The sequence below is a fragment of the Dasypus novemcinctus genome, chromosome 1 (genome assembly GCF_030445035.2).
Source record: "Dasypus novemcinctus isolate mDasNov1 chromosome 1, mDasNov1.1.hap2, whole genome shotgun sequence".
Lineage (NCBI taxonomy): Eukaryota > Metazoa > Chordata > Mammalia > Cingulata > Dasypodidae > Dasypus > Dasypus novemcinctus.
In genome coordinates, this window is record NC_080673.1 from 122,286,340 (window position 1) to 123,439,772 (window position 1,153,433).

A 1,153,433-nucleotide genomic window follows, 5' to 3' on the forward strand; every position below is an offset into this window, starting at 1 on the left:
AGGCGGCTTAGATTCCACATGGATGATGGATACAATTCTGCTTGCAGTTGTAGGCACTCTCAGTTCCCTGGTTTGGTGACGGACCATCTTTACCTCCCTGTTAGCTGACCTGCATAAGTCCAACGAACCAGAAAGTAGGAGTTGCAACTCAACTGAGGCTCAGGGCCCAGCTGGCACATGGCCAGTCCAAGATTCAAGTCTCCTGAGTATACACCAATGCTAGCACCAACCAAAGTTTCAGTAAAATGACAGAAGAGGCATATGTAGAAAGGTCACATCTGAGTCCAAATCCATCACACTCTGGGACCCAAATTCCATAGTAGGGCCCATTGACATGGTACTGAGCTCCAGAGTTATTTGCCATGACCATATGCCTGCGGGCCTCCGTAGCTCTCAGGAGAACCAGTACCTGGAGTTGTATCTACTTTGGTTGTTTCTGGGGTCCTCCTGAGAAGCGCATAAGCGTAACCCCTCTGATGACCTCCTGACTCTTTTTTGAAGACTCTTAGCTGTATAAACTCATTTGTCTTTGCCATTTCCCCCTTTTATTTAAGGTCAAAAAGCAGTTTTTAACACATGATCCTACATGTGGGCTGAGATATTCTGCTGGTCTGATTGACCCTTTTATTCAAGGTCTTTTTCTATTTACATCACCAGCTGGTGCTTGGTAGTAATCCCTCGGCACCAGGGAGGCTCACCCTGGAAGTTATGTCCCATGCTGGGGGGAATGTAATGCATTTACATGCTGAGTTTGGCTTAGAGAGTGGCCACATTTGAGCAACATGTAGGCTCTCAGGAGGTAACTCTTAGGCACCCTGTAGCTCTAGGCCTAGTTCATATTTCAGGCACACAGACTCAAAAGCATGGTCATCAGTATCAAGGACTCATTGTTGGAAAATCCTTCTTTGTTGGTCTTTGCCATTGTACTTGGGGGACTGTTGCTGTTCCACTGGGGAATGTGATAGAGCTCCCTGGCTAGGAACTCAGCACTCCCTCAGTTGTCATTTGTAACTGTTATCCAAACATTTTTATGTCCCCTATATACATGCCTTGAAGAATTCCCTCCCAACCATGTTTCCCCCCCACCCACATCAATAACACCCCACATCAGTGTTCCTCCCCTGCCATAGTTGAACCTCTTTGTGGTCCAAAACTTCTTCAGCAATGAAGGCTAATATATTGCCAAATTCAATTAATAGGAAAATGAAATATAGTGATGGGCTTAAAGATTGGAAAAAAGATTACATACTAATTTATAAATACTAAAGATAAAATAAAAATAATACAAATAAAAATGAATGATATTATAAAGATTTGTTTTTAACGTTTTGCCTTTCATCACTGTAATAGGTGTTGTACTGTATGTACAGTGTCAAGGCACTTTCTTCATTTCATCCTCAGGGTCTACATCCATTCCTTAAAAAAATTTTTTTTTCTAATTTTTAATTTTGTCTTCAAAAAAGTTTTAAATCACAGTAATTCACATATGCAATATAGGGGACTCCCATATATCCAATATCAAACCCTTTTCCCCTTCCCCAGGAATAATCTTTTTACATGTCCATGTTACATTTGCTGTAGCTGATGTACAGATTTTGAAACATAGCTTTCAAATATGGTTCCATTTTGGTTTACATTATGGTTTATATTTTAGACTGTACAATTTTCTAAATTTTCAGTTTCCTGATGTTTTCCATTATGGTTTACATTTTAGCTTATAGACTTGTATACATTTTTGGTATACATTAACATATCCTATATCCATTGTTACATGATCTTGTGGAGCACTTCCATTGCCCCCCAGTTGCCCTGCTTCAATCTATTCTTTGCCTCTCTTTCCCTCCCCTCGGAGCCCACAGTGATAATCAATCTTCATTACTTAAGGGACAAGATTTACAGATACTTGCAACAATGTTGAGGGTTTGACACAATAAACTGCCCTAACCAATTGGGAGCCACCGATTCTCTTGAGGGACAGAATTCTCTCCATTTGAGAGCATCAGGTCTCTCCAGGATGTTGGTGCACCTTCACATTCATTGTATGGTCTCTACCCAGTGATTTAACACACTATGACAAACTGAGCACTCACATACTCTCTTGCATCCTGCCCCTGTGCCAGATACCCCCCATTAAGCACCTTAAACATGTAATCCTTCTGTATTATATTTTCTAAAGAGTTTTCTCAACCTTATAGTTTCAACCATATACCTGAGATTCTCCCATATCAACTGTTACCCCTGGCCATCCCCCCAATTCCTTGGGCCATCTGACCCATCCTTCCAACCCTAGTCCCCCTCAAGCCTGCAAAGCCCCACCCAAAGGTATCCCTATGCTCCCATTTTATCCCTTCCCTGTAAGCTGGAGGTAAATATTATCATATCCAGCTTATCATAGACTTCACCCATGTAGGTGTCAGCTCACAACCTTCCTCTCCCCCTCCAAAGTTCCTTTAAGCCTATCTTCTAGTCTCTAGTTCTCTGAGACAGCTTGATTTGCTTGTTTCATATCAGAGAGTTCATGTAGTATTTGTCCTTCAATGCCTGGCTTGCTTCACTCGACATAAGGTCCTCAAGATTCATCCATGTTATCAGGTGTGTTTGTACTGTATTCCTTCTTATAGCTGAGTAGTATTCCATTGTATGTATATACCACATTTTATTTATCCACTCATCTGTTGATGGGCATTTGGATTGATTCCAATTTTTGGCAATGGTAAATAAGGGAGTTTCTATTCTTAGTTTGCTGAGATTTTAAAAAATAAACTTTATTTTTAAAGCAATTTTAGGTTTACAGGAACATTGCACAGAAAGTAGAGAGAATTGTCATATATTAACCTTATCACACATAGTTTCCACTATATTTAACATCTTTCTTAGTGTGGTATATTTGTTAAAATTGATGAACCAATAATGAAACATTATTAGTAACTAACCACTATAGTTTATATTAGGCTTCACTCTTTGTACTGTATAGTTTTATGGGTTTTGAAAAATGCATGACGTCATGCATTCATAATTATACTATCGTATAGAATAATTTCACTGCCTTAAAAATGCCCAGTGACCCACCTATTCATCCCTCCTCACCCCATTTCATGAGCCCAAGGCAGCCACTGATCTTTTTACTGCCTCCATGTTTCACCTTTTCCAGAATATCATTTAGTTGGAATCATATAGTATTTAGCCTTTTCAGACTGGTTTCTTTCACTTAGCATTACATACTTAAAGTTCCCCCATGTTATACACACATATACACACATTATTAGAAAAGTTGTGAACTTACAAAACAGTCATGCACAATATGTAGAATTCCCATGTAACGCTCCTCCACTGCACTTTACACTGTTGTGGAGCATTTGTTACAGATTATGAGAGAGCATCGTCAGATTATTACCACTAATTATGGTCTATAGTGTACACTGGTGTTTTTTCCATACCCCCCCCATTTTAACACAGGACCTTCTTTGGCATTGGTGGCAAGAATATTACAATATTGCTGTTAACTATAGTCCATACATTATATTAATTGTATTTTTCCCATGCATCTCCATATTCTTACCACCTTGTGATAGTGATGTACTTTTGTTCTAGTTCACAGAAGAACATCCTTGTATTTTTACTATTAACCACAGTCCTCATGCACCCCTGGATTCACTATGTTATTCAGCCCCCAGATTATTCTTTAGCTTTCTTTCAATTGCCAATATCCCTGGACTACCCCCTTTCAGCCACAATCCCTTTTATAAACTAGCTGTGTTAGTTATAATCACTATAATGTGTTACCATCAAGTCTATCCATTTCCACACTATTAAAGTCAAGCTAAATAATAATTCTACATATATTAAGTATCAGTACCCCTTCTCAGTCCTTATCTCCAGGTCTTTTTGTGGCTTTATAGCTCATTTCTTTTTATCACTGAATAATATTCAATTGTATGGGTATACCTTAATTTGTTTATCCATTCACTTCTTGAAGAGCACATTGGTTGCTTATAATTTTTGGCAACCTAAAATAAAACTTCCATTGACATTTACATGCAGGTTTTTGTGCGTATGTAGGTTTTCAACTCCTTTGTGTAAATATATAGGATTGTAATTGCAGGATCATATGTTAAGCACAGTTTAGCTTTGTAAGAAATTGTCAAACTCTCTTCCAAATTTCCTGTACCATTTTGTGTTCCTACCAGCATTGCTCCATATCCTGACCAGCATTTAGTGCTGTTGGTATTTTGGATTTTAGCCATTTTAGTAAGTGTGTGAGTTTTTTTTGAAAACATGAATGAATGTTGATTTTTGTCAAATGTTTTTTCTGCATTTATTGAGATGATTGTATTGTATCTCTCCCTTTTCTGTTAATATGATCAATTGCATTGATGGGTTTTTAATCATTACATCAACTTTTCATCTTTTTGAAAAAATCTCATTTGCTCATAGTGTTTTACTTAAAGAAACTTTTTTTACATATGACTGAATTTAATTCTGCCTGAGATACCAATTATTTCATAAAATTTGGTACAAACCAAATAGGATTTCATGTGGCATTAATTCTGTTCAAAGAGATAGTGGGATGAAAGGTATAAGGCAGAGCAGATATTTCTCTAAAACTGAGTGTTAGATTGTAGTCATCAGGGACAATAGGTAATGTTCTTTATTGCTATAATATTAACTGACACAAAACCATAGTTTTTTGTTTTGTGGAAAAGTCTATAGAAACATGGGAAAATTCATGGTGAATGTAATTTCATAAGAATCTTCCTTCTTTTTTTTTTTTTTTGTTGTTGAAGTTGTCAGTTTATATTCCTGTTAGTGAGCTATATAAAGCTTTCCAAATGGACGTCAATTATTCTACCTGTCTTGAAAGCTGACAAATGCAATAGCCTAGAAGTTTTACGTGGTCTCTGCAATCCAATATCAAGACATTTCTTCCTAACAGAATTCAAATAATGTAAGCTATTATAAAGGTCATGGGGGAATGAAAATGTGCAAAGTCCTTAGGAGGAAATCAGTTTTGAGTGATGATCCAAGGGTTTTTGTTGTTCTGTTTTTCATTATTTTTACATTTTTATTAAAGACAAACTTACATACAGAAAAGTACATAAGTTATAAGCATGCATCCTGATACAAGGTGAACATACTGGTGTATGATTACTGATGCAGTCAACATCCAGGCCAAGACACAGGCCATCACCTCCACCCCAGAAGGCCCCTTGCACCCCCTCCTAGTTAATCACTATGCTCTCCCACATTCTCTAAAGTAAGCACTATTCTAACTTCTAACAATATGAATTGTTTTGTAGGGCCTTATTGTTTTTGAAGTGTGGTCTTGCATCACTGCCATGAGAATCATGTGACATTCTTGTCAAAATACAGAATCCTGGACCCACCTCAGACCTTCCAAGTCAAAACCTTTAGCCATAAGAGGTTTGTAATAATTTGTAATAATTTTCCATGCATCCTTTTACACTAAAATTTGAGAGTAACTGTTAAAACAATAATTGCCACTACTTAGAGAGAATTGTGTGTTGTACCCATACTGACCTAAAGTGTTTTACATTTATTTAACTCATTTAATCCTCACAACCCACTGAGCTAGATCTTATTGTTATTTCCATTTTTCATAATAATAAACTGGCACTCAGTGAGGTTAAGTGACCTGCTCAAGGAAATTCTGCTAGTGAGAGCCTGACTCAGTCTCCAGAGCTGGTATATAGCCAGAGCTGGTACACAGAACCACTACATTGCTCTGTTTCTGGCAGGGAAATTAGGTGAAAAATGCAGATGCATTAGAATAACACTGTCCCAGTTCTAACCTTTTGGTTTCTTAATCTGAAAGTTTTTCATGTTGACAACTTCTTTTTCTTTTTACGCTCTTTTCTTTTGGTGTTCTTTATTTTTTACACATTTTTCATGGTTCTCATTTAAAGAAAAGGCCATTTGAGAAAATGAATTGTTGTTAAAGTTTTAGTGACAAAGTACTACCTCTGTAAGTGGTTTCCTGAAAAAAAAAAAGAATCTATTTTGTGCAAAAAAGTGAAGTTTGGAGGAATTCAGATAAAAGTAGATGGGTCTTTTCAGGTAGAAATGGGGTATGATTTGGGGTTTGAAGCCATAATAGGATTCATGGGCTGTATCTTGTTGGTGAACACTTGTACTATACATCTCCCTATATGTTTGTTGAGAATGTCTATTTAGTAAGAATTGCATTTTCATTAGCACTGAAATTTTAAAAGCAATAAAAAAGTTTGAAACTCTTAGCCTTCATCTTTTTTTTTTAGATTTATTTATCTGTTTACCTTTATTGATCACCTCCTCCCCCAAGATGGTTCTCCATCTGACTGCTCATTATTTGCTGGTCTTCTCCAGGAGGCACCAGGAACTGAACCCAGGACCTCCCACTTGGAAGGCAAGTAGCCCCTGCAGGCTGCCATGTCTGCTAGCTTGTGATTTCTGCTTGTTGTAGCAGGGGTGGTGTTTAGCTTGTTGCTGCAGGGGCGACATCTGCTCATCTTCTTTTAGGAGGTACTGGGACCCATTCGGGGACCTCCCATGTGGTAGGTGGGCACCCAACTGGTTGAGCCACACCTGCTTCCCAGCTTTCATATATTTTATAATTGGTTTGCCAAGCTATGGACCATAACGCCAAATCCGACCCTCAAACTAAGAATGGTTTTTGCATTTTTAAACATAAAACGTAAAGAAGGCTATTTGTTTTTTCATGAGAGCAGTTTGACGACATTGCCTCTAGGTCTGAGAAGCCTAAAATGTTTACTATCTGGCCCTTTTGAGAAAAAATTTGCTGTACCCTGGTTTAGAAGATAATTCTGACATTGCAGTTTCCACCAGAGCAAAGCAGTCGCACTCATGTTTGTTTATAAAATAAAACTTTGTTTAATTAAGATGTGTTTGTAAGGTGTGTATAGTTGTGTTTGTGTGGTGTGTGTGTGTAAGCCAAAGATCTGAGTGCTTCTGCTTTGTTGTGTTCGAGTGGAACCCAATGTGACCACTCCCAGGCTTAGATGATGTCCTTCTTATCAATCAACCACAACTGGCCTTACATTGGGTTAGTGTCCTCCTATGCTGCACATCTGGATTTTCCTTCCTAAAAAAGCAGTAAGCATTTCATAACCATTTCAATAAAATTCAGTCTAAATTTTGACTGTAATCTCTCAGACAAACTTTGAGCTGGTGGGAGAAATAAAATGTTACATTAAAAATATGAGGTGCCTATATACCCCACACCCCAACCCCTCACTCCTTCCACATCAACAATCTTTTTCATCATTGTGACACATTCATTGCATTTGGTGAACATTTTGGAGCACTGTTACACTGCCTGGATTATAGTTTACATTGTAGTTTACACTTATCCCCAGTCCATTCAGTGGGGTATGGCAGGATATATAATGTCCTGCATCTATCCCTGCAATATCATTCAGGACAACTCCAAGTCCTGAAAATGCCCCCACATCACAGTTCTTCCTTCTCCCTGTCTTCAGCAACTCCCATGGCCACTGTCTCCACATCAATGATACAATTACTTGCATTGCTAGAGTCACACTAGTTCTATAGGAGAATACCAGTAAGTTCACTCTTATTCATATTTTATTCCTCCATCCTGTGGACCCTGGGATGGTGATATCCACTCCACCTCTAAATTGAGAGGGGGCTTAGATCCCACAGGGCTGATGGATGTGATTCTCCTGCTTGCAGTTGTAGACACTCTTGGTTCCCTGGTGTGGTGGTTGACCGACCACCTTCACCTCCCTGTTAGCTGACCTGGGTAAGTCCAATGAACTGGAGAGTAGGTATTACAACTTTGCTGAGACTCGAGGCCCAGCTGGCACATGGCCAGTCCAGAGATTCAAGTCTCCTGAGTATACACTAACCCTAGTGCCAACCCTAAGTTCAGTAAAGTGACAGGAGAGGCATGTGTAGAAAGGTCACATCTGAGTCCAACTCTATCACACTCAGGAGCACAAATTCAAAGTAGGGCTCTCTGTGAGGTATTACTGTCTTCCTTTTACAGATGAAAAAATCTAAGAGACAGAATCTGTAATCTGACTCTGATTTCCCAATGTGAAAAGCAGAGATGAGGGACCCAAACAGATGCAGGCAGAAATAAAGAGAAAAATTCCATATTGAATACTAAGCCAAGAGAGCACTATTATCCAAATGTTGAATTCACCTATAACTAGAAAACCTCTCTATCTTTTTATCTGGAATGTGCAAATAAATTTTAAAAATATCTTTTATGCACAACACAAATTTCAGGAGCAGATGCTTGTTGCTCTTTTTTCATTTCTTTCATAGGTCATGGCGACAGACCAGCTCTATATGCAGGTGGAATAGGAAACTGCCCAAGTACTTGAGTTCCATACAGCTTTGACATGGGATTTAAGGATTTGGGGCAAAGAGCTTTCTTCTGTCTCCCAATCTGTTTTGCCGACTCACTGATGCTTGAAATGCATTTTTACAAGGGGCAAATAATTTCAATCACTGATTCCAGATTCACTTCTTTGCAGTCACTTCCCAATGCTCTAATCTTACTCAATATATGTAATACTGGCACTTATCATACTGTACAGAAAGAGACCATGAGTTTTATTTCTACATTCCCAGAATCCAGCATAGTGTCAGGCTTAAAAGAAGATGCTTATGAAATATTTGTTGAATAGACAAAAGCTTAAATTTATACTTAGGTGTAAACAACCAATACCTGTACATTTCCTCATAGCTAGTTTTGTCAGGGGCAGATCTAGATGCCTAATTGGTGAAGAGGGAGAGGGGGCGGGGAAGAACAAGAGAGAGAAGACTGGGAATACCAAAACAAGCTTCATAATTTTCCTTATAGAAAAACATACTTGGCTAGCTGACAATGAAATGAGATGCAGGGGTGAGGAACCTAACAGGTGTAGGCAGGAATACAGAGGAAAGCTCCATGCTGAATAACAAGCTAAGAGGGCATTATTACCCAAATGTTGAATTAATTTATAAACAGGAAATCTCTCAATTTTTTTCTGCCTGAGGGACATGGGGCAAAAACATCTATACTTGTTCTTGTGCAAAGTTAACAACAACTGGTACAATTACTTGTGAATGTTTCCTCTAGTGACCAAAGTGCATAGCATGATGCTAAGTAACTACAATTCTATAAAAAATGGTGTAGCCCTCTTTTGTACATTGAGTCTTAGCATAGTTCTTCACATTTTCCCTTCTGTGATTCAGCTATAGGGCTCAAAGTGGCTATTCACATCATTGACTAAATTTGAAGTTTCTAGGGGTCGTAATGTGGGCTGGTGCTATACTGTACTAAGCAGACTGGAATTAATGGTCTGTCCAAAGCAGGGTGGACATTCTTGGCCAGAAATGGCCAAGACTTAATCTCTCCAAGAGTAATGATCAACCAATGACTGATGGAAGTTTGGGAATAAATAATCCAGTCCCCTTGCCCCACTGGTGGGATAACCTGAAGGTACGTACTTTATACTAGAGCCCAGAGTTTTCCCCCATGGGATTAAGCTCCAGTTACCTCCAAGGCTGTGGCTTGATACCACATCTTTATGGGCTGCCTTCCTTTCCTTCTCTTACTTCCCATTCACCTGCTTGGAGGTAGAGCTTCCTGCACCTCCCAAATAAACTTGAACTCAGAATGAGTCTTTTCTTTTCTGGGGAACCCATGTGGAGGTTTGAGATTATTTTATGACTCCCCAAAAGAGAAATATTTTGTTTGTAAACTAAGCTATTCCTCTGGGTGTGACACCCTTTGATTGCATTGGATTCAATTCATTGAGGGGTCTTTGATTAGATTACTCGATGAGATTGCTTTAGTGCTTTTCAATGGACTGCTTTAATGAGGAGTGACTCAGGTTGAGTACCATCCCCTTGCTGGATCTGATATAAATGGACTCTTGTGGACAGACACAGGGTAAAAAAGGAAGCCACCATGTTTGATCTTGCTGTGTAAGAGAGAGGATCACTTAAGCACAAAGCCCCAAGAGGCTGGGCCCACAGAATGTCTCAGGAAGAGACGGTGAGCCTGGAGGGGAAGGCTGAAACCTCAGCAGAGATGGTAGCCATCTTCCTTGACCATGACAACATGCCAGTATCAATAGTAGTTGATTTTGGTGAGAAAGCATCTCTGATAGTGCCTTGGTTTGGACTTTTCATGGCCTTGGAACTGTAAGCTTTTACCCCAAATAAATACCTTTATAAAAGCCAACACATTTCTGGTACTTTGCATTGCCATCCCTTTGGTAAACTAAAACACCAAGCGGAGACAATGGGTTTTGATCATTCTAAAGTGGACAGTGGTGGACAGTTTGTGGTCATCATTTAAAAACTGCTGTGTTTTTATTTGGTGTTGGAAGGGGTCAGGAATGAGGTTTCCCTCACTCACCATAAACTACAGATTCATTGGCATTGAGGGGATAAGAATCATTCCTTTCTACTTGCAATTGCATCATTCAGGAAAATCTCTGCTTCAACAGATTCTTTGTGACCAGCCTATTCATCATCCTTGCACAGCTGATGTTGATGGTATTGCTCAGGAGCATCTCTTCAGAAAAGCCCAGATGAAAGAAGCCATTTCACTTCTATTTCAATCAAGTGCTAACATCCCTTGCCCTTGTCCTTGTGCACTTCATTTTCCTTGCTGAGGCAGTGTTCCACACATACCAGCAGGTGGTAGAATAAGTAGAGAATTTAGGTGAGATGTAAAGGTTGATACCGCTGTGCTTGGAACAGTATGTCAGCCTGAGCTGCACAGCTTAGGCAACAGCCTATACATGGGATGTAACAAGGCAGCAGTGCTGGAGTATTGTGAACATGTCAGGACGATTAATTTACTGTAACAATATCACCACTGGCAGCACACACAATGTGCTATATTTCAATCAGTTATTTTCCATTGTCATGCATTATGTGGAATCAAGCTATAATTATTATTATTATTTTTTTGTTCTGACTGATGCTTCTAATGGTGGTAGTGAGAAAGGCAAGAGTAGATAATGATTTTGGATTGCCTTATTTGAGTTAACTGTTGCTGCCGGGAGGCAAGAGGCTGTGGTGTATATGTATGCATGTGTGTGTTGTGGCAGTGGGGGTTGGGAGAAGGGGTTAGGGGATAGAAGCAGGATTATTTAAAGCATTCATCCCTTGCAGTAAAAGTTTTTATTAGGCCATTCAGGAAATTATGCAACATAAATATTCATCTGTGCTACCTTTCTAGGGTTAGCATGCTTAAGCAAGGATGGGAATTGAAACTTTTTCTTGCAGCCTCTACTAGGCTGTCAACATGGAAAATGATCCTTAGCATCTTATACTTTTCTTCATTGTTTTCAGTTCTGCCATGGACCCCCAAACACCCTGTAGATGTTGATCATTGCCTGGAACTCTTAGATATTAATACATCTCATTGATAGAGTGCTACTTCCCACCTGGTGGTCTTGGAGCTATGTACCCGAGAAGAACAGGTTCTTAAACTTAACCCATTCCTGTGGGTGTGAACTCCTGTAACTAGGACCTTTCAGTGAGGTTACCTCAGTTAAGGTGAGGCTCAGTTCAATCAGGATGGGTCTTAATCCTACAACTGAAGGCATTATAAGGAAGGTCACACACAGAGAGAAAGCCAGAGGGAGCAGCCAGAAGATAAAAGTCAATGGAACCCAGAATGGAAAGGAGCATCCAGGAGAGGCCGCACCATGTGCACTGCCATGTGACAGAAAAGCGAAGGACAGAGGATTGCTGGTAGCTGGTCCCAGAATATTACAGTCTACTGGAAGAAAATATTGCCTTTATGACATCTTGATATGGACTTCTCCTAGCTTCAAAACATGAGCCAATGAATTCTCATAGTTTAAGCCCTCCCATTGTATGGTAGTTGTTTTGGCAGCTAGAAAACTAAATCAACTCCCTAGGAACTAACTTTGATATGGACAAGCGATCCTTCACATTTATGCCATCTTCTGTTATTCAGTACTATTTCTCTAACTCTTCATACAGGGCTGTATGAATGTATCTGACTTTCTTTACTGAAATGAGTGGGTAATTAAAGGGTAGGAGTTGGAAACTTGTCTGTTTGATAAACATGATTTTTAGTGTGTTTAACAGGGAAGCATGCAAGAAATCAAATTCTTCACTGGAAAGTCCCCTTATGGGTAATACCCCTGTCCTCAGAATTTCTTTCATATAGTTCCTTTTTCTAACCTCCTTCTCCATGGAATCTCTAAGCACTCTTTGGGAAATCTCACACTATCCTTACTAATTTATCTCATTGTAAGAACCATTTCTCTTTCCTCTTGGAATGTATTTTACCAAATATGAGTGGTTGGTCCTAAGTAATGGAAGTTATCCCACATGGGAGAAAAAATAGTAGTTCAGAACAAAACAGAACTGTCTGGATAGAGATAAGGACTTTGGTATTTGTGGTAGATTGAATTATATACCCCAGAAAAGACATGTGTTCCTATAACTGTGAATCCATTGTAAATAGTGTCTTTGAAATTGTGAAAGTGAGTCAGGGGCTCACTTTAGGGTTTCCTGAGATTCTATTTAGGTATAACCCAACTGAATCAGTGCAGTCCGTAATTCATATATTATTGGAGCCCTTATAGAGAGAAAGCCACAGGATCAAGCAACAAGAAGCTGGAAGTCGATGAAAATTAGAGGAGCAGACACAAGAAGAGAGTGATAGCCATGTGATGAGGAGTCAGAGATGCAAGCCAAGAAACCTCAAGGATTGCAGCAAGCCAGTGCCAGAATGCTATAGACTTTGGCAAGAAAGTGCCTTTGGCAAGGCATCTCACTGGTGCCTTGATACAGACGTCTAGCCTTTCAAACCATTAGCCAATACTGTCCTATTGTGAAGCCAACCCATGTTATGGTGTTGGTCATAGCAGCCTGTTCAACTAAGACAGTACTCCAAATCTCATGGGGCAGTTCAGAGTAAACAAGGGTTTTCCATTTCTTGACCTCTTCAAGATCTTACAATGAGTGTGTGTGAAGTTGCTCCTGCTTATTTTCCCAAATTAAAACCCTCCCCCCCCCCCACTCACCTCTACCTTTTAGGGACAAACATGAATTCTCAGATTCAGTATAGTCTAAACCCGTTAGAAGAAAGGAAAAAACACACCCCTAACTACTTCATGATTTGCAAGGTGCAGTGTTATCTGTAAATTAGAGTCAGTCCACCACATTATAATGCCATGAAAGGTGGACTTCTTTCCTTCATTCTCTATTTCCAAATTGCTTCCATTTCGGATCTTCTAGGACCAAGTAGCTGGTCTATGTTGCATCATTTGTCTCTTCATGTCTGTCCCTTCAGTAACCCTAAGATAAGCATTGAGATTATTACCTTAAGGACACAAAATTTTATTCCAGTTTTCGTCTAACAAAAGGGAGGTGAGTGACTGATTTCTCCAGTTTACTCAGTTGACTGGAACTGTGGAAGTCAGTTCAGAAGGGGCAGGAAAGAAGAGCCCTATTAAAGGAGCAGACACAGGAAGGGCTGGTTTGCTTGGAGGTAGTGTTAGCAGCTTTTCTTATGGAGAGATTTGAGGAAAGGCAACAAAACTCTCTTGTCCAAAGATAACTTTCTCGCCAATGTACAATGATACTAACTCCTTTTGCTCCTTGACTTGAAAATTTCACCATTAGTGAGAATTTATTAGATTACAAAAAAGAGAGGAGTTATCTCCAGACATCTTGTTATTTGGAAAGCAAAGTTGAGCCTTGGTTGGACTGTCTTCTCTTTTCATTCTCTCCCAGAACGTTAGCTATGTGTGAGAGATTATATCTTTTAATGTCTACCTTAATATCGTCAGACTTTAACTTTTTGACAGTTTTTTTTTTAGGTTTGAAATAGTATCTTACTCTGGTTTTATTTTTTATTTCCTAGATTACTAGTGAGGCTAAGCATCTTCTCATATGTGTAATGGTCATTTGTTTTTTTTTCTTCTACAAATTGCCTGTTAAATTTTCTTCTACAAATTGATTTGTAGAAATTCTTTATATATTCATGATATAAGTAGATGTTGAAATTTCTTCTCCTAGTCTGTGGCTTGTCTTTTCACTTTGTTTTTTTTTAAATTGTTTGCCATATGGAGTTTAAATTTTTTAGACTTTTTATTTTGAAATAATTTCAAACTTACAGGACAGTTGCAAAAAATAATACAAACTCCATACAGAGAACTCCAACATATCCCCATACTTCTAGATACTCAGATCCACTCATTTTAATATTTTGCTACCTTTGCCATATCTATCTATCTATCTATCTATCTATCTATCTATCTATCTATCTATCTTTCATCATCTGTCTATATCTATTATCTAGCTATCTAATCTATCATCATCTATCTGTATCTATTGCTATATCTATATCTATCATCTATCATTTTATGAACATCTGAGAGCAGGTTGTTCATATCATATACTCCTTGAACAAATAATAATTCCATGTACATTTCCTACAAACAAGTATATTCACTTATATAATCACCTTAAGTACAGTTATCAAGTTCAAGAAATTAAACATTGATATAAAGCTTCCATTCTATACTCCAATTTTTTCTTGTCCCAATAATATCCTTTAAAACCTCTTCTCCTCCATTCTTAGATCCCTTTTTGGTGGCCTGAAACTATATGTAACCCAGAAAAACATTTTAAAATCTAATCCATTCCTGCAGGTATAAACTTATTGTAAGTAGGCCCTTTTAATTAGTTTACTTCAATAACAGCATGAACCAGGGAGGTCTTAATCCTCTTAATGAAGTCCTTTATGAGAGAGAGAGAGAGAGAGAGAGAGAGAGAAAGAGAGAGAGAGACCACAGAAGCCAGAAGCTGAAAGCAATGAAATCTGAGAGAAGGGAGAGACCAGCAGATGCCACCATGTGTCTTGCCAGGTGACAGAGGAGTCCAGGATCATTAGAAGCCAGTCTTTGGGGAGAAAGCACTATCTGATGATGCCTTGATTTGGACATTTTTTCAGCCTCAAAACTGTAAGCTTGTAAACTTATAAATTCCCACTGATAAAAACCAACCCATTTTATAGTATCTGCTTTGAGCAGCTTTAGCAAACAAAACACCCATACAGTATTATTTTGTGGTGGTTTTGAGCTGTACGTACCCAAGAAAAACATGTTCCTAAATCGAATCCATTCTTGTGGGTGTAAACCCACTGTAAGTAGGATCTTTTGATGAGACTGCTTCAGTTAGGTATGACACACTGTTACTGAATTTTATCTAGGTTCTTGACTATGCTGCAGAAATAATTTTCAAGGGCATGTTGGGTGAGTTAGGCCAGTAATTTATTAAGGCAGAGAGGGAAGAGAAATGGGAGAAAATAACAGATCAGGGGTCCCAATAGAGAGGAAGGGGTTGAAAAAGAATAAAGCAGACTGATTTACAGGTTATGGTTCCCCATTATAGGTCATAAATCCCCAGGTTTACTTGCATAGAGATCCAAGCTGGGGAGAAGGCAGCCAGAATGGTCCAGAGGCAAGAGAGCAAACTCGGCCTGGCACCACTTTTTGAACTGTTAATTATCCCACTCCTTTGCTAGTGGCAGGGGAGGTTCCAGCTGTTCACTATTTCGATTGCTTATTTCTCCCATCAATCTCCCAGGAGGGCCCAATGATAAAGTCCTTGGGGAATATCCTGGCTTCTGGAGGAAGTCTTCTTCTGAGTGGCAGAATCTTGGGGAGGGTTTTCCAGCAGCCATCTTGGGGTTATTGATGTCCATGTGGACTTCTTGCCAGGTTCTAGATCCATCTATTGATTCCCTATCTTATTAGTCAGCTTCACCACCTCATTCATGATGTCTTAATCTTGTTAGTGGAGTCCTTTACAAATGGAATAAATACAGAATGAGAGAAAGAAAGCCACAGAAGCAAGAAAGTGAAAACAAGAAAGCCTCAAAGAGAAGGAGAGACCAGCAGATGCTGCCTTGTGCCTTGCCATATTGCAGAGTAGCCAAGGATTGCGGCAGCTGGTCTTTGGAAAGAAAGCATTGTCTTGGTGATGCCTGGATTTGGACAGTTTCATGGCCTCAGAAATGTAAGCCTGTAAGTTAATAAATTCCCATTGTTTAAGCCAAGCCATTTTATTGTATCTGCTTGGTACAGCCTAGGAAACTAAAACAAATATATTGCATTTAATTATCATTTTCTAATTAATATCTCTTTCTTTCTTTTTTTTTTTAACTATGGAAACATAAATACGGCATCAGTCTTCTCACCCCAACCCCTTCCAATTATACCATTCAGTGGGTTTAATCACAGTCACAATGTTTCAGTACCCTCACCATCATCCACTATCAATTTCCTTTTACCCCAAATGGAAATCCTACACTAATTTTGCATTAACTTCCCATTGTTCCTGCCCACCCCTAGTAAGCAGTATTCTATTTTCTGCCCCTATGAGTTTGCATATTCTCTGACATTTTCTTTGTTGTTATCATGGGGCTTAAATTTAACATCCTAGTCAACAATATCATTTACTTTGATACCAACTTAACACTTAAATAGTATACATAAACTATGTTCCTATACCCCTCTGTTCCCCTTCCTTTTGGTAGTTCTTGCCACAAAAAAACATATTTATACATTATTAAACCAACACCATTGATTTAGCAATACATTTTATGCATTTGCCTTTTAGAAGTAGGGAGTAAAAAATGGGGTTACAAATCAAAAATACAATAGTACTGGTATTTATATTTACTCATTTTATTATTTTTATCAGAGATCTTTATTTCTTAATGTGACTTCAGTAAATTATTTAGTCCCTTTTCCTTTAGCATTTCTTTCAGGGTCATTCTAGTGTGATATCTCTTAGCTTTTATTTATGTGGGAATATCTCAATTCTTTCCTAAATTATTGAAAGACAGTTTTGCTGGGTACAGAATTCTTGGTTGGTGATTTTTTGCTTTTAGCACTTTACATATGTCTTCTCACTGGTTCAAATTTTCCTGTGGGAAATAAGCACTTAGCCATTTTGAGGCTTCCTTGTATTTGACACGTTGCTTCTTTCTTGCAGTTTCAGAATTCTATTTTTATATTTGACACATGACAGTTTTATTCAAATGATGTGCTGTGGGTATATTTGGGTTTATCGTGTTTGGAGTTCATAGACCATCCTGAATGTATATATTCATATCTTTCATTAATTTTAGGAAGTTTTCAGCCACTATTCCTTTGAATATTCTCCCTGTCCCTTTCTCTCTTTCTTCTCCTTTTGGGACTCCTACAACATGTATTATTGGTATGCTTGATATGCCCTATGGTTTCTTGAAGCTCTGTTCACTTTTCTTCATTCTTTCTTCTTTCTGCTCCTCAGTCTGCCTTGTTTATTGAAATTATATTGATAATCTCAAATACCAAAAAGCAATGTAAAGAATGTTAACAAATTGAGTAAAACGTCAAAACATTGTAAACATGTTGACATAAATAGAGTATTAACAAATTGAGAAAAAACCTGTTTTTCAAATAAATGGTAATCAGATATTTGTGTGAAGAAATGATGTGGATTGTCTTGAGTCCAGCCAGATGGGCACTTCTTACAAAACTCAGTGTAGACACAACTTCAGTGAGGGTCAGGTTGAGGTAGATTGATTGTTGGTCATTATGATTTCCTGGTTCAGTTCCTGTGCTTTGCTGCAAAGAAACTCATTGCTTCTGTCACTGCAGCACTGTGACCAGCACCTTCCACCATTGGCTTTTGATCCTCCACTAAATACTGTATTAGGCCCAGCTCCTGAGCCTTCTTGTTCAACAGTCTAGCAGCTCTCAGGCCAATGAACTTTAGAGTTTCTGGTATCTTTCACTTTTAAATGTATTTTGTGCCTGAACTGGTTTTTCGTGCATTGGTCAATTTGGCAGCTTGTGATTAAGCAAGCAAATAAATTTCATTGAGCATACAAACTCATGTTGGATCTACTATCAAATGCTAAATTTACTTTTGATTTTGATCTGCTTTTGGTTTGTTACAACAGCTGTACTCACATGAAAGACTGGATGATTTCAATAGCTTTTCTTCAAGTTCACTAATTCTTATTTCTAACTGCTCCAATCTGCTGTTCAGCTCCTCTAGGAAATTTTAAATTTCTGTGACTATGGTCTTCAGCTCTGTTTGGTTCCTTGGTCTCTCTATTGATATTCTCTTTGGGTCACCTATCATTTTTCCAGTTTCCTTTGGTTCTTTATCCATTTTTTCCTTTAGTTCTTTGAGCATGTTTTGGACCATTTTTTAAAAGCTTTGTCTGGAATATCCAGATCTAGTCTTCCTCATTGATGGTTTCTAATGCTTTAAACTTCTCCTTTGCGTGGACCTTCATTTGCTGTTTTTTTAAAATGTTTTGTAATCTTGTGTTGAAACCTGGACATTTTGATATTTTAATGTGTTATTGCTGGAATGTAGACTCTGAGGCATTTGTTCCTTAAGCTTCTATCCAGCTAGTGTTATGACAGAGCTCTCCTTGAAGGCCAGGAACTAACAACAACAACAAAAATAAATAAGAAGGGAAAACAGCAAACACCTTTCTCAGTCTTTGAAGATTGACCTGTGCAAGTGCTCTCCTTCAGGGCTTATCAATTCAATGAATTTGGAGAATAGCTCCAGGACAAAGCACAGGGACCTCCCAGACCTTTTCTGCATATGCCTCTTATCTTGGGCATGTGTATGTGTTCCTAGGAATTCCCCCTGTGACATAGACAAAAACGTCCCCTCTTCCCTAAGAAACTGGTTTCTCACAGTCCTGGCACTGTATTCTATGTCCTATAGCCAGCAATTCCTTGTCCTTGGCTTTCTTCTCACAGTGTTCTGTAGGAGAGCTCCCTGAACTGCCTTCTATATTCAGGGCAAGTTCTGGCAATTCCGTCAGGCCACTGTCAGACATATCAAGTCAGACATACATGCTTCCAGTATGTGCAAGAGGGTTACTCTCTTCCATCTGGAACCAGGACCAGGAACCCGCACTGGGAGTGTGGACCAGCTCTGTAATGAGCCAGTGAGTGGTAGGGGAGAGGCTAGCCAGGGCAGCGTGAGATCCTACTGATTTCAAGTGGCCTTTTTCTTGATTGAGTGCTCACCCTGTTACTACAATTCTCGTGTTGTTTTCTGAAGCTTTTAGAACGATTTTTCTGCCAGGTCTTGTTGGTTGTTCAAAGCTTTAGTGTGTGTGCGTGTGTGTGTTGTGGGGTGATTAAGTCCTGAAGCATTTCACTCCACCACTTTGATTGTGGTGGGGACTAAAATTTTATTATAATTGAATTTATGAATCTTTTTCTTTAAGGTTGGACTTTTTGTGTTTTATTTAAGAAATCAAATCTATCCTCAGATGATAATGATATTCTACTATATTTTCTTCAAAAATTTTAGATATGTTTTTCACATTGAAGTCTTTTAATCCATGTGGATTTTAGTTTTGTATACAATATGAAGTAGGGATCTATATGATTTATAAGTTATAAATATTTTTTCTACTAAGTGTTTATTATCCTAGTATTAAATAATTTAATTGTAAGGCCACCTCTGTTATATGTTTATGTATGTCTATGTCTATATGATTAATTATATGAAGGTCTGATTTGGGACCTTATTCTGTTCCATTGTTCTGTTTGTTTCTGCTATAATACTCACTGTTTTAATAATTACAGCTTAATAATAGTAAACTTTGGTATCTGATAAAGGTAAAATTTCCCCCCTTTCTCTGCCTTTTTCTTCAAAATTGTCTTAGCTATCTTTGGCTCTTTACTGTATTATATTTTTGTGTATTTTAACATAATTAAGAACATATTGCATGTACAATTTCATAAGCTGCTACTTTTCACTTAACTTGATAATGTAAGCATTTTCAAATGTTATTAAACCTCTTGACAAATTTTATTTAAAACAGGTCATGCTATGTCCCTGTAAATGGCATCATGTTTTACTTACCCATTCTCTTATTACTGGATATTTAGTTTTTTCCTTTTCTTTCTTATTACAAATAATAGTACCATATTAAACCACCCTTGTGCATTAATTTTTTTCCATATTTAGGGTACTTACATTAAAATAAATGTTCAAAATCAGAATATCCTTAATAATTTGATTTTTAAAAGTACTGTACATTCCCAACACTGTACATTTAACCTGATCTTCATCAGCATTGATCACTCTTATTTTAAAAATTACATATAAACTAATTTTATTGAATAAATTTTGCCTCTACTTGGCCCTGAAAAGAGAAAATTTTCTAAAGTCACTGAGCAAGAGATACTGAGGGTATAATGGGCTAACAAAAATTATTTGCATAGGGGAAGGCATTTTGAAGGATGGTGGAGAAAAGGGGCTGAAAGAAATTAATTCCAAAATGGCTCCTCTGATTTAGTGTTAGGAAAATGGCTATTTCTTTTGGCTTCACTACTCTACCCCCATTTCTTCATCAGGTCCCCTGATTCTATATGCAGGTTTTAGAATATAGTGGCTTTTTGATAGATTATTTAAATCCCAGCGAGGTGGAACAGCATTCAGATTGTTTATAATGACTATCATCAGTGGCAAATTAGTTTAGCCTGTCTCAGTTTATTCTGTTTGACAGCTTCATATTTATTTCACACCATAGAAGCTGGAAAAGAAAACACATGTAAAGGAGAACTTGTTTTATTGTCATTTAATTATATGAATAATAAACACGATCGATCAAGAATGTGTTTAGGACTGTTTCATGGCCACAAAAGGAAGCTGAGTCTGATAGATGAAACCACTGACAGTTTTTGAGTAGGTTTGCTTTTCTAGTTTTGCTTCTCACGTGCTGGTTTCTTTTTTATTCTGTCAAATTTATATTTTTCTAGAAAGGGCAATTTTAGAAATAGACAAGTCATGATCATTGTTAACCTTCCATAGTTGCTTGACTTTGGAAAGTATTGTCTGGGATACCCTATCTTCTAGCCAGGAGTTTGACAATGATTTACTTTTACCTATTTAATTATTAATTATTGCAATTGAAAGGCAAAGAATAATTTTAATGTACCTATACATTTGCCTCATCTGCATGAATACTTCTCTTTCTATGAGATATCTCACATCTGTTTAGTTCCAGGACTTGTATCCTGGCACCGCTACATGCCAACTGTGTTATCTTGATGAAGTTTCTTAATCTCTCTGTACCTTATCTCTCTGTACCTTAGTTTCCTCATCTGTCAAATGAAGTTGTAAAAATTAAATGAGTTAACATTTAATTGTTTAGCGCATAGTAAGTGCACAGTAAATGTTAGCTATTATACTGTTATGATTATTAGCTTCTCTTTGGAACCCTGATCAAAGTTGAAAGGGAGTGAATGCATTGGGTCTCAGGGAGACTTCTGGGTCCTCAGCCTGTATCGAAACATTTGCACGGTCGTATCACAAGTTGGGCTCCTGGTGAAGCAGCCTCTGAGATGCAGATGGTCATGCAGGAAGCTAATTAGGGGCTGTTCTTGGGATCACATCCTGTGGAAGGGAACAATACAGAGATTGGGTAGACGGGCAGTTGGGGCTGTGAGGTAGTCTCCATGAAGTCCTCATCCAACCCCATGGGAGTTCTGAAGCTGGGATGGCCCTTCAGATTTGATCTGAGTAGAGGTAAGAGGTCTGAGGCCTTTTTGTCTCTGAATCCACCACTCATGGGATGTGAGCTGCCCCAGGGAGGAGGTATATCCTGGGAGAAGGAGGCTGTCTATAGCTGAGGCAATCCTCAAATATGGCTGACAATGAGGACAGACTGTAGGCAGCACTCCCAGCGGTTGGGGGAATAAATTCTTTGATCCTTAAGGGCTATCTGGATGGTGCGATACAGTTTTCATTACAGAAAAAGTTTCATTATTATCCATGAGATTACTGATTCCCACCCTGCTTCCCATTTCTATCACCTTTGCTCAGCTGGTATTTAAGAACGCTCTAATGACCTATTGCAATACCTTCAGTAACTTTTGACACTAACCTCAATGCATTTCTGACTCTAATTACCAGGAATTAGGTCAGACTCCACAGGTCAAGGGCAATCCACCAGCTGCATGCTTGGTGGGTCCCAAGGCCATTCTCAGTTCTTACTAACTGGCTAAAAATTCAGGGGTTCCTACTATCCCCTCAGGTTTTTAATTCTTTGCTAGAATGACTCACAGAATTCAGAAAAGCACTATGCTTATGAGTAGTTTTATTCTAGGGAAAAGGATACAAATAAGAAGGTCTGGGGGGGTCTCAAACCAAAGCTTCTGCATTCTCTCCATGTGGAGTTAGAACATGTCATCCTCCCTGCACATAGATGTATTTAATCAATCATGGATGTCTGTCCAAGCTTCAGGTGCCCCATGTTTATATGGGGTTTCATTACATAGGCATGATTCATTGAATCAATGCCCACGTTGTTGAACTCAATCTTCAGCCCTCTTCCCCTTCCCCTTTCCAGAGTCAGGCTGATAGGGCTTGGCTCAGAGCCCCAAACTCCTACCTAACTTATTTGGTCTTTGTAGCATGGCCATGCCCCCGCTGTGTGTTACCTCATTAGCATTAACTATCAGGTGTGATCTGAGGCCCACCATGAATAATGAAAGACACTCCAATCACAGGGAAATTCCAAAGATTTAGAGGTTGCCTCTTAGGAACCAGCAGCAAGAAAGACTAGTCAAATTCTTTATTACACTGCACCTATCTTCCTGTAATTTCTCTCCACTAGTTCATTCTTCACCAGGTGCCCTCCCTGATGACCTTTAACCTTCTTGTCACTGTCATCCATCACCATTTTCTGACATCCTGGGCAGATATTCACATTGATTTAGGACCTTGAGCCCTGACACAATCTTCCTTTCTGGCCTTCTTCGGCTCTTATTCTAGACAACTTCTCCACATAGATGACCCAGTTAACAACACTTTGGCCTCCCAGTTCCTTAATCATCCAAAGTTTAGTCAACTCCTTTCCATGGCCACCACCTACCCCATCTCTTGGATAGCTGCACCTTTCTCCCCAGATCCATGTTTGCCCCACACCAATCGCTTTGCAGTCATGATAATGTTCTCAAAACATTCTGATGATGGCTCTCCTGCCCTGCATAAAAGCCTTAAACAACTTGTTATGGCTTATAGAATAAAGACCCAAACCCTTTGCACGGCTTATGTGACTCTTTGTGTTTTGACCCTGCCCACCCCTCTGGTCTCATCCTGACAGACTGCACTCGGCATTCTGGCTGAACTGGCTTCCTCAGTTCTTTGAAAACTCCAGGGTCTCCTTGCTGTCTTTTCATGTACATTGTTTCCTGTCTCTGGTGTGCACCCCTTCCCTTGCCATGGCCTAGCTAACACCTACTCCACACTTGAGAGTTTAATAACCTCCTTCCTCCAGGAAGCCTTCTCTGACTCTCAAAAGTGGAGGGGGCTTCTATTATAGTCTTGGAAAATGACATGTTCTTTCCTTCACAGATCTTACACAATTTGTGATTATATATTTGTGTGATTAGTTGACTAATAGCTGTTTTCTCCTCTGGCAGTTCTGGGACAGTTTTCCTCAGATCAATTTCTTGCCCTCCCCTGCTTTGATTTTTGGGATCTAATCACTGCAGACTATGGTTCCCAGATGCCTGGGTCTTTTGGCTTCAGGCTGGGTTTGCCCAGTGGCAGACATGGACAGGAAATTTGAGATTGGGGAAGAGAAGCAAGAATGATTCGTCCCCTGCTTTTCTGCCTTAGGCTGTATCTCCAGCAGCAGTTCTGTCTTCCCGGTGGGTCGGGCTCCCTGAACAGGCCATAGTTCCAGCTTCTGCTGGGTGACCCCTGTCCTTGGGCTCTGATAGTGTAGTCTCTTTCCTTTGAGTCTTCAGCCTAGAGGCAATAATGGCTTACCTGCTTTTATTTTGTGGGTTCCCTTGCTGTCCCTGTTTAGCTTCTATCTCCTCTGTAACTAATTTTCCTGCATTAAATTCCCTTTGTAGAAAAACATATCAGGTGGTTACTGTTTTTATTTTGTATTAGACCTTGATTAATACACACCCCTCACAATTTCTCCCTCCCCCATTAGCCAGAAAGCTCCATGAAAAGTAGAGACTGTTTGTTTTTGCTCATCAGGATATTCCTTGGATAAGGACTGGAATGAGTCTCGATAGTGATGTGGGCTATGGGTGGAGGGCTCTTTGTCTCTTCAGAGATAACTAAGTTGTTTGACTTGTGGGTGTGGAAAGGTGGGGGGCTGCAGTCCTGCCCTTGGGGACTGGCAGCGGCTCCAGTCCCAGGAAATGTTTAACAATGCGGGGGCTATAAACTTTAAGTATTTAGGGGAAATGCAAAAACCAAATGTGCTAAAGGCTTATCTAGAATGTCTGGAGTCCATGCTAAAAGCTTACCTAAGATGTGGAAGATATATGCTAATTGAAGCCTATTGAGAACTGAAACAAAGGGACCATTTGGCCTTTCCTCTCTGTATAAAAGACGTTTGAAAATCTTGTTCAGGGCTCGGGATTCAAACTGAAAGCTCCCGAGTCCGGCCGGCCGTCAATAAACCATTTTTCCTTCTCAAAATCGTTGCTGAGTCCTGGCCTCTCTATACTCAAATAATTGAACTTCTCTTAAATTCCACAACAATAGCACCACAGCCATTGCCAGGTTTGTCCTCACTGGCAGTCCCCATCAGCATCCAGACTGTTCTATGAAATCTTAAGCACTAACAATACATCCTGAAGGCAATTTCAATCTTTCCAACTCTCTCACTCCTTTGCTTTCACCACAGCAAATTCAGAAGCAGAATTTATAGGTCTGTTTCTTCTATCAGACACTAACTGGAAGCAATAGAACGTGTTGTTTTCTATTCCTTTCCTTCTTCCTTGCTTCCTTCTTCCCTGCTTTCTTCCTTTCTCCCTCCTTTCCTATTTTCTTCCTTCCCTTTCTCTCCTTCCTCCTTCCCTCCCTCCTCCTTTCCTTTTGCTTCTCTTTCCCTTTCCTTCCCTCTTTCTTTTTCTTTTTCTTTTTTAAACTTTATTTTTAAAGAAGTTTTAGATTTACATTTATAGAAAAATTATACAGACAGTATATAACCATGGTCCCCCACACCCACACATAGTTACCTCTGTTTTTGACATTTTAGATTAACATGATACACTTGTTACAGTTAATGAACCAATATGGAAATATTGCTACCAACCAAAGTCTATTCTATAGTTTACATTAAGCTGTTTGCTGCAGCTGTAGGTGCTAGAGGTTTAAATTTCCTCTGGTGTCCTTGTTTTGGTCTCCCCCATTCTTTATGGGTTTTCCTAGAGACTTCTTTTTAAATAAGGTCTGAACCTTTCAACTCTTTCAGGTGTAGTCCCTTGTTATTATACTGAAGCCTTATTGATGTTGGGGTGAGGTGTGGGAGGAAGTGAAGCATTCTGTAATGCTGTGATTTGATCTCAGTCTAGAAGTGCAATAGCTGAGTCGTATAGTCATTCTATCTTTAACTCTCTGAGGAATCACCAAACTGTTTTTCACAGAGGCTGCACCATTTTACATTCCCACCAACCATGTGTTGAGGGTTCCTGTTCTCTGCATCCTCGTCAACACTTAAGAGTTTCTGTATGTTTTTATTTTAAATAATGATACTGTTTTTTGGGATGGGCATAGTCTATCATCATCCTTTTGTTAGCTGTCCTCGGTGAGTCCAAGGAACTGGAGAGTAGGTGTTGAAACTCTGCTGAGATTCAGGGCTCAACTGGCATATGAACAGACAGAAGATTTAAGTCCCTGGAACATATATTTAATGAGTATTCTGCTAATTATAGGTTCAAATAAAAGGGGAAGAGGAGTCATGTGTAGGGAAATTGTAAATGAGTCTAGCTCTGTTACATTGGAGAGCAAATATTACAAAGCAAGGTCCACTAACAGGGTCCCAAATTCCTGAGATTGTCTGCCCTGCCTATTGTGTCTAGATGTCTCTAGAACCTTTGGGAGTCCTGCTGTTTGAGGCACTATTTACGGTGGCGGTGACATCCTGCTGAGACGTGCTTAAGTATAACCTCTGGAATGACCTCCCAACTCACTTTGAAATCTCTTAGCCAAAAAAACTCATCTCATTTGTATTTAATATTTCCCCCTCTTGGTCAATGTCTTTTTCCAAATGCATCACTAGTTGGTGTTTAATTGGGTTGTTTTTTTGTTGTAGGATTTCTTTATTTTTGGTATTTAATCCTTTTCAGATATATGGTTTTAGAATATTTTTTCCCCTTCTGTAAATTGTCTTTTCACTTCTTGATCATGCCCTTTGATGCACAAACGTTTTTAATTTTGATGAAGTTCAATTCATCTATTTTTTATTTTTTTATTTGTGTATTTGGTATAAAATCTACAAACCAATTGCCTCTTACAAGGTTATGAGGATATTTCCCTATATTTTCTTCTAAAATTTATTATAGTTTTGTTCTTGTATTTCGATCCTTGATCCAGTTTGAGATAACTTTTGTATATGGTGTGAAGCAGGGGTCCAATTTGTTCTTTTGCATGTGGATATCCAGTTTTCCGAGGACCATTTTTCAAAGTGACTATTCTTTCTCCTTTGGATGAACTTGACACCTTTGTTGAAATTCAACTGGCCATAGATATGTGGGTTTGTTTCTGGATTCTCAATTCAATTTCATTGGTTCAATTTATGTGTCTATCCTTATGCCCAGTACCATACTATTTTACTTGCTATTCTTTTGTAGTAAGTTTTGAAATTGGGAAGTTTGAGTCCTCCAATTTTGCTCTTCTTTTACAAGATTGTTTTGGCTATTCAGGATCTCTTACATTCTATGTGAATTTCAGAATCAGCTTTTCCATCTCTGCACACACACACAAAAGCCTACTGGAATTTTAATAGGGATTACATTGAATTTGTAGATCTCGTCAGGTAATATTGACTTCTTTTTTTTTTTTTTTTTTTTTTAATTTTTTTATTTTTTATTGACTTTGTAATAATATTACATTAAAAATATATATGTGAGGTCCCATTCAACCCCACCCCCCCACCCCCCCTCTCCCCCCCCCCCCCAACAACACTCGTTCCCATCATCATGACACATCCATTGGATTTGGTAAGTACATCTTTGGGCACCTCTGCATCTCATATACATTGGTTCACATCATGGCCCATACTCTCCTCTATTCCATCATGTAGGCCCTGTGAGGATTTACAATGTCCGGTGATTACCTCTGAAGCACCATCCAGGGCAGCTCCATGTCCCGAAGACGCCTCCACCTCTCAAATACTAAGGCTTTTAATCCATGAACATGAGGTGTCTTTCCACTTATTTAAGTCCTCTCTAATTTTTTCCATAATCATAAATTGCCTTTGGACTTCCATTGGATTTTTATGAAAAGTGACATTTTCTTTTTAAAAGGGAATATTTCCCTTTTAGGAAGCTGATTTTTCTCTTTGTCTCTGTCTTTCAGCAGACCTGCTATGGTTTTCCCAAATGTGTTTTATTTTGCATTTATCTTACTTTGGGTTCATAGTGAATCTAGTATCTTTCACCAGTTTGGTTAACATTCTCAGGCATTATCTTCTTATTCTGTCTATTGTCTTCCATTTAGATTCTAATGACACTTTCTCTGTGTGTTCTATATTTCTAACCCTCTTTTGTTTGTTCTGTCAATCCCCTTGCTTCTTTTTCATTCATTCTAGCTAATTTTTTGCCATGTTCAAATTCATTAATTCTCTCTTTGTTTCTAGTGTACTGTTAAAGTTGTACATTAAATCCTTAATTATTTCTCAATTTTTAAATTCACCTTTTGTCTCCTTTTAAATGCCCAATTCTCCCCCAAATTCAAAATCTTGTCTTTTATTTCTTTGAATATATTCATCATAGTTATATTTAAACTTTGTGCCTGGTAAACTCCATTTCTGTATCTCTGGTGGTCCTGTATCTATTTGCTGTTATTTCCTTTTGCCTTCAGTCACATTATTTTGTCATTTCATATTTCTTGGTAATTTTGATTGTGTATCAAAGATGATTAGAAACTCAAGATAATTTGCAGCTCTGGATGATGTTGTCTTCTTCTTAGGGAAAATTTGTGTTTGCACTTACATGGTCTAGGTGCATTAGCAATCCCAGATCTTATTAATATAATCAGCACTTGATACGAAGCTGATCTGTTTCCAGTTTATCCTTTCTCAGATGGGTAGCCTTCAACATCCCAACTTACTGCCTAGAGAATTTAGTAGCTACTACCCACTTACTAGTGTGCCTTGAATTCTACTTTTTGTCCTCCTCTCCCCATTAGGTTGTTAAAAGCTCTGATCAGCTTGTCAGTCTCTCACCTGCTTCTGTTGAAATATTGGCTCTAAGTTTCAGGCTTACTTCTTGGGTTTCTTTATTCTTTTGGATTATGGCTATGTAAATTTTCACTAATTTATTAGTGCTCTGATGCTTTCAAACATATTTTAAAAATATTTGTAATCATAGGAGTATGGTGTTGGATTAGGCAGGCAGGGCTCAACTCTCACAAAAACAACAGAGAAAGCACCAAAAGCTGTCTAAGCGACCTGCTTTGGGAGTCAGCAGACTAGGATAGTGCTTCACAAATTACAGGAGGGTAAGGGACAGAGAGATGGAGAAGCAGAAACCACAAAGGTGAGTTATCAACCCCCCATGGCAGCCAGGAAGGTCTCCCTCCACTCCTGAACCCCTCTTTGATATATATTTTTTAAAAAGATTTATTTACTTATTTATTTCTCTCCCCTTCCCCCCTACCCTGGTTGTCTGTTCTCTGTGTCTATTTTGCTGTGTCTTCTTTGTCCGCTTCTGTTGTTGTCAGTGGCATGGGAATCTGTGTTTCTTTTTATTGTGTCATCTTGTGTTAGTTCTCTGTGTGTGGGGCATCATTCCTGGGCAGGCTGCACTTTCTTTCGCGCTGGGAGGCTCTCCTTATGGGGTCCACTCCTTGCGCATGGGGCTCCCCTATGCAGGGGACACCCCTGCGTGGCACTGCACTCCTTGCGCGCATCAGCTCTGCACATGGGCCAACTCCACACAGGTCAAGGAGGCCCGGGATTTGAACCACGGACCTCCCATGTGGTAGATGGACGCCCTAACCACTGGGTCAAGTTCGCTGTCCCCTCTTTGATATTAAGTGGAGTAAAACTCCTGGTTCACTACAGTTGACTGAGAAAGAAACAGATATCTTACTCCCTGTTAGTAGTTACAAGGAAAAGGGAAGGGTTAGAGGGTTTTTCTTCAGTGAATTTGGCCAGCAGAGCCTGTTTTGAATCTTGGATCTGTTCAGACCAAAACACAAGGAAACAGAGATAGTGAAACATCTCCATGGAAAGGTGCACTGATGAGCACTACCTGCTGGCCAGTCTGGAAATTGCAGGGATAAAAGCTACTTTTGGTGCTCTCTGTACTCTAACTCCTTGGAGAAAATCTGTACCCATTAGTGAGTCCCTGGAATGATTTTGATAACTTAAGATAGGCAGTTTTAAAGACTTAGAATAGAAATCAAGAAACAAATACCATTCACAATAGTAAATAAAAAAATCAAATACTTAGGAATAAATTTAACTAAAGAGGTAAAGAACTTATACACCGAGAACTATACAAGATTGTTCAAGGAAATCAAAGAAGACCTAAATAAATGGAAGACTATTCCTTGTTCATGGATAGGAAGACTGAACATTATTAAGATGTCTATCCTACCAAAACTGATCTACACATTCAATGCAATCCCAATAACGCAGCCTTCTTTAAGGAACTAGAAAAACTAACTATGAAATTTATTTGGAAAGGAAAGAGACCCCGAATAGCCAAAGACATACTGAAAAAGAAAAACGAAATTGGAGGAATCACACTACCTGACTTCAAAACATACTATAAAGCTACGGTGGTGAAAACAGCATGGTATTGGCATAAGGAGAGACACATAGACCAATGGAATCGAATTGAAAGCTCTGATATAGAACCTCACATATACAACCACATAATATTCGATAAAGCCACCAAACCCTCTCAACTGGGAGAGAGTGGCCTATTCAACAAATGGTGTCTGGAGAACTGGATAGCCATATGTAGAAGAATGAAAGAGGATTACCATCTCACACCTTATACAAAGATCAACTCAAGATGGATCAAAGACCTAAATATAAGAGCCAAGACCATAAAAACCTTAGAAAGCAGTGTAGGGAAACATCTACAGGACCTTGTAATAGGAAATGGATTTATGAATATCTCACCAAAAGCATGAGCAGCAAAAGAACTAATAGATAAATGGGACTTCCTCAAAATTAAAGCCTTCTGCACCTCAAAGGAGTTTGTCAAGAAAGTAAAAAGGGAGCCCACACAGTGGGAGAAAATATTTGGCAATCATATATCTGATAAGAAACTTATAACTTGCATATATAAAGAACTCCTATATCTTGAAAATAAAAAGATAAACAACCCATTTAAAAAATGGGAAAAAGACTTAAACAGACACTTCTCCGAAGAAGAAATACAAATGGCAAGAAAGCACATGAAAAAATGTTCCAAATCTCTAGCTATCAGGGAAATGCAAATCAAAACTACAATGAGATACCATCTTACACCCATAAGATTGGCAGCTATGAAAAAAACAGAAGAATACAAGTGCTGGAGAGGATGTGAAGGAAGGGGAACACTCATCCACTGCTGGTGGGAATGCAGAAGGATCCAACCATTCTGGAGGACAGTATGGCGGTTTCTCAAAAAACTAGCCATAGATTTGCCATATGACCCAGCAATACCACTGCTGGGTATATACCCAGCAGAACTGAAAACAAGGACACAAACCGATATATGTACACCAATGTTCATAGCAGCATTGTTCACTATTGCCAAAAGTTGGAATCAACCCAAATGCCCATCAACAGATGAGTGGATCAATAAAATGTGGTATATACACACAATGGAATACTACTCGGCTGTAAGAACAAACACACTACAAACACATGTGATAACATGGATGAATCTTGAGAACCTTATGTTGAGTGAAGCAACCCAGACATTGAAGGACAAATACTACATGACCTCAATGATATGAAATAAACAAGCTGCCCTAGATAGCAAGAGACTGAACGATAGGCTTACAGGAAATCGGAGGGTGGAGGAAGGATATGAGCCGATGTCTGCAGGGGTGGAATTTAAGACGAGATGGTGGTAAGTATGAACACAAAGAAGAGATAAAAGGGGGGCAAGTGGGTGCCTTTGGTTGGGGCTTTGCGGGTTTGAGGGTGGCTGGGGAGGGACGGATGGGTAACGTTGCCCAAAAGTGGGGGGAGGGAGGGGTAGCATACGAACACAGGAGAGGGTCAGGTGTTGGTGGAGAGTAAAATGCCGAGAAAATCATATAAAAATATAATAAAGAGGGTTACCTGTTTAGAATGCTCGGAGGGGAGGGTCTGATGCAGGATGGGCTCCTGGGGAATGTCTAAATGCTCATTCTGCCAGAGTGGGTGACACCATGGGGTAGAAACCCAAGTAGTGAGAGTGGGGGTGGACCCACATCCTGGGGAGGACTAATGCCATCCAATAGAGGGAACTGTATCCCTCGAGAGAAAGGGTGGCTCCCAGGGCATTGGGGCAGTTGAGCAAGTTAGGCCCTGAACACTATTCCATCTATCTCTGGAAGTGGCTCCTCAGGAAACGGAGGTTGGCTGTCACTGTGGGCACCAAGGTGGAAGGGAAAATGGACGTTAAATGTGTGGAACCAAAGTAAATGGGGGGTAAGAGAGGAGTTTCTTGAGAGTACACAAGGATGGATATAAAACATGCAATATTACACCATAACATATAGGAGATGACAGACTGATAATGTAAACCAGAATGTAAAACATAGGATAACTAAAAATGTAAAGAACTGTGTATCGTAAAGTATGCACCATAATGTAAGCACAGATGTCACCTTGTTAGAAAGCTAATGTCTCAGACTCTGTACATCACTTTAAGTAAATATGATATGAATAGGGCATAAGAGTATCACTGTGGAAAGGAAAAGGTTTTCTGGTGGATGTGTGGGAGTGCTGTATATTATATATATACATTGCTGTGGTCTAGGACTCCTGTAAAGAAAAGCTGAATAATTAGGGGGGGGGGAAAAAAAAAAAGAAAAAGATAGGATATGGAATTTTTTCAAGTCAACATTCTTTATCTAAGCTCTTTATCTAACTTTATCCAAGTTCTTTATCTATCCTTTAAACCCATCGCTATATGCCATTCCCTAGTAAGGGACCATGACATTATATTGGGCTTCAAATTTCGGGGAGTTCTGGATCACAGAGTGTTTCAACAATGGCAATGGAGGGATACTGGTATGGGATACCAATGACAGGTGATATATGGCTGACAGGGAACTGTACAGAACATATGTCCAGGGTGCATGGTAATGTTTGGATATACTCATAGTGGCAACAATTAAAAACCACAGCAGGGGGGGTACTGGCTTCCTGGCCAGTGGTGCTCTGTCGTGGTCCCTAGGGGAGCAGCGACAGTCTCCCAGGTACAGTGGCGGGGACCGGGAGGGAGTGAGGGTTCAACAGTGAGCCCCTGATGCTAATGACTATGCTTGTGAGCTGATAAACCTAAAATAAGAACAAGGCCTAGAGCAACATTGTGCCTGGGAATTTCCTCCTGTCAGCCTTCATGTTACTCAAATGTGGCCAGTCTCGAAGCCAAACTCAGCATGTAAATGCAATGCCTTCCCCCCAGCGTGGGACATGACACCCGGGGATGAGCCTCCCTGGCAACAAGGGACCACTATCAACTACCAACTGATGATGCAACTGGAAAATGACCTTATATGGAAGGTTCAATGCGGATCAGCAGAATATCCATGTCTACATAAAATACCATGACTTTAAAATGCTGTTTGACCTAAAGTAAGGGGGAAATGGAAAGGAGAAATGAGTTTATATGGCTACGAGTTTCTGAAAAAGAGTCTGGAGGCTGGCAGAAGGATTGCCCTCATGCACAACTGAGCAGAGTCAGAGAGACAGATAAAGCAGATACAACCCCCAGATATTGGTTCCTTTGAGGGCTAAAGAGACCCATGGGAGTTATGGTCATGGCCGATGGGGTTAACTACCAGGGCAGATGGAAATGGTGTTTATGTGTGATGAATCTGGACTCAAATGGGATCTCCCTTCATAAGACTTTCATGCTAATGTGCTGGAGGTGCAGTTAATGTTGGGGTTTAAGATATATTTAGGGGATTTGAATCTCTGGACTGACAATGTGATAGCCAGGTCCTGAGCCTCAACAGACTCCAGCACCTACAATCTGATCTATTGGACTTACCACACTCAGCTAAGATGGAGTTGAAGAAGGACAACCACCACACCATGGAGCCTAGAGTGATTACAACTGAAAATGGGAGGATTGCATCCAGCATCCATGTGGAATCTGAGCCTCCTCTTGACATAGAGGTGCAATGGACACAACCAATCCAATGTCCACATAGAAGAGGTGGCATTGGATTGGGAAAAGTGGACACGGTGGGTGATGGGTATGGGGAAAGGCAGGAAGAGATGAGAGGTGGAGGCGTCTTTGGGACATGGAGCTGCCCTGGATGGTGCTTCAGAGGTAATCACCGGACATTGTAAATCCTCACAGGGCCCACTGGATGGAATGGAGGAGAGTATGGGCCATGATATGAACCATTGTCTATGAGGTGCAGAGGTGCCCAAAGATGTACTTACCAAATCCAATGGATGTGTCATGATGATGGGAACGAGTGTTGTTGGGGGGGGAGGGGGGGGTGGGGGGGTGGGGTTGAATGGGACCTCACATATATATTTTTAATGTAATATTATTACAAAGTCAATAAAAAAAAATTATAATAACAACTAAAAAAAAAAGAAATGAACAAATGCAACAAATAAAAAATTTATAAACATGGTAAAAAAAAATAAATAAAGACTTAGAATAAGTTGAACCAAATATAAAAGAAGAGCTTTAAAAAAGAAAAGCAATAGGCAAGAGAGAGAAATTGGCCATTGGAGTAAATTCACCAACATATTCAGATGCCTAGACATCAGCAAAAACTTATAAGCCATACTAGGAAACAGGAAGAGATGGCCCAGCCAAATGAACAAACCAAACATCTTGAACAGATACAGAACTTAAGACAACTAATGATACCATATAACTCTCCTAAATAAATTTTCAAAATTGAAAGTAAATACGACTAAAGAGATAAAGGACATTAAGAGGACACTGGGAGAGCATAAAGAACAATATGAAAGCCTGCAAAAAAAAGTAACTGACTTTATGGGAATGAAAGAAACAGTGGATGAGATTAAATATACATTAGAGGCACGTAAGAGCAAATTTGAATTGCTCAAAGACAGAATTAGTGATTTTGAAGACAGACCATCTGAACTGAAAAAGACAGGAGAATAGAAAGAGAAGAGAAAGGAAAAAAATGGGGCAGAGTCTCAGGGAATTGAATGACAATGCAAAATGCACAAACATACCCATTATCAGTGTCCCAGAAGGAGAAAAAAATAGAAAAGGGGCAGAAAGAATATTTGAGGAAATAATGACCCCAAATTTTCCAACCCTTATGAAAGACATAAATATCAATATCCAAAAAGGATAATGAACCCCAAACAGAATAAATCCGAAGAGACCTACCCCAAGACACCTACTATTCAGAATGACAAATATCAGAGATAGAGGATTCTGAAAGCAGCAAGAGAAAAGCAAAGCATCGCATACAAGGGAATGTCAAAAAGGGAATGTCAAAAAGTGCCAATCTCTCATCAGAAACATGATACCGGGAGATGAGCCTCCCTGGCACCAAGGGATTGTTACCAAGTACCAACTAGCAATGCATCTGTAAAGAGACCTTGACCACAAGGGGGAAATGGTAAATATAAATGAGTTTTTAAGGCTAAGACATTTCAAAGTGAGTCAGGAGGTCATTCCAGAGGTTGTGCTTATGCACATCACAGCAATATCTAATTGATTGCCACAGTAAGCAGTGCCTCAAATAGTGGGGCTCCTGAGTGCTCTGGAGACAACCAGAAACTATAAGCAGGGCAGACAGCTCAGAAATTTGGCACCCTGTTGGTGGGCCTTATGTTGGAATTTATGCTCCCCAGTGTAATAGATTTAGACTCATTTATAAGTTCCCTACACATGCCCCTTTTATTTGAACCTACAATTGGCACTATATTTAATAAATGTAAGTCCCAGTTATTTAAATGTTTGATCTATCCATTTTCCAGTTGAACCCTGAATTTCAGCAAAGTTGTAACACCTACTCTCCAGATCATTGGACTCACCAAGACAACTAATAAGGAGTTGAAGATAGACAATGGCCATTCCAAGGAACAGAGTGTCTGCAACTGTAAGCAAGATAGTTCCATACATCTGCTCCATGGGATCTAAGCTCCCTCTCATTTAGAAGAAGAGTGGGCATCACCATCCCCAAATCCTTAAGACTGGGAAATGAACAATGGACTAAAATTGACTTATTATTATTCTACTACAGATTTATTATTATTCTATGAATTGAAGAACTCTTATTAATATAAAGGCAGTGGACACCAGAGGTTCTGAAGGATGGGAGAGGGAAAAATAGGTGTATGTAATATGGGGGCATTTTTTGGACATTGGAATTGTCCTGCATGACATTGTAATGATGGACACAGGCCACTGTATATGTTGTCATAACCTACAAAATTGTGTGGGACAGAGTATAAACTATAATGTAAACTATAGTCCATGGCTAGTAGCAATGCTTCAGTATGTGTTCATCAATTTTAACAAATGAAGGATGTTTTAACTAATGAAGGATGTTGTTGATGAGAGAAGTTGTGGGAGGGGGAGATCATGGGGCATGTGGCAATCCCTTATATTTTTTATGTAACATTTATGTAATATAAAGCGTCTTTAAAAAAATATTAAAGAAAACCACAAAGATGAAAAGGCCAGGATCACAAGGCTTCACAGGTAAATTAAGATGGTTTAATACCGATCTTACTCAATCTTTTCCAAAAAATTGGATATGAAGGAACACTACCTAACTCATTCTGTGAAGCTAATGTCACCCTAATATCAAAACCAGAAAGATATACTACAAAGAAAAAAAAAAGAAAGAAAATTATAGATCAATATCTTTAAGGAATGTAGAAGTAAAAATCCTCCAAAAAAATCCTTGGAAACAGGATCCAAAAGCATATTAAAAAAATTATACACCATGAGCAGAGGGTTATCCCAGGTATGCATGGTGGTTCAACACAAGAAAATCAATTATTGTAATAAACCACATTGATAAATTGAAGAAGAAAACTCTCACGTTCCTCTTGATTGACACAGAAAAGGCATTTGAGAAAATACAACACCTTTCTTGATTAATAACACTCCAGAAGTTAGGAATAGAAGGAAGCTTTCTCAATATGAAAAAGTGCATATATGAAAAATCTATAGCCAGCATTGTACTCAATGGTGAAAGAGTGAAAACTTTCCCACTGAGATCAGAAACAAGACAAGGACGTCCACTGTCACCATTGTTATTCAATATTATACTAGAAGTTCTAGCTAGAGCAGTTAGGCTAGATAAAGAAATGAAAGGCACCTAAAAAGGAAAGGAAGATTAAAACTATCACTATTCACTGACCGTATGATTCTATATCTAGAATCTCCTGAAAAATCCACAACAAAGCTATTAGAAGTAATAGATGAGTTCAGCAAAGTGGTGGGTTGCAAGATTATTATGTAAACAATTGATTTAAAGGACCTGTATTCAGAAAACTACAAAACATTGCTAAAAGCAACTAAAGAAAACTTAAATAAATGGAAGTATATGCCATGTTTACAGACTTGATGACTAAATATTGTTAAGATGTCAATTCTACCCAAACTGATTTAGAGATTCAACACAGTCCCAGTAAAATCCCAAGAGGCTTTTTTTGCAGAAATAAAAAAGCCAATAATCGAGTTTATTTGGAAGAATAAGGTTATCCAAATAGCCATACATATCTTAAAAAAGAATGAAGTCAAAGGACTCTCACTTCCTGACTTTAAAACATATCACTTAATTACAGTGGTTAAAAAAAAACCAAAAAACCACAGCATGATACTGGCATAAAGACAGATAGATTGACCAATGGAACTGACTTGAGAACCCAGAAATAGACCCTCACATCTACAGTCAAGTGATTTTTGATAATGTGGTCTCATCCTCCTGGTTGTGCCAGAACAGTATGTTCAACAAATGGTGCTGGGAGAACTGGATAGCCGTATCCAAAAGAAAGAAAGAGGATGCCTATCTCATACCTTATACAAAAATTAAGTCAAAATGTTTCAAGGGCCTAAATTTAAAAGCAACAACCATAAAACTCCTAGAAGAAAATATAGGAAAACATCTTCAAGGTTTTGGTAGGCTGTAGTTTCTTAATCCTTACATCCAAAGCAAGACAAACAAAAGAAAAAAATAGATAAATGAGACTTTCTCAAAATTAAACTTTTTGTACTTCAAAAGACTTTGTCAAAAAGATGAAGAGGCAGCCAACTCAATGGGAGAAAATAATTGGCATTCACATATCTGATAATTCTTTAATATCCATGATATATAAAGAGGTATACAACTTGACAATAAAGACCAACTATCTGATTAAAAAATGGCAAAAGACTTGAAAAGACAATTGTTGAAGATGAAATACAAATGGTAAAGAAACACGTGAAAAAATGTTCAACCTCACTAGGGACTAGGGAAATGCAAATCAAAAGTGTAATGAGATATCATTTCATATCTATTAGATTGGCTGCTATTAAAAAGTCAGAAATCTGTAAATGTTGGAGAGGATGTGGAGAGATAGGACCACTTATTCACAGTTGGTAGGAATTTAGAATGGTATAGCCAATGTAGAGGATTGTTTGGAAATTCCTAAGAAAGTTGAATATAGCCTTGCCATGTGACCTGGCAATACCACTGCAAGGTATATACCTAGAACTGAGATCAGTGGCATGAATAGATATCTGCACACTGATGTTCATAGTGGCATTATTCATGATAGCCAAATTTGGAAACAAACCAGGTGCCCATCAAACAGTGAATGGATATACAAATTGTGGTGTATACACATGATGGAATATTGTGCAGCTGTAAGAAGAAATGAGGTCATGAAGCATATGACAACAAGGATGTACCTGGAGGGCATTATGTTGAAGCAAGCCAGACACAAAAAGACAAATACTGTAGGATTGTGCTTTTATGAACTAAATGTATTATGTAAACTCATGGAATTAATATTTAGAATATAGTGTTTAGAATGAATGAAGAGTAATGGAAAGCTGATTGTTAAGTTGTGCAGAATTGCTTAAAAGGTTGTTTGTAAATCTTTGGAAATGAATGGAAATGGTGACAGCACATCATGCTGTTTGTGACTAGCAGAGCTATTATAGGGGATGATAGTGGTTGAAAGGGAAAAGCCAAGGTCATTTATATTACTGCATGGAAAGCTAAAAAATGTAACATGAAGCTGTATAACATAATGAAACCTCATAAAAATGGGTGATATTGCATATATAAAACTGTTTTTAACAAAATATAAATACAAACTAACTGGAGAAAAGGAAACAGAATACCTGCAATATACGGCAGTGCTTGAGAAGTGATGAGTTTTATTTGGTTGGTTGGTTGTTTTTTGTTTATCATATGACTGAAAATAATGAAAATGCTCTGGGAATGATTGGGGTGATGAATGCATAACTATGTTATTATTCAAATACCATTATTGTACACTTACGATGGATTTATGCTTTATTAATACGTATCAATAAAATTGATCTGTTAAAAAAAATTTGTTTACTTTTCCAAGTAGTTCTCAGCAACAGGTTTGGTCTAGATCATTACTCTGCATTACTGCCTCCAATATTCAAAGGGATGTATGGTACTTATAGATTTCTGGGAGAAACACAAGTGTATGCTTTAAATTAAGGTAAGAAAATTCATTTATGTTTCCTTGAGATTAAATAAAAAGATATGCATATTTATAAAATAATGAATTTTCATGATTAAATTTTATATCACTATCTTAGTTTTCCAGGGCTGCTGTAACAAACACCACTACTGGTTGTCTCAACAGGAATTTATTATCTCACAATTTGGGAGGCTAGAAATCCAAAATCAAATTGTCAGCAGGATCACGCTTTCTCTGATGTCTATAGCATTCTGGTGGTAGCTTACTGGCAACACGTAACTCAATCTCTATCTCCTTTTTTTCTCCTTCTGAGTCCAAATTTCCTCTGCTTATTAGGAGTCCATGCATTTTGAATTAAGGCTTGCCCTGATTCAGTTTGGCCTTACCTTTAGTAATAACACGTTTGAAGATCTTATTTACAAATGATTTCCCCTCCACAGTACCAAGGTTTAGGACTTGAACATGTCTTTGTGAGGAACATAATTCAATCCATAACAATCACCTTTTTATGTTTCCAATGACCTTCCAAACTTGTCTAAATCATAGGAAAAATAACCCAAATTTCCTTCCCTAAGTCTCTGTTTTAGTTTCCTAGGTTTTTAGAAGCAGATACCATGAAATGATTTGGCTTTAAGAATGGGAATTTGTTAGCTTACAGTTTTGAGGCTGAGAAAATATCCAAATCAAGGTATCATCAAGGCAATTCTTTCTTACCAACAGCTGGCTGCCAGTGATCCTTGGCTCCTTGGCTCCTCTGCCACATGGCAAAGGACATGGTGGCATCTGCTGGTTTCTTCCTTCTCTTCCAGGTTTCATTGCTTTCAACTTCTTGCTTCTGTGACTCTCTCTGTCTCTTTCCCTTTCTCTCTCTTTCTCTCTCTCTTTTTCTTTCTGTTCATTCTGTTTATAAAGGACTCCCATAAGTGTACTAAGTCCCATCCTGAATGTGATGGTTCACGCTTTACCTGAAGTAGCCTCATCAAAAGATTCCTACTTGCAAAGGGCTTATAACCATATTTAAGAATGTGTTTTTCTGGGGAACATACTGCTTCAAACCACCATAGTACCTTCAACACAACTGACATAGGAGGTCAAATTAAATACGGTTTATGAAAAGAGTAAATTAGCTGGAATCAGGAATCAGTACTTTGTAAGTATAAATTTTTTTAAGTTTCTTGTAATTTTTTTGTCCCATTTAGAAAATAACTTCTTGCCAGAGAAAAAGTGAAATGGAATTCACCTTTATCCACATTTGAGCCATAATATTAAAGAAGAAAGAACATTGCCCTGAAAGGCAGAATTGGACTAAGACACTCATTCATCAAAAAAGAATGAAACTCAAGGAGAAATAAACAGGCTTTCTACATATCTACCACCATTCTCTCAGATATTTTCCTTCCAGAACTTGTTTCTGCTCCATCCTTATAAAGATTTTGCCATTTACATATACTTTCTCTCATTTAGTACATAGAGCTCACTGTGTATTATATCGTCACTAATAGTGTTCCACTTAGTTGCATTTTCATTGCTAAGCATTGTAGCATAATGTACCACAAAGCCAAAGGAAATTGAGATAATTTTAAGGCTTCCTGCTTCATTGAAACCACAATTCTTATGGTTTGACTTTTATTTTTGGACTTGGGTAAATAGAATAAATAGAAAAAAACCAATTCTCTAGTATATGAGCAAGTTTGCAGTCAATGTTTTTTCACAAACAAAACTAGATTGACAAATGAGTAGGTCAATGGTAGGGTAGTAAAATGAAATTTTAGATGGGATTCCAGTGGAAGATCTTTAATGCCACAACTTATCACAATATAGGCATATCAACCTTAATATTTGAACAACTGTGGCTAGAAAGAAAAACAAGATGATTTGTTATTCAATGGGGGAGGAAATGTGCTCACAGTATTTTTTCTTTTCAGTTAGTAATATTTGTGGTCTATTTTCAATGAAGTGTTTCTTGTATTTAGTGATGTGTATATTACACTTTACTTCTCATTACACTGGTTACTGATGACTTTTCATATGTGGGTTATTATCATTTTGTAGCTTATATATACACATTATATAGAATATTTCTTTAGTGTTGATGATAAAAATAAAGCAACGCTGTGAGAAAACACCAGTATTGTAAGGTATTCATCTGGAATTATTCAGCCTTTCATGGGCAAATGAGAAAGATTAGAGGATTAGAGCAAATCCTGCTTTCCTTTTCCTCTGTGCTTATCTATATTCATTATAGTTGAAAGATAGACAAATGAAGCTAGTGGTAGCTCAGATTTTAATGCTTTATTGCAACTTAAAAACATTAAAAAAGAGAGAAAATGAAAAAATCTTATCAAAGGCTGGAAATGATCATCATATTGGTAGTTGAATTTTCCAGCTCAATGACAATGAAAGAATGAATATAGGTGTAGTATAGCTATGACTTCATTATTGGTATCATTCTAAGGAATTGAGCGTGGAGCTTTTAAAGACCTCTGATGGAATATAAAACTCATAGCTGGGCACAACACTGGAGGAAATGAAATGGGTAGGTGATTTTCATTTCTATGTAAATTGTATAGGGCCAGCCCACAGCGTAGGCTACAACTTATACCAAAATCCAAGACTCCTCTGGCTGTTTTTCTGGCGATTGCTATGCTTTCTGGACCCTAGAAATGTGGATCCAGAAAAGGGCAAGTCTAGAGAACACAAAACTACCACAGGAAATGCAGAGGTTGTCATTAGTTTTCTCCGAGTATCCATTCTTCTCCCTTTTCCCAGGAGTATCTACCTTTTAATCCAAGACTCTAACTTTTGCTGATCCCATCTCCAATTCCAGGGATCCCTGATTGATTTAAGGGTAATTCTATCCCAACTGCTACAGTGATTGATTCTGGAATTAACATGTGTCCCAATAGGCCAATGACACCAGAAGCTTTCTGGGGACCTTGGGTAGAGAAGTTCCTTTAACTCTAAGAGAAGTTCATGACAAGAGATGCCATTTCTTCCTCTGAACAGGTATATAATGTTGGTATTGAAACTACTGCTGCCAACTTGCTTATCAGCAACACATGCAGACACATGGAAAATATCGGGCAGAGAGAATCAAAGAGAAATGGGCCAGGACCTTGATCTGAGCCACACCTGATCACTGCTTCCAGAACCATAAGCTAATAAATTCCTTTAACTGTTCAAGACAGCTTGTGTGAACTGTTTCTTGCAGTCAAAATGATCCCTGCTGAGAGAGGAAGGTTCACTTCAATCTCAAGTGGTTTCCAATCTAGAGGACCACATGCAGTGCGGCCGTGGCTCCCTGCCGCTCGGGTGGGAGGCAAAGCCTTCCTCGCACCGCCCTCGTGAGCAGCGGGTTGTGGACGCACCACACCTGCCGTGCGCCGGAGACTGCTGGCCGGGGCTGCTAGTCAGCGAAGGGGGATCAGGCTACAAACCCACGCAAGCCACTGGCCAGGAGAAGCAGACAGCTTTATTGGCAGAAGCGGGGGAGCCAGGGCGCACGGGCTTGTGCGCGGTCTGCTAGCGAGTCCGGGGATGGGGCAGTGGATGGTAGTTATATAGGGTGAACGTGGAAACATTATCTGATTGGTTGGGACAGCAATATGTCTATATATGGTAACTATAGATTTACTAGACAAAATGGCAGAAGGAGATGAAACGGCTGCTCGGCACATGCGCACTGTCCAGGGAGGGGGTGGTGAGCAGGGATTATATAGGGCTAACGCGGAAGCATTACTTGATTGGTTGGGACTGCGACATGTCCATATAAGGTGGCCTTTATGATTACTTGGTTAGGTTGGGAAGGGGAGGCAAGAAGGCAGCTTGGTGCATGCGTACTATTCTCGGCCAGTGACTCAGAGCTCTCGAGGGCTATCCCTGAGTTTACTCAAGGGCCTGTAGGGTCTAGAGTTTACTCATAGTCCCGTCCCTTCCAAGGTGAGTCTCATGGCTTGAATTTCAGCTGGGCCAGCTTTCCCTTCAATGCAGAATCTCTTTCAGGGATCCCCTGGCCTATTTGAGCCAACAGAAGAATTACAGTATCCAACAGATGCTCTCTTCTGGTCCAGACCTATTTTTAAATTTCATCTTTTGTGGATATCCTCTTTGAGGTTCAATGATTTATAAGCTTAGAACAATCCATCAAAGGCTACTCCTATGGGAATGGATCCTCTGGAGGCAATCTGATCCACACCCACACTCCTGGGTCTAGAATTGCCTGCCACAGTCACCTTCAGCCTGGTTATTCTATCTGGTAGCCCAAAGTCCCTAATATAGTCTCTAAGGAGAAGATCTGTGTTTGGGGGGTATAGTCTAACTCATAGACTCACTCTTGGCTTCTCGGGTTTCTTGGGCCAACTTTCGTTTTTACAAAATTTTTAGTCCAGCCACATAATCTTCCCTGGAATGACTGTTGAGTCCTTATAAGCTAAAATGAGAAGCAATTGTGATAGAGTTAACTTAGCAATGGAAAGACTTCTCAGGAATGATGATAATGTTGTCATCCTAAATGATCTTTAACTTAGCACAGTAAGATAGCTAAATTATACTGTAAAGGTTAAATATCTATTGTGGGGGTCCACTATATGCTACAGATATACTCTTTCAGTGAGAGATTTGTAATGTGCATGCTGTAGAATATTGTAAACCTACAATCAGATAGGTATAGCTTGTACTGTTTCTAAATAGAATTATCAAGTGAGTGTGGTTTTCATATTTGGTGGGTGTTGAGTCCTTGCAAATCATAGCACTTCAGATATAACATCTTAAAGTTATGATATATTTAATACTATCCTATGGACTAGGCAGATTTTGCAGGAGAAAATTTTACTTTATTATATATATAACTTCAATGATGCTTTGCCCTCACATTAAGGCCTCCGTTCCATTGTTCCATCCAAAGAAATACCAGTTTGACATCCAAAAATAATTGCAAAGCAATTTAAACTTTTACTGTAATCTCTTGGACAGTGCCAAATGGAGATGATTTTCATACTATACTATGAAACTTTTAAAAGTCTTTTTCTCCCCCAAATCTCACTAATCATGGTATGGTAGCTGACTCTAATCTCTCTTATTCTCCCCAAACTCTCCAGAACTTTAAAAATAGTGTGGGATCTAAGCCCCTTCTTGATATAGAGGTGGAGTGGACATCGCCAGTTCAGGGTCCACAGGATGGAGGAATAAAATATGGGTTAGAGTGAACCCTCTGGTATTCTACTATAGAACTATTGTGACTAGTAATGGAAGAAACTGTAGCATTGATCTGGAGAAAGTGGCCACAGTAGTTGCTGAGGGCAGGGAGAGGGAAGAAGAGATGAGATGTGGGGGCATTTTCGGGACTTGGAGTTGTCCTAAATGATATTGCAGGGACAGAGGCTGGACATTATATATCCTGTATAACCCATTGAATGTACTGGGGGAGTATAAACTACAATGTAAACTATAATCCATGCGGTGCAGCATGCTGCAAAATGTGTTCACCAAATGTAACGAATGTGCCACAATGATGAAAGAAGTTGTTGATGTGGGAGGAGTGGGGGGTGAGGGTGTGTGGTATGGGGTATGTGGGAACCTCTTATATTTTTTAATGTAACATTTTTTATGATCATTAAACATTATAAAAAGACAATTTAATAAAAACAAAACAAAACAAAACAAAAATAGTGTTTCCTTGTCTTTTTTCTTCTTTTTCCTGCTCTCCTACATTCTGAGTATATTTTCTTCTCTTCTATAGTAAATTTTGACCCTTTCCTATGTAAACATATCAAGCAAAATCTAGTATATATATTTTTTATTTCTCCTTGTCACTCATTATCCCAACCTACATGGCAACACCCAGGAATTGAGGATAAAATTTTCCTTAGTAGCTCTTTCAGTTTGACCAACATTTACCTCTCCAACATCATTTCCCACAACAGCTCCATATGTATGGCGCACTTCTACCATCAAAGGATTTTAAGCAGATCATACTTTCCTAAAAAGATTGCTCTGATTGCTTTTGAAGAATGGGTTTGGGATTTGTTGGAGTGAAGAGAGACAGGGAAATGATTAAGAAACTATAGGATTGTTTAGGAAAGAGATGTTGGTAGTTTGGATTAAGGTGGTGGCAAAGGAGATAGAAAGAAGTAGAAAGATTTGAAAAATATTTTGAAATATCTGTCTGGAAAACGAGAAGAAATGGGGTTGTTCAAAGTAAGGACTACAGAAGGAACATTTAGTTTATAGGATAAAATATTGAAATTAGTTTTAGACATACTTTTTTTTTAGGTCCTATAGGATATCTAGTTCAAATGTTCATTTGGCATTAGATTTAGATAAGTCTGGGGTCAGATCTAGAGATCTAGAGTTAGGAGTTGTTAACTCATAGCTATTAACGTATAAAAATGCTAACTTTGCATTTTGATGAGCTTGTCCCAGGAAAGCACACACTCTGGGTATTAGAGGGCTGAAGGTAGAGCCCTGGAGAGCACTGACAGCTAAGGTGACTTGGAGGAAAACCAAGGAAAAGGGGAACAGAATCTGATAACTCTTGGTTAAAACCAAGAGAAGTAGAGTCCTAATGACTTATTTATTGATTAAACCACTGAAAATACGGTGTTCAGTTCTGAGCACCAGTCATTAACAAAGGAATTAATAACCAGTGTTTCAGGAGAAAAGGCATCAGGTGATGAAGAAACTGGAAACCATGTAAAAGCAGACTGGCGTATATTTTTATCCATAGAAGATATTATGGTGATTATTGTGCTGGGTAAGAGATTTAACTTTTTTTTTTTTTTTACATCTTTATAAACTGATTTATATTTACATTTTATATAAATGAAAGCATACAATGTGAATGCTTTGTGTCTGGTTTCTTTCACTTAGCATAATGTGGGTTTTTTTTGGTCTGGTATTAAAATATTGTAACATTAAAATACACTTTTTTCAGTTTCAAAGAAAAAGACATATATTAACTATTAGCCATATTTTACATGAGGTATTACTATGCTATACAGTTCCATGCTACACACTTCAGTTTTCCTTTTAGTAATATACATGATAATGAGGGTGTTTTTAGTTTTTAATTTTTTAATTTTTAAAGAAGCTTCAGATGACATAAATGTTACATAGAACATGTTACATCATACACCTCACCCCTTTCCTTCCCCCACTTTTCCCCTTTAACAACATGTTCATTAGTGTGGAACATCCATTGCAACTGATGAACACATATTGAAGTATTTCCACTACCCATGGCCTATAGTTCATATTATGGGTTTACACTTTGCACTGCACAATTTTATAGTTTCTGATGAAATGTATAATGGCTTGTACCCATCGTTGCAATGTCATGCAGAACAATTCCAATGTCTCCCCAATTCCCCATTTATACCTATTCTTCCCTCTCCCTCTCCTCAGAATCTCTGGCGACCACTGCCTTTATATCAATGATAGAAGTTCTTCCATTACTAGAAAAATATTAAGTCTACTTTAGTCCATAGTTACATTCCCCCCTTTATGTTTGTTTATTCCTCAGTCTTGAGGATTTGGGGATGCTGATGCCCAGTCTGCTTCCTATCGAGAGGGGGCATAGATCCCATGCGGTTGATGACTGGAACTGTCTTGCTTGCAGTTGTAGATACTTCCTGTTTTTTGGGGACAGGCATTCATTCATCAACATCCTTTTGTTAGTTGTCCTGGGCAAGTCTGATGAACTGGAGAGTAGGTGTTGGCTGCAACTCTGCTGAGATTCAGGGCTCAACCAGCATATGAAGAACCAGAAGATTCAATATCTGGGACATATAAATAATGGGTATAGTGCTAATTATAGGTTCAAATAAAAGGGGCAGAAGAACCATGTGTAGGAAAACTATAAGTACAACTCTTATTCACTGGGGGATATGTTATTATATATTCCAAGGTAAAGCCCATTGACAGGGTGTTGAATTCCTGGGACTGTCTGCCCCGTCTATAGTGTCCAGATGTCTCCAGAGTCCTCTGCTTGAGGCACTTCTACTGCGATCAGTGAGATCCTCCTGAGATGCGCATAAGCGCAATCTCTGGAATGACCTGATTCACTTTGCAATCTCTTAGCCATAAACTCATTTTTTTAAAAATAGAGATTTAACTATTGAGGTGGTTACTAATTTTAGAAGCTTGTGATTCTGTGAAATTGTTGTTTTCCATCCTCTCCATCTATACACATGAGATGTCTATTTTACAGGTCACTGCATGTGTAGAGCTGCTGTTTGTGTCACACAGTAAGCTTAGGGGGAATATAGGGAATGACGTTTTATTTTTAGGAGGCTCTAAGTGAAAGTGACATGAATTCCCACCACGTTCATATCTGCACTCAAGAAATTTTGTTGAGAATTCCTCTGAGAGAGAATGTCTCAGTATTGAGTCAGTTTTGTGGCCTTGAACTGAGACAGTTGACAAGACATCTTATAATAAGAATAAGAAGGCAAGATGTCCTAAGGGTTTCATATATATTTATATCAGAATGCTGTGTCGGAAAATCAATATTTTACTTCTGGCAGTGAAAATACAAACTTGACCAAATTACTAGGGCTGAACATTTTATTTTCAAAGATCAGGGAGGGAAAAAACCTACGAAGCTGAACAAGAGCTTCACTATGTTTCTGTACATAATGTGATTTAGCAGGTGCGGCTATGTTTTGGGATTGAAATAAATAATTCCTCATTCAAACCTTTTGTCAAAATAGCTTCATAAAGACTTTCCCAATCACCCTATCTAAAATTTCAACTCTCCCCAATACTTTATTTCCTCTTTCTCTGCTTTATGTTTTTCCTTAACACTTGTCTTTCTCAGAAGCAGATTCTGAGACAAGGATTTGAATGCAAATGACTACTTTGAGAAGTGATCCCAGAAAGCCCAGTAGTGGTGTGGGAGGGTGAGACAGGAAGGGAAGGAAGCCAATTTAGAGTGTGTCAATGAGGTGGGCAACTGGGAGCCCAGTGCCACTGGGAACCCCTGGGAGAGTGCAGATTTATGCCTCCAACTTGCTACCTGAGGCTTAAGGAAGCTAGGGTGTTCCATTCACTAACAACTATTCATCAATAGTTTGGGGCTGCTGTAGGGGTGTGTGCATTAACTCCCAGCTCTCGTCTCCACAATTAGTCAAGTGTGCTCCAGCTGATAGAAAAATTTGAAAATGGCACTGATAACATTTGCAACAGAACTTATTACTATTTAATGCCCTGTATATTTTATTTGTTTACCCTTATTGTATGTCCCACTATAATGTAAGCTTCACAAAGGCAGGGATTTTTCTCTGTTTTGTTCACTGAATCGCACTAGAAACATGGGCTTTGGATGATTTGTTTAATATTTAACAAATATTAATTAGTATTAACAGTACTCTGAACAAGGTACTGTTCTCACATTCTATGATTCTATGATCTCCAGGGGTCTGGGTAGATCTTCACTGACTTTATAGCTAATCCTTAGATTATATTGAGTCAAGACAAAGAATTACAAGAGTCAGATGATAATTAGACAAACACATTTTCTGTAATGCATGTTTTTGCTAATTAAATAAATAGCCTTGGAGCAGAAAAAAAATTAATAGGGGGCAGAAGAGAAAATGCAAATAAAAGGTCAGAATACTTACTCTAACTCTAGCTTCTACAGAGAGTCTCCTTGCTAACTGAGGGAGTCTGGACACGTCCATAAACTCTCTCTGCCCAGACATTGGATTCAGGCCTCAGGAAAGAGTTAGACTAAAGGAGATGATTATACTTTGGACCTCACGATTCAGTTAAAGAAGACTTAAATCACACTGGTTTTTTGGTGGCCAAGTTGCACAGATGACTCATGGTGCATGCAATCAACAAGTTTTCCAGAGCAATTTCTTACATGTAGAACTGTTAAATTACATCCCACCTGCCCTGAACTTGTGCCAATGAATTTTTTTCTACCTAAGTTTAGAATCTTTATCTTAAACTATTTTGCCCATCTTTGCAGCCCACCATTGACTTTCTCTGAATCCCAGTTTATTCCTTTCAGCTTCTTGTTATTTCTTAATTTAACAAGCCATGTTTAGCTCTCACTTATTTTCTCTGTCCAGTGCTCATACCCATCCTACCCCATGCTCAATCCCCTGCCCTTTCCAACACATGATAAATATGATAAAGTATTATTCTTGAAAGCTCTGAGTCTATGTTTTTATTTTGATCAATAGGCAAATATAAATGGATTTTGATTATATAATATTTGTATTTAGCCATAACTCCTTTCCATTCTATTAGTGTTGATAATTGAGATATGACTAGACCAGGGATCTTTTCAAGCTTTTCTTCCACAATTTTTATCTTCGAATTTTTCCTCAGCAAGCAAATCTGTGGGAACCAAAGGAATAGATACACAGCCCCTGGCTCTAGTCATTCTTGTTAACACTTCTTAGTGTGGTTTTGAATTGCACACTTTTCTTTATCTAACACAGAACCAACCATTTTTAAAGCATTCATGGGACTTATAGGCCTCATAGAGTGTATCCTCAAAGTGGAAGCGGAAATTTATTTCTAAACGCAAATACAGACTTTTTTTTTTACTTAGTACATCCTGGAAGTCTTTCACTCTCAGTTGCTATAGTTGCTTTATTCTTTTTAACAGTAGCATACTATTCCATTATATGAAAGTTCCCCAATTTCTGGAACCTGTCTTCCATTGGTGGCTATTTAGATGGCTTTCTATCTTTTGCTATTACCAACAATGTAGTAATTAATAACCTTGTATCTATATGATTTTTTGATTGTGAGAGTGTGCATGGAGGATAAATAGCTAGAAGTACAGGTCAGATGGTATGAGCAACTTCTCCATCTCTGCCAATCTGAAAGGTGAAAATAGTGCCTCACTGCAGTCTTTTTTAAATTAATAAATGATTATTATTTTTTATTAGAGAAGTTGCAGGTTTACAGAAAACTCATATGTAAAATACAAGCCTCTCACATACTACTTTATTATTAACACCTTGCATTGGTGTGGTACATCTGTTAAAACTGATGAAATCACATTTTTATAATTGTACTAACATTTTAATAATATAACTATAGGGAGGAAAATTTAGAACCTTTCTTTTTTGTTTTAATTCGGGCACATCTGGCTTGGAATTAAAACCTTAAGAAGAGGTAACTGTGGGGCTTCTGGTAAATTAGGTCATTATCATCAAATAACATTTCTGAATATTATTTATCATGTGTTATTAAGCTGAGCATTGCAAAAAGCAAGGCAGTCATATCCAAATGCCTCTGGGAGAATTAACATGTTTGAATGGCTCTGTACCCCCTATTCATCAAGACTTATTAAGAGTGCCTGTGAATAGAGGAACTACAATTTCTGGGACCTTTCTGTCCCAAAGAGGGTATTTAGGCCACAGAAAATCAGCCAGCTCATTAGGTCATATTGTGGTCATATTGTGGCCCCACCAAAGCCGCCAAAGTCACATAGGTCTTGCCTTGGCTTTTCCATCCCCACAAGGAACTGCAGTGGCACAAACAGTGGTACAAACACTCATGGACAAACCATACGGTTGCATAAACACTAAAAAATTAAATTAGACAAATAGAGAACAATGCTTTACATTATGTTAAAAAATTAAGGACAAGAAAAATGTACATTTAAAAAAAATCTACATGCTCCCTTTGTATTCCATAAAGGTTTTCTCTCAAGTAAAACAATGAGCTTGCTGGCATGACAAATTAGCGGACACCTTCTCTGGCATGAGATATTCCTGTGCTGCAAATCACTGATTTTATTAGATGGCATTTCTAGCTGCAGTTTCATGCTACCTCATGAAAAATCTATAGCAATTCAATCTAATTTTAATGATTTTGGAAAATAGTAGGCGATATTTGCAAACAGCCCACTTGCTCATATTCTTACTTTCTAGTCATATCTGTTCAAATGAATGTGATTCATGGACTTTCGTTGCCTTTTTAAAACAATGTTTGAGCCAAACTCAATTTATCTTTACCTGCAGGATTCACATATCATCTCTCCCTTCAGCATATTTATCTAATCCTACTTATGTTTACAGCTTATTGACTTATTCATTTGGTTTCTAAGCTCCTTGGAAGAAGAGCAAAACTAATTGAGTTCAACATTTAAATCCATTATGACTCTTGTGGTGCTGGCTTTGAGTTATATACCCCAGAAAAACATTTCTTAATCTTAATCCATTCCTATGGGTGTGAACTCTTGTAAATAGGACCTTTTGATGGTTTATTTCAATTTAGGGGTGGCCAATTGAATCAGGATGGGTCTTAATCCTATTTCTTGGAGGTTGTAGAGAAGGTCACAGAGAGAAGCCATGGGAAGCAGCCAGAAGCCGGAAGTTGATGGAACCTGGAAGAGAAGGAGAAGATGTTGCTATGTGTATTGTCCTGTGATGGGAAAGTCAAGGAGCCCCAAAGATTGCTGGCCAGCAAGACGATACCAACCCCAAGAGGAAGCAAGCCTTTTAGCCTCTTAAACTGTGAGCCAATAAATTCCTGTTGTTAATCCAACCCATTGTATGGTATCTGTTTTATTTTATTATTTTTAAAAGATTTATTTATTTATTCCTTTCCCCTTCCCCCCTTCCCCAGTTGTCTGTTCTCTGTGTCTATTTGCTGCGTTTTCTTCTTTGTCTGCTTCTGTTGTCAGAGGCACGGGAATCTGTGTTTCTTTTTGTTGCATTATCTTGTTGTGTAGCTCTCTGTGTGTGCAGCGCCACTCCTGGGCAGGCTGCACTTTCTTTCGCGCTGGGCAGCTCTCCTTACAGGGTGCACTCCTTGCACGTGGGGCTCCCCTATGTGGGGGACACCCCTGAGTGGCATGGCACTCCTTACACGCATCAGCACTGCGCATGGGCCAGCTCCACACGGGTCAAGGAGGCCCGGGGTTTAAACCATGGACCTCCCATTTGGTAGACGGACGCACCTAACCACTGGGCCAAGTCCTCTGCCCCCTGATATCTGTTTTAGCAGCCAAGAAACTGACACTTGTTAATGGAAAAATATATATAATGGTTACATTTTTATTTTGGAAAATAACTGGAAATAATTATATCCAACATTTCCTCAAACATAACTAGAAAACAAAAGAAGTTTCTAAAATAAACAAAAAATTTATGAAAGTCAACCTAGGAATAGACCATAACCCTTTTCTTTGTGCCTACTAATTTCATTTGTTTACTTAATATATAAATCTCTATCCATGTGGCAACTTCATTGTGTGAAAGTCATACTAATTTCCTCTCAATGCAAACTCTCTGGTAATATGCAGCGGTTGGTGTGTACTATCAAATAGGTCACTATCTTTTTTTCTTTGAATATAGTAAGAATAATTTATCGTCCATAGGCTCAATATTGGAAAAGAGCAGGACATTACTGTATTTTTGTGAGTTCTGATTTTAGGTCTTTGTTGTCAAACCATACATATCAATCAGATCATATATAAATATCCCAGGATAAGAGAAAATGTTACTTTCAAGTTACACAGTTATTTAAAATTACTTTGCCAGATATACATTGTTATGTTATTGGAAGATGTTTGTTGCATAATTTTCTTGATATAATTATCATTTTTCCACAGTGTATTAGTCAGGTTTCTCTAGGGAAACAGAATCAACAGGAAATATCTGTCAATAGTAAGAGATTTTATAAGAGTGTCTGACGTGACCGTGGGAATGCACAAGTCCAGGTTCTGTAGGCAGGCTGCAAACCAGGCGCTCCAAAGAAAGTCCAAGTGAAGGTCCTTGATGAGTTTCCAGAAGACGATGGCTGTCCAAAATGAGCTGGGAAATTCTCTCTGAATGCTGAAATCACTTCCCCTTTTAAGGCATTCAACTGATTGGATAAAGTGTCACTCATTGCTGATGGCAATCTCCCTGATTGATGTAAGTGTAATCAGCTACTATGCAGTAAAGTTACAGGTGACTAAAGCCCATAAATGTCCTTGTATTACAATTAGCCCAGTGCTTGTTTGACCAAGTTTGGCTAAGTTGACACATTAGCCTGACCATCACACATGGTAAAATATTATTCTGCTAGTGAAATACTAGTTGACCTGTGCTTATGTTTGTACTATTGTCTTTTTGATACATATGCTTTTAGGGTGATGTTTATTAATTAGTATATAGTTTCAGAATATTAATACTGTTGGAACCATCATTTATTGTCTGATACTATTATTGAGAGGCCTAATATTTACCAGATATGCAATATTTTGAAAATACATTGTAACAAGAATTTCCTAAGTGAAAATCAGAGCACTGGAATAACTGTAGAAGTGTTTGACTCAGCTTTCCTAAGTGTAACTTAGAACAGATTGGTCTGTTGCCACAGATTAAAACAAATGCATCATTTATTTGTTGATCTTACTGTATGGGTGTGTTTGCCTATACAGGACTCTTTGACCAACTTGCCCTTCTCTGAGGCTTGGAGGTCATATTCTGCTATTTGGTATTTTACATAACTGCTACTTCTGGAAACATAGGTGACCATTTCTAGAGGTCCTGGGGTTTTGCTGTGGTATTTCTTAGGTCGGATTCTGCATATTTCTTTAGTTCTACATTCCTGATCTTTTGTAGCCAAATCTACTTGCTCCATCCTAATGTTCCTAAGGTGAGTAAAAGATTTATTAATATACCAAAAGATAGAGAGCATGACACAATCAGATCTTTTATTTAGAAAGCTACTGATGTGTACTACATCACATAAAAATCTATTTTCAGTAACAAAGGTACCACACTAATGTAAAATGTCAACAAGAAGGGAGCATATGGGAATGTTGTGCTTTTTACAAGACTTCTCTGTAAACCTACAACTTCTCTAATTTAAAAAAATCTGCTCTCAAAAACCCAAAGAAGCAATGACTATATTACTTCATCAATTTTGGCTGATTTTCTTGTGATAGATGCAAACATCAATGAACCATTCCTAAATTCTCCAACTGAATTACAAAGAATGTTTTAAAAATGAATTTTGTTTGTAAGCATGAAGAGATCATCTTAACAGGATTATGCTGTGGAATAGTTGACTTTTTTCCTTCTCTAGACGATATAGGTACTGGTACTGATGTCTTCAACATGTAGCTTCAGTCCCTCTAATTCTTTTTTTTTTTTTAAGATTTATTTATTTATTTATCTCCCCTTCCCCCAACCCTTTCAGTTGTCTGCTCTGTGTCTATTCCCAGTGTTCTTCTGTGACCGCTTCTATCCTTATCAGCGGCACTGGGAATCCATGTTTCTTTTTGTTGCATCATCTTGTTGTGTCAGCTCTCCGTGTGTGTGTGGCACCATTCTTGGGCAGGCGGCACTTTCTTTTGTGCTGGGCGGCTCTCCTTACAGGGTATACTCCTTGCACATAGGGCTTCCCTATGCGGGGGGTACCCCTGCATGGCAGGGCACTCCTTGCGCACATCAGCAGTGCACATGCGCTAGCTCCACACGGGTCAAGGAGGCCCGGGGTTTGAACTGTGGACCTCCTATGTGGTAGACGGATGCCCTATCCACTGGGCCAAGTCCGCTTCCCTAGTCCCTCTAATTCTTTTTTTTTTTAAAGATTTATTTTTATTTATTTAATTCCCCTCCCCTCCCCCGGTTGTCTGTTTTCTGTTTGTCTTTTTGCTGCGTCTTGTTCTTTGTCCGCTTCTGTTGTCATCAGCGGCACGGGAAGTATGGGCGGTGCCATTCCTCGGCAGGCTGCTCCCTCCTTCACGCTGGGCGGCTCTCCCCACGGGTGCACTCCTTGCGCGTGGGGCTCCCCTACGCGGGGGACACCCCTGTGTGGCACGGCACTCCTTGCGCGCATCAGCACTGCGCATGGGCCAGCTCCACACGGGTCAAGGAGGCCCGGGGCTTGAACCGCGGGCCTCCCATGTGGTAGACGGACGCCCTAACCACTGGGCCAAAGTCCGTTTCTCCCCTCTAATTCTTAAGTCAATCCTTAACTGATCCCAAACAAGGTAAGTTTTATAATGGTAGACTTAGACTCATTAACTGGTGGATATAGAATTAGTGATGTAGCTTTAGGCTCAGGATCCAATGTGCTTGATGTGATAGTTAATTTCACATGTCAACCTGGCTGGGTTATGGTATCCAATTGTTTGGTCAAGCAAGCACTGGCCTGATTTTTACTGTGAGGCAATTTTGTAGATGGATGTGCATTTACAGACAGTTTGATTGCTAGATGCACCTACAATCAATAAATGAGATTGCCTTCAGCAATGTGGGGGAATCTTCTCATCTAGAAATCTACAATTGGATCTTAAAAGCCAGAACTGAGGATATCAGAATTCAGAAAGAAGAATCTCTTCCTTAACTTAGTCAGCCAGCTTCCCCTGGGAAATACTGACCTGGCCAGACTTCAGATTCAGCTTTGTTGGAATTTCCATCTCATGGTCTGCCCTCTGAATTCACATGTACCAGCTCTTATGGTTGTGTAAGCCAATTCCTCAGGATAAATCATATATATAAATAATGTCTTGTTGCTTCTGTTTCTCTGGAGAATCTTGACTAATACACTTGACCAACACTTAGGTTGTCAAGCAGAGTTGAACTTTGGGGAGAATGCTTGCTTTAATACAGATACAGATCCTTACTAAGATAATTATTTCCTTTCCATGATTGATTCATCCTTATACTAGCATATTTTCCTCTTCTTGATCGCCTTCAAAATGCTATCACTTGGCCTTCTAACTTCATTTCTAAGAGTCCTAAGTTGTCTGGACATAAAAATAAGATAAAGGGAATCCAGTGGTCCAGAAAGTAGTAAATTTACTAATATCTCTAGAGCAGGTGGGAAAGTTTTCCTGGTTTTCCTAACTCATATCCACCCACTCTCTCTGAAGTCTTGTATTCTTCCTTGTACTAGGGTGGTTGCTAAGCAATGGAAAGCCTAACTGAGGAGATGTTATGCATCCTCCACTCACCCTCTTCTCTTAAGTTTTTGTCAGCTTCTGAAGTTTTCTACAGTATTAAAGTAATGGATTTTCCTGTCTATGATGTATTAGTTCTCCTATGTATAATGATATTGGTGGTTAGTGCTGGAGTAGAGGGAAGACACTTAACATTGTTCCAAGGTGTGATGGTGTTTCAGTTTCCTGGCTGCTAAAATAAATACCATGCAATGGATTGGCTTAAACAATAGGAATTTATTGGCTCACAGTTTTGAGGCTAGGAGAAGCCTAAACTTGAGTTTTCAGCAAGGTGATGCTTTCTCCCAGAAGACTGTGGCGTTCTGGGGCAGGCTGTTGGTGATCCTTGGTCCTTGGCTTTTATGTCCCATGGCAATGCACATAGTGGCCTCTCCTGGCTTCTCTCTCTGTCTGACTTTCATTCTACCTGTAAAGGACTCCAGTAAGCCAGATTAAAGCCAACCTGATTCAGTGAGTCCACACCTCAACTGAAGTAACATCTTGGACAGATCTTATTTACAATGGATCCACATCCACAGGAAAGCAGATGAAGACCATGAACATTTCAAAATGGGGTACACAAGTCAGTTCACCACAGTCAACCCTCTGGGTCACAAAAAGACACATTCTTCCCATATTAAAATTATACTCATTTTATCACAACACCCAAAGCCTTAAGTCATTTCAGTAACAATGCTAAGAACAAGGTCTTAGCAAAATAAGCTATGAGTGTGGTCTATCTGGGGGCACAATTCCCCTCTCTGTGGACCTGTGAAACCTAGAAAACAAGTTATCAACTTCCAATATACAATGATGAGACAGGAATTGGGTAGACATTCCATTCCAGAAGTGAGAAATTGTAAGGAAAAAGGGGCATGAGTCCCAAACAATTGTTTAACACAGCAGAACAAGCTCCTTTAGATTTCAAGGATTAGGAATCATCTGCTGATCCCTGTTTTGTCCTCCAAACCTGATGGAATGACAGTCGCACTCTTTCCAAGTGCTCATGTAGTGGCCATGTTGTTTCAGAACGTTGGGGTAAAGGCCCAGCCTTTCTAAGCATTCAGATGGTAGGCTGTCTCTTTTGATTTTGGACTTTTAGCCTTCAAAACTACCCGTGAGGGAAGCGGATTTGGCTCAACTGATCGAGTGTCTGCCTACCACATGGGATGTCCAGGGTTCAAACCCAGGGCCTCCTGACCCATGTGATGAGCTGGCCCACGTACAGTGCTAATGCATGCAAGGAGTGCTGTGCCATGCAGGTTTGTCCCCGCGTAGGGGAGCTCCAGGTGCAAGGAATGTGCACTGTAAGGAGAGCCACCCTGAGTGAAAAAAGCACAGCCTGCCCAGGAGTGGCACTGCTGATGCAGCAAGATGAGGCAACAGAAAGAGACACAGATTCCCAGTGCTGCTGACAAGAACCCAAGTGGGTACAGAAGACACAGTGAACGGACATAAAGACGGGGGTGGGGGTGGGGTGGGGGGGAAATAAATTAAAAATAAATCTTAAAAAAAAACTGCGCGACAATAAATGCATATCGTTTATGTCAACTCATTGTGTAGTACTTGTCAGAGCAGATCTGGAAAACTAAGATGTATGTCAAATTTCCATGAATTTTAAAGATAAAAAATGATTTCAAGATACTTTGCGCTTATGGTGGGCCAAGATTCACCAACTCTGGATAATGAATTAGTCAGGTTTCTCCTGAGAAACAGAATTATCAAGGCATATATCTATTTATGTACTTGTGTAAATATTAAGATATTTATTATAGGAATTAGCTCATAACTATGGGTATTGGCAGATCTGAATCTTGTAGGGCAGGCTGCAAGATGGAAACTCAATGGTGACCGTTTCCCAGGAGAACCCACAAGTTGAGAACTTTGATGAAGGTGCTGATGAATTCCCCAGGAGAAGCTGGCTGGCTGAAGTGAGATAGAAACTTCTTTCAGGCTGCAGAAATAATCAGTTCTCTCTCAAAGACTTTCAATTGATTGGATGAGACTTCTCTTATTGTTGAATGCAACCTCCTTTGTTGATTGTAGATGTAATTAGTCAAAGATGCAATCAACTGACTAATGATTTAAATTTATGGAATATCTTCACAGTAACAATCAGGTTGGTTCTTGCTTGACCAAACAACTGGACATCATAACCTATCTAAGAAGACACATGAAATTACCCATCACAATTATGTTAAATTCTTAAAGTAACTTGGGGTGAACTGACATTTTTATTATGGTATGTATTTCTATTTGTTCAGGTGTACTTCTAGGTCTTTCACAATGTTTTGTAGACTATGGACATTTTGAAAATGCAAAGGCTAAGGCAGCCCTCCTCTCATTCCCCAGACATTTTCTAGGGCATATATTTGGAGACTTATTCTCTATTTAATGTAGCCAAGATCAGTTAAACCTGATTCCATCTTTCTGAAAAATTGGGAGGTAAAGAGAACTGTGGGCATAGTAGAAAGAGTATAGGCTTTGAAGTTGGACTGCCTTTTTTGGTTTTTCAACTCTGTGACCAGGTGCAATTTGTCATTGGTAAAATAAAGAGTTTTAACTGTTATAACAGAAAGGGTTGAATGAGAGAATATATGTTAAGTACCTAGCGCAGTACGTAGCGCAGTACTCTTACTTACTGGCATGAGTAAGATCTCAATAATTGGTAGCTAGTAGTTGTCTTGGGCACTGAATTTCCCAAGCAACTATCCTGATAGTTAAACAGTTCCCAGGATGGAACCAAAAATCATATCACAGGTTTTATGCATGTGTTTGTAATATACACATTTATATAAATATCCATTTTCCATTCATTGTAATTTCATTGGTGCCTAGCAATACTATACTATTTTGAGCTTTTCTTTTTTTCCCATGAGTTGGCATTTTTTTAGACTTTATATTTTGTCTCACTTTTATAAAATGCTGGAATAACCTGCAAATCATGGCAGAAGCTCTACTTGTCTGAACAGTGATGAATCATCTTTCCCTAGAAGCCATCAATCAACAGTAGCTAACAAGAATATGGAGTGGAGTAGGAGCAGGAAGCAGTGTGAAGGTCACTTTATTTGGTTCACAGTCTACTTGCTGTGAACCCTTTTGATTGATGTAGTGGAAATTTCTGCTGATTGCATCATTATTTCAGGACAGCATTGACTTGCATTCCCCATCTTTCCCAGACTTTAGCAGATTTCTGATTTTAGTTGAGAATAAGCATTTTAAACTTTTAACATTTTACTGGTAGCAACATTTATTGAGCACTCACTATCTATTGAGAACTAGGCAACAGAGTTAAAAGAAAGTAGAAGGCCCAGTGATGGCCCGTCCCAGAACCTGCGGCTGTGCTCTGGGGACATGGGCCTGGTTGACTCATTGATTTATAGATTTGAGAAAAGTGAGGTGGTAAGAGTCCAGCTCTCATGATGAGTGCAATGCTGGCAGTGCTGGGTCATCTGAAATGAGGGTCTTTACAGGGAAACTGAGGTAGGAAAGAGGAATGAAGTTAGCATCCTTATTGGAGAACAGAGGCTGAAGTTTGGTTCTCGGCAAACAGACCAAATACAGACAGTCATGTAGTAATAAAGCCTTGGTTGAAAACGTGGAAGCTGAGAAGATGGTGGGTCAGGAGTTAAGCCAAGGTCAGAAGCAAATAGCCAGTGTATCTCTTGGGACATGGGCTGTGCTGACAGAGTTTGAGATACCGTGTTACCTTTTTAAGGGGGTAGCTCAGGGCATCCCTGACACTCAAGCCAGGGAGCAGTGATTCTAAGTCTTACAGGGACCCTGTCCTCAGGGTAGAAGTGGCTCTAGGCCTGGCACTGACAGGCTGTGCAGGTTCCAGGTAAACCTGCTGTACACAAGGGTGACAGAATCATGTTAATAATAACACCTTAACTTACTTAATACTTTGAATGCTTCAAGTGCTTTTCTTCTTTATATTGTACATGTATAGAGTGCTCCCCTTTCTGTATGAAGATAATACCAGTGGCTTCCCATCAGCACTTGTCCTTTTGAGGTGTTTTCTCAGAAGTTCTTATGGGCTTGGGTTGACTAAATCACACTTTCGGGTCTCATTATGACCAACAAGAGTTAGGGATATCAGAGTGAAACCATGATTATGTGAGATATGCACACCCATACTCAATTGTTTATTCAACTAAAAATTTTTATTGCATACCCACAGGTAGCAGGAACAGCTTTCATGCTTTAGTTGTATGTATACTTCTATATAAAAGTTATGTCTATATGTTTATTATACTACAAAACCCGCTTATCCAGAGGTCCTGTTGATGGCAGCTTGAACCATTCAGAACATACATTGGAAGAGGGAAATTGAGAGAGGCTTAAGCTGCAAATGGTTCAAGAATTTATTCCATAGGAGAGACAGAATTACCCGCGGGCAATTGCTCAGAACAGCTGTGTGCACGAGGCAGTAGATTACAGCAGCAGGACTCGCTGACCTCTGTGAGAAATGACAGTTGACAGCAGAGAGAAGAGACAGAAGAACTATTGAGAGCAGAATAATTTCTTTTGAATTCTCCCCATTTCTTTAGCACAAAGATCTGAGGCCATTTAGTTGAGGAACAAAAAACCCCACAAGGGCTATAGTAACCTTTGAGGACAATACTGCATTAAACAGCACAATCATTTATGTTTCTAATACTACGAGCTCATATTTGCATAGCTTATTCGGGGACAAAATTCTTTATTTTACATTGTCTTATTACAGCAACACAAAATTCTGATTGTAGCATGCATCAGAATCACCTGAGAGATTTGTTAAAACACAGATTGCTAGCTCTTACCCCTAGAGATTCTGATTCATAAGGCCTGGGTTGGGGTTCAAGAATGTGCATTGCTAATTCCAAGGTCCCAGGTGCGGGTGGTGCTGCCGGTCAGGGACCATGGTTTGAGAGCCACTGCCTTTTGAGTATATTAGGTGGCTAGCATTACTATTGTCTCATTTTACAAGGGAGGAAATGAAATGTGTCACAGAAGTTAAATCACTTACCTAAGGTCATACAAGCAGTAGACGGCACATTTCAAGTTAAAATGTAGATTTTCTGACAATGAACCACATGGCATAAACTATTATGTACTGTTGTCTGTTTCTCTTCAAGATTTGAGAAAGGGTTTAGGCAGACACAAAATGGTTGAGGATGAAGTTTTACAGATTGTTCTCTTCATCAGAAAAATAGTAGAGCTGGAAAAAGAGATTAGAATTAATTAGGTTAATTAGGTGGTAGCCCTAGAACCAGATTCAGAAAAATCATGAGATTGTCATGTAAGGGGAGAGGCTGCCAAGAGTTCAGCTTTTGTAAGTGAAGGCGAGTGCGAACCAGTGACCAGCCTCATTCTTCATCCTACTGCTGTGGAAATGTTGGCAGGTTTGGAAATATGGCCTGGATTCTGGGAGCAGCTGGCTAATGTGGACAGAGGAAATTTTGTCCTCCAAAAGTTGAGGTTGATGGTTGGGGTTGGTCTGGGGGTTCCCTAGGGACTAATGCGGATGATAGCTTTTGTTTCAACCCCAAATAGCAAGGGCTATGTTGGTCCTTTCTCTCTCTCTCTCTCTTTCTAACTTGACTGGCAGACTGAGAAGTATGAGAACTAGACTTCCAGTTTGAGCACACTACAATACTTAGAATGTTCAGTTCTCAGTAAAAAAAATTTTTTTAAAAGATTTATTTATTTATTTAATTTCCCCCCTCCCCCGGTTGTCTGTTCTCTGTGTCTATTGTCTGCGTCTTGTTTCTTTGTCTGCTTCTGTTGTCGTCAGCGGCATGGGAAGTGTGGGCGGCGCCATTCCTGGGCAGGCTGCACTTTCTTTCGCGCTGGGCGGCTCTCCTTACGGGGCGCACTCCTTGCGCGTGGGGCTCCCCTACACGGGGGACACCCCTGTGTGGGGCGGCACTCCTTGTGCGCATCAGCACTGCGCATGGCCAGCTCCACACGGGTCAAGGAGGCCCGGGGTTTGAACCGCGGACCTCCCACGTGGTAGACGGACGCCCTAACCACTGGGCCAAGTCCGTTTCCCTCAATAAAAATAAAAAAATAAAAAATTACAAAACATACGGCTCAGTCACAGAAAAAAAAATAATTAGAAACTATTCTGGAAGAAGCACAGTCTCTGATATTACTAATCAAAGATTTTAGACCAATTCTTTTAAACAGGGTCAATAAACTAAAGGAAAATATGTGCAAAGAACTAAAGGAAATCAGGAAAACAATATATGAACAAAATGAGAATTTATATAATGAAACTGAAATCATAAAGAGGAACCAAATGAAAATTATGGAACTGAAAAATGAAAAGGTGAAAGAACTGAAATGTAAAATTGAATAGGGGGGTTCAAAAGCACACTGGAGCAGGCAGAAGAAATTATCAGCAAACTTGAAGATAAGACAATTGAAATAGTTGATTCTGAGGAACGTCTAAGTGTCCATCAACAAATGAATGGATAAACAAAATATGCGTCATAAACACAATGGAATAACAGAAAGAAAAAAAACGAATAACACCTGTGGAACGTGTGGAACACCATCAAGCTTACTATTAATAATGTGTACAGAAGGTAATGAAATAGAGAAAGAGGCAGAAAAATATTTGAAGAAATAATGGCTCAAAACTTTCCAAATTTTTGAAAGATAGGAATGTTCAAATACAAGATGGTCAACAAGTTCCAAAGTAGGATAAAGCCAAATATATGCAACAGAGAAAGAATAGTCTTTCAACAAATGGTACTGGTAAAGACAGATATTCACATATAAAAAGAATGCTATTGGACCTGACCTCACACTATATACAAAAAAATAACTCAGAAGGAGTCAAGCACCTAAATATAAGAAATAAAATCATAAAACTCTTAGGAGATAACATAGGGGCAAATTTTCATGTCTTGGGATTTAGTAATGGATTCTTAGACTGTATACCAAAAGCATAATTAGCAAAAAACAACTGACAAATTCAATTTCATCAAAATTAAGACTTGTGCATCAGAGGACATTATCAAGAAAGTGAAAAGACAACCTACAGAATGGGGTAAAATAGTAAGAAGCCATAAATCAGAAAAGGGCTTAATATCTTAAAATATGAACTTTTACAATGCAACAACAACAACAACAAAACAACCCAATCAAAAAATTGGCAGAGGACTCAAACAGTTTTCCAAAGAGGATATCAAATGACTAATAAGCATATGAAAAGATTAGCCATTAGGGAAATGCAAATCAAAAGAATGAGATACCATTTCATACCCACAAGGATGGCTTTTTTTTTTTTTAAAGGAAAATAATACGTGGATGGAGAGAAATTAGAACTCTAGTGCATTGTCGGTTAGAATGTAAAATGGTGCAGTCACTGTAAAAGCAATATGGCAGTTTCCCAAAAAATTAAGTGTAGTATTACTCTTTGTCCTAACAATTTCACTCCTAAGAATCTCACACCAAAAGAAAGTAGAAGCAGGGCCTCAAACAGATGCTTGTACATCAATGTTTATAACAGCATTGTTCCAACAATAATCAAAAGGTGGAAGCAGTCTAAGTGTCCATCAACAAATGAATGGATAAACAAAATATGCTTCATAAACACAATGGAATAACATTTGGCCATAAGAAGGAATGGAGTCTTAAGACATGCTTCAACATGATGACCTTGAATACATTATGCTGAGTGAAATAAGCAAGGCACATAATATTATATGTCATGCATAAGAGATATCTAGAAATAATAAATTTGTGGAGACAGAAAGTAGATGGAGATTAGCAGGGAATGGAGGGAGGGGGAAAGGGAATTTTTTGCTTATTGGGTACAGAGTGCTTGTAAATAAAAATTAATGTTCAAAAAATCAGAAAAACAAACAAAAATACCATCCTGTGCCTGTCCCAGGCTTTTCCTCAGTAATCCTTCATCTATGAGGGATCATGTACAAAGGGTAATGTGTGGTGCCTTTTGTAATAAAGGAAGGGCTCATTACCCCCCTTCAATTAGTATTGCCACCATTAGTGAAAATAATTGTGGTACATGGTACAAATTACTGACTAATTAATAAAGGTTGATTAGCTAAGCTCTCTCACATACAAGGTAGAACAGAGAACTGCCACTTTTCATGTGGACCATTATTGAAACGGGGACATCCGCAGTCTAAAATAAAATACAGGCACAGTGACCCTCATCTTTATGAACAGGTAAGTGACAGCCTCCATAGCTAGCCAACTCACCTTACAAATGTGACTTTCAAATGACTTGAGTTGTTAAAGATGTTTGCTTTGCTAGCCTTGGAATTAGTGGAAAAGGGAGGAAACTGACTTCATGACAGATGAATGAGGGAGCTTGTCTTAGGTAGAAAAATTAACCTTGTTCATGTGAGATATACAACTTACTATAGGAAAAAAAAAAGGATTGAATGTGTTTTAGATTTTCATCAAAATACTTGGAATTCAAATGGCCATTTTTGTTAATTAGAAAATTAGGAGTGGAAAGTGTTGTGATTTAACAGACCAGAGAAAGCTGATGTTTTAGAACCATTTTTCTGCATAGATCATTCAGTTAACATGGAATGGCTGCATTTGATTTTGACTTGATGTTGCTCTTTTCTGGATGAAGTATGCCAGAGTCTTTTTCACATGAACAAGGATTCGGCTTTCCAGGCTTGGAATATCTAAGAAAAATTTATTCTGTTCATGTTAATGTGTCCATTTTTCTTCTTTGAGTACTTCTTATGAGCCCCTGTTTCCCAAATCTTTTCTGAACCAATTAGAGAGTTATGAGGAGGTCTTATTAAAGAAAAAACAAAAAACTCTCAAGGTATACTTTAAAAATTCCAGAATCACCTTCTGTCCTTTTGTTTCCAGACTGTGGTAACTTCCTCTTGTGCAGAGAAATGATATTAGTCTCTGACACTACAGCCAGACTGTATTAGGCAGGATACAGTCAGGTAAACAAAACCACTATAGATATTTTAAACCGGATGAGATAGAATATAGGTAATGAGGTGCTTATGAAACCATAGGAAAGACTGGAGGAGTGACTGTCATGATAACTGCTACCAGTCTTCGGGTCCCTGCCATAAGGAATTGGACAGCTGCTGCTACCTAGAATGAGGAACCTGCAGGAAATGGATGCTGATCTCATGGCTACTTCACAGCTCTTGGTGGCTGAAATAACGGGACAAAGACGTTACTGCAAAAACACAAATGGGAAGCCCACATAGCCATCTGTCGATGTTGCCCAAGGAAGAAGAAAGACTGCCTGCTTTCTTCAATTCTACTTTCCAAATCCTGCGTGACTACAATCTCATTGTTGAAACTTAAGACACTTCCAGTTTAACTAAACAGGATTCACTTGGAAAGGAAATTTGTGTCACTGTACAGATGTGGCTGTGGTCTCTTCTTCAAATTATTATTACCCAATTAATATGCCTTCATTTTACAAAAATGGAAAATATAATTTAGAAAGTAGAATTTATGAAAACAAATACTCCTCTACTTTCATTAAAGTTGCGTAGCATTCCACTGTATGGAGACACACACACACGTACACGTATACACACATCATTTGTTTAATCAGTCCCCTTTTATTGGAGTTTTATTTGGTTACAGTTTTTGTTTTTTGCTTTTATTGAGGATGGTGATATAAATACTCTGATACATGCATCCTGCAGGAATCAGTATCCTTGGATAAATTCCTAAAAGTGAGTTTTTAGTGCCTAACAATATGTGCTTGTAAAACATTTTTAAAGCACATATTTATAAACTGAATTCCAGAAAGATTGGGATAACTTTCTATCTTCCACTAGCTGTGAATAAGAGTTTCCAAGTCCCTGAACCTTCATTATTATTGGACCTTATCATATTATAAACAAGCTTTGTTAATCTGATTGTTAAAAATGGTAATCAATTTTCTTTGTCTGATTTTCTTTGTTAGACTGATTGGACAGTTGTTCATATATTATTGTCCATTTATGTTTATTCTCCTAATGAAATCAACACTTAGTCTGCTTTTCTATTGGGTTGTTACACTTTTAAAATAATTGAGTTGTAAATTGTAGTAAAATGTTAAAAGTGATAAATCTGGGTATCTGGGGAGAGGCTATGTTGGAGTTCTTTGTGTTATTTTTGTATTATGCTTGCAATTTTCCTATAGTTTGAAATGAAAGTTTAAAAAATTGATTTGTACCAACTCTTTTTGTGTTAATTATAAAAATCACTTATCTCTTGTATGTATGTGTTGGAAATATTTTTCTCAAATTGTTGTTTGACATTTTCATTTCATGTTTTTTTTCCCCTACAGAGTTTAAAATTTATATTTAAACAAATACCAGTCCTTTTTAAAATAGTGTGTGCCCTTGAGTTCATTCTTAAAAAGTCCTTCATCACTCCAATATTCTGTAAATATTTAACTATATTTTGCCATTCTTTGTGAGTTTCATTTTTAATATTTTCACTTTAATTCTATTAGGAATTTATTTTTTATTATGGAGAGATTAAACCAGGATTCATGTTCAAAATATTTAGCAATCAGTATGCCTTGGGTACTGGCCAGTCAGAACAACTGCTAGCCATAGAAACCAGGTTTGGTTAGACTGGTAATTCTGGCTGAATATCAGCCCTGGATGAAATTATTTTTTTCCCAAGTAGTTAGCTATTACCCTGATACATATTACATCCTTTCCCCATTGATTCAAATGGCTTCTTTCTCCTATATTAAATACTCTTCTATATTTTGATCTCTTTCTGGACTTTACTGTTGACTTCGATTGATATGATTGTTTTTTCCTCAGTAAATCCAACACTGTTTTGATTATTGCAGTTTCAGAAAACATTTGAATAACAGGTAGAGTAAATCATTAGCCAGCTTTACAAATCAATTTTGGCTGTTCTAATGTGCTTTTCTGCTAGATAAATTTTATAATAATTTCGCCAAATTAAAAAATATATTTAGGATTTTGAAAGTATTACATTAAAATATTTTTCCAGAAGTTTGACTTTCTGGGAGAGGGGTGAATTTTAAAATTTCAATTAATTATTCTACTGCTTTTCTATTTTCCTTTTATTTATTTATTTTACAGAATTAGAATTGGTGGTAGTTTGAGGCTTTTATGGACCCCAGAAAAATCATGTCCTTAGAGATAATCCTTGCCTGTGGATGTGAACCTATTGTAGGTGAGATCTTTTGATTAGGTTACTTCAGTAGGGCACTCTTACTTGAGTGCTTCATAAATGGGTGACTACAAAGAGACATTCAGAGAGAAAGTCATGGAAGAGAGAGAAAGCCAGAGTAAGCCAGAAGCTGAGCAACAAAACCCAGAAAAGAAGAGAGAGACCAGCAGATGCTGCATGTGCCTTGCCATGTGACAGAGAACTCCAGGATGACAGCAGCCCGCCTTTGGAGATTAAGCATCGCCTGATGATGTCTTGATTTGGAAATTCTTGTGGCCTCTGAACTGTAAGCTTGTAAGTTAATAAATCCCCATTTAAAAGCCAACTCATTTCTGGAATATTCTATTTTGGCAGCTTACCAAATGAAAACAGAATCCTACTCAACACACTGTTTTATTTACTTTAATGATGCATTGTTAATCTATTTTAATTAAGTTAAGGGCATATTCTGAACATTTTCCTATGTTCCCATGATTTTTTTTTTAAGATTTATTTTATTTATTTATCCCCCCTCATGGTTTTTTGCTCGCTGCCTGCTCTTTGCGTGCATTTTCTGTGCATTTTCTGTGTCTGCTCGTCTTCTTTTTAGGAGGCATCGGGAACCAAATCTGGGACTTCCCATGTGGGATAGAGGCCCTCAATCAGTTCAGCCCATTTCTGCTTCCAGTTTTATTGTATCTCTCATTGTCTTTCTTCTTGTGTCTCCTTGTTGGGTCATCTTGTTGCATAAGCTCGCTGAGCCTGCCTGTCGCACCATCTCGCTGTCTTGCTCATCTTCTCCAGTAGGCACTGGGAACTGAACTGGGACCTTCCATGTGGTAGGAGAGAGCTCAATTGCTTGAGCCTCATCTGCTTCCCTGTTATCATGATTTTTAATGTTGGTGTAGTGTTCCATGTCTGGAGATACCCAACCAGACACTTAAATTACAATCAGAATAAACACATTTAGGCATAACCTTGGCCAAAGGTATATGTAAAGTGATTAGATCTCTAATTGGGCTCCAGATCCCCTAAAATCTCATGACACTGATATCTTACTAGTAGTTTAGGGTGCAAAACAAAGCTGCTATGTTCTAGCTGTCTTGTGAGTGTTTCTGGGCAGAAAGACTATTTTTTTCTCTTGTGACTGGATTTGTGTTCCATCTCCCTCTGATCACTTGTGGTTTATCATTTGCCAAGACTTCCATGTCTATTGTTTTATCATTTATGCATGGTTGAGAACTTCTTTTTTATTTTTTTAATTAGAGAAATCATAGGTTTACAGAGAATCATGTAAAAAAATACAGCATTCCCATCTGCCTCTCCATTGTTGACTACGCATTAGTGTGGTACCTGTGCTACAATTGATGAAAGAATGTTAAAATAGCATTATTAAATATAGTCCATAGATTACATTAGGTGAAATTTTTCCCCATACACTACCCTATTATTAGTACTTTGTGTTAGTGTTGTACATTTGTTATAATTCTAAAAGAACATTCTTTCATTTGTACTATTAACTGCAGTCCATCATCCACAATAGGGTTCTCAGAGCTATACATCTCACGTTTTATCTTCTAACTTTCATTCTAGTAACATATATAACCTAAAACTTTCCCTTTTGACCACATTTGTATACATAATTCAGCACTGTTAATTACACTCACAATAATGTGCTACCTTCAACATCTGATTGTTAAAAATGGTATTCAGTTTTCATGAAATTGAAAATTTCCAAATCTTTACAACTAACTGGAATAGAAATTTTGTAAAAATTAAGGATCAGCTCCCCATTCTCTACCCTAATCTATTCCCCAATAACCCATATTCTAGATTCTAACTCTTTGAGTTTTCTTATTATAATTAGTTCATATTACTGAGAACATAAAATATTCGTCCTTTCATGGTCTGCTTTATTTCCTTCAATTTAATGTCCTCAAGATTCATCCATGTATATAGGAACATCTTATATTTTTGGATGTAACATTTTCTGTGATCTGTGTATCTTTAAAAATAAAAGATAATAAAAAAATGAAAAAAAAAGATTCATCCATGTTGTAGCATGCATCAAGACTTCATTCTTTTTTACAACTGAATAATATTTCATCATATGTATTTACCACATTTTGTTTATCCATTCATCAGATGTTGGACACTTGGATTGCTTCCATCTTTTGGCAATTTTGAATAATGCCACTATGAATATTGGTGTTCAAATATCTGTTTGAGTTCCTGCTTTCAGTTCTTCTCAGTATATACTTAGTAACAGGAATGCTGGGTCATATGGTAATTTTATACTTAGCTTCCTAAGTAACTGCCAAATTGTTTTTCACAGCAGCTGCACTGTTTTACATTCCCACCAGCAATGAATGAGTGTTCCTATCTATCCACATCCTTTCCAACTCTTGTAGTTTTCTGCTTGTTAAAAAATAGTAGTCTTTATAGTGTGTGTGAAGTGATACATCATTGTGGTTTTGATTTGCATTTCCCTGATAGCTAGTGATATTGATAATCTTTTCGTGAACTTTTTAACCATTTGTGTATTTTCTCTGGAGACATGTCTAAGTCTTTTGCCTATTTTTAAAATTGGGTTGTTTGTCTTTTCATTGTTGAGTTGTAGGATTTCTTTATATATTCTAGATATTAGCCCTTATCAGATGTGTGGTTTCCAAATATTCCAAATGAGTAGGTTGTCTTTTTATTTTCATGACAAATATTTTGACGCACAAAAGTTTTTAATCCTGTCTCACCAGATGAAACTGCAAAGAAATGCCCTGAGGTTAGTGGCTTGCAAGTCATTTCTAATTCTTTTCCTTACCTATCCCCAAACTCCTCTTCTCTTCCAGGCCTTACCATGTGACTCAGTAATTGTACTCCTAGGCATTTAATCAAACGAGTTGAGAATTTATGTCCATACAAAAACCTTCACATGAATGTTTACAGAAGCTTTATTCATAATTCCCTAAAACTGAGAACAACCAAGATGCCCCTCCATAGATGAATGGATAAAAGCCTTGTCCTCACGCTAGTAAAATCAAAATAAAAGCACATGCCATCAACTGTAATGAATGATTGGAGCACTTCTCTCAGTTTTCAAAGACATCTCCTGCCTCCGGATTTTAAGCACAGACCCACTGTGAAGGAGGCCAGTTCTGCTCTCGGGCAGTCCCTGGGATTTTGGGACCTGTTAAGGATGAGGTGGAACTACATCTGGACTCCCTCTGAGAACTCATCTGACTTTGGCTAGTCAGCAGATAAGAGGACACCTGGCTAATTGGGTTGACTTTCCACTTAGGACGCTTTTTCTAGAACCCAAATTCCCTTGCTGTTTAAGGTCTTTACTATTTCTTGAAGCTAAGCCAGATTTCCAGGGGCTAACTAGTCTCTGATGGTAAGCATGATTAGGTAACAGTTCCTGATGGTAAGCATGATTAGGTAACTTCAGTCTTGTTGTTCTGTAAAAAGAAGGAAAAATCTGAGCCAGCATTTGTAGAAATGAGCTTTAGATGGACTCTACACTATGTTTATGGAGTATTCTGGAGGAAATATGGATTTTCACTAATGTTTAGACCTGATGCAGAGAATATTTTGATGACCCTGTTTTGTGCTGGTGCATTATTTAAATATGTCAATTTGAGCCTCGTCACTGGTTTTCTTTGTATTTTAAGCACAACACTTTGGCGTAGTTTGTGAGTCAGGAAAAATTTGTTATTTCGGTTCATTTTATTTTAGAGTTCTAAAAAATTATGTAGTTCTCTTCAGCTTTTGTTTTATAGTTCATTCAGATTTGATTTAAGTCTATTGTCAAAACAAAATTGAAAATGATTACTCAAAAATCCAGTGAAACTGGAAATCATATAAAATTCCCCATTACACAGCTACATCAAAATTCTGTACACAGGCCAGAAACATAGTGAAAAAAAAAAGGCTTACTAATATATCAGCAATTCTTTAATTAAATCATAAATTTTTAATGTATCTTTAGTTTTGTATTAGTTCACGAGTTATTTTCTTTGTCCTTTTATTCATTTGAAAAATTATGTGATTTTGAACCTATATTGTTACAAATATGCTTTTTCTGGAAATCGACATACTAAAAATCATTAACAAAACCTAATTTTACTCAAAACCAAAGTAATTCAATAATGTATGAAATAAACCTATGTAATACATAAAACAAACTTTTTTTAAGGAAAATGAAATTGGAGATCCTATACTTTGATAAATTAAAACAGTGTCAATATTATTAATATTTTTATTTCCTTTCCCAAATATGAAAACCTTTTTAATATACCAGTTGACTTTATTTACTTAATTAATCCTAACTTCCTCTGCTGTTTAGGGAAAGAAAAACATGAATATATAAAATTAATGCTTTCTTTCCCACAAGAAAAGCTTATGGGTTAGATCCTATATGAAATAAATATGCAAAACAATGCTTATGCATTCAGCAATGATCAATTTTTAACCTTAGTAACGACAGCAATTTTTACAGTTTGGATATAAATGGCTAGAGTTCCATAGAATTGAGTTTTTAAAAAATTAACTCTGATTTCATCAAATTTTCCACTAATTTCCTTTTCCTGTTCCAGGAGCCAATCCAGGATACCACATTACATTTAGAGTGCATTTTATTTTATCAAGCAATTTCCAGTGCTCCTACATTTTATGATAATTGCCAAACAGCAGAAATCTTGACAAATCTGTTTGTGTGTTTGTGTGTGTGTATTTTCTTCCCTTGTCTATGGCAGAATAGCAAAAGTATGCTTATGAGTTTTGGAGTCAAATAGACTTGAGTTTTGGGGAGCTCTATCACCTTCCCCAACAGAACAGCAACAATACCCCAAGTGCAATGGCAAAGACCAATAAAGAAGGATGGTCCGACAATGAGCCCTTGATACTGATGACTATGCTTATGAGCCTGTGAGCCTGAAATATGAACTAGGCCTAGAGCTGCAGGGTGCCTAAGAGTTATCTCCTGAGAGCCTCCACGTTGCTCAAATGTGGCAACTCTCTAAGCCAAACTCAGCATGTAAATGCATTACCTTCCACCCAGTGTGGGATATGACTTCTGGGGATGAACCTCCCTGGTGCTGAAGGATTACTACCAAGCACCAGCTGATGATGTAACTAGAAAAAGATCTTGAATAAAAGGGTCAACTCAGACCAGCAGAATATCTCAGCCTATATGTAATATGAGGTGTTAAAAATTGCTTTTTGACTTTGAATAAAAGAGGGAAATGGAAAGGATAAATGAGTTTATATGGCTATGAGTCTCCAAAAAAGAGTCGGGTGGTCATCAGAGGTGTCATGCTTATGCACACCTCAGCAGAGTCCCAGAGACGGCCAAAGTAGATACAAGCCCAGGTACTGGTTCTCCTGAGGGCTACAGAGACCCACAGTTTCTATGGTCATGGCAGATGGCTCTGGAGTTCAGTACCATGTCAGTTGGCCCTACTTTGGAGTTTGTGTTCCCGAGTGTGATGGAGTTGGACTCAGATGTGACCTTTCTACACATGCCTCTTCTGTTACTTTTACCAGATCTGTGGTTGGCACTGGGGTTGGTGTGTACTCAGGAGACCTGAATCTCTGGATGTCGATGTGAAAGCCAGGCCCTGAGCATCAGCAGACTTGCAATTCCTACCCTCTGGTTTATTGGCCTTACCCCAGCTAGCTAACAGGGAGGTGAAGAAGGTCAACCACCACACCAGGGAGCCAAGAGTGCCTACAACTGCAAGCAGGAGAATTGCATCCATCATCCATCCATGTGGAATCTAAGCCCCCTCTCATCCCAGGGTCCACAGGATGGAGGAATAGAGTATGGATTAGAGTAGACTTACTGATATTCTACTATGGAACTATTGTGATTAGTAATGGAAGAAATTGTAACATTGATGCAGAGAAAGTGGCCATGGTAGCTGCTGAGGGTTGGGAAAGGAAAGAAGAGATATGATGTGGGGACATTTTCAGTACTTGGAGTTGTCCTGGGTGTTACTGCAGGGACAGATGCTGGACATTGTATGTTCTGCCATGGCCCACTGGGTGGACTGAGGGAGAGTGTAAACTACAATGTAAACCATTATTCATGCGTTGCTGCAGTGCTCCAAAATGTATTCACCAAATGCAATGAATGTCCCATGATGATGAAAGAGATTGTTGATGTGGGAGGAGTGGGGTGAGGGGGGTGAGGGGTATATGGGGACCTCATGTTTTTTGAAAGTAACATTTAAAAAAAAATACAGAGAGAAAAAAAAGAAGAAAAAGAAGAAAAAAAAACAGACCTGAGTTTTAATCCCAGTTTTGCTACATCATTTTGGGACATTGATTAAGTTACCTAAACTTTCTAAACTTCAGTTTCTTCATGTGTAAAATAGGAATAATGATGAAAACACTACATATCTCATTCAGTTGCAGTAAGGACTAAATGTGAATACACAATGAACTGTAGTAGTGTTTGTTGGTATTATTGTTACTAACCCTCAATAAAGTTGCCAAAGAAAAGAGAATTGTGCAGAAAGCAGATGATCAAGGATGATTAAAAAATGGGGGAGGAGGAATCACATGGAAAAGCCATACCTTAAAAACAACAACAACTACTACTACTACTCTGAAATAATCAGGGACTGTTCTTCAGTAAAATTTAAAAGGTTTTCTATTTCTTGCCAGCATATTTATATCAAAATGTGTAACATGGGGCCAGTTTTGTCAGTTGGCATGTTCCTAGCCATTTGTAAAGAAACTGTTCAGCAGCTGTTGCTCCAGGAAGCAGATGGATGAATGACATTTATGAATTGTATTTTTCAAATGGAGAAACTGAGGCACCAGGTGGCCAATTCCCTTCCCCCCTAAAACCTCCACACCCTTGCAATATCAAATTTGAAATTACAGTTCATGAATATTTTCTGTCTCCAGCTACCTGCTTCAGAAAGGATATGCCAGTGGGTGAGATGGTAAATGCAGGCAGGATTCTCCAACGGAGGCTAGCTGAAGAGTCATGCTTTTGTGTCTGATACAGATGGCCAACTGGTCGTGCTTATTAGGGTTTCCCTCCGCTGCAGCCACCCAAGTGACAGCTTTTTGCATCGTCTTGTCTAATTAAACCACCAACAGAGAATGCCAGTTATCGGCTTGCGTGACACCTCTGAATATTAAGTAGCTTTTGTAATTAATTATTTTTTGAAAGGCTAGGTCCTCCATAATTAAATAAATCTTTGAGAATTAATGATAGGTTAGCATGGTATATGGAATGAAAAACACCATAAGCAACAACTTGGCTCTGAGGGAAAAACTTTGCCTCAAATACATTGTCTCTCTTGATCAATCCTTCATGATCTGAATTTTCCCAGCACTAACATCACAATGTTTTTTCTCTTCTCTATATTCCTGTGCACCCAAGTGGAACCGATTGCTTCTGCACAGAGCATGATATGAACATGCAGATTTGCTTAAATAAGTTACTGCCCAACAAGGCCGTCTGTGGAGTCCACGAGACTATGCTGCAAGCAGCTGTCTGGCTCAGATTGTCCTCTGGTTTCTGATTGTGATGCTGTTCGGTAACTTTTGTGTCCTTCTGTTCTGGCAGCAACATTGACAACAGATAACAGATGCTGAGATATTCTTTGATCTTGAAATCAAAGATGTGGAAAAAGCCTTTAATCGGGTGGTCACGTTCTTCTCTGGAGAGGTTGTGGGGTTTTACAGAGCTGGCCCACTCCAGGACAACCCAGTCTGCCACCACTGTCCACACAACTCCAGCCCTTTGTGTCCCTAAGGGCTGGGCAGCAGGGAAGCAGTAGAGACCTACCCTTGTGGGAGACTCTGCCTCCAGGGCCTGGTGAGATGTGATTTGGCTTGTTTGGTGGAGGCTGTTTAATCTTGATCTGCAGGTTCTTTGCCGCCAAAATTGGATAGCCCAGGTGTTCAGCTGGCATCAGTGTGGGGGGAGGAGTGGTGGTTGGGTTAGGTGAGCAAAATGGAAAAGAAGTCATACCTCCACGCACGTTCAGAGAATCTTTCCTGCCTTTTCCTTTCACCTCACCCCTTCTCTTTCCTGTTACCTTCTTTTCCATTCCTGATCTTTTCCCTTGTCACTTCCTGATTTTGTACGGTTGTTTCTGTTGTTGGCATCAGAATTGTCTTGCTTAGATTTCAACTTCGAGAGCAGAAAGATCATACCTCAGCATTATAGAGTTTAAACCTGGATGGGATCTTGGGAGTTCTAGACCAGCCATGTAGAGTCTTGGATCTTAAAGATTCTGGAAAGATTCCAGGGCTCTTCCCAAGGTTTGACTTTCTGTTGGATAGACCTGGGTGCAATATTTGGCTTAGATACTTACGTATAGGGTAATGGCTTTAACGATAATTACCATCATAAAATTAATATGCACTGAGTGAAACATACTCTATATACTTTGTTTTTAGACATTTAGTTAATTTTTTGAATAAGTAATGCATTCAAAATCCAAAAATTATGAGTTATTTTTTAAAAATTCCTCCTCTCCTATCCACTGAGTTATGATCTCCCAAATAAATAAGTAGTAATTTATTAATTTCTTGTATATCCTCATAGAGATTGTTTATTTCTAATCAAGAAAATAGGATATATATATATATATATATATATATATATTTATATTTATATATACAATTCTCCCTTCTCCCCAATTTCATGGCACAAGTTGCACACTATACATTGTTCTACATTTCATGCATTGTCTTTATTTAATCTTCACATCAATCCTATGTGGAATGAGTAACTATTATCCCTATATTACTATTAGGATTCACCTCTTCTGAGTAACTTGCTCAGGGCAACCTTGTGAGGATGCCAGTAGATATCCTCATCAACTGACATTCCTTTTAAAACAAGCCATTAAGCATATTTCTTTTATTTTTCTAAAGATTTATTTTATTTATTTACCCCCACCCCTCCTTGTGGCTTGCTTGCTTTCTGCTCTCTGTGTCCATTCGCTGCATGTTCTTCTGTGTCTGCTTGTCTCCCTTTGTTGTGTCATCTTGCTGCGCCAGCTCTCCATGGGTGCGGGCCATCAGCTCTCTGTGGGCACGGGCTGTCAGCTCTCTGCGGGCGCGGGCCAGCCTGCCTTCACAAGGAGGCCCTGGGAAGTGAACCCAGGACCTCCCATATGGTAGATGGGAGCCCTATCAGGTGACCCACATCCACTTCCCTAAACATATTTCTTTTTTTAGAACATATTTTTATTACAGAAGTTGTGAACTTGTAAAATAATAATGCACATGTGTAGAATTCTCATACAACAACCCTTCAACAACACACCACACCGTTGTAGAACATTTTTTACAGAATATGAGATAATATCACCAGACTATTACCAATAATAATGGTCCATAGCATATGTTTGGCGTATTTTTCTGTACCCTCCCCCATTATTGACACTGTAAATCTTTGACATCAGTGCAAGAATATTACAGTATTGTTGTTAACTATAGCCCATAGGTTATATTAATTATATTTTTCCCATGCTTCTCTACATTCCCACCACCCTACAATAGTGATGTTCATCCATTCTAGTTGACAGAAAGACATTCCTGCAATTGTATTATTAACTACAATTCTTATTTACCTCTGGGTTTACTGTGTTATTCAGTCCTAGATAATTCTCTAGCTTTCTTTTCATTGACATTTACATCCCTAGACTAACCTTTTCAGCCAAAATCCCATTTATTAACAAGTTGCTACATACTACAATGTTTTACCATCAACTCTATACATTTCTACACATTTACAGGTTAATTAAAACTTCTACATACATTAAACATCAGTACTCCTTTATAGCCCTCCTATTAGCCTATACTCTAGGTTTTAACTCCATGTGTTCATTCTTTATATTTAGTTCATGTTAGTGAGATCATGCAATATTTGTCCTTTTGGGTCTGGCTTATTTCACTAAGCATAATGTTTTCAAGATTCATCCATGTAATCATTTGTGTCCCAATTTCATTTCAATATATATTCCATTGTGGTATGTATGTACCACATTTTGTTTATCCATTCATTGGTTGATGGATACTCTGGTTGTTTCCATCTTTTGGCAATTGTGAACAACACTGTTAGGAACATCGATGTGTAGATATCTGTTAGTGTCACAGTTTTCAGTTCTTTTGGATAGATTCCTAGTAGAGGAATTGCTGGATCACATGGCAGTTCTATATGTAGCTTTCTGAGGAGCTGCCAAACTGTTTTCTACAGAGGCTGCACCATTTTACAATTGCCCGAAGAGTGGAGTGTTCCTATTTCTCCACATCCTCTCCAGCACCTACTGTTTTCTGTTTTTTTCCCCCAATAATGTACATTCTATGAGGTATGAGGTAATATTGTATTGTCCTTTTGATTTGTATTTCCCTAATAGCTAGTGATATTGAATATTTTTTGCATGTGCTTTTTTGGCCATTTGTAGTTCCTCTTTGAGAAATGTTTTTCTAATTCTTTTGCCCATTTTTTAATTGGATTGCTTTCTCTTTTATTATTAAGTTGTATGATCTCTTTATATATGATGGAAATCAAACCCTTATTGGCTATGTGGTTTCCAAATATTTTCTCCTATTGCGTTAGCTGCCTTTACACCTTCTTGATGACGTCCTCTGAATCATAAAAGTGTTTAAGTTTGAGGAGATCCCATTTATCCTTTTTTTTTTTTTCATTGCTTATGCTTTTGGTCAAGGCTTAAGAATGCACCAAGTGTCACACATCTTGAAGATATTTTCCTAAATTTTCTTCTGGGAGCTTTATGGTTCTATCTTTTATACTTAGGTCTTTGATTCATTTTGATTTAATTTTTGTATAAAGTGGAGATAGAGGTCCTCTTTCTTTCTTTTGGCTATGGATATTGAGTTCTCCAGGGACCACTTGTTGAATAGACTGTTCTTACCCAGGTGGTTGTGTTTGACAGGCTTGTCAAAAATACTTGACCATACTTACCCAGATATCATGATTGTGAAGGTGATTTTCCCAGGGAAAAACTTATCTTTTACACTCTGGATATATTGATTCCTGTGATTTCCCCAAATGTGGGAAACTTCACTGCATAATTTGTGGTAGTGGGGGACTGCATTCATACTCTCCCCTGGAAAAAATCACTTAACTATAGATGTGAGGGTCTATTTCTGGACCACCATTTCAGTTCCATTGGTCTATATGCCTATCTTTATGCCACTACTATGCTGTTTTTACCACTGTAGCTTGGTAATATGATGTGAAGTCCAGAATTCAGAGTACTCCAACTTTGCTTTTCCTTTTTAAGGTGTTTCTTAAAACACCTTAGTCTTGCAAATAAATTTGATAATTGTGTTTTCCATTTCTTTAAAAAAAGGTGGTGGAATTTTTATTGGGATTGTATTGAATCTGTATATCGATTTGGGTAGAATTGACACCTTAATGATATTTATTCTTCCAATCCATGAGCATGGACTGTTCTTACATTATTTAGGTCTTTTTAAAAAATTTCTTTTAGCAACACATTGTAATTTTCTGAACACAAGTGCTTTACAATCTTCATTAAGTTTATTCCTGAATATTTGATTCTTTTAGTCACTATTGTAAATGGAATTTTTTCCCCTGAGTTCCCCTTCAGATTATGCATTTTTAGTGTATAGAAACACCATAGATTTTTGCATATTGATCTTGTGTCCTGACAGTCTACTGAAATATTTATTAACTCTAGCAGCTTTGTTGTAGATTTTTCAGGATTTTCTAAATATATGCTCGTATCATCTGTGGCTAGTGAAAGTTTTAGTTGCTCCTTTATCATTTGGATGCCTTTTATTTCCTTTTTTGCCTAATTGCTCTAGCTAGAACATTTAGCACTATATTGAACAAAAGTGGTGACGGGACATCCTTGTTTGCTCCTGATCTCACCTGGAAAGTTTTCCCCTTTTCACCATTGAGTACAATGTGAGCTGTGGACTTTTCATCTCTGGCCTTTAACATGCTGAGAAAGTTTCCTTCAGTTCCTATTTTTTTTTTTTTTTAAGATTTATTTATTTATTTAATTCCCCTCCCCTCCCCCGGTTGTCTGTTCTCTGTGTCTTTTTGCCGCATCTTATTTCTTTGTCCGCTTCTGTTGTCGTCAGCACCACGGGAAGTGTGGGCGGCGCCATTCCTCGGCAGGCTGCACTTTGTTTTGTGCTGGGCGGCTCTTGTTAAGGGCGCACTCCTTGCGCGTGGGGCTCCCCTACGTGGGGGACACCCCTGTGTGGCACAGCACTCCTTGTGCGCATCAGCACTGCACATGGGCCAGCTCCACACGGGTCAAGGAGGCCCGGGGTTTGAACCGCGGACCTCTCATGTGGTAGACGGATGCCCTAACCACTGGGCCAAAGTCCGTTTCCCGAGTTCCTATTTTTTGCAGTAAGTTTTTATCAAGAAAGGATGCTGTATTTTGTCAAATGCGTTTTCCTCATCAATCATAAGATCATATGATTTTTCTTCTCTGATTTAAAGTGGTGTATTATGCTGATTGATTTTCTAGTGTTGAACTACCATTGCAGGCCTGGGATAAAACCCTCTTGAGCATGGATTTGATTAGCAAGTATTTTGTTGAGGATTTTTGCATCTGTATTTATTAGGGAAATGAGTCTGTAATTTTTTTTTTTCCTAATATTTTTACCTGGTTTTGTTATTAGGGTGATGTTGGCTTCATAGAATGAGTTTGATAGCATTCCTTCTTGTTTAAGTATTTGGAAGAGCTTGTGTAAATTTAGTATTAAGTTCTCTTTAAATCCTTGGTAGAACTCATCTGTGAAACCATCTGGTCCTGGGCTTTTAATTTTGGGAAGTTGTTTGATGTCTGTTTTAGTCTCTTTACTTGTGACTGATATGTTGATGTCTTTTATTTCTTTGAGGGTCAGTGTAGGTTGTTCATACATTCCTAGGAATTTTTCCATTTCATCTACATTATCTAGTTTGTTAGCATACTCTTGTTTGTAGTATCCTCTTATGATCTCTTTTATTTCTGTGGGGTCAGTAGTAATGTCCCCATTTTCATTTTTGCTTAATTTATTTGCATTTTTTCTCTTTTTTTTTTAGTCAGCATAGCCAAGGGTTGTCAATTTTGTTAATTTTTTGAGAAGAATGAATATTTGTTAATTCTGTTCATTAAATTAAATTTTTAAAATTCTCTTGTTTTTTTGTTCTTATTTTCATTTATTTCTCCTCTGATCTTTGTTATTTCATTCCTTCTACTTGCTCTGGGGATAGTTTGCTGTTCTTTTTCTAGTTGTTCCAGTTGTATAGTTAGGTAATTGATTTTAGCTTTCTTCTTTTTTAATGTAACTATTGAGGGCTATAAATTTCCCTCTCAGCACTGCCTTTGCTGCATCCCTTAGGTTTTGACATGTTGTGTTCTTGTTTTCATTTGTCTCAAGATAGTTATTGATTTTTGCCACAATTTCTTCTTTGACCCACTGATTATTTAATAGTGTATTATTTAATCTTCATATACTTGTGAGTTTCCATTTTTCCACTTATTGTTGATTTCCAACTTTATTCCATTATGATCAGAGAAAGTGCTACGTATAATTTCTATCTTGTTGAATTAATTGAGATATGCTTTGTGACCCAACATATGGTCTATTCTGAAGAAAGATTCATGAGCATTTGAAAAGAATGTATATCCTGCTGTTTTGGGGTGCAATGTTCTGTATATGTATATTAGGTTTAGTCCATTTATCATATTATTTAAGAGCTCTCCATTTCTTTATTGATCCTCTGCCCAGATGTTCTGTCCAATGTTGAGAGTGGTGTACTGAAGTCTCCAACTATTATTGTAGAGATATCTATTAATTTTTCTCCCTTAAGTTTTGCCAGTGATTGCCTCATGTATCTTGGGGCATTCTGGTTAGGTGCAAATACATTTATGATTGTTATTTCTTCCTGATAAATTGCCCCTTTTATTAGTATATAGTGTCCTTCCTTGTCTCTAATAGTAGTTTTGCTTTTAAAGTCTGTTTCATCTGATATTGCTACTTCAGCTTTTTCTTTTTGCTTACTGCATGTGTGGAATATCTTTCACCAGCCTTTCACTTTGTCTGTTGATAATCCTTGGATCTAAGGTGAGTCTCTTGTAGACAGCAAAGAGATAGCTTATATTTTCTTATCCATTCTGCCCATCTGTGTCTTTTAATTGAGGAGTTTATAATCCATTAACATTCAATGTTATTACTGTAAATGTGGTTCTTATTTCACCCATTTTTACCTTTGGGTTTTATCTGTCATATTTTATTTTCACCCCCAGGAGAGATGAGCCATTCACCTGATAGTTTGTAGCTGAGAAGCTGACTAGCTAAGAAAACCTGGAAAAGAATGAGCCCTATGCCAGCCTGATATAGGAAGCCCTGAGAGACAAGCCTTATGCCAGCCTATAGCTGAGACGGGGAAGTTGGGTCCACAGATGCTTAAGAGAGAGAAGGAAGGAGAAACTAGGCAGAGATTGTCCACCATCTTGCTTCAACATATGGCAGCCAACTTTGGTGAGAAAGAAGCCTTGAGTTGGAGTCTTTAGGGTCTTATAAACATAATCTTTTACCACAAATAAATACCCTTTATAAAAGCCAATGATTTCTGGTACTTTGCTTCAGCACTCCTTTGGCTGACTATTACACTAATACTATCCTAGGGGGTGGAAGTGGATCCACAGGCACCCAACAGTCCAGTCTGTGCAGGCCAAAAGTGCCTGCTGTCAAGAGGGCCTGAGGAAACACCAGCCCCCTCCTATCCTATTGGACTATGGGGGTGGATCCACAGGTACTCATCTGCCTAGTCCATGCAGGCCAAAAGTGCCTACTGTTGCCTGAAAAGGCTGAGGAAACACAATTTCATCTTATTCTACTTTAGGGTAGGGATAGAGCTACAGGTGTGAGACTATTCAGTCTGTGTGGGCCAAAAGTACTTGCAGTTACCCACAAATACTGGGGAAACTCTGCTCACCTCTTGTCCTATTAGGTTGTGGGTGGAGCCACAGGCACCCAGCAGTTGAGTTCATGTTGGTCAAAAGTGCCTGCAGTTGCCCAGATACGCTGAGGGAACAATAGTTGCTTCCTATCCTATGGGGAGGAGGATGGGGTGAGGATGGAATTGAAGGCACTCAACAAACCAACTCATGCAGGCTGAAATCACCTGCAGTTTCCTGGAGAGGCAGAGGAAGCACAGCTCCTCTCCAATTCTATTGGGGTATGGGGATGGAGCCCCAGGTGTCTGACTATTCAGTCTGTGCCAGCCTTAAGTGCTTGCAGTTACCTGAATAGGCTGGTGCAGATCCTATCAACTTCCTCCCTGCAAGAGGTGTGATTGGAGCCTAGGGCAGGATTAAAGTTCAATCTGGGTGGAAAGAAGCCAGTCCCTACTGTCACAGTGATTTTCAATGATTCCTGCTTCCCCTCAAGCTGTGGGTGGAGTTAAAATGGCAGTTAACAGCCTCTTTCTGATTTGGACAGTCTCAAACTTTAGCTGTTCTTAGGATTATAATTTAGCCAGCCAAATTTACTAATAAGTAGTTGAAATTGGTGGCCAACCATCTCTTCTTCCCTCATTTTTTGGAAATAGAGCTTCCAACTCCCAGCCACAGAATAGCTCTCAAGGCAGCTTGAGATGCCAGTGGAGGATGGGCACCAGCCTCCACAGTGTGGAGTGTTCTACTCATGAATCTTCACTGCAGATGGGAAGTCTCCTCCTTTCATTCTTTCAAGGATGTTGCAGGATGCTCTCTGGTCTCCTGGGTCCCCTAAACAGGTGCTTTAGATAGATCTGGGTGATTAATAACTGCCCTTTAGGATGAGCTGACTCTTGGAGCTCCTTACTTAGCTGCCATCTTGCCCCGCTGGTTAAATATATTTCTTAATTGTTGTGTTGTGCCCACCTGCCATAGAAGTCAGACTTCTTCTCACCTCAGCTCCCCTTTTGAAGGCAGGTAAAGGCAGGTAAAGGCAGGAAAGACCTGCCCACAAAGGTCAAAAGAGTGATGGCTTAGTTCAGTATTCCAGGTTAGACCCCCCACCCTCCTGGGTCCCTTGGTGACCTTCACTCCACACTTTAGTGTGACCACATCAAATTGCTGACCTCTCCCTCAATAGAAAGTGTTTAATGATCCTTGCCATAAAGACAGGATGGGCTCCCAGAATACAGAGGGACATCTTCCATCTGTAGGTAACTCACGTTACACTTCCTTTCTGAAGAGTTGCTGACTTTCTTAAAGTGGGAGACTTTTAAAACCTATTAACACTTTCATTTAGTAAGTTAAGTCATTCTTAGTCACGCTTATCCCCTATCTTTACCTCATCCTTTGTTTTATGCATCCCAGGAAGTAGATGGGGATGTTTCTCCCTCTTGCTTTTATATTGTAGGGCATATCATGTCATAGGCTGACTCCCAAGGCTAGTGACTCAGCGTTGGCAATTTAGGTTTGAATTTTCTTCTCACCTACCAGCATTGAGAAGCACTAGAGGAGCTTTTTGGAAATGATTTGGTGGCTTTACCCAACTCAGGACTCAAGTGTGACCTCAGATCGGTATGCAGTGAGGTAATGGTCTGTGTTCTGAGCCCTTATCTCCTACTACTAATCCAAAGCTTAGGTACCACTAAGGAGGAGGTGGATAACCTTAGATTGTGGTGGGATCCAATCTCAACCCATTTACTATGTGTCCCTAAATATGGACGGTTTTTAAAACTGTGTCGTCTTCTAATTTACAAAAAAATACATGTCCATAGTAGGACCCTTGGAAAAGGCAGAAAAGCATACCACTATAAAAATTGTAGTGCATAAGATTGCACCATGTATACTGTTTTCTAGCCTGCTGGTTTGCTTAAAAGATTGTGTAACTTTCTTGCATCCACAAATATTCTCTCACTATGTAGCTTTTAGTCACAATATTATGGTATACTATGGATGTACTATACTATATTTGTATACTCCTTCATTGCTGTGAGTTTTGATGATACCATTTTTGGGGGCTGTTACGAAATTTCATGAGCATCTTGGTATACATATATATGGAAATCAGGCTATTTTAAATGCTATTTTTGTAAAGATGTATAGAAAGGTCTATTTTATTACAGGTGACCTTGGCTCCACAGGGAAGCAAATTGGCAATATAAAAACAAATGCTGATAAAAGGGAGTAGAAATGGAATACCTTCTCTTTGAGTTAAAATGAAGGGTATATGGACACTGACACAAATTCAGAAAACCCAGAACAAATTCAGCATCACTCTTGCTTTGCCACTGTCATTTGACATGCTGCAATGTTCAGGATGCTCATTTTTCTCTCTCCATGCTGCTTGAGGTCCTGACTAGTTGAAGCCTTGGAAGTATAACAAATCAGCCCAACAGCCATGTCCTCAAGATACAGATAGATGCTTTGGTTTGTTGTTTGTTTTGGTGAGATGTAGATGATCTTTGCAGTACATTTCCTGAAGTACTTTATATTTCCTTGGGGGCTTTTCTTCAGTTCTTATTTTACTAACAGTGAGCATTATATCATTGTTATTAATTAGTTTTCTCAACACCCTGTTCATTGTTATTCTGGGTATATACTTTCCACTGGTGATTTACTACAATCCTTGCTGTTTTGCTCGGACACATTCTTGGAGACTATGTCCTCAGGCAGATTTTTTAAATTGTATTTTTTAATGACAATAACACCACAATGGGAAACTTACATATTCTTACCAATTGACTTGGAATCAAAGAACTCATAGGTATGGTAAATGATATGTCATTAAAAAAAAGGAACATCTTTCTATAAAATTTTTAAATTTGCCTTAGAGCAATCAGAGGCATTCATAGTGGATCCATTAATTCAGGTCATATAAAGTGAGCATAAATGTATGTCACATATTTTTTTACCCATATGTACATAGAAAATATAAATAAAGAACATAAAAATACAATTTTGCTGTGTGGTAAATTTGGCTGACATCTCGATCTTTAGGTCTGAAAAAACTTAAGAAAGGTTTTTCTTGTTTTATTTGACAGAAGGAAAACAGAACCATAGCAATAAATGACTTGCTTAAGGTCCACCCTGCTTGCATTAGCTCAGTTAGTAATTTATGAGAACTTTGCTTCCTTTCTTAGAATATAAAAGTAGTAGATGCTGTGGTGAACTAATCAGAAGCAACCCACCCACCCCTGCCCTCAGGACTGAAGCACCTATTTCCCTAACTACAAGGAGAAGTGGCAGCAGACAGCTCCCAGCTGAGTCCCTTTCGGCGATACACCATTGACTGAAGAAAGCTTCTTTCCCTCAGGGTCATGTTCTAATCCCAAGGGTAGTTGGCATATGATGACTAGTCTGGTATATGCACAGGAATAAAGACCCGAAGGCTCACCTCCCCACAGGACAACTCTGAAGGGCTAGCGGGCTTCTGTTGTGCCTTCATTGTAGCTCACCTTCTCCCTCTATCCAATGCTACTTCTTTCTGTTTTCTTCAGTATTGAGCCTAAGAAGATTCCCTAATAAATTTCCTGCATGCAAATTCATTTCAGAGTCTCTTCTAAGGAAGCTGAACAGCAGCATTAGACAAAACTTTTGGGGAATAATTTGGATCATTAGGTCTTCTGAAAAATTTGTACTAAGAAGTTTGAATTTATGTCTAATTTTTAATAATCTATAAACGAGTATTTATAGAGTAAACAGAGGTACTTTAAATGATTCTATTAATTCATGTACACTTGTATTATATACATATATTGTTTTTTATTGGGACACTTTGGCAAAGATGTCTCATTTATTTATTAAACTATTTTTACATTCCTTCCTTTCTCATCCAACAATTTCTCAGTCATTATTAAAGGGTGAAGAAAACTGCCTGAGTTTTGTAGGTGGGAAGAAGAGAGGATAATTCATGGGAATAAGGAGATGGAAGACATTGATGAGCTAAACTTATATAAATTAAGACTGTGAATTAGAAGAAGAGTCAGGTCAAGAAAGCACAGCTTTGGGGATCTTTTGGAAAAAATCCTGGTGCTCTTCTTGGCCCCTTCCTCATGCACTTCCCAGGGCAGTTTGAAGCCAGCTGGCATTCCATTTTTGGGACCCTGACCTTGTTCCAGTGGGGAGACTGACTTGGGAAACTCCTCTCTGGTAAGTCCCTCTCCCAGAATTTGCCCTCCAAGCAAAAGCACCTTGAGATGACAAAGGTAGTGTAAGAAAGTTTGGAGGTGAATAGCCTGATGCAAAGGCTTACCTGCTTTTAGTCTGGCAGTGGAACACCTGGAAGAGGGACAATTTCTGTCTCTTGATAAGTAAATGGGGCATTCAAACTCCTGTAAATAGGGCAATTCTTAAATCACTGGCAAGCACAAATGAAGAAAAGACACAGGACACTGCACTTTGCATTCACCTTGGGTGGACCTTCCTAAGAGGAGGCTGACATTCAAGGAAATTAGCTAGTCAAAAAATCAGGGAACAGACATTTCAGGGAATAAATCTCAGAGTTAACATTTTAAAATATTAATATGTACAGTGTGTAATAAAAGATTACAAGACAAACAAAGAAATAGGAAGTGAGGGCCCAGCCAAAGGAAGAGAATGAAAATCCAGAAAATACCAGCTAAGAAGACCAGACTATGGCCATACCAAACAAAGACTTTTAAAAAAAGATCTACAATATGCTCAAGGAGATGAAGGAAAATACAGAGAAAAAGCTAAAGGATATCAGGAAAACAATGAATGAACAATATATGAATCTCAATAAAGAGAAAGAAATTTTTAAAAAGGAGCCAAACAACAATAGTGGAGTCGAAGAACACAATAATTAAAAAATTCCCAGAAGGTTTTCAAAGGCAGGTTGGAGAAGGCAAAAGAAAAAAATCACCAAACTCAAAGACAAGACAATTGAAATGAGTCAGACTGAGGAGCAGAAAAAAAGAAAAGAATTATAAAAAGCAGACCCCACTTCTTACTGCCTGCAGGTGCTAAAATGCAAATGCATAAAAAGCAATGAAAAATTTATGATTTTGGACATACAATGGACAAAGATACAATTTGAGTCAAATATTTTTTAAAAAGGCAAGGGATAGAGAGGTATAGGAACAGTATATGCATATACTATTGAAATCGAGTTGGAATCAAATCGAATATGATTGCTATATGTAGGATGTTAAATTTTAACCCCATGTTAAAGTGTGGGAGGGGAAGGTGGTCAGGCATATGGGAATCCCTATATTTTATAATTTTTTTTATCCCTCCTCTCCCCAGATGGATCTCTTATCTGTTTGCTCATTGTTTGCTCACCTTTTCCAGGAGGCACCAGGAACCAAACCCAGGAGCTCTCACATGGGAGACAAGTGCCCAACAGCCTGAGCCACATCTGCTCCCCATGGACTGTGGCTTCTGCTGGCTTGTGGCATCTGCTTGTTTAGGCATCTGTTCATTGCAGTGGGTATGGCATCTAGCTCCTTGCAGTGCATGTTGCATCTGCTCATCTTTTATATGAGGCACTGGGACCTGAACCCAGGACCTCTCATATGGTAGGCACCCAACTGGTTGAGTCACACCTGCTTCCCTTCCCTATATATATCTTTTATCAGAACCTAGCTAGAAGTGCACCCCTATATTTTAGATGTAACATTCATGTAATATAAAGCTTCTTTAAAAATAAAAAATAAAAATTATTATTAAAAAACTTAACCCCATGTTTACCGCAAGGAATATATACAAAAATATATCCAAATAGAAATCAGAAGGGACTCAATATGGTGTAATACAAAAAATCAAATAAATATGAAAGGAGGCATTAATGAAAGAATTGAAGGTCATAAAATATATAAGACAAAAGATAAATAGCAAAATGGCAGAAGAAAGTCCTACATTATCAATAGTGACTTTAAGTGTAAATGGATTAAACTCTCCAACCAAAAGGCAGAGATGGGCAGAATGGATAAGAAAACATGACCCAATTATATGCTGTTTACAAGAGACTCATCTTAAAGACATAAGTAGGTTGAAAGTGAAAGAATGGAAAAAATATACCACGCAAATAGCAATCAAAGGAGAGTTGGGGTAGCTATACTGATAACAGATACAACAGATTTAAAGTAAAAACAGTTATGAGGAACTGCCATTATATACTGATAAGGGAAACAATTCAACAAGAAGATGTAACTATAAATATATATGTACCCAACAGCAGAGTCCCAAAATATATTTAGCAAACACTGACAGATTAGAAGGGAGAACTTGATGGTTCTATACTAGTAGTAGGAGACTTTAATGCACCATTTTCAGTAATGGATAGAACATCTAGACAGAAGATCAATAAGAAAATAATGACTCGACAATACCATAAACCAATTAGACCTAACAGACATATATAAAACACTTTACATGTTCTTTCTGAGTGCATATTGATCATTCTCTAGGATAGACCATAACTTGGATCACAAAACAAGTCTCAATAAATTCGAAAGTATTGAAGTCATGCAATGAATCTTTTCTGCCTACAATGGAATGAAGCTTGAAACCAATAATAAAGGCATAAATTGAAAATTCACAAATATGTGGGAGTAAAACCACATAATTTTAAACAACCAATAGGTTGAAGAGGAAACTCATGGGAAATTAGGAAACATCTCTAGTGGAGTGAAAATGAAAATATAACATACCAAAACTATGGGATCCAGCAAAAGTAGTGATGAGAAGGAAATTTATAGTTCTAAATGTGCATATTAAAAAGAAGAAATATTCCAAATCAGAAACCTCAATACTGAAAGAACTAGAAAAAAAGAGCAAACTAAACTCAAAGTGAGCAGAAAGAAGAAAATAACAAAGATTAGATTGGTGATAAATGAAATAGAGAATAAAAAACAATAGTCAACAAAATAAAATTTTGATTCTTTGAAAAGATCAGTAACATTGATAAACCTTTTGCTAGACAGATGGAGAAGAAAAGAGAAAGGATACAAATGACTAAAATCAGAAATGAAAAGGGGGACATTATGACTGATTCCACTGAAATAAGAGGACTATGAGAAGATACTAGGAACAAGCATATGCCAACATATTAACTCAAATGAAATGGACAAATTCATAGAAACACACGAACTATCTACATGGACTCAAGAAGAAATTGAAGATCTTGACAAACCAATGACTAGTAAAGAGATTAATTGGTAATCATAAGCCTTCTAAAAAAAGAAAAGCCCGGGACCAGATGGCTTCACAGGGGAATTCTATCAAACATTTCAAGAAGACTTAACTCCAATTCTGCTTGGACTCTTCCAAAAAATTGAAGAGGAGAGAACACTTCCTAATTCCTTTTATGAGGCCAACATCACTGTTATACCAAAGTCAGATAAAGATACCATAAGGGAAGCAGATGTGGCTCAACTGATAGAGCATCTGCCTACCATATAGGAGGTCCAGAGTTCGAACACAGTGAGCTGGCCCATGTTCAGTGCTGCCATGCACAAGGAGTGCCATGCCACACAGTGGTGTCCCCTGTGTAAGGGAGCCCCATGTGCAAGGAGAGCCACCCTGCAGGAAAAAAATGCAGCCTGCCCAGGAGTGGTGCCTCACACACAGAGAACTGATGCAACAAAAAAGAGACACAGATTCCCAGAGCTGCCGAGAATGCATGCGGACACAGAAGAACACACAGTGAATGGACACAAGAGAGCAGACAATGGGGGTTTGGGGGGGGGGGGGGAAGAGAAATAAATATAATAAATCTTTAAAAAAAAAGATACCGTAAGAAAAGAAAATTGCAGACTAATACCTCTTATCAATATAGAGGCAAAAATCCTCAAAAAAACCCTAACAAACCAAATCCAGCAGCACATTAAAAGAATTGTACACAATATACTTCCTCAGAGCTGTGGAGGACAGTTGAAAGGCTGCATTTGCTGGGCAGATCAAGAAGAAAAAAGATATACAAATATCTGTATACCTATTACACAGAATTAGCATTTAATTATTTGTTATATTTCCTCTTCTAAAATATGAAATAAAATATTACTGAGTGCTTCAGATTTTCTCTCATCAACACTGGTAGAGCCACTCAATTGGCCTGCTGTCAGTGCCTCACTGAATCACTGGCCAGCCTTAGCAGCAGAGCCCTGAGAGCAAAAAAATACTGAATAGGTAAATATGGACAGGAATCAAGTCAAGTGCAGGTGTTACTGGGTAGCGTTGAATGAGCACAGTGACAAAATAAGTGTTGAAAGCAGAACATAGCTTCCCTGTATATGAACATTCACAATAATGGAATTAGGAAAGTACAAATTGAATTGCAGACAGTGAGACTTCGGTGAAGAAACTCCTTGGAAAAATAGCTCTGTTATTATACAGCCAGTAGCATTTTAAAAGTCTTCCAAATTTGTGGGTACAGAATGCTGTGGGTAGAAGAGTTGTAATTCATGATTAATTCATAAATAACTCCTCATATCTCCAAGCAAATTTTTCTTCCTCCTTCACTGTTGCAGTAAACCAAATGCTGAGTCAGGTAAGTCAGAGACTTGAGCATCTTCCTAGACTCCTCCTTTCCCCGCACGCCTCCTAAAGAATTGTTTAATACATTCCTTTCTCTTTACCATTACTTCTCCCGCCTTTATTTGAAAACTTATCAGTTCTTTTTTAAAGAAAACAAATTATTTTGATACATATTAATAGAGCATAAATCCATCCAAAGTGTACAATCAATGGTATTTGGTATAATCACATAATTGTGCATTTATACTTCAATCATTAAAAGCATTTTCATTATTCTGATAATAATAATAATAATAATAAACAAACAAAAAAACCTTATCACCTTTCCACCTCACTATGCTTTCCCTGCCAGACATAGTTGCTCTTCTGTTTCTCTTTCTAGTGTATTTGTGTTTATATTCAGTAAGAACTGTCATAGATAAGCAATATTACCCATATTCATGTTTCAGATGAGGTTTCACTGATATACAGTCCCATGTTACATTTTCCAGCTTTTCTTCTAGTAATTTACGTGTTCTTAGACTTTCCCTTTCAACCACTGTCATACCCATATAATAGTTCTTCCAGTCACAAATACCAGGATGTGCTCTCGCTATTTCCATTCATTTCCAAAAATTTACGAACAACATTTTAACTAGTTCTGCACAGATTAACCCTCAGCTTTCTATTCTTTACCCTCCTTCTATTTTTCGGTGACCTTTATTCTAAAGATTAATTCCATGATTTCACATAACATATTTAGTTCATAATAGCACAATCATACAGTAATTGTCCTTTTATATCTGGCTTGCATCACTCAACCTAATGTCCTCCAAGTTTGTCCATGTTGTCATATGCTTCATGGCTTCATTTCTTTTCACCTCTGCTTAATATTCCATTATGTGTATACAACACAGTTTGTTTATCCATTCATCAGTTGATGAATACTTGGGTTGTTTCTATCTTTTGGCAATTGTTAATAATACTGCTAAGAACATCGGTGTGCAGACGTCTGTTAGTGACACTGCTCTCAGTTCTCCTGGGTATATACCTGGTAATGGCATTGACGGGTCACATGTCAAGTTTATATTCAACTTCTTTGGAACTGCCAAACAGATCTCCACAGTGGTCGTACCATTCTACATTCCCATCGGCAGTGAATAAGTGTTCCTATCTCTCCACAACCTCTCCAACACTGCTAGTTTTCTGATGTTTTAGTAGTGGCTGTTCTAACAGGTGTGGAATGATTTCTCACTGTGGTTTTGATTTACATTTTCCTAGTTGCTAGAGATGTTGAACATTTTTTCATGTGTTTTTTTGCCATTTCTATTTCTTCTTTGGACAATTGTCTATTTAAGTCTTTTACACTCTTTTTAATTGGGTTGTTCAAATTTTTATTGTTGAGTTGTAGTATCTCTTTATATATCATGGCTATTACACCTTTATTGGATATGTGATTGCCAAATATTTTCTCCCATTGAGTCAGATGACTTTTAATCCTTTTGACAAAGTCTTTGGAGGTGAAAAAATGTTTAAGTTTGAGGAGGTCCCTTTTATCTACTTATTTCTTTAGTTGCTTGTGCTTTGAGTATAAGGTTTAAGAAATTGCTACCTACCACAAGATCTTCAAGATGTTTTCCTACATTTTCTTCCAAGAGTTTTATGGTTGTTGCTTTTATATTTAGGTCCTTGATCCATTTTGAGCTAATTTTTGTATAAGGTATGATATAGTGGTCCTCTTTCTTTCTTTTGGTGATGGATATCCAGTTCTCCCAGCACCATTTGTTGAATAGACTGTTCTGGCCCAGCTGGGAGGACTTGACGGCTTTGTCAAAAATCACTTGACCATGGCAGTGATGGTCTATTTCTGAGTTCTCAATTCAGTTCCATTGGTTAGTCTGTCAGTCTTTATGCCAGTGCCATGCTGTTATTATTATTATTATTATTTTTACCACTGTAGCTAAGTAATATGCTTTAAAATCAGGAAGCAAGAGTCCTCAAACTTTGTTCTTTCTGAAGACATTTTTGGGCATTTGGGGGCCCCTTACCTTTCCAAATAAATTTGATTCTTAGCTTTTCCATTTCTGCAAAAAAGGTTGTTGGAAATTTTATTGGGATTTAGTTGAAATGTAAATCATTTGGAGTAGTATTAACATCAATGATGCTTAGTTTTCCAGTCCATGAATACAGAAGACCTTCCGTTTATGTACGTCTTCTTCGGTTTCTTTTAGCAATGCTTTGTAGTTTTTTAAATACAGATCCTTATGTCCTTGGTAATGTTTATTCCTAAATATTTGATTGTTTTAGTTGCTATTATAATTGGAATTTGTTTCTGATTTCCTTCTCAGATTGCACATCAGTAATGTACAGAAACACTATTTATTTTTGCATGTTAATCTTGTATCCTGTCACTGTTGAACTCACCTATTAGTTCTAGTAGCTTTATTATAGATTTTTTCAGTATTTTCTAGATATGGGGTTATATCATCAGTGAATAGTGAAAGTTTTACTTGTTTCTTTCCTATTTGGGTGACTTTTGTTTCTTCTTAAAAAAATATGGATTCCCATATGCCCCTCCCCCTCCCCTTCCCACACTACCCCACATTAGTGACATCTTTCATTAGTGTGGTACATTTGTTAAAATTGATGAACACATATTGAAGCATTGTTACTAACTGTAGACTATAGTTCACATTATAGTTTACACTCTGCCCTGCACAATTCTATAGATTATGACCAAATGTATAATGGCTTGTATCTGTCATTGCAATGTCAGGCAGGACGATTCCAATGTCCCAAAAATGCCTCCATGTTACACCTCTTCTTCCCTCTCCTCCCCTCAGAACCTCAGGTGGCCACTGCTTTTATATCAATGATAAAAGTTCTTCCATTGCTAGAGTAGTAAGTCTATAATAGAATAATAATGTCTACTTTAGTCCATTGTTTATTCCCCAATCTTGAGATATGGGGATGGTGATGCCTATTCTGTTTCTAATTGAGAGAAACTTTAGATCCCATGTGGCAGATGGATGGAAATATCTTGCTTGCATTTGAAGCCTGTCCATCATCATCTCCTTGTTAGTTATCCTGGGTAAGTCCAATGAACTGGAGAGTAGGTGCTACAACTCTGCTGAGATTCAGGTTTTAACTGGCAAATGAACGGACCAAAGATTTATGTCTCTGGGACATATATTTAACAAATATAGTTCTAATTATAGATTCAAATAAAAGAGACCCAAGAGCCATGTGTACGAAACTATAATGACTCGAACTCTGTTACACTGGGGAGCATAAATTCCAGAGCAAGGGGCACTGACAGGGTGTCAAATTCCTGAGATTTTTCTGCCCTGCTTATACTGTCTAGATTGTCTCTACAGCCCTTTGAGGCACTGTTTACTGTGGCAGCCAAGGAGATCCTGCTGAGAAGTGCATAAGGATAACCTCTAGAATGACCTCCCCACTCACTTTGAAATCTCTTAGCCAAAAAAACTCATTTGTATTTAATATTTCCCCCTTTGGGCCAAGGTCTTTTTCCAGATTCATTGCTTTGGTCCTTGGTAATAATCCTTTGGTGCCAGGGAGCCTCATCCCTAGGAGTCATGTCCCATGCCGTGGGAAAGGTAATGCTTTTATATGCTGAGTTTGTCTTAGAGTGAGGCCACATTTCACCAACAAAGAGGCTTTCAGGAGGTAATTCTTGGGCAATATATAATACTAGACTAAGTTTCAATTTCATAAGAAAAGGTTCATAAGTACAATCAACAATATGAAGGGCCTGGTGTAATGGCCTGTCTTCCTTTATTGGCACTGCCCATGTACTTGGCGGACTCTTGTCGTTTTTTTAAAGGATGTAGCAGATCTCCCCAGGATGGGAATTCAGTATTTTTTGGTTATTGTGTGGGTATTGTGTGGGTCTCGCCTACAAAGACAATGCTGTCTGAACACTCGAACATATTCATATGTCTTAGAGTCATGCCCCAGTTGCACTCCTCCCCACACATCCTCCCATCACATACACCCTGTGCCAGTGATCCTCCTCTGCCACAGTGGCGGCTCTTCTGTGATTCAAAACCCTCTAAAAATGAAGCCAAAAAATAACAAAATAAATTTAATAATAGAATAAAATAATAGTTTAAAAAATAATAAATAAAATACAAAATAGAAAAACATAAAAATTTTTTTCTACATTGTGTCTTTCATCAGTATAAGATCTGTTATAGTGTGTGTACAGTGACAATTTCTTCCGTATGTTCCCCCAGTGTCTTATTTTTTTAAATTTTATCTTCAAAGAAGCTTTAGGTTACAGAAAAGTCACACAGAAAATATAGGAATTCTCATATACCCAATGCCCTCCTCTTTTCCCACTCTTACTCATTAATAACATTTTACATGTAGATGGTAGATTTGTTACAAATAATGTACAAATACTGAAGCATTGCTACTAACCATGGCTTATATTATGGTTTACATTTAGCACCATATACTTGTATAGGTTTTGACAGAGTTTAAAATGGCCTGTACCCATTCTTGCAAGATTATGGAAAACAATTCTAATGCCCTAAAATGTTCTATGTTCCACCTATACTATTCTTCCCTTCCCCTCCCTAAGAACCTGTGGTAAGCACTAAGTTTCAATTTTTGAAGAATAAGATTGATAGTTACTTACAAAAATATTGAGGGCTTGTCATATTGATGTGCTTATTAGGCACTGCCAATGTTCTTGAGAGATTCTTTCCCCTCTAATTGAGAACATAGCAGGACACCCCAGGATGGGAGTTTAATATTTTCTTGTTAATATCCACTGAGATAACACACTATGAGAAAAAGAACACTTACATATTCCATAGAGGCATGCCCCAGGTACACTCTATCCTGCATATCGCCCACACCAATACCCTGCACGAGTAACCCATCCCTGCCATATTTGCTGAAAGAACATTCTCACCATTTTAGTCTTAACCAGACCTACAAATTCCTAGAATTCACTTGCTCCTTCCTCCATCCCTCCCCTCAGTTCCGTGGATAGTTCAACCTAACCCTCCCACATTTTCTTCCCCTTCACAGACCAGCACAGCTGAACCCAATCATATCACTGCACCACTCTCACTGCCTAACCACACCCTTCCACTTATCACTGATTTTGCCCGTATGGGCATGGGCTCCCACCCTCTACCCCCTTTTCTGTCTCCCATTAACCTACCTTCCAGACTCTATCTCTGTGAGTCTTCACAATTTGCTTAAGTCGTATCAGTGAGGTACTGTAATATTTGTCCTTCAGTGACTGGCTTCCTTCACTCAACATAAGGTCTTCAAGATTCATCCATGTTATCCTGTGTTAAAACTGCATTCCTTCTTATAACTGAATAAAATTCCATTGTATGTGTATACCACAGTTTGCTTATCCATTCTTCTGTTGATGGACATTTAAATTGCTTCCACCTATTAGCAATAGTGAATACTAGTGAATAAGCAGATGTGGCTCAGCTGATAGAACATCTGCCTACCATATAGGAGGTCCAGGGTTCGAACCCAGGGCCTCCTAGTCCATATGGTAAGCTGGCCCATGTGCAGTGCTGCCATGCACAAGAAGCACCATGCCACGCAGGGGTGTCCCCTGTGTAGGAAAGCCCCACACACAAGGAGTGCACCCTGCAAGGAGAGCCCCCCACATGAAAAAAACACAGCCTGCCCAGGAGTGGCACTGCACACACACAGAGCTGGCGCAGCAAGATGACACAACAAAAAGAGACACAGATTCCTGGTGCTGCTGAGAATGCAAGCAAACACAGAAGAACACACAACGAATGGACACAGAGAGCAGACAATGGGGGGGAAGGGGAGAGAAATAAAATAAAATAAATCTTTAAAAAAAAAAGCGGATAATGCCGCTATGAACATTTGTGTGCGTATATCTGTTCATGTCTCTGCTTTCAATTCTTCTGGTTATATATCCAGAAGTGGGATTGCTGGATCATATGGCAGTTCTATAATTAGCTTCCTGATTAACCATCAAACTGTCCTCCACAATGGCTGCAATATTCTACATTACACCAACAGTGGATAAGTGTTCCCTTTCTTCCACATCCTCTCCAACACTTGTAGTCCTCTGTTTTTTTTTAAACGGCTGCCAGTGTAATAGGTATAAGATGATCTCATTGTAGTTTTGATTTGCATTTTCCTAATAGTTAGTGATATTGAACATCTTTTTGCGTGCTTTTTCACCGTTTGTGCTTCTTCTTTGGAGAAGTCTTTGTGTGGCTTTGGTATTAGGGTGATGTTGGCATCATATAATAAGTTAGGTAATGTTCCCCCCACTTCTATTTTTTGGAAGAGTTTAAGCAGGATTGGTGTTAGTTCTCTCTGAAATGATTGGTAGAATTCACCTATGAAGACTTCTGGTCCTGGACTCTTCTTAGTTAGGAGGTTTTTAAATTCCTCCATGTTAGGTCTTTGATTTTAGCTCTTTCTTCTTTTTTAATATAGGCATTTATGCCTATAAATTTTCCTCTCAGTGCTGCTTTTCTTGTATTCCATAAGTTTTGATACACTGTGTTCTTATTTTCATTTGTATCAAGGTGGTTACTGATTTCTTTTGCAAGCTCCTTTTTGGCCCATTGATTGTCTAAGAATGTGTTGTTTAACTTCCATATTTTGGTGCCTAATCTAGTTCTCTGCCCCTGATTGATTTCCAGCTTCGTTCCCTTGTGGTCAGAGAAATTGCTTTGTATAATTTTAATCTTGCTGAATTCATCGAGAGTTGTTCTGTGACCCAGCATGTGGTCTATCCTGGAAAATGATCCATGTGCACTGGAGCAGAATGTACATCCCACTACATTTAGGTGTAATGTTCTGTATCTATTAGGTCTAGATTGTCTAACATACTATTCAAGGTCTCTGTTTCCTTATTGACCCTTTGAAGAGATAATCTCTCTAATGGTGATAATGGTGAATTAAAGTATCCCACTATAATTGTAGAGGCATCTATTTTCACTTAGTTCTCCAATGTTTACCTCATATATTTTGAGGTGCCCTGGCTAGATGCATTAATCTTTATGATTGTTCTTTCCTCTTGATAGATTACCCCTTTTATTAATATATGGTGTCCTTCTTTGTCTCTTACAATAGTTTTGCATTTAAAGTCTATTTTGTTCAATATTAGTATTGATACTCTGCTCTTTTTTGGTTATTGTTTGCATTTAAATTCATTTTCCAACCTTTCACTTGCAATCTCCTTGCATCCCTGGGTCTAAGATGAGTTTCTCATAGACAGCATATAGATAGATCATATTTCCTTACTCATTCTCCCAATCTGTGTCTCTTAATTGGAGAGTTGAATCCATTAACATTAAACATCATTACTTCAAGGCATTACTTATATCTGCCATATTTTCTTTAGGTTTATATATATCATATGCTGTTTTTATTTCTTTTTATCTTTTTAGTTTTTCTTACCTAGAATCTTTCTTCCTACACTGTCCTCCAACCCTCCTTCTCCTATGTTTTCCTTTCAACCTGATAACACATATGCTTATGCGTTTCACGTTGCCATTCAATTCTGAGTCTGTGTTCCATTTTTTCTATTCTTTTCTCTTTGTTCTCCTGTCTTTTCCTCAATATTACTATCCTCAAAGTCATTAATTCCATCTTTGAGCAAATCAGATCTGCTGTTATTTGCCTCTAATATATTTTTAATCTCACTTATTGTGAGATTATTGTGTCTTTCATTCCTATAAGCTCTGTTATTTTTCTTTGCAGGCTTTTAAATTGTTCTTCATGCTCACCCAGTGTCTCCTTGATATCCTTTATCTCTTTAGTCATATTTCCCTTCAATTCTTTGAATTGATTTGGTAGATTTGTGTGATTATCATTGATTAGTTGTTTTAAATCCTGTATCTTGTCAGGATATTTGTTTTGCTCCTTTGGCTGGGCCATCTCTTTCTGTGTCCTAGTATGGTTTATAATTTTTCGCTGATGCCTAGGTACCTGAATATGTTGGTGAATTTACTCTGATGGTCAGTTTCTCTCTCTTATATATTTTTCACAGCTCTTCTTTGATTTTTGGTTCAACTTACTCTAAATCTTCAAAATTGCCCAGTTTAAGTTGTCAAAATCAGGCCAGGGACTCATTAATGGAGTGCGGATTTTCTCCCAGGGGTGAGGTAAAGAGAGACCTAAAAGTAGTTTTTCTCCTTGGAATTTCCTGGCTTTCCAGCAGAAAGCACTCATCAGCAAACCTTTCCATGAATGTATTTCTTTCAGTCTCTGCTTTCCTGTGTTTCTGGTTGGCCAGAGCTGAGATTCAAAGTGGGCTCTGCTGGTTAAATTCATTGACTCACCTTCCCTCTTCCTTTGTAGCAGTAGACAGAGACTGTTATCCTCTCAGTTGGCTGCAGTGAGCCAGGGGCTTTATCCAGGTTTAATGACTTGAGGGTGGTGGATGGGAGCCCTTCCCCACTGCTGCGGGGATTTAGTAATTCACATTTGTTATTTTGGGTTCTTTGTCTTTCTGTCCCTCACTTTCCTGTGAGTTGCACAGCACTGTACTAGTCTGCTGACCACTAAAACAGGTCCCTTGGATAGCTTTTGACCCATTCTCCATTGCTTTTGTGAGAGAGTTGAGCCCTGCCTGCCTACTCCAATGCCATCTTCTCTGAATGCCCCCCATCCATTCTTGGTTGGATTATTTCAGGAGTCTCCTAACTGATCTTGATACCTTTAATCTTACTCCCCTGAATTTACCCCACTCCACCCCAAATGCAAGATTTATACTGCAACCAGATAGGAGGTCATAAAGTGCAAATCCTTTATATCATTCTTTTCACAAAACTCATTTGCAGTTTCCACCACTTATAAAATAAAATTCCACATTCTGGCCTCTTCCTGGTCTTTAGTTTCATGTAGCAACTCTCCATGTTTCTTATGTTCCAGTAATGCTAAACTGATTGTATATTCCATTCCTCAAATAGTCACACTTCCATGCCTTAGATCATGCATCTTTCTCATCTGGAAATAAAATCCTTGCTCCTACTACTTTTTCAGTTGGCTAACTCCTATTCTTACATAAAGGCTCAAGGTTGGCAACTTGTCCTTGAGGAAATCTTCCATGAATTCTTCTAGCAGAGCCACTGTCTGTTTATATGTCTGCCCTCCTATTCTAGTGTAACCTCCCAAACCTATTAAACTCTGCATCCCAGCATCAAACATAGTGGCTGCGCTTAGTCAATGCTTATATATTTGTTATGTGCCAAGACAGTGTATCTGGGAAAGAAGTTGAACTACTATTCATACACTAGGTGGGAGCAATATGTTGACTCCAAGTTGATGGATGGAACAACAGTGAGAAAAGCTGGGATATCCTCAACACAGGTATTAATAGATACATTTGTGTCATTTGTAGTGGTCTCTCTGAGAAGGACTGGAAGCCTGAGCAACAGATATGCTTTGAGAGTCTTTGCTGAATCTCTGAGGGGCCTCTTGAGTCCATACAGTTTCAATCACTGAGGCTGGGAGAGATAGTGTGGACTTAGATCATTGGACAAGTAGAAAGGAAAAGTGGAGAGGTTGGATGGAACAAGATGGGCATGGAGATTGCAGAAGTACATAAGAACAGAAGCAAATTTTGCATGGGAAGGTTTAGTTAGAAGACATCTTTATCTTCTCCCTCCTTCTTTCCCTCTCTTGTCTTTCATGCATTTCCTTTCTCATTTCTCTTTGTTTTTTTTCCTTCTGTATCTTTCCTTTAGTTTTAGAAAACATATTATATGTTCTAAATTATATTATATGTTCTAAATGACCTTTTAATAATAGTGGGATAGAGAAAAAAACAGTGAAAATCTGTATCATTACAAAATGAATTTGTGATAAAAAGAGGGTTAAAATCAAAGAGATGCTGAGTAAAGTAGTTTATTCATTAAGTTTGGCATCACCAGTATTAAAATCAATTGTAAATCAAGCCCTTGATGACAAAAGGCATCTTGCCTCGTTACATAAATCTGGTAATCTTATTGCTGCTAAAACAAATTGCAAGTTCAAGATGCATGCTTATGGACCAAAGTAGGAAAATATATGTGATGAAATGGGACAATGCTTAATCTACCTCAGCCACTGTCAGTCATGCATAAGACATTGAGTTTATTTGGTTATTTGTAGATCAGAAATCACATAAAATATTTATGATTCTTGTGAATAGTTTGAGAAGCTCAGAATGAATACAGAACATCAGAGCATTTATATCACAGGAAAACCCACCAGTGCTAGAACAAAGACCATAGCAGAATATCCGTGGTGCTGAATTTATGGTATTTTTGAGGGAGGGAGCTGTCATCTGAGTTTAGTTTAAAATGTCTCCAAGGTCAGGACATCATTTGAGCCTCTTTACTCATTGTTTCTCAAAATGACCTGCATGAGAATAACGTGTGGTGTTTGTTTAGATACAACTTTCTGGATCCCACCTCAGCCCCACAAATCAGGATATCAGGAGGTAGGTCCTGGGACTCTGCCTTTTGTTTTAAAAACATTGGTGCCTTTTTCTGAGGCATGCTCATTTAATGCCTGTTGACTGTGCATTATAAAAGTGATGGCTAGTATCAGAGTAACATGGATTGATGTATGAAATGCCTTTAGATGTTAAGTGGTGTTGAATGGAAGTGGTGGTTTCCTGTCAGAAATTGTTGAACTGGAAGCAGAAATGATGGATGGAACTGTTCTTGTCATACAAACAGCAAGTTTGATGAAGCTGGCCCAATGGTGGGCGAGGGTGCCTGGGTGGCTGTAGGGAAATCCTTTCAAGTGGTAAGATGACAAAGCAGTGGCTCAAACAGTGCCCATGACTCCAGAGGGGCCACTGCCAGAGATTCCTCCCCACAATTTATTTGCCTGCCTGACTCATGCACTGGAGTTTTTTTCACTGTATAATCCTGACCTTGAACAAAACCGCACAGGGAAATGGGATGTTTTGCAGGCTGTGAACTGCATCCAGGCCACAGCCAAATTCATCTGCTGATCCATACAGCTCCTGGGCCTTCCACTAGCCAGCCCGTCTGCCACTGGGGCAAAGCAGGCCTGCAGTAAAGCTGCAGTGCCAGATGTACATGCAGCCAGACTATGTTAGTGCAAGGAATGGAAAGTCAGGTAATGATTCCTCTTCATTTGATGGTATCCCAGAAGTATTTAAACATATTTTCTCGTCTTGAAGCATTCTCTCTTCTGACCACCTAGACATCCATCACTACATCTATTATTATTTCTGTCGTTAGAAACATAATTCCTATTAAAGTATATCATTGAAAATGCACTCCCTGTTTTATTTCATAGAAGCATTACAGTATGTGACATACTCACATGACATCTTGGAAAAGGATATTAGATTTATTCCCAGGAATTTCTCAGGTTACTCTAGAATCAGTAGTATGTGAAGGTTCACTATTAATTCTAAAAGATGGTCCTTCTCCATTGTATCATTCAGAGGCCTCTTTAGGAGTTAGAGTGGCTCTGGCTATTTCTGTCTGGTTGTAAGGTGAAGCATTCATGGTATCCCTGAGAACTTGAATGGGCCAACATGCTGATCTTAGAAACAGCCCAGCAGCTCTGCTCCTGCATGTGTCTAGGTTAGAAATGCCTTGCAGACCTCACTATTTTGGGGCTTATTGTACACTTCTTATGGGCTTATGGCAAGGCTGGGAGGGAAGATAAAGTAAGGCAGAGAGTAAAGGTTCTATACCTCAGGTTAGTTGACATTTTGCTCACTAGTTCCTACCTTCTTGCTGATTATTTCTGACCTTCTGGACTCTGAACCTTGTCTGTCTAGAGCTCTGTGGTACCTAACAGTGCCTTCCAGTCTCACCTGACTTCTAAGACTGATTTTTGCATCCTTGTCCATTGCCCTTGCTTCTCTCTTACCAGCAGTATCTTCCAGGTTCTACTTTGAAAAACAGGCCTCTCAATTCTGACCCCTCCTGGCTTCCTGATTCTGTTTCCACCAAAACCAACAATTTACTTAGACCTTGACTTATCCTTTATGTGGTAGGTACTATGTTGATTTGCTCATTCCTATACTTCCTGTGGTTGGAAAATTACAGGTATGCAATAAATGCTGGTCAAATGTTGAATGAGGTTTTAAATTTGGCATTTAAAAAAGTAAGAATAAATTCTAGGATTGGGAGTTCCGAAGGAAATTCTGAGTCTTGTTTGAATAAAAGAACATGAAAACTTTCTCCTGTTCACAATAGTTCTTTCAGTTCCCTCTGCTTTTCTGACAGTTGGAAGTTTTATTTATGAACCCTGAAAAGAGAAGGAAAATGTTTTTGAACTAATCCCTTCCTGTGGGTGTGAGACTATTTTGATTGGACTATGTCAGGGTGAGGTGTGACTCAGGTTGAGTCTTTGCCCTCTTGCTGGGTCTGATATGAACAGAGATACAGAGAGAGAGACAGATACACAGAGGAAACGGGAGCTCCGCCATTTTTGATTCTGCCATGTGAGAGAGGACTAGAGGATTGTTTAAGCACAGAGCCTTCATGAGGCTTGGACCATGGAGATGCTGAAGAGGAGACAAGCCCTATTATGTGCCTTAGAGCTCACAGCTGAACTGGGAGGAAACAGAGCAGCTGAGACTGAGAGAAGAGGCCCAGTAAGAGACAAACCCTATGCCTAGTTGCCCGCAGCTGAGCTCCTGGAAACAGTAGACTGGAGGGGAAGGCAGGGACCTCAGTAGAGATCGGCGGCCATCTTGCTTCAACATGTGGCAACACACCAGGATCACCAGCAGCTGACTTTGGTGAGAAAGCATCTTTGATGGTGCCTTGATGTGGACCTTTCATGGCCTTGGAACTGCAAGCTTATACCCCCATTAAAATTCCCATTATAAAAACTAACTTGTCTCTGGTACTTTGCATCAGCAGCACATTGGCAAACTAAGAGATATTTGTTATATTCTTTTCAGTTCTTAGGAATAATAGGTAAAAATTGCTTTGTCACTCTAAATTACTCAAATTACCATGACCCTTGCCCTACCACCATAATACAACCCCTGCCCCCTTGTATATGAACTGTACACAAAAGAAGTGCCAAAACTTCTCCAAATCAGGGAGTTAAACTGAACAGTATTGGGGCCTAAAATCTAATATAAATCACAGTAATTAATATTCCTGACCCAGAAGCAAATCCTCTTCTTCTTTCCCTCACCTTAAACTCAAACATCTTATAAGGCAACTTTTTTTTCTCCTAAAAATTCTTGGTAAACCATATTGAACCAGAATCGATCCAATAGGTACATATTTCTTCCTCATCCCAGTTTTTGCTTATTGTAAAGCAAGAAGAGAAATTACTTAAGATCATACTGCCTTAACTAAATCAACTGTTTCCTAAAATTGTAATATCAGTGTATTATCTGAATTAAAGTCTGAACTGAGCTAGCCTATTACTAAATCATTCTTTTTTCCTCCTTATCTTCTTTGACTTCTTGGTGGTCATTGAATCTGCTGAAATGAACTTCTGGGGCTGATGTCACTATCAAGAATTTGCATGAGCCATTCTCTTAGAATTTTTTCCTAAATAGAAGGAACTAGAGAAAGTAAATAGACCCTTAAGACAAAGCTACACTCTGGAAAAGAACATGTTTTTTACAGATATTTTAAAAGAGCAGATTGTACCTCAAGAAATGTAGAATCGGTGTCTTAGTATGCCAGGCTGCAGGCTGCTGTGACAAATATTATACAATGGGTTGGCTTAAACAATAAGCATTTACTAGCTTATGGTTTCAGAGGCTAGAAGTCCAGGGTTCCTTGGCTTGGATCTCTGCCTCTGTCACATGGCGATGCCTTTGGTCTCCTCCTATATGGTCTTCTCATCTGTTTTCTGCTACCTCTGGCTTTTGCTTTCTTCTCTTTATAAGACCTCCAGTAATACGAATTAAGACCCAATCTGATTCAGCTGGTCACATCTTAACTAAAAATAATATCTTTAGAAGGTCCTGTTTACAAATGGTTTCGGACCCACAGAAACACTTATTAAGGATAAGAACACATCTTTTTTTGGGGGTATGTAATTCAGCCTTCTACAGACAGTGAACTCTTAAGACAGCCTCTGACGTGTAAGTTCCTTTGGGAGACAGATGGAAGGAGAAAAGATTCTAATATCAGGGAATTTTTTTTTTTTAAAGATTTATTTTTATTTATTTAATTCCCCTCCCCTCCCCCGGTTGTCTGTTTTCTGTGTCTTTTTGCTGCGTCTTGTTTCTTTGTCTGCTTCTGTTGTCGTCAGCGGCACGGGAAGTGTGGGCGGCGCCATTCCTGGGCAGGCTGCTCCCTCCTTCGAGCTGGGCGGCTGTCCTTATGGGTGCACTCCTTGCGCGTGGGGCTCCCCTACGCGGGGGACACCCCTGTGTGGCAGGGCACTCCTTGCGCGCATCAGCACTGCACATGGGCCAGCTCCACACGGGTCAAGGAGGCCCGGGGCTTGAACCGCGGACCTCCCATGTGGTAGACGGACGCCCTAACCACTGGACCAAAGTCCGTTTCCCAATATCAGGGAATTCTAATATCAGAACTAAGTGCAGCTCCAGGGAGCAACCATGGGGTAATGCTTTAGCCCTTATACAAAGCTGTAAATCTGTAAATATTTTCTCATCTGATCCTCTCAGCAATCTTGTGATATAATAGGATAAGCATGATCATTCATTAAACTCAGTTAATACAGAAGAAATGGTTGCTCAGAGTGCTGTAAAATCTTAATCAGCAAATAAGTGGCAGAGTTTAGTATCAAACCCAGATCTTTGACCACAAATCTTGCTCCTTTCCACTCTCCACCTCCTAGGAGTGACAACTGTCAGTCCTTATGGAGCAGGACAAATTTGCCATGGATTGACTGAGTATATATTGGAATTTTATTTGTCTGAAGTTCATTCAAATAAACTATTATCTTAATTGATATAAACATATATCAAAGCTACAATAAAGAGAAATTTGAAGTATGGTTAAAGAGTTTGTTTTTCACTCTTTGGAGGATGTAAACCTGGATTGTTAGGTTGAAATGGTGCTATTAATTATACTCTCCCCTGAGATGAAATAGAACTAAAGCCTCAGGGTCTTGCCAAAATATGTTTCTTCTTTTAAATTCTTGTGAAGTTAATCACCTGTGAAGTTAGAGAGAGCACAGTCCACACACCTGCCCTCACTTCTGACACCAATAGCAAGTTTAAGGGATGCCCCAAACTAGCCTCAGATCCAATAATTTGCTGGAAAGACTCACAGAGCTCACTGAAAGCTGTTATACTCATGGTTATGGTTTATTTCAGCTAAGGGATACCAATTTAAATTGGCCATGGGAAGAAGTGCATAGAGAAGACCCCAGAGAAGTACCAATACAGAACTTCCAGTTATCCTCTCCCTATGAAGTCAGGACAGCGTTCTTTTCTGAGAATCAATGTATAACAAAAAGTATGCAGTACCGCCAACCAGGAGAGCTCCCCTGAGCCTTGGGGTATGGTGTTGATTGGGGTGTATCAGATAGGTATGACTGACTGCCCATGTGGCTGATCTCAGTGTCCAGCCTCTCAGGAGGGTGAGCAGATACTGCATGACCCCAAAAATTCACCTTACATCACATTGTTGGTGTGGTTCAGAGCTTCCACCCTAAGTCACATTCTAACTAACCCCTTCCCCAGGCAAGCAAAGACACTAACAGACATGATATTCCAAGGGTTTAGAGTTTATCTGCCAAAAGTGAGGAGAAAGGCCTATCTTTTTCTGGATGATGTTTAATTCCTTACTACACAACTCCTCACTCATTTTTAGCCTTTTTTTTTATTCCCCCCCATTTGTGGCTTTTTTGTATGCTGTCTGCTCTCTGTGTCCATTCACTGTATATTCTTCTGTGTCTGTATTTATTTTTATTTATTTGTCCCCCCCCCCCCCCCCCCCTTGTAACTGTTTGCTCTTTGTGTCTGTATGCTACATGCTCTTTTGTGGGTTTGGTTTTTTTTTGCTTGTCTCCTTTTTGTTGCATCACCTTGCTGAGTTGGTACTCGGTAGCCCACCAGGCAGTACTCCGTGGCATTGCAGGCAGGCCTGCCTTCACAAGGAAGCCCTGGGACATGAACCCAGGGCCTCCCCTATGATAGACAGGAGATGAACTGATTGAGCCATAGCCACTTCCCTTCCTCACTCATTTTTAGTTTTGTTATTTTTCTGTTGGAGGAAGACATAAGCAGATTCACTCTATAGTTAATTGCATTATATGTAATTTGGAATTCCAGAAAGCTCTGAAAATCTTTTTTTTTTTTCTGTAGGTTTGGTGCAAACTTATTTGGTGGAAATAAACTAAAGTGAGTCTTTATCCTATTTAATTAAGACATTTATGTATTTTGCTGCATAACTATTAATATAAGGTGCTACCCAAATCCCAGTTGGTGTTTCATGTAATATCTTGTTGCATGCAAAATATGAAAAGTTGTGAATTTTGAAATGCTTTTAGCTGCCAGAGTTTCAGATAAGGGATTGCAAACTTGGTCTCAAGAAAAGAAGGAGATGAGAAGCGGATTTGGCTCAACGGATAGAGTGTCCACTTACCACATGGGAAGTACAGGGTTCAAACCAGGGCCTCCTGACCTGTGTGATGAGCTGGCCCATGCACAGTGCTGATGTGCACAAGGCATGCTATGCCATGCAGGGGTGTCCCCCACATAGGGGAGCCCCTCGTGCAAGGAGTGCGCCCCATAAGGAGAGCCACCCAGTGTGAGAAAAGTGCATCCTGTCCAAGACTGGCACCGCACACACGGAGAGCTGACGCAGCAAGATGGTGCAACAAAAAGAGACACAGATTCCCGGTGCCGCTGACAAGAATATAAGCAGGCACAGAAGAACACACAGTGAATAGACACAGAAAGCAGACAAGTGGGGCGGGGGGGGGGGGGGGGGGGGGAGCGACGGGGAGGGGAGGGCAGGGAAGGGGAGAGAAATAAATTTTTAAAAAAATCTTAAAAAAAAAAGAAAAGGAGAAGGATGTGTCAATAAAACACACTCCATGATCTTAATCTTAAGTTTATCTTGTGTCTCTAAATGTGTAATAGTCCATGAATTAATGGTCAATAATTCTTCAATCATTTCCCTACTGATGTGATTTCCTTTTTTTTTTTTCCTATTTCCAACACATTGTAATAAAAAAACATTGAGATAACATTAAATAAACCTGAAATGCAGACTGATATTCTTATTTTGGTTGAAAAGAATTCCACATTAATTTATCTGCATAGTTTGGCAGTTTTGGTCCTTATCATAACTCAAAGTCCAGTGACCAGCTAGGGATTCTTCTGTAGTCAGATCCTCTGAACACTCCATGTGTCTATCCATTACAGGGCAGAGTGGAGAGTCCTGTTTAAGTCAAAGCAGCTTACATTTAGAAACAGGAGGAAGTGAACTGTAAGGGATTATCTTCTCCTAGATATGTCACATGCAATCACATAGCATGGATTTATGAAGTGAAGTGAAATATTTGTTTTGATTGTTCACTGATTAAGACTGCACTCTAATGCACAATCTTGACATTCATCTAGGGCAACTTACTTTACTGTAAGAATCTGGGTCAGGGTTGTCCAGCTTCCTTTAATTCAGCAGTCTCATTTCATTAAGACATTATGCAAAGAAACCTCAGTTGGGTCTTTACATTTGGCTGCTTCGTCTTCTATGTTTAATATTGCAGGAGCATCAGCAGTCACCAATGTTATTGTTCATTGATTTGCAATGTCCTTTTCCTCGCTATTCAGTACAGAGTTTGGAAATACAGTCATTTGTGGATCTTAAGAAAAATGGACACACTGTGTGAAAAGTGAATATATTATTTAATACTAAAATAGTTAATGAAGATATTTGAGGTAGCATGTCAAAACCTGAAATGTTGGAGATGCTTAAAAATGGTGCTCTGCAAAAAATCTGAAAATGATTTAAATGGAAATGATAAAAGATCTCAAGAGGTGTGCTTTAAACAATTTAATCTAGAAGCACTACAAGGTAGATATTTATCGATGGATGGCTACAATGTGCTACCATATGAAAATTGGACTTTGAAACAGTTTTGGTTACTTTAAGATTAATTATCTAGTGGAATGCAGAGAAAAGAGTCATAACATAAATTAGGAGATCTTGTGTTTGTGCCTGGAATTCTATGTTTGTGTGGGATAGTGGTGGGTTGGATAAGCAGGTAGTCTCTTTTAAATTGGTTCTTTCAGTATAATAAAGGTTTTGGTAACCAATAGTCAATCTGTACAGTATATATTTGAAATCAAATGCATCCAAAATCATAAAAATTAATGATTGTATATGTAAGAATTTTTCCCTATTTCACCCTTCAGATCCTTCCTCCACTTCTCTTTGCATTTCTATTGATGTAGGGAAGGGCACAGAGCCATTTAGGGATGAATCTTCATCTTTGAGCACACAGAAAGTAAGCCTAATAGACTATTTTATTTTATTCAAGTAAGGGTGGGGAATGTCACAAATATTTTAACTAGTCCAAAGACTTTTAAAAAAATATTGTGGTTATAGACATATACATATATATATATAATTTGCCATTTGAGTCATTTTAAGTGTACAACCCAGTGGTATTAATTACTTTTATAATGTGCTATTATCACCACCATCATTTACCCACTTTTTTTCAACTTTCTGAACAGAAACTATGTGCTCATTAAGTATTAACTCCCCATTTTCTTTCCCCCCTCCCTACTCTACTCCATGGTAAACTCTAATCTACTTTCTGTCTACTTTATATGAGGTGTCTATCTATTCTAGATATCTCATATAAAGGGAATCATATAATTTTTGTCTTTTTGTGTCTGACATTCCATTTAGCCTCATGCCTTCAAAGTTCATTCATGTTGTAGCATGCATCAGGACTTCATTTCTTTTCACAGCTGAGTAATATTCCATTTTATGTATATACCACATTTTGTTTATTGTTCACCTGCTGATGGACACTGGGCTATTTCCACTTTTTGTCTATTGTGAATACTGCTGCTATGAACATTGGTTGTATACATTATCTGGTCAAGTCCTTGCTTTCACTTTTTTGAGGTTTATACCTAGCAGTGGCATTGTAAAGGGTCTAAGGGTAATGCTGTGAATAACTTTTTGAGGAACCACCATAGTGTTTTCCACAGTGGCTGCCCAATGTTTACATTCCCACCAGCAATGCCTGAGGGTTCCAGTTTCTCCACATTCTCAACAAGACTTATTTTATGCTTTCTTTTTTTAAATAATAGTCATGATGATAGGTGTAAGTAGTATATCATTCTCCACCCCTGTGATGGCTTCCTCATCTCTTAGCTCGCTGTGTCTGCTCTTCTGATTTAGGAGGCACTGGGAATAAACCTGGGACCTCCCATGTGGGAGGCTGACACACAATTACTTCGGCCACATTCACTCCCCTCTTGTTGTTTTGACTTGCATTTCCCTTATGGATGATGTTCAGCAACTTTTCATGTTCTTATCGGCCATTTGTATATTACTCTCCCCTTCCCGAGCCCCCCTCCCCCAGTTGTCTGCTCTCTGTGTCCATTTGCTGTGTGTTCTTCTGTGACTGCTTCTATCCTTATCAGCAGCACCAGGGATCTGTGTTTCTTTTTGTTGTGTCATCTTGTTGTGTCAGCTCTCCGTGTGTGTGGCGCCATTCTTAGGCAGGCTGCACTTTCTTTCATGCTGAGTGGCTCTCCTTACGGGGCGCACTTCTTGCTCGTGGGGCTCCCCTACGCGGGGGACACCCCTGCATGGCAGGGCACTCCTTGCGTGCATCAGCACTGCACATGGGCCAGCTCCACACGGGTCAAGGAGGCCCAGGGTTTAAACCACGGACCTCCCATGTGGTAGGCAGACACCCTATCCACTGGGCCAAGTCCACTTCCCTCTTTTTTTTTTTAATTAGAGAAATTGTGAGTTTACAAAACAATCATGCATAACATACAGGATTCTCATACATCACTCTACCATCAGCACCTTACGTTACTGTGACACATTTGTTACAAATGATGAAAGAATAGTGTTGTAATATTACTGCTAGCTATAGTCCATAGTTTATATTTGGTGTATTTTTCCCACAAACCATCCCATTATTACCACCATTTATTAGTATTGTCTATTTGTTATAGTTCCTGAGAGAACGTTCACATTTTTGTACTGCTAATCAAAATCTATCATCCACCGCAGGGTTCACTGTGCCAAATGGTCTCCTACCTACTTCAGTCCATCCAAAGTGAATACTCAGTGGTTCTCAGTTTCATCACAAATTGTGCTGTCATCCCCTCAGTCCATTTAAGAATATTTTCATTATTCCAAGGGGAAAATTCACGTACTTCTTTATACTCCTTCATTGTTGAACCTTAGCATTGATATAGTACCTTCTTTGCCATTCCTGCAAAAATATTACAATATTATTGTTAACTATAGTCTATATTAACCACAATCCTCATCCATCTACCACCGAAATCACTATGTTATACAGCCCCTAGATTATGCTCTAACTTTCTTTCAACTGACATTAACCTCCTAGACTACCCCATTCAGTGACAAGCACACTTATAAATCAGCACTGTGGGAAGCAGATGTGACTCAAGCAATTGGGCTCCCACCTACCACATGGGAGGTCCCAGGTACAGTTCCCGGTGCTCCTGGAGAAGGCGAGCTGATATGGTGGGCAGGCATGGTGAGCTGATGCAACAAGATGACACAACAAAGAAACATAAAGAGGAAAGACAATGAGAGACACAACAAACCACCTCAGGGAGCTGAGGTGGCTCCAGCGGTTGAGAGCCTCTCTCCCACATGGGAGGTCCCAGGTTTGGTTCCTGGTACCTCCTAAAAAGAAGATGAGCAGACACAGAGAGCACACAGCAAATGGACACAGAGGGCAGACAGCAACCACAAATAATAGGGGTGGCGGTGGGGAGGGGATAGAAAAATAAAATACATCTTAAAAAAAAGAAATAAATCAACAGTTTTAGTTATACTCACTATAATGCCCACCCATTATCTTTTATTTGTTAAAGATTTATTTTTTATTTATTTATCTTCCCTTCCCCCCCACCCAGTTGTCTGCTTTCTGTGTCCATTCGTTGTGTGATCTTCTGTGTCTGCTTGTATTCTTGTCAGTGGCACCGGGAATCTGTGTCTCCTTTTGTTGCATCATCTTGCTGCATCAGCTCTCCATGTGTGTGGTGCCACTCCTGGGCAGGCTGCACTTTTTTTGCACTGGGTGGCTCTCCTTATGGGATGCATTCCTTGCGTGTGGGGCTCCCCTATGCGGGGGACACCCCCACATGGCATGGCACTCCTTGCATGCATCAGCACTGTGCGTGGGCCAGCTCACCACCACACGGGTCAGGAGGCCTGGGGTTTTGGACTTCCCATGTGGTAGGCGAACGCCCTATCCAATGGGCCAAATCTGCTTGAATACCACTATTTTCCCCATCCATGGTGCTGATTGAGATGTCACTAATTTTACCAATGGAACTCTATTCTTGAAATCCTTTCTGCCAATAACAAAGGCTCAGATTAGAATCAAGATATGAATACCTGTTGTGGAAGCAGTAGTCCCTGGTGTATGGGTTTACCAAATACATATCAACCTTCCAGCCTACAAAGAAGTGAGTTCCTGATTAGAACAACTAATTGCTCCTAGATTAAGTTTATGCTAACTAACACATTTTCATATTTCATTGTTTATGCTGAAGTTTTAAAGTGAATTATGCATATTGAAACCATCATGGAACTATGCAAACCCTAAACTCAGCTGCTCTCATTTTCATTCCTATATTCATTCAGATTTTTGCCTTTTTGCCACACACTTATTCCCATTTCTAGCTCAGCTTCTGCTCTAAAAGTATAAAGAAGAGTAAGCTCTTGGTTACTTTTTTTATTGCTCTTTTAGGCTACTTTTATTTACTTTATTCATTGTACTAAAAGCAGTAAGTTTTGGCCTGAAAGAGTCAAAGCTCTGCTAAAACAGAACTTTTATTTTTATTTTTATTTTTACAAATCTCCCGTTCGTGTGGAAGGGCTTTGAGCTCCTGGAGTACTTGCTGTGTGATAAGAGTCCAGAGGCCTGTATGCTTATCTGGTTTCTCTTACCACCTTAATGTTCTGGGAGATCCTGGGAGTTCTTTAACTCTGTGATGGGCTTCCTTGCCCCAGCAATTACTTTAGGCTAAGCCTGCAGCTGCTGGTGAGGCAAAGCTATGGAATAAGACTTGCATTTGAAAGGGCCTGCAGACCTGGGGGGTCTTTTCCTTTATGATGGTCAATTAGAGCACTCTGGTCATCACCGTTTGATAATCCAGCCAGCTCTGCTTCTGTGACGGCTAATGGTTATGTCTGATGACAGTGCCAAGGCTCTGCTATAGGGGGCATCATTTAGACTCAGAAACTAAGGGGGGAATACGTGAGATACAGCTGCCTTCCTTTGGTTTTTATGCGGTCATTGATCAAGAAAGCATGATGAGTATGGCACATCTTTCCATTTTTACCTTTAAATTGGGTTTTGCTCTCTCAGCATGTTGTGTAATTTGTTCAGGGCAGCAAAGACTCTGCCTCTGAATATTGAGAGCTGTCTTAGGAAGAATAATGGGCTGGTGTTGGTGTCTGTATTTAATACCAATTTAAATATTATTTTATAATAGGCTTTTGTTTCAATGACCACTTATTCTTTAATGATAGAGTTATTCCTCATTACATGGAAATTCAATATAGTGAAGCCTACAAAGATTTTATAGCTATGGGTATTGATTCAATATACAGTGCCTGTTTGCTGAATTAAAGGAGCATGTAGATTTCTTTGCTGATGCCCTACTAAAAGGATTTCATTTTTTGTTCATTTGTTGCTATATTTTGTTTCTTATTTTTCTCTTTGTTCTCTCTTCTTTGGTTTCCATGATTTTTTTTTTTTCATTTTCAAAAAGTGTTTGGGCACTCGCTGAGCCTATTATCACTGGAAAATATGGGAAATGCAGACTGTTAAAAATTGGCTCCTTTTTCAGTCCAGTTTTTTTCCTGGAGTTTAATTCAACTCTCTTTGTGTTCCCTCTAAGCTATGGGGTCATGCAAAGAAAAAATCACATACACTTACAGTCATATTTTGATTATTCTTAATTTATCAGAAAATTAAAATGTAAATATTTTGTTTTTCCCTTGGTCTTAAGGTATGATTTTTATTTATGTTTTAACCCAGACTTCATATGTCCCAACCTCATACCTCACCCATTGGGAGCATATATCTTTCTTTGTTTTATCGCTGACCCTGGAGAAACGTCCTGACACCATGATTCTCACTTAAATTCATGTTTGATCAATGTGTTTACTTTTTCAGATCCATTCTTCACCTTTTCCCACCTTTTTCCTTGCCCTGGTGGTTGGATTACTTCAACAGGCTCTCTCTGCCCTCTGCTTTGGTTGGTTTGGTCAATGGGAAGGTTGGAAGGGCTTAGAGGGAGGAAGTAGTCTGGGGTTGGTGGTGTATCCCCGCCTCTCCTTGAGGTGTCGAATGGGTTGGCTGCATTTCTGAGCCAGTTTGTAGCTTCTGTAAAACGTGCCTCTCCACAGAGCCTCTTTTTTACCAAATTCGAGGAACCACTTTTTTAACTTGCCCCTTCAGGTTTGTGGGTATTAATAGGCACCAACGAACCTCTGCATTGAGGTTGCCCCACTCCTCTGACCACCCTATTGTACGCAGGCCCTTTATTAAACTCTCTTCAGATGCAATTGGAGATTGCCATCTGCTTAGGGTTGGGGCCCTGATTGATTTAATAATTCAATGAGTGCTTATGTCATGGGGAGCAGCAGGGCATAAAGGCTATCTTCCAGCTGGAGTCAGACTGATCTAGGTTTGAATACAGCCCCATCACTTGCTAGCTCAGAGTGTTTGTTGGTCATTTAACTGCTGAGTCTCAATTTTCTCAAATCTAAAATGAAAATGGTACTATTTTTTCACAGTTGTTACAAGAATATGTACGAGTTCTCAAAAATTATTATATTAGTTCAAAAATATGTGTTTTAGTTTTCCCTAGTTCTTCTATATTTGTGTTGCTGATGTTTAAAGTTATGTGGATACTTTCTCCAAATATCCCCCCAAATTCTTGCTTATCTAAAGGATACTTTATTTCCCACAGAAGGTCATGGCTGCTCTGGTAATTTCACCTGAAGTCTGTGGGATTTCCAGATGATTCTTCTTCAAATGGTGAGTGCTAGAAACAGGAGTCCCTGGTGAAATAAAAATCATTTGCTGGCATTTTAACCCTGAGCTTTAGCTGCTGACTGCTCAGATACAATATATCCCTGGGTAATCCAACTGTTTTGCAGGATAGCTGTTTTTTGTTTCTGTCTTTTTTTTTTTTTTAATCTCTAAAATATTATGAGACTCTGTCTAAGCCAAGAGAGCTGTTGCAAGGATTAGCTAATTGATTGTTTTAAATGATTTGAAACTGTCTGTGTGTTTATTAAAGAAAGGAAAGGTGAATTAAAAAGAAAATAAAGGAGAGAGGTGGTCTGGAAAGGAGGAGTAATTATCTAAATCAGTAAGCAGGCTATTTTCCTTTCTCTGGCTATTTCCTGGCTGGTTCCTTCTTGCTTTGAGTACCTTGCTCAGATGATATCTCTTCAGAGAGGCCTTCTCAGACCACCTACCTAAAATAGCATGTGTCAGCAATCCTTATCACCTTCCTGGTTCCATTTTTTTAATCTAACTGGGCACCACCTGATATTATTAATATGTTGAAAATTTATTTGTTTATGGAGTAGTGCCAGCACTGAGACTAGGTTAAGATGAAGAAGGTGCCCATCTTAGGCAAAAAATGTGAGGAAGTGCGAAAAAAACTACAAAACCCAGTACACGAGATAAATAATATCTTTTCTTTTTTTGTGGGATAAAATTTTTTCTCACTTTACTTTTTTAAAAATGTTACATTAAAAAAAAATAAGAGGCTCCCATATACCCTCCCCATCCCCTTCACCCCACTCCTCCCACATCAACAACCTCTTTCATCATCGTGGGACATTCACTGCATTTGGTGAATACATGATAAATAGTATCTTGATGCAATATTTTTTAAAATCAAAAGTTGGGCAACAATATCAATAATGAACAAAGTTTCAAAATTTTAAAAAGAGAGGATCAGTAATAGTCCTTGTTGAGCCATAGCAGAGAGTGAAATAAATGGAGAAACCAACAAGATTGCTCCTATCTTTTTTCTTTCTTTAGTTTTTTTAAAATTTTTTGAAATATATCACTCATACATAAACATACATAACCAATAAGTGTATAATAGTTGCGAACTTACAAACCAAACATATAACATCAAACAAACATATATAACATCTCATCCTACGACCAATAACTTGCATTGTTTTTAAACTTTATAAACTAATGATTAAAAAGCATTGTCAAATATTACTACTAAACAAAGTAGTTTTCCCCTAACCAATCCGATTGCTATTATCTTTATATCATTTATATACAAACATACATAAACAATTAAGTGTATAGTAAAATTTGTGAACTTAAAAAGAAACATGCATAACATCATACAGGGGCCCCATACATCAACCTTCCACCAACACTTTGCATTGTTATGAGGCGTTTGTTAGAAACAATGAAAGAACACTGTCAAAATCTTACTACTAGTCATAGTCCTTATCTTACATTTGGTGTATTTTTCCCCCAACCCACCCTATTATTATTTTTTAAATATATTTTTTATGACTGAAGTTGTAAACTTATAAAACAATCATGCACATGTGCAGAATTCCCAAACAACATCCCTCCATCAACACACCACAATGTGGTGTGTCATTTGCTACAGATAAAATAATATCATCTGATTACTGCAATGTCCATAGCGTACATTTGGCTCACATTTTCCATATGGCCTCAGTATCAACACAGTACATCTTTTGCATAGATGAAAGAATATTATTTTACTACTATTAACCACAGTCCATTGGTCACTCCAGCTATATTTTTCCCATGCTTCTCCACATTCCCAACACCCTGCAGTAGAGATATACATTTGCTCTAGCTCACAAAGGACACTCTTGCATCTATACCATCAACCACAATTCTCACCCACCTCTTGGTTTACTGTGCTATCCAGTTCCTAGATTATTCTCAAGCATTTTGTCAATTGGCATTTACATAACTAGACTACCATTTCCAGTCACATCCCCATTTATAAACTAGCTGTTACTCACTGTGTGTTACCATACACTCTATACATGTCCACAACTTTACAGTAAAGCTAATTAAAACTTTTACATACATTAAACATCAGTAGTCCACTCAGTCCTTCTCTTATCTCCTTTAAGAATCCACCACCTACCACCAGGTCTTGAAGATATTTTCCAATAATTTCTTCTAGAAGTTTTATGGTTCTTGCTTTTATATTTAGTTTTCCACTTTGAGTTATTTTTTGGATAAGGTGTGAGATAGGGGTCCTCTTTCCTTCTTTCAGCTATGAATGTCCAATTCTTTCAACACCATTTGTTGAATGGACTGTTCTGCCCGAGCTGTGTGAGTTTGACAGGCTAGTGAAAAATCACTTGGCCATACCTGTGAGGGTCCATTTCTGAACCATAAATTTGGTTCCATTCGTCTATTGTGTCTGTCTTTAGGCCAGTACCATGTTGTTACTACTCTAGGTAGGGATTATGACTTAAAGTCTGGAGATGAGGGTTCACTTTTCCTTTTTACAATGTTTCTGGCTATTCAGGACTCCTTACCCTTCCAAATGAATTTAATGATCATGTTTTCAATTTTTTCTTTAATGCTGGTGTTATTTTTATTGGGGTTGCATTAAATCTGTATATCAATTTGAATAGAATTGACATCTTAATGATATTTAGTCTTCCAATCCATGAGCATGGAATGTTCTTCCAGTTATTTAGGACTTTTTTGATCTGTTTTAACAATGAGTTGCAGGTTTCTGAATACTAGTGCTTTACATCATTGGTTAAGTTTATTCCTCACTATGAGTTTTATCTGTTATATTTTATTTTCACCACTCTTTTGACACTTTTAGTTATTTTTATTGATATAATCTTCATTCCTAGACTCTTTTCCAGGCCTCTCTCTCCTGTTTTTTCTTTTCAGGCTCTAGCACACCCTTTAGTATTTCCTGAAAATCTGGTCTCTTGCTTAGAAATTCTCTGTTTCTGTTTATCTGTGAATATTCTAGTTTCACCCTCATTTTTGAAATACAGTCTTGTTGGATATAAGATTCTTGGCTGGAAGTTTTTCTCTTGTAGTATCTTAAATATATTAGACCACTGTCTTTTTGCCTCCACTGTTTCTGGTGAGAAATCAGCACTAAATCTTATTTGGTATCCCTTATATATTATGCATTGCTTTTCTCTTGCAGCTCTCAGAATTCTCTCTCTGTCTTTGGCCTTTGACATTCTGATGAGTATGTGTCTTGGAGTTGGTCTATTTGGATTTTTTCAGAAGGGAGTACATTGTGCTTTTTGGACAGGGATATCTATGTCCTTCAATAAGATTGGGAAATTTTCTACCATTATTTCTTTAAATATTCCTTCTGCTCCCTTTCCCTTCTCTTCTCCTTCTGGGACACCCATGACACATATGTTTGCTCACCCTTTGCTGTCATTTAGTTCCCTGAGACCTTGTTCAGTTTTTCCCATTCTTTTCTTCATCTGTTCTTTTGTATGTTCACTTTCAGAGGCCATTTCTTCAAGATCACCAATCATTTCTTTTGCCTCCTCAAATCTGCTATTATATGATTCCAATGTTTTTTTAATTTCATTGATTGCACCTTTCACTCCCATAAGATCTGCTATTTTTCTATATATGCTTTCAAATTCTTCTTTGTGCTCATCCAATGTCTTCTTAATATCCTTAATCTCTTTAGCCATCTCCTTGAATATATTAGGGAAACTTGTTTGAACATCTATAATTAGTTGTCTCAACTCCTTTATGTCATCTGGAGGCTTATCTTCTTCCTTTAACTGGGCCATAGCTTCCTGTTTCTTGGTGTGGATTGTAATTTTTTGTTGGTGTCTTCGCATCTGGCTTCCTAGAGTATTTATTCTGGATGCAGGTTTTCTCTTTAGTTAAGGGTTTTCTATTGTTTCTCCCTTGCTGGTTGTGCAGCAGGAGCCAAGCATGTAGTTGGTGCTGTAAGCTGTGGAGGCTCAAGCAGCCCTCATTGCAACAGGGACCAATGAATCTTCTTCCAACTTTCTCATTTGTCAGGGGTAGGGACAGAGTCACAGCTACGTGGAATAATCCATGTGCAAGCCTAGACTGTAGTTGCCCAGAGAGACTGATGAAACTTCATATCCCTTTCTCCCCTGCCTGGGGCAGGTATGGGGTGGCAGGTATGGGGCTGCAGGTATGGGCAGCAATCTATGCAGTGCGGGTCCAAGATGACTGCAGTTGCTCTGGTAGGCTTCAGATTTTCAGTCTATAGCAGTTGAAGTTCCCTGCAGTTACCTATATAGGCTGGTGCAGGGCTTCTCAGCCTCCTTCCTGCCGAGGTGGGGCTGAAGCCTAGGCAGGCTGCAGGCTGATCTGCGTGAAAGAAACTGGTTCCTGCCCACACTGAGAGTTTCAGTCAACCCAGCTTCCCCTCAGGCTGGGGACAGAGTCAGAATGGTGGCTACTGGCCTCTTTCTGACTTGGGCTGGTTCACACCCCCCTGTTCCCAGGGTTATCTCTTAGTCAGCCAAGTCTCCCAATCAGTAGGTGAAATCAGCAGTCAACTGTCTCCTCCTCCCCTGTTTTTAGGAAACAGAGCTTCCAATTCCCATCACAGAACAGCTCCTGGGGTGGCTTGTGCTGCCAGAGTAGGATGATCACCCACCTCCGTGGCTTGGCCGGTAATTTCCCAGAGAGGCTGGTGCAGGTCCCTGCAGCTTCCTCCCTGCTGGAGGTGGCACTGGGGCCTAGGCTAGACCTGCAATATGATCTGGATGGGAAGAAGCTGGTCTCCACCAGAACTGGGATTTTCTGTCCACTGCACTTACCCTCATGCCAGGTGCGGAGTTAAGATGGCAGCTCCTGGCCTCTTTCTGACTTGGACAGGCTCAAGCTTTAGCTGTTCTCAGGATTATACTGTAGTCCACTGAGTTTCCTCATCAATAGCTGAAATTGGTGTCCAATTGTCTCTTCCTCCTCCATTTTGGGGAAGTGGAGCTTTCAATTCCAGTCACAGAATAGCTCCCAAGTTGGCTTGTGCCTCCAGTGGAGGATGGGCACCTGCCTCTGTGGTGTGGAGTGCTCTACTTAGGAGTCTTCTCTGCAGACAGGCAATTTCCTCCTTCCACTCCTTCAAGGATGTGGCAGGATGCTCTTCTGGCCTCCTGGAGCCCCCAGACAGGTGCATCAGCTAGCTCCAGAGAACTCTGGGTGTTTACTAACTGCCCTGTAGCAGGAGCTGACTCTAGGAGCTCCTTATTCCATCACTATCTTGCTGGTTGTCCACTCCTGTCTTTTTGATTTTTAAAAATATTACATTAAAATATTACATTAAAATTGTTTATCTTACTGCATTTCTTTGCACCCTTTACATTTTGTACCTGAGATGAGTGCCTCACTTGCCTCACCCTAGACCTGACCCTGGGGAGCACTGTGGGAGGAGCTAGGTGTAGGGTGGAAGGTGTCGAGAATTAGAAGCTGAGGTTTGACTGTCTTCCTTCAGAAGATGCATGGCTTTTCCACTTATTAATGGCTTAGAATTATTTAATTTAAATGAGAAAAGGAACTACATTAGTTAGGAATGTGTTTGACTACAAATTGGGGGGAGAGAGGAATAGAATAGATGGAAGTGGGGGTAACTGGTAGGGGGCAGTGGAAGTGTTTTGCATGATTGTGCAATGATGGATACAGGCCATATTGAATTTCACCAAAAATGTATAAAAGTGTATAGTGTAAAATGTAAATCATAATGTAAACCATAATGTAACCATGGTTAGTAGCTATGTTTCAATATTTGTACATCAGTTGTAGCAAATGTAACATCCACATGTAAAAAGATCATCACTATGAAAGGGGGAGTTGGGGGAGGATGTTGGGTATATGGGAGTCCCTTATATTCTACATGTGACTTTAATTTGACCTAAAACTTTTTTGAAGACATAATAAAAAAAAAGATGTAAGACACTGAGGAAGAAATGGAAGATTGCTTTGTCACTATACATACAGGACCACACCTATTACAGTGATAAAAGGAAAAACATCAAAAAATTTTTATAGTATTTTTCATTTTTTAATACCCCAATTCATTTTTTACTTTTTTTAGTTTTTATAAATTATTATGTATTTTATTTCTAATTTTTAAACCTATCTTTACTCTTTCATTTTCCTATTAATTGAATTTGGCAATATATTAGGCTTCATTTTGAAGAAGTTTTGGATCACAGAGGGGTGCAACTATGGCAGGGGAGGAGCATTGGTGTGGGATGTCACTGATGGGGGATGCATAGGTAAGAGAGAGATCACCAGGGCAAGTATACAGGTTATATAGATATGTTTGGATGTTCATTGGGTATTGACATAGTGGGTAGAGTTTCACATGACAACTGTGGGAATGCTGAGTTCCCATCCTGGGGAGCTCTGTTGCATCCCCCAGTGGAAGAACAACACTCCCCCAAGTACAAGGGCAAAGACCAGTGAAGAAGGATGGTTCAATGATGGGCCCTTGATATTGATGACTATGCTCATGAGCCTGTATGGCTTGAAATTTCAATTTGGCCTAGAGCTGCAGGGTGCCTAAGAGTTACCTCCTGTGAGCCTCCATGTTGCTCAAATGTGACCATTCTCTAAGCCAAACTTGCCATGTAAATGCATTACCTTCCCAACACTGTGGAACATGACTCCCCAAGATGAGCCTCCCTGGTGCAAAGGGATTACAACCAATCACCAGCTGGTGATGCAACTAGAAAAAGACCTTGAATAAAAGGGACAAATGGTAAAGACAAATTAGTTTATATGGCTAAGAGACATCAAAATGAGTTGGGGGGCCATCAGAGGGGTCATGCTTATGCACTTCTCTGCAGGATCTCAGAGATAGCCAAAGTAGATATAACCCCAGGTAGTGGTGCTCTTGAGGGCTATGGAGACACCCAGGTCCTACAGTCATGGAAGATGGCTCAGGAGTTCAGTGCCTTGCCAGTGGACCCTACATTGGAATTGTGCTCCTGAGTGTGATGGAATTGGACTCAAATGTGACTTCTCTACCCATGTGTCTTCTGTCAGTTTTACTGAAACCATGGCACTGAGGTTGGTGTATGCCCAGGAGACTTGAATCTCTGGACTGTCTATGTGCCAACTGGGCCATAAGCCTCAGCAGAGTTGCAACACCTACTCAAGAAAGTCTACCACTGCAAGCAGGAGAATCCCATCTATCAGCCATGGGGGCTCTAAGCCCATTCTCAATTTAGAGGTGGAGTGGACATTGCCATCCCAGAGTCCTCAGGATGGAAGAATAAAATATGGATTAGAGTGGACTTACTAGTATTCTACATAAGATTATTGTGACTCTAGCAATGGAAGAAATTATATCATTAACATGGAGATAGTGGTCACAGGAGTTGCTGAAGGCAGGGAGAGGGAAGAAGAGTGTGATATGGGGGCATTTTTGGGACTTGGAGTTGTCCTGAATGATATTTTAGGGACAGATGCAGGACATTCTATATCCTGCTATAACCCACTGAATGGGATGGATATGTAAACTATAATCCATCCTGTGTAGCAGTGCTCCAAAATGTATTCATCAAATGCAATGAATGTACCACAGTAATGAAAGAAGTTGTTAATGTGGGAGGAGGGATGGTATGGGGAGTGGGGTTTACGGGAACCTCTTATGTTTTTTGATGTAACATTTTGTGTGATCAATGTATCTTTAAAAAAAATAAAGTAAAATGGGGAAAAAAAAATAATTAGAGTACTATGGCTGTATTAGTCAGCCAAAGGGCTTTTTTAAAGGATGGTTATTTGGGGTAGAAGTTTGCAGTTACCAGGCCATGAAGAGTTTGTTACTTCCCTCACCAAAGTCTGTTGCCATGTGTTGGAGCAAGATGGCTGCCGATGTTCAGCATTCCTCTTCCTCTTAAGGTTCCATCGTCCCAGCTTCTTCCAATATCAGCTGTAGTCTTGGAGAAGTCTCGCCTCTCTCTGGGGCTCAATTCTCTCCAGGCTTACCTGCTGTCCTCTCTCCACAAGGTGAGTTGTCATGTCTCTTTCCTTATGTAGCTGCTTCTCCTGCATGTTTACTTCCTGGGCTCTGGGATCAAAACTCCAAACTCTATTCCCTGCCATGCCTTTTCTCTATGAGTCCCTGCCCACCAAGTAGGTGGACTGCAGCATTCTCTTGACATGGCCCAATCAAAGCCTTAATTATTATTTAATCAAGTAAAAGTGAAACCTCTGAATCCAATATAATCTAAAATGCTTGGAAGGGTAGATCAGTTTATAAGCATAATCCAATATCTATTTTTGGAATTCATAAACAATATAAAACTGTCACAGTGGCTTAAACAAACGCTTAATTTTTTCCCCACAGTACAGAAAATCTGGAGGTGACCATTGCTAGGGTTATTTTGGCAAGTCTGCAGTTGGATATGATGACTCTCTGGGGTTTTTTTTTTTGTTGTTGTTGTTGTTGATGTTGTCTTTTGTTTGTTTTTGGCTTTTCTTTCAAGAATTCAAGACAGCTATGGCAGCTTCAGCCATTATATTCTGAAGGAAGAAAGGGGAAGGATGAATGATCTGCATCAAGAAAGCTAGAACTTTTTCAGAAACATGCTTCCTTTCTAATACCATCTTAGTTCTCATCTCTCAATCCTGAGTCAAATGACCACCCAGTCACAAAAGGGAAGTGAGGAACAAGATTGTCGAGATTGGCCAGGACCAGCCTGTGGCTGGGCAGGGTGCCCTTTGCACAGATTGAGTTCTGTTGGCCAGGAAGGAAGAATGAAAATAGACATTGTGAAGTTAACTGACTGTGTCTGCCATGGCAGCCTTGACTGCTGACATCCTTCCCCGGGAACAAGGATTTTGTCATATTTACATATTTCCCCCTTCCAGGTCTAGTAAATATTTTCTTCTCTGTACTGTGTGGCATTGAGCCCACTAGTTTTGATGGGCTTAACACCCTGTGGTTAAAGTTTCAGCCCATGGTACCGCTGTGGATCCATCCCTCTAGACCTGAGGAATGGTTCATAAAGAAAGTGCTGAAAACGTGGCCCATTTTCTTTTAAAATAACTTAAAATTGGCTTAGCATTTAAGCCTTTACTCCTGCTGGGCCTTCTGTTCAGTGTCCTTACCTCATTACTGGAGACAGAACACTTTCCCAGGGCATAGAGCCAGGGAAATGGATCATTACATTTTTGTCTTTAACTGCACTCTGGATAAGCAACCCTTTTATTTGTTTAGAAAACTTTCTGTCTTGGAATGTGATGGAGATTTCTGCAGTTCTTATGGGATCTCATTTTAAAAAGTAAAAAAGACCATGTAAATTCCATGGTTCAGATATCATCTGGTCAAACCCATCATCAAGCAACCCCTTGGATATTTGAATATGGAAGCAATAGACTCACTAAAACTGGAAGGAGAAAAGAAATGGAGAAAACATCCTGAAGAAGTACCATGTAACTTTGGAAGTGTGGGTGAAAAGTGCATATGACCCTGCTGGTGGATGGGGAGGAAGGGTGGGAGCTGAGTACGGATAAGCACCACTGGTCAACAGATCAGTGTTGATCGCCACTTCCTTCTTTGCCTTTTCTTCCTCTCCTTCCCAGAGTCACAATGAATCCATGACCTCTATTCCTGGTTCTCATGACTGCAGTCTCTAGTAAATTTTCAGGGGAGGGTCTTGATTTTATAAGCCTTGTTTAAACTGTACCATGTCTCACTCCTGATTCCTAAAGTTAGAAGCCTCCTTCAGAGGTAACTTAGTCTGGAACTTCTTGTCTTTCCTTCTGAAAGGTCCCACAAAGATGAATCGTGTCTTCATATGAACAGAGACTTTGGCAGCTTTGATCCAAATTATATTCATTGCAACCAAATGTAAAAGCCTTGATAAATACATAATTACACACAGTACATTTCTAGACAATGCTCAAATAAAGAGGCCCAGATCTGTCTTTTGAATGCTTATGATCTAAGATGAAAACCAGTTAGATTGTAGAATACTTGATGGGAGGTGATTGTTCTAATTCTCATCTACAATGTGTAGTCTTTTTTATCATTATTATTCAAGAGTGAGAATTGGAATAACTATTTTCTCATTTATGCCATTACAACTTCACAATGTTTTGCTTCTTGCTCAGAAGCTTTTCTTGCTTGTGTTGACCCTTGTTCAGAAATCAACCAATCCAAAGAGATATCCTGCTTTTGATATTCCACCTAAGACCTTCTGAGTCTGTAAGCTATTAAAAAATGAACACTTGCTTCTCCTAATGAGGTACCATTTAAGAATCAGTGTGATATTCTCCCTTGCTACAGTAAGTCAATAAAATCTATCCTAATAGGTTTCTTTATTTGAGAAGGGGGCTTTAGGTGTATATGCATTAAAATAAATGCGTTTTGAGGGTCTGGAGGGAGAGGAACCTGTGGTTGAGGATGAAGATTGAGAACATCCATGGAAATTCATAACCTGTCTCAATCTGCTGGTCAAATAGTATGACTGGGTGCTTTCAAATGATCTAGACTTTCTCAGTTGAAACATCTACTTCTTCATGTTTTTCCCTGATGTTTCCAAGGAAGATTATTCCAGAATCTTTTCAGTATAATTTTACAATCCCTGGAATACATATTTGTTGGATGATTGAATGACTAATTGCCAAGATTCTCTAATGTTCCAGTGGATCCTTGGCAGTTCTGAGATCTATCTGCAGAATCCCTAAAAATCCCCAGAATTGTAAACACCTTCCTCTATAATATATAATTCCTGGCTGGAACAGTCATTTCAATAGTTTCAGGATTTCCCCATTTTCATATATAGCACATGGTGGACTCTAGATCCAAGTCCATTTCCAAATTTGAACTTCTACTCTTTAATGTATTCAGAATTCCAGTGGGCACTCAAACCTCATTCAAATACCTCTGAGGAATCCTCAGGGAATTTCAAATTATGCCCCAAGTACTAAAGTCTCTTTGGTTCATCTTGTGTGGCATTTACTCTAATGCTACAAGATGGTACCTTGTCCATCTGTGGCTGCTACACTCTGGCCCACTGTGTCAATGCTTCCTCTGGGGCTTGTCCTGATGCTCACTGAAGGCACTGCTGAAATTGATACCTCTGTTGCTGATGCCAGCTAATACCTGTGCCCAGGAGGCCCAGGATGCCAAGGTCTCAGGTTAAGAACCCCATTATCTGTACCAGGACCATTGATTCTCATGCTGCAGAGCTGCCGGCACCGGCACTGTGATGCCTTGTGATGCCATGAATCCTAGAGATTATAATTGTATTGTTTCTCCCTGGGCACCAGTCTCTGCTTCCTTCCTTAACCAAGCCAAAGTGCAAAATAATTCAAGGTAGAAGTCAGAGACAGTTGGAGTGTAATAATGTACAGGAGAAATACTAACAGAGGTCAATTTAGGCAATATAGAAGCTCTGGTAGCCTTTATAATGACTATGTCTATAATATACCAAACTTCAGTTTATTGCTTTTTCCAGTTTTAAGAGGGAATTGTTTCCTATTCTGGTCTAAGTTATGAAGCCAGCATGTAAAGAGAAAACTGAAAAGAGAAAAAGGTACACATGAAATTCCTTTAAATTGTCCATTGACTAAGCATACATGGCCATGTTTATAGGCCACAATGTAGATGGACAGAGCATCTTTCAATAAATCTCACACAGCTGGTTTTTCCAAAAGGGGGACAAGCCATTCTTGGTCTGACTGACCGCTAAAGGGAGTTGGCTTGTCTTTAGGGTGCATATTGTATCAGAAATATTAGTATGCCTCATTAAATATTATAATCCCATGAAATCTAGCCAGATGTTCACACTATGAGAGGCATAAAAATGGTAGAAACAAGTCTGGTGTATCATCTCCTTTAATGGAATAATAATAGTAACAATAATAATTAATACAAGGAGGAGAAGAAAACTAACATTTATTGAAGACTTATGCTGTGTCAGACACTCTTCTAAGCACTTTCCATGTATTAACCCACTTAGTCCTTACAACAAGCCCACAAAGTGTTTACTATTTTAAACTCATTTTATAGAAAGTACAACTGAGACACTGAGGTCAAGGTTAGGAAGTGGCAGAGCTGGGATCTGAACTCAGGCAGTCTGGCTCCAGCTCTCTCGTTCTTGACGGCTTTGCTCTACACTTTTAACCATGACTACACTCTTTAAGTGATCTTTTCTCTCTCTTCTCTCCAGGTAGGATAGAATTTAATAATTTAAATGTTTTTAAAGATGTGGCTTCATAGTATTTACTCGTTATAGTAAAAATTCAAACTCTACTAAAAGGCATAAAGTATAAAAAGATGGCTCCCCATATTCTCCCACCCCGTTAAATTCAATGTTAGTGTGTTGGTGTATTTTTTCCAGGATTTCTTTGATGCATGTACTTTCACATGTATTTTGATTTTGCTTTATTGTTTATAATACATGCTTTATTGTAATTTGCTTTTTTACTTCTCAATGTCATAGACATCTTTGTGTCCATACATAGAATTCTATTTCCTTCTTTTAAAAAGCTGCCTTAGTAAGCACATATTATTTCATTGCACGAATAAACCATCATTTGTTTGTTCATCAGTAGGGGTACTGAAGAAGAGTCAGATTTTTGCCAGGTTTGCTATTATAAACTCCGTGGCAAATAAACATGCTCATTTGTTCTTCTAGAATTTTTGTGGATTTATTTTTTGGCTTTACATCTTCAATGCACATGGAATTTATTTTGTGCAGGAGGTGAGGTGGGGATTAAAGTGATTTCTTGACTTTCCTCATTCAAATGATTACCCACCTGAAGAGATTCAGTCTCCAGGCACCCAAGTAAATACATTGCATCTGTTATAGAAATACACTGAAAACTGTAATAAGGGGAATCCTGATGGTAGAAAATAGTAGGTAGCATGTTGGGGAGAGGTAGCATGAACATCAGGCTCTACCAAAATGGACTAGAGCAGGGAGCTCTGCTTTCAGGTTGGAATGCTGCATTTTAATTAGCAATAGTACTCCCAAATGTTTAGCTGCCACAGTGGGGGATTAGAGAATCCTGCCTGCTCATCATCATTCAGAACCTGCACATCAGAGTGTCTAATTAGATTTTCTCTCTTTTGAAAGGTCAGCCAATAAAATTGTCATGTTGTGTCATTCAAGGTCTAGAAGTTACTCTGCTATAAGCTTGATGGATTTTTTTGTCGTTGTTAAGTTTAAAATTGCCTGCTTATGTCCAGTGTCTTTTAGGCGTGTTTGTTAGACTAATATTCTGACAGGCATCATGAAAAGGATCTCTGAAATCTTTCAGCCTTTTAGAACCATTCTATTTCCTTATACATTTTTTCACTATCAGTTTGGATGCTACACTTAAGAGTCTCTCTGTCTTAAGCCTTTTCCTTGGTGTTGATTTACAAGGAAGACAACATTCAATTCAGTCTTTATTTTTGGTCTTGAAGTCTGCAGTTGAATATTATTTCCAATTGATGTCTATGGAAAAACCCACAAGAAATCTGTGCTTTTCTATAAAACATTATCATCACAAAGAAAATAATGGAGCTAGATTTTCTCAGTTTTATTTCTTGGCTATAATCGAAATAAGCTGGAAAACTATCTTATCTTTTGAGCCACATGGATCTTAATTAGAATTTTCTCTGGGGTGACAAGTTCAGGAATGAAAAACTTGAATCACATATAAACTTTATATATGACAGTTGCTGCTGTCATGCCCCACTTAGCCCCTACTTGGGACATCTTGCTCTGGTTCCACCTACCTCATTTCGAGCTCTCTGGATGCTCAGAGCTGTTGTGCTTTTAGCTTAAGGGTCTGGGACTATGGGGAGAGTTATGCAAGACTGAAAATTATCATTACTGCTATTTCAGTGACATTAGGTTCAATGAAAATTTGTGGGGTTATCAAGAAAATCTTATCACCACTAATAATATTTTCCAAAGTGTGGTTGCATCAGAATCCCTTGGTTCTTGATCAAAATGCTGTTTGTTGAATTGGATCAAGACCTCCAGTGTGGTGGAGCACAGGGATCTATTTTTAACAAGCTTCCTATGCTGTTTTTGTGTACATTAAAACTTGAGAATATCTGATTTCTAACACTATTTTTATGGGAAAAACATATTCTCGATTGTAACCAAATTGACTTCAAAGTATACCTTTGGAATTTAGTATGAGGGTATGCTGGAGCTTGCCAGTGTGTGAAATCAGTGGTCTGGATGACAATCACATTTTGAAAGAACACAGGTAACAGTAGGTCAGGGTTGGGGATATTTTTGGGTTAATTAAATTCTAAGGTATGGAACTGGGGTCTTTACAAAAAGATAATTCCTGCCAGAATGAAAGCACAAATGGATATTTAGCTAGGAAGGTAAAGCCACAAGAACAGTTTAAACATCTGTACACAGATGTCTGCTGGAGTTACTCTGCTCCTTGCTATTTAGACAAGTGGATCAAACCCGTTCATATATCTCTTGGAATGTCCAGTACCCTCTCCAAGTTTTCTGCAATTCCTGGGTGACTTACATACCCATGACTTTGTTCGGGGGATTCTTTTTACCTCTGTGCATCTTGTGATGGCCCATTATCTTTGTCTCAGCATGGCAGGCTGCTACTTCTTAATCTTTCCAGCCACAATGAGTTGTTTCATTAATCTGAATCTTTACAGAGGATTGTGGGATCAAAGGAAAGAAGTCACACCTCGATAGGACCCAGCATGAATACAATTCAAAATCATATTAAACATCCATGTCTTTAATAGTGTTTTCGGCCACCCCACCACAGGGATATTTCTTACTGGTCAAACACCTCTGTTCCATATCCTGGACTTTCTCCATCTTGCTAGCTCCTCTGTCTCCATTTTTCCCTTGTTCTCAGAATCTCCAAATTCTTCTTATTCTTTTATTCAAAAACGTCAACTCCCTTCAGCCCCTAGTCCCATAATCATCCCTACTGTCCCCCAGGACAAATTTTACATCTCCAACACAGATTAAGGGGCTCAGCTGAGGGCCATCCAGTCTTTTCTTTAAAAGAATCCGTCCTCCTTAGAACATGGTTTTGGGATTAAGTAACATTTTTCTAAGGTCTATTATATATTTCTTCCACGGAGAAAAGAATGCTGTGCAGGCTCTCCCAAACACACCAAAGCTGAGTAAGAGCATTTTCTTTCCTACATAATCAAAGAATCTTTTTGTGGGGAGATACTGATGCAGAAAAAGTTAAGCAGGATTTTTTTATGAGGTTTTAAAAGGCAGGTGCACATCTGTGCCCTCTCATTAGCTAACCTTACCACTCTTTACCACACTTTTCCTACCATGTTAGCAGTATATCTATTTTTGTAGTCAAGTAAATGAAAGCAGAATCATTTCCAACTTGCCAGCAAAAAGAGTGCTATTACTGCCAGGTGAGTGGCATCTGCACGGCCACCAAGGACATTCTGCTTCAGAAATCATATTTGGAGAATAAAGAAGTAGCGTTAAATTGTTTTCAGGAGGGTTTGCTTTCTTGCTATCTTATCTTTTTTTTTTCTTTTCTGAGAGCTTTCTGTTTTGCTTGAAATGGAAAGTCTTTTCCCAGATGAGAAATCATTTTATATAGTGCTCTTATTTTCTCCATAAGTATTCTGAATTTTTTTCCTATTAATTTCTATTTTTATGCACAGTGATTCTCAATTGGTGAGAAAATTATGATCTCATAATCTCTTTTCCTCGCACTTGCTAAATGATTAGCCTCATTTGCTGTGTGAGTTCCACTTCATGGTTGTGGAAATGATGACTCTCCCTGACTCTGGTTAAGTATGTCAGCTTGATGGCTTTGACCTTTTCCACAAAAACAAGGGAGATGAAAAGATGTAATATGTGTGTAAATTGTCACTCAAGTGGGTTTCTTTGGCCAACAGCTCAAGTACATGTTTTGGTAAACTTCCAGAATTTTCCAAGTGAGATGCCCTGTATTTGAGGTTTTCTAAGGCATTTGAGAGTCTTGATTGTTTTAAGCAATGAGAAAAAAATAACCCTGATTGGCCATTAAATAAAGACAATAAATTTACAACCTGAGTCATAGTATGTGTGAATATGCACGATTTATACATTACAGATTCCCAAGAAGCACCCTGTTCTCAAGTGCTACAGTTAGATGTATTTGTCTGCACTATGATAGATGCAACTTCCACTGCACTTAATTGGGATAACTGACAAATTTAGATTCAGAGCCTTTCAATGATTTCAAGGGATGTACAAATATCTAACAGAATCCATGTTAATAGTATTCTGAATTCGGTCAGGGGTCTCACTGTAGTAATTTGCAGGTGCGACCAATATTAACTTATAAATTTCCCTTGATGGTCCTTTGTTGATTTCAGGCCTCCCCCTGTTCGGTAATAGTTGCTCAGCAAGCATATTTTACCTTCCTTCTCTGCAGGCCCTTTATTGCTTCGTGATCAACCTCTGTATGTGTGTATGTGTGTGTGTGCATGTTTTTTTAAAAAAATATGCATTTATTTTATTAGAGAAGTTGTGTGTTTACATGCAGAAAACACAGACTTCCCATACACATCCCCTAACACACATGGTTTTTCCTGTTAACACATTGCAGTAGTGTGGTACCTTTGTTATAATTGATAAAACAATAGTATTGTAATTATACTAATTATAGTCTATAGTTTCTATCAGGCCCACTCTGTGTGTTGCACCGTCTTTTTTTTTTTTTTAATTTATTGTACTAACATTTATACAACCTAAAATGTCCCCTTTTAATCACATTCAAATATATAATTCAATGGTATTATTAACATTCACAATGCTGAACTACCATTGCCACCATCCATTACCAAAACTTTCCCATCACCCCAAACAGAAAATCTGTACCAAACAAGCATTAATTTTCCATTCCCTACCCCACCCTGGCCCCTGGTAACATATAATCTAGTTTCTGACTCTATGAATTTGCTTAATCTAATAATTCATATCAGGGAGATCATATAATATTTATTCTTTGGTGCCTATTTTTTTTAACCCAACATGGTGTCTTCAAGATTCATCCGTGTTATTGCATATACCAGAATTTCATTCCTTTTTATAGCTGAATAATAGTCCATTGTATGTATATAGCACATTTTGTTTATCTCTTCATCTGTTGATGGATACCTGAGTTGCTTCCACCTTTTGGTCATTGTGAATAATTCTATTGTGAACATACATGTGCAAATATCAAGTCCCTGCTTTTTCAGTTCTTTGGGGTATATAGCAGTTTGATATGGTTATGAATTCCAAAAATAGATATTGGATTATATTTGTAATCTGGTCTGTATCTGGGCATGATTAAGTTATGATTAGGGCCTTGATTGGGCCATGTCATTAGGCCCCTTTAGCTGACTAATATAGGGCATATACTTAGAAATGGGATTGCTGGGTCATGAGATAATTCTAAACTTAACTTTCTGTGGAACCACCATATTGCTTTCCATATAGGCTGCAACGTTTTAAATTCCCACCAAGAATGAAGGAATGTATTTCCCCACATCCTCTCCAACTCTTGTTACTACCCCCCCCTTTAAAAATAGTAGTCATTCTAGTGGGTATCAAGTGATATTTCATTGTGGTTCTGATTTGCATTTCCATAATGGATAATAATGTTAAACATCTTTTCGTGTGTATATTGGCTATTTGTATATCTTCTTTAGAGAAATGTCTTTTTAAATATTTTACCCATTTTTAATTGGGTTGCTTATCTTTTTGTTGTTGAGTTGTAGGATTTCTTTATATATCCTAGATATTAGACCCTTATCATATATATGATAAGTGTTTGAAATCCAGCATAATAACCTTATGTAGTACTATAATGGAACTGATGGATTTACATATGAGTGAACTTTATTAATTTTTAAGTTCATCTTTATTTTTGTAACTGAAAATGAGATTCTCACTCCCTGACAGTACAACATGATCTTTTTATCATTTGCTCTTTTTTTCTACCACTAAAATTTTAATCCATATTGCATAGGGCTAGGTTTCTCACCAGTTAGTCTTTGACTCAATTCAAAGATTGAAACATCTAGGATTCTGCTACAAGCATTTAAGTTTATTTGGGGGCAGAACTTCTTGGCTTGTTCTATTAATAATATTTGTTTTCAGCTACCATATCTTGTTTAAATGAAGATCTTTAGTGTATTTCTTCCTATCTTAGTCATAGTTGAACCATTCTGATGGTAAAACAAATTAGCAATCATAGAGGAAGTACAGATATGTAACTATCTAACAGATTATCTTTTTGTAAGGTTGAGAAGAAAGAAAGATATTTCTAACATTGAATATCATTGATAAGCATTAAAATGGGCATAAAACTCATGTTCATGAGATAAGCATTAAGATGAGGATAAAACGTCTAATTGTTAAATCATAATATTAATTATTGTAAAGGTTATGATGTATCAACAACGGTTAATATTGAGAACTCATTGTATGCCAGGCAGTGTTCTAAGTGCTTTAAGTGTGTTCAAAAATCATCTAGTCTTCACAACAATCCTATGAATTAGGCACTTTTATTTCCCCCACTTTAAAGATGAGGAAGCTGAAGAACAGAGAAGCTAATTAACTTGCCTGAGGAAACTGCAGAACCGTGTTTGAACCTAGGTTGGGTTGCCATATTTAGCAAATAAAATTCAAGATGCCCATGCAATATTTGCCCTCTTTTTACAATGTTTGGACATAATTATACTAAAAATGTATTCATTGTTTATCTGAAGTTCAAATTTAACTGAGCATACTATATTTTAACTGACATCCCTAAGCCTGAGTGTTTGGCCTCAGAGCCTATGCTCTTAAGTGTTATGCTATTCTACCTTGGGTAAAACTCAGCCTTAACAGGTCACTATTGACTTTGTACATCTTAGATCAGTTCCCACCTATATTACCCAAAGTTCTATTGTTCAAGGAGACTATTTTCCCTAAAGGTTGGCCATACTGTCTATGTTCATTAAATTATGTAAGTTGTCAAGTACATGTTTTTTATTTACTATGTGCTCAGCCTTGTGTCAAAGAGTAATAAAACAAGGTTTCACTGCTAAAAGGAGCTCACAGTCTAGAAACAGAAGTGGATATGTAAAAAGCTAATTATATTGCCATGAAATAATAGCTTAGCTGGACTATGAGCCATTAATTCTCTGTGGTAGACTTAGGGAAAGTAACATAGACTAGAGAACATTTGAGTTAGGCATTGAAAGATGAGTAGGAGTTCATCAAGGAAGGAAAATTTGGGATAGAAAGAAAACAAAATTTGAACATTGAAGGAGAGGCCAGAGTGTCTAAGAAAGGGGGAGGGTGAAATCCAGGCTTCCTCCCTGCTGAGTCACCACAAGCTGGCTGCCTCCCTCTCTTGAAGGGCATGATTCCCATCAGGCATGGTCCCTCTTAGAGAGCTTTTCTCTGGGAGTTCTGATAACCTATACCCTATCCTTGCCTATCAGGTCGCAGGTGGTAATACCCCTCTCTCCCACCTTCCTAGCCCCGGATATGGTCCTATCTCTTCCTAATTTCCTTAAAACCTGCTCATGCCCTTCTCTAGAGCCTCCCAGGAGTAGTATAAGCATATCATCTGTTTCCTGTTGACACCCTGCATGATACTACTATGGACCCTCTTTTCAGAATGAGATTTAAGGCACGGCAAAAGATGCGAACATGGGAGACTACTAAAGAAGGAAACTAAACTTTCTAATAAAGGCAGTGCTTACTTACATCATTCATACTGCCTGCGAGAATTTTGAATTGTTTTTATTTTCAGGGGAAGTGAGTAGATTGTTCTGGATCACCAGAGGAGCACTCCTAGTTGCTATTTATTGTACTGGAGAAGAAAAGTTGTGTGTGAAAGTCCCTGGGGGCTCCTTGTGGGGTCTGAAGGGGATGTGGCCTACCTTGGTATTGGACAGGTTACCCGAATACTAAGCCCAGTCTCATCTCTTCCTTTGTCATCTTATATTAGTTTGTAAATTTTATTTTATTTGGTGGTGGTGAAGTAAAATTAGAAAAATGTTGAGAAAGAAATAGGGGGAGTTGAGGAATACATATTTCAGAGTATTATAGATCTCAGAAAGAGAAACAAACTGCATAGAAAAAAGCATAGCAGGAAAAGATCTGGATTCATGTTCTCAATAATATAAAGCTCTTGCCTGAAAATCAAACACCCATTCGTTTTGAAGCATGTTAGAATATGCAGGTCGATTACATAATGTAGTATCGAGTAGGAAATAAAGACATATGGAACATTTTTCAAACTATACCAACCTATATAAATGGAAATTATTTACAATAGTAATTCCACTTTTCAATATTCTACATTATTAGGATATTAGTCTCATCCCTCTTTTCAATGTTAAGGAAAAACATGAGGGTAAATTTTTGATCAAGATGGTTGAAATTTAATCTCATTTGCTGCAAGGACATTATGGTCTGCTGAGTTACTTTACAACTGTGTGCTTCCATGCTGTGGTACGACATAAAACGCAGTGGAAGATAGTTCAGCTCTGGGAAGGAAAGCCAAAATATATCCTAAACATTATGTTTTGATGATGATAATGATAATTATTGAATGTTCTATGTAAGAGGATCTGAATGACTGTGAAGAGAATAAACAAGAGTAGGACTGAACTAGGTAGAGAGGACCAAGAAAAATGGTTTTCACTGGTATCTTAAATGTACATAGATCTAAAGCAAATGGAGTCTACTCTTCAAAGGAGCTTCACAAAGACCCACTTCATGGCAGAAGCAGCCGAGTCTGTGAGTGTCTGGGTCCCAGAGTTAATATGCAGCAAACTGGGATTATCATCCCGGTCTCCTAATTTTCACTTTTATGGTACATTGTTTCAGTCTCCCTCTGAAATTCTACAACTCTGTTGGGAGATTTTGTAAGCATATTGAGGAAAAATGGAGCCAAATAACCCAGGGGTTTGCGCTCTTGAAATTTTGAGAATTGCTGCTCTTAAGAAAGAACTAACTTGGCAGAAAAAACATGACTAAGAAGCAATCACAAACAAAGACCTTGAAGTAGTCATCAATAACCTCCCCAAAATGAAAAGCCCAGGACCAGACAAATTCACAGGTGAATTCTACTCATCATTTAAATAAACTCTAATACCAGTTTTGCTCAAACACTTCCAAAAATTGAACAGGAGGGAATGCTACCAAACTCAGTCTATGACAACAACATCACTCTAGTTCTAAAGCCAAATAAAGACATTACAAAAAATAAAATTATAGACCAATTTCTCTCATGAATATAGATGCAAATATTCTTAGTAAAATACTTGCTAACTGAATCCAAAAGCACAATAAAAAAATTGTACACCATGATCAAGTGGGTTTTAATCCCAAGTATGCAAGGGTGGTTCAACACTAGAAAATTAATCAGTGTAATACACCACATTAATAAATTAGAGAAGAAAAATCACATGATCATCTCAATTGATGCAGAAGAGGCATGTGACAAAATACAACATTCTTTCTTGATAAAAAACACTCTGAAAGATAGGAATAGATGGGAACTTTCTCAATATGATAAAGTGCATATATGAAAAGCCCACAGCTAGCATTGTCCTTAATAGTGAGAGAGTGAAAGCTTTCCCACTGAGATCAGCAACAAGACAAGGATGCCCACTGTCTCTATTGTTATTCAATAGTGTGACAGAAGTTCTACCTAGAGCATTCAGGGTAGATAAAGAAATAAAAGGTACCCAAATAGAAAGGAAGAAGTAAAATTTTCACTATTCACTGATGATATGGTCCTTTACCTAGAAAATCCTTAAAAGTTCATTAAAAAGGTACTACAACTAATAGACGAATTCAGCAAATTGGTGGGATAAAAGATTAATACACAAAAATCAATAGCACTTCTATATACTACTGATGAACAATCTGAGGAGGAAGTCAGGAAAAATTCCTTTCACAAAAGGGACTAAGAAGAATCAAATATTCAGGAATAAACTTCACCCAAGACATAAACGGCCTGTGTTAAGAAAACTACAAACATTGCTAAAAGAGACCAAAGAAACCTAAATAAAAGGAAGGGCATTCCGTGTTCATGGATTGGAAGGTTAAATCTCGTTAAGATGAAAATTCTGCCTGAACTGATTTACAGATTCAGCACAATCCCAATCAAAATTCCAACAGCTTTTTTTGCACAATTGGAAAAGCCAATTATCAAATTTATCTGGAAGGGTAAGAGTCCCTGATTAGCAAAAAAATATCTTTAAAAAGAAGAGCAAAGTTGGAGGGCTCTTACTTCCCATCTTTAAAGCGTATTACTGGGAAGTGGATTTGGCCCAATGGATAGGGTGTCCGCCTACCACACGGGAGGTCCAAGGTTCAAACCCAGGGCCTCCTGACCCATGTGATGAGCTGGCCCATGCACAGTGCTGATGCACCCATGAAGTGCTGTGCCACACAGGGGTGTCCCCTGCGTAGGGGAACCCATGCGCAAGGAGTGTACCCTGTAAGGAGAGCCGCCCAGCGCAAAAAAAGTGCAGCCTGCCCAGGAATGGTGCCGCACACACGGAGAGCGGATGCAGCAAGATGACGCAACAAAACGAGACACAGATTCTAGGTGTCGCTGATACAAGTGGACACAGAAGAATACACAGAGAATGGACACAGAGAGCAGACAACTGGGGCTAGGGGGAATGGGAAATGGGAGAGATAAAAATAAATAAATCTTTAAAAAAATAAATAAAGCATATTACTTAGCTAAAGTGGTAAAAATGCATGGTACTGGCATAATGAAAGACAGATTGACCAATGGAATCTGAGAGTCACATCTATGGTCTAGTGATTTTTGACAAAGCTGTCAAACCCACCCAGCTGGGTCAGAATAGTCTATTCAATAAAAGATGCTGGGAGAACCAGATATCCATCTCCAAAAGAAAGAAAGAAAGGGGACCCATATCTCACATTTATACAAAAATTAACTCAAAATGGATCAAGGACGTAAATATAAAACCTAGAACCATAAAAGTCCTAGAAGAAAATGTAGGGAAACATCTTCAAGATCTCGTGGTAGGTGGTGGTTTCTTAAACCTTTTACTCAAAGCATGAGCAATGAAAGAAACAATAGATAAATGGAGGCTCCTGAAATTTAAACACTTTTGTGCTCCAAAGGACTTTGTTAAGAGGTTGAAAAGGCAGCCTACTCAATGGGAGAAAATTTTCAGAAACCACATATCCGATAAGGGTTTTATTTCTATGTTATATCATGAGATCCCTTAACTCAATGATAAAAAGTCAAGTAATCTAATTAAAAGATTGGCAAAAGACTTGAATAGACTTATGTTTTCAAAGAGGAAATAAAAATGGCCAAAAAGTGCATGAAAAGATGCTCAACATTATTAGCTATTAGGGAAATGCAGATGAAAACAGCAATGAGTATCATTTCACCCCTTACAGAAAGGCCATTATTAATAAAACAGAAAACTGCAAGTGCTGGAAAGGATGGCAGAGAAATAGAAGCACTCCTTCACTCTTGGTCAGAAGGTAGAACACTGCAGCCTCTGTGGAAGACAGTTTGGTGGTTGCTCAGGAAGCTGAATATGGAAAAATCCTGTTACTAGGAATATATTCAGTAGAACTGAAAGCAAAGGTGCAAACAGATATTTGCACACAGATGTTCATCATGGCATTATTCACAATAGCTAAAAGATGGAAACAATCAATGAATGGATAAACAAAATGTAGCATAGATATGATGGCTATTTAGCTGTAAGAAGAAATGAACTTGGAATACACATGACAACATGGATGAAACTAGAAGCTATTATGCTGAGTGAAATAAGCCAGAAAACAAAAGGACACATATGTATGGTCTCACTGATATGAGACTAGATACTATGAGTAAACTTATGGAGTTAAACTAGAGTATAAGTCAGTAGGAGACAGAACGTGGTGTGAGAAGAGGGAGCTGATGCTGAATGTGTATAGAATGTTTAATAATTTTGATTGTAAATATGTGGAAATGGATAGAATTTGATGGTAACACATTATAGTCAACACTGCTGATTTATAAACGTGATTGTTGCTAAAAAGGTATAGTTTAGGGAGATTAATGTTGATTGAAAGATAGCTAGAGGATAATCTGGGGTCTGTGTAATATAGTGATGGTGGTGGAAGATGACGATTGTGGTTGTTAATACAAATACAAGAATGTACCTTTATTACAAGTTGTTAAGAATATGGGAAAATACAACTAATGTGACTTACAGACTGTAGTTAATAATATTGTAATATTTTGTAGCAAAGGCAAAGAAGGTACTATATTAATGCTAAAGGTAAAAAAAGAGTATGGAATTTTGTTTTATGAGACGTGAATATGGTCAAACTTGTGTTTTTTTTTTTCATTTTCTTCTTTAACAAGGAAACCCTGATCATGTCAATGAACCAGTCTGTGCTTGTTTATTGGTCTTTCATAACACTGGAGAAAGAAGTGAGTTTGAATTTAGGATAAAATGAGATAAATGTGCATGGACAGGATTTTTAAAAGTAATACTTCCATAGTTTCTTAAGCTGCCTTTTGTTTTTTATATTTTGAAATTGAAATAGTTTAAAAACACACACACACACCATAAGATTGTATTAATCTGAGAGTTATGTAGTTGGAATCCAACCCAGTGTTATAATTAACAGGTGTTTGGATCCTGAGTGCAGTGGATAGATTCTGAATTCAGAGAATGAAGGCCAGTTTATTATCTATTATTTCTCTCTCTATCTTGTTTTCTGATAACTTTTGCTCTCAATTCAGCCTTATTTGTATTTGATAAAGCTGTTCTTGCTGCTTTTAAATGATTCAAATGAATAAACTTTATTTCGACCTCTATATGGAAACCCTTCATCAACAAACAGAACTCCAAGACCCAAATGAATAATAATGCTTGATTGTAACATTTATTGCAGTGAAACTTTCAATTATGTCAGCACTGCCATCCAGCTGAAGTAAATCAATAGCTTCCTAGTTGCATTTTTACTTGGGAACCATTGAGGCAGTGGCAGATATACTATTGCAAACTTGAAGTGTGGGAAATTAATAACCATAGCATAGTATCCTATTGACGCAGCACTAGTCATCCAGCTGGAGAAGGGAAGGATGCTTTGGTGCACTTTTTATGACTAATGCAAATTCGCAGATAGTTGTGGGAATAAAATTCTCTCCTTGATCTATGGCAGGAGATAGCTAGTCTGGAAGAGTTAATTTCAGACTGTAATTAGTTTATTCATTAAGGTTGGGGAATTAATGACACAGCTACATGAAGTACTATTGAAAGCTACCTGAACATATGGCAGAAGGATAATGCAAATTTAGTTCCTGGAAGAAAGAGGTAAAATCTTGCAGCTTTGTGGTCTTATTTTACATCCTTCAGTGATTCCCTGAAGGGAGGTGGTGAGCTGATTACACTCCAAATCTTCTAATATACATTGATTTTAGATGGTAGGACATTTATTTTCCTGGCATGTTATATTTAGTACATATTAATGTAATGTATATCACACATACTCATGCCCATCCCTAGAAATTTAGGTACTTATACCACAGACTGAGTATGGTTCTTTGGTTCCCATCAAGAAAGAATAACACCCATGTCTATTAAGAGTGTTTCTGTCTTTCCTTCTGTCAGTAGAGTTAATTATTAGCCTAACAAGGATTTACGGTTTAATTAGAAGTGCTAGCATCTCAAACTATTGGTCATATCTGACTGGTAAGGTGTGTGGGAATTAAAACACATGTAAAATTCAACCCTACTTGTGAAATGCAAGCCTTGTATAGAGAGATATTCTTAAATCTATTTATTTGTACTTAAAAGACTAAGCTGACTTCAGATTTAACCATATTTATCCAAAGTTTAATATCCATATAGCACCTGATTTATAAAAACCAAGGTCTAAAATTCAAATAGGTTATAGAAAGAATCAAATCTGCCTAGGTAGAAAAAGAAAACCCAGTAGGTTGAAAAAATTGGGGCAAACAAAAGTCAGTTGACACCTTTCTTCAAACAATTTGATGCCCCTCTTTACATTCTTTGTATGCCACCTATAAGCATCCTAATTGAAAATGTTACTGAAGTTAAGGCATCTAACTTGGAAGATGAACAGTTGTGGAACTGAGGCCGTTTCCTCATGCCTTTGTTCTTGGCAATTGATTCACTATGCAATTAGTGCCAAAAGCTGTTTGTTGATGGTATATTGTGCTCACCACACTGTGGTCTCTTCCCCTTGTGACTTTCAATTCAAATAGATGGATAACATCAAAGAAACTATATGAACACAAACATACCCCTTCTCTCTCCTTCCATAACTAAGATGTTAAATTAGAGAGAAACTCACAAGAATGTGCAATAAGATGATACTAGCAGTTGATCCTTAGAGGTCTGATTATGGGGAAGCTTTACTTTCCATTTGTGATTTTCTGCATTGTCTAAATTTTGTTAAAATAAGAGTGTGCTGGCTTTATAATAAGTGATGACCTTTCATTTTCAGGAATATAAGGTATATTTTGTTTAGAACATAATTTTTGTGGTTGTGATTCTGAGTGAGAAGGAGTTGTGGGAGGCAGTTGGTTGTAGATAAATGGACAGGAAAGGGACAGCCGTAGCTGCAGGTGGCTGGTTAGGGAGAAGTTAGGGATCCCAGTGAGTGTAGCAACTAAAACGAATATTGTCAGGATGAGCCCAGTAGCAAAGTCAGGCGAGCAATGGATTGAATTCAGTGAATTAAAAATCAGATGATGATAAAATCAAAGAGTAGCATAATCCAAGATCTGGTCTGCTGGTGGTCAGTGAAAACTGAAAAGAAATGAACCAGGAGACCTTCCAAGATGAGGCAGCTTTCTATCTCACCCACCATCTTTAGGTCAGTCAATCCCTAGGAGACAGAAAGACCTACTCAAAGGCACATAAGAAAAGGAAAGTGGAAACTCCTTGAATGGATTAGAAGCGCACACCTCCCAATTGCAAGTGTACTACCTGGTTTCAACCTCCTGAATATATTACCATAGAGAACAATAAGACACTTCTCTCATAGTCATTGGACATTCTGTACTTTTCCCTGTGGGGATGAGAAGAAGTGCAGCAGAGTTCTACTGCTCATGGGATCACACTGATTTGCTTGGGTTGCATGCATTGTGGACTGAGTCTAGATTGTTTTGTCATTTGCAATGGAGTACACTGAAAGTTCTCACTCCCCCATAAAATGTGTTCACTTATGGAGTATCTGTTGACTGGTTCCTGATTATTTAACTCACTGCAGAATAGAATAAAACTAAGCAAGGCCTTGTGGTGTTAAAGCTTTGTTAATTTTACAAGATGGTTTCAGCACATTTACTAGTGTCTGGTGAAGAATTGTGATAATTAAAATTAAGCTATGCTAATTAAAACAAACGAACAAAGTCTGTTTAATGCCCTTTTCCTCACAATTTTTTTATTTCTTTTTTGTTTACTCCTGATTCTGCAGAATTCTGCAATTCTCTAAGGGATTTTCTTGCCATTAGGGAAGTTATGAAGTCATGCTGCCTAGGAAATCTGAAGGAATTCTGTAACAGTAATATTTGAATAAATTTGGTTTCCTCTGGGTCTACTCTTTCAAATCCAATGATTTTAAACTAAGGACTATTCTAAAAGTCAACCTTTCATAAGAAATTCTGAAAAGTCTTTATTATTTTAATATGCTAGTGTTAAAACTGAGGCCCAAATGTTTTTCTCCCCCAAATATTCTTTGGAATTAAATTCTATGTTTGTGATATGAACACAACTAAATAAAAACTATATAGAAAATAGTAAGAAATAAACTATACCTAAATGTTAACAGGGGTTGCCTCTGGGTGTCTGGGTCATGAGTTTTTGTTTCCATTTTTTACATCTTTTCCCTTTTCCTAAACTTTCGAAAATAAGCATATGTTATACTTATAAAGCTATAATAACAGTAAGTACTAAACACTCATAAAGTGAAGTTTCCTCTAAAGATAGGATTTTTCTGTCAAAGGCAGGTCTCAGCCCTCCCTTCAAACAATCCGCTCACATTCAAGATGGAATCAACCTTGACTCATTTTGTTTTATGAACAGTGTTTCACTTATTTCTTTAGAACAGTAATTCTTTAAGTCTCTTCTGAGTTAGTTTGACCCAACAGGAAGCATGGCTTCATCCTTTTAATTCAGTCCAATTTTGAAGATATTACCCTGCCTTGTGATTTCATGTGATATCAACTAAAACACACATACCCAACTTTCGGAAAAGTTAAATCATAAGCCTGGGAGAGTTTTGAGGGAAATCAGATTTCCACCTGTCAATGTTGCCCCCTCTCCCCACCGCAAGAATGGGAGAAGATTAGTAAATGAATTCAGGGCCAGAGTTCAGGCATGGCTTCATGAATGGGCGATGAGGTGCTCATATGCCATATACCTAGTCAGGTATGGGCTTTGGACTCTGAGAGCTGGGTTCAGTTCCTAACTCTGCCACTTGTTAGCCTTGTGACCTTTGAAAAATTATTGACCCTCTCTGAACTTTCTCACCTTCTAATTTCTCACCTTCTAACTTCTTACCTTCTAATGTTCAAGGTTGTTGTGAGCAGGTAACATATATAAAATGTTTACCCTGGCACATGTAGCTATTATTGGGACAGGAGAAAGATGCCTATGGGTGAAAAGTCCCCATGTAAGTTAATATCCTTGACTACCTAATTTAAGAAAATCCTTTTCAAGAATAATTGTCAACTGTGACAGGAAGTTATGAATTACTGTTACAGAACACTATCGGGGTTTAGAATCTTGTTAATGACACTGAGTGGTTCTATAAGCAAGGAATCAGCCCACATATCAATTAATGTTACCCCTCATTAGTAATGTGTGCCTGCAGACATACTTTTTGTGCTCTTTCTTATCTTCCTAGAACACAATCCAAGAGAACACTTAAATAAGAATCCAGTTGTCCTGTCTTGCTACAGCAAAGGTGGAGTAAACACCACTAAAGTTAAATGTGTTACAATAACCTCAGCTGAATGAGTGATAAGAAGGCCAAGAAGTACTCCATCTAGGCGAAGGAAGGACCAATTTTGAATGACAAAATGGCACCTTCAAAACTTAGACCTGGGTTTAATTGGGGTGGTTGCGCTTTCAGGCATTCTACTCTCTTGAAGTCACAAGAGGAAAACTGTTTAAAATTGTTCCTTCTTTCGGTCCTTGTTTTTATTCTTTATACTCAAGGCACAATTGAGAATATTTTACATCCTCCTCCTTCTCCTTTTCATCAAGACTTACTTACTGACAATCTATTATGGCCAAGCACTAAGCCAAATTCTGAAAGATCCAAAGCTGTAAGATGGAATTGCTGCCCTCTGTATCTCTTTGGGTATTTTAAATACATATGTACAGGAAAAAAATTATAATAGCATAAGGGAGCTTTCTTTTTTCTCCTCTCCCCGCAACGCCCCCCCCACTTGTCTGCTCTCTGTGTCCATTCACTGTGTGTTCTTCTGTGTCCGATTGTGTTCTTTGTCAGCAGCACCAAGAATCTGTGTCTCTTTCTGTTGCGTCATCTTGCTGTGTCAGTTCTCTGTGTGTGCGGTGTCATTCATGGGCAGGCTGCACTTTTCTCATGCTGGGTGGCTCTCCTTACAGGGCACACTCCTTTGCACGTGGGGCTCTCCTATGCGGGGGACACCCCTGCATGGCACAGCACTCCTTGCGCGCATCAGCACTGCGCATGGGCCAGCTCATCACACGGATCAGGAGGCCCTGGGTTTGAACCTTGGACTTCCTATATGGTAGGCAGATGCCCTATCCATTGGGACAAATCTGCTTCCCCATAAGGGAGCTTTAGATGGCAAATGCCAGATGAGTTCTTTATAAAGTTCTGTGTGTTGACAGTTTAGTAAAAGTAGAATTGAGCCTTTGCCCCTCCAACTCTAATAGATAAAAATGCTTGATTTACCTTCAGTTTTCCCAGATCCCAGCTGGTACTGCTATTGCCTTGACTACCTTTTCTCCAGGCTATAAACTGCCTAGGTGTCACCTGGAATTTGAGAGCCACGCTCCATTAACAGTAATGAGTGACTTATGGTTAAATCTTCATGGATCAGGCTGAACATTTCCCTGTAGATGTTGGTTCACATTTCATTTCAGTGGGCATCATACCAGCCTGCACTAAAATTGCTTGCATCATTTAACCTGTAAGGTTGTCCAACAAACCTCTGATTTATGGTTTGGAAAGCATCAGCCTCATTCAGGCTATTATTGAAAATTTCCTGGTTTCTTGGTTACAGTTTTACATTCAGGTCGAATACAATCATAAATTTCCAGATTCTCATTGTTTCCTGTAGGACTTGGGCCAAAATACTGTATATGCAGAATAATATGACTTTAAAGTAATTGTTTTGACAGCAATGGAATCATATGAATTTGCTTCTGAAATCTGGAGGTTTGAGCTAAACAGCAGTGATAAACTGTATAAATTTATCCTTATAATAATTTATAAAATAACCTCAGATTCATAGGCACAGTACTTTCATAAAAAATGCAAGGAACAAAATCCTATTTTTATCTCCTGTGTAACTCCGAATAGTGTTTATATTAGTTGTATCTACCTTGATTGCATATTTAATGTCAGGAAATATTGCTGAGATATATAATTTAGGGTCAAAAAGAAGGTGTTTTGCTATATGATTTAGTCACAAGTCACGGCTTGGTGGATCACCCTCCCACCACTAATGTTTCTCCCCAGATTTTCCTCTAAACCAGGGGTTCTTAACTTTTTGTTCCAGTGACCCCTTTGCCAGTCAGGTGAAAACCACAAGTCCCTTACTAAGTCCACACTATACGTGTATTATTTAATAAATGTATCTCCCCTGCACTAACACATGCCCACAAGAATAATGGTGGGTTTTTTTTGCATTTCAATTCCAGCTCATGGACCCCTTGTTAAGAAACCCTGCGAAGCTCCAAGACTCTGAACCTTCGAACTGCCTGAGTAAAGTCCTTGTGCCTGTGTGTTTGTTCTTTGGTTCGGGGAACTGGTCCTCTGCAGCATTTTCCTAACAAATCGAGTTCCTGTTGCAGTCTGGCTGTTAGATTGGGAGCCATTAATAATTGGCAATTTGTAGCTGTCATATGAAGCTGGGGATTTTCCAGATGGCTTTTCCCTTCCTCTTGAGAAGGTCTAAGATTTGTACTTATTCCCTTTGTTGGGGTTTTAATCAAGCAGATGTTCGTCATGGGCTTGGCCCACAGTGACTCATTTTGGGTCTGGGGACTGGCTGCATTTTGTTCTCCCTACGACGGTCTCATGTGCTTGTTAGAGCTCTGATAAGGCTTCGGGAAGGTAGGTGTAGGGCAGGGATTCTTAGCCTTTTTTGTTCCACGGACCCCTTTGCCAGTCAGGTGAAAACCACAGACCCCTTATGAAGTCTACACTATATATATTAATATGTATATTAAATATACTGTGTATTATTTAATAAATACATCACACCCGCACCAACACATCCCACAAGAATAATGTTTTTTCGAATTCCAATTCAAGCTCACGGATCCCATGTTAAGAGCCCCTGGTGTAGAGTGTTTTAAGATAGTGGCAGTGGCAGGAGTAATGGGTATTAGGGAGTGAAAAATTGAAAATAAAACACAATAAAGAACTGCCTAAACTGAAAAATTTAAACAACTAAAAAAATGGTGAAGGGAGCAAAGAGTAAAAAGTTGAGAACATCGTGTCTTCTTTGGACCTATCTCAGTGCTACTCACAGGCCGGCTACTCAATACAAGTTTAGATTAGCTACTCAATTATATAACGAATAGTTTTTTTTCCACATCCAACTTTGTTCCCCTTTTTACCACTCCCCACTTCCCACCCAACCTTTAGGAAAAAAGGAAAAGAGGAAAACAGTGCAATTCTCTGTAAAGTTTTATAGTAAATGCTACTTGAGCAGCATTCTGCTTTGAGCAAGGGCAGTGGTGGTTAGAAAATCTTTCCTGTAGAACTAACAAATGTTGCAGCTTCAAGCTTCTTTTGGCCTCCTCGACCTTGTGCTTGACTGCCTGCTAACTAAAATCCTATTCTCCATGTTTTCATTTAGGTCTTACATACTTTTCCTGATCTGCCCCAACTAAACTAGATTCTCCCCTCCCTGCCCCAGGATATCCTCAGTCTCCTTACTCTGCTGCATTCTTCATAGCAGTCACCACTACCTGTGTAACTGCTTTTTGCCTGCCTTGCCCACAAGTAATGAGCTCCATGAGGGCAGGGATTGTGTCTCTTACTGTTACACCTTCAGGAGCTAGTACCTGGCAGGTATTTTAACACTTTTTAAAATTAAGTTAATGTATTCATTTTTTGCCTTAGGCTCTGATGTTGAACCAAACCTCTATAAAAACACAACCCCCCTGTGCGTGTTGTCATTATCATAGATCCTCTATTCTGAGATGTGCAGGGTTTTTTTTCACCTGTGATTATCACTGAAATCAAGGTACATATTTAAATATACAGTTAATGCAGTTGTAGTTCTTACTCCTCCGAGCTGTAACAAACTTGATGTAGCTCTTACAATTGTGTCTTAGAATCATGGACAGAGTAATGCCACCCCCGCCCCCACCCCCGCCCAAGACATCCACATCCTAATCTCCAGAATCTAGAAATATTTCCCTTATAGGACAAAAGAGACTTGCAGATGGGATTAAGTGAAGGATTTTAAAATAGGGAGATTATCCCGGATCATCTTTGGGCCCGATGTAGCTAAATTGGGAGAAAGGAGGGTCAGTCAGGGAGGGAGATGTGGCAACAGAAGCAGAGGCCTGTGTGTTGTGGGTCCATGAGCCAACGAACATGGGCAGCATCTAGGACATGGAACAGTCTAGGAAAGAGGTGCCCCCAGAGCCTCCAGAAGGCACACAGCCCTGCTGGCCCATTTTAGACTTCTGACCTCTCAAACTGTAAGATAATAAGTTTGTGTTGTTTTAAGTCACTATGTTTGTGGTGAAGAAGCAGTAGGAAGCAAATTTGGTGAAGAAGCAATAGGAAGCAAATTTGGTTTTTGTCACCTAAAATGGTGTGCTGCTGTAACAAAAATCTAGAATTATGGATGTGGTTTTGGAATTAGGTAAGGGGTAGAGGCTGGAAAGAGTTTGAGGAGCTTGATTAAAATAAAAGCCTAGATTGTTTTGAAGAGACCAGCGATAGACATTTGGATATTAGGAACTCTGCCAGTATGAGATCAGAAAGAAGTGAAGAGCACAGTAAAAAACAAACAAACAACCTATATTAGATAATTCCTATGTCATTGTAATAGATTGTTGGTAGAAGTGCTGCTGATGAGGGCTTCAAAGGAAATGAGGAACATATTATTGGAAACTAAAGGAAAGGGGATCCTTATTACATAGTGGCAGAAACCTTAGCTGAATTGTGTCCTACAGTTATGTAGAAAGCAGATCTTGTAAGGAATGAGCTTGAATATTATCTGAGAAAATTTCCACGTATGGAAAGAGGGTTGAAGGTGCATTCTGGTTTCTTCTTGCTTCTTATAGTAAAGTGCAAGAAAAAAAAGATAAATTGAAGGAAGAACTTTACACAAAAAGGAACCAGGACTTGATAATTAGAGAAATTCTATCCAGGTTGCAAAGGATGCTAAAATTAGAGACTCACTATCCAGAAAGCGTGCTTTGGGGAGAAAGTCAAAGTTGCAGTTGGACAGCCTTTTGCTAGTGCCTTGGAAAGATCGGAACACTGAGGTGTCAGTCCCATGGTGCTCTCTGCAGATTTAGGCATGTGATTCATGGATCCTATCAGCCATCTCTACAAAAGCCAAAAGTGGAGACTGAATTATAGAGGAAAGTTCTGTGGTGGAGCCCGTTGTCTAATGGACAGAATCCCTGTGGCATACACATGAGACCCATGATGTTTCCTGAGAATGTTATATCAGCAGAAACACTGCTAATACGGTCCCAGAGAGGGACAGAGAGAAGACAAAATTAAAGAAGGCTGCTAGGCCCCCACATTCTTTGGCAGATAACAGACTGATAAAATTCCTCAGCTGCACACACATGTTAACCTCTATGAGAAAGGGAGAATGACCGTAAGGCCAGAGCAGTGGGCTAGAGGGCAGAGCCACAGGTCCAGAGAGGAGAGTTTTGACCTAGATTATTCCCAGGCCTCGAAACCTAATGGAATTTGCCTGGTTAGAGTTATAGATTGCTTAGAACCAGTGATCCCCTGTTTCCTTTCATTTTCTGACTTTTTGAAAGGGAATGTCTATAACCATTACCCTAGGCCTGTCCCACCATTGTACTTTGGCAGCATATCACAGGTTTGGAGATGGACAGGAGCTGTGCCTTGGGATAAATCATACCCAGGGTCTCACCATTTCTGATTGAGGTGATTTAGGTGATGAGATTTGGACTTCTGAGCTGATGAGATTTAGATGAGATTTTGAATTTTTAATTGATGGTGTAATGGGTTGAGACTTTTGAAAATGTTGGGATGGCAGTGAATGTAGTTTGCCTATGGGAAGGATGTGAATCTTTGGGGGAGAGGGGACAGACAATAGGAGACAGAAAATGGCACCTCCCCTCCCAAGATGTCGATGCTCTAATCTATGGAAGATGCAAAGATGTTCTCTCACATGGCAAAAGGGACTTTGCCGATGAAATTAAGTTAAAAATCTTAAAATAGGTAGACTATTCTGTATTATCCAGGTGGGCCCAATGTAATTACAAGGGTCTTTATAAGAGGGAAGCAGGAGAGACACTCAGAGGAGGAGATGTGATGACAGAAGCAGAAGCTGGAGTGCTGTGGGGTCATAAGCTGAGGAATGTAGGCAGCCTGTAGAAGCTGGAAAAGGCAAGGAAATGGGTTCTCCCCTAGAGCTTCCAGAATGAATTGGTCATTGAATGGTTGGCTATTGGAGAATACAAAAAGTGAAGGACAACAGGGCAAGGTAAAAGTTTGTTGACTCTTCATTTTTCTTGGCCTTCAAAATCCTTCTAATTATCAATTTTTTGTTTTGATTTTGCTCTGAAGAGAATGTAAAAGCATGTTGAGCCTTATGACCTAGCTCCATGCTAGGTGTATTTGCTGTGGTACTCATTTCATGTCTGGCTATAATGGCAGAAACCAATCTGAATACAAAGAGATATTCTGTGTTTGTGTGTGTGTGTGTGCACGGGTGACTGTGTGCAAGAGAGAGACTCGGCATTCTCTTCTGCCCCACTGTCTGACCAAATGTGAGGGTCAGGGCAAATCATTCTGGCTCTCCATTCTCAGGGGCATGGCGAGGATTTCCCAGTCAGTGACAGAATCTGAGTGATTTGTAGGCATTTGTGTGCTCATTGTCTTGCCCTCTAGGCATGTGCAGTGTTGTTATCAGGAGGGCAAGAGGGTTCCAAATAGATTTAATATTCCTTGAATGAGCTTCAACCATCTGCCTGCCAGCTCTCAGTGTGAGCATAATATATGTTTCCAGATCTAACACAAAAAGCCTGTTTTTTTCCCCTTTCTTCTTCTTTTTTCCAAAACCTTTAAATTTGTATCATTCGTGTTTCCTTCATCCTTTGGGGTAAGTTATTAGGGCCATCCTTCCTACAATTTTATTTACTTTCCTTTTGTTTTCTGATGGCTCTGGCATATTAAATAAGCGGTTTCTCCTTTCCTTTTCTCCATGTATTCCCTAGGTTACTGTATCCTGAAAATAAATTAATGTCTATGGAAATTATACTAATACAAGGTATTAATATTTAGGGGATTATGGGAGCTCTGTATATTCTGTAAACCTACTTCTATAATAAAAAATTTATATTAAAAGAAAAAAATTCCTGTAAATTTGTGATGTACCCATGAGGAGTTTGCGATCAAACTGTAGGTTTTCACAATGGGTGCAGATTTGACTCTGGAAATCTGACAAGTCTTCCCAGGCTCAATCTGAGTACTGTTTTCATGAAGGATGAGACTTTAACTTCGAGGGAAACCTTGTGACTCTCAAGTATCTTTGAGCACACAACAGGCCAGCACAATTTGGCTTGCCAATGTAGTTATAACTCATTTTAGGACTAAAGCTAATTGGCTGGTGGGTCTTTGACCTGGAGCCCTTGCTTCATCAAGGTGATAGAGTTAAGAGGATCTTAAACTCTGGAAGAGATGAAAATAATTACCTAATCATAATTCTTAACTTAAAATCTCACTTAAGGTCCACATAGAAGAGGTGGCATTGGATTGGGAAAAGTGGACATAATGGACAAAGGGTATGGGGAAAGGCAGGAAGAGATGAGAGGTGGAGGCATCTTCGGGACATGGAGCTGCCCTGGATGGTGCTTCAGAGGTAATCACCGGACATTGTAAATCCTCACAGGGCCTACATGATGGAATAGAGGAGAGTATGGGCCATGATGTGAACCAATGTATATGAGGTGCAGAGGTGCCCAAAGATGTACTTACCAAATCCAATGGATGTGTCATGATGATGGGAACGAGTGTTGTTGGGGGGGGGGAGAGGGGGGGTGGGGGGGTGGGGTTGAATGGGACCTCACATATATATTTTTAATGTAATATTATTACAAAGTCAATAAAAAATAAAAAAATTAAAAAAAAAAAAATCTCACTTAAGTCAGAGATATTTGACAACAGAATTTGGAAAGCTTTTTAATTTAAATGATAATTGGGCGGGAACACCACTGGACTCTCATCAAACAAGGATAGGGCAGGGGAAGACCAATGGAAAGTAAACTGGGAAAACTCTTGTGAGGCTTGAGGGCATAGGAGTAAAAGTCCTTCAGTCCTGCTCACTTCTTTCCAGTCAGTGCAATTTGCATGGTTTTGCATTAGACAGTGCATAATTCAAACAGTTGAGTTTGTTTTTGGGGTTGGATAGGATAAATGCACCTGGATAGGATTTTTTAAAGTGATGTTTCCATGTTTTTTTTGACCGGCTTTTTATCTTTATTTCAATTTTTGAAGTTGAAATAAAGTTTATTTTTTTAAAAAGACTATTCCCTCCTCAAACTTATTTCCCAGTCTCTTCTCCTACAGGGTGAGGCTGTGAGAGTCCAGTATTTTCTGCTGCTGTAGTTGAATGATGATATGATGTAGGGTAAGAATGAGGTACTGCTCGGATGCCTGTGTAGGCTCCATCTCTTTCTATCTATGTGACTTTACAATCTTAATTGTAAAGTAAGAATGATGATAGTATTTTCTCATGGAGTAGGTGAGGCAACCAAATATAATCAAATATAATAATGGATAATTGTGTAGGTAAAGTGCTTAGCATAGTGTCTCCCACATAGTTCATGTGTTGGCTATTATTACTGGTATTATTACCATAGAAACGTAGGAAGGAGAAAATGGAAGTATGGATTCTAAGTCATGACTTTCACTGTTTGGCTCGGGAAGAGCCTCTGCCAATGGAGAATTGAGAGATTGGGCTGATAGAGAAAGGAGCAAAGAAAATAGAAATAGTATTAATATACACACCAACTACTTTGGTTTAAATATGTGGCTGCCATAGAACTCAGGGAGGCATGTGATTGGATGGGAGCTACTCTTCTTCTTTAGGCCTTGCCCTAAATTAATCTTGTCTCCACCCCCGCCCCTACCACCCCCACTAAAGTGTTTAGATTTAATCTCCATCTGAGTGATTTTTGAGCTGTATTGGTTAAGACTGATGGATCCTTGGGTGACTTTGTCCAGGACTCTTTAATCTCTCTGCATATTTACTACAGACCACGTCTTGGTCTCTGTGACTCATTAGAACTGAACCAACCATTAGGGGCATTGGGTGGTGTGGCCAGAGCCAAGAGCCTGTCCATTGGCTTGTCCCAGTTGTCTTTCATGGGGACATTCACAGTTGAAGTCCACACCTCAGTGGAAGGTGAGCCAGGCAAAGGAGTGGTGTGAAATGCAGACCAAAATGGTTCTGACTCAATCCCCTCCAGGGGATCTTTTGGTTCTTTAGCTTTCTATTTTCCCGTTTCCCACAGAGGACCCGAGCTGGCTCGTGTTGGCTCTCATCCCTACTGCAGCTTTCCTGTAGAGCGGCTGGCTCCCTCTCTCTGCTCCATCTCCCATGGCCTTTGTGTTTGTGGCCTCTGTGTCTTCCACTGTTCCCTGGGCAGTGGCAATGGTCCTGGCCCTGATGTTCCTTTATCAGTTTTTTTGCTACGATCCTACTTGCGGCTGCCTATTGTTGCTCTTGACACCAAGGCGGCTTCATCTCAAGGCTCCCACTGCTTTTCTCAAGTGAACCTTGGCTCTCTGCCCTCGAGCCATGGCTTTTAAGGGTATGGCATAACCCTGAGGTCACTTTGGATTTTGTTGTTTTGCCTTCACTGTCATCAATGTGACCTTGACACTCCCAATGTCACTGTGGCGAACAAGGTCCTTTTCCAAAAACAAGACTCATATTAAGCTCCAAACTGGGGGTAGGGCTTATTCTCTTAGTCTCTTGTCTCACCTAGGACACAGCAACTTTTCCATTTATCAATTCCATTTCTCCAGGCTGTGCCTCTCTCGTGAGACATAGTACAAGTTTCTTTCAGGGCTGGCTTAGAAAATGATCAGCATCAAATGCATGGCTTAACACCTTAAACAGCCCTTCATCCTTGCTGATCATCATCTAATTACCTTGACCCCAGTCTTGAAACTTTTGCAATTAAGAGCATAGCTCCATCCTAGACAGGGCATGCCTAGGAAGGTCAGCTGTGTCCCTTCGTTCATTAAAGAATCTATGGCCACCAGCATCAGGATATCCTGCAATGATTCTCCCAGAGTGGCTCATTAGAGCTTTTCAAATAAATAAATATGTACTGTGCCAGGGCTAAAACAACAGATTCCTGCACCATGGGAGTAAGCCTGGCTGGGGTCCTGGGAGGAGGGCCTCAAGGTCATGCTGCTTTGCTTCCTCTCCCTCTGGCTACCTCTCACTCCCTCCCTGTCGCCTTCCTTCTTTCCTTTCTTCTTTCTTAAAGCTAGCTCAGAGAAAAGTGTTATTTTTCAGGTGAAATCTCAGCCCTGGCATGATTTAGAGAATCAGGCTGAGTTTCACAACATGGACACTAAGACAATGACTCTGTGGAAAGAGTGTGACCTGACTACCAAGAGATTTGGAATCTCGCTCCAGCTCTACTAACATACTAGCTGTGAAAACTTGGGCAAAAATTTAACCTCTCTGTGCCTCTGATTCTGAAAAACTGGGATGTGGGATGTGGGATGTGTAGGTGGGGACGGTTGACTGATCTTTCTAGAAACATTCTTTTTGATGGAAACTGGCTTCTAGCTACTAGTGATAGAATAGGCCTAGTGTATATCTTAGGGCTTCCTACCTTCTTACCAGGTAGAATGAGGCCCCGGACAGAAAGCACATGCTTGCTTGTTGTACCAAGAAAGAAGTAAAGCATACATTACGTTTAAATCAATAGTATTACTTGAACACAGAAGATGAAACTATTTTCCCCCAAATTGTTTTGATTGCTGCCAGTAGCTGCTATTTGGTATGAAATCCATTCAGATCATCCAAAGCCAAAGGAACATACAGTGCATGAAAAGATTTCATAATTGGCACCATTGTAACTCTATATGGTGTGTGATCTTAGCTAGGAAGAGGGAGGGTTGTAGGATAACTTGTAATCTAATTTTCTTTGTTGTAAAATAGAATGTTACCATTGCGTTCCTGTGGAATAATAATTACACCATCTCAGACAAATAGAGAGCCTTTCTCAGGAGGTGCTTAAAGAGCTCAATAGACATTCATTCAGCCTTGTAAACACAGTAAAACCTGGCTTGCTTGCATTTCTCTCAACTGAAAATTCCTATTAACCACCGTCTCCCCTCATCCGTCCTACAGGGATAAATGATTTTTATGCTGATGAACCTGACGCCCGAGAGACACTGAAGTACTTTCTGAATCATCAAAGAATTATGAAACCTTTACTAGAGTTTAGTGTTAATTGCGATTTATGACCACCTAATTTTTTGAAAAGTGGTAATTTGTGTGTTGCACAGATGATAATTAGTCAGAACTGTTGATGAACCAGGCTGTTCAATTTTCTGACCATTCTGAAGTATAGAGTTTATAGTAACTGCAGCTCCTGCTCTCCCTCTGAGAACCACAAAGGAAGCGGGGTAAATGAAGTGCTATTCTTTATACCTTGGCAGGCACAAACTATTACTCATTCTGGGCAAATGATCATTTTCAGAGCTTTACTCTTCAACTTCTACTTTTGCTTCTAAATTAAATGAAGAGAGAAAAATAGGTAAGTTTTTTAACATGGATTTTATTTGCCTCCTATGTCTTTGTCACCCCTTGGGTAATAACTATTGTTGATAACTAGACTGTTAGCTCTTACAATAAAGGTGAGTGTCTTCAAAACCAAATCTTGGATGATATTTAGTGGCACTTCTTACACAAATTCCAGAGATTCCTTAAGGAGAGTATCAGTGCAGTAGATTTAGTTTTATCAATTGGTCCATTCTAAATGTTTTATTAAAGGGATAAGATCTTAAATCAGTTCTGATCACGTTTTTTAAACTATGGAATCTTAAAAAAGATAGAATTGTCTCATTGCAGAGAATCTAGAAAATTCAGGAATGTGTAAAGAAGAAATAAAATAATCTATAATTCCATCTCCCAGAGAGAACTATTATTGCCTTTTGGCATATTTCCTCCCATTTTAACCATATGTATATATATAAACGTACATACATACATACACACACACACAGTTTACTAAATTGGGATATAATGCATGTATTGATTGTTGTCCCCTACTACCATTGTATTTAGGACATTTTTAGATCATTTAATATTCTTTTAAAACATACTTATTACTGGTTATATTGGTGGAACATGACATACTGAACCATATGTTCTGTTGTTGGACTTTAGATGGTTTACAAATTTTGATTTTATAACACTGTAACAAGTATCTTTGTTCAATTGTTTGTTCATCCATTTCCTTTATTCAATCAGTTTTCATTAAGTACTATGTGCCAGGCCCTAGGCTAGGAGCTAAGGATACATCATTTGTTACAATCCTTCTAATAGCTAACAGTTATTATTATTACTTACTATGGGTACTCTTCTGAGTACTTTATTAGTATTAGCATAATACTTATGTGAATATATATTAGTATAATAATCACACCAATAAATTAATAGTATTAACGAATTATATCCTAACTGTGTTCCTTTGATATAGATATTATTTTCTTATTTTTTAATTAAAAAGATTTTTAGAGCAGTTCCAGGTTTACAGAAAAAATCACACAGAAAGTACAAAGTTCCTATAACAACTTCCTTCCCAGTTTTCCCTATTCTTGGTATTTTGTATTAGTGTGGTTCATTTGTTGCAATTGATCAACCAAAATTATTAACTATAGTCCATAGTTTACATTAGGGTTCACTCTTTGTGTTTTTCCATGCTTTTTCAAAAAAAATTATTCTGGTAAGATACATACAACCTAAAATTTCCCATTTTAACCTCTTTCAAGTACGCAGTGCAGTGGTGTTAACTACATTCATAAAGTTGTCCATTTTCAGATTAGGGAATGGAGGATTAGAGAATGAAGAGACTTGCTCAAGAACACTCAGCTGGTAATTAGCAGAACTGGAATTTCAAACCCAGGCAGCCTCTTAACCACCAAGTTACTGTGTCAGTAAAAATGACACTCACTGTTGACATGAAACAAAGTGTAATGCTCTTTGAGTGATTCTCTGGGTATTTTCTGAGGATAAATTCTAGAAATGGAAATAATGGGTCAAAGACTATGAACATCCTTTCCAGTGAATAATACTGTCAGTCAAGGACCTAAATGGAGAAAGATCAGGGATTATAAGATTTTATGTTTGTTTGCTTTTTTCCCCTTGTATTCTTTTTTCCTGGGTCTCTCTGTCCTTGCTTAACCCACAACCTTAGTAAATAGAGACTCATGCCCTAGAGAAAGTCTGAGCAAAGCACCTGGATCCAGCCAGGGCTGACAGGTGGCTGCTCTTCAGACATCATTCTTTCCTCTTGATGCTACAAGATTAAAGATGGGGGTGGAGGAAAAGAGCTCCTCAAAGGAATGAATCTAGATCACAAATTTATGCATAGCTTGTAATGATAAATATCATCACAAGAAAATGCCTCTGCTTAGTAAAAATCACTAGGTTCAGTTAAAGGAATTCTTATTTCAATTAGTATTTGGTACAGCAAAGGAATGTGGGCACCATTTAACTTAAGCAACAGCCTCTCTTGCATCTAACCCATCAGTTACTTACACATGGCAAGAGATTATCTGTAAATATTCCTTCTGCTCCTCACTATCAAGCTCCTTCTGAAGACCCATTCCCCAAAATGAACATTTTATGTTCTTTGCCCTATTTCCTACTGCCCAGCTTTCAGCAAAGTAGTTTCATGAAGTACTAAAAGCAAAGACTTGATTGTCAAGGGTCCCTAGTTTGATTCCAGGCTTTGCCACGAATCTGCTACATGGTCTTGGACAATCTTTCTGATTCTCAGTTCCTTACCTTTAAAAAAAGAAGGAGTTACAATACAGAGTCCTAGTAACAACCAAATGAAGTACCATGCACAGAAAAGAAATCCAACTTTTATCAAGTTCTTATTATAAGTATCACAAAGTAAAACACAATTCTAAGTGTTTAAATGCCTACATATATTTCTGCCTCAAAATATTTGTGTGATAGGTAGAATTCTAGATGGCTCTTCATCCTCTGGTGTTACTTCCAGGATTATATTATCTTACATGGCAAGAGGAATTTTGCAGATGTAAGTAAAACTACCAATATATTTACCTCAAGAGAGGAAGATTATCCTGGTGGGCCTAATATAATCACATAAGCCCTTTAAGAACGAAGATTTTTTTTCTGGTCGGTGGCAAATTTGCAAGTAAGAGATTTGAAGTGTGAAAAGGACTTGAGCATCTTTATTATTATTATGCCTACCTTACAGATAAGGAAACCAAAGCTCAGAGAAATGAAGTTACTTGCCCAAGTCTCTCAGTTTCTAAATATCAGAACTGGAATTAAAGTCGAGGTAGGCCGGCCCCAGAGCCCATGCTCTTAAACAGTGCACAGTGCCTGGGACACTTCACCTGTGTTTACGACATATTAGTTTCCCTTCTCTTTCCTTTTTGGTGTGGCTCAGGGGACATCTATCTGCTGTTGATGATCTGGTGATGTGGCAGGGAATTCTGAAACCACAGGATAAAGATAGCACACTTGGAGCATTAGTTTTACTCATGGGGGCAGGCATTTTTATATTATAACACACCTGACCATTTCATTGGCTAGAAAGCAAAAGATAAAACTGGAGATGTCAAAGAAATTTTATGCTTTCTATAGTCTCTCTACTGTGAAAGATACTTGACTGATAAAGTTTAAGAAGCACTGAGCTCTAAAACGAATTTAGTTCAATATCTCTTTCTCCACCCCGCCCCCACTTTTTATTCCCCTAAATTGACTTTGTGTCTGCTGCACCAGCTAGAATTATGGGATGAGAATCAGGACATCTGGACCCAGCTATTCATCATCATTCATCCAACCATCTCTTTTCTATTCATTCAGTCAAGCAAGCATTCGTAAAGTGCCTACTATATGCCCAGAGTGTCACTAATATAGTTTGACTTCATGAAGGAATTAAAGTTTCTTGAGTTCTGTTTCCTTGCACATAATACAGATGATTCGACAAAACTTTCTCTAGGGTCCCTGTCTGTCACCAAAGCTAGCGCTTCTACAGTTCTTGGGTGTGCTGACCTCTGGATTTCACACAATTGGCAATGTTTCTCAAGGTACAGCTCTGGGCACCACCTGCATCAAACTCTCCTGGGGCCTAAGAAAAAAGTACATCCTGAGGTCCACCCCAGAGCTACTGAATCAGAAACACTGGGGGTTGGAGATCAGGACATCTCATTTTAAGCAGATTCTCCAGGCCATTCTTAGGCACACAGCTATAGGGATGCAAAATAAATATGTAATATAGGACTTGTGTCCTAGCAGCTGCTTCCCTATTACAAACCAAGCCTTATCGTTTTGGAAAGAAATACAGGCCCACACCTGCCCGTGTTGGTCTCCTGGCCATCTCTGGGAGAGAGCTATGATTGTGAAGCATGTCTGGTCCAACCGTGAGCCTCACAAAGTCACCTCTCCCTTTTGGTGCTTACAGTTACCTGTCCCGTTTTTTAAAGCGTTATGGGAAGGAGTTCCTCCCAGGCTGCTGGAGCCTTTCTCCTTCCCCCAAAGGGAAGGGTGGCGCTGGCGCAGGCCTGTTGGGGAGCCGCTCTCTGCCTTCCGCACCTTGCAGCAGAAATCCCCCCGGTCAGTCTCCCGACCCCGGCAGCCGCCACTTGCACCTCCATTAGCAGCACAGCGGAGGGGAAAACTGGAGAAGTGGGTCATCTAGGCCGGCTCCATAAACAGACCCTCTCCGCTGCCACTCCCCCCTTTTCCTGGAGCTTAAGCCTCGTGCTCCAGCCGAGCGGTGTCGCCCGAGTTTCCAAGCCCCGCGCGGCGGCGCTTTGCCCGCGGTCTGCCCTTGCCGGTGCGCGGCCGCCGGTGCTGCGGCTCGGTTGGCCCTCCGGCCACCCCCTCGGCGGGGCCCTTCCCTTTACTATGGTAATAGTGACATTCAGCGCGGAAGGCTAGCGCAGGCAGCAGTGCGTCCCGCTCCCGCGGTGCGGGAGGGTCGGTCGGCCCGCGCAGCTGCGCGCACCTTGCGCCCGGGAGCCCGCTGGGGGGCGGGCAGCCGGCGCGCTCGGGGGGTCGGTCCCCCGCCGCCCGCCGCGGGGTTCGGTCCCCAGCCACCGCCCCGGCTGGCCCGCGAGGTCGGGCAAGCCCCCTCCCTTCTGGCTCTTACTCAGGGTGAGGAAGGAACCAGCGCTGCGGGAGAGACCCTGCCTCCCTGCTTGTATATGGCAAAGTTTCTCGCCGAGCTCCTGGGCTGCACGTTGCCGAGCAAGGGCGCCTCTCCCATGCTGGAGGTAGGTGGAGGGTGTGTCCTCGTAGGCAAGGTCTGTCTGCGGTGGCGGGCGACCCTGCCCTGGTGTCCGCGGGAGTCGACAAGTGTGCAGTCTGACTTGACTGCTTTCCTCCTGGATGCCTGGGGTGGGGCAGAGAGCATGGCGAGGAGACTGGAAGCCAGGGAGCCTGAATTCTTGCTTCCCTCGACCTCAGGGAACCTTTTTTTTTTTCCTTCCCTAGTTGACAGGTGGACACATTTTCTGTTAATGCGGAGGAGTTTTGCTAGTTACTCTTTCCCTAAGATGCTAGGAAGGTCTTTTAAAATGAGTCATATCCTTGCCATCTCTCTTTGCTGCCTACTTTGCTTTTTCCTTCTCTATATGCTTGTTAATCTGAAAAAATAATTAACAGTAAAGTCTTTGGGTGGGAAAGTTGCTATTCCCAACTACTTCCAAACCTCAACCTTCAGCACACCACAAACTCCATTTAAGTTCAGGAATTTCTTTCTGAGTGAGATACACTGAGGATGAAAAGGGTTAAAACAGGATTTGCCAAATCAGGGGAACAGAGAGCAATTCTGAAGGCAGGGACATCTAATTGCCCACACCTGCCTGAGGTGGCAATGCTGCTGCTGTAAGCATCTCTGCAAGGAGTCGTTTGAGGGATGCTTGGCTGGGTTGTCCTGTGGAGAGTGGCGGCATCAACTGTTTTAAGTGAAACCTACATTTGCCACTGAGTAGGGAGAGCTTTACATCCGGCTCAGCCCCCCTTCTCTCTATAGTCAGAACTTGAGTATCCTTTGTCTATATCCACTCCCTCCACTACAACAGACCGTGGGGCAAGTAGGCCTGGCTTTGCCCTGGACCAGAGGACTGGGGTGGTGACCAGGTTCACGAGTGCCGCAGGGTGTGCTTGCAGCACTGCGCGCTCCTCATGCTTGGGGGCTGGCGACTTTCTCTGCAGCCCTCAAGACTCGGAAGAAGCTGCCCCAGCCTTCCCTGTCTGCAGTTTCTTGATCAGCCAGAGAGAAGCTGAACTTGGTCTCTTCTCTCCTGCATTCAGGAGCTTGCCCTTCACGTGAGAGAGCAAGGCAGCTTTTCAGGTTTCAAAGCCAACCTTTTTGTTGGCTGCATGTGAATTTTTTTTTCACCTTTGGCAACTGTAGGTATTCTTTCCTTCTGAGGTCAAAAGGTCATATTCATTGGAATTTGGAGTTCAAATTGTCCAGCCTGTCATCTCTGGTGTGTGAGAAAATACTTATTTTTGCTTATTTTTTTATTAGAGTAGTTGTAGGCTTACAGAAAAATCAAGCAGAAAGTGTGAAGTTCCCACCATATACCCCCCTTTACATGCACAGTTTCCATATTAACACTGCATTAGTGTGTACCTTTGTTACAATTGATAAAACAATGTTATTATAATTTACAATTTACTATAGTCCATATTACACTAGGGTTCATGCTTTGTGTTGTACAGTTCCGGGTTTCTCTTTTTAAAAAAATTTTTATTCTTGTAGCATATAAAATTTACTGGTGTTAATTATATTCATAACTTTGTGCCAACATTACCACCATCCGTTACCAAAATTTTTCCATTACCCCATATAAAAAATCTATACAAATTAAGTATTTTTTAACAAATCGATTTTATTGATACATGGTAATAAAACATAAATCCATCTGAAGTATATAGTTAAGGGTAGTTGGTATAATCACACAGTTGTGCATTAATCACTTCAATCATTAGAGCATTTTCATTATTCCAATAATAATAATTAATAACAAAAAAAAGACAAAACAAACAGAAACTCTTCACCACAATCTCTCTATGCTTCCCCTGCTGTAAATAGCTGCTATTCTATTTCTGTCTCTCTAGTTTATTTGTCTTTATATTTTGTAAAAACAGTCTTTTATATGCAATATTATACATATTCGTGTTTCACATGAGATTTCACTATGTTATACAATCACGTATTACATTTTTTAGCTTTCTTTCTAGTACTGATTAAGTATTAACTACCCCTGACCCCACCATGGTAATATTATCCCAGTTTCTGGCTATGAATTTGCATATTCTAATTATTTCATATAAATGAGATCATAAAATATTTGTCCTTTTGAGTCTGGCTTATTTAACTCAACATGATGTCTCCAAGGTTCATCTATGCTGTTTCATGCATCAGAACTTCATTCCTTTTTACACTTGAATAATATTACATTGTATGTACATGCCACATTGTACTTATACATTCGCCTGTTGATGGACACCTGGGTTGCTTGCTCTTTTTGGCTACTGTGAATTATGGGCTATTAACATTGTTGTGCAAAGAGCTGTTCTAGTCTCTGCTTTCAATTCTTTTGGTTAGATACCTACAAATGGACTTTCTGGGTCATATGCTAATTCCATACTTAACTTTCTGAGGAACCACCAAATTGTTTTCCATAGCAGTTGCACCCTTTTATGTTCTAATCAACAGTGAATGAGTATTCCTATTTTGCCACATCCTCTACAACACTTGTTTTCCATTTTGTAATAGTAGTCATTCTAGTAGGTATGAACTGGTATCTCATTGTAGTTTTTAAAAATTAATTAATTAATTAATTAATTTCCCCCCCCCCCCCCCCCCAGTTATCTAATCTCTGTGTCCATTCTTTGTATTTTCTTCTTTGACCACTTCTATCCTTATCAGCGGCACCGGGAATCTGTGTTTCTTTTTGTTGCATCATCTTGTTGTGTCAGCTCTCTGTGTGTGTGGTGCCATTCTTGGGCAGGCTGCACTTTCTTTTGCGCTGGGTGGCTCTCCTTACGGGGTATACTCCTTGCGCATGGGGCTCCCCTACAGCACTCCTTGTGCATAACAGCACTGCACGTGGGCCAGCTCCATACGGGTCAAGGAGGCCCCGGGTTTGAACCACGGACCTCCCGTGTAGTAGGCGGAAAGCCCTATCCTTTGGGCCAAGTCCGCTTCCCTCATTGTAGTTTCGATTTGCATTTCACTAAAGGCTAATGATGTTAAGCATCTTTTCATGTGATTTCTAGCCATCTGTATATCTTCTTTTGAGAAATGTCTCCTCAAGTCTACAAAATGGTTTTTGAGTACAGGTGTTCCAAATAGTATGTAATAAGGAAGAGCTTGGTGTACTAGAAAAACACAAGAGGACTGGGTGAATATTTGGTAGACGAATTAGATTAAATGAAGAGCTCAGAAAAGTAAAGTTTTATATGCCTGTAATTAAAATTAACTGCATCTCTTGGAATGCAACATCATTGCCCATTTGCTTTTTGTGAAGTAAATGTTAAGTAGCATTTGGGGATCTTGCCAGAGACCTGAGATATTCCTTTAAACTTGCTTTTCTCTTTGTGTTTCTTTTCACCTGGGTTTGGGTTTTTGTTCTTAAATCACCGAAACCCATGCCAAGCAATATTGGTTGTATGTTCTACTCATGGAGTACATATTACTGCCTGTTTTATCCTCCAGTCAATAGATTCCTCCCATGATTTCTTAGAATGGTGGCCTCCAAATTATTCCAGAGAGGAGGGCTTCAAAAACTCACCAGAGACATACTTAGACAATCTTTTAAAAATGAGTGACTGATTTGTCTTTGAAGAACGCTGGAGAAAGAAAATATTCTTGGTCATTCCCCTGGTCCTTGGTAACTTCTGGCATCTTGCTTTTGTGTTATTTTCCACCAATCTCGAGGCAGGAGCTATAGCCTCTGCTCCCTTCTCCTTTCTACAAATAGTTGACTCAATATTGGCTGTATCAGCCTAACATACTCTATGTGGGCATTGCTTTTAATCAGTGTTCCTGGAGAAGGTAAGTGATCACAACTTTTCTACCTAGGGGAAAATCAGTACCCAAAGAGATAAATAACTGAGTCGGGAATGTGCTTTGAGGATGCTTGTTTCTCCTGCTTGGCAATAACCCCTTCAGCAAGCTCTTACTCATTGATGGAGCCACAGTTGTTGAGCTTTCTACTTCTGGGAAGGAGAGAAGTGTGTGAGAAAGTTATTCTTAAACCTTTCCAAACATTCATTTCCAAATTGAAAGTCCTGGGACACTTGAGAAAATTTTAGGTGGCTTTTTGTTTTCACCACATGTACTAATTCTGACTTCAGAGGCTACCTTTAGTTTCAGGGAGGTCAGGAGAAGAGATAAATGTTTTCACAATGAATGGCCTTTGTTTCATTTTGGTTAGAAGATGGTCAAGAATGTATTTTCTTTCCTACATAGATTAATTAGATTTGCACAGAGGAGATTGTGAGAGAGAACCTAATCCCAACAGAACTTCCTATGTGTTTACAGTATCTGATAAGGAGGCATGCATGATAGCTTATGGAGAACACAGAGGGAAAAAAAGTCACTGTGGTTGAAACAACTCCAGTTCCTGCCCTGCTCTGTCATCTTCAGAAGCAAAGGACAGATGGTGCTCATTTGAAACAGAGTGTCTTAATGACCATTTTGTGACCCTGTGCTTTTTACTTCTTGGTAAAGTGTTTTAAGTTTGCAAATCCAGTCTTTGAGAGTCAATTCACAAATTCCAAGAAAAAGCAAAGGATAGTAAGTTTCCTCCGAGAGCCATGTTCCTGCCCTGATCATTGAGCTAGATTTTGGAAATTATGTTTTTGACACATCAAGGCAGAACTGAACAACTATTCCAATGTCTAGAAAGGTATCAGACCTAGCAGGTCCTATTTATGTATGTTCTGTCTGCATAGATTAATGAGTGTCTGGCCTGGTATCCACAGTTTGCCAGGTTCTGACATTTTATGAACATGCTCCCCACCTCCAGCTCAAGTCTTGCTTTGTATCATGTCTTAGTGGTAGTCAGTGATGGGGTTTGAGTTCCAGGGCAGGAAATGGCAGAAAGATAATATAGTCAAAAGCTGGTTTTCCTCCTTTACTGCCCCTCTTCCTCTAGTCCACTAACCTGCATTTTTCCCTATCCTTCTTCATCATCTAACCTGGAGGAATACCTCAAAGGACCCTCGTCATTGGGTGGAACACATTTGGCTCTATAGAAAAGAGATTTCCAATTCCACACCCTTCTTCATGAATGTCATCTTTAGAATTGCCAAGCCTCACATATACTCTACATCTTTCTACATTGTGTTTGCTCCCTCCATGAATATTACTGCTTAACTGTGACTATAACTTTGTTTTAATTTAATATAATAATAATAACTATAATTTCTTGCCTTTCTCTGGCAGACATTGTTCTAAAGACGTACTGTACATGATCTCAGCTATTCTCCTAATAGCCTAATGACATAGGTGCTAATAACTATGTTTTACAGATGAGAGAATTAAAGTTTAGAGAGTTTAAGTAATTTGCCTGATGTAAATTAGCTGAAAGGCTGATTGAACTCTGAAGGGTTGTTACGGGAGAGATTCAAGATCACTTACATGACTCGGTATAGCTAGCTTCCATTTATCAAGCATTTCCTAGTCTTCTTTTATCCTCCAAAAACCTTATAAAATGAGTAGTGTTGCCATTTCTGCTTTAGAAATGAGGAAACCAAGGCTCAGAGTGACTGTAGGAACTATACAAGGTAGCACATCTTCTAAGGGTCTATCTTAGAGGTAGTCCTGAACACCCACTCCACAGTGCTTTGCCAGATATCTGCACTGACTTAACTCTTTTCCTGGTCTCTGATCTCTGTCTCAGTCTTTCTCCAGCTTATGAACTATTGCCAAAATAATCTTTCTAATAGCTGAACTCAACATGGTACTGGCTCAGTTTACTTGCCCCTATTTTTTTTGGAGGAGAGGAGGGCTCACCACTGCCTGCAGATTCAGCTCAGCATGCAAACCCCTTCTACAATGGGGTCACTGCGTGATTTTCTTGCCCAACTTCTTCCTTCTATATTCCTAGAATTCTAGCAACTTTAGTCTATTCCCATTTCTTGAACATATCCTCTCACCTCCAAACTGTTTCCCTTCCTGGAATATTCTTCCCCTAATATTCACCTATTGAAGTCCTTTCTTTAAGATTCAGCTCAAATTTCACCTCCAGATCCACACCCTTGGACAATATCCTTCTACCACAGGCCTACTGAGGATTATTTAGATATTTTCCTATGAGACCTTGGGCAGCTTTTTCTTTTAACTTCTCTGTGTTTTAGCTGTATACCTTCAATGGGGATGTTAATAGTCCTAATTCAAGGTGGTGAGAGTTAAATGAGTTAATGCCTATGAAGTGTTTAGAATAGTGTTCGATAAATGCCAATTGCTGATGCTGTTGTATATATCTTTACTTTTCACTGTCAGGAAATGTTTTTTTTCATTCCACAGAACTAGCATTGGATTTTGCATGTAGATTTGCACATCAAATAATGTCTGATGCTTTGTTAGCCTTTCAACCTTAAAGGTTCATGATTTTTATACTTTGAAATTATTTTTTGTTTATCTGAAATTGAAATTTAACTGGGCATCCTATATTCTTTTCTATGTGTGTTAAATCTGGCAGCTCTTCTGTTTTAGTTGAAGTCATGCACTCGTTGGTTTAAATAGTTTAAATAACAGGAATTTATTTGCTCACAGTTTTAGAGGCTAGAAGTCCAGCCTCAAGTTCTACCAGGTGACACTTTCTCCCAGAGTCTGTAGTATTCTGTTGATGGCTCTCCAGCAGTCAGTCCTCTATCTCAATCTGCCTCCCCTGGTTTCCATTAACTGACTGCATTCGAATTTTCTCTGCCTTTGAGGACCCCAGTCATATGGACTTAGGTCCGGTCTCATTTAGTTTGGTTACACTTTAATAACATCTTCAAAGTTCCTATTTACAGATGTGTTCACATCCACAGGTGTGACTTAAACATTTCTTTATGGGGGACATGATTCAATCCTCAACACCTACCTTACCTTCTCCCCTCGTGCCCCAGAACCCAGCTCCTGGAGTTCAATTCTTACCCGTAGAAATCTTGTCCCCTTCCTTCCCTCTGTGTCCTACTCCACCAAAGAGCCTGCTCCAGAACATTAGAGCCACCTACAGAGAATTGGATCTGGGTGGACTGCCTTCTCCACTCCCTAACTAGTAGGGAGCAAGCTTCCCACTGCAAATGTCAGGGCCACAACTGACAGTGTTGTATTACTGATACCTAATTTATTCATTCTTCATGTGTTCAGTCATTCATTCAGCAAATGTTTATTAAATGCTGGCTTTGTGCTAGGTGTCCCATGGAAGCCTTGCTAAGAGTGGCTTTTGACTATGACCTAGTGTAAAAAATCTATTTTACATTGCAATCCTGAATACATATAGCTATTTATACCTATAAAGCTGCAACTAAGTTTCAACAGTAATACTTTTCCTTATGACATGGATATATTCTGATCTTTGCAATTCTATTCTTTCCTTTCCTTTCCATTTCTCCCATTCCATTATAATAAACTGGTAAAATCCCATTAAAATTATTTCATGGGTTATGGCCCATGATTTAAAAAGTGCTGCTATGTAGGATGGTGAGATTCTATTTTTACAGAAAAGTCTGTATTAATGTTATTATCCCAGTCTATACTTACACATTATTGCACTATACGTTATGGGCAATTAGGACGTTATTGTGGACTCTCTCAATCACCATATATAACATTGTTTTCAGGGAGAAAATGTTTTCAGACTTCCAAGAAACTAATTTACCGAACAACCTTTGACAGATATCCTGTTTCTGAACTGAGGAGTGCTTGGGCAAAAGGTTTGGATAGTTCATGATGTTTCTAAATTTTGAACTATGTTCCAGGATGTCCGTTTCTTTTCTTAGCATCTGCCAATATTAAATGTTGATCACTAATTGGATTGGCTTGCAGGGCTACATGTTATGGCTCTTCTCAGTTTTATATTTTAATCGACCCTATTGCTTCTGTCTTTAAGGAAGTTGGACTTCCAAGCAGTTTTTTCCCTCTTTGATCTGCCAATTAAAGATCTTGGTTTTGTCCATTACAAAACTGAGCTGCTTTTTCTGTTTAAATGATTCATAAACACTCTCATCCACGTGGTTATTCTGATCAGTTTCAAGCATCTAGAGAATGAACCATGTGGCCAGTCTCCTTTGAAAGAGAATAACTTGGACAAGTAAGGCTATCATTCCCATGATTGGATGTTGGTGACAGATCATAAGGGAGAATTTACTTTGAGAATAATAGCTCTTATTGCTACAGCTGGGCTTTCTATGAGGGTCATTTGAATTTTAAGCTAATGGATCCTAGGTTTGTCTTGTAAATTCACTGTTCAGTTTGTTTGAGGCCAATTGGATTTCTCTTCCACATCTGAGCCATTGTATAAAAGGGGACAACTGTACTTACCTTTTGTGTTAGCTGCTTTTAAACTCTGCATGTGGTCCTAAATACGCACATTTCATTTATAGAAATATTTGCTCCCATTATGACTACATCTGTGTAATGGCTTCTTGCTGAGAAACTGTTACATGATTTTTTCTTTTTGTATTTTGATAAGGAAAAGCTGGTGTTTTCTATCTGTCAATGGTCAGTGCTGGCCCGTCATAGGGAGCAGGGATAAGAGCTTAACTCTTTGATTTATTTCCTTCTGCTTACTTCTTTTCAATTTATAATGATTTTCTTGTATATCATGCATTTCTTTACTTTGAAAATCTTTGATAAAATACAATAGGCCTAGTAGTGACATTTTCATTGGGAAGTTCTTCCTACTTAGAGTGGCCTAATGAGGTGGTCCATAAAAAAAGTGACAGCTGTCGCAATGAGTAAGGGCTGTGTTTTTCATTGCCGGACAGTCCAAAATGTATCCTGCATTTCTTTCTCCAAAAACCTATAATACATTAACAGTATCCTGTGTCCCCTTTGAGCCTCTATTTCAAAACCAAAATGGAGGACCCATTATCCTCCCTGCACCCACATGAAACCCAAATGCATGGTCAGCCAAAAAGCCATCTTTATTTTCTTTCTTTTCCTCTCTCCTCCATGAACAATGGTGGCAACTCCCATGGATTCTTTCTTGATTTACATCTTTCTTTCCACCCTTACTCATTCCCCTTCATTGTCCTGACAAACACTTATTGAGTACCTAGTAGGAGAAAAGGCAGTAAGGTCTGTTGAGAATTTCACAATAAGCCACTAATTGGTTTTCTTCCCTCAAAGTCTCTCTCTTCTCCACTTTTCCTGAATATGCTTCGACTATACCACAATGCCTTTACATTGACACTTTTGTACTAGGACTCTCCATGACTTTCTAATTCTAAAGGCTCAAATCTCTAGATTCTGCCTTGGTTATTTCTAAGGTATTCTGTTAGGTGTCTTACCCTTCCTAGCCAACTTCACTTCCTGCTATTGATTTTCCTCAGGGATTCTCACAGGTTAAATACAAATTCTTGCCCCTGTGCCTTTGTTTATGCTATCCATGAATCCTGTAATATGACTACTTATCTCCTTTCTTTCCATTCTTCCTAATAGAATCCTACCTAATCTTCAGGGCCTCAGTAAAAACCCAGCCCTTCATGAAACTTTCCCCAAATATAGCAAAAAGACTGAGTACAGTCTGGGGAATCAGATACCTGGGTTCCAATCTTGGACACTGTCCCCCTCCTCCACTTCTAAGCTACATGACCTTAATTAAATACTTCTTTGTGCCTCAGTTTCATTTTTTACAAAACAGGAATGATAATATTAGCTATTTCATTAAGGTATGAAGATTAAATAATTCAAATTACACAGGCAGCATAGTATCTGGCACATAGTAATTGAAAAACATTATATTTTATTTAATTATTAGTATTATTATGTACTTTGACTTTGCCCCATACACTGAGCTATTACTCTTTTTCTATCACCTTAGAGCATACCTTACAATCTTCTAAATCCTCCACAGTGCTGAGCATAATACAGAGGCTCAATCAATGCTTATTAATTTTGAATACATGCCAAATGCTGTTTTAGCAAAATCTGATGAGTGGGAAATAGTTTATTTTTGGATGTGTTCAATTGTATTTCATAGAAATATGAGAACCACTGTCCTTTAGTGACTTGCCCTGATCTATGGGATGTGTAATAATGCTAACTTAGGCTGCAGTTGTACAAATGATGGTAATGTGCTTTATAACATACAACTGTGGCAGAGGCAGCATTTGAAAAATGTGCCAATTATAAATGTGATTTAAATGAAATCCAACCATAAATTGCCATATAATTAAATACAGAAGATTTTTTATTTTTCAAATGATTTTCAAACATGTATCCTCAAAATAGGTCAAGTACAGCAAATCCATGCCATAAGTCTAGATTTTGTTTGTGAGGCATTTATTTTCCATGGTGTTGGTGGAGAATTCTGGCTTGAAGTTAGGTTAGATTACTCTAAAAGTCATTTGCTTCTAAGAGACACTTACCCAGTGGGCTTTCTTATCATATTTCCAGTGGGAAAAAGAGAGTAATCATACCCTAATACCCTGGAAATTCTGTTGGGTGGCTGCAAGCATGAGAATTTACCTTCCCGGAAAATATTTGAAGTTGGCTGAAAGAGAGGCACCTGGTGGTGAAAACTAAAGAGTGGTGGTGCTCTGAATTGGAAGGAGCCTGCACCAGGAGCCTTCTTCATATCTGGATTCCGGGCCAGGCTCATCTCCTTGTTGACTGTATGCTATTGTGGGGGGTGTCTCTTTACCTCTTTGAGTATCAATTCTCTTAACTTTAAAATGAAAGTATCAGTAGTTGATTGGCTAAACTCACAGAAATTATGGGCTCTAGTGTGGTTCTTTATAAAATGTCAAGTACCGTAGAAATGTGAATGGCTATTTCTGGTACTGAAATGAGTAGAACAGAAACGTAAGGTGCTTGCTTGGAATCTGCTTGTTAGGGAAATGATGAATAAAAACACTTCTATTTAAAAAGTAGAGCAGGAAGGGTGAAATAGTCAGAATCTATGATGAGAGGTCTCAGCTTCTGAATCCACAGCCTGGACCACCAAATAGGTCTTTCTTCTTTCTTAGAAGATGTCTTGGTATTCTAAGAAACTTTGTTGACAGCCTGAATTTCAGGTGGTTTTAAGATAATATGGTGTTTTCTTTACATATATTTCTTTTCCAGAAAAATGGTATTCAGTTTGGAATATGATTTTGAGGGGATATGGCCAAGAATTAAGCTGATCTTGATTTAGACCTCCTAGGAAGACTGCAGGCTTGAGTGGGTTCTTAAGAGCCATCCGCTAAATTCTTGCCTTGGGAAGGTGTTAAATTCTTTGAAAAAAAAAGACCAGTGCTTTCTTTTTAATTTCTCATGGTGCCTGGTGTAGTATATATTACCCAAAGCATCCTGCCTGGGTGAGTCCTGTGGAAGGTACAAAACTGCAAGGTCAGCCCCCATCTCAAGGCTCTCACATACAGATGGGGAAGGCTGACTGCCTGACTGCCCTATCTTGTTTTTAGATGTGGGTCCACACAATGGCCAGAACTACCCAAACATGTGACAGGTTTGCACATTTCTTTTGTTGTCCCTAAGAATCCTCACACTTAGTTTTGTGAACCTGGCTTAGTCACAAACATCTCAGCTTTAATTTCCTCTTTTTTAATGCAGATACTTTAATAAATCTTATCTCATAAGGTTGACACAAAGAATAAGTGAGGTCCTGTATGTAATCCACTTAGCTCAGTGCCTGTGACATAGGTTTAATAAATAGTTATTCCTAATAACAGCAAGAATGCTTTATCTACTAAGGTAGTCCTTCAACATGCCGTGGTTTTCATTTTAAAAATTCATTATTAACAATTATCTAGAATTGTGTTGGCTGTCTGCAATCAACACAATTGTACTGGAGCCATGATGGGGAGTGTGGATTGGAGCGTAGAGCAAAGGAATACTGAGCATTTGAAAAACCTGATGAGTAATTGGGCCAGAAATTCCATTTCATTCCTTGTGCTAAGTTCAGTGTCAACCTTGTTATTGGAACAGTAGTAAATTTTTCTTCTGAGAGTTCAAAACACTTCCATGCTTAGTCTTTTATTTCTATTTATTACCATTTTCTAGAAGGAATGACAACACACTCAACATTCTCTAGTTAAGTCTGGTCCAGTTTTGGGGGACCAAGGAATTAGGACTTTTTCCAGAGTCGGTAAGTGGGAGAAACAGAGGCAATGCCACCAGTTGGTCCTGAAAAACTTTCCATGCATATAATGTGTTTATATAATGGGGGCCCACCTAGCTGTGTCAGAGCTGAGATTGGGTTATGTCCATTGTCTGACAACCTCTGGTGTTTGTTTATATCCATTGATTTACATGTGGAATAAGGAATCTCCTGAACTACACTTGAGCCAAATTGAGTAAGGGGAGGAAGTGACAGAAGGCAAATTGTACCAGAAGACTGCTGGGCCAGACCCAGAAAGAGGGTCTAAGGATGTATTTTTCAGGGTTTTCCAGAGAAACAGAACCAACAGGATACACACACACACACACACACACACACACACACACACATTAATATATATGTAAATATTATGAGATTTATTATAGAAGTTGGCTCACTTGACTGTGGGCTTGGCAAGTCTGAATTCCATAAGGCAGGCTGCAAGTTGGGAACTCCAATGAAGCTAGTGATAAATTCCCCAAGACAAGCTGGTTGGCTTAAGTAGATATAGAAATTCTTTCTGACTGCTAAAATCATCAGTTCTCCTTTTACGGCCTTGAGCTGATTGGATGAAACTTCTCTCATTGTTGAAGGCAAACTTCTTTGATGATTGTAGATGTAATCAGCTATAGATGCAATCAGCTGGCAATTTAAATCCATGGAAATATCCTCACATTAACTATCAGGCCAATCCTTACCTGACCAAATAACTGGACATCATAACCTAGCAAGGTGACAATATGAACTTAACCGTCATAGAGGGTCTAGGAGTGTAGACTGCAGAGATGTATACTGAATATTGTTGGAACCTCTTCCCCCACCCACCACACCCATGCCATCCTTTCCCCACAAGCTTAGCTATCTTGTGCCAGGAAAAAAGAGCTTGACATATCATAACCTAAGCAGTCCTGCTACAAATTCTTTTCTGAGAGCAGAGCTGAGAGGAGGGAACCTTTTGCAGTGAAAGGGGAGCACTGGTGGCCTGGGCAGAGCAGGAATGGGTAGTTTGCCTCAGGGCAGTAGAGGCACATGTGCAACCTGGGGTTGGCACAGTTCAATTGGCTGCTTGGCTTGGTTGGAGAGCTCATATAACATAATTTCCCCCAGAGGGCACCCATCTCTTCCAAAGGGAGAAGAAGTCCTTAAAGGAAAGTCTGATGTCTTCAGGGTAGACATGGGGCAAAATGGCTAGCAAAATTTGGGTCTAAGTGATAAGGTGACTTCATTTATAACCACATTTGGGAACTTAAAATTGGTCGGTATAATACTGTCAACTTCCTTGTTTCCTATTCCATTCATGAATCAATGTTTCCCATAGGCTGTAGATAGGCTTTTTGTGAAATCCACAACTTTCTACCCGCCTCCTGCAGCCTTTCTTCTTTTTATTTTGGTCCAAAGAGGTTTATTCTTTTTGTGTGTGGGTATGTGTGTGTGTGGTTTTTGTTTTTTTTTATTTGAGTAGTTATTGGTTCACAGAAAACTCCTGCAGAAAGTACAGTGTTCCCATGTTCCCTTATACCGCCTTGCACTTATACAGTTTTCCGTATTATTAACTTTTTGCATTAGTATAATACCTTTGTTACAATTAATGAAACAATATTATTATAATTATGCTATTAGTCCACAGTTTACATTAGGGTTCACTTCAACAGCTTATTCATGAAGTTCATCTTATTTTATTTTATTTATTTATTTATTTTTAAAGATTTATTTATTTATTTATTTATTTATTTCTCTCCCCACCCCCACCCCGGTTGTCTGTTCTCTGTGTCTATTTGCTGTGTCTTCTTTGTCTGCTTCTGTTGTTGTCAGTAGCATGGGAATCTGTGTTTCTTTTTGCTGCATCATCTTCTTGTGTCATTTCTCCGTGTGGGCGGCACCATTCCTGGGCAGGCTGCACTTTCTTTCGCGCTGGGTGGCTTTCCTTATAGGGCACACTCCTTGTGCGTGAGGCTCCCCCAGCACGGCACTCCTTGCCCACATCAGCACTGCATGTGGGCCAGCTCCACACATGTCAAGGAGGCCTGGGTTTTGAACCATGGACCTCCCATGTGGTAGATGGACACCCTAACCACTGGGCCAAGTCCGCTTCCCACTGATGTTCATTTTAAATAAATTTTGTATGTGCTAAAAGGTATTGTGTGTGTGTCCATTAGGTGAAGGTGGGGTGATGTGGGAGAGGTTGGACACACACACACAAAGCCACAGAGAGACACACAGACTAACACAAAGACACACAGTGATTTGCTCCTGCAATGGTTGTGATGATTAAACCAGATTATGACCAGAGGTTAAAGAGAATCTAGAAATCTCACTAATTTTATTAATCAACGTTTCTCCAAAACCTTGACTGTGCTTATGAACATGGGACCAAGTGTTTGGCACACTCCTTAGGACTTAACAAACTGAAAAACTGAACTTCCTTTCCTTTTGAGTTTCTCTGTCGCCACTATTCTCTCCCCCAGCTTAGGGAGATCTTTCTAAGAATCTGTTCCATAGCAATGTGTGACTTTCATTTTTTCCATCTCACTCTGCAAATAGAAACTGATTTTGCTTTTTCCTCATGTACAAAGAAACAGTGCATCTGATTTCACAGGCAGGCCAGAAAGAAATGATTGGAAGGCATCCAGTCAAACCCTGAGGAACCCCCTAAGATTACCATCCACCTTATGGACTGTCCAGATTGTTTGTATGTGTGGCTCGAGAAGATGGGGGCAGGGAAGAGAGATTTGGGAAATAAAATTTTCTTGTGCCCAGATGCTGCGAGTGAGTCAGATGGCTGTGTGAGTACCCTCGATGCCTACTGTGATTTTTCCTAGTCCATTTGCTTGGTGCCAGGTTTGAATGTCCAAGCAGCTGGGAGGGCCCTCTGGGGTTGGTAGTTAATGCAGTGCCCTCTCTCGGCACGTGGTGAGGGCTTCCTTGTGTGTGAACTGCTTCCTAGAAAAACAGAGGGGCTTCTCTTGGCTAACTTTCTGTTGATTTGGAATTGCTTTGGATTAGAGTGATTAAGAAATATGCTCTCACTTAGCAGAGTTGGTGAACAATAAACAATAGCACTGATATTTAAGATTTACCCAACCACTTTACATTTGAAAGAGAAAACCTGTAAGGCAGGGTTTTTTAAACTTTTTTGTTCTGCAGACACCTTTGCCAGTCAGGTGAAAACCATACTATACTGTGTATTATTTAATAAATATATCATACCCACACCAACACGTCCCCACAAGAATAATGTTTTTGAATTTTCAATTCAAGCTCGCAGGCCCCCTGAAATCTTTGACCCCTGGTTAAGAACCACTGTTGTAAAGGTTATTTTTAAAAATTTTTTTCTTTTTTGTTTATTAATAAAATAATTAATAACAAAATAACTATTAAGATTTTTGAAAAACAAGTTTGAAAGTGTTCTGCCTCTGTGTTAATGTGGTTAGGTCATCAAAAAGACAAAGCAAAGCGTCAACATTAAGTCAATGTCCAGGATTATAATTATGAGAAGTAAACACATGGCTAATGGTAGTTTATAAGCAAAAACAACCAAAGTAAACCTTATTTCAAATTTGTTTCTATAAAAGCATTTTAAAGATCACTTTAAAACATCTTTTTAAATGGGCATACTGATCATCAATCAAGTACAAATATGATAGACTTGACCCATTAATCTTGTAAGGCAAATATTAAGTCCTTACTTTTTCATGCAATCCAACAAAAATAATATAGTGAAGTCATTAGAAAAATATGAACCTTTCTGAATCTAAATTGTGTATTTAATTAGATCATATGAAACACATGGATTTCAGATGTACATATTACTTGTATCTAACAGATTATTGTATTCGGTCTTTATTTTGGCTGAAATGCAAAATATGATTAATGTCTTCATAACAGAGTGGCTATAAAATACTATTACAATGATAGCAATGCTAGTCCTAGAACAAAGTATAAGCAGAACATATTTGTAAGTCACTGTCTATTCAATGCCCAGGTTATGCAGATCCTAACACTAAGCCCTTATATGCACTAAACCTTGTATATATTTGCTTTAAAGATTACTGAATGAAAATCTCATGTCTGTAGGGGTTATTTTATCTTTTTTTTTTTTTAACAGATGAAAAAACTAAGAAGGAAAAATTAAGGCATATTAGCTGTAAGAAGACAGTTTGATTCTAAATTTGTCAAACTAGTCATACATATAATAAAAAAAATTACCACCTTTCTCTATTTATTTATTCCTCCTTAATAGAATTAAGAAGATAGCACTATTAAAACATCATCAGTTGAAATCATTAATGTGAAATACTTAAAAAATCATTGAGTGGTATAAAAATGTAAGTTACTGTACCTCAAATACAGTTTAGAACAATGCAGGGTATACTTAAATGTCATAAAATAGTATTATTTAAATGAAAAATTCCATTATTAGTAAAGGAACCTCCCATTTCTGGCTTTGCAGATGAATATGATAATGAATGGGAGCAGATTTGATGATCTGATTCCAAAATCATTCCCAAGCTCTTTGTCCTACGAAGTTAACATAAATCCCACCTGTCATTTCCAACAACCCCATCTCTTTCTTTGATTCTCTTATATCACTGGGTGAGTAATACTCAAGCCATTAAGAGGAGAGAATAATTGATTTTTTAAACCATTCTTAAAGCACCGCATATTGGGCTGATTTTCCAGGATTTTATGTTATGGGTTCTCCAGTCCCGCTGGTACTGAAGTAGCATCAGTGGAAGAGAATAATCAACAAATTTCATTGCACAGATTTTAAAGTACTTTGACTGAATTCTCTTAACAACCTTTGGAAGAATTTCTATCCGAATTGAATAGATTTGGAAGTTGATGTTCAGAGAGGTAAAATGAATTTCCTAAGGTAATCACAGATAAAAACTGATAAACCAGGACTTCAGCTTTAGCTTTTGTGTTTCTCCCCACTCTTTTTAGGGCAACCTCAGTGTGAATCGTGATGCCCTCAACAGTGTAAGGAAACAACTGAAGCTCCTACATATGTAGTCACCTCCATGATAACATAACATCCCTGTATAACTCTCACATACAGGGATTTCCCACTCCTTGTATCTAAGGCTGCTCTTTGGTGATTATCTCCTATTTCTTATTTCCACTTCATGGTTGAACTTGGTTAACATTTTAGTTTAGTTCCTCCTGGATTAATTTTGGGGGAGTAGGTATTGAGTAGAATTGTGATGGAAGTAGAAAAGGCTCAAGAGATTGGTCCTTGCTACACATAAAAAATGAAATAGATTCCATAGCAATACCAGTGATGAAAGTTTGGTTTGATTCCCCCCTCACCCCGCCCCCCCACCCCGGGCAAATAAACCATTGTTTATTTTTCTTTCTGAAGTCTTTTGCCGATCACATTCTTTTTTTTTTTAAAGATTTATTTATTTATTTAATTCCCCCTCTCCCCTGGTTGTCTGTTCTCTGTGTCTATTTGCTGCGTCTTGTTTCTTTGTCCGCTTCTGTTGTTGTCAGCAGCACGGGAAGTGTGGGTGGCGCCATTCCTGGGCAGGCTGCACTTTCTTTCGCGCTGGGCAGCTCTCCTTACGGGTGCACTCCTTGCGCATGGGCGTGAGGCTCCCCTATGCGGGGGACACCCCTGCGTGGCGTGGCGCGGCAGTCCTTGCGCGCATCAGCACTGCGCATAGGCCAGCTCCACACGGGTCAAGGAGGCCCGGGGTTTGAACCGCAGACCTCCCATGTGGTAGACAGACGCCCTAACCACTGGGCCAAGTCCATTTCCCTGCCCATCACATTCTGTGCTGTGCTGATTATTCATTCAATAAATGGTTGCCAATTTTGTATTCTGCTTGTATTGCAAATGAAACAAGATACAATCTCTGCCCCAAATTTACTGAAGAGGATTAATTTCTAAGCACAAAAAAACAGAGGCTTATTCTGAGATATGACCTGATAGAAAACCACTGTACCTATTCTATGGAGAAAATTTCATGTGCTAACATTTTCCAACATTTTTCTAAGCACTGTGATAACTATTTTAAATTTTAAAAAATATGTATTTTTCCAAAAGGAGAGGTTAATATCAGAAGAAATCCTGTGTTTCTAGATTGATGCTATAAATGCACAGAATAAGTTATTTTCTGTCTCTTACCACCTCCCAAGACATAAACCATGATTAAAAATGGTAAAAAAAGGTAGAAATTATGCCTGAGGTACCATCCAGATGTAATAACTTTTGAAAACTATGACTGTTTACTTGGATTTCCTGATTTTGTTTTATAGGCCCTTTGACAAGTTACTTTCTTTGTATGCAAAGTGCTCTAAATGGAAATATTTCACTGGAATTTTGTGCAGATTAAATGAGATATGATATTATAGCATAGTGCCTGGCACATGGTACCTAGTTATCCTGAAAGCAGGATTTTTTGTTCTACATCGATGGATATGTTCCTTGTCATTCCTGGGCTAGTGCCTTAAATAAAATCCTCCTTTTGAAACCCCCCTCCCCTTGTCCACTTATATTCTGCTGTCCTCTGTAGCATTTGTTTTGTCCACAGTCCAGCCTGTTCTGCATGCACTGCCCGTCAAAGAGTTAATAACGCTGTGCTCCAACTTTTCTGGTTTGCTGGAGTTACTCAAGCAGAGAAATCATTATGGCTCTTTTTGTGCACTCATTGATGTCCAAAGCAACTAATTAGAGAGAGTGAGTATAGAAAATCAATCTTTACTAACATTGGTGTTTCTTCCAGTTTAAGCAATTTGGTTTGCTTACATTCTTTGTGAAAACCTGTCGTGATCTAAAATTGTCCCAGATGACTACATTGCAGGGTTCTAATTGTTCTTGGTGTCAGAATAAAGATTATTTGAACATTAAATACATAGTCAGAATTTGGAAGGGGTTCAGCATAGTATAGGAGTGATGGTACTATTAGAGCTTCAGTAAATGCCAGAGTGTTAAAAAAATATATGACACAGTCAAACTGGGCGATAGGGCAGAGAAGGCATCACATCTCAAGTTCTTCCTTTGCACATGAGGACTGTGAATCTCTGAGATGTTAGATGAATTGCCCAAGGTCAGACAACTAATATATGGTAGAGCCTGGTCTTGAACCACGTCTCATAACTCTAAGGCTAGTGTTTGTCTTAGTGCTCCAAACTGTGGAAAACAGTTAAATTTCGTATCTTTTAAGCAAAATACATAGATCTGAGTTTAATTGGTCACCTCGCACTTACCTATAAATGTACTTGAAGGCTGTGTTGTGGGTTTTGATTTGTTTTTAACAGGAAATTAAGTGCAAGTGAGAAATTCCAGTTTACAATAAACCACCTGTCACATCAGTTCAGCCAAACAGAATGATTTCTGAACATGTTAACACTGTTTCAGAATTGATTTATTTAGAAGAGAATCTTTTGCAGCATAATACTTTTGGCTTTAGAAAATAAGATTTATACTTGTGCTGAATAAGAAATTATAAAAATGCTCAGAAACACCCCCAATCCCTCTTGAAATGTCACTATTAAAAGAGTTTTTAGAGAAATAATCTCCTTACTGTTTCACTTCAGAAAAAAATTTGGTTTTCTACTGTGCGCATGACATGTGTGCCCTGAGGAGTCGAGTAGTTATTACATGAACGATATCAGTGATTCTGCCCTTGGATCACAGCAGTCTAATGTTAAGGAAACAGGCTAGAGATTTATTTCCAAATTGAAAAATAAGCAGGATAAAATTTGCTGTATAAGTCAAATGTTAGGAGGAGTTACAAGATAGCCCTTTCAATTAAGCTTAAGTCCCTGAGGCCAAAGGCAAGCTCTTATATTTCTTTCATAGGTTCTTCTACTAAATTTCATGCCAGGCAGAGACCATGGTAATTATGCAGTAAACATTTGACAAATATATCAGCGTAAACCGTAATAGCTGTTCTTGCAGTACTTCAGGAGTAAAAGAGTTTGCTCTAATCTGTTGGTTTTTAAAAAAATTCAGTTCATATTGTTAGCCTTATGCATTAAAAGTATTGTTTTGCTATACTTCATGAGTGTGGGAGATGATAATTTTTTCTATTTAGGCTTGCATATAGAAAAATTGGATTATCAATTCAATATTATCTTTTTAGTAAATTAAAAACTGAAACTGTTTAGATTTACTGATCAAAAACATGATGACTTAAATCAGTTTTACTATGAAACATCATCAGTTTTCTTGTGAATAAAACCTTAAAAATTAATAAATATAAGATTTTTATTGGCTTCAAATTTGCACTTTGATACTGATCCATAAGAACAATGACACACCAGATAGATGTTCTAGTTTTCCTTACACTTTTGTGATGCACAAAAATGATTGTGGTGGATTGAATTGTGTACTCCAGTTTGGATATGTTCTCAGTCTTGGTCTGCATTCTGGTGGGTGTGAACTTATTGTAAATAAGAAACTAGTGACAGTCAGATGGAGAGAGAAGCTACCAGGAACAGCCAGACCCTGGAAGTCAAAGGAACCATGAAGAAAAAGGAGAAGATGCCACCAGGCGCATTGCCATGGAATGGAAAAGCCAAGGAGCCCCAGCATTGCTGGCCAGGCAGAAGATACTGGCCCTGGGAGGAAGCAAGTCTTCTGGCCTCTGAAACTGTGAACTAGTAAATTCCTGTTATTTAGCCAACTCATTATGTGGTATTTGTTTTAGCAACTTGGAAACTAAAATAATGATCTTTGCTCAGATTCTGCTTTACTGAATAATGCTGCATGTTGCTATATCACATGCATTATTTTAGAACGTGGAACTATCAATTTTGCCTCTGTGTAATGCAAATATATTCCATTTCTTTAAAAATGTCATGAATAAGTCTTGTGTTTTTAATGGCAAGACCTTCGTGATTATCCTTTGATTGATGGAACTTTCTAAGAAACAGCGTTGTTGAAAAGATAATGGGCAAGTACATGCGTAGCCAAATGTAAAAATTATCATTTTTATTATGGCATTTCTTACAAACAAAGTGAAATAGAAAGTTCTATCATTGTTCCTTAGGGAGGTGCAAAATGCCCCTTTTTACTCATCCTTTTCCTCATTTGACCCCAACTTGGAAGAACACAAATCTGACAGGTTGCAGAGCACACATTGAGCCATATCCCTGTGTGGGTGGAGTCACTGTCCACATGTCTGTCTGTCTTTCTCTCTCACCTCTTTCTTCTAAAATGGGAAAACTTCCACTTGGGAAAACATACAGTCATTTCTTTCTCTCTTTGCCTCTATTTCTCTTCTATGTCACAGGAGTAGAAAGCTTCTCAGAATGGGGCCAACAAGCTTTTTTGCTATCTCAGGATTCACTCTTACTTTCACACAGCAGCAAATGGAAAGTTACTATTCCAGCAATAAGCTTAATGTTATACAGAGGGAAGAGGGACTATGATCTTCATTGTTGTATCCCTAGTAGATAGCAATATTTTCCAAATAGTGGACCTGAGAAATGAATAAGTGAAAAAATAAATGCATGAAACCATACATAAATTTGTCCACCATTTTTTCCACTATCACCAAGGAAACTTGAATGACATTCTACTTCATGATTATACATTATGGAGGACATAAGGTTTTTTTTTGATGGATGCCATTCACCTTTCTCCTTTGCCTTGAAACTTTTGTATTACTCTAATTTCATTTGTTTTAAAATAGTGAATGTGACAAGGGAGAATTATCAGCACCACTTAATGTGAATTTCCCTTCTTTGGGGAAGGCACTGGATCCTAACATATTTTAGGATGACACTGATCATAAATTCTAAGATATATTATGATAGAAACTTCACCATTGTTTAAATTTATTAAAAAATTACTATGTGCCTTTTTAGATGATGCAGTTAAAACTATGTGTTTCAAGTTACTAATATTCAGTTGAACACAGAAGCATACAGTTTAACACATTTTTACTTCACCTTTTTTTCTGGTATTTTTTGTGTGTTCATTTACATCTCCTGAGGTATTTTCTATATATATATAAAAAATGCTCAATCACTATTATTTGGAATATTTAGAAAATAAATACAGAGAATTTTTTTCTCAAGGCAAAGTGTTTCTGTTAAATTCATGATGTTCATCATTGTGAAAGGTGGTTACAGAATATTAAAATGGAAAATGGGAAAATAACTTGAAACATTAAAGTTATCCATGGACTTTTACTACAATGGCTTTTAAAAAACCATTGTTAAGTGGGAAAGTGTGGGAGGGGGAAAGATAGGGTATATGGGAATTCCCTATATTTTTGATGTGTAATCTAAAGCTTTTTTTCCCCTCAAAAAACCTTTGTCTTTTTTCCTTAACTTCACAGTGTCATTCTCCCACTCATCGTGACTGTCCTTGGTGCTGAAAGTAGACTGTCTTAGACTTAATCACAAAATGATGGTGACATGAGAACATTTCTAGACTAATCCTCCCATTTTTTATAAAGAATTATAGAAAACTGAACTCATGTTTCTACTTTGATACAGCTCATTCTTGCTAGCCAGGACAAGAAGCCATATGATTTTCCCACTATGCCAGATTAGCCAACCTGTCTTCAAACCTGCAAATAGAGTTAAATGCGCAAAACTCTAGGGCTCAATTTTAAAAAGCAGTAACTGTATTATGATTCTTCATAAACCACTTGGACACATGAAAATATATAGAGATTTTCCTTGTTGGGTACATTGATGAGATTTCATGAGCTTGTAACAACCATCCAGGTGGGCACTATAAATCCAATTTTTAAAAAATATACTTTTTTATTTTTTAAAAAAGATACTTAATTACAAAAATGTTACATAAAAAAATATAGAGGATTCCCATATGCTCTGCTCCCTACCTCTCCCACATTTTCTCAGAAAAACAACAGCTTTCATTAGTGTGGTGCATTTGTTACAATTTATGAACACATTTTGGAGCACTGCCACTAAGTGTGGATTATAGTTTACATTGTAGTTTACTCTCTCTCCCACTCAATTCTGTAGGTTATGGCAGGATATAAAGTGGCCTGTATCTGTTGTTGCAATGACAGTCAGGACGACTCCAAGTCCCCAAAATGCCCCCATATTACAACTCTTTTTCCCACTCCCTCCCTTCAGAACCTCCAGTGGCCCCTGCCTCCATGCCAATGATATAAATTCTTCCACTGCTAGAATCACAATTAAGTCTATAGTAAAATACCAGTAAGTCTACTCTAGTCCTTCACTCATTCCCCAGTCCTGAGAATTCTGGGATGGTGATGCCCACTCCACCTCTAATTGAGAGGGGGCTTAGATCCCACGGGGCAGATGGGTGGGACTCTCTTGCTTGCAGTTGCAGAGTCTCTCTGTTCCTTGGGATGGTTGTCATCCATCATCATCTCCTTATTGTACTGGGTGAGTCCCATGAACTGGAGAGTAGGTGTTACAACTCTGTTGAGATTCAGGGCCCAGCACACATAGGCAGCCCAAAGATTTAAGTCTCTTAGACATAGCATCTATCAACTCTACTACTAACTATAGGTTCAAATAGAATGGACAGATGAGCTATGTATAAGGGAAACCACAAATGAGTCCAACTCTGTCACACTGGGGAGCAAATACCCAAGTAGGGCCCACTGGCAGGGCACCAAACTCCTGAGCTGTCTGCCCTGCCTGTAGTGTCTGGATGTCTTCAGAGCCCTCAGGAGCTCCACTATTTGAGGCAATATTTATTTTGGCAGTCAATGAGATCCTGCTGAGATGTGCATAAGCATAACATCTGGAATGACCTCCCAACTCATTTTGAAGTCCCTTAAACATATAAACTAATTTGTCTTTACCTTTTACCCCTTTTGGTCAAGGTCTTCTTCCAGCTGTATTGCTAGTTGGTGCTTAGTAGTAATGGCTTGGTGCCAGGGAGGCTCATCCCTGGGAGTCATTTCCCACACTGGGGGAAAGTAATGCATTTATATGACGAGTTTGGCTTAGAGAGAGGCCATATTTGAACAACCAGGATGCTCTCAGGAAGTAACTCTTAGACAGCCTGTAATACTAAGGCAAAGCTTCAATTTCAAAAGTAAAGTTTCATAAGTACAGTCATCAATATCAAGGGCATGTTAATGGGTCATCCTCCTACTCTAGGCACTGCCCCCTGTACTTGGGGGATTCTTGCTCTTCCATTGGAGAATGTGGCAGAGCGTCTCAGGATGTGAACTCAATATTTTTTCAGTTATTGTGTGAATCTCCACCCACTGTGACAATGCCCCATGAACACTTGAAAACATTTATATGTCTTATAGGTATGCCCCAGATGAAACTCCTTCCATGCATTCCCATCACTGACACCCCACACCAGTGATCCTCCCCGTCATAGTTGTAACTAAATACAATTAATAAGAAAATGAAATAATAATGATAGTTCTAAAAATAGGGAAAATCAGTAAATTTTTTAAAATTTGGAATTATAAAAAATAATAAGAAAAATATTTTTTAAAAAATTTTGACATTATGTCTTTCATCTCTGTAAGATCTGTTGTCTTATGTGTACAGTGACATTTTCTTCCATTTATTCCCCCAGTGTTTTTTTTTTTTTCATTTTGTCTGCAAAGAAACTTTAGCTTACAGAAAAGTGATGTACAGAATATAGGATATTTCCATATACCCCAAATCCTCCCCCTTTCCCCTTTTACTATGTTAATAACATTTTATATATGGATGGTACATTCATTACAATTGATTTGCAAATATTGAAACATTGCTACTAACCATGGTCAATGATTTACATTATGATTTACATTTTGGACCATACACTTCTATAAATTTTGATGAAATTTAACGTGGCCTGTATACATCATTGCAAGATCATGTAGTACAATTCTATGGCCCCCAAAATACCCCATGTTCCATTCATTTCATTCGTTCTTCCCACTCCCCTCAGGACCTACGGCAACCACCAAGCTTCATTCCTTGAAAAACAAGATTCATAGTTGCTTGCAACAACATTGAGGGCTTGACATACTGGCCTGTCCTTCCCTATTAGCCACTGCCTATGCTCTTGAGAGCCTCTCACCCCTCTATTTGAGAACATAGCAGGATTCCTCAGAATGGGAGTGCAACACCTACCCACTCATTATGTGGGTCTCCACCCACTGATACAAAGAATTATGATAAGATGAATAGTCACACACTCCCTAGAGGCCTGCCCTGGTGCACCCTGTCCCGCATGTTCCTCACATCCAACACCCTAAACCAGTAATCCTCCCCTGCCATATTTGCCAAAGGAACATTCCCAATGTGGTAGTTTCACCTCATACCTGCAAATCCCCAGAGTTCAACTGCTCCCTCCCCCTAGTCCCATGGATAGGCCAACTCATCCTCCCCAACATACCCCCCTCAAAAACCAGCACCGCCCAACCCAAGAGCAACACTGCACCACTGTCATGCCCATCCACTGCACAACTACACATTTTCACCTTATCATAGGTTTTGCCTATATAAGCATTGGCTCACAACTTTCTCCCTTTCTTTTTCTCATAAACCTATCTTCCAGACTCTAACTCTGTGAGTCTGCTCAGTTCGCTTAATTCATATCAGTGAGGTCATGTAATATTTGTCCTTCAGTGCCTTGCTTGCTTCACTCAACATAACCTCTTCAGTATTCATCCATGTTATCCTGTGTGTTAATACTGCGTTCCTTCTTACACCTGATTAATATTGCATTGTATGTATATACCACAATTTGTTTATCCATTCATCTGTTGATGGACATCTAGGTTTTTTCCAACCTTTGGTGGTAGTGAATAATGCCACTATGAAAATTGGTGTGCATGTATCTGTTCGTGCCCCTGCTTTCAATTCTTCTGGGTGTATAACCAGCAGTGGGTTTCCTAGGTCATATGGCTGTCCTATAGTTGGCTTCCTGAAGAACCACCAGGCTGTCCTCCACAATGGCTGCACCATTCTACACCCCACCAGCAGTGGGTGAGGGTTCCCCTTCCTCCGCATCCTCTCCAACACTTGTATTTCTTTGTTTTTTTAATAGCCACCAGTCTAATGGGTGTAAAATGATATCTCATTGTAGTTTTGATTTGCATTTTCCTAATAGTGATGTTGAACACCTTTCATGTGCTTTTTAGCCACTTGTATTCCTTCTTTGGAGAAGTGTCTATTCAAATCACTTGCACCTTTTTAAATGGTTTTTTTGTCTTTTTATTTTTGAGGTGCTGGATTAGGCCCCTATCAGATACATGGTGTATTAGTCAGCCAATGGGGTGCTGATGCAAAATACCAGAAATTGGTTGGTTTTTATAAAGGGTATTTATCTGGGGTAGGAGCTTACAGATACCAGGCCATAAAGCATAAGTTACTTCCCTTACCAAAGTTTATTTCCACAGTTTGGAGCAAGATGGTTGCTGATGTCTATGAGGGTTCAGGCTTCCTGGATTCCTCTCTTCCCAGGACTCCAGCTTAAGGCGTCAGCATGAAACTCCATCATCAAAACTCCAACATCAAAAACCCTCAACTCTGTCCTTTGCAATGTCTTTTATCTGTGAGTCCCCACTGAGCAAGGGATGGGGACTTAATGCTCTAATGATGTGTCCCAATCAAAGCCTTAATCATAACTGAATCACACCCATGTACAGACCAGATTACAAACATAATCCAATATCTATTTTTGGAATTCATAACCATATCAAATTGCTACACATGGCTACCAAATATTTTCTCACATTCAATAGGCTGCTTTTTCACTTTCTTGACAAATTTCTTTGAGGTGCAAAAGTTTTTAATTTTGAGGACGTCCCATTTATCTGTTTTTTCTTTCATTGCTTGTGCTGTGGGTGTAAAGTTCATGAAGCAATTTCCTAGTAAAAGATCCTGTAGATGCTTCCCTACATTATCTTCCAAGAACTTTATGGTCTTGGCTCTTATATTTAGATCTTTGATCCATCTTGAGTTAATTTTTGAATAAGGTGTGAGATGGCGTTCCTCTCATTCTTTTGGATATGGATATCCAGTTCACCAAGCACCATTTGCTGAAGAGGCTGTTCTCTTCCAGCTGAGTGGGTTTGGTGGCCTTGTAGAATATGAGTTGACTGTATGTGTGAGGATCTTTATCATTACACTCCATTCGGTTCCATTGGTCAGTATGTCTCTCCTTGTGCCAATACTATGCAGTTTTGACCACTGTACATTTGTAGTATGTTTTGAAGTCAGGTAGTGTGATTCCTCTGATTGCATTTTTCTTTTTCAATATATCTTTGGCTATTTGGGGTCTCTTGCCCTTTGAACTAAATTTCATAGTTAGTTTTTCCAATTCAGTAAAAAATGTTGTGTCAATTTTTATTGGGTTGCATTAAATCTGTAAATCAGTTTGGGTAGGATAGACATCTTAATGATGTTTAGTCTTCCTGTTCATGAACAGGGAATAATCTTCCATTTACTTAGGTCTTCTTTGATTTCCTTTAACAGTGTTGTATGATTTTCTGTGTACAAATCATTTACATCTTTAGTTAAATTTATTCCTAGGTATTTGATTGTTTTAGTTGCTATTGTAAATGTGATTTTTTTCTTGATTTCCTCCTCAGATTATTCTTTTTTGGTGTACTGAATTGCTACTGATTTTGGCACATTGTTCTTATAACCTATAACATTTCTGAACTCATTTATAAGCTCTAGAAGCATGGTTGTAGATTTCTCAGGGCTTTCTATGTATAGGATCATGTCATCTGCAAATAATGAAATTTTGACTTCTTCCTTTCCAATTTGGATGCTTTTTATATCTTTTTCTAGTCTCAGTGCTTGCACAAGTACTTCTAACACAATGTTAAATAGGAGCAGTGATAGTGGGCATCCTTTTCTTTTTCCCAATCTTAGAGGGAAAGCTTTTAGGATTTCACCATTGAATATGATTGATGTTGGCATCATTTAATGAGTCAGGCAATGTTCCTCCTCTTCTATTTTTTGGAAGAGTTTAAGCAGGATTGGTGTTAGTTATTTCCAGAATGTTTGGTAGAATTCACCTGTGAGTTTGGAGGTGTTTGATGATACAGTCTATCTCATTACTTGTGATTGGTCTGTTGAGTTCATTAATTTCTTCTTTCATCAATGTGTCCATTTCCTGTAAATTATCCATCTTGTTGGCATACAATTTTTCAAAGTATTCTCTTATGATACTCTTTATTTCTATGGGTCAGTGGTGATATCCCCTTCCTTATTTCCTATTTTCTGTATTTGCATCTTGTTTTTTTCTTTGTTAGTCTGGCTAAAGTTTTGTCAATTTTATTAATCTTCTCAAAGAACCAGATTTTGGTTTTGTTAATTTTTTCTAGTACTTTCTTATTTTCGATTTCATTTAGCTCTGCTTTATTCTTTGTGATTTCCTTCTTTCTACCTACTTTGGGGTTGGTTTATTGTTTTTTCCTAACTCCACTAGGTGTGCAGCTAGGTCTTTGATTTTAGCTTTTTCTTCTTTTTTAATGTAGGCATTTATGACTACGAATTTCCCTCTCAGCACTGTTTTAACTGCATCACATAGGTTTTGATATGTTGTGTTGTCATTGTTGTTCATTTCAAGGAAATTACTGATTGCTTTTGCAAGCTCCTCCTTGGCCCACTGATTAGCTAAGAGTGTGTTGTTTAACTGCCATATCAGTGCCTAATCTGCTTTTCTGCCCCTTACTAATTTCCAGCTTCATTCCACTGTGGTCAGAGAAATTACTTTGTATAATTTCAATCTTTCTTAATGTATTGAGAATTGCCCTGTGGTCTAGTATGTGGTCTATCCTGGAGAATGATCTATATGTGTTCCAGTCTATGTCTCACTATATTTAGGCATAATGTTCTGTATGTGTCTGTGAGGTCCAGATCTTCTAATGTGTTATTCTAAGTCTCTGTTTCTTTATTGAGCATCTGTCAAAATGTTCTGTCTAATGGTGATAATGGTATATTAAAGTCCCCCATGATAGTTGTAGAGGCATCTGTTTTTCCACTTAGTTTTTCCAATATTTGCCTATTTATTTTGAATTTCCCTGAGTAGGTATATAAATGTTTATGATTATTTTTTTCTTCTTGATAGATTATCCCTTTTATTCATACATAGTGCCCTTCTTTGCTCTTACAGTAGTTTTGCATTTAAATTCTACTTTGTCTGATATTAGTATAACTACTACTGCCCTTTTCTGATTATTTTTAGCATGTAAAATTATTTTCCAACCATTCACTTTCAGCTTCTGTCCATTCCTGGGTCTAGGGTGAGTTTTCTTGTAGAAAGCAGATAGATAGGCCATATTTCCTTATCCATCCTACCAATCTGTGTCTCTTGATTGGGGAATTTAATCCATTAACATTCAATGTTATTACTGTCAAGGAATTACTTACATTAGCCATAATTTCTTTAGGTTTATGCATGCCGTATGTTGTCTTTATTTTTTCTTTTTAGTTGTTTTTAAACTCTCCTCCAACTCTCTCTCTCTCCTGTTTTTTCCTTTCAACCTGCAGAACTCCCTTTAGTATTTTTTTGAAGGGCAGTTTTCTTATTGACAAACTTTGTTAATTTCTGTTTACCTGTGATTTTGAACTCTCCCTCATTTTTGAATGCCAGCTTTGCTGGATAGAGAATTCTTGCCTGGAAGATTTTTTTTCTTTTAGCACCTTAACTATGTCATACCACTGCCTTCTTGCCTCCATGGTTAATCCTATCAAGCTTCTCTTGTATATGATGGATCTCTTTCTTCTTGCTGCTTTCAGTATTCTTTCTTTATCCTGAGCATTGGACAATTTGACAAGTATGTGTCTTGGGGTAGACCTGTTAGGATTTATATTGTTTGGAGTACACTGCACTTCTTGGACATGTATGTTTATGTCCCTAAATAGAGTTGGGAAATTTTCAACCATTATTTCCTCCAACACTCTTTCTGCCTCCTTTCTCTTCTCTTCTCTCTCTTGGATGCCTATAATGCATATGTTTGTTTGTTTTGTGTTGTCATTCAAATTTCTAAGTCCCTGCTGAATTTTTTTATATCTTTTTATTTATCTGTTCTACCATCGGTCTGATTTCAGCTGTACTGTCTTCCACATCACTGATTCTTTCTTTGCCTGTTCAAATCTGCTGTTACTTGTTGCTGGTATATTTTTGATTCTTGCATTGTGCCATTCATCATCATCAGGTCTGTTACTTTTTATGTATGTTTACAATTTCTTCAGTATGTTCCCCCAATGTCTTTTTAATATCCTTTCTCTCTTCCTTCACTTCATTATGTTGATTCATGGTATTTGTTTGGCCATCCTTGATTCATTGTTCCACTCTGCATCTCTTCCTGTTTTTTAGTTTGCTCATTAGACTGAGCCATGTCTTCCTGTTTCTTACTATTCCTGTAACTTTTTGTTGGTATCTGGGCATCTGTTTTTCTTGATGGCTTATTTGGTTGATTATCTTTTCTTTCTACTCTAGGGTTTTATTTTGTTCTTTCTTTGTGTGTGGTAAAGTTAATTTTTGATACTTGGTCCCTTGTCTGTGTTCCCTTGAAAAAAAATTAAGACCATAGAAAAAGAAAGAGAGAAGAAGGGAAAAAGAAGAATAGTAATAATAATACAAAAAAGATAGAAGAGGAACTGTGCAAGAACTAGAAAACTAAGTAATATGTATAAATTTCCTAAAAAATACAAAGGCATAATAATAAAGAAGGGTGGAAGAGAAAGAAATAAAACAAGAATCAAAATAGAGGAAAAAATAAAATGCATTAAAAGGCCACACAGATGAGTAGAGAACAGAAGGAAAGAAGAAAAAAAGGAGAGTGAGAGAAAGAAAAAAATGAAGAACAAATGAATAGTGATGGAATGGAAGAAAAGCAACAGAAGTCAGAAGACAGAAAAATGAAGGAAAGAAGGGAAATAAAGTAGGTTGAAAAATGAGTAAAAGAAAAAAAAAGAAAACAAAGAAAGGGAAAACAACAAACAAGAAACAAAACATCAACAAAGAAGCAACCCAGGAGAAACAGCCTTCCCTCTTAGGTCCTTAGGGACCTTCTCAGGTTGCTGGAGCTCAACAAGTAATCACCTTGCAGTTTGCCCTCCACAGGTGATGTATCCAGTTTTAATAAACAAAGTAAGGAAAAAAGATAGAAAAAAATCCAAAAAATGTAAAAGAAGACAGTTGAAACTCAGGCTATAAGTTCCCTATCATGAAGTACTAGCTGCGTGCCTTATCTCTCCCTGGATCCCTTCTCTTAGGAGATTCCAAGACTCGAACCAGCAGCCTTCTCCATGCAAGGCAGGAATTCTCCCCCTGTACTATGGCAGTGGTAGGCTAAATGGGCTTTTGAAGGCTTATTGGGCTCTTCCTGATCATGTTTCCCTTAGGTGAGTTGCACTTTTAATAGTTTCAGCAGCCAGCTAGTTAGGTGCTTTTCTCCGCCCTCTCCCTGACCAAGCTCCTGTCTCCCAGGGCAGCTGGGTATGACAGACTGCCTGAGCATATCCCCCCTCACCTCTCCCTGGGGCCACCTCAGTGCTGGTTGTTATTCTTCCTGAGATTCAAAGGGGGCTCAGGTGTCCAAACCCACAGAAAGGAAACTACTCTCCACCCTTTGCCAGATACCGCTTCCTCCCAGGGAATGTTCCTTCCCACTGAGCTGGCTGGAGAGCCAGGGAGTCCACAGAGGCTATTTTCCTTGAGGGTGGGGTTTAGCTGCCTGTGGTTTCCAGCTGCAGGGTGAAGCAACTCATGGTTTTCCCTTTGGCTCTTTATTTCTTTGTCCAGCTCCCTCCAGATTGATGCCCTGAAGCCTCCTGCTCTGTGGATTCCCAAAACAGCTCACTCGGGTAGGATTTTGTCCCTTCTCTGCTGTTTTTTTGCAAAAGAGTTGGGCAGTGCCTACCTACATCAACTCCATTTTCCTGGAACTCCCTTAAAGTCTCTTCTATAAATCCTATTTGAATTTTATTTTAATTCTCCAAATCATTTCTCACCTTTGAATTTTTTGAAAGCCTTTTTAAATTTCTGACTGGCTGTGAGGTACTTTTCAAATATGGACAATTACCTATCTTGGAACATTTATATAAATTCAGTGTCCACTTATGGTTAAAAAATTTAGGAAAAATAATAGGAGTTGGAAGAATAAAATTTGAGACTGCTAGGTAGTCACCCTTTTAGAGGATGCTTAGCAGAAATTTATCTCAAAGGATTTATTTCTCTTCAGGATTGCTTGAGATGCTAGTTTGTTTTTGCAAAGGGGGTTGCTAATTTTATTTCCTCCATTATTTGTATTCTGGTTTGAATGTGTTTTGGAAACATTTGAAATCTGTTTTGGCTCCTCATTTGAAAAATTAATAAGATTACTTGTATTTTATTTAGCATATGGGTAAAATTTTAGAAGTAAAGTCATGTGTCTGCCAAATTTATCTATAAGAAAAATAGTCTCAAAAAACTCTTAAATTAAGCTTAAGTTACATTCCTTGTTCATTCTATTTGCTTATAACTGTACTAGAAAAAAATTTTTATATTATCCTGACTTATCCTTCTTATGTTATAACCTAGCTTGTTTTTTTGTTTTTTTTAAGATTTATTTAACTTATTTATTGCTGTCCCTCTTCCTCGTTTATGCTTGCTGTCTGCTTTCTGTGTCCATTCACTGTGTGCTTTTTGTATCTGCTCATCTTCTCTTTAGGAGGCACCAAGAACTGAACCGGAGACCTCCCATGTAGAAGAGAGGCACTCAATTGTTTGAGCCACTTCCTCTCCTTGCTGTGTTGTCTTTCTCATTGTGTTTCCTCTTTGTGTCTCCTTGTTGAGTCATCTTGTTGCATCAGCTCACCACATCAGCCTGTGATGCCAGCATTCAGTCTTGCTCATCTTCTCCAGGGCGCACCAGGAACCGAACCTGGGATCTCCCATGTGATAGGCAGGAGCTCAATAGCTTGAGCCACATCTGCTTTCCTAGTTTGTTTTTAAAGCACTCATTGTTTTATAAAAAGATTTATTGAGGAATTGCTGACATACAATAGATTGAACATATTGAAAGTGTACAAGTTGATAAGTTTTGGCATTTGCATACACAATATGTTTTTCCTATTAGATGTTTTTTCTTCAGAAGTTTGATTTGGGTCTTTCATGTCTCTACATGAATTTTGAAAATATTAAATATGGTTACAATAGCTTTTTTAATCTCTTTGTGTGATAGTTCTAACTTTTATGTCAGTTATTTGTCATTTGTGTCAGGTAAGTTTTAATTGATTGATTTTTTTCTCATTAAGATTTATATTTTCTTGCTTCTTTGCGTGGCTAGTAGTATTTGATTGGATGCCAAACATTGTAAATGCCACCTTGTTGGGTGCTGGACATTTTTGTATTCCTGCAAATATTTTTGAGCTTTGTTTGGGATACAGATGCAGTTCAGTTATTTGGAAAGAATTTCTTCCTTCTGGGTTTTATATTAAAAATATTTTTAGGCTCCCCTAGAAGCATGTTTAGTTAGGTTTAATTATTCTCCACTTCTTAGGCAAGATCCTTCTGAATACTCTAGCTGATGGCCCATGAGTTATGAAATTTTTCTATCTGCATGGTGAGAAAAGGCACTATTCCCAGCCCTGGGTGAGTTCTGGACACTTATTTCTAATCACTTCAGATAGTTCTTTCCTCAGACACACAGGGAGCTTCCTCATGTTCACTTTGCACATCACATGCAAATTGAATGTTATGCTCAGTGTTTTAGAGAGATCCTTCACAGATCTCTGGAATTCTCTTTCTGTGAAGGCTTCTCCTCTTTGATGCTCCATTGTACAAATTCTAGTTCCTTGGTCTCGCCAGACTCTCAGCTCTATTTTCTCAACTCAGGGAGCTGACTGGATTCCACTTGGATTCCCTCTTCCTATGCTCCCTGTGCTGCAGCCTGGAATCTCTCAGGGCAGTAAGCTGGCATGATTACAGGGCTCATCTTGTCTCTTGTTTCTTGTCTCTTAAGGATTACTATTATTCATTTCCTGGTATTCAACATCTTGAAGACCATCATTTTATATACCTTGTTTGTTTTTTGGTTGTTTCTGGAACAAGGACAAATCTATTCCTTGTTTCTTTAAGTACTCTTATTAACATTGGAGAATAATTACATACTAAACTATATGCTATATACAATAAGTTTAGCATCTGGAATTAAATAAAAGAAGAGGTCATTTCCAGAGTGATAGGAGAAAGCCACATAGAAGAAGGTAATGAACTGATATTTGAAGGTTAAGTAAATTTGGGATATATGCTGTAGAAGTTAGCATATCCCTGAAGTCAGAAGCAGCATTCCTCCCTGCCAAAAGATGCTATGGACACATGAATGAACAAGACCTTTGTTGCTGACTATTTTATGGGGCCACATATTTATTTCAAGAAATTTTTTTTTTATCCATGTCTTTTAGATGAAAGCTATCAACACATACAGTGAAGTGTACATTTTATCCATTTGGGAATACATAGTTTGTTAATACTGCTTTTAATTTCATCATTGAGTTATTTTACTATGAGTTTTTATCTTAAATAATAAATGAATGAGGGAAGTGGACTTGGCTCAATGGATAGAGTGTCTGCCTACCACATGGGAGGTCCACGGTTCAAACCCAGGGCCTCTCTGACCTGTGTGGAGCTGACCCACGCGCAGTGCTGATACGCGCAAGGAGTGCCGTGCCACACAGGGGTGTCCCCCGCATAGGGGAGCCCCATGCGCAGAGAGTACGCCTGGTAAGGAGAGCCACCCAGCGAGAAAGAAAGTTCAGCCTGCCCAGGAATGGTGCTGCACACACGGAGAGCTGATGCAGCAAGATGATGCAACAAAAAGAGACACAGATTCCTTGTGCCACTGACAAGAATAGAAGCTGACACAGAAGAACACACAGTGAATGGACACAGAGAACAGGCAACTGGGGTGGGGATGGGGGCGGGGGGGGGAGGGGAAATAAATAAAAATAAATCTTTAAAAAATAATAATAAATGAATGTAAGATAAATTGCTGGTTAAAATGGTTTAACTATACTAGTTAAAAATGGATTTTGAAATCAAACAGCTTTGGAGTTGAATTTTGGCTCTGTAATCTGTTAGCTGTGCTACTTTGACCAATTATTTATCTTAGATTCAGTTTCCTCATCTTTAAAATAGGGATAATGATGGTTTTTATCAGGTTTAAATAGTATCATTCATAAACAGTACTTGGAAAAGGACCTGGCACAGACTGAATCTTCAGTAAATGTTGGTTGCTATTATATCTTATACTTTAAGATGAAATGACAGTTGCATTAAAATATTTTGTAGCATTAGGCTTTCTAATGCAAAACTAACCATTTGCTATTTTCATACAATCTTGTAGCTTATGACACTAGATCCAAATGTAATAGTCCTTTGTTTATTTCTTGAATTTTATTGTTTTAAGCATTAGTATTTGCCCATATGATAAACATCTTGATAAAAATGGAAAAAACATTGAATGTGGATGACTGGCATTCATCTTAATGGCTGTACTGCATTGACCAAAATTTTTTTTCTTCTTCACTGAATTAAGTTTATCTGTATATGTTTTTTTTTGTCCCTGTCTTCTTCATGATGGAGTCAATTCCCAGCAGTTCATCCTCAGTTCTTCCAAAGGTCCTGGTCGGGAGCTCAGGACCTTTGGCTAGTTAGTTTTGAGAGTTTGTTAGAACCAAACTGCTGCAGTCCCTCTTACACTTCAAATTGGAATGTGCAGCATCTCTTCTGAGTTTCAGACACTGTCCTCATATTGGCTCACTCTGCTCTCCAATGAGAACTCACAAGCAATTTGGGGATTTTCCTTTTCTCAGGTCTATCTGACACTCTTTGCATTTCTCTATATCTTCTTACTCAGCAGCTGATACCATGTGGGTTTGGTGGCTCCTGGTGGTTTATTCCCATATGCACCTATTTCATGTTCCTGGGAAATCCTGTCACCTAATGTCACCATTCAATGTAAATATTGTACATGAGGTTTTAGTTTTGGTATCACAGTCGCTCCATTTTTGCAGACGGACTTGAGGGGATTTAAAAACTATGCTGTGGCTGCCATCATATTCCCAGCATTCCACCAGCCCCGCTCTTTCTTCCTGATTGGTCTGTTTTTCACATTTCTCTCTCCATTTGAGATATAGCCAACAGTTTTCTGGAAGCTCTGACCCAAAGGTTAATGAAATGGAAAATAGATTGTGACAAAAGAAACTAGCCTTCTGGAGGTGGCTTGCTAGTGGGATTCTTTCAGTTCAGGCATTTCATTTTCCTGGATGTGTCTGTCTGTGGCTTAGGATACCTTACTTATTTCCTTGTGACTTATTTTGCAAATATGGTGACAGTGCAGGTATCATTTTTATGCATTCAGTTTTGCCATGAGTCCATTTTTGTCCTCTTTCCCCATAAACATAAGAAATATTTTTAAAAATTGATACAGCACCATAGGCTTAACAATCAGGTATAGATTTCTATTAACAGAATTGTAAAGAGATTTCACTCTTTGTAGTGAGCATTTTTTAAAAAGTCCTCTTGGTGAGCCAGGGTTGCTTTTTTCTCTTTCCCTGACCTCTTATTTTTCTTTGTCTTAAAAATCATTCAGGTTGGAAATGTAAAAGGTAAAAAGCATTTTAAGATTTTTGTTGGCTTCACACCTAGAGAGTATCAATTAGAATGATTCAATTTCTTTTGGAATGTTGTCATTATTTTGGAGGAAATTAATCAATGCAGAAATAAACATGTCATGTGGTCATTTGAAACCTTATGGATTTTTGTCCAATTTTGAAATTGATCAGATATAGTGCTGATAGTGGTCTGGGGGTGAGTGAGAAAGGGAGGAACCAGGATTAATTACCCCCAAATCTATCTACTCCAAGGGTATTTTCTGCAGAATCATTATTGTTAGATCTCACCATGAAAGCTGAGCATATTAGCAATTTTTACCAGATTCACAGGAGAGGAAAATAGGAATCTGACACATTCTTAAAAGACCAGTAAGATATAATTAATTCCCAACTTCCTCCTTGGGTTCTATGTTCAACTACAGGAACATCTGAACTTTTAACAGCACTAATCATTAATGACCTATACTTGCCCTTACAGTAACACTTTTCGCTTAATTTTCAGAGAGATTCTGAAAGCTCTCATTTTGCAAAGTGTAGACATTGCTACTGATCATGCAAATTGCCTGAGTACAAGTGGACTTGTACTTGGAGTTGGATGATTTGCATCAAGGAAAGTCTTGTCCTTACCTGACCTCACTTCTTGGTCTTTAGCACATTCTATCGGCTCTTCTGGAGTCCTGCTGTGTGTGGTACCCAGTTCATGGCTATTGAATTCCTAATTCTCCTCCCCTGCTGTGGTATTCTACCCGTCTGAAAGGCACCTCTCATCAAGGCTGTTAGTAGGAATTCATCCCTCTATTCTTAATCTGGCTCAAAACTCCATTCTTCAAAACTGCAATGAGATACCACTTTATACCCACAAGGATGGCTTTTATCTAAAAAAAATAGAAAATAACAAGTGTTGGCAAGTATGTGGAGAAATAGGAAGCCCTGAGCATTGCTGGTGGGAATGTAAAATGTTGCAAACGCTATGAAAAACAGATTGGCACTTATTCGGAAAGTAAAATATAGGACTACCAAATGACCTGGTAATTCCACTACCAGGTATATACCCAAAAGACTGGAAACCATGGAGTTGAATAGATATCTGTACACCAATGTTCATAGCAGCATTATTCACTATTTCCAGAAGATGGCAGTAACCCAAGTAACCATCGACAGGGCATAGCTAAATAAAATGTATACATCCATAGAAGGGAATATTATTCAGCCTTAAAAAGGAATGAAGGTTCTGATGCTTATTACAGCATGAATGAATCTTGAAGACATAATGTTGATTTTAGCTCAGTGAGACCCATGTTGGGCTTCTAACATACAGAAATGAAAGATAAATTCGTATTGTTTTCTGCCTCTAAATTTGTATTAATTTGTTACAGCAGCAACAGAAAACTGACAGAAGGGGTTAAAAAGAAATAGGGGAAATTTCAAATAACAATAAATCAGTACTTTAACTGGGGCCATTTACTCTGCACCCCTCAGGGATAGGCAAAAGGCTGTAATCAGAATGTTTGAAAATTTAATTCATTCCTTTGCAGCCCTAGCAGGTGATGCCATAACTTTTTTTTTGTAATATCCCCCCCTTGTGGCTTTTTTTTTGGTGTGTGCTCTCTGCTCTCTATGTCCATTCGCAGTGTGTTCTTCTGTTTCTGTATTTATTTATTTTATTTCCCCTCCCTCCTTGAGGCTTGCTAGGTGTCTGCTCTCTGTGTCCATGCGCTGCATGCTCTTCTGTGTTTTTGCTTGTCTCCCTTTTTTTTGTTGCATCACCTTGCTGAATTGGCTCTCCATGGGCAGAGCGGTACTCCATGGCATTTGTGGGCTGGATGGCTCTCCGCAGTGTGCGGGCGAGCCTGCCTTCACAAGGAGGCCCCGGGACACGAACCCAGGGCCTCCCATATGGTAGACAGGAGCCCAACTGATTGAGCCACAGCCACTTCCCCATCGTGACTTTTTGATGTTTTAATTATAAGGTCGGTATGGGAGCAGATTATATATAGGCAGTGAGAACTGGGAGCCTGTGATGCACTACTGGGCCTATTCTAAGTCAGGGACTGGCTGCCTGCAATGTAGCTAACCTTTGATGAATGGCAGGCCAACCTTCTGAGGGGCTACATCTTCATAGAGTCCTGTCCCTTTTTGTCTTTGGGAGTCTGTTAAGCTGCCACTGCCCAGGTTAGGAGTCTGGGCGTGGAGCAGGAGTGCCTGTGTCCAGTAAGGTGGGCCATGCTGCATGTGAGGGTCTGGGTGGCAGCACAGGGACCCGTCCATCTCCCGGGTCACTGACAGGTGTGTAGGGCGAGTGTGGTTTAGCCTTTAAGTCTACTACTTTCACTGTTGGGCTTAATGAGTGGCACATGAGAACTTGATATCTGTAATCCCAATTCACTTAAAAAAAATTGATTCACTAAAAAGTTTTGATGCAAGCAATGAAAACATGCCCATAGCGTTGGATCTGTATCCTTTTTCTCTGTTATCAATTTGGTTGTGGAAAGAATCTGGCTTCCTCTTCCTTTAATCTCCTCCTTCTCCTTTCCGTTCTCTATTTGAAAGGCCCTGGGGGCCTCCTGGCCTTATTTTAAATTTTCTTATCTTTTTTTATTTTCTCCTTTATTGTTTGTTTTACATATTTTCACCCAATTCTTCTATTCAAATTTTTATGTTTGCTATCATATTTTTAATTTCAAAGAACTAATTTTTAATTTCTGAATGCTTCTTTTATCTAGGTTCTTTTCCTTGTTTCTTTCAATTCATTATCTTCTTGTCATTCAGAGACTGTTAGTGTCAGTTGTTGTTAAGTTTTCTTGTTTCTGCCTTGTCTCCGAATTTATAAATTTGGAGGGCTTTTTACCTCCCTCTTTCATATTTAAGAATGGGGCACAAAAATTCGGACTGGAACATCTGCACAAGAAAACTTGTCATCTGATGGGCCTTCATGCAAGATGACAGGGCCAGGCCATTTTGTTGCCCCTTCCTCTCTCTACATTGCCCAGGAATACCTGTGACTCTTCTCTTTTGCAGGTGGTTCATAGAAATTTCTTAAACTCCTGCCTGTTCGTTAAGGTTTAATAAGACTAGCTGTGTGAGTTCTGGAAGCAGAATCAACTGAGGAACTCTATCCTCTTTCAGTATGTGCCTTTTCATGCAATCCCCTGATTTTTACTGTGCTATCCCTGGTGTTCGCCAGCCTACATTTCCTCCTATTCATTGTCTCCAGAGCTTAACTCTGGAGTCTCCTGTGGGATGGGGTTAGTATCAAGAGACCTAAGGGCTTTTATATAGACTTCCAGCCAATCTTCCTGTTTTCAGCCCTGCCCAATTTCCCATCCTTTGGGGAGGGGGGATACCTAGTAAGTCCAACAATTGAGCCTTTTCAAGATTATGAGGATCGAATCAGTTGCTTGTTTGATTTCTTTCACTGCAATTTTAGGATTAAACTTTTTAAGGTGTGCTAAGTATCACTTGTCTATTAACTTAACATGCTCCAGTATTTTGTATCTGTCTTCTGACTTTTTGGTCTTTCCAAAAACTGGAATATCAGAAAGTATGCAAAGCATCATGTTTAACCAGGAGGAAATGTATATATTTTAGCATGTTTTTCAAGATATTAACTAATTATCTTCTGTTTGCTTTTCAGTCAATGAGAAATCCAGTTTGCCTTAACATTCTGGCTGCTTCCAACCAATTCAGAATTAATAAATGATGATAAAACTATTGATTTATTATGTAAATAGGTATACTACATTTCCTGAATACTTTTTAAAGGATGTAAATTGCCACTATATTAAATAAATCCAGTTAAAAGAAAAGAATTCTCAGTAGAGAATAAATTATTTAAGTGGAAACTACCTCACCTACCATATTGCATTAAAGCTGAAGATCATCTCAGTAATTACCTAACAATAGGGGTCCATATTGATTTTAACTGCTAATTATGTCAGGGATGTGCCCCCAGGTTAGAATTTTAAATCTAATTCTGTGTAGTCTGAAAGTGCTTCCTGAACTCTAAATGAGTTGTAATTTAAACAGAAAAAAATTACAGACCATGCCAAAACAATAGGAACCGATTAGGAACTTTTTCATCCTCTTTCATCATGGCAGGTTCTGGCCTTGTATTTTAACTAAGCTGTCATAAATTGGGATATTCAAGGCCAAACCAAGTGGAATAAAACTCCCAACAACCTCAGTATTAATAAATGATGACGAAACTATTCAGCCATTAAGTCTCGCTGTTTCTCTTGTTTGTCAAGGGCATTTAAGTGAAAAATGAAAACCTGACTAGAACTTAAGGAGAGGAGGGACATAATGAATTCTTGTTTAGTGAAATCCCGGACTCATCTTTCTCTGGAATAATGGCCCAAATCTCTGCCTTTCTTTTAAAGGATATGGAAGTAAATGCTGACAAAAGCTTTTCCTAAAAGCTAAGAATAATTTTTGGATCAATATTGGTCATGTTCATTTTTAAATTTTAGTAGTAGCTGAGATTTTTGACAAATGTTTTAGGCCATTATTAACCAGTTCAGCTACCCAGAAGACTCTTTTTGGAGTGAGGTCCTAAAGTTTCTCATGAACAGCACAGTTTCTTTTGATGCTTGGACCTAACAGAGTTTAAAAACATTTTGTTAGTAAACAGATATGAGTTTTTGGTTGTCAAGGAAAGGAGGTAGAAGGTTAGCTTAATTGAATTCTTCTTCACCCCATTCGAAACTAATTTTATAATGTTCTAGAACATTCCCAGAACTTCAGAAATTCTTCTTATTGAAAGTATAGTTAACTAATTTGACAACTGGCAGTGAGGAGAATCAATCTCCCATTTATCAGGTGATATTTGCTTAAGGATTGCAAATAAATTTCAATATTAGCTGGATGCAGATTTTATTAGTATGCAAATTTCTTCTTTTTTCTGGGGAGCAGAGGAATAGAATGTAGCATTTCCTAAACTCTGTTGCATGAAAATATTGTTCATTAGCTGGTAAATCTTGGTTAAACAAAGTTACACTTTTTTCTTTGATGTAGGGCTTTTTAGAGCCTTTAGAGTAGAATGTTACATTTTAAATCTCTAGGAAGTGACATAATATCTTTGTTTCCCTACTTCATTGTGAATCCCTTTGGTCATCGAATACCAATTAATATCAACTGATAAAATGCATACTAAAATCCTAAATATTTAGGATAGCCCTCGCTTCTCTTCATGTTTATAAAACAATAGTATTATTTATTTACTCTTTTTGAATTATCCATTTTCTGCCATATCAAAGCAAAGAAACGTTAGAGTTGAGTATTATTTCAATCAGGCTAGACTAGGTCATGCTGTGGGAATACCAATCCCCAAATCTTAGTTGCTTACAATACAGGCCCTCCTGCAAAGGCTGCTGTGGGAGCCAGTGGGAAACACTCTCCAGGCCCTCTGTCCTTCATGTAGTAGCTTAGTGACTTGGCTGCTTTTTTCTTATCTAGCACAGCAGATGTTTGGTGAGCCCCACCATCTCTGCCACAACTATGTTGCAAAATTCAGGATTATGTAGTTTAGTATATTGATTGTCCTTTGGTTTTATTTTGATAAGTAGAATAGCAAACTGCATGTTACCTCCCTCCAACTTTTTTTTTTTTTTTTTTTTTTTTTTTTTTTTTTTTACAATTCTGCAAATTAGCCATAGAAAAAGACCAATGGGCTTTGCTAAGCTCATTCTTAGAGTATATATCATTACATGTTTAGGTATTTTGTTCATGTTTTAAATAATCTATGCTGTAAATTTTTCCTGTTCAATCTGTGTAGGGAGTTTGATTATCAATTTCTGTATTTTTTGGCATCTTATGTAAATATCAGTATTGTACATTTCAGTTTTTCATACTCTTTGTGTCCAAGAGGTTAACTTGTATCTAGACACTCAAACAAGATTTCTACATTTTTTCTAAACATCAAAAACACTGCCGTTTTACCATGTTACTTCCTAAAAGGCAATTGTTAGGTGAGGAATCTTCCCTGCATTTGTCACAACTCTGTTGAAGAGATATTTCTACTTATGTTATCAAGGGGATAGTGCAAAGGAGATGAATACTAAAATAATTTCATGAGAGGAGTTGAACAGAGTGTCCTGCAGTGCCTGGTTTAAACCAATGGCTATTTTTTCAGTTTTGTGAGTAGCAAATTCATTCACATTTATTCAGATATTAATAAAGCTTCCAGAATTATCTCCCACCTCTAAGACCCTATGTAATCTGAGTGTGAACACTTGATTGCAAGAACAACTACCTTACCCTTATTTCGACCAGTGTTGACATGTGCTGTGGTAGTGGATGGGATGAGCCTCTTCTGTTATTAAAATGTCTTTGTAAAGTGATATGGACTTAATATGGTTCACTAATGTGGTTCTTTATTATGCTATGAGGAAACCCAGGAAAGCTTAGTGGCTGCATCTGAACTTGGCACTTGCCTTTGCATTATCTTAATCTCTCTTTTTCTACTGAGCCTATGCTTTTAAATTTAATTTAAGATACTCATACAGAACAAGTACTGGGTAGCAGGTATACAAAAACTTTGTTTGTGGTATTTTCTCCTGGCTTTGTGCATGTGATTTGTGAAAATAATTTCCCCTACAGAAAAAGTTTAGGATCTGGTTTAGAGCCTTCAGCCTCTTGAGACTTTTAAATTAAAAAAAAAAAAAAAAAAAAAAAAAATTAGAAAGCGTGTGCTCATTTAAAAAATAATGGAAATGACAGGTAAAGGAAATAAAAGAAAACAAGTCAGACCTTAACTGCCCCCACTCCTCCACACAAAAAATAACTATAGTTATTTCTGTGTCTATTATGGTCTTTTATGACCTTTATCTATAGGCTTAAATAATTTCTCATAGTTGCAGTAACAGTGTACACACAATTCTATTTTCTTTTGCATTTATATTTTATAGACTCTTTTCCATAATCTTCGTATTTATTATTTTATTTTAGTGACTGTGTAACACTTTACTGAATTAACACACCATCATTTGAAATGAGTTATATTTAGAAGAAATGGATTCTTTCAGAAATATTTCCTCCTATATTCTTCATGTTGATCAGTGTTCTGGAATAAATAGGTCATTCTACTCTCTACCTGGGGAATGTGCCATGTGTTCACTCATTTCCTTATTGCCTTTGTTTCCCCTATTACTTATTTCCTGAAATACTATTTTTGTATAGGCACATGAATAAAATTAGAAAATTTATTTGGAGGGAAAAAATGAATGAGGGTAGTATTCTCTGAGGAGGGTACTTTTCAAATAGTGTTTAAAGCAAGGTTTTTCGTTTTATCTGACATTGGCTTCCAAATGAGAACAGAATGAACTGCAGCTGTATTTTGTTAACCATGAGCTGAGCCTATATATGTCTGAGTAACTTTATCAAACAACCTAGAAAATGATCATCAGTGCCTTGAACTGATTCATTAAAATGTGTGTACTTACTTAAGCATATCCTTGGATCCTCTGCATTCAGATGGCCTGATTTGTAATATATGCTATTCTTTTTGATAGTTTGCAGATCAGAGAGAATGCTTTTTTCCCCCTCTCCTGCTGCTGCTGTCTCTACCTGAGATTATGCAGATTCTGGTTTAGACCTTTTTATTCTTTTCTGTAAGTGCACAGCATGATGGGTTTCATTTCTGTGAGTAAATGATAATGGATTTTAGCTTTCAACAGTGACATTTGGAAACTACATGTCTTAAATAATGTGTGTTACACAATAAAAATAGTCACCCTGTTCTGAAGATGTAAAAATGTAAATTAAAAAAACACAAAAAACAAGTGCTTTAAACCCAGAAAGGCCAAGTCTTAAAATGAAGGGGGTTACTAATTATTTTAATGGAGCCAATTTTATGATTTTCAATCTTGATGTAAAGGACAATCTTATCTATAGTAGATACTTGGGATAATCAAGGGAAGGCCTTTAGAAAGGGTTTAATTTATTCTGCCAGATATTCAAGGCTCTGAAATATTTCAACAAATCAAAGCCATCATTTGAAAAATAACAAAAATTAGATCCCAGTATTGGGTACCTCAGGCTTATATCTTCCCACCCTTTAATCCAAGTACTGCTTTTATATTAAATAAAGTATACTTATAATTGATTAGCATTTATTTGTCACTGGGTGGGCAGTGCTTTTTGAAGCCCTAGATGCAAGGGGACTCAATTTCTTGTCTAAAAGAATTGAGTGGCTATCTTTTATTCATAAACATAATGGATGAAGGGTGTTAAGAGAGTTTTAATAAATTTGTCAAAACTGGGCTTTTTCACTGCTATCCATGGAGTACAGGAAAGTCTATTGTGGGGCACGGGCGTCAAGAGCAGGGGTGTTTCTCTAAAGAGTCATAATCATAAGAATTGAGATAACTGAACCCTCAAATCCCAGGTTTGGTTCTTGGAGTCAAAGAAACCCCTCCAAAACCTTATATACGTTTACCACTAGCAGAAAATGTGAATCTGCTTTCTGCCTTTACTAAAATGCATTTTATTGAGCTTTACTCTCCCATGCTATCTATTCTGTAAGAAAAAGAGGAGACTTTTCAGCTTCAAATGCCTGAGGAGGACAGTCTCTTATTTCATATTCTGGAATCATCTGGGTCCTTGCACTGGGAGTATTGACTTGTGGCAGTGACACCTCCGCCTCTGCGTAATATGTCTTTCAAGTGAGAAGCCTTTCCTGGTCAATACTGAATCAATTTGCTCTGGCAGCTTAATTGAATGCCTCCCTCAGACAAATGGGTCACTGGGGGAAAGGGTAAAACCTTGATATGCAGATCTGAATCAAACCCTGGGAGAAAGCTGTTTTAAAATATAAATATATATATATTCTGGTTGAAAAGTAGCCCACGTAGTGAAAGCAGAGCTTGATATTTGCTCAGAAAAATGAATATAAATCAGCCTGTTTACATCCTTCTTTTTATTAAACTGTCATTTTACTTTAACTTGATCACTGCATAATGAAAAAGAGAAAGAAAAATCAACCAAAAACTCTAGAATGACCCCTAGGATGATACATTTCTTGCCTTAAAATTGGGGATTTGTAGGTTTCTTTAAAATGGTATACTGTTTCTACTTAGCAAATTGCCTTGTTTAAATTATTTGACATTCTCAGTGTTCACAAACTATGGCTTTTTCCTAAGTGAACTTGTTTTTTTTTCTACGTTCTCTTGAGGGTTTGTGAGCAGAAAGGGGTAGGAAACTCTTGTGAGTGCTCGGCATTGTTTTAGTTGCTTTCTTAAGATGATTTCTTTGAGTCCTCCTTACTTCAGCCTTCGGAGATGTTAATAATCTCCAGTCTACAAAGGAGGAAACCGGCTCAGAGAGCTTGGGTAACTCGCTCAAGGTAACTTAGTTTCTCATTGGTAATGCCAAGTATGAACTGAACTGCTGTATATCCAAGGCCAATGCTTCTTTTCCCAAGGCTTGAATTTTGATATCTTTTTAAAACGGTATCTTGGGAGCATCTCCTTTTATTCATCTTTCTACCTAAAAGGCATGAAAATATATGCACACTCTGTGTATTAGTTTCATATGCTGCTATAACAAATGACCACAAACATAGTGGCCTGAAGCAAGACAAATTTATTATCTTTAAGTTCTGGAGATCAGAAGACCAAAATGGGTCTCAATGGGTTAATATTAAGATTTTGGTAGGGCTGTGTTTCTTTCTGAAAGCTATAGGTGTGAATCCATTTTCTTGCCTTTTCCATCTTTTAGAGGCTGCCCACATTCCTTGGCTCATGGACCACTTCGTCTGTCTTCAAGTCAACAATGACTGGTAGAATCTTTCTTACAACTGCTAGACTTGTGACATCTTTCTCTGACTCTGACTTGCTCTCTTCTACCTTCCTTCTCCACTTTTAAGAACACTTCTGATTACATTAGACCCACCCAGATAATCCAGGATAATATCCACGTCTCAAGGTCTGTTGATTAGCTACCTTAATTCCATCTGCAGTCTTAATTCCCTTTTGCCATGTAAACTAACATAGTCACAGTTTCCAGGGAGTAAGAGCGAGAGGTGAGAGTAAAGGCTGGAAAATAGGAAGGCTTTTGCATTCTCTCACTCCTTTTGCTGCATTAAAATTCTCCTAATGGGCATGTTGAAATCTTGATTTGTTTAAATAGTCTTAACTCAGAAAGGGCATAGCAACTTATTCAGAACTGCCTTGATCAGTTCACTGAGTTTGGCCTTAGTCATGTGCAAGCAATTGAAAACAGGACCCCAAATTAGCTAAAATAAGGTGTTTATCAGTTCATGTAACTGAGAAGTCACATAAGTAGGTCAGGCTTTAGGTGAGGCTAGATCCAGTCATTCCTTGATGCCATCAAATGGCCACTTTGTGTCTATATTTTTCTTCTCCATTTTCACTACATCTGTTTTAGCTTAAGGCTGGCTTCCAGGTGGTCAAAGAGAGTTCCTAGCAGTTTCCAGGGCCTAACTCCCAATAGCTATTACAGAAGGGTGAAGAACTGTCTTTCTTAGAAGCTTCCAGAAAACAGCTCTTTGCATCCCATTGGCTGAGACTGAGTCTCAGACTCTTAAATCATCTCTGAACCAATCATAGTGGCCAGGGGACAGCAATGTGCTGATGGCTTGACCCAATCAGAGTTCACCCTTGGTGGTCTGTCTATGTGTGTGTTCAGCTTGTCCTCAAAGTAGAGTTGCCAGAAAATACAGGATGCCCAAGCTACTCAAGCTGCATGAAGGAGGGGTTAATTTTGAGCAGTCAAAACCAGCAAATATGAAGAGCCCAGCACATCTCTGAGTGTAAAAGAAGAAATTATTTTCCTGGGGCATGAAATCTGGCTGAGTTGGGGAGTCTGAACTTCTTATACCTTTATAAACATCATTTTATTTATTATTATCTTGTTAAATTATGAGGTAATTCCTAAAGGTTTTGTTTTAGTTTGCTAAGCAGCCGAAGGCAATTTACCATGGAATGGGTTGGCTTTTAACAATAAAAATTTATTAGCTTACAGTTACAGTATTGAGGACATGGAAAAGGTTCAGAACAAGGCATCATGAAGACAATGCTTTCTTCCTGAAGACTGGCTGACAGTGATCCTGGACTCCTGTGTTACATGGCATGGCACGTGGCAGCATCTCCTGGTCTCTCTGTTCTCTTTCAGGTTTTGTTGCTTTCGGTTCTTGCTTCCGTGGCTTTCTCTTTATGTATTCATCCCATTTATAAAGGACTATGGTAACAGGATTAAGATCCATCCTGGGCCATGCCTTAACTGAAGTAACCTCATGAAAACCTACTTACAATAATTTATACCCACAGGAATGGATTAGCTTTAAGAACATGATTTTCTGGGGTATGTGCAGTTCCAAACTACCATACTCCATCCTCTAGACCCCAAAAAGAAATGTTGTTTCCATATGCAAATACATTCATTCCATCACAATGTTCCAAAAGCCTTAAGTCATTTCATTAAGAATACTAAGTACAAAGTCTCATCAGAATCTGTTATAGGTGTGGTCTGTCCTGGGGCACAATTCCCCTCAGGTGGTGGACCTCTGAAACCCAGAGAACAATTTATCCACTTCCAAACTACAATGGAGGCACATTCAGAGGATAAACATTTCCATCCCACTAGGGAGAAACTGAAAGGAAAACAGGGGCCACAGGTCTCAAACAATTCCAAAATCCCACAGGGCATACACCACTAGATTTAAAGGTCTAGAGTCATCTATAGAACAATGTTTTGTCCTTTGGCCTGATGGAGTGGCAGCCCACCCCTTTCAAGTGCTTGTGCAGCAGCCATGCTCTCCTAGAACCCTGGGGTGAAGACTCCAACATCTTCAAACATTGGGGTGATGATCAGGCTCTTGGCTGCACTCTCATCAAGTACTGGGGTGATGGCCAGATTTCTGAAACACCCCAGGTATCTGAGAAAATTGGGGTGATAACACACTTCCTGAACAATGGAGAAGGGCCACCTTCTCCAAGTACCAGGGCATACTCACCATTTTTTCACATACACAGGTGGGTCCAGTCTCCTGGCCAGAGAAGATGTCTTTGGTTCAAAACTCAGCTTCCATGGTTCTGCCTTAAAATGATATTTTTCTGTCCATCTTTTCCTTTTCTGTATCAGCTTATCCCTTTCCTCTAGCAATTTACTATAAGCTGCAAGGAGAACCCAGCAGCACTTCCACATTTACTTTGGGAATTTCCTCAGCTAAATATCCAAGTTCTTCACTTTCAAATTCTGCCTTCCACCCAACATGAAGAGTCAATTTCATGAAGTTCTCTGCCCCTCTAAAACAGGGTTTGCCTTTCTTTCAGTTTGCAATGACACATTCATCATTTCTGCTTAAGGCCTCACTGGAAGTACCTTTAGCAACTACATTTCTACCAACAGTCTCATCAGAGCCATCTAGGCCTTTTCTGTCAGGGACCTCACAATTCTTTCCACCTCTACTCATTCATTACTCAATTACAAAGCCTTTTTAAAAACATTTTTGGTATTTGCAATAGCAGCACCGCACATTTAGTATTGACCAAAGCTGTATTGGTCAGTGTTCTCTAGGGAAACAGAACAAGCAGGAGATATCTGTAAATATTGTGAGATTTTATAAAAATTGTTTCACATGACTGTGGAAGTCCAAATTCTGTAGGGCAAGGTCCAATGAAGGTTTCCAATGAATTCCCCAGGGGAAGCTAGCTGACTGGAGTAGAGACAGAAATTCTCTTTTCTGACGCTGAAATGATCACTTCTCCTTTTAAAGCCTTCAGCTGCTTGGATGAGACTTCTCTCATTGTTGAAGACTATCTCTTCAGTTGATTGTAGATGTAACCAGTCATAGATGCAATCAATTTATGGATGATTTAAGTCCATGAAATATCCTCAGAGTAACTTTTAGGCTGGTGCTTGCTTGGTCAAACAACTGGACACCATAACCTGGCCACGCTGACATATGAACCTAACCATCACAGATTTCAATGTAGAGGTTTGCTTTTAAAGTATTAAGTACTTCGTTTATTCATTCTCAAGAATTTATTGAACACTTACTCATGCCAGGTGCTTTTCTAAACACTGGAGATTCAGAAGTGAACAAAACATAGCCTCAAGCTTTAAGGATCTTACCCTTGAATAGAATACCTGATCTGCCAGTATCCTTGGTTAGTTTCAAGGGCAAATCTTTGTTGCATTCTCAGTCTGACTGATTGGGTCAAGTAAGCTAAGTCTTCATGAGCAGAGAGAAGCCACTCACTTATCTCAGAGGGAGCAATGCTGAGGAACAGAGGTGATACATTTAGGAAAGGACTCAAGTAGCCTGGATGAAAGATGCGTAATCAGTAAGAGGGATTAACACAAATTAAGCTTCTCATATTAAAATTGTAAACATAGAGTGGGTGGGAGATGGGACAGAACGACTGAGATGGGGTTGTAGAAAGAGGTTATTAGCAGAAATGCTTTCCATGGATGCCTGGTGTGAACTGAATTGAAAGTAGTTTGAAGCCGTTCGTTGCATCAGTTTGTGACCTCTGTTGGGAGACCCTAGAGAGGAACCTGGGATCGAATCTGTCAATTAAAATCTTATTTTCACGCCAAGAAGTAGGCCCCCTGGGCCATCCTGGGAGCTTCCACTCATGATGGACCTTTCGTTTTAACTGGTTTCTCTCTAAATAACTACCTCCCTAGGGTGGAAGGTACAGACCCTTAGGTGCACATGAAACTTACTTAAGCAATGAAGTGATTTCCTCCAGGTTCAGGGCAGGAAATCACAAAGGGCCAGGGTCTAGGCTGGCGGCAGAGTCTAGGGTTAAATTAAGTTTCTTAAACTGCAGCCATTCTTGTGGTTGCTATTCCCTCTCAATTTTGTAATGTTTGAGTGCTGGAAGAACTGAGGAAACCTGAGCATATTGAAACTTATTTAGTGTTATAATCAAATAAAATTTCAAAGCAAAATGAAATAACCTACATTAATGGTATTTTTAGTAGTTACTCTCATAGCAATTAGTCATAAATAGTATTTTCTGCCAGTTCTTCTATTTAATATTACTTTGACCATCCAGATCAGTTTTGACTTTTTCTCTTCTGCTTGTTAGTTTTCCACTATCCATAAATAGCATTAGGGTTTGTTGGGATCTCTGAAGGGGCCCATTAAATAGCACTGCTGTTCTGCCTGAAGTCTAAAAAAAAGTAAAAATTAAACAATAGAGTAAAATAGGTGGGGACTCAGAATACCCCCTTATTAATCATAACGACTTGGTTGAAGGATTTATCTAGTCAGAGGAAACTGTGTCTGTGCTGGACCAAGGCAGACTCTCTGTGGGTGGGGGAGGGAAAATCAGTGGGTAAGGATGACGGGGTGACTCTGGCTGTCCCTGGAGGAACACAAAAGGACCAAGAGGGAAAAGGGATGTCCAGTTTGTTCCTCCAAATTTATTAATCAGATAAGCTACTCCCAGACAGAGGTCACCCGCGTGTGTTATACAAATTGATCTCCCACCACACAGAGGACTTCATCAGGAGTAGGGAAGAAGTGTTCCCTCTGATTAGGTGAACAGTTTTTCTGGATATTTTATAGTATTCCTCTTTTTATATACTGACTCAACCACTGTCATCTAAAGACATGATCCTACATTTATAACAGCCATAGGACTTTCTTTATCCTCTCTCATCCCTTTTTTTTCTACCCTGCTCCTCCTCTCCATTCAATAAATCTGGGCCCAGGGCTCCAGCATCTTGAGGTCTTCTTCATTATTTATTTAATTAATTTAATTCTATCAAATCCCATGTTTAATCCTACTGTATAGGTTTATCGCTTTCCAAGTTCCAACCCCTTATATACATTTTTCTGTTTAATCTGCAACAAACCTATGGAGTAGTATTTATTCTCATTTATAGATGTAGAAGCTGTCTCTCAGAGGGGTTAGTTCACCCAGGGATAAAGAGATGGTGCACAGCGAAAACAGGGCTCAAACCCATGCCCTTTTTCTCCAGAGCCTCTCCTGGGGCTGTGGCTGAGAAGTTCTTGATTGAAGGTAGGTATGAGAAAGAGCACATTTGGACAGTGAGCTCTCTGAAAAGGGGAAGGGAACGGTGAGGGAAAAGCAACTTTCGTTTTTAGCATAGATATCGGTCCTTCTAACTTTGCTCTACCTGGATAGAAATTAGAAGCTGGGCTTTCTGCAGGATTCACTTTTCTAGGTTTCCTGCACACACCAGGTCATGATTGGGAAAAGCTTGTTTTGCCTTCAGGAGGAAGCCTTAGGGCAGAGAGGTGGTCAGCTCTGTCAGCAGTTCAGATGTGCAGCGTCTTGACTGACTATGAAGGTGGGTACCTGTTCTCAAACCCTGCCTGCCAAGGCCTCCCCTCCCCTAGGGCTCCTCTTTCCTTTCCCCTCTCTTTTCCTCAGTTCAGGAAGCTGGCAGGTCTGCCCTACATGGCACCCTGTGCTGCCATGGCTCGTTGGTCGGAATTTTCTGCTGTCAATGGAAGAGAAAGAAAAGAAAGTATGCATTCCATTTTTCTTTCTTGGGGAGGGGGCATCTGTGCTATGCCTGCTTGTTTCTGAGGAGCCAAGGTTGCACGATCGACTTGGTACTTGTTTTTGATTCAAGAGAAATTTGCAATTTTTATAATTTAGGGATAGTAGGCTGGTGCATTTGTAATAACTAGTTTTCTTCTTTCCCACTTACCTGGGTAGCTGATAAGAATGATAAACATCTCATCTGGAACTATGGGAAAAAACCCTAAGCCTTTGGTGTGTGAATGACTAAATATTTGGATGAGGCTTGTGGGATCTAGTGGTGATTTATTGTTTTGTTATATGGTGTGGGCCTGAGTTATATCATGGAATTCTTAATTGCAGAGTGGTGGCAAGGAGGGTTTGAGAACATTATTAACAATGTTTTTTAAAAATACTTGGAGAAGATTTCCCATAGCAGGGTGTCATATTGCCGGATCTTTGGTCCACTGGTAATTCTGATTGGTCTTTGAATATTTGCTCATTTTTCCTATTAATAATTATAATAATTATATGCCCCTATTACTAATTATAAAAATAAATAAAACAATTAAATAAAACAATACAAATCCACTTTTTATTGTTTCCATATTGCCCAAGTTGTCTACACAGTAAGAACTCCAGGAAACTTAACTTGATTTTAAATTCTAGCAATAAATGTGAAAAAGGAAAAGAAAACCATGTTTGATAGATTTTTCTCTGTGTGTGTGTCCATCCACTTTACAAACAAACTGGAAACTCTGACAAGATTCTATTCCATTGATTTATTTCTTGGTTGGGGTGTTGAGAGAGTCCATCAGTCATTTATTTAAAATTTATCTTTGAGATATCTATATTGTTCTTATAGTACTTAACAGTTTTGTCCTTGAACTTATTCTCAAGCAGGTACTCATTTACAAACTTCAATAGAAATATGTAACCCATATATCTTTGAGCTTGGTAGGATCATTATAAAGCACCTACATGTTGTATACTATATATGTATACTTATTTTGTAAGGCACCTTAGTACTGGGTCATAGATTGAAAAAGGTAAGGGGATTCCAGCCAAGAACATATAGATAGCTGAAGCTAGCCAGGTATAGAGAAATTTAATTTATGTTTAAGTTTCCTGATCATAAAAAGAATAATTTGATTCAATTTTGTTTGTGGAATCATAGAATATTGTGTGATAGGGGAAGTGTTAAAGAAATTCCTTTACCTTGCCAGAGGGTATGTTTCCCCCTCCATCACCTTTTCTGTTAATAAATAGCTTGCTCACGTGTCTTGAGACCTAAGTACAAGTTAGGCATTGTGCTAAATGCAGTGGTGGATTGGTAAAGGTCTAACAACTGGCTCTCAGAAACAAAAAAGTGTGATGTATAGCATTCTCTTGATGTAAATGTTCCTTCCATGGCCATTCAAGCCATAAATGTGACTTCACTGAAGATTAAGCTGGAAAGACTTGTTAACAATAAGCTCTACAGTTAGCACAATGCCTACAGCATAGTTGGCTCTCAAGATATGTGAGCTATATGGGGTGATGGGCGAAACATCTCACAAGTTAAAGGATTTACCTTCAACTTTCCTACTACTCACAGCTCTTTGGGAATCAACTTCAGAACAACTGAGTCTAAATAGTTTACATGTGTTAACTCCTACAACAACTCTATGATTTAGGTATTTTCTCATATTAAAGATGAGAATACAGGAGTACTGAGGGGTGAATTAACTTATCCACGTTACATAGCTAGTAAGTGGGACAGCCAGGATGTGACCATAGATAGTCTGGCTCCAGAGCCCAGGCTCTTAACCACAATGCCACATCACTTCCAGTCTTTACAGTGGCTTCATCTCTCGGCAGAAATTTGGTGGAAATATTATTTATGAATATGAGGTTCTTGGGGGCATATAAGATAGTGCCCACATGGGGCATTGTCTTTAAGAGTAAGTAAATACTAACTCAAACAGAAACAGAGTGCCCTAAATATAAAGGTTGAGAATGGGGAATGCCTTGTGGACAGAGGGTGGATGACAGGGATAAGGGCATAGGTGCTGGGATTAAGAGTCCAGGCTCTTGACTGTGAGTCATATGTCAAGATATACCCAACTGGAGCAGCTTCATGTACCACTTCTACCTGCCTTCTTAGAGGAGCACCTCTGCTTGTCTACTCATCTGCCAGGAAGCCCAAGAGAGCTGCTTGGACTAAACACATCACAAGTGGGGTATCTCTATCATTTGAGTCATGAACCCCAAGAAAAGACAATATACACCCTAAGTAACCCTTCTCAGGATCCTGATGTTGCAGTATTGTTCACCTGGCATAATTATGTATATAGGATCTTTTTATGAGGGGGCCTTTCCTCTGTCTTTAATTTTCAGTTCTTCAGTAGACTTGGGCAAAGTATTCTGTTACAAAGAAAATTGTTATTAACAGTAATTGTTTTTTAACATTCACATCAACACACCCACATTGGTATCTATATGTAATCCATATGTCCCCTGAGGTGTCCTGTCCTCTGAGATCACCATGAAATTGTCTTAAGCCTTTTCCACTGTGTGGCAGGACCTTTTCCAATTCTCTGAGGATTCTGGAGGGGAAGTTGTTCCTAGTCACTTTGACTTCTAGTTTTGTTTATAAATCATCTTGTAAGAAACAAAGATTAGTTCAGTTTTCACATAAAGGAAGAAAATATTAATGTAACCTGGCAGTCTACTGCCTCAGTCTCCCACTCCTGGGTTGAGCAGGAACAAAGGAAACCAGCTTAAGCCAGTCCATAGGCAGTAAAAAAAGATGCCCAAGAAAGAGCTAAGTCAATACCAATTCAGCACTGAATTCCATTCCTTATTTGGCAAAGGGGAGCAGGTAAAAACTAAAATGGTTGGAATGTGATGGGGGAAGCGGTTAATTACAAACTTTTGCGTGGGAAAACCTATCTTTTCGGATAGGTTGTAACCTCTGAAGTATCCAATCTATGGAGAAACAGAGGAAGGGCTTGCGTGCTAGGCTTAAGGGTATAAATTGTGTCATTCTTCTTTGTTTGGGGCGCCAGCCACGCTTTCTGTTTGTGTGCCCCTTCTTGCAAGATTGAGAATAAATTCTTTTCTTCCCTACAATCGGGTGAGCCTTATTTTCTTCCAGAAGAAGATTTCTTTCTTACAATCTCACTGTACCACATTCGCTAACCCTATTGCAGAGTTAACACAAATGAAAAACAAAATTTACCTTTTCCTTGATATCTCCTCACTGCCCATACCCACCAGCCAACCAAACAGAAACCAAAACTGGGCACCTAATGTCACTGCATGACCTTATAGGTAGTGAAAAGAGGTTTACATTTTGCAATAACATTAAGAACTTGAAATTTAAATTTAATTTTGATATTCCCATTCATAAAAAACCTTTTGTCCATTTCCTCCAAACTGAACTCCAATGTCTTCCATTTTCTTTTTTTAAAAAAAATATATATATATTTAAAGGATTTTATTTATTTATTTATATTTCTCTCCTCTTCCTCCCCCAGTTGTCTGTTCTCTGTGTCTATTTTGCTGCATGTTCTTCTTTGTCCGCTTTTGTTGTTGTCAGTGGCACGGGAATCTGTGTCTTTTTTTGTTGCGTCACGTTGTTATGTCAGCTCTTCGTGTGTGGCACCATTCCTGGGCAGGCAGCATTTTCTTTCCTGCTGGGTGACTCTCCTTATGGGGCACACTCCCTGCGTGCGGGGGGACACCCCTGCATGGCAGGGCACTCCTTGTGCGCATCAGCACTGTGCGTGGGCCAGCTCCACACGGGTCAAGGAGGCCTGGGGCTTGAACCGTGGACCTCCCGTGTGGTAGATGGATGCCCCAACCACCAGGCCAAATCCGCTTCCTTTCCATTTTCTTAGTTCTCTGTTTCTGAATCCTTCTTCACTGTCCCCAGCTACTCCAAAAACTCTCCTATTTCATTTTCTGGTTTTCTCTATCCATTATCCCCAAAGTCAGGTCCAGTCCTCCTTCTTCAATCCAAACACACATTAACGTGCTCTGACAAACATGGGTCTTCTCCCTTTTCCGTAAGTTTTAAAAGGGGAAGAGACAATGCAGACGATATGTCTTCACCAGTGTGAAATATACACCCATGCACCCCAGAGCAGGCAGAATGACTCATTCAGTTTTGTTTCTGCTAACAATTTGATTTGGTTTTTACTTTTCACAAAGGACAAAACATAATTCTAGAATTTTCTCAAATGCAGTTGATTGTAGAATAAGCAGTGATGATAGGGTAAGTGAAATCATTGCTAGTGTGGTGGTTCAACCACAGTCTGTTCTGTCCCTTAGGGACTCTGTTTCCTTTGCACCTTCTTGTCTTCATATTAGTTCTATCCTTTAAATCAATCCCATTGGCATAAAGGTTGGTTTCATGGAGCAAAGACTAGAATTGTATGGCAATATGCACTGTGTTCAGGTGTGTTTGGAGAATGGGTTCCTTTTGTGAATAGGCCTAAGCTACTTTGGGTATGCTTTGGAGTAGATCTCTGTAGGCACTACTACTTAGGGGTGTGTCATGTTTAGTCACCCCCAAACCTCCTAACACAGACACCCTCGGTACCTGCTTATGAAAGCAAATCTTAGACTAAATTCTTCCACTCAGGCAGAGTGGCACAGCAGTCACATAGCTTGTTCTGTCAACTGGATGAAACCCCAGTTCTGTCCTTTTTTGGTCTTGTGAAAGCATCTTGCAGGAAAGGTTCACCTGAGGCAAATGTGGCAATAGGCCAGTGTCAGTATTCCGTGAACTAACCTCTGACCCACTGGTCAGGCACTTTGCTCAGAGATTAGATTACAGATATAGGGCTCACTAGATTTTTATACTGATTCCATGTACACTTAAGGGTAATGTCCCTACAATTTTCAAGCCAATCCACCTATTATAAATACCTCCAATTTCACCAATACTAACCATTTCTAGCATCCGTTATGCTAATTAACAAGCCACTGGTTTAACCATTGAAAATCCACTTGAATATTTATTAGGCCAATTGTCAATGCCTCTGTTGTTGATCAGAGACAAGGATAGCTGAAGCCTTGTTGTAGCTGCCTGTGATTAAATGGTGGTTGACTACCCCTGGAGTATGAATTTCCAATTAGGGCAACTGTAGTTAGATTGTAGCTTAAACTCACAATTACAAAATAGCATGCTGTAACCAAATGGGAGTTTCAAGGTGAATATCTTTTGTCCCTGGATGTTTAAGTATTTTGAATGTTTTTCTAATTATAGGAAGTCTTTGCTCCTCCCCTCTTAAGAGTGTCTCCTAGACTACAGAGACATAAATGACAGCTTTCCTTTCTCTATGGTTAAAAATTATAAAAAAGAGTAAAGTGCACTATTGTGAATGGATGTGAATGGAAACTGTCAGGCTTGATACAGATAAATCTTGGAGTTATTGTGATGGGTTAAAACTTAGAATTTTCTAAGGGGATAAATATCCACTTTTCTGGCATGTAAACTTAAGTTTCCCTTAAAATCAACTAAAAAGAATGCTAGAAAATGCAGAAAATAATTTACTTGAAAATTCCATGTGTTTCCTCTGTTTTTGTTTTCTTTCAAATTCAGTGTGGTAAACATTGCTCATGACAGGCAGACAAAATAAAATGTAAAGCAACTTGAAACTCTGCCTACAATGAAGTCTGGATTTTTTTCCTGGTGATTTTGTGTGTCAATCAGACAAACTGACTGATGGCTTATTCCATTAAAGAGAGAAAAACAAATAGAGTTGACAACTGACCTTCCTAAGCAACCTGCAAAATAAAGTATGCCGTGAAAACTGGCTTCTTACTTAGCAAAAGACAATGGAAAAGTGAATTCACGAAAGGCAGCTTGGAAATTGGGACTGCAAACACATCTGATTTCTTACTTGTTTAGTTTAAGTGGCAAATTAATCTCTCTAATTTGAACCCCAAATGATCCAGTGATAAAAATCTTATGACAGGTTCCTTTTGAGGAGTTAGCTGTGAGTTAATAGTTTTATTAATATTTGTAACCTAAAGAACAGAGTTTCAATTTTGAAGCACAGCATTCAAAGACAGAGTTGAATGAATGGGTTCATATCAGTCATGATAGACTGCTTATGCTTGGAATACTTCTGAATTTTCTGGCTGCCAGATCTGTGAATATCTTCCCTAGCTGGTATTGTCCTCTTCTTGCTCTCTCCCTCACTGCTCCAATCTGTACCACATCTGAGCCATCTAGTTTTTATTGTGCCAAGCTGGGGCTAGGTGAAGGAGACTTAGATTTAGATCTGGATCTATTTGGGTTTTGGTTGTGGGGTCAGAAGGACAGATCCAGCTGCAGGTGCTGGTAAGTAGGTAAATGTAGCAAATTAAACATGCTACCGAATGAGGAGGGTAATTAAGAAATAATAGTCTGTGAAAACAGGAACAGGAAGGATACAGCCCTTTTACCACCAACCCTACCCTTCCAAGCCAAGGATAGCCATCACTAATTGATCATGACATTCTTTTCTGTAGGATCTGGACATGGCTTTGAATTTCTTTTCAAAAAGACCCTCTAGGCAGCCAGTATAGTTAAATGAGTTGATATTTTTTTGTCTAATCGGGTGATCCAGATAGGAGACAGATCTCAGTGTTTAAAAAAAAATCACAAAACAGGTGATATCTGGAAGAGCTGTCAAAGAGATAAGAAGCATTTGGAGCAGGCTCTCAGTCACTAACTAGTCTGGGGAGGGTGGCAAGCAAAACCAAGGCAGGAAGCCCGCAGTTGTTGTGGAACAAGGATGGGGGCGTGTTACTAAGATGGGAGGCAGGACAGAGAAACAGAACCAGGTTACCAAGTGGGGATGGGCTCAAGAATAAACATAGTCCTATTATCAGAACTGGGGAAAAGAGTCAAAGCTGGGAAAGCTGCAAGGAGAGCTTGGTACTGTTCCCTGGAGTACTGAGCCAGAAAGGGGAGGACAGGAAAGCAGTCTTCACAGGGTACCTGCTGTATGCCAAGAACTGATGGCACTCTATAGACTTTTTTTTTTTTTAATTTTTTTTATTTTTTATTGACTTTGTAATAGTATTACATTAAAAATATATATGTGAGGTCCCATTCAACCCCACCCCCCCACTCCCCCTCTCCCCCCCCCCAACAACACTCGTTCCCATCATCATGACACATCCATTGGATTTGGTAAGTACATCTTTGGGCACCTCTGCACCTCATATACATTGGTTCACATCATGGCCCATACTCTCCTCTATTCCATCAAGTGGGCCCTGTGAGGATTTACAATGTCCGGTGATTACCTCTGAAGCACCATCCAGGGCAGCTCCATGTCCCGAAGACGCCTCCACCTCTCATCTCTTCCTGCCTTTCCCCATATCCTTTGTCCATTATGTCCACTTTTCCCAATCCAATGCCACCTCTTCTATGTGGACATTGGATTGGTTGTGTCCATTGCACCTCTATGTCAAGAGGAGGCTCAGATTCCACCTGGATGCTGGATGCAATCCTCCCATTTTCAGTTGTAATCACTCTTTATCTTGTCTCAAAGGCAGCTTCTAAAATCCCTTCTAAGAGTGGGTTTATTCCTAGCCTGGATCCAGGTCAAGCTGCAGAAACCTAGCACAAGGACAGAGCTATCATTTGCCACATATTCTCTGTCCTAATACACATCTTTTAAAACCCCCAACTGGATTTTAAGCTCTTCAGGGAAGACACCAGGCCACTGCTTCTTTGTATTCTCCCCTGGGCTTACTTGTCCTAGGTACCTGGTAAATATTTGTTAACTGATTGTTGTATCTTGGTACATACAGTCTACTTTAGAAGAAACATATTTCTGGGGATGGTGTCTCAAAGCATATCTCTGTGAAACCAGATCTACATTGTCCTTGTTCTACAGTCTTGTGTAGTCATTGAAAAAGCAGGTAACAACAGCAAGACAAAGTCTGGGTCTAACCGTGATGTAAGTGATTGGACAGAATTCATCCATTGGGGTCCTCTCCATACTGGACCTCTATGTTTTCATAAGCATATACATTATAGTGTATGTTACCTGAGTGATAAAATATTAAAGTCCTTCCATATGCTATGAATAAAGATACCAAAAAAAAAAAAAAGTAATGCATAATTCCTACAATCAAATTACCAACCAATTTTTCACCAACCTTTTTCTGTATCTATAGAAGGGCCAAGTTGATAGAGAAGTAAGAGCTGGGACCAGCTCCACTCTTAGGGAGAACTGACTTTCTCTCTAGCATATATCTTCAGCGTTTCCAGGACATGTTCCCCCACATCTCCCAGTTCACCTTAATGTGCCTTCCATGTTGTCTGAAATTCCTATAGTATCCACCTGCACCTTTAAGTTTAACCCTTGAGAGTGTATGTTAAAATACAGTGTTTGGAGAATTTAAATTAAACAATATCAATCCTCCATTTTGCAAAATCAAGATGATGATACTCTTTCTGAAAGGGCTTTCATGTTAAGCTTGGCGTGTCCAAGTTAAAATGATTAATCTTACGAAGGGAAGCCCAATTGCCATTTATCAATACTGGCCACCTCCCTTCAGGTATTTATGGTGGGTACTAGGACAAGGACTTTGCAGTTAAGTGGCATTTTTACTTTGTACTTATGGTTCTGGGCAAAGTAGTTAACCACCTGAACCTCAGTTTCTTCATCTCTAGAGTGAGGATGATGATGTCTACACGTGCAGCTTTTATAAGGATTCAAGAGTATGTTCATAAATTGCATAGCATGTAGTAGATGCCCAAACACTTTTGGGTGCTATTACTGAGGTTTTGATTGGTCTTTAGAAAGTAGGAGATGGGCCCATTCTTATCTGTGATGTGTTTATTCTTTTCTGAGTTTTCCTCTATCCAAAAAATCAAAAAAGGCACTGAGATGTATTGCTTTTTTGGTATCTTTATTCATAGCATATGGAAATGTTTTATTATTTTATCACTCAGGTAACATACACTATAATGTATGTGCATATGAAAACATTGAAGTGAGGGCATATTGGATTTAGGGCACTTTATCCAAGGCTTCAGGGAATTCACAATAGCTGCACAAGGGCAAGATGAGACTTTGACCTACAAATGCTATTTAAAAAGCAACCCCATATCGAAGGCACATGAATTCTAAAATGAAAATATTGAAGTAGTTGCCCCACTGCACCCTCATCCTTACCACAGTCTTCCTCCAGCATTATAGTTTTGAGCATTTGTCCTAGCTTGCAACTGTCTTTTAAATCCTAACATATTCTTATTTAGGAGTTGTCTTTTGTATCTCTTATACTATCATGACAAATACAGAGTGAGATATACTAAGGCAATCTCTAACCTAATAGTATTTGGCACGTCCTTTTAACTTAAGGAAAAATATAAATTCATGATAAAAGTTGTATGTATGTGTGTGTGTGTCTCCAGTCACTATAGAACTGTTTAATATTCTGCAAAAATATTTTTACAGGCTCAGTTCCTGTTACTATAATCATGGCAATAATTTTTCACACCATGGCACCTATTGAATTAGCAACGAAGTTCTTTTCTTGAGCCATTATTCAAATGGATTCATTCTGCATTCAAATTAATCTTGCGATCATAGAAATTAACAATGAGAAAGGTACATTAAATCAACTAGTCCATTCCTGTGCTAAGGGAGAATTGATCTTTACAACATAATCTCTCGTGCTTTGTACAGTCTCTTTTAAATGTCTTTAAAATTGTTATTCTGATTCTGGATGGTTGTCTCATCAAATTCCAGGGAAAATTCTTTTTCACAGCCTACTGTAATATATATGGATTTTCTGATGCTATGTGATTTGCCAGTGCTTATGGCCTTCAGGAATGGGGCAATGAATTTTACACAGGAGTATGTGTGTTTGCATGTGGTGTGCTTATTGTGTGTCTTTATAATTAAGCTGCAACATTTTGATTAGATATATACTTGATAGATGGGTAGTGAATTAGTCAGTCAAAGGGGGGCTGATGCAAAATACCAGAAATCGGTTAGTTTCTATAAAGGGTATTTATTTGGGGTAGAAGCTTACAGTTACCAAGCCATAAAGTGTAAGGTACTTCCCTCACCAAAGTCTATTGCCATGTGTTGGAGCAAGATGGCTACTGACATCTGCCAACATTCAGGTTTCCTGGGTTCTTCTTTTCCTGGGGCCCATTTCTCTCTAGGCCCAGCTCCTGTGTTTTCTCCACAAGGCCAACTGTAAACTATCAGTCATCTATCAGACTATCAGTCTTCCTCCCCAGGGCTTGATTCTCTCCAGGCTCAGCTGCTCTGCTCCTCTGTGTGCTTATTTCCAGGGCTCCAGCTCAAAACTCCCAATTCTGTTCTATGCAATGTCTTTTCTCTGTAAATCCCCACCTACCAATGGGGATGGGGGGGAGGGGAACTCAACACTTTACTGACATGACCCAATCAAAGTCCTAATCCTAATTTAATCAGTTGAAGGTGATATCTCTGACAGACCAGTTTATAAACATAATCTAATAACTATTTTTGGAATTCATAAACAATACCAAATTGCTACAGATAGATAGATAGATAAAAGGATAGAAAGATAAATACAGGAAGATAGGTAGGTAGGTAGATGGATAAGAGAGAGAGAGAGAGAGAGATAGACAGAGAGAGAGTAGGTATCCATATCTACCATCTAGCTCAAGAAACAGAACATTATCATTACAGTAAAAACTTCCTTGATTGTTGTTTTATTTAATTTGCATTTTCTGTTTTCTTATTTATAAAATGAAATAAGCAGAGGGCCTGAATTAAAGACCTGGTGAGTGTCAGGGCACGACAAAAGTAATACAAATTGTATGATGTTATCACAACATATTAGCAGTTGAAACGGAACAAGTTTCATCGCAGAGAGGGAAGGAGCTGGTACTTTGAAACTGATGTGAAAAGCCTGAGGAATCCTTCTTCAGAATCTCATGGACTATAAGGATCATAAGGGCTTTAGATTCCCTCATCTTCTGCTCAGATGCTTGAACTCCTAGTTTACCATCCAGGACAAGTATTTGTTCAGCTTCTGCTTTAACACAGGCTGTGAGAAAAAAACTACCAGTACTAAAGGCTTCAGTAATAATGGTTTGAAGTGTCCAACTTCCATTGAAACCCAAACTCTACTTCCTCAAAATTTCTGCTCATGGTTCCTATACTTCAGGTCCATACAGAACTAACCTAATATTCACATTTGAACAAGCTCTCATTGCCCTGGCCTCGACCCCCAGTTTCTCAAGTTATTTCAGTCTCCTCCAGACACGATGGTTCCCTCTCCTCTACGAGTTTCTTAAGTGGTGGCTCCAGGCTCCTGTAGTACCTGGGACAAAGTAAGGGTTTAATATATGTTTGCTAAGTGGTTGGACATATTCCAGTCCAGCCCTGCAGCATATTTATCTAGGACCCTCAGTCTAGAAGAACAAATTTTTGTCACATATCATTCTTTCTCTTCCCAAGTCCTCTCCTCATTAGAAGAAAAGGTGAAAATACTCTTATTGTCCAACTCCTTCCATCTCTCAGAAAACGTTCCACCCTTTTTGAGAAGCTCAAAACAGTGCAAGAATTATTACAAGCCTACCTCTCCTCGACCCACTCTTCAGAAAAAAAAGGGGGAGGGGTATCAGCTTGCATTCAACATACAAACTCTCTCAGCTATCAGCTTAAATGTATGGAGCCTGCTCTAGATGCAAAGTGACGATCCCTCCTATAAGCTCTGGGATGACCTGGCATCCATTTCACAGTAATGATATGATGGCACTCAAGTTGTGCTGCTATGTGAAGTCCTTGTGCAAGTAGGAAGCGTCACCTCCTCTGGTGCGCCCGTGCAAAACTTGCTCTTTCCTGTAGGCATCCCCACTCCTTTCCACCAGACACTGAGAGGAGCTGCAGGAGCCAGCAGCTCAGATGACTGAGAGTAGAAAAGGATGATGTTAGGGAAAGAAACAAACCAAATGCCAGGAAATTACTTTAAGGGGAATAAGGCAAATGAATTTGGTTAAAGTTGTCTCTGCTTGCAAACCAAGGCCACCTTAATCAGACACCTACAATTTTGCATGGGAAAATATTAACAAAGCCCTTGAAGGGCGAGCAAGGCTTTTCATTTGAAGCCCGGCTGGCTGTGGTTTGGTCCGTGGACTCTAGACCACAGCCTTGCCTTTCCAGTTAAGCAGTGCTGTGGGGACAGAAGGCAGAGGAGCCTCCCCAGCAGGTTGCCCGCTGTGAGTCTCAAGCCCAGATATTTGTTTGGTGATGAAAAGCTGAGCTCACAAAGAAGTGGAGAGCTCTGCAAGAAAGCATTAACACATCCCTCCTAGGGAGGCCAAATGTTAGATCAATCACTTCTTCCAGCTACTGCAGTGACTGCGGGGGAATGAGATGTTAATTTATGCGCTTTGCCATCAGGAGCTTAGAAGTCCTATAATCTGTCAGATTCTCAAACTGACATAGCTGCTTCCCTCTAACCTCTGGACTCCCCTCAGGTGTAAACCCCTTGATGGCAGTGCAGTGCCCACCGGTGGCATCAGCACATCACGTCCCATTTCTTTACTCCCTTTTCCTCCCACACTCCCCACTCTTTCTTCTTTTCTTCTCTCTATGAAAGTGTGAGGTATCCTGGTGTTAGGACAAGAAGGAAAACTTTCACTGACATAGGACAATTGTGAATGACTGAAAATGCTTTTCCACAACCTGCAGGGAAAGGGTGATGTGTGTGAAAAGGATAAATATCGTGTGACCTCAATGACATGAAATAATTAGAATAAGCAAACTTATAGAATCAGAATTTAGAATACCAGAATCTAGGTTACCAGAGGGTGGGGTGGGGATAGGGAATTGTACAGACTTTTATTTGGGTCGATGGTAAAGTTTTGGTAATGGATGGTGGGGATGGTAGCACAAAATTGTGAATGTTAACAGCACTGAATTATATATTCAAGTGTTGTTAAAAGGAGAAATTTTAGGTTATATATATGTTACTAGAATAAAAATTAAAAAACAAACAAACATGGGACTGTACAACATAAACAGTGAACTCTATTATAAATGCTGGACTGTAGTTAATAGTACAATTATAAAAATGTTCTTCCATGAGTTCTAACAGATATGCCACTAATGTAAGGTGTTAATAATAATAGGGTACTGCGTGATTTTCTGTAAACTACAACTTTTCTAATTAAAAAAAGATGCGTATAAAAAAGAAATAATTCCATGTGGTTTTACAGAGACCATTTAGAACCATGGAAAAGTAGCACCAAGTTTTTTGGTATACGAAAGTTAACCTTGCAGTTTGTTTATGCTTATTTTTCCCTTCATAAAAGCGAGCAATCTATCTTTTTTGGGGGTGGGGATGGGGAGGAGGTGATGGAACCATCAGCAAGCAAACCAGAATTCACCCCCAGGCACTATGAATAATTGGAGGTTCTTAAATTAAAATTGGCATGGTTACAGATGACATAACATTTGTTGATGTAAAATGGGATGTCCCCAGAGGCATAGAGAGCTTTAATTGTTCCCTTCCAAGAGCCTTTATGAAATCAGGAATAAGCTGTATTTTGTAGTATCTTTGTGGCAGGTGCCCTGGATAGTAATAAAGATGCATTTAACGAAGTTCTCTTTCCAGACAGAGAGAGAAGATGCACAGAGCAGGGCTTTGTACTGCAATTGCAAGTGTAATATGCACAGTTAATTTCCATTTGCCTCCTATTTGTGTTCTGCCACAAAGGATATGCTGTAGGAGTTATCCATGAGCTTGGCCTTGCTGAAGTTCTCTATCCCTTTCTGATTTGGTTTCCTCATCTCTGCAAGGCTTCTTACTCAGACGTGCTGAGAAGAATGGTGACATGATTGGAGTTTTGCCGAGTAGGACCGTAGATGTTCTTGGTCCATTGTGTATGTTTCCAGGCAGGAAGGGTCAGACTGAGTGAGGGGACATTCTTTTGGTGGGTGGTCTGTACTCAGGCATCTGCCATCCCACAGGAGCTTGGGCAATTTTATGACTCTGGGTCATGGAAGAGAGGTCTGTGCCATCGTTTCTGAGGTTGGTTTCTTCTTGATGTCAACCTGCCATGGTTTATTGATTATTCACAGAGTCACAGATGGAAACACTCAATCTCCAGGGGTTATCTCTGCAATACATCTCCTGGCTTGGTGTCCAAATTTCTAAGTCTTTTACAGACCCTGTCTCAATAGAAATCATCTTATAGCCATAGTACACTTGTCTTCTCAGGAAGGCATTTACTCAGCACTCTGGTACAGCAGTGAAAATCTTCCTGGATTGTGAGTACAACTCACTTGCATGGCTCCACCCTGTGCCCAGGCTTCAGCTGGGACTGGCCCATGTCTGAGGTCTGGACATTGTTTTGCACTTTCTAGTCACAATCTCCTCTCTTTGCTTTGCTCTAAATCTCACCATGTTGACTTTTTAAAATCTCAATGAGATATCTGTGCTCTGGACTTTCCTCTTGTTCTTTCCACTCCTTATTGTCTCTGTTTCCTTCTCTATCTGGACTACATTTCATGGCTTATCCCTTTGTTCAACACTGTTCTAGACACAGGTAAAAAAATGCCTGTCCTCATGGAGCTCTTAGTTGCAAGAGAGAGAGTTAAACAATTACACACCATACACAAACACACATATATAATGTATATTAATGTATTTAATTGTTTTGGGGAAAAGCATTGCTTGTGATACTGTGCTTTCCTTTTCCCATGCCAAAGAACTCTATTAAGTTCTTACCACCTACCTCTAGGTAGCTGTAAAACTAGCCTTCCTTGTACTCCTTAGATTTCTGTCACTGACATGCACAGAAATTGGGTAAAGGGGGAAATTTTGCTGAAGGTGGTTAACTTCCTCAGTCATATCACAGAAGTAGACCTAGAGTAATAATCTGGAATTCTGGGGCATTCCTTCCTCTAAGTCCAGGTATTTGATTTGGGTTGATTCAAATAATTAATTATAGTAGTAAAATGTGCTCATTACTACTCACTTCCAAAGGTAAGGAATGTATATATGAACAAAAGAAGACAGTTCACATATATGGTACTTCACGGTTTAAATAAAATATTCTTACAAACAAATCTCATTTTAGCCTCACAATAGGCCTGGACACAGCAGATACCATCTTGTACTTGCCAATATCATGCTCATAAATCCTAGGCCAACTGTGTTTTCCTGAGCTAGCTACTAAATTCACAAAGCCTCAGTTTCTTCATCTATAAAATGGGGAGAATAATATTTATCTGTACAATTCTGGTGAGGTTTTAATGAAAAAAAAAAAGTATTAATAGCTGAAGTACCTAGATAGTACCTAATAAATCATAGGCATTCTAAATGACAGATATTATTATAATTATTATTATTTATAGTTGAAGAAATTGAGGCTTACAGAGGAGAGCAACTTGCTCAAAGCCAATAATGAAGGGCTGGAACCCAGATTCATATTCTGAAGGTTTTCCACTGCAATACCAAGTGTCTCTGAATCTCTCATATAGTTTTTAGAAACCTGCAACAGCCACATTAAATTCCAGACAAATGGCCTTTTAATGTTCACCAAATAATTGGTGCAGTTGAATTTGTGACTCAGTGCTCATTTTGGGGGGAGAGGGGAGGATAAAATCTGCAGTCAGAGACAAATGAGTTTTTAGGATCTGGCTGACTTCTTTAGGTCCTGAAGAGTCAACATGGAGTTAGGTGAAGATAACACCTCTGAAAGGCAGCACAGACTTAGGATCAATAGTTAGAGTAAAAAGGTGGTCTAGAGCATGGGAGTAGAGCTAAGCAATTCGTACGTAGCCTCTGGGAGGGAAAGAAACTGTATAAAAATGAAGAGAACTGCCTAGGACACCCAGATGAGGAACAGGGGAAAGAAAATCCTCCCTTAGAGGGGAAACAGATGTACATACACGGGTGATCTGAAAAATTACTTTACATGTCCAAGGCAAGATTCAGGCTCAGAAAAATTCGAGAAAAGTCAAACTCTTAACCATGGACCAAGCACTGAAGAATAGCCTTAATACACAGCCAGTCTACACTAAAACATTAGGAAAGAAGGAGAAAATGAATTCCAGAATTATCACATCAAAATAATTGAATGCCCAGACATCAATAAAAGATCACAAGTCATACAAAGAAACAGGACGAGATGGTTCATTCAAGGGGATAAATCAAAACAACAGAGGAATCACAGACGTTGGAAAAAATAATCAAAGATCCTCAATCAAATCTCCTTAATAAGGCCAACAGCCTAAAGGAAAATATGGGCATAGACCTATAAGCCATCAAAAAGATGACATGTGAAAAAGAAAACAAATTAAGAGTTTAGAAAGAAGCATAATAGAATTTATGGGGATGAAAATCAGATTTGAACAGGCACAAGAAAGAACCAGTGAACTAGAAGAAAGGACAATTGAGTCATACCATCTGTACATAAGATAGAGGAAAGAAAATTTAAAAGTAAACAGAGACTAAGGGAGTGTGGCACAACATGAAGCATACCAATATATGCATTATGGGATCCCAGAAGGGGAGAAGAAGAGAAAGGGGACAGAAAAAAATCTTTGAGGAAATAATTGCTCCACACTTAACCAAATAACATGAAAGTCATGAGTGTACACATATGAGAAGTACAATGAACTCCAGAGATGATAAATTAAAACAGACCTACTCCCAAGACATATGATAATCAAAATGTTGAATCCCAAAGGTAAAGAGAGAATTCTGAAGGCAGCAAGAGAGACGGAATTTGTGATATAAAAGGGATCCTTGAACTCAGATGGGATCTCCCTTCATAAGACCTTCATGCCAATGTGCTGGAGGTGCAGTTAATGTTGGGGTTTAAGATATATTTAGGGGATTTGAATCTCTGGACTGACAATGTGATAGCCAGATCCTGAGCCTCAACAGACTCCAGCACCTACAATCTGATTTATTGGACTTACCACACTCAGCTAAGATGGAGTTGAAGAAGGACAACCACCACACCATGGAGCCTAGAGTGATTACAACTGAAAATGGGAGGATTGCATCCAGCATCCAGGTGGAATCTGACCCTCCTCTTGACATAGAGGTGCAATGGACACAACCAATCCAATGTCCACATAGAAGAGGTGGCATTGGAATGGGAAAAGTGGACATAGTGGACGAAGGGTATGGGGAAAGGCAGGAAGAGATGAGAGGTGGAGGCGTCTTTGGGACATGGAGCTGCCCTGGATGGTACTTCAGAGGCAATCACCGGACATTGTAAATCCTCACAGGGCCCACTGGATGGAATGGAGGAGAGTATGGGCTATGATGTGAACCAATGTATATGAGGTGCAGAGGTGCCCAAAGATGTACTTACCAAATCCAATGGATGTGTCATGATGATGGGAACGAGCGTTGTTGGGGGGGGGGAGAGGGGGGGTGGGGGGATGGGGTTGAATGGGACCTCACATATATATTTTTAATGTAATATTATTACAAAGTCAATAAAAAAAAAATTAAAAAAAAAAAAAAAGGGATCCTTGATAAGACTAAGTACTGATTTCTTATCAGAATGCATGGAAGCAAGAAGGCAGTGATACAACATATATAAGTTACTGAAAGAGAAAACCTGCCAACCAAGAATTCTGCATTTGGGAAAACTGTCCTTCAAAAATGAAGGAGAAATTAAGACATTCATAGATAAACAAAAACTGAGAGAATCTGCCACCAAGAGACCTGTACTATAAGGGATGCTAAAGGACATTCTTTTTTTTTTTTTTTTAAAGATTTATTTATTTATTTATTTATTTATTTATTTATTTATTTATTTATTTCTCTCCCCTTCCCCCCACTCCCACCCTGGTTGTCTGTTCTTTGTGTCTATTTGCTGCATCTTCTTTGTCTGCTTCTGTTGTTGTCAGTGGCACAGGAATCTGTGTTTCTTTTTGTTGCGTCATCTTGTTGTGTCAGCTCTCCGTGTGTGTGGCACCATTCCTGGGCAGGCTGCACTCTCTTTCGCGCTGGGCAGGTTGCCTTCAGGCTCTTTTTTCTCTGTTCTCTCTTTGCTTTACAAAGATTTTCTTTTTCTTTTTCTTTTTTCTTTTTAAAGAAGCTTTAGAATACACAAATATTAAATTAAAAACTTAGGGGATTTCAGGAAGTTGATATGGCTCAAGCGATTGAGCTCCTGTCTATCACATGAGAGGTCCTGGGTTCAGTTCCTGGTGTCTCCTGGAGAAGATGAGCAACTCAGTGAGCTGGTGTGATGGGCAGGCACAACAAGCTGACACAACAAGATGATGCCACAGGGAGACACAAAGAGGAAAGACAAAGACAGACACAACAAAGCAGGGAGCTGAGGTGACTCAAGCAATTGAGTGCTTCTCTCCCACATTGGAGGTCCCAGTTCCAGTTCCCAGTGACTCCTAAAGAGAAGATGAGCAGACACAGAGACCAGATAGTGAGAGCAAAAAACAAGGAGGGTGGGATTAATAAATAAAATAAATATTTTTTTAAAAAGTGTAGGGGATTTCCATATACCCCACTTTCTTCCCTCTCACACTTTTCCCCATTAACAACATCTTCCATCAATGTGGTACATTTATTAGAATTGGTGAACATATATTGAAGCATTGCTGCTAACCATGGACTATAGTTTACATTTTATTTTACAGTTTGCCCTGCACAATTTTATAGGTTTTGAAAAAATGTATAATGGTGTGTATACATCATTGCAATGTCATGCAGAATAATAACAATGCCCCCCAAATTCTCCCATGTTACACCTCTTCTTCCCTGTCCTTCCCCTCAGAACCTTTGGTGGTTACTGCGTTTATGTCAGTGCTACAAGTTCTTCCATTGCTATAATAATAATGTCTACTTTAGTCCATAGTTTCATTCCCCCCGTTGTATTAGTTCATTCCTCAATCTTGAAGATTTTGGGATGGTGATGCCATTCTTTTTCTGATTAAGATGGGGCTTAGATTCCCTGGGGCAGATGGATAGAACTATCTTGCTTGCAGTTGTGGATACTCTGTTTTTTGGAATGGGCCTCGTCTGTCAAAATCCTTTTGATAGTTGTCCTGGGCTAGTGAAGTAAACTGGAGAGTAGGTGTTGCAACTCTGCTGAGATTCAGGCCTCAACCAGTATATGAACAGACCAAAGACTTAAGTCTCTGGAACATATATTTAACAGGTATGGTACTAACTGTCGTTTTAAATAAAAGGGGCAGAAGAACCATGTATAGGAAAATTATAAATGAGTCTATCTCTGCTAAATTGGGGAACATATATTCCAAGGTAAGGCCTACTGACAGGGTGCCAAATATCTGAGATTGTCTGCCCTGCCTATAGTGTCTAGATGTCTCTAGAGCCCTCAGGGGCCCTGCTATTTGAGGCACTGTATACTTGGGCAGTCGGTGAGATCCTGTTAAGACATGTGTAAGCATATCCTCTGGATTGACTTCCCAACTCACTTTTATGGCTAAGAAATCTCTTAGCCATAAAAGCTCACTTATATTTAATATTTCTCACTTTTTGTCAAGGTCTTTTGCCACATATATTGCTAGTTCACTTTTGGTCACAATCCCTTGGTGCCAGGGAGGCTCATCCCCATGTCCCATGCTGGGGGAAGGTAGTGCATTTATATGCTGAGTTTGGCTTAGAGAGAGGCCACATTTGAGTAACAAGGAGGTTTTCAGGAGGTAGCTCTTGGGCAATATATAATACTAGGCTAAGTCTCTATTTCACAAGAAAAGGTTCATAAGTACAATCATCTATAGCAAGGGCTTGACATAATGGTCTGTCCTTCTTTGCTAGGTACTGCCCATGTATTTGGGGGATTCTTGCCATTTTATTAAAGGATGTAGCTGGATTTCCCAGGATGAAAATTCAATGTTCTTCAGTTATGGCATGGGTCTCCACCACCTAGACAATGCCCAATGAACACTTGAATATATTCATATGCCTTATAGGCATGTCCCGGTGTACCCCTCCCCACACATCCCCCCATCACAGACACCCTGCACCAGTGATTCTCCCCTGCCACAGTTGTGACCCTTCTGTGATCTAAAATGTCCTCCAAACAAAGCCAAAAAATAAACTAATAATAATAATAATAATAAATACCACATAAGGATTTTTAAAACTTAAAAAAAAATTTTTGCTCTAACATTGAAAATTCTGCCTTGCATTTTCCTAAATCCACAAATTCAGTGTCCTATATCCTACATTTCATTTAAGAGTTGGAAGGTGGCTATATAATCTTCAGGGTTTATACTGAGTAACTTGAATATGGTCTTATCAAGAGGAAAATAAATTAAGATCTGATGGCTTTAGAATCTATGAGAAAGGCCCAGAGCACCATGAAGCCTGTGTGTGTGTGTGCTTTAGTTTATGGATGGACTTTTGCTAAGTTGTGCCAGTTTTGTTACATTGATTGTAGCAGAAGAATCAATGGGATTATTTTTCTTTAAGAAACTAACATTTATGTACATTTTGTAAAACTTAATTTTATTGGACTTTTGGCTTGGTTTTAAATTCTTCCTTGCCTTTCCCCCTCTCTCTAGGCTACAGTTTCCCATTGGCTTAGGCTCTCTGACAGACCACTTGAATGAGCACTGCACATCTCTGAACAGGTCGAGCCACAGTCAAGGCTGCATGCACCAGGCTGGTACTGTGTGCTGCACGATTATGCTGGCTGCAGAGATGCGGCAGCTTAAAGGAGGTGCCATGTATACTGGTTCCAGTATGGATTCTGAACCTTGTTGATTCCTTGTCACCCTTTCTGCTGTCCCTCCATTAACTCTTTTCAGCTAAGGTCTTTTGAAAATATCATCAGTTTTTTGCCCTTCTGATTCTGTTTATAAACAATGGGATCTCCTGATTTATGAACTAAGTCAGCAAGGATGTGACCACATTCTGTTTAGGAGCAGGATGCAAGGGGCAGGATGCAAGTGTGTGTGTATGTGTGTGAGCTTTTGTTGGGGATGGGGAAAGACATCAGAGACAGTGCTCAGGGATCCTTGAACAATAACTTCCTTTTGTACTGAAAAATTCTGCAGACTAAGATGGGAAACTGGACAAGAGATGTTAACAAGAGATCATGTCAGACCTGTGAATTCATATCCTGCAGGAGTTAGCCAGGGGAAATTAGGGGGAGGTAAGATTCTTAACAGAGGGAGCAGCATTTTCAGAGGCTGTTTCAGAAGGTTGAGCTGTGCCCACTCTCATTGTTCATATCACCTGGACCAAGCCCAAGCAACAGAAGGAAGCATGAAGGAAGCCTTTCTTTGAGAAGGCAGAAGATGAGGGGGAGGGACCTGCTTGAAGGAGATCCGCTGCTGGAGAGAAACACAGTCCCAGGTTCTTTGCACATGCCAGATATTCTTCTAGGCATCTCTGATTACCTAAGGCTTAACTGACAGGGAAAAAGAAACCAGATAAAGTCCTGCTTGCAAAGAAGGTAATTTCTCCTAAGATACTTCTAGGCATTTGCCCTCCCCTCTAATTCCCCAGGACAACACTGGCTGACATCCCTGTGATATAGAAGAGTGAATGGAGGAGACCAGCCAGGCAGGGAAGGAAGAAAGGAAGGAAGCCTGCCAGAAGTACACTTCCATATATCAGTGTGAGCTCAAGATAAATAATCCCAGCCTGCCTGTGCAGCTATCAAACCAAAGGGCATGTTGCAGGTAGCAAGATAAATCGCTATTGTCAAGGATGTCTTTGTTTGTTCAAGACAACCTCTTACTATATCTCCCTCTCCTGACAAAGCAGCCCCAGAAACAGGCTTCTAACATGCACTGCCCTCGGAAAACGATAGTGCTTTTAGGGAGAGAAAAATGAGCTTGGGCTCCTGGGTCCAGAAGCCAATATACAATGGGCTGTGGGGACTACTCACTAAATACAGGTTAGAAGCAAAATCTATTGGAAACAATAGCTACATGCTGTTTTCACAAAAAGTCATTTCTATCAATCTAGCCTAGCAAATCAGAATTGTCAGCACTCCTTTAACAGGAACGTATTGTGAATCTTATCCATATTGGCCTTTAATATACATTATTTTCCTAGGATCTCTAGCAAACATTGGATAGTAGAAAGACTCCATGTGGAAAAGTTTGTAAGGGAAATTGGTGATCAGTTTTGAAACAGAAACATAGAAATTGTTTTAATATTTTCTAGAAATGTCAGAAATAAACTCTTTGTTTTGGGTAATAATTAGAACTTGTCTGTTAAAACTTTCCAAATATGTCCATCCATCTTTTGTCTAGGTAATTTGGAGAAGGAACTCTCAGATTATTTCTGCACAAGACACTCTGTCTGCTAGTATTTCAGACATATTAAACTATTTGGAGACTCTCATGGTATCTGAAGCAACACAGAGTGAAAGCAGCAGTCCTGACTTAGTAAAGGACAGATTTGGGCACATAGGACCAAGGCTTGGCAGTGATCACACTACTACAATGCATAGTCTGGCTGAATACCGAACAAGCTGGACTAGAATTCCCCATTTATATACTCAGTATCTCTCTCTTATTCTATTTATTCATCCTTCTCACATGCAACAGCAAAGGTCAGTAAAGGTTAAAAAGAATCTTCTGCTCTTTAAATGTAACACAATGTAGGTCACTGTGTTATCACAAAGCAAAGTATCTATCCGTATTGGTAGGAGAAGCCTACTTGTCCTTGTCTAAAAACCACCTACAGAAGTCAAGGTGTAACTTTCCTACCTTAAAAGATCAAATCCCCAATCATCTCTTGCTTATTAGCAAGAGATAGCATGGTGATAAGGTTAAAAAAAAAGGGGCCCTGAATCCTGGCAACCTGGCTCTATGTGCTACTTAATCTATGTGGCTTTAGGTATGTTATTTAACTTCTCTTTACCTTGGTTATCCATCCATAAAATGGGAATAAGAAGTTTATTAGGAGGATGAATTTATAAAGCACACGGAATAGTATTCTGTACATAGTAGATATAACAAGTATTTGTCAAATAAAAAGTAAACCATGCTACCTCTCTCTTCACATTCAACTCTATTCTCGTGTTTTCAGTATCTCTTATTCTGTCATCTTTCTCTGTGCTTAGCTGTGTCCATCCTTGCTACCTTCTCTCTGCTCTTTTATGACGAGGACTCTGGAGAATTCTGTTCTGTTGGAATCAGAATCTCAGGCAAACATTTCTTTACTTCATGACAAATGCCTTCTCATCTTTTTACATATCATTTCCTCCAAGACACTTGCCTGTCCCTCTTGTATGCTCACATAACACAATGTTTTTCCTCCACTCATTCATTCATCCATCCAGTCAACAGAAAATTATTACATAAGGAATTGTGCTGGGTTAGGAGCTTACATTATGGAAAGAGACACATAGGAGGCCTCAGTGACTTTTTGATAAATAGCTGAATAGACGAATTACTCACTTTGTATCTGATTCTAAGCACTTTCTTCCCTCTGGAACTGCCCAGATTACCAATTAATTCTCTGATTTTGGCAGATGACAAGGAGACATGAGAGGATTAATCCCACTCCACTCTAGACCCAATTTACATGGAGCCTCCTTAAAACCACTATGCTTAATAGAATGTAAATGTCATGAGGACCTGAATTTTTAAAACCTTACTATTGAAGTATAATATAGGTACAGAGAACACACATATCCTAAGTATACAGCATGATGAATTTTTATGCACTGAATGCACTGTGTTAAGCAGAACCCAGATCATTGCCAGCACCTCAGAAGCCTCCTTGGGGTCCCGTTCCTGATATTATGCTTCCCCCAGGGGCAACTACTATGCTAATTTCTAACAGCATGGAGTAGTTTTGCCTGTTTTTCCATTTTGAGTAAATAAAATAATGCAGTATATACTCTTATTTTATCTGGCTTCTTTCTCTTAACACTATATTTGTAAGATTCACCCGTTTCATTCCATAGTTGGAATTGTTCATTTTCATTGCTCTAATTCATATATCCCCAATATGTGACTATACCATATAGTTTATCCATACTACTATTAATGAAAATTTGGGTACTTTTGGGTTTTTAGCTATTATTAATAATCATTGCTATGAATATTCTAGTACATGTCTTTTGGTGAACATATTGAAATATTTCTCCCACATATATACTTAGGAGTAGAATTGCAAGGTTGTAAGATAAGAGTGTATTTAGCTTCTGTAGAAATTGCCAGTTTTCCAAGGTGATGGTATTGATTTATTCTTCTACCAGCAATTTAAGGAAGTTTCAGGTGCTCCAAATCTTTGCAAGCACATACTATTTTCTGTCTTTTTTATCTTATTCATTCTGGGGGTAGTGGTTTTAATTATGCATTTTCCTAATGACTAAGGAAACTGAGCACCTTTTTACACATGTACTGAACATCTGGATATCCTCTTCTATGCAGTGCCTGTGCACATCTTTGTCCATTTTTCTAATGTTTGTCTTTAGATCTCTTGGGAAAATTATTTAATCATTCTCAGTTTCCTCATTTGTAAAATTAGGGTATTAATAGAACTAATTCATAGGGTTGTCATAGGGATTGAAAGACATATGCATATAAAATATGTTACCTAGGGAAACGGACTTTGGCCCAGTGGTTAGGGCGTCCGTCTACCACATGGGAGGCCCGTGGTTCAAGCCCCGGGCCTCCTTGACCCGCGTGGAGCTGGCCCATGCGCAGTGCTGATGCGCGCAAGGAGTGCCGTGCCACACAGGGGTGTCCCCGCGTAGGGGAGCCCCACGCGCAAGGAGTGCACCCATAAGGAGAGCCGCCCAGCGCGAAGGAGGGAGCAGCCTGCCGAGGAATGGCGCCGCCCACACTTCCCGTGCCGCTGACGACAACAGGAGAGGACAAAGAAACAAGACGCAGCAAAAAAGACACAGGAAACAGACAACCGGGGGAGGGGAGGGGAATTAAATAAATAAAAATAAATCTTTAAAAAAAAATATATGTTACCTAATGCCTAGTACCTGGCCCATACAGTAATTTGTAGAGATTATTATAGTTAATACCTAGTGGCTTACACTTCAAGGGTACTCTCCTGATGTTTGTTTAATAATGAAATTCCAAAATATCACCATAACAAAATGGTAAATTCTGGTAATATTAACCACCTCTGGTGGGAATAGGATAAGGGAGGCTTATTCTTTGTTTTCTTTTATACCTTATGAATTTTATACTCTGTAAATGAATAAATTTCCTATTGAAAATCACATAAAATTCAAAGTTCAGAATAGCTGATATAGAAATGGAAATAAGCCAGAGTTAAGTTAAATTGTGAACTGCATCATATGTGTTGCCAACTAAACTCAGGATGTTTATGGAGAATGGCACGTGTTGAGGAAGAATTTTAAAGAAGTGAACATAGTCAGAAAAGTATGATGCTAATGGATTCACCTAAGTTATGAGAAGAGAAGCAGAGGCAAATTATTCATACATGTCTAGTGTATGAGTCTTCCAAGAGTGTAATGAGATGGGATGTAAATTTAATGTTGGGAAACAAAAAGTATCAGAAGAAAGAAATAGAATGGAATGCTGTATTCATGTCTAGTCCTGTCCCTTACGGTCCCAAGAGGTTTGAAAGGAAATATTTTGGTCCAGATTTCTTGAAGGCAGATGCGCATATCTCTCTGTCTCTTGGAACTCTGATACTTTCAAAAAGATTTTTGCCTGTCAGTGAATTTTAAGGTACATTTATCCAAGATAAGTCACCTTTGAGAGATTACAGAAGAGGAAGCAACGGGACCCTGTGTATTAGTGTGTGTTTAAGTTATTATTATTCATGACAATACTGGTAATATCTTAATTTGCATAAGCTTTACAGCTTACCAAGTGCTATTAAATACGTGCTGTTATTTGTTCTTCATATGAACTTCTGAGAAGAATAGTGATTGTAATCTCCATTTAGCAAGTGGAAAAACTGAGACTCAGAGGGGATAGACAGAAGGAGGGAGCTGGGACTAGAACTCAGTTCAGTGCTGGCAAAAATCCCATGTCCAGTATATATGGTGACTTGTATGCCTGTGGTGGGTGTAAGGGCTGATATAAGAAGGAACACTGAAGAGATGTTAGAATGGAGAAAAATGAAGGTTAAATGGAGAGTTCGATGTCTGCTAGCAGCAGAAGGGATGATTATGGGACCATGGTGGGTGTGCCTACGGGCATCAAGTCTGAACTTCGATGATGGCCCAGGATGGGGCTGGGCACCGGCATTCAATTTAGTGACTTTTTAAAGGTTCCTACTTGCTGGTTGCATACTAGGTTGTATATGTGTTTATTCTTAAACTTTTCATTTTAAGCACTACATTACCTGGAATCTTCTTTACCCTTTTGGATTGTTTCAATTACAACTTCTTCCATTAAAAGATAGTCACATTTCCTACTACTTGATTCCCCAGGCCATTTGCCCAGACTCATTGAATGGTAGACCTGGAAAACACCATCCAGGTCACGTAGAACCATGCCCTCATATTTACAAATGAATGAGCTAAGACCCAGTGATGAAAGTGATTTGTCTAGCATCACGGAGCTAGTTAACATGGAGGATGACATGGGGAGATTAAGAAGGTAAAATTGACTTCAACTGGGAAAATTTTTCTATAGAAGCTGAGTTTTAGGAGAGATGAAATTTCTGATAGTTCTATGGAGAAGGAGATTCCTTTCTGGATCCCCCAAAATATTTTAGCTATCTAAATAACACTTTCCTGGAGTATTCCTATGTTTCGGAGCATAAATTTAGGTAAGAAAAGCTCCTCTGGGATAAATTGTTTTCTCCTGGGGTTCTAGGCTGATATATTTCTTCACAATATAACATATTAATTATGCAGACCACTTGCAACAGCATTTTCAAAGAATTGGGTTCTTAATAAATTATGTGAATCATTTTGCAGAGAAACAATTTTCCAGGGAATCAAATCAAGCTTTGTTAGAAGCTTTTCTTTAAGGAACAAAATAGTCCTGGAGACCTATCAGAGATTCAAAAGAGACCTTTACTTGCTTGAAGAAAGTCCTTCTCATGTACAAGGGAGCACACTTGTGTTTTCCTCCTCTGTGACTTAGTTTCCTAGGGTATGTCTTAATACTTTTTTTTTTAAAGATTTTATTTATTTCTCTCCCCCCTGCCCTGCCCCAGTTGTCTGTTCTCTGTGTCCCTTTGCTGAGTGTTCTTCTTTGTCTGCTTCTGTTGTTGTCAGTGGCATGGGAATCTGTGTTTCTTTTTGTTGCGTCATCTTGTTGTGTCAGCTCTCTGTGTGTGTGGCACCATTCCTGGGCAGGCTGAACTTTCTTTCGCGCTGGGCGGCTCTCCTTACAGGGCACACACCTTGTGCATGTGGCTCCCCTACATGGGGACACCCCTGCGTGGCAGGGCACTTCTTGTGTGCATCAGCACTGTGTGTGGCCCAGCTCCACAGGGGTCAAGGAGGCCGGGGGTTTGAACCGCGGACCTCCCATGTGGTAGAAGGATGCCCTAACCACTGGGCCAAGTCTGTTTCCCTTAATACTTTCTTGATCAGATCAAACAACATTCATTTTTGCTTGATGAATGGTGGGGAGAGGAAGACTCTGGGCTTTGAAAGGGACCGGCCTTTTTCTCCCTTTGTGGCAATGCTTTTTTGCTGAATGGGGCTCTTGTAATCACCTGCATTTCTGATGCTTTCCCCCTGCTCCACAGCTATGGGGTCCTCTCAGTTGAGAGGGAAAAAGTGGGGTTGGCAAAATTCTTGCTCAGAAAGAGCCATTTTGGTGGCTCTTGCTTGTGACATTTCTAGAAAAAAGCAAATTCAGAAATATAATTCCTTATTTCAACTCCCAGTCATGGCTGAACACTTGTAAAGAAACAGTTCTAATAATGTTCAGCAGTATCTTCCTGTTAAATCTAGACTATTCTGTGCAAATCATAAGAGTTTACCAACTTCTGAATTTGGGGATAACATAGAAGGGTGCTTTGAGGAATCATGTGTCTGCTATCAATGGACACCCAAGATGCAGAGGTCCTACATGTTTCCCCAGACCAGTGTCTAGACTCACCTGCAAGCTGCAAGCTGTGAGAGGCAAAGAGATAAACTGAGAACATAACCTACGAGGAAACATGGCAGGTCAGCTCAAGTGCATTTGTGTTTGAGAAGTTAACCTGTAACGGAAAGTCATGTGGCTGACTCTACTCAGGAAAGAAGAACTAGCCCTGGCCTAGGGTTCTGTTCTTTGCTCTGTTTCTGATGAATTGCACAGCCTTTTCTAGTTCACTGAACTGTTCTGAGCCCTAGTGTACTCAGGTATAAAGGGGGAAATTCTGTTAGAATTCTTCGTCTGCTATCAACAGAAACAAACTCTGGCTAAGTTTCGCCAAAGAGGATTTTTTGGAAGTTGCCCACTGCTCAGAGTATCTGAAGGAGGCCTTGAGACCTAGGCTGGGGCAAGGGCAGGAAGAGGAGCAGGTCTGGGGTCTGGGTATCAAGAATAGATGCCACTGTGATGAATGAACTCACTCTTAGTAGGGTTAGGTTCTTAGAGGCGTACTTCCTTCCCAAGTAAATAAAGCATTCTGGAGAGCAGAGGCTTCACAATCATTGGGGATACTCCTGGCTGAGTCCCTGGCTTTTGCAGAGCTTTAGATTTGTAATAGCAATGCTTAGCATAAAAGAAAAAAAATGATGGACATTTCTACTCTTAATATTCTGAAATAGTTTAGAAATAATATGTGCCTTTATTCAGTAGAATTTTGATTTAATTGAAGATAGTTCTCTTGCTAGCAACTTGAAGCATTTAATTTTATCATTTAATAATATAAATAAGGTGGAGAAGGATTTAGAGCTTGACATACTTGACATAATAAATTTAACTTTGCAAGCAGTTTACTAGAGTAGAAAGGTGTTTGTTATGCTTTCTCAGGTCTACCTGGATATGTGGCTATTGGATTGTAATGAGTATCCCCAGGAAGGGGCACAATGCATATTTGAGGTAGGGTTTTTATTTTCTATTTCATTGAAATAAATTCTCTTGATCAAAGGCCTTTGAACTTATACTCTCTTCTGTGCTGGCCATACATTTAGTAATAGTTACCGTAAGAATTAAAGTTTGGGAAATATTTATAAAGAAATATGCTGTCACTGAACACATCAGAGCCCCCTTCCTACTATTCTGAAAGTCCTCTGGGCCTCAACTTAGAGAAGAGCTGTTTTAAAGAACAGAAATTCATGGCATTTATTCAGTTTAGAGCATTTTAATCACTTATTTGAAGGTTTAACTATTTCAGGTATTTTTCTTCATCTAAAAACGATAGTGTATTTGTGTGCTGGTGCCAAAGGTATTTTTAATCAGCAAGTATTAAGTGAATATTGACTTTTTGTGCTTTTTTTTTTCATACTAGGAGATAGGTGAGGATTGCAAGAGACTCAATCTTGGCCTTATAATCAAGTTTAGGAGACCATGGTTTATCTATATATCTATGTACCTTGTACTTTTAAGCAACACTGTCCTTAGAATCATCAGTAATAAGGATGAATTATGCAAATGGTGTCCTACAGTTTTCCTATCAGTTTCCTCCAGGTGGTATATCCTATAGGCACAGACCATCATGCATGCCTGAATGATGGAGAGTCCATGCATTCTCCATGGGAAGAGTGAGTTAGAGTTGGCTAGCTGAACCCCCATATTCATGCTCCTCTTTAACAGTACAGCATTACCCCTGGGAGACGTCTACCAGCATGTGCTAAATTTCCTAACCCCTCTTGCATCTAGGCATGGCTATGTAACTATTTCTCACTAGTGGAAAGGGAATGTAAATGATGTATGTCACTTTCTGGCCATGACATTTAAGAAGCAAGGATGCCTCTTTCATGTTCTCTCTTTCATCTTCTACTGGCTGGATGTGGATGACTATAAGGTCCTGAGGGTAGTGGCAACAAAAGATGGAGCCATTATGATGAAGAAAGCCACTTATTAACCAAGAACACCTACCATGTATTGCTGGAGCAAGAAGTAATTTTTTATTATGCTTGAGCTTTTACGTATTGATAGGTCTATTTTTTTTTAATCACCTAGCATTACCCTGACTGTTATAGGAAATAGATTCCTTTGGTTAGACTTGTGACCTTGCTACTATTTATTTATTTTAACTTAGAGACTTTTCTGTTAATCTGAACTTGAAGGGGGAAAGAGAAGATCAATCTACATCTCCTGTGCTTTTAACAACCATAGGAGGACACAAATATATGGCTGAAAAAAGCAGTACTTCCAAGATATACAACTCATCTTCCTAAATTCTTCTCCCAAATGTCTAGCCCACTGAGAGGCAGTAGCCATAAAGGCTAAGTCTGTAGGCTAAGGAGCCAACATGCCTGGGTGTGGATCTCGTCTCTGTTGCTTACTCTTTCTGTGAACCTGGGCAAGTTATTTAACCTTTCTGTATCTCTGTGTCCTCATCTGCAAAATGGTAGTAATAATACCTGCCTCAGAGGGTTGTTATGACAATTAAATGAATTAATACATCCAAGTGCTTAGGATGTTTTCAGGCTCAAGGGAAGTACACAATATATGTTATTTCTAAAAATTATTCAGGCACCTTGTCATGGTTTAGCTTAGGACATCTAAGGACTTCTGTATTTATGTTTCTTCCTTTTCACATTAGCATCAGAAGAACCCAGGAAGCTTTTATGTGAAGGAAGATGCCATTACCAATTGTGCAGAGGCTAGTTTGACACTAAAATACAACAAACCATAAATAAACACTAGCCATTTTGTTTATTAGAAGATCTAAAAATATGATAATTGTAGTTTCTACTTTAGAGTGCTGGCTATGTGTCAGGCATTGTTTTAGCTTTACATATATTAACTCATTTAATCATCACAACAACTCTATGAGGTAGGTATTTTTCTCTATTTTATAGCAAGGAAAATTGAGACACAGAGAAATTAAATTACTCACCCAAGGTCATAGAGTTAGTAAGTAGTAGAGGTTTTTATTTCAATACAGGAGGTCTGGCTGTGGAGTCCATGCATGGAAATCTCCCATTTATCTTTACCACCTAGTGAAGAGTCACTTCTGTGAAGTCTCTCCCAATATGTCCCAGAGAGTTGTTCACCACTTTCTATGCCAGTTACCATTCCAGCTGGTGATGGTTTTATCTTGGCAGGAATCACACTGCACTGTAGTCATTTGTTTGCATTTCTGTGAGACTCTTATGAATGTAGACTAGATAAGGGCTTTGCAAATTTTGATGTGCCTATGCATCACCTGGAGATCTTGTTAAAATGCAGATTCTGATTCAGTAGATCTGGAGTGGGCCATGAGATTCTACATCTCTAACAAATTTCCAGGTGATACTGATACTAGAAAGAAATGAACAAGACTGTCTCATTCACCCTTGAATCCTTGCTCTCTGACACAGAATGGGTATTCAGCAATTTGCACTGTAATCCACTGTTTGGATGTATTTTGGATGAAGTTTCCATCCCCAGGCAAAAAATTCTGTAAAAGGAAAGTCAAGAAAGTGATGATTTTGTGTCATCTAGGTATATTTTTTTAAAAAAGATAATAAAAACATGAAAAAATAAAAGTAGTGATGAGAAGAAATGATACTGAAAACTCTAACTTCAATTTGAATATAGCCCAAATCTGACCTTGATAAGAGAGAGAAACGAGAAGGGAAAATCAGGAAAATGGTGGATAGTAAGCACTAAACATCTAGGAAATGGAAAGCAAGATTAATGAGACTGATTAGGACTGACTGAATCTATCAGTGGTTAAGCACAGAGAAAATGAAATTAGTTTTAGCACTTGTGGTTTTAATACCATGGATTTGAAATGATGCACTCTCTGTGTATCTTAATGTTATATAAAATTTAGTTCCATGCATTCATGCATTGAAAAGTCATTTTAATCATTTGTAAGTATGATAATGTATCCATGAGGTTTGAGCCTGATAACCTTCAGTTAGTTTCATGGGTCATTATTTTCTGCTATGGAGACAGTTTGGCTCATTGGTTGTATTTCCTTTTGGAACTTTGTTCCTGAAGTTTAGTTACACTATAAACAGTTCAGTGAATTCAGGGTTTAATTTCTTTATGGTGAATATTGACAACATGTTTTATCATTGCCTTTGCTGTTTTTCCTTAGTAAGTAGTATTTATTTACCAGATTTATAAATCTCTGACACTCAGGTTAAAATTAACTCCAAAGCATATAAGAGATAAAAATGTTAAAAGAACAAACAAAAAACAATCAGGGAAATGGATGTGGCTCAAGCAATTGGGCTCCCATCTGCCATATAGGAGGTCCAGGGTTTAATACCCAGGGCCTCCTGCTGAAGGCAAGCTGGCCCACACAGGAGTGCTGCCCCACACAGGAGTGCTGCCCCATGCAGGGGTGCTGCCCCATGCAGGGGTGCCACCTTACACAGGAGTGCCACCCCATGCAGGAGTACCGCCCCAGTGCAGGAGTGCCGGCCAACGCAGAGAGCTGACGCAGCAAGATGATGCAACAAAAAGAGACACAGAGGAAAGACAATAAGAGACTTAGCATACCAGGGAGCTGAGGTGGCGCAAGAGAATGATCGCCTCTCTTCTACTCTGGAACATCCCAGGACTGGTTCCCGGAGCCACCTAATGAGAATACAAGCAGAAACAGAAGAACACAAAGTGAGTGGACACAGAGAACAGATAATGGATGGAGAGGGGGGGAGAAATAAATAAATAAATAGATAAATAAATCTTTAAAAAAAAAACAAAGACAAAAGGAGTAAGACACAGACACACTCAATCTAAAATGCCTTTGATTTTAAGATGTATCATTAAGATATGTACAACTAACATTGAAAAAAATGCTGCATTACAATAATTACATCATAATAATTTCATATTATTAGATTTTAAGATACCTCTTGATTTCAGGCTAATATGTGAAAATGCATTTTAAAATTGCTGAAATGCATTGTGCATGTATGTATACATGGGTATATGTATAGATATAAAAATAAATAAATACATATATTTATTTTACATACCCACTCGTATACATAGGTAATATTAAAAACCATGGTGGTATGTGTTGAAGGTTAGATTCTGTCTGGAAGGCAGATATTCTATAAGGAACATGCAGACAAATGTTCTTCCTCTAGTTTTCTAAAGTGAGAATCTGAGCTGATTAGTGATATCTTCAGGCTGATTTTAAATGATTGGCATGATTGAAACAGAGACACACTGAACATTATTAGGGCTTAGGATATTTCAGACTTCAAAAGTAATACTTATTTTGACCTGTAAAATTGAGGATCTCTAGTTAAAATAAAGAAAATTATAATTTAAATAAAAGCTGTTTGATTATTCTTTGAAATATGAACTCTCTGATATGTCTTCATGCTATCTCTACTTTTTTTCAGACATTTTAGCACAGATCTGCCATTTTTAAAATCGTATTTGCTCTGGGATCTCACTCAAATTGACCCTGTTAATCGTACTAAATTGCCAAAGCATTTGCTTATGTGACCTTGGTTAAAATTGCAGGTCAAGTTCAGAATTGCTTTAAACTTACAGACGTCCCTAAATTCAATAATGATTTTTAATGTTTGTGGACTTTGTGACAAGTTTCAATGGACATTATGTGAGAAACAATTAAAATAGTATCAATACCCATTAATGTCTTACACCAAGGGATTGTAATTGTGAAAAAGCTGTGGACCCCAGGAGCATGATGGATGTCGTAGGAAATTGTCATGGAAAAGCTAATGATCGTTATTTTTCATGGATGAAATTTTCACACTGCCAATAAAACCTTTAGAATGGGTGGACACATTTCCCTCAGGAAACATGTTTAGTCATTGCTAAATCTGTTTTCTTTCTTCTCTCTCCCCAAAGCCCCTTTAAGAGATTGATTATTTAATGTTGAGCCTTGTTTTATATAATAATGCTTTTTGTTGGAATCTTGTACTTGATCTAAGCAGGCTAGCTTATTCACTGCCAAAGCAGGAGATAAAAGGTGACATTAAGGCGCTACCAAGATAGCAAGATTGTAAGAGTGCTTCTTCAATTAACAATAAAATATAATTTTTAAGAACAGAAGAACAATGAGTATTCTGCAAAATATTATTATTATTATTATTATGCAAAGTCACTGGTATTAAAAAAAAAAGCCACACTATTTGAAGGATGATAGAAGATGCTATATAGTTTAAGTTACAGTAATTGAGTGGTCTTGTGAGCCAAGCCCTACGCTAAAAGACTTTACACACATTATCTCATCTAAGTCTTAAAACAAATTAATAAAGCAGTTACTCTTATTAGACTCTCTAGATGCAGACACTGAAGCCCAGAGAAGTAAAGCAAATTGCCTGAGCCTGTCAGTTAAGGTGATGGTAGGAAACAGTGCGCATTCAAATTGAGTAAAATTTGAAGAGAATTTATTAAAGGGTTGATTTACAGGGATGGGAGCAGGGTTTAGGGAAACCAACACGGAGTTAGCAATATCCAGAGCCATTTCTACTCCCAAGATTGAATGGGCCAGGGAAGGGTAGAGTTCTTGGATCCCAGGGAGCAGAACTTTATGGAGTGGCCTGCCTGACTGCATCTGTATTGTTTGAGAGTAAAGCAGCCAGGCTCAGGGACTTCTCAGGGAGTAACCCCAGGGGATAAATACCCAACCTCTTTTTCCTTCTGTCTTCTGGTGCCTTCCACTGACTGAATTGACTGAATTAAGGACAAAAGAGTCCATTACGTATTCTCTATGGCTCCTGGGGCACAGAGCAGGAAGAAATGTGGATCTGGAGGGATATGGAAGAGAGCGGATGGCTACCATTCCAGGGCTTTAGAGCTAGTAATTGACAGAGCTTGGGACAGACGTGGGCAGTCTAATTCCTATGCCGGTGTTCTTAGCCCCTGCACGACCCTGCCCCGCGCCAGATGTCTTCAGTTCTCCTTCAAGGAAATCTAGGATTCACAAATATCCAAAAGCCCCAAATATCATTTATTACTTCTTCATAATGACTTTAATTTTCATTAAACCTCCATATTACATAGCTCTGGAAGGACATCTTATCTTTCTTTTGCAGGGTTGCATGAACTTTAGGTTTGTCTTTTGTTCTCAGTGACTATTTGTTTTCTTACTTCACCATTCCTGTGTGAGGTGTTCTTTTATTTTTGGAAATCCTTCTCTAATAATTATTTTAGATGAGAAGATTGTCTTTTGCTTTTAACTTTTAATTTTGATATAATTTCAAATATACAGGACACTTATAAAAATAATACAAAGCCCATACAGGGAATTTCAATGTTGCCACCCATCAGATACCCAAATCCATCGATTTTGATATTTTTGCTATCTTTGCCATATTATTCTTTCTTTCTTCCTCCCTTTTCCCTCCCTCCTTCCTTCCCTTCTTTCCTTCTTTCCATTCTCTCTCTCTCTCTTTCTGTCTATCTATCTCTGTATCGATCTGTCTGTCTGTCTAATCTACCCACGTACCTACCTGTCAGAAGGAGAGATACCCAAAGCACTATGGGGGGATTGAGCACTGAAGTGTCTTACTCCATCATTTTGATCTGAGAAGGACTCTAAGTTCTTATCTTAAAATGATCTTTAAGGCAGGTGGATGTGGGAGTATTTTGGCAATGTCAAGAAAGTATCTGTTTCTAAAAAGACAAGAAAATTGCCTTTTAGTATATGTGTCAAGAAGTCAAAATGCCTGGAAAAAAATGATCCTCTTTGTGAGGAGGCAGATAAGAGAATAAATGATGGTCTATTTTTATACTGAAATGTAGTCATTTCCATAGATATTTGATTCTTAAGAACTAATTATACAACAGTGTTTTCTAAAGTCTATTTGAATTATATATAGCAGTGATAAAATAGACTTATAACAAATACTTTGTGTTTTTCTTTCAAAAACCATTAATTTGATTAATTTAATAGATTCAGCTTTCCATTTTTATATTCATTTATATTTTGGAAAGACATTGGGTCTAATTAGTTACAATGATCTTGATTTTTATTTTAGAAAAAAATGTAATGAACAGTCTATAGATTAACATAGGGTATTATTTTGATGTTTTGACCAGAGCAAGGCATTCTTTTGGGGGAGGGAGCAGGTCACCCAGGGGCCTACATCTGGTCCCTGGTTGTGTGGTGCTCACACAGTTCTACTATGGCCCAGGTGTACAGCCAATTTGATATTTATCTTGTTTAAGAGTAGTAATAATTAGCATTTGTATACTAATTTAAAATTTACAAAATACTTTTATGCACATGACCTTACATTATTTATCTAATCTTCAACCCTGTGGGGAAGTTATTTTTATCTTCAAAATATAAACAAGGACTTCAAGTGGTTACAAAACTGAATATCCTTGTTTTTAGGAAAGTTACATGGAAGTATTAAATGTTCAAGGAGCATGATATATACAATCCGCTCTCAAGTGTCTAGAAAATAAATAGATATAAAGATTGATGATAGATAGATGATGATAGATAGCTATATACATAGATGCATAGATAGATACACAGATAAAAAGATAGAATGATACAGCATATGTGGTAAACTTAAATGTTGGTGGATCTGGGTATCTGGTTAGGCGATGTGTTGGAGTTCTTTGTATGGGTTTTATATTATATTTGTAACTGTCCTTTAAGTTGGAACTTATTTCAAAATAAATAATTTTATTTTGAAACTCTGTACTGAGTCTCACAGATAGTGGGTGGTAAAGACAGAATGCCAACAAGTTTTCTGACTACCAAGTTTAGATCTCTTTGTAATTGTTAAATACTGGCTCCGGAAATACCATCTACACAATCTGCTGATAAAAGGCTTACTGGGGTAAGGCAGAACAAGATTTAGATATTGTTCATAGTGTCTTGGACGGAGGAAAGGCAAGGTCAGATTTTACAGAATTTTGGAAGTTTGGTTTAAGGTGGGTCTTTCAATGTGAAGGAGAAGTGTGTGTGGCGGGGGAGGAGTGGGAAGTGTGGGGGGGGTTGCTTAGGTTTGGGTAAGAAAAGCTTTGGTGCTATTTATTAAGAAGAATTGAGTAACAGGCAGTGGAATTTGTAGTACTGAGGTGATTAGGTAGGTCTGAAGCAAAAAGAAAACAAGTTATCTACCTTACTTGCAAAATCTGTGAAAGTGAGATAGTCTTTAAATATACGCCATCTAAATAAATCACAACAACCTGTCCAAGTAATGAATACTTTCTCAGAAAAGGAAATAATTTTTCCCCTGTGAATTTATTTATTCTTCCAATTAATTTGGGGATATTGAAACATGTTAAGCATTATATATGTTGCAGAAATAATTGTCTGACACCTTCTTTTTCATTTTTATCATACTGGAGGTAAGTAGCATATATAGTGAAGCCTGTACCTAATGCTATAGCCACTTCTGCTTTTGTGTCCCCAGTACATTCTCCGTTCCCAAACCCCTTTTGCTTCCATGGCAACAGTGGCAGTCCAAGTATTTCTGAATCCTAGAGAACACCTGTATAGGCCTGTGTGCCCTGTGAAGCTATCCATATGGATTTTCATATACATGGTGGTAATTATTTGGATAGAATTGAAATTATTCCAATTATTTGGGGAAAGAAAAGAGAGATCAAATAATGGAAAGCAGAGAAAGGAATAAGATATTTTCACTATGCAGCACTGGATGATAAAGAGGAAACATCTTGGGACAGCATTCCTGTCCATACAATCTAGCCCATTTAAAGTGAAGCGTTGAGCCTCAAAGGGAGTACCTTGGCTTGCTTGATGAAAGTATCTGAAGCTGAGTTATGGCTATTGAACCTTATGTATTCAAGAGTTGGCTGAAGAAACACCATGGGGCACATGGAGATTATGCCTTAATTAACAATTAAGACAACTACCACTACCAGCACCACAATAGCAACTACCATTTCTGTTTATTCTATGCCAGGAATTGTGCTAAGTGATTTATGTCATTTTCTCATTTAACTCTTATAGCATGCCCATGAAGTAGCTACCATCAGTACTCCCATTTTACAGGTGAAGTAACAAAGTCTTAGAAAGCTTAAGTGATATAACCAAAGACATACATCCAGAAATGTGGAAGAACTGTTCAAGCACAGATCCCTCTGACTCAGCATTGTAAAAATTCTAATTTAAGCATCCAAGTGAATTATCTTAGAGTAGTCCCGATGAGATGTGAAAGTGAATGTCAACAATTTGACATGGTCAGCGGGTTTCCTAAACTGACATCATGTATATAGTGGTGTCATAGAAATACCAATTCGGCCACTGGGGAAAAGGGAGGTTTTAAATATGTAATTGGGAAATTTCTGGTTAGTGGGCTGAAATTCCCCTGAGAGTCCATTAAACAGCTGAGGTCTAGATGGGGATGGATGAAGATCATTTGTGGCCCTAAAGCCAAATCAAATTATTTTGAATTTAGGAAAAGTAGAATCATCTTTTAGGCCATTGAAAAAACCAAACCAGCTTGGTGGACATAAAACTTGTAGGGAGTGATGGATATTCACCAGTTCTTACAAGTTTTCATGAAGTTGGAAGGGGTGGTATCCTGGCAATGAAACTTAGAATTGGTGTTTTACTATAAAGAGGTAGGAGAGGATGTATCTCAGACCATTAGGAGTTTATTCTACTTTTGAAGTCTCTGAGCCTTTCTATGAGGTATATGGAGACTATTCTGACATAAGAGAACAACATCTTGGGAAGATCAAGATTTGAGAACGCACTTTTAGTAGAGACTTCCAGAGTCTGGACTGTGTATTGCTTTCCATTGTCTTGAGAGTTGGAATGGAGAATGGAGAACCAAAGTAGGGATAGCATAGAAATACTGGCCATATCATTTTATGTCATCTTGCATTTTAAGAAAACTTAGGTTTTATTATTTGGTATTTAAATTAATTTCTCCAACTAATTACATAGGAAAATTAGAAGATCAATATTTACATTTCAAGGATCCTGTGTTTTATAGCAAAGATTCACTGTAGAGTTTCTTTTTGCCATTATAAAATACACATTTATACAGCATTACTTCTAAGTGGCTGAGGAGAAAAGGAACAGAAAGAGTTATGAGTCACTATCAATCAGAAACAAAGATAAACTTCTATTAAGGCAAAATGAGAATAAATAGGAAAAGCAGCTTTGATTTACAAAAAATTTGACCTCACATAGTGTCTTACTAAGCTTATTTATACTGGTTTTGTGTAGTGCTGTTGCTGATCACCTCTCTTGGTCTTGGTGTTTTTTATGCAATTAATTGCACAAAATATTGTTGTCAGGAATGGGAAGTCAGCTTCTAGCTAATACTGTGAGCATCCCCTCCTTGGATATGAAGGATGCCCTTGAGATAACCAGATATTTACCCAATACTTTTATAATTTCAAGTCATCATTTAGTATTGGCAACTTAGGGCATAGCAAAATAATGGTGTTTTACCTGGATACATTTATGATACTTCTGCATATGTTTTTTTCTTGAGAAATTGAATGTTGTTTGGAACTTTTTGTTCCTTATATTTTAGTTATTTATTAATAATACAGAGAATGATAATTTATTTTTTGGCTATCAATGACCTTCTTTCTTTTTTCCCAATTATCCATATTTAGATTAATTTAACATGTCTTTGATAAAAGGATGAGAAATGGAATCAGTCCCCACATTTTTGACCCTCTTTGTATTAGGTGTCTCAAAGGAAAATATGAAAAACAAAAGAAAGGTAAATGCTAAAATATCCTCAATTATTAAAAACAACAACAACAACAACAAAAACAAGTGGGTGAAATAACTAAGCATTAAGGCTGGCAGCCATTGATTTATCACACATTGTGTTCTGAAGGTAATCTGAACCTGCCTGCTTGACTTCTTTCCTGAGCTGTCTCTGAGACATCTCAAACATAGCATATCCTAAACGGAACTCTTAATTTTCTTTTTCAAGTCTATCTTCCTGCTTCCATTTCCCCCATTTCCACAAATGTCACCCCCATGCACCTAATTGTTCATGTTAGAGTTCCATTCCAGTTGCACCTCACTTACAATATATATAAGAAAGTCCTATTGATTCTAAAATAGGCTATATTGATTTCATTCATTTTATCTATATACATTGCCGTTTTCTTAGTTCAAACCACCTTTAACACTCTTCTAGAGTACTGCATTAGTATACTAACTGGCATCCCTTCCTCTGCTTTTCTCTCCTTACAACCATTCTCCACAAAGGCGTAGGAATGACTTTCTTAAAATAAAAACCAGATCATTTTATTCCCCTGGTTATAATTCAACAACAGCTTTCCATTGTACATGGAGGAAAATCCAAAACCCTTATAATGGGCTATAAGGCCTTGCAAGATATGGCTCCTCCCTCTCTCCCAACCACTTCTCTCTGCTCCTCAGACAACACTGCAGTTCCTTGAGGACTTAAGTTGTTCTCTGCCTCAGGGCTCTGCTGCATCTTCTGCATCCCCAGGGTTCACATGACAACTGCTTTTTATCTTTAGGTCTTGGCTCAGATTTTCTCTCCTGGAGAAGCCTTGCCTCATACAAAATGTAAACTAAGTTTCTCATATTATTCTTTTTCTAGCAAATCTTTATTTTGTTTATTTGCTTAAATATTTCTGTCTTCCCAATTAGTATGTAAATTCCATGAGAAACGGGACAGTTATATCTTGAATAAGTTTCTTGCTCAATGCCTTGCATACAGTAGGTACTTAATAAATGCTTATTGAGTGAATGATCTGGAAATTCACTTTCCCACAGAAATATTAGAAATTAATTTTCTTTCCCAGGCACCCCATAAAAGCCTATCTATTTCAAGGTTGTAATTTATCCATTGCTCTAGGAATAGCAGCTTGAGTTATGGGTTCTGAGAGCAGGCGCTATGAAGTGGGACCCAGGAAAAGGAGAAGGAATCATTTTCTCTCATTTTCTTACATAGAGATTCAGCTATAGACAAATTATAAAACTGATGAAGTTTGTCTTCTGCATCTTCATACTTCTTTTCCTGAATCCTTCTTTATTTTATTTTGAGTGTTGAAAAAAGCAGAGATCCACGCAGCAAAGGCCAAGAAAAAGAGTAATGAGTAACCAGGGAGAGGAACCAGGACTCATGGAAATAGGAGCTGGGAAGCAGTTAAGGACAAAGTAAGCTCTTGCTTTGTCTCACTTGTGAACCACCCAGTTTCTCTTCCTGGCCTTTCTAGTGTTCTCCGTTGATGTGCTCTATTCTCTGCTGGCTGGTTTACTCTGCTTACTTATAACTTGGGTTTTCAAACAGTCACCCTGGCCAGCACTTCCTGGCCCTTTTCTACTACAGCTCTTAAGCTTTAGTTCCCATTACAGACTGTCTCAGACTGCTTTCCATTTCTGAATTCCTGCCAGAGGAATCTTATTGGCCTGTATCATCTTTTGGAGCCAGGACTTAAGATTCCCATTTGTTGGTGTAGCAGTTTGATATTATTGATGAATTCCAAAAATAGATATTTGATTATGTTTGTAATCTGGTCTGTATCTGGGTATGATTAAGTTATGATTAGGGCTTTGGTTGGGCCATGTCATTAGGGTGTTGAGTCCCCATCCCTTGGTTGGTGGGGATTCACAGATAAAAGGCAAGGCAAAGGATGGAGTTGAAGGATTTTTGATGTTGGAGTTTTGATGTTGGAATTTGATGCTGAAGCCTTAAGCTGGAGCCCCAGGATGTAAGCACACAGAGGAAAGAGAAGCAAGACCCTGGAAAAGAGGAACCCAGGAAACCTAAACCCTCACAGATGTTGGCAGCCATCTTGCTCCAACATGTGAAAATAGACTTTGGTGAGGGAAGTAACTTATGCTTTATGGTCTGGTATCTGTAAGCACCTACCTCAAATAAATACCCTTTATAAAAACCAACCAATTTCTGTTATTTTGCATCAGCAGCCCTTTGGCTGACTAATATAGAGTTGGCTTCCCATTGAGTCACTTCTATACCCTTGGACCAGTCATCTGTGCCCAAGGTGGGGCTGAGATCATGTGACAGGGCGTACAGTCATGGAAGCAGCCGGTGCTTTGGGTGGGTTACCTTCCGTTAGAAAAGAATATGCCTAGACAAGAAAGACAGCATCTCTAGTACTGTATCGCAGTCTTTCCAGGTTGCCAAATCCCTTACGCTGGCTTAACTATCTACTCCAACTTCCAACCCAAAACCTGCCCAGCATGATCCATAAATGCCCACCTTCATTAGCAAGTCAAAATGCTTTCCTGAAATGAAATTGACATTATCCCTGTATCTCAGGAGTTCAAGTCACTTGAGATACAAAATTGCATAGAACAGAGTGTCCACTTTTAAGAAGTTTGTGGCATAATTAAGGGCATGGACCAGTACAACACTTTTTTTTTCAGTGTGCTGAATGCTATTATAGATTGATGTAGTCAAAGTGTTTTTGCAGAGTCCCGTGGTGAAAATGAATATTTTGCTTGCATAGAAAGAGAAAGCTGAGTAAGTCTTCATGGAACACCTGGCCTTCCAACTCACTTTTGAAAGATGAATTAAGGTTTAGAATGGGGTAAAAAGGCATTGGCAAAGCCAGGGAGCTGTAAGCCATGGCCTATCAGACAGCTGCTGTGCCTGGTGCAGGAAATTTAAGCAGGGGTTCTGTTAAGATGTGGGCTGGAAAGGTAGGGTGGAGCCTAATTACTGGACAAGGCACAGCAATAGTGGACAGGGATTCATGGAATTCTGGAGAAAAGATGTGAGACATCATAGACATGGGAGGCATCAACTAGGCAATGATAAATCCCAGTGCAATCTTATTTCCACTTCATATTAGAAACATACAACCACTTTTTGTTCAATTTAATTTCATAAGTATTTATCAAGCATTAATACATGTTAAGAGCTCAGAGGAAAGCTGTATTTTTGTGGCACCCTAGTTAAACACATGGTATGGGTGATGTCTCCCAGGAAGATTATGCAGAAAAAAAAAAGAATTTGGGGCAGGGGAGGTGGCGTGGGAGACTAACATAAAAAATACCAAGAAATAGCATGATTGCCAAGGTAGTGTGAAAACCAAAGAGAAGTGGAGGTCAAGGGAAGAGATTCAGGGAGGAAAAGGAGTGGTTAGCAGTGTCAGGTGCTGCAGAGTGGTGACATATGATGAAGATTGCAATTTGACATTTAGGAGGGTTGTCGTTGAGTGGGATGCAGAGCAAGGAGGCACAGGTTCCTGGGTTTAGAGAGTAGCAGATAATCCTCTCTAATTTCATCTAGTGCTAACTCTACACAAAAAAAGGAGTCTCATTTAAGTCAATTTGAATACTTTGTTAGCAGTTCTTGGAAAAGGTTTGATGACAAGGAGATGGAAGCTCTTGGTTTAAATGTAGATTCTGGATTATTTATGGATTTAATTTGTCCCTGTGATCCATGTCCCCAGTTGACACAGGCTATCAAGAGTTAGCTGCATTCTTTTCTTCTTTAAAAAGTAGGAAGGATATTTAATCATAATTGAGTTGCTCTAATAGAAATTTTAATAAAACTGGCCTGAGCTAGGACTGGGATGTTACATAAGCAATTGGAGAGTATGAGCTCTCCTCTGGGGTTCATCTGGTGCACTGGCATAATTCTTAGGACTGAAATATGTATGTTATCCAAAGAGGTCATGGGGTATTTATAAATGAAGTTTAAGTTAAAGTCTAGGCAAACACATACAGAACATAAAACATAGTTTTCTGGGAATTTAAACCTCTCTATAACTTGGGTAAAACTAAACAAAAAAAAAGATAGGTTTGACAGCATACTCCTTTAATTTAAATCATTAAATGACCTTCAATCATGCTATTTCTTGATAACTTTTCTGTCACTATTATAACCTTAAATTCTTTTTTTCTGCATGGTCTTCCTGGGAGACCTGCATCTCTCATACCCCTAATCATGTTAGAATTTTTCTTTCAAAGAAAAACCTAATTTCGTTGATATTTCCATCTAAAAGTCTTCATTGATTCCCCATTGCCTATGGGATTAATATCAGACTCCTTTGAATAATAACCCAAACCACTTCCTACTTCTGTGGGCATATGACCTACCTTCTGCCCTCAAGTGCTACCTCTCAGCCGTACTTAACTGCATGTAGTCCCAGACACATGTTCTCTCTTACCTTTTTCCTCTCTATTCCTGGGATCCTTGCCTTCCTTCCTGGTGCTTAACAACTTCTGTTCTTTCTCCTAGTCTTAGTCTAAATACCACCGCCTCCCAGAAGCCTTTCTGCATCATCTCCCTTGTGCTCCCAGTTTATGCTGTGCATTTCTCTGTTGCAATACCTGCTCCAATGATTGGCTGTCATTTGTTCTTATAAGGAGCTCCTTGATTGCACAATGTCGTCTCATATTTATATACTAAGTTAACTTTTTTTCCATGCCTGGCACATATAGGTGCTTGGTAAATGATTATGGAATTGAACTGAAGAACAACAACAAAATCCAGGTAGTTGTGAGAACCTAATAGTAAATTTAGGTGTGATTATATATAATGGGCTATCATCAGGTTGAAACTGCCCTAATTTGTCCACTTCTCCCACCTGCTCTCCATCACTTTATGGGGAAATTGATCTACATGTTATTCCCCAAGGTCACCACATGCATTTATTCCTCCCATTGTGCCCTTGTTCATGCCATTGCCCTTGCCTGGCAATCCCATCCTCCTTGTACATTTAGAAGTTATTGTCTAACTCTGTGCTGGACATTGTGGTAGGCTCTTAAGCCTTAACTGTCTGAATAAAACCCCACCATTCAAGGCTTCTCTCAAGTCCTACTCAGACTTGCATCTTCTTCTTTCCAAAGTTCTCAGCCCCCCACTCTTTTTTTTTTTGTATCATTTAAGCACTTTCTATAGGTACAACACTTTTAGTATTTAATAAACACATACTATCTTTTAGGGTTATTTTTCCTTTTGGGCATATTACACACCTATCCAACTAAATCACAAGACTCTTGAGGATGAGTGTTGTATTTTCAGTTTCTATCTTTATGAAGAGCCTTCATAAATGTTGGCCAGTGATTGAGAGGACCCAAGGGAGATTTCTGAGATGAAACTCTGATTTTACACCTGGAATCGACTGGGTGTATTTGTGATGTTACTATTCACGAAAGCAGGTCAGTCTGGCAGCAGTCAGGGATTCTGAAACTGAAGGGTCACTTTGGGAAGCATAATTGTCCAAGTTCATTAAAAGTAAATATCTCCCAGATGGGAAGATTAGGTCATGTAAAGATGCCAGTTTTTCCCAAATTGCTGTGATTTATAGACTTAATACAATAGTATTTAAAATCTCATAGAGATAGGGGGTAGAGTTTATCTGGAAGGAAAGTTAGAATTTACAAAGGAAATTCTGAAAAAGTATTCTGAAAAAGACTATCCCTATTAGATATTAGAGTGCAAAAAGCTATAATAGTTTATACTCAACCACAAATTGAAAAATACATAATCTTTTATTTTATATATCATACCGTATTCCATATTGTAGTATTATATGTTCCATATTATACTATAATGCATGTGTAAAAAATGCCTTTAATTGGTCTCAGCCTTTAACTCTTCTCAGCCTTCATCCAAGCTGCTGGTGGAAAAAGCCTTAATGTGTAAAATTTAATACAATTCAATCATTTCTGATTCAAAATAGTCGTTTGGTGGTATAATGCTCAGTTCATGTGAAGTTCAAACCCCTAACTCTCTGAAGACTCCCCCTCCCCTTTCCATGGTGGCATCTGAGAACAGGGAGAGGCTTGTGTATTTTCCTGGCAGTGAGGTGAGGATGTCTTTGTCACTGTGCTGTCCTTTGGGTCCTTTCTGGATTCTATTGGATTCCCTTGTTACAGCAGATCATTGGATATCAGGTTGAGCTGGGTTAGGTTCCAGCTTTTCTGGGCATTGTGCTGGTACCCACTGCTGAAGTCTGTAGACTCTGCCATAGTATTCAGCCATGATGTGTACAGTCTCTGTGGCTCCTTTATCTTAACCAGGGACTCTTCGGTCCATTGGTTCTCTTAGCACATCCATCCCGCATCAGGGTCCATAAGGACTTCTGGATCCTCTGTTCATGCTAGCTGCTGTGATGGGCCCTTGCCTGGGTGCCTCTCTTAGCCATCAAGAGTCCTACTCCTGAGCAGCCCCATGCTTGTGCCCTCTGGAGTATAGGATCTTTCTAAGGCACTTGCAGTTTTCTGGGCTATTTCCTAAGAAGCAACGGGGAAGGAGTAAGCTTCCACTGCCTCTCACTTCCTGCCTCCTGGGTGATGGAGTGGTTCAGCCTAAGTCGTGAGCCAGGTCACTGCTGTTTGATCACCTGGCCGCCTGTTTCTCCTCTCTTCTCAACTCCTATATTTCTTCTTCCTGTCTTACAGGAGTGCCACAAATTTTATCCTTTCCTTAGGTGGTTTTTGCCCTTCCCCTTCTCAGGGGCAGCAATGGAAGAAAATGGATTACTCACAAGGAAAGGGCATTTGGAAGTATTTTAAAAAACTATGGTCCTTTCACATTAAAAAATTGGTTATATGATTCAAGAGCTATCATACAGCCGTGGCAAAAGGCAAGATTTGTTTCTATAAATATTGTTGGAATAACTAGTTAGCAATTGGAGGGGAATCAATTTAAACCACCTAGCAAAGTAAATAACAAATGGATTAAATAATTAAGTATAAAAAGTCAAACTATAATCCAGCATGAAGAAAATAAAGATTTATCAAATGCTAGAGGGGGTTATATTTGTAAACTTGGGGTTTTAAAGTGGCTTAATGATGACTTCACTGCACATAAAGTTCCACACTTCTTGTACTGACTGTGCCCAGCACTGTGTCCCTAACAGCATCTGGCTCATATGCTTGTTGAATGTGGCAGTGCATGGATACATGAACAAATGTGCAGACCCTTCATTCTGATAAGCTATGAGAGTCCTCTGAGAACATGCGAATCCTGGAGAGAAGATAAAAAGGCCTCGTGGGGCTACCAGGTGCCACTTTCAACACTTTAGGACTGTGCTATTTATTCTTTATGTTTTATTGGGAAAAAGGTACAGAAAAGCATGAGATCTCAGAACCAAAAGAAAAAGAAATAAAGGTCTTTCAAGGCTCTACGATGGTGTTGGGGGAATGGTGAGCTTCTAAATGTTCTTTAGGCAATCTAATCCTCTTTCTCTTTTTGTGGTAGCAAATAAAACGATTGCCTCTCTCCTGCTTCATGTCCCCTTCTCTAGCTAAAAAAGAAGCTAAGGAGAGTTGCAGCTAAAAAAGGAGCTCCATCTGGATTTTTCTTAGTTTCATTACTGCCCCCATCATGGGGATCTGTGAAACTTACCACACTCCAGGAATAGCTTGCTTGTTTGTCTGAGTGACTTCCTGTGGGCAGGGATATGTCTATCTAGTTCACCGTTGTATCTCCTGTACTTAGCGAGTGCCTGTTTCACAGGAAAATGTGAAAACATTTGTCAAGTGGATGAATATGTGCCTACTATGGGCCTGTAGAGGGTGAATTAGAAGAACTAATGAGAAGACATAACCCTCGCCTTGTAGTTTATCAAGCAAAAATGTTTGGTCTTTATTAGCGATATTCTTTGTGTCATTGTGTTCTCAGAGAATGCTCAATATTAGACTTCAGCACATTAATTAGCCCTAGAGACATTCAGATCCAGAATACATTATAGTCATTTGTCTTGGCCTTGTTCGTGCACTGAGTTCATCATTGTTTTATTCTGAGCACAGCTCCTTCTCTGCTGCACTGTAGAGTTATTAATAATTATAGGAGCTTCCCAACTTCAGTCAGTGGCATGCCTGAGAGGGATGTTCAAAAGAGATAGGAAGGATTCATCTCCCAAGTAATTTGTATGCCAGGAGAGTGGCACTCCTTAGAAAATCTGTTCTTTGTAGCTGGTGTGGTTTGTGATAGGGTGGGCATGGAGGGGAGAATCACAGCCGCTAGGGTAGACAGAGAGAGAGACACGCTGGTAGAACTAAAGCCCCCTTCCCCCACCCCCAGGATTAGACAGGTGCTAAGGGTAGGTCAGGTAGAGTTGACAGCCGGCAGTGGGGAGACAGAACAAGCAAGGCAGGCAGGCCCCTGCACCCAAGCAGGCATGGGGTGGTTCTGGAAGAGGGTCTGGTGGTAGAGAGCAGGCAGCAAGAGCACATGGTAGAGGATTCCATGTAGTGGTTAGGAAGGGTGGCTTGAAGAGAACCCATTTGAGTTCAAATACTGGCACAGACACTTACTAAATCCATGACTTTGAACAAGTCAGGTAATCTCTCTGAGCTTTGGTTTCCTTTCTAAAACAGGGGAAATAATAATAATAGTACCTAAATTATAGGATTGTTGTGAGGATTAAATGAGATGATACATGCAAAGCACATGGCTCTTACAAGAGCACAGTACATCCTAGTTTTTTTTTATTTAAAAGTTATTTTTATACCAATGTTCCAAGTTACTCAGTTAAGTGATTAACATTGTAGCATAACTACAATGACAAATATGCTTTAGTCAGCGATTACTGACTAAATTTTTGTTCATTCGCTATCTTGAGGGATTTGGAACGATGCTCACTCAGACTTCTTTAGGCTAAGAAGGGAAGTAGATATTAGGGGCAGAGTAATGGAATGTTTTGCTTGTTGCTGAAGATACTCATTGCTTTGGGAGTGGGGATGGCCCATCATTGCAGTTTTGTTGGTTGTCCAGGGCAAGCCCAAAGAACTGGAGGGTTTGGAAGGAGTTGGCCATATATCTGCTGGGTTTCAGGGTTCAACTGGCTTAGGAACAATCCAAAGGCTTTAAGTCTTTGAGAAATATACTTAACAGGTAAATTGAAAATTGTAGATTCAAATTAAAGAAGTAGAAGAACCATGATTAGGGGATTTACAAATGAGTAAATATGTTGTATCGGGGAAGTAGATTTTCAAATATTCCCAGGTAAAGTCCGGGAGGTATGTGTTGATTTAATGAGGCTGTGGGCCTTCCCTCTGGTGTCTGGATGTCCCTAAGGCACTTTTGTTTGAGGTTTTGTTTACTGTGGCAGTTTGTGAAGTCAGCCTGAGCCTGCATAAGTGTAACCTCTGGAGTGACCTCCCAACTCATCTTGAAATCCCATAGCTATAAAAACTATTTGATATTTCCCCTTTTTGTTCAAGGTCTTTCTCCAAATGTGTTGTTGATTAAGGTTTGGTAATAATCCCTCGGGGCCAGAGAGACCCACCCAGGGGAGTCCTGACCCACATGGGGGGGTTGTGGGGGAAGAGGTTGCGAGTTTATTTGCAGGGTTTGGCTTAGAGAGAAGCCACACTTGAGTAACAAACAGGTTTTTAGGAGGTACCTCTTAGCCATTAATGATAATTATTCCAGTAATAGAGTTTAATGCATACATTAAGATCGAGGGCTTGGTTTGTTAGCCTGTTTTCTTTTCTTAGGTGAGGTTTGTATATTCCAGAGCTTTTGGCCATCTTATTTGAGAAAGTAGCAGGACTTCCCTAGGAGAGAAGTTTAGTATTTTCTTAGCTACTGTGCAGGCATCTATCTATCCAGAAAACATGTCTATGACAACAAGGACCCATTTATACCCATAGAAGTATGAAACTACATAATGTTCAAGATATTTGAAAGGCCCTGTCTGTCGAGACACCTGTGTCCACCTTTAACTTACCAGGGTTATGTTAATTGAGAGGTAGAACATAAATTATATACTTGCCTTGCTTCCTGTGTAAAGTTCGCTGTTTGTTTTTCATGAAGATGAAGCTTTGTCCTGCACCTGACTGTATGTACTTTCCGAGAAGCCACAGAGTTAAAAAGTATAATTGACAAGAATATTTGTTTGTTTCTGTGGTTTGTAACATTTTTCTAAGAATAAAAATGCAACATTCTCCTACCCCCACCCCCATTTTTGACACAACATTGGTGTGGTACCTCTGTTATAATTGAAGCAAGAATGTTAAAATGTTACTGTTAACTATAGCCCTTGCTTTAGGTGCATTTTCACCCAAATACCACTCCATTATCAACGTCCTGTACTAGTGATGTACCTTTGTTACAGATTACGAAAGAACATCCTTATATTTATATATTTAACAACAATCCTTGGTTACCAGAAGGTCCACTGTGTTAAACAATTCCACATTTTATCTTCCAGCTTTCTAGTAACATATATGACCCAAAACTTTCCCTTTCAACCATGTTCACACACTTACTTCAATGCTGTTAACTATATGCACAATGTTCCATTGCCATAATTACGTTCCAAATCATTACAATCAACCCAGTTACACACGCTGCACATACTAAGCATCAGCTCCCATTCTCTACCCCATTCCGTCTCCTGCTAACTTGTCCTCCAGATTCTACCTCTATGGGTTTGCTCATTACAATTTTTTTCATGTCAGTGCTATTCAATATTTGTCCTTTTTGTCTGGCTTATTTCACTCACCATAAGGCCCTGGAGGTTCATCCTTGTTGTCACATGTGTCAGTACTTCATTCCTTCTTACAGCTGAATAATACTCCATTGAATATATATATCACATTTTGTTTAACCATTCTTCTGTTGCTGAGCACTTGGGTTGCTTCCACCTTTTGGCATTTGTGGATATTGCCGCTATGAACATTAGTGTGCTTGTGCTTGTTTCTGTTTGTGTCCCTGCTTTCATTTCATTTGAGTATAAAATTCAAAAGACTGCTGGATCATATTGCAGTTCTATACTTAGCTTCCTGAGGAGCCAAACCACCAAACTGTCTTGCGCAATGGCTGTATCATTCTATATTCCCACAAGCTGTAAATGAGTGTTCCTATTTCTCTACATCCTCTCCAACTTGTAGTTTTCTGTTTTTTTTTTTTTTAATAGTGCCCAGCCTTGTATGTATAAAATGATATCTCATTGTGTTTCTTATTTGCATTTCCCTAATAGCTAGTGATAATGGGAATCTTTTCATGTGCCATTTGTATTTTGTCTTTGGAAAAATGTCTGTTCAAGTCTCTTGCCCATTTTTTTAAAATTGGGTTGTTTTTTTTGTTAAGTTGTAGGATTGCTTTATATATGTTGGATGCTTGGCCCCTAACAGATATGTGGTTTCCAAATATTTTTTCCTGTTGAGTAGGCTGCCTTTTCACTTTCTTGACAAATTCCTTTGAAGCACACAAGTTTTTAATTTTGATATGGTCCTAATTACCTAATTTTTCTTTTGTTACTTGTGCTCTGAGTGTAAAGTTTATGAAACCATTACCTACCACATAATCCCAAAGATGCTTCCCTACATTTTCTTTTAGGAGTTTTATGGTCCTGGCTCCTATATTTAGGTCTTTGACCTATCTTGAGTTAATTTTTTTGTATAGTGTGTGAGATAGGGATTTTTCTTTCTTTCTTTTGGATATGGATATCCAGTTTTCTAGCACCATTTTTGAAGAGACTATTCTGTCCCATTTTAGTGGACTTGGCAGTCTTGTCAGATATCCATTGGCTGTAGATGTGCAGATCTATTTCTGAACTCTCAGTTTGATTTTATTGGTCAATATGTCTATTCTTGTGCCAATACCATGCTGTTTTGCCCACTTCAGGTTTGTCATATGCTTTAAAGTCAGGTGTGTGAGTCCTCCAACTTTGTTCTTCTTTGTCAAGATGTTTTTGGCTATTTACAGCCCCTAACTCTTCCATATAATTTTATAATTGGCTTTTCGATTTCTGCAAAAAAAAAAAAAAAAAAAAAAAAAGAAGGCTGTTGGCATTTTTATTAGGATTGCTTTGAATCTGTTAACTAGTTTAGGTAGAACTGACATCTTAATGATATTGAGTCTTCCAATCCATGAACGTAGAATGTCCTTCCATTTATTTTGATCTTCTTTGATTTTTTAGCAATATTGTGTAGTTTTTGGTGTATAAATCCTTTACATATTTAGTTAAATTTATTCCAACATACTTGATTCTTTTATTTGCAATTGTAAATGGGATTATTTTCTTGATTTCCTCTTCAGATTGCTCATTCCTGGAAACACTACTGGTTTTTGTGTGCTGATCTTGTTTCCCACCAATACCTTGACTCTATTATCTCTAGTAGCTTTGTTGTATATTTTTCAGGACTTTCTATATATAGAGTCATGTAATCTGCAAATAATGGAAGTTTTACTTCTTTCCCTTCCAATTTGGATGCCCTTTATTCTTTTTCTTGCCTAATTGCTCTTACAAGAACTTCTAAAACAATGATGAATAACAGTTGTGACAGCAAACATCCTTGTCTTTTTCTGGATCTTAGAAGGGAAGCTTTCATTATTTCACCACTGAGTATGAAGTTCCTGTGGATTTTTCCATATAGGATAAAAAGGGCATATAGCCCTTTATCATGTTGAGGAAATTTCTATCTATTCCTATCTTTTTTTTTCCTATCAAGAAAGGATGTTGGATTTTGTTGAATGCCTTTTCGGCTTCATGTAATTTTTCTCCTTTGATTTGTTAATGTGGTGTATTTCATTGTTGAACCACCCTTACATACCTGTGATAATATCCACTTGATCATATAGGTCACTCATTTAATGTGTTATTGGATTGGATTTACAGGTATTTTGTTGAGGAATTTCCATCTAAACTCATTAGAGAGACTGGTCCGTAATTTTCTTTTCTTGTAGCATCTTTATATGGCTTTGGTATTAGGGTGATGTTGCTCCATAGAATGATTTAGACAATACTCCATTTTTATTTTTTGGAAGAGTTTGAACAGGATTGGTATTATTTCTTTTTGGAATTATTGGTAGAATTCACCTGTGAAACCATCTGGTCTTGGCTTTTCTTTGTTAGGATTTCTGATGACTGATTCAATCTCTTTACGTAATTGGTTGGTCAAGGTCTTCTTTATCTTCTTTTGTTAGCATAGTTTGTTCACATGTTTCTAGGAAGTCATTCATTTAATCAAAATTGACTAACTTGTTGGCTTACAGTTGTTCACAATATCCTTTTATGATCCTTTTTATTTTTGCAGGGTCAGTGGTAATGCCCCCTGTCTCGTTTCTGATTTTATTTGCCTCTTCTCACTTTCTTTCTTTGTTAGTCTAGCTAAGGGCTAGTGAATTTTGTTACTCTTCTCAAAGAACCAGCTTTTGGTTTTATTGATTCTCTCCATTTTTAAAAATTCTCAATTTCATTTATTTCTGCTCTAATCTTTGTTATTTCTTTTATTCTGCTTGCTTAGGCATTAGTTTGCTGTTATTTTTCTAGTTCCTCAAGGTGTGGAACTAGGTCTTTGATTTTAGCTCTTTCTTTTTTTTTAACATAAACTTTTAGGGCTATAAATTTCCCTCTTAGCATTGCCTTCACTATATCCCATAAATTTTGATATGTTGTGTTCTCATTTTCATTTGCCTTGAGATATTTATTGATTTCTCTTGCACTTTCTTCTTCGACCCACTGCTTATTTAAGAGTGTGCTGTTTAATTTCCATATATTTGTGAATTTTTCAGTTCTCCACCCATTATTGATTTCCGGCTTCATTCCCTTATGGTTAGAGAAAGTGCTTTGTATAATCTCAGTCTTTCTAAATTCATTGAGGCTTGTTCTAATCTAACATGTGAATTAACCTGGAGAATGAGCCATGAGCACTTAAGAAGAATGTATATCCTGATGTTTTGGGGTGCAATGTTTTGTATACGCCCATTAGGTCTAGTCTATTTATCATATTATTCAAGATCTCTGTTTCTTTATTGAACCCCTGTCTAGATGTTCTATCATTTTGCTAAGCATAGTGTATTGAAGCTTCCACCATTATGGGAGAGGTGTCTATTTCTCACCTCATGACTTTTGGGGCAGCATGGTTGAGTGCTTCCTGGCACCAGGCTACTTCCCCTATACGCCCACTGCTTCCCTCATGCTAGCAAGCCTGCCTGTCTTGCTGCTTCTGGAGAAGTGCATGCTGCCTCTCCCATCTCCACCATCTTGGCTCTCCCAGATATTAGTTTTCACCATAATTTTCAGAGGAATATGTAACATTTCAAGTAGTGGTGACTAGCACTATTGCTAGCTGTGGTGCTTCCCCATATTTATTATTTCCCTTAATCCCATCTACATTTTTGTATAATATCCCATCATTAAACTCTCTTCAGTCATTCCTTTTGAGTGTTTCCTCTCTTTCCTTCTGGGATTTTGACCAGTACACGGATATAGCAATACAGCACAATTATCAGAAATAAGGGAATGGGTGCCAGGCAAGCAAAAGCAACAGATGTCTGACAGCAACTGAGGCTGACCAACACTGCTCCCAGATTAGAACACTCCAGGCAACTGATACTAGAGGCAGGATTAGACTCACAGCTCTCATAATCCTAGGTGTAGGAAGAGAAGAAAATAGGACGAAGGGAATCCAGAGTGGCCTGGTATCAGCTTAAATATGATAAAAGTGGAATAATGTCCAAATCATTTAAATCTACACTCCTCTAAAAGGAAAAACTTCTTAAAATTCTGATGGAGGGTTGGATGCTTTCCCTCTCCCCCAACAAGGAGGTGATGGCCTTAAATTATGAAAAAATTACACTTTGAAAAGACATAGGCCTTTTGAATTAAACTACCTCCATGATTTCTTCCAAAGAGGATCATGTTAAAAAGTAACCCACAGGACAGATGAATATCATACAATACTATACAGTCTTGACTGCCCAGTTTTCACCCTACAAATCATTAAGTGACAAACTCTCTTGTTAACCTTTCCTTTCCAGCAATTTCTTCTTGTGTTGTTCTGAAAAGCAAGCACAGTCAAGGACATGAAGTGGGGGGCTTTCTTTATGTCATGTCAGCTCAGAGGTGTCCCTTTGTTGCAGCATCTGAACATGGGAAGACACTTACCATTACAGCCTTCTAAGAGAGCAGGCTAGTATTGCCATGAGTTATTGTGTCACTAATTACCCCATTTGTAGAGTGATCCCATTAAATTACCCTACAGCTTCTAATTAAGGGAACTCAGACCAGAGCTCATATTTAAGAGCACTCCCTTGTCAGTTTCTTGCTGAGGTTTAAATAAAATTCTCTGTCATTGGTAGAGCAAACTAAAACATTTCCTAATTCACTAAAAATAGCAGGTGTTATATATTGGGGTCCAATGTGGGTAGGACTGCTGGTGGGGAAATGGATGGTACTTGAGGAGAGAGGCCACCTAAATTCCCTTTTGGTTTCCATTAAAGTTCTACATGGAATATACTTTATCAGATCTGCAGGCTTAGATGTCAGAGTGCTCATTTTCTTAAACAGTTCTAGAAGACATAATCACATTCACCCCTTGCTGTTATCAACTTTGGATTAACTTTACAGAGCATGTTGTCTTAATTAATACTTACGAGAGTTAAGGTCAAATTTCCAGGACAGCTTAGAATTAATTTGATTATAAAATGAAATTATGGATTTCTTTTATAAAGTTTTCTTCTGCTGATATGTCATTTGTGTGTGTATGTGTGTGTATGTGGAGGTGGGGGAAACTAGTCTTATTAGGTAGGTTCTTTTTATTGAAAATGTCTTGAAGTCTACAATAGAACACTATTCAAGCATGCCCTGAATTAGACACACCTGATTTGTGTATCTCTTACAGAATTACACAATAACCCTTCCCCTACCTGCCCAACTGCAAAGCTATTCTGCTGACTTCCCTTCTCATTCATGGTTCCCATAGAGTAAGCTTGGCCATTGTTAAAGTAAAATATTAGACAGCGTTTTAATTATGGGAGTTTATTTGAGCAGTTTATGATTAATGAATGGGGCGTCCGCCACCGAGAGGTGAAAAGGGGAAGCTTATAGGGATGAAAAGGCAGAAGCAAGTGAGGAAGTGTTCTGATTGGCTGACGTTTCATTTCCAAAGGGAGCTCTTACAAACTGGTGAGCAGATATACATTGGTAAGTATAGTATGTCCAATCTGATAAGCTGTCTCTCCTGGGCCAAAACTGGTTTAGAACCAGATGTTGCTTATCTGCAATTTGGTAGGGTGCTACGATTGTTCCATTTCCTTGGAAAGTTCTGCAATTGTTTTTGTCTTCTGGAAAATCCTTTTAGGGAAAAGGCCCCTTCCAGTGATGCTCAAGGCAGGATATCAGAGTCCTTGGCCATTGATGCCAGCTCAAGTCTGAGTTGGATAAATTTCTGATCTATTACTTCTTTACTACCTCTGTTCTTCCTTTTGAGGCAATTATTTATGCAATATAGTTTTTGCTTGTTTTCTGATTACCACTATTCTGGGCTCAGCTAATTTTTCCTTGGGCAATTTTTCTTATATAAATAGTATAGTGTTTAAAGGTCATGAGTTTTGGAATTAGACAGACTGGTTTTATCATTCAAGCATTGGTTGCTTTCCGTGCTTCACTCTGCCCATCTAAAAACCCTGAGATAAGAGCACAATCACACCTACTTTGTAGCCATGCTAAGAGGATCATGTAAAACAATGCATGTAAGTTGGATGGTGTAGTGTGAATACATAGGAAGTGCTAAAAATCGTGAGGTGTTCATGCCATTTGTTATTTTTAAGTTTATTTTTCTTCCTAGACCCATATTTCCTCTCTTTTAAAATTTTCACTCAATTGTTTAAGAAAACTGAGATTTATTTTTTTCCATTTGATGATCTCCCACCCCCACTCCCACTCCTTGCACATTTCTATGTTTTTCAAGCTGGGGCACAGGTGACAACAGGGCCAGGGAATGTGCCCTGCCACAGGAAGTTTGCTTAACAACCTTCTTTCTTCTGCTACTCTTTACCACTCAGCAGTCCAAAATGAACCTAATCATGGCTGCTAAATATCAGAATCATGCTTGTTATTCACATGAATTAAAAAAAAAAAAAAAAAAAAAGGAAAACCATTCGCTTGGGAGTGGAGGAGGAGAATTTCAGACATATTAGCATATTAGCAGTGAAAGTTCTAAAAAGGCCTCTTCAGAATTTCCAGAATTTCTATTCTAGTCTCCATCCTCTTCTAATCAAATATGTTTTTTGATTCACACTATTGTTCAAAATATAAGAAAACAGCAAAACAGTTTCTCAATTGATTTTTTATTATTTTCTACATTGTTAGTACTGTGATAGTATAATACTTTTACTGCAATTGCATAGCATTTCATTTATATTAGTGCTTAAATAGTCCTTTATGGTACAGCCTATAAATTATGTCTCTGGGGAAGATAATCTCTTTGTTCTTAAAAGCTAATACTTAAAGAAATTTTTAGAAGACCACCAATTTGTAAATGGGGGACCGACTGCATATCATGACATGCTTGTGATTTTTTAACAGGCCTATTCACCATTCTGATTAGATATGACATTTACCTGGAAAGACTCAAGAAGAACTCATTTAACGCCAAATGAAAATGGTATATCTCTAGAATTGGATTAGCTTTTATTCACCTTTATAAATGGAAGTCTTGTCTTTAAATCATGTTTGCTATCATGATGAAGACTTTAAGCTGTGTATAAAGATCGTGCCTAGGGATGTTTATGCCATTTAAATTGGTATAAAAGCCCAACTAAATTTCTAAAAATATAAATAAACAGAATGTGTGTGCTTTTGTTTTTAAATTGGAGGGGCTAAAGTACTGTCACAGATCTACTTTGGGACTAGCTTGAATAATTTACTGATACTTAGCCTGTGTCCCTTCTTTTGGCTCACCCACGTGATTCAATTAAATTAAGAATTTTATCACCAGGCGCTTAAAAGGGAAAAGGAAAAGAGCTTCATTTATTCAAATTCTTCAAAGAGAAATAGAAAGAGAACTAGTAGGATTTTCCTTGACTTTCCTACTTCTTATCCCAAGTAACTACCCTCTTGACAGGCCAGTGGTCCTCAAATTATAGTTTGTAGGCCACGATATTTGAATCCCATGGGCATGCTGATAAAACACACATTCATGGGGGCCACCCCAGACCCCCTCAGAATTTCTGGAGTTGGGGCTGGGGAAAGCACATGGTTATCAATCTCCCAAATGATCTTTATGTACTCTATAGTTTTAGAAGCGCCAGTCCAGCCATTCTTCCTCAGGATGTATGTGCTGGGCTATGAGTGTGATGTATGGCCCCTTGAAATTCAGGAACAGGTTCTGCTGAACCTACATTTTTTTGGATTCTCAGCTTCATGGTGGTGGATTTGTCAGAGTCTAGAGGGATCTCAAAGCACTGTATGAATAAGTGAAAGATGAACACTGTAGACTCCTTACAGAGTTTACTTCCCCATCCTACCTTCTGTCCATCACAAGGAAGCCTATTCCTGTTGGTCTCTCTCCTCTAAGGGGGCAGAGAGAAGATAGGGATGTCCTAAAGACAACTTGTTTTCAGTTGACTCAGTTCCTCATATTCATTTTTTTGAAGGAACATCTATTTACTATTGGCTTAACTGCTTTAAAAGACTAAGGGCAGGGAAGTGGATGTGGCTCAAGTGATAAGGCCTATCATATGGGAGGACCCGGGTTTGATCCCTGAAGCCTCCTGGTGAAAAAGAAGAAGAAAAAGCGTGCCTGCATGGCAAGCCAAGTGCCTGTGTGGTGAGAAAAATGCCCACGTGGTGAGCCGAGTGCCTGAGCAGGGAGCTGAGTCCCCACGTGGTGTGCCAAGTGTCCATGTGAGTGCCCACGCGGTGATCCAGTGCCTGTGTGGTGAACCAGCGCCTGCATGGTGAGCCAAGTGCCCAAGTGAGTGCCTGCATGGCAAGCCAAATGCCCACGTGGTGAGCCAGTGCCTGTGTGGCAAGCCAGTGCCTGTGCAAGTGAGTAATGCAGCAAAATGATGATGCAACAAAAGGGAGATGAAGGGTAGAGTCAAGGTGAAGTGCAGCAGAGACCAGGAATTGAGGTGGCGCAACTGATAGGGAACCTCTCTCTACATCAGAGGTCCCCAGGATTGAATCTGGGTGAATCCTACAGGAGAAAGATGAGAAGAGAAGACAAAAAGAGAAACAGGCACAGAAGATCACACAGCAAATGGACACAGAGCAAAAACAGCAGGGTGGGGAGGGGGGAGATAAAAAGACTAAGGGCAGTAATTCTTGAAGGAATCTGTGAAGTAAAACCTATTTAGATAGCAACAATAAGATGTTCTTTGCCTTTTCAATGGTAGCATTTGCACTGATTGTGCTTGCTGAGCAATGGAAGCCAAAAGTGTTGCGGTTTAGCATGAATTTAGGCAATAGCACCAAACCTTACTACTAGCATTGTAAATTACCACTGTGCATTTGCATTTTTGCGGGGGAAAAAAGCCAGTTTCACCTAAAAATATCCTTGATGAAGTAGGAAAAAGTATTAATTTTATTAAATTTCAAGCCTTGTGTACACATCTCTAATATTTTGTGTGATGAAATGGAAAGTATGTATAAAGCATTTCTGCTGCATACAGAAGTTTAGTGGTTGTTTTGAGGAAAAGCACTTAAGTGATTGAATTGCCAGCTGAACTAGCCTCTTTTTCATAAAATATCTTTTTCACATGAACAAACAAATGCTACATGAACTGTGGTTATCCAAACTCAAGCAGCTGGCATCCATGTTCTGAAAAATGAACAAAGTAAACCTGGTTGCTTCAAGCAAATACCTGACAATATTTGTTGCCCCTGATAAAATTTAAGCTTTCAATTCAAGGGAAAATTAGAATTTTTGAAAACTTGTATTTGACCCCATGAACTGCATACTTACCAACAGGTAAAGATTCTTCTGGTGAGATTGGTTATTGGCAAATGTGATTTTTTAATATTTTATAATGAAATGTGTAAACATTTGGGAGATTTGCATAACTCAGTGAGCCACTGTTTTCCAATTACCAAAGATGCTGCAATGACTCTTGAATGGGTAAAAGATTTGTTCAAGTGCAAAATAGACCAACAAATTTTTATGTAATGAAGTATAAAAAGTTTGCTGATATGATCGATATTAGATTCTAATTGCAACTATTCTTTAAGAAATTACCATTTGTGGAAATTTGGCATATTATCAGAGAAATATATCTGAAAGAATTATTACAAATACTTTTTCCTTCACCAAATACATATCTGAATGGGTGAGGCTGTGCTTTCCTTATTTATTTCAACCAAAATCTATCAAAACAGTTTAAATAAAGAAGCAGTATGAGAATCTAGTTGCCTTCTATTAAGTCTGACATTAAAGAGATTTGCAAAAATGTAAAGCAATGCCATCTTCTCACAGAAGGTTTTGTTTTGTACATAAAAATATGTGGTTTATGTTAACAAGTAATGGGCTTATTATTTTTAAATGAATTAATAAATATATATTTAATAATATATAATGATATATAATATATAATAATAAATATATATTTTTTAAATTTGTCAGTTCCAGTTTCTAATACAGTGACTATAAATAGATAAAACCCACATAAACAAAAGCTCTTTGGGGGCATCAATGATTTTTAAGAGTGTAAAGGGATCCTGAGACCAAGAAGTTTGAAGACTATTGACTTAGGGAGACAATTTCTAGCAATTTTGTAGTAATTGTTTTAGAGTTAACTTTGATTCATGGTATATCACATGGTACATGAAACCAATATAGTCACTATCTGAATGATAAAGCTTGACTTTTGCTTTTTTCCCCCATTGCGAAAAATCATAATAATATTTTATCACAAAAATATTCTTATATATAGTTCAGTGCCTACTTTACCTTTCCTAATAGGTTAGATAATTATAAACAAACCTGGAAAAAGATACATCAAACAAATGTTTTTGAGGACTTGTTTCAATCTTAATGAGAATTTATTTAAATTAGGAGACATTAAAATTTGCCCTACGGAAATGCACTTGAAAGTATTGCCATATACATGTCTTCTTTTCGTTTCTTCCACTATTTTCTTTTTCTAATCTACAGAGCATGCCTTCATTTTCTTCTTTCTTCCTTACCTCTTCTTTTGTTCATAGTCCCCCTTCTTTCCCCTTGACTTATTATAGCTGGAAGTATTTCCTTATGTGTTGCACCTTTCGGTTTTATCTATATCCTCTGAATCGGTAAATAAGAGCAAGGCATTGACAAAGTGCAGGTGCATCTTTGCCTTCTCAGCTTCCAGACCCATTCCGTATGTAAAATTCAACACTGGAGTGAGCCTATGCTGCATTTCTATTCTTAGATATGTAGAGGCTATAAAGGAAAGTTAGGTATGGGAAAGGATTTTTACCTTAAAACCTATAACCTCCAGAGCAGGGGTTCTTAACAAGGGGTCTGTGAACTTGAACTGAAACTAAAAAAAACAACAAAAAACCACATTATTCTTGTGGGGATGAGTTGGTGTGGGTGTGATATATTTATTAAATAATACACAGTATAGTGTGGACTCAGTAAGGAGTGTGTGGTTTTCACCTGACTGGCAAAGAGGTCCATGGAACAAAAATGGTCAGGAATCCCTGCTCTAGAGGAAATAGAATAAGTCCTACTATTATACTGTGCTCTTCATAGCTTTCTTTCTCATTTTCCCTCTAGTCCAAAAGTCAATCCAGGGTTGGCCTGAAATCAAGTACCAAGCAAAAGGTATGTTTTTTGTTTAGTTTTGTTTTTGTCCACTGCATTGTTCCTGTTCCTTTTAAAAATAATTATTTTGGTGGGTGCTTTTTTCCTTTTCTGAAGAGAATGACTCATCTTTGGAAGATGAGGATATACCCAGAAACAAGGTATTTCTTTTTATTTTCCTTTGCTTTGCTCCCATAATAGCAAAACTGAAATTAGAGAAAGATTCTTGAACTGAAATGGAATTTGAGAGATATTCTTGAAAACCAGTGAGTGGCAGGACCTGAGAATTTCCTCTTGGCTTACAAGCAAACTGAAAGCAAGGTTAGAAGAGACTCTACCGAATTCAGCTCTTTTATTTTCTAAATCCTTCACAGTGAGGGAATTTGCTCCTATCTCTTTTCATATTTTTACTAAACTTTGTTGTCTCGGTATCTTCTGCAGAGAATGACCTTCACCTATGACCTGCAGTGAATTGGTGAAAGCATTAACTCTGTAATTCAAAAAGAATTGGTTTCAATTCCTGGTTCTGTCACTTTACTAGCTATGTGACCTTGGACTTATTTGTACAAATAAGATAATCACATTCACTAGAGTAGTTTATTTTGAGGATAAAATGAGGTAATATATGTGAAGTCACTTATGTCCTAGTGCCTAGTATAGAATATTAAATTCTTCAGTATTTCCTTGATAGTTTAGAAATACGTAACACTAGAATATTTGAAATTCCAAAATTTTAATCCCCAGATATACATATTTATACATGTTTAAATTAAGTTCTTTTTTGGTGATGTGTGTATGTGCAAATGATAAGCCAATGATACAAATAGACATTAAGGTTTGGAAAAGTTCATATTAAAAAATTATTATTCTAATATAGATGCTTGCATACTTGGAGTACTTAGCTAACCTTTCATGATAATGGACATATTAACTTAAAATACATTTTTTTTAATGTCAATTCCCTGAGGAAAAAAAAATTACTACAAGAATGCAAAGCATCCAAGAGGTGCTTAAAAAACTAAAGAAGGTAATGCATGTGAAAGCACTGAGCTCAGTGCTTGAGTAGCTTTTTATTAAAGAAACATCTAGTTGATTGGGAAGATCATGGGTTCCAACCCAGCTTTAACACACACTAGATAATAATAGCTAATACTGATATAGCAAACCTTGTGCTCCAGGTATAGTTAAAAACACTTTACCAGGTTTAACTCATTTAAACTTGAAACCTCAACAGCCTGAGAGGCTGGTGTTCTTGTATTCCTCCTGGCTCATCAAGAGAACAAAACCATATCAATTATATGCACAGAGAGATTTTAATATGAAGAATGTTAACCAGTTGTAATATTGTTAAGAGTAGAAAGAGAGTAGAAAGAGAATTCTAAGGTATCATGGATCACTAGGAGATAGCAATTCCAGGAGGCAGCTACCAGCCTAGGGCTGGGGAACAAAGGGAGGAATTGGGATTATTTAAAGTTTTTAGATACTTAGAGGAAGCACCCTGCAGGGTGCATGTTTATGAAGGGTGAACTATGAGAGTGGTTCTGCAAGTACTGGGAAAACTGAAAATTGGATTCATTAGTAAGGAAGGGTGGTGCTGTGGAGGCGAGGCTCGTCGGAAGCTCATGGAAGGAGTAAGTCCCATTTACCTAGTCGAGCCCGGCAGCCTGCCTCTAGCACCCTGTACTGTCAGAGCTAACAAGAAGCCTGTTGACAAAGCAGAAATGTGGTTTGCAGGAACTTTAGCCCCAGGATCACAAAGCCAGGTATAGAAAGGTGAGTTTGGGGCTGGGAGACCATAATTTAATAACTGGTAGAATTATGAGCTCCATCTTGAGGATGAGGAAACCAAGACACAGATACACTAAGCTGTGTTGGCCCCAAGTCACACAGCTAGGAAGATTCAGGGAGGACACTGAAACCTAATCAGTCTGGCTCCAAAGCCCATGCTCTTTAGCCCTTGGACAAGTGAGTGACTGGACTAAAGCATTTCATTGAGCCTTTTAAAATATGCAAAATGGAGTTAATAATTCTAGTTGGGTTGTTGTAAGGATTAAATAAAAATGATGTACCTATCACACTTCCTGGCACATAGTAAGTGCAAAATAAATATTAGGTCTTGTTAAACATGACTTTTTTTTGTTTTGTTTTGAGTATGGGAACTTAGTCTCGCCTTGATGAAGGTATGTGAAGTTTTTAAAGTATTGTCTTTGGCTTGGTGTGCTCCCATCCCCAGTGGGTTGTTTGTTTAGCTGATTATCACCTCTCCAATTTAGTATTGTTAAATAAGTTTTGAAAAAAATTTGGTTAGATTTCAGAGAGTTTTATTAAATCAATTCATGATTTGGGGAGATTCCAATCGCCATAAGGGAGAGTGGAATTCCATTTATCAAAGAGAGCAGCAAGATTTTATAGACAGAACAAGGGAGTACATTGAGAGGAAATCTTCATTGGTTAAGGCAAGTGTTGCTTAGCAACAAGGAAGTTAGCAGGCCTAAGAATAGGGATCAGCTGATTGGGTGATTTAAATTCTGGATGAACCGGGCATTTACAGGGAATAGAAACTTCTTAGATTTCTTTGTTTGTTTTGCTGAGATAGGATTTAGCATGGGAAGTTTCTGGTTAGGCCTACTAGATTTAATTTAACAGCATATTTAAAGTTTCTAGTGAACAGCAGAGAAAAATTTAATGCTTGATCACAGGAGGTTTTATTGATGATGTCATTAAAATCAGAATTTATTGGGGAATGATGAGTGCACTCGTTGAGTTAGCCTTTCACTTCAGATTTTTAGCAGTCTGAGTGTTAGTGAAACACTCTGGGTTCTGGGTTTCTAAGTTTTTGGCTATGTCACATAAAGGGATTTAAGGACATGCCGTAGGGCAGGAAAGGGAGTAAAGGCCCCTCTTGATATAGATGTGGAGTGGACACAACCATTCCAAGGTCCACAGGATGAAGGAACAGAGTATGGATTAGAGTGGACTTATTGATATTCTATTCATGAACTATTGTGATTAGTAATTGAAGAAAATGTGGCATTGGTGTGGAGAAAGTGGCCATGGTGGCTGCTGGGAGTAGGGAATGGGAGGAAGAGATGAGATGTGGGGTGTTTTCAGGACTTGGAGTTGTCCTGGGTGGTGCTGCGGGGACAGTTACTGGACATGGTATGTCCTTCCATGGCCCGCTGGGTGGAATGTGGGAGAGTGTGGGCTATGGTGTGGGCCATTGACCATGAGGTGCAGCGGTGCTCAGAGATGTATTCACCAAATGCAATGAATGTCTCATGATGATGGAGATTGTTGTTATGGGGGAAGGAGTGGGGTGAGGGGGTGGGGGTTATATGAGGACCTCATATTTTTTTAACATAATATTAAAAAAATAAATAAAGACAACAACAACAAAAAAGAAATGAGAAAGGGAAGCGGACTTGGCCCTGTGGATAGGGCGTCAAACCTTGACCCGTGTGGAGCTGGCCCATGCGCAGTGCTGATGCGCGCAAGGAGTGCCCTGCCACACAGGGGTGTCCCCGCGTAGGGGAGCCCCACGCGCAAGGAGTGCGCCCCGTAAGGAGAGCCGCCCAGCGCCAAAGAAAGTGCAGCCTGCCCAGGAATGGCGCTGCACACATGGAGAGCTGACGCAGCAAGACGACGCAAGAGCTACAAAAAACGAAACACAGATTTCCATGCGGCTGACAACAGAAGTGGACAAAAAGAGGAACACACAGCAAATGGACACAGAACAGACAACTGGGGCGGGGGTGGGGAGAGAAATAAATAAAATAAATCTTTAAAAAAAAAAAAAAGGTACATTCCCGAGACACAGGTGCGGACAAACTGCAGGGTCAGACTCGTGCCTGGGGCCCTGGGTCGGTCATTTTAAGGCCCTCCCTCCTGCCCCTTGGCTGTATTAAGGCGGGATCTCAGCTATCTGCTCTCCGAGTGGCTGCCTTTCTGCCTTCACCTGTGAAGTTTCAGGGACACCAATAGCGAGGCCTTTCTGTTTGGAGTTATCCCGGGCTCCTTTTGAGCCTGGGAGTTTCAAATGTGGCCTCGTGACCAAGTTCTTGGTGGACTTTTCAGCTGTTATGGTTACAGCTTTGTCCTCAAACAGCTGCCTCCCCTCAGGTGGGTTCCAGGCAGGGTCTCACGGCTGTGTTCTGACCAGGGAGCAGGGGTGTCCCAGCAGTTTCGACTTTAGTCTGACCAGCTCCCTTCCCTCTCAGGTCCTGTACTAAGCTGCCTCAGGAGAAGTTGTTGAATGTTTTCATTCATTCTTTAACTCAATAACTATTTAGTGGCTACCCAATTGCACCAGACCCTGAGCTTGTGCTAAGCACCAGGAGTGATGCAAACACTAACAAGCTCCCAAGGACCTTGCCGTAAAGGCATTGACAAGGACCCTTCAACTCCATTGCTGGCAGTCTGGACGTGGAGTATGACACAATAACTCAGCTGCTCATTCTACCTTTCTCTTCTTCCTCAGCTGTGTGTTTGTGTGTGTGTGTTACAAATATGTGTGTGTCTTGTGATAGAGATGTAATCCTATCACATGAGTAAAATATCTGTTGGGCCCATTATGGAGATGCACTTTATCCAAAAGCGATTGGGATAGGGAGGTGTGAAGGGAGGGCACCTGCCTCTCTTGAAGGACAAAGTAGTTCACTAACTGGGGAAGAGGCAAGTCTCAGACCAGACACAGGGAGTCAGTGGGAGAACCTAGGAGGTGCTTGTGACACTGTACTGGCCTTTTTGCTCTAGTGTGGCTGAGTTTGGGAGACACGGTTTGGAGCAGTTTTGGCCTTGGAGCCCAGGAAGCAGCTGACTGTGGTTGGCTCAGAAATCTGTGCTGTATAAATCAGGCTGTTTTTATGATTTTCTGCCCTCTATGTGTAGCTCTCTTTTGTTAAAACGTGCCAGCTGTCTAAGGGACTAAGGGGAGGGCTCTGTGCATGTGCTTGGGCCACAGCAGTGAGGGGAAGACGGCCTTGGGGACCGACATGGTGATGGTTGCATCCAGAATCTGGATGAGAGAACCCCAGGGTCACAGGACCTTACTAGGTCTTATTAACCTCTTCAGAAATTGTGGTGGAAATTAAGGTGAGGGTATAATAGGATATTTTCTGCAGGACATGGAAATACCTAAAACCTGTCTTTGACCCCTTTGCTTAAGGGAATACAGGGAAAATAAATACACGAAGGACAGTAACTGATAAATGAAAACTCTGTTCCCAACATAGAACTTCAGTGAATTAGGCTGAAATAAATAGAAGACCCTTTTGTTTCCTTCCCACAAAACCCACTTCCTGCTTCCCAAAACTCCTTTCGAGATTAAGAATAGTATTAATTGTAGAAATAATATGCAATTAATGATCTGATTACTTTGCAATGCTCAGTGGCTGCACTGTTTTCATTCCATCTTAATCAGAAGAAAAACTGATGAACTGCCAAAGCCTACAGTTAACAGGGTGTTTAAATATTCCCTTCCCCCGCACAACCTTTTCTCTGGTATTCAGTGATCTTGAGTTTATGACATCTTTCCTCCTATCAAAGCCATCTTTTCAGATCTGATAAATACATTCATTTGAATTATACAGCTTAATGTAGTATCTCTCCTAAGGGTATTTGCATTTTAATAGGTGACAGAAGCTAATGAAATTGAGTTGCAGGGGTAGAATATCTGGAATTAGCAAGCAGAGGACAAATTTTTGGTTTGTGGAAAGATCTTATCTTTGTTTCTAAATAATTCCTTTACCTCTAAGACCAATTTGGAAGGAAACATTAAATGGTTAGATGACCCAGGGTCACAAATTCATATAGCTCATAGAGAGCCAACACTCCAATTTGACACACTGAGACTGGCACTCTTGCGTTCAGCCTATGATTTGTCTTCTCTTCCTCCCACTCCCATTCCTGTCCACCTGCTTGGGTATGATGTCCATCTTTCCCTCTGAACTGTTAAGTTCTCCCTTCCAAATGGAAGTGATGCTTTATCAAGATTTGTTTCTTTCCCCTCTCCTCTTCTCCCTTACACTGATTATCTGAGGGCTCTGTGCACAGGAGGTGCTTCATAAATGTGGACAAGTACATTTGAAAAACACCTCACTTTCCAGCTGAACAAACCACGCATTTGAAGGTATTGTTTTCCGATGCTAGCCGTAGGTCACTTGAGAAGCAGTTTTTAGTTTGTCCTGATCTTGAACATTTTCTGTGGTATTCTTTTCCTTTTAAATTCTATCTTTTTTCCCTTTTGCCCGTTGGCAATGTTCTTTTGCCCTTCTAATCCCTCCACTCCACTTTTCTTTATCATTTTCTTCCCAAAAGTGACTTGCAGTCAGCTGTATTTTCCTCAAGTATCTTCTCCAATTTGTAGGTTTTCCCAGGTATGTTTCCTGTTCTTGGTCAAGTATTTCCTATATTCAGCCTCTAGAGCCTCCAAGAATTATCTATGCTCCACTTGGTGGAATGTAAGGAAAGAGAGAAACATTATATAATAATAGCATAGAGAATTTTTTTTTTAATGTAGCAGATTTGGGCAAATTAAGAAGTAGAAACCAGAGGATGAGTTTATTGCACCCCAGAATCAATTCCTGTCATTTCGTGCAGTTCCTACTGGCATCAGATAGGTGGTTTGGGCCTTACATCCCTGTGAGGATCTGAACACTTCCCCTGGAAGGTCCTCACAGGAGATGGACAGAAGTTGGCAGATGCCCTAGAGCAGAGTCCATATTATCTTGTCCATGTTACTTTTCAGGGACTGTGAAAGATGCTCAATGATTTTCTGTAAGATGTGGCCAGGATTAAAAGTGAAAAAAACAAACAGGTGAATCTAAAAGAGATGAGATCATTTACACAGACTCATTAGCATTTTTATATTTTAGTTAGTAAAAGAAAATACTGGGTTTGTTTTTTTTGCTTGTTTGTTTTTTTAGCTAGAGGGAGGTTTTTTGAGGAAGTTTTACTGTCATCTCCTCTCTTAATTTTAGCCATAAAAAGACCCAAAAGGACAAACTGGGTGTTTGAGCAATGTAGGTCAAATTCTACTGCAGTGAACTCCAGGGGACTGGCTATTGAACTTGTGCTATATTGAAAAGTATTTGGAAAATGTGGTATATTGACTGGGATTTGGAAAATATGAGCTTTGGGAGAGTATCATGGCTATTTAAAGTGATGGGATTTGTTAAATGGAGATTAGACTCATTTCATTTTTCATCTTATCCCCTTTCTTTTCCCTTGTCTTATTACAGGGCAAAGTCCTACCAAGGCTTATACTCCCTCTATGTCTAATTCCCCTGTGGCTCAGGTCAAGGGTCTCCTTCATTCCTGTGTTTTCTCCCTTAGTTTTCCAATAGCCTGAGACATTCCAAAGCTAGGTGAATGCATGATCAGCCTTGCTTAGTTAGAGCCTCGCATCTCAAACTCTAAAGAGTCTGGTCCTAGTGAAGGGTGATGTAGGCCAATGATTGTAAGAACCCTTCTCATCAAAGAGCAGATGTAGTCTTCTAAATCCTGCAGGACCTGAGGCCCAAGCTGGATTGCTCAAAGCAGTTGCCTTGTTCTTCTGGAGCAAAGGAAAAAATAATAATGCCTCAGAGTACAGCTCTCCTCGTTAAATATTACACACGGTCACTGCACAATTCTCCTGTGGCTCTCTGAGTTTCAAGCAAGTCTCTTGAAGATGTTTCTCTAATGTGCTTTTCTAGCCTAGGTGATAAACCCAGTGGTTCAGAATGACAATCACTCTACAACTGTGGTATAGAGTGAACTTCAACCTAACAGGAAGTGAGAACTAAATGAAGGATTGGTGGGAAATGTCACAAAGGAGCCAAATGCAATGCAGCTTTTTTTCCCTCGTAACTGAAGGGAATACAAGGGCTGAAAGATTCATGGCGCTATAACTCATAGAAGTAGGTCTGGATACCTCTGCATTACGATGTTCTGAAAAAGTCTAAACTTTGATTCTGGGTCCACAGTTTTCTCTAAGTGGCCTTTTATTTTAGATTAACTAAAACAAAGATGATATTTTGATTAGCATACACTAAAATTCTTCCATGCCTCAGAAATGCTCTAGATAGAATTTCAGAAGGAAAGAATGAAAATGTATTTCTTTCTCTCCCTTTCCTTGTAACAAGGATGATTCTATGCTGAGACTTCAAATTCTCAGTCTAGTTATGTCTTGTGTTTTGCCTCCTGGAGTGATTTTTTTTTTTTTTTTTTAATGCTGAGATAATATTTTTAAAACTTGGGAGTTTTCACATAAATATCTAGATTTATGGCTTGTTCTGCAAAAATTGGAATATCTGGAACATGGATTTCCAAATGATAGCAATCAACTGTAGGTGAGGGACTCTTGCCCCCTATAAATAGGGAATGGTACCTCCAGTTTGTTGCAGCCCTCAGCTTTCCTCATTGTCTTCCTGGTCCCCTCCACCTCACACCTTTTACTTCTTTCATAGCTGCTATACCCATTTGAGTTGTGACCTCTATTCTGTGGAATATTATGCTACTTCTTTCCTTGAGGAGTTCTAAGCCATTATACAAGTTTTTCTCAAATCACTCTCAGGCTGGGCTGTCTTGCAAACACATCTTATTTAGCAAATTCATTAATTATGGTTAAAATTTTCCTGGTAACATTTTTAGGTTTCAACAAAGAATTCATTTAAACAAATAACTATTTTAGCCTAATTTTGGTTTAAACAAATTTTCCCCAATGTATTATGAGATTGAAGAATTCTCTTTCAGATAGCCTTGCATTTCGTATCAGGCCCTGGATTTACAAAATGGCAGTTCAGCATTTTTTTTTTTTTAAGCTAAGAATCATTTCTTTTTAAAACGGCACTAAACACAGCAGTCTAATATCTAAATGTTCTAGTTTCTTACATAATGACTTTACTCCAAGTCCTGACATTTTTCCAAAGGTAAATTTTTCAAACAAAAAACATTTTCAGACATCAATAACCTAAACCCAAAACAACCAACAAACTGCATCTGAGGATGAGATAAGATAGTCCATGAAAACAATACAGAGTAGCAAGGAAAACCTGGATATTCAAATGCAAATATTAGGAATCTGGGAGTCTGCTGCCTTAGCTGATGGTTTTGGAACCATGTCAGGACTGCCACAAACCAGAAAATGCAGGGCTGGTCTAGGCTGAGGTGAATAAGACCCTTGAAGGGAGTGAGGCAGGTGCAAAACTTAAGGGGGCTCCAGAAACTCAGTAATCATGATAATATTTTAATAAATCAAAACCAATACAAAAACAAATCCAAGGTGAAAAATGGCCTTGTTTGCCAATAGGCCAGCATTTAGGAATACTTACTCTAGGTCAGGTATGGTGCCAAGCACTCTTTATGCTTTTTCGCCCATTTAACATGCAGAACAATTCCGTGAGATAAGTTCTAGCATCACTCACCCTTGTCCCCATTTTACAGCTGAGAAAACAGAGCCTTAATGATGTTGAGTAACTGAATTACAGCTAATAACTGACAGAGCCTGGAATCAGGCAGCTTATTCTAGAACCTGCTCATGTCCACCCTAGTATTACTGGGGTGAGTCAGTCCACAGTTAGATCATCATGTTCTGTGGCTATGGATGTGACCCCACTGTCCTGGAGCTTACCTACTGGATCAGGGATAGGTTCATAACCTCAGAGATGTCATTGTCTGGCTGGAGAGCTGAATTAGTTTGGTGGGAAGGGAAGGCCTATTGGTTTTCCTACATTAGCTGCTCTCTGTCCAATCCAATGTTAGAAGAGAAAGAGGTGAGAAGCAGGGAATACACTAACACAGAGATAGAGAGGGAGTAACCTAAAGACAGCAAGACCAAGACAATGAATAAATATCTGTTGGTAGAGGCAAGATCACCTGAGGAAAAGACAGTTTCACCATGAGGTTGGAGCCCAGGATAGAGAGCAAGGGGAGCCTGCAGTTGAAGGGAGTCCACATAACTCAGCTCTAGGGCGATATGACATTCCAATCTCTGGGCTGTCTGAGGATCACTTGAGCCTGCTTTCTGGCTTCCTTACTGTGTGTTCTTCACCCGTCCTTTCCTACACAGCCATATCTCAATAGAGACGTCTCAGATGTGTTCACTGAAACCCAAGATAGCCCAATGTGCTCTCCTTCCCAGTCTCATGGCCCTCTCTTCCCAGTCTGAGTATTCCTGGCCTTTCAAGGCTTCCCCCTTTAATTTCTGGTCACCCCACCACCCTTAGCTGCCATTATGCTTTAAGGTAAGAGCTTTTGTCAATGGGATCATGTTTTCCCTTTGTGATGCTTCATCACATTAAGAGCCCAGTTGTCTCTGATCCCTAAGCTGACCTAAGCTGATCTCCAAGTGCTTCATTATTGGTCAGTTTCTCCACGCTTGCAGAGCTAGAAGCAGAGGGTAACAAGCTGAGAGGCTGGCTGAGAAGGGACACTATCCAAGAGGCAAGGCCCAGGGAGGTAAGAAAGAAGTTCAGTTAAACTAGCAGTACATTGCAAGCACATCTGCCCATTTTATTGGCACATTTCCTATGGAATTTTTATATTCGACTTCAGAACTATTGCTTCTGCTATAATCAGAATTAAAATACATATGCTAGACTTCCCAGCAGCACTCAGCTCAATAAAAATGACAATTAACTGAAGGGAACTAGTTTAATTCCATGGTTCTGAGCCCTATCAGTCCCAATAATCCCTTTTTTCCTTTCTTTTCTTTTTTGCGGTACCGGGGCTGGGCATTGAACCCGGGACCTCATATGTGGGAAGATGGCGCTCAACCACTGATCCACATCAGCTTCCCTGAGTTGTTTTTTTCATTTGTTTTGCTTATTGTGTGTTTTTGTTTTCATCAGGAGGTGCCAGGAACTGAACCTGGGACCTCCCATATGGGAGGTGGGCACTCAATCACTTGAGCTCAACTGCTGCCCTCAACAATCCCTTTTGACAATAATATTCAATCAATATTTTATAATTACCACTGTGGTACTTTGAGACTGTATGTAGCTCAGAAAGGATCATGTCCTTAGAGCTAATCCATTCCTGTGCCTGTGAACCTATTGTGGGCAGGAACATCTGTTTAAATTACTTCAGATAAGGGTCTTTGATTAGATTATGCCAGTAAGGTGTGACCTGGGTTGGGTCTTAATCCTCTTATGGAGTCTTTTATAAGTGGAATGAATACAGAAAGGCCACGGGAGCTTGGAGAGGAACCCATGGAAACTGAAAGAGAAAGCCACAGGAGGAGCAGCCAGCAGCTGAAAGCAATGGAGCCAGAAGAAAGGCAGGGACTGGCAGACTGGGACAGAGGAATCCAGGATTGCCCACGACTGGTCTTTAGGGAGAGAACATCGTCTGATGATGCCTTGACTTGCACACTCTCCTCAGCCTCAGAACTGTAAGCTTGCAAGCTGATAAACCCCCGCTGTAAAAGCCAACCCAATTCTCTTATTTTGCCTTGGCAGCCTTTAGCTAACTGAAACAACCCCTTTATTATCTTTATGGAAGGTATAACCTAGCTACATATAATTAAAAAAAAAAAAAAGCTTTAACTGTATGAGAAGAAAGAAAAGCAAAGTAAATTAATGAAATAATGAATAAATCTTTATATAAACTCTTGGGCAGGACTTTATCTTCGTAGAATCTTTCAGACTAGGGCTGTGACTAATGCGGTCTGACACATGTGTTATGTAAGCCCCGCAAACACCATCAGCAATGTTCTAGTCAGTGTCATGCTTTCCCAAAATGGTGACCGTGGTAAGCAGAAGAATGGCCTCCCCAAAGATGTCCATGCCTTTATTCCCTAGTATGTATGTTTCCTTCCATGGCAGAAGGGACTTTGCAAATGTGATTAAGTATTTTGAGATGGGTGGATTATCCTGGATTATCTGGGTGGACCCAATTAGAGGGAGGCAGGCGTGTCAGTGTCAGAGATGTGATAACAGAAGCATAGGTTGGAGTGATGTGGCCTTGAGCCCAGGAATGTGGGTGGCCTCTAAAAGCTGGAAAATGCAAGAATTCTCCCCTAGAGTCTTCAGAAGGAAAGCAGTTTCCTGACCCATTTTAGCCTTCTGACCTCCAGGGCTGTAAAATAATTTCTGTCGCTGTAGGCCCCTAAGTTGTTTGGTCATGTGTTACAGCAGCCATCAGAAACTAATACAGAGACCAACCAGTTAGAAAATGCCAAACCATAAAACTCTCTGCACAATTTATATGATAATTTCATTCCTGGAAAATTCAATGCATAATCTGAGCATGCAGAAATACTTTGTGTTTATACGTAAAATGGAGCTTGATTCTAGGTTCAAATCATTATGTACAGGTTTTTCACCCTGTTACCAAGTTCTCTATTTACTCTCTCCTATCTTCTTGCTTCTCTGTTTTCACCTACTCACAGTTTTTTGGTGCATATGTCACGCAGAACAGTTTAATTGCTGTCTTGTTTTGAAGTGTCTTTGCATACAAAAAATTAAATTTACACAGGATTACATTTTAAAAGGATTACACATTTTCAACTTTTCACTCATTATTAATGATGTACCATGTTTGTAGGCACATAAGGAGTTTCCAGACTAGGACCCAAACTGTTAAGGATACCTGCCTCTAGAGTGGGTGGATGGTTTGCTTTATATGTTTGTGTCATATGGACTTTTTGCAACTGTTGATTAATGGAGTCAAATTTATTTGGCTTTCATATGTAAAATTTGTCTTTGAATATGGCACCAAAAACACAGTTCCTAATGTTATTTCAAACCTTTGCTAGTCTAGTTGCTTGTTTTCATGTTTTTACATATAATTTGTCATACTTACTTACAAATTTCATTCATTCACATATTGATTGGTTCCACACTTACTTATTGAGTTTATGTTACAGGCACTGGGAATATGACAGTGAATTAGAAAGACGAGGGATTCTATGGGGGAAAGTACTTAATGATACATTGTTAGGTGAGTTTAGATATTTATTTTGAAATATGAACAATTGTATTTATTGAGCAGCTACAAGGTGCTTAGTGGTGAGAGACAGTGTTAGATAACAGGGAAAAACAAGACCTGATCTTGGCCATTTAGTTTACAATCTTTTTTTTTTAAAGATTTATTTATTTATTCATTTCTCTCCCCTTCTCCCCCCACCCTGGTTGTCTGTTCTCTGTGTCCGTTCGCTGCGTCTTCTTCTTTGTCCGCTTCTGTTGTTGTCAGCGGCACAGGAATCTGTGTTTCTTTTTGTTGCGTCATCTTGTTGGGTCAGCTCTCGGTGTGTGTGGCACCATTCCTGGGCAGGCTGCACTTTCTTTGGCGCTGGGCGGCTCTCCTTACAGGGCCCACTCCTTGCGCATGGGGCTCCCCTACATGGGTGACACCCCTGTGTGGCAGGGCACTCCTTGTGCGTATCAGCACTGCACATGGGCCAGTCCACACGGGTCAAGGAGGCCCTGGGGTTTGAACCGCGGACCTCCCATGTGGTAGACGGACGCCCTAACCACTGGGCCAAGTCCGCCGCCCTAGTTTACAATCTTGATGAGAGTTGAGAACACCACACATATAGAAATATTAAAGAGTATATATATAGACTTCTTTGGTGCTACATTGTGTGACACATTCAAGGTGCTGGGGGATACCTTTGGTGTTACATCTCATAAATAAAATTCTATCTTTGTCAGGTTCAAACATTTTTAAAGACAAGGTGGTGACATTGAAGCAAGAAATTAGGCAAAATCTTTTTTAAGGGACCTTTAGTTCCTACTCCTGTAAAAGCCTACATATAGAGTCTGTGAACTACAATTCTATTTGCTGATAGGAAACTCTGCCAAGAATCCAGACAAACAATTTATAGTATTTGGTCTCCTTAGCAGCGCTAGTTTGCCTTGGACCCCTGACTCCTGTGTCATCAGAGTATGGCAGGAAGGGCAAATGCCTTTTTCTTACTGCTTCTCTTCCCTGTCTTTCCCCTACTGTATGAAAAATTGAGATCTGTGATCTTGATTTAGACTCCAAGTCAAATTGAGAATGCTCATTGTCTAGCACAGGACTTAGCCTCCTTTGATCTTTCAACAAATATAATCAATCTTTCTTCTCTCTCTCTCTTTGTCTTTCTATTGAACTATAATCATTTATTTGACTGAAATAGGAATATGCTAACATAGTGGGATTATGGCTTTTTTTTGGACTTTTCTGTATTTTTTGCTTTGCACAAATCCTGATCATTCGCCGTACAGCTTCTGATTACACTTCAGTTTCTGATTATATTACCTTTGAAATAAAAAAGGCAAAAAGTAATAGTTTTTAAAACATCATTGGAATCATTATGATAATGAGTACTTGCTCTCTGGTTTGCATAATAGATTTTTTCCCACTAAACTTAATTTTTTGCTTTAAAGATTCATACTTGAATCATTTTTTCCTTTTATTTTAATGATAACTATCATTGCCAGCATTAATTATAGTCCCTAGTGTTCATATTATGCTTTTCACTAAAAAGGTAGAAACCTTTTTTAAATTCAGTAATCCCCTAAAATAAGTCTACCCTAGCAGGCAAGCAACAAAATTACATTTTATAGAATAGCTTGGCTATTAGGTGACATTAAGAAAACAAAAACTGGATACATTTTGTTTAAATACATATATTTCTGATAGGAGATACACCTTTTTACAATGCTGTCTAGACTGCTCCTTAAGCTGTTCCTAAGGTTGCTGGTGAAAAGGTTTTCTGAAATACATGTAAGTGCTCCTACAAATCTGACTAGGAGGCTCCCTGTGGTTCTGATTTATAATTTCATTAGCTGTGAAATCAAAGACTAGATTCTCCTTTGGTTTGTGCTCTGTTGTTAGTGTCCCAGGCAATGATCTTTATGTACTGCTTCTCCTATGGGGGCTTTGATTGTTTCAGAAGATCTCTGTTGCAACTGTAAATGGCAGTGTGCTAGTCTTGGGTCTGTTTGCCTTCAAGTGCTTTCGGGCACTTCCTCAGCTCTGCTCCCTATGCCCTGCTCCCTAGGCCAGGGGGTTGAACCTTGCAGGCTGACTTTTTTCCCAGGCTTCTCTTCATCAGTTGGCCTCTGGCAGAGTTCAGCCAAAAGGAAGAAACTGGGGGAGATTGGAGGGATGAAGAAGGAAGTAGCTAGGGCACCAGCTTCCAAGTGACCCCAGCTACTGCCTCCTGCCTTTATCCCTCTGGCCTGGAGGTAGTAGCACCTTTTTGCTGTTGCTAATCTCTGGGCTGCCTCATTTCCTTGTTTGGCTTCTCAATTTTTCCATTGCCTGTGTCACCAACTCCCTGTATTAAAGTCCCTATTTTCATTAAAGTGGTTTCTGATTTCCTAGATAGACTTTAACTGATAAGGTATCATTTCCCAGGAATTATCATAAATAAAATGAACCGTTGTCTTTGTGGGAATTTTAGGAAAGTTACAGTTTATACAATTTGCCTTATTTTAGACTTCAAGGGAGAGAATATATGGGAAAAACTGAGGATATAATAACTAACATTTGTAGGCAGGTATTTCTTAGTTGATGAATCATTTTATATACCTATAAAATGAGACATGTTAATTACATAGACCTGTGAGTTTCTTCATTATACCCATTGGATTTATAACATTTGGTAATTAGAGAATGATCTAATGTAGTATAATGTGACACAGCTATAATGTATTAATTGAAGTATTTAAAAGTTTATATCTAACAGTGTGATGGTTAATTTCATGTGCCAACTTAGCTAGTTTATGGTGTCCAGTTGTTTGGTTAAGAAAGCACTGCCTTGACTGTTACTGTAATGGTATTTCATGAATTTAAATCATTAGTCAGTTGATTGCATCTACAATCAACAAAGGAGAGTGCTTTTAGCAATGAGAGAAGTATCCTCATCCATCAATTGAAGGCTTTAAAGGGAGAACTGAGGATGTGAGCAGTCAGAAAGAATTTTCATCTCTACTTCAGGCAGCTAGCTTCTCCTAGGGAATTCATCATCACCTTCTTTGAGTTTCCAACTTGTGGCCTGCCCTATGGAAGCCTGACTTGCCAATCCCCATGGTTGCATGAGCCAATTGAGAGGTTGTAGCAGAGAGAAGTTGGGTGTATGTGGTATTGAAAATTATGAGAAGGAAGATTTATTTCGACCAGCCGGACTCGGTGGACTCTTGTCCTAATAAAAACCGAGCCCCACCTAGATTTTTGTATCCCTTTTATACAGAGGGTATAAGAGTGGGGAGTCAGAAGGTGCTTATATGCAAAATGACTTTTTGTTAGTTTCTTCAAGTGTTTTATCTGAGTGTTAGATAGGTTATTTCCTTCAGGGAAGCTTGAATTAATACATATCCCCTACATTCCAGGTAAGCTTTTAACATGAACCCCCCACGTTCCAGGTAAGCTTAACACATTTGGTTTGCGTCCTCCCTGAGTATCCAAAGCCTATAGAGTTTTCACTTCTCAATTGGCTTTCTAGGCATACTTGGATATAGAATAAGTTTGAATTTATGCACAGGCCATACTACTCATAGTAAATATCTTAATATTTACATATATATCCTGTCAGTTCTAGTTCTCTGGAGAGCCTAACTATTCTAAAAAGCATAATATCTTTGTCCTTATTTGAAGCAGACACACTCTTTAAATATACTGGGAAATAAGGTTATGTGATTTTTCTGGGCCAGAGGAATGTGTCTATTTTGGATCAGTTACCACTATTGATAAGTAAGGGACTAGTATCTAGTATCTTCTACATTTCTTTGGCCATGTGGCATTCTGCAGTGGGACAAACACTGGAGTAGGAGTCATAAAATATAGCTTTTATCTTAGGTTGCGTTCTCTAGAAGCAGAACCTTTGACAGGGATGTATAAGTGATTTATTGAGGGAAAGCTCTATAAGGAAGTGAGGGAATGGGGTCGGGCAGAGAAAGAAGATACGCAAATGTGTGTTTCAGCTGAAGTCTAGCCTCTGCTTGAATGCATGGGGAGCCTTCGTGTATGAAGAGCACCACTGAGAAATCCCAATTTGAGACAAGATGGCTGGGCTTTGGTGACCCTGTATCTGTCATTCACTGTGGGCCACCTCTAGAGTAGAAGTCCATAACTTCCCAAGCATTTATGTACCTGAAGGGCAGCTATCTGGACAAAGGTGCAGCTGTGAGTGCTTAGCCAGTACACTTGGAGCAGCTGGGGATGGATGAACTGACCCAATAAAGGGGATTTGTGTGGGGCCATACATATCTACCACAGATCTCAGTACCTATAGTAATCTGTTTCCACCACTCACATACCTTTTGATGTTGGACAAGGCACATAACTCCTCCAAGACTTGTTCCTTATCTGTTTAAATTTTTAAGAAGTGAGTTGGTAATAACTTACTTCCTCTATCACTCATAAATGTGCTTTGAAAGAAGTAAAATACTGTGGAAGTAAGTATTATTCTTTAAGTGGCTAGTTTGTATGGGAGAAGACAATGCAAGTTACCAATCTAATTTGAAAAATCCAGTTTAGACATGATCACTATCTTAGCTGGAATTACTCTGAAAGCATAGTCTGAGACAAGGAAGGACTTGGGTGAAGGTAGTTTAATTTGGACGTGATTCTAGGAGGTAGGAGTGAGGGAGTGGGGAGAGGGAGGCAGGGAAGGAGAAAAGCCAATGTACAGGGGCATGATTGAGGTCCCTGCTAGGATGGGGAGGGAATGGCAAGATGCTATCAGCAGGAAGCAAGTCAAGGCCTACATGGATCTGTCCTCACCAATGCCAGAAGTGTCTGCTATACAAAGCTGTGTGCTCTGCTCAGATCCACTTTATAAATTCCATACTGTCACTAATTCTTCAAGGGGTAGGCTGACTTCCACCTCTAAGAAATGATTTAATAGAGAAGAGTTAAGTAAACATGCTACAGTCTCCCCTGCTGCAGTTAATTCTGGGGCAATTGATACCCATCATCTCTCTTCTCTACCCTCAGCCAGCGCTTTGAGTTTGCTTGGTTAGTGGCAGTGGGTGGCCCAGATCTTCATCCCTGTGAGGTCTTGCACTTGGTTGACTGACTTCCTGCTATTGCCTGTTCCCTTTGACCACTGGATATAGAAGCACCAAAAGGTGTCCCAGCAAATCCCCTGAGATCTGGGCTTATTCCTTATTTTCCTGGTCGGTTACTCTTACCAACACAGAAGCTCCCTTCTCTGTGTGGTCCACTGACATGAATAGTCCAGAGTGATCAAGAGATAGTCACAGCTTCAAGCTCAGTGTCTTGGTGTAGAAGTGTTGCCCTTGAGAACTAGGACCTCTAATCTAGCAAGCTTAAAGTTAAGGAGAAGAAAAACACAAATTCAGCAATTACATTACTGGGAGTGATGATGAGGGGGGTCAACCAACTCTTCCACTCTTTGGTTCCCAGACCTTTGTTTTCCAGATTTTGGGTGCACAGTACCATGTAATGGCTACTGTTTCAATGCCTATAATGCCTATAATGCCTCTTAGAGAATAGCACCCCAAACTTGCAGGTTGTAGACTTGAGTTGGTACCGTATCTGAGCCATAAGTGGCCATTCTAATATTCTGGCAGGTTGGTGGCTTCTAGATGATACAATGCACAGTAGGACCAGTGGATCTTCTTTAGGAGATAGGCAGTCCGAGCCTGTGAACAACTGTCCACTGTAACCATGGCTGGTCTCAGAGGTGCACCCAAGAGAATGTCAGTTGGAGCATCAGATGTGTGCCACAATTACCATCATTGATGTGATATGAGATTCCTTCTTGCATGCAGTACTGGGCTAGTGGCTGTAAGAAGAAAGTGCACAAACACTGGCTACACCCTCTTTGATCTTCTGTCCTGTTCATGGAGTTATTTGGGAAACATAGCAGGTTAATTTAAAGTGCCAGGTTCTATGCTAGAAATATAAAATGAATAAGTTTCTGTCCTTTGGGGACTCATAACCTAGCATGGGAAAGAGATATATAGGGAGCACATAAGAGGGAATAATTAATGCCTGGAGAAGTCTGGAAAGGAGATGATATTTGGGCTGACCATTAAAAGATGGATATGAGTTTTTGAAATAGACATTGGTAGATAGGCATGCTGGGTGGAGAAAACACCATCAGCAAAGGCATAGAGACATTGAAGGGACATGGCATGACTAGGGAATGACAGTAGCTTCAGGGACTAAAGGCAAAGTGCATCGGATGAGGAGAAAGAATCAGGAAGGGGGTAGAATGTGAGATGAAGAAGGAAAGGTTGAACCAGGTCAAGTTGAAAGGCTCTGTGTTATACTCTAAGGAATTTGGATCAGACAGAAATTCCTAAGGTAGGCATATGTTTGTAGCACATGCAGCCAGCGCAGTGGAGATATTAGATCTGAGTATGAAAGGGAAGAGAAGGGAGTTTTGGGGTTAAATTCTCAGAGCCTGTGCCTTAGCACTACCTGAAAGCCAGAGGTGGAAGGAACCTTACCAGCTATCTAGTCTGGGGGTTTGCAAATGTGCTTCAAATGAAATCCTACAAAGATAGTCCCTATGGCCTAATAAAATCAGAACTGCTCTGATGGAAGCAATGAAAGTAGAGGGGTAAGGTGGGTATGAAGCGAAGGAGCCCGAGATTGATATGAATATACTTTTGCTCTTTTTGCAGGTGAAAGAGCAGACATGGGAGGTTGGGTATGTCTTATCTTGGGCTAGAAAATGAAGCAGTGAAAGATTCTGAAAGCGTTGCTGCTTACATTTAGATTCTTCAGATACCTAAATGTTATGGGCAGAATCTCAAATGGCATGTAAAATTCCATTTCATAAGATATTGGGTTATAATAAGAGTTCAGTCAATAAATGCTGGTTAGCATAATTCTTTTAATCACTAACCAAAACACTCAAACAAGTACATTTTGAAAGCAGGTGAAGGGAAGGGTGGGGGAGAGACAGGGTTGGGAAGGACTAGGTTCCTGCTTGGATTGGGGCCAGGAAAGGGAAATTGTGGGAGCACTATGTCTAGGTTGGATTGAACCTCTAACCTGCTTATGTTTTCTGTCCTATTTTCTGTCTCTTTCCCTTTTTGTTCTGCTTTCTGGGTGAATCCTTTGACCTAATCTTACCATCCTTTTACTGTTTCTTATATTTAAATTTTAGCAATATTTTTAATATCTAAAATAATGTTCTTGTTTTTTAATGATTATCTTTATAGCATCATTTTTTAATTTCATGAATGTAATTTTTAAAAAATTAATTTCAAACTACTGGGAAGTGGATTTGTCTCAACGGATAGAGAGTCCGCCTACCACATGGGAGGTCCAGGGTTCAAACCCCAGGCCTCCTGACCCATGTGGTGAGCTGGCCCACATGCAGTGCTGATGCACACAAGGAGTGCCCTGCCATGCAGGGGTGTCCCCCCGCTTAGGGGAGCCCCACGCGCAAGGAGTGCGACCTGTAAGGAGAGCCGCCCAGCACGAAAGAAAGTGCAGCCTGCTCAGGAATGGCATTGCACGCATGGAGAGCTGACACAGCAAGATGATACAACAAAAAGACACAGATTCCCAGTGCCGCTGACAAGAATACAAGCGGACACAGAACACACAGTGAATGGACACAGAGAACAGACAACTGGGGCAGGGAGAGCGGGGAAGGGGAGAGAAATAAATTTAAAAAAATAAAATCTGGAAAAAAAAATTTCAAACTACTACTTCTCTTCCTCTCTAATTAGAGATATTACTATGCTCCCTTGGAGGAGCCATGGAGTGTGTTGTATCCCTTAGACATGGTTGGGGTGAAAAGAGGTTCAGAACCCCTGATTTAACCTTTGTATTTGCCTTTTCTCTTAATGAATTCTGGGGAGAAAACTTTCAAGTGTCATGTTCTTCAGGGCATCCAGCAAATTGCTAACTCACAGCATTTATTTATTACAACCCTTAGAGTTTATAATTAATCCTAATTAATGATAGCATGATAAAAATGGCAAATATCACTGCTAAAAGTCTTAGGTTCATGTGGTAGATAGCTAGGGACAAATGTCAACATTTCCTTCTTGCCTTGGCAATGGCGATGTGGTAAAGAGGGAGGAGGTTTCATGTTTTTTTTTTTTTGTAATCCTCTGTCATAAAGACATTCCCAGTGCTCTGAATTACTTTTAAACAACTACAGTTATAAATGCATAATAATGATATGAAAAAGAAAGATGACTGCAAAGAGCTTTGCCTTTTGGTAATTTGTGGGTAGTAAGGATGGAGGAGGAAGAGGAATTAATACTTTATAACCAAATCTTTTAAATAAAATAAGTCCAAATACATCACTTAGTTCTATTAACAGAGAAGGGTTTTTTATTTCCCCAGTGTATTTTAGATATTGTTAAGTGGCAAAAAGAAAGGGCACAGGGTTACCTACTTTGTAATTTTTTCCAGTTATTTTTTTTACTTAAATTACATTTTTTATTTATCGCACTAATATACATACTTGGGTTTAAAAGTCAAATAGTGCTAAAAGATGTATATTAAAACAAATAGCAGTCCCCTCTTCCCTTACTCTCATTCAAAACCATTCTCCAGAGGCAATTAACTGCTTAGACTCTTTTTGTTGTTCTATGAGTTCCTATTTTGTCAGAATTTTTATTCTCTTATGTGCAATGTACTCACCTCCTGTACCCTTTCAATATAGTTATTTTCATAATTTTTGTTAAATCCATATTCATTATTTCATTGTTTTTATTATGTAAATATTACTGCTAGGCTAGGATTGCATTTGCTATATTTTATAACCTTTTGTTTTTCTTGGTATTAATAATTGCCTCATTTATTGTTTCTATTTGCTTCACTTTCTTCAAACCTCTAGCCCAAGTGTTTGATACCTTTCAACACCTTAATCAAAATGTCTTTCATAAAATTGATAAACCTATCAAGCTTTTTTTGTTGATTTGTTTGTTTTAAGACAACTTCTGTAGCCTTCAGGCACCCTGTTCTACCTTGGATTGGTTTTTCTCTAGGCCTCCTGCAGAACTACTGTCCTTTGCTTCTCTCTCTTTTGTCTAGGATTTTCCATATTTTTCTTTCTTAGTTTATTTCTTCATAAATTGAAAAAGCATGAGAGGTAAATTTTCTGAGACTTTCCCTGTGTGGAAAAAAATATTCTATCTTTACACTTGATTGATAGTTTGGCTAAATCTAGACTCCTTGGTTAAAAATAATCTTCTCTCAGAATTTTAAAGATATTTCTGTACGGGCTTTTAATTTCTAATGTTGCTGTTGAGAAGATGAGTCTTTTCTTATTCCTGTTCCTTTGCCCGTTCTCTGGTTTTCCTTTCTGGAATCCTTTAAGATCTTCTCTGTGTCTCTGATATACTCAAACTTTACAATGCTATGCCTCAATATGGGTTCCTTTTTCATTCATTTTTGCTGTGTCTTTTAAGCAAGAAATTCATGCCCTTTAGTTCTGGTAAATTTCCTTGAATTGTTTTTTTGAGAATTTCCTTATCAATGATTTCTCTGTTCTCTCTTTCTGGAACTGCTACTGGTTGGATTGAATGTCTAACTTTCTTATGTTTTCTGACCTATTTTCTATCTCTGTCTTTTGTTGTACTTTCTGAGTGAATTCCTTGACCTCATCTTCTTGCCCTTTCACTTTTTCTTATTTTTAAATTTTAGCAATATTTTTAATATTAAAAAAATTCTTAAACCAAGTAAATTTATTTTCCTCATATTGTATTATATTTATTTTATAGCATCATGTTTTTATTTCATGGATGTGATTTTTTAAAAATATATTTTTCAACTACCTACTTCTTTTCCTCCCCCACGTAGAGATGCTGATATGTCCCCATGGAAGAGGGAAGAGGACAAGTGAGCCTCTCAGCCTTGGTGTGTATCTTATCACTTAGGTGTCTTGGGAGCAAAACGTTGCAAACTCCTGAGAGTACTGATTATAGTGTCTTTGAAGTTTTCTTTTCCTTCCTGCATTGTATATATATTTCTTCCCAGCTCCTTTTATTTCCTCATTTTTCATTTGTTTGTCTCACTCTAATAGTGCAGAGTCTCCTCAAATGCCTAGTGATCATTGGCTGTCAATTCATGTGTAAGAGTGAATCTTTAGAAAGCTGATTGGAAATTCTAGGTCCATGGGTGGAACTTTCCAACTGGTGGGCTACCTTGCGGGACCCTCAGGATGACATCCAAATGTTAGAATGTATAGTATTCCATGTGTGGGTGGCATGGCTCATTTTTTCTAGATAAGTTACCTTCAACTTTCTGGGAGTTCTGTCGGTTCAATCTGCAGACTTTCCTGTTTTCATTTGCATTCCTCTCCCACCCCTACCCCCACCCACTTCTCCTGGCTTCTCCTCTACCTCCTGTTCTGAGTCTGGACCCTCATCTTCTTCAAAGACTGTTTCTCCTGCCTCCTAGGAGGTCTGGGAGGAATACCTGAAGTTCTTGTTCCTAGCCTGCCTGGCTTCTGTGGGCATTTCCAAAACACTTATCAGTATCTTCCTTCACAAGCATTTAGATGTGTTCTTCCTCTTTTCTGCAAAGTCATTTATTGCTTGTCCTTTACTTTCTACCATTTTAAGACTTAATTCAGAATTAAGGCTGTCTCCTAGACTGATCAAAGATAGAATTTCTATCTCTGATTCTTTGAGTATTAGGGTGATTTTTGACATAAGAAGAGTTGGCAATATCTACCATCTTGAAACTGAAAATCTATATAATCTTCACTTAATTTTAATTATAATAGAAAATAATTGGTTATGGCTAAAAAGTTGCTGTGTGGAAAGGCCTTTTTAATTAAATTTCTCTTCTGCTAAAAGCTGACACACTAATCTTATGAAAATATACCTTTTAACAAAATTTGTGAGGGCAGATGGGGAAACAATGGAAGTGATGTATTATGATTGAAAATCGCATTCATCATTATTTTCCAATCATTGAAAGAGTGAGGATTTCTTCCCCTCTTTTCATACAAGTTCATACTTTCAGATACTTTTAGACTAAATGAAAGGCAATTGTGAACTTTCCAAGTGGTCTGTAGTACTCTACATTTTTGCATGGAAGTCCCAAGTATGATCTTTACCTGTGGAAAAAGTGCCCAGTATTCTGGCAATACCATGAGATAGTGAGTGTAATAAAGGGAGGCAGCAGATATAGACAGAGTAGCCTGACACTACTGACTGCACATTCCAAGGAAACAGTGCCCCAGGGGTCTTGAGAGTACTGCTGGGAAGAGGGGTTAAGAAAGGAACTGTGTAAACATTTGCTTCTGCTTGAATGTGTACCTCCCAGCACTCCTCCATCAATTAGGAGAATGGTCTTGAAGAATGCTGCCTCAGCTTCTGAAGAGAAGACCCCGGGACATGCATTAATGAGAGGAGAGGGAGGCACAGCTGACAGAAAAATAAAGCTCTCAGAGGGAGCCCTGGGCCCCCAGTTAGGTATGAAGCTTGTTGACAGAGCAGCAGGGTAGCCTCTGCAGGGCTCCTCCCGACTCTAGGCTTCGTGCTGCATCTTGGAAGAGTTCACTCTCCCCTGACGACTCGCCTTATATGGGACAATTAATGAGCAGTGAGATGGTAGGAGACACCTCTCCATATTGTTCAGAGCTTGGGCTTGTGACTAGATAATTCTCCATGGCCCTTCTTGTTCCATTAGAGATAAGTGCCTTTTCAGCAGTTTGCAGAACTCTTTTGGTTGCAAAAGCACAGGGTACAGAGTTGAACATGTCACATCTTTTGTTTATTTAGTCAGTTGCTTTGGGGGAGAAGCACAGATTTAGAAGGGAGGGCTGCTTTGTTCTAAGATATAATAGATCTCTTCCATCATTATTAGAATGTTTATTAGGACTACTTTGGACAAGAGTGACTGGATTCTATTGGTAATTCAAATCAAAAGGAAATCCCATCAACACAATAGGGTTTTCAAAGGCCTTTCTTCTACTTAACCTGTTTTGATCCTGGGTGGAAGGTAATATTGTTCCCTTTTTAAAGATGAGGAAATTGAGGCTCTGAGATGTTTATGTGTTATGCCCACAGTCAACACGGGTTCAAATGAAAGTGGAACAAAGATTGATTTGCTCTTAATCCTGGGCTCTTTCTTGAGTACCATGTTTTGTCTGTTGCTGTTGCTGAAAGTTTGCTAAAGCCAGTAAGTCCATCTGGCTTTGAAAGGTCTCTTGTCATGAGACCCATTGAAGAGGAATTGGTCAGTGTTGATCTTGAGGTATTTCCTTTTCAATTATATATGTGCTCAGTGTACTTCTAGGTACATGGAGAAATAAGATAAATCAGGTCATTTTGTCTGTCTTCAAGGATTTTGTAATCACATTGAAAGACAACCTTAGTGTAAACTAAATACTTAGAGAACAATTAAGTTCTTAATTACAGCTAAATGTGAATGAAAAATTGGCTCCAAAAGGGGAAAGAGATCTGTATGTGGGCTGGAATACTTGGAGAATGGAGTGGGTGAGATGTCAGTGGATGGAGGGACGGGGGGGGGGGGGGGGGGGGGTGGAAAGACAGACGAGACATGGAAGGCAAGAAAAGGTTTTCCCTACCAGTGACCAGTGGTTACAAAGAATTAGAGTGGCAAAGAGGAAGTTCTGGCTCAGTTTTTGTGTTGGTGTATTTGTGGGGACTGAGGGGTGTGTGTGTGCACATTTCTTTCACCTCATCTGCTCTACTTTGCTTTTTTTCCTCCCACTAGAAGGCATAATTTAAAATGAGACAAAGGAACCAAAAAGCCACTTTTTCTTGCATCCATACTTAATTTTTTAAAAATTTAGTTATTTTTACCTACCATTTCAGAAGCAGAGGACAAGAGCACCCAATACTCTAAAAATTATTCCCAAGACAGTTATTAGCAATTGCTGAATGTATTGTCTGGGTCTAAATTCTAACTCCACCTCCATCCCCCACCCCACTCCAAATTGATTTCATAGATTTTTTTTTGTTTCAAACTGGTCTCTATGTTTATCAGAAAACCCGTGGGAACGATTCGTGCTAATGTAATAAATTTAGGAAAGATAAATAAGAAAGATTGCCATATAAATGTCAGTGTCCACACAGGGAAGAAATCCCCGTAAGTGAGATCAGTCAGAGTTAGTTCATTCCCTCTCAATGTTTCCTCACTGTGAAGAATTTCTCTTCTCCACTCTGTCATGAGTTACTTCTGCCCAATCTTGCTTTCCTCACTCCTTCACAGACATGGCTCCCAGGAGCATTCCTCAGGAAAGTTCCTGCAAGCAAGTCTCTATCTCAGAGTGTGTTTCCTGGGTGACAGGATCTGAGACAGTAGAGAAGGGAAACGAAGGGGAGAGAATCCAAGGAAGAGGGAACGTTTCCTTATGGACCGTCATATGCAGCAGCCCCTGATGGCATCTAGCTTGAAGGACCCCTCTCTGTTTACCTCCAGGAAAATTCAGTGTATTTAGACAATATGACTCCAACTTGAAGTAAAGGACCATTTTGGACACAGGTTCTCTGGCCTTCTGTGACAAGCATGCACTGGACCCAGGAAAAGAACTTGTAAAAATGAATAGCAGTGGATTTGTGATAGTGTGGTCTCCTAGGTGCGGTGGGAGGGATTCCCAGGAAGAAACACTGACCCTTTGGACTGCTTTTCACGTCCAGGCATCCTCAGCCTCATCTATTTGCTGCTTTTAAATGAACTCATTTCATAACAAGAGCTCCTGCTTGAAGGACACTGACTATTCTGAAATTTTGCTTTTATTCAAGCAGCTCGTTTTCTTTGTGGGCGGGTTTGCCATTATGAGCCTCATTTTCCTTGATAGCAGTGTTTTCTCTGGTCTCCCATGTGTGATTAATTCAGAGGAAGCGCTTATCTGTTGTGATCTAAATGTGTATTTGTTTTACTCCTAGCCAACAAGACAATTACAAATGTTGTCTTGCCTGCAACTATAGGCTTAGAAATGCAGTTGTCACAGTGAAAGCCACAAAGCATATGAGTTCCAGGCTCTGTGCTGACACTCGGCTTGCTGATTACATGCAGGAGCCAGAAAGCAGAAAAAAATTTTACTGGAGATGATGAATGATTTTGCGCCCTGCAGAATTGGCAATGGGCTTTGTTTTGGCCTTAATTTGACCCAGAGTTGTTCCTGAAAGTGTGCACAGTGGCACAACTGTCTAAGTTCCCTACAGCACTATGTGCCTGTGGGTGCTCTGTGAATATTAATTGTGTGGAAGTTCCTTGCCTTCCTCCTCCTGCCCCAGGGCTTTCTTTGACTCCAATAGCTGTGTAAGAACCCAGCATCTGGGACAGACTCTGAGAGTGACTGGCACTTAAGCAAGTAGTTCATCCTCTATTCACGAACTGACGGAGCGTCCCCATTGCTAACCTGGACAAAGGTTCACATCTCTGTAGTGACAACATATCTGCTTAGTCCTCAGCCATTCTTAATAAGTACTTATCTGCTTTCAGGCCTAGGCCAAATAGAGTTCTGAAGGCCAAGATGAAAATGAAAATAGACTGAACACTCTGCAGTCTTTGTTATTAAGGCTGAAAAAAATATATGGCTTAGGTGGTACCTTCCATAGTGACAACCCTGTGTGTCTGATGCTGTCTTGAGATGGCTCCTCAGGGAGCTGTTTCATGTCATTTTCTTGTAACTGTCACTCTAATGTGCTGACAGGAAGTTTTATTGTCATTTGCATATTCTGAAAGTTTACTGAGTTTCAAGAAATGTGTGCCTGAAAAATAACTTGTCTTGATATATTTAGGAGTTTGGAATTTTTTCCCTCGTTGGAATTGCCAAGCCTGGCAGCTAATCTAGTCACTTATTTAGTATAGCTTTACATGGACTTAGTCCAAGTACTCAGGATTCAAAGAGGTATGAGCCACGATCTCTGTTCATAGTAAAATGGGGGATTCACATAAGTAAACAACTACTCAGGGTCCAGAATGTTCAATAGAGTCATGCACCAAATGTTCTGAGAGGGGACAAGAGCCAGTAAACATAACTTAGTTACTTTCACAGCAGGAGTGGTACCGTAGAGAAGCAGGAATTGGGAAGGTGGGGGAAGATGATGGAGACTACTCCGAGCAATGTGTAAAGCATGAAAAGTCAAGGAAATGCCACAGAGTGCATGATGCTTATGGGTTTGAGAAGAATTCTGTGGCCAAGAAGGTGCACAGAGATTGTGAAGAAGCCTTATAGCAGGGGTTCTGAACCTTTTTTGTTCCATGGACTCCTTTTCCAGTCAGGTGAAAACCATGGACCCCTTACTAAGTCTACACTATACTGTGTATTATTTAATAAATGTACCCACACCAATACATCCCTCCAAGAATACTGGTTTTTTTTTTAGTTTCGGTTCAAGCTCTTTGACTCCTTGTTAAGAATGCCTGCTTTATAAGATAGTCTTGGATATTTGAAAGTCAGGCAGGTGGCGCTATGGAAGGCTTGTAGGTAGGAGAATCAGAGTGGGCAACAGTCAGAAACTGCACAGAGGGTAAGGTTAGAATTGAGAATTGAGATGAGGCTTAAACCATATCAGTCAAGGGCACTGGCAACTTTTGAGGGAACAGTTTCAGTAGAGTGGTGTTGTAATAGGTTACAGGTCCTAACACAAATGCCATACAATGGTTGGCTGAACAACAGGAAATTATTGGCTCTGGTTTCAGAGGTTAGAAATTTGGTTTCCTCCTGGGTTCTGTATCTTCCCAGTCTGTATCTTCTGGCTGGTGAGCAAACTTTGGGATTCCTTGGCTTTTATATCACATGACAATGCACATGATGGCATCTTCTTTCTCTGCCAGGTTCCCTTGACATTCAGCTCCTGCCTGCTTTCTGTGGCTTTTCTTTCTTTGTCCAATTTCTTTTGCTTATTAGGATCAGCTATATTAGATTAAGGCCTACCCTCATTTAATTTGGGCACACCTTAACAAGTAACGTCTTCAAAAATCCTATTTATGAATGGTTCTTACCCACGGGACCAGGGGTTAGGTCTTGAACATGCTTTTTGTGGGGATGTGATTCAACCCCCAACAGGTGCCAATGGAACCAGGTTGTAAGGAATTGAGAGTAAATTGCAAGTGAAGTCTATTAGCAAGGAAGAGTGGGGAATGGTACACTGAGGAGGAAGGCTGGCTAAGAGAAGATATACTTTTTAGGATGGCGAAGATTCACTTACTTTACGAAGTATTTGTTATTTGTGTATTCTTCTGGATGTCCTTTATATATTTCTCTGTCCTGAATTCTCCAGGTAAAAGTTAGCATTGTTTGGATTTGCTTCCTTGTTTTTGAAATACTAGAGAATAATTGGCTACTTAAATGTCTGCCTTCACTTAACAGACAATAAGCAGTTTGAAGGCAGGGATTGTGTTTTTATTAATTTTTGCATCCCTTACACCTGGCACTTAGTTGATACTCAATTGGGGTTTGTTGAAAGAGTAACTTATTGATGACATAAATGTTAGAAGTTGAAGGGAAGCCAACAGTAGAAGTGGAGAAACAAGAAAACAGAAATGTAAGCTATTGATGAGAAATACCAGATGGTAGAAAGGGATGGATCCTTTAGAAGAGGGAGCAGCAAACTTTTCTGTAAAGGGCCTGATTCTAAATATTTTAGGCTTTGCTGCCCTGAAGTCTTTCTTGCAATTACTCAACTCTGTTGTTATGATGTGAGAGCAGCCAGAGAAAATATGTAAATCAATGGATGCGACCATGTACCAATAAACTTGTTTACAAAAACAGACTGACCCACGCCCTAGATGATCTAGAGAGGGAAGGAGTGTAGTACTAGCTTGAAAAGTTGTAGGTCATCTCTTCCCCAGTGAAGGTGGCAGAAAGGGAGAGAAAGAGCTTGAAATAGTTCACACCAGAAAGGTTATGTCAAGAGATAAAAGAGTCAGATGTGGAGGAATAGTGTCTTAATGAGAATGAAAAACATTCTGAAAAAGTGCTCTGAAGAATCTTACTGGAAATACTTGGGAAAATTGTAGGGCAGCAGAGGAACCAGGTGGGGAGTAGATACCTTGGTCTCAGTTTGTATTGTTATGCTAATTTTCCTATTTTAATGAGAGTCCCCACTCTCCCCTTCCCCCAGCTTAGTGTGCACCTGAGCACTGCACCCCAGTCTTTCCCCAGGGTATCCGGACAACAGTCCCCATCCCCAGCTCATGTGAAGGCTGAGGGAGTTAGTGAATGGCCTCTTCTGCCGTGGGCAGGATGGTGAGTATTGGCATCAGTGTAGCAGCTTGCTTGATTGGTCATGTTTGGGCACTAGGGTTAGGAATCTGTCATTTCATGAACGCTTTTTGTCCTGGGTGGTCTGCCACCTCCTATTTTTTGACCCTCAGACATATAGGGCTTATCTTTCATCTCAGAACTATCTACCTTATCAAGGGCAGGCTCTAGGATTATTTATACCTTTTCTTGTTTGACCTGTAAATGCCTAATTCCAGGCAATGCTAAATGCCTATTTTTCTACTGATGTCTACTCTAATAGTCTCTTCAGAGATTTAAAGTTTCCCACCAAAAAAAGAATAATTATAATAAAAACCATACAAGTATGCTCCCTGGCAGGGATTCTGGTAGTTGCTATGGACTGCTCTGCTGGACCTCCTTTCCCAGCTCCACCTACTATGCTTTCCAGTATGCTAGAGGCTAGAAGGTTAAAGGCCACATTTCTGAAATTTCTTTCCAAATATGCTTTGGATTCCTTTCCTTAGAACCAGTTGTAAGAGACTTGATACAAAAAAGGGGCAGAGGCAAGGTGGAAGATATTAACTACCTGATTCATTTGCTTTCTGTGTAGAGTTCTCCCCATCTAGGTCAAGGAAGTGGGCCTCCATAGGTTAGCAGCTCCCTGATTGGATAGTTTTTGGCAGTGGTGACAGGAGCTTTTAGGTCACAGCAGAGAGTGTATGATAATGGGAGCTGTTTCCTAGAAGCTCAGCTTAATCTCTTCCTCCAATTAATCTATTGATTATTCAAAGCACCTAATACCTGGCAATATTTGTGTATATACATATATATTTGTTTTCTAAACTAGCTACAGTAGAGTCTGTTATCTGCAATTGATACAGCATCCCACCAGGCCATTGAGCTGAGCTGGGAAGTCAGGAAAAAGATGGTTGAGTTTTGTCAGGCTTGATGAGTGGGAGGGTAGATTCGGCAGGGAGCAGGAGCTAGGGCACAGATGCAAGCTAAGACGGTACTTTAGTCTAGACAGAAAAGCAAGTATAGCCTGAGGGAGACTAAGAGCTGGGCTCATGGCGAAGCCTCCATGCCTCTGGGAATCTCATGAAAGAAGGGAGTGCATTCATTGAATGTAAACAGGTGAGGATACCTTGGCATTCATGAGGGAAATATACTAATGCTTTTGCAAATCCCCAAATATGCTCTTTCAGTGGTAACATTAAATTTGATTCACAGAGTACAGTAAAGTCTGATTGAAAAATTAAGTGAACCTCCTTTAGACTCTTTGTAAAAAGTTTTGCTTATGTGATAATGAATAAAGAACAATACAAGTGCAGTGAAATGCAGACTCTAGGCATTTGCTAGATTCGCTCACCAGTGAAATGGCTTGTTCCCACATACTAAGTTCATCTTTAGCAAGCTGATGGATCCTTGTATGTCTTGGTCCTTTAAAGTTTGCTTGCAATAGTGAAATTACAAATATTAAATGAACAAATACTGATGGGCTTTGTTTTATATGCTAGTTATGAGTGTGTTTTTAGTTAAAGTACCATTTGAGGTAGTAAATATTCTGCCAAGTCTTTACTTTCTTCTTCAAGTACTTCATAAATTGATTAGCATCTTGGGGTTATTTAACAATCACCTGACAATTAACTTAATAACCATACAAATGCAACTAAGTTCTTTGTAGTCTATACATAAAAATAATCTTATCATTAATATCCCGTTTGTAAAGCCTTTAACCACTATTTTATGCCTGGACCTCAGGTTTCCCCCAGTTTTCCCTAATTTGTAACTAACTAAATGTTGATGGTGGCTGCAAATGTGTTTTGTTTGCACACTTTTAATAAAATGTTTGAATTAGTTGCTACAATAAAAGCTAAGAGATCTTACCAGAAAACCCAGATTTCCCAACAAAATGTGGGCACCCATCCTTTTGGGACTGAGTTGGAAGGGCATGGCAGACTGTCTTGAGGCGGCCCCAGGCTACACATTGCCCACTTCCCTCTTTTGCATTGCCTGCCTTACTCCTGTGGGCATTTAACTTTATGATCCATGTAATAGCTTATGATTGAGTAAATAAAAATTGTCACCTAGAAATAGAACATGAGGTCCTCTGGAAAATCATTATGTTAAGGAATATTAAGCCATTGCTTATTAAAATTTTACTTGTAAATCTCCCTTGTATAAAAAATATTATTTGGATTTCTGGTCTGGGCTATGCAGAATTTGAAGATTCACCAAGTAATTCCTATACTATATCATCTTCTTTAGTCAGCATCCATCGAGTACCTCTGTAGATTATTTATGCAGATTAGAAAAAATTTCTGCAACTAGGGTATTTTTTCCTGGTCCCCCTTGTGATCATTCTAGCTTGCTCATTTATTCCTTCATTTGGGCTTATCTATCTTTGCCATGTTCCTGGGGGAACTAGTTCTGCTCTATTTCCTTCCCTTTCCTCCAGTGCATTGTTTTGTGCTCTAATATCTCTATCATCTTTTCTCTCTTTTAGTTTGAAAAATGTACCACTTAATAATTAAGTGCATGCTTGGAAAAGGAACATAGACCTACAGTCACTATTTCAATAAAATATATACAGAGAACCAGTATAGCTACTTTAATATATGTCAAGGAATTAAAGTTGTTCATTTATTCATTGTCATTCATTCATAATATTCATTTAGCAATTAATGTGTGCCTGTCATATCTAGGATACAATGGTGAACAAAAGAGAACAACATACAGTCACATTAAGGTATGGAGATAGGCACTAAACAAATAGCTTATATCATATCAGGCAGAGATTATGCTATGAAGAAAAAGGATGCAAAGTAAGGTGATAGAGTCACTGGGTGCTATTCTAAATGGGCGAGGCAAGTAAGGCCTCTCTGAAGGGGTGGCATTTGAGCAAGACCTGTATGAAGTGGACTGTGGCAGATTTAATTTTTTTTTATGAGTTCCAGAAATTATTAGTTTATGTTCTTAAACTAATGTATTCCTGTGGATGTGGTATCCTTTGATTGCATTTGATTCACTTTAGATCAATTGATTATATTGCTTTTGATTGAACTATGCCAGTAAGACATGTCTCAGGTTGAGTCTCTGTCCCCTTACTGGAGTTGATATAAATGGAGACAGAAAGAGAGAAAGGAAAAGAGAGCTCTGTCATTTTTGACCCTGCAAAGTGAATGGAGGACTGGAGAATTGCTAGGAGCCAGCGCTTAAGCATGAAGTCCCCAGGAGGCAGGGCTCACAGAGTATTTCAAGGCTGAAGAGACAAACCATATGCATAGCTCACAGCTGAACTCAGGAAGAAAGCAGAACAACCAAGACTGAGTGAGAAGGCCTGGTAAGAGACCAGTCCTATGCCTGGCTGCCCGCAGCTGAGCTACAGGAGACAATAGATTCTAGAGGGGAAGGCAGAGACCTTGCACAGATTGGTGGTCACCTTGCTTCTCCACGTGGCAGGACCTTGAGAAAGCATCTCTGCTATGCCTTGATTTGGACATTTCACAACCTTAGAACTGTAAGCTTTTACTCCAAATAAATTCCCTTTATGAAAACCAACATGTGTTTTTGGTATTTTGTATCAGCAGTCCTTTGGCAAGTTAAAACAGGGATGATCCATATGGATGTTTGTTAGAACCTTTCCTGGCTGATAGAACAGCTTTTGCAAAGGACCTTGGTGCATTCCTAGAAGAATTGGAAAGGCAGCATGGTTGGAAGGGAATAACTGAGGGGGAGATGTGTTGGAAAGGGTCAGAGTCTGGTTCAGGGTAGGCTTTGTAGACCATGGAGTGGAATTTGGGTTTTATTTTGTGATGGGAGACCATGTATGGAATATTTATTTGCTTAAGATGGGAGGCCCTTGAGCATGTGTTTATGTGCTAAGAAGAGCCTGCCTTGGAGAGTGCCTGGTCAATGGTGGGTTTGTTCATGAAATCAACTTCAGGTTCCACATTATTGAGGTGTAAAGAATTAACTCCCCTTGAATACAACTATCACCAGTCCTTCTGTTCTTGCTTTGCCAACTTCCCCATGCTCCTTCCCCTTTCCCTAAACCCCCACCCCACTCTGGCCACTTTCTCCTGGTGCATTGTATTCCCTGTGGAGTATTCCAAAGTTTGAAAGCATTGAATGCAGACTAGGCAAAGTTTTGTGATTTGTCATGTACCTGCACTAATGTTCATTTGAGTCTTCTGGGAGAACGTTGATTCCAGGAACAATGGTTTACATACTGTTAAATATGTGATCTAACAAATATGAATATCTGAATGTTCACCCAAGGACACATCTGTGCTTATTGAAACTGATTGTAGAAGTCCTGGCTCCACAGCACTCTGTTCAAAATCCTCCGGGTGCGTATTTGGGTGAATATGCATTTAGTCAGGTGCATCCATTAGGAGGGATAATTTTGATAGACAGACTAATTTGTGATACACCATTGGTCAAATGACAAAAACACTCACTTTCCCAGATCCCAAAGTACCTCAGTAATATGTTACTATTTGGAATTATCATTCTCGTGTTAAAGACTTTATTACTTAATCTCTTGTTAGAAGGACATTCTTTTACCTGTTTGTCCCAGACCACCATTGAGTGACTAACTGGAGCCCACTAATAATAAGTGTTGCCCTTTGTCAAAAGTCCATTTTCTTCATAAATTAGAAAAATATTATTTTACTTGAAATGTTTTTTTTTTTTTTTTTTAAGATTTATTTATTTATTTAATTTCCCCCCCTCCCCTGGTTGTCTGTTCTTGGTGTCTATTTGCTGCGTCTTGTTTCTTTGTCTGCTTCTGTTGTCGTCAGCGGCACGGGAAGTGTGGGCGGCGCCATTCCTGGGCAGGCTGCTCTTTCTTTTCACGCTGGGCGGCTCTCCTCACGGGCGCACTCCTTGCGCGTGGGGCTCCCCCACGCAGGGGACACCCTTGCGTGGCACGGCACTCCTTGTGCACATCAGCACTGCGCATGGCCAGCTCCACACGGGTCAAGGAGGTCCGGGGTTTGAACCGCGGACCTCCCATATGGTAGACAGATGCCCTAACCACTGGGCCAAAGTCCGTTTCCCGAAATGTTTTTAACTCAAAGTAAGTTTGCAGCACAACTCAAAACATTACCCCATCTCTTAATTCTCTACCCTTTGCTCTCAATACTCTAGGCACAATGGCTTTCTTATTTCTAGTCTCAGTTTTTGAGCTTGCTCTTTGCTCTGCCTTGGACATTCTTTCCCAACAGCTCCACATGGCTCCATTCTCAGTTCCTTAGGATGTCTGTTCAAATGTCAGCTTATTATTGAGGCCTTCCTTGTACTAAGGGAAAGTGGGTTCTTGCCCTATATGCTTCATTAATGGCCAATTCTTGAGGTATCAGGAGAAAGAGTATATTTGCTTGTGCATAGCAAGGGTAGTGGCATAAGGGCCCCGAAACTGCCTCCTGAAACTGCAGTAATCCTGATAAATTATAATTATAGTTTTATAATATCCATTTTAGCAGTTTATGCTAATAAGTAATTGGGGTGGGACTGGCTCAGGTTCCTTCATTAATAAACATTAAGGGCATGAACAGGATAGGGGTAGGTACAAAACTGGGGTGAGTCACAAAGTTATTTCAATCACAAGACAGTCATCAGAGATCAAAGCATCTGTGGATGAGGCAGTTACAGAATAAGGGTCAGTTACAAGGTTTTTCTTACAGATTTGGAACAGAGGAGGGTGCAGTGGTTACCATTTCAATAGAATGTTCAAATACAAGGGTAAGATCCATCTGGAAAAATCATCACAATAGCAGACCTTAATTGGAAATGGCCATATGCAGAGGCAAGATTCGTCTGGAATATCATCACAATGGCAGGCATTTAGTTGGAAATGACCATATACAAAGAATGAGGTCAGTCTAGCCAGTAATTTCAGATACTAACCTTTTGCTATTTTATAATATACTAGAAGTAAAAGTCATCTATGTGATGGTTCAGTAATCATAATTATTTCTTAATTCCTAACCCTCCTTATATTACCTGACTGGCTTTTGTTAAATAAATACCCTGCTGTAGCAGTTTCATATGGTTATGAATTCCAAAAATAGATATTGGAGTATGTTTGTAATCTGGTCTGTACCTGGGCATGATTAAGTTATGATTAGGGCTTTGATTGGGCCATGTCATTAGAGCATCAAGTCCCTACCTCTTGATGGGTGGGGACTCACTGATAAAAGGCATGGCAAAGGACAGAGTTGAGGGTTTCTGATGTTGGAGTTTTGATGTTGGAGTTTGACGCTGAAGTCTTAAGCTGAAGCCCCAGGAAGTCAGCACACAGAGGAAAGAGAAGCAAGCCCTGGGAAGAGAGGACCTGAGCCAGGAGAAGAACACAGAAGAATAGAGACTGCTCCTTAGACATGGCAGAAATGCCAGGGAGAGAGACAGAGATGTTCACCTGATAGTCTACAGCTGACTTCGTGGAGAGACGCAAAGCCTAGAGATCCTCATACCTTACGGCTGACCTTATGGAGAAAACAGGAGCTGAGCCCATAGGAACCCAGGAAACCTGAACCCTTGCAGACGTTGGCAGCCATCTTGCTCCAACACGTGAAAATAGACTTTGGTGAGGGAAGTAACTTATGCTTTATGGCCTGGTATCTGTAGGCTTCTACTCCAAATAAATACCCTTTATAAAAACCAAACAAAGAGGGTGGAGCCAAGATGACATCAGAGTAAGGAACTCCTGAAGTCAGCTCATGACACAGGGCAGTTGGTGGACACCCACAGCTACCTAAAACACCCTTTGGAGGACCCAAGAGGACCAGAGGAGTATCCTGCAATATACTTGACAGTGTGGAAGGAGGAAAGTACCCATCTGTACAGAGGAATCATGAGTAGAGCACTCCACACCTTGGAGGTCAGTGCCAGTGGCGTGCAAGCTGCCTCGGGAGCTATTCCGTGGTTGGAGTTGCAAGTTCCATTTCCCCCAATAAAAATGGGAGGAAAACACGGTGTGGCACCAACTTCAGCTAATGATTAGTGGATTTGGAGGGCTGAAGTAGAATCCTAGGAACAACTAAACTTAGAGCCTGTCCAGGTCAGAAGGAAACTGATGGCCGCCATTCTGACTCCGCCCTGGGCACGAGGGGAAGCAGCGCTGACTGAAAATCATAGTGCTTGTAAAGACCAGCTTCTTTCCCCCCAGGTTGGATTGCAGGTCTAGCCTAAACCCAGTCCCACCTCTGACAGGGAGGAAGCTGGGGGGACCTGCACCACCTCTCTGGGAAGGTGCAAGCCACACCGCAGAGGCTGGTGCTCATTCTACTCTAGGGGCACAAGTCGCCTCAGGAGCTATTCTGTGGCTGGAGTTGGAAGCTCCATTTCCCATAAATGGTAGAGGAAGAGACAGCTATCCACTGACCTCAGCTACTGATTAGTGGACTCTGCCGGCTAAAGTATAATCCTAGAGCCAGCTAGGCTCTGAGCCTGTCTAAGTGGGAAAGAGTCCAGTAGCTGCTACCTTGACTCCACCCTCAGCATAAGGGGGAGCCTAGCTGACTGAAATTAGGGATGGCCTTCTTTTCACCAAGATCAGACTGCAGCCCTAGCCTAGGCTCCAGCCCCACCAGCAGCAGAGAGGTATCTGGCGGGACCTGCACCAGGCTCTCCAGGCAATTGCAAGTGCTCTCCGCTGGCAGAGGATGAATAGTCGGACACTATTCAGTGTGCAGTTGGGCTGCATTGCCACTCCCCAAGAGAATAGGAGAGGAGCTGGGTATCCTTGGTCTCTCTGGGCAATGGCAGGAGTGTTCAGCGCACACAGATTTGTTGAGTATCTCCACCTCTGTCTCTCTGTAGGATAGGAGGGGGCTGGTGTTGCCGCAACCTCTCAGGGCAAGAGTTTTGGGTTGCTCAAGTCTGACTGTTGGGCATCTGTGGCTCTACCACCACCCCCAATAGGGCAAGAGATGGACTGTGTTTGCCCAGCCTCTTTGGGTAATTGCAAGTGCTTTTGGCCCACAGAGCCTGGTCTGGTGGGTACTTGTGGATGCACCCTCACCCCCCCCAATAGGAAAGAAGGGGGTTGGTCTTTACACAGCCATTTTGGGCAGCAGCAGATCTTCAGCTTGCATGGACTGGACTATTGGATATCTATGAATCCACCCCTACCCCCAATAGGATAGCAGGGGTTTGGTGTCTCCACAACCTCTCTGGACAATGGTGGGTACTTTCAGCCAGCAGGGAATGAACTGTCGGGTGCCTGTGGATCCAACCTCATGCCTTAAGAGGATAGAAGGGGGCTGGTGTTTCCTCAACCTCTCCATGCAATGGCAGGTATTCTTGACCTAAAGGAACTGAACTGTTGAGCACCCATAGAACCACCCCTACCACCCAATAGGATAGGAGGGAGCTTGTGCTTCCTCAGTCTCTCTGGGCAATGGTGGGTACTTATAGGCTACAGGACTGAACTGTTGAGAATTTCTGGTTCTGTTCCCACCCCCTAATGGGCAGAAGGGACAGTATTCCCTCAACCTCTCATGGCAACTGCTGGCATATTTGGCCCACAGAGATTTGATTGGTGGGCACTCCAGAGGATCCATTCCCATTCCCAGTAGGGAGAGGGTCTGGTGATATATCAGTTTACCTGAGCAACTGTGGTCATTTTGGACCCACACAGTATAGATTGTGGACCAAAACTATAGCTCCATCCCTGCCTAAGGTAGGGGAGGAAGGGGTGTGAGTCTTCATCAGTGTCTCTGGGTGACTACAGACAGTCTTGTGCCCAACTGGGATTATTATACACAGCTACAGCTCTGTCTCTAACCCCTGACAGAGGAGAAAGGTGGGAGAAACTTCATCACTTCCTGGGGCAATTTGGGCAGCTTCAACCTCCATAGCTTACAGTGCCAACTACGTCCTTGGCTCCTACTACACAACCAGAAAGGGAGAAAAGGTAAGAAATCCCTAAACTAAAGGGAGAAAGTGCACCCAGAATAAATACATCTAGCAAGCCAGATGTGGGAACACCAACAAAAAATTACAATCCATACCAAGAAACAGGAAGAGATGGCCCAATTAAAGGAACATGATAAGCCTGCAAATGACATAAAGGAGTTGAGACAACTAATTACAGATGTTCAAACAAAATCTCCTTAATAAATTCAATGAAATGGCTAAAGAGATTAAGGATATTAAGAAGACATTGAATGAGCACAAAGAAGAATTTGAAATCATACGTAGAAAAATAGCAGACCTTATGGGCATGAAAAGTGCAATCAATGAAATTAAAAATACACTGGAGGCATAGAACAGCAGATTTGAGGAAGCAGAAGAAAGGATTGGTGAGCTCAAAGACATGGCCTCTGAAAGTGAACAAACAAAAGAATAGATGAAGAAAAGAATAGAAAAAACTGAACAGGGTCTCAGGGAACTAAATGGCAGCAAGAGACATGCAAACATATGTGTCATGGGTGTCCAAGAAGGAGAAGAGAAGGGAAAAGGGGCAGAAAGAATATCTGAAGAAATAATGGTGGAAAATTTCCCAACCCTATTGAAGGACATTTATCCATGTCCAAGAAGTACAACCTGCTCCCATCTGAATAAATCTAAATAGACCAACTCCAAGACATATACTAATGAGAATGTTAAATGCCAGAGACAAAGAGAGAATTCTGAGAGCAGCAAGAGAAAAGCAATGCATAACATATAAGGGATACCAAATAAGATTAAGTGCCGATTTCTCATCAGAAACCATGGAGGCAAGAAGGCAGTAGTATGATATATTTAAGATACTGCAGGAGAAAAACTGCCAGCCAAGGATTTTATACCCAGCAAGATTGTCTTTAAAATGAGGGTGAGATTAGAATATTTACAGATAAACAGAAACTAAGAGAATTTATAATAAAAAGACCAGCTTTGCAAGAAATACTAAAGTGAGTGTTACAGCCTGAGAAGAAAAGACAAGAGAGAGAGGCCTGGAAGAGAGTCTAGAAATGACAACTGTATCAGTAACAATAACTAAAAGTGTCAAACATAAAATGACAGACAAAACACAAAGATCAAAATGGATGAAATAAGAATGGCCTTTATAGTAATAACATTAAATGTTAAAGGATTAAACTCTGCAATCAAAAGACACAGATTGGCAGACTGGATAAGAAAATATAAGCCATCTATATGTTGTCTGCAAGAGACTCACTTTAGACTCAAGGATACCAATAAATTGAAAGTGAAAGATTGAAAAAAGATATTCCACACATGAAGTAACCAAAAAAAAAAAAAAAAAAAAAAAAAAGCCAAGGTAGCTATACTTACATCAGATGATACAGACTTTAAAAGCAAAACTGTTATTAGAGACAAGGAAGACCATTACATATTAATAAAAGGGATGATGCACCAGGAAGAAATAGCAATCATAAATATATATGCACCTAACCAGGATGCCCCAAGATACATGAGGCAAACAATGGTAAACCTGAAGGGAGAAATAGACATCTCTACAATAATAGTTGGAGACTTCAATACTCCTCTCTCAGCATTAGATAGAACATCTGGGAGAAGATCAATAAAGAAACAGAGAGCTTGAATAATACAATAAATGGACTAAGCCTAATAGACATATACAGAACAGTGCACCCCAAAACAGCAGGATAAATATTCTTTTCAAGTGCTTATGGATCTTTCTCCAGGACAGACCATATGTTGGGACACAAAGCAGATCTCAATAAATTCAACAAAATTGAAATTATACAAAGCACTTTCTCTGATCATAATGGAGTAAAGGTGGAAATCAACAAGTGGCAAATAAAGAGGAAATTCACATATATAGGGAGATTAAACAACACACTCTTAAATAATCAGTGGGTCAAAGTAGAAATTTCAAGAGAAATCAATGAATATCTCGAGACAAATGAGAATGAGAATACAACATATCAAAACCTTTGGGATACTGAGAAGGCAGTGTTGAGAGGAAAATTTACAGCCCTCAATGCTTACATTAAAAAAGAAGAAAGAGCTAAAATCAATGACCTAACTACACAGCTGGAGGAACTAGAAAAAGAACAGCAAGCTAATCCTAAATGAAGTAGAAGGAAAGAAATAACAAAGATCAGAGCAGAAATAAATGAAATTGAGAACAAAAAAAAAATAGAGAAAATTAACAAAACCAAAAGTTGATTCTTCGAGAAGATTAACAAAATTGACAAACCCTTAGCTAGACTGACTAAGAAAAAAAGAGAGAAGATGCAAATAAATGAAATAAAAAATGAAAAGGGGAACCTTAACTACTGGCCCCACAGAAATAAGGAAGATTATAAGACGATACTATGAACAACTTTATGCTAAAAAACTAGACAATGTGGGTGAAATGGAAAAATTCCTAGGAATGTACAAACAACCTACACTGACACTAGAAGAAATAAAAGACCTCAACAAATCAATCACAAGTAAAGAGATTGAAACAGTCATCAAAAGACTCCCCAAAATGACAAGCCCAGGACTAGATTGTTTCACAGGTGAGTTCTACCAAGCATTCAAAGAAGATTTAATACCAATCTTACTCAAGCTCTTCCAAAAAATGCAACAGGAAGGAATGGTACCAAACACATTCTATGAAGCCAATATCACCCTAATTCCAAAGCTAGATAAAGATATTACAAAAAGAGAAAATTACAGACCCATTTCTCTAATGAACACTGATGCAAAAATCCTCAGTAAAATACTTGCTAATCGAATCCAACAATACATTAAAAGAATTATCCATCATGATCAAGTGGGTTTTATGCCAGGCATGCAAGGCTGGTTCAACACAAAAAAATTAATCAGTATAATACACCACATTAATAAATCAAAGAAGAAAAATCACATGATCTTATCAATTGATGCAGAAAAGGCATTTGACAAAATACAGCATCCTTTCTTGATAAAACTACAAAAATTGGAATTGAAGGAAATGTTCTCAACATGATAAAGGCCATATATGAAAAACCCACAGCTAACATTGGACTCAATGGTGAAAAACCAAAAGCTTTCCCGTTGAGATCAGGGACAAGACAAGGATGCCCACTGTCACCACTGTTGTTCAATATAGTGCTAGAGGTTCTAGCTAGAGCAATCAGGCAAGAAAAAGAGATAAAAGGCATCCAAATTGGAAAGGCAGAATTAAAACTTTCATTATTCACAGATGATATGATTGTATATCTAGACAGTCCCAAAAAATCTACAACAAAGCTGCTAGAGCTAATAAATGATTTCAGTAGATTGTCAGGAAACAAGATCAATATGCAAAAATCAGTGGTGTTTCTATACACTAACAATGCACAATCTGAGAAGGAAGTCTGGAAAAAAATTCCATTTACAGTAGCAACTAAAAGAATCAAATATTTAGGAATAAACTTAACCTAGGATGCAAAGAACTTGTAATCAGAAAACTAGAATGCATTGCTTAAAGAAATAAAAAAAGTCCAAAATAATTGGAAGAACTTTCCATGCTCATGGATTGGAAGACTAAATATCATTAAGATGCCAATTCTACCAAAATTGATATACAGATTCAATGCAATCCCAATAAAAATTCCACCAGCATTGTTTAAACAAATGGAAAACACAATTATCAAATTTATCTGGAAGGGTAAGAGGACCCGAATTGCCAGAAACATATTAAAAAGGAAAAGTAAAGTTGGAGGGCTTTCACTTCCAAACTTTGAATCATATTACCTGGCTACAGTGGTAAAAACAGCATGGTATTGGCATAAAGATAGACACATAGACCAATGGAACTGAATTGATTGTTCAGAAACAGATCCTCACATATATGGCCAAGTGATTTTTGACAAGCTTGTCAAGCCCTCCCAGTTGGGGCAGAACAGTTTATTCAACAAATGGTGTTGGGAGAACTGGATATCCATAGCCAAAAGAAAGAAAGAAGACCCTACCTCACACCTTATACAAAAATTAACTCAAAATAATCAAAGACCTAAATATAAAAGGAAGTACCTTGAAGCTCCTAAAAGAAAATGTAGGGAAACATATTCAAGACCTGGTGGTAGGTGGTGGATTCTTAAACCTTACACCAAAAGCATGATCAACAAAAGAAAACATGGATAAATGGGATCTCCTCGAACTTAAACATTTCTGTGATTCAAAGGCCTTCATTGAGAAGGTAAAATGCAGCCCAGTCAATGGGAGAAAATATTTGGAAACCACTTATCCGATAAGGGTTTGATTTTCATTCTATATAAAGAGATCATACAACTCAACAATAAAAGGCAAGCAATCGAATTTTAAACTGGGCAAAAGATTTAAATAGAGATGTCTCCAAAGAGGAAATACAAATGGCCAAAAGCACATGAAAAAAATGTTCCATATCACTAGCTATTAGAGAAATGCAAATTAAAACAACAATGAGATATCTAACACCACATAGAATGGCCATTATTAAAAAAACAGACAACAATAAGTGCTGGAGAGGATATGGAGAAATAGGAACACTCCTTCACTGTTGGTGGGAGTGTAAAATAGTGCAGCCTCTGTGGAAGACAGTTTGGTGGTTTCTCAGGAAGCTAAATATAGAACTGCCATATGATCCAGCAATTCCTCTACTAGGAATATATCCAAAAGAACTAAAGACTATGACATGAACGGACATCTCCACACCAATGTTCATAGCTGCATTGTTCACAATTGCCAAAAGATGGAAACAATCCAAGTGTCCATCCACCAATGAATGGATAAACAAAATGTGGTATATACATATGATGGAATACTATGCTGCAATAAGAAGAAATGAAATTGGGACATGTGTGATAACATGAATGAGTCTTGAAGACATTATACTAAGCTAAGTAAGCCAGACACAAAAGGACAAATATTGCATAGTCTCATTAATATGAACTAAATAAAAATAATAAACACATTGAATTAAAACCTAGAATATAGGTTATAAGGAGATAAGAGGAGGGTTGAGAAGAACTATTGATGCTTAATGTACATCGAAGTTTTAATTAACTTGAGTGTAAAAGTGTGGAGATAGATAGAGTTGATAGTAACACATTATAGTGAGTAACAACTGGTTTATAAGCAGGATTGTGACTGAAAAAGTTAGTCTGGGGAAGTAAATGTCAATAGAAAGAAAGCTAAGGAATAATCTAGGGATTGAATAACACAGTGAACCCAGAGACGGATGAGAATTGTGGTTAAGGGTACAAATGCAAGAGAGTCCTTCTGTGAGCTAGAGCAGATGTACATCACTATTGCAGTATGATGAGAATATGGAGAAACATGGGTAAACTACAATTGGTATGACCTATAGGCTGTGGTTAACAGCAGTACTATAATATTCTGACATCAATGCTAAGCTGTACTGTGTTGATAATGGAGGTGTATGGAAAAAGTGTGCCAAATGTATGCTATGGACCATGATTGGTAGTAAGAGTCTGATGATATTATCTCATAATCTGTAACAAATGTTCCACCAGGGTGTGGAGTTGTATGGGAAATCTACATATCTGTATGATTGTTTTGCAAGTTCACAATATCTGTAACAAAAATACATAAAAAAAATAGTATGTGTTGGGGGAAAACTACACCAAATGTAAGATAAGGAATATAGTTGGTAGAAGTATTTTGATGATGCTCTTGTATAGTTTGCAGAAAATGTTTCACACCAATGCAAAGAGTTGGTGGAGGGGTGATGTATGAGACCCCTGTAGGATGTTATGTATATTTATTTTGTAAGTTTTCAGTCTTTACTATACACTTATTGTTTATGTGTGTTCATGTATGAATGATATACTTCATAAAAAAAAGGTAAAAAAAATAAAACAAAAAACCAATTTCTGGTATTTTGCCTCAGCATCCCTTTGGCTGACTAATACACCTGCCTATCTTGAACCAAGGCCCAATACTTATCTCTTTTATTCTGTGTTATTTTTTTCCATATCATTTACCATCCCTTGGTATACTGTTTATTTAGTTGGCTATTTGTTTATTGCCTCCCCCAGTAGCATGTAAGCTCCATGAGAGCAAGGACTTTGTTTGGATCACTGCAATGTCTTTAGTTCCTAGAGGAGTGCTGAACACAGACACATCATTCAATAAATATCTTTTGAATGAGCAGTGATGACTGATCGCTGGTGAAGTCAAGTTCAACATCTAGACCCTCTTTAGCAGCATATCCTCGCCAACCGAGCAACTTCTCTTAGAGATATAAAAAACCCAAGATAAGTAGTCCTTATAGCCAAGGATTTTGACTGCCCAATTTTCTTTGAATATTGGGTTGCTTTATCTTTGGTAATATGAAAGTCCTTGCTAAACTAATGACTTCACAAGATTTATGGCTAACAAACTATTTCTTGGAGTGGTTCTCTGTATGTATTGTTTCTCCTCAAAGTATGATTCATAGCTGCATGGCATTACCCTGGAGCTTGTTAGAAATGCAAGATCTCAGGCCCTACTCAGACCTACTAAATCATAATCTTAATTCTAACAAGATTCCCTAGGTCATTCCTATCTATGCATATTAAAATTTGAGAAACGGCTCTAAATCATCTTGGACTTTGTCTCTTAACTCAGTTTTAGAAACCATCAACATTAGTAAAGGGGCATTTTTAGTACTCCATAATCATTTTTCTTTTTATTTAAGTTGAAAATGGATATGGATTTTGAGTAGGTCATATAACTTCTTTGCCCTCAATTTTTTTCTCTTTAGGAGGAGGCAGTTGATCTAAATGTATCTGTGTGTATATATGTTTGGGAGTTTGGGGTGCCTTCCTGGAGATCTGTGGATAGTCTTAGCTTCATTTCCCCATTATTTTTTTAGTGCTCTGTAGAACTATGAATTTCTCAGATGAAGAAATTGACATCGTAAGGAAAATAGAACACAGCAGAAGTCTGGGTCTTCAGTTTGAAGACAGTAAAGGAAACCCCGTTTGGGTCCCTCTGGGTTCTTGATCTGAGCAGATGAATTGGAATCCACAGCAGGATCATCATGAGAGAAAGAAGGTTTATTAATATCAGCAGAAGGACAGGAGATGGTGGTGTCTCAAATATGCCTTTCCTGAACCAGGAGAGCAAGAGTTTTTTTGGATTAAACAGGGGAGGGTAGCATGGTTACCATCACCAGGGCAAGTTACCCAAGGGCAAGCCTAGTTTTGAAATAACCATAAACAAGGGTAAGATCAGTCTTGTGAATTTCAGTAATTTCAGAAATTAACTGTTGGCTATTCTTAATATACTGGAAAAGTAAGCAAAAGTGTGTATATAGTATTTCAGTAATCATAATCATTTGTTAATTCTTAATTCTGAGTTATAGTTTTAGGCTTCGTTTTCACTTCAAAACTAGCCAGGCACTTTTGTTTATCAACTAAGCAACTGAAACTATTTCATCATTAGGTTTTGGAGGACAGGACTGTGTCCATCTAGATCCTAGTGTTCGCAGAAACCAAGGTGGGGCTGATGCTGAGCAAAAAGGGTTCTTATCTCCCGATGCACCTTTAAAACCAATTCCTGAGAAACAGGGGTTTCAAAGAGAGAAAGAGTTTATTTGGTTATACAAACAAAGGAGCACAGTGACCTAATGGCTGCCTCCTGAATCTGCAGAAATTCTAATATTTTATAACAATGGGTTGCTAATGAATAATTGGGATGGAGCTGGACACAGTTTCCTTCATTAATAAACATTAAGGGGCTGAACAGGATGGGGGTGGGCACCAAACCAGGGTGAATCACAAAGTTACAATCATTATCAGAAATCAAGTTTCTGGGATAGGAAAGCACAGAGGTTTCTTATGTACAGATAGATGTACACAGGAAAGTCACAAGGTTTTCCATATGGACATTAAATAGGAGGGTACAGTGGTTACCATCACACATAACCATACATAAAGGTGAGCCTAATCTGTAAAACAGGGTAAATTCAATCTAGAATCACCATCTCAATAGTAAGGATACACAATGTTGAATCTAGGTCTAGAGTAACTATAAATAGAGTGAGACCTTTTTAGAATGACCATCACAAAAGCATGTTTAGGCTAAATCCAGCCAGTTTCAGCAATTTCATATATTAACCTTTTGCTGTTTTATAATATAAAAGCATCTATATAATGATTTTGTAATCATAATTATTTGTTAAACTCTTAACCCCCAGTTACAGGGCAAGATTCAAATTGCTGCATGTCAACAGCAGTCCAATAGTCTGGATCCCAGAAAGAATCTCAACTGATGTGTTACTTGTGATTGAAATAAAGAGGTTTTTGAGCTCTTACTCTGTGTCAGGAATTATGCTATGTGCTTTGCATAAAATATTTATGTAATCCTAACAACAACTATATGAGATGGAACTGGTGTTATTGTTATTCTCATGTAAAGTCATGGAAATAGAGACCTGGAAGGTTTAGTGGTTTGCCAAGGTCACACAGTTACTAAGTGGAGATCCTGGGATCCAACACAGGGTCCCTGGCTGCAGGGCCTGACCATTTCACTCTTTCTGAGAAAGAATCTTGCAAACATACAATACTATTAGAGGGAAATATGGATTAAATGTCTGTAGAAGCCAATTCATTGGGACTCAATTGAAAGGCAAAGGTAGGAAATACTAAATTTTGAGCTGAGTGATCAGGCTTTATTTCTTCCTTGAGGCTCATCGTTTTAACCTTTTGTTATGTGAAGCTGCCAATGTGATTTGACAATGCAAAAAGTGTTCTGAATGATTAACGAGTATATTTATTATTCACTGTAACTACTAAAAAGTAGAATAACTCAAGATTTTTAAATTTGTTCTCAAACTACCTTCAGGCAATCATTAGCATGCAAGAAGAGGCAGCACAAATGCAATTCCACAACTGCTTGATGAGGGGAGGGGGAGAGTAAGAAGGAGCCCACAATGTGTGTTTAACACACCTCGCATGTGCTAAGCCTGTGCTGGGTAGCTTACATACATTGTTTTATTTAATTTTTACATCATCCAAATGAGGTAGGATCGTTTTCTCCAATTTACGAAAGAGGAAAACAAGGTTTGGAGCTTTTAAGTACTTGCTCTGGGTCTTAAAGTTACTAAATGATTCAAACCAGGTTTTCCTAACTGTGAAGCTCAGCTTCTTCCTAATTTAGCACTTTTGAGAAAAACTGAGAGGTGCAAATGGTGATAAGTTAAAAATATTAGAAAAATGGATTTCAGGTTGACATATTTATTTACAAAATAGGTTATTTCCCCATCCTAGATAAAATGATGCTGTTCTCAGGGCCTCCCAGCTCAGATTAGGTGACAACAGTTATAGTCATAAATAAAAAAAATAGATAAGACATCGCTGAATGTCTAACTAAAACCAAGAGCACTGAAAAATTGGTTTATCTGTAGTCAGACACGTTATCCATTGCACCTCCAGTTCTGGTAAATTATCCATTTTGTTCACTTTATTTAAGGGAGGGGTTGGCTCTCCTAAGAGGTAGTTGAAGTTATAAATAAATACATATATCTTTAGCTACCTCCCTAGCACTGCACTCCACGGCTGGTGTGCATTGATCTATGCTGTAAACACACTCGGCAGGAAATCCACCCCAGATCTTCATTCTAGTGATTTGCTTCATTGAATGCACTTGCCCTAATGCTGGTGAATTCTCCAAATTAAAAACCCATGCTGATTTTACCTGTCCTTATTCTTAGCTCCTACCAAGACATAAGAGACTTTGATACAAATAGGTCAGCCCAGCCATCCCCTATCAGGGAATTTCTTGACATATTTCCAGGCAGGTTGAAAGTAAGGTCTGTGAAGAGGAGGAGAATCTCTTTTCACTTAAAAATGCATTGTGTTTTTCACTAGCCAAAAGGGAGGCAGCTGGGCCTCTCAGTCACTGTTGGAGGCAGGCTGGCTTTCTGCATTTCACAAAGTGGCTGTAATGAGGCAGTAGCCCCAGAAATTGCTAGGGAACCAGCAGATTGAATGTCTTTCTCCTATTCCCAGTTTAAGTGGTTCCCCCATTTAAAATTAAGGACTTCCTGGAAATCCCTAAAGCAACCCATTCTTATGCTGCATCTTTGTATGGTCTTTTTTTTACACAGAAATCTTAAAAACTAGTAATTTTTGAATTTGAGACTATCAGAGCTTACAGAGGGATCATTCTAATTTAAATAACCCTTTGCTGGGTCTGGTGCGGAATGAAAAGTGAAGCCATGGCATGTCTCCCGTGGCTTTCCCTGCGCTGGGCTTCTTAAAACCCTCCCAGTTATTCTCTAGTGACAGTATTTTTCAGCTTCCTGAAGCAGCCAGCAAAACTGATGTAAAAGGATTTGTCATTTTGATTCTAGTCGAAATGAAGCATTTTGTACAGTACATGAAAAAATATAGAAGTCTTTTCAGTGGATGAACAGCCTATTATCCATAGCAAAACTACGGTGTTTTATGTCTGTCTGAGAATTACTGATTACAGCGACAGTTCAGGCAGGAAACAACTAAGCTGCTGCTGAATTGTCGTGGCCTGGAAATGGATGGGAGCTTTATTTATTTTAAGCGCTTTCAATTGGTGCCATGGTCTCCATTTTCTAAGGTACAGATGAACTCTTTGGTTGGAAATCCTGAGGGTAAAAGACAGCTACATAAATGGAAGAGCCATTCTCTGACTGCCTGGTCAGTTTTAGGGTTGGAGGGGTATGATGGATAATTGATTCATTCCGCTAGTGACAAAGCCTGCCTGTTTAAAGCTGTTTACTTTCAATCCATCAGCATTTCCCAGCTGTGTCTCTGAGGACCAATTTGAGAGGAAGATCAGGACCTTTTATGAGTAATAATGTCTTGTTTTGGGCAAGAACACAAAACAGTCTTCGGTATTCAGACATCATGAGCACCAAGGCTCCAGCTTGCCTTTTCTGCTCGTTACAGCTTCTGCTTCTTGGTTATAAAAACCCTGTCTCCAGGAGGGGAAAACAGGTAATCTGCAGAAGAGTTGTTTGATGTTTCGAGGAATAAATAGTTCTCATAATCACATCAAACATTTTTTGTTCTTGTCCTCAGGGCTGGCTTCAGGGAATGTGACCTGGGCAGTCACCCAGGGTGGTTGCTCTGGAGTGCTCTGCCTTGGCTTATGGCTATGCTTTCACCGTCTTGATGTTCTTAATCATTTTGCAGTAGGTCCCACAAATTATGTAGCCAATCCTGTTGAGGCTTAACAAATGGATGAAGTAGGGACTCTGATCAAATGTTTCTGTCTCCTGTTTATTATCAATTGAAATTGCTTTTCTTTTTCATTTCTTGCTATACTGTTCTTCTGTTTCTTCCTGATGGAGAAGAACTATGTATGATGTATATTTAAGAGACAGTTTGAGATGAGGGCAAGCTCCATTTACTAGCTGTGTGACCCTGGGCAAGTAACATGACTTCTGTGAGCCTTAGTTTAATTACTTGTAAAATGGGAATGATAATAGCATTTAATCTGCAGAGTTGTTGTAGTGCCTGGCAATATGAAGCACTCAGGTATAATTTTAATCTTTTCTTGATTTTCTGCATCATTTTATTATGGAAATTTTCAAATGTACCAAAGAGTTGAAAGACTTTTACAGCACACACCAATATCCATGTTCCAGATACTCTCATTAGTATTTTACAATACTTGCTTTATCACAAATCTGACCATCTAGACATCTCTCTATCCATCTATCAATCCAAATAATTTTTTGATGCAATTAAAAGTAAATTACAGGGATGTGGATGTGGCTCAAGTGATAGGGCTTCCACCTGCCATATGGGAGGACCCAGGTTCGATCCCTGGGGCCTCCTTGTGAAAAAGAAGAAGAGAGAGTGTGCCTGCAAGGCGAACTAGTACCCATGTGGTGAGCCAAGTGCCCATGCAGTAAGCCGAGTGCCTGCACAAGTGCCTGTGTGGTGAGGTGAGTGCTGGTGTGAGTGCCCATATGGTAAGCCAGTACCTGCACGGCAAGCCAGTGCCCGTGCAGTGAGCCAGTGCCCATGTAAGTGAGTCATGCAGCAAGATGATGATGCAACAAAAAAGAGACAAAGGGAAAAGGGAAGGTGAAGCTTAGCAGAAACCAGGAACTGAGGTGGTGTAGCTGACAAGGAACCTCTCTCTACATCAGAGGTCAGCAGGATCGAATCCCAGGGAATCCCAGAGCAGAAAAAATGAGAAGACAGAGAAATAGATTCAGAAGATCACACAGCGAATGGCCAGACAGTAAAAACAGCAGGGAGGAGGGAAGGGAAAGGGGGAAATAAATAAATAAATCTTTTAAAAGAAAGTAAATTACAGGGAAGGGAATGTGGCTCAAGTGGTTGAGCACCTGCTTTCCACATAGGACATCCTGGGTTTGGTTCCTGGTGCCTCCTAAAGAAAATAGAAACAAACAACAAGCAAAAACAAACATAAAAACCAACTCAGGGGAGCTGATGTGGCTCAGTGTTGAGTGCTGGCTTCCCAGATACAAGGTCAGTTTCCTTCCCTGGCCCAGTACCTAAAAAAAAAAAAAAAAAGAAGAAGAAGAAAAAAACTTAAAAAACAAAAGCTGTTTGTAAATCTTTGGAAATGAATTGAAATGGTGAAAGCACATAATAGTATTTGTAACCAGCAAAGCTACTATATGGGTATGACAGGGGGTGAAAGGGTAAGTCCAAGGTCATGTATATTACTAGAAGGGAAGCTAAAACCTGCAACATGGGACTGTATAACATAGTGAAACCTTACGTAAAATATGATTTGGGGTGATATTGCATATATAATACTGTTTTTACAAATTATAAATACAAATAAACTAAAGTGATGAAAACAGAATAGTAACTATGTATGGCAGGGGAAAATGGAGAGATTGAGAGGTGATAAGTTTTTTTGTGTTTGTTTTGGTTTATTATTATTATTGGAAAAATGAAAATTCTCTAAAAATGATTGAAGTGATGAATACACAACTATGTGATTATACCAAATACCATTGATTATATACTTTGGATGGATTTATGCTTAATTAATATGCATCAGTAAAATTGATTTGTTAAGAAAAAGTAAATAACAAACATGGCTTCACATCCCCTAAATACTTCAGCATGCAGATCATTTAAACTAGAGTTTAGTATTTGTTTATATTTTTTCTTTTGAGGTCATACTTATATATAATGAAATGTTCAAATATTAAGTATATAGCCACTGAGATTTGACAGATACAGGTACTTGTTTAACCCAAATCTCTATTAAGTTACAGACATTATCATCACTACAGAAAATTCCCTCATGCTCCTTCCCAGTCAACATCCTCTCCCATCCCCACTTTCAGAGGCAAACCCTCTTCTGATTTTGTTGTTATTGTTTTGTAGCTTATATATTTTTTGGTGTGCTAACATATGTACAACATACAATTTCCCTAAAATGGAAAATGTGTATCCAAGTATATAATTCTGTGTATTATGTTCACAATATTGTGCTGTCATCACTGCCCATCACCAAAACTTTTCCATCACCCTGATTAGAAACTGCACCCCTTAAGGATCACTCCCCATTCCTCCCAATCTCAGGCCCTGGTAACCTGTAATATACTTTTCATCTCTATGGTTTTGCATATTCTAGGTGTTTCATATAAGTAGAATCAAACAATATTTGTCCTTTTGCATCTAGTTTATTTCACTCACCATGATGTCTTCAAAGTTCATCCAAGTAGCATGTATTAGAACATCATTCTTTTTTTATGGCTAAATGATTCTCCATTGTATGGATGTATTACATTTTGTTTATCTATTTTTCTGTTGATGGGCATGTAGGTTTCTTCCAGCATTTGGCTAGTGTGAATAATGCTGCTATGTACATTGGTGTACAAATATCTGTTCGAGTCCCTGATTTCAACTCTTTTGGATATACAGCTAGGAGTGGGATTGCTGGGTGTTTTAGTTTGCCAAAGGGCTGCTGATGCAAAGTACCAGAAATGTGTTGGCTTTTATAAAGGGTATTTATTTGGGGTAAAAGCGTACAGTTCCAAGGCTATAAAAATTCCAACTCAGAGCACCATTAAAAGATGCTTGCTCTCCCAAGTCAGCTGCCATGTGTTGAAGCAAGATGGCAGGTGATCTCTGTGGTCTCTGCTTCCTCTCTGGGCTATACTGGCTCCCGGACCTCAGCTGGGGACAGCCAGATGTAGGACTTGTCTCATATCTCTTACTGGGCCTCCTCTCTCAGGCTTGGTGTTCCACTTTCTTCCCAATTTCAGTTGCAAGCTATCTCTCTTTGCTGTCACTTGGCAGCATCAAATATGGTGGAGCTCTCTTTTCCAGTGTTTCTTCATTTTTTATTGGACCCATCAGGAGGGTAGAGACTCAACCTGAGTCACACTTCACTGAGGTAGTCCAATTAAAATAAGATCTCATACCCATAGGAGTGGACTAGCCCACAAACATAATCTTTCTCCTTTAGGGATTCATAAAATAATTTCAAATGGTGACACTGGGTCTTATGGTAATACTATGTTTACCTTTCTGGGGAACTGACAAATAAGAATTGCACCATTTTGTATTCTTTATATTGCCACTAATGATGTTCAAAGGTTCCCATTTCTGTATTCTTGTCAACACATGTTATTTTCCATATTTTTATAGTAGCCATTCTGGGTGTGCAGTAGTATCTCATTGTGGTTTTGACTTCCATTTCCCTAATGGCTGATGCTGAATAGCTTTTCATGTGTTTTATTGACATTTGTATATATTCTTTGGATAAATGTCTTTTCAACTTCTTTGCCCAGTTGGAGTTTTTGTCTTTTTGTTGTTAAATTGTAGGATTTCTTTATATATTCTGGATACTAAACTCTCATCAGATACATGACTTTCAAATATTTCTCCCATACCATAAGTTATCATTTCACTTTCAAGAAACTTTTGCTGCACAGAAGTTTTTAACTTTGATGAAGTCCAATGTATCTAGTTTTTGTTGGTTGTTTGCTTTTGGTATAAAGTTTAATAATCCATTGCCTATGATCCAGAAGATATTTCTGTTTTCTCCTAAGATTGCTACAGTTTTCACTCTTATATTTAGGTCGTTGATCAAGTTTGAATTAATTTTTGTATATGGTATGAGGTAGGGGCCTACTTTCATGCTTTTGTATGTAGAAATCCAGTTTTCCCAGCATTGTTTGTTGAGGAGACAATTCTTTCCCCATTGAGTGGTCTTGACACTCTAGTCAAAAAAGCATTTGGCCACAGGTTTGTGGGTTTATTTCTGAACTTAGTGCATTCAATCTATAAATCGCTTTAGGTAATACTGACATCTTACTGTATTAAGTCTTCCAATCCATGAACAGAAGATATCTTTCCATTTGTTTAGGTCTTTTTAAATTTCTTTCAGCAATGGTTTGTAGTTTTCCATGTACAAGTCTTTATATCATTGATTAAATTTAGTTCTAGATATTTTATTCTTTTAGTTGCTATTGTAAATGTAATTGTATTCTTGATTTCCTTTTCAGATTATTCATTGCTAGTATATAGAAACACCACTCATTTTTGTGTGTTGATCCTGCACCCTGCCACTTTGCCGAACTCATTTATTAGCTTATTAGTTTATTAGTAGTTTTCATTTATTAGCTTATTCATTTATTAGTAGTTTTCCTGTAGATTTCTTCAGGGTTTTATCTAATAGGGCCATGTTATCTGTGAATAGGGATAGTTTTACTTTAGCCTTAGTACAAATGGCTTTTATTTCTTTTTCTTTCTTTCTTTCTTTTCTTTTTTTTTTTCCTGCACCTATTTGCTCTGACTAGAACTTCCATTACAATATTGAAGAACAGTGGTGAAAGTGGGCATCCTTGTTTTGTTCCTGATCTTAGGGGGAAAGCATTCAGTCTTTTACCATGGAGTATGATGTTAGCTGTGGGTTTTCCTTGTATGCCTTTTATCATGTTAGGAAATTTCTCTCCTATCCCTAGGTTCTTGAGTGTTTTTATCAAGGAAGGGTGCTCTATTTTTTCAATTGCCTTTTCTTTATCAATTGAGTGATCATGTGTTTTTTTCTCCCTTCTTTCTATTAATGTGGTATAGTACATTGATTGCTTTTTAAAAATTGAACAGCTCTTGCATACCTGGACTAGAGCCCACTTTATCATGGTTTATAGTTCTTTTAATGAGCTGTTGGATTTGGTTTGCTGGTATTTTGTTGAGGATTTTTGTATTTATGTTCATAGGATACATAGGTCTGTAATTTTCTTTTCTTGTAGTATCTTTATCTGGCTTCTTACAGTCAGCATAATATTTTCAAGAGTCATCCATGTTGGTGCTTGTCAGGAGTTCATTTCTTTTATTGCTGAAAACTATTTCATTTTATGAGTATACCAGTTTGTTTATCCATTCTGCTGTTAATGGACAAATGAGCTATTTCCAGGTTTTGGCTATTGTGGATAAAATAGCTATAAACATTTCCGTACAAATAGTCTTTTTTTAGAATTTCTGGGACATAGAGTAGGTGTGTATTTAGTTTTATATGAAACTTCCATAAACTAAATGATTATGAATTAGTTCTCCAGATAGAAGAAATAGGAGAAGGTGAAAGAGGACTAAAAGAAGATACTCTGAATTTCCAACTTTTATGGTATAAATGTTCTCATATTTCAAGCTATTAATATGAAGTTATTGAGGGCTGAGATGGGAAGCGATGTGCACAATTGGCTCTTGTGAGCCAATGCAAGCTAGTTTCTGCTCACTACAATTGTATCACTTTATGATCCCACTAACAATTTATGAAAGTTTCAGTTGTTCCACATTATTGCCAACTTTTGGTGTTTTTAGTCTTTTTAGTTTTAGTCCTATCACTTTGTAGTAGTTAATTTGCCTTTCTCTAATGACTCATGATGTCAAGCACTTTTTCATGTGCTTGGGGAGTGAGTTGCTACAATGGTGCATTGAGGGAACAAAGGTTCAGGGCACAATGAAAACATTCAGCAGATGATTACTTACACAGAATAAAGAGTGTAGAAAAAGCAAAAAATCTCCTTGTCACTTACACAGCAAAAAAAGTTCAAAAGAGCAGGGGAAGAAGTCCCATCACAGCTGGTCTCCTGGGGTGGCCAAAAACTGCTCCAGATTGGGGTTCATAGATGACTGCTCTGCATGTCCTACTTCATGCTGGAAGAAAAGAGACAAATCTACACTGTTTGAGTGTGTTTTTAGTCTATCTCTGGGGGAAGAAGCCATGCCACTGAGAATTCAGTTCTGATAAGCATCGGAGGCTGCTTGTTCTCGGTTTCTGGGTTTAAGTTCTAGGTGGGCCTTTTCATTAGACTTAACATCTCTCCTAGGTTGTGGAATGGTACACAAAAGAAAAGGAGGTGGGGGTAGTAGAGAGCCAGAGGATGGCTGCTTAACATGTGTTTCTGACTTCCTCAGAGAAGGAGGGGGGAAAAGGTGAGGGCTGGGTGATGGCCACTCGACAGGTGTTGATGATTTCCCTAACAGTGCTTATTGGCCATTCATATAACTTCATTAGTGAAGGAACTGTTTAAATCTTTTTTCCATTTTTTTATTGACAAGGCACATCTAAGAAGCATTTGTCTGCCTTCAAGTCCTGAAGATGTTCTCCTACATTTCCTTCGAAAGCTTCATTTTTTTAAACTTTATGATTAGGTATGTTTTTAAAGAGGGATAATCATCATTAAAAAATTTTTTTTTTGTATTTGGTGTTAGGTAGGGGTCAAAGTTCACTTTTCCCAATTGGAAATCCAACTATTACAGTTCCATTTGTTGTGACTTTTCATTCCCATTAGATTGCCTTAGTCAAAAATTAAATGAGTGATTCTGTTTCTTAGCTCTCTATTCTGGTTCATTGATCTATTTGTTGATCCCGATCCCAGTATCACATTATCTTGATTACTGTAGCTTTATAGTTAGTCTTGAAGTCAAGTAGTGTAAGCCCTCTAACTTTGTTCTTCTTTTCAGCCTTGCTTTGGATAATCTAAGTCCTTTGCATTTTTGTTTTTTAAAATTATCTCATATTTTCTCTATTTTCTACCAATTTTGGTCTCAGAATATGCAGGTAATTTCTCTAAAATAACCTGTCCACTTTTTGGAGTTATAAGTTCCTTTTGAGCATTTTAGCATATTTTGGGATTTTATAAATATTAAGCACCCAATCAATAATTCTCCCAACACTATAGTAAAATTTTGTCATTATTACTTTATCTCATGCAAAGTGTAAATCGGAGTTAATTGATAAATCTCATATGGTTAGTTGGTGAGGTAGGAATCAGTTTTTCTGCCATTAGAGACAGTGATCCATTAAATCATGTTGCCTAAAGCAAACAGTGTCAGTTCTCAATACAATGGTACTAGATTTTCCAGTCGGTTCTGCCATAAGGAAAAAGCTTAGACTATTTCTGAAGAATAAATATGCACCAAGAATTACTGAGGTTTGTCAGTGATCTTTGTTGCCTTATTTAACTTGTATCTTAGATTGGAAGGAATTTGGTGGATTCTTCCAAACTCCATCTCCATTCCAAATTCCATTCCCATTTAACATTGGAATCTCTTTTGAAAAACATTAGAGCTTAAGAGAGCCAACTAATCATACCCCTCTCCCTTCTAAATTCTGACCCATTTGAGAAATATATTTAGAATTTAGATAAGAATCAAACATTGACTCTAATGCTGGCAAAGTTGGTTTGGAATCATGTGGTCTAAGAGGCTTCCTTCCTGTTTCTTATCTCCTAGATTGAGCTCTGCCCCAGATGCAGACTATAGAGTTGGACCTCTCCTGTTGCACATCCCATGAAGTGGAGGCAAAAATGGGGAGGACGATGGATATGATCCTTTTGCAGGCAGTTCTGAAAGTGAGAGAGTCTAGACAGCCTTGGCTTAACAAGAGTATCAATCTCTCCTTCTTCCATGGAGAAGTATCATAAGGAGAAGACAAAGCAGAACAGAAGGGTTTCCCTTTACACAAGAGACATAGGCCCAAGGTAGGAATGTTGGAGGAACAATCGCTCCTTGACCCTTTCAGTTTGGGGAACTTCTCCTTCACAGAAAGCCTACTTTATTTTTAAACATGGCATATTTCTTCCTTATTTTCAGTTGAGGCAACATCTTTAAAGTTCGACCTTTCGGTCTTAGTTCTATTCTCCCAACTCTCATGGGAAAAATCTACATAACTTAAACATTTTGTTATTATGCCTTTATTCCTTGGTCTAAATGTACGCCAGCATTCTGAAATATTCACCTTATGTTCTCACCTGTCTAACATCCATTCTCTGCTGGTAACAGTCCTCCGCTTTTTCTGGGGAACTCCTCTTTCCTGTCTGAGGTATGTGATTAGGTGGGATTGAACAATGAAACCCACCCCCCCACCCCCTTGCCCCTGTTCCAGGAGTGGGTGCTTGGTCCCATGACCTGCCTGTAGACTTGAAATCACTAAAGTCAAGAAAAGACAAGAAATAGGTGCATGCCTACAATATACATCCTCTGGAATATTGCAATATCAGAGCATAACTGGTATTCCAAATATTTTATTGAATGCTAAGTTTAATATCTAGTCAGTTTACAGGAAGAATTAGATACTAGTTAAATATTTCTTCAGTTCAATCACCTTGTTATCATTAGAGTAATTTCTAGAATGGTTGGAGAGATATTCCCTGGCAGTTTATATCTGGATCCTCTGCTCTTTAATTGCACATAGATTGCTATGAATATGCAGGTAAGGCCCTTTCTGCTGGGTATGATTACCTCAGTGAAGCAGAATTGTTTTACTCCATAAAATAAAGCAATCTATACTTCCCTTTGGATTCCTACAAATTACAATGAATTATGAAGTTTTTTTAATTTTGCCCTTCTTATTTTCCATAATTAAGAATGAAATTTATTTAGTGAACTGTATTGGCTACTTAACGTTTCTCCATTTCCCAAGGTAATTTTTACTTAGAACTAGTTCTTTATTGCTCTACCCTTAAAGGTTTATTTTTCTTTTGTTGTGATTTCTTGGCTTTGCTGCTGTCTGGGCTGACAAATGAACAGACATCAGGCACTAAAAGTATTTACAATTAAAGAAAAATGGTGATAAAGTTTACCTGTTCCAAGAAAGCTTTTCTTGGGGAAAAAAAGCTTAAATCAATACACATTGTGCATAAGTTGTTTTCTTTGCTTCTACAACTAGTTATTAAATATTTTCTGCTAATTTAAATAATAATTTAAAATGTTAATCTTTAGCTTTACTGCATTTCCTTAATTGTTTTCAATAGTGTCTGATTTAAGCAAAGAGAGAGAGAGAAATAATTACATCTATTTTAGCTCCCATCCCATTCATTTAATCAACAAATATTTATTGAATACTACCTTGTGCTAGCAGCTCAGAACATAAAGATGCAATGCTATGGACTCTCTCCAGGAGGGGTCACATTCTAGTAGAGAGAGAAGGAGTTAATTGTTAAGCAATGTGATTAGTTCAACTATTGAGGACAGTGGGAAGTAGAGGGGAGGCTTAATTACTTCCATCTTTGAAAAATGGGATGGGTAACCTTTAGGAAGGACCTGTGTTAAGGGATGAGTAGGTGTTATTCCTAAAATCAAGTGAGGAAAAGGCATTTCAGGTAGAAGGAGAAACTCATACAAAGCAAGCCATTGTCAAATACTTTCTTATTTGGGAGTTGTAAGCAGTTTGGATTTCTTAAAATATAAGGCATCAGGTGGAGCTCTGAAAGGCTAGGATAGTCATGAAAGAACCTGTGTTCTCTGCTAAGGCATTTGAATTTTATTCTTAGGGATAAATAATTTTAAAGCAGGGGAGTGGCATAATTAATTTTAGACTTTGTGAAGATGGCTATGGAAGCAATCCAAGTTACTTACTAACTTTAATGGAACATGTAGACAACAGCCAACTAATTATAATAATTTGGATCTAGGAACGCATAAATAATTGAAATCCTTAGATGAAAATTGTTTGGCATAATAACATTAATAATGGGCCAACTGGGTCCCATTCCATTGTCACTAAGTACTTTTGCCTTTGGAAAAGCCACTTGACTTCTCCTGGCCTTAATTTCCTTCTGTTTCTTCATCTGACCAATGAGACAGTCAAACAAGTTCTCTGAAGTCCCTACAGTGTCAATATTTTATGGATGTCACTCAGTGGATTCCAGTTTCTTCCTTGAATTCCAATTCCCATATCTTTTAAAAGAGCTTATGTGGTAAACAGGGTTATCTCATGTTCTGTTTTGTCAATGGAGTATAGTTTATGTTATATTCCCTAGAAATAGCATAGTTTAGTTTGATTTATAGAGACGTTGCTGGTCATCTTTGAGGGACCCCCTCTGATACTATTTGTGCTTGGTAATATTGACATTTTGTATTTGGGTTGCAACTGAAAATTTTAAAATCTAAAAGGATTTAATGTAGAAATCATATTTTATTTATCTTTCTATCTCTATTATTCTGTGGTGAATTTTTTTTCTAAAGAAGTAAGTGCCAGAAATCTTTTCTGGGCCCTTTTAACTGGTTTTCTTGATGCTTTTCATATTTCCAATGTGTCTACTTTTCTATTTTCTCTTAGTAAGAAGACTTATTTTTTATTTATCTCAAGGGCTATAGACTGAAAAGAAAAGTAGGGCAGTAAAATAAGTGTTCTGTGTTACTGGAACAGAGTGAAGAGCAGACTTTTAAAAACTATGTAACTTTTTTCATTGGAATTTATCATTCATACATGAACATCATAAACAATATGTGTATAAGTCATGAACTTACAAAACAAACATGCATATCATTAAAAAGAGCTCCCATATATCACCCCACCACTAACACCCTGCATTGCTGTGAAAGTTTTTACTAACTATGAAAGAGCATTGTCAAAACATCACTGCTAACTATAGCCAATATCTTAAATTTGTTGTATTTTCTCCCCAACCCACTCGGTTAATGACAACATGTATTAGTATTATATACTTGTTAAGTTCATGAAAGATTGTTCTCATATTTGTTCTGTTAACCACAGTCCATCTTCCACCACAGGATTCATTGTGTTATGCCATCTGGTGCAGGCTTTTTGATGTAATGGTCTTCATTGAAAGTCAACATGGTATCAAAACAGTTGTTCCTAAGTAAAAGAGTTAGCCAATGCAAATGACCTCAGAGAATCAAACGCTTGGAGATTTTTATCCTGTGCAGTGGAGTTTGTTATAATCTAGTTCATTGATATATGGATTGGGATATATCTATCATCTGACCTTTCTGATACCAATTTTGCTGTAACATATTTGACTTACGATGTAAGTGAAATTTTTGCTGTTCACCACCAAAGCAAAATAGAGATGATATACTGTATGAAGCCTAAGGCACTGAAAGTAGAAAGAGTCTTAGAACTTAAAGCCATTTTTAAATGACCAGAGTGATAAAAGGACTACAAAGTTTTCTATAGCATTTATGTTTTTATGTTTTTTGAAAATGTGGTTGTGGCAGTTTGATATTATTTATGAATTCTGAAAAGAGATAATGTTTGTAAACTTTGATTGATTTAAATTCCGAGTCTTTTTGTTTACTTGATTATGTTAAAATTAGGGCGTTGATTCCACCATGTCATTAGGGTGTGCCTCCTTGATGGACTTTATAAACAGATGATCAATCAAGAAGAAACACAAGAAGAGTAGATACACAGAGAAGAACACAGAGGAAGAGAGATGGCTCCATAGACAGAGCAAAGGCCTTGGGAAGAGAGAGCTGAACAATTCACCTGATAGTTTATATCTGACTTTGTGAAGAGAACAGAGCTGCTGAGCCTGGAAAGAAATGAACCCCGGGAAGAGAGACGAGCCCTATGCCAACTTACAGCTGAGATTGGAAGAAGCTGGACCTGTGGAGCCTTAAGGAAGGCTGAATCCTCACAGATGTTGCCTGCCATCTTACTTCAACACGTGGCAACAGAGTTCGGTAAGGAAGTAACCTTGAGTTGGACTCTTTAGGGCCTTGTAACGGTAAGCTTTTACCCCAAATAATACCCTTTATAAAAGCCAACAGGTTTCTTGTACTTTGCATCAACACCCCTTTTGCCTGACTAATACAGTGGTTAATTGAAGTTTTTTTGGTCTTGACTTTAATGTTCCCCAAAATTGTACTACTGGGAAATTTACATTCAATATCCCTCACTGTTCATTTCAGAAAGTGTTTACTTAAGGCTTAAAGAAAACTACATCCTCTCTCTTTCTCTTCATGCAGATTTTCATAGTTTACATATGATTTGCATAATTTAATGTCAAACTGAACAGACTCTTCTTCAATCTTTGCAACTTTCTTGCCAGTGTGTTTTAATTGGTATTTTTTCCCTCTAAATAACTCAAACTTTCTTGATTACAGTTACTTGCTATTTAGTTTCTGGGATAAATACCTATAGTTGTAGGAAGTCCAATCTTTACTTTGTCAAATAGCATTCTTTTTATCTGTGCATGTTTCAATGGAGTGACTGGTTTCTTCATTATCTCTGGCTTTTGGATAGATAGCTGCTACCTACAGACATAGGTGATTCGATTTATTCAGGTAGAAGAGTAATAAATGACTCCCATTTAGGGAAAACATGTACTGTATCTTAAAAGCATGAGTCACTAGAATATGGCAATTAAGATGATGGGCACTAGAATCACACTATCTGGAAGTGAACTCCAATTCTGCTTTTTATTGGTTATGTAAGCTTGGGCAATTACTTTATGTCTCTTTGCCTTAGTACATATAAGAATTTCTATATCACAGAGTTTTTGTGAGGACTAAATGACAAAGTATTAAAAATATTAGTTATTATTAATTTTCAGGTTCTTCACTCATTCCTTATCAACTTGGTACCAGTAAGGATAGGACAAGGGAAACTGAAGAGTCTAAATTTTTTAATGTTATGAAGGGTCTACACAGTTAAATGTAAGTATGTAAAGCTGAACTGCCTTCGAATTAATCTCCACTTTGTCATATAAAAACAAAGAAGAAATCACCTATCCAGTATTCCATTAAAAATCCCTAAAAAACGTTTAAATTTTTAAGTGCCTCAAAAATGCCTAAAGGGATGTGCATTATACATACACATATACACACAGAGCAGAGCATATAAAAATCTTTCCTTGTCTCTCTCTTGTTCAATATCATATTTTAAAACTAAATGAAATAGTAATGCCTTTATGAGCAATAGCATTTTAGATCCAATGAAATAGAATATCTACTTCCCTTGGCACAGCAATTTCTCCAAAAACTTCCTTCCTCAAGAACCTCCTACACAAAATAATCTGCATTGTTTTTTTTTTCTCTCGCAAAGTCTTCCTTGCCTTTTTGGAACTCCTCTTCTCTCCTATCCTGATGCCTAGCTAGCAGTTAGGACTTGTGTTTTCCAATTTGCCCTGTACCTTGAATCAATGCAACAGAAGACCCAGGCTTATAGCTACCCTAGGCACAAAGACCCATTTCTCTGGCAAGACAAAAGAGAGGAAAAGCTTATGATAACATTTGTTAGCCATTACCAAAATGGAAAGTATGTACTCACACCACCTCAATTTACTATTAATGGACAGTGTGACTCAATCTCGGAGTTCTGAGATTTCTTTTGGAATTGAAAGTGGCTTATGGTTTTTGGAATGTTTTTTACCCACATAATTGTAATAATAATCTATCTCTGCTTTATTGCTGAAGTATTTGGAATATGTAGGGATCAATGGGAACTCAAAGGAGGAGTGGTCCATTACCTGAGTGGGAAAGGGGTTAAAGAAGAGATAATACTTGAGAGAAAGAATAAGTGTTTAATAGGCATGTTGTGTGTGTGTGTGTGTGGGGGGGGGGGGGGTGGTATTGGGAGAGGGTGTACTGGGAAGAGATTGGGTAGAAATGAAGGAATAAAAGATTAGTTCAGGCAGAGATATGAGCAAAAACACAGAGTCAGAAGACATGCAAAGGGGTCTATTCCGTGGACAGCAAGAGGTTGGCTTGGGTGAAGCACAGGAGAACATATAGGATATAGAAAAATATGATAAATTTTACTTAGACATGCTGAGTTTGTATGTCTGTAAATTGTCCAGTTGAAGAGCTCTAAAATGATTATATATGGGTTGGAGTAGTAGTAGATGGAAATAATAGACTTCCGAGTTTTGGACAATGTGAAAGTACAGGACTTGTTTGGAGAAAAAGAATAATAAAGCTGAATGAATAGAAGATTATGGCCAAAGATTATTAAAGTATGATTTAGGATTTTAGAAGTAGAACAGTTCTGGGAAGCGGTCATAGCTCAACTGGTAGAGTGTCCGTCTACGATATGGAGGGTCCAGGGTTTGATACCCAGGGCCTCTTTGACCTGTGTGGAGCTGGCCCACGCGCAGTGCTGCTGTGTACAAGGAGTGCTGTGCCACGCAGGGGTGTCCCCCATGTAGGGGTGCCCCACGTGCAAGGAATGTGCCCCACAGGGAGAGCTGCCCTTCAGGAAAAAAAACACAGCCCACGCAGGAGTAGTGCTGAACACATAGAGAGCTGATGCAGCAAGATGATGCAACAAAAAAAGTGACAATTCTCCAGTGCTACATGACAAGAATGCTAGTGAACACAGAAGAACACACAGCAAATGGACACAGAGAGCAGACAATGGGGGGGAGGGGGAGAGAAATAAATAAAATAAATCTTAAAAAAAATAGAACAGTTCTGAGTTATGATAAAATCTAGGATGAGAAAATCCAAATAAGAAATGAAGCAGACTAGCTTTTCTAATCACATTTGCAAATGACTTTGACACTTGGAGAATGCTTTTCAAATACAGTAATGAAGGGGTGCCATGAGAATCCTGAAGAGTGGATTAGGAATCTAAAATGTCTTCTCCAACTGCCCTACCAAACTCTTCTGTGCAACTTAGTCCCTCTTACAAAGTAATGGCTCTTAGGCTTATACGAGCTTTGATTTTCTTTAGCCTTCTCTAAAATAGAGAGTTGGGCTAAGTAATTTGATGCCTCTAAGCTTCCTTACATGCAAAGTAAATAGAGCAAACTGAATTGTCAACAGGAATATAATGAAAATATTTGAAATTAGCTGTCAGTGGTGAATGTTGATGTATCACGAGGTAAGGTTGGAAATTTGACCAAGGTAGGTTTGGAAGTGGCTGTAATTACAGATGAAGTTGGTAGTCTTCTGAGGATTGTGTTTAGGCTCTTCTACTTGTAGGGAAGTTCAGTTGGGTTATAGGTGTCTTGGGTGCCTGATTGTCATCCTCTTGAGAATGTGAATGAACTTTATTCTATTGTTTGTTTGGAGACTGTATGTACTTATTCGGCTAAGGAAGAGGCAGAAACTCTATATACTAGGCAGAGGCAGTTTTATTAAATGTTTTGCTAAGGACTAGGCAAAAACTCTAAATGCTATGCAAAGGCAGCTTTATTCAAACAAATGAGTTTCAGGTAATAAATGATTATAACAATTGAGCAATCACAGAAAAGAAGAGTAATTAATTAAAGACATAGGAAACAATGAAATTATATACAACCACTCACGAAACCAGGGGAAAACACAACATCTGAACTCTCATGTGGCTGGGGACCCTCTTTGCTGATGATCAGAGTCCTGACTGGAAAAATGGTCCCAGGCAGAGCATCCCTTCCTGGGTGAGGCTCTGACAGGCAGCTTGGGGACCATCCCTTTTAAGGGGTTCTGAACCTCTGAACTCCAATGAGTCTTGCAACTTGTGAGGAATTACGTCATTGAAAGTAACCAAATCCATCCAGTGGGAGGTGGCTGGCCCTCCGCAGCAGAGATGTGGTGTCCTGAAAGGTCTTTGTTCTATTCTATTTATGGTACACTGAACAGTTTTAGTTTTACAGGGGATACAAATAGGACATGCATATATCATGTCTGGTATTTAGTTCTTAAACATTTGTTTTTTGGGTAATGGATGATGCGGTTGCCTGCATAGCAGCGTTACAACATCCCAAAGGACAAAGGACAAGTTAATCATTCACAATTCTAGGCTAAACAGCAGACATTATTGATTAGAAAGCTTATGAATTCACAATTCCTAGTAATAATATTCTTACAGTGCATCAGTACTGTTTTGTTCCCAGGCCTTTAATGGGGGCTGATTCTTGCCCTCTCCCCCATTTCACCCTGCACAATGATGCCCTATAGATGTTATATGGTAATCACCACTCTGAAGTCTTTGGGAACCATGACATAAGATATTAATCCCATTTATTGAAAGCAGTTCTTGCTGGCTATATATTTTTGTGTTAATTATGTCTAGATGATTTTGAGCATTATCAAGCTTTTTAAGTCCTTAATCAGTCATTTGCCACCAATATAGAGACTATAAATGGATATATGCACAAAAGACAAAGCTAGACAAATGCATTCTCCTTAGTGCTATATGGGGTTTAGGTCAAACCATGCTGCAATCTCCTGGTCTCCTGAGCTGGACTATGTGTGAATTGTATGATCACCTTTCCGCAAAGTAGGTCTGAGGCTCAGATGGAAACATGCACTGCTGCTTCCTCAGTGCCTTCCCTTGAGTTATACTCTGCAAAGAAAAAGGAGAACAGACCTGTGACTGGGCATCTCAGAAGGACCAAGGGGTTTCTGCAGGTCTTGGTCCTCCTGGAACCCTAATTTCTGTTTGTCTTTCTAAGGAGGCGATATGGAGGCATTAAAGGAAGAAGAGAAAAAGGAAGAAAATAATGACAGTCCCCTGCTGTGCTGTGGGGGAAGAGAAGAAAGGAAGACAGGAGAAAGAATCCAAAAAAGAAGCCAGGACTCCAAATGATCAAGTCTAAAGGAGATCCTATGGTCTCAGAAGGCAGCGTTTTAACCTTTGTCCAAGTCATACCAGAAACTTCACCCTGTGTGGCCTGATACTGTCCTTGCCCCCAACATCTCCAACATGAGCTCTCTTTAGGATTTCGATTAAGAGAATGGGAGAAAGCCTTGGAATCTGGCCAACAGAATCTTTTTATTCATTCAACTTATATTAATATTTGTTGAGTTCTCACTTTGCACAGGCATTCTTCTAGGCATAGTGTGCAAATGTATTCAGAGTGAGAAAGAGAGGGATTGAAGAAAGACTGACATTTTGGTGATTATCTCTGGGTTTAAACAGATTAAAACATATTCCCAATCACTTTGATGTATTCAGTCTACTTGTATAAACAAGTGTTATATAGCAGGAGGGTGGGTAGTTCCTTCAGATTTAGAGATTTTAGAGTTTTTCATTCCCTTCCTTGTACATATTTTAAAAATCATTTATTAATACACAGTATTGAATTACTCAGGATTGGGAAATTATCCAAGTCTATTTTAATTCTGAATTAAGAAATTGTTTGGGAGACGTACCAATTTATTGTTTTGGCAGGTTGAATTGGCTTGCTTGAAATGGTTCCATGGTTTTTACTCTTTTGAAAGCCAGGATAAAGAGTGCCAGGTTATTTGGCAAGACTAGTGTCCTACTGTGCAGTCAGACAGACATATGTTGAACTGTGGAATAGACTCAAGCCCTTTCCTGGACTGAAGGACCCATAGGCCCTCTGATGATGTAGTTTACTGTCAGTCATATAGAACTTTACATTGAAGACCTGTCAGTGGATAGCTAAGATGGTGAGTTTGTGGCTTTCTATTGGTTGGGAGCAAACATGAGCCGTTCTGATTTAATGTGGAGTTTCTGGACTACTGGTAAATTAGCTAGAGATTACCAACACATAGGGATGTCCCCATGCTGATATTTGGCCAGGGAAGCTTGGCACCATAGCATGGTTTCCTGGCCAACCCTCATAAGCAAACTGGCCCAGAGTCTGACATTTGGAATTGACAATAATCCAACGCTAAAGTGCATCTGGAGAACACATGAAGTCCTGTTATACCTGTTGTTGTTGTTGTTGTTTTCTTTTCATTATTACTTTCTCTATTCATAATTACAGTTGAATTAAATTTTCTTTCCTTAATGCATTTCTCTATTAATAATTACATTTGAATTCAGCCTATTTACTCTGCTGTATTACTTGCTAAGTGAAATTATTAGTTATTTCTAAAGAAAGAAATACTAGAGTGCTTCCTGTATTTTCTGCTAAGGTGAAGAATTAAAATCCTTTTTGGGCATTTTAGAAGGTTTTATACACTTTTGATGGTGGGGTTTGGAAACTCCTCCTAAGTACTTGGAGTGAAGGGTCTGATAGGAATAACTGGATATGAAGATGTTAAAATAATGACAACATTATCATCTTATAACAAGATTCTTATCTCTTGTGGTGAACCTCTCTGTAAAAATGGAGAACTGGAACAGCAGTAGGTTGATCCCTTCACTTAAGTGCTTAATTAAAAACCCTTGAGCCTTTCTTAGTGGAAAGTGGGGAGATTTCCAACAGGAAGCAGTCAACAGCTCTGGCATAGAACAGCTGGATTTGGACAGCTCCATCACCCAGACCAAACCTGGTTCAATCTTCTTGCTACTTACTTCATGTTTTGAATAGGTTAGTGTCCACCATGAGTGCATCTGTAGTTAATCATTCATTCACATTTGACTTTCTTTCTCTAGGTCTCCATTTCTGGAGACTCATTTCAGGTTTTTATAGTACTGCATGTGAAGGGTGACTCATATGTGTCTTGTTTAATTTTTTTTTTGTTCAGCTATAAATTCTGTTCTCTCTAGCAGAATTCAGCTGATTTTCCTCTAAATTTCAAATAAGTTTGGCTTTCATTTTTTTATTTTATTAACTAGTTATGTGTTTTATGACATGGGTGTTCTCTTGTAAATTATGTTCTCATTTGAATACTTGTCTGTACTGCTGTGTTGAAATGAGATTAGCTCTGAATTGATACAATCACCTATTTCCAGATATAATGCATTCCTGAAAATGTGTCCAAAAACTGGCTGCATCTAAAATGAACAATGGACTGGGATGTTATCAAAGTACCATGGAATGGGATGGAGACCTAGTGCCAAAGAGCTAAAATATATTATAAAAGCTTACTTACTCCTTGCCTTTGAGTCACTATATTCATAGATAAGGTTTATCTCCTTTTACACATGTCCTTTGCTTTTCTACTTCCCCATTGAACACAAAATTGATAGACATAAGTTCCATAATACGTGATAATTAAGATTTGCCATTTACAGAAGAGCTAAGAATTTGCTTCTTTGTCCCTCTTTGTGTTATGATTTTGATGAGATCTTCATTCTTATCATTAAGTTTAACATATAAGTAAACTTATTTTTGTCTCATTTTGGTTAAAAAATACTAGGGGTAAAAAGAAACAAAACATTCAAATAATTGTACAAAAACAATACCATGGCACAGGCAAAGATGGTTTTCCTGTTGAAACAGAACTGGGGGCCCAAGTGGACCCCAATGGTGCCAAACGGTGGCCTAAAATGCTCACTGGTTAGATTATATTCAAAAGTCCAGTTTAGGATAGTTAAGTTTGTTTAGGGGTGTCTTTATGGAAGTGTGAGTCATACCGATATCTAAAATTGGAAATGTGAGATCTTCATGTAAGTATGGCTGTGATTTTTTAAAAAATTGCCCAGGAATTAGAAAAAAAAAAACCCAAACCCATGATTCCTGGGAATAGGTTACTAATTATCAGGAAAGGATGAGGGTCTTTTCCCTCCAATTACCTTGTAAACAAAAAGTAGAACATGGTTTTACTACAGTGTGTGAATTGGACCAAAGTAAGTAGAGATCTAAAATAAAAAAGAGAGAATTGAATAAAATTGTGTATCAAAAGGAAATTAAATTGATTTCATGCATTTAAATATGGTGACTGTGATGTTATGTTCATGTGTCAATTTCTCCAGTTTATGGTATCCAGTTATTTGGTCAAGCAACCACTGGCCTGATAGTTATAATGAGGATAATTCATGGATTTAAATTATTAATAAGTTGACTGCCTCTGTGGCTGATTACATCTACAGTCAACTGAGGAGATTGCCTTCATCAATAAGAGAAGTCTCATCAATTAGTTGAAGGCCTTAAAAAGGAGAAGTGATGACTTTAGCAAGTGGAAAATGAAAATGTCATAGTATTAACATTTATATAATATTATATATATAATATTAACATATTTATATAATATGTATTATTATATAATATATTATAATATATATATATCCCGGTGGTTCTTGAGAAAAAGAATCTTACAGATGAGATTTCTGAGTTGGTTCTGGGGTTTTTGGAATAGTTTCTCGAACCTTATTGGATTCAAAGGCACTAATGACTCTATTTCCAACAATCAAGATGGCACTGAGAGTTCATAACATGAGTTGCCAATAAAAATACACAAAATATCACCACTGAATACAGCTACTCAAATGTCTATAAGAGGCAAGGGTCTGGGTGAGAGTGTTTTTAAAATCTTAATAGAGTGTAATGATGTTGCCTGGTTGTTCCTAAATATTCTGGGTATAGTTATATAAGAAAGTGATGAGCATAAGACCTTCAAATTCCCAACTTAAGTGCCTCATGAAGGACATGAAAGTTTCTATGTGTGACTTGAAAGAAAATATTAGTTTGTGTAGCTGTCTAGATTTAGATTTCTGAAAACCAGACGTAGAGTCTGATTATGCCAGTGGGTGAGTTTAAATGTAAATTGAATTCCCAACCTTGCAAGGTGTATGCTGTTAAAGTGAGGGTATTGATTGGAAAGGAATGGGATCCTTAAAATTGAAATGGGGACATATGGGTTGATAGAAAAACAAGTGGAAAAATAAAACCCTAGATTCTGCTGACTCTTTGTCAGATAAGCCTATAATGAACTGCACTGAGGAATCAGCCACCCAATCTTGAATCTGCTCTGAGGAATTAACCATCCAGCCTCCATATGAAGAGATTAACCCTGCTGTGCCTGAAACACCTATAACCATCTCTTCTGAAGAAATACCCTTCACAACTCTGTCTGAAGAAATTAATCCTCTTTTAACCAGATGATAAGGCAGTGGAAATGTCCTGAGGTATTTGGCTTGCAAGATACTTCTAATTGTTCTCATGATCCACCCCTACCAACCCTTACTTCCAGACCTATAACTAGAATAAAGGCCCCATAAGGTGAGGTACAAAGTGTGACCCGTAAGGAAGGACACTACACTCCAAAAGAACTGCCCTATTTTCCCATTTTATATAGACAGAAATCAGGGAAATATGTGTGGGAATGGATCTTAAGGGTGTGGGATAATGATGGAAGGAGCATAAAGTCAGATCAGGCTGAATTTATTGATATGAGGCAGAGGTTCTGGATTCAGTGTTGTAGCTCCAGGGGTTAGATAGGGCTCTAACAGTTTTTTTCTGGTGGTTGGCTGAAACATGGACAAAAAGGTGGCCTACATTGCCTGAAGTAAAAATGCTAGAATATAGATGAGGGTATCCAAACGTTTAGAGAGATTAGAATGTTAGATTGATTTATCTTGTAAGATCTGCTCACCAGCCCCAGGAATGTTCAGAGGATACACCTTTCACCAAACTGAGGAATAAATTTTTAAGACTAATTCCATCATCCCTAAAGAACTCTGTGGTTACTCTTTTCTCTAGGTCAGATATTACTGTAGGAACTGCTGTCATTGAACTTGGACACTTAAACACAATGGGGATGATCAGATTCCAGGCTGGTGGAAGCCAAGTAGCAACACAGATCACCAAAGCTGAGGTGGGCATGGCTACCATAATGGACAGCAGACTCAAAGCAGTAATCCAAATTGTCTAACACAGATCTATGACATTGACTAGTGGATCATGGGGTACCTAGAAGTGAAATAGCTGGGCAGTCTACTAAATTCTTACTTGATGTGTACAAGCAGAGGGGTTCTAGGTCAAGTGAACAAAAGTCTAGCATGAATTACAAAAACAGAGAGTCATGCCCCTTAATCAATTCCCAGATTTGAAACAATTTACAGACTCAGAGGGAAACGGACTTGGCCCAGTGGTTAGGGCGTCCGTCTACCACATGGGAGGTCCGCGGTTTAAATCCCGGGCCTCCTTGACCTGTGTGGAGCTGGCCCACACGCAGTGCTGATGTGTGCAAGGAGTGCCGTGCCACGCAGCGGTGTCCCCCGCGCAGGGGAGCCCCACGCGCAAGGAGTGTGCCCGTAAGAATCGCCCAGCGCTAAAGAAAGTGCAGCCTGCCCAGGAATGGCGCTGCCCACACTTCCCCTGCTGCTGACGACAACAGAAGCAGACAAAGAAACAAGATGCAGCAAATAGACACAGAAAACAGACAACCGGGGGAGGGGGGAATTAAGTAAATAAATAAATCTTAAAAAAAAAAAAATTTACAGACTCAGAGTCCTTGAATGAAGAGAGGGCCGGGTCCCCTTGGGAAAGGACCCTGCTATAGTGACAAAAGTTTTTGCTATTAATCTTCCTTTCAGCTTTCCCCAAAGAGACCCATGACCTTTCGCCAGGGTAACTTGCATTGGGGAAAAGGAAATGATCAGACATTTTGGGTGTTATTATACACTGGCTCCAAAGTGACATTAATTCCAGGAGAATTCCAAAATGTCACTATGGTCCAGCTGTCAGAGTAGGGACTTAATGGAGATCAAGTGATAGATGGAGTTATAGCTCAGGTCCATCTCACAGTGGGTCCAGTGGATTCCTGGACCCATTCTGTGGTTATTTTCCCAGTTCCAGAATGCATAATTGGAATAGCCATAGTCAACAATTGGCAGAATACCCACATTGGTTCCCTGATTCGTGGAGTGAGAGCTATTATGGTAGGAAAAGTGAAGTGGAAGCCACTAGAACTGCCCCTACCTAGCAAAATAGTAAATCAAAAGCAATACTGCCTTCCTGGAGGGATTGCAGAGATTGGTGCCACCATCGGGAAGTTAAAAGATGCAGGGGTGGTGATTCCCACCACATACCCATTTAGCACAAACAACAAAAGGAAAAATAGATAAATGGGAACTCCTCAAAAATTAAACACTTTTTCACTTCAAAGTACTTTGTCCAAAGGGTGATAAGGCAGTCAACTCAATGGGAGAAAATATTTGGCAATCACATATCCAATAAAGGCTTAATATCCATGATATATAAAGAGATCATACAACTCAACAATAAAAAGGCAAACTACCTGATTAAAAATTAGGGAAGACTTGAAAAGACAATTGTCCAAAGAAGAAATACCAATGGTGAAGAAACACATGAAAAAATGTTTAGCATCACTGGCTCTTAGGGAAATGCAAACCCAAACTACAATGAGGTATCACTTCACACCTATTAGACTGGCCACTATTAAAAAGTCAGAAAACTGTAAATGTTGGAGAGGTTCTGGAGAGATAGCTTATACACTGTTGGTGGGAATGTAGAATGGTACTGCCGCTCTAGAGGACTGTTTAGCAGTTCCTAAGGAAGTTGAATATAGATTTGCCATGTGATCTGGCAATACCACTACTAAGTATATACCCAGAAGAACTGAGAGCAATGACATGACTAGACATCTGCACACCAATGTTCATAGTGGCATTATTCATGATTGCCAAAAGTTGGAAACAAACCAGGTCTCCATCAGCCAATCAATGGATAAACAAATTGTGGTGTACACACATGGTGAAATATTATGCAGTAGTCAGAAGAAATGAGGTCTTGAAGCATATGATAATATGGACGAACCTGGAGGACATTATGTTGGTGAAGGAAGCCAGACACAAAAGGGCATATACTGTATGATTGCAGTATTATGAACTAATGCATTGTGTATACTCATGGAGTTAATAATTAGAATACAGGACACCAGAAAATAGGAGGGTAGAGAATGGAAAGCTGAGGGTTGACTGGACCAGCACAGGACTCTATTCCCCCATTGTCCTCCCACTTTTGGGGGGATGTCAAAGGCCTCTGTCCCCATCTTGCCTGCCTGCCTGCCCCACACGCATGCCCCCAATCCTGGTCTGGGTACTGTGGCATTCATGAGTACTTGACATGGGAGGCAGTGTAACCAAGCCTTTATAGAGAAAACCATACATTGGGGGGAAAAAAAGGGGATGCATATGTGGGTCAAACAATTGACCTCTTGCCTACCACATGGTAAGTCCCTGGTTAGATTCCTGGTGACTCCTAAAGAAGACAGCAACCTGGCATGACAGGCAGGCATGGCAAGCTGATGCAACAAGATAACACAACAAGAGACACAGGAAGAAAAAAACATAAGGAAGAAAAAAACATAATGAGAGACACAACAAAACAGGTAGCAGAGGTAGGTCCCAGTGCCTCCTAAAGATGAGCAAGACAGAGAGCTAATGCAATGGGCAGGCATGGCAAGCTGATGCAACATGGTGATACAACAAGAGGCACAAGGAGGAAAAACATGAGAGAGACAACAAAACAGGGAACGGAGTGGCTCAAGTGATTCGGTGCTTCCCTCCCACATCAGAGGTCCTGGGTTTGGTTTCCAGTACCTCCTAAAAAAACAAGGAAGACAGACACAGCAATGGCAAACAATGAGGGAGTGAGAGGAAATAAATAAATGAAATAAATCTTTTTTAAAAAATGGTGAAATGGTGAGAGCACATCATGGTGTTTGTGATTAGTAGAACTATTAAATGGGTATAACAGTGGTTGAAAGGGAAAGTCTAAGACATGTATATTACTAGAAGGAAAGCTAAAAAAGTAACATGAGACTTATAGTGAAACCTCAGGTAAAACACGAACGTGGGTGACAGAGCATAGAGAAGACTGTTTTTACAAAATGTAAATACAAATATACTAGAGAAAAGGAAACAAAATAGCAGGTATCTACATCAGGGGAAGTATGGAGCGATTACAAGTTGATGAGTTTTATTTGTTTCCTTGGTTGTTTTTGTTTATTATTATTATTAATCCTTGGATAATGAAAATGCTCTAAAAATGAAATGATGAGTGCATAACTATGTGATTATACTGAATACCACTGATAGTATACTTTGGATGGATTTATGCTTTATTAATGTGTATCAATAAAATTGTTAAAAAAAAAATAGTTCATAGGTAAGTATCCTCAGGATGAGATCAACATCTGAGGAGGGGAGGAAAAGGAAACAGAATTAGGCAGTTGCAATACAGGCCTCAGCTGATCATCTGGAGAGCCCGGAGATGGCTTTTTCAGAGTCAAGAGGACCAAGCCTTTATAATGCCATATTGACTATTTATTGCATAAGGTTGGTGCCTTGAGTTAAATGGTACTTTCCAGCTAAGGGCAATTATTAGAAAGTGGCTCACCTGAGAGCCTTCAGCTGCCAACACTCCCAGCAGCTGAGAGAGTGAGTGCCTCAATCCTGAAGAGGGACTCTGGGTGGCGCACCACAGCACCTAGTACTACACTAACACCAGTGGGATACTGCATGGTTTAATTTAAAAATCAGTGAAAGAGGGGGAGCGGATGTGGCTCAAGTGGTTGAGTGCCTGCTTCCCACATGGGAGGTCCGAGGTTCAGTCCCCATCACCTCCTGAGGAAAAAAAAAAAAATAAGCAAAACAAGTGGAAAAACAAAACAAAACAAAACAAACTGGGAAGTCAATGTGGCTCAGTGGTTGAGCTCTGGCTTCCCAATATGAGAACCTGGGTTCAATCCCTGGTCCCTGGTACCAAAAAAAAAAAAAAAAAAAGAGTTAATAGGAGAGTTGCAAAAAAGGAGACATATATGTACAAATGTTCTACTTCACCTTAGAATAGATACATGTATGCATATTTTCCAATCTTTTAATGTAGGAAAAAGGCTTTGGGTATGGGTCCTTTGGTTAATGTTTCACATCTTGTGCAAACCACACGAGTAGATCATTGTGTAAAATGTCCTGTTTCAGTTTCTTTAGAGATACTTGGGAAACATCTGAGTGCAGAATCCTTCTAATTTCTTTTTTGTATACTTTTGTAGTTGTCTTTTTTTACATATTATTTGGGATAATATTTTTTAATGACTTGCCTTTATTATATCTTTCCAAATTATACATTTTAGTTTTTGAATTTGATTTATTTTTTATCATATTGTAAATGCACATGTTGTTCAAGAGTCAAGCAGTTTGATAAGTCTTATATTTAAAAACATCAATACTCAGTCTCAGCTCTCGCCACCTTTGATGCCTGCTCTCCATAGGCGATCACTTCAACTCTCTTAGCTTTCTCGTGTGGATGCATCTCCATTTCTCTATGTTCATATTGTTATTTTTGTTTTAATATATAAGTTTTAGATAATATTTCTTGATTCTTATTACAGAAACTGGTTATTTAGTTTTCTTATATCTGACATCCCCACCTATCCCAACTTTCAACACAACTTTCCCTTTAATCTTTTAAATAAGGATATATTCTATTATTTTAGTTTGTATTATGTTATCAATTACAGCTGACTATGTTATGATTGCATTTACTTTCCTATGTAACTTCTAGTTTTTTTTGGAGTTAGTAATTACTAAGAACTCTCTGTATCTCAAATTCCTCATTGTAAAGTGGGGCTAACTCATACCCTATCTCATAGGGAAGTAAGAGCTGTATAAATGTTAATTATTAGTTTTTATTTACTTTGTTTTTTTAAATGTACCTATCCTTAGTTCATCTCAAACTTTCTAACAGAACTGTAAATATCCTCTCAATATTCTTGAAAATATATTAAGTGCTCAATTAATGAGAGCTGAAAATATGTACAGCCAATATGTAGGCTTCTCTTTAGGTGCAGCAAAGTAATTTAGTTGAAAGAGTCATGGACTCTGAATATGAAGGCCTGGTCCAGGTCTGGATATGCCCTGCCTAACATAATTGGGTTATGATTTCATATTCTGCATAGAAAAGAATTGGATTAGATAATCCCTAGGCTCTCTTCTAGCCCTATGATTCTTTTATGAAGTAGACGATATGCTACGTAGAAAATACCAAACCCCTAGCACCACCTCCAGAAGACCTCTTAATAACCTCTATCAGGCCGATTGTGGTGACGTCATTCACTCTGTGATAAAGGAAAATTTCGCTGAGTCACTCTAACCAAGCAACTATCCTGCCCCTTGGGACAACAGTTGTAATTGAGGGAGTCTCCGCTAAATGTCGCTGTAGGTTACATAACTAAGTGGTCAGGCGCGCTCTAGGTTAATGTCCTACACACCTAGAGAACTACCAAATTAGTCTCCTTTTAGATTTAGAATCACACACTTCAACTACTTAAACTCAAACATAATAAAGGCTTAACATGGAAGTAAAGAAAAACTAAGTGATGATTTTTAAAAGAAAGTGGTAAATTCTTGTCGCATGGTCTTTGCTTCTTCGCTATGCCTTTCATTCAGTGGTTGTTTTCTGCAGATCTAGCCATTGGTGTTAACTGGGTAAATAGGTATTTAAAGGAACTCCCAGGTGAGTAATTGCCTGACTCTTTGACACTTCCTGTGATTTTTCTTCACCCCTAGAAATAAAGAGATTGAGCCCTAGCAGGAAATATGGGTGTTTTGTTTCTTGGTTCTTGCTTTTGCTGTGTCTCCAAGCTTTTTTAGAATTCTAGACACTTATTGTATTGCATTGATTTTATGATGCATATATTTTCATATTTTATCATTTCTGAAATTGTGATGCTTCATATAATCAATGATGACACACAATTTTAATTGGCAGGCTTTTTTTTTTCTTTCATAGTGATTCATCTTATAATCAATGATGTCTTCTATTCAATAAAATATTGTACCTGATATTATAGTGTATCGAGCTTAATTTATCAGAATCCAGGACTATTTAAAAAGTTATTTACAGATTAACCTCTTCTAGTCTACATTTTTTAAGGAGTTCAGAGTGGGAGAGAGAGTAACATTTAATGAATGTCTACCAGGTATCTGAATTGTGTGCTCTGCATATGTGATCTTATTTAATTCTCACAACAGTATAAAGTGGGTATTATCATTCCAGCATTACACATAAGGAAAGTGAGGCCCAGAAAGTACAGTAACTTGGACAACATCATACTGATAGCAAAGATCACTGTTTAAAACCATCTATTTCTGACTATGAATTTTATACTCTTTGTACCATGTTACATTAATATTTCAGGGTACACAATTCCCTTTCACACCAGAAAGTTTTCCAACATGTAGAACTCAGTCTTCTTTGAACAATGTGCAATCTTTTTCTGACAGTTCTTAGAAAATGTTGAGACCTATGGTTAAACAGCATAGCAATGGTTTTTCTGAACTCCAGCTTCAGTCGTTGAGATGAGAGGATGGGGTGATACTCCATGCTTCTGAGATGGGAACTACTTCAGTGTTGGGCCTTGGGCTTTAGAGAAATAAACAATCTTTCACAACCAAGACAATATAGGGTGTATCATAACTCATTTAGGGCATTTAGATTAGTCTTCTGGTAGACTACTCGTTTAGTTTCCTAGACGGATGGAGCAAATATGAAATAGTTTGGTTTAAACAATGGGAATCTTTTAGCTTATGGTTTGAGCCTGGGAATGTCCAAATCAAGCTATCACCAAGGTGATGCTTTCTTTGCAATGATTGGCATTCTGGGGTGGCTGCTAGGGATGCTGGTTCTTCTGTCACACATCAAAAAGCACATGGAGGCATCCGCTGGGCTCTCCCTTCTCTTCTGGGTTTCATTGATTGGGCTTCTTGCTTCCATGGCTTTCTTTTTCTGAATTTCATTCTCTTATAAAGAAGAATGAAATTATCAGAGTTCAAAAATGTCTTAGAGATCCCAGCTGTATGCAAGATATGATTGATAGGAAGGATTTAGAATCAGTTCACATCCATTAAATTTCCAAGGGGCGAGGCTTAGCATGAAGGGCAAATTCCTTTCATACATCTTTGCTTTGACAGTCCCCTGTATGCAAATGGCACTCACTGGTGAAGTCAAGAAGGACAGATAGAGAAGAAGACAGTTTACTGATCATCACTTTGCACAGGCTCTGGGTATCTAAAGTTCAATTCCTAGCAACTCTCAGTAATTGCTGAAATATATTCAAGTTCTAGTTGCCACCTCATATCCTGAAGGGCATCTGTTTTCTACAGGTTTTTTCTTTCTTTCCATTTTCAGTCTTTCTTGTTTTAAATCCCCCTCATTTGTAATCTGAAAACAAAACATTAGCAATCTGTCAAAGGTTCTGTCCCATTCATTTATCTAGGGATCGAATCATCAAAATATTCCTTTTTTGTCAGCTACTTGGGGTTTTATGATGATTAATAATCTGTTGTCCCATTTTGCAATAACTCTTCAAATTGAGGGCATATGATTAAAACATGCACAGAAAATAGCCAAAAATTGAAGATCACTAAGAGATGAGTTGATTACAATTGTTCAGTTTCCTTGGCCTAAGGCAGGGGTTCTTAACAAGGGATCCATGAGCTTGCATAGAAATTCAGAAAAACTTTATTCTGGTGGGGATGTATTGATGTGAGTGTGATATATTTATTAAATAATACACAGTAAGTGTGGACTTAGTAAGGAGTCCATGGTTTTCACCTGACTGGCAACAGGGTCCATGGAACAAAAAATGTTAAGAATCCCTGGCTTAAAGACACTACTATTTGCTGATGCAATTTTGAAATAATGTCTTTAACTTTCTATCCTTTAAAATATGTAAGGCTGAAAATTATTGGATGAAACCTTTTGTATCTAATTAGAGTCAGACATCCATTTTCATTGTGTGATCACTCTGGGAAAGAAACCCACGTGCCATCTATAAGTCTTTTTATTTTATCTCATGTTCTTGAAACTTCTGATGTGAAACTAGTGAGAATTACATGTGTTTGTGCCCTGTGGTAAAGTACAAATAGAAGTCACCCAGGGTCTTTCCAACCTCTGAAATCAGGGGACATATTTTAATTCTTGTGTGATTTCTTCTCTGCATTTATTCCTTCTGTCATTCAACAAATATTTATTGAACATCATCTATGTGTCATGCACTGTGCCATATGCTGAGGATATGCTGTCAATAGGACAGAGTCCTTGTCCTCGAGGAACTAATATTCTGTGAATGATACAGATAAGCACACAGGGAAATGTAGTATGATAAACCCCGTAGAAGGTTAATTACAGCCTAAGAGGGAACATATAGAAGGGGATTCTAGTTCTAATTTGGAAGGTCAGAAAGGGTTTTTTTCAGGAAGTGATATCCTAGGCTTATTTCTGTGACAACACTGTCCTCTTGTTCTTCTACTCCTCTCACTATGTTTTTCTCAGTGTCCTTAGCTAGTCCTTTTTCTTCTATCATAATAAATATTAGTACTCCTTAGGGCTTTGTTCCAGTTCCTTATTTCTTAGCATTATACATTTTCCTAGGCAATCTCAATCACCATTTTGGCCTCAACTACTCTATACACAGGGGTATCTCTAATCAACCTGAGATGATTTAATTATTGACTCATTTATAAAACATTCATTGACTACCTACTATGCACCAGGCCAGGTCTGAGGTAACAGAGATGAATGAAGTTGCTTTCTTCAGCACTCACTGAGTTCTCAGTCTAGGGAGACCAGGGAACATATTAGCAAATTTATGAGAATGAAAGATTTAAGGAGAGTCAGGGTTACCACTAATTGCTACTGAGGGAATCAGGGAAGTCTTCCTAGAGGGAAGGAGGAATTGACCATGTGATTAGGGGAAGGGTTTAGAGTCAAAAGGAATAAAATAGTAAGTGCAAAGACTTGGAGGCACGGAAGGGTCTCCCTCGCTTGTCCAGAGAACTATGGAAAGTTTGGTGTAGCTAGCTTATAAAGTACTTAGTAGAGAGGGTTCAGAATTTAGCCTGATGAAATAAGGTTGGGGTCAGGTTGTCAACAGTTTTGTAAGTCATGCTTAGAAGCAAGGGCACTTTCTTATAGGCATTAGTGGAGAGATTTAAACTGGAAAATTGCAGAATCAATTTTATCTTAGGTAGATATTTTGGTGGCAATGTGGAGGATGGACTGGTGGCATGGAAATCTGATAGAAAACTAAAATAAGAGGTGACAAGGATTTGAACTAAGACACAAGGCCAATGAAAAAAGAAAGCTTTTATGATTTGAGGGATATTTCTGCAGTAGAATCAATATGTGGTGAGAGAGGAAGAGGGAAGAGACAAAAATGACACCGAGGTTTGTGGTTGGAAGAGTGAATAGTTGGTTTCACATTAACCAATGTTAATGTTTCCGTTAACTTGGAAACATTTGGAGTGGGAAATGATAATGCATTCTGTTTTGGGCAAGTCAGGTTATAAGTATGTACCTATGGGACATTCCAGTCAAGATATTTAAGCAATTGAAAATAATGAGATTGGAGCTTGGGAGGGGGATTGGGGCTGGGCAAACTCATTAAGAATCATCATATAGCTAAGAGATGAAGCCGTAATAGTGGATGGGTTGTATTCACATTCAACAGGTTTTTAAAAAATATCAACTATGGAAGTAAGTTAAACCATACACTATAGTTAATAGTAAAATTTTAAAATGTGCTATCATCAATTGAAACAAATGTTCCACACCAATGCAAGATGTTAATCATAGGGTGATATATGGAAACCTTGTATTTTATGCATGATTGTTCTGTAATTATTCTAATAAAGAAAAAAATCCATTATACTTAAAATTAAAAAAGAAAATAAACTATGTACCAATCATTGTGCCAAATAGGAATATGAGTATGGCAGGGTACTTGCTTTCAGAGAGTTAACTGGGGAGGGGGCCTAAATAAATACATACAATACAGCATGTAAAGGTTATTATAAAAGTGGTACAGATGTGGTGCAAAGGAAGTAGAGATCACATAAGCACATAAGACCAGGAAGAGGAGAAAACCAAGGATAGAACTTAGTAGTCCCCAAAGTATATGGGAAGCTTCACAGATTCACTTGTCATCTCTTGAAGGCATATGCCATATCTCATTCATGTCTGTACTCCCAGCAGCACCCAGCCTAATGCCTGGAACATAAGTGCTCAGTAATGTTTGCTGAATAAATGGGCCCAGAGCAGTTGGAAAAGAATGAAAAAATGAAGTATGGGATTTCCCCAAGCCCTGGGGAACACTTTAATCATCTCTTGTTAGCCTTTCACTTGGAGAGCTTGTGCAGGTAGAACTCAAAATAAACTCTCTGAAGAAATGAAGATGCAGCAATTTAGAACTAGGATAAGAGCTGCATATGTCAGTGCTCTAATTATGAAATGTGGTTATGGCAAGCCAGACCTTTTTATTTTTATTTCTGGTGTGCAGTAAAATTGTGTAGTCATCGATTTCCTGTCAAAGCATCACTTAGAGTGTCTGAGATAATGGCATATCACCATTTGTCTAATGACAGTGCTGGGCTTTTAAACAGGAGCCCATCACATTGGGCCTTGCAAACCCCATTCCTGTTGTGTGCCCGTTTAAATGATTTGTAATAGCCAGTAATTATGAAAATGCCTTGCTTCCTTGACCTTCTCCCTAGCCCCCTCCACACTTACCAAATTTGCACGTTAGTGTTTCATCAGCTTGGATGACAAATTAACATCTGTATTTTTCTTTTAAAGATGGATCTGTTTAGATATATGCTAGTATAAGAGGTTACTAAGAAAAAGAAAGAAAAAATTTATTGAGTGTTTTGATAAAAGAGATCCCCCCCATCCCTGCTTTCACTTTCATTTCCATCTTTCTTGAAAAGTTTGAAGAAGGGAATCTTATGATCAGGCACCCACAACTTGTCTTGAGACTAATGTATTTTTTTAACCTCCAGAATATAACTAATAAAAATAATTTATTTTTTAATTTGAAAAATAAATTTACTTTTTAAAATTACAATATGATTTTTTTTTCTTTTTACCAATAGTGTTCTTTTGCTGCAAAAAAGATTATGTTTTTCTGGAGGGTGAACCATAGAAACTCCTTGAATGTTGTTTCTCTCAATAATGAAGACTTAAAAGTATTATTCTCTCTCTCTCTCCCCCCCTCCACCCTGTGTGTGTATGTGTTGAAAATGATCATCCATATCACTTGTTTTCTTTCCAGGTTCTACATGGTATTCACATACAGGAGAAGTCATCTAGTTTAACTAGGAACATGAAATTTTAACAGTATTTAATAATCTGAAGATCATTTGAGGGAAGAGAAGACCAATCCCTCCTCCCTGCTCCTGGCCGCTTGCTGGTCTAGTGCCCAGGTTTCAAGTGGCACAGATAATATCCCTCAAAAAGGCATTTGTAAACCCTACAGAGAAGGTGTGGTTGGAGACAGAGCTGGAGAACATGAACATAGTTCTCTGAAATAATAGTAACTACAGTTTATTGAGCATACATGGCCTTAAATTCTTAAAAAATACTGCAAGGTGCATGGTCTTGTCCCATTTTACAGACAACGAATTTAGGCTCACAGAATTTAAATGATGAACCCCAGTTTACATAGCAAGGGGCTGAGCTGGGATCTGATCCCTTTGTGTGAGACCACTCTGCTCCCAACAGGGACACCTTTGGTGTACCCATGCTTTTATGTGAGTGTCTTTTACAAAAAGGGTGCCAAGTTGCTAACTTATGCTCAGTAACCACTGGCTTCCTTCTATATTCTCCTGAAGGCAAGTGGTGGTGGTGTGCCAGGGTGGAGAAGGGAATGGGGAGAGAGGCAAATGGAATGTGAGGCTCTGGATATTGGTAACAGCCAGGGGGTCTGGCAAGGAAATGGACTCTCTTCACCTAAAACATGGGTATGAGGAGTCAGGAACTGAGAATAAATTTAGTGACAATACCTCTCTGTATCAAGGAAATGCACAATCTTAGGGAAGGAGAATTGGAATAATTAGTTTGGAGAAAAATCCCTACTGTGTAAGGATTCATGGCCATGACAAGTTTCACTCATCTTGTGGAGGGATGTGCTCTCAGCTCCTATAGAAGGGTGAATGATGGCCCATGAAGGTATCAGGTCCCAACACCCTGGAACTTGAAATGCTACCTTATTTGCAAAAGGCTCTTTGCAGACATGATTAAGTTAAGGATCTTGAGATTGGGAGATTATCCTGGATTATCTGGGTGGGCCTGAAATAAAATCACAAGTATTCTTATAAGAGAGAGGCAGAGGGAAGCTTAAAATAAACAACCAGAGAAGGCAATGTGAAGGTAGAACATAGAGATATTTGAAGATGCTGGCCTTGAAGATTGGAGTGATGCTGCTACAAACCAAGGATGGCCAGCAGCCATTGGAAGCTGGAAAAGGCAAGGAGATTTCCCCCCAGAGTCTCTGAAGGGAGCATGGCTCTATTTTGTCCCATTGATACTAGATTTTGAACTTCTGGTCTCCAGAATTTTGAGAAAATATATTTCTTTTGTTTTAAGTCACCAATTTGTGGTAAACTGTCATAGCAAGTATAGGAAACTAGTACTGCTCCTCAAGGGCTTAAGTCAATTCGCAGGAGGGCTACAGCCCCATGCAGTGTTAGCAAACTGCTTTTTCCTCTGGTGAACTGTATTCTTTATTCCTTGGTGCTTTCTTTGGCTTTGCTGTCAGCTCAAATCCAGTGCCATATAGCCCAGTGGCAGTGTTTCAATTCCTTATGGCTGTGAGTGTGAAGATGTTTCTGCATGCAGGGCAGTATTTATGGCTTTGTCAGCTGTTAGCACTACACACATGGGCTCAAGATGATAAAGGAGTTTTAGTGGTTTATGAATGTTAAAATGTTAAAATGTTAAAATGTTAAAATGATAATACAGGGAACTGAGATACCTAGAAGAAATTCTTGGTTCTGTAGTAGTCAAATGGGACCAAAGAAGATAAAAATTTGCCCTTGGAGTTGCTGCTTCTCTTTGAACAAGGGTTCTTAACCTCTTCTGTTCCATAGACCCCTTTGCCAGTCAGGTGAAAACCACAGACCTTTTACTAAGTCCACACTATACTGTGTATTATTTAATAAGTACATGACACCCGCACCAACATGTCCCCACAGGAATGTTTTTTTCATTTTCAATTCAAACTCACAGACCCCTTCTTAAGAAGCTTTGTCTTAGAATGTCCTCTGGCTGCCTGCAACCTTTTGTGTGTGTGCGCCTTCTTGTCATCTTCAGTGACTCCATCTGAAGATGTGATTAAAGGGGTTTGTGTGTTTGTTTCTGTTCCTGCCCTGACTATGTGACTCAGTCAATTGATCATCACCCTGGCCTTAGTGTTAATATTTATTTCTGAAGAGTAAGACAGAGCTAAATATATTAAAGTATTAATATTGTTGCCATTTACAAAGCACTTCAAAGTATACGATTTTCATCTCTTCCTCAGAATAACCTTTATGGTAGGTGTGGAAAGAGTTTACTGTATTATGCTCTCTTGAAGTCTGAAGTCAGTGATTTAGTCAAAGTCTGAGGACCAATAATTGTTGGAATCAGGACGATTGTCAGGTTGATCTAATTCCTAGATCTATATTGCACGGGTCAGCAAACTACGGCCCACAGGCCACCTTTGGACCACTGCCTGTTTATGTATGGCCTGCTACCTAAGAATGGTTTCATACGTTATTAAATAGTTGAAAACAATCAAAAGAAGAATACTATTTCAAGAAACAGGAAAATGATGTGAAATTCAAATGTTAGTGCCCACAAAATAAAGTTTTATTGGCACACATCCATGCTCATTTGTTCATATATTGTCTGAGCGGCTCTTGGGTTACAATGACAGTGACCATATGGCCTGCAAAGCCTAAAACATTTGCTATCTGGCCCTTTACACAAAGTTCACTGACCCATATGATAGATGATCAATAAATATAGATCCTGGTATGTTCTCTCCCCTAGAGTGCTGGTGTCCCCACATTATCTTTGGCCTTCCTCATTCCTGACCCTCTTCCCTCTGTACCTCCCCCTTCCCTTCCTCCTTCATTCTTCCTCCTGCCTGCCTTCCTTCAATCACTTGTACATTCAGAAATCACTTATCAAGTCCCAGCTGTGTGCCCATCATTGTGAAAGAATAGGAGCCAAAGACGATTATGAGCGGGTCTCTGGCCTTAATGAGCCTACAGTACAGTGCAGAAGGAAAACCATGTGGGATAATTCTATAAAAGGGGTTTGTATAAGGTACAGGGAGATTTGGAGAGGTCTAAAGGATCTAAATTCCCAGATATTGAGGAACAATCTGTTTAAAGCATTGATTCGGTCCTGTTATTGAAAGTACCACAGCTGTTGACTCAAAAATTATACATGCTAATGTATACAGACTTTTAGCATAGTTGTCCCCACTTTTCTTTTAAAGTAAAAAAACATACAGAAAGTGTTCTGTCCCTCGTATTTGCCTTAATTCCTTCAATCCCTCTTCCTTTCAGCATTTCCTATGTCAGATTAGGCTACAGTGCTCTGGGAAAAACAATGGGAGGACCCCGAGTAGCTGCCTCCAGCCTTTTTGTTATATTAATGCTGATGGCTTTAGGGAGACTTGGTCTGCAGCTTTGTGGGGCAGAGCGGGTCACCATCCAGTGCCTTTTGTCTGAATATGTTGCATTTTGTTGTGTCCTCTTTGAGGCTCTTTGTTGCTTGGTTTTTTCCTCCTGGCACTAATTGGCTACCTTCAAATACTGCCATGAAGTGCATGAAATGTGTTCTGACAGCTTCTCCTCCCCTTTCCCCAGCGCCTTGCGTCGCTCTGGTCTCACAGGAGCCTCCTCGTCAGGGTCAGGGACGTGAGGGCGCAGCAAGGAGAATAGCTCCATCCTCTTCCTGGAGGTGCTGGTGGGTCTGTGTATGGGCTGCATCTCTGGTCTTATCATTCTCCATCTGTGCAGTTTGTAAACCGGAGTTTCTTCTGCACCCTGTAGAGTCTGAGCTTCCTGCTGGTTTCTATACCCAAAGGCTCTTCCTTAGTGTAAAATGTCAACCATCCATTCCCTGTAGGCAATGGGTTCTAAAGAGTAACACCTCTTCTCCCAACAGTATTTTCTTCCTAGGATTCACAGCTACGGCCGATTTCACTTTGCCTCTGTAACTATATATGTGTGTGTATGTGTATGTTTCTCAGTTTCTGTTCTACCTAACCCTTTTAAGAGAGTTTTTGGATCTCTTATAATTCACTATGAATGGAAAGACTCCTTAGGCTTTTAAACAATCTGAATAAGAAGAAATTACTATCAATGTATTAATAAACATTGACATTGATCTCATGAGACAAGAGCAACTTCACGTTGTTTTTAAAAATGGATTTAATATTGTACTCCGATGGTCTCAGAGTACAATGCTCACAGCATAGTCTACCCTAGAAATATTAATAGTTCTGAAAGTCCATGGTCTGAGTACTGGCTTGATTACTTACAGGTTAAGAAAACTTGAGCAAGTCACTTAAACTAATTGTTTCTTAGTGTCCTAAAATGAGTTTAATAACTATCTTATAGGGGATTGTTTCAAGTTCAAATGAACAGTGTGTGTTAGGGGCTTTATAAATTGCAAATTTCTATATAAATGTCAGAAGTATTATTAGTATTGTCACTAATTAAAACTGGAAATGCCAGGGAGACTGTTTCTTCTCTTGCAAGGTCATAAAAGGCATAGTGATAATCTGAGTCAACTTGCTTTGGGGGTGGCTTAGACCTGGGGTTCTAAAGTTATGGTCCCCAGCCAGGAACATCAGCATCACTTGTAATGTATTAGAAATGTAAATTCCCGGGCCCTGTTCCATGCCTCCTGAATCTGGAACTCTGGGAATGGGGTTCAGCAGTCTGGTTATTGTTGTTAACATATCAATTTTATTGATACATATTACTAAAGCATAAATCCATCCAAAGTGTACAATCAATGGTATTGGCATAACCACATAGCTGTGCATTCATCGCCCCAATCATTCCCAGAGCATTTTCAGTATTCCAATAATAATAATAATAATAATAATAATAATAATAATAATAAACCAAACAGGGAAGTGGATGTGGCTCAAGCGATTGGGCTCCCATCTACTGTATGGGAGGTCCAGGGTTCAAGTCCCAGGGCCTCCTGGTGAAGGCAAGCTGGCCCATGTGGTAAGCTGGCCTGAGTGGAGAGTTAGTGCAGCAAGATGATACATCAAAAAGAGACAAAGAGGAGAGAAAATAAGATGCAGCGGACCAGGGAGTTGAGGTGGCATAAGAGATTGAGCACCTCTCTGCCACTCTGGAAGGTCCCAGGACTGGTTCCCAGTGCTGCCTAAAGAGAAGACAAGCAGACACAGAAGAATGCACAGCTGGGGGTGGGGGGCGGGGGGTACATAAATATTTTTAGAGAAAAACAGACAAATAAAACTCATCACCTCTCAACTCTCTATGCTTCCCCTGCCATATATAGCAGGTATTGTTTCCTTCTCTCCAGTTAATTTGTATTTATATTTTGTAAAAACAGGCTAATACATGCAAGACCACCCATATTTGTATTTTACATGAGGTTCCATTATGTTATAGAGTCCCAAGTTACGTGTTTTAGCCTTCCTACTAGTAATATAAATGTCTTTAGGGTTGTCCTTTCAACCACTGACATAACCCTATAATAGTTCTGCTTGTCACAAACAGCATGATGTGCTCTCACCTATTCCATTCATTTCCAAAGATTTACAAACAATCTTTTAACCAATTCTGCACAGATTAAACCTCAGCTTTTTGTTTGCTACCTTCATTCTATTTTGTGGTGACCTGTATTCTAATTATTAACTCCATAATTTTACATAATATATTTAGTTCATAATAGTGCAATCATACAGTCAATGTCCTTTTGTGTCTGGCTTGCTTCACCCAAGATAATGTCCTCCAGGTTCATCCATGTCATATGCTTCAGGACTTCATTTCTTCTTACAGCTGCATAATATTCCATCATGTGTATACACCACAATTTGTTTGTCCATTCATCAGTTGATGGACACTTGGGTTGTTTCCAACTTTTAGCTATCGTGAATAATGCTGCTATAAACATTGGTGTGCAGATTCCGTTAGTGTCACTGCTTTCAGTTCTTCTGGGTATATACCTAGCAACAGTATTGCCAGGTCACATGGCAAGTCTTTATTCAACTTCCTTAGGAACTGACAGTCCTTTACAGTAGCTGTACCATTCTTCATTCCCACCCACAGTGAATAAGCGTTCCTGTCTCTCCAGACCCTTTCCAACATTTACAGTTTTCTGACTTTTTAATAGTGGCCAGTCTAATAGGTGTGAAGTGATATCTCATTGTAGTTTTGACTTGCATTTCCCTAATTGCTAGTGATATTGAACATTCTTTTCATGTGTTTTTTCACCGTTGGTATTTCTTCTTTGGACAATTGTCTTTTGCCCATTTTTTAGTCAGGTAGTTTCTCTTTTTATTGTTGAGTTGTACAATCTCTTTAAAACATCATGGATATTGAACCCTTACTGGATATGTGATTGCCAAACATTTTTTCCCATTGAGTCAACTGCCTTTTCACACTTTTGACAAAGTCCTTTGATGTTTAAAAGTGTTGAATTTTAAGGAGGTTCCATTTAACTAATTTTTTCTTTTGTGGCTCATGGTTTAGGTGTAAGGTTCAAGAAACTACCGCCTGCCACAAGATCTTGAAAATGTTTTCCTACATTTTCGTCTATGGGTTTTATGGTTGTCGCTTTTATATTTAGGCCCTTGATCCAGTTTGAGTTAGTTTTTGTGTAAGGTGTGAGATAGGGTTCCTCTTTCTTTCTTTTGGATATGGCTATCCAGTTCTCCCAGCACTATTTGTTGAATAGACTGTTCTGCCCCAGCTGGGAGACTTGACAGCCTTGTCAAAAATCACTTGACTGTAGCTCTGAGGGTCTATTTCTGAGTTCTTGATTCAGTTCCATCGGTCAATCTGTCTATCTTTATGCCAGTACCATACTGTTTTTACCACTGTAGCTAAGTGTATCTTTTAAAATCAGGTAGTGAGAGTCCTCCAAGTTTGTTCTTCCTTTTTAAGATATTTTCGGCTATTTGGCATCTCTTACTCTTCCAAATAAATTTGATTATTGACTTTTTGATTTCTGCAAAAAAAAAAAAAAAAGCTGTTGGGATTTTTATTGGGATTATGTTGAATCTGAAAATTAGTTTGGGTAGAATTGCCATCTTAACAATATTTAGTCTTCCAATCCAAGGACATAGAAGGCCCATCCACTTATTTAAGTCTTCTTTGCTTTCTTTTAGCAATGTTTTATAGTTTCCTGAATACAGGTCCTTTATGTCCTTGGTTAAGTTTATTCATAAATAATTGTTTTAGTTGCTATTAAAAATGGGATTTTTTTTCTGATATCCTCCTCAGATTGCACATCAGTGGTGTATAGAAATGCTATTGATTTTTGAATACTAACCTTGTATCCTGCCATTTTGCTGAATTCCTCTATTAATTCTAGTAGCTTTGTTGTGGATTTTTGAGATTTTGTAAATATAGGATCATATAATCAGCAAATATTGAAAGTTTTACTTGTTTGTTTCCCATATGGGTGGTTTTTATTTCTTTATCTAGCCTAATTGCTCTAGATAAAACTTCTAGCACAATACTGAATAATAATTGTGAGAGTGGGCATCCTTGTCTTGTTCCTTATCTCAGTGGGAAGGCTTGCAGTCTTTCACGTCTGAGTACAATGCTAGCTATATGTTTTTCATCTATGCACTTTATCATATTGAGAAAGCTTCCTTCTATTCCTGTCTTTTGGAGTGTTTTTATCAAGGGAGGGTGCTTTATTTTGACAAATGCCTTTTCTGCATCAATTGAGAGGATCATGTGATTTTTCTTCTTAAATTTATCAATGTGGTTTATTACGCTAATTGATTTTCTTCTGTTTAACCACCCTTGCAAACCTGGGATAAAACGCACTAGATTTTGGTATATAATTCTTTTAATGTGCTTTTGGATTTGGTTTGCAAGTATTTTGTTGGCAATTTTTGCATCATTAGAGATATTGGTCTGTAATTTTGCTTTTTCATAGTATCTTTATCTGGTTTTGGTATTAGCATGATATTGGCTTTGTAGTATGAATTTGGTAGAGCTCTTTCCTGTTCAATTTTTTGGAAGAGCTTGAGGAAGATTGGTATTAGATCATCATTGAATGATTGGTGGAATTCACCTGTGAAGCCATCTGGTCCCAGACTTTTCATCTTTGGGAGGTTTTGATGACTGTTGCAATCTCTTCACTTGTGATTGGTTTGTTGTGGTCTTCTCTTTCTTTTAGGGTCTTTGTATGTGGTTCATGTGTTTCTAGGAATTTGTCCATGTTGTCTACATTGTCTAGTTTTTTGGCATACAGTTGTTCATAGTATCCTTTTATTATTTCTACTATTTCTATCAGGTCAGTGGTAATGTCCTCCCTATCATTTCTGATTTTATTTATGTCTTCTTTTTTTCTTTGTCAGTTTAGCTAAGTGTTTGCTGATTTGTTGATCTTCCCAAAGAACCAACTTGGTTCTGTTGATTTTCTCTTGTTTTTTGTGTGTTTGTTTGTTTGTTTGTTTTGTTCTCAATTTCATTTATTTCTCCTACATTTCTTTCCTTGACTTGGTTTGGGATTAGTTTGCTCTTCTTTTTCTAGTTCCTCCAGGTATGCAATTAGATCTTCAATTTTAGCTCTTTATTCTTCTTTAATTTGGGAATTGAGGGCTATAAATTTCCTTCTCAGCACTGCCTTTCCAGTGTCCCATAGGTTTTGATATGTTGTGTTCTTATTTTCATTCATCTCAAGATATTTGTTGAATTCTCTTGCAATTGATTATTTAAAAGTGTGTTGTTTAATCTCCATATATTTGTGATTTTTCCCCATTTCCATCTATTATTGATTTTCATCTTCATTCTGTTATGATCAGAGAAAGTGTTTTGTATAATTTCATTCTTCCTAAATGTATTGAGACTTGTCTTGTGACTCAACACGTGGTCCATCTTGAAAAAGGATGCATGACCACTTGAAAAGAATGTATATCTTGCTGTTTTGGTGTGCAGTGCTCTATAGATGTCTGTTAGGTCTAGTTCATTAATCATATTATTCAAGCTCTCTGTTTTTTTATTTATCCTCTGTCCAGATGTTTTATCCAATACTGAGAGTGGTATATTGAAGTCTCCAGCTATTATTGTAGAGATAGCTATTTCTCCCTTCAGCTTTGCCAGTATGTGCCTCATGTATCTTGGGACACTGAGGTTAAGTGCATAAATATTTAGTAGTTATTTTTTCTTAGTGAATTGCCCCTTTTATTAATATATAATGACCTTCTTCATCCTTTATAACAGTTTTGCATTTAAAATCTATTTTGTCCAGTGTAGTATTGCAACTCCAGCTCTTTTTGGTTACTATTTACATGGAATATCTCTTTCCAACCTTTCACTTTTAACCTGGTTGTGGCTTGCTATCTCAGGTGAGTCTCTTGTAGAGAACATATAAATAGCTTATATTTTTTTATCCATCCCATCAGTCTAGGTCTTTTGACTGAGGCGTTTAAACCATTAATGTTCAGGATTATTACTTTAAAGACATTGCCTACTTCATCCTTTTTGTCCTTTGGCTTTCTTTTGTCACATTGTGCAATTGTCTGTGTTTTTACCCTTTAATTTACCCTTCCTAATAATCTCATTTCTATACTCTTTTCCAGGTCTCTTGCCCTTATGTTTTCTTTTGAGGCTGCAGCACCCCCTTTAGCATCTCTTTTAATTCCTGTGTTTTGGTAACACATTCAATCTGTTTGTACTGTTTGTGAAGACTTTGAAATCACCCTCGTTTTGAAGGACAGTTTTGCCAGATACAAAATTCATGACTGGCAGTTTTTCTCATTTAGTACCTTAAATACATCATATCACTTTCTTCTCTCCTCCATGGTTTCTGATGAGAGTTGTCACTTAATCTTATTGAGTTTCCCTCCTATGTGATGTTTTGTTTTTCTCTTGCTGCTTTCAGAATCCTCTCTTTATCTCCGTTATTTGTCATTCTGCATAGTAGGTATCTTGGGTTAAGTCTATTCAGATTTATTCTGTTTGGGGTGCATTGTTATCCTTGGATATTGGTATTTATTTCTTTCAAAAGGGTTGGGAAGTTTTCGGTCACTACTTCCTCAGACATTCTTTCTTCCCCTTTTCCATTCTCTTCTCCTTCTGGGATACCAGTAATGCATCTGTTTCTGAGTTTTGCATTGTCATTCAATTCCCTGAAACCCTGTTCCACTTTTTCCATTCTCTTCTCCTGTCTTTTCCAGTTTAGATGTTCTATCTTCAGAATCACTAATTCTGTCTTTGAATAATTCAAATCTGCTCTTATGAGCCTCTAATACATTTTTTATCTCCTCCAGCGTGTCTTTCATTCCCATCAGGTCTGTAACTTTTCTTTGCAGGCTTTCAAATTGTTCTTTGCTCACCTAATGTCTTCTTAATATCCTTTATCTCTTTAGTCATATTTTCTTTCAATTATTTGAGTTGATTCACACGTCAGTTGTGTGATTATCACTGATTAATTGTCTTAAATCCTGTATCTCTTTAGGATATTTGATTTGTTCCTTTGGTGGGCCATCCCTTCCTGTTTCCTACTATGACTTGTAATTTTTTGCTGATGTCTAAGCATCTGAATATGTTGGTTAATTTCATATGATGACCAATTTCTCTCTCTTGGCTAGTGTTTTTTTTCTTTTGTCACTTCTCTTCCTTGATATTTGGTTCAGTGTATTCTGTCTTTAAAATTGCCCATGTGAAGGTAACAAAGTTGTGCCAGGGACTCGCTAATGGGGTGCAGATTTTCTCCCAGGAGTTAGGATACAGAAAGACCAAAAGCTGTTTTTGTCTGTGCAATTTCCAGAATGGCCAGTGGATAGCACATGTTAGTGTGCTTTTCTGCAGAGGTGTTTCAAGCTCTGTTTTCCTGTGTTTTGGTCTGGCCAGAGCTCAGATCAAAGCAGGCTGTGCTGGCTGAATTCACTGAAGTGAAGCCCCCTGACTCCTCATTTTTTCCTTGTAACAGCTGACAGGGAGAAAGATGTCTATTCCCTTCTCAGTCAGCTACAATGAACCAGAGATTTTACCCCAGCTTAATATCTTGGGGGTGGGGATGGGAGCCCTTCATGGCCATCACTGGGGTTTGGTAACTCATGTTTGTTATTTTGTGTTCTTCATTTCTCTCTTCCTCACTCTCCTGGCAGTTGTGAAGCATTGTCCTTTTCTGCTGACTCCCAAAGCAGCTCCTTCGGACAGCTTTTGAGCTCTGTTTGCCTTATCTGACACCATCTTCCCACAGTTCCCCAGCAATATGTTTTAACAAACCCTTCAGGTGATTTTCATGTGCTAAAGTTTGAGACCCCCTGGCTTAGACACCATTATGTCCAGCTGAGTATATATATATGCTCTGTTTTTGTTGATGTCATTCTTCTGGCCTTCTTTTTCATATTTGAAGGGATTTTCAAAGAAGCAAATTATGCAGCTAAGATTGAGTTGTCACTATCAGTGGACTTCCTGTTCTGGAGCTGTGCCCATGCCTGCTAGCCAGATGTGCCATTCTTCAACATCGACATATATCCTAGGACTGCTGATCCTCAAAGCACCGTGTTTGCTAAATACAAACTTGTCTTAGATTATGGTGGGCTTAGGAAAAGTGTTTTCTATGGTGCCTCCTATTCAAGTAGAATAATATCACTTGAATAAGATAATAGTAAACTAGTCAGTGAAATTCAGGACTCGTGCACTGAGCTTTATTTCTGTCTGGCTACTAGTGAACATTAGATTTTTGTCTTCCCTCTAATAGTCATTAGTCTTCCTCATACAAACACCCAGCTCTTAACGGATCTAGGGCCTGCCCCTGGAGTGCCCTGCCAGATCTCAGAAAAAAACCAGGCACCCTACTGCACACTCTTGTACTTACCCATCATGCCCCTAGATTGCAGTATGCCATATATGTCATGATAGACAGGGAAATGGTAGTTACGTGGGTAAAGTGAAAATCAGAAAAACAGAACTATAAATTTAATTAAGTTTGAGGGAAAGTAGTAGGAAAAACAGTAGGAAGATCTTGGTGCTGTCATTTGGATCCACAAGGATAGGCACAGGATAGGTGTTCAGAAAATATTTACTGAATAAATGAATGAGGTATGAGTTTTGGATTTTAGAAGCTAGCTTAATTTATAAGCATCTATCCTATCCCAAATGAACAGACATTATGCCTTGATTGAGTGAACTATTAGATATGTTTAGTTTTAAATGCAGACATAAATAGATTTGATCTTTCCATGGTTCGAATTTCCTCCCCTCAGCTTTCCCTTAATTATCCACAAGTGTTCCAAACCTTCATTAGCTAAATAGGATGCAGATGATGGTCATTAGTCTGGGCTATAAATCCTGCTGACAGATTCAATGGCTTTTCACTTGGTTAATTGAAATTTTCAGTATTCATAGACTACAAGAAAACACTATAATTTTATCATTTATTTGTGGGTATAATTTTTTTCCTTTGGTTGATTGTGTTTTATATTTACAGTTTTTAAAAAAATAAATATGAATGCACACTTTGCCTGGAAAGGATACCACTGCTTGCAGGAGCCTGCTAGTGCATAAAGATGAAATGGAAATTCTTACTTAGTCTAGAAATCCTAGAATTGGCCAACTAAAATGTCTAAGAAATCATCCAAGTAATGTGCATCTTTGGGGATCATTGATTCATGTGTAAGAGACTCATATTACTTGTTAGTAATATGAGTCGGTTTAGTCCTGACATCTACCAGTGAGTAAGAAATCATCTAACATGTCCATGGGGTGCAAATTGCAGGTATCAAATGGAGATGCTTTATGCAGGCATCATTCCTTTAAATGGCTCTTAGCTTTCAATGTATTTGACCATTTATCAAAACTAGCTGTTTTTATCTGGTAGCATTTGGTTGAGAGTGAAACACATACACACACAGACACACACATATATAAAGGAACCACTAATGCTTGAAATAAAATTTTATAAATTGCCAGCCCAGAGATTCAGTTTCTGTATTCCTTAAAATCTACAATCCAATTCTTAAACAACACTCTCCTCTTCCCTTTAACCCAACTATGTTCCAATTTAATCAAGTAAGTGTCATATGTTTGCTGTTTTTCTAAATATAAATCTTAGTTATAGACATTACATGGCAGAAATTGACTCAGTAGAGGTACAGTGTATTTATTTCAATTTCTTCTTCACACTTAATTTAGTGAGAATAAAACAACATGGTAATAACTCTCAGAGGTAAACTTTTCCTTAAAAAGGAGAACACAACATATGGAGTCTCCTTACAGTATTTCAATCACTTTGCAAAACATTCCTACCAGTGAGAAACAAGAGAACAGCTCACCTTTAGGAGGCCTTTTTTTTGCAGGCTGTGCTGGATAAACCATCAATTACTGACTCTCCATCCTTGGGTCTGACTGAGGACTTATTAGTGTCCTAATAAGGGCACTTTTGGGTTGCTTTGCCTTTTTGCCCACTTGAAATATTTCTACAATTTCTTGTTCGTGTTATTTAAGGAAGGCATGTTTAAGCAGCTCTGTCTTCTAAATTATCCATTATTAATGTGTCTCAAAGGTAAATGTAAGGGTATTTTATACGTTATGCTTTTGTGGATCACCTGTAGAACCCTTTACACCTCAATAGATAATCAAGAGCTGACCACGTAATTTAGTTATTCAGAGAATGAAGGGAAGAAGTAGGCATGATACTCATCAATTTCCAAACAATGTGAATGACAAAATCCTTTTTCTCTCTTTTTGGCTAGGGCTCTCACTCTCATGAGCTAAAAGGAGATGAATGTGGGTTTCCTTTTTTCATAGTGAAGAATTCAAGACTTGAAGTCCAGTGATCCTTCTTAAGCTCATAAGGAGGTCTGTTAAATAGGGGCAAGAATTCAGCACCTAAATACCTAGATTTATTTATTTGCCAAAGACTTTATCATAAAAGACAAGAAAACTTCTTTTTTATATATATGTGTGTGCATGTGTGTGTGGGTGTGTATTTTTTTTTTTAGGTACTAGGGCCAGGTATTGAACCCAGGACCTCATATGTGGGAAACCAGCGCTCAACCACTAAGCCCTATTGGCACCCCTATCTAAGCCATATTAAGGGGTCATATTCATCTACAGTAAATCAGCTACAAACAGGATCTGCCATTGGCAAAATTGTGTCAACGAAAAGGACACTGGTAGATCCAGCAATGTACTGCACAGGCCTCCCTGTTGCTGGGAGTGCTGTGGGTAGACTCAGTTGTTAGCCCTCTCAGGAAATTGCTCTTGGGCAAATTTACCAGGATCATGCTCCCTTCCCAGTGCAGCCCTACCTTTTGCCCATGTTTGGGACTACTCTGTCCCAGCTTCAGAGCTCCCCATTTGATAGGCTGAGGCCTTTTTTGAGCTTTCACCACAGCCCAACTAATCCCTCTGCACAGTGCTGCTTCCTTCCCTTTCCTGATATGGAAGGGCATGGGGTGGGGGAGGTGATCCAAAATCTAATTGCCATCTCAGAGTTTGCTTTTCAGGCCACCTAACCTGCTATCTGTGTCTCTGGATCTTTCCTGATCACTATTAATGCCCAATCTCCTCAAGATCTAAGTCCTTACTTCTCTCTTATCAAAATGTGCTTTTGAAATTATTTAAAAAAACAAAATAATTTGGATAGATTTATGCTTTATTAATATGTATTGATAAAATTGATTTGTTTAAAAGCAATAAGAAAAGTACAGAAAATCTGCTTATAGGAAAGGATTTGATAAATGTATTCCCTGTAATGTGTAAAAGACCTATGAGCTGTAATACATGAAATCTCCAATTTCCCCCTCTGTCGTGAACCTTACACCCTAGCATGGCTTGTGGATTTATTATAATTCAAAACCTTGTGCTTAAAACAGAGCCCTAAAAGTGAAATTTCAGGCATCAGTACATAAGGGAACAGAAGTGAGGTCTCACCTTTCTACATCCAATTTGGAAAATTGCTAAAACTCCCTCTATAATACTGTTCACCCCATGCTGGTCACCTCACTAAAAGGTTTGGAAGTCGGTGCTCTAGAAAAGTCATGGTGCTTTATTGTGCTGCGCTCCTGTGACAAAGGTAGCATTCCACAAACTTTGGTGGAGGTGACTCACTGGGAACTTCCTCTTTAGTAGAAAATATTGATGCAATAATCAGGAAGGTCACGGTGTGAGCAAGTCACTATGTTTTTAGTCTCTTACTTTCAGTAATTAAAGTGAACGTGTTATTGGAAGGCTTAGAAAGTCCACCCAAAGTCATTCACAATAGCTGCAATTAGAAAACTGGAGCGTCAGTTAAAGTCTTTCGTAGGGAGCAGAATGAGACTGACCAAACGTGTAAATAAAATCCCCCTAGAGAATTGTTACACTAAGGACACATGCTATCACTGACCCATGCCTTACTGCTTTCACACCCATTCCAAGTATTTAGATTTCACTGTATATATGTCCTTTGGCTCAAGTGGTTCTTTCCTATAAATGTAACATTTAGAGCTACTTGTATTAATTTTTTTTTCTTTTTAGTGATGCTAATTTCACTGATCTCTCTCATTTCTCCTCCAAACATGTTTCCCAGGTCACTTGAGACTCTTCTTGAAGGTTGAATGGTATTGTTTAATTTTGAAGATCATTTCCCCTGAGGCTACAGCATTAATGTTTGAATCCTTAGATGTGTTCCTTAATTTACTCTCCCTAGGCTGGTAGTGCTGGTTCCTGTTGAGCTTAGTTAAAAATACAATTAGCCTCTCTTGAGGTGTCCCCACATGCAGTCTTCAGTAGCTGGAATTTGGGTCTTCCCCAGTTTCTGACTCCCATTCAGGACAGAGAATAAGGCTTGAATTCTTGGGCAGAGAAATTCCCCCCGCCAGACTTCTCTTTCCTGGAAAAATTTAGTTGCGCTAGCCAGGGAATTAGGGTCATTTCTTCAAATAGCTCCATTAGAGTTTAGATCAGTGGTTCTCAACTAGCGGTGATTTGCCTTCCAGGGATAATGTCTGGAGACATTCTGGTTTTCATGACTGGGTCAGGGGTGGTACCATTGGCTTCTAGTGGGTAGAGGCCAGTAAAGCTATGAAACATTCTAAAATGCACAGCAAAGAATGATCCAGTCCCAAATGTTCATATGCCCAAGCAGTTCTGTTTTTAATATTGCTTGATATGAAGGAGAAACCCTGGTTTAGATCAATGAAATGGTACAGCCAGACTAAGTGTATAATAGAAAATAGACATGTGCTAAATAGAGAGAAACTGGATTTCACTGCTGTTTAGGAGTACTTTCTCTTGTCCCCTTAGCTTCACTTTGCAATGCATGTGAGGTGGCTTTTTCAGCATCGTGCTTCCAAACACAGTGTTATAGTGTTTTGGGATAAGGACTACAGTTTTGCCTGATGTCTATTTTTGTTTGTTTGTTTTGTTTTTGGGTCCATGCAGTCCATATTTTTTGGAAAACTTCCTCATGCCAGGCACTGGGTTAGGTAATGGGGCTGCTGTAACGACCAGGTCTCGTTGGATCTTTACCTTCCTGGAGCAGAAATATGGCCATGAACATTAAGTCTCTCTCAAGACATGGGGCTCCTGTGTGCAAATGAGTAAAGATGACGAAAGGACATAAGGAAGGCATTCCATGGCAAGATTATAAGTAGGGCGGCTCACTGTAGCATATGGAGGGCACTCTTATACATTTTTCTCCCTAGGTTGTTTGTTACTGGCCTAACTGTTAAAAAGCCCAAGAATATCTTTCTTTACACCCTGAAGAATACAATAATGAGAAATGAAGATACACTTGGCAGTAGCAAAGGACAAGACAGGCTGGAATTTACAGGACTATACCCAGTCCTTTTCAATACCTGATGCCATTTTTCAGGGTTAAAATTACATCCATGGGACAGAGCAAGCAAGGAAGATTGAATTATATGCCCTCCTCCTCCTTCAGAAAAATGGCGGCTTTTCTATGGAAGCCCTTTTCTTTCTTTTCTTGACAATTTTGCTATGTGTTGCTATTCTCTATGTACTTTTTATCTCATTCTTTTTTTTTTCTTTTGCCTTTCCTCTTTTCTTCTACCACCAAAATTCTTCCCATCTTTTCCTTTACTTAAAACTCTCTTAATAGCATTTAGTCCTTCCATCACAAGAAAATAAAAAACAAATAAAAATTGCCAGCAAACAAATTAAAAATTTCAACATAATTTTTTTCATTAAAGACTCTTTTCTGTATGTGTATCCACATGTTTGTTTTCTGTCCTTTAGTACTGTAGGTTGCTTGAAGCAGAATGTGTGCTCTTTCTTTCTAGTGCTTGTTCTGCAACAAAACAAAACAAAACTCTATGTTAGGTGGTCAATATTTTTATGGTATTGTATGAGGAAAGAGTAGGAGAAAGTTTAGGTACATTAGATCTTCCAGCAATACCAATTTCCTTATTTTTCATACATTTCTTTTGACACTATCCAACCATTATAAAACTACCACTATAAATATATGTGTGTGTATATATATCTATCTATATACATACACATATATACATAAACATACAAACATTATATGTGCATATACTTCTTTGTGTATAATGCCTATATACAAAGGTTTATATACATATCTATATACATTAATAATGCATATTTAAGTATATGTTGCATATATATATACACACACACAAGTATGTTTATTGCAGCATGGTTTGTAATAGCAAACAAAACAAAACAAAAACAAGAACAACAACAAAAGAACCAAAACCTGAAAACTGTCTGAATTTCTACCAATAAAGGAAAGAATAAATAAATTATGCTCTTTCCATATTATAGGATGTTATGTAGCTGTTAAGAAGAATGAGTCAATTTAGATGAACTAACCTGGAAAGAAGTGGATAACATGCTCTTAAGTAGGATAGTATGATCTCAAGGAAGAAAAAAACTTCTATATATACATATGTATTTGAACAAGAATTTGTGAAAGGATGAACACAAATTTTTATTTGTAGAAGAAGGGATTGAAAAGGGATAGACTCAATAATATATATTACTTTTTGTAATTAAATGAAAATAAAGTAGAAAGGTTCACTGAAAAAAAATCTCAATAGTGTTTGTATGACTAACCACAGACACTCTTCATAGGATAGTCTATCAGGAACACATTTACATGTAAATCTCAATGTGGCCTTGAAAACTGTATTATTCGGCCAAAGGGGTGCTGATGCAAAATACCAGAAGTCTGTTGGCCTTCATAAAGGGTATTTGTCTGGGGTAGGAGCTTACAGATAACAGGCCATTGAGCATACGTTAACTTCCTTCACTAAGTCTTTCGCTACGTGTTGGAACAAGATGCCTGCCGATGTCTGCCAGGGTTCAGCCTTCCTGGGTTCCTCTTTCCCAGGTCTCTGGGTTCAGGTTCTCTGTTTTCTCCACAAGGTCAGCTGTAAACGATAAGGCTCTCTAGGCTTTGCATCTCTCCACAAGGTCAGCTGTAGACTATCAGGCGAACGGCTCTGTATCTCTCCCTGGAGTTTCTGCCATATCTATTCCTCTGTGTTCTTCTCCTGGCTCACGTCCTCTCTTCCCAGGGCTTGCTTTTCTTTTCTCTGTGTGCTTACTTCCCAGGGCTCCAGCTCAAGACTGCAGCATCAAACTCCAAATCAAAACTCCAACATCAAAATTCTAGCATCAAAGCTCCAACTCTGCTCTTTGCCATATCTTTTGTCTGTGAGTCCCCACCCACCAAGGGGCAGGGACTCAATGCCCTACTGATGTGGTCCAATCAAAACCCTAATCATAATATAATCATGCCCAGGTACAGACCCGTTTACAAACATAATCCAGTATCTATTTTTGGAATTCATAACTATATCAAACTGTGACAAATATCAAAGTTTCTTTTTAAGTGATTGATTATGTCGAGCAAATATATCCACAAATGTATAAGGAGTCACTCATGCAGAGACTAAATGTGTTAAAGAAAGTAAAGATGAGAGAAAAAGTCCTGAAACTGTTTTCAGACTCAGAAATCTCTTAAAGAGGGAGAAACTCTATCACTCAGGTTTATAACAGGCACCATTTGAAATATTTTTGTCATTTGACTCTCTGATATTTTGCACATACCTTTTCATGATAAAGAGAGAGGGTATAGTGTGCAGTTAAGAAGATGGGCTCTGGAATCAATTGTTTGGCTTTAGTTCATGACCTAACTCTAGCCCAGCTATGTGATCTTTGGCAATTATTTAACCTAACTCGCCTTCAGTTACCTTGTTTGAGAAATGGTGATAATTAAGAGTTCCTACCTCACTGGATTGCTCTTGACCCATAGTGAGTGTTCTCACTTGGAAAGAATGGCAGTGGGAACAGTAAAGGACACATTTTAAAGTCCAGAGAAATCAGTGGAGTCATGGGAGGCAGTGCCTACCTTAGGACTGGAAATGAACAGAACAGGGTCAACATTATTGTACTTTGATATCTTTAATGTGTTTCCTACCTTCCTATTTTGCAGACCAGCATTTTCAGCACATTGGCCAATGAGAAGTCCTTATCTGACTGCAAAAAGGTAAGTCAGCCTCCAAGATTTTAACATGCTGCCAAAGTAGTAGAAGGCTTAAGAATTGGTGACATTAAATTAAAAACCTAGGATATCAGAGAGAATATTCTGAGAGATTACCATGGCCTTCTTTCTTCAAAGGTGAAAATTTGAATGGTTCTTCTTAAGGATGTGGGGAATCCTGTTACCTTTTGACAGCATTTTGTTGTAGCAAAGCAGTGATTCCATATATTTCTATCTTGCTATAATCTGACATTTTATTCTGCAATATGAGCATCAAGGGAGTTCAGGGCATGTTGCGTAAACTTCATTGCAGGCTTTTATATCTTTATTTGCAAATTTAAATCTAATAAAACTAAACCTAATACGATATAAAAAATGATTTTCTATTTTGGAAGCTGATCATATAGCATACAAATCTGGTTTGGATTCACCACAGTCAAGTTTGAGACATTGTCATGCTTTGCAAAAGGATTAGCCTCCCTCTCATCTGAAGGAAGACGTCCCTGTAATAGATCATGTCTGAAGACTGCCTGCCTTAGCAGTGTGTCTAATTTCTTGCCTTAGCAGTCCAGAGGTCACTTTTATTCACCTCTTTAATCTCAAGTTTAACTAGATCTTTTCCTTCTTGGGGACAAATGAGTGATTTCACAGTTCAAAGAACTCAAATAAATTCTTTGACACTATCTATTGATATGGAAAACCAGGTGTGCAAAGCATTGACCTATGCATAATATCATAGTTACTTGGCATGATTTAGGTTTTTATACCATGACATGCTTTGTTATGCTGCTTCCACTTTTAATATTGCTTGATTTGAGGGAAGTGGCAGCAATATTTTCCTTTAACGGTGGTGTGAGGGCTGACTGCTCTGAATGTCATTCTTTTCATTATTTTGATAGTTTTTGATTGCCTATTAAGTCTCTATCCTGATTGAGCTGGGCATTTGTCTTGTTCTCTGTATGGAGTCATGTGTCTACTTATGTTATTCTTAGAATTTTACTTCTTAGAAAGGGATGGGACTTTAGGGGTTCTCTTTCTTATATTGTAGTATTTTTAATTTTTGTAATTGTATAACTTTATGATTTAAAATAGGATGGTCTTAGTTTTCCTGATCTGCTAGCACAACCACCACACATTGAGTTGTTTTGAGCTAAAACAGGGGAATTTATTGGCTCACAGTTTTGAGGGAAGGAGAGTCCAAAAATGAGGCTGCTTTCTACTGGGAATGATTTAGGGAACCTTAGCCTGTGTCCGTGCTTCACATCACATAGTGATATCTTTTCCTTTTCTTTTGGGTTCCACTGACTTCCTTGTTTTAGCTCCTCCTCATGGCTTTCTCTTTCTATGTCTGGGTTTCTCCTGCTTATAAAGGCTCCCAGTAATCTGGATTAAGGCCCACCCTGATTCTGAGCACTCTTTTTCTCTTAATTTGCTTTGGGCCAAATTGGGCCAGGAGACTGTGCAGAATAAAAAGTTAAAATAGTTGCTACAGGAAATGTGAAAAATACTGACTAGGGACAAGTAAATATGTGGCAGAATGCCATTGGTGTTATAGGTGATATTTGGAAACCACTGTTACAAGTGTGCTGTTCAGTACTTTTATTTAATTATCCCTTCAATAGGCTAAAAGAAGGAAAATTCCATTTTTCCCTTTTATGCCTCTTCCCTCATTAATGTTGAAAGTCATTTCATCCTTGGAGAAGAGCAGAATCAGGAAGTAGTAATGGGTTTGGCCCTACTTGAATGGGGGGAATCCAGGCTGATCACAAAGAACATCTGGCACTAGTCCTCATGAGGAAGCAAAAAGAGAGGCAGTACTGTGGTATAGGGAATCTGGTAGTTGAAAGTCTTGCTGACAGTCGTCCACTGGAGCCTTTCATTTCCTTAAAGACATCATTGACTTCCAGTGTCTGCCATGCTGACCTGGCTCTTCATGGCCTGGGCATGGAGACTTAAACTGCACAAAGGAAAACTGAAAAAATATTTGAGCTGTGCCCCAATTTCTTGGTGGGTGTGCAGATGCTCAGCAGGTTGGGATCTCCTCAAGCTGCAGCCTCACAAATTCTCACAGGTGGGCAGTGGGGTGTGTTGGGGAATGCAGAGGAGGGAAGAATGGGTGAGAATCCAGGGGCTGGAGAGAGGACATGGGGGAAACATGATTCTCTTTTATATCCATGTGAATGATTCATTGAGTATGAATGTAGGACATTATAATTATTCCTACTCTTTTTTCATTTTAATCAATCAAAATAATTTATTAACTCAGTTCTGTTACACAATTTATTTACTACCTACCTCTCCCAATCCTGTGTCATGTACAAATTAGAGTAGCATTCTCCCTGTGACTCACTTTTATTCATCCATTCATCATCCAGTCACTTTACAAGTGTTCACTGAGCACTGGCTAAGTGAATGCACCAAAATATAATGGTGAGCAAGTTAGACATGAATTTTATCCTCATAGAATTTATAGATAGTAATTTAACAAGTAATTAGCAAAATTATGATGGGATATTATATGTTTGGGGGTTATGAATCAAATACCAGGAGAACCTAACCTAACCTAGGAGTTAGGGGACAACTTTCTCAAAGAAGTGACCTTCATGCAGAGCCAAAGAATGAATGGAGTCTTGCTATGTGAAGACAAGGCAGAGACAGAAGAACCACAAGTGTGAACATCTGAAGATGAAAGGTGGAAACTAAATAAAGTTCAGAGTGTCTGGAAATTACAACCTGAAATGAAGAGTGGTAAGAAATGAAAAAAAAGGGAGCCAGAGTGTGATCATGGAATGCCTTATAAAACCATATTAAGAATTTAGATTTATTCTAAGGATAATGAGAACTTTTTAAGGAACTTTGAACTAGATAGGACAGGTGTGTGTGACAAGATATGATTTTTATTTTAAGATAACTTGGCTGCAGAATGACAGAAGGAGCAATATTTTAGACATGAAGTTTAGGTGTAATTCTACTATAAGAATTCAGGCAAGAGATGGTAGTGGCCAGGATCAGAACAATAGAAGTGGGGATCAACAGATATTTGGGCAATGAAATCATCAGGAAATGATACTTGTTTGGATATACAGGAGGGGAAATAGCTTAGGATGATTCCCAGATTTCTGGCATGGGCAACTGACAGAACAAGGGTACCATTTTCTGTGTAGGGACCATTTGTACAGGACCAGATATAGGGAGGAAATTGATGAGTTCAGATGGGTATATGAAAGTACCACCCAGTCGGTGGCTGAATACATAGATTTAGAATTCATTAAAGCATTCTGGGCTGGTAATATGGATATAGAAGTAATATGCATATAGAGAATAATTGAAAGAGTAGGAGTGAATGAGATTGTCTGGGAGTGGTATGTAGAGTGAAATGGAGGAGGGTTTACATAAAAGATCTAAGAGAAGACTATGGACTTTTGAAGGAATCTGAAGTGAGAAGACAGAACCTTTATGAGATTGTGTGAAACCAGAGAATGTGATGTTACAGAAGTCAAATCAATAAAAAATGGTCAATAAAAAAGTGACAGTCATAGCATTAAAATGTTTGCTGAGAAGTTAAGTAAAATAAAGACTGAAAGCTATCCATTGGTTTTATCAATACTATAGATTGTTGTTGGCTTTAGTGAGATGAAAGTAATGAGTGCAGAGGTCAGATTGTAGTAGTTTTAGGATGGTTTGAAAGAAGGAAATGGAGATGGTAAAATAGTCTTCTTTAGGGAAGTGGACTTGGCCCAGTGGTTAGGGTGTCCGTCTACCACATGGGAGGTCCGCAGTTCAAACGCCCGGCCTCCTTGACCCGTGTGGAGCTGGCCCATGCGCAGTGCTGATGCGCTCAAGGAGTGCTGTGCCATGCAGGGGTGTCCCCGTGTAGGGGGGCCCCACGCGCAAGGAGTGCGCCCATAAGGAGAGCCGTCCAGTGCGAAAGAAAGTTCAGCCTGCCCAAGAATGGCGGTGCACACGTGGATAGCTGATACAGCAAGATGACACAACAAAAAGAAACACAGATTCCCATGCCGCTGACAACAACAGAGCGGACAAAGAAGAACCCGCAGCAAATGGGCACAGAGAACAGACAACTGGGTGGTGAGGAGGGGAGAGATTAAAAAAAAAGTCTTCTTTAAAGGAATTTGCTGCAGAAGAAAGGAGAGAGGTGCATAATAGGAAGGGGGTGATGGGGTTGAGGGAGGATCATTTTGAAGATGGCGTAGATTTGAGCATGTTTAAATGCTGCTAGAGAGATGACAATAGAACAGGAATGGTGAGGATCCAAGGAGAGCACAGGGAGAATCCATTGAGAGAAGTCCTTGGGAAGGTTCAAGGCTTTGGTTATCAAAGTACAGGAGAATATAGATAGATGGATACCTCCTGCCCTGTGACTGGAGGGAAAGAAGAAAGAATAGAAGTCATGTGGTTAAGAGTTATGGTCAGGAAGGAGCCCAAACAGGGTCATGCCATTAGCTGACTCTGGTCAATTCATCTATTTTTTCTTTTTCTTTCTTTCATTTTTTAAAAAAATTGGGATGATTGTCAACCAGATTTGAATTTAGGTATAACTACATTAGTCATCTAGGAGGTAGATTATTTGGAAAAGAATGTTATAAATTGCTTACGTAATTGATATTTTTCAATTTCATAGGCAGGGGAATCAAGAGGGATTTTGGTAGATGTATGTTAATATAAAAAATGTATATACTGTTTCTACAGTGTTTATTTAGTCTACCAGATATTCCTCCACAATAATTTGCATAGATGGTACCATTTATGAGATTAGTGATCCTGGGGTGATCTTATCTGTTCGAATAGGGTCTATTTTAGAAAAATCACTCTCAAATCTGCGTCCCAAGTAATAAAATCTCTCTGAGTTTTATGTCTCTGTTTTTAACTGGCTAGAGGTATTTTTCACCTAGATGTACCACAGAACAGGCCTAAATGCAAACAAATTCTTTCATATATTTTCTTCTATTCTGAACTTTCTTTTCTGACATTCATCATCTCATTTAATGACTTCACCATTCCAAGCTAGACACCTTAGTGTCATCCTTGATCCCTTCCTTTCCTTCCATCCCCACATCCAACTAGTTATCATAGCCTATAACTTGCATCTTTGAAGTGTCCCTGGAATCTCTCCATCATTTCTTCCTTTGCCTTTTCATCCCTCCTTTGGAATGCTGCTCCCTACTCTTCCTGATACCAATTTTCTCCCTCTCCACTCCATTTTCCCAGATGCCACTGGACTTTCTGAAAAACAACCAACCAACCAAAAACAAATGAACAAACTCACTGTTCTTGTCAAAGCCTTCCTTGAAAACATCTAAGTGATTTCAATTTTACTGAAAATAATTTACAACTTCTCTCATAACTTGTGAGTCACCTCCATGATCCCCAGCCTCATCTCTTGGTACTCCACCTTATACTCTAGGCTGGAGGCCTTAAGGCAGGGGTTCTTAGCCTTTTTTGTTCCACAGATCCCTTTGCTAGTCAGGTGAAAACCATGGACCCCTTACTAAGTCCACACTATACTCTGCATTATTTAATAAATATATCACACCTGCACCAACACATCCCCGCAAGAATAATGCTTTTTTGAATTTCAGTACAAGCTCACTAACCCCTTGTTAAGAACCTCTGCCTTAAGGGGACTGTTCCAGAATGTGAAACTCTTTGACAGTCCTCTCTTCCTGGAATGCTCTCTTCTCCCTCTTGTCTGCCTGGAAAACTTTTACTCTTCCACGAAGAGAACTCATATTGTTCTTTCCTTTCCAAAGACTCTTTTGATCTCCATGGGATAGACTGGTAGTTTTAGCTCCTGGGGTCATACAATTTTGTACTTACTCCTAGTGTAACACCTAACAACCATGCCATTAATCTAAGTCTTGTCAAATGTTTATCATGTTCCCTGCCCAGTGAGAAGTGCTTTACATGCATTTCTCATTCAATTCGCATAACAATTTAGGCAGGTAACATTATTATTCCCATTTTACAGATAAAGAAATCCAGGTCCAAATGTTGGAGCGAAGACGCAAATCTAGACTGTCTGACTCCAGAACCCTGGCTTTTAGCTTTCAGTGTTTTGCTGTTTCTTTCTCCCACTATTTGTGGGATTATAAATGCTTATTTCTGTGTTTTTGTGCCTAGCTTCCTCCCTAAACTATCAGTCCTTGAAGGTGAAGAACAATGACTGATTCTATTAGCAGCACAGAACAATACCTTGCAGGTAGTAAAAATTACTGGTTTATTCAATGAATGGATTTGCTATATACATGATTATCATTTTATGTGAGATCATTCCAAGACCATTTTTTTTCTAAAAAGCAAGAAATGCTTTTTAGAGCCTTTTAAGAAGGAGTTGAGAGAAGAATATTATATTTGGGATTTATGAAGATGATTTTTGCACTGAAATATGGTGTTAATGAATAGATGGGGGGGATTGAAATGTTGAGTGTAGCCAAAGATACCAAATCCCTCCAGGGGTCCCTCCTTAGAAAGCCATAAGAACTGCTGCTTATATTTTCAGCCAAGACCAGTTCACTCCTTAAAGTGGAAAACCTGGAAACATCTAGGGGAGATACATGAATTCTATCATTAATTAATGATTATTTATGGTGTGCCTCCTCTTGCAAGCCAGTTGTTATTGTTAACATGTTATAGAGGAAAAGTTAATGTGCCAATACATGAAATGATTTACTCCAGATCATGTATTAAGCTCATGTCAGACTATTAGAGGATCGGCCTAATTCATATCTTCTAATCTTTTCCTTCTGTAACCCCTCCATCCTACACTACTACTCTAAGAGTTGGCATTTGGGGGATGTGCATCAGGGAATGGACTGATGAGCATCTTTAAACATGCTCTACAGCATGTCATGCCACCAGAATTGTGTTCATTGGTTTTTATGTCTTTGTATCTTGACACTTTTATAACAGCTACTCTCACTGAAAGATATTTGGACGTAGCTATTTTGACTCAGTTTTCATGCAGGGCCATTCTGACGTTGCACAGTTAAACTTGCAGCACTTTTATTTGAAGGTAATGTGCAAAACAGATATCCTCACGCCTACTCAAAGGCTTGCTCTGTCCCTGACTCTTACCCCCTCCCTGACCTCTACCACTGGGGCACAGATCAGAGGAAGGACTTTTGGATGGGTATGGGTGATGGATGGGCTGAGGGTCAGGGATAAGAAGGGTTAAGAGTCAGGAACGTCTGCTTTACAGATTATTTGGAAATGGAAAAACAGTGATTTTTCTGGTTTGGCATCAAAATGCTCTGCTTCACTTTGCTGTTGCTTCCATCTACATATGGTAACCTAGAATCCCTAACCAGAATCTCTGTCTATAGTAATAGAAATATGTTCCTCAGTTTGGAGTTTATTTTTTAAATTCAACTACCATTTTGATGATTTACTATAGGTTTGAAGATTAAGGGAAAGCCATGTGTCTCTTTCTTTCTGTTTGTCTCACCCTACTGTCTCTCTCCCTGAACTTCTGTGTCTTACCCATATAAATGACAAATTTTTAAAAAGTAGAATATTTGGAAAACATATTCCTATGATATAAAAACTATTGGCTTTGCCTCTAATTGAGAGGCAAATCCTCAAGATTGGGGAACGGACAATGGACTAAAGTAGATTTACTATTATTCTACTATAGATTTATTGTTATTCTAGCAATGGAAGAACTGTTATCATTGATTTGGAGGCAGTGGCCACCAGAGAGAGGGAAAAATAGGTGTAATATGGGAGAATTTTCGGGACATTAGAATTGTCCTGCATGACGCTGTAATGATGGATACAGGTCATAACTTACAAAACTGCACAGGACAGAGTGTAAACTATAATGTAAACTCTAATCCATGGTTAGTGGCAATGCTTCAATATGTAGTTGTACTATCATCAATTGTAACAAATGTACTACACTAACAAAAGATGTTAATGTGGGAAAGTGTGGGAGGGGGAGGAAGGGGGCATATGGGAATCCCTTATATTTTTTATGTAACATTTATGTAATCTAAAGTTTCTTTAAAATTAATATATATACATATATACATATATATATATATATATATATAGGCTTTGGTTTAGATGATGTGGGAACCTGAAGGAAATCCATCTACTGGGTGTGCTAATTTTGAGTTTTGTTATCATCTGTAGGATTATCTGTGGTTGTGGTGGCTGTGCCATCTCTTCCTCCAGACCCGTGGCTTTGCTGCAGGCCTTTGCACTATTACCAACTGTGTGTGAGTGTGCAGAGGATGTGGCCATGCCAGCTCTTGGTCCAGGGGATGCATTTTTACATTTTGTATATTATTTATTTCTTGAAGTTTTTAATATTTAATAGACATAGGTGCTGCTTCACTCACATAGACAAAGTAATTTTCTTTCAGGGGTGGTTCATTAAGAATGTAGACTATAATGGGCCATTTAGAGAGTCATGCTTTTCATCAATGTTGATGAATAAGTCTGTGGGTAAACGTAACCCAAGCCAGGAAATACAGCAGTTAGCATATTTACTTACAGTTGTTTCTTCTGCCTTTTGAAACTAGAATGTCTCTGGCTTCCTCTCTTAAGTGCCAAAACTTAACGTCTCCATGGGGTTCAGTGACCTCTACGAAGCTGGCTGGGCAGATTCCCATGACTCCCAGCCTCTTGGCAGAATTTCCAGGCTGTTCTGTCATGGGGACTTCTTCCCATGCTCTGAGAAAGGACACCAAGACTAAGTCAATCCCATCAGCCTTGAGAAAATTCCTCAGTTCCCTCTCCAGTGTGACAGGAGCTCATGTTTCTGGAGTAACCACAGTAAAATATATCATCTCAAGTAAATTTAAATTCTGTTTATTTTTAAATAGCTTTTTCAGAAGCAATAAAGGTTCAGTTTTGGCAGAGTGCAGTTTGCTGACTTGCTCTAGTGCTCTCTTCTCAAGAAATGATGATAGATATACATTTGTAAAAAGTTCTGTCCCTTTTTCACATGTGCCAGAACAGACCTCTCATTTATGGGAAGGTAAGTTGCATCACTGTAGTAGGGAGGGGAGGGCTTCATTCCTCCTCCCCTCCCTTACTCCGCTCCTTTCTCTTTTTCTCCTTCCTTCTCTCCCTCCCTCCCTCTTTCCATATCTCCTTTCCTTCCTCTCTCTTCTCTAGCTAAGAAAGAGCTCTTGGCACTTACTGGCAATGTCTGGGATAAGGGTAGTGGACTGTAGATTCTGTGGGCTGTCCTTTCAATTCTTATTGCCTGTTTGGGTTTTTGTTTTTGCATTTTTCCAAACCCACTCTCCTGAGGGACATATGGTGCAGGGGTCAAGGGCACAGGCTTTTAACTCTGCTCCTGGGACTGTAATTCCAGCTCCACCACCCATGAGCTCTACAACTTTGCACAAGTTACTTAACCTTTCCATGCCTGCCTTGCCTCATCTATGAAAAGAGACTAACATGGTATCAACTTAAAGAATTTTCATAAGAATTGAATATATGGATCCATATAAAACTCTTAGAACAGTGTCTCAGTAAACATTGTGTTATTATTCCATTCCTGTGATTGCGGGGAATAATTGTAGCCTTGGTAGCTTTGAGTCTGAGTTTATCTTTTTGTTCTAAAAGTTACCAGAGCAGGGAAGTGGATTGGCCCAGTGGTTAGGGTGTCCACCTACCACATGGGAGGTCCGCGGGTCAAACCCGGGGCCTCCTTGACCCGTGTGGAGCTGGCCCATGCGCAGTGCTGAGGCACGCAAGGAATGCCGTGCCACGTAGGGGTGCCCCCCATGTAGGGGAGCTCCATACGCAAGGAGTGCACCCCGTAAGTAGAGCCACCCAGCACGAAAGTAAGTGCAGCCTGCCCAGGAATGGCGCTGCCCACACAGAGAGCTGACCCAGGAAGGTGATGCAACAAAAAGAAACACAGATTCCCAGTGCCGCTGATAAGGATAGAAGCAGTCACAGAAGAACAGACAGCAAATGGACACAGAGAGCAGACAACTGGGGGGAAGGGGAGAGAAATAAATAAAAAATAAGTCTTTAAAAAAAGTGAAAAAATTAAAAAAAATAAAAGATACCAGAGCAAGTGCATCAATAGACTTGGGTTCACTGATCTTATTAGATATTGATATCATTGATATTGATACGATAGCAATAGGAGTCAACATTCATTTCTTAGTAAATGAAGCATAAAACATTCCTAAACAGTACAATGAATACACGTTTCTTTAGTACCTGAAACAATTTAGAGAACATAGTAGACATTTAATAATGCTTTTAATTCACAAGCTTGGCCTAATGTTTTCCTCCAAAAGCTTTCAGAAGAGGGCCTAAGTTGGAGAAGAAAGAAAGGGAGAGTCCCCTCTGTATGCCTTCTTATACCAGCACCTAGAACATCCGTAGGCAGGTAAAAGAACCACATGTACCTGCATGGAGATACAGACTAAAATATACAATAGCCTGCAAGGAATACATTAGAATCATTTTGTATTGAGGTATAATTTATGTAGAGTAAACTGCAGTGATCTGAAGTTTATGGTTTAATCTGATACCTTTTTAGAGTTTGGCAACCTCTGTAGTACGGCCTGGTGCCCTTTGGGAGTGTGGGCATTTTGGCGATTGTGTCTTAATGCTAGGCACAGCCCTGTCAACACACCCGTTATTCCCTCCCAGCAGCTGCTGTAATTGTCGCCGTCACGTCAGAATAAACAGCATGTTTAGATCCATGGATGGCATAATATAGTTATTGTCTCCAGCAGTCATATTGCTAAGAGGAAGGAAGGTAGTTAAGGGCAAATGTCATGAAATATGTTGCTTGGATCCCCTTTAAGCTGTAATTATCATAGCTGCATCTGCATGACTATGACTTTCAAGAATATAACCTTTGGAGTCTGTGGTTCATGTGTAACTGCCCATGTTATACACATTTTAGGATATATTTGAAAAGTAATAATTAAGAGTCTTCCCCATCTGAATAAAAACTATTTGAGCTCCAGATAAAACATGGATTAAATTTTTGTCAACAGCAGTTCCAATCTACCAAAATAGTTTGAAGCAATGAAGGGGTGTTTTCCTAGCTAATCTTGCAAATTATATGTGCAAAAGGGCATTTAATAAGCATACCATATGTATTTTTTCTAATTTATTTTTTGGTGGGCAAATGCCACAAACTATACTGTGTCCCAAATCATTAGCTTGGTTCCACCCATTTCTTTTTCATACACTAAAGATACTATGGTGAACTTTTGGCTATACATTTTGAGTTTTCCTTATGATGCTAGAGAGTTTTAGTCTTGGCTGCTATTTCATTGCGTCTTAGGTTACTATGCCAACCTTTTCTTTTCCTTTCTTACCTATTTTCCTTTTGGATTTTCCAGAATCTTTTATATGAAGACTGGGCTATAATTATTTAAACACACTCACGTACATTTAACTTGCATAATGTGTTCTAGAGGACAAGTTTTCATTGAGATTTGTATCTTTTGTTTTCTTAGTTGACAGCTAGATGTGAAAGGAAGCGGAAAAAAAGGAAAAGATGAATTGTTCTGAAGAATGAAGGCGAGTTCTTGTAAATTGGATCTCTGCTCTGGCTTGCAATTCTTTTTATGAAAGTGGAGTAGTCAGAATACTTAATTTACCTCAATTAAGAATTATCACTCTTGTTATGTTGCTCAAAATGGGACCAAGTTCCTCTATAATTGAACTAATTGCCGCCTCTGATTTAGTGGCTTAGCTCTGTGTTTTTCCTTTGTTTACATAAATGACCTGTATAGGACGAAGCGACTCCCTCTCTCTTCCCATGTTGATTTTCTTTATTATCTTAATTCTACACTTTCATGATTGCTGTAATCTGTTGAAGTAATTCTCAAGGCAGCCACTAAATAAGACATCTGCAGTAACAGTAATGTCAGAATTGCTCTTCTAGCAAGCTGGTGTGGTGGCTGCATCCCGGGCCCAGACTTAGCACAGCCCGGGCACCTAGACCTGGGAACTTTCCTGCTGGCTCAAGCCCTTCGAGCTTAAGCAAGACATTCTATTCTGTTGCACTCAGTTTCTCCCTTTCCCAAAGGAGGAGTTGAACTGTGGTCATGTCCAGCTGTAACACTCAATGATTGCATTACTTGCTATGACTGAAAAATGTGGTGATATCAGTAATTGATTTAACAATGCATTTTGAGCTGTAATATGCAAGGCAGAGTTTACTTTCATGAATAAAAAAAATCTCTCTCACCTTCAAACTTGTTCTAATGGCAGGAGAAACAGAAAATAAACTATACACAAAATTAGTTACATAGTATCTTAGAGTATCATGCGAAAAAAATAGAGTTGGGGGGTTGGAAGTGCTTGGGGGAGGAGTCAGTTGCACTATTAAATGTGATGGTAAAAGTATGACTTGACAAAGAAGAGGTGAGGACGTTCGTCACTCAGGTGTCTGGGGGGAGAGCATTGTCTGGCAGAGGGAACAGCCAGTGCAGAACCCTTGTGCATATAAAGACAAGTAAGGAGGTCAGTGGGCCAGGGGACAAAAATAACACAGGCTAACATTTATTGAGGGCTTGTTATGTGCCAGTGATTTTAACAAATCCTTTATAGGGTTAGTTCATTTCATCTGCACCATAGTCTTATTGAGGTAGGTTCTCTTAATATCTCCATTTCTATATGATGAAATGGCAGCACAGAAAGGTTAAGTGACCTTGCCCAAGGTCACCCACTATTAAGATGTAAACTGGGAAACAGATTTGGCTCAATGGATAGAGCATCTGCCTACCACATGGGAGGTCCAAGGTTCAAACCCAGGGCCTCCTGACCCGTGTGTGGAGCTGGCCCATGTGCAGTGCTGATGCACGCAAGGAGTGCCCTGCCATGCAGGGGTGTCCACGGCGTAGGGGAGCCCCACGCACAAGGAGTGCACCCCCTAAGGAGAAACGCCCAGCACAAAAAAAAAGTGCAGCCTGCCTAGGAGTGGGGCCACACACACAGAGAACTGATGCAGCAAGATGACACAACAAAAAGAGACACAGATTCCCGGTGCCACTGACAAGAATACAAGTGGACCCAGAAGAACACACAGCAAATGGACACAGAGAGCAGACAACTGGGTTGGGGGGAGGAAGGGGAGAGAAATAAAAAAATTAAAAAAAAAAAAGATGTAAACTGCTGCCTGGATTCCAGTCCTGGCCATCTGACTTCACAACTCAAGACTTTTAAAAAACACAGGTAAGTTTTCATCTGTGGTTAGCAGTATTCCACGTCAATGTGAGAGTTCGGCATTGATTTGTTGAATCAGACCATTAGAAAATATTAATTAATGTTAATTCTGAGTTAATTTATGAATATATAAATGGTCCAGGAATTCATTCAGGCAAGGGGCCTGGGCAGAAGATTTTTTAGGCTGTTCTCATTTCTTCTTTTCATTCTCTCAGATGAATTGAAGGAAGTGCCTGGTCTTCTGAAATTTTGGAAACCAAATGACTAGCTTAGTGGCCAAATCTGGTGAAAGGGGTGAAGGCTGAAACTCTTGCCTGTGATGACAGCATTTTATTGAATTAGATCGTGTGTTTTGCATGGAATTTTTAACCATCAGCTTTCCTCTGGGATAAAAAGACAGTGTAGGTACTACTCAAGTCATGCCCAGAAGGTGCTTTTTTATTTTATTCAGTTGTTATACATGAAAATGGAGCAGTAAGTACTGGCTTTTTTTCAGAACAGTTTGGTGTGTATCTATTCACATAGGAGACGCCTAAGCTGTGGGAAATTGAACTCTATGCAGTGTATGCAAATGACCTAAACCCATTCTATGCAATAAGCAAATGACATAAACCCACTCAAATTGGTTAAAGCAAAAAATACCAACATAATTGAAATCGGCCAGAAATAGCTGACTTCAGGCACGACTGAATCTAGGTTCTGGGAACGATGTCATTAGGGATCTCTCTTTCTTGTTTTCATCACTTCTCCAACTTTGGCTTTATTCTCCAAAAGGCTTTTTCCCATGAAGTAGCAGAATGCCTCCTGACTATCCAACCTTACATCTTAGCTTGGAAAAAGAACTCTTCTTCCTACAGTTCAAAGCAAAACCCCAGAATTGACCCTTATGGGCCTCGTTGGACATATAACCACCAATGATAAATCACAGTTTTGGGGAAGTTGGGATGAATTGCTTGACCAGACTTGGGCTATGTGCTTACCTCTGAGGCTGGGGCTCAGATAAGTGTCCCCAAACCTCCGGGAGCAGGGAGTGCTGGTTCTCCACAGAAAAATCAAGGGAGATGAGCAGATGCTAGGCAGGCAAGAGCAACAGATGCCCACCTTTTCCTTTACTACTTCTTACCTTTCCTATTCCTTCCCCCGCCCCCTTTTTTTTCATGTCCATGGGACTGTTAACCCATATCTTTTCTTATATTCTTACTTTTTCCACTTTGTACAAGAATTTATAAACATGAAAAAAATCACAAGGGATGTTGGAAATGAGAATGTGGAAAACAATTTATGAAGAAAAACTCTGCTGTATTTTATGGAATTTTATGTGTGTCATTTAATATGTTGTCTTTCAAAGCTCCCATAGAGAACAAGCCTTCATTATGGTAAATCATATAGTGTATCTATCATCTACCATACCTTGCATACCATGGGCCTTCAAGTGTTGGTAATAAATTAGGTAAATGGTAATTGCAAAGTGTTTGCGGTATAAGGGATTGCTCTAGTAATGTATAGAGAAAATGAACTCCATCAAATTCATTTAGTGGTATTTTTAAAATGTTATCTCAATTCAATGAAAAACATTGGTAAAAATTTACTCTGAATTGTATATGTGCTATTTCATGTTTTCTTTCCTTAATAATGTAAATAATAATAGTACCCTTATCAAAATATGGAGGAGTCAGGATCATCCTCTAAATTCAGGAAAGCATTGCTAATTTAGCTATTTTGTTATGAAAGCCTGGAGAGTTAGAGGAAGAATTTGTGACATTTCACATAGTTAGTTAAGCTGCCAGGGATCCTGTCAGTCTTCTCTTCCCCATCTAAGCTCTGAATCTATTACCAAATTATAATGAAACCAGTTTTTGATAGTTTAAGGTTTAGATTTCTACTCAGCTCAAGCAGAGATAAGTGTTGGATTAGGCAAATTTAGCTTGACGCCCGAAGCCTGCTTCTATTGATGGAGATTGTAGTTGCTTAAATACATTCATTTCAAGGATTAACAAAAAGATTTATCTTTTCAGCATTTCACTCACTGTGGATTGGATCACAGAAAGTACATTTTGTTGGGGAAAGAGCCTATATTTGTCTTTTTAAAAAAAAGTAGCTATAACTGAGCTCTGGCTGTTTTTGCAACCACAATTTCTAGCTCAAGCAGCTCAATGCTTTCACATACATTTCTTTTTCTCTTTTTTCTTTCCTCCTCTTCTTTTATCTCCTCTTTCCTCTACTTAGCTTTATCTGCCCCATCCTCCCTCCCACCCTCTCACTCTTCCTTCTTTTCATTTTTCTATCCCTTTCTTTCTCTTCCTTTCTTCTCTTCTTCCCCCTATTTTATTATCCCCTACATATCTTTTACTTTTCCTTTAAAAAAATTTTTTTTTTAAATTTTACCAGATCACAATAGACTGCATCTAAAATAACAAAGTACTATATAAGCTTACCTTGGCCTCAGACCTTAGCTAACACTGTAGTGCAGGGGTTCTTAACCAGGGATCTGTGAGCTTGAATTGAAATTTAGAAAGCATTCTTGTGGGGACGTGTTGGTGTGGGTGTGATATATTTATTAAATAATACACAGTATAGTGTGGACTTAGTAAGGGGTCTGTAGTTTTTACCCAACTGGCAAAGGGGTCTGTGTAACAAAAAAAGGCTAAGAACCCCTGCTGTAGAGTCAATATTGTCCCACTACAGATGCTGGTCTTGGTTTAGCACAATTCTAGAAGGTGGATCTGGGGCAAACTACATGAAACATTCTTATCAGGCACAGACTTGAGATCCAGCTGATCTGGAGGAAACATCTAGAGATGAGGAAAATTTTGAGGAAAACCTATGATTTTTCACTGAAACCAAGCCTGGGCTTTCTCTGATGGTCATGAACTGTGTAAATAAATCTCCCAAAGATCCATAGGAGCCACTGGACTTGGGTGATTCTCATCTGCCAGGTATCTATCTCCTGGGCTTGAGTGTGATCTGCATCTGTGTCCTACAACTGTGGGGGTGAAGTTGGAACTAAGTCAGCCAGGGAAGACGTGAAAAAATAGTGTGATTTTTTGGGTGAATTTTAAAAAAATATAAGTTGAATTGTATGAAATTGTAAAAATGGTAAATAGTAGCAATTTTATATGGTTTAACCTAATGCATTAGGTAGCAAGATATAAGTTATAAGTCATTTCCATCTCCCTGATAAGAGGGTGGTTTAGTTTCACCTAGACTCAATGAATTAATTATTTAATATATATTGAAGGTCTCCTATGCATTGTTTGCAGTATGAAAGACAAATGAATTCTTGTCATAAATGAGCTCAGAGTTTTATGGGGGAAGACAAAACTATACTTGAATAAACCACAATAGGCTAAGTTTGATAATAGAAGTATGAACACAGTGCTTTGATTGCAGAGAAAATATTGTGACTAACTCTCCCTGGAGAGCAATTAACTTGCTCTGTCACTCATCTTAAGACTCTCACCAGGGCAACATCTCTAGGATATTGCAAAGGTCCTATCTGTTGGTGGCCCTGAATTATTTGTTTTCTGAGGGGATGGCATTGATCTTCTCAAAGACTTGTGTGACCCATGGAAATGAGTGGGATAACTCTCCAATTTTGCTAGACTTTAAATATTATTACAGGAGATCATAATTCTGTCCTGCACTGTTTGGGGTTGAACCTAAATTTAATGATCTCCTTTAAAACCACAGACCATGCATGCTAGTGGAATTGCCTACATATGTTGAAAAATGAAAATGGTGCTGCTGATGTGGAATTGCAAGATAAGCAGAGAAGCCAGTAAAATGACTCAGTGGGAGTTTTCCCCAAGGGAAGGATAAAGAAAAGAGCCCACTGTTTTTTGGCAAAGAAAACTGGCACTTTACATGATTATTGCAACTCTGGGCACTTGGCTTTTCCCACTGGGGAGATCAAATGTGATAAAGGCAGAGTTGCTTTTCCAAAGCTGAACCTTCATGAGCTCAGGTCTCCAACTGAGATGTCAAAATGCCCAATATCTCTGGCAAGAAGATCCCTTTAATTAATTAGAACCTTGAGCTGGCAGCTTGCCACAAAAGCACCTGAACATGGTTGCCTGTGAAAAGAACTGCATAGGAACATTGCCAGCTGCCCGCTGCTCCCCTCAAAACCTGCCACAAGCACCCACCTGTCTCCATGGAAAAGACAGGTGCCTGTGTCCTCCTGATGAGGGATGCTGACTCTACTTGGCATTCTTTGAAGTGAGGTTCCAGGCAAAGTCCTTCCTCTCATACAGCCCTAGAGGTGAGACAAGGATGCAAAGCAAAGTACTGTTTCCTATTTCTGTTTGGAGAGCCAGAGAAGTCAGCACGTGGGAGAAGCAGAAGGTGTTTAATGAAAGGCCAGGCAGGAATCAGAGCTTGTTAGCTTGAAATAACTCTGGAAATTCCAAGGTTATGCAGGTAAGGAAGAGGTTGTTGGCATCATCAAGGTGATCTGGTGTCTTGAGGAGAATCCCCTCTAACTTCCTAAAGTGATTTGGGGCTCATTTGTCAAAAGCAGTGTTTTCAGTTCTCTATGAGAAAGCACCCTACAGGTATGCAAATATTTTGCAAGTCCTTGTGCTTCCCTGCAGAACCTTTTGCTCTGTTGCTATAGGGAATGCCGTTGATAGGAGTTGTTTTTGAAAGATTTGTTTTGATAAAATGAGCTGTGCTAAAGTTCCCTGAGAGGACAGAGCTATGCTGGCCTTCCCTTTCAGATGTGCTGGGGTAGAGGCTACATGATTATAATGAGGGCCACTAACTGTGTGAAGACAGATACTCATTTTACCCCCCCCCCCCATCTGTCTTCCTCCCTCTGGTGTCAGCCTGGGCCACGCTTGATGTTGGGAGGAGGTGTGCTTTTCATGATGGTTTCCTCAATGCTGTTCCCAGGAATAACTTTCTAAAATATTTGTAAAAGTCCTTTAAACTTATTAAAAAACACTATAATGTACTGTTATGTAACAAGTGGGGTTATTAGTTATGGATTTATGGTAAACATAGGCTATGTAATATGTATAATATTTAAAGAATTAGCTGATATTTCCAATTTATATGTTACCACTAGATGACTCTGGAGCCCAGCTGCCTAATGAAAATCCTGCTCGCAGCACTCAACTTTGTGATGCTGGGCCAAGTTACCAAACCTGTCTGCGCTTCTGTTTCTTCATTTTTAAAATGTAGATACTAATAGTACTACAGTACATGAAATATGGTCCAGTCATGACACCAAATTCCAAGTCCAGAATGCAGTAAAAGTCTCTACATCATTTCTGAAAATTGCTTCTCTGATCTGGAGAAGGATCTACCCACTCTTCCATGACAAATTATCTGCTCCACACACACCCGACACACAATGGTGTAACAGAAACAGGATAACCACTTTAATTACTCTCATCGTAAAGAGGAAATTTAGATGCTTACTGAAGCTGCTGATTGTGGCAATCCCGAGAGCCATTGGGCCGCCTCTGCAGGCCCCTAATGTGGGCTTGGTCTCACTTCTGTTCCCAGAGGGTAATCTCCCAGGCCTCTGGTTCTGCTCTCTGGGAGGTTTTTCCTTTTCTGTTATAGTTCTTGGCTACATCTGAAGGTAGCATTAGAGAACATGCCTTCCTCGTTTGAGGAGATACTCTCTTAGCCTACTATGTGTTTAGTCCTTTGTAATCCGTACAGCTCCCTCAGAAACTCTTTTCTGTTTGATCCTCAGCCAGTTCCATGTGCCAATAGGCACCCCCATCATCCTTTTATTTTGTAAATTTATATCTTTTTTAAGTTTTAATTATTGTATGACTGATTATAGAAAATGCACAGATTGTAAGCATGCCAGCCCAATGCATTTGTATATGCCCATGAAACCACCATCCATATTGAGATATGGAACTTTTGCAGCACTCTCTGACTCTGTCATGACTTTGCCCACCCACTCAAAAAGTAACCACTTTTCAGACCTCAATCATTGTAGATTAGTTTCATTTCTTTGGGAGGTAAGCTTATTTAAATTTATTTATCCAGTATTAATCATTTGTGTCTGGCTTCTTTTGTTCATCATTTTGTCTGCAAGGATTGGCTGTGCTATTGCATGTAGCTATAGTTCTTTTTCTTTCAGTGTTTTTCGGTATTCCTTTGCAAGAACCTACCACAATTTATTAATCCACTCTACTGTTGGTGCATTTTTGGGTTGTTCCCAGTTTCAGGCTAACATGAAAAATGCTATGATGATTATTCTTGTACATGTGGGACATTTTTGGTGCCACAAGCACTCTTTATTGATTTTATAGACAGGAGTAGAATTTCTGGATTATGGGGCATCCATATTTATGTTTACCTTTCAGAGGCTTCCTAATCTTTTCCAAAGTGCTTATATCACTACTTTTTCATGTCTGCAGGGATAAATTACTATAATCTAAAGTTCTAGGTTGCAAGCTCTCCATCACTTATAATAAGTTCTCTACCACTCCTAATGTTGTTAGCAGAACCTGGATGATGAACCCTTTTGTCCTCGAGTCCCTTTTGCATGAGTCACTTCCACTCCAGGCATGCTCCCCTCAATTGACGGAACAGGAAGGAGGAGTCTTCTCTGGGTTCCATGAGGCATGTTGGCTCCTTGGTCTTCTTAGAGTCTTGATTGAGCTGCATCATCTCCAGGGGAATCACCTAACTCTCGGACTGAAGTCTTCCCTCAGCTCTCAGAGAACCACCAGCTCTCCTCAGCTGCCCTAGATATTGCCAGTGAGAGCCTATGGGTCACTCTCCTAACTGAACAGTGATTCTAGCACTTTCATAAGAATGCAATTTTCAGGCAAGCTGCTCCTGAATTCAAAAGCTCCCTGGGGGAGGGAAGGATACTGCATTCTTTCTTCTTTGGAGGTTGTTTCCTGATGGGGAATAGAGGAGCCCAGAGGGGTGACTGGAGCATCAGTTCATCTTTTTTATGTTTTGAATACTTCCTTCCCTAATTAAATACTCTCGTGATTGTCAGAGAGCCCCATCCATTGCCCAGTTTATTCTCATTGAGCACTGGATTGACTGAATTTAGCTCCAGGGTCAAAGAGTTTGGGGAATCCTGGCTAGGATTCTGATCTTCTGGTTGGTACCAAGGGCATGGGAATCCTAGGGAATTGATGAAGGAAACAGGCAGACTGTGGTGGTCTACCCAGTAATGTCTGCTTGAGTTTGGTATACCTAGACTTCTTAAAAAATAGCTTTAGTTTGATGTGATATGATTGAGTTGGTCTGATTTAAAGTTAGAAGGGGTAGACAAATATGTCCAAGGAAATTCTAGGGAGTCACCTTTATTTCTCCTAAGTCAGCCTGATTGATAGGAGGATCAGAACCCAGAATTTTCATGCTATTAAGTAGGACTATATTTACTACTTTTGTTCGCTACCCTTTTATTTCATTTGAATCCTTCTGATTACATTTTAAATCACCCAACTATATGGTTCCTTGCTTTACTCTGTGTGCAACCGCATGTCCCAGTTCTTACTAGGAGTAAGTACAGACATCATGTTGAGTACTCTAGCTTGCCAGCTCCTAGCTCCTACCTGCTGACATAAGTAACTCAGTTACTCGCCACATGTCTCTTATCAAGTATTTCTGAATCTTCCCCAAAGTTTTCTACATCAGACTCTCAGGTTTCTTCATGGAAGCCAGCTAACTGGAGTCACCTGAGGGAAATTCATAGTCACTGCCTTGACTGGTGGCTTTCCAGGAAAACACTGCTTCCCCATCAGGCAGGTGGATGGGCGGATACCACTACTGCATTGCTCTGCTCTATAATCCCATAGAAGGCATCTAGGCTTCAGAGTTGAAATGGGACAACTTTTTCCACAGCTCTGCATAGTACTTGTCTGAACCCTAGGCCTCAAAGCAGCACTGCTTATACTGAGAGTTTTACAAAGTCTTTCATGAACACAATACTTTCAGCAATTGGTCTTACCACTTCCCTACTGGGGCTTAAGACCTGTCCATAAATCTAAAAGGAGAGATTTAGGGTACAGCACTGCCCTCTATTATGCTCATCTATCCCATCCATCTACATCTTCTCTTTCTCCTGAACACCCTTGCACAAAAATTCTGCTCTCTCTTTCATCCAAAACCAGCTCTCTGATATTTTGGTTTATAAACATAGTTTGCTTATGGCTGCTAGTCCACTTCCATAACCAAGCTGTCTTAGAATTCTAATCTAGACTACCTCAATTTACTGATAATCTGTTTCTCCAGTAGTCCAAATTCTGTGTTCAGGATGCTTCTAGTTCTAGAAAAGTGTGAGGGTAAATTAAGCAAAATATTACTCTTTTCAGATCCCAGACACCAATCAGTGGTGTGAGAAAATCTGTGTCTTTATTTCTACTTTATTTCTAATACTCTTTTTTTCAGTTATATTGTACATTACAACAATGTCAAGATTTAATGGGTTGAGAAAGCCAGAGTGTCTGGAGATTCTTATCTTGACCTCCATTCATAAAAAAGGAAGCTAGCTCACTTACTGAAAACCAGTTCCACATCTTTGGAATCAAGATTGCTACTTAATCTTAAAAGTTTCCTTTATCTGCAAACAAGTGATTTCTTGAGGGATCAGTGAATACCAGGTAAAGTTATGGAACTTGTGAGTTTGACTTGAACTTAATGTCTTTTTATTGCAAAGTAAAAAAAGATTTTACATGAAGAAATAGGCACAACTCTTGGAATAAAGGGAAACTGAAATTTGATTCTATGAAAATTAGCTACTTATAACTACATATGCTCTTGGAAATAATACTGATTCAGGGGAGATTATGTTTGAGTCAACCTGCTGTAGTAAGAAGACCTAGTTCTTACTCCTGTAGTAAGAAGACCTAATTCTTAAGTCTGATTTCATCACAGACTTGTGGGGTTGGGTGAAGTAACTTAATTTCAGCATTATTTCCTCATTTGGTAAATGGTTATAATAGTTTTTTTTTATTTTTTTAGTCATTTTTAAAAAATATTACATTCAAAAACTATGAGGTCCCATTCAACCCCACCACCCCCACCCCACCACTCCCCCCACAGCAACACTCTCTTCCATCATCATGACACATCCATTGCATTTGGTAAGTATATCTCTGGGCATCGCTGCACCTCATGGTCAATGGTCCACATCATAGCCCATACTCTCCCATGTTCCATCCACTGGGCCCTGGGAGGATCTTCAATGTCCGGTAATTGTCCCTGAAGCACCACCCAGGACAACTCCAAGTCCTGAAAACGCCTCCACATCTCATCTCTTCCTCCCATTCCCCGCACCCAGCAGCCACCATGGCCACTTTTCCCACACCAATGCCACATTTTCTCTGTGGACCTTGGATTGGTTGTGTCCATTGCACATCTATGTCAAGAGGAGGCTTAGATTCCACATGGACACTGGATGCAATCCTCCTGCTTTCAGTGGTAGGCACTCTAGGCTCCATGGTGTGGTGGTTGACATTCTTCAACTCCATGTTAGCTGAGTGGAGTAAGTCCAATAAATCAGAGTGTAGGAGTTGAAGTCTGTTGAGGCTCAGGGCCTGGCTATCATATTGTCAGTCCAGAGATTGAAATCCCCTAGATATATCTTAAACCCCAGCACCAACTACAATTCCAGTAAAGTAGCATGAAAGTCTTGTGAAAAGAGATCCCATCTGTGTCCAGCTCCATCACGCAGAAACACCAGCTCCAAAGAAGGGTCAACTGACATGGCCATAGAACCTGTGGGTCTCTTTAGCCCTCAAAAGAACCAATACCTGGGGTTGTATCTACTTTATCTGTCTCTGAGACTCTGCTCAGGTGTGCATAAGGGCAATCCTTCTGACAACCTCCAGACTCTTTTTTAGAGACTCATAGCCATATAAACTCATTTCTCCTTTCCATTTCCCCCTTACATTAGGTCAAACAGCATTTTAAACTCCTGTTATTATATGTAGACAGGGATATTCTGCTGGTCTGCTTTGAACCTTTAATTCAAGGTCATTTTCTAGTTGCATCATCAGCTGGTACTTGGTAATGATCCCTCGGTGCCAGGGAGGCTCATCCCCAGGTTTCATGTCCCACGCTGGGGGGAATGCATTGCATTTACATGCTGAGTTTGGCTTCGAGACTGGCCACATTTGAGTAACTTGAAGGCTGTCAGGAGGAAACTCTTAGGCACAGTGCTGCTCTAGGCCTTGTTCTTATTTCAGGCGTATAGGCTCACAAGCATAGTCATTAGTATCAGGGGCTCATTGTTGGACCCTCATTCTTTCCTGGTCCTTACCGTTGCACCTGGGGGACTGCCGCTGCTCCCCTAGGGACCATGACAGAGCACCCCCGGCCAGGAACCCAGTACCCCCCCAGCTGTTGTTTTTAATTGTTGCCACTATGAGTATATCCAAACATTACCATGCACCCTGGACACATGCCCTGTATAACTCCCTGTCAACCATATATCACCTGTCAATAACAACCTATACCAGTATTCCTCTGCTGCCATTGTTGAACCACTCTGTGATCCAAAACTTCCTGAAAAGTGAAGCCCAATATAATGTCAGGATCCCTTACTAGTAAAATGGAATATAGCGATGGGTTTAAAGGTTAGATATAGAATACATATTGATTTGGAAAAATCCTACATCCTATCTTTTTCTTTTCTTTTTTCCTAATTATTGAGCTTCTCTTCACAAGAGCCTTAGATCACAGTAATTCATATATACAATATACAGTACTCCCACACATCCACCATAAAACCTTTTCCCTTCCACAGTGATATTCTTATAACTTATTCATATCATATTTACTTAAACTGATGTACAGACTCTGAGACAATAGCTTTCAAACAAGGTGACATCTGTGCTTACATAGTGGTCCATACTTTAGGATATACAGTTTTCTAAATTTTTAGTTAGCCTATGTTTTACATATGGTTTACATTATTAGTCTGTTGTCCCCTGTATGTTTTTGGTGTAATATTACATGTTTTATATCCATCCTTGTGTACTCTAGTGAAACTCCTCTCTTACCCCCACATTTACCTTGGTTCCATCCATTCAACATCCATTTTCCCCTCCCCTTGGGGCCCACAGCAACAGCCAATCTCCATTTCCCGAGGAGCCACGTCCAGAGATACTTACAAGTTTTCAGGGCCTGACTTGCTCAACTGCCCTAATGCCCTGGGAGCCATCCTTTCTCTCGAGAGATACAGTTCCCTCCTTTTTGATGGCATTAGTCCTCCCCAGGATGTGGGTCCACCCCCACTCTCACTACTTGGGTCTCTATCCAATGGTACAACCCACCCTGGCAAAATGAGCATTCAGACATTCCCCAGGACTCTGTCCCGTGTCAGACCATCCCCTCTGAGCATCCTAAACAGGTAACCCTCTTAATTATATTTTGATACGGGTTTCTCAGCATTTTACTCTCAACCAACACCTGACACTCTCCTATGTTCGTATGTTGCCCCTCCCTCCCCCCAGTTTTTTGGGCACTATTACCCATCCGCCCATCCCCAGCCCCCCTCAAACCCGCAAAGCCCCACCCAAAGGCAACCCCTTGCCCCCATTTTATCTCTTCTTTGTGCTCATCCTTACTGCCAGCTCATCATAGATTCCACCCCTGCAGACGTCAGCTCACATCCTTCCTCCACCCCCCCAATTTCCTGTAAGCCTATCTTCCAGTCTCTAGCTCTCTGAGGCAGCTTGCTTATTTCATATCATTGAGGTCATGTAGTATAGTTTTTAGGCCCCATATATAAAGTGTTTGTGGGGATTAACTATGTACCTGCTTGTGATGGTTAGACTAATGGCCAAGTAATGGTGCCCAGTTCTTTGGTCAAGTAAGCACTGGGTTAATTGTAATGCAAAGGCATTTCATGGACTTTAATCATCAGTGAGTTGATTGCATCAATGGCTGATTACCTCTACAAACAACTGAGGAGATTGCCTTCAGCAATGAGTGACTTCTTGTTCAATTAGTGGAAGGCCATAAAAGGAGAAGTGATTTCAGCACTGAGAGAGAGATTTCCCATATCTACATCAGAGAGCCTGCATCTCCTGGGGAACTCATTGAGGGCCTTCAGCAGAGTCCTTGGCTTGCAGCCTGACCTATGGAATCTGGACTTGCACATCACCATTATCACATGAGACAATTTTATAAAATCTCCTACTATTTATTCACATCTCCTGTAAGTTCTGTTTCCCTAGAGAACCCTGAACTGCTGAAATGGCACTAAAAACAAGGTATAGAAAAGTGCTATGGAAGGAGTCATGGTTTAGGAGTTATATTGGCCATTTCAAATGGAGAGAACAATTTAGTCATACAAGTAGAAGCTTAGATGCCTGTGGGTGTATTCCCAGGGTTGCTAGTAGTTCAGTTTGTAACTGTCAGCCTCACTCCAGTTCTTTGAATTAAACGGACACACTTGCACTGTAAGCCACACCTGATAGATGACCAAATGACTGTCGTTTGAAACACTGGGCAGCCCCATCCCACTCACTTCCATGTTTGATCCAGACCTTTCTGCTCTACTGCTTGTTTGCTCTCGTCTTCCAGTTTCTGAATTCCTTACTCAGTATTTTCACTACATTCACTATTCACCTCTGAGGACTCCCTTGGATTGTCAACATTCCCTGACTCTTCTTTCCTACATTGCTCATCTGGCTCTGCTCTCTTCCAGATGTTCTCATACCTTATTGGGTCCTAACACCACAGGTGACCCACCCTTTCTGGTTCCTCAGCTGGTAGCACAATCTCCCTGCGAAGGTTGGGTTTTCCACCACCCACATGGATGAAGCAGTCCCTACCACCTCACATTGTCAGCACCTGGGAAATAAAGGTCTAGGTGAGAAGAACACATACTTGGGCACAGAGGGAGGCAGATGGATGGGCTGTTGGTCATATAGGCTGAGTAGGTAAATTAAGGAGGCAGAATGGTGAGTGTTCCTACTCTTAAGGTTATGGAAGTAAAACAGTGGTTATAAATTCTCACTAGAAACACCTGAGGAGAATTAACAAAACTATGGACTCATGAGCCCATTGCCATCCCTGGGATTCTGATTCATTATTCCAGTGTGAGGCCTGGACATTGATATATTTAAAAGCTCTCTGGAGGATTCTAACATGCAGCCAGAGTTGAGAGCCAGTGAGCTAAGAGCAGTGAGTGGATACCTATTTTCAAGTCCATTTTTTCTGATGAACTGGCTCTAGTTAAGTACCAGCCTGATCTCCCACATGTCATGGGCATTGCTCTCAGGTATCCACTGCTGGGGAACTGGAAAAAATTGCCACTCTTTCCTCGTTGATCTTCATTTTACACCTCCACTAACATCGCCTTAGTACTGTGACTATCTGGGATTATTTAAACTAGACTTGGATCTCTTAGATCTGCTCCTTAAAGTCCAGGCCATGAGAAGTAACCTCTTTTAAGATCAACCTCATCTGGATTTTAGAAACTCACAATTGAAATTCAGCTATCTAGACCTACTTCACTTGAAAATTCCTGAATGGGGGCTGTCATTCTTTGTGCAATGCCTCACTATCAGAATCACCATGGGAAAATCTGTCTAAATATACATACCCATCCTGATTAATCTTCTCAAGCAGAATATTAAACCAATAAGTAGTTCCAGATAGGATTTGTGCATATGTAGTATTACAGATTGAATTGTATCCCCCAAAACGCATGCTCAAGTCCTAACTCCAGTCCTATAAATGTGAACTTATTTGTAAAAAGGATCTTTGAAGATGTGAAACCAAACTGGGTTAGGATGGGCCCTAATCTAATATAACTGATGTTCTTATAAGGAGAGGAAATTTGGACAAAGAGAGAGAAGGAGGGAGGGAAGGGTAGAGAGGAAAAAGGGCCATTTGACAGAGGCAGAAATTGAGTCATGCATCCACAAGCCAAGGACCATCATGGATTGCCAGCCTCCCATCAGAAGACATAGAATGGATTTTCTCTCCAAGAGGAAATATCACCCTGTCATCACCTTGATTTTAGACTCCTAGCCTCCAGAAATGTGAGATAATAAATTTCTGTTCTTTAAGCCATCTAGTCTGCGGTTCTTTGTTATTGTAACCCTGGCGAACTATTAATAATACAAATGGGTAGAAAAACTTTCCCAGGTGATTCAAATAAGCATGACACTGCTTACAATCCTCTGCTACAGGTTACTAAACTGAAACTAACATGAACTTTACCTGCAAGTCACTGGTATGTATTTGAATTTCTGAACTGAGAAGTATCTCTGTTGATGAGGGAAGCTGTGAGGCTATTTACCCACCAAACGAATTCTTTCCTCCTTCTATAGTAATGAGGTTGTTCTGGGCACATGGTTACCTAGGTAGAAATTAAATTTCCCGGTCCCTTTTGCAGTTAGTTATGGTTCATAAGTCTTAGTTCTCACTAACAAAAAGTAGATAAAAGTGCTTGCTGTGTGAGGGCTGAGACTCGTGCATGAGTGAGCAGCCTTCTCCATGGTCTCTCCACACTCTTCCTGATGGCTGATCAGAGCAGCTTTGGAAGCCACATGTTGAAGATGGCAGAGCCTGGGTCCCTGAATGAGTGCATGAAGGAAAGCTGCCAGTCCACCAGTTAACATGAAAAATATGAACTTCTTTCCCTAAATAATGCACAAATTCTGCCTGATCTTGGCCTACTCCAACTGTCTCCACTGAAATTCATGTATCTAATAATACAGTGCCAACATTTTTGTCTGCAGAATAAAGCTAATCCCAGTGGAGGTAGTAGTAATTGAGCAAACTGGAATCTTGACAAAGTCTTCATTCAAGCCTTAAGCTTTATATTCACTTTATATCTTGTACCTTAATGGCCAGCCAACCTCATTTTTTCATCAGACTATCAAGGGGTGACAGAGGTCTCACATTCTGAAAGATATACCAGCTTAATGTCTTTGAATCCACTTAGAAGCTACCAGAGGAAATCTGGTGGAAGCAGCAAGCAGATGCTAAGAACTTGCTGAAGTTCAGGCCATTAGGAATGGCCTCCAAAAGGTATTAAATATATAAGTGGGAGGGTCTTGTCTAGTGAATTTGTCAACTAGTTATTTTTATATAACAGGAGACTCCTAAGCTCAAATTCTGTGATCCTACCAAATTACTAAACTGACAGCACTTTGAAATTAATTCAAGATACTGAACATGACTATAGAGTCTTCTGGTAGCACTGCTTATGACAGAGCCCATTTTTGCACACATGTGCTTGGACCATATACACAAAAAATCCCAAAAGGGGGAACAAAACTGCTTTTAATCTGCTAGGGCTGATAGGCTACCATTATGGTGATTTTTGTCATGCACCTGCCATCCTCCGTGGACCCAGTGAGGGCTGATAGTCTCACCAAAATGGCAGAATGCAAAGCACATGACAGTCACCCCCTACTCTGTTAATTAGATAAATTTCTGCTTCTATAATTAATGTAAAACCTGACCTCTGATTCCAGATATTACTTTATATCATGAATCTAGAAGGCACAGTTCAAAATCCTGCTGCCCCTTCTGATAGTCAACTTCCAGCCTGGTAGGAGAGATAGAGAGATAAAAAGGCATTTATAGAATGATATAATCACCAGTATTCTAGAAGGAGTGCTTTAGGAACAGCAAGGAAGAGCAATGAGGATGGTAGTCAACCAGAAATGAGTTTGTGCTGAAGGTGTAGAAATGGATAAAGGGCCAAAGAGAGCTCATGGCTTTTACAAGAGGAGGATGAATAAAGAAAATGGGGTATAAAAATATAGGGGGCAAAAAAGTGAGCATACATGGGAGAGTGACATTTCCTATACTAGTTTTCTTCTTACACGTTCATCAAAAGCATGTGTGATCCCACTAATGAAGATCCTTTTATGGCCTGTGGAAAAATAACACAAACTCTGAGAGCAGATGTGCATCTGCTAGGCTAGGAGGGAAAGAAAATACTGTATAGAATATTTCTTCATACTTGAGGGTTCCTGTGTTTCAACGTTAAGAACCCAGAAGATGACAATGGTGGTTGACTTTAAGGGTAACTGAAATACCATTTCTGAGTTGGACCAGAAGGATCCACTAGAAAGAAATGATTTTTTAAAGTGAATCTATATGTTCAAAAAGGCACCATGTCTTTTATCCTCCTTTTTCTCCTTCACCTTCCAAAATAGATTCCACTTTATTAACTTGGATTCTTGGATGCATCCAAAAATCAATTCAAATTATATGGAACAAAACATGATTATTTGTAAGAATGTAAAATAGCTCATAGAACCAAAGGCAGGGAAGTAGTCAGACCTCAGAAACGGGTGGGTCTAGACTTTAGAATTTTCACTCTGTCTCTTCTCCCCTCCTTTCTGCTCTTTAGTTTCACTCTCTCTGGGAGCCAGCTTTCTTTGCACCCCAATCCTTGTAGTAGAATATATGTTGCATTTGGAATATTTGCCCCAGAGATGCAGTCATGCAGAGAATTTTGTTCCAGTTCCAGATGTTTTTGACCTGGTTTGGATCAGGTGTCCATTCCATTCAATGAAGTATGGCGAGAGCGGGGAGTGCAGGAGCTGAGTCCCACAGTGAGGGGGCTGGAGGGTAGGTAGATCCCTCTGAAGAAGTGCACAGCAGGAAGTAGAGCACGGGATACAGCTTTGTTTCCACCTGTGAAGTTCTTGGCTCCTATCTTTACTCTTTCTTAACCTGACCCATGAAGTTGGCCTTATTTTCACAGCACTAAGAATTTTAATGCTTGAGATCCACAGTGAACTGTTCAGGAAATAACAGGCAATGCGATTCAATCCACTTTCCCACCTCCGTAAAATCATAATAGCACACCAAATTAAATAGTTCTCCTTTCCTCTCTTCTTCCATGTCTATCTACTTACCCTAAGAATAAAAAACAAAAACCCAGTAGATCATTACATATTCACTTGGACCCTCCCATGTACTTAGCATTGTGGAGATCAATATCAGGGACACAGAAGAAGCATACAAAATGGATCTAGAGAAAAAAGGTTTATTATCCTTGGAAGAAGAAAATTAAAGGTCGAGAATAGGGCTATATTATGTTCGGTTGATATTCTAATACAGCATATTGATATACTATTTTAATAGAATATGTATATATATAAGATCATGAAGCACTAGATGAATAAAATATTTGGGGCACTGTTCAGTTCTCCCCAGGGCCCAAGTGCACTGCTGAGTCAGTGTTTTCCTAGGCAGAGAGGTGAAAAGACTTCCCCACATGCCCCTCCCTCTTCCTCAGGGAAAGAAGAGAAAGACCAGTGAGAACAGAACAGAAAGCCCCAGAAACCCCTGGCTGGGAAGAATGTGAGCATGAACACTGAAATCTTTATTGAAAATCTAGTGGTTTTTGAAATCAAATTTATTAGACTTCTCTCCATTATGCCACACTGCCTCTCCATGGATCTATAAGTGATGATAATAGCTCTATTTTTCTGAGCTTTAGCCCTTGTAATAGTCCTGTAATGATCATCTATTTTACATGGTAATACCCTAATAAGAATACTACATATAAGATTAGGTGAATTGTATCTGACAAATTTAATTTTAATAAGCCAAAGTGAAAGCCCACATCCCGATGAGATTAAACGCTGACTTAAGTCTTCGAAGGGGGAAATTGCTTGAAGGCTAATTTTGCCTTTATCATTGCTCCCCACTCCCAAAGGGCCCTACAGGTGCTTCTAGACCCCACACCTTGAGTCCCTGAAGCCTGTGGGCTCCTGGGTGCAGGGTGGGTGAACGTCAAAATGAATTTTTTCCGGTTACTATTACTACTTCTCTCTTAATGGGCCCTATAAAGTTCAGTTAAGCAAATGAAATATAAGGGAAAAAATTTAGAGGTTTGTGGGGAAAGATGACCAATTGGTTTAAAAATAATTCAGTGTCTCCTTGCTTTGGGTCATTATCTCCTTCTTTTATAAAATAGTTCAACAGATCAGTATCTCAATTAGTTTGCAACAGGAAAAGACTGGGCAATTTGATTGTATCAGTGATTTCCAAGCTTGGTTTTATAAGAAAAATTTGTCTTAAGATCTGTCACAAAATTCTCAAAGCTAAATCTGAGTTTTGAAGGTGTATCTGTCATGTCATGCTCCCTCAGAAAAACTGCCACAAATCCAGAAAGGGAGACACTCTGTCTGTGGTCTGCCTGCCATAAATCCTAAGGGTGTGAAGGAAACAACTTCTGTTGTAAGGACTCAAAAGAACAGCCACAATTTTATCATTATGAAGCAAATACAAAATATACATTTAATGGTAATAGAAGATACACTGCTTTTCCTCTTGTCTATAATTATACCCAGCATAGTACATTGAATATTCTCTGTAGGGTTGAATTCCATTATTTAAAGAAAAACAAAATAAGGAGAAAATGAAAACAAAAATAAGACAGCTTCCTTTTTATAGAATCTGCTCACCATTTCCTTTGAAACACTGCCTCTTGAATATACAAGCTTATAAAGCACTTAAAATGTGCTTTATTTAAGTAAGCACTTAATGAACTGGGGCAAAAGATGTGATAAGAAGCTAAGAAGCAGATTATGTGGAGCCCAATTTAGCAAGTTGTAGACTGTGATCTCATGGAAGACCAGGTCATTTGTACCATATCTAGTTCAACCTTTGATCTATTGTATTGGACCATATGAAATTTTCAATATCTGAGTGTGCCTAACCTATAAAAAATACTCCTATGGTTCAATAACAGTATACCACATTTTTACTTGATAGTGGTCAGGAAAGAACAATTTCTAGATTCTTCTCATGCAAAGTTTCCTTGATTTGGAATCAGTTGTTCTAGGACTGGTAAGATAAGTATGAGATAGAGGTAATCAAATACTATATATACAAGCTTGGGCAGTATGATTGATTCTATTATGCATTCTTTATTAAACCTTGGGATTTCAACTCTTTTTCGAGTACTGTGCAATGCCCCTAAAATCATACATAAAATCTACTTTGTCCCTTTAATGTAGCAGCTCACCTAAAGCCAGTCCATGAAAGTGGCTTGGCTGTTTTCCAGCTGCTCATGTTGACACGATTGAAGTGTCATCTGGTGTCCAGTATGTCTCTTAAGTGGTATTGATAAACCTGCACAAGAATTATTTATGACATGCCTAGTAGCCCAAGATCCATGACTGCATCACTATACCTTACATTTTAATAGCACTTGACTATTCAAGTGCTACTCAAGGATTAGTTTAGAAAGATCATTCTCCTTTCATCTTCACGCAAACATTAAGGGAGTCCACTGTCTTTTCCCTACTTTTAATGGGGTAGATGCAGCCCAGACACCTTAACTGATTTCCTGAGGTTATATAACTTAATGGAAGGAGCCAGGGCTAGAAAGTACTCTGGGTACTGCTACTTTACCACCTATGATTGATTTTCGGTTTTTCTGCAATTTGCCCTTCTCCTTCCAATTCTGTTCTACCCATTTTGTGGATTCATTCATGGCAGGACCACAAGCTGCTTAAGTAATAGGATTCTGTGAAGACTTTCAAAGCTGAGTTTTCAAGGAAAATCTTGGCAGCTCCTGCCGCATTCTAGTGAATGGCCTTGGGTGTCTCTGGGCTTGTTCTTGTTCCAACACAGTGCTGGCTTTGCAAAGTGTCCATCAAGCACAAACAATTTGAGAGCAGAGCCATCTGCATTTAGCGGATCTGGAAGCATGGCATCAAAGCAGCTGGCTGGTGACCAGACAAACTCACTTGCCTAGATGAATCCAAAAAAAGAACAGCATCAGGATATACCCACAAAGCTGTTGGATAGCAAGCTGAATTCAGAAACTGAGGAGAATGTGGGCAGGAAAATTTGCAAGAGACTTCTTAAAGTCCTGTGTAAATGCTGAAGAGCGACTGGGAATAACTGGGATATACGTGGCCCATAGACCATCCTAGCTCTATGCTACAGGTCTTACTCTGCTTTGTGTCTGCTCTAGGACTGTGCATGGAGGCTGGACACACAGACTAGAAGAAAAAAATTGTGAATCTCAGGAGAATGCTATTTGTGGTCACAGAATTATGCTGAGTCTACACTTAAGGGAAGATTACCCACTTCTTATTTTCAGCATGTTTTAGCACCCTTGCTGGTATCTTTTATTCTTTGAAAGGAGGTGGGGGTGGGGAAGCAGTTTTCTTGGTAGTTGGCTATCTGAATCTGTCCTCGCTACTGCATAAACTCACAGAGATTGTGAATATATCTTCAAATTTAGTTCATAATTTCCCTAATTATAGATTTTCTTTCTTGTGAATTTATTTTTCAGGCTTTTGCCTAGACATTTATAGCTGCTTCATTCTTTCTGGCTCAGTGCCACAGGGATAATTCTGGCACAAAACCGACATTACCAGACAAGAATGCAAGATCAATCTCTTATCTTACTAATTACCACCATTCCTGCTGACAAAATCTTCAGGTCTTAACAAAAAAACAAACAATTTACCTGAAAATCAGAAGCAAGATATGTGTTAAGTTGTGTTTCTGGATGTGCTCCTTCAGAGGATTTGTTCAGCAGGGTTTTTCTGGTTGTACACAATTTGCACAGCCACTGTGGTACCAAGGCCACCTCTGAGCCAGAGTCTCACAGCTAGTAAACTGAGCGTCAGTTTCCCCATCTGTGAAGTTCAGATAATCATAACCACTTCACAGTGTTTGAACATCAGATGAGATTGTGAATGCATTTTGCTTTGCAAGCTGTAAAGTACACTATGAGCTTCAAGCTATGATCATGGTGAATATGATTTTGGAAGTTAGTGTCTCCACGGTCAGTTTTGAGTTGTCTTTTCCTTTGTTAGCTATATAAGATGAATGAACTTGTTTATACATATCACAAAAAGAATAACACACATGCATATACACACATTTTCTTTCATATTTCTTTCTAAGGCTTGTCAAAAGATTGGTAGATTGGTTTTTAAAAAATCATGACTGCATCGAGATTTTTCATGAACTAGACAATGGTTGGAAAGCTATGGCTCATGGTCCAAAATTTTGCCTACTGCTTGTTTTTGTAAATGAAGTTTTATTGGGATACAGCCATGTCCATTTGCTTATATAGAGTATAAGTCTACTTTCTTACTTGCAGAATTGAGTACTTGAAACAAAGACTGTATGGCTCACAGACCCTAAAATATTCACTATTTAGCCCTTTGCAGGAATTGTTTACTAACCCTGGAATTAGATAAAAGAATTTTGGCAAAAAGGGATTTTAACTTTTCAATGTGAACATATCCTTCACTATTCCCATTTTGATACACTGGTGGTGAGAATGTAAATTGGTAAAGCTTTCTGAAGGGCATTTTGGCAATATGTGTAAAGATTTGAAAAATTCATATCCATTTTTAGTCTTTGAATACAATATAATGCATGCTAACAGTGTTTATTTCTATTTCAGATGCTTAAAAAAAGCCACATGCAAAAAAGAAAATCTCTAACTTTTAAAATTCCCCGATGACATTTTAGAATCTTCATAAGGACCAGGTAGAAACACAAACATACCAATTTACATTTCTTTGTATGGGAAAATATACCTCTAGTTTAATGTTATTTTAGTGGTCTTTATTTAAGGAGCCATAGAACGGAGCCTTTGGTATATGGCTAGTCATCCTGAAATTTATTTATTTTGCAAATGTAGAGCCTTTATAAGTTTCCTTTAGGCTGAACAGATTATAGGTTTTAAGGTTACTCTACATTTGATTAAATGTTTCTGCTTCTCTTGAGGTTAATTAATACACACTTACATAGACCCAAAAGAGAATTCAGTATTTCTCTTTTTCTGGAACAATTCATTTTATATTGAAAGTCCTTGTGTTTAACCAACAATCTCGTTTCTTTGATAGACAGTAATTAGTATGACTGATTAAGTTATTCTAAAGATTCAGTAAAAAATGTTTCTGGTAGAAAACAATAGCTAAAATTGCAATTGACCAAATGAAGGGGAGGGGCACAAATGGTATACAAGTTTAGAACCCTTGCTATGGCTTAAAAATGGCTTTATAATAGAATCTCTGTTTACTTTTGTAGTAAGGTAGCTCCCTTCATTGGTATCTTATTCTCTTCCTCTAAGAATATAGCCACTAAGGACGTGATAACCCGTGGAATCTAGCTCTTGTATGAGAGAGAAAAACTAACTTGGAGGTGATTTTTAATTAATTTTTTTTCAGTGAGGGAACCTTCTGGAAGTGATTTCTCTCCTTCCAATTTCATAACTCAAAAGGAATGCTCAATGTTGAGCATCATAATGAATGCATGCACTGTGATATATGTTACTAGTGGATTGCAGCTACTTAACTTTTTGAAGTTTAATTTCAAGCCTGCACAACCATATTAGAAGATTTTGGGCTTCTACTCTGGTGAAAAATTCTAAGAAAGGTAGATCTGTCCTTTCCCACATATGTATACCAACACACTACAAGACAGGATTTGTTGGGTATGGAATGGGTATTGTTTCTATTTTTACTGTTTACATTTTCCTATAAGATAGGAAAGGTTTCCAGTTGATTATTAACCTTAAGACTATATACAATGGCATGAAAGAGTTAAGACATAGATGAAAGGGCTCATTGTACTTCACTCTCAGGGCAAAATTCAGTGGCAAATTCTTCTCAAATGAAAAAGAACAAACCATTAATATTTGAGGAAAAGAAATGATCATTCTTCGCATTTGCTAAATGTACCACCTTCACTTCGAAGATTATTATTAGCACATGGTGGCCTTTTTAAAAAAAAATTGCATTTGCTCAGTGAATTAAGTAGCAGAGCAGATTTTACTAGGGGTTAAAAAACCTCATTATAATATCTATAAATGTATATTTCTGATATATATGCATATATATATACACATACATACTGTAGAATTATTTGCTGTAGAAGAAAATCATTGGATCGACTTAAATGTGTATCAATGGGGTATGGGCTAAATAGATCTTGTTACTATGCTGCCTTTAAAAAAGAATGATATATACAGGTATGGAACATTCTTTAAGGTATAAAATTAAGTAAAATGAAAGTGCTGAACAGTATGAATGATCCCAGTATATAAATAAGAGGATACACACAGACACACACACATACATCAATTATAACTTTGTGTTCTGGAAGGATGCCTAAGACACTGCTCCAATTAAATCTGGAGAAAGGGACGGGGGTTTTGTGTGGAGGGAGAATTTTGCCTCTCATCATATGACTTTCAAAACTGCATGAGATTTTTACTATGTGTGTATATTAATTTTATCCTTTAAAAATGTTAATATTTATCCAGAGAGTAGAATTTATGCTTTGTTCTACATGCTTTTCAGCATTTGACAATATCTAATATATGATATTAACAATAATATTTGTCATTTATAGTGGTACTTGACATCATTTTTAGCTATATAGAATAGTAGGAGAATGTTAAAGGTTTTGTCTCTTTTATTCTACAACTAATAAAGAAAATAGGAGGAACCTAGTGTCACCCAGCCTTCCAGTCATTTCCATTACCCAAGCTGCCTGCCTACAGAGAGGAAAGTCTGCAGAAGATTCTCTCTACAATTGTTTGGAACATGCATTTCAACACCAAAGTTACCTGTTATATAATCTTACATCCTGACAATGCCTATTGTTGAACAGAACTAAGACCCAGTAGACCGATAATTGAAAACATCAAAGCTTAACAGTCCAAGGCTTACATTTTCCAAGGGCTTCAGAATCCATAATCAAGATAGACCAGATTTCTGAGCAGTGACTTCTCTCACAAAGAAGAAACCAGAAAAAGAATGAATAAAATCAATGTACTAGCCAGGTTCCAGTGGCATCTGATTTCTTAAGTTTACTTAGATAGCATATCTCTAATAAGTATATAAATACAGCTTTAATCAGTATGTAAACATTTATTTGAAATCATGTAGAGACAAATCTGGGTGAAATATCTCTAATATCTCTAACTGAGGGGGCTAGTGATTATAGATTAACTTAGCCCACTTTGGCTTGGTTTATCTCTGGAATCATTATGGTAAAAAGAGATAGTAACCCTAAATATGTCTACATTAAACAAAGGGGAAGGAAATCATTGGCTCCCCTAACTGGAAAGTCCAATGGTAGACTTCAAGCATGACTAAATATTTAAATCTAGAAGCCCAAATGTCTAAATCTAGAAATTTATTTTCTTATTTCTGTTCCACTTTGCATGTTGGTATAATTATCTCTTACTGCATACACGCTGTTTCCCATGTAATGAAAAAGATGGTTCCTGTACCCTAAACTCACAGGCTTACAATTCTCTGTCCAATAGGATAAGGACAGTTTCTCCCCCAATGTCCACTATTAAAATGGTCCTAAGGGGAACTCCTGTTGTCCTCTTGGGGGTCAGGTGGCAGTTCCATAGCCAGTCAGTGAGGCTAAGTTCCTGCAGTGCTATGATTGGGACTACGTGATTGAGGGGATAGCATGATTGGCAGCCCCAATAAATTTCTCCCAAAGAAACTAGAGTCAGTGTGATAGGATGGCATTTAGGAAATGGAAAAACTGTAGCTTTTATAGACCACTATGGGTGGCATCAACACCATCATTTCCCTATCATGCTTGCCCTGAATGTAATTCTACTCAATTCTATTTATATCCACAACTAGATTAGATATATTTGAGGTAAGGGAATAAGATAGATTTTGGACACTGTTTTCAAGTATCAATTATTAATAAAAGACATTCTTAAAGCTAATTGCCGCCCATGAAAATTTTCTCCAATATTTATAATAAAGTATTGAGAATCTACAAAGCCATGAATATTTCGTACATTTAAAAAAATGTATTTGTCTTCCTAACTCTCCAACTAATAAAGATTGTTGAGGAACCAAACCAAATAAAAAAGAGCCTTAATAAGTTACCTAGGTACACAGCAAATGGAAGTCAGAAGAAGTTAATCATAAATGTAGAGTCTATATCATACTATGAATAATTTTATTACTTAAGAGAGGTGGGGGAAGCCCCCAAACTTGAGTATAATAAATCCCAGTAGGAGATTTGACTTTTAATGACTAATAGTGATGTAATCAGGGGCCACCATTACTTTAGGCATGGCATTGGTTAAAGATAATGTGGAAGGCATCTGAAAATCTGCTACTTAGAGGAGAAATTTTAAGATTTTATAGACGTTCGGGTTTTTTTCCTGAATGTGATTTTATAACCAATCCCTGGCATTAATTCAGCTAATAAGCTGCCCCAAGCTTTAGTGAATATTTCTTATTTCCAGAATTGTTTCAAGGCTCATTCTAAATAAGAAGCCCTGATCCAGGACAAGTTTTTTCAAGTAACTCCTTAGGTTTGATATCCTCCAAATGGCCTCAAAATGTAGTTTAGACACTAGGTCTAAAGTGTAGCATCAAATCTATAGAATCATCATTTTTCTAAATGTACTATCAAAACTTGATGCCATCTTTCTTCTAAAAATTGTAAATTTGAGTCTTTTGACCCAATATTTTACATGAAGAAAAAGCAAGTGGGTTTTAAGTATGTTCCTAAGGGTTAAGTATGTTCCTAAGGGAGTCATGATGGTATAGTAGGAAAGGTTATATTGCTTTGGAGTCAAGAAATGCTTAGATTTAATTCTGGCTTTGCTGTGTGATTCTGGACATATTTTTTACCTTTCTGAGTCTCAGGGTTTTTTTTTTCTTAGTAAAAATCAGGTAATACTTGTTAGATAGTTTCTTAGTTTGCCTGGCTGTCATAACAAATACCATGCATACCGGGTTGGTTTAAACGATGGGAATTTATTAGCTCATGGTTTTGAGGCTAAACCAAGTCCAGAATCAAGATATCAGCAAGGCTTTCTTTCTTTCTTTTTTTTTTAGATTTATTTTATTTATTTCTCTCCCCTTCCCCCCGGTTGTCTGTTCTCTGTGTCTATTTGCTGTGTGTTCTTCTTTGTCCGCTTCTGTTGTTGTCAGCAGCATGGGAAGCTGTGTTTCTTTTTGTTGTGTCATCTTGGTGTGTCAGCTCTCCGTGTGGGCGGCGCCATTCTTGGGCAGGCTGAACTTTCTTTTGCCCTGGGTGGCTCTCCTTAAGGGGCACACTCCTTGCGCATGGGGTTCCCCTACGTGGGGGACACCCCTGGGTGGTATGGCACTCCTTGCGCACTACGCGTGGGCCAGCTCCAGATGGGTCAAGGAGGCCCAGGGTTTGAACTGCGGACCTCCCATGTGGTTGATGGATGCCCAGTCCGCTTCCCAAGGCTTGCTTTCTTGATGGTAGAGCTCTGGTGCTGGCTGCCAACAATCCTTGGGGTAGCGTGGCTTGTATTGCTGCCTCCTGTGACATGGTGAGATGCTTTCTTTTCTAGCTTCTGTGACTTCCCAGATCTCTATATAGGCTCCAGTAATCTGGATTGAAATACCCTCATTCAGTTGGCCCATACCTAAAAATAGCATTGCCAAGAGGTGCTATTTATAATTGGTTCATACCCACAGGGTCATGGGTTAAGATTAAGAGCATGTGATAGTTGGGGTACATAATTCAACCTGCCACAGAGCGTCTTGTTGCAAACTCATCCCACAACTAGGTATATAGTTAATGCTCAGAAATGTGCGGGTTTTTAAAAATTTATTGTTACTTTGACCACTATTATACTTTTTTTTAACATTATATGGGGGAAAAGAGTAAATATCTATACAGTATTGTTTGTACCCTTTATTGACATCTGATGCTGTTTACTTATTTATGAATCCAGGTATACAAACCTAACGTTATCTCCTATCACTGATGTTAGGAAATTTTTCTTGGTAACGTGGGTGACTATTTTTAGTGTTGCTAAAATCTCAGGTGTCATCATTTCTGAGGTTTCCATGTTTATTCTGAAAATGTAAAGACATTGTCCATTATGTTCCTGAGTGATCTCTACTCCTATCCGACATGGGAAATTTCTATTTGTTTGCTTCTAGGTAAAGCTTTTTTATCCTCCTTGGGAAACTAGTGAGTTTCCTCTTCTCAGACAAAAATAACTTATGTGACTTAGCACATCTTCCTCTTAGTTTTATCAGGAAGATTATGGCTGGTCTTTGCAATATAACCACCTGACTTGTATTATTTTGCACATGTACTTTTCTTCCCATTTTTCATAAAAATCTTATTTTAGTAATTTCTTTTATTTGTCTTCCTTTTGCCAACTTCCTCATCTTTTAGGAAAGAAGTGAGACAGATGTATATACTTGTAAGTATTAATGCAGAAATAGCTTATTTTATTACTATTTATTTAAAAGTTTTATACCCATGTTTAAAATTTGATGTTAGCAACAACCTTAACCCAACCAGTTCTCTCTTTTTCCTTGGTTCATTTCCTTCATAAGTTTGTTCAACACATATTTATTGTTGCCCAATATGTTAGCTTTTAGGTGTGAAGTTGCTATGAAAAAGAATAAAGCTATTATCAGGGAGTTTATGTCTGACTAGAGCATATGAACTCTTAAGAGGAAAAATAGGCCTAATGAGATCAAAGTTGCTTTCCATTTTAAAAAAATGAAATTTGAATACTATGCTGTTAATTCGGATGGAAAGTGATAGCTTGGGGAAAGGGATGGGCTTTTTTCTGATGTTATTGCTGAACCTAATGGATTCCACTAACTTGCCCACCCCCTCGGGTGAAATGGTTTCTTCATTTTTTTAAAATCTTGGTTCCTTTTCTACAATAGCAACAAATAAGATGCTCTCTCATATCTACAAGGGAAGAGAATGAATTTTGTTTTGTCACATTCCTGACTTATGCTCTTAAGGATGTAGAGAAAATATGGCTTAAGAGCCCCTGGTTGTTAAATCCCATTTTCTTGTCATTTTGTACTATACTTTTAGGATATTTCTCAGGAAAGCTTACAATCCTTGCTTAATGTTGTCATATTTTCCTCCTGTGGTTGTTTAATGCAACAAGAGACCTTTTATCCTATTTCATCAGGAAATGCCATGTATTATTAATCATGGTTATTTTATTCATAAGCCTACACTGCTTATGGACTGCACCAAGGCAATCTCTTCCTATGTGAAGGGATGCTTTCAGGACATGGGCCTCTGTAGGGATGTTTACTTTCACCTCAGAGAATGTTTTTTGACTTTTACTCCATCGTACATCTTATTTAGGAAAGCTGCACATCTGTGGTAAGGATAAAAGAACTCTTTTTAGATTGACTTCTGAACTACTGCTATGAATTTTATGCTGTGCTGGGGCCTGGACTGAACATAGCTGCTATATATTCTGTACCTTAAAACTATGGCAGTCTGGAAGTAAGAATATGAGATAGTTTGTAGGTATAAAGCATAAGTTACTTCCCTCACCAAAGTCTATTTCCATGTGTTAGAGCAAGAAGGCTGCCGACAACTGTGAGGGTTCAGGCTTCTCGGGTTCCTCCCTTCCAGGGTCTTGCTTCTCTCTGGATTTGGGGTTCCTCTCTTCCTGGGGCTGGCTTCTCTTTCCTCTGTGAGCTTACTTCCTAGGGCTCCAGCTTAAGGCTTTAGCATCAAACTGCAATGTCAAAACTCCAACATCAAAAACCCTCAACTCTGTTCTTTGCCATGTCTTTTATCTGTGAGTCCCCACCCCAGGGGGTGGCCCAATCAAAGCCCTAATGATAACTTAATCACACCCAGGTACAGACCAGACTACAAATATAATCCAACATCTATTTTTGGAATTCATAACCATATCAAACTGCTATACATACCAAACAATACAATACAATAATACCGACATTATAATTATCCAAATGGTTCTTTTTTTATTTAGATTTATTTATTTATTTATTTCTATCCCCTTCTTCCCCACACCAGTTGTCTGTTCTCTGTGTCTATTTGCTGTGTGTTCTTCTTTGTCTGCTGCTGTTGTTGTCAGCGGCATGGGAATCTGAGTTTATTTTTCTTGCGTCATCTTGTTGTGTCAGCTCTCCATGTGCACGGCGCCATTCTTGGGCAGACTGAACTTGCTTTCTCACTGGGCGGCTCTCCTTATGGGGCACACTCCTTGCACGTGGGGTTCCCCCATATGGGGGATACCCCTGGGTGGTAGGGCACTCCTTGCACGCATCAGCACTGTACGTGGGCCAGCTCCACACGGGTCAAGGAGGCCCAGGGTTTGAAGTGCAGACCTCCCATGTGGTAGATGGATGCCCTAACCATTGGACCAAGTCTGCTTCCCGATCCAAATGGTTATCTTTACTGCAGTTCTTTATTCCTTTATACTGCTTTTAACCATTGTCTAGTGATCTTTCATCTTAGTCTGAAGAATTCACTTTAGCATTGCTTATAGGGCAGGTTTAGTGGTGATGAACCCCCTCAGCTTTTGTTTATCTGCAGATGTCTCCCTCATTTTTTAAAGTCCCACTGGATATAAAATTCTTGGCTGGCAGTTGTTTTCCTTCAGCACCTAAAGTATTTTAACCCACTGCCTTCTTCCCTCCATGGTTTCTGATGAGAAATTGTCACTTAATCTAATTGAGATGCCCTTGTACATAACACATTGTTTTTCTCTTGAAGCTTTCCTAATTCTCTCCTTGTATTTTGCATTTGACAGTATTTTCAGTAACTGACAGGGTATATTTTTCTTCATGCTCATCTTGAATGATGTTTTCTGAGCTTCTTGAATGTGCATATATTCACATCTTTTGCTAAGTTTGGGATGTTCTCTGTCATTATTTATTTGACTATTTCTTCTGCCTCTTTCTTTCTTCTCTTTCTGGGACTCCCATAACACATGTATTGTAGTGTCTGATGGTGTCCCATAGCTGTCTTAGGCTATTTTCACTTTTAATATTTCTTTTTTATTTCTGCTCCTCAGCCTGACTCATTTGAAATATCTTGTCTTCAAGTTCACATATTCTTTTTTCAGCCAGCCCCATTCTGCTCTTGAAATCCTCCTTGACATTTTTTATTTCAGTTATTGTGGTCTTCAACTTCAGTAGTTCTTTCTCTTTGATCCCTTTTAAAAATTTCTGTCTCTTTACTTAGACCCTCATGTTGTTCATTCATTGTTTTCCTGATATGCTTTAGTCCTTCCTATGTACTTCATCTCCTTGAATATTTTAAAGAGCATTTTTTAAAAGCTTTGCTCGATATGTCCTCATTCTCATCTTCTTCATTGGTGTTTTCTGTATTTTTATCCTCTTCCTTTGGATGGACCATCATTTACTCTTTTCTTGTTGTCTTGTACTCTTTTTTTGCACACTGCATATTTTAATATTTTTAAAATGTGAACTCCGGGATTTATAATCTGGTGGTCTATTTCTTGGTTTTGTAACCAGCTGATGATAAGACAGAGATCTTCTTGTACATCAGCCCTCCCTTCAGGAGGAATGCATTGTGCAGGGTACTCCCTGTCTTTCTGGGTATCTGTCTTGTCCTGGACTTTTGCTTGTTTGTTGTTTTGGAGTTGCCCTGTTTATAAGAGTCTGGTTGTTTCCTCTGTTGCCCAGCTGTTGAACCTACTTCTCCTGGGTATTTGAAGCCAGCAGGTCTTTGTCTCTGTAGTTTCTTACATTCCTTTTATTGTATCATGCTGCTTTAGCTTGGAGGACAAATTCTGAGAGGAAGGTCACCCCAGAGAAGACTTTCCCAGTCAAAATGGGCCAGGAACCCATGAAGGGGAGGTACACTTGTTCCAAAGTGCCCTGTGGAAGGTGTCAGGAAGGGTGCTAAAAACTTCTTTGATAACTCCCCAAAGCTGAGCTCTCTTGGTCTGCCCAGCAAAATTCAGCTTTTTAGCTAATAGGCTCCTCCACAGCACTGAGGAAGTTCTTTGTATTTAAATCTCCACCTCCTACCTGCCTGTCTGAGGAGGGTGGAAATAAAGGCTGACACTGCCTTCTTCTGGGGTGGGATTGAAACAATGGCTGCCCTCAGGGTCAGGATCCCTGCAGGGATCCTAGTTTGCTAATCAAAAGCTGTGATCAGTGATTGGCCAGGCAAACCCTTGTTCTTGGAGAAGAGGATTTTTATATTTCTTTCTGTCAGCAGCAGCTAGCCAGGGAAAGGATTCCTCAGTTGCCTGATATGAGAGTGGGAGATGGGCAGTGGTAACTGCTGTGCAGAGAAAGCATGGGCTATTCTTTACCATAATTTATCAGCCTCTTCCCCCCCCCCCTCTTTCCAGGATGTTGTACAGTGTTCTTCTGGTCTGTGGAGGTTCAACATAATTTCATTGCTTAAGGATAAACATTGTACAAGCACCTTACATATATATATATGATATGTAATGTATAAAAGAAATACATATAATCAATGTAATATATAATAAAATTTTTAGTGGCAAAGGTTGACATTTGGAAATAAATATTTTTATAATTATCCAGGCTTAAAATACTGACATTATGTTTTTGTCATTGAACAAGGGATCACACAATTTCATTTTGCACTGAGTCCCACACATTATATAGCTGGTCATACATATGACTGCTCTCATCTCAGTTGGTGGCACCAAATAGTTATGTTCTTGGTTCTGATCAAGGAATAGAATTTTGAACATACAGTTTTTGTTCTTATGAAAAGCTCATAAAACTGCATTTATTGAGCATTGGTTGAAGGATTTTTGGTCTTTCCATTCCTTCAAATATGCCAAAATCAATTTTGGATTAAAGCAAATCAGTACTGATCTCAATTCCTGGACCTCCTCATGTGCTGAACTCATCCCACCCACACCCCGTTGCTTAATTAAATTGCTCTTTGGTGTTTAGCCCTCCTATTTGAAGGATGTCTAAAAACAATCTCTATGGCACTCATACTGTAATTACTGTAAAGATGTAGTTTGTACAATTTTGCTCTACCCTTATTATGCAGATCAATGAGAGATATTGCTCATTGTCCTCTATGCCAGGAATGGCTGTACTCCTCTTGACCAGTTTAGCTGGTTTATTTCTTGAATGTAAAATCATGTGATTCTATCTCCCTCTTTGTTTTGGTTTCTAGAAAGCTTAGAGACTGGTGATTAGTCAATGCACAAACCTCATAGTTTGCATTTTGTATAATACCTTGTCCTTGCTATCATCATATTATTCATACATTATTTTAGCCCTGCTTTCATTTTCTCATTCACTTAAAAAAAAGTAATCTTCTATTTTTGTTGTAGCATATGCAATTTTGTAAGCAGCCTTAAGTTCTCTCTGGAATATGGTGAGTAAAACCTATTTCTTGTATATACCAGGTTCCCACCCGAGAACAAGTAAGGGAAACATGTTTAATGGAGTAGCAAGATTTGATAAAGAATAATGATAGTTTTTTTTTTTATAATACAGAGACACAAAGGAGTCATTTTACAATAGTCTTAATGCAGAAAATGATGAGAGAAATGCTCAGTAATAATAAAATATGACTTGAAATGGATAGATTCTTACCCCAAAAATAATTGCATTTGAGTTTTACTTCATGTGATTTTTGAAAAATCCCTCCACCTCTTTGTGCCTCACTTTCCTCATCTCTGAGGAGTGGATATTGACATAATGTATGTCTCCAAATATTTAGGAAAGATATTTAATATTACCAGAGTTTAAAAAAAGAGTTGCCTTCAGTGTAGTTGTTTTGTAAGCACTAATAATTTACTATTGTTGATTTTTAATGTTACCTTTATTTGAGCCCTGTTGCTTTCTGTTTTTATGTAAATGGGGGAAGCTTGCTAACAAACCAAGTGTAAAACAAATTTAGGAAGAAATACATGAAATTCAATGGTCTAAACAATGTGAATCTTTTGTTTCCTCATTTTGAAACTTGCATGGTCATTTTTGATTGAAAAACTCATTCAATATTCATCCACAAATATTTTGAAGATCTGTGTGTACCAGATACCATTCTAGGCAATGGGGATATATCTGTAAAAAAAATCACATTGCCCTCATAGTGTTCATCTTCTAGTAACTTCCCCCAAATTATCATCTCCATGCATTTCTTGAGTTTAACGTATCTCTTCCAATACTATATTTTATTTTCTTATTTGCATGTTAAAATCACCTTTACCTGAGATATAATGTCTATCAACATTTTCTTTTTCTTTCTTTTTTTATTGATCAAATAGCTGAAAGTTTCAAATGATTTGCTAGTGAGCTGCATATTTTACTGATTATAGGGATTATAGGATATGCTTGATTTGGGCTAATTTACATAATTTTCTGATTAAGCTACATATTAGCCTTTTGACCTTTGCACTTCTTCAAAGATAAAGGATAATTAGCCTGCACAATTTGAAAGAAAGAATTCGTATCTACTAATTTTTTCCCTTTTGCCTCAATTAAACAGATACATATGAAAATATAAAGATTTTCTCCCAGGTTAAATATCAATAAGTTATTTCCATTCTCACAGGCATTGCACTGCTGAGTATTCTTTATATTTTTAAAAAAGAACTATGCCACGTCCTGTTCAAAGCAAGTAGAAAAAAGGAGTTTTTCAAGAACTTTGCCAATGGAGAACAATATTTCCTTATTCTAAATAGCTTCTTTGTTTTGCCACTTAGAAGGAAATCAAAAGGGTGATATTATGTGCCCAAACACATGCGTTTACAGTTAGCACTCAAGTGCATATGTAGCAAAATACCTGGTGTATTAGTTGGGCTTCTCTAGGGAAACAGGATCTACAGGAGATATCTGTAAATATTATGAGATTTTGTAGAACTGTCTCATGTGACGGGGGTGGGTGGGGGGATGGGGGACAAGTTAGGGACTCCTATGAAGGTCTTCTATAAATTCCCCAGAGGAAACTGTCTAAAGTAGAGATAGGAATTTTCTCCCTGAATGCTGAAATCACAAAGACCTTCAAATGATTGGATGGAGAAGTCACTCATTGCTGATGGCAATCTCCTCAGTTGATTTTTTGTTGTAATCAGCCATAGATATAATCAACTCACTGATGATTAAAGCCCAAGAAATACCCTTGTATTACAATTAGCCCAGTGCTTGTTTGACCAAACAACTGGGCACCATTACCTGATCAAGTTGACACATTAGCCTAACCATCACACCTGGTTAGGTGAGGATTTGAAATTTCTTTTATGGAAGAAATGCCAATTAACCATGCAAGTAATTTATCTTACTAGATAGAGAAAAGTCACCTCGAGAAACAGCTTTGTTCTAAGGGTATTATCCTGGAGGAAAGGAGTAACATGACCTTTCCTTGTATGACTTGACAAAGGCCAAGGAGAGTTTACATCTTGATCCTGTACTTTTTGAGGCCTGCTGTTATTAGATTCTCTGAAGAATTAGGATGCCACCCTCCTTTCTTACCCCAAATGAAACTCCTCCTGAGGGAAAAAGGAGTTTCAGCTGGCAATCCTGTTTCAATGTCAGGATTTATAGGTCAGGGTGGAGACTGACTGGAAGGTTCACCCCACCCAGCTACCCTGGCATTGCTTTAAGAACAACAATTGCTGTTTGTGTCACAGTTAATGAGCAAAGACCTTGGAAGGAACAGAATATATTTCCCTTGGAAAACCAGCTTGGCTTGTGCAGGATCTGGACCAGCACAGGCATTATCAAAAATGGGCAAAGGCTGTCTGAGTTTTCCACATCAATATTGTATGGAAGCCCTAAGAGCATCATTACTGAGAAATGAAAATTGCTATTTAACTGAGCAGAGTTTCCAACTTTTTTCATTGTGAGACATTTGGAATAGGAATTTTGCTCATCCAAATTTTTAGCACTCTTTGAAGGCTCTTGGACAACTCAGAGGGAGGGAGAAATCTCTGAAAGGGGGCATTTCCTGCTAATCTGCCATGCTAGAGTAGGTGGGGGTGCTAGAGATAAATATTTTTCATTTGAAAAATAAGTGGAATTAAGTGGCATGTTCTGATTACATGTGTATTATTAGTCTGGGTCAAGCAGTTCACAAATGGATTGGTTGCAACAGATCTTCCAAAGCAACAAAAAATAATTGTAGACACTAAAATAGGTAATGTTTCAGTTAAGCAGCATTTGCAGATCAGTTGGTGAAATAACTAGTTGGGTCTTGCCAGTAGTTAATGTCTGTGGTTTCATTTCAGTTTAAACAGTTTATGAATCTGTCTATGAATCTTTGAGTAGGTCTCATTATAATTGAGATCTAAGATGGTTCTGTAATTTCATAATTCCTTATGAGCCAAGGAAAAAGTAGTGAGCTTGGTCTTTTTTCAAAACTTTCCTCAAATCGCTTCAGTCTATGATGCTTATCTTTTCTTCTTTGCACATAGAAATAGTTTTCCTAAGATCTGAGAGTTTTATGTGATTCCCTTGACCAATGCAGTTACATTGTAGCACTTTAGTATGGAGCCCCAGAAAAGTTCCCCAAAGGCACATTACACAATATTGGTTCAGCAGAGTGTGAAGACTGATTTTTCCGAGATCTAAAATATATACTAGAGCACCTTTCTCTTTTTTCATTTCAAGAACTATATGTAGTATTTTAAAAACTCAACGTTTAATGACCATGAAAAGCTATGGTAGGAGTATTCTATCTGAGAGTACCCAGCACATATCACATGGTAAATGCCCAATAAATGTCCATTGAATAAATAAATGAATAACTGCTTACCAAGAAAAAAGGAGTATATTTGAAGGGATGAATAAGCAATAGTGATAAGTCACTGCCATATTTTCTAACTTATTAAGTGACTCCATAAAATCCCAAGGAATATCTATTTGAAAGAATCCTAATTAATGTTACTTAGGAAAGCATTTTCCCCCCTACTGCCTACCTGATAGGTGAACTTAAGTAGGATGAACCAAAAATCCTGTGTTTTTCTTCCAGAAGCTAATCACAGCAGTTGCTCAAAATAATAGGGCTTATAGCAGTTTAATAATGTTCATGAATTCCAAAAATAGATATTGGATTATGTTTGTAAACTGGTCTGTCCCTCTGGGCCTATTAGGTTATATTGGATTCAGAGGTTTCACTTTTACTTGATTAAATAATGATTAAGGCTTTGATTGGACCATGTCAGTAGGACATTGAGTCCCTGCCCCCTTGCTGGACAGGGGTTCCCAGAGATACTGCACTGCAGAGAAGGGAGGTTGAAGTGTTGATCCCAGAGTGCAGGAAGTAAACACACAGAAAAGCAGATAATGTGAGGAAGGAGAGAAAGCTCCATCAGACAAGGCAGAGACCCAGGGAAGAGAGATGAGCTGTTCACCTGAGAATTTATGCTGGCCTTGGGTAGAGAGCAGAGCAGCTGAGCCTAGAGAGAAATGAGCCCCAGGAAGAGAGGAACCCAGGAAGCCTGAACCCTTATCAACTTTGGCAGCCATCTTGCTCCAACACGTGGCAACAGACTTTGGTGAGGGAAGTAATCTATGAACTATGGCCTGGTAACTGTAAGCTTCTACCCCAAATAAATACCCTTTTATAAAAACCATCAGATTTCTGGTATTTTTAATCAATACCCCTTTAGGCTGACTAATACAGAATTATACATCCTTTAAGATTTTGCCAACCTTCAAGGCTCTCAGATAAGTAAGGGAAGAGGAGAAACCTGAAACTTATATTGCAGTTTCTGCAAATCCAATGTGCCAAATTACTTTAAACTCATACCGTATCAGTGGATCCTAAAAAAAAAACAAATCACACTGTACAAATCACCCTTATAATCACCTATATGAAAATAAGGGTGAAAAGGGCATTTCTTTACATTTCGGTTAGTCATGAGCACAGTAACTTTGGTTGAAGAGTAGTAATGTTGAGTCAGCAATAACAGAAATGCACATATATTTAATGTGCTCACAACAGATTTAGAAAAATACTTCGTTACACTTACTCTTTATACAACAGTGATGATTAAACTTTCTCCTTGAATTGGAAGCTTCACTATGAATAAAAGACACTCAGGTCAGGCAATGATTCCAAACCACAAGATGACAGACTTCCTGCCTTAGAATCAGGTAGGGAATTTGTCAAATTATAGAGTTGGGGGCCATACTCTCAGATATTTTGATTTCCTAGATCTTGGTGAGGCTCAATAATGTGTGTACATTAAAGGGTTTTTATTTTTTGTTTTTTTTCTGGTGATAGGTCAATTAGATGATCAGGGAAATCTTTCCTGGTACAGAACACCTAAAAATGCTGGATAAAATATTTTAAAAATATATTTATTTTATGCATAGTGAGTTGGAATTAAAGTAATGGAATTCTTTGGGCTGTAGTGTGATAAGAAAGCTTGACTCCAGAGAGTTAAGCAAAGTACCAAAGTGTGCTGATCCCAGGTGGTCTAAAGCCTGGATTTTAATAAACTACATGTACATGGAGGGAGGGAAGCCTCAAATCGCAGCAGGTTCAGAGGTCAGATAGGAGTTTGCACATAAACCTAGGACCCCAAAAGGTAATTTTCTGATTGGGTATGTCAGAAAATTTTCTGCCCCAGAGATGCCCCAGAGATGCCATGGAGATGTTTTAGCTTTTGCTCTTGTGGAACTAAGAAATAAAGACAATTGCTTTCTCTGATAATTCCTGAGTACAAACTCCTACTCCTGCAGGACGGGGACTTGAATTCACACTCTCTTGTAAGTGCCAAAACTCTGCAAGCTGTATATTTAACGTAAATGGCCCTGATTGATTCTGGTCTCCAGGTGCCAAGTGAAAGCAAAACGAACTCTCCTTGAAGGCATGCATTTTAAATGGGACCTCAAAATTTTCCACAGATGAAGGGCCAAGTAAAATTTACTTATAGGTGTTTTTATTGTTCTATTTCTTAAACGGGTTTGTTATTATTATATATGGCCTTTAGATACTCAAATATTTTTTAAAATCTTGGCATGTTAAAGCTAGTATATATAAAGTATATGTCAGGATATTAGTATATAGAAAATGAGTTAAAATAGATTTTTTCTACATTGTCTCATATGGTAATTGTAAAATTATATATTTCTACTTATTGTATATTAGTGTTTTCTTTAAATACAGTCTGAAGTCTTCCTGGTATTTTTTTCACTTAAGTAGATGTTATCTGTGAGAGTTGGGAGAATTCTGCAGCATTAATCCTGTCGTTATTAGTGTACTTTTTTTTTTTTTTTTTTACTTAAGGTTTACTTAAATCACCGAACAAGCGTGATTAACCCTTACTAAAACATACCTTTCTTTTCTTTCAGCTGTCAGGGACAGCTAGCTTCTTTGACCAGGTACTCTTGTTGGCAACTCAAATAAACTATCAAGGGAGAAAGTATGAAAATAAAACACTTCTTCCCCTGCACTGGAATATTGAACATGTAGAACTAAAATTTGAAATCATTTTCTTTGATGGTATGTCTGTAATCAAATTGCCACATAAGCTTTACAGTCTATCTGTAAGCATGTTTACATATGTTTTCTGACTTGAGCCTTAAACAGCCCCAAGTGTTAGGTAAAACAGAATTACAGGGGAGGCAAAAGATCTTAACACCATTAAATCCTTCTCCTTAATAAATGGAAAGGCCAGGATTTGAATATTTTGACTTCCAGTCCTACACCCTTTCTCTTACAACGTGCAACTTTTCATTAGCATCCCAGTTTTGAATTTGGGAAATATATCATTTAGGAAGAAATTTTGATAGAACCCTGTCAGAGTGGCCTACATAAAGAGTGGTTTATTCTCACATAAAGTCCAGAGCCGAGGTTGGCACTGCTGATGTTGCTTTAGATTATGGCTCAGAACTGTTCCAACTGATGCCTCTGTTCCCTCATGATCACAGGATGGTTGTGGCAGCTCAGATGTCATGCCTGTACTAAAGGCAGAAAGAAGTCCTATATTGGTAAGGTGGTGCCAACAGATGTCCATTTCCATCGTTTTGTCCAGATTCTGGGAAATTATTTTGTTTTGTCTCATTCATTTTCTAATCTTTAAAGGAGAGATAGGCAAGGTAGCAAAAGGTTGAGAATGAATTCAGTTTTGCATGAGCAAGCCTACAGTGTTTGCCACAGACAATTGGAGGCATTGCATAAAGCTGACGTTGAGAGCTTGATTAGTCAGGGCATAGCCATTTAGTTTTAAGCTTGAAAAACTTCTTTCTAAACACTTCTACTATGGGTTGTTCCACCAGTGAACCACAGGTTCCTAAGATTCTATTGATTATAAAGGAGATAAGTGGGCAAGTTAGTACAACCATTAGCACTATCCCACTATGGTACTATGGTCATGTGACTTTCTGATCAATCACTCATAGGGACTGTAGCTGGTCTTGTGCTTGAGCACTTACAGCTTTGCCTTTTGCTTTTACATACCATCAGAAAACTTAAGGGCAAAGAGAATTAACTGCAGTTCAGGTGCTAAGGGCTAAAATTGTTTTTTTAAATTCAGCTCTAAGGAGCCATTATTGCGCTCTTTAACACTTTAATCCAAACCTTTGGGATATGCTGTAAAATAGGTTGGCGCACTTTTTCTGTAAAGGGCCAGATTGTACGTATTTTGGGTTTTGTGGGCCATCTTGTTTTTCTGTCATAATTAGTCAATTCTGCTAATGTAAAGCAGAAATTACATCAGAAAATATGTAAATGAAAGAGTGTGGCTTTGTTACAATAAGCCTTTATTTATGTAGAGGGCTGGATTTCATTCCCAGGCTATAATTTGCCCACTCCTGCTCTGGAGAAGAGCTCTGGAATAACTATAATAATGCTGCTAATAACCAAATTAGTAAAGTATTTGTTCTGTACCAGATCTTATTCTAAGCCCTTTTCAAATATCATTCCATTAATTCTCATAATAATCAAATGAGGTGATACTATTATTAACTCATTTTACACATAAAATGGACCTGAGGTGGAGTTTGTCTTGCCCAAGATCCTTCGCTAGTATGGTTATAGCGGGCATTCAACCCAGATATTCTGACTTCAGTGTGTGCACTCTCCTAAGATAGTTTTTGTAGATGTCTTTTTTAGGTAAATTAAACAGTTAAAAAAGCAAAAGTATGTTTCTCTATAACCCATCTGTCCACCTAGTCATTCAACCAAGTTAGCAAATATTTATTTGATGCCTGCCCTGGAGAAGGCACTATTCTAGGAAAAAGTGACAGAGCAGCTAACAAAATTGTAAGATCCCTGACCTCATGGAGGTTGTAGTCTAGCAAGCAGAGCCAAGCAGATAAAGAAGAAAGGTAGTAAATGAAGATCATGTCATAAAATGAAAACTGTAAACCCGGATGAGGTGATAATGACTGGAATGGTCAGTGAAGGCATCTCTGAGGAGATATTATTTGATCCAAAACATAAAGACTGAAGAGAAACCAGTCACAGGAAGATTTGGGAGAAAGGAAGTTCCTGGCATAGAGAAAACCAAGTGCAATTCCCTGAGGTGAGGCTGAGCCTGATGGGCTGGCTGTACAGAAGAGAGCATAAAAGGCTTACAAACAAGTGTTGTGTGAGGTATTATGGGAGAGTTTGTCAGGGAACAGAACACATAGAGCATTTTAGGTAACTATGAAAAATTTAAATCTTATTCTAGGTTTTGTGAGAGGTCATTGGGAGATTTAAGTAGGAAAGTGAATTATCTGTTTTGCAATTTTGCATTTTCACTCTGGATGCTTTGAGGAGATTGCAGAAGTTCTAGAGAGGAAGCAGGAGGCCCTTTAGGAGGCTGTTGACAGTTGTCCATGTGAGAGAGGGTGGTAGTTTGGCCTCAGGGGTTAAAAAGAGAGGAGAAAAGTAGAAGTTTTAGAATTTTATTTTTGTAGGTAGGGAGCACAGAATTTGTAGACAGATTGGAATCAGGTGAGAGGAAATGGGTAATCAAATGTAATTTCTCTGGTTTGGGCTTGGGCAGATGGTAATAGATACAGATGTGAAAAAAACCAGGAGAGGAGCAGCTTTGGGAGGGAGAGGAGCAGCTTTGAGAGGGAGAGGGACAATCCAGGATTCTGGTTTGGGCAGGTTGGTTTTGTATGACTCATGGATATCTAGATGAGGATGTCAAATAGGCAGTTAGAAATATGAATCTGGATTACAAAGTGGATTTCGTGGCTGAGATAAAAATTTCAGAGTCTTCTGCATGTAAATGATTATATCAATTAGAGTATTTCCTGCTACATGTAACAGGAAACCCAAATCAAACCAGGTTAAATGATAGTGACATTTATTATTACACAAAAGAGGAAGAGCAAAAGTAGGGCAGGCTCCTGAGTTGGTTTATCCAACACTTTAATGATGTCTTCAAAGACCCAACTATTTCCTTCTTTTCATTATGCTGTATTGGTGTCTTTTATATCACCAGTTGGGTTTTACATGGTTGTAGGAAGACTGGCAGTAGAAATGAGGGCTATGGATTTCTCCATTCATATTTGAGGAGGGTGGAAAGAGAGATGGAGAGACAGAGAGAGATTGCCTGACTGCCTTTGGGTCTCTCTTAAGAATGAAGAAGTTCTTTCCCAGAAGCCCCAGCAAGCTTTTATTCACATCTTATTGTACCACATTGGCTCTGGCCTGCCCATCCCTGAGCTGGTCACTGTCAAGGGTCATGTCATTTTATAGGCTTAGACAAAGCACCTGGAGTGGAGTAAATTGGGGAAATCAACCTCAATGTCCATTATTTATTTCCAAGATAAAACATAAGGAAAAAATAGAGCTATAGAACAGAAGAGAGTCCAGACCTGTGCCCTGTGGAGTTATAATATTTGGAGATTGATCTGAGGAGTAGGAAGAGTTAACAAAGCAGACTAAAAAGCAATGGCCAGAGAGGGAATAAGAAAACTGGGAGTGTTGAGTCAAAGGTTGAAAGAAGAAAGTGTGGTGATCTGTGCAAAATGCTGCTGAGGAAAATAAAATGAGGCAGAAAAGTGATCACTGGATTGAATTAGAATCGGGTAAAGTCATTATATTATGGATCAATCATTCTATATTAGATTGGGGCTGGAAGAAGGTACTGACTCCAAAAGCATGAATCACAATATTGATAAATTTGTAGTGTTGCTGGAGGAAGGGTGGCAGTTTGAGAATATGAACTCCAAAAAAAAAAAGAAAGAGTATGTTTCAAACTGGTCTGTTTCTCTGGGTGTGATATCCTTAGATTGCATTAAATCCAAAGGTTTTAAGTTTACTTGATTAAATTAGTTTAAGGCCTTTGATTTGACCAGGTCAGTAAGGCATGACTCAGGCTAAGTACCTGCCCCCTTGGTAGGCTGATATAAAAGGACACTCACTCAAGAAGACACAAGCAGAAGAGAGAAAGAACTTGGTCAGTTTTGATCCTGGAGCCCCAGGGAGAGATGAGCCATTAACCTGATACCTTAAAGGTGAGCAGCTAAGCAGCTGAGAAAGCCTGGAAAGAAACGAACCCTATGCCAGACTGATACAGGAAGCCCTGAGATGAGCCTTATGCTAGCGTACAGCTGAGATCAGAAGATGGGTCCATGGAGGCAGAAGGAAGGAGAGACCAGGCAGTGATTGCCTGCCATCTTGCTTCAACACATGGCATCTGACTTTGGTGAGAAAGTATGTCTTAAGGTACCTTGAGTTGGACTCTTTAGGGCCTTTTAACTGTAAGCTTTTACCCCAAATAAATATCCTTTATAAAAGCCAACAGATTTCTGGTACTTTGCATCAGCATCTCTTTGGCTGACTAATACAAAGGGTAAGAAGTGACAAGAGTTTATGGTTCTTTTTTCCATTTACTCATTGTGAATTGATAGTCATAGGAGATAGTTTTTCATAATTGGTCTTGCTATCCAGATAAAAATGTCTTTTTTTCTGAGTTTTATAGATAAACCAAAGAGCATGTTACACATGCCAGTAACCACTTTTTTCACCATTTAGCATACTATAATCGGGAAAAAAAGAAAAACAATTACGAAAATGTTAAAATATGATCTCTTTGACCTTGGATTTCTACACTTTAAAATATGTTTTTAACTTTATAGTTTGAAATATGTGCAAACTTACAGGATAGTTACAAAAATAATGCAAACACCATATGGAAAACTCCAACATAACCTTTCCCCCCCAGAAACCCAGAGCTACCAATTTTGACATTTTGCCACTTTGGTTGTATAGTGCTAGCTATCAACCCATTTATCTATCTATTCATCTATCTATTCCCCTGCCCCTGGCAACCTGGACTCTACTTTGTCTCTATGAGTTTGCATATTCTCTGATATTTTCTTTGTAGTTACACTGGGGCTTAAGTTTAAAATCCTAAATCTATGGCAATCTCATTAGCTTTGATACCATCTTAACTTCAATAGTATATACAAACTATATTCCTATAATCTTCTGTCACCCCACCTTTATGTAGTCACAAATTATGTGTTTATACTGAATGAGACCAAAGCACTGATTTCTCATTACATTTTATGCATCTGCCTTTTAGATTCTGTAGAAAGTAAAAAGTGGATTTATAAACCAAAAATTCAATAGTACTGGAGTTTATATTTACCCATTTTTTTTAAAATTAAAGAATTTTTATGTTTACAGAACAATACTGAATAAAATATAATGGGATTTCCATACCTTATTACTAACAACTTGAAATGGTGTGATACATTTTTTACAGTTGATGAAACAATTTTTATAATTGTTCTATTAACTATGGTCCATGGTTTAACTTAGGGTTCATTGTGTTTTACAGTTCTACGGATTTTTAAAAAATTGTTCTAATACTATACATACAACCTAAAATTTGCCCTTTTAACCACATTCAAATATATAATTCGGTGCTGTTCATTACATTCAATATGTTGTGCTACCATCAACAGTAACCATTGCCAAAATTTTCCATCATCCCAAGTAGAAATTCTGTACATTTTAAGCACTAACTCTCTAAACCCTATCCACATCCTAACCCCTATTAACCTGTGCTCTGGATTCTGAATCTATCAGTGTGCTTATTATAATTATTTCATATCAGTGAGATCATGCAATATTTGTCCTTTTATGTCTGGCTTATTTCACTCAACATGATGTCTCAAGTTTCATTCATGTTGTTGCATGTATCAGGACTTCATTCTTTTTTATGGCTAAATAATATTCCATTTGGTATATAGACCACATTTTATTTGTCCATTCATTTGGTTGATGGACACTTGGGTTGCTTCCATCTTTTGGAAATGGTGAATAATGCTGCTGTGAACATCAGTGTGCAAATATCTGTTCAAATCCCTGCTTTCAATTCTTTGCATTATATACCTAGAAGTGGGAATGCTGGGTCATATTCTCATATTTTCCACAGCAGCTGCACCGTTTTACATTCCCACCAGCAATGAATGTTTATCTTTCTCCACATCCTCTCCAACACATGGAATTTTTGCTTTTTTAATAGCAGATGTTCTAGTGGGTGTCAAATGGTCTAATTGTGACTTTGATGGACATTTCTCTAATGACTGGTGGTGCTGAGTCTCTTTTCATATGCCTTTTGACCATTTATTTATCTTCTTTGGAGAAGTGTCTATTCAAATATGGTTTTTTTAATAGATTTGGCTGGTTTTTAAAAATTGGGAGTGGAACAGATGTAACTTAGTGGTTTAGCACCTACTTTGCATGTATAAGGTCCTGGGTTCAGTCCCTCATACCTACAAAAAAAATTGGGTTATTTGTCTCTTTGTTGTTGAATTGAAGGTTTTCTTTATATATTCTGGATATTAAACCCTTACTGGATATGTGTTTCCAAATATTTTCTCCCATTAGGTAGGGTGTCATTTTACTTTCCAAAAGTTTTAAATTTTGACACAGTCTCATTTATCTATTTTTTTTCTTTGGTTTCTTATTTTTGGGGGGTGTAAATTCTTAGAAAGAAACCATTACCTAAGTCAAAGTTTTTCTTCTAGGAGTTTTATATTTTAAACTCTTCTATTTAGGTTTTTGATCTATTTTGAGATGATTTTTGCATATGGTGTGATTTAGAGGTCAGCCTTCATTCTTTTGCAAATAGATAGTTTTTCCAGCACCATTTGTTGAAGGGAGTATTCTTTCACAATTGAATGGTCTTTGACTCTTTGTCAAAATCATTTGGCCATAAATGTGAGGGTTGATTTCTGAGCTCTCAATTCAATTCTGTTGGTTTTATATGTCTGTCTTTGTGCCAGTACTATGCTGTTTGGATTACTGTGGCTTTGTAGTACATTTTAAGTTCAGGAAGTGTGAGTCTTCCAACTTCGTTCTAGTTTTTTTCAAGGAGACTTTGGCTATTTGGGGCCCCTTACCTTTCCATATAAATCTGATGATTGACTTTTTCATTTTTGCAAAGAGGCAGTTCAAATTTTGATTGAGATTGTGTTTAATCTGAAAATCATTTTGGGTAAAATTGATCCTAACACTATTTAGTCTTCCAAGGCATGAATATGGAATGTCCTTCCATTTATTTAGGTCTTTTAAATGTTATTAGTAATGCTTTCTAGGTTTCTGTGTACATGTTCTTTACATCTTTGCTTAGATTTAGTTCTAGATATTTGATTCTTTTAGTTGCTATTGTAAATGGAATTATTTTTTCTTGATTTCTTCTTCCAATTGTTCCCTGCTAGTGTAAAGAAACATTACTGATTTTTGGGTGTTGATCTTGTACCTCACCACTTTGCTGAATTTAGAGATATTTATTTCTTTATGCAGCTTCAATCTATTGTCTGTTGTCCTTTCCTTTCAACCCAAATAACTTTCTTTAGCTTGTGTTGTAGGGCCTCTCTAGTTGTGATGAGATCCCTCAGTTTTGTTTTATCTGGGAATGTCTTAATTTCTCCCTCATTTTTGAAAGACAGTTTTACTTGATATAGAATGCCTGTTTGGCAATTTTTTGCTTTCAGCACTTTAAATATGTCATCCCGCTGACTTCTTGCCTCCATGGTTTCCAGAGAGAAATCATTACTTAATCTTATGGAGACTCTCTTTTATGTGACATATTGCTTCACGTTTCTGTTTTCAGAATTCATCTTTGGCTTTGAACAGTTTGATTAAAATATGCACAGTGTGGGTCTACTTGGGTTTGTCCTGTTCATTGAGCATCTTGGAGATCTATACTCATGTGTTTTGTTAAATTTGGGATGTTTACGGCCATTAGTTCTTTGAATATTCTCTCTGCCCCCTTCTGTCTGTCTTCTCCTTCTGCGACTCCCACAATACATGTATTGGTACACAGTTCTCAGGCTCTGTTCTCTTTTCTTCATTCTTTCTTCTTTCTACTCTTTAGACTGGATGATTCTAATCACCTTATATTCCAGTTCATGGGATTCTTTCTTCCGCCAGTTCAGTCTGCTGTCAAACCCCTTTAAAGAAGTTTTAATTTCTTTTATTGTGGTCCTCAGCTCATTTGGTTATTTTACAAAATTTCCATATTGCTACTGACTTTATCTTTGCGTTCATCTAAATTTTCCCTGATTTCCTTAGTTCTTTGTCCACATTTTCCTTTAACTCTTTCAGCATATTTAAGGTCATTTTTAAAAAGTCTTGTCTGGAATGTGCCTAGACTGGTGTTCCTCCTTGATGGTTTCTAATGCTTTAATTTTCTCCTTTTGTTGAAACCCGGACATTTTGATATTTTAATGTGCTTTTGCTGGAATCTAGACTCTGAGGCTTCTGTTCCTTAAGCTTGTATCTAGTTAAGATTATGGCAGAACTCTCCTTGAATCCCAGAAGCTAACAATAAAGAAAAAAGAAAACACTTTTCCCAACCCAGTCTTTGCTGATTGACCTGTGTGAGTGCTCTCCTTCAGAGCTTATCCACTCAATGAGTCTAGAGAATAGCTTGAGGCCAAAGGATGGGGGCCTCCCTGTTCCTTTCTGCTAGTATCTTCTCTTTGGCATGTGTATTCAGCCCTATGAATTTTCCCCTTTACATGGATATGAATGCCCCTTCTTCCCTAGGAAACTGTTTCCTCATTGTTTTGGGAATTGTGCTGAATGTCCTACATCCAGCAATCTCTTACTTCAGGCAGCCACAGTTTTGTACTTCCCCCCAGTGTTCTGTAGGAGAATTCTATGAGCTTCCTACTACATGCAGGGCAAGTTCTGAGATGGCAGGCCTACCCTGGTTTAGTCCTTTAGGCTGCCACTAGACAGATTGGGCCAGACATGCATGCTTGAGTATGTTAGTTTGCTCCCCCAGAGCCAGGATCTGGGACCTTCCCTGGATCCACCTGAGCTGGTAAGGGTATTGGAAAGAAGCCAGCCAGTGCACCAAGAGATCCTACCATTTTAAATATGACTTTTTCTTGATTTAGTGCCTGCTCTGTTACTGAAATCCTTTAAATGTTTTCTGGAATTTGGAGAAAGATGTTTCTTCCATTTCTTACTGGGTTTTCAAAGCTTCTTTAGGGAATGAAGCATCTCAATCCAGCAAATACTTATTTTTTTTTCCTCAGAGATTTATTTATTTATTTATCCCCCCATTGTCTGCTCTCTGTGTCATTCATTCTGCATTCTTTCTGTGTCTGCTTGTCTTCTCTTTAGGTAACACTGGGAACTGGTCTTGGGACCTTCTGGAATGGGATAGAGGTGCTCAATCTCTTGTGCCATCTCACCTCCCTGGTCTGCTGTGTCTCTTATTGTCTCTTCTCTGTGTCTCTTCTTGTTGGATCATCTTGCTGTGCAGCTCTCCACTTGGGCCAGCTTACCATGCAGGCCAGCACTCCTATGCAGACCAGCACTCCTGCATAGGCCAGCACTCTGTTTAGGCCAGCTCAAACCCTGGACCTCCCATATGGTAGATGGGAGCCCAATTGCTTGAGCCACATCTGCTTCCCAGCATATACTTCTTGATCCACATTCGTATTTATATGTACATGACTGAATAGAGCACAGCAGGGCAGAGATCATGATTCAAAATCTACCTTAACTACACATGAGATTATATGGATGGCAATGGCAATTCCATGATCCATTGTGCTGTGAAATAAAATCATGGATGAAAAGATAATGGATGAATTGAATGTTTGAATGCTGGCTCCCTGAAATTTCTTAATGAAGCACAGGGTGAGACAGTCAAATGTCATGTAGATGAGTTGGGATGTGGGGGGAAGTATATGTGGAAAATTGATAAAATAGTGAATTTTGTGGGACCTCTGTACTTTCTTATATCTATTTGTTTAAAATTTTGTTTCTTTTGAAATTATGGACTTCAAGGACGAGACTATATTTTATTTATGTATGTATTCTCAGGGCTTAAATAGAGTACAATGTCTGTAAAAATGCTGAGTAAAGGTAAAGAAAAGAAGGAAGGGAGAAAAGGTAGGCAGAATGATATATATTGGCAGGGGATCAAAGTTACCTAAGAGAAACTAATAGTTTTGCATCTTCCTGTGAAGCTATTAGACCTGTTCAGAGGATGACCAAGTTCAAAAAGTAATTTTCTAAGAGGCCCTGTCAGTCTTCTTAGCTAGTGGTTCTCAACCAGGGACCATTTTACCTCTGGTTTTCCTTTCCCCCAGGGTACATTTGGCAATGTCTGGATACGTTTTGGGTTGTCACAACTGGGGGAAGGTGTTATTGGCATCTAGTGGGTAGAAGCCAAGGGTGGTGTGAACCATCCTACAATGCACAGGGCAGCTGCACAAGAAAGTATGATCCAGTCCAAAACAGTGTTCACAGTGCTAAGGGTTAGAATCTGTCTTAGGCAAATGTTTGTCCAGTTTTCTTCTTAATAACTTTGTGCATTTACTTCCCCTTTAATTGCCTATTGACCTATAGAGCCTATACTTTTCCCGTAATGATACCTGCAGAAGAGCAGAAGCAAGCCTAGATCCCAGGTCATGTGGAGCTAGTCCTCATATTCCATATGGTGAATGAACACACATTCACCTTGGCTGTAAACAAGAGAACTACACCTGCTTATGTCTGTTTCTTTGGATAGAGACGTCATTGTTTTTTTTACACAAGGACCTAACTTAGTACACCCAGAGTACACAACAAATGTTTTCTTTTTATGGTGGTATGAAATTGTATTTTATTATTCAGTGTTTTCACTTGTCAACATGTGTAGTGATTGCCAGTAAGGAAAGCTGACATTGTGCATTTGTGCTCTTCTGATGTTGAAAGAGGGCATTTTTTTCCCCTGTCTGCTAAGAAAGCCTTTAACAAGGGTAAAAAGATTCAAAGTCGAATAATATATTGACATTTATGGAATCACTCTATGTCTAAGAATAATGTAGCATTAAGTACTATCACATAAACATGGATTTGGGTGTTTCACAATGGAAGAAGTAATTTTACACAACAAATTTAACCACTGACCTAGTGAATGGCAGAATGTATAATGAAATGTGCCCTGTTTTGCATCTCTCCATCCTCTAAACTGTACTCAAATGGCCCAACACTAAAGCCTATAACAATACTGCTATGTTCACTAGACTTTCCCACTTGGGAATGAACAGCGACTGGTGTCTGAAGAACTGAGGGATGCTGAATAACAGCTCCACACAGCTGTAAATAGTAGGGAGCTCCCGAGGATAAGGCAGGGAGTGTTTGCATTGTTCCAAATCTGGCAGGCTTCTGTGCAATCACATCTGCGTGCATAGTTACGATGTCTCTCATTACAATTTTAAATGACAAGCTTATTTTTTAATGCACATAAATTGCCTTCAATAGACTTGGTGATTGAACACAGTAAATATTTTTCTGTGACACTAAAAATAGAACTCTAGAAAGCTTTTCTCTTTCCTCTTCTGCAATGGCTTGCTTCCTACGGTGCATGAGCTCTTGATCATAATCACTTACACATACCCTTCTGACTGTATCTTTTGCCCTTTCCTTTACTAGAGAGAGCTCTGTCAGGGTCTGGTCAAATCCCATTGGCCTTATTAAGTCTAGCTGGTCAGGACAATCTGCTACCCTTGTGTATGTATGTGTGTATGTTGCGGGGAAGGGAATGCCTTTGGGAAAAACTGCTGGATTAGGAACAGAAAGGATTCTCCTCTAGCAGGCCACTTTGTCCCATGGCTGGACTTCTGCTCCTCTCTTCCTTATGGAGCAAATAGCTTGCTCTTTCTGCACATTTTTCCAGGACCTGCCATCTCCTGAGGAGCAGCTCATGCAAATTATCTGTTGCAAAGCTTGTCCTTCTCTGTTTTATATTTCCTGCAAGCCCTTGCCTTTAGCTTGCTGCAATGTCAGTGTTGGTATAGGCTAAGTGGTACCCACCATGCAGGAGAAATTAGGGAGGTTGTATAAAATATCTGTTTGTGTTTCTCAGTCTGATTGTCTAGGAGAGCACTAAAAATTGCATTTCTTAAAATTCATATTAAAGACAGTAGATTTAGAGTAGGAAGTAAAATTCTACAGCCCATGACAAAGTTCACAGATATTCAGAGAGCTCGCTTTCAGATAGTTCACTTTAAATTGCTCCATATTTCCAGAATGGCGGTACATTTCCCTCTTGCCGAGTAGTTTCAGAAAACCAGTAAGTTAGTGTACAGAAGGGATGGGTTTCTGTTTGATTCTGTCACTTTGTTTCATCATATTATCCCCTTAAAAGAAACATATTTTATGTCTTGATAAACTTATGGAGAAAATGTATAAAATATTGCTAACATTTCAGAAGGTTCTCAGTACCTGAAAAAGTCCTCTTTTTGAGGGTTCTGGGAGACAGCAGCTCAAGGAACACTGCCTGCGAAGTAGGTGCCATCTTTGCCTCTGTGTCTCTAGGTGTCAGTCTCTCTTCTGACTCTTTCTACTCTCTGTTTGGTTTTGTCATCTATGAAATGAGGAAAAAATGATGTGTTTCACCACCTCTCCTACTTTTACCTGGGGCCCCTGAACACTGTTGGTGAAGAGACAGCGGGCAGTGTTCCTGTTGACACTATGATTATTCAGCTCAGTGGATTCAATCCAAAAATGACAACGAGTAAGCTTTTAAAGTCTTGGAGAAACTGGAGTGTCTGTTTTTTGAGGAGAAGACTCCAGTGAAGCTCCCTGTGTCCCAAACTATCTTAGGAGAGTGCACATGTGCGTGTGTGTATGTGTGTAAATATGAGTGATCTGTGGGCGTGCACACGTGCATGCAGGTATGTAGGGGAAGGGGAGTATGGAGGTGAGGAAAGCTGCTGAAAGGGAAGCAGAGCCCTGGGCCCAAGGGCCAAGTGGACCAGAGTGGGGGGAAAAGGGCTTCAGGGCTTTGCAGCTCTGAAGTGTAGTTCTCACCACCGTGTTACAGCGCCCGAAGGCAAGGAATTGGCCCCAAATGCGCCCAGAGGGCATAAGGGGTTTCTTGCCAGAGAGGCTGCTTGGCAAGGGAGAAGAGCTGTAAATCCATCACTCTGTTGGCAGTGGGCCTGGTGGTTACAAAGGGGCAGGCTTGCTGCACAAAGCAAAGGGGCTCTGGTGAGGGGACCCCTTCTGGCAGCTCTTCCCTGGAGCTAAATCCGAAGGATGAACAGATGACATGGACTCTTCAGTCTTTTGTGAAAACAGGCCTACTATCAATATATTTGCAAATAAAATAAATTTATCTGTCAGATTGCTAATAAACTGGCACCCACATAGTTACCTTTTATTTTACAGGAAATGTGCAAAGCACTCATGGTGTTTTCTCTTTCATGAATTTTAAAAGTCTGAGTAGTGTTAAATTATGATCCCAGGTTTAGTGACTGGCTCACTTAAACACATTTTTTTTTAGGTCTTATTGTGAGGAATGCAAATGAGGGCGCTTTCTCAAAGCAAAAGGAAAGGATGGAATATGTTGAATCCGAGCACACAGCTCTGTACATCTACCTACCAGTTCAGATATGAGCCACAGAAAATGCGCTACAATCTTGGCCTGAAGATTCTCACCCACATGTAAAAGGAAAAAATGGTTTGAATGTATTTTTTCCAATCTAATCCAACCAGTAAGGGGAAAAAAAAAGGTCAGAGTTAATCTCAGTAAATCAGAGAAGTAAAATAATAATCTGGGGAAGCAGACTTGGCCCAGTGGATAGGAAGTCTGCCTACCACACGGGAGGTCGGCGGTTCAAACCCCAGGCCTCCTTGACCCATGTGAAGCTGGCCCATGCGCAGTGCTGATGCGTGCAAGGAGTGCCGTGCCATCCAGAGGTGTCCCCACGCAGGGGAGCCCCATGCGCAAGGAGTACGCCAGTAAGGAGAGCCGCCCAGCGCAAAAGAAAGTGCAGCCTGCCCAGGAATGGCGCTGCACACACGGAGAGCTGACACAACAAGATGATGCAACACAAAGAAATACAGATTCCCGGTGCTGCTGATAAGGATAGAAGCGGTCACAGAAGAACATACAGCAAATGGACACAGAGAGCAGACAACTGGGGAAACGGACTTTGGCCCAGTGGTTAGGGCGTCCGTCTACCACATGGGAGGTCCACGGTTCAAGCCCCAGGCCTCCTTGACCCGTGTGGAGCTGGTCCATGCGCAGTGCTGATGCGCGCAAGGAGTGCCGTGCCACGCAGGGGTGTCCCCCGTGTAGGGGAGCCCCAAGCGCAAGGAGTGCACCCATAAAGAGAGCCGCCCAGCGCGAAGGAGGGAGCAGCCTGCCGAGGAATGGCGCCGCCCACACTTCCCGTGCCGCTGATGACAACAGAAGCGGACAAAGAAACAAGACGCAGCAAAAAGACACAGAAAACAGACAACCAGGGGAGGGGAGGGGAATTAAATAAATAAAAATAAATCTTTAAAAAAAAAAAGAGAGCAGACAACTGGGGGGGGGGGTGTGAAGGGGAGAGAAATTAATAATAATAATAATAATATGTAAACTAGTCCTGTGAAAATTTCCCTCTCCTTGATCCTCCTGTTTCATGTTCCATCCTTCCCTCTTGCCTTCACCCATCCACTTATATGTAACCATATGCATAATCTTCAGGCCTGGGGTGGGAGGCACATTCTACATTTATTGGAGAAACTGAAGGGATTCCCAGTGGCTGGAGTGCCCAGAGCGAGGGTGTGAATGCTGTGCAGGGAGGCTGGAGAGGTGGGCAGGGACTCGATGACTGTAGAGTAGGAAAATAATTTTTGTATCAATCGAAACAGCAACAAGAAACCATCCCAGCGTTTTAATTGAGGAAGATACAATCAAATTCGAATTTGGAAAGATAACTTTATAAGTAGTGTGGATGAAGGATTGAAGGGTGTCTAGAAAGGATCTAGGAATATCAGATACAATCATATTGCTATAGCTCAGGATAGGGTTGTAGCAGTGGAAATGGGGCAAGGGCAGGGATGTGAATATATTCGAGAATAAAGCAGCAAATAGGGCCTCGTTGTGGATTGGACATGGAATGATGAGAGGGAATATGGAGGATAACTCCCAGGTTTCTGACTTGTACAATCTCCCAGGTTTCTGATTTGTACAATGACTGAAAAATGGTGTGTTAATCACTGACATGGCAGAAAAGATTATGGAATGGAAATCATGATTTCCACCTTGGACACTGTATTAGTCAGGGTTCTTTAGGGAAACAGTACTGACAGGAGATTTCTGCAGTATGAGATTTTATAAAATTCTCTCATGCAATCTTGGGGGATGCATAAGTCCAAATTCCACAGATCAGGCTGCAAACCAGGGGCTCTGATGAAGGTCCTTGATTAATTCCCAGGAGTGCTGTCTGAAGTAGAGGTGGGAATTCTCCCTCTGAATGCTGAAATCCTTTCCCCTTTTAAGACCTTCAACTGATTGAATGAGAAGTCACTCACTGCTGGTGGCAATGTCCTTTAGTCAATTGTAGATGTAACCAACCATCCATGCAATCAACTCACTGATGTTTAAGTCCATGAAATACCTCATATTACAAGTGCTTGCTTGACCAAACAAGTGGGCACCATTACTTTGCCAGGTTGACACATTAGCCTAACCGTCACAGACACCTTGACTTTGAGATACATTTGAGGCATTCAGGTGATGGTATGGAGGCATCTAGATATGTGGATGTGGTGCTTAAAGGCTAGACTATAAAGGTTACCCTATTACCTGTGGGTGGCAATGTGGGAGAGGGGTTTAAAGAAATGGAAGCTAATCAGAATCAGTTAGTAAGGAGGTTATTTCTTGTCTAGTGAGAGAAGATGATTGAATAAATTAAGTAAGGATAGAGAATGAAAACCTCCGGAAATATTTGTGAGGCAGAATTACAAAAATATAGGTGCTGGTTGGGCTGAGAGACCCATAAGAGGATCATGAAAATTCTCCCAGGTTTCTAATATTTGGAGATTGGGAAGGTGATGATTTCATTAACTGAAACCAGTAATTTAGAAGGGGGAAAGGAAGTAGAAGGCACCTTAAGTTTTAAACTGTTGAACTTGAGGTATTTATGGAACAGAAGATCCATGTTGAGACATGCAATAAGCAGTCAAAAAATTGGTCTGGGGCTCTAGAGTGAGCTCTATTCTAGAAAGACAGATTTGGAAATCGACAGAGTATGTCATAGTGGACGCTATGAGAATGAGTGGAACAGGCCAAGGGAAATAGACGTGGTAAAGAAAAGGAGAGGGTCGAAGACAGAACACTGGGGCCACAGAAAGGCTGGACAGAGAAAGGAAACACAAAGGAGCTGTCAGATTAAAGGAGAATGAGGGGAGAGTATTGTTGCAGAATCCAAAAGAAAGCTTAAGAAGGAATGAGGTACTAACTGCTAACTGTGACACTGGGTGCAGAAATGCCCTCTATACTAGTCAACAAAAAGGTCCTTGGTTTATACCAGTAGTAAAAATAGTCTCAAGAGAGTGGCACCAGAAATAGTTTAAATATATTTAGAAATTCATTTGTGGTAAATAAATGGATATAGTGTCTATAGGTTATTATTTGTACAGGTTTGATTATATGAAGAGGGGAGAGGTAGAGAATTGGCTAGAGGGAGATAATGGATTGAAGGAAGGATTTTCATTAATTAGAAAGTGATCCAAAACTGCACCAGTCATGCCCATCTCCTGCATATCTACATCCTCCTACCTTATCATAGATTTTGCCCATATAGGCATTGGCTTACAACCTTCTTCTCCCTTTCTGTTTCCTGTAAACCTATCTTCCAGACTCTAGCCCTGTGAGTCTGCTCAATTAGCTTAATTCATATCAGTGAGGTCATGTAATATTTGTCCTTCAATGCCTGGCTTGCTTCATTCAACATAAGGTCTTCAAAATTTATCCGTGTTATCCAGTGTGTTAATACTGCATTCCTTCTTATTGCTGAGTAATTTTCTATTGTGTGTATATACCACAATTTGTTTATTCACTCATCTGTTGATGGACATATGGGTTGTTTCCCACTTTTGGCAGTAGTGAATAATGCCACTAAGAACATTGGTGTGCATATATCTCTTTTTGTCCCTGCTTTCAATTCTTCTGGGTATATATCCAGAATTGGGTTTGCTGGATCATATAGCAGTTCTATAGTTAGCTTAATGAGGAACCACCAAACTGTCCTCCACAGTGGCTGCACCATTCTACATTCCCACCAGCAGTGGATAAGTGCTCTCATTCCTCCACATCCTCTCCAACACATGCAGTCCTCTGTTTTTTTAATAGCTGGCAGTCTAATGGGTTTAAGATGATATCTCATTGTAGTTTGATTTGCGTTTCCCTGATAGCTAGCGATGTTGAGCATCTTTTCATGTGTTTTTTAGCCATTTGTATTTCTTCTTTGGAGAAGTGTCTATTCAAATCACTTGCCCATTTTTAAAATGGGTTCTTTGTCTTTTTATTTTCAAGAGGTAGGATTTCTTTATGCTGAATATTAGACCCCTATCAGATACAAGGTTACAAAATATTTTCTCCCACTGGGTAGGCTGTCTTTTCACTTTCTTGACAAACTCCTTTGAGGTGCAAAAGTTTTTAATTTGTAGAAGGTCCTGTTTATTTTATCGTTCATTGCTCACGCTTTGGGTATAAAGTTCATGAAACCATTTCCTAATACAAGATCCTGTAGGTTCTTCCCTACATTATCTTACAAGATCTTCACGGTTTGGCTCTTATATTTAGATCTTTGATTCATCTTTAGTTATTTTTTGTATAAGGTGTGAGATGGTGTTCCTCTCTCATTCTTTTGGATGTGGATATCCAGTTCTCCCAGCACCATTTGTTGAAGAAGCCATTCTGTCCTAGTTGAGTGGGCTTGGTGTCTTGTCAAATATGAGTTAACTGTGTATGCGAGGATCTATATCAGAATTCTCAGTTCTCTTCTGTTGGTCAGTATGTCTATCCTTGTGCCAATACCATGCAGTTTGGATCACTGTAGCTTTATAGTATGTTTTAAAGTCAGGTAGCATGATTCCTTGGATTTTGTTTTTCTTTTTCAATATGCCTTTGGCTCTTCAGGGCCCCTTGCCCTTCCAAATAAATTTCATAGTCAGTTTTTCCACTTTAGTAAAAAAAAATGCCATGGTAATTTTTGTTGGGATTGCATTAAATCTTTAAATCAGTTTGGGTAGGATAGACATCTTAATGATGTTTAGTTTTCCTATCTATGAACAGGGAATATTTTCAATTTATTTAGGTGTTCTTTGATTTCCTTTAACAGTGTTGTATAGTTTTCTGTGTACAAGTCATTTGAAATTTTTACTTCTTCCTCTCCAATTTGGATGCCTTTTATATCTTTTCCTTGCCCAAGTGCTCAAGGAAGTACTTCTAACACAATATTAAATAAGAGTAGTGAAAGTGGGCATCCTTGTCTTATTCCAGATTTTAGAGGGAAAACTTTTAGGATTTCACCATTAAATATGATGTTAGCTGTGGGTTTTTCAAATATACCCTTTATCATGTTGAGGAAGTTTCCTTCTATTCCTATCTCTTGAAGTGTTTTTTTAGGAAAGGGTGCTATATTTTGTCAAATACTTTTTCTCTATCTATAGAAATGATCATGTGATTTTTTTCTTTCGATTTGTTTGTGGTATATTACATTGATTCGTTTTCTTACACTGAATCATCCTTGTATTCCAGGGATGAAATCCACTTGTTCATGGTGTGTAATTTGTTTGATGTGTTGCTGAATACAGTTAGCAAGTATTTGTTGAGGATTTTAGCATCTAGTTTCATTAGAAGGATTGGACTACAGTTTTCCTTTTTTGTAGCATCTTTATTTGGCTTTGGTATTAGAGTGATGTTGGCATCATAGGATGAGTTAGGCAATGTTTCTTCCACTTCTATTTTTTTTTTGGAAGAGTTTAAACAGGATTGGTGTTCGTTCTTTCCTAATGTTTGATAGAATTCACCTGTGAAACCATCTGGTCCTGTGCTCTTCTTAGTTGGGAGGCTTTTGATGACTAATTCTGTCTCATTACTTGTGATTGGTCTGTTGAGTTTATCAGTTTCTTCTTTCATCAATGTAGGCTGCTTGTGTGTTTCTAGGAATTTGTCCATTTACTCTAAATTATCCATCTTGTTGGCATAGCATTTTTCAAAGTATCCTTTTATGATATTCTTTATTTGTGTAGTCACTGGTGATATACCTACCTCATTTATTTCTTTTCTCTTTTTTTCTTTGTTAGTCTAGCTAAGGGTTTGTCAATTTTATTAATCTTCTCAAAGAATAGCTTTTGGTTTTGTTTATTTTTTCTTGTGCTTATTTTCAATTTCATTTAGCTCTAATCATTGTTATTTACGTCTTTCTACTTACTTTGGGGTTAGTTTGTTGTTCTTTTTATAATTCCTCAAGGTGTGCAGTTAGTTCTTTAATTTTAGCTCTTGCTTTTTAAATATAGGCATATATGGCTATGAATTTCCCTCTCAGCACTGCTTTTGCTGCATCCCATATGTTCTGATATGTTGTGTTGACAATTCCATCATTTCAAGGTAGTTACTGATTTCTTTTGCAATTTCCTCCTTGACCCACTGATTGTCTAAGAGTGTGTTGTTTAACTTCCATATATTTGTGCCTACTCTCCTTCTCTGTCCCTTACTGATTGCCAGCTTCATTACATTGTGGTTAAAAAAATTACTTTGTGTAATTCCAATCTTTCTGAATTTATTGAAAGTTGTTCTGTGGCCTAGCATGTGGTCTATCCTGGAGAATGATCCATGTGCACTCGAGAAGGATGTATATCCATCTGTACTTGGGTGTAATGTTCTATATATGCCTATTAGGTCCAGGCCTTTTAATGTATTATTCAAGGTTTCTGTTCCTTTATTCATCTTCTGTTGAGATATTCTGTGTATTGTTTCATTTTCTTATATGTAATTGGTTATTTTGCTGGCTTAATCTTTGAAGAAGTTTTAGATCACAGAAGGGATACAGTTGTGGCAAGGGAGGATCATTGGTGTGGGGTGTCAGTGATGGGGAATGCATGGGAGGAGGTTCACCTAGGGCATATAAACTTGTTCAAGTGTTTATAAGTTTATAAGGCTTATAAACTTGTTTAAGTGTTCATGAGGCATTGTCATGGTGGGTGGAGATTCACACAATAATTGAAAGAATATCAAATTCCTACCCTGTGGAACTCTGTCACATTCTCTAATGGGACAGCAAGAACTCCCCAAGTACAGGGGCAGTAACTAGTGAAGGAGGATAGACAATTGACAGGCCCTTGATATTGATGACTGTACTTATGAACCTTTATTTTTGAAACTGAAACTTGGCCTAGTATTATTGGCTGCCTGAGAGTTTCCTCCTGAGAGCCTCCTTGTTGCTCAAATATGACCTCTCTATGCCAAACTCAGCATATAAATGCATTAACTTCCCCCCAGTGTGAGACAACTCCTGTGAATAAGCCTCCCTGGCACCAAGGGATTACTACCAAGCACCAACTAGCAATGCAACTGGAAAAAGACCTTTACCAAAAGGGGGAAAGAGTAAAGACAAATGGGTTTATATGGCTAAGAGACTTCAAAGTGAGTTGGGAGGTTAGGCTTATGCATGTCCAGCAGGATCTCATTGACTGCCAAGTAAATATTGCCTGAAATAGCAGGGCTACTGAGGTCTCTGGAGACATCCAGACACTATAGGCAGTGCAGAAAGCTCATGAGTTTGGTGCCCTGCTAGTGGGCCCTACCTGGGAATTTATGCTTTCCAATGTGATGAGTTGTAGTTCTACTGCCTTTCTTTTTGAACCTATAATTAGTATTAGAGTTGATAGCTGTATGTCCAAGAAACTTAGACCTTTGGATTGTCCTTGTGCCAGCTGGGCCCTGAATCTCAAAAGACTTGCATCACCTACTCTCCAGTTCATTGTACTCACCCAGAACAACTAACAAAGAAATGATGACTGACACCAACCACCCCAAGGAATGGAGAGACTCCATAACTGCTAGCAAGAAATTCCCATCCATCTGCCCCATGAGATCTAAGCCCCCTCTCAATTAGAGGTGGAGTGGGCATCACCATCACAGAATCCTCAGGATTGAGGAATGGATGATGGCGTTGAATAAACTTATAGCTCTACTGTAGATGGTTATGATCCTAGCAATGGAAGAACTTTTAGCATGGATGTGGAGGCAGTGACCACTGGAGGTTCTGAAGGGAGGGAGAAGGAAAATAGGTGTAATTTAGGGTCATTTTTGGGACTTTGGAATTATCCTGAATGACATTGCAATGAAAGATACAGGCCATTGTTTATCTTGTAATAACTTGCAAAAATGTGTGTGAGAGAGTGTAAACTACAATGTAACCTATAATCATCACTTAGTGGCAAAACCCCAAGATGTGTTCATCAATTGTGGCAAACTTACCACACTAATGAAGGATGTTGTTGATATGGGAAAATGTGGGAGAGTTAGGGAGTGGGGCATATGGGAATCCTCTATATTTTTTGTGCAACATTTACATAATCTAAGTATCTTTTAAAAATAAAATAAAAGGCAGTGGACTTGGCCCAGTGGTTAGGGTGTCCGTCTACCACATGGGAGGTCCGTGGTTCAAACCCTGGGCCTCCCTGACCTGTGTGCAGCTGGCCTATGCACAGTGCTGATGTGCGCAAGGAGTACCCTGCCACGCAGGGGTGTCCCCCGCATAGGGGAGCCCCACGCACAAGGAGTGCACCCCGTAAGGAGAGCCACCCAGTGCGAAAGAAAGTGCAGCCTGCCCAAGAATGGCGCCGCACACACAGAGAGCTGACACAACAAGATGACGCAACAAAAAGAAACACAAATTCCTGTGTTGCTGATGACAACAGAAGTGGACAAAGAAGAACATGCAACAAATAGACACAGAGAACAGACAACCAGGGTGGGGGGGACGGGGAGAGAAATAAATAAATAAATCTTTAAAAAAATAAAATAAAATAAAATGAAAAAGTATACATAAAAAAAAAAGAAAGTGATGAGAAAAATTGTAGGTTTAGAGGAAGAAGATACCAAAAATGAAGTTTACAAAGCATGCAGAAGCTGCGAAGAATGTGGGAAAAGATAAGTTTGGTGCATAGAAAAAAGAATGTCTACTTTTCAAAGATGAGAGGGGATGAGGTATGGAGAAGCATGAGAATAGATAACTGTGATGAAGATGAGGAGGAAGAAGAAATTGAAGAGTGCCCTGCCTGCTTACCTCTTTTTTTCTGTGAAATTAAGGTAAGTTCATCTTCTCAGAAGCAACAAATAGGGTAGAAGGTATGGGGTGCTAAAATAGGGATGAAATTTTGAAATAACCCCTTTGTGAAATGAAAGAGTGAGTTTACCAACTCAACCAAGGATTTCTTAGTGATACTCAGGGTCTAGCAAAGCTTGGAAACGATTGCGTTTTCATGGCTCCAGTTGACATGAGGGTGAAACCTTTTTCAAAAGTGATCCATAGTCTGGGTAGAAGAATACAAAGGCAGATGGTATGAGGACTAGGGAATTTGAAGGGCATGTGTGAGGAAAGAGTTTAAATGGGTAAAGAAATTTAAGATGCCAGCCAGGAAATAAATGAAGTAATGACCTTTTAGGTCTATCATGAAAGAAGAAATGAAGGTAGGAGAAGAAAAGTGAGAAGTGAAGCCACATGAAAACTGAATGAAATCTAACAAATGTATTCAGAGTTAGGGATTTAAAATGGTGGCATCATATTTTGTGGTCAGAAAATACAGTTTCAGAGTTTAAGAATTTGGAGATGGGCTGGTAACAGGTGAAGAAAAAGATCATGGTATGGCCAAGAGATGGGATTATTTAAATAAAATGTGATAGAAGGTTTTGAAAGTAAAGAAAGGCAAATATTTGTTTTTAATCACAATTTTCTATGGAAAAAAAAAGGCAAAATCTTTGTGAGGAGTGACCAGCCAGGGTCAGGGTTATAAAAGATATGCTTAATGATGTTTAGTTAACAGGCATGTTTTCCCTTGAGAAAAGACCATTCATCGACTTTTTGTTTTTAAGATTTATTTATTTATTTATTTCTCTCCTCCTCTCCCCCCCTGCCTCAGTTGTCTGTTCTCTGTGTCTATTTTGCTACGTGTTCTTCTTTGTCCACTTCTGTTGTTGTCAGCGGCACAGGAATCTGTGTTTCTTTTTGTTGCATCATCTTGTTGTGTCAATTCTCTATGTGTGCGGTGCCATTCCTGGGCAGGCTGCACTTTCTTTCACGCTGGGCGGCTCTCCTTACGAGGTGCACTCCTTGCGCATGGGGCTCCCCTAAGCGGGGACACCCCTGCATGGCAGAGCACTCCTTGCACGCATCAGCACTGTGCGTGGGCCAGCTCCACATGTGTTTGAACCTCAGACCTCCCATGTGGTAGATGGATGCCCTAACCACTGGGCCAAGTCTGCTTCCCCTCATTGACTTTTTGATTTATTTTTGTGTATGTTGATTTAAATAAAGGAAATGTACCGTCTGGGTTTTTCCATTTTTAATGCCAAGTAAATCCCTAGGAACTAGAGGTAAAGCAACCCAGATGTGATTACTACTCTAAATAATGAATTTTCCTCAATGCTACCAAATTGCAAATGAGTCATGATTCACTCATGATTATTCCTTTAATGAAAATGTGACATTAAGACATTCCCAGAAATGTATTAAACTTCTGTTTGCTGGCACAACAGGCCTTTCATTAACCTTTTCACACATGCCGTAGGATCCATCAATGTGGAGCAAGTTGCTACAATGGTATGTCATGGGAACACAGGCTCATGGACACAATGGTAACTTTCAGCAAACGACCTCTTTATTATTTGCACATCACAAAGAGTCCAAAAGAGCAGGACCATCACAGCTGGTCTCCAAGGGTACCCGAAAACTGCTCCACGAGGGGGCCATTGGATAGCAGTTCTGCATGCCCCACATTGTGCTGGAGTAGAGAGACCAGTCTATCTCTTTATTACTAGCACAGTATAAAGAATCCAGAAGAGCAGGCCAAAGAGCAGGGTAATAAGTCCCATCACGACTGATCTGCTTGAGAGGCCCACGACTGCTCAGGTCAGGATCGGTAAATAGCAGCTCTGCACATCCCACTTTACGCTGGAGAAGAGAGATGAATCTCTACTGTGTGAGCATGTTTTGTTTTGTTTTTTAAATTTTTTTATTATCTTTTTTTTTTAAAATACGTAAATCCCCCAAAATGTTACAATAAAAAAAATATGAGTTTCCCATATACCCCACTTCCCATATCCCTATAGTTTTCATCCACCCTGTGGGGGGTGGGGGGACCTGACACTGAGAATTCCTGCCTTGATTAGAATCTGGAACTGCTTGTTCCAGGTTTCTGGATTTAAGGTCTTGTCAGGCTTTATTTCTTTATTTCTTTCTTTATTTATTTCCATATAACCCACTCCCCACCCCCCCACCACATCATTTTTGCAAATTGTATTTTTTGAAGATATATACATCACATAAAAAATGTTACATTAAAAAATATGAGGTTCCCATATACCCCTAACCCCCCCAGCCCACTCCTCCCATACTAACAACCTCCCTCATCATTGTGGCACACTCATCGCACTTGGTAAACACATTTTGGGGCACTGCTGCACTACATAGATAATAATTTACCTATTGTTGGGCTTTTTATTTGACTTACCATTTCTCCCAGCTGCATAATGGCACACAATAGAAAAGAAAATGTGTAGCAGAAGGCCAGAGAATGGCTACTTAGTTGTGTTAGGGACTTCCCGAGAGAAGGAGGTGTGGGTATATGAAGTCTGGGTGGTAGCCACTTAAAAGGTGTCTGTGACTTCCCCAGAGTCAGCTGTTCATCAAAATTTTGTATTTGAATCCCTCATATATATTTAATTTACATAGGAAAAAAGTCTGGATTTGGAGTTTTCTTTTCCAGCAAATGAAGAGATTAGGAGACTATCCTTTCAATTCTATAAGTATCAAAACTGCTAAAATCAAGCTTAATGACAGGACAAATTGAAATCTTGGATGACAATTGTCATGAAATATTTCTAACCTCTGTAAAAGTTCTTTTGGTGAAATGCTATTACCTAACTAGCTCAGAGTTAGTCTTCATGTTGTCGATTTTGCCCTGTTGGCTTGCTTTGAGAATACAGTCAATAGAGACAGAAAGAGGTGAAGGAAACCCCTTGAAAACAATCCATGTGGGTTAAAAACCTCTATAAGACAGTGATTTTATTTGGCTTCTGAGATTCAAGTCTTTCACTTCAAGGGATTTGTTAAACATATTAGATCTCAGGCTGTGCCCTGTAAATTGTCCATTAGGAGCATTCCAAATTATTTATGGTGTTGTTTTATTCTGCATAGCTGTGTCTTAAACTGCCATATAGAAAAGCCACAGCAAATTTACCTGAGTACAGCTTTTATCGGTTGATGAGGCATTGAGACAGCCAGTGTTCTGTGAAACATGCATTCCTAAGATTTAATTTTAAGGGGCTGGAGAACAGCCTGTTTTCTTTTGCCTGGTTTCATTTTAAACATTGTCAGAGATATTTCTATCTGTTAGAAGACTAATTGATCTGCTCAAAGAATGTAGTCAAACAGGGTGGGCTTCTAGAAGAAACACTAGAAAGCCACTGGACAGAGCCAGACGTGAGTGGTGGGCATCAAACAAGCTTGTGTGACTGATTCACAGGCTGCCAAGGGGACCTGCAGCCCAGCACAGTCTCTGCGAGCCACGTGGGACCTCCCCAACCTCTCCAGGTATCTTGGGGCTTTCAGATGGGTTCGTTTTCTTGATGGCTGCAACAAGATTTTCTGAAGTTGATCTTCTCACCCCATCCCAGCCCCCTGCTCCATGTCAAAACATATGGATCTGCCCTTAATCAACAACACAGATTACTAAACCTTGAGTATTTGGTCTCGTTCTGGTTCAATCACTATCAAAAGCCTGATGGCCAGAAATCATGATTATGAAGGACAGTTTGCAGATGTTCAAGTGAGTTCACCCATTCTTCCAGGTATATGAAGCTTTTCCTTTGGATCAAGCAGACCATCAGAGAATTGTCTACCTGCATTCTTATTACTGCTCCCTGTGAATGGGCTTTCACTGCACTGCACCAGGGAGTTTCAGCTGCTCTGGGTTCACAGTGCAGAGTGTCATCAGCAACAGCTGAGTGGCCATCACTGTGGGATGGATTTGAGGGCATTGCCTGCCCAATTCCACAATGTCACCCCTATGAGAGCCCACAGAAGGCATTGCTCAGAGGTCAGGACCAGGAAAACTCATGTTACTGCTGAGTGGTTGGCTTGTTTACCTCTTAAGGACACATGCATCATGTAACATTGTGCTTTCCTTCTTTTCTTTAAAAAGTTGGAGCTAAATTTGGGGCATAGCTCTGAGAAGTACCATGCTAATTTTATCCTTGACTTTATGATATCCCCACTCATTTTATCTTTTATATCAACTCTTTCAAGGATTTGTTTATGTCTTTCTGTAATTCATGGGTTAAGAAGTAAATAAGCTTTCTAAAGCAAAGAAATTCCAATAAGCAGTTTCAGAGGTTATAAAGTAAAGCAGTAAAAAGGACAGATCCTAATGCTCAAAGAAAATGAAAGCAATGAGTCTGTGAGAGGAACTGACTTAGTTCAAAGTGCATGTGCATCACAAAAAATGTCAGCTGTGCAGCATGGTGTACATTTATTTTAAGTCAGAAAGATGTGGCTAGAATCAGTGTTTCCTGCCATGTGTGTTATAAGACATTAGTTCTTTGTTAAAGATTCTATGGTCAAATAAGTTTATGGCACTCAAAGAATACTTTTAACATTTTAAAAACCTAAAATGCAGGATTTCTTGAATCCCTTAACATACCAGCAGGCATTGTGAACCTCCAGGAAGCAGACTTATTTGTTGCAGGGTTTTCCAAATTTACTTACCCATTTATTTTTTCCTGGGACATCTCTGAGAGCTAATCTAAATTGAGAAATGCTAGGGTATTATTTCCCAGGATTTGCTGTTTACTTTTTTAAAAATATAGGCAAAGGCTTAGATATTTATTGCTAGTACTCTGAATTTCTTACTTGAAAAATTTAAGTGGCAGTGTACTAAGAAGAAAAGCAATAAAAACTTTTGTAAGTATATATAGTATTTTGAGGATTTATTTAGTGGATCCTTTTATACTTATGTTATTTCTTCTTAATTAATGTTTAAGGTTCGTAACTATAGGATAATGTAATTGTCTTAGTTTGCCAGGACTGTTGAGACAAATATCACACATTGGCTGGTTTAAGCAGTAGGAATTTATTATCTCATGGTTTTGGAGGTTAGAAGTCTGCAAACAAGGTGTTTTTCCCAGAGTCTGTAGTATTCTGGTGCTGGCTTGCCTCAATCCTTGAGGTTCCTTGGCTTGCCATCTCTGTCTCTGTCATATGGCAATCTGTTTCATTTTCTGGAAACTTCTAGTTATTGACTGCATCCAAATTTACTCTGTCTTTTGAATACTCCAGTCATAGAGATTAAGGCCCACCCTGATTCAATTTGGCCTCCTCTAAATAGATCTGTGAAGATCCTATTTACAAATGAGTCCACACCTTAACTAATAACATCTTCAAAGGTCCTATTTTTAAATGAGTTTGTACCCCCAGGACTGGGGTGAGGACTTAAACATGTCTTTGTGGAGGACATGATTCAATGCCCAGCTGTGGTGGTGAGTAGAATCATTGATGACATATCAAATCAGGAGAACAGAATAACAAAGTAGTTTAAAAGGTTGGACCTGAGAATCATTCGTGATTTTAATTTCTGGCTCTATTGATTGTGATGCTGGAAAATTACTTAAATTCTATAAGCCTTCATGTCCTTGTCTGTCAAAGAGGGATTATGATATTACCTACCTATAGACTTGTTGTGAGGATTAAGTGAATTCACATATGCAAAGTATTTAATGCAGTGATTTTCATGTATTAAGTACCCAATAAATTGTTAACAATTATACTTTTTGTTTATTCAGCAAAAATTTATTGAGCAATTGCTAAATATAGGGTACTATGTTTTGAGCAAATATGAATGAGCCCTCATTCCTTGACCTTGAGGAGTTTACAGTCACATAAATAAATTACGAAGCAGTTACATAATGAAATGTTTATAGTTCAAGAATAAATAGAAGAGAAACAAGGGAGTCATAGAGGAGAGAATTGTCATATTTTGTATAAATGTGGGAAGGTGGTTTGTATGAGGATTTATAGTGGGGGCTACATTAGAGGTGAGTTTTAGAAGGTGATTAGGTGTTTGCCAGGGAGAGGACAATGAAGGCATGGATGGTGGTGAGTGGAATTCGGGGCCAAGGTAAGAGAATGAACAAAGGCAGAGTAAATTCAGGAAGCTTTAAGTAGTTCAGGATAGCTGAGAATGGGAGATGCCAGGAAGGGATATGTTGAGAAGGTTGTAGAGGCAGGCAGTGGCTAGATCATGGAATGTCTTAAATTCCATAGGGAAGAGCTTACAGGTTATGCGTTAAGCAATGGGGAGTTGCGGAGGTAGTTAAACAAGGGAGAATCCGTATCAGTTTTGTTTTAGATCAGTTCTGCACCAAGTATGATCTGTCCATTTGTTACATCATCTTCAACTAGCATATTAGAAATGGAAATGCTTGAACCCTACCCCTGAGCTCCTGAACCATAATCTCGGGGGAGGGGGGGGACAGCAATTTATGTTTTGATAAGTTCTGCAGATGATTTTTGTACACTAAGGTTGGAGAAGCATTATTGCCGATAGATCTCTCTTTATCCTCTGAAGGGGGACAGCAAGGAGGGAGTGGTGGCCTTGAAACCACCATGAAGAAGGGTTTTATCAGTGGTGTCAAACCTTCTTAACAATCATCTCAGAGGAATAATGAAAAAGTCCGTAAGATTTGATAATTAGGTCATTGCCGACCTTTGCCAGGATGATTTCAGTGGAGTGAGCTCTTAGAGTAGGTACCAGATTGTAGTGATTTGAAGGACAGCTTGTGGGTAAAGGATTGGAACCTAAAACAATGGGGAACTGGCCCAAGACAGAAAGGATGGAAAAGGAGACAAGCAGTTAAGGGAAGACTCTTGAAGTGAGAGATGATTTAACATTTATGTGCTGCCAAGTAGGGGCCAGGTATAATGAGGAATTAAAAATAAAGGGAGAGGAGAAAGAATGATAACTGAACAAGATCCCAGGATAGAGGGAAGGAATCAAGCTTCATGAAGAAGGATTAATCTTGAACTCGAGGAGAGCGTAGAAGGCAGTGTAGATGGGTGTAGATGTAGACAAGTTTATAGGGGTGAGGAAAGGAAGCTTAGAGAGTTGAGGATTGATAGCTTAATTTTCTCAGTGAACTTGGGGTGTGTGTGAGTTTGAGTTGGTTTGGACAGAGAGGGAGGCCTGGGTATGTGCTTGTGGAGAGGAATGAAAGTTCCAAGTGTCATGTGAGACTTGGCAGAGGAAGCCGACCAGCAATATTTGGAAGCCCCAATTACTTTAAAATTAGTGCCCCTTACAAATTCCAGGGGTTTTTAAAACTATTGATGGAAGCTTTTAATTGAGTTTATAGGGATTGCCATTAGAGCATTATGATTTATAGTATTATGTTTGAGAGATTAGAGAAAAAATATTTTAAAAGGCTATCTTTCATCATTCAAAGAATATTTGTCCCATCATCTAGATATTTATACACCATGTAAACTGTCTCAACATTTAATAGCCGTGTAATCCCTATGAGCATCCCACATTACAAAAGAACAGAAAAGAATTCATCCGTGTTATTAAGTTGGTTGAATTTGTAATATCCTTTAGTTAAATGCATGCGCCAGCCATCCTCTGCTGCCTTGAATTAATCATTAATTATCACAGAAGTGTAAAGATATGCCCCTTAAAAATCATGGTTTTATGTCCCAGGTGGCACTGTAATATTGAACATTAAGCTTGAATTCTTACACAGTTCCATATATTATGCTACAAACTTTTTTGATAATACCATTTAAACTTCATAATAATTCCAGGAAGCAGGAAATATTTAAGTCCTATTTTATAGTTGAGGAAACTGAGGCTTAAAAATAGGTAACTTGCTTCTCTTTTAGCTTGCCATTCAAATGAGAAAATGCCTAATTTAGAGGGTCTTATATTTAGTCACTTTAGAGTTCTACATCTTAACTGACATTTCACAGCTAAATCATTGAATAACCCAGGTAGGGGAGTTTAAAAGTCTAGGTTAGCTTGAACTAGCTACCGTGTTCTTGCTGGGCAAATACATGGCATATGTGCTGTCATATTGCACTCTGTGCCCATTGCAGACATTGACAATCAATTGTAGCACACTCCTCAGAGTCCAGACTTGATCTCAGAGACCTTTTTGAGATAGTGCTCCAGGCAACTGCTGCTAACTGATTTGTCACCCTGACCTAATATAACACCAAGTAGACAGAAGTGTCAGTTTAGATCCTCCTAGTACCCAAGATGAGATAAGAGCTGCAAGAGATTTATTGGGGGAAATGCCTATGAAGGATAAAGGGGAAGGGAGCATTTGTAGGCAGGCAGAGTCTTCAGACTGAAATGCTGGTTTGACAACTGTGAAAGAAAGGAGGGAAGGAAGGATGGTGTAGGAAAATGCTGAGACTGCAGTGCAGTTCTGAGAGTCTACGGTGGATGATGGGGTCTCCAAGCAAAAGTGCCCATTAGAAGAATCCCTCACTGGGCAGGAATGGGCTGGCTCACATACCCACTCCCTTGTCATCTTCATGTGAGCATCTCAGGTGAAACATGGTCTCAATAGTGCATCCAAAGGGTGGCAGCTGGAATTCATAAGTCAACAATGCTCCCCACAACAGATTCTCTTGAAGAGTATCTGACTGCTTACTTCCCTGGCTGCCACAAAAGGTTTTCCTGGAATTGTCTTAGTTGTGCTTCAATATATCAACCGTGAACTGTGATTGTGCTCCCAAAGCTGACAATTCACAAAGCCACTTGAAGTTTCTTAGCAGCTAGAACATTAGAACTACATTTCTCTTTCCTGGAGTTATAGCTCTTGGGTTTTATGTGGTAGAAATTCCTGTTTATGGAATCTTTGGTTCTTCTCCTCACTGTCAAACTCTAAGGAAGAATTTCATCACCTCATCCAGTTGGAAATTATATATCACTTTCATCTTAGCAAAAGGCATCCTGCTTGTCACAAAGACTAAATTAATAGAATGTGATGTGTAAAATATAAAGCATTGACATCTACATGGCATATGTTTAAGGCCTTCAAATATTCCCTCAAATTACAAATATAGAAATGTTTATATGGTTGGTTGGCTTTCTCCCAAATCATATTTTCACTGAAAGACAAATGTACTTGTATTTTCTACATGATGGGCTTTGTTTGTTTTGGTTTTTGTTAAGCAAGAATCAAAGATTCTGCTACTTCAAGAGTTACTACACCCCTGACAATAAGTAGTAACTCAACAAAGCTGGTTGGGCGAGTAGCTAAATTAACTCACTAGCTAAATATTCTGGTCTTGCACACCACTCTCATAGTATGTGAGATTCAAAGGTGTACTTTAATACAATTACATGATAACACACATGTAGGATGACAACCTTTACTTCATTTATTGATTACCTGATAAGTGCCAGGACACAGTACCTGAAATATTTGCAACAACCCTGTGAAGTTTTTTACAATCCTATGATGTACTGTTATCTTTAGAGAGAATGAGGAAAAAGATCAGGGAAGTTAATGAACTTATGTCAAATTAGTAAGTGGCAAAATTGGGACGTAAAGCCCCACTGGCTCTAAAACTCATGCTTAATTGCTATTTGGGGTTACAAAGAGTTAACCACAGAGACTTAAAAAAGCTGCAGAGGGAAACGGACTTTGGCCCAGTGGTTAGGGCGTCCGTCTACCATATGGGAGGTCCGTGGTTCAAACCCCGGGCCTCCTCGACCCGTGTGGAGCTGGCCATGCGCAGTGCTGATGCGCGCAAGGAGTGCCGTGCCACGCAAGGGTGTCCCCCGCGTAGGGGAGCCCCACGCGCAAGGAGTGCGCCCGTGAGGAAAGCCGCCCAGCGTGAAAAGAAAGAGCAGCCTGCCCAGGAATGGCGCCGCCCACACTTCCTGTGCCGCTGACGACAACAGAAGCGGACAAAGAAACAAGACGCAGCAAATAGACACCAAGAACAGACAACCAGGGGAGGGGGGGGAAATTAAATAAAAAAAAAAAAAAAAAAAAAAAAAGCTGCAGAGCATCTTAGTTTACAAGAGTCTGTTGCATACAACGCTATTACTCTCCTCCCCCTTCCCAAATTTGAAGCATCATATTTGCCTTTAGGGCTAGATGCTAGTATCATTAAAATATACTTAGTGCACTTACATTTAGTAAGGCAAACCTTTTCTAAATATTATAATTGTGCCTCACACCTTAAAGCTAGCGTCAAAGCATTAAAGGACTTTTCTACTGCACATTAAAAACAGAGAACAATTTCTTTGTTTATCTCTTCTCAAAGTTGGTTTGAGGTAAAGGATAGTGTTACAAGCTATAAGGAACAGAGGCCATGGTTAGATTATCCCTAGCTCCCAGTATACTTCCTGGAACATAAAGGTAGCTCCACTGAAACTTATCAAATGAAGAATTTCTTGCACAATCAGCTGCTGAGAAAATGTGATATCCATTTAATAGAAAATCATAGGCAGGAAAAGAATATTGCAAGCTCACATAATTTCAGATGAAAAAAAACTAGAATTTTTGAGTACCCTGAGTTGGATCAGTAATCTACTCTTCTTTGGGGTTTAGGGTGGTTCTTTGTAGCTCTGATTTTCCTAAAGGATCCAAAAAGAGCCAATTGGCTTAGCCACTGGGAAGAGAAAATGAAAAGGAACATCTGACCACTTTTTAAAATAGTCTTATTACCAGTTCTGGAAAAATGTGCACAGTGGATCAAAACAGCCAGGTGCTTGGAGAACAGCCCTTTGTGGCCAGCTGGCAGAGGGCTGTGGGGTTATCGTAGATGATGGGAAAAAAGCATCTAAAAAATGAAATTTAGCCTGAGCAAGGTCACAGGAAAGCACTCAAAGTGTGGTAAGCTAGGGACAGGCCAGAAATGATGTGGATGAAGAAAGAATTCAAGGTCACGAAGGTGCCAGTATCTTATAAAAGGTATCTTTAATCACCAGGGAATCAGCTGGCCCTTCAGATTGGTGGGACAGAAGACACTGAGCATTAAAGAGGGGGAGAAACTTAGTGCCATACTTGCCCTGATAACAATGAGCACCTCCAGAAAGTGAAATACCATGCTCGGCAGCCTAAGTTCCAAGGAAAGTCATTCCAGGTTGAATGTAGGAATTGAAAAATGGTTAAAATTTGGACAAATGCAAAATAATGGCCTCACAGGCAAGTAGCCCAATATAAATGTCTTGGATTTTGAACTTCTCAACCAATAAACTTATGTAAGAATCTCTGTGAGCTAATTTTTAAGGGAGAATTTCAGAGAACTGTTGCTTTCTCCCTATTCTCCACCCCCTCTGTTCCCATTCCTCCATTAATGCACTGCATGACATCCTGCAAATGTAATAATACAGCAACAACAACGACTAGCATTGTTTGATGCTGACTAAGCATAAAGGCTTACATAAATGGGCTTGGTAATTCTCAAAATAGCACTTTTAGAAAGACACCACGGATATCTCCGTTTTACAGACAAGGAATCAGAGTTATGAAGGGGGAATTGATAAAAAGAGCACCTATCACCCAATAAGGGAATAAAAAGAATCCTCCCGTTATCAAACACTGCTGCTAGTTACAGTAACTGTGAAAGCTGGAAATGAAAAGTAGAAAGGATGGAGAAATGGATGAGAAACTAGACTACAGAAACTATGCTTATAAGGAGAAAGAAAAAAAAAACACCCTAGTCTTAAAAGAAGAAAGGTAAGAAATATGCCCAAGATCTATAAAATTAGACCAATATTTACTTACTAATCGTACTCTAGAGCTATGAGGATACTCCCTAAATCTTGACAATAAAACACACTGGGCCTATATCCTCCCATCAGCATAAAGACAGACCACTGGGAAGAAAAGGAAGGGGATGCCTGTGATGGCGGGTGGTCAGGAGGGGAGAGGGATTGCTGACAGAGGGGGAGGGGACTGCAGACCAGGCACAGGCGGCCGCAGAACGTGCTGTTGACTGCATGGTGATGACCATCTGTCATGGTCCATAAACCCTCAGGGCTTTGGCTCCCAAACCAGAAAACTCCCCTGTCTTCTGTGGGGTCCTAGGAGAGAAATTAACCAGGTTCCTACTCCCCTGGCATAGCAGTCTGTTGCTGCACATATGTTCAGATTGAGACCCCCCTCTTCTGTGAGAAGCTGTTCTTCATTTACGCATAAATAGGTAAGCTGAATCAGCCAGCCACAGAGACCCAAGCCCGCTCCTGTCCCATCTCTTTCTCTGTCCTCACTTGCCTGACCTCCTTCCTGACTGCCGTGGCCACTTTTGAAGCAGGTGTCTCCACCCTGAGTCCTACACCCGGAATTCTGTGCTGCCTGCAAAGGCTCCCTTTGCCCTGTAGTTTGCAACTCCAGTCACAGTAGGGGATTCTGTTGCCAAGAACTTGGCTAGAGAAAACACAAAGACGTTCTCAACCATGCAAAAATATTCACACAAACTGGTTCGAAGGGAGACCATGAGGCAAATCCATAGTCTTAGCTTCTGTGTTAGAGCACAGGAAGAGACTTAGGACTTGTATGTGATTGTGGTTCAGAAGTAAGATTGGGGCTTTCAGTATCCTTGTTGAGTCTGAAAGCTGAAAAATAAAACTGGGAATTAACCCACACTTTATCAAGTTGGAGTCCTCAAAATATAAGTTCAGGTCAAAATCTATCTCCTCTCATTTCCTAAGATGCCTGCTTTTACCTGTTTGGGGCTTCACATGGCAATACAGAAAGGGCGGGTGTGGATATGTCTCCTTCTACTTTCTTCTCTACCCTGGTGACTTTCAGCACAAGATTTGGGGACTGCCCAATCCCTGGCCATCCTTTTCCTCATCTGCTGTCCCTGTATATGTAAGGAGAAAATTTCCTCCCTACCTATTTTTCTGTATCTCAAGGCAACCATCCCTTTTGTGAGAAGTTATTTAATCTCCTAAAACCAGCATGTGGATGGTGTGAGATAGGGCATGATGTCTGTTCTTACCTGAGAGGAGAGGGATGGAAATACTCCACTCCCAGCTGGAAATCATAGCAAATTGGGGCAGGCAGAAGGTTTTGTTTGTGTGTGTGTGTGTGTATGTGTGTTAGCAACATCCATCTTATAAATTTATTGGGTAAATCTTTAGAATTAACTGATTACCAATCTCACTTTAGGTTTATTTCTTTGTTTTCTCAATGTATTGCCATTGAGATATATGCATTGGGATATATGCATTGTTTAGTCCCACTGTGGTTTTCAACACTGGCTGTACATTGTCATTGTGGTCTGCATCCTTCCCCCAGAGAATTAGATTCAATTGGTCTGGGGTGTGGTCTTGTTACCAGGACATCTAAAAGCTCCCTGGGTGATTATAATTTGCAGGCAATGGAAGAACCAATGGTTTAGAATTACTTCCTAATAAGCAACTGGGGAAGATGTCTCAGGCTACTGGGCCAGATGAAAGGGCATGCTATAGTGACACCATTAGTTAAAAGGAGGAGAAAGCACTGAAAATAAATCTAAATGCCACTGCCTTCCTGTTTACAAAACAGCAGCAACAATGGCTGAGTCAGCAGAAAAGGCCACACAAAACATTTGACCTCCTCCAAGTTTTATTCTTGTCATTGGATTGTTTGTTTTTGTCAAGGAACATTATGATACCCAGTCTTAAACTCTAATACCTATTCTCTAACCAGGAGGTACAAGGTACAGCTTTTTAATTTTTTCAGTCCCAGTTTTTATTTATTGCTAGATTATGTGGTATTTTTTTTTCTTTTTAAAGAAGCGTTTTGATTCCATAAATGACACATCGAAAATATAGAGCAATTCTCATATACCCCATTCCCTCCCCCTCCCCCACTTTTCTCCATTAACAATATCTTTCATTAGTGTGGTATATTTGTTACAATTGATGAACAAATATTGAAGCATTGCTACTAACCATGGTCAATAGTTTACGCTATAGTTTATACTTTGCACTGTGCATTTTTATAGGTTTTTACAAAATGTATAATGGCCTGTATCCATCATTGTGATGTCATTCAGAACAATTCCAATGTTCCCCAAATGCCCAGTGACATACCTATTCTTCCCTGTCTCTCCTCTCAGAACTTCTGGTGACCACTGACCTTATATCAATGTTACAAGATCTTCCATTGCTAGAATAATAATGTCTGCTTAAGTCCCTTGTTGTATTCCCCCCTTGTGTTTGTTCATTCCTCAGTATTGAAGATTTTGGAATGGTAATGTCCACTCTGTTTCTGACTGAGAGGGGGTTTAGATCCAAACGGGCTAATGGATGGAACTCTCTTGCTTGCCATTGTAGATACTCTCTGTTTACTGGGGGGGATGGGCATTGTCCATTGTCATCATTTTGTTAGTTGTTCTGGGAGAGTCTGATGAACTAGAGAGTAGGTGTTACAATACTGCTGAGATTCAGAGCTTAACCGGCATGTGAATAGACTAAAGATTTAAGTCTCTGGGATGTATATATAATGAGTATAGTGCTAATTATAAGATCAAATAAAAGGGGAAGAAGAGCCATATATAAGGGAATTATGGATTAGTCTAACTCTGTTAAATTGGGGAGCATATATTCCAAAATAAGGCCCACTGACAGGGTGTCAAATATCTGGGATTGTCTGCCCTTCCTATATTATCTAGATGTCTCTAGAAGCCTCAGAAGTCTTGCTATTTGAGGTACTGTTTACTGTGGCAGTCAATGACATCCTCCTGAGATATGCATTGGTGTAACCTCTGGAATGACATTCTCCCCCCCCGCCCCCCCGCCCCAACTCACTTTGAAATTTCTTAGTCATAAAAACTCATTTGTATTTAATATTTCTCCCTTTTGGTCAAGGTCTTTTCCCAAATTTATTACTAGTTGGCACTTGGTAAAAAAATCTCTTGGTGCCAGGGAGGCTTATTCCTGGCAGGCATGTCCCATCTTGGGGGGAAGATAGTGCTGAGTTTGGCTTAGAGAGAGGCCACATTTGACTAACAAGGAGGCTTTCAGGAGGTAACTCTCAGGCAATATAGAATACTAGGCTAAGTTTCAATTTCACAAGAAAAGGTTCGTAAGTACAATCATCAATGTTAAGGGCCTGGCATAATGGTCTGTCCTTCCCTAGGCACTGTCCTTGCACTCTAGGGATTCTTGTTGCTCTACTATAGAATTTAGCAGGACTTCCCAGGATGGGAATTCAATATTCTTTTGGTTATTGTATAAGTCTCCACCTATTGAGATCACATCCCATGACCACTTGAACATATTCATATTCCATAAAGGCATGCCCCAGGTGCAACCCTCCCCACACATTTCCCCATCACTGACACCCTCTATTAGTAGTCTTCCTCTGCCACAGTTGTGGCCCTTCTGCAATCAAAAACCTCCCCAAAAATAAAGCCAAAAAAAAAAAAAAAAGAATAAAACTAATAAAAAATTAAATAAGAATAATTTAAAAACAAATGAAATACAAAATAAAATATTTTTAAAATTTCCATTGTATCTTTCATCACCATAAGATGTGTTGTCTTTTATGTACAGTGATAATTTCTTCTGTATGTTCCTGCAGTGTCTTATTTTCTTTCCCCTTCATTTTCAAAGAAGCTTTAAGTTACAGAAAAGTCGCATTAGAAAATAAAAGGGCTTCCCTATGTCCCACCCTCTTCCCTTCTTACATTTTCCCCCACTGATAGCATTTTACATGAGTATGATACATTTGTTGCAATTAATGAATATGGAAGGATTGCTACTAACCATGGTCAATAGTTTACATTATGGATTACATTTTGCACTGTACACTTTTATAGGCTTTGACTAAATTTATATGGCCTGTATCCGCCATTGCAAGATCATGCAGAACAATTCCAAAGCCCTAAAAATGCCCCATGTTCCATCTATTCTATTCTTCCCTCTCTCTCTCTTCAGGACCTATGGTAACCACTAAGGATCAATTTTTCAAAAATAAGGTTCATAGTTAAATGCATTAATATTGAGAGTTTGACATATTGATCTGTTTTCTTTTTTTAGGCACTGCCTATGTTCTCAAGAGATTCTTGTCCCTCAAATTTTGAGAACATAGCAGTACTCCTCAGGATGGGTTTAATATTTTCCCATTTATTGTGTGGGTCTCCACCCACTGAGATAACGTACTATGACAAGATGTACATTTTCTTATTCCATAGAAACAGGTGCACCCTACCCACATATTCCCCCACCCTCAATGCCCTACACCAGTAACCCTCCACTGTGATATTTGCCAAAAGAACATTTCCACCATTGTAGTTTTTTTTTTTAAAGATTTATTTATTTATTTATTTCTCTTCCCTCCTCTCCCCCCTACACCCTGGTTGTCTGTTCTCTGTGTCTATTTGCTGTGTCTTCTTCTTGTCCACTTCTGTTATTGTCGGCGGCACAGGAATCTGTGTTTCTTTTTGTTGCATCAGCTCTCCGTGTGTGCAGCGCCATTCCTGGGCAGGCTGCACTTTCTTTCATGCTGGGCAGCTCTCCTTATGGGGTGCACTCCTTGCGCGTGGGGCTCCCCTATGCGGGAGACACCCCTGCGTGGCAGGGCACTCCTTGCGTGCATCAGCACTGCGCATGGGCCAGCTCCACACGGGTCAAGGAGGCCCCGGATTTGAACTGTGGACCTCCCATGTGGTAGATGGATGCCCTAACCACTGGGCCAAGTCCGCTTCCCCCGTTGTAGTTTTAACCACAGACCTACAAGTCCTCAGAATTCACCTGCTCCTACATCCAGCCCTCTACGCTGTTCCATGGATAGTCCAACCCAACCCCCCACTCTACTCCCTCTGACATTCCAGCACCATCCACCGCTTCACATTCCTGCATCAACATCACCCCCAGGAGTCCCAAGGTACAGCTTTATTAGCAGTGTCTTCACTGATTCTCCCTGGAATTCAAACAACAGAATAATTGCTACAAACAAACCCCTCCCCCCTGCTTGCACATCAAGAGAGATGGCAAATCTAAGTTGTTGCTATCTGTCACTCCGATCTCCGGGTGATTAAACTGGGAAGCCAAAACTGAGCCACTGGAGGTTTGGAAGGGAGACTGTCAGTCAGATTTGCATTGTTTTTCTGCATTTTGAGACACCCTGGCAATTTTCAAGACACAATTGAGATTTTAGTCAAGGTATTTCCTTTTCTTTGTGATTCTATGGAATACTGTCAGTGACAACACTTAGCCTTTGCTGAGCACTTGCCATGTACCAGACATTCTGCTAAATGGATTATCTCATTTAATTCTCACATCAACTATAGAGAGTAGGTAGTGTTTTCCTAATTTTGCCGGTGAGGAAATTGAGGCTGTGTGTGGCCATATGACTTGGTCACTATGTCAGGACTAGGAAATGGCAGAGGTGGAATTTAGACCTAGATTCGTGATGTCCAAAGCCAACCTTTTACCGTCAAGTTACTGCCCCTTGATTTATAAAACTTCAGGATGAAAGAATTCAGTGAATTTTCCTTGTTTTTTAGTTCTGTGGTTTCTTCCTTCCAAGAATCTGAACCCCAGTTATTGTAGTGATGAGTAATTTTGTTGTCATTGTTGATTTATTTAAAGTTAAGTCTCTCTCTAAGAATTTGCTAATGCATACCTGAGCCTCAAACAATAACTCACTTTATAACTGGGGACTGAGCTGTTTCTTTATGGAATCTGATTAATCCTGAAGTGGAAACAGCCAGAATAAAAATGGAAGCAAGAGAGTTGCTGAATATGCTCATGTGCTGACTCATACCATTGGTGCTGCTATTTTGTCAACATTGAAGACTAGATTTTATGCTTTATAATCTTCCTTTTCTATTTTAGCTAATGGTTGTTATAACATTTTGTTCCATCTGCCAGAAATGCTTGAAAATCTTCCCAAAGCTATCATTAGCAAGTAACTCAAAGCAGGGCCAGTATTCCCCTGCCTCTCAATACTTGGATATACTGGATGTGGTCCTGAGGCATGATGCTGGATGACCTTTCCTAACACTGGCTGCATTGCAATGAAGCAAATAAACATTACAGAGGACAGCAGATGAAGGTTTTATTAATTTGAATTTGAATGTGTATATATATTGGGGTCTCCATGTGCATGAATTCCACTAACTTCTGTCCTGTACTTTTAGTGTAATGCTCCAGCTCTGAGAAGTCCTCAAATTTGTGCCTGCTGAGGAATGACTTGGACACTGCTACCACCTAAGCCTGTCCTGTTCTTCTGAGGGCCAGGATTGGAGGCTCGCCACTGACAGGGATGTTGATCTGGGCATTAAAGAGTGAACCAGGGTTCTTGCTGGGGGCTCTGTACTCAGCCTCACTGGGTGAAGCTCATTGGTATTGATTTATGGAGTCTCATTTACCTCTAACATCTGTTGTACTTTCTCAGAGTCCTCTGAGGTCAGAAAATTCAGAAAGAATATATCTCCAAATAAGTTTATTTCCTCTGAAAGCTTTTTCTTCTCTGAGGATAAGAGTGCATTTTTTACTTCCCCAAATAAAGTGGGTAGCGACATGTCTTTTTTTTTTTTTATCCCCCCCTTGCGGCTTTTTTTTTTGCATGCTGTCTGCTCTCTGTGTCCATTCGCTGCAGGCTTTCTGTGTTTTCGCTTGTCTCCCTTCTTTTTTGCTGTGGCATTTGCAGGCCCGGTGGTGCTCCACGTCGTCTGCAGGCCAGGCAGCAATCCATGGTGTCTGCGAGCCAGGCGGTCCTCCACGGCACTTGCGGGCCTGGCAGCGCTCTGCAGCATGTGGGCATTCACAAGGAGGCCCCGGGGCGTGAACCCAGGACCTCCCATATGGTAGATGGGAGCCCAACTGATTGAGCCACAGCTGCTTCCTGCAACATGTCTTTTTATGCTTGTGGGCTCCTCTGACTTCTGGGTTCAAGGACAGAATGGAATTGAGGAGGTGATGGGGGGAAGCGACACTCCCCTCGTTTTACAGCAGAGCTGAATGGAAGCTGTACGTTCACTCTCCTGGAACTGTGGGAAGAGAGGCACATGGGAGAACACTGGTGACGTCCTTTATTGGTGGGATCACAGTTTGTTTCCTTCTGATGATAAGTAAAATTTAAGTAAATTTTAACAAACATAAAAGTTTGAAATAATGGAAAAATACATGCAAAACCTGGAAAGAAGCTAGATGGAAGTCAGAAAGATATTGTGGAATTCTTGAGGATGCTTCACAGCTTGCTCTCACACCAGGCACACGATAGGATTCTGTTTCCCACCATCACCTTGAATTGAGTGAGGCCTTGTGACTGCTTTGGCCGATGAAGTGTGTGTGGAAGGGAAGCACATCACTCCTGGGCAGGAGCGTTGAGTCAGCATGTGCCCTGCAATGCCTTCCTTTTCCACTAGCATGACGAATGGCTGCTCCCTTAGCCTGGGTCCCTGATGGAGACTTCCCATTGATCCACTATGGCCATGTAGAGTGAGCAAGAAATAATCATTTGTTGTTTGAAGCCACTGAGTTTTGGAGTTATTTGGAATAGCAACATAGATTGATAAAGAAAGCATCACTACGTTGAAGCTCCCAGACTGAGATGTAATAGAAATATGACAAAGGAAGTAGCTCAAGAGGAAATCACTTGATTTCTTCTTTGTTTTATCCTCAGGAACTGCTGGCCAGCGAATACAGGAAAGGATTGAAAAGGGGTTAAAATACCCAGACCAGCCCCATAAAGCCTTTGATATTGGAGTCTAGCTTTTGCCATGTTTCTAAGGGAAACCTTGCTCAAGGAAAATGAGGGTTGTGGCAAGACTGTCCTAATGACTGTTCTGGCAGTGGGTCGAGGCAGCTGCGTGCTTTCCAGGCCAGAGGTCAGCAACCTTTCCGAACTGGAATGCCAAAGTTCCAAGCCCTGTGCTTCCCTCGGGTGAGAGGAGTTAGTCAGAGTAAGTTCCAGTGACCAAGTTCTTCCTCCTGTCGATACGGGGAAGGCAAATTGAGGAAAAGAGAGAGGATCAATTGCTGTCAGTGGCAGAGGGTAGGCTGGGCCCGGTGGCAGGAGGTGGTTACAGATTTCAGAAGGAACTGTGACAATGCTGACAGGTCCCAAAGCTGTAGAAAACCATTCCATGAACCATCAAGAGGGAGGCTTGTTTATCATTCTCTTCATCTGAAGAAGAGTAACTTAGAAATTTCCTGGGGATCTTGTTGCCCTTTTTGGTGCTTTCTTTTTCTTTTTTCCTTCCAGAATTGCAGTTGTTAGGGGAGCACGCCTAGTCCAATGTGGCTGTCAGAGAGGTGAGGGATGTGGAGGGTGGGTCGGAGGACTTCAAGTGGCAGGAAACAAACTCAGTGGTGTGGAGGTGGTCTCCGAGCTCCTGCTAGGGGGTGGGCGGGCTGGCAGAGGAAAAGTGTGCGACCTGGAGGATACAGCTGAAGGAGGGGCTTCTGCAGGCGCCGTCAGATTTGAGGCCCACATGGCGAGAGGCGTGAAATTTCTGACTTCCGGTCATAGTGGAGTTCTTGTTTGGAAACCAGAAGAATTGGAGGTTTATAAAAACATGTTTCATGGGAAATTTCAGTATTAGTTTGCCATACAGCTAAGAGAACTGTGCTTTTGTTCTGTTGTTTACGCATTTGCCCAGTAAATAGCATCTATTTGTCAGGCATTTAACTGGGAGCTGGAGAAACAATAGAAGCACAAACACACGTGGTTTATTTTCCCTCATGGAGCTTATAGTCCAGCGAGGAGACAAATTAGTTTGTCAATTAGTCGCTAAGTTCTTGATAGTCAACACGTGTTTACTGAGCATGCCTTAGGTTGAGAGGGGGATACAAAAGGAAGCTAGTCAGACAAAGATCATGTAAACTGAACGTTAGGACTTAAGTCTAATGAGGGCTAAGAAAGAGAGGTGTTCAGAACCACGAGAGCCTGTCCGGGAGAGCTTGTCCAGAGATCTGAGCAATAGAAGAGCTTAACGGGGTGAAGTGGGGAGAGATTGAATTCCTGGCAGAGGGAACAGTCCATGCAAAGGCCCTGTGAAGGGAGGGGGCTTGATGGGAATGAGGGACAGATGGAGACCACACGTAGCTGGAGCACAGGGAAGGCTTGGTGGGCAAGTTAAGGCTGGAGGAGGAGGGGGAGCCAGTCATGAAAGGCATCCCAGTGAACTTGAGAGGAATCTGGTTTGTCATTTTCCTTGTTTAGAACATGCATATTTTCTTTCTTCCCCCCCAGCATAGTGCCATGGTTAAGAGTCAGACTTCTAGGGTCATATCCCATCTGTCCCACATATAAGCTTTGTGACCATAAGCAAGTTGCGTAACCTCTCTGTGCCTTGGTTTTCTTATCTGTGAAATGGGAGATACAATAGTACCTACCTCATAAATGTGTTAGGCAAGTTAAATGAATTTGTATATAGAAAGTGTTTAGAACAATGCCAGACGCTAGTATAAGTGCTATATAAATGTCACCTAATATTATTTTGTATGATGAAGAGTATCACTCTTCATGAGATAACTACAGTCTGTTTATGAATAAGAACTTCACACTGAATTCTATTTAGAACATGTTAATACATCATGAGCAGAGAAAACCTAAAACAAACTGTAAATCTGTACAAAGTCTATTTATAGTATGGAAAAATGTATTTCTCAAAAAAATCATCTTGGGAAAGTCCTCTTTCAAAGCTAAGAGAATTAAAATACTTTATCCTTTGCCCAATGCGTGTATTTGAGATTTTTGGAAAGAGTATATTCCTGCTACAGATTCAGGTTAAGGGCAGAATATAGGTAAATCCTTTTAGCATTTTATCACTGATGCAATCAATCAATCTTAGAATGGTAGCGCTGGAAGCGGCTTCAGAGATCAGCTAGCCATTTGTTTTTTATTTAATTGGCTGTTGGTTTCTACATGAAGCGATCACGTAAAAATAAGAGCTCCCAGCTTAAGAATTTAATAGACAAGTAATTAATTTAACTGAGGCACTTCTGTGAAAATCAGAAATATCACCTGCATCTTCTCAGCTTGGAAGGAGGTAATGCATTTTTGCTATTGTTTTCTATTTCTGAAAGTGAAACTAACAAACAGCCTTACTTCGTACCTGTAGATCTGGTAATACTGTGAGGCATCATGCTCACCATGTGCACAGGGATATATTATTAAACAAACAACTTATTGGAAGCTTACCATGTACTAGGCCTTGTGATGAATGCTTTTATATGATGCCTCATTTAATCCTTACAGTAATTATATGGAGTCGCGGGCAGGTCTTGGGCCTGTTTGCCCTCGGATCTCTTCTTTGCCTTTCTGCTCTGCTCTTTAATGTGGGGAGACTGGCTCCTTTAGCTTTGCTTCTCAGTGTCTCCTGTTCCCTGGTTTCTTGCAGCGCCTGGGCATTTGGAGGTATTGGTAGAGACTGAGGCGAGGGTGGAGAGAGAAGCCAGGGTATTTCTCCCATCCTTCTCTGCCTGGAGCGGCTTCTCCTCCGTGGCTCCTGCTCCCAGGCCACTGGCACACTGTGACCCTAGCTTCCACTAGGTGGCTCCACCCTTCAACTCCCACTGGAGCACCTTCCTGCTCTGGATCATCCAGGGATTGTACCCTGCCCCCCACCGCTGCTGTTAGCTTACAAAGTCTCCATCACCTGTGTGACCAATTCCCTGCGTGAAACTCCTTCTTTTAAAAAATATTTGAAGTAATTTCTCTTTGCTTCTTAAGACTGATAGAGTTTAGCATTGTTATACTCATTTTTCTTAATAGATGTGGAAACTGAGGACCATGTAGGCTAAATAACTGGCCCAATATCAGAAATCTAAATCAAAAGCCCCTCACTTCTAAGGTCATCCATATGTGTAAGCTCATACTTTTTCTACTTCTACTGTTATTCTACTATTATACTATGGTGCTTTCATAACTCTGTAGGAAAAGGCAGCCTCATTATATAGGGGAGGTCCCTCTTGGGTCATTAGTATCATGATGGCTTTTACCAGTCTCATACTAGTTCACTGGATTGGTGACCTATTGCAGGATGAGATGGAGGGACAGCATCTTATAGTCTCTCAAAAGACAGATTAATTAAGCCCTCAGTCAGGAGACCAGAAGAAGTCCTTTTCTATGTCCACTGAAGATTGGTGCTTTGGCAAATCCTCCACAAATCCATCGAGCCACCAAGTTCTGGCCTCCAATTCAGGCCAGATCATGAATTCCCATTATTTCAGTTTGAATAGACAATTAAGATCTGTATTCTTCTCCTTGAATTTATTTAGAGTTAGGACAGGGATTCTCTTAAATTGTCACTAAATCCCACACAAAATAAAGTCTTTGGCCTTTACTATAATTTAATTTTTAGACTCTTAATTTTTAGACTCTTCTCATAGGAATAAATCATAGACTAGCATATTTGTGGTCTGAAAATACTGAAGGAATCAATATTAGAAGAGCATCAATTTACTTGCAGAGACTCTGTTGTAATGAAGTTAGTATCATAAAAAGAACAAATAAAGTAGAAAAACTGGCTCTGAATAGATAAATAGGACCATGTGATGGATGGTTTTGAAGGCTAAGTTTAGGAGTTGGGGAAAGGGAAGTAGGAGTGGGCATATAATGTGAAGCCATCACAGCAGTGAATGGTTTGATTATGTGTTTAGGAAAATATGTAAAATTGTGTGGGTTGAACTTGGAGATGGGGACGAGGTAGGGATGTATTATAGTTAAGTAAAGTTAAGTAGTTAAAAAGAAAAGTAACAAGGACTTGAACAAGTGATTTGGGAATAGAAGCTACGGGTGGATACATCATAGGACATGCAGGTAGAATTGATACTGTTTTCACACTGATTTGATGTGGGAGAGGAGCAGTGAGAGAACGATTGGGATGGTTGGAGGTTTGGAGACTTCATGACTTTTATCTTGTATTTTTTCAGGTAGTATGCAATCCAAATAACCTCATCCTGCAGGGGAATTTTCATATTACTGTGGGAAACTGGTTGATACTCATTCTTCCTTTGAATGAGAGAAACATGCAAAGTAGCTTACAGAGCACAGTGCTGTATTTCTGTTTGAGGGAGAAAGACCGCAACTAAGAGATTCTTAGGTCATCAATACTCTTTGAGACCATGGTATGTAGAGTAAATGGAACACCTTACATTTACATGGAATGAGTGATGAAGAATTCATAGGACTTTACAGATAATTTATAGATATTTTTAAAACACTTGTTGAATTATTGATTTAGTCTGAAAAATTTGCCCCAGTCTTCTTCCAGATACCTTAAATACTTAGTTACCCTTTTGTTCTCTTCTTTATCTATTGGACTTCTACTATGTATATGAACATGCAACACAAGTTCTGAATACTGAAAAATTCCTTCTAGGCAAAAGAATACTGGGGCCATAGACAGCTCCAGATCTGGTAGTGAGGAGGGAAGGAGAAAGAAAGAAGAATTCATTTAGACACACAGCTTGTTCTTTTCCCTAAAGGGAGCTTATTTGCTGGAAGTTACTGAAAAGCAAAGCTGCTCAAAATGATTATCAGTTCATATTCAGACTCTGGTGTGTCTTAGAACAACAATAGAATAGGAAATGACGTAGGCCAAGAGATTCTTGGTGTGGCATATGGGTAAAGAGAGTTTTCTGCTTTAAGAACATTAGGTTATATATCAGTGTGAGAGACCAGCAGCTAGTGTTTCAGAACGACCATTTAATGAGCCAAGAATCTCATGGCAAGTTATATTACATGTTACAATTTTCACAATACTCATTAGGTGTAGGTATTGTAAGTTCCATTTTTTGAATGGAAAACAAACAAAAAAACCTAAGATCCAGAGAGTTTAAGTAACTTTATGTCAATAAGTCATCCTCTATTAAAAGCCTTCCTTGTATGTGGGTTAAGCGCCCTTATATCTCTAGTATAAGCCTATGGATATCTTAATCATGGCTCCTATAGATTATATTTTGTACACATAATAATATAATAATCTGGTTTATGTATTTGTCTACCCTGTTAGATGGCACCTCCTTGAGGATAGGGTAAGTTCAGGTTCTATGTCCAATGCTTATTTACTTTTTTTTCAATATATTACAGTCACTATACCATTTTTATACCTGTCACAGATCTTAGGGTTTTAAAAACACAGAATGCCCTTCAGTCACTTAGATTAATTACTAGCCCTATTATGTACTCAAAGTGACTTGATGTGTCCTCCCTCTGGGAGGATTCAGAATGTTTTCTTTCTTATGAAATACTCAGGCCATTGCATTCAAGTGGTCGGGGAAGCTCTGTTTCCAGAAGTTAACATCAAAAGAGGATAGCTTATAGTTATAATTGCTCTCTGGCAGAAAGGTTACCACGGACACTGGAGAACATTCACAGTTAATTTTGTAGAACCATGGCTAATGAGACAAATCACTTGGCCATGGAGACTGCTCAAGCTGAAAAAGCGTAAAGAGATGCAAAGACGGAAGCAGATCATAGGCTTTGCCCTGTGCTTTTGAGGGGTTTGTGGTAAAGAGAAATGACTCACTCAGTTGGCCATTGACAGAGTTGGACTCGCTGTCACAGCTGGGCTGATATCAGCAGCTCCCAATTGACATCAGTGCAGAGAGAGGTACCAGCCACTCAGGGACTTGTGACAGGGACCAGCAGAGTTTGGATCATGGAAGAAGGAAGTCTTTTGGGGACACCAAGCAAGAGCATTGAGTCATTGAGTCCTCTCTTGCTATCCAAAGTCTAACTACACTCTGCCAATTTGGAGACTTCTTCTAAGAGGCACTGAGAATTGTCCTAGATCATGCAGAAAGTTGGCTGGGACTGCCAACTGAAATGTCAGGCTCCTACTAGTGCTCTACTGACAAAAAAGGAGACATAAGCAAAATTTTCAAACGTTGTGATAGCAGATTAGGAACATTCTCACACTTGGACACCTTGTTTCTGTGTTTTGGGTATTCGGTAACTGTTTTTTTGACAGGGCAGCTTGTCATCATTCTCTGGAAGTGATTCCTATAGATTAAGCCAGAGAAAATTGCAGTAGTGTGGTCATCACGTGGTTTATTACTTTATCTTTATTGATGCATAAGAAACAACAATGGTGCATGCAAGAAAGAGATGTAAGTGGGAAGGAAGCCTGTGTAAGCAATGAAATCCCTTTCAAACGGGAAGCAATAGTGCATAACTAAAATGATAATAATCCTCAAAATTCGTTTTGAAAAGATAATTAACAGCTTACATTTGCTTAACACTTCATTTATTCACAACACTTTGTTGAATCCTATCTCATTTGATCATCATAGCTCTTCTGCAAAACCCGGAAGCAGTAGTAGTTAATTTTGCAGATGAAGAAAATGAAATCAGAGAGGTTTGATGATTTGCCCATGGTGACATGGTAGTTATTTTTTTAAAAGATTTATTTATTTATTTATCTCTCTCTCCTTCCCACCCCTCCCCCACTCCAGTTGTCTGTTCTCTGTGTCTATTTGCTGCGTCTTATTTCTTTGTCTGTTTCTGTTGTTGTCAGTGGCACAGGAATCTGTGTTTCTTTTTGTTGAGTCATCTTGGTGCGTCAGCTCTCCATGTGTGCGGCGCCATTCCTGGGCAGGCTGCACTTTCCTTTGCGCTGGGCGGCTCTCCTTATGGGGCGCACTCCTTGCGTCCATGGGGTTCCCTTACACGGGGACACCCCTGGGTGGCACAGCACTCCTTGTGTGCATCAGCACTGCGCATGGGCCAGCTCCACACACGTCAAGGAGGCCCAGGGTTTGAACTGTGGACCTCCCATGTGGTAGACGGATGCCCTAACCACTGGGCTAAGTCCACTTTCTAACACGGTAGTTATTGTAAGAGCAAGGACTTGAGTCTTTATCTAGTGTTTTTATTTCCTGAAATTTACAATCCCTTATCTGAAGTTCTGAAATCTAAACAATATGTTTCTTTCTCTTTCTTAATTAATTTGGTGGCAAAATTTTTCCTGTCCTGAACTAATTTGTCAACATAACCAAAACCTGTTTTGAGGTGATGAGAGGTTCTTTTGTTATCTTCCTTAGAGAGAATAATCTTAGGTTTTACTGCAGAGATATTGTGTTCATTTATAAGATATTGCCCCAGACTGGTGTATAAGATTTGTTATATGGACCACATTGTCTATCTAAAGTTCAACAAAATTCTGAATTCAAAATCACATCTATAGCAATTGAGTTTCAGGTAACAATTATGGTCCATAGTAGACTGTCTCAGGAAGTGAGGTGTTTCAGCTAATCAGATATACTGGTTGATAGAAGTGCCATGCATGTATTACTAATATTGAACAAATTGGACCATAATGAAATGCTCTTAATATCAACTCAACTGTTCTTGTGAGGTTTAAATAATTTGGTACAAGGTTTCGTTCATAGGCAACATTCCATGACTGGAATATTACCTATTCTCTTTCCTCATTAACTTTGTGTCTCTCTATAATAGGTGAGGAAACAGTAACAGGCCAGAGCAGTTAAGTAACTTGCCCAAGGTCACACAGCCAGTAAGTGTCACAGCCAGGACCAGGCACTCAGGCCTTCTCTGACACCCAAAGCATATGTGTAACCAGCAGGGTAGAGTAATTCTTGCATCTTCCAGGAAATTCTAAAAATCCTTCCAGATCATCATTATGGAAATTAATTACTGAATCATTGGACTGTAGCATGTGGAAGTGCTGTTTATGGCCTGCTGGTTAAGCCAGGTTTGCTGGCTAGAGAGAAAGAGAGAGACAAGGGGGGGGAGAGACAGAAAATACCTTATAAATGAAACTGTTGGAATGACCTTAAAAAGGAGAGGTTGGGATACCTTTATTCCAGGGAAATATTACAAGTACAGTAACTCCTTGGTCAGATTGATGATTTCCTTCTATTAATTAGAGCAGAGAAAAGACATACCCAGGACTTTTCCCCAAATTCTGTGAATCAGGCCAATGAAACCTAAGATTCTGGGTGAGAATAACCACGACTTGTTTTGTGCGTATATAATAAGAACCCCCTCCACTACCATCTTCCTTTCTCTGTGGCTTTTTTTTTTCCTTTCTTGTTTCCCTACTTGGAACCTAGGCTTTCCTATTTCTAATCGTGCTTTGGAGGTGAGTGCCCACCCTCTGAGTCTGTGGAAGGTGGGTGGGCTGAGAGAGGAGAGGAGAGCAGAAGGCTGAGATGCAAAGACCCAGGAGATGAGAGGAGAGAAATCCTTGCCTTTAAAATTGATTCTAATCCTGCATCTCCCTTCCTGTCACTGCTTACATCCCAGCTGGTGAGAGGAGGGCTCGAGTGTCTGGTGCCTGTGGTTTGTCAGGACAGTCTGGAGAGAATGTGAGACCCTCGGAAGCTAAGCCTGAGATTAAGAGGACCTTGGCGCAATTGTATTGGCAGCTGCTCCGACTCACCCTCGTGTTGCGAGCTCGCTTGCCAGGGCAGCATCGGTGCATGCCTGGCTTTATTTGCTATTTAGGACCCTGCACTTGAAAGGTGTGCCCTCCCCCAGACTCCTTGACATTTGTCCAGAGATTAATTGGGCTAATCCCTTTCTTGGAAGAATAGGTTGCGGGGTATGTGTTCAGGGAGGGAGAGGGAAGAGGCGGGCAGGAATTGAAGAGGCAAGAATTAATGAAGGCGCTGGGGCTTGCTGGATCCTTTGAAGCAAGAAAAGAGCAAATTTCTCTGTTGTGCTGGACGAGGCTGACAGGTGGGCAGGGAGACCGCGGCTCCTCTGTTCTGCACAGCTTTGCCAGAAGGTCTGCGCGCACCAGCAGTAACGACTCTTGACAGCACCAGCTGTCAGTCAGGGAGGAAGCGCTCCCAGGACACGCTGGCCTGCCATTCTCTTCTCTTGTACTGCGGGCAGAGGTGAGAGCCTCAAGATAGGCCATCCCAGCTGTGGAAAGCACACGTGCTTAAACGGTGATAGTTACAAAAGGTTACTTTTAAATTTTGCTTTGAATCCCGCATTGAAAATAACATCATTTATTATTTTAGGTGTTTGGTCAAAGGAAGGGAGGGAACCATGCACAAGGTTTCCTTAGGCTCTATGAAGTTGTGCATAATTTGGGCAGGGATGTAGAACTCTTCATTGTATTGCCTAATCATAATAGCCAGCACATGCACATTGGGAGCTTCTCTTGCATCAATACACTGGTCGAAGCACTTTACATGTATTTATTTATTCTTCTCAATAACCCATTGGATGTTGGTGCCAATATTGTCTACCTTTTACATAGGAGGCAGAGAGAGGTTAAGTACACCCCTCATGGTCATTTGTCAATGGTGTCTCAAGACTCCATTTCACAGCTCGGGACCCCTCCAGGCTGCATCTCCAGCAGAGAGGGAATGAGCATTTTGCCAGGGCTGGTCCAAGTTTACAGCATGGCTTAAGTGAGATTGAACAGTTAATTGAGGATAATGCATCCCTGGAGAACGGCAGATAAAGAGCCATGGTACTACTTTGAGGTCCCTGGGAACCTCTGAAATATGTGTGCCTAATTGTGCTATTGGTGGAGAATTTCTCCCACCTAACAGGACTCCAAGTGTGTGCTGTGCTTCTTTGTACATTGTAACAGATACCAGCATAATGGATCTGCAAGCACTGGTGGCAAATCAAATGAATGTACAAGGAGGTCTTACAAGTGGGATTTTTATTTTGATGCCCATTATAAAAACCATTAATAATGAATAGTTTAAAGATGTCATTGCAAGGTGAGAAGAAATCTGCAAAGGTATGGATATCTGTTCATCCTTTACCAGAGGTATGATAACTAGGTTGCAGAAATTGCTGTGGGGAAGAATTGAAATGACAGATGTTAATATCAGAACAATGACTGGAGAGTTTGGGGCATATTTTTGAGGTTTTGAGCATGAACATGCTTCCATTTGGGAGCATCTGATTTAACTCAAAATTGGTATTTCCACACAATGGAATATTACTCAGCCATTAAAAACGAATAAAGTTCTGTTGCATGCTACATTGTGGATGAATCTTGAAAACGTTATGCTTAGAGAAATAAGCCAGACACAAAAGGAGAAATATTGTATGATTCCACTTAAAAGATATGTCTACCAAAAAAAATAAATTCATGGAGGCAGATAGTAGTCTAGGAAGGAGGGAGGAATGGGGAATTATTACTTAATGGATATGAGTTTCTATTTGAGTTGAAGGAAAGGTATACTTATGATGACAGCACAGCATTGTGGATGTAATTAATACCACTGAATTGTACAGCTAAAAGTGGTTAAAATGGGAAATTTTGTGTTATGTATATATATGTTATTCTAATAAAAAATTTTTTTTAAAGTGTAAGTGGTAAAGCTGAATTCATGCATTGGCTGCAAGGTGCACAGCGGTACTTTGCACATTGCATCTGCTCTTACTTCGCACTGTGTCTCCAGCACCAGGTGGTAAAGATGATGAATGAAGGGAAGGGAAAATGTCATCCTGCTTCCCTGGTTTCAGCCTTTGCCTCCTGCTTTGTGCCAAACCGTTTTGCCACAGCCAAAGGCTCCTTGCCATACAGAAAGGGAAGGTGTAGGAAAGGGTAGGCATCCTTGCTTCCTAATGTTCATTTTGGACCTTTCTCCTAATTCAGCCATGGTCCCCCTCTCTCACCTCCTAACTCTTCTTCTCAGATTCTCAGATCCTCACTGCTGACTTGCAGTTGAGGGCATCTCCACCTTTGCTGATGCCTGAAGACAGAAAACGACTTTGGTAACTCTCATTAGCTTTCTCAGCCTGGCAGATCAAAGGGAGAGACCTATCTTCTCGTGTACTCAGGAACATTTTTTCAAGATTCTTCAGATTGGCAGTGTTACAGTTCAGGATTCACTCCCCCAGAAAAATTTGATGCGAGCATTTGCCAAAAGAACACAGGAGTTCCAGACCAGAGATTTCCAAACAAACCATTGAAGCAGCCTCTTTTTGTGAGTTGGGGAGCACCTATGAAATCTTACACTCCCGTGTATGCAAGGTCTTCAGTTTCTGATAAACTGCTCAGTGGATTTCAAGTCATAGTATTTTTTGCATGAAGACCAAATGTCTTCACTGTACCAGATGATGTTGTCCATATCCATCTGACCTTATTTTACAATGGCTTACTTGAATAGACGACAGGAACACAAAACTAATTGTTCCTTTTCCCTACCGCTGTGGTGCACCGTGCACGCGTACCTCACAGCACATGTCACACTGCAATCATGTGACCTCCGTGGTCGCATGGACCATGTTTAACTTATTTTGAATCTTAGCATGATGTACTTTGATTCCTACCCTCTCAATCCATTTTCTACACAGCAGCCGTTGAGAATTTTTGGAAGCACAAATCAGATCATATTATTTATTTGCTTAAAACCCTTCAAAGTCTTTCCAGTGCCTTAAAATACAATGTGCTTGCCTTAAGGGGCTTCCTTTCTGCAGGTTCTGGCTTCTCCCCAGCCTTGCTCCAGGCCTCCTGGCCATTGCTCAGTGCTCTGCTGCCTCTCAGGGCCCTGGAGCTCCCTCGTATGTTTGACTGAAATTGTCTTCTCTGGCTCTTGCATGGCAGGCTCCTTCCCATGCCTCAGGACTTAAATGCTTAAATGTCATCTTAAATGTCAGAGAGAACCTTTCCTTGAGCACTGCATCTCAAGTAAGTCCTCTCTGTTACTGTGTATGTGAAATCAACAATTACTTTATTTATTGACTCTTTTTGGGGGTGCTGTTTGTCCCTCTTAGAATTTAAGCATCTGGGGACAGGGTTCTCATCTGTTCACAGCTATATCTTCAGCATGTACCTTGCATGGAACAGTGCTCCATAAATACGTTTTGAATAAATGAATATACACATGGGTGAACAAATGAACAATCACAGGCATTTTCTTACAGTCATATGTTCTGTGTATCCTTTCTCTTTTCCAAGCCACAAGATGGCCAAACTGCCATTGGGGCTGCTAAGTACTAATAAAAATGAATTTGGGAGATTCTCATTCCTGATTTAGTTTCTTGTTAGAGCTTTTAAAACAAATTATCTGCCTTTACAAGAAGTTTTAAAATAAATACAGGTGGCTATTGGGAACTAGTCCCTCCTAAAGCTGCTACCCTAGTGACAGCTTCATTCCCTGCCGGAGCTGACCACCTACAAGAATAGATTCTTCTTACTGTCATACCTAAAGCTTTATTTCTCTTTTCCAGGTCTTGCTTTAGCATCCTGAGAAGCATCTCCCTGACTTCACAAGCATTTAGGTTGATATTCTTTATTCAACTCTGATGATCCCAAATTCATCTTAAAATAAAGGAAGGGTGACCAGATCCCAACACCAGGGTGTCTCCACTACCTCTATTGTGCCTCAGTTTATCCAGTAAGGTCCCGAGAGCATACCTCCTCCAAAAAGCCCATGTTACATAGATGGGTTGAGATGTATTTTCTTAGACTAAAATCCTATTTTGTCCCCAATTTTTATTTGTTTATATTTACAATGCCAGAATTCCCACTGTTGGGAAGCGGATGTGGCTCAAGCAATTGGGCTCCAATATAGGAGGTCCAGGGTTCAATGCCCAGGAACTCCTGGTGAAGGCAAACTGCCCCACGTGGCAAGCTGCTCCACACGGAGTGCCCGCCTGCACAGAGTGCCAGCCTGTGCAGGGTGCAGGCCTGCATGGAGCACTGCCCCACGCAGAAGTGCTGCCCTGCACAGGAGTGCTGGCCCACACAGAGGGCTGGTGCAGCAAGATGATGCAACAAAAAGACACACAGAGGAGCGCTAATAAGAGACGCAGCAGACCAGGGAGCTGAGATGGTGCAGGAGAATGATAGCCTCTCTCCGACTCCGGAAGTTCCCAGAATCGGTTTCTGGAGCCGCCTAGTGAGAATAGAAGCAGACATAAAAGAACACACAGCCAATGGACAGAGAGAGCAGACAATGAACGGAGGGGTTAGAAATAAATAAATAAATATATAAATCTTTAAAAAAAAACCAAAAAACAGAAATGCCAGTGTGACGTTTTGGTTAAGATCCTATAGCACCATTAATGATAAGCAGTGTGGACTCAGAAAAACAACAGACATTTTTCTACTGATGTTTAGGAACATTCTATTTTATATCTGCATTGTCAGCTCATTTAAGACTGAAAAATAATTTCCTACGTTGTGGCCTAAGGTGATAATCTCCTAAATATAGTCTCTTCTCTCACTGAAAGGAACGAGTCCTCATTTTGTTTATTGCCTCTGAATCATTTATAGGTTTAAAGCCACCCCACTGAGCACCAACTCATCTCTGCCAGGTGCACTGCGCCTCAATGGGTTGGATGTGAAATGTGGGGTCCCAGGCAGGGAAAAAGATGGAAACCATATTCATAGTTTATTTGCTCACAGATGTTCACATGAATAGATGCAGAAATTTAAGTAGCTTCTTTTTTTATTTAACAAGAGACAAAGGAAAACAGCGTATGGGGCTTGGAAAGGACAATGAGACTCAGAATTGCGAATAACCATGTTCACCAACCCTGGCATAAGAAAAAGCTCATTGGCAAGGCTATTGATTTTCATTCCCAGGATCACAGGTTAGGGCATTTGGCCTTTGAGGAATCATCAGCAAGTGACTTTTACGTGAGGAAGGGACTAGGGCTTGATCCTGGATGATGACTTAAAGACCTGACCATTGATTTCTCCCCTCTCCCAGTACCCTGAAGAGCTGTAAGGAAATCATTGTGCAGTGTCAGGGCCATGACAATCCCTGAAGCTTTGATGCTGCTAAGACGAGTGCTACAGATTTTCTGTCCGCATGTGGCAGTACAGTCGGTTTTGGTCTGTGTTTACCACAGTAACCTTTCATCTTGTGGTATTGTGCTTTCTGTTCTCTCATACAAGGAAAGATGGCAAAGTGGGAATGAAGAGAGAGATTTGCTGTGACTCTGTAGGTTGGACTCTTTAGAAGTTTAGAAGCTCCTGTATTTCCTCCTATTTACGATGCTCCTGTAATCGTCGTTAATAACCACATGGATGGCCGCATCTGAATAATGTTCTTATGGTCTGAGAAACCAAATTTCTTTAAGATTTGACTAAGTCAAACATGAAGATGCTTTTCCAATATATTATGCTCTTCTAGAAATGATATTGTCTTACATTTTAAATTAATGTTAATTTGAGAAGGGCAGAGGAGAGGAGGAGAGTTATCTCCTTCTTCCTTGCTCTAATAGTAATTGCCTGTCTCTGTTGAAGCAGCAGTACAGATAGGACTGTGCTAGATTTTCCAGGCCAGTAGACATTGTTCTATTGCTACCTCGAAATATTTTATTGTCACCAGTATAAAACTTAAACATTTATTTGTAGCTTAAATACTATTTTCTTACTCTTGCTAAAACTTTCATTGTATGAATGGTAAAAATAATACCCATATTAGTTAGGGTGGGCTAACTGTTGTAAGAAACAACTCCCATATCACAGTGGTTTAACACGATAAAAATTTATTTCCTATCCTTGGGAAAGGGAGTCTACTCCATGTAGTCATTCAGAGACCCAAGTTCCTCCGTCCTGTGGCTCCATCGTCCTCTCTATTTGGTTGGCAGATGGGGAAAGAGAGTATTCTATATTGCAGATGTACATGGGCCAGCCTGGAGGAGCTCATATCATGTCCACTTAATTTTATTATCTAGAATTTGATCACATAACCATAACTTAGTAGGATGGAGGTTAAAAAACAAAATGTAGTCTAACATTATAGCCAAGAAGAAAAGGAGAACACAGATGTTGGTAAATGCTAAGACTTTGCCAAATCAAAAAACTGAAGGAAAGATATTTAAAAGAAAAAGTCTTGTTATTTAATAATGTAAGGCTTTCAAAATACCATAAATTCTGTAAACTTAATACTAGTCAGACCCATATGCCATTGGAACAATATCAGATATCAGATTAGATAGTGCAGAGTAACTATTTGTTGAATGGCAGTGCTCGCCCATCAGCATTTTCTTCCACAGTATCTTTGTCCAGAGCTGGCTCAGGAGCACCTGAAGTTGAAACAGTACCCAATTTAGATGTTGTAGGAGAGTGTTTGATGCCTTCTTTATCATGTTTCTGATGTCTGCCTCCGATGGAAATTATTCATTTTAGTGCATAGGTATTTTATTTCTGGGATAGACTAATCATTGGCGCACAACACTGAATAAACTTCATTATATAATCAGCAGTTTGATGACATGTTCATTTACTTAGAATTTTCTACTTACTTTTCTATTTCTGGGTCAATATTAAATTTACTTGGCAAAGATTTAAGGACATTTAATTTTTTGACCATCAAGAGTGTGAGACATCAGGATATTTTATGTTACTTTACCTGTGACTGCCCTTGAACTACCACAGTTTTGGGGTAACTGAGTACTGGATCATCAGATATCTACTGTGTATTAAAATGATCTGTTTCACAATTTTTTCTTTCTCATTAAACTTTCTTGACCATGAGTTCCTTGAACCCTAGGACTTGTATTTATGTTTGTGCCCTTCATACCTGCTTCACTGTCTCCCACACAGTAAACCTTCAAGAAGTGTTCACAGCACTGGTTCTGTAACTGTGGCCCCTGGACCAGGAACATCATCGTTACCTGGGAATCTTGTTAACATGCAAATTCTCCAGCCCACTGCAGACTCTATGAATTAAAAACTCTGGGAGTGGGTCCCAGTAATCTGTTGTTAAAAAGTCCTCCAGAGTTCTGATGCCCCCTAAAGTTTGATAACCACTGTTTACCAAACTGAAATGAACAGATCTTAACAATTACAAATAACCTCGACAATATTGGGTGTCTCACTGTTGCCCACTGTTTTCAGTAGTATTTAATCTAACCTTTGTTTTAGCTCAAGTTTAAGTAAAACACATTGAAAACTTCAGACACTTCAGGGATTTATCCATAATAAGAGAACTTTCTGCACTTTCACCAGGTATCTCATAAAATCTCAGTGGATATCAGAGCTTAGCTTTAAGAACCACTTTTAAACATTCCAGATAATTTTATAATAGATGTGAAAAGACATATCAGTTGTTAATTTATATTTTCTTTATTTTTAAAGAAGTTTTAGATTACTTAAAAGTTACATTGAAAATATAGGGGATTCCCATATACCCCATTCTCTCTTCCCTCACACTTTTCCCCGTGAACAACATCTTTCATCAGTGTGGTATATTTTTACAATTGATGAACAAATATTGGAGCATTGTTACTAACCATGGTTTATAATTTACATTATGGTTTACACTTTGCACTGCACAATTTGTTAGGTTTTCACAAAATGTATAGCGACCTGTATCCGTCATTGCAATATCATGCAGAAGAATTCTAATGTCCCCAAAATGCCCCATGTTACACCAATTGTTCCCTCTCCCTCCTCTCAGAACCTCTGGTGACCTCTGTCTGTATGTCAAAGTTATAAGTTCTTCCATTACTAAAGTAATAATTTGTTTTATTTGGTCCCCCTTATCTTGAGGATTTTGGGATGGTGGTGTCCACTCTGATGGTTCCTGAGAGGGGGCTTAGATTCCATGGGGGCAGATGGATGGAACTGTCTTGCTTGCAGTTGAATGTGCTCTGTTTTTTGGGATGGCATTGTCTATCATCATCCTTTTGTTAGTTGTCATGGACAAGTCCAATGATCTGGAGAACAGGTGTTGGCCGAAATTCTGCTGAGATTCAAGGCTCAACTGGCATATGAAGAGACCGAAGATTTAAGTCTCTGGGACATATATTTAATGGTTAGAATGCTAATTATATTTCAGATAAAAGGGACAGAAGAACCATGTGTAGGAAAACTATAAATGAATTTAACTCTGGTAATTTGGAGAGATAGTTTATCATATAGTCCAAGGTCAGCCCCACCAAGGGGTACTGGTTTCCTTGGGCTGTGTGCCCTTCCTATAGTGTCCAATTTCTCTAGAGCCCCCAGGAGCACCCCTGCTTGAAACCCTGTTTACTGTGGTAGTCAAGGAGATCCTCCTAAGATGTGCATAAGCATAACCTCTGAAATGACCTCCCTACACACTTTGAAATCTCTTAGCGGTAAAAGCTCATTCGTATTTAATATTTCCCCCTTTTGGTCAAGGTCTTTTTCCAAATGCATTGCTGGTTAGCACTTGGTAATAATCCCTTGGTGTCAGGGAGACCCATCCCCAGGGGTCATGTCCCAAGCCTGGGGAGAAGTTAGTGAGTTTGGCTTACAGAGAGAATAAGGTTCATAAGTATAAGCATTAATATCAAGGGCCTAGTGTATTAGCCTGTCCTTTTTTTTTTTTAAAGATTTATTTTTTATTTATTTATTTCCACCCCCTCTCCCCCAGTTGTCTGCTCTCTGTGTCCATTTGCTGTGTGTTCTTCTGTGACCACTTCTATCCTTATCAGCGGCACTGAGAATCTGTGTTTCTTTTTTGTTGTTGTTGCATCATCTTGTTGTGTCAGCTCTCCGTGTGTGCGTTGCCATTCTTGGGCAGGCTGCACTTTCCTTCGTGCTGGGTGGCTCTCCCCATGGGGCGCACTCCCTGCACGTAGGGCTCTCCTATGTGGGGGACACCCCTGCGTGGCAGTGCACTTCTTACACGCATCAGCACTGCACATGGGCCAGCTCCACACGGGTCAAGGAGGCCCGGGGTTTGAACCGTGGACCTCCCATATGGTAGGCAGATGCCCTATCCATTGGGCCAAATCCACTTCCCATAGCCTGTCCTTTTTAGCTAGGCACTGCCCAAGTACTTTAGAGATATTTGCCACTTTATTAGAGAATACAGCAGGATTCCCCAAGATGGGAATTTAATAATTTGTTTGTTATTGTGTGGGTCTCCAAAATGATATAAAACTCCATGACCACATGAACACATTCATATCCCATAGAGGCAGGCCCCAGGTACATCTTATCCCATACTTCCCCCACCACTGACACCGTATACCAGTGATCTTCCCCGGCCATAGCTGTAACTTTTCTGTAATCCAAAATCTCCCCAAAAACAAATCCAAAAAAAAATTTTTGGCATCATCCATGAGATCTCTTATCTTTTATATTATGTATATTGACTATTTCTTCTGTATGTTCCCCCAGTGCCTTACTTTTTTTCACTTTATTTTCAAAGAAGCTTTAGGTTAGAGAAAAATCATATTAAAAATATAGGAGGTTCTCACATTTTCCCCTATTAATAATATCTTACGTGAGTGTGGTACATTTGTTACAATTGATAAACAAATATTGAAGCATTGCTACTAACCATGGTCAATGGTTTACATAATTGTTTATACTTTGCACTGTACAATTTTATAGATTTTTGGCAAAATGTATAATGGCCTATATCCATCATTATAAAATCATGCAGAATAATTACAATGCCCTAAAAATGTCCTATGTTCTACCTATTCTTCCCTCTCCCTCCCTTTGGGACCTATAGTTACTACCAAGCTTCAGTTTTTCAAGAATAAGGCTTGTAGTTATCTGCATTAATATTGAAGGCTTGACATACTAGTCTGTTTCCTTTTATTACTCACTGCCTATGTACTTGAGAGATTCTTGTTCCTCTTTTTGAGTCTTCACCCACTGAGATAACATTCTATGGCCAAATGAACACATTCCTGTTCCATAGAAACATGCCACAGGTACACCCTTTCCCACATATCCCCCTACCACTGATGTCCTGCACCAGTGACCCTCCCCTGCCATATTTGCCAGAAGAACATTCCCACCATTGTAATTTCAACTACAGACCTACAAATCCCCAAAGTTCACCGGTTCCTTCCTCCAGCCCTTCCCACGGTTCCATGAATAGTCCAACCCAACCCCCTACCCTGCACACCCTCACATTCCAGTACCATCAACCTCACTCACATCCCTGTACCACCATCACCCCCATCTACTGCCAAACCACCCCCTTCCACCTTATCATAGGTTGTGCCCATATTGAGCATCTGCTCACTACACTCTAGTCCCTTTCTGTCTCCTGGTAACTTATCTTCCAGACTCTAGGTCTGTGTGTCTGCTCAATTTGCTTAGGTCATATCAGTGAGGTCATTTATTATTTGCTCTTTAGGGACTGGCTTATTTCCCTCAACATAAGGTCTTCAAGATTCAACCATGTTGTCCTGTGTGTCAGTACTTTATTCATACTTCTTACAGCTAAGTGATATTCCATTGTATGTATATACCACATTTGCTTATCCATTCAACTGTTGATAGACTCTTGAGGTTGCTTCCAACTTTTGGCAATAGTGAATAATGCCACTATTGTTGTAGAATTCAAGAGAGGTTCAATTATTTGCGTATAGAAAGGCCAGGACTCAGGAATGATTTTGAGAAGGAAAAATGGTTTATTGATGGCCGGCCAGACTCGGGAGCTTTCTGTTTCAATCCCTAGCCCCAAACAAGATTTCTGAGTCCCTTTTATACAGAGAGGAAAGGCCAAATGGTCCTTTTGTTTCAGTTCTCAATAGGCTTGAATTAGCTTATATTTTCCACATCCTAGGTAAGCTTTGAGCATGGACTTCATACATTCTAGATGAGCTTTCAGCACATTTGGTTTGCATTTCCCCTGAATATTCAAAGTCTATAGAGTTTGCATTGATAAACTGTTTCCTGGGACTGGAGTCATTGCCATGGTCACCAAGGGCAGGACCGCAGCCCCCCATCATCCCACACCCACAAGTCAGGACAGACAGCCTAGGTTAAGGTTATCTCTGAAGAGACAAAGAGCCTCCCACCCATAGCCCACATCATTCCCCCCTTATGCCAAAGTTTAACTTGCTAAGCTTTGGCATAATTATTGTTGGAGCTGTGAGGTAGATGGCTGTTTGTTGTTTTGATTGATTACTTTACGTATTAATCTTTAGTGTAGCATCTAGGACTGTTTTTAGAAGTTTAGAAGTTTTCATTCTGGACAGCAGAATCCTGGGGCGGGGGCTCCCCTGCAATCATCCTGGGGCCACCAGCACTCACGTGGATTTCCAGTCAGGCTCCAGATCCATCTATTAATTTTGTTTTACCCTTAAAGAGTTTACACCTTTAATCTTAAAGGGGTGCTGAAGGGAGATGATCTCTTTTCTGTAACTGCTTCCTGCTGGCCAAGGGCTGTAGTCATTGCCTAACAAGTTGTAAAACTCTTATTTTATTTTAACTGGAGGAAGATGGATCTGGCATTCTGTACGAAGTTGGATGAAGTTTTCATATGGTTAATAAGATGTTCACTCTGGAAGAAACAAACTTAATTAAAAATTTGGAATACCTGTTTTTAAAAGAGGACATTGGATTACAGAGGTAGACAAGGTTAGGTGCTTATAAAGATGGCACTCCTTTTTAAAAGCCGGTGGGAACAGTATATATATATATATACTTTTTCTAAGTTATTTATTTTTAGAGAGAAATTGAAATAGATACTTAGGTTTGTTTGAAGACACATTTCAAGCTATTTAATGATTGGCACTCATGTGCTCTGTCAGATGCTTCTGGTGAACTGGCACCCTTTGGACAATTGGTTTCATTCGGGATTAGTACACCAAGTTGGAAAGTTTCTTAGTTTTTAGCTGTGGGAGTGATCAGAACTACAGAATAAAGTTTTTTTTTTTTACATTTTGGTTTTAATTGTACAATTTTTAGTAATTTTGACTTGTTCAGTAGGTAACTCATTACTAGCAAGCAAGCCTCATTTTTGCTACACAGTAGAGTACAGTAGACTATAGTAAGTTGACTGAGCCTGGCTGAGACTGCCACCTTATTCTATAGACATGTTTATTAACTGTTTAGAAAATAAATTTACTAGGAATTTAACATGTCTAATATACTTTTGCACTTGACCCAAAATAGAAAAGATAATGTTATAATTATTAGGCAGATATTTAGTACAGGATAAGAGTACAGCACTTAATATTAATTAATGTATTACTTAATGCAAAGGATTTAGAGTTGCAATTATTAGTTTTAAGTTTCAGGTTTGTAATACTTTATATGTTATCTCTCCATGGGAGCAGGCCATAATGCCACCTGTGTTTAAGTTTTACTTACAGTATCCTGGTATCATGGCTCCACTTAGCATGTTCTTCACCGTAAGCAAATCGCAGCATCATTGATTCTAGAGAGAGTTTCCAGTATTTGACCAGCCTGGTGCATAGTGCTCTCTGGCACTATGGAACAGTGCCAGTCTGGAGGCAATATCCATTGTACACTTGGCTGTACTGAGTCATCATTGGCTGCTGCAGGAGCTTGAAACTGCAACGTATGTTCCATCGACTTCAGGAGCAGAACCAGAGGCTGATACAGCAAATATTTCTAATTGAGGGGTCAGTGACCAGCCTAGCCAATAACTCACATGGAGAGACAACTTGTAATGTATTTAAGGCCTGGTTTGAATGCACAAAAGAGTTTGACAATGTTAAAGTTTATTCCTTGTTTTTATATATATTTTAAACAAATTTAATGCAACACATCATATATCAAATGACTGTTTACTTATATAATTTTACCATGAAGATAATAGTAAGTATTTTACTTTAGTAATAGAGGGAAAAAAACTATTTGCCATTGTTAAAATGGAAACAGAAGTTTACCAATAAAATCAAGATATACTTTTTATTACCATTTACTTAAATATGCACCTTGTGGTGGCCTTCAGAAAGGTTTTATTGCTACGAAGTTATTTTTTGCAACCAATACCAATCCAAGTTTTTAGTTAACAATGACTTCTAGAAATAGAACTATTTAAATGTTTTCAGTTTGGAAGATGTTTTACAAACTTTTTATAATTGACTACAACCACATTGACTAGTTACCTTACATTTAAATAAACTTAGTAAATTATAAGTACTAACCAAAGAAATTTACTTTATTTCTTTAAAAGAGCATATCTACAATGTTTTTTAGCTTAATTTTATTAACATGAACAAATTTTTATTACTTTAAAGATTTTGTACATATAATGTTAATTTAGTTTATAAGTTAAATATGGGTGAATACACTTAAGCTAAATAAAATTGAAACCATTATAGTTTATGCAAGGAATGTTCTCTTTTTATCTTTACAGGAAACTAGAACTTTTTCTTTGTTTAAGTTATGAAAATGAATAAGTTTTTTAAAAGCACATTGACTACCAGGTTTCAAAACACATTACACAATTACTTAATTCGTTTAATCATAATCCCGGAAAGATCTCTCTATAGTTTTTATGGACTTTTCTTTACTTACTGAAATTTGTTAACAGAGTCACTAATTACCTTTATTTTTGTTGGAAAGAAATCTTCTGGAAGAAAATAAGGCTCACCCAATTGTGAAGAAGAAAAGAATTTATTTTCAATCTTGCAAGAAGGGATGCACAACCAGAAAACATGGCTGGCACCCCAAACAAAAAAAATGACACAATTTATACCCCTAAGCCTAGCACGCAAGCCCTTCCTCTGTTTCTCCATAGATTGGATACTTCAGAAGTCACAGCCTATCCGAGAAGGTCTAACTTTCCTGCACAAAAGTTTGTGATTTAACCTCTTCCTCCATTATATTCCAACCATTTTAGTTTTTACCTGCTCCCCTTTGTCAAATAAGGAATGGAATTTAGTGCTGAATTGGTATTGACTTAGCTCTTTCTTGGGCATCTTTTTATTGCCTATAGGACTGGCTTAAGCTGGTTTCCTTTGTTGCTGTTTAACCCGGGAGTGGGAGACTGAGGCAGTATGCTGCCAGGTTACATTAATCAATATTGTCTTCCTTTATGTGAAAACTAAACTAATCTTTGTTTTTTACATTTTATGGCTGACAAAAGGTTTAAACTGGGAAATTACAGGGTAAACTGATTCTTAATTCCCCAGCCTAGTAGACAGGTTTAATATGCCACACCTAGTCTTGCCCTCAAAGCTCTTGCAAAGAGGAGGCCCTTTCCCAATAGTTCTTATAATTAGGTTTCTATATGACCTTTCCATCCTGCTTAGTCTAATTTGGGCTCCAGGAATATTTTATTCACATATAACTGCATATTTAATCTTTAACATTTTGAATAGAGCTCTTTTAGGAATTTTCACTTGTTAATTTGATATTATCATCCTGATGTATGAAGACATACACTGAGCAAATGGGCAGACACAAATAGAGTTAGACACAGAAACACAACTCATTGATGTTACTTATAATTCGCATTATTTTATATACTGTTTAGCTTAATTTGGGGTTCAGAAATATATATTACTTATATAACTGCATATTTAACCTCAACAATTTGAGGAAGTAGGCAGACATGAATAGTTTGACACAAAAACATAACTTTAGTTACTTAAAACTTCCATTTTTTACAAAATAAGTGTGACTACAGAACATTTCAGAGACTCTTAAAACTTTTCTTAATTTGCACTATGACTGCTCAGTTTTACACTATGACCATGCAGTTTTACACAAGAATTTTGTTTCTTAACTAATGGCTTGTAACCAAAATGTTCCCAATGCTTTAGCACCATTTTTTGTTTCAGAACTTTATATTTTACTTTGAATTTAGCAGAATTTCAGATAAGCAACAAGATTAATTTTATGTATATTTACTTAGGTTTTTTGAAACCTCAGGGAGACAGACTGGTTTCTCTCATGAATTGCCACTCTTAGGAACATTGATAGTTAAGGCAGGAGATTTCCTTTTTTTTTTTTTTTCCCCATCCTTGGATATAATAAAACTCCAGTGATTGTTTAAACCTAAGGGCTAAGAATTCTACCAGGCAGCAATTTAGTTTATGCTTGGATTCATGAGAGAAAGCATGGTTACTAATACCAGGACAGGAGACAGGGATATTCCAGCTTTTTTCTGGACTGGAGGGGCAGAAGCTATCATGAAATAACCATAGGCAAAGACAAGGGGTGAGGTCAGGCTTGAAGCAACCATAAACAAATGAAAGGTTAGTTTAGAATTTATACTTACAATAATAGTTTCAGGTAAATTTACTCAGTTATAATTTCGGTTATTATTTTTCTGCTGTTTTATAATATAAATGCATTTATAAATGATTTTAACTCAGTTACAGTTTTTATTAATTTTTTAAAACTGTTAATTTTATAACACTTTTAAACACCTTTCATTCAACTTATAACATATTAAATGAACTTAACTATTACTTTAATTTTTCTTTTAAGGTAAAAGAACAAATCTTTTGCAGTTAGTTTGAAATAAAAAGCTACTTTTCAGGATTTGATTGCTAGAACATAATGTTCTTTTAAAAGAGATAAGACCCTTTCTTCTCTAAACACTGAGGAAATGATGAGGTTAAAGCACAAGAAGCTATTTTGATAAAACAGACTTTCTTTGTATATTGATTATTCAGGAAACTTTTACTAAAAGAGACTAATGACTTGAGAGACTTTGGAAAGAACAAAATTTTTAACTTTGCATCAGTATACTACTTGATACTAAACCTTTTAAAACTTTATAGACAGACTTATCAAATCTTACTCAATTTTAACCATAAAAATTTTTCTTCCACAAACCTTCTACACTTTCAGTATTCATTCAGGTTTTGTCACATACTCTACTCTTTTCCAATAATCAATCATTTTATCTTAGGACAAAATCATCTCCTGTTTCCTTAAAAAGAAAAACACATTCCATATATCCCACATACTAAGTTACCAGGCAAACTCCTTACAATATATAATTGCCATTAACACTCAACAAGCTTGCTAAAATAATGAACTTTTCTTCACTTTAAATACTTAGTAGCATGTAATACCAGAAACAGTTTTTTAGAAGCAAGTTGGCAGGGGAAGCTGGCCACCAACAAGTTTTCCTATTATAAAATTACCTTTTATTAGTAGTAGTATCAATTCAGGTTTTGTTTAATAAAGACTTTTTGGAATTAGCCATTTAAATACCTTAATTTAAATAATGCTTCATCAAACTTTTTATAATTATTTATAATTTTAAGACAAATTTTACCTTCACAGAACACATTCCCTTACTTAAAGTTACCACAATACCGTCTAAGAAGGCAAATGTATTTTGGCTTTGACATCCTAGGGAGGGAACTTTACTACATTTATTTTGATTCTGCTTTTCATCCCCTTCACTCCCCCCACCCCCTTCCAGGCAGTCGGGTGCACAACAATCAAATAGGAATGGGGCTTATGAATAGAAGGTGTGGATTCACTGGAAAGGGGCAAGCCATTCCCCATTTTCAGCTTTCTGCTAAAATGGGCAGACAGAACTTACTCAAATTTGGCACCCCTCCCGGGGACCCAGCCAGCCTGACTGGGGCAGCCCCAACAAACCCAGGTGCATGGCACAGGCACAGATGGCCTCCAAGCCCTGGCAAAGTGGTGGACGAGAGACAAGGTAGCACATGCGCAACATCCAGACTCTGCAAACATCCAGACTCCGCAGTTTTGCCCCATAATCAACTCACCCCCTTGCCAATGGCAAGGGAGGGTTCCAGCTCAGTTAAATTCTACTTTACATAACCACACAACTCCAACACTAGCATTGACCTGACACAGACAGAAGCACAAAGGTCACTAATCTGACCCACAATTTCTATATATATTTTTTTCCAGCATGGCTACCCCCGCAGCCATTACAAACTTTAGGGAGAACACTTAACATTAACATCTGGTATAAAGCGAATTCATTTGCAATTCAGCACCATAACAAAAGATTACAGCTAGACCTTTTTCACTGTTTAACCTTACACCCAGACCAAGCTTCACTAGAAAAGTCAATCCATTTTCCTGTAACCAAGTTTTTAAAAAAAAATCCAGACCAATTTCCAGGACGTTAGGACTTGAACCTATAAACATTCCTTCCTATTATAATCAAGCCTCCATTCCTTCAGTGGATATAAGACCAGTACCAAATTCTAACATGCAGTTAGACAAACCTAAAACACCAGGCTTTTTTGCCAATTTTTTCTCCAGGTCATTAGGACTTGAACTTATAAACAGCCCTTCCTATTAAAATCAAGCCTCCACTCCTTCAGTGGATCTAACATGCAGTTAGAGAAACCCAAAACACCAGGCTTTTTCCTGGTTTTCCTTCTTTTTCCATACCTAGAGAGAATGGCTTCTCCACAATTTTCTGGGGCTACTATAGGATTCTCTTGGGAAGTGATCAGCCTCCCCCTCCTAGCAATTAAAGCTAGAGCTTTCCAGACTGTGCTCACCCAGGGAGTCTTACCTTCTTCCATGTTCAGAGTTCTTTTTCGTTCCCAGAGTCTTTCTCTTCAGACCTTCCATTGCCCTCGATTTTTGTTGGGAAGATTGTGGTGGAGCCCACATCTTTTCTGGATTAAATTTAATCCAGGGGCACCCAGATTTGGGGTTCACCCGAGTCCTCCCAGCTTCCTCGGGGATTTGGAAGGGGTAGCAAAATGCTACCATCTCTGGCCTTCGTTTGTAATCCTGGGAGATCCCCCAAAAATGTTGTAGAATTCGGGAGAGGTTCAATCATTTGCGTATAGAAAGGCCAGGACTCAGGAATGATTTTGAGAAGGAAAAATGGTTTATTGATGGCTGGCTGGACTTGGGAGCTTTCTGTTTCAATCCCGAGCCCCAAACAAGATTTCTGAGTCCCTTTTATACAGAGAGGAAAGGCCAAATGGTCCTTTTGTTTCAGTTCTCAATAGGCTTGAATTAGCTTATATTTTCCACATCCTAGGTAAGCTTTGAGCATGGACTTCATACATTCTAGATGAGCTTTCAGCACATTTGGTTTGCATTTCCCCTGAATACTCAAAGTCTATAGAGTTTGCATTGATAAACTGTTTCCTGGGACTGGAGTCATTGCCATGGTCACCAAGGGCAGGACCGCAGCCCCCCATCATCCCACACCCACAAGTCAGGACAGACAGCCTAGGTTAAGGTTATCTCTGAAGAGACAAAGAGCCTCCCACTCATAGCCCACATCACTATGAACATTGTTGTGCATGTATCTGTTTGTGTCCCTGCTTTCAATTCTTCTAGGAAAATACCCAGCCGTGGGGTTGCTGCATTATATGGCAATTCTAAAGTTAGTTTCCTGAGGAACTGCCAAACTGTCCTTCATAAAGGCTGCACTATTCATTCTACATTCCTACCAGTAGTGGATGAGGGTTTCTTTTCCTCCACATCCTTTCTAACACTTTTTTTTTTTAAATAGCTGACAGTCTAATAGGTATAAGATGATATCTCATTGTAGTTTTGATTTGCATTTCCCTAAAAGCTAGAGACGTTGAGCATCCTTTCAAGTGTGTTTTAGCATTTCCTCTTTGGAAAAGTATCTATTCAATTGCTTGCCCATTTTTTTAATGTGTTGCTTGTCTTTTTATTTTTGAGGTATAAGATTTCTTTTTATATGCTGGATATTAGACCCTTATTGGATAAGTGGTCCCCAAATATTTTCTCCCACTGAGTAGGCTGCCCTTTCACTTTTTTGACAATCGCCTTTGAGGCACAAAGTTTTTAATTTTGAGAGAGTACCATCTATTTTTTCTTTCATTGCTTGTGCTTTGGGTGTAAAGTTTATGAAATCATTTCCCAGTACAGGATCTCATAGATGCTTCCCTATATTATCTTCTAGGAGCTTATATTTAGGTCTTTGATCTATCTTAAGTTAATTTTCTTATAGGGCATGAGATGGTAATCCTCTTGCATTCTTTTGGAAATGAATATCCAGTTCTCCCAGCACCATTTATTGAAGGGGCCATTCTGTCCCAATTGAGTGGGCTAGGTGGCCTTGTTGAATATCAGTTGAATGTATATTTGAGGATCTATATCAGAACTCTCAATTCAGTTCCATTGGTCAGTATGTCTATCCTTGTGCTAATACCATGCTGTTTTGACTACTGTAGTTTTGTAGTATGCTTTAAAGTCAGGTAGTGTGATTGTTCCCATTTTGTTATTCTTTTTCAGTGTGTTTTGGCTTTTTGGGGCCCCTTGCCTTCCCTTCCAAATAAATTTCATAACTGGCTTTTCCAATTCTGTAAAAAATGCTAAGTATGTAGGACAATTTGGGTAAAACAAATGTCTTAATGACGTTTAGTCTTCTAATCCATGAACGTGAAATATTCTTCCATTTATTTAAGTCTTCTTTGATTTCCTTTAACAATGTTGTATAGTTTTCTGTGTACAAGTCCTTTACATCTTTAGTTAGGATTATTCCTAAATATATGATTCTTTTAGTTGCTATTGTAAATGGGATTTTTTTTTCATGATTTCCTTCTCAGATGATTCAGTATTGGTGTACAGAAATGCTATTGACTTTTGCAGTTGATCTTATATCCTACCACTTTACTGAACTTGTTTATCAGCTCTAGAAGCTTTGTTGTAGATTTTTAAGGGCTTTCTACATATAGGCTCATGTAACCTGCAAATAGTGAAATTTTTAATTCTTCCCTTCCAGGTTGTATGCCTTTTATTTCTTTTTCTTGCCTAAGAACTTGAGCAAGGACTTCTAGCACAATGTTAAATAATAGCAGTGACACTGGACGTCCTTGTCTTGTTCCAGATCTTAGAGGGAAAACCCTTAGTATTTCCCCATTGAACATGATGTTAGCTGTGAGTTTTTCATATACACCCTTTACCATGTTGATGAAGTTTCCCTTTTATTCCTATCTTTTGAAGTGTTTTTATCAAGAAAGGGTACTGCATATTGTCAAATGTTTTTTCTGCATCAAAAGAGATGATCGTGTGGTGTTTTTTTTCCCTTTTGATCTGTTAATGTGGTATATTACATTGATTTTCTTATGTTGAACTATCCTTGCAAACCAGGGTTAACTCCCTTGATCGTGGTGTATAATTTGTTTGATGTGGTGATGAATATGATTAGCAAGAATTATGTTGAGGATTTTAGCCTTTAAGTGCTTTAGAGAGACTGATCTGTAGTTTTCTTTGGTATTAGGGTGATTTTGGCATCATAGAATGAGTTAGGTAATGTTCCCTTGCTTCTGTTTTTGGAATAGTTTCAGCAGGATGTTGTTAGTTCTTTCTGGAAATGATTAGTAGAATTCACCTGTGAAGCCCTCTGGTCCTGGGCTTTTCTTGGTTGGGAGCTTTTTGCTGACTCATTCAATCTCATTACTTGTGATAGGTCTGTTGAGGTCATCACTTTTTTTTTTTTTTGTCATTGTAGGCTGCTTGTGTGTTTCTAGAAATTTGTCCATTTCATCTAAGTTATCCCTCTTGTTGGCATACAATTTTTCAAAGTATCCTCTTATGATACTCCTTTTCTTTTTGGAGGAACCAGGGCTGGTGATAACCCAGGACCCTGTATGTGGGAAGCCAATAATCACCACTGAGCTACATGAACTCTCCTGAGTTGGTTTTTCATTGTTTTGCTTTTTGTTTATTTATTTTAGGAGGCACCGGAACCAAACCCAGGACCTCCCTCGTGGGAAGCAGGCACTCAACCACTTGAGCCACATCTGCGCCCTATGAAACCTTTATTTCTGTGGGGTCAGTTGTGATATCTCCCCTCTCATTTTTTTGAACTATTTATTTCTCCCTATTTTCTTTGTTAGTCCAGCTAAAGGGTTGCCAATTTTATTAATTTTAGCAAAGAACCAGCTTTTGGTTTTGTTAATTTTTTCTAGTATTTTCTTTTTATTCTCAATTTCATTTAGTTCTGCTCTAACATTTATTATTTCTTTCTTTCTTCTTGCTTTGGCATTAATTTGTTGTTCTTTTTATACTTCCTCCTGGTGTGCAATTAGTTCTTTGATTTTAGCTCATAAAAAGATATATCTTTATACATTTTAAAAAATAGTTTCACACTGTACTGAAATCTCATTCAGAAGAGTGTTAAACAGGGAAAAAGGGTTAAGTAAGGTACATGGTTTTAAGACAGTATAGGTAGATTTAAGGTTGATTAAGACCTAGACTGAGACGTCAGATACCTGGTATAAATCTAGACCCATTTGGCCTGGGCAAATTGTGTTAAGCTCAAGATGCTTTAGTTTCCTCTATGAAATGGAAATAACAATACTGGTTGTCTCATAGGGTAGTTATGAGAATTAATTAATTGAGTTAATATTTGCAAATAATTTAGAATAGCACCATGGTAAGTGCCTTGTTAAGGGCTAACATAAAGTGAAATAATCATCTTTTAGGAAATTCAAAACACAGGACAGATACCCTGTGATTAAAGTTGTGATGAAATTTTGGGTAGTAGTATTGGGGACAGAGTGAAAGTATTGGGGATCCGAGTACTTTTTGAGCAGTGTTTCTCCATGGGTGTCATATAACTAATTTGCATCAGAAAATAACCAGGGTTCTCTCAAAAGTACAACTTCCTGGAACCATTCCCATCCCCAGTCTTTCTAATTGAGAATCTCTCAGAGTGAGTTCAGGAAGTTTACATGGTTAACAAGAGCTTTAGGTGATTTTAATGCAAAGGAAAGTTTGAGAAACACTGAAGTAGAGCAGCATTCTCCAAATTTTCTATCTACCAGTAAAATATTTTGAGCATATTTCCCAAAATATATTTATTCATACATATTTGCACATAACACTCTACCAGTATATTATATACACTATAAGACATACAATAAGAATAAAAAGGAAACATAAAAAGGGGAATAAACTATATTTTATAGATAATTTTATTTATTAATGGTTCAAAAATATACTACTACTAAAATTGTTACACGTTACTAAAAGCAATGTGATTGAGTATGCTACAGTATTTTGAAAATATTGGCTTAACACTATAGCAATTTAAAGCTCTGGTTCACAGTACAGTTTCTTTCTATATTGATTCTAAAGGCTGTTTTAACTGAAAAGATACCTCACAAGAATATGCAAATCCAAATGAAAGAAGTACATCATTGACTATGCTTACTAATTCAGAACATTCTCTTATTTTCTAATCCCGCTCACGAATTATGCAAATACATTTTTATTACATTCAGCTAATAAATTTCTACCCTAAGTTGGTCATTCAAGTGCTCTTACAAACTAAGCAAATGATAAGTCCTAATTTTATCAAAAAATTCTAACCCCACTGAATCTCTTCATTTGGGAGATTTAAAAATAGATGCAAATCTTTAAGCAAAGCAGGTAGAGGAATATTTTAAATGGGACATGATGTTTTAGGCAACAAAATTATGTAATCATGGAAACATTTCCAAACATCTGTTTTTAAAATGTTCTCTTTTTAAAAAAGCTATTTGGATTCATGGCTAAAATGATCCTATCATGGAAGGATGTATGAAATGAATTTATTGTTTTGAAAAAATATCTTCTATACCAGCATTGGCAATCTCCCATAGTAAAGAAAATATCAGAAAATTTAAACGCTTGCATTTTTGTAAAAGAAACATACTAAACTCACCTTTAAGTTTGACAGCTGTTCAATACTTTGCCATGAGGCAGTCAGTGAACTTCTGTGGAGGACAGGAGTTTCATGGACACTGCCATCCTATTCCATTACAAAATAGTATAAGGTTTCTACGCTATAAGATGAAGTAATCCAAAACTTAATCAGATAAAGACTTGCAATATGTTGAAAGCAAATCAATGGTTGAGGTTCCTCTGTCAGCTCCTCTGACCCTTAACACCCATGATTCTCTGGCGACACCTAAAAATTACCACACCCCATATTTAACTTTCCAAAACACAGACCAGACTGAGTGTGCCACTGCCTTTCCATATATCAAATATAAGTCAAGCTTAATTTCTATTTTAATTTTTGGATTGAAACTAAATATAAATGGAATTCAACTGTTTTCCATTTCTTATACGTTGATGAATAGATTTCAAACTTCCTGGGATGCTGTCTAACTTCAGAGACTACTGCTCTAAGATGAAGAGGTTGGAATACAGATGATAGAGAATAGGGACGATTTGTGGAGATGTGAAAGAAAAGAAAACCTGCAATGCAGTTCAGGATAATGCACAGGAGAATGAGTGGCAGTAGGGAATGGGCAACAATGTATAAAATTAGAAGTGCTTGTGCAAATGTCACAAGTTGAGTTTCCCCAAAACAGGCTCTGAGATGGAGGTTGGCATGCAGCAGGTTTATTAGGGAGCTTTCTCGATAAGCAGATCTTGAAAGTGGGGCCAAGTTGGGTTGTAGTACATTGGTGTCAGCCAATGGGTGCTCTGGGAGCAGCCTCAAAGGGTGCTCTGAAGCAGGAATAGCCTTGAGATAGGGGTAGGGGTGGGTGAGCCCGTATAGTCCTTATTGACTAGTCATTGGATGCAGGCTGTTTGGGGAAAGCACGATGTTGGGTAAGGCAGCAATTCTCTGAAGGCTTTGACAGCTGAGGTCCTCAAGGAAACTTCTTTCTAGTTGCAGGGAATCGAGGCCCCCATTGCTACAGCATGGCTTCTCCAGTAGAAAACTTACATTGATAAATGCAAAGAAGGTTCTAGTTTGAGGGAATTAGTTTTACTCTATATCATGCAAAAATTAAATTAAGATATTCAGAAGTAAGCTTTAGTTTTGAAATATTGAGCATTTTAATCTCACTCTTTAGGCCATGAATTTTCACCAAGGGCCATATCGCTCTCAAGGGGATGAAAATGGGTTCTTGGGGCTGAAATATACCTTATTCTTTTTATGTATAAAGTCCAGATTTACATGATATCAAAAAAATGGTTGAGAATTGCTACTCTAGGTAATTAATGGAGTTTGTGTGATTGTGTGAGGGGGGAATGTGGTACTCTGAGTATTTTAAATAAAATGCTTACTGTTCAGACTAAGAAAGACATGCAAAAAAGAGTCCTTCCTTCCCCCATAGAAAACAAAAATGGCTTTAAAGAAAAGTCATCCCCCACCATTCACACTTCTGGGCAGTTTCCAACCAAGTGCTTGAATCTTCTCATCCCTGCTGCTGGTGATCAGTCTTAAAGGGGCAGGTGGCTCCATGTTTACAATAGCCTTGGGGTGGGAATATCAATTACCTCTTACGGGGAGGGAACTTGAGGCCCAGAGGAGACACAGAATCCACCAAAGGTCACATGGCAGCTTAAAACCTGTAACAGTAATTGAGGCTTTATTCACCTGAACACCCAATTTTCCAGGACAGAAAGCAAGCTGGACTTCCCTCAAACATGGATATTTCCTCTGTGGCATCTGACACACTATTTTTCTTAATTCCCTAGTTGTGGTACTCAGGAAGATATGATTGTGTCTTTGTAGAACTGAAAGAGAAATGTGAGACTGCTTAAATAGGAAGCATTGTATAAGCAGAAAGGGACACATGATGAACACACTTTCAGCGGAAAGGAAAATGAAAAGTTTCATAAAAAAAAATCTAATTTCTCTACCAAAAGGAATCTGTGTTTCCAAATACCATGCCATGGCCTATGTGAATTAATGTGGCCTAACCCACACCTTCCGGTATCCTCTTAAATTCTATAGCATAAAGATCCTGCTCCTCCATGAGGCAAGTGCCAGGCAAATAGGAATTTAATTAAGATTTGCTGAATGGGAAATGTGATGGCTGTACCCCTCAAATTCCATAATCACTTCCCTGCTAGACTCTTACAAAATTTTCCTCTAATCTTTTCTCCCTCCAATCCAGTGGTTCCTCTTTGGGGTGTTAAAACAGGTGCAGTGCTGTGACCTAGTGTGCTACAAGGTAGGTCCTATTATTATTTATTTCTTTATTTAACAGGTTTTTATGTGAATGTAGACATTTTACAAATCAGAATACCTCTGCTTCACTTTTGTCCTCCAACCCTGACTTGCTCTATTGTCAAATAGTATTGACTTGCCCTGAACCAACAGAATAGTAACCACCCAACTACCCATTCAAGATGTTTTTGAAAGCCTGCTTTGTGAAGGCCAGGCATGACGTTATATCTGGAAGGTATGAAGACAAATGATATAGATGCTCTGCCTTCAATTATTTTATTATCTAGTACAAGGCACTCCCCAGAGTTATGGGGAGAGGGCAAGTCCATCAGTCAGGGGGTACCCAAGGTACATGCACTTAAAAGAAGGCTATACTTTTGGCATATTTCATGGCTCCATTGGAATATAGTTTAACACAGAGACATCAAAACTGAATTTTAGTGATATTCAAAAAAGAGGAGAAAGCTGCAGCTCTAGGGGCTCACTTTGTCTCCCAAGCATGGAACCTGGGTCAGCACCCATTTTCCCTACCCAAGAAATGGGTCTAGAAAGATCATTGTAGCAGTAATGTGAGAACAACAAAGATGAGAGTTGAAGTTTGAAGAAAGCAAAGACTGGTTATGAGGCTATGGTGTAGGAGCAGTGAGGTGAGAGAAGAAAGGCTGTGTATGAAAGATGTTACGGTCATTAATATTGAGCAGCATTTATTGAGCACTCACAGTTTTCAGGCCCTGTTCTCAGCACTCCACTTGCATTACCTCATTGACTCTTCACAGCAACCTTCTGGGGTTGATACTAGTTTTATTGTGTTTTTCAAATGAAGAAACAGAGGCATGTAATAAAGTTACTTGCCTAAAGACACATGACTAGTAAGTGGTAGAGGTAGATTTTGAACTCTTAACCATCACCCTATACTGTACTATACTTGATAAACTGGGGGCAAAGAGTGTGTGGAAGGGAAGGCCCAAGGCTGACCCCAGGTTCCTGGTTGAGAAACCACTCCCCATGCAGCACCCACTGTGATGGGGGAGTGCCAGAGGAAGAGCAGATTCAGTAGGCCAGGAAAGAGAGGGGTGAGAAAATTAGAGATTGCGGTGCATTTGGGACGTGCAGGTAGAAATGCTCTGTTAGCAGATGGGTATTTGACTCTGGAATGCAGGTGAAGAATCTGAGCCTAAAATAAATCAGATCTAATCAAACAAAAGTGAAGCAGAGACACTAAAAATTTTTAATAATACATGAAAATCTGACCATTTTGAGTAGCTGATAACATAGAATGAGCCGATATACTAATCTCTAGCATTGATACAAAATGTTAGGCCTTCATACATAGACTTGTTGCCTCTCACCCTTCACAGTATAAGGCCAGTCTTTGAGTGATAATTGTTTTCTAATAGCAGCAATGGATTTGCAATGTTCCTTACACACTCTTTGATTTAGTGTTTGTGACTCCACTGGCTGGGATTGTTAGTATAGTTTGTATCCATGGTACAGTTTCCTGTGAAACTAATCGACATATATGGTGCTCGAATGCATAGCATTGGTCTCATTAGCACCATGTACCAACCACAGGCACTAACTGATAGCAAAACTAAGAGACAAGGGAGACACTACTGACATTTTTATGAGTCTGTAAAAAGAATGTTTCAGGGCTTATGTGCTCAACAAATCTACTTGCAAAACTGATGGAACATTCTATATTGTGGGGAAGATAAATTAGCATAATGCCTGTGCAGTCCTTTGTTATCTTTGTTATTGACAAGAGGGGACTGCTTACATGCAGCTGTTGCCAACAGGAAATTGCTTTTCAATCTTTAATGAAAGATGCCCTTCAAATGCAACAAGTGCTCCTTCTCCAACTCCAAATGAGAGTTTTTCCTTATTCGTGAATGTCTATCATGGAATCAGTTTCATGTGATCTTAGGTGATGAGTTGTTTAAAACCAAATGTCGTCAGCACTAGGTTAGTGATGGTTTCCTGTGGCAGGAAACCATTGTCCCACAAACTCACAAACCTTCTCTCTGCCCTTCTGCAGAGTGGGGGTGGGTGGAGAAGGCAGTGCTGCTCCACAGGAGAACTCACAGTCAGCTGGAACCTAACTAGTGAGAAAAATCGAGTGACACCAGAGAAAGAAAAATGGCCACCAACATATTAAACAGCACAAAGTCACTACGATGGAAAGCTGAACCTGCATATTTCTGAATAAGCTGGATGACAGGTGCCCCAGGACATGTCTCTAGTAGTCCATCTGTAATAGGAATTGCCTAAAGCATCATTCCTTCCACTTTGCTTTCTCTGTGCAGCCAGAATAACCATCGCTTAAATAAATGACCTCTGAGACAAACTGATATTATCTTGTACGGGGCTTAGCATTATTCTCGCTTCTCTCTTTAAACCACTAGTCTTTAAAATTCTTTTTATTGTGTTACTTTATCAAAAGGAAAAAAATTGAGTAAGCACTGTCAATAAATATATATTTTTAAATTTAAAAAAATTCCTGTAATTTAATATGTCCATATATATCTCAAAAGCCCAACTGAAAAAGCCTGGATTAGAGAGAGAAAAGACTGGAAGAGAATTTATGGGAGCCTAGCATGGAAGTGATTATAGAAGTCAGCACATTGATCTGTTCAACAATTACCAATTGACCTTTGAGCCAGACAAGTCCTTGCCCTAATAAGCCTCTGTTCTCCTGGGGAGCCCAGGTACCCTATTACACCACTCAAATGGATGCTATTTACACAGGTGTTACAGCAGCCCTGTCAGGGGACAGTGTTGGTGAGGGAAACACTATGTCTTAGAGAGAGATGTTCCATTGGGAAAATAACAGGGTGAGGGGACAGTGAGTAAGAGGGGCCGCTGTGTCCCATCAGAGGAGTCTTCCTAGAAGGTGGAATTTGAGCATTCACCTTAATGAAGGGAGGCAGCTAGGCCTGTGCCTGCTGGAGGAAGAGCATTCTGGGTATCTGTTTTGCATCCATCCTTGCATCCTGGTTGGAGGTGAGCAGAGCCCAGGGGGCCTGAGAACAACCTCCTGAGGGGCTTTCAGGCTCCTGAGGAACAGGAGGCTTGGCCTCGGCAGCTGTGAGCTGCCACATAAATAAGGCACCATGCCTTTGTTACAGCCAGTCTGCTCCCTGTCAGGCCTGACCCAGGCAGCAGTCTTTCTGCTAACTAATTAATGGATTTCCTTTCTGAGGCACCATCAGGGACTGAAACTCTAACTTTGCATTGGTAAGCTCAGCTCCCCTCGCCCTCTGCTCCCTCTAAAATGCAGGATTCTTAGAAGCTTTTAAATACTTTTATGAACATGGATTGCTGTTGTCTTGTACAAAACGAATTTCCAAGCCACGCAAACAGTTTGACTCTCAAGCACAAATCACCAGATGAACTTTAGGCTTCGAGCACCAGCTGGCTAGACATTAGCCTTTAGTTACCAAGTATTTTAGGGGAAAAAATGAGCTTATAAGACCCTGCTTGTGAGAACAAGCCAAGGTAGGATATTTAAACTTTTGTTATAAGGACAATTTTGAGTCTTTGAAGTTTCTCCAAATGTTTCTACTGATCTTTTTAATTATAGAAATGGCACATTTTTTAATAAGTCCAACAATTTATATAAAAATATATATTCAATAATATGAGAATAAATAGCAATCTCCAGCTGTATCATTTTCTGGTAATATGTATAGTAGAGGGCAAGGGCATAGGCTCTGAGCTGCTGACTGGTGTAAATCTTAGCTTGCAACTTTCTAGCTGTGTGACTTTCTGCAAGTTGCTCAACCTCTTTTCAGCTCAGATTCCTTGTCTGTAAAATGAAGTAATAACGAGATCTTATCTACCTCATGGGATGGTTGTGAGGATTAAATGAGTAGCACATATATACTTAAAACAATACCTGGTAAAAGTAAGTACTACATTCATGTTAGCTATCATTAGCCTAGCTATTATGAGATGTCATGTTTTCCTTTGTTGTCTCTTAAATGGGATCATTATATAAAACTTGGTAACTTATTTTTTTTCCACATGATTTATCATAGGCATCTTTCCAGATTCAAATCCAAACGTATATAGATAATATTATGAATTTTTAGCAGCTGAATAATATTACTTAACGTGGAATGCCAGTTGTATTTTTGAACATTACCCATTCAGTGGACATTTGGTTATCTCTAGGTTTTTATTCTTACAAACAATGTAGCAATTAAGACTGTTCTACATATATCCTTTTTTTAAAAAAAGATTTATTTATTTATTTCTCTCCCCTTCCCCCCCACCCCAGTTGTCTGTTCTCTGTGTCTATTTGCTGCGACTTCTTTGTCCGCTTCTGTTGTCAGCAGAATCTGTGTTTCTTTTTGTTGCGTCATCTTGTTGTGTCAGCTCTCCGTGTGTGCGGCACCATTCCTGGGCACTCCTTTCTTTCGTGCTAGGCGGCTCTCCTTATGGGGCGCGCTCCTTATGGGGCACACTCCTTATGGGGTGCACTCCTTGCATGTGGGGCTCCCCTGCATGGGGGACACCCCTGCGTGGCAGGGCACTCCTTGCACACATCAGCACTGCGCATGGGCCAGCTCCACACGGGTCAAGGAGGTGTGGGGTTTGAATCGTGGACCTCCCATGTGGCAGATGGACGCCCTAACCACTGGGCCAAGTCTGCCATCCCATATATCCTTTTGAACTCTTGCTTTTGTTTCTGTAAGAGAGGTGGGATTGCTGGATCAAAAGGTATGAGATTTTAAAATTGTAGTAGATATCCCAAAATATAATAGCAATTTGCACTCTTTCCAGAAATATATGAGTGCTCATTTTCCCATGTGCTTACCAGCAGTGGATATTATCAATCATTAATTTTTTCCAGTCTAGCAGGCAAAAAATAGAATCTCATTGTCCTTTCAATTGACATTTCTCTGACTACCAGTGAGGATGGGTCCATTGAAGGGTTCTAAGCAGGAGGTTTCTGGCTTGGTTATAATCACAAAGTAAATTCGCTGAGGGGAAGCTATCAAATCAGAGACAGGGAGATTAAAACCCGATAAGCAACTTTTGCCAAAATGATGTTTCTGGTGTGGATGAGTGGGTTTTCTCTGCTATAAGAAGAGCAGCCCTGAAACACTTTATCTAGTTTCTTACCTTGCCCGGTGACAGTGTTTCTCCAAGATACAATGTGGGACAGGCAGAGACTAGAGTTCTTTAAAAACAAGATTTCTGTTTGTGAAGGTTTATAAGGTTTCAATCTCCTTGCAGAAAAATAGAGATAACGATTATGACAACGCTTTTTCCTCTGGCTTCATCTGACCTAGCAGGTAATGCCTCCAGCTAAGATGCCATTTGGTTTAGATTTGGACAATGCTGTGCAAGAGTTCCTTAGGGAATTAGTATCTTATGGTGCTGAGGTTTCTGAATGCACTCTTAAACACATTACTAGTATTTTAGTCATTTGGGGATTTTGAATAAATCAGTGTTAGCAAAGCCTAGGTTGGGTATCTTCAATGGACATAGAAGAATCAGAATTTCAAAATGGCCCTTTTATTTTCATGAGTCTATTTGTGTGAATAAAGGAAACAAGCAAAATGTATAGAGGAGTTTTGGTTTTTAAATTTTAATTTAAAAATGTTTTTAAATATTTTTAAAAGATATTTAGATTACCTAAATGTTACATAAAAAATATAAGGGGTTCCCATATGCCCCGCTCCCCACACCACCCACATTTACCCATATCAAGAACATCCTTCATTAGTGTGGTACATTCACTGCAATTGGCAAACACACTTTGGGGCATTGCCACTAAGCATGGATTATAGTTTACATGGTCGTTTACACTCTCTCCCACACAATTCTGTAGGTTATTGCAAGATATATAATGGCCTGTATCTGTCATTGTAATGTCATTCAGGACAATTCCCAAGTCCCAAAAATGCCCCCATATTATACCTGTTTTCCCTTTCCCTGCCCTCAGAACCTCCAGCGGCCACTGTCTCCACGTCAATAAGTTCTTCCGTTGCTAGAAACACAGTAAGTCTATAGTAAAATATCAGTAAGTCTACTCTAGTCCATAGTTCCTGGGTGAGTCCAATGAACTAGAGAGTAGGTGTTTGTAACTCTGTTGAGGCTCAGGGTCCAGCGGGCCCATGGATAGCCCAAAAATTCAGGTCTCTTGGACCTACACCTACCAACTCCAGCATCAACTATAGGTTCAAATAAAAGGGACAGAAGAGCCATATGTAGGGAAACCACAACTGAGTCCAATTCTGTCACACTGGAGTGCACAAATCCCAAAGTAGGGCCCACTGTCAAGGCACCAAATTCATGAGCTGTCTGCCCTGACCGAAGTTCCTGGGTGTCTCCAGAACCCTCATGAGCCCCACTACTTGGTGTAGTGTCTAATTTGGCTGTCAATGAGATGCTGCCAAGACGTGTTTAAGTGTAACCTCTGAAAAGACCTACCGACTCATTTCAAAGTCTCTTAGCCATATAAACTCATTCGTCTTTACATTTTCCCCCTTTTGGTCAAGGTCTTTTTCCAATTGCATTGCTAGTTGGTGCTTGGTAGTAATCCCTCAGTGTCAGGGAAGCTAATCCCTGGGAGTTATGTTCCATGCTGGGAGGAAGTTATTGCATTTATATGCTGAAGTAAGCTTAGAAAGAGGCCACATTTAAGCAACAGGGAGGCTCTCAGGAGGTAATTCTAAGGCACCCTATAATACTAGACTAAATTTCAATTTCAAGAGTAAAGGTTCTTAAGCACAGTCATCAATATCAAGGGCCTATCAATGGACCATCCTCCTTCACTAGTCATTGCCTCTGTACTTGGGGGATTCTTGCTGTTCCATTAGAGAATGTGGCAGAACTACCCAGGATAGGAATTCATATTCTTTTGGTTATTGTGTGAATCTTTACTCACCATGATAATGCCCCATGAACATTTGAACACATTTATATGCCTTATATGTATGTCTTGGTGAACCTCCTCCCATGTATCCCCCCATCACTGACACCCTGGGCAAAATCTATAAGGTAGAAGCATGTAGTTATGCAGTGGAGGAGCATGACAGTAGTGAAGTGATACTGTTGGGTTGTACGGTACAGGTATGTCAGGAGGGTAGGGTGTGAAGGGGTGGCTGGACTGTCCATGGAACTGGGGGGAGGGTTAGGGGAGGGAGCAGATGAACACTGGGTGTTCCTGGGTACATGGTTGAAACTATGATGTTGGAAATGATCTTTTGGCAATAGGGCAAGGTTGGGTTACTGGTTTAGAGTGTTGGATGAGGGGGCATTCGGAACAGAGTGCACCTGGGGTAGGCTTCTAGGGAGTGTGTGAGTGTTCATCTTGATAGTGTGCTATATCAGTGGGTGGAGATCCACATAATGAGTGGGAAGGTGTTGGACTCCCATCCTGGGGAGGCCTGCTATGTTCTCAAAAAAAGGAGCAGGAGTCTCTTGAGAGCATGGCCAGTGCCCAATAGAGGAGGACAGACCAGTGTGTCAAGCCCTCAGTGTTGTTGCAAGTAACTAGGAATCTAGTGCTACAAAGAGTGAAGCATGATGGTTGCCATGGGTCCCAAGGGGTGGGGAGGAAGGAATTGAATAGATGGCACAGGCAGCATTTTGAGGGCCGTGGAAGTGTTCTACATAATCTTGCAATAATTGATACAGGCCATGTTAAATATCATCAAAATTTGTAAAAGTGTATGGTCCAGAATGTAAACCATAATGTAAACCATTGGCCCTGGTTGGTAGCTATGTTTCAGTATTTGTACATCAGTTGTAACAAATGTACCATCCACATATAAAATGTTATTAATAGGGGAAGGGGGAAAATGGGGGAGGATGTCGGATATATGGGAGTCCCCTATATTTTGTACATGACTTTGCTCTGACCTAAAACTTCTTTGAAGACAAATGAAAAAGTAAGACATTGGGGGAATAAATGGAAGACAGTGTCACTGTATGTACAAGAAAACAGATCTTTTGTGATGGAAGGCAAAATGTCAAAATAATTTTTAAATAGTTTTTCACTGTTTTTTATTATCTAGAATTTTAAAAAAATTTAGGATTTTTATTTCTTATTTTTTAAAACTATCATTTCATTTTTTAATTAACTGTATTTGGCTATTTTATTGTCTTCATTTTTGAAGAAGTTTTGGATCACAGGAGGGTTACAAGTGTGGCAGGGGAGGACCATTTCTGTGGACCATCAGTGATGGGGGATACCTAAGTTCTTTTTTTTTTTTTAATGTCAAAATGCACTTTGTTTTTTTTTTAATTTTAAAAATTATTTATTTTTTTAACAATACATAGATCACAAAAAATATTATATTAAAAAATATAAGAGGTTCCATATACCCCACCCCCAGCCCCCCCACTCCTTCCACATCAACAACCTCTTTCATCAGTGTGGCACATTCATTGCATTTGGGGAATACATTTTGGAGCACTGCCACACTGCATGGTTTTTTGGAGTCAATGAGAGCTTTCAGATGCTGACACACATATGAAATGAAAAAGAGGGTGTGGCCAATGACCTTCTAGATTCTGGGCAGAAAAGGAGCTAAGAACTCTTCCATCTTTCCCCTTATCCTCTTTTTACTCTTCTGCTTATTCCAGTGTCTACTGCATTCTCCTAAAGTTGCTAGGTTATCTATACATTTAAAGTTTTTCTTAGGACTTTATGCTCCGGAAAGTATCATACATTGTGTCCTAAAAATATAGACATTGTGAATGTAGTTGACACCACTGTATTGTTTATTTGCATGTGATTGGAGGATTTTTGGGGGTTGTATATGTTACTAGAATAAAAATCATTTAAAAAGTAATTCTCTCAGCTAGGATATCATTCAGTTTGGGATTTATACAGTGCTGGGCAAGGGCTCCTTAGTGAATTAGTGTTATATGTTGCTGAGGCTTTTTTAATTTAATTTAATTTTTTTCTCTCTTCTTTATTTTCTTTTAATGTTACATTAAAAAAATATGAGGTCCCCAAATATCCCCCACGCCACCCCTCCCACATCAACAAACTCTTCCATCATTGTGGCACATCCACTGCACCCGGCGAATATATTCTGGAGAACTGCTGTAGCACATGGACAGTGGTCCACATTGTAGCCCACTCTCTCCCCCAGTCCACCTAGTGGGCCACGACAGGACATACAACGTCCAGCATCCATCCCTGCAGCACCACCTAGGACAACTCCAAATCCTGAAAATGCCCCAACCCGTATCTCTTCTTCCCTCTCCCGACCATCAGCAGCCACCGTGGCCACCCTCTCCACATCACTACTACAGTTTCTTCCCTTACTAATCACAATAGTTCCCCAGCAAAACACCAGTAAGTCCATTCTAATCCATACTCTATTCCTCCATCTTGTGGGCCTGGGATGGCTATGTCCAGTCCCCCTCTACATCAAGAGGGGGTTTAGATTCCACATGGATGATAGATGCAATTTTGCTGCTTGCAGCTGTAGGCACTCTTGGCTCCCTGGTGTGGTGGTTGACCCTCTTCCTCTCCCTGTCAACTGGCCAGGGTAAGTCCAAGAAACCAGATATAGGAGCTGTAAGTCTGCTGAGGCCCAGGGCCTGCCCGTCACATGGACAGTTCAGAGATTCAGGTCTCCTGAGTATACACCAACCCAAACGCCAACCACAGGTCCAGTAAAAGTGACAGAAGAGGCATGTGTAGAACGGTTATATCTGAGTCCAACTCCATCACACTCAGGAACACAAACTCCACAGTAGGGCCAAATAACATGGCCCTGAACTCCAGAGCCATCTGCCTTGACCATAGAACCTGTGGGTCTCTGCAGCCCTCAGGAGAACCAGCACCTGGATTTCCATCTACCTTGGCTGTCTCTGGTACCCTGCTGAGGCATGCATAATCATCACCCCCTGATGACCTCCCGACTCTTTTTTGGAGACTCTTAGCCCTATAAACTCACTTGTCCTTTCCATTTACCCCTTTTTATCCGAAGTCAAAAAGCAGTTTTTAACACCTGATATTACATGTAGGCTGAGATATTCTGCCGGTCTGAGTTGACCTCTTTGTTCATTGTCCTTTTGTAGTTACATCATCAGCTGGTGCTTGGTAGTAAGCCCTGTTGCTGAGGCTTTTAAAAGCTAAATGCCTTTTAGCAAGTATGAGCTTTCCCTGATGTATTTATATATAAATATATACAAATATAAAAATATACAAATGTGTTTATATACAAATATAGGTATATATTTTATATTCAAATCTGTACATATATATGCCATAGCTACTGTTAAAGAGGCAGGATGTAGTGGTAAAAACTCTGAACTGAGGAATTGTGAACTAGGATTTTCCCAACCTGCTGTAAAACTTGGCTTTGTTGTATGACTTTGGAAAAATCCTTTTGTTTCTCTATACCTCAGTTTCCCCATCTGTATAATAAAGGTTTGGACTAGATAGAGGCTGCTTAAAATCCATGCTTTTCCTCCAACTCTAACATTCTGTTAGCATATTTTAACTTCATTTGATGTAAACAACATTAAATTTATATTAGTTGAGATACTTTGCTTGCCATTCAAAGCACACCTTTTTTACATCATTGGGGAAAAAATTAACTGGAATGAATCGTTTTTGTAATATTACCTATTGTGTAATAGGTGTTTCATGTATAGAAAATAAGGGTAACTTTTTTCAAAAGACATAAAGCTTCCACGTTTGACCTGACCATTTCACTGCTTCTACTATTGGAGGCAATATTTTCCATTTGACAGAAAAGTGATTTCCTTTCTTTCTTTAGATAAATATAGGCACAAAATGTCTATTGTGGGATTGGAGAGGGGGAGTTTAGGATGTAAGGTTGAAGGAGTATGGGGAGAGAGAAACTAGTAGAAGCAAAAGAGACCCTAACAAAGTCTATGTTTCTTTTAGGGGAAAAAAGGCACAGCTGTTCCTGTAACTCTAAAATAAATAAATAAAGATTTATTGTTTAATTATTAAGTTACATACTCCCTGTAAGTGATGAGAGTGAAGGGAACTGAATAATCTCCTTAAATTCAACTGTTACGGAGCATTCTTTTAGGGCCTTAGCTACATCTCTGTGTTGCCCTGGGAAGTTTACTTTGTGGGTTGGCATCACCCCAATCATGAAATCTTGAAGGCCATGTTGTCCTTGTCAGCAGTAGCACTTAAAGGGGTCAGAGGTGAGTGGAGGGTGGGGAGGAGGAGACTTGGGACACCTGTGCTCACCCTCCCAGACTCTGTCAAGGAAACATATGCTTATAATCACGCAAACCCATGCATTCCATGTTTCCCCCTATAATCCTCTTCTTTTTAACCACAGTTGGACTCTTCCTCAAGACTCCCTACCCTGAGTTTAAAGCACTCTCTGATCTATCCCTAATTCATGGCATGCTCCTGTTCATTACCATTGTCTGCAGCTGTCAGTTACAGAACCCAGAGGTGATTTTGCTAACAGTTAAACCTCATCCCTTGATAACTACCAAGGGCAATGGCTTCTAACAGGGGCCACCTTGACCTTGAACTTGGTGAGTGGTTAGAATACTAATTGCTATCTTATGTTTGTCACAGATGCCTAGGAATATAAACATCCAAGTCTAAGATTCTTTTCTGCCCCTCATGTGAATTTGAATTTGCACATAGCTCATTCAAAAGGGAGACAAGTGAGTTACCTGCCATTAACCAGGTCACGTCCGTCTCTGGATCTCACTTTCCACAAAATGAGAGGATCATCTGAGGTTGTCACTGGCTCTACTACACCATGGCACCATGATATCTCCATCCCTGTCACTATTTGCCTACCAAGTTCCCATTCAAATCCCATCCACTCTAATGCAGCCTCTTGGGCCAGACTCCCTGCCTCCATCAAATTTATTTCTCTCTTTGTGACATCTTCTGCCTGTCTGTTCTGTTGCAATCCTTACCACAGCCTGCTTTATATTTTAGGTTTTGGATCTGTGTCTGTCTCACTGACTAGACTGCTAAACTCCTGGCTATCAGGTCTGCTCATGTCTTATTTATCTTTCCATTTCTTGTAATGCTTTCTGCATTGCAGGCAGACACTCAGGAAATGTCTGAGTTGAACAGAACTTCTCATTTGTAGTAACAAGGAATAATTCTGCAGACAAGTCCCTAGGAATACAACAGGTAAAAATTTCAATCCCCATTAACCTCTTTAGAAATTTAGTAATTGAGGAGGTAGTTAGTTGCTTGTTCTCAGACCAAAGTTAATTAAAAGGCTAGCTGGCTCCAAGAATTCTAGTTCCCTAATGCATTTTTAAAGTTCTGTAGCAAATAGGGTCATTTTAATTCCTGCCAGATTAATGACCCCACAGAGAAGCAGCCCATGCAAATATTCCAGAGATGGCAAGTCTTGGAGTCCATTGAGAACAGGAACCATTCAGAAGTCTTTTTTCACTCCGTTTGGGGCTGAAAATTAAAATGATAATTTCAGATATTCATCAAATGTCTATATGCTAGAGATATACTCTGGTATTTTTCTCCATTATTTAACAATGGGTCCTTATTGAAGTTGCCTTTCAGAATTGTTCAGAGTATTTAAAATCTTGTATAATTCATTATTAGTCATTGAATTACTTCAAATGATATGAAAATTAATGTTTTATAACCTTGGCAAATCCTGTCAGGGCTAAAGTTCAAGCAATATTTATATCAAAGATTGATTTGCAAAGTTATAACTTTGGCTGTGTATATGTATGTATTTGGAGAAATGTCTATTCAAGTCTTTTGCCCATTTTTAAATTGGGTTGTTTTTCTTTTTGTTGTTGAGTTATAGGATTTCTTTATATATTGTGGATATTAAGCCCTCATTGGGTATGTGATTTGCAGATATTTTTCTCCCACGGTTCAGGTTGTCATTTTACTTTCATGATAAAGCCCTTTGATGTACGAAAATTTTTAATTTTAAGAGGTTCCATTTATCTATTTTTTCTTTTATTGCTTGTGCTTTGGGTATAAAATCTAAGAAACCATTGCCTAACTCAAAGTCCTGAAAATGTTTTCCTATGTTTTCTTCCAGGAGTTTTATAATTCTGGTTCTTATATTTAGTTCTTTAATTCATTATTTTTCAGTTGATTTTTACATATATTGTGAGGTAGGGGTCCACCTTCATTCTTTTGCATATGAACATCCAGTTTTCCCAGCACCATTTTTTGAAGAGACTATTATTTTCCAATTGAGTGGACTTGGTGCCCTTGTCAAAAATCAGTTGGCCATAATGTGAGGGTTGATTTCTGAACTGTCAATTCAATTGTATTGTTCTATATGTCTGTCCTTGTGCCAGTACCATGCTATATTGATTACTGTGGCTTGGTAATAAGTTTTAAGATTGGGAAGTGTGAGTCCTCCAAATTCATTCTTCTTTTGCAAGATGGTTTTAGCTATTTGGGGCCCCTTACATTTCCATTTAAATTTGATGATTGGCTCTTCCATTTCTGCAAGGAAGACTGTTGGAATTTTCATTGGGCTTGCATTGAATCTATAAATTGCTTTGGATAGAACTGACATCTTAGCAATAGTTAGTCTTCTAATCCAAGAACACAGAATATCCTTCCATTTATTTAGTCTTCTTTGATTTCTGTTAGCAATATTTCATAGATTTCTATGTACAAGTCCTTTACATCCTTGGTTAGATTTATTCCTGCATATTTGATTATTTTATTGCTTTGTAATGGAATTTTTTCATTTCTAGTGCATAGAAACATTACAGATTTTTGCACATTAATATTATACTCCACCACTTTCCTGAAGTCATTAGTAGTTCTAGTAATTTTGTTGTGGTTTTTGAGGATTTTCTTTATGCAGAATCATGTCATCTGCAAATAGGGAAAGTTTGAATTCTTCCTTTAAAATTTGGGTAACTTTTATTTCTTTTTCTTGCCTAAATGCTCTGGTTAGAACTTCCAGAGTAATATTAAACAACAGTGGTGACAATGAATCTCTTTGTCTTGTTCCTGATATTAGAGGGAATGCTGTCATTCTTTCAGCATTGAGTAATAAGCAGTGGATTTTTTTACTTTTCTGGGGTACTTCTTTTTTAAAAAAAAATTTTATTGTATTTTTTTGAAGATATATAGATCACAAAAAATGTTACAGATAAAAAGTATAAGAGGTTCCCATAAACCACCCCCCCCACACACACACACACTCCTCCCACATCAACAACCTCTTTCATCATTGTAGCACATTCATTGCTTTTGGTGAATATATTTTGGAGCACTGATGCACTGCATGGATTATAGTTCATATTGTAGTTTATACTCTCCCCCAGTACATTTTACATATATGTCTTTAGCCATGCGTTTTAGTACCTGTAAGAAGTAAGAAGTGGAGTTTCATACCAAAGAATACAATACATAATACTGTCATTCGTAAAACCCATATGGTTACCATTCTAAAGGTCTTTATTTTTGTGTGCTACTTTAACCCACTGTCTAGTGTCTTTTCCTTTCAGTCTGAAGAACTCCTTTTAACATTACTTTTAGGGCAGATCTAGAGGTAATTAACCCATTTTGCTTTTGTTTATGTGGGAATGTGTTAATCCCACCCTCATTTTTAAAGAAAGTCACACTTAATATAAAATTCTTGGGTGGCAGTTGTTTTCTTTCAGCACTTTAAGTATTTCAGCCCTCTGCCTTCTTGCCTCCATCATTTCTGATGAGAAATTGATACTCATTCTTACTGGAATTTCCTTGTACATAACTTGCTGCTTTTCTCTTGCACCTTTCAGAACTCTTTCTTGTATTCAACAGTTAAACTACTATGTTTCTGGGCATATTACCCTGTTTGTTGTTCACTGAGCTTCCCGGATGTGCATTTTAATGTGCTTTGCTAAATTTGGGAAGTTTTCTGTCATGATTTCTTTGACTATACCTTCTGTTCCATTTTCTCTTCTTCTTCTAGGACTCACTAATGTGTATACTGGTATGCTTGATAATGTTACACAGGATTCTTAGTCTATTTTTGCTTTTTATAATTATTTTTTCTTTCTGCTCCTCAACTCTCTCATCTCGATTATCTTGTATTTGAGTTCACTGATTCTTTTTCTGCAGGCTCCAATCTGCTGTTGAAGCCCTCCTGGGTATTTTTCATTTAATTATTGTGGTTTTCAACTCCAGTAATTATGTTTAGTCCCCTTTTAAAATTTCTGTCTCACTGAAATTCTCATTTGCTCATTTATTATTTTCCTGATATCCTTTTATTCTTTCTCTGTATTTTCCTTCATCTCCTTAAGCATACTGAGAATCATTTGTAAAAGTCTCAGTCTTATATATCCATAGTCTGGTCTTTTTCCTTGGTGTTGATATTTTCTATATTTTTATCTTGTTCCTTGGATGGGCTGTCATTTCCTGTTTCTTTGTCTTATCTTCTTTTGATGCACACTGTACATTTTAACATTTTAAAGAGTTAATTCTGGTATCTAGTTCCTGATCTGTCTCTTTCTTAAGTTTGTATCTAGTTAGTGTGGTGACAGAGATATCCTTGAGTGCCAGGAGTGAACAAGACCAAACAAACCAATGCAAAAAATACCTTTCTCAATTTTTGCAAATTTGCTTTGTGTTGGTCATTGCTCTCCTTCAGAAATCAACCCTTCTATCAAGAAGGCAGCCCAAGGATGTGCAAATCACAGGTTCCTCCCTGACCTATGCCTTGTACTGGAATTGTGTTTGCTGGTGGCCTTAGGAGCTCCCCTATTTCCAGGAGTTTGAATACCCTCTCTAATCCCTATAAAACAGACCTTCTCCCTCTCCCCTGTGCTCTATGGTAGGACTCAAATCCAGTAAGCCTTTGCCCCAAGGTGTTTGACTTAATTGTTTCCTACACAGCTTTAGCAGGCCCAAGCTGCTTTTGCTTGGAGGGCAAATTCTGAATGGGAAAGAAAGGAGAGGAAGCTGGAGAGGATTTCCCTATTTCAATCTTTTCCAGCTATAACAAGCCAGGGACCAGCAATGGAAACACAAGCTGGCTCCACACAGCCCTGGAGACGGTGAAGAAGAGTCCAACACCGCCACCAAGAGCTTCTCCTATGGCTTTTTTTTTTTTAAGATTTATTTTTTATTTATTTATCTTCCCTTCCCTCTCCCCCACCCCAGTTGTCTACTCTCTGTGTTTATTTGCTGCATGTTCTTCTGTGTCCACTTGTATTCTTGTCAGTGGCACCAGGAATCTGTTTCTTTTTGTTGCATTGTCTTGCTGCGTCAGCTCTCCGTGTGTGCGGCACCATTCCTGGGCAGGCTGCACTTTCTTCTGCGCTGGGCGGCTCTCCTTACAGGGCTCGCTCCTTGCGCATGGGGCTCCCCTATGTGGGGGGCACCCCTGCATGGCATGGCACGCCTTGCATGCATCCACATTGTGTGTGGGCCTGCTCCACACAGGTCAAGGAGGCCCGGGGTTTGAACCTTGGCCTTCCTGTGTGGTAGGCAGACACCCTATCATTTGAGCCAAGTCCGCTTCCACTCCTATGGCTTTTTGTGTTTTCTTGATTCTGAACTTGCCCAGTAAATGCAGTCCTTTAACTCTCTTCCATAATTTTGAGGAAGGGTTCTGCCTTTAAGACTCCTCTGCTGCTTTTGCCTGAGGCAGGTGGAACAAACGTCACCCTCAGAGCCTGGTCCCCAGTGAACTGAAGTGGCTGATCAAAAGCAGTGAACAGCAATTAGATCACACACCCCCGGATTTGGGGTAACTTTGTCAGCCAGCTGTACCAGGAACCTAGTTTGAGGACCCCACTGCTGCCTGCCTCATGCCTGGGGGGGGGGGGGTGGGGGGTGGGCAATGGCAGTGGCTGCCTCTAGAGTGAAATTCACTGGTACTATTCTGCAGTTTACCAGCCTATTCTTCGTGCTCTTCCCTGGGTGCTTCCCAGTGTTATACTAGAGTCCAGAGTTTCAAAATAGTTGATTCAGACAGTTTGTGCTAGTTCAGTAGTTGTTCTGATATAGGGAATGATTCCTGGAGTTTCCTACTCTGCCATCTTCCCATAATCCTCCCTATTACATTTTAAGAACTACATTAATTAATCTCAGTTCAATTTATGACTAATGGCAAAATTTGTGAATTTTTGGCTGTGGCAGAGAGAAATTGGTTTGCATGTGTGCCAAGCCAAGGCATTTATCTTCTTACCACAGTCCTTTACCCATCCCTGCTCTAGCAGAGAGAGACCTTCCAGTCTAAAATGCTCTGATTCATCTTTCTTAATTGCAATTTTGATCATGTCTCTCTCACTACTATAAACATTGTAGGGACAGGATTAGATTTGATTTATCTACGAACCTAGGAGCCTAGTGCATTGTCTGGTAGTAGAACCACAATGAATGTTTATTGAAATTAAAATGAGATGCTGCATGCATAAAATAGGTGCTGTTGCAGTTACTAATGCTGCATAATAAATGATCCCAAAATACAGTCACTCAAAATAACAACCATTTTATTATTCATTAATTCCATGTGTCAGGAATTTGACAAGGTACAGCATGGACGGCTCCATGATGTCATGGACCTCAGCTGAAAAGACTTGAAGGCTTGGGGTGTTTTGATGACTGGGACTTCTTCATCAGATATCTTCCCCCTCAGCTGGTCCAACTTGATAACTAGGAATGCCGATGAAGCACCTTTTTTGGACTGTCCATGTGGCTAGTCCTCATAGTTTCAACATAATCGAGGTTCTTACTTGGTACCAAGCTTAGGTCTCCAAGCATGAGTGTTTCAATGGCCAGGGCAAAAGTTGCATCACCTTTTTTGTCCCAGCCTCAGAAGTTACACTGCATCATATCCACAATACTCGATTAGTTAAGGTAGTCACAAGCCTGTCAGGATTCCAGAGGAAAGAAATTAGAGTCCACCTCCTGATGGTGGAGGGACATGCTCAGAGTGGACATGAAAATGTGGGATGGGAGTTATTGATGTGGCCATCTCTGGAAAACAATTTTTTAATTGAACCAACCTATCAACAGATACTCTGCAAAATTCTATTCAGTCACCATGTATCAAAGAGGCTTGGGGATGAATATTAAATTATTCATCTACATGTCAAAAAGAGAAAATGGTTAAATAAATCCTCTCACTGGTTTTATTCAGTCATTGAAAAGGCTATTTACAAAGATATGCAATAACATGGAAATGGTAGTTACATTACCAGTTAAGGTTGATTGGAGAAAATAGCTTGACTTATAGCCACAATCAGGCTTCCTATTATTTCTTTTCCTGATTTAAACTCATCCACCTAGTATTACAGCCATCTTACTCTAGCAGGTCTCTTCTTGAAGGAGTCAGGATGTATGATTATGCAGGCAAACTAGGTCCTAGAGAAAGTCTACTTGTGAGTTGAATAATTTTTTTTAACCCATGACTCCACCCTAATGGGAAATGTGGGCCAATGGAACAATAGATGTCAGACTCACCAGCTCACGGTTGGATGCATCAACTTTACTCCTCCTGCCATGAAAGTAGAAAGTGAGACAGGAATTGTTTCTGATTATCTATAAACATTTTTCTCTATCTTTCCTGCCAGAGAAAACTTTCTCCCTCAAGTTAAGTATGAGTATCAGGGGTGTGTTACACAGCTAATATTTACTTAATAAGTGAAAAAGCATATTATGAAAAGTATGTGATTATAAACATACACACATACAACACATGTTATGTACACACACAGATTTAAATTCACGTATAGAAAAATGATACTGGAAGACAGTACACCAAAATAATAAATTCTAGTTCTCTTTTTGTTGGGGGGACTATGGATGCTTAGAATAAATTATTAAATTATTCATCACTATACAAGTTATTCAAAACAAAACAGAGGACACTTCCCACTATGTCTTTTGGAATAAACCCTCTCATAGAATTACTGCAAAAATTAGTGATGCATTTTGAGAAAGAATATTCTAAGAACAAACTTCGCTTTTATGATTTTCTGAAAACTGGGAAAATACTGTCAAAATTAAAAACTTGACTAGCCTATAAAGAAGTGAAAAAGCTATCTAATAAGAAACAAACAAACAAAAACAGGAAAAAGAACTGCTGAAAATACAAAGTTCTAAACAAAAATATATTTTAAGCTTTATTTATTGCCAAAAATGTTATACCAATATGGCAACACTGATTATCTTTGGGTCATGGTCTTATGAATACATCTTGTTTTCCTATTACTACTTTCCTGTTTTCAGTCTTGGGTATACATTCCTTTAATAATCAGAAAGAATTTTTTTTTTTTTCCCCAAAGAGAAAAGAGTGAGTTCAAGAACCAGCAAGCCAGTGAGTGAGACCAAGAGAGAGATCAAATCAGTGAACTGACTTGGACTTGGGTTTGGCTATCTTAATTTTTGCTAGGAAAATAAAGCAATTTCTTCTGGTTAGAGAAGTCTTGAGCATTCTTCCCCAGAATTTGAGCATTAGTTTGCCTAGAGGATAGTCACTGGTCTGAATTTAGATTCAAACATCTGGGGCTTCTTGAAAGTTGATAACAACCATTCCCTCTCCCCCCCCCCCCCCAGTCATTGTGTGTCACAAGGTATAAAACAAGACTCACAGGCAGATGCTATTTTGAAATGTACACAGGGCCTGAGGGCTGAATTCAGACCACTTGTGGATTCTTTTGTACCAGCAGTGTTTTAAGAAAATTGAGAGCTTTGACATAGAAATCTAGATTCTGGCTTCTACAAAATCAGAAAATCTGAAAATATTTGGTTTTGTATTCTAGTATGGGCATAAACTACCAACTCTTGGGTAGAGTGTTGATCTCATTTCATCATCACACCTACACTTCTTTAGAACAGAAAGTTAGACCACAAGTGCCCCTTGTTTCAAGAAAATGAAAGGGAATTTTCTTGAAAGAAAGATGGAAAATTAATGAATGTTTGAGGTAAAAGTGTTGACCTGTTTACTCATTTAAGTCCCCTGCCTGCCTTTGTGGTCATTTGAAATGGTGATACTCCTGTAAACATTAGGAAAATAGTCCTGAAATTCTCTCCAGAGGTAACAGAAATAAGAGTAAAAAGGTCTCACAGCCCAGAACCATACTGGTGAGAGTGAAGGGTGGGTAAAATAATATGCATCTCTCTGTCATCCTCCCAGAAGTTCTGTGGAGATCTTTACATGGGGAAAGTAGAGTTAGTCAGAGAGACTTGATTGTACTGTGGAACCAAATATCTGTGGCTTCAGGGATCCAATTTTATTTCTTCATCAACTACCCATGTCCTTGGAGCCATGAGCTAGGGGCTCTTTTGTGTCCTAATTTTCTTGCACTTTAGCTGACAAAGCAGACACCGTCTGGAACATTGCCAATAGCTGTGGTAGAGGAAAAGAAAGCTATGGCAGATTGCTCACTGGCTCTTAAAACTTTCACCTGGAAATAACACATGTTATTTCTGCTCACATTTCATTAGCCAAAGCTAATCACAAGGCCATGCCTAACTACAAAGGTTGGAATTCCATTATAGCCCTACTGTGTTCCCAGAAGTTAAGGAGCTGGAAATATTTGGTGGATATCAGAGACTACCACATAAACTTCTAGAGTCTGTCTTAATTTTTTTGGTACTGCAGAAAGCATTTGAATCAGTCTACCCCGAATTAGCTTTAGAAAGAAATGCCTAATGAAAACTCACCTGACTGGTCATGCTCACCTCCAAGGAATTGGGAGTGTGTGTTCTGGCATTGACTTTGAGCAGGTAGGCCTTGTTTGTCCAGTGGGAGTTGCCCTTTGGCCTACTGAGCTTTGTAAGGATATCTGACCCAAAGTATGAAAAAACATTCCCTCTATGACAGCACAACAGAAGAATGGAAGCTTTTGTTTTCTTCTAGAAAAATAAAAAAATAAAACCATCACTTTGACCCTTCTTTGTTCTCTTTCTCATCCCACCCTCAAAATGACTCAAAATAATGACTTTTGGCATTAATGATTTTTGGATAAGGCATAACTTGAATGTACTGATGTTTATTTTAATATTAATATTCAGCAACTATACCCAGCCATTCCCAAGTCCATTTGTATAGTGGCAGTGAGGAGCTTGCTGAGCATGTCTTAATTTGCCAGGCTTCTGTGACAAATACCACACAATGGGCTTCAGTTTAATAATAGGATATTGTTGGATCATAGTTTTGAGGCTAGAAGAAGATGCAAATCAAGGTAATTGGGCAAGGCTTGTGCTCTCCCAGAGTCTGTTGTGTTCTCGTACTGACTGCAGGCAATCCTGGGGGTTCCTTGGCTTGTATCTCTGCCTCTGGCCTCATGGTGCTCTCTCTCCATGTGTCTGCCTGCTCTGTTGACTTCCAGCTTCTCCCTGTGGCCCTCTCTGACTCCTGGCTTCCAATTTCTTCTCTTTATAAGGTCTCCAGTAATATGGCGTAAGACCCACTCTCATTTAATTGGGCCATACCTTACCTAAAAGTAGCATCTAAAAGTAGGTCTTATTACAATAGGTTCAAACCTACCGGAGTACAGATTAAGATTAAAAACATGGGTTTGCTGATGTATATAATTCAATCTACCATATCATTTAAAATTAGATCATTCCAATAACAAATGAATTCAGAAGACTCTCAGGACTTCTAATTACTAACTCAGTATACTTGACTGGTTTATGTTTTCCTAAGGGAATGTTTCAGTATTGTTTCCCTGAAAGATTTTGGTGGGTGTTCAGAGGTATTCAAAAAGACATTTCAATGTTCCAGGGGGAATTTTAGTTACAGAAAAGTCACCTCAACTGTCATCAAGATTTATATTGCTTTTTATTTTTAAAGTACCTCTATATGATTTGTCTTTGTCGATAGAAGAAAGGTTAATTATTGAAACTTTTCACACTGAAGGAGAAGTATAATGCCCCAAAATATCACTGGCAGCTGGCAGTAGTCTGGTCCGATTGGATATTTATTTTCTTTAATCAAGAAGTGGTAATGGGAAATGTTTCTTTATATTAATAAATAGATGACATAAATGATTCAGACAACTGACATTCCACCTGTCAGGGGAAATAAATAATGGAAAAGCTCTATATTGATAATGTATGACTTGAAGTTCCTTTTTTTTAAATCAAGGAACCAAAAATCTTTTTGTGGGTCTCTTGGACTTTTATTCAGCCTGTTAGAAGGAGGAATGGAAAATACTGTAAGAATTTCTCCTTACAAGTAGCTTCACTTCTAAAGCATGCAATCTACAATGTCAAGATTATTTGATCTCAGCCATGATAGACCTAGCTGAGGGACTCAGAAAGCAAGATCTCACAGCCCAATTTGGTTGGTCATCTCTTAATACATGAAGTGTCATATTTCAATTTGTATGCATCCATGGGTTTCGAATGACTGATTTTGTATAAATATAAACCCTTCAGATTAAAAGCAGGAATGAAAACAGCCTCAACAAAAGAGACAGAAGAATCAGTTGTCCATTTGAGAGAATGAAATACAACCACCCTGGAGGCCAACAAACTCCCAAAAGTCCATCTCTAGCATCCTGGCTTCCTGAAACTTGACTGTTCCTACACCTCTCCTTTTGCAGGGCCAGCCCCACAGTGGTCTTTAGGTAGGAAAGTCGACACTCAAATTTTCCCCTGGAGAAAAGCAACCCCATTCACTCCAGGCAGCAGGAGGTTGTATTTCTTCATTCTGTAGCAGTATGTACCTTCCTTTCATATAAGGATCACTGAAGAGCTTGGCAAAGAATAAGGAAATAGTTATAGATCATGGAAAGCACATTACCCCACTTTACAGATAGAAAAGCTAAACCAGAAAGACTTCTAAAAAAGGAGCCATTTCTCAAGTACAGCAGCAGCCAGAAGGCAGAAGTCATGACTGATTCTAATGGAGTGCTCTGATTAAATCACAACTCATAGGTGCCATTATTTTTGGTGTCTTCAAAATCAGCCTTGCAGTTAAAACAATTACACTTTGCCCTTTCCTGGTACCTTTCACCGAGGGAACAGAAAGTGTTTTATAAACATTAATTAAGCAGCAAAATATCCCTGTGAGGAAGGTAGGAATTATCCTGCTCTTAGATTTGATGACATGAAAATAGAAGAATTTAGCAATTTATCCTTGATCACAATGGGATTTGTTTAAGATATCATGCAGTTGAAGTCTCTCTGTGGTCTTCTCCTTCTTAAGGAGGGATTTGAAAAGCATTAATAACCTTTTGGGAAAGTATTTTCAGCCACCATTGTTATTAGCTTTTAATGTTATTATTTATTCTTATCTGTGCTTTTGTGAATCCTTTTCATTATATATCAGCTTTGAATTTTAAAGGAGAGCTTAAATTAATGGAAACTTTCTGGTAGTTTTATTGGTTAGAGTACTCTAAATGTCTAAATTTGCACCAGAACTAGCAAGTCATTTTGAGTATGTGATCTTTTAGCAAATGTTTAAGTGAACTGTTTTGAAGTAACACATACATACAGAGAGGTGCACAAATTATAAATGTAAAGCTTGATGACCCTTCACAAAGGGAGCACATCTGAGTGCCAGCAGAGAACATCACCAGCACCCTAGATTCCCACCCCACCCCAACCCCGCCCGGTGTGCCACCTCCTTCCCGGCCCTCCAAACTTAACCAATGCGTTTATACCTTTTAACAGCATAGATTAGTTTTGCCAGATTTTGTGCTTTAGAAAACTGGGATCTTACTGTAGGGACTCATTTGTGTCTGTCCTTTCTCGTTGAACGGTGTGTTTGTGAGATTCATCCGTATTGCGGCCTGTAGTTGTAGATGAGTTCATTCTCATTGCTGTAGAGTGTCCATTTGCTTATATATACCACAACTGGGGCTATTTAAGTATGATTTTAAAGGCACATTGGTGCACACACTTTTTTGCTATTAGGTTGAAATAAATTAAGACTGTCCTTTTCACACACGTTACCATACAAGCATTGAGACATTTGAAGTCTATGTTCCAAGGAGTTGCTGGATGTTATTTGTGCTTCTTTTAAAGAGAATTGGGAGTTATGAGAACCCATTTCTCAATTGTGGGGGTGAGGATAACCAACAACTTTTTCCCTAAACCTGAAAATGTCTGTCTTTATTGGTTGGTTCTGTTTACAAGCGGCAACTTAGAGAAGTGGAAAGGGCCCTGGTACAAGGTAGGTCTGAATTTCAGCTCCTCTGCCTACTAACAATTTGATCTTGATCAACTCAGCCTCAAACAACTCCATTTTTCTCAGTTATAGATGGTATCTAGGGTTGTTGAAACAATGAAAGTTAAATGCATAGCTCTAAGAGGGAATTCAGTGAATGGCATATATTATTATATATTCTCTGAATCAAAAAGACTCTACGTCTTACCAAATGGTGTTCTAACTGATGTGTATTGTAGTTAGGGAGTTAGGGATTATTAGTAACAACTATTTGAGGAGGAACTTCCAGGGAAGGTGGCAGAGTAGGGAACTCCAGGACTCAGTCCTTCCACCAAAACAACTATTAAATAGGCAGGGACTGTCTGAAACAATAATTTTGAAACTCCAGAGGCCAGAACATTGTATAGCATCCAGGGAAGAGTGGGAGGAAGAGGGTGATAAATTACAGTAAAGAAAAAAAAAATTGCTCTCTCCACCCAGTGGAGATTACTGGCACTTATTCCTTACTCTTGCTTCTGACCACCAGGGGTCCAGCCCCTGGCTTAATCTGGTGACAGAAAGGAACATAAAAATCCTATTCCCCAAGAATAGGGGCAGACGTGGTTGATCACTGATCATGGCTTTTGATTAACAAATTTGGATTGCTGGGTCCCTCCTCTGAGGTCAGCTATCGCTGCAGTGTGCGATGGACACAGATGGTGGCAGCCATGGTTTGTTTCAACCCTCCCCAGAGAGATAGAGGCAGTGGAGATTTTAAAATGCAGTGTTTCCTCAGGGCTGAGGGGGTCAGACAACCGAAGGGCTGCAGTTGCTGGGTAAGCCGAGAACGCTCAGCTTTAGGGAGGTATTGGAAAGGGTTTGGCACTCCTTCTGAACCCTCCCCAGGGCAATCTGGAGCTGGTCTGTGCTCCATTCATGGATCCCTGGACCTGATTTGGCTGCGAAAGATGGACATGGGGAAGTCCTCGCTGGAGTGACCTTCATCTCAGAATTTGCTCTCTATGGAAAAGCAGTGATGAAAGGAATGTAAAAAAATTATAGAAGCAGACTGTCTGAGATAAAGGCCTGACTGCTTCAAATACCTGGGAGGTCTGTTTTCTAGGAAACAGAGAGGACAACCAAACTCCTGCAAACAGGGGAACTCCAAAACAAGTAACAAGCAAAAGCCCAGGACAAGACAGAAACTAAAAAAGAGGGAAAACGCTACATACTACATTTGCCTTGGGAAGAACTTCCTGAGAAGAGGGCTAAAGCTCAAGAAAATCTCTGTCTTATCACCAGCTGATTACAAAACCAAGAAATAGACCTTCCAAGGAGTAAATCTCAGAGTTACCATTTTAAATTATTAAAATGTATAATGTGCAACTGATGTGGGCTATGGGTGGAAGGCTCTTTGTCTCTTCAGAGATAACTAAGTTGTTTGACTTGTGGGTGTGAAACGGTAAGAGGCTGCAGTCCTGCTCTTAGGGACCAGCAGGCTCCAGTCCCAGGAAATGTTTAACAAAGCAAGGGCTATAAACTTTAAGTATTTAGGGGAAATGCAAAAACCAAGGCTTATCTAAAATGTCTGGAGTCCTTGCTAAAAGCTTACCTAAGATGTGGAAGAGATATATGCTAATTGAAGCCTATTGAGAACTGAAACAAAGGGACGATTTGGCCTTTCCTCTCTGTATAAAAGACGTTTGAAAATCTTGTTCCGGGCTCGGGATTCAAACAGAAAGCTCCCGAGTCCGGCCGGCCGTCAATAAACCATTTTTCCTTCTCAAAATCATTCCTGAGTCCTGGCCTCTCTATACTCAAATAATTGAACTTCTCTTAAATTCCACAACATTAATGGCGACCGCGAAGGGACAAAAATGAAGGCCAGAGACGGTAGCATTTTGCTGCCCCTTCCAAATCCCCGAGGAAGCCGGGAGGACTCGGGTGAACCCCAAATCTGGGCGCCCCTGGATTAAATTTAATCCAGAAAAGATGTGGGCTCCACCAGAATCTTCCCGACAAAATCAAGGGGCAATGGAAGGTCTGAAGAGAAAGATTTTGGGAACGAAAAAGAGCTCCGAACAGGGAAGAAGGTAAGACTCCCCGGGTGAGCAGAGTCTGGAAGGCCCTAGCTTTAATTGCTAGGAAGGGGAGGCTGATCACCTCCCGAGAGAACCCTAGTAGCCCCAGAAGGCTGGGGGGAAGCCGTTCTCTCTAGGCTTGGGAAAAGGAGGAAAACCGGGGAAAAGCCCTGGTGTTTTGGGTTTGTCTAACTGCATGTTAGAATCTGGTACTGGTCTTATATCCACTAAAGGAGTGGAGTCTCGATTTTAATAGGAAGGGTATTTATAGGTTCGAGTCCTAATATCCTGGAAATTGGTCTAGATTAAGGAAAACAAAACTTGGTTACAGGAAAATGGATCGGCTTTTCTGGTGGAGCTTGGTCTGGGTGTAAAGTTTAAACAGTGGAAAAGTCTAGCTGAAATCTTTTGTTATGGTGCTAATTTGTGAATGAATTTGCTTTATACCAAATGTTAAGTGTTCTGAGGTTTGTGATGGCTGTGGGGGCAGCCGTGGTGAAAATAAATATATAAACTTGTGAGTCAGATTAGTGACCTTTGTGCTTCTGTCTGTGTCAGCTCAAGGCTAGTGTTGGAGTTGTGTCCTTATGTAGAGTGGAATTACAGCTGAGCTGGAGCCCTCCCTTGCCATTGGCAAGGGGGTGAAATGATTCTGGGGCAAAAGCTGAGGAGTCTGGATGTTTGCGGAGTCTAGATGTTTGTGCATGCTCTGCTGTCTTGTCTCTGGTCTGGCCCTTTGCCGGGGCTTGGAGGCCATCTGTGTCCGCGCCACGCACCCAAGTTTGTTGGGGATGTCCCAGTCAGGGTGGCTGGGTCCCTGGGAGAGTTGCCAAATTTGAGTAGGTTCTGTCTGCCCATTTTGGCTGAAAGCTGGAAAGGGGGGAGCGGCTTGCCCCTTTCCAGTGAGTCCACCCTTCTATTCATAAGCCGCATTCTTGTTTGTTGTGCACCCGACTGCCTGGAAGGGGGGGAAGTGAAGGAGGTGAAAAGCAGAATCAGAATAAATGCAGTAAAGTTCCCTCCTTAGGGTGTCAAAGCCAAAATACGTTTGCATTCTGCTCAGGTTCTTAGAAGGTATTGTAGTAACCTTAAGTAAGAGAATGTTCTGTGAAGGTAAAATTTGTGTTAAGGGTATAAATATAAAAGTTTTACAAAGCATTGTTTAAGGTATTTAAGTGGCTAATTGCAGAAAGTCATTATTTAACAAAACTGAATTGATAATAATAATAATAAAAGGCAATTTTATAACAAACTTATTCGGCAGCCAATCTCCCCTGCCAACTTACTTCCAAAAAAAACTGTTTCTGGTATTACATGCTACTAAGTATTTAAAGTGAAGAAAAGTTCATTATTTTAACAAACTTGTTTAGTATTAATGGCAATTATATGTTGTAAGAAGTTTGCCTGGTAACTCAGTATGTAGGATATATGGAATGTGTTTTTATTGTTAAGGAAACAGAAGATGATTTTGTCCTAAGATAAAATGATTGATTATTGGAAAGAGTAGAGTGTGGGACAGAACCTGAATGAATACTGAAAGTGTAGAAGGTTTGTGGAAGGGAAATTTTTATGATTAAATTGAGTAAGATCAATATATAAAGAAAATCATTTATCAATAGCTTCTTGTGCTTTAACCTCATCATATCCTCAATGTTTGAAGAAGAGTCTTACCTCTTTTAAAAGAACATTTTATGTTCTAGAAATCAAATCCTGAAAAGTAGCCTTTTATTTCAAACTAACTGCAAGAGATTTATTCTTTCACTTTAAAGGAAAAATTAAAGTAATGGTTAAGTTCATTTAATATGTTATAAGTTGAATGAAAGGTATTTAAAGGTGTTATAAAATTAATAGGTTTTAAAAAATTAATAAAAACTGTAACTAAGAGTTAAAATCATTTATAAATGCATTTATATTGTAAAACAGTGGAAAGACAATAACTGAGATTATAGCTGGGTGAATTTAGCCTGAAACTATTATTTAAGTGTAAATTCTACACTAACCTTTCCTTTGTTTATGGTTGCTTCAGGCCTAACCTCGCCCTTTGCCTTTGCCTGTGGTTATTTCATAATTGAGAAGAGCTGGGACATCACTGTCTCCTCTTCTGGTATTAGTAACCCTTTCTCTCATGAATTCAAGTGTAAACTAAATAAATTGCTGCCTGATAGAATAAGGTTAAATGGCCACTGGAGTTTTATTATCTCCAAAATCAAAAAGGGGGGTGGAGGGGGAGAAGTCTCCTGCCTTGAGGGTCAGTGTTCCTAAGAGTGGCAATTCATGAGAGAAAGCAGTCTGTCTCCCTGAGGCTTCAAATAGCCTCAGTAAATATATATAAAGTTAATCTTGTGGCTTATCCAAAATTCTGCTAATTTCAAAGTAAAATATAAAGTTCTAAAACAAAATGGTGCTAAGGCATTGAGAACATTTTGGTTATTACAATCCATTAAGTAAGAAAGAAAATTCTTGTGGTTAACTGCATGGTCATAGTGCAAATTAAGAAGAGTTTCAAAAGTCTTTGAAAAGTTTAAAGTAACTAAAGTCATGTTGTTGTGTCAAACTATTCATGTCTGCCTATTTGCTCAAATTGTTAAAAATTAAATATGCAGTTATATTTATAAATATTCTTAAAGCCCAAATTGAACTAAGCAGGATGAAAAAGTCATAGAAATCTGATTATGGAAACAATTGGGAAAGGGCCTCCTCTTTGCAAGAGCTTTTAAGGCAAGACTAGGTGTGGCAGATTAAACCTATCTACTAGGCTAGGGAATTAAGAATCAGTTTGCCTGGTAATTTCCCAGTTTAAACCTTTGTCAGCCATAAATTGGAAAAAAAAAAAACAAAACAAAGATTAGGTTAATTTTCACAGAAGAAAAATGTTGATGTAACCCGGCGGCCTGCTGCCTCAGTCTCCCACTCCCGGGTTGGACAGCAGTGGAGGAGACCAGTTTAGGCCAGTCCTATGGGCAGTGGAAGGATGCCCAAGAAGGAGCTAACTAAGTCGGTGCCATTTCAGCACTAAATTCTATTCCTTATTTGACAAAGGGGGGGAGCAGGTAAAAACTAAAATGGTTGGAATGTGATAGAAGAAGCAGTTAAATCAAACTTTTGCGTGGGAAAGTTAAATCTCAGATAAGCTGTAACTTCTGAAGTATCCAATCTATGGAAAAACAGGAAGAGCTTGCATGCTAGGCTTAGGGGTATAAATTGTGTCATTTTTCTTTGTTCGGGGCACCAGCCATATCTGGCTCTGCGCCCCTTCTTGCAAGATTGAGAATAAAGTATTTTCTTCTCCACAATCTGGTGAGCCTTATTTTCTTCCAGAAGATTTCTTTCCAACAAAATAAGGTAATTAGTGGCTCTATTAACAAATTTCAGTAAGTAAAGGAAAGTCCATAAAAACTATGGAGAGATCTTTCCTGGGTTATGATTTTTAAAAAATTAAGTAATTGTGTAATGTGTTTTGAAACCTGGAAGTCAGTATGCATGTGTTTTAAAACCTGGTAGTCAGTTATGCTTTTAAATTAATAATTTTCATAACTTAAAGAAAAGAAGTTTTTAGCTTCCTGTAAGGGAAAAAGAGAACATTCCTTGCATAAACTATTATGGTTTCAATTTTATTTAACTTGAGTGTAATCTCCCATAGTTAATTTATAAACTAAATTAACATATGTACAAAATCTTTACAGTAATGAAAATTGTAAGTGAAAATTGTAAGTTCACATTGGTGAAATTAGGCTAAAGGGAAAAGATTGTAGATATGCTCTCTTAAATAGAGAGTAAATTTCTTTCATTAGTAATTGTAATTTAGTAAGTTTATTTAAACATGAGGTGTCTAGTCAATGCGGTTATAGTCAATTATAAAGAGTTTGTAAAACATCTTCCAAACTGAAAATGTTTAAATAATTCTAGTTGTAGAAGTCATTGTTAACTAAAGAAACTTAGATTGGTATTGGTAGCAGAAATAACTTCATGATAATAAACCTGTCTGAAGGCCACTGCAAAATACACATTTAAGTAAATGGTAATAAAAAGTTGTCTTGATTCTATTGGAAATATTCTGTTTTCATTCTAACAATGAAAAGTATTTTTCCTCTATTACTAAAGTAAAGTACCTACTGTTATCTTCATAGTAAAATTGTGTAAGTAAATAGTCATTTGATATATGTATTGCGTTAAGTTGTTTAAAATATATATAAAACAAGGAATAAACTTTAACATTGTCAAACTCTTGTGCATTCGAACCAGGCCTTGTATACATTACAGGTGGCCTCTCCATGTGAGTTATTGGCTAGGCTGGTCACTGACCCCTCAATTAAAAATATGTGCTATATCAGTCTCTGGTTCTGCTCCTGAAGTTGATGGAAACTATATTGCAGTTTCAAGCTCCTGCAGCCAATAATGACTCGGTACAGCCAAGTGTACAATGGATATCGCCTCCAGACTGGCACTGTTCCATGGTGCCAGAGAGCACTATGCACCAGGCTAGTAGAATACTGGAAAATCTCTCTAAGATGAAGGATGCTGCAACTTGCTCACTGCGTTGAAGAACATGCTAAGTGGAGCCATGATACCAGGAGGCTGTAAGTAAAACTTAAACACAATTGGCATTATGGCCTGCTCTCATGGAGAGATAACATGTAAAGTATTACAAACCTGAAACTCAAAACTAATAATGGCAACTCTGAATCCTTATGCATTAAGTAATACATTAGTTAATATTAAGTGCTGTACTTTTATCCTGTACTAAATATATGCCTAATAATTGTAATGTTATCTTTTCTATTTTGGATCAAGTGCAGAAGTATATTAGACATGTTAAATTCCTGGTAAAATCATTTTCTAAACAGTTAATAACATGTCTATAGAATAAGGTGGCAGTCTCAGCCAGTCTCAGTTAGCAAAAGTGAGGCTTGCTTGCTGATGGTGAGTCACCTATTGAACAAGTCAAAATTGCTAGAAATTGTACAATGAAAACCAAGGTGTAAAAATCTTTATTCTGTAGTTCTGATCACTCCCACAGGTGAAAACTAAGAATATTTCCAAATTAGTGTTCTAATCCTGAGTGAAGCCAGTTGCCCAAGGAGTGCCAGTTCACCAGGAGCATCTGACAAAGCGAATGAGTGTCAATCATTGAACAGCTTGGAATGTGTCTTCAGACAAAGCTAAGTGTCTGTTGCAATTTCTCTCTAAAGATGGATAACTTAAAAAAGAACATATATGCTGTTCCCACCAGCTTTTAAGGAATGCCATCTTTATAGGCACCTAACCTTGTCTACCTCTGTAATCCAATGTGTCCTCTTTTAAAAACAGGTATTCCAAAATTTTAATTAAGTTTGTTTCTTTCAGAGTGAACATCTTATTAACCATATGAAAACTTCATCCAACTTCGTACAGAATGCCAGATCCATCTTCCTCCAGTTAGAATAAATTAAAGAGTTTTACACCTTATTAGGCAATGACTACAGCCCATGGCCAGCAGGAAGCAGTTACAGAAAAGAAATCGTCTCCCTTCAGCACCCCTTTTAAATTAAAGGTGTAAACTCTTTAAGAGTAAAATAAAAGTAATAGATGGATCTGGAACCTGACTGGAAATCCACGTGAGTGCCAGTGGCAGCAGAATAACTGCGGGAGGCCCCTGCCCAAGATTCTGCTGTCCAGAATGAAAAGTTCTAAACTTCTAAAAACGGTCCTTGATGCTGTACTAAAGACTGATAAATAATCAGTCAAGACAACAAACAGTCATCCACCTCATAGCTACAACAATAATTATGCCAAAGCTTAGCAAGTAAACTTTGACAAAGGGGGGGAATGATGTGGGCTATGGGTGGAAGGCTCTTTGTCTCTTCAGAGATAACTAAGTTGTTTGACTTGTGGGTGTGAAACGGTAAGAGGCTGCAGTCCTGCTCTTAGGGACCAGCAGGCTCCAGTCCCAGGAAATGTTTAACAAAGCAAGGGCTATAAACTTTAAGTATTTAGGGGAAATGCAAAAACCAAGGCTTATCTAAAATGTCTGGAGTCCTTGCTAAAAGCTTACCTAAGATGTGGAAGAGATATATGCTAATTGAAGCCTATTGAGAACTGAAACAAAGGGACGATTTGGCCTTTCCTCTCTGTATAAAAGACGTTTGAAAATCTTGTTCCGGGCTCGGGATTCAAACAGAAAGCTCCCGAGTCCGGCCGGCCGTCAATAAACCATTTTTCCTTCTCAAAATCATTCCTGAGTCCTGGCCTCTCTATACTCAAATAATTGAACTTCTCTTAAATTCCACAACACAACAAGAGTACAATGTAAACAAAGAAACAGGAAATGATGGCCCGTCTAAAAAGGAGGATAAAAATATAGAAAACATCCACGAAGGTGATGAGAATGTGGACATACAATACAAAGTGTTTAAAGAAAGGATCTTAAAAATACTCAAGGAGATGAGGGAAAGTAGGGAAAGAACTAAAGGATATCAGGAAAACAATGAAAGAACAATTTGAGAGTTTAAGTAAAGAGATTGAAATTTTAAAAAGGACCAAGCAGAACTACTGGGGTTGAAGACCACAATAACTGAAATGAAAAATGTCAAGGAGGGTTTTAAGAGCAGATTGGAGCTGGCAGAAGAAGGAATCAGTGACCTTGAAAACGACACTTGACATGAGTCAGGATAAGGAGCAGAAAGAAAAAGAAATATTAAAAGCAAAAATAGCCGAAGACAGATATGAGAAACCATCAAAAGCTACAATAAATGTGTTATGGGAATTCCAAAAGGAGAAAAAAGAGAGAAAGAGGCAGAAGGAATAGTCAAAGAATAATGACAGAAATTCTCGAACTTAGCAAAAGATGTGAATATGCACATTCAAGAAGCTCAGAGAAAACCAAACAGGATAAATATGAAGAAAAACACACCCCATCATATATTGATGCAAATATCAAATACAAAGGACAAGGAGAGAGTTCTGAAAGGTGCAAGAGAAAAGCAGCATGTTAAGTACAAGGGAATTTCAATTAGATTGAATGTTGATTTCTAGAAAGAAACCATGGGGGTAAGAAGGCAGTGGGTTAAAATACTTAAAGTGCTGAAGGAAAACAGCTGCCAGACAGGAATTTCATATCTAGTGAGACTGTCTTTCAAAAATGAGGGAGAGGTTAAGACATCCTCAGATAAACAAAAGAACTAGAATAAGCAAGCTCATAGAGTCAGAATCTAGAATGTCGGTAGCAGGGAACATGGTAGGGAAAGGGAATGGAAAGTTAAAGCTTAAACTGTACAGGGTTGGAAGAGATGTAGCTCAGTGATTAGTGCCTGCTTCCCATGTACAAGGTCCCAGGTTCATACCCTGGTAACTCCTAAAAATATATATGTGTGTATATATATATATACACACACACACACACACACACACATACACAGGGTTATTTACAATGATTGAAATATTTTGGTAATAGACAGTGGTGATGGTAGCAAAATATTGTGACTGCAGTAAACAGCACTGAAATATATGTATCTGAATATGATTAAAAGGGGAAATGTTAGATTGTATAAATTAAATAAATTTTTTAAAAATCCATGTAACTACATTATACATATAAGGAACCCTAAATTAAAGCATGAGCTTTAATTAATAGCACAATTATAAAAATGTGCTATCATCAATTGTATCAAATGTTCCACACCAATGTAAGGTGTTGGTGGTAGGGTGGTATAAGGGAACCCTGTCTTTTATGCATGATTGTTCTATAAACCCACAACTCCTTTAATTAAAAAAAGAATATTTATTTGAACATTTCCATATATAACTGTACAGTGAATGCAGAAACATTTTCAAAGAACCCTCTAACCCTATAGGGATCTCTGACACTAATGGTTTCTACATTCTTTTTGAGATACATTAATGGTAAACATACAATATTCAATTGATTCAATCCTGGTTTCCCTGAAAGAGTTAATCACAGATGTAACCCCAAAGATCAAAAATCATTGCAGACATCCTCTGTAAATAGCCTGATTTAATGTATGGCTTAGGTTGGAAAATTGTCTGTGGAAGTGGAAACTTGGGCAGAAAATTACTATGGTACTTTGCATTTGTTGGACCCTAGATCAAGGAGATTTGTGTTAAATGACATTTTAGAAATGATAATGGCTAAACTGAACTCAATGGGAGGGTTGGGTTGTTTTTTTTTCCTGATTCTGATGTGAATACTTGCTAATTAAATACATTCCATGTATTCCTGTATTGCCACTAGAGAATCATTTGTCTGAATCGACAATCCCTTTGTCACTTTGTCACCTGGTTCTATTCTACCTTTTCCTATCTCAATAAATGGAAGCCAGTTGCTCATGTCAAAGTCCTGCGTCTTCTTAACTCTTTATCCTCCTGACATCCAACCAGTCCAATTCCCATCAATTCTATCTCCTAAATGTCTTGTGAATTCGTCCACTTACCTCTGTCCCACTGTCAGCACCATAGTCCAGCCCTCCAATATCTCTCACCTGGATCACTTCAGGAACTAATCTCCTAGCAACCATTTTTTTGCCCTCTTACAATTCTAACTCCATGTCAAAGCTAGAGTGATCTTTTAAAACAAGAATATGATCAGATCTGTCTTCTGTTGTACAACTTTCAATGGTTTCACAATGAATTTGCAGGAAATTCTATAGTCCTTAACTTAGCCCACAAAATGGCCCTTCTCTCTCTTGCCACACTAACCTAGAGGTTTCATGCTTCAGTCTCACAGGCCTTCTTTCTGGTCCTTACATCCTTTTTGTCTTTCCTCTGTATGCTTTTCTTTGCACCCTGCTTTCCCTAGCAAATCCTAATAATTCTTCAGATCTCAGATTTAATATGATTTCTTTGGGAAGCCTTCCATGACTCTGAATGTTTTCAAAGCATCTTCTGCTTGTATCTATAATACTCATCATAATTGCAATATTGTATTAATATTTGCATTCCCATTTGCCTATAAACTAGTATAGACTAAGCTAGGCAGTGATTCTACTTTGTTTTTATCCCTGTTGCTAAATGCTCCAGTAAACATTCTTGACTAATTGAGTCATGTATTTCTATCAGGTAGAATATTAGATTGCTAATACTTTCAAAAGAAAAAGTGGGCACATTTCTTATCATTTCAGAAATGTTGAAATGACTTTTAAAAACAATAAAATTAGTGAAGGGAATTTTGATTTCTGTTTGTGAAACTAAGTGTAGCAAAACCTTCTGAAAGGGGTAACAAAGGCTTTATGCTAATGTTTCTTTTGCCAGTTTTTCTTGATTTATTTTATCAATAAATAGGGTTAAAATTCACAATATGTCTTAAACAACAAAAACAAAATACAATGTGCATGGTATTTGATAGTGCAGTAATAACATTCAGCAGAAAATTATACCTCAAAGGAACTCCTTTTCCAGGCTACCTATTCTAACCCTTTTTAACTACTTTCCTTCTTTTCCCTATATTGCAGCATCTGCAACAAGGCTAACTGCAAGCTCAGAGACAATGCTTCTGTCCCATCAGTGAAGTCCTATGTTTTTTATTCAGAGTGGAGCACAGGAACCATTTCTTTTAGAATCACTGTTTTTTTGTTGTTGTTGTTGTTGTTTGCTTGCTTGTTTTTTAACTACAACTGCAGATTCCTGCTCCTATCCAATACCTAGTGAATTAAAACCTGGAAGATGAGCCTAAGGACCTACATTTTTAACAAGATGTCTGAAAACCATCATCTTAGCATCTAGGCATTACTGGTTTCAGAAGTGACAAGAGGCATACATGATGTTAACTTGTGGGAAACAGAATTTACAATTTATGTATGCCTTCATCAGTGTGGCCTCTCTGTCAGCCCTAACCTTGAAATAAGCCTGCATCACTAACATGGCAAAAGCCATAGAAACACAAATCTAAGTGACCTTCAAATGACCTTGCAAGATACTTTAGTTAAGCTTTGTAGATTCAGATGTATTTATACCAAAATCGCATAGGACTTTTAATGGTCTGTTTTTTTCCTGGAGTATTTTAGGGACAGAGAATCCACTGATGTTTCTGGGTTTTATCACTAAGGCACTTAAATAATCTAAGATGATCTTCTTTCAAGTCAACTAAAACCTTTTGGCTTTACTTAAGTAGAGTCCATTTTTTTTCCTTTGGTACATAGTCACCATCTTAAATACTTACATGTAGATAGCCCATCTTCCCTCAGGTCTAATGCTGAGTAATATGCTCAAACTCAGATTTGTTGAGCTGGAAGAAACCTTAGATACTACTCAGATTGAAACTCCTCACTTTACAGACAAATAAACAAACTCAGCGATCAGGTACCATTCAGTTTTATATCTGACAGATTTATTTCCCCAAATTAATTTTTATCCTGGATTCTATTTTTTCATGGTGCAGAGAGAAAGCATCTGGTCTATCTAAACTCAGGTCTGGCTCGAAATTTTTCCATCACTTACTAGCCATTTGATTTCAGCACATTATCTGACACACTTCAGCCTTATTTTCATCAACCAGTATATGAAGATGAAATCTACTTTGTATTGAAAATTAAATGAGAAATAGCACAATTCCTGGTAAATAGTGGATACCCAATTAAAACATATGTTTATTGTTATAGGTACAATTTTTTGGAAGGCAGTTTGGCAACTCATATCAAAATGTAAGACATGCATACTCTTGGACTTGGCAATTCAAGTGGTTCTAGTGAAATCGGGTACCACACGCAATGTTTAGAAACCTCCTTTAAAGTGGATCATTATTATAGGGTTTTAGTATTCAGTGGGTCAGAGCTTATTTGCTCAGGTAAGAACCCAGACTAAAATTTTGATTCAAAAAACCAGATACTCCTAGGAATTTAGTAGCAGAGTCAACCAAGAGGTGGATGAGAATTGTGGTTGATGGTACAGATGTAAGAGTATCCTTTGTGAGCTAGAGCATATATACATCACTACTGCACGGTGTTGGGAATGTGGAGAAGCATGGGAAAAATACAGCTGGAATAACCTATGCGCTGTGGTTAGCACTAATAATATAATAGTCTTGCATCTATGAGATAGATGTACTGTGTTGATAATGAGCCAGTATGGAAAATGTGAGCCAAATGTATACTACAGACATGGAGCAATCAAATGACATTTTCTTATCTGTAGCAAATGTTCCACCACAGTGTAGTGTATTGATGGAGGGGTATTGTTTGGGAATTCTGCACATGTGTATGATTGTTTTATAAGTTTACAACTTCTGTCATAAAAATTACATTTTAAAAATAATAATAAGTGGGTTGGGGGAAAAATACACCAAATGTAAGATAAGAACTATGATTAGTAGTAAGATTTTGACAATATGCTTTCATAATTTGTAACAAACATCTCAGGACAATGCAAGGTGTTGGTGGAGGGTTGATGTATGGGACCCCTGTGTGATGTTATGCATGTTTGCTTTATAAGTTCACAACTTTTACTGTACACTTAATTGTTGATGTATGTTCATATATAAATTATATAAAGATATAATAATAGCAGGACTGGTTGGGGGAAAATACTTTGGTTAGTAGTACTATTTTGACAATGCTCTTTGATCATTAGTTAAAAAGGGTTAACAACAATGCAAGTGATTGGTGGTAGGATGAGTTATGAGAATCCTGTATGATGTTATATATGTTTATTTTGTAAGTTCACAGCTATTATTATACACTTATTGTTTATGTATGCGTGATATACTTCAATAAATTAAAACAAAAAATAAAAATACCCTAGAACAGTGATGCTCATGCTGTCCTCTGACAACCTTCTGGAAGAATTTAGCTGCTCCTACTTTAGTCAGGAAAAGAGAAATGGTGATGACAATGATTTATTTAATGCATATTATGTACCAAGCCTAACCTTATTCACTTATTATTTATCATAACTCTTTAATGAAGATACAATATTATCCATATTTTAGAGAGTTAGGAGTGGTCACATAGCTAGTTAGTGATAGAAGCAGAATTCAAACAGAAATGGGTTTCACTGGGGAGTCTAAGCACTGCTCAATTCTGTAACTCTTACCTGTGGAGATTTTTTAAAATGCATCAACACTGGGGCCCCATTCCAGACTTTTTAAGCTACAGAGGTGAACGGCAGTCAGGGTTGAGAACAACTCTCATAACCACTATGTTTTCCTGTCTCTCTTTGCTCCTTGTATGTGGTCTGCTATTAAAAAGAAAATGCCCTACTAGTCATGTGTGATACTCAATTATCATTGCCCTGTTTTCACTCATCAAACACCTCAGAAAACGGCTTTTGAATTGCCTCAGGGAGTGGGGTCCCCATTTGAAAGACTTTGATGAAGAAGTCTAATTAGGTACAGATGCACTTGAATATTTATTTTACTTTCTAATGATTGGGTGTAGGTTTCCCTCTTTGAGGTTTCTCCTCAAGAAGCTGAGGTTCTGAGGCAGCCACAGACAGCAGCATAAATATGGGGAGGAAGAGAGGGAAAATCTTGGAAAACTCAAAGGCCTGACATTTCCCAGACATGTCCCAATCTGCTTTTGTCCTTGCTCCAAAAGGAGTGGCTTCCATAACAGAGTATGCGTAACGTGGTATGACCCTGCTGGTGCAGTTACAGGTTAGGTTTTAGCTTTTCCTTTCTTACAGCCTAGGACTTTACTTTTTTATTCTACTTTCCTAGCTTTTAAGAAAGGGACTGGTACTTGGGCTACTACATCTTTCTTCCCGCTGCTCTGGGTCTCAAAGAAGCATCCTTCTCCTCTGACATCATCAGGATGGGTGGGAATAATTTGTGCCCCCAGGTTATGTGTAGTTTACAAGTGTTCATTAAGTGCATTATACTTCTCACCAGTACTCAGGGAGTTAAGACAATTTTTCTACACTTGGTGGAGAAAAAGACTGAGAAAAACTTGGAAAGTGCAAGAATCTACCCAAATCAGCCTGGGGATGTACAGAATCTGACAGAACTCAACTCTGAACCTTTCCAATCTATTAGGCAGGACTACCTCCCTGTTTGCTCTGTGGGCTCTCCCTCTTCATGTATCCTAGCCTTCTGCACTGAGGCAAGCAACAAGGTTAGAAGAAGGGTCAGCTGTCTGGGTGACTTGGCGAGGAGTTAAGTTAGGATGGCTTCTTTCGCCATAATGATGAAATTCAATCTCACAGTTTAAATGCTTGTCCCAAAATATTTCGAAATGTGAAATACATGTGAGCCAAATGACAAAAATGTTTTTTAAAGAAACAAAAACATGGGCTTCTTGTCATCCACCACACTGGCTGTTTCAGTGTCTGTTCAGTCAGAAAATTATTCTTTCTGATCTTCATTTCTGATGAGATCCAGATGGTCTAAAAGTCAGTCTTTTCTGTGAGAGAGAAATTCTCTGAGCAGTTAAAAGTGAGTAGCCATTATATTCAGATGGTGCAGTAGGAATTAAGTGGAATGATGTAAGGATTATCTGTACCCAATGAATGGAAATTGGTATTTAAATAATTACAGTGGCTGTTTGTTCAACTTGGGGTTGGGCTTAATAGCTAATGCCCTTAACTCTTAAACTGAGACTCTTTCTCCCTAAATTAAGGACACTTGTAAAAACCAATGGCTAATGTTACCTTTTCTTCCTATTACATGACCAAATATGCTAGAATTAAAATCCTGTTTTGATGGATTCAAAGATGTTCTGTAGTCATCCTACTACAGGAAAATTCTGAGAGGTTGAATTGATTTATAGTGTGAAGTATGGAATTTAAGGGTTATCCTCTTTTTTTTTTTTTAATGTAACCTTCAAATGGTTAGTTAGTAATCATAAAACCTTATAATGTTAATATAATCTTCACTGAAGTAACTATCCTTTATCAGACTTTTAAAAGAAATGATCATTTTCTTTGTGAAAATTAAAACAGTAATATTAGCATCTATTTATTGTTTGCTCTGTGCTAAGTGCTATACTAAATGCTTTAATTTATTAACTCATTAAATTCTTTTTAGAACATATGAAATGACCATAGTCACCCACATTCTATAAATGCAGAGACAAGGCCTTAAAGAGTTTCAGTAATTTTCTAAAGGTTGCACAGGTTGTAAGATTAGATACCCAGGAATGCTGGACACAAAAGTGCAGGCTCTTTCCACTTCACTAAATGGTTTACCAAATTTCAAACCTACGTGGACTATATTCATAAACAATGGATGAAAGATTAGAAGCTTTGTTAAAATGGGTGCTCATTTACTGCTAGAAGCAAAATGGAAATAGGTAATGTTTCACTTCTTTTCCGTATGCAAATATGTTCATACCAGATTCTAGAATACTGTTTAGTAGCTATTTACTTTCTTATATTGCCTGGGGTTAGGGAAGAGAACCCTACAAAAGTGTATATTATATGGCAGAGATTTAGATACAGAATTTCAGAAATGCATTTAGTTGTGAAAATCACCTAAAGAAAGAAGATTGAAAAAAATACTCTAGGGGGAAGAAAACTGCCATGTTGACGTACAAAGACTGAATATTCAAGAATGTCTAAGGCCTATAATCTCCCACTTTTCCTTTTCTTTCTCCTTCCCTCCCTTTCTCCCCCCCACCTTGTCTCTTTCCTCTCTGTCTGTCTCTCTGCTTCTCTTGTTCTTGTTTTCTTTTTTCATACTCACTCTCTAGCTTTCTAATTATAAACAATATTTTCCTCTAACTCACCCCAAAGATATAATGCACTCCCAGCAGTGTGAGAACTCTTTACTGCTTAAACAGAGGCAGCCTCGGACAGCTCTTTGTAGTCTGAAGTTGTTCACTGATGTGGGTACTTGGAGAACGGCTACCAGGAGTGTGGTCCTCAACCAGCACCATTTGGCATTAGCTGGTAACTTGTTAGAAATGCAGACTCTCGGGCCCCACCCCAGACCTAATGCATCAGAACCCGTATTTTAACAAGATCCCAGGGGATTTATATGGACCGTAAAGTCTGAAAAAGCACTGTCCTAAATGAACATTACTCGTTTTCCTCTTAAAGGCAGATGGGTCTGTCAGACAACAGAATTGGGCTCCAGGGCCCTTCTATAGTTAGTTAGTTAGAACCAGGGCTGTTCCAGGGGGTAGGGAGACGAGTTACCACAGGTGTCAGAACATGGCAGTGCTGCCCAGGGAAAGTGTCTAAAGGGAATTCCGGTCACCATTTTCTCCCACCACTGACAGAATTGTCATAACAGAGGGCCTTGGGGCCTGGATTCTTGTTGTACCTACTTCCTTGATTCCCAATCAACCAACACATCCACAAATACACACACTTAAATGCACCCACATCAAAAATAGCCATGTATGCCCCTAAAGGAAAGGGAAGAGAGAAACTTGTGTCTGTAATGTACCTACCATGTGCCAAGCTTTGCAGTAGGTGCTTTCACCATAGGGACAAGCCAGCATATAGAACAAGGTCAGGATATTGTGAACACAGGCTCACTTACGAGTCAAACTTCATTAACCAGAACTTCCACATATTAAAAATATCTGTGCACTGGTGTTTTAAATGATGACCTCATTTGGTTATTAAATTAAATGATGAGGTCCTGAAATTTTCTAAATCATAAAATAATTCAATTATATTAATTAGCGTTCTCATGATTATAACACCATCTTAAAAGTCCATTTCCAAATGATTCAAGTGCAAAAGTTATATTCTAGTGTAAACATCATACACACCCTCAGATGTCAGTGGCTTGAAAAGGACCCTCTTTCCCAAGTGTGGCTTTCTGGAGTTGAAAACTAGTCTATGAGTACTATAATTTAAATGGTTGTTTCCTTACCGATCTCTGGGAAACCTGCCTTTACGGTGTTCCTTTTTATTACAGCCCAATAAAAGTTGCTCAGAGCCTACCCTCTAAAAGGCCTGGTGTTCCTGGCAGAGGTGTGTGTGAAGAATCCTTGCTCGCAGTATGTCTTTCTGGATCTCATAAGATAACGATAAAGAAGACTCAGTTTTGTCCTCTTTAAAATTTTTAAAGTATTGATCATGACTGAGCTCTAAAGTCCCTTCCATCCAGCACAAATATTCTAGTGTCTATTTTTATCAGAGTATTTAAAAATAGAATCTCTCAACAATCATTTAAATGGATTCAGTCGAACCTCATCACAGGCTCTCAGAGTTTCCGTGAGTCCCTGGCTGAATCTCCACCTCTCTTCCCAGAGGCTGGTGTCAGACTTAGCCTCAGCTACTGGGTTAGAGGCAAGACAGTGGTGAGGAGGTCCCGACTGGTCAACTCTGAACCAGGAATCTTGGTCTCCTGACTACACCTTGGCTTCAGAAAAGGGTTTGAGTCTCTGTAGTCAGCCTATAGGTTTTAGGGTTTCTTTTGTTTCTGAAAATGTTACCTTCTATTCAGGACAATGAAGAATATATTGTGTTCTAGTTATTTTTAAAGTACCATGATGATATAGGCATATGCGATAGAAAGAACATAAGCTTTGAAGTTAGAAGTTCCTGTGTTTGCCTATGGCCCCTTACTAACTGGATGACTCTGGACATGATAATTAAATTCTCTGAACCTCAAATTCCTTATCTCTTAAATGAGGGTAATAAAATCTACTTTATGGAGTTATTTTAAAGATTAAAGACAATGTATGTTAAGCTCCAGGCACATAGTAAATACTTGATGAGGTGTCAGCGATTATTTGCAACTAGAACAATGGATCTCAAATGCCAGTTTCAACCAGCATGATCTTTGCCATCATCTTCATCATCCCATGACAAGCAGTGTAAAATCGTAGGGCGTTTTTCACAAATGTAAATGTATATGGTGTTTCTATTTATGAAATAATATTGACAGTAGATGGTAATAAATCTTTTTCAATATGCTTACTTAACAAAAAAATAAAGAACAGGTCATTCTAAGTCACCAATGTTTTGTTTGTCTAACTTGTCTGGTCTGTAAATCCAAAATAATGGGATTCATTGAACTCAAACATCCTAATCATGCCAAATATTAGGGCCCATGGAATTCAATGATTTTCACTTTCCAATCATTTTAACAGGCTGATTGGGTTCTGGGCCTTCCCCAGCCACTTCAGGCTGTAGCCAGTGACATCTTCTGAATCCCTATAACACCTAGACAATGGATAACCAGGTCATGCTCTCTCTGTGTATCCTTAGCAGTGATGTCCAGTATGGTCTCAGTGTGTCTTGAATCTCCCCAAATAGCTTTTGGAGTCAGACACAATAACGCAAAGAGGCTGTATTCTCTTGTCATTAGAGAAGTCTATCAGGAGACAATCTTGGCCAAAGCAGAGCAAAGGCCAGCAGGTCTAGTTAACCTGAGTTCCATCCAACAAGATTCGTCTTCTGTAACCAGAGAGCACTCTTTTGTGATAGAGTCTGGGCTCTGCAAACTGCCTTGATTCAAATCCTGGATCCACCATTAATGTGCTGTGGAACCTGGAGCAAGTAACTTTCCTTTTCTGTGCCTCAGTTTCATCACCTATCAAATTTCCAAAATAACAGTACCCGCTTAATAGGGTTGCTGTGAAGATTTGCTAAGATAATCCATGTAACTGTTAATATAAGAAAGCCAGAATATAGTTAAATGCCCAATAAAATAACAAACAAACAAAACAGAAACAGAACAAAACAAAAATACCAAATAAACAGACAAAGAATAAGCAAGAAAATAACTCTTGGGAGCCAAGCAGACTTGAGATCTAACACAACCACCTCCACCACCTTCCTTCCTGTTAGATTTCATCATATGACTTTAGACAAGTTACTTAGCTTTTCTGCATCATATCTTGTTCGTCAGTATAATACCCACTTCACACGTTTGTTGTATCAAATACATTTTCATACGTATGGTGGATAATATTGTGCTTGGCTCAAAGTTATTGCTCAGTAAATATTTTATCTACTCCTTCCCCTTTTACAAATCTGTACTCCACACAACCCTAGCTTGATACCTTGCACATAATAATAGCTAGTAAGTATTTATTGCAGTCCCATACCTGCCTAGTTACCTGTCTCACTGCTTCTCGCTTGCATTCTCCGTTACTCTGTGAGCAAGGACACAGAGTGCTCTCTGGTTACAGAAGAGGAATCTTGTTTGACAGAACTCAGGTTAGCTAGACCTGCTGGCCTTTGCTCTGCTTTGGCCAAGATTGTCTCCTGATAGACTTCTCTAATGACAAGAGAGCTTATCAGGAAAGACACTGGATTTGGACATGTGTGATATCCTGTGTGTTGGGAACATGATGGACCCAAAACATTGTTTTAAAGACATGCTACATTTTATGAATGCTTTTGATTTTCTGTTCTTTGTTTCCTGAGAGCTCCAACTTTAATCTTCTTTATTTGATTCCCACATTATCAGACCATGAGGAAATGGTGAACTGTCTTGGACTTTACTGCAACCTGGCATGCACAGGGAAAACTTTTGTGATGCGTTTTGGCTTATACTGTTGTCCATTAAGTTAGATAAATTTCATTTCTCTTTCTTTCTCTTTTTTTTTTTCTTTTAAAGCTATGTCCTTTTAAGAGCTCTTTTGGAATGAGATAATGCTTTATCTTCAGTACTGGAATTGAAGGAATGAGTGATTGTAGATCAACATGCTAAAAAAGGTTTGAAATTAAAGAAATGAAAAACCTGCCTCCTTGCACCAAAACCTGTTCCCCTGCTCTTTTCATATCTCAACCCCTTGTAATCTGGAACATACTTCTTTCTATTTTTCTTTTAAAAATTATTTTCAATTAATGTGGCATTTTAGGAAAGACTCCTTCGAAATGTGAGCCTTTAGAAGGAAAGGTTAAAATGTTGACTCTATAACCTGAAGATGTACTCTCAAAATTGTGGGACTATAAAGCAAGGGATGTGTCCTGAAAAGGGGCCAAGCCATTGTGTGCCTCAGGGTAGGAAAAGAGAACGTTCGGGACACTCACGTTCACTTTGCACACATTCATGGCGATGTGTTTTTCCTTAGACGTCTTTATCATTTCCTCTGTTCAGAAGAGAACTTTTCTTACTACAATTCAAGCACCTACACTGGCTCTAAAAGCAGTGCTGTCTGCAACAGTTGGTGAAGAGACTTTGTGAAATTAAAGTCTTATTCAGTATTGCTAGACCTCTGTCAGGAGAATGGATTAGACCCTAGAACATCACTTTGGAGCCCGTTCCCCTGCACCTCTGTAACATACCTATTTGTTACTGTGTCTTGTGGGATTAGGGCCTACAAGAGCATCACCCTCTATTGGGGAAACCAAGATGGGCAAGAGAACAAACAATTGTTAATATCAGCCAGATCAGCTTTTCCCAGACTTAGGTTATTCAAGGACTGTGATTTTGTTGTTGTCGTTATTGCCATATTTGTATATCACCTCTCCTTTTAATCTTTTTTTTTTTTCTTTATATTAACACATTCTGTAATCCCTCTCTGTTTGCTCTCTACCTGCTCTGTTCCAAGTTAGGACTTCTCTGCCCACTCCTGTCTTTTGTGGTACTGACTTCCATGCTTAAGTACTACCTCACTTCATCACTGATTGTGGTCTGTGGGTTTCCAACCTCAGACTGATGATTTTTTTTTTAAGATTTATTTTTATTTTCTTCTCCCCCCCCCACCCGCCCCATTGTCAGCTCTCTGTGTCCATTCGCTGTATGTTCTGCTGTGTCTGCTTGTACTCTCATTAGGTGGCTCTGGGTACCTACCCTGGGACCTTCCGGGGTGGGAGAGAGGTGATTACTCTCTTGCATTACCTCAGCTCCCTGTTCTGCTCCATCTTCTTATTTCCTTTCCTCTGTGTCTCTGTTGCATCATCTTGCTGCGCCAGCTCTCCACGTCTGCCGGCACTCCTGCATGGGGTGGCATTCCCACGTAAGGCAGCACTCCTGCGCAGGGCCGGCACTCCACATGGGCCAGCTCACCATGTGGGCCAGCTTGCCCTCACCAGGAGGCCTTGGGCATCGAACCCTGGACCTCCTATATGATAGACGGGAGCCCATTTGGTCGAGCCACATCCGTTTCCCGAAACTGATGATTTGATGTTCACATGTAGAGATTGCCTTTGCAGTAGTTTCCTTTAAGCCTTTTTGATTGTGGGATTTTCCACAATTTTGATTATTATGGAATGAGTAATAGTAATTTAGTACAAAAGGGCTGGAGCTGATCTGGGAAAAAACTGATCTGGAAGGAATTTTGTGTGTCTCGGAGAGGGGCCATCATTAATTAAAAAACAAAATCTTTTGAGAAGATAGTTTGTGAACAGCTTAAAATAAAAACAGTATGTCTGCCTGTATCTCATAAACATTTTACATCTTAAATGTGAAAAATGTGGGCCACCCTCAGTGGTCCTTTTATCTCCTGAGCCAAAATGGTGTTCAATTCTGCAAGAGTAATGATTTCCAAATATTCTTTCCCCATTCTTCCCATGCATCCAGTTTTAGGGCTGGAAAATGAAAATGCAGAGACACTGAAGAAATTTACTAGTTCTAATACTCAATTTTCTACCTCTCAATTGAGGCCTATCTTCACTGATCTGTGTTCAGTTTTTGAGCTGACACTGTTATGCCTAATTTGATACCAATTAAAAATGCCTAATACTTTTCCTCTAATAAAATATTCTCTGAACAAGATGTTGGTTTTTTAAGGGGCAAAGCTGTAAATGGTGCTGCTAAGTAATATTACTATAGTTCATTTTTTAAATTCACAATAATTCCTTTGATTAAAAAGATACCAACTGAATGCTAGGCTTCTAGTAAAATGGGAAAAAAAAATTCTGGGACTATCAGGCTCTCCTGTCTACATTAATATTTTTCACCTAAAATATAATTTTGTACTGATGCAACCTTGCAAGTCACCTGTTTGGCAAAGAAGGACCACACCATCTGCTAAAGAACTAAAATGGAACACACAGAGACCCCCAATACTTTTGGATTTCTCATTCTCTAAAATGTCTAAATTTTAGCTGGGCTTTGAGAAAATGAAGTTCCTGAGTCATACTCAGCAACACAAGCAAGTTTCACACCAAAGTGGCACATCCAAAAGAGGCGTATTGCCAAGGGTGGAGGTAGAAAACGTGCCAGTGTCCTTGAGGCCAGGACAGGATATTATTCATGTTGTGTGGGCAGCTGTTAGGTTGGGACTGCTCTGGGAGATAACAGAATGTGCTGTGCCTGCGATACTGACTCCTTTTCTCCATCCCAACCATGTAGTTGCATGCATCTGAAGCCCTTTACGATAGTGTCTAAAAATTATTGCTCTTGATTTACTGGATTTATGGAAAAAGTAAGCAATCATCTTTCCCTCCTCATCAACATAGAAATATTTTAAAATCTAAAACACGCTAAAAATCATGGGAAAGGAGAAATAAAAGCAAAACGTTCTCATCAAGTATTTCTAATGATTGCTTTAAAATTGTTAGCAATAATGAAAATGTTTAATAACGTAGTAGAATCAAAACTGGTACTTTACATTAAGATCCCATCAGCTTGAACTTTACTGATGAGAGCCACCCAGAAATGAACAAGGAGAGAGTTCCCAAGGAAAGGGAGGCTGATTCACCCTCCTTACAAGTCTGCATTTCAATTTTACTTCTACGATATTTCTTCCAAATTCTCCCCACACCTCCCTTGTGTCTCCATAGCGTGTAAGGCCAGGATGAGGCCTTTTAAGATTAAAATGATTTGTTTAGTTATAATCCAATTCCTAGGTCTACTTAAACTAAGTAAACAAAAATTATAGAGTTCCTTAAGCCAAGAGCTCTATCTATGACTCACTGACTGTCTTCTCTCACCCTTAATACCATAAATACTGACAATTCATGTATGGAAACAACAGGATAATGCTTGGCTAATGAATGATATTTGCTGAGCAGCAACTCATAAACAACTCTGTCCACTGGTCTGTAGGTGTCTTTCAGAAAGGGTCCACCCTGATAGTGTCAGTCACTCTGATCCTTAAACCTGTGGGGCAGGAATTCTTGCTGCCTCAGCCCACAGACCCCTTGCCTCTGTGGTCTAAGTAAGGCTGTATGTCCCCGAGGAAAAAGCCCCGGAAGCCTGTGTTAAAACCCTGGCTTTGCCTTTAACTAGTTAGGTGACTTCAAGCAAGTCATGTAACTTCTCTTGTCCTCACTTTCAACATTGTGAAATAAAATACTGGATCAGATCTAGGCTCATCTCAAATGTCAATTCAGATTCGTTGGTAGTGGTGTGCTGGAGAGTGTTGAGAAAGATTCTAAGGCTGAATCCTGACACAGTGGGAATGAGTGTTCTGATTGATTAGCTCTGTCTGTCGTGGGCATGTAATGGCAGGAGTACCCAGCATGCTTTAACCCTTGCTAGAAAACAGCTAAAGTGCATGTCAACTGTATTTGAGAGGTAGAACACATTTCCTTGAAGAAGGAGAAAGATTATGCTATAATTTTCAGAATCAGAGTAAAAATTCTCTTAAACCAAGATAGATCTTTAGAAATGTGATTCTTTCCAACTCTTCGTCGGACTTTTTTTTTTCCTCTCCCCTCGCCCCCCCCCCCCCCATTATCTGCTCTCTGTGTCCATTCACTGTGTGTTCTTCTGTGTCTGCTTGCATTCCTGTCAGGCAGCACCAGTAATCTGTCTCTTTTTGTTGCGTCATCTTGCTGCATCAGCTCTCCATATGTGCAGCGCCACTCCTGGGCAGGCTGCGCTTTTTTTGCACGGGGCGGCTCTCCTTGCAGGGTGCTCTCCTTGCACGTGGGGCTCCCCTATGCAGGGGACACCCCCGCATGGCATAGCACTCCTTGCACGCATTAGCACTGCACTGGGCCAGCTCACCGCATGGGTTAGGAGGCCCTGGGTTTGAACCCTGGACCTCCCATATGGTAGACGGATGCTCTATCAGTTGAGCCACAACCGCTTCCGATGCCTGACTATTAATAGCAGTTGGAACAAATGGCCAAATGATGTACCCAGCCATTCCTTCTTTACTCACTCGCACTAGGCAGGACATGAAAGATTTACTTTATCAGTCTATCAACTCATAATATGTTGGGATGAAGTGCTTAGAGCTACTTGTAAACTGGAAACATTATAATTTTCATTTGATGGAATCAACTCTGAGAGGTCTTCTAAATCAAATCACATAGAAGTCATAAAATTGTCCAAGCTTGTTCAGTCTTAAGGAGAAAGTTAGTCACATAATTGTAATACAACTTATATATTGTGGGACTTAGGATAACTCCCCTGAAGAGCTTCAGATACTATTTTTGTTTTGTTTTGTTTTGTTTATTTTATGAAGATTTTCTTAGCTCCTAAGTACCTCAGAAATATCAAGAAAATTTGGATCACTATTTATCAATAAGAGTAATTGTTTGAATTAAAGCTGTGACTTTAGAGCCACCACTCATTATCATCTGCCAGTGCTCTATGCATTGACTAGGAGTCAGGGTTTGGGGGTTCTGATCCTAATTTTTTTTTTACTGTGTCTATTCCCAAATTTGGAGAAATTGTTGAAATGTTTGCTTCCCACCCAAACAATATGTTTGCCTTTGCCCCTTGTCTTTGCCTCAAGGATATTCAAGGAATTATAGGAAAAGGTCCTGGAGGCCCTTGGAGACCCTCTGATGAAAGTCTCTCATGCCATTACCGGTGTCTTTACATAGATAACCCTGTGTCTTCTCTTGAGTTCAGGAGTCTGTACAGATACCCAGAAACATTTACAGTACCCAGAATCTGCTGAGGCTGTGAATAAATCATTTTGGATGTGAAATACTAGTAAGATTTTTACCTTAATCCACAAAACAAGTGCATCCACTTTGGGATTTCTCAAATGTCTGGGAGAACTTATGCAACAAAGCCTGCTACCTAGGCACAATGGTGTGCTGGCAAATGTCCTAAGCATGTTCGACTCCCTTCAGACTCCTACAGTCTTTCCTCCAACTTTCATTTGTTCTGTTAAAAACAAAAGGGAATAGAAGCAATGTGTTCTGGTTTCACAGTCCTTAAAATCCATTTGCTTCAAGAGGCCAAATTGCTATATCTTCAGAGAGAATACAATTTTATTTCAACAGACTCCTCTCTTCAATTGTGAATTTTAATGAGTTTCTTCATATCATTATAAACTTGTGGACTCTTTTGTCTCCCAATATCCTTTATTTTCTCATTCCCAACAAATATCTCATTCTTTATCACATTTGAGTGGGCTTAACAACTGGATCTGAAGGGGGAAAAGGGTCCCAATTTGTAGTGTTTACCTGTTTTTGTGGTGTAAATATTCCCACTGTGGCTGTTTTCAGGCTACCAACGTGACATCACTGAACAAGAGCTGGAAAGTGATGCCCAGTTGCATACCGCAATATAGTATTACTACCACACAGAAACAATAGGTAATAGTCAAATGTAGTGAAATAATTAGGAACTGATTGAGTTTTGATTATATATTAGCTTTGTTTCTAACATAATTTTTTAAGTTGTCTGTTCATATCATTTAATTTACAATAAAGGCTATGTTAAACAACAACTCACAAAATTTCCCAAACTGAAATAATTGGCTCGAGCTAGGACAGGCCTTCTCCAGCACATCATTACATATAAGATACCCCAAAAGGAAATTTTATAAATCTGGGGATGCTTGAAAAATTGGGCAGGGAAATGTAAGTGATTCTAAACTCCCACCCTAAGCAAAGTAAATTAAAGAATAGGGATATGTCAACTTTACATGCTTAATTTGGTGCCAGTTCAAAGACCTGGCATTTGTGCACTTAATGCAAAGATCCTATCAGCAGCAATGAGTGAGGAGGCTTGGCTTGCCAAATTGGCCACTCCTAAAAACATCAAAAAGACTCTTATAAAACACAATGGAACTGAATGTGAGACCAGAAGAATTTGGAGAGATACTGTTTTACAAAGTTAGTTTAATCTAGACAATGTAAACATATAGAGAGAGTATTGAATCTGTCTGGGAAGTCAATATTGTAGGTATCCTTGTTCATTGTGTATGGAGTGAAGGAAGTAAAGAAGAAAGGGCAGAAAGGAAACAGAGCCTTGGGTTTGCTGTAGGTAGTTAGAGTGAGAAAATAGAATATGTATTTATCTTGGCTACAAGTCAATGTATCTGAGACCACCATAAGTCAGTCTTCAAAGCTTGGCTGCTCAGCTAGAATAGCTCGAGGTGCCAGGAAGGAATACTAAAATGCATAGCAATAGTGGGAGATGAAAGTGAAAACATCCTTCTCTTCTACAGATCTTTATTCTCCTTCTCCAGAAATTTCCTCCAAACTGCATACTCCCTCATTCTCTACATCCTATTGATTTGACTTTCTCTACTATTGCCAAGCACTTACCTCGAAGTCTCTTTAGTCATCTTTTGTCTGGCCTCCCCAGCTTCTGATTTCCTTGAAATTGGAGCACATCAATTCCAGAAAGCTTTCCCTAAACCCCAAGTCGCAACTGGGAGAAACACCGAGTTCAAATTGTTTGCTTATTGGTCTGTCTCTCCTAATAGACTTAAACTCCTTTAAATCACTGCCCACACAGAAGACAGAACCCAAAGGAAACTGGGAAGTTATCAGTCATTTAATACACACAGTAACTATATCCCTAAACCATAACACAACCTTTCCTGCTGTCTCTGAATAAATGAGCAGAACGAAGCCAATTGAGAACTCCCCTATGGCTCCTCTCCTGCCAGTCTCTGTTATCCTCCCATCCTATGTTAATATTCCTTTTCTTCTTTCACCTACTTGCCCTCTGGGCTCCTTGCCTACCATGGTAAGTATAGTAGGTGGTTTGTAATTATGTGGGATGAAATGAAAGACAGCTGATTCCTATGCTGGGCCCCTGCCACCTTTAAGCACCTGTGTTACTTCTCGCTGCTCTTCACCTTCACCTGAGTCATTAAATGCACTCCTTTGTCCTGCTCTTCAGCACTCTGGCATCCAACCATTATCTACATATTCATGGAGACAAAGATAAAATGCAGTAAGGAAAAATTGCAGGTTAGACAGGTGATAGACTAAGTTATTATCTTTGCAGAAAGCAAAATGTTGATGTAGGTATTTTACACACCACCAAAGACATGAAATTCAGGTTCTGAATTACTGGTAGAATTCCATTATGTAGCTCAATATTTTATTCACAGACATGTGATGGAGATGTCTTTAGCACCTGTACACTGCAGCTATTTAAGTTGGAAGGTATGTCACATGGTGATTGCTATGCATTTTGAGTTTTCAGAGATTCACTCACTTCAGTCTACTAGACCAAGCTTGGATTTTATTCACTGCCCTCAAGGTCATTTAGACATGACTGATGACAATCTGTCAATGGGGAGAAGCACTTGTATTTCATCTGTGAACAGGACATGTGGAATGTCTCACTGGGGTGGATGGAAAGGCTGGCCTGTGCTTCTTCTGCTTGGTCTTATTTGCCTGTACTAGACACGCTTCCCAGACACCTGCATTACTCCACCAGAGGCTTCTAGAGCAAGTGAACCAGCCTTCAGCCTTCAGCTTCAGCTTCAGCTTTGAACCAGCCTTCAGGAATTAGCAATCAGAAATGGCCATTTGGAAGCTCTGGGTACTTGTTAATGGTCTCTTTTCTCTATGTTGAATTAACTAGCAACTTTCGTAACTGGCAGTAATTTAAAACTTCAAGTTTCAAAAAATATTTACATTCAGCTTTTTTAAAGAATCAAAACTATCGTTTCTCCCTCCTAATTTGCTTAATGCCCAAGAACTTTGTTTCTGTCAATCCTTCAGGACTCTAACAAAAAGTCCAAAAGAGTTTATGCATATTGTCACATATTATACCCACTTAAATCTCAGAAATATTGGTTCAAAATATGTATTTGCTTTTCATATGCATGAAAGTCATGAAGAAAACCTATGGTAATTATTTTTCAAATGTAGTCTTTAAAACTCTGTTTCTTAAAGTGTAGATTAGTCTTCCTATATCAGAATCTTACCAGGAGAGCTGTTTAAAGTACAGATCCCTGGGCCTCACACTAAATATTCTGAATCAGAATATTTCTTGGACTAGAACTAAGAAATATGCATATTTGACAGGTTCCCAGATGACACAGATTAATTTTATAGACTAAGAACTGACAATCTAGAATATTAAATAATAAGTAAAATGGAGAAGCAAGCATACATAAAACACCATATCATTTTCTTTTAAACATAATGGAAACAGAACCTTCTGTTTTGCTACTGTGAGTTGTTAAAGGTGGGTAGCCTTGTAGGTAGGTGAGTCTGGCAGAACATGGGCTGTGGTGGGTAGAAGTTTGGGGTAAGCTCTAGAAATCTGTAACCTTAAGAATCAATAGCAGAATGTCCTACAATTGAACATTACACATTGATATGAAGTGGCCTATTTTAGAATATTATTGGGCTCAATTATACTATTTTAGCTCAATAGTACAAATGGTACAGGTTAAGTTTCCTGGTACCAAATAATGGGTACATTTTCCTTCATGATATTTGTAGATTAGGTGAATAAGGTCAAGGATTTCTTAGTCCTATTCATTCATTCATTTATTCATTCATCCATTTTTTTCACTCATTTGGGCACTTTGTCTTAGGCAACTATGCTAGATTCTGGGAATATAGATGTGAGCAGAACAGATAAGGGCCTTGCCTTCTTGGAGTTTATAGCACCCTGGGGAGGACAGATATTAAATAATAATCATAGAATTACAAAATAAGTCATAGTTACAAATTATTGTAAATGCTATGAAGGAAAACTACATGGTGTCAAGAGACCTAATTAAAAACCGGGATATAATATGTAAAATTATAGTGCAACTGATACCTCAGCAGGGCAATCTGGGTGCTTCTCCTGTAGCTCTTTGTTATATATGTAATAAAGGTCAACAAAAGCTACCATTATTGAGTACCACTATATGCCATGGCACGGTGGTGGATTTTTACATGTCGTCTCATTTAACTTTCTCAGTGATTCTATGATCTATGTTCCATTTTACAGATAGGGAAGCAAAGGCTCACAATGCAACTAAATGCCTGAACTGCAATTCATTTCATCCCACATCCTCTATACTATTAACTGCAATGCATTAGACAGAGATCATAGATTCATAGATTGTTTGAGCTGGATGGCACATCAGAATTCATCCAGCTCACTCTACCATATCCCATTTTAAAGATGCAAATGCAGGGTTTAAGCACCTACCAAAATTCATGTCCAAACTCGGTATCTGACAGCAAAGCTGAGTCTAAAATTAGGTCTTAATCCCCAGTGCGGGTTTTTCTCACTCTTCCATGTTGCATCTGTCACAATTATATGTGCCCGCTTGGGAATTTAGCACTTAATTGACACTCTGTGTTAAATTTCAAAAACTTATTGGTTTAGGCTGCAGAAATATTCCCCAGTTATCAAAATTTGTGCTATACTGTTCTTTATCAGTGTCTACATAGTCCCCTTCTAAGTATTAAAAAACCACACTATAGTCATTAGTAGGAATATGCTTCTCTCTAGGTGCAAATATTATGCTATTGGTTCACTCTTTGTTGGAAATGTACTTTTCAGTTGTATATTCATTAACGAAATAGATTTATTTTGGCTGTTTTTCGTCTGTGGGTATTGTAAGCCTGAGACCCATAGAACTGCAGGATAAACATGGGACATCTTCCTAGAACATTAATTTAGTCAATGGCAAGTATTCTTAACATTTTCTTTAACACTACAGCAGAAATGAATATATTATGGGGTGGAATGCAAAATTAGCATGAACTTTTAAGATTTATAGAAGACCTCAAAAGAAATTATGTGCATGTAGCTGATAAAGCAAACTTTATCCCCTTCCTCCACAACATGAACACACACAAGCACACCCATAAATATTCACTCTTCTCGGGTCTTAGGGATAGTTTGATGAAAAATTCAGAGACTAATTGACTTAAATTAGTTGCATTCTTGGGCCTTTTCCTGTTCCTGAAGGTGTAATGCAGAAGAAAACCTTTGGATTTAGAATCAGTAAGCTCTGGGTTTGAATCTTGAAACCACAACTCCTCCCTAGCTGTGTGATTTCTATATGTTGAGCCTCAGTTTTCTTGGCTGTGTAATGGAGACATTATTGTATGCACCAGGAATCTATTTTGATAATTAAATGAGATAAATGTAAAGGGCTGCTTCCCAACTCCTGGTTCCCATGGAAACCACAGAAGTTTCATTCAGCCTTGTTTACCAAACTACATGCTTAATTTTTATGGATGATTTTCATTGCATATCCATTAGTGGATATAGGTTGTTATTGGGTTTGAAATGGGGAACAAAGGGAACTGGAATGCTTTATCCTTGGAGCCCATTGATGAACGCGCTATCCTTGTGTACACACACACACACACACACATGCGCACTGACATATCTGCTCTTGTAGAAAGAGAATTGAATCATAGAAAAGGGGCTTGGGAAGGCTGAAGATTTTGAAACATGAGGACTACGAAGAAAAAGGTCACTCTTCCCCCTTATTGTTTCCTTCAAACCAGCTTATTTTATAAAAGTTGAAGGAGCCATTAGGATAAAATTTTTTTCTCCCACAGGTATTTTGTTTTAAATCTAGTCTTTATTTTCTTCACAGCTATTGCTAGCCTGGTGTTATTTGTGGTGTTCAGGATCAGAAAGTACCTTGTGCCAGAACTTGAGTGACTCTTGGATTTTGCCCGAAATTTGAACTTTTTATTTTCCAGTTTGTTTTCCCACTTCCTGTTTCCATAGCCAAGAGCTTAAAAAAGATTTAAAAAAATATGCCAGACAACATTACATCCAGCGGAAAACAAAATATTTTTATGAGTCAAGTGCAAATTAATCACAATAAAATGGCTTAAAATATCTTTAGAAGACTATATATAAGTTTATAGGCAAAAAAAAAAAAAAATGGCTTTAGATCATCTGAGCTATGGAAACTCTACTGTGAGTTAACAAGACCAGCCAACAAATTCCTATACTCCTTACGCATTATGTTTGTATGTGCCCTCCCACACGCCATGGTGCATAGATGCCCAAACAACAGTTCTATAAAGATCCCCTCTAAGTCCAGCTCTTCCAGGGGAGATTTAAAGAAAGGACAATTCTCTAAAGATCAAAAGAGACTTGTATTTGGCTGCCAGCCTGAAGGAGATAAGCAGAATGAATTCCAGACCCTCCTCCAGAGAAAATACTCTGCCCACCCCTGTCCTATCCCAGCTGCTACCTGCAGTCCGTCCCTCTGAATTTCACCACATCTTTGGGAATTAGAAGATAAGGGTCCCCTGACCATCTTCACAAGACTGATGGTCTCTATCTTCAAACCAGCAACAACCCAGTACTCCTAGATTAAAAATATAAGGACTTTTAAGATCCTCACACATTTGGGGAAAGTTTTAATGTTATTTATGAAAATAAAAATATCTAAGAGAAATCAGAACCTCCCTGAATCACATTCTCCCAGGGTCTATCAAACCACCCTGTCAGATGGGCTGCCCTGGGCCTCTCCTCTTTAACTTTTAAGACTATTCAGACATACCTGTCCCTTTAAGGGAGCCAAAATAGGTGGAGATGACAAAGCTCTCAGAAATGCTTACATTTTTTTCCTTCCCTGCCAAACGTCTTTGAAGCATTGCATCACACCCAGATGAGCCATGGTAAATTCTTGCCTATTTTGAAGATGTCACTGGTTGCCCTGCTTGGGAGACAAGGTACACCGATCATCTCGATAGTGCATGACTAAAGCATAAACAGCGGAAGGAAGATGCTGACAGTTTTGATCAAAGACAGGGATGGCCTAAACCGGATGTAGGCAATTGTCAAGACTAAAAAAATAGGTCTAATGAATCATTCTTGCTTTAAAGAGGTGTCCTGTGCCATGGAACCCTTAGAAACTTGTTCTGTCTTGTGGCACCAGGATAAGGTGAAAAGAGAGAAGGTATTGAAGGAGTCTTCATAAGCACCCTTTAGGCACAGACTTCCAAGGAAACCCCTAGATATTTGGTTTTCGCCTAGTAAAGATAAATTTCCTTCTCCCTGAACTGACTACCATTTTATAGATACAACATCAATTAGGAACATTTGTTTCCATAATATGTACTTTCAGAAGACAGTTGTCAGTGCAGAAGTTCAATGCTATTAATTAACTGAGATAAGAGCACTTGCAATATAGAGTGAACTATTGGTGCCTGTAGGTTTAGAATCTGAGGCTAAGTATAGGGTTTCCCAAGACTCTTCTTAGCCATGGGCTGTTGCTGATAGAATATGATAGAGTTCACATTCTATCACGTTTGTTTCATTCAACAAATATTTATTGAGTTGGGCACTATGCTAGTGAAAATCAAAAGAGGCAAGTCCCTGCCCTCATGGAAACTAGACTAGCAGACAAGAGAGATACCCCAGGACTACCCTGACCCCCACCAGCCTTCCATCAAGAACATCCCTCAGTGTCCCCTGTGGAGCCTGTTTAGAATGCATATTTCTGAAGTACCCTGGTCCTGCCGAATAAAAAATCTCAGGACTTCTCACAAACTTTCTGAAGTATTTCTGATAGCATAAATTCTCTCTCTGTACCTTTTAACTGTGATATGTTGGTTCCCTTGGTCACAACTTTGCCTTGAAAAATCTCCGTTTCTCTAGCCCACTGAAGGGCTGAATGTGACAGTGTCTAGGCCATTGTTTTTGTTTAATTCTTTTGCTTATTTATCTAATTAGTAATAAGTTACTCATAAACAATGTGAAAAAATAAGCAATGGATAGGGAGAAGATATTTGCAATATATATTTATAGCAGCTAAAGTACTATTATTCAGAATATATTAAAAATTCCTACAAATCAGAAGGCAAAAGACAAATAACTGAATGGGAAAATGGGTAATAAAGGATTCAAGTAGACAATTCACAGGGAAGAAAACCTGAAGCAGAAAAACCTAAGTAGTTTACAAGGAAATGCAAAGTAAAACAATGAGGCACCTTTTATTGTAATCTGTCAGATTGAAAATAAGAAGTTGGACAATATCAAGAGTTGTCAGAACATGAACGAAGTGGTAGTCCCCTGCATTGCTGTTAGGAGTATAATTTGCTATATCTACTTTCTTTTTTAAAGATTTATTTTATTTATTTCTCTCCCCTTCCCCCCTGTTGTCTGCTCTCTGTGTCCATTCGCTGTGTGTTCTTCTGCATCCACTTGCATTATCCGGCCATACTGGGACACTGTGTCTCTTTTTTATCACGTTGTCTTGCTACATCAGCTCTCTGTGTGTTTGGCGCCTCTCCTGGGCGGGCTGCACGTTTTTCACACAGGGCGGCTCTCCTTACGGGGTGCACTCCTTTCACGTGGGGCACCCCTATGTGGGGGCGCCCCTGCATGGGGTGGCACTCATGTGCTGCAGAGCTGTGCGTGGGCCAGCTTACCACATGGGTCAGGAGGCCCTGGGGATCGAACCCTGGACCCTCCATATGGTAGATGGATGCTCTGTCAGTTGAGCCATGGCCACTTCCCGCTATATCTACTTTCAAGAGAAATTGATAACAGCTACTAAAATTCAAGATATAATTAGGACTCAATAATTCCAATTTTATGAATATAACCAAAAGAAACTTTGGTATATGTGCACAAGGAGTCATGTAAAAGGAGCAATATTGCTGCATTGTTGATGAGAGCAGAAAACTCAGAACAATCTAAATGTCCATTTATAGAGGAATAGGTAGATACAATGAGCAGTTAAAAGCATTGAACTAAATCGCCTTGTTAGATCACAAGAATATTAAGTTGAGTGAAAACAAAGAGAAGAACAAAACACAATATGAAGCATTTATATAAGTAAACAAGAACAAAAATATCATATATTGTTTTCTAATGCATTTTTATATATGTAAAATTAAAAGGAAATTAAATGGAAGAAATCATACAAAAATCATGATGTTAGGAGAGTGGGAAAGGGATAAGTAACTAAAAAAGGATTCTAACTCTGTCATATTTAATTCCATGAAAAAATATTAAAACCTGGAAGAAAAATAACCAAACCTTAACAGTTTCTGTATCTGGATTGCAGCACTATGAGTGTCTGTTTTTATATTATTCTTTGTAGGTTTTTGAAACATTAATGCTTTTGAGAATTAAAAAAACAAAACCAATTACCCTGCAGTTTCCCAAAGCTGAAGAAATTCTAATTGGATAGACAAGAAGTGGTTGCTAACCCGGAATGCAGCAAGGGGTCCTGGCAGGGTTGGGGGTTGGCTGAGGAGTGTTGGAGGTCCCCCAAAGACTTTAAGGACTCACCCATGGAGGTAAGACCCAAGATATGAACCGTGTTTTCCCTGTTTATAGGATAAGTATATTTGTTTTTAATGCTCTCAGCTACTGTTTATGTAGACAGTGAAATTACTGATTTCAACAATGGATATGCATACTTTACCAGCAAGTTTTAATGTCTACTTTGCCCATCAACAGACTTCACTTCCAGTTTCTTTCAATTACTAGACCCACTTTCAGTAGTTTTAGAAAACAGTCTCTCCTCCCAGCAAGCTGATCCCTCCCCAAACTACTACATAAACTCAGAGGGATGGGCTTAGAAAACTAATAAATTCTCCCATCCAAATGAAAAAGTTATACCCATATTCCATTCCTTATAGGTATTACCATCCCCATGGGTTCCCATTCTAGAAACCTAGAATTTGATTTTAACTCTTTTCTCTTTTATCGCCACACATTCCTACATCACTTTCTCTAAAACCTTCAAAGGCCTTTTTTCAAAACCTGGGTTTACTCAGTTTCATCACATAATCTCTTCTGTTGCTGGGTCATTCTTCTCAATGGACCCAACAAGTAATACATTGAACTAAACTGGGCTAAAACCATTGAGGTTGTCTCCCTTAACAAGAAATCCAAGGAAGGCAGTGCCAGGGTTAGTTCAGTGACTCAATATTATCAAGGTTCTTCGGCAGCTAATACAATTTTTTTGTGTTTTCTTCATGAGTACAAGATGGCTACCACAGCTCCAGAGATTACAACCTTTCAGGATAGTGTCCTAGACAGGATTTTCCCTCTGTATGTTTCTTTTTTTTTTTTTTTTAATGATAAAGGAAACATTTCTCAGAATGCTTCAGTAAACTTTTCCTTATGTGCCAGGATAGAATTAAATGTCCATGCCTTAGCTGCAAAGGCAACTGAGAGAGGGAAGAGCTGGCATTTTTAGAATAGGAGGCAGGTTCTGCAAGGTTGGAAGAAGGAAGGGAAGAATGGCTGTTTGGGAGGCAACCTACTGTGCCTATAAGTCTGACAGTCATAGGTTTCTTTCTACCCCTGAGCTTTTGCTTATGCAGTCCTTCCTATCTAGAATCACATTCTCCTCTCCAGAAACCCAAAATGTACTCATTTCCCAAAACAAGTGCAAAGGCCCACCTCTCCTAGGAATCCTATTCTTCCTCCTTTCCTTATTTTCCTAGCCTATGTCATTTGATCTCTGCCTCATTTCTTATGCATGCATCTTTATCACTGAAGATTTTTGAGCCTGGGAATAACTTGATTAGAGCTGAAGAAATATTATAGACAAGTCATGACAAATCACACAGTATGAATGCTTGTTTGGAAAAGACCTGGGTTTCAATTTTAATGAACTTTGGCTGAAGTAGGGGAAGATTCATCATGCTGAGATGGGAAATCTTTTCAAAATGTGCATGTTAGTTCATCAGTGTCAGACACTGAAGTGGGAACTTGAGGGAAACTTGGAGTTCAGTTCACTGATCTTTTAAGGGGCTAGAATAAGAAACTAGAAAATGACTTTTCTTAAGTGCAAAGGGAAATTAGTTGGGTACCTTTTCATAAACCATTGAATTCCAGATCAGGAGATTCTCAACAGGATTATAGTCTCATGCTATATGCTTTCTCCTCTCTACCTGTTATCCTTATTATTATGTGTTAGTGTGGAGGTGGGAGAATGGCAATTTCAAGATTAAAAAACTCAGCTCATCAACTTTTGTAGTAGCACCATGCCTCAATTTGATTTTGAAATGTGCAATTAACTTCTTCATCCTCTGTAAAAAGAGTATATTTCTCAGAGGAGGGATCTGGAATCTGTTATTGATAAGATCCCCCTGAATATGCAGTTTTTATTTGTCACTGCTTTTCTTGGTGACATTTTAAAATGGAATATTCCAAGGTTATTTTGAAGCTAGAACATTTTCAAAAGAAATTGTAACTACATGGGCCTGCTTAAGGCATCATGCTTTCAAGTGTGCTCCCTTCTGTCAGTTCAAAGGTCTTTTTATCTCTGATCAGTGATGGACTTCAAAGAGAGGGACACATTTTGAGTATCTTGCCTATCCACCAGTTCCTTTATATGCAGCTTTTTTGAAAGGAAACCAGCACACACCTACACAGGTGACATGCACACAAAATAACAACTGTCCGAAGGCCAACCCCTTCCCCCACCCCCAAAGCGATATAATGAACTGTGAAAATGGTCTTTCAAGTAAATGGCAGTTTGCTGCCAGGCTTAAAATGGAAATGCAGCATCAGAAGTTTTGTTCTATTTTGTCTGAATAATCCACTTTTTGCAACTTGCACATTTGCCATTCTTTCCTATTTTAAAAAATTGGCAGAAGTCTACTAACTATAATGCATTGTGATAAATTCTATATGAGTGGTATAAATAAAGTGTAAAAGAAACATGAAGGAAGGTACTTTTACTTCTGTCTGGCTAGGGAAGAATCATTAAGTATTGAAAGAAAAGGAAGCCTTGAAAGATAAGTAAAATTTTGCCAGATTGGAGGGTAAAAATTCTGGGCAAAGGTAATAATATTAACCTTCACACAGAGGGGTGAAAATATATGAGGGTTTATGAAAGGAAAAGCAACAGTGCAAAAGTCAGAGACACCAGAAAGTCAGATTTCAGAGAGAAAAAACAAATACACAAGTAAGATCTTAACGGTGCAAGTCACTAAGAAATTGGAAAAAGGTCAATTGAATAATAAAGTAAACAAGAAAAGATCTTGGCAGTAATGTTTTACATGATTGGAAGAACTGTAGTCCAATATTTATAAACTAGTTAGAAATTAAGAAAATGTATTGTGGGGAGTGGATGTGGCTCAAGCAATTGGGCTCCTGTCTACCATATGGGAGGTCCAGGGTTCAATTCCCGGGGCTTCTTGGTAAAGGCAAGCTGGCCCACATGGCACGCTGGCCTGAGTGGAGACCTGGCGCAGTAAGATGATGCAACAAAAAGAGATACAGAGGAGAGACATTAAGAGACATAGCAGACCAGGGAGCTGAGGTGGCTCAAGAGATTTGAGCACCTCTCTCCCACTCTGGAAGGTCCCAGGATCAGTTCCTGGTGCCACCTAAAGAAAAAACAAGTAGACATAGAAGAACACGCAGCGAATGGACACAGAGATGAGACACTGAGGGAGGGGGAAGATAAATAAATAAATCTTTAAATAAAAAGAAAAAGAAACTGTACCATGTGCTTAACCAAGTTGTTGAGACTCTTAAGTGCATATTTAGATACAGGATTTGCTCAAGGTCATCTTATTCAAGGATGTCTTTCTGGCATGGGTAGAGATGAGCAAGGTTGGCAGGCTGGGCAGACCTGAATCATCATAGGGGAAAGAAGAGGTATTCTGCTTAAGCAAAATCTCCGCACCAGACAGAGTAGGATTGTGGGAACAGAAGTGGTAATTATGAAGGACAATAAAGAGATTAGACTGGTAATTAGGAGAGTCATCTAAGCTATGGAGTTGATTGGCTTATCACAGTGCTTCTCCATCTTGACTGCTTTGCTGAGGGAGGCCTAAAAAAATACCAATGCTTGGTTCCCATCCCCAAGCATTCTGAGTTAATTGGTCTGGAGTGTAGTCTGGGCAATAGAATTTTAAAAGCTCCCCAGGTGATTCTAGGGTGCAGCCAGAGTTAAAGGATATATTATGGAAAGCCACATATTCCGGACTGAGGGTTGGATTTGGTTCCATAGGCATTACATGCTCTTAAGTGATGGAGAAATATGACGGCAGTGGTCTCTTAAAAAAGAGGAAACTGGTGACTGCAAGGTGGCTTGGAGAGAGGGTGAGACATATGTGAAGGTGTCCAACCAGAAATCCCTAGAGAAATCCTGGTGTGAATTTATCAGGTCATTGGGCAAGCGTTGTGTCCATGGGAAAGGAAAGAGAAGGGCAGAAACCAAGAGATGCATTAAAGAACCAGACCAAGGAACTGATGATGGATGGGGTCAGCAAGATTTAGCAGAAAGACTAGCCAAGTCTTTACTTGAATAGATTGAGGTTTAAATTTCAGCTCTGCCCAATTTCCCTCTCTATGACCTGGGCAAGGAATTTAACTCCTTCTTAAATCTTATGTCTGGAGAAGTGTGGGGAAGAACAAGAGAAATAATGTGTACAATCAACTTGGCATAGAGCAAGTATTCGATAGATGAAATATGTTATCATAGGGAATGAAAAAAGACTTCTTTGGGGACCCACCTATGATCTAAACCTTAGTTCTGCCTCTTGAAAATTGTTTGACTTTGGATAAAGGATGCAATCTCTCTAAATACAAGTATTCCCATCTGAAAATGATAATAATATCTAGCTCATGGGGCTCGTAGGATAGTGCCTGCTGCAGAGTAGGTATTTGATAAATGTTTTGTTAAATAAAATGTTTAATGAATGAAGAGTTTTGAGAATTAATAATAATAATAGAAAGTATTTAAGTAGTATTTATTATGTACTAGTCACTCTTCTCAGCATTTTATACATTTAATTCATTTAATCTTCAGAAAACCATTAGTATGTTGGTTTAACTCTTCCCATTTCACAGGCAAAGAAACTGAGTTAAGTAACTTTCTCTAGGGCACTGAGCTTGTCTGTGCTGCTGACCCCAGGCTGTCTGACTCCTGGACTCATGCTTTTCACCACTGCTTCACCCACAGTGCCTTGCACTAAATAAATTATTCACACATTTCGTTCACCCATAATTAATATTACTGATGTTTAGGGAACAAAGGAGGAACCAGGAGAATGGTGGTGCCATCTGTAGAAATGGGAGTGAGAGGTGAGAGGACAGAGAAAATTTTCATCATTTGCCTGGAAACGCCATCTCATGCCTTCATGTCCTGCTCAAGATCATTGCCTAATTCTCTTATCTCCCTTCAGAATAATTAAGTCTACCCTAGAACTAGATTTCTAAATGAAAAAGTCCCTAGGGTCCTGATACCCCAAGCTAGATTTCACCTAGAAAACCCCAGAACGAATTCAAGAGATAGAGTCACTGTGACAGGGCCATTGTGTACAGTCATTCATGTTGTTCACTGTTCAACTCCAGGTACCAATTGTATCATGATCTATGGCACCCCTTCGAGTTGTACAGTGTACAGTCTATAGGATAGTACTCACCATGAGTGGGGGCCACTAAAAAATGAAAATGGCACCCTTTTATTCAAAATTCTGCAAAAAAAGTGCCAAAAGATGTGAATATTTTAAAAATGTAAAACGTTTTTCTTTCCCCTGCAGTATGTCTCTCATTGTGGTGTTTTTAAAAATTTGCTATTAGATGGCCAGCTCCCTCGGGTACGGGGAAGTGAGCAAGTGCAGACCCTTAGAGGTGCCAGGGATCGCACTCCACAGCTCAGCCCATCAGCTGCCAGCTGCTAGAGTGACCACAGGCCATGTCCTGGCAGGGAGGCAGGCTGGAAAGAGGGTATGGGAGGAACCACTTTCTTCATTCTATGGGCTCGTCCCCCAACATACACTGGACTAGTTATATAGTCTTATGTCTTGGACATTCTATCCAAAGTGTACACTCTGCGGCTCTCACTTTCATCAAAGAGTTTTACAGTCATTGCCCCAGTAAACATTTGAACATTTTCCTTAGTCCAAAAGAAAAAAATCCCATAGCCCCCTATATTGCCCCTTAGCATTAATATAGTACCTTCTTTGACACTGATAGAAGACTATTGCAATATTGCTATTACCCATAGTTCATAAGTTACATTAATTGTATTTTTCCCATGCATCACTATCTTCTTACCATCTTGTAATATTGACGTACATTTGTTCTAGTTCATAGAAGAACATTCTTGTGTTTTTATTAACCACAACCCTCATCCACCTCCAGCTTCACTATGTTATTCAGTCCCCAGATTATTCTCTAGCTTTCTTTAATTGACATTTACATCCCTAGACTACCCCTTTCAGCCACAATCCCATTTATAAACCAGCTATGTTTGTTATATTCAGTATAATGTGTTACCATCAACTCTATCTATTTCCACACTTTTACAGTCAAGCTAATTGAAAATTCTACATACAGTCTCAGTCCTCATCCTATTTCCTAGTAATCTATAGTCTAGGTTTTAACTCCATGTGTTTATTCTTCATATTTAGTTCATATTACTGGGACCAGACCATATACTATTTGTCTTTTTGTGTATGGCTCATTTCATTTATCATAATGTTCTCAAGTTTCATCCATGTTATCCTATGCGTCGAGTTTCATTTCTTCTTATAGCAACATAGTATTTCATCATATATATATATACGTGTATATATATACACCACGTTTTGTTTATCCATTCATTGCTTGATGGATACTTGTGTTATTTCCATCTTTTGGCAATTGTGAATAATGCTACTATTAACATCAGTGTGCAAATGTCTGCTTGTGTCACTCTTTTCATTTCTCCTGGATATATTCCTAGTAGAAGTATTGCTGGATCATAGGGCAATTCTATATTTAGCTTCCTGAGGAACCATCAAGTTGTCTTCCACAGAGGCTGCACCATTCTACATTTCTACCAACAGAGAAGGAGTATTCTTATTTCTCCACATCCTCTTCAGAACTTGTTTTCTGTTTTTTTAATAACAGCCATTTATGAGTTATGAGATGATATCCCATTGTAGTTTTGATTTGCATTTCTCTAATAGCTAGTTATAGTGAACATTTTTTTCACGTGCTTTTTTGTCATTTTATTTCCTCTTGGGAGAAATATCTATTTAAGTCTTTTCCCATTTTTTAATTGGATTGCTTTCTCTTTCATTGTTGAGTTGTGTGATCTCTTTACATAGCATGGAAATCAAACACTTTTCAAATAAGTGGTTTCCAAATATTTTCTCCTATTGAGTGGGTTGCCTTTTCACTTTCTTGACAAAGTTCTTTGAAGCACAAAAGTGTTTAAGTCTGAGGAAGTCCTATTTGTTTCTTTCATTGCTTGTGCTTTCAGTCTAAGGTTTAGTTTGCTGTTCTTCTTCTAGTTCCTCCACCTGGGTAGTTAGGTAATTGATTTTAACTCTTTCTTCTATTTTAATGCAAGTATTGAGGGCTATAAATTTCCCTCTCAGCACTGCTTTTGCTGATATGTTGTGTTCTTGTTTTATATGTCTTGAGATCTTTACTTCTCTTGCAATTTCTTCTTTGACCCACTGATTATTTAATAGTGTAGTGTTCAATCTCCATATATTTGTGAATTTTCCCTTTTGCTGCCTTTTGTTGATTTCCAGCTTTATTCCATTGTGATCAGAGAAAGTGCTTTGTATAATTTCAATCTTTTTTTTTTTTAATGTTTTTTGAGGTATCAGGGCTGGGGATTGAACCTGGGACCCCATATGTGGGAAGCTGGTGCTCAGCCAACTGAACCACATCAGTTCCCCTGCATTGATTTTTTTGTTTGTTTGCTTGCTGTTTGTTTTTTTGGTTTTAGAAGGTACCAAGAACTGAACCTGGGACCTCCCATTTGGGAAAATGACACTCAATAGCTTGAGCTACATCCTCTCCCCTCAATCTTGTTAAATTTATTGAGATCTGCTTTGTGACCAACCTATGGTCTATCCTGGAAAAAGATCCATGAGCACTTGAGAAGAAGGTATATCCTGCTGTTTTTGGGTCGTGTTCTGTGTATGTCTATTATGTTTAGTTCATTTATAATATTACTCAAGCTCTCTGTTTCTTTATTGATCCTTTGCCTAGACAATCTATCCAGTGATGAGAGTAATATATTTAAGTCTTCAACAATTACTGTAGACAGCTATTTCTCCCTTCAGTTTTGCCAGTGTTTGCCTCATGTAATTTGTAACATCCTGGTTAGATGCTGTAGCAGTTTGATGTGGTTATGAATTCCAAAAATAGATATTGCATTATGTTTGTAATCTGGTCTATTACTGGGTGTGATTAGGTTATGATTAGGGCTTTGATTGGGCTACATAATTAGGTCATTGAGTTGCCACCCCTTGGTGGGTAGGGAATCACAGATAAAAGGCATGGCAAAGGACAGAGTTAAGGGGCTTTTAATGTTGGAGTTTTGATGTTGGAATTTGATGCTGAAGCTGGAACCCCAGGGAGAGACAGAGCCATTTGCCTGATAGTCTACATCTGACCTTGTGGAGAGAGGCAAAGCCTAGAGATCCTCAATCCTCATAGTCTACAGTTGATCTTGTGGAGAAAACAGAGGAGCTGAGCCCAGAGGAACCCAGGAAGTCTGAACCCTCACAGACATCAGCAGCCATCTTGTTCCAACATGTGAAAATAGACTTTGGTGAGGGAAGTAACTTATGCTTTATGCCTGGTATCTGTAAGCTCCTACCTCAGATAAATACCCTTTATAAAAACCAATCAATTTCTGGTATTTTGCATCAGCACCCCTTTGGGTGTCTAATACAGATGCATATACATTTATGATTGTTATCTCTTCCTGGATAATTGCCCCTTTTATTAGTATATAATGACCTTTCTAGTTTCTAATAACAGTTTTGCTTTTAAAGTCTATTTCATCTGATATAAATATAACTACTCCAGTTTTTTTTGTTGCTCCATGCTTAGAATATTTTATTCTAGCCTCTCACTTTCAATCTATTTGTATCCTTGGGTCTAAGGTGAGTCTCTTGTAGACAGCTTGTATTCTCATCAGTTCTGCCAGTCTGTGCCTTGTGTTTGGGTAGTGTCCTTGTCTTTTTTTAAATTAAAAAAATTTATTGAGCTATAATTCACATACTTACAATCCACCCATTTAAAGTGTACAGTTCAATGGATATTTAGTTTATTCACAGAGTTGTGCATTACACAACCATCACCACAATCAATTTTAGAATATTTCATTACCTCCAAAAGAAACACATACCCATTAGCAGTCACTCCCCATTTCCCCCAACTTCCAAGTGCCTAGCCTGAGGCAACCACTAATTTAGTTTCTACCTGTATAGATTTGCTTATTCTGGATATTTTATAAAAATGGGATCTTATGACTTTTGTCCTTTTGTGTCTGACTTCTTTCACTTAACATGTTTTCAAGGTTCCTCCATGTTGTAGCATGTCAGGGCTTCATTCCTTTTCATTGCCAAATAATGTTCCATTTTATTGATATACCATAACTCGGTTCATCCATTTATCACTTGATGGATTACTTCTTCTTATTGGCTATGATGAATTATGCTGCTATGAACTTTTATGACAAGTTTTGGGTAGACATACACTTTCCTTTCTCTTGGTTATATGTCTAGGAGTGGAATTGCCGGGTTATTTGGTAATTCTACATTTAATGTTTTGTCTTCCACAGCAGAGGAACTATTTCACATTCCTCCAACAATGTGTGAGAGTTCTAGTTTCTCCACATCCTTGTCAACAGTTAATATTATCTGTATTTATATTCAGTCATCTTAGTGAGTGTGAAGTTGTATCTTATTGTGGTTTTGATTTGCATTTCCCTAATAACTAATAATTTGGGGCATCTTTTCATGAGAATTTGTGTATCTTCTTTAGAGTGAGGTCTATTCATATTCTACACACATTTTTAAATTGAGCCGTTTGTAAGAGTTCTTTATATATTTTGGATACAAATCAATCCCTTATCACAGATATAACTTGCAAACATTTTCTCCTATTCTGTGGATCATCTTTTCACTTTCTTGATGATGTCCTTTAAAATACAAAAAATTTTTGGCTTAGAAAAATTTATCTATTTTTCCTTTTGTTGCTTGAATTTTGGTGTTAAATATAAGAAGGTTCTACGTAATTCAAGGTCACAAAGATTTACTCCTATATTTTCTTCTATGAGTTTTATATTTTTAGCTCCTCCATTTAGGTCTATGATCTGGTTGGAGTTAATTTTGTGTATAATGTGAGGAAAAGATCTAACTTCATTCTTTGGCATAGAGGTATTGTTTGATGAAAAGACTATTCTTTCCCCCCACTGAATAGTCAGAAATCTTCTATGTCCATCTTTATACTGCCTTAATTTTAATGAGGAAAATAAGCCAGGTTTGGAAACTTTTATAGGACATGCTGATACATTACCCTTTGTCAGATATATTTTATGCCATTAAAACATTTTTCATTATCTACCATTGTCTTTTTTAAATTGATTTATCTGATTTAGCTTTTATTCCCATATTTCACACAAAGAAATTGTTGGTAAGAAAATTATTATTATCTTTTTTCATGTTTCCAAGAAAGATAAGGAAGAAAACAAACCAGGGAGCCCTGGTTGAGGTCACAGCTGTGTATGCACATATTGGGTATTGTCACACACTTTCCCAAGTATCTTTCTCCCTTGACATTCCTCCCTTAGCACATAACCCAGCTGGAGTGACCGTGGGTTTTGTAGCTAGGTAACCATGCTTCATTATTTCTTTATGTTTATCGCTGTGAATTTTTGAAACACCTCTAGCAGTTTTGTTTATCTACCCCAAATACCTCAAAATCCTTTTCAAACTGTACATCATTTCTCTGCCCTGAAGGTAAAATACAGCAATCCTTTTGAACAGCAAACCTCACATGGCTAGTGCTTGGGGAACAGAAGGATTGATTGTCCTCCCTCTGGCTTTGGCTCTCATCCTCATTTACTCAGTAAAAGGATGAGCAGAAACTGAACAGGGATGAGCTGCCTGGCCAATCAGAGACACTCTCCATTGAAAGGTAAGGCAGCATATGGGGCTGCTTTTCATGGACTTCCTGCCTGGGGAGTGCAAGAGCAGCAGACTGGCCAGCAGTCTCCTGTGGCCTTGGGGCAGAGTAAACCTGCACTCCAGGGGCCCAGATGATTTCCAAATCTCAAAACTGCTCTGGTTGTAGTCTGGGGATACTGGTCTAACAAAGCAGAGGGTGACTTGGATCCAACATGGGCAGCAGAAAGTGATTCTGCCATGGAGCTTGGTATCTGCCAACCACTCCCTCCCCTGGGCTGAAGACTCAGGTTACCTCCTTAATGGTATATGCTGTGGTGTTTCATCAGTCACTAGTGGTGGAGGAGGGTGGTGGACATATGGGGAAATGGAATTTTGTCCTCCCAGTAATAATACTGAAAAGATAGACCAAATCTGAGCAGCCTTGAATCATTTTGGTGAGACGATGTAAGGAATTAACTCTAGGTTTTGTTTTTTCTGAAGCTTGTATCGGGATAACTCCTTATAACAGTCTGAGAAATTAATTTGCTGACAATTCTGAAAGATATCTACAGTTATGCTGGTTACATAATTTGCTCCAACTTTGGCTTCACTCTCTGTGTGTGCTTGCCCAGGATACAGAATTGGTCTATTCCTACACAGAAGCGAGAACTTCCTCTGTTTAACTGAGATTATTTCTTCTTTGTGCATGGATAAAGGACAGAAAGAATAACTAACATGAAAATTTTTATTTCCTTTGGCTTTTCCTTGGAAGAATTTTGGTGAAATATCAATCTGAATTTGTATCATGAATATTTTCTGAAACACTTCACTAGAGCCTTGTACTTAGAAGCTCTAGATCACCCTTTCCAAACCTCCTTGAGTAGAAGATGCTGTCAAATTAAAATATGTATGGTTTCTATAAGACTGTTCTTCCAAAATATAAATACAAATATACTAGAGAGAAGGAAAAAGAATAGCAGCTATGTGTGGTAGGGGAAACAGAGAGATTGAGGGGTGATGAGTTTTGTTTGTTTTTTGTTTATTAGTATTATTATTGTTGGAATAATGAAGGTGCTCTATGACTGATTGAAGTGATGAATGCACAAATATGTGATTATACTGAATACCACTGGTTGTATACTTTGGATGGATTTATGCATTATTAATAAATTGATTCATTTATTTATATATATACATCTGTGGTTAATCAGCTAATATAGTGTTTCTCAATGGATTTAGAAAAGCATTTTTGTCACAAAGATGGAGGAAACTACTGGAATGTAGTGGGTGATGGCAAGAGATGCTAAATATTCTTCAATGTGAGGACCATCCCACAGATCAGAGAATTTTCCCACCCATATGTGAATAGGCTCCCATTGGAGAAATAACAATCTATTTGTTTGAGCCTCAGTTTCCATTTCTGTCCTTTTAAGTGGACTATCATGTACACAACATACATCTAATAACCAATAACAAACAGTCTCAGGATGGTCTAATATAGTTATGGCATCCCCTGGAGTCTAAGGTGCTCATTTCCTTTCCCCTGACACTAAAATCTGAGTTCAGTTGAGCTCTGTCTCTGGATATCATCTTCCCTCCACAGCCTCTTTCTTGCTATCTGAACCTGTGTTCATCATATTTTTCTTATTAATAATAATAATAACTAACATTTCCTGAATGGTTAGTTGGTGACAGGGTAGATGCTGGGTAATTTTAATACATTATTTCATTTTGCCACCAAAATAATCCCAAAAGGTGGACATTGTTAAATCCTTCACAGAGATGGAAACTGAGGTTGTGAAAGGATAACTAACTTTCTCAAAGTCTAAAAGAGAGGATAACGTAGGTCATTGGGCTGGAATGTGATAACAGGTCTATCTGATTGCAAAGCCATTTGCTGGATCCCCTGTGCTGCTCGCCTCCCCAGCCTTGGTCTCCTGTCCTGTGACTCTGCATTGCCCTCTCCAGCTTGTTTTTTCACCATATGTGCTGATTCCTGTACCAGAAACCTTCCTTCCTCAACCTAACCCCAGCCTCCTTGCCTGACTATCCTCTACTAGTCCTCAGTCTCATTTCTTCAGAGAAGCCTTTGGTAATGTCCCCCATTTTTGGGATAGGGGCTTCATCTCTTGTTCCCACAGCACCCTTTAACTCCCCAATCAAGGGCAATAATGGCAATGTTTTAAGTGATAAAAGCCTTGTTAAAGTCCATGTGTCTGTGCCCCTTACTAGAAACTCAGGGGTTGTGACTTGTTGAATCCTCTGTCCTCTATGCCTAGCTCTGTGCTTGGCACAGATCAGTGGCTACACAAATGTTTGTAGGATGCCCAGAGGTGGCATCGGCTCATCCATCTGGCTCTTCTCATTTAAATAGTGACTCAAGTGGGTATTTTTCCTTAGTCCCACCCTCAGTCCCAAGTAGTCTTCTTGATTGGGATCCTCTGCCAGAACAACTTTAAATGAACAGAGCCTGGGTTTCTGTGAAGTATGGAGGCAGGAGTTGTTGTTTTTTATAAAGCTGGCAGGGAATTTGTGGTCCCATGGTAGGACTTATGGGACCAGCTGGGCAAACAATGGTGATGTGGGCTCCCTGGGCCACATAAGGATTTAGAAATGGCTTCCTACCCCAATAATTTCCTCTAACCTTGGTTCAATTAAGCTAGATCCCAACCTGGGTCCGGTGGGGTTCCTAGCCCCCAAACTCTTCAAACAACTTGAGGAACAAAAGCTCTGGGTTTTAATGATAAAAACAATCAGGATGGAACATTTCTTGAGTACTGTTTTTGGCATTCAACATTAAGTAGTTCATTACTGAGAAGTCAACAACTTAGGCACACATTTAGAGGGTTCTATAGATCCTCAACATAATATTACACCATGATGGTGCCTATTGCATGACAGGAACATTAAGCATGGGTATGTGTGGGCATGTGTATGTTTGTTTATAGTTTCTATGTTTTCCCTCTAATCTTTACCACAATCCTAAGTGGGCATTCTTTTCCCTGTTTTACACATAAGCAAACAAAGGTGATGTGAATTGAGCTAAGTTACATGCCTAAGTAAACGAGACAAAATTTGAACTCCTGTCTGTTTAAATCCGAAGTCCCAGCCTTGCTGGTTGCTTTGTGCTTATGTATCGTTGCTCCTGTAATGTACCAGTATTCCTTCCCACCATGCTTTCACTTCCTCATTCTGACAAAGGCAATGTTCTTTTTCACCTGGGTGTGCCAAGTGGTCAAAGAAAGCACGAGGAAAAGGAGACTTAGGCATGACAGAAGTGGGTGTGTGAAGAGGAGGAGACTTGGCCTTTCTTTGCCAAAATAATGTGGGTTAAAACTCGTCAGGTTGCAGGCATACGTGATCTGTGATATGTGAGTGGAAAGCATTTCTTCTCCTTTAGGACTGCTCTTCATCAAGCAGAAATTAATGAAAATGCTCCCGGATGGAGAATTTACCTGACTTTACTTATTATTATCCAAATTTTGCTTTTTAAATCCAGAAAAATATTCAGTCTGACTTGACCAGGAAGCCTGACTCGTAAATAGATTCTCCTGAACATAATCAAAATGATAATTTCCTCCTCTGGGCTAGACCAACCCTGGTCGCCCCGACTGCAATTATCGTCTATCTGCCAGTCTCCTGTGCTATTTCATTTTGTCAATCCATACTAATTTCAGGCAGTGCAAAGAGCTGGATTTTTTTTTCTGCAGCTCAAATCCTCCCAAGTCTCCAGAGGCAAGTGTGACTGCTGTATGTCAAATCAAATTTGCAATTCCCTTGGTAGCCTTTATCACTGTTATGCAAATACCATCTTCCTAAAATCTGGTCTGTGGGGCAGCATTTGATACCTGTGCATCACCTGACTCCTTGAGGTCAAGGTGAAAAGCTCGCTTTCTTCCACAAATACTTTGCCAGACACGCATGGATACGGACTAGTCAGATCCTGAAATGGCTGTTCTTTTTTTCTGATGTGTTTTCTATATATGTCGCTGTCCGTCATCACTAAATAAAGGAAATGAGTGGGTGGAGGTGCGGGGTTGTACGTGGTCCCTGGAGGTTGAAACATGTTGAGTGTGTACATGAGTGTGCCCATATATAACAGAGTCGTTTCCTGCCTGTAGCCCCTTCTCCTCCGACGCAGGACAAAGTCACGAGGTGTACAATGTAGATAAGTGCATGGAGGGCCGCAGAGACGTCTTTAAAACTTGTCATCAGGAGAACTTTGGATGATAGGCAGGTGAGAACGCTATTTCCATTGTCCAGAGAGAGACTGATAAAAGAGTGAGATTCCGCATCCTAGCCTATGTCTGCCAGCACGGATGTAATCAGCTTTTGATAATTTTTAGAGGCTGTTTTCCAGTGAATGATTTAGGGCCTATGTTCTGTGATCACCAGCACTTCTTTAAAAAGGAGGGGTGAGGGAGGGGAAATGAGATAAAACTCAAACACTTCCACTTTCCAACTTGTCAACAACTGCCCTAATGGGCTTCCTGTGGGGCGGGGGCTTAAAACACTGATAGCTGTCCTGACTTGGGGGCTGGTTTGGGGATGAAGATCTATTTAAAGGTCTCACATCACCCTATTCTTTAGAGTTGACACAGATGAAAAATTTTTAAGTCAAAACGGGAAGTTGGAACTCCCGTTACTTTGCCCCAACCACAAGGTATAAGAATAGCACTGTGCAGGTCACTGGGTTTGAAGGTCTTGCTCAATACTGGACTCGGTTGTCCTCTCCCTGCTTCTTGGAACTCTCTCGTTTCCCTTGGTCTGCTCCCTCTTGGCTTCTCTCCCACCGCTCTGACATATCCTCAATTTTCCAGTTTTCTCTTCAGCATCATGGTGTTGGTGGTGGTGGTGGGGTACCTTAGGATCTATAGTCACCTTTCCTCTCTGTTCCATTTTTTACTCCAGAGCTATGCCATCTGCTCCAGTGACTTTACCTGATCACCTCTGCCCTCATTCAAACTTAGGTCCGTAGAGCCAAAGCCAACCATCTCACTTCCTGCCGGACATTGACAGGCATCTTAGACTTAATTTGTCAAAAATCAGACTAAACTACCTTTCCACTCCTTCCCATGCGTCTGCCAGGATCCCAGTTCTCATGACCAGTTATCATCAGTAAGACCTCCCGCACATCACTGGTGGAGTATAAATTGCTTCTTCTTCTTAGAAAAGAAAACTGGAAGACTTGGTTACAATTAAAAAACTTATACCTTTGGGAGCAGGTGTGGCTCAGTGGTTGAGATCCTGCTTCCCAGGTTTAATCCCCAATACTTCCTAAAACAAACAAAAAACAAACAAACAAACAAACAAAATCCATACATATACCCTTTAACTCATCAATTCCACTTGGGTGCTCTATTCCATTGAAATCAAAGAATCTATCTAAGAGTATACATGTAAGAATGTTTATTGTTTGTAGTGGGAAATTGGGAACAACCTGGGATAACAACAACTGGGATAATGAATGACTCTGTGTTATGACTATTTTGTGTCTGTTTGATGGGAAATTACATCCATGATATATTCTAAAGTAAAGGAGCAACTTGTAAGGTAATATGAATAATATTATCTCATTGTTGTAAAAAGAAAACTAGAGAAATAAAAAAAAACCCTCTATATGGTATATATGCATTTGTGTGCTTGAATAGACATGCAGAAAGAAGTAGGAGGGTATTCAGCAGACTGTTAGTATTATTTCCATGGGTGGGGCTGTGGTGGTGGGAAGGAGCGAGCACATGTTGCTTTTGTAATATTAGAAAGTCTACGTTTATCTTCCCTTATTTCTTGCTACTCATTCAAGTAAGAATCTTAGTATCATCTTAGACTCCTCCTTCCCCCTTTCTCTTTCCAATGATTCATTGCTTTTTATGTCTGTTTATTCCAATAGACTATAAAGTTATTGAGCTAGGCTATAAAGTTATTGAAGAAAAGGACCGTGTTATATTTTTCTTGTCTCTTGCAAAGTACCTTGCATATATCCGTCAGTATACGTTTATTGACTTAAAATAAAGACATTTTAAATGTCTTGTTTAGTGTGTCATTGCTCCATGCTTCTATTATATGGATATGTCTAGGCTTTCATTTCTATAATCAGAGGAATACCAATACTTTCACCCAAATCCTTCAATTACACATCACCCTCCTGCATCCACTTTGAAGAAAATGTAACCTGGGAATATACAGGTTTAAGTTACATACTCTTGGAGCTCAGGTTTAGTTGTTTGGTCTTCTCCTATACACGTTTTTACCCAACTTTACATACTGCTTTCAGTATCGCTTAGAGTCCTCTGGGTAGGCAGGCAGGTAAACAGATAAACTGCACCCTGAGGGCTGTGTACATATTCACACTGAAATAAGCAAAGGGAAGCATCTATGTCAAACATAATGATGAAGAAATTGGTCAGACATAGAGGTTTCTCCAGATGTCAAACGTTTGGCAATATTAAACCATGTCATCTAGGCATTTTTAAAACAATTCTTAAAATATCTTATCTCTGTATTAGAAATTTAGGAGGCAACTCAGTCTAGGGAATCTTTTGCCATATATATGGCCTTCGTCTGACACACACACACACACAAACACACACACAGCTTTGAACTTTACCTGAACTCCAAATTGCTGAATCACGATTTCTCTGGCTTTGCTCCAGTAGCTCTCCAGGACTGATGGTTACTGTCTGAGTCGCCTGTGAGAGGAGTGGCAGATGCTCAGTCGGACTTGATAGATGGGTTGCTCCACCTGTCTTTCCACCAGTTCTGCATACATGATTCCATTCTGCATTCCACAGCCTTGAACTAATTCTGGTGCAGAGATCCCTGATTGGCCTTCTTCACAGGTTGTGGGATTGCTCCACGGGACATTGAATGACCAGGAATGATGTCATTTACATCGTAGCAAACAACAGGGATCTAAAAACAGAGTAAATGAAGTCATCAATGTGCTATTTATATCTCTAACACTTGTCAGGCTGAGATTTCAGCATAATCACAGGTATCAATCACAATTCTCCTTTGTTCCTGGAAGTTGCTAGATAGCACCATCACCATTTTTCCAATAGGGGAATTGAGACACTGTAACTTATCCATACAAAAAATTGCTGCCAAGAGAAGTTGACATTCCATTAAAGAATATAAACTCTGCAAATAGTAAGACCTGAGTGGTTAAAAATAATTGGCATGAAATAAATGGTGGTTCCCAAAGAATGCCACCGTTCCTAATATTTTCTGTACACAATTACATGTCAATAGATTCTAGGCTGAACACAGCCAGTAGATAGAATCTCATGTACAAATTATGCTTTTGAACCCTGCTGTCTGTGGTTTTGCATTTTTAAGAGCTGATGGCAAGCTGGTAATGATTAAAGGGCTGCATTTTTCTATATTGGTAGTGAATTTTGAATGTGGCTCTCTTCGTTCTAATCAATTGGCTATTCAGATTGGACTCAAACCTTTGGAAAGACATCCTTATACATCTTGGTTCTTTGGAGCCCTCCCTTCCCTACCACTCTCCACTGCAAATAAACAGAAAATGCTACCACAAGCAGCAAAAGATCCTCCGAATCAGCATCATCTCCTAGCATCAGAAGTTAGGGGAGCTGTGCCCAGAGACAGGAATTAGAAATCAGCCCATAAAAATAAATGAATCTGTTTCCATAGTGACGGGAATCTTTCTCTCCATAGTTTTTATCCTGCATTTCCCCAAAGATCCCTTAGGCAGAATAACAATAAACTTGAAGAAAACATTTTATTATCTTAATGGATTCTTAATTTAAAGCCAAAAGCCTTTAAATTATCTCCCCAACCATACCGATGGCCATAACTTTGGGGGTTGAATACCTGAATAGAATTGCAGGAGGAATATCATCTCCCAGAACTCAGCCAAGCAGGAGGCGTGAAGTGGGGAAGACCTCATGGGTTACAATGAGTTTTGTATGCGGCCTTTCCTGATGGGGAACGCACCTGTCATGTTGAATATTTCATTGGTGAAGGAAATGTGCATCTGTCTGTATTCACCTGCCGAGTGAAATTTTGCCCTGATGAAGCCTGCATGTGGCTCCCTCTTTACTCCCCTAAATTGTATTCCAATTTCCAGGAGGAATTTGTTGGAGCAGCCTGGCTGAGTACTGCTCTTTATCTGTCACCCAGCTCCAGAGAGCCCTTTGCCCTTTGTCTCTGCAGCTGCAACTAGTCTTGTCCCTGCCAGCACTCAAAGGAGCTTTAGGAGGTCCAGGAGCATGAATGATGGGGAGACTCAAGGCAGAGGTATCCTAGGGACCAGGCGAGGAACTGGGAGTCCCACAAGGAAGTCAGAGCTGATAGAAATGTCCCGGTATATACATGGCAAACACATAAGACCGGTGGTGTCTGTGTGTGGAATGATGCAAATGAAATGAATGGGAATTATGTCAGCATTGTCACAGAAAAACTAGAGGTGGTATAGATCCTTGATTCTCTGAGAAGTCATCTCAAAAGATGAAAGTCCTGACTCTCCTCCTTAATCTCTGACGGGGGTCACCATAATGTCCCCATTTCCCAGGAGGGACTAGGTTTTATGTCTCTTGTCCCAGGATAATTATTAATCCCTCCCTTTTCCATTCTCAGAAGGGTCTGAAAGGTTTGGATGATAAATGCAAAGGTCATTCTATGCGTAGTCACAAATGTAAGTCTAGTCTTCCACCGCTGACATTTCCCCCTCTATTTCTTTCCATAAATATGCATGCTGTTTCTAGACAGATTTGTATGAGTTTCACATCATGTAGCAACTGCCAGGTGTAAACTATTTCAAGCTAAAGCAAAGTGGAACCATGAAGACATTCTTTTCTCAAGATGAGAAGTATTGTAATACGTATGCTGTATAACAATACCAATTAATTAGTCTTTCACCCTACATGTGAGTTTCTTGAGGACAGAGGGAGGGTGTTACTTATCGTTCTAGCTCCAGGGACAATTTATTCATATTCAGGAGAAATTGGTGGCTGCAATCAAAAATAAATGTATTGAAAAAATAAGGGGAGAGTTTCTTTGGGCTTCATACCAATAAACTTTGGAAGAGCAGTGTTGGGTGCTAATGCATGACAGTAGAGTAGGTGAGTCAGAAAAAAGTGGAATTTTTGAAACTACTCTTTCTCTATTTCTTCATTTATTAACTTTTTCCTAACCACAAAATATTACATGTTCATTTTGGAAAAATTAGAAATAAGAAAAAAGAAGATTTTAAAAAATCACTGCCCTCCCAGAATAATGACAATGAATACTTTTGGATATAGCTGTCTTGTGTTTATCACTCATATTCACATGCATGTAATATATATATAAATGTGTCTGTATGCTAATATGTATTTTTTTTGGAGTACAGTTCCACCTCAGGACCACTGCTCTTGGAGGACCTGTATGTCCTCATTAGCAATTTTTCTCATTAAGTGCAGCTTGTCAATTATTGTTTAGGTGGCAAATGAGAGCTTAAAATCATTTGGAAAATTTGTGTGAGTACTCCAAATGTTGAGAGAGAAACTTGAAGAAATAGGGGGAATTGTTTTTATGATTTTATTTGCACTCAAATCTTCCAACCTTCCCAAGGGTATTCTGCCTTTACCAAAATCTTCTGTCACTAAGGGTCAAGTGAGTGCAGTCCAGGAACACTGGCCTTGGAATCAGAAGACTGGGACTTACATTCTGAATTAATTAATTAGTTGTAGTCTGAACCTGAGCTAGTTCTTGAACCGCTCTGAACCGTGGTTTTATCATCTGTTCCATGGAGGTATTTATTCTTACTACATAACATCAATGTGAGGATCAAATGAAATCAGAAACATACTAGACTGTGCCTAGTACATACTCACTGCTCAGCAGATGTTGGCTTATGTAAAGAGAGGTAAAAATGTTCCTTATGGTTCCTTATAGAATAGTGTTGGTAGAGAAAACCCAGGACTGGGGATATGGAGATGGGTTTGAGATTGAGCTCCTCCACAATGACTCTGCCAATTTTGAGTCTTAGTTTCCTTGTCAACCACCTGAAATCATTTTTATAATAAAATGCTAATTTGAGGTAAAATTGTACAATAATAATGATTATGTTTCCTTATTGTCAAAGCTAGTAGGAGCCAGAAGAAAAGAGGGAGAAGGAGAAAATCTCTTACAATGCTATCATAAGGATAGGTGAGAGAATGGTCTTTTATTATTTTTCTTAAATCCTGCACCTTCAAACTGAGGTTATATTTCAGCTGTTCTCAACCATGGCTTTACATTAGACTCACTTGGAAAGCTTTTGTTTTAGAGGCCAGTGCCCAGGACCCAGATGAATCAGAATCTCTGAGAGGCTGGGCTGGATGGGAGAAGGAAGAATAGGTATAAGATGGGGGCATTTTTGGGCACATTGGATTTGTCCTGCATGATTATCGCAGTGATGAATACAGGCCATTGTATATTTTATCATAACTTAAAAAATGGTGCAGGACAAAGTACAAACTATATTGTAAACTGTAGCCTATGGTTAGTAGCAATGCTTCAATATGGGTTCATCAGTTCTAACTATTGTATCTCACTAAAGATGTTTTTAAGGTGGGAAAGTGTGGGAGGGGGAGGAAGGGTATATAGGAATCCCTTATATTTTTTATGTAACATTTATATAATCTCAATCTTCTTTAAAAATAAAAAATTATATATATAAAGCTTCCTTGTATATACCCAGAGAACTGACAGCAGAGACATAAACAGACACCAATGTTCATAGCGGCATTATTCATGATTGCCAAAAGTTGGAAAAAAACCAGGTGTCCATCTACTAATAAAAGGATAAACAAACTGTGGTGTACAGACACGATGGAATACTATACAGTGGTAAGAAGAGATGAAGTTGTAAAGCATATGATGAATGAACCTGGATGTCATTATGTTGAGTGAAGCAAGCCAGACACACAAGCACAAATACTGTGATTGCCCTATTATGAACTAAATATGTTGTGTAAACTCATGGAGCAAATAATTAGAATATAGGACACCAGAAAATAGAAGGAGGGTAGAGAATGGAAAACTGAGGGGTAATCTGTACAGAACTGGTAAAAAAGTTGTTTGTAAATCTTTGGAAATGCATAGAAATGGTGAGAGCAAACCATGGTATTTGTAACTAGCAGAGCTGTCATGTATATATGACACTGATTGAAAGGAAAATCCTAAGGTCATGTATATGACTAGAAGGAAAGCTAGAAACTGTAACATGGGATTGTATAAGATAGTAAAACATCATGTAAAACATGAATATGGGTGGTATGGCATATATAAGACTGTTTTTACAAAATATAAATACAAATATACTAGAGAGAAGGAAAATGAATAGCAGCTATGTACAGCAGGGGAAGCACAGGAGATTGAGAGGCAATGAGTTTTGTTTGGTTGGTTTTGTTTATTATTACTATTGAAATAATGAAAGTACTCTAAGAATGACTGAAGTGGTGAATGCCCAAATATATGATTACATCAAATACAGTTGATTGTACACTTGATGAATTTATGCTTTATTAATATGCATCAATAAAATTGATTTGGTTGAAACAAAAAAAAGCTTCCTAAGTCATTTCCATGGGCTGCCAGACTTGAGAAGTGCTGCTTTATGTCCACACCTCCAAAGGAAGTTCCTGGTGAGTAGCATGTCTGATTTTCACAACTCGGGGAGACCTGGGCAGGAAACTTGTTGGGACCCAGCACCCATGTTGTCAAGAAGATGGAGGAAATTGGGAATCAGCTGATTGGAGTTGCAGGAGCCAACCCAGCCATGGAAGGTGGTTCCCTTTCAAGTCCCTATGTGCTTAAAGCACAGAATTCAAAAACAATGGCGTGCTCAGCTCTGCAGGGAAGGCCTCTGGGAAGTTCAGACGGGTGGGTTCGTGGTGGCTCTGGGTTTTCCTCCTGTGTCTGGATCACTGTAGCAATGCCCAACTTGTCTCCCTGTCTCTTGTCTCAAGCATCTCAAGCTATTTTCCCCACAGTCTAGTTAAAGCCTGTATTAATTTCTGTTGCTGCGTAACTAATTATCAAAAATCTTAAGACATAAAACATCCATCTATTAGAGCTCGACTCTGAAGGCAAGGAGTAGTTGGGTGCTCTGCTCAGATCTTACCAGGCTGAAATCAAGGTGTGGGTTAGCAGCATTCTTGTCCAGAAACTGGGGTCCTGTTCCAAGTTCACTGGAAGAATTCGGTTCCTTTCAGTTGTAGGCCTCATATCTCTGTTTCCTTGCTGGCTGTCACTCAGTAGTTGCTCTCAGCTCCTACAGGCTGTGCACATTCCTTGCTACATGGACCCCCTGCAGCAGCAGAGAATCCCCTGACATCAAACCTCTTAACAATTCATCCTACTAGGTCAGGCTTACCTAGAATAATCTCCCTATTTTCTCATCCACTGATGGGAATTTAATTACATCAGCAAAATTCCTTCACAGCTGTACCTAAGCTCGTGTTTGATTCAATAAATGGGAGAATATATGTATATACAATGATCCAGGGCTGTCTTAGAATTCTACTTTACAGAAAGTCCAAATATATGCTTAAAACATTTCAATGTGTACTATTTTCGTCTCCTGAATAAAGACCATGTTACTTAGCATTGCGTATAAGGCTGTCCCTAATCTGGCCTATCTATCCAGCCTGGCCTCTAGTTACTCTGTACTTTACATTGTACTCTGGTTATATTATATCTGCATCAATTGCTTATACTTTTGTGGCTCTGTGCACTATTTTGTTTCTCACTTCTGAACCTTTGCTAATGCTGTTTCCTGTGTTTAGAATGCCTTTTTCACTTGTATTCACATGAAAAACCCTTCATGACTCAGCAGAGGCATCATCTTCTCCAAAAGTCTTTTCCTAGATTCATCCATTCATTCACTCAACAAATACTTTTTTGAGCACCGACTTTGTGCCAGTCACTGATAGTGCAGGAATACAGGAGAAGAGCCTCAGGGTCTTTGTCCTTGCTGCTTCTTTTGTCTCCCAATATTTGCTGAATGGATGAATGGAAAAAAGAGTGTTCTAGGCAGCAAATACAAAGGCTCTGAGGTAGGAAGTCCTTCAATGTTCAGTTAATATTTGCTTGATCTGATGTGAGTGATTACACTTTTCAGGGAAGAACTCTAGCCATTGAAAGCTGGGGAGGAAGAGAAATTATAGGAGACAAGGTCAAGTTCCTGAGCAAGGAAACTGGCAAGTGAGACTAGATATTAAGTAGTAACTAAGTAAACTAGGTTCAAGGCAGAGTGCTAAGCCCCGTGGAGCCCATAGGCCTGAAACAAGGAAACTGAGCCAAGAAGCTGAGCCCTAAGCCCAGGATTGACACACTGGGGGTGAGGAACTTTTCGAGACGGTGTATATCCCAGGCTGATTCCTAGCTGTGGCTGCTGATATGCAGCATCATCCTCAATAATCCTGTTGCACTTTTGAGAATTGCTATTTTCATTTACCTCATTTCATTGAAATTAACAGTTTACAGACCTGTTTCCTGGAGGTGGGAATTAACAGAAGTCTCCCTTGTTCCTGTGATGTCCAGAACAGCTAACATCAAACAGCATTTCCTCTGGCATGGTCAGAGTGGCATGAGGTGGGGTGAAGCACAAAATTATGTCCAATAGAGTCTTCTCTTTGACTAGTGTCTGTTACAGGGCTATAGATTGATGTAGTAAATCTAATTAGAACCAAAACTAGAAAGCTTGCACTGTACAACTCTATCTAGGGAATGCTCACGTCTCTACCCTCACGCCCCTGGGTCCACCTCTGGATGTCTGCTTGGTTTTCCTTTCTCTCCTGTGAGGCTTTTTCTGCTTACTCATAGTTTCTACCACCTCATAATTTTGGATTACATGTGACTGTAACATGCCATGAACTTAACTCAGCTTCATGACTTCTTTTCAGCTTAACAACTGGCATCGTGTCTCTGCAACATGACTTATTTCAAATTTCAGAGAGAGAATTTAGTTATTCCAGCTCATCTTTTTTTATTTATTCTAGTAAACTAAAGGATTTGCTTACCCCAGGTTCCCACTATTAGCCTAAGTCCCTGGGTTTGGAGGGAAGAGGAAGGGGAGGAGTAAGAGGAGGGTTGGAGAGAAAATGAATCATATGGTATAATACGTAGTTGCTCGGATATCAGAGTTCAGGACAAACAAAGTTCCCTTAGAAGTCAGTGTGTATGAGCAGGCACCAATTGACATCTCTAAGACAAGTCCTTGTGAGTTAACTTGGGAGTTTAAATATCAGCACTGTGAACAGAGAAGGAGGAGTAGGCTTGTGAAGAAAAATGGAACCAATATTCAGGAGCCCAACAAAGTACAGTTTAAATAGGAGCAGAGAGTGAGCTATCAGGGAAGTGGTATAGGGAATATCTCTAATGAAGGCAGATCTATTTCTTTTCAAAGTTAGCACCTGTCATTTCTAATTTATGGGGCAATGAAGGAAATTGGGCAAGTCCTCAAGGTCATATACAAATAGAGAGCTGTGTAAGACCAATCCAAGACATGAACTGAAGGGAAACTGAGAGGTAATACAATGATATTTAGGGTACGCCAATGCTCTGGTCTTCTTTCATTGAAGACCCACATGCTGTCAGACATCGTTGTGGAGAATGGGAAAATGGTATATGGGATAATGTGAATATGGTCACTCTTTCTCCTATAATTGACCTTGTCTCCCATAATTTCTCCTTCCCAGCCTTAATACACCATATCCCTCTTCTCTGCTTTATTTTGTTCATAGAATTTTTAACTTTTTGAAATACTACCTTTTTCACTTGCTTCTTTTTTATTTCACACCCTAGAATCTAAGCTACATGAGGGTAGGCATGTTTCCTGTTGTTCACTGTTGGGTTTGCAGCACCTAGAAAGTACCATGTTCAACACTTACTTGTTGAATAAATGAATGAATTCCATCATTCATCTGAGTCACTGGCACAGGAAAGAAGGGAGATCACATTCATAAGTCCATCAAAAACTGTATGTTCCCGGGACACACTGATGGGGCACAAATACATGTTGGCAGTTGAGGATTTTCCTTCTTATTGGGCATAATGAGAAGGTCTTCAACATGTTTGCCAGTACATTAGTCAGTATAGGGTACATTACATTGTGACATCAAATTATCCTCTAAATTTCAGTGACAATTCAGCACAACATATACTATGCTGGGCGGCAGGAGGACCTGCTCCACATAGTCCCTCAGGAATGCAGGCTGACTAAGGTCCATCACCTGACACCACCACATCAACAAGATATTTAAGAGTTTGCTGCTACAAGACAAGAGACAACAAAGAGAACTTATAACTCACTTCATGTTGGTTCAGAGCTTATTCACCAGAACCACTTATTTTCCCAATATGACCAAGGGAGGTTGGGAGGGCTTGCCATAAGTTCAGGAAGGAAAAGAGACCCAGTTGTATTAAGCACTGTGATCTCATTCATAGCCAGTGACCAATGTTGTGGAATGATTACAAATATTTAATTAACATGGAAACTAGCACACAGCATTTCTACTTTGGGTTGTTTGTTATAATAAGGCTTGAAATATAGTTATAACAGGATTAGAACTAAATAATGATAATTACTTGGATGTTGTTTTATGTTTATGAGCAACACTTATACCAAACTTTTCTCAGCAAATTGAAGGAAAAATATCACTAGGATAACAAGGAGTGGTCATTGACCCACTCAAGTGGTTCAACCTGTGACCCTTTGGCCTGTCATGAAAATGTATTTTTTTCCCCACCTCTGCTAAGCCCTTTCTGAATTAGCACCTCTCAGCAATCATTCCCTTTTCCCTCCTTGAGAGAGAATTTGTTCTCACCTCCCATTGCTGTGAAATCGTTTCAACTGAATTGAGGTTTCTGAATCAAGATGTCCATGTGGGCCTGACCCCAAGGTTCCATTGAGCAGGAATAGCAAGTGCACTCTGACTTCTAAAGAGGACAGATTCTGGCTTTTTATCTTATTGTGGAGGAAATTCCATCATACCAGCTCAGTCATTGACCTTGGACACTCAGGCTTGAGAGGAGGGGCTTTGCATAGTATCACTGGGCCCAGTTTTCATTAGTTCACCCAGCTCTTTGTGCAAAATGTTCATAGAAAGTGTTTCTGTGAGCAGGCACTGCAAGAAAACAATTAGACAGCTCCTATTCCTCTTAAATTCATTTTATTTTAATTTCTGGATAGACCAGTTGACAAATTGACTCAGATAAAAGCAGACTATTAAGTTTTATTAAAATAACATCCTCTTTCATTATTATAAGTGTAATCTATGTTCATGGTAAAGAATTTTAGAAAATACAAAAATGCACACAGAATACAACTCAGCAACAAGGACTAAATATACATATTCATTATCTCCTGGTAGGTGCCAGAGATAAAACAGTGAGTAAAACAATCCCTGGCCAATGGAGTACTATTTAGAGATAATCATTGTTAAATAGTTTTACGTATATCCGTCTAGTCATTTGTGTGTGTGTGTGTGTGTATAAATTGGAATCATGCTTAAAGTATTCTTTTGAAAACACCTTTTCTTCCTTTATGTTTTATTTCCCTCTTCCCTCCCTCAGGGAAACTGAGGCATGAGGTAGATAACTGGGTTTCAGGAGGGTTAGGGTTAGCTCAGTCCCCTAACATCACTCTTCGGAGGGGTGAAGCTTTCCTTCTGAAGGGTCTCCATGTATGCGGACAGGAGCCAGGCAGCCTGGGGCAGGACATGGTCCACGCGCCTTCCCCTGTATGACGAGGAGCCCTCCAACCTGGGGATTTGTTCTTCAAAGGGCGCTGGGCCCACTGGCCTGATCACAGGGCCCGCACTTGAGGGGAGGGCCGCCATGCCCCACTCCTTTACCCTCCCTCTGCATCTATCACTATTTTGCACTCTTAACATCTGCCAATAAAAATTGTCTACATTTTAAAAAAATCTTTTTCTCTTTTTCCTTCCTTCCTCCTTCCCTTCCTTCTTTCCTTCCTTCCTTCCTTTTCTTTCATTCATCTCTCTCATCTCTCCCACCCCTCCCTCATCTCTCTCTCTCTCCCTATTTCTCTCTTACAGCCTGTTGTAATGGTCTTTCCATGCAATTTAATTTATATTTAATTTTAGGAGACTGAAGAAAATAGTCACAGCCACAGCTTACAGCTGGTTCATATATAGCCTGTTTTCAAATCAAAGTCATGGTCAGAGTGTACCTCCAAATTCAGACACATGTATGGGACTGATATAATATATTACAAACAGCAAATAAACATCTGTGTTTGCAACATGATTTTCACTACATTGCCAACTCATAGCTACCTTTCAAGCACATGAATGGCACCTCCGGAAAATGACTAAACAAGCAAATCCTCTCAATCCATTACCAGGTTTAATATTAAGTGGAATTCATAGGTAATTTAAGGCTAATGATGACATTCGGTAGATTCCAAATTTTAGCCAAAACAAATAGCTTTCATTGAAGCCAGAGTTCAAATTCAGCAAAATAGAAAGGGAGGGAGTCTCTGGGACAAAAATTGGCAAAACAACTCTTCTTTACATTATGAATTCTGTTATAATGTTTTCTGTTATACTCTTCTTTATTTGATGGTCAAGTACTAGAATTTCCTTTTTAGAATTTCTTAATTCTTATCATGCCAGGTCAAGTAAAGTCCAGATATAGGCCAGATGTAATGATAAATAAAAGTGGGTCAACTTTTTATTTTTCTTTTCTTTATACTCAAACTATTTACATATGCTAAGGTAAAAGGGTAAATCCTAAAATTAAAAAGAGAATGCTAAGAAGAATATAATGATTGTGTTATCATGTTTTATATGTGCCTTTTTAACTTCCTCTAAGTTTAAGTTTAAAAAAAAGACTAAAACTACACACAGGGGAATAAGGAATTAGAAGATGACTCAGAGAAACTAAACACCAGGTTGAAGACATTAGCAGTCCTCCCAAAATAACAGGTTTCAGACAAGCAATGGTGGCTCATCCTCTGGGTTTCTTAGCTGGAGATAATATTTTTTAAAATTTCAGAGCCTGAACTGACTGCTCTGTATCAAGAATTTAATTCTACTCCAATCTCCTTTTAGTTATCATGTGTTTTTCAGGGTTAAGAAGGGTCATCTATTCTTCTAGGATAATAAATTCAATATCAGGGACACTTGGAATGAATAAGCGGTCCATTCAGAGAACTGAGGATTGGGAAGAGAGTGTTACTTGAATACTGGGGTTCATGTTTTCCTGGTGCCACGCAAGTGGGCTCTGCCTCTGTGGAGTGTCTGCCCTTCTCCAGAAGGAGCTGCCTTTCTGTGACATTGAGAAATCTTTCCCCTGCCTATGAAGACAGCTGAGGAGAAAGTACTTTAAGGTGTTCAAGCTCACCTGGTGTGATTTATGGAGTCAGCTGCCCACAGTCTAAGGCTGAAGGGCACCACTGGGAGTGGCAGTTGGTATGCATGTGGCTGCTAAAGACTCACATCGGTCCAAGCTGCAAAAATAGAAAGTACCAGCACCAAAAATTAGCTTGGCATTTGGACGGAGGGCACAGCTATCTCTACTCTTCAAGGCTGATTAATTACACAATTTGCATCTAGCAATCACTTGTGAATTATAAGCAGCAGGCAGCAGATGATACTGTGACGGTGTCTGCTCAATAGTAATTTTCAGAGAGGGTGTTCAAAATAGAATGATTTATGAAACAATGTAATTAAATAAGCTGCAAAAAGAAAATATTTCAACTCTTCTTATTGCCTTATTCTGTTTTTCTCTCTTTGGCCAAGGGAAGTCCTTTCTTAGGGGTTGATTTCTAAGGGGCTTCCAATGTTGCGACATAACTGTACAGCTGCAGCTCTATGATATTCAACAATGTTTTTAATGTGTGGCAGATCTACTCAGCTGTTTTCGTTTTACTTTTATGTTATCTGAGTTCTAAAATCATAGAAACTTAAGAATTAAAAGAGAATTAAGGTGGAGGTGGAGGTTCAAGAGAGAGTAAATTAAGAGAAATTCTACCCAAGGAAGGAATCCTCTTTAATAAAGTGTCCCTGAAACATTAATCAAGGGATGTGGAACAGTAACACTTTATGCCAAATAACTATATATATCAACATATATATATATATATATATCAACATATAACAACAAAAAGGCCAAACATCTTTCCATACAAACCAACCGACTATCCTGCATCAATCTTATCATCTGTAAAATTCTTACACATTAAATCAGTGTGCTGCTTTGATCATCTCATTCAAATTTGGTACCTATCTCCACGAATGAAATAAAATGAAACATAACAGTAACAAATTATATTCTTTCTCTGCTCTGTCCTCACACTAAAGTAGCAGCATCTTTTAAAGAAAGATTTGAGTGCAGATGGTGAGGAGACATACTGTTCTTGATGATCTTGGTACATTTTGACCTGTAATAGTTGAAGGATGTAGACTACTTCATGGATATGATTTACCTTTATTACCTAAGACTGTGTTTCAACAAAGTTGGAATGTAGCATCAGGAGCTTCCAGGTAATAAAGACTTTTGGCAAACAATTTGTCATGCTCTCCACTCCCTGGAATGTTCTTTCCTTTCTGTGACACATCCACCATCTTTCCTAGGATATCCTACACAGACTCTGGAGAAAATAAATAACCCTGGATAAGGCTGGGATATTTGATATCATTTAGTATAAACAGAATCTGCTCTAAATACTCTTCCTAAAGTGGTCGTCTCTTTTTTTGGCTTTCAGAAGAGTCAATTATCAGTATGGCATATTGGTGAATACCACACTCTTTGGAGCCAGACAAACATGAGTTCAAATTTCTGCTTTGTCAATAACTATAAGTGATTGTAACCAAATTATCTCAACTCGTTAGTTTCCTAATCTGCATAAATGTTAATCATACCTTCTTCACAGGGTTTTATCTAACACAGGGCTTGGTATAGAACTGGCAAGTAAGAATGATTGAGATTATTTTAGATTGACTATCTATCTCAGATGTATGTGTGTGTGTGTAAACACTTAGCACAGCATCTGCATGGTAAGCAATCAATATAAGTAGTTATATAACATCTTCAGGGGCTCTCTCCTTACTATTCTTAACCTGGAATGTTTCTCTTCAGGTAGTTCACATGCCTGGTGAAGTTTATTTTGCAAGCAAAAGATACCAGTCAAATTTCTGGTTTGATATTACACTGTAAATTTGCAATGTGTTGCCATTGGGGAGACTGGGAAGAGATATTTGTATTATTTATTGCAAGTGCATGTAAATCTAAAATTTATGTCAAAAAATTTTAATTTTATAAAAAAGTTATGTACTTTATATAACATTCTTGAAATAAAATTATAGGGAAAGATCAGTGATTGCCAGGGGTTAGAGAAGGAAGAGAAGGAGGTAAACACGGTTTACAAAGAGTTAAGTCTTGTGGTGTCTTCATTGTTGCCTGTCTTGATTGCAATGTTTGTTATGTGAATCTACACATGTAGTAAATTTGCATAGAATTATGTACACACATACACACGATGCATACATGTAAAACTGCTGAAATAAAAGAATTAGAATAAGTTCTGAAAGAAAAAAAAAGGAAACCAGCTCTGTCTAATATAAGCAGAAAAGGAAATGTATTAAAAGACACTGCTAAAAGAAAGAAGGTCCAACAATGAGACCTTGATACTAATGTCTATGCTTGTGAGCCTGTGCTCCTGAAATAAGAACAAGGCCTAGAGCTGCAGGGTGCCTAAGAGTTACTCCTGAGAGCCTCTGTGTCATTCAAATGTGGCCAGTCTCAAAGCCAAACTCAGCATGTAAATGCGTTGCCTTCCCCCCAGCATGGGACATGACTCCCTCCCGGGGATGAGCTTCCCTGGCACCGAGGGATTACTACCAATTACCAACTGATGATGTAACTAGAAAATGACCATGAAAAAAGGGTCAACTCAGACGAGCATAATATCTCAAGCTACATATAATACCAGAAGTTAAAAATGCTTTTTGACCTGAATAAAAGGGGGAAATGGAAAGGACAAATGAGTTTATATGGCTATGAGTCTCCAAAAAGAGCGGGGAGGTTATCAGAGGGGTTGCCCTTATGTACACCTCAACAGAGTCCCAGAGACAGATAAAGTACATACAACCTCAGGTACTGGTTCTTCTGAGGGCTACAGAGACCCACAGTTTCTATGGTCATGGCAGATGGAGTTCAGTGCCATGTCAGTTGGCCTTACTTTGGAGTTTGTATTTCTGTGTGATGGAGCTGGACTCAGATGTGATCTTTGTTCACAAGCCTCTTCTGTTACTTTTACCGGATCTGTAGTGGCGCTGGGGGTTTAGTGTATACCCAGGGGACATAAATCTCTGTACTGACCATGTGATAGCCAGGCCCTGAGCCTCAACAGACTTGCAACTCCTACACTCTGGTTGACTGGACATACCCCACTCATCTAACATGGAGGTCAAGAAGGTCAACCACCACACCAGGGAGCCAGGAGTGCCTACAACTGAAAGCAGGAGAATTGCATCCAGCATCCATGTGGAATCTAATCCCCCTCTTGATATAGATATGGAGTGGACACAATCATTCCAGGGTCCACAGAATGGAGGAATAGACTATGGATTAGAATGGACTTACTGATATTCTATTCATGAACTATTGAGATTAACAATCGAAGAAAATGTGGCATTGGTGTGGACAAAGTGGCCATGGTGGCTGCTGGGGGTAGGGAGTGGGAGGAAGAGATGTGTTGTGGGGCTTTTTCGGGACTTGGAGTTGTCCTGGGTAGTGCTGCAGGGACAGTTATTGGACATTGTATGTCCTCCCATGGCCCACTGGGTGGACTGTGGGAGAGTGTGGGCTATGGTGTGCACCATTGACCATGAGGTACAGCGGTGCTCAGAGATGTATTCACCAAGTGCAATGAATATCTCATGATGATGGAGGAGGTTGTTGTTATGGGGGAAGGAGTGGGGTGAGGGGGTGGGGGTTATATGGGAACCTCATATTTTTTTACTCTAACATTAAAAAATAAATAAAGATGCATCCAGGGTCAAAAAAAAAAAAATAGACACTGCTGAGGAAGTTGATGTGGCTCAAGCGATTGGGCTTCTGTTTACCATATGGGAGAACCCAGGTTCGATCCTTGAGTTCTCCTGGTAGCGAGCGACACAGCAAGATGATGATACAACAAAAAGAGAGACGCAGGGGACAGTCAAGGCAAGAAGCAACAGAAATCAGGAACTGAGGTGGTGCAAGTGACAGGGAACCTCTCTCTCACATCAGAGGTCCCCAGGATCGATTCCCAGTATAGCCTAGAGGAGAAAATGAAAAAAGAAGACAAAAAAAAAACCAGACACAGAAGATCACACAGTGAATGGACAGGACACAGACAGCAAAACAGCAGGGTGGGGGAGAGGGGAAAAAATAAAAAGATATTGCCGGAAGAAGTATAAATTCCATGGAGTCTGAATTGGGACAACCAGTTTGAAAGACTATTCAGCATTGTCTACCAAAACTGAATATATGCATATGCTGTGATCTGGCAATTCTATTACCAGTTATATATCTAATGGCAAAAATGTACATATGTGCACCAAAAAGCATGAATAAGCAGAATTATTTGTTATAACCCCAAACTGGAAACAATGCAAATGTCCACAAGTGGTGAAATGGATAAATTATGATATACTCACACAATGGAGTATTGTACAACATATAACGTGAATGAACTACAGCCGTACACAAATAGCATGAATGAATCTCAAGCATAATGTTAAGGGAAAAGGAAGATACAAAGAATACATTCTGTATAATTGTATTTATATGAAATTCAAGAACAAACAAAAATCTATGACATGAGAAGTTAGGATCCTTTTCAGTGACAGAGAGGAGGTGAGGAAGAGTTTCCCCCTGGTTGGGATCTTGATTGGCCTCCAGGTTGCTGAGGAATAAAGTGTCACTGACACATCTGGGAAACCCTAGACTGCCTTGCTTAGCTATATGAGAGGGAAATTGGGTCCTCTCTGAAATATGGAGTAGGGCCAACTCCATTTCCTAAAATAGGCCCTATGTTTGCTTTTTCATTTTTATCTTTTATTGTAAAATTTCAAGTACAAATGGGCCATGCATTGTCCTTATTAAAATTGATATCACTATAAATTCAATATATTTTAGAGAGAAACTAACATTTGTATGGAACTAGTCACTCTAGTTGGTAGGTCCTGCTCATGTGCTTTATCTAATGAGGGGTGGTATTGAGAGAATTAAAAATACTGGCAAAAAATGCCCCCAGAACTGTGTCTGACCAGAGTGGCCATTTATAACAAAACAATGAGGCAGGTAGGACAGGTAAGAGAAATGTGAGTAATGTCTCTATTTTCTTTTTGAGGAATCAAAAGGGAGAAGTCTCAGGTCCAGATCTTCTGACTATAAATTCCATGCTCTTCAATCTGAATGCAGCTAGGATAATAGATCACACCTGCTAATAAAGAAAACATGGTAACTGGCCAAAGGATTGAAAAGTAAAGTAATTGCATAATGTCGTGCCACAAAACCCACACTGATGCTTCCCTGGACCCTCCATGTAGGAGTCACCTCTGGTCTTATTCTAATGTCCATTCCAGAGAGTGCTGTCCTGACATCAGGGGGATTGATGGAGCAATAACTGCTTCCATAAAACATGATTCTTGTTCCTGAGATTCGGAACCATAAACACAAATACCTAAAATAATGTGGATTACACAGTATAGAGTCTACTATGTGGACAACATTTTCAGAACTTTCCCCCTGTTAAACTGGAGGTAAAAATGGGCAGGACTGATTTGGGCTCACAATCACTGTGGCTTGAACATGCATGTAGGCCACCAGAGGTGGACAGATGCAGTGGCTGGTCCACTATTGCACTCCCTTCTTGGGTACATTCAGTGGTTGTTCCTCCTTGCCCTATTTTCTATCAAAACCTGATCTTCAGCTGTCATGCTCCCTCAGTCATTTTCCCCCTTATTGTGAATTCAAATCAGTATGCTATCTTTACTAGGAAATGTTACATATTAAACTTACTGCAAATTATCAAACACAGAATAAAACACTGTGGAAATGGAGCTGCAAGAAATAGAAGAATTTGATCATTGATATAAAGGCAGTGACCACCAGAGGTTCTGAAGGCAGGGAGAGGACAGAATAGGTGTAACATGGGGATGTTTTTGGGACATTGGAATTGTCTTGCATAACATTGCAATGATGGATACAGACTGTTGTATATTTTGTCATAACCTACAAAATTGTGTGGGGCAGAGCATAAACTATAATGTAACTATAGGCGGCGGACTTGGCCCAGTGGTTAGGGCATCTGCCTACCACATGGGAGGTCCGCGGTTCAAAGCCCGGGCCTCCTTGACCCGTGTGGAGCTGGCCCCTGCACTGTGCTGATGAGCGCAAGGAGTGCCCTGCCACGCAGGGGTGTCCCCGCGTAGGGGAGCCCCAGGCGCAAGGAGTGCGCCCTGTAAGGAGAGCCACCCAGCGCGAAAGAAAGTGCAGCCTGCCCAGGAATGGTGCCGCACACATGGAGAGCTGACACAACAAGATGACGCAACATAAAGAGACTTAGATTCCCGTACCGCTGACAACAACAGAAGCGGACAAAGAAGACGACTCAGCAAAAAGACACAGAGAACAGACAACTGGGGTGGGGAGGGAAGGGGAGACAAATAAATAAATCAATCTTAAAATAATAATAATAATAATGTAACTATAGCCCATGGTTAGTAGCAATGCTTCAATATGTGTTCATCAATTATAACAAATGTACCACACTAATGAAAGATGTTGTTAATGAGGGAGAGTGTGGGAGGGGCAGGGGGTGGGGTATATGGGAATCCCCTATATTTCTGATGTAACATTCATATAATCTAAAGCTTCTTTAAAGACAAAATAAAAAAATTAAAAATGGAGCTGCAAGAAGCAGTGGCGTGTATACTGCACTTACCTCCTCTGCTCAGTTGCATGTGCCATTGTCCCATCGGACTTCACATACAAAAAAATGTTAAAGAAAAAATTATTAAGAATTTCAAAGCAGCAGCAACAGAACATTATAACAGGGTGGGGCCCTTCTGAATGCCGGTCTCAGTGCGAATACTTCAGTACATAAGCCCACAAAGCTGGCACTGAGTGTCAAAGTAGAACACATCAAAGATAACTTGTTACCAAAGAGTATCAACTATAATTTATTTTTATCTTGATTTTTATTCACATCACCTGTGCACATCTTGTTCCTAGACCCCAAAACAAAAGCATACCTTATTCTAAAATTTAATAGACTCAGAATTCCCAAAGAGAAATTCTTCTGCCTTTGACTGACACCTTTCTTTGTCCATACCCCAATGGAATGCTGATAACCCCTCCACTGTCTTCTTTATTTGGGCTACAAAGGCACAATACTAACTCAGCCTAGATCTAGATAGGTATAAAAGGTGGAGTGATAGCATTCACCAAGTACAGGCAAAGAGTCAAGTCATATAAAACTGTAATACAGTTCAACAAAGAGTTGTGATGAAGGTGTTAGACTGATCATCCGTCTTCTCTATCCCGAAATGCCACTACTTTATTTCAGTGCCCTGGGTCCCACCTGATCTCTGAATCTCCATCCTCACACTATTCTAGTACATTCTTCACCCTGATACTGAAGTGATTCATGTAGTGCATATAGCAAATTTAGGTGAATCCTGCCTAAAATGTTTTCTTCATACCTTCATGAAATCAAAGTTTTCCTGGTCTGACCCTGCCCACCTCTCCAGCCTCTTAAACACCCTATGATCTTCCAGACAACTTAGAAATTGTTCAAATGCTTTTGGTCTTTCATTTTCCTATAAGTGTATATGTATCCCCTGCTTGGAAAACTCTTCCCATTTTCTTTGCCTGCCTCTCCCTTACTTATCTTTTAAGAATTGTCTTAGGAATTTATTCATTCATTTGGTTAGCTATTCATTTATTCACTCAAGAAATATTTACTTTGTGTCTATGCTAGACCAAATGGGGCTTCCCCACTGCTCACCAAGCAATGCATTAAAAGCATGGTATACAAAGAATCATTTGGTTCCTGTCACCTTTCCTGCTCCATCTCCCCACCTCCGACTTACTCTGTAAGATCTAACAGGACCAAATTATTTGTGGTTCATGCAAAAACTTTCAGCATTTTTTTCTTTAGACTTCATAACATTTCCTTTTTCTGGGACACTATAAACCTATTTCTACATCCCCAAGCCTTCTCTCCCTCACTCTACTGTATTCCACTCCCATCTCACTTCTTTGTCTGGAGAACTCTTCGTCCATCCGTTTATGCTCAGCTGATGTACCACCTCCTCTGAGAAGCCTCTCAGTAAGAGGTGACCTCTCTCCTTCTTGATTGGGTTAGATGCTCCTCTTCTTGAGCCCACCAAGTATTATTTAGTGTTATTCATTTACCTTTCTCCCCCACTGGACTTAGGGGAGCACCTTGAAGATAAGAGCAACATCTTATTCACTAGAGAATCTCCAGTGCCTGCTTAGTACCAACATTTGGAACCCTGCCCATTCAGACTTCTGCATCTGCTTTGCCACTATCACTGCAGCACCCACTTCCCAATTGAAACTTTCCCTACACTAACTGCCTTCTGTCCTCAAAGTCCTCCTACTAATATTGTTGCTTTTTTTGGCTAGGCAGCCTCCTAAGGTGTCCGCATATCTTCCATTCCCAAGGTGCAGATTATAGCCTGCCCTCCCCACCAGCCCCCAACGTCAAATCTCCATTGTAATCCCTGTAGATTCAGACCTCTTAGAACTCAGACTCTGGGATCATTTTGGGTATGAGGTTGATCTCCAGTGAATTATGGGGACTATGAAGAACTATTTCTTCTCCTATGTGATATTTTCTCATGTTTAAATAGATGACTTCTCATTTTCATTTTACTTCTTATCCTTTCTGAACGCCTAGAGAATTTAAAGGTCATATCATACAAATGAATGGACTGTTCTTGTGGTACAGCTATCACATGTTTTGATCATGATGTTCCAAAGATATGGGTTGCTATGTTTTGTTAACCAAGTGTTTTCTGATACATTGCCTTATTGAATCTTCTAAAAAATTGTTACTATCTCATTTTATTTGCTGAAGAAATGGAACTCCAAAGAGGTCACATATCAAGTAAGTGTCAAAGGGGTTCTCAAATTCAGGCATTAGACTAGGCCAGTACTCATTCACTATATCATTGTTATCTTATTTATAAGGTTCTTTAGAGGCAGATATACACTTATTTTATAAAACATTTCCTTTTTGAGCCTGTGCTTATTTAATTAATTCACAATTAATTACTTTTAAAATATTTTAAAATTTTGCTTCTTGTTTTATACTTTGTATGTTTTATTTCAAATAAATCTATAATATATGCTTACAATGTGATTTTTAATTTAAATATTTTGAGTGTTTTTAAACAAAAATAAATGTATTAAATTAATACACTTCTTAAATATTTAAATGTACATAAAATATAAATATTTTGCACCTTTTGTAATTTTATAGTTTATAATTATTCTAGTTTTTACTTAAGCCTTTTTAAAAATTTATATTACTTACAAATTAAAATTATATATAAATATTCTTATAGCCAACACAGAGCTAATTTATAGTACTCAGAATAATTTGATTGACAATAAGGGAGAAAATTTATAATGGAGATTCATAGAGAAAAATAAAATTTTTCAGTCATATGAAAAATAAGAGCATATATTATGTGCAAATTTCTTTGCTGAGTCAAACTTCAACTTAATATTCCAAACAAGACTATGACATAAATATCACATGTTTCACATTGGGAGAAACTGAGGCTTAGTGAGGTTCAGTAACTTACTCAAGGTCTCAACACTAGTAAGTTATGGAAATGAAATTTGACTCTGTGACTCTCTGACTCCCTGATCATTGCTTCACTATGACACAAGCTGAAGACATTATAGCATGGTGACATTGTCAGCAATTACTCATTGCAACCAGGGACATATTGGGTACACTGGAAACCAATGAAGCCCATAAAAGGGACATTGCTTTCCTTTGGCTGGTCATCTGACGCTGAGTTATTTAACCTCCATGACCTTTTTGTCTTCATCTGTAAATATGAGGTTAATTATGGCATCTCCCTCATTGGTTTGCTGTAAAGAAAAAAAGTCACTACATGTGCGTGTATGTATGCATGAATGTATGTACATACCAGTCCAATCCTTTTGGAAAGCAGAATTACATGGCAAAAGACAAGAGCCATAAAAATGCCCATATCCTTGGCCTAGGAAACTACTCTTGGAAATATAGTTTAAAGAAATGATTCAAAAGACAAAATGAAGATTATTTGAATAGGTATTAATTATAGATAAAAATGGAAATAATCAAAATATCTATCAAGATATCAGAGCCATTATGCTCTATCCTGCCGATGGGGCATTATATAGTCCTAAATATTATAAATTGAAAGACCATGTAACAACACAGAAAATAGGTGCTATGTAATAATGCTAAGTGGAAAATGTTTAAGGGTATGACTCAAAGTGTGTTTTATCTAAATATACATGCTTTTGGATAAAGGTTGGAGGGAAACCAAGAGAGACATTTTGTGAAAGAAGTATGCCTCCATCTTTCCAAAGTTCCACTAATGTTGTTGAAGTATTTTGAAAGTACTTATTTTAACGTTCTTTGAAATGGTAGCCTTATGGCAGATACAGGTGCTATTAGAGATTAATAAAACATAGGGAAAGAAGAAAAAAGCACAAGGGACATTTTAGAAATCAGCATGTAAAACATCCAGAATAAGGAAGTTTAAATGCAAAAATTTAGCAGGGCATTTACGGGAAACAGTTACTGAGGGAGGTCTGAAAACTGCAGAAACAGGTGATTATCTAACAGGATCCCTCCTGGAAAACTTCAAACAGAATGCTTGGTTTGTGAGTATGTTCTCCCCTGTGGCCCTCCGTCTGCTTGCACGTTTTGAGGAGAGGGCATTTTCATACCCTGGAGCTGGTGTAGATCTGGGATAATAGCCCAAGAGGAAGGAGGAAAACGTTGCAGTAGGCACAGTTTACTGAACTTCACTAAAAATGTTCTTGACTGTGGAAAAAGGGAGGAAGTCTGGTAAGGCCTGAGTGAGTCAACATTTAATCACCCTCCACCCAGTTCTCCTCCCTTCTCTAGGCCACTTCACCTCTACATCTGTGTGCTTGACCCTTCCAAGGAAGGAACTCCAGCTGGGGTGGGTACTGCTTGGCCTTAACAAGCAGGTTGGGGGCTCAGAGAGAGGAAGAGCTAGGACAATGGTGATTATCTCTAACTCATCCTCCTCCAGGAACTTTCTCCTTCCTTTGTTCCCATTGAGTTTTTGAAATGTCAGTTACCTCAATATGCTCAGCCCCAGAAACTGCTCCTGGCTTTGAGTAGTGTGAGGAGCAACTAAAGTGCTTTGTTAACAGTTCTTTTAGTATTCTACAGGTTCAAGTTATCATTATTTTCACTCTAGATAAATAGCGGTGGCAGGTGACGTTGGGTATAGGCATGGCAATTGTTAAGGTAGAATTTGATTCAGATCTCAAAGCAAAGTGTGCTGTTCCTACCCCCGAGGGGTAGGGAGGAGAGGTAGCCAATTTATGGACATCAATCAATGGAGAATTAGTCAAGATTTTTTGGAAGAGAACACATTCATTTCCTCCAGAGTTATTAGGACTGAGTTTGAGCTCCCCAGTGATGTGGCCTTGGACACAACCTCGACCAAGCCTGCTGATCAGTCAACAAGCTGAGCCTGTCAAAGGACCCCATGTCCTCCCTCTATAAAAACATAGGGTGTTTCTGGCCCTTTGCACTAGAAGTTACTCTTATATTTCCGGCACCAGAATAAACACTGAAGGTTGTAATCACAATTTAGGCCTTAATCACTTGTCTAGAGCCCAGTTTTAGAAAAGACACACCAGGTACCTTTCATGTACAGCTCTCTGGGCAATTCAGTAGCTTCCCAGGAGTGCTCTGAAGTTATTGTGGGAAGAAGGTAAGGGGCAATAATTGCCCTCATTGTGTAGAGCTCTGGAGAGGATTGCTGATTTGTTTAAGGCTTCAACAACATTCCTCTAATTCTCAGATTACTCTACTTTTTTCCAAGCCCATTCTTTGAGCTCCTATCCCCACATTTAGCAAATGGTGAGTTAGTGTAGAGATATCACTAAAACATCAGTCACCCAACCACTCAGCCACCCAAATAACAACAAACCCTGTGGAAAAAGCCTGAAATGAGGGGGGCAGATAGAGAAAAGGAAATGCTGTTTAGTAATAACTATATACCTGTCACTACTCTGTGTTTTGTATATGAACCCGTTCTTTCAGAAATTCCCTTTCATGTGTGTCCAGAATCATAATCTGTTTTCCGAACAAACATATACTTTATAAGCTAAAAACTCCATGCTTACAACTGTGGGCTGTTTTAGTCCTAAGTATACCCTATGCAAACGTATCGAGGGAACCTTGGTCTAAAGAAAATCAGGCTGCACAAGACCCTAAGAAAACTAGTTTCGTGTTGCCATAGTAACCAGAACAGCCTCAGAGTGAGGGCAGAGTCCTACAGATTCATCTACTGCTACTGCAGATTGACTTCCTTGAAACAGAATCATATTTCCTGATCATCAGCGCTGTACCTGTTATGTTCATTTTTAAAAAGTAGCAGTCTCAAGTTGATATATTTTGGCCTTTCCCCTGCTACCATTCAATGTCTTTTTATCTCTGGAAGGTAGGGTTGGTAATGGGATCCTTTGGCACTTTCATTCATGCATTCACTAATATGGTTGAGAGCTGTGCCAGTGGGGTTTGATGGTAATTAAACTTTGATGACTGTGACATGACCTGTGAAATAAGTTGCTGGTCTCAGTTTAACTCCTAATGGACAGAAATCCACAGCCCTTGAAATATAAACCATAACCTCTGATTTCAGACCACAGGAAGAAGGTAGAGGTTTGAATGTCTTCTCCTGAAAATGAACCATAGAGCCTCTTCCCCAGAAATTATGCTTTGCCTTTCTGGGCCACAGATATTGCTGCAATTAGTCTCAAAATACCTTGTGAGATGTGAGTAAATAACTGAAACCACATTTCCAGACAGGGCCACCCTAGAAGAGAGTAGAAGTAATTTGCCCTGAGTTAGATAATTAGTAACAGCAGGGGTAGAGATTCCAGAGCGTCCTACTCCATTCCATTGCTAAGACCACTGATAAATCTTACACTCAAGAAACACATTCAATTATTGGACGGTGGGAGGTAGGAGTGGGGCAATACTTGATGATTTATTTTAAAAGGTCGTTTTTGTTTTATAAGGTATTTGTACCCACATTTATGTTTTTTTGCTAATAAGCCTCTCGATGTAGTCTTCAACAAGGCTGAAAAGAGGTGAAAAATGTATGTGTTTTGTGAAATAGTGAATATACAAAGAAATAGATTGAGCTGACAAAAGGAAAGATTACTCTCTTTTTTTTAATGAGCACTTATATTGTTATATAAGAGCTAATGCTAGCCTGTGACAGATACAGAAAATTACAAGTCCTGCCCTTCATAGCTCACAATTCCTAGCAGAGTCTCAAGTACTCTAATAATTGTGCCATGGGACTCTGTGATAGGGAGGGACTTTTGCTCACTTTATTATAAGAGGAGGAACACAACAAAATGTTTCTTAGGGAATTTAAACTGGACTTTATAGGACCGGTAGGAATTCATGGGTAGATACTGAGGAACAGACGTTTTAGGATGCAGGAACTTTGTAAACACTGGTGTCTATTCAAGAATAACTCATTGACCAAGTGACTAGAGGTTTAGAGTAAACTGTGGGACAGAGATGAAAATGAAACCGAAAAAGTAAGGGTCACCTTTTGAGGATTCTGAATGGCAGGTAGAGCACATTAGATATTATTCCACATGTAAGAAAAGATTTGAAAACCAGAGGTTCACATGGCTTTTTGGTTTGTATGCAATGAGATATTAGCAAAGTTATTTTTAAAAAAACATTCACCTACACCAATATGTTCTAAAAAGATGCCTTAACAGGAAAATCTGAAAATATTCTGCATTTATGTCAACATGTGTGTATGAATTCCTTCAGCGTGTCATAAATGGCTTCAGACTATGTTCCTATACAAGGTTAAATGGGTTTGCAAAAGCTGCAAACTGAAGAGCCTGCACAAAATGCTGACTCAGGCATTTCAAGTGACAAATATTAAGTTTAAGTGCTTGAGGCACTATTGTGGGAAGCAGGGAAATGGTTCCATGCAGCAGTAAAGCCAGCCAAGTCCCTAAAATCTCTCTCTCTCCCATTCTCTCTCCCTCTCAGGAGCAGCAATGGAAACCTTTGGTATACAGCAATATAACCCCAGCCTACTTTACAAGCCCTCTGATTGAGAAGCCAACAGACAAAGTAAGAGTGAATCCTTTCCGTGTTTTAAACACCTAATTTTAACCTGCTGGCTTTTTTTTTTTCATCTTGAAATATTTTGGTGAAATAATCAAATTTATCCCAGAAAAGTGGCTAATAAAATCCCAAATTTGAACTGTTTGCTTGACCTTACTGAGACTTGCCTGAGGCAAAAAGGTTGAGCCATGAAACGTTTGTGTGAGGACCCCTGGCCTCATCGTCTGCCTCTGCTTCCATCCCGGTGACATCCTCCCAACTTCCTCCCATCTCTTGGCTCTCAACTCTTTGGCTCACTTTTGGGGGTTGAATTGTCCCTGCCCCCCCCCCCAAAAGTTATGTGAGGTCCTAATCTTCGGCATCTGGGAATATGACCTTATCTGGAAGCAGGGTCTTTGCAATGTAATCCAGTTATGATGAGGTCGTATTGGATTAGAGTGGATCCCGAACCCATTGGCAAGTGTTTTTACAAGAAGAGAGACCCAGACACACAGATGCACACCGAAAGACGGAGTGATACGGCTACAAGCCAAGGAAAGCCAAGAATTGCTGGCAACCACCAGAATCTAGGATGAGGCAAGCAAGGACTCTTTCTAGAACCTTCAGAGGGAGCATGGCCTTGCTGACACCTTGATTTGGACTTCTACCTCCAGAATTGTGAGAGAATAAATTTCTGTTGTTTTAAGCCACCCAGTCTCTGGTACTTTGCTCTAGCAGTTGCAGGAAGCTACTATATTCATCTTCCCTTGTCTATCAGAACTTTTTGGAAGGAAAGGGGGTGCTCTTAATCATTGAGCTTGCAGTGTGAATGCTACTTGTTTCTAAAATATTTATCATGTATACTGTATTGTAGAATAAAGGCTTTGGCTCTAGGAGTGAAATTTCAGATTTATGACCTGAAGTCACAGCCATTGGTCCTAGCAGGGAGTCTAGAATCCAAAGGTAAAAGTGTCAATAGTCTGTGGGGCCAGCCCACCTGGGTTCAAATCTCAGCTCTGCCACTCACTGGTTACATGATTTTGGACTTTGAACAAGTCACTTGTAAAACAAGACAACAACAGTACCTGCCTTGTGAAGTTGTTAAAAGGATTAGATGATTTAATATGAATCCACAAGAACAAGGAATTCTATCTGGTATGTTCACAATGTATTCAAACACATGTTAGGCACTCAAGGAATTATGTAAATGAATTGAATTAAGGAATAAGTAAAAAACCCTTAGAAAAGTGTCTAACATAGTCAGCTTAGAGCAGGGATTCTTAACCTTTTTTGTTCCATGGACCCCTTACTAAATCCGTGCTATACTGTGTATTATGTAATAAATATATCCCCCCCGCACCAACACATCCCACAAGAACAGTGTTTTTTGAATTTCATTTCAAGCTCACAGACCCCTTGTTAAGAACCTCGGCTTAGAGGAAACCATCCCCCAATTACTTAACTCAAGAATTGGAAGCTGGGGAAGGGAGAGGGTGTATATAGGGAAGAGAAGCACAATCCTGATGATTACATCAAGGACAGTTTCCAGGCACACCTTAGCGGAAGGGTCACCGTCTTCCTGGGGTACCACCTTCCTCACTTTGCTGCTGGTGAGGATGTGCATCTCAGGCCACACACAAGCCAAGATCTGGGAGACACATGAACACTGCAGGGAAAATGAAAAAAACAAACAAATAGAAGTCCCTTAACTAGGGCTTTTCTATCCAACTTATAGAGCTATGTGGGCAGAACCAGAGTTTTTACAGTTTTTCAAGGGAATTTAATCTATTTTCCTGGCTAATTCCTAATAATTTTGCCTTGGCTGCAAGTCCTGCCAAGACAGCTGTAGGCAGAGTGTGAAATCCAGGGTGAACAGGAAACCTCCCACCCTGTGCTGTCAGCGGGGTGACATTTTACAGGCGTAGCCGGGGAGCAACCCAAGCTTCTCAGGGATATGTTTCTGTACTTTATGTTCAGTAAGGGCTGTGCTTCCTTTCTGCTGACTTAAGTTCATAGTGAGAGAAGTATCATTTGGCCCCAAGATTCAAACAAACAAACAAAAACAAATAAAATGAAGCATGTCCTGAAAGTGTTCTGGCAACTTTTCCAACATCCATTGCCCTGCCTCTCCGCTGCTCCCTCTAGCCCCACTTATTTCTACTTTGCATAGGTTCTAAATAGACCCCCACTTCATTTGCCCTGTAGACAGAAGCCCTTTCAAAGGCTGAGGTCAGAAGTCAATGAGTCCCTGAGGGGTTTCTTTTGGCCAAAGTTCATTACAATCTAATAGGTGGTTCTGAGTTTACTCAGTGTATCCCTAGGAATGTCTGGGAACACTACCAGCAGCATCAAGAAGACAGGGCGTGGCTTTTTGGAATCCTTCTCAGAGAGTGGGAGGCAATGAAGTGCAGCATCACCGTTCTTGGTTCAATAATGTTATTATTATTGTGATAATAATGTGATTTCCTGGTCCCCTCCCTTGCCAGGGCAGGGTTAGCAGATGTTCTGTACCAGGAAGGTCCTTGGTTAAGTGGAATTGTTCCCAGAGGATACTCCTGCTCTCCTTCCTCCCCACAGCTCTGACTTCTGGGTTTCATACAGTTTCTATAAAGTGCTCTAATGGATTTATTTTGCAGGCAGCTCTGTTATCTGTCCACCTGAAGGGGAGAAATAACACCAAACAATTATAGGAGCCAATAGATGGCAGCATTTGTGGTGGGTAATTGAAATCTATAGTTAATCTGCTCAGAATCCAAACTTCTTCACTGCCAGACAACTTTCTGTTGGCTGTCGGGCTGCAAACTCTACCCAGAAGGGATTTCTACTACCCACACTTTTGTGCCCCAGGTTCAACGAGGAACCAATATTTCCTTGCAACTGTGGAAGGGAGATCTTGTGAAAGCCCCAGTTGTAAAACAGAGGAGTCTAATGTGAGCTCATAAAAAAAAAAAAAAAATTTCAGTGTCAACTCTAATCGTACAACAAAATAACTCCTTTCCTTAATGGTTGTGTTTGGAAGGTCAGGATAAAGGAGGAAACTACTTAGCGCAGAAAGAAAGAAGCCAGAGAAATAACTCTGAGCAGCAGGAAGGCAAACCTCAAATGTGTGCTTTTCCACCCTCAGATACAGAGGACTTGAGGGTTTTATTTTACATAATTGGAGGCATCCCCTTTTGAACAGGGCATACAAATTTATGTAAATAAGAATGCAAATGTTAAACTTATGTCTTGGGATTTTCCGGGGATGACCTGGCAGCTTTATCTTCCTTTCCTTTGCAGCTGCCAAATATTGTGTCGTGAAAGCTTGAGCTGAACTTATTCTCCAAAACCCCACAATGTTATAACTAGATGACTTTGTAATTTATAGCAGAGACTGTGGAGAATGAATTAAGATAGAGTATTTTAACATATTTGAAAGTAAATATGTTACCCCCAAGAAACTGCACACTTACAATAAATGCAAAAGGGATTTCAGTGTTTCAATAAATTAATGTATGGGAAGTGAATGTGGCTCAACTAATACAGCATCCGCTTACCGTATGGGAGGTCCAGGGTTCAAACCTAGGGCCTCCTGGCCCATGTGGTGAGCTGGCCCACGTGCAGTGCTGATGCACGCAAGGAGTGCTGTGCTATGTAGGGGTGTCCCCACATAGGGGACCCCCACACACAAGGAGTGTGCCGCGTAAGGAAAGCCGCCCCACATGAGAAAAGCACAGCCTGCCCAGGTGTGGTGCTGCATACACGGAGAGCTGACGTAGCAAGATGATGCAACAAAAAAGAGACACAGATTCCCAGTACTGCTGACATTAAGTCCAGGCGGACGCAGAAGAACACACACAGCAAATGGACAGAGAGAGAAGACTACGGGGTGGGGGAAGGGGGGGGGGGAGGAGAAATAAATAAAAAATAAGTCTTTTAAAAAATAAAAATAAATTAATGTGAGATTCAAAGTGGACTACTAAAAGGGAATTAGACAGTGATGTTGGAGACAAAAGCAGGAACTTAAGGAAATACACAACTTACAGGAGGACACACAAAATTCTCCCAGGTGCTATTGACAAGAGACTGTGCTGAAAGCAGCATTATTTCAACTCAACAATACATTGTACAGATCATGCCAAGTCAGAATAGCCCAGTAATGTGCCATGACCTTGGCAAACTGCACAGGTCATCCAGGTACACAAGCAGACAGAGCTGTTTTGGATTAGGGGCAGCCCATGCCCATGGCTGTGCTGACCTGCCTTTCTCAAAAGAATTCGATTGTCAGGTGAACTTGTCCTTGCTCAGAGGGAATGTAGCTTTAAATGTATTCTTTGATTTGAGCGGAAGGAAATGGAGAGATTAATAGCCTTTTAAGGATAGCAGTGTTATTAAATGGAAGGGAGACTAAGAAAGTAAACACAGTTGTGTGTGACTTCTGTAATTCTGGGTGAGTGTAGGGGAAACTGAAGGATCCAGGTGGAAGTAACTGGATAAACAAAAGATAAAAAGAAAGGAATTGGTGAACTCAGAATCAACAAAAAAGTCAGAGCTGCTTTGTTTCAAAGTTGGGAGGTATCCATGGGAATCAGAAATAGAGGAGTCCCTCTTTACAGATTAATTTAGTCTTAAGCTCCATTTAGCAGTAAAGAATTTTTCTTACTAATGGAATGTTTAGTTTAACCATTTTAAGAGCAGTTTTCTACATCATGGCCCACTCAAAACCACTAAACATTAAATCATTCTATCATGTGTGAGTCTGGGTGGACAGCGCTGATTCTATGAGACTTCATAGGACTTAAGACTTCATATTCAAGACTTAGGACTCCCAGGGACCCAAGGAGATGGAGAAGCCCTCCAGAAACGAATGCTTTCAAAACTCTTAAAAGTAATGAATGAAATAAGCAGAGGATAATAATTCTTAGTAAAGCAAGCCTTATGATTGCCATTATGATCTATAGTTGTAGATAAATATAATTGTATTGTTTTGTGTGTGAGTAAACCCTGATTTGGCTATATCCATTCCTCTGTATGTTTAGCTTCTGGTCACTGAGGCAAATGCAGTAACCCAGGTATTTTTCTGCTGGTACTCTTTGCAGCAAGGCAAAACAGATCTTCAAGTTAAGGGTCTATTTTCCTTTTCTGTAAAAATAGAGGCTCTAGTTAGGCATATGGCCACCCAGTATGTTTTCCAGCCTCCCTTGCAGCTAGATGTGACCCGTGACTAGCCTGTGGCCAATGGGATGTGAGTGGAAGTGTTGTATGCAATTTCTCGGCCATACCCTTAATAGGAAATTCTTACCCACTAGCTGGCTGGCATACAGCTGTGGTAGCAGAAGCTGGAGCAGCATCTTAGAGGACAAGATGATCACAGAAAAACATTATTGAAAGAGATGGGGTCTCTGATTCCAAAGATCCCTTGATTACTGTGCTCAGATTGTTATTGCCTGGGACAGAAATCATCTTCCATCTTTTTTCACAATTCTGTTATTCTGGCTGTTGTCTCAGTAGCTGTAAAGGTATCCTAATATATAATGAGAGAAGAGAGAAGGCTATTGACGCTACAGGATACCGCTTAGAATCTAGTGAAGGTAGAGAGCAGAGCCCAGTACAATCAGTGTCAGTTAAAGGAATGAAGATGCTGAGTTCTGACACCCACCCCGCAAATTCAGCCTGGATGAGGAAGGAAAGACAAAGAGACTAAAGTCTGGGTGTGAGAACAAGATGATGAGCAGGGCTCGGCTTAGCCAAGAACTCTATCTTTGAGTTCCAAATTTAGTGTCTATCGTATACAGAATTCCAGAGGAATTCTTCTCAAGCCACAGCAAGCAACTTTCTACTGAAAATACTCAGTCTCAGGGACCTGTGGTAGAACCCATTGTCTGGTCAAATAACATTCCATTTGATCCTTGTTTGTAGGAGGCTGATATTACAGTAGAAATATTCACAAATATCTACATGTCTGTATATGGCATACTATTTTAAATTTTTCATCATCTGAAGCAGGTTCAGATTCCCTGGCGAAACATCTTAGGCTCCACCTTCTGTTCTATACTACAGAATGGAAAGCCATAATTCTTGTTCTTGTGATCTTTCTTCTGATCAGCTTATCTACAAAGGCTGAAATAAATGATCCATTGTGCATGGACTAAATGTACATACACGTGTCACAGCACACTTACTGTTTAAATATGAAGTAAATGTTTATGTATAAAGTAAATGTCTTATTAACAGCATTTATATGTATGAGGGGTAGCACATACACATATACATAGACACCATGTGCATGTTCCCATTATAAATTCCACAGACCCTTTCTATTGGAGAACATGCCATTATCAAAGGACATAAAGTCATATTTGTACTACAGAAATATTGTTTATTCTTTCCTTGTCTCAGTGTGCTGATAATTTCCCATTAATGCTGCACCAGAACCCAGCTGAAAAATATCAAGTAGAACTTCTGATGGGAAAATGCTAAGTGCACTGCCTGGTTATTGATGGAAGAAGAAACTTTCACTCTGTCCCAGTTGGAAACAGGAAGAAAAGATAACCTCAGACTGCCATAGGATGCATATACTTTCAATTTACGTAGCCCAGAGGAAAAAAGCACTGAACTCTGAGAAAGAGCACACTAGAATTATCAGCATAATTCCTACAATATTTATGCAGTTTTTGCTACCTTCCCAATACTTTGGGAACCCCTGAGAAAGACAAAGGAAGTCCTTCTTGGAAATACTATATTCTAAGCTAAAAGCTAGCTTAGGTATAAATGGACATTGAATGCCTACCAAGTGTGAGGCAGTAATTCAGGGCAATTTGGTTTAAATGACTACAATAATAACTATAAAAAGCTACCATTGTTTGAGGGCTCTATGCTGAACACTAACTTAAGTTCTTTCTATGCAGTATCTTGTTGAATCATTTTACAGATGAAACCAAGAGAAGATAAACAACTTGTTCAAGGTCACAGAGCAAATAAACGGTAGGGCTGCCATCCAAAAACCAGTCATGCCTGACTTAAGACTTATGCCTTAACCATCTGCTGGAGAGGTGTTTTTTTATTTGGACAATCTCTTTTCTATTCCTAGTTGAAATATAATCAAAGTTTCCTGAGAGGACACAGAAGGATGCCAAAAGAGTATGACCCTGCTTATATTATGGGTCACTCTGGCTACAGTTAACCTACCTTAGATTTTCATTTTCCAAAGGTCCTAGTTATAAATAGCAACTCTGCACAAATGGGAAATAATGTGTGATCATGCAGAGTTAGGCCGACCCTTTAAAGGCAGTTGCTTCACAAAGAACTTTAAAGTGGGTAGGAGCTGTGAAGATGCCACCACTGAGGTTACTCAGATCAAAATGACATTCTTCAGAAGATGTTCCATATGTTTAGGTGTCCGATTAATCCTCTCTGGGAGAAGGAAGCTTAAGGTTCACCTCATCCAGCAAGCTGTGCATTTAATTTTGAAGAACTTTAACATTTTCTTTTAAAATGTGTCAAGGTGGTATTATTAAGTATCATTAAAGTTCGGTTTAATGAAAGAATGGCAATAAATCCAAGATTGGAACAGAAATCACTTTCCTCCACTTGCCACTAATGCCTGTTAAGTTTTTGCACGCAGGCAGTTTGGATGCCTGTTAAAATAAATGAGTGTGAATGAGGTGAACAGAGAGCAGATCCCATAAAAGTTTATGGTCTGAAGAGGAGGAAGGTAATTAGTGGTGCGATGAACTCCCCAATTGTGTCTGTATTTTTAAAGGTCATTTCCTGTATTTCATAAGAGATGGAGAATTACATCTGGGCCCCACAGAACTTTGCTTGTGCCATTATGAACACTTATTTCAGCCCCACCTTACTTTAGGTCTGGTTGATTGCAAGTCTGTCTTGCACTAGCTCGTAATCTCCTTGGTTGGGGGTTGAGGCCGGGGCAGGGCTGTTCCTTACTCATTATTTATGTCCCCAAAGCACCAAGCACAATTCTTTCCACAGAGTAGCCACTTGTTTGACATGGTTGCTTTCTGGTTACCTGGGTTCACACAGCTTTTAATTAAATGCCTTTTGAAATCTCTCTAATGTACAACTTGGTGAAAATTTTGACTTTACCTTAAACACAGTTACTTGCACAATGATAACTCTTGAAAGGCCCTATTAATTTGCAAAAGACAGAAGCTGCAATTTTTACTCTCAGATTTTCAAAGGGAATCAGTGATAAGAGGTGCTCTTGAGATGAAAACCAAACAGGAAAAAAGAGAAAATAGAAAGAAAAAGAATATCTCAAGCTTTATGAAAATGGCCATTGTTTCCTTCCTTCACTGCATCACTGAAAGTGATCTTGCCAGGTCCTAACTGCCAAATCCAAAGAGTATTTTTCAATCCTTCTCTAACTTATCTCTGCAGGTTTGACTCAATTGACCTCTTCTGGAAAATTGTTCCTCTCTTGGCACAGAACATTCTAATTCTCCTCTAACCTTAGTCTCTTCTGCTATTTAACCTTCCTTCAACAGTATTCTAAGTCAAATTTTGTCTCCCCAAGTTTTCCATTGCTGGTGCACATCTTTTTGTTTACTTGATTGTCTCTCCTTGAGCAATTTCTTTATTCTACTGTTTCATTTATTCAACATGCTCAAAACCAAACTAGTTAGCATCTCTTTGCCTTCTTCTGCTTCGCCTGCTCTGCAAATGTCCTGTTCCTCTCTCAGTCAGTGGTGCTTCCTTTCACCCAACAATTCAAGCTGGATAACTGGGTATCTTCCATAACTGCCTCCCTCTGGATCATCCATTCAATCAGCCACCAAATTTTGATGGTTCCAAATCCTTAACATCTCTCACTCCCCTTTCCCGTCATTAATAAACCCCTTATCATCTCTCATCTGGAATACTGATAGAACCCTTTTGTAAGTTTCCCTGCCTTCATTCTTGTCTTCTTTCAGTGCACCATCAATACCACTGGCATAATCAGCCTTTCAAATTGCAAATATGATCAAGTTACTTACTTGATTAAGAGGTGGAATGATTTCCCATTGACTTTAGAATTAAGCCCATTTCTGTTAGAGTTGGTAGAGTGAGGCATATAGAATATATCTACCCCTCCGGCCTCAGTTTCCACAGCTTACTTCTGTGAATACAAGCCGTTCTCCATTTTGTTAAAACCTATAAAATTGTGTGCTGCAAAGTATAAACCATAATGTAAACTATTAACCCTTGTTAGTAGCAATGCGTCAGTATGTGTTCATTAATTGTATCAGATGTTGTTAATGGGGAAAAGTGTGGGAGGGGTAGAGGTGGGGGGTGTGAAAATCCCCTCTACTTTTGATATAACATTTATGTAATCTAAAGCTCCCCTAAGAATAAAGAAAAAAAAAAACTACTCTCTGCTTCATGACTCTGCGCCGTTATGCATGCTATTCCTTCTGCTTGTTCCCGCCTAATTCCTTCCTGTCTTTCCACATCTAGCCTATAATTCACTTCCACTTCCCTTCCTCTGCAACTACAACCCTATTCTGAGTTAATATTGGACTTAGTGTTTTTTTCTATTACAACGTTTCTCTCGCTTTGTTGTAATTTTTGCCTGTATTTCTGTTTTCTCTTAATAATGGAGCAAGTTTCTGATCTTTGAAACCCTCAGTGTGTAGCACATTCTGTGGCACATACTAGGGACTGAATGGTCCAGAAACACTATTCATTTCACCACCTACTCAGAATTCAGACCTCACTCAAACCCAGAATTCAGAACTCCTCTCCCTACTATACATTTTAGGATTCTCTTGGCCACAGCACCAAACTATCAACTTTCATTAATAAGGAAAGCAAAGCACTTGTTTTCCTCACAGATGATTAATGCCCATTATTACACTGAACTCATCATGAGGAAAGGAAAGATTTTTATCAGAGATCATGAAGACAGGCACGTTGGCCAATGTGGATTCCTTCCTATTAACTGATAACATGGAGATAATTGAGGAAGATAGGCATATTACCCAGTTTAGGTGATTCTGCCTCATCTGTTTTATTAAATGGAATTGCTGTGGGAGTTAGCACTGCCTGAAGTACCCTGAGAAGGCAAGAGGGAATTGTGGTCAGTATTTCCAGAAGCTGTATGTATAAAGCAAAAGAAAAATGGGTACTGACTCCAGCTTATACTTTTGATATGAGGTCAGTTTTGAAAGAAAGTTAGGCCTCTTGTAGCTTGTAAATATCTGTCTGGTTTAAAGTTATGCATTCTGACAGGTAAATACCAAGGGTAAAAAGAAGAGAACTTTGTATATATGAATTGAAACACCTAACAAAGAAGAGTTTATGTGACTACTATTTGCACTCTTTAGTTTTAGTCAATATTGGCAATTATAAAAAAATTTTAAAGGTATATTCTTAGAGGAGAGAAATACAGAAATCATTAATCGTCACATACATTTATTTCAGCTTGGATTAACACTTACTATCAGGAAAGCATAAATTTATAATTATACAATCAAAAAAGCATATTCAAATATAGTAGATGAACATTTGATCAAGAGTGCTAGTATTCTCGGAGACACTAAACAGTTTTTTTGTGTGTGTGTAAGGGGCATACAATGATGTATTCAGCATTGGAAAGTAACAAAGTCCAACTTCCTTTCTGATGCTTAACTGACCTACAAACACATGCTGAGCCTCCTATGAATATCTCCAGTGAGGTGAAGGTTTCTACCTTCCATGTTTACACAGCCCTTATTGTTAGTGAAAAAAATAAAAATTATTGAGTGCTTACCATAGTGCCAAACACTGCACTCAGTATTTTATCTTCAAAAATCTTATTTAACCTTCATCACAATCTTACAAAATGGTAATATTATTGTTTCCATTTTATAGAAGAGGAAAAGAGGCTTAAGAAAGTTGGAAAACTTGCCCAACATCAAAAAGTAAGTAGGGGTGGCGGACTTGGCCCAGTGGTTAGGGTGTCTGTCTACCATACGGGAGGTCTGCAGTTCAAACCCCAGGCCTTCTTGACCCCTGTGGAGCTGGCCCACACGCAGTGCTGAGGTGCACAGGGAGTGCCGTGCACGCAGGGGTGTCCCCCATGTAGGGGAGCCCCACACACAGGGAGTGCGCCCCGTAAGGAGAGCCGCCCATCGCGAAAGAAAGTGCAGCCTGCCCAGGAATGGCACCGCACACATGGAGAGCTGACACAACAAGATGACGCAACAAAAAGAAACACAGATTCCCATGCCGCTGACAACAACAGAAGCAGACAAAGAAGATGCAGCAAATGGACACAGAGAACGGACAACCAGGGTGAAGGGGGGAGGGGAGAGAAATAAATAAATAATCTTTTTTTAAAAAAAGGTGGGTAGGTAGAGGATCTGGCTTTGATGACATAGTTTGCACTCTTAAACAGTATATATGCAGCCTTGCTAACTCAAATTCTTCCTTATGTCAGGTTGAAATCTGTCTTCCTATAATTTCTATTCATTGATCCTAGTTTTTAGTGGGATGACACCAAACATGTCCAACCTTCTTCCCACATTATAGCCCTTCAAAGAATTGAAGACAACTATCTTATCCACTCTACTCCTCAGTCTTTCTACTGGATACACAATTGTAATTGCCTTCCTTTTTTCCCCTTGAGTGGATGGTAGATAGATCCTTGAGCATTATGGCTGCTGTCCTCTGGACAAACCTTACTTGAACTCTTATACAAGTAACAAAGCATAAAATCACATTAACCTCATTGGAAGAATAGAAATACATTGCTGAGTCACATGCCTATGGTCAACCAAAGCCAGTGAGTATTCTGCATATATTGGTAAGCTCTCTCTCTGCTATTCTTTGTTTACATGTTTGGTTTTTAAAACTTGTATTTAGAGCTTTGCACTTACCACTATTATTTTTTATCTTAATATTGCGGCTTATTTTAGAATGCTAAAATATTGTAGGATCAAGATTCTGCCATCCAATATTTTTTATTTTCCTTTTGTATAAGTTATGTTTGCTCTTCATGAAGCCACACCAAATTTAGAAGATTACAGTAACAATTTATCTCATAGCTCTGTGGGTCAGCAATTAGACTAGGCCTAGATGAGTGAATCTTTTGGGCTCAGCTGGGTTCATTCATGCTTCTGTGGTCAACTTCCAGGCCAGCTGAGGGCTTTTTTTTTTTTCAGTAGAACCTCAGCTACCAAGCCTTGCCTCTGCTCTCCATGGTCTCTCATCCTCCAACAGGCTAACCTTAGCTTGTCTACAAGGCAGAGAAGGGGTTCCAAGATTGCAAATAAAATTTTAAAAGTCTCCTGGAAGTTATTTCTTAATGGGTACAGACTTTCTGTTTGAGATGATGAAAGAATTTTGAGATGATGGTAGCACAACATTATAAATGTAATAAATGCCATTGTACTTTTAAATATGGTTATAATGGCAACCTAAATGCTTTCTATGATAGACAGATAGATAGATAGATGGATGGATGGATGTAACCACAACAAAAAAAACCTTGAGTTCTAGCTCAGGACTATCAATTCCATTACAATCTATTGAGCAAAACAAGCCCCAAGTCCAGCCAGTTTTCAAAGTCTGGGGAATTAAAATCCACGATTTGATAGAAGGAGCTTCAGGGTCACATTCAAAAGGTCTGGATATAGGAAGATACGAAAAAAACCAGTGCCTAATATTTTGTTTCCTAAAAAGTGAACCAAAAAGTTGCCTAAATAATTACCCTGCCAATAAATTTCTTTTCTGCCAAATTAAGGATCAGACATAAGATGCCAACATCTGGAAAGAAGTGAATATGCTCTTTTTCTTAAAGAAGGGGAAAAGGAAATGTAACTACTTCTGCTTAAGTTTGAGTCATTTTGTCATGTGTGCAGATTTTTAAAGGTTATTCCCCTTAATGGCAAAATGATGGTTTGGAGAAATAAAAGCTGACATTCTCAAGAATCAAAACTTAGTTACTGAATAAAACCCTGAGTAATCAAAAATAAGTCTTAATTTTATGTTCTAGTAGAGAAGTTCTACTTACTTTAAGAGGATGTAACAGATACCTCAAACTTCTCAGGAGTCTTCTCAGCCTGTATACTTCTAATAGCATTTCTGCAGACAATGACATCTCTCAATAATCAATATTCCAGGGTCAGGACACTGAGAGTGGTGGGAAAATTAATGACTGTTTGGAAAGCAGTTTAGGGTTCCTCTTTGGAAAAGCACTGTAGCCAATCAGAATTCCATCATTAGGTACATGGTATAATAAAGATCATCTTGACTACTTTTCTTGAGAACTTCTTGGAACATATCTTGTCTAGAAAAGAACCCATTTAAACACTCTTCTACCTGACATTCACACTGAAGAAGTGAATTCTAAATTGGTCCAAAATTTGAATGTTAAAAAAAAAAATAACAACGAGAACCTGAGAAAATACAGATGATTATTTACCAATCTGGCATTGCAATAGGGAAAGACAGGCTATCTTAGGCACAGAAGAATTAGAAACCTGGATGTAGGCAACAATGATCAATGACTATTAAAACTATTAGCTGACCCATGTGCAGTGCTGCTGCACCCAAGGAGTGCCATACCACGCAAGGGGTGTCCCCGCATAGGGGAGCCCCATGTGCAAGGAGTGCACCCCGTAAGGAGAGCCGTCCAGCATGAAAGAAATTTCAGCCTGCCTGGGAATGGCGCCACACATATGGAGAGCTGACACAACAAGATGACTCAACAAAAGGAAACACAGATTCCCAGTGCCGCTGATAAGGACAGAAGCCGTCACAGAAGAGCACACAGCAGATGGATACAAAGAGCAGACAAATGGAGCGGGGCGGGAGGGGGAGGGGGGGCGGGGAAGGGGAGATAAATTAAAAAAAATCTTTAAAAAAAAAAACCTATTAGCTGAAATGTTGATTGGAAATTATATAAAGAATGGATCAGATGACAATACCTGAAACCACTAATTAATTTTAACATCACTAGAAGAAGAATACTCAGACATTATGCAGTTATGTGTCCCATAATAGAATGCAATAGGTGGTTCACAGCTATTCTGTCCAAAAAGATTATACCTGAAGCTTATCAAATCTGTGGATCTAAGTACCACTTGATAAAGAAATCCAGGGGTTAAAGGAACGTGTTAGATGACATTACAAGGATACAATCATCAAAATCTAAATATTGTGCAGGAATAATTACCCAGTTTCTTCAACAAATAAATGGCATGGAATATAAAAAGTGAGGGGAATCTTACGCTGCATGTAAACCAGAGTATATAGACATTGTTTGGACCTGAATTTAACAACCACTGTTAAAAAAAAAAAAAAAAAACTGTTCTGAAATGAAATTTTGGAAAAAAATTAGAGAAAATTGAGCCTGGCTAGATATTAGATGATACTGAGGAATTATTGTTAATGTTAATGGGTATGGTGATTATGTTGATTTTAAAAGTTCTTATTAACTAGAGATATTTTCTGAAGTATTTATAGATAACATGATACGGTGTCTGAGATTTACTTTAAAATACTTCAACAAAAATAACAAAACAATGTGAGAAAGGGAGAAAATAAGAGAAATAAGAATTGCAAAGTGTTGATAATGATTGTGCTGGGTAGAGAGTACATGTGGTTTCGTTACAGTATTCCCTCTACTTTTGTATTTGAAAATGTCCATTCAAATTTTTTAAGTCATTGGGGAAAAAAGCACATATATTCTACTATATAAACAGAATCAAGAACTTCTATGCCTTCTTGAACAGGTTGGGGAAAATAATAATCACCAATATGGCAGACAAAGATTTAACATCCATTTTCATACTTATGCACACACATATATAAATTGATAGGGAAACAGCTAAGAAACCAATAGCCAAAGTGATATAAACATAGAATTCAAGAGGGAAAATCAAATTGCTTTAAAATACTCTTTTAGAAAAATCATTAAAAAGCAAGTTAATTTTGTGAACTGCTAAAGCCAAGCTATTCTCCATAGCATATATGCCTTTTATGTCATGGAAAACAGTCATTTCCTAAGATCAATAGAGAAAGTTTTAAAAATAGTAGCAGTCTCTTTATTAAATGCCAAAAAAGCGTCATGTGCTGTACAGTAAGGACTATTTTCAGAAAATCTTTCTAACACTTTTCTAGCACTGATAAAATCCTGGCCAAGGATCCCTGCTGGGGCTGAAGATAGAGTGTGTCAAAGAAATGAACTCTGAGAACAGGTTGTGACATGGAAGGAATTCATAAGGCATTTCTAGGGGTGTTGACAATGTTCTTTTTCTTAATTTGGTTTATAGTCAAATCGGTGCTCCTTCATAATCGTATCTTAAACTGTACATATAGATTTCATGTCCTTTTTTTGTCAATACATTGTATTTTATAATGTAAATGTAAATTTTTAAAAAGTTAATTCCGCTATCATAGAGAATCTGGTCACCTGGGATGCCTGGAGTTGCTATATGTGTTGGGTGGCCTTGGGTGACCCTGGGACCAGGGCGAAGCATGACTACCCTGGAATGGAGACCAGCAGGGGAGTGGGCTTGGAATTCTACAAAGGCAGAAGTTATTTCTCAGAGGAACTTGTAATTCACATTGACAATAGGGGTTCCCCAGGGGTATTGTTGGCCATTGGGAGAGAGTTCAACTCTGTAACTCCCCTAAAATTGGAATACCACAGGAAAACCCATTATTCCCTGAGAAGTTATTTATTTAAATCCCACCTGTACAAGTTTGCTAGGACTTCCATGGCAAAGTACCACAAACTTAGTGGCTTAGAACAAAAGAAACTTATTTTGTCCGTTCTGGAAGCTAGAAGTCCAAAATCTAGGTTTAGGCAGGGCCATGCTCCCTCCAAAGGCTCTAGGGAAGAATCCTCCCTTGCCTCTTCCTACCTTCTGGTTGATTGCTGGCAATTCTTGGTGTTCCTGACAGTTGGAAAACTTCAGTCTCCATCATCACATGGCCATCTTCCTTCTGTCTGTGTCTTCCTTTCTTCTGACAACTAATTGTATTTTTATGGTATTTCTTTGAAGTTTAAATAAGTGTCTATATCCAAATATCCCTATTGCCATCTGAAATTTACAGGTATATATTGATTTGACCCATATCATCACCTTTTTTTATTTTCTTCCAGTTTTTTGATAGTGTCAGTATTTATATTTAAAATTGAATAACTGTGGGATAAATGAGTTTTGATGTAGACAATGAGGTGAGGATCGAGGATGCCTATACGTTCTCTTAAAAAAATTTTTTCTGATTATGTAAGTATATTTCCTTATTTTTCCTCATTATGGGTAATTCAGAAAATTCAGGGAAGCTCTAAGAAAGAAACAAAATTGTCCACAATGCAACAATTTGTCACAAATCAAATTAGAACCATTTAACTTCCCTTGCTTTTTTTTTCTTTTCTAGTAGTATGCTGTATTGATTTTAATAGCTTATGGTACTCTTTGATATTCCATTATTAATACTACTTTTTCCAAATTATTTCAGATATATTCTATATATTTTTTGCTTGAAACTTCATAAAAATTACATTAAAGCTATAAATTACTTTGCAAAGAATTGATATCTTTATCACATTTGTTCATCACATTCAGGATAAGGACTTTCTCCACTTGTTCCAATATTCCTTTTATTCTATCAGAAAAATCTTATAATTTTTCTTTTCTTCTTATAATCTTTCTTTTTCTACTATATAATTTTTAATCAAAGTTATTGCTATTGGCTTTATATACCATTGTTTTTTTAAGTGGGATTTTTTATTCCTTTTGTTTTTTTAAAGATTTATTTTCTTTATTTCTCTCCCCTTCCCCCCCTCTCGCCCCCATCCCAGTTGTCTTTTCTCTGTGTCCATTTGCTGTGTGTTCTTTGTCCACTTCTGTTGTTGTCAGCAGCATGGGAATGTGTGTCTCTTTTTTGTTACGTCATCTTGCTGCATAAGCTCTCCGTGTGTGTGGTGCCATTCCTGGGCAGGCTGAAATTTCTTTCGCGCTGGGCGGCTCTCCTTACGGGGTGCACTCCTTGCACGTGGGGCTCCCCTACACCGGGGCATCCCTGCGTAGTGCGGCTCTCCTTGCACGCATCAGCACTGAGCATGGGCCAGCTCCACATGGGTCAAGGAGGCCCGGGGTTTGAATCGCGGACCTCTCATGTGGTAGACGGATGCCCTATCCACTGGGCCAAGTCTGCGTCCCTTTTATTCCTAATACATAGAACAACTGTTGAATTTTGAATATTTATTTTGAATTTGGTCACCCTACTGAATTCTTTTTTTTTTTTTTTTTTTTTTTTTGGTTAGTAAAATCATTTATCATTTCTTTTTTTTTTTTTTTTAATTTTTTTATTTTTTATTGAATTTGTAATAATATTACATTAAAAATATATATGTGAGGTCCCATTCAACCCCACCCCCCCACCCCCCCTCTCCCCCCCCCCCCAACAACACTCGTTCCCATCATCATGACACATCCATTGGATTTGGTAAGTACATCTTTGGGCACCTCTGCACCTCATATACATTGGTTCACATCATGGCCCATACTCTCCTCTATTCCATCATGTAGGCCCTGTGAGGATTTACAATGTCCGGTGATTACCTCTGAAGCACCATCCAGGGCAGCTCCATGTCCCTAAGACGCCTCCACCTCTCATCTCTTCCTGCCTTTCCCCATACCCTTTGTCCATTATGTCCACTTTTCCCAATCCAATGCCACCTCTTCTATGTGGACACTGGATTGGTTGTGTCCATTGCACCTTTATGTCAAGAGGAGGCTCAGATTCCACCTGGATGCTGGATGCAATCCTCCCATTTTCAGTTGTAATCACTCTAGGCTCCATGGTGTGGTGGTTGTCCTTCTTCACCTCCATCTTAGCTGAGTGTGGTAAGTCCAATAAATCAGATTGTAGGTGCTGGAGTCTGTTGAGGCTCAGGATCTGGCTATCACATTGTCAGTCCAGAGATTCAAATCCCCTAAATATATCTTAAACCCCAACATTAACTGCACCTCCAGCACATTAGCATGAAAGTCTTATGAAGGGAGATCCCATCTGAGTCCAGATTCATCACACATAAACACCATTTCCAAAGAGGGGCCATCTGCCCTGGTAGTTAACCCCATCGGCCATGACCATAACTCCCATGGGTCTCTTTAGCCCTCAAAGGAACCAATATCTGGGGGTTGTATCTGCTTTATCTGTCTCTCTGACTCTGCTCAGTTGTGCATGAGGGCAAACCTTCTGCCAGCCTCCAGACTCTTTTTTAGAAACTCGTAGCCATATAAACTCATTTCTCCTTTCCATTTCCCCCTTACTTTAGGTCAAACAGCATTTTAAAGTCATGGTATTTTATGTAGACATGGATATTCTGCTGATCCGCATTGAACCTTCCATATAAGGTCATTTTCCAGTTGCATCATCAGTTGGTAGTTGATAGTGGTCCCTCGTTGCCAGGGAGGCTCATCCCCGGGTGTCATGTCCCACGCTGGGGGGAAGGCATTGCATTTACATGCTGAGTTTGGCTTCGAGACTGGCCACATTTGAGTAACATGAAGGCTGACAGAAGGGAATTCCCAGGCACAAAGTTGCTCTAGGCCTTGTTATTATTTTGGGTTTATCAGCTCACAAGCATAGTCATTAGTATCAGGGGCTCACTGTTGAACCCTCACTCCCTCCCGGTCCCCACCACTGTACCTGGGAGACTGTCGCTGCTCCCCTAGGGACCACGACAGAGCACCACTGGCCGGGAACCCAGTACCCCCCCCTACTGTGGTTTTTAATTGTTGCCACTATGAGTATATCCAAACATTACCATGCACCCTGGACATATGTTCTGTACAGCTCCCTGTCAGTCATATATCATCTGTCATTGGTATCCCATACCAGTATCCCTCCATTGCCCTTGTTGAAACACTCTGTGATCCAGAACTCCCCGAAATTTGAAGCCCAATATAATGTCATGGTCCCTTACTAGGGAATGGCATATAGCGATGAGTTTAAAGGATAGATAAAGAACTTGGATAAAGTTAGATAAAGAACTTAGATAAAGAATGTTGACTTGAAAAAATTCCACATCCTATTTCCCCCCCCCCCCCCTAATTATTCAGCTTTTCTTCACAGGAGTCCTAGACCACAGCAATGTATACTGAATTCTTTTTATTGATTTTTTGCATTTTATTAGTTGACTCTTCTGGATTTTCTAAACAGAGATTTATACTATCAATAACTAAGAGATAAAAGTCAATTCTATATATTTTTTAAAAAGATTTATTTATTTATTTATGTATTTCTCTCCCTTCCCCCCATCCCCCCACCACCCCCGCCCCAGTTGTCTATTCTCTGCGTCTATTTGCTGCGTCGTCTTCTTTGTCCACTTCTGTTATTGTCAGTGGCACAGGAATCTGTGTTTCTTTTTGTTGCATCATCTTGTTGTGTCACCTCTCCGTGTGGGTGGTGCCATTCTTAGGCAGGCTGCACTTTCTTTCGCGCTGGGCGGCTCTCCTTACGGGGTGCACTTCTTGCACATGGGGCTCTCCTACATAGGGGACACCCCTGCATGGCATGGCACTCCTTGCGCGCATCAGCACTGCGCATGGGCCAGCTCCACACAGGTCAAGGAGGCCCGGGATTTGAACCGCGGACCTCCCATGTGGTAGACGGACGGACGCCCTAAGCACTGGGCCAAGTCCGCTTCCCGGAAATTTTTGAATAATATTGAACAGTAGTTAGCTCATATCTAACTATGGAACATCAGAGGCATTCCTTTTCAACTCAGAAACGACACGTTTGCCCATTAACACCACTTTGATTGCAGACATACTACAATTGTCCTTTAATCGTTACATCTACTTAGTGATGAAGGCATTAATACCATTTATAGAAGAGGAATAAAAAAACCAGAGTAATAAGGAACTTTCTCAGGGTCAAGTGGATAGTAGGATTTGAACTCAAGTCTGCTATTTTAGTCCGTTCCGTTAGCTAGACTTTGTTACTTTATAACTTTCCAGCAAAACAAAGCACTCCACTTATAAAGTACTTAAAATTTTATAAATATTTTTATATACTTCATCACATATTTTCTCAGAACTAACCTTTGAGTCAAGTGGGAATGTGAGCATTCCCAAATAATATTAAATAAACACTAAAACTTTAAATCCCTTGATTTCTACCTCATAGGTAGATTGGACTACATAATAGTGTCATCATTCCCTGAAAATAAGTAAGGCAAAACACTCAAAGAACAACTACTATTTATTTTGAGATACTCCTGCTACTTTAATTAAAACTGTGGTTTTTCTCTCCCATATGTTTTCGGTAATACTGACATGGTGTAATTTTATAAGAGGATTGGTGTGAGAGGGAAAGGAAAAATACTGGAGATTTTTCAAGTAACCAGGTGGATGAAATTTTTGTGATGGAAGATAATAAAACTTTTTCCCCAAAACGATTTCCAAACCTTCAAAGTGCAGCATTTGTTATTATATTTTGAAACAGAGCATGAAGTCCAGATCTCCTCAGTTTGCTTGAGGTTTTACTAAGCATTGGTACCAATCCATGAGCTGATAACGTTTGTGCCTTTCTTTATAAAGAGAATCAGGGCATTTTACATTCTTTCAAGCTTTTTCCTGGGAAGAAAAGGTAAGTTTAGAGTTCAAGTACATGTGCTATTTCTCTTTGCCTAGCCTGCTCATCTGGACATCACAGTAACCTTTACCCCAGATTTTCTTTCTCCCATGACTAAGGTCAGGTTAGGGTGGGGCTATGTCAGCCTTAATCTGAATTACAATGGCATGAGGAAGCTGGAAAATACCCACCATGCCCTCATCAAAGCATCTGTAACGTATTCAGTTAGGAAACAGAACTCAAGGGATTTTTGAAGGCAGACAGGATTTCTCTATTCCCAATTGTACTGATTGAGCAAGATTTGCTTGTTTGTGATTTTGTTTTTGTTTCATTTTGTCACTCTGGCAAGTGAAAGCATTCTTGAAAGAAGTGTGTATATGACCCTGAATCATTTGGGCAGCCACAGTTCTTAGACTTCTTCAATCTAATTTTAATAGCATTAATAGTAGTCAACTTTGCTGTGATTTAGCTTCCTTACTTGTGAGCTAGTCTTTTTCTTCTTATTATTTTTAATATATCAATTGCCTCCCTTTGGAAGTAAAAACATCATCATCACAGTTCCCTCATCTTCAAGGAATTCCAACTTGAACTCTTCCACCAATAGTGTGGAGAAAAATCAAATTGGGTAGGTAAAAATCACAGTGTATCCATTCTACGAAATATTATTTAGCTAATAAAAATATGTATTTAAATCAAACATAATAATTTAGCAAATGCTTATTTTATACTAGTAAATTTTTTTAAAATGTAGATTCAGATATGAATTGTTTGAGTCAGGCATCTCTTGGTTGCCAAAAACAAAAACCCAGCTCTATTAAGAGGGGCTTTATTTTAATATGTCTCCGAAGCCTCATGAGAAAGTGTAGGAATCAAGGACAGACCTGTTGGAAGCAGCATCTGAAACCACCAAGGCTCCTTTCTCTGGCTTCTAGATTTCCCTCTCCAACCTTTTCCCTGCATGTCTGTTACATTTTTCTCTCTCTACCTCTTCTTCTTGAACATAGTTTTTACTGTCTCATGTCAGCATACAAAATGTGCCAAATGTCTTCGTTAGCTTCTATAATACATCTTCCCTCTGTTCATCTCAGCTTCATTACTAACCATATTTAACTTTTAGTCTTCCAATTACTATTCTTTTTTTTTTTAAGATTTATTTTTTTATTATTTATTTCTCTCCCCTTCCCCCCACCACCCCCGTTGTCCATGGTCTGTGTCCATTCACTGTGTGTTCTTCTGTATCCACTTGCATTCTCAGTGGCACCAGGAATCTGTGTCTCTTTTTGTTGCGTAATCTTGCTGCATCAGCTCTCCGTGTGTGCAGTGCCACTCCTGGGCAGGCTGCGCTTTTCTTGCTCGGGATGGCTCTCCTTGTGGGGCGCACTCCTTGTGTGTGGGGCTGCCCTATGTGGGGAACACTCCTGCATGGCACTCCTTGTCCATGGTAGTGCTGCTCATGGGCCAGCTCCCCACATGGGCCAGGAGACCCTGGGTTTGAACCCTGGACCTCCCATATGGTAGGTAGACACTCTATCAGTTGAGCCACATCCGCTTCCCCCAATTACAAGTCTTAAATTCATTGTCGCAGCTCATCTTTTGGAGTCAGACCATAACTCCTAGATCCTCAGTATGAATAGGTTCCTCTGAGTTTGGTGGCCAGAGAGGGCAGGTCATAACTGTACTTAGCTACTATGAAGAAATGTGTATGAATAGACAACAGAGTTAGGGAAGTAAACCAAAATATTAACAGTTGTTATCTCTAGGTAGTGCTATTATAAGGACTTCTTTTTTTCATTTTGTCTAATTTTTCCTAAATGAACATGTTTTAAAATTGCAAAGCATAACAAACTTCAAAACGCTCAAAAATATTTTTAAAAGAATGACAGCGTTCAAACTAAAAGAGACCTCAGGATGCAGCATCACTTCAGTTCACAAAAGCTTTAACAGGCCCACATAGATTAAGTGACTTGCCCAAATCTCACAGCTAGGCAGTGACTGAGCTAAGAGTTTCTGACTTCTCTTCCTCAACTGTCTCAGGTGCACACAGGAATGCCCCTGCATCTGTGCAACTTGCCTGAACCAAAGGAGATAAACACCTGTGACTGCAAGTCAGAGCCTATAGGTAGCAATATTTTGAGTGTGAGACTTCATCCTAAATGTGCTCTAAATCTTCAGAACTTGGAACTTTGTTAAAAATAATGCGCAGTTGACGTGAAACAGAACTCTACTCATTTCGTTAAATGTCATTTTGCTCTGAGCCCCAGGCTAAGGGCTTCTACCTACACACTCCAATTTGTTAGCTCTGTCTCACTTTAAAAATAATACCAACAGTGGAGAGGCAAAGGAGGAATTAGGGAATTTCCAGACATGTAGTACAATCTCACTCTATCCTTGTGGGTCTCTACTCCGTGGTTTTGGCTTCCTTCCCTCCAGAGCATTTCCTCTTGATTAACGTGATCTCTTAAGGAAAGAAAGAAGTCTTTTTGGGTCAGGTTAAAGTGGAGGCTAAGAGAGACATAAAACCAGATCTAGTCTAAGGGAGAAAAGCAAAGCAAAGTCAGAAGTCTCTTAAGATTTCATTCAAAAACAGTAGTTTCAAGCTAAAATGAAATACCATACGTGGCAGGAAAAAGTTCCCACAAAGGTCGAAGCCAGCTCCTGCTTAACCTAGAGGAAGCAAAAGCCCTGGGGGACTTAGTAAATTCTGGACATCAAAATGGTTAGAGTTAATCCTAGCTCCAAGTCACTTGCAGTGTATAAATTCTGCCTGTGCCAAGCCTCGGAGCAGGCAGAAGGATTCAGGTAGAAGTTGCTAGACATAGTGTTCAGTCTATTTAATATTAATTTCACTGTTGGCTTAGAATAGGGAGAGCTATTATGGCATATGGCATATGAATGATAGACTCAAGATACAGGAAATCTCAATTGTCTACAATGATAGGCAGAAATAGCATCCAAAATAATGAGATGAAAAATTTAAATATAAATAAATATTAAGTCCTAAACCCAGAAACAAAATTAATAAAGCATACCAATAAAGCCGGCCATTGTTGTTTAACAGCAGTTGACACAAAAACATCTTTGAAGTATTGGTTGATTTCAAGCTTAATATGGGTCAAGCATTTCCAAGACAATGAATAAAGAAAAAAAATGTCTGAAATAAATTTTTTTCAGGTTTTAGTATTCCTTGTTAGAAAAATGGCATAAGCAGACTGGAACTTGCTCAGATTAGGGGGGAGGGCCTGGAAACAATGTCAGAGGGAATTAGGAATGTTTATCTTGGATAAGGATATTCAGTTGGGGGTTGGGGGAGTGAGAAAAGTACATAATGATTCTCAACTGCTCAGAGATCCTCATAGAGTTAAAGGGCCTTGAAATAGGACCAATGGGTTGACTTTACAGGAGGCAGAATTCAGCTCAGAATGAGGCAGATCTTTATAATAATCAGAGCTATCAAAAAATATTGGAATAAGCTGCCTTGTGAAGTGGTGTGTTCCGTATTATTAGGGCAGTTTAAGCAGAGGTTAAAGAATGTACTAGATGATGGTAGGGTATCTCCTAACACTAATTATAGAGATCAGTGTAATAAAAATTTGTCAGTTAAATTATTTTTTTCTTTTTTACACCATCCTCTGTAATAACTTAGTGATATTACTACCTTTGTTACTTAAATGTGATATTGATAAAATTAGGATATTAAAATGACTTAAAATAACAGTAAAATCCTTCAGTCAAAATTACTCCACCCAATCCTTAAGTAATGAATTGACTTACTCTTGTGCGGGTGCTATGAGAGCTCTAAAATATTTACTTAAAATTCCCTCAACAAACATTAATTGAACATTTGCCATGTGCTAGCCAGGCACTATGCCAGAGTCCAGGATACAAAGATGAAAAAGACATAGCTCCCCAGGGCTCAGTTATACTTGGGGTTATAAACCCTCTCCTGTGCAGAGTCATATGCTGTTAATGTTAAAAAATGGAACTTCTTTGTAAAATTCTTTCTTGATTTATTGTTTCCCCCATTTTAGTAACTGTCAGTCAAAACCCTTCAAGGTACAGAGTTAAGAAAATAGTTTTATTACATTCTTTTCAAGTGAATTAGAACTAGGGCAAACAAGTAAGTGTATTTTTATTTTCCTCAATGCTGTTATCTTTGAATATCTAGCAAGTTTATTCAGTACTTACACTTAAGGTATCTTTTAATCTAACTAGTTTATCTGATGAAATTTAAGTTCTAAAGAAATCTCAGGTAATTAGAGACCCTTTGATCTACAGTATTCTACAGTTAATGTGTGAGCAGATGTTGACCTGAATTAAGCAGTGAGATCAAAAAAGAGTTAAATAGAAGGTTAACTTTGCAGAAGCCTTCAATGGTATCTGACCTGTTCTGTTCTTTGGAATTCTGCTTGGACATGAGGCAACTAGCACATTCGATTCCAGTGTTATTTTCTTCTTGATTACATTGCAGCTAGCTGCTTTCTTTGTATTTTTACAAAATACATCAAGTTGTTAAACACACATGCACACACACACACAACTCTAAAATTGCATTCAATTTGTCAAAATCCACCACACATTCCATTTGTATGTCTAGGGTGGGGGCTGGGTGGTGGGGCTGGCAATTGGAGGGGGTGTTCTTGACCAAGCTGGTATTGCTACTTCTAAGGTTGAAATGTGATCCTTTTCAGGCAGACAAATTCCCCTATGGAAAATAGCCAGACTACTTAGCAAACTGGCCACATCTTCGTCATTCCTTGCAGTTTATAGTTGACTGTCTAATGAGTCTGTATTCTGAGGACTTAGAATTTATTAAAAAGACTCATATCCACTTTTTTGAATACCTGTTCCTTAAATGGACAATATGGTACGATTGAGTTTAGGTTACCTTTACTTCAGGATGTCCAACAACTATTTTAAAATAACGGTGGTAAACTGTTACTGTATTTGTTTTAACATGTGCCATTGCTGAAACAGAAGGCACTCTTGGTTAACCCTACATTCAGTCACCAAAGGTACAATATGGGAAATGAGTTGGAGCAACATAGGAACATGAACCGCGGTGTCATCAGATTGACCCTTGAGTATTTGTCTTGTTAATATTCTGCATGACAAGAAAGGGAAGCAGGCAAAAATACTTCTGCTGCATACCGAAGTGATGGGGGTTGTTCCAAGGCAAAGCACTTGTGCAATTGTTTGGGTTGCAAGCTGAACTAAATTTCCTTTTTTTAAATGGCACATTTTTACTTAGAAAAATGAGTGATAGACAAGGCATGGTTAGTCAGAATTTGGTATTTAGCAGATATTTTCTCGAAAATAAATAAAGTAATTTTCAAGGAAAACAAAGCACCTTATTTCTTGGCAATGATAAAATTTGAGCTTTCAAGGGAAAATTGGAATTTTGTAAAATTTATATCTGGCCCCATAAACCTGAGAAGTTCTCAATATTTAAAGACTGTTCTGGGGAGATTGGTGGTGATAATAATGAATGTAATATTATGATATAATATAATATTATGATATGATACAATGAAATAGTCAACATTTGGAGGCTCGACATAATTAGTGAAACTTATTTTCCAAATGGCCAACTCATGATGCAGCGAATCACACCTGAATGAATGATGCATTCAAAGTATACTATGGATTAATAGATTTTAATGTGACAAAGTAGGAAAAGTTCATTGTGAAGTTTCAATCTCTATATTGCAATCATCCTTTAAGAAATTACCACTTTATAAAGTTTTAATATAGTCAGAGAAGAATATTCACATTATCTGATAAAGCTGTTAAAATAGTAATCCTTTTTCTGACTACGTATCTGTGGGACATGGGATTTTCTTCACATACTTCAGACCAAAACATCACTTTGCAGCAGATTGAATGCAGAAACAAATAAAAAAATACGGTTGTCTTCAATTAAACCAAATATTGAAGAAATTTGCGAAATTGTAGAGCAATGCTCCTTTTCTCCCTAAATCTTTTTATTTTGTAAAATAGTTATTTTTCATAAAATATGATATTTACGCTGACACATAATGAGCCCATAATTGTTATTTTAAAATTAATATAATTTTTAAAAATTTCTCTGTTTTAATTTCTAATAATAGGAATTTATATTGATATGTATCAACTGAAATAAGAAGATCTCTTAGGGGTTCCATTAATTTTTAAGAATATAAAGGTTCCTGATATCAAAAAGTTTGAGACCTGCAGTGTTATGGTATATTAATAAAGTATTTATGCAACAGTGGAAAAGAATGAAAGTAGTTTTATAAATGCTTATCTGTAATTAACACCATTATATATTGTTAAGCAAATGAAGTAAGTTGTATTATAATATGTATAGTATGCTTCCTTTTGCATAAAAAGGTGAATAAGATGTATATAAATGTATTTAATATGCCTACATATACACTTTTTTTGTTTATAAATGGAGATTTCTTGCAAAAGATATGCAAAAATATTTAACACTGGTTCTATCTGGGAAAGCAGCCTGGGTTTGAGTAGAGGAGAGATTAACTTTCATAGTATATCTTTTTGTATTTTTATTTTTACTTTTTGCAAAAAACTACTAAATAATTTTAAAATTGCACGAAAAAAGTGATAAATTGTTCAATATTAAATAATGAATACTTAGTATGATTGAATTAGTAACAGACCCTATGTTTACTAACACTGAGTAGTACAACTTTTGTTCATTACATATTAAAAGAAATGGCTTCTTCTGCACAGTTTTGAATTTCAGCTTCAATCATAGCAAATAAGTACTTTTCACCCTGCTTTCCATCATTCTGAAAACAATTATATTTCATTAGTATTAAGCATTTTCACTAGCGGTACTTATTTTAGTTAAAATGGAATGGTAAAATTTCACAGGCCAGAAATATCTTTTCTTCTTGCTAGATTGCTATTCCCATAGGAAGAGGGCAAGAAAGACAAACAGAACAGGAAGGACACAAAGGATAAAATTCACTGGCAGAAATTGTGAAAACAATAAGGGAAAGGATTAGGATGAGGAAGGAGATGGGTGACAGTGGAAGGGGAGTGGGGCAAGAGAAAGTGAAAATGGCAAGAAGAATGAAGGACAGTGTGGAAAGCTACCAGGAGAGGAGGAGGCAAGATTAGCACAAGGTCAGAGAGCAAGAAGCTAGATATAAATGGAAAGGGGAAAGAAAAAGGAAAAAAAAAAGTTGAAAAAAATCTATGTATATACAGAGAAGAAATAGCCCCTCAGCAAGTAACTGAAGGATCACTGACTTTCTCTAAGAGAAATGGGAATGAATATTTCTAAATGGAAATCCAGTGGGGACTGGGAAATCGAATGGGTCATTATATAATATAACTCGACAAGAGGAGATCCAGGGTCTTTTGCTTTAGACTAGCATTCTTTTGAGATGTAAATTCTGGGTAGATAAATTCTAGATGCAAATGATGGGAACCCTTAAGTTTCTGTCCCTGTATTTGATCTGGAAGACTGAAGGCATAGGGAAGGGGTTATTGAGCTGTGATGGGTAGATAAAGGGCAGAAACAGAGCAAGAAATTTCTGTGATGCCTTATCCGGTGAGGGGACGCAGAAAGAGTCCTTTATCAATTGGCCCTGCAGCTGGAGACTGTGTGTCTATCCCTCTGGCTGAGCGTCAGTCCATTCACTTCTGACCCAGACAGTCCCTGACAAACAGCCTTCCACCCACCAGCCTGGGACTGTGGCCAAGGAGCTGTGGGAGGCGGGGGGTGAGCACAACAACTTCTAGCCTAGAACATTAGGAAAATGGAAATTTTGAGAGCAAAGGGGGAAAAGGTTAGTGCTAAGCAAAAGTGAAACTTCCCCAATATAAAGACTTGAGCACTTAAATTGGGGAAACAAGGGTGGGAAGAGAGCACTCACCCAAACAAGCAAATAAAGAGTGCATCCAACAGGATTTTGACTTATCACTGTTCATTTTAAGGACTATTATTTATTCTGTGATGATACAGAATTGGCAGCCGGGGTGAGGGGAGGCATGTGCCAGGAATTTGGTAGTGTTGCTATCATTGTCCGAATGCTAGATCCCCCAATTTTATCTATTAAGACTGAACTCTGGTAACCAGATTATATCTAAACATGCTCTGTTCTTTTTTTTTTTTTTTTTTTTTTTTCTGATTTTCATTTGAAATATTTTTTTTCTCTTTTTTTTTTATTGACTTTGTAATAATATTACATTAAAAATATATATATATGTGAGGTCCCATTCAACCCCACCCCCCCACCCCCCCCTCTCCCCCCCCAACAACACTCGTTCCCATCATCATGACACATCCATTGGATTTGGTAAGTACATCTTTGGGCACCTCTGCACCTCATAGACAATGGTCCACAGCATGGCCCATACTCTCCTCCATTCCATCCAGTGGTACATGCTCTGTTCTTTGTAAGACGCTGACTGTGCCAAAGGGAGGACACCAGAAAGTTATACAAGGCAGCAGCAGAACTAGCTGTGCAGGAATAATTTACTGATTTGCAAGTCTAAGACATTTATTAGCCTACAATGGAAGTGGGAATAATGTTCCACAGACAGCAAGGATGGAGCTATTTAGGTCCTATTATCTCCTTCTGTCTATAGGTATCAGTTTGTGGAGGAACTATTAGGCTAACAGTCCTAATATTGGGCTTGTAAAGAAGCAAGTGTCCTCAAATGAGGACAAAAGTGAGGAAACAGTTAAAAAAATGATAATAAACGTAAGCTACCCTGAAACATCTGGGGATGAGTCCTTTCAAATATTTGACAATTTATCCCTTACAGCTCTAGAACATATTAATTGTAATTGTTTTATGTGCAAATATCTTTAAACGGCATAATTCATTCTCTCTTAATGAAAAAAAAAATTCTAGTTGTATTTTTACCTTTCCATTATTACTCAGCGTTAACTATTAAAACTGATTGCTACAATTTTATAGTGATGATCTGGGTCCTAGTGAAGGATGTAAACTTGTTTTTCCCTAAACTCAATCCCTACAACAAATGGATTTCTAAAAGTTTTCATTTATGTCTTCTTATTATGGCTTTCTGTCCTTTTCCTTGTTGCCAGTCTGTCAGCAGCTCCAGTCTCTTTCTAACTTGTCTCTAATCTGCTTAGGGCTTGAAAGTCATATATGTACAGAAATTGTGGCTAAGGTAATAGGATATAGGCTCTGAATCAGAACACAAGAAAAACACTTGAATTTCAGTGTACCAAATTTATTCATCAATTTGTTGATTTTAGTGTATTAACTTTGTGACATCATTAGGATGCTCAGTTATTTTAATTTTATCTTTTAATCTCATCAATGATCTTGTTAAGGGACACTATCAGGTGAAGTCAGGAAAGATGCAGATCTTTGAACATAAACGGAGTATATCTCAGCCATTTGGTAAAGCTTTATTGAACACAATAATGGAAATAATATTTCCACACAATAGTGGAAATAATATTTATGGAAAGAGAGGGCAGATTTTTGCTAAAGGAAAAACATACTTATTACTTTAAAAACCGCTAAATTCATGACTATTCTACAAATTTTTTTTAAATGAAAAAGCATCATAATCTTATCAAAGATACCCACTATTAATATTAAAGTCTTTGAAGAACCACCATTTAAATGACTGCTGTTTTTCTTTTAAATGGAGATGATGATACAGAAGAGTTACATAGCTCTAGTCATTCTGTATCGACAAGTTTGTAACCTCTATAATCTATCATAAATATTTTTTGCCTTATGGCATAATCTCCATTAACAGTTCAATTATTGCATAGTATATTGAGTGCATATACTTTAATGTGCTTATTTATTGATCATTGTATACACTAATATATTTATTTTCCCTTTATTTTATGAGCTTATCTGATTATTATTACTTTGCATATTGATATTTTGAACATAATTGTTGTTTTATCAGGTTATTATAATTTCTCCTTAATATATTTTATTGTTAATTATAGCTGTACTTATCAACATAAATTAATTTTTCCAGCAAAACGTATTTTATAAAGATTGAATTGAAAAATAAAATTTTTTGAATGGAAATTCTCCTGACAGCAAAGTCTGTAAAAACACACTAATCAAAGGCAGCGGAGGTTGTTTTGCTCACTCAGATGTCAAAAAGTTTTTTTCTCTCCTGCTCATCTAGCTTATCTTAAACTCTGCCTTCCTTTTCTTATTCAAAGTAATGATTTTTTAAAAGGCCACTCCTTTTCTGAATCTCTTGTGTTCTCAACTTAAAAATAAAATCCTCTGACTTCTTTTGAAGTAACAGTGACTCAAGCCTTATACTTAAACTTTTAATATTCATTGGTAATAGAAGATGATGTTATTTCACAACAATCAAAAGGGTAAAGAAAATTATTATAGTATGTACTTTCTGTAGAGAAAGCTTCTCACACTGATCTTCCTCACAGATATTTTGAGAAAGCACAGTTCTTATTCCTCTGCTTCTAAAGTACATGGGAAAATAGGAAGGAATTTAAAATCTGATTATATGCATTACCAAGTCTATTAACATTTATTAGTTTTAATTCCGTATCAGGAACTCCTATATAAGAGAAGAAACTGTCATTTGGAAACTCAGTAAGAGATTTAAAATATCTACACTTTCCCCAGAGATTTTGATATTAATACTTTAAGAAAAGGTCTAAATGCAGTAAATATAACATAACCATTATCTCTGGACATTTTAGCCTGACAGATGTGCCTGCAACATCCTTCTGACCTTGGTCTAGTCAATAAACTATCCAGGCCTCGGTTCCTCATTATAAAATGAGAAGGTTGCATGAGCAAATCTCAAAATTCATAAGACACTCTAACTGGATGGAATCTCAAAGAGAGTCATCATTACAATATTGATCTATCTGAAAAGCTGAAAGCTAAGGATAGCCTTCAATTAAGGCATTGATTCAGTTACATATAGAGGTTTGGGGGAAAGAATACTTTCCCACTTTCATTATGACAGCTACTGCTTTCATTTCCTTCTTTGTAGGAACCCCCTGGTGTGACGTGCAGGAAGGATGCTTGAAATGGAAGCAAAAGCAGAAATCCAGGCAATATAGGAAACACCAACTGAACCAGATATGCCTGCAAAGGGGCCTTGGCTATTTACTATTCTGAGTAATTTGGAAGGAAAGGTGTTTAACAATATCCATTTCCTCTTTCCTTAAGTGATTTTTCTACCTAAAATACATATGGTCCTTTAACATCCTCAATTAAAATTCCAAGTTAGAATTTTCAACAATAAATTTTCCCCAGAAATTTTCAACAATAAAAATAAATATTGTCACCATCTGTCAGCAAGCTATAGGAATGTTTAATTATAAGTTTTATAAATTTACTAGTTAACTAAACCAGTTAGGGCCCATCAAGCAGAAAAGATCTGGAACAAGGTATATTAGGCTGATAAGACCGATAGGTGGCTTGTAAAGAGAAGAGATTCATAAAAGATTTGTGTGGCTAGTTCTAGTTCATCCAGGGTACCACATTTTCCCACGTTTGTGTTTGGTGTAGGTATAGAAATACTGTTTGTGAGGGTCGAGGACACTGGCTAAAACTCAGCATCTCTTTGTGTGGTTGTTCATGCTCCAGGCTATTTTTAAGAGCTAATGCCACCTCCAAGACAGGGTCTAAATTAGCATATTTAAAGCTTTTCTGGCCATGACCCACAATAAAAATATATTTTAAATCATGAACCAGTATGCTCATATGTGAATGTATGCATGTATACACACAAGTAAATACATCCAAAAAAAACAAGTCTCAAGAAATGATACACTCATCATATGGGATAAACTCTGAGATTTTCTATTCTCGTCTATGTGTCTTTATTTATTAAAAATGCTATGGTGACCCACTCTATTGACAATATAATCCACAAATAGGCCAGCTGAAAACCACTGGCCTAGATTAACGTAATGATGATATAAAACTTCAACTCTGAGCAGTCTTTGGAAGAGTAGAGCTTTCAAAGAGCACCTCAAATAGAAGCAGATGTGGGGGAACTATCTTATAGTATGTGAGAATTTTCTAACATGACAGTAGATAAAACAGCAACAGCCTCTTTGGGGACTCTTTGTCCCCCTGCCACCTCTGTCCCTGACTCATCTAGATAATGTTGCACTGAATGTTTGAAAGATCTGCTTTTATACACACACACACACACACACACACACACACACACTCTGTGACCTTAACCAGACTTGGGAATAAGGAGACAATTCAACTGTATAACAAATCATTATCTTATGTGCTACTGAGAAAGAAGAAATGCTGCCAATTATGATTTTAAAGTACCATCAATTATATGCCATATTTTGATTTTAGAGATGTGAAAATGTTAAAAGAAATATACATTCTAAAATAAAAAATAATCAGTACTAAATTAATCATTCACTTGAGGCCTCTCCTCAACTTTCTAGCTTCCCTATTCTTCCCTTGCTAAGACCAATAGGAATTTTCTTATCCTTGAAAAGAATTGTCTAGGTCTGTATTTTGTTAGTGAACTTTCATAGAATTATAAATTTAATTTTATCCTTAGTGATAATCTGGATCCTTAGTGATAATCTGTTACAGTTGAAGAATCTAGTTTAGGATGGATAACTCATGTTAACTTTGATTTGCTTATTCTTCATCAAATTATAGTTTTCTTCACCCTTTAAAACTGCAGTTAGTTACATTTATATTAGCTTTAATGAGATTCTACTAATTCATTTCAATTCAGTTTATTTTCTACTATCACTACCACCCCAGAAATGATTTTTTCAGCATCAGGGAATGGATCCTCTGAAGGAAAAAAAAGGCAGTTGAATTATTTTTCAAGTACTCATTGAAGAACTTGAAATATCAGTCAACTTTGCATTCTGGGATTCATAATCTGAGAGGTAATTTTAATTTGAACCAAATGAGTGACAGTTCTGGACAGGCCATGGGTGGAACTCAAATATGAATTAGAGCTTCTCAATGTCCTGCTGTGCTGTGCTAAAGATCAGGCAGTTTAGACTCGTGGAAATAGCATGGACTTTGGAGTCATGACCATACGCGTTATGAAGCATGATGCAAAGGGCACCCGAGTCACACAAAGCATGATTTAACCTCCTCTGGGTGACATTGGTCAGTTTACCTCTCTACTTAGTTACCGTATCTGTAAAATGAGATTTAAAATACCTGCTTCATGGGATTGCTGTGAAACGTGTATCTGAAAGAGCTTACGTAAAGATCATATCTATTTAATGTTAGGTCCTATTAGATGTTTTAAAATGGTGGTTATTACTAGTATTATTAATTCCAGGTTATTTTATAAAGTTGCTACAATAGTAAAGAAATGTATATTAGTATCACATAGTATTCAAAGGTTTAAGCTTGAGAAACATAGTTAATAGCCTATGTGTTCTGACACAGGCATTCGTATTATAGATTTCTTATATATGTAACTTATTTTGTTTTGTTTTGTTTTGTTTGGAGGATGTACTGCTGGCTTAGGATGTGTCAGGCACTAATACTATTACAGGGGTGAATCACAGATGGATCTAGAATATCATTATTGATGTTGTACAGAGTTCCTTGCATGTGGAGTCCTTGGTAATGCTTGCTGGTGGTTTCTACAGTCTGAATCAATTACTTTGGGAATGTTATTGATCAAGAAAAAAAAGGCTGAGCTGGGGAACAGCATCATCAATGACTCAGAAATCCAAGGAGCAGCTTCCAAATTATTTTGTCCATTTTAGGTAGGAAGAGAGCTCTTACCAAATCAGCAGGAAACAAGAGGCTTACTCCAGAAGACACCACCACAACCACGGAGGCCATGAAGGGTGGCCTCAATGTCCTGCTTGTCGATTCAAGGATGTGGGGCAGAATCTGTAAGGAGCAAGTGTATTTGAAAGAATATAGAGTTCTTTAAAGGTGTTCAGAATTTAGTGTTAAGTGAGAGGATATGTTACAAAACATAGAAAATCCAGATATAAAGACCTTGAAATGTGAAAAGGGAGTGGTGGGAATGCAGCTGGATTTTCTGTTACTTATTGGCTTTCTAATTTTAAAACAGTAAGTCCATATATCTTATGTAATAAAAGTCATATTAAAAGGAAAGTGAATGCAGTTCAAAATTTATCAGAACGAAGTTTGAAAACTTTCATAGCAATTCCTATCAACCTGGTGTCAATTATCGTAACTATTGATCTATAGTGAAATGAGAAGCAGATTATATTTAAAGTATCCAGGCTGAGATGCCCTTAGATACCGCAGTGTTTGCGAAAATACTCTTCAGTACCCAGGAGAACCAGGAGTTCAAGATCAATGTCTCCAGCATTTGTTTGCTATTCACGTGAATAATAGCATCTTTCACAAAATATTTTCAGAGGTCTTTTTGCTAGTATATTGAAACCAATATGCATTAAGTATAAGCAGTAGTTGGAAACTATGTTACTTATTCATGGAAATTATGATCCCATCATAAAAGAAGAGTTTGCTTGTCATTGCAAGGGAGTGGTACAGAAACCTCTTAGTAAAGAACTGGTTTATCCTACTAGTAATAAGCTCCCAGAACTTATTCTAAACCCAGAGGATTAAGAGAACTGAATAAACAAATAGAATTTGATTTTAAAAAAATCATTTCTATATTCGTGAAAACTAAGAAAGCAGAGACTTTCAAGGAAAGAGTAAGCATGTCTTATCTTGCAAGGTTACAATCTTAGTAATTAAAATTCAGAAAACAAACAATACAAAGAATTGCTGTATAACTGCTTACACCAGTGAACAAAATGTGCCAAACGTTAGACCACAGAACCACATAGAACTCAACTTCTTCCTGAGTCAGGAAGTCATAAAATAAGGAAGAATTTGCATCTTACATATTTATTTAAATTTGGGGTAGCAGGATAAAATGAATCTCCCTTCCAAAATGAATCAAGTAATCCTGAAGTGAACTCTGTTGAGAAGAAGTCTTGATATTGAACTTTCAGTTAAACCTCAGGCAAACTAAACTCCAAGGGAAAAAAAAAACCCAAAGGAAGTTACCCAACAGAAATATCCAGTAATTTCACACCGACTACTTGGTGAACCCACTTACAGGTTAAGAGATTACACTGGTCAAGGGCAAGGAGGTCTGAGGGAGGGGAAAGATGCTGCATACACCAAGGAAGTAGAGCATGATGTGGGTTTGGTCATTTTTGTATGACTGTTTGTTTAAGCACATGTTATGCATGACAAGGGAAGGAGAGGGTAGATTAATTATATAGTTCCTCATTCTAATAAAGTTTTGTCACTAGCCTATATACTTTCTTGCCACTCTAAACACTGCTTGTCTTGAATGACAAATGATATGTTCGGTGAGTCACTGCTCATTCTTAGTCATTAATTCTTATTTATCAACTCGATGGAGAAGTAAACCTGACCAGTAGACCTTTCAAAAGGAGACAGGTAGTAATATTGCTAATTTTCCATTTGTTATCTTTTCAGGGGTGGGACATAAGGGGAAATTCTCCAAATTGTTAAATACATATTTAGTTGGATGAAGATGATTTCTGCTATTACACCAATGCCATCCTAACAGAGTTAAGGAGAGTAAAAATAAGTTGTATGTTGGGATTATTACATATTACATAAATTTGTAAATTTTTTACTGTAGTAGGCATGGTAGGAGCTCAACTGTGAGACTTCATGTAGATACCAGTAATATTAATTATAATAAAAGGTGCAATTCTTCTCCACATATCTTTTTTTTTTCAATCCTACTGGCAGAATTTTTATTGGTGCAAACTATTTCCCCAATGTTTTTAAACCAAGTACTATCCTACTTCATGCTCAGAAACACAATAATTTAATCATCACAAAATCTAGCCTCCATTTAAAAAAAAAATGCTGCCAGACATCTAGCTATATGATTTTTCTTTGAATTATTTATTAAAGAAATATTCATTGAGCAGATACTATTTGTCAGGGAATAGGAGATTCTGACCTCAATTAATTTACAATCTAGTAGGGAAAGAGAAACAAGGCAGTAACAATTCAATGAGATAAATGTGAATGTTAGGCGTAAAGGTAATATGGGTAATATGTCACAATAAATTTAATAATTTATTGGTTCTTTTTTTTTTAAGTACCAGGTTACACTAGCCTCAGGCTCAGCTAGATCCAGCTCAATGTTATCAGGACCAGGGTGTCTTTCTCTCCATCTCTCAGCTTTGCCTTCTTCATGATCATGTCATTTTCAGGCAGCAGATTAGTTCCAAGAGCCCCAAGCTTACTTCCATCAACACAGAAACCTCATTCCATTAGTTCCGGCAAAAGTCCTAGGGCTCTGATTAGCACTGCTTGGTTCACCTATCCATTTCTGATGCAAGTACTGCGGTCCCATGATAAGCCACTCTCGTTGGCCACCTTGTCGTGTGGACTGATTTGCTGGTTGGTAAAACCCCAAGAAAAAATCAGGTGTTATTTGCTGGAGAAGCAACAATTGTCCACTAAACATGATCACCAATTTCATTTAACAGTGTAAGTTACCATAAGCTTTAGATTCAATGGCTCTTTTGCCTGTATCAATTTCTACTTCTTATCAAGTCCGTCTACTCTCAACTTGACTATAGTTTGTAAGGAGAGGTCTATCTTTGGTCAGTCAAGAGAGACACACAGAATCCTTTAATAAAACACATGTCCATCAAAGAGCTGAGAAATATAAAAATGTACCATTGAATAGCTTGAGGCATAAGCAGACAAGGTTGAAAGTGCATTAGGAAGTAAGGTGAAACAAAGGAAAGGACAACAATGTGAAAGAAAAAAAAAAGACATATGATGGAAGCAGTAGAGGATACCCTCCAACCCTTCAGGCTATTGATTTTTAGGAGCTGCCTCTAGAGATGATTGTAGAACTTTATCCCAACAGCCCAGAGAGATAATAAGATCAAATGAACTGTGACTTCTAAGTAATTTAAAATGTCCAAACTAAAAGAAATGTTTTTTCATTCTTTAATTTTTATTTCAGATAATTGAATAAAAGCAAACAAACAAAAACCTTGAAATTAGTACTTTGTATCTGGAGAATTTTTTGATTTTCTGTTATTTTGCTTGAATGATGCTTTAACATGGTAGGTCTGTTACATAAGCAGGAGATAATTTATCAGTAAACACATAACTGTTTTTTCACAGGACCAAAATGGTTTTCCAGAAAATTAGTTTATTTTATTAAAGATCTATTTTGTAAGCATTAGTGGTCATTGTTACCATGAGTATGCCATAAATAAACCAAAAAGATAAGTGCGTTAAACAGTACTATAATAAAACAACCAGGCTTGGAGTAGTCATGCATCAAAACATTAAGCCTGAGAGTGTTTATCTTTTATATGGTCACAAACCTTTCCAATTTAGAGACTTCCTAATGATTATATTTACAGTTAGTTGCTCCCCACCACCCTATACTTTATTTGTCTCCTTTAGCATTTATCATGTTGCATTTCTATGCATCTATGGTTACTCTCATTTTACTTTCAGTCTTGTTCATCAGAGCACCTCATTCAAAGAAGGTGATTAAATTAGGGATATACTGATGAATTCATCTGAGATATTAATATCAAATGTTGCTGTTTATAAGAATATCAGTTGATAACTGTTATTATGAGGTGTTAATGTGCTATTTCAAGATTTTAAATGATTTTTGTTCATGTCTGTGAATCTTGGGTTTGGGAATATGGTGAAAAGTAAGTCTGAAAGATAGAAATGAAAGTTTCCTTATAGTTTTTTCAAAGCAGATGTTACCAGCTAAAGCTGATTCCCTTTCTTGTTACCTCAAATTCACCAAGCAGCTCAAACTGAATTTCTTTCATCTCACTTATTACTTCAAGAGATAAAGCCAAACCTGTATATTGTCTACATTGGAGGGTGAGTTCCAACATTTTGAAGCCACTTAATGTATTTTGTAAATTTGACTTTTAACTGCACCTAAATATATTCATATATTCACATACACACAGAAATCCTTTTAATACGAAACTCTACATTTCCATCTACAAAGATTATAGTTATAATTTTAACAACTCTCCAAATATTAAGATTATTTCCATTTTTTCTATCATAAACAATTACTTTTCTCTTCCAAGTAGTAACAATATCTGTTTTCTATTTTCAATGAAATGAAAGCTAATATAATCCTGACACAACAGAAATACTTTTATTTGGGGTAGAATATGCAAGTGATTTCTATTCTTCTTTCTCTCAAGAATAAGATTTACATTAGTTACTCTCTGTGGCCTGGATCAGTAGTAAAGTTTGGGGTTTTTCAAATGGCAAATTCATGGCCAAACTGAGTGTGATGGACTTATATATCATTATTCTTTCCCCATGAATTTAAGGCATTAGTTACAAAATAACACGTTCTCAACATTTGTACCAATTAGGCAATCCTTCAATGTTCTCCCAGCTATGTTGACAAATTGGCTAATAGGTTGTTGTTTTTTTTCTGCAACCCTGCCTCAGCAGCTTTATCTCAAAGGTAATGATTATAACGCCTTGCCTGTGGAAAGGTAATTTGGCATGGTGGGTGGGGAAATGAGTGGACTTTTGAGCAAAGGAGACTTAGCCTCAAATCCCAACTCTACTACTTTTACCTTTGCAACCTTAAATAAGTTACTGCACCTCTCTGAACTTCACTTTCTGCATATGTGAAATAGGAATCATGAGCAGGGGTGCCCTGGTTTGTCTTTTATGGCCTCAAGAAAATTATGTTCTAGAGCCAACCCATTCCTGTGCCTGTAATTGCAGTGTAGATGGGGCCTTTTAATTAGATTCAGTTAAAGGAACTATAATTAGATCACTTTTGATTAGATAGGGTTAGGGTATTTAACCGCACTATGTCAGTGGGGCATTACCCAGATTAGGTCTCTGCCCTCTTGCTGGGGTCTTATATAAACTGAGAACTGGAAGCAGAAACACACAGAGAAAGGAAGCCGCCATTTGACCCTGCCATGGAAGAGCGAGGCCTCCAGAGATTGGCCTTGCCCCGTGGCAGGAGCCAGGATCTACCAGCAATCAGCCTTGGTGAGTCAGCATCTCTGATGCCTTGACTTGGACATTTTCACAGCCTCAGAACTGTAACCTTTTACCCTAATAATTTTTCTATTTATAATGGGAATTTATAATAAGCCAATCCATTTCTGGTATTTTGCAGTGGCAGCCTTAGCAGACTAAAACAAGGGGTTTGGCAGATTAAACGAGACATTTGTGGAGTACCTATAACATGGTACTTGAAAATAACAGTTGCATTATTTAATAACATATATTTTCCTGAAAACTCAAAGATTCCTATGTGTTTAATATGATATTTATCTCTGTACTAGTTACAGAGTCATAAGACTTTGGGACTAGACGTTATCTTACAGATCAACTAATTGGTTGTCCTTCATAAATGGGGAAACCAAGACTCTAAAATCAAATGGTGTAAAATGATGTTTATGTGTTTTACACAGTAAAGAAATTGGAGGAAAAATCACATTACTTATTCAAGGTTAGATCTGAAAACGGTAGGCAAAACCAAGAAAAGTGATAGCAACCTGGGAGGCAACCTCCCCCACCCATCACAATTTACGGTTTATACTTCACAATGAGGTAAACCTAACATTTTTGAATGATGGGTTACTTCATTTTACTATTATAATATATCTGAATGCTTTGGAGAATCCTGAAATTATGAACTGAATTCATATTGTTCAATTTTCCAATATCTGGAGAAGAAGACAATCACGGTGATTGATAACTCTATATCCCACAGATATTTTTTGATACACGAAGTATTTTTCACTAAGCTGATTACAGGGTTTTCAATCTGATTCTGAAAAGTAAGAAATCCTAGGCCCTAATTCCCATGAACTCACCACTAGAGATGGCTTTACTTTCATCAGCAGAGTTAGAGTATTTCCTACATTTTAATCCTTTATGTTACCAAAGTCACGGTTTGATTGTATACACATCTGTCATGTTATTGACTTCCTTAAAATCCTCATAGTTTAAACTCATCCTCACCCAAAATTATAATATCTGAGAAAAGTGGCATATTTGCCTGTGTCTCACTCAAAATCACGTCATGTGCCACTCTGGGTTTCTTATAGTCGTGGAATAGTCTCATCTTACTCCCACTCATCTCCAAGGTTGGTCAGTATAAAGTGAGGTCTGTGATATCCTTCTATTTTCAAGCATTTAATCTTTGCGATAAAAAAGAGCCACCATCCTGGCACCATGTGCTTTTTTACATGGGGGAGAAGGGGAGATCTAGGCACTAGATTTGGCTTGAATCCAAACACAGTAAAATGTTCTGCTCAAGATATTGATTTAAAGGATTGAACTACTATCATTAGGAAGTAGAATTTATTTTTATATTACTTATAATAACATCAAATTATTTCACATTTCACAAGCACTTGTAGACTTCCTTCATATCAGTTTGTACTTTTCCAAGGAAACTTCATCTGAAAACAAACAATCTTTAATAACATTCTTAAAAATCCTATGGAAATTTTAATGGCTCCCAAAATAACATTCCTTCTAAAAATAAAATATTTGAATAGGAATAAGTGAAAGAAAGTGTACAAAAATTAGCTCTCATTATGAAGAATGTATATTTTGGAAAAGATATTGGAGAAGAAGAGGAAATCCAGCCTCACATGTTTCCCAGTAGACAGTGACTTTTATTTTTTTAAGATTTATTTTATTTATTTCTCTCCCTTTCCCCGCCCCTTCCAGTTGTCTGCTGTCTTGTGTCCATTCGCTGTGTGTTCTTCCGTGTCTGCTTGCATTCCCTGTGGCACCAGGAATTTGTGTCTCTTTTGGTTGCGTCATCTTGCTGCATCAGCTCTCCGTGTGTGTGGCACCATTCCTGGGCGGGCTGTGCTTTCTTCACGTGGGGCAGCTCTCCTTGTGGGGCACACTCCTTGTGTGTGGACCTCCCCTATGTAGGGGACACCCCTGCGTGGCATGGTACTCCTTGCGCACAGCAGCACTGCATATGGGCCAGCTCACCACATGGGCCAGGAAGCCCTGGATTCGAACCCTGGACCTCCTATATTATAGGCAGAAGCTCTATCAGTTGAGCTACAACTGCTTCCCAAAAGTGACTTCTTAACTGAAGTGGTTCATTGGACATTGGATGAAAGTTTTCACAAAGTTTGTTCCTTTCAACAAGAACTTAAAATTGCATTTTGCCATTTCCTTCAAATCTTTCTATTTATTTTATTTATTTATTTTTCTCTCCTCTCCCTGCCCCCTCCCCATTGTCTGCTTTCTGTATCCATTCACTGCATGTGTTCTTCTGTGTCCCCTTGTTTTCTTGTCAGCGGCACTGGGAACCTGTGTCTCTTTTTTTGTTGTGTCATCTTGCTACGTCAGCTCTCCATGTATGTGGCGCCACTCCTGGGCAGGCTGCACTTTTTTCGTGCGGGCGGCTCTCCTTATGGGGCACACTCCTTGCACATGGGATCCCCCACATGGGGGACACCCCTGCATGGCACAGCACTCCTTCCACACATCAGCATTGTGCTTGGGCCAGCTCACCACATGGGTCAGGAGGCCCTGGGTTTGAACCTTGGACCTCCCATGTGGTAGGCGGACGCTCTATGAGTTGAGTCAAATCTGCTTCCCTCCTTCAAATCTAGTAAATCCATTTTTCCTCTCTATTTACACTAAATGTATAAATAAAATGATGGCTGTTTGCTAAGCTGCCAAAAGCAATGTACCAGGAAAGGGTTGGCTTTTACAATAGGAATGTATTAGCTTACAAGCTTACAGTTATGAGGCTGCAAAAATGTCAAATCAAGGCATCATCAAGACAGTATCTTCTTCATGAAGACTGATGCCAGTGTCCTGGATTCCTTTGTCACATGGCAAGGCACACAGCAGCATCTGCTGGTCTCTCCCTTCTCTTCCGAGTTTTGTTGCTTCCAGTTTCTTGCTTCTGTGGCTTTCTCTCTCTTTGTCTGAATTTCATTCTCTTATAAAGCATTCTGGTAAGAGGATTAAGACCCATCCCAAATGAGGTGGGTCACATCTTAAGACCCTACTCACAAAGGATCCTATTTACAAAAAGGAATGGATTCTCTTTAAAAGCATACTTTTCTGGGGTCTATACAGCTTCATGAGGATGATGATGATGATGATGATGATGAGAGATAACACTTATCTTGGAAGATCTTAGAATTCATCAAGCCCAGCACCATCCAAACTGTGTACAAATCCCATAGAATATAAATAGATGTTCCAATAAAGAATGAATCCATCATCAAATAATTTTGGGAAACAGTGGGTTAAACAAAACTAAATAACTTACTGATATATGTTCAAGAAGAACATATAGCAGTACTTCACAAACTTTAATATGCATATGAAAATGCATATTTAATAGGCCTAGAATGGAGTTTGAGATTCTACATTTCTAGCAAGCTCCCAGGTGGCCAAAGCTGCTGGTCCATGGGCAACACTCTGAGCAGAAAGAATGTTTCTTAAAATCTCTTTGCCAGTGAATTGTGACCCTTTATACACAAATTTTTGGAAGGTTTTTGGTTGTCTGGCTGGTTGTTGGTTTTTGAAAATAAACACTAATATTCTACAATTTTTGAAACTGTTAATACAGATGAATACTTATTTTATATGGTAGTGAATGTCACTTAAAAAGAATCACCCTATGGGAATTGGATTTGGCTCAACTGATAGACCATCCATCTAGCACATGGGAGGTTCAGGGTTCAAACCCAGGACCTCCTGATCCATGCGATAAGTTGGCCCACACGCAGTGCTGATGCGCGCAAGGAGTGCTGTGCCACGCAGGGGTGTCTTCCGCGTAGGGGAGCCCCATGCACAAGGAGTGCACCCCATAAGGAGAGCCGCCCTGCACGAAGAAAATTCAGCCTGCCCAAATGTGGTGCTGCACACATGGAGAGCTGACACAGCTAGATGATGCAACAAAAAGAGACACAGATTCCTAGTGCTGCTGACAAGAATCCAAGCGGCCACAGAAGAATACACACAGCGAATGGACACAGAGAGCAGACAACGCAGCGGGGGGGGGGGGGGGGGGGGGAAGGGAGAGAAATAAATAAAAAATACATCTTAAAAAAAATAAATAAATAAATAAATAATAAAAAGAATCACCCTAAATTTACTTAATTAACTTTTCCCTTTTCAGTGGCAGCACCTTATTTTCATTCAGATTGTGCATGAGAAAACTCCAAATCCTATGCTACTCAGAAAGGGGTGAATGGTTTAGGAAATAAAAGGGTATGTATGTCTAGTTCTATTCCAAAGAGAAATGAGAGATGTGTTCATTTTCCCAGCACACTAAAAAATATACTTGACTCACATAACAACTAGAAATTTAGTTGAAAATAATGGTTTGGATTTGTTTTATTGACATATTTTTGTCTTCTACTGAATACTTAATCATGGGACCATAAAGTAATTCACCCAACTGCTTTACTTATCCTGTAGCCTGGCCACCCATCACTCATCCACTTACTCATCCATCCACTACCCATCCACCTATCCAAACACTTTTTTTTTTTTGTACCAGGGCCTGGTAACTGACCCAGGACCAAGTATGTGGGAAGCTGGTGCTCAACCACTGAGCCACATTGGCTTCCCTGCATTGGTTTTTGTTTGTTTGTTTTTTAATTTCCCAAGTTGGTTTCATTATTTGTTTTGCTTGTTGTTTGCTTTTGTTTTTTCAGGAGGCACTGCAACTGAACCCAGGACCTCCCATGTGGGAGGCAGGTGCTCAACTACTTGAGCCACATCTGCTCCCAACTACTTATCTTTTTATATCACATCCACTTGCTGTTTGCATTGTTGTTGTTCATTCCTCTACATTGTCCCAAACACTACATGTATTCTCAATACTTATTACATCAAAGAGAGAGAAAGAAGAAAAAACCTCAGTAGCTCAAAATAGTAACCTGAAGAATTATTCCAAGACTGACAAGAGTGAACTTATGTTCAAACTCTTATTTTCCCACAAACATATATATGTATTTTTAAAGTCGTATTTATTTATTTTCCCCCCTTACCCTTCTCCTGCCCTGCTGTTTTTGTTGTCTGTGTTGTCTTCTCTTCTCATTTTCACCCTTCTAGGATTCACCAGGATTTGATCCTGGAGACCTCTGATGGGAAGAGAGGTTCCCTGTCAATTGCACCACCTCAGTTCCTGGTCTCTGCTGCACTTCACCTTGACTCTCCCCTTGTCTCTCTTTTGCTGTGTCGTCATCTTGCTGCGTGACTCACTTGCATGGGCCACTGGCTCACCATGTGGGCACTCGTGCGGGCACTGGCTCCCCACATGGGCACTTGTGCGGGCACACTTTCTCTTCTTTTTCACCAGGAGGTCCCAGGGATCAAACCCAGATCTCCTCCCATATGATAGGCCGAAGCGCTATCACTTGAGCCACATCCACTTCCCAAACATATATTTTTAAGATATAGTCCAACACTTCTCAAGTCCTAGACTTAGGTAATTTTCTAGTCTTTGTTAACTTTTTTGATCATGTTGAGGTAGACTTGAATTTTATCTTGTTCTTTTTTAACTCCCCTTTTATCAAAATCTTCCCATTTTAAAAAGATACTTTTGAAAACTAATATATACATTTTTGCTTTGAATAATAATGGAAAATATCTAAGAAATTGCCTTAGTATTGATTGAGTTGTGAATGGAAATTTACCTGGATTTTTTCAGGTTGGAAATGGAGTTGGGAATTGGTAAGCTCTTGGGGATTGGAGCGGTTTCCACAAATGCCCAGGATCTCCTGGCATCATGAATCTGTGCTGAGACTGATGCTCTGCCTCTTGGAGACGTTTAGTCAGCCCTGTTGGCTGAATGGACTCTTTACTGATAAATCATTCCATTTAGGTGACGGTGAATAGTAGTACTATTTAAGGCATATACACCATCTCCTCATGGCCTGAAGGTCTTTATCATGGTATGCTCCCTTGCCTAGGTAACACTTGTTTCTCTGCTACTGCAGGCTTTGATTGGCCATTAGATTAGGGGGAGGGCCTTGGGCTCTCTGATCACCAGGAAGGAAAGTGCTGGCTTTAGCCACCTGGGAGTTTTGTCCCCCTTATTAAAATTAAAGAGGAGCAAAAGAGAAAAAGAACCAAAAAAAAATTACATACATCTGTCATCCAAACAGTTGTCTTCCCTCTCTGAGCCTCAGAACAGTATTAAACAAAACTTGAGACATGCTTTTCAATTTTCCACATTCCCAAAGTGTATTTTTCCCTCAGTTCTTAGAAATGGGTCTTCAGCACTTACTGCCAATCCCATCTGGCCTACCTCCCTTTGAAAACCTCTGCTGACACTGACATACTCCTCTGAAAGTCCTTCCCCTACATAGCCGCTGCACTCTCACTGTCAGCTGCCCAGAAGAGAGCACCACTGAGAAGTAACCCCTGCAGTCCCAGCCTAGTCTAAAAACTTCCCTCTGTCGATGTTTCTGCTGACACTACAGTCCGGGCCCTCATCCTCCCCCACCAAACTCCTGCTGAGGGCCTGGCTGGTGAGGGGGCACTATTAGTTCTGTCTCCTTTCAATTTTTTTCATATAATAAACATTATTTTTAAAGAGGTTTTAGATTACAGAAAAGTTACATCGACACTATAAGAGATTCCCACATACCCCACCCTCTCCCACATTTTCCCCTATTAATAACATCTTACAATGGTGGTATGTTTGTTAAAATTGATGAATAAATATTCAAGCATTGCTACTAACCAAAGTCTATAGTTTACCTTACGGTCTACACTTTGCACCATACAATATTACAGGTTTTGTCAAAACATAAAATGACTGTATCCATCATTGCAATATCTCGTTTAGAGGTCTGTAGAGGAACTCATTCTATAATTTCTAACATTATCTCTGTTGGAAAAGATATTTTGAAATCTAAGCACACAACTTTCCAATGAATTTGGAACACAGCCTGTGTTTGATTTGGGAACTGTCTGTACTTACGCAGAGGAAGCAAGGCTGCATACACAGACTACTGGTCTGACTGCTGAGTGAGCACTTACAATTTTTTTTAAAATAACCAATATTGCAAACAATGCATTTAAATCTAAAAACAGGAAACTGCAGGTAGTTGCTTTTCTACCATTGAAACATCACATTGCTCTTTACAGCAAAGCAGCTGAATTATGAAATGAACTGTGCTGTCTGGATCGGGGCTAGGTATTTTGGTAGCCACTCAAAAGCCTTTTTTTTTTTTTTAATAGTATGTCCATCAGATGGCAAGTTTATAATGTGCTTCTGTAGAACTGGCTTGTTCTTCAAAGATTCGAAAGGGAGGCAAGCAACAGGAACCCAGAGTTACACATAATTTTTAATTTGCAGCTAGAGAAACCGAGGCAATAAGAACATTATGCAAGGTTACAGAGGGGAGTCTTCAATTTTGAGAAAATGATCGTCATTTACTCTGTCATTTCCAGACAACTGGCTAAAAGCTGATTTTATTTTTAGATAAGCTTAGCTGTCTGGGATATTATTGGCCATTCTATCATTGGGAAAGGTGGTGCATTTTATAGCAAGGTTAGGTATTGGAATTCTATCAAAGACAAAATTTTTAAAATAATTCATTTCCTTATGAAAATATCTTAACAAATTTACTTTTGATTTTTGGATGTAAGCCAAAGAATTTACATATCACAAATTCAAGAACATACTTAAACAATGAAACATAACAAAATATACACTCATGGGCCCATCCCCTAATTAAAGAACAAGAATATGAAGAACACCATAGGAGCTGTTTGCATATTCTCCCCCAATCTCATCCTCCTCTTTCACCCAGAATAACCACACTCCTAGAAGTTGTGTAGTTTACTCTGTGGTTTTATTTAGATAGTTTCATCATATAAGCGTGCATCACTAGACAATATAGTATTATATTTTGCTTGGTTTTGACCTTTCTAGAAATAGTATCATATTGTATATATTTTTTCTGGATCTTGTTCTTTCATTCCAATATTATGTTTCTTAGATTCATCTATGTTGTTACTTAAAAGCTGTAGTTTATTCATTTTTACTGTAGTATACCATTCCATTATGAGACTATATCAAAATATATTTTGTTGCTCTTGATAGTGACCTTTTGGGTTTGTGAGTAAAGGATTAACACTCAGACCTGGGCTGTCCAAGAATTTCTCCAGGTCAGTGGCTTTCAAAAATTTTTTTTTTTTACTATGGTGAAAAACAAGTAAATTTTATGTTGTATCCAGTTCACATACACATATGTGAACTGAAATAAAGTTTAATAAAATAATACTTTTTTTTTTACCATATGTGAATCACTATGATATTTCTAATTTATTGTGTCCTATTTCATTTTATTTACTTTTTAATGCCAGTTAAGTCTCACCAAATCAATTCCATTACCTTCTCTTTGGCAAATCATAATTCAAAAAACATTGCCCTAAATCTTATAGTGAAGAATGAAATTACTTTTTTAAAAGATTTATTTTACTCATTTATCCCCTCCCCCCCCCCATTGTTTTCAGTTGCTGTTTGCTCTCTGTGCCCATTTGCTGTGTGCTTTCTGTGTCTGCTCGTCTTCTCTTTTGGAGGTACCGGGAACCAAGCCTGGGACTGCCAATGTGTAAGAGAGGCTCTCAATCACCTGAGCCACCTCAGTTCCCTGGTTTGTTGTGTCTCTCATTGTCTTTCCTCTTTTGTGTCTCTTTGTTGCATCATCCTGTTGCATCAGCTTGCTGCACCTGCCCACTGTACCTGCCCACTACACCAGCTCACCTTCTCCAGGAGGCACAGGGAACTGAACCCAGGATCTCCTATGTGGTAGGTCCAATCATCTGAAACACATCCGCTTCCCTGGAATTACTCATTTTAAATGCCATGACTATTATTGGGATCAGGATAAAACAATGTAGCAGTATTTATTCAGTGTTTTTTATTATGATCACTATGATTATAAGACCATGTCCCTCATATCAGCAAAGCTACATTAATGAGAAAAAAAGTTTCATAGATTTAGACACTTCTATGACTGTTTTTATCTAAACTACATTTTGATAAGGTCCAGCACAAGATGGATGGGTTTTTAATATAGTAATTCTTTAATTATTACATTCAATGTAGTCTTGTCATCAAAAAAGAGCAAAATACCTTTTTCCTGTTCTTTGTGAAAGGAGATAAAAGGTGTCTTCCCAGATTAGGAGTAAGAGCACCTGCACACTATATACCTGGGCAACTCACCTGTGGGTTTCTAAGGCTAAGCAGCAGGAAAGAGACAAAACCTTCTCTCTGTGATTGCCTAAGGACACTCTAGAAAAAACTCTATATTCTAGCCTCTTGAGGGGATTATTAGGAAAGAGTCTTTTCCATCTATCCCCAAATGCAGAGCAGTCTCAAAAGCTACTTTGCAAGCTTTATCTGAGCTAACTGGAAATTACCATTTCCCACCCAGGATTCCAGACATTTTCAGACCTCAAGAGAAAAATTTTCCTTCCTGTTATAAGACAACTCTTGGAAGCTGGGTGGGTCTGGGTGCTAGATATCCTCATCCCAAAGAGAGTACAGTTAAAGGAACTGATTCTTGTGTTACTTTTCCCCTTTGCACATTCACACCCAGGAATTTGGGTCTTCAATGAGATGCTGAGATTTTGGAAGGTTCTATTTGTCTCTAGACTCTCTCCCTTGTTGAAGAATGAAATTGTTCTATATTAAATGCACTTCCAGTTTCTTCTCCAAGTAAAGCAGGAAATATTTTAAGGAAGGATTAAAAGCATATTTTTATGATTATGATAACATTGGGTTATTCTTGGACCAAAAGTTAGCCTCTTTCTTCTTAACCTCCCCTTCTCTTTCTTCATAGACTAATAAGAAAAGCTAGAAACATTTCAATTTCTAATTCTTTAAACAGATTTTTGGCATTTCCTTATCTTTCTTCATTTTTGTGTGGTTTTAAGGAGTTTTGATTGGTGTTCTCAATAGTGCCTATGCATTTTTTCCTTTTATCTGTTTTTGTAAATCACTGGCTATTTTATATGTTTTATTTAAGGGACAGTGTTTATATGAGACAGTTTACATTTTGGAAAGAACCTTAAGAGGATAAGAATGGGAGCTCTGGAGCCTGACTTCTTGGGTTCAAAGTACAGCTCTTCTACTTACTAGTTATGTAACCTTAGGCAAGTTACTTAAACACACGTGCTTCAGTTTCCTTCTCTGTGATTTGTAAATACTACTACTACTAACAATAATATCATCTTTGTAGGGTTTTTGTAGGATTAGGTGAGCTAATACATATAAGAGCATAGACCAGTTCCAGGTATACGGTGAAGTCTCATTCCTTGTTATTTACACTGATAAATGTTATCGCTACTAACAGAGTATATAGTTTATGCAACTTATGACCTCCCCCTTACTGTTTAAACAGCTGAGATTGAATTTTTGTTTCTAAGTTTATTAAAATCAACATGTTTTCCTGTTTTTGGGAACTAAATAGTCAACATAACTTTCTTAAGGAAGCTCAGCTTTGCTTAGTTATCAAATGTGATATAGTATATAAAGTACTTTACAAACCATAAAATGCTATACAAATGTCAGTTATATATACTACTAATACTAAGAAAAGTTCTGTTTTCTAGATGCCATTATTTAAGAAAGGCTTTATCTTTCCTTTTGAAAATAAATTCAAGGTGATTTTCTCATAAAGGATAATCTTTATGGAGCCTCAAAGATCCTAGATTCAGATTTGATGATGGCATTTTTCATTATTGGGATAAGGATTTAGATTTTATCAGATTTAAACACATTTGCAATTTCAGCTTTTCCTTCAACAAAGATATAAACAGATTGTTGTCCTTTGGCTATCAATAAAGTAAAGCACTCTTGGTTGCAGGAATTTCAAAAATAAAATGTTAAAAATAAACTCCCAGAAAATTCAACTCTCAGATCATGTTCTACATACTTCATTCAGCTAACTGTAATTAATTACATATCTTAAGAAATTTTCTGGGAAGAAGACATCCAAACTACAAACTGACATTCAATTACTGAAATTATATAGACCATTAATGCATAATATTTGCAGCTTTATCAATTTCCTTTTTTACACACAGTGCTCCTCTCCCCTAAATAAGACCTTAACATGATATTTACTGTCCTCTTTTTAAGTGACGAGTAGTATACAGTCTGACATTTTGTTACATCATCAGATAATGCTATCACATGCAAGAGTGTTTTTTCCAACTAATTTTTTTCTTTTTTCTTTTTATTTATTTTTTTTAAAGAAGCTTTAGATTATATAAATGTTACATTGAAAATATAGGATATTCCCATATACCTCACCCCTCCTACTCTTTTCACCAGTAACAACGTCTTTCATTAGTTTGGTACATTTGTTACAATTGATGAACACATATTGAAGTATTGCTACTAACTATGCAATGGTTTACATCATAACTTACACTTTACACCATACTCTTTTATAGATTCTGACAAAATGTTTAATGACCTGAATCTGTCATTGCAAGGTCATGCATAACAATTACAATGTTCCAAAATGCCCCATGTCAGAATCTCTAGTGACTTTTTATCAATGTTACAAGTTCTTCCATCACTAGAATAATAACAAGTCTATTTTAGTCCATTTTTGCATTCCCCGTATTTGTTCTCTCCTCAGTCTTGAGACTTTTAGGGTGGTGATGCTTCTGATTGAGAGGAGGCTTAGAACCCAGGGGGACAGATGTGTGGAACTGTCTTGCTTACAGCTGTAGATACTCTCTTTTTGGGGAACGGGGATTGTCCATATCCATCCTTCTTCTAGTTTTCCTGGGTGAGTTCGATGAACTGAGGGGTAGGTATTGGCTCAACCAGCATATGAACAGCTAGAAAAAGTCTCTGGGACACATATTTAATGGGTATAGAGCTAATTACAGGTTCAAATAAAAGGGGTATAAGATCCATGAGTAGGAAAATTATTAATATAAATGAGTTCAATTCTGGTACATTGTGGGAATAGGTTATCATATATTCTAAGGTAAAGCCCACTGACAGGGTGCTGAACTCCTGGGGTGTCTGCCCTGCCTATAGTGTCCAGATGTCTCTAGAGCCGGTAGGAGCCCCCCTGTTTGAGGCATTGTTAAATGTGGCAGTCAGTGAGATCCTCCAAAGATGTGCATAAGCATAACCTTTGGAATGACCTCCCAACTCATTTTGAAATCTCTTAGCCCTGGAAACTCATTTATATTTAATATTTCCTCCTTTTTCCTAATACATTGCTAGTTGGTGCTTGGTAATAACTCCTTGGTGCCACAGAGTCTCATACCTGGGAGCCATGTCCCACACAGAGGGGAAGATAGTGAATGTAAATGCTGAGTTTAGCTTAGAGAGAGGCCATATTTGAGCAACAAGGAGGCTTTCAGAAGGTAACTCTTGGGCAATATGTAATACTAGGCTAAGTTTCAATTTCACAACTAAAGGTTCATAAGTACAAACATCAATGATAAAAGCCTGGTGTATTGGTCTGTCTTGCTCACTAGGCACTGCCCTTGTACTCTAGGGATTCTTGCTACTCTGTTAGAGAATTGTAGCAGGAGTCTCCAGGATGGAAAGTCAGTATTATTTTGGTTATTGTGTGGATCTTCACCCACTGAGATAACATCCCATGACCACTTGAACACATTCATATTCCATAGAGACATGCCCCAGGTGCACCCCTCCTCACACATCCCTGCACCACTGCCACCCTACATCAGTGATCCTCCCCTGTCACAGTGGCAGCTCTTCTGCAATCCAAAACCTCCCCCAAAACAAAGCAATAAATTAATTAATAATGATAAAATATAAAATAAATAAATAAAAATTTTGCATTGTCTTTCATTCCTGTAAGATCAGTTATCTTTTACATATAGTGCCAATTTCTTCTGTATGTTTCTGTATGTTTTATTATTATTAATTAATTTGTTGCTTTGTCTTATTTTTATTTTTTTTTTGACTTTACACTCAAAGAAGCTTTAGTTACAGAAAAGTCATATAGAAAATATAGGGGATTGCCATATATTCCACTCCCCCCCCCCCTTGCATTTTCCTCTATCAATAACTTCTTACATGAGTATGGTACATTTGTTACAATTGGTGGTTGGAGAAAATGTTTTATATACAATGCCTAGTACAATGATTTGAAAGGGTAAATAAAAGGTAAGCTGTTAAACACCCACTTAAGTGTAAGTGCTGATTTAACATTTACAGTTGGTTTTCTCTAAGAACTCAATATGTCCAAAACCAAGCTTATGATCTTTCCCAAATCCAAAGCCTGGTCCTCATTCAGGGAGTGGCACCACCTTCCAACTGCTTACACAAGCCTGAATCTAAAATTCATCTCTAACACCTCTCATACTCTCTTCTGTACTTCCCATATCCAAACCAACACAAACGCATTACCTCCTGAGTTTTGTTCTAATCTTCCCAAACCTCCCCATTTTCTACAACCATCACATTGGTCAAAGCTCTCACTGGGCCCATCAGCTGAGCTTCCTGCATCTAACATATGTGACTCCATTCTAATCACATTGCCTGAGTGACTTTCTCTTATGAAGGGAAATCTGATCACATCCTTCCCTTGCTGCCGATGGCATTTAGAAGAACAGATACTGACTCCTGTACTTGGCTGATAAGGTTTGGTATGATATGGTCCATACTGCATAGTATATTTTGTTTGCCCCTCCAGATCCACTTTATCCTCTCCATCCTCCTCTCTATCCTGGCCCTTAGCCTAACCCTCTGGCTTCCAGTTGTTAGACCAAAGAAAGTTGGGAGATGGGAAGTGGCTGGACAGTGCTTATTCCCCCTGGATCCCTCCCTGCTGTGTAGACTCAGACTGGTTATATCTCTTTACAGAAATCCACAATTCCTGTATGGGGCTCTTTCTATAGCTATTTTCTGCGAGCTTTATTAACCACTCCCTCCCCTCCCATTTGACATCCAGTTGTGACAGCAGCTTTTCAATCTTGCTAGTCCTAGGATACTGTGCATCCTTTGTTGATTTCCTTTAACAATCCAGACATCATTGTAAGAGTCCCTTTATTAAATTGTCCTCAATTGCCCTGTTGGAGTGTGCCCTCTGTTTTCTGTTAGGATCCTGACTGATTGAACCATTCTTTCCCTCCTTAAAGCACTAAACTTCCAACTCTTCTAATATTCCATGCTTCCTTCCCCTTCTACCTAGATGAATCTTTCCCTTTTCCTATTAACAGTAACTCATTCCTCAGATCTGAACTCAAATACTACCTTTCAGGGGAAGCTTTTCCTGACTCCCAAAGCACTTGTGATCAGATAACAAATATATCATTAATTAAAGTATATCTCAGTCATGAAAGTAGGAATCATGTTTGTTTTTGCTCACCACCATACTGTGCTCTTTTTATGTTTTCTTCAGCAAGTAGTTTTCTTCTGTCTATGATCTGTGCCTAGAATATCCACCATGGAGCAATAGTCATGTGATTAACTCCATCTCCTTCAAGTCTCCTTAATAAAGTCTACCCTAACTACACTATTTACAATGTTAAAAGAAACTCCCTAATCTTATCCCCCTGCCCTGCCCTACTATTTTTTGATAACTTTTCCATCCTCTAACATTTATGTATTTATGATACTTATTGTTTACTGTCTGTCATCCCTAGAAAAACCCACATATCTCAAGTGCCTACAACAATCTCAGACACACAGTAGGTCTTCAAAAGTATTTGTTGAGTGAATTGATTTGGTGTCTTTTTCTCAACCCTTGACTGGCCTGCACCTCTGTATTCACATCTACTCTTTTTCTGCAAACCGAAAGTTAATTGCAGATTTAAATTTCTCCCTTGCCACTTCCTCCACCTCAAACAAATAGACGAAATATGATGCAAAAATTTTTAAAGAAATTTCATGTGATTTAAAGGAAATACCCTTACCATCCATACTTCTTGAATTATTTATCTATGTGAACGTAAGAACTGTACTTTTGGGATAAAATGCCCTATGTTTAGTAAATATTTTGATATGAGAGCAATAAAAGTAAAGGTAAGTGTTAATGAAAGTCCATGAAGGAAATGTCTAATCTCTATCTGCCAAGCAATTTATTCCTATTTCCATTCTATCTGCAGGTCACTTTAGAAATATTGCATTCAAAGGAGATTTGTCATATAATCTAACAAACGAATCTCTTTATAAATTTGTACTATTGCCTTTCTGTGTCATACTCATCACTGATATTCCAAATGGCTAGCCAAGCCTCTGTAAGATCCTAAAGTGCCTTCTGAATCATTAAACATTACATTTTGAATAGTATGTTGGTTCCCATCTTGTTTACTTGAATACTGCTTATCCATGTCCTGCACCCATGGTTTCTTTCTAATAGCCAGACTATTGCAACCAACCAAGCAATCCAACACAAAATATCTATCAAATGACTAGCATGTTCTCATCCTACCATGGTTTTTATTAACCAGAACACTGCACCTTTGCACAGGCTAAGTGCTGATAATTTACTATATTATTAACAACAACAAAATATGTTAGTCTAAAATTACTTAAAATCATATGCCACTAAATACCTAGAGCAGAGAGAGGTGAAAGGTGGTAAAGACTAGTTAATATTCATGTCAGTTCTCAGACCTTCATGACTCTGCCTCTTCCATTCTGTGGCTTATGCCTTCTTTCTCCTCATGATTAACTGTGCTGAAATCCTAATAGTTTTTTCCTCCTTTAAGGGAAATATGGTAGAAAAATTGATCTGAAATATTGCATCTTTTTTTTCTTTCCTTTTACGTTGCATGCCAATAAAAGAGCAATTAGGACGTATATGGTGGGGAGAGAAAGAAAAATTAATTCCCAATTTTCACATGCATTTTATCACTGAAGGTAACCATTGTTAATTTTACGGCATATATTTTTTCCTGTTTTTTAACACACACACACGCAAAATCAGTGATCTGAAGTGTCAATAACAGTGAACTAGAAAAAGAACAACCCAGTCCTATAAAAGTGCCACCTATAAAAAAGAAAGGAGGAGGGTGATGAGAAAAGAAAAGAAAAAAGCAAAGAGGAAATAAGGAAAATGAGAGAGAAAGAAAAAGAAAGAAAAAAGAGAAAGAGAGAGAAAGAATAGAAAGGGGCTTCTAGGGTAAAGGTTAACAACTGAACTGTCATTTAGGGTTGATTTGCTTTCCCCGAAGATTAGAACTGTCAGGGAATTAGTTTATGATCCCAAGCAGCTTACTTGGCAGGGGGGTAGGGTACCCGATTAGCCCTAATTGTTACATTTTGTTTCACATTCCCACTTAAACAACTAAACCTTTTTTTCCCCCCGGTAATGGGTCTGGACTAGAACAGCCACAGCTTGAGCTGACTGAACTGTTCTTTCTCTAAATGGCCTTTTGTGTGTGGATAATGACCCCACTCTCTTGAATAGAGTTTCTCTCTACATGCTGTAGCTAAATGCATCATTGGAAAAAACAAAGCAAAAAGAAATTGCGGTAAAATGGTACATGATGGCCTCCCAGGGAGGGGAGCAGTCTTGGCTTTCAGGCTTTCACATTCTCCTTCTTCTAGAGTTTCATACATGATAATATTTTACCTCCAAGCTGGGGGACTGAGCTCTACGAATTTTGGCTTGTTCAGGTTTGTGGTTTGAGAAGATGAGCTGTCACTGAATAAATGGGATCCCACCAAGTTGAGGGGTGCCTGCATCTTCTGAGTAGAAAAATTGTTCTGCCTCGCTCCCAATTATTAAATTAGAACCTGCTTCAGAATAAGTGTTCAGAAATATGAATTTCTTCCTGGCCAGTTCTGGGCTGCAAAGGGGCCTTGGGCATTCTTGCCATTGTGCTGCAGTTGTTTTGGGAATCACATGGGAATCTGGTATCTGCATTTACCATGTCCACAGTTCAGGAAAACCTGCACTGGATGAGTGAAAGCTCTTGGAAACACATCTACTGACATAACTTTATGTACCAACATCTAGAATTATTCCCCCAAATTCCATACTCATTAAAGAAGTAAGGGTGTTGAAGTTCACAAAAATGTAAGGCAGATTTTAACCTACCTGTTTTGTATTTAAAAGTAATCAAAGTGAATATCTAGGTTTCTCTGTTGTTCCGGAGGTTTTCACTACCTCAGCATGACTTAAAATTTAAAGTCAATCTTAAAGTCTAATGAATGTGTGTTAGTGAAGCTACCTATCTAGTCTGATTTGCTACCCTCTTTCATATTCCTACTGTTTCTTCCTCTTCTGTGCGTAAAACCACTTTGTAAATTACTAGACATTATATAAATATTTGTCGGTGTAATCTAATCATCCACCCTTCCCACCTATACTGAATTCCTTCCCCTGAACCGTATTTACTTGTTACTTACTAACGCCAGCTAACCCACTTCTCTCATCTCATCTCTTGGGTATTTTAGTAGTTTCACTTAATAAAGTAATAACCTATAATGGGTTAGCAAAGGGCAGTTTGGAAAGTTCCAGTATATGTCTCTGAAGATTTGTAAAATACTTCCCAAGGTGATTCACTCCTCTTCCTCGGTGCCTGAATGCCTCATCTTAAAAAAGGGGACAATACTAGTACTAAAAATAATAACATACCTTCTTTACCCAAAAAATGAAGACATACATATGTGTGTGTATTTTTAATATTTTTAAAGTATGATGTCTACATAAGCAAAAGGGTAAGAACTAGGGTTGAAGTATGGACAGAAGGAAGCTTAAGAGAGTCAGATAGTAATGGTTATTATTATCCCTTTTCTACAGGTGATTAAACTAAGTCCCAGAGAGATTTTGTGCTAGTGTGAGGTTATACCACAGCAAGTCATGGAGCCAGGATTTGAACCCCGTCCTTGTGCTCTTCACCTCGGTGTCTTACACAAAATTCTAAAAGAAACCGGGTGTGGTGAGGGAAGGGATCAGGAATCTCTGAGAAGAGATTAGCACTGTCTTTAAACCTTTATTTTATTCCCATCTCCCATATACAATGTGGTGGTTTGAAGCTATATGTACCCCAGAAAAAAACATGTTCTTAAATCTAATCCATTTCTGTGAACCTGTTGTAAATAGGACCTCTTTTTTTTTCCCCTTTAATATACTTCATTATTATTATTTTTCAAAAAAAACTTAAATGACATAAATGTTACATAAAAAATATAGGGGATTCCCATATGCCCAGTAGGACCTTTTGATAAGGCTCCTTCAGTTAAGGTGTGTCCCAGTCCTATTAGGGTGGGTCTTAATCCTATTACTGAAGTCCTTTATAAGTGGAATGAAATTCAGACAGAGTGTGAGAGAGTCACAGGAGGCAAGAAGCTGAGCATCAGTGGAACCTAGAAGAGAAGGGTGAGACCAGAAGATGCTGCTACATGCCTCCTTGTCATGTGACAAGCTAAGGACCAAGGAGCACCAGCAGCCAGTCCCAGAACCCAGTCTTTGGGGAGAAAGCATCACCTTGATGATACCTTGATTTAGACTTTTTTCAAGCCTCAAACTGTGAACAAATAAATTCCCATTGTTAACCAAAATCCATTTTATGGTATTTGCTTGAGCAGCCTAGAAATCTAAAATATATGACTACTTTCAGAATTTAGTGAATTTCCTTCATCTTTCTATGCAACGGGTTTTAATGCTTTAAAAAAAAACAACACATAGATGTAATTGCATTGTATATTCAATTTTAACATGTACTTCTGAGGTCTTCTTTGTAGGCCTCAGATATTAAGCAATGACAGAGGAAGTCCTTGAAAATTGCTATTTAAGGATGTTTATAGCCCAGGAGATACTAATTTTTAGGTACATTAAAAAAAAATTAACCCACTGGAAAAGGAAGCAACTTATATTTAAGGATCATCAAGAAGTCTCACCTACCTATTGAAATATCCAGAAATCTAAGGTCTCAATATGATATTTAAATGCTTTTGCATTCTTTTGTTATTTAACCTATGCAAGTTAAATTAATGCATTACAATTGTAAATGCACTTTTAATACTAGAAATTTCCACAAATATTCATCACTGACTCAATAAGAACAGTGTTTCTTTTATAGCAATTTGCCACAACTGGAAATGGGGAAGGGGAATGAAAGTCATGATTATAACCAGTCTTTTCATAAAGTAGAAGTCTATTTAAATTTTAATGCTCAAAACAGAAGAACATTGCACTCCATGGGTTACACATGCCACCTAGTATGAAGGCGCTGAAACTCTAGTTAGAAAAACAAGGAAGTAAATGGGGAAAGGAGGAGAAAATGTGCTTCAGCTTTTAAACTATAGCTACTGACGTTCACATGAGAAGGCAATTCTTACATTTGAAACCCTAACTATTCTAAGCAAACTTTTTCAGCTAGCCAGCTCATGAGTTTAGAAACAAAGCCCTCCTGTTATAGCTTGATTTTCTTTCTGCTTCAGTTGTTCTTTCTAATAAAGTGTGAAATGCAAAGGAAGCAATTTTCAGAAATGCACCGGTAGCTAAATCACGGCTATATGTTATGATCACCTGTAGGTGTACTTCACTGCTCTTACCTAAAGCCTCCACAACTTTCTAATGTTATTTAAGGGAGGAAAGGGCAGAGAACTTCCTAGCCTGTGTACGCAAAGACGGAATAAATTTGCATGGTCATGCAACCACAAGAAGTCTCTGCTTTTCCTTTTTACAATTGCTAAATTCACCAAAACCTCACGCAATATACCCCACTGATAGTAAATTCTTAAAACAAATTTTCTTAAATCTTATTCAAGATAGGTTTTTAAAAAGCAAATAACAGTCCCAAGCACTTTGCTTCGATTGTCTCATTTGGTCCTTACAACAATCTATGAGGTAGCTACTATAATTTTCTTCATTTTACAGATAAGGAAATTGAAGCCAGAGATTTTAAGTAACTATCCCAAGTTTACACAGGTACGGAAAAGTAGCAGGAATGGAAGGTGAGCACGGCCTTATTTTTTGTCACTTCTGCCTCCGAAATCTCCGTAGGCAGCTAATAGTCTATCAGTCCAATTGACAAGAGATGACAGGGGCAAGGTATATCTTTGGGGAGTATGGAATGAAAAAAGGCATAGAAAAGTGAAGGCATGAGTTTTTCTTAAAACCTGGCTTTCTGTTTCAGTTTAATCTATGGGCTGGTTACTCTGTTTGAACACCATTTCTAGATCCATTCTCCCACCTTTTCTGCCCTGCTCTCAAGCCTCTGGATTCTGTTTGGGCTCACCCAACGTGAGGCACTGGGAGGAGAATGGAGGCAGGAGGAAAGAAATGTCAGGTATTTCCTCCTCACAGCCTCCTTGCTTCTCTGCAGTTCTCAGGCAGTGACTACATCCATTCTGCAGAGTGGCCTCCCTTTCAGCCTTCAGGATGGTCTCAGCCTCCTTCTGGGTGCTTCAGTGTTCCTTATTTTTCCTCTTAATCCTGCACATACCTGTTCAAGTCATCGACTCATGAAAATATGTTCTTGTGAATTATCTGGGGAAATTCTGTTTCCTGCTGGGAACTGACTGGGAGACCTTATCTTTCTAGTCAGTTTTTTTTTTTTCCCCCACCACCCTGTGGCTTTTTGTGTGTGTCTGCTCTCTGTGTCCATTTGCTGTACGTTCTTCTGTGCCTGTATTTATTTATTTTATCCTCCACCCCCCCGCCCCCCGCCTTGCAGCTTGCCTGCTGTCTGCTCTCTGTGTCCATTCGCTGTGGGCTCTTCTGTGTTCTCGCTTGTCTCCCTTCTTTTTGTTCCCTCACCTTGCTGAGTTGGCTCTCTGTGGCATCTGCAGGCCGGGCGGTGCTTCACGGCATGTGGGCGAGCCTGCCTTCACAAGGAGGCCCCGGGACCCGAACCCAGGGCCTCCCATACGGTACATGGGAGCCCAACTGATTGAGCCACAGCCGCTTCCCTCTAGTCAGATTTAATTCTTTCTTCTCTCTACATAAATACACCCAACCATCCACCTTCCATCCATTCACTAAATAAGCAAACACTGGTTGAGCCAGCTATTCTTCCAAGTGCTGGGAGCATTGTGGTAAATAAGACCGAGTCCTTCCTTTCCTTTAGCTTAAAATATCTCTTGCCTTCATTTCCCTATATTTTTGTTCATTCCCTACTCCCCTAAAGATATACCATGGCCCACTTATCTCCTGTGAATTGTAATTCCATAAGCCCCACTTCAAATATTTCTTCTTCAAAACATTTACATTTCTCTGGGCACTGAGAAGGGCTGGGTTCTGTGCTAACAATGAAGAGCCTATAATAAATTAAACATCAGAAAAATTTTCACAGATCATCCCAGTATTTCAGTCTACTTTCCAAGAGCCCAAGAGCAGATGGAATTTTCCTGAGTGAACTGGAGCCTACTTATTTGACCCTTTGGATATGGCTAGCTTCTCTAGATTTAAATGAAGATTTTATAGTAGGATAATTTATGGGGCAATTAAAGTATTTTTCCCTAACAATTTCAAAGCAGTGTATAAGACCTTTGGATTCCTTTGCCTCAGTTGGAGCAATATGTTGAAGAAAGCAGAAGTTTTCCATAGGCAACTTGCCTGCCTTACTTTTGCTTCTACAGGCCTGAGCTCCTGAGCAAATCATGATGGTAGGGAAGGGAGAGATGAAGGTGACTTGAGGCAGGAGATGGGGAGGTAACTGTTGAAGGCATGGAAGCGGGCAAAGAGCACTGTGAAGTATTTCAGAAAAGTCACAATGGCTATTCAGGTCCCCAGTAATTCTGAACTCTAGGCTCTCAAGAAGGCAAAGCCTTCTAGCGAGGTCAGACCAAGGTGCTCCCAAGATCCCTGCATCAGTGAGCATTCTCCTGCCCAAACTGGGCACAGCACCATGGAATCCCTTTTTTCCAAAGAGCACAAATAGTAAGATACGGGAATATCTTAACTTTTTCTGAAGTTTGGTTTTCAAATAAAGTAGTTACACACTTTCAGATTCCAGTGTTTCTTGATTTCCCAGCAACTGGACACATTCTCTACAACTTTTTTTCTAGTATCAAGGTCATTTAGTTGACATCAACTCAAACCTACATCTAAATACATGTGTGAGTCATTAAACTGTATTTATAAAACTCTCAGCTGCTTTTAAGACAAAAAAAATTGCAGCTCCCTGAATAAGTAGGAATATTCCTTGCAAAAGGGTCTTTTTTCCCTCATTATGATGGAAATGGGAGGATAAAAAGAAAGAATGAGAATTGACCAAATTAATAAAAATATTTTGCCAATCATCATCCAGGGTTGGAGACAGCAAACTATGGCCTACAGGCCAAATCCAACCTACCACCTGCTTTTTGTATAGCCTATGAGCTAAGAAGTTTTACATTTTTAAATGGATTTTTAAAAAAGTCAAAAGAATAGTATTTTGTGACAGGTAAAAATTACATGAAATTCAAATGTCAGTGTCCATAACTAAAGTTTTATTGGAACACAGCCACACTTATTTGTTTACATATTGTCCGTGGCTGCTTTCATGCTATGACGCAGAGTAGTTGTGAAAGACACCTGCAAAGCCTAAAATATTTATGATCTGGCCCTTTACAGAAAGTTTCTGACCCTTGATCTAGGGTGAATGTGGTAATTCTTGTCCCTAGGCTTTAAATTTGGCTGCCCAAGAAAGGATCTATAACCTGGTCCATAGAATATTTTTATTTATATAAGAAGGAGACAATGGTTACTGTTCACTCAGGAGTAAGGTAGACACCAGAAGAGACTAAATTCAAAAAGGGCATTGTCTCCATGACTTAAACAGAAGTCAATACATTTTAAATGACACAGGAAACTTCCCCAGAGGCATTATAATAATAACTTCCATTTATAGAACTCTTACTATAGGCCATGTGCTTTGTTAGCAACTCAGTTTAATCCTTACCATAATTAAATTGTTATGAAGATAGGCAGTAAGTTGAAATATAGAAATGAAAAGGTGTGCTCAATGTGGACTATAAAGGTAGGAGAGTGTAAAGAAAGTGCTTCAAAGTACAATGCAAAGGGCTGGCTTTTCTGTCTACCTGAACTGAGATCTGATCTCGTAGCAAATAAATGCATGTATTTCACAGAGTTGTAATAAGGAATCAGTGACTTCACTTAGGGGAAAGCACCTGACAGTATCTATCGAGCAGTGGTTGCCAAATATGGATTGTTTTGTTTCCTTCCCCCTTTTAAAATCTAATTAAATTTCGAATTTGCTAAAATGTGTTTGAGTGTACATAAAGAAATATTGGAAGAGCAATAATTGATAGGGACTGAGGGTGGGAGGTATAAAGTGAAGGGGGGACAGGAATGGGAATGTTGCTTCTCCATATATACTTTTCATATTGGTTTGATTTTTGAACCATGTAAATGTATCAGCTACCAAAAAATTGAATTAAAATATATGTTCTGGTGACCTAATTTGAGACCTAAGAAAATTAAATCCTTCCTAGTAGACAAGCCTACCTGATTTTATGATAGTGGTTTATCCCTGTATATCAGTTCTATTCTGTTCTGTCCTTATCTACTTTAGAATTAATTCCTTGATTTGTGAGTATAACGGGGATCTCAATTTCTTGAGATCCAAAAAACTTTCATCGATAATAGTGATTTTTCAGCCTGTGGTTCATTTATATACTGAAACTTAGCTTTAGAGAGCTGGTTTTCATATACATTTCTATGCACTATTATTTCAATCTAGTAGCATTACTGGTATAAGCACATATGTTCTATAGTAGGTAAAACACGATTTATCTATACTGTCTCAGATTAATTAATATCATATTTAGAGGTTAAAGTAATTTTTATCTAAACTTACCAAAACTTGGCAATGGATTACAGTTATAGACATAATTAAGCCCAAGTTCCTTAGTAGAAACCATACGGCCCTCTGTGGCCTGGGCCCTGCCACGCTCTCTGTAGCAGAATGCCCTCTGCTTTCCTCCAGCATCACTGGTCTGCTTCTGATTCTTAGCACATCGATGCAGGTTCTTACCTAAGTGCCTTCTCTCATCCTGTCGTGCTGCCTGGAATGTCTCCCCATCCCAGTCCCAAGGCCGATTTACATGTCCATTCTCTGTTTTCTTAACACTTTTGTCATTTATATATAGTTGCTATTAATTTTCCCGTATGCTAATTACCTGGGGCATTTAGCTAGACTAGGAGTCCTTTGTGGACAAGGACTGCATCGTATTCATTATTGTACCCTCAAAACCTAGCACAGAGCTTAGCACTTAGTTGATGCTTAGTTAATATTTGATAAATGGGTGAATGAATGAGCAGTCAACTTTCTGATATTGATTTAACCATCCAGAATGGTGTTCCTATTAGAAAGGAACTAGCTAGGCTAAATTATTTAACATACACATGCCTCTGCTTAATAATTAGCTTTAGCTTTCTAAATTATTAAATTGACTTTAATGAACCAGTCTCTCCTGGCTTTAGTTACTATGGATCAAACTACCCATAGGTAAATTGATAAAAACAAGTTTCAGACTCACTGAGCTTATGGTGGGGAGCACACAGCCTGGAAGGAAACACTCCAGAAGCACAAACAACTTGCTCACCTCCACTCACATGACACTAGCAGAGCCCCAGTCCAAATCCTTGTCCCCAGTCCATCCTAAATAGTAATAACCTCTCCAAAACTCTTTTATTCTCTTTCTGAAGAGCACATATTCATTACTTGAAGATAGGATTCTGTTATGAAAATTAACCATGGTGCTTTGTCAATTGATCACAATTTACTCTTTTTGAGTCATTTCCCCTAGGTCCTCAATAAAGCTGTGTGCTTCAGGTAGATCAGTTTCCTGAAGACATACTCTCTGTTCATCTCTACCCTCAAATCTTAAAGCATATTGTTACAATTAAAGAAGTCTCCTGTGTCTGTTTATAAAGTGGTTTGTTTGCTGCAAAAATAAAATCTATATTTCATAAAAGCACAAATAAAACACTTCTCTTTCCCACTAATCTTTCTGGGCAACTGTTGTTTACACCATGATGTTGAGACTTATCTATAAATGCCCTAAATGCTTCCCAATTGCATTTTATTTACACATATTATTCTTCAATAGAAAGAATATTCTTCTGAGACATAAGTTGGGTTTTTTACTTCTTTATCATTTTTCATAATACCTACCACAGAGCTGGTTAGACTTAGTAGGTTTTCTAAGAATACCAATTAAACTGAATTTCCAGAAAGCATTTATAAATTGGGAGGAAGAAAACAAACAGAATGAATGCATACTCTCTGCTATGATAGATGTTCATTCTTTGTTATCCTATGTAATCCCTACAAAATGTTGCCAATTATGTATTATTAGCCTTATTTTTTAAAGATTAAGAAACAGATGTTCACGAAAGTTTAGCGACTTGCTGGAGGTCACACAGCTATTAAGTGGCGGAACTAGAATTTTTATACCATGCTCTCCCCCCGCCCCTCTTTCCACTTAATATTTTACTAGTAGCTAAGAGTTGTAACAGCTTTATTACAAAATGTTGGTATACATTTGGCAGTTCTTAATGGGTAATTTGATGAACAAAATTAATTTTGCCTATAAAATGGCATTTTTATATTCTTTTTAAATAAAATTAAAATTGCATAGGGAGCAGCTTCTCCTTATCAAATAAATAAGACATGGAAACCTAGGAAGAATCATTAGGAAAATAAAGTCAATAGATAGGGACATAAACCTTTGCCCAGTATGGTAGATTGAATCATGTCCTCCAAGAAGGACTTGTTCTTAATCTTAATGGGCTTTTCTGTGGGCATGAACCCATTTGTAAATAAGATCATTTGAAGATGTTATTTTTAGTTAAGGTGTGTCCCACCTGAATCAATGTGGGCCTTAATCCTTATCACTGGAGCCTTTTATAAGCAAAAGAAATTCGGACACAGTCTGTCAGAGAAGGCCATCTCGGAAGAAGCAGGAAGTCACTGGAAACCGGAAGAGCAGACACAAGGAGAGAGAAATGGATAGGTGGTGGGAGGAGATGCAAACCAAGGAAGCTCAAGGATTGTGGCAAGCCTGGACCAGAATGCTAAAGATGCTGGGGGCGGAAATATGGCCTTGTTGATGCCTTGATTTTTGGGCTTCTAGCCTTCAAAACCAAGAGACAATAAATGCTTACTGTTTAAACCAACCCACTTTGGTATTTGTCAAAGCAACCTGGCAAGCCAAGATACCCAGCTTAGCTCATTAACAAACAAATCCTGAGTGTAGACAGACTACAGGGTCCCTGATTTCTTAGATAGGCAGCAAGAACATTTACTACTGTCTGGAAAAGGGTCTTTTAAAGAACGGGAGCTTTTCTTTCTTCTCTTGTTAACCGACAGAAGACAAAAAGTCTTTTTAAAACCCAGTTCCTTTCTTCTGACCTGTAAGCCTCAACCACACAACCCACTCTCCCTGTGTCTGTGCTCCTCACTTACCTTGGAAACTGTATTTGTTAGCTTTCTAAAATTTAATTTAGTTTTATTTTATTTTATTTTATTTTTCCTTTGGGCTTTTTCTTTTTCTCTTGTGTTTCTCACAGGATGGGAGGAACCTGTGTGATGTAGAGGGAGCCCTGGCTGTACTGCCGGAAGCTACCCTACCGAACTAGGATAACTACGACAGAGGAAAGGGTTCGCAGGAAGACAACTTCCTCTGAGAAACTTCCAAGCCCCTTTTGTGAAAAGACTATAGAAAAATACATTTTACTGACATCTTTGTTTCACTTGTTCCCACAGTCTCCTGTCTGTGGTATGTGGAAACTCACATGATAAGTCATCCCCTTGTAAGTCCTCAGTCTGACAGATAGCTTTCTGAGGTTGAATAAGAAGAGGAAGGGAAAGGGATGAGGGGGAGGGAGGGACTTTCTGAGGAGGAGCTTTCCTTATGTTGAAAAACCATTTCCCTTTATTATAACTCCCGGCTTGTTTTAATTTTAGGCAATTAATTTGAAATAGCTAATTAGATGCCACAGGCATACACTGCCAAGATTGCAAAATGCCTGCCCCTTTCTAATCAACCCCAAAGTGATAATGATTTATATGTATAAAGTGTGCTTAGCCTAAAAAGCCCAGGCACTTTCTACAGGATGATTTGCAGAGATTATTCAATAGGACTTTCTAATTCATACTAATGGCTAGGAAGACCATGGAGATTTACAAATTACATTTTCATGATGGAGAAAGAGAGTGAATACATGCCTTTAAACACACACACAAACTCTAAGAAGATAGTTCTCAAAGCTCAATTTGTCCATTTATTTGGACAAGTGTCATTTTGTTTTGAATGTTGTTCTCAATGGGATACTAGCAGAAATGCCCTAGAAGCCCACAAAGAGAAGTAAGGTTTACAAGGCATGAACTCTTATTGTTGCTCTGATACCAAATATTTACTGTAAAGCAGGATGGGTTTCTTCATTTAAATGAGAATTATTTGGTTTGGCTTAATGAAGCAAGAATTAACTGTTAACTGTATCACTTAACCCACTGCTGTGATGTATCTATATTTATTAAAGAAATCTCATGCATTCTTGGCAGGTCACAGCAACCCTACACTTCTTAGGGAATTGGTAAGAAAGAAGGCCATTGATTCTAACTGAAGTGACAGCAGGAATTTGAGCAGCATACAAGAGTCTGCACTGAAAGGTTACCATTATCCCAACTAGAGTTTGTGTCTGGGGTTCTACCAAAATGGCCAATCAGGTCTTCATTGACCTTGCAAAGCCTTGTGTTGATCACCTTTCAATCCCCACTTTGGGAATTCCATTTTCAAAATGCAGTGCTTTCTCAAAAGAAAACAACTCCAGCTTCAAGTGCCAAACCCAGCCTAGCAACTTCCCTAGGAATTCTGTCAGTCAAGTTAACTGCAGAGTTGACCCAATTGAGATTATGAAATATCTTGGGAACATCATAATCCTAGGGGACATGGTTTCAAAAAGATAAGCTTACACTTACTTAAATTTGACTTATTTTTCCCAGAAAGCATTTCTCAAGCTAGGATATAATTAAGACCATAGTTAGAACATATTCACTGTTCCAATGAATAGATTTCTGAGGCTAGTTAGTTTTATTAGTGGGACCATTATAGTATAAGGGACAGGGAGTCATGAGAAAGAAAGGGTGTGGGAAACAAGGAATGTAACTAAAGAGTAGTTTTCCAAATAGAAATTCTATCTGATATGCTACTTCAGGGTAGTGCTATTTAATTTTAGTGCCTGCCTCTCAAAGATCTCAAAATACTATACCAAGAGATATCATTTTATTATTTGTGTGTCTTAGATCCTAAATTTTTAAATTTCCAAATATACTTTTGTCTAGTAAAAGGAAATGCTTTCATTTTTTATAGCACACCCCTGAAGTATCATTTTGGTAGAATGTTTTTTTGTCCTTTCTATAGCATATTTTATTGTTTTCTAACCTAATGTTTTAAGAGGAAAATAGCCCCATACCTCCTGGAATGGATAAGAATATGAACATCTTTAGACCAAATTCTCTTTGCAGAATTTATTTTCTATTCACAATTGGAAATATGAATAATGGGCAGAAGAATACCAAATTATAACCAGTTGTAGTACATGTCTCTAATTTGCCAATTTATAAAGTGGATCCATTGGACTTCAGATCCAATACTTTCCCAGTACTTGCCCAGTACTATTTGGATAGTTATAGATTGAGGAATTATTTTGTGAAGATTTATCTGCTGAACACATAGATACCTTGGAAAGCAGTATTGATAATTCAATTGCCCCCAGCAAATTCTGAACAAATACTTTCTTGAGTTGTTAAGACAACTAAGCATACTCCTTAGAGATGCCCTGTAGTCCTTCTGGCCCAAGACTTCTTTATCCCTGTTATCACAGTCATATTCCAACTGAGGCAATTCCATCCTAATGTGGCTGTTACCTATCAAAATGGGTGTCACAGTACATTTTCCCCCATAAGAGATGGCTTCTGTGGATAAGTGATGCACATACATCTGGATTGTCCCATACTCTAGAAACCTCTTGGGTTTTACAAGTGCTCTAAATTTATAGTTGCTGGTTTTCGGGTATGTGCATGTGTGGGAGACTGTCAATCAAAAGTAGAGCTTACCATTTACTGTGACTTTTGATATTGAAATGCGATTCCTTTTCTTCCTGCGCTGAAAGCTCAGAAATGGAGTGGGACAAGTTAATTAAAACACCGGCAGTTTAATAATTTTCAGCCACCGATAGTTTTCAAGCAGTACTTCTCTGGAGCATTCTTTGCTATTGTGACTCTAGCCTGGAGCCAATAGAAAGACTCTTTTAAGAAATGAAATAATTTCTTCGTAGCTTGTTCTGCCCTCTCTTTTAAGACGTGAAGGCAATAATTTTGTGAACTATTCATAAATGCCTGAAGCCCTCTACCCTGCCATCACAAGTGTGTGGGAATATCACATTTTGTCAGCAAAGGTCTTCTTGTCTTTACCTTTGTACACCATCTATCAGCTGGCTCCATAGGAATAAACAACAACAAAATTCCTTCATAGGCTTTCAGGTTATTTTTGGTCTTTAATGTGCTAGAAATAGAAATATTCAGAGAGACATTTATTTGTATGTTGGCCTATTTGCTCTATGTGGAATTATTTGAGGATTTTTTAAAAAAAAATATTTTACTGTATAAAGAGAGTGTAATTACACAATGTTTCTCTTCTAAAAGTTGAGATACGATTTTCGTAGTCAACTTGTTTTTTACTAATTGAATTAGCTTTCTTTTTATGAAACAGAAATTTCACATAGAAATATGGATTTCAGGATTTGAAAAAAAAATCTGCTGCTTGCGGCGGCTTGCTCGGTCGGTAGAGGTGGGGTCTGGCTGCAGACGAGGGGTCGGTCCAGCTCAGGACGAGGGGTCGGTCCCGCTTGGGACGAGGGGTCGGTCCGGCAGCAGATGAGGGGTCGGTCTCACAGGGGTTGCGCGGTTCGGCTGACGGGGTCGCCCGGCGAAGCCGGCGACGAGGGGGTCGCCCGGAGAAGCAGGCGACGAGGGGGTCGCCCGGAGAAGCAGGCGACGAACTGGGGACAAGGGAGGCCAGGCCCTTGTCAGGGGCTCTCAGGACTGGAGGGCCCATGGCAGAAGAACTACCGCAGAGTAGTTTTTTGAGGGAGAGGCAACAGTTTTATAGGGGCTGGGGAAGGCTGATTGGTCGAAGCCACGCCCTATTCTGATTGGTTGCCGGAGAAAGGTCAGTGGGCGGTACTGGATGGGGGAGGGGTGGTGGTTAGGGATTGGCTGTCGCTGTTGCTGGGGGAAGGGGCAGGGTTTAGGGATTGGTGGCTGCTGTTGCTGGGGTGGAGGGCAGACTTGAGTTTCCCGCCCACCCCTGGCTGTTGCTGCTGTCGGGGGAGGGGAAAAGGGCCGACTGGAATTTTCCGCCCTGCGCCTGCGCAGGGAGAAAGAAGAAGAAGGGTGCTGCCCCACAGGCATCGTGTGGCGCCATCCGGGAGGAGGGGCGGCTGCGGAAGCATGGCTGCCGAGAAGGGGAGACCCGAGGGCACTCTGCGCCCATGCCGAGCTCCCTTCAGGGGTGGCGGTGAGTCCGACCAGCCACCCTATTATGGGGGCAGCGGTTTGGAATAGGCCTACCGCGGCCACCGCCCCTCGCCAGGCCAGCAAACCACACTTCAGCCCGAGGGGTGACGGCAGCTGCTACTGAGTCTATCCCCACCCAACTGCTCCTTCTAAATGGCACTTGGGTCCTCCAGGTGCCCCTTTTAGATGTGGGATGGACCTCTTAATATCCAGCATGGGTCATTCAGTTACCTGCTTCAGATGGGGCTCCGACCCTTCAGTTTGCCACAGTTCTTCTATTCCTTCCCCAACATAAATCACAAAATCAAATGCCTATGGTAGGCCTATTAAGGACATTTTGATTTTGTAATCCCTGCTCTTGACAAAGAAGTTTTTCATCTCATAAGCTTTATTAGCAATAACAAGAAACTATGATAAATACTTCTTTGTGCTCATTTTTTTTTTAAAGACTTATTTATTTCTTTATTTCTCTCCCCTTCCCCTTAACCCCAGTTGTCTGTTCTCAGTGTCTGTTTGCTGCGTCGTCTTCTTTGTCCGCTTCTATTGTTGTCAGCTGCACGGGAATCTGTATTTCTTTTTGTTGCGTCATCTTGTGCCAGCTCTCCGTGTGAGCGGCACCATTCCTGGGCAGGCTGCACTTTCTTTCGCGCTGGGCAGCTCTCCTTATGGGGCGCACTCCTTGCACGTGGGGCTCCCCTGTGCGGGGACACCCCTGCGTGCCAGGGCACTCCTTGCGTGCATCAGCGCTGCACGTAGGCCAGCTCCACACGGGTCAAGGAGGCCGGGGGTTTGAACCGCGGACCTCCCATGTGGTAGACGGACGCCCTAACCACTGGGCCAAGTCCGCTGCCTCTTTGTGCTCATTAAGGAACTTCCTTTCCAAGAAGAGCCATTTTCCATTGAGCACATATCACGGTCCAGACCCAATTGCATCTGGTCATCACAATAACTTCATCAAGTAGGTATTTTATACACAAACACAGAGTAAGTATAGGGGTTGAGTAATTTGCCTATAATCATACACATCTTGAGTGGCAGAACTAAGATGCATTTCTAGGCCTGTCTAGTTCTGAAGCCCAGGTTCTTCCACTAAACCTTCCAAAGACTTTAGATGATATTACACAAAATCACATTCCTCTTACCACATCCCCATCAAAAGTAGGGAATTGAGTCAGAGAAGTAAAAGAACAAAGGGAAATTTTCAACTTTTTTTCTCAATTGCTACATCAGCATTTTCCTCTTAGAAATGAAAACAAAACAAAACCAACAAACATAATAGGATTTTTAAAATTACTCTTGTCAAGTCATAAAACCTCACTTATGTGTGGATCCTGTGGAGTGCCAGAAAGTTTGCATCCACATGGCTTTTATTTTTTTCATCAACTGTGGGTTCTCACTGTTCAATTGCTATACAGCTGTACAGAGCCCAAATTGTAATAAACATGGTTTAGTGCAAACCATATATACAAAATGGTCTTTGATTCCCCCTAGGCTTTGAAAATCTCTCTTAATTACCTACCTTTCAGCTTGGAATTTCTCTGCCAAGTCTATCTTCCTTTACTGAAATGTCTCCAGAGTAGTACTTTTACAGGAATTTCTTGAGAAGTAGAAACTGGCCCAAGGTCCTCAGGTTAAAGAAGGTCAATATAGTGATAAAGTTGACTTAAAACTTATTCCAGTGAGGACATTTCTAAAGGAAAAGTCATTCTGTGCCTACTCTATAGGAAAAGTTGCAAAAATGGGAGTAAGGGAGATAAAGAAAGGCAAAATATATACACAAGCCAGAGCTTGGAGGAAATAACCATTTAGATGAGGTGATCCCATGAGTGGAGGAGGTCTCCATTCATCTGCTCTGTGTGGCTTCAAATTCTTGCTTGCCCCAAGCCACTCACATAATCTCTGCGTTTTTAATAGCTTGAAAATTCCCTCCTAAGAATGAATAGTGCCTTTATTCATAAATCATTCATTAATTCAGTTATTCATTTAAACTGTCTCTGAGCACCCATGTAAAATGACACTTCTCTGTCCCTTCTATCCCCTTAACCTGTTTTATTCTTTTCCCATCATATGTCTGCCCCCATTATATTATATCACATCACAATTATTCTATTGTTTTATTTATTGTTTGTCTCTCTTGCCTAAATGTAAATTCTTGAGGGCAAGGACCTAGAGGATTTTATTCATTATTTTATCCTAGCACTTTGGACATGCCACATAGTAAGAACTCAATAAATATAAATTGGGGAGCAGATGTGGCTCAAACAGTTGAGCACCTGCTTCCTACATGGGAGGTCCCAGGTTTGATTTCTGGGTGCCTCCTAAAAAAAAAAAAAAAAAACAAGACAAAAAAAATAAGCAAAACAAATGAAAAAGCAACTGAGGGGAGCCAATATGGCTCAGTGGTTGAATGCTGGCTTCCCACATACGAGGTCCCGGGTTCAATCCCAGTGCCCCAGAACCTCAAAAACAAAACAAACAAACAAACAAAATATATATAAATAAATTGTTGGATTCCTACTATGTATTTAGGATCTACTATGTGACAATACTAAACTAGGGACATAAAAAATTAATAAGACATGATTCCACCTACAAGACATTCATTGACTATTTAAAGACACAAAAATAATCATAAATGCAACTTACACTATGAGAACTTGATTCATTCATGACTTTAGCAAAAGTAGTTTAACTGATTATCTGTTAAATTCCATAGGCTAGGGATGTAAACTTTCCAAAATGTCATGCCCTGCTTCTCTAAGAAGCCGTCAAATGGAAGTAGATGTGCAAGGGGTTTTCTGAGGGAAGTGTTTGTGAAGAATAAAATGGGAAGGAGTAGGAGTCGGCAGGGGAAGCCCTCAACCCATCATGTAGATCTGAGACCTGTGAAAAGAGCAAGGAAAGGAAGGTTTGGATAGGAAGAGGCTACAACTGTAGTGCAGTTCTGAGAAAGTTCTGGTCAGGCTGATGGACAGTCCCAGAACCCAAAGTTCCCATTAGAGGAATCCCCTGGGATTCTCTGGAAGGAAGATCTGAGCAGGGCACCTTCATGACGACTTCTTCTAGCATGTCCTTCTGATGATGGGGGTTGGCTTTCATAAGTTTTGGTAATCACAGACTCTCTATGTGGGAGGAACAATATGTTTTAAGAGGGGATCCTAGGGGCTTGTCTTGGAGCACATGGTCTTACTTAGATTGTATATTTATTTGGGCTGCTAACAGTACCTCACCCTCACTTTCCACCTTACAACCCTGACCCATCTTGGTGCCATCTCTGCTCACAAGGAAGAGTGGGATGGGTTGAGGATGGATAATTGTGAAAATCTAAAGAAAGTTGGCATGGAAGCTGGGACAATCTGTCAGCTCTCCTGAGTCCAGTACCATGGGAATAGCAGGCATCTGCTACCCCAAGTGGTAGAAGAGGACCTGTCTTTAGAAACAGTAATGTATTGTTCATTGGGCCAGCTGTGGTTCCCCCACTCTACTTGATAGGCCCCTGGCTGAGCCTTTGAGGGTATGAATCACACCATGCATTCATTTCAGCAGAGCTGAAAGGAAAATGGCACAGGTAACCCTCATTGACTGGAGCAGAAAATCTCCTCTGGGTGGGTGGGAAAAATGTACTAGGCCCTCTGTTCTTCTGGTAAACCAGAGAGTGCTTATTTTGTTTAATGATTATGAATCAAGTACATTCTTTTATTTTTCTTTTAGGATCAAAATTTATGAGCAATTCAGAAGATTTGTGTGGGCTAGCCTTTCCATGTAAACTGGTCCCTTCTTTAATGTATTTCCCCTACTCTACAAATTAAGAGAACTGCCACTTAAAGCCTGTGAAAAACAACCCTGTCAATTAACTTTGATGAAATCATAGTGATAAAGCATTAGAGCTAGTCAGGAATTTGAAGATCCTTTATTGTTACATATAGCAAAATTGAAACCCAGAGAAAGGAATGGTTGCCCAAGATCATGTACCTGACTAATGGCAGGAAGTGGGCAGAACCCAGGGCTCTGGTTCTTAAGTCAGAATTCTGCCCAGCACAGCAGCTAGTTTTCTTCTCTTATTGAACCCCACATTTCATTTTAAGTTCTTTAACTTAAAAACATATTTCGTTAGCCAAAGATTTTTCATAAAGCATGATTTTTCCTTTCTAAGAAACCATTTTTTTTCCCTGGCTAAGCATTTAGTGACCTAATTTAATTTTAGATAAAAGTAAAATCAAAACAAAAACAAACCAGTAGTGCTGTGCTGCAGGGATCTATTAAAAATACCATTGCCTTAAAAACTGACAATGGTTAAAGCTTAACATAAATCCTGTGACAGGAGAAAACTGAGAAGCCAAGCTGAGAAATCACCCCGCTTTGTAACTAGTAGAGCTAACATTTATTTACTGATATGTAAGATTTTGGGACCTATTTGTTGTGGACTCAGGAACTTCTTTGAACTGAAAGGAACCTTGACAATTATCTATGAGGAAATGAAGCTCCAGAAAGAGCAAGTCCTGTGACCATGGAATCCACACCTTCCAGCTCTTAGTCAGATGATTGTTTCTAGTAGAATACTTTGAAGAGTCCAAAGATGAGGGTGTTTTTTTAAAAAGATTTATTTTATTTTTTTTTAATTTCTCTTCCCTTCTCCCTGGCCTCCAGTGTCTGCTCACTGTGTCCATTTTCTGTGTGTTCTTCTGTGTCTGCCTGCATTCTTGTCAGCGGTACTGGGAATCTGTATCTCTTTTTGTTACGTCATCTTGCTGCATCAGCTCTCTGTGTGTGCAGTGCCACTCCTGGGCAGGCTGTGCTTTTTTTCGCATGGGGCAGCTCTTCTTGAGGGCACACTCCTTGTGCATGGGGCTCCCCTACATTGGGGACACACCTGTATGGCACGGCACTCCTTGTGCACATGAGCACTCTGCATAGGCCAGCTCCACATGGGTCACGAGGCCCTGGGTTTGAACCTTGGACCTCCTATATGGTAGGCAGACACTCTATGAGTTGAGCCAAATCTGCTTCCCCAAAGATGAGGTTTTTAATTTAAGAGAAGCTAATACAAATTAGGAAGTTTTGTCATAAGCCAAAACATATTTTCAGTAATAGTCACTGAGTGTTTATTATGTGCCAGGCATGGTTCTAAGGGCTTTACATGGATTGACTACTTCTTCACACTGGGCTATTAATTACTCAGCTTTCACCAGTTATACAGCAGCAACATTCACAAAATCTCGGTGGCTTACAACAACAAAGGTTTACTGCTTCTTTGTTGGCCAAGGCTCTGCTTTGTGTGTCGTCTTCACTACAGGATGCAAGGTGAATGAAAAGACCCTATTTGAGACATGTCGTTCTTGCAGGAGAAGGGCACCATGGCCCTTAAAGACTCTGCTTAGTCATGGCATATGTCACTTCTACTTAAATTTCACAAGCAAGTCACATGGTCAAGCCTGATATCAATGGAAGGAACACAACAAGGTTCATAATAATAGACACTGATGGCTCTCTCTCTATATATACAAATATATCTCAAAATATTGGAAATAATAGTGTAATCCACCACTATGGGAATTACCACTTCACATATATTAACTCATTTAATCTTCACAACAAAACCTATTAGGTTAGTAAAAAATGTTGTCTGAGTTCCAGAATGGTTAAGCACTTGCCACCATTTATACAACTGAGAGACAGAGCTAGTATTAGAACCTAAGCAGTCTGGCTCCAGAGCCCAATTAATCAGTATGTCACGCTGCCTTCCGTAATATGCTGCCTTTAATCTGATAAGTCTCTGCCATGGCTCCCTCTCTTCTTCTCTCTCCATCAACTAGTTAAGTCTGCCTAATGCCCAACCTTCAGCCATCTGTCATTTTTACCTGGATTGGCACATTGATACATTTATTCAAAAATATATATTGAGCATCTGTGAGCATGACATGATACAAAGCAGTAGGCGGAGAGTGGTTACAAAGATAAATCAGAAATAGATAGTGAGGCTTGCTCTCACAAACCTAGAGTGGATATGTATAACTAAACTGCCTGGAATAAAGTGATAACTCATAAACACATATGAACCTACAGTTAAATTGTTATGGGGAGGCCACCAGAATAAGAGATTTCTTTTTACCTGGGGACCTGGAAAAGGCTTATAGATGGAAAGGGGGTATTGAGATTAGCTTTTGAAGAAAGGAAGTACAAGACAAGTAATTTGGACTGGGAAAAGTATTTTCATTCATTCCCTCAAAAAATATTTAATAAGTACCTCCTATATATAAGGCATCATTCTAGGTGTTGTTGATGCAGCAGTGAATAAAATTCACAAATCTCTGCCCTCATGGAGTTTGTATTCTAGTGAGTATGCAAAGAGAAGTAGTAAAAACTGAAAAACGAAGTTGTACATTTATGGAGGAAGCAGAATTTGATTGCCAGGCTGAGTATTATTTTATTCTGCAGACAGTCAGGTGTCATTGATGTTTTCTGCAGGGATGACATGATGAGAGCTTTAGGTTTTGGGGGATTAATAGGGCAAGCATGGTGGTGGGTAAACCAAAAGGGGATTTGAGTGAAAGAAGGGGCATGGAGAAAGCAGTTCAGGCTGGAGTTTAGCCGATGGAAATGAGGTCTTTAACCAGGGTAGTAACAGTGAAAGCAGCACCAGGATGCGAAGTGGAAGATTCGCACTAGGTGGAATGGCAGGAAAAGAATTGCTGATTGTATGAATGGTAGGACCCAGGACCAGAGAGAGGGGAGAATCAAAATCCCTATGGGTTGAAACCTAATTTCTGGTAGGGGCCAGGTGGTTCAGCAGAGAATAGACTTTGGTATCAGGTGAGCCCAGTTTCAAAGCCTAGTCTGATACTTAGCGACTGTGAAACTTTGGACAGGTAGCATGACCTCTCCATGTTTCAATTGCCCCATCTATAAAAGTGAAAAATAACTCCTAGTTTTCAGGATTAAACAATATAGTGAATATAATGCACAGGACAGACACTAAGTTCTCAGCAGCTTTTTGTTGTGATTATTATGGTTACATGGAAGATAAAGACCTGGCTTGGGACATGCATTTGAAGTAACTGCAGGACATCCAAAGAGAAGTGTTGAGCAAACATTCAGAGAGATGGGAATCTTGTGAGAGCTCCTATATGGATTGATGATAACAATATATTAACCTTTATTTTTTGAGTAATTACTGTACTCAACACTTGACAAGCCTTAGCTCAGTCAGTCCTTACAAGTTTATGAGGAAGATCAGTGATCACCTTTATTTTATGGATGAAGAAACCAAAATTTAGTTAAGTACACTTAGCCCAGCCTACATACCTAGTGAGGGGCAGAGTCAGCTTTCCAGTCCAAGTCCCCTTGATCCAAAGCCCACACTCCAGGTTTGGAGTGGCAAACACGGAGTTGGCACTTAAGAATTCTTACTCCCCCCACCCACCTCAGACATGGCCCACACACACTGCATGGCTGGTTCTGATTCTCTTCTGTGGTTATAAAGGAATGAGTTGAGTCTGAAAGAAAACACTCTGCCCCTCTGAGCAGCCCCCCTTTTGCAGATTGGAGCAGATTGTGTTACTTCTGCTCAGATACCCATCAGTCAGCCTAATCAAGCCTTACAAGGATCACAGACAGGCTCTTTTGGCTCCAGAAAGCTAGTATCTGTTCTTCCAGGTTTATTATATCCTCACTCTAGTAATTCTGACCAACCAACCTCCCTGGGAATGAGAATTAATATCATGGAAGTCAAAAACCAGGTTCTAGTTGGGTGTCTACCATGTACTCCCAGTAAGATTTGGGGAAAGCCCTTTATCCTTTTTGAGCTTCTTTCTTTCTTATTTGCAAATCCAAGATAGTAACCCCAGGCTACAATCAAACGACCTGGAAATGAAGGCAGTCTGTGGAAAGAATCATGTGCAAATCATCACTGTTCTCTGTGACACTGCCCTGTTTCTGACAGTCGCCACCTGGGTGAGTGGGAAAGATCTGCACTTAGCCCCAGAAGGTGTCAAAAAAGTCACCGAGCCACAGAATGCTCCTAAAGGAAACAGCTCGCTTGACCCTTTAATTAGACTGCCCTGAATTTATGTAAACCTATTTTAACTCTCCTTTTGTTTCTCAAGTGCAGTCATATTGAAGCATTTTTCACTCAAGAAAAAGCATCACCTTCACACCAACAATTCTGCCCCTTCTATTTTGATGTTAATTTTAGTATTACCTGTGTGGATTACAAGTTTCTGATCTGAAGCAAGACCTACTTAAAAGAGAATGGAGGCAGCTCTCTGACTCACTCAACAATTAAATATCAAGCATGTTCCAGCTTTACCATCGCTCAGTGAAAAGATTCTAGCAACAAAACCTACCGTGATGTGCTCTCCTAATAAATTTCTGTAAGTGGATTTGACAAACCGGCTTTAAAAAAATCCACAGCACAAAGATGGCCTTCGTCAGTTAGAACTTATTATCGGAAGAAAGTGTGATGAAAATTGTTCTATGTGTAAATTAGAGAAGCTTGACTTTGCTTCTTATTCTAAGTCAGTCCCTTTAAAATGTTAACTCATCCCAGTGAGCAAAGACCTGCCTTTTTATTAACATTTACTTCTCACTTACACTGCCTCACAAGTAGGCATTTTCTTGTTTTTCTTTTCTTTTCCTTTACTGTGCGATCCGGCCTAAGGAGACACCAAAATGCCAAAGCAGTCGAGTGGAATAATCGGCATTTACTGTGGCCTCTGCCACATTTTCCAACCAGAAGGATGGCAAAGTTAAATGAGTGGGGGTCTCTTCGCATGGGGCTTTGTGCGGCAGGCCTGCCAACATTACTATTCCAGCCCTTAAACCTGTGCCAGACTGTTAATGTCTTAATGCTTATTCAAGTGTCAGGGAGTGCTGGCAGATGTCAGGGAGAATGGGAGGCTGTCAATAAGGAAATTACTTACATTCACAGGGTGATTGCGACAGTCTGTCAGGTAGCCTTTGAGAGGATGTCAAGCTGAAAAGAGGGAATCAGAGAAAAGAAGGGGAAGGCTGCAAACAGCCTTGGGGGAGGGACCTCCCCTTTCTTCTTTTTTTTCAATTGTTTAGAGGTATTTGCTTTTCTTTTTATTATTAGAGCTAAGCTCCAATACAAGAGTCATAAGTGAAGAAATAAACAAGAAGGTGTTTCCTATTTCTGAAGACCTTAAACATAAGAGCTGAATGCCTGGCACCTTTTCTATTTGACACAAAACAAACATTTCAAGCTCTTTCCTAAAAAGGCAGCAGGAGTAGTTTCTTGGTCATCAAGAAATGCTTATGGTTTTACATATGTCACGTATTTCATTCAACAACTGCTTACTCTGCTAGGAATGGTAAATAAACCAATGTCTTGGCGGACAAAGGAAATAATTTTTAAAAACACCCTTTAAATTCTAGGGAGGAAAGTCCTCCCTTTTGCTGTGAGGTTTTAAGATTAGAAATTTGAATGACGTAGAATCTCACTCATTTAACTTCAGCAGCACCTGCCTGTCTTTGCCTCTGTGGTGTGGAAACGAGCTCCTGGAAAAGGAGGTCTTGGAGGCCATCTTGGCCTTTGAAAGTTTTTGAGTCCTGGATTTGCCAGGGTGCCTCTCTGGATTGCCTCCTTCTGCCTGTAAAGCTCTGTTTCTGCCTCATTTCTTTATTGGTCTTTATGCTCCATATGCCTCCCCTCCAAACATGTATATGTGTGTGCATGGTGTGTGTGTTTGCAAGAGGAAGGAGTGAACAATACTGTTCTCAGTCACTACCCCGGTGCAATGGCCTGACTAGAAGGAGGGAAAATGCACATGTAGTACAAAGCATACCTTTTAAATGAAAGGGCAGGCCCTCAGAATCATCCTGGAAACCTTAGACACCTCCCTGATGTGTTTATTCCTGATGATGAGGAAAGCACCATTGAATTCAGTGGGAATGTGGCAATTTCACTTGTGAGAACTTGTGGCTTTTTAGAGCTGTCTATATTTGATGTCCCACTTTTCCTGTTGTAACATGATTCCCTTTAATATTTCAGAATTTCTTCCAGAAGCGATAAAAGGGAGGTAGTTAGGGATTGGCTAGTTGCTTTTAGACCAGTCAAGGAAAAGCAAATATTTAGCTGGTGAATACTCCAGGTCTAAGGTACCCAGGAGTACAAGAATCAGCAACAGAGACCTTTTTCATAGAGTACCTGAGTCAACCAAACTCCTGAAAAGTGCTGCTGCAATGGCTACTCTCTATAGGGATGAAACAGGTTGGGTTCAACAAGGGGTAAAAGCTAAGGTCTGGACTTAGGACATATAGGTGGCTGTGGCCAGATTCTGGTGGATCCCACTCCCCAGCACCTTCCTCCCATCCCCTGCCCAGATGACTTTTCTTTGACTTCTAGATAAGAATGTGTTCATTTCCACATCAGTGCAGCACCTCCTGTGAGCATCTCCCTTCTGGCTGGCTTGTCTGTTTACAATGGATTGATGGATTTCAAGGGTGCCCATTTCCACGAGTTAAATACTAGTCATGGACAAGGCTCCAGGTCTTCTGAAGTGCTTTCTGAATATTTAAAGTGCTTTCCCTAAGGGGCCACAAGCAAATTCCTGTTGGAAAAGTGTGACAGGATTTAACTCATCCCCAGTTGGATTCTCCCTGGGACGCCTCACATTTCAGGAAAGAATAATTAAGTTCCTTCAAGACTTAACTCACAAGATTTTCCTTCTTTTCCTTGCTAAACTGAAGCAAAGAGCAATCAAGTTGGAAGGTCTCTGTGGTCCACATATTAGCTTTGAAATATCTTTCTTCCTTAGAGTTATAGGTTCCACCCTAAATCCACTGAGGCCATTATGTCCTGGAGCAAAATCTCCACCCAACTCCAACCCCTACGCACTCCAGCAAAGTCAACCTAATCCTTTCTCCTATATGCCCCAATATTAAGTTCTGGGTAACATATAGCATATATCAATCAATCAGTCAGTCCACGTGTAATACTGAAATAAATACTTCAAAACACAGAAAAACATGCTGTCAGCAGACATGAGTAAAAGCACGACAAACTCCTGTGGGGTGTGAAATAAAACAAAGCATTTGGTGGCGGACTTGGCCCAGTGGTTAGGGCATCTGTCTACCACATGGGAGGTCCCCAGTTCAAACCCTGGGCCTCCCTGACCGGTGTGGAGCTGGCCCATGTGCAGTGCTGATGCGCGCAAGGAGTGCCCTGTCACGCTGGGGTGTCCCCCACGTAGGGAAGCCCCACGCGCAAGGAGTGTGCGCTACAAGGAAAGCTGCCCAGCGGGAAAGAAAGTGCAGCCTGCCCAAGAATGGTGCCGCACACACGGAGACACGGAGAGCTGACACAAGAAGATGACTCAACAAAAAGAAACACAGATTCCCAGGTCACTAACAACAGAAAGCCGACAAAGAAGATGCAGCAAATAGAAACAGAGAACAGACAACTGGGTGGAGGGGAGAGAAATAAATAAATAAATCTTAAAAAAAAAAAACAACAACAAAGCATTTATGTTATCATATGCATTTATTTCCCCCGTTCGGTTAATTACAATTATATTGCTCATTTTACTGAGTCACAATTTTTTTAAATTATGTCCATCAGAATTTTGGTAGTCTTTTCAAAATATATTATTTTCCTCCCCTAACCTTTCTAATTTTCTGATTGCTCCTATTCTAAATCTTCATGTTATTTTGTCCTCTTCTCTCACTATCCAAGGATTAATGAGAAAAATAAAACAGCTAAACTAATAACTATTATTTATCAAGTACTTACCAAAAATTGAAATAACTTCTTTGCATTTATTATCTCACTAAGTCCTCATGACAATCCCTTAACCCCATTTTACAGGTGAGGATTTAGGTTTAGAAATGTTAAGCATCATTTCCTCAGGAACCATCCCTCAACTAGGGCATATTCCTCTTCAAATGCTCTTATAATCTTACCATGTTATAACATCAGGTATCTTTCCTTCATCATTCTTGTGAAAGCTGGTAATTTTACATATATTTGTGTAATTATTTCAGTATTTTTTTCCAGCTATACTCTAAGTTCTAGAATAGTGGAAACCATGCCTATTTTTGCTACTACTCAGCTTAGTACATAGGAGAGTTAAAATACATATTGAATGAATGAATAATGGGATAACTGAATTCATGAACAAATGAGTCCCTATTTGTCTAATTCCAGAATCTGAGAGCTTTGGGGTAGGGAATAAATATGCTTTTAAAATGAAGTCCTTGGAAAGGGAATATGCACAGTGTTCCATAATATGCAATGCCGAGTAGTCCTAGAACTGTCTGGATTTAAATCCCAGCTCCACCACATATTAGCTATTTGATCTGGGATAGACTATGTAACTTCTCCATGTTTGTTTCCTCATGTGCAAAACGGCAATAATAATAGAACTCACCTCATGGTGTAGTAGTGAGGAATCAATGAATGTGTGAGTTCTCAGAGCAGTGCCTGGTATTTGAAAAGTCCTTTCTATGTGTTAGATATTACCATTATTTAGGAGCTTACTTAGTACTTAGAAATAAAATCTCATAGGCTAATTTTGTCCAGAGATTTCCATGTCACAGGTCACTTGTTTACTCTAATATTCTGTTCTGGATGTTTTATAGGAGGACCATGAAGGTATTAATCTTAAAGAAGTGGCCCCAATTCTTTTCCCTCTCTACTCTAAAATAGAAAACACCCAACATGAGACAAATTTGGAAAGGAACTGTTTAGTGAGGACAAAGTGTTTTAAAATTTTGAACATTTATTATAAATATTATTTTGTAAAGACTAATCTTTTCCTCTTGGTCCCACATCCTTAGTACTTGTGATTTCATCTCAGCATTGCCGCTGGTTAGCTATTTGGCCTTGCATAAGTGTGCTACCCCTTCTTGTCTTGTTCCCTGAACTAGAAAGTGGAGATGACATTAATAAGGCTGTTGTGATGTACTAAATGACATAAAGTGCTAAAAACCCTGACAAATAAGAAATACTTAATTAAAGTTATCTTCTCCCGCATCCCCCACTTATTTTCTTTTATGACCATCTCAACCAGTACTTGATCTGCATGCTGCTATTCTTTCGTCCCTTCTCGGTCATTTCCTAGATGTTTCTCCATCCTTCCTATGAGTGGGGTTATGAGGAAGACCTTTTCCTTCCTCACATTTTCCATATACTCTCAAGGCTCTGATAATGGAATTTAGAGGAGTAGAAAAGCAACTGGACATTCAATCGCAAGACCTGAACTTTTTTTTCAATTCTGCTTCTGAATGGCTACTCAAAATCCATATTGAAAAAGTTTTTTAACCTCTCTAAAACAAACAAACAAAAAACGAGACCAATTTTCTACGAAGGATATTCTGGAATCACTTTTTCTTCCTCTGAACTATCTGTTTATAACTGTGCCATGATATCAGTAACAATAGTACTATTTTCAATTTTCTCTTTCCAAAGGCTATCAATTTTTTTTTCTATCATTTAGGCATCATTTTAGTCAGCTGGGCTGCCAAGAGCAAAATATCAGAAATAGGTTAGCTTTTACCATAGAGATTTATTAGCTTATAAGCTTATAGTTCTGAGGTCATGAAAATGTCCAAATCAAGGCTTCATCAGGCAATGCTTTCTCCTTGAAGACTGGCTGCCCGCATTCCTGGACTCCCTGGTAACATGGCAAAGCACATAGCAGCTTCTGCTGGTCTCTCCTTTTGCTTCAAGTTTTGTTGCTTTTGTGGCTTTTTTTCTCTTTGAATTTCATCCACTTATAAAGGACTCCAGTAAGACCTACCCTGGGCCATGCCTTACTGAAACCTAATCAGAAGGCCCTTCACTGAAGTAAACTAATCAAAGGGTCCCGTAGACAAGAGGTTTACACCCACAGGAATGGATTAGGTTTTAAGAACATGATTTTCTGGTGTCCATCCAGCTTCAAACTATCTCAGTCATTATATCTGTATTAATTTCCTAGCTGCCAAAACAAATACTATACAAGGGGATGGCCTAAACAACAGGAATTTATTGGCTCACAGTTTTTAGGCTAGGAGAAGTCCAAAATAGTGGTGTCGGCAAGGTTATGCTTTCTCCCTGAAGTCTGTGACATTCTGGGACTGGCTGCTGGTGATCCTCGGTACTTGGTTTTTCCGTCACATGGCAATGCTCAAGGCACTGTCATCTCCTTTCTTCTCCAGGTTCAGTTGACTTCCAATTTCTTCCTCTGTGGCTTTCTCTATCTGTGGTCTTCTCTAAAAGGCCGCCAGTAATAGGATTAAGACCCATGCTGATTCAGTTGGGCCACAGTGTAAGTGAAGTCCCTTCATCAAAAGGTCCTATTTATAATGGGTTCACACCCACAGGGATGGTTTAAGATTAAGAACATGTTTTTCTGGGATAAATTAAACTCCAAGGCATCAAAATTATCAAAATTGTGAGGTATTCACATTAGGCATTATCATCCCCATTTCCAGATGAGGAAATTGAGCTAAGGCTTTGGCAGGAGACCCTAGAATGCATATATATTTTAATGTGATCTTTCAGACATTTATGGTGCATCTGTTGTTTGCATGGCACTGGGCGAAGTGCTAGCAATACAGCAGCAACTCCTTACTTCTTTGTAACAGAATACACACACCAAGATAACTGTTAACCCAATATAGTAGATGCTAAAAGCCAAATGAGTAAACACAATTCCATTTAATCTTGTTTATTTGTCTGTGATGAAAGAATCTCTTTTTTATCTTTGGTGGACTTTCCCGATGGTATAAGATAGCCCAATCGCTTGTGGATTCCATGGAGAGCTCAAAGAGGGAAAGAGATTGATTTTACTTTCATACCATTACTTTAATTTTATGTAAGCACTAGCCTTGGGCTGATACCTTTCAACAATGGTCCATTTGTACTTTAACTCCAAATAGTGCATGTTTAAATGTAACTCAAACTATGAAATTCTGTAGAACAATAATCAAGCTCAGAAATTGTCAGGAGAAGCTTGCTTGTGAGGTTTTTCTTTTTCCTGGTTCTATGTGTTAGTGGCTGTGTGAGAAACATGCAATTTCAGTGAAATTGGAAATTAGTAGAACTGATTCTGAAAATCCACAAGACTAAAGATTATAAAAATATCTGGGCTATTTCTATTTGAAAGAGTACATTTTCTCATACTTTTATGGGGATTTTAAATATTAAAATTTTTAATACGTCATATATCCACATAGTTCAAAAAATAATTAAGTGATAAAGTATAAAAAGGTGTCCTGTGAAAAGCCTTTCTGTTCCTTCTTCACACTGTCTTCCATCTACCAAGTTCCCATCACCTTCCCCAAACAACTAACCATTAATGAATGTTCTTTATCTGCCCAATGATTTTTAATGTATTAAAAAAACCCCAGTATAAAATATATTGCTTTTTCTTTCCTCCTTTTACATACATTGTAACATATTCTACAAATTGATATGCTTGCTGCTTTTTTCACTAAACAGTATATCTTAGACAGCATCCATATCAGGACATAGAGTTTCCTTTATTTTCCATTAGAGCTGCATAGTATTTAATTCTGTGAATGGATCATAATATATTTTAGTTCCCCAATGATATCCATCTAATTGCTTCTAATCTTTTACCATGAAGAAATGAATAACTTTTTTCATGTATTGTTTCACATAACCAGTGGAGTGGTTCTATAGGATAAATTTCCCTCAGTGGTATTGCTTGATCACATGGTATTTGCATTTGTCATTTTAGATCCTGATAAACTGCCTGCTTGAGAGGTTGCACCACTTTATAGTCTTACCAGTAAAGTATGAGAGTAACTGTGTCCCCAAATCCTCCACAATAGGATAAATTTTTCCCAATCTGACTAAAGAAAAAGATACCTCAGTATAGGTTGCACATTTTTTCATCTGTTTCAAAGCCATTTTTAATTCCTTTTCAGATACTAATTCTGTGTTCATATACTTTGCTGGTTTTCTATTAGGTTGTCAGTATTTTTCCTTTAGCACTGGTACAGTAAATAATTATATATTCACCATTTCCTAAATTTGCTATGGAATAGGATTCTTTTTGAGGAGAATGTGGATATCCTTATCTCCTTTTCATTTGAAGTTACACATGGTTAGTTTAGGTAAGCACAAATAAATCATGCATCTTTGTATCCAGATTTGAAGATTTGGTCAAAGTTGAATTTGAACAAATAGAAGCATATGTATACCCAAGGTCCCTTTTCATACTACAACAGTCCTCCACATGGTTGAAATTTGCTCAGTATGTTTGAAAGAAACAACAATGATTACATCTAAGGTAAACTCCCAGTTTTTTTTCTTCTGTGTGTGATTTTGAAATCATTTTTGCCAGTCATTACAATAAAAACTGGAAGAACTATCAATGTAAAAGAGAAAAAGAGAGACCTGATTATTGTCAGCAGCAGAATTAATCTAACACTATAACAAAATGATTGTTTGCTCTTTTTCCTTCTCTCAGAAGTTTGAAAATGATTCTTTTTCAATTTATATATATGTTTTAAAATATGGAGAGCAGCGGCATGTTAAGATTTCCCTAACCATACTATAGAACTAACCTACTGGGTTCAGAGTATCATTTAGTTAAAAAAAAAAAAAAAAAAGGCAAAGCAAGCACATGAATGGAATATGAGTTTGCCCATAATACTCTAAACAGTAATCGATTAATAAATAATGTTTATTAATTAAGCATGTGTTATTGAGCAGCAATTATGTGTTTTGCATTCTGCTCAAAACAGAATATGCAGTAGTATGTGAGAAAGTTGTGTCCCTTGTCTTCCCAGAGTTTATAATTTAAATCAGTCACTCTTTACCCAGGTTACCCATGAGAATTACCTGAGGGAGCATTAAAAAATACCAATGCCTGGGCCCCAGTAAAGCCAATTAACTCAAAATCCCCAGTGATGCAACTCAGGAAAAAAAAAATTTTTTAAACTTCCCAGATGATTCTAAATGAAGCTGAGATTGAAAAATCACTGTTCTAGACTATACCCCAAGGAAAGCTAGGAAACCACAAAATATTTTGAAGAGGAAGTGGTAGTGGAAACGTTGATATGATGTAATATAAACTACATGGCATCACTTTTGAGGTACTTTTGCCACAACGTTTAATTCAAAAGCAATAAAGTCTCAAGACCTGTAATCCAGTTTATAGAAAGCATAAGGGATAGAATAACAAGTTAAATGACACTTCCAGAAAATAATTCAGGCATATGCCAGAAAGTAGTATTTTCCCCAAGGCAAATGGCCTAGTTTCTTTAAGAAAAGCAAAAATGGGTCAGGGCAAAGATGTGGACTGTTCTAGAATTTTTTTTTTTTTTTCAGTAGCAAGAGAATTTAATGTAAGGCAAAAGTACACAAGATGGGAGTGCAGGTGTGCTCTTACAAGTCACACAAATCATGCCTCTTCTAGATTTTAAAAGAATAAAGAATCAATACCATGATTGCTTCCTGGCTCAAAAATTCCTTGGGCACAAATTTGGGGGATAATTTTTAAAATTTTAAAGTGTTCTAAAATTAGATAATATTTGTGAATAATGTTTTGTATTTCTTAGGTGGTAATGATAACACTGGTTATGTAGAATAATCCCCTTACTTTTAGGAGACACATGCTAAAATATTTAAAGTTGTCTACAATTTTCAAATTGTTCAACAATAGCAAAAAAAAAAAGAAATCACACATAGATGAGCAAATATAGTCACATGTTTGTGTAAGGAGTTCAGAGGAGCCAAGGTATTAAGGATGATGGAGGATGACTGAATAGTGTAGATAATTATATTAATTATCATTCACTGAGTGCTTACCATGCTCCAGATAATATACAAGATGAATTTATATGCATGATTTCATTTCATTTTTAAAGTAAGCATTATTATTTTTATTTTACATGTGAGAAAACTGAAGCTCAGAATGATTAAGCAACTTGTTCAGGTTCATGTTGCCAACAAGTGACCAAGCCAGGATTTGAATCAGGTCTTTCCATTTCCCTTGTCCATGACCTTGATCATTGTACAGTATTGTCCCAACCCCATGTTGAAACATAACCACTTATGCAGTAATGGAAACCTTTCTATTTACTTCACTTGTAGAACTTAGTGGGTCCTGTATAATACAAACACCTACTTTTTTATATGGTGTTTGCATTATACAAAATTATATGTGTGTCTCTTTCCTCTGCTACACTGTTTTCTCCTTATACAAAAGAGCATCGTCTGTAGAGTCAGGCCAACCTGGGTCCAAATCTTGGCTTTGTCTGGATTTATCGATATCTGTTCTTAGGCAACTTTTAAAAAACTTCCCTGAGCTCCTATTTCATTTTCTATGAAGACAGAGATAATATTAAGTGCTTTATAGGATTGTTATGAATATTAAATAAATGTATATAGAAAGCACATAGTACAATTCCAGACATATGGAAAATGCTTAGTAAGTATTAGCCACCCCCTAACCCCCACCACCACCTCCTTCCCTTAAATAATTTTCTGTATTTTTCTATTGGAGAGATTGTAAGTTTACAGAAAAATGATGCAGAAAATACAGTTCTCATATACTCATCCACACATGCAGTTTTCCCTATTATAAACACTGATGCTGTATCTTTGTTATGATTGATGAAACAATATTATTATAATAAGACTATAAACTATAGTATTATTTTTGGACTAGAGTTCACTGTATTGTACAATTCTATAGTTTTTAAAATTTTTATTCTAGTAACGTGTATATAACTTAAATTTTCTCCTTTATATTCAAATGGGTGTTAATTACATTCACAAGGTTGTGATACCATCACTACCATCCATTACCAAAACTTTCCATTACCCCAAACAGAAATTATGTATAAATAAAATATTAATTACCCATTCTGTACCCCCAATCTAGACCCTGGTAATCTGTATTCTAACTTTTTTTTAAAGATAAAGCAGTTTTTAAAATGTACCCTTTAGAGTATGGGCCATGATGTGGACCATTGTCTATGAGGTGCAGAGGTGCCCAAAGATGTACTTACCAAATCCAATGGATGTGTCATGATGATGGGAACGAGTGTTGTTGGGGGGGGAGAGGGGGGGTGGGGGGGTGGGGTTTAATGGGACCTCACATATATATTTTTAATGTAATATTATTACAAAGTCAATAAAAATTAAAAAAAAATAAAATCCATTTTAAAAATGTTAAAAAAATAAAAAAAATAAAAAAAATAAAACATACCATGCATATTGGGTCATAATATGGGGTCATAATATGGGGTTAATTTATTTGTGTGCCTAAGAATTTTTTTTTACTTTTATAATGGGAATAAAAAATATAAATATAAATGTAAAAAAAATAAAAAAATAAAAAAATAAAATAAAATGTACCCTTTTTCTACTATCAATTACACATTAACATACACATACTAGTTGAAAATATGCTACAACCATAATGTCTGGGAAAGCAGTTTAACATTTTCTAAATGCATTTTTCCCACATTTACTGTACATTGTTGTATTCTAGTTTTTGACTCTATGAATTTGTTTATCCTAATTATTTCATATCAGTGAGATCATATAATATTCCCCCTTTTGTGTCAGTCTTATTTCACTAATGCTAGCTTCAAAGTTCATTCATTTGTTGCGTATATCAGAATGTCATCTCTTTTTGTGACTGAATAATATTCTATTTGTGTATGTAACACATTTTGTTATCCATTCATCAATTGAGGTGGCTTCCATGTATTGGCCATTGTGAATAACGCTGCTATAAATATCAGTGTGAACATGTCTGTTTGAGTCCCTGCTTTCAATTCTGTTGAGTAGATACCTAGAAGTGGGATTGCTAGATCATATGGTAATTCTATACTTTATTTTCTGAGGAATGGCTAAACTCTTTTCCACAGCAGCTGCACCATTTTACATTCCTATAAAAACGAATGAGTGTCCCTATTTCTCAACATTCTCTCCAATACTTGTTATTTTCCTTTTTTTTTTTTTTTGTACTAGTAACCATTTCAGGGGGTATGAAATGGTATGTTGTTGCTGTTTGCATTTGCATTTCCCTAGTGGCTAATGATGTTGAGCATCCTTTCACATGATCTTTGGCCATTTGTACATCTTATTTACAGAAATGACTATTCATGTCTTTTGTCCATTTTATAATTGGGTTGTTTGTCTTTTTGTTGTTGAGATATAGGATTTCTTTATATATTATGAATATTAAACCCTTGTCAGATATGTGGTCTCCAAATATTTTCTCCTAACCTGTACATAATTTTTTAAAATTTCATGATGAAGTCCTTTGATGCATATATTTTTAAATTTTGATGAAGTCCCATTTACCTATTTTTTCTTTTGTTACTTTTGCTTTGGGTATAAAGTCTAAGAAACCATTGCCTAACGTAAGGTCCTAAAGATGTTTCCCTATGTTTTCTTTCTAGGAGTTTTATAGGTTTGGTTCTTATATTTAGATCTTTGATCCATTTTTAGTTAAGCTTTGTATATGGTATAAGGTACGGGCCCACCATCATTCTTTTAGACAGGGATATTCAGTTTTTCAGCACCATTTATTAAGGAGACTGCTTTTCCCCAATTGAGTAGACTTGACACCCTCAAAAAAATAATTTGCTGTAGATGTAAGCATTTAATTCTAAATGCTTGATTAAATTCCATTCATCTATGTGTCTATCCTTGTGTCAGTACCCTGCTCCTTTGATTACTATAACTTTGTACATGTTTTAAAATTGAGAAGTGTGAAAACTCCAACTCTGTTCATTTTTCAAGGTGGTTTTGGCTATCTGAGGCCCTTTACCCTTCCACATAAATTTGATTATTGGCTTTTAAATTTCTACAAAGAAGACTGTTGGATTTTTTATTGGGGTTGCATTGAATCTATAAATCACTTTGGGTAGAATTGGCAACATAACAATATTTAGTCTTCCAGTCCATGAATACGGAATAGCTCATCTAGTTATTTGTCTTTGATTTCTTTTAGTTATGTTTGGTAGTTTTCTGTGTACAAATTATTTACATCCTTGGTTAAATTTATTCCTAGATATTTGATTCTTTTAGTTGCTATTGTAAATGGAAATTTTTCTAGATTTCCTCTCAGATTGCTCACTACTAGTATATAGAAACATGACTGATTTTTGCATGCTGATCTTGTATCCCACCACTTTGCTGAACTCATGGTGGCAAAGTAGACTTGTTGTAGATATTTTGGGACTTTTTAGATATAGGATCTTTTCTGTAAAAAGTGCAAGTTTTACTTCTTCCTTCCAATTTGGATGCCTTTTATTGGTTTTTCTTGCCTAAATGTTTTTGCTAGAACTTTCATTACAATACTGAACATCAGTGGTGTCAGTTCCTGATCATAAAGGTAAAACTTTCAGTCTTTAATCATTTAATATAATGTTAGCTGTGGGTTTTTCATATATGCCCTTTATCATGTTGAGGAAGTTTCCTTCTATTCCAAGATACCTAAGTATTTTTATCAAGAAGAGGGGCTGGATTTTTGCCAAATGCCTTTTCTGTGTCAATTGAGATGATTGCATATTTGTTTTTTTTCCTTCATTGTATTGATGTGGTGTATTATGTAAACTGATTTTCTTACATTGCACTACCTTTGCACATTTTGGTTAAGTCTTATGTGATCATGGTGCATAATTTTTTAATATGTTTTTGGATATTTGCTAGAATTTTGCTCTTTTTTTCCCCCATGTATATTCATAGTAGCTATCAAGTTGCAGTTTTCTTTTCCTGCAGTATCTTCTCCTGGCTTTGGAATTAAGGTGAAGCTGATCTTATAGAATGAGTTAGGGAGTCTTCCCTCATCTCCAATTTTTTTTGAAGAGTTTGACCAGGGTTTATGTTAATTCTCCTAGGAATGTTTGGTAAAATACCACCCATACAGCCATCTGGTCCTGAACTTTCCTTTTTGGGGAAGTTTTTGATTACTGATTCAATCTCTTTACTTGTTATTGTTCTGTTGAGCTCTTCTATATCTTCCTGAGTCAGTGTAGGTAATTTGTGAGTCTAGGAATTTGTCTAATTCATATAGGTTCTCTAATTTGTTATCATAGAGTTGTTCATAGTATCCTCTTTTTTTTTAAAGATTTATTTTATTTATTTATTTCTCCTCACCCCCTCATTGTTTGCACTTGTTATGTCTGTTCATCTTCCTTGTTTCTGTAGGAGGCACCAAGAACTGAACCCCAACCTCCGATATGGGAAGGATGTGCCTAATGACTTGAGCCACCTCCATTCCCTGCTTTGTTGTATCTCTCATTGTGTTCTTCTTCTTGTGTCTCTTGTTGCTGCATCTTGCCATGCTTGCCCATCGTGCCAGCTTGCTGTCTTCCTCATCCTCTTTAGGAGGCACTGGGAACCTCTGCTCCCTGCTTTGTTGTGCCTCTCATTATGTTTTTGTTCTTGCGTCTCTTGTTGCATCAGTTTAATGCAACTGTCCATTGCACCAGCTCACTGTCTTCTTTAGGAGGCACCAGGAATCAAACCAGGGTCCTTCCATGTGGTAGGCTGGAGCCCAACCATTTGAGCCACATCTGCTTCAGCATAGTATCCTCTTATAAACCGTTTTTATTTCTTTGGAGCCAGGAGTAACATCCCCTCCTTCATTTATAATTTGTGTTATTTGCATCCTTTTATGTTTTTTCTTTGTCAGTCTAATGAAAGGCTTGTAGATTTTATCGATTTTTTCCTGAGAAACAAGTTTTGGTTTTGTTGGTTCTATTGTTTCTTTATTCTCCATTTCATTTATCTCTGCTCTAATCTATGTTATTTCCTTCCCTCTGCTTGCTTCCCATTCAGTTCCTCTTTTTCTAGGTCTTCCAGTTGTTAGGTTAGGTCTCTAATTTGAGATGTTTCTTCATTTTTTTTTTTTTTTTTTTGAGTTTCTGGGCTGGGACCTGTGAACCTGGGACCGCTTATGTGAGAGGTCTGCACTAAACCACTGAATTACATCAGCTCCCCTGAGTTGTTTTTCTTGTTTGTTTGCTTGTTGTTTGTTTTTGTTTTTTAGGAGGCAATGGAGACCAAATCTGAGACCTCTGGGAAACAGGCACTCAACAACTTGAGCCACATCCACTCCTCTCTTCTTTTTAATGTAAACATTTAGAGCTATAAATTTTCCTCTCAGTATTGCTGTGCAACATCCCTTAAGATTTGACGTGCTGTGTTTTCATTTTCATTTTAGACAAAATATTTCCTAACACCCTCGTGATTTCTTCCGACTCACTGGCATCAAAGTTTAAATGTGGTGCTTAATTTTTACATAATTGTGAATTTTCCAGTTGTCCTGTTATTGATGTCTACCTTCATTCCTTTGTGGTTGGAGAAGATAGTATAATTGCCATATTTAAAATTTATTTAGCCTTCTTTGTGACCTAGCATATGGTCTATCCTGGAGAATGACTGACATGCACTAGAGAAAAATGTGTTCTGCTGCTATTGGGTGATGTGTTCTGTTTGTCTGTTGGGTCTGGTTGTTTTATAGTGTTGTTCAAGTCTTCTATTTCCTTACTGATTTTCTGTCTAGATGTTCTATCCATTAGTAAAAGTGGGGTATTTAAGTCTCCTACTCTAAGTGTAGAATAGAATATTTCTACCTTCAAATATGTCAATATTGCTTTATATGTTGGGGATAAGATGTCAGGTTCATATATATTTATAATGGTATATATTCCTGTTGAATTGACCCTTTTATTGATATATAGTGACCTTCTTTATTCCTTGTAACAGTTTTTCACTTAAAGTCAATTTTATCTGATTTAATATAGCTACCCCAGCTCTCTTTTGGTTATTACTTGCATGATATATATATTTCCATCCTTGCATTTTCAATCTATTGTGTTTTAAATTCATGGTGAGTCTTTTGTAAATAGGATTTCATTGTATCATGGTATTTTTAAATGCATTCTGTCAATCTCTGCCTTTTGGCTGGACAAGTTATTACATTTATACTTAAAGTAACTACTGACAATGAAGGACTCTCTTTTGCCATTTTGTTATTTGGTTTTTGTAAGTCTTTTTGTCCTTCAAGTCTTCTGTTACTGCATAATTTCATGTTTATTTGTATTTTTTAATGTATCATTTTGAGTCCCTTCTCATTCTTTCTTTCTGTATTTTTCAGATATTTTCTCTGTTGTGACCAAGGAGCATATATTTAGCATCCTAAATCTATAACAGTCCATTTGATTTGATACCAACTGTGGCAGTTTGGTATTATTTATGAATTCCAAAAAGAGGTATTGATTATGTGTGTAAAATGGTCTTTTCCTCTGGGTATGATACTCTTTGATTTCAATCCAAAGACTTTACATAACTTGATTAAATAAAAATTAAGGCTTTGGTTCAACCACATCATTAGGGCATTGATGATTGAGTCCCTGCCACCCTGGTGGGCTATATAAATGGACTCTCAATCAAGAACACAGAAGTAGATACACAGAGAAGATACACAGAAGAAGAGAGGCAGCTCCATAGACATGGCAGAGGCCCCAGGAAGAGAGATGTACCATTCACCTGATACTTTACAGCTGACCTTGTGAAGAAAGCAGAGCAGCTGAGCCCAGAAATAAATGAGCCCAGGAAGAGAGATTGCCCTATGCCAGCCTTCAGCTGAGATTAGAAGAAGCTGGACCCATGGAGCCTTAAGACGGAAGAGGAAGGCTGAACACTTGCAGGAGTCGCCTGCCATCTTGCTTCCACATGTGGCAGTAGAGCTTAGAAAGGAAGTAACCTTGAGTCGGACTCTTTAGGCCTTGTAACTGTAAACTTTTACCCAAAATAAATACCCTTATAAAAGCCAACAGATTGCTGGTACTTTGCACCAGCACCCTTTTGGCTGGCTAATATACCAACCTAACTCAATACATAAACATACAAGGCTTCTATACCCCTCCATTTTCCCATCTTTTGTTGTACTTGTTACAAATTATATCCTTATACATTGTACTCCAAAATCATAGATTTGACATTACTTTTTTTTCCCTGTTTTTTTTTTTCATTGTCTTTTTTAAAAAAGATACCTAGATCACAAAAAAAATGTTACATTAAAAAGTATAGGGAGCATAAAAATGTTCTGATGTATGTTAGATATTTTCATAGTAGTTACAATTACAAATGTCAAGTGAGGGAGTGCTGAATTTCTACCCAGGGGAACTCTGTTACATTCCCCAATGGAACAGCACTAATCCCCCAAGTGCAACAGCAAAGACCAAGAAGGAAGGGATGTTCCAGTAATAAGCCCTTGATACTGATGCCTGTGCTTATGAGCCTGTATGCCTGAAATATGAACTAGGCCTAGAGCTGCAGAGTGCCTAAGTGTTACCTCCTGAGAGCCTCCATGTTGCTTATATGTGGCCACTCTCTAAGCCAAACTCAGCATGTAAATGCATTACCTTCCCCCCAGCATGGGACATGACTCCCAGAGATGAGCCTCCCTGGCTCTGAGGAATTACTACCAATCACTAGCTGGTGATGCAACTAGAAAGAGATCTCAAATAAAAGAGTCAACTCAGATCAGCAGAATATCTCAGCCTAAATGTAGGATCATGTATTAAAAACTGCTTTTTGACCTTGAAAAAAGGGGGAAATGGCAAAGACAAATGAGTTTATATGGCTAAGAAGCTTCAAAAAAGAGTTGGGAGGTCAACAAAGGGGTAGTACTTACGCACACCTCAGCAGGACCTCAGAAAAAGCCAAAGTAGATACAACCCTAGGTACTGGTTCTCCTAAAGGCTATGGAGACCCACAGGATATATGGTCATGGCAGATGGATTTGGAGTTCTGTGCCATGCCTGAGGGTCCTACTTTGGAATTTGTGCTCCTGAGTGTGATGGAGCTAGACTCAGATGTGACCTTTCTACACATGCCTCTTCTGTCACCTTTACTGAACCTGTAGTTGGTGCTAGGGATGGTGTATACTCAGGGGACTTGAATCTCTGGATTGCCCATGTGCCAGCTGGGCCCTGAGCCTCAGCAGAGTTGCAACTCCTACTCTCTGGTTTGTTGGACTTACCTAGGTCAGCTAACAGGGAGGTGATGATGGTCAACCACCAAGAGTGCCTACAACTGCAAGCAGAAGAATTGCATCCATCTTCCATGTGAAATATAAGCCCCTTCTTGATTTAGAGGTGGAGTAGACATCACCATCCCAGGGTCCACAGGATGGAGGGATAAAATATGGATTATAGTGGACTTACCGATATTCTACTATAAAAATATTGTGACTAGTAATAGGGGAAATTGGAGCATTGAGGTGGGTTACAGTAGTTGTTGAAGGGCAGGGAGAGAGAAGAAGAGATGTGATGTGGGAGCATTTTTGGGACTTTGAGTTGTCCTAAATGATATTGCGGGGTCAGATGCTGGACTTTATATATCTGCCATAATCCACTGAATGTACTGGGGGAGAGTGTAAACTATAGGATAAACTATTATCCATGTCGTGCAGCAGTGATCCAAAATATGTTCACCAAGAGCGATAAGTGTGCCACAATGATGGGGAGGTTTTTTAATGTAACATTTTTGTGTGTGATGTATATATCTTCAAAACAATACAATTTACAAAAATGATGGGGATGAGGCTGGGGAGTGGGTTATATGGGAACCTCTTATGTTTTTTAATGTAAGGTTCCTTGTGATCTATTAACTTTAATTTAAAAAATTATTAAATAAAAAAATTTTTAAGTATAAGAGGTTCCCATATACCCCACACCCCACCCCATCCCTTCCTCCCACATCAACCTCTTTCATTACTGTGGCACATTCATCACATTTGGTGAATACATTTTGGAGCACTGCTGCACTGCATGGATGATAGTTTACATTGTAGTTTACACTCTCCCCCAGTACATTCAGTGGGTTATGGCAGGATATATAATGTCCAGCATCTGTCCTTGCAATATCATTTTGGACAACTCCAAGCCCCCAAAATGTCCAATATCACATCTCTTCTTCCCTCTCCCTGCTCTCAGCAACTACCGTGGTCACTTTCTCCACATCAGTGCTACAATTTCTTCCATTGCTAGTCACAATTGTTCTGTAGGAGAATACCAGTAAGTCCACTTTAATCCATATTTTATTCGTCCATCCTGTGGACCTTGGAATGGTGATGTCTACTCCACCTCTAAATCGAGAGGGGGCTTAGATCCCACATGGCTGAGGGATTCTCCTGCTTATAGTTGTAGGCACTCTCAGTTCCCTGGTGTGGTGGTTGACCATCATCACCTCCCTGTTACCTGACCTGGCTAAGTCTAAAGAACCAGGGAGTAGGAATTGCAACTCTGCTGGGGCTCAGGGTCCAGGTAGCACATGGCCACAGATATTCAAGTCTCCTGAGTATACACCAACCCCAGCACCAACCACAGGGTTCAGTAAAAGTGACAGAAGAGGCATGTGTAGAAAGGTCAAACTCCAACACATTCAGGAGCGCAAATGCCAAAGTAGGGACCACTGACAAGGCACTGAACTCCAGAGCCATCTCCCATAACCATAGAAACTGTGTTTGACATTACTTTTTATGCATTTGCATTTTAGAACCTGCAATAAGTAAAAAGTAGAGTTACATACTAAATAATGTAATACAATACTACTTGCATTCGTAATTACCTATATGGTTATCTGTAATGGAGGTCTTTATTTCTTTATGCCACTTTCATCCACTGTCTGGTGTCTTTTCCTTTCAGTCTGAAGAACTCCCTTTAGCCTTGCTTGTAGGGCAGGTGTAGTGGTGATGAATTCCCTCAACATTTATCTTGAATGTCTTAATATCTCCCATATTCCTGAATGACTGTCTCACTGGATATAAAATTATTCATTAGCAATTATTTTCTTCCAGCATTTTAAATATTTTGTCCCACTGCCTTCTTCCCTCCATGGTTTTCTGATGAGAAATGGATACAATCTTATTGGTACTCCCTTGTACATGACATGTTTGTTTTCCCTTATAGCTTTTGGAATTTTTTCCTTATTCTTGACATTTGATACCTTGGCATTTGATAATTTGAATACTATGTGTCTGGATGTGATTCTCTTCAAGTTTATTCTCTTTGGGGTTCATTGGACTTTCTGATTTTGTATATCCATATCTTTTGATATATTTGGCAAGTTTTCTGCCATTATTTCTTTGAATATTCCTTTTCTTCTCTTTACTCTTCTTTGTTCCTCCTTCTGTTACTCCCAGAATGCATATGTTGGTACACTTGATGGTGTCCCACAGGTGCCCTGGGCTCTGTTCATGTTTTAAATTCCTTTCTTTCTGTTTTTCAGCCTGGCTCATTTCAGTTGTCTTTGAGTTCACTGACTCTTATGTCAGCTCCAATCTGCTGTTGAAATCCTATAGGAATTTTTCTTTTTAGCTATTTCCTCTTTAAATCCAGTATTTTTCTTTATTTTTAACATTTCTATTCCTTTATTGAGATTCTCATATTGTTCTTTCATCATTTTCCTGATATTCTTTGTTTTTTTCTCCATGTTTTCTTTTATGTCCTTGAACATATTGAGGATCGTTTTCATAAAGTATTTGTGTGGTATATCCACAGTCTGGTCTTCTTCATTGATGATTTCTAAAATTTGTCTCTTTGGGGGAATGGACCATTGTTTCCATTTTCTTTGTTTGTTTTGTAATTTTTTTGTAGTATACTGTATATTTGAATATTTTAAAGTATTGACTCTAGGATTTTAGTCCCCTGAGCTATCTGTTCCTTAAATTTGTATCCAGATTGTGATATGCCAGAGATTTCCTCAAGTACCAGGAACTAATAAAAACAATCAAAGCAAAGCAAATAATACCTTTCACAGTGTTTCAAACTGTTTCTATGTTGGTTGATATTCTTCTTCAAAGATTAGCTCTCCTACTGAAAGGATAAGCTTGAGGCAAAAGCAAAGTACAGTTTGTGACAGTTTGAAGCTATTTTATGAATCCTTAAGATAAAAAAGATTATGTTCTAGAACCAATTTCTGTGGGTGTGAGATCCTTTTGATTGGACTACATCAGTTAGGCATGACTCAAGTTGAGGCCCTGCCCTCTTGCTGGGTCTTATATAAATGGAGACATGAGCGAAAGAGGACACAGAGAAAGGAAGCTGCCGCCTTGATCCTACCACTTGAGAGAAAGGAAAATCCAGGTTCGTCTACACCTAAAGAAAGGCAGAGAAGCCCTGAGAGGCTGAAAGAGGTCCCAGAGTCTGGATCATCAGAGCACAGAGGCACAGAAAGAGAACTTTTAGGGGATGGGCCCATGAATCTGAGGATATGAGCCCTGCCATAAGCCTGAAAGCCACATGGCAGGACACCAGGATCACCAGTAGCTGACTTTGGCGAGAAAGGATCTCTGCTGATGATTTGGGCATTTCATAGCCTTGGAATGCTAAGCTTTTGCTCAAATAAAATTCCCATGATAAAAGTCAACCTCTTTCTGGTACTTTGTATCAGTACCCCCCTTGCAAACTAAGACAAGGTTATTCTCCGTCTTTCCTAAGCCAGTGTCTTTTCTTAGGCTCGTGCTTGCTCATGGCTTTAGGAATTCCATTGTTTGCAGGATTTCAAATGCTCCTCTATTCCCTATGAAATAGAGCCCTCCCCCCCAGTGTTATATTTATTAAATCAGGTAATCCATTGACCCAAGTTGCTTGAATTAATTTTTTCTTAAACTGATTTTGTTCCCTGCAAGCTGTTTCTGCCTGTAGAGCAAGTTTTCAGAGGGCAAGTCAGAGATGAGTTCCCTGGTTTTCCATCTTTCAGGCTGCTGATAAATTGGTGCCAACATATAGTACTCCTCTCAGGTACTATAACTTTTTAACTATTCTCCAGAGTTTTAAGGAAGATGACAGTGACAATTAGGTTCAAATGTCATCTTTTGTCAGGTAATGGTGCCGAGTTGTTTGGTTAAGCAAGAATTGTTCTTTATGTTACTGTGAGGACATTTCATGGACTTAAATCATCAATAAGTTTATTACATCTATGGCTGATTACATCTATAATCAACTAAAGGAGATTGCCTACAATGATGACAGACATCTCATTCAATCTGGTGAAGGTTTTATAAGGAGAAGTGATGATTTCAGCAGTCAAAAGAGAGAATTCCCATCTCTGCTTCATCCAGCCAGCTTCTTCTGGGTAATTCACAGAAACCCTTCATCTGAGTTTCCAGCGTGCAGCTTGCCCTACAGAATTTGGATTTGTGCAACCCTACAGTCACCTGAGACAATTTTATAAAATCTCATATTTACAGTTATCTCCTCTCAGTTCTGTTCTTTAGAGAACACTGACTAATACAATGGCACTGCCAAATTTTGTTAGTTGTTCAAAGATTCTGTGTAGGCATGGCATTCTGAAGCATCTTATGCCAGTGACTTGGTTGACTGGACTCACCTTCCTTTAATTTTAATTTGGATGGTCACAAATGATTCTAGCTTGGGCAAAAAACTTCTGATGTTCAAAATTATTACCAATGCTAGATCCTTCAGTCACATCCATTAAATATCAACTTGTTGACAGAGACCATGGCTTTACATCCCTTAAACCTACAAAAGAGGAATTCAACAAACAAGTGTTCAAAAATATATGTTTGTTAGTATTAAGTAGTAAGTGTGATACTCATTACAATTCATTGATTAAGGCTATGGCCATGATTTAAGTTCTGGCTAGGAATAAAATTAAGATATTTTCAATACCTGCTTTCTACAACGTAGGCAGAAAGTTACTTATAATCTATGTGGGAATTTTAAAAGTTCATTCCCAGTAAGTGGAATAATGTGAGAAAAGTTGTAGAGATGAGAGAATTTAGGCTTTTTTTCCAGGGAGAGACAATCCACTAAACTGGATTATTGTGATTGTAACAGTAAAAATAGGAGATACGATTGGAAAGTTCAGTTGAGATATGTGATTGCTTAAATATAGCCAATTGCTGTTAGTTTTGTAGCAAGTGAGCTATTCAAGTTATTCAGTTATCACATAACAGAGACATGGTTTGCTAATCTAGCAGTGTGTCTCAGGAAGAATACAGCAGTTGGGTAGGTCATCATCTTTCTAGCATCTGCGTGCGATGGAACTGGAAATAGCAAGGAAGGAAAGGGGAACTTGGGGCTAGAAAATAAAAGAGGATATAGTTGCTGACTGGATGTAGGCAAATAGGTTGAATGAGGAGGCCAAGCAGGCTGTGAGATTTCAAGCCTAAGTGGCAAGGGGAATAAAGATACCATGATCAGAAATTGAAAAATCATAACAGTGAGCTGGTTTTCTATTGGAAATAGGGACTCTCTTAAATTTCTTCCTTTTCTTATATTATTCACTCCACAACCCACTCTTAAACACAGGACATTATAAAGTTGAAGTCTTATGAGATATATCTTTCTTTGACTTAGGGTGCAGAATGTCTAGCATCCTATGAGTCAAAACATGGGCTCAGAGCAAATAAAAGTGCTTTTTAAAAAGCTCTCTGGGGAAACGGACTTGGCCCAGTGGTTAGGGTGTCCGTCTACCACATGGGAGGTCTGCGGTTCAAACCCCGGGCCTCCTTGACCCATGTGGAGCTGGCCCATGCGCAGTGCTGATGCGCAGGGGTGCCCCCACGTAGGGGAGGCCCACGTGCAAGGAGTGCGCCCCATAAGGAGAGCTGCCCAGCACGGAAGAAAGTGCAGCCTGCCCAGGAATGGCACCGCCCACACTTCCCGTGCTGCTGACAACAACAGACGCGGACAAAAGAAACAAGACGCAGCAAATAGATACAGAGAACAGACAACCGGGGGAGGGAGGGAATTAAATAAAAATAAATACATCTTAAAAAAAAAAAAAAACCCTCTGGTTTCTTGGACTTACCCTGGCCAGCTGACAGGGAGGTGAAGAGGGTCAACCACCACACCAGGAAGCCAAGAGTGCCTAAGCTGCAAGCAGGAGAATTGCATCCATCATCCATGTGGAATCTAAGCCCCCTCTTGATGTAGAGGGGGGCTGGACATAGCCATCCCAGGGCTACAAGATGGAGGAATAGAGTATGGATTAGAGTGGAGTTACTAGTGTTCTGCTGGGGAACTATTGTGATTAGTAAGGGAAGAAACTGTAGTAGTGATATAGAAAGGGTGGCCACGGTGGCTGCTGATGGTCAGGAGAGGGAAGAAGAGATATGGTTTCAGGGCATTTTCAGGATTTGGAGTTGTCTTAGGTGGTGCTGCAGAGATGGATGCTGGATGTTGTATGTCCTGTCGTGGCCCACGGGGTGGACTGGGGGAGAGTGTGGGCTACAATGTGGACCACTGTCCATGTGCTGCAGTGGTTCTCCAGAATGTGTTCGCCGGGTGCAGTGCATGTGCCACGATGATGGAAGAGTTTGTTGATGTGGGAGGGGTGGTGTGGGTGGGGTGGGGGGTATATGGGGAGCTCATATTTTTTTAATGTAACATTTAAAAGAAAATAAAGAAGAAGAAAATAAAGAAACTCATAGGGTCACATTCTGAACTTTGAAAGCTTTATCTGTAATAAAATGGACTGGATTGTGGGAAAAAAAAAGCTCTCTGGGCGAAGAGACACAGACCGGCTCACAATACCTCTAACCTGAAATTTATTTATGCTTCACAGGTCAAGGGATCTATAAATCTGTCTGTTTTATGGACAGGCTAGTTGAGAAAATGAGAAAAATTCAAGGAAAGAGTATTTGGGGAAGTACATAGATAAAAAGTAGCAATATTTTTGCGCATTTATTTGTTCAACAGATATTGAGGACCTGCTACATACCAAACACTGTTCTGGGCATTGAGGTTGTTAACAAGGTCTTTGTTCACATATAATTTTATTCTAATGATCCTATTAGAATTTTCATTCTAACCCTAATTCTAATAAATAAATACATAATTAAGATGCTTTTAGGAAATGATAGTATTTTCCTGAGGACTTGTTGAAGTGCCTCTTCTTTCTTAGAAAGAACTGACTTGTCCTGACAATATTTATGGCTGACTCCTTCTCAAGAAAAGCCTTCCCTACCCACTCTAAGAAGCAGGTCCCCACAGCTAGTCTCTGTCACTGTAATGATCACTATCTGTAATGATTGGTTATTTATTTGTTCCCTTGTTTAATACCTATCCACCCCACCTAAACAGTAGCTCCATGATAGCAGCAAATTTATGAGGTTTGCTTTTATTGGATACCCCATGCCTTTTCTAGGACCTGGCCCATGGAGAGTTCTCAGAAAATATCTGCAGAATTGGATAACCAACCCTTCCAGTTTGCTTGGGACTGAGGGGTTGCCCAATATATAGGGCTTTCAGGGCTAAAACTGGAATAGTTCTGGGCAAACCAGGACAGTTGGTCACTCTATATGGAATGCATATCCATTGGATGAGACATTTATCCCAGAAATAGACCTTCCATCATGCAAGTTGAATTTCAAGTCTCAGTAAACCAGACCCATAGCAGAGGTGTTTCCATACCATAATACCATTAGTTGCAGCCAATGCCTTTAATACAGGCCCCAAGACTGAGGGAAAAGTGGAAGCAGATCCCCAGGGAATCCCTTAGCATCTTAAGGATCACTATAATAATGCAGACATTGAGTTCAGAGAATTCACACGGAACACCCACAATCACTAAACCAGCAGGGTTGATTCATGTCTACCACTTCTGAGTCTTCTCAAACCTCTTGAGTGCTGAGCTATCCATCTGGAGTCAGTGTAGAAACTAACAAAAACAACCTTAATATGAAGTAGAGGCTAGAAGATAACTCTGAAATGACATAGTCTAGCCCTCTAATTTAAGAGTTGAGGGAACTAAGTTCAATTTGAGATGTTAACAATTTTTTAAATAGGATCCTCTTTATTTGTTGCCACACTGACTAAAGTCTTTTTGAAATATTGACCAACTGCTCTTGCTCCAGAGGTGAGAAAATTAGTTCCTTCCATTGTCTGCTCTCAACAGGTTGTCCTGCACATTTCCTCCCTCATTCTGTATGCTCTGGAACAAGTTCAGCTAACCTTTTTGCTAATGACATTTCAATGCACTGGTTGTTCGTCCCTAAAAGAACTACAGTTTAACAGATTCAAATGCTCCATCTTCCTTAAAGTATAGGCTGATTACTTTGAGATTTAGAGTGAAAATTTTTCACCATTATGTAGTTTTCAGATGTTAAAAGAAAGCAACCAAAAATTCCTGTAAAAATTATGAAACCTAATAGGCACCTACTTGTCAGGTGAGAGATGTCCCTCAAATTTATGTCCATTGTAATTAACTTTTAAGAGTTCATGCTGGAAACACAAACCAATGGAAAGATAACAGACCAAAATTCAGGTTCATTTTTACTACGCTGTGTGTACTGAATCAAAGATGTCAGTATGTCTACTAGCTTTAATGCAAGAACGAGGGTAGGGCTAACCAAATCACATCTACTCTGAGATGTTTTCAAAACAGAATGCCTTAGTTCAACTATTTTGATGGAAAATACAACTGGTTGTCAGTATTTTGGAAGTTAGGAAGTTTGGATTCATGATTGCCTTTTTTTAACAGCTGAAGTCTTTGGCTTGTTTAAACTTAGGAAGGCAAGACATTAAAATAAGTTTGTTGTGAATTCTTAAAAACAAAAACAAAAGTTAAGACAATATTTTTATTGATCTGGGGAACTTTATCCAGGCTGAGGCTTTTTATTTTACCCTTTGCTATTAATTTCTTGTTGTGAGAGTGTTAAACTGATACCTCTGCAAAGAAAGTACCTAGATCGTTCTTAGATCTATTTCCTAACATTCTTCTTCTTAAGAAACAATTTCTTTAAAATCATTGAGCAGCAGTCTGGGTCAGAAAATTCCTCTGCTCTTCACTTCCAATTCTTCCCAAATTTCACCTCTGCAAGCAACAGCAACATCCTTCTGCCCTACCTCCTCGCCCAAACACATCTCCAAATATACCTCTCCCTGGAGTCTTTTCAACAGACTTGAAGAAAATGGGCCACTCCAATATTAGGGAGACATATCCATGTATTCATTGCCCATTTTCCTTTAGTTCTTGACTACTCTTCAGAGAGAACTCATTGGAGAAAAATGTTTTGATAATTGTAGATTCTAAAGTTATCACTAGTTAATTCCAGGCCCTAGAAATATTAACCATATGCTAATGGTGTAAGTCAGTAGAAGAACTGGTCTTAAAGAGGTATTAGTCACGAATCATAGTTCTTTTCTGTGTTAAGTACTCCAACACACATCACTGTCTGGGTTGGCACACACACAATCAAACAGCAAGAAGGGGGCTGTTTGATAAACTATATGAGATTTATAACTTTTTTCCCAAACTTTATGTAACGCATTATATTTAAGTGTAGAGGAACCAAATAAAATCCTCTGAACAGTTGTTTCACAATTGCTCCTTGTAAATTGGATTAATCAGTGAGCAGAAAAAGATAAAACAATAACTTTACTAGTATATATTCAATTAAAATGTAGGCCTTAAATATAGAAGTTAAAGTTTGTGTTGTAGAGCTGCATGAAATTTCCCAATTTTCATTATAAAATTATTTTGTTTTCTGAAGAAATTTATAAATAAGAAAAAGTACAGACACCTGTGTACCCACTATCCAGAAATGATAATAAATTTTTTTCAAACTGGCCTTGTATCTTTGTTTATGGAATAAATCAAACAGTATAGACAAAGTCCTGTTTGCTTTACCTCCACCCCTTCCCAGAGGTAGCCATTTTCTCTAATTCTTCAGTGAAATACATGTAAATCATATGACCTGTGTTTTTTGGTTTTATGCAGAAACAAAACAATATGGTTTTTCATTACAATATATTTAGACATTATACATAAATGTTGTTTTTACTACTGAAATAATGATTATTCATGTGTCAAGATGAGTATTTGGACATCTTACAAGTTTAAATTGCACAGATCATCCACAAGTCACAACAGTGCCCTGGGGAAATGCCTTAATATCTTCAAAAGATGATATATTCTTTTGAAAATCACATATTTTATTAGATAAAAGAGAAAAAATCTTAGGTATATGCTTTCATAATGACTATAGTAAATGCTTATCAGAGAAGCTTTTCTTTGATCAACATAATTTCTTAAATATACTTTTTGAAGTCTGATTAATATTCTAGACCATGGAAACTTTAATGATAAAGTAATCAAAGAGTTTACTATTTTATAATGCTTACTATTAAATAGATAATAAATGTTATTAGTAACATCTAGAGAATTCTAACAAAAAGTATTAGCAACAACTAGAGAATTCACTTTCATCCTTTTATCAATAATTGAAATAAATGGTACTTACATAATACCAAGTTGCTCCATGGATTTCACCTCTGCGGGAATAGTTATGAAGTAAGATCATGCAGTGTTTAGAGTACTGGGCTTATTGTTAGGTTCCTGACTAGGGTAGATTTGCTATTATCTTGTATGATCTTGAAGACATTGTTTAATCTCTCTGGGACTCAATTTCCTCATCTCAAAAATACCTTGGTTGGGGGCATAGGAGTAGGGAAAGACTAAAAGAGATGATCATTAATATTTCTTCCCACTCTAAAATTTTATTATTCTTTTTTCATTTTCTTCCTTCTCCCTTCCAGGACATAAATTGATAATTAGTCAAAACTACCCTCTTTGTTTTTAGCAGATTGACAAAAGGGGAGATCATCTAGCAGAATTATCAGACTTCACATTAAAAGCTACAAAAAATATGAAATAGAAAAACTTTTGCTTAATTCATTAAAAGCTTGACTCATTCTGAAGAAATCAGGCAAAAGCTGCTAGAGAGAGAAATTAGAAATATGTATTTATTTACTATTCACTATAAAGATTCTATAGAGTGAAGGACATTTATCCAACTATACTCATATGTTAAACAGAGTTGAATTTCGACACAAACAGAAACATATCTAATCAAAATGATGCATGTTTAAGGTCATTAAAGATTTCCTTGTCAGTTATTACGCATTACATAATCACTGAAGGTGATGAGACTGTCTGATGACCTTCTGACCAGGTAATGTCATATTATTTTTCAGTATCCACCTCCTTCATGAGTATACTGCAAATAATTATTTTATAAGGGTAAATAAGAATTGGCAAATAAGTGAAATAAATGCTCATGAATGAAAAATAATAAATTTGCCTCTCAAAAGTTTTTGTCTATAAATAAAGATATAGTAATTTGTAATCCTCTTAGGGGTGTTTGAAAACCTACTATTTCAGCTGTGTAATTTCCCATGCAGTTGTGACATTCTTTTGTACAACTTTAGGGTCTAGGAAATAAAGTGACAGTGACAAAGAATTACATGGATATGGGGAAGAGACTTCCTGAAGTTATCTTTTCTAGTGAATTCCCTTCCATTTAGGAGTATCTTTGTAGCAAGTTTAAATAGATGCTATCTATAATATTTTTAGTGATACCAGATAAGGAAAATATATGTCTTCTGTAATGACCACGGTCAGAGTTGAATGACCCACACAGACCTGATATTCTCCCTAAATGGGTTAATGGATGTGAAAGAACATTGTAAACTATAACAAATGTTGGCAATTATTATTGAGATGACTCTTCCAAGACTAACCCCATCATTTGTTGCATCACAAAAATTCCTTCTAAGTAGGAGGGTTCATTTTATAGTTATGAAGTGGTCGATGGCATTGGACAGGCATTCAGGGTCTTGAATATCTAAATTCTTCTTTCCTGCCATGGTCATCCTTCCCATCAGGTTTTAGAGAAATGTATATACTGAAGCTAAGGCCAACACATACACTCTTTATTACTAGGAAATCCCACCGTGGCCCCCTGGTAAACTAGGTTGCCCTGTAGACAGAATTCCTTTTACACAGGTTAGAAGCTGGAAGAGGAACCAAAGTATGCCAAGCAGGCTCCTTCCCCCTTTCATGCTAGGCTCTCAGATAATGAGGAAAGAGAAATCAATAAAAAACATACTAAAAAGCAAGGGGAACAAAAAGGGATTTTCTGTAAGTCTGGAGCTGGACTGGTCTGACAGGGCTATCCAAGACCTTGTCACAGTAACTTGTGTTATCATCACAACCTTCATGGGCGAGAGAGTCCAAGAAAAGAGGATCTCAAGAAAAGGAACTTGGGTACAGAGAGGCCAGAGTATGATTCCTGTGGCTCCCCAATATTTTTGTCTTGATTTTGCCAGACGACTGCAGTAGTTCCTTTTCCTCTATTAAATCAAAAGAGCAGACAGGAAGTTTTTCTTTTTTTTTCCTTTAAATTTGTGAAAAACACATTACTTCTTTTCCTTTAATATAAAATAAATAGTTTGGTATCTAGGTACTGTAATTTTTTATTGCTTACCTATTCAAATTATACTAAAGTAAACAAATAATTGCATTTGTGTTCTAGCAAAGCTGTGACTAGTTCAGAAATACTACAAGACCAATTAAACAGCTACAAAAGCATAGTAACACACCCTGGTCAGGAACTGTTCAATGATTTTCTCAAAACCATCTCTCATCATTCTTCATGGTTTTGCTTCATTCAATTCTCATAATCTTTTGTTAACATACAAGAGAGGTGGTGTATATCATGTTTATCAAAAGTGTGTTTGTCTTCCTTGGGTTTGAAAGTGAGAAGGCCAAGGCTGTGATCAAGATTGACTGGTGATACATAATGTGACCTATGACTTAGTTTTTTCCCCATTTATAAACTGGAACTCAGATTCTGTGTCCTTGGACTGTTCATCTCTATATTTCAGAGTGACATTGAGAAAATAAATAAAAGAGAAAATGTGAAAGTGTTTTTGAGAATCACTTAACCATTTCCGAAGGGTCTTTAAGATTCAGAGAGAAGGAATTCAATGCTGAAAAAGGTTGCCCATTTCACTTTGGAAAGTTTTAATGGTTTTCTTGCATTGAAGCTGTAATATGTTCCCATGTGCCTTTCCCTCTTTGTCCTATCTTCAGTGCTCTGATCCTCATTCCTCATTCACATGAAAATTCTTGAAATATTTGAGGACAACTGCTTTAAATCTCAGCTTTCTGAGGTTTTTATTTAAAATTCAAGTGTTTTCAAGAAGTCATAAATCACAAATCATGACATTAAACTGTTTTCTACGAGACAATAAGCAATACTTCGCAATGAAGCAGCAAGCCTCAAGTTTAGTTCAAATATACATATTCAGTTTTTACTAGCAATACCTTGAACACATAAAATTAAATTGATTTGGCTCAATGGATAAGCATCCACCTACCACATGGGAGGTCCAAGGATCAAACCCAGGGCCTCCTGACCTGTGTGGTGAAGCTGGCCCACGCGAAGTGCTGATGTGTGCAAGGAGTGCCATACCATACAGGGGTGTCCCCGCGTAGGGGAGCCCCATGCGCAAGGAGTGCGCCCTGTAAGGAGAGCTGCCCAGCGTGAAAGAAAGTGCAGCCTGCCCAGGAATGGGGCCCCGCACACATGGAGAGCTGACTCAGCAAAATGACACAAAAAAAGAGAGACACAGATTCCCAGTGCCGCCGACAAGAATACAAGTGGACACAGAAGAACACACAGCAAATGGACAGAGAGAAGAGAGAGCAGACAACCTGGGGGGAATAAATAAATAAATAAATAAATAAATAAATAAATCTTTTTTAAAAAAATAAATTGATGGAGAAATTTTTTTCCAAACATTTCACAAATTTTAACAGTAAGTAAATTCATTTTACAAAATAAGAAGATGGGAACATTGGAATCAGAGGGATATGAGTTTAATTCATGGCTTCTCTATCTGTGTGGCCTTGACAAATGACAGTGTTTACCTTCCTAAGCCTCATTCTTTCATCTCAGAAATGGAGATAATAGTATCTATGTTTCAGGGCTTTGCTGAGGATAATGTAAGTAAAGGACTTAACATAAATATGGTGAAAAACTCTCCAGTGGATAAAAAGAATGCACAACTTCAACAGATGTCAACACGGGCAGATGATCAGAAGTGTAAGTTGGAGAAAAAGCAGTGAGAAACAGAACAAGATGAATTGTGCAATAACATTTAGGTAAATATTCTCACATTGTACACACACAAAACAATACCATCATTGTTCATGGAAGGGTGGATTGAAAGACTAACACCACATACAGTGTGTGAGTATAAGTGCCTTTGGGTTGGTGAAAACTAGGATTTTACACAAGACGTGGAAAGGATTAAAACAAAAGAAAGAGGGTTGGATATAGATCAGTCATGGTGATTGTTCTAATTTTGTGCACCTGAGGTCCAGAAGGAAAGAGAAAAATAATCCTTAGCACAGAGTCTGGCATGGAGCAGAGTCTCAAAACAGGTGGCTATTATTACTTGGGTGAGGTACTACTTAACATGGCTTTATTTGCATCAATTTAAATGCCACCACTGAGCTTACCAATGTACACAGGGTTAGAAGTTGAGCCAGTGGAGTCAAAAGACCAGGAAGAAACTATGAAAAGTAGACAAGAGAAAGGACATTCTTTCATGATAGTAATGGGGACATAATAACAGCTATTATTTATTGCTTACTATGTGCTAGGCATTCATTCACTCACTCATTCATTCATTCATTCATTTAAACCCTTTTTATGTATTATCTCTTTTAATCTTCACAACATCCTCTGAAGAAGTTACTTCCATTAACAATGATTGCTATTTTCCACACGTGTAAACTTGGCTCAGGATCCTTTAGTTCCTTCTCTAAGGTTTGGTAGCTGGCTAAATGACAGATGCAGGATGAAGGTTCAGGCCACCTGGCTCCAGAGCTGTCCCCTCTTGTATTACTTCTCATGTAGGAAGTTAGGAGTGTCCCTGAGAGAGCCATCAGAAAGGGGGAGGAGGAGTGTGGTTTGGAAAAGCATTGAATCAATATTATGATTTTATTCATTTTCTATTTTGAAAAACTAAAATAGACATCTTTTGTTTTGGAAGTAAAACAAAACAAAACAAAAAAACACCTCAGAAAGTAAATCTGGGCAAAATCTTCCAGGCTGGTGAGCATATCCAGAAGTTACAAAGGATATGCCAGATATTCCCATTAGGAAATCCCGATTTGGTCCAGGCCTTTTATTTTATTGCAACAGGAACCTCAAGAGTTTGTTACTTGCCCAGAGTTCTACAGCTTGTTACTGAACCAGGATGGAAAACTGAGCCTAGTAAAACCACCCATCACCACAACCACAATAGTTGGGCTGGGCTGCCCAAACCTCTTGCTTTACTCTGAAGGGCTGGCTCCTGTCGGGCTCTCCTGCCCCTGGATCCCTTGGATTCAACTGCAGGGAAGCTCTCTTATGTCAAAGGCTCAGAAGTGAATTGCTGAGTCGGAAAAGACCCATTTATGTAAGGAAAGAGGGGAGTATGATAAAGAGGAAGAGAAGTGAGAGGAGGAACAAATGAAAGAAATGAAGGGAAGAATCAGCCAAGAAAAAGCTCAAGATGACATCTAGGAAGGAGGGAAGCGACCATGTGGCAAGGACTAAAAGGGTTCCTCCATCTCACTAATTCTAATTATAGCCCTATAGGACAGGTATGAATAGTGCAGTTTTACATATGGAAAGAATGAAGCTCAGAAAAACTACTTTACTCAGGATCACAGAGCTGCCAAAAGAGTTTCCTCATCATGTCAGCTTTTCTTTTTTCATGGGTCTTCTTCTCCCCTTTTTTGTTCCCATCATTTCTTCCCTCCAGCCTCCTTTATTTCTACAAGATGGAGTATTGCGGTTTTTACCTTTATTCTAAAATAGTTATCAAATATCCGTTGAGTATGTGGTTACCACGACAACACAGCCTTTACCGAGGGCTAGACTCCCTGCTTCGCCTCCAGAATCAAATTTCACAGCACAAGTACTCTTCCTTTGTGGACCTCACCACAGCCGGCCATGATTTTAATTGTTTGTGCACTTATTTGCTTAACGCCTGGCCCCCCCACTAGCTTCATAATGGCAGGGACCAGCCTGCTTTCGCCATCAATGCGTCCCCGGCACCTACCACAAACGCCTGGCCGCGAGGCGCTCTATGTTTCCTGAACAAATGTTCGGTGGTTCCTCTCAGGCCCCTTCTGAAAGTTACCTGGACAGTAACCTTTAGCTCATAATGATGTTAACAGATACTGCATAACGAGTCGGGCCGGTATTTACAGGTAGTACACAGGTAAATGAATACAGACACGCACACGCGCGACTGCACAAACAGCCGCGGGCAGGTGCACTCAGGAAGAAAGACGCGCCGATGAGGCGAGCCAAACCAGCGTGGGTAAACAGCGCGGCGCGGGCTCCGCGCGCCCCCAGAGTGGGAGGGGACGGAGGCGACTGCGCTGCGGGAGCCCCGGGCCGCCCGGGACCCGAGGCCGGGTCCCAGGGCTGCGGGGGCGGCGGCGGGGTGGGCGGGGAGCGGCGCCCGGGACTGGTCGGCAGCTGCGGGCGCGGGGCGGGGCTGGCGGCGGGAGGCGGGCGCTCGGAGCCGAGGGGTGTGCGCCGCGGCTGGTGCCGTAGTTTCAGTATAAACAAGGAACCCGAGTGGTTGGAGGAATTCTTTTTAATCCGACTTCCCGCGCGTTCTCGCTCGCTGTCCTTTGGTCGCATTAGTGGGCGCGCGGCAAACGTCCGGAGGCTGAGGACTTGGGGTTCCCTCGCGGGTAGGTTGTTCCCTGGCTGGGCTGTTCTCCGGGAGAGGCCCGGGTCCCACCGCGGGAGCTCGGTCTGGGTTGCGCGCTGCGTCCTCCCTGGCGGCGGGATTCCGCGCCCCTGGGGGCCAGAGCCCCGGCGGGAGCGAGCCTGCCGGGTTCTCAAACTGCTGCCTCCCGGCAGGCAGGTGTGCCCCGGAGAGGCGGAGGGCTCTCGCCTGCAGAGCGTCGCGCTGAAGCTCAGGACCCGGGGAGCCCCCTGCCCGGCCGCCGCCGGCCCCTAGGGCCACCCCGGGGTCGGTCCCGGTCCCAACAGGTGCGAGGTCGAGCTGCTCGGACCCGGGCGGGGAAAGGCTTGGATTTTGCTTTGCTTCTCTCTCGCGGCTGCCGCAGGTAGTCCTGTTTGGCGATCCCGGTGCAGCTTTTGAGGATTCGTCTGAGTTCTGGTCGCATTCATCTCTTTTTCATTCCCGTTTTCCTTCCTGTACGCAGCTCGGTTGTTTTCTTCTTCTTGGCTAGGTTTCGCGTGTGGGTTTGAATGTGAGGGGCTCCAGGTGCTTATTTTTGGTGCCGGTGCCATGTACTGTGGTTGGACTCTTTGGAAAGGCCAAGGGATCAAAAGTCATAGACTCGCCCTTAAAGAGGTGGTGTTCATTCATCCCTCCCGGTCGCTGGCGAACTTGGGAGACACCGAGTCGCCCTGCTCTTGGCAGGTTTTACTCTTGCTCAGGTGAGTCGCTTCAGGTCAGCTGTCCGGGCGAGAATAACGAGCTGGGGTACCAGGAAGCCTCGAGAGTGTGAGGAAGGCTCCTCTACTAGAGAAACCGTGGGAACAGATCCCATGCTGTGTGAGGGAGAAAAGGGGGTGGGGGTAGGCAGGTGTGTGGGCGGTGGTGTGTGTGTGTGTTTCTGTGTACCACTTAATATTGTTTCCCACTTTACCCCAATCAAACCCGGGCATTTCCCGCGAAAGCAACGGCAGCTCAGAAGCCTCTGTCAGTGCAGAGAATGGCACAAGTGCTGTAAATGGCAGGAGGAGATGTTCGGGGCGTGGGTGGCTGGGTGGGGGGACTTGCTCTCCTGAACATAGACGTGCAGATGTGCAGATGAACTCGGCGGGTACAGTATGTATAGATGAATATGCACACAAGGTTTGTGTGTGTGTTTGGGTCCTACGCGTCTGTCTCCAAGGAGCTCTTCGTCAGCAACACCACGTGATGGTCAGGAACTGCTGGTGTGCGTGGATCTATATTTAGCCCTACATGACCCACGAGTCTCTGCTGCTTGAGGAAAGGTCCCTGAACTGGGTGCACAAAGGGGAAGAATCCAGGGATCGGGATTTTGCACTCTTGGTGAGGTCTGGTACAGTCAGATTCAGGTGGGGTGAATAATTTTTCTTTCCTTTTGAAAATAGTAGTTAGATCTTGGCATGTGATGGTTGTGCCTTTATTTAAAATATAGTTGGACCATGGTGATAACTCTATGCTAAAAGACAAAGTTTACAATGAACCAAAATATATGCCTGACTGGAGAACTGGGAGAAAAATTACTGGTCCAGTGAGGTTTAGGTAAATGTGACGTTGCTTTCCAAAAAATAAAAAAAACTTTCTCTGAGATTTTCATTACAGACAAAAAAAAAAGGCAACTCTTTCGACCCTCTAATTAATGAGTATTTTGTTTTTTGAGGGGGTGTGCTGGTTGAGCCAATGAAGACCAAGGGCATTCTTGACAGAAATCAGAGTTTGCAGACAGTGCTATATTTTGTTTGTTTTTTTTTCACAAATTCTCTAGCAAAGATGAGAACAGCCACTGATTAGCAAGTTTCTTGTTGGCATTCTTCCACTGCGCATCAGTCAATCCTTTGTTTTCTTAGAGGTGGCAACATTTCTGGCTACTAAGCATACTGGCCTTGTACTTTCCAGTTGTCTAATGGAGTGTTAAATTCTTAGAATTCATTTCTCCCATGGTGTCTTTTCAGTCTTGTTCCATTTTATATGCTTCACTAGGCATTTTATCTGATACTGCCACACCTGATACCTGGGGATCTTTTGGAATAGAGAATTACCCAGAAGCATTTACATTCATTGTCTTTTATTTCTAGCTTACCATCTAAACACAATGTATTCTTCAGTATATATTACTAAATATTTCTAAATCTTCATTATGTATCATAACTAATGATACATATTTATTATATTAGTACTAAAATTTCACTATTTTGTGCAGGTTGATTTTTATTAATATCTAGTTTTCCTAGGCCCTTGAACTAAGTGCTTAAGATTTCAGTTCAGAAAAGGAGTGATTGATTTGATGGTTGCATCTGTTTGCTTTCTTACCATTTAAAATTAACTGTTAGCAAATAAGAGTACAATAGCCCAAATAAAACCAACTGAATAAGGCATATCTAGGAAGGGAAGAGATGGGAAGAAATTTGAAAGGGAGAAACTGGGGAAGTGGTGCTAGCTAAGGTAGATATTATGGTACAGGAAGCTACAGGATCAACTTTAACAATCTGGAAAGGCCTCCTGGAATTGGATTTTGAAGGAGCATTTGGATGGGCATCCCCTTACAATGGAGAAGGGGGCAAAGGAGGGTATTTTTTCTTCCTTGCTTGGGAGAAGAATCAGAAGTCACTGATGCTGGGATTGAGAATCTTAATTCTGATGCCACAAATAGTGGAAAAGCCTTTATTACATTTGGTGAGGTTTTAGAGAGGTAAGTTGTACTGCTGAAAATGCTGCTTAACTAAAATTTATGGGATTTTTGTTGTTGTGGTTGAATTCATGTGTTGATTCCCTACCCTGTTCACTTTCCCAGAACTATAGTCATCCTTTTTTGCCCTTCTAATTAAATCTACAAAAGTTAGATCTTAATTATCCTAAAATCACAGATCACAGATGTTGTAGCCTTGTGCTGAAGGCAGAGTTCTGCCCTGAGACATTCTGGCTGAACTAGAGCCCTAAGAAGTCACTGCTATTCCCTCCTCTGTACCTGCAGTGTCTGTAAAATGGACACAGGGACTGACCGATGCAATTTATGAGTCTCTTGGCTCTGTGATAACTGATTTATTTTGCTGTAGCATATCACTGCATGCATCTGGTGCTGTGCCCTTTTAGAAGTTGGGGAGTGGTGAAGTGACCTGCAATTAGATGTTCATCTGCTTCCTGGGTACATGGAAGTGAAGACAGGAGGGTGATGTTTCTTTTTATTGATGAAATGTTGGTAGCAATTTAATGAACTTGCTTTTGCTTTTGGTCTTCTCCTAAAGTGTGAGAATTAAAAAATAATTATCAAGATGATTGAATCCGAATTTCTTTTTGGCCTATTAAGTTAGTGTTACTATCTAAGTTTTTAATTTCTCTTCTGACCAGTCACTTTTTTCAAAGTTCTAAATATTAATATTTCATCTCAAGGTATATCTATATCTAGAAATCATTCAGTTGGTCCAAATTTTATTCTACTTTATGAAAATTATTTACCACAAAGAAAGTACAAATTAGCCTTATAAGAAAGGAAAACATTTTATATACTAACAGTCTTTCTATTTATCTAAAAGAGAAGCAAGACAGGGATGGGCGTAAGGGTAGGCTTTAAAGAACTTATAGCCAAAAAATAAAATTATCCTAGTAAATATATTCCATACTATAATGTGAAGAGAAAGTTCTACTCTATTAGTAAATGTCTTCACAAAATATTAGATCTTTTTCCTGCTGGGATGAACTGGGTTTAGAAAAATAAAACAAAACCTTTTGGTAAGTGACTGTTCCCCATATAATATTCTATAATTTAGCTTGAGATCCATCATATATAAGCACTGATTTGACTACTTATATCTGTGTTGTAGAAAATGGTAGCCACTGGCCACATGGGGCTATTTAAGTTTAAATTTGACTTTATTAAGCAAAATAAAAAATTTAGTTTTCAGTGCACTAGCCACATTTTAAGTGAGCAGTAATCACATACGACTAGTGGGTACTACATTGGGCAGTGCTGAAGAGGAACATTTCCAGTATCCCAGTAAGCTCTGTTGGGCAGTGCTAACTTAGATAATCATGATTTTGATTATCCAGAAGATCAGTTTTATCCTGTGAGAAAGCGAGGTAATTAATTCTCATTATAGATGAGTACTGAAATCTAAGGAAATAAGACTGACTTTATGAGTTTAGTCTTTGCCTGTAAATCATGAGCTAGGCCACCTTTCTGAGTTCAGTCATATGCCAAGGTTATAAACACCAGTTTCTCAATATTTTTTTCCAGAACTCCAGTTGCCCTCTTTTGCTTTTTTTTTTTACACTTTTTAAATTAAAGTTAATAGGTCACAAAGAATGCTACATTAAAAAACATAAACAAAAAACATAAGAAGTTCCCATATAACCCACTTCCCACCCCCACCCCATCATTTTGTAAATTGTATTTTTTTGAAGATATATACATCACACAAAAATGTTACATTAAAAAACGTAAGAGGTTCCTGTATTTCCCTCCCCACCACCACACTCCTCCCACTCCAACAACCTCCCCCATCATTGTGGCACACTCATCACACTCCGTGAACTCATTTTAGAGCACTGCTGCACCACAAGGATAATAGTTTGCCCTGTAGTTCACACTCTCCCCCAGTACATTCAGCGGGTTATGGCAGGATATACAAAGCCCAGCATCTGACCCTGCAATATCACTCAGGACAACCCACAGTCCTAAAAATGCCCTCATTACTGCTGGAAAGCACTAACATTTTGAAAGACAAGGATTGAGGAGCCACCTACTGTTAAACTCAGGAACTGCATGGAAGTTGTAGATGATAAAAATGTTTAATGCATAAAGGATGTCAATATATTCTGTGTTCAGTTTCCACACAGTAAAGATTTATCTCACAGACGTTTTAAATGATTCTCCAGGACTATGTAGAGTTGTCATGTACCAAAATCCCTTTGTGTCCTAAAAGTACTGCTAACAAAATTCCCCCAAGACAAAAGATGAAAATTCTAGCTTTGTTTTCCTTCTAGGGAAACCAAAGATAGTAACTATTTGAGTCAGAATCCCCTTCCATAAAATAGAAATTAGTAAAGAATTTTTAAAGTGGCATCTTGGACCAATCAAAGCAAAACGAAAATTCGTTTTTTGTATGGAAGCCTGTAATTTACATCAGGGAATATTATCACTATTTCTTTCTTGCCATGGAGGAAAAAAAAGATCATCCATTCTCAAAAAATACTCTGACTTTTTTCCTTGACAATGAAGTAGAGTAAGCATTTGGAACTCAGCTCCAAAGAATGTACTTATCTTCAAGTTACTCACTTTCTGTTCATTGCCGAAGAATTGAGTTGATTCTGAGTTGTCTCTCTATTGTTTGCAATCTCAACACAATAGTCTTTCTTCAAGGGGATTTAGCAGAGGTGTAGCATTTCTACAGTTTCCAGAGATGCTGTTAGAAATCTTTGCTTTTAGGAGTTCCCCTGGCTGAGGAAAGAAATATAAGCAAGTGATCTTCTAGACATTTCCGGACACAAAATAAGTCATGTTTTAGTTAGTGTTAGAAACTTGACTTTTACCTTTCCTGAATCAAATCCGTATACTCTATGATCATGCATTCACTCCTTGTAGTCTAAGACCTAACAGTGCCAAAAGGAAACTCCTGATGCAGATCTCTGGAAACATATTGAATAAAGAAACAATGTTTCTTGGAATATGCATCCCATGAAAGTACAAAGTTCTTTTGGACTCTAGATGAGAATTAGGGACTGGTATTTCCAGGATATATAATCAAACCTCTCCCCACTAAACAAATATGCTTTCAAAGTTCAACTGTGATATGGAGGCCTACATCTACTTTTTTAAAAAATTGGGTTATGTGCCTGGCATTTGAATGGAGCTAAAATAAAGTCATCACAACATAAAGGCATTGGATTTATTAAATATTTCACTGAAGCACTTTGATGAAATAGAGATTGGGGGGGGAAAAACACAGACTTCTTCCCTGATTCCTACCTTTTCTATCCCATTATTTTGTGTGTAAAGGAAGTGCTGACTTGACATTCTGGTAGAGATTTACAAAGTGCCTATACCAGATGTTGAGGGATGGCTTTTAATTTAGTTCCCACACCCATCTTTTCCTCAGCCTCTTTTCCAATTTGAATTGTCACCTGAAACCACCTTATCCTGGTGCACCTGCTTCATCATAAATAACATTGTGCAAAAGCAGTCGCTAATTCAAACACAGTCTGCTGTTTAGAAAAAGGCAGCTTTTCATCTGCTGCTTTAGTTGGTTTGAAACCATTAGACATGCCTTTCAAATCCATTCACCCCTTAAATCACCCAGAGCTTGCTTCCTTGCTGCTGGATCAATGACAGGCTGAACTTTTTCAGGGTCCTTAGAAGAACATGATATATCTTTGTGTCCGAATTAGTTGCCTCGTAAGATAACTTGTCTGTCAACCATCTTTTCAGCTACCAAATTAATTTTAAGAAAGAGCATTTATCTTGTATACCTGGGTTGGGTATATCTTTACTTCCTGTTGGGTGGTTTTCCAGAAAAACCTGTAATTTATATGCTAATTACATATAGCCTGGCTCATTTAAAAAAAAATCTGGTTTCCATTTTCTCTCTGTATCTCCTCCTCAGGCCAGAGTGCCCATGAAAAGTTGCGCTGTTTCCATTTAGGGGGAAGTGCCTATTTTAGTATCTCTATCCCAAATAGAACAGTTATTCTTTTATTCTCTTCAACTCTGTTTGATTTGTGGTGCCTGAAAATATAAGTATTCTTTGACTTCTAAGGAACCAGCCTTGTAGACCAAGTTTCCCTTCAGCACCACCCCATTCTCCTTTGAAGTGTGTATAGTAGAGACCTGAGATCTAGATTCTATAGTCTGGCATAAGGGTTTATTAATCTGGGGTCTAAGCAGAATTCTTGATATGTTTTTCTCAGGGTGGGGTGTGGGGTTTATGTTCTCCCTGATAAATTAAGAGCCGGTGGCACCAAGGAATCTTTTCTGAGTTGCAAGGAACTGGCTTACAAATGAAAGTTTGTAAGGTGAGAATTGCTTGTGAGGAGATTAACCTGCCTCTTCATTGGTGGTGATTTAAATAAATTAGCTGCTTTTTCAGGTGTCTCATACAAATCTCTCATCTTCCAAAGAAAGTAACCACATTGAAGTCTGACTTAAGAATAAACTAATGACAGTATCTAACTTTCTGCTGTCACACATTCTAATTTAGGAGAAGAATCAGTGTTTCCTGAACAAGATTTTTGGACAGCAGGTCCTCATAGATAGGTATATTGAGCTGTGCAAAATGTGTGCTATGGAAGGATGGCAGACAGTGGAGAAGCTGGTTTGAGAGGATTTTGAAAAGCCTAGAAAGTAGTAAATTGAGCTTACAGGACCCCTGAGACAGAAAACATTAATTGTGGGAACAGAAAAAAGGTTTGCTGCATATGAGGAGGCATCAGGACTACATAGAGATTAAAAAAAACAAAAAACAAAAAAAGGAAGCTGTGCGTTAGAGGAGTATCAGGCTTAACCATTCTTCCCTAGGGAAATTGTTAGTAAATGATTTCTAGAGTTAATAGTGTTAATAGGGTTAGATAATTCTCTGGATTCTCATGTCCAGTACTTGGATATTGAATTTGTTTTTTGTTTAAACAATAACCAAACCATTATTTAATCTTCTGAACCTTCACCTCTTGATTCCAGAACTGAAGCAGTTAGAACCAAAGAACTAGACCTCAAATCTTAGTAATACTGAACAGCTTTGAGTGATCTAGATAATGAGAGGATAGATACTTGAGAGTAAACAAGCTGCTATGTTTATCTCCTTAGACATTTAAAAATAGGCTTCATAAGCAGTACATTCTGTATCATTCATATCTTTCCCCTTGTTTATCAGGTGCATCTATTACATAAGGCAGTTGATCCTCCTGAGAATGTGTTAGCCTGATGACTTGAGAGAGATGGTCCAGAAATGGATGATGAATAATATCTGCTATCTTTCTTTTGGTCATTTGTCTCATTAAAACTTCCACTGAAAATCTGTAAAGTACATATAAGCAAATATTAAGTATTTCATTGAATCTAAATCTAAGATGCCATCAATTGTAAGATGCTCCATTATTTCATATACTGCTAAAATAAAGACTGCCACTTAATTAATGACATGTTTTCTTATCACATCGGTTGTTTAAATGCATCATCCCAGTTTTCAAAGTATAAAAAAGGTGCATATTAGAATCACTGAAGTCTCTATGCCTAGAGGAGATGATACTTTGATAGCAACGCTCAGTAGCTTAAATGTTGTTGACAGTATTGCTTTTTAGTAAGAGTAATTAATGCTGCTAATAAGTCTTTGGAGCACGGATTTATGCAGAAAATGCAAAACATAAATAATTTAATAACTTACAATTTAGGACAGACTGAGAGGCCTTGAATTTTATTGTTAAACAGAAGTTCCAGGAAGATCATTTGCAGCATAACATAATGTAGCGTATTAAATTTTGTACCTGGAATCTGAAGACCTAAGTTTGAGACCCTGCCCTGTCTGCCCTTTATTAGACCTGTAACTGCAAGCAAGTTACAAGAGCGTTTCTGAACCTCATCTTCTTATGCAGTCCAAAATGGATGAGGCTCTCTCCCAGAGTGGTTGTAGAATTCAGAAAGGCATTTGTAGGCAGTTAACACATTACATAAATGGGAGCTGCTGAAATTCTCAGAACCTTCCATACTGTGGAGCTGGGATTTCTCAGGAGAGGGCCCTTGAAGGGGAATTGCAGTAAAGGACTGTGGAATGCAGCACATGGGGTCTCGTGGAAGAAGAGCTGCTTAGCAAAGACAGAAAAACTTTGCCATACCATTTTCTTATCACTGATTTTTAAATTTAATAATCTACACCCCCAATTAGCCTCAGTTTGCATTCCCTTGCTACTTGCGATATTTTCTTCTGGTGCATGGTAGAAGGGCATTCTCTAAGTGTTGATATTTTGTACCTCTCGGTGGAATCCTGTGAGCGACACATTTCCAAAAAACAGTACAAAAGTCTTTTGCCATTGCTCTAATAATAATGATCTAAGAAGAACTTTACTATAAAAGAAAATGGGTAGTTTTGATATAATTAGAATTTTGGAAGGGGTGAGTAAAATTGGAAATAATCGTCCAGATGAGAAACATACTGAAGTTGGGGGTGAGGAGAATCAGTGAGGCTTTCACAACTGTTAAGCACCAGCGCTAGGACTTTATCAAGTCCTTGTCCACTTCACGGTAATAAATTAAAAAGTACAAATACTTGCCTTCGGGTGCTGATTCATTGAAAGGTAATCCTGGGTGAACTGTGTCCCTTTTGTGGGTTAGTACTTCCTGTTAAAAAGCTCTAGATACAAGGAGTGCAGATTGAGTTTGAGGGCATTTTCTCAAGGCAAGAGCAGACCTTTCTTTACTCCCCACCAAGGACAACCCATTTGTGAATATTGCACTTGAATTATATTCGTAGAGAACTAGCAATTTGAAGAGGAAAGAAATGTACTTTGCCCTTTGCCTTATAAATGTTTAGCATGAAGTTATTTTACCGTGGTTCCTACGTGTGACTTCTCACCTGCTAAGGGGGTGGTGCATGTCATTTGTCTTAATGTTTAGAGTCCATCATGCTTGGATGTTTTGCTGTTAGAACAGTGTCCTCCCAAAGCCAGGGGAAGGGCAGCGAGGACTGGTGGTAACAAATATCCTTGCCTAGAGTGATTCTCAGTAATGGCTTTCTTCTCATTGGTGGCAAAAAAATATATATTTTTTTGGTCCTTCTTAATACTCTGTCAGCACTGGTTTGTGGATGGGATAGTACAAAAAGCAGAAGCTTTTTTCCTCCTTACTTGTGGATTTGCCCCACTGCTCCTTTCACCTGCTGGCTCTGCCTTGTATTGGATGTTGTCTTTCCTCCCACTCCACCCTGGTGGCCTCCCGCTGAGGCACGTGCACCTTTGTTCTGAGACCCGCCCCCCCCACTCCGTTTGCTGGGACTGGAACAGATGCTTGTGGAGTGCCGGACATGACTAAGACTGAACTCCACACACACACACACACGCACACACACACACTCACACACACACTCACACACTCTCTCTCCCCATTCTGATGCAAATAACTTCTGGCATCTTGAGAAGAAGGATTAGCTCAGGTTGTGTCCTCTCGCAGTCTCCGAACACCCTGTCCCTGCCAGTCCAAGATCTGGAGTCGGCCTTCTCCTTATTGTTTGCCTTCTGAATCCCTTCCTAGCAGCTTTTGAATGCTTCCATTGTCCACACAGGCTGCCAGAAATTGGGAGTCTGTTCTTGGGGCCGGGGGCTCTGTCCCTAGGAATCTGAGTAATAACTTAATAGTCTCTGGCCTCCCGAGCACCCTCTGACAAGGGTTTTGTGAGTGGCAAAGTACACAGATGGAGAGGAGCAACTTATCTCAGGATTGTCAAGAACTCCTCATTCCCCAATCCGCTGCCTTCTCAGGCTCATGTTTACTGAGAACTGAAGCTGTGGAGCGGTTCCCTTCTTCCCAAAAGAACTTGACACCCACAGGGGTGAAAATCCACAGCATCTAATCTTCCAGTGAAAGCTGGGAAGTCAGGATTATGCATTAAATCTCTACTTATGCACATACATGTATAAATACATACACAACGCCCTTTAACTCTGGGTCTCTTACAGTTTAGTTTTTCAACTTCTGTTTTGGCCAGTGCTGGTTGGATATTTCTTAAGTGTTGTGTAATTCTTCCTAACCAGACTTCTGAGGAAGTACTTGGCTAGTGGGATAAAGCAATTCCAAGCTCAGTTTCTTTCCCCCACCGTTGCCAATCAAATGTGAAGCACTGATATCTAAATATGGCAGCCTGAGACTTGAATTTAATTCCAGATTGGATCCTTTGGGCTGGTATTTTATAGTATTTTATTTAATAAGATTGGTACTCAAAAGTATGCATGTATGTGTTACCTAAAGAGCAATTTGGTTCTTGATGGGCCTGATATTGTATCAGAACCTACACTGTTTTTTCAATTCCCCATTCCCTCATTACTAAGATTTAGTCCCTGTTAAGCTTATCCTGAATATTGCTGACACTATGTTTTTTCCTTTTTTATTTCTTTTAGGAAAGCATGCCTCAGACTCCTCCCTTTTCAGCAATGTTTGACAGCAGTGGTTACAACCGAAACCTCTATCAGTCTGCAGAGGACAGCTGTGGAGGGTTGTATTACCATGACAACAACCTCCTCTCTGGGTCTCTGGAAGCACTCATCCAGCACTTAGTACCTAATGTGGATTACTATCCGGATGTAGGTGTTCATATTCCTCTAAAACACATCCTTGCTATCGAGTAGAAATTATAATACACTAGGCAGGGACCACAGATGCTGTGGTTTCTAAGAATTTTTCTAATAAGAAATTGCATATTGATTATGTTGAAGGTATTATCTCCCAATCTAGATTGAGTGCCTTGAGATCCGATTGAGCCTGGGCTTGGATCAGATTTGGGTGTTTTCTACATATCAATTACTTTTCAGGCCACGTACCACATTGCAGGCGGTCAGATATCATCTAAATAGAATAGCTGTACATTTGATGCATGCATATACCTTGGTCTTTAAATAAAAATGCCAGAGAACATATTTAAATAGAAATGCTCCCAGAATATTTAATGACTTTTTTCCACAATACCATCACTATGCTGAGAAAAGTGAAGTTAGTCAGGAAAAGTACATGAAAGAGAGAACAGGATTTTTACTCAATGTACCGTCATTTATAGATTGAGCATCAGGTGACTTTTGCTTATGTTTTTCCTTGATAACCTATATTTATATTGATAGTACTTTCCTATCTAAGGAGTTTTTTATACATTTTCTCAATCTTTATAGGAAGTCCATGAGATTAGAGAGGAGAAAACTGAAATTCAAAGTGTTGAGTAATTTGCACATTAGCTCACTCCTAGCATCAGCAATCAAACACAGGATTTCTGTCTCTGGGGCAAGTGATCTTTTTTTTTCCCTTTACTTGTGCCACAGTTAACCGTTCGGAGTTGAGCTTAGTAGTACATGAGATTTACTAACTAGCTTGTTGTTGATAAAGATTTCATGAAAATATATAGACATTGCATTTAATGTTTTGATAAATGTAATAATGACTTTGGTGTGCAAAGGGTAGTTTGTATTTGCCTCTGTAATTGACGATGATGCTTCTTACTAAGTTGTCTAGACCTCTGTGTGTGATTTGTCACATAGCATTTTCAAATAAGTTGTCACACAGGGAAAACTTATAATCAAAAATGAAAGGAATTCCTTGTTGGGCCCTGTAAGTTTTTATAAACTACTAAAGATGCCTAAGGAAAAAACAAAAACAAAACAAACATGGAATTTCTCTTTTCATAGGGAGACTGAAACTATTCTAACAAACAGGCACTACTTCGTTACTGGCTTCTTGGGAGACAAAGTGGTTAAAGAAAATTATATAGTGTTATATTTTGCTTATCAAATTGCTGAACCTTTGAGCAAACAAATAAATTACTTGAAAGCCTGCCTTTGAATTGCTCGGATATAAACACTCCAGCATCTCACCCTGGATGCACTGGAGAATTCTAGCTGAATGTGAGGTGTTTTTTGTTTTTTTTTCCCACTGGATTCATCTCTGAGCTGAATTCCATTCTACTTTATTAGAGTGAGTTATGTGTCCTGCTTCCTGAGAATGATGTGAAAATATACTCTGAATAATTTCACTAAACTTATCTTGTACTTTAGTTATTTTAGCAAGGGTTAAAGGAAAATATACATAGAAGGGTGAAGAAGAAATCCATTTTACATTGTTTTGTTTGTTTTGCTACTAGTAGGCATCACTTTTGAAACTACAGTATAACTTTGATCAAGAGGACTTTATCACGATCTCTCTAATAGTTATGTAGTTGAGAAATGAAATAAGATGTAAATAATAGGTAGAAAAGAAGTAGTACTCATTTCAATGAGAATGTAACCATGGTGACTTTTTCTCTTGCCACAGAGGACGTACATCTTTACCTTCCTACTCAGTTCTCGGTTATTTATGCATCCCTATGAGCTAATGGCCAAAGTTTGCCACTTATGTGTTGAACACCAGAGACTAAGTGATCCCAGCAGCGATAAGGTAATGATACATTCTGAACTTTATAACTTTTTCTGTTAACTTTGGCAACCTCTGGCTTAAATTTTGTGACGTTGATTTCCTTAAGTGATCCTAGCATATCCCCAAGCTAAGGTGCATAAATGGTCTCAGGGCTGTACATAAGGAATTAGAAATGTATAAACAACATAGTACAAATCTAATAGCACAAAGGACCCCTCGAATGCCCTAAAGTGGTGGTGCTTGGTATTGGCATGGAAGGTGTAGGGAGGAGGAAGTTCTTCATCAGCCCCAAAGGCTTTGCACAGAATTTATCAGTGATGCTGTTTGTAATTGTTTCTTACATGTGAGGTCTTCATTGCAGATACCACTGAACTAGATTTGCTTTTTCTCCCAAGAACCAGATAAGAAAAATTGCACCTAAAATCCTTCAACTCCTGACAGAATGGACGGAAACATTTCCTTATGACTTTCGGGATGAAAGAATGATGAGAAACTTAAAAGACCTGGCTCACCGAATAACCAATGGCGAAGAGGTTAGTACCCTGAATTTAGCACAGCCACTTGAATTTCCAGGGATAGCCTTAGGAAGTGGTGCTGAATTGTGCATCAGAATCTCCAGTGTTTACTCTCTGTTTTGCCTTTGGGAAAGTCTTCTACATAGCATATTGGTCTGTTTGGTATGTCAGATGCCAGTTCAAAAGGATCTGATCTAGATTTATAGGTGATTAAGTTGGGGGTATGTGCCTGTCAATTCATGCACAAGATTTGAGTTGTATGTGTGTTTTGATTTCACTTTGCTTATAATACCTTTCTTCCTTCAAAAAGTTTTGACACAGCTAGCTGGATAATAAATAGCATATCAATAGATATAAACCTTAATGGATACAAAGCAAATAACATTTCTATTAATAGATATAAATAACATTAATAAATCATAAATGGAAATAGATAATCTGCCATGGAAGGGAGAAATTAAATATAATGTCTTGAAGGCCAGTAGAGGACACTGCTCTGAATCCAGTCTAAGCGCTTTGCAAAAGGGAAGCACACTTGGTAATACAATTCTCACTGTCAGAAAAGAAAATGCATACTAATTCTTCAGTGCATTAAATTAAATGAAATTTATTTATTTTTAAAGATGCTTATGAGGGAGTTTGTACAAGGGATATAGAATCACATCATGGAAACTGCTCTTTATAATGACTACAAAAAAATGTCCCTTGATGAAAGTATAAAATGATGCCATAAGATAAATATATAATTTAGCAAAGGTGATTCTTTCAGTGGGGGTGGGGGGGCAGGAGTAAGGTGGACAGAAAAAATGATCCAAGCCTCTGGTGCCAGAAGTTGATTTGTGGCTAGCACCTAGATTACATGGAGATGGAAAGCAAGTCTCTTGGATAATCTTCCATAAATATCACATCCCTCAGCTGAGCCTTCGATAAGAGCTAACTAGCTGCAACAAATTCAAGGTTATCCTCTTTGAAGTAGGCCTGGAGGGCTGATATTCTCTGTTGAGGCTTGTCTGGCGGGGATGTCTTTGTAGTTTTTCTGTTGCTAGTGAGCTCCTGGGAACAAGTTACTTAGGCACAGATACAACATTTTCACATAGGAAAAGATCAATGAAACATTTGGCAGTTGCAGTGATGTCTCGTTTCATTGCTCTTAAAAAATGCTTTTTTCCCAATATGAATAATCTTCCTTGAGGACTCAATTTTTCAGGGGTGTGCTGTGAAGATCTGTAACGAGACACCCTATTGCTCTATTCTGTGTACTTCTTGTGAATACATTTTAATGCCCTTTTCCCCAACTTAAAAAAATTTCAGATAAAAATTATATAAAATTAGTGCCTGTAAAAGGCTGCCCTGCATTATGTTCTAGATCATGAAAATCCTTTTATTGTTCTCTTAGAATATTTTGAACCCTGGTGCCCGAGGCAACCATCATTTCTGCAAGACTGAATGAGTATTTTCCTGAGTTATTTTGCAAGTTATGACTTTTTACATCATTCTACCTGTTTGCCTGTGACAGTTTCAAGCCAGGCATGAATTGGTAGATCCCTCACAAAGGCAAAAGTTAAGGATCACAGTGCAGTTTTGCAGTAAATCTTGTATTAGAGGACTTAGCTGCTGGGTTGCTTGGCAGGGTCAATCCTGGCTCAGTGACCTTGGTTTATGACAAGCTGCTCAAAATATTAGTGGCACTATAAAGGCCTTTTCTAGGAAGGCTAAGACCTTGAGTCAGACAGTCCATGCTTCATTTCAGTTAAGTTGTTTTTACTTACTTAACTTTATATGTGGGTCAGCTGACCTTTCCTCTGATGGCCTTTGAAAGATAGAAATTGTGACTTGAGTCTTTCCGAAAGAAATGCGTTAAAAATGTTTGCTTTTTAAGATAAAAATTAGTATTTTGAAATTTCCAAATGGATGGCTTTGGATCTTCTTATCATGGGAGGCAAAGAGGGAGGTCATTTCTATCTGTGTTGGTCAGAAGGGTCTGGTCTCTTTCAAGAGTGGGGTAGAACTAAGCACAGGGCCCAGCAGTCTCTGACCCTGACTTCTTATCAGCACTCCTATGTTAATAACATTTAATCCTTGAAAATCCTGCAACAATTGAATAAATTGGGGTTTGAGTAGAGAGCTATCACCTGTCCTGAGCAGAAGGGTTTTATAGTGAAAGTCCATACTCTGCAGCTGCGTGAGCTCAGTGTGCCTTGGCAAGGCCCCTGATTTCCTTATCCCTTTAAATCACAGAGGTAACTGCCTTGTGTTAATGTCCCTTTCAGCTCTGAAATTGCGTGATGGATGCTCTTTGCCCAGTTCTTTACTCAGCAGTCTCCAAATCTGTTATGTGCTTAAGTGCCTCTCCCTCACCACCTCAAGCCCACCCCCATTATTTGCTTTCATCACTCCTATTCTGTTCCCTTCATAGCACTCTGTGGTTATTAATTTCTTACTTGCTGTTGTTTGTTTCCTCCCATTGGACTCTGTGCTCTGCCCTCTTTGCTCACCATAGAACTCCTAACTGCTAACTTAGTGCCTTGCATTTAATAGACAGTAATGTTTGAATGAGTGAATGAACAAATGAAATAATCAATTACTGGAATAGAAAATAATGTTCTCCCTACACTGGAAGAAGTGCAGGCTTGGGGTACAACATGTTGCTTCTTGTCTGCGATTTTGGGGATCTTTTTTGGCAGTCAGTAAATCCAGGTGTGTTTTCTATATAATTTCGTCAGGCTCTTCGGAATTTGCTAAAGCACTTCCACATAATTTGGCTTAATATGTTTCCCCCCTGGGGTTTTGCCCAAAATGAAGTGGTTTATTAGGACTTGCCTGCAAGAAACATGAAATGAAACTAATGATTGAATTACATGACAAATGACTATAGTGGGTAGAATGCAATTTTCTCTTCCTTAAGGGGCTGGTCTTTATAATAAGAACTTCTATCTTTATTTGCCAGGTAATTATTGTCACTGGCATTTGAAGTTATAAAAAAGAATAAGTACATATTTAGTAATTCATGATGCAGTGAGGAATCATGCTTGACAACAGGAAGCCTGGGTTCTCTAATGGAATCAAATGGCAGCAGGAAACTTTAAGATATATGCATACATTCATTCTCATCCGTTCATTCCTCCACCATGTCTCTCTTTCCTTTTCTCTCCCTCTGTAACTGTAACACACACACACACACGATTTCTTTGTTATTTGAATAGCTTTTCTGCAATACTCTATTATGTACATTTTCCCCTTATGTTTTACTGCTGCTTTTTGCTCACTAACAGAGTTGAATCCTTGAGAGTACCTTTGTCTGGCTCTTCCCTAAAAATAGCATTTTTGAAGTACAGGATGAAAATCTTTCTCCAGATATGCCAGTTTGTGGAGCACTGATGCTCAGACTTGGCTGCATATTCGAATCACCTGGGATACATTTCCATCCCGCTACCCAAGCCACACCCCAGACCAAAGAAATTAGAAGTATCTGGGAGACACCCAGGTTGCAGTCTGTCCCCTTTAAGCCAGCCCATTTTGTGCACGTTTTCTCAGTTGGTATCTCCAGATGGTGACCTGAGGTGATGTGGTAATGAATTCTCATTTAAAAAAATTTTATTGAAGTATATCACTCGTACATAACATACATAACCAATAAGTGTATAGTAAAAGTTGTGAACTTATAAATCAACCATACGTAACATAATACAGGGCTCCGTACGCTCCTCTCCCACCACCATTTTGCATTGTTGTAAAACACTTGTTACAAATTATGAAAGCACATTGTCAAAATATTAATACTAACTATAGTCCATATCTTATATTTGGTATATTTTTCCCAACCCATCCTATTACTAACATCCTGTACTAGTATTATATGTTTGTTATAGTTCATGAGAGAATGTTCTCGTATTTGTCCTGTTAACCTCAGTCCGTCTTCACCGCTGGATTCCCTATGTTATACAGCCCCATGTTTTGCTCAGTCCGTTCAAAGTGTTCACTCAGTGGCTCTCATTTTCATCACAGTTTGTTGCCATCACCTCAGTCCATTTTCGAACATCTTCATTACTCCAAAGGGAAAAATTCATATCTCTTAAACCCCCGCTATTGACCGATATAATATCTTCTTTGCCATTGTTACAAAAATATTACAATATTATTGTTAACTGTTGGCCATAAGTTACATTAGTTGTACTTATTAGTTGTACTTTACCTGTGTATCACCACATTCTTATTTATTTATTTATTTAGACAGTTGTGGGTTGCTTTAATAAACACTTTAATAGCTGAAACCTCAGCTTCATAAAATGTATTTTCTACTCTGGATATTACATGCTCTAACTCCAAGAAAGTGTTTAATTAACTATTATGAGTAATGCACTGGGAAATATTTGCATAATTTTTAGAACTAGTATCTAACTCATGTAATCATGTATTATGACATTTGGGAATGGGCACTGAAGAAGACATTTAAATTCATAGATTTCTTAATGTAACTCAAGGTTATGAAAGTAGAAGAGTGCAAGGAATAGGGAAGAGGGATTTTAAAAAGCCTTTAGGCTCTGAACAGCTTAGAATTCCAAAGAAAGAGACATTTTCCTGGAATGACAAGCACATTACCAAATAGCATCTTCTAAACTGCTAACTTTAATGCTGTGTGACAGATTTTTCAATGATTCAACTTTTTAAACACTTAGGTATTTCATTACTGATTTTATTTTTTTTCCTTTTTTATCTTTTTTTTTTTAAAGATACATAGCTCACACAAAAGGGGAATGGAAAAATATACAAAATGTATACTACAGACTACAGTTAGGGTGATAATAGTCTGATGATATTATCTCATATTTGTAACAAATGCTCCACAACAACAACAACAACAAAATATATAAGAGGTTCCCATATACCCCCTTCCCATACCCCCCACTCCTCCCACATCAGCAAATTCTTTCATTAGTGTGATACATTCATTGTATTTGATGAGTACATTTTGGAGCACTGCTACACAGTACAGATTATAGTGTATGTTGTAGTTTACTCTCTCCAAGTCCATTCAGTAGGATAGAGTGGTCTTTGTAGAGAAAAAATAAATGTCAACATCTAATGGACCAGTTTAAGGAACTTAGTGGAATAGAAACTCAATAAGTAGAGAAGAAGAAAAGAAAAGAATATGCTTTTTTTTTTTTTTTTTGATACAACTATTTGAGAAATAGCAATTTCTGGATTTTTTTTTTTTTTTTGATATGACTATATGAGAAATAGCAATTTCTGGATGTGGTTACATTTCTTCTTGGCTCATGTATGCAAATATCTATTCATTTGAGTTTTGGTGATTGTTTTAGTTTCCTTGGCTGACTGCTGAAGCAAATACCAGTGCAATGGGTTGGTTTAAACAATGGGGATTTATTGGCTCAAGTTTTGAAGCTAGGAAAAATTCCAAATCAAGGTGTCATCAAGGCGATTTTTCTCCTGGAAAAAATGTTCCGAAAGTATTCTCGGACTGCCTGCCAGTGATCCTTCGTCCTGGGTTCCTCTGTCACATGGCAATGCACATGACAGTCTCCTGGTTTCTCCTTTTTCTTCCCTGTTCTGTTGAGATTCGGCTTCTTGCTCCCTGTGGCTTTATTCGCTATTTATTTGAATTTCATTCTGCTCATAAAGGACACCAGTAATAGGATTAAGACCTGACCTGATGGAGGTGGGCCATACCTTAACTTAAGTAGCCTCATCAAAGGATCCTGCTTACAGTGGGTTCATACCCACAGGAATGAATTAAGTTTAACAACATGTTTACATGGTTTTTTTTTTCTGGGGTACAAAGCTCCAAACTACCACAGTGATATGCTCTAGTAATCTAAATTACCTCTGTAAAAAATGTCCTTTATATTTTTCGATAAGATGCCATTAATGTCAGATAATTTACTTTTTAAAGAGCTGATTAGGGACTGAAGCGTGAAATAGGGACTTTCTGCATCTGTAAATTCACTGGGACTGTCCTCCAATCGAGCTGTTTACTTAAGAACCATGTTGTCATCGGATCAGTCTTCTCTCCTCTGTCTGAAATGGGTATCATGATTTACCTAGAAAGATTTGTTGTTATTTGGTTATGGTGTCATTTCTTTGACTTAAGAAATATTTTAAAAGACAAGAGGTTGACTTTTATCCATAATGCATGTATTGTGTGTTAAACCAATTTCTCTTAAATGTTGTGGCTGAAGCATAATGAAGGAGCAAACAAAGTGGCAGCTGGTAGTAGCATTACTGGGAGAATTGCCATGTGGAAGAGTTTGGTCATGAATATTAGTACTGACTCATAAAATCAAAAGAAATGGAGATGGGCCAAATGAAGCCAGATGCCAAAAAAAATATGAATATCCGCTGCCTTTTTATGGTAACCCATGTTACATGTGGGAGTTTGGGTGGTGTCGGGGAGGGTGAGTAGAAAGTACTGGTATATTTCTCTCAGATAGCTGCAACTGGTATGACACCAACTATCAATAAGATGTTCTAGTCTAATGAGATTGAGAATGATAGGAAATCCAGAAAGTGGCCCTAAAGAGAAAGTGTTAGGAAAAGGATGCTCTGACTCAAAACTGATATCTTTTAACCCACCAAATGTAAACTGGCACACATTCCACTATGGGTCCAGAGAACATTTAGTTGTATGAGGTTCTCATTACACTGAATTCCCTCAGTAGCTAACTGAAACTAGTGTTTTCCCAGCCCAAACTGAATTGTATCCTCAAGAACAAATAGCCAGAGAAAAGAACTAAACTTTACAGGTCTGAAGAGACACCTGGTAAGTCTCTTAAATGCAGAGCTAGGTGGAATCCTCCCATAACTGCCCTGAACCAAGGTAATTCTCTTACATCAAGGATCAAGGTAAAGAGTTTATGATATAGTCTCTGTCTGTGTTTCCATAGTTGTGAAAACTGGCATACATTAAAATTTTTGCTTATACCCTGGCAGACATACCGGAAGAATGTCCAGCAGATGATCCAGTGTCTGATCCGCAAACTTGCTGCGCTTAGCCAGTACGAGGAAGTCCTGGCAAAAATCAGCGCAACGTCCACAGATCGGCTCACGGTTCTTAAGAACAAGCCACAGTCTATACAAAGGGATATCATTACTGTCTGCAGTGACCCTTACACGTTGGCCCAGCAGCTGACTCACATAGAGCTGGTAAGGCTCTTATCACCCTCACCCTTTACAGTCACAGATTGATTTGCTTTGGCAAACAGATGAGGCATTTTACAGCAGTAAGGAGACTGGGTGAGGTTAGAATTATCCAAATGGCAAATAATGTGCAAAACAGTTGGAACCTGTTTGGTTTAAACATTTGAATATGAAAACTTTTGATATTCTGAGAATCTACTTTAAAACAAATATTAAGCAATACTACAGAAATGTCCTGAAGAACAAAGAGGTTTTTGTTTCTCCTCGTCTAACCGCTCTAACTCATTCAGTTTTCACTGTGTTTGACCACAGCAGAAATTGCCTTTGTTCAAACCTTTTTTGAAAGTTATTAAGGGTTAAAGGCTTAGTTCACAAACTGCATAAAAAATGAGGATGGTGCCAGAAATGTAAAGAGATTGTTGACTTTCCATTTCTTCTCATTCTCTTTAACATTGTTGACCGGCTGGATTTCTGTTTCAGGAGAGGCTCAATTACATTGGACCGGAAGAATTTGTTCAGGCATTTGTTCAGAAGGACCCTTTGGACAATGACAAGGTAAAGTCCATCAGTGCACCCGGTGGTCAGCCCTGCACCTGGAAATGGAATTTCTTACTTGTGATAGTGGGCACAAGAGACAGAAGTCGAAACTGATTTTGGTTTTGAAAACAGAAGAGGTATTTGTTGTTGTTGTTTAAATTACCCATGTCTGAGGCATATTGATTCTTCTTGAACATATTATAAGGGCCTTTAAATAGTCTTGCCCCATCACCAACTTTTAGCCTCTTCTTCCTCCTTATTGGGAAGTTTAATAAGCCTTTTTAAAGTAGATGCTAGCATTTATACTGATGGATGTAGGAGATAAATGCATAATAGTTTTAGTAGATTAAGTCAGAAAAAAAAATATGAGACAATGTTCTGCTCATGATTCAACAATAACACGGGCAGTAAAGAGGATGGGCATCCAGCTTGCTGAACAAGGGTCTTTAGTGCTTTGCCTCTTATTTGAAAAATGAATTCTTCATGACAGGCTTATTACTAGGGTGAAGCCCCCTCATGAGGAAAAGAATACTGGTCATGGTCTGCAATAACAGTGGCCACGCAGTAGAAATCCTTTTTTACAGTGACCTCTAGCAGCTTTTGAACTATTAGGCAAAGACGACATCACCCACTGGTGAAAGCCCCAATCTGGGAATAGGGGCAACAGCTGTTTTCCGGCCTTAGACTAGTTTCCCTCAGTGCAGGAAGTGAAGAATACAGTCTGTAAGTGAAGGCTAGTGGGTTTTTGTTTTCTTTTGATTTGAAAGGAAGGAAAGAGGGGTTAATTAACCTGTTCAAGCCTGGCCTTGGACTCCAGGATGATGTTAGCCCCTTTTGTTTTTGAACAATGTGTCCCTACTAAAGACCATGATAGTGTAGCCTTCCATTTATCTACCACAGAAGAAACTAAGTTTTTTGCTATATGATGATAAACAGATTTGGCCTAGGATGTAATTTTAGGAGAACATTTTCTAGCCCCCTGCACTCTTACTATATACCTTGCTGTGTGACAGCACTTGGTTTTTTAAGCCCATCGATCAGGCAAGATTGTGTGTGAATACTAGCAGTATCCTTTAACCCGGGCTCATTTGAATTATGCTTCTGAGGATACAGAAATCCCATTCAGAGTAACTTAGTTTCGCGGGAAGGAAGGGCATCTTCAGGGATGCATCAGAGTGCATTTCTAGACCTCAGGGGTTTCACTGGACTATACTAAGAAATTTTGATACTTATATAATGAGAAATAGTAGTGTTAATGGCTTTCTCTTTTTTTTGTTCCTGTCCTAGGAAGCTTTCCTGATCTGTAGACTGAGAATTAAGACCCAGATCTAACAAAATTATAGCCTAGTTTTTTTCTCCAACTCATCTGCTTACATTGTTTTCTCCGTAGAGTTGCTATGGTGAACGGAAGAAAACACGCAACTTAGAAGCTTATGTAGAATGGTTTAATCGCCTCAGTTACTTGGTCGCTACAGAAATTTGCATGGTGAGAAAATGAATTTTCTCTGTCTCTTAATTCTCAATACTCTTCTTTTCCATACTTATTTTACAGCTGTTGGACCTACATGTTGGATAACTGCTTTCTCTTATCTTTTTCTACACAGCCTGTGAAGAAGAAGCACCGAGCAAGAATAATTGAGTATTTCATTGATGTGGCAAGGGAGTGTTTTAACATTGGCAACTTTAATTCCTTGATGGCGATCATCTGTGAGTATTTTCAGGAGGACACGTCCTTTATACAGGTCTTATAAATGTATCCACTGAAAATTTGCAAAGTAGTGTAGTTTTGTTAATGAAAACTATACTTTTTAATCTTCAATTATTTCAAAACATTCCAAATGCTTTAAATAGCCACATTTGTGCAAGTATGTGTAATTTTTTTAAGTATGCAAGAATAAATAGAATACTTTCGATCTGTTTATGATCATCTGGACTTTTTATCTATAAAAGCTGCTAAGTGAGGTATTTGTCCAAACAGCCTCTGTAAATTCTAGAGACACTTCCCATCTTACTGATTAATGTTTTTCCAAGTAGCTGTGGAAGCACCATTCAGGAGGCAGCGTGGCATGTCAGAATGTGACTTCTGAGTCAGATCAATATGAGCTACCATCTCTGCTACTTGTTAACTAGATGACCTTGGGGAAATGTATTACCCATGGAATTTAAGCTTACTGTAGGGATGCTGAGATGATATGTGAGATAATATATGCAAAGCACTCAATGACACGTTAAGCTCTTGTTCAGGGGTTGGCAAATTACAAACCATGGGTCAGATTCAGCTCACCACTGGTCTTTCTAGCGCCAGTGAGCTAAGAATGGTTTTCATGTTTTTAGAGATTGAAAAAATCAACCCAAAGGAGAATAGTATTTCATAACATGTGAACATAATATGAATTCAAATTTCAGTGCCCGTAAAGTTTTATTGGAACATTGCCATGCTTGCTTTTGCACTTCAGTGGCAGTATTGAGTAGTTGCAACAGACTACATGGCCCACAAAGCCTAAAATGTTTACCATCCAGTCCTATACAGAAAAAGCTTGCCAACCCCTGCTCAAAGTGGATGGTAGCAGTTATGTTACTTGCAGGCTTAGGGAAAATTTACAAGAAAAATTTGCAAGAGTTTATAACTTACTATTGATTTGTAGAACTCTTGCATTTAATAAGCACTTTTTAGGCATATAAGTTAGAATGGCTATTCTTATTTCTTTATTGTAACTTTCCTTCTCTCCCTTCCACTTCAAATGGCAAGCCGGCATGAATATGAGCCCTGTCTCTCGACTAAAAAAAACTTGGGCCAAAGTGAAGACTGCAAAGTTCGATATTCTTGAGGTGAGTGAAACTGATGTTTTGCTGTTAAGCAATGTTTTATACCTGGAAAGTGGAATTTCTTTATGTAATCTTCCTTTTTGATCAGATAATACTACAGAAGAAACAGGCCATTTATCTTTGCAGACCTGAGAATGAAAAGATGGTTTACAATTGGAGAAGAAGGAAATAAATCAGGTTTTAGACTGTTATTTTATAGATAGAGGGTTCCATTTTGGAGAAACCTCCATTTGTATGAAAGACTTCTGTGAAAATATATAGAAACAGCTTTATTCATACTATCCCCAAACTGGAAACAACCCAAATGCTCAATTACAGGTGAATGGATAGACAAATTGTGGTCAGCACTTGGATAAATGATGACTTGCTGTTTATATTACATTGCATGCTGGGATAGAATTTGTGTCCTGAAAAATGAAGAATTTTACTTCCTCATGGGCCTATTAGCTTCATTTATCTACTGGGTCCCTAGGGACATGTTCTCCCATTCCAGAGAAATGTTCACTCAATACCTTTTCAAAAAATTTAGCCAACCTGTGAAAAAGTCTTTCCAGTATAATTCTGAGGGCAGTAAGAATTGTACAAGTCTTTCCACTTAAACCACATCCATCTCAGTATTACCTTGGTGTGTTGGTGCTTTGAATCTATTCTCTTTGGAGATGATAAGAAAGGGTTCTTTCCCAAGTTTTCCCTCAAATTAGGAATTACTATTTGATGTGTTCTGGGCCGCTTTATTTGAATTTTCTCATAAATTTCGTTTCCTGTTTCAAGATAGTATGCTTTAATTATCTGTGAATGATTTGCTACAAAATGCAAAGATGAAGTTCACTCCAGAGTGTTGGATCATTGTACATGGCTAACCATAAACTAGACCACTGGTCTTTAAATGAAGCCAGTAAATGTTTCTAGTGCTAGTGTTTATTATCAGTTTTAGATCTAATCTCGGCAGTTAGCCTGGAAGGAATTTGGTCTAGGTTTAACATTAATGAAGCTGATATCAGCCTGTAAAAATAAACTAATCCTCAGGAAAGAAAAAAAAAAATACGTTTTAAAGTGTTTCATGCATATGTATGTATGAGAGAGAGAAATCATATTCCAAATGAGTTTCCTAACTAATTTTGAATTTTAATGCATCTTCCGTTATAAATGTGATCATATGAACTTCCTGCAGGTAAGAAGTAAATAGTTAATTTTCTCCTGTCTTTTTGTCTGTAGCATCAGATGGACCCTTCCAGCAATTTCTATAATTACCGAACAGCTCTTCGTGGGGCAGCACAAAGGTCTTTAACTGCTCATAGTAGCAGAGAGAAGGTAGGCACTTAAAGTAGTATTAGGTAGAATAGACATGCTTTGCACTGAAAGGCAATGTAGGCTGCTGCAGAGCTGCTTTTTCCTGTTCAGATCTAAGATCAACATTTGGTATACTGTTAGTTCACTGTAGAAATGTACTACTTTCCACATAGGGGAGAAATACAAAAGCAAAGTAGTACAAAGAAGTACAAAAGCACTGTGTAAAGGGAATGGTCATTTTGTGTAGAACTTTGCAAATGTGTGTTTCTGTGCTATCATTGCATTATTTAAACGATGATTTTATAGAGTGTTTTAGTTGTGTTTCAAGCAGTAATTAAGTCATATGTTATGATGACTAATAGCATTAGAGAGTAATTGTCTTAATGAAAAATATTAATAGACATTTAAGCTTTGCACAAGGTACCTGATTTGATGAAACCTTTTCTCTTAAAAGAATTAACTTACCTCCCATAGTTAAGTCATTTATTTTCAGAAAGTAGGTTAGTTGCTTGCTGCCACTAATTGGATATGTGGGTGGCAGAAAAAGTACAAGGATGATGTCTGAGAAATTAATGATCCTTACTCTGTCTACCCCACCTGTTTTAGTTTGCTAAAAGCTGCCAAAGCAATAAACCAGAAATGGGTTAGCTTTTGACTTATAAGCTTACACTTCTGAGGCCTTGAAAGTGTCCAAATCAAGGCATCATCAGAATTACAGCTGAGAGAGTCAGGCACAGGCAGCATCTGCTCATCTCTCCCCTCCTCCAGGCCTTGTTACTTTCAGCTTCTGGCTAAAGTGGCTTCCTCTCAGTTTCTGTGCTCTATTGATTTCAACTTCTGGCTCCCTGGGCCTTCACTCTCTGATTCTGTGTTCCTCGCTGTCTCTGCAGCTTTTTTCTCTATCTGTGGCTTTTTAGTCCACTATTATAAAGGACTCCAGTGAGAGAATTAAGACCCACCCTGGGTCATGCAATCTAATCAGAGGCCCTTAACTGAAGAAATGTCTTCAAACTGTCCTACCTATGATAGGTTTACACACAGGAATGGATTATCTCTAAGGACATGATGTTCTGGTGTACACAAAGGCCTCAAACCACCACATCACCCTTAAATAATTTAATACCATCTTGGATCTACCATGCCCTTGGCTATGAGGATCCTTTATTGGCACATTTCTGTGTTCCGTCTCCTGTGGAGGAAGTATAAATTTTATGACATTTAAAGATCAGGTTATTTAGGAAGTAAATAAATTATGGTAATAGGCTAAAGGAAGGTTGTTTGATAGACTCTATTATATGTTTAGATTCTGTCCCTCTTTTAACCTAGACTGAATCAACAAATTTTTAAATAATGAGGGTAACATTTCAAGGTATCTCAATCACACCCCCTGCAAAAAACTTTATCGTTAATTATCTAATAAAAATCTAAAGTAAAAACACACAGTGCTTGCTTCAGCAGTACAGATATAAAAATCGAAATGATACAGAGAAGATAAGCATGACCCCTAGGTGAGGGTGATATGCAAATTCATAAAGCATGCCGTATTAAAAAATCAAAATAAAATAAATGCAAAAACAAATTCCATCCTTTAAAAATGCTAAATTAATTCCTAACAAAGTCTGGAAGATCAGCTCTGATAACTTTTGAGGAATATTGTAAATACATTAACTTTTTCCCTATATATAAAGAAATTTACAAAGCCAGAGGAGATGAAGCCTAAATAACCAGCTCACTATAACCCAACAGTTTACAAGTTTTGAAATATTACTTGTCAGATCTCACTGCTCCTGTGACTAGACTGAGCAGATATCCTAGCTGAGGTTTTTTAAGCCTCAGAAAATCAGCACATGGATGAGAGGCTCCCAGCACCCTAGAGTGTGAAGATGCATTGGAGGCCATACAAAAAAAGAGTTCCCTGGATATTGTACTTGTGGAAAACTAACGGTTTTTTCAAACAAAAGCCCAAAGTGTTTACCCTTTACATCATTAAATAAATTCTGTTTTAGTTTTATTTTTTTAACTTGTTTCTGTGTGAGCATTTGAATTATACACTGTAGTTCATTGAAATGAATGAAATAACCACCATTTAAAAATATATACTATTTCTTTTTTTAAATTGATCTCAAAGGCCAAGAATGAAGCATTTCTGGACAAAATCAATCTTTAAGAAAATTGGGATTCCTCCCCCCTTTTTTTGAGGCATGGGGAAACTCTGTATTCCAAAGTAATTTCCTATTTTAAAATATTCCTGGCAGTGTAACAGAGTAGTAGAATCTTTGATATTCTTTGAAAACAGACTGCTATGGTCGAAGCAGCACATCTCATTGAGGTACACTATCTTAGAACAAATCAAATTTTCCTTCCTCATAGGATCCCTTAGAGTATCCTTCTATTGCTCTTTTTTCTGAGGACTTGTGTCTCCAGGTCTTCAGCCATTCTTCACATGATGATTTGGTTTTAAATCCTTTTGCATCCTGTTACTATGAACATGTTCCAACTCATGAACATTCATTTCTAAGTGTGGAACTGATAATACCTTTAAGATATAGTTGGTGCACCTCTGAATTAAGAATATTTTGAGAGGAAATTGGAAAACATTAATACTTGAGAAGTTCTCCCACTAAAGATATCATTAGCAAAAACTTCTAGAAACTAAGTTTTTACTCTCTTCTACTGGTAACTGACACATACCCCCTTAGTTCATGGAAATCCAGAGTCCGTCTAATCTCCTGATTTTTATGATGTTAGATTTGTCTATAGGGGTTATGATCTAAGGAGAATTGCCCATGAGTATGAGTAGTTGAAGAGGCCTGTGAGAGTTCTTTCTTGGACATGGGCAGTAAATGCAGTATCTTAAGTGAGATTGTTTACATGTCTATTTCCTTGGAAGAGTAATCCAGACAATCAACCGTCCAGTATCTTACCCATGAATGCAAAAATCCCATAAGTTAGAGCCGCCCAGAGTTTATAAGCCCAATAGAAGCACATAACACAGTTTATGAAAAGCTTAAATATCAATATGAGATAGCAATGCTCAGCACTTCCTAAATCTCTCAGCCCAGCACTGCAAAATAGAACACAGAAATTAAGCTCTTGCTTAAAAGCTGTTCAAATATTGCATCTTGATTGTAGTTTTATTCTAATTCCTTGGGGCTGATTATGATGATGTTCCCTTAATTACAGTGCATCAGTGATATCTGTCCCCTTGAATAGGGCCCGGTCACATTTTGAGAGTGCTTATTTGAGGTCAAAGCTGTATTATTTAATTTAATTCTCACCATAACTCAATGAGGTAGTTACTACTGTTCCCATTTTAAGGTGAGAAAACTAAGTTTTCTGAGTATTTCTGGGCCACATGGTCTTCATTTCAACTACTCAAATCTGATGTAGTAGCACAAAAGCATACATAGACAATATGTAAACAAGTGAGTGCGGTTGTGTTCTCATAAAGCTCTATGATCACTGTAATTTGCATTTCATATACTTTTCATACATCACAAAATATTATTCTTTCAATTATTTTTTCTAGCCATTTAAAATGTTAAAACCATTCTTAGCTTGTAGGCTGTACAAAAACAAGGCCATGGGCCAGAATTGACCCATGCACTGCAGTTTGCCAGCTTCTGGCTTATACCACCAGTAAATTGCAGAGGCAACTGATATCTGACAGATTGCAAAGCCCAACACTTGCCATTCACTAGCAGTCTTTCAAAGAGGCAAGGAGTTCAGGAGCACTTTTATCATTGTTACTAAAACTGTTTAGTTATAAAATAATAGAGAAATATCCATTCACTTTGAAGGAGAAAGCCAAAGTAGATGAGATGAGGGGATCTTTATTAATTCATCTTTAGAGATGTCCACAGTCAACAGCAGATGACTGCAAGTATATTCAAGTGGGCAGTCAAACTTGAAGATTCTTCCCTTATTTTCAGAGATGAATGAAATAAAAATAATCAAAACTTGTTTAAATGACTTTAGAGAAAATCTGAAATTCTTTGCAGAAATGAATTGACATTTAATATTTTTGTGTGTTAGCCAGAAAGTTTGTTTTCCAAACTTCCCATTCACTTAGTATCACATGAATCATAAGCTTAGGAAATCTTCAAAATCCTGATCTTGGCGAAGCAAAATCGACCCATAATTTATCTTTAGTACATTATTTGCATTGTAGCAAATTTAGAATCTTTAAAGACATGTTGGCATTTAATAGAAAGTAGAAATGACTCTATCTGAGCTTTGTTTATTAGGAGCTAGGATTTAGAGTGCTTTCTTAGCACTTATTATTTTAGGTTGTTTACTTAAATACCACCTCATCAGACCAAAGATGTGAGGCAGGAAAGTATTGCTAAAGAAAGTTCATTAATTTTAATTTACACATTTATATTCCTCCTTCACTTGGAGCACATGTCACAATACATTGTGAAAGGTACATCTAAAGAAGGTGATTTCCCACACAACAGGTGCTAACTTGTTCCTTGATATGAACAGGAACGCCAGGTTTACTCAATAGGAAGTTTGCTACATCTGTTGCCTAAAACCCTTAGCTCTCACGTTATCTTGAGCAATGGCCTCAGTAGTAAAGTTAATTGCTCGTCTATTTTAAAAAGTTCATCTTCATTGTATAAATCTTAAGGGTATAGCAGTACAGATTCAAGCAGGTAGCTAGGTCATGTATCTTAAAATATTGGTACTTGCAGAGGTAGTCTATTAACATTTTGCTGTAACCAGTGGATTGCTAAGTGAAAAATAAAGATGTTTTGTTTTGTTTTGTTTTGTTTTGAGGTACTGGGGCTGGGAATTGAACCAGGACCTGGTATGTGGGAAGCTGATGCGCGACCACTGAACTACATTGGCTCCCCGAGTTGTTTTTTGTTTTTTTGCTCATTGTTGTTTTTTGTTTGTTTGTTTTATTTTTAGGAGGTACCTGGGACCAAACCCAGGAGCTCCCATTTGGGAAGCAGGCACTCAACTGCTTGAGCCACATCTGTTCCCCAAGAGTTATTTTAGATATTTTTTTCTTTCATTATAGTTTAAACTTTCAGGTTTTATTGTATACTATTGCACTGTGAAAAATTAAAAAAAAAAAACTTTAGGAGACTCCACCTTCAAGCCCACGTGCCCTGTGTGTGTTTCAGTTATTAATAGTATCTGCATCTTAAGCAAAATTATTTGAGGGAGGAAATTGCTGATGTGTGAGGGAAATAAAACACTGTATATTAATTTTGCAGCCCTTCACTGAATTCCAGAGTTAATGTTGTTCATTAATCTCTTGTATTGTTTCATGAGTGGCTAAATGTTTATTTGCCCAAACAAACCAGAACTTTTTTTTCCCCTCTAGATTGTGATACCATTCTTCAGTCTCTTAATCAAAGATATTTATTTCCTCAATGAAGGCTGTGCCAACCGGCTTCCAAATGGCCATGTTAATTTTGAGGTAAGTATGATAAGGTAGGATGCAAAGTTCAAAGCACTGGGAGGGGCAGCAGCTCCAGCTCACTCTAATTCTGAAGTTTGAGAACTGAGTTTTTCCCTTGTCTTCTATTTTATAAGATATTAATGATACCAAATAGAATAGATAAGCTGCATCATTATTATTATTTAGAGGAATTTGAGTTAATTTTTACTTATAACCTATAAATAAATTTTTATTGAATTAAGAGAATTATGTAAGATTAGAAACCAGAGGGAAGCATGTTAAATGGAATTGGTTCTTCCAAGCTCATAATTTTTGACACTCCCTCTAAATTATTTTCTTGTATTCTTTTCCAGAAATTTTGGGAACTGGCCAAACAAGTTAGCGAATTCATGACCTGGAAACAAGTTGAATGTCCATTTGAGAGGGACCGGAAGATCTTACAGTATCTGCTCACGGTACCAGTCTTCAGTGAAGATGGTGAGTTGGCCATTCAGGTGTACCTGCTACTAGCATCCCCAAGCCCTGTAATTGGGAAATTAGACTATAAATGGCTGGCACCTGGTTCTTCATATAGTGTGAGGACTGCCTCTGACCTCTTCCATCTCAAGGCTTCTGTTGGACAGAAAACCTTACAATTTATCCAGAAAATATTTATCTTATACACTCAACGTAAAATTCACCCATAAACTGGATTTAAAGATTATATCAGCTCTGCAGAGCTTTGGGCACAAATGGAAAGTTATTGAAGGATTTTTTTCCTCTCTTATTTGAGCTTACTTTAATAGAGAAAATGGTGTTTCATGGTATGTTGATATTCAAGGTAATTTAAAAAAAAAAAGTTTTCTGGCGGCGGACTTGGCCCAGTGGTTAGGGCATCCGTCTACCACGTGGGAGGTCCGCGGTTCAAACCCTGGGCCTCCTTGACCCATGTGGAGCTGGCCCATGTGCAGTGCTGATGCATGCAAGGAGTGCCCTGCCACGCAGGGGTGTCCCTGCGTAGGGGAGCCCACAGCGCAAGGAGTGCGCCCCTAAGGAGAGCCACCCAGCACGAAAGAAAGTGAGCCTGCCCAGGAATGGTGCCACCCACATGGAGAGCTGACAAAACAAAAAGAAACACAGATTCCTGTGCTGCTGACAACAACAGAAGTGGACAAAGAAAGAACACACAGCAAAATAGACACAGAGAACAGACAACCGGGGTGGGAGGGGAAGGGGAGAGAAATAAATAAATAAAATCTTAAAAAAAAAAAGTTTACTGCTACCCCCTGTTTAAAAAAGTAGTAGAAAGTCTTGATGTGTTATAAAATGGTGAATTTGAGGCAGAAATAGTGATTGAATATGTACAGAAAAATTCACCAGGATAGAGAGTTTATGAAAGGCTTGATTTATTCCTTTTTCGTTATATTCTAATAGAGGAATCAATAGCACCTAACAATATTCTTGGTAAATTGATAGTGTTCCTGGTAATGACTGAAGAAAATTTTAGATTGCCTGTGAAAGATTAAGCATAATGGACTTTAAACGTAAACCTATGCTAATATGTTTTAATTATTGGAATTAGAAATTTATGCTTGTTAGTTTTATCCTAATCCAAATGTTTGCCTACATCCTATTTCCTGAACAGATCAAAAATGAAGGGCTCTTCACAGTTCCCAATTTCATTTTCCATTTACCAATGAATTTAAATCCTTAATATTAATGATATCTACCTATTCTTAGATAAGACTTGATTGTTTTACTTGAATAACCATCTTTGAAATCTTTGGATGAAGATTTTCTGATTCAAAAATAAAAGAAAAAATATTAAAAGGATGAAAAATTGGCCTAAACAACCTGGGTTTTTACCTTTGAAGAGTTTTTAAAAACCAAGGCTACCAGGAAAAGATTCCCCAACTTCTTTGTATAGAAGGTTAATCTGAGTATATGACAGTGCCATGTGGCTTGCATTTGTAAGCTTTTTTGGCCTCATAAATTATCTCTGTGAATTAAAGTGCATTTTTGGCCTAGAAGCCCTTGGGGTTTTTGTCAGGGTAGCCAATCATGATGCTTCTCAGCTGTAATATGATATAAAGTGTATAGTTTTGCTGTAGGATTTGGCTCAAGTTAAACAAGAGTGTGGATGTTGGTAGATAATGTGTTGAGAGAGGAGGCTTGAATGTTAATACACTTACTTTTGGTTGATTGTAGCTCTCTACTTGGCTTCATATGAGAGTGAAGGACCTGAAAATCATATAGAGAAAGATAGATGGAAGTCTTTAAGGTGAGTCTCATTGCTTCTCATTGCTGCTCAAATTTAAAGGAGTCGTTGATCTTACTTGAAGAAGGCTATGTGCTTTCTATAGGAGGTCCTTGCCTACCTGTTCCCAGTTCTGTGCTCCTTAGCTCCTGTTAACCAGATCCTTGTGTCTTAGACTCCTCATTGCCACCATTCAGTTTATTGCCTTTCTTTTTTTTTTTTCTGTTTAAATACTAATAGATATACAGTGACCCTTTGTATCGCCCATTATTTTATGAATTGAGGAACTAAAATTATCCATGGTACAGTAATAGGAGCATCATCTTGTTTTCCTCATCTAAGAGATCAGAAGTTCAGAGCACATTTCTGAATAGTTCTAACTATAATTTTATTTGACTTGAGATAAAAGAGATTTAAGTAGGAGCTGGCTTGATAAAGATGGATGTGTCACTTAGTGACTGGATCCTAGTCCCCTCTTTGGTTTGAAGAGGGAGTTGGGACTTTAAACATAATCCAGAGTGTTTTCAAATTTTCAAATTTTATTAATCTATTAGTATTTCAAATGGATAAAATTTCAAACATAACTAGAATTAGGCAAATTTCTATTTCGAATATTAGGACATTTTAATGGGCAAAAGCATCCCAGGATATAGTATGATATATTTCTACCAGGAAACTTTAGGAACATGTATCTTTTTATATCAGGGCTGACAAGAACATTTCCTCTTCCTCTGGTGGTCTCACAGTCATTTGGGAGCCTTTGTTATTCTGCATAGGACTAGGTTTCATGAAACAAAATATTGAGGATACACTTGGTTTTCTCTGCTTTTGTTTGTATCAAAAGAAAATGTAAGTGTGCTTCTCTGTACCTGTCAATGAGGGAAGGAAGATGTACAGAGGCATTGGCGTTATTATCCTTAGAACATTCATGTGATAGGTATAGGAAGTTTCTTGTATCCCCAGAGACAAACATAAAGAAGGTATGGCCAGTGGTCCAGAATCATGGGAATACAACAGCCCTACTCTGATACCAATTCTATGTTTGTAAAATTTTGTGCCTACAAGTGCCACCTCTAAATTAAAATTTTTATTTGTGTTTTTATTAAAGGATACTTTGTGTACTCTTTAAAACCTCAGATGCCTCAGAGTACACACCTTGTTGGAAAAAATATTTGGGAATTACTCCTTTTAGTTATCTTTTTTACGTGAACTTTGCCTTCTAGATTTTTCTTCTTTTTAATTCCTCCTTTCTGTTTTTTTAAAATAATTGATATGATGCTGGATATAGCTTAGCTATTATTACTTTTCTTGTAGTTTTAAAAAATTGGTAGACACATAAACTGGATCTGCATAAATAATACCTGATTTCTCTATTACCTGTGGAATCTAGACAAATTTAAATAGTCCCAAACTATCTGCAGTTCTTTTCTAGTTGTTATTTTTTTTATGCCATATTTCTATTGATTAGTGGTTAGGTTGGAAGGGTTTGTAAGTCAAAGGATTGCTAGTAGGATCTAAAGCTTGAATTATTTAATCTCTTCCCATATCTTTATGTTACATACACACAATGTACAAAATAGCATATAGTATTTGATTGGTTAAAATGTAGCAAAAGAATTTAGTGGAGAATTTAGAAATGTGAGGTGAAAAAAGGATGAACCCACCTGCAATTATACAGTATACTCGAAATTACCCAATAATGCTTTTGATAAGGATACCCTGAAGGACTATCAGTGGCACAAATAAAATGAGTGGTATCTAAGGACATTTGTGCATCATAAACACAGAGATAATGTATTATTTGGGTCAAAGAGTAGTTTCCATGTTATGTCATCCTTCTACCAGACATGTGGTCTGGTGCAGCACTGCTCTTCAGTCCCTGTCCCTGCAGAGTTGTTAAATGATGCTGGTTTAGTGCAGGTATTGGCCAAGGCACGGTGACCACACTGAGATTAAAGGAAAGAAAATAGGCTATGCAATTTGCAAAGCCACGTATGTTAAACAGATGTGAAGACTGATAATTCTAAGAATGATCGTGCCTACCTGAACACTTGTAACCGTTGAAGTCAGTAAGATACTTTTACCTTGACATTTGTTCTGCTGGCCCCTAGAGTCATTCCTAGCAGACACTTAGGTTAAGTTATGGCAATGACAAATACATCTCTGAGGGAAGACACCTTTCTCATCCCCTACTGCATAAGTGCTCTCAGTGGCCATGAAATGTGTTGTTGAAGATGCTTATATCTACTCAGTAAACCCATCGATCGTAAGACCAGCAGATATCTAAAAGCTTTTGGTCATTAATGATCTTTATTTCTTGTGGGTTTTTTTGTTTCAATATAAAGCCTCTCAAACACAGATATTTATCTACAAATAATGCTTTTGCCATCTCCATTAATATTTGTTTTAAGTGATGAGCAGTTTTCTTCAAGGACTTCAGAGCTGGAATTCCCTGCCTCCCCCCACCCCCATATGCAAGTATGTAAAATCAAATTTAAAGCTCAGCAAATCTGAAGCTAGTATTAGGCAAGGCCTTGTAATTCTAGTTCAGATATCCTGCTGCCTTCTTTCTTATATGCTGTTCTTTCTTACTCAGGTCGAGCCTCCTAGGCAGAGTTTAACAAGTGGGATGCTGGTTGCTGCTGCTGCATCGTGCGGATCACTGAGGGGCTGGTCTTTGTGTTCTGGCATCTAGTACTGAGAAAAATCATGGGGACCCCATCGGCATTAGGGTGCTCTGGTCAGCAGAGAAAGCAAGCTCACGCATGAGCAGATGGGGAACTTATTTTCTGCAGCTAACAGACTGACCGGATTTCATGAGACTGAAATGTTCACTGACGACGAGGACGCTGGAGAAAGAATCCCAGCTCTGCACATGATTCATCTCTTGGAATTTCCATGTGAATCACAGCTCTGCACCTGGATGGAGCTTTCTTTTGTGTGTGTGTGTTTTTTTTATTTGGTTGAACATTTGCTGCTAATGGGACTTGCCCAGCTGAGTGCTGGCGCTTAGGAAGCCTATGTTCCTTTGTTAACTTAAATGAAAAAGGGAGAGGAGGGAGGGGGAAAAACCCCTTCATTTAGATCCCCAAACTCAGCTCCATCAGTATTTCCAGAGAGAGGTAAGACTGGTTGAAGCCTGACAGTGGAGTTTGTTTCCCGTTAGTGTGTGCTGTGTTGTGAATTCCTCTCCTCCCTCTTCCTACAAGGTTTTGAGTTGGCTGCTGGTTAGCAAACTCATTTTTACCCACATAAGTTATTTAATATAATAAGAAAGCTCAACACTGTGGTAGGAAAATAGCCACTAGGGGAAAAAAAAAAGCAGAGTGTGTCATTGGACTGCTTAACGTTCTAGAAGGACTTTTGTTTTTGTTTTTTTGCCCTTCTGAGCTGTTTACAACTGACCACTGTGTGCTATGGATGTATTTTTCAGGGCTTTTTAAACTTAGTTTTCCATGATCCCTATTTTGTTTCCCTTGTAAATTTAAGTTATCTGACTTTAAGGGTCTTGGAAAAAACCCACAGTATAATTACCTTTAAATTTTCTTTTGACAGACTTATTTTTCATTACTTCTCGGGGTCTGTTGGTGACTAAACATGTAAACAAAGTATAAATTGGAAAAGTGACTCCCCTCCTGGCAGTGAACAAAATAAATGAAAACCACCTTGCTGTTAACTCAGTGGTTGATCTAATTGTGAAATAGTTCACCTTGTTAAACATCTAAATGAGTCTGTAGTTGCTCTGCAAACTTAGCCATTATATTTATTTACTCTAGAAGAAACTGTAGAGTAGTAATCTGTGCTAATGAAAAAAACCCAACAAAACATGTTACAAACAGAGATGTATTTGAAAACTTCATGACATGGTTTTAAAAAAACAGCATGTATGCTGCACGTCATCTGAGCAGACCTAAAATGTCTCCAAGTTGTCCCTTTACAACCATCAATATATTTTACACTCTGCAGCGAGGAGTTGTGGCGTCTTTATTTTCTTTTATGGATGGAATTGTTGGGGGCGGGCGGGGTGAGGCTATAGTCGCAATTTTTCTACCCTTTTAAAGTGACCCTGGCTAAAAATGTGGCCATTCGAAGTACGTGTACATTTAGTTTCTAAAGTGAACAATATTAGCACCTAATAAGTGTGTACTTGCTGGGTGCTTTCTAAGTGTTTACATAGATTACCTCAGCAGTATCCCCACTCTTTAGAAGTGGACATAGGCGTACAGAGGTTAAATAATCTGCCCAAGGTCTCACAGCTAACGAGAGGCCCAAAGATATGAAGGCTTCCAAATTCCAGAGCCCAAACTTTAAACCACAACCCCACTGCTCGCACAAAACCTGGGGATCTGCAGATTTTGCAAATTTTGATTCTGTAGGTGGCACTGATGCTGCTGGTCCTGGCACCCCACTTAGAGCAGCAAGACATGCTACATCACCTTCTCTGCACCTGCACCGCCCTGGCCTCTCTGCCCTACCTGGACGGCAGCAATGTCCATCCTCCATCTACACCTGGGGTTGGTGAGCCTGGACCGCTGGCCAAATCCAGCCCTCTGCCTGTGTAGTAGGGCCCACGAACTAACGGTGGATGAAAAAAAAATCCAGAGTAGAATAATATTTCATGACACGTGAAAATGATATGAAACCCGAATTTCAGTGTCCATAAATAAAGTTTTACTGGAACACAGCCAAACATTCACTGTATTTTCTTCCGGCTGCTTTCTACTGCAACAGCAGAAGCAAATAGTTGCGACAGAGACTGTATGGTCTGCAAAGCCTCAAATATTTACTATCTGGCTCCTTTACAGAAATTTGTTAACCCCTGAACTAAGTGGTTATTTTGAGCATTACAATAATAGTTTATAAAAATGCTATAAGGTTTCTGTTATGACACTAGACACCTGATAGGGCAACTGGAAAAAAAATATCCTCAAGTGGAATTTGGCCAAAAATTGTGGTTCTAGGTGTATTTAAAGTTTTCACAGAGTTACCGCACTCCTACACAGCCCTTTGTTTTAATGTCCAGTAAGCCAGAGATTTAAACCATATATTAACTTATCTGTAAAAACCATTTAGTATTCTTCCTTTTGTGTCATGTGCATATTTGGGCTACCCAGCGGGCTTTGAGATGCATTTATAATTTATGGGGTGGATGGAAGCCTTGGAAAATACAAGCATAAACAGCACTAGGCAGTGTGGGCATACTGATTCAGGATGTGTTTTGTCCAGACACGCTGTGCATTCCAAAGCTGCAGGCTGAGAGCCAGGGCTGGGAGGAGGCTCAGAATAAGCCGAGTCTCAGTAGATAAAAGGAGGGTGCACATTTCACTGCTTGAAGGAGATAGCCCATTGATAGCCCTGAGGTCCTGGTGGCCTGCCTTTCATCTAACAAAGACAACATTATTGGAAACTAGCAGTCTTGCCTGTCTCCGGAGGTTTTTGCCTTTGCCAGGGCCGCTTTACCTGACTCTGGCACCCTCTGCCCAGGTTCTCACTCCTCTGGTACTTTTTCTCCTACCATTGTTTTACCTTTTTGTTAAGTTTCTTTTCCTAGTTGCTGTCCACATGCCTTCTGTGCTTGGAATTTCAAGAAAACCTAGTTCTCCCTTGGAAGTGGAGTTGCCAACTCTACAAGAATGTAGCTAAAAACTGTTAATGTGCTCTACCTTCCATTTGGGTGTTTTTGTTTACCTCTGGTTCTGTCTCAACAGAAGAGGTTCTGTCTCAACAAAAGACGGCACTTGCCTCCATTCCTTCACTCTTCTCACTGTTCTGATGGAGAACACAGGCTTGGAAATAGAAAATAGAAAAAAGGAATAGGCTAAGGGCTCAAGGGAATTCTTGAATTAGTTTCCTGGAAAAACAAACAAACATATATATATATATTGGTTAGTGGCCTAACCATATAAAACTAAACATAAAACTTGATATTTACAGTGACTATTAGTGTTATCCTTAAATAATTAAGTAATTTTAAAAGAAAAGACTTAGTCAGGCTTGGGCTTTCAGAGTCTTAGTAGAAAATTGGGGCACCCCTTGGATAGTTGAAGCCACAGGTCTTCCCTGGGCTTGATTTATCTAATAATTAATTACCTCACTTCTCTGCTTTATGTAATCAAGAACACTTGATTCTACTCAATGTTAACAAAGAGATAATTGGTTTGAGGTTTGTAAATCTAAACCCTTCAGTTTAGGGACCAGTCACTCAAAACAGCAAACAATGCTGGATCTTTGCAAAGGATACAGCTGGCTTAATTCTGCACTTAAGAATCAAATTATCTTAAATGATCCATTTTTTTCACTTAATACACCAAATTTCAATAGAGAGCCAATTCCTCTTTTTTGCTAACTGTCCTCAGCAAACTTAAACTCTGTAAGCCTGAAAGCCTGCTTTCTCCTCTATCTAGTAAGAGATTAAACATCTAAACGTGTATAATCACACTGTGAAGAATTTGAGGCCGCTGTCTCAGAGTATTAGTGGTGAATGTACTAAAGTGTAAGTATGCACATAATCCAACATTTTAGAATTTCTGTGTAATAGCTTGTAGATCATAATTTAGGAAATTAAAGAGGAAAAAGAGAACTAGTATTTCTTAGGATGAAGAAAATTATGCACTCCTCAATGGGTGCCAAACCATGAAATAAGGTTTGCTTTCTTTTTCCCTTCCTTGTTTCTTGGGAGTAAATGAAAGTTAAGTGTGAAACCATTTTTCTGTGGATGAATCATGTGGGAAAGTAATTTCAGCATAATGTGTTGTCTACTTGCTTGAGACATGGCAATTGGAGGAATGCGGCATTGTTAAATTTTCTGCAGGTGAGCTGCGGTGGGGAGTTCATGTATGCTTAGTAGGTACAAGTTGAACATATGATCAAGCCAATTAGTGTCACTATCATTGGGGATTCATAGGTTTTCACTTTATTTGATTGAGTAAATCTCAAATGTACTCCCAAGGCATTTGGACTTTGGAAATGAGTACAAACTTAAGGGATTTTGCAAAGGAAATCCAAGACCCTGAGGAGGCTTTAAAAACTATTAGTACTTTGATTGTTAACACTCCCCTGTATTTATTAGTACATATAATCATGACAAGAAACCCATCCTTAATACTATGAAAATCTATCATTAAAAAAATAAATGGAGACCAAAATTATTTAAAGTTGTGGGATAAATTTGCAATACACTCTGAATACAGCAAACTAGCAGTAGGACTAAATGTTAAACTTCACTTTCTTGAGATTTCTGGGACTTTGGGAAATCGCCCTACCCTTCCCAACCTCATTTTCCTCATCTGTAATGAAAGAGCCTGGACTAATTGGTATAGAGTGGCCTTTCCACAGCTAGTTGTCTGTGGTTTTGGAAAGCACTTTCTCAGCTTGCTGGACTAAAAGGAAAAAAAAAAAAGAATTAGCAAGTAAATACTGCATCCTGAAGTCTGGCCTCCAAACTTCTCCTCCTCCTGCCTGGCTCCTTTGTGTTTTGTTTAATTGTGTTTGAAGAGGGAGGGGATTAGAGGCTAATTGCTACTTGATCACAGACAAAGGCGTGATAAAGGCTCAACTCACCCCCTCCAGTTTTGTGTCACATACAGAATTGGGGTCTTTATAGTAGAGTGGTTGCAACCCAGACCAGAAATCAGAAAATACCCTTTTGTAAAATCAGTTGTTGTATGATTTCAAAGGCACTAGATTAAGAAAGCATCGTTTCTAAAGACTATGAAAATAGCCTTATTCTGCAGAACATGCATCTTTGCCATAGCAGCTGTTGAAATAGTGCTTGTTTAGAAGGATAAAATCCTATATAAAGAGGCTTTTCACACCTAGTCATTTACAAATGAGTCAACTCTTCGGCTTAAAAGTCCAAAAAAATCAGCCAAGGGATGATCAGAATCCATTTCTGCATTTTGTCAGCGGTTCATTTCTTGGGTCTGAAGGCTGGGCAGACTTTGTGAGGCTGTTGGATTTGACGTGCATGTTAGGGAAAGTCCTACACTGTGGGAAACCAGAAAGGGCATCCATCAGTCCCGTGAGGACAGAAACCTTCTTTCCTTGGGCTATACATGCTCCATAAATTCCAATCCAGGAAGATCAAAGGAAGAAAAAGTCAAACAAGAACTCATAAGAGGGATATGGAAATACCAAAGTAAATAGCTTTGACAAGTGGGAGAGTGCCCTTTCTACTTACCTTATCAGGAGGTGTGACATTAGCGGTATCTGTGCATCTGAAACATTAACATGCATTTAGACTCTAATAAGAAAACGATAAAGCTAGGATGTTCGAGGGAAGTTACAAACTATTGGTTATTAAAATAAATATTTGGTAAATGAATAGAACTATTAACTGGCATGCACCCCTCACCAGCAGAGGGTTGGAAGAGGAGGGGAAGAGATAGCTTTGCCGACAACCAGCATCTTCAAAACGGCCAAGAAGTTCCCAGTTCCTACCTTAACTCTTTAAAATACTCAGTGCCTGGGGATTACCAGCTTCCCCTTACCCCTCCAAACCAAAACATCTCTTTCCTCAGGGTCTGCCGAGTCTAATTAGGATTTGAGGGTTTCAATTTGCTCTTCTAATTCATGCTACGATGCGGTTAACTGGGAATCCTTTCATGTTAGTTTTCTAACTGGTGAAGTTTTGGTGTGTACAATAGAGTAAAACTGAACAATTCAGGCAGTAAGGGGATAAATGTGGAGGGAGTAGACTTTGTAAAACTGTACAATATAATAAAAATGTAATTAAAGTATTACCAAATTTGTTATTGCCCTCAGTTGCCTCGAGTGTAAAATGCAGGGCTTAAAGTTAAGAAGTGATTTATTCATTTAGCCATTGGGCTGGATGGTGCCTGGCCTGGGAATAGCACTGCAACCCAGGCCCGTGCTCTAAGCAGATGCACTCTAAAGCAGACCAGCTGGCCTGGGGACTCTGCCTGGTTCACTTCCTTAAGCAATTCCTAGTGTTTTCAGCCATTCCAGTACCTTCAAAGTCACAGATAATTGCCAAGAAACAACTGAATTCAGTTAAGAATTACTGAGTACCAATATATGCTACAAGCTATGCAAAGTGTCACAGATATTAAGGTATTAATAAATCAGCACGACCAACTTTGAAGGAGCTCCCTTTCTGAGAACTCTTGTAGTTCAGTAGGTGTTGGTGTTCCCATTGAATTCATTGTTGGTTAATCAGGAAACTTTTCTTGGTAGCTGCAGACTTGCAGTTTTATGAATATTTGCCTGGGGAACTCCTGCTGCATGTGGGTAAGGGTTGGGGAGCCACTTATGTGTTTATCATTGTTTCCTGCACAAGGGCGCTTGGTGGAGGAGGTCTACTGGACTGAATCCAATCTGAAGGAAGGGGTGCCTTATAATTTATTCTCCCCCTGAGGGACCTTTTCCTAATTGGCACAAAGACTCTTTCTATGCTAGCAACAGCCCTGAGAAGCTATACAACCAAAATACTCTGTTCAAATAAACTACCACACATTTATTATGGCGGAGGGTCCAGCTGAGGCTTGAGAGGTGGTCAGAAGTCAGATGAAGAGAAGACTTGGGCTCAATGCTGCAGAACTGCACTTTATCCTAAAGATCTATGTGGAGCCCTTGAAGGAATTTTAGCGGTCAGGTGCCTTTCAGCAAGATAGCTCTTATGGATTGAATTGTGTTAGCCAAACAGAATGTGATCCTATTTGGAAATAGGAACTCTGAAGATATTATTAGTTAAAATGAGGCTGAACTAGATTAAGGCAGTCCAAAGCAGAGAGAAATTGGACACTCAGTAAGAGAAAGCCAGAGAATGGGATGGCCGGGTGATGAAGACAGAGAATGAGTTATGCAGCCTCAAACCAAGGAATGCCCTGGATTGTCAGTCACCCACCTGAAACCAGGAGAAAGAGGTGGAGTGGATTCTCCCCTTTAAGAGGAAACATGATATTGGATAATGAAAAACTGGACCAGTCTCTGTCCCCAGTTTCTAGGGAAGCAACCTCTGAATCTTTGGAAATTTTTCCCTGATATAGAGTATCTTCTGTTATTTATGGTGGCCCCAGGACCACACATGATAGTTCATATGCTGATGAGATGACAGGGCAGGGTAGCCACACTGGTAGTCTTGGGATGGGGGCTGGCCACACCAGAAAGACCAACCATGTGATTAGGGGTTGGGGCTTTGAGCCAGAGGGTTGGAGATTAAACTCAACCACATGGGCATTGATTCCACCAATCATGCCTACTCCGTATAAACTCTTTGGGACCCTCAAAGCTCCAGAGAACTTCTATGATCAATAATGACATTGCTGTTCACTCTAAGTCCACATGGAGAGGACATGGAAGCTTGAGAGCTCCCAGACTGTACCCTATGCATCTTTTCTTTTGGCTACTTATTTGTATTCTCGACTGTAACAGAGCTATAATCTTAAGTATAGCACTTTCCGTGAGTTCGATGAGATTTTCTAGCAAATTATCCAACCCAAGAGGATGATGGGGACCCCTGAATTTGTAGCCAGTTGGTCAGAAGTGTGGGTGGCCTGGGCCCCTGAACAAGGCAGAGAAGATGAATAGGAGAAGATGGATTTGCAAATGTTAAGGATGTAGAGATAAAAATCCTGGGTGAAGGTGACTGAATGTTTGAGTGCCCTTGAGGACAGATAAGAATTGAGACTGGGGAGCAGCAACTATATATAGGTTTGTCTCTTCTTTTGATAAGTATTTATTAGTTAAGGTCTGCCTGTAATTAAATCCCTTTAATGCAGAGGAGGTTTAAAAATGAATTAAGTAATACTTTCTATACTTTACCTTGAACTCCATAACTACATTCATTCTATTTTATTGTCGAGTCCCCTTTTAAGGTTTTGTATTTCATTTATTTATTGCCTTCACTCATATTATACCTTAATCAATGTAAAGCAAATAGGGAATTTGAAATATTTCCACAAATCAATAAATGCAATTGAATGCATGCGTATCATGGAAACTGATGTGGTCTAGTCCTGAGTCCCAACTCCCTGCAAGATGGAATTATATGGGCCAAACAGTAGAGTAAGAAAAGATGAGAGAAAATCATATACTCCCTCATTTTATAGATACATATACTTGGGCAAGTGATTTAACAAACTGGTGTTAGGGCTAGAAGTTAAGATTTAGTCAATTCTTTCTCCTTATATCACTAATTAAATGTTAAATTTCCCTTTGAGTTGAAATGACCTGATGCTTTCTCCAGTTTTTGAATGCAGGTGTTAAAGTCAAAACATCTGAGGCTCTCCATCCTGCAGTAGTTCTAGGAAAGCAATGTAATAAAAATAAATAGCAGCCTATAGAAGAGCAAGATGAAGTAAATGGAAAGAGAAGAGGGGATTATTTTGTTATTGACTATACCTCTCTGGCCACTCCTCAGTCTCCTTTGCTGATTGCTCTTCAATTACAAAGCACTGGATTATCCCAGGACTCAGGGACTCCTTTATTTCTATTACTTTTATAGGTGGCTTCCTTTAATCCCATTGATTTAAAAATCCTTTACTAGCTGGTCACATCTACCTTTATAGCTATAATCTGTTCTCTTTCCTAGAGGCAGATTCATTTTAAAGCTTATGAAATTTAAGCACCCGAGTCTCTCATTTTCATACCCCTTTCTAAGACCATCTACCTAATTTTGTATTGATGTTCACTTTTTTTTTTCTTAAATAAGCTTCCTTCCAAATTATACAAGTTCTGGATCCTCCTTTGTCCTCCCCTGAACTTAAGGCTAGTATCTGCAACTGTTTATGCTATACCTCTACTCGGAAAGATGCATCCCAAATGAGGAAAAATCCTAATTTTCCTTCGTTTTAGTCATTGATGCTGTTCACCAAATATTTCCACTCTATGGAAATAAGGATAAGATTGCATTTATCATCTGCTTTGATGCTGGGCAGAGTTCTATAAGGTGTGACTGGAAGTGACTTCATTTCCTAGGAGGAGCTTTAGAGGTCAGTGTGCTACTTAGCATGCTTCCTTCCAACTGCTGTGGAGATTTCAAAATTAAGTGTCAAGATGAAGCCTCAGTCATCCTAGGTCCTGAATGATTTCTCTGAGCAGAGCTGTCTGTTCACATGCAATGGGCATATCCTATGTATGAGAAAGAGATTACTGTGGGTTAAGCCAGTCAGATTTGGGGGTTGTTTGTTACCACAACATAACCTCATCTGTCCTGGTTGATACACTTTTCATTTTATATTCTTTTCATCCTTTCATCTCAGTAAATAGGTACTCCATTTTCTCAGTTGCTCAGGTCAAATCATTTGGTCTCAGCCTTGCCTCTGCTTTCTTTTGTGCACATTAATAGTCCTATAGACTACCACCAAATTATCTAGAAATCAACTAGTTTTCACCACTTCCACTAATTCCACTGTGTCAAAATACCATCATTTTTGCCTGGATTATTACAGAAAGCAATCCTTGCTTTCGACTATCTATTCACCACATAGCAGCCAGAGCAGTCATTTAGGATATAAGTTAGCTTTTATATTATGCATTCCATTACTCCAATTCCATCTATGATCAAAAAAGGAGGTTGCCTTCAGCAATGAGAGAAGTTCTCTCATCCAATCAGTTGAAGGCCTGAAAGAGATAACTGATGATCTCCACTCTAGACAGCTTCTCATGGGGGAATTCATTGAAACCTTCATTGAAATTCCCAACTGTGGCCTACCCTATGGCATTCAGACTTGCCAATTCCCATGATAATGTGAGCCAGTTCCTATAGTAAATCTTTTAATATTTACATATACACATATGTATGTATGTATGTATGCATTCAGATTTTGTAATGCTGAGACAGGACCAGGTCTTACCTAGAGAACTCTAATACAAAAGGTTAAAAAACTTACATGGGGAAGCAGACTTGGCCCAGTGGTTAGGGCATCCGTCTACCACATGGGAGGTCTGCAGTTCAAACCCTGGGCCTCCTTGACCCATGTGGAGCTGGCCCATGCGCAATGTTGATGCACGCAAGGAGTGCCCTGCCATGCAGGGGTGTCCTCCACGTAGGGGAGCCCCATGTGCAAGGAGTGCATCCCATAAGGAGAACTGCCCAGTGCGAAAGAAAGGGCAGCCTGCCTAAGAATGGTGCCTCCTACAAGGAGAGCTGACACAACAAGATGACGCAACAAAAAGAAACACAGATTCTTGTGCCGCTGACAACAACAGAAGCAGACAAAGAAGAAGACACAGCAAATAGACACAGAGAACAGACAACCGGGATGGGGGGAGAGAAATAAATAAATAAATAAATCTTAAAAAAAAAACTTAGAGGGCATCAGTGTTAAAAAATCTTTTAGCTTTGCTATAGTAACAAATTAAATCAAACCAGATGAATCTTCACAGACTGAAATTAAACCTTGTAGTTAGGTTCAAAATTCAATCTTGTGAATGCAGATAGAGAAAAAATGTGTTTTATAAATGACCTTGGGAAGCAGATTTGGCTCAATGGCTAGAGTATCCACCTACCACATGGGAAGTCCAGGGTTCAAACCCAGGGCTTCCTGACCTGGGTGGTGAGCTGGCCCACTCACAGTGCTGATGCACGTAAGGAGTGCCTGCCATGCAGGGGTGTCCCCTGCATAGGGGAGCCCCATGCACAAGGAGTGGGCCCCATAGGGAGAGCTGCCCTGCATGAAGAAAGTGCAGCCTGCCCCAGGTGTGGCACCGCACACACAGAGGGCTGATGCAGCAGGATGATGCAACAAAAAGAGACACAGATTCCCAGTGCTGCTGACAAGAATCTAAGTGGACACAGAAGAACACACAGTGAATGGACACAGAGAGCAGACAATGGAGTGGGGGGAGAGAAATAAATAAATAATAAATCTTAAAAATAAATAAATAAATGACTTAGTGATTTTTAACTGACCCCTCTCCCCATGTGAACCAATAGCCTGACATCCTACGGGTGTCTTTAGCAAGAAGACAGTGAAAAGGATGGAGTTTTAGGAATCAAAGTCATAGTAAAGAGTTTTGCTGGACCCAGGGTTGGTATACCTGAAGGAAAGACTTGTTGAGACATAACTGCTATCAGAAGACTTCCTCTCTTGTATTAAAGGGGATAATTAGAGCCAAGAAGTGAAAATTATAAAGAGACAGATTTAAGTCAATGTAAAGATTTTTCTAATCAACATATATAGCTTATGTCCCTAATGAATACAGAAGATATTATAGTGGATACTAGCTATCCATACTCCTTCTCTCAAGGGCTCCCTCACCAACCAGTCAGGAATTCAATCTGCAGAATTATAAAGGTTGAGCTGCTTAACTGTAATAGTTGAAGTTGCTGTAAAAGACAGTAGTGGAACAGAGGAAGGAGTGATTAACTCTGTCTCCCATAGGGAGTCAGGGAGACTTCACAGAAGTGATAATTAAGCTTAACCTAGAAGCATAGGTAAGAGTTTTTCAGGGAAATAAGTGCTAGGAAAATGCTCCCAGAAGAAACCAAAAAGTGAGTTAGGGATATCATACAAGGAAGGGGAAGAAGCCAAGAAAAGCATTATTTCAGGTGAAGTCCCAGAGTCAGTCTGAACCCAGGGGGAACTCTCGAGCATAAATTATACCTCAGAGAGACAAAAGAACTGGGTTTTTGCACCTCCACACCTGTCTGTCATTGGCTCTGACTGCCCTGATGGAAGGGAAGAAGGTGTAAAACTCCCACGTATATTAGGTATAGGCAGGGCTTCTCCAGAGCAAGTCTCTGCCAGCCACAGGTGCCAGGTGTGAGGCTATGGTGTTAACCATTTTTGGTACCAAGGAAAAAAATTTCCATTATGGTAGGTCAAGAAAGATAGGAATCTCATAGAAAACCATGGCCCCATAGCATGTGGTCCTAGAACCCCACCTGGAAACCATCTGAGGGAAAAACTGCTGTATTAGTAGGAGTTCTCTAGGGAAATAGAATCAATAGGAGATATCTGTAAATAGTATAAGATTTTATAAAATTCTCTCACATGACCATGGGGATGCACAAGTCCAAATTCTGCAGCAAGGCTGCAAACCAGGAGTTCTAATGAAGGCCCTTGATGAGTTGTAGGAGATGTTAGGAGATGTTGGTTGTCCAAAGTCAAGCTGGAAAATTCTCTCTGAATGCTGAAATCACTTCCCCTTTTAAGGCATTCAAAGGACTGGACAGAGGGTCATTCTTTGCTGATGGCAATCTCCTTGGTTGATTGTATATGTAATCAGCCATCTATGCAAAATCTCACTGATGACTAAAGCCCACAAATATCCTTGTATTACAATTAGCCCAGTGCTTGCTTGACCAAACAACTGGGTACCATTACCTGGCCGAGTTGACACATTAGCCTAACCATTATGGTCCACCCCTTCTCAACTTGGCAACCATACACATCACCTTAAACCATGCTTAGTCTCTAAATAAAAACAGTAACAGACATGCATATATATACTCCCACCTAACAATATTCAATTATCCTGCATATGACTGGAAATACACAATAGGGTACAAGTCCTTGGGTAATATTCACTCTTAAACTTGACATCCTTAAATATGCTGACCGGAAACTAATACAATTTGGCATATAATATGGGAAAAGTTTAGGGAGGAAAATATAGATACCCGTTTTATGTACGTATACAATCACACTCATAACAAAACAAGGAAGAAAAATTAATGATCATTACAGTTCTCATTTCTGTAACTGGTCAATGTGGTTGGTGTTCATATTTATCACTACCTTCTTCCACTACTCATTCCATATTCCCAATTCTCTCAGCAAGTACCTCAGGTGGCCATGGTACTTTGCCTGATGGGTTGACCCAAACTTTCATTCCTGAAGATTCTTGGCCATGATTAGTCCTGTTTGAATTAGATTGTTGCAATTTTCCATTGACTTTAATCACTAGGAGACTCCCTAGAGGATCTCCTGTATTCCAGGCAAACTCTTCTTTACCCCCTTTATGTAAATGCAGTCCAGGTTCCCCTTGATAATCAGGAACAATCACCTTAGCCAGTACAGTAATTCTCTTCTTTGCCTGTTGATTCAGAGGTAAGAGGAGCCCAAAGTGGTCAGGTGGCAGTCTTACCTTCCAGTTCAATGGAATCATTATTGTGTTCCCTGGTAAAAGCACTCTTCTTTTTGGAACCAAGACCTGTAGACCAGCAGAGCTTAAGGTTGCAGGGACAGAAAGCAAAAATTTTCCTAGTGGATCAATAGGGATAATAGTGAGTGGTGCCACTCCCATTTCCATCCCTTGATTCCTGGATCCTCATATCCTGGCTATGGGAGAAATAGCACCAGAGTGGATGCTGATTTAGAGCATACACAGCCTGCTGGAGAACACTGACCAAACCCTGCAAAGTATTGCCCCCTAGTTGGTGCCATAATTGAGTCTTCAAAAGGCATTCTACTATTCCATCAATCCAGTTGCTTCACAATGATGGGGAACATGGTAAGAACAGTGAATTCCATGGACATGTACCATTGCCAAACAACTTATGTTGTGAAATGGGTTCTTTGGTCAGAAACAATGCTGTGTGGAAATTTATGGTGGTAATTAAAATATTCGATAAGTCCACAGATGGTAGTTTTGGTAGAAGCATTGCATGCAGAAAATACAAATATTTTCATGTTTTTTGCCCACTCAGAAAGTCTATCTGCATAAATCTTCCCCAGACCTCTTTGTCACCAATTTTCCAATCACATTCCTTCCAAGTTCTTGACCATCCAGTCAAACCATTGGTAACAGCCCATGAAACAGTGTACAAATGCACCTCTGGCCATTTCTTCTTCCAAGCAAATAAACAACCAGGTGCACTGCTTGAAGTACTGCTCATTGGAAGGATTTGCCCTCACCACTGTCCTTCAGGGACATTCTAGAAAGGGGCTGCAGTGCTGAAGCTGTCCACTTTCAGATGGTACTGCATATCATGCAGAACCATTTGTAAACCAGGTCCGAATTTTCTCTTCATCAGTCAACTGATTGTAAAGGACTCCCCAAGGGGCTAAAGCTGTGGGCTGGGAAAGAAAAGGTAATATGGCAAGGGTAATGACCATTGGCATTTGGGTTACTTTCTCATGTAATTTACATGTGCCTTCAGGACCTGCTCAAGCCCTATCTCAAATATACCACTTCCACTTTATTATGGACTGCTGCTGTGTATGCTGAACTTTATGATTTGGTGGGTCAGACAATACCTAGTTCATGATTGGCAACTCAGGTTTCACGGTAACTTAATGGCCCATGGTTAAGTGTTCAGTCTCTTCTTAAGGCCCAGTACCAGGCCAAAAGCTGTTTCTCAAAAGGAGAGTGGTTATCTGCAGAAGATAGCAGGGCTTTGCTTCAAAACCCTAAGGGTCTGCACTATGATTCTTCTATAGTGTCCTGCCAAAGGCTCCAGATGACATCTCTTTTTGCCAAGGAAACTTCTAGTACCATTGGATCTGTAAGATCATATGGCCCAAGTGGTAGTGCAGCCTGCACAGGACCCTGGACCTATCACAGAACCTCCTCTTGTTCCAGCCCTCAGCTTTTCTGGTTATTTGGTGAATAAGCCAGAGTAGCACACCCAAATGAGTAATATGTCTCCAAAATCCTAAGAGGCCAGCTAAGCATTGTGCCTCTTTTTTTTGGTCATAGAAGTGGGCAGATGCAGCACCATATCCTTCATTTCTGCAGGGATATCTGGACATGCCCCATACCACTGGACACCTAGAAATTTCACCAAAGGGGAAGGCCCCTGTATTTTTATTGGATTTATCTCCCATCCTCTCACACAAATGCCTTACCAATAAGTCTAGAGTCATTGCTACTTTTTTCTCACTAGGTCCTATGAACGCGATATCATCAGTATAATGGACCAGTGTGATTGATGTCATGTGGGCGGGAGAGATGATCAAGTCCCCTTCAGACCATATTATGACATAGAGCTAGAGAGTCGATATACCCCTGAGGCAGGACAGTAAAGGTATATTGCTGACATTGCCAGCTGAAAGCAAACTTTCTGGTAGTCCTTACTAGTGGCAAATAATAAAAAAGCATTTGTCAGATCAATAACTGCATACCAGGTACAAGGGGATGTGTTGATTTGCTCAAGTAATGATACCACATCTGGACAGCAGCTGAAATTAGAGTCACCACCTGATTAAGTTTGTGGTAATCTACTATCATTCTCCATGATCCATCTGTTTTCTGCACAAGTCAAATAGGAGAGTTGAATGGGGATGTGGGAATCACCACACCCTTCATCTTTCAAATCCTTGATAGTGGCACTAATCTCTGCAATCCCTTCAGGAATCCAATATTGCTTTGGGTTTACTATTTTGCTAGGAAGGGGCAGTTCTACTGGCTTCCAGTTGGTCTTTCCTACCATGATAGCCCTCAGTCCACAAGTCATGGATCCAATGTGGGGATTCTGCCAGTTACTGAGTGTCTTCTCCAATTATGCATTCTGGAACTGGGGAAATAACCACAGGATGGGTCTGGGGACCCACTGGACCCACTGTGAGATTGACCTGAGTTAAAATTCCATCAATCACCTGACCTCCATAAGCCCCTATTCCAACTGGTGCAGCACAGTGATGTTTTAGGTCTCCTAGAATTAATGTAACTTCTGAGCCAGTGTCTAATAATTGCTGAAATGTCTGATTATTTCCTTTTACCCAATGTACAGTTACCCTGGTAAAAGGCCATAGGTCTCCTTGGGAAAAGCTGGGAGGAATAATAACAGTATAAATTTTTGGCAGTGTAACATGATCCTTCCCCAAGTGGCCCTGGCCTTCTCATTCAAGGGGCTCTGGTTCTGTAAACTGTTTCAAGTCTGAGAATTGATTAAAGGGCCATGACTCTGTGTCTGTAATTCAAGTTAGGGTTTTGTTCACTCAACCTGGAACTCTTCTGTTCATACAGATCAAGTAGGAATTTAGTAGACTGTCCATCTCTTTCCATTCTAGGTACCCCATGATCTATTATCCAATGCCATAACTCTATGTGACTCAGACTCTTTTGATTGCTGCTTTGAGTCTGCCTTTCACTGAGATAGCCATGCCCACCTTGTCTTTGGTGATTAACTGCAGATACCTGATTTTTACAGGCCTGAGTCTGATCATTCCCATGTTTAAGGGCTCTAGTTCCATTACAGCAGTTCTGCAGTTATATCTGCACTACAGAGAAGAGAAACCACAGAGCTCTTCAGGGAAGATGGAGTTAGTCTTACAAATTTATTCCTCACTGTCCTCGTTAAAGGTGCGTCCTCTGGACATTCCTTAGGTGGATGGGCAGGTAAATCCATTCTAGCATTCTAATCTCTCTTAGTCTTTGAATTCCCTCTTCTACTGTATACCAGGGTAAATTGGATCTCAACCTCAGACATGCTAGGTCATCTTTTTTTTTTAAATGTTACATTCAAAATATATAAGAGGTCTCCATATACCCTCCACCCCCCTCAACCCACTCCTCCCTCCATAACAACAACCTCCTCCATCATCCTGAGACATTCATTGCACTTGGTGAATACATCTCTGAGCACTGCTGCACCTCATGGTCCACACTCTCCCACAGTCCACCCAGTGGGCCATGGGAGAACATACACAGCACCACCCAGGACAACTCCAAGTCCCAAAAACATCCCACATCACATCTCTTTCTCCCACTCCCTACCCCCAGCAGCCACCATGGCCACTTTCTCGACACCAATGTCACATTTTCTTTGATTACTAATCACAATAGTTCATGAATAGAATATCAGTAAGTCCACTCTAATCCATACTCTATTCCTCCATCCTGTGGACCTTGGAATGGTTGTGTCCACTCCACATCTATATTAAGAGGGGGCTTAGATTCCACATGGATGCTGGATGCAATTCTCCTGCTTTCAGTTGTAGGCACTCTTGGCTCCCTGGTGTGGAGGTTGACCTTCTTCACCTCCATGTTAGATGAGTGGAGTAAGTCCAATAAACTAGAGTGTAGGAGTTACAAGTCTGTTGAGGCTCAGGACCTGGTTATCACATTGTCAGTCCAGAGATTCAGGTCCCCTGGGTATACACTAAACCCCAGCGCCAACTACAGATCCGGTAAAAGTAACAGGAGAGGCTTGTGAACAAAGATCACATCTGAGTCCAGCTCCATCACACAGAAACACAAACTCCAAAATAAGGCCAACTCTGAGCCTCAACAGACTCCAGCACCTACAATCTGATTTATTGGACTCGCCTCACTCAGCTAAGATGGAGTTGAAGAAGGACAACCACCACACCATGGAGCCTAGAGTGCCTACAACTGAAAGCGAGAGGATTGCATCCAGTATCCATGAGGAATCTGAGCCTTCTCTTGACATAGAGGTGCAATGGACACAACCAATCCAATGTCCACAGAGAAAAGGTGGCATTGGAGTGGGAAAAGTGGACATAGTGGCTAATGGGTATGGGGAATGGAAGGAAGAGACGAGATGTGGAGGCGTCTTAGCTGCCCTGGATGGTGCTTCAGGGGCAATCACCAGACACTGTAAATCCTCACAGGGCCCACTGGATGGAATGGGGGAGAGTATGGGCCATGATGTGGACCATTGACCATGAGGTGCAGAGGTGCCCAGAGACGTACTTACCAAATGCCATGGATGTGTCATGATGATGGGAATGAGTGTTGCTGGGGGGGGAGTGGTGGGGTGGGGGTGGTGGGGTTGAAGTGGTCCTCATATATATTTTTTAATGTAATATTTTTACAATCAATTAAAAAATATATACAAAGACAAAATAAGGCCAACTGACATGGCACTGAACTCCATCTGCCATGACCATAGAACCTGTGGGTCTCTGTAGCCCTCAGAAGAACCAATACCTGAGGTTGTATCTACTTTATCTGTCTCTGGGACTCTGCTGAGGTGTGCATAAGGGTGACCCCTCTGATAACTTCCTGGCTCTTTTTGGAGACTCATAGCCATATAAACTTCATTTATCCTTTCCATTTTTCCCTTTCATTCAGGTCAAAAAGCATTTTTGACTCTTGGTATTATATGTAGACTGAGATATTCTGCTGGTCTGAGTTGACCCTTTTATTCAAGGTCATTTTCTAGTTACATAATCAGCTAGTACTTGGTAGTAATCCCTCAGTGCCAGGGAGGCTCATCCCCAGGAGTCATGTTCCATGCTGGGCACCCCACTCTTTTTGGTTTATGTTTCAGTCAGCCGCCCAAACAAATTGTTAGAGCCCTTTCTAACTCCTCAAGCTACAGCTTAAATCTAGAATTTCTGCTTATATGGCCCATATCAATAAATTCAGCCTGATCCAACTTTATATTCCTTCCACCATCATCTTGTACCCTTAGTATCCATTCCCACACATATCTTGATTTCTGTCTATACAACTTGGAAAACTCATGCAGTTCTTTTAGAGTATAGCATAATTCCTCATGGGTCTTTCTATGTATTTTGCCTTTGGGGGCTTGTTGTGATATTAGTCTAGTAATAGATCTTGAAGAGAAGAGGAGGAGGTGGGGTACGTAAAGAGAAGGATTAGAATTGCCATTCACCTGATAGTCTATAGCTGGCATTGCGGAGAGCAGAGCACCTGAGCCCAGAGAGAAATGAGCCCCAGGAAGAGTGGAACCCAGGAAGCCTGAAACCTTGCAGACGTCAGTAGTTATCTATCCAACATATGACAACAGAATGGTGAAGGAAATAACTTACACTTTACAGCCTGGTAACTGTAAGCTTCTAACCCAAATAAATACACTTTGTAAAAACCAACAGATTTCTGGTATTTTGCATCAGCACGCCTTTGGCTGATGAATACAGCCGGCATGAAAACAAAATGAATCCCATTGTACATCTCTATTAGAGCTCTTGGGTGATCAGGTACATTGTTAACAAGTAGTAATATTTTGAAAGGAATCTTTTCTGAGTGGGCTTAAAATATTCAATAAACCATGTTATAAATACATGTGCTGTCATCCAGGCTTTGTTGTTATTTTTATTGAGCATAGGCAGGGTCTATTTAATATAATTCTTAAGGGCTTTGGGATTTTAGGAATGGTAAATAAGTTTTGGTTTCAACTTAAAGTCACCAACTGCTTTACAACCTGACAAGAGAGTCAGCTGCCTATCCTTTGAAGCTTTGAAGTCAGGCATTAATTTCTCTCTGGCTATGGTAGTCCCAGATGGCATCCTCTTCCAATAGGTTGTTGGTCTACCTTGAAAATCTGTTTTTTATTTTCCTAGGCTGTTCAGAGCAGATTCCATGAAATGAGTTGACTTAAACAATGGGAATTTATTAGCTCACAGTTTGAGACCAGGAAAATGTCCAAATTAAGTCATCATTAAGGTAATGCTTTCTTCCTAAAGACTGGCTGCCAGCAATCACTGACTCCTCTCCCCTATGGTAAGACAGGTGAGGCATCTGCTGGTCTTCCTTCTCTTCTAGGTTTCATTGCTTTTAGCTTCTTGCTTCCGTGGCTGTCTCTCTCTGTATTCATTCCATTTATGAAGAACTCCAGTAAAAGGGTTAAGGCCCATCTTGAACAAGGTAGGTCACACCTTAGGTGAAATGGCATCATTAAAATGTTCTACTTATAATGTGTTCATACTCACAGGAAAGGATTAACTTTAAGAACATGTTTTTCTGGGGTACATACAGTTCCAAACCACCATACAACCTTCATCAATTATCTTGCCTAGATCTTCTGGGTAACTTCCTGCAGCTTCTATATCAGCACTAGCTACTTCCCCTTGCACTTGTATGTTATGGAGATAGTGTCTTTTTTCAAAACTCATGAACCAACCTCTGCTAGCTGCAAACTTCTGTGCTTTCTTACCTCTCTCATCCCTTATAGAATTGAAGAGAGTTAGGAACTTGCTCTGAATTAAGCTTTAGTTTAAGAAAATGTTATGGCTGGTTTGATCCTCTATTGAGACCACTAAAACTTTTTCCATATCAGTGATAAGGCTTCTTTAGTTTGCTGAAGCCTGTCAATACAAAAATACCAGAAATGGGTTGGCTTTCATAATGGAAATTTATTAGGGAAAAATCTTACTTTTCTGAGGCTGTGAAAATATCCAAATCAAGACATCGTCAGAGACGCTTGTCTCACCAAAAGTCGGCTGCTGGCAGATCATGGATTCCTGCCATGTAGCAAGACAAAATGGCAGCTGGACTTTGCTTTTTTCTCCAGGATCACTTTCTCCCTGTACTCAGCTGTGGGCAATCAGATATCTGGCTGGTCTTTCCCCAGACCATGTTTCTTCAGCTTTGGGCTGCTCCATTGATTCCAGCCTCCATCCTCTCTCAGCCTTTCAGAGTTTTTTTGCCCTTCTGCAGCTATAGGAAATCCTGGAGTTTTCTCTCACATAGCAGGGTGAAAATGGAGACTCTTTTTCTCTGTGTTCTATTTAGATACTACTCAATAAAAGTACTAGATGATACCCTGGGTCCTGGAATCTAATTAAGGGCCTTAATCAAAGCAATCTAATCAAAAGTGATGTAATCAAAGGTCCCTTGACTGAATCTAACTAAAAGGTCCTACATACAGTAGATTAACATGCACAGAAATTGGTTAGCTTAAGAACATAAATTTCTGGGATCCACAAAATACTCAAACCAGGCTGAGGCTGTTTTGCTTCCTTACCATTCATGTGTTTCCTGGAAAAGCAATTTTAACTTCCTTTAAGAACTTCTCCTTTGCATTCACAACTTGGCTACTCTTTGGTACAAGATGCCTAGCTTTCAGCAAGTCTTGGCTTTAAACATATGCCATTCTTACTAAGCTTAACCATTCCAGATTTTGACTGAAAGTGAGAGACATGTGACTCCTCCTTTCATTTCAACATTTAGAGGGCATTGTAGAGCCTAATTTCAGTATTGTTTTGTCTCAGGGAAATGGAACGCCTGAGGAGAGGAAGAAAGAGACAGGGAATGGCCAGTTAGTGGAGCAGTCAGAACACAGACAAAATTTATCTATTAAGTTTGCAATTTTATATGGACGTGGTTCATGGCACCCCTAAACAATTACAATAGTAATATCCAAGATCACTGACCACAGGTTGCCATAACAGATATAATAATAATGAAAATTTTTTAACTAGTTTGAGAATTACCAAAATGTGACACAGAAACATGATGTAAGCACATGCTGTTGGCATAAGGTGCCAATAGACTAGTTCAATGCAGGATTGCCACACACCTTCAATTTATAAAAAATGCATTATCCACTACACACAATAAAGGGAAGTTTAATAAAACAAGTTATGCCTGCACATACAGGGAGGGGAAAACTTCTTGACACTTTTCAATTTATGGGAAGTCTCATATGCCATGGAAAGGAATTTGGTTTCTATCCCATAGCCAAGAGAGCCAGTTAAGAGTTTTATGCCATGGAGTTATATAATCACATTTGGTAAGAAATGTAGTTCTGGCAGTCATAAGAAAGGAGGACAGGGTGAGACTAGGGGAAAGGAGACTAGTCAAGTGAAGGTGAAAAATGATGAAAACCAATGATGGTACCAAGACAGTAGCCATGAGGATGGAATGGAGAGGATAGGATCAAGAATATTTAACAGTTGAATGAACAAAAACTGATTATATAACTGGTATACTTGGAAAGAAACTGAAATTACAGATTAAAGCCACTTCTAGGCCAGGTTTCCAGTTGCAGTTGGACCCTATGCTACTTGTTTATCCTTTCACTTTTCTTTGTTAGCCCCTCTTACTATAGTCAATTCAACCTTCACTCTTCAAAACTCCTCCCAGCCTCACTCCTCACTCTCAGGGAAGCATCCTGCCTCCTGATTCATGAAGAAAATTGAGGGCAACAGGGGTAAATCAACTCAGCCTCCCCTGTCCGTCACCCATTCCCAGCCCAACCCTCCTACTTGTCCATGCCTACTTCTGATGTTTCTATTTCCCAGGGCTTCCTGAGGAAACTCTCTCCTTGTCCAAGATTCAGGCTTTTTCCTGTGATCTCCATCCCATCCTCTCCAGGCTCCTTGGATTTTGTTCTATCTCCTTTTACAAAAGGTAATCATCTTTGTTATACAGTTTTTGTATTATAGGGAGAAAGGCATTAAATGTGTTACAATACATTTTGGGGGCACACTTTCAAAATATCCAATAGTCAAGCACTTCAAAAGCAGTATGAACATTTTACACAAATAAGAAGGCCAATAATGAAATTTCCTTTTTTCCTGGTTTGATGCTAGAGCTATATGATAACTCTTCCTTGAATCCACATGCCATATTTTTTTCTGGGTGATGCTGGCATTTTACCTGAGACATTAAATTGTCAGTGAGTTGCTTTGGGGCTAAAGTAGATGGGAATACTGGAAGGAGATCAGAGATTAGGGACAGACATGACTGAGGGAGTGGGAGGGATTAATTTATGTGGAAACATGAAAGCAGAACTAACTAGGCAATGACTAATGATATAACTGTCTACAAACACTCAGTGTATATGATATGAATGCCAAGAAGTCATTTTTTTGCTCGGCACAAAGATACACTCTGAGCAGTAACAAAGTGACAAAAGAAAGAGGTAGAGCATCCTGAATTTTAGTCCCAGGCCAAAAATTAAAAAATAAAAAAAAGATTAGAGATGGAAATGAATTCACAAAGACTGCTTCCTTCTCTGAGTACAACTTTTAGTCATTCATTCATTCATTCCTTTCTTCAACACACTTTAACAGTGCTTAGGGAGCTATAAAGAGACTATTTCTTTAGTTTCCCCATCCACACGTGAGAGGCCGAACTACTAACCTTTCCTTTCCTTCATTTCCTGAGTTGTCTTTCTGAATCTTCTCCATTGTTTGTTTCCAAAAATGTTCAGTCAAGAAATTAATGATGAGTAAGGCCAAACCAATAGCATCTTTGATGTACAAATTAACTAATTTCAGGAAAAACATTCTACAGCAGCTTTTGATACTGATCAATGTGGGGCTCTCTGCTGGATGTGCAGGGAAAAACCAATTATATGACACCAGGGTTTCAAAGAGAGAGTTTACCGCTGAGCACAAAGCAAAGAGACCAGAAGGCCTAATGACCATAAATCTATCTCCCTGAACTGGAGAAACTTCCATTGTTTTATAGCATTCAAACAAAGGCAGGCAGGTTCAGGATGATAAGGAGGTTAGAGATAGTTGAATGGCTGAACATGCGTAGATTGATTCCATTCTTAGTTTACTTGGTTTAAAGTTTAGGCTATTGCACATGTCAGGTGAGTCAACTCTGATTAAAACTACTTTTGTTTAGCAAGATAACTTAGGGATTTGGGGTGGTCAGTACTAGGCCAACTCATTCTTAATCAAAAAGGGGTTACATGTAAGGACATTTCACTTCAGGAGCCTATGTGAAAAGGCACCCCACTTCAGGGCTGGGAAATAAGATAATGAGATACAAGTGGGGACAATAATGAGTTGTCTTGTTACCATGCAGTTACTGAGTAAGGTCATGCAGTTTCAAAACAGCTTTAAAGAACAAGGCATTTGGGTTGCAGTTCAGTGATTTATAACAGTTACAGATATCTGCTTCTGGCTATTTCAAGGCTAACATGCATCAAGGCTATAATTCAGTAAACTATCACAGTTATTGGTATTTTCTTTTGGTGACATTGTAAAATATCAAAAGGTTAGCAATTGCTCAAAATACAGTTCAGTGAGTCAAAACACATCTGTTAATTTTTCTGTTACACTTTGACATTCCATTCAAACTTACTGTTGTTTTATGGAGCTACCATCCTTGAGATTGATACTGGTTCAGTATAGTCCTTCAGCTCTACTACGGAAGCACACCAAGAGTTGTAACACTGACTCAAGGGTCACCATGCTCACTGCATACTCCCTCACTAATTCTCCCTTTTTCCTATGTGATGTTGACTCACACATAACATCATCTTCTTCATGGACCACAAAGGGTAGTGATTGGCCTGCTTCTAATCAGAAGCCCTGAAAATGTCTCTCTTCTCAGGAAATTTACCATCAGAATCACTGAAACAAATGAAAAGACAATGAGCATGTTTATGAAACACAAATTAATTCGTAAATAATAGATTAACTACCTATTCATGCAATAAACTCACATTGCATGCATACATTGTTCTAGGGTCTTTGATGAAAGCTAAAAGCTGGTTTCACAAGAATGTCCAAGACATGGCCTCAACTTCAAGGAACTGTCTGTGTGCTGTTTGCACTACTAGATATGACTTGGGAACTGCATTGCACAAAGTGTCAGTGTCTAAGATCCCTCTTTGGGGTGATAAGTAATGGAGATCACATAAGCTGTGTGTATAGATGGAATAGAACCAAAAAGGAAAGAGTTGATAGTTTAGAAACTTATTTAAAGGAAGGAACTAAGAAAGCTTAGTTAACTGTTGAGGGATGGGGGTCAGCAGTGAAAAATACTGAACTCATTTGACCAAGCTTGGAGAAAGTGTGTATGAATCCCTACAACAGGTCCCAAGAAAAATGCCAGGAACACATCAGAGAGGTGATAGACCTGACAAATGATCAGGGAATCCTGCTTTCAGAAAGACTCACAGCGTGTTGAACAGAATGGAACTGGGAACTATGGATAAAGGTGTACACTCCTGAACTTTTGGAACAGAACTAGTAACTTTCAAAAAAGAAAAGGCATTAGATATTTAAGGGGTCTTCATTGCCACCAAGTGTTCGAAACAGGGATAGCGCCAAAATTACCTATTATGAATGAACTTTTCTAAGCAGCAGTTAGGCCAGAAGCTAATGAATTTGAAAGCCATTTTTGTCACTAGGGATACCGTCACAGTTCCTGAACTTTTCTTTTTTCTGTAAGTTCTGTATTGGTTGTCCCTCTCATTTCTGTTTCTAGCATCCAAATCCTGCAGCTAGCGCACAACAGCATCACTGGAGAAATGCTGCCACGTTGTGGAAGAACTGAGTACAAGCACGGAGGGCAAACAGGAAGACTTAACTGTGAAGAAATCAGAATTCTTTAAAACAGGCTTTGAACCCTGACCAAAATTGCGATGACAGCAGAATTTATCTTTGAACTTTCTTTTCTCCCTTTTGTAGGTAAGGGTCACATGGCAATTTTGAATTGTTGATCTGTCATTTCTGTGAAACTTTGGGCAATGTGATTGCTGGTAGCATCAGTTTCTGTAACTACAGAATGACAGTAGTAACACAAACCACACGATGTTTTGTAAGTTTTGAGATAATGCCATTAATACACAATTAATATTTATTATTTTCCTCTATTATTGCTTCCTTTCTCACAAGAGATTTTTGTATTCTTTATCCCGGATAGAAAAAAAATGCCTTGCTTACATTAATTCCTACTATAGTATGTGTAAATTACTGGGATGTTTCATAGTTTATGATATGTCTATAAAATGTGGGGGTGCAAAAATAAATCTATATTTTTATAGCTGAACATAGTTTTCTAGTCTTTGAATCTTTCCTGTCCCTCTTTGTCATTTTCTGCTCAATAATCCAGTCTAGTTCTTCTAGCTCAACTCGGTAGAATTTTAGTCAAATGCAAGATGAATTTAACGCAGTTCTATTTAAAGCTCTTACTTTCTGCTTCTTTCCCACAGGCCATCATATACTTTGGTACTCTATAACACACAGGGCGGGTCCTGCATGCACAAAACACAAGTTTCCCAGAAGAACCATTCAAGGACGCTGTCTTAATTTTATCTATTTTAGGATACGGAATCCTTGCTTAAATATGACATTTCTTCCTGCTTCTTTACAGTGGTAAAGGAAACAACAGATAGTGAAACCAGAAAAATAATTTAATGAAATCCTATTTTTAACAACAGATAAGAAGCAGGGTCATTGATTTTCACTTTCTGTAAACAACTCTAAAGATGGTACACCACACACAGGAAGTTGCTGGATTTTAGATGACTTCAAAGTTCCCAGAAGATTTTGTTCATTTCCTGCAGGTTTCAAGCACCGCCTTTTGAAATAGTTGAGTCGTTAAGGAGAAACACAGATTCCCAAACTGGTTCCATCTGGTGACCCATAAACGTACACAGTAGTTTCTGGGGAAAAGCTTCCCCACCTTAAACAGCCGGCAGAGGGAGGCCTTCAGCTTTCTCCACTGAGGAGAATGCCTTCCACACAGGCTGCCATCCCACTAGACAGGGCCCAATATTCTAACTTCAGTATATCTTTCTCCCTGTGTGACTTTTTGTGTATCTTTAGTTCACAGCATACAAGAATTACAGAATCATAGGCTTTTAAGCTTGAGGGGGACTAGCCATATTTACAAATATGTATTTCTTAGGAAATATTTAGAAATCCTCAACCTTGAGTTTTAGGTAAATTCGGGGGGGGGAAGCAATTGCATATTAAGGTAATTTCTGAGTCAAGTGTATTAATTATGAGAGGTGAGGAATGTGTCTAGGTAGGATTTCCAAAGAGTCTCTGAAAGTACTTCACAAGGTCTTAGAGCTTTATACAGTTAAGGTAGACAGATATCGTGGTAGTGCTTTGCTACCTGTTACCTGGTAGTGTTTTGTTCACAGGTAGAGAGGACGTTATCTCTAGAGGGAGAAGAACCGGCCAACATTGTCCCTCAGATTTCTATTTTCTTTCAGGATTTATGTTCCAAACATAGCATGTGCCTATCCATGAGCTCAACACAGCTCCACTTCAGACCCAATAACTCACAAATCACATAGAGAGCCTTTCTTGTGTTATCTTTTTTCGATTAGTGACAAACTCAATTTGCCTCCTATTCAATTCTATCTCTTTTCAGGCCAAAGGTCTTTTGATGCCCTGGAAATATTTCATTCATATATGTGCCATTCAAGCAAGTGGTACAGACAATTTCTTTCTTATTGTATTGGGTCTGAGAAAAGAGCCTACATGAACAAGGCACGTAAACGTCTCATGTGTGTATGCATACACACATACACACACACGCACATATACATCCCAGATGTGAATCTGTCATCATAAACATGAGAAATCAAGCATCACAGCCCTTTCCCTCTTCTGAGGCTTTGGGACAGAATCATCATACATGGATATCTTGACCTGGAGTTCAATGACAGGTTTCAAAGGACCTATGGCTTCCTGCAATGGAATGTAAAATGTGTGTGTCTATGTGTTTTGCTATATACATATTTCTGAGAAGAAAGTACATATATTTCATAGAGTTTTCAAAAGGATTCCAGATCCCCCTGAAATGTTCAAGGCCTACTACATGACTTTCTAGAGTAAAAGAATTTGATCTTCCAGATCAGTAAGTTATCCTCTTGGGAACAGACTAGCCCATCTGCTGAAATTTTAAAAAAAATTTAGCCAACATCTATGGAACATCACCTATATGCCAGGCACGTCCATATAAGGTAGCTCAGTCAATCATCTCAGCAACCATGCAGGGTAAGCGTTACTCCCCTCATGGAAGTGGAAACCCTCAGAGGTCAAGTTAACTTGCCCAGAAAAAGCAGGGATTCAAACTAGTATTGCCGGCATCCAAAATGATGTTCTAGCTACCTCCCGAATGCATTTATTATCTTGTGTCCTGCTCAACTTCTTGGACAACTCCCTTTTTCCTTATTCCTGTTCTTTAGCCTCTCTTCTGTTTTGTGAAGACCAACCCATTCCTTTTTGACTGAGGTCTTCCCCTTCCTTCCCTTACCTGTTTGGTGCTAACAGCATAGTCACCCACCATTGGCCCTTGGATCAAATCTGCCAAAAATTATAGATACATATTTTTTACAGTGAACAAAGTTTTATCAATATTTAGAAGCTAGAATAATTCACATAAAGGTTGGATTTCAAAATTCAGATCCAACAACACTAAGCTCACATTTTCTCTTGATAAAAATTGGCCAGAGTTGAGTAGAAGGGGCATGCTTTGTCCTATAATCCTCAGCACTCCGGGCAGGCCTTCTTCCCTAGCCTGTGTCTCACTCTTATGTTATCTGCCCAAGGCCTTTGGCATTTGAATTTTCAAACTGCCCTCTGCCTCCCATACTCTCCCAACTTGAGGTTTTCCCTCCACACAAAAACTCCCTTTCTTTCTTGTTGGTTTCTTTGCTCCTCTCTCTTACACTCCTCTCTTCTCTCTTCACCTCTCTACCTAATAGATAACTAAAGACAGAGAGATACAGATAGGTGTGTCTTGCCACGAGTGTGTTTCAGCTCCATGGAGCTAAGGTGCCAAGCGAGGTAGACCTGGCTCAGAGTAACCCCCTAGTCAGTTAGCATTTCATTTCTAGGGTCCTCTTTCAAAAGAAAAAGAACAACGTTCAAAGGTTTACTGGGGTGATCACTGCAGAATGCTGATGAAAGTGAGATTCAAGGAGTGTACACTTTGGATTGAATGTGCAAGGCACTGGCCTATATAACACAGTGAACCATGTGGTAGAAGATGGACTATGGTTAACAGTGTAAATATGAGAGTATTGTCTCATATAACATATAACAAATGTACAAGACTAATGCATAGTGTTAATAATAGAGGATGTATGGAAAAAAATATCAAATGTGTGCTATGGACCACAGTTAGTGGTAATAATCTGATCATGTTCTTTCATAATCTGTAATCAAAACAATGTAAGGTATTGGTGGAAGGGTGATGTATGGGAATTCTGCACATTATATATGACTGTTCTGTAAGCTCACAACTTCCCTAATTTAAAAAAATGGAAAAAAAGAAAAAGAACAGCTTGATGCATGTAAGTATATTAAATGCCAGTTATATCCCAGCTGTCTTGCTTCTTAAAAAGAGCAAACTGGTCATCCAGAGGTACTGAGGAAACCACCACTCATTTATTGATTTCACCTGTGCTTGCTCTGTCTTCCTGATGCTACACAACACACAGACATTTGTGGTTCTTAAGGTGCAGCAGCCTTTTTCTGATACTGGAGATTTAATTCTTTGATTTCAACATTCTTCTTTCTGCGTTAAGTTTAAATTTTTCAAGCTTTGCATAATTGAATGTTCCACTACTTGGGCTCATTTTATGGATATTTTATTTAGTACAAATTATTCAAAAGTTCCATGTCCCTTTTTCTCTTTTACAAACCTGGGGAAGCAGGAGATGAGAGGAAAAGATGACCCTCGAGAGATGGAGTGGTATTAAGGGTTCCCTTCTGTGGTCGTTTGGTATTATTTATGAATTCCAAAAATAGATATGGGATTACTTTTGTAAACTGGTCTGTTCCTCTGGATGAATTAGATTGTATTAACTTCAGAGGTTTCACTTTTACTTGATTAAATTATGATTAGGGCTTTGATTGAGCCATGTCAGTTGGACATTGAATAAGTGGGTGGGGACTCACAGAGAAAACTACATGCCAGAGGAGTAAGTTAGAGTGTTAATGCTGGAGCCCAGGGAAGTAAACACAGGAGAATTACATAGAGGAATAGAGTTGGCTCCATAGATACAGCAGAGGCCCTGGGAAGAGAGAGAGCCTGATAGTCTACAGCTGACCTTGTGAAGAGACCAGATCAGCCAAGCCTGGAGAGGAACAAGCCCCAGGAGAGAGACGAGACTTAGCCGAGCCTACAGCTAATATTGGAAGAAGCTGGAACAAGAGACCCTTAAGAGGAAGAGGAAGCCTGAATCCTTGCAGATGCCGGCAGCCATCTTGCTCCAACATGTACCAACAGACGTTGGTGAAGGAAGTAACTTACACTTTATGGCCTGGTGATGATAAGCTTCTACCCCAAATAAATACCCTTTATAAAAATAAACCAATTTCTGGTATTTTGCACCCCTTTGCCTGACTAATATACGTTCCTTGATTCCAAAAATGAATTTTTCAAGTTCTCTAGAGTCAAGGTCCCGGTTAAATTTTGTGGTGTTAAAAGGTGATCAAGTCCAGTAAAGGAGAGGGTAGCACATGGGAAGAAGCTCACAAGACCCTGTAAGTGCCCCTCATCCATTCACATGTCAACTTTATACACAATGTGGCCTTCAGAACTCCACTGTTTGTTCAATAGACATGACCTAAATAGTATGTAATGCCAATGAGTTTGGTGAATGAAAATGCATGTGCCCATTGGAAACAAGCATCTCACTTTAGAGATGTTTAATCTGAATGTCAGTTGATTGTGGTTCTTACCTCTAAGTTTATTTTTCCATACCAATTTCTTCATTATATTTTCCCATCAAGAATACACCTCAATACATTTAAAGAATAAGAAAATTGAAAAGGGTCTCAACAATCAGCTGGTCCAGTGACTGTCAACTTTAGGACCATAGACCACTGAGGACAGCTAAGTTAATGCACAAGGCTGGAACACTAGCACTCTCTGTACCCTGACTGCGTAAAGTATAATTCCTATCATGTGGACATCTGCTGAAGATTTTAGATTTAAAAGCAGTTGAGAACCAACAATTTCCCTTCACAGAAGTGGGAGTTCTCAGTTGTCTTACTCTTGTGCAAGAGTTGCAACAGGCCCAACCCCAGGCTAGCGATCCTCCCATCACACACTGAACCTCAAACAGAAGAAAATTTTATTGGGAAATCCTTTGACAGTAGCCCCTTTAATATGTCTGCAGTAATATCATTTGTAGTATTAGTTTTGAAAGCACTTCTTATTTTTCTCTTGATTTTCCTGGATAGTGTGGAGAAGGAAGGTCAAGTCATGGAGGGATAGGTGAGCATGGAGAAATATCTGTGCTATGGTTTCTTAGTCAACTTAACCTCTTCCCTTTGCTCATAGCCCACAGTGTGGACATTGTGCTCTCAGCTAATAAAATGTGCCTTTTGGGTTTTTTGAGCCTGCCTCTATTGTCCAATGCCTTTGAGGCCATGAAACCGATGTGTAGTGCATCCATGAATTGCACTAAGTGTGGTGCATCCAGGAGTTGTATTAGTTCTGATAAGATTCTCAGAAGACCTGCCATCCCTTGCTCTGTTCTGTTTATACTGATGGGCTATTGTTTGCTGTGAAATCATAAATTTATAGAAGGCCTTAGATGACCTTGAAGAGCTCATCTCAGATTCAGGAGTCTTGATTTTATTAACCAATGCATTCTTTGGCCTTGGACAGTTCATTGGTTTTCTCTAGTTTTCTCTCTCACTCATTCAAATGCAGGATTTCTAAATAAAGCATTTTTATCCTTATTTGAAAATGTTAGGTCCTTCTTTGCAGGAATTTAGTTTAAATATTTCAGATGTCTACCACATGTATCTAAAGCCCTATGGTAGGCATGGTGAGGTGGATACAAGGTAGAGAATGGAACTGAGACCCTTTTGATGATGTATTATCCCCATTTTACATGTAAGTAAACCGAGGATTAGAGAAACTTATTAAATTGCATAGACCACCAAAATAGGAAGATCTGGCATTCCATACAAATCAATTTGATTCCCAAGGCTACATCATTCTCATTGTCCCATATTTGCCTCAAAGTTGATGGAATATGACTTCTGCCCCCAAGGAACTTTCAGTCTAGAATGGTTGATAATATATATACAAGTAACTATAATTCAAGGAATAGTCTTTAAATCCTATATAAAAGGAAGTGTTATGGGAGAATGGGAATTATTTAGAGTTACCTTTGCGTCTTTGTTATTGGTGCCACTGTTACTATAGTTACAATTTGAACCTCTCTTATAGCTCTGAAATAAAAGCTGCACAGATATATATGCAGATCGTCTAACAGTAACAGGTAAAGCCATGCCACAAATGAGAGCAAACGTTAGTGTCATAGATATTGAGGGAGTTTTAAACTTTCCAACATCTATAAGGATCAAACATTGGTACAATTCGTGGTTTGCAATTTAGTCCTCTCCATTGTTGTGACATAGCCAACTCCTCTAGGGATTAGTGCTGATCTCAGTTTGTCTTGCAGGTGCTACCTAAGGGCAAGTTAACACCATTCCTTCTGAAATGTAGGATTTCAGAAGTCTTACTGCAACATCCTGTGAGGAATGAAATACTCGTGCTCAGCAAAAGTTAAACCCCAGGCCAGATTCCAGATTCTTATCCTCTGAAGCTCGATGAGAAAATTATTACTGCATTCAGAGACTAAGAATCTGGCCCAATATAAACAAACCAATTACAAAAGCATTACATGATGGAAGAGTAGTTGGTGCCCATTGTTACTGCCAGATTGAAAGCAAAGTTTCATTTGATTTTTAGAAATGGCATGCTTGAGATCAGACCCACAAGTTCTGGATACCCCAAAGGCTGTTCATGTTAGAACACCAGTAGCTATGGCCTTGGGGATTAAGAAGCTCTTGTTCCAGCCATAAGTTTTGCCAAATGTCTCTGTACCACAGAAATGGGATCTGGCCTGTGTGGCAGGCAGGGAGTCTCAAGCTTGCATCACATTCTTCAAGGCTTAATCTATGCAGCACCAAAAGTGGAAACAGCTTTTCCCCACTCATAGCCACCTGAGTGTACAATATAGGCTAATGTCCCTGGGTAGCAAGCTTAACCATAACTAATTCTGCCCCATGTTCCCGCAGAGAGCTATCTAGGACTCCCTAAGGAAGAGAATAGCATGCCACTGGGAAGAGCAGTTCTTTAACAGAAAGGAGGATAATCTAATATGCACCTAGAAATAGGTGAAGCTTTGACTGGCAATGGCAATTTAGTTGATATTTATCTTTAAATTATTTTCTTTACTGAACAGGTAATGTGTGATGCAATGATAAAGAACAATTGGTTCCAGAATGTCCATTTAAATCTATGATCTGGTCACTTTAAGTGTGGCCCATTTGGATAGAACAGACATATGTCATCTTCAATGCATTGCACCATGACTTTTTCCCTGAAAGGCAGGAACTGGGAAAAGCAGCTTGGAATTGATCTCACAAAGCATAGAAAATTGAACATTCTGAATAGAACCCTGATTGTGGTTTAAGATTCTCACACATTTTTGATGCTTAGCCAGTCGCTTGGAGGAGTACTTTTCAAAGATGAGTAGCACCAGAAGTTCTAAGGGGAAGGACAGGGAAGAATAGGTACAACATGGGGCAGTTTTGGGGCACTAGAACTGTCTTGTATGACATTGTAATGATGGACGCAGGCAAATCTTAAAAATTTAATGTTCTGTTGGTAGTGAAGTCACTGAACTTGAGGTTAGTAGCATTGTCTCCTTTTGTATTTATTCCTGTATCTGTAATACCTAGAAAAGGTGTCAGGCATGGAGTAGGCACTCATATACCCATTGACTGGCCGAATTGTTGCTACCATTTTAGAAACATTGCATGTTTCTTTGTTCCAAGTTGGATTGGTCTTTTATCTTGCACTACAATTGGGTGGGTCTTATCTTAAGCATCTGATATTTTAAAAATTGTGTATGGTTTAAAATCTCACAATGTAATGGCTTCAAGTACACAAGGGAAAAACAATTTAGAGGATGTCCATACTGAAACTTGTTTGGTGATTACTCTAGAAATATGAATATGGAATATGTTTTGTTTGCTCACTTTGTTTTTTTAAAGCAGACAATTTTTGCAATCAGCAAGGGCTACTATCATAGATGTAATTTATACAGTCCCATTGATATAGCCTGTGCATAAATTCAAAGTTGTTTCCAAGTGTACCTAGTCCCTAAAAGTCCAAATAAGTAATACATGCCCTACAGTCTTTGAATGTTCAGAAAGGATGTAAGACTGAATGTGTATTCAAGGTTGCATCCAGACGGAATGTGGAAGATACGCTAAATCCAAGCTGGCTTGGAATGTGGAGAATATGTGTTAAGTCAAACTTACCTGGAGGAAATAACCTATCTGATACTTGGATAAAACACTGAAGTAACTAACCAAAAGGCTGTTTGCATCTAACTACCGTTTGTCTCCCTAATCCTATTTCCTCTGTATAAAAGGGTCCAAAAAAGGCTATTCAAGGCTCGGTTTTTTATTAGGACAAGCATCTGCCGAGCCAGGCCAGTCGAAATAAACCAACTTCCTTCTTGGAGTTCTCGTGTCCTGGCCTTCAATACCGCGCACACCCGATTTCTCTACAACACCATCTCCCCCAAAATAGTCTGTGCTATTTTTGTTTTTATATATGTATTAATGGAAATGATGTTATTTTAACATACTAATTTTCCTGGATATCCCTGCTGAGATGTAATTGGAGAGTCTGTTTTGAGTGTATGCAGCTTTTGCTCACTGATGAGAATGGAGATCTTTGGAGTCTACTGGAACATTAAGTAGGTGAGGATCTGCTCTGTTCTGTATGACTGTAGTGAGAGACAAAGTGCTTGGGTAGAACAAATTTGGAAAAATCATGCTGACCCCTAAAAAAGAAAGCACAAGTCCAGCTGAAATGACCATATACATTTAAAAATTAGTTGCATCGATACCTACAGGATAGACTGCAGTATTTAGGGAGCATAGTGTGAAATCATTTGACATCCCAATTTTTAAAAATGTAAAACGGAGATCCCATGAACCAGATTCAATAAAATTGGCTGCAAAGTACTTATGATTACCTAAACGTGTTTTTAAACATATTTTCAGGTACAGAAAGAATCTTCTCATAACAGCTGTTCCTTCTATGGATTCAATACTTTGCAGATGGCAACAATGTTGCTAGTGTTGCCACAACTATAGATTATGATGACCTGATGGGTGGCATTTATTGAGCTTCTAAATTAGATGTGAATCCAGCATTTGACCCTGTAGTATAAAGGTGATTTACTATACCTGCCACTTAAAAATATTCAGTTCACAAAAAGCCACAGCTAATGAAAGGTCCAAGGCAGAAGAAAAGTAGATGGAATTACTCTGAGCTCAACATCAACATGTTTTGGGCTGACGGGTAAATATTAACTAACATATCTGAAATCAGAGAGAAGTCAGATATGCAGAAAAAATCCTTGCCTTATTCCTGGGGCAAAGCCTACAGCTTTCATTTTGTTTAATATCTAAAGGCTGTTGGAAATCAAACCATACATGGCAATAACCTGTAAGGCTCCTTTTCACCTCTTTAAGAAATATAGACAGTTCTGTCATCAGTCAGAGGGAATGACATGAAGTCATGGAAATGGGGAGAGAGTAAAACCAAGAAAGTATCAGATAGTGGCTAAATAACAAGTTATAATAAGGAATTAGGGCTGAATAATGAGGCAGAGATGACTAGAAGCTATGGATTAAGGATACATTTTTGAACCACAACAGTGGGAAGTTAGTTCCAAAATTAGAAGTTTCTGATTCATTCTGAACAAATTTTGTTTTTTGAATTCTGCTCTAACAGAAAATTTTCTCTCTAAACTGTTTCTGAATATGAATTAATTTTGTGGTCCATGGTAGGTACTATATTAAGTTGGTGCAGTAGGTGGAACAGTAACATTTTACAGCAAATTACTTTGTTCTTCTTCCGGAAATGAAGACATCATCCCCTGACTGAATAATGAATATCGATAATAGAAGATGTTATTCAGTCACACAGGGAAACCCCATTATATATAACTAATGTAAGCAATAGCTAATGTTTATTGTACTTCTTATGTAAAAGGCACTCTGCTTAGTGGTTTATCTGCATTATCTCACTCCTCATTCACCCCCATGAGGTAGAATGACCAAGGTTAATCAGTTCTCTGTGATTTTGCTCATTGTCTTCCATTTCCATGTTCCCATGCTAGTTCAGCCTCATCATTTTTTGCCTGGAGCATAATGGTGTTATCACCTTCTTGCCTTTACTGTATATGCTGCATCCAGGTTGATTTTTCTGAAGTCAATACAGATCTTAGTTGCTCAAGAGTGGCTGCTCACTTAGAACAGGTGAAGAATCTGAGCTTACCCAGAAAGTAGAACCAGCTATTACAGGTTGTTGGTTTCGGGCAAATGCAGAAGAACTGAGAGAAAAAGATTCATGAGCAAAATTAGCGGACCAGAGACAGAGCCACTTTTATGAGCAGAGAAGAAGGTGATTTCAAAGACAATTTGGGAGGACTGTTGTAGGCTAGATTGAAAAGTGCCAGGACATTGGATGACAGATCCTGCAGGAGCTAAGCCTGGCACAGCCAGAGCTCTAGAACTTTGGGGTCTAACATTGGGAGTAGTAAGCCTGAGTTGGGGTATGTCTACTCACTAGTGAATGAGAGTGCAATTAAAAATGGCACCCCACTTTGACCCCTTTTGCTCCTAAGCCTTAATTTTACATCTCTAATACCTTTTTATCATTGACTTAAAAATAGTTATGTCAGGGAAGTGGATTTGGCTCAACTGATAAAGCATCCGCCTACTATATAGGAAGTCCAGGGTTCAAACCCAGGGCTCCCTGACCCATATGGTGAGCTAGGCCACATGCATTGCTTACGTGCACAAGGAGTGCTGTGCCACACAGGGGTGTCCCCTGCATAGAGGAGCTCCACGTGTAAGGAGTGTGCCCAGCAAGGAGAGCCACCCCATGTGAAAAAAGTGCAGCCTGCCCAGGAGTGGTGCTGCACACATAGAGTGCTGATGCAGCAAGATGACACAAAAAGTGACACAGATTCCCGGTGCTGCCTACAAGAAGGTGAGTGGACAAAAAAGAACACACAGTGAATGGACACAGAGAGCAGACAACTGGGGGGAGAGAAATAAATAAAAAATAAATCTTAAAAAAAAATGTTATGTCAAAATATTTTCTCAAAAACACTTACTGGGAAGGCCCTACTTTAGACAGTGTGCTGCTCCCCCAGCCTCAATTCTAATGCCCAGAGCCAACTCGGGAAAAGCAGCTTCATGAATGGTCTGAGAACCTGCCCAGACCACACCTAACCCTGGTACCAAAGGCAAACTAGGCTGAACAGCATAGCTCAACCCTCATCCTGACAGGACTGACAGGCTGATAAGAAGGACACAGTCCCATCCTGGGGTGGCCTGCTATGCTCTCAAATAGGGGGACGGGAGTCTCTCAAGAGTATGGGCAGTGCCCAATAGAAGAGGACAGACCAGTGTGCCCTCAGTGTTGTTCCAAGTAACTATAATATGAATCTGGTCCTGCAAAGAGTGAAGCATGATGGTTGCTGTGGGTCCCAAGGGGAGGGGGAGGGTGGAATAGAATAGATGGAACTGGTGGCATTTTGAGGGCTATGGAAGTGTTCTACATGATCTTGCAATGATGGATACAGGCCATGCTAACTTTCATCAGAATTTATAAAACTGTATGGTCCAAAATGTAAACCATAATGTAAACCATTGACCATGGTTGCTAGCTAAGTTTGAATACCTGTACATCAGTTGTAATAAATGTACCACCCACATATAAAATGTTATTAATAGGGGAAGGGGGAAAAGGGGGAGGATGTTGGATATCTGGGAGTCCCTTATGTTCTGTATGTGACTTTGCTGTGACCTAAAACTTCTTTGAAGACAAAATGAAAAAAGTAAGACATGGGGGAATAAATAGAAGAAAATGTCACTGTGCATGCAGGGCAATAGATCTTATAATGATGAAAGGCAAAATGTCAAAAATTTTAAAATATTTTTTCATTTATTTTTATTTAATTGTTTCTTTAAAGATACATAGATCACAGAAAATGTTACATTAAAAAATGTAAGAGGTTCCTGTATACGCCATACCCCACCCCATCCTACCCCAGTCCTCCCACATCAATAACCTCTTTCATCAGTGTGGCACATTCATTGCATTTGGTGAAAACATTTTGAAGCACTGCTATACTACATGGATTATAGTTTACATTGTAGTTCACACTCTCTCCCAGTCCATTCAGTGGATTATGACAGGATATATAATGTCCTGCATCTGTCCCTGCAATATCATTCAGGATAATTCCAAGTCCCGAAAATGCCCCCATATCACACCTCGTTTTCCCTCTCCCTGCTCTCGACAATTTCTGTGGCCACTGTTTCTACATCAATGATACACTTTTTTCCATTGCTAGTCACAATAGTTCTGCAGTAGAATACCGGTAAGTTCACTCTAATCTATATTTTATTCCTCCATCCTGTGGACCCTGGAATGGTGATGTCCACTCCACCTCTAAATCGAGAGGGGGCTTAGTGGATGAGTTTATATGGTTAAGAGACTTCAAAGTGAGTTGGGAGGTGATTCCAGAAGTTATGCTTATGCACGTCTCAGCAGGATCTCATTGACTGCCAAGGTAGGTTGGTGCAAAAGGAATTGCAGTTTTGGACCATGAATTTTAAATCATTGTAGCTAGACCCAAAAATGTCTTTATTAATCAAAATAGGAACCATTACAATCAACACATTTTTGCCAACGAGAAGTAAGTTTGTTTATTCCTGTAGCATAGAAATTCGAGCTTCAGGATTCAATAAACTCTTAGAAAGCATTTTCTGCATCCTGCTGGTTGTGGAAGTATTTTTCCTTCAAGAAGTTGTTGAGATGCTTAAAGAAGTGGTAGTTGGTTGGTGATGGGTCAGGTAAATATGGCGGATAAGGCAAGACTACGTAGCCCAATTCGTTCAACTTTTGAAGCATTGGTTGTGCAACGTGCAGTCAGGCATTGTCGTGGAGAATCAGACCCTTTCTGTTGACCAATGCTGGCTTCAGGCATTGCAGATTTTGTGCATCTCATTGATTTGATGAGCATACTTCTCAGATGTAATGGTTTTGCTGGGATTCAGAAAGATGTAATGGATCAGACAGGCAGCAGACCACCAAACAATGATCTTGAACTTTTTTTGGTGCAAGTTTGGCTTTGGGAAGTGCTTTGGAGCTTGGTCCAACCACTGAGCTGGTCATTGCCAGTTGTCATATAAAATCCACTTTTTGTTGCACATCAAAATCTGATCAAGAAATGGTTTGTTCCACCACACCATGGAGCCTAGAGTGATTACAACTGAAAATGGGAGGATTGCATCCAGCATCCAGGTGGAATCTGACCCTCCTCTTGACATAGAGGTGCAATGGACACAACCAATCCAATGTCCACATAGAAGAGGTGGCATTGGATTGGGAAAAGTGGACATAATGGACAAAGGGTATGGGGAAAGGCAGGAAGAGATGAGAGGTGGAGGCGTCTTCGGGACATGGAGCTGCCCTGGATGGTGCTTCAGAGGTAATCACCGGACATTGTAAATCCTCACAGGGCCCACTTGATGGAATAGAGGAGAGTATGGGCCATGATGTGAACCAATGTATATGAGGTGCAGAGGTGCCCAAAGATGTACTTACCAAATCCAATGGATGTGTCATGATGATGGGAACGAGTGTTGTTGGGGGGGGGAGAGGGGGGGTGGGAGGGGTGGGGTTGAATGGGACCTCACATATATATTTTTAATGTAATATTATTACAAAGTCAATAAAAAAAAAATTAAAAAAAAAAAAAAAAAGAAATGGTTTGTTGTTGTTGTGTAGAATAAGAGAAGACAACACTTCAAAGCAATGATTCTTTTTGATTTTTGGTCAGCTCAGAAGGCACCCACTTATTGAGCTTTTTCACCTTTCCAATTTGCTTCAAATGCCAAATTACTGTAGAACGGTCAACATTGAGTTCTTCAGCAACTTCTCCTGCAGTGTAAGAGGATCAGCTTCGATGATTGCTCTCAACTGGTTGTTGTCAACTTCCAATGTTCCTCATCTTCAAGGTTCTCATTCCTTCGCAAAACTTGTTGAACCGTCATTGCACTGTATGTTCGTGAGTAGTTCCTGGGCCAAATGAGTTGTCTCCACTGCTTTATGACCCATTTTGAACTCAAGAAAAAAAAATTGTTCAAATTTGCTTTTTGTCTAACATCATTTCCATAGTCTAAAATAAACATAAAATAAACAGCAAGTAATAAGTCATTAGCAAAAAACCATAAAATGAGAAATGCACATTAAATAATGTATAACATAACCACCTTTATTGAAGAATGTAGTCCAATATCAAATGGCAAATTTCAACAATGCAAAACTGCAACTACTTTTGCACCAACCTAATAGTTACTGCCCCAAATAGTGGCACTCCTGAGAGCTCTGGAGATACCCTGGCACTATGGTCAGGGCAGACAGCTCATGAGTGCCCTGCTAGTATGCTCTTCTTTGGGGTTTGTGCTCCCCAGTGTGACAGAACTGGAGTCAGTTGTGGTTTCCCTATTCATGGCTCTTGTCTTCCTTTTATTTGAACCTATAGTCGGTGCTGGAGTTGGTAGGTACACATCCAACAGACTTGAATCTTTGGGCTGTCCATGTGCCAGCTGGGCCCTGAGCCTCAACAGAGTTGCAGTACCTACTCTCCAGTTCATTGGACTCACCCAGGACAACTAACAAGGAGGTGATGATAGATAACCACCATACCAAGAAACTGAGAGTCTACAACTTCAAGCAAGAGCGTCCCATCCTTTGGTCATATGGGACTGTAGCCCCTCTCAATTAGAGGTGGGGTGGGCATCACCATCCCAGGGAATGAACTAGGGGCTAGAGTGGGCTTAGTGGTATCCTACTATATAGACTTATTGTGATTCCAGCGATGGAAGAACTTATATCATTGATGTGGCAGTGGCCAGTGGAGGTTCTGAGGGCAGCAAGAGGGAAAAACAGGTGTAATTTGGGGACATTTTCGGAACTTGGGAATTGTCCTGAATAACATTGCAATGACAGACACTGGCCATTATACATCTTGCCATAGCCTACAGAATTGGGTTGGGGAGAGTATAAACTATAACATAAACTATATAATCCATGCTTAGTGGCAATGCTCTAAAATGTGTTCATCAATTGCAATGAAGTTACCACACTAATGAAGATGATGTTAATGTGAGTAAATGTGGGTGGTGTGGGGAGCAGGGCATGTGGGAATCCCTATATTTTTTATATAACATTTATATAATCTAATTATCTTTTTTTTTTTTTTAAAGAAGGACCTAGAATCTGTAACTATAAAGGACATGTGGACTAAGAAAACAGAAACAAAAAACACTATTGAGGCTTCATTTGTACAAGGAATCCCTGATCTGTGAACTTATCCTTATCTCTGCTTTTGTGTTTTTCTTTTCTCCTTTATCTTTGTTCTCTGTGGAGTTGGAAAATTCTTTTAGAAACATTCTAATCTTATCTCAGTTGAATTGAGGGAAGAAAGTGATTGTCCACCTCTGAGAGAAGCCAGATTTGAAGTCCAGATGCTTCTGGAGGCCTGCCTGGTATTAAATGAGGCTGTGTTGCCCCACGGAGTGGAGAAAATCTGGAGTCACTGGCTGGACCCGGGGCGGGTGAGGCACAGAGGGGCAGCTGTTCTCTTATCCACCCCAACCCCTCATGGTGGATAGTTCCATACAAATGGGGTCTTGATGTTTAGGGTCAAAAGAAGTCCCTTGTCGGCAATCTACTACCTTTAGGACAATTTGTCAAATGTTTGTTGAAGTAAAAGTTGGCAACATCCGCTAGGAAAGTGAGGCTAAGGGAAAATACAATTTGTCTCCTGACCATATCCAGGATTTGTGGGGTCACAGGTAGTAATGTTGTAGAAGTCGAGAGGTTCAGTTATTTGCATATAGTAAGGCCAGTAACTCCGACTGGCCAGGCTCGGAGCTTCTCATTCCAAAATGCAAGCCCAGAACAAGATTTTTCCTTTTATACAGAGGAAGGGCCAAATGGTTTTTGTTTCAGTTCTCAATAGGCTTGAATTAACATATATCTTCCACATCCTAGGTAAGCTTTTAGCATGGACTTCATACATTCTAGATAAGTTTTTAGCATATTTGGTTTGCATTTTCTCTGAATATTTAAAGTTTATAGAGCTTGCATTGCTAAATTGCCTTGGGACTGGAGTCGTTGCCATGGTCACCAAGGGCAGGACTGCAGCCTCTCACTGTCCCACACCCACAAGTTAGGACACAGACAGCTTAGGTTATCTATGAAAAGAGGAGCAGCCTCCCACCCATCGCCCACATCAGTTACACGGACCCAAATCCAGCCTTCAGGCAGGTGAGTCCTATTTTCAGATTCCCTAGCCAGTTTACTAGACATGAGCATCCTGAGGAGAGGAAAGCACATGACACAGTAGTAAAGAGCAAAAGCTCAGAGATGGCAGATATGGGTGGCAGCCCGCCCCGCGATGGCCGTGTGACTTTCAAAATGCCTCTTAATCCGTATAAAACTCAGTTTCCTCTCTGGCAAATGTGGATCATAATGCCTTCTGAAGAAAATATTAGCCAGTATAAGCCACCGTAGAAATGTTCTAACTCTGTATGAGATAATACACATAAAATGCTTAGCACAGGGCCTGACCCATGGTAAAAGCTCAGAAACGGAAATTATTGTTATTTACTTGTCTTCTAGCTTATAGAATGTCTGGCATATTGGAGAAAGTAATTGTTGGTTGAATTTAATTGAATCCTTTTTTTTTTTAAGTGGACATATTCAGCAGAATAGTAATGTGGGGTGAATTTAATACAAGGTTCTCGGCATTTTCAGGACCCATCTAGAGTAATGAGGAGCTGTAACTTGCTCTATTAATCAAACTCATGAATGGCCAAAGATGCATTAGTTTTTTTTTTTTGTTGTTGTTGAGGTACTGAGGCCAGGAATTGAACGCAGGACTTTGCACAGGGAAAGCCAGTGCTCAACCACTGAATTACATTAGCTCCCCTGGGTTAATTTTTGTTTGTTTGTTTGCTTCTTTTTGTTTGTTTGTTTTTAGGGGGCACTGGGAACTGAACCTCGGACCTCCCATGTGGAAAGCAGGTACTCAACCACTTGAGCCACATCTGCTCCCCCAGTAGGTTTTCAAATTTGATTTGTACACAAACAAATGAACCTGCATTGAGAGCAGGAGTAACCCAGGACCAGATGGCTCCCCATCAGCTGTCAAGGAGCTTGCACTTCAAGGAAAGTGTGAGCTACTACCTTTACCCTTCATGTTTCCATTGGGTTCACTAGAAAGCAAACTGCAGCCTAAAGAAAAAGGGTAAAAATCAGCCAGGCTAAGTGCACTCAGGGCTCATCTCCTACCACAATCCTCGGCTGTTTAAGAAATATTCCCCCATTGTCTTTAAAGTAGTATAGTAAGCTGTTAAAGATAGTGACATCACTTCTCAGGTAAATGCCACAATTCAAAATGACACAAGAAGCTGTCAATAAGAGACAGACCAGTCATCCAATAACTGACAGTTATTGTCTTCCATGTGCTGGGAGCTGTTACTATGCAAATCAAAGGATTCTAGGTAGGTAAAAATGACCGAGACAGCATATTCTACAGATTTGGAGGAGAGAGAAATAGTAGAGTAAGAAATGAATTCAGAAAATTACTCAGTCAACCCTGTTTTCCTGCTTCTCATTTCCTTCACGCTCTAATCGACACACACACTTTAGACCTGAGAGCCAGAATGTTTAGGGGATACTACCAAGTCACAGCCCACAAGCAAAGACAACTGCTGACCATAATCCAGAGTTCACATTAATGGAGTTCTCCCCCGTCCCGCTGGGTTGTATAGGGAGGGGTAATTGAACAGGCACTTTAGAGAAGAAACTTTGGGTTTGAAGGATGAATGGACTTTGGAAAATTAGGGAGAAGGTGGGAGAAGATATTCGAGCCAGAAGAAATAATATCAGGAAGTAAAGATGGAAAAATGAGAAAATAAAAGATATATTCTGGGAACCAACTAAATTGTTTTTTTGTTTTTTTTTTTTTTTTTGGTGGGCAGGATCCAGTTATTTAAATAGACAATAAAAATAGGGCTGGTCCTTGAAATGCTGGTGTCTGCTCCTGTATTCCTCATTCAAAACCTTTGAAGACTTCTTGTTGTCTACAGAATAAAGTCCAAACTCCTTATAGAGAAGCAGGAGCCTTTCACACTTGGGCCTCAATCTACACTTCATGTCTCTCTTTCCTTCTTCCACCCACAGTTAGTCAACATTTCCCGGACAGACCTTGGCGAGCACTGCTGGGCTTTGTTCTTGTGCCCATTCTGCTGTTCTTCATTCTGTGCTGTCTTTCTTCTTTTGCACTTCATCACACCTGACTGATCATCTTCTGTAACCAAGTCAAGTGTTACTGCCTTTGTGAAGCCTCCCACCAGTCCTCACTTTCTCTACTTCGGGGACAGAATTACTCATTTACTCCTCTTCTGCTCCAGTATAACTGTGCCCCTCATGATTGCACCCTGTGCGATAAGGACTTTTATCTACCCTGTGAGCACCGTAAGTACTGGGGCTTTCTACAATGCTTACAGTTTCACAGTTGCTTTATACATGTTTACTAAATCAATATGAAGCCTGAGTGAAGAGCTGCTTTTTATTTTATTTTATTTTATTTTTTTAAAGATTTATTTATTTTATTTATTTCTCTCCCTGCTTCCCCCACTCCCCCCACCCCAGTTGTCTGCTCTCTGTGTCCATTCGCGGTGTGCTCTTCTATCCTTATCAGCGGCACCGGGAATCTGTGTTTCTTTTTCTTGCATCATCTTGTTGTGTCAGCTCTCCATGTGTGCGGCGCCATTCCTGGGCAGGCTGCACTTTCTTTCATGCTGGGCGGCTCTCCTTACAGGCCGCACTCCTTGTGCATGGGGCTCCCCTACGCGGGGGACACCCCTGTGTAGCGGGGCACTCCTTGCGCACATCAGCACTGCGCAAGGGCCAGCTCCACACGGGTCAAGGAGGCCTGGGGTTTGAACTGCGGACCTCCCATGTGGTAAGTGGATGCCCCATCCATGGGACCAAGTCTGCTTCCCAAGAGTTGCCTTTTAATTCACCTTTTCTGTGGGATTCAAAAGGCAGTTCCTCCAGAATGGCCAGCTTTGCTCTATAGTCTGTAGGAGGCTAGAACCAAAGGTTATGTTTTGGATTGAGGAGAGTGGTGGCTTGAATTGGAAGAAATTTAGGGATGAGTTTGTCTTACTTGAAGTCTAATATGGCTTGATTAAAAACAAACAAACAAATCAAAAGCCAACAACTCTCATGGGGAAGCAAATGTAGCTCAGTGGTTGAGCATCTGCTTCCATATATGAGGGCCTAGGTTCAATCCCTGGTACCTCCTTAAAAAAAATAATGTGCGTGACTACATATAGCATGTGTCCTAAGAAGAAACAGACTTCTTACTGAAGGATGGAATAAATATGTAACCTGCTGAATATTATTCTGTGTGAAGGGATTATAAGGAAGAGAAACTTGAGCTCGATGCTTTATAAGGTTCCTATAAATTACTGCCTGGATAAGAGAAGAAAGGAAAGGACATTGCTTTGTGGCAGGAAATTCGAGGAACCCCAAGGATTGCTGGCAGCCAGTACTAGAATGCTCCAGTCCTTGAGAAGAAAGCAAGCCTTGTTGATATCTTGGTGTTGGATTTCTGGCCTCAGAAACCATGAGGCAATAAATGCTTGCTGTTTAATACAACCTGCTCTGTGATATTTGTCATAGCAGCTGACAAACTAAGACAGTGGGCAAATAGGAGATTTGCCTTAACAATCTTCCTTGCCTCCTGCTTTTCTCTGGGGTCCATGCTCACTACCTTCTTGCTTTCTCAGTTTGAGGCACCCTTGATCCTGAGATGTCATTGCCAGATCATACACATGGGAGCAAAGACAAAGAGAGCTCACCATGTGGAAGAAAAGGAAAAGAGGGCTAGGAGAAGAAGAGCACAATCATCCTAATATGTAATTTTTAATTAACAATCCATTTTCTTCCCCCCTAACATATCCATCCTCTAATTGATACCTTTGTGCTTCCATGGAAATCTGACTTAGTTTTTGGTGAGTAGACTTGGGAAAAGCCTAATATGTCCAGGTCAAACAGATGAGGATTCCATGAACTAAGAAATAATTTACTCCCCAAATTATTTTATTATACCCTACTTGGCCATCAAGAGGCTGTGGGCAAGGGCCTCCCTGTGCTTAGGTGAGAGCAGAATATATGAGACCTAAACTGCTACAAACCCTGAAGTGCAAAATTGTGTAAAGGGTGATTTTATTTATTTTCAAAATTTTGAGTATTTATTTTATGAGTAATACACCCAGGATTAAAATTCAGAAGATATATGAGTAATACATCCAGAATTAAAATTCAAAAGATATGAGTGGACATAATAATTTTTTCCCCTCAGTTTCTTGATCTCCAACTATTCTGTTCCCTTCTGCAAAGACAACCAAAGTTTCCATTTTTCGGTCATTCCTTCCAGTTGCATTTTATGTATGCATTACGCAAACAAATACATATATCATTACCTTAAATTAGGTTATGAATATTTACATGTTACCAAAATAGAAGCGACTCCTTGAAATAAAAATGGATAACATTTCAGAGCTAATTTCCAAAGTATCACCAGAACAAAATCTGACTCCAGTTTCTCCATCAATTGTGTGTATTTGCATTTTAAATATATTGCAATGTAACTCAAGTATCAAAATAACTTTAGCTTTGCTTTGAGAAAAAACCTGGTTCAAGGAAAGGAACTCAAGAGATAGGTTTACTGGGATGCAGAAGCCTCTTACTAGCCAAATTGACACCTACCCTAAGGTGAAAGGCAGATACAACTATTTTAATGATTTTATTTAAACCCATTTTTGTTATGGAAATTTTAATTGTCAAACATAAACAAAAGAAGTCTATGAATTTCTCTGTTCATTGTCCATGAATCAACAAATGATAAGATTATGCCATACCTGATTTATCTTCTTATTTTTATACATGTAGTATTTAAAGAAAATCTCTGCCCTCTCTGCCCTCACATGATTTCACTCATACCTAAGGATCCATCTTAGAGAAACTGGATATTTTCTTACATCATCTTGATCTCATGATCATGCTTAACACAGTTAACAATAAATCTTTGATGTAAACTTATACCAAGAACATATACAAATTTTCCTGAACACCAAAACTTATTTTTTTAATAGGTAGTTTGAATCAAGGTCAAACAAAGTCCACACATTGCATATGAATGTTAATTGCTTTTAATCTAGAGTAATTGCTCTACTTGAAGGTCCCACTTTCTGGATTTGTCTGTGTGCTTTCTCATAGTATCATTTAACTTGTTTCTCTAATTCCTGATCATATATACTGGAATTTATTTTTAATCACATTAAAGTCCAACTTTTTTGGCAGGGAGGGGGCAAAAATACTTTGTAAGTGTAATTCCTGTTGCAGCACATCAGGAGGTATATGAAAACTTCTTGTTCCATTTTGAAGATGATTTACTGCAGGTGTCACAATTACAATGCACAGACCAAATCCAGCCTGCCACTGGTCTCTGTAAAGAAGGTGTTACTGGAAAACAGCCATGCTCATTGCTGTAATCACTGTTTATGACTGCTTTTGTGCTACAATGGCAGAGGTTAGTTACAACAGAGACCATATGACCTCAAAAACCTAAAATTTCTGGCTCATTACAGAAAAGTTTGCCAGCCCCTGGTTTAGTGTGTTTATATAATGGCAAACTTATCATCCAAATGAGGCAACTCAGGCTGTAAATGCTAGATCGACTTGTCTAGGTCACATAGTAAGTGGCAGAAGCAGGACCCTCAAGCCGTCTTTCTAGAAATCCTGTCTCTCCCCTCCCAAACCCTGACTTCCCAGGAAGCCATCTATTGTCCTAAGAAACAAGTATGCAGACATCAACAAAGTTTCATTCTACCTCTAGGCTGCCCCATCAGCATTCGAAGAGAGCTGGAACCTACATACTTGAATGATGCACAGGGAAGAGGGAGATACAGTTTGATGCTTTTAGTTGTAAGTAATAGAAAATCCTGACGCACACTGACTTAAACATGAAATGCTAACTCTCGTGCCTGGGAGTCAATGGTGCACTCAAGGGCCCTGGTTTGTTCTGTCTCTGTGCTACTCTGTTTAGGGTCAACCTCATTTTGAAGTTCCTTCCCCTTGGTTATAGCTACGTGCCTCCTTGCCAAGTCCAGCAGGAGAGAGAGATAAGAAACCTTACTTTCAAATTGGTGTATGAGCCCTTTCTGTTGTCCGATTGGATCCACGTGCGCATCTCTGGACTGGTAACAGTAGCCAGGGAATAGCTGGCATTGACTGGCAGAGAATGATCAGAGCCTCCTCTAGGCCTGCGAGTGGAGTGGATACTTGAAGGGCAATTAGGATTCCGTTAGAGAGAAGGAAAGGGAAAATAGGTTTTGGGATAACTATGGTTCCGATGGTGCTAATAAGACTGAGTATTCTCATGTTAATTTATGGATGAGCCCATCAAGGGAAATGAAACCCAAGCTAAAGTCCTTGTCTCTCCAATCAACTGTGTTTATTGCCTGCACTAGGGTGAGAATGGGTATCAGGATGGAATGTTTTTGTTATGTGCCATTGGTTTATAAATCGAAAGTTATTCCACAGGAAGATTAAACACTTTCATTAAGAAAATGATATTTAAATGTTTTTCAGATTAAAAATAAATTTGAACAAAATTAATGAGAAATCATTAATTAGTTTTAGGAAGTTGCACTAACTAGGTTTGCAGTGGTGAAGGTTATTGTATCAACATGAAGTAAAACTTTAAGAAACATGGGGACAAGCTTTTTAACCTAGAGAAAAAAAAAGTGTCCAAAGAAGGAGAGGCAATTTATTTTGTTAACCTCAGATACTTTAATGTTGAGAACATTACCTTTTCTGAATACTAAATGTAATAAAGATTATAAGGAGAAAATGTAAAGGATGGATTATGGAAGATGTAGTTCAGTGCTTCTCAACCACAGCTACACATTATAATCATCTGGAGAGTTTCTTTCAAATTCAGAAATTCTGATTTAGTTGCAGTAGGGCCTAGGCACTGGTGATTTTAAAAATGTCCCAGGTGGTTCTAGTGTGCAGGCAGCATGAATAAACACATCTGCAGTTGGATCTAATGACATGTAAAAGACACCTCAGAGGGGCCATCCCCTCTGGGCTTAGACCTTGGATCAGAAGTTTAACCCTGAGAGACTAATATCCATATTTCCTTGATTCTAAGGAGTGCTCTGCAGCCTCTGCCTGCCTTTGCCACATTTATAAATCTCTGAAATTGGAATGTGTCTTACAAATGTGGTCAGTCAGGCCAGGTGCTTCTGAACCTGTGAACCATCACCTACCCTACAGCCAGGTGACAGAAGCTTGGGGGGGAAATCTCAGGGACCACTAGTGCAGTCCTTTGAAATTTGTGGCATCTCCAACACTCCCAATGCACAAAGGGCAATATTGTGCATAACATGGGCTTCGATGACTCTTAGTCAAAGAGTGATTCATAGTAGTCAATTCTGAAAGAGAAGGAATTTTAGGGATTCCTTTACCGGTTTATTTCACATGGATATTTCTTTTTAGATACGCATAAGATTAATACATGATACATTCGTCTAAATAAGTCTTAAAGCATGCTTTCAAATAAATATAAATGAAAAATTCTAAGTGAGAAGCAAACTTTGGGTCATAATTTAATTGGTAGCTATTTTATGTCCTTTGTTAGTAGTATATCTTGTAATTGATGATATCTTAGCTTTACTGAAATATGGTAACATTTGAGTGTTTGAATAAATGTACCTTCCAAGAAAACCCAATTATTATAAGAGGGATAGCATCAAAGAAGCAGCCTTATTTCTTTGCTTTTCCCTCAGTGATAACCAGATACTTAATAACGTGAAAATCAGATTCTCCCTTCTGTGGAAACAAGTTTGTCTGTGCATTCTAATCAATATTGGGCCTTCCATCCAAGTAGTTGTTTCATTTGATCCTGCTTTCAAGCATCCTTTGGCAGCACTGGTTTTACCTTAGGCAGAATCACTAGCTGTCTTCATGGTATAACTTGAAGGGTGCTGAGAAGTTTGTTTTAGATAAAAGCACTATTCCACTCAACATTTTTTTTTTAATTAATAGAAATTCTTTACTTGGATTAAAGCATTATCATTGAATACTGTTCAAAATATGCATGATGAAGGTGTATATTTCCCACTAGTAAATTAATTTATCAGAGTATTTCAAGTGTGTGGTTTCGGAGAGCATGATTTGAAGTGGGAGAAGGGGAGGGAGACAGAGTAGAGAAATGAGTCAAAGGCAGTGGTGTGTCACATATGTTTAACAATTGGCTAGTGCTCCAGAAAAAAAATGAAGCCCGGATTTGTAACATCTGCCAATTTTCATGGTGTAAATGCAGCTACCGTGAAAATTCCAAGCCACCAACATGATGCCACAGAGGGTGAATGAGGCAGATTAGTACAAGGAAATAAGGAGAAGACAAGCCACAACATGGCCAACAGACAACATGGCCAATGGACAATATGGTCATGAGACCCTGCTAAGACATTGACCTTGACCTTGAGGTCCCAGTTAGGATTCTTCCTGGGGTCGAGAGGAGGCCCTGGAATTTCAAACAGGCCTCACCATTGGCCCCCACTATTGGTGGGGTAACAAATAACAATTGGGGCCCCTTCCCTTAGCATTAGCAAGGATAGAAGTAATTAATAGAGTAAAAGGTGACCACACAAGTCAAATCTCTCTGTCTCTGCCTAGAGGAACCTGTGTCAAATCTTGGTGCATATTTCCATCCTTCTATCCCATTTCTCAGCAAGCTGTGTTCTTTCCCCCCATTTTCCAATAAATTCTTTTTACTGGCCTAACTAAACTGGCATATTCTTAAATTCTTTTGTGCAACATAGCCAAGAACCTAGAGGAATCTAACACTTCCCTGGCTTCAGGAAGGGATCCATAGAATCAGCTCACATGGGGAGGTAATAGCGACTTCCAACATACCACTGGAACACTTGGAGGAAGTTTCTCAGAATCATGTAGGGAAATGGGGGAAATTCCTCAAGCAGACAGAAAGATGCTGGAGGGAAGCAGGGAGAAGAAATGACTCTGTGACTTCCTCAGGTCTGTGGGGGGTCGTTACGTTAAGAGATGTGCCCTCTGCCTCAGTATAGATCTACAACTGATCTCTCTTGCCCAGCTTTTGCTAGTATAATGGAGACATAGTTACAGTTCCACCATTCTTTAAGTTTTTCTTTTTAATTAAAAAAAATTTATGGAGTGTTCTCATGACTTCATAGTTGAATGGAGAGTGGTTTATTTCTCCTACTTTTCCAACTAATATCTGTAGAATTGAGCTGTAAATCTGTATATCTGGAGTGTTCATCAACCTCTACTCACATGGCAGTCATGCAATGACTTTTTGGCCTTTGAGCAAATAAAATCAGAAGATTCTCATATTTATGGTTCTTTTGAATGTGTATGTTCTTCTTTTTTTTTTCTGGGAAAGCAAGATACCCAAGTTTCAGTTAAACCCCAAATAAAAATATACTGTCATTTTTATCTCAGCGGTGGTTATTCCTTACTGGAGAATGTCAGCTATGCTTTACCTTTGAGAGGTTTATGAAGTAAGAAAAGTAATGAACTAGCTCTCAATACTGACATTTTAGACTTTAAACATTTTCCAGAAAAATACCTGGGTTTAAGACTGCTTCTAGGATTTTTTTTTTCTAATTAGTTATGTGTTGCTGTTGTATTATCCCTCATCAGCCCCTTCATTCTTCCCCTAGATCAGTCCCTCAATGATCAAAAATCAGGATCCTTTGTTTCAGGAAGAAATGGAAAAAAATTTTATATAAAAGAAGTAATAAAATGGGATTTTAAGTAGAGATGTAAAAAAATTTAATATAATCTCCTAGCCATTTTTAAACTGAAAAGGACTTTTTTAAAAATCCAGAAATTTGTGATTGTACCTGTGGTCTTACATAAGGGCTCAGATTTGGAAGAGTAATTGTCAGGTTTTTCTCATTTAATGCTTTACCCTCTCCCTCCAGTACACCTCCTCTCTCCCAGGACCTAAAGCGTTCTGTCTCAGGGGAGGCTCATGGATGCTCAGTATCTTCATTCCAACTGTAATGACTCATTCAGTTAACTGTCATTCCAGCCTGTTAGCCCATCAAAAATATTTGTTGACTGGAAAAGTGTTGAAGTGTCAGGATTTTGGTGGGTTCTCAAAAATAATTGTGATATGGGTATGGGGAATGGCAGGAAGAGATGAGATGTGGAGGCGCCTTTGGGACTTAGAGTTGCCCTGGATGGTGCTGCAGGGGCAATCACCGGACATTGTAAATCCTCCCAGGGCCCACTGGATGGAATGTGGGAGAGTATGGGCCATGATTTGGACCAATGACCATGGAGGTGCAGAGATGCCCAGAGAGGTACTTACCAAATGCAATGGATGTATCATGATGATGGGAGTGAGTGTTGCTGGGGGGGAGTGGTGGGGTTGAATGGGACCTCATATTGTTTTTTTAATGTAATATTTTTACAAAATCAATAAAAAAGAAAAAAAGAAAAAAAATAATTGTGATACACTGTATATGTGATTGCTCTGCAAACCCATAACTTTTCTAATAAAGAAAACAAACACCATCAGTGAGAAAAAAAATTATTGTGATAGCCCCTCCACTTGTTTGTATTAGTTAATAAAAAACATCATGCCTTTAATTGGGGGGAGGCACAGGCAATAAAACAAAACAAAGAAACAAAAAACTAGACTTGGGACCTGAAATATAAATTCTGGCAGAATCTACAATTTTCACATATCTGGTTTAAGCAAATCTTTGTTTAGCTAATCAAGTAGAAAAAATGAATTAGCCAAAGTGGTGCTGATGCAAAGTATCAGAAATCTGTTGGCTTTTATAAAAGGTATGTATTTGGAGCAAAAACTTATAGTTACAAGGCCTTAAAGAGTCCAATTCAAGGTACTTTCTCACCGAAGTCTATTGTCATGTGTTGGAGCAAGATGGTTGCCAGTCTCTGCGAGGGTTCAGCCTTCCTCTTCCTCTTAAGGCTTCCTCTTCCAATCTTACCTGTAGGCTGGAGGGTTCATTTCTTTCTGGGATTTCTCAGCTACTCAGGGCTCTGGTCTCTTCAGCTGCAAATTATCAGGCAAATGGCTCAGTTATCTCTGGAGCCCCAGGAGCAAAACTGACAAATTCTCTCTTTTTTCTTCCCTGTCTCTTCTGTGTTTTCTTAAGTGCGTGTCCTTTTACATAGTCCACCAAGGAGGCAGGGATTCAACCCTGAGTTATGCCCTATTGACATGATTGAAACAAAGCCCTAATCTTAACATAATTTAATCAGTGACATCTCAGCTGAATCTAATACAATCAAAGGGGCTCATACCTAGAGGAACAGATCAGTTTACAAACATAATCCCTATCTATTTTTGGAATTCATAAATAACATCAAATTGCTACAAATGGGAATAAGAGTTTTCTGCTCATAAATTAATTTATGAATAGAGAAACTGATTATCACTATTATCAGAGACAGATGGATACCCTTCTTTCTTTAAGTACTATATATATTGTATGGATATATACAGACATACATAGGAACATATCCAGTTATGAGTTTCTTCTGAGAAATAGTCTCATCAGCTAGTTGTAAGCACTCCCTTGCCCTACTCAACAAGTGGATGACTTCCTTGCCCTCCATTCATTAAGGTTTGCCAAAAATTTTTTCCAAACATAAATATAGTTACTTGTAAGGATATATGAATATGCATGTTTTATGACCACAAAGCAAAACTTTTCCCATGATAACTGATTTCTAAATTCCCCAGGCTTTCCAGCACTATGGCTGGGTAAGAGAGATACACACTTCACAGAAAGGGCAGGGTTGAGGATTTGGGTTTACCTTTTTGAGCTGGGGTCAGTGTTTTTTATTCCTCTTTCTTCCCAGAACACCTCTTACTCCCTCTCAAGTTACTAGCCAGCTCAGCCACAAACTCCATGTGCCTCCAATGTGTTTATGGAGCACCTGCACCTGAGAATTTGATAAGGAATTCCTGCTGTGATAAAAAGTGCTCTTAGGTCAAATGTGTAGCAGTAAAATTAATTGTTCTGAGACTGTGTGTCTCAAGTCATCTATAAAAGTGGTATAATTTACTGCCTAGGATACCACCTGGGTAACACAGCTGTCTTAACCATTTTACATACGCATGCACACCCACACAAACACATATGCAGACACAGAGAGAAATTATATTCATGAAGAGATTTTGTTTGGATTCAAGTTATACTCTCTGGAGGTTCTGCTTTTCACCTAATTGAAAACATCTATAGTCCTCCTGCCAAAGAAACCCTAACACAGGCCAACATAGAGATGGGGCCCTCTTGTCTCCAAACCATGAATCATTGATGATCGTGCCTCAAATCTGGGCCCAAGTAGAAGGTTCTGATTATCAAATAAAAATAGTAGCAAACAGCAGGATCACTGACATGACAGCTATTTGATTCTCTTCCAAATAATTGTCATAAGGCTTTTAGTCCCAAAATGTTTCATGGAAGTAGCTGAAGTGAGGCTAATTTTAAATATCTCAGGGAGCTCAGTGAAAGGTCTTTCCTACTTGTACTCCCAGATGCATGGTTGAAATTGCCATTTGGAATTTTCCTGCTCTCTATATCCTACCTCTACTTCTTATAGCTTTTAATAGTAACAAGGCCTATTCAGTTAATTTATTTTGGATCCCCAGAAATAAGGACACAAGTAGAGAAAGCGAAGATGAGATGGGCATTCTGAAGGCCAAAAGAGTGGAGGCTGAGGAGGCTACTGGCTATTTAGCCTAGATCAGGGCTTGGCAAACTACAGCTCACAGGCCATATCCAGCCTGCCTCATGCTTTGTAAATAGAATTTTACTGGAACATAGCCATACTTACACATTGGCATGGTGTCTATGACAGCCTTCATGTTTTATCAGAAGATCTGCAAAGTTGTGACAGAGACTGTGTGGCCCACAAAATTGAAAATGTTTATCACCTGGCACTTTCTAGAAAATGTTTGCTGACTCCTGACCTAGAGGTTAGCATTTGGGAAGTCTCCTGGGTTTTGCAATCAAGCAAGCAAGTGGTCAATGCTCTTGAGATTCTGGAGTAAGGCACAAGATAAACCCTCTGAAAACTATGGGCAGAAGGACAAATCTGGCCTTCATTTACACCAATGGCATGCTGTCAGAACACTCAAAATCCTGCGACTATCTAAATGTGGAGATTATACTTTGGGTGGACTTGTATGGATTATTAGAGTCCTACAATAGGTAAAACATGACAAAGGGATTCCCTGGGGCAAATAAATTAAGTAAATGTTTGGGCTAAACAAAATTCCATAGACTTCCTTACTTTAGACTTGTAATTCACTAATGTGTTGTAGAATGTAAGAGGAGTATATTGTGCATAATATTTCTCAAACTTACTTGACCATAAAGATGCTTTTCTTTTGGATCATCATGAAATATCTTATGGGTTACATCTTGTCATAGCATGCAGTCTAGGAAACCTCTCCAGGGTCTCAGGATACATGAAAATCTTAGTGTTTTCTTTTTTTCAGTATTAATTGTCCCAATTCTTTTTTTCTAGCTGGTAGTTCTGATATTTGCTGGCTATACAGCTTTACAGCTTGTTTAGTAGTTAAATGTCTTGAAGTACTTCCATACCAGTTGCCAAGTACTCCCTGAAGCTATATATTATAGCAAATAAAGGATTTCACTTGGCAGATGGGGAACAAGCTCTAAGATCATGCTCCACTACTACCAGTGACTGTTCTGACTGGTCAGTGCCAATGCCCTCTACATTAGTAAATATTTTGAATATCATCTCTCCAAATTCTGAGTTAACTTCTTCCCCAGTCCACTAAGAAATGTCATGATTGTAAAGATATAAGTGCCAAAGCATTGTTGAATTCAAAGAGATTATGGTGGCACAGCAAGTTTAGCAACACCAAGACCATTGTACAAATGGGAATTGAAAAGTTAAAGTAATTGCCTAAATTTTCACATATGCACCCTATCTCTCCCACCCAAGTAAACATAGCAGAAAGTAATGATGAGGGAATATTATGTGATACCTTAGTAGCATGGGAATAACATGAGTACTTTTAAAAATGCTTAAAAAAGTAAAGTTTGGTATTATAATAATTATTAGTAATAAATGAGTGATGTATCTGAGAAGTAATTGAACTATTTCAGGGAGTCAAGAAGTATTGGTCTAATGGGAGACCCAGATGAATAAACAACAATTAAACTATGATGGGATAAATGCTTTGATGGAGGAAACACACAGCTGACTACTTCAACTGGACATGGGCAGAAAGAATTGATCATAAAATGTTCTCCAGAGTAGGAGACACATGAGCCAAACTTTAAAGGGTAAGTAGAAGCTGGTTAGGATGGAAAGGAAGAGAGAAGAGGGAATTTCAGGTAGAAGGAAGAGGGTATGCAAAGAGTACTCAGTTCTGCTACTCATGCTCTTTCTTCTCACATTCCCACTTCGTTAAAGGCCCATCTTAAATGCTGTCAATTTTTAAAATATCTTTTTTTTAAAGATACATAGATCACATAAAATGCTGCATTAAAAAATATAAGAGGTTCCCATATACCCTGCTCCCCACCACACCCCCACTCCTCCCACATCGACAACTTTCATCAGTGTGGTATAGTCACTGCTTTTGATGAGTACATTTCGAGCATTGCTACACAGCATGGATTATAGTTTACACTGTAGTAACTATGGACTCTCCCGGTCCATTCAATGGGTAATGGCAGGATATGTAATGTCCTGCATCTGTCCCTGCAATATCAGTGAGGACAACTCCAACTCCCAAAAATGCCCCAATATCACACCTATTTTTCCCTCTGCCTTCAGCAACTCCTGTGGCCACTGTCTCTACATCAATTATATAATTTCTTCCATTGCTAGAGTCACAATAGCAGAATACCAGTAAGTCCACTCTTAAATCTCTGGACCATCTATGTGCCAGTTGAGCCCTGAGCCTCAGCAGAGTTGCAACACCTATTCTCTCATTCGTTGGACTTACCCAGGTCAACTAACAGGGAGGTGAGGATGCTCAACCATCACACTAGGGAACTGAGAGAGTCTACAGATGAGAGCAGGAGAATCTCATCCATCAGCCATATGGGATCTAAGCCCCCTCTCAATTTAGAGGTGGAGTAGACATCACCATCCCTGGGTCCTAAGGATGGAGGAATAAAATAAGTCATGTTTTAAATTTCCTTAGGTCCTCAAATAAGAAGTGATGGCTCTCTGCTTTGTGCTGACATAGACCTTGGTACCTCCCTTATAGTACAATTCCATAGACTTCTCAGAATTGTTGTAATTGTATACTTGTCTTGTCTGAGTGCAGAGTCTTGATCATCTTGCTATATTCTCAGCCAAAGCCTTGTATGCTGTATGAGCTTGAAAATATTTGTCAGCCTGAGTTGGGAAAAAGTCCCCATTGATCTGATCTCCTGTTTTTAATTATTTATTTCTTCATTACCTGCTGGATTCACTTGTCATATCCTTTTTGGCACATTGAGAGAGTAGAGAAATATGTAGTTCCCTTTAACAGAAAGTAGATTAACTGAAAACTATAATCTCCTGCATTTGGAGAATTTGATAGACTTTGGACTAAAAATGTTTTTGGGTAGTTTTATTATTCATTTGTTGACATTTTATCCTATGTTTTTTGATCAAACTAAGCATGAATTTGGGGGAAAAAGAGAAGGAATAAATCCCAAATTGGATTAATCAACATCTCTCATTATAAACTTGATTTTATTATGTAATTATAACACATCTCTACAATTATTTTGGAAGGCTTGCCTTGTTTCATTAAAAATAATGTTTCAGTTTGTAGGACTTCCTAAAAATGTTCTTAAAGAGGTCCAGTGACTTCATGCCCAAAGCACATAAAATGGCTACCAAAAAAAGCTACCATTAGCACGCGTTAGGTGTTGTTCTAAGAACATTAAGATATTCACATCTCTTTTGATTACCAAGTGACAGAAATTCATTTTCAGTTAGTTGGAATGCTTGATGGTGTTCCTCATGTTTTTCTTGTTCTGTTCACTTTTCTTTTTGTTTCTGCTTCTCAGATTGAATGATCTCAGTAGTCTTATTTTCAAGTTCCCTGATTCTTCTGCCAGCACCCATTTACTGTTGAACACCTCTAGGGAATTTTAAATTTCCGTTACTATGGTTGTTAGCTCTATTTGGTTTCTTTCCATAATTTCAATCTCTCTATTAATATTCTCCTTGTGTTCCTCTATCATTTTCCTGATTTCCTTTATTTCTTTGTACATGATATTTCCTTTAGCACTTTCAGCATATTTAGGACCATTTTTTTTTAAGTGTTTGTCTGGAATGTCCCAGGTTTGATTCTCCTCACTGATGTCTCTAAAGCTTTAGTATTCTCCTTTGCTTGAGTCATTGTTTCTTTGTATATTTTGTAACCTTTTCTTGAAACCTGGACATATGATATTTTAATGGGTTATTGCTGGAATTTAGACTCTGCTGCATCTGTTCCTTAAGTTTGCATCCAGCTAGAGTTCTGACAGAGGTTTCTTTGAATGCCAGAAGCTAAGAAAAGATGAAAGAGAAGAAGTCCCAGTCTTTGCAGACTGACCTGTGGAAGTGCTCTCCTTCTGAGCTTATCCATAAAGTAAGTTTATAGACTAGCTCCATGCCAAACATAAGGGCCTTCCTGCATATGTATCTTGTTTTGGGAATGCATGTGTGGTCCTAGGAATTCTTCCATTTACATGATATAAATGTTCTCTCTTTCCTAGGAAATAGTTTCCTCAGGACTCCAAATACTTCACTATAAGTCCTACAACCTGTAATCCCTTCCCCATATAGCACGACTTGCCTACTGTCCCACAATGTTTTGTAGGAGAGCTCTACGAACTGTCATCTACATGCAGGGCAAGTTCTGTGACAGTGAGTGCCTCAGGACAACACCAGAGAGATTGAGCTAGACATACATGCTCCCAGTATATGCATGAGGGCTACTCTGCTCCTTCGGGAAGTGGGACCAGGGGTCAATACTGGAGCACTGCCCATCTCCAGGCTGTGCTGGAGAGGGGTGGGGAAGGGCCAGCCAGGTCACCATGAATGCCACTGCTTTTAAGTAGTCTTTTCTTGATTCGGTGCTCACTCTGTTACTTCAGTCCTTTAACTGGATTTCTGGAGCTTTGATACAGATGTTTCTTCCAGTTCTTGCTGGTTGTTCAAAGCTTCTCTGGCAGGATGGAGCCCTGAATCATCTCCTATCTTGCTTTTTTTCCTGTTCTCCTTTTCCCTTTCTCTCCTTATTCAGGCAGCTTTTACTGCTTTGTCATACACGAGTCTAAATGTAGCCACCCTGTGGACTCTGGAGCAGCGATGACCACTCCACCTCTAAATCAAGAGGGGGTTTAGATCCCACATGGCTGAAGGATGCAATTCTCCAGCTTGCAGTTGTAGACTCTCTCGGTTCTCTGGTGTGGTGGCTGAGCATCCTCACCTCCCTGTTAGCTGACCTGGGTAAGACCAATGAACTGGAGAGTAGGTGTTGCAAATCTGCTGAGGCTCAGGACCCAGATGGCACATGGACAGTCCAGAGATTCAAGTCTCCTGAGCATACATCAACCTCAGTGCCAACCACAGGTTCAGGAAAAATGACAGAGAGGCATGGCATATGTAGAGAAGTCACATTTGAGTCCAACTCCATTACATGCAGGAGCACATATTCCAAAGTAGGGCCCACTGGCAAGGTACTGAACTCCAGAGCCATCTGCCATGACCGTAGGACCTGTGTATCTCTGTAGCCTTCAAGAGCACTACTACCTGGGGTCGTATCTACTTTGGCTGTCTCCGAGATTCTGCTGAGATGTGTATAAGCGCAACCCCTCTGATGGATTAGAGTGGACTTACTGGTATTCTACTATAGAACTATTGTGACTCTAGCAATGGAAGAAATTGTGTCATTGATGTGGAGACAGTGGCTATGGGAGTTTCTGAGGGCAGGGAGAGGGAAGAAGAGGTGTGATATGGGGCATCTTCAGGACTTGGAGTTGTCCTGAGTGATATTGCAGGGACAGATGAAGAGCATTACATATCCCGCCATAACCCATTGAATGGACTGGGGAAGAGTGTAAACTACAATGTAAATTATAATCCATGTGGTGTAGCAGTGCTCCAAGATGTATTCATCAAGTGCAGTGAATGTGCCACACTGATGAAAGAGGTTGTTGATGTGAGAAGAGTGGGGGTGGGGGATGGGGAGTGGGGTAAATGGGAACAACTTGTATTTTTTAATGCAACATTTTGTGTGATCTATGTATCTTTAAAAAAAAGAATAAAGAAATTTAAAAAAAAGAAAATTACTTAATATAAAATAAAATAAAATGCCAGAAAAATTACCTTGATATAGTATATATAAATTAAAGAACAATGCTTCTTATAAATAAATAAATAAAATAAATGCAGCCACCCACATTTTTATGTCCTCAGGTCATGTTGCCAACTTAGATGGTTTGGGGTTACTTAGTTCTAGGTCAATGTCATGGAAAGATTTGTTTGGGTCAGTTACTTTCTAATGTATGGTGGGCATGGTACTAATATTACACAGTACAAATATAACTACTTGGAGCTCCATGTGGATGCAGTTGTCAGAAAGGTGCAAAATCTGTCTCTCATATTCATGCCATTTAGTACAGCAACAATAACAGCCCCAGTGGCTGTGATTTCTTCATCTATTTCTTCTCAGTTCTTGTCTGGGAACAATTTGCTTCAGAGGGCAGAAGGTAACATACTTGGGCTAAAGAGATTGAACACTGTCAGATATTATAGAAGTTGTGATAGTAGGATTGTCATTCTCTCCTTTTATACTCCTTTTAAACCAAAAGTAGAACCAGAGGGAAATAAAGAGCATTTTCACTCCCACTTGGACTTGGGTAATGTTTCTGAGATGTCCACAGCATTTCCTGATTTCAAAATCTACCTATGGGAGACTGGCTGAATCTTGAACACACTCAGGAGCATATAAATTATGGATAGATAGATACATATATATATGCATTCTTTCATACGTATAGATATCTATATCTACCTACATATATATTGATACATAGATATCTATTGTATCTATCTATCTGCCCATCCATCCATCCATCCATCCATTCATCCATCCATTCATCCATCTCCTTTGTTTTATTTAAAAAGTCATTATCTGGAAGTCAAGTTTCAGAAATCATCCCGAGTTTTATCTAGTCCATGTCTAACAAAATATGTCTTTATATAAAGAGAGAGTAAAACTGCTTTATATTATTTAACAAAGAAAATGAGCTCCTAAGATGAACTTAATGGTAATATACTCTTCAGACCCTGAAAAACCTGAATAACAGGGTTACATATGGCCACAATTATGAGTCTAACTCACTTGAAGATTTTATTTACTTTCATTAAACAGAATTTTTAGAGAGTTGTGACACTCACCTAGAAAAAGAGCTACACAGCCATGCTTGCCTTCACGTTGCCCTCAACTCCCTTTCTTTTCCCACATTTCCCAGAAACTTCTAATTATTATTTTTTTCTCTCAACAGGCAATTTTCTCCTCTTTGTAATGTTTCTCATCTTTGCAATGTTTTGTTCTTCATTCCTTTTTTTCCCTAAGGGGTAATAATGCATTAGATTCCTTGTAAATGTTTCACTTAGTTATTTATCCTCATTTAATTAGATTTTGTGTAAAGTGATTCAGGGATGTAATTTGGCCATGCTGTTGTCACTCACATTTCTGTCGTTCTCCCTATTAAGCTCCTAGTCTCCCTCATGAGGTGTTTTAAAATATATGTCCTAAAATTGACTTTGCTTGAATACTCCAGCGACACCTCACCACTTCTGTGACTTCTCTAGGCCCCTCATCTGCCTTGCAAAGCATGTAAGCAGAAAATCAAAATTACCCAACTATTGCAAAATGTGGATTTTTCAACTGCATGGTCTGGGAATTATCAGTCAACAACTATCTGTTAAGGACTTACCTGTACTGTCCTCAGCACAGTGCCCAGAGCCCCAGATGACCAAATTGCAGGGGGGGGGAGGGGGGGGAGGTCGGTGAAGAAAGAATAAAATACAATTCTTATTCTAAGGAAGGTTACAATCTAGGAGAAACACTAAGACTTAAAGAGACAACTACCTTTAAAAAATAGCAGAGAGCAACTGCCAAAAGAGAGGTGTAGGTCCTCAGGCATTTTTAGAGACCAGAGGAGGATGAAAGCACTTCTGCTCAGTGTGGGTTAAGCAAGCAAGTAGAGGTGAAATCAGTAAGCATGAAGATGGGGAGAATGAAAAGCATGGACCTTGTTCAATAGAAAGCCCAAGCAATTTGTCTAAAATGGAGGGATTTGGGAGAGATTAGTGGGGAAGAGAGGTTGTGAAAGTGTATGACAACAGGGTTTAGATTAAAAAATAAAACAAAATCAGAATTTATCCTAAAGGCAATCCCAAATTTAAACTCATGAATATTGTATAGTATTATTTCTCATTCTTCATCTCTTTCTCCATTCATTCTCTCTTCATTTACTTTATGTGTGCCCAGAAAGCTATCTGGAGCAATTCTCATCTAATATTAAATGTTTATTTTCAAGTGGTCATATCTGGGATCAATGGTATTTCTTTTTATACTTTTCCTTTTGATTAATTTTTTTAAAATTGTGAGTAATGTTCTTTTTATAAAAACATTGAGGTCTTCATTTAAGGAATCATAAATATGAAATAACTTGCAAGGAAGTTTTAAGATGATATTCTAAGTAATATGTGCCATATAGACCACAGGTCACAAGCAAGCAGAACACTTTCTGATTACACACAATGACTCAGGTTAAGAGTTTTTAAATGTTTTCATCTCTGACACCAAGTCAAAGAACCAGCTGGCTGAAAAGTAAAAACTCAAGTCTAAATCTTAACATCATGGAAATAAAATAGTTGCTGTTTGGCTAATTTTCTAATTTTTCTTTTTAACAGAATTTGGATTCACACACCCAATAACATTCCCCTTTGCCTCTATCAAAGGAAAAAAATAAATGCAAACAATTAATAAGCAAACACTAAATGACATGCTAATTTAAAACATTTTTATCTATGCCACATTAATTGGGGTTTCCGTGCCTAGTTTCCCACGATATTTTGCAAGCATACTGAAGAGTCCTGTAAACTAATAATGTGCTCAAAGAAGATATTGCTTGCATGCCTAAATTTAGGGGAAGTTAACAAACACTTAATTGATTTAGCCAAAAACTAATAATTGCCATAGACATTATATTGTACACTGATTGGTTCACATCAAAGGGAGAGAAGATAAATGTTAAGTAGACTCACTTAAATTTTAAAAGTCAGAAGAAATCTTAGGATTTTTTTTCTCACTATAAGGCATTTACAATTCAAGTGGTTTTGAGGAAATAGTCATTTGTTTATAACATATTCCAGTATCACATCATTTCAGCTGTGTTGTTGGTTAAACCTTTCACTGAAACGTACATCCATACTATGGAAGTAAAACCCTGAAACACGTACTGCTTTTGGTCTATAAGGCTAGTATTTGTTCTATAGCCCAATACGAGCATTTCAGGGTACTATGTAAATTTTAACAGTTGAGATTTTACCTTCTTTCTGATCAACACTTAATTTTGTCTTTTTTAGACAATTCTTATGTGATTTCAAGATAGGGAAAGAAAAGAGCTAACATACTTCTGGAGCACACCCAAGATTGTAAAATTTAATTCCAAAAGGATTGATATATAGAATCTTGAGTAAGTAAAAACAGTAGTATCACAATGCCTCGTAAGAAGGTTCTTCATTCATTGAAAACTTAATATAAAAACACTATTTGATTTTTAAATGATTATCTGCATAGTTGTTTCAATTCTCTACTTTGCTTTGTTAATGAAAGTATTTCATTTATAGAATACTTGCTTTTTATAGCTGGGAAGGACCTTAGAATTTATTTCATTTAACTCTTCAAGGACAAGATCAAAATGATTCTTTATCAATGAAGCTTTTATTTTCCAATGAGAATTAATCTTTAAAAAAAAACAAAACAAAAAACTTACAACTTCCAATTGACCAAGATGACAGCAGAAAATGCTCCAGGATTCCATCTCCCAACAAATTCTCTGAACAACTAGCAAAAACTAGCAGAGTTATTTTCTTCAAAACTCCAGGAAGTATCAAAGGGTGGCAGTAGCTGGGTGAGTAGCAAATTTAAAAAATGCAGCATAAAACTGGTTGGAAAAGCTTGCAGATCCCTTCTGACCTCTACAGCATCCCCTCCCTGTTATCATACAGACCTATCCTTCACTCCAATTTTGGATCCCTGCCCTTTTTCTGGAGAAAGCAAAGTAATGCCTAAATGCATAATATCGGCTGACATGTCAGTGTCAATCTATCCAGGGGCAGCCTGAAAGACTGAACCAGGACACAGTTCACTCTCCAAGAACTTGCCCAGCAAATAGAAGCAGCTTGCTCTCAGTGAAAGCATTTTAAGAGAACTTCCAGTTAAAGTGACTAAGGCAAAGGCAAAGGACTACTGGCCTTACGACATAAAATAGAACAAGTGGGAGGGGGAAAATGCTATTCATAGGAAGTAGATAGAACACTGAGATTTATGTAAATGGGGAATAAGCATAAACCCAAGAAAAGATGCAGCTCAGAAAACACTGAGAAGACCCCACACCTTTTCCTTAGTCTCATCTTCTTGATAGGAGGGCTAAACTCTGAAGGAGAACACCAGCTAACACAGGACCGATTTGCAAAGCTTGTGGAAGGATTTTTTTTTGTCTTGGTTTTTTTCTTTTTTTTAAAGTTCCTGACACTCAAAGAAATCTCTTTCATATCACTCACTGGATACAGACATAAGAAACAGGCAGCTCATGGTCTAAATCCCAGAGTTAACACACTAAAATATTAAAATGTGCAATATTCAATAAAAGATTACAAGACAAACAAACAAAAAGTAATAGTCCATCCAAAGGAACAAGATAAAACTTCAGAAACCATCAACGAAGAAAATTAGATTTTAAACCATGAGGCAGAGACTTAAAAAAAAAGACCCCCAATATGTTCAAAGAGATAAAGGAAAACACAGAGAGAGTACTAAAGGAAAATGATGAATGAACAATATGACAATCTCAATAGACAGAAAATTTTAAAAGGAACCTAACAGAAATAGTGAAGGTAAAGATCACAATAACTGAAATAAAATTTCACCTAGAGGGTTTCAACAGCAGATTAGAGCTGCTTTTCAGAAGAAAGAATCAGTGAATTCAAAGATAAGAAAATTGAAGTGATTCAGGATGAGGAGAAGAAAGAAAAAAGAATGAATAAAAGTGAACTCTTTTTGATTCCTGGCTACTAAAACAAACACCATGCAATGGGTTGCTTTAATAATGGGAATTTGTTGACTCATCATTTTGGGACTAAAAGAAGTCTAAAATCAAGGCATCATCAAAGTGGTGCTTTCTCCCAGAAGACAATAGCATTTTGGGGCTAGCTGCCAGCAATCCTTGGTTCTTGTTTTTTCTGTAACATGGTAACACACACGATGGCCTTTCCTGGCTTCTCAGTTCTATTGACCTTCCATAGGCTTTTCTCTCTATGACCTGCCCTATAAAATCTCCAGTAATAGGATAAAGACGGATCCTCATTCAGTTGGACTACAATTTAACTGAAGTAATCTCATCAAAAGGTCTTATTTAGAATGGGTTCATGCCCACAGAAATGTATTAAATTAAAAAAAAAATTGGGGGTTACATAGCTTCAAGATATCATCAAGCATGCCAATTTGCAATATGGGATCTCGAGAAGGAGAAGAAAGAGAGAAAGGGGAAGGACATAATAGCAGAAAACTTCTCAAATGTATTAAAGTCAGGAATACATACATTCAAGAAGTCCAAAGAACCCAAACAGGAAAAAGTTGAAGAGATCCATCCTTAGACACATTGTAGTCAAACTGCTGAGTGCCAAGGACAAGTAGAAAGTTTTGAAAGCTGTAACAGAAAAGCAACATTTATGTATAAGTGAGCCCCAATAAGATTAAGAGCCAATTTCTCATCAGAAACCATAGAGGCAAGAAGGCAATGGAATGAAATATTTGATGTATTGAAAGAAACTAATTGTCAACCAAGAATTTTATATCTAGTAAGACTGGCATTCAAAAATGAGGGAGAGAGTAAGACTCTCCCAGATAAACGAAAGCTGAGACAGTTCATCAACACTAGACATGGCCTACAAGCAATGCTAAAAGGAGTTCTTCAGATTAAAAGCAGATGACACTAAACAGTGTATGGCAGTTTGATACTGTTTATGAATTCCAAAATAGATATTGGATTATGTTTGTAAACTGGTCTGTCCCTCTGTGCATATTAGATTATACTGTGTTCAGAGATTTCACTTTTACTTAATTAACGATTAAGATTTTGATTGGGCCATGTCAGTAGGACATTGCATCCCCATCCCCTTAGTGGGTGGGAACTCACAAAGAAAAGACATGGCAGAGAACAGAATTTGGTGTTTTGAGCTGGAGACTGGGAAGTAAAAACACAGGAGAAGAACACAGAGGAATAAAGACAGCTCCACAGACATGGCAGAGGCCCAGGAAGAGAGACAAGCCATTCACCTGATAGTCTACAGCTGACCTTGTAAAGAGAAGCAAGCCTGAGCCTGGAGAGAATTGAGCCCCAGGGAGAGAGACAAAGCCTAGAGAGGCCTACAGCTGATATTGGAAGAAGCTGGGACCATGGAGTTTTAAGAGGAAGAGGAAGGCTGAATATTGGCAGCCATATTGTTCCAACATGTGGCAAGAAAGTTTGGTGAGGGAAGTAAATTATGCTTTATGGTCTGGTAACTGTAAGCTTCTACCCTGAATAAATACCCTTTATAAAAACCAACTGATTTCTGGTATTTTGTATCAGCATGCCTTTGGCTGAGTAATATACAGTGGATAAAAGGAGCATAAAGAATAAAGATCTACAGTAAAGGTAACTGTATAGATAAGTATAATCACCAGTATTATTGTGTTAGATATTTTTGTACATAAGCCCACTTTTTACATTACAGTTTCTAAAATCCAGATGCATAAAAAGTAATGACGGCTTTGGACATACATTGTTTAAAGATAAAATTTATAACAATTAAAACAAAATGTTTGGGGGACAGAGAGGTAGAGGAACTGTGTTTGTATATGCAATGAAGTGAAGTTGGTATCATTCAAGCATGACTGTTATAGATTTAGGAGACTAAATTTAAACCCCTTCATAACCACAAGGAATATAACTGAAAAATAAATATAACAAGAATGAGAAGGTACTCAAAATGGTAAGCTACAAGAAACCAAATAAATGTGAAATTAGGCATTAATGAAATAATTGAGGGACAAAAAATTTTAAGACTTACAAAGACCAAATAGTAAAATAGTAGAAATAAGTCCTGCATTATCAGTAGCTACTTTAAATTTAAATGGATTAAACTCTCAGTCAAAAGGCAGAGATTGCCAGAATGAATAAAAAAGTATGGCACAACTATATGCTGTCTACAAGAAATCTTAAATTCAAAGACACAAGTTGGCTGAAAGTGAAAGGATAGAAAAAAGTATTCCATGCATAGAGTAACCAAAAGAGAGCTGGAGTAGCTGTATTAATATCAGATAAAATTGACTTTAAGTAAAAAAATGTTACAAGGTACAAAAAAGTTCATTATATGCTGATAAAAGGGTCAATTCAACAAGAAGACATAATAATTATAAAAATATATGCTCCTGAGTGCAGGGTCCCAAAATATGTAAAGCAAATATTGACAGATTTGAATGGAGAAATAGATGATTCTATATTAATAGTAGGGGACTTCAATGCACCACTTTCAATAATGGATAGAATATCTAGAGAGAAGATAAATAGTAAGTAGAAGACTTAAATGATACTATAAATTAACTAGACCTAATTCATGTATAGAACACTTCACCCAACAACAGCAGAATAAATATTTTGCTCTAGGGCATATGGGTCATTCTCCAAGATAAACCATATGCTAGGTCACAAAACAAGTCTTAATAAATTTGAAAAAATAAAATAAAATCATGCAAAGTATATTTTACTACCACAATGGAGTGAAGCTAGAAATTAATACCAGAGGGAAACTGGAAAATACACAAATATGTGGAATTTAAACAAGTTATTAAACAGTCATGGGTCAAAGAAGAAATCACAAGGGAAATTAGGAAATATCTTGTGGTCAATGAAAATGAAAAAACAATATGCCAAAAGTTATTGGATGTAGCAAAAGCAGTGTTGAGAGGGAAATTAATAGCTCTAAAGCCTTACATAAAAAAAGAGATTTTTAAATCAGAGACCTGACCTCACATCTGAACTATCTAGAAAAAGAAGAGCAAAATAAACCCACAGTGAGCAGAAGGAATGAAATAACAATGATTAAAGTGGATATAGACAAAGCAGAATGAAAAAAAAAATCCACAATAGAATCAACAAAACCAAAATCTGGTTTGGAAAAGATCAATAAAATTAATAAATTTTAGTTAACCTGGCAAAGGAATGAAAAAAGAGAGAGGACACAAATAACTAAAATGAAAGGGTGGACAGTAATACTGATCCCACAGAAATAAAAAGGGTTATAAGAGGACACTACGAGCAATTGTACTGTCTTAGTTAGACTAATGTATCATTCTGGCCAGGTTATAGTGCCCAGTTGTTTGGTCAAGCAAGTACTGGGCTAATTGTAATATAAGGGCATTTCATGGACTTTAATCATCAGTGAGTTGATTACTTCTATGTCTGATTATATCTACAATTAACTGAGGAGTTTGCCATCAGCAATAAGTGACATCTCATTCAATCACTTGAAGGCCTTAAAAGGAGGAGTGATTCAGCATTCAGGTAGAGAATTCCCATCTCTACTTCAGGCTGCCAGTGACTCCCCAGGAACTTATGGAGGACCTTCGTTGGAGTGCCTGCCTTGCAGCCCACCCTGATGGAAATTGGACTTGTGTATCCCCATAGTCATGTGAAACAATTTTATAAAATCTCATATATTATTTACAGATATCTCTTGTTGGTTCTGTTTCCCTAGAGAACCCTGACTAATTATATGTACATCAACAAATTAGATAACCTAGATGAAATGGACAAATTCCTAAAATACAGAAGCTAGCTACACTCATTGAAGAACAGATAGAAGATCTCAACTGACAGATAACATGATCTGATATATAATAAGTCCTGAGAAATTCTATTTTAATTTGCCAAAAGGCTGCTGATGCAAAGTACCAGAAATGCATTGGTTTTTATAAAGGTTTTTCATTTAGGGAAAAAGCTTACAATTCCAAGACTATGGTAAGTCCAAATTGAGGCACCATCAGAGATACTTTCTCACCCAAGTCAGCTACTGTTGCTCCTGGAGTATTGCCATGTGGTGAAGCAAGATGGTCACTGATCTCTGCCAAGGTTTCAGCCTTCCCCTCTGGGCTCACTGTCTCTTCTTGAGCTGCTTCATGGGCCCAGCCTCTTGGGGCTTCATGCTTAAGCAATCCTCTCTCTTACAGGGTATGATCAAACATGGCAACTTCCTTTTTTCCCTGTATATGTCCATTTATATCAGACCCAGCAAGGGGGTGGGGACTCAACCTGAGGACAACCTGACTGTCATAGTCCAATCAAAAGCCCTAAAACAATTGTATCAAGTAATCTAACTAAAGGTCCCTTAGCTAAATCTAATGCAATCAAAGGAAATCATACCCAGAGGACTAGATTAGTTTACAAACATAAAATTTCTCTTCTGGGGATTCAGAAAATTATTTCAAATGGCCACAAATCTAAAACAAAGCTACTACAGGTAATAAATGAATTCAGCAAAGTGTTGTTGTATGAGATTAATATGCAGACATTAGTTGTATTTCTATGTACCAGTAATGAATAAATTAAAGAGGAAAGTGAGAAAAAATTATATTTAAATAGCAACTAAAAGAATCAATATAAATAAATTTAGGGGGCGGACTTGGCCCAGTGGTTAGGGCATCCGTCTACCACATGGGAGGTCTGTGGTTCAAACCCCGGGCCTCCTGGACCCATGTGGAGCTGGCCCATGTGCAGTGCTGATGTGCACAAGGAGTGCCGTGCCACGCAGGGGTGTCCCCGCGTAGGGGAGCCCCACAAGCAAGGAGTGTGCCCCGTAAGGAGATCCGCCCAGTGCGAAAGAAAGTGCAGCCTGCCTAAGAATCGTGCCACCCACACGGAGAAATGACATAACAAGATGATGCCGCAAAAAGAAACATAGATTCCCGTGCCAATGACAACAACAGAAATGGACAAAGAAGACGCAGCACATAGATACAGAGAACAGACAACCGGGGGGTGGGGTGGGGGCGTGGGGAGAGAAATAAATAAATAAATCTTTAAAAAAAATAAATTTAGTCAAGGATGTTTTAATCATGTAGATGAACCAAAATTAAATTAACTGCTCATTACATTTATGGACATATAGATTTATTTTGAGTTTTTATTATGAAAAATAAAATGGTGATGAACTCTGTGTTTCTCCTTGATTATATTTTAGGATTAATTTCTAGAGGTTGAATTCTTATCAAAAGGTAGGGATGGTTAATCTGCTTTCTAGAAAATACATCCAATAGTAGCCTATGAAGATGGCACTTCACTTTCTTGACCATAGCACTTTATACTTTCATGAACACATTGCTGTTGTTTTTGGTGTTATAATTAGTGGAGGACATGGTTACATCATTAAAGACATAAGGAAACCGCGTTCCTGACCACTTAGGTGAATTGCCCAAGTTTACATAATTAATGGCAGGGCTAATGTAAGAACCCAAATCTCTTGACTTCTGACCTTGTGTTCTTTTGCTGAAGAGTTCTTTACATGCTCCTTAATCAACTATATTTATTATCATTGTGGTTCTAAAAATATATTTTAATCCACTTCCCTTTAAGATATTTCTATATGGCCACTAAATGAATAACAGGGTGTTCAGTGTTTTATATTATACCGTGTCCTTTGTTTAAAACTCTTCTTATCTGCACCCCTCTCCCCCTCTGCCCACAGTCAAGTACCAGGAATTCTATCTTGCAACCTTAGCATTATCATATAAACTTGTTAGAAATGCAGAATCTCAGTCCCTATCCAAATCCACTGAATCTCCATTTTAACATGATCCCCAGGGGATTTACAGACATATTAAATTTTGAGAAACAATTTTTCTTATACATTTGGGCTATCTTTTCTGCAACATGGTAAACAATTTTTAAAATTGTCCTGATTGAGGGAAATAAAAACACACATTAATACCTTGATGTGAATTGAGATTAATACCTTTCAAAAATTATGACTAAATAGTTTCTAGACAGCTGTTACAATCTGGGCCATAATAAGTTAAATTCTTATTTCCTATAATGCAATACTATGCTTAAGAACTTTTGTCCCTGGAAAGCAATTTCTACCAAAAAATAATAAATTTGATTACAAAAGAAAGGAACATGATATAAAACAGAAGTGAAACATATGAGAATATTAGGAAAAAAGCAATTATTTTTTGAAACCAAACATTCACTGTTGTCATTTGAGGATATTTCTCTAGGGACTGAATTGACTGATGGGTCTTAAAATACACATCCAATTAAGTTAGAAATATAAAACTGTTCTTTTTTCCTGAAAAATCTTTGGATTGCACATATAGGTATTCTTCATTGCTCCAAACTTCTACATTTTATTTGAAATTATGATATTCTCTTTTAAAAACATTGTTGCCAATTTGATACATATAAATTTTGTATGAAATGGTAGGGGTGTAGTAGTTATGTTGTGTGGCCTTTGGGGTCACCTTCAGCCTTTGAGATGAGTTTTACTTTTCCTTTGGATAGTTTATGTGTGATAGGAAAAGTTATAAACAGTTCACAGGTTTTTTTATAGATACAGAGCTGTATCTCCACCTACCTGTAGGGGAAGTGAAATGCCTGCTGATTTCAAATGAAGTTCTCTGAGAAAGACTGATCTGTTGGCTGGAATGGAGAGAAAGTGAGAAAGCTATAGAGTACACAAATTAATAGACTAAGAGTCTTTTCAAGACTTTCAAAGAATCAGAAGAATATGACAAGCATAAATATTTCAACTTTCAAAAAGTCAGTGTCTAATAAATAAAATCCCTCAGAATATTAAAAAAAACCTCTCAGAATAAAAAAATCTTCAGAATCACTTTCAAAGCAATTTTAAAAAGTCATTCTGAAAGGATGCTTGAAATTATAAAACCAACTAGTAATACAGAAATTAGTGCAACGTGCAACATTTTAAAAAGTTTCTTCTTTTCATAAAGCACAAATTTAAAGACTTAAAGAAAACTTGTTGTATGGTACAAAAACATGGTTGAAAAAATTCATTTGGAATACATGAAATCAAACAACTTATTTGATTATCATCAACCTACCCTCTCTCTAACCAAATGTACCGTTGGACTTTGATTCAGAATAATTATCCTTCCAGAAAGAAGCAAGGTGAATTGCTTACGCACAAAAGCTTCATCATCTCCATTTCAGCCCACACTTTATTTAACTTATAGAATAATATTTTCACTTCCCAAAATGCTCTCAGAGAAAGAAAGAATAATTCTGAACATAATTTTTTTTTATTATAGCCAAAGAGGATTTTTCTCCCTCAATCTCTGTAAAAATTGATAATCAATAAAGGCCTTTACCCAAATTCCCCAAAGTGCCCGTGGTAACTCAGTCGTTCCATAAATCTAGGGACAATCCCAAGGGTTTCCAGCCCAAACCACCCCAGCACTTTTATGATGATATATGAGGGTCATATATAGAGACTTACCCGACATCCTCTAAATTAGAAGTCACTAGAGCAGCTAGTATAAGGAACAGATTTATAACATGTTTCAAATGAAACAAAGGTATTCTTCACAGCTGTGAGCCATCTGCAACCAATTTTCTCATACTCAGGGTATATTGAAGATAAATATTATCCCTTATGCCCACCCCACCCCCTCATCACACACAAAGACTCATATAATATGCCACCCAGAGGAATCTTAACATTTCCAAAATGTACAGCTGTTCTCTACCTCCCTTTGGTCTTTCTCTTACAGTTCATATCAATTTCATGTCATTACTACACTTATTATCCAGATCCTCACATTGTTGGTTTATGTGGAAATGCTGGTTAGCAAAGTAAGGATCATTTTAATTGCCATGAGGTTCACAGCTATGATTGATTATTCAGTGTGGTCATGAGTAATGCTAGAATCATAGTCTAGATAATTTCCCACGGGAGTGCAGGGGAAAAACATGAATACAAAGAAATATATCCTAGTGAGCAGAGCTTACATCTGATAGATGGGTTTAAGGCCTTCTGCTAGCTGTATAATCTTGGCCTCCGTTTTTTCAGCTGTAATCTGAGGATAAAAATAGTACCTGACTTAGCAGATTTGGGGGAAGATGAAATATGATAATGTAGGTAAAATACCTAGCAAAGTCTCCAGAAAGTCAGTAATGGTTAGTTATTATTTTTATGAATGATGGCAATTTCATAGTTACTTTTATTAACCATGATGATGACGTGATCAAATATTAAGATGTGAATACCACAGTTACTATATTTGTACCTCACAGCATTGCATGCTACACTACCCAAGCTAATATTTACCCCAGCTTTCACTTCCCAAACCATCCTCCATAAACCATTAGTAGCCCATAAAATATAACAGCACACACATGCACATTACGCAGACAAATAAGATAGAAAAACAATAGGTTGAACACAAAATCCTTAATTCTTAATAGCTTCCTAGAATCTTTAATATGTTGATTATCACTGTCTGTCTCCAACTTGATGGTGTTAGTGCTGCTGGTGGCTATAGTTATATTGTTTCCCGATCTTATTTGGCCAAAGAACATTTTTTTGCACAGAATACCTATTTATGTGGTTTTTTAAATGGTCAGAAGTTGGTATGACATAAATATGAAATGCTTATGTTTTTACTGTTTCCACCTTCAACTATGTACTATGTGTTAGAGTGATTTGGTCAGATCCCATGACTTTCTGGTTATTCCAGTCTAAACTAGTCCAATTTTAAACTTCAATCTCAAATCAAACATAATATACCACACACATTCTCTCTCCCAGCACATGCATTCAAAGTAGGAAGGGGGCTTACTTAGTCTACCCCTTCCCCTCTCCTCTCTTCTTCTATGTTCTATGTCATCGATGTTGGGGCAAGAATGAGGAATTACAAGTTGAAAAAGACAAATATCCTTTTTGTGCACATAAATGGGAATGTAATTCAATACACTATTGTGTGCCCTGACTCCTTTGGAGACATTGGTTAGCTGTGGGCCCCAATATGTGAATGGGCACCACAGTCATTCAAACACCAATTCTCTGACAGGGCACTTATTTACATTCTCTGGGAGTCCTGGTGGAGGTGAGATGTGGAGCCTCTGTACACAATTCTGCTATAAGCTCCTAGATTGATTGCTTCAAGTTTCTTGGTTCCTACTTCCAAGGTATACCTTCCAGCCTCTTTCTCTGGGGTTTCCTCACCAGCTAACTCCCCTCTCAGGATAAAGTCCAGAAATCTTCCATGGGAAGGTAAATAATTTCACTGCCACTCCTCTCCACCCTTTCTCCTATCTCTAGTTCTCTTCAACTTAGTTCAGATAACCACAGATGGTAGAACAGCAAGTCCACTGCATGAGTAACAATTTAACTAGGGAATTAGACATGTCTCTCCTTCTTAAGGGTGATGACAGTTTCTAAGTAAATCTCAACTAGCACTTCTCTATTTAGTTTTTGGGGTGAGGAAGCATTTCCTTCCTTCACAAGGAGGAAGGAAAGATCTATGGGACCATTTTTCTCAGTCCAAAAATTCATAACCTCATGCATTCTTCTCTTCCGCATCTTCCCTCCTATTTTCCCCTCATGGAAAATGGGGTTGGGCTTGGGTGATGATGGTAGTTATCAGAGATAGTTCAGCTGCCACTTACTAAGTTCCAAATGTAGTAAGTATCTGGCTCCAATTGTTTATGGTTCTCTTTATTCTTTAGAATGTGGATGTTTCTGGCTTTGGGTCCTGTTCAGCAGGAAAAGCCACTTACCTTCTCCTAACACTTGTTAAAGTTTTGCAGGACACTAGGAGCTCTGTGCAACATAGCTCAGCAAATGTTGCATTCTAGCTTTCTTGAGGACAGGGACTTTGATTGCTGTGCTCTATTTTGAATATCCTAGTCATTAACAGGACCTCAAAAATTTTTTGTTGAGTAGACAAATGAAAGAATGAATTATCAAAAGTAGCCATTCACCTCAGGATTGGGGAATGAACTATGAACTAGAGTGGACTTGCTGGTATTCTACTATAGATTTATTGTGATTCTAGCAATGTAAGAACTTACATCACTGATGTGGAGGCAGTGGCCACTAGAGGTTCTGAGGGCAGGGAGAGGGAAAAACAGATGTAATCCAGGGGTATTTTCGGGACTTGGGAATTATCCTGAATGACACTGCAATGACAGATACAGATCATTATATATCTTGCCATAACCTACAGAATTGTGTGGGAGAGAGTGTAAACTACTGTCTTGAGGGATGATTAATATTGTGGGTCATATTATGACATAGGGCTGGAGAGTTGATATACCCTTGATGTAGGACCATGAAGGTATATTGCTGGCATTGCCAGCTGAAAGCAAACTGTTTCTCCTAGTACTTACTAACTGCAAGAGAGAAAAAAGCATTTGTCACATCAATAACTGCATACCAGGTACCAGGGGATATTTTGATTTCCTCAAGCCCTGAATATCACATCTGGTACAGCAGCTGCAATTGGACTCACAACTTGGTTAAGTTTATGGTAATCTACTGTCATCCTCCAAGATCCTTTTGTTTTCTACACAGGCCAAATAGGAGAGTTGAATGGGGATGTGGTGAAAATCACTCCTGAGTCCTTTAAATTCTTGCTGGTGGCACTGATCTCTGCAATTCCTCCAGGAATCTGGTATTGCTTTTTTGTTGTTGTTGCTCACATTTGCATGCATTTTTCACTGAGTTTTCAAAGAATCCACATATAACAAAACCACAACTTTGAATTAAAATGAATTTTAAAACCTTTAAGCTTTGCAACAAATTTACTCTACAGAAGTAAGAAAAAACAGAGTGAATAGTAACAGCAGTATATTTTTGGGGAAGAAAGCAATCACTTATTTCCTTTATCATAAAACAAAAGTCAATGAGCCAACATTTTAATAACACTCACCAAGTTATTTACTATTCAAGAATTTGCTTTTTAAATTGTGTCTTTAATATGTATCCATCCATATATTTGGATTAAATTTATACATCAAAAATATTTTTTCTCAGAATTGTATCTTAAGTTTAAACTGTAGCTTATCAAAGCATAGTCCAAATCCTATACAATAATGCTACATTTTATGTTTATATACTTCATTTTATCTTACCTTACAAACAGGAGTTTTGCCTTGTTTCTCCAGAATAAATGTCCCTATGTCTAAAACTTTAAATGATAATAAAAAAAGACATATTCAAATAGTTCATGCTATACATTTTCCGTCATCGGGCTTTGATAAAAACAGAGTCATATGATGTTGGCACTGCACTGTTTGTGTGCATCAGCACTGCGTGTGGGCCAGCTCACCACATGGGTCAGGAGGCATTGGGTTTGAACCCTGGACCTCCCATGTGGCAGGTGGATGCTCTATCTGTTGAACCAAATCCACTTCCCCAGTGTCTTCTTAATATCTTTTATTTCTTTGTTCACATTTTCTTTACATCCTTTGAAGTTATTTAGGAGAGTTGTGTGGTTATCACTGATTAATTGTATTAAGCCCTGTATCTCTTCAGGATATTTCATTTGATCTTTTGGCTGGGCAATCTCTTCCTGTTTCCTAGTATGGCTTGTAATTTTTTGCTGATGTCTAGGCATCTGAATATGCTGATATATTTACTTTGATGGCTAATTTCTCTCTCTTGCCTATTGTTTTTTATTCTGCACAGCTCCTCTTTGGTGTTTGGTTCAACTTATCTCAGTCTTTAAAATTGTCCAGCTTAAGTTTTCAAAATTGGGCCAGGGACTCACTAGTGGGTGCAGATTTTCTCCCAGGAGTTGGATACAGAGAGAACCTAGAACAGGTTTTGTCTATGTAATTTCCAGACTGGCCAGCAAATGACACTAGTCAGCACATCTCTCCTCAGAGGTGTTTCAGTCTTGGCATTCCTGTGTTCTTGTGTTGAATCTCAAGAAAGGAGATTCAAAGATGGCTTTGCTGGCCAAATTCACTGAAGAAAAGCACCCTGACCTCCTCTCCTTTTTCCTTTGAAACACCTGACAGGAAAAAAGATGTCTATTCCCCTGAGTTGGCTGCAGCGAGCCAGGGGTTTTACCCCAACTTATTATTTTGGGGGTAGGGGAAGGGAGCCCTTCCTGGCTACTATGGGGGCTTGGTAACTCACATTTGTTGTTTCAGCTTCTTCCTCCCTCTCTGTTCCTCACCCTCTGGGGTTGTGTAGCATTGTCCTGGTCTGCTGACCCCCAAAGCAGATCCCTCAGACAGATTTTGACTTTTTCTCCATTGTTTTTTGTTCAGGCATTCAGTTCTGCCTGTCAGTCCATCGCCATCTTCTCACAATTCTGATATTGCTTTTGATTCACTGTTTTGCTGGGTAGGGGCAATTCTAGTGGCTTCCACTTGGCCTTTTTTACCATAATAGCCCTCACTCCACAAGTCAGGGATCCAATGTGGGGATTCTGCCTGTAACTATTTCAATTATGCATTCTGGAATTGGGGAAATAGTCACAGAATGGGTCCGGGGACCCACTGGACCCACTGTGAGATGGAACTGAGCTAAACCTCCATTGATCCCCTGACTTCTGTAAGCCCCTATTCCAACTGGTGGACTACAGAGACTTAATGGGAATTAATAAAGAATTAATGTCACTTCTGAATCAGTGTCTAATAACCCCTGAAATCTCTAATTATTTCCTCTAACTCAGTGGACAGTTATCCTGGTAAAAGGCCATAGGTCTCTTTGGAGAAAATTGGAGAAAATTTGGAGAAAATTTTTTGGCAGTGTAACATGATCCTTCCCCAAGGGGACCTGGTCTTCTTCTCATTCAAGGGGCTCTGGGTTTGTAAATTGTCTCAAGTCTAGGAATTGATTAAGGGGCAATGACTCTAGGTTTCTGTAATTCAAGTTAAGCTTTTGTTCCCTTGACCTAGAACTCTTCTGCTTATACATATCAAGTAGAAATTTAGTGGATTGCCCATCTTTTTTACTTCTGGGTACCCTATGATCTATTAGTCAACGCCATAGGTCTATTTTGATTACTCTTTGAGTCTGCCTTTCATTGTGGTAGCCACACCCACCTTGTCTTTATCAATTAAGTGTTGCTACGTGGCTTCCCCCAGAGTGAGATCTGATCATCCCCATAGTGTTTAAGTATTCTAGTTCCTCACAGCAGTTCCCACAATAGTATCTTACTTACAGAGAAGAGCAACCACAGAGCTCTTCAGGGAAGATAGAGTTAGTCTCAAGAATTTATTCCTCACAGTCCTGGTGAAAGTTATGCCCTCTGGACATTCTGGAGGTGGGTGGGCAGATCTTAAATGGTGACTCTATTAACATTTCCGTCTCTATAAGTCTTTGGATCCCCCTCATCTATAGAATACTACTGTAAATTGGGCCTCTCAGACTCAGGCATTATAGGCCAAACTTTGATCCATGTTTCAGCCAACCACCTGAACAAACTTTCAGGGGGTTAGAGCCCTTTCTAACCCCCGAGGTACAACATTGAATCCAGAATCTCTGCTTAGTGGGCCCATATCAATAACTTCAGCCTGATTCAAATTTATATTCCTTCAACCATTATCGCATACCCTTAATATCCATTCCCATATATAGTCGCCTGATTTCTGCCTATACAAATTGGAAAACTAATGCAGTTCTTTTAGATTATAGTGTACTTTCTAATGGATCACACTTTGCGCTTCACCTTTGGGGGCTTGTTGTGACTTTAATCTAGTTATAGGTCTGGAAGAGAATAGGGGTACTGGGGGTGGGTAATGAAAAGCATTAAAAGTGTCTTGCAAGCAAATTACCTCAAGTTGCTCCCTTGCAGTTTCATCTGGTGAGAACAAGATTAATTTCTTCATGTGGGGTTTGGATGGCAGACTCCTTGGGGCAGGGTGGAGGTTGGGGGATGGTTAGCTCAGGGCAGGGAGGAGGTTGAGACTCATTGGGGTAGGCTGGAGCCTGGGTGATGCTATCTTGACACTGGGTGGTCTCCTCAGGGCAGGTTTATCTGGCAAAGTCTCAGCAGAATTTAGGGTTTCAATGTCCCCACTGATATCATCACCAACCCATATGTCTCCATCCCAACCCTCAGGGTTCTACTCCTTTCCAATCAATATCTTCATGAAACAGGCTAGATAGGGAATCAATAGATGAATCTGGAACCTGGCAATAAGTCCACGTGGACATTGGTGTCCCCCAAGATGGCTGCTGGAAGACCCTCATGGAATTCTGCCATTCAGAACAAAATTTCCTCTGGAAGCCAGGAAAAGCCCTGGATATTCTCCAGGAGCCTTATTATTGGGCCCTCCTAGAGAACTGATTGGTGGGGTAATCAATAAAAACAGCAAAAAGCTGGGACTCCTCCCATGCCATTAGCAAAGGGGCAGAATAATTAATGGCTCAAAAAGCAAATGCAAAGACTGAATCTCTGTCTTGCCTTTGGACCCCTATTCTGGCCGTCTTTGCCCCCACTTGGATCACTACACAAGTAAGCCTAGGGATTTATAATTTATAATGGGAAAGTGTAGTCTGTAAATCAGCTCTCTTTATCATATTTCAACCCTTCTTCTCTACCTGGGACCCATGATCTATTATTTTCTCCCATTTTTCTTCCCTCCCTACCTTAAAAAATTACTGACTTAACTAACCTGATGTGCTCTTGAAATTCATTTCTACAGCATAGTCAAAAACCTAGACAAAATCTAGTTACGTATTTGGTGCTGCCACCCAGGAGTTTATTAGTGAGTGAAACAATGGCCTAGAGCCTCTTTAATGCCCTCCTTTGGTTATCCATTTTATTTTATTTTTTTCTTCTTTATTTTCTTTTAAACGTTACATTAAAAAAAATATGAGGTCCCCATATACCCCCCACCCTGGTTATCCATTTTAAATGGGTTCATCTATGACAGGATGTCATCCCAGGATGGAGGGGCCAGAGCATGGGCACTCTGCATCCATGCCATGTGCTCAGGCTTGTTAGACCTGACCTCAGCTGGGAGGTCAGGAGCACAGGGCAGGATCTCAAAACAGAGGTTTCCTGGCCAAGCACCAGGTACTGTGAAGCCACTTTTTCAAGCCTTTTTAGCAGCCATTGGCTTTTTGCCTCCCTACAGGTCCATGCCTTTGCAAGCTGCCTTCCTATCGACCACACTTGGCTACCTGGTCTGGGACGCAGTGGGAAGATGGCGGCAGGCAAGACCAAAGATGAATGCCATGGGAGTTCCCTTCCCCAGGGGGGTCACAGGCCAGAACACCTTTGCATAATTAACCTTTACCCACATTTTAATCTTCCTAAATCCTTCTACTGAATTTCTCATTACAGGTTGTGTTAAAATGCGTTGGAATGTCTTAAATACTGTAAAACTGAAAATGCCTTTGCTAGCAAAGAAGTTATTGCCTCAGGGCCCCAAGGCCTGTTAGCTAGAACAATTGATCACTAGTCACTTAATGGCCTTTTGATGGTCAGTCTAACTGGGAAACTCCTAGACAGGAAAGTCATAAAACTAGACTGCATTTAAGACCTCTGGAAGAATAAGAAAAAGAAGCTTTCTGCCCCTTCTCCAGGAAGGAGCAATATTAGGCTTGAAAGGCATCTGATCTATTCAGTCTATCTTCCAAGTCCAGAATGGCCCTGGAAATGCCCAGCAGCAGGTCTCTGTGATTCCTGAGGCGGTGGGAACCAGAGAAATAACTCTGAACTTCCCCCAAGACCTGGAAAGTCTTGGATGCTTTGATTCAGAGAGCAGTCAGTCTTGGACACTGGGATGCAGGGGTGCCAAGAACCAGAGCAGTAACCCTGAATGACCCCTGTGATTTGGGCTCTTCCATTCTGAGGACAGCCTAATGTCGCCTGAGACTTATCTCAGGTGCTTCAATTGGGGCAACTCTCCAATGTCTCCCACCACTTTGGTCTGAACTTTGGGATTTTCAGGCATCCCCCAAGACCTGGGTCAGCTGCGGAGACCCAGAGTCAGTAAGGCTCTGGATTAAATTCTCAGGACACTGAGACCAGAGCATTAGCTCCAAATTATTTGGAGTGGGGAATGTTTTAGTCAGACTTGGACTCTGTGATGGCAGATCAGTCGACCAAAATGTGGTTCGTCGTTCTTCCTAGAATAATGGCCACAGCCTCTAGCATACCAGCAGACTCCCTACTGGGGTGTATTCTTGAGAACTGGACAACCCTACCCACTAAAGTGTTGAAGAAGGAGAAACTGATCTTCTGCAACACTGCATGGCTGAAGTATAGCCTTGAAGGTGGCCAAAAATGGCCTGTAAATGGCACTCTAAATTATGATAGTATTTTGCAGATAGACCTTCTGTGTAAGAAGGAAGGAAAGCAATCAGAGATTTTGTATGTTCAGCTTTTTATGGCTCTATATCAGGATATGAGGCTAAGTGGATCTTGCAAGTTATGCTGTTACAGGATTTTATTTAGGTTCTTGGCTATGCTTCAGAAATGAATTTCAAGAGCACACTGGGTGAGTTAGGCTGTAATTTACTCAGGTAAGGAGGGAAGAGAAATGGGAGAAAATAACAGAGCAGGGGTCCCAGGTAGAGAGGAAGGGGGTGAAAAGGGATAAAGAGGGCTGGTTTACAAGCTACAATTCCCCATTATAGTTTATAAATCCCCAGGTTTACTTGGGTGGCCTCATGGCAGAGGAAAAATGGGGAGAGTGGTGCACAGAGGGCAGGAACAGGTCCAGAGGCAAGAGAGCAGGAGAGCAAGAGAGCTTCTTCAGGCCTTTCATCTGGCCTTGAACTGTTAATTATCCCACACCTTTGCTAATGCAGGGGAGGAATTCCAGCTATTTACTGTTTTGATTGCTTATTTCCCCCATCAGTCTCCCAGGAAGGCCCAATGATAAAGCCCTTAGGGAATATCCAGGGCTTCTCCTAGCTTCTTCTGAATGGCAGATTCTTGGGGAGCGTCTTCCAGCAGCCATTTTGGGGTTGCTGATGTCCACATGTCCACATTGCCTATCTTACTAGCCTGCTTCAATGCTGTGCAAGGGAAGTGAAACCGCTCCCTGAGAAGGAGGGTGATATCTTAGATGATCCCTTCCTAAGTTTTCCCTCTCCAGCCTCTGCTTCCACACCTCATGCACCCATAGCTAGCCCAGCAGGAGTCACAAGGATTGGAACACCTTTCCACCCTGGTGGGAGATCTGAGAATGACCTCTACCCAATAAGGGAAGCAGGAAATGGAGAAGCAGGAACAGCTGAGTCCACATTCTCTTCTCCAAGACAGATTTAGCTAAATGTAAGGAACAGTTGGGGTGATTTTCAGAGGACCCAGATAAATTTACTGAAGAATTCCAAAGGTTAACCCTAAATTTTGAGCTGATGTGAGGAGACATGCATATTATCCTAGTTTTATGCTGCACCCCTGAAGAGAAACGCCACACTTGGGAAGTAGCCCAGGGACTCGCTGATGAGATGGCTGCCCAACAGCCCCAGCAATGTGCTACAGAGGTTGTGGCAGTTCCAGAGGCCAATCCTAACTGGACCTACCAAAGGGGACAAGCAGACATAAGGAAGAGAGATCATATGAAAGCATATCTACTAGAGGGAATGAGAAAAAAATGCATCGTCAAGTCTATTAATTACAATAAGCTGTGGGAAATAACCCAGAGGAAAAAGGAAACCCCTGCCCTGTTTCAAGGGAGACTAGTAGAAGCTATGGGAAAGTACTCAAGTTAATCCAGACTCACCAGAGGGACAGATTCTATTAAAAACCTATTTTATCAGCCAAGCAGTTCCAGATATTAAAAGGAACCTCCAAAATCTAGCTCTAGGACCTGAAATCCCAGTGAATTCTCTTTTAAAAGTAGCCTTTTCTGTCTTCAGCAACCGCGACCAGGCCTTTGAGGAGTCAAGGGCAAAGAGGGACAGGGAGAAGCCTCAGCTGCTTGCAGTTGCCGTGAGCAGGTGCCAACTCAGGGTCAGCCCGGCTCAGACACCACTGAACTGTCAAGATCCTGCTTCAGTTGTGGAGAGCTTAGCCACTGGAAGAAAGACTGCCCTAAACCACGTGAAGAGGTGCCCCCCCCCGGGGGGGAAAACAGGCCATTGGGCTGGGGAGTGCACAAATCCTGAAGGGGAGGCAGAGCACAGCCCCGGGCTCTAATGGCAACAGCCCGCATGGGGCACTGAGGGGGCCCAGGGCAAACAGTGGCCCCTTGGATGACTCCATGGAACATGGAACTAGAGGAGCCCCAGGTGATCTTCAATGTGGCAGTGAAGAAATTAAGTTTTTAATTGATACGGGAGCCACCTATTCAGTTCTGACCTGTCACTCCAAACTTCCCTCCCCTAGAACCTGTTCGGTAGTGGGTATTGACAGTAAAAGTAAAATTAGATCCTTTACTGAGCCTCTCCTCTGCCAAATAGGAAACCTAATCATAAGCCATCAAGTTTTAATTGTCCCTGAATGTCCCACCCCCTTACTGGGGTGAGATTTCCTTTGTACTCTGGGGGCATGCATCCAACAAGTAGGGATAAATAGAAGCTCTATGGTGCCTGTAACCCAGTGCTCAAGGGAAGAACGTGGAATTCTATGTCTAGTCATGGTTCTGGATATAGTCAGGTGTTTCATCAACAGCCATTCCCCAGGAAATCAATAGTAAAGTAAATTCTATTGTCTGGGAAGCCGGGATACCCATTTTGTCTTTGAATGGCAGGAGTCCAACTCTAGGCTCCCAGTTCAGCTTACGTGGACTGTGTTGCCTCAAGGGTTCAGAGACAGCCCCCAAATTTTTGGAAACACCTTAGCTCAGGACCTATCTTATCTCCACTTGCTGCAGAGTGCCCTTGTATAATATGTGTATGATCTGTTGATTTGCAGTCCAATGAAGGAAGTTTCTGATGCTAACACCATTTAAGTTCTTAATTTCCTAGTTGATAGGGGCTATAGGGTATTGGCATCCAAGGCACAAATCTCTCAGCAGAAAGTCTCTTGTTTGGGGTTTCTTCTTAGTCTGGGGGAAAGTTCTCTTTCCCCAGAAAGAGTTCAAGCTATCACTAGTATTCTTCTACCTAAACAAAGAAGCAGTTGAGGACTTTCCTAGGAATGGCTGGTTACTGTAGACTGTGGATACTAAGGTTTGGGGAAATAGCTTAGCCACTGTACAGTGCTATTGTAGGGGCTGATAACTAACCCTTAGAATGGGGAACCAGCCAGGAAGCAGCCTTCTGTGCCCTAAAATAGGCCTTAATTAGCCCTCCAGTCTTAGTAATTCCTAACCTAAGCAAGCCTTTCTTTCTATACATAATTGCGAAGAAGGGGTTGGCTCTAGGAGTGTTAGTCCAGAAACTGGGTGAAATTTCTTGACCAGTAGCTTATTTCTCTAAACCACTGGACAGTACAGCACAGAGATGGCCACCTTGCCTGAGAACAGTAGGGGCAACAGCTCTTTTTTTGATTGGGAAAGTCACCAAATTAATTAACTTGGGGGTAACCTTTCACAGTCTTTTCCCCACACCAGGTAAAGGATGCGATTGAGGCCAGGGGCCATAAGTGGCTTACAGGTCACTGGTTAATTAAATACCAAGCTTAATTACTAGAGACCCCAGCGGTGCAGCTAAGGGTGTGTCAGACTCTCAACCCCGCCATCCTACTACCAGTAGAAGGCCCAAGGTTAGCTCCTGAGGGCCCTGCCTCCACTCCTGCCTTGAGACTCTTAACCAAAACTACTGAAGCAGGCTAGATTTAAAAGACGAGCCTCTTACAAACCCAGATATTGAGTGGTTCACAGATGGAAGCAGTTCTAGTAAGGAAGGAATTAAAAGGGCAGGTTATGTAGTGGTTTCTCACTTTGAAACTGTAGAGGCCCAAGCTCTTCCCCCTGGAACCTCAGCCCAGAAGGCAGAGCTGATTACCCTCACCCAAAGTTTAAAGCTCGCAGCTGGGAAACGGGCTAATATTTACACAGACTCCAAGTATGCTTTTCTTGTCCTTCAAGTTCACTCTTCTGTGTGGCAAAAATGAGACTTGCTTACTAACTGGGGGGTCACCTATTAAGCACAGGCAAGACATCATAGACTTACTGGAAACTGTACTGTTTCCTTAAGAAATAGCAGTTTTGCATTGTCCAGGGCATCAGAAGACAGACACTACTATAGCAAAGGGAAGTGCTCGAGCTGACACAGCTGCTAAAGAGGCAGCACAAACTCAGGTTTCCCTCTACCCCTTATTCCAACACCTGTACCAGTACTTGAAGTTCCAAAGTATACCCAGCATGAACAAACCAGGGTTGCTAGCCTGGCGTTCACCGTGGGAGCTGATGGGTGACTTGTTAAGGACACTCAAGTCTACCTGCCAGGAGCAGTGCAGTGGAAAGTCCTTCACGGACTTCACCAAGTGTGGGAAACAAAGGCATGTTGTTTCCATAATAGCAAGTTACCTCCTTAACCACTGAGTCATGCTGTCCTTGGAGATACATGTGCAGGTCACAAAGCAATCAGGGAGATGTAACATTCTGGTGGAACAAGGACTTGCTAGAACGGAACAACCTGAGCAACAAGATTAATGAGTATATTTGTTTCAATAATATAATAGAACATTATGAGCTTTGGTGACTATCTAATTCACTGTGTTAGTAAGAATGAGGTAATGGTAATAGTTATCTAGAATAGTTCCTGCTTCTCACGACCTATTAGGTATATAAGCAAAACCCTGAAACTAATAAATTTGTCTGATGAGCTTGAGGCTTCAATGCTCACAGATCCCCTGATCCCAATCTCTCTTTGTCTTTCATTCCTGATACCCTTCGGGTCCGTGACTCCGACAACCAAGTCACTTATCTGGGGAGGGATGTCCTAACCAGCTTAGCTAAACGGGTTTTCTAAGGGCAGGGCCTGGTGAAAACAGTCATAGAAATTACCAGAAGTTGCCCCCTATGTGCGGGTAATAACTCGAATGGGAGGCTTAGCCACCCTCCACCTTTATGCCCCCTGCCCAGATGCAAGGATCATACATGGGAGGACTGGAAGATAAATTTCACACGCATGCCATCTTGCCAGGGCTAGAAGTAACTCTTAGTACTGGTAGATACCTTTAGTGGGTGGGTGGAAACATTTCCCATTTGAAGAGAAACAGCAAATAAGGTGGCTAAAGCTCTCATAAAGGAAATAGTTCCCAGGTTTGGACTGCCTAAGTCTCTCCAAAGTGACAATGAGCCAGCCTTTACTAGCAAAATAACCCGAGGTCTATCAGATGCCCTTGGAATTAAATATCATCTCCATAGCTCCTGGAGGCCCCAATCTTCTGGGAAAGCAGAGAGACTTAACCACACCCTACAGCATTCTAGCTAAAGTCTGCCAGGAAACCATGTAGCCTTGGGTCACCAGTCTACCCATACCTTACTGAGACTGCATTTAGCTCCAAAAGACCCACTTCAGCTTAGCCCCTTTGAGATGGTCTATGGGTGGCCTTTCCTTATTCAGGACCTGGTACTAGATCTGGAAATTCAAGAACTCACAAAATATTTTATCAACCTAGGAAAAACTCAACAAGTCATCCAGGAGCTTAGAAACAAAATTCTTCCTAGCCCCAACCATGAATTATCTTTACCTAAAGTTAAACCTGGTGACCAGGTTCTGATCAAAACTTGGCAAGAAAACAGGCCTCACTCTCAATTAGAGCCTAAATGGAAGGGACCTTATCCCGTGGTTTTAATCACTCCCACAGCTGCTAAAGTTAAAGGGATTGCCAGCTGGGTGCACTTATCCAGAGTGAAGCCAGCTGCCTAAGGAAGTACAGACTCACCAGAAGCACCTGACGGCTTGTATGAGTGCCAGCCATTGGACGGCCTGAAATACCTTTTCAAGAGAGAAAGCTAAGTATTGTCTGTGTCTCTAACCCAACACCCTTAAGAAACCTTGTCTGTTTTCATTTGTTTCTTCCAGTACAGTAACTAAAAAGGCAATGTCTCTTCTCATCCTCCTCTTGGCTGCCTTAGGCATAACCACCACCAGTGAAAACTGGGGTTAGCAGTTTATACCAAACCCCATTCTCTGTTTCAGTCACTCCCTAGAGCTAGCTAACAGCATAAAGGAAACCAGCCAAGCCTTAGCAACTCTAAAACAGCAAGCAGACTCTCTTGCTGTTGTGGTGGTGCAGAATTGCAGGGCACTTGACATGCTAACTGCAGCACAGGGAGGAGTATGTCCTTTCCTTAAGGAAGAATTCCATCTCTATGTAAATCACTCGGAAATAGTCCTAAACAGTATTCCAAACCTGCAAAATGAAACCCACCAACGTCGGGGAGATGCAGCCTGTATAGGCACCTGGCCTTTCGTACATTTGTGGTCCAGTATCCTCTTAGTGGGATCATATATTCTCAAAATTCTAATCAAGTTTATTTCTTCCAGAATCAACATGCCACAAGTCAAGATTCCTTAGCTCCCAGGGTCCTTTCTGTGGAGAAACCAAAAAAGGAGTCATAGGTGGGGATCTCCGGTGTTTCCACTTTGCAGCTATTACTTTTAGTGAGAATGAATTATGGGTTTAATCCTCTAAGGTTTTCTGTACATTGCCTTTCACCCCATGAACTAATCATGGTTACCCCAATACCACAAAAACTTATTCACTACAGGTGAAGAAAATGTGTTTAACTTATGTACTAAGGGTATGTGAACTCCAAGGAACTTGATTTAGGAAAGATTTGAAAGACAAAGATAATAGTTTAAACAGAAATGAACTCAACTTGTTCTCTTTCATATATTTCTTTTTAAAATCTTTGTATTGAAACAAACATACATAAAGTACGCTTCATACATTTATTTTTATTCTAAGTTATATAGAATTCATTTAGAAATATAGAACAAATATTCCAAAATATTTGAAATGAGTCTAAATCACAACAATGTCACAGTGGCAGAGGTTAATTTCACAAATTAGGTTATTATTCTGTAAATTAGGTTATTTTAAAATGTTTTCTGTGTCTTCCCACCAAGAAAGAAATCAGCAAAACTCAAATCTCTCATGAAGTCCAAATAATCATTTGCAGTTGGATATTGTTATGCTCTCCTTCCCTTTCCCTTTCCATTTCCCTTTCCATTTCTTTTTCCCTTTCCCTTACCCTTTCCTTTTCCTTTCCTTTTCATTTCTCTCCTCTCCATTCTTTTTACTTTGTTAGTAACTTCAAATTATTGATTTCTATTTGGACAGCCTTAAACCTCTCATAAGGAAGATACTATAGTTTGGATAATAAAAATGAATGACTATTTTATCCCAAAGTCCTGTAAGAGAGGTCATTTTTTGCATCTGTATTAATATCTCTAGTCCCTTGGGGATACATTTGGGAGCAGGAGGAGTCACGCAGAGAGAAATTGGGGCCAGGCATTTTCAATCACCTTATGAAGTCTACTCAGGGCTGGTTTATGTACATGTTCAAATGGTCCCCCAATTTTAATTCTTTGCTTTGCAATACTCTGTACTTCTAGAGTGATCCCAGAAAACCTAGTTTGATCTTGATTCTAAGGAAAGCCTTCTGATATCAACAGAAAACCTGGGTAATCTCTCAAATGCCACAGAAAATGTCCTGGGGCAAAGAAGAAATCCAAGAATCCCTGCAGGGCAGACCATGACTTGTAGGGTCACTTCACTCCAACTGTGAACTCTAATGGCCCAGTGGTAGTGTCCAAAGTTTGGCATTGTTCATTGGCTATAGAAGTAGTGATGGCACATTTAGGTGGTCCATTTTGATCTAACTACTTCCTGAGAATATTATGATGCAAATAGAGTTTTTAGCCATTTCTAAAAGAATACAAGGTGTTTAAATGTCAGTCTCAAAAGATATGGTATCTCTGTCTGGGCATGACTTTTGACATTGAAGCGAGACATGCTTCCCTGCTTCAACAACAATCATTACCCTATACTGCATTCAAATCCCTACCAGGGCTTCAGCTGGAATAGCAGAAAGGTGTTAGCTTACTGACTAAGGAAAATTGACCTCTTGTGGGACATAAAGCCATGGTTTACAAACCTTGGGAGTTCTTATATAATGTAGAGTGATTTATGGATGTGAAGGGGAAATTTAAAAATGTATTCTACCCTTAGGGCTCTCTGTAACTGCTATGGTGAAAAAAAAAATGTAGGAGTCCAGAGAAATATTTTGAAATTTCATTGCTTTTTTGCTTTGATTATTTCAAAGACATATTCATGGAACAGAACACATAAAACACATAATAATACAAGGTGCAATTATGACCTATAATTACAGTTGTGAATCACTATCATGCATACATTAATTCATCTCGTATGAAGTGAATTATTCTCTCTTTCAATGATATCCAGGTTCTTTTCTGCTGAATTAACACAATATCTTGGATTTTACTGCAAAATTTCTTTTCAAAATGTACTACCCAAATCCATTTCTTTGAAAATTTTTTCATTAATTCACATTTGTCGGTCACTTCCTAATGATCAGTTGCACATGAATAATTTTATGATTAATCATTTCACAATTTATTCCTCATAATTCCTTAAATGATTTATAAGAAGAGGGGTGGAGCTAGGAACAGGTTGGATATAGAAATAAAGTTAGTAAATAAAGATTATTTAAGTAGTCTGTATACCTGTGTTTGTCTTTTTTATAGCTCTAACCTCGATAGTAAATATAAATTTTTTGATTATTTATTTAACTGAATCCCACAAATAAACAAAGCTACATATTATGAGTTAATCAAATGTATACTTTTACTCAAAACTTTTGCTGCCTCTTTAAGTGGGCATGGCCAAGTAGGATAAATTTTATTAACAGTTTTCAAATGAGTCAAATGCTAACATTTGATTCCTGGATCTAATACTGGACCTTCTAATGTACTCACTCTGTATGCTATGATTCATAGGATAGCTTTGTATGTCCCAAGTGAAAATACAGGGCAGTTAAAGGAATGTTGATGAACTTCTAAAACTTGTACATTGATCTAAAGGTACATGTTTAAGAATGCCTTAAATTAGAAATAACAGAAATCTCTGTGATAGTGGCTTAATCATTAGGGTTTATTTGTCTCATGAAAACAATGCAAGGAAGAGTAGCCAGTCCAAGCCAGTTGTGGTGGTTCTAGAGTGACATCAGCAACATGCTTCATCTTTAACATTTAAGCCTCATAGTCACAAAATGGCTGCAGCACCTCCAAGCCTCCCCTCTGTGTTTCTGTCTGTCTGGTTTTACTAATGAGGTCTTGCCCATTTACTTGGGAAAAGTTGCCCTCATCAGAGATTTTTATCTTTCTCTCATTGGCATGAACTATGTCACATGACACTTTGACATACAAAGAAATGCATCTCCCTCCGTAGGTTCAGGGAATCCTCTAGGGAGGAGAAAGTGGGGAAGTAGATATTGTACCCCTTGTACTCACCGGACCATCCACCATCCATCTTTACCTTTATTTGCATAAATAGGCTTTATATGGAATACACTTATACCGCCTCCAAGATCAATAAACCCAAATTCTCTTCTAGCTACTGCATTCTTTGTGAATTCCAGGATTTCTGGGTGATATGTAGATCTTCCTGTCAGATCGGAGTAGCTCCATTATCCTGGGGGTTAGGTGAGGGTGAAATTCATTATGCCACATGGGCTGAATTGGCCAAGGAACTCTAGATGTGCCTTGGGGATCATATGACAGGAAACAGCATCTACTCATTTGTATTCTTGATGTCACTTATAACCTGTGCACTGTTTGCTGCTTTGTAATAATATTGAAGTGCAAGCAACCTTGAACTAACACCCCAATTTCAAATTCTTGCAAACTTAGACCAACCCTTATGGTCTGACCTAACTCACTGGACTGGTTTTGCTGTGTCTGCATTATCGTCAAAACAACTGGTGGAGTCAGTGAAGAAAATAATCAAACCTGTTTGACTGAATCGTAAGTTCCTTCAGTCAGCATGGTCAATCATATAGCCTCATGAAGACACTGTTTCATAGGTTTTGTTTCTCTGATACACAAGCTCAAAAAAGAGCCATGAACAAACAAGCAAACAAGTGAATCTTGAATATTCTTATGATTTTCAACCATACTCCCTGCTAACATGAGGCTTTTTAGAGAATATTAGCAGACTCTTTCTTCATCCTGCAATCCTCTCCCTCCTCTTCCCTCAAATTCAGAAGAAAATCCCAGAATTTCTCTGAAGGGGACTGCATTTCACATTGTTTATCATTGTAAAACAACAGTGTCATCTGATTTATGTTCCCTCTGTGACATAACAAAGGAAGGCACTGCTTGTAGAGCACACGTTAATTACCACTCCTGTCTTGTCTGTTTACTTTACAGTTATTTCCTGGATTCTGATAATGATGAGAGAGACAGAAAGAAATACTTCTTTACCCCAAGCCAATGAAATGTGGGATGTTTCTTTTGCAAATACCTCACTGAGTCGTTTCCTCCCAACCCTGGATCACGTGGCAGAATGCATCTCATAATAGCATATTACTGTACCATTCAATACAGATTATTTTAAAGTTCTCATCGAGTGTAGATTTGGTCCTAAATTTGTATGTATCTGGACCATGTATCTATTGCTGAAGATGGAGCTGTTGCTGAAGCCTAAGCTGCATTTACTGTAGCCACTAGGGGGCAGTGCGGCACAGAAAGTGCCACGTAGACACATTGTTTTGAAGGGGCTGAAGAAGCTTTCTGAGAGCTAGACTGGAAAGGAGGGAGACCTCAAAGAGCAAGCAGCCAAAAAGTGACACCTGTAATTACTCCCATGGAAATTTTAAACCGATGTGTAAAGATTGCAACATTTCTTTGCACTTCATGGTGGCTAACTAATGAAAAGTAGAATGTAACTACCAACAATAGAAGAAGAAATCAGCTACTCGGTTAAACTAAAAGCAAGGTACCAAGGCATGGGAAGAAAGTTTAAAGTATAGTTTTATTCATTTGGGGTAATGGCACTTAAAAGGACAGCCTAAATCAGATTGGCCTAGGTTTACATGTCAGTTCCATCATTTACTTAGCTTTGAGATTTTGGGTGGGTTGTTTAGTATCTCTAAGCCTCAGTCTGGTCACCTGAGACATGGGGACACTAAAAGCAGCTATCTCATAGGGGGGTGGTGAGGCTTAAATGGAATAATGCCTATGAAGAGCTTAGCACAATTGGTAAGCCCTCAATAGATGTCTTCTGTGTCTATGGGACACAGCCTACCATAGGGACCAGACCTTTTAAGTCTGGGACTTGGGCTCCTCCAAAAGAGGCAGGAGCCAGGAATAAGTAAGGCCAGCAGGATAAGGGGGCAGAGGTAGCAACCCAAAGGCTGCAGCCAATATGCCATCCTCCCGGAGGCTCAGGCAAGCTGAGGTTCTCCAGGTGGGACCCTGGGGCTGGCTGGCTGGTTGGCTGCATCCTCCTGGCTTCTTGGGGGGAATCATCAGGCTGGGAACACAGGGCAGTGTGGGATGGAATGAGCAAAAGTGGCTCTTCCTACCCCTCACCTGTTTGAATATAAAATGCACTGCTGACTGTCAAGCTACAATGGCAGCAAAGTGGATGGCTAGGCAGGCCTGCCTGGCAGAGGAGAAGAACCCCTGCCTCCTGTTTTTTTTCTCTTACTACCTTTTGGGCACTTCTTCCAGCTCCTTCCTCCCTTGCTTCTTTGAGTTCTACTTTTAGGTTTCAGACTCTATTAATTCTCTTCTGGAAGCATCTTTTATTTATTTATTGTATTTTTTAAAGATTTATTTTTACTTATTTCTCTGCCCTTCCCCTCCCCCTGGTAGTCTGCTCTCTGTGTGCATTCGCTGTGTGTTCTTCTGTGTCTGCTTGCATTCTTGTCAGCGGCACTGGGAATCTGTGTCTCTTTTTGTTGTGTCATCTTGCTGTGTCAGTTCTCCATGTGTGTGGTGGCTCTCCTGGGTAGGCTGCACTTTTTTTGCATAGGGTGGCTCTCCTTACAGGGTGCAGTCAGTCTTTGTGCATGGGGCTCCCCTACATGGGGGACACCCCTGTATGGCATGGCACTCCTCGTGCGCATTAGCACTGCATGTAGGCCAGCTTACCACACAGGTCAGGAGGCCTTGTGTTTGAACCCTGGGCCTTCCTTGCGTTAGGCGGATGCTCTATCAATTGGGCCAAATCCACTTCTGAACATCTTTTATTTATTCATCCATCCAACAGTGATAGGCCAGGGCCCTGTCCAAATGCAGACTACATTTTAGCTGGGAAAACAGACAGTAAACAAGCAAGCAAACAACCACGTGAGATAATTTCTGATTGTGGTTAAGTAGTAGGTAACATGAAGGTCAGGTTGTATAAGATGGTAGATGGGATGGTTGGAGAAGGCTTTATGAGGAGGCAACATTAAATCTGAAACCCTAGCAATGAAAAAAAGACCTGTGTGTGCAGAGTACAGCATTTCAGACAGATGAAACAGTGAGTACAAAGACCCTGGAGGGGAAAAACAGGCTTGCAGCACTTGGGGGACAGAACCAAACCCTGTGAGAATTGAGGTGGGGCTTAGTGAGATATGAGGCCAGAGGGCAGCTCACCATGTAAGGCTTTGCAGGCCAGGCCAAGAAGCTGGAATTTTCTTCCAAAGCAAAAGAGGAGAGTTTCTTGTGCCTTTGGAATTTTCTTCCCTCTTCAGTGTCATAAAGATACTCCCTCAGGTTTTCTTTTATCAGTTTTTCAGTTTAGGTTTCTACTCTTGGAATAGTAGGGAGTTGGGGTCAGTGACAAACTGGAAAGTATTTACCCAGTCTAAGGAGTAGGTGCTGCTTGCTCCAGACATAGTTTGCTCTGTAGAATGAGGCCCTAGAATTGCTGAATCTTTTTTTACATTTTGAAAGAAGTAGGAAATCCATATTGTTACACAAAATGTGCTATTTAAAAAATGTAGGTAACAGATTCAAATTTTGGGGAGGACCAAATAAAATGCAAAAATTTGAATTAGTTGCTGTATTTGTCAGCAAAAGGGGTGCTGATGTAAAGTACCAGAAATCTGTTGGGTTTTATAAATGGTATTTATTTGGAGAAGAAGCTTACAGTCACAAGGCCATAAAGAATAAATTACTTCCTTCACCAAAGTCCATTGCCATGTGTTGGAGCAAGATGGCTGCTGGTCTCTGCAAGGGTTCAGCCTTCCTCTTTAGGCTCTGTGGTCCCAGCTTCTTCTGGTCTCAGGTTAGGCTGGTGTGAGGCTGGTCTCTCTCCCTGGTGCTCATGTCTTCCTGGACTAAGCTGCTCTGGTCTCTCCACAAGTTCAGCTGTAGACTACCAGGCTCTCTATCTCTTCCTGGGGCTCCAGCATCAAAATTCAAACTTCGTCCTCTGCTGTGTCATTTTCTCTATGAGTTCCCACCCACCAAGGGGGCAAGGACTCAACATTCCTACTGATGTGGCCCAATCAATGCCCTAATCATAATTTAATCAAGTAAAAGTGAAACCTCTGAGTCTAATACAATCTAATATACCCAGAGGAACAGGCCAGTTTACAAACATAACCCAATATCTATTTTTGGAATTCATTAGTAATATCGAACTGCTACAGTTGCCTACATTTTAAAAATGAGTATTTTTCAAGTAATATATATTTCCTATCTATATCTATATAGATAATTTAGCTTTTTGTCAGGACCAAATAAAACATATTTATATGTATATTGATATCTATATATTGACATAGATAGATATATTTATGTTTGTATATAACTATATATTGGCCTGTATTTATATATCTATTTCTATTTGATAATTTGGTCAGTGAGCTTCTGATTTAGAAGGACAAACTTTGATATCACAATCTACTTCCATGAAAATGCACTGTAATTTATCTTTGCCTTATTGACTGGCTATAAGACTTTAAAGGTCAATCAAAAGGGCAAGGCAGATTGTGGCAAAGCAAGGGAAAAACAGACACAGATGTATTCATTCAGAAGCACTTAGGAAAATACCACAAGGAGAGATAAGATCCCACCTAGAGTGTCCATAGGATCTTCACAAATATGAGTCTCAATGTTAACGGCCTTACCTTTCTTAAATGGAAATGGCTTAGAAAGAAAACAGGCTTCTGTTGGGGAGGAAAGTAATATGTGTTTTGTAAGCTGGACAGATTTATAAATCAAAGAACTGTAACTGAAATAATTGGGCCCCCTCCCCCATGCCTCCTCCTAGTGAATTATGATTAGATAATTACTTTCATTCCAGTCAGAACATTGTCATCAAAACTTATTAGTTGCTTTGCAATTCCCCTGCTATCTAAAGAGGATGAATTTGGAAACCAGTATCTGAAGGGTCATCTGGGCAGCAGAGAGGGTTGGCTTAGATCTGCCATGGAGCAACGTGAGAGAACATTAGGAAATACAAAGCCAGCACATGTGTTATCATTGGCGATTTTGAGCATAGCCTGTTCCAAACAGCAATCCCAAACAGTACCTAAAAGAGAAAAGTCAGCTAAAATAAATAGCCCAGATGTTTCCCCCTGCTTATAAAATGAAATACCACACAGTAAACTGGGAGAGATGACATCAAAGTAGCCCGCAAAGCCAGGGTCTTGATAGAATCAAGGATATCCCTCAAGCTTTGGTGCATCTGCTCTTATTCTGTGGTGTGGGCTCCTCTGAATTCCCCTAGCTCATATCTGGAAAGCACGCATCTGGAAACAATGCCACAAATGCACCAAAAGTTAATTCTTTTGTTGATAAGAAGTTGTTTTCTTCGGAAAAGGATGAAATAACTCAAGTGCTTCAGTTAAGCAGATTCTTCATCTTCAAGAAAAGTCATGGATAACCCAAACTCCAAAGAAACAAACATATTCATCATTAATGGACCAGTTGGAAATTCTCATATATCAGAGTCCTCAGTCTGACTTGATTTGATTAAGTCAGAGTACTGATGTGAGATCTTCTGACATCTTTTGGGTGTATTTTACTCATACCTTCTTAGGTCCCTTACCATTTCCGTGCACAGCAGCATGGTTTATAATGGCTGGTAGCTGCTTAAGTGTCAGTCACCCATGGGAGGTAGCTGGTTTAAGAACATTCCCTCCTGGCTGTCTTACTTTCCCTCTATCATCTTCCTGCTACTTTCTCTGGACCTCCCAAATAAACTGCGTCCACTCTGTTTTCACCTCAGTTTCTGCTTCTTGGGGTAACCTAACTAAGCACACTCCTACCAAAATAACCTTCCTCCTTAAAATTTATGTGGAAAGGAAACTCATCTTCTCAGAAGTGAGGGTATACTACAGATAATAATCTTCTGTATCCCTACCAGGTGTGCAGCTGATCCTAGATGCATCTCTCTGATTACTTTAGGATTATAAACCCTACTTATTCAGTCCTTTTCACCCCTTCTGTGCTCTGCTTTGTTTGTAAAGTGGGAGGAATTCAAGTTTAGCACAGACCATTAGCAATATTCCTCTTGGAGTGGGTGGAATTACCTATCCCAATTTATATATGTTCTTGGTCTTGATCTGCATTCCTGTGGGTGTGAACCCATTGTAAATGGGATATCTTGAAGATAGTACTTTAGTTTAGGTGTGGCCCAACTCAAAGAGGTTGTGCCTTGAGGTGGATTACTGGAATCCTCTATAAGCAGAAGAAATTCAGACATAGAAGAGAAAACTAGAAGTCAAGGGAACAGGAAGAGCAAGGAGAGGACATAGCCATGAGACGGGAAAGCCAAGGAAGCCCAGAGATGCTGGCAGCCACCACCAGAAGGTTGCAGAACTTAGGGAGAAAGGACCACTTTGCTGATGCCTCAATTTTCTACTTTAGCCTCAAAGCCATGAGCCAATAAATTCCCATTGTTTAGGCCAACACTTTGTGTGGTATTTATCATAGCAGTCTGGAAATTAGGATACCTCCCATCAAAAATATCATGGTAATTGTGGGATATCATGGAATACTCCTGGTTAAAGAAGTATGGGGGAGATAGAATTTTTAATCTTAAAATAAGAGGTGCAAGCATGATATTTAAATCAAATTTTGTTGTGCTTAATAATTTGGGCATGCTTATTAAAATTAGATTCCCCACCCCAAGCCTCAGAAATACTAATTCAGTGGGTCTGAGGTAAAATCCAAGTATTTGTATTTTTAGTAACTATAGGAACTTAAAAACATGGGCCCCAAATTCTTCGATGTTCCTTTCATTGAAAGCTGAGTTTTACATCCTCATTCTTCTGAGCACGGTCACTGCTTGATCAAGATAATGCAGAGGAAGTGATTTTAGCAGTTTGATATTATTGGTGAATCCCAGAAAGAAATATTGGGCTATGTTTGTAAACTGGTCTTTTCTTCTGGGTATATTAGAGTGTATTGGATTCAGAGGTTTGACTTTTACTTGATTAAACAATGATTAGGCTTTGATTGGGCCATGTCAGTAGGACATTGCATCTCCACCCCCTTGGTGGGCAGGGACTCACAGAGAAACTGCAGCATAGAGAAGGGTAGTTGAGTCTTGAGTGGGAGCTCCAGAAAGTAAGCATACAGAAGACCTGGTCTTGAGGACAGAGAGAAGGCCCCAGGCCCCAGGAAGAGAAACAAGCCTAAGAGTCTACAGTTGGCCTTGAGGCATTAAAAGAGCAGCTGAGCCTTTGAAAACACTCTTTCTGATAATCAGGTATACCAGGAAATCATGTAAAAGTGAAAGGGGTACAACAGCAAAGAGACAAACAACCCAATTTTAAATGTGGGCAAAGGATTTAATAAACATTTCTCCAAAGAAGATATAGAAATGGTCAATATGCACATGAAAAGATGCTGAACATCATTGTTATTAGGGAAATGCAAATCAAAGTCATGATGAGATATCACTCTATACCTGCTATGATAGCTTTTATCCAAAAAAAAAAAAAAAAGTAAATAACAAGTGTTAGTAAGGATGTCGAGAAATTGGAACCCTTATACTCTGACGGTGGGAATATAAAATAGTACAGCCACTGTGGAAAACAGTTTGGTGGTTCCTCAGAACATTAAACAGAATTACCATATGACCTGGTAATCCCACTCCTAGGTATACACCTAAAAGAATGGAAGGCAGGGACTCAGACAGATATTTGTGTACCAGTGTCCATTATTCATAGTAGCCAAAAGGTAGAAACAGCCAAAATGTTCATCAACAGAAGAATGGAAAAACAAAATGTGGTATATCCATACAATGGAATATTATTCAGCTATAAAAAGGAATGAAATTCTGAGATTTGCTACAGCTGTGAAGATATCATGTTGAGTGAAATAAGCCAGACATATAAAGACAGATATTGGATGATTCCATTAATATGAGGTATCTAGAGTGGGCAGATTTGTAGAGACAGAAAGTAAAAAAATGTCTACCAGGAGCTGGGGGTTTGGGGAAAATGGGGGGTTAATTGCTCAGTGGTATAGGGTCTGTGTTTGGGATAATGAAAATATTCTAGAAATTGTGGTGATGATTTAATGCAACAGAATCGTAAACTTAAAAATGGTAAAATTTATGTTATACACATTTTACCACAATAAAAAAATGTTAAGTGAATAGGGTAAAAATTATAAAGGAAAATAAAGTGGTCAGTAGTTAAATGCAGAGGAAGGTTATTTTAATATGAGGCCTCTACTAGTAAAGTGGCATGTATGACTCAGCCCACAGATTCAGGTATATAGGAGAAATAACTTTTTAAAACTTTGACAACTCAACTTAATTTTTTCCTTTTTTGGGTTGTATATATAAGTTCCACAGTGTCTTTGCCATGCCAAGGCACTGGGGACTTCTGAAGTTGGCCATCATCTATTCATCTTGTGGCATCTAGTGACACCTCCTTGATCCCATGCCACCTTAGGTTGACAGTATTTTGGTCCTCGAATACAAGTACAGGGTCCCTTTAGGTTCAGCACTGTAAGCTAATTCTCTTTCTTCTTGGGATTGCATAGCAAAATGTTGGGATGGCGGGCACACTGTGGGTCAAGGCGTTTTAGTTACACTTTGCAGCTATTTGTACTCTCTCTCTTACTGCCTTCCTGGAGCTTTAAGCAGGAGAGTAAATGAGTGAAATCTGCCAGTCTTAAGATTAAAAAGGCAGCTGCTACTTTGCACCAACTAATTGTTGCCATAAACGAATACAGGCCCAGGAGTGCCTTCAGTATTTCAAGAGAATCTTGAAACGAAGATCGATGGGTAGAATCACCTCAAAAGAACTGTGTGTAACCGAGACAACGTTTTAAAAGATATTGTAAAGGTCAAACAAAACATACCAGTGGGCCAGCTTTCTAGACTTCCAGCCTTCCAGTTTGTAACCTCGGACTTAGCCAACTTTATGTCTATGGGGGGGTTGTGAAAATGGGAAATATAAAAGGCAAAGCAGACCAAATATTGAAACTGAAACAATATCTGTGAGCTTTTTGAAGATATTATCCCAGTAAAGAAGAGGGGATATGGAACAATATAAAACTTGAAGAAAAATAGGTTTTAAATCTAGTTTCAAATGAGGGCAATTTCTTTCTATCTGTAAAATAATCAACCACATAGTAAACAGTGCCCTGCTTAGAATTCAGAGTCTAGAGTCCAGGGCCCAGAGTATTACACCTGAAAATGAGAGGGGAATGGAAGGAAAATTCCAAGGAAAGGTCAAGAACCTTAGATAAGCCAATTTACAGAGATTTAAACAAGCAGGCATTCTTCTCTTTCTGATGGCCATTTTGAAGGTAAAGTTTCACTTTCAATTCAAAAGCAGACGTGATTGAACTTCATAAGCATTTCTTCATGAACACTCCCACTTAGACATAATCACTGCCTTCAAAGAGTTTAGCTCCAAAAATGTTAATTAAAACAATATATTAAACTTAGGGGTACAAAAAATGAACAGGGGACAAAGGAAAGCAAAGTCTGGCTAGATGAATATAGATCACTTGGGACCCAATGAGGAAGAAGCGTTTAATCAGATGTCCTATCTGGTGTCAGGCTCCCAGATCAGTGCTGTACTTTTATAGGGAAAGGTCTAGGATAAATACACATTTGGTGATAGACAAGGGAGTTGGCCTAAAATTTTCCGAGATATGGGAGGCAGGTATGAGGGCATTTGAAAAATGAACAAGGGTAAAGGAGTATCTATATTTAGGACTCTCTTCAATGTACATAAGAAAAACAAAACAAAATTTAAAAAAACTTAAACAAGAAGGGACCTATTTGCTCACATAACAGAATACTCCAGGATTAGGACGGTTATAGTTCTCTTCTGGGTATTAAATGATGTTATCAGGACTCAGCTAATTTCCTCTATTGGCTCTGATGAGATGCCAGCTCAGAAGCTTCAGGCTCACATCCAAGACCCAGGTTCCAATCCAGTGGAAAAGAAAGCATCTAATTCTGGTGCCTCACTCTTAAGGTCCAAAATTAGTTCTTATTGCACCAACCTGGCTAAGGGAATATTACTTCTCAGACTTGCTAGGATTAGATTGGATCATTCATATAATTTGACATTGTAACTTTTCCATTTTGCTTTGATTTTTTTCCCAGTTTTTCTCTTTGAGCTTTAGTTTGGGTCCTTTCTATTGATCTCCCTTTCAGTTAGTGAATGTTGCCTTTTAATGTGTCCCATCTTCTGTTCGACCCATCTATTGGGTTCTTGTTTTCAGATATTGTATTTTTCAATTTCTATTTGATCGTTTTGTATAGATTTACTCCAAGGTATGTTCAAAGAAGCATTATTTATAATAACCAGAACTGGAAAAAATAATTTCTATCAAAAGTGGAATGGATAAATAAATTGTGTTATATTAATAGAATAGGGTACCATATAAAAATGGAAATGAAAAACTCCAGCTTACTCAAAATACATGGATGAAACTTTAAGGCATAAAACTAAGTCGAAGAAGTCAGATGCAAAATAATGAGTGTTCACATTTATATAAAGTTCCAAAACAGGCTAAACCAAACTACAGTGTTTGGTTTAGGTATGGATATTTAGGTATGGATATTTGTTTAGGTATAGATATTTAGGTAATAAAAATATAAAGAAAAACAAGGATATAATTATTAATAAAACTGGGTTTGTGAGTTCCTTATGTAGGAGGGAAGGGGAATGTAATTGGAAATGGGAGTGATGGGAGGGTGATTCTGGGGTGCTAGAAATGTTTTTTATTCTATTTTTAACATGGGTGGTTGTTTTAGAGTACTGAATTTATAATAAGTTGTTTAGCTATGCATTTATGCTTTTTGCATTTTGGGGTAAGCATATTATATTTTGCAATAAAATGCTATAATGTAAATGAAAGGGGTTAACTATGGATCTTGGCAAACCCACGGGAGCATAAACAGTTTACATATGTCTTTTACCTATGTAGTACAGGGCCAAGTCACTGAATCCATTGTGAGCAAAGGTAGGCGGGAATTACAAATAGAGATTGTGAGTAGTAATATCTTTATTGGGTGCCTATAATGGGAGGGTGAGTCTACCTGCTGGCCATTTGGTTGCCCTCTTTTATTAAAGTAGCTCACTGTACTTTGAGGTCATCTTCTCCTGCTTCTTCCTTTAAATACTATCACAAACAGCACAGGGCTTGTCTCTCCTCATGGCTTGAACTATTCATTGATATCCTAAAGAAGTGGTACTATTATCTCTAGAAGTCCCCTGTTAAATTTTTTAAAAAGTTGTTATCTAGTGAGATAGAAGTCAGAAGGAATTATATCCTTTGTCTCTCTCAACAATATGAGAGGTGGTGTAGCAGTTTGATATGGTTATTATCAAAATAGATATTGGATTATGTTTCTAATCTGGTCTGTACTGGTGTGATTAAGTTATGATTAGGGTTTTGATTGGGCCACGTCATTAGATAAAAGGCATGGCAAAGGACAGAGTTGAGGGTTTCTGATGTTGGAGCTTGATGCTGCAGCCTTAAGCTGGAGCCCTGGGAAGTAAGCTGACAGCGGAAGCAGAAGCAAGCCCCAGGAAGAAAGGAACCCTGAGTTAAGGAAGAAGAAAGCCTTGAGAAGAGAGGAAACCTGAACCTAGACAGAAGCAAGATGCTGGAAGAGAGGAACCCAGGAAACCTGTACCCTGGCAGACATCAGCAGCCATCTTGCCCCAACAAGTGAAAATAGACTTTGGTGAGGGAAGTAACTTATGCTTATGACCTGGTATTTGTAAGCTCCTATTCCCAAAAATATCCTTTATAAAAACCAACCAATTTCTGGTATTTTGCATCAGCACCAGTTTGGCTAACTAATACAGGTGGCATGATTCAGGAACACACATGAGATAAACCTCAGCTGCAGGAAAGTAGAAGTAAGAGAAATGAGTTTGTGCCCCTGGAGTTAAACTATAAAATCAGATAATGAGTGAAAATAGAGATTTGCAAATTTCCACTAACAAATGGGTGAGATTTGTTCATTATGCTTAAAGGCTAATGTGCTAAATACATTGCATGCATACTTTTTACAATAGCCTTGCCAATTAAGTGGGATTATTATCCTAATCTTGCAACTGAGGACACTAATATTTAGGGAATTTTCAATAAAGTCTTCAAGGTCAGATTGTCAAGAAGTATCAGAGCTGAGATTCAAACTGAGGCCATGTAGGTCTGGAGCCCCTACTCTGATTCTCCACTACAGAGCTGCAATAGCTCTCAGACTTGAGCAAGACTGGATAGTTCCATTGTACACGGTAATATTTAGCAACAGAAGTGTGGAAAATCAGAGTAACTTTAAAGTGTCCACTGGTCACTTTAGGGAGAGGAATTCCTGCCAATAGCCTTCCTTCATCATGGTCCCTTTGGTTTAAGGCTATTTTTACAGTGAGTCTGGATGTATCAGTCTTTCTTAGCTTCATTATATTAAACATTTTAATTATACAAATAACTTGTCTTCTGAATTCTTATTTAGCAAGCAATATTCTGACTATAATTTGACTTTCCCAAAAGAATCACTTAGAATCTGGAGTCCGTGTCAATTTGAATATTCTGATGTGTTTATGACAGCTTTTATCCCTCACTGTATACCAATGTAATAGCATTCTTATTTATACATTAGTTTCTTGAGCTATGCTTATGTGAATTTTCTCACTAAAAGATTGAGCTTTGAAAGCTGGATCTGCATAATTCAATTTTTGGGTCAGAAGGCTGAGGATCAATTTCTGAACATTGGCAAATGGATCAAGGTAAAGTCATCATGTGAAATCTTTAGGGCAATAAGCAACTGACCTTTTTCTATGCTGATGTAGGGTTTAATTTTTCTACCTAACTTGTAGAAGTGTATTAGTTCACTTTATGTGGTAACTAACTGTGATGGTTTGAAGTTGCATGTCCCTCCAAAAACATGCTCTTAAACCTAATCCGTTCCTGGTGGTATGAACCCATTGGAAGTAGGACTTTTATATGTGATTGCTCCAGTTAAGGTGTGGCTCACCTCAATCAGGATGGGTCCTTTTTTTTTTTTTAAGATTTATTTTATTTATTTCTCTCCCCTATGCCCCCTGCCCCCCCCCCCCCCCTTGTCTGCTCTCTGTGTCCATTCACTGTGTGTTCTTCTGTGTCCACTTACACTCTCGGCAGCACCAGGAATCTGTGTCTCTTTCTTGTTGTATCATCTTGCTGCATCAGCTCTCCGTGTGTGTGGTGCCACTCCTGTGCGGGCTGTGCTTTTTTTGCACAGGTTGCCTCTCTTTGCAGGGTTCCTTTACACAGGGGACATCCCTGCGTGGCATGGCACTCCTTGTGCATGGCAGCATTGCACGTGGGCCAGCTCACCACATGGGCCAGGAGGCCCTGGACCTCCTATTGGTAGGCAGACACTCTATCAGTTGAGCCACATCTGCTTCCCAGGATGGGTCTTAATCCTATTACTGGAGTAATTAATAAGTAGACTGAAATTCAGACAAAGAGAAAAGCACAGAAAAGCACGAAGCTGAACATGAAAGAAACAGAGAAGAGGAAGGAGAGAACTGGAGACACCACCATATCCCTTGCCATGTGACATGCCAAGGACTGAAGTTCATCAGCAGCCAGCCTGAGATTGCCACAGTGTGACAATTTGAAGCTTTTTATGGATTTCAGTAATGATCATGTTCTGGAAGTTAATCCATTTCTGTGGTTGTGGGACCCTTTGATTAGAATGATTCAGTTGGGAGACTTTGATTGGATTATTTCAGTAAGGCATGAACCAGGGTGTGTCTTGGTCTTTTTGCTAGAGTCCTTTATCCACAGAGGACTAAAAGCAGAGACACACAGAAAAAGATATCAGAGACAGAAAAACCTCGAGACTGAGAGAGAGGTCCTGGAGGCTAGAGGCTGGAATCAGCAGAGCACAAAGGCATGGAAAGAGGATCCTGACAGACTCAAAGAGAGGAGGCCTAAAGGAGAGGAGAGAGAAGAGTTATATGCCTGATTACCTACAAATGAGCTACAGTGGAGCTTCGGGAGAAAGTAAGTCTGGAGAAAAGGCAGTGTGGCAGTTTGAGATTATTTATGAACCCCAAAAGAGATAAGGATTATGTTTGTAGCTTGGTCTGTTCCTCTGACATGATACCCTTTGATTGTATTAAATTCAAAGGTTATACATTTACTTGATTAAATTAAGATTAGGGCTTTGATTTTTTTTGTCTTTATTTTTTTAATGTTACATTAAAAAAAATTAGGTCCCCATATACCCCCCCCACTCCCTCACCCCACTCCTCCCCCCATAACATCAACCTCCTCCATCATCATGAGACATTCATTGCATTTGGTGAATACATCTCTGAGCACCATTGCACCTCATGGTCAATAGTCCACATCATAGCCCACACTCTCCCACAGTCCACCCAGTGGGCCATAGGAGGACATACAATTTCCAGTAATTGTCCCTGCAGCACCACCCAGGACAACTCCAAGTGCTGAAAATGCCCCCACATCACATCTCTACCTCCCACTCCCTACCCCCAGCAGCCACCATGGCCACTTTCTCCATACCAATGCCACATTTTCTTCGATTACTAATCACAATAGTTCATGAATAGAATATCAGTAAGTCCACTCTAATGCATATTCTATTCCTCCACCCTGTGGACCTTGGAATGGTTGTGTCCACCCCACATCTATATCAAGAGGGGGCTTAGATTCCACATGGGTGCTGGATGCAATTCTCCAGCTTTCAGTTGTAGGCACTCTTGGCTCCCTGGTGTGGTGGTTGACCTTCTTCACCTCCATGTTAGCTGAGTGGGGTAAGTCCAATAAACCAGAGTGTAGGAGTTGCAAGTCTGTTGAGGCTCAGGGGCTGGCTATCACATGGTCAGTCCAGAGATTCAGGTCCCTTGGGTATACATTAAACCCCAGCACCAACTACAGTTCCAGTAAAAGTAACAGGAAAGACTTGTGGACAAAGATCACATCTAAGTCCAGCTCCATTGCACAGAAACACAAACTCCAAAGTAGGGCCAACAAAGATGGTACTGAACTCCATCTGTCATGACCATAGAACCTGTGGGTCTCTGTAGCACTCAGAAGAACCAATACCTGGGGTTGTATCTACTTTATCTGTCTCTGGGACTCTGCTCAGGTGTGTTTATGGGCAATCCCTCTGATAACCTCCCAGCTCTTTTTGGAGACTCATAGCCATATAAACTCATTTGTCCTTTCCATTTCCCCTTTTATTCAGGTCAAAAAGCATTTTTAATTCCTGGTATTATATGTAGCTTGAGATATTCTGCTGGTCTGAGTTGACCATTTTATTCAAGGTCATTTTCTAGTTACATTTTTGTACTTGGTAGTAATCCCTCGGTGCCAGGGAGGCTCATCCCTGGGAGTCATGTCCCACTGTGGGGGAAAGGCAACGCATTTACATGCTGAGTTTGGCTTCGAGACTGGCCACATTTGAGCAACACGGAGGCTCTCAGGAGGTAACTCTTAGGCACCCTACAGCTCTAGGCCTTGTTCTTATTTCAGGTGAACAGGGTCACAAGCATAGTCATTAGTATTAAGGGCTCATTGTTGGACCTTTCTCCTTTTTTGGTCTTTGCCATTGCACTTGGGGGATTGTTGCTGTTCCTTTAGGGACTGTGCTAGAGCTCCCCTGGCTAGGAACTCAGCACTTCCTCAGTAGTTGTTTTAATTGTAACCACTATGAAAATATCCAAACATTTTTATGCACCATGGATATATGCCCTGGAGAACTCCCTGCCAACCATGTGTCCCCTGTCAATAACATCCCACACCAGTATTCCTCCCCTGCCATTGTTGAACCTCTCTGTGACCCAAAACTTCTTCAAAAGTGAAGCCCAATATATTGCCAGGTTCCATTAATAGTAAAACAGAATATAGTGATGAGTTTAAAGGTTAGAGATAGAATACATATTAATTTAGAAAAATTAAGGTAAAAATAAAATGGGGTGTCAAAAAATTTAAAAATGCAAAAGCTTTGTTTGATATTTTGCCTTCCATCACTGCGTGTTGCCCTGTATGCAAATTGGCAAAGCAACTACTTCCATCTTTTCCTCAGTGTCTACCTCCTATTTTTTTCTTTTTTTCCCTAATTATTAAGCTTATCTTCACAAAACTTTTAGATCACAGTAATTCATATATACAATATACAGTACTCCCACATATCCAACATAAAACCCTTTTCCCTTTCACAGTAATAATCTTTTTACATATTCATACTATATTTACTGAAACTGATGTACAGATATTGAGACCATAGCATTCAAACAAGGTAACATTTGGGTTTACATTGTGGTTTATATTTTAGACTATACAATTTTCTAAATTTTTAGTTATCTTATGTTTTACATTATGATTTACATTTTAGCCTATCAACCCCTATATATTTTTGGTGTAAGTTAACATGTTTTTTTTTTTTTAAGATTTATTTATTTATTTATTACTCTCCCCTTCCTCCCCACCCCGATTTCTGTTCTCTGTGTCTATTTGCTGCATCTTCTTTGTCTGCTTCTGTTGTCAGGAATATGTGTTTCTTTTTTGGTTGCGTCATCTTGTTGTGTCAGCTCTCCGTGTGTGCGGCACCATTCCTGAGTAGGCTGCACTTTCTTTCGCACTGGGTGGCTCTCCTTAACAGGGGGCGCACTTCTTGCGCGTGGGGCTCCCCTTTGCGGGGACACCCCTGCGTGGCAGGGCACTCCTTGCACGCATCAGGACTGTGCATGGGCCATTTTCACATGGGTCAAGGAGGCACAGGGTTTGAACTGTGGACCTCACATGTGGTAGACAGACACCCTAACCACTGGGCGAAGTTGGCCGCCCTTAACATGTCTTATATCCATCCTTGCATAATCTTGTGGAACACTTCTATTGCCCACACAGTTACATTGGTTCCATCTATTCAATACCTCTTTTCCCCTCCCCTTAGGGCCCACTGTGACAGTCAATCTCATTGAAGGGCCATATTCAGAGATACTTGCAACAGTGTTGAGGGCTTGACATGCTCAATTGCCCTAATGCATTGGGAGCTACCATTTCTCTTGAGAGATACAATTCCCTCTGTTTGAGAACATCAGTCCTCCTCAGGATGTGGGTATACCTTCACTCTCATTATATGGGTCTCTATCCAATGATATAACCCACTATGGCAAAATGAGCATTCACATACTCCCTAGGAGCCTGTCCTGTGTCAGATTATCCCCTTTAAGCATCTTAAATAGGTAACCTTCCTTATTATATTTTTGAAAAAGTTTTCTCAGCATTATACTCTCAACCAAATACCTGACAATCTCCTATGTTCGTATGTTGCCCCACCCTACCCCCAATTTCTTGGGCAATATTACCCATCCTCCCATCCCTAGCCCCCTCAAGCCCACAAAGCCCCACCCAAATGTAACCCTATGCCCCCATTTTATCCCTTCCTTGTACAAATACTTACCTCCAGTTTATCATGGATTTCACCCATGTAGGTGTCAGCTTACATCCTTCCTCTACCCCCCATTTTCCTTTAAGCCTATCATCCAGTCTCTAGCTCTCTGAGGCAGCTTGGTTTACTTATTTCATATCATTGAGGTCATGTAGTATTTGTCCTTCAATGCCTGGGTTGCTTCATTCAACATAAGGTTCTCAAGATTCATCCATGTTATCATGTGTGTTTGTAGTGTATTCATTCTTAAAGCTGAGTAGTATTATTTATCCATTCATCTGTTGATGGGCATTTGGGTTGATTCCAACTTTTGGTAATAGTGAACAATGCTGCTATGAACATTGGTGTGCATATATTGGTTTGTGTCCTTGTTTTCAGTTCTACTGGGTATATACCAACAATGGAATTGCTGGGTCATATGGCAAATCTATAGCTAGTTTTTTGAGAAACCGCCAAACTGTCCTCCAGAGTGGCTGGATCCTTCTGCATTCCCACCAGCAGTGGATGAGTGTTCCCATTCCTCCACATCCTCTCCAGCATTTGTAGTCTTCTATTTTTTTCATAGCTGCCAATCTTATGGGAGTAAGGTGGTATCTCATTGTAGTTTTGATTTGCATTTCCCTGATAGCTAGAGATTTGGAGCATTTTTTCATGTGCTTTTTAGCCATTTGTATTTCTTCTTTGGAGAAGTGTCTGTTTAAATCTTTTTCCCATTTTTTAAATGGGCTGTTTATCTTTTTATTTTCAAGATATAGAAGTTCTTTATATATGCAGGTTATAAGTCTCCTATCAGATATATGGTTACCAAATATTTTCTCCCATTGTGTAGGCTCTCTTTTCACTTTCTTGACAACATCCTTTGAGGTACAGAAGGCTCTAATTTTGAGGAAGTCCCATTTATCTATTTGTTCTTTTGCTGCTTGTGCTTTTGGTGTGAAGTTCATGAAGCCATTTCCTATTAAAAGGTCTTGTAGATGCTTCCCTACCCTGCTTTCCAAAGTCTTTATGGTCTTGGCTCTTATATTTAGGTCTTTGATCCATCTTGAGTTGATTTTTGTATAAGGTGTGAGATGGTAATCCTCTTTCATTCTTTTACATATGGATATCCAGTTCTCCAGGCACCATTTGTTGAATAGGCCATTCTCTCCCTGTTGAGAGGGTTTGGTGGCTTTATCGAATATTATATGACTATATATATGAGGATCTATATCAGAACTCTCAATTAGGTTCCTTTGGTCTGTGTGTCTCTCCTTGTGCAAATACCATGCTGTTTTCACTACTGTAGCTTTGTAGTATGTTTTGAAGTCAGGTAGTGTGATTCCTCCAATTTCGTTTTTCTTTTTCAATAAGTCTTTGGTTATTCACAGCCTCTTTCCTTTCCAAATAAATTTCATAGCTAGTTTTTCTAGTTCCTTAAAGAATGCTGTGTTGATTTTTATTGGAATTGCATTGAATGTGTATATCAGTTTTGGTAGGATAGGCATCTTAATAATATTTAGTCTTCCTATCCATGAACAGGGAATATTCTTCCATTTATTTAGGTCTTCTTTGATTTCCTTGAATAGTGTTGTATAGTTCTCTGTGTATAAGTTTTTTACATCTTTAGTTAAATTTATTCCTAGGTATTTGATTTTTTTATTAACTATTGTAAATGGTATTTGTTTCTTGATTTCCTCCTGAGCTTGCTCATTATTGGTGTACAGAAATGCTACTGATTTTTGCGCATTGATCTTATAACCTGCGACTTTACTAAACTCATTTATGAGTTCTAGAAACTTTGTTGTAGACCTCTCAGAGTTTTCTATGTATAGGATCATATCATCTGCAAATAATGAAATTTTGACTTCTTCCTTTCCAATTGGAATGCCTTTTATATCTGGTTCTTACCTCGGTGCTTGAGCAAGTACTTCTAAGACAATGTTAAATGGAAGAGGTGATAGGGAGCATCCTTGTCTTGTTCCTGATCTTAGAGGGAAAGATTTTAGGATTTCACCATTGTAAACGATGTTGCCTGTGGGTTTTTCATATATACTCTTTATCATATTCAGAAAATTTCCTTGTATTCCAATCTTTTGCAGTGTTTTTATCAAGAAAGGGTGCTGTGTTTTGTCAAATGCTTTTCCTGCATCTATAGATATAATCATGTGGTTTTTTCCCTTCAATGTGTTTATATGGTGTATTACATTGATTGATTTTCATATGTTGAACCATCCTTGCATACCCGGAATGAATCCCACTTGGTCATGGTGTATAATTCATTTAATGTGGCTTTGGATACAGTTAGCAAGTATTTTGTTGAGGATTTTTGCATCTAGGTTCATTAGAGAAATTGGTCTGTAATTTTCCTTTCTTGTGGTGTCTTTGTTTGGCTTTGGCACTAAGGTATTGTTGGCCTCATAGAATCAGGTAGGTAATGTTTCTGCTGTTTCATTTTTTGGAAGAGTTTCAGCAAGATTGGTGTTAGTTCTTTCCAGAATATTTTGTAGAATTCACCTGTGAAGCCATCTGGCCCTGGCCTCTTCTTAATTGGGAGGTTTTTAATGACTGGTTCTATCTCTTTACTTGTGATTGGTTTGTTGAGATCATTAATTTCTTCTTTCATCAATATTGGCTGCTTATGTGTTTCTAGGAATTTGTCTATTTCCTCTGAATTGTCATTTTTGGTGGAATATAGTTTTTCAAAGTATCCTCTTAAAATAGTCTTTATTTCTGTCAGTGGTGATATCTCCTTTCTCATTTCTTATTTTGTGTATTTGCATCTTCTCTCTTTTTTCTTTGTTAGTCTAGCTAAGGGTTTGTCAATTTTATTGATCTTCTGAAAGAACCAGCTCTTGGTTTTGTTTATCTTTTCAAGTGCTTTCTTATTTTCTATTTCATTTAGTTCTGCTCTTATCTTTGTTCTTTCTTTCTTTGTACAGTTACTTTGTTGTTTTTTTTACTAATTCCTCCAAATGTGCAGTTAGTTCTTCAATTTTGGCTCTTTCTTCTTTTTTGATGTATGAATTTATGGCTATAAAATTTCCCTCTCAGTACTGCTTTTGCTACATCCCATAAGTTTTGGTATGTTGTGTTATCATTTTCATTAGTTTTAAGGTAGTTATTAATTTCTTTTGAGATTTTCTCTTTGACCCACTGTTTTTCTAAAAGTGTGCTGTTTAATTTCCATATCTTGGTGTGAAATCTGGGCCTCTGGCCCTTGCAGATTTCCAGCTTCACTCCACTGTGGTCAGACATATTATTTTGTATGATTTTGATCTTTCTGAATTCACTGAGCCTTTCTTTGTGGCCTAGCATATGGTCTATCTTGGAGAATGATCCATGTGCACTTAAGAAAAATGTATATCCTGCTGTATTCAGGTGTAATGATCTGTATATGTCTATTAGATTCAGCTCCTCTAATATACTGTTCAAAGTTTTTGTTTCTTTATTGATTCTCTTTTGAGATGTTCTGTCCAACATTGATAGTGGTGTATTAAAGTCTCCCACTATAATTGTAGAGGCATCTATTCTTTCACTTAGTTTTTCCAGTGTTTGCCTCATGTATTTGGAGGCATCCTTGTTAGGAGCATAAATATTTATGATTGTTCATTCTTCTTGAAAGATTATCCCTTTCACTAATATGTAGTATCCATCTTTGTCTCTCACAATTGTTTCACATTTAAAGACTATTTTGTCTGATATTAATATAGCCACTCTTGCCTTTTTTTGGTTATTGTTTGCTTGTAAGATTGTTTTCCAGTCATTCACCTTCAACCTCCATGAATTCCTGGGTCTAAGATGTGTTTCTTGTAGACAGCCTATAGATGGCTCATATTTCCTTATCCAATCTTCCAGTCTGAATCTTTTGACAGGTGAGTTTAATCCATTGACATTCAGTGTTATTACTTAAAAGGAATTGTTTATGTTAGCCATATTTTGTTTGGACTTGTGTTTGTCATATTTTGTTTGTTTGTTTTTTCCTTCTCTTTTTGTCTTTTTTGTTGCTCTTACACTCTCCTCCAACTCTGTCTCTCCTGTTTTTTTCTTTCTTCCTGCAGAACTCCCTTTAGTATTTCTTGAAGGGTAGGGTTCTTGTTGGCATACTCTTTTAATTCCTGTTTATCTGTGAATATTTTGAACTCTCCATCATTTTTGAATGCTAGTTTAGCTGGATAGAGTATTCTTGGTTGGAAATTTTTTTCTTTTAGTACCTTGACTATATCATACCACTGCCTTCTTGACTCCATGGTTTCAGATGAGAAATCAGCACTTAATCTTATGGAGCCTCCTTGTATGTGATGATTCTAATTTCTCTTGCTGCTTTTAGAATTTTCTTTTTGTCTTGAGCATTCTATAATTTGACAAATATATGTCTTGGGGTAGGCCTTTTCAGATTTATGGTTTTTGGGGTGTGTTGTACTTCCTGGTCATGTACATCCATCTCTCTCAGTAGATTTGGGAAGTTTTCAGCCATTATTTCCTCCAATGCCCCTTTTGTCTCCTTTCCCTTCTCTTCTCCTTCTGGGATGCCTATAATACATATGTTTGTGTGTTTTGCATTGTCATTCAGGTCCCTAAGACCCTGCTGGATTTTTTCTCTATCTTTTTATCGATCAGTTCTATTATCTGTTTGATTTCAGATGTACTGTCTTCCACGTCTCTAATTCTTTCCTCTGCCTTTTCTAATTCGCTGCTATTTGCTAAGGGTGTATTTTTGATTTCTTGAACTATGGTATTCAACCATCATATCTGTTATCTTTTTGCTTATGTCTGCAATTTCCTCTCCAAGTGTTTTCTTCATATTGTTAACCTCTTCCTTTATTTCATTAAGTTGGTCTCTAATGTATGTTTTGAGATCTTTAATTACTTGCCCAATGTTTTGCTCCTCTTCCTAGTTTTTAGTTTGTTCATTGGATTTGGCCATGTTTTCCTGATTATTGGTTTGGTTTGTAGTTTTTTGTTGCTGTCTGATCATCATTTTATCTTGATGGATGTAATCAGTTCCTTAGCTTCTTTGTCTAGTCTTGGGGATTAACTAGTTGTTGTTTGTGCATGTTATGTCTTCTCTTTGTCATTTTGTTCTTCTTATTCTATTTTCTTGTTGCTGGCTAAGTTCACTTTGAAGGAAAATATTAGGGCCAGGGAAAGCAAAATGAGTAAGAAAAGAAAATGTATAAAGTAGTATTGGTAATAAATGTTAACAGAGCAACACTGTGAGATCTAGGAGAATGGATATTAGACTCATGTAAGCTGTGTAGATTTATAGCAGTAAGTAGAGTACCTATAATGAGATAGTCAACTGAATATGGGAAGGAATATAGTATGAATTAAAAAGCCAGTGTTTTCATGAGAGAGGGAAAGAGAAAAGAAAGACAATAACATCAAGAGTGGATAAGAGACAGAAAACAGAACAAAGGTATTAGAAATAAAAAGTCAGACAATTTGGGGGCCAAAGAAAGGGAGGTAGAATGTAAGAGAAACAGCAGATCATGGAAGATAGAAAGATGTGGGAGAAAAGGGATAGTGTAGGTCACCAAAATCAATACACATAGAAAAGAGAAAATGGAGGATGAGGAAACACAGCAAGTGTGAAGCGCTCCCTGCTGCACCTATTATATAAAGAAAATAAAATAAAAAAAGAAGAAAAAGAGAGAAAAGAAAAAAAAGAGAAGACAAAAGGGGGGGCAAAGAAAAGGGGGAGGAAACAAGCAAGAAAAAGACAAAGAGAAAAAAAACTAAATACCTGAAAAAGGACCTTGGGGGATAAAACAGGAGAAAAGACCAGGAGATAATGCAATACACTTAGGGATCAGACCTTCCCCCTTTCTCCTTTCCTCACTTCTCTCTCTCCCAGGGCAGCAAGAAAGCTGCCTGAGACGTTCTGTAGGAGATTCAAGTAGGTCCTTGTTGAACCAATTTAACATAGAAGACTATAACCCTTTATTTCCAGTGTGAGAGCACCTACACCTCCCCAGAAACCCCAAATACATTATTGGAAGCTTGGATAGCACCTCCTACAGTCCCTCCCTCTTATGTGTGCTAGGAGAGGTCTAATTGATTTTATGACTCCACCTTCTCCCAGACCAAATTTCCTATCCCAGGACGTTTAGTTAATTGGGCTTTCTGAGCAGATTTGCCTCTCCTTTCTTTCCAGACTCTCCCCAAGTCAGCTGGCACACTCCTCCAAGTTCAAGGAGAGAGAGAGAGAAAAAGACAACAACACAAGAGGCCGAGGGCTAGGGTAATTAAGGACCTCAGATGGACCTAAGGGCATGGTGGATTCAGGGATGGGAAGTCCATGATATTGCAGACTCAGGGTGTGTGAGTCTCTGGAGTGTGGGCCACCAGGTTTAGGGGACATAGACCTGGGAACCATGCATCCAGTTAACATGGGGCCTGTGAACACCGCAGCACAACAAAGCCTTCAGGGATCACAGCGGCCGGGCCGCCAGCCCTAGGAGGAGGGGTCCCACCCACAACATCTGACCTCTATGTCAGAAACCCAAAATCCCACCTCTCCAAGAATCTCTTCTGTCACTGTCTCACCAAATCGACATCCAGACACCTCCTTCCCTGCAAGCCCCCAAAACAGCCCGCTCAGGGTTTGGGAACACCCCAGCACAGCAAGGATCCCAGGGAGCACAGCAGGTGGGCCACCAGCCTTAGGGGGAAGGGTCCCACCCACAATCTCTGACCTCCATGCAAGAGACCCAAAATTCTACCTCTTGCAAGAATCTCCTCTGTCACTGTCCCACCAAATCAATGTCCAGACACCTCAGGGCTTTGATTTGACCACATCAGTAGGGTGTGACCCAAGGTTGAGATCCCATCCCCTTGGTGAGCTGATAAAACAGACTCTCACTCAAGAAGACAGATAGAAGAAGATACACAGAAGAAAGAAGAGACAGTTCTGTAGATATGGAAGAGGAGACAACTTGGTCATTTCAGTCCTGCCATGTGACAGAAAGGAGAAGGCTCAAACAACTAAAGCCCTGGGAAGAGAGATGAACCCTATGCGGTCCTACAGCTGATATCAGAAGAAGCTGGGCCCATGGAGCCTTAAAAGGAAGAAGGAAGAAGAGACCAGATAGAGGTCACTCACCATCTTGCTTCAACACATGGCAATGGACTTTGGTGAGGATGTAACCTTGAGTTGGACTCATTAGGGCTTTTTAACTGTGTTTACCATCAATAAATTACATTTATAAAACCCAAAGAATTACTGGTACTTTGCATCCAAACCCCTTTGGCTGACTAATACAGGCAGTGACCCAGACAAGCAGATGCCTCCATTGCCTTGTGTGGCAGTTTGAGATTATTTATGAACCCCCCAAAAGATAAGGATTATATTTGTAAACTAGTCTGTTCCTCTGGGTGTAATACCCTTTGATTGTATTAAATTCAAAAGTTCTAAGTTTTCTTGATTAAATCAACTTAAGGCCTTTGATTGAATCATGTCAATAGGGCATGACTCAAGGTTGAGTCCCAACCCCCTTGGTGGGGGGATAAAAATGGACATTCACTGAAGAAGACATGCAGAAGAAGGCATGGTGAAGAGAGAGAGCTCCATAGACATGCCAGAGGAGAGAACTTTGACCCTGTATTTCCAGAGACAGATGATAGAAAAAATCCTATGCTAGCCTGTAGCTGAGAGGGAAGGCTGAACCCTTGCAGAGATTGGCAACCATTATATTTCAACACATAGCAACTGACTGGTAAGAAATGAAACCTGAGTTGGAATCTTTAGGACTTGTAAACTTTTACCCTAAATAAATACCCTTTATAAAAGCCAATAGGTCTCTTCACTGCTGTATTATGTGTCCCTGGCATCTAGGGCAGTGGTGGGGCAGGCAATCACGGATTGAGTAATGCAGTTTGTTGAGCCAAGTTGGCAGTTAGTGAAGGACTCAATTCGGCTGGTTAAAAGATACACGAAACCTGACAAAAAAGAATTCCAGAAGATTGCAATGGCAACAGTGATAGGATTTGTTATAATGGGATTCATTGGCTTTTTTGTGAAACTAATCCATATCCCTATAAATAACATCATTGTTGGTGGCTGAACACCTTTTTTGGAAGAATCTGTTTTTCATCTTGGGGACTGGTAGACAAGCAAGGGTTTGAGAAGCTCATGGAGTAAAAATTTGCCTATTTGTTTTGTGTTTTTGTTTCATTTTTTTCTTCCAAGATGTTTCTTATTTCTAAATTAAAATAATTTCAAATTTTAAAAAATCCAGCAGATTTCTGGTACTTTGAATTAGCACCACTTTTTGCTGACTAATATACCTGGTCACATGGAAGGAGTCCATGATCATCAGCAGCCAACCTTTGGTGTGACAGAATTTCTGATGATGCCTTGATTTGGACCTTTTCATGACCTCAAATTGTAAGCTTTTAACCTAATAGATTGCCATTATAAAAGCTAAGACATTTCTGATACATTTCTTTAAAAAAATTTTTTTTAAAGAAGCTTTAGATTACATAAATGTTACATAAAAAATATAGAGGATTCCCATTTGCCCCACTCCCCCTGCCTCCCACACTTTCCTACATTAACAACATCTTTCATTGATGTAGTACATTTGTTACAGTTGATGAACACATTGAAGCATTTCTACTAAATGTGGACTATAGTTTATGTTATGGTTTATACTTTGTACCACACAATTTTATAGGTTATGACAAATGTATATTGACCTGTATCCATCATTGCAATGTCATTCAGGATAATTCCAATGTCTCAAAAATGTCTCCATGTTATACATATTCTTCCTTCTCCCTCCCCTCAGAATCTCTTTATCAATGATAAAAGTTATTCTATCACTAGAATAATAATAAGTCTCAAATAGAATAATAAGTTTAATTTAGTCCATTGTTAATTCTCCAAATTTGAGAATTTTGGGATTGTGATGTCCACTCTGTCTCTAATTGAGGTGGGGCCTAGTTCCATGGGAAAGATGGATGGAACTATCTTGCTTGCAGTTGCAGACACTCTCTGCTCCTTGGGATGGACATTGTCCATCATCATCTCCTTGGTAGTTTTCCTTGGTGAGTCAAATGAACTGGAGAGTAGCTGTTGTAACTCTGCTGAGATTCAGGGCTCAACCAGCACATGAACAGACCAAAGTCGTTGGGACATATATTTAACAAGTATCTGCTAATTATAGGTTCAAATAAAAGGGACAGAAAGCCCCTATTGTAGGGAAACTATAAATGAGTCTAACTCTGTTACACTGGGGAAAATAAATTCCAAAGTAAGGTCCACAGATCCTGCTGAGACATGCATAAGCATAACTCTGGAATGACCTCCTGTCTCATTTTGATATCTCTTAGCCATAAAAAAAACTCATTTGTATTTAATTTTTCCTCTTTTGGTCAAGGTCTTTTTCCAGATGCATTGCTAGTTGCTGCTTGATAATAATGCCTTAGTGCCAGAGAGGATCATTCCCAGGAGTCATGTCCCACACTGTGGGGAAGGTGGTGAATTTATATGCCGAGTTTGGCCACATTTGTGCAACAAGGACACTTTCAGGAAATAGTTTTTAGGTAATATATGACACTAGGCTAAGTTTCAATTTCATAAATAAAGGTCCATAAGTACAACCATCAATATCAAGGGCTTGGTGTAATGGTCTGTCTTCCTTCACTAGTCACTGTCCATGTACTCAGGGACTCTTGCCATTCTATTAGAGACAGTAGCAGGACTCTCCAGGATGGGAATTCAATATTCTGAATATTCTTTCATATATTGTGTAGGTCTCCACTCATTAAGACAATGGCCTATGAACACTTGAACACATTCATATGCCTTAGAGGTATGTACCCGCCCACCCTTCCCCACATATCTCTCTATTACTAACACCCTGCACCAGTGATCCTTCCCTGCCACAGGTGTGACCCTTCCGTGATCCAAAACCTCTCTGATGTCTGAATTCCAGATCTCAGCTTCCGTGTATTTTCTCTTAAAGCTGTTTCTCCTTCAATCTCTTCTTTCCATGTCCTTTTTATTCCAGACTGACAGTGGTTGTGTTCATACAACTCTCTCAAAAACCTTTTTGGTTTAGCATGCAGGAAGCAGGGGTCCAAGCCATCAGACAATAAGACTTTCCACAAGTCTTTCCAACATAACTGCATCTTCCCTCCTGATTTACAAGTTCCAAGTTTAGTTAAGTCCTCCAATTGGGCACCTTCATCTGGTGCGGTCACCAGTCGGGCTGAAGTGTGGTTTGCTGGCCTGGCGGGGGAGCAGCCGCGGTAGGCCAAGCCGCTGCCCCCATAATAGGGTGGCTGGTCGGACTCACCGCCACCCCTGAAGGGAGCTCGGCATGGGCGCAGAGTGCCCTCGGGTCTCCCCTTCTCGGCAGCCATGCTTCCGCGGCCGCCCCTCCTCCCGGATGGCGCCACCCGATGCCTGTGGGGCAGCACCCTTCTTCTTCTTTCTCCCTGCGCAGGCGCAGGGCGGAAAATTCCAGTCTGCCCTTTTCCCCTCCCCCGACAGCAGCAACAGCCAGGCGTGGGCGGAAAAATCCAGCCCGCCCTTTTCCCCTCCCCCGACAGCAGCAACAGCCAGGCGTGGGCGGGAAACTCAAGTCTGCCCTCCACCCCAGCAACAGCAGCCACCAATCCCTAAACCCTGCCCCTTCCCCCAGCAACAGCGACAGCCAATCCCTAACCACCACCCCTCCCCCGTCCAGTACCGCCCACTGACCTTTTGCCGGCAACCAATCAGAACAGGGCGTGGCTTCGACCAATCAGCCTTCCCCAGCCCCTATAAAACTGTTGCCTCTCCCTCAATAAAGTGGACTTGCGTGTTTACCTTGTCTCCGCGGTAGTTCTTCTGCCGTGCGCCCTCCAGTCCTGAGAGCCCCCGACAAGGGCCTGGCCTCCCTTGTCCCCAGTTCGTCGCCGGCTTCTCCGGGCGACCCCTTTGTCGCGGGCTTCGCCGGGCGACCCCTTCGTCGCCGGCTTCGCCGGGCGACCCCGTCAGCCGAACCGCGCAACCCCTTGTGAGACCGATCCCTCGTCTGCTGCCGGACCGACCCCTCATCCCAAGCGGGACCGACCCCTCATCCAGAGCTGGACCGACCCCTCGTCCGCAGCCAGACCCCACCTCTACCGACCGAGCAAACCGTCGCAGCTGGCGCCCAACGTGGGGCAGAGCACCCCCACCGCCACTGACTGAGCAAGCCGCCGCAGCTGGCGCCCAACGTGGGGCAAAGCAACCCCACCACAGCACAACGTGGGGCAAGGCAACTCCACCACAGCCTCACTCCATAACCTGGCGGCTCCCCCCCCTCCTCTCTTCTCACCTTGGGACTTCTCTCGTGCAACATTGCTGCTACCTGAGCCTTGGCTACCTCATATGATCCACGGCGGTCTGGGAGAATCGCTGGATGGCTTTCTCCTTCCATGTCGGGGGCTTATACCGACCCGCTATGATTAAGAGGAGCCTTGGATTTCTCGGGAGCGCGCGCTTGCACGCCTGAAGTAATCCTACCACAGCCCTACGCCTTCCTCTCTTCTCACCTTGGGACTTCTCTCGTGCAACATTGCTGCTACCTGAGCCTTGGCTACCTCATATGATCCACGGCGGTCTGGGAGAATCGCTGGATGGCTTTCTCCTTCCATGTCGGGGGCTTATACCGACCCGCTATGATTAAGAGGAGCCTTGGATTTCTCGGGAGCGTGCGCTTGCACGTCTGAAGTAATCCTACCACAGCCCTACGCCCTCCTCTCTTCTCACCTTGGGACTTCTCTTGTGCAACATTGCTGCTACCTGAGCCTTGGCTACCTCATATGATCCACGGCGGTCTGGGAGAATCGCTGGATGGCTTTCTCCTTCCATGTCGGGGGTTTATACTGACCCGCTATGATTAAGAGGAGCCTTGGATTTCTTGGGAGCATGCGCTTGCACGTCTGAAGTAATCCTACCACAGCCCTACCCCCTCCTCTCTTCTCACCTTGGGACTTCTCTCGTGCAACATTGCTGCTACCTGAGCCTTGGCCACCTCATACGATCCACGGCGGTCTGGGAGAATCGCTGGATGGCTTTCTCCTTCCATGTCGGGGGCTTATACCGACCCGCTATGATTAAGAGGAGCCTTGGATTTCTCAGGAGCACGCGCTTGCACGTCTGAAGTAACCCTACCATAGCCCTACGCTCTCCTCTCTTCTCACCCCTATCTTTTCACTCTGCATTGCTGCTCCTGAACCTTGGTGACCTCATATGATCCACGGCGGTCTGGGAGAATCGCTGGATGGCTTTCTCCTTCCATGTCGGGGGCTTATACCGACCCGCTATGATTAAGAGGCGCCAATAAAACTCTCAGGAGCACGTGCCTGAGCACCTCCACCCCTGCCTTCACCTCTGCCTCCTCCCCTCCGCGCTTGCTCCCCTTTGCCTTGCTCCACTGCTCGTCGTCCCGCCCTCCCCTCGTCGGGGCCTTCTCTTGGCCCGCGACCACCGTCGGAGCCCCATCGGCTCCGACCCCTCGTCTCACTGCGCACCTCGGCTCCCATCGCCGCGCTCTCAAGGTAAGGGCCCCTTTTCTTATCGGCTCCAAAAGGCCATTAGCAATGGGTAACATCCTATCTGCTAAGCAAGCCCCACAAGTTCGGGCCCTCGCTGGTCTCCTAGACACTCACCGGTGTAAGATCTCTTTCAAACAGCTTCAAGTATATTGGGACCTTCTTCTCCCCTTTAATCCGTGGCTTACCACGTGTCAGCGTTGGGACCCGGACACCTATACTCGCCTTATAGATAGGGTCACTTTTGCTGTGGAGCAGGAAGGTAAAAGATTCCCTCCTGGCTTATTACAGGCAACATGAAGTCCAGAAGAAATCTTAAAGGGTATAATCTATGATATGCTATATAAACAAGGATTTAAAAGCAGCTATACCAAGAAAGTAAGAATTATGAGTCAACTGTAAATAAATTATATATTTCTGTTAATGTGTTGTAATTGTTCTGTGTTTGTCTGTCTGTTCGTTCAATGTCAACGTATATTGTGATACCTCCGGATGGTAAATATAAATTACTAGAAATCTTTAAAAGAGCTCTATTCAAATGGCCAAAAATTAAATAAGCGCTTATATTAATACTTAAGTTTATTATATTAATACATAAGTTTAAATGTTAATAAGATACCTACAATTAAAAAAATTGTAAGTCTTAATTAACAAAATTAACTGTACGTCTTCATAAAAAGTTGTTCTTGCCTAGATTAAAATGAATAACTTATTTTTCTTCACAGGATAATATAAAGAATGTAAAACTTATATGAATATTAAAAAGGTTAAAAGTTTGTAAAAATGCTAACGGAAATGTAATAAGTTTTGCAAAAAGACGTATTTTGTCCTAAAGTAAGATGGCTAATTTTTCATAAACTCTTGAAATTTAATTTGCATGCAGCAAGTGTAAAAGGTATTGTGATAACTTTACGTAAGGGAATGTGTTCTGTAAAGATAAAATTTATCTTCAATAGTTTACATTAAGGTATTAAATGGCTAATTCCAAAAGGTCATTCTTAAATATATATATATAAAACTAAATTGATGATAATAATAATAAAAGGTAATTTTGTAACAGGAAAGATTAACAGCAACCAAGCTCCCCTGCCAACTTGCTTTTAGGAAACGGTTTCTAATATTGCATGCTACTAAGTATTTAAAGAAAAGTTATTCTTAAGGAAACAGAGGATGATTTTGTCTTTGCAGCCATTGTCTACTTAGCAATACCCCTCATTATCGGCCTAGCCACTGTTGCGCCGGACGATTGAAACCTTAAACAAAGACTCCTCCTCACTGTCATCTTCCTATCTATCGTTACTATATTTACTGCCCTCATTCTCCTTCGTTTATAAAGCAGTCTCCTACAAACCACAAAGCTTCTGTCTTAAACATACCATTCTCAACCCTATCCTCTAAATGATCTTCTCACTTCCCCCACAGCCTTTAATACTCTATTTCTTTCTCATAACCTTTGCTTCTTGATAATATTTTCCACCATCTGTCTAGCCACTACCACCCCAGAAGATTGTAACCACGGCCCCCCATGCCGCCATCGCTCTCAAGCAGCTCCAGCCCCGCGAAACGGCCCGCAACCTGCTTTCCCCGGCCCGCGGCCTGCTTTCTAGCATCCAATAACGCTTCTGCTCTTGCCTCCCCATACTTCTGCGGAGCTTCCTCCTGTCTCGACCTCACTCCTCTTCTCAGCCATCCAAAGCATCCCTTCTCGTCCCCCGCCCCCCTCCTTTTTTCGCTTGAACCCCTACTGCGTTGCAGATTGGGCCGCCCCATGTCGGCCCGCCCCATTAACATCGGCCTCTCTCGCACCCGTGAAGACCTTGGCCTTCTTGTCCTCGCCTACATCTCCACCACTCCCGACGCTGCCGCCACCACCGTCGCTGGTGCCCTGACGCGACTTGTCCTCACCGCTGCGATCCTCCAGACCATCACACAGTCTGCCTCTACCGCTCTTCGCCGCCAAGAAGAGATCAACTACCTGTAACGTGCTGTCATTCGGGACTTTTAACAGCAGATGGACCTTACAGCCACCGAGATCAACAAGAATTGGACATTGGCCACCCTTGCTTGCAATGGCAAGATACCACCCCCTAAATTGTACATTTATATCCCCGTCATACTCACCTCCCTCTTCAGCCCCACTTCCCTCATTGCTTACTGCCTCTTGGGCCTCGGCTACTTGTTGCTGCTGCCATCCTGGCCCATATTTGAAAAGAAGGGGGAAATGCGGTCACCAGTCGGGCTGAAGTGTGGTTTGCTGGCCTGGCAGGGGAGCAGCCGCGGTAGGCCAAGCCGCTGCCCCCATAATAGGGTGGCTGGTTGGACTCACCGCCACCCCTGAAGGGAGCTCGGCATGGGCGCAGAGTGCCCTCGGGTCACCCCTTCTCGGCAGCCATGCTTCCGTGGCCGCCCCTCCTCCCGGATGGCGCCACCCGATGCCTGTGGGGCAGCACCCTTCTTCTTCTTTCTCCCTGTGCAGGCGCAGGGTGGAAAATTCCAGTCTTCCCTTTTCCCCTCCCCCGACAGCAGCAACAGCCAGGCGTGGGTGGAAAAATCCAGCCCGCCCTTTTCCCCTCCCCCGACAGCAGCAATAGCCAGGCGTGGGCAGAAAAATCCAGCCCGCCCTTTTCCCCTCCCCCGACAGCAGCAACAGCCAGGCGTGGGCGGGAAACTCAAGTCTGCCCTCCACCCCAGCAACAGCAGCCACCAATCCCTAAACCCTGCCCCTTCCCCCAGCAACAGCGACAGCCAATCCCTAACCACCACCCCTCCCCCGTCCAGTACCGCCCACTGACCTTTTGCCGGCAACCAATCAGAACAGGGCGTGGCTTCGACCAATCAGCCTTCCCCAGCCCCTATAAAACTGTTGCCTCTCCCTCAATAAAGTGGACTTGCGTGTTTACCTTGTCTCCGCGGTAGTTCTTCTGCCGTGCGCCCTCCAGTCCTGAGAGCCCCCGACAAGGGCCTGGCCTCCCTTGTCCCCAGTTCGTCGCCGGCTTCTCCGGGCGACCCCTTTGTCGCGGGCTTCGCCGGGCGACCCCTTCGTCGCCGGCTTCGCCGGGCGACCCCGTCAGCCGAACCGCGCAACCCCTTGTGAGACCGATCCCTTGTCTGCTGCCGGACCGACCCCTCATCCCAAGCGGGACCAACCCCTCGTCCAGAGCTGGACCGACCCCTCGTCCGCAGCCAGACCCCACCTCTACCGACCGAGCAAACCGTCGCAGCTGGCGCCCAACGTGGGGCAGAGCACCCCCACCGCCACTGACTGAGCAAGCCGCCGCAGCTGGCGCCCAACGTGGGGCAAAGCAACCCCACCACAGCACAACGTGGGGCAAGGCAACTCCACCACAGCCTCACTCCATAACCTGGCGGCTCCCCCCCCTCCTCTCTTCTCACCTTGGGACTTCTCTCGTGCAACATTGCTGCTACCTGAGCCTTGGCTACCTCATATGATCCACGGCGGTCTGGGAGAATCGCTGGATGGCTTTCTCCTTCCATGTCGGGGGCTTATACCGACCCGCTATGATTAAGAGGAGCCTTGGATTTCTCGGGAGCGCGCGCTTGCACGCCTGAAGTAATCCTACCACAGCCCTACGCCTTCCTCTCTTCTCACCTTGGGACTTCTCTCGTGCAACATTGCTGCTACCTGAGCCTTGGCTACCTCATATGATCCACGGCGGTCTGGGAGAATCGCTGGATGGCTTTCTCCTTCCATGTCGGGGGCTTATACCGACCCGCTATGATTAAGAGGAGCCTTGGATTTCTCGGGAGCGTGCGCTTGCACGTCTGAAGTAATCCTACCACAGCCCTACGCCCTCCTCTCTTCTCACCTTGGGACTTCTCTTGTGCAACATTGCTGCTACCTGAGCCTTGGCTACCTCATATGATCCACGGCGGTCTGGGAGAATCGCTGGATGGCTTTCTCCTTCCATGTCGGGGGTTTATACCGACCCGCTATGATTAAGAGGAGCCTTGGATTTCTTGGGAGCATGCGCTTGCACGTCTGAAGTAATCCTACCACAGCCCTACCCCCTCCTCTCTTCTCACCTTGGGACTTCTCTCGTGCAACATTGCTGCTACCTGAGCCTTGGCCACCTCATACGATCCACGGCGGTCTGGGAGAATCGCTGGATGGCTTTCTCCTTCCATGTCGGGGGCTTATACCGACCCGCTATGATTAAGAGGAGCCTTGGATTTCTCAGGAGCACGCGCTTGCACGTCTGAAGTAACCCTACCATAGCCCTACGCTCTCCTCTCTTCTCACCCCTATCTTTTCACTCTGCATTGCTGCTCCTGAACCTTGGTGACCTCATATGATCCACGGCGGTCTGGGAGAATCGCTGGATGGCTTTCTCCTTCCATGTCGGGGGCTTATACCGACCCGCTATGATTAAGAGGCGCCAATAAAACTCTCAGGAGCACGTGCCTGAGCACCTCCACCCCTGCCTTCACCTCTGCCTCCTCCCCTCCGCGCTTGCTCCCCTTTGCCTTGCTCCACTGCTCGTCGTCCCGCCCTCCCCTCGTCAGGGCCTTCTCTTGGCCCGCGACCACCGTCGGAGCCCCATCGGCTCCGACCCCTCGTCTCACCGCGCACCTCGGCTCCCATCGCCGCGCTCTCAAGGTAAGGGCCCCTTTTCTTATTGGCTCCAAAAGGCCATTAGCAATGGGTAACATCCTATCTGCTAAGCAAGCCCCACAAGTTCGGGCCCTCGCTGGTCTCCTAGACACTCACCGGTGTAAGATCTCTTTCAAACAGCTTCAAGTATATTGGGACCTTCTTCTCCCCTTTAATCCGTGGCTTACCACGTGTCAGCGTTGGGACCCGGACACCTATACTCGCCTTATAGATAGGGTCACTTTTGCTGTGGAGCAGGAAGGTAAAAGATTCCCTCCTGGCTTATTACAGGCAACATGAAGTCCAGAAGAAATCTTAAAGGGTATAATCTATGATATGCTATATAAACAAGGATTTAAAAGCAGCTATACCAAGAAAGTAAGAATTATGAGTCAACTGTAAATAAATTATATATTTCTGTTAATGTGTTGTAATTGTTCTGTGTTTGTCTGTCTGTTCGTTCAATGTCAACGTATATTGTGATACCTCCGGATGGTAAATATAAATTACTAGAAATCTTTAAAAGAGCTCTATTCAAATGGCCAAAAATTAAATAAGCGCTTATATTAATACTTAAGTTTATTATATTAATACATAAGTTTAAATGTTAATAAGATACCTACAATTAAAAAAATTGTAAGTCTTAATTAACAAAATTAACTGTACGTCTTCATAAAAAGTTGTTCTTGCCTAGATTAAAATGAATAACTTATTTTTCTTCACAGGATAATATAAAGAATGTAAAACTTATATGAATATTAAAAAGGTTAAAAGTTTGTAAAAATGCTAACGGAAATGTAATAAGTTTTGCAAAAAGACGTATTTTGTCCTAAAGTAAGATGGCTAATTTTTCATAAACTCTTGAAATTTAATTTGCATGCGGCAAGTGTAAAAGGTATTGTGATAACTTTACGTAAGGGAATGTGTTCTGTAAAGATAAAATTTATCTTCAATAGTTTACATTAAGGTATTAAATGGCTAATTCCAAAAGGTCATTCTTAAATATATATATATAAAACTAAATTGATGATAATAATAATAAAAGGTAATTTTGTAACAGGAAAGATTAACAGCAACCAAGCTCCCCTGCCAACTTGCTTTTAGGAAACGGTTTCTAATATTGCATGCTACTAAGTATTTAAAGAAAAGTTATTCTTAAGGAAACAGAGGATGATTTTGTCTTTGCAGCCATTGTCTACTTAGCAATACCCCTCGTTATCGGCCTAGCCACTGTTGCGCCGGACGATTGAAACCTTAAACAAAGACTCCTCCTCACTGTCATCTTCCTATCTATCGTTACTATATTTACTGCCCTCATTCTCCTTCGTTTATAAAGCAGTCTCCTACAAACCACAAAGCTTCTGTCTTAAACATACCATTCTCAACCCTATCCTCTAAATGATCTTCTCACTTCCCCCACAGCCTTTAATACTCTATTTCTTTCTCATAACCTTTGCTTCTTGATAATATTTTCCGCCATCTGTCTAGCCACTACCACCCCAGAAGATTGTAACCACGGCCCCCCATGCCGCCATCGCTCTCAAGCAGCTCCAGCCCCGCGAAACGGCCCGCAACCTGCTTTCCCCGGCCCGCGGCCTGCTTTCTAGCATCCAATAACGCTTCTGCTCTTGCCTCCCCATACTTCTGCGGAGCTTCCTCCTGTCTCGACCTCACTCCTCTTCTCAGCCATCCAAAGCGTCCCTTCTCGTCCCCCGCCCCCCTCCTTTTTTCGCTTGAACCCCTACTGCGTTGCAGATTGGGCCGCCCCATGTCGGCCCGCCCCATTAACATCGGCCTCTCTCGCACCCGTGAAGACCTTGGCCTTCTTGTCCTCGCCTACGTCTCCACCACTCCCGACGCTGCCGCCACCACCGTCGCTGGTGCCCTGACGCGACTTGTCCTCACCGCTGCGATCCTCCAGACCATCACACAGTCTGCCTCTACCGCTCTTCGCCGCCAAGAAGAGATCAACTACCTGTAACGTGCTGTCATTCGGGACTTTTAACAGCAGATGGACCTTACAGCCACCGAGATCAACAAGAATTGGACATTGGCCACCCTTGCTTGCAATGGCAAGATACCGCCCCCTAAATTGTACATTTATATCCCCGTCATACTCACCTCCCTCTTCAGCCCCACTTCCCTCATTGCTTACTGCCTCTTGGGCCTCGGCTACTTGTTGCTGCTGCCATCCTGGCCCATATTTGAAAAGAAGGGGGAAATGCGGTCACCAGTCGGGCTGAAGTGTGGTTTGCTGGCCTGGCAGGGGAGCAGCCGCGGTAGGCCAAGCCGCTGCCCCCATAATAGGGTGGCTGGTCGGACTCACCGCCACCCCTGAAGGGAGCTCGGCATGGGCGCAGAGTGCCCTCGGGTCTCCCCTTCTCGGCAGCCATGCTTCCGTGGCCGCCCCTCCTCCCGGATGGCGCCACCCGATGCCTGTGGGGCAGCACCCTTCTTCTTCTTTCTCCCTGCGCAGGCGCAGGGCGGAAAATTCCAGTCTTCCCTTTTCCCCTCCCCCGACAGCAGCAACAGCCAGGCGTGGGTGGAAAAATCCAGCCCGCCCTTTTCCCCTCCCCCGACAGCAGCAATAGCCAGGCGTGGGCAGAAAAATCCAGCCCGCCCTTTTCCCCTCCCCCGACAGCAGCAACAGCCAGGCGTGGGCGGGAAACTCAAGTCTGCCCTCCACCCCAGCAACAGCAGCCACCAATCCCTAAACCCTGCCCCTTCCCCCAGCAACAGCGACAGCCAATCCCTAACCACCACCCCTCCCCCGTCCAGTACCGCCCACTGACCTTTTGCCGGCAACCAATCAGAACAGGGCGTGGCTTCGACCAATCAGCCTTCCCCAGCCCCTATAAAACTGTTGCCTCTCCCTCAATAAAGTGGACTTGCGTGTTTACCTTGTCTCCGCGGTAGTTCTTCTGCCGTGCGCCCTCCAGTCCTGAGAGCCCCCGACAAGGGCCTGGCCTCCCTTGTCCCCAGTTCGTCGCCGGCTTCTCCGGGCGACCCCTTTGTCACGGGCTTCGCCGGGCGACCCCTTCGTCGCCGGCTTCGCCGGGCGACCCCGTCAGCCGAACCGCGCAACCCCTTGTGAGACCGATCCCTCGTCTGCTGCCGGACCGACCCCTCATCCCAAGCGGGACCGACCCCTCGTCCAGAGCTGGACCGACCCCTCGTCCGCAGCCAGACCCCACCTCTACCGACCGAGCAAACCGTCGCAGCTGGCGCCCAACGTGGGGCAGAGCACCCCCACCGCCACTGACTGAGCAAGCCGCCGCAATCTGGGAGCCTGATTTCCAGAGGATTGGAATTTTCAGAATCAGTTTCTGTTTTCTTTGTGCCCAACAATTCAGTTCTCAGCTTATCTCACTCATCTAGCATTTGCTGTAAGCTGCAAGCAGAAGCCAAGCCACATTCTCCAGGTTTACTTTGGAAATTTCTTCAGCTAAATGCCCAGGCTTGCCATTTTCAAATTCTGCCTTCCATGAAACTCCAGGAGTTAATCTTGTTAAGTTCTCTGCAACTTTAAAACACATATCACCGTTGCTCCAGTTTCCAATAATAGTTTCATCATTTAATTTAAAAAAATTTTATTTTTTTATTTTTCTCCCTTCCTCCCCTCCAGTTGTCTGCTCTCTGTGTCCACTCACTGTGTGCTCCTCTGTGACCACTCCCATCCTTATCAGTGGCACCAGGAATCTGTGTTTCCTTTTGTTGAGTCATCCTGTTGTGTCAGCTCTCTGTGTGCACAGTGCCACCCCTGGGCATGCTGTACTTTCTTTTGAGTTGGGCGGCTTCCCCCATGGGGTGCACTCCCTGTGTGTAGGGCTCCCCCACACGGGGGACACCACTGTGTGGCACAGCACACCCCCTGTGCACATCAGCACTGTGCATGGGCCAGCCCCACACAAGCCAAGGAGGCTCGGGGTTTGAACTGCAGACCTCCCATGTGGTAGGTGGATGCCCTATCCATTGGGCCATATCCACTTCCCTCATTATTTACTTTTAAGGCATCATAAAAAGTCTCTTTAGCATCCACATTGCTATCAACAGTCTCTTCAAAGTGCTCTAGGTCTTTACCATCAAGCATCTCATAATTCCTACAAAAAGTACCTCTTACCCATTTATAAAACCATTCCAGCATTTCGGTAACTGCAAAAGCACTTCCCCACTCCTCAGTACCAAATTCTGTATTAGGCAGTCAAAGGGGTGCTTATTCAAAATACCAGAAATTGGTTGGTTTTTATAAAGGGTATTTATTTGGGGTAGGAGCTTACAGATATCAGGCCATAAAGCATAAGTTTCTTCCCTCACCAACGTCTATTTGGAGTAAGATGGCTGCCGATATCAGCAAAGGTTCAGGTTTCCTGGGTTCCTATGTTCCTGGGGCTTGCTTTTCCCTGGGTTCAAGGTTTCTTTCTTCCTGGGGCTGGCTTCTCTTTCTTCTGTGAGCTTACTTCCCAGGTCTTCAGCATTGTTGGGGACAATTGGTGCGGGCATACGCTGAGATCAGCAATGCCGATGGCATGGCCACCAGAGCAGAGCCCATTTCCTGGTTCTTCTCCCTCCCTGCTCCTTTGTTCTCTGTTCCCACCACTGCCCAGGCTAACACAGTAATGCGCAGGCACAAGGTGTGAAATTGAAGTCTGCCCTCCACCCCAGCAACAGCAGCCACCAATCCCTAAACCCTGCCACTTCCCCCAGCAACAGCAATAGCCAATCCCTAACCGCCATCCCTCCCACTTCCCCTCCCCTTCCCAAGAGTATATATGTTTTGTTCCCTTAGTAAAATTTGGCAGTTTGATCATCACCCTGTCTCTCTGTCCTTCTTCACGTCTCCTGTCTCATCATTTTCCTCCACGCAACCACAAGCCCCCGTTCACAGCCCTGCAGGTCGGGGTTCATCTACTTTATCAGCTGGCGCCCAACGTGGGGCTAGTGGTCTGCGTTAGGAGAGAAAACCGCCACCCTCACCAAGATAGAGAGCTCTCTTCACCTCGGCTGAAGCAAAGGCAAAACTAGTGGCACAGAAGTCCGGGAATCCGGGAAGGATCCCGTCCAGGAGGGAGTCCTGGGAAGAGCAACTTAAGGTAAGAGTTTTCACTAAATTTTACTTTTCTATTCACCATGGGACAGGCACAATCCAAACATAAATTGTATCTAAACCAGATAAAGAAAGCACTCAAGGCGCGAGGAATTGTGGTAAAAAAGAAGGGTCTCAGTGAATTCTTTAAGTTCATCATAAAAACTTGCCCGTGGTTCCCCGAGGAAGGGACCATAGACGAGAGATGTTGGAGAAGGGTCAGTGACTGCTTAAATGATTATTATAAGACCTTTGGTCCCTCTCGAATCCCTGTCACTGCCTTCAGTTATTGACAACTAATTTATGACATAATTCGGGCTTCTCCCCATTTTCCTGATATTACTGAAATCATTACAGAAGGGGAAAACATCCTCAAATCACAAGCCCCTTCCAGAGTGCCCTCCCGGGTGCCCTCCATTGTCTCAGTTGCCGGCAATTCCCCAAACACTGATCCCCTGCCGGACGATCAGGTTATCTCCCTTGATGAGGACATCGGGAACCCCTCCTCTTCACCCCCGGAGAGGCCACCCCTCACCCAAGTGGACGCTGCTATCCCCACTGCCTCCGCCCCTTTAGATCCGCATTTACTCCCCCAACCTAACCTAACCCCCAGGGAAGTCCCTGTATTCAAACCCCCACCATATGCGCCTGCAGACCACCTTCCCTCACCCGCCCTTCTTGCGCCTGTCACTGTCGGCCCCTCTCCCCTCCCTGATTTTTCACCCATCATAACTCTAACACAGAGGCTAGAAACCCTCACACACACTCTCATTAGTGCTACATCATCCCCCCAATCACACCAGGTTTTTCCTATCCTCCGAAGTGGGCGGTCCACTTCTGCTGGATGCAGCCCTCCCGCTTCCGACAGAGACCCATTAGTCCTCTCTGACAGTAGTACTGATGAGTCCAGGGAAGATGAACCTTGACCCCGCAAGCCAGAGCCAGGTCAATCCAGCAGGCCAGAGCCCGGGGAAGCTGAACCCCGGTCCACCAGACCAGAACCCACCCCACTCAGGACGAGCGCTCATGCGCGGTGGCACAGTCCCTCCCCTGACGTATACCGTACCCTTAAATTTCAAAACCATTGAAAAATTTAAAAAGGCAGTTCATTCATATGGGCCCACCGCTCCTTTCACCCTTGCCCTAATAGAGGCATTAGGCGATAAAGAGCTAACGCCTAATGATTGGTTCCAGCTGGCTAAAGCCGTGCTCTCCGGGGGAGATTTCATTACTTGGCGCTCACACTATGAGGAAGCAGCCAGAGAGCGTGCCATATGCCATGAGAAAAGGGAAGAAACAAAAGGTTGGACAGTGAGAAAATTCATGGGCCAACGTTCCGCCCAGTCCAATGCAGCTCAGGCCCAGTTTAGCGCTGGGCTCATTTCTCAAATTCAGAGGGCGGCCCTTAAGGCTTGGAAAAAATTGCCACAAAAAAACCACCCAACTTCTTCTCTGGCAAAATTAACTCAGGGGCCAGAAGAACCATTTGCTGACTTCCTTAGTCGGTTGCAAGCCACAGCCGAACACTTGTTTGGTGACACGGAAACTGGATGCGATTTTATTAAGCAACTTGCTTTTGAAAATGCAAGTGAGCCTTGCCAACAGGCCATCCGTCCGTTTCGCAACACTGATCTTTCTAATTGGGTGTGCCTATGTGCAAATGTTACCCCTGCTAAAACTATTGGCATGGCCATTGGTGCCGCTTTTCAAGACCTAAAGAAATCCCTAGCCAATCCACCTGTTTGCTTTAACTGTAATCAAACAGGACATTATGCAAAATTCTGCCCTTTTAAGAGCCCCAAGACTAACCAACTCTCCCCCGTGCCGGCTTTTCCATCAACAGGCCAGCCACGTCCCACCTCAGCATGTCCGAGGTGCAAGAAGGGGCTCCATTGGGCATCCGAATGCCGTTCTCATTATGATATTAACGGGCAGCCCATTAGACAACTGCTGCCGGGAAACTCCCATCAGGGCCAGCCCCAGGCCCCTCCCAAAACAAACCCCGGGGCAGTACGGTTTGTTCAGCTAACCCCTTTCACAACTTTTCAAACTCCCTGCTGTCTACATGACAATGTAGCTCTGGGCTAGTGAAGGCTAATATAGTTAATCCACTGCAGAGAGAGAAATGTGGCAACATTTATGTTTTGTTTTGTTTCCATTCTAGTTCTGATTGGGCTTGCTTAACCAAGATAATAAAATTGGTACCAAGTTTTTATCAAGGTCTAAAGGAAGTTTCCAGTTTTAAATCAATAGTTTTCTCCAGAACTTCAAGTCTCAGTTTAATCTTACAGTAATAATCCAAAAATGTGTGTTAATAGTCTGTCTAAACTACAAAATGAAAACTTAACTACATTTATGCTGCTCAAGTTAATTTAACTGATTGCTGATAACTAATAAAAATGTTTCCAAGCACAAGCTTTCATATTACAGGCAACATGAAGTCCAGAAGAAATCTTCAAGGGTATAATCTATGATATGCTATATAACAGAGGATTTAAAAGCAGCTATACCAGGAAAGTAAGAATTATAAGTCGATTGTAAATAAATTATATGTTTCTGTTAATGTGTTGTAATTGTTCTGTGTTTGTCTGTCTGTTCATTCAATGTCAATGTATATTGTAATACCTCCGGATGGTAAATATAAATTACTAGAAATCTTTAAAAGAGCTCTATTCAAATGGCCAAAAATTAAATAAGCACTTATATTAATACTTAAGTTTATTATATTAATACATAAATTTAAATGTTAATAAGATATCTACAACAATAAAAATTGTAAGTCTTAATTAACAAAATTAACTGTACATCTTCATAAAAGGTTGTTCTTGCCTAAATTAAAATGAATAACTTATTTTTCTTCACAGGATAATATAAAGAATGTAAAACTTATATGAATATTAAAAAGGTTAAAAGTTTGTAAAACTTTTACTGAAATGTAATAACTGAAATGTAATAAGTTTTGCAAAAAGGCGTATTTTGTCCTAAAGTAGGATGGCTAATTTTTCATAAACTCTTGAAACTTAATTTGCATGTGGCAAGTGTAAAAGGTATTGTGATAACTTTACGTAAGGGAATGTGTTCTGTAAAGATAAAATTTATCTTCAATAGTCTATATGGTTATAAATAATAATAAAAGGTTTAATAAAGCATTGTTTACATTAAGGTATTAAATGGCTAATTCCAAAAGGTCATTCTAAAATATATATATAAAACTGAGTTGATGATAATGATAATAAAAGGTAATTTTATAACAGGAAAGATTAACAGCAACCAACCTCCCCTGCCAACTTGCTCTTAGGAAACTGTTTCTAATATTGCATGCTACTAAGTATTTAAAGAAAAATTCATTATTTTAACAAGCTTGTTTAGTGTTCACAGTATTGTTATAAGAAGTTTGCTTAATAACTTTGTATGTAGGCTATATGGAATTTGTTTTTATTATTAAAGAAAGAGAAAATAATTTTGTCCTGAAATAAAATGGTTGACTATTGGAAAGAGTAGAGTATAGGACGGAACCTGAGTGAATGCTGAAACTGCAGAAGATTAGTGGAAAAGGAATTTTTACAGTTAAATTTAAATAAAATTTGATGGGTCTATCTATAAAATTTTATAGGCTTTGGTGTCAGGTAGTATGCTGATGCAAAGTTAAAATTTTTTTGTTCTTTCTCAAGGCCAAGGCATCATAGAACGTGCCCACCGCACCCTAAAAAACACTTTAAGTCTCTTAGCTGAAAGTTCTCTTGGTCTTTCTACACAGCGACCACGAGACCTTCTACATCATGCTCTCTTTGTTCTCAATTTCCTTACCGTGGATATGAATGGGCAATCTGCAGCCGACAGGCACTGGCATCCTGCCACACAAACGCAACAAGCTATTGTTATGTGGCATGACCCTCTAACAGCGCAATGGAATGGGCCTGACCCCGTAATCATCTGGGGATGAGGCTCTGCCTGCATATATGACCAACAAGGAAATGGCCCTCGCTGGCTACCAGAAAGATTGATAAAACATGTCAATCCCCCACTCCTTCAACTGCAAACTAACCCTTCCAGGGAGATAATCTCCCCCTGAGAAAAACTCTCTCTTTTCTTTTACAGCTCATCCAATAGTCCAGAAGAGGCCCCTATCACCATGACAATCAACGCCAAGAAGACATCATATCTCAACTAAAAGTGACTCAGCCTTTCCAACTCCGCCTAGTGAAGACACTTCATCTCAACCGAGCAGCTCCAAACAACGCCTCTGCCTCTCCTGGCCTCCTGGTAATGCATCTACCTTAAGTATCTGCCCTCCCAATGATTCCCTATCTTTTCTTTGCAGCCATTGTCTATTTAGCAACACCCCTCGCTATTGGCCTAGCCACTGTTGCTCCGGACGATTGGAACCTTAAACAAAGACTCCTCCTCACTGTCATCTTCCTATCTATCATTACTATATTTACTGCCCTCATTCTCCTTTGTTTATAAAGCAGTCTCCTACAAACCACAACGCTTCCATCTTAAATATACCATTCTCAACCCTATCCTCTAAATGATCTTCTCACTTCCCCCACAGCCTTTAATACTTTATTTCTTCCTCATAACTTTCTTTTTTGGAACAATATTTGCTGCTGTTTGCCTAGCCATTATTGCCCCAGAAGATTGGAACCTCGGCCAATGAATTCTACTCTCCATCGCCTTTCTGTTTATTATCCTCTTTTATGCTTTACTCCTTATCTTCCTCCCATAATGACTTCACCAAGCCTCCTTTTGTTCAAAACCATCACCCTTCTTTTCCTCACACTCCCCATTGCACTCACCAACCCCAGCCATCAGCCTTTTAATTGGACAGTAAGCCTCTGGCAGGAAGAAGTAATCCTCTCCTACAATGTCACCCCAGGCCCCCCATCCTTTACTATACACGCGTGTGCTCTTGCTAATCATTGGACCTGCATGGAATCTAGCAAAGAATATAACTGCCAGGGGCATAATAACAAGCATGGCTGCTGGGGAAGGGATCGGGGCAGAGATCAAGTTTATGGCCGCTACAACAAGTTTATATCAGGCTACTACATCTGCCCTTCTTCGTCAGGTTCTTCTTCACGTTCCTGCCATGATCCCGCACACTATTACTGTCCCCATTGGGGGTGCGAAACTATAGCATTTGGATGGCCCGGAGCCCCTAACCGGGACCCTCACCTTTCCTTGGTCAATCCCCAATGGCCTAACATCACTCTACAGTTAAAAGATCCCAGTGACATTCAACGGCTTCATGGCCGTACCTGGGGAATACGACTCTACATGACCGATTATGACTATGGTTCCTTTTTCATTATTAAGAAAAATCAAGTCTTCTCATCACCACCCCCAGTCCCAGTTGGTCCCAATCAAGTTCTTAATCCCCTTCCTACTCCCGCTAACTCCCTTCATACTACAACATCTACCTCTTCTTCTCCCTCTTCTCTTCTACCACCCGGTTCACCTACTCCCATAAACCCACTTATATCCCTTCTTAATGCTACGTTTGACACCCTAAAGTCCTCCAATCCCAACCTCACCCAAAACTGCTGGTTGTGTTTCTCCTCCACGTCACCCTACTATGAGGCCATAGCCACTAATGCCCCTTATCAAACCTCCACTAACAGCAATCCCGCCTCTTGTAATTGGAATCGAACGAAGATTGGCCTGACAGTCCGGTCGGTTTCTCAGAGTGGACTTTGTGTCACTAAAATTAAAGGTTCTATTGCCCCATACATGTGTTCCCTTTGCAATATTACTATCACTCCTCAGCCAAATGCAACATTTCTTATACCTCCCAATAACACCAAATGGCTGTGTTCTTCCACTGGCCTCACTCCATGCCTTAGTGTCCAAACCCTTAACAATACCAAAGAAACCTGAGTGCTCACCATCATACTCCCCCGCATCTATTTTCACAATGATAACCAATTCTTTGACTCCTGGCAGCGTCACCTTCTACCAACCTACGTACAGAAGAGAGAAGTTATCACCACCATTACAATTGCTTCACTTCTACGTCTTGCAGGAGCCGGCACTGGAATTGCAGCTCTCACTACACAACAAACATCTTTTTCCTCTATCAGGCGAGCCATCGATGAGGACATAAACCGCCTCAAAAACTCCATTTCCCACTTAGAAAATTCCCTAAACTCACTATCCGAAGTCATCCTCCAAAATCGCAGAGGCTTAGACATCCTCTTTCTTAAAGAGGGGGGACTTTGCGCAGCCCTAGGAGAAGAGTGTTGCTTTTATGTTAATCACTCTGGCATTATTAGAGACAATATGGTCCGAGTCAGAGAGGGGTTAGCAAAATGTAAAAAAGAAAGAGAAACCCAGGGAAACTACTCTTGGGGATTTAATGGAATTCTCCCTTACATTCTCCCCATACTAGGTCCATTCATTACCATACTCCTCATACTATCTTTTGGACCCTGGGCCATAAAAAGAATCATTCAGTTGGTTAAGGACCAGATTGACTCCGCTCTCGGCAAGCCTATTCAGGTGCATTACCACCGGCTCCACCTTGCTGATCAAGGTATGCCAACAGACCATCTATATATGGCCCCCTCTGCCTCAAGCTGCTGAGTGTGTGGCAAAGCACCGCAGGAGATGGTTAAAGAATTAACTTGACTGTTCTCTGAGAAGCACGCCTCATTGATACAGGGGTCCGCTCTGTTCACAAAGGTCACTAGGCAGGGTGCTTCAACCACATTTGGCCTGCATAGACAGGCAGGATGCGTCAATAGCATTCTGACTGCTCAGGGAGCTGGGCTGGCTAGCCAATGACTGGCAACTGAACCGACCTAACAGTCAACCTAAGACGGGGACATGGCCTTTTGCTGCCATGCCTCCTGATGACGGGTAAGACTGGTCATGTGCGTGAGTGAGCTGAAACGGCTCACCGGGTGTGGTTCCGACCTAAGACAGGCACAGTCCCCCCTCATTTGCCTTTGCTGTGCACTAAAACCCCTTCCCTAAAAACCAGATCCATCTACATCAGGGAAATGAGGCCTCTGCTTCCCTCAGCTAGCCTCCTTTAATAAAACAAAAAGGGAGGAGATGTTGGGGACAATTGGTGCAGGCATACGCTGAGATCAGCAATGCCGATGGCATGGCCACCAAAGCAGAGCCCATTTCCTGGTTCTTCTCCCTCCCTGTTCCTTTGTTCTCTGTTCCCACCACTGCCCAGGCTAACACAGTAATGCGCAGGCGCAAGGCGCGAAATTGAAGTCTGCCCTCCACCCCAGCAACAGCAGCCACCAATCCCTAAACCCTGCCACTTCCCCCAGCAACAGCAATAGCCAATCCCTAACCGCCATCCCTCCCACTTCCCCTCCCCTTCCCAAGAGTATATATGTTTTGTTCCCTCAGTAAAATTTGGCAGTTTGATCATCACCCTGTCTTGCTGTCCTTCTTCGCGTCTTCTGTCTCACCATTTTCCTCCACGCAACCACAAGCCCCCGTTCGCAGCCCTGCAGGTCGGGGTTCATCTACTTTATCATAGCATCAAACTCCAACATCAAAATTCCAACATCAGAAACCCTCAACTCTGTTCTTTGCCATGCCATACCCTAATCATAACTCAATCATGCCCAGGTATAGATTGGATTACAAGCATAATCCAATATCTATTTTTGGAATTCATAACCATATCAAACTGCTACAGTTGCTGTTGTAAATGAAATTTTTTCTTCATTTTCTCCTCAGATGGTTCACTATTGGTGTACAGAAATGCTACTGATTTTGTGTGTTGATCTTGTATCCTGCCACTTTACTGAACTCATATATAAGCAAGTCTAGAAACTATGTTGTAGGTACCTCAGGGTTTTTTATATAAGATCTGCAAATATTGAAATTTTCACTCCTTCCTTTCCAATTTGCATGCCTTTTTAGAAACCTTTTTCTTGCTTAAGTGCTATGGCAAGTACTTCTAACACAATGTAAAATAGCAGCAGTGATAATGGGCATCCTTTCCTTGTTCCTGTTCTTGGAAGGAAAGCCTTTAGCATTTAACCATCGAATATTATATTAGCTGTGGGTTTTTCATATATACCCTTTATCATATTGAGGAAGTTTGCTTCTATTCCTATCTTTTGAAGTATTTTTATCAAGAAAGTGTGCTGCACTTTGTAAATGCTTTTCCTGCATTGATAGTGATGATCATGTGATTTTTTTTCCCTTTCAATCTGTTAATGTGCTGTATTACATTGGTTGATTTTCTTATGGGAAACCATTCTAGCATACCAAGGATGAAGCCCACTTTGTCATGATGTATAATTTGTTCGATGTGTTGTTGAATATGACTAACAAGTTTATTTATTTTTTGATTAGCAAAGTATATTATTGATCATTTTAGCATCCACTTTCATTAAATAGATTGGTCTGTAGTTTTCCTTTCTTGTGGTGTCTTTATATGGCTTTGGTATTAGGGTGATGTTGGCATCATAGAATGGGTTGGACAATTTTTCCTCTTTTTCCTCCACTTCTATTTTTGGAAAAATTTAAGCTGGATTGGCATTAGTTCTTTCTGGAGTGAATGGGCTAATTCACCCATAAAGCCATCTGGTCCTGGACTGTTCTTATTTGGGAGGCTTTTTTTTTTTTTTTTTCAATTTTATTGACACACATTAATAAAGCATCAATCCATCCAAAGAGTACAACCATGAGATTTGGTGGAATCATATGTTTGTGCATTCATCACCCCAATCTCTCCCACAGCAGTTTCATTATTCCAATAATAAAAATAAACAAAAACAAAGAAACAAAACTCATCAACTCTCAATCTCTCTATGCCTCACCTGGTGTACATAGCTGCTATTCTTTTTCTTTTTCTCTAGTGTATTTGTATTTATATTTTGTAAAAACAGACATATATGCAATATGAATTGGGAGAGTTTTGATGACTAAATTATTCTCGTTACTTGTAATTGGTCTGTTGATTTCATCAATTTCTTCTTTCATCAATGTAGGCTCGTTGTGTGTTTTTAGAAATTTTTCCATTTAATCTAATTTATCCATTATCCATCTTGTTGGCATACAATATTTCTAAGTATCCTCTTATGATACCCTTTATTTCTGTGGGATCAGTGGTGATACCCCCTTTCTCATTTCTTACTTTATGTAGTTGCATCTTCTCTCTTTTTTCTTTGTTGGTCTACCTAAGGTTTATTTAAATTTTGGTTTTGTTTAATTTTCTAGTGCTTTCTTATTTTCAATTTCTTATAGCTCTGGTAGAATCCTTGCTATTTCCTTTTTTCCATTTTGGGATTAGTTTGTTGTTCTTTTTCTAATTCCTCCAGGTGCCCAGTTAGGTCTTTGATTTTAGCTTTCTTCTATTTTAATATAGGCATTTATGACTACAGATTTCCTTTTCAGCACTGTTTTTGCTGCATCCCATAGGTTTTGATATGTTGTTTTGTCATTTTTATTCAATTCAAGGTAGTTACTGATTTCTTTTACAATTTCTTCCTTGACCTGCTGATTGGCTAAGAATATGTTTTGTGATTTCTATATCTTTGTGCCTAATCTGGTTCTCTGCCCTTTAATAAATTCCAGCTTCATTCCATTGTGATCAAAGAAATTATCTTATACAATTTCAATCTTTCTGAGCATGTTCAGAGTTTTCTGTGGCCTAGCATGTGGTCTATCCTAGAGAATGATCCATGTGCATTCAATAAGAATGTATATTCTGCTCTATTTGGGTGTAAATATTCTGTATATATCTATTAAGTCTAGACCCTCTAATATATTATTCAAGGTCTCTGTTTATTGACCCTCTGTCAAGATTTTCTGTCTAATGGTAATAATGATGTATTAAAGTCTCCCACTATAATGGCAGAGACATCTATTTCTCCATTTACTTTTTCCAATGTTTGCCTCGTGTATTTTGAGGCATCCTAGTTTGTTGCATAAATGTTTATTATTGTTCTTTCTTCTTGATAGCTACCCCTTTTATTAATATATAGTGTTCTTCTTTTTCCCTTACAATAGTTTTCCCCCCACCCTGTTGTTTTTGCTGTCTGTGTCCATTCACTGTGTGATCTTCTGTATCCATTTCCCTTTTTGTCTTTTTTCTCTAGGATTCACTGGGATTCAATCCTGGGGACCTCTGATGTGGAGAGAGTTTCCCTGTCAATTGTGCTACCTCAGTTCCTGGTTTCTGCTGTGCTTCATCTTGACTCTCCTCTTCATCTCTCTCTCTTTTTTTTTTTGGATTTCATTTGCTCTTTAATGAATGACAAAGCTTTACTTTTATTGTTCTTCCATACTTTGTGCTGGAAGTCTTTTTTTTTTTTTTTCTTTTGGAAGTACCAGGGATTGAACCCAAGACCTCATATATACAGGAAGCAGGCACTCAACCACTTGAGCTACATCTGCTCCCCATGCTGGACGTCTAAACCTGTGGAAATGTTACCTGTGAATTTTTGAAAATCTTTCTTGGGGATCTATGGATCATTAAAACAAATTGCTCCCATCACTTCCTTTTATACGAAGGCATTACATTTTTCTCCATTTGTAGATGTGAAATACACCTACCCCTTTTTTAACTCAATTGGGATGTTTCAAAATGCAGTTCTCCTTAATTATTTCCCAGATATGTGTTCTCCCAACAGCCATAGCTCTTTGCAGTGATTCAAGTGAGAAATCGGAGTGGAACTGTATACATGTCACTCTGCTCATAGGAATGCAGGTGGCCATAACCATTCTCAAACTGTCAGGAACTCTCTGATAGTCTGAGGTCAAAGTCCTGTCACTCAGTTTGTGTAGCTACAAAATCATACTGGACAAATATATGAGGCAATTTAAAATTTTTCCATAAGGGTGTTAGAACACAAACACCCATACTCTGGGGTCAAAAGCAATGGGAAGCAGTAACTTCCAGATACCAAATGATCAACCATCAATTGCCCGAAACTCTTATCCATTGCAAAACTGAAGCGTCACCATGCCTCTGCCTTGAGTTTGATGGGGTTATCAGATTACTGTGAACTTCATGAATGCAGGACTCTGTACCCATTATTTACAAACATACCTGTACAGTTCCTGAAATGTTTATACAAGACTGTAATATAAATAAAAATGAATTTGTGGTAACATCTTCACTCCCTGATGCCCCTACCCTGCAAAGGGAAGATACAGCATTCCCTATAATCCCATTTGTCAGAGTTTACTTTCCTTTAAATCCTTATTTGCTTAATAAAACACAAAGTGTTATCATTTGTTAATGTTTTTTCCCACAAAAAATAAAAGCAGCATGACTGTAAGAACTTACTGGCTTAGTGCTTCTATGCCCAAAGCCTAGAAATAAAGAACATGATAATTGAGCTAGAAAAGTTTTATTTAAATAGTGCCATTTCTTCCTCCCTTGCTAGGTTTGTGCTCTCTAGCAACTTTCCTAAACATGTAAGACTGAGCTGACACATAAAAGGAGGTATTGTAAGTATTTATCTTAGAAGTTTTACTAAGCAGTAAATGAATTTATATATTTAACTGAGTTTCACTATAGAGGACAGTATCCAAACATTTCAGTTTAAATAATAAGTGAGAAAGGTAACCGCAGCCCAGACACCTGGGAACTAGTGTGGCACTAATCAGTAGGTCAAGGTATCTTTATCACACCAGGCTACTCAAATGACCTTGATACACCAAAACAAAAACAGAGGTCCTCTGGATTCCTGTCTCTAAAATAAAAATGCTGAAACAAGACATAGTTCAAACAACAAAAATAAACAAACTTCCTCCATTCTTCCTAATTTGATTGACTGGTTCTTCCATCCCAATTATTTCTGGCTGCACAGCATTCTTTCTGCCTTGTCAATAAGAAAAAAATATGATAACCAGTCAGAATTACATTCACTTCCTCAGAGCACCCAATATAAAGCCAAGTTTTGCTTCCCTGAATCCTCAGCCAAAACACCTAACACAAGCACAAATCCTATAACAAAGCATTATTACCTCCTCTTCACATAAACCATCCAGTCCTTTATGATTTAGTTCATACTGATAGTGACAATTCAAATACCCAGTTCAATTTAACTACACATGTGATCCTGGTAGTCTCTGAACAGAGGGCAATGACAAAAGCATGACATAAGTTTTTGCTGTTAAGAATGAAAAAGTAATTTGAAACACAAAAATTCTCTATATAAAATTTAAAAATAAAATGTACCTGAAAGAAAAAGGTCAGAACCCTAATTGCCTGGTAATATTGACTAAGAAACATCATACAATTACAAAGTTGATCCAACAATCCATAACCACAATGAGATATTTTAACATATTCTCCAAGTAAAATAAAAATTAAAGTCAAGAACATTTGTTAATATTGAACTTATCTGAAAACACCATTAATAGTATACTTCTAAGAAACATTTACAGTAGCTTTTATTTTACAAAAAAAGTGGACATTGTTTTGTTAAAACACATGATCAAACATAATGAGTGAACATATCCTTAGGGACTACATTCTACCAAATAGTGGGAACCACCCACAATCTGCCTGATATGACAAAAGTGGTTTTTCTCACATGAAAGGACTGGCTCAGAGCGGTCACCCCACAGCGCAGTTTCTTTTTCTGGTTCAGTTAAGAACATATAGCCACTAGCAGTATCAAAAGAATATGGTGCTTTCCATACAAACACAATCTAAATAGAAGGGCTCACAAACAAATGTTTCCAACTGTGATGGCTGGGATCAGTGGCCTGCCAGACACAACAAGATGTGCAGGAAAATGCAACTTCAGATATATCATTCATGTGTTGCGAGTAGAGATTTTTGGGAAAAGTACACCTCTGAGAAAGTGGAAGTGAAGCAAATGGTGTAGGTTTTGGGGATGCTCTCACTGGGCAAGGAAATGAGAGCAGAGGATGGGCAGGGAAATCAGGAAAATAGCCTGGCAGCTGGTGCCCACTCTGTGGCTATGCAGCTGCCTTTGCTCCAATATGATGGCTAAACCTTAGGAACAGGGATTTCACTTCTGCCTTCCAAATCTTATGCGAGTTAGGCTACTGGTTAACTCAATTGTGAAAACATAAAGGAAATGAATTCTTAAAAATGTACTACCCCGTGTCATTCATAGTGTGTTACACAATACAATCCAGGAGAGGCATCACCAATTCTAGACTGTGTCACACTGCAGGCCTCAATTCTTAATTGGCAATCTGTTCCTGAAACCCTAGTGAGAAGCAAGGACAAAGAGCAAAGGACATCAGATGAAAATAACTCATGTAAGAATATGCTCTTTGATAAACACTGTCTGTTTGTAAATACATGCCAATGGCCTAGTATCAAGGAAATGGTAGAATCTATATAACTGGTAAATGATACCTGCTTCCTGCTGGTCAAGGCCAATTAGAAAAGTCCAACGAATATCAAGTAAAATTTTCCACTGGCCACCTCTTTACAGAAAAATTATTTCTGCCGTGGTATGAATTTTTAGGACTATTCTACATATTTTCATTGGCATTAGGCTTTCTCCCATTATTTACACTTGGCTTTCCTTCAGCATGAGTTCTCATATATTTCTTTAAGAATGAGGACTGATGGCTTTCCCACACTTTCACATTTCAACAGTTTCTATCCAGTGTGTACCTTCACATGTTTTTGTAAGGATAATAGCCACTTGAAGCCTTTCCCACACTGAGTACATTGATAAGGTTTCTCTTCACTGTGGGTTCTATCATGATTTTTTAAAGATGTGGACCAACTGAAAGCTTTCCCACACTTTTCACATTTATACAACTTCTCCCCAGTATGTGTTTTGATATGAACTTGAAGGGACGTGTGCCAACAGAAGACTATCCCAGTAATTACACTCATAGGGCTTTTCTTCAGTGTGAGTCCATTCGTGGCTTCGACAAGAAGCAGGTCTACTGAAGGCTTTCCCACACTATTTACATTCACTGGTATTCTCCCCAGTGTGCATTCTCACATGTCCTTTAAAGTACAGGAGCCAACGGAAGGCTTTCCCACAATACCTACATTCATAAGGCTTTCCCCAGCATGAACTCTTTTGTGTCTTCGAAGTAAACTTGGGCAACTGAGGGCTTTACCACATTGATTACATTCATAAGGTTTCTCTCCTGCATGCATTTTCATGTGTCCTTGGAAGGATTCATGTGAACTGAAGGCTTTCCTGTGGGGAGCCGCCCGGAGCTATGTGCATTTGCGGTCTCCAGCAACATGGCGGTTTTCATAAGTACGCCTACTCCACCCCTGTGCTTCCGCCTTCTTCTTCCCCTTTCCCCAGTGTCCGGGGCAAAAAGTGTCAAGCCTGCACAACAAGATGTTGAAGCCATGACCAGCATTGAAGACTCACAACCTATAGCAAGTGGTGTAACAGCATTTTATTGCCTTATATAGAAGAGCCGCTTCATCAACCTACCCCAATGCAGATCTCAAGTTATGGCTCTCTCTTTTAAAAGAGAGAAAGGATCTACAATCTCAATGTGCAACTCTGGTGCTCTACCCTCAATAAACGGAGACTTGATCAGAATCCTGTCTTGTCTCCGTTTCTCTTGCCTCTTGTCCCCCAATTCCCACTCCCTCTTTCAGGTGCCGGTTCGTTTGACCTGCGGGCCAGGTCACTTTCCCACAGAACTGACATTTGTAGGGTTTCTCTCCAGTGTGAGTTCTTTCATGTCTTCTAAAGGAATGGTGATAACTGAAGGCTTTTCCACATTGTTCACAATGATAAGGTTTCTCTTGAGTGTGAACGCGTTCATGTCTTTGAAAAGAAGTGGAACAGCCAAACGCTTTGGCACACTGCTTACATTTCATAGCGTTTCTCTCCACTGTGTGTTACTAGGTGCCTTCTGAAGGATGCAGGATAAATGAACTCTTTGCCACACTCCTTACATTTATACAGTTTCTTTCCACTGCAAATTATCACATAGGATCTCAGGGAGGAGGCACATCTAAAGACCTTTCCGCATCCCTGATATTCGTGTGTTTTGTGTATAGTAAGAGACCTGATGTGCCACTTGAGGGAGGAATGATGCATGAAGACCTTTCCACATAAACTGCACATATATGGATTTGCTCCAGGAGGCGTTTTCTTGGGCAGATGGAGATTTGGAACCTTGCACAAGGTTTCTCCACTTTCGTTTTCAGAGACGACATCCCCCACATGATTTCGCGGATGTCTTGCCTGATTTTTGCATCGATTTTCAATGTTAAGGTATTGCCATTTTTTCCCTAAAATGCAAACACCGGGATCATTTCTTGTGAAATTTGCTTCAACCTGTTCCTTGCGCATCTTTTGCCCAAAAATATCCTGGTGAGAAACTGATCCACTGGTTTTAAATTGAGTCTCATCATCTATCGAGGAGAGGTTCCCAAAGGTTTCCAGCATCACATCTCTGTACAGGTTCCTCTGAGAAGGATCCAGCAGAGCCCACTCCTCCAAGGTGAAGTCCACAGCCACATCCTCAAAGGTCACCGAGTCCTAAAACATCCCACATCATTTCCACCTCCCGAGGGCCCCTGGGGGCCGCCCCACAGGCCCGCGGCCCACGCAGGGGACAGAGGCACGAGGGCACGGACACAGCCTCCTACAGCCGCCCACAGAGGGAGAGATACGCCCGGGCCGCCCTCTTCATCTCTCTTTTGTTGCATCTTCATCTTGCTGCATGACTCACTTGCACGGGCACTGGCTTACTGCACAGGCACTTGGCTCACTGTGCAGGCACTTGGTTCACCATGTGGGCACAGCTCAACACGTGGACACTTGCATGGGCACTCAGCTTGCCACATGGGCATTCAGCTTGCAACTTGGGCACCTGCAGGGCAGTTGGCTCACCATGTGGGCAATTGGCTCACTGTACTGGCACTTGGCTCACCACACAATGATGCTTTTCTCTTCTTCTTTTTCACCAGGAGGCCCCAGGTATTAAACTCAGGTCCTCCCATATGGTAGGCAGAGGCCCTATCACCTGAGCAACATCCACTTCCCTCTTAAAATAGTTTTGAATTTAAAATCTATTTTGTCTGATACTAATTTAGCTACTCCACAGTTTTTTTGGTTATTGTTTACATGTAAAATCATTTTCCAAACACTCACTTGCAACCTCCTTGCATCCTTGGGTCTAAGATGAGTTTCCTGTAGACAGCATACGGATGGGTCACATTTCCTTATCCCTTTGCCAATCTGTGTCTGTTGACTGAAGAGTTTAATTCGTTAACATTCAGTGTTATTATTGTTAAGACATTATGTACATTAGCCATGTTTTAGGTTTATATATTTCTTATGTTGTTTTTATTTCTATTATCTTTTTAGCTATTCTTATGAATAATATTCCTTCTTAGCTTTCCTCTAACCCTCTCTCTCCTTTTTCTCCCTTTTAACCTGCAGAACTCCCTTTAGTATTTCTTTTTTTTTATTTTTATTTCTCTCCCCTTCCCCTCAAATCCCCCCCATTGTATATTCTCTGTGTCTCTTTGCTGAGTGTTCTTCTTTGTCCACTTCTGTTGTCAGCAGCAGAGGAATCTGTTTCTTTTTGTTGCATCATCTTGTTGTGTCAGCGCTCTGTGTGGGCGGCTCCATTCTTGGGCAGGCAACATTTTCTTTCACGCTGGGCAGCTCTCCTTATGGGCACAGTCCTTGCACGTGGGGCTTCCCTATGCAGGGGACACCCCTGCGTGGCAGGACATTCCTTTCACGCATCAGTGCTGAGCATGAGCCAGCTCCACATGGGTCAGGGAGGCCCGGGGTTTGAACTGCGGACCTCACACATGGTAGATGGATACCCTAACCCCTGGGTCAAGTCTGCTTCCTCCTTTAGTATTTCTTGAAGGGCAGGTTTCTTGTTGAGAAACTATCTTAATTTCTGTTTATCTGTGAATATTTTGAATTCTCCCTCATTTTTGAATGCAAGCTTTGCTGGATACAGAATTCTTGGCTGACAGATTTTTTTTTTTTAGTTTTTAGTACATTAACTTTGTTATACCACTGCTTTCTTGCTTCCATGGTTTTAGATGAGGAATCAGTGCTTAATCTTTTTGAGCTTCCCTTGTATGTGATGGATCTTCTTTCTCTTGCTGCTTTCAATATTCTCTCTTTGTCCTGCACATTGGACAATTTAATTATTATGTGTCTTGGGATAGGCCTGTTAGGATTTATACTGTTTGGGGTACACTGTGCTTCCTGGACATGTATGTCCATATCCTTTAAAAGATTTGGGAAATTTTCAGCAATTATTTCCTGCAACACTTCTTCTGCCACCTTCTCTTCTCCCTCTGTGATGCCTGTAATGCATATGTTTGTGCATTTTGTGTTATCATTCAAATCCCTGAGTCCCTGCTGGATTTTTTCCATCTTTTTATCTGTCTGTTCTATTATCTTTCTGATTTCAGATATACTGTCCTCAACATCACTGATTCTTTCTCTGCTTGTTCAAATCTGCTGTTATGGGCTTCCAGCATTAGAATATTTTCTTGCATTGTGCCATTCATCACTATCAGATCCATTATTTTTTTAATGTATGTTTACAATTTCTTCAATATGTTATCCCAGTGTCTTCCTAATACCCTTTTCTCTTTGTTTACTTCATGAACAATGTTGATTTGTTGATTTATGATATCTGTTCAGCCATCTGTGATTAGTTGTTCCATGTTCTGCATCTCCTTTTGTTTTATAGTTATTCATTAGACTGGGCCATGTCTTCCTGTTTCTTAGTATGGCTTATAATTTTTTTTGGTGTCTAAGCATCTACATTTCTTGGTGTGTTTATTCAATTGGTTAGCTTCTCTTTCTACTCCACAATTATATTTTGTTTGTTTTTGTGATAAGTTTCATTTTTGACATTTGGTTCCTCTTATTTTATATCCTTTTAGTTGTCTGTGCTCCCTTGGAAAAAATATTAGGGCCAAATAAAAGGAAAGAGAGAATAGAAAAAGAATAATAGTAATAATAATAATAATAATAATAATAATAAAGTTAGAAGAGGAATCATACAAGAGCCAGAAAAATAAGTAATACAAGTAAAAATCATAAAAAAATACAAATGAATAATTATAAAAAAAGATCAAATAAAATAATGAAATAAGAAAAAAATAGAAGAAAATTACAATAAATTACAAGCCTGGAAAGATGAGAAGGGAAGAAGGAAAAAAAGAAAAAAGAAAAGGAGAAAAAAAGAAAAAATGAAGACCAAAACAAGAAGAGGTGGAACGAACCAAAAGCAACGAAAATTGAAGATGGAAAATAGAAAGAAAAGAATTAAAGGCAGTAGGGAAAAAAAGTAAAATTTAAAAGGATACAAAGAAAGAAAAAAGACAAGAAATGTCAAAACAAAATAAAACAAAAAACAAGCCAGGAAAAATAGGCTTCCCTCTTAAACCCCTAGGGATCATCTTAGGTTGTTGGTGTTCATCATTCAATCACCCTGTAGCTTGCCCTCCATAGGTGAGGTACCTGGTTTTATCAAATAAAATAAAAAATAAAAAGAAAGATAAAAAATAAACAATAACAGAAAAAAAAAACCCTAAAACAAACAAAAAAATCTCAGTCTGTGTGTTCTCTATCATAAGGTAAAAACTGGGTGCCCAATAACCTGGTGGATCACTCTCTGTATCCCTTCTCTTAGAAGGTACCCTGAACTGAACCAAGGACCTCATGTATGCAAGGCAGGAGCTCCTACACTGAGTTACACCCACTCCATAGGTTAAGTAGGCTTTTGAAAACTTATCTGGCTCTCTCCACCCCCATTCCCTCAGGTGATTTGGACTTCTAACATTTTGTTGGAGTCTGCTGGTTAGGCACCTGTCTCCACCCTCTCACTGACCTAGTTCCTCTCTCTCTCAGAGTGACTGGGTGTGACAGCCTCCCTGATCAGATCCCACCTTCTCTCTTTTTCTGGTGCCTCTTCAGTGCTGGCTGGGATCATTTTTGAGATTCAAAGGGGGCTCAGATTGCCAAATTTAAGGAAAAGGAAGTAGTCTCCACTGTCTTCCAGATCCCTCTTCCTTCCAAGGAATGTTCTTTCCCACTCAGTTGGCTGCAGTGACCCAGGGGTTTTACTGAGGTTATTTGCCTTGAGGGTGGTGTATATGTGACATTCCCAGCCACAGAGGCAAGTAACTCATGGTTTCCCTTTGACCTGTCTGTCTCTCTGTCCCTCTCCCTCCTCAGTCCTCTGTTCTGCAGATATCCAAAGTAGCTCCCTCAGGTAGTTTTTTGTCATTCCTTCATTGTTTTTGTGAGAGAGTTGAACTCTGCCTACATACTTTGATGTCATCTTCCTAGAAGTCCTCTCTGATACATTTCTCCCAACAGTGTTTAACAAACTAAAACACACAGTCTTCAGGAAGAAAGTGTTGCTATGATACCACCTTAGTTTGGACTTGTTTCCCAGCTTCAAACCATTAGTGATAAATTCCCATTGTTTAAGTGACCCCATTGCATTGGCATTTGCTTGAGCAGCTAAAGATACTAAAATAGTAATTTCCATACTTTAAAGCAGAGTGAATGAAGAAATGATTAAATTTCAGTGAAGTGACATGATAGGTGGATATTTAGAAGGGCCAATGGAAAATAGAGAGCCAATCCTGCTTTTATTGATTGAGAGATCCTATAGCAATTTGGGATAGAAAAGGCTCAGGAAATCTGGAAGGCCAGGCCAAGAATGAAGAACCCAGAGAGAATCATCTTAAAGAGAAGAAGTGTTCTACTTATGTTTTCTTTAGCACATTTCCTAAGACTGTCTTAATCTTGTATTCTATACCAGGACTTTCATATCACATTTTTCTGCTTTCCATATCTGTGGGTTTTTTTACACTAGTGTCATTAACTTTTAGAACACTTTTTGAAAGTAAAGAATTTGACTCACTAAAATGTTTCACTCCTTTCACAAATTATTCTTTCCTTCCTGGTAAAGAATTGGAATATAAAACCTTTGGAATGCAGTTAACAGGACTTTTAAATGCTTGGTTTTTTAAAAGCCTAAGCATCTGACCACGATTCTTTCCAAGTCAAACAGCAGTTTAAAAATGAAGAGGCTTTGAAGTCAGAAGCCTGTAATGCTGTGAGCTACTTCTCTCATTCTCACTCTCCTGAAATAGTAGGTGAGATCAGATGAGAAAATTCATACAGATGCTTTTTGTGTTTCTCTACATAGAAGGTCATTTCTTAAGAGTCTGCCGTCTAAGCTTTACTCAGCTTCTATAATACATTGAGCCATTTTTAGGAAGTATAAGAAAAACAATTCAATGTGCTGAAGAAAAATTATTTAACCACACTTTTATTAGTTTTAAACATGAAATATGCCATTTCTCACTTTTCAAATAATGAACAGAAAGACCCAGACTTTCAGGTCACATGGTAAGCCACAACAAATCCTGAATTTAAACTCACATTACTAAAGACCTATTTAAAGAATGCAAAGTTCTCGATAATAATTATTTTTACATTGTACAACATGCCTGTCATTGTTTTTGGCATCTTGCGGTATTTTTTACTGTAATAGGAGCCTGTGAAAGGTATTTGTAATGAGTGAGGAAACTGAGACTCAGAGAGGTTAATAAGCAGGACCAAGACACAGTATTAATAAAAGGCTGGACCAAGTCTCTGACCCAAAAATCCACATTTTGCATTATTATTTCATATGTCATCTTAATGATATCTAATTTTCTAGAAGGACAAGATAAATCTGTTAATAAGTAATTCTTCACTCTAAAATAGTAGAAAATTCTCAATGAGATAAAAATGGACATTTGTGGTCCAGGGACTGAATGTTATTTTATTTCTTTACCCTTGGAATTCATTCCAAAAAAAAGCTGCTTTTTAAGAAAGGTAGTATGACTGTGCTGAGTGTGGGAGAGGAGGAAAGTCAGAGGCTGAAGACTATCTAATCATAAGGTTCTAATCAGATCATGATAAATAGTCATCAAGGTAGTAACCTGAAGAGCATACAGTCATGATAATAGTTCACATTTGTAGAGAACTTTACTTTTTAGGTGGAGACAATCCAGGGATTGTCTGGAGGCACACAGTGTGGATGAAATTAGCTTTCTTCAGGAAACCTTGATGGGATCAAAGTTTCTGTAGGGGACATGGGTACTCTATATCATAAATAAATACCAGGAACGCAGTCTGCCTGAAAAATACATAAATGCAAAAGCAGTTTGAAATTGGGAATTGGTTTGTAATAAAAATGTGTGAAATGAAGAAGTGTGATGGAGTTGAGGTAGTTATAAATACTCATAGCTGGAGAATGATTATTTAGGAGTATGGAAAAATAGAATTGAAAGTGCATGTTTGTGAGCAGTCTGCTGCACTGAAGAGGGAAAGATGTTTAGTCTGCTTAACAGAATTATGCTTGTAGAGAAGGACGGTGACTCATTAGATGACCATATCTTCATGATAATGTTCTTGGAACCTAACTTCTCTGCTTCCATTCTGCATTCTCTAAGCAACCTTCTGATGGTAATTGAGTTTCACAATAGATTTCTCTCTGGGAAGGAAATGATTGGACAGACTGACATGAGTGTACAATCTGCTTGGGAGTGTGATTTCTCACTGTAAATTAATACCCTTGCTCCTGGGTATGAAGTAGCTGGGTGATGTGAGTCAGGTCTCTTTGGGCTTGACTTCTTGTGCAGAGCTAAAAATCAAGGTCCTGGGTCTGTAGAACTGATAATTACAACTGCTTATGTTTGGGTAGTAATTTATAGTTCATAAAATCTTTTGCCATGTCATCTCATTTAGCTCTCACAAGATGACTGTGATGTAATTATGATCATGTTCTGTGTTTGAGACTCAGAAAGTTTGAGTGAATTTCTCAAGGTAATTCAACTAGTTAGAAGACAGAACACAAAACCCAAGGTTTATTTTTGAGCAAATTTTTATTGTCTTTTTAAAAAAGATACATAGATCATACAAAATGTTACTGTAGCATTTTGATATGGTTATAAATTCCAAAAATAGATATTGCACTACGTTTGTAATCTTGTCTGTACCTGGGCATGATTGACTTATGATTAGGGCTTTGATTGGGCCACATCATTAGGGTATTGAGTCCCCACTTCTTGGTGGCTGGGGACTCACAGTTAAAAGGTGTAGCAAAGGACAGAGTTGGGGACTTTTGTTGTTGGAGTTTGATGCTGAAGCCTTAAGCTGGAGCACTGGGAAGTAAGTTCACAGAGGAAAGAGAAGCCAGCTGCAGGAAGAGAGGACACTGAGCCTAGGAAGAAGCAGGCCCTGGGAAGAAAGGAAACTTGAACCCAGAGAGAAGCAAGACCCTGGAAGGGAGGAACCCAGGAAGCCTGAAACCTCACAGACGTTGGCAGCCATCTTGCTCCAACATGTGAAAATAGACTTTGGTGAGGGAAGTAACTTATGCTTATGGCCTGGTATCTGTAAGCTCCTACCCCAAATAAATACCGTTTATAAAAACCAACTGATTTCTGGTATTTTGCATAAGCACCCCTTTCACTGACTAATACAGTTACATTAAAAAATATAAGAGGTTCCCATATACCATACTTCCCCCCCCCCCACTCCTCCCACGTCAACACCCTCTTTCATCAATGTGGCACATTCATTGCATTTGGTGAATACATTTTGGAGCACTGCTACACTGCATGGATTATAGTTTACATTGTAGTTTATACTCTCTCTGAGTCCATTATGGCAGGATATATAATGTCCTGCACTGTCCCTGCAGTATCACTGAGGACAATTCCAAGTCCCAAAAATGCCCCCATATGACACCTCTTCTTCCCTCTCCCTGCCCTCAGAAATTCCCCTGGCCACTTTCTCCACATCAATGATACAATTTCTTCCATTGCTAGAATCACAATAGTTCTGTAGTAGAATATCAATAAGTCTACTCTAATCCATATTTTATTCCTCCATCCTGTGGACTCTGGGACGGCAATATCCACTCATCTCTAAATTGAGAGGGCACTTAGATCCCACAAGACTGATGGATACGATTCTCCTGCTTGCAATTATAGACTCTCTCAGTTCCCTGATGTGGTGGTTGACCATTCTCACCTTCCTGTTAGCTAGCAAGGGTAAGTCCAACAAACCAGAGAGTAGGTGTTGCAATTCTGCTAAGGCTCAGGGGCCAGCTGGCATAATGTAACCAAGAATTTAGAAAAGTGTACACTAAAATATAAACCATAATGGAAGTATGGTTAGTAGCTGTTTTTCAATATCTGTACATCAGCTACAGCAAATATAACATCCACATGTAAAAAGATTGTTGCTGGGGAAGGGGGAAAAGGGTTTGGTGTTGGGTATTGGGAGTTCCTTATATTGTATAAGTGACTTTACTGTGGCCTAAAACATTTTGAGGACAAAATTAAAAATAAAAAAAAAGGATGTAGATACTGAGGAAGGAGTGGAAGAGATTGCCTTGCCACTGTACATACAGGGCAACACCTATTACGGTGATGAAAGGCAAAATGTCAAAAACAAAGTTTTATGGTATTTTTCAGTTTTTAATACCCCAATTTATTTTTTACTTTATGTTAGTTTTTCTAAATTATTATGTATTTTATTTCTAATCTTTAAGCCTATCATTACTATTTCATTTTCCTACTAATTGAATTTGGCAATATATTAGGCTTCTTTTTTTAAAAAAGATTTATTTATTTATTTCTCTCCCCTTCCAACCCCCCCCCCCCAGTTGTCTGTTCTCTGTGTCTATTCGCTGCATGTTCTTCTTTGTCCGCTTCTGTTGTTGTCACTGGCACGGGAATCTGTGTTTCTTTTTGTTGTGTCATCTTTCTGTGTGTATGGCCCCATTCCTGGGCAGGCTGCACTTTCTTTCGTGCTGGGTGGCTCTCCTTACTGGGTGCACTCCTTGCGCATGGGGCTTCCCTACACGGGGACACCCCTTCATGGCAGGGCACTCCTTGCCCACATCAGCACTGTGTATGGGCCAGCTCCACACGGGTCAAGGATGCCTAGGGTTTGAACTGCAGACCTCCCATGTGGTAGACGGATGCCCTAACCACTGAGCCAAGTCTGCTTCCCTAGGCTTCATTTTTGAAGAAGTTTTGGATCACAGAGTGGGTCAACTATGGCAGGGTAGGGGCATTGGTGTGGGGTGTTATTGATGGGGGACACAAGGGTGGGAGAGAGATCTCCAGGGCATGTATATAGTATATATAAATATGTTTGGATATTCGTTGGGTATTGTCATAGTAAATAGAGTTTCACATGACAACTGAGGGAGTGCTGAGTTCCTAGCTGGGGGAGCTCTCTCACATTCTCCAATGAAACAGCAACAATCCTCCAAGGGCAAGGGCAAAGACCAGTGAAGAAGGATGGTCCAATGATGGGCCCTTAATATTGGTGACTATGCTTATGAGCCTGTTTGCTTGGAATTTCAACTAGGCCTAAAGCTGCAGGGTGCCTAAGAGTTACCTCCTGAGAGCCTCCATGTTGCTCAAATGTGGCCACTCTCTAAGCCAAACTTAGCGTATAAATGCATTACCTTCTTCTCATCATGGGACATGACTCCTGGGGATGAGACTCCTTGGTGCCGAGGGATTACTACCTAGCACCAACTGGTGATGCAAGGAAAAATACCTTGAATAAAAGGGGAAATGGTAAAGACAAATAAGTTTATATGGCTAAGAGTCTTCCAAAATGAGTCAGGAGTTCATCAGAGGGGTGGCACTTATACACATCTCAGCAGGATCCCAGAGACAGCCAAAGCAGATACAACCCCAGATAATGGTCCTCTTTTGGGCTATGGAGACACACAGGTTCTACAGTCATGGCAGATGGCTTTGGAGATCAGTGCCTTGCCCGTGGGCCCTACTTTGGAATTTGTGCTCCTGAGTGTGATGGAGTTAGACTCAGATGTGACCTCTCTGCACATGCTTCTTCTGTCACTTTTATTGAAACTGTGGTTGGCGCTGGGGTTGGTGTATGCTCAGGAGACTTGAAATCTCTGGACTGTCCAAAACCCAAGGTTTTTAATGCCAAATTCTGAATTCCTCCACTACTAGGAACAGGTGAATATACAGATACACAGAGATGCATAAAATCAAGTCTGCAACAACTTACAACCTTGACAATATCTTGCTTTAGCAGATCCTGATGGATTTTAACAGGTTTAACAGCTTTATTGAGATATGATTCTCCTATTACACAATTCACCCATTTAAAGTATACAATTCAATGACTTTTAGTATATATTCAAGGAGTTGAGCAACCATCACAACAAATTAATTTTAGAAATTTTCATTACCTGCAAAAGAAACCCTGCACCCCTTAGCTATCATGCCCCTCATGCTCCTTAGCTCTAGGAAACCACTGATGTGTTTTCTGCCTCTATGAATTTCCTTATTCTAGATATTTCATATAAATGGAATCATATATGTAGCTTTTGTAACTGGTTTGTTTCATGTATCATAATGTTTTTGAAGTTTATCCATGTTGTAACATGTATTAGTATTTTGTTCATTTTTAGGGCCAAATAGTATTTCATTGTGTATTTATGGCATATTTTTCTTATCCTTCCATCAACTGATGGACATTTGGGTTGATTCCACTCTTTGGCTAATATGATCAATGCTGCTATGTATTCATGCCCAAATTTTTCATATATGAACATATGTTCTCATAAATGAACATATGTTTTCATTTTTCTCTGATTCATATCTAGGAGGGGACTTGATGGATCATATGATAACACTATGCTTAATCATTTGAGGAACTGCCACCGTTTTTCAAGGTGGCTGCACCATTTTACATTCCCACCAGCAGTGTACAAATGTTCTATTTTCCCATTATCTTCAGCACTTACAATCTATTTTTTTATTATAGCCATCCTTGTGAGTATGAGAAGTATCTTATCTGATGTTTTGATTTATATTTTCCAAATGGCTAAAGATGTTAAACATCTTTGCATATGCTTATTGATCATTTGTATATCTTCTTTGGAGAACTATCCAAATTCTTTGTCCATTTCTCAATTGAGTGGTTGTTTTTTTTTTTTTACTATTGATTTGTAAGAGTTCTTTATATATATTTTAGATACAAGTCCCTTATCAGATACATGATTTGCAAAAATTGTCTCTTATTGATTTGTTTCACTCTCTTGATGGTATACTTTTTAAACACAAAAGTTTTCTTTAAATTTTGATGATGTTTCCAGTTTATCTACTTTTTCTTTTGTTGCTTGTGTTTTGGGTGTAGGGATGGAACTTTTTTAAAGAATAGAAAAAACTAATTGGATATCCAAACTATATTAATTTTTAGTATGTGGTAAAGGATAAAAGAAAGAGCAGTTTTAGAAGTCTCCTTTCATGAAGTTTGAATTGCAATAAAAAGAGAAAGTAAAGGGAAAAAAAAGTATAGAACTATAAGGGGGGATTTAAAAAAAGTTTCAATAAATGATAAATATTGATACTGAAATTTTAACAATAGCTTGTTACTAGCAATGTTTCTTGTCATGTTTCTTTTTGGTTCAAACATCAACAAAGCATATCCATCAAATACTGTATTTTATGTTGAATTTTTAAAATGTTTTTCAAGGAATATAAATGACCATGATTTTATGGCACATTTTCCTTCAAAACCAGTTTAGGTCAAATAAGCTGTCCACATAACTTTGTTTAAGACCTCACTATTTAAACTATTTACCTTTGTTTATATATCATTAATAAAATAACCCTTTGTTCTATATAGAAATTTTAAACTCTATGCATTTATAATATAGCCTTTTTATACAAACCAGGATATATGTAACTTCTACCTAGTCCACAATTGGATTTCCTTTGTTGGTCTGCTGAAAGATATTTTATGAGTAACATCTGCAATATCCAGTAATAAGCTGGAAGAAATAGTGCTGATTTCATTAGAAAATAATTTGCCTGTCAAAACACTTCATATACTCTAAACATTCTGATAATATAATTTAATAACATATCAAAGAAAATGCTAGATACAATAATGGAAAAATGTAGATATTCAGTTCAGTGTTGAAAGGACAATTGAGGGAGGAAACTTTCTCTATGTTTTGCAAATATATCATTACAAAGCTTAGGGTTGCTCTGTACCCTTATATCTATGTTTAGATTTATTTACTCATCAAAATTAAAAGTACCAGGGATACTACCATGGTTGCAGAATTCAAACAAGGCTTAAGCTCTTAAGACTTCATGAAACTTTTAATGAAAAAAAAAATGTGTTTACTAAATCTAAGCAATATTAAGCAAACACTATATTTAAGGATGATGATCAAGGATAACTTTGAAATGAAAGTGTACAGGTTTCGATTTCTTACTTTCCTTATTTACTTCCCAGTTTTTCTTTTTCAGTTAATACCAATCATATTCTTATACAAATTTTTATTAGAAAGTCCTATGGCTGACCCTTCTTGTCTAATATAAGATCCAAATCTTCCCAGGATTTGGGCCATTTTCCCAGGTTTTTTATAACAAAGTGACTTTTGGGTTTTTTTCCCCTCTCCTATCTGATTTTTCAAAAATTTAAATCTTACAGGTGCCTGAAACACACACACACACACACACACAGAACAAAAATTTCTGCTGTTTTGTCACTTCTGCTTATTACTTTCCTGTTTTTTGGTTATGCTTTCTGAGAGTGAGAAGAAGACCTAATGGCAGGGAACTGGGTGCTCAAGTCCTCAGTAGGATCCTGTAGGGCCAACTAAGATGGCCTGCTGTAAGTAAGTCAGAGCTCTCTTAACCACTCTCTTGCTTTGTTTCTCTGAAAAACACACTGACTAATGTCCACAGAATATTGAACACTTAGTGTCCACGGAACATTTTCTAGTTCATTTCCTTACTTCTGCTTCCACTATTGAGTTGTAAGCTTCCCAATGGTCAGCTGCTTTTAAATATAAACCTTTTCATGCCAGCTGTACTTGCTATTACAACTATGTAACTTAATTGAATATTAGGTAAATGAATGAAAAATGAATCCGAAAAAGAAAAAATATTTTGTTTTTCATGAAAATAAAATGTTATGCATTAGAGAGTCTAAACTCAACTGTCAATATACATAAAAGATAACAGATCTTACAGAGATGAAAGACAATGCAAAATTTTATTTAAATTTCTTTTTAGTTTTAAAATTTTATTGTTTTTTATTGTTGACTTTTTGGATTGCAGAAGGGTTGTAATTGTAGCAAGGGAGGATCACAGGCTCAAGGTATCAGTGGTGGGGGAATGTGTGGTGAGGGGTGCACCTGGGGCATACCTCTATGGAATATGAATGTGTTCATATGATAATGGAGTGTTGTATCAGTGGGTGGAGACCCCCAGAATAACCAATGGAATATTGAATTCCTGTTCTGGGGAGTTCTGTTACATTCTCTTATAGAATGGCAGGAATCTCTAGAGTATATGAGCAGTGCCTAGTGAAGGAAGACAGACAACATGCCAGGCTCTTAATATTGATGCTTGTACATATGAACCTTGTTCTTGAAAATGGAAACTTAGGCTAGTAATTTATATTGTCTTAGAATTATCTCCTGAAAGCATCTTTGTTGCTCAAATGTGGTCACTCTCTAAGTCAAACTCAAGATATAAATTCACTGCCTACATGGAACCTGACTCTTGGGGCTAAGCCTCCCAGGTACCAAGGGATTATTACTAAGTGCCAACTAGTGATGCATTTGGAAAAAGACCTAGACCAAAAGGGGGAAATGTTAAATGCAAATGAGTTTCTACAGCTAAGAAATTTCAAAGTGAGTCAAGAGGTCATTCCAGAGGTTACACTTATGCACATCTCAGGAAGATCTCACTGACTGCTACAGTAAACAGTGGTTCAAACAGGGGTGCTCCTGAGGCCTTAAGAGACATCCAGACACTATAGGCAGGGCAGACACCCCAGGAAATTGCACACCATCAGTGGGCCTTACTTTGGAATGTATGATAACCCATCTCTACCAATGTAGCAGAGTTAGCCTCATTTATAATTTTCCTACATATGGTTCTTCTGCCCCCATTTATTTGAACCTATAATTAGCACTATACTCATTAAATATATGCCCCAGAGACTTAACTTTTCTGGCTGTTCCTATGCCAGATGAGACTTGACTCTCAGCAGAGTTGTAGCCAACACCTATTGTCCAGTTAATTGGACTTACCCAGGACAACTAACAAAAGGATGATGATGGACAACACCCATCCCAAATAAACTGAGAGTATGTATAACTGCAAGCAAGAAATTTCCATCCACCTGCTCCATAGGATCTAAGCCCCTCTCAATCAGAGAAGCAGAGTGGGCATTGCCATCGCCAAATACTTAAGACTGAGGAACAAACATAAGGGGAGAATGCAACTATGGACTAAAATAGCCTTATTATTATTCTATTAATGGAAGAACTGATAACATTAGTATAAAGACAGTGGTCACCAGAGTCTCTGAAGGGAGGGAAAGGGAAGAATAGGTATAATATGGGGCATTTGGGGGACATTGAAATTGTTCCACATGATATTACAATGATGGATACAAGCCATTATACATTTTGTCAAAACCTTTAAAATGTGCAGTATGAAATAAGCTGTAATGTAAACTATAGACCATGGTTAGTAACAATGCTTCAGTATGTGTCCATCAATTGTAACAAATGCATTACTCCAATTAAAGATGTTGTTGATGGGGAAAAGTGTGAGAGAGGGAGGGAAAGTGGTATATGGGAATCCCTTATATTTTCAATGTAATATTTTTATAAGCTAAAGCTCCTTTAAAAATAAAGAAAAAAAGTGGAAGTATGAAATCAAGTCTATTTTTTAAAAATTACTCTTAAATTTGTATATGAAAAGTAACTAAATGGTTTGGAGAAGAGGGAACAAAAAAGTGGAGTTATTTAACAAATGCCTGAATTGGAAAGAGGCCTAATTGCATTCATTTATCCTACAAATATTTATTATCATTTACTATCTGTTCTAGATAGCTGGGTTGCTAGGAACATTAAAACAAATAAATCACAACTCTTAAGAAAATAAAAGTCTAGGAGGTAAAGAAGCTATTAGAATATATATATTGACGACAATATAATTAACTGTCAAAGGAGTGTTTTTAGACCTAGAAATGTTTGAAAAAACATGTGTGATCTTATTAATTTTCAAGGGGCATTTAAAAATACCCCATCCATAATATGAATTGTGTTATCAAATAGAGCATCTGGAAAGCACAGAAAAGTGTAAAGGAAAAAATAAAAGTTACCTTCAATTCTGCCTCCCAGAGATTTATTGTAAATATTTTGGTGAAATTTTTTTCATTCATATTGTTCTCTATATCTTTATATTAAATTATTTTATGTTTATTATATGTAATTATATTATTATATTATTTTATACTACATTATATAATATGTAAAAATATTATATTATACAAAGTACTCATACACATAACCTACATTTTACAACACTAAGGTCACTGACTCTATGTATATATGTAGAGAATCCTTTTATTTTCTTAACATTATATGGTGAATATTTTATTACCTTTTTATTTGGTTTCTAAAAGATAGTGGCAGCACAGTGTTTAAACTTATTAAAATATCATCTTGGTGTATTATATATAATGAAGATAAGTATGTAAATGATATTAGATTTAAACAAGTGTCAGCAGAAAATAAAGAAAAAATTGGTTTGTCATGTTTTACACATTCCCATTACATGTATCAAGTGTTTAAACCACATTGCTGAAAGGTCAGTTATTTTCCACATTATTGTCTCTTTTAAAGTAATCTGAGCCATGATGAGGTGACAGGATATTGCAGATTGTAGCAATTCAGAGTATTTTAGAAACTGACTTGTGGATTCAGAAAGATGTTTCACTTTTCTACAAAACAGCTAAAATCTGCTATTAAGGAAAAGCATTGCTAATCCTGCAGATTAGCTTCCATCCCTTTCCTCACATTTTCTCCTCCTTAATATTATTGAATGAAACTATATATACTCTGGAACAGTATGTCCTTAAAGTTAATCCATTCCTGTGAGTTGAGCCCATTTTAAGTAGGATCTTTTGGTGAGCAGCATGTCAAGATAAGATGGGACCTTAATCCTTTTACTGGAATCCCTTAATCCTTTTACTGGAGTCCCTTATAAGAGAATGAAATTCAGACAAAGAAAGCAAGCCATGGAAGCAAGAAGGTGAAAGCAACAAAACCCAGATGAAAGAGAAAAAACAGAAGATGCAGCCTTTCGACAGAGGAGCCAAGGATCACCAGCAGCCAGTCTTCAAGAAAAAGGTATCATCTTGGGGAGAGGATGTTGGGCTCCTGCCTCCCACATGGGAAGTTCTGGGTTTGGTTCACAGTGCCTCATAAAGAAGACAGGCAGATGCTGCAATGAGCAGATGTGCAATGAGAAGAAGCCACAACTAGCAGATGCCACAACCAGCAGGAAGTGGATATGACTAAGGCAGTTGAGAACTCGCCTCCCACATGGGAGGTCCCAGATTCAATTCCTGGTGCCTCCTAGAGAAGACGAGCAGACACAGCAAGCAGACAATGAGCAGACAGAAGAGGGAGACATCTTGGGGGAGAGGGGGCAGAATAAAAAAAAGGTAAAGGTATCATGTTGATGATGCCTTGATTTGGACATTTTCACAGCCTCAGAACTGCAAACTTGTAAGTTAATAAATCCCCATTTTAAATGCCAATGCCTTACTTGGTATCTGCTTTAGCAGCTTAGCAAACTATAACAAGCATCAAGAGCAGCAAAGGGAGAGAGTAAGACTGACAATGCTTTGCAGCAAGATGCTGTCTACAGGCCAGGGGCTAGGGTTGAGAGTAGATTGGGGCTCAGTGATGTTACTGTGGTCTCCTCACATTTTGTCTCTCAGAAATAGGAGTCTGGATGTGCCCATCTACTAGGAGTGTTTCAACTGAGTCCAGTATGAGATAATGGATGACATGTAAAATTTAGCCCTATGATTCCATGGGCACAGATATCATGTCTATGAAATCATAGATGCAAACTTGCTTTGAAAACTCTCAAGTCTTATGCCTTATGATCATTTTTGCTTACAGTTAATAAGGAGTAGAAAGATTGGGTGACATCCAGGAAAATGGCATCAAAGTAGGTAGGCAGAGCCCAACTGTCTCAAAAAAAAAGAATGGAGAAAGGGCAAGAACCTATCCAAGGTGCTTTGGAGATACGTAGGATAGGTAAGTGCTATGCATCATTCAGGACAGAACTAGACAAATAAAGAAGCCAAAGGAAAACCATGAGTTACCCCTCTGGCTGGAAATGGCACATATACCCCACCCTCAAGGCAAATAGCTTCAGTAAAGCCCCTGACTCACTGCAACCATCTGAGTGAGAGGGAGTGTCCCTGGGGGGACAAGGGGCTGGTGGAGGTTGGAGAATGGTTTCTTTTCAGTGAGTTTGGCCAGCTGACTCGCCTTTGAATCTGGGAGGGGACTCGGACCAGCACTGAGGTGGCTGCTGGAAGAGGGGAGAAAGGATCTGATCAGTCAGGCTGTCATACCCTGCTGACCTGGGAGACACAGGAACTAAGGTAGAGAGAGGGTGGAGATAGCAATCTGGCTTGGTAAACTGCTAGAAGCCTAACTTGCCCAAGGGACCAGAGGCAGGGAGACTCAGATGAGCTTTTGGAAGCCACTTAACCTGTGGAGCTGGTGTAGCTCAGTGGATGAATTCCTGCCTTGTATATGCAAGATCTCTGGGTTGATTCCTGGGTCACCTTAGAGAAGTGACTCAGAAAGTGATCTGCCAGGTTATCAGGTACCCAGCTGATACCTTATGAGAGGGAACATATAGACAATTTTTTGTTGTTTTAGATTTTCTTGGATCTGTTATTTTTTATCAGTTCCTCTTTTTTTTTCATTTTCTTTAATTTATTTGCTAAAACCCAGTACATCACTTGCAGGGAGCAGGCCGTAGGGTGATTGATTGATGAGCACAGTAGCCTGAGAACCTCCTTAGGGGCTTAAGAGGGAAGGTAGTGTATCCTGTTTTGTTTTGTTTCTTGTTTGTTGTCTTTCCCCTTTCTTTGTTCCCTTTTTTCTTTTACTTATTTTTTCTACATACTTGATTTATTTTCTTTCCTTGATTTTTCTATCTTCTGTCTTCTGTTGTTTTTCTTTCATTTCACCTCTTTTGTTTGGCTTTCATTTTTATTTTTTTCTCTCTTTTTCTTTCTCTTTCCCACTCCTATCTTTCTGACCTTTTTTAATTTTTTAATTTATTATTTATTTATTTCTCTCCCATTCCCCCTAACCCCAGTTGGTCTGCTCTCTGTGTCCATTCACTGTGTGTTCTTCTGTGACTGCTTCTATCTTTATCAGTGACACCAGGAATCTGTGTTTCTTTTTGTTGTGTCATCTTGCTGTTTCAGCTCTCTGTGTGTGCAGTGCCATGCTTGGGCAGGCTGCACTTTCTTTCACGCTGGGCGGCTCTCCTTATGGGGCACACTACTTGCACGTGGGGCTCCCCTACGTGGGGGACACCCCTGCGTGACACGGCACTCATTGTGCATATCAACACTGCACTTGGGCCAGCTATACAAGGGTCAAGGAGGCCTGGGGTTTGAACCACGGACCTCCCATGTGGTAGCTAGATGTCCTATCCTTTGGGCCAAGTCCACTTCCCTTTCTGACCTTTTATTTCATGCTATGTTTTCTCTATTTTGTTTATTATATCATTTTTTTCTATTCTATTTTTTTTCCTAATTCCTTTGTATTTTTTAATGATTTTTTACTTGTATTACATATTTATTTTCCTAGCTCTTGTATGGTTTGTCTTCTACCTTTTTAATTATTCTTATTCTTTTTCTCTTCTTACCTCTTTCCTTTCCTCTGGTCTTAATATTTTTTTGAGGGAACACAGACTACTGCAGGGATATAGAAGAAGAGGAACCACGTTCAAAAAGGAACCATACCATGCACACACAAAAACAACAACTGGGAAGCAGCTGTGACTTAATCAGTTGGGCTCCTGTCTACCATATGGGATGCCCTGGATTCATGTGTCAGGGCCTCCTTGTGAAGGCAAGCTGGCCCATGCACCATGGAGAGCAGATGGCTTGTGCGCCATGGAGAGCTGGCACAGCAAGATGACGCAAGAAAAGGAGACAAGCAGATACAGAAAAGCATGCAGTGAATGGACACAGAGAAGAGACAGCAAAGAAAGGAACAAGCCACAAGGGAGGGGGAATTAAGTAAATAAATAAGCCTTAAAAAACAAAAACAAAAACAAACTAAAACCCTAAAGTAGAAAGAAAAGCTAACCAACCAAATAAGCCCATCAAAATAAAAAGATGCCTAGACACTAACAAAAAAGTACAAGCCATACTATGAAACAGGAAAACATGTCCCAGTGTAATGAACAAACTAAGAAACAGAAGGGGATGCAGAACATGGAACAACTAATCAGGGATGTCCAAATAAATATCATGAATCAACTTAATGAAGTGAAAGACGAGATAGAGGATATTAAGAAGACACTGAGAGAACATACTGAAGAAATTGTAAACACACATAAAGAGATAATGTATATGATGGTGATAAATAGCACAATGCAAGAAATAAAAAATACACTGGATGCACATAACAGCAGATTTGAAGAGGCAGAGAAAGAAATAGTGATGTCAAAGACAGTGCTTCTGAAATCAGACATTTAGTAGAACAGAGAGACAAAAAGATAGAAAAAAATCCAGCAGGGACTTGGTGTTTTGAATGACAATGCAAAGCATGCAAATATCCACATTATAGGCATCCCAGAGGGAGAAGAGAAGGGAAAGGGGGCAGAAGGAGTGTTGAAGGAAATAATGGCAGAAAATTTCCCAACTCTTTTGAGGGACATGGATGTACATGTCCAGGAAGCACAGCACACCCCAAACAGTATAAATCCTAACAGGCCTACCTCATGACACATACTTGTCAAATTGTCCAATACTCAAGGCAAAGAGACAATACAGAAAACAGCAAGAGAAAAGAGATCTATCACATGCAAGGGAAGCTTGATAATATTAAGTGCTGATTGCTCATCTGAAACCATGGAGGCAAGAAGGCAGTGGAATGACATAGTTAAGGTGCTAAAAGAAAAAAAATTGTCAGCCAAGAATGCTGTAACTAATATAGATGGAATTAAAAAATAAGGGAGAATTTAAAATATTCACAGATGAAAAGAAATTAAATGAGTTTGTAAACAAGAAATCTGCCCTTCAAGAAATACTAAAGGGAGTTTCCAGGTTGAAAGGAAAAAAATAGGAGAGAGACAGTTGGAAGAGAGTGTAGGAAAAGAGATTATTGGTAAGAATAACTAAAAAGATAAAAAGAGAAATAAAAGCAACATATGACATATGTAAATCTAAAGAAAAGATGACTAATGTAAGTAATGCCTTGACAGTAATAACACTGAATGTTAGTGGATCTAACTCTTCAATCAACAGACACAGATTGGCAGGATGGATAAGGAAATATGACCCATCCACATACTGTCTACAAGAAACTCACCTTAGACTCAGGATGCAAGGAGGCTGAAAGTGAATAGCTGGAAAAGAATTTTACATGCAAACAATAACCAAAAAGTTCAGGAGTAGCTCTACTATATCTGACAAAATAGACTTTAAATGCAAAACTACTGTAAGAGAAAAAGAGAAAAAGGACACTATATATTAATAAAAGGGATCATCTGTCAAGAAGAAAGAACAATCGTAAACAATTATGCACCTAACCAGGGCACCTCAAAATACATGAGGCAAACTTTGGAAAAACTAAGATGAGAAAGAGCTGCTTCTACAATTATAGTGGGACACTTTAATACACCATTATTACCATTAGACAGAACATCTTGACAGAGGGCCGATATAGAAACAGAGACCTTGAATAATGTATTAGAGGATCTAGATCTAATAGACAGGTAAAGAATATTGCACCCAAATACAGTGGAATATGCATTCTTCTTCCGTGCACAGAGATCATGCTCCAGGATAGACCACATGCTAAGTCACAGAACAACATTCAATGAATTTAGAAAGATCGAAATTATACAGAGCAATTTCTCTAGATCACAATGGAATGAAGCTGGAATCAATACGGGGCAGAGAACCAGATTAGGAATAAAGAGATGGAAGTTAAACAACATATACTTAGCCAATCAATGGGTCAAGGAGGGAATAGCAAAAGAAATGAGCAATGACCTTGAAACAAATGCAAATGACAACACAATATACCAAAACCTATGGGTTGTGGCAAAAGCAGTGCCAAAAGGGAAATTTATAGCCATTAATGCCTGTATTTAAAAAAGAAGAAAGAGCTAAAATAAAAAACCTAACTGCACATCTGGAGGAATTAGGGGGAAAAAAAAAAACTAATCCCAAACCAAGTAGAAAGAAGGAAATAGCAAAGATTAGAGTAGAGCTAAATGAAATTGAAAATAAGAAAGCACTAGATTAAATTAACAAAACCAAAAACTGGTTCTTTGAGAAGATTCATAAAATTGACAAACCCTTAGCTAGACTAACAACAACAACAATAAAGACAATATGCAAATATATAAAATAAGAAATGAGGAAGGGGTTATCACCACTGACCACACAAATAAAGAGTATCATAAGAGGATATTTTGAAAAATTGTAAGCCAACAAGATGGATAACTTAAATGACATGGACAAATTCCTAGAAACACTCAAGCAGCCTACCCTGACAAAAGAAGAAATCGATGAACTCAACAGAGCAATCACAAGAAATGAGATTGGCTTAGTCATCAAAAACCTCCCAACTAAGAAGATCCCAGTACCAGATGGCTTCAAGGTGAATTCTACCAAACATTCTGGAAAGAAGTAACACCAATCCTGCTTAAACTCTTCCAAAAAAATAAAAGTGGAGGGAACATTGCCTAAGTCATTTTTTTTTTTTTTTTGCGCCACTCTTATCTTCACATTTGGTTTTCTTTATTTTTTATTTTTATTTTTTTTAAAGATTTATTTTAAATTTATTTCTCTCCCCTTCCTCTTCCCCTTCCCCTTCTCTGCCCTCCCCCCACCTCCATTCCCCCCAGCTGTGTGCTCTCTGTGTCCATTTGCTGTGTGTTCTTCTGTGTCCACCTATATTCTTGTCAGTGGCATATACCAAGGCCATGCAAAGATGCCACAAGAAAGGAAAACTACAAACCAAACCCTCTAATGAAACTATATGCTACAAGTCTCGAAAAACTACTTGCTGGTTGTATTCAACAACATATCAAACAAATTATAAATCATGACCAAGAGTGTTTCATCCCTGCTATGTAAAATGGTTCAATATAAAAAAAAATCAAATCAATCACTGTAATACACCACATTAACAGATTGAAGGAAAAATCATATGATCATCTCTATTGATACAGCAAAAGCACAAAACACAGCACCCTTTCCTGATAAAAAACGCTTCAAAAGATAGAAATAGAAGGAAAGTTCCTCAACATGATGAAGGGCATATATGAAAAACCCACAGCTAACATCATAGGGAGACAATGGCCTCTTCAAAAAATGTTGCTTGATGAGCTGGATATCCATATCCGAAAGAATGACAGAGGATCACTGTATTCAAAAATAAACTCAAGCTTGATCAAATAAATTAAAAAAAAAACAAACAAACCAAAACCATAAAGCTCCCAGAAGAAATAATTGGGAAGCATCTATGAGATCTTGTAGTAGGAAAAGGTTTCATAAGCTTTACACCCAAAGTGCTAGCAAAGAAAGAAAAAGTAGATAAATAGGACTTCCTCAAGATTAAAAACTTTTGCACTTCAAAGGAGTTTGTCAAAAAATTGAAAAGGCAGCCTATTCAATGGGAGAAAATATTTGTTAACCATCTAACCAACAGGGGCTTAATATCCAGCATATATAAAGATATCCTATAGCTCAAAAATGAAAAGACATACAACCCATTTTAAAAATGGGCAAATGATTTGAATAGAAACTTCTTTAAAAAATACAAATGACTAAAAATTTCATGAAAAGATGTTCAACATCACTAGCTATTGGAAATGCAAATTAAAATTATTAATACAATGAGGTGCCATCTTACACCCATTAGACTGGCAGCTACTAAAAAAAAGAGGACTACAAATGTTGGAGAGGATGTGGAAGAATGGGAATCCTCATTCAGTGCTGGTGGGAATGTAGAATGGTGCAGCCATTTTGGAGGATGATTTGTTGATTTCTCAGGAAGCTAAATATAGAAATGCCATACAATCCAGCAATCCCACAGCCATGTATATACCCAGAAGAATTGAAAGCACGGACAGTAACAGATATATGCATACCAATGCTCCTAGGGGCATTATTCACTATGTCAAAAGTTATAAAGCAACCCAAATGTCCATCAAGAAAAGGATAAGTAAATTGTGGTATATACTTAAATGGAATATTACTCAGCTGTAAAAAGGAATGTAATATTAACACATCAGATAACATGGATAAATCTTGAAGACCGTATGTTGAGTGAAGTAAACCAGGCACTGAAAGACAAGTATTACATTACCTTACTGATATGAATTAAGCAAATTGAGGAAATTTACAGAGCTAGAGTCTGGAAGACAGGTGTACAGGAGACAGAAAGGGAGTAGAGGTTTGTGATCCAATGCCCATATGGGCATAATCTATGATAAGATGGAAGGGTGTAGTTGTGTAGTGGATGGGCATAAGAGTGGTGCAGTGATGCTATTGGGTTCATCAGTGCTGCTCTGTGAAGGGGGTACGGTAGGGGATTGGGTTGGATTATCCATGGAACTGTGTGAAGGGTTGTGGGAAAGAATATGTGAACTCTGGGTTCAGGTCTGTGGTTAAAACTACAATATTGGGAATATTCTTTTGGCAAATATGGCAGGGGAGTATTACTGGTGTAGGGTGTTGGATGTGTGGGGGGTATACAGGACAGGGTGCGCCTGTGGCAGGCTTCTATGGAATATGCAAGTGTTCATCTTGTCATGATGTGTTATATCAGTGGGTGGAGAGTCACATAATAAACAAGAAAATATTAAACTCCCCTCCTGTGGAGTCATGCTGTATTCTCAAATAGAGGGCCAACATTCTCTCGAGAACATAGGCAGAGCCTAACAAAAGAAAACATAACAAAATGTCAAGCCCTCAATATTATTGCAAGTAACTATGAATCTTATTCTTCAAAAAGTAAGCTTTGTGGTTACCATTGGTCCCAAGTGGAGGGAGAGGGAAGAATAGAATGGATGGAACATAGGGCATTTCTAGGGCATTAGAATTGTTCTGCAATGATCTTGCAATAACAGTTAAAAGTCATTTTAAATTTTTTCAACATTTATAAAAGTGTACATTCCAAAATGTAAATCATAATGTAAACCATTGACCATGGTTAGTAGCAGAGTTTCAATATTTGTACATCAATTGTAACAAATGAACCATCTGCATGTAAAATACTAATAGGGAAGAGGGGAAAAGTGGGAGGGCATTGGGTATATGGGAATTCCTCATATTCTCTGCATGACTTTTCTGTAACCTAAAGTTTCTTTGAAGATAAAATTTACTAAGGGAATATCCAGAAGAAAATGTCATTGTACATACAAGACAACAGATCTTTCAGTGATGAAAGACATATCTAATTTTTTAAAATTATTTTAAGAAAGTTTTTAATTTTTGTGGTATTTAATTTGTTATTTTAAAAACTTTTATTTCATTTTCTTATTAGTTTTATTTGGTTGTTTTCTTGATTTCATCTTTGTAGAGGTTTTTCATCACAGAAGGGTCACAACTGTGGCAGGGGAAGATCACTGGTATGGTGTGTTGGTTGGGAGGGAATGCAAGGGAGGGAATTCATCTGGGGCATATCTCTAAGGCAAATGAATGTGTTCAAGTGTTCATGGGCATTGTCACAGTGGGTGGAGATCAACACAATAATCAACAGAATATTGAATTCCCATCCTGGGGAGTTCTACTATATTCTGTGATGGAATAGCAAGAATCCCCTGAGTAGAGGGGTGGTACCCAGTGAAGGAGGACAGATCATACAGTGGACCCTTGATATTGTTGACTGTAATTATGAACCTTTTCTTTTGAAATTGAAACTTAGCCTAGTATTATATGCTGCCTAAGAGTTACCTCCTGAGTGCCTCCTTGTTGCTCAAATGTGGCCTCTCTCTAAGCCAAACTCAGAATATAAATGTACTGCCTTCCCCTCAGTGTGGACATAACTCCTGAGGATAAACTTCACTGGCCCCAAGGGATTATTACTAAGTGCCAACTAGCAACAAACCTGGAAAAAGACCTTGACCATAAGGGGGAAATGATAAAAACAAAAGAGTTTTTATGGCTAAGAGATTTCAAAGTCAATTGCTTATATGCACATCTCAGCAGGATCTCACTGACTGCCACAATAAATAGTGTCTCAGAGAGCCAGGCTCCTGAGGGCTCTAGAGACATCCAGACACTACAGGAAAGACAGACATCTCAAGAGTTTGGCATCTTGCCAGTAGGTCTTACCTTGGAATTTATGCCCCCCAGTGTGACAGAGTTGGACTCTGTTTGTCATTTCCTTATAGATGGCTCTTCTGCCCCTTCTATTTGAACCTATAGTAGTAGTATACTTGACAGGTGTATGTCCAAGAGATGTAAATTTTTGGTCCATCCATGTGCTAGTTAGGCCATGAATCTCAGCAGAGTTGCAACACCTACTCTCCCTGCATTTTCATTTTGTGTGGAACTCTGCATATTATATAACTGTTCCTGTCCATGATACATAGTCATTAAACTACTCACTTACCCTCATGGTCACCCCTGGAACACCAGACTGACCTAAGCCTCTGGTGCAGAAGGCAAAGCCAGGCTGATGGAGTGGAGGTTCCTACTATTTCTCCCCTTGCCAAAATTGCAAAATTAAACCCCTAGCTAGAGGAAATCTGAGACCCTAGCTGAGGTTGCCTTAAGGAAGCCTGGGGTTGAGAGCTAATTGAACGAGCTCATTTGAATTGAATTGTTGGGAACTAATGATTGGCTTAACATTCCTTCTCTCAGATAATGTTTAATGAAGAGCACAGAGAAGCAGCAAGTGGCCCTCCACCCCCACCGCCACCCCCACACCCACCCCCATAGGCTTGTAAATCTAAAGGAGAAGGTGGAGATTTAAATTGAATGTGAGTTTGGAGATATAGGGTTATTGGGTTATTTTAGATTTTTACCTGCAGTGAATTATTTCCTTATTTAATAGTAATCTGGAGAGCTATGAGACCTGCAAAGCATTCATTCAGAGGCAGAGAAAAAGCAAGTTGAGTGAGTAGGTTCAAAGAGACAGTAGCCAAAAAGAAAAAGTTGCTGGTACTCTATTAAATTCAGCTTATTTAATAAACTATGTACAAGAGCCTTATTGCCTTAAGGCCAGTGGGAGAATGAACAAGTAGATCGTGAGTGTACAACTCATATTAAACCACAAAACATATTATTTTTATTCATGACGCTAGCTGCCAAATAATGTAGGGGTTGGATAATATTAAAAATAAAAACTATCACTTCTTAGGTTTTTACTATGTACCAAGCAAAGTGCTAAGTATAGTATATTTTTTGTATTATGTAATTTTATCTCACAGTAAGGTATTTTAATAACCACATTACACAGATGAGGACATTGCATGTTAGGAAGATTAGAGTCACTAAGTCATATACCTGATGAGGAAAGGAGCCACTATTTGAAGCCAGCTTTGTCTAACTCCAAATCCCATGCTCTGAATCTAATATAACTAAAGCACTGACTTATTCAGATTTTCCATCATACTTTTCTGGGCAGTCCTCTTTGCAATCCCATGTTTAGTAACCATTAAAATAGCATCCTTTCCAAACAAACAAACAAAAGCAATGAAATGCCTCTCTCTTTCTCTCTATCTGCTCTCCCCAATTTTCTTGCTTTTTAATATTTACACATACAAACTATAAAACAAACAAACAAAAATACCCAAACTGATTATTACACTAAATTTCAAATGCAACCATCTGTTACCGGATTTTGCCTATGTTCTTGGCGATGCTGCAGAAATGAATTTCAAGAGCACGTCGGGTGACTTAGGCCAGTAATTTATTCAGGTAGGGAGGGAAGAGAAATGGGAGAAAAATAACAGATCATGGGTCCCAGGTAGAGAGGAAGGAGCTGAAAAGTGATAAAGTGGGCTGATTTACAGACTACAATTCCCCATTATAGATTACAAATGCCCAGGTTTTACTTGAGTGGTGACCATGACAGGGAAAAACTGTGAGAGTATAGTGCAGAAGGCAGGAACAGGGATCCAAAGACGAGAGAGAGCGTGTTCAGGCCTTGTTCCTGCTTTTTGAACCATTAATTATTCTGTTGTGGAATTTAAGAGAAGTTCAATTATTTTAGTATAGAGAGGCCAGGACTCAGTAATGATTTTGAGAAGGAAAAATGGTTTATTGACGGCCGGCCGGACTCGGGAGCTTTCTGTTTGAATCCCGAGCCCGGAACAAGATTTTCAAACGTCTTTTATACAGAGAGGAAAGGCTAAATGGTCCCTTTGTTTCAGTTCTCAATAGGCTTCAATTAGCATATATCTCTTCTACATCTTAGGTAAGCTTTTAGCAAGGACTCCAGACATTTTAGATAAGCTTTGGTTTTTGCATTTCCCCTAAATACTTAAAGTTTATAGCCCTTGCTTTGTTAAACATTTCCTGGGACTGGAGCCTGCTGGTCCCTAAGAGCAGGACTGCAGCCTCTTACCGTTCTACACCCACAAGTCAAATAACTTAGTTATCTCTGAAGAGACAAAGAGCCTTCCACCCATAGCCCACATCATTCCTCCCCTTTGTCAAAGTTTACTTGCTAAGCTTTGGCATAATTATTGTTGTAGCTATGAGGTGGATGACTGTTTGTTGTCTTGACTGATTATTTATCAGTCTTTAGTACAGCATCAAGGACCGTTTTTAGAAGTTTAGAACTTTTCATTCTGGACAGCAGAATCTTGGGCAGGGGCCTCCCGCAGTTATTCTGCTGCCACTGGCACTCACGTGGATTTCCAGTCAGGTTCCAGATCCATCTATTACTTTTATTTTACTCTTAAAGAGTTTACACCTTTAATTTAAAAGGGATGCTGAAGGGAGACGATCTCTTTTCTGTAACTGCTTCCTGCTGGCCATGGGCTGTAGTCATTGCTTAATAAGGTGTAAAACTCTTTAATTTATTCTAACTGGAGGAAGATGGATCTGGCATTCTGTACGAAGTTGGATGAAGTTTTTATATGGTTAATAAGATGTTCACTCTGAAAGAAACAAACTTAATTAAAAATTTGGAATACCCGTTTTTAAAAGAGGACACATTGGATTACAGAGATAGACAAGATTAGATGCCTATAAAGATGGCATTCTCCAAAAGCTGGTGGGAACAGCATATACGCTCTTTTTTAAGTTATCCATCTTTAGAGAGAAATTGCAACAGACACTTAGCTTTGTCTGAAGACACATTCCAAGCTGTTCAATGATCGACACTCATTTGCTTTGTCAGATGCTCCTGGTGAACTGGCACTCCCTGGGCAACTGGCTTCACTCAGGATTAGAACACTAATTTGGAAATATTCTTAGTTTTCACCTGTGGGAGTGATCAGAACTCCAGAATAAAGATTTTTACACCTTGGTTTTCATTGTACAATTTCTAGCAATTTTGACTTGTTCAATAGGTGACTCACCATCAGCAAGCAAGCCTCACTTTTGCTAACTGAGACTGGCTGAGACTGCCACTTTATTCTATAGACATGTTATTAACTGTTTAGAAAATGATTCTACCAGGAATTTAACATGTCTAATATACTTCTGCACTTGATCTAAAATAGAAAAGATAACATTACAATTATTAGGCATATATTTAGTACAGGATAAAAGTACAGCACTTAATATTAACTAATGTATTACTTAATGCATAAGGATTCAGAGTTGCCATTATTAGTTTTGAGTTTCAGGTTTGTAATACTTTACATGTTATCTCTCCATGAGAGCAGGCCATAATGCCAATTGTGCTCAAGTTTTACTTACAGTTTCCTGGTATCATGGCTCCACTTAGCATGTTCTTCAATGCAGTGAGCAAGTTGCAGCATCTTTCATCTTAGAGAGATTTTCTAGTATTCTACTAGCCTGGTGCATAGTGCTCTCTGGCACCATGGAACAGTGCCAGTCTGGAGGCGATATCTATTGTACACTTGGCTGTACCGAGTCATTATTGGCTGCAGGAGCTTGAAACTGCAATATAGTTTCCATCAACTTCAGGAGCAGAACCAGAGACTGATATAGCACATATTTTTAATTGAGGGGTCAGTGACCAGCTTAGCCAATAACTCACATGGAGAGGCCACTTGTAATGTATACAAGGCCTGGTTCTAATGCACAAGAGTTTGACAATGTTAAAGTCTATTCCTTGTTTTATATATATTTTAAACAACTTAACGCAATACATATATCAAATGACTATTTACTTACACAATTTTACTATGAAGATAACAGTAGGTGCTTTACTTTAGTAATAGAGGAAAAATATTATTTTTCATTGTTAGAATGAAAACAATTTTTCCAATAGAATCAAGACAACTTTTTATTACCATTTACTTAAATGTGTATTTTGCAGTGGCCTTCAGACAGGTTTATTATCATGAAGTTATTTCTGCTACTAATACCAATCTAAGTTTTTTTAGTTAACAATAACTTCTACAACTAGAACTATTTAAACATTTTCAGTTTGGAAGATGTTTTACAAACTCTTTATAATTGACTATAACCACATTGAGTAGCCACCTCATGTTTAAATAAACTTACTAAATTACAATTACTAATGAAAGAAATTTACTCTCTATTTAAGAGAGCATATCTACAATCTTTTCCCTTTAGCCTAATTTTACCAATGTGAACTTACAATTTTCACTTACAATTTTCATTACTGTAAAGATTTTGTACATATAATGTTAATTTAGTTTATAAATTAACTATGGGAGATTACACTTAAGTTAAATAAAATTGAAACTATAATAGTTTATGCAAGGACTGTTCTCTTTTTCTTTTACAGGAAGCTAAAAACTTCTTTTCTTTAAGTTATCAAAATTATTAAATTAAAAGCATACTGACTACTAGGTTTTAAAACACATTACACAATTACTTAATTTTTTTTAAAAATCATAACCTAGGAAAGATCTCTATAGTTTTTATGGACTTTCTTTTACTTACTGAAATTTGTTAATAGAGCCACTAATTACTTTATTTTGTTGGAAAGAAATTTTCTGGAAGAAAATAAGGCTCACTAGATTGTGGAGAAGAAAATAATTTATTCTCAGTCTTGCAAGAAGGGGCGCAGAGCCAGATATGGCTGGTGCCCCGAACAAAGAAAAATGACACAATTTATACCCCTAAGCCTAGCATGCAAGCTCTTCCTCTGTTTTCCATAGATTGGATACTTCAGAAGTTACAGCTTATCTGAGATTTAACTTTCTCACGCAAAAGTTTGATTTAACTGCTTCTTCTATTACATTCCAACTATTTTAGTTTTTACCTGCTCCCCCCTTTTTCAAATAAGGAATAGAATTTAGTGCTGAAATGGCACCGACTTACTTAGCTCTTTCTTGGGCATCTTTCCACTGCCCATAGGACTGGCCTAAACTGGTCTCCTCCACTGCTGTCTAACCCGGGAGTGGGAGACTGAGGCAGCAGGCCGCCGGGTTACATCAACATTTTTCTTCTGTGAAAATTAACTTAATCTTTGTTTTTTTTTTTTTTTTCAATTTATGGCTGACAAAGGTTTAAACTGGGAAATTACCAGGCAAACTGATTCTTAATTCCCTAGCCTAGTAGATAGGTTTAATCTGCCACACCTAGTCTTGCCTTAAAAGCTCTTGCAAAGAGGAGGCCCTTTCTTAATTGTTTCCATAATCAGATTTCTGACTTTTTCATCTTGCTTAGTTCAATTTGGGCTTTAAGAATATTTATAAATATAACTGCATATTTAATTTTTAACAATTTGAGCAAATAGGCAGACATGAATAGTTTGACACAACAACATGACTTTAGTTACTTTAAACTTTTCAAAGACTTTTGAAACTCTTCTTAATTTGCACTATGACCATGCAGTTTACCACAAGAATTTTCTTTCTTACTTAATGGATTGTAATAACTAAAATGTTCTCAATGCCTTAGCACCATTTTGTTTTAGAACTTTATATTTTACTTTGAAATTAGCAGAATTTTGGATAAGCAACAAGATTAGTTTTATATATATTTACTGAGGCTATTTGAAGCCTCAGGGAGACAGACTGCTTTCTCTCATGAATTGCCACTCTTAGGAACACTGACCGTCAAGGCAGGAGACTTCTCCCCCTCCACCCCCTTTTTTGATTTTGGAGATAATAAAACTCCAGTGGCCATTTAACTTTATTCTATCAGGCAGCAATTTATTTAGTTTACACTTGAATTCATGAGAGAAAGGGTTACTAATACCAGGAGAGGAGACAGTGATGTCCCAGCTCTTCTCAATTATGAAATAACCATAGGCAAAGGCAAAGGGTGAGGTTAGGCTTGAAGTAACCATAAACAAAGGAAAGGTTAGTGTAGAATTTACACTTAAATAATAGTTTCAGGCTAAATTCACTCAGCTATAATCTCAGTTATTGTCTTTCTACTGTTTTACAATATAAATGCATTTATAAATGATTTTAACTCTTAGTTACAGTTTTTATTAATTTTTTTAAAACTTATTAATTTTATAACACCTTTAAATACTTTTCATTCAACTTATAACATATTAAATGAACTTAACCATTACTTTAATTTTTTTTTTAAAGTGAAAGAATAAATCTCTTGCAGTTCGTTTGAAATAAAAGGCTACTTTTCAGGATTTGATTTCTAGAACATAAAATGTTCTTTTAAAAGAACTCTTCTTTAAACATTGAGGATATGATGAGGTTAAAGCACAAGAAGCTATTGATAAAAGATTTTCTTTGTATATTGATCTTATTCAATTTAATTATAAAAATGTTCCTTCCACAAACCTTCTACACTTTCAGTATTCATTCAGGTTCTGTCCCACACTCTACTCTTTCCAATAATCAATCATTTTATCTTAGGACAAAATCATCTTCTGTTTCCTTAACAATAAAAACACACTCCATATATCCCACATACTAAGTTACCAGGCAAACTTCTTGCAACATATAATTGCCATTAATACTAAACAAGTTTGTTAAAATAATGAACTTTTCTTCACTTTAAATACTTAGTAGCATGTAATACTAGAAACAGTTTTTTTGGAAGCAAGTTGGCAGGGGAGATTGGCTGCCGAATAAGTTTGTTATAAAATTGCCTTTTATTATTATTATTATCAATTCAGTTTTGTTAAATAATGACTTTCTGCAATTAGCCACTTAAATACCTTAAACAATGTTTTGTAAAACTTTTATAATTATTTATACCCTTAATACAAAGTTTACCTTCACAGAACACATTCTCTTACTTAAGGTTACTACAATACCTTCTAAGAACTTGAGCAGAATGCAAACGTATTTTGGCTTTGACACCCTAAGGAGGGAACTTTACTGCATTTATTCTGATTCTGCTTTTCACCTCCTTCACTTCCCCCCCTTCCAGGCAGTCGGGTGCACAACAAACAGGAATGCGGCTTATGAATACAAGGGTGGACTCACTGGAAAGGGGCAAGCCGCTCTCCCCTTTCCAGCTTTCAGCTAAAATGGGCACACAGAACCTACTCAAATTTGGCAACTCTCCCAGGAACCCAGCTGCCCTGACTGGGACATTCCCAACAGACTTGGGTGCTTGGCGCGGACACAGATGGCCTCCAAGCCCCGGCAAAGGGCCAGACCAGAGACAAGACACTAGAACATGCACAAACATCTAGACTCCTCAGCTTTTGCCCCAGAATCATTTCACCCCCTTGCCAATGGCAAGGGAGGGCTCCAGCTCAGCTGTAATTCTACTTCATGTAAGGACACAACTCCAACACTAACATTGAGCTGACACAGACAGAAGCACAAAGGTCACTAATCTGACTCACAAGTTTATATATTTATTTTCACCACGGCTGCCCCCACAGCCATCACAAACCTCAGAACACTTAACATTTGGTATAAAGCAAATTCATTCACAAATTAGCACTATAACAAAAGATTTCAGCTAGACTTTTCCACTGTTTAAACTTTACACTCAGACCAAGCTCCACCAGAAAAGCCGATCCATTTTCCTGTAACCAAGTTTTGTTTTCCTTAATCTAGACCAATTTCCAGGATATTAGGACTCGAACTTATAAATACCCTTCTTATTAAAATCGAGACTCTACTCCTTTAGTGGATATAAGACCAGTACCAGATTCTAACATGCAGTTAGACAAACCCAAAACACCAGGGCTTTTCCTCGGTTTTTCTCTTTTTCCTAAGCCTAGAGAGAACGGCTTCCCCCCAGCTTTCTGGGGCTACTAGGGTTCTCTCGGGAGGTGATCAGCCTCCCCTTCTTAGCAATTAAAGCTAGGGCTTTCCAGACTGTGCTCACCCGGGGAGTCTTACCTTCTTCCCTGTTCGGAGCTCTTTTTCGTTCCCAGAATCCTTCTCTTCAGACCTTCCATTGCCCCTTGATTTTGTCGGGAAGATTCTGGTGGAGCCCACATCTTTTCTGGATTAAATTTAATCCAGGGGCGCCCAGATTTGGGGTTCACCCGAGTCTTCCCGGCTTCTTCGGGGATTTGGAAGGGGCAGCAAAATGCTACTGTCTCTGGCCTTCATTTATTGTCCCTTCGTGGTCGCCATTAATGTTGTGGAATTTAAGAGAAGTTCAATTATTTTAGTATAGAGAGGCCAGGACTCAGTAATGATTTTGAGAAGGAAAAATGGTTTATTGACGGCCGGCCGGACTCGGGAGCTTTCTGTTTGAATCCCGAGCCCCGAACAAGATTTTCAAACGTCTTTTATACAGAGAGGAAAGGCCAAATGGTCCCTTTGTTTCAGTTCTCAATAGGCTTCAATTAGCATATATCTCTTCTACATCTTAGGTAAGCTTTTAGCAAGGACTCCAGACATTTTAGATAAGCTTTGGTTTTTGCATTTCCCCTAAATACTTAAAGTTTATAGCCCTTGCTTTGTTAAACATTTCCTGGGACTGGAGCCTGCTGGTCCCTAAGAGCAGGACTGCAGCCTCTTACCGTTCTACACCCACAAGTCAAATAACTTAGTTATCTCTGAAGAGACAAAGAGCCTTCCACCCATAGCCCACATCAATTCCACCCTTTTGCTAATGGCAGGGGAGGAGTTCCAGCTGTTTGCTGTTTTGATTGATTACCCTACTCATCAGTCCCCTGTGAGGCCCGATGATAAAGTCATTGGGGAATATCCAGGGCTTCTTCTGGCTTCCAGAAGAAGTCTTTGCTCTGAATAGCAGAATCTTGGGGAAGGTCTTCCAGCAGCCATCTTGGGGGTTATTGATGTCCACATGGACTCTCTGCCAGGTTCCAGATCCATCTATTGATTCCCTATCTTACTAGCTGGCTTCACATCTGCATAGCTTTCATAATCCTGTTTAGTGGCCGGAGAGGCGGAAGAAGTCCTAACTTAATTTGTGGTCTTTATCATGTATCAGATGATGAAGGAAACAATGAGAATTGCTGTCCTAGATGAAAATATAAACAAGAAAGAAGGTTGGTGAAGCAAAAGGACAGAATTATATGAGAAAGGAAGGCAGTTCACCCAGAGTTCATGAGAATAACACAAAGCTAAAAGAATAGAATTAGGGTCTTAGAAATGCAAATGATGGTGAAGAGAAGACTTAGAATAGCCAAGGGGCAGATTTAGCAATACTCAGCTCGGCTCTCCCAATCAAACTTGGTTTACATGAGAACAGAGATAAGACATGAAAAGAGGACAGCTTAAACTAGGAATTATGTGGAACTGGAAGTACAATGTGCGATAGGCTGATAGAATAAACAGAGGTATGTTCAAGATGTTAGGAGCTATTAAAATGTTATTAAAAGTTTGGAGAAGGAACAAGAACAAGAAAAACGTAGGCTTAGTCTTTGGCAATAGATGATATAATGTTGATAGATGAACTAACCAAATACCCATTCCACTTACTTTTTCTATCATGAGAGTGATGATTATTGGAGATATGTCTAAATTTGAGAGTAAGAAAACTGAAGTCCAAAATAGGAGAGAAACTTGTAAAGACAGTATCTTACTACTATACAAGTCTTCTTGGTCAAAATGAATGATATTTTCCTGCTTAAAAAGCACTTGGAGGTAGAATACATATAGAAAACCTGGCTATCTTTTAGGAAATAGAAAAATGTTTTGCTTTGGTTTTTTTTTTTTTTTGAAAAGGAGAGAAGGTAGCAATGGCAGATCAAAAAATCTTTGAATTTGAGAGTGATTCTGAGCAAGAGCCTAGAAAAAGATTATAATAAAAAAATTGTTATATTACTACATGCCAGACATATTGCGTTTTATGTACCTTAACATTTTAGCTCTCAACAGTCCTCTGAAGTGTGTACAGATAAGGTCCTTATTGTGCAGCTTGCTTGGGATCGCACCTTCTCCAAATGGGTTAATAAAAGATTTTCTTCACCACGATACACATTCTATAAGGGCTGGGGTGAGGATGGAGAGGAATATGCATCTTCTCCAATAGTTAAAAATTATTATTATACATTTTTATATTTATAATACATTTTAATTATAAATTATTATTATACATTATATAAAAATAATTATAAATTATTATAAAAACTCTATTCTGATCTCTAACCATTCTGCCTTCTTCTGACCCAGACACCCCAAAGATTATGAGAGAATCATCAAAGAGCCAGATCAAAATCCCTGGGCGGGGGCAGTTATTATGCCAGCCAGTCCCCCTGCTGTCTGTGTCACCCATGGGACAGAGAAAGTGAACCTGGTCTTGACCATTTCTTCAAGTGTGTAGATTTTCCTCCAACCCCTGTCTAGGTACAGGGATAGTACCCTTATCTTTACATTTCTACACTGGGATGTGTTAGGCACTTGAGCACTCTGTGCCCTGCCCCCTTGTGACCACGTGGATGCAGTGCCCCCTGGCTGTCTAGGGGCACATGGTCTCAGCCTGCCACTCTACCCTCACCTCTAGAATGAGTGAGGACTTGTGGGGTGAGAGATGCATTTGGGCAATGTCCCTTCCTATTCACCCTGAAAAATGGCCACTTCTGATAAACAAGGGCATGGGGGAGAGAAGAAAGTAGAGAGTTGAAGGATGCTTCCCCTCTGCTCATTCGCACTAACACCACCTCTACCTCTCTGGAGTTAGGTCTTATCTCACTTGGCAGGTGGTGACATCATATGAAAACTTAAATCAGTCCAATCATTTATAGAAGACTGAAATCCACCAAGGAAAGAAGATCTGTGAAAATCAACTTGTGAGGGAAACGGACTTGGCCCAGTGGTTAGGGCGTCCGTCTACCACATGGGAGGTCCGCGGTTCAAACCCCGGGCCTCCTTGACCCGTGTGGAGCTGGCCCATGCGCAGTGCTGATGCATGCAAGGAGTGCCCTGCCATGCAGGGGTGTCCCCAGTGTAGGGGAGCCCCACGCGCAAGGAGTGCGCCCCGTAAGGAGAGCCGCCCAGCGCGAAAGAAAGTGCAGCCTGCCCAGGAATGGCGCCGCCCACAATTCCTGTGCTGCTGATGACAACAGAAGTGGACAAAGAAAAGAAACAAGATGCAGCAAATAGATACAGAGAACAGACAACGGGGGTGGGGGGTGGGGGGTGGGGGGTGGGGGGGGGTGGGCATTAAATAAATAAATCTTAAAAAAAAAAAATCACCTTGTGAAAGTACAAGTTATATGAATACCAAACTTATAAACATCAAAGCTTAATTGAATGTAGAGGAAATTCCCCGAGAATGTGTTCTGCAATACCGCAAATTAACATGTGATTGGCACCTGTCCCAGAACCTATCCCTGCTAGGATTTCGTTAACCTCATCAAACACCACTCACATTTTACATGTTTGAAAATGTTTTTGGAACTTATTTCTTAATACCATTAGTGGAGTTTTATAGTATTTATTGATTTATGGATTGATAATTTTGCTACCATGAAGTAACATTCCTATAGCACTGTATTCTCCATGACTTCTAAAAAAATGTGTTTAAATTTGGAGATTGTTTTCCCAGGAAACTCAACATATGAACAATGAAATAAAGTGAAGGGGAAAAATGTGCTCCTACATGTTTGGCAGTTGAGTTCTACTCCCAGCTTGGCCCATAGTCACCTGTATGATCTTAGATTCATCACTTCGTCTCTCTGGGATTCCATTTTCTTACTTGAAAAATAATAGGGTTAAACTCTGACCTAAGATTCTTTAAGTACAGTCATTTCATTACAATGGCTATGTGTTCTCTTTCCTTTTAAATGTATGACTTGATAAATCAGTTCACAAAATTCACATTTTATAACATTGATTATAACTAAATATAGAATCTTCTCACTTTATTATAGTATTTCTCTTATCTCTCTCTTGTTTGAGTAATGTTATGGTAGTTGAGACTGTATGTACCCCAGAAAACCATTTTCTTAAAGTTGGTTTGTTCCTGTGGGTGTGAAACCTATTTTGCCTGGGAACTTTTGATCAGGTTACTTTAATTAAGGCAGGGCCCATGTGGGTCTTAAGCCTCCAATTGGAGTCCTTTATGGGATGACTACAGAGACATAGACAAAGAGAAAGTCACAGAAGCAGATAAAGAAAAGCCACAGAAGTCAAAAGCTGAAAACAACTAAACCCAGAAGAGAAAGGAGACACCAGCAAATTCCATCATGTGCCTTGCCATGTGACAGAGTAGTCCAGGATCACTGGCAACCAGTCTTCAGGGAAAAAGCATTGCCTGATGATGCCTTGATTTGGGCAATTTCCTGGCCTCAAAACTGTAAGCTTGCAAGCTAATAAATCACCTATTGAAAAAACCAGCCCATTTCTGGTATATTGCTTTCAGCAGCCTAGCAGGCTGAAATAAATGTCCACAGTGGTTTACATTATTGCTGATGGAATTCATAAGGTGATAGATGATTTAATGTAATTCATGATATGTTTATATCATGTTTACATCATTGACTTTTGAGGTGTTTTATGGGTATCAGTGCAGAAGAGTTAAAATAGCAGGCCTGACTACTCTTTTGAAAGAACTGCTTACAAGATTGGCCCTTGGCTGGTGTTTAGGAATTTGGATATCAGGAGGGTTCTCACCATTTCCAGAACTGATAAGAATGGCCTACTGTTTCTAAACTGTTTGTACAAACAAAGTAGCTTATGCTGAACACCTGCTTTCCTTCTGGGAACTTTGGTATGTGCTAAGCAGAGAGTGCCCACCTGACTAACCCCCAATAAAAACCTTGGGCAGTGATTCTCAAATGAAACTCTCCAGTAGACAACATTTCACCATGGTGTCACACCAATTGCTAGGGGAATTAAGTACATCCTGGGTGTTTGGTTTTCTGTCTCCTAAAACAAATGCAATCAGGTGGCTTAAGTAATGAGAATTCATTGGTTCATGGTTCTGAGGCTAGGAGAATTCCAAAGTCAAGGAGAATTCAAGATGATGCTTTCTTCCAGAAGACTGTGGCATTCTGAGGTTGGCTGCTAGTGATTCTTGGTTTTTGGCTTTTCTGTTACATGGCAATGTACATGTGGCCTTTCCTAGCTGCTCTAGTTCTGTTGCCTTCTAACTTTCCCCCATGGCTTTCTTTTCTGGGTCTGAATTTCATTCTATTTAGAAAGGAATACACTAATAAGATTAAGACCCATCCTAATTCAGTCGGGCAGTACCTTAACTGAAGTAACATCATCAAAAGTTCCTATCAACAGTGAGTTCACAGCTACCTGAATGGAGTAAGTTTAAGAACATGTTTTTCTGAGTATTTAGCTCTAAGCTACATTGAGTGAATCCACAAGGATGTCAAGTCTGGTTTCCTACAGATTCTACCACATCTGCGTTTTCTCTTTGCTGATTTTGCTTTGTATCTTTTTACTGCACTAAATCATAATCATGAGTACAATATGCTATCTTATGAGTTATTCCAACGGATCATCAAACCTAAAGGTGGTCTTTAGAAGCCTCCATCCAGTGTCCTTAAAATATTTCCTATTCCCTGCACCATTCCAGAAGCTGTTTCATTACCAGGTCATTCCTGGTAGGGACAAGGAACTTGTTCATTCATTATGTGCCACTTTTCTACCCCTGTATAGACTAAATGAGTGGGGTGGCAAATTTAATTGACCCAGTATATAGAGATACTGCTGTCTTTTTATTAAAATATTCTCATAAACATGAATATAATAAAAGCTTTTCTTTCAAATTTAGCTCTTTGAATCATGGACTCCTCTGTGTAAAGAAAAACCTCTTAGCAAGGCCAACATATGAAATATTTGAAAGTAAGGAGCTGTTCTACTTGAGGTAGGTGATAAGATGGGCTTAGACCCTTGCCTACTCAGTATCTTTCCCTTTTCCTGTCCTCAAGTGGAAAAATGTGACTTGGAGTTTACCGAGTTCTGTTGTTGTTGTTAAAAACGCAAACCAGAAATGTGAACACCCAAAAAGGTTATTTCCTCAAAGAGAGAGATAGATGATAGAGCAATTGCATTATTTACTAGTGAACTCATAAATGGAATGACAAAATTATGCCAGCATCATGTTTATCTCTTTAACCAGTAATCAAATCTGAGCACTGGAATATTTGTAGCTGCTGTAACTTCATAACTGAAGTCCCGCTTTTGAACCTGAATGTTTTCCCTCATTAAATCAAGGAAAAAGTAAGGATCTCATTGTTTTTAAAGCATCATTATGACCACACTATACATTATTTCATTTAGTTTTTTAGGAAATCATGAGAAACTTCCTCTCCATTTTATAGACCAGGAGGGAAATTCTCATGTTGTTGCAAGGTTGGGATTTGAGTCTACCCCTTACTCCTTTTGCTATAGTACAGTGTATCCCTTGGTATCCACTGTCAGGTCATCTCCAATTTGATACAGCAGCCCAGCTCACTAACTTCAAGCCCAGCACATTAATTTTTCTCTCATGTCTGCTAAAGACCTTTTATGTGAATGAAAAATGGCTGGAAGGCCTCATTTCTGTCTGCCCTAAGAAATAGAGAGGAGGGCTAGGGGAGAGACTATGCATATGAAGTCTTCCCTCCTCGAGGAGGAGGCATTAAAATCTGGATAAGTGTGTAGCCAAAAATATCCTCAATGGTCCAGCAGTCCTTGCTAATCTAAACACACAGGAAATGTGCTTTAATTACCACCAGCTACCACTATCTGCAGGATATTTTGCAGATTGTGACTATTTCCTAGTCAGCCTGATGCTTTTGTTTAAAAAGAAAAATTGTGTTCCTGATAGCTGCCTGTCACCCTGAGTTCCCTGATTTTCTCCAGTTTTTCTGTTTCTTGAGGTTATGCTTCAGTGAATCCTTAAAACATCTCTTTCCTCCCAGCTCATGATTACCCCACTTCAGCTTGCCATACAACAGCTGTCTGGGACCCAGCTATCACCCTCTAGTGCACATGAGCAGTCCAACAGAATGTCATGACCATGTATTCTGGCCTCACTCCAAGACTGTGATGGGACTTTACACACCCTCAGAGGATGAAAGATTGAAAAACAAAGGGTTTTTGGACAAATTCCATGGTTGTAAATACCCAATCCATCAGCAAGGTATAGTCCAAAGAGATGATACACATTTAAACACATTCTTTTTTTTCCTCATTCCTTCTCTTAAGGCTTACTGACAACAGTGAGGTAGAACATACCTCTCAACACTGGCTGTGAATCATACTGGGAAAAGGAGATTCAACTCTAGATAGAGGGTGGGGCACTAGGAAACCAGCCAGTGTAGTATAAAGGGTTGTAGGCAACAGAAAGAAGCATACCACTCACTGGGCTAAGACAAAGACCAAACAGAAGAAAAGCAATTCTATTTTTGGTCTAGGTTACTCAGGGAGGTTTGCGAAGAGATTATTAAAATGATTATACATTTAATTATGATGATATATTTTCATTCTTATAATCTAAGAGGTATGTAGCATTAATTCTATTTTACAGTTGAAAAAATCAGGACTCTGAGAATTTAAGAAATTCGCCTAAGGTAGTAGCATTAATGAGTGGTAGAGCCATGATATGAATCAGTATCAGCTTGAATGAAAGCCAGTGCCACTATGCCACACTGTGATCAAAGCAGGGCTGCATGATCAAGATACAGTTAGAAACTAAAATTTATTTTCTTTCTAACACAGGTTTTTCTTATAAAAAGAAAAAAAGAGCCCTTTTTTATTCACTCACTCTCTTGGTTAATGGCTAAATAATTCATAATGGAGTTGCCAAGACTCAAACCTGGGACTCACCTTGATGCCTACCTCCCCTCACTCTTCAAGAATTAGGTCATGTATCACCTCATCTAGAAGGCTTCCTTTACCTCTGTGGTAAATTGAATTATGTATCCCAACCTAGACATGCTCTTAATCTTAATCTGCATTCCTGTGGATGTGAACTCATTATATAAATAGGAACTCTTGAAGATGCTATTTTCCATTAAGTTATGGCCCAACTGAATGAGGGTGTATTATTATTATTTTTTTTTACATTAAAAAATTTTTTTAAAGATACTTAGATTACATCAATGTTACATAAAAAATGTAGGGGATTCCCATATGCCCCACTCCCCATATCTCCCACATTTTCCCACATTAACATCTTTTATTAGTGTGGTACATTCACTGCAATTGATGAACACATTTTAGATCACTGCCACTAAGCATGGATTAAAGTTTACATTGTAGTTTACACTCTCTCCCACCCAATTCTGTAGGTTATGGCAAGATTTACATTGGCCTGTACCTATATTGCAATGTCATTCAGGACAATTCCCAAGTCCCCAAATGCCCCTGTATTACACCTGTTTTTCCCTTTCCCTCCCCTCAGAACCTCCAGTGGCCACTGCCTCCACATTAGTGATATGATTTCTTCCATTGCTAAGATCACAATAAATCTATAGTAGAAGCCTACTTTGGTCCATAGCTCATTCCCGAATCCTGAGGATTCTGGGATGGTGATGTCCACTCCATCTCTAAGTGAGAAGGGGCTGCAATCCATTAAGGCCAATGGACGGGACTCTCTTGCTTACAGTTGTAAACTCTTTCAGTTCCTTGGTATGGTAGTTGTCCATCATCACCTCTTTGTTAGTTGTTCTGGGTGAGACCAATGAACTAGAGAGTAGGTTTTGCAACTCCGTTGAGATTCAGGGCCCAGCTGGCACATGAACAACCCAAATTTAAGTCTCTTGGACATACACCTACCAACTCTAGTACTAATTATAAATTCTAATAGAAGAACAGAAGAGCCATGTGTAGGGAAACCACACCTGAGTCCACACTGTCACCCTGCAGAGCATAAATTCCAAAGTAGGGCCCACTGGCTAGATAGCAAACCCTGATCTATCTGCCCTGACTATAGTGTGTGGATATCTCCAGAGCTTGAATGAGAGTTTTATTTTTAAATCCATATAACTAGAGGCCTTATAATGACAAAAATTAGGAAGTCAGAAGCTGGAAAAGGCCACAGAGAGAGACTAGAAGTCAGAGGAAACCAGAAGGCAGACATAAGGAGAGAAAGATCACCAGGTGACAAGAGGCAGAGATGCAAGCCAAGGAACCCCACGGGTTGCAGTAAGCCAGCGTCAGAGTACTAGTCAATGAGCAAAAGTTTGTTCTTGCCAACATCTTGATATTGGATTTCTTCTAATCTCAAAACTGTGAACAATTAATGCTTGTTGTTTAAGTCAAACCAGTTTGTGGTATATGTCTTAGTAGACTGGCAAACTAAGACACCCTCCTTCTGGTTAAACACTTCCTCTGCTATGAGCCTACAACATTGTTAGCGAATCTTCCTCCTTCTCTATAACTGGGCATCTCCAGAGCTTAGGGGCTGTATTCCATACATCTTTGCATCCTTGATGCACAGAAAATGACTGTCACATATTCAGTACTTAATAAATGTTGATTGAGTGAGTGAATAAAGGAGAGAATGAATATATGAAAACCAAAACATTAGGAAAGCATATTTCCTTCCATTTTGCAAAATGTGCAGAAGGGGCATGACAAGTGCACAATGTGTTTATGGTTTTAATAATTATTAATTAAGGACATAAGCCACCAGATGTTATTAAAGGGAGCAATGGCTTCTCTAATGAACTTCATCAAACATTCAATTATATATAACTACTTTGATCATTAAAACAGGATGCCAAGATTCATACGGAAGATCCTTTAATTACTACCTTTTTTGCCTGATGTAGATACAGGATAAATATACTTTCTGGCTCCTCTTTCTTAATTTGTACAAAGTTTAGCAGAAGTCAACAGGCAAGTATAGCGTTAACTATATTGTTGATCAGTTCCACCTGTTTGATTCCAGTGCTATACCTGAATCACATACAATAGTTATCACTTACTTCACAATCCCAGGAAATAAATATGGTCATACCCCTCACATTTTTTTCCAAATAATCATTTGAAAAGACCTTTTTTTTTTTCATTAATAGGAAGTCCAAAGTCACTCCCTAATACCTTCTCCACCCCAATGAAATTGTCAAAAACCTGAGATTATTAGTTCTATTTCCAAATGCTAAATAAAAAGAAAAACCAGAAAAGCTGATCAATTCACTCCTGTCATTGCTACGTACTGCTGTCATGCAATGTTACATGCGTGTTGAACAGCTAGATATCTGTCCATGTCTCTCTGGTACCTTCTGCTTAGCATCCATCATGAAAGTTCTTTTCAGTTCACACCCACATGGCAAGGAGCTATTACTCAAAGCACAGTCACTGGGATAAGCTACAGAATGATTGCTAGTTTCACTTATCCACTGCTTTGGAACCAGACCTTAGAGAGGAAGAAGGTCACCCAAACCTGACTTCCCTTGAACAATTGGCTTTCCTTGAACTATGTGGAGACTTTGATGATTTTTCTGCTGGTAAACTCTAGTCAAAGCCAGTTGGCCCACCCTTTTCTCTAACTTGCACTCTCACATAGTTAAGAGTAAGGTCTTCTTTCCTTCTTACACCCAAGTCCTCAGGCTCAAAATTCAACTAAATTCCATATTTTCCTCAGGAGTCAATTCTGCTTTCCAGAGTATTTTAAGAATCTTGCCTTTGCTAGACTGCTTGCTTCCTTCTCCCAGTGCAGTGGGTGTTACACAGTAAGATCTCCTCCAGTGCTATAAATAGATACAGATATCTTTTAACAATCACTGTTTTCCCCCACTCTCTCCTCTCTTGTTTTTTTTTTTTTTCTCTCTCTCTTTCTGTATACACACACATATTTCATAATTCCCCTTTACCCACAAGGAATCTCTTCAGATGATCACATGCATCCATTAGCATCTCTGCTTTCTGTCCCAGATTAAATCATCAGTATAATTGGCCCTGGAAGGAATGGTGCCAGGACCTCAAGATAGACTGACCCATGCCATTGTAATCATTAGAGAAGCCTATTAAACTACAAGCCTATTGATGATGAGCTGATTATCCATGAGAAGAATATTCCTTGGGCATTGGTATATAGTGAAAACTGGACTTTTCCTAAACAACTGTATTCTTTTTACCTTGCGGACACTGTGCCTGCAATATTTGATTGTTTTCTTCTTGGCTTGAAAGCTCAGAACTAAATGGATAGGACCTTACAGAATGTATATATTATTCTAATATATCCTCTACTTTATCAGAATAGTTTACCACTTAGAAGTTAACCTGAATTTCTTTATTTCTTTATTCTATTGAGAAGATACATTTCCTTAAACAATCTTTAAATATTTGGGGGGTAAAAACTGATGATGGGTATTAGGGATTGAATCATGTCCCTCATAAAGACATGTTTATGTCCTAATTCCTGGTAATGTGGGCGGGAACCCCTTCGTAGAGAGAACTTTGAAGATGCTATTAATTAAGGGGTGGCTCAATTGGATGATGACAAGCCTTAATCCAATAAGGCAGAAGTCATTATAAGCAAAGGAAATTGGTCATAAAAGTAGGAACCAGAGGTGGAGACAGAAAAAGACAAATCTCCATGTGATAGAGGCAGAGATAGAACCACCAAGAGAACACAACAGGTTTTGGAGAAATGATCCAGCTGATACCTTGATGCTGGACTTCTGGTCTCCAAAACTGTGGCACAATAAATTCCTATTCTTTAAGATAACTAATTTGTGGTATTTGTCATAACAGCCCTGGCAAATTAAGACAATAGGTTTTTAGTATCTTTTCAATATACAAGAGAAAGTTTATTAGTATCATCTAGATCTGATTCAAGAATCAATGTAATTTATATCCTGTGACAACTGCTATTAATATGGTGTAATAATATACTTTAATGGACAAAATCCAAATAACAAACATAATAAACCTTACTTACATCTCAAAGGGAAACAGTAAGGTCATCTGAACTTAGATATAAAAATATTTTTTGTATCCACTAAATGCTGTATTTTTAGGTCATTTATATTTGTTCGTTCATTGATTCATTCATTTCTTTATCAGAAAGTGACACCTGGTATATAATGAATTTCATTTGCTTAAATGTTTCATAGAATTGATTGTATGTCCTCTCTATGTATAGACAAAATTAAGAGCTAATTTACTTCTAGAACAGATAAAATTAAGAGCCAATTTACTTCTAGAAGGCAAATCCCTCACATCCCATATTTTGAGCTTGTCTTGAACAATAAATTACAACATTCATTAACTATTTAAAGTTATGAAAAAAAACCCTTGGTATTCTATCTCCTACTTTTTAAGCAATGTTAAATAAAGAACTGAAAAACTTCCCAGATAATTCAATACAGATTTCCCCCTAAACCAAATATTAAACTCTCATTAGCTCATTTGGTTTACATATGGTTCATTTAATGCCAAGAACCATGTTCAGGTACTTCAAAGGCCAGAAAAAAATGTGAAAAGAAATGTTTAGTGCCTCAGACACAGGCTGCATCCCCAAAGCCAACAAATCATCCCAAAATGAAGTATCCAAGATCTGGAAAAGAATGAATGATAATGGACTTTTTACTGGTTTGAAGCATACTGGGATAGGCCTGTGTTAACCTGGTCATATTTGAAGGGCAGGAAGTTCCCCATGCTTATTATGATCTGGACTTTGCTCATACCATGTCTAAACTTTACCATGGCAGCCAGATGAGGTCTTCTGTTCCTTTTCTTAAGTGCACTCTTTGTTGCTCCTAGCTTTGTGCCATTTAGAAATTCGATAAGCAAATATCCTGTCTTCTTATGTATCAGATGACTGAGTCACTCAGAGCCAAGTGGAGAGCCCCATGCCCTTTTATCACACAATCTGGGCACCTTTTCCCCCTTAGCTATAAATCCTCCTTAATGTAATGTCCTTCTGCCCACATTTCTCCAGCTGCTTCACAAATATATATTGTATAGAAAGAGCATATGACATGTTCTCACATGCTTCCCTGCCCCACCCCAGCCTAAACTGCTGCCATACATAGAATTACTACTTTATTATAGTACTTTCCACTTGATTTTCAATTATGTTTCTGGATAAGAACATTATTAAAATGGTGGGCGGGACAGGGAGGGGATGTCCTCTTTACAAGAATGAGAGTTCCAGTGGAAGGCCAGGTTTCATTCTGAGAATAATTAGAGGAATAAAAAAATTACTCATGAGAGAAACAGAACATATTGTTCTGCATTAATTGCATCTTCTAGCTTCCTTTCTCCTAAGGGGAGCCTTCATGGAAGCCAACTATTCACCTGAGGGTATTTTCTCTCGTCTTGACACATCCAACTTTATGACCTATCATTTTCAACTCTGCAAATAAAGGGTGATTCAGAATTCAGAGGAGGAACATAAATTTCCTCGTAGAGCTGTTCACAAATACAGACTGGAACAGCAGGTATCTTGAAATAATCAAGTTAGCGACTGATATGGTCTCTCTGAGAAGAGACCCTGGAATTTGGGCTCATCTCATGCTGAAGTTGATGGGAGATTTCCTAGAGTCCAGTGGCAACTGAGCCATTAATTCCATATAGACCAACTAGGTTGCTATTTGTGGGGGCAGGTCTATTTTCGGTCCTGGAGAACCTTCTGAAATGGTGTACATGTGGAGGAGGAGACTCTCACAGGACAGAGGCAGATAGAGAGAACTCAGAATTTAATCAACTTCCTCCCAACTAGGAGGGAAAACAATGTTAAAGGTCCTTAGAATCAACCCTAAGGAGAAAGTGAAGAGAAAAAACCCGTAAAAAGGATATTAAACCCTCTCTAAATAATAAACCTCAATAACTTGAGAAAGTGGCTGAAATTCATCAAGTTTAACTTAGAAATGAGTAGATTGCTTTTGTCATAAGGCAGAATTTTGTTTCATAGCCAGAAATTAAATTGAGTTGGTGATTGTGTGGAATTCCTACTTCATATTATAATAATCCATTTTAACATTTTGCTAGAAATTGATATTAAGATTCCTGGTCCCATGTTTCTCAAATGTATCTTTTCCATGTATAGATTATAATTTCTTCTGTTTTCCACAATCATGCAAATTTACAAATGTGAACAATGTTCAGATGTACAAATTCTCTCAGTACTTTGGGAGGTAATTCATCTTTGTCTGGAGACATCTGTTTATTTAGAGCCACCAAGAGCTTTCCTTCCAACTGCTTTCCACTTATCCTTGGTTTTGATTCCTTTGCCATTATGTTTGTTCAAGAATTTCCAGTTTGAAGCTTATTCTTCTTTGTGGATTATGATATGCTATATGCTGCATACATAAATAATGCCTATTTACCATTAGCATCAGTTGTGGTTGATAAATGAGGGCTTGAGATATAATTAAATGCAGCCCTTTAGACCATACAAGTAAAGTGGGGGAATTAATATAAACATGCAAATGAAGTTAGTGCAGAACATTTTTTAATTGATTGAGGCGAAGTGGTTTTGTTGCTTAAATTTTTGGATATCAAAAGCACCCCAGTTTGTCATTTTATTGAACAGTATAGAAAAATTTTATTGGCAAAGAAAATGCATTGTGGGCAGATTCGAAGACAATTAAAATTTTGTTCTCTCCTGACTGGTTAAAGAAAGTCAAAGTCAAAGAAGTGACAGTAGTCTTTGAGATCTTAATGATTTTTAAATCTTTCTCCAAAATTCATTTCTATCATTCTTGTCGTGAAGACTGAGGTGGTTCCCCATGAAATTGATAAACTTAAGCTTCAAAGCCCCTCAATGGCACAAGTTCCTTACTAGGTCCTGGAGCAAAGTCTGCATATGGATGTGTGGTTTTGTACAATTAGAAAGAGTGTGATGTTTAATTACAATCTTCACAAACCTCTGTCTCATTTCCCTTTGACTTTCTCTCTGTCATACTTTTCTTCAGGGGATCTTGCAGTGGCTGTGAACATTTTGGAGGATCTTGAGACACAGAGTAGGTTTAGTGTGGCATGTATTTAAGGTGTATATGATCAGTTTAATTATTGCTGGGTGTTTCTGTATAGCAGTGGTATATATCAATGCATAAGGTAAAGGTGTAGGGTATATGGTGATATGAACTCCAAGTATCTAGCACTGCAAGCATGTGGGTACTAGAGGAAAAACAAGGTTTGGAAATGTATGGACTCAACAGCTGATTTGTGGAAAATGATTTCAATCTTCAGATGTAGACAATTTTAAATAGAGGATTTGGTTCTGGTTGATTCATAGGTGAAATGGAAGTTGTCTCATGCCAGGTATACACTTGATAATTCAGCATGCACACTTACCAATCCACCATAGTGTTAAGAACTGATGAAATAGAATTGATCAGAATTCCTACGTTTGTAGTGCATAAACCTGTAGTAGTTTTAAAAACAGCAAGAAGGCCTGTGTGTGTGATCCTGTGCTTTGTGCTTCTGAACTATCAATAATAAAAACCAGATTTCAATCAAGCATGCTAGAAGAAAGACTGACTTAGCTTTTTATTCTCTCCATGAAATATTATATTAAAAAAACCATTGCCATATGTAGCGGTTTGATATGGTTATAAATTCCAAAAATAGATATTGGATTATGTTTGTAATCTGGTCTGTACCTGGGCTTGATTAAGTTATGACTAGGGCTTTGATTGGGCCATGTCATTAGGGCATTGAGATCCTGCCTCTTGGTGGGTGGGGACTCACAGATAAAAGGCATGGCAAAGGACAGAGTTGAGGGTTTTTTGGTGTTGGAGTTTTGATGTTGGAGTTTGATGCTGAAGCCTTAAGCTGGAGTCCTGGGAAGTAAGCTCACAGAAGAAACAGAAGCAAGCCCTGGGAAGAGAGGAACCCTGAACCCAGGGAGAAGCAAGACCCTGGACAGGAGGAACCCAGGAAGCCTGAACCCTCACAGAAGTCAGCAGCCATCTTGCTCCAACATGTGAAAATATATTCAGTGAGGGAAGTAACTTATGCTTTATCACCTGTATCTGTAAGCTCCTATCCCAAATAAATACCCTTTATACAAACCAACCAATTTCTGGTATTTTGCACCAGCACCCCTTTGGCTGACTAATATACCATATGAAAAGGCAATAAAGAAATATACAACCAAAAATGTAGGAAAAAGTTATTACAGAGCTGTTGGGCAACTATTTCATAAAATGCTTTTTGTTATTTTCTGGATTTTTGATATGTTAGAGGTATTTTTCAGCTTGTTAAAATTTGTAATTTGTAGCGCTTTCTTTTCTCCTTCTGAACAAATGTTCACTTTGGTACCCAATTCGATATTTGCAATTTTGTATTGTTTTCCTTACAAAACCTCCCCACAAAACCTAGGCAGCTCTTCATGAGACACCTTATTACCAAGTGACATAATTATTTGTCTTTCTTAGAGTAGGATATATTTCAAGAATTATTTATTGAGACATTGCAGTGTACGAAAGTGTTTCATAGCTATGCTTTGACTTGGGGAAATTCGCTCAGCTTCCTTGAGCTGAAGAGTATTTATCTATAAAATAGAACAGCAAGGCTCGTAAGGTTGCTTTTGGGATTAAATGAGGTTAAATAACATGTGTAGGTATGTTTTAAATTATTAAGTGCTATTTAGAAAGTCAGCCTGGCATACAGACTTTGAGAATACACTATCTTCTGATTTAATTCTGGCTCCACTTTATCAGTAACACGCTCTTGGTTGTACTCATTTCCTCATTTGTGTAATAGGGGAAAATGTACATAACTCATAGGATTGATTTAAGTTTTAAATGGGTGATAATCCTTATTATTATTTAATTATAGCTGTTATTCATTACCAGGATCTGTGCCAAACAATGCCTGGGAAATGCAGAAACAGTTTAAAATTAAATGCATTACTTTATATTAAAACCTATAATTTTATTATTTTTTTACTTCCATTTGTCTGAATTCATTTATATCACACTCATGAATACTATACAAGCTGATAGTTTTTTAGTTGATGGTATTTTGCTTTTTTTTAGTTTGAACGATACTGATAAATACAGCATGTAGCAAAGCCTTAAATATTTTGTCACATCATTTATAATGTGAAGACATGCCATGTCAAAGAGACAATAGCAGATACTATTACATATCCAGGACCCCTTATAACATCATAAGATTTTGTGCATGAATTGGTAAGATGAATTAATAAAGCATATTTCTTTTTTATCTGGTTAAAAAATACAGATTTTCTTATTCTTCTATCATTTTTAAAAATAAGGTTAAAGAGTCAGTTTGGAAAAAGGGCTCTCCAAAACTTGTGCTCTTTTCATTCCTTACCCCAGAAGGAAAAATTTTTCCTTCCATCACATTTGAAAATTCCTTCCACATATAGTTATATCTCACATACAGTTAATCAGAGAAATTTCTTTGGAGTCTATATTTTCAAGGTGTCTGGAATAGCTTCAGAGATCAGACAACAAAATAGAGGAGAGGATTAGGAAGAAGAAGACTACATTTACTGCTACTAAAAAGTAAAAAATAGGCTTTATCTGTATATATATTCATACACAATAAACACCTGAGCCTAGGTTCCTGGCAACAATGTCCTTTCATGCATTTCTCTCAAACAGTGTGCTCCTTTCTCTACCTTCCTTCCTTCTTTCCTTTCTTCCTTCCTCCCTCCCTTCCCCACCCTCTCCTGTCTCTTTCTTTCTTTCTTTCTTCCTTTCTTTCCTGTGAATTTCCCTTTTGGTTCATTTTAAATGTTCCAGTTATCTATGGCTGTATAATAAACCAGTCCCAGCCATTCAGGGCTAACTTTTAATTTAGCAGTATAAAACACAACCGTTTTATTATGCTCACTGCATTAGTCAGGATTCTCCAGAGAAATGGAGTAAGCAAGATATACACATACACACACATTAAATATTAATAGTTTTTATAGGAATTGACTCATGTGACTGGGGGGAGTGGCAAGTCTGATTCCACAGGGCAGGTTGGAAACTCTGTAAAGGTGAAATTGAATCCCCAGAAGTCGCAAGTTGGAAACTCTGAAGATGAATTCTTCAGGAGAAGCAGGCTGGCTAAAGTAGAGATAGGAATAGTTTAAAATTTTTTTTTAAAGATTCTATTTTTTATTTATTTCCCTCCCCTTTTTGTCCCCACCCCCTCAGTTGTCTGCTCTCTGTGTCCATTCACGGTGTACTTTTGTGTCCGCTTGGATTCTTGTCAGCGGCACCTGGAATCTGTGTCTCGTTTTGTTGCGTCATCTTGCTACATCAACTTTACGTTTGTGTGGCACCATTCCTGGGCAGGCTGTACTTTTTTCACGCTGTGCAGCTGTCCTTACGGGGTGCTCTCCTTGTGTGTGGGGGTCCCCTATGCAGGGGACACCCTACATGGCATGGCACTCCTTGCGTGCATCAGCACTGCATGTGGGCCAGCTCATACAGGGGTCAGGAGGCCCTGGGTTTGAACATTGGACCTCCCATGTGGTAGGCAGACATCCTATCCATTGGGCCAAATTTTAACTGCTGAAATCCTCAGTTCCCTTTAAGACCTCCAACTGATTGGATGAAGAGACTCCTCTCATTGCTGAAGGCGATCTCCTTTGTTGATTGTAGATGCAATCAACAAACTAATGATTTAAATCCATCTATGAAATACCCTCACAGTAATAATCAGACCAGTGCTTGTTTGACAAAACAGCTGGACATCTTGACTTAGCCAAGTTGACAAATGAAATCAACCATCACAGTCACAGATGCGGGGGGCCAGAAATTTTGACAAAGCACAGCAGGGACTCCTTTTCTTTAGTTCACATTGGTTAGGGACTCAGCTACTAAGGAGTGGAACAGCAAGTGATGACTTGAATGGCTGAGTGCTGGAAACATCTGGAGGCTACTTTAGTCACACGTCTGGCACTTGTACAGCTATGTCTCAAGTTTGGGCATACCCCAAATCATTGACCAGAAGTTCTACTTGTGGCCTCTGCCTCTGACTTGGGCTTCCTCTGAACATGGTAGCCCGGGTTGGTCCATGACTCCAACAGTTTGTACTCTAGTGAAGGTGGAAGATGCATGGTCTTTTGTGGCCTAGCCTCAGAAGTCATGCAGTCATGAGCTCATCCAGATTCCAATAAAGGAGACAAGGAACCCACCTCTCAACTGAAGAAGTGTCGAAGAATTTGCAGTCCTGTCTTAAAATAGCCTCAGTGTACACGTTCACCCTGAGGGCCGAAGATCAGAAGTGAATAAACAATCAATTTACCTGGATCTCATATCTCAAGATAGAAATCTTGGTGCAAAGAGTGAGGTAAGATATTAGATTATACCAATGAGGTATCATATTAAGATATGATTTAATCCAGTAAATTTAATTCAATAAATATTTATTGAACAGTTTTTCAGTCTAACTTAACTAATTTTTAGTGAGAGCTGATGAACCAGACACTGCCCATATACTGGGCATATAGATTGACAGTTTGAAAACTTCACTTTCAGAAGAGCTCACAGTTCATCAGAAAAAACAAATGTGTAAGTAGGTCATTGCAATACTGAATGATAAATTCCAACCTAGTTTTGAGACACTGCATTGGTACTATGGAGGTTAGAAAAGCAAGCCAGACACACATCTCTACCCTAGGTACTTGTAATTTATTTGAATAACTTAATTTTATAACACAGATAATTCTGGTAAACATCCACTCTGGGCAATGATTTATGGTTATATTAGATATGAAGATGGTGCTACTTGATGAAACATTCCAATTTTTATATAGCTGTGGCCAAAACTATCAGAGAGTAACCAATGATGCATTCATAAAAGAAGAGATAACAGTATGTATAGATTACTGTAGCTACTCACAGAATGTCTGTCATTGTGGATATACTACCTTCAAGTTTCAAAGTGTAATCGCAGAAGAGGAAATCCATATGCCAAGAATTGCCTCTTCTGTTAGGTACATTTTGATCCCTTCTTCCTTCTATCCATTAACTCATGTAGTCATCCAACATGCATCCCACTCTGAAAAAGTGTGATGGACATGTTAATATCAGCTGTCAATTGTACCTAAAACCTGGCTCATATAGATTTGTAAGTGAAGATTGTTAAATATCCAGGAATTTTACAAGCTGGTCGTTTAAATACAGCTATTATTAAAGATGAAATTATATAGACCTAAAATTAAATTCTATTAAAAATAAAGTTAGTAAACACTCAAAATTTATCTCTTCTTAATTATTTTACATTTTAGTTTTATCTGTGTCCTTAATACATTTATTATATCTGTATGGTGGAAATATTATATAATGGTGTGCTACTGTGTAGCTCTTCCAACTCCACATTCAGTGATGTTATGTTGGTAGCTTCAGATCAACCGTGGTGAGGGTATTTACACCTTAGAAATTAACAAACACGCCCTAAAATTTTAAGTGTTTTAAGTAATGGGAAGCCTAGAAAGCATTATTACATCTGTATAAATCATCGTAACTGTAGATAAAACTAGTGGGCTCGGATTCTTTTTCCTTCTTTATTTAGTTTTTCCCCTAAAGTTAATAATTTCCTCGTAATATATGTACCTTTTTTATTTCACAATTTTCCTTGCACCCATAAGAGTTAGTTCTAGCCATTATCACTGTTGATGATGCTCTTATTGTTTTCCATAAATCTTTAATTATGTTTAAATGCTTTATCATATCTTCTATTTTATCAGCTCCTGAAGACCTCCCTTCTGGGCCCTCCATTCTTCTCAGATTTATACTGGTTTCTCTCTAGGCTTATTGCACAGGTGTATTCCTAGGACATATTTAGTTCTCTTTGCAGTTGTAGCTACTGTTCCCTGAAGACATTGTTTTCATCTTTTTAGTTTAATCCATCTTCGATTGCCCTACATACTTTAATAGCTTCTGAAGAAAGGGTGTATGGGAGATAGATTTTTATGAGACCTCAAATTGTTTTATCTCCTACATTTGATTCTAGAACTTGAAGTTGAAATTATTTTCCCTTGGAATCTTGAAAGCATTTCTCCATCTTCTAGTAGCCTATGTTGCCACTGAGACTCTGCTGTCATTCTGATCCTTATACCTTTGTATCTGACCTTATTTTCTTTTCTAGACCTTTTTGTATTTTCTTTTTATTCCTAATGTTCTAAAATTTCACAGTAATATTCTTTTGTGGGTTTGCTTTCAATTCAATGGACTAGGCAGTCATTGAATGCTTTCATTTACCACTAATTTTGTCATGGAAGAGCTCTTTGACTTTATCTTCTGACCATATTATTATATTAGTTTCATCTTCAAGAACCGTATTTTTAAAAGTTCTGAAGTATCTCCAAATCTCTTTGCTCTTGAAGTCTCATACGCAACGTTTAGTTGGATTATACTCTATCTCTCCTGAGAGTTTTTTGTTATAATAGGTAATATATATCCCATTTGTTTATTGATATGGCATGTATATTTAGTCTTAAGTCTATCTTCTTATGCTGTTTGCTTCTTATTAATTTTGTTGGGCACTCAGTGGGACTTTTCAAGTTGCAAAACAGTGCCTCATAGAAAAATGCAGTATGATGTTGCTATTTACTGATTTCATAACCTAAGGACTAAATCATCTTTTATTTCTCCATACCCATCCCACCAACCCCACAGTCCTAGAATTATGCTGAGTTTATATTTTGTATATAAGAGATATTGTGTATTTGACATTTCTATGGTGTATTTGCTATATAAAGCCTGTCAGTGACTTGATTTGTTTCATTACCACAGTGCTTGGTGCTTTTAGTCATTATAGATATATCTACTATAGATATATAGATGACAATGTCTTTTCATCAATAGTAACAAATGCGTCACAACACTGTAAAGTGTTGGTGGTGAGTGTGTGGGAGCCTTGTATGGTATGCATGATTATTTTAACTCACAAAATTCTCAAATAAAAAAGAAATTTTAAAAAGTATTTACTGAATAAATGAATGATATGACAAACTCATTCAGAGAATGCTTTAAAAAAACTTTTTGCTCCAAATTAATTTTTATTCGTACAATCTATGATATAAACACATCAGAAAATCTCCCTACTTCTTAACTGTAACATAACAATGTACAGGATAAGAGAATGGTAGTTGTGAGAATTTCTTGGGTTTTATTTATTTTGAAAGGAAGTGCTAGTCACACTATTGTACTATTATTTTTCTCTAAGAATACTTCTCCAATTTTAATGTAACTCAGTGGCAGAAAACAGGATTTCTTTAACAGAAACTTACTCTATGATCAAGATCAGTAGAGCCCATCTATTCCATATGAAATATAATGCCTACAGGAAATAATAATACTGTATATTTACTATTTTCATACTTATTACATTATTAGATCTTCTTTAAACAAAAAAGACATTTAAATGGTTAAATGACATCACTTGAAGTGTAGCCTATGAGTTTTCCAATTCAATCCCATTTTGCTTTTTTTCTGACTCCCTTTAATTAATATGGTGGAGTAAGTTTAAGATCACGAATCTCATGTGGGCTTGAGCCAAGTTCCCAGCTCACCAGTGTCTCAGTATTCCCAATTTTTTTCACAATTTTCTCCTTTAAATATGAGATTTGCCTATTAAACCTGTTGGAGAGCAGAGCTCCAAGATGATTAAAATTTGGCATTTTGTGGATCCAAAAAGGTATGCTCTATAATTTAATTCAGGCCTCTTAAGTGAAAGTTGATTGGTACATGTTAACTAGGCATTTACTGGGAAATTTCCACTCAATTACCTCCAGGTTGATCTAGATAATTCCTTCCCTTATATATCTTTTATTTACTTCTTTCACACTTTCTTCCTTCCTTCATGTTTAAAGGAGTAGGGACAACTTAATTCCTGTCTCAGTCTGTGACAGTATTTCCATCAACTTTCATGGTTTTCCTGAACTTAACACAATGTGGTTGAGAAGTAAGGAGAAGCAGGGAAGTTGGCAAAGAAGTAAGAGTGAGGTGAATGGGTTGTGTGTATGTGAATTCTCAGAAGATTCATCAATCACCCATGTCAGGCCTGGCATATAGTTTATTAATTTAAATGGACATTTCAGTCTTGAGGTTGCCACCTGATTCTAACACCAGATTAAAAGGACTTTGAGTAGATCAGGCAACTAATCAGCCTATCTGCCTTCTTCCTATATCCCATAAATATTGATCAAACATACTATACGGCAGACACCAATCCAGTGAATAAAAAAGATGGGTGGAGATTGACAAGGAGACAAAATACAAACTAGATAATTTACTTATTTAACATCTTAGAAGCTGATAAGTGCTGTGAAAAAAATATGTCAGGAAATGCGGATTGTGCTAGAAACAGGGAGTGAAACTATAGGCTCTACCCAAACCTACTGAATCAGAATCTCCAAGGGTGAGGAAGAGGTATCTGAATTTTAAAGAAGCTCCCCAAGGTATTATGAAGTATTCCAAAGTTTGAGGATCACTGATCTTAATAAAATCCTTGTCTTGTACTGTATTTTATAATTAGAAAAAGAGCAATTGTAAACATTCTTTTCCAAAAGTTTCATGTACATTTTGATGTCCATTCAAGCTGACCTTCTCTGTTTGGTTTTCATTTACAGAAGTATTGAACACTTAGCACCCACACACTCTTTCCCATGGATCTAATGTTGCTACATAAGATTGGCTTTCAAGGGAGATGGTGAAGGTAAGAATATTGAAAATCTCAGTCTGTAAGCAAGACACATGAGAGGTCTCCCAGAAAGATGATACTTAGACAATGAGTTATCATAACAAAATAATTAACAGTAACATTACTTTATTAAATTATATAGCAGTGATTTTGTTTGGATATGAGGAGGGAATTCAATTTCCTTTTGTTAAATGCAAGGGCATAATTTTTTTATAATCTTTATCTATGGAAACAGAGTATGCTGGATGGCTATAATACTACACAAACTGTTGACTTTTTGGACAAGCCAATAAATCTCAGTGAACTTTGTTCAGTACTCTTATTAGTGAAAGATTAAAAACTGAGATATGAAAAAATGATTTAATGAGTAAACCTTGCTATTCAGAGGCAGCATGATTGGGACTTCCTGCTGGTAATAGCAATGGAAGCACTCTTCCTTCCCTTTGGCTTCTGTTAGCAACCTCCTTACATGTGTCTTAGTGGATCTTAGAGTCCAGATGAGCTGGATATTTGTGCAGGACATAAGAAGATGTTTTTTCTACTGGCCACTATAAGAGTCATGGGAAATGGGATGGAAATGAGGGCATGAAATAAGTAAGAACATTCCTATAAGTTTTACAGTGACAGTAAGTTAGCAATTTAACTCTTAAAAAAAATTATGGCAGGTCAACACTGTCTTTAAGTTTTTAGCATACAAATTTAATACATTTCAATTTAACTTTGGTTCCAAGGCAAAAGGGTATACACGGATTTAAATCTGATGGGGCAAATACTCTTTTTCTCTATAGAGAGCCTGGTCCTTTCATAAATAGTTCTTAACTCTGAAATTTCTGAGCTTGGGGAGGTAAATAAACAAGTGAGAGTTTTCTTCATATAGTAAAAAATCTTCTGGTCTTGGGTTCAGAGGACCTGAGTTTGAATTCAGATTACTACTTATTACTTACTATTTTTTTAAAAATTTCTATTTATTTTTTCCTTCCCCTCCCCCTCCCCTGCCTTGCTGTTTCTGCTGTCTGTGTCCATTTGCTGTGTGATCTTCCGGATCTATTTCTCTTTTTGTCTTCTCTTCCATCTTTCTTCTCTAGGATTCACCGAGATTCTGTGCTGGGGACCTCTGATGTGGAGAGAGATTCCTGTCAATTGCGACACCTCAGGTCCTGGTCTCTGCTGTGCTTTGCCTTGACTCTCCCCTTTGTCTCTCTTTTGTTGCATCATCATCTTGTTGCATGACTGACTTGTGCTGGTATTGACTCACCACGCAGACACTTGACTCGCTGCATGGGCACTGGCTTGCCGGGCAGGCACTCACATGGGCACTTGGCTCACTATGTGGGCACTCAGCTTGCCACATGGGCACAGATTTGCCATGCAGACATGCTTTCTCTTCTTCTTTTTCACCAGGAGGCCCTGGGGAGTGAACCCAGTTCCTCCCATATGGTCGGCAGAGGCCCTATCACTTGAGCCACATCTGCTTCCCTATTATTTACTACTTGTGTTGCTTTTCTGAGCCTCCATTTTTCATTGACAAGAATTGGAGTAACATGTAAATCCTAGGACTGTTGAGAGGATTAAATTAAATGATATGTGAAAGCAGCTGGCACAGTATCTAACATACAGAACATGCTCAATTGATGCTAGCTCACATTATGTGATATGATATGACATAATGTTTTGCCTAAGGATCAGGGCACATTATTCAGGTGGTGAAGCCTTTCTATGCCTATAGAGGAATGTCATGTGGAAAATGACAATTCAAGCAAGAATAACAGAGAATTTATTATTAATGAGCTACAAGATGATTTTAGTAGAAATTTTACACTAAATCAGAACTTTCATTTGCTACATTTACTAGACATAATAATATCAATGAAATGCCAAGATCTCTGGAGGTACAAAACTGCATCTATGCATTTTAATGATATTCTTCATAAAATAAAGGTCTGCTTCAAAAGATAACCCCAGGACTCTGTATCATTGATATGCTGGTCAGTGTGTAGAGGCAGGGAGTGGGAAGAGGTTGGGGTGTGTGTGGAAAGGTGGAGTATTTCTCAGAACTGTCATTTTAAAGGCTTATAAGTATGTGAGACACAGAGTAAGATCACGGTGTTGACAATGAAAATGTAATCGCTCTGTGTTAACTCATTTCTTCAAGCCTAAGAGGCATTAGCAATATGGGGCACCTGCCCTGGGCAATAGCAGGTTGGTTATCATTAGCTTCTTTCAGTCTCTGACTATTAGAGAACAGCAGGGCAGTAGCTCAGAAAATTGTCTTCGTTCTTGCAGAAAAAGGTGAGCTTTAATGACTCTGGCCAGGACTTAGAGTAAATGTAGGACGTTCATGCTCCCTTGCTTCTCCGGCTATTCAGAAAATGTATTTGTTACTGTGGCAGAACACTTACTCGCTTGTGGGGTAGGAAAAGGAAATGCTCACCTTCCAGACCCTACATGTGAATCTGATTATCTAGCCATAGCACGTCTTTCCATGGCTACAAATCGCTAAGCTTGGCACCAACCCATTAGACCAAGAAGACAAAGATTTTGTAGTGTTAGCTCAATTTACGAATTGCTTCCTTGTACAAAATGACAGTTACTGCAGGCGTTTCATAAAATATAATGATTTTTTCTTAATTGCTTATTTTTGTATTGATTTGATGCAGAAAAAGTCTTTAAAACTTAGTTTGTACTAATTAATATTTCTCCAACCCTTTTAAATGTAAGGGATTTAATCTTAAAAGAGGAAAATAAATTAGCACAATTCTAAAACAGTATGTTAATCCCAAAAAATAATTTTAGAAGTGTCACTATTAAATCTTCCACAATCCATTAGTAAGATAGTATTGTCCATTCATTCATTCATTTTTCAAATTCTAGTGAATATGAGATGATATCTTGTGGTTTTAATTAGCATTTCCCTGATGACACATTATGCTAAGAAATTTTGCCATGCTTATTGTTAATTCATATACCTTTGTGAAGTTTCTGTTTATATATTTTGCTCATTTTTATTGAATTGATTTGGTAATTATCAGCTTAATTCATATTTGGTTTTTAATTGCTCCTTGGGAGAAATGTTTATTGTCATTGGACTCCTTTTTGAACATTTTGTTCAATAGGCTAGAATTAACAGGGAATATAAGAACAGAGAATATAAACTTACGGTGAAAGAGGATCATTTTTCCTATAAAGAAAGATAGTCCTACTCAAAAAAGTGATTTATTTCATTGGAATGAACTCAACATGTACACAGTTTGGGCACTGTGGCGTGGCTGGGGAAGAGAAATCCCCAGTATAGGTGCCAGGTCTGGTCTCCATATAGGCTCTCAGACTCAGTGGAGGAGGTGATCATAAAAACTGCAAAGCAAGGCAGCATTGCTTAGCCAGAGGACCGTGTAGGCAGAAAGAGTTCTAGGAATGCAAGTTCAGCCAGTCAGGTCAGCCTCATAGGGTTAGCAGAGCTAAAATAAAACAGACCTTTGGGCATTACTTAAAAGCAAAGAAGGAAGGACTGAAGCAGGTGGGAAAGTGGTGTGAGTTTTATAGGCTTGAACATGGCATAGCACAGCTCTAGGGCTCACAGTTCCAAAATACCACAATAGAGGTTTCCTTAAGCTGCACTAGCCTGACACAGTCTGTTCGTATACCTACAAAGGAATGGTTTAGTTTTCTTTAACTAAGGCCAAATTTGTTTCACAGATGGACTTAGTAGTTCAGTGACTTTGTTTCTTGGTTGTTACTACCAACGGGGGAAATTAATAACTCTGAGTTATGAAAGCCAGTTACATCAAATGAGATAACTATCCCAGTGAGGATTTTGGATGTTATGTGTACTCTGCCATTGATCACTATAGTCTGTAATACAATCCATACTTTTTCCTTTTATTTTACTGGAAATAAAGAATGTACTGGAGTCCAGTTTCTGGCTCTGGTGCCCATAGTAACAAAGCATATGGGGCAGAAGATGGGTTAGATCAGAGGTCCATCGAAGTTAAAAGATATTCTTAGATCAAGCAGGGTAAATAAAATCATTCAATCTTAGCCTCTTTTACTAAGATGCATCTCACCATTATTTTAAGTCCCCTTTGAAAACAAACAAACAAAACAAAACAAGGTTAACCACAAAAAATGAGAATGATTCCTTGGCATGTTCTTCCAGGGTTAGCCATCTGGTAGTACTATTTTTGGTAACAGAGGCATATTTCAGCTATTATTTGTTAATCTTGGGGCCACATGTCACATTTGGGGGGATAAGAGAGTGAGTTGTCAGGCCTGTTCTTCATTTCCTTCAACCCCAGGTCTAAAATCAAATGAGCAAAACCCTGTATGGCAATAAAATGTGAACTAAGTTAAAGTTGTTCTGTGAAGTTCTAACAGTGCCCATCAAAAGTAAACAAACTGAACTATTCACAAAGTAAAATGAAAAACATCACTTACTTCATCTCTTATTAATAGAAATTTTCTCAGACCAAATCTCAAAGAAACTATCCATGTTCTTCAACTCTAGAGTCTCTGAAAGAAGACCTGTTACGCGATTCATTTCACAGGTTGTTAGACATTATGAAAAAAACAAAACTATTAATATAAAGCGCAAAGCATCTGAATAAATTCAAGATTCTGTGGTTCTAACCTGTGGGTCTTTGAAGATTGCTGTTGTATGTGCTCTTCAACAAGGTAAGACACAGAAATTTATTTTTTAAGCTGTTGAAAGCTTATTCCTCTTGGCAGTTGTGTCTACATCTCAGGGCTGAGTGATAAATCCATAGGGATAAAAAAATTTAGTCAGCTGGAGTTATGTGGTTATAGGTGGGGTCCCCCAACACCAGAGAAGGCTGTGCATCTTTCCCATGAGACAACCATTTCCTAAATGGTGGCACTTTATAGTCAAGATGTGAACATGTCACACAGGCCACACCATGAAAGAGGCACCATTTTATTTAACCCCTTTTTTATTTAACCCCTTCTCTTTGGTTCTCAGTCTGTAGCCTGATGTTCCATTAGATGGCTAAACAATCTTTCCCGACATTTTTCAAACAGGATTTATTTATTATTTAAATCCCACCCACTTAAAACAAATTTTTGAAGTGGTTTTGAGACTCTCTAGATCCTTGTAAAGATGATTTCTGCTGAAAGGAATGGGTGAGAACTTTCATTTAAACTTTTCTTCTTTTAGGCATGATTTTTACTATTAAGAAAGTAGCTAGCTCCAATTTACACTCATGTAGTACTTAGTACAGAGTATAGTAAAGAAAATATAGAAATTTCCTAGAATTAAACAAAAAGATTTCCCCCCAAAATGAAGAAGACTGAATGGAATTCAGAGTCCTATTTGATTGAAATGAAAATATACATTAGAGTTTCAGAAAGAGGTTGCCTTCAATTAAATTCCATTCAGATTCTATAAATTTTTTTTTGCTCACAAAATTTTGTGCCATCATAAGAGATTTGAAAGAAGGAAAAACAAAGACAAGACAAGACAAGAGAGAAAAACAAAGACAAGACAAGACAAGAAAAGAAAAGAGAAAAACACTCAGTACATTGCTAAAAAAAAATCCAGCTTTCACATCTGGTTATGTGATAAAACACCTATTCTCTCCTGTGGCCCATTGAAACAAATTGTTGGAAACAAGACCTTGTCTTGGTAAGAGAAAAATACATATATTTCACATTTTATGTAGAAGCTGAAAATGATAAATAATGTGTCTGGGGAAGAAGTAGGGGAACTTGTGCTGTTTCAATATGAAGAGGGTATAGAGCCCATGCCACACTGCAAGGGGAGGAAAAGGTATAAAAGAAGATAAATTATTCTAGATCAGGGCCAAGGCAGGCATCACAGGGTCAGAGCCATTCCTTGAGTCTTTCTCTAAAGACATTTATTGACAAGCATAACAATGATGGATATGCTGACTTTATGAACTGTGCTTTTTGTGCACCATGGAAAATGATTTATTTGTCTATGCATTTTTCCCTAAATTTCTGGAAAGGTCATGTCTAGAGATTAATAATCCTTCACATCATCTGTCAGATCAATGCATTTATTATTTTAAAACTTGCTAGATGACCTGATTTAAGTCATCTACCTAATAATCTAATTCACATCCTCCAAGTAACAATTAGGACACAACTACTACATCCCCAAATGTTTCATAGGTAGTCACCACAGAGAAGGTCAGGGAGATTCCTTCCCCAGTCTTTCTTTACATGTCTACTGATACCTCAAGTTGTTCCTGATAGGCCTACCAAGGACTGGTTCTGTCTTGCAATGACACTCAGTCAATGAAACCAAAGAGCTGTGGCCCTGCCATGTAAAACCTGTGGTACCTCAAACCCTACCCTGTCTATAGTAGATGATTAGATTAGTTATCAAATAATAATTAGCCAGCATATAATTATTATTTACCATTTTCCAGATGCTTTTTTAGTTCTACAAACAAAATTGAACCAAACAGTCATAAATCCTTGTGACTGTAGAAGATTATTTTCTACTGGGGAAAACAAAAAATGAGCAATAGTCTAATAAATAAGTAAATTAAATAGGTAGTTGATGCTATGGAAAAAATAAAACATAGAGCAGGATAAAGGATATTGGTAGTTCTGGGGGAAAGGGAGGTTGTGTTGCCATTTTAAATAAGATAAGCATCATTAAGTTGAATGTTTAGCAAGCTTGAAGGACAGTGAGGAAATTAGCCAGAAGGCTATCTTGGGGACAAGAGATCCATGTAGAAGGAATAGCCAGTACAGAGACCTTGGGCAAAAAGCTACTTAGAGTATTTAAACAGCAAAGAGGTCAGTGCTGCCAGAGCAGAATGGGCTGGGAGAGAGTGACAGGAAGTGAGGTCAGGAATAAAAACATTAAAGGATGCAGGGTGGGTTTGCTGAACATGAGTGCCTAATAGGACATTATAAGGATTGGGAGCCACAGGAGGGATATAAGCAGAGTGAGATGTTACGATTTAACATTTGAAAAGAATCACTTTGGCTTTATGGCAGTAGAGTACAATGGGGCAAGGATAGAATCTGAGCAACCAGTCAGAAGGCTACTTCAGAGCTCCAGATACAAAATGATATGGCCTGGACCTGTTGGTAGGTAGCAGTGGATATGATAAGAGTTATCTGAAAGTACCACCAAACAGGATCTCCTCAAGGATTTTGATTACACCAGGCCCTGCAGGCATGCAGCAATGAAGACCTCAGATGAGACTGCCATATGGCATCCTTTGAGGACCCCTGCTCTAGAACTCTTTAGCTTTGGGAATTTCTGTTTGTAGCTCAGATCAGATTAGACTGGAGCTCTATTCCATCACTCTCCTTTTTGTTTATCTATTTTTAATGACAAATTTGTTATTCATTTTATTTCTTTTAGTGATTTCTCTTCCTTTGACATTTATGTAAACAAGAATGAAAAATAACATTTTTCTAGCATCTGTAGGAGCCAAGCCTATGCTAGGCATTTTAAATACATAAATTTACTATTTAATATTTATTGAGTATTTACTATATGCCAGGTACTATGTTGTACTAAGCACTTACATGAAGCATTTCATTTAATCCTCTCAATAATCATATGAAGCTGCTACTATTTTTCCTTTTTACAGATGAGGAAATTGAGAAATAAAAGAAGGTAAGTTAACTGCCAAAGATTATCTCAGCAACAGATCAGAGAATCAAACCCTAGTTTGTTTGGAGCTTTTCAGTGTTCTGCATTTCATTTAATTTTTACTCCCTTCCCACAAAAGACAGTAAGACAAGAATGACTTCTCCGTGTAAGTTTAACAAATTTCCAGTCATCATGGAATTGCTAGTCATCTTTTTGTTTATATGTGCAGACTCTTTCCAGATGGTTGATTAGTTCCTTGCATATAGAGAAATTGAGTATCCACCATAGTACCAAGTATGACACCTTGTACTTATTTAGAGTTGAGTATTCATGAGTTGATTGATTTTGTGTCATATTATTTCATTACATCATCTTATACCATATGCAGGGTCAGATTCTATGTCTTTGTGTTCCCCAGAGTATGCATTGTACATAGTGTGTATTACAGAAATGTTATTCACAGCATATGTTTGTTACTTAATCTATTTCTAACTGTAAGATTTTGTAATGACTCTTTCAGCTCTCACCCAGCTATTTTGTCTGCTATGACTCTTATGAGAAGAAACAAACACTTTTTTATTTTCTAGAATATTTTTATTGTAATCCCACTTGGGTAGATAAAAATGAATCTGACATCAGGTCTCAAACAACAGCAGTGTTCACATGGACTTACTTCTCCTATGTTTACCAATCTTAGACAGCTGTTTCTTTATAGTATCCTTAACTCCTTCAAAAGGTCCTGCAGGAGAGTCAGAAAACGATTACAGGACAAGTTTCACTGGCTGATATAAAGAAGAGGCAAAAGCCTTTCTGCTGATCTGGGGGTCAGAAGCTCAGGTTGGGTTACTAAAAAACAAAGAAGATATTGTAAAGGATTATATCAGGTGCATACTAGCTTCTTGTTCTTTAGTGAATAATTTCCCTATTCATGGACTGTGTTGGGGATCTCCACTTCTGAAAAACAACCAACCAACCAACTATAAGGAGACACTAAAAAGCACACTTATTCACTACTTAATGAAGCATTAGTCCCTTATCTAAACTTAAGAACAGTGATTTTCCTCTCCCATTATGAGGTCTATCTTTGGAAGTTAAATTAAGTCTGGGCTCTATTTACTGGATTGTTGAATAAATTTTTTTCTCTGTAAGATATTATACCTAGCAATTATTTAGGAGTGATAGATCTATTTCTGGAACAGCTGAATGCTATATTATTCCTGTTTTAAGATGAAATAAACAATAACTTTAATCGTGAAAGCAAATATCTAAAACGAGCCTGGGGTTTTGACAGTTAATTTTATTAATGTTTTATCTGAAAATCTCATTAACAATTTAAAAGGTCCCCAAATGATGAGACAAATCCATTCTATTTTTAGTTATAGAATAGAAATAATCCTTTTCAGATATACTAATTTCCCTCTTTGAATACACATTACATAGTAATAACATTCTAAACTAATTGATAATATCCATTTTATTTAAAAAACACATCACTTGCTTTATAATTTAGTCAAAATAAAATCATGTTAGGCTTCCTGATAACCAAGGTGGTGGCATAAGATGCTCTAGGGAAACAATTCTTTATTCCTCTACAGATCTTTGAACAACTAGCAAAACCTAGTATAAGCACCCCCATTAGAACTCTGGGAGATGATTAAAGGGTTGCCATAACTGGGCAAGTGCCAAATCAAGAAAAAAAACAGTTTTAAATGGTAGGAGAAGCTTGAGGCACACTTGCAGGTCCCTCCTCATCACCTACTGGAGTGTTGTGGAGTCAGACTTGTCACTCATTGTGTGTTCCTGACCCTGTTCTGGAGGGAGCACATACTGGAGGGCCTGTATGTATATGCCAGTTTATTGAATGGCAGTCTGAAAAACTGAATGAGGAAATTTATCCCTGGCTCCCTGTTTTAGTTTGCCAAAGGGATGAATTTCCTCAAAATCTTGTAAACTGGCAATTCCTAAGGCCATGAGCAAACACAAGCACAAGACAAGACGTGAACTCCACCCAGGCTCAGATATTTCACATTTGTCATGGGCTGATTTGATATTATGTAAAGATATAATTTGAAAGGAAAGCTAAGCTCTGAAGGAGACCCCTAGTCAAGGCAAAGCCAATTTGCAAAGTCTGTGAAAGGCGCTTTTTGCATTGGTTTATTTGTTTCTGTTAGCTCCTGGCACTCAAGAAAATCTCTGTCATATTACTAGCAGATACAAACTTAAGGAACAGACAGCTTGGGAACTAAATCCCAGAGTTAACACTTAAAATATTAAAATGTACAGAGTGCAATAAAAGATTGTAGGACAAACAAAGAAATAGGAAATGATGGTCTATCCAAAGGGCCAAGTTAAACAATCCAGAAACAATGAATAAGGAAGACAGGGTTTTGGGCATACAGGACAAAATCTTTTAAAAAAGATCCTCAATATGCTCAAGAAAATAAAGGAGACATAGAAAGAACTAAAGGGTATAAGGAAAATAATGAACAATTGAAAATTTCAATAAAGAGATAGAAATTATAAAAAGGAACAAAACAGAAATACTGGAGTTGAAGACCACAATAACTAAATGAAAAATTCTCTAGAGAGTTTCAACAGCAGATTGGAGGTGGAAGAAGAATCAGGGATCTCAAAGAGAAAACAACAGAAATGATTCAAGCTAAAGAACAGGAAAAAAAAAGAAGAATAAGAAATAAATAACGTAAGAGACTTGTTGGATACTATTAAGTGTGCCAATATTTGCATTATGGGAGTCTCAGAAGGAGAAGAAAGAGAGAAAGGGACAGAAGAAATAGTCAAAGAAATAATTGCAGAAACTTCCTAAATATAATGAAAGACATGAAAATTATCATTCAAGTTGCCCAATGAGCTCCAAACAGCATAAACGCAAAGATAGCTATGCCCAGACAATAGTAATCACTCTGTCCAATGCCAAGGATTAGGGGAGAGCTCTGAAAGCTGCAAGAGAAAAGCAAGAGGTTATATAGAATGGCACACCAATAACATTAAGTGCTGATTTCACATCAGAAGCCATGGGGCCAAGAAGGCAGTGAGACAAAATATTTAAAGTGCTGAAAGAAAACAATTGCCAACCAAGAATTTTATATCTGGAAAGACTTCCTTTCAGAAAATAAGTGTGAGATAATGACATTTCTGGATAAACAAGGGCTGGGGGAGTTCATAACCCCTAGACCTCACCTACAAGCAATCCTAAAGAGAATTATCCACACTGAAAGGAAAATACACCAGATAGTGATTCAAAGTGACATAAAAAAATAATGACCTTTGGTAAAAGTAACCATATGGGCAATTATAAATGTCAGTACTATTATATTGAATTTCTAGTATATTACTTCACTTTTTATTTCTTACAGATTCTAAAATGCAAATGCATAAAAAGTCATGATAAATAATGGTTTTAGGCATATGTTATGTAAAGATATAATTTATAACAAGTACAACAAAAAGGTTAGAAGAAAGAGGTGTATATGTATGCTATTAAAGTTAAGTTGATGTCAAATGAAACATGATTGTCATTGATTTAGTATATTAAATTTTAGCCCCATGGTAACCGCAAAAAGAATATATGGATAATATACACATAGAGAAATGAGAAGAGACAAAAATTGTACAATAAAAATAAAATAAATATGAAAGTAGGCATTAATAAAATAACTGAGTGTCATAAACAGCATAAGTCTTACATAGACAAAATAGCTATATGGCAGAAGATAATCTGCATTATTAGTAGTTATTTTTTACCTATAAATGGATTAAACCCTCCAGTCAAAACGCAGAAAATGGCAGAATGGATAAGAAATCATGACCTAACAATATGCTATTTCCAAAAGATTTACCTTAATTTCAAAGACACAAGTAGGTTGAAAGTGAAAGGGTGGAAAAAAATGTGCCAAGGACATAATAACCAAAAGAGAGCTTGGGTAGCTATATCAATATCAGAGAAAATAGACTTTAAGTAAAAAAACTGTTGTGAGAGAAAAAAATGTCACTGTATACTGCTAAAAGTTTCAATTCAAAAAGAAGACAAACCATGTTAAATAGATAGATAGATACACCTACTGGCAGAGTCCCAAAATAATTGGAGCAAATAGTGAGATTAGAAGGTAAATAAACAATTTTACACTATTAGTATTTCAAGCATGAATAGAACATCTATAGATCAGTAAGGAAAGAGAAGACTTGAATGATATATAAACCAACCAGAACTAATAGAGGTATATATCTAGTGAATGTGCATCATTCTCCAGGATAGACCATATTTTAGATCACAAAACAAGTCTCAATACTTTAAAAAATGTTGAGACCATACAAGGTATCTTCTCTGACAGTAATGGAATGAAGTTAGAAATCAAAAGCAGAGGAAGAACTGGAAAATTCACAAATATGTGGAAAGTAAACAATGTACTCTTAAACAACAAATGGGCCAAAGTAGAAATGGAAAGAGAAATTAGGAAATGTCTTTAGGTGAATGAAAATGAAAAACAATATATCAAAACTAATGGGATGCAGTAAAGAAAATTACAAACCAATGTTTCTTATGAATGTACAAGCAAATATCCTCAAAGACACACTAGCAAAATGAATCCAACAGTGCATTAAAAAAATTCCACACCATGATTGTAGCAGTTTGATATTATTGATGAATTCCATAAAGGAACATAGGATTATGTTTGTAAACTGATCTTCTCCTCTGGGCATGTTAGATTACATTGGATTCATAGGTTTACTTGATTAAGTAATTATGTAAACCTCTTGTGTCAGTAGGGCATTGAGTTCCCACCTTTTGGTGGGTGGCAACTCACAGATAAAAGGCATGGCAAAGGACAGAGTTAAGGGTTTTTGATGTTGGAGTCTGATGCTGAAGCCTTAAGCTGGAGCGTTGGAAAGTAAGCTCACAGAGGAAAGGGAAACAAGCACCAGAAAGCCTGAACCCTCGCAGCCATCGGGAGCCATCTTGCCCAACACATGAAAATAGACTTTGTTGAGGGAAGTAGCTTATGCTTTATGGCCTGGTGTCTGTAAGCTCCTACCCCAAATAAATACCCTTCATAAAAACCAACCAATTTTTGGTATTTTGCATCAGCACCCCTTTGGCTGACTAATACAGAATTTGGTACCAAGGAGTGGGAAGTGCTTTTACAATTACCAAAATGCTGGAATGGTTTTATAAGTAGGTAAGGAGTATTTTTTGGAGGAGATGCTTGATGGAAAAGGCCTAGATTGCTTTGAAGAGACTGTTAATAGTAATATGGATGCTAAAGAGACTTTTTATGATGCCTTAGAAGTAAATGATGAAACTATTATTGGAACCTGGAGGAAAGGTGATCTGTGTTTTAAAGTTGCAGAAAACTTACAAAATTAACTCCTGGTGTTTTATGGAAGGCAGAATTTGAAAATGGCAAGCCTGGGCATTTAGCTGAAGAAATTTCCAAAGTAAACTCAGAAAATGTGGCTTGGCTTCTCCTTGTAGCTTATAGCAAAATGCTAGATGACCAAGATAAGCTGAGAACTGAATTGTTGGGCACAAAGAAAACAGAAACTAATTCTGGAAATTCCAAGCCTCTGGAAATCAGGCTCCCAGATGATGGTGCCCCATTGGAGGACTTAACTAAACTTGGAATTTATCAGGATTGAAGGTGCAGTTATCTTGGAAAGACTTGTGGAAAATCTTACTGTCTAATGGCTTGGACCCCTGCCTCCTCCTTGCTAAACCAACAAGGTTTTTGAGAGAGTTGTATGAACAAAACCACTGTCAGCCTGGAATAAAAGGAACTTGGAAAGGAGAGATTGAAGGGGAAATGACTTCAAGAGGAGAACCATGGAAGCTGAGATCTGGAATTAGAACATCACCTTGGACCAAGAGAGGAACCCGACCCATTTGCACAGAGAGGGTGAGTTTGCCCCAGCAGTTGAAGAGGGTGGATGTTCCTGTCCAATGTTCTGGGAGAGTTTTGCTGCCCCAGGGTACAAATAGGGTGGAGCACATTCCCCAAGGATTAGGGCGGTTAAGGTCAGCACCCCTCAGATCTGAGAGGGGTGGACCTGTCTCCCAAAGGGTAGGGAAGGCCAGGTGGTCAACTCATTGCTCTGAGAGGGTTGAGCCTGTATGGCAAAGGTTAGGGGGAATGTTGTCTTCATGTCTCTGTATTAGTGGGGTTAAGACTCTAACCCAAAGTTTGGGTAAGTTGTGGCAATCACCCCAACAGTCTTGGAGGGAGAGGTCTGGAATTTGGTCGACACCCACATGCTTGATGAGGGTGAAACCAAGAAAACGGCCATTGGGCAAGCATGTGGAAAGGGTGGGTTCCCATAAGGCCCCAAGGAGAAGAAACCATCATCTTAAGAATGACTCTCAGACTTTTAAATAGAATAGATGATACCCTGCAAGTCTACTGAACTGCGGAGAAAGTGTGTGACTCATGTTTCTTTCCCAATTTCTCCTTATTGTAATGAAAATATTTATCATTTTTCTATCCATTTGTGCAGTAGAAGCAGATAAATTGTTTTGTAATTTCAGAGGTCTATAGCAGATGGACTTTGCCCCAAGACAAACTGTATTTCTTTAAATTGATTGTGATATGATTTAGTACCTGCATTGTAACTGATTTAAGGTTTTGTTTTTTTTTAAATATTGTAATTTTTTTTGGAATTCAGAGGGTGTAATGTAGCAGTTTGATATTATCAATGAATTCCAAAAAGAAATATTGGATTACACTTGTAAACTGATCTCCTCTGGGAATATTAGATTATATTTGATTCATAGGTTTACTTGATTAAGTAATTAAGTAAACCTCTTGTTCCAGCAGGGTGTGGAGTCCCCACCCTTTGTTGGGTGGGGACTCACAGATAAAAGGCATGGCAAAGGACAGAGTTACCGGTTTTTGATATTGGATTTTGATGTTGAGTTTGATGCTGAAGTCTTAAGCTGGAGCCCTGGAAAGTAAGCTCACAGAGGAAAGAGATGCAAGCATCAGGAAGCCTGAACCCTCACAGACATTGGCAGCCATCTTGCTCCAACACATAAAATTAGACTTTGTTGAGGAAAGTAGCTTATGCTTTTTGACCTGGTATCTGTAAGCTTGTACCCCACATAAATACCCTTTATAAAAAAACAACCAATTTCTGGTATTTTGCATCAGCATCCCTTTGGCTGACTAATACAATGATCAAGTGGGATTTTTTCCCAGTATGCAAGACAGGTTCAACATAAGAAAATCAATTAATGTAATATACCACATTAATGGAAAAAAAGAAGTAAACCTCATGATAATCTCCACTGATGCAGGAAAAAAATATATTTGACTAAATCCAGCACTTCTTTTTGTAAACAAGCAAACAAACAAAAAACCCTGAGAAAACTAGAAAGAGACGGAAATTTCCTCAAATGATGAAGGGCATTTATGGGCATATATGAAAAATCCACTATTAACATCATATTCAATGGTGAAAGACTGAAAGTTTTCCCTCAAGATAAAGAAAAGACAAGAATGTCCACAGTCCCCACTGTTATTCAACATTGTACTGGAAGTTCTAGCCAGAGCAATTGGACAAGAAAAGGAAAACAAAAGGCATCCAAATTGTAAAGAAAGAAATTATACTTATTCTCTTTGCAGATGGCATGATCTTATATAGAGAGTATATTGAAAATTCCACAATAAACTTCCAGAGATAATAATTTAATTCAACAAAGTGGCAGGGTATAAGACATAATGCAAAAATCAGTAATGCTTCTATACATTAATAATGAATGATCTGAAGATGAAATCAAGAAACAAAATCCATTTACATTAGCAACCAAAATAATCAAATATTGGAATAAATTTAACCAAGTATATAAAGGACTTTGCATAGAAAAGTACAGAATATTGCTAAAAGAAATAAGAGAAGAATTAAATAAATGGAAAGACATTCCATGTTCATGGAGTGGAAGACTAATATTGTTAAAATGGAAATTGTACCCAAAGCAATTTACAGAGTTAATGTAATCCCAATCAGAATTCCAATAGCCTTCTTTTCAGTAATGGGTACGTCAATTAACAAGTTTAAATGGAAAGCTTATTACACATTCAGATTTTAAAACGTACTACAAAGCCACAGTAATCAAAAGAGCAGGAACTGACCGAAGAACAGACATAGAGACTAATGAAATTGAATTGAGAATTCAGATATTAACCTTCACATCCATGGCCAACTAAATTTTTCCCTTTTGAAAAATTATATTTTTATTAGAGAGGTTGTGAACTTACAAAACAATTGTGCACATGTGTGGAATTCTTATACAACCCTCTCCACCGACATTACATTTTTGTGGAACTTTTGTTACAAATTATGAGATAATGTCACCAAACTATTACCACTAACTATGGTCTGTAACATACATTTGGTTTATTTCCCCCTCCCCCCAATCTCCTCCCTATTATTAACACAGTACATCTTTGACACTGATGCACGAATACTACAGTATTGCTGTTAACATAGTCCATAGGTTACATTAACTGTATTTTTCGTATGCTTCTCTGCATTCTTACCACGTTGCAATAGTTAAGTACATTTGTTCTAAATCATAGAAGGACATTCTTGTATTTGTACTATTAACCACAATTCTCATCCACCTCTGGATTCACTATGTTATTCAGTCCCTAGATTATTCCCTAGCTTTCTTTCAATTGGCATTTACCTTCCTAGACTATTATGGCCAACTAATTTTTGACAAGGGGGAAAAGGCCACTCAACTGGACAAGAATAGTCTCTCCAATGAATGGTGCTGGAAAACAGGATGTCTATACGCAAAAGAATGAAGGTGGGCCCCCTACCTCATACCATAGCCAAAACTCAATTCAAAATGGATCAAAGATCTTAAATATAAGAAACAACTATAAAACTCCCAGAAGAAATCATAAGGAAGCATATTAAGGTACTTGTGTTAGGTAATGAAAGAAAAATATAAGCAACAAAAGAGGCCTCATCAAAATTAAAAACCTTTGGGGAATGGATGTGGCTCAAACAGTTGAGCACCTGTTTCTCACATGGGAAGGCCCAGGTTCAGTTCCCAGTGCCTCCTAAAAATAAAAACAAAACAAAACAAGTAAACAAATGATAAAACCAACTCAAGGGAGCCAATGTGGCTCAGTAGTTGAGTGCCGGCTTGTCACATATGAGGTCCTGGGTTCAATCTCCAGCCTGGTACTTCAAAATAAAAACAAAACAAAACAAAAACTGAAAACCTCTGACATCAAAGGTTTTTAATTATCATGAATTAAAATGCAACCTAAAAAATGGGAGAAAATATTTGGAAACTATATATCTGATAAGTGTTTAATATCTAGAATCTATAATGAAATTTTACAACTCAAGTATATGAAGACATATTTTACATTTAAAAATAGGCAAAGACTTTAGTAGACATTTCTTTAAAGAAGATGTAGAAATGGCTAAAAAGCACATAAAAATATGCTCAACATCATTAGGCAATATGGAAATGCAATTCAAAACCACAATAAGGGGAACCAGATGTGGCTCAAGTGATAAGACCTCCACCTACTATATGGGAGGACCAGGGGCCTCCTGGTGAAAAAGAAGAAGAGACAGCGTGCCTGCACGGTGAGCCAGTGACTGTGTGGCAAGCCAAGTGTCTGTGTGGTGAGCCAAGTGCCCACAAAGTGAGCTGAGTACCCACATGGCAAGCTGAGTGCCCATGTGGGTGCCCACACAGTGAGCCAAGTGCCCATATGGTGAGCTGAGTGCCCACATGAGTGCCCATGTGGCGAGCCAGTGCCCATGTGGTGAGCCAAGTGCCCATGTGAGTGCCTGTATGGTGAGCCGATGCCCAAGCAGCAAGTCAAATGCCCACATGGTGAGCCAGTGCTCAAGCATGTGAGTCACGCAGCAAGATGGTGACACAACTAAAGAGAGACAATGGGGAGAGTCAAGGTGAAATGCAGCAGAGACAAGGACTTGAGGTGGCACAATTGACAGGGAACCTCTCTCCACATCAGAGGTCTCCAGGATTAAATCCCAATGAATCCTAGAAGAGAAAGACAAGAAGAGAAGACAAAAAGAGAAATAGATACAGAAGATCACACAGATAGAGAATGGACACAGACAGCAAAAACAGCAAGGCAGGGGAGGGGGCAGAGGATGGGAAGAAAAAATTAATGTTTTAAAAAAACACAATAAGGTACCATTTCACACCCACTACAAGGAGGATTATTTAAAAATGGAAACTAACAATTGTTGAAGAGGATGTGGGGAATAGAAACACTTGTTCATTGTTGGTGGAAATGTAAAATAGTGCACCTGCTGTGGAAGACAGTTTGGTGGCTCCTCAAAAAGCAAATTATAGAATTACCATATGACCTGGTAATTTCACCTCCAGGTATAAACCAAAAATATTTGAAAGCAGGGACTCGAAAAGATATTTGCACACAAATGCTCATAGTGGCATTATTCACTATTGACTAAAAATGAAGACAACCCAGGTATCTATCACATGATGAATGATTTTTAAAAATGTGGAATTTATATGCAATGGAATATTATTCAGCCCTAAAAATGAAGTTCTGTTACAAAATGGATGAACCCTGAAGACATCATGTTGAGTGAAATAAGCCAGGCACAAAAGGAAAAATATTGTATGATATTGATTATATGAAATAATTAGAATAAACAAATTCATAGAATGGGAAACTAGAATACAGGTTTCCAGGCCCAGGGATGGAGTAATGAAGGAGGGATTAATGCTTACATAGCACAGAGTTTTTATTTGGGGTGTTGGAAAAATTTTGGTAAGGAACAGTGGTAATGATATTGTGAACATAATTAACAACACTGACATATTTGAATGTGGCTAAAAAGTGAAATTTTACATTGTTTCTATATTACTAGCATAAGAATTCTGGAGAAACAACCATAGGACTGTACAACATAAACAGTGAACTAAGTATACAGCAGTGACTACAGTTAATAGTACAAATATGATAGTTCTTTCATCAATTGTAACAAATGTGCCACACTAATGCAAGGTGCTAATAATTGGAAGGGTATGTGGGAGCTCTGTGTTCTCTATGATTTTTCTGTAAACCTATACCATCTCTAAAAAAATGGCAAAAGAAAGTACTATATTATCAGAAGCTATTTTAAATGTATATGGATTCAACTCTCCAGTCAATAGACGGAGATTGATTGATGGATAAAAAAGCATGATTAAGCTATATACTGTTTACAAGAGAGTCACATTAAATTCAAAGACCTACGTTAGTTGAAAGTAAAGGGTAGAAAAAATGTAGGCAAAAGAGAGCTGGGTAGCTATACTTACATTAGTTAAAACAGACTTTAAGTGAAAAACGATTACAAGAAACATAGAAAGTCATTGTATACTGATAAAGGCATCAATTCAGCAAGAAAACATAGTAATTTAAAATATATAGAGTACCCAATGGCAGAGTCCCAAAATATATGAAGCAAGTATGACCAATATAAAGAGAGATACACATAGTTCTATTTTAACTGTAGGAGACTTCACTATATCACTTTCAATAAGGAATAGAACATCTAGTGAGAAGATCAGTAAAGAAATGGAAGACTTGAATGATACTGTAGACCAACTAGACTTAACATACATATACAATATTGCAACCAACACCAACAGAATACACATTCTTCTCTAGTGCACATGGATCAATTTCCAGTAAAGCCATATGCTAGGTCACAAAACAACCTCAGTAAGTGTAAAAATATTTAAAACATATAATGTAGTTTTCACTGACCACAATGGAATGAAGTTAGAAATCAATAACAGAAGAGAACTAGAAAATTCACTAACATGTGGAAACTAAACAATACACTCTTAAACAACCAATGAATAAAAAAGAAATCACAAGGTAATTTAGGAAACATATTGAGGCAAATGAAATAACACAACATACCAAAAGTTAGGGGATGTAGCAAAGGCAGTGGTGAGAGGAAAATTCATCTCAATGCTTACATTAAAAAAGAAAACCTCAAATTAGAGACTTAACCTCACAACTGGAGGATTTAGAACAATGAAGTTATCAGAAGTAGAGAAATAACAAAGATTAAGGTAGAGATAAATGAAATGGAGAATAAAAAACCATTTGAATCAATGAAACTAAAAGTTGATCCTTTGGGAAGATAAATAAAAATTGACTAATGTTTAGCTAGACTGAGAAAGAAAATTAAAGGAAGCACAAACTAAAATCAGATATGTTAGAAGGGGGATTACTACTGACTCCAAAGGAATAAAAAGCTTTATAAGAGTGTATTATGAACAAATGTAAGCCAACAAATGAGATGACCTAAATGCAATTTTAAAAATCCAAGAAACACACAAGCTACCTACACTGACCGAAAAAGAATTAGGAGATCTCAGCAGACCAATAATAAGTAAGGAGATTGAATCAGTAATTAAAAACTCCCAGCAAAGAAAAATCCAGGACCAGAATCCTTCAATGGTGAATTTTTTCACTTATCCTAAGAAGAATTAACATACATATTGCTAAAATTTTACCAAACTTAGAAGAGTAAGGAACATTTTAGACTCATTCTATTTGGCCAATATTACCTTAATACCACCAACACCAGATAAACACACCATGAGAAAAGAAAGTTAAAGACCAATATCTCTTATGAATATACATTGTATTAGTCAGCCAAAGGGGTGCTGATGCAAAATACCAGAAATTGGTTGGTTTTTATAAAGGGTATTTAATTGGCATAAGAGCTTACAGATACCAGGCCATAAAGCATAAGTTACTTCCCTCGCCAAAGTCTATTTTCATGTGTTAGACCAAGATGGCTGCCGACGTCTGTGAGGGTTCAGGCTTCCTGGGTTCCTCTAGCTCACCTCCTCTGTTTTCTCCACAAGGTCAGGTGCAGACTCTCAGGTGAACAGCTCTGTCTCTCTCCCTGGGGCTCCAGCCTTAACATCAAACTCCAACATCAAAACTCCAACATTAAAAGCCCTCAACTCTGTCCTTTGCCATTCCTTTTATCTGTGAGTCCCCACCCACCAAAGGCTGGGGACTCAATGCCCTAATCATAACTCAGTCATGCCCAGGTACAGATCAGATTACAATCATAATCTAATATCTATTTTTGAAATTCATAACCATATCAAACTGCTACATACATGAAATATCTCTAACAAAATACTAGCAAGCCAAATCCAATAGCACATTAAAGGAATTATATACCATGAGCAAGTGGGATTTATCCCAGGTATGCTAGGGTGGATCAACATAAGAAAATCAATTAATGTAATACACCACATTAAAGGAATTAAGGGAACTAAAACCACACATGATCATCTCAATTGACACAGAAAAGTCATTTGATAAAATACAGCACCCCCTCTTGACAAAAATACTTAGACAACTAAGAATAGAAAGAAGCTTCCTCAACATGGTAAAGGATATATATGAAAGATCTACCACTAACATACTCAATGGTGAAACACTGAATTTTTTTCCTCTAAGATCAGTAGCAAGACAAGGATGCCCACTATCACTACTGTTATTCAACATTATGCTGGAAGTTCTAGCCAGAGCGTTAGGCAAGAAAAAGAAATAGAAAGTACCCAAATTGGAAAGGAAGAAGTAAAAACTTGCCTTACCTGCAGATAACATGATTTTATATATAGACAATACTGAAAAGTCCACAACAAAGTTTCAGAGATAATGAATACAGCAAAGTATGTGTGTGGGGTATAAGATCAACATGCCAAAGTAGTATTGTTTTTATATACTAGTAAAGAATCTAAAGATGAAATCAAGAAAAAAATTCCATTTACAATAGCTGTGAGAAGAATCCAATGTCTAGGAATAAATCTAACTAAACATGTAAAGAATTTGTACCCAGAAAATTACAAAATATTGCTCAAAGAAATCAAAGAAGATCTAAAGAAATGGAAGGACATTCCATGTTCATAGTTTGGAAGACTAAATATTGTTAAGATGTCAATTCTACTCATAGCAACTTACAGATTCAACTCAATCCCATTCAAAATTCCAACAACATTCTCTGCAGAAATGGAAGAGTCAGTCACTCAATTGGGAGGGTAAGGAGCCCTGAACAGCTGCCAAAGCCATCTTGAAATGGAAGAATGAAATTGGAAGACGCACACTTACAGTTCTTAAAACTTATTACAAAGTCATAGTAATCAAAACAGCATAGTACTGACAGAAGGACAGACATATATAATGACAGAATTGAATTGAGTGTTCAGAAATCAACCTTCACATTTCTGGCCAACTGAATTTTGACACAGGGGCAAAGACCACTCAATTGGGAAAGAATAGTCTCTTCAACAAATGGTGCTGGGAAAACTGGATCTCCATTTGCAAAAGAATGATGGTGTATTCTCACGCCATATACAAAAATCAACTCAAAATGGATAAATGATCTAAATATAAGAGGCAAAATGGTAAAACTCCCAGAAGAAAATGTAGAGAAATATCTTCAGGACCTTGTGTTAGGCTTATGATTTTTTAGACTATACATCCAAAACATAAGCAACAAAAGAAAAAATAGACAAATAGGACTTCATAAAAATTAAAACCTTTGTGCATCAAAGGACTTTATCAGGAAAGTAAAATGAGAACCTAAACAATGGGAGAAAATACCTGGAAACCACATATCAGGTAAGGTTTTAAAATCCAGAATATATAAGGAAAAGCTTCAACTCAACAACAAAAAGCCAAACAATCCAATTACATATATCTCCATAGAAGATATATAAATGACCAAAAAGCACATAAGAAGATGTTCAACATTATTAGATATCAGGGAAATGCAAATGAAAACCATGATGAAATACTGTTTTATGTACATTAGAATAGCTAATATTTACAAAATGGAAAACTACAAGTATTAGAGAGGATGTGAATAAATAGGAACACTTATTTATTGTTGGTGGTAATGTAAAACGGTGCAGCCACTGTGGAAGGCGGCTTGATATTCCTCAGAAAGTTAAGTATAGATTATCATGTGACCTGTTAATCCCACTTCCAGGTATACTCAAAGGACTGCAATTCATACCAGCATTATTCACAATTGCCAAGAGATGGCAACAATCCACGTATTCATCAAATGGTGAATGGATAAACAAAATGTGATATATTCATACATGGGAATATTATTTAGCTACAAAAAGAATGAAGTTCTGATACATGTGATAACATATATGAATGCTGAAGGCCCCATGTTGAATGAAATAAACTTGATACAAAAGAATAAATATTGTATGATCTTACTGATATGAAACAATTAATATAAGCAAATTCATAGCGTCAGAAAATAAAATAAAATTTAACACCTGCCAGAGTGAGGGTAGGGAATGGAGATTTAATTCTAATTGGTACAGAGTTTCTATTTGTGGGGATGGACCACAACAATGCAAATGTAGTTAACATCACTGAATTATATATTTGAATGTAATTAAAATGGGGAAATTTTAGGTTGTATATGTGTTACTAGAATGAAAAAAAAAACAATACCATAAGATTGCTCCACTTAAAGCTTCAACCTTAATGTAAATTATGGACTACATTTAATAGTGTAAGTATAATAACATTGTTTCATCAATGTAATGAAGATAACACACTAATGGAAAGTATTAATGACAGGGAAAACTGAGTGTGTGATATGGAAGTTTATATATTTTCTACATGATTTTTCTGTAAACCTAAAACTTCTCTAATAAAAATATTTTAAAATTCATGTCATTAAATCAGCAATGTTAGATAGAAAAAGAATATTTATGATCCCTGTTAAACACTAACTACTAAAGCCATCTTTATTTCAAGGGTTATCTCTGATAACTTACATCCCTATGACTTTCTAAACAACAGATCGATTTTAGTCAATTTAGGTAAATAGCTGGGCAATACAATAAGAGGGGGGAAATATAGTTAAACTAATTTTTTAAAATCAAATATGTGTGCTAATTCTCGACTGTTTATTCTACTACATGAGTCATATGTATAAATTGTGATTTTAAAGGCACATTTGGAATATGGACTGCCAAATTCAGATCCTTTTGATAGACTCCTGCACTGGGCAGGAAACTGAAAGATCTTTCAGCTCAATCCATTCTGGTGGTGGAGGTAATCACTGCAGAGGGAAGGTAGGAAGGTAAAAGCCCATGCCCAGCAGCATCTGGACTAGAATCAGGACCTACATTTTATCAAGTTTTATCAAGTTTCTCACCTATATTACCCTTTTCTAAGTTTGGATGATTTCCAAAACACACTTCCATGTTCTTTCTCAATCAATAAAAAACTTTCCAAAACCCATAATTCCTGAAACATTTCTTAAAGAAAGGAAGTGTTCTTAAATGCATGAGGGAAGTTGCCAGGCATGGTGTCTGTAGATTTCGATATCATTTCTTAATATTTAAAATTTTTGCAATTTTTTAAGTCTAAAATTTTTCCCGAAAAAATATCTTAAGTTTTTGCTTACTGGTTTCATTCCTCCACTTCAACTATTTTGCTTTACAATAATGGATTTCTTAAATTTGTGAAACGTTCCTTCCTTTCTTTGCTAGCCCTGGAGAATCTACTTTTTCTATTCAGGCCCAGTGATTAGCATGGGAGAACATTGTGTCCCTGTGAACATATTGCAATTGTTTCCTATTTCCAAGTGGCATGTGATGTAAAACAGCTGAAATATTTAAAAAATGGGACAGATATATTGGAAAACACATGCACAGGAGGACTTAAATTTTGTATTGACTTTAATAAATAGCATGAGACCTTGGGAGAGTCTGAATGTTTTCCAATATGTGATATGCAGAGTGTGCTGTCATATATATGCAGCTGTATGGTCAAATCAAGCATGAGAAATGGCTTAGTTTTCTCATTGTTGTATAGATTTAATGGATATAATACACACATACACACATATATACATAACTATAAATATAAGTATAAATAAAAATACATCTACATATAAATATATACAACCTACTATGTACAAACCAGGGTGCTAGATACTGTGACAGCTACAAAGACAAATAAGACAGTGTAATGGAGGAATGAGGCATATAAACTTTTAAACAATATTGGTTAGAAAATGACCAGGGCTATGATAAGAGATAAGGAAACTTTAGAGAATTATGTGTCAAATTGTTTTTCCCAACAAGATATATTAAATTCCTAACACTTTATTTGGAAATAAGGTCATTGCAGGTGGAATTAGTTAGGATGATGTCAGATTGGAGTAGGGTACCCCTTTCCAATATGACTGGTATCCTTGTGAGAAAAGGGAGAAGAGATACAGATATATGAGTGGAGAATGCCATGTGATAACAGAAGCAAAGATTGAGCGCTGCAGCTGCAAGCCTTGCAGCACCAAGGATTACTGGCAAACCAACAGAAAGCTAGAAAGAGACAGGAAACGGTTCTCCCCTACAGGTTTTAGAGAAAACATGTCCCTATCAACACCTTGATTCCAGACTTCTAGCCTCCTGAAGGTGAGAGAATACATTTCTGTTGCTTAAGTTATCAAGTTTCTGGTTATTTGTTATGGCAACTAATATGGCAAGTAACTAAACTAGGAAACTAATACAAAAATGAAAAGAGAGTTTTGGAAAGGGTAAGGAAACTTTGAGATCAATGTTACCAAAACAATAAACAAACCCTCCAAACAAACTAAAACAAAACAAACCCACTTTGCTTTCCTTCACAGTTGTTTTCTCCTAAGAAGTTACATCCAGATATGTCCAACTCTTAGGAATTAGGAGAGTTAATTCCAGAACTTGGCTGCTTGGGTTCAAATCTCCAATACACCTCTTCCTGATTGTGTTACCTGGTGTAGCAGTTTGATATAACTGATGAATTCTAAAAAGAAATATTGGATTATGCTTGTAATCTGATCTGTAGCTGGGCATGATTGAGTTATAATTAGGGAATTGCATCCCCACCTCTTGGTGGGTGGGGACTCACAGAAGGCATGGTGAAGAACAGAGTTGTGATTTATGATATTAAAGTTTGATGCTAAAGACCCAGGAAGTCAGCACACAGAGGAAAGAGAAGACAGCCCCAGGAAGAAAGGAATCTTGAACCCAGAGAAAAGCAAGCCCCAGGAATGTAGGACCCAGGAAGCCTGAACCCTTGCAGATGTCGGCAGCCATCCTGCTCCAAATAGACTTTGGTGAGGGAAGTAACTGATGCTTTCTGGCCTGGTATCTGTAAGCTCCTACCCCAAATAAATACTCTTTATATAAAAAACCAACCCATTTCTGGTATTTTGCATCAGCACCCCTTTGGCTGACTGATACAGAATTTGGTACCATGAGTGGGGTAGTACTTTTGCAATTACCAAAATGCTGGAATGGTTTTATAAATGGGTAAGGGATATTGTTTGGAGGAATTGTGAAATGCTTGATGGAAAAGGCCTAGATTGCTTTCAAGAGACTGTTGATAACAATATGGATGCTAAAAAGACTTTTAATGATGCCTTAGAAGTAAATGGTGAAAGTATTATTGAAACTAGCAGAGGCGATCTGTGTTTTAAAGTCGCAGAGAATTTAGCAAGATTAACTCCTGGTTTTTTATGGAAAGCAGAATTTGAAAATGGCAAGCCTGGGCATTAAGCTGAAAAAATTTCCATAGTAAACCCAGAGAATGTGGCTTGGCTTCTGCTTGCAGCTTATAGCAAAATGCTAGACAAGAGAGATGCTGAGGATGGAAATTTCAGGCACGAAGAAAACAGAAACTGATTCTGGGAATTCCAAGCTTCTGGAGATCAAGTTCCCAGATGAATGTGCCCCACTGGAGGACTTAACTAAACTTGGAACTTGTAAATCAGGAGGGAAGATGTAGTTATGTTGAAAAGACTTGTGGAAAGTCTTACTGTGTGATGGCTTGGACCCTTGCTTCCTGCATGCTAAACCAACAGACTTTTTGAGAGAGCTTTATAAACAAAACCACTGTTAGCCTGGAATAAAAAGGACATGGAAAGGAGAGATTGAAGGATAAAGAGCTTTAAGAGGAAAACCATGGAAGCTGAGATCTAGAATTAGAATATCACCTTGGACCAAGAGAGGAATCTGACCCATGTGTACAGAGAGGGTGAGTTTGCCCCAGCAGTTGAAGAGCGTGGATGTTCCCACCCAATATTCTGGGAGAGTTTTGCCCCCCACCCTCCCCAGAGCACAGAGAGGGTGGAGCACATTCCCCAAGGATTAGGGTGATAAGGTCAACACCCCTCAAGTCTGAGAGGGTGGGCCTGTCCATCAAGGGTTAAGTAAGGCCAGGTGGTCAACTCATTGCTCTGAGAGGGTTGCGCCTGTATGCCAAAGGTTAGGGGGAGTGTTTTCTTCCTATTACTGTGCTAGAGGGGTTAAGACTCTAACCCAAATATTGGGTAAGGTGTGACAAGCACCCCAACACTCTTGGAGGGAGAGGTCTGGAGCTTGGTCGACACCCAGATGCTTGATGAGGGGGGAACCAAGAAAATGGCCATTGGGCAAGACTGTGGAAAGGGGGGATCCCCATATAGCTGCAAGGAGAAGAAACCATCTTCCTAAGAATGACTCTCGATTGGAAATCGAATGGAAGATGCTCTTCAGGTTTACTGATAGAGGAACCGTGACTCATGTCTCCCTCCCAGTTTCTCCTTATTGTAATGAAAATGTTTATCCTATGTCTGTCTGTGTATTGGAAACAGATAAGTTGTTTTGTAAATTTCAGAGGTCTATAGCAGATAGGACTTTGCCCCAAGACAAACTGTATTTCTTTAAATTGCTTATGATATTATCTAGTACTTGCATTGTAACTGATTTAAGGCTTTTTTGAATATTGTGATGACTTTTTGGAATTCAGAGGGTGGAGTGTAGCAGTTTGATATAATGGATGAATTTCAAGAAGAAATATTGGATTATGCTTGTAATATGATCTGTAGCTGGGCATGATTGAGTTATGATTAGGACATTGGGTCCCCACTCTTTGGTGGGTGGCAACTCACAGATAAAAGGCATGGTGCAGAACAGAGTTGGGGATTTCTGATGTTAAAGTTTGATGCTGAAGACCCAGGAAGTCAGCATGCAGAGGAAAGAGAAGCCAGCCCCAGGAAGAAAGGAAACTTGAACCCAGAGAAAAGCAAGTCCCAGGAACATAGAAATCCAGGAAGCCTGAATCCTCGCAGATGTTGGCAGCCATCTTGCTCCAAATAGACTTCAGTGAGGGAAGTAACTTACGTTTTATGGCCTGGTATCTGTGAACTCCTACCCCAAATAAATACCCTTTATAAAAACCAACCCATTTTGGGTATTTTGCATCAGCACCCCTTTGACTGACTAATAAACCTGGGAAAATTACTTAACTCTCTGTTCTTCAATTTCTTCATCTGTAAAATGGAGAAGATGATTGCACATCCAATACATGGAATTGTCATGAGGACTATGTGAGTAAAATTATGTGAAACATACAGAATCATGTTTGACATATAGTGTCATAACTCAGAGGGGAGACCTGGGAAGAATTTGGAGGGGGAAAGGAGAAGGGAAACATTTTCTCTTACTGTTCCTTTAGATCTAAACGTTTTTAGTTCTAAAGTCTTGAAAAAACAGATAGGGTGCTGAATTCTTGAGCTGTCTTCCCTGCTTATAGTTCCTGGCTATCTCTAGAGCCCTCAGGAGCTCCACTATTTGAGGTACTGTTTTCTGTGGCATGCCATCAATGAGATCCTGCTGAGCCTTATATTAGTGTAACCTCTGGAAAGACCTCCTGACTCACTTTGAAATCTCTTAGCCATAAAATCTCATTTATATTTACCACTTCCCTATTTTGTTCAAGGTTTTTTTCCAAATACATTCCTAGTTGGTATTTGTTAATAATCCCTCAGTGCCAAGGAGGTTCATCCCAGAGAGTCATTTCCCATGCCAGGGGGTAGGTAGTGCATTTATATGCTGAGTTTGGCTTAGAGAGAGGCCACATTTGAGCAATGAGGAAGCTTTCAGGAGGTAACTCTTAGGCAGTATATAATACTAGGCTAAGTCGTAATTTTACAAGAAAGGGTTCATAAGTATAATCATTAATAGCAAGGGCCTGAAATAATGGTTTGTCTTCTTTTACCAGACATTGCCCTTGCACTCAAGGGATTCTTGTCATTCTATTAGAGAATGTAGTAGAACTCCCCAGAATGGTAATTCAATATTCCTTTGGTTATTGTATGGATCTACACCCACAAAGACAATGTCCCATGAACACTTGAATATATTCATATGTCTTAGAGGCATGCACCAGGTGAACACCTTCCCACGCATCCCCACATCACTAACACCCCACACCAGTGATTGTCCCCCACCCCTGCTGTGACCTGTCTGTGATCCAAAACCTCTCCAAAAATGAAGCCAAAAAAATAACCAAATAAAATTAATAAGAAAATGAAATAATAATTGAAAAATAACCAATAAAATATAAAAAATTAAAACAATTTGAAATAATAAAAATATTGGACAATGCATCTTTCTTCACTGTAAGATTTCTTGTCTTATATGTATACTGACATTTCATATATTTCCACATATTACACCAGTGTCTTCTTTTTTTTTTTCATTTTATCTTCAAAGAAGCTTAAGGATACAGAAAAGTCACATAGAGAATACAGATGATTCCCATATACCCAATGGCTTCCCCTTGCCCCCTCCCTTTTAATAACGGATGCAGATGGTACATGTAAAATTTGTTACAATTGATGTACAAATATTGAAGCATTGTTACTAACTATGGTCAATGGTTTACATTATGCATTACATTTTGGATCACACACTTTTATAGATTTTGACAAAATTTGAAGCAGCCTGTATCCATTATTGCAAGATAATGCTGAACAATTTTAATGCCCTATATTCCATCTATTCTATTCTTCCCTCTCCCTCCCCTCAGAACCTATGATAATCACTAAGTTTCAATTTTTGAAGAATAAGTTACTTGCAGTAATATTGAGACTTGACACATTGGTCTACTTTCTCTTATTAGGCACTGCCTATGTTCTTGAGGGATTCTTGTCCCTCTGAGAACTTGGCAGGACTCACCAGGATGAGAGTTTGATATTTTTTTTATTATTATGTGGTCTCCACCCACTAATATAATACACTATGACAAAATGAACTCTTACGTATTCCATAGAAGTTTGCCCCAGGTGCACCTTGTCCCACGTATCCTTCCCCCCCACACACACATTCAAGACCCTACACCAAGAACCCTCCCCTGCCATATTTTCCAAAAGAACATTCCCAACATTGTAGTTTTAGCCACAGACCTGCAGATCCCCAGAGTTCATCTGCTCCTCCCTCCAGGCATGTGCCAGTTGAGTCATGATTTTCAGCAGTTGCAACACCTGCTCTCCAGTTCCCTGGACTCAGCCAGGACAACTCTCAAGGTGATGATAATGGACAATGCCCATCTCAAGGAAAAGAGTGTTTGCAACTGCAAGCAAGATAGCTCCATCCATCTGCCCGATGGAACAACAGCCCTCTCTCAATCAAAAGAGTGGGCATCACCATCCCCAAATCCTCAAGATTGGGGAAGGAACAATGGACTAAAGTAGACTTAATATTGTTCTACTAAAGACTTATTATTATTCTAGCAATGAAAGAACTCTTATCACTTATGTAAAGACAGTGGCTACCAGAGGTTCTGAGGGATGGGAGAGGGAAGAATAGGTGTAAAATGGGGGCATTTTCAGGACATTGGATTTGTCCTGCATGGCATTGAAGTGATGGATGCAGGCCATTGTATATTTTGTCATAACTTACAAAATTGTGTGGGACAAAGTAAACTATAATGTAAACTGTAGTCCATGGTTAGTAGCAGTGCTGCAATATGGGTTCATAAGTTTTAACAAATGGACCACACTAATGAAGAATGTTTTTAATGGGGGAAAGTGTGGGATGGGTAGGGAGTAAGGGATATGGGAATCCTTTATATTTTTTATGTAACATTTATGTAATCTAAAACTTCTTTAAATAAAAAAAAATTAATTAAAAAAATAAAGGGATATAAATGTTAATTAAAAAAAGATTGGTAAATGCTACATTGGTAAAATGTCAAGCTTACAACTTCAAAATTAAAAGGGACCAGGAAATGTAAGGTTCATGGATCTCATTGTAATAATCAATTCACAAAGATTCCATGTTTGCTTTATTGAAAATGAAAAATTCAATAATTTTCCAAATCAAATTACAAAAGAACAGATGAGTTAACATTGTATTGTAGACTTTTCACTTCCTGAGATTTGGGTTAGAAAAGCAGAAACACCCTAAATTTATATGTTATTTTCTTTTTTTATCTGTGTACAGCAATGTTTTCCTTGAGCAAGTTGGGATCTCTGGGGGCAAATTGCTCCTTGGGCAGTCGGATACTTTTAGAAGCAGCAGGTTACTGCTAGTTCAGGTTACTACAACAAAACATAATGAGAAATTAGATTTTTTAACTGATGTACTTTCTAAGTAACTGTCATAAGAGTTGTATAAAAACGACTTTTCTTTTAAGATGTAAACTAGACATTGTTGACTGGTTTTCATTTCATGATTTTTCTGCAGAGCACTTTGAAAGATACAACAAAAACAACCACAAAATCCTCTCAATAATTTCCAGATAAATGTCTCCAGTAATGTTTGTGTTTAAGCTTTTGAGGCTGCTTCAGTAAACTGTTATCTCTTTTATCTTTCAAAGATGTTATAGTTGTTTCTCTCTAAAAGTTAAAGAGTGAAATGATAGATAGTTTGGAGTATTGAAAAAGGCATAAATTGTTTCTTTCCTTAGGAGCACATATTTTGTTTTCATTGATTTGTATTTCCCTGGGAGACGTCTTAGAGGGAGACACACTTGAGTAGATATTTGTACTTTAAATACCAACCAAAATGTAAATATTTAATGTGAACAATCGGTTTTATCTTTCTAAAGTCATAAAGAAGACAGACATAAAGGTATTGAAATCACCAGCAAGAAACAAGATTTTTACACAACAGTTTCAACTATTAAGTATGAAGAGACGGGAACCCAGAGCTTTTTCATATGACAGAAAAGTCTTACTAACAGAAACAAATCTGCTTTGCTTCTTTCACAATTGTTTTTGAAGACTATTGATGAATCCAGATGAATTCAACTCCAAGGACTCATGAACATGAGCTCAAGAGCCAGGCTCCCTGGGTTCAAATTCCTGTTCTACCTCTTCCTGATTGTGTGACCTGGGAATATTATTTAACTTCTCTGTGCCTTGGTTTCTTATCTATAAAATGGAGATTATAGTGCATATGTCATGGAATTGTCATGAGGATCTATAAGTGAAGTATGTAAAACATTGTTAAGCTGATTAACTCTCTATTGATTTTAATAGTAATAAAGGGTTATAATTAAATTCCAATATGAATTAAAAAATTTGTACATATAACATGTGGTTGAGATCTTTTTCCTTTTTGATTAATTGCCAACTGGTTAATGCAATCTGGTAAATTAAATTGACTAGTCCATCCTGACAACGAATTAGCAATGGTCAAGCTTTCAAAACTGTTATTTGGTTACTACCAAAGGTCATTCAAATATATAGCCTGTGAAGAAATTAAATTTCCAGTGACAACCCTTCATATATTTAATGGCACCACAGACTCCTAATAGACTAAAACAGAATTAGAAAAGGACTAGGGAGGGGACTGAGGGGTAGAAGCTACAGCACCAGGTAAATTTGCCTGAAAGGTGAAGTTGGCAGCTGAGCCTCCTAGGCAGTCAGTGATTTAGAAGGGTTATAAGGTTTGGCTAAGAGCCTGTGTATTGATGAAGGTGAGCTATCCTCCCAGAAAGACAGAAATTGACTTTCCATAGTAGACAAGTTGATGCCCAGCCTCTTTCCCCACAGCATGTGCCATCTATGCACCCAGGTCTGATTTCCAACTGCTAGCACCTTTGATTCTTTGCCTGAAGGCTCTTTGAGTGCCAAAAGAGGCTGCCGCCAGGAAAGGGAAGTTCTGTGCTCAATCAATCACTGAGAGGAGTTCGTGGCAAAATGCCCCAGCTTCCTGACCCCTGGAGGGATAACTCTGAGGTTACTGTCCTCCACTGATTCCTAGAGCTCCCCAGTGAGAATAAGTCCCAATTGCCTACAGGGTAACTGGCAAGATTGCCCTCTTAATTATCTTTCTTCTCTTGATTGCCTCTCTTCCCTGTACTGGGGTTCCCCAGGATAACCTCCTAAATAAACTATTTGCACTTGGGTCTTGCTTCAGGGTCAACTTCTGGAGGAATGCAAACCAAGACAACTCTACCCAGCAAAATCCTTGGAGAAGAGGAAGCCACTTTATGCCAGAAGATAAACAATACTGATGCTCACACCTTTCTTTCTTTTTCTTCACCCATGGGTGAGAGCAAATTAATAGTGTAACAATTTTGAGCCCTAGCCCTTTTAACTTTAAACCTTTGGAATAAAAGGACCTATAGCTTCTTAGGTGTCATTCAACTACTTCCTTCTTTCTGTGTTTAGCTTGCTGAGGTATGCTTTAGGCTGCCTGCCTTGCTACCAGTTAGAAAATTTACACCTAGCTGCCTCTGCCACTGTGTCTGGGTGAATTACTGTAGAAGTTGGGCATTAGGCCAGATCTACAGTGGTTTGTGTGGCCAGGAGAACAGATTGTCTCCTGCCTCAGTCAGAATGCCCTGTGCTTATACTCAAGGTTGTGTGGCCCTTGTTCTTTGTAGCCAAGCCCGAAACTTCTCTGGACATTTTCAATGAAGCAATGGAAGCTGGAAATGTCATTCTCTACAGTATCAAACACTTCAGAGTCCCACAGTTCTCACCTTCTTTCATAGCAATGGGAAAGCTGGTATCTGGCAGGGAGAGCCGTCATCTATATGTTTATTTGCTTGTTAATTTTATTGTGGTAACATTTATATAACATAATTTGTCATTTAATCCATTTTAAAATGTACAATTCAATGGCACTAATTACCTTATGATGTCATGCTACTGTATTAGTCAGAATTCTCCAGGAAAACAGAACTAATAGGAGGTATATATATAAGTATGGTATATGTGCATTATGTGACTATTATGAGATTTTTTTTTTCATAGGAATTAGCTCACCTGACTGTTGGGATGGGTAAGTCCAAATTCCATAGGGCAGGTCACAACCTAGGAACTCTGATGAAGCTTTTTGATGAATTCTCCAGGAGAAACTGGCTGGCTGAAGTAGATGTGGAAATTCTCCCTTCTGACTGCTGAATCATCACTTCTTTTAAGACTTTCAACTAATTGGATGAGGTTTCTCTCATTGCTGGAGGCAATCTCTTCAGTGTAATGTAGATGTAATCAGCCACAGATGTAATCAACTTACTGATGATTTAAATCCATGAAATAGCTTCACAGTAACAATCAGGCCAGTACTTACTTGACCAAACAACTAGACACCATTACCTGGCCAAGTTGACATATAACCTTAATCATCACACTCTCCATTACTGAACTTTTCATCACCCTATAGAGACACTGTTCCCATCAAGCAATAACTCCCCATTCCTCCTTCTCTTGGCCCTTGGTAAGCTGTAATCTACTTTCTGTCTCTTTGTATTTGTTTTTTCTAGATATTTCATACGTGTTATCAAACAATATTTGTCCTATTATATCTAGCTTATTTCACTAAGCATAATGATTTCAAGATTCATCCACCTTGTAGCATGTATCAGAATTTCATTCTTTTTAATGGCTAAATAATATTCCATTGTGCTGATATACCAATTTTGTTTATCCATTTATCAGTTGATAGACATTTGGGTTGTTTCCACCTATCGGCCATTGTGAATAATGCTGCTATGAACATTGGTGCATAAGTATCTGTTTTGAATTTTTGTTTTCAGCTTCCTTAGGGTATGTCCTAGGATGGGCTTGTTGGGCCATATGCTAATTCTATATTTAACTTTTTAATGAACCATCTATGTGTTCTTTGGTTGAGGATTGCTGTAGCTTCCTCATAGGTATGTGTAAAATTCATTCCTTTTACCTTTCCCAGAAATACCTGTTCCTTGGTCATAAGTATAGCATGAAAATATTATTTGAAGGGCACTTATAGCTTCATGGGATTATGGTGGTCAGTCACTTCTTTGGTTACTGACAATATCACAGCACAAAGGGAACTGTGACATGTTTCACAATACATACTTGATTTCATGTAATTTGACAATTTTATCTTTCTTTGATTAGTTAAAGAAAACTGTCCTTTACTTTTGGAACTATGGGTGGGTGGGAGGGTTCTGTGCTCCTCTCCTCACATTATATTTCATTCATCAGTCACTCGCTGTTGAAATGTCATCTCACTCCCTCTGGGACAACCTCCCAGATGTCTTATATCCGTATGTGGCTTCCCTTTTGAGTCGTAGGAAATTTCTTAGCTATATTTGATGCTCAGGATTTACAGGGCTAGCAGGAGATGAGCAGATAGCTGAGGGCATGGCAGGGACCACAGAGATGCTCTGGGCCCCATAAGAGGAAATTAAAATGGCCTGGTGGAGGCCCTTCAGGGGCAGGGGAGATAATAGTGTGACTGCAGCAGGGCACAAAGTGGAGGCAAGATCCCAAGTAGGAAGACTTGCTAGGAATGAGAGAAGAGTCATTTTCAAAGTGTTGAGTCTCGAAAGAGCACTAGTAAATAGCACCTCTGTTTTCTGCCTGGGTCCTAAATAGATTGAGAAATAAATCACATATGAGAGAAGCCAAAATACCACTTTTCCTACTGATGGATTTTAGATAACCACCTTTTCTCATATAAGAAGTCTGGCTACCTCAAAACCCCAATGCTAGAGAGATCATGGGGAGAGACCATACACAGATAGAGAGAAACTGATAGACTGGGCTGTGGGCATGTGAATGAGCAAGACCTAGTGATTCCAGTCCCAGACATCATCGAACTACAGTCAGGTGGTCCCCAAGCCAGAAGCACCTAGCCTAGCTCTTCCAGTCTTGACCCCCAGAAACCATGACAGATACTTAATGATTACTGCTATTTTAAGCTACTAAAATTTGCAGTTACTTGTTACACAGCAATAGGTAACTGAAACCCTACTTTCTCATTTTGAAAGACAATTTGTAAGTGTCACTAATGGAATAATACCTTATGCTACTACATTAGCAATATTGTCTCTGTGTGTATGTTCTTAAATGCTTTCCAGTTGAGTACAACTTTGTAAATTACTATTATTAAATGCTATAACAAAATAGCATCTTAAAAAGACCTGAAATTCTGCATTTCTAACAAACTTCCAGGAGATGTTGCTAGGCCAGGAACCAAACTTTGAACAGCAAGGCACTAAACTATATTGTTTCTCACACCAGTGGCTGGCTGGATTTCTTCTAATAGACTATGAGTTTTGTACTTCTGGGATAATGAATTCTCACTGCCTCAGAGGATTGTGTCACATAATTTGCAATTGGATCAGAACTTTTCTATAACCAAGAGTAATCTCACTACCCTAGGGGGCTTTCATTTTAAGGCCCTGCTTCTTCCAGGTCTGTGTGTTCTGTTCCTGTCCACCACCCCATGCCGGGCAAATTTATGGGGAATGACTTTCTAATGTGACATGGATTTGAAGTGTGGCTGATATGCTCTCCTGTTTTACGGTTGTGATTTATTTAAAAGTAAATAGATGGGTTCATGTTTATTAGAGTGTTCTGGAACTTTTAGTAGTTCTCAGAGGAAATCTTTTAGGAAACTGTAATTATAGTTTCCATCAATTGTTGTCTTAGTTTGCCAGGTTTGCTATGGCAAATACCACACATGGACTGGCTTAAACAATGGGAATTTGTTGTCACACAGTTTTGGAGGTTAAAAGTCCAAAACCAAGGTCTTGACAGGCCATGCTTTCTTCCATAGTTTGTAGCATTGTGTTGTTGTCTTGCAATAATCCTTGGGGTTCTTTGGCTTTCATGTCTCCCTCCATCACATGACATCTCCATCTGGCTTTTACTTCTCCTGTTCAATGATTTATATCTCTGTCTAGGTTTTATAAAGACTTCATATAGATTAAGGCCCACCCTGATTTAATTTGTCCTCATCTAATAGGATCTTTGGGGATCCTACTCACAAACGAGTCCATATCTTCACCAATAGTAACATCTTCAAAGGTCCTAATAACAAATAGGGTTACACCCATAAGAATATGGATTAAGACTTGAACATGCCTCTATGAAGGACATGATTCAATCCCAGCAACTGGGGTAAAACTATGTTATCAATAGTTAATAGTCATAACATTTGGTTTAGCTCTATTTTTTTTTCTTGTTCTATTTTTTGTTTGTTTTCTTAAAGCTAATATCAAAATAATCACACATGCCTGTTTTAGGGGTCAGCTAGATAATGAAGGAAGCTAGACAAGGATTTGAATATATGGTAACAAATTAATGCTTAAATCATAGCTCCCTTATACACCACTATAGTAATGGACTATAATAAAAAAAAATACAGGCAAAGCAAATTTCTAGGACACCAGGCTGGGCAGAATTCTAGCTATTTATCTAAACATACAAAATAAACCATGACTCTAATTCATCTCTCTGTTAGTCTAACTAGGCTCATGTTTCAAACCTCATAACATTAGCAACTCTGAAATGCAATTAGGATAGAATTTCTTAAAGTTTTCCATGGTATGAAAATACTTATTATGCAACAAAGTATGAAAAGGAATAAAGAAGAAAACTTGACTGACTAAATTTAGGGAAATACCAGGCTAAAGAAAGTTAAACAGAATTCTATCCTAAAGGACATCCTATAGCCTTTAAAAAGTCAATGTGCAATAATGAATCTTCAAGTGAGATTTAGCTTGCCTTTTCCAAACTTTTTTGATTTCAAAATCCCTTTTTTGGCTTGATTAAGAACAACATTTGACTTAAAAGTGCAGTTTCCAGTGAGTACCTGGTGAAATTCTAAAAGGAGCTATCAGCATAAATATCTTCTTAAACTGGATGAAAGCCTGAGGAGGGTGTAAGATATTTGGTAGTGATAAAGTCTGTGGCAAATTGGAAGGAATTTGCCCAATACAATAACATTTAAATTCAATTTTCAAAAAATATTCTTCTGGCTGGGTATACAAATTGACTATGCTGCATAAAACATTACTTTACAATTTAGCATCTTAAAGCAAGCCCACAGTTTTTGTGGATCAGGAACTTAGGAGCAGATTAGTTGGATGGTTCTGACTCAAGGTTACTCAAAAGGTTGCAGTCATATTTTGGCCAAGGCTGCAGTTATCTGAAGGCTTGACCGGGGCTAGCGGGTCCCTTTGAAGTCTGTTTATATGGTTGTTGGCTGGATGCTCAGTTCTTGTCATGTGGGTCTCTGTAGGACTGGTTACAACACAGCAGCTGACTTCCCCTAGAGGAAGGAATACAAGAGAGAAAAAGAGCAAGCAGAAAGCTTTTGTGGCTTCTAAGTTGGTTCTAATTTTCTACAGTCATGAAATGGACTGCAATTAATGTTTTCACAATGAAATATTTTTAGACATTCATGTCATTTCCTTAACATATATTTTTAGAGATAGAATTCTTCTCACACTGCCATCATTACTCAAATGTCATCTGCTCTGAGATCCCATCCCTCTGTCTTAAATAGACCCCCTTCTTTGTCACTATTTATCCTATTACATTATTTTACTTTTTATAGTTTTATCACTGTATGCAATTATTTTAATAATTCATTAACATCTCTCCTATAGGATATAAGCTCCATGAGGACAAAGATTTTGCTTGACTCAATCATTACTATAGCCTTAGCATTTGGAATAATGCTTAGCAGATGGTATACACTAAATAAATATTAAATAAATAAATAAATAAATGTACGTGAGCCATCTCCCTAACACTGGATATTACCATTTTAAAAAATCTTTGCATAGGTGAAAATCGATATCTCATTAATGGTATAATTTTCATCTTTGATCACTATTTAGGTTGAACTTTTTTTTCACATGCTTAGTGACTCCTGTAGTTCTATTTTTAAAAAGTTGTTCATTCTGTTCTTTTTCCAGTTAAAAGATTTGGGACATTGTTTTTTTATTGTTGTTGATCTGTAACAGTTCTTTATATATTGATTCATTGTCTGCTGTATCTGTTGCTGGACCAAATTATTCCAAATGAATTTCTCTATCCAGGCCAGATCACTTACAGGTAGAGACTTTCAAATTCCAAGATGATAGTGACAGAGAAGGATAGTTTGAATAAGTTTGGCTGAAAGAACTCATTCGGTTCTTGGAATTGTGGTTGCAGCTATTATTTGCAGAATCTAGGCCTTTTGCTAGCTCTGTCTGAGTTTCCAGAGTTAGCCTAAGGTCTTTAAAAGCACATACCCCTCACTCAGCATGACAAAGCTGGGCCTCATCATTTGAAGCACTGCTTCAGGGAATCCTTAAAATAGTCCCTCTGTTCCACCCTACTTATGGCTGCCCTACTTTTGCTCACAATTATGAAAGTTCCTTGGGTGTCTGGTGGTCATCAGTTTCCCAAAAAGAGCTGGTTCAATAAAGCTATGCCATGATGAACGTCACTTTACTGTTAAGTCCCTGGCTGGCCATTTCATGTTCAATTTGTTTACAGGGAATGCTGTTGGAAATACTTATGCAAGAAGTGACTTTCAGTCACATGTTCCAGTCACATGTTCCAAACTCAACATGTTTGGAGTTGGACTTTAAGCTTTGAAACCACATTCTGTCTCCTGGCAACTCAAAAGGGTTAACATTTTGGCTCCATTTTTTCTTTCTGTGCACTATTGGATTGACCATTTGCTGACTAATTTTAGGAACTATTTCTGCCTCTGCATGACTCAAGAAAGTCTTTAAATGGGGGTAGATTCCCCTGAGGCAGTTTAGTATGCTTTGATTCTCTCAGGCCTTAATAGTTCATAAATTTAACTCATAGGAAAACTAACCCATGCTCAATCTCCTTTTCGTATGTGCATGTGAACATGCATCTGTCTCATGATACAGATATGTTCTTGGTTTGTTGAGGTGACAGAGATTCATAGATCTCTGTAGCCTCATACTCTGATAGTGTCATCTATAAACAATGTGGGAAAGAACATGTTGGCTCTTCTCCCCCTTCTAACAGCTATTTGATCTCCCCCCAAAAAACGAAGTCATAAGGAAAAGTTGTTCCTGGTAATCACTGTTAAAATGCTGAACTGCTAAAATGGAACCTTTACATTCAAGGACATAATTTTTTTCCTATTGAATTTGAGAGAGTTAATTTTTATAAAAATAAGAACTTCAAATGTTCTGATTAGGGCTTCAGAGAGTAAGTCCTCCCTAATCTTAAAAAACAGTATGAAGAAATTCTAGGGAGGGATCAGAAATACAAGACAACCTTCTCTATTTATCTATCTATCTAGAAAAGGAGAATGGATTATATGACAAGGAACAAAATACAAGTTAATGTGGTGTTGTAACTCTGACCTATCCAATTTGTGATGAGGGACTGTATTTTATTATATATATCTGGAATGGGTTTAAAATGAAACTATTATAACAGCCTCATTCTTTACTTAAAATACCAGGGAAATAATAAGATACTTAAATTTCAGCCCCATTCTAAAGTTCTAGTTATTATAAAATGGTATAATTGGAGTTGAGCAGGGATGGATCAGGAAGTGAAAGATCTTTATGCTGCCATTTAATTGGATTGACCGCATGCTGCTCACTGAACTTTATAAGGGCATAATGGGAGTGTGTAAATGTAACAAATCAAAATCAAAGTGAGTCTTTTATAAAAAAAACTTTTTATGAAAATTCAAAAACCCTTTCTTATGTTGTTTTTTTAAAATTGACTTGGCCTTGGTTCAACATGTAATTAGATTGGGCCACTGATAGAATTTTCTCCTCATAGATGACTACAAAATTGTTTTTCTTAAATTGTTAATGTAGATGTGAAATTGAGGTCATGCTGTTAATTCTTTGTTTTGTTTTTGGTTTGATTGAAAACAGTGTGACTTTTTAGTGCTTTCCTCTAAAAAAGAGCAGTGCTAGTCATAATCTTTTTATTTCATTTTCTGAGAAAGTACCTTAATTGAGCCATGATCATTTTCATCTCCATATTGGGCTACAACTGAAGATCTGAGTATAACTTTAGAGGCCACACTAGAAATTTTATTTTGGAAAATAATTGCTGTAAAGAATTTCTGGGCTTCTGTGGCTTGGCACTAGTAAAGCTTTCTATCAGCTTGGGGAACACAACTTCTTTAGAAAAGGAACTCTACTTCCTGCTTAGTTCTGGTCTTTTTTCCTTTGCAGGGGTCTAAAGAACTGTGTCTCTCTGTATGGCTGAAGAACTAATTCCTAGTGTGAAGTAAAAACAAATTCTGTAAGTACCCCACAGTATTTACTGTGCCTGAGATCTTTATAAATCAGTCAGGAATCCCACCAAAAGGCCCATGCGTTAGGATATACTACAATAGAAGCCATTATGGCAAGAGTCTCAAATAATTTGGTTTATTGTTTTGTCTTCTTAAAAATGCAGTTGTTACCTACCATGCAATGCATAATTAGTTCCTCCATCTATCAAGAGTACTAAAGGAGCTGACTTTTTATTTCTAGAGTTCCTTTTCATTCCAATTCTTGCTTGTAATTGGGTACTATATTTATTCTTTTTTGTTTTTATTTGTATTTTTATTTTTCAGCTAAGACATGTGAAGAGATGATTTATTTTACCCATGTTAACACTCAGTCACAACTGAGAACAGAACCAGTTCACAATGTCACAGGTCCAGGGCAAAGGACCAAACGGCGTGAGTAAGGTGCGTCTCTCACAGGGGTTCACAGACGTTTGATGACCACTGGAATTTCTAGATCCATTGTGAAGAGTTCTAGACAGTAGCATGCAGTCAGTAACTTGTACGAGTGTCCCGGGCCTCTCGCATTCCATATTCCTGCTCCCCTCATTTCCTTGGGTGCACATGCTAATGGTTTACTTGGACCTCTGCCTCATCTTTCTTCTTTTGTGCTTCAGCCTGTGCATTCGCCTCTTCTCCACTTGGCTCTCACGGTACCGAGGTTTCCAGCAAGAGAGCACTAAGGTTGGACTATTTGTTCTTTCTATAACATTTGGAATTGGTTGAGGGAGGAAATTTAGCATAAAATAAAATGTCATAGTAGAACAATATTTTAAAATGAACCAATGGTAAACATTGTGAGTATCTTAATATCACATTTACCAGTTCAGTGGTGTTCTGGAGATGGCTTGCACTGGCACTCAGGCAAGAACTAATAGTGTCCATCTCTTCCCAACTCTGCCCTTAGAGGTGTCACATTAATAGCTTGAAATTGGCCACAGTGGGAATACTTACATCACAGAAATGGGTAAACACTACAAATCAGGTGCACCCACCTCCCCCGAGAATTAGTTCTTAAAATATTTCCCAACACACACTGCCTATAGTTCAATAAAGGGAAATAGGAAGACAAAAATGAACCATGAAAATCCACCATTTGAAGCCTTCATGATCGGTAAGAATATAAATTTACTTTAGTTATCCAACAAACCCTATAAACTGAGACTATACGTATGGAGGACTATTCTTTTGACCAAGCATAACAAAAACATCACAATGTGAGTTTTCATTCATAATAACCACATGAAAAACGATGCACTTTTCCACTTAACTGCATTACTCAAATCAGCTTTTTTTTTGCAAGCAAGCAAGACGACATTGCAATTTATTTTTACCAAAGCAAAAGAAAACTGAACATATTAAATAATGTAAACTCAAATGGTGTACAAGATTTAATTTGGAATTCTGTAATAGCTCTCTGGAATATCTTTACTTACAGGAAGAATCTTTTAATGGAACTCCTCCTTTTTTAAAACATTTCTCAAGGCTTATTTTATCTTTTATTTTTACCAACCAATTTTATTAATATGTATTAATAAAGCATAAATCCATCCAAAGTGTACAATCAATGGTATTTGGTATAATCACATAGCTGTGCATTCATCACTTCAGTCATCATTAGAGCATTTTCATTATTCCAATAATAATAACAATAATAATAATAGGGGAACAGGAGGAGCTCTGTGGTTGAGCACCTGCTTCAGGTATGAGGTCCTGGGTCCAATCCCCAGTATCTCTTAAAAAAAAAAAAAGATTCTCTTTGGCATAAAATAATAATAATAAACCAAAAACAGAAAAACAAGCAAAAACTCATCACCTCTCAATCTCTCTATGCGTCCCTTGCCATACATCGCTGCTATTCTGTTACCATCTCTCTAGTTTATTTGTATTTATTTTATAAAAAGTCTTATATATACAATATCACCCATACTCCTATTTCACGTGAGCCTTCACTATCTTATACAGACCCATATTACATTTAAAAATTTTCCTTCTAGTAATATACATGACCTTAGAGTTCCTTTTCAACCACTGTCATACCCATACATCTACTAGTTACAAATACTTTGATGTGCTTTCACTGTTTCCATTCATTTCCAAAGATTTGCAAACAACCTTTTCACCAGTGCTGCGCAGGTAAACCCTCAGCTTTCCATTCTCTACCCTCATTCTATTTTCATGAGTTCTCAATATATTTAGTTCCCAACAGTGCAATCATACAGTCAAATCAGTTTTGAAGCCCCTTTTCAAAACCACCTTTGGAGACATGTTTGTGAAACACATATATGTTTAATTACTTTATAGTCTAATATGTACTGGTACATAAAAACTAAAGTATCTTAATCCTTACCCCATTCCACTGTGTTGAATGTTTTATCTCAATCTTTCTATGGTAGGCACCATCATAATTCTTATTTATAAATGAGGAAACTGAGGTTCAGTGAGATCCTGCACCTAACACGTGACAGCAGAGGTGAGATTTCAAGCCAGTCTGACTTCAGAGTCCTTGTCTACTAGTGTTCTTTCTACTGTTTGACCTTATTTTACTGATTTGACTTCAAATAAATTCTGGCAGTTTTCCTAAATTAACTCTGCTATCAAAAAGTTTATCATCTTTGGAAATACCCAAAAGATTGTGGTTTCTGTCGATACTGAACCAAAGCAACTGAAAGAGTAGTTTCACGTATATTTTGAGATCTGTTAGAATGATTAACTATGTTGCCACCCAAAGTGACTGTCTTCAAATGAGACAGCATTTGTTTTCATGAGAAAGTTATGGTTTCTTAAATGTATTATATTTCTTTTTTACTCACAGGTAATTTAAATCTACGTAATGAATTAAATGCATGAATCTCTATTCCACATTGTAGACCAGTTGACTTAGAAAGAAACTTCCAAGAAGGCATGGACTTTGTATGTTTTGTTCACTGCTATATTCACAGGGCCTGGCACAGAACTGGTGCTCAATAAATATTTCTTGAGTGAATGAAGTGAATTCTCAATATGATCACTGGAATGTGTCTATTCAGGAAACTCTGCCCCAAAGTTGATGCCTTCTAGAGATCTTACTAATGCAATATGGGACAAATGTCTTTTCTCCCTCAGTTCCATGTTTGCACTATACATATAGACACTATTAAATTGTTTCATGCGTACACAGGTTGGACATGTTATAGATTGCCTCTTAGAGGTTATGAATGTGTATGCAAAACTTTTGACATGTGAGCTGATACTTGTTTTTTTATATTGACTAAACTGTTGAAGTCAATTCATTTCTTTCTAAACTCTATTCAACAACTCAATCCAAATAAAACTTATTCAAGCCACTTGCTCTCTAATTAGAGACTTAGCACTTTCTCTTTATGTATTCTAGTTGTATTTGTGTAAAAAAATTATGTTATTTCAATAATCAATAATACTTCTTATCAAATCCCTTGAAAATAATAACTTTGATTTGAATATATGGATAATTGAGACACACTTTCGAGAATGGAAGAACTTGGGGTAGATCAACAGTCAATTAATTATTGAATCATTAAGTTAATAAATAAACATTTATCATCTACTGCCAGGAGATAAAGCAGTGATTAAAAGGATGCCCCTCTTGAAGTTTATCTTCTATTGCAGAAATACAGACAAAAAACCAATTTATATAATATATATAATGAGGTGGTAAAGGATGCTACAGAGAAAATAAAGCAGGGTGAAAATAGAGTCAGTGTGTGTGAGCTGCTATTTACAGAAGGTCATCAGGTAAGGCTCCCCTATAAAGAAATGGGCAGAGAGAGACCCAGTGAAAGGTCCAGAGATGGGAATATAATTCACGTGTTTGATGAACGCTAAGGAGGCGTATATGACTGGAGCCTAGTAAGGGGAGAGTACAAGGATGATAAAGGGATCATGAGGCGGCAGGCTTGGCCCAGTGGTTAGGGCGTCCGTCTACCACACGGGAGGTCCATGGTTCAAATCCCGGGCCTCCTTGACCCTTGTGGAGCTGGCCCATGTGCAGTGCTGATGTGCGCAAGGAGTGCCCTGCTACGCAGGGGTGTCCCCGCATAGGGGAGCCCCACGTGCAAAAAGTGGGCCCTGTAAGGAGAGCCGCCCAGTGCGAAAGAAAGTGCAGCCTGCCCAGGAATAGTGCCGCACACACAGAGAGCTGACACAACAAGATGACGCAACAAAAGAAACACAGATTCCTGTGCCGCTGGCAACAACAGAAACTGACAAAGATGCAGCAAACAGACACAGAGAACAGACAACCAGGTGGGCGGGAGGGGAGGGAAGAGAAAGAAATAAATCTTAAAAAAAAAAAGAGAGAGATCATGAGGTGACAGATAATGGAGAAATTTATGGATTATGGTAAGGACTCTGGATTTTGTGTAGAGTTTTTGAAAAACATTGTAGGTGTTTTATAAGAAGCAGTGGTAACAGTTTTACTATGATTCAAAAGAGAGACAAGGAGGCCTTGGACTGGCATGGTAGCAGCAGAGGTGGAAGAAGTGTTTGCATTTGGATACATACTGAAGGTAGAGCCAATCAGATTTGCTGATATATTAGGTAGCTTCTTCAGATTTCCTCTGGTCAAAATAAATTTAGTAATGTAGAAAGGGATAAAATTCATTTAATTGCTATTTAATCTTGATCTGTCAAGTTCTTGTTCCAACAGTAGTAGTTCCTACCTGCCTTAATAAACTTCAGTCTAATTCCATAATTTCTGCATTATTGAAGGCTCCTTTCAATTTCTAAGACATCGTTGGTCAAAGAATTCCACCTCTTCCCTCAGTGTACACTAGAGTTGAGTCAGGTAAATGAGTGGATGAAGCTCTCCTTTCCTGCCCTTCTTGTCCTTACTCTTCCTTTCGTTATCTTTTCTGATGTGAATGATGTGTGCTGAGCAGGGAAGAAGGAAAGGACAAATATCTCCCCATGTAATTCTAAGTGGCAAGCTTGCAGTCTTTCCAGATTGCCCCAACTGCTGTTCTAGAAATGTGTCTATGGACTCAATGGGAAGAGACAGTGTTTCCAGTGGGCCATGCTGATGAGTGGCTATCAAGTAGCTCTCTGAGTCTGTTTCTTGTGATCCCTTGTTTGGCCTCCCAGCTGACACAAAGTTAGTGACATCACCTAGCATTCTTCTCCTAAGTTCCCTTTGTCCCATGTCGCTTGGCTCCTAGCCAGACTGCAGTTCCTATGTACCTTTTGTAGCCCCCAAATCTGGAACCAATGTCTATATCAGGGGTTCTTAACAAGGAGTCCATGTGCTTAAATTGAAATTCAAATAAACACCATTCTTGGGGGGATGTGTTGGTGCAGGTATGATATATTGATTAAATAATACACGCTATAGCGTGGACTTAGTAAGGGGTCCGTAGTTTTACCTGTCTGGCAAAGGGGTTCATGGGACTAAAAGGTTAAGAACCCCTGGTCTATACCCTCTCAGGCAGGTGGTGTGAGGGCTGTCTCCACTAGGCCTCTCCCACTACACCACTTCTCCCAATGTTCCATTTTCCTCTCTTGGGTGGCGCTGGACAATCTTCACTTTCTGCATCTTCCCTAAACCTTATCAGAATTCTTACTGGGCCACTGTCCCTCGGTTTCCAGGGAGGAAAAGTCTTTTTCCCAGTAGGGGGAGCTGAAGGGAGGGAATGGCTTCTTTTATGAAACACTGGGCTTCCTGAAAAGATGAACCCTGGAGGCTCCCACTCCTCCCGCACCCCCGTTTTTTTAAAGATTTATTTATTTATTTATTTTATTTCTCTCCCTATCCCCCTGCCCCCAGTTGTCTGTTCTCTGTGTCCATTCGCTGCGTATTCTTCTTTGTCCGTTTCTGTTGTCAGCAGCATGGGAATCTGTTTCTTTTTGTTGCATTATCTTGTTGTGTCCCCTCTCAGTGTGTGAGGCGCCATTCCTGGGCAGGCTGCACTTTTTCTTTTGCGCTGGGCAGCTCTCCTTATGGGGCGCACTCCTTGCATGTGGTGCTCCCTTACGCAGGGGACATCCCTGTGTGCCACGGCACTCTTTGTGCACATCAGCACTGCGCATGGGCCAGTTGCACACGGGTCAAGGAGGCCCGGGGTTTGAACCGCAGACCTCCCATGCGGTAGACGGACGCCCTAACCACTGGGCCAAGTCCGCTTCCCTTCTCCCCTTTTTAATAAGAGATTGCTTGAGGGATGGGAGGAAGGGGAGTAGAGATGTCTTATTCTGACACTCCTCAGGATTTTGAGAGAGATGGCTCAACCCAGGTTCTCACAGTTCTCCTAGGAATTTGGCACCTTTTTTCTCAGTCATAGGACATAGTTGGAAAAACAGGGTTCCATCCAGCACCAAACACCAGGAATCTTGAGGCAAAAATAGATTTTCTTACAGCTTTTATGCTTGGGATTTTAGTGTGAAAAAAAAAAAAAAAAAATGGAGGCAATGCAGCACACCAGTCTTTTAAATGCTATGCCAGTAGAGTAAATGGTGAGTTTGTGTCACTGTGTGTTTTTGAGCAAGCTTGTCAGAAAGACTCTCTTTTTCAGCAGCTCACAGAGGTCTCCTCAGGGCTGCTTATATTACTGTTCCTTCATTTGTTGAGCCATGATTTTATCTTTACTTCCTAATCTTCTGAGGGAACACTCTATCATATATATTTTTTTAATCCTTATCTTTTAGTGCTCCTTTTTTTCACTTGGAAAGAAAATATGAAAGGTCAGGAAGAGAATAAAAGCCATGAGAAATTGTGTGATAAGTAGCATCTACTCATTTTCTCCTGTAGGGAGAATTACTTTCACCTAACATTTGCCACTGATTCAAAACAGGTGGACATAGTTATAGAAAAATGGTAGGAATGCTAGAAATGTAGTTCCTATGGCAATTTCTCCCTCCCTGTGAGGTCAGTAGCAGTTTCTAAGGGGACAGATGCATTTTACTTAGAACTGGCTTGAATTTGGGGTTGGGGTCAGAGCTTCAGAATAAAAAGATTAGTTAACAGGAAAGAATACAAAAACAGGGGGATGGGACTGGAGTGAGCTCTGAGCAAAGGCCTATGAGATGGATTTGAGGGTGACCTGGATTAAATGGCACGGTGAATTGGAGCAAGGGCACTGCTGAGAGTAAGGTACTTAATTAAGCTGAATTCTACCATAGCCAGCCTCTGGGAAGTGCTGACAAAGACTGAAAGATGATTGGCTACAGGATGCAAACCACTGGATAAATTATATTAAATGAATAACACATGGGAAACATCTGAGACTCGTATCTGACACATAATGGAAATTCAAGTAGTGTTCGTTTTCTTTCCCTTCCTGCTCTGGATGGTGCTACCAGATGGCACATAAAACACATTGAGTTGGGGCCAAAGCATCATTGTGACAATATTGTCTCAGCAGCATTTCCAAAGCAGGTAGAAGTTGAATTCAATGTGTGAAACGGCTGAGTAAAAAAAAAAAAAAAAAAATCAGCAGAGTCACAGATCAGGATAGAAATAACACTACAGCCTTAGCCACAACTGAGAAAAATAATGGGGGGTATAGCTTCCCTTGGAAAATAGGCAGTCACGGCAGGTCAAGGCTAACATCCCCAGTGGGCAATCCATAGCTAGTGACCATGACTATGAGAGGCAAGCTAAGCCTAGGAGAGAATGGTAGGAAGTCATACAAAAAAAAAAAAAAAAAATCAGGTGATGTGGGAGTCTATGGATAATGAACATTAGCATTTGGAATATGTTCAGGAATTAGGAATTAAATTCTATTCCTATCTCAGGATGTCAGAAATAGGCAGCTGCCTGATTCTATGTATCCTTTAAGTAGGGTTTGGAGGTACAGAATGGCTCATTGGCTTTGGGATTATGCCACTTTAGCTGTGACCTAGGGATAAGAAGCCATAGCCAAAACCAGCTCCAGAGTTGTGGCATGCCAGCTGGGACAGCACCATCAAAATGGTTGTAACACACCGTGTAACACAGTGAACCGTGTGAGAGAAGATGGACTGTGGTTAACAGTACAAACATGGGAGTGTTCTCTCATGAACTATATATAATGTACAATACTAATACATAGTATTAATAATAGGGACTATATGAAAAAATATACCAAATGTAAGCTATAGATCAGTTACTGGTAATAGTCTGATGATGTTCTTTCATTATCTGAAACAAATGTTCTAGAACAATGCACAGTGTTGGTGGAGAGGTGTTGTATGGAATTCTGTACATTATAAATAATTGGTTTGTAAGCTCACAACTTCTCTAATAAAATATATATATTAGAGAGGTCTTTTATATATATAAAGACCTTTAATCTAGTGGCTAGATATTGGAACCTCAGTAAAGATGTTGCAGAAAAATCAAACACCTTTATATCCATGCTCTACAGAAATTGCAAAAACAGCATAAGTGTGGCCTCTATATCACTTCCACCTTTCAAATCTCACACAAATGCATGTGATCAGCTGGATAGCAAATACCTTTTAGAACACTGGTTGCTGCAAGGCAGACTGGGAAATACAGATTTTAGCTTTTTAGATTTTATAATGCATGAAGGGACCCTGGACTAGGGCAGATGGATATTAAAAACCAATCCATCATACGTGCAAAACAGAGTCTCCCTCCCCCTCACTTCCACCTTGATTTTGACTCTTGACCCTAGTGGCTCAAGAGCAGAATAAAAATGTTTGGTGCCAATTGATTGCAGTGCAATGTCTTAAAGACAGGCTACCTATATCTCCAAAATGGCTATCGTTGCTCTTATTTCCGGCTTCTGCGTCTGCAGGTTGCTGTGGGCTCCACCATGACCATATCACAATTTCCATTTGGCCTACATTCAGCCAATGCTGAATTCTGCTGTTTCTGATCAAATCATGATAACTGATATATTTATGAAAACTATTTTTCAGCACCAGCAATCCCCAAATTCTTGCTGAATGAATGAATATATTAACTTTGCATTTAGAGCTAGCTGTTACTCATGGGTGCCTTGTCACTCTTCATATTCTAGTTTCCTAGAACTCAGAGGCTGAGGAAGCCCTCAGAGATAATCCAATTCAAACTCATCTTTTTAACTTTATCTTATTATTGTTAAAGGTGAAGAATTTGAAGCAGATTGTAGCTAAAGTCGTTTCTTTACTTGTTGGACTCATTCCTTTATTATTAACAGCATAACAATATGAAATGGTTCATCCATTTAACAAGTATAGTCCCATTGACAGCATATAAATATCCATGGAAGAAAAAGGGTATATAAACAATTCTCTCTCTTTGTTTAAGTAACGTAGTTTTAAAATTGCTCTTGTCATTAGCTAAGAGTTTTATTATAAAACTGGTACCAGGCTTGTGAAAATCTACAAACATCTTACAGAATTTCCTTTGATAAGGAAAATCATGCTCAGTGGAGAGCTTTTGGGGTTTTTAATTCTCAGTGGCAAGATTTTTGGGGTTTTTAATGCAGCAATTGATCTCTCTTTCTTAAAATTTAAAACTATGGTGGGCCCATCTGTCAAAACTTACTGTATTATAAACTTTGCAAATGGTCCAGCCACAATCTTACATCCTGTGATGATTTCAAAATGTACTCCATGTCCTCCCCACAAAAACACCTTATGATGAATAATGTTGAACTAGAGTTTTTATAGTAGTGGACCAAAGACTTTGAAAAACATCCAAAAGAAGCTACTACATGAACTTCCAATTTAATGAATTTTAACAGCTGTTTTTCCCACTAGGCCTATAAGTGGAATTTAATTTCTCTTGAGGCAATTCCTTTAATTTGTTTTTATTATTTTAGGATAGTTAATATGCTTTAGCTGGCTGGGCCCTAGCACAAGGAACAGTGTGGGTGGCATCGCTATTCTGGTTATAATCAGTACTCCTTGCAAGCCTCCCCTGAGGACCACCCAGACGGGTGAGGTGGTGCAATAGCCATGGAGTGAACTGTGCAATGCACCACCCCCACTCTGCATTCAGGGAGCAGCGTCTCTGCCAAGCCTCTGGGAAAGTCCTCAGGAGACCAGGACACTCCTTGGCATCTAATGTGCAGGCCGTTCCTCAGGTGGTTAAGTATCTACCTATTGGGATGTATGTGCAATTGAGGTTGGGAGAGCTGGGCTCCAAGTACAGCTGGGCTTCAGGAGGACTGAGCTGTGCTTCCGGTTCTACATAAGTAAACAAAGGATAATACCCTCACCCCAAGTTTCTCAGTGTTAGTGTGAGATGTGGAAAAAAAGATGAACCCATTTAAGAAGTAATTATTGTCATGTACTTATTAAAGGCTTTCTTTTAGACAGGAATCTGATATGAAATACCTCAAATTTTTGTCTGTGCCCTAGAGATCATCTCCTCAAATGAGGTTTAAGCCAGGTTTCTTTTTTATAATTTGATTGCCAAAGATGAGTTCCAAAGGGATAGCAGTTAGGGGATTTCCTGGAAGAATCCAAGCCATTTGGTTAGCAGGGACTCTCCAAATGATTTATTTTCTATTCAATAATTTTAATCCACTTGACATTATATTTACATGATGGAATCAAGCACAGTAAGGTTAGTTCAGTTCTTTGAGTCAAATTAATTTATAAATTTCACACATAATCAAACCAACAATGATGCATTAGAATTACTAACTGTTCAAATAGTTAGCAATTTGAACCCAAAGTGCATTTTGTCACATGGACACAGGTTTTACTAGGATAAATAAGGAAAGAGTATTGTCTCATCCTTGCCCTTGGTTTGTATTTGGTTGCATCTTTATCATGACAGCTTATTACTGGGTTTTCTGACTTACAAAATCAAGTCTTCAGAAGTCTGATTACTACAATCTAATTGTAAATGGTTCTTCCATGAGCAAAATAACTATTATTTTCTTATTTTTTTTTTAAAGATTTATTTATTTATTTTTCTCCCCTTCCCACCCCCCACCCCGATTGTCTGTTCTCTGTGTCTATTTGCTGTGTCTTCTTTGTCCGCTTCTGTTGTTGTCAGCGGCACAGGAATCTGTGTTTCTTTTTGTTGCATCATCTTGTTGTGTCAGCTCTCCGTGTGTGCAGCACCATTCCTGGGCAGGCTGCACTTTCTTTCGCGCTGGGCGGCTCTCCTTACAGGGCGTACTCCTTGCGCATGGGGCCCCCTACGCGGGGGACACCCCTGCGTGGCAGGACACTCCTTGCATGCATCAGCACTGCGCATGGGCCAGCTCCACACGGGTCAAGGAGGCCTGGGGTTTGAACCGCGGACCTCCCATAGTGGCAGACGGACGCCCTAACCACTGGGCCAAGTCCACTGCCAACTCTATTATTTTCATCTCTGTCTCCCTGTATGTAAACCTAACAATTTTTTGTTTGATGATTGTTGGTGATTTTGAAGTAGGCAGGGATGGGAAAGTATGGGTGTGGTCAGATACTTTAAAAAACATTTTTGTTTTCTGTATACATTCACTATAGAAAATGTGGAAAAATTCAAGAAAGCATGAAGAAGTCAATAGAATGAAATAGAATCCATCTCAAACTGCATTATTCAGAGCTTGCCATTTGATACATTGTGGTATAAATTTTTCTGTCTTTTTATCCTATGTACATATATACATAATTATTATTTAACGTATGTATTATTCCATGATCTTTTTTCATTAAATTTATTAATTCATCTGATATATATTTATTTGGTTCCTTCAATTATATCTTTTTAAATTACTACATGATATTCAATATGGTCCATATTTTACAAATGATTGGCAAAGGAAGTGAGGTTACGGCTTTTTTCTTTCTATTACACATGCCTCACTGATTCAGCTTAGTGACATACCTGAATTATACCCAGATGAATTTCTAAAGAATCTAAAATTTGAAGAACTGAGTAAATTCAGAAAGTATCAGCTTGTCATTAGGTATATGAACCATTTTTTATATTAACTTCCTTCAATTTAAAGAAATGCTACCCATGGTCACTGAATACGGGGAGTCTACAGTGCCTTGGATAAATACTTCATGGCAACAAACTGTCTTTTCTACATTTGTAATAACAGCTCATTACATATTTTTATGTAAATGAGTAAAAAGTCATTATCATCACTTTTACTTTTATATTCAAATATATTTGACCAACATGTTGTAGAATCTATCATACAGGAAATTGAGCAAGAAGATGGTGAGAAGAAGGATACATATGGCATGATCCCTGCTCACAGAGAGCCCACATTCTAGTTGTGGACCTAACCATAAATATGACTAATATTTAGTTGTTGCTAAAATAGAAATATAAATGAAGTACATTAGCAACTTAAAGGAATTAGATATTAATTCTGACTGGGAATTGATAAAAGCCCTACAGAGGAATCAGTGCTTTAGTTTGACTTAGGTAGAATTCCTTAGATACGAATCCTGATATGAGGATTGGGGTACAAGTGCTTTATCAAGGAAGTACTTCTAAGAGAAACTAGCAAGGCAGTGGGGGATGTAGGAAAAGGAAGGGGAAGCCAAGGGCAAGGATGAGATTTCAGCCAAGTCCTGCAGAGGGTAGTTTCAGCCTGATCCTACAGAGGAACGCTGGCATTGAGAGTTAGACCTCAGTGTTGTCCAGAGTCAGAGGGAAGAGAACTGGGTTTTCAACCTCCTGTTCTAGTCAGTCAGGGGCTAAGAGCTGCCCTGAGGGTAGAGGCTGCGGGTGAAGGGCACATGGTAAACTCCCTGGCTCTCTGAGCTCTGCCCCTGCAAGGACAATGACTCTAGCAGTTTCAGGACAGTCCTTGGGAGAAAGTCATTCATAGGTACAGGCCATTAGGAGTTAAAAGTTCACAGGAGGTAAGGGGAGAGAAGAACAAGCAGAGAAAGGGACCAAAAGCTCTGGGTGAAACACTGACAGGATAAATGTTTTTTATCCGATACAAAACAAGTAGAATAAGCAAACTCATAGAGTCAGCTTCTAGATTATTGGTTGCCAGGAGACAGGGTGGGGATAGCAAATGGGAAATTAAGGATCAAGATGTACAGGGATCCTATTTGGAATAATGGAAATGTTTTGGTAAAGGATGGTATGATGGTAGCACAAAAGTGTGAATGCAGTAACAAATCAGAAGTTTTTATGTGACTATGATTAAAAGGGGAAATTTTAGATTGTATATATGGTAACAATAATTTTTAAAAATCTGTGGACATAAACAGTGAACCCTAAGCTAAATAATGGACTTTAATGAGTACCATTTATAAAAATCTGCTATCATTGATTGTAACAAATATTTCATACCAATGCAAGGTGTTGGTGGTGGGTTAAAATATGGGAATGTATTTTATACATGATCGTTCTGTAAACCCACAACTTTTAATAAAGAAAAAGCATCTCTAAAATTTTTTAAGGCATTAGCACCACTCTCAGTTACCATCTACTGGCTCTGGATGGCTCTTATAGGCGATTAACTCTAAGTTACAAATGTTGAGTCAGTTGGTTTTGTTCTCTTTGCACTTCAGTTTTTCTAGACTGATAGACACCAATTGGTGAGATGGCTGGGTGCAACCATTTAAGCTTTAGAAAGGAAACAGCATAGCAGGGAGATTATCGTGATTACTGAATACAAATTGACCAATATTTGGACTATGCTTTTTTTTGGCATTTTATTTTATTTATTTTAAATGTTACATTAAAAAAATATGAGGTCCCCATATATCCCCACCCCACCCACACCACCCCTCCCCCATCAACAAACTCTTCCATCATTATGGCACATCCACTGCACCCAGTGAATATATTCTGGAGAAATGGTGTAGCACACAGACAGTGGTCCACACTGTAGTCCACACTCTCCCCTAGTCCACCCAGTGGCCCATGACAGGACACACAACATCCAGCATCTGTCCCTGCAGCACCACCTAGGACAACTCCACATCCTGAAAATGCCCCCACACCATATCTCTTCTTCCCTCTCCCGACCATCAGCAGTCACCGTGGCCACCCTCTCCACATCACTACTACAGTTTCTTCCCTTACTAATCACAGTAGTTCCCCAGCAGAACACCAGTAAGTCCACTATAATCCATACTTTATTCCTCCATCTTGTGGACCTGGGATGGCTATGTCCAGTCCCCCTCTACATCAAGAGGGGGCTTAGATTCCACATGGACGATGGATGCAATTCTCCTGCTGGCAGCTGTAGGCACTCTTGGCTCCCTGGTGTGGTGGTTGACCCTCTTCACCTCCCTGTCAGCTGGCCAGGGTAAGTCCAAGAAACCAGAGGGTAGGAGGTGCAAGTCTGCTGGGGCCAGGGCCTGGCCATAACATGGACAGTTCAGAGATTCAGGTCTCCTGAGTATACACCAACCCAAATGCCAACCACAGGTCTGGTAAAAGTGACAGAAGAGGCATGTGTTAAAAGGTTATATCCGAGTCCAACTCCATCACACTCAGGAACACAAACTCCAAAGTAGGGCCAACTGACATGGCCCTGAACTCGAGCCATCTGCCTTGACCATAGAACCTGTGGGTCACTGCAGCCCTCAGGAGAACCAGCACCTGGATTTCTATCTACCTTGGCTGTCTCTGGTACCCTGCTGAGGCATGCATAATCATCACCCCCTGATGACCTCCCGACTATTTTTGGAGACTCTCAGCCATATAAACTCACTTGTCCTTTCCATTTCCCCTTTTTTATCCAAAGTCGAAATGCAGTTTTTAACACCTGATATTACATGTAGGCTGAGATATTCTGCCGGTCTGAGTAGACCTCTTTGTTCATGGCCTTTCCGTAGTTACATCATCAGCTGGTGCTTAGTAGTAATCCCTTGGTGCCAGGGAGCTCATCCCTGGGGGTCATGTCCCATGCTGGGGTAAGGCGAGGCATCTATATGCTGAGTTTGGCTTAGAGAGTGGTCACATTTGAGCAACATGGAGGCTCTCAGGAGGTAACTCTTAGGCACCCCACAGCTATAGATCTAGTTCATATTTCAGGCACACAGGCTCGCTCATAATCGGAGCCATCAGTATCAAGGGCTCATTGTTGGACCATCCATTTTTATTGGTCTTTGCCATTGCATTTGGGGGATTGTTGTTGTTCCATTGGGGAATGTGATAGAGCTCCCCTGGTCAGGAATTCAGCACTCTCTCATGTGTTGTTTCCAACTGAAACCACTATGAAAATATCCAAACCTTTCTATGTACCCTGTATACATGCCCCGGAGAACTCCCTCCCAACCGTGTGTGGACTATGCTTTTGAGCCAAGGACCCCAGGCAGGACCCAAACCAACATAAATCAAAATGATCAAAAAATTTCCCCGGGAAGGACTTACTTGCTTGAGCCATGTAGCTTGTTTGATTTTTTCACATAACTGCATTTTTATTTTCCCAGAAGCGTTTATTTAAGTATAGCAGGTGGAACTGATAACAACACATCCCCCTCCATGCTTTGCCAGCAAGTAGTCAAGTGCAACTCTATCACCTAACACAATTCTAACTAAAGAATCTAAAGATGTTTATTGGGCAGGAATAGCTTTTGCAGTGAACTCAGCAATTTCTCCTACTGTTACTGGTAAGTTTCTGATTATATCTCCATTTGTGAGGTTAAAACAAGGTGTAGGTGAGAAAAGCTGTAATAGCCTGATCCTACAAGGATGGGTGATTTTGCTAGCTTCATTTTAAGATACCATGGATTTGAAATCCATAAAAATTGTCACTGGCAGAATGAAATGATTCCTTGGATCAAGAACAGACAGGGGTATATGCTAGAAAATGCAGCAGTCATTTACATTCCCCCTTTTTTCAATGACCTGGGAAAAGTAAGTGATAGTATTGTCTTTCCAGGACATGGTAAAGAAGGACGAAGGAAGTGGATATGGCTCAAACAATTGGGCTCCTGTCTACCATAAAGGAGGTCCAAGGTTTGATTCCTGGGGCCTCCTGGTGAAAGGTATGCTGGCCCACATGGCTAGCTAACCTGAGTGGAGAGCTGGCCCATGCAGAGAGCTGGCCCACATGGAGTGCTGGTCTGCTCAGGAGTGCTGGTCATGAGGAGAGCTGGCATAGCAAGATGACGCAACAAAAAGAGACACAAAGGAGAAACAATAAGAGACACAGCAGACCAGGGAGCTGAGGTGGTGCAAAAGATTGAGTGTCTCTATCCCACTCTGGAAGGTCCCATGATTGGTTCCCTGTGCCACCTAAAGAGAAGATAAGCAGATGTAGAAGAACACACAGAGAGCAGATAGTGAGCACAAGAATGGAGGGGTGGGGAGGCGCACAGAAAAATAAATAAAATAAATCTTTAAAAACAATAAGGAAGAGGCAAACAGAAACAGTTTAAATATCTTTTGTGGTAACATCTACTAAGCAAGATGGAAAAGGTGTGCCAAAGGGGTGTGGAGACAATAAAAATGCAACAATAATTGTAAAGAATAATATGATAAGAACATAGCAGGAACACAGGAAGTCATGGGGTCTTGTTCCAAGATCTTAGGTGGAAGTGCTCCACCTCGTAAAACCATCTATTTCTCAGCCTACTAAATTTTAGTTGTGGTTTCTGGTTTCGTCACAGGCCCAATTGTTAGAAAGTGGAGCCCTTTCAAGTTGTGAGATGTGAACCCAAGATTCAATCCCCTTCTAGTTTGACTGCAGTGTGAGAAGTTAAGAATATCTGGTAAGGTCCCTTCCGGAGGGGCTCAAGGGATATTTTACCTCGATATGGCTTTCAACATACATAATCACTGGAAGTTAGGTTGTGAGGAGTCTAAGGGAGATTTGGATCTGGAAATGCATCCTACACCTTTTGGAGATAACCTTTTGCATAAGTCATTAGAAATTTACAATACTGAGTTATCTGCTGCTGGAGAAGCAGGAATTCAATGTTAAGATGGAGGCCAAGTTACATAGATATTAGAGTAATAATTTCATAGAGAGAAAGTCTGTTTTCCAAAAGCTGTGCTTAAAATTGCCATAAGGCACAGGGGAAAAACTACAGGCCAAGATAACCTGATTTCTTCTGTTAATTTAGACAGTTTAAGTTTTAATATTCCATGTGTTCTCTTCATCTTTTCAGAGGATTGAGGATGGTAGGGACAATGATAATGCCAAATTATTTGTTGAATCTTGGTTAAAGCTTTAATAACCTACCCAGTAAAATGAGTGTCTTAGTCTAGAAATAATTGAAGGCATTCCTAAGAAGGAAGACATTTTCTAAAAGTGGTTTGAATGGCTGCTATAGCATCTGTGGGACAAGAAAGAAAGGCCTCTGCCCATTGAAATGTTTGAAACTAACTGATATCATGAGTCACCTTAACTTGGTCCTTCAAAATATTCAGGTTCTTTATCACTGGGTCAGATTTAGTAACATAAATGCAATACTGTTCATGGGCAGTCAGGGTATCCAGAGCCTGTCTGTTTCCGAAGAACTCTGAGGCCAGGTTGTCAACTTCAGCCTGGAGGGCCTGAGGAGCACTTAGGGTAGTATTAAGGCTCTGTTTACTAACCTTTGATATGTTTATGACAGCTTAACTCCAGGTCACCGTGTTCCTAGGGAAAGTTTGATGGTGCACATGAAATAAAGGAATCCAATATTATGGTAAATCAAGGGATTGAAAATATTAGCTCTCTTTTGTCAGTTTGAAGCTTGGTAAACAAAGGATACTAAGTTAGCTTTCTGACTGGCATTTAGGGAAGGAAATATATGCAAGACCACGGGATCTAGTACAGATTACATAGGTAACAAAACCATGCAGTTATTTGCAGTACATAAAGGGGATGCAAAATTGCTCAGTGAACAGGAGAAGAATCTGATAATCCAGAAAGGTGTGCTATATTTTTCCATTGAGACAAATTTCTCTCTAATCACCCTGGTTTTGATGAAAGATAACTCCCAAATGATTATTCTTAATAATAAAACAAGGGGAAGCAGATTTGGCTCAATTGATAGAGCATCCACCTATCACATAGGCGGTCCAGGGTTCAAATGCAGGGCCTCCTGACGTGTGGTGAGTTGGCCCACATGCAGTGCTGCTGCATGCAAGGAGTGCCGTGCCACACAGGGGTGTCCTCTGCGTAGAGTCCCACGCGCAAGGAGTGCGCCCCATAAGGAGAACTGCCCCACGTGAAAAAAGCGCAGCTTCCCCAGGAGTGGCACCACACAAAGGGAGAGCTGATGCAGCAAGATGATGCAACAAAAAGATACACAGATTCCTGGTGCCACTGATGAGAATGCAAGAATGGACAAAGAAGAACACCCAGTGAATGGACAGAGAGAGCAGACAGTGAAGGGGGTAGTGGTGGAAGGGGAGAGAAATTAAAATAAATAAATAAACAAAATAAGGTTGTTTTCATTAGATTTGGCCTGATTATTTACATAGGTGAGGCAAGAATGGCAATTTACCAATAGGCCTTTTTAAAGTTTGCTTTGCCAATAGTTTTCAAAAGGAACCTTGGATTGGGCTTTTAAAAGTCTCTCAAGACTAGAAAGCCACACCAAGAACTTTGCATCTGCATGTCCAGAAAATAACTTTCTTTACTATAAGGCTGTAAGTCTGGGAACCCTAGAGCCACATACCAGATTGGCTCCATAAAGTCAACTTTAGTTCCCTAAAAGTGTCTTGTCACATCTGAGTAAATGGACATCCCCTCAAACATGACATTCCAGTCAAAGCTTTAGTTCAAATAACCAGTATCTCTTAATATATCCTGTTAACAAGGAGGACAGATTCTGATTAAACCTATGCAAGTAATTATTTCAACATAAAAATAAATATAGTCAATAAGAGTTTCCAAATTCTGGAGGGTCCAGGTAGGGAGAAAAAGATGAGTGTTTTATGAGTTTTAGATAGCTTAAGGAGATGATAAAGGGAGTCCTTGTATCATTAAAAGGTCAGCAATAATCCAAACAAAGCTATAATCCTTTCTCAGTTCCTTCAATCCTAGGTCACTTGTCTTTGTTCTGCTCAATCTTGTGTTAGCAATCTCATGATCCATCAGTTTCTTCACTAGAATTCTGGAAGCTTGACTCAGTCCAGTGGTATGGTCTCAAAATTATTGAAGGGTGTCCTAGAGAACCTGGCATAGTCCTTTCCACAGGTCTCTGAAACAGTCCTTTTTTTCCTAAAGACGAAGAACCTGGCCTGTATTGGATTACAAGCGTGAATCAGGGAAGCATCTATATAAAATCTGTAGATGACAAAAGACTTAAAACAACTATGATGAACTCATTACTGTTTTACAAAAATTAAAGTTCTGATGAAAGTTCATTTCCAAAATAATGTGATTGGAAAGGAAATTTAATTGTTTCTGTGACGTGTACATTTTTAAAGAAAAACTAAAATTTCAAATAGAGGGAACTGTATCTCTCAAGAGAAATGGTTGGCTCCCAGGGCATTAGGGCAGTTGAGCATGTCAAGCCCTCAACACTGTTGCAAGTATCTCTGAACATGGCTCTTCAAGAATGAAGATGGACTGTCACTGTGGACCCTAAGAGGAGGGGGAAATAGGTATCGAATAGATGGAGCCAATGTAACTGTGTGGGCAATAGAAGTGTTTCACAAGAGTACACAAGGATGGATATAAGACATGTAAAATTACACCAAAAATATATAGGGGCTGATAGGCTAAAATGTAAATCATAATGTAAAACATAAGATAACTAAAAATTTAGAAAATTGTATAGTCTAAAATATAAACCACAATGTAAACACAAATGTTACCTTGTTTGAAAGCTATTGTCTCAATATCTGTACATCAGCTTCAGTAAATATGGTATGAATATGTTAAAAGATTATTGCTATGGAAGGAAAAAGGTTTTATGTTAGATATGTGGGCGTACGGTGTATTGTCTATATGAATTACTGTGATCTAAGACTCTTGTGAAGATAAGCTTAATAATTAGAAAAAAGAAAAGAAAAAGATAGGATGTAGAATTTTTCCAAATTAATATGTATTCTATATCTAACCTTTAAGCTCATCGCTACATTCCATTTTACTATTAAGGGAACCTGGCAATATATTGGGCTTCACTTTTCAGGAAGTTTTGGATCACAGAGAGGTTCAACAATGGCAGTGGAGGAATACTAGGGTGGGATGTTATTGACAGGGGATACATGGTTGGCAGGGAGTTCTACAGGGCATATATCCAGGGTACATAAAAATGTTTGGATATTTTCATAATGCAAACAATTAAAAACAACAACTGAGGGGGTGCTAAGATCCTAGCCAGGGGAGCTCTATCACAGTCCCTAAAGGAACAGCAACAATCCCCCAAGTGCAATGGCAAAGACTAAAAAAGAATGAAGGTCCAACAATGAGCCCCTGATACTAATGACTATGCTTGTGAGCCTGTGCACCTGAAATAAGAACAAGGCGTAGAGCAGCAGTGTGCCTAAGAGTTAACCTCCTGAGATCCTCTGTGTTGCTCAAATGTGGCCAGTCTCGAAGCCAAACTCAGCATGTAAACTTGTTGCCTTCCCCCCCACTGTGGGACATGACTCCTGGGGATGAGCCTCCCTGGCGCCAAGGGATCACTACCAAGCACCAACTGATGATGTAACTAGAAAATGACCTTGAATAAAAGGTTCAACTTGGACCAGCAGAATATCTCTGTCTACATATAATAACAGGAGTTAAAAATGCTTTTTGACCTAAATCAAGGGGGAAATGGGAAGGACAAATGAGTTTATATGGCTATGAGTCTCTAAAAAAGAGCCAGGAGGTTATCAGAGGGGTTGCCCTTATGCACACCTCAGCAGAGTCCCAGAGACAGATAAAGTAGATACAACCCCAGATATTGGTTTTTCTGAGGGCTACAAAGACCCACAGGTTTTATGGTCATGGCAGATGGAGTTCACTGCCATGCCAGTTAGCCCTTCTTTGGAGTTTGTGTTTCTGCGTGATGGAGCTGGACTCAGATGTGATCTCTTTTCACAAGCCTTTCCTATTAGTTTACCAGAATTGTAGTTGGTGCTGGGGTTTAAGATATACCCAGGGGATCTGATAATCTCTGGACTGACCATATGATAGCCAGGCCCTGAGCCTCAACAGACTTCAGTTCCTACACTCTGGTTTATTGGACTTACCCCACTCAGCTAACATGGAGTTGAAGAAGGTCAACCCCCACGCCATGGAGCCAAAAGTGCCTACAACTGAAAGCAGGAGGATTGCATCCAGCATCCATGTGGAATCTACCCCCTCTCGACATAGATTTGGAATGGACACAATGAATCCAAGGTCCACAGGATGGAGGAATAGAATATGGATTAGAGTGGACTTACTGATACTCTATTCATGAACTATTGTGATGGTGTGGAGAAAGTGGCCATGGTGGCTGCTGGGTATGGGGAATGAAAGGAAGAGATGAGAAGTGGAGGCGTTTTCAGGACTTGGAGTTGTCCTGGGTGGTGCTGCAGGGACAATTACTGGACATTGTAGGTACTCCCCTGGCCCACTGGATGGAACGTGGGAGAGTGTGGGCTATGATGTGTACCATTGACCATGAGGTGCAGCAATGCTCAGAGATGTATTCACCAAATGCAATGAATGTGTCATGATGATGGAGGAGAATGTTGCTATGGGGGGATTAGTGGGGTGAGGGGGGTGTGGGGTATATGGGGACCTCATGTTTTTTGAATGTAATATTAAAAAAAGGAATTAAAAAAAATAAACAAAAAAAAAGAATAAAATTATTACCAATAGTATTACTGCTGTCTAATAGCAGGCAGATCAGTATTAGGACATCTCATCTCATAGACAGTGAGGATGTTGACAAATCTCTAGGAACTTCATACAATTTCTGAAATGTTTATATTAATGGCATTTTACCCATATAAATTTAACCTTCAGAAAGTTGGAAAGTCCTATTTAATTTGATAACACTGACCATGCAACTCATAACACATCAAATAAGCCTATTCTAGCACCTCTTTTTTTTACAATATTTTTTGCAATATTCTGAGGACCCTCTAGGAAATCCCAAAGATGGTTTGAGATCAATAAGACATCATTTAGGATTTGATTTTGGGAAGGCAAAATACCAAAGAATTTCAGATTTGAACATTTTGTTAAATAGGAAAATGGGTTACCGCGAAAAAATATTTGGTTCTCTACTTAACCAAAGTGACAACAGAAGAGTAAATAGGAGTTAATATCATTGTGGAAATGACAGTTCTTTTAAAAGTGAAAAGAATTTTCTCTAAAACAATAAAGACAAGAATGTCCATATAAACAACAATAAGGTTATTATTCTGATATGACATAGAATCTTTGCCTTCTAGACAGATTAATCAGATGGTTAAGAAAACCCTTTTAGGGGGCGGACTTGGCCCAGTGATTACAGCATCCGTCTACCACATGGGAGGTCCGTGGTTCAAACCCCGGCCTCCTTGACCTGTGTGGGCACTGGCCCATGTGCAGTGCTGATGTGTGCAAGGAGTGCCCTGCCCAGCGCGAAAGAAGGTGCAGCCTGCCCAGAAGTGGCGCCACCCACACAGAGAGCTGACACAGCAAGATGACGCGACAGAGGGAAACACAGGTTCCCCTGCCGCTGACAACAAGAGAAGCGGACAAAGAGGACGCAGCGGATTGACACAGAGAACAGACAATGGGGGGGGGGAGCGGGGAGAAATAAATAGATTAAAAAAATCTTAAAAAAAAAAAAGAAAACCCTTTTATAAGCTCTTACTGAAAGCAGACCAATAATCCAAGAAAATGTCATATTAACAGAAAGAAAACCAAATTCTAGTTTTGCAGGAGGATACTGTCTGATAAGACAATTCTCACAAGTCTCATTAGCCTATCAAATCTTAATCAACCTTGGCCATGACAAATAGAATTTCTTTTCCATAAATCTTTTATAACTTTCTATATCCATTCAGGTTTTGTCCTATACATTCCTGCTTCTCATTCTGAGGCAGTCGTTTTACTTTAGAACAAGACTACTCTCTGCATACCTTATATATCTGCATGCCTTAAGTTATCAAAAAGGTCTTTGAAACTATCTTCAAACATACATCCTATAAAACACAATTATTCTTAATATAAGGTCTGTCAAAATAATATCTCAAATTGATTAAACACAAATTTACATTTTTATCATCTTCAAGACCTGATAGACACAGTGCTAGCTTATTTTATCAGTAAATCTACATAAACTCAGCAAGAACATACCAGAGTAGAATAAAATTTTGATTATATTGTACTTAGTATTAATAATTCAGAAGGCATAGCTGTTTTAATTTAACTAAAAATATTAAACTAGTCCCATTTATCAAAGGTTTATCTGAAGTATATGGACTTGAAATTTTCTTTTTAACATTTGGTTTTAGTTCTAGCAATACTCTTTTTTCATTGGGAATATTAGAAGTTTGGTTTCCTTAATTTCTATGACTTCTAGAGTATTAATTTACATAAAAATGCTTATTTATCTTTAAGCCAATTTGAATAGAGCTCTTTTAAGGAATTTTATAAGTTAATTTAGTAATATAATCTGGAAGTAGGAGAATATCATGCATCAAACATGTGAACAGACACAGAGAGCTTATAGCTTCAATTAAAAAATTTTCACCCGAGTGAAATAGAAAAACACATAAACAGAAAACATAGAAAAACAAAACTTATTTCTATAAGCTATTATTAGAGTCTGGCAATTTCTTAGTAGGCCCTGAGTACCAATGGAAATAGGCATCCCCCTGGCTTCATTCAGGAGCGCTTTTTCTCGAACACACTTCTGAGACAGATAAATTTGTCCAATTGGAATGTTCCCCATAATGGCTATTGCAATTCTAAGTTGTATGTGGTGAAGTTTTGCTCTTTGGTTAGATCAGCACAGAATCTGGCCCCATAATTTTTTAACATGTAATATGCCCGGGTGCCAAAGGATGGAGAATTCTATTTTTTAGAGTTTAAGGATCTCATTTATCATCATTTCACTTCTTACCTTGTGCACAGGACAAGGAAACCAGCAGTAGCAAAACTGAAACTGAGGACTGTACCAAAGCCTAGGGACCTGGGCTCAAAATGTGAGCTTCTCTTCGATAAGATTGGCCGACTTGACTTTTGAACTAAAATCTAGTGAGACTGGAGACCTTCAGCACAAAGAAAGTGGAGCTGGAACCTGAGAGCTCTCACCCATGACCCCTGGAGACAGAGAAAAGGACAAGGAACTCAGAGGGCTCTGCGGCATCTTTGCCTTTCTGGCCGTCTCTGCAGCCACCAGCAGTGCCTTTGGATTCAGTCCTTGTCATCAAAAGAAAAACTTTTCAAAATGGGAGCAGGCATTTACTTAGAAATGAGATGTGCTGGCCTAGTTAGCTGGTGCAAGAACGAGGATATTAGCGGACAGTATCTGATTGGCTGTATTTAAATTTGGATTTCTGGGCAAGCCAGGAATTTATAGGAAATAGAAACTAGCTTAGATTTTTGGTTTTGCTGACAAAAGACTTAGCATGGGTACCTCCATAAGGAGCCTACTAGATTTTATTTATCACCTCTAAAAATGTGAGTCAGTAAATTCCTGCTGTTTAACTCAACCAGTCTGTGGTATTTGGATTAGCGGTCCTAGTAAACTAACGTAGTCATGCTAGTAACATTTCAACTTTTCAATAGTCACTTGTGACTAGTGCCCACTGTACTGGAATGTACAGATATAGAACATTTCCATCAACAGAGAAAGTTCTATGGGGCAATGATATATCTAAACTGGGAATAGTTTGAATAAAATTATGGAAATATGAAGGAGAAAATAGTTTAGTAGAGCTATAGTGAATTAACATCGCTGGGAAATACAGGCTGTGATGGAATTGGAAAATGTTTTGGAAGCACTGATCGAAGTAAGAGTATGTTAGCATATAAAAAAATAGCTGTTTAATGGGAGCCTACTATTTTAAGGCCCCACCCTGAAAACATATAAAAAAGTTGGCGGTATCTATGTTTGCAATCCTGTATCATGTCCATACCTAACCCTATACTAGGTCTCTTTCTTCTTTTACTTCATCCCCAGTTTTTCCATCACTTGTTCCACTGCCCTCTTTCTCCACTCCTGGCTTGAACCTTTAATCCTGTTCCAACAAAATTTAGATTTCTTACTTAATATTTGGATTTTCTTACTCTCTCATCAACTACTAATAATTAGTTTCAATTGTGATAGTAAAGAACTAGAAAATGATAGAAAGTAGACTGAGGCAAAATCAGGTTAATGGATTCAGGAGTCTTGAGCATGTTGGTAGACTTTAAGAAAAGAGTGAGAGGAGATAGAGAAATGGAAGAAACAAAACAGAGGGAAGATACATATGGAATCAGATAATTTTAGGAAACAAGATCTTCTGTATTCTTGAACAAATCTCCACCTTGATTTCTAGGGGAAAGAATATAACCTCTGTCAACACTATCTGCAATAAAAATGAAACCAAGAGTAATGTATTGTTAAGTCCTTGATAAGCATGCTTCCCATGCAGTAAAATCTTAATGAACGCCAATTCCTACTTCAAGCTACATTTTTTTTTTCTCTATAGATATATACATGAGAAGACAGTAACAGAACTGCAAACTTAAATCATGGATGTTTTAAATCATGGATGTTTATAGTTCTTTGAGAATATATTCTTATGTTGATATGTCATCCAACTTGTTTTTATATCTTCTGTAACATCACTTAGGATATATAATTAATAGTCATAGTGGTAACATGAAAGCACACTGAGATGTTTTAGGTATTTAAAAGTAATAAAATTACACACAGTACACTATGATTTTTAAAGCAAAATGCTAGTTTAACACATGTTAGCATGATTCTCAATAAATTATTATTGAAATAAAAATTGATTATGATAACATTTTATCTTACCAGAAAATTGACTTACCAGGATAGAACATAAAAAGCATTCCAAGGCTTATTGACTGTATTGCAACTACAAAGAATTGTGCCTCAAATGATGTGAATCTTGATTTAATCAAATGTTGAAAGACTAAAAATGGCATTCATATGTGGTTAATTTAGAGTAATATGTCCTCAGCCAAATGCTAGAGCAACACAATTTCAAATAGTTCCTTTCAGGACCGAACTTAACCCCCATCCACGAGGCAAATCTTTTTAGAAAGATGAAGAATTCCTCAGCCAATTCAGCCAAGCTTCACCAACCATAATTTTTACTGTCATGAATGCCCTCTCTCAGGATTTTAGTTCCTTTTTTTGGAATCTGTTAAATTGCATGGTGAGGTCTTCTTTGCACTGCACAGTCACTTGCGGTTCACACTGAAGCTTCGCAGCATGTCTGTGGAGCTGATAAGTAAAGTAGCCACAGAAAAACAACAAAAAGTCCTCATAATCTAAGTTACAGTGGACAGCGGGCTCCTTGGGATGGGCAAAGGCTGTGCGATACTGGGGGAAACAAAATATCCAGATATTTAAATAAATGCACCATTTGAGGGAAAAAAACACCAAAAACTTCCATTAATCCTGTTAGTTTCTTTAGACAGAAGAGATTCTCAGTGTAGCTTCATTCACAATATTATTTCCTCAGTCCTTTCTGGCCTGTCAGGGTATTTATATTCGACCTGTAACTCTGTTTTTCTCCCTCTAGGATTAAGTGGTTGTTATAATATCCTGATCTTATATCTCTCTTTAAACTTCTCAACGCGAAAAGCAGCAGGGTTGCCTTCCTGTATCAAAGGACTTGGTTTTATATTTCCTATACTGCAGCACTCTTTAGAAAGGAGCGTGACAGACAGCCGAGACCAAAACACAGAAGTTAGAGCCTGCTGGCAAAGCTTGTGATCATGGCCTCCTTGGTTTCCTATACTGAATCCTGTCCATGAGTGGCTAATATCTGTTCTCTTTCATTCCAACTCCTTCTAGAGGAATATAATTTTGTCACATGGGCACTGTCCACTAAACCAGCCTGAACAGATGGTGACTTGTACAACTGTGTACATGGGCAAGAGACTCAGGAGGAATTTGAGGCTGTGGTACACAGTGACCCCAAATGGGGAGAGATTTCCTGGAAACTGAACTTCAGCCTAAACCCAGGAGTTTAAAAAAAGGCAAAAAAGTAAATGTCAGCTTATACCACTGGAATAAATTACTGACAGTGGATTACGGCAAAAAAAAAAAAACACAAAAAACACAAAAACACACACATGCAAAAAAACACACAAAAAAGTCATAGTAATTATCTATACATCTCTATCAACTATGATTTTCCATAATTTAGTAATATTCATTTGGGTTTTAAAACCGTTTTTCAATGTTTCTATTTCTGTGTATATAAGAAAAGAGAATATTTGTTAAAAATAAATGAAAATATAAAAAGTTTGGTTGTCTGCCCAGTTTGTTTTCCTGTCTACCTTATTTTTGGTTCACAAATCTCAGCGGGAACTCTGTAAACTACTTTGTCACATGATTCTTATTAATTTGAGAACAGCAAATGAAGATATTTGCAAAAGATGAAGCATATCATTGTGTTTCTTCCTCCTTTTCTCTACTTTGAAAACATCTATTGCTCTTAGGAATTTTTTTTTTGTTTTGCTTTACTGTGGCCATTGTAACATATATGGTAGAGGCATGGATTAATTTAGTGTTGCTAGACAAATACATTGACACAACTTTCCTATATATTCCCAAATAATTCTGAACACATTCTAAAGAAAAGAGGAGGAATGAAAAACTTTATAGAAGTCTTTATTCAGAAGGTCCATTTTCAAGTTCTAGCTTTATTTCTTAGCATCTTGGGTAAATATCTCTGCCTTTCTTTGCAATCTAGATGATGCCTGTCTCACAAAGGCACGTTGTGGATTAAATGAGATGACGAAAGTGAAAGCACTGAGCAAACTATAATACTCCATACAAATTTAAGACATGATCAATACAGGATCTAGGATGGGTAAACTCAAGCAGAGCACAGAGGCACAGAAAGAGGCCCCCAAGAGGCTGGGCCCACGTTGTAGCTTAGGGCTGAAGAGACAACCCATATGCCTGGTAGCTTACAGCTGAACTGGAGAAGAAAGTAGACCAGCTGAGACAGAGAGGAGGCCAGATGAGGAGCAAGGTCTGTGCCTGGTTACCCACAGCTGAGCTCCGGGAGACGGTAGATTCTGGAGGTGAAGACAGAGACCTCGGCAGAGATCAGCAGCCATCTTTGCCATTTGGTAGAACCGTAGAGCCAACAGTAGCTGGCTTTGGGGAGAAAGCATCTTTGCTGATGTTTTGATTTAGCCTTGAAACTGTAAGCTTTTACTCAATACATTTCCCATCATAAAAGCCAGCACATTTCTGGTACTTTGCATCAACAAGCTCCATAATATATTTTAGGAAATTCTTGGATAGTCTGCTTTTGTTGCCATCAGATGCCTAATGCTTATGGCATGGACATATAAAATTTCTTAGATTTGGATGATAAAATAATAAGAGGTAGCATGTTTTAAAGTCTTACTCTGACCCAGACACTGCTCCAAATAATGTTTATATATTACCCATTTAATTCTTTTAGCCCAAGAAAGTAAGTTCTTTAAAACCATTCCCACTTTACAGATGAGGAAACTGTATCATAAAGAGGTGCAGTAACTTGCCTAGCATCACACAGCTGGGGACAGGAAGGAGAGGGATTTGAACACAAGCAGTCTGACTCCAGAAACCCAGGTTCATAAACACTACACTGCATCTATGATGGTCTGGGGATATGAAAGCATATCCTCATCTTATTCACATTACTTGCTATTAAGTAATATATTTTAACTTTGATGCCATTATTTTCAGCCATCAGTTACATACTCTGAGAACATATTACTTAGTGTCTCCACATTCAAGAGATGCTGTCCATCAATATAGACATAATGTTCCTTTCCCCTCCCCACCCCCATATACATGGAAACTAAATCATATAGGAAATGTGACTTAGATAAATAATTCTTAACTCCTTGCCTTTTCTCTAAATGCCCACTTCTTAGGAAACCAAATGAGTAGAGGAGAATAAGCATGGACTTTGAAGAGAAATCTGGTTAAAATCCCAGCTCTAGCACACTAGCATACTAGGAGGACATAGTATGACCTTAGGAAGGGAACTTAATATCTCTAGGTCTAACTTTCCTTATTTATTAAATAAAGATATATATCTCCTAAAAAGGTTATTGTGAGGAATAAATGAGATCATTATGTAATTTTGGCCATGGAGTAAACTCCCAATAAATATAGATTTCTTCCATTTTTTGCTTCTGTTTGGAATGCATTCCAATCATCTAGGAACTTTAAATCTTATGATTTTAAAATACTCTAAAATCACAATTCATCTGAATTTCCTGGAATATCTGGTACCTGAAAAGATTTTTAGACACTCAAATATTCATGTATCTAGGGATTCAGGCACTCACAGATGTTCCACAAGGTGGCTTCGTGAGAATACGACCCTAAGATTATATTATTCTGATCATCTTAATGACCGATTACTTCAGCTGTGATGAGCTATGTTTATCATTCAAACTGTCAAAGTAACTTGTTTGGAATAAGATTTCTTATTCAATTATTTCTTCCTTTACATTGTATATCTTGGCCCCCAGAGTTTTAGTGCTCACAAACTCGGAAGGCTACTTTTTGAAGTAGCAAAGCAGGGGAATGTAAAGGAATAATTCTAGCCACTGTTTCTACTGGTTACACCTTTCATTTGGATATTCCTGGACAGAGAAATATTTCTTTCCAGACTGCTGGAAGATTGGGTGAGTGAGGAACAAGTATTTTCTGAGTGGGGGAGACTGCTGATAGCCTGAGAAAGGGGTTTTTGTAAGAATTCAGGCATCAGTGGCTCTTCAATTTTGAAAGTTTGAGGAGGGGGATGTTGTGTGATATGTTCTGCACACAGATTTTCTGCTCAGGAAGAACAACAACAAGAAGTACTTCTTTGTTGGTTCTGGCAAAGCCTGAGAAATTAGATTTACGAAAGAGCCCCTGAGAGAGTCCGACCATTTCCAGAGTGAGCAGGAAAGCAAAGAAAGTTGGAGAACTCTCATGGTCTCCAACAATCAAAGATAAAAGGAAAATTTTAAAAAAGGAAAGAAAACTTTATGGATGTTATTACATTACCGAGATGAAAAAAAGAAAAAGGCACTCAGCCAAAGAAATGATGATTACATGCCAAACCAACTTTCCTCAGCTACAGACTATTAAAAGGCCAAGGCACAAAAGAATTTCTGGACAGCCTAATGTTGAGGTTAAAGTTCTTATCCAGTATGGCTAATTTGTAATCAGATGAAATTATTTAAGACTTAATCCATGTCCATAAACCAGATCAACTTTGTATATTAACTTGTGAAGTAGAGTCTGGTAAAAGCAACAGGCTTCCTGGAACATAGGAAATGGCAGAAACCCCATGAAAACCAATGGAAACAGGAAAGCAGTGTGAACATCAAGGAGTGGCGAGACCTAGCACTCTCCCCATGCAACCACAAGGGGAAAATGTTGACACACAGAATCCAAACAGTAACAGGCTCATAGATTGAGAAACTGTGGTGGGGGGCACAGTGGCACTTTTGTCAGTAGGATCTGGTCCCTGACTTTGGGTGGAGAATCCCAAAGAAACTGAGTTTTTGTCAAACTATTTCCAAAGGAAAAACTAAACTGCATATACCATTAACCTAGGTTTACATTGTATTTTAGAATTTAAGTACTACATTTGTTTTTAAAACAAAAACACCTTCATTCTCAACTTTTTCCACATGTAGTTGCTAACTTCTTCATGAAGTTGGTGAAACCTATGTGTAATATGCATGGTAAGCTTTTGAAAGAGATTAATCCAGTTAGAATTACAATCATAAATTATCAGTTTCACAAAAGGATAGTAATGAGGATACTAACCAGAGAGGACTATGGAAATCATTTCTTGCAAATTTCTAAATGTGCTTGAAAATGTAGGAAAACTTGAAAGAGGTAAATATGGAATTCTAAGTAACAGTAAATTAACTAGAAAAATTTCCTGCTAGGTAAAGAAACTGCCCATCAGAGTGACAGTTGGCTGGGAGATTCATAGGAGCTTTGAGATAATGCCAAAAACATTTGGATACCCTCTGGAATATTAAGTCAAATTTGATGACCAAACACATTTAACACTTTCTGTCAAAAAGTAGAATTGCTCATTTCAATATTTACTTAGTTAGAGAAACATTTCTGACACGCATGAAATTTAGCTTCACAAGACTGAGTTTATTATGGTGAAAATATTAGTATATAAAGATGCAACATTACAGGCAAAGATAAATTAATCAAGGTTTCTACTTACTTGAGGGTTCTGTGAAGTGAGCTTGACCTGGTTTTCTAGAAAATCGGTCATGTTTAACTTGGACAAGGATATACATTTAATGATGGAGATATTGGTTGGAAAGTATCAGAACAGAGTTTGAGATGATAGTATAATCACTGCCATCAGATGTCCCAAAGGGCAATCTGAAAGTAAAAATAAAATAGTTGTGGTAAATTATATCTAGTATATCCTTGCAATGCTGTGGAGATTAGTATGTTTTCAGTGAATGCTCATCTCAGCAAGTTTTCCATGTAGCCAACACAGCGCTATCTTTTTTTTTTCAATAGAGAAGTTGTATGTTTACAGAAAATTCATGAATAAAATAATAAAATACAGAGTTCTCACATATCACCCCTATTATTAACACCTTGTGTTAGTGTAGTGTATTTGCTACAATTCATAAAAGAACATTTTTATAATAGTATGATTAACTGTAATTGTACTATTAACTGTAATCCATCATTTACAATAGAGTTTACACTTGTGTTATACAGTCCTACGTATATTTTAAAATTTTTAATCTAGAAACAGGTATACAACCCAAAAATTTCCCTTTTAATCACATTCACATATATAATTCAGTGCTGTTAATTACATACACAATGTGGTTCCACCATCACCACCAGTCATGACCAAGTATTTTGTTGAAGATTTCTGCATCTATATTCATAAGAGAATATTTTCTTTTCTTGTAATTTTCTTTCCTTGTACTATCTTTATCTGGCTTCAGTATTAGGGTGATTATGCCACCATAGAAAGAGTTAGATAGTGTTCCCTCTACTTCAATTTTTTGGAAGAATTGAGCAGGATTGGTGTTAATTCCTGGAATGATTGACAGAATTCACCTGAGACGTCATCTGGTCTTGGACTATTTTTTGTTGGGAAATTGTTGATGACTGATTCATTCTTTTGTAATTGGTCTACTGAGATCTTGTATTTCTTCTAGAGTTGGTATAGGCTGTTCACATGTTACTAGGAATTTGTCCGTTTCATCTAGGTAGTCCTATTTGTTGGCACATAGTTGCTCATAGTATCCTCTTATGATCCTTCTTATTTCTGTGGGGCCAGTAGTAATGCTCCCCTCTCATTTCTGATTTATTTGCATCCTATCTCTTTCTTTCGTTGACATTCTAATTGAATGTCCTTACATGTCCTGTATTACTGCTTTTGAATTAAAGTCTATTAGTATAGCTACCTCAGCTCTTTTTGGTTTATTCTTTGCATGGAATATCTTTTTGTATCCTTTTTGCTTCAATCTATTTGTGCCTTGGGTCTAAGGTGAGTCTCTTGTAAACAATATATAAATAGATGATGGTTTTACATACTTCCTGCTGATCTATGTCTTTTGAATAGGGAGTTTAATCAATTAACATTTAGTTATTACTGTAAAGGCAGTACTTCAGCCAGTTTGTCCTTTGTTTTTTTATATGTCATATCCTTTTTTGTCTCTCTTTTCCTTTATAGCAACCTCCTTTTCTGTATGGTTGGTCTTTTGTGATGTATCTAATTCCTGTGTCATATCTGTCTCTGTGTATTTTTAAATTTTATTTTAAAGAAGCTTTAGATTACATAATGTTACATAAAAAAACACAGGGTGGGAGAGGATATAGCTCAAGTGGTTGAGTACCTGCATCTCATATACTAGGGCCCAGTTTCCATCCTAGTACCTCCTGAAAACAAAAACAAACAAGCAAAAAACAACTCGGGGGAGTTGGCATAGCTCAGTGGTTGAGTGCCGGCTTCCCACATGCAAGGTCCCAGGTTTAATCCCCAGTCCCGGTACATACGTACATACATACATACATACGTACATACATATGTATATATATATGGGATTCCCATATATCCCACCCCCCCTCCTCCCACACTTTCCCCCATTAACATCTTTCATTAGTGTAGTACATTTGTTAAAATTGATGAACACATATTGAAGCATTGCTACTAACCCTGTTCTATAGTTTATATTATAGTTTACACTTTGTACTGCACAATTTTATAGGTTTTGACAAAATGTATAATGGCTTGTATCCATCATTACAATGTCATGCAGGACAATTCCAATGTCCCAACAATGCCCCCATGTTACACCTATTCTTTCTGCTCTCCTCAGAACCTCTGTAGGCCACTGACTTTATACCAATGACACAAGTTCTTCCATTACTACAGTAATAATGTCTATTTTAGTTCATAGCTGCATTCTCTCCTTATGTTTGCTCATTCCTCATTATTGAGGATTTTGGGATGGTAATGCCCACTTTATTTCTCATTGAGACAAATGGAACTGTCTTGTTTGCAGTTGTGGATACTCTCTGTTGGGGGGGATGGACATTGTCCATCATTATCCTTTTGTTGGTTGTCCTGAGAGAATCCAATGAACTGGAGAATAGGTGTTACAATTCTGTTGAGATTCAGGGTTCAATAATAGAACTGACAGAAGAATTAAGTCTCTGGGACATATAATTTTTAAGTACTTTCTTTGAGATTACCCAGGGGTTTATACTGCACATCTATAACATACTAATTTGGAAAGATAACAACTTAGCTTCAATAGCCTACACATTCCTGCCCCATATCCCTCTATTTCCCCTTTCTGTTGTTTTTATTCCACTTTACCACTTAATATTTTGCATGTCCTATATCAAGAAATGTGCCCTTTTTCAATTGTATTCTGACTTTTACAGGAATTAAAGAGAAGAGCTGTATATTGGGCATATAGTACTTTTGGCTTTGGAATATTAATATGCTTTTTTAAAAAGATTTTATTTATTATTTCTCTTCCCTCCCCCTACCCCCAGTTGTCTGCTCTCTGTCCATTTGCTGTGTGTTCTTCTGGGTCTGCTTGCATTCTTGTCAGCGGCAGTGGAATCTGTGTCTCTTTTGTTGTATCATCTTGCTGCGACAGTGTTTTGTGTGTGCGGCACCATTCCTGGGCAGGCTGCACTTTTATTGCACTGGGTGGCTCTCTTTATGGGGTGCACTCCTTGCGCACGGTGCTCCCCAATGTGGGGGATATCCCAGCATGGCACGGCACTCCTTGCACACATCAGCACTGCACATGGGCCAGCTCATCACATAGGTCAGGAGGCCCTGGGTATGAGCCTTGGACCTCCCATGTGGTAGGTGGATGCCCTATCTGTTGGGCCAAATCCACTTCCTGAGGCACAGCCTCAGGCAACAGTCTGGCTTGCCTCTCTGGCCAGCTCTGGCGCGAAGTAGGTACCACTTCCGCTAGGGTAAGGGTGGCTGGTACGGGCGCTCCGCCCTCGGCCTGGTACGGGCCTCACCGCCCTCAGCCCGCCCTTCGGCCCTCCCACCGCACGTCATCTCATGCTCCTCCCCCCCCCCCCCCCCCCCCCCCCCCCCCGCTTGCCGAGCCGACCACCTGACCTTATAAGGGCATTCAGCCCGCCCGGACCAATAGGGAGCCGGGGCCAGCAACAGCCCTCCCCGCTACAGCCTGCAGCGCCTCAGCTCCCATACCATACATAGGCAAAAACCCCGTGCTCACCAATCAGCTCTCACCCCGCACTAGCCCCACCCCCGTTCCCTCGGGCTTATTTTGTCAAACACTTCCTCAATAAATGGGATCTGCGCCATCAGCCAGTCTCCGTGGTCTGTCTCCTCTAGCCGGGCCACGTCGTCCTCGCCTCCTGCGACCCCACGAAGCCCCGCAGAGGCTTCAACTTCCCTAATATGCTTTTACTCTTTTAGTTAGCAGTTTTTCCCTTTCTGTGCCTTAAATGTACCATACCACTTCCTTCTCTCCTTCATGGTTTCTTAGGACAAATTGGCACTAAGTCTTATGGATGATGCCTTATTCTCAAAAAGGGAATAAAGAGAGTATGTGATCAATCACTTTTCTCTTTCTGCTTTTAGAATTCTCTCTTTATCTTTGGCAATTGACATTCTAATTAGGATGTGCTCGGAGTAGGTTTATTAGGGTTTATACTGTTTGGAGTATGTTGCACTTCTTTTTTTTTTTTTAAGATTTATTTATTTATTTATTTCTCTCCCTTTCCCCCCCATCCTGGTTGTCTGTTCTCTGTGTCTATTTGCTGGGTCTTCTTTGTCCGCTTCTGTTGTTGTCAGCAGCATGGGAACCTGTGTTTCTTTTTGTTGCATCATCTTGTTGTGTCAGCTCTCCGTGTGTGCAGCACCATTCCTGGGCAGGCTGCACTTTCTTTCACACTGGGCGGCTCTCCTTACAGGGCGCACTCCTTGTGGGGTGCACTCCTTGCGCGTGGGGCTCCCCTGTGCGGGGGACACTGCTGCATGGCATGGCACTCCTTGCACAGATCAGCACTGTGCATGGGCCAGCTCCACACGGGTCAAGGAGGCCTGGGGTTTGAACTGCCAGCCTCCCATGTGGTAGATGGATGCCCTAACCACTGGGCCAAGTCTGCCGCCTGTTGCACTTCTTGCACATATATATTTATGTCTCTCATAAGAGTTTGGAAATTTGGGGCGATTATTTCCTCAAATATTCTTTCTGCCCCTTTTCCTTTCTCTTCTACTTATGAGACACCTATGACACATATGTTTATTTCCTTAATGCTGTCACTCAAATCCCTGAGGTATTGCCCATTTTTTTTTCTATTCTTTTCTCTATCTGTTCTTCTGGATGTATGACTTCAATTGTCCTTCTAGTTTGCTGATTCTTTCTTATGCCTATTCACATCTGCTATTGTACACCTACAGTATATTTTCAATCTCTATTATTTTGCCTCTCATCTCCATAATTTCTATTTCTTTTTATACTTTCAAATTCTTCTTTATGCTCACACCCTGTCTCCTTAATATCATTTTGGTTTTTATCTATATTTTAATTCATCTCCTTAAATTTATTTAGGAGATTTGTTTGAACTTCTTAAATTAGTTGTTCTAAATTCTACGTCCCTCTAAAATTTTAACTTGTTTCCTTGACTGAGCTATATCTTCCTGTTTCCTAGTATGGCTAATATATATTTTTGCTGCTATCTAGGTGTCTTATTATCTTGATGAATTAACTCTGAAGGTCAGTTTCTCCCTCTTGTCTAGGATTTTATTGTTGATTGGCTTTACATTAAGACTCTTTTTTGATAGTTGGTCCAACTTATTTTGTTCCTTTAGAATAACCCGTTTAGCTGATCAGATTTTCTCAGATCTTTCTCATCTGATTTTTGCCATAGATATGTGATACAATTTTGAAGATTGCAATTTGTGCAACTGGTTTGCCACCAGGAGATAGCTTCCTTCCTTCTGTTCCTTTTCTGTGAAACTTGATCTCTTCTGTTTTTGTGCAGAATTTTCTTCCCAGTTCCTATGATTTGTTTAAATTCTTTCACTCACTCTATGCCTCCTTTTCCTTATAATTTTAAGTTATGGGACCCATCTTGTCTTACAGCAGTTCAGTTTAAACCCCCTTTTTTTCTGTGAGCTTTTCTCTCTCCAGTTTCATTACCATTAAAGAATCTCATTCTACAGAGCCAGATGGGGTCAATCCAGACATGTGGGTCCCTCCAGAAAAGTCCATTTTGGTGGTCCATCCAACAGAAACTGGATTGAGTAAGGACACCTCCCCCAACTGTTTTGCTGAGGTTTCTATCTTGTTCTTTCTTACTCTCTCTCTCTTTCTTTGGGTGAGAATTGAATGTGGTTGGATTAAAGGGATTGGTGGCAATGGAGGGAAGTCTTCCATGAGTCAGACACCAGGTCAGATATTTTTGGAGATCAATTCTGATCAGAAAATGAATTGCTTACCTACTCTTGAATTTTTTTAACACACTTATTTTTTATATCATTTCTCTGTTTTGACTGGAGAATAAACACTTTACTTGGTGCAAATAAAATGTCAAAGGCAATGTATTGGTCTACTGACTTCTTCTTTGAAAGAAGTAAAAAATGTCATCATTTTTATATTTAGAAATTCACTCTCACTTTGTTCTTTTTTGGTCTCCATGGTTTGCTTTAAAGATAATTCTGTAGTTACTCTTTGGCCTGTACATCTTACAGTGGTTTTTAACCAAACATTAAAATTCTGACCTTACCTGTAATAATTCATTTTTGACTGGGCCAATTTACTTTTGCTTTTTTATATTTTCATTTACTCTCCCATTAGGTAATAAGCCCCTTTTCAATATTTGAATTAACCAATTCTTTGGTTCCCAGGTTTTATAAATATGAGGAGAGTAACTCATTCATCCTTATATTTTAGTCAAAAGCATAGTGCATGAATCAAAGCAGATGCTCAGTCTTTTTGTGGAACGTAATTTAGGCAGACCAAGTCCTTGAGGAGCTGACTTGGAGAGCCAGCCCCATTAAAACTGACAACAAAATTTTATAAGTGTAATAGGAAAAGTATGTCATGATATAGAATTAGAACATAGAAAGAGAGGGGTGTTAGTTGTGCTCAGAAATGGCAGGAGGAACATTAAAGTAGAGGTGAGAGCTAAGCCTTCTGGGAAAGCAAGCTGGGGAAGGATAACCACATATGCAAAAACCATATGCAAAGAAGAAGCAAGGAGTATTCAGATAGTATAAAGTTCAAAAATCCTAAAATGTGCTGGAATGTACTAAGAAGGGTGGAAGCTTAGAGACATAAGCAGGAGCTAAAACATACAGGGCTTTGTAGGTCAAATGTAGACTTCATTGGCAGGAGGTGAAAGATCTTAGCATGGAGAGTGATATTATTAGATTGGCATTCTACTAAGATCATTTTGTCTGTGATGTGAGAGTGAGGTCAAGTGCATTGGCAGATAAGGTTCTATAGCAATAGACCAGGTTAGGATGTCAAGAAAAGCAGTAGGCATAGAACTGGAGAAATGGGTAGGTTCAAGAGATGTTTAAAAAGTAGATTAGGGGAAACGGACTTGGCCCAGTGGTTAGGGTGTCCGTCTACCACATGGGAGATCCGCGGTTCAAACCCCGGGCCTCCTTGACCCCTGTGGAGCTGGCCCATGCGCAGTGCTGATGCGCGCAAGGAGTGCCGTGCCACGCAGGGGTGTCCCCCGCGTAGGGGAGCCCCACGCGCAAGGAGTGCACCCGTAAGGAGAGCCGCTCAGCGCGAAAGAAAGTGCAGCCTACCCAGGAATGGCGCTGCCCACACTTCCTATGCCGCTGACGACAACAGAAGCGGACAAAGAAACTAGATGCAGCAAATAGACACAGAGAACAGAAAACCGGGGGGGGGGGGGGGGGGGGGGGAATGAATAAAATAAATCTTTAAAAAAAAAAAAAAAGTAGATTAGAAAAGACTTGGTGACCAGATATTGGGGTTTGGGGAGAGCGAGACATTGAGGAAGGTTCCAGATTTATGGCTTAGGAGCAAGAAAACTGTTGTGCTGCTCACCAAGGCAGAGAATACAGGGCTCATTGATGGTGTGGTCATGGGAGCGGTAAAGAGAAAATAATCAGCCTGCTTGGGACCTTTTGAGTGTAGGGTGACCGCAAGACTTTTGAATGGAAAACACTGCACCGCAATGTACTTGTTTAACTCTCCAGGGGAAAGGCAGTTTTTCATAAATGTTTTTAGTAAAACTTATGCCTTTGCAATCTATATATAGCATCCTATATATTTTATATTATTTTTTGTTATAGCCTGCAGAAAATCTGCATTTTCCTGTGCTTCCTGTGCCATTTAATGGTGAAACAATGTACCCATTAACCAAATTCATCACCTCAGAGTCAATATCATTTGCTCTGTCTTTCTTACTGGTCACATCCAATGTTCATTCAGAATGTCCTGTAATCACTCTCCTCCTCTCTTTTTTATGGTCTGTTTGATCCAGGATACTTGTCCAACCTCCCTGACCAATTTCTTTCTCTAGTCCCTTGTAGGAGTTTCCTAATTGCTATTTCTGCCTTGAATCTTTTCCTTGGATCATTCATCCTTCACACTGTTACCAGAGCAACCTTTCTAAAATACAAGTTTAATCACATCCCTTGGTTACCTAGAAACATCCATAGCTCCTCAAAGCCTATATGTAATGACAAACACCTTGGATTTTCATGATTTGACCCCAGCCTACTATCTAGACACAGCAGACTACTCCTCACTTAATAAATGATACCTAAATCAACTTTGGACACTGTGGTTCACTCTTCTGTGACTCTTTATGACCCTGGATTGTAGGTATGGGCCAGTAGAAAGAGGGTCTCTGCCCCGTTCCTACCACCACCACATAAGTACTTTTAGATTCAGTTCCAAAATTAATTAGTCACAAATATCATATTTCTTGGTTGCAAAATGGTCACACAGCTTCACCTTCTAGCACTTCCAGGGAACGCAGCTGGTCTGACAGCACTGTCCTGTCATACGGGTACCTCGGATCTGGATAATTCAGTTCCTGTTACCAAAGTACTTTTCGCATTATCTTACAGTATCATCCCTGAAAATTTTATGGTCTATGGGCTTCTGATCAAGAGAATATTTACAGTGCTGTATTCTTCTGGGTTCTTTTTTAAATCCAAATTCAGGCAAGTCATGACTTTATCTAAGGGGAGGAAAGACAGTGAGTGCTCAGTTATCTCTGATTCATATATTTGTCTCCAGCTCACTAGAAAACCCATTCCCATGCAGATTCACCTTTTTTTTTTTGATAAAAATTTAAATGCTTTGCCTAGCTTTATATTCAGAAGCTTACTCCTCTTTGTCTTCATTTGAGTATTGTGATTTACTTTAATAATGGTTTTATATCTTTTTTTTTTCTGTAGGTATTGCAAGGAATGATATTTGAACAAAAGCAATAAAATTCTGTCCCTACCTTAGTAAGGACCTTGTGGTATTTTACTATATACTATAAAATACCAATTGTAATTACCATATACAATCACCATATACTTTACAATTATAACCATCTTATTTTACTTCATATTGTTCCCAGATACACCATGTTCTTTTCAATCTCCTTCCATTTAAGTGGGTGGTTTTCCTCACTAGAGTATATGAATGATACTTTTTCCACCTAAAGAACTCTGTCACTCCTCTAACTATGATAGTCAACATGGTGCTGGATACTGTGTACACAAGCTCATGCTTGTGTTCACAGCCCTGTGACTTAGGTGTTATTATCCTCCTTTTACCCATGAGCAATGGTCGCTTCAAGACGTTATAAAGGGATGGAACCTGGGTCTTTCAGACCTCAGAAGCTATGGTCTCGCCAAGGCAGAACTCTTCCTTAACTCCCCTAGCCAAAATGTTTGCTTTCTTTTCCATGTGCCTGTAGAGCTTTGCACTTGTAATGTGACTTAGTGTATTTTATTTAGATTACTTATTTAGGTTTGTTGCCTCACTAAGTTGTGAGTTCCATAAGACAAGGAAAGTTTCTTCTTTGCATCTACTTCACAATGGCACATTGTTGATGCCTAATGCATTATTTGCGGAATGAATGAATGCATGGTGAAAAAACGTTTATAGAGTATAGCCTTTTCTATTTGACTGTGAAATTCTAGAAGAATGCCTTTTTCAATGTTAAATCCCAAGAGTTGGACAAAAGACTGTTGTTTCAAAAGAATGATTTTGGTCAATCAACAAACACTTGAATGAATCTTTATGGCAGACTAGAAATCCTCTGTGTGGCAGTTTTTCTTCCATATTCTACTGAGTTTGGGGACAAGTGGTAGAAGATGATGCAAAGGACCAAAAGTTTGTCTAATCTATGTTAATGCTGGATGAATGCAACTAACCCATCTCTCATGACTAGGACTACAATCTAATTGTAAAATCAAGAAAATGAAAATATTAAAATCGAGGAACAATTTTATTCATTCATTCAGTTACTCACTTACATTGGGGATTGAGAAAGCATCATGGAGCTGAGCAATTCCCACCCATTTTTTTTTTTTCTCCAATTGTTCGAACCTAGCTGGGTCACTAGGCAGAATCCCAGAGACAGCCATTGTGGTAGTTGCTTTTGGGACCATCCATTTCATAGAAAGCAATAATGGGCTCATGAATTAGAGAATCAATTCTCAAACTGTGGTCCAGGAACCCACAGGAACCCTCAAGATCTTTACAAGGGTTCACAGAGCAGAACCATTTTAATGACAATATTGAGATATTGTTTGCCTTTTTGCTCTCAGTCACTGATATTTCCTGAATGCTATTGTGATGTATATGACAATGAATTGAATGCAGAAGTAGATATGTAACTCAAGCTGTCCTTTATTAGGCCAAACATTAAAGAGATTTGCAAAAAATATAAAGCAATGTCTGTCCTCACTATCTTATTTTTGGAAAATTATTTTTCATAAAACGATGTCATTTACATTAATATGTAATGAGTTTATAATTATTATTCTTAATATCAATTAGTAAATACATTTAAAATATTCCTGTTTTGATTTTGAACACAGTAACTAATGAAACAAAACCAATACACAAAGTGCATTAGAGTTGTCAATAATTTAAGAGTGTAAATGGCTTCTGAGCTAAAAAATTTGAGAAGCACTGAATTATATAAACACTGACTCACAAAAAGGTCAAAACCCACAGTCTTCTCAGGAAATGTTGCCTGGAGAATGCTTCCTTCTATCTGGTATATAGGTTAGGTGTGGAGGCAGAAGGTAAATCATGTATATAGTTTAGGACATCTACCCCTTTCCTCCTCTATTCTCCCAAACCTGCTTTGTCCATGAGGGCAGCTCCAAACAAAATAGTCACAGCAAAGGAGAATTGTCACAAAGTGATAGTTAATCTCTGGTTATCTCTAGTGGCAAGTTCATGAAATGACAATGTGCTAAGAAGGAAGAAAATGTAGTTATCTTTTAGAGGTTATTTTGTATAACATGTTGACTAGATACAGACCTGTCGATGATTTATTATTTGCTGTCTTTGAGCAGATGGTTCTACTTGGCGTTATGGAGTCAACTGAGTTTATTTAGTGGTGTACTGTTTATATAGGCCAACCAAAAGCTGAAAAACAATTTGACCCAATGAAGGACTGAAATTAAACAGTATTCTCAATTACCCTTATTTTGGGAAAATATCATTGCTGACTGATTAAATGAAAGCTTTTGGTGTCTGGTGGACTATCTGGGAGGAAGAATCAGTTACAGACAGTCTGGGTTTGGAAAACGAGACAATGTTACATCTTCAATGTTACAATGAGGTCCTAATGGATGTAATTTCTCTTGAATGGCTACGTGAAAAGATAAATGCAATACATTTTGAGCCAGGTTTCTGCTGTTTAATTGCCAGGATAGGTAAATAATAGCCCATATCTACATAGTGTAAGAGTCTAATTTAAAAGAGCCAAGTGAAAGGAAAAAATAACACTCTAATTATTGTCTTTATCTTCCATTATTTTAGAAGTAAAATTGTCACTGCTCTTAATATAAATTAGTCTATAACAACAACAAGGTAACAAACCAGCAAGCAAAAGTTAGCCACAATTAAAAAGAAAAAACAGCAGTTTATGCTACCATAGCTATTGCTAGATAGGCGTACATGTTCTTTTTAAATTTATAGTTAGGGCTGCCATTTGCTATGTGCTATTTCTATTTGTTGGGACACACAGCTTCTGGTGCCAAAACAGCTAACTCATCTCTGGTTACTGCACACAAGATTGTTCTGTGGGGTGGAATTATTCCCTGGCATTTCAGAGCTATGTTGCATTCTGACTGGAAATTATACTGTAGTAGATATTTAAAGTCATTCTTTTATTGATTAAATATTCATTGGATGATTACCAGGTGGAAGGGGTTATCTCTGCCATACAGGAATTTACAATTTAATCCTAAAACTGATGCATGAACTTACAATTATATAACTGTTTGATAAAAGCTGTGATAAAAGCAAAGGCTCATCCAGGTACTAATATTGGGAAACATGCTTAGGGTAGGTCTAAGGCTGTGTGAGTGAGTGTCTGAATAAGGCAAGGCAAGGCAAGGCAAGGGAATAGATTCCCCTCTAGAACTGCTACAAGAAATGCACCTTTGCTGACACCTTGATTTTAGCTCATTGAAACCCATTTCAGATTTGTGACCTCAAGAAGTGCAATAAATTTGTGCTGTTTCAAGCCACTAAGTTTGTGGTAATTTGTTACATCAGCAGTAGGAAACTAATACACTAATACAAGGGTCAAAGGACTGAATAGGAGCAGAGGAAATAAACACAGTAAGTAGATGAAGTAGTTGGGAAATTCTGAGAGAAACAGTGTAAGATATTATGGAAGAAGACCTAGCTTAAGGTGGGAGAAATTCACACATATATGTGCTAATGGGAAGAAACCACTAAGAAAAGGAAGATTCAGAATTTGAATCAGAATTAAATGCATAGCAGAAAGGAATCAAGAGCACAGGCAGAAACGTGGACCTTAGACAGGCGAATGGACATCCTAACTGGAAGCGGGGGAGGAAAGGGTGCAGGCGGGTTTCCAGATTGGCAAAGGAATACCTAGGTAATTCCTTGCTGATGAGTTGTACCTAACCTCTCTGTGCCTCCTGTTTTCTTATTTAAAAATAGTTAAAGTAGTACCTCATAGTGTCTTTATGAGGGTTAATTTTATTAATGAATATAGAGCAAAATGCTCACATGCATCGTAAGGGCTCAATACATGTTCATTATTATTATTGCTGTCATCATCATCGTTATTTTCTCTAAGAAGAGTCAGTGAGGCCAACCACCATGAATGTGACCGTGAGCAAAGGCAGTGAAAAGAAGGTTTGAAGAAAGAGCAAAAGGCTTGCCATCTTTATTATGGTAGAGAAAAGAGAGGGGACGGATAAATTCAGCACAGTGCATGGTGTATTTCTGTGCCAAAGGGGTGTCAATACAAAGTACCAGAATTCTGTTAGCCTTTATAAAGGGTATTTGTTTGGGGTAAAAGCCTACAGTTACAAGGCCCTAAAAATCCAACTCAACGTTTCTCACCAAAGTCAGTTTCCACATGTTGAAGCCAGTGGTTGCTGATCTTTGCCTGGTCTCTCCTTCCTGGGATTTTTCTCTTAAGGCTCAGTGGGCCCAGCTTCCTCCTGATCTCAGCTGTAGGCTGCCATAGGGCATGTCTCTCAGGGCTTCCTACGTCAGTCTCTGGCATAGGGCTCGTTTCTTTCTGGGCCTTCTCAGCTGCTCAGCTGCTCTGTTCTCTTCACAAGGTCAGCTGCGAACTATCAGGCGAATGGCTCATCCCCAGTGGCCCAGGATCAAACATGACAGAGGTCTCTCTCTTCCCGTGTGTCTTTTTGAGTGAGTGTCCATTTATATCGGCCCGCCAAGGGGGTGGGGACTCAACCTGAATCACACCTTATTGACGTGGTCGAATCAAAGCCCTAATCTGAAGAAGTAATTTAAACAAGGGCCCCTCAACTGAAGCCATATAACCAAAAGGATGTCACATCCAGAAGAACAGATTAGTTTACAAACATAATTTTTCTCTTTTTGGGATTCATAAAATAATTTCAAACTGTCACATTCGGAATACTTAATAGCCATTGATATCAAGGATTTCTAGTGGCATAAAATCCACCCTTCTGACTACTGCCCACAGGGCCTTATGTAAACTGGTCCCAAGCTAACCCACTCTGACCTATCCTGTATCTCATCCCTCCATACTCACCTGCTCCAGCCATGATGGCCTTCTTTCTGTCCCTGAAACTCACCAAGCTCAAGGCCATTTCACTGGCTGTTCTTCCTGCCATATATGCTCCTCCTCTAGGTCAACCTATAATGGGCTTCACTTCATCATTCAGGCTTCACTCAAATGCTCCCTCTTCAGGGGTCTTCTCTGACCACCTCAAAGAAGGAGCCCTCCAGGAGCTGACTTGCATCATTCTGCCTCATAGTCTATAACACTTGTCAATATTGAAAAATGTCTCTTTTTTGTGTATTTGTTTATTTTCTCTCTCTCTTCCACCAGAAATTTTCCTTTTCATCCTCTTGCTATTACTCCCTTTATTCAAATCTTCTACTACCATTCCCCCTTGGTCTCACAGGCAAACATTCTAATGTGCTTATAGCATCTTTTTATTTGTATTTGTTTTTGTAAAATGTGCTGTTTTGCATGCATATTATTTTTAATGTATACAAAGGATATTGTGTTACATATATATTATTTCGTTTCTTACATTTTTCACTAGATACTATAGTTTAAGGTAATTCATTTTGCTTAGTCAATATCTAATTTGTTACTTTTAAGTATTGTAGAATATTCTATGGTATATAGCCACCAATGATTTACGTATCTACCTGCCAGAGATGGACACCCAGGTGTACTCTAATTCCTAATCATAACACATGAAAGAGGTTGCAGTAAACATCCTTGTATATGCCACCTTATGGACCTGTGTGAGCATTTTTGAGGGACACATGATATATGGTATACTCAGAAGTGGAACTGATAATGGGCTATAAGCATTCTAATTTGAACGAATGGTGCTGGAGGGCTGTTTAGAATGGCTTTACCAATCGAATCTCCTACCACTGGCCCAGAACTTAAGTTCCATGAGAACAGAGAGTATAACTACCCATATCTACTTTGCTTTCACTGAATCTTAGGACAGTCAGTGCCTGACACATAACAGATGCTTAACAAGTATTTGTTGAATGAATGGAAGATTTTCTCTACTAGTACTCATTGCCAACGTACAGGAGACAGAAGATGAGAAGTTGGCTTCTTTCAGAATGGAGGCTTTCTCTAACTGTTACAGGATATAATGTTCGGTAAGGTACCAAAATGTGAAATGATGCACTGCACACTAAACTGTGTGAGGAGAAGGGTAAAGGCAGAGAGAAAGGAAATAGAGAATTAAGGAACTAGAGGTCACTAGAAGGTAAAAAATGTGCAAATAAACTTGAAGGATGGAAGGCCATGCGCACAGATTGTAATGCTTTACCTTCACCCGGATTCTCTAGAAAACAGGGCCTGAGGCAAATCTCACATGCTAATATTTCATTAGAGGGTTCTATCCTGGGGAGGCATGAGTGAGGGAAAAGGGGAAATGAGGGAAAGCGGGAGAAAAGGATTCAAGGTGGTACATTCCTAGCTGTCTACAGCTTCTCTAGAAAATAAAACTGGCGTCTCAGTCATGCTAGAGATGCTGGAGTATGCAACCATTTCATTTCTGAACAGCTTCTGGATGGGCAGGAAGGGTAAGAAATTTTGCTGCTGGTTTCTTCCTGGTTCCTGTCTCTCAATGGTGAAAGCTAGCTCTACAGGACATTAATTCCACTGTACTTCTGGGTTGTGTTTCTTGGCTCCTCCAGGCAGTAGCTCTGGAAGCCTCCATGGATGCAGTCAGCTCAGACGCGGGTCTGAGGTTCCCTGTAGGGTCAATATTTCTGAGGCCACATTGGTCTGGCCTTCCTTCCAGTGGAGGCTGTTTGGGGTCCTTGACAGTGGCAGCCTGGATTTTACAACCACAAGAAGAGCATGAGTAATTTCTGGGGCCTTTCTGGTTGATAGGCAAGGCAAAGAGCTGAAGCCCGAGGGACAGGCGGGGCAGAGCTGATTTGGGGTGGCACATTCACTGTCAGAGTCTGATTTTAGAGGGGATTCCAGGTGTGTCTGTGGGAGTGTATATCTGGAGCTGAGTGATAAGGAGGAGACTAAGGAGTTGAGAGGCTAAAATGGTTGGTCCACATTGACTTTGAAATAGCACAGGACAGTGGTATGACAAATGCCGTAAGCCCGGTGTATAGTTAGTGTTCACTGGCTATATTATTCAATGAGCACCCACATTTGGGGAAAAAAAATTACTATTTAGATAAGCCAGTGTGCTATAAATTGAAACTCATTATATGCAGATAAAAACAAAATTAAATTTATTTTTTTATTCTGGCCCTTTATAGTAAAATTTACTATTACCTGACAGCTAATTAGGCAGATCATTAATTTCTAAATTAAGTGTTATAATTCCAAACAATTGTCATTATACCATGTATTAATCAGCCAAAGGGGTGTTGATGCAAAATACCAGAGGTTGGCTGGTTTTTTAAAGGGTGTTTATTTGGGGTAGGAGCTTACAGATACCAGGACATAAAGCATAAGTTACTTCCCTCACCAAAGTCTATTTTCACGTGTTGGAGCAAGATGGCTGCTGATGTCTGTGAGGGTTCAGGCTTCCTGGGTTCCTCTGGGCTCAGCTCCTCTGTTTCCTCCACAAGGTCAGCTGTAGACTAGGAGGCTCTCTAGGCTTTGTGTCTCTCCACAAGGTCAGCTGTAGATTATCAGGGGAACAGCTTTGTCTCTTTCCCTGGGGCTCCAGCTTAAGACTTTAGCATCAAACTCCATCAAAACTCCAACATTAAAAGCTCCTCAACTCTGTCCTTTGCCATACCTTTAATCTGTGAGTCCCCATGCTTCCAAGGGTGAGGACTTAACACCCTATTGGCACAAGAGGTTTACATGATTACTTAATCAAGTAAACCTATGAATCCAATATAATCTAATAGGCCCAGAGGAAAAAATCAGTTTACAAACAAAATCCAATATTTCTTTTTGGAATTCATCAGTGATATCAAACTGCTACATACCATAAGGAAAATCAAGGACATACTTTAAATTCTTTCTACAGAATTTAGAAACACAAGTTTAATTCTTCTGGGTGACAAGTTATGACTCTCTACAAGTAGTAGGATTTGGACCTGCAGTGGGTGCTGTGAGGGTTACAGCGAAGATGAATCAGCTGTGAACTATGCCCTCCAGGTGTTTACAATTTGGTAGGAGAGACATGATATGTAGATAGATAGCAATAACAAAGTAGAAAGTGATAAATACCAGCATAACAGCTGATAAAGAGATAAAGTGTAGTGCTGTGAGAGTGCTGACTAAAGGGCAGTTATGTAAAAGTAATGATTGAAGTTATGAAAAGGAAAAGATAGATAGGGAAGGAGAGGGGGAGAGAGGGAGAGGGAATGAGGAAGAGAGGGAGGGAAGGAAGGAGGGAGATGGAGGAGGAAGAGAGAATAGAAAAAGAAAGCAGCTGGGGACTGAATCCTGGGAAAATTCAGAATGGGGTGGGAGAGCTGGGGTAGAGAAGGGAGGACATTCAAGGAAAGGATGGGCAAGAGACTGGTCAATTCAAAATGGGGGACCCACGGAGGCTCTGGCTTCTGCTGGGAGGGACCAAAAACCACTTGCTTGTACTAAGAGTTAGTGCCCATAGGGTTCACCCTTTCTCCTCATGAAGGAATAGTGGGGAGAGGTTGGTAAATGAGGGACCACTTCTCCTCGAGAGAGAAGAGTGGACTGCAGATTGGTGATTGTATAACATTAATAATGAAGTAGAGACACCAAGTACAGGCTTCTCTCTCAAGTCACTAGTATCTTGGTAAACAAGTTTTTTTAAAAATACAGACATGAGTGACTTTTTTTGATTGTTCATTTATTTTTTTAATAATGAAGAGACTTAAGCTATGTATGTTGTGGTGACCTAAGCATGATATATCAAAGCCCTTGCTCTGAAGACTAAGAAGAGAGACAAGTTAAAAAATAATTGTAACTTGGAGCAACACATTACTGTGGGATGACAGAGGTGAGAACCATTATCCAGCAGGTTGAGAGAGAATTCATGGAAGAAATGGCTCTAGAGCATACACCATTATACACCATTATATAGCAGGAGCATAAAAAGCAAATGGTGGTGTTTTTCAGAGTTTGAGTCTGGCAAAGTCAATATAAAAGAAGAGCTAAGTCACCTAGGGTTGAAATGGCTGCCCATGGCGTTAGCGTGGTAAAATGTGTAATCAGAGGACAAATGAAAGAATAAGGGAGGGAGTGGAGCAAAATGGAAGAGATGGTGAGAAATGAGTGAGGACAACCAGGATGGTAGTTTTCCTGCCCTTGTCCTCAGGAGAGCTTCCTCTAGTGATACTTACTGGGGAGCTCACCTAGAGTCTCAGAGTTCCAGGCTGGATTTCAAACACTGTGAGAACAATGGCTTATCTGATGCAGTGGCCTGACAGCAAACTGAGTGCAAAGAGAACCACAGAGCCTCTTGTGAGGAAATATATCCCTTCCCAAAAATATTCAGGCTGGATGAGCATGAAAAGGAAACCTGCCTTTCATCATTCAGTGGCTTGAGAGTCTGAGTCCAGCATGGGATCACCACTGGAATCAGTCTTCAGCCCAGCCCCTTGGATGCAAGTTCTGGCAGAAAGAGAAAGCTGTGAGCAAAACTCAAAAATTTCTGTAAAATCCTGGAGCTGCTTGGGGACCCGCCTGCGCCAAAGACAAAGTGAAGACAGGAGTTTTATACTCTATATTTCCACAGTCTACCTCTGAGCTTTGACATCATGAGAACCTTAGTGCTCTGGTGACAGTGTGTGGCAGAGACCGGGACACCCAGTGGAGCACAGGCATAAACAGTGGGTGTGGGTTTATTTGTGAACATAGGCCCTGTACTACAGGGGAACATTGCAGAGGAGACTTGGAAGGGGGTGTTCCTCAGAAAATGGTGGGGAAAGGCCAGTGGATTTGAACTTCTCCCTGTCTCCACAGAGGCAGAAGACATCAATATTTTAGACTCTGGAATTAGGTAGATTGGTTCTGTAACTTATTAACTCTGCGAACTTGATCAAATTATTTAACTCTCTGAGCTTGTTTCCTCAGTTATCTCCTTGGGTTGCTGTAGTGAGTAGTTGCTTATAAAGTCTTCAACACGTGGCACAGTCAGACTTCAAATGCAGGATTCCCTCTGCCTGAGGCATTTCCTCCTCACTCTTTGTCTAATTCTTACTCATGTTAAGTTTAAAAGTCACTTTTTCAGAGAAGCCATCCATGACACCTGTAGTAGATTCTGGATTGTCTACCCAACCTCCATTTCTACCTTCTTCTTTTTCTTTGGGCAGCCACTCCTCAAAGAATTCAGTCTTGAATTGTTCAGGGCAAATCCTGAAGAGCCTCAACTGCTCAGCCTAAACCCCGCCCCCCCTCCTTTCCTACTATTTAGGGATGGGCATGTGTTTGACTAATGACCAGTGAGAAGAAGTCTGCTGGAAGCTTCTGAGAAAGATTTCTCCACTCTGCAAGATCATACCTTAGGTACAGTCAAGTCTGTCTAGTAACTGTAGCTGCTCCAGCCATCCTGGGACAATGATGGGGCAGACCTGGGGATAAAGATGGCATGCTGGGGATGGCAGGGGGAATAACGGTCACTGCTGGGGTCCTTTCTAACACCTCTGTCCTGCTCTGTTCACTAACTGGAACCTTCTGACCTTGGACTTCTTGCCATAAGAAACAACAAATTTCCTTATCATTTAGGACATTTCGACTGGATTACTGGGTTAATTATTAAATGCAACCTCCCATATCTAAATCATGACCTCATAATTTTTCACTCATATCATATGACATGACATTTCATGGCACATGTTTTATATAGATATATATATATACACACATATATATAGTTACTTTTATGCTTATTTGCTTAACATCTATTTCCCCTACTAGACTGTAAATTTCACATTGGAAGAGATCCCATGTTAATTTTGTTCACCAGTGCATTTTTGTTTTTAGCATTGGACCTGGAACATAATAGCTGCTCAAACCACATTTGTTGAAAGAATGGATAAAGGGCTCAAAGATGGTAACTTTCTCCTCCTCCTCCTCCACTCCTCCTTGCTCTCCATAATTGAACATGGCAATGTTGACAGAGTAAAGGATTGCTACAAAGGAACCCAAGTTCCTTCTCAAACTCTGATTAGTTGGATGACACCCGGCTGACGTCAGTGCCTTTCCAGAACAGTAGAAAATAAGTATTCCTTGGTTCCCAGTACACATAGATATTCATATTTAGCAGAAATGGTTTACCAAATACATTTAGTAGTGTGATGTACCTGCTATTTTAAAATTCTAACTTACTATATTTCATTGTAAAATGCTAGTTTTGACTCACTACTTCAATTTTATGTTCCATTAATTAGCAAACAAACCACGGTTCAATAAAATTGGACTAAATGATCCTTAAGGACCTTGAAAATCTCTGATCTTCAACTCTTTGCTATTAAACTGAGCACAGAAACCCAGTCCATTATTACAGTGACTTCACAATGACTTCATTATTTTTCCTTTCCCTGTGGAATTCTCATCCAACCCCATCTCCTCTAGGTTGGCTTTTTCTGGAGGCCTGCATAAAATGTAGGGACTCTGGCATAAGTTTATGAAAAAGTACTTTAAGCTTTTGGTTCTTTTTCTCCAGTTTGCAGACTACATTCTTCTTCCTCTGAAACTTAAGATCCCCATTCAACATATTTTACACGCACCTCATTTCTATATACATTTATGTATATAATAGTGCACACCAGCCTTACATGAGCCTCACTGCCACTGGGTGGTTTAAATCCCGAGAGAGTAGATTTCCAACATTCTCTAGGTGCACACTGAAGAATAGACCCTCAGTATACTTCCCATTCCTCAACACAGAAACGGCCCTTGTCTCCCGTGGATTTGCCAGTGGAACTCTTCTGGGGGCAGGAGGAAAGGGAGAAAGCCACACGAAGATCGCACAACTCCAGAACATAGCAAATAATGCGGTGAGTGATATATATTTAGAAAACCATAATGCAAGCCTCAGGAAAAAACATGTAATCAAAAGGCGACAGGGAAAACATTACCTGCTTGGGCGATCAAGAAAGTTCCCCGCCCGAAAGACCTACAGATTCCGAAGGTATAATCTGTCTCTTGAAACTCAGTTGAACCACTGCCCCAAGCATCACGTGAATTGGCAAACTAGGTGCAACTTATGGTTCCGGAGTCCGGGAAGAACATGTCGCCAAGCTGCTTCGGGGTCATATGTCTTCTAGAAGGACACTGGTGTGACAGAGGGAAGCATATCCAGGGTACATGCGCCTGTTTGCACTCTGGAAGAAAAGGGAAGGCAAGAGAGCTTGCAGTGAAAAAGGGATAGGAGGGGTGGGGAAAGGGGAGGGGAAGGGAAAAACGAACACCTCCCTGAACTTTCCTCTCCCTTCTTCCCACACACTTGAAATAGAAATAATAACATAAAAAAAAAAAAAAGCTTACAACCACGATGTTATCTCTCTACTTAAGTTGCCCATTCAAGAGTGTATGGGGTGTAAAGTGCAGACTGCGGCTGTCGCTAGTCTCGGAGTAAAGGTTCGGGCTGGTGTGGGTACGCGCGCGGGTGACCCCACCTTTAGTGAAGCCGGGCTCCCTGCTCTTTCACGCAATAGCGGGGCTGACCCCCGCCCTCCTCCTTCTCCTCTCCTTCCTCCCTCCCTGCGTCGCCGCGCGCCTCCTCTGCACCGGCCCCCGCGGAGGAGCGAGGCGGCACCACCGACGCCGCCACAGCTCCTGCCCGCAGCGCGCTCGCCCGCGCCCCCGGCTCCCACGTAGCCGGCGCGCCGGCGCCAGCAGCCCCCGGCCCGAGCTGCGCTCGGTGCGCGCGGCCGGGGCTCGCCCAGCAGACCCGCGCTGGGTTCCGGCGCAGCCGGCGGCCGGGGAAGGCGGCGCGAGAGAGGACGTGGGGACGCAGGGGCGGCCCGGGAGAGGTGGCAGGCTGCGCACCTGGAAAGTTACCCGGCTGTCTGGTGAGGTTCGTGTGCGGTGGGCTTGGGCGCCGGGGTTGCGCAGGGAGGGGTGGGGGTCGGGGTCTGGGCACGCGCGTGTGCATCCTGTGCATGTTATGCTTGCGTTGCGCCGTGTGCGCCTGGAATCCACACCCATCTGGTCTCCTGCATGTGCTGTTGGCTTGTGGACGTGTGCACGCGTTGCGTTTGCTTGGCGGGGCTGCTTTTCTTGAGCTCCTGGAGGAAGGGAAAGTCTACTTGGTTTCCAGAAGCTCGTCTTGGGGCAGAAGGGGCGAGCTCATCTCCAGCGGGGAGTCCTCCGGGTTCTTAGGGCATTAGTGGGGAGCAGCCCTGGAGGCTGTTGTTCCGGGCTAGGGACTCGGTGCTGTCCGTGTGTGCGCTCCTAGCTTCTCTTCACTTTGGGTAGCTGCTAGGAGACGAGTACTCGGGAAAGGACTTTTACGAGTCCTTGTAAACTTGTGTGGGCGTCTTATGTCACTCTCGGTACCGTGAGGCGATTCCACGTTTCTTACTCTATATTTCCTGGGATGAAAAATAAGAGCAATAAAATAAAAACAGGAAATCAGCCACATTGGAGAATGAGAGAAAAATTAATTGATTCAAGTTTGATAAGAACTAGGGTGCAAAGTCACAGCAGTTGTAGCCAGAGAGAAAAGAAAGAATGCAGACTGAATTAACATGACACACGGTTTTGTACTTTATCTACCCCATCCCCAGTACACACACTTTCTTAGAAATATTGTCTCTTTTCTTTACAATTTTCTATTTAACTCCTAGGTTAGGCAGTCATTCCACACAGCTATTGCCAGTAATCCTGTTCAGTTTTACACGTGGATATGAGGATATGAGCTATAATATGGTGGAGAATTCTCTCTGGAAAAATAGAGGCCTTCCTTTCCGTTGTAATATTGTGTAGCTAAGAATGAGACAAAAAGATGGTACACAGGATCCCTCTCTTTCACATGAAATACTTAACTCTATTCTGAAATCATTACAAGTGAGGCTGATGAGAATCTTCTTAGTAAAAGTGTGTATTGCCTGGATGTTGCCCAAATCCTTGATCCCTTTTTGTCTTGCCTCCTTTAGGCCATTTTCCTATCAATTATCCCCTCTTCTCCTGTGTTTCCAGTTTCTCTCTTTATTGTTTCATTATGCTTGGCTTACAAATACTCTTAAGTTTCCATGATTCTAAAAGTCCTTTCCACGAACCATGATACCATCTTGCAATTCCCATTTTCAGCTTCAGCTCTTTGCACGGTCATTTGCAGGGTTTCTATCCTCACTCTTGCGTGAAAGGTTAAATTCAATACTTTTCCCTTTTCTCTCTGATCTCATTTGGTTTGGCATCTCTGTGGGATGTTGATATTGCAGCCTGCTCTTGAAAATCTTGTCTCCGTGGTCTCTGATACCTCTTGAGCTCTTTCTTCTACAACCATTCCTCTTCATCTTTGTTTGCCACTCCTCCTCTTCCTCTCCCACAAATACAGGTGTTGCCTATATGTACATATATAGCAACAGAGTTATTCCTTTCTTTCCTTAGTGATCTCATCAACAAAAAGGACTTGGCTTCTTACCTCTGTGAAGAGCTATCTAGCCTTGACCTTTCTTCTTTGCGACTTGTCTGCTAGACATTTCCACCTGCAAAACCCACAGGTACTTCAAATTTAATATATTTAAGTCTGAAATCATTGCCTTCTCCATAAATCTCACTCATTTTCCTGATATGGGTCAGTGCCACAGTGCCTAGCCTGTAGATGGTGCATTGGGTGTCATTTCTGAATGACTTAATGAATGAGCAAATAGTTGTACCTTTCTCCAAGCCTTCCAAGATCCTGGAGGAGGGGAAAGTCTACTTGGAATCGTTTTCTACTCTCCTAACGAGTACACCGATTTAATTACCACATTTAGAGATTCTTCCTCTGCAGTGTTTCTTCCACCTGTTCTCATCTTTTTTAAAATGTTTTTTTTTTCTTTATTCCTTTTTTTAATATTACATTAAAAAAGTATGAGGTCCCCATATATCCCCCACCCCCCTTACCCCACTACTCCCCCCATAGCAACATTCTCCTCCATCATCATGACACATTCATTGCATTTGGTGAATACATCTCTGAGCATCGCTGCACCTCATGGTCAATGGTCCACATCATAGCCCACACTCTCCCACGTTCCACCCAGTGGGCCACGAGAGGACCTACAATGTCCGGTAATTGTCCCTGCAGCACCACCCAGGACAACTCCAAGTCCTGAAAATGCCTCCACATCTCATCTCTTCCTCCCATTCCCCACTCGCAGCAGCCACCATGGCCACTTTCTCCACACCAATGCCACATTTTCTTCAATTACTAATCACAATAGTTCATGAATAGAATATCAGTAAGTCCACTCTAATCCATATTCTCTTCCTCCATCCTATGGACCTTGGGTTTGTTGTGTCCATTCCACATCTATGTCAAGAGGGGGCTTAGATTCCACATGGATGCTGGATGCAATCCTCCTGCTTTCAGTTGTAGGCACTCTTGGCTCCATGGTGTGGTGGTTGACCTTCTTCAACTCCATGTTAGCTGAGTGGGGTAAGTCCAATAAACCAGGGTGTAAGAGCTGAAGTCTGTTGAGGCTCAGGGCCTGGCTATCATATGGTCAGTCCAGAGATTCAGATCCCCTGGGTATATCTTAAACCCCAGCACCAACTACAATTCTGGTAAAGTAACAGGAAAGGCTTGTGAAAAGAGATCACATCTGAGTCCAGCTCCATCACACAGAAACACCAACTCCAAAGAAGGGCCAAATGACATGGTGTTCTCATCTTTTTAGTATTAATTTCTCCTCTGTTCAGACTTACATTTGGTTTCCCTTTAAAGCAACAGCTTCTTCTTACCATGTTCCTACTTTTCTTTCAAACCTTTAATAGACCCAAACACTCTGCCTGTCCTTATTACCAGTCTCTTGGGCACATTCATTTGTTTCTTCCGTTTCAGTCTCCATGTGGGACTGAAATGATTGCCAACTGTTTTCAGCCTCTTCCTTCTGATTTTCCAATCTGTCATATCTGACTGTACGGATCTTCTCCACCTGAAACTTTCCACAGATACCTCAAAGTCAGCACCTCCAAAAAAACTCACTTCCTTGTCCCTTAAATTTGCTCTTCATTTTCATCAACATCACCTTTTATCCGGTTGCCATGATTTGAACTTCCAAATCTTTATTCTCTTTCATCTTACCACCACTCAAATTCAGTCAGCTACAATCACTTGACCTACATCTATAAAATGAAATTTCTATGTTTCTGCTTGTTTTTATGTTACATAGCACACAAAAATGGCCAAAGAGAATGTCACCAAATTTGACAGTTAAAGTATAAGATAGGTGGCCTTCATAAAATTGACTGTGCACATTCTGGTGGGGGAGGAGCTCTTCAAAGAGACATTCAACTTCTGGAATAGCTGAAACTTTGGTAAGATGCTCATATGATTCTTGTCAAGAGGAAATTACTCACCAAAGTTAAGACACTGTGAACAGAGAAAACAAGTAGTAGATTCAAAACTGAACCCTGAGTCAACAGTCACAAGGTCAGATGAACAGATTCTTTTAATTGTGGCATTGATATGGAATTGCTCTTTTTCATGATGACAATTCTGTGTGGTTTGCTTCAGGGAGGAGAAGTAAGATTTATATGTTCAATGGAGGCTAATTATTTTCTAAAAGAACGTTGATGAGACAAGGTGATGGTCTCAGTTTCTTATAAACCTAGATCGTCTGTAAAAGCCTGTATAATTCACTCTAACTTCAGGCTAAACTGCGTATATCAGAAAAATAATCTATTCTGCTTTTCATGATTTACTGAATGGAAGGAAGTTTCAGAGTTGCCTATTTCCACGGCTTCTCTTCTGCATACAGTGGAGATGGTCCATTTTTTCTTGAGTTCAAGGAATTCAAGAACCTCAAGACATTAGAGTAGATTTGAGATTCATTCTCTCCCCCACCCCCCCTATCTTCTCACCCCACTTATATAAGTGTTTCTTGAATCCACTCTTCTATTCCATCCCTGGCCTGGACTTCATCTTGTACTCGTTACCTCTTACTTGGATTGGTGCAGTAGCTTTTTACTTTGTCATACTTCCTCTGTGCTCTTTTTACTCCATCTATACTAATTGTCTCAAAAATTGTTTTTCCAAAGAACAAATCTGACCATATAACTTAGAAAGAAACATGACCTATGTTAAAATTTGGATGTCATAATATGGTATAAAAATCTTGGTATCTTCCTTCAAATTGCTTTTTCAGACTGGTTTCTCATTATCCCCCTTTACCCATCATGTATTTCGGCCTCTTCCTTGACTATATCAGCTCTACCTCACATTCTTTTGTAGATGTTTTAGATGGTTTTTGGTCAATAAGCTTTTCTAGTAAAGATGAGTTATTTTGCTTGGTAAATAATATTGACTATAATGTTAATAGTAATATTAAACATTTATTAAACACATGCTATATGGCAGGTACTCTATTATATTTTTATCATGGGTTATCTCACTTAACCCTTCTAATAACTCTAAATGTTATGCAACATTATTTTGTATGTTGTCTATCTTGTCTAATACACTTATTAAATTATACTGCCTCTTCTGTTGAGACTCAAGCCCAGTATTTTGTCCCAGGGTACATAAGCACTAAGTGAAAGGTTATGTCTATAACCTTTGCTCTTAGCACTATACCATGCCACATACTTATAGATATACATGTCGCTAAACATTTGTGTTTATATACATATATATATATGTGTGTGTGTGTATGTGTGTATTTATATCAGACTCCAGATGGAATGAGATAGAGAAAGATAAATAGGTATTATTTAGACCAGAGCCGATATTTTGGTTTCAAACTACTTTAGAACTGGAGGAAAAACAGACAACAAAACCTTATTTCTCCTACGTTGGCTGGCAGGTGTTAAGCTGCTTGCAAGAGCCTTCACAGACAGTTTTACTTTTCCTGTCTGTGTCTCTCCTGGTTTCCTCTTGGTAGATGACATTCTCTGAATGGGGATTAAATTAATGTAACAATGATGTATGATATGATATAGTTTTCCTCTCTTCTTGCTAAATGCCATTATTCACTCTATTCCTCTCTCCCATCCCTGGTTACAGAAGAGGACTGTCTTCCGTCTTCTGAACCATGTTTTCTCATTTGCCTTCAAAGATAATTAGGCTGACGCTTTTTGGTTTAAAGATTTCACTGCAATAGGATGGAATAGAGCGGGATCTACATGCAAAAATTCTGAAGCTTGAGGAGTCCTTCAGTCCTGGCACTTGCTCTGTATCATTCATGATCATTTTTGATCTGTATCTGTTGGCAAGGCTTCCCTGTAAATGGGAGAATTGCATCCATCATCCAAGTGGAATCGAAGCACCCTCTCGATACAGAGGTGGAGTGGACATCACCATCCCAGGGCCCACAGAATGGAGGAATAGAGTATTGATTAGAGTGGACTTACTGATACTCTATTCTGGAACTAATGTGATTAGTAATGGAAGTAAATGTGGCACTGAGATGGAGAAAGTGGCCATGGTAGCTGCTGAGGGTTGGAATGGGAAGAAGAGATGTGATGTGGGCGCATTTTCAGGACTTGGAGTTGTCCTGGGTGGTACTGCAGGGACAGTTACTGGACATTGTATGTCCTCCTGTGGCCCACTGGGTGAACTAGGGGAGAGTGTAAACTGTAATGTGGACTATTGACCATGTGGTGCAGCGGTGCTCAGAGATGTATTCACCAAGTGCAATGACTGTCCCATGATGATGGAGGAGGTTGTGGTTATGGGAGAAGTGGGGTAATGGGGGTGGTGGGGGTATATGGGGACCTCATTTTTAAAAATATAACCTTAAAATTAATTAATTAATTAAAAAAGAAAATAAATGTTAAAAAAGCAAAAAAAAAAAAAAAGAATGAGTTGTTGGTTTAATATGTGGTTTAAAATTTGGGGACTTGCTTTTGTTCTTTTTTTTTAAGATTTTTTATTTGTTTCTCTCCCTTTCCCCGCCCCCCCCCCCCAGTTGTCTGCTCTCTGTGTCCATTCACTGCGTGTTCTTCTGTGACTGCTTCTATTCTTATCAGCAGCACTGGGGATCTGTGTTTCTTTATGGTGCGTCATCTTGTTGTGTCAGCTCTCTGTGTGTGCAGCACCACTCCTGGGCAGTCTGTACTTTCTTTCACACCGGGCGGCTCTCCTTACAGGGTGCACTGCTTGTGCGTGGGGCTCCCCTACGCGGGGGACACCCCTGCATGGCACGGCATTCCTTGCATGCATCAGCAGTGCGCATGGGCCAGCTCCACATGGGTCAAGGAGGCCCTGGGGTTTGAACCGCGGACCTCCCATGTGGTAGGCAGACACCCTATCCATTGGGCCAAGTCCGCTTCTGCTTTTGTTCTTTATAAGGCAATTCTTCTTCTCTTCCTTTCTACTGTTACTAGGCCTCCACAGAGGAATGCTTGCCAGGACCAAAGAGTCTGCCTAGAAGATGGCTTGGTGCTGTATATTAAAAAATTTGTGCACATATTAAGTTAAAAATACCTTTGGGGGCACTCTTCTCATGCCTGTAATTCAGAATTCTATTCAAATTCATGATCATGTACTAATCTAACATGTTCTAAATTGTATATTTGGTATAGAAGGATGTTGAGGGCCATGTCTTTGAATTCTAGGCTCCTCAACACTCATATATTTTTAGAGTATGAGATAATAACGCTGGCAAGACAATGGAATCATGAATGTTAAACCTGCCACATTTCTGCAACATATTAAGGCAATTCTCTGGATGCTAATATTTATTTGTGTCTACGTAGAACCTGGATTCTATGAGGAATATCTGGCTGTTGTAAGATCACTTTTATAAGTACACTTATTTTTTGTTTGTACCATCCATGTTAGGTAACTTGTATAGGCTATTTGGTTGTATCTGGATGAGACATTAAGATTGCTTTCACCTTTACAGCCATACCTTTGTTTTTGTAGACGTTACAATTACTATGGTAGAGCTTATGAAATCAGTCTAAACATTTCATTTCTCTCTGAGTTTGAAATTTGGAGGTGAAGAGGGGCAAGAATACGGACTTCAGAGTTTCATCTCTCTCATCTGATTTTAGATAAGGACAAGTAATTCAAGCTGAGTTAACAAGTATTTTCATGTTTCTTGGGTTATGGCTTTAAAAAACGTACATGTGAAAGTATGATGTTTAAATATGTGGTTTAGTATTGTATGATTCAAAAAAATTTATATATATATATATATCTTACATTTAAAAATATAATAAACTCTGGTAGGTGGGTCTCCTTTGGCTTTATCAAGCCAAAAAAAAAAAATCAATGGACCTTAGTAGTAATACTTTGATGATGCTCTTTCATCATTTGTTAGAAATGTTTCACAATGCAAGGTATTTGCGGTAGGGTGATGTATGGGAGCCCTTTATGATGTTATGCATGTTTGCTTTGTAAATTCACAACTTTTACTATATATACACTTACAGTTTAGGTATGTTCATGTATGATACAATATACGTCAATAAATTATTTATAAAATAAAAAAATCAATGAACCAATGAAAAAATAAATAAATAAATAAATATGTGGTTTAAAAAGCCTTAAACTTTATGAGAATCAATCAAAACAGTATTTCCCAAACTTCACTCACTTGACTTCTACCTTTACTATTTTTCGTATGTCTGCATATTTTCTGCAGATGATCCATTTTCTATTTTCACAATATCTGTGAAATTCCAGGTTTATGGTGTAATTATCTGTTTCTATTAGATATTAAAATGAACACAGAGCTATTATTTCTGAATCAACTAAAATCATCCCTCATAATCTTTAATCTGAAATCACATCCTGAGACTCACTGGATTAGTGGTTATTTTAGGGCCTATACTAAGGATATTCTCAACAGAAAAAGAATAAAGGCTTGCAGAGTAGGTCATCATTTTTCTGACAACCCCAGTTTTTGAATTTGAAATAAAGGATGTACAATAATCTCTATACCTTTATTTTTCCTGTTAGTGACGACTGCTCAGAAGCTTTTAACAGTGAGCTTTGTCAGAAATGCAAAACTTCATAGATTCCAGTGGCAGGAGAAAAATGCTAATAAAGCAACACCAACTTTGCTTCCTTCTCCCGAGGAATACACGTGTTATTTCTTAAGTCAGGGAAAGGATTCTTACTGTAGCCGCACAGGGAGCTGTGAGAGTTGTGACATTTGCAAGTCTCTGCTGCTAAAGCTGCTTGTTTGCGGTTTTTCTTTGCAATGCTGACATCCAAGTCGCAGTTTTGTTGTGATGCTTTTGACAGCTGTCCGGAGAGAACAAGCGGAGAGAAGAGCAGGTGATCCAGGCTGTTTGTGCAAAATGCTTAGGTGTGATATTTGTGCCGGCAAAGGGATAGGGATGAATAAATCCAAATGACAACTTGTCTTCATAGGGGAATAAAGGAAGTCAATCAATAGCTTTCTTTCTGGAAGCATGGGAAATGTATTGCTTATCAAACCAATGATGACTACTCTGTTTTTATTTATGGAACAGATTGGATTGTGAGGGTGGCAAGGGCTGTTGAAAAATGAAAGTCCACTAAGTAATTCCCAATTCTGTGCCTTCTCTCAGGCCCCTGAGCAAAATGGGCAATGGTTCAGTGAAACCCAAACATTCCAAGCATCCAGATGGCCACTCGGGAAACCTCACCACTGATGCCCTGCGGAGCAAGGTGACAGAGCTGGAGAGAGAGCTGAGGAGGAAGGATGCTGAAATCCAAGAGCGGGAGTACCATTTAAAGGAGCTGCGGGAGCAGCTGTCAAAGCAGACTGTGGCCATTGCCGAGCTCACCGAGGAGCTCCAGAACAAGTGCATCCAGCTGAACAAGCTTCAGGATGTGGTGCACGTGCAAGGAGGGAGCCCACTTCAGGCCTCTCCAGATAAAGTGCCTCTTGAGGTCCACCGCAAGACCTCGGGGTTGGTCTCTCTCCATAGCAGGAGGGGAGCAAAGGCTGGGGTATCTGCCGAGCCAACAACCCGAACCTATGATCTTAACAAACCCCCCGAATTTTCCTTTGAGAAAGCAAGAGTCAGAAAGGACTCCAGGTAAGAAGTTCCCATACTTTCTTTGGACTGCTTCGATACTATGACAGAACAGAGAGATATTTACCAAGCCTCCTTTATAAAGAGCATATTAGCCCTTTCAGATGTTAGACTAGAGCAGCTCTTCAGTGGATTTGCTTTGCAGAAGGATCTTCCTCAATGCAGAAATTTTCTTCAAAGCAGGGGTTTTGCTTAATATGGACTTTTGCTTTGTGATGTAGAGAACAGAGGGGCTGATATACTGAAAGTCATTTCCAATATCTTGAAAACCCTGAGTGTGAAGAGGTATTTTAGGAAGCCCCCTCTTTCTGTCTATAGAATAGACTCAAAAATACTCACAAGTCATGATAAATTATGAATATGCATAGTAAAGAACCTCTTAGAAGTTAGTCTGCTAGTGTCATGAAAAGGAATAAGGTGGAGCCTTAAAGGAGGTTGAACTCATTCATTCCTTCCAGAGGTAATGTTGAGCACCTGCATTCTGTTAGCCACTGTGCTAGATGCTAAGTATCTATTACTGAACAAATAGACTTAGAGTCCATCTTGTGATGATAGACAATATACACGGAAACAAGTAAATTATGTGTAATTATTAATTGGAGTAAATGATATGAAGGAAACCATCTGTAAAGTGGGTGGCGTCTCGGGTTAGGAGAAGAGAAGACAAGGAGGCCAACAAAGCAGGATTGTCACGAAGGTCTGTCTGAGGACATGACCTTTAAGCTGAGATCTGAAGGTGGAAAAGGAGCTTCCATGAGGGAGAAAGCATGTCAGGCAAAGAAAACAGCTAAAAGCTAGAATTAATTTTTTTATGAGAATTTTTAAAGGACCATGTAAATTTTTTCCACAGCATTCTTTTGTACTGTGTGTTTTCATATGGGTGTATGTGTTTGTGCGTGCATTTCTTTTTGGTCAAAGGTTTGGATTTACAAAGCAGAAAACATTAATTAGAAAATCTTAAGTTAAAGTTCCCTTTCTGCATTATTTTTAAATGAGTAACTATTTATTAATAGACATGAGATGTTTTGCCTTGATAACATCTTGGCTGAATCTGGATTTCCATTGTAAATGATAAGATTTCTGACAGTAAAACAAATTTTAATTAATTCATAGATACAAGAATATAAGTAAAGGGAAAACATCTAATTTAAACAAATAAATGATTAATTTTGACAACAAAATTCTGAAGGAGGTTTAATTCATCAATTTTTTGACAGTGCTTGGCACCTAGTAGACAATCAGTAAACATTTGTTAATGAAATTAGTCATGTTGGATTATTAATCATTGATAAACTCTGAAAGAAATCCAATTAACATTGGACCTCAGACTAAGCCAAAAGTTTTATTATTAGCTCGTTTGGAAAGGTTTTACCTATTCTAAACAATACTATTTTTTATAATATTATTTACTAATAGTTATTTACTTCTAGTGGTATAAATTCAGAAATTATAAAAACTATGAACTTTTGCCTTTTTAATAAAAATTAAATATCATGAAGTGTTTTGATATATCATATGTATTTACATGTAGTAAGATTATATATTGTGATCATTTGGTTATACATACATATGGACATAATATATTATTTACCCACAAAAAACTTTTCAAATATCCATATCTAGGAGTACTATCTAGGAGTACATATGTTTAAGAGAATTTAAGAGCAAGTTATCTTCTTCCATCCTCTCCCTACATTTTCCTTACAGATTTCTTCCCTTGAACAAAGATTATGCTCAATTACTTTGTTTCAAAGACTTATGCCTACATTGAGGCAAAACACCATTCACTTGGTGTTAACTATCTGGACAATCTGAAATAAGCATATTCCTTTGGATTTCTTTATTAGTGGTCTTATAACCAGACAAAGAAAATGAGTAGTTATGCAAGTCAATTTCTGGGTCAGTCCATACTTCTTTTTTTCTTCCCTGTAGTGAGTTGGGACACAGAAGAATTAAAAGTCATTATGTCTCCTGAGTATTAGCAACAGTTCTTACCCACTTATGCTTTGTATACTTCACAAGGTTGTGCTAAATGTATGTTATATATTTTTTCCACCAAAAAATAGAATGGAATAAACATCCTCAAGTTCAATTAAAAGTTGTGTTAAAAAAGGTAATTTCCATTAGAGGACAAGCTGATTGGGTGCATGATAAAGAAACTTAGAGACCAAACTAGATCATTCATGCCATAATAATCCTCACCTGCATTTCACAGAGCTACGTGGTAGTTCTAAATAGCAAAATTAAACGAATATAGGAACACTCTTTCCATTGAGTGGTTTGTGCTTCAAATTCCCTTGCAAAAGTGCAAAATTTATCTTCCATTAAGTCTGGAATAACTGGCTGAGCACAGATAGTGAACATCAATTACGAGATTTTTAAACTTTCCAGTTGGTTCAATAGTACTCAACAGTATACTTCATTCTTCACTTCCACATAGTTCCAGTTTTGGAGACAATCCGCAAACAAACTTGATGTATATAGTATACAGTCAATCAAAAAATTGTAAGAAATACATTCTATAAGTTAAAGCATTAAAGATGATGGAAGTGTCATTCACTGATAAAAGGATAATGTACAGTATCCATTGTTTTGGCTCCTTTTCCAAGCAGTTCCTGCTAAATTTCAGACGATTTAATGTATCAGGCAAGATTGCGTCTCTATTAATGTTTAATTTCTGATGATTCTTTGTTGAACTTTGGTAGAATTTACTGACTGTGTTTACTCTTAAATTTGTTCCTACTACTACCTGTTAACTACATTTTGGATATAGTTCACCCTTCACACTAGATCAGAAAGCCATTAAGGGGCTTTTCAGTCTTTTTGTTGAGGAGGGTGTCTCTGATGAATATTACTTAACCGTGATTAAAAAAGTGAAGGGTGACTGCCAGCTCTCCTGTAATCAACAAAATTAAGGAATATGAAGCACTGACAGAAACCAGAGAATAAAATCTAGTGGAATAATAGATTTAGAATTTGATTTTCAATTATTCTTGAGCAACTCTAAAACCACATGACATGGTGGCCTGTGTTTTTTTCTGAGGCTCCTATGCTCAAATGTATTGTAAATGGTGAGGTGGCCTCTTCAACCCCCAGACAGCCCCAGATCATGGCAGCTGTGTTGTCTTCTCCCCATCAAAAGTGTGCTTTTAGTATGCACTTTCCTGCTTTATGTGGACGAAATTATATACTCTAATGGTATTGAGAGACTCTTGAAATCTCTTATAAAATTCAAGGGTCAACTTTTTAAGATCAGGTTCTAGAATAATTCAGTGCTGTCCTTTATGGTAGCCAGTAGTCAAATGTGGCTATCGATCACTTGAAATTAAATTTAAAATTAAATAGTCATGTGTGTCTGATGACTACTGTATTGGATAGTACTGTATTGACTGGAACTCCTATTGCCTCAGACAGGAATCATGATCTAGTGCCTTTTGGAAACCTTGATGAACAGAGTAAGACCAATATTTGGTTTTAGGGCAAAGCCATGGAAATCAAGAATGTTCCTGTCAGATAGAGGCAGGCACAATGTGGAATCTCTCTTAAGCTGCACTGAACTTGCCGTTTATCACAGTACTTTTTACTGACTTGGCTTGGTGTCCAATGACCATTTTATATCTTCAAAAGCATAAATTACTTGGGCACACAGACAGTTTGTGTTCCATCTTTGTGGGGTGTTATAAATCACCATAAATCACATGATGAGTGAGTACTCTAGTGTCTCAAATACCTTGATCTCTGATTTAAATTTAATACAGAATAGAGCTAGGAGAACTTTAAAGAACCTTAAAGACTGTTTCCTGCTACCCCACTGATAGGAGAACTGAGGAAACAGGTGCAGGGAGTTGCAGAATATACCATGATGTATGGCAGAACTGAGATTATTTGCAAGACTCTTGACTTGGAGGCCGGTTCTTTTCCTGTACAGTCCTGCTGTACTCTTCATTGAAATTCCCACAAGGCTGAAAGGCCTCAAGTCAAACCAGCTGGGGCACCAGTTGGCCTTATGACATGCCCCACGGGTGGGTGGGTATGTAGAATGATGGATGCTTCCTGGTGCTGTGGCCTCTTCCATGCTGAGTGGAGCAGAACCTGCCCACTGCTCAAGGTTACTAAGCGCTAGATCCACAGAGCCTGTGTGAAAAGGACACAGGCAATGAGCCTCAGCCATCTGATTGCAAAGACTGTGGAGTAGTGTATGGAGGGGCGCGTATGGGTTCCCAAATGAGTGCAGTGCTTTCCAAGGGTGAGAACTGAATTTCAGCAGTGAAGGAAGGAAAGGAGGAGCGCAGATAGCATTTCTGCCCATGTCTGACTTCCTCGAGCACCAAGACAACCATGTATCTAGAGGTCAGACCTTTTACTGAAATTAAATTTTTTGTTTATGTAGACATTGTTTAGCAAACTTCAGTGCTTGGCAGAGCAAAATTACAAGCTCATGCTGAGTGTCTGGTGGAACACAGGCAAATTAATCAGACATCTGGCAAGTCGCGGGTATGACTGCCTTCGCTAAGAAAGCTTAAACTATCATTTGAAGCTATTGTTTTTCATGAAAAGGAAAGATAAAACAAAGACTTGCCATCTGACTTCAGATGTTGACTCCAGTTGTAGGAAGGACAATTAGTCTCATTTGTCACTGCCACCCTCAGGAGCAGAATAGGTATAAGTGGAAAATGCTAGTGAGTCATCTACTTAAATAAGACAGGGAAAAGGAGTGAGAAGAGTATGTTCCTTACTATTTGTCCTTCCTTTCTAAAGCAATATTGAGCATTTGAATGTGAAGAGTAACTTAGCGGTGCATTATACAAATGTGGCTCCTTTATTGAACAGGAATTTTTCTACGGAAGAAATAACAATAATAATAATGGCATTTATATGTCACTAACTAATATGTTCCAGCCACTGTCTGAGCTTTACAAATACTGAGTCATTTAATTCTCACAACCATAATGGATATTATTATCATCTCCATTTTACAGATGAGGATACTGAGGCGCAGAGTTAACTCACTTGTTTGGGGTCACAGAGGTTTTAATAGTGGAACCAAGATTTAAAATCAGAAAATTGGCTATATAGAGTCTGTTCTCCTAACCACTTCTGTGTACCACTTTTCTAAAATAAAAGTGAAAGGACAATTTTTGATACTTTAGTTGGAAAACCTGGTAAAAATTAAATGTATAATCAGAAGGAGATATTTTTGTGCTATGATTAGAAATAGCTCTCCCACTATTGTTATTTCTCCCTGAAATTTATGCTTGAAGAAGGTGCTGCTCTGTTATCAGTTTGCAGTAGAGGAAAATTTTGCTGGGGAAAGAAAAGTCTTTTATTTTCTTCCAGGAAATAGGGTTTTACATGTTACGATATTAGAGGTTCTATATCTAGATTTTAAATATTTGATTAGAAGTTTTTAAGAGTGTTTTGAAACACTCTCTTAATTAGCCATTGGACAGTTTCAAAAATTGGCCCATATGCTTATAAATACTATTGCCTTCACCTGGGTCTTTAGAAAAGCAAAATGAAGCCCCCTGTTTAAGACAAGAAAGAGAAAATTCCAGTGGTGTGGTGATCTGAGAACCAGAAGGTAAAGGCAGATGGTTGTTTATGGTAAAAGTTGTCAAAAGGTTTGAAAACAGAATATTAGGTTTTATAGCAGTCATACGCAAATGGACATATGAGAGAAACCCAAATACCTTAGTTTTCCAGGGCTGCATAACAAATTTACCATGAACTTAGCAGCTTGAAATAACACATACGTGCTGTCTCAGAGTTTCCGTGCGTCATAAGTCCAGCACAGCTTAACTGGGTCCTCTGCTCAGGGTCTCACAAGTTGCAAGGCTGCATTCCCTCCTGGAGCTGAGGTTCTCTTCCAAGCTCACACGGCTGTTGGTGGTGGTGGAAGTGATTTTCCTTGTGGATGCAGGACTGAGGTCCACGTTTTTTTTTGCTGGCTATCACATAGGGTCTGCTCTCAGGTTCTAGAGGCCACATGTTTTATCATTTTATGATATCAGGTATGATTTATAGGTTCTTTGGATGGTGGGACATAATGTAAGGACACTCAGATAGGTGAAAAGCAGAAGTCTTTATTTCTTATAGCTTCAAATGAGAGAAGGCTGCCAGGGCCACGAAAGGTGATGTGCTAGGGGGTAGAGTGATAGTAGGCTAGAGCTGAGGATTCAGATCAAGTATGGCAAACAGGCAGAGTTAGCTATTTTCACAGAAGCCTATGGATGGGCTAATTTGGATAATTTCCTAGGTTCTGGGGCATAGAGGCTCTTCCTAATTATTTGGTGGTACCTGGCCTTGGGATAATTAGGGCATTTCATCCTGGTCCTGGTGTGTGAAAGTCCGTAGGAGAGTGGTTGGGGTACTGACTTAATCAGCTGCTCAAGAAAGGGGACAGGCTTCCAAACTGGGACTTAAAGGGGAACTAACAGGCATCTAGCCAGGGCCTCAAAACTGTGTCAAGGCATCATTAAAAAGAAAATTATATTACATCACCCACATTGCTTGCCACATGGCCCTCTCACAGGCCTCACATTTGCACTTATAACATGGGAGCATACTTCTTCAAGGCCAGCAGGAGTACCTCTAAATGCTTGGAATGAAGTGTTATTTGACCCAGTGTAATCAGTGGGGTGCCTGTCCTACCATCCTCACCATGTAACACAGACTAATCAAGGGAATGACTCTCCCACAACCACAGCCCTGTTCTGTTGGCTAGAAGCAAGTTAGAGGCTCCATCCCTACTCAAGGGCATGACACTAGGAGGTGGAGATCAAGTGGCCATCTAAGAATTCTGCCTGCCACACCAGGCCCTGTTGCTTCTCTGGTATGTGACATCTTGGCTGGGTTGGGCATACTTTTATGCAAAGCCATGATGGGGGACTCCAGAGTCCTGGGACTGACTTGACAAGCATACCCCTAAGTGCCAGGCCAAGTTCCAGGTTCCAGGAGGGATGCTGGGAGGAGGGAAAGCAGAGTAATCATTTTCCCATTTCTGCATTTATTATTTGTTTATATTGAGGAGGAGAATATGTCAAATTCTTGTGACAAACAAATATTAATGGTTGTTATTAATCAAATATTGTTAATTACATAATATTAGTTGATCGCTTGTTTGATGAGCCTTCTGTGAGATCATGGTCCTGGCTCTGTGGGAAAATGGCAGGAAGGGGCGATTTCAAACTCTTCCTTACCATTTTCTTGTTTTCAGCAGTAATTCTTAACCATCACTGCATGTTGTAATCATCCAGGGAGAGATTTTAATTTACTTGGTTTGAGGTGAGCCCTGGGCATCAGGATTTATAAAAAGTCCCTGAATATCCTAACGTGCAGCCAAGATTGAGAACTACCATATTATAGGAACAGGTTTCCCTTCAGTAGACTCCAGAAATATCCAGCTTGCCTACCTAAGAGCAATACTAATTAGGGACATTTCAGGGGACTATTTACCATTTATACCTAATTACCATGTAGCACAATGAAGCACAATGATGATTATGCATATCATCGAGTGTGTCAGATTAACTTCCTCGTAAGTTTTGGTTGTTTTCAGCATTTCATTATTAAACTCTGTTCTTTGATGCTCGTGGGAATAGGATCATCTGCACAAATTTTAAAAAGGAGAGAAATGTTTGTTGTGAACATGAGGTATCAGTAAACATGATTAAATTACAAGCGTTCTTGGTTATATGGGTAAAGGAGTGAGAGTTGACAGGAGAAAATCAGGCTGTTTCCTGATTACACATGGAATGATCTCATCTTAGGCTAGTGTTTCAAATTATAAGCTTATGCATTTCTTAGGCATTTTTTTTTGCTATTGGCAAAACCTGGGAGGTCTATTTGCTTTAATAGCTATGGCTTGTTTATTAGGTGACTGACAATTTCCACCTCCACTCTTGTCCCTCTATCCATAATTTTTTTTTAACACTGTTCTCATGGATGTTGGAATACCTTAAGCTCTCAAATTTTTTTAACAAATCAATTTTATTGCTACATATTAATAAAGCATACAGTTCATCCAAAAGTGTACAATCAGTGGTATTTGGTATAGTCTCATAGTTGTGCATTCATCATTTCAATCATTATTAGAGCATTTTCATTTTTTCAATAATAATGATAATAAAAAACAGACAAGAAAATTCTTCATCTCCCAATCAATAACCATAATTTTTAAACGTAAAGAAAGAATTTGAGCATGCTTTACCATCTTAATTATGTTTACTTCTGATTATGTGCCGGGCACAATGCAAGGTGTTAGAATAAAAGGAAGAAGAAAATATAGTCCCCACCCTTAAAGTTCGTAGTCTGTTTGGGGAAATTAAAATTTTTTGCAGTCCTGTGTGATTAAGATTCTATAAGACATAAGTACAAAGGAAGGAATGTTTCCTCATGGAAACATTCACAGAGGAAAAAGCTCTTGGTTTTTGAAGGAGGAAATGGATGGCAGGCTGTTGGAGTGGCCTGGCACATGTGGGGGACTGCACATAGTTCCGGAGGCTTAAGAAGATACCCAGAGCACAGGGAGGCTGGACTGGCAGGAAGCTTGTCAGATTTATCCACACTGTGAAGGAGTCACCTTAATAGATTGGGAGCATGGGCTTGTTCTGTGGCTCTGTCACTAGCACCGCCAAACACCTACAAGAAACGAACTTCTACTTAGGTAGATCTCCTATTTTCCTTTGTTACACCCTGCAGAGTTGTTCCTGACCCTGTAGTGCTTATATATTGTCTGACTTTGTCACTGTTTTCCCTTTTTTCCCCCTTCAAGTCTGACACAGTCCCTGGAGAGAGGTAGACTGCATACTAGGAGTGACCAGCTCTCTCTTGGTTATAATGGAAGCAATCTTATTGCTGCCTTCTTTTAGCTTGTTAGTGGGTATAAGTACATTAGGTGCTTAGCATTGGTAAAGCTATGTGAGTTTAAAAGGTTTCTGGTCTTCAGCATACCCCTGAGAATGAGTGCTAGCTGTCACATTTGCTATTTTAGTCAGGTACTGATTAAAGAGACCCTTCCTTGTATGCTGAGCAAAGGAGTTTGGACTTTGGGGACAACTGAGGAATACTGAGCAATCTTAAAAGAGCCTTTAATTTGCAGGCTTCTACACTACTGTACTTTGCTCTGAAGGGTAACTATATGCCAACAGTATAGTTATATGAGAACATTTGAAAAATATATAGTTCCTCTCCTTAGCTTAATCTCCAAGCTGAGATCCCCTTAGAGCAGAGCTGATGAGCTTCTTGGTGCCAGGAGGAAAACACAGGATCCAGAGGCCGGCGATACCCTAGGCAGGGCAACAAAGTACAAATAGCTTACTTGGTTCAAATTTGGAGGACATTGGTCTCCTTCAAACCAAAAGGGCCACCATAATTTTCTGTGATCACTGAGGTTACATTTTTGTTTGTTTGTTTTATTCTTCCTTTAAATAAAGGCAGGCTTTAAGACTACAGTTTTGAGAGCTGTTCTAACTTAAAGGTTTAGAAGTTGCTGGTAACTTGATGCTTTTGTAATAATATTAGTTAACCCTTATATAGGACATTTTACATGCCAGGCATGCTCTTAGTGCTTTATATAGTTAATCGTTTTCATTATTATAGAAACCTTGGGACTTATGGACTGTTTTTATTGTCATTTTATAGCTGAGGAAATTTAGGCTTGGAGAGATTAAATGACTTTCCCAAGTTTTCGTAGTAAGTGGTAGAACTGGGGGATCAATCTGGCATTCTAGCATCAGCTCTTGCACTCTTAATAAATATGCTCTGCAGTTTGCTTTCTCTTTGTATGCATATTTAAGCAGTGAAATGCCACACAAGTTAAGTTGCTGAGGCCTCATGATAGATAAGAAAGAAAATCACAAGAAATCCTTGATAGATTAAAAAGAGACTTATGCAAAGAGGGTTACAAGATACATGCTTTGGTCAGGCGAAACAGTGAGAACGTTGGCATCTAATATACCGGAGCAGGGAAGGACAATTGAGGGCCCAGGATGATGAAAATTGTCAGTGGACTTTGACTAATTAAACTTCCTGAAGCAATTTAGGGGGACAAGAAATTTATTGCTTAAAGGAACGTTGACTTTGTAAGTTGGGGGTATAAAAGATTAAAGCCGTGAGGATCATACATGCTACCTTTGACGGCATGCCTTAGAAATCCAACCCTACTCAAGGAACTTTGAACTGAGCATAAGGTCTCGGCAGTGCTTTGTTTTCTCTCCGGTTTCCAGATCATTCCTCATCCAACTTGTTCTCCAAAGCATTACACTATAGCTATTATCATTGCCAACTACTACAGCTACATTTTTTAGCATTTATTGATATATTACCTGTTGTTAATGTTGGTAATATTCCTACGGAATAGGTAAGAGAATTTTCCTATGAAATAAATATGATTACTATGACTTGTCACAGATGAGGAATCTGAAATTCCCAAAAGTTAAATAACTTGCTCAAGGCCTCGCAGCTAGGAAGTGGCAGAGTTGATATTTTCCATCTAGGATTTTCTGACTCCCATGCCATCCACTTTTTTTGTTTTTTGTTTTAAATGAATTTATTGAAGCTTCCAAATCATGAGCGATCCCCTTGATGAATTTTTACAAAGTGGACACATCTATGTAACTACACAGTGGATCAGAAAATAGAGCGTTGCTGGACCTCCAGAAACTCCCTCATCCCCTGTTCCAATCTTGACCTGTTACTGGTCCCACAGGTAGCCACTATCTGGGTTACTATTATCATAGATTATGTTTTGCCTATTTTTGAACTTTATATTAATGGAATTGTAGAGTATGGGCTCTGTTGAGTCTGGTTTCTTTTGCTTATTCTGTGTGTGAGATTCATTTGTGCCATTGTACACAGTAGTTTATTAGTCTCCATTGCTCTATAATATGTCATTGTATGATTATATCACAATTTATTTATCCATTCTACCCTTGATGGACATTTGGGTTTTCTTGTGATTAGCCAAAACCTAGAAGTGGAATTGCTAAGTACTACACGAATGTATGTTCAAATTTAACATGGATTGCTAAACCATTTTCCAAATTAATGCTCCTACCAGCAATGTATGAGTGTTAAGTTCTTCCACATCCTCCATATTATCACACTTTTTCATTTTTGTCATTCTGGTGAGTATGTTGTGGTATCTCATTGTGACTTTAGTTTGCTTTTCCTTTATAATGAGCAAGGGTGAGCATTTTTTAATGTGTGTATTTTCTGATGATGTCTGTCCCCACCCCCCTATACCCTTATAGTACAACTCTTATCATAAATCAGTATCTGTATATGTCTAGGTTGGTTTCTGGGCTTTCTATTCTATTACAAAAGTTTTTTTTGTTTGTTCCTATGCCAACAGTATTCTCTAATTATTATAATTTTAAATCTTCTAATTTTATTCTTCCTTTTCTTCTTTAACATTGTAATGACCATTCTTGGGCCTTTTAATGACCATATGAGTTTTAGAATCACTAGTCAATTTTCATTATTTTATTTTATTTTTTAATGGTAACTGGGATTTTGTTGACCCTGGTCAATTTGAATAGAATTAGCTTGGTGAAAAAATTTAGACTGTCCATCCATGACCTTCCATTTATTTAGATTTTCTTTAATTTCTTTAAACAATTTGGTACTTTTATGTGTAAAAGTCTTACACACCTTTGTTAGATATAATCCCCTATGGTTAATATTTGTCATTCTTTTATAAATGATGTCTATAAAAATTCATTTTCTAATTCTTTTATGCTGGAATACAGAAACACAGTTGAATTTGTATATTGAACATGTATTCATTGAGATGCTTGAAATCATTTATTAGTTTTGACAGCTTAACTATACTTTCTTTTGAATTTTTCACATATCCAATCATTGCTTTTGGAAGGAAGGAAATTTTACTTCTTGTTTTCCTGTGTTTATATCTTCTATATTTTTTCCTCTCTCTTTGCTTTTTTCTTCTTTTTATTTCTTTTCATATTTGCTTTATTAAATTTGCTTGGACTTCTGTCTCAGTGTCTCATTAAAGTGTCCAATTCCTGATCTCTAGAGGAAAGCTTTGAATATTTCACCATGTAATGTAATTTTTGCTGGTGGGATATGCTAAATACTAAATTGTGGAATTTTTATTTTTTCCTACAGGCAAAAGGTAATTTCTCAATACTCCCATAGAATGTTGATAGACATTAAGCCAAAAAAAGAGAAAATATATTTAGAAAGGCATAAGGTTTGGTAAACATTGGTTTAAACAGATTAATTTATTGCAAGACATCTTTGAACCTGTAAATTGTGTACTATGAATTTCCAAAATGGTTTAAACTCAGCCCATTTTTATTTATAAAGAAATGGCATTTCTTGGAACATAACTTTAGGAAATTGGGGTATGTGGGCATTGAAGAAACATCGAGTAGGATGTTATGCTAGCCTGAAAGGTCAGTAAGCTTTTTTGTTATTGTTCACTGCTGTACCACTTGTACAAAGAAAAGCACCAGCAAAGCTATGCTCTCAGTATATAGTAATCGAACAAATTGTCAGTTTTAGTAGATAAAGGAAGACTAGGGTCAGGATGAAGTCAGTTTTTTTTTTAAAGCAAGATTATTATGGTGATATGATTCAAGATGAACTGGGGTAATGTCATTGACAATAGAAAATAAAATGATAATAGTGATATTTTGTAAATAGAGTTGACAAGGCCTGGTGATAGATTAGATGAAGGAGGGAGGAAGTTCTCAAAGGTACTCAGAGAAGGGTCTGGGGTTGAAGGAGTTACTGTAAGAAAGAAGGAACCCCTATGTTGCAGGAGCAGAGTTTGTTTCATGTAGTCTAATTATTTATTTGATAAATGGAGTCTGGAAGGAAGTATCTGATGCCATGAAATTTTGTCTTGTGTTTGAAAATGTTTTGTATTAGAAAAGATGACAGTTGTCAAAGAGTAATGTTAATGATGGGAGAGAGTTTGTAAGAAAAACAGAAAAAAACTTACTATAATGAATCATTTTGTTATTAGGAGTGAGAATAAATGTATTGTGCAAAATTTCTGACTGGACCTGTTGGCCTACAAGGCACCTTTTCTTTCAGCTCAGTAATGCTATGTCAGCTACATATAAAAGGTATTAATTAAAACATTTGAAATTTATTATAATGAAAATTCTGTAACTATTTTGAGCTATTTCCTTTCGGAAAGAAAGCAGAGTGTTCTAGGATTATCAACAAGGTAGATCTTGGATTTGAAGAATGAATAGGCTGTGAGAGTAGAAATGTAGATCTGTCTAGTCTAGACATACCTAGAAATAAAAGCCTAGGCATACCCTGGCTAACATCATCGCCCTTAATGTCCGATAAGACCTAACGAGCTCCAAGGGAACGGACTTCTCCACCTCAGGAGAGGCAATGTGGTGGAATGCAAACAGCACAGACTTCAGAATCACAGACTTAGATTTAATTTCTATGATGGCTAAGTTGCTTCTCATCTTTTAGTCTGCTTATGCACAAAATAGGAATAGTAATTATTTCATAGGGCAGTAGTGAGGGTTAAAATAAGGTATAACTAGTGCCATAGGCACTGACCTGCAAGCATACATCAGTGAATAGCACTATGCTGCTGTCCCTTAATACAACTTCTATCAACTGGGTTTACTTTGCATCTCAAAATCTTGTATCCACTTTTAGGGCATTTAGGGATCTTGAGAGATACTACATTTGTGATGATGAAAATTAGGAATGATACCAACTTCAGTGTAATAATGATGACTAGAGAAATATTAAAAAACATTTGCAAATGTTTTACATGTAACATATGGTAATTATAAGGGCAAAGTGTTTGGTGGATCTAGAAAAAATGCTTGTCCTCCCTGAAAGTAGGAAGTATGTAGGTAGTAATATTATAAATCAGAATAAAGTGCCTCTAAATAGCAAAACAAGAATTTCGTTCATTGTAGCTAACATCTCTTTTCATTACACCAGTGAGAAGAAGCTCATTATGGATGCCCTTAATAAAAATCAATTTCTGAAGAGACTGGATCCTCAGCAGATCAAAGACATGGTGGAATGCATGTATGGGAGAAACTATCAGCAAGGGAGTTATATTATTAAGCAAGGAGAACCAGGCAACCATATCTTCGTGCTGGCTGGTGGGTTTTGCAGATTTTCCCAGTTATCATTAACAAATATTTTGCCTGTTGTCTAACATTTTTTCCAAACATTTGTAAAAGCAACCACCAATTACTCTATTTATACAAAATATAACAGATTGAATTCATGAACTGGAGAAACATAGTTGATCTAATCATGATGAGGATAATACTTAATATTTACTGAATGTTTTCTGTATGTGAGTCATCTTATTGACCCCTTACTAGAGAGATCTCATTTCATCTCACCACCCTGTAATGCTGGATTGTTAATATCTCCGTATTACTCCATGTGTCACAGAGAGGTTAAGTTACTAACCCAAAGCCACACAGCTTATAACTGATGGAGGTAAAATGTACACTTAGGCAGTCTGACCAAAGACTCCACACTTTTGATCACAATCCCAGTTATTCAACAACCATGAAATGGAGTTTCCATTCAAAAGCCTGATGCTTATGTTGACAAACTGTTATTTTGATGGTTCTATCAAATATTTCAGTTATATACCAATGATTTCCAAAGATAATTTAGACATTTTAACCAAGTGACATATCAAATGAAATGCCTTAAGATTCAAACTGATGCTTTTAGAACCACTTAAATGGTTTTCTCCATTTATGTTCATTTAAACATGTTTACATGCTGGGAGTATCATAATGGTCAGATAGGCAAACGATTTGTTTCTGAGATGCATATAATATGTACAGATCTTACGCTGGCTAGTCGTTTATTTCTTAAGCTATAGAAACAAGAAATTATGTGAACAGTGCCTAAGGTTATTGAATGCTCTGTCAAATTCAAAATGTGCCCCAACTTTTGGAGTTTTAGGGGAAAAAGTTAAACTGGCTTACCCAAATGGCGTGGTAACCTGAGATTGCTTTTCATTATAGTTCCTGATTCTCTAAACAATACTTTTATTATTTGGGTCTCCTTGACACCTTAGGTTACTAATCCAAACTAATAAATGTGTATTACTCTATTTATAGCATATATAAGATTTTTCCATATATTTTAATTCTTTAAACATGTCAACTTTATAATTATTGGTATATTATTTGCCATATACATCTCAGTTGGCACCTTTTAATTTATACAGCCATTCCTAGGAAGTTGCTATTCCCAAATAGTGAATGAATTTAACCAGCCTCCAAGTTTTTAGGCAGAGATGATCCAGTTCAATTATTCCCCCTTGCAAATTGTCTCTTAGCCATTTCATTTCTACTTTAGCAATACTAGAGCATTATGGCAAGAGAAGAAGATAGATCATGATGTCAATAAATATTTATTGAACCTTCTAGGAGAGAGAGAAACTCATGTCAGCGCATCTTTCTTCTTGGGGAGAGAGGAGATTCAATAGCCATTGGGATTAGGGTTTTAGCACATATAGAAATGAAAATTGGATAATTTTTTTATTTGAATTAATTATTATGTTACCTAAAGACTGAATTGCCTCATTTAATTATCTGATTGAGCAAATTAAATTAATTAAATTAATTAAAAATGTCTCCCTTTTAGACTATAGCATGAATAGCAAATAATAAAAGCATATTTAGCTTAAACTTTCTATATTCCATATAGTTCTTCAGTACAGCTCAAGTCCCATGAGCCATAACCAGTTAGAAAAAAAACTTGAAATCTAGCAAGATCAATTATATTAACTCAACAGTACCGCAAAGTGGTTTTATAGAATAGAATCTAGTTGTAATGAGAAATTATTAAATTGCATCTCTTATGTGTAGGACTTGGAGCTAAACATTTTATTTTTTTTCTAGAACACAGGTTTTATCAGAATAAGTATCTTTTCTGTCTTGTCCATTCTGCCTCTCTGGTACCCGGAACAGTTCTTGGCACAATGTAGATAGTCAGATGAGATTTGTTGAATGAAGGAATGGACAGAGATGACCCAGAGCTCCTTAATGGTGAACTGGTAGGAGGGAAGACTGTAATTCCTCAAGGAAATTGAAGACTTAAACAATTTTTCTTCCTTTAAGAATTTAGGACCTTTTTGCATATGATTTTTTCTATCTGGTCGCATCATCTTTTTGGTGCTTTGCTTTGCGGCGTGGGGGCCTGTGCCTCTGTGCTCCTCACAGGTCTGGCACGCCTTTTTCTTTTTTTACCAGGAGGTCCAGGGGACCGAACCTGGGTCCTCTGTATTGGTAAATGGAAGCTCAATTGCTTGAGCCACAGTTGCTTCCCTGCATATGATTTTGATTAGGTAAGATTTTGTTTGCATTCTTTTGGAAGGGCAGAGAAGAGCGACTTGCCAGGACAAAGGAATTGTAAAGAGGTTGCCTGCTGATCTGATTTTCTGCATCTTTGCCTTCTAAAGATTCATGCCAAGCATTAATCTCTCACTTTGTGAATTCCATTTATTTATTCAATAGCCCTATAAGGACTGGATAACAACTAAGATACAGTGAAGTAACTTGCCCAAGATCACACACCCCAAAACTAGTGGAGCCAGAACTCAGGGACTCTAGAGCAGTCTGACTCTAGAGCCAGTGTGTTAGCAGTTATGACAAGTTGTCATTCTATCAATGTCAACAGCTGTGCTGTGTTTTCAAGATATGCAGTCATTGTGTGCTCCACTATGAGAAAAAAAGTACCATGCACCATGCTTTTCATGGTGTAGAATGAATTTTAAACAAATCACCATCTACCATCCAGTGAAAGAGCTTTCTAACAATAATATTAACAATAGCTGACCTATATAGCATTCACTAAGTGCTAGCCATTATTTTCAGTTCTTTACCTGTATTATAATAACTCACGGAAAATGGACTTTGGCCCAGTGGTTAGGGCGTCCGTCTACCATATGGGAGGTCCGCGGTTCAAACCCTGGGCCTCCCTGGCCCGTGTGGAGCTGGCCGTGTGCAGCGCTGATGCGCGCAAGGAGTGCCCTGCCACGCAAGGGTGTCCCCCGCGTGGGGGAGCCCCACGCGCAAGGAGTGCGCCCGTGAGGAGGGCCGCCCAGCGTGAGAAGAGGGAGCAGCCTGCCCAGGAATGGCGCCGCCCACACTTCCCATGCCGCTGACGACAACAGAAGCAGACAAAGAAACAAGACGCAGCAAAACGGACACCAAGAACATCCAACCGGTGGGGGGGGGGGGGGGGGGGAGGAATTAAATAAATAAATAAATAAATCTTTAAAAAAAAAAAAAACTCACTAAATTCTCACAACAACCATATGAAGTGGGTATTATTATCCCCATTTATCCATAAGGAATTTCAGGCACAGAGGTAACTTTGTCAAAGTTCAAAACTAGAATTTGAACTGAAGCAACCTGGTATCAAATTCTGCATTCTTAGACACTGTATTATAATGAGAAGCATTAGATACTGTACCTGGATGCTTTGTGTGCTTTCTGATTGTTTTAGTTTTTTAATGTGTGAAATCTAGGCAAATTTTGATTATTTGTGTTTTTCTCAAATTCTACTTAATAGAGGGTCACCTAGAGGTGTTTCAAGGGGAGAAATTATTGTCATCCATCCCTATGTGGACCACATTTGGGGAACTAGCCATTTTATATAATTGTACAAGGACTGCCTCTGTGAAAGGTAACTGAAGATGAAATGCTGTATCTTTGAATCATTATACAGTGGTAAATATAATCTAGTTAAGTAACTTACTTTCTGATTTACAGTCTTTTTGTTTTCTTTTTTTCCTGATATATTCTTAAGGGAAATGTTATGCTTATAAAAGTATAGTTTATATTGAAGCATTTGTATAAATGATTCCAGTTACAAAGAACTTTCCATCAGTAATCTGAATAGAAATATGAAAATGACTTTAACCAAAACTTCATTTTTAATCATGTAGACATCTACCTTTGGTTCATCCAGAATGTTTGTTTTCTATTCTCCACAAGGTTCTGACTATATTATAAGCCAGAAAAATTAATTAACCTAATGAAAATATATAAATATCAAAAGGGATATAAATTGGATTAATGAAAATTTTTATGAATGACTTCTGGGATTAGTTCCTCTTGGAATTCCAGTTTTCATTGACCTTATACATGGAGATGGCCATAGAATATTAATCTTGAATTTTCTTATGCATTATTTAGTCTCAATATGTGGGACTAGGTTATATGTGTCAGCATTGCTCAAGTATTTGATAAAAATGCAGATTACTAGACTCCATTCCCAATTGGAATCAGAATCTCTAGGGATAGGACCCAGAGATCTGTATTTTTAGTAAGAATTTCAAGGTGATTTTAATTCACTCTAAAGTTTGATAAAGCAGCACTTTGCATTTTAATGTATTTTGAAGCCTCTCATTACTCCTTTTTTATCTCACAACCGTAATTTCATCTAGTTTCTTTAAAGCTGCTACTTCTGCTCGTCTTCCTTTCCTAATGTTATGCTTGCCTTTAATGTCTTAAATTTTTTTCTCTCTCAAAACACTTTCTCCCACAGTATCTTTAAAATTGATTTGTATACATTTTACACAAAAGTAACCATAGAGATCCTTAAGATATATTAGTTCTCTTTAACAACAGTATTTAAAGGAACAAAAAATATACAACCTACAGATATATTTAAATTTCAATTATCTGCTTGTGAATTTTTCACTATTTGAATTAGCTACAGACTGATTGGCTTTCTCTTGTATCACAGCATGAATCTGAAGTACATCCCAATGATGTAATATGCAATTGGAAATTGCAAATGAATTTTAATATCATTCTAAGAAAACCATAATTAGAAAGAGAAATTTTTGCTACCTACTCCCAAATCATGGTATATTTCAAAGCCAAAAGAGATTTTATAATATCTGCTTGCATATTTAATATCTATTTGCATACTTACATAATGTGTTTTCCCCAAAACATCATTTTATGAGAATATAGAAGAAATTCATTAATTAATATACTGTTGTATTTTGGAACGTTTTCTTAAAACTGGAGCTAAATACTGTCTTTTTATTACTATTATTTTATCTTTCTAAAGCTACTACCAATGTTAAAACTTGGGCACTAGATCGAGAGGTATTCCAGAATATAATGAGAAGGACAGCACAAGCTAGAGATGAACAGTACAGAAACTTCCTCAGAAGGTAAGAAAAACACATTGGGGGAAAGAGCAAAAGATTGTGTATTTATATTGTAGATAGATTGATTTTGGAAAATAAAGAACTTCAGCTTTGGAACCCATAAAATATATTGGCTGGCTCCTCAAACCTTTACCAACATTTTATCAGAATAGTTATTTTTTTTTTCCACAGCTTCTTGCTTTTAAGCATTTTCCATATGACTAAAACTAAAGAACAAAGGTATTGCTTTGCAATAAATGCCACTATATATAAAAAAATTATATTTAATTCCATTTAGACCTCTGCACTGATTTATTTCTCTATTTTTTGCCCTTGAATTGATGGAGTCAGAGTGTTTAAATTTTTTAAAAATGTGCAAAAAATCCTGAAATATTCGCTTAGTTGGTAACTGACTTTGAAAGACAGTCTGTGATTTGGAATTGAATAGCAAAAAATAAACTTTCTTATAATGCTTTGCCTGATATCATATTAAAATTAATTCATTTTACTTTCCTTACTTTACCTAAGACATTCTTTTTCTTATTTGCATAATCTTCAAAATTACTATTATTTGTAGCAAATTAATTTGTCAGAAATGTTAACTAGTTATGATGATGTATCCTTGAAACACATGTATTTTGTGGCTTGCACCATTATCAATTATAGCTTGGACACTTTGATTTTAGGAAAACAACTTACATGCCTATTTAACTGCAAAAGCCAGTTGAACATTAAAAACAAAAAAAGAGTATCACTTCCTTATTACCCTCTGTGGAATTTTTGATAGTCTCTGAAAATGTGATGCATATTTGTAATATAACGCTGTCTATAATTAGTAGTAATAGAAACACATCATATGATTTCCAAAAAAATTCTAAATTCATTTTAAGCATAATGCTTTTATATTGCATAACTAACCTGAAAAGCTATTGATTTTGTATGATAAGTAACATTATTTAGGACTGCACAGTGTCTAGCATATAATGAAGGCTCAATAAACATTAGATGAGTGCATTGTTAATAAGTAGAACATTGCACGGGCTGACTTCTCACATAGAATCTTACTGATCGATCTTTCAGAGGCAAGCATGCCTCCTGGCAGAGAGCTGCAATAATGACAAACAGTGCCTTATTAATATGCCCAGTCACTGCATTGGCATCATTTTGTGGGGTCTACTTGAATATAGGTGCTCTTAAAATTCAACAACTGAGCAACACAGGTCAGCATTTAAAGCTATTGAGCCACACTTATGTAAGGGCAAATAAGAAATAAACAAACCAGTGCCCAAGGTTTTGTGTTAGAATGTCTCAGAGTTAAAATGCAAATCACCAGGCGGGCAGTTCATTCACTTGGAGTCTAATATGTTCTATCTTAGTAGAAGCTTAGATAATTTACTAATACATTTTCCTTCCTTCCTTCTTCTTTTCTTTCCTTTTTCCCTCCTTCCTTCACTTCCTTGCACCCTTCTCCCACCTTGATTCTTTCCTTCCCTCCATATCATTCATTTGTTCATTCAGAAATACTTATTGCTAGGTACTAAACATTGTGGATTCAATGGTGAACAAGATAAACCTGTTCTCTACCTTCACAGACAGAAAACAAATAAAGTTTTCCTTATTTCTGTCCCAACCCACCCCAAAATTGATAGGATTACAGGGGAGAGTTTTCACAAGAATTATGGATCCCATATTTGCACCAGAAGGAGAACTTTCATGATGGACGTGTATCAATCAATGGCACGTTCAGTTTGCCCAATTACCATCTCATCAATAGGTAGATCAGGGAAACACATTTCCTTTTTTTAAATTATTATATATTCTGAGCTCCTTCTTCTTCCATTTACATTTTTTGCTATGAAGCATGTGCTATACATAAAAGAAGACAGGTAGTACACATGTAAGTTATAAAACATATTAGTAAAGTGAAATCCCATGAAGCTGCTGCCCAATCTGAGGAACAGAAAGTTAGCAAATTCCCTTGTTTTTCTTAGTAATTTTGAATCTAGCTTGATTTTTGAAAAGTGGTGTTATTTTTATAATTCATTTTCCCTAAGTATTTTTTCCTAAGATTCATTGATGTTGGTCAGTTCATTCATTCCTCCTGGTATAGAGTTTCCATTACATGGCTGTACCACAGTGTGCTTTTCCATTCTGCTGTTGGGGTTGTGTTCAGGGTGTTTTTTGTTTTGTTTTTTTTTTCTCAGCAGTTATGGATGATTCTGTTGCAGATACTCTTATGTAGACACTCTCCTGGTCTCATGCTTGTGAGTGATATGGGCAGGAGTCATTCTGGAGCTGTCCATCTTTTCCAAAACTACATCCAGTCATGTGTTTTGGGAGTAGCATCTCTTATTGTTCCTTAGGACTGTTACGTTTTAAATGGTAGAAAAGAACCTTTTATCTTACAGAAGTTATTTATAGTCCTGACTGGAATTGGGGTAAAGTAGAAGGAAATACTTGAAAGTTTAATCATGATGGTTGGAGTGAAATTTCTGATTTTATTTTAATAATAGGTTTCGGTGTTGTATTTCATTCTCCGTGTATTATTGCTATCTTTAAAAATGTTTCTATTTCATGCATCTGGTTACTAGTAATTTTAAAAGACAGTACAGTAAGAATAATAATTCAAGATAATTTCCATGCTCATTCCCATGCCACCCTGCGTTTCAGCCTTTATGTAATTTACAAGGATTAGGTGAATTTGACCCTCCACTGGAAACAGAGTTCCTTGCCCATGCTAATAAAAGAGATGCTGAGATGTGGAGAAGGACACATTTCTGGATGTGATTCACTTTGAAAACCAACAATAAATGTAAAAGAAAAAATTCCCCAAAGAGATCGATTTCCCTCCCCCCCTCCTTTCTAGTGTTTTGCTATTTTTATTTGCCTATAGACGTCTGTTTGTACATACGTGATTTCCCATTTGTTTGAAATTCAGTTATTTACACATGGTATATTTGGAAATTTGCTTTGGAAAAAGTACTTTGTATACATTTAATGCATGTAAAGATTTTAAAATCTGTGTATGTCGGTATTTATAGTTTAATTCAGGAAGGAGGGTTAAATAACCCTTTCTTTTAATTTTGAAGTGTATCCTTGCTGAAGAACTTACCTGAAGATAAATTAACCAAGATCATCGACTGCTTGGAAGTGGTAAGACATTTTAAAGTAAAAGTAAATTTCCTTAAAAGATTTTGTAATCTGGTAATATACCATGTAAATAATAAGGAAAAGGAGGTTGGTCACCAATCTCCCAAGCCCAGAGCATTTTCTATTCTGGAAAAACCTTAGGCCAAGTCATACTAAATTAAGGGGCTGGTATGAGTTTAGGGGATTCTTTTGAAATATATAAAAAGAAATTGGATTTGCATGTGTAAATTGAAATTTGATTTATGTATTTCAGTCTTTTTAGTTTATTTTATAAAATGAATCTGCATACTCAAGAGGCCTTTGATTTTTTACAAATAATATCACAATCTCTTACAGAAATTTGATAGTAGAAAGGAGTCTGATTTATAAATAGGGAAATGGAATAGATAAAGGGTATGTTGGTGTTTTCGGTGACAAGTCTCTGAATCAGGCTGTAAAACACTTTATTCTTGAATGTGCTAAGCCACAAAATTCATTGAAAAATGCATTGAGATGTGCTTTACCTGTTTTAACATCTAGGGGAAACAGCATATTGGAATGTGTTCAAAAACTCGTTTTAGGCCTCACCCAGATGGTTGGTTCTAGTCCAAGACCAGTCAAGTCTTTCCGTGAATAATGCTTTTATGACATGTACCTTAGATTCTAATTATATGTATTATATGAAAGCCTCTTCAGATTTCAGAGATTAAACTGCAAAGCAAATAACCTCTCTTGAACATTTTTTTGTTCATTTTATTGAAACCAAAATGACTTTTATGGAATTTAAAGGACATGAAGAAGAGTACTAGAGTAGAAACATGAGACTTTAAGCTTTTATAAAGTTGTTCTCAGTGGGAGGAAAAAAACACCCTCTAAGACAGACTGTTGACAGATTCATGTCTCTGTCAATCACAATATACAATGTAAACTAATATCTGTTGAGAAGGGAGCACAGGCCATATTATCCTTAAGTGTAAGTGACACTAGCGATGTTTCCATTTACAATTCATGGAACCCATCCAGCAGTTTATCAAGGACAGACCATGATGACACAGTGCCTGGCCTTGTGTCCCTGGAGAGTGCAGACATGAAGTCATTTTCGAGAGGGCTGCCTGCCCTGCTTCTCCTGGGATTTTCCCCAATGTAACATAACCCAATCACAGATGTTAGAAATTAATAATTCATCCTAATTTCTGAGAGTTTTTTTTAATATGGAAAGGTCCTATATTTTTTTGTTAACCAAGGAAATCTGTTTCTCATATAATACTAATAGAGTAGGTTCACCAGAAGGGAATTCCATGCTGACAGCAAATATTAAAATTTAGTATCATTAAAAATACATGGTGAATTGGACATATTTATAGTAGCCACAGGCAATAGCTTCAGGATATATAGATGGGAGTTCAAATCCAGTATTAATTAATACACAATTTGAGTTCAAAGTCTCATCCTTTAAAACACCCTAAAAAGGCTGTCATGTCTCAGCCTTTGCAGACAGCAACATGTTTATAAAGGGCTCTTTATTCCTACCTGGCAAACAAATGTGTCTCTGTAATGGGTAAGCATCCTCAAATGCGGAAGTGATTAACAAGGGAGTAATGGGATCCATTTATTTTAAGAAAAGCACATAATTTCCCAGCAGAACATGGACCAGTGACCCATCAACGGGGTCCTGACAACAGCCAATCACTTATGCATGGAAGCTGTGGCCGAGCACATGCTGAGTTCCAGGACCAGCTGTCCCACAGACTGGCTCTGCAATCTCCGAGGAAAACAGACTGAATCTGTCACGCTGTTTGGAAGTTGATTTGGGAGGGGTTTTTTGGTGGTGGTAGGGGGTGGGGGATCAGAATTTCCCATTGCCAAGCAGTTGATCTGATGTGTTTGTTAAGGCTTAGATTGTTTGGACTTCTAGACAAAATACAGTGTTCCCATAGCATTTATTGCTGTAGCTTAAATCACCAAGAACATTCAGTTCCAGATGCAGACATTGCCTTTAAGCCTCTTGTGTTCTGATGAGATGGTGAGAATGGGAGTAATACCATTAAGATCACTGGTGTGCTTTAAGAGTAACTGATGAAAATCATAAAGCATGATACAGATTCCAAATGCAGCGTAACTATTGATGATAACAAAAGCGATCATGTGACTCATATTCCTGGCATTTGTGCAGTGCAGGAGACAGGAGTGGAAGGAGCCTGGGCTCCCACCCACAGTGATCAACCCAGCAAGCATGGGATTGGACCGTGCCTTCACTAACTATGAACGCGGGATTGATCATAAAGTCACTTACCTCTTTGTTACAGCGCTCTGGTATTTGACCCAGTGACCCTCTGTGCTATGACCGTGGTGCAGTCTTTCAGGAAGCTGTAGTGGGGGTGGGGGTGGGATCGTAGTGTGAATGGCCTTTTCCTTATTCACCTGTGGTGCTTGGGAAACCATTGACCGGTTCCACCACACACTGACTGGATTCAAAGCTCTTGGGTAGAGCCCAGAAATTCACATTTTAACATTTTAACTATGTGATTGTTACACTTATTAAAGTTTGAGAACCACTGGTTTAAAGTTCTGAATGGAATACACATATTCAGAGTTTGCCCCTTTTGCCTCTTTCCTCAAGAAGTCTTCATTTTCAATCACTTTTTAAAAAGTCTGGTCTTCATTTCTCACACTTCCTACTAGTACTTATGAGAACCTGAGGGATTTTCTCATTTAATGATTACATTCAGAGTCATAAGAAAGTTGAGGTAATTGTAGATTCTGCCTTGGTTTATGGGCCAATTAAAGGAGGGGCAGACAGGTGTTATAGAAAGTTCACTAGTCCAAAGTCTGGAGATTAGGGTTTGTGAGCTTGCTGCTGTCACTAGTAGCTATCGGTTAATTGTAGTGGGCATTTATGTCTCTTCATCTACAAAATAAAGGGACACTGGACCACATCTCTCTGGGTTATTTCAATATAGAGGTTACAGACTTCTCTACAGTTGGCTTGCCCAAATAGGAATAATTTCTTTCCCTTTTCAGTTTGTAAAATCTAGTTCCACAAAGATAACCAATCAGGGTTAGTACTAAGTTGTGCCTGAGTGGTTGATAGGATCCACCTGATTTAGGTGTTTTTGCTTTACATTTCTAAAGTGTTCTTAAACTTTGCACTTGGGGAAACAAAAACATAACTGATAAGAACCCAAGTAACTCCCTATAGTTATTTTAAACAATGAACTTGGTAACCTAGTCACATGATGCACTTAGGTGTATGTGGGTACATGTGTGGGTGGTGTCAAAATAATTGTTCATACATCATCAATACTTCTTTGTAATGGAGATTTCTAGTCCACAAATGAAAGACTTGACAGAAATCTTAAGCTTGCTGTTTTGTCCTTGTCCTCCATTACTTCTTGGATTTTTCTTGTCTTATTTATTTTAATAACATTTACTCAGGTGCTAGCATTTTGCTGTTTTCTGATGATCACAGAATGAACAGAATATTTTCTTCGTAGTGAAAAATCTTTTCATCTTTTGCTGTTGTTTCTTGGTTGTGTAGTTGTTGTCATCGTCTTCTCCTTCTCTTCCTACTCCTTCTTCTTCTTCCTCCTTTCTTTCTTCTTCCATTATTATTGCTTTTTCTAATTTTTATTTTTTTAATTTAAAAAATATTCTGATTACATAAATGATACATAAAAAATGTAGGGGATTCCCATACGCTCCACTCCCTACCCTTCCCACACTTTGCCATTTTAACAACATCCTTCATTAGTGTGGTACATTTGTTACAATTGATGAACACCTACTCTCCAGTTCATTGATCTCACCCAGGACAACTAACAAGGAAATGATGATGGGTAATGACCATCCCAACTGCAAGCAAGATAGCCCCATCCATCTGCCCCATGGGATATAAACCCTCTCTCAATTAGAGGTGGAATGGGCATCACCATCCCAGAATCCTCAAGTTTGGGGAATGGATGATGGACTAGAGTAGACTTATTGTTATTCTACTGTAGATTTATTATGATTCTAGCAATGGATGAACTGTTGTTATTGATGTGGAGACAGTAGCATTGAAGGTTCTGAGGGGAGGGAGAGGGGAAAAATAGGTGTAATTATGGGGGGCATTTTCAGGACATTGGAATTGTAGTTTTCTTTTGACCTCTACTTCTCAGTCTATTTGGAATTGATTTTCTTTTATTTACCTTTTCCCCAACACTAGATAACTCTCAAGGATTCTAGACATTTTATTTTAAAACATCTTTTACTGACTGTGGGTCACAATTCAGTGAGTCATGAGACAAATTTAATGAGGGCATTTTTAAATATCAGAGTAGTAAGTATATGCATTATTTTTAACAGTGTGTTTTGGGTTCATCCACATGTCTGTATGTGTGCATGCTCACACAGGGACTGGATATACATGTAAAATGTGGGTGGGAGTGAAAGATGCTTGAAAGCCATTGCTCTACGTGCTAGGGTTGATGGCTCTTTGGTCCTCTGAGGGACCCCTTTGCGGTGTAAGTACAAGGACAACCCTACACTGTTGGCATTTCTCCTTTTGGTCTTGGTGACGACCCTGGCTAGTCTGGATGCATGCCCTAGGTGACAGACACTGGCCAGCCTAGCATCACAGCTAGTATTTACCACTGTGTATTTTTGGTCTGACCTATTTCCACAGCCTTTTCTGATCTATGAAGTTACTGTCAACACACTGGGTGGTATTACTGATCTTCCTCCCATGGTTTTGGGTGACAAAGAATCTTCCCTGGGAAAAAATACCACTAGGAAGGTTGTCCCTTAAGAAACAACAAAACTCTTTCTCAATGTCCTCTTTCAAGCATTCCCTTTTAACTTATCTGGTTGACAGGAATGAAAGCCAGGCCCCTATATATATCTCAAGCTGTGCAATAACTAAAGAACTGCCTAACAGCACTTCAGAAATTCTCCATTTCCCCTCTGCTCCATGTGGGCGATGAGGACTGAGACTGAGCTGGGAACAGGAGGGACTGAAGTTTGGGCTATGTTGAACAGGAAAATCTAGCTTGGCGCAGGCAGTTTAGTAAAGAGAATTGAACATTAGATACATAAAAAGGATACCTGGACTGTGCGATCTTGGTCACTCACTTAACCCCGAAGGGTCAAACTCATCCAGCTGTAACCCTGAGCTGGTATATAGCCAACGTTTGTGATAAAACTGAAATGAATAAGAAGAGTTGGAGTAAGCACATTTGGATTGCAAATAAACCCAAAATAGCATTGTTCAAATAAAGAAGAAGTTTGTCTTTTTGTTCACGTATCAGTCAAGAGAGGATGGGTCCAATCGACTCCTCACAGTTGTTTCAGGAACCCAAACTGATGGCTGCACTGCCCGAACACGAGGCTTCCGTGTCCTCTGGGCCATGTCATTACTGTTGGGGGAAACATGTGAAGACATACGTGAGAAAGGGTTCAGGGGCCTGGCCTGGAAGTGGCACCCATCACTTCTGGTCAGAGTCCCTTAGAGAAAGGTTAGTCACATGGCCACAGCTAACAGCAGTAAGCCTGGGGAGTATTAACTTATCTGGAAAACCATATAATACTGTGGATGAACGGCCAGCAGCTGTTCATACCAAGGGTTTGTGGCAAATAAGCCACCAGGTACTCTTGATACAGTATCCTCTCTGGTCCTCAAACGGCATGGGTGTGGTAGGAAATATAATCTTAATTCTAAAGAAAAGGAAAATGAGCTCCAGAATATTTAAATGACAGCTGAGCAAACCATTATCATCTTCCTTCTGAACGTGGTGGTCACTAATTGAACATTTAATGTTTCAGACCCTCTTGGATGCCTCACAAACATTATTTTAATTGGTTTATTGTAGTAGCCAAAGTGACTCCCAAAATGTTGTGCCCTAATCCCTGGAATTTGTGAACATGTTACATTACATGGCAAAGGGCACTTTGCAGATGTAGGTAAGGTTAGGAACCTTAAGAAAAATTATCCCAGAATATGCAGATAGGCACAGTGTAATTACATGAGCCCCTAAAAGCAGAGCATTTTCTCTTGCTGGAGTCCAAGGATGTGACAAAAGAGGAAAAAAGAGAGATGTAGCAAAAGTGGAAGCCAGAGAGAGATACTAAGTATGAGAATAATTTGGCACATACTTGCTAGTTGTGAGGAGAGGGGACTATGTGCCAGGACTGAAGAGAGACTTCTAGCAACTAAGGACCGCCCTCAGCTGACAGCTAGCAAAGAAATGGGGACCTTATCTTAAACCACAAAACCTGAATGAACTTGTAAGTGGGTTCTTCCTCAGAAACTCCATACAGGAACACAGCCCTACTGATGTCTTGATTTCAACCTTAAGCCACCGTAAGCAGAGAGTTTCAATTGAGCAATGCTGTACCTGGACTTCTGACCCTCAGAAACTGTGACATAATAAATGGGTGTTGTTTTTAAGGCACTAAGAATGTAGTAATTTGTTATAGCAGCAATAGAAAACTAATATACTATACTCTCTAAATCTTTGAAGGTAAATATTCTTATTTGAGGTTTATGGATTGATGAACATGTAATTCAGAGCTCTTAAATAATGTGCAATTAGAGAATTGCAGACCTAGGATTTGAACCTAGATATGTTTGGTTGCAAAGTAATTCATTCCCTAAGATATGCTTCCTTCCATGAGATGTAATAATGTCCTGTAAAATGTGTATGTAAATAAAAGGTATGTTTATTAGCATTAGGAGTAGTAATTATTCCATATATGCAAAAATCTTTTAAGAGTAAATGACCAAAAAGTTATTAAAAAACAATTACTGTGGTAGTCTGGTTTGGAATTTATTTCCAAGTCTGAAAAAAAAGCAAGAGAGGGTTATTATATTGCTAATGATGTCTTTTCCCTTAATCAAATAAGTACATTTTTGTTTGTGTAAGTAATTAAGAGATACACTTTAGTTCTATGACATTGAGACAAATTGAAATCAAAACAAAGTAGAGATGGACAGTTTAATTCATATTTTGTTTTCTAAGATACTGAGTTGCTCTTTGGGTCTGACAGGTGAATACATGTCTTTCCCTGTCTAAGGATTCTTTAATTACACTAACATATATAAGGGAAACACATCTCAATAAATTTAAAAGTAAGTGATAATTAGAGATTTCCTGAGGGCAAAACTACTTTAAGAACAGAATTTACATGAAAAAATTCTAATGCAGGTCTTTTATGATGACAAATCTTTGGAAAGACTTCGTATGAAAGCTACATGCTGTGTATGTAGAATCCTCACACCTCTTATTCATCCAGCAATTAGGAAATAATGCCAAGATATTCCTAAAATCTATTGGAAATACGGTTTTCACTTTTTAAATCGTATTCTCTTTTTCTAAACTCTAGATGCATTTTTCAGACTTTTGTGGATCATGGAATACTTTCTCTTTAGGTTATCTAGGTGAAAGCTCTACCTGCATATCAGCAATTATTACCTTGCTCTGATTTCCCCCCAGGCCTGAAATCCAGTATTCCAAATAAAGTTTTTCTGCAGAAGAGAAACATAAATGAAGATGACAAAGCTAAAGACTCTTTACTTTTCCAGTTTATGACAGCAGTTGAAAAAAACTTAGTTACAATAAGCAAAAAATAGAAGGAACAGGTGTCAACACTCATTTCAAAGAGTCAAAAAGTTCCATGGCAGTTATATCTCCATTTGATCTAACATTTTCTTTTCTCTCTCATCCCAATAGGAATACTATGACAAAGGAGATTACATCATTAGAGAGGGGGAGGAAGGAAGTACCTTTTTCATTTTAGCAAAAGGAAAGGTAAATATTAAGTAAACCTTAACTAAAGTAAATTCAGAGAGTCTTTTTAAATCAGCTTGCCAGAAATGCGACAGTGCTCTGCATTGCAACATGGGAAGTTCTCTGCATTGAACAGGTGACAGAGGTGTGATAAAGCTGTGCGAGGGATTCAAACAAGAGATCAGTTGTCTGAGGAGACTCAGGTTGGAGGTGCGTGGATTATTTTCTGCTTGCTGCAAGGTGCTGTTTTCTGCCCTCTGCTGCATCCAGCACCTCACCAGTGTAAACCTGATGCAGAATAATTTCAGTGTTGCTGGAATCACAAAACTGGCCTTTGGGTGCCCCACATCTAATCTATAAATAGTTAGAATGTGGAAATTGCTATTTACTACACAACTAAACAGACTGCTGCCGGAGGTGAAAAGGATCAATTTTGTGATTGACAAAATTGGTATGCTTTTGATGGAGATGACCGGTATTGGTGGCAGAACTAAAGACATGAAAATTCTCCCCACCCACACCCATTCTGCTGGAGGAACTTTAAAGCTATTTTCTCAGGGCCAGTTGTGCTCAAGGGTTCCTTATTATAGATGGAAAATGACTTCTGATTCCACAAAGCCTTCGATGGTGGTGATTCTTCTGTGCTCCATACAGTTCAATTATTGTATCTGCCTCTGACTTAAGCTTGTGATCTTCCAGTCACAGAGCTTCAGTATCTGTGAAATGTCTGTCCTGCCCTGCCTGGGAGCATTTAAAGAAAATAAAATCAAATAAACACTGAGAGCATTTTGAAAAAGTTAAAAAGAAAAAAAGCATCCCCAGAGCTATATGCGCTCAGTAAATATTTGGTGTTGATGCAAAAGACTGCTACCAGAAAACTCCCACGGGGTTCATCCAAGCAATGAGTTTAGGAACACAGGAGACCTGTGGTGGGTTCCAGCTGAGACTGTCACTTCTGAGTGACCTTATGCAAGTTATTTAACCTTTGGACTTGGCTTCATTGTGTTTGAAATTACTGGATTGCTTCTAAGGACCTCTCTCACCATGAGTTCAGGGTCAGGGCTGAAATATTTTCTCTTCTCATAGATGTGATAAGCAGGGATGGAGGAGAATCACCTTAGCGGCTGAGGACTGGTCAGGGATGTATTTATAGACTCAGAACTTTAATTCATGTACAAAAGCTGATGCAAAGTATATCCTAATATATAAATTAAGTGGGCATTTTTTTTACCTAGACAATGATTGAATAACATATTACTGGTTGTTCCTATGCTGACACAATGTTCTTCAGAGATAAGAAGCATTTTGAAATATTGAAGGAAATAGTAAATTCTTGAAGACCCAAGACTATAAACTGTTGGACTTTTACGTACGTTCTTTCTTCCATGGTAGAATTTATCATCAGAGAGTCAGGCACTGCCCTTTGTAAACTGGTTTGTGGTTCAACTTTGAACGGGGCCCACAGTGCAGGAAAACATTAACAAAATAGTTTCAAACCTCCCAAACTCTTTCAACACTCAGAACCACATCTTATCATTTCTCCATAACCTGAACCCTGTGCTTTGAAAGAATTTTGGCTAATAAACGAATTGTATTTATTATCATTTTCCATTTCATTCACTGTAGCATGCATAAATGCTAGTCAGAATTTCTAATCATCATGGAAGCAACCTTTGTTACCACGGTGACCTGAAATAATTCTAGCCCCAAACAAGGATTAACAAAGATTTTGTTAGCCTCAGTCATGGAGGTTCTTAAACTTCCCTGGGCCATGGATCACTTTGACACACTCAGGAAGGCTGTGGATCCTTCTACAATGTCAAATTTGCCTTTCGGTTTTAGGGGATACACAGATTACATTGAGTCAACCTGAGGATACCAGTTAAAAACTCCTGACTCTCAGCCTTATTCTTGATTAATTTGCCATCTCTGTTAGGTTTTTTAAAATAATAAAAGTTGCTTACAGAACCACCATTATTTGCTTTGAGCACCACTAGAAAGGAACCACCATATTCACATAAAATTTAACTTTGGGGGGTGGTCTTTGAATGGAGAATCTTCCCCTTTCCGAGGACTGAGTCATTTGATCATGTCAAGTTGCATGTTAACCATCCATCAAAATGAGCTGACAGCAAAACTAAATCAAAGGCTTAGAAACTACCTTGGTCCGTCAAATTTATATAGATCTGGTGGATTTGATTGCATAGATGTGCTCAGCTGCTCCTTCTCTTTCCTCTTTTTTTTTTTTTTTAAATCATTTAACATTGCCTAGGTAAAAGTCACACAGAGTACAGAGGACCATGATCAGCCACAACTGATTAAAACATTGCAGAAAGGAGAATACTTTGGAGAGAAAGCTCTTATCAGGTGAATGCATGCATTTATATACTATATTTAAGTAATTGTTTAATTATTGTCAAATTGAGCCCCCAAACTAATGGCAACCAATATCCAGGAATTTCTTTGAAAAATTAAACTGACTGTTAAAATCTGTAAAATTACTTTGTTAGGCAAGAAACAAATATACTAACTTCTCTCAGGAAAAAAATAGGAAAATGTTAAATTGGCTAGTGAAAATATAATTAATGTTCTATTAGAATTTTTAGTTTAAAAAAAGTCAAGGAAAGAGATAAAGATATGAAAGTTATCATTTCTTTTTAAGAATGAATTTTTTATGTTTCCAAGGTTTGAAATATTACCCTGTTTAGAGTTTCCCCCTTTATTTATCATCAAATAATGGCAGTATATATTTTGGATGTTTTTAAAATTATCCTACTGAAGGTAAGAATTTTTATTAGCTCATTTTGCAAGTTCCAGAAACAACTCAAAATAGAATATATGAAATTTCTACCTGAAGCTCAAGTCTTATGAGATATGAATTTATCTACTATTGATCTAATTTACAGAAGAAATATTTTAAAGGCTAATAAAATAGCTCAGGGGACACTTTGGACTTCCCGGAACTCAGAAAACAACATTAAGTCTTAAGAAATTAATTTTCCTAAAAATAAATGACTTTATAAAAGATCAAGTTAAATTTTGGGAAAGCACCCTTTTTTTGGCATTATGATCTTTTCATATGAAATATTTTAAGTGAATTAGTTAAGAAATCACTTAAACTTCTAAATAAATAGCTAAATTCTTTATTTCAAATTTATGCTTATTTTAAAGAATATTATTTCTGCTCATTTATCTTCCTTTTAAGTTTTGTCTGTGTAGCCCCAATTCTGATGGTTTATATGCCAAATTAACAGAAGAATAGAGCAAATAAAATATATTTATAAATTACCTGAAGACAAATTTGATTATTAAAAAAAAATAAAGCTCTTATAAAAAAAAACCTACATAAACTTGATAAGTGACAGCTATTATATAAACAATTAAAAACAGAATTTAAAGACAAGCTGAATTTTTGTTCCCATTTTTCTAGTTGGTTATGAATTTGTTTCAATAATAGGAAATTGTTCTCTTTTTTTTTTTGCTTTTGTTAAAGGATATGAATACAAACATGTGATATAATCATTTACTATCATTTCCTAAAGCTTTAATATATTTTTCTTAACATTTACATATTATTTTTCTCTTACCTCCAAAGTTACTAAAGTTTGAAAGTGCAGAAGAGCTTTATAAATGGCCTATAGAATCAAAATAGCTCTTGAAGAGGAAATAAGCTCTTTGGTTTTTCAAGATCTGAAATAATTTATGCTGTCTGTAGGAGCCAGCCAATTGTAATATTTCCTCATGAAAAACATAGGAATTTATGGTTAATAATAGACACCTAACTCCCCAAAGCACTTAAAAGCATAAAGCTAAAATCAATGTGAAGGAAGTTTGGATATAAATATTTTTACATTTTTGAGCCTTTTTATGGTATTACTTTTTAGCTCCATGGACTGTATCTCAATAGTCTTTACATTCTGTATATTTCCTTGACTTTACACTAAGTAGTCCCAGGAGTTCTTTCAAGAGTTTGCATGCAAAAATAAATCGATGGCCCTCATATTATAAAATTATTAGGAAAGTAACAAGTGTATTTATAAAAATTTAATACTTGTAAAGGGTTTTCAGAGAAAACTCCTAGTCAAAATCAAGACACTGACAAGTGAAATGAATACCATACCTCTTTCTTTTTCCTGAGCTCACAAATCAAATAGTTGTCCCACAATCCAAGATCATATCAGTATCTGTCTCATCTCACACACACAGCTGGAGTATAAACTACTCTCTTACAGGTTCAGAAAACCAATGCAGCTGAAATATTTTCACTGATTTATTCAGTAGGTAGATTCAGCATCATTATTATATCACATAATTAATCATATCTAAGATATCAATGTAAGATGTTCCATTATATTATGTCCTCCCCAAGAAAGAGAGAAAATGTTGCTAATTAAATTATGACTCATCAATTGTAAGACACACAGGAACTTCAGAGATTTTAATGGAAAGTGTATCTCTTAGACTCTATGAAATACAAGCATATTAGAATTTAATTACTTGGATAATATGCCACTAAAACACTTTCTTTGGGTTTTATTCTTGATTGATTTATCAAATGTTAATTACTCGAATATTTTCCCAATAAATTTCTCTGATTAGTATTTTCAGTTGTATCTCATTAATTAGCATGTCTCCTTTGATCAGAGGAGAGCTGTTGTATTTGGGCCGATACAAGGCTCAGAACTAGATTCCATATACAATTGAAGTCGTTGATCTTCTGTGTTCCCAGTGCAATTTTCTTCTCTCTTGACTTTCTTGGGTATATAAGCATTATTGGAATTTCAAATCCCTTTTGTTTTTGGAAAGAGATTTAGTATAAACTATGATGTTTTAAGAAAAGATAGTTGGGTGGCTTAATAAAAATGAGTATTTAATTGACTTTCTGCTTTTGTCTACAGTGATGATGTCAGATCAGCTAACATTATTGCTGAAGAAAACGATATTGCATGCCTGGTTATAGATCGAGAGTGAGTATACTGATGTTGTTGGAGAAAGGTTACAGCCGCCTTTGAAGACTTGTCTTCTGTTATTCTAAGAGGCGGTCTCTCATTCATCACCATTTGGAAATGCTGGCCAACCCTCAGCTGCAAGTATATTCTATTAAAATTCATGAGATGAAACAGGGCCTTCTGATCTGAATCTGTCTGTGGCAGTGGCAGATGCTGGCAGGCTAAATATTTTGTGTGCAAAGTTTGCACATAAATATTAGCAATAAACTGATTTAAATTCTGCATCTTCTAGAAATAAGCTTATTAGTCTTCTCATGGCTTTTCTTTCCACATAGCAGTGAAAAATTTCATAATCTATTTCTAAAATGCTCTAATCAGTCAAAGAATTTTTCGAACAAAAGCTATCTCTCCTAGGCAGAATATAAAATATTTATTAGCTATATACACTTCCAGCAGTTTTAATTTAATAGTTGTAGCAATTTACAAGTAAAATATGTCAGTATTAATCTCTAAATATCTTATTTTTCAGAATAAGGTTCATTTTGTGTTCTTAACTCACTTCAAATCATATTTGAATCCAGAATCATGGATTTTTCATTAATAGGTTAAACATTTATTGATCATTTACAAGATATAGTAAAAGAAATTCAGATTTGTCAGAACATGGCTTAAGAAAATTCAAATGCAGTCAAAGAAATGGGGCATACTCATATGAAAGGCTAACAAAAATAATAAAATTACAAGCATGAGATTTCATAAGGGAATATATACTCTACTGCTAATTAAATCCAGATTGTTACATGTAAAACCATAGAGACTGAGAACTGGTAAGAACCTTAGAGCAGGTTTTATAAAGCATTTTATTGTGGAAAATTTTGAGTCGATTAAAAAATAGAATAGTATCATGGACCCCATAATGCAAGGTAAATAGTTATCAATTCATGTCTGATGTATATTTGCCACTCCCTGTCTTCCTTACACTGTTTTTGAGCAAATTCCAAACATAAAATTATCTCACCTATATATTTTAATAGCAACTCTAAAAGCTAAGTGCTATTTTTAATGCATAACCATAATATCATTAACACACATAAAACATTAACAATAATTCTTAATATGAGTTAGAGTTATTTTAATTCTCTTCCTTACCTGGAAGAAAAGTGAATTCCAGATAGGTTAAAGAATTGCCCCAACAGTGCCATCTGTGATGGACCAGGGGCTACTTTGGCCAGGGTTCTAATTCACTCTAGTATTCTTTCCTTGATGCCATTTTGGCTGCCATAGCATACATTCAGATAAAGAAGCAACCACTATTCAGTAAAGTGGGCAACATTTCTGTGTGTGTGTGGGGGGGGGGGGGGTAGGATGGGGCTTAAAGAATTACTAGAGTTGTTCTAGGCAAAGAGGGAATGTGAAAACACTCTGAGTAAGTAAAACTCAATAGAAGAAGCACAAGGCTAAAAAAAATTGTCCGGTATGTTCAGGAAAGAGTTAAATTTGGAATGCCAACTTTCAAACGAAAATATATTGGCACAATATTGTCCAAATAATGCATTGTTTGCATATAAGTTCCTTAAAATTATTTGCATGCAGTGAATGGCATTAGCTGTGTGGTGGAAGCTTATAAATTGCTTGAAAATGAAATCACTAAAAATATGATAGAAAAGAAGACCTACTTTCCTTTCACTTCATTATAATCACATATACCAAATGGTTTTATAATATTTCAGGTGTTCATATTCTGTGAAATGGATATAATGATTTTGTATAGTTTTAAAATTATTTGGAATTTTATAATTTTAAAATATTTACTTAAGATTGTTTTTTGGGACTTGGGGTTGTCCTGAGTGATATTGCAGGGACAGATGCAGGACATTATATATATCCTGCCATAACCCAGTGCTCCAAAATGTATTTATCAAATGCAGTGAATGTGCCACACCAATGAGAAGTTGTTGATATGGGAAGAGTGTGTGTGTGTGGGGGGGGGGTGGTTGGGTATATGGGATCCTCTTATACTTTTAATGCAACATTTTGTGTGATCTGTGTCTCTTTAAAAAAATAAAAGATTTTAAAAAGATTGTATAGTTGAGATCCTATAATATACAAAGTATTTGTTAGGTACAAAATGTTATGGGTTAGAGAAAATAAATAGCCAGATATGACTAGTAGTACCTACATCCCAGATTTCCTGAGACAGTCTGGTTATCTCAATATATTTTTTATTGGAACCCCATTTCACTCTGAAAAGTATCTCAGTTTGGATGATAAATTATATGATTATATGGTCTCCCTAGTTATGACTTAGAGACTAGATTAGAATCCCAAGATAATGCTCCCATAGCACCCTATATGCCCTTACCATATCATTAACCACACTTCATTTAATTACTTCATTTAACATCTGTCTTCCCACTCTTCTATAAGCTTCATCATTACAGAAACCAGGGTAGTCTTGTCCACTGATGAGGCAGTGCCAACACACAGCATAGTCCTTGGCTCATGGGAGGTACCTGTCAGATACTGGCTGAATAAATAAAGGCCACTGTCTTTGCAAAGAGATAGAGTGACTAGGAGCCTATGGCTTTTTATTTTTTCCTATTGTTTCTATTTTATTGAATATTTCACCTTTTGATAATTAGAAATTCGATGATAATATTGTTTCCTTTTGTACTGTTCTGTGCAGTCCACAGAGCAAGTAGGAAAGAGTAGAGAGTCGATTTGGAGGATAAAATGGAAAATTCCCAGCACAGGTATAATACATGCTTAATGGTGGAAATAGAGAGAGACACAGATATTGGGAGTCCATTAAATGTAGATAGTTTCTTTGGGACTAGGCAGGCAGTAAAGTCCACAGTGCACTATTGAGATGGCTCTAGTTTATTACTTTAAGGTACTTGCAAATATAAATTCCTTCTTTCATTCTACTATTTATCAGGTACTTAAGACATTACAGAGATGATTAAAACATGTTCTCTACTTTTAAGAAATATCTATTTTGTAGTAGAGAAGAGAAGTCTAGTAATCACAAGTCAAGGTGTAGACAGTTGGATATAGGGTTGGGGAAGCATTGGAAGGAAAATCAAGGAAAAAATGTTTCACTGGTGAGCAGGGGGATGATTTTCTCTCATGGAATGTATAATATGTAAGAATTCCCAGAAACAGTGGACTGGGGTAGGTGACCAAGAGATCAGGCGTGGCACACAGCCAACTAATGATCCATGATGGTGAGGGAAGGTAAGAGAATGTGTTGGCTGGGTCTCAGACAGAGAACTACTAAGTTAAGGTAAAATAGTTGGATTTAATGATGAAAGAATGTGAAATGAGTATTATAGGGAAACTAAGAAGGGATAAATTTCATCCATCAATTTAAAAAATAAGTAGCTTATTTTAATTAATTGAAGTTAGAAAAAATCTGTGCCTTCTGTAACCTCTTGATTCAACAAACAGATCATGTAGTATTTTCTTTCCCTGTCTTCTGAAAAAGACACAATTATTGGTAAATCTGAATGGAAAGCCTTAGAAAATGGTTTTTCTTTCCACTGATAGCCCTTTGCTTTTATAAACTCAAGTGGATCAATTATATCACTTCTAATAACCTATACATATTAGGGCAATCATAATATTCCAAAAATTTTTGAAAAACAATTTATAAAAGCACGAATAACCACAAGTAGTCATTTATGGGCTTGAGGGAAAATGTCAAATTGAAATGGTAATTATCATGGAGCTTTTTATTTTATTTTGTTGTGTTTTATTTTATTTACATAGAACATTCAACCAAACAGTTGGGACATTTGAAGAACTGCAAAAATACCTTGAAGGATATGTGGCAAACCTGAACCGTGATGACGAAAAAAGACATGCAAAGTAAGTGCAGGACTAGTTTCCTAACCTAGTTATGATTTCCAACAGAGGTGAAGAAGGGGGCTAGGGAGTATGATATATGCTATGTGGTGATCCTAGTGCTCCTAGACTAGAAAATTTTGGAGAGTTCTTTAAATTTTTCTTCCACACACACACACACACAAAACAAACCAAAACAAACACCACTGGCTCTTTTTTAGTTTGTAAGTAGTCAGCTCTTTCATTTTGTGCAATAAGTAGGAATGTTAGACAGAAATTTCCCAAAAGAAGGCTTTGAGAAAGGAACACTTTCCTTTGTTTGGTAACTTAGCTCAAGAGGACATTAATTAGAAACCTTAGATAGAAGTTGAACAGGAATGCCAAGGCACCCCATTCATTCTGATTGCAAGTTAAGAGTTAGGTGTATAGTGAGAATTATTTCAGAGTTTAAGGGAGCTGTTGCCCAAGGGCATATGTGTGTCTGTGGGAGGAAGGGGGTTAGGGTTCTAAGTGTGCTGATGATGGGGAAAAAAAAGACATTTAATAGAAAATTCTAGTTTGGTAAAGGAAAATTACCTGAAAATCCTTTACTAAACATTTGAAGCATATGTGTACCAGGCAGTACTTTCAGTTACATAGTAAAAAATTCTAGATAACTGAAGGTTGAGTTAAATTAAGCATTCAATAAGAACCTCCTAAGTTTTTTCCAAGAAATATTTTGGTAATTTTTCTCCTAAAGGCCTTTTGTAGTAAAAAACAATTTATGAATATCTAACCCAGAGCAGTAAACCTTAATTAAAAGAGAAAAGCAGGCATTTCAAGACACAGTGTTTGGACATAAGGTAAGTAATATACTTTCCTGTTTCAAAGCAGTTATTTTGGTTCAACCATAGAAAGCCTCAGGATCTGGCAAACACAGGAATGATTCCCCGTGTGGCCTTCTTTCTGTGTAGTAAAGGAAATTGCTCTTCATTTCCACTCCCTTTCACTGACTCCTTTTTTAATAATAGCTTTATGGAAGTATATTTTACATATCATAAAATATACTGCTTTGACTCCATATGACATTTGTCTACTCATTTTGTGTGTGTATGTCAGTTTTTTGTTTGCTTGTTTAATTGCTTTTCTCTCTAGATGTATCTGCATCTGATCCTATGAAAGTTGAGATAGTCTTTGTAGCAACCATGAGTAATAATTACAAGCAAAAGTAAGACTGTGTCCTAAGAGTGGAATTTATGTTTGGCACTACCCCTGATTGGCTGAGGGGATGTATATAAAGTTTCACATGTCTTCTACAGGAGGTCCATGTCTAACTGGAAGCTATCTAAAGCACTTTCTCTGGAGATGATTCAGCTGAAGGAGAAGGTGTCCAGATTTTCCTCATCATCCCCATTCCAGAACCTTGAGATTATCGCAACACTGGGCGTTGGTGGGTTCGGAAGAGTTGAGCTTGTAAGGGGTTTACGTTTCAAGAATCTGAGAGAACCCTTGTGACTTTTTTTGTTTTGTTTTATTTTCCAGTGTATCTTAGAGGAATATATGAATTGTTATTGCTATCTATAGAGTTGCTCTGAGCAGAAATTGGGAAAGTAAACGTTTCACTCTGTATATTGCCTAGTAGCAGGTCTTTTAATAATATAGCTTCTGTTCCTTCCTTCTTATATCATGCCCTTTTGTTCATTTTTTCTTGATGATAATTATTGGAGTGTGTAGCAAGTAAGCATTCCCAAAAGGCTATGAAACAAAACATTTGCATTTCCAAAGAGCAAAATATATACATACCTACTTATATATGAAGAAAAGAAAAATGTATTGAGTGTAAGTGCTGTAGAAATGTTAAGACTCTTAACCTCCAGAATCATGTCAGTATAGATTTATTTGGCTTTTGTTATTCTATTTTGGGTTACTTGGAATTTTCTATTGGGATAAATAGAAGAAAATGAATGCACAGGGATATTTGAAGATTAGCCTTCTGTGATGTTTATCAGGACAGCTGGGCACTTAGGCCTGATTTCAGTTGCATCTTCCACATCATCACCTCTCTGAGCTTTATAAGCATCTTCCAAAGAGAAGTGGAAGAGGAAATGTCAGAGCAAGTATTCTGAGGAAACAGTAGGATGGAGATCTGTGACCTTACTCAGTATAGATGGCTTTGAACTTGTGGCAATTACCAAGCCCTTCTTTGCCTGCCAGGTTTCCACTGTACATTAACCTCCAGGAACTATGCTGACACCTCTGTTTGCTGGATGGTTCTGGGCACGCAGATCTGAAATGTACCGGGAGATCTGGATAGTCTGCTTCACACCTAGTAACAATTCATATCTGGTGGCTGAGAGGGGAAAACATAATTTCCTTTTAGGGCAAAAGAGCATTTGTAATGTTTCTCATGCCATGTGGAGAGACAAGGGCAATATCCATCTGCAGTGATTTTTTCACCAAAGATCTTGGTGAAGGACTGAATTAACACTACTGAGATCTGATTTTACTATAGTTAAATAATAATAGTTGAAACACTAATACCACCATTAATTTAAAAGTCATAGACAGCACTAATGGAAAATGTGAGCAAAATATGGGTTGCAACCATTTCTGTGCAATCTAGTTACTTGTCAAGTATAATTTACTTTTAGAGTTTTAAGCCTATCAGAATAAATATCTATCTTAAATTTTTTTTTCCTTTTCAGTGAAAACTCTGGGTATCCATTTAGGGCAGTGCTCTCCAGCAGAACTTTCTGGGCAGATGGAAATGTTCCATATCTATGCTCTTAAATAGGGTAGCCACTAGCTCATGTGACTGTAGATCATTTAAAATATGGCTAATGTGACTGGTGGACTGAATTTTTATCTTAACTCATTTTATGAGGCCAGAACCACCCTAATACCAAAGCTATATAAAGATATCAGAGGAAAAGAAAATTACAGACCAATATCATTTATGACTATAGATACAAAAATCCTAAACAAATTACTATTACTAGCACACTGAATCCAACAGAAAATTAAAAGAATTATTAAACACAGTCAAGTAGAATTTATCCCACATATGCAAATGGTGGTTCAACATATGAAAATCAATTAATGTAACATACAATCTTCATTGAACAAAGGAAAAATCCACATGATCATCTCAAATGATGCTGAAAAGGCATTTGACAAAATCCAGCAAAACTGGGAATAAAAGGAAACATCCATATTATGATAAAGAGAAACAGAAATCCACAGCTAGCATAATACTCTATGGTGGAAGACTGAAAGCTTTCCCCCTAAGAGCAGGAACAAGACAAGAAATGCTCACTATTGCCACATAATTCAACATTGTACTAGAATTTCTGGCCAGAGCAAGTAGGCAAGAAAAAGAAACAAAAGGCATCTGAATTGGAAAGGAAGAAGTAAAACTTTCCTGTATGCAAATGACATGATCCTATATATTAAAACTCCTAAGAAATCCACAACAAAACTACTAGAGGTAGTAAATGAATTTAGCAAATTGGTGATGTAGAAGTTCAACAATTTGAAGAGGAAATCTAGAGAAAAACTCCATTTACAATAGCAACTAAAAAAATCAAATACTAGGAATAAATCTAACCAAGGATACAAAGGATTTGTACACAAAAAAACTACTAAATGATGCAAAAAGAAATACAAGAATACTTAAATTAATGGAAGGACATTCTGTGTTCATGGATTGGAAGACTAAATATTGTTAAGATGTCAATTCCACCCATAGCAATTTACAATACAAAGCAATCCCCATCAAAATCCCAACAGCCTTCTTTACAGAAGTGGAAAGCCAATCATCAAATTCATTTGGAAGAGTAAGGGGACTAAATAGCCAAAACCATCTTGAGAAAGAAGAATGAAGTGGAAGAACTCATTTTTAAAACTTATTATAAAGCTAGAGTAACCAAAACAGTATGGTATTGACACAAGGACAGACATGTAGACCATGGAATTGAATTGAGACTTCAGAAATAGACTCTCATGTCTATTACCAATTGAATTTTGAGAAGGAGTCCATGTCCATTCAATGGGGAAAGAATAATCTTTTATCAGCAACAAATGGTGCTAGGACAACTCAATATCCATATGCAAAATAATGAAGGTGGACCCTTACCTCACACTATATACAAAAATTAACTCAAAATAGATCAAAGACCTAAAGATAAGAATCAAAACTATGAAACTCCTAGAAGAAAACATATATCTAAAAAGGGTTTAATATCCAATTATATATAAAGAAATCCTATGACTTAATAACAAAAAGATAACCCAATTTAAAAATGGGCAAAAGATTTGAATAGACATTTCCCCAAAGAAGACATATAAATTGCCAATTAACACATGAAAATATACTCAACATCATTAGCCATTTGAGAAGTGCAAATCAGAACCACAATAACATACCACTTCACATCCACTAAATGGCTACTGTTTCAAAATAGAAAATAGCAAGTGTTGGAGAGCATGTGGAGAAATAGGAACCATCCTACATTTTTGGTGGGGATATAGAATGGTGCAGCTACTGTGAAAACCAGTTTGTCAGTTCCTCAGAAAGTTAAGTATAGAATTACCATATGACCTGGCAATCCCACTCCTAGGTATGTACCCCCAAAAATTGAAAGCAGGGATTCAAAAAAATATTTGTATACCAATGTTCATAGCACATTATTTACAATTTCCAAAAGGTAGAAGGAATCCAAGTGTCCATCAATAGATGAATGGATAAATAAAATATGGTATATATATAATGGGATGTTTGACTGTGAAAAGGAATGAAGTTCTGATATATGGATGAACCTGGAAGACATCATGTTGAGTGAAATAAGTCAGACACAAAGGACAAATATTACATGATCTCATTTACGTGGAATAATTAGAATATGCAAATTCATAGATTCAGAAACTAAAATACCAGGAGCTGGGTGGGGTTGGGGAATGAGGAATCAGTGCTTAATTGGGATGGAGTTTTTATTTGGGTTGATGAAAAAGTTGTGGTAATGGTGATGCAACATTGTGAATGTAATTAATATCACTGAGTTTTATATCTGAAAGTGCTTAAAGTGGGCAATTTTAGGTTTTGTGTGTATTACTAGAATAAGAAAAATTAAATAGCTTCATGTGACTAGTGGCTACCATATTGAGTACAGCAGGTATAGAATTTGATTTAGCATGCATTTTTTGAGAATCAAAGAAGTGAATATTAAGAAAAAGAATAATTCTTTGGCAATTCTGGTTAAAGTTTTTCATACCACACAATCATAACTCAATAGATTTTTCTAAACATTATCTCTTCTAAACAGAGATTTTTTTTCTTATTTCATACAAACATTTTAGAACCATGTCCCAGGTTTGTGAATTATTTTGGAAATTTTGATGAAAAAGAAATGTGCAAACCAATTCTCAAAGGGATAAGTGATTAAATACGTATCATGTAAATGTGAAAAAAACTAACTCTCAGAAATTAACATTTTATAGATACAGATATTACAAACCTTTCCAGTAAGTTAGTTTTGAGGGATTTTTCTGTTTCTTACATAGGTTAAAGTAAAAAATGAGGACGTTGCTTTTGCTATGAAGTGTATAAGGAAGAAACACATAGTTGACACTAAGCAACAAGAACATATCTACTCAGAAAAGAGGATCCTGGAGGAGTTGTGTTCTCCATTTATTGTGAAGTAAGTGAGCATTTATTTGGCTTCCCAGGACTCAAAGGTTTTTAGACTGTTTTGAATGCTGACATGCGAGATGACAGCAGGAAGAATGAGAGGAGGCCCCACTCTGAGTTCTCTGTTTTAATCACAGCAGTGACTCTTAATATGTTGAAGTTCATGGTCTGGAGCCAGGAGTTTCCCAGATGTTTTTATTCTTGAGTAATTGTTATGGAAATATATCTGTATGTACTTGTGAATATAAAATGATCACAGAATCATTTGAGCTTTTTAATCTTGACCTAATGCACAATTTGGGATTAGGGGAGCAAGAATTCATTAGAAACACTGAAGGGGTGTGCAGATGTTGAATTTCTGCAGGTAGTGGCATCTGGCATGTGTGCACTGCCAAAGGGACACCATAATGTGGTCCTAGCCCCACCTTTATGCCAAGAGATCCATCTTCTAATAGTTATCCTTCTTTCTGTAGCTATCACCAGAGTTTGGAAGAAAAATATAAAGTTATTCTAGGCTATAACTTTATTTACTTGTGAATTCATGGATTAGAATAAGCCAGTTTATATTTCCATGTATGTATTACTATCCCAGAGTGTAGTTTTTAGAATTTTTGCATGATATAAAGTACCCCTATAATGAATAGAATTTATACTTTTTGATCAAATGCCTTCAAAGAATCTTTCTACCCATCATATATCCTGGGGCATCATTTTTTCAAGATTATGAAAGGAGTTTGAACCCAAGTAATACAGGCAATAGAATCATCCAAATACCTTTATGTTATGAATGTTCCTAGAATGCCCTTTACAATATCAATATTTTATTGACACACTTTGATGATCAGTTTTAGGTCATGGATTAGGTCTTACTCATTTTTATCATTTCCAGCCTTTGCAAAGTGATTGGCATATAGCTACATAATAGAAATCATATCAAGAATAAGTATTAACAACTTAACATGTGAGACAAATGTTATGATTATCCTCATTGTACATTGAGAAAACTTTGAGGTCACATACATAACAAATGGCCAATCTAGGATTCACCCCTAAGTAGCTCGATTCAGGAGCCCAGTCTCAGAAACACTTTACCAGTTGTCTCTTCTATCTGTTTGTGATCTGGCTGCTGTATTGTCTGCTTTAGCCTGGGCATAGTGCTAGGGTGAAAAGGGGATCTCTTGATCATGAAGACCCCAAAACTGCTTTCACCCAATATTAAAATATGCTGCCTTGCCATGTCAATCTACAGGACTAAGGCTCTCATTCCTCCAGCTTCTTGAGTGTTGCCAACTGAGGAATGTAGCTCAGTCCCTCAGGTGAAGAGAGCTACCCCATCCGAGATCATACCCTGTCCTTAGGGACATCTTGCGTTTCATTACTGGTTGATGGAGTTGGAGGTTGTCCCAGCAGAGCTCCTTGAGGCTGAGACTTTTGTTGCCACTACATCTCAGCCCACCTCTCCTGCTGAAAATCTGCTTCCTTCTCTACCTGAATGCATTCCTCACTGAAGTTATTGCTTACAAATCTCTGTCTCAGAGTGTTTCCAGGGGAATCTAATCTAAATCAACCAAGTAGGGGATGTAAGACTTGGGTATGAATAACTGTTACACAAGGTATATCTTAAAGGAGATAAATGCAAGGACTTTTCAAAGGAAGGAGAGGTCATACTTGGTAGTGAGATAATGAGATACTTTATCAAAAAGGTGAACTCTGAGCTTGGCCTTGAAGAATGGAAAAAACTTTTACAGTGAAGCTGAGATTAAGAAGTTCAGGGAAGTGGATGTGGCTCAAGTGATAAGGCCTCTGCCTACCATATGGGAGGACCCAGGTTTGATCCCAGGGGCCTCCTGGTGAAAAAGACGAAGAGAAAGTGTGCCTGAATGGCAAGCCAGTGCCCACGCAGGGAGCTGAGTGCCCGTGTGGCAGGCCAAGTGCCCATACAGTGAGCCAAGTGCCCACATGACAAGTCGAGTGCCTGTGCGGTGAGCCAAGTGCCTGCGTGAGTGTTTGCATGGCTATCCAAGTGCCCACATGAGTGCCCACTTGGTGAGTCAGTGCCCGTGTGGTGAGCCGAGTGCCCATACAGTGAGCCAAGTGCCTGCATGGCAAGTTGAGTGCCTGCATGGTGAGCCGAGTGCCTCTGTGAATGTTTGCATGGCTATCCAAGTGCCCACATGAGTGCCCACTTGGTGAGTCAGTGCCCATGTGGTGAGCCGAGTGCCCATACAGTGAGCCAAGTGCCTGCATGGCAAGTTGAGTGCCTGCATGGTGAGCCGAGTGCCTCTGTGAATGTTTGCATGGCTATCCAAGTGCCCACATGAGTGCCCACTTGGTGAGTCAGTGCCCATGTGGTGAGCCATGTGCCCATACAGTGAGCCAAGTGCCTGCATGGCAAGTTGAGTGCCTGCACGGTGAGCCAAGTGTCCATGTGAGTGGTTGCATGGCTATCGAGGTGCCCATGTGAGTGCCCACTTGGTGAGTCAGTGCCTGCAGGGTGAGCTGAGTGCCCGCATGAGTGCCTGCATGGTGAGCCAAGTGCCCGTGTGGTGAGCCGAGTGCCCACATGAGTGCCCGTGTGGTGAGGCATTGCCCGTGCGGCGAGCCAGTGCCTGTGTGGCAAGCTGAGTGCCTGCACAGCAAGCTGAGTGTCCGCATGGTGAGCCAGTGCCAGCACAAGTGAGTCACACAGCAAGATGATAACGCAACAAAGAAAGACAAAGGGGAGAGTCAAGGCGAAGCACAGCAGAGACCAGGAACTGAGGTGGTGCAGCTGATAGGGAACCTCTCTCCACATCAGAAGTCCCCAGGATTGAATCCTGGTGAATCCTGGAGGAGAAAGAGGAGTAGAGAAGACAAAAAGAGAAATAGATACAGAAGATCACACAGCAAATGTGTGCTCTGACACAGACAGCAAAAACAGCAGGGCTGGGGTGGGGGAGGAGGAGAATAGATAAATAAATAAATCTTTTTTTAAAGTTCAATTTGTGGGTAGAGGCAGGGCATTCTAAGTAAAGGGATCAGCATGGGCAAGAGCAAGGCATTAGGGAAGATCAGAGGGTATTCAGGGCAAAGCCCTGTAGAGTTTCAGGGTATTTGTAAGGAGATACGAGGGTCACTGTTCAAAATGCTATTGATGATATTCTTAAGCAACTTTAAAGAGGTTTTAAAACTAGTAATAACCACGTTTTTTCTTGTCTTTGCAGGTTATATCGTACTTTCAAGGACAATAAGTATGTATACATGCTTTTGGAGGCCTGCTTAGGTGGGGAGTTATGGAGTATATTAAGGGACAGGTAATGAAAATGAATGTATAAATAATAGCTTTTGTCTCATTCATCGAAAGCATCTGAAGATGCTATATTCATGATCACTGAAAGAGTCATGAAATGATTATAAGAAAATGCTATCACTTGAGAAGATAAAGTAGCAATTGTGATATTTCCTTAGCTAACATTTCAGTACTGTCACATTCACCCCATAAAGTAGTTGTTTTTATCACCATTTGGGGGATTCATAAATCCCAGGCTTAGAGAAGGAATGGACTCTCCAATGTCACATGGTTCCTATGAGTCACAATCAGGTATAACCTAGATGATTCCGATTCTGATTCTGGTTCTTTTTCACAGGGTGGTAAAGAAATGAGGGGAGTGGTGCTTAACCCTCATCAAAAAGCTGAGTAAGATGTCCACAATGACTAAATTGTATAAAAGGGGTGGTTTCCACACAATCAGAACATTGGGCACTGACTGAACATCATCTATGTACCAGGCTCCATAGTAGACAGTGTAGAGATTTTCTAGACAATGTAGATTTTTCTAATCAGAAGGGTAAAAAATATATTTTTTTTCTCCAATTAGTTTTGTTAATTGGGGAGATAATATATGCAATTTTAGATGTTTATTATTTATCACAAAAACTAAACTGATAAAGAAGTTGGCACTATATAATTAAATGCCAAATGAATGTTGTAGATAAGCTCAGAGGAAGAGAGAGATATAAAAATTTGATGGTGGAGAATGAACTAGATCTAAATTCGAAAGATGACAAAAATTTGGTAAGGCAGAGAGGAAAGGTGCTGGCATAATTTGGGATAGTATCAGGTCTCTTTGTGAATAATGAGCAGAACAGTTTGAGTATAAGATCAGGACAGCAAAAGAGGAGCTGGGCATGTGGTTTGGTGCTAGATTGTGGAGGTTCATGTCAGGCCTAAACATTTAGACCCTGCTACCTTGGCCAGTGGTCTTGAATTTGCACATTAGAATCAGTGGTAAGTTTCTACAACGTAAAAATAGTGGGCCCTGTCTCTGGAGATTATGATTTAGTTCATCTAGGACAGGGCCCTGGAAATGATTTTTGAAAATAATTCTCAGACTATCCTAATGTATATTCATAGTTGACAATCACTAAGCTAGGCAAGAAGATACCATGGCACATCTGAGTAGAAGATCATTGTGCTGTATTAGGAGCAGATTGTTGAGTGGATTAGAATGGAAGGGCCCGAAGGGGCAAGGGGATTTCCATGACACCTGCCAAAGCAGAGGCATCCTCCATCATTGCTTCAACATGCGTATCTATTTATAAAACGGAGTTCCTACTACCTGTTAGGTACTCTGTCTAATCCTCCATGAAGTAAGTAGCAACCCCATTTTATGGATTTGAATCCTGAGGCTCAGATAATCAACTTGCCCAAGGACATAGTAACTGGAAGACAAAGGAGTCAAACCCAGTTCTCTCTCACTGGAAAACCACACTCTTCTCTTACACAGGCAGTAAAACCCCCACATTTTAAAATGAAACTGCACACAATGCTAACACAGGGCAACTCTAATATGAGAACGGTGCATCAAACGGGAAAGAATTACAGCAGTTTCGGCCAGGGTTACTGTTACATGCCATACAAGCAAGAAAGGAAAATGATCACTTCAGTCATTTATTTTTCATCAAGCAATACATTGCAGAAGATTGGTTCAAGCTCTCCACTGAAATAATTGCATTTTCTGGAGAGTTTGCCATATATGTCCAAATAAACGTTTTTGTTTTCTTACCACTCTATTTTATATGTTCATGTTACTAGGAACAATTATTTGAATAGGAACAATTTTTTAGTTAAGTAATTCTTTTTCACATTGGATAACACCCACCCCCAATTTTTTTTTATGATCAGCAAACAGCCTAATTCATTGACAGTATAGACACCTTTTAGTGTTGATGCTTTGCGAAGCATTTATATTGCTTCACACCTAGAAGAGACAACAAAGAGGTGTTTCCGCCATGTTAACAGGGAAACTGCTTTCATTGCAGAGGCAGCTTTGATGAACCTACTTCCAAGTTCTGTGTTGCTTGTGTGACAGAAGCATTTGATTACCTGCATCGACTAGGTATTATCTACAGAGACCTGAAGCCAGAAAACTTAATTTTAGATGCTGAGGGTTATCTTAAATTGGTAAGATAAATTCTCTAACTTACAATATCATTTATTTCCAACCACAAAGTTCTGTTGTAGTGCAATTGTCTTTTTCGTTTTGGTATAGCTGTTATTTTCACTTTGGGGGCTATGATCTTTGAAATTAGTACTCTTATACAGGGAGCAATGTTACAAGTACATTATTTTTGTCTAGAAACTTAAATGTTCTGCCCAGATTTGCAATGCCAATTATGCATTCACATAACAGAATGCCTTTAAAGTGGAATTTTGTTCTTAATTTGCTTAATAAATTTAACTAGGTTTTAATTGATTCCTGCTATATCTAGGGAATGGCTATAAGGAGTAACACATAAAGATGCTATCACTCCTGTTCCCAAGTCAGTCTATATAGGGAGAGAAGATAAACATAAAAATGGTAGTTTCTCTTTAGGCGATTCTAATGTGTAACCAGGATTGAAACTAACAATTCTGGCTTTTGGCACCTTGAGGACAGAGACTTCCTTCATCCCATCTTTGTAATCCCTTGATGACTAATATGGGTCCCTTTGCTTGTCACATAACAGAAAATAATGTGACCAGACATCCTTAAACTGTTTTCAAAGAGAAGCTGTAATAGAACAGAGAAGCTATAATTGAGGATAAACCAAAGCACTTTTACCTCAGGGAGGGGACACTTCAGGACAATGAGCCCAGGCTGAATATTCCTGAGTCCCTTTGTCAGTACCTCAGGGACATTAAAACATATCTCAACTTACATTTACAAAGATACAAAAATTTCTCACATCACAACTTTTATTTGAGGAAATAATAATAGCTGCCATTTAATAAGCAGTTACTATATGTAAACCTACCATGCTAACCCCTTTTACAATTAATCTCTTTTAGCAACCTAGGAGGTAGGTTTTTCCATCCACATGTTACAATTGTGTAATTTAGCCTGAGGAATTAAATTTGCTATGTGTAATTGCAAAGAGATTTCATGGTAAAGGAATGAAATAAAAATCCTTTCATTTGAAATCTGGCCAACTTCCACAGAACATTTTGATTCATTTGAGCTTTATTTATCCATGAAAGACAGCTTTGAGAACTGGTAAGGTACTAACACAAGGCCTCAATTACTCCTCTTCTTAATATTCCTTCACTGATTATGCCACTTTCTGCTTTTTAGGGAAACCCTTTTGAATATTCTTGAAGTAAAACCATCATGAGAGATGCAGGCTATCTATTAGATTCATACCGTCTTTCTCACAGCTCTTTTTAAAACTCATAGCATTTTTAGTATTTAAAGAAATAGAGGACAATAAGTAATTCTGTTAGCCATTGAAAAATTTTGCCAACCAACTACATGAAGAATAAAATTTTTTAAGATTAAAAAGCAAATGTTAAATATCCTCCATTTCAATTTATATATCAGGCTAGATAGGTCTTCACTACAAAATGCCTGAAAATACTGGATGAAATGTAAAAAGCAATATTACAAATGCATGGCAGCTCAGCTTACAAGAAACCATGGGGATTCACCTGAAACTGAGAACCAAGATTGAGCAGTATTGTGGGGTGGAAATCAAGCATTGCAGCTCTTCCCTGTCTGGTGGGCGTCAAGCAATCTGAGGTAGACTAATGGTTTGATGTTAATTGCTATGCCCTCGGGGAACAGAAGTCCAAGTTTTGGACCCATGAAGTATGGGAAGTTGATCAGAGAACACTGCCAGAACCGCACAGATTACACTCACTGGGAAATTGAAAACAAGGAAAAAATTTCAACTTAAAAGACAGAGTGTATGCAAGGAAACATGGTTTTTTCAGGTCGAGGAACAGAAGAGTCTCCTCGGAATTCTTGGCCCCCGGCTCATCTTCATAGAGGCTGGGTACCAAGACTTTAAGCAAGTATTTAAATGAAAGTGGATCCACATTGGTGGCATGCTCTAATGCCCAAGAATCAATGCATAGTCTCTCTGAAAGATTGTACTCTCAACTCAGGATACAAAAAACTCCAAGAGATAAAGTTCCAGGGAAAATGACTGCATGGTAAAAATAAACAAATAAAAATGCATAAGGAAAAAAGGTACCATCAATTATTTGGCATAAACACAAAGAGCAGAAGCAGATACATAAATGGCTCATATATATATTGAAGTAATGAGTTACAGTATACAAAGTAAATACATCTAATACCTTTAAAAATAAGTGAGGGAATTAAAAAATGAGTAAGGAGTGAGAGATTATTTTTTAAAAAAACCGGTTTGAGAAAAAAAATAACAGAAAGAAATTAAGTATATAACAATTGTAATTAAAATGCAGTGGAATTTTCATTAATGGTAGAGTAGTTTTTCTTGGACTAATCCTTTTCCTGAGATTAATTATACTCTATGTATAAAAATATCTGAAGTCATGGGAGAAAAATAGAAAGTAAGCATCCAAGTCTTAAAGGGCGTTCAAATCTTGAAGAAAATAAACACAGTGTATGATATTCACATATATACAGATGTTACCTATCACTGGTTAGAGCACTTCTCAATATATAAGGCATGGATGGGGAATAAACTTCTATTTAACATCATACTTAATGGTGAAATATTTGACACTTTCCCATTAGATTGTCAAAAAGGCAAGAGACTATCTACTCCCACCACATTTATTCAACATTGTAATGAATGGAGTTCTTACCCAATTCAATAAAACAAGAAAGAAAAAAAAAAAAAGAAAGGCCAAAGATTAGAAAGGAAGACGTTAACTGCTTTTTATTTTCTGACATTATCATTTATGTAGAATAGCCTATAGAATCTACCAAAATAATACTAGTAGGAATAAGTAAGTTAGGTATGGTTATAGATATTAGCTCATTGTAACAGAATAAAGCCCAGAAATAGGCATATATATTATAGTCAACTGATTTTCAGAAAAAAGGGAAAGACTAGTCTTTTCAGTAGCTGGTACTGAAACAACTGGATATCCATATGTGGAAAAAATGATCTTTGACCTACATCTCGCATCACATATAAAAATTAATTCAGCACAGAACACTTATCTATAATGCATCTAGAAGTAAGCATGTAGGAATTTGGGATCGGCAAAAATTTCATAGGATACAAAAGGACTAGTCTTAGAAGAAAAAATTGATAAATTGGAATTCATCAAATTTAAAACTTCTGATCATCAAAATAAACTGTTAAGGAAGTTAAAAGATGCCATAGTCTTAGAGAAAACATTTGCAGTATATATATCTGACAAAGGACTTGTATACAGAGTACTGAAGAAATGTTACCACCTAAAATAAGAAAAAAAAGAAATTCATTTTAAAAAACAGGCAAGAATCCTGAGAAAAGAAGATATAGGAGTGACCAATAATCAATGGTCATCAAGGAGATGTAAATTAAAACCACATAGAATCTACACAGAGGTACCATTTTATACCCACTAGAAGCCTATAATTTCAAAGACTGTCAATAGGAAAGTATCACATGAGAATAGCATCTTGTGGAATAGCAAGATTTCTACAATTTTTGTTAGGCGAAGAAATTGCAAATTATTTTCAAGAATATTTTGTCATTGGTGTATGTCATATCAAACATACACCTATTCTATGACAAGAAATTACACTCCTTGGTATTTATCCAGAACAATTGAAAACATGTCCTCAACGATCTTGGGCAAGAATGTTCATAGCAGTTTCATTATTGATAGCCAAAAACCAAATAAACAAAAACCAAAAACCAGAAACAGGCAAAATACCTATCAACAAGTGAATATATCAGTATATGTACAATCAGCAATGGAAGACTGCTCAGTAATAAAAAGGAATGAATTCTTTATATAGGCAAAAAAATGAATGCATTTTTTAAAGAATGTTAAGCAAAAGAAGCTAGACACAAAGAACACCTTCTATATAATTACATTTATTGAAGTTCAAGAACAGATGGGAAAAATCAATGTAATGTTTGCCTTAGCGTGGATCTGGGGTACATTTAACTGAAAAGGGGAGAAAAGGAACATTCTAAGATAATGGAAGTATCAATATCTTGATTGAAGGACAGTTCATCAAAATTCAATGGACCATGTACCCAAATCTGTGCATTTTATTGTTTGTAAAGTATACCTTAATTTGACAAGTATAATGGAAAAGATAAATAGAAGATGAAGACACACATAAAGAGAAAATCTGATTTCTATGTAAGGTACCAAAGGACAGAAAAAGATGTTAAATAAGAAAGATAAATGAAGAGGCTTGATGATAGAATTAGAAGTTCTTAAAATGTAAATTGGAGTCCAAGGTAAAAATAATAGAATGAGGGGAAGTCAATATCCAAAAAAAAATGGTTGATAATTTTCCAGAAATGAAAAAAGACACCAATAATCAAATAAAGGATACCCAACGAATCTCAAGTGGGACGAATTTTATTTATTCTAGTACCCATGTTTGCATAACAAATCACACCAAAACTTAGGGGCATAAAATAAGGAATAATCAGTTATGATCTGTCAGTCTCTGTGGGCCAGGAATTTGAGAGTGGTTCAATGGGTGGTCCTGACTCTGGGTCTATCATGAGGTTTCAATTAGATGTTTGCTGGGGCTTGACTGGGACTAGAGCTTCCAAATCCAAGGTGACTTGCTCACATGGCTGACAAATTGATGCTGGGAGCCTAATTTTCCACATGTACCTCTCCACAGACTGGCTAGGTGTTCTCATGGCATGGTGGTTGACTTTCCTTAAAGTGAGCCACCCACGAGACCGAGGCAAAGGTACAATTCCTTTTAAGGCCAACTCTCAGAAGTTACGTACCGACACTTCCACTGAATCCTGTTGGTCATTCAGGGCCGCCCCGATTCACTGTGGGAAAGGACTTTATCAGAGCATAACTCCCAGGAGGTATAGATCATGGGGGCTCTCTTGGAGGTTGGTATTAGAATGACAAACATAGAGAACAAAAGCAAAGAGAAAGTCTTGAAAGCTATGAAAGAGAAGAGACAATTTTCATATGAAGGAATAAAAATTAGACTTCCAGTGGTCTTCTCCACAGCTACAGTAGAAGCCAGAATGCAGTGGCATAAGAGCTTTAAAATAAAATAACAGAAAATATTGAATTATAAGTCCAAAGAAACTATCTTTCAAGGAGGGCAAAATAAAGACATTTTCAAACAAAGAAGCAGGGTATTTGCCACTTATATATCCACTCAAGGAAATGCAAAAGTATGGACTGAAAGGAGAAGAAAAACAGTCCCTGATGTAAGATCTGAAATGCAGCAAGAAAAGGTGAACAAGGAAAAAATGGTAAACATATTTTTAACTCTTTAAAAAATACGGAATGAAGTTATAATTATTATTCTAATAGACCATGTTAAAAATGAGAATGCTTAGTAACTGAACAAGAGCAGCATGAAAATTTAGAGTAGGCATAACTGGAATTAAAATAAGGGAAAATGTCAATCATTTTAAAAGAATTCAGCAAAAGAGAAACAGGTAACTATAAAACAACCATACAAAGAGAAAGCACGGAATAAGAGAGTAGAAATAAATCTAACATACGTAAATTGACTTAACTCTTCATTTAAAAACTGAGGATTGTCAAATAGAATTTAAAAATAAAAATCACCTATATAATGTTTATAAGAGATAAACATAAAACATGAGGCTGGCCCATGAGCAATGGTGATGTGCAGAAGGAGTGCCGTGCCATGCAGGGGTGTCCCCCATGTAGGGGAGCCCCACGCGCAAGGAGTGTGCCCTGTAAGGAGAGCTGCCCAGCGCAAAAGAAAGTGCAGCCTGCCCAAGAATGGCACCGCCCACACGGAGAGCAGACACAACAAGATGATGCAACAAAAAGAAACACATAATCCCTTGCAGCTGACAACAACAGAAGTAGACAAAGAAGACGCAGCAAATAGACACAGTGAACAGAAAATCGGGGTGGGGGAGAAGGGGAGAGAAATAAATAAATCAATAAATCTTTAAAAAAAAAAAAAGGATGGGTAAAGATATGCCTGGAAAACATTAAACATATTTCAATGAAGGTTTTACTAGGTAATATCAGAGAGATAGTACTAAAGATAGAGGTTCACCATATAATTTCGAAAGATTCATTTCACCCAGAGAGTATGAATGTCCTAATGTTTTATTTATATACTTAATATAATGCCTCAAAAATAAAAAAACAAGAATTTGACAGAACTGATAAGAAATAAACAATTGTTGGAAATTTTAATACTCTTATCACAAAAATTGATAGAAGATTCATACCAACAATCACTAAAGCTTTAGAAGATGTGTATAAGACAAGGAATAAACTTGTTCTAATGAGTTTGTAGAACATTGCTCCCAACAGTGAGAGAATACACATGAACAAAATTTGAACATATACTGGGCCATTATGTAAGCTTCAGCAAATATCATAAATAGATTTGGGCTGTGTGCTAGATCGCCAGCAGAGCTGCTGTAACTGAGGGTTCCTGAGTGGTCTACAATATAGTATGGGCAGTAGGGATGCCTGATGGATGACAGCACAGCAGGAAGGCAACTGGGTAATGGACATGGTAGGTAGTCCAACCTTGGACACTTTCTTAGTTTGCCAGAGCTGCTATGACAAATACTACATAGTGGGGTAGCTTAAATAGCAAGCATTTATTGTCTCATGATTTTGAAAGCTAGAAGTCCAAAATCAAGATGTCATCAAAGCAGTGCTTTCTCCCGGGGATCTGTAGCATTCTGCAGACACCAGTCAGCTGTCACTTGGTTATCTGTTTGTCCTTTTCAGCTTCTTCTGACTTCTGGCTTTGGCTATTTCTGACTAATTGTGTCTGAATTTCTTTTCTTTATAATGCCTCCAGTCATACGGATTAAACCCTGCTAGATTCCATTTGGCACTAATAATAAGATCTTTAAAATGTCCTATTTACAATTGGGTTAACACTCAGGAACATGGATTAAGGTTTGACCATGTCTTTTGTGGGCAACATGATTCAATCTCCAATAGACACAAATGTCTTTGAGGGTGAAAAATTCCTGGTAAAGGTGATGCAAAGGTACATTATCCTATAAGCCATGATAAGTGATATTTTCTTCCTCCTTTTGCCATTTTTTTGTGAAGTATCTGTAAGGGATCAGATACATAAGGAAGGCAAACTAAGCAAAGGATTTTTCCCAGCAGAGAAAAAACAGTGGAAATCTGGAAGAAAGACCTACATAAAAGAAAGGTCTGGATTTTAGAAGTGTCTCTTTGGAGTCTGTAAAGTATGCCCTTCTCTGATAATAACAAAGGTTGAGTTTATAGTGAGTTTATAGTGAAGACTTCATTTTATTCTTATCTGTCATGATTTAGATTGCCAGGCCTCATCCATTCCAAAGGGGATCCTACCTGGGTCCAAGCTGTCTCCATCAGGAAGCACACACTGGGTAGGGATGAAGGAATAGCAGATATTACTAAAGTACCCTGAAGACCTTCATCTCACTACCTGCCCATCCAATTTAGTAAATTTCCTAAATCTTTCTCTGGTTTCAAGGCCAAGGAGAGCTGGCAAAGGGCAATAATGGCTAAGGGCCCTTCTTCTGGCTATAGGACAGTACTTAAAGTGTTAAAAGCAACAATGACTACATCAAAAATTTGTTCTCAAGCAAAATCTGGGTAATTGCTAGGTTTCTTGAGATTGATCAGGAGAAAAATTAGTTATAACCCCAGCTGTTAGTTATAATCCAGCTGTCACTCATTAAACAGTCTATATAATTATGTATAATCTTACCCCATACAATAACTTATAAACAAAATTAAAAGATGCTCTTCAACGTAGAGCATCTTTATTGTTCCCAGGTGATATGATTAACTACACAGAAATCCAAAATGTAACAATAAATTATTAGAATTTAGTAGAAAGTTTAAAATGGTTGCTGGATATAAGATAAATAATACAAAAACTCAGTATAATTTTATACCAGAAACATAGGTGATAATAGAAATAAAAATACCATTCACAAAAGCACAAAGGTATATCTAGGAATAAATCTAACAAAAGAGGTGTAAGACCTTTATTGAGAAACATATAAATTTACTGAAAGACATTAAAAAGCTAAAATAAATATGTAATGGGACTCATGCTTTTATTTCTGAGCACATAGCTGGACATGTCCCAGCCTCCTTTATAGCTAGTAATAGCCATGTGACTTAATTCTAGTTAATAAAATGGGAGTTGAAGTGATGTTTATCATTATCAGACCTGACCTACAAAATTTTTCACATTTCATCTCTTTGTAGTCTTTCTGGCTTCTTGCCAATGAGCACAGCAGACTTGCTGAAGTTGGCAGAGTCAAAAGATGGAGGAGCCTGGGTCCCTGCATCGCTGCTTGGAGGAAGAACCTCCTCCCCACCCCCCTCTGCAACTCAGGGAAACCCTTTATGTTAGGAAGAGGTAAATTAAGCTAGGGTTTAAGCTTTTGCACATTTTTGGATATGTTTGTTTCAGTAGCTAGAATTACCCTAACCCCAAAATATGTATTATGTTTTAAAATAGGAAGATTCAAATTGATCTACAGAATTGATAACACTTCCAATGGAAATTCCAGCAGACCTTTTCATGAAGCTTGACAAGCTGATTAAAATTAAAATATGTGGAATAATCAAGGGCCAAGAATAGCCAAGGCATTTCTGAATATAAAGAATAATGGGATGGGAGGAAATTACTCTCTCAGAAAGCAAAACTAATTATAATGCTACAGCTCAAACTAATTACTAATGGCAGAAATGTAAATTAAAATCACAGTGATTTTACGCTTATGGATGGCAAAAAATAAAAAGCTTATATTACCAAATGATGGTAAGACTGTACAACAATGGGAACTCTTAAACACTGCTGTTGAAATTGGGTGGTTAATTCAGAACAATCCCTTTGGAAAACAATTTTGCAATATCAAGTAAAGTTGAAGATACCACATCTTTGACCGAGTAATTATAGTCTCGTACACATGTGCACTAGTAACTTGGAAAATAATGTTACTACAGCATTTTTTTATTAGCACAAAATTAGAACTAATGCAAATGTCCATCAACAGGACAAAAAAATCACAGCATTTTAATTCAATGGTGTATGTATACTACATTGAAATATATGGACTACAGTTTGGGTTAAATTCACAAATGTAATTTTAAGTGAAATGTACAATTTGTCCAAAAAAAGACATGCTAAGATTTATCTAAATTTTTTAAAAAATGAAAACTCTGTATTATTTATGGATGGCAGATATGTGGTAAAATTAGAAATAAATACAAAGAAATGATAAGCACAAAAGTCATGATAATAGTTACCTGTTGGTGATGGGCAAGAGAATATTATGGGATGAGCACATAGTCTTCAATGGTTCCTTTCTAGTTATTAAACTGGTGTGGGGTCCAGGGGGTTTTATTCTCCTGATTTATAACTTACACCTACGTCACATTATTTTATATGTATCAGATATTTCCTAAATTGTAAAAGTTATCATTAGCTCCAATCATATTATTTCCAGATCATTGTTAGCTGTACTTATTAAAAAACAATTAAGATTTCCCACCAATGTTCTTAATGCATGCTGCTTCTTATCCCTTAGATACCTTCTACCTTTTTTTCTATTTACCTATAATAGCAAGGTTCCATTTGGAACCTGGTTCAAGTCTAACCTCATACAAGTATTGATGACCTTCCTATACCTCAATTTTCTCATCTTTAAAATAGGGGTAATAATCCTTACCTCACCAAGTGGTGAATATTTAAATAATTTGTTTCTAATTAAAACTGATGTTAATGGTTATCTCTTCAGTTTTTTTCATTACACATGTGTTGCACACCTGCTGCTTTACAAATACTGTGGGAACTATAATTTGAATAAGATGTAATACCTCTTCTTAAGCAGCTAGTTCTATTCACCCACTACTGAAAGTGGCTGGGAAGAGTAATGTAGTTGTGGAATAAAACTGTGTTAGACAACCTCGTAGAGAAAGGAAATGGTTCTAGAAATTCAAGGAAAGCTTCAAGGAGGTGGTGGCATATGAGATGAGCCTTGAAGGATTTTTCCAGCTTGTCTGGAAGTCTCCCCTTCATCTTGTCGATCTTCTAGTCTCAAGTATTCTGGTGAGTCATCACACCCGTGTAAAGAATGGTTATTGCTATGAAGAACATATCCATCCATACCTTAGTCTCTCTCTCTCTCTCTCTCTCTCTCTCTCTCACACACACACACACACACACACACACACACACACACACACTTTCCACCATGGAAACTATCAATTTTTGCCCATTTCAGTGGATGGACTTTAGTGCCAGGATGCTAAATCAGTTTTGGTTTTTGGTGGGCAGGATAAACACATTTCTTTTTATCCTTGTCTAGACATGGGTAAAATAAGTGCCTCCAAAATGCCACATAAATATTTTTTTGGAATGTTATGTCTCCATGAATCATCTGACTTAATTGGACTGGTCATTTTGCATCCATTTTTAAGTGACTGAGAGAACCCATATCTGACAAATTTACTGACCCAGAGAGAGAAACTTCTGGGAAATAGCTAAAACTTACTGGACACTGGCCCTAGTAAGCCACAATGCTGATTTTTCTGTTTCTGAATGATGAAATCATACCTGCAGATTTAAAAGCATCTTAAAACCATCTGGATTATTTAAATTGTTGGGGACTTAATTTTCTTAAGCATTCAGCACAGTGTAAGCCATCTTTAGTAATGGGAATACCCATGTGCAGCTCCTCAAGAGATCCTTCTTGAAAGCCCAGTTTGCTAGTGGAGTTTGGAGGGGGAAAGCCCATTTTCTTTTCTTCTAGAATGATCCTTTTAAAACTTAAGTCAAGCCATGCCACATCCTTACTCTTAATCTTCTAGTGGTTTCTTAAAAAATATATATTCTAAGATATTTTTTCCAATATCTTGGAATATTGGAAATATTGTGGCTTGGATGTCCCCGCTTTCTGCCTCTCTCCTTTTCACACACTATGACCCAGCTGCCCAGGCTTTCTTGCCAGTTCTTGAACCTGCCATGTGTGTTCCCATCTCAAAGACTTTGCACTAGCTCCTCCTTCTGGCAGAATCACTCTTGCTCCTTTTTTTTTCAGGTACCGGTGATAGGGAATTGAACCAGAGCCTCATATGTGGGAAGTCAGTGCTCAACCACTGAGGCTCATCAGCTTCCCAGAGTTGGTTTTATTGTGGTTTTTTTTTTTTTTTTTTGCTTATTGTTCATTTTTGTTTTTACAGGAGGCACTGGGAACCAAACACAGGGCATTTCATGTGGGAGGTGGGAGCTCAACCACTTGAGCCATATATAGATCTCTCTTTTTTTTTTATAGAGTTTTTCCTATTTTACTCAGATTTCTGCTCCTGGAGGGCTTTTCTCCTATTTCTTTCTATATCCAACTTGCTATATATTTCTTTAAGGCATATGTCAGTATCAGATTTTATTATATAGGATATTATATTTTTATGCTTATTATCTTTCCTTTTTCTTGAATGTAATCTCTATGAGGATGAGAGCTTTGCTGTATTCTGAGCTTAGTACATAGTGATGCTCAGTAAATATTCACTGAATGAACAAAGGAACTTACCTTTTGGCTGCCTAGAGGGGATAGGGATTAAAAAAAGGACTCAGGTTTTATATCGGTATCCATGGAAAATGAAACAGGCAGCGTGGCTTTTTAGAAAATAGATAGAACTTGACGTTGGAAGATCTGGGGCCTTCTACAATAGGCACATGACTTTGGAGAATTTTCATTCTTAGTTTCCTGACACCTACTGGATGTCAATCTGATCAAAGGAGATGAGATAATAAATTTTCATAAAATTAAAAAAAATTTAATAATGATTGCCATCCATTGGGCCAATGTGCAAATATTACAAAAGCAAAACCAGCTATTCAAATTAAAATAAACCACTATTCAGAGATAGAAAAGCTCCTTTAAACATCTAATGAACTTCCAGGCATCCTTAAAAGGAAATCTTAAATGCAATGAAAAAGTAAGTTGAAAGGTTGTTATAAATCAGGAAAATGTAATATTTCTGTATATGTGTGCATACTAAAGCAATTATGAGCATTGCTTTCTTGTCTCTTAAATGTCAGTCTTTACAAAATTAGCTAGGATTTTCATTTTGGTTCTTTCTCTGAGGAATAAGTAGATATGCTAATCTCAGCTGGTTACAAATTTTAATTTCATAATATCCCCAGCCTCTCTCTCAGATATAATCTTTATGAGTCATTCTAAGTAGATGAAAGAAAATAGTAAAGCCCACTTCAAATTAGTTTTTTTTAATTCCTTTTTTCTAATAAGGGGATCCTTGCTGCTGTGTGATAAGTATTAAAAATGCATCAATAAAAAGGTACATTTAGAAGGGATTTATTTAAAATAAAGCAAAGATTTTAGAGAGTAATATTTGAATAAATAAATCGGGTATGAGTTTTATAGTTTATTGTCTCACACTTTTTTTAGGTGAGAATTTATGTTGCTATCTTAACCTCATTTATTTAATTTAAAAACCAAAATCATTGCCATATTATTGAGATAGTGCATGCATAATAAAGCAATTAAAATACACATGTCCCAGGTACAATTTGAATGTTTGTTTATTTGAGGGAGCTGAAGGGGCAGTTTCATTAAAATGTTATCTTTATATATTAGAGATGAAAACTGTGCTAAATAACCCCTGTGGAAGGAAACTAACTTTTCACAGTAGGATTTCTGTTATATACTTGCCAAAAGTAAATGTTTTCTACCCTCTGAGTTTATACTTTGCAAAATCTTCTGTTTTATCATGTATCACATGGTAAAATAATAATCATGTATGAATATGTGTAAGTTTTCCCAGAACTCTGAGGTTCTTATGAACTACTCTATCTATAGGCTTAGCACAAAGCCTGGCCTGTAGTAGGTGCTGAATGCATGTTTGTAGAATAAATCAGTTAATGCGAGTGCTATCAGCCACCTTCCTGAGAGAGAGAGAGTATAGAGCCTAGCCAAGTTGCGGATGATGCAATCCTGGCTTTGCCTTGGATTGCCAACAAAGAGGACCCAGGCATAGTGCATAATGTTTTTTTTTTTAAAGATTTATTTATTTATTCCCCTGCCCCCGCTCCAGTTTTCTGTTCTCTGTATCCATTCGCTGTGTGTTCTTCTGTGACCTCTTCTACCCTTATCAGCGGCACCGGGAATCTGTGTTTCTTTTTGCTGCATCATCTTGTTGTGTCAGCTCTCCGTGTGTGCGGCACCATTCTTGGGCAGGCTGCACTTTCTTTTGTGCTGGGTGGCTCTCCTTATGGGGCACACTCCTTGAGCATGGGGCTCCCCCACGCAGGGGACACCCTTGCATGGCAGGGCACTCCTTGCGCGCATCAGCACTGCACATGGGCCAGCTCCACACGGGTCAAGGAGGCCCGGGATTTGAACCATGGACCTCCCATGTGGTAGGTGGACGCCCTATCCATTGGGCCAAGTCTGCTTCCCCATAATGGGTTTTAAAGACTGTCCAGACTTTTTATTCCCTGTTCTTTTCAGCAGTGGCCCTCATCCCAAATTCTCAATACTGCCCTTATCTTTCCTCTTTGATTGAGCTTTCTGTGCACAAGGTTCCATTCCTTCACCCTTACTTCCTTGCCTTGTCCTGGTAAATACCACCTTTGATTTGAAAATTATTTTAGTCCTGTTTGTCCTGAGCTTCAAATTTGCTGTTGTGCTTCCCATTTCTAAACCATTCCTCTGGTCCTTTAGGGGTGGCAGATGTGGAGGTATATGAATGGAATTTTCTCCAATGCAGCTATATTTACCTCTGAACCTACAGAAGAATAAGTGAGAGTGTTGGTGTGTATGTATGCTCATGCTCATGTGTACACATGTGCACACAGTGGATGTGCAGTGTGAAAGGAAAAGTGAGGGTATAGAAAGTACAGTGAAGGAGGAGGGGAGTTTTACAGGAAAATGAATTTTATGTTGTCTGAAAATTTCTTTGATACTCTTTGCCAGGTTGACTTTGGCTTTGCTAAGAAAATAGGATCTGGACAGAAAACATGGACGTTCTGTGGGACCCCAGAGTATGTAGCTCCTGAGGTCATTCTCAACAAAGGGCATGACTTCAGTGTGGATTTTTGGTCCCTGGGAATCCTAGTGTATGAGCTTCTAACTGGCAAGTAAGTGGTTTCAAGTTCTATTCAGACCTCCTCCTCAGAGAAGTGAAAAAATGACTTACTAATGATAAATTAATATAACTTAGGAAATATTTTTGATATAAGTATGATGATGCCCTTTCCTCTTTACATTGCCCCACCTACAGCATGCTTGCTAGATTTATGATATGGAGAAAAGATTTGGGAAAAAGATGGAAGAATCATTTCCCTAAAATGGAAAGACATTATTATAGATAACTTATTAACTTTATGAAGGTTTTGATAAGCTAGTAAAGAATAAAGGAAGGAATTGAAATTATGGGCTATGTTATCATCTCTTTTTTTAATTTAGAAAATTAAATCCATTGATCAATTAACATATATTTAGCCATGTTCTTCATCCATCTTCCCAACAAATCATTAGCTAGAAGTGCTAAGAGAAAGCAACATTGCTGGATTTAAATATTAATTCCCTTGTCACCTCCTTGCTAGAGGTGCTAATGAACAGAGACAAGACACAACAGGGGTTTTAGCAGTTAAAATTGAATTGTCATTCCCCAAAGAGATTAAACGGCTGCATTAATGATTCCATAATATATAACACACACAATACACATACACAAACACACATTCACATATGTACCATATGTACATTTCCTTACATTTGTAAAGCACTTTGCAGTTTACAAAGCATTTATGTGTGTATTCTTATTAGTTTTCACAAACTTTTGTGGAACGTAAGGCAGGAATTTTTATTATTATTTTATTATTTAAGTTTTTATTATGATTATTTTAAGAATTAAATTTTATAGGTTAGAAATCCAGGCTAGAGAGCTACCTGTCCAAGATCAGGGATTTGATCCCAGGTTTTCTGACTCCAACTGTGATACACTCCATTGCACATGCATGCCATATATATGTGCATTTATATTATAAGGCATAGAACACACGCAGGCTCCAGATCACTTTCTTTCCAGTTTTCTACCTGCGTTTCCCATTAACTGATTTAACCACCCTTATAATCCTTCATAACTGAATATTACCAGTCTTAATTTCAGGGAGAAGTCACATATGAGAATACTGGAATGAGTGCATTGGTGGGGATAGAAGTCTCAATGCGTAATCTACAAAAATGGGGTTTCATAGAATTTTCTTGAACTTTTTAACACAGCTCATTTTAATGTTAGAGTAACTATGGCTACATTCTACTCCCTTGTCCACGTGCATTGAACAAACAGATATGAGAGTTTATTTTTCATTATCTGTGATCAGCTTCAAATATTCATTCCCTAAGATTATGAAGGAAGAAAGAAGAATTTTCAGGCAACCATTCAGAGAATAAAGTTGTTTAAGATATTGGGACGTGGGTATTCTTTTTCAAGAATTTGTTTCCTCTTCCCTGGGAAAATTGATGTCTTTATTTCAAAGAGATACGTGATGGTTTCTGTGGGCAATTGAAAAATATTCAGCATGATCTTCATTAGGTGGAATAAGCTATTACAAAGCATACAGAAATAAAGTGAGAAAAAAAAAAAGAAAGGGATAAAAACACCCAACACATTGTGGTTATACCAAAAGCCATTGATTATTCACTTTAGATAGATTATATGGTATTTAAGTATAACTCAGTAAAATTGCTTAATAAATAAATAAATAATTGTGCAAGAATAGCCAGAAATAGCAGCTATATACTGCAGGGGAAACAGAGGTTGAGGGGTGAAGAATTTCATTGTCTGTTTTTGTTTATTGTTATTATTATTGAAATAATGGAAATGCTCTAATAATGATTGAAGTGATAAATACACAACTATGTGAGTTTACCAAATACCATTGATTATGCATTTTGGATGAATTGTATGCTTTATTAATATGTATCAATCAAATATATTTTTTAAAAATTAAAAAAAAAGAAAATAAAAGCAACTTGGAGTTGCTAAGGCAGCCTTGAGCTGTCATAAAGGAGTCATGAAATTATTTCCAAAAAAGTTTTTATGGTAGGGTATGAGAAAACTTAATTTTTAATGCCCCAAACTCTAGAAAGTCAGGCGGTAAACGAAAATGAAAACAAAACTGAAAGCTTGAAAAAAACCCAAAAAAGCAATAGAGCTATAAATATAAATAAGTTTAAAACACAATATAGCAATGTTTTTTTGTTTCCTGTCTCATTTTCTGTATAAGCAAAATAGATTATTGGAAGGTTGTTTTCTGTATAAGCAAAATAGATTATTGAAAAGTTGGTTCACTGTTTCAGTTTCAAGTTTATTAAAAAGGGTGGGAATTCTCAACATCAAAAAAGATCTCAAATGTAACCAACACACAGCATTGATAAAATGACAAAAGTAAATGACAAAATAGAATCTATGTGAAAGTGTTTTTAAAAGCAAAGCAGATGCTTTAAAATCTTACCCAAATTCAGTGGTTATTTCTCATTCACCTTTTAATTCGTTCAGCAAGTTTCCTTGAAAATACTGTCTAATTCCCTTAGCTTCCAGGACCTGCCTCTCTCTCACTTTTCCCACACTGGGACTTCTCTGTCTCCATTGCTGGATCCTTCTCATGCTTCTGACTTTTCCACAGGAGACCACTTCAGTCCTTCACCTCTTTTCTACCTCCTCAATCCCTGGATGATATCATCAAGCCCCATGGCATAAATACTTCCTGATGAATCCCCTGAATCCTACCTTCAGCCCTGACCTCTCCCCTGAATCCCACACTCACAAATGCACATGCCTGTTTGGCATCTCCGTGTACATGTTCAAAACATGACTCTTGATCCACCTCCCTACAGCCAGCTCCTCCCCGCTCCATTCATATAGGCACACCCAGACCAAACCACTTTTACCATCACTCTTGAATCTGTTCTTTCTCCCATGAGCCCCATTCAGCCTATTAGCAAATCCTCTTGGCTTTACCATCTGGGAGATCCAAAATCGAACCACATCTCGCGAACATCTCCACTATCATCCAAGTCCTTGGCTATCACCACCACTCCCAAATTTTATTCTCCACACATTAAAAAAAAGAAAAGAAAAAGAAAAAAGTTCTCTTTGGCCCCTTTAAATGAGATCATCTGACTCAGAATCTCTTCTCAAGTCCTTACCACAGCCCTCTAGATCTTCTTGTCACCGACTTCACCAGCCACACTGCCCTGCCTCCTGCCACAAGAACACAGCACACAGCACACACACTGGACTCATGGCCTTTGGGCTTGTTGTCTTGGAACTCTACCCACAGGTATCAGCATGGCCCACCCCTTTCTTCATTCACGCCTTTGCTCAGCTGTCAACTGAGCAGAAAGCCTTCACAAATCCACTCTGCCTTAAAATAAAATCACACCTCCTCTATCACATTGTGTCCCCTCCTTCATTTATCTTTTTAGTGATTACTATCATCTGACCAGTTATGTTAGGTGGAAAGGAAAAGAGAAGGGAGAAGGGAGGGAGAAAACCTTCCAAATGTGTCTCAGACTCTGATTTTAACAGGTTTTATTTTAATATTTCTCTAGCCCACCCTTTTCTGGGATTGACCAAATGATGACCTACAATTTGATTCTCAAAGGCATTGAAAAAATGGATTTTCCCAGAAAGATAACAAGACGGCCTGAGGATTTGATTCGGAGGCTTTGTAGGTGAGAATGAAAATTCTAGGAGGTGGAATTTAAGTAAATCCTTGTGTTGGGGAAAGTGTGAAGCCTTCCAATTTCTGTTTCTATATGCTTTTTTTTTTTTTTTACTTAAAAAAATCTATTTTCTAAATAGAAAAGACCAAAGCAATGTGGTCTAAATTCACAGCTTTCTGGTTTCAAGGAGGCATGTATTTTTAAATAACTTGTTTGTTTCACTGATTATGTGCACATTATAGAAATTTTAGAAATGCTGAGAAGCATTTGAAAGAAAATTTAAATAACCTGTGCATCAGTTAGGATTTTTCATTTGCAAGTAATAGAAACTGACTCTATTTGAAGCAAAAAAGGGAAATATTGGGAGATTATCAAGAACTCACAGAATCCAAGTGACCAGGAAGGCTGGTGAGGGCGCTGAGAGCCTGCAGTTCTTATAGGTTTCCAGGTGTTACCGAGGCTGTGGGTCTGACCTTGGGTAGCAAGGTAGGTGACACAGTCTCCAGCACTTCAACTCATGGGATGAATCCAAACAGTCCCTTTGACATTGGTCTCTTGTCCTAAATCAAATTCCCAGAAGAGAGCATTCCATTGTGCAGGTTACGAGTCATGTCCTGAACACATGGTTAAGAGAAGAGGGAAAATCAAATCAAGCCCCTTCCATTAGCCAGGGGTGGGGGATATAAAGGGAGAGGAAAGTAGAGATACACCTCAAATACACCTCAAGTAGGATAGGATAGTAGCCCAGCCCCTACAAAAACCTTAACAAAAAACACCACAACTTCTAACCCCAGAATCTGGGGATAACCGCTGTCACCATTTGCCACCATTATACCATTCAGGGTTTTTCCATCAACATTTTTTTAAAATCCAAACTCCTTTCTGATTAAAGAAGAGCCTCAGCTAGTTTGAATAAGGTAATTTGAGACTATGTTCTCTGAAAAAATCCTGGAATTAAGACTTTCTATTTTCCAACTATCAACAGATTCATATGCCTCATTAATCAATAAAGCAGGAGGTAGGGTCAGCATCCTTTAAGATTCAGGATCAGAACCAGCATTTGGACCTAAATAAATGCCAGGCCAAGGTGCATCAGGATAATATCTGCAGAAAAGAGCAAGGTTTCTTTACAAAATTGTTCTAGGTTTGATCCAAAACATAAAGAAAAAACATAGGCTACTGAGATCACACTTCTATGTTTTGGACTATGGCTGTGATCATTTTAATCTGGAAAATGTGTTTCCACACATATTTAAATTAAGTATATCTTTACTCTTTGTACATTTCTATATGTATTTACCTTATATTTAAAGAAAGTAATTTTCTGTTTTGCAGTCCAAGGCATTTTTTACCTCTTGTTTAGAATTACAGAAGCTACTTTCAAAGTGAATGAGATCTAAATTTTTCGGGTTAGCTTGGGAGTCACCTTTATCAGCTATAGCACTAAACAGAACCACAAACCTTAGGTTAGGAAAGAAGTAATCTATTTACAACCTTGTTATTGTGAAGGAAAATCAGTGGTGATAATACAGTCTTAGTATATGTCCTCTTTCAACCTCGATTTTTAAAAGTAGTCCTCTGTGCTTATTTAAAAATACCCACAATTCTTCTTACTATTAAAAATTATTTATCAGAAGACTTCTAGAACTTTTGCTCAAGATTCAATTTGCTACTGTTTTTAGTGCATGTGAGCAATTTTTAAAGCATTAAAATTTAATAAATGAATAATGAGAAACCTCCTGCATAAATATAAGATCCTAGCTCATATATAAATGATTCTCTAAGTTTTCCTGAATCTTCTCAGCAGTGTTTGTAAAATGGCACCCTTTTGTTCTTCTAAGCATTTTAAGCCCTGAGAGATAAATATATCACAATTTTATTTTGTTTTGTTTTATGAACTTTATTTCAGCTTTGAAAAATAATATAACAGAAAAAGGCAGCTTAACAAATTATGAAAGTATTACTTTAAAAAATCCTGTCCAGACACATTTATCTTATTTAATCCTAAAAACAAACTTAATTGTTTCTTCCGTATTCTGAAAGATGAATAAATGAGTAGATATTGGTTAAATGACATGACCAAGGTCTCCTCATTAATGAAGAAAATTTTTTTAAAAAGTGCTCATATTCACATCTTGCAAAACTAAATCCCATATTCTTTTTTTTTTTACCTTTAGCATTGATACACTATTTCCTTTGCCTTTGCTACAAAAATATTATGATTCTGTTAACTATAGTCTATATGTTACATTAGTTGCATTTTCCCTGTATCACTGTATTAACACCTTTAATAGAGGAACATTAGTATTTATATTACTAACCACAATCCTCATCTACCACTGAACTCACTATATTATACAGTCCCTGGATTATCCTCTGTCTTTCAATTAAAATTAACTTCTCTAGACTACCTCTTTCAGTCACAGTCACATTTATAAATCAACAATGTTAGTTATACTCATTATAATGGGTTACCATCAACTCTATCCATTTCCATATATTTACAATCAACTTTATTAAACATATATTTTATATCACATATATATATATAACACATGCCCCTATCTCTAATTTGACTGTGGGTACCTCTGGGTCACCAAGGGTCTTATCTTTTTCATTTATCCAAACTCAAATGTCTGGCCACTACAATAGGAACTCTATGAAGGTTGCTGAATAAATTAATAAATAAATAAATGTTAACTTTTAATATAAAATTCACTCAAGAATAACTATTATGAACTACTTTTTTTTTAATGGTTATTTTAGGCAAAATCCAACAGAACGCCTGGGAAATCTGAAGAATGGAATCAATGACATTAAGAAACACAGGTATCATAGTTATTTCTTTTCCTTTGCCCAGAAAAATACAGAAAATTTATAGGAAAATGTAGTAATCTTGATAGCCTCTCTCAGTAGATCAGAAGTGTCCCTTTATTGATTGACTCAATTTTTCCTTTTTGAGGTTTTGGCTTTCATGGATGTCTTACTAGATGCAGTTATTATAATCAATTTCAAAACGATTTTTCTTATGCCAGAATTAATGGAAATTTTTTCATTTGCTGGAAATTCATATCAAGAATGAATGAAATTATAAAATAGGTTATAAACTCATATCTTCAAGCCATAGCAACTTAACATTTTATCCACTGCCATTGTTATTACTATTTCTTCATATCTACTTGGATCCTATAAAGGAATCAAGTTCTAATTTTGATTTTTAAATATGGTAGAATATAGGTGTTGTTCAGATCTTATTATTCAAGAGAATGGGCCAGCTAAGTTAATGGTTAGATAGCACTCTTATTTCAACCTTAATGAATGTATTTATTTTTAAAATAATTTTCCTTTCACTAGTTCTCCAAATTCTGAAGACTCATATTGTATTTCAATTTTGGTATATATTTGAGTCCACAAAACCTCAAACAATGTTTTATGCTTACACAGTAATGTAGCATGTACCTTTCCAATTCTGTGAATTTCCAAAATGGCCTTCAAAACCATTGGCAACTTTCATAAGACATCATCTTTGAATTAGTTAAATATTTAATTGTGGCGTTTCAAGCCTTCATGATTTCTGTTTTTAAGTCAATGCCTGGGTAAATCCTGCAAGCCTCAAGATGTTTTAATTTTGCCTGTGGTTTACAAAATATCAGTTATCAGAATACATTGAAGGAACAAAAAGTAAATTTGATAATTTCATTATTGAAAAACTTTGAATACATTCCTGTCTTCTCTTTCAGAAATGAAAACACCTCTTGATATTTCATTTCTCTATGAACATATTTATTAAGATCAGTAGCACATCAACACAGTATGGAAATAAAGGGAGAGATGCTGTTGAATAAAAACACTATTCATTTTCATTAACAGTAGCTGTGCAGCTTCAAAAAAAAAGAAAGAAAGAAATCCCCAAGCTTCCGACCCTGCTCTGTCTATTCATGAACTTGCTTGAAATAAAGCCAAGTATTCATCATTGTAAATTTATATGTGCCTCAGCCTTCAGGGAGTATTAAGAAGGGAGAGAGGGAAAAAGAAAGAGAGTGAGAGAAGGCACCAGATAGAGGGAGAGAGACACACCTGTGGATTTTATGAACATCAGTTTATAGTATTTTAATGTTCTTTGATGCTCTTTGCAATCCTTTAGATTACCTTCCACTGTAAAGCTCATTATTTGTTTAGATGCCAATTTCTTTTTCATCCTGTACTACATGCTGTTATCACAATTTATTTTCTCATTATAAAATGACACATAAGCACATTTGTTTGAGGAAACTAGTGCCTGGCCAATTAAAGTCATTGTTCCAATATATTTTCTTCCTTTCTCTCATTAAAGAAGTGTCTTCATGTTTTGCTTTGGTGTAGTTGGGAAATAGAAGTGATATCATTGTTAACAGGCTCCAACTGAATCTCATTCATCTAATAAGCAGGGTAAATATACCTAAGACTCATTTGAATGTAGTTGCCAAATTTGTGACTAGATGCATGTGTAAATTGATGTTAAAGGATTTTCTCACATCAGCATGGTGATAAAGAATTTTGAATTTCCTTCCCTGTAGGAATTAATTTGCCCTCTCTTCTCCCCCACCCCCCTTTTTTTGTTTAGTTGTGGGTTTACAGAACAATTATGCATAAAATACAGGATTCCCATATTCCCATACACCATCCTCTTACCAACACTTTGCATTGGTGTGGAATATTTGCTCTAATTGATGAAAGCACATTTTTATAATTGTACTATTACTATAGTCCATGATTTAACTTAAGGTTCACTGTATAGTACAGCCATGGATTTTATTTTTTAATTTTTATTCTGTTACCATGTATACAACCTCACATTCCCCCCTTTTTATACAAATCAGTTTTATAGATACATATTAATAATACATACAATTCATCCAAAGTGTACAATCAATGGTATATGGTATAATCACATAGTTGTGCATTCTTCACTTCAGTCATTATGAGAGTATTTTCGTTTTTTCAAGAATAATAATAAAAAACAGACAAACAAGAAAATTCCTTTTCCCCTTTTAATCACATGCACATATATATATAGTTTCAGTGCTGTTATTTACATTCACACTGTTGTGCTACCATCACCACCATCTATGACCAAAACATTTCCTTCATTCCAAATAAGAACTCTGGACATTTTAAGCCTTAACTTCCTATTCCCTATCCCCAACCTATCCTCTATGTTTATTTTCTGACTCTGTGAGTTTGCTTATTCTAATTATTTCACATCAGTGATACCATACAATATTTGTTCTTTTGTGTCTGGCTTATTTCACTTAACATGATGTCTTCAAGGTTCATCCATGTTGTCACATGTATCAGAGCTTATTCCTTCTGATGGCTGAAAAATAATAGGCAGAAGGTTCTAAATGTTCTTTGCCACTTATGGCAGAGTCAAGCCACAGAGTATAGGGTAAAATTCACTAATAAGATACTTCAAATTTACACCGTGCCTTCCAGTGAACCCAGAGATCTTGTGGACATTATTTCATTCTATTTTCATGTTGTTTTAAAGGTGTATAGGTAGGGAATAAAACCCTGAAAAAGAGGTCTCTCTGCCTCCAAATAGCAGTGTTCTAAAACTTTCTACAATATTTTAAAGGCGTATGTTTCTCTACTCAATATATACTTAGAAAAAAAACGAAATAACTACATTTTTTCTAAAGTTTACTATCAGATTTTCCCATTTTCCCCTCAAGTAAAATTTTTATTTTTCTCTTAGAGAACTATTCACTTTAACTTTGTATTTAAAGCAAACAGTTAAACATGGCATTCTAAGTGTTAAATCATCTTTCCTAAAAATAATTACAGACCTTCCCACTCCACTGTTTACTAGCTAATTCATAAATTCTGCACCAATCCCATCTCCCAACACCTGTCTAAAAATAGAATTAATACAATTGTAGGGTACAATTAAATCTTTCCTGCTAGGTAGAGGAATAATTTGCCACGTGTGTTTTAATGTTACCTTTAATATTTCAAGTTTCTGAAATTACTTTCAAGAATAGCTTCTACAGATCTCCTAAAATGAAGAAGAAATTTAAGTGCTATTGCTGCTAATATTTCTTTGATGAGTATTTTTCACACAGGAGTGCATGCTGGTACTTGCTTACTTTTAAAAAAAATAATTATTTATTTTAAAGAACTTTAGATTACATAAATGTTACATAAAAAATATAGGGTATTCCCATATGCTCCACTCCCTCCTCCTTCCACACTTTCCAGCATTAACAACATCCTTCATTAATGTGGTACATTTGTTACAATTGATGAACACATACTGAAGCACTGCCACTAACTGTGAATTATAGTCTACAGTGTGGTTAGTGTCACAAGGCCAAGTTAAGTGACTAGTCACTCAGCCTAAATAAATACTGCCATAAGTCAAATTGTAACAACTACTCAGCAAGAAACGCATAGGCTCTTTGAATTGGTAGATTATCAGTAATGATTTTCATTAATGTTCATGTTTGGAGCACCTTCTGGGTAGAGAGCATTGTAAAATATGTTGAAAGGAATTGGTGCAGTATTTGGTTGCAAAAGGAAAGAATTCTAGAAATCCTCAAAAGTCGAGCCACAATTTGTGTGACGGTGCCATGGAGATCTCCATGAAGCTGAGATGGGTAAATCAGAGAGAGGAGTTCTGTGGTTTCCTAACAAAGACAGAGGAAACCATACTTGTCTGACTCTCACTCTGATTAGAATCTCAACAGATTATACTAAAATGTCACCCTGGGTTATGGATGACATGAAAGAATAGAATAGGATAAAGTGGATAGGATAGGATAGGCTAGGCTAGGATAGGCTAGGCTAGGCTAGGCTAGGCTAGGATAGGATAGGATAGGATAGGATAGGATAGGATAGGATAGGATAGGATAGGATAGGAAGGATAGGATAGGATAGGATAGGAAGGATAGAATAGTTAGGGTAGGATAAAGCCTGCCCTCCCTGTTTTCAAATCCTTTTCACCTGCTAAATTTCAACTTGAAATGGAAAATACAGTGAAGGACTGACCCAAAACCAACTCCAGGGGTAAAAAGTGATTTTAAAAATCAGAAGAGAATAATTCCTGGTATGGCCGACAGAAGACTGTGCTATCTCCCGAAAGTCCTCCTGCTTTCAGTCTCTCACCCCCTCCCTGGACCCCTGTAGTCCATCCTCCACAAGATAGTGAGAATTATTTTTTGAAAACATACCTAGATTGCATCATTTCCTTGCTTAGCACTTTTGAATGGCTGCTCATTACACTTAAAAATCCTCATTTTTTATCATGGTCTTCAAATCCTACATGATCTGGCCCCTGGCTCCTTCTTGGACATCATTTCCTTCTAGTATTCACTGCACTTCAGCTCATTCCTGACTTTTGGAATTCCTGCCTCCCAAGCTTGACATTTATGCTAAAGACCAGATCAACCTTTTAAGTTACTGATTCAAAAGTAATAAATGAGAGACCATCAGATAGCTGATACTCAGCTTGATAAACATTTTCACAGGTTACTATAAAATACTTTTTTATCCTGGAGCTTTTTAGGTCCATATCACCAGAAACATCCCTGCCATGACAATATGATGTTATAAGACACAGTACAAAGAGATCCTGTGTAGGTGTGTTCTCTTGGATAGTCATTCAGTTATTCAACAAACACTTACTGAGCCTCTGTTCTGTGTCAAATTACTGTTCCAAGTGCAAGGAGCACAGAAGGAAAGGAAACGACAAAAATTCCTGCTCTCAGGGAGCTTGCATTCTCATGGGAGAGACACAAAATAAACCATATAACTAAGGAAAGTGTATATAACAGGTGTATTAGATAGTGATGAATACTAAGGGGAAAAACAGAAAAGAGGGATGGGGGATAGAAAGTCTGTGGGAAGGGGGAGTTGTAAATTTTGCATGACCAAAGGAGGCCTTGCTGAGATGACCTTTTAGGAAAGCTGTGAAGGTGTTGAGGAAATGAACCATGTAGAAATGTGGAGAACAATCCAGGCCGAGGGCTTTATGTGAAAAGGTCTTGATTTGGGAGCTTCCCAACCTTGTTGGAGGAATGGTGAGGAGACAAATGAGCAAAGGAGAGGCAAAGAGAAAAGTAGGCAGTGCTATATCAGGGGAAAGGTGGAGGTAAAAAATGGTATTTTATGAGTCCCTGTCAGTAAGGTAAGGACTTTGTCTTTAATTCTTAGTGAGGTGGGAAGCATTGGGGAGTTTTGAGCAAAGGACAATGGATAAAAGCAGGTGGCTATCATAATAACACAGGCAAGAGACAGTTGCGGCTTGGCCCATGACAGTAGGGTAAAGGTGTTGAGAATTGGTCAGATTTGGAATACAGATATGTTTCGAAGGTAGCACTTACAGGATTACTTTATAGACTGAGTTAGGTGTGTGATAAAAGATGTCCTTGGTCTGAGCACCTGGAAGAGTTTGAGGGAAGACTTGAGGCAAGTTTGGTGAGGAAAGTTTGGATCTTCAGTTTGGACCTGATATGTTTTTTGGTGCCTATTGGAGATACCGGTGGGAGATGATGAATAGCCATTTCATATTTTACCCTTTAAAGCAATGGGTAGGTTTTGGCTGGAAATAGAAATTTGGGATTAATCAATATGTTAATGCTACTTAGAGCCAAGATAGTAAATGAGATTACCTAGCAAGTGAGAGCAGTTGAAAAGAGAAGAGGACTTTTCTTTCAGGTGAAAAGAGCCCGGAGTATTCCAACTTCATAAGAAGATAGCGCTAGAGAATGAAAAAGAACATCTAGGAAGGTAGAAGAAAAACCAGGACAGCCAAGTAAAGAAAATCCTGGAAGCCAAGTAAAGAAAGTTCAGGCACTGAGAGTGATTAGCTGTAGTAAATGCTGCCAATTGATCAGGTAAGATGAGAACTGAGATTTGAGGACATTCAGTGGAGAGAATTTAGTGTGGTTTGGAAAAAATGGGTAGCTAGGGTGATTATTCTTCCAAAGAGTTTTTCTCTAATGGGAAGAAGAAAAGTGGAATGAAAGTTAGAGGGGAACTCAGGTCAAAGATGGATATTTTATAGTTGGAAGAAATAAAAATGTTTGTGCACTGATGGAAAGTAGAGAGGGTGTAGCAGTTTGATATTATTGATGAATTCCAAAAAGAAATACTGGGTTATATTTGTAAACTGGTCTTTTCTTCTGGGCATATGAGATTATGTTGCATTCAGAGGTTTACTTGATTAAGTGTCAGTAGTGTGTTGAGTACCCGCCACTTGGTGGGTGGGGACTCGTAGATAAAAGGCATGACAAAGGACAGGGTTGAGGCTTTTTTATGTTGGAGTTTTGATGTTGGAGTTTGATGCTGAAGCCTTAAGCTGGAGCCTCAGGAAGTAAGCACACAGAGGAAAGAGAAGCAAGCCCCCCAGGAAGGGAGGAACCTAGGAAACCTGAACCCTTGCAGACGCCAGCAGCCATCTTGCTCCAACACATTAAAATAGACTTTGGTGAAGGAAGTATCTTATGCTTTATGGCCTGATATCTGTAAGCTCCTACCCCAAATAAATATCCTTTATAAAAACCAACCCATTTCTGGTATTTTTGTATCAGCACCCTTTTCGCTGACTAATACAGAGGGACATACTGAAGATTCAGGAGAGAGGAGAAATGCTGGAGCACATCTTGAGATAAGTAAGAGTCCATGGGATCAAATGCACAGTAAAGAAAGTGACCTTAGCTAGAAGCAAAGACAGCAGATCCATAGTAGAGGAGCAAAGATAAAGCACAGAGGTGAATAGGTGGGCAGATGTGTCATAAGAGCTGTGGAAATTCTCTTTTTTGCTTCAGCTTTCTCAGTGGAAGCAAGATCATCATTTGAGAGTGAGGATGGGGAGGAGGAGCTGGAGTTTGGAAGGAGAATATGATTTATAAGTCTAGGGAAGCATGAGACTGAGTGGACCAAGGAAATCTAGTATGTTTGCTGAGCATCATTAAGTGCCCACTTGAGGGTATGAATTTAATGTGAGACCAGACTATTAGCACAGTTGCATGTTTTCCTCTGGCCACGTTGAGCTGCACTGTTGCAGGACTGGAGTGGGCAACAAAATGGACTTGGATGCCTTGACATGCTAATAATATGTGAGGCAAATAATATTCCTCTGTACTTTTCTCATTTCTTAGGTGGCTAAATGGTTTTAACTGGGAGGGCCTGAAAGCAAGAAACCTTCTATCACCTTTAAAAAGAGAGGTATGGTATCTACTATATTAATCTCTTGATTGTTCCCCAAAGAAATTTGATTTTTGTAAACAGATTTTAGATTTTTTTAAACAGTTTTTTAAATTAAATGAAAATGTCCTAGTTGTTGTGATTATAGGGACAAGATAGTATTGCCTATTCAGTGGTGTTAGCTCATGGGAACCAATTATGTATAAATGTCACTTAAGTTGGTCAGTTTAACGAATGGCTCTAGAAATATAAAGCAACACATATAGATAATTTTTAAAAGGTAAAATAAACAATGAAATTCATTTTAATTATTTAACATAATATATCCATGAATCTTATTATCTCAACATGTAATCAATAGAAACTATCAATGAGATATTTTACATTTGTTTTTTCATATTAAGTCTTTGAAATCACAAGTGTGTATTACACTTAACGGCATATCTCAGTTCAGACTAGCCACATTTCAAGTGCTCTATTGCCATAATATGGTGTTAATGGAACTTGGGGTTGGGGCAGGGACAACTTAGGAATGATCTAGGTCAGCACCCCACAGACTCTATTCTTATGTGCTTCCTAAATTAATTTTGAAAATCTGTGTCTCCCCCTGCACATTTTATATTGAAATCGAATTCTTTCACTAATTAGAAATAGATGTATAATTTCTAGCATGTTGTAAATATTGAAATTTCAAAACAAAACATTAATATTACTTCATTCCTTTAAGTATACTCAATGTAGTCTAAATACAATTGACATTTGATACTCAGTAGTCATTTAAAAGATACAGGCAGAAATATTATATCATTCCTTTTTCTCCCTAATCTCATATTTCCATTCCATTTTTCCCATTAAATTTCATCCTAATGTAAAATATTTTTATGCTTGAACATCTTTTATTGATTGCTCTTCAAATGTGTTTAAATTTCAGTTTTAATTTTTAAAAAATTTCTGTGACAATAAATGTTTCGTCTGGGTTAGGTTATAATTATATTTTTATTGCATGCAGTATTAAGCAACATAAACATATTACAAATTTTAAATAGTAAATATTTTTTAAAAAGTTTTGAAAGTATTTAATGTAACCATAGATATTAATATATACTACTTATTAAGAGAAAGTGATCAAATTCAGTACCAGTCTACTCTGTTTTTTATTTATTATAAATATTAAATTATATAGATTCAAGTGCTATGAGCCTCATTCACAAAAATAAGTAAATGGAAATGGAGGGGTTTTATTATAACAATACCACTTTGACCACATTGTGATCTATCATAAATAATAATTTTAATTTTCTACCAACTGATAATTCAGCTGTCCTACTTAAATTTGTTTGAAAGCAAAGAATTGGAAACCACTTGATTTGCAAATTAATTTGATACTAGAGTCATTTCACTCTACAGTATTATTCGTATTTTGAATTTTCCCTTTGGCATCCTGGTGGTTTTATATGAGAAACTTTTATAAAATGGAAGAAAGACTGAGAAATTTTGAGTTTTTAGTATTTGCTTAAATTTTTTTTTTTAATTTGAAAAAATAATAGACATCATTTCTGTCACCTTTTCTTCAAGAAATAACTTCTCATGCCAGGTAGCAAAGACCAAATCCATTTGTTTCTCAAAGGGGGAGATCTCATGGAGCTGAGACTTGTGATTCAAGAATGATAATTAATCATCTTTTTCTTGTAAAGTAAAAGTAGTTGCTGTTTAAAATCAGTGTTAAAATATAAGCACTATCTGTCTGTAATTGCATGCTTAGTCAACATTATCCTCACCTTTGTTTTAATCCTATCTGCATTAGCTCAGTGGACCCACAGATCACAGCTACTTTGACAAGTATCCTCCTGAAAAGGGAATACCTCCGGATGAGCTGTCAGGCTGGGATAAAGATTTCTGATAGAAGAAAAGATGATTACGGCGTATATGCTACCGAAGAGGACTAGACAGATCAATAATCCAACACTGGATTTTCCTCTCTTTGGAGTAACATATACCTTTTAAAAGACCGTTAGGGAAAAGGAATCCCTGCCTATGAGTTGGGGGTGGAGGATGGTGGTATAGTGGTGGTTCTGAATTATGTCTCATTTAGATGCTATGAATTATTCATGTATTCCATTCCTTGCTTTACTCAAATGTTGGAGTTATCTCATCTTCCTTCTCACAGTCAAAAGTATTTTTGTTGAAGAGACATCATTTTCTCCACACTCTTGTTCCATCCCAATCATACTCCTGTTCTTTGAGTCCTAATGAGGTTGAGAAAAGATCATGCAAATAGAAGGAAAAACAAGGCTGATATTTGGAAAGCTTTCCCAGTTCTCATTTCCAAGGAAGGATTATGACATCTTAGAGCAGTGTTTTACATAAATCTTGGCAGTAGGAAGAGGTTCTTGACATTCCCCTGCATTCAGTGTTGACAAGTATTAATATGACTTCTGATAGTAGTCTGGGGAAAGACAAATTTGATTATTAGTCAGTGGTATCTCTTCCCAAAATAAACAAGTTAATTAACCCAACCAGGTAATTAGAATCTATTGTGGAACTTAAAAAAAAATCAAACAAAGGAAAAATACTTTTTCATTCTACTCTGACCAGCTGTGATACCTCAGAAACTTTTCAAAACCCCTATTAAAGATGGTTATAGTATATGGGTATGTGAAGGGACTTTGTAAAGGTTTGATATCATATACTAAATCTTTCCAAAATGAAAGTAGAATACATAAAGATAAAATTATGAAGGCTTTTCATCTCCATTAAATATGGAAGAGAATATACTCTAATAGGTAAAATTGCTGACTCTTTGAAACTCTGAAATATTTTGGCTAATTCTGTGATTGTTGTTATTAATAAACCAAGAGTATAGAACAGCCATAGTTAATTTTTCATGATAATCCCGTTGGCAAATGTTTATGCACTGTAATCACTGCTGAGGTAACTCCTTTTAAAGACATTTGAATCATGGATGTGTTTATGATTTTTGATTGTTAAAGCAGGCAAGCCTCTGGAAAAGCAGCAGGATTTTAGAAATAAAAGGGTCATCCAGTATCTGCCCTCTTCCTGTCTCCTCCTTGCAATTTTCCAGAATAAGAATAGGATAATTTCAATAGCATTGGAACCCCCAGTACTGAAGAACTTCACAGTGAATATTTTTTTATGTCCTGACTGTGATCACTCCCACACCTCCCTTCTAAATGGGTGGGAAGCAGAACTTTCTGTGTATCTTTTTGATCTGACAGAGTAAATATAACACCTAAGTTCCTGCATTACTCAAGCTTCTGGCTATATTTTCATACGATGATATTTTATGTGAAATGCACCCTCTACCCTACCCCACTCGTATTTTCAGCAATCAGAGGACATAAGCTAAATACTTCCTGAAGATTTAAACTACATAGGTGAGGCCCAATCCAAGAAGGTACATCCTTAACAAAATGAATTTCCACATTTAGAATTTTTTTGCTGAACCAAAGAGTTTTTGTTTCCAGGATTAGTATTTTTAAAGATTATGTATTGTACATAGAAGAACCATTTTTAATAGAATCAACATAACCTGCTTTAAGAATTTCTAAGATTTTTAAAAGATTTTTTATTTGCATTTGATTTGTATGTACTGTATGTTTTTCTGTGTATATATTTTTAAATTTACCAACCTATAAAAGTAGGACATTTATATATTGGGTGGATATTAGAACTGTACAGTTGTAATAGCAATGCTCTTCTCAAAGGAGATCAATAGTTGTAACTCAAAAAGAACCTATATATAGAAATAAAAATCAACTTAGAGCAATACAGGTTTATTTTGCCTGTGATTACCCATATCACTATATGATCTCCACATTTGATTTCATTGTGTTTTCTTTAGAGTACTTTATAAAGGTGAAATAGAGATTGAGCCATCATATAATCTCAACCCCTTTATTTTCTGCCTGGGTGACCTGGGGAAAATTGCTTCACTTTCTTGACCACTAGCTTTCTCACCTATAGAAAAAGCCATAGTAAAGTAACATCTATTTTAGAGTCCTATTTAGGGGATTAAATATCTAGACTCTTTTGCACACTATTTGTGAAATAAACAATGCTGAGTAATTGAGAGCTATTGTTACTGTCTCTGTTAGAATTCGAGTGGCCTTAATAATCATTTAGTCCTGAACCTTATGTATCATTGTTATCTGTATACAGAAACATACCAATTAAATGTACCAGTTAATTCTTTTCCTTTTATATCATGAAGTAAAGATGGTTGATCACACTTCGGTACATAAGGTGAAGTGCTAATCCTCACCATAATGAAGTGTTTCATTAAGCTCACCTAAATTTTGATTTTGATGAATTAGGGATATAAACACTTATTTATTCTTTAGGAAATATAGAAAATTATCCCTCTATTTAAAAACCTATTAATTTCATGTTCCTAATCATTAAATGATTCGTAAATTACCTTTTTTAGAGTATAATACTAATTTTTGATTCTTCAGCCTCTTCTGTGGCTCAAAAATTTTCATAATTGTAGTTTATTAATCTTTTCTCTACATATTAACATATCTGGAATTAGGAGAATGTAGTGGTTAGGAGTAAGAGATTCAGAATAAAAAAGATCTGGATTTTAATTCCAGCCATTCCCAGTTTTATATGGCCTTGAGCAATAAACTAACCTCTTTTTACATAGCAACTTGGAAGATATAGATTAAATCTTTGAAATGTTGGGTCAGAACATTATTACACATAGGTCATTGGAACTACTCATTTGGAAATAAATATATATATATATATTTCTTTGGGGCATAATTAAAAAATCCTTGTCATTTATTGTGAGACACTGTACTGGGAGTATTTATATCCATTTTCTCATTTGCACAAGATTCTATAATGATAAACTGTTGACTGCCCTCAGCTAAATATTGGCCTCAAATATGCATTGTATTCACAATTTAGCCATGATTGTTATAAATGACTTAGTCCCAGTACTATGTATAGCAAATTACTCCAAAATGTAATGGCTTAAAAACAACCATTTTACTATTCTCCTAGATTTTGTGGGTCAGAATTTCAGACAGCACAGAGAAAGAGTGGCTTGTATTTGCTCCACAATACCTTGGGCGAGGTTGGAAAGAATCAGACTGGGATAGCTCAGTGACTGAGGGCTAGATCACCTGAAGGCTTGCTCACATATATCTGGTGCATGTGCTGGGTCTACTCAAAGCCTAGGTTGCCTACGCATGCCCTTTCCATGCCTTGGATTACTCTCAGCATGGCACCCTTACAGTCATCAGGTTCCTTTCAAGGTAATTTAGGACTCCAAGAGTGAATGTTACAACCAACAAAGCAGAAGCTGTACTACCCTTTATGAACCAACCCTGGAGTAAGATATCCCTTCTCCCAAATGTTATTGGTGGAAACAAAAATCCACCCATATTTGAGGGGAGGAAACATAGATTCTATTTCATTGAAAGGAATATCAAAGATTTAGGTTTCTCCAGTATGCAAAATAAGTTCATTCCCTTTTGGAGTCTCCTTAAAAGGGTCATCTCATTCCAGAATTGGGCTCAGATTCAAGGTCCTGGACCTTGTCTGATTCAACTATTGTTGAGGCTCCTCAGATGTAGTTCCAGTTTCTTGAGACAATTCTTTTAGGTCTGAAAATCTTCACTAAGAACACAAGTCATCTACTCCAAACACAAGATTTAACAGGTGAGCTAAGCAAGGGATAATCACAGGAAATACTTGCATTGATAAAAGGAGAAAATGAGAGACTGGAAGCAGTCACTGCTCCATAATAATTCTGAAATTCAGTCTGGTACCTGTTGCCATTTTCTACTTGGGCTCTGTCCTATTCTCTGAGAATAGTTCCCTAGCTCTTGGCTCCCCATACAGAAATCTGGTTCCACCATCTGAGTCATTTTTCCTTTTCCATAAGAAGTCATCTATATTTGTAACTGAGTAGACAAACTTCTTAGCCTGTCTCCTGCATGTAGAAATGTAGGGTTGAAGTGCCTCTTTATTTTGTATTGTCATTGTCTTTATTCCAAGATGGTACATTTCCTTTTATTTTTTCTTTTTTGTGGGTGAGTTTCCTGTGTATCAATTTAAAATCCATCTTATTTAGACAAAGCCACACTGACAAGTCTTTTCTGTGAAAAGTTGTGGGAAAGTTTTCTTAAGATTCTCAGAAATTTTAGTGTTTAAAAGAGAAGGCCTGCCTTCTCTGCTTAAGGTGCTTAAAAGGTCTTTTGTCCATTTGAAATGGTGTGATAAGCAGTTTCCTATTTGAATCCCAATGACCCCAATTCTTGTATACTCCCCTATCTTGAGTGCTGACTTGACTTACTGACTTGCTTCTAACAGAATATAACAAGAGCAATGGGATATCACTTCTAACACTAGGTTACAACAAGACTGGCTTCTGTCCGGAGCACCCTGTCTGATTAAGAGTTAACTATCTAATCCTGCTATTTAAAAATCAGAAAGATGCTCAGATTAACAAATGGATAGAAAATGCAAGATCTGGAAAACTGCCTGTGATGGTTAAGTTCATGTGTAAAATTGGCCAGGTTATGGTGTTCCATTGTTTGGTCAAGCAAGCACTGCCCTGATTGTTACTGTGAGGACATTTCATTGACTTAAGTCATCAGTAAATTAATTGCATTTATGACTGATTACATCTACAGTGAACTGAGGAGATTGCCAACAACAATGAGAGAAGTCTCATCCAATCAGTTGACTTTAAAGGGAGAATGATGACTTCAGCAGTCAGAAGAGAGAATTTCCATCTATATGTCAGTCAGCCAGATTTTCCTAGAGAATTCATTAAAAACCTTAATTAGAGCTCCCAGGCCATGGACTGCAATTAGAAATTTGGAATTGCCCATCCCCACAGTCATGTGAGACAACTCTTATAAAAATCTCATGGGGAAACGGACTTGGCCCAGTGGTTAGGGCGTCCGTCTACCACATGGGAGGTCCACGGTTCAAACCCCGGGCCTCCTTGACCCGTGTGGAGCTGGCCCATGCGCAGTGCTGATGAGCGCAAGGAGTGCCGTGCCACGCAGCGGTGTCCCCCGTGTAGGGGAGCCCCACGCGCAAGGAGTGCGCCCATAAGGAGAGCTGCCCAGCGCGCGAAAGAAAGAGCAGCCTGCCCAGGAATGGCACCGCCCACACTTCCCGTGCCACTGATGACAACAAAAGCAGACAAAGAAACAAGACAACAAGATGCAGCAAAATAGAAACAGAGAACAGACCACCGGGGGTGGGGGGGTGGTGTGTGTGTGTGTGTGTGTGGAATTAAATAAATAAATGAAATCTTAAAAAAAAAAATCTCATGATATCTATATATATCTCCTGTTCTATTTCTGTAGAGAATCCTGACTAAACAGCTTTGGTACTGGGAATCGTTCTTGAGAAACGGAATATGAAGGATAAGGTTCTGAATTGGTTGTGGGGATTTTGGATTTAATTCTGTAACCTGATTATATTCAAGGAACTGATGCCTATTTCCAGCAATCTAGATGGCACTAATCCATGGCATGAGTTTGCAATAGAAATACACAAAATATCACTATTGGATAGGACTACTACAATGCTTATAAGAGGCAAGGCTCTGGGTGAGAGTGTTTTTTAAACCTTAACAAGTTTTGGGAGTTAAAAGGTATAATGTTATTTGCTGGTTGTTCCTAAATACACTGAACAGTTTAAAAAGAAAGGAATAAGCTCAAGGTTTCACATTCTCAACTTAAATGCCTCATGAAGAAAAAGAAGCTTTTCATTTGTGCCCTGAAAGAAAATCTTATTTCAAGTACCTACAGACTTAAGATTTCTGAAAACCAGACCCAGAGTCTCATTGTGTGAGTGGCTTAATTACAATATAAATTTCCAACTTTGAAGGGTGTCTGCTGTTAAAGCAAGGGCATTGACTGCAAAGGAAAAGAATCCTGAAAACGAAATGGGAACATATGCATTGAAAATGATGGGAGTGGGGACATTGAAACAATAGGTTCTACTGAGTCTTTGCTAGATAAACCTGTAAAATTCTACCCAAGGAATTTGCCATCCAACCTCCTCATGACAAGATTAACTCCACTGTGCCTGATAACCTGAAACCACCTTCCCTGCAGAAACAGCTCTCAATATGTATGAAGAGATTAGTCCTGTTTCACTGGATGAAACTGCAATAGACAGTCCTGAGGTTGTTGGCTTGTAAGACACTTGAATTATTATTATTATGACTCATCCCCACCATCCCTTTTTCATTCTAGAACTCTAACTAGACTGAAGTCTCAAAGGCCCCAAAAGGTGAGATACAAAATTTGTGACCCATGAGGAAGTGTGCTACACTCCAAAGGAATTGCATGATTTTTCAATTTATATAGACAGAAATCAGGGGAATATATGTGGGAATTGATATTAAGGGTTGGAATAATGGTGGAAGGAACTAAGGCATTGGCTAAGAGATCTTGGGTTACCTAGAAGTAAAATAGATGAGCAGTCTACTAAATTCTGACTTGATGTTTATAAGCAAAAGATTAAGTTGAACAAAATTGTAATTTGAGTTACAAAAATAGTCATTAACCCTTAATCAATTCCCAGACTTGAGGCAGTTTACTGACCCAAAGGCTCTTGAGTGGAGGGAAGGTCAGGTCCTCTTGGAGAAGGACCCTATTCCACTGTAAAAAAATTTATACTGTTAATATTCTTTCCAACCTTCCTCCAAAATACCTATGGCCTGTTACCAGGGTAACTGTTCATTGGGGTAAAAGAAATAATCAGACATTTCAGGGTTTATTAGACATTGGCTCAGAAATGACATTAACTCCAGAGGACCCAAAACAACACTGTGGTACACCAGTCAGAGTAGGAGCTTATGCAGGTCAGGTGATCAATGGAGGTTTAGTTCAAGTACATCTCACAGTGAGTCCATTGAGTTCCTGTACCCATTCTTTTGTTTCCCCAATTCAAGAAGGCACAATTGGAATAGACTTATTCAACAAATGGCAGAATCCTTACATTGGTTCCCTGGCTTGTGGAGCGAGGGCTTTTATGGTAGGAAAGGCCACTAGTGGAGCCACAGTGAGAACAGAATTGCCCCAAATTAGCCAGACAGCAATACAAAATCAGTATTGAATTTCTGGAGGGATTGCAGAGATCAGTGCCACCATGGAAAACTTGAAGGATGCAGGGGTGGTGATTCCTACTATATCCTCACTCAACTATCCTATTTGGCAAGTGCAGAAAATAGATGGCTCATAGAGGATAGCAGTAGATTACTGTATAAATTTAGCCAGGATGTGACCCCAATTGCAGCTGCTCTTCCAAATGTGGAATAATTGCTTGAACAAATCAACACATTCTCTGGTACCTGGCATGCACCTATTGGTCTGGCAAATGCTTCTTTCTAGTAAGGACCAAAGGACCACCAGAAACAGTGTACTCTGAGATGGCAAGGTCAGCAATATACCTTCACTCTCCTACCTCAGGGGTGTATCAACTCCCCACCCCTATGTCATAATCTTTTCCACAGGGGAATTGATCATCAGTCCCTCCCAAAGTACATTATATTGACGAAGTCATTTTGTTTGACCCTAATGAGCAAGAAGAAGTCACTACTTCAGACTTATTGGTAAGGCATTTGCAAGTCAAAGGGTGGGAGATAAATCCAACAAAAGTACAAGGTATTTCCATGTTAATGAAATTTCTAGGGCTCCAGAAGTGTGGGGCATGTTGAAATATTCCTTCTTTTTTCCATATAATAAACATATTTATAGAGAAGTTTTAGATTGCATAAAAGCTGTACTGAAAGTATAGGGGATTTATTTGGGAGTGGATGTAGCTCAAGTGGTTGAGTGCCTGCTTCCTGTGTTTGAGGTTCTGGGTTTGATCACTGGTACCTCCTAAAATGAAAACAAAAAAGCCAACTTTCATGGAGAAGTGGATGTAGCTCAGTGGTTGAGCACCTGCTTCCCATATATGAGGCCCTGGGTTCAATCCCTGGTACCTCCTAAAAAAAAGTATAGGGGATTTCCATATATCCCTCCTCCACCTTCCACAATTTTCCCTATTCATAACATCTTACAGAGGAATGGGTGTAGCTCATGTGTTGAGCACCTAATTCCTATGTATGAGGTTTCAGATTCTATCCCCAGTACCTCCTAAAAAAATAATAAACTAAAAAAATTAAGTTTACCTTATAGTGGTACATTTGTTACAACTGATGAACAAATATTCAAGCATTACTATAATTTACATTATGGTTTACACTTTTCATTATACAGTTTAATAGAATTTGACAAAATGTTTAACAGCCTCTATACATTATTGCAATATCATGCAGAACAATCCCAATCCCTAAAATGCCCTATGTTCCACCTATTCTTCCCTCTCTATTCCATCAGAACTTCTGGTAACCATTATCTTACATCAATATTATAAGTTCTTCTGTTATAACAATAATAGTAAATCTACTTTGGTCCATGATTGCATTCTCCCCTTCTGTTGTTTATTCCTCGTCTCGAGGATTTGGGGATGGTGATACCTGCTCTGCTTCAGATTGAGAGAGGGCTTAAACATTATGGGGCAGTTGGAAGAAACTGTTTTGCTTGAGTTGTAGATACTCTTTGCTATTTGGATGGGGGTTGTCCATCATCATCCTTTTGTTAGTTGTTCTGGGTGATTCCAATGAACTGGAGGGTAGGAATTGGCCAAAATTCTGCTGAGATTCAGGACCCAACTTGCATATCAACAGACCAAAGATTTAAGTCTGTAAGGCATATATTTACAGGTTATAACGCTAATTATAGGTTCAAATAAAATAGGTAGAAGGATCATGTATAGGGAAATTATAAATGAATCTAACTCTGTTACATTGGGGAAATAGATTATCATATATTCCAAGGTAAGGCCCACCAATGGGGGTACTGATTTCATGGGGTTGTGTGCCTTGCCTATGGTGTGCAGACTATATCCCTTCTAAGGTGAAGGTTAAGCTGCTGTGTCTGGGCCTTCTATTACAAAAATAGTGACACAATGCCTAGTTGGTGTCTTTGGATCTTGTAGACAATTTATTCCTCATTTCGGTGTGCTACCTGGCCCATTTACCTAGGATCTGAAAAGCTGTTAGTTTTGAGTGGGTATTGGATCATGAGAAGGCTCTGCAACAGGTCCAGGCTGCTTTGCAAGATGCTCTGACACTTGGACTATATGATCTAGCAGATCCAATGGTGCTGGAAGTTTCAGTGGCATGTAGAGATGCTGTCTGGAACCTTTGGCAGGCTTCTGTAGGAGAATCAGATCACAGACCCTTAAGATATTGGAGCAAAGCCTTGCCATACTTTGTAGATAAATATTCTCCTTTTGAGAAACAGCTTTTGGCTTGCTACTGGGCCTTAGTAGTGACTGAATGCTTAACCATGTGCTAACAAGTTACTGTGAGACCTGAGTTTCCTATCATGTACTGGAAGTTTTCTGACCCATCAAACCATCTAGTTGGGCATGCACAGCAGCACTTCATCAAAAAATGAAAGAAATGGAAGTGGTAAATAAGTAATAGGGCTTGAGTAGGTCCTGAAGGCAAAAGTAAATTGCATGAGGAAGTGACCCAATTACCCATTCTCTCACTCTTGCCACATTACCTTCTCTTTCCAGCCCATAGCTATGGCCTCTTGGGGACTTTTATACAATTAGTTGGTTAAGGAAAGAAAATTCAGACCTGGTTTACAGATGGTTTTGCACCCAAAAGTGGACAGCTGCAGCACTACAGCCAATTTCTGGGATAGCCTTGAAAACAGTGGTCAATGAAAATACTACCAAGGGGCAGAACTTCAGGCAAGGCATGTGGCTCATTTTGCTTGGAAGAAGAAATGGCCAGAGATGCATTAGTATACTGATTCATGCACTGTCACCAATGTTTTGGTTGGAGAGTCAGGGATTTGGAAGCAACATGATTGGAAAATTGGTGACAAAAACCTATGGGGAAAAAGTATGTGGATAGACCTTTCAGAGTTGGAAAAAACATGAAGGTATTTGTGTTTCATGTGAATTCTCAACAGGGGGTGACTTCAGCAGAGGAAGATTTAAATAATCAAGTGGATAAGATGCTCCCTTCTGTGGCTACCAGATGTCATCTTTCCCCACAAAATCATGTCAATTTACAATGGGCTAATGAACCAAGTGGCCATGATGGTAAGAAATGGAGGCTAAGCAAGGGTTCAACAATGAGGACTTCCACTCACCAAAGCCAACCTGGTTAGAGCCACTGCTGAGTGCCCAGTCTGCCAGCAGCAGAGACCAACACTCTGTTCCCGATGGCATCATTCTTGGAGGTGATCAACCTGCTACCTGGTGGCAGGTTGATTACATTGGACCATTTCCATCATTCTAATTGTAATAGATGCTCCAGATAATTGTAATAGATGCTCCAGATTTACTTTCCTTGCATCCAATGCTTCTGCCAAAACTATCATCTATGGACTGACAGAATGCTTTATCCACCATCATGGTATTTCATACAGAATTGCTTCTGATCAAGGACAAGCATATGCTCATAGAATTCACTGGTCTTACCATGTTCCCCATCATCCTGAAGCAGTTGTATTGATAAATGTTGAATGGCCTTTTTAAGACTGAATTATGGCACCACCTAGGTGGCAATACTTTGCAGTGCTGGGGCAATGGTCTCCACTAGACTGTATGCTCAAAATCAGTGCTCATACTATGGTGTTGTTTCTCTCATAGCCAGGATTCATTGACCCAGGAATCAAGGGGTGGAAATGGAACTGGTATCACTCACTTTTACCCCTAGTGATCCACTAGAAAAAAATACTGCTTCCTGATCCTGTAACCTTAAGCTCTGCAAGCATACAGGTCTTAGTTCCAGAAGGAGTAGTATTTTTACCAGAAGACACAACAATGATTCCACTGCACTGGAAGTTAAGATTGCTATCCAGTCACTTTGGGCTCCTCATACCTCTGAATCAAGAGGGAATTACTGTATTGGCTGATGTGATTGATCCTAACTATCAAGGGCAATAGGACTGCAACTGCATAATGGAAGTAAAGAAGAGAGTACCTGGAATACAGGAAATTGCCTAGGGCAGGGGTTCTTAACAAGGAGTCAGTGAGCTTGAATTGAAATTCAGAAAAACGTTATTCTTGTGGGGATGCGTTGGTGCAGGTGTGAGATATTTACTTAATAATATACAGTATAGTGTGGACTTAATAAGGAGCCCATGGTTTTCACCTTACTGGCAAGGGATCTGTGGAACAAAAAATGTTGAGAACCCCTGTTCTAGGGTGGCTTTTAGTACTACCATGCCCTGTGATTACAGTCAATGGAAAACTGCAACAATCCAATCTAGTCAGGACTACCAATGGCCCAAAAACTTCAGGAATAAAGGTTTGGGTTACCCCACCAAGCACAGAACCATGGCCAGCTGATTACTTCCTGATGAAGGGAATATGGAATGGGTAGTGAAAGAAGGTAGTTATAAATATAAATACCCACTTACAGATATGAGAACTGTAATGGCTATGAATAAGTCTTCCTTGTTTTCTTATGAATATGTTTTTATATATACATAAAGCAAATAACTTTGTTTTCTTCCCTATCTTATTCCATTATCAAATGATTTAAGTTGTATTACTTTCATGCCATAAATTTAATTTATATGCAATCATGTTTAAAAGAGAGTATTATTTATATGCTATCATGTCTGAGAGTGAATATTAGTCAAGTGAATATTACTTAGCCTACCCTGGGGAGAGTTAGGCATTTCTGGTTGTACACAGGACAATCAAGTATTGTTAGGCGAAAATACTCAATTGACTGTTGAGTATACACTCAGTTGACCATTATTGTTTTTTCTTTGGAGATTAAGTATGGTTTCAAGAGATGTATATGGCTATCAAGTCGGCAAGCGGTGGACTCTGATGGTTAAGTCCATGTATCAACTTGCCCAGGATTTGGTGTCCAGTTATTTGGTCAAGTAAGCACTGGCCTGATTGTTACTGTGAGGATATTTCTTGACTTGAGTAAATCACCATTAAGTTTAATGCAGCTATGGCTGATTACATCTATGATCAACTGAGGAGATTGCCTCCAACATTGAAAGAAGACTCATCCCATTACTTAAAGGCGTTAAATGGAGAATGATGATTTCAGCATTCAGAAGAGAGAATTTCCATCTCTATGTCAACCAGTCAGCTCTTCCTAGGGAATTCATCATACACCTTCATCAGAGTCCAACTTGTGGCCTACTTTAAGAAATTTGAACTTGCCCATTCCCACAGTCACATGAGATAATTCTTTCTTAAAAAATCATAATATTTACATATATTTCCTTTTGGTTCTTTATCCCTAGAGAACCCTGGCTAATAAATTTTCATTCTGTATATTCTACATGGTCAGCCCCTTTTAATGTCCTGCATTCGGTTTTGCATTTAGAAATGATGGTGAAAAAATAGATTGTGCTATTAAATATTTTAAATTAGGCTCATGAGTGAAGGATAAAGAAAATAACATAAAGGAAAGTCAATTAAAATTTTAAATATTTATTTTTATTTTTGACAGTCTATAAGGATCAAAGGGAATAAAGGGAATTCCTAGATCACAATGAGTACTGAATGTAAAGACAACTATTTAATACATGTATTAATTGATTCATTCAACAATTATTTATTGAACACTTACACTCTCTGTGTTCTTCTAGGTTATGAGGATATAGCATAGTAACAAAAATAATTTTTCTAATATAGACTCATATTTACTGAGGCAGGATAGAATAGGGATCTAAGGAAAAGGGACAGAAAACCTAATGGATTTTACAAACAAAACCGGGAAAGTAAGTCTGAGGCACAGATAGCAGACTGTTAACTCCCACAGACAAATGAACACAAATAAATTATCAGAATATAACGTGCAACATTCTCACACAGCAGCTCCCACCCAGCAGCTGTGTTATCAGAATGTAACTTGCAACATTCTTACATGACAGAAAGGAAAAAAAAACAAAACAACAGAAAGGCCTGACCATCACCACCTGCATACTTTTCATTAACACCTCACAACGGCTCAGGGCTCAAGGACAGTAGTCAGGAGTCAATTACCACCAGAGAGAAACCCCTAGAAATACCAAACTACACAATGCATTTTCTCCCTCTATGTTCTAAATGCTCCAGTCAGCATAAATCTTAACCTCCAATGATAGCCAATAAAACCAGAAACCCCTAGAGAGGTGGCACATATCTCACCCCATAGCACGCCACACCCATATCTCAGATCACACACTTTTTTAAAAAATAATTTTTTTCTTAATTTTTAGAGGACCTTTAGATTACATAAAAGTTACATCAAAAATATAGGGTATTCCCATGTATCCCACCCTCTCCCCCTCACACACTCCCCCTTAACATCTTTCATTGATGTGGTATATTGGTATATTTATTACAATTGAACACTTATTGAAGCATTGCTACTAATCATGGTCTATAGTTATGTTTTATACTTTGTCCTGTGCAATTTTATAAATTTTGACAAAATGTATAATGGCTGGTATCCATCATTGTAATATCATGCAGAATGATTCTAATGTCTCAAAAATGCCCTATGTTCACCTATTGTTCCCTCTCCCTCCCCTCAAAACCTCTGGTAACCACTGTCTTTATATCAGTATTATCAGTCCTTCCATTACTAGAATAATACTAAGTCTACTTTATTCCATAGTTTCATTCCCTCTTGTTTGTTTTTTCCTCTATCTTGAGGATTTGGGGATGGTGATGCTCACTTTGCTTCCAATTAAAAGAGAGGCAGTTGGATGGAACTGTTTTCCTTGCAGTTGAAGAAACTTTCTGCTTCTTGGGTTGGGTGTTGTCTGTCATCATCCTTTTGTTAGTTTTACTTGTTGAGTCTGAAGAACTGGAGAATAGGTATTGGCTGCAACTCTGCTGAGATTCAGGGTTCATCTGGCATATGAAGAGCTGGAATATTTAAGTCTCTTTGACATATATTTAATGGGTATGTTGCTAATTATAGGTTCAAGTAAATGGGATAGAAGAACCATGTGTTGGAAAATTATAACTGAGTCTAACTCTGATAGATACATTGGGGGAGATGGTTATCATATTTTCCAAGGTAAGGCCCCCTGATGGGGTACAAATTTCCTGGGATTGTCTACCTTGCTTATAGAGTCTAGATGTCTCTAGAGACCACAGGAACACTCCTATTTGAGGCCCTGCTTACGGTGGCAGTCAGTGAGATCCTCCTGAGATGTGCATAAGCAGAAGCTGGAATGATTTCCCAACTCACTTTGAAATCTCTTAGCCATAAAAACTCATTTGCATTTAATATTTTCCTCTTTTGGTATAGGTCTTTCTCCAAATGCATCATTATTTGGCACTTGGTATTTATCCCTTGGTGCTGGGGAGGTTCAAACCTGGGAGTCATTTCCCACATCGAGGGGAAGGTAGTGAATTTATATATTGAGTTTGGCTTAGAGAGAAGCCACATTTGAGCACAAAGGAGGCCCTCAGGAGGTAGCTCTTAGGCAATACATATTATTAAGCCAGGTTTTGATTTTACAAGAATAAGGTTCTTAAGTACAGTATCAAGGGCCTGGGGTATTTGTCCTCCCTCCTTTGCTAGGCATTGCCCATGTACATCAGCGATTCTTGCCACTTTATGAGAGAATGTTACAGGATACACTGGAATAGGAGTCAATATTTCATTGGTTATTCTATGGGCTTCAAACCACCAAGATAACACCCTACGACCACATGAACACACACGCACTCCAGAGAGTCATGCCCCAGGTGAACCCACACGTACATACATGCCCCCACCACTGACACTCCAGACCAGTGATCTTCCCCAACTACAGCTGCAACCCCTCTGCAACCCAAACCTTCCCCATAAAGAAAACCAACAAAAATAACAATAATAAAATAAAAAACAAAATAAAATTTAATTTTTTTGTATTGTGCTTTTCATCACTGTAAGATCTCTTATATTTCATTTATATTGATACTTTCTTCTGTATGTTCCCCCAAAGTTTTTTTCTTTCACTTTATTTTCTGACAAACTTTACATTACAGAAAAGTCACATAGAAAATACAGGGGATTCCCATATATACTACTTCCTCCTCCCACATCCTCCCCTACCAATAACATCCTATATGAGTATGGTACACTTGTAAAAATTGATGAAAAAATATCGAAACATTGCTACTAACTATGATCAGTGGTTTACATTATGGTTTATCTTTTATACGATATACTTTGATAGGTTCTGACAAAAATGTATAACGGCCTGTATCCATCATTCCAAGATCATGCAGAACAACTCCAGTGCCACAAAGATGCACCATATTCCACCCATTCCTCCCTCCCCCTCCTTTCAGAACCTACGTCAACCAGTAAGTTTTGATTTTTGACCAATAACATTCATAATTACATGCATTAATATTGAGGGTTTGACATACTGGTTTGTTTTCTTTTATTAGATGCTGTCTATGTACTCAAGATGTTCTTGCCCCTCTATTTGAGAACTTAGCAAGACTTCCCAGGACGGAAGTTTAACATTTTCTTGTTTATTGTGTGGGTCTCCACCCACTGAGATACCATCCTATGACACACTTACATTCTATAGAAGCATACTCCAGGTGAACCCTTTCCCATATATCATCCTAGGTCATGCCTAATAAGGGGAAGAATCAAGATCTAGGCTGTTTACTGAACCTCTCCCCTACAGAACAAACAGTATCCCCTCAAGCAGGAAGTTCTTAAAAGCCTCAGGACCATGATTAAAACATTTCTAGAGAATGTCCTCCTATGTTAAGTAAGAGTGTAAAGTTCTTTCTTCTGTACTAATCTGTACTTACTTTAACTTTGTCAATCTGCTCATTCCTAGAAACTTGTAAATCAGATTTGGAGTTCACGTATTACAGACAAAATAACAGTAAAAGATAACCTAAAAATGAGTTTTTAAATTTCAATACTGTCTTGGAATTGGATTTAATGTATTAAAAAAAATGTTGCTGGCTAGTGAAACCCTTGACC

At 38.9% G+C, this 1,153,433-nt stretch overlaps 2 protein-coding genes and 2 non-coding genes across 10 annotated transcripts; all 4 read left to right on the top strand.

Annotated features, from left to right (window-relative positions):
• The first annotated feature begins 77,884 nt into the window (after positions 1–77,884).
• On the top strand, positions 77,885–78,040 carry LOC111764764 (U1 spliceosomal RNA). The gene has a single exon (XR_002797291.1). It is a non-coding gene; the product is annotated as a U1 spliceosomal RNA (small nuclear RNA).
• An 81,254-nt stretch (positions 78,041–159,294) lies between these two features.
• On the top strand, positions 159,295–754,562 carry RASGEF1B (RasGEF domain family member 1B). 6 transcript variants are annotated; one of them, XM_071215864.1, is made up of 18 exons: positions 159,295–159,510; positions 272,895–272,942; positions 273,039–273,082; positions 375,140–375,193; positions 604,168–604,251; positions 727,908–728,090; positions 729,802–729,924; positions 730,299–730,436; positions 737,367–737,579; positions 738,054–738,128; positions 739,501–739,596; positions 739,715–739,817; positions 740,860–740,939; positions 742,152–742,247; positions 747,565–747,660; positions 747,996–748,119; positions 749,830–749,902; positions 752,475–753,843. In XM_071215864.1, exons 6-18 carry the CDS (start codon positions 727,914–727,916, stop codon positions 752,497–752,499), a joined length of 1,419 nt encoding a protein of 472 aa, XP_071071965.1. In that variant the 5' UTR covers positions 159,295–159,510; positions 272,895–272,942; positions 273,039–273,082; positions 375,140–375,193; positions 604,168–604,251; positions 727,908–727,913; the 3' UTR covers positions 752,500–753,843. The 6 variants fall into 6 exon arrangements, with proteins under 6 accessions (XP_071071965.1, XP_071071957.1, XP_058152498.1 ...); XM_071215856.1 differs by lacking the exon at positions 273,039–273,082 and adding an exon at positions 339,515–341,344 and having other exon boundaries at positions 159,315–159,510; XM_058296515.2 differs by lacking the exon at positions 273,039–273,082 and having other exon boundaries at positions 159,338–159,510; positions 752,475–754,562.
• Positions 743,669–743,775, top strand: LOC111767164 (U6 spliceosomal RNA). Its single transcript, XR_002799055.1, has one exon. It is a non-coding gene; the product is annotated as a U6 spliceosomal RNA (small nuclear RNA).
• Positions 754,563–1,048,233: 293,671 nt separating the features above from the next.
• Positions 1,048,234–1,139,183, top strand: PRKG2 (protein kinase cGMP-dependent 2). 2 transcript variants are annotated; one of them, XM_058296519.2, is made up of 19 exons: positions 1,048,234–1,048,430; positions 1,057,067–1,057,540; positions 1,071,488–1,071,654; positions 1,075,103–1,075,216; positions 1,076,615–1,076,720; positions 1,079,786–1,079,849; positions 1,087,532–1,087,609; positions 1,089,861–1,089,955; positions 1,092,487–1,092,555; positions 1,096,309–1,096,407; positions 1,097,682–1,097,835; positions 1,101,922–1,102,058; positions 1,105,252–1,105,341; positions 1,107,350–1,107,491; positions 1,121,450–1,121,613; positions 1,125,095–1,125,217; positions 1,127,975–1,128,037; positions 1,135,351–1,135,417; positions 1,137,201–1,139,183. In XM_058296519.2, the coding sequence occupies exons 2-19, from the start codon at positions 1,057,080–1,057,082 to the stop codon at positions 1,137,294–1,137,296; spliced, it is 2,289 nt and encodes a 762-aa protein (XP_058152502.1). In that variant the 5' UTR covers positions 1,048,234–1,048,430; positions 1,057,067–1,057,079; the 3' UTR covers positions 1,137,297–1,139,183. The 2 variants fall into 2 exon arrangements, with proteins under 2 accessions (XP_058152502.1, XP_058152503.1); XM_058296520.1 differs by having other exon boundaries at positions 1,048,307–1,048,425.
• The last annotated feature ends 14,250 nt before the right edge of the window (positions 1,139,184–1,153,433 follow it).

Coding starts and splice junctions, on each gene's coding strand:
- RASGEF1B (XM_058296516.1), top strand. CDS start 322,725: ATGAGTAATAATGTCTTGTTTTGGGCAAGAACACAAAACAGTCTTCGG. Junction 604,252..727,907: donor TTGAGAAGCCAACAGACAAA/GTAAGAGTGAAT, acceptor TATTTCTTTTAG/GAAAGCATGCCTCAGACTCC. Junction 740,940..742,151: donor CAAAGTTCGATATTCTTGAG/GTGAGTGAAACT, acceptor TTTTGTCTGTAG/CATCAGATGGACCCTTCCAG.
- PRKG2 (XM_058296519.2), top strand. CDS start 1,057,080: ATGGGCAATGGTTCAGTGAAACCCAAACATTCCAAGCATCCAGATGGC. Junction 1,087,610..1,089,860: donor TCATTTTAGCAAAAGGAAAG/GTAAATATTAAG, acceptor AACATTGCCTAG/GTAAAAGTCACACAGAGTAC. Junction 1,135,418..1,137,200: donor TATCACCTTTAAAAAGAGAG/GTATGGTATCTA, acceptor TATCTGCATTAG/CTCAGTGGACCCACAGATCA.